At 48.1% G+C, this 1,034,292-nt stretch overlaps 40 protein-coding genes, 10 long non-coding RNA genes, 6 other non-coding genes and 1 pseudogene across 161 annotated transcripts; 28 read left to right on the forward strand and 29 right to left on the reverse strand.

Annotated features, from left to right (window-relative positions):
- Nucleotides 1-1,512: 1,512 nt before the first annotated feature.
- On the reverse strand, nt 1,513-5,146 carry TPPP3 (tubulin polymerization promoting protein family member 3). 2 transcript variants are annotated; one of them, XM_006072040.2, is made up of 4 exons: nt 4,991-5,146; nt 2,465-2,658; nt 2,199-2,352; nt 1,513-2,074 (listed from the first exon to the last, which is right to left on the reverse strand). In XM_006072040.2, the coding sequence occupies exons 2-4, from the start codon at nt 2,650-2,652 to the stop codon at nt 1,886-1,888; spliced, it is 531 nt and encodes a 176-aa protein (XP_006072102.1). In that variant the 5' UTR covers nt 2,653-2,658; nt 4,991-5,146; the 3' UTR covers nt 1,513-1,885. The 2 variants fall into 2 exon arrangements, with proteins under 2 accessions (XP_006072102.1, XP_006072101.1); XM_006072039.3 differs by having other exon boundaries at nt 4,981-5,138.
- An 856-nt stretch (nt 5,147-6,002) lies between these two features.
- Nucleotides 6,003-40,159, reverse strand: ZDHHC1 (zinc finger DHHC-type containing 1). 10 transcript variants are annotated; one of them, XM_044932051.2, is made up of 13 exons: nt 40,036-40,159; nt 19,447-19,584; nt 19,108-19,153; nt 17,454-17,696; nt 12,884-13,059; nt 11,115-11,216; nt 10,597-10,721; nt 10,346-10,504; nt 9,960-10,072; nt 7,120-7,202; nt 6,794-6,887; nt 6,574-6,652; nt 6,003-6,463 (listed from the first exon to the last, which is right to left on the reverse strand). In XM_044932051.2, the coding sequence occupies exons 3-13, from the start codon at nt 19,114-19,116 to the stop codon at nt 6,198-6,200; spliced, it is 1,449 nt and encodes a 482-aa protein (XP_044787986.2). In that variant the 5' UTR covers nt 19,117-19,153; nt 19,447-19,584; nt 40,036-40,159; the 3' UTR covers nt 6,003-6,197. The 10 variants fall into 10 exon arrangements, with proteins under 10 accessions (XP_044787986.2, XP_025124645.3, XP_006072104.3 ...); XM_025268860.3 differs by lacking the exon at nt 40,036-40,159 and adding an exon at nt 26,691-27,004 and having other exon boundaries at nt 19,559-19,584; XM_006072042.4 differs by lacking the exon at nt 40,036-40,159 and adding an exon at nt 26,691-27,004.
- On the forward strand, nt 6,346-16,003 carry LOC123330421. Of its 3 annotated transcripts, none has more exons than XR_006546343.2 (3): nt 6,346-6,483; nt 7,855-8,432; nt 15,217-16,003. It is a non-coding gene; the product is annotated as an uncharacterized LOC123330421 (long non-coding RNA). The 3 variants fall into 3 exon arrangements; XR_006546345.1 differs by having other exon boundaries at nt 7,855-7,987; XR_006546344.2 differs by lacking the exon at nt 6,346-6,483 and adding an exon at nt 6,659-6,729.
- Nucleotides 40,160-40,345: 186 nt separating the features above from the next.
- HSD11B2 (hydroxysteroid 11-beta dehydrogenase 2) lies at nt 40,346-51,887 on the forward strand. 2 transcript variants are annotated; one of them, XM_044932055.1, is made up of 7 exons: nt 40,346-40,735; nt 44,128-44,340; nt 44,457-44,642; nt 44,752-44,889; nt 45,093-45,176; nt 50,033-50,154; nt 51,690-51,887. In XM_044932055.1, the coding sequence occupies exons 1-7, from the start codon at nt 40,471-40,473 to the stop codon at nt 51,702-51,704; spliced, it is 1,023 nt and encodes a 340-aa protein (XP_044787990.1). In that variant the 5' UTR covers nt 40,346-40,470; the 3' UTR covers nt 51,705-51,887. The 2 variants fall into 2 exon arrangements, with proteins under 2 accessions (XP_044787990.1, XP_006072106.1); XM_006072044.3 differs by lacking the exons at nt 50,033-50,154; nt 51,690-51,887 and having other exon boundaries at nt 45,093-45,627.
- ATP6V0D1 (ATPase H+ transporting V0 subunit d1) lies at nt 46,519-85,725 on the reverse strand. Of its 2 annotated transcripts, XM_044932054.2 has the most exons (9): nt 85,480-85,725; nt 61,140-61,313; nt 60,537-60,708; nt 52,482-52,660; nt 51,016-51,095; nt 47,707-47,784; nt 47,406-47,582; nt 47,205-47,282; nt 46,519-47,108 (listed from the first exon to the last, which is right to left on the reverse strand). In XM_044932054.2, the coding sequence occupies exons 1-9, from the start codon at nt 85,607-85,609 to the stop codon at nt 46,947-46,949; spliced, it is 1,230 nt and encodes a 409-aa protein (XP_044787989.1). In that variant the 5' UTR covers nt 85,610-85,725; the 3' UTR covers nt 46,519-46,946. The 2 variants fall into 2 exon arrangements, with proteins under 2 accessions (XP_044787989.1, XP_006072099.1); XM_006072037.4 differs by lacking the exon at nt 61,140-61,313 and having other exon boundaries at nt 85,480-85,720.
- A 701-nt stretch (nt 85,726-86,426) lies between these two features.
- Nucleotides 86,427-88,374, reverse strand: LOC102406663 (agouti related neuropeptide). Its single transcript, XM_006072035.4, has 4 exons — nt 87,350-88,374; nt 87,103-87,235; nt 86,854-86,945; nt 86,427-86,664 (listed from the first exon to the last, which is right to left on the reverse strand). Exons 1-4 carry the CDS (start codon nt 87,392-87,394, stop codon nt 86,482-86,484), a joined length of 453 nt encoding a protein of 150 aa, XP_006072097.2. The 5' UTR covers nt 87,395-88,374; the 3' UTR covers nt 86,427-86,481.
- A 9,084-nt stretch (nt 88,375-97,458) lies between these two features.
- LOC112580252 lies at nt 97,459-120,401 on the reverse strand. Of its 2 annotated transcripts, none has more exons than XR_003104561.3 (5): nt 120,133-120,401; nt 105,423-105,505; nt 103,287-103,413; nt 98,124-98,210; nt 97,459-97,590 (listed from the first exon to the last, which is right to left on the reverse strand). It is a non-coding gene; the product is annotated as an uncharacterized LOC112580252 (long non-coding RNA). The 2 variants fall into 2 exon arrangements; XR_003104562.3 differs by lacking the exon at nt 120,133-120,401 and adding an exon at nt 114,524-114,702.
- Nucleotides 113,201-129,390, forward strand: RIPOR1 (RHO family interacting cell polarization regulator 1). 5 transcript variants are annotated; one of them, XM_025268870.3, is made up of 22 exons: nt 113,201-113,353; nt 120,977-121,103; nt 121,218-121,370; nt 121,537-121,615; nt 122,334-122,357; nt 122,449-122,502; nt 122,644-122,796; nt 122,909-122,972; nt 123,061-123,104; nt 123,183-123,308; nt 123,704-123,852; nt 123,926-124,055; nt 124,131-125,801; nt 125,885-126,006; nt 126,873-127,005; nt 127,268-127,403; nt 127,526-127,687; nt 127,944-128,099; nt 128,267-128,463; nt 128,552-128,635; nt 128,743-128,833; nt 128,973-129,390. In XM_025268870.3, exons 2-22 carry the CDS (start codon nt 121,000-121,002, stop codon nt 129,068-129,070), a joined length of 3,930 nt encoding a protein of 1,309 aa, XP_025124655.3. In that variant the 5' UTR covers nt 113,201-113,353; nt 120,977-120,999; the 3' UTR covers nt 129,071-129,390. The 5 variants fall into 5 exon arrangements, with proteins under 5 accessions (XP_025124655.3, XP_044787991.2, XP_025124654.3 ...); XM_025268869.3 differs by lacking the exon at nt 113,201-113,353 and adding an exon at nt 115,588-120,152 and having other exon boundaries at nt 125,888-126,006; XM_025268871.3 differs by lacking the exon at nt 113,201-113,353 and adding an exon at nt 115,588-120,152 and having other exon boundaries at nt 123,791-123,852.
- Nucleotides 129,391-131,852: 2,462 nt separating this feature from the next.
- Nucleotides 131,853-136,772, reverse strand: LOC112580253. The gene is made up of 2 exons (XR_003104563.3): nt 134,020-136,772; nt 131,853-131,983 (listed from the first exon to the last, which is right to left on the reverse strand). It is a non-coding gene; the product is annotated as an uncharacterized LOC112580253 (long non-coding RNA).
- Nucleotides 136,773-142,195: 5,423 nt separating this feature from the next.
- Nucleotides 142,196-187,878, forward strand: CTCF (CCCTC-binding factor). 10 transcript variants are annotated; one of them, XM_044930670.2, is made up of 14 exons: nt 142,196-142,356; nt 146,235-146,351; nt 147,799-147,911; nt 148,237-148,317; nt 167,221-168,010; nt 168,349-168,519; nt 171,482-171,615; nt 173,871-173,991; nt 174,577-174,726; nt 180,203-180,363; nt 180,718-180,900; nt 181,724-181,859; nt 184,947-185,108; nt 186,310-187,878. In XM_044930670.2, the coding sequence occupies exons 5-14, from the start codon at nt 167,230-167,232 to the stop codon at nt 186,570-186,572; spliced, it is 2,262 nt and encodes a 753-aa protein (XP_044786605.1). In that variant the 5' UTR covers nt 142,196-142,356; nt 146,235-146,351; nt 147,799-147,911; nt 148,237-148,317; nt 167,221-167,229; the 3' UTR covers nt 186,573-187,878.
- Nucleotides 187,879-191,710: 3,832 nt separating this feature from the next.
- On the forward strand, nt 191,711-206,067 carry CARMIL2 (capping protein regulator and myosin 1 linker 2). Of its 8 annotated transcripts, XM_025268877.3 has the most exons (39): nt 193,967-194,124; nt 194,391-194,485; nt 194,583-194,633; nt 194,893-194,955; nt 195,080-195,204; nt 195,335-195,426; nt 195,623-195,693; nt 195,811-195,884; nt 196,029-196,104; nt 196,183-196,271; nt 196,372-196,466; nt 196,547-196,633; nt 196,717-196,829; nt 196,943-197,020; nt 197,128-197,204; nt 197,293-197,397; nt 197,570-197,639; nt 197,775-197,856; nt 197,948-198,044; nt 198,126-198,183; nt 198,288-198,460; nt 198,638-198,800; nt 198,880-198,981; nt 200,134-200,262; nt 200,345-200,458; nt 200,643-200,803; nt 200,884-200,971; nt 201,214-201,363; nt 201,459-201,525; nt 202,004-202,239; nt 203,079-203,179; nt 203,263-203,626; nt 203,712-203,834; nt 204,682-204,718; nt 204,874-204,945; nt 205,050-205,271; nt 205,418-205,498; nt 205,753-205,830; nt 205,917-206,067. In XM_025268877.3, the coding sequence occupies exons 1-39, from the start codon at nt 194,085-194,087 to the stop codon at nt 206,015-206,017; spliced, it is 4,200 nt and encodes a 1,399-aa protein (XP_025124662.3). In that variant the 5' UTR covers nt 193,967-194,084; the 3' UTR covers nt 206,018-206,067. The 8 variants fall into 8 exon arrangements, with proteins under 8 accessions (XP_044787995.2, XP_044787993.2, XP_044787992.2 ...); XM_044932059.2 differs by lacking the exon at nt 194,391-194,485 and having other exon boundaries at nt 191,735-194,124; XM_025268874.3 differs by having other exon boundaries at nt 195,623-195,884.
- On the reverse strand, nt 194,400-198,028 carry LOC123330424. Of its 2 annotated transcripts, none has more exons than XR_006546347.1 (3): nt 197,468-198,028; nt 195,766-195,902; nt 194,400-194,934 (listed from the first exon to the last, which is right to left on the reverse strand). It is a non-coding gene; the product is annotated as an uncharacterized LOC123330424 (long non-coding RNA). The 2 variants fall into 2 exon arrangements; XR_006546349.1 differs by lacking the exon at nt 197,468-198,028 and adding an exon at nt 196,349-196,455.
- On the reverse strand, nt 206,026-212,359 carry ACD (ACD shelterin complex subunit and telomerase recruitment factor). 3 transcript variants are annotated; one of them, XM_025268880.3, is made up of 13 exons: nt 212,023-212,359; nt 211,721-211,889; nt 211,480-211,616; nt 211,242-211,335; nt 211,079-211,155; nt 207,791-207,835; nt 207,644-207,678; nt 207,409-207,464; nt 207,233-207,329; nt 207,067-207,153; nt 206,515-206,888; nt 206,292-206,401; nt 206,026-206,212 (listed from the first exon to the last, which is right to left on the reverse strand). In XM_025268880.3, exons 1-13 carry the CDS (start codon nt 212,154-212,156, stop codon nt 206,134-206,136), a joined length of 1,494 nt encoding a protein of 497 aa, XP_025124665.3. In that variant the 5' UTR covers nt 212,157-212,359; the 3' UTR covers nt 206,026-206,133. The 3 variants fall into 3 exon arrangements, with proteins under 3 accessions (XP_025124665.3, XP_025124664.3, XP_006072087.3); XM_025268879.3 differs by having other exon boundaries at nt 207,409-207,560; nt 212,023-212,357; XM_006072025.4 differs by having other exon boundaries at nt 206,292-206,383; nt 207,409-207,560; nt 212,023-212,355.
- A 7-nt stretch (nt 212,360-212,366) lies between these two features.
- On the forward strand, nt 212,367-214,576 carry PARD6A (par-6 family cell polarity regulator alpha). Of its 2 annotated transcripts, none has more exons than XM_006072018.4 (3): nt 212,367-212,858; nt 213,238-213,460; nt 213,702-214,576. In XM_006072018.4, the coding sequence occupies exons 1-3, from the start codon at nt 212,796-212,798 to the stop codon at nt 214,448-214,450; spliced, it is 1,035 nt and encodes a 344-aa protein (XP_006072080.2). In that variant the 5' UTR covers nt 212,367-212,795; the 3' UTR covers nt 214,451-214,576. The 2 variants fall into 2 exon arrangements, with proteins under 2 accessions (XP_006072080.2, XP_006072081.2); XM_006072019.4 differs by having other exon boundaries at nt 213,705-214,576.
- Nucleotides 214,577-214,762: 186 nt separating this feature from the next.
- Nucleotides 214,763-218,330, reverse strand: ENKD1 (enkurin domain containing 1). Of its 2 annotated transcripts, XM_044932061.2 has the most exons (8): nt 218,107-218,330; nt 217,844-217,943; nt 217,556-217,756; nt 216,846-217,018; nt 215,715-215,840; nt 215,464-215,627; nt 215,227-215,363; nt 214,763-215,136 (listed from the first exon to the last, which is right to left on the reverse strand). In XM_044932061.2, the coding sequence occupies exons 2-8, from the start codon at nt 217,926-217,928 to the stop codon at nt 214,976-214,978; spliced, it is 1,047 nt and encodes a 348-aa protein (XP_044787996.2). In that variant the 5' UTR covers nt 217,929-217,943; nt 218,107-218,330; the 3' UTR covers nt 214,763-214,975. The 2 variants fall into 2 exon arrangements, with proteins under 2 accessions (XP_044787996.2, XP_044787997.1); XM_044932062.2 differs by lacking the exon at nt 215,715-215,840 and having other exon boundaries at nt 217,844-218,330.
- Nucleotides 218,331-218,433: 103 nt separating this feature from the next.
- On the forward strand, nt 218,434-220,072 carry C18H16orf86 (chromosome 18 C16orf86 homolog). The gene is made up of 4 exons (XM_044932063.2): nt 218,434-218,538; nt 218,761-218,987; nt 219,314-219,561; nt 219,666-220,072. The coding sequence occupies exons 1-4, from the start codon at nt 218,434-218,436 to the stop codon at nt 220,070-220,072; spliced, it is 987 nt and encodes a 328-aa protein (XP_044787998.2).
- Nucleotides 220,073-223,011: 2,939 nt separating this feature from the next.
- Nucleotides 223,012-262,849, reverse strand: GFOD2 (glucose-fructose oxidoreductase domain containing 2). Of its 10 annotated transcripts, none has more exons than XM_044932073.2 (5): nt 262,593-262,715; nt 247,954-248,027; nt 239,972-240,058; nt 234,087-234,432; nt 223,012-224,570 (listed from the first exon to the last, which is right to left on the reverse strand). In XM_044932073.2, exons 4-5 carry the CDS (start codon nt 234,343-234,345, stop codon nt 223,672-223,674), a joined length of 1,158 nt encoding a protein of 385 aa, XP_044788008.1. In that variant the 5' UTR covers nt 234,346-234,432; nt 239,972-240,058; nt 247,954-248,027; nt 262,593-262,715; the 3' UTR covers nt 223,012-223,671. The 10 variants fall into 10 exon arrangements, with proteins under 10 accessions (XP_044788008.1, XP_044788007.1, XP_025124678.1 ...); XM_044932072.2 differs by having other exon boundaries at nt 247,949-248,027; XM_025268893.3 differs by lacking the exon at nt 247,954-248,027 and having other exon boundaries at nt 239,972-240,165; nt 262,593-262,726.
- Nucleotides 260,225-260,672, reverse strand: LOC102401461 (cytochrome c oxidase subunit 7C, mitochondrial). The gene has a single exon (XM_006072017.4). It carries the CDS (start codon nt 260,539-260,541, stop codon nt 260,350-260,352), a length of 192 nt encoding a protein of 63 aa, XP_006072079.2. The 5' UTR covers nt 260,542-260,672; the 3' UTR covers nt 260,225-260,349.
- A 2,292-nt stretch (nt 262,850-265,141) lies between the features above and the next one.
- RANBP10 (RAN binding protein 10) lies at nt 265,142-325,553 on the reverse strand. 2 transcript variants are annotated; one of them, XM_006072007.4, is made up of 14 exons: nt 325,273-325,553; nt 324,374-324,485; nt 305,055-305,107; nt 283,009-283,176; nt 277,816-277,838; nt 275,868-276,052; nt 273,358-273,470; nt 271,530-271,638; nt 271,280-271,428; nt 270,880-271,084; nt 269,989-270,146; nt 269,388-269,533; nt 269,028-269,139; nt 265,142-268,607 (listed from the first exon to the last, which is right to left on the reverse strand). In XM_006072007.4, the coding sequence occupies exons 1-14, from the start codon at nt 325,505-325,507 to the stop codon at nt 268,477-268,479; spliced, it is 1,899 nt and encodes a 632-aa protein (XP_006072069.1). In that variant the 5' UTR covers nt 325,508-325,553; the 3' UTR covers nt 265,142-268,476. The 2 variants fall into 2 exon arrangements, with proteins under 2 accessions (XP_006072069.1, XP_006072070.1); XM_006072008.4 differs by having other exon boundaries at nt 270,025-270,146; nt 325,273-325,552.
- TRNAG-CCC lies at nt 300,791-300,863 on the forward strand. Its single transcript has one exon. It is a non-coding gene; the product is annotated as a tRNA-Gly (tRNA).
- A 295-nt stretch (nt 325,554-325,848) lies between the features above and the next one.
- On the forward strand, nt 325,849-336,869 carry TSNAXIP1 (translin associated factor X interacting protein 1). 6 transcript variants are annotated; one of them, XM_025268898.3, is made up of 16 exons: nt 325,851-326,197; nt 327,631-327,733; nt 331,096-331,208; nt 331,341-331,464; nt 332,579-332,672; nt 333,234-333,430; nt 333,841-333,976; nt 334,407-334,576; nt 334,648-334,807; nt 334,886-335,016; nt 335,161-335,286; nt 335,443-335,595; nt 335,697-335,806; nt 335,979-336,144; nt 336,238-336,344; nt 336,554-336,869. In XM_025268898.3, exons 1-16 carry the CDS (start codon nt 326,151-326,153, stop codon nt 336,792-336,794), a joined length of 2,178 nt encoding a protein of 725 aa, XP_025124683.3. In that variant the 5' UTR covers nt 325,851-326,150; the 3' UTR covers nt 336,795-336,869. The 6 variants fall into 6 exon arrangements, with proteins under 6 accessions (XP_044788001.2, XP_025124683.3, XP_044787999.2 ...); XM_044932064.2 differs by having other exon boundaries at nt 331,344-331,464; XM_006072006.4 differs by having other exon boundaries at nt 325,853-326,197; nt 336,018-336,144.
- Nucleotides 336,870-336,957: 88 nt separating this feature from the next.
- On the reverse strand, nt 336,958-342,939 carry CENPT (centromere protein T). Of its 6 annotated transcripts, none has more exons than XM_044932069.1 (13): nt 342,741-342,938; nt 341,557-341,647; nt 341,329-341,416; nt 340,838-340,985; nt 340,580-340,713; nt 340,383-340,473; nt 340,071-340,219; nt 339,216-339,416; nt 338,587-338,907; nt 338,231-338,321; nt 337,455-337,631; nt 337,269-337,373; nt 336,958-337,190 (listed from the first exon to the last, which is right to left on the reverse strand). In XM_044932069.1, the coding sequence occupies exons 1-13, from the start codon at nt 342,851-342,853 to the stop codon at nt 337,067-337,069; spliced, it is 1,833 nt and encodes a 610-aa protein (XP_044788004.1). In that variant the 5' UTR covers nt 342,854-342,938; the 3' UTR covers nt 336,958-337,066. The 6 variants fall into 6 exon arrangements, with proteins under 6 accessions (XP_044788004.1, XP_006072060.3, XP_044788005.1 ...); XM_006071998.3 differs by having other exon boundaries at nt 340,838-340,934; nt 341,557-341,665; XM_044932070.1 differs by having other exon boundaries at nt 340,437-340,473; nt 341,557-341,665.
- Nucleotides 342,940-347,962: 5,023 nt separating this feature from the next.
- Nucleotides 347,963-349,943, forward strand: THAP11 (THAP domain containing 11). Of its 2 annotated transcripts, XM_044932079.2 has the most exons (2): nt 347,963-349,224; nt 349,697-349,943. In XM_044932079.2, exons 1-2 carry the CDS (start codon nt 348,329-348,331, stop codon nt 349,707-349,709), a joined length of 909 nt encoding a protein of 302 aa, XP_044788014.1. In that variant the 5' UTR covers nt 347,963-348,328; the 3' UTR covers nt 349,710-349,943. The 2 variants fall into 2 exon arrangements, with proteins under 2 accessions (XP_044788014.1, XP_006072059.1); XM_006071997.4 differs by having other exon boundaries at nt 347,970-349,943.
- Nucleotides 349,944-352,289: 2,346 nt separating this feature from the next.
- NUTF2 (nuclear transport factor 2) lies at nt 352,290-367,099 on the forward strand. The gene is made up of 5 exons (XM_006071996.4): nt 352,290-352,445; nt 362,854-362,981; nt 364,615-364,686; nt 364,771-364,869; nt 366,577-367,099. Exons 2-5 carry the CDS (start codon nt 362,883-362,885, stop codon nt 366,688-366,690), a joined length of 384 nt encoding a protein of 127 aa, XP_006072058.1. The 5' UTR covers nt 352,290-352,445; nt 362,854-362,882; the 3' UTR covers nt 366,691-367,099.
- A 1,979-nt stretch (nt 367,100-369,078) lies between these two features.
- On the forward strand, nt 369,079-380,214 carry EDC4 (enhancer of mRNA decapping 4). 2 transcript variants are annotated; one of them, XM_025268895.3, is made up of 29 exons: nt 369,079-369,366; nt 371,672-371,828; nt 372,215-372,326; nt 372,628-372,727; nt 372,997-373,186; nt 373,293-373,440; nt 373,530-373,634; nt 373,949-374,058; nt 374,136-374,219; nt 374,312-374,407; nt 374,504-374,606; nt 374,718-374,898; nt 374,993-375,065; nt 375,164-375,255; nt 375,319-375,518; nt 375,606-375,721; nt 375,809-375,959; nt 376,281-376,714; nt 376,808-376,912; nt 376,995-377,147; nt 377,232-377,268; nt 377,406-377,583; nt 377,690-377,845; nt 377,948-378,063; nt 378,142-378,307; nt 378,394-378,580; nt 378,672-378,891; nt 379,259-379,422; nt 379,661-380,214. In XM_025268895.3, exons 1-29 carry the CDS (start codon nt 369,282-369,284, stop codon nt 379,851-379,853), a joined length of 4,212 nt encoding a protein of 1,403 aa, XP_025124680.1. In that variant the 5' UTR covers nt 369,079-369,281; the 3' UTR covers nt 379,854-380,214. The 2 variants fall into 2 exon arrangements, with proteins under 2 accessions (XP_025124680.1, XP_006072056.1); XM_006071994.4 differs by having other exon boundaries at nt 375,331-375,518.
- A 47-nt stretch (nt 380,215-380,261) lies between these two features.
- On the forward strand, nt 380,262-382,904 carry NRN1L (neuritin 1 like). Its single transcript, XM_006071995.3, has 3 exons — nt 380,262-380,676; nt 381,371-381,503; nt 381,614-382,904. Exons 1-3 carry the CDS (start codon nt 380,409-380,411, stop codon nt 381,897-381,899), a joined length of 687 nt encoding a protein of 228 aa, XP_006072057.2. The 5' UTR covers nt 380,262-380,408; the 3' UTR covers nt 381,900-382,904.
- A 2,539-nt stretch (nt 382,905-385,443) lies between these two features.
- TRNAS-AGA lies at nt 385,444-385,525 on the forward strand. The gene has a single exon. It is a non-coding gene; the product is annotated as a tRNA-Ser (tRNA).
- An 814-nt stretch (nt 385,526-386,339) lies between these two features.
- Nucleotides 386,340-429,704, forward strand: PSKH1 (protein serine kinase H1). Of its 3 annotated transcripts, none has more exons than XM_006071993.4 (3): nt 386,340-386,493; nt 396,581-397,607; nt 409,354-411,603. In XM_006071993.4, the coding sequence occupies exons 2-3, from the start codon at nt 396,651-396,653 to the stop codon at nt 409,669-409,671; spliced, it is 1,275 nt and encodes a 424-aa protein (XP_006072055.2). In that variant the 5' UTR covers nt 386,340-386,493; nt 396,581-396,650; the 3' UTR covers nt 409,672-411,603. The 3 variants fall into 3 exon arrangements, with proteins under 3 accessions (XP_006072055.2, XP_044788012.2, XP_044788011.2); XM_044932077.2 differs by lacking the exons at nt 386,340-386,493; nt 409,354-411,603 and adding exons at nt 395,285-395,740; nt 428,938-429,704; XM_044932076.2 differs by lacking the exon at nt 386,340-386,493 and adding an exon at nt 395,324-395,740.
- Nucleotides 416,049-418,601, reverse strand: PSMB10 (proteasome 20S subunit beta 10). Of its 2 annotated transcripts, XM_025268907.3 has the most exons (8): nt 418,459-418,601; nt 418,138-418,225; nt 417,949-418,046; nt 417,697-417,837; nt 417,305-417,420; nt 417,136-417,194; nt 416,346-416,497; nt 416,049-416,221 (listed from the first exon to the last, which is right to left on the reverse strand). In XM_025268907.3, exons 1-8 carry the CDS (start codon nt 418,512-418,514, stop codon nt 416,110-416,112), a joined length of 822 nt encoding a protein of 273 aa, XP_025124692.1. In that variant the 5' UTR covers nt 418,515-418,601; the 3' UTR covers nt 416,049-416,109. The 2 variants fall into 2 exon arrangements, with proteins under 2 accessions (XP_025124692.1, XP_025124693.1); XM_025268908.3 differs by lacking the exon at nt 416,346-416,497.
- On the reverse strand, nt 420,049-423,237 carry LCAT (lecithin-cholesterol acyltransferase). 3 transcript variants are annotated; one of them, XM_025268906.3, is made up of 7 exons: nt 423,056-423,174; nt 422,845-422,933; nt 422,180-422,336; nt 421,986-422,101; nt 421,795-421,890; nt 421,485-421,709; nt 420,049-420,645 (listed from the first exon to the last, which is right to left on the reverse strand). In XM_025268906.3, exons 3-7 carry the CDS (start codon nt 422,272-422,274, stop codon nt 420,071-420,073), a joined length of 1,107 nt encoding a protein of 368 aa, XP_025124691.1. In that variant the 5' UTR covers nt 422,275-422,336; nt 422,845-422,933; nt 423,056-423,174; the 3' UTR covers nt 420,049-420,070. The 3 variants fall into 3 exon arrangements, with proteins under 3 accessions (XP_025124691.1, XP_006041058.1, XP_044788013.1); XM_006040996.4 differs by lacking the exon at nt 422,845-422,933 and having other exon boundaries at nt 423,056-423,237; XM_044932078.2 differs by lacking the exon at nt 423,056-423,174 and having other exon boundaries at nt 422,845-422,944.
- Nucleotides 423,431-445,282, reverse strand: SLC12A4 (solute carrier family 12 member 4). 3 transcript variants are annotated; one of them, XM_025268903.3, is made up of 24 exons: nt 445,084-445,282; nt 440,043-440,137; nt 438,504-438,635; nt 434,709-434,855; nt 434,571-434,625; nt 432,547-432,677; nt 431,102-431,343; nt 430,742-430,956; nt 430,018-430,182; nt 429,842-429,940; nt 429,498-429,555; nt 428,987-429,161; nt 428,508-428,626; nt 426,976-427,074; nt 426,698-426,817; nt 426,394-426,498; nt 425,973-426,141; nt 425,483-425,678; nt 425,200-425,369; nt 424,982-425,113; nt 424,792-424,899; nt 424,434-424,621; nt 424,163-424,296; nt 423,431-424,004 (listed from the first exon to the last, which is right to left on the reverse strand). In XM_025268903.3, the coding sequence occupies exons 1-24, from the start codon at nt 445,196-445,198 to the stop codon at nt 423,913-423,915; spliced, it is 3,261 nt and encodes a 1,086-aa protein (XP_025124688.2). In that variant the 5' UTR covers nt 445,199-445,282; the 3' UTR covers nt 423,431-423,912. The 3 variants fall into 3 exon arrangements, with proteins under 3 accessions (XP_025124688.2, XP_025124689.2, XP_044788010.1); XM_025268904.3 differs by lacking the exon at nt 445,084-445,282 and adding an exon at nt 443,402-443,438; XM_044932075.2 differs by lacking the exon at nt 426,698-426,817.
- Nucleotides 445,283-451,936: 6,654 nt separating this feature from the next.
- On the reverse strand, nt 451,937-456,791 carry DPEP3 (dipeptidase 3). Its single transcript, XM_025268911.2, has 10 exons — nt 455,824-456,791; nt 455,410-455,536; nt 454,799-454,928; nt 454,572-454,713; nt 454,258-454,324; nt 453,969-454,145; nt 453,593-453,677; nt 452,987-453,062; nt 452,376-452,511; nt 451,937-452,286 (listed from the first exon to the last, which is right to left on the reverse strand). The coding sequence occupies exons 1-10, from the start codon at nt 456,087-456,089 to the stop codon at nt 452,047-452,049; spliced, it is 1,446 nt and encodes a 481-aa protein (XP_025124696.2). The 5' UTR covers nt 456,090-456,791; the 3' UTR covers nt 451,937-452,046.
- A 2,337-nt stretch (nt 456,792-459,128) lies between these two features.
- Nucleotides 459,129-465,259, reverse strand: LOC102393834 (dipeptidase 2). Of its 2 annotated transcripts, none has more exons than XM_025268914.2 (13): nt 464,719-465,259; nt 464,473-464,557; nt 464,088-464,118; nt 463,524-463,823; nt 463,130-463,256; nt 462,687-462,816; nt 462,459-462,600; nt 462,097-462,166; nt 461,800-461,976; nt 461,106-461,190; nt 460,382-460,457; nt 459,581-459,716; nt 459,129-459,491 (listed from the first exon to the last, which is right to left on the reverse strand). In XM_025268914.2, the coding sequence occupies exons 4-13, from the start codon at nt 463,724-463,726 to the stop codon at nt 459,234-459,236; spliced, it is 1,404 nt and encodes a 467-aa protein (XP_025124699.2). In that variant the 5' UTR covers nt 463,727-463,823; nt 464,088-464,118; nt 464,473-464,557; nt 464,719-465,259; the 3' UTR covers nt 459,129-459,233. The 2 variants fall into 2 exon arrangements, with proteins under 2 accessions (XP_025124699.2, XP_025124698.2); XM_025268913.2 differs by having other exon boundaries at nt 464,088-464,263; nt 464,719-465,258.
- A 5,735-nt stretch (nt 465,260-470,994) lies between these two features.
- Nucleotides 470,995-476,169, reverse strand: DPEP2NB (DPEP2 neighbor). Its single transcript, XM_025268918.2, is given in 3 exon segments — nt 470,995-472,114; nt 473,457-473,496; nt 473,499-476,169. Coding segments are annotated over 3 exon segments (375 nt in total). The 5' UTR covers nt 473,529-476,169; the 3' UTR covers nt 470,995-471,809.
- A 153-nt stretch (nt 476,170-476,322) lies between these two features.
- On the reverse strand, nt 476,323-478,187 carry DDX28 (DEAD-box helicase 28). Its single transcript, XM_006040992.3, has one exon. The coding sequence runs from the start codon at nt 478,145-478,147 to the stop codon at nt 476,510-476,512; it is 1,638 nt and encodes a 545-aa protein (XP_006041054.2). The 5' UTR covers nt 478,148-478,187; the 3' UTR covers nt 476,323-476,509.
- Nucleotides 478,188-478,193: 6 nt separating this feature from the next.
- Nucleotides 478,194-510,443, forward strand: DUS2 (dihydrouridine synthase 2). Of its 7 annotated transcripts, XM_025268909.2 has the most exons (20): nt 478,227-478,296; nt 478,767-478,844; nt 480,220-480,296; nt 481,505-481,544; nt 482,303-482,430; nt 482,545-482,649; nt 488,507-488,552; nt 490,846-490,937; nt 492,149-492,192; nt 493,362-493,422; nt 497,414-497,461; nt 499,767-499,832; nt 500,015-500,085; nt 502,038-502,124; nt 503,445-503,613; nt 505,634-505,755; nt 506,950-507,099; nt 508,420-508,507; nt 509,609-509,682; nt 509,910-510,443. In XM_025268909.2, the coding sequence occupies exons 5-20, from the start codon at nt 482,305-482,307 to the stop codon at nt 510,145-510,147; spliced, it is 1,587 nt and encodes a 528-aa protein (XP_025124694.2). In that variant the 5' UTR covers nt 478,227-478,296; nt 478,767-478,844; nt 480,220-480,296; nt 481,505-481,544; nt 482,303-482,304; the 3' UTR covers nt 510,148-510,443. The 7 variants fall into 7 exon arrangements, with proteins under 7 accessions (XP_006041049.2, XP_006041048.2, XP_006041051.2 ...); XM_006040987.3 differs by lacking the exon at nt 478,767-478,844 and having other exon boundaries at nt 478,194-478,296; XM_006040988.3 differs by lacking the exon at nt 481,505-481,544 and having other exon boundaries at nt 478,228-478,296.
- Nucleotides 510,444-516,237: 5,794 nt separating this feature from the next.
- On the forward strand, nt 516,238-610,134 carry NFATC3 (nuclear factor of activated T cells 3). Of its 2 annotated transcripts, XM_006040982.4 has the most exons (11): nt 516,238-516,643; nt 547,404-548,538; nt 550,341-550,503; nt 567,996-568,195; nt 574,361-574,533; nt 577,119-577,259; nt 579,782-579,837; nt 580,932-581,058; nt 586,690-587,691; nt 597,364-597,467; nt 607,249-610,134. In XM_006040982.4, exons 1-10 carry the CDS (start codon nt 516,541-516,543, stop codon nt 597,462-597,464), a joined length of 3,201 nt encoding a protein of 1,066 aa, XP_006041044.1. In that variant the 5' UTR covers nt 516,238-516,540; the 3' UTR covers nt 597,465-597,467; nt 607,249-610,134. The 2 variants fall into 2 exon arrangements, with proteins under 2 accessions (XP_006041044.1, XP_006041043.1); XM_006040981.4 differs by lacking the exon at nt 597,364-597,467 and having other exon boundaries at nt 516,239-516,643.
- Nucleotides 590,952-591,023, reverse strand: TRNAC-GCA. The gene has a single exon. It is a non-coding gene; the product is annotated as a tRNA-Cys (tRNA).
- On the reverse strand, nt 595,105-595,212 carry LOC112580526. The gene has a single exon (XR_003104920.1). It is a non-coding gene; the product is annotated as a U6 spliceosomal RNA (small nuclear RNA).
- ESRP2 (epithelial splicing regulatory protein 2) lies at nt 606,854-617,958 on the reverse strand. Of its 5 annotated transcripts, XM_025268919.3 has the most exons (16): nt 616,448-617,958; nt 616,231-616,359; nt 614,636-614,749; nt 614,394-614,508; nt 613,955-614,053; nt 613,675-613,729; nt 613,493-613,603; nt 613,285-613,417; nt 613,164-613,206; nt 612,695-612,996; nt 612,365-612,577; nt 612,070-612,268; nt 611,733-611,919; nt 611,249-611,414; nt 611,068-611,173; nt 606,854-607,521 (listed from the first exon to the last, which is right to left on the reverse strand). In XM_025268919.3, the coding sequence occupies exons 1-15, from the start codon at nt 616,643-616,645 to the stop codon at nt 611,084-611,086; spliced, it is 2,154 nt and encodes a 717-aa protein (XP_025124704.1). In that variant the 5' UTR covers nt 616,646-617,958; the 3' UTR covers nt 606,854-607,521; nt 611,068-611,083. The 5 variants fall into 5 exon arrangements, with proteins under 5 accessions (XP_025124704.1, XP_025124705.1, XP_006041046.1 ...); XM_025268920.3 differs by lacking the exon at nt 606,854-607,521 and having other exon boundaries at nt 609,999-611,173; nt 613,493-613,600; XM_006040984.4 differs by lacking the exon at nt 606,854-607,521 and having other exon boundaries at nt 609,999-611,173; nt 611,733-611,835.
- Nucleotides 617,959-622,795: 4,837 nt separating this feature from the next.
- PLA2G15 (phospholipase A2 group XV) lies at nt 622,796-638,326 on the forward strand. Of its 2 annotated transcripts, none has more exons than XM_044932090.2 (6): nt 622,796-623,020; nt 629,093-629,249; nt 631,727-631,845; nt 632,094-632,192; nt 632,717-632,816; nt 634,714-635,046. In XM_044932090.2, the coding sequence occupies exons 1-6, from the start codon at nt 622,909-622,911 to the stop codon at nt 634,844-634,846; spliced, it is 720 nt and encodes a 239-aa protein (XP_044788025.2). In that variant the 5' UTR covers nt 622,796-622,908; the 3' UTR covers nt 634,847-635,046. The 2 variants fall into 2 exon arrangements, with proteins under 2 accessions (XP_044788025.2, XP_025124715.3); XM_025268930.3 differs by having other exon boundaries at nt 622,797-623,020; nt 632,592-632,816; nt 634,714-638,326.
- On the reverse strand, nt 627,250-627,719 carry LOC102408477 (annotated as a pseudogene).
- Nucleotides 638,327-640,209: 1,883 nt separating the features above from the next.
- On the forward strand, nt 640,210-671,902 carry SLC7A6 (solute carrier family 7 member 6). 11 transcript variants are annotated; one of them, XM_044932084.2, is made up of 13 exons: nt 640,213-640,614; nt 640,961-641,086; nt 641,236-641,361; nt 647,690-647,742; nt 648,527-649,083; nt 659,230-659,355; nt 661,358-661,502; nt 662,123-662,246; nt 662,431-662,534; nt 664,771-664,867; nt 666,767-666,916; nt 667,034-667,217; nt 667,656-671,902. In XM_044932084.2, the coding sequence occupies exons 5-13, from the start codon at nt 648,561-648,563 to the stop codon at nt 667,748-667,750; spliced, it is 1,548 nt and encodes a 515-aa protein (XP_044788019.1). In that variant the 5' UTR covers nt 640,213-640,614; nt 640,961-641,086; nt 641,236-641,361; nt 647,690-647,742; nt 648,527-648,560; the 3' UTR covers nt 667,751-671,902. The 11 variants fall into 11 exon arrangements, with proteins under 11 accessions (XP_006047724.1, XP_044788019.1, XP_006047725.1 ...); XM_044932083.2 differs by lacking the exon at nt 640,213-640,614 and adding an exon at nt 640,661-640,853; XM_044932085.2 differs by lacking the exons at nt 640,213-640,614; nt 647,690-647,742 and adding exons at nt 640,661-640,853; nt 642,906-642,977 and having other exon boundaries at nt 667,656-669,126.
- Nucleotides 670,982-679,213, reverse strand: SLC7A6OS (solute carrier family 7 member 6 opposite strand). Its single transcript, XM_006047664.4, has 5 exons — nt 678,984-679,213; nt 678,578-678,856; nt 673,156-673,359; nt 672,471-672,591; nt 670,982-671,743 (listed from the first exon to the last, which is right to left on the reverse strand). Exons 1-5 carry the CDS (start codon nt 679,176-679,178, stop codon nt 671,616-671,618), a joined length of 927 nt encoding a protein of 308 aa, XP_006047726.1. The 5' UTR covers nt 679,179-679,213; the 3' UTR covers nt 670,982-671,615.
- Nucleotides 679,198-720,343, forward strand: PRMT7 (protein arginine methyltransferase 7). Of its 4 annotated transcripts, XM_006047653.4 has the most exons (18): nt 679,198-679,355; nt 682,800-682,977; nt 685,752-685,788; nt 692,326-692,475; nt 699,730-699,838; nt 704,650-704,762; nt 706,840-707,081; nt 707,278-707,458; nt 710,997-711,124; nt 711,531-711,666; nt 712,669-712,752; nt 713,213-713,260; nt 713,946-714,035; nt 715,144-715,305; nt 716,488-716,562; nt 718,732-718,892; nt 719,796-719,892; nt 720,117-720,343. In XM_006047653.4, the coding sequence occupies exons 2-18, from the start codon at nt 682,883-682,885 to the stop codon at nt 720,294-720,296; spliced, it is 2,088 nt and encodes a 695-aa protein (XP_006047715.3). In that variant the 5' UTR covers nt 679,198-679,355; nt 682,800-682,882; the 3' UTR covers nt 720,297-720,343. The 4 variants fall into 4 exon arrangements, 3 of the variants coding, with proteins under 3 accessions (XP_006047715.3, XP_044788017.2, XP_025124708.3); XR_006546352.2 differs by lacking the exon at nt 720,117-720,343 and having other exon boundaries at nt 718,706-718,892; XM_044932082.2 differs by lacking the exons at nt 706,840-707,081; nt 707,278-707,458.
- Nucleotides 689,690-689,815, forward strand: LOC112580483. The gene has a single exon (XR_003104881.2). It is a non-coding gene; the product is annotated as a small nucleolar RNA SNORA19 (small nucleolar RNA).
- Nucleotides 720,344-723,796: 3,453 nt separating the features above from the next.
- Nucleotides 723,797-733,835, reverse strand: SMPD3 (sphingomyelin phosphodiesterase 3). The gene is made up of 7 exons (XM_025268924.3): nt 732,438-733,835; nt 727,648-727,723; nt 727,381-727,536; nt 726,782-726,871; nt 726,545-726,608; nt 724,637-724,799; nt 723,797-724,386 (listed from the first exon to the last, which is right to left on the reverse strand). Exons 1-7 carry the CDS (start codon nt 733,755-733,757, stop codon nt 724,285-724,287), a joined length of 1,971 nt encoding a protein of 656 aa, XP_025124709.3. The 5' UTR covers nt 733,758-733,835; the 3' UTR covers nt 723,797-724,284.
- A 129-nt stretch (nt 733,836-733,964) lies between these two features.
- Nucleotides 733,965-777,050, forward strand: LOC102404702. 2 transcript variants are annotated; one of them, XR_006546356.2, is made up of 9 exons: nt 733,965-740,195; nt 742,614-742,834; nt 747,930-748,079; nt 750,698-750,880; nt 755,923-756,138; nt 758,741-759,027; nt 760,755-761,027; nt 761,669-761,839; nt 776,555-777,050. It is a non-coding gene; the product is annotated as an uncharacterized LOC102404702 (long non-coding RNA). The 2 variants fall into 2 exon arrangements; XR_006546357.2 differs by having other exon boundaries at nt 758,784-759,027.
- A 248-nt stretch (nt 777,051-777,298) lies between these two features.
- On the forward strand, nt 777,299-801,657 carry LOC123330427. Of its 2 annotated transcripts, XR_006546355.2 has the most exons (4): nt 777,299-779,634; nt 793,123-793,206; nt 794,885-795,083; nt 801,238-801,657. It is a non-coding gene; the product is annotated as an uncharacterized LOC123330427 (long non-coding RNA). The 2 variants fall into 2 exon arrangements; XR_006546354.2 differs by lacking the exon at nt 793,123-793,206 and having other exon boundaries at nt 777,310-779,634.
- Nucleotides 801,658-823,573: 21,916 nt separating this feature from the next.
- On the forward strand, nt 823,574-825,155 carry LOC123330316. The gene is made up of 2 exons (XR_006546148.2): nt 823,574-824,763; nt 825,026-825,155. It is a non-coding gene; the product is annotated as an uncharacterized LOC123330316 (long non-coding RNA).
- Nucleotides 825,156-832,282: 7,127 nt separating this feature from the next.
- Nucleotides 832,283-833,357, reverse strand: LOC102402960 (HIG1 domain family member 1A, mitochondrial). Its single transcript, XM_006047646.4, has one exon. It carries the CDS (start codon nt 833,295-833,297, stop codon nt 833,016-833,018), a length of 282 nt encoding a protein of 93 aa, XP_006047708.1. The 5' UTR covers nt 833,298-833,357; the 3' UTR covers nt 832,283-833,015.
- A 41,217-nt stretch (nt 833,358-874,574) lies between these two features.
- On the forward strand, nt 874,575-904,102 carry ZFP90 (ZFP90 zinc finger protein). 6 transcript variants are annotated; one of them, XM_025268934.3, is made up of 7 exons: nt 874,577-875,182; nt 875,500-875,595; nt 882,189-882,340; nt 883,150-883,218; nt 897,657-897,783; nt 898,112-898,207; nt 902,040-904,102. In XM_025268934.3, exons 4-7 carry the CDS (start codon nt 883,186-883,188, stop codon nt 903,689-903,691), a joined length of 1,908 nt encoding a protein of 635 aa, XP_025124719.1. In that variant the 5' UTR covers nt 874,577-875,182; nt 875,500-875,595; nt 882,189-882,340; nt 883,150-883,185; the 3' UTR covers nt 903,692-904,102. The 6 variants fall into 6 exon arrangements, with proteins under 6 accessions (XP_044788031.1, XP_044788028.1, XP_025124719.1 ...); XM_044932093.2 differs by lacking the exon at nt 882,189-882,340 and having other exon boundaries at nt 874,576-875,182; XM_044932095.2 differs by lacking the exon at nt 874,577-875,182 and having other exon boundaries at nt 875,511-875,595; nt 882,208-882,340.
- On the forward strand, nt 897,740-1,014,919 carry CDH3 (cadherin 3). Of its 3 annotated transcripts, XM_025268932.3 has the most exons (19): nt 897,740-897,783; nt 898,112-898,207; nt 905,873-905,941; nt 920,018-920,117; nt 970,011-970,131; nt 995,672-995,754; nt 997,393-997,518; nt 997,750-997,905; nt 997,991-998,135; nt 999,174-999,349; nt 999,950-1,000,078; nt 1,000,971-1,001,156; nt 1,002,799-1,003,040; nt 1,003,435-1,003,580; nt 1,004,361-1,004,585; nt 1,007,773-1,007,979; nt 1,010,802-1,010,932; nt 1,011,298-1,011,444; nt 1,014,080-1,014,919. In XM_025268932.3, exons 2-19 carry the CDS (start codon nt 898,167-898,169, stop codon nt 1,014,287-1,014,289), a joined length of 2,640 nt encoding a protein of 879 aa, XP_025124717.1. In that variant the 5' UTR covers nt 897,740-897,783; nt 898,112-898,166; the 3' UTR covers nt 1,014,290-1,014,919. The 3 variants fall into 3 exon arrangements, with proteins under 3 accessions (XP_025124717.1, XP_044788027.1, XP_006047701.1); XM_044932092.2 differs by lacking the exons at nt 897,740-897,783; nt 898,112-898,207; nt 905,873-905,941; nt 920,018-920,117 and adding an exon at nt 968,934-969,179; XM_006047639.4 differs by lacking the exons at nt 897,740-897,783; nt 898,112-898,207; nt 905,873-905,941; nt 920,018-920,117 and adding an exon at nt 969,657-969,799.
- On the forward strand, nt 929,257-945,500 carry LOC123330430. Its single transcript, XR_006546361.2, has 3 exons — nt 929,257-932,394; nt 941,157-941,450; nt 944,025-945,500. It is a non-coding gene; the product is annotated as an uncharacterized LOC123330430 (long non-coding RNA).
- On the reverse strand, nt 930,957-931,913 carry LOC123330429. Its single transcript, XR_006546360.2, has 3 exons — nt 931,781-931,913; nt 931,213-931,373; nt 930,957-931,097 (listed from the first exon to the last, which is right to left on the reverse strand). It is a non-coding gene; the product is annotated as an uncharacterized LOC123330429 (long non-coding RNA).
- Nucleotides 969,186-970,961, reverse strand: LOC123330428. Of its 2 annotated transcripts, XR_006546358.2 has the most exons (3): nt 970,541-970,961; nt 969,619-969,903; nt 969,186-969,380 (listed from the first exon to the last, which is right to left on the reverse strand). It is a non-coding gene; the product is annotated as an uncharacterized LOC123330428 (long non-coding RNA). The 2 variants fall into 2 exon arrangements; XR_006546359.2 differs by lacking the exon at nt 970,541-970,961 and adding an exon at nt 970,355-970,534 and having other exon boundaries at nt 969,364-969,903.
- Nucleotides 1,014,920-1,021,718: 6,799 nt separating the features above from the next.
- On the forward strand, nt 1,021,719-1,021,825 carry LOC112580508. The gene has a single exon (XR_003104903.2). It is a non-coding gene; the product is annotated as a U6 spliceosomal RNA (small nuclear RNA).
- Nucleotides 1,021,826-1,034,292: the final 12,467 nt, after the last annotated feature.

Genomic DNA, 1,034,292 nt, shown 5'->3' on the forward strand with positions numbered 1-1,034,292 from the left:
GAACTTTACTCCTACAAGGTGAGTTTCAGGACTCAGCCACTTCTCTTTCTGGGCTCCCCTAAGCCACACTGCCAATCATAGGAGGGGCCAGCATGCTGCTCCCATATGTACTAGACGGTCATCTCACCTGCAGCTTAATAACCTGGACCAGGCCAATTTGCAGGATTTGGATTTCACTCCTGTTAGGCTCATTTAAGTAAACTTGCAATTTAAACCAATTCCCCAGGGCTGGAGGAAATATTCCTCTTACTACTTGCTGGTGGGAGAGGTAGAGCTCTTTGAAACTCTTCTCTGAGCAATACAAGGGCAGCTGAGTCAGGAGATCCCACAGCTGTCAGCCATTAGGCAAGGCTCTGCTGTGATCAGGTGATGGTCTCTGCTCTCTAATTTTCACTTAATCCCCAGAGTCTGTTTCAAGTTTCCCTACCCCTCTAAACCCCTGCTCCAAGTGACTCTGGGCTCAAGGGACTCCGGGGCCACCTGGGGCAGAAACATGCCCGAACAGCTCAAGGGATGAGGAAATAAATAGATGTGTTGCTTTGCTTTGTTATCTGAGTCAGGAAAGAAAATATTTGTGAATGTGTGCTTTTAATTACTAGAAATGGACAGTCCCTAAGTTCCATCCAGTCCACTTGTCAGCAGGAAGGAAGGAGAGTTTGCCCCAAAGCCTTAGACTAGGGAGTAACTCTGTCCTAACACTGAGAACCTAGAGGGGAGAAAAGGTTGATCTGGCAGCTCCCAGGATTTCTCAGGATCAGAGAAAGACACCCCTTCTCACCCAGCCTGGGGTGGTGAACAGATGGGAGGGGATCAGCAAGAAGAGGCCCATTCATTGTTGGACACCCTGCTTGCCCGTCAAAGGCTGATGTTGAGTGCCAAGTTCTATCACTGGGCCTCCAGCATCATTTTTGGAAATCAGTGTTCGGGCTTGCTGTGTTAGAGCCTGGCCAGGGAGACAGAGGCATGCTTCTGGCCTCTATACTGCAGAAGCTCCTTAACTCTTTGGGCCTGAGTTTCCTCCACTATAAAACTGGGTGTTGAACTGTCTACTGTCTAAGGTTCTTTCTAGTCTTGCATTTTCTGAACTTCTGAGATGCAGCCCAAAGTGACTTGCCTTGGTGGCTCCCTGAAATGGAGGCCTGTCAGCAAGCTTAGAGCTGAGGCCTGGCATTGGGCCCCAGCAGCGCTTAGCCCAGGCTGAGTTTGCTGTCTCATCCCTCCCCCTGCTGTGAAAGCAGAGAGGCCAAGACTGAGGCCCTAACTACAGGAAAGCAGCCATGCTGCCAGAACTCTGGGTCAGGGCTGAGGTAAAAGGCTTTTGATATCCCTCTGCAGCATCCCCAGGCAGCCTGGCTTGGTGCTAATGGAAGGGGCCTGGTGTATGTCTTTTTCTGGGCAGGGCTGCCAGTGGAAGAATCAGTATAGAGTGTGGCATGGAGGGGGTTGATGACACTGAGAGGTCATCAGGATATGAATGTCATTATCCTTGATGTCATATACCTGAACAGTCCATATTGGTACAAAAGGTATCTTTATTGAGGTCCAGGAAAGAATTAGGCACTTGGCCAGAGCAGCAGCTTAAATATGAGGCAAAAGCAGGCAGGGGGTTAGCCATGCCCAGGGCTAGGTTGGGGTGGTGAGGTTATAGGTACAGACTGTCCTCAGACAGAGAGGCTGAGGAGGAAAGAAAAGGGGGAAGGGGACGCAGAGCAGTCTGGGTCAGAGGCCTGGTGGGCTGGCCCTGAAGGGCTGGGCAGGAAGCTCTGGGTGGCAGATCCAGCAAGGAAGGGACCAGGCTCTCTTGCTCCACGTGCCCCTTAGGCCAGGCCCGAGCCTCTGGCAGGGGCAGTCGTGCTGGTGGGCGGGGAGGGGGCCTTCCTAGGCCTCACTTCTTCACCTTGGCATCATAGGTACCTGCATTCTTGTAGGCACTCACGTAGCCACTGTCATCCAGGATGTCCTGCCGCCCAGCAATACCTTTGCCCTTGCCACTCTCATCAAAGCGTTCCTTGTGGGAGCCCGTGTACTTGCTGGTGTCAGTCAGCCGTTCCACAGCACCCCCTGTTTTTGCTTTCTGTTTGAACAGAGATCCCCCCAGGGGTACCTGGTTAGAGACAGCCCTTCCAACACCAGCCAGGATTCCCGCCCCCGCCCCCCCCAACCCATCAGTGGTCATTCAAAACTATTAGGGCACTTACAGTAACGCCTACGTTGGCTGGTTCCTTGCCTGCCACCAGCTGGCAGATGGCATCAAAGGCCTCCTCCTTGCTCTTCCCCTTAAATCGCTTGGGAGCCAGCTCTTCTAGGGCCTTCTTGAACTCCTCATAGTTGATGACCCGGGCAGACTTCGCCCTGCCAGGTATGTGGACACCATGAGTTTGCCCCCTGCTCCACAATCTCCCTGGTTCCAGCCCCCCAGTTCCCCTTCTGGGGACATCAGAAGCAGGAAATGCCTGGGGCTCACTTGACTTTGGAGAAGACGATGTCGACATCGGTCCCTGTCACAGCCTTTCCGTCAGCCACCTTGCAGTCCTTGCACAGCTTGGCCCAGTTCTTGCCATTCATCTCGTGCCCACTGGCCTTGGGGTCACCATGGATGGCAAACTTGCGGAAGCTTTCCTCCAGCCCAGCCACATCTGTGCTCGCTGCCATGCCACCCTGTAGGGACCCACCTCAGTCACCTCCCAGCCAAGTTCTTCCCTCTTCCACCAAGGCTCAGTGTATCACTGCCTCTAGCTCAAAACCTGCAAGGTTGAAGTTTCAGGCACTCTGCCATACACTCTCAGAGCTGGAGATGGAGCTACCTGAGGAGAGGGGCCAGTATTCAGTGTCCGACTGGGCCCCAGAGCCATGAGGAAGAGCACTGAGAGGAAAGGTCCTGTCACTTAATGCCAGCCTTGGCTCAGAGTGGAGTTCAGAAGATGAAATCATGATCCTTGCACCAGGCTGGGAACAGAGTGGCACTGTCCAGAAAAACTGTGAGGGCAGCAGCTGGGGCTATGGCTTTGTCTGGCCCTGGCACAAGGCCTGCTTGGGTGGAAGTGATGGTGGCAGATCAGGCCCCCTCCCTGGGAGTTTCATGCTAAGCTGGGTCAGGCCCTGGCCAAGCTGCTGGTTGGGCAGGTATTTAGTGAGGACGGTGTCTCTGTCAGGGTCATGAGGACTCAGCCCAGGCTGAGAAGGGAGCCAGGGCACAGGCAGGGGTGCATGCCCCAGGCAGGGGTGCAGCTGGCCCAGCTGCAACCTTGTTACTATTTTCTGTTAAACAAAAACATGAGGGAAGGGGGAACTTGGGGCTGGCCCGGCCACAGTTTGTGAAGCCTGGAGACAGTTGCTAAGGGAGGGTGGTGCTGCTTGGAGAATGCTGCTAAGGGCAGGATGGTGTCAGGGCGGCTTAGGGAGAAGCTCCCAGTGCTGCTGGGCTGGGCTGGGCTGGAGAATGGGCTTACGGGTGGGGCACACCAGCACTCCCAGCACCTGGGGCACAACCATGGCTTCTTGGCCCCTTGCCAGCCACTGGGGCTGTAACCTCCGTTTGTGGAGTTTAAGAGCAGGAGATTGTGGGGGGGGCTAGCCTGAGTGGGGGTTGTAGAGTTATGAGCCCTGGCCCTGTTGCTTCACATCTACCCTCTGCACTGAAGCACACTTCCCCCATGTCTATACCTTCACACCTTCAGCCCTCCGTGGATGCCTCCTGGCCACACCCTGAGCACCACCACACTAGTCCACACTCCACAGCTGAGAGCACTCAGCCCTGGCCCTCCATGCCCTCAGCCTTATTCCCACTGACCACACCCTTACCTGGTACTCAGACTTCCCTGACCACACCAGCCCTGCACTGAAGTGTCCCCCACAGCCCTCACTGCAGTCCTCTGACCACACCCACAGCCCAGGGACTGGGGCCTGGACCACTCCCTCAGCATTCAGCCCCCACACATACACTAATAGCCTGTATCAAGGCCCCCCAATAATACCCTCAGCCGTGCACTGAAGGGTCTTCCCTACACTTGCCCACAGCCCCCACTGCATTCCCGGACCACACCCTCAGTTCTGCACTGAAACTCCCTCCATGTAACACAGCCTGGTACAGAAGCCTCCCTGACCACACCCTCAATGCAGCCCGCCTCTATCCATACCCTGGAAGCCCTGGAACTGGGTCCCCCATCCACACACCCACAGCCCTTACTGAGACCCCTAACCAGAGCCTCACAACTCACCCTCTCTCCACACACCTGCAGCCCCTGACCACACCCTCTATAACCCCCTTCACACATCCACAGACTTGCGTTTCCAGACTCCCAGGTACTATGCCATGACACCCCTGTGTTGAGACTCCCATCTCATCCACTGCAGCCTCCTGACCACACCCTCAATTGTGTCCTCAGCAACTATCTTCCACCTCTCCCTTTTATACTAGAGCCTCCAGTGACCACAGCCTGGATCCCTGCCTGTCTAGCTCCCTTCCACTACCACTAGCCTTCACTGAAAACCCTCTCCGGATCAGCACACACACCCATCCCTAAGTTGTGGCTTTGGGAACTGAGAGCACCCACAGCTCCTACATTGCAGCTACTCTGTGGGCCCAGGCTCCCTTTCAAACAGCACTCCTCTTCCCTATCCCTGCACTGCAATCTCCCACCAGGGACCTGGAGGAGACCAGCACTTTGTTCACTAAGGCTAGTCTGAGGGAGTTTGAGTGCCACGGGATGCTTGTCCCAGGGTAATGGCAGGCTGATCAGGTGGCACCAAGTCACAGACTCTAGTCCCAGGGGTCTGCAGGCTCCTCTGGGACAGCTGGAGTCATCAATCAGCAAGCAGGTGGGGGTGGGGTGGAACACTTGGGCCCAGGGCAGGGCCGCTCAGCTGGTGTCCTCAGCTCAGGACCATAGGGGGTTGGGACCGCTCCCACGCCGCTTCCACCCCACCCGCTTCTTATCGTGCTGCATACTGACTAGAGTGGCTCGCGCCGGGATTTCCTACCGTTTTCTACCTCGTGGCTGCTCCTACAGTGCGCGTTCGATGGACAGGACACAAGAATGAACCGATGGTAGCAGGAGACTTAGGCGGGTCCGCAGCTCTGCTCCCTGCCGGCTCTGGGGCGGGACTGCAGCCGGGGCGGTTTCGCCGTATTATCCCTTGTTTCTTGGTCTCCATAGAGACGGCGAGCCCCACCTTCGGGGCTGTCTCAGCTCGAGAGTGACCAAGGTCACACTGGCTCCACCTACCCGACCCCGCCTTCTCCCCGATCCGCGGGGGGCGGAGCTGCTGCAGCAGTCTCATCCCGCTGCTCCCCGGGCAGCTCTGTGGAGGGGGAAGCCAGACCTTTGTAGTTCTGGCGGTCCTCGGAAGACCCCCATCCTGGCCTCCGCCCGAGGTTCAAAGCTGGTCCCCACCTTCAGGGGAGATCCAGCTTCCCAGAGCAGCAACCAAAAAGGCCTTTGGTGGGGGACGGGGTTGGGGGGGGCGGGGAAGGGGAGACGAGCAGAGGAGTGAGGCGGTCCCTTCCCTTAGTGACATGGGGTCTAGAGCCGGCTCAAGACCACAGCTCTCCAATGAACGTGTAGCATCCCAGGTCACAACTACGCGTCACTGGGGGTGGGAGGGGACAGTGAACGAATCCGGAATGCTCCGCGATCTACACCGACTTCGGTCTTGCGGCCGGGGAAAAGCTCCTGGACCTCCTGGGTCCGTGTCCTCATTTATTCCCACCCCACCCGGGTATTAGCCTCGGCGTCTCTGGTTCCGCTGCTGCCTTCCTAACACAAATGCTGCTTTCCTCCTCTCTCCAAGTGCAAACCCTATCTTCAAGAAAAATAACCTCCACTAGGGAGCTTCTAGGGCCTTTCCCAACCAGGAGCCTGGTACTTGAGTTTCTCCATATGACAATCTGGATGGCCACCCAATGTGGGGGACCCACCTCACCCTGTGCTCCTAGGCCAACAGGCAATGATGCGGCTCCAGGAGGGCCCGTGACCCCTGTCGTTAAAAAAGTGTGCACCAAGTCCGCAAAAGCATAAAAAAGTTTATTGGAGCATCACAGCTGATTGGGCGGGTATTGCTGAGTAGTGGAGTGGGGAGTGGGGCCGATCCCGCCGGCCCTTAGGGGCCCCTAAAGTGCACTCGGTGCGGCAGGGATGGGGTTTTTGCATAGAGAGTCGGTCCCGCCGCTCCTCCGCCATCCCTGCTTCTTCGCCCAGCTAAGCCAGATCAGCCTCGGGGCCGCCCCGCGCGCGGGGCTCGCCGCTGCTCGGGCTCACGAAAACGGCGGGCGCACGCGCCTGCAGCGCCAGCCCGGGCTCTCGGGGCCTACCCACCGGGGCGGCCAGAGCGGCGCTGCCTAACCGCGTTTGAGCCACTGGGATCTCGTCCAAGGACTCGCCAGACGCCGAGTGATAGACTTCTGCAGGGCTGGCGTCCGCGGAGTCCGACAACGAGCTGGAGCGGCGGCCGGGGGTCCGGGGCCCTATGGGGTTGGAAGAGAACGTAAGACTAGGAGCTGCTACTCACTAAGGGCCCTACCTTTCCCTCCCTCGGAGCTCCCCGAGCAGATTCCGGTCAGGAAGGGGCGCTCACCCGGCAGCCTGGGCAACTGGGGCTCTCGGTTCAAGGTCCCAGAGGTCGGTACCTTATACATGCGCCGCTTCCTCTTTTTCTGCAGAGACAGGAGGAAGCCTGAATAACCCTTCCCCAGACCTCACCTCGCCAAAAGACGCGGAGGAATGGAGAGGGGTAGAGACTTCTTTCCCATCCCCTTCCACCTGGGCAGGAAGGAGCCCAGCACAGTCCCCCTTACCTGGGGTCGTATCCGGGGGGGCAGAGCGAGAGTCTCTGGGGAGGAGGGCGGTGGAGGCTCCACTTGGCCGCGGGTAGCAAGGAATCGGGAGGGACTGAAGGGGAAGTGCGAGGGTAAGTGCTGGATGCTGCTGTTCCTTCAAATACCACCCTGTTGGAGGTTCTAAAATAAGCCTCCCTTCCTAGCTGGAAGGAGGCATTGATCTGTCCAAGGCCACATTGGGCTGGACCAAGACCCATGCCTTGGCTGTGGCCTAACTCCTTTCTTCCACCTCATTGCCACGCCAATGGGAGATGTGAGGTGGCCCTTGCCCAAGTTGCACTCACTTGGCATTCACTGCGGCAGGCCTGGCCTGGCCAGGGGGCTCTGGGCGCACATGGCTGAAGGTCCGCATGTAGAGCTCCATCTCCTGGGGAAGGTGGAGGTGAGGGAGGCTGGGAGGCCAGGTATGGGTCCAGGGCCTCCTGGGTCCTTAGGCCCACTCTGTCTAGGACACACCCCCTTACTGTTCTCTCTGGGAGGTGTGGGCAAAGAGGTCTAGGGCTGTTCTCTAGGCTTCCCAGTTATGCTGGGAAAACCCCAATGCAGAATGAGGCTTAAAACACCTGTGTTTGTACCTTACCCCATCCCCATTGTTTTCCTCACTTCAAATTCCACCTCCTCTGGGAAGCCTCCAGCGTCATGGGTCCAATGTACCCGGTCTAGAGCTGTTCTGGCCAAGTTGGGGCGGGGCAAAGAGGGACTCAGAGAGGCCTCCTTTTGCTCCTGGCTCCTTCTAGCTCTTCAGTCTTTAAACCAACTTTTTTACCTGGTTGGGAGACCTGGCACTTCACACACTCGTGTGTGCACCTGCGGCTGCAAGGCTACATGCAGGGATCCATGGCTCCCTGAGAGCTGAGTCCTCAGAGTACCAGACACAATCTCAGCTCTTGGAGGGAATTGGGGGGATGAGTGGTCTCCCCAACTTCTGTTGGTAAAGGGAAGGCAGTAAGTGGTGGGAAAAACAGCACCGCGGTCCCACCTGGGACCAGGCTTATGGGTGAGTTCTCTGTCTTGTTTAGTTGCTGATCCTCGCAGTGACCGTTGGAGCAGCCGACCCAACGCCTGAAAGTGAGGCCGGGAGGTAGCAGGAGTGGCCTGGGCTTGCACCCTAGCACACAGCATGCGCCCCTGCCGCGCCCGAGAAGACTGCAGGTGAGGAAACAAAAGCCAGAAAAGCGGCCAGAGATGGGAACCTGGAGGAGGATGTGGGGCGGGGCCTCGTCCTGGCCCCGCCCCCATCGAGCTGGGGGCAGGGCACCGGACAGCTGTCGCTGGCTCGACAGTTGTTTCCATGGAGACCCAGGCGTCCTGACTAATGCAGAGAAGACACTATAACAGCAACGCCGTCTCTAAAACAAGCCTATGTTTGGGGGCAACGGCTCCAGAGTGGGGCCCCTCCCGCATTCCTGCTCAGGGTGGGGGTGGGGAGGCTGCCTGCAGGACAGCCCTAGCAGGTCTGGGGGACGAGCCCAGCCAGTCATGGGTTGGCTACACAGATGCGGAGAAGGAGGCCCCAGGCAAGCCCTGTGTGCAACATCTGCTCAGGCTGGCCCTTTGGAGAGGACCAAAGCCCAGTCACAAGGACTGGGACATCAAGGTAATCCTTTCCCCACACATTTCCTCTGCACCAGTGTGGACTTAGTACCCCTCCAGGGCCCAGGAGAGAGGAGGCAAAGCCTACCCTGGTGCTCCTGGGGTCCAGAAGCGGAGGACTGAGGGCAGCAGTTGTAGAGGATCGTCCCATAAGCCTGATGGTTCACAGTGGGACAGGAGCCAGGCCCTAGCCATCTGAGGAGGTTTGAAGGTGCCACCAGGGTGTCCCCATTCAAACTCCCCTCCTCACAGTTGTCCCTACAATCCTCCTTGAGACCTTCAAAACATGCCCATTCCTGAGTGGTATAATACATGGCACCTTTCCACCTCAGCTCTCCACCCTGCTCCCTCTGCAAAGGTCTCCCTCAGGTCATTTTCAGATGATATTAAGTGCCCTGGCTGCTGGCACATCTAGCCTCAAAGCCTAAGCAGGCAGTAACTGCAGAGCCAAGGCCCTGAGCCTTTGAGTTTGGGGATCCCAAGGCCAGCCCAAATGGGCACTGCTGTGAAGCTTGAAGTCTCCTGCCTACCTCTCTGAGCTTGTCTCTTCTGTGAAGTGGGGTGATGCCCACTCCCAGGATGGCTGCCACTGTGCTTACACGGATGGGTTCAGGGCCCAGCACTTGGGCAGGTACTCAGCAATGTGGCTGGGGTTGGGGGGAGGTTTCTCCACTAACAGCCATCACTCCCCCAGGCCTTCACAGACCTGGCAGCCTGGTCCACCCCATGGCAATGAGGAGAGGAGAGGTGGGATCCCAAATCCTTCCTCAGTCCACCCACTAGCCTGTGTTTGTGTCCAGTTGCCATGAGGACTTTGGATCCAGAACTCAGCCTTCCCAACAAGGCCTGCCTGGGCCCCCTGCCTTCCCAGTCCCTGGGGGCTCCAAGGACAGGCCCACCCCACCCCCAGCTGTTGACCTCAGGAAGCCAAGGGGCGTGGGAATGGGGATAGGCTGATTAGCAGCTGGGCTGGCCAGGCCCCGAGCCTGGGCTGGAGGATTCCTGCTTCAGAGTGTGGAGACCTTAACTCTTCCTAGACCCAGCTTTTTAAATCTTTCTTGGCCTCAATTTGTTCATCTGCAACATGGAGATAGTAGCATGACCTGCCTCATGGGCTGTTTCAAGATTTGAATGGGGTAATGGGTATAAAGGCTCAGGGTCACAGGTGGAGAGAACTGATGGCTCCATCCTGGTGACCCAGTCCTTGGTCCATCCCTCTCTCCTCCTTCAGCCCCACCCTGCCCACTTCCAGGCTCCCGCTTTCTGCGCCCTCCAGCGCATGCTCGGAGCCTTTCCCCTGGGGTCAGGGAAATGCAGGGCTCCCTCTGGCTATGCCCACACTTGAACAAGCAGGAACATGCTTAATACACACTTGCCCTCGCCCCTGCTGCCTCCAGCACCCACTATCCCAGCTGCTATTCCAGGCCTGCTTCCCTTTGCCCTGTCTTATCATTGACTACTTGCTGCGTAGCCCACCACCCCTCCCACACCCCTTCTCCCACTCCCTCAGCATTCTGGGACACTTCTATACCTGAATGGGCCGCATCTTCGGCGGACATGACTCGAGCTCCCTGTGGGCCCCCTTTGCCTCCTGTGGTGGACGATGCTGCACAATGTACTCATAGGTGGTGAGCTTGTGCCACACTGAGGGGGTGAAGATAGGGCTCAGTGTAATGGAAAAGGAAGGTGAACCTGGGGTTCAGAAGGTGAGGGAGGGTACCCAGCTGCAGGCTAAAACCCATTGTGTCCATATCCACTAAGCCACAGAGTGAGACGAGTCACCATTAGAGAGCCAGCACCAGGAAGGGGCATAGTTTCAGGGCTCCACAGCCCAAACTGGGTAACTTCCTCCAGCCTAGGGACCCCATCCCCTGCAAGGAAGGTGTGGGTGTGTATGTGGGCCGGGGTGGCACTTACTGAGATAAATGTGGAAGCAGAGCAGGTGGCCGAGCAGGGCTGTGGAGAGCAGGCCCAGAAGGATGAGTAGGGCAGCCAGAGCCAGGATGGCAGGAGCCTGCGTCTCCACAGGGGCAGCAGGCAGGAACACAAACCACACATCTGTGTGATTCTTCAGGACTGCAAGGCACGAGCAGACTGTGCTCAGCCAGAGCTGTGACAAGTGACCAGACAGGCTAGGGGGTGGGAGTGGGCCTGGAACCCAGACTGACCTTCAAAGTGGCGGTTGGTACGCAGCCGCATGGGGTTGACAAAGAACTCCACAAAGACATAAGTGGCCACCAGCACGAGGAGCAGGACGCCCAGTAAGGCAGATGCCACACTGTGTAGAAAGAGCCTGGGCCCAGCCATGGGCAGCTGTCAGCACCCAGGTGCTCCAGCTGGGCAAGGGCCCAGAGCTCAGAAGGGCCAGTGGTTGGGAGGGGGAGCTAGGCCTCTGACCCCACAGCCCTAACTCCTCAGGAAGCCGAAGGCTTAGGGCAAAGGTGGAGATAGGCTGCCACCCCCAATAGGCTCTCCACCTTTCCCTGGGCCAGGAGGAGAAAGATTCCAAACCTACCCTCAGCCCTGTCAGGTGGAAGCCATGGAGAGCCTCACCCTGAGGACCAGTGCACAGGTTCCCCAAGTACCTCCCATCCTCTCCTGGCCCCATATGAAAGTTCAAGGGCCCTGGTTCACACACTTCAACACGCATCCCCAGGTACCCCTGTGGCCCGGATCTGGCTCTCACCGGTAGTTCCTCTCGCCCACACAGTTGTTGAGCCACTTGCAGTGGTGGTCAAAGCCGCACACGCATTTGTTGCAGGCGCTGCAGTGCTTGGAACGAGCACTCCTGCGGTGGGAGGGGGCACAGAGCGATCGCGGGCTTACCCTACCCTTTGTTGAACCATCCTGGCCTGGGGGTTGCCGGTTCTGTGCCTGGAGCGGGTCACTCACCCGCGCCTAAGCGGAGAGCACAGCGCGTCTACAGGGAGCGCGCGCGCCCTCTGGTGACGGGCACGGTGGGGCGGGACACCTAGAGGAGACAGCGCTTCTGAAGAGGTGGGGAGGCGTGGGCGGGAAGGGGTGAGACCCAGAAGGCTGTGGGGACCCAGGGGTGAGAGGAGGAGACAGCGTTATATTGTCCCCCTCTGGAACTATGCATATGGGTGATGCTGGTGTGAAATGAAAATGGAGGTTCCTTTCCAAGCAAGGGCCCCCTTTGCCCAGTCAGGAGAGAATGCAGGTATTGGGCCAGGTAGCAGAAGAGAGCAAGGCTGCTGGACCCAGGGCTTGCATTGCTCTTCCTGACATCACCATTTTTTTGAGTCTCTGCTTCTCTGCCAGACTGTGGGAATTTTTCTGACATTCTTCCAGAAAACTCCAGTCTATCTGGGATAAGCCAAAGGAGCCAAAGGGAGCAGCGCAGGCAGACATCTGGGTGAGCAGCAAGCAGTTCACCACAGGGGATAAGATGAAGGGAGGCCAAGTTAGGGATGCAAGTGAATCTCCCTGCCCCAGGGAGGAACAAGGAAAGCCCAAAGGAGAGTGGAAGGATAAGTTTCAGTCCCCTTTCACAGAACAGAATGGAGCCCTGGAACAGGCAGCAACTGCCAAAGCATCCACTGAGGAACAGGACACTGACTGATGTCTAGTGAAGGAAAGGACTGTCTGATGCCAAAGTCCTCAGCATCTTAACGCCACTGACTCTTTCTCTGTCCTACGGACAGAGCCCCTTCAACAAACTTCCTGGGGTCTTAATATTAAAAGTTGGTGGGGGGTGGGGGGAGCTAGCCTTGAACCATACCCAATTCCAGATCCCCTTCTTAAGGCTGAGAGACTGGGATGCTCCAGGGAAGGGCCTAGGGAGGCAGTCTGGACCAGCCAAAGGGTTTGGGCTCTGTACATTCTAATCCCTCAATGTGACCTGGATTAAGTCACTTGGCTTCTCTAGGCCTCAGAGTTGTGCATAAACAAGGATAACAGTATATTGGCTCCAGCTTCAGGCAGGCTGGGTTATGAATCTGGCTCTGCTGCCCAAGAGCCATATGACCAACCTCAGCCTTTCGGAACACTGGATTCTTCCTCTTCTGTGAAGTGAGAAAGATGTTACCGACCCTGCGGGGTGGTTGTTCATAAGCACTTAGCACATGATAAGTACTTGGGTGTTAGCTTCTGTTAGTTCCCCTCCCTGCCCATACCTAGGGATGCTAGTGAGAGAAGGGGGTGGTTACTGGCAGAGTTAGTCATTAGCAATGTTTGTAGCAGTGCCAAATGTTTCCTACTTTAACTGATGGAAATGCTATTCCTCATCTTCTGCTTCCAGGCACCTTCTCCTCACCTTCTCCTTCACCCAGTTCTCTGTCACTCCACCAAGATTCTTGACTGTGTGAAATACAAGGGTTCTGAGGCTTCAGGACGACTGTAAAGCTTGGGCATGCCCCTGTCTGCCTTGAGCTCCCGCTGGCAGTTCCCCAGGCACACTCATTGGCCACACACACCCAATCCACATGCACTCACACATCCACGTCGCACAAGTTGCAGTGTAGGTCTTCAATGACGTGTGCATGTTGGCTGCGGTTGAAGATGGGCAGAGGCCCTGCATAGCTCTTGTCCCGCACATTGGCATCTGCTGGATCGATGGAAACAGCAGTCAGGTGCACCACGAGATGACCAGCAAAGACGGCACCCATGCACTGGCCCAACAGGTTAAAGACTCACTCCACACTGCTGGCTGAGAGCCCACCCCTGCTTCCTGTGGCCAAAGAACTGTTCTCTACCTGTATGCAATTCCCCAGTGCAGACCCTCTGCCTGTGCTACCTCCTATCTCCAGTCCCCCAAGAGCCTCCTTGTCAGACATCTCTAGCATACCCGTGCCCTAGATGGAAGAACAGAGGGGCTGTCTTGTAATGGAGCTCACAAACCAGCACTGCTGCTGTTGAGGAGACCAACTACAGGGCCCTGGCCTCACTGCCCCAGACGTGGTGCAGACCCTGGCTGGTCTTACCTCAGAATCTGACCTGGTTTCAGATTCTGAATGGTGAAATAAGACTAAAAGAGATCGTCCTCTAAGGTTGAAGGACCCAAAATACAAATTCTAAGCTCATTTATCTTGCTTCTGAGAAGGATGCAAACATCCCCTCCCAGAAGCCAGGCCAGCTGGAGAATCACTTGCAGATGGAGCCTCATAGACCCACTGCCTCCCTAAGTTCAGGTACTCAGAATCCTGGGGCTGAATGTCTGGGATGGCCTGACATGTTTAAGGGCTGGCCAGTGGGCACATGGCCAATTCCTGAAACACAGATCTTCCAGGATCTATCTGCTCAGCAACTGGACCAAAGGCTGGGCACAAGTATGCTGACAACTTACTGCAAAGTGAATGTATAATAAAACTTTACAAATAGATTCCACCCAGTCAGCCATCCACCCTCCATCTAGTTATTCATCCATCCATCTGTCCTTTTGCTAGCCAGTCAGATATCTCTCCATCATTTATCCTCCATCCATCAGCTGTCCAACCTTTTTTCTTCCTCCTCCCAGCAGCCAAATTTTCTTACACGTCTGCAGGAGCCAGGCTCCACCCTAACATGCTGTACCAGAGCTGACAGAGACAATCCTGTGGCCCACCACAACCTCTCTATCCCTACAACCCTGGCTCTGGATCAGGCCTTCACCTCTTGCTTGGGCTATTCCATAGTCTCTGGACTCTGCTCCTCCTGTCTGGGTCCCCTTGAGTGTACTCTTCACTTGGTCCTAAAGTGAGCTCTGAAAAGCTTAAACTTAAGGCCTTGACTGCTTAAACTCCTGCAGTGGCTTTCAATGGCTCTCAAGCTAAAGTTTACTCTTCAGGTTCAATGCTCATGGCCACTTTCATTCTGGTTCCTCTCAAACCTCTTGGTATTACCACCACTACTCCTCACCATTCCAACCTCTTTTCAGACACACTGAATGTGGGCAAACATTTAGTTTCCTGCCTGCTTCAACACTTCTCCCACCCCCCATCCCTTGGTTCATTCATTCAACTATTTACTGAGGTCTTTCTCTACCTCAGGCACTGAGGCATATGGCAGGAACAAACAGACTTGGTCCCTATCCCCAAGGAGCCCACAGTCTTGCAGGAAACACAGATGTTAATCGAAGAGTAGGTTGATTGTGATAAAGAAAGTTCATGGGACTATGTGAGTTTGTAACTGGGTGACCTCATCTAGTCGAAAGGGATATGGAAAGCTTCCCTGAGGAAGTATTATGTCAGCTGATACTTGGAGTGGCACAGGAACCAGCAGGAAATATAAAGAGGAAAGGGGGCCTGGCTGGGTGCTGGGAGCAAGCAGAGCCCCAAATAACGGGGTAGCTGATGTGTGGCTCCAGCTCAACTCGTTGGTGCCATGCCAGAAATAGAGCCTATGTCACCAAATTCTGGCTTTTCAAAACCAGAAATCTGGGTTTGTATTGGATATATGAGGCATCTCATTTTTTTAATTTTTAAAATTTTAAAATGCTGACAAGGAAATAAGTAATTTTTAAAATGTACCTGCTGAAGAAGCCCTTCAGATATGTCTATTTAGTGTGTTCATTATCACTCAATTAAAAAAAAATCAATAGGCCAAACTGGCCCATGGACTGCTAGTTCTTGACTTCTAACTTAGCTGGGTATTGGGGTGGAGAGAGGAGCTAAGGGCTTCCCCAGAGACCAGTGTTGTCACAACAGAGAACAACAGAGGAAATAAAATAAGAAGATGATGGGGAAATGGGCAGAGTCCAGAATGTGGAGAGCCTTGAGGATCTTAAACCTTATAGCAGGAAGAAGCCATTAGAGGGTATTAGTAACTTTATCATTTTTGTTTTTTGAAAGGGCACTCTGGCTACAGAGAGAGACAGAATGGCTGGAGTGAGAGCATGTGCAGGGAGACCTGTTTGGAGACGAAATGGTCATCTAGGTAAGAGAGGCAGCTGGCAGTGGGGAGAAAAGAGGGCAAATACAATACCTTTTAGGAGGCAAAATCAACAGGACCTGATGACTGACTGGATATAGATGATGAAGGGAGAGGGTGGAGCCAAGAATACTGAGCGAGGCCAGGAGGAAGGAAGGCAGGGAGCTGAGAGCAATAGGAGCGCATTCGGGCCCCCAGTGATGTTTGTCTACATGGCCCTCCTCCTGCACCCACATTCTGCTGAATGAGTCCCTGCCCTCTTACTTACCAAGTGATAATCTCCACACTACTAGGCTTTCCTCCAGTTGGAAGCTGAGCACCGAGAACTGGGGCCCTGTGTTCTCATCCTTGCAACCCCAGGGCCCAGGCCAGTTCTAGGCACAAGGTGAGTGCTTGGTACACACAATTACCCTACTTCATTCTTCAGGGGCCCTAAGGGAGCCTGCAGAAGGAAGGTAGCTTTGATGGAAAGACAGAACCATTCAGGCCAAGAAATGAGAGTGCAAACCAGGTGGTTCTGTGAGCCTCCAGCATTACCCAAAGCAGTAAATATGGAGAAGACAAAACCCTCAAACCATCCCACTTGCCTCCGAGTCAGGCTGCCTGGGCAGTCCTTCTGGCCTCACTGGATACCAGCGATGTGACCTCATGAAGTCATTTAATCTCTCTAAGCCCCAGTTTCTTTCTTTCTTTTTTTTTTTAATTAAAGTCAGGGGAACGCCTTCCTTATAGATTATTATGAGGATTGAATGAGATCATCCATGTACAGGGTTGGTACAGTGCCTGGCACATATAGGTGCTCAATAAATTCTAGTTACTCATGTTTACTATTATTTGCTCTAATTCTACTCACTCCAAACCATGTGGTTATTAATCAGGTACCTTGATGGCAGAAACCCAGTAGTCTTGAGTAAGTGGTGTACCCATTTCAGGTCATGGGAGGAATGTCCCATGAAGCATTCTACTTAACAGTACTGAATAAGCCCTGTGGGTTACCTTAGAGAAACTCGAGTTTTCAGAGTTGAGGACTAGGTCCTGGGTCCCAGTGAACCAGGAAGTCCCCTGTGACACTGCTGGCATCTGAGACCAACAACCTTCTCTAGAGTCTTTCTCCACTCACCTGCCCTTGTCACCTACCAGCCAAGGGCTCTATGGTTTCCCAAGAGAGCATGCTCACATTCATGGCTCATACATTCTGGTGCTCACACACACATCTGGTGTGCTCCCTGTCCCCTGCCTGGGAAGCAGGCAGGATTCTTCCTGTCAGACAGAGGAGGAGGCTGAGATGTGCAGTTGGCAGAAGCTGTTCAGCCTCGTGCAGCCCTGCAAGGGCTGAGTTGAAGGGTGCTAACTCTACTCCTGAGACTTTCAAATTTATCCCTGTTAACTCCTTTAGCTCACCCTAGGCTACCTTCTCCCAGAGGCCCAAGGAATCGTCTCCACGAAGCATACATACCAGGGCACATTCTCATAGGCACCCTCTGGACTGGGGCACATAGCCACCTGCTGCACCTTAATCCTCTGTTCCTGGGGGTTATGGCCAGGGCAGGGACAGTCACATCACCAAGATCAGGCAAGTGCGTATTTGTCACAGTTCCCAGGAGTTTCCAGGGCATCTTTATCCCTCCTTTTGTCAATTCAACTTTCCTTACCCTAAAAGAGTCTGATTTATAAAATCAATGAGCTCCTAAACAGTCCTGGGTATGGCATAATCATCTCTGTAAATAAAACCATATTTTAAATATACCAGGAATTTAATATGTAAAGGAAACTACCATGATTCCTTCCAAAAAGTGAAAAAGTATTTCATAAATGGAACATCTCTTTCATCCTTCATTGAGCTCTGGATACAATTAGCTTAAAGAGAGCTTTAAGGTTCTCATCTATAACTGCTCTTGTTGTACCTCAGTTGATGAGGTTCCCATCTGTGTGGGGCTTTCAATGCTCCAAGGTTCATTAGGTCTTTTCCCTCATCCAGTCAGGCAGAGGGGTCAGATGTGTGTTGGAGGCCAGCAGGTAGGCAGCTGGACCCTGAGGCAGAGATAGGGCCCATTTGCACTGTCTGAGGCTCTGGAACCCAGCTTCAGGCTTTGCCCATGTCCCTCCATCCACTGTCTACACTCTCCCACGTACCAGCCCCATACTTTCCCAAGGATACAGCATAGCCAGCAGGTACCCAGTGGTGAGGCAGGAGGGGAACTAGGACCCCAAAGCCAATCACAGCAAAGAAGAGGTACAGCAGCCAGGCCACAATCTGGAGTGGGTGCGGGGGCCAGCTCCACCCATTCCGGCGGGACCGCTGGCCCTGCAGCTCCGGGGAGGGTCCGCTGGCCTGTGCAGGTGCGGTCCACACATTCTTCTCAGGGGCTGTCTTGTTAGAGGGCTTGTTGCAGATGTTCATCTCCAGAGGGAGAAAGAGTAGAGACAGCATTAGCCTAGGAGGCCCAGGCTGGAGCCCAAAGCCCCATGCCTGCAGTCAGCTTTCAGCAGGAGGGGCAGGCTGGAATGTGAAGCTCTCTCCCAGTTACTCTGCAGGGGGATCCAGGACCCTAGCATGAGGAGCCTGATAGTGAGGGGAGGATGGCAGTAGAGTGCTGGCCTCAAAGCCCCAGAGCGAGCTCTGGCCCCAGCCTTAGCCAAGACAAGGTAGGAGGGTCCAGGGTTTATTTAGGACACAGTGTGACTGCCTGTTACTCAAAGTGCTCTGTTTCCACAGCCATCAAAATTAAACCCAATAAGACATGTTCTCATCTGGTAACAATATCAGGCTGGAGCCAGAGTGATGAGAACACATGCTGATTCTGTTAGGATTAGTCACCTCTGTCCTGAGGCCCAAATGCAAGTACGAGGGCCCTCAGAGAAGGCCCCCATACGCTCTGCTAAGGGAAATAGGGAGTGGAAGTACTCAGGAGAGGGATCTGGCTTCTGGTCCTAGCAAACATATACACACTCTTCAAGGACTGGGGGACACTGAACCATCTCCCCTGTGCCTCAGATAAGCTGCCCGGGCTTCTTGGCTGAAGAGAAAACAGCACACAAGGGAGAGGGGGAGGATTCCTCACTGGTTCTCTCCAGCAGGGGAAATGACCATGTATCTCTAAGTAAACCTGGGCCTAGTGCAGTGAGAACAAAAAGGTGAGCTGATGCCTTTTGACTCACTTGAGGGAGCTCAGGGAAAGACAAGCATTGTCCAGAGCCAAACCACCAGATGGCAGCACTCTTCCACCCCCATCCCACCATCCCTCAGCCCAAGAGCTGACCTGGTTGTCAAAGGATACGTGCAGAGCAGAGAGAGGGCCTAGTATTACAGGAAAAAGAACCCAACCCCCAGTATCTTCTGAACCTGAGATGAAACCAGAGCCTGGGCAGGTAGTGCCCCACTTGGGTGGACAGGCCAACTTGGAGGTCTTGGTGGGAAGATCAAAATCCCTGGCAGCTGGACTCTCCTTTCAGGAGCCCATGCCTTTGGCCAGGAAGTCTGACTAAGACAAAGGGTATGGCAGGACCCTTTCCCCCACCAGCACATCTGCCTATAACACCTTCCTCACTTCTCAACTCAACAAAATGTGACTTGATCTTCAGAGTCCACTGCGAGCACCACCTCATCCAGGAAGCTTTCCTTGATGCTCCAAGTGAGTCAGGGGGTCTTCGCACTCAGTTTTTATTGGGCAGGTCACTTTGCTCTTTGGTGCACTTTGCCATCTCTATGTCTGCCCCCATGTTATGCCAGCTTACCCTAAGGGCAGCAATGGTACTGTGATTCATCCACCTCTGTTCCCCCACATCCCTTCCCCCAAACATGCAGAACATACCTTGTACATAGTAGGCGCTCAGTAATGTTTGCTGACTTGAAAACATCTGAAATAAAAGGAAATATGGGCAAAGTAAATGATGTGAAATCCTGACCCACTCAAAGCCTCCTGCCCTGTTCTGCCCTGCCTTCAATCTGTATAGTCACCAGGCACCCATACCCCCACCCCATCTCCTCCCACCCCATGGCTATTACCCTAACTGCCAAACATTCATACTCAGCCATTCTGCCCTTCATACCACCCAAGGCCCAGGGCCTCCCACAAACCAAACCTGGAGATTCTGAGTAGCCTCATCCCAAACTAAATGGAGTGACCCTAGTTTTCTCCCAGGGACTCAACTGGAATCCTTTGGTCATTTGCTTTGTCTTCAGTAAAAACCAATGAAAGGTGGGAAAAGAACCCCAGCTTTGGAGGAAACAGATCTAGGTTCAACTTCTGGTTCTTTTCTTACTAGCTGAAGGGCTTGAGTTTCTTCATCTGAAAAACAGGGGTAGAGATGCCCACCTAGGGCTATACACAGATCAGTAACATACAGTGACACATAAATGCTCTCTAAATGGTAGACATTATGATTACCCTTAAATAGCCCTCTGGAGTATCCTCATCTCTCCAGAATGAGGAGGCTACTATATCTGGTATCCTAAGAGGTTTTATGAGGTTTATGCCCAAAGTAATGGGGTGGGTTGAAGTTGCTTTCTTAAGTCAGTAGTCCCAAGGAACACAATGTCATAACAGCTGAGCCACTGGGTTGTCATTCTAAACTTCTCAGCTTTGATGAAAGATAACAAAGGTGATCAAAAAGCTGGCATCACTTTATTTGGAAGGTCCCCAGAGGTAGCTAATCTTTGTCCTTGATTTTTGGAAACAAAGGTCATCGGGTCAAGCCCAGTGAATACAGTTGAGCTGGGCAGTTCTGCTCAGGAAGACAAATCTTTGTGGCTCCAACATAGGTTCTCTGGTGATCCAAGAGGGCAACTTCTTTGAAGGGAACCCATCCATTAGGGGCCCTAAATCCTGACTTTCTCCTTGCCATCCTCACTCCTGAATAGCCCTACACCTTGTGGTAGTTTATAAAGAAAGAAGCAGAGGCACATGGCTGGCTGACATGTCCCCACTGCTGGAGTGGGCTGGCAGTGGCCACAGGCACCCCCCAGTGCTGCTGTGTCCCTGATGCCTGAGGCAGGAGAAGTCACCATTTGAGGCCAGGAGCCTACCACCAACAGCCTTAGAGACTGCTCTGATTCCAAACCCCAGTACCCTTGGCCCAGAGAGGTACCCCTTGTATGAGACCGTGGATAGGGGAATGGTGCTATTGGGTCTAAGTCCCCTGTAGAAGTGGCAGCACTCTCGAGTAGACTGAGCTGCCCAGGTGGCATGCCACCTGCATTAAAAGTCTGAGCCAACCCACTCTTAACTGATGACATTTTCCCTTATGGAGTTGGTGGCCACAGATTATTTTGACCCCCCCAAAAAATTTATTAAAAGGGCTCTAAGGTAGGAGAGAATAGGAGATAGGGCTTTAAGCATGGATGGGACTAAGCACTGTCATCAGACCCAGGGACTTTTCTGGCTGTCCTTCCCCTCTCAGCACTTCCCTAGGAGATCAGACTAAAAGACCTGTCATCCTGCTCCCAGACATGGCCAGCTTGTGCACTCATGTCTTGGCCCAGCCCCCTTGTGCACTAAAGATGTAAACACATTCATATGTGCCTGCAGAAAGCAGTCCTCTGAGGACCAGGTTCCTGCCCTCAGAGGACTGCTTTCTGCAGGCCCAGCCAGACCCAGACAGATATCAGGGAAGTGGGTGAATGGGTATTTCGGCAGCCTAGTATGACAGGACACAGAGTGGATGGATTTGGGATCAGAGAGCAAGATTCAGAGGGAGAGAGAGAGAGAGAGAGATGAGCCCTGGGAAGGTTCAGGGTCAGATCCTAGGTTGAAACCAAGTCTCCCTAAAATCAAGTTCCCTTACTGAAATTGTGATTAATCTCTCTATGTAAAACTTTGTTCCCTTTTGAGTCTCCTGTATCTTCAGTCTTGTGCTAACTGAAAACTAAACAACCAGAATCATATGACTAAAATTACTGAAAACATGTACTAAAATGGCTACTATAGATGTCATCATCAACACAGAAACTCTGGTTTTCTCTCCCGTGCAAGATGAACTAACAGATCCCTGTGCCATGGACCACCTGGATAGAAAATCATAAACCAGAGACTAGAATACTCCAGAAACTACGATTAAGACATGTCACAAAAATGTCACAAGATGATGATTAATCCCAGCCTCTTTGTTCTTTCCCTTAAAAAACAAAACAAACAAAACCCTAACTCAAAGACCACGGTGGAGTGGACCTGAGGCATATCTCCCACTCCCTCTCTCAGCTCTCACTCCCTGCAATAAATGGTGTACTTTCCTTCACCACAGCCCGGTGTCAGCAGATTGGTTTTGCTGTGTGCTAGGAAAGCAGATCCAACTTCAGTTCCTTAAGAAGGTGATGACAGGAGGCCAGGTGAGTAACCTTAGGTACTACTGAAAGAGCCATGGTGAGTCACAGAAAATTTAAACAGGGGAATTGACATAAAGGCGATGGGTGTTTTAGAAAGCTTTCTATTCACAGTGGGAAGGAGGGCATGAGCAAGAAGAGAATGGACTTGGGGGAAGTGACACCACAGCAGACTGGCTCAGGGAGGGCAATCGCCCAGCAGCCCAGTGCTTTGGAAGGAGATGGGCGGGAGGTGGGGGTGAAGCCCACAAGTTCCCCCACTGCCTGCCTGATGACCCACTGCATCTTTGGTGGGCTGACAGGTATGTGGACCTTGATAAAGATTTTCAAGTACCTTCAGCTGCCATAGAACAAACTACAGAGTTAAGTTGGTGGAGACAGAAAGAAGGCAAGAACAAAGAGGCCCCATGGAGTGTTAACCACCATAGGTAGTTGCTGGCCTGGTAAACCCAGGGCTCACCTGGCTTCTGAGGTAGGCTGAAAGGGCTATGCAGGTCTCTCCCTGTCCCAACAAAGTGAAGGCCATTGCTGGGATGACAATAAGCTATGTTAACCTTCACTTGCTAAAAGCCTAAAATAGCATTTGAAAAATGTTAGGCTACTTTAACTCACATGCCTAATTTAAGTGAGGAAAAGCTTACCATTCAAGTTCTCATTATGAACTAGAGAACAGTTACCTGACAGGTTCACTTCCCTCTTGCCCACCTCTGCTCCCACCAAAAAAAAAAAATTTAGGAATGCTGTTCTGAGATTCATGAATAGTGCTGTCAAAAGAACCAGACTGAGCTGAAAAGTACTAGCCCTGGAGAGGCTGTAGGCATCCCTGCATTTCTGCAAGATGTCTGAGAATTTCAGCAAAGAATCTACTTCACTACTAAAGAGGGTTTGTTGGTGGAGGCCACAGAACTGGAAGGGTAGACTGCTGGGATCAGAAGAGAGGTGACAGGGCCAATGTGGAGGCTTGGAGGGCCTGGAGAACTGAGTTACCAACAGGAGTTGAGTTACAAACACGGTGGAGCAAGGGAAATGGGTTAGGGTTGGAGACAGAGCCTGCTTCTAGTCCCTGCATAATGCCCACAGATTGAGGAAACTGGCAGGTGAATTTCACAAAGCCGTCACTTTAGATCACTCCTTTATTTTTCAAAAAGGTTAGCTGGAAAGCAATTTGGTAATGTCTACCAAATTTGAGGGGGCTTCACAGGTGTCACTAGGGGTAAAGAACCCACCTGCTAATGTAGGAGACATAAGAGACTCGGGATCAATCCCTGGGTTGGGAAGATCCCCTGGAGGAGGGCATGGCAACCCACTCCAGTGTTCTTGCCTGGAGAATCCCCATGGACAGAGGAGCCCGGTGGGCTACAGTCCATGGGGTCGCAAAGAGTCAGACACGATTGAAGAGATTTAGCACGCGCACACACACACACACACACATGCACCAAACTTGAGAACACATATACCCTTGGGCCCAGACATTCCATTTCTAGGTATTTATCTTATACAGATGCTTATAAAGTACACAGAGATCCATTGCAGTCATGTTGGTAATAAGAAAGGACCAAAAAAACCAATATTAAAAAAATATATGGCACATCCACACAATGGAATGCTACATAACATCAAAAATGAGGGATGAAATGACTTTTGATACACAGGTAAGTAGAAGCTGAAACTCCAATATTTTGGCCACCTGATGTGAAAAGCTGACTCATTTGAAAAGACCCTGATGCTGGGAAAGATTGAAGGAGGGAGGAGAAGGGCGCAACAGAGGATGAGATGGTTGGATGGCATCACCGACTCAATGTACATGAGTTTGGGTAAACTCTGGGAGTTGGTGATGGACAGGGAGGCCTGGCTTGCTGTGGTCCATGGGGTCGCAAAGAGTCAGTTACAGCTGAGCGACTGAACTGAACTAAGTAGAAAAGCAAGATGTGGGACGGTTGTAGAGTGTGCTTACCAGTAAGTGAAAGCCAAGGTGGATGGATAGATATGTATATTCCTATATTCACAGATTCCCTCTGGAAAGAAATACAAAAAAGCAAACACATAGGTAGCCTGTGAGAAGGAAATCTAGTGGCTAGGGATGAGAGAGATCTGTTTTTACTACGTACTCCTTGGTGCTGTTTGGATTTCTTTTTTCACCATGTGCGTGTACTACTTTTGAAACAAAAAGTCAAATAAGTAATTGAAGGGTGTCATCTCTTACCCTCCTGGCCCCAATGGGCTTCCATGTGGACCAAATATGCACGTGTGATCTAGAGCGTAGTATCACACCAGACAAACAAGGAAATCCTGCCTAACAACCATGCAACAAAAGAGCACTCAGTTGTAGTTCAATACTTTCTCATTCTCAAAAGCAGTTCTGAGTTGTTCAGCTGAAGAGCTCCCTATGAGCTGTTGGGGATTTTGTCCAAGCTGGAATCAGACAACCAGGCGGCACAACAGAAGAGCAGCCAGGTGGAACCTTGCTCCAGTTCTCGGCTGAAGGTCAGCTAAGCTTCCCATGACTCCAGAACCCAAAGGGAAGGTGCACGCCACAGGAAGGTTTCACTCCCAACAACCTTTTCTTTTGCTAGAGGATTTATGGTTGCCTATGTGTGCTTTTCTGTGGATATTTCAAAACAAGTTTTCCATTTTGTTTTTTTCCCCCAGGATCTACTTTAAACCCATTTTCACTGAGATCTGACCAATGCCCAATTTAACCCCTCCAAAAGGAGGGGCTGAAAAGAAAATGCTGATTGGTTCACACTGTTTTACAGCAAAAAATGTCATTAAAAAAAAAAAAAAACTTTCAAGGGGCAAGTACTTTGCTTATTAGAATTCCCCACAGGTGCCAGAGAAGTCTCTGGCTTTAAAATTCTGGGAAGTGCTTATGTGTATAAGAGACACACATCACAGAAACTCCCAAAAAATAAATTGGAGCTTCAGGCCTTTCTCATAGACCTCTTCAGTCATTGGTCTCAGATGTGGCTGGGCTCCTCACATCAACAACATGCAGAAGTCTGATGCTAGGGCAAGAAAGGCTTGAAACCTTAGTCATTTCTGAGTTGACGTGGTCTGCAAACATTCCCTGTGCCATTTTCCTCCTGAAGCAATAACTGCAAACTGTTTGGGCTTCAAGTTAAACCAAGGAAAGAGGACAAGAAGAAGGGAGCAACATGGAGCTGAAATAAGGCCAATGAGCAGAGGCAAGGGTTGTTGGTTTTAACCAGGAAATCAAATCCCATGATTGTGGAAGCAAGCCTTAAGGAACACCCACCAAGAAACAGTCATTTAGAACAAAGTTGTGACAGAACAAAGTAAGAAAAACAAAACAAAACCTGACTAATTAAGTACCAATGTTGCTTTTATTGAATCTCATGGTGATTATCTGTTTATAAACCCGTCTCCCGCTGTGAATCACCAGTTTTCCAAAAACAGGGACCACCCCTTGCTGCTGCTGCTGCTGCTAAGTCACTTCAGTCGTGTCCGACTCTGTGCGACCCCATAGATGGCAGCCCACCAGGCTCCCCCGTCCCTGGAATTCTCCAGGCAAGAGCACTGGAGTGGGTTGCCATTTCCTTCTCTAATGCATGAAACTGAAAAGTGAAAGTGAAGTCGCTCAGTCGTGTCCGACTCTTCGCGACCCCAAGGACTGCAGCCTACCAGGCTCCTCCGCCCATGGGATTTTCCAGGCAAGAGTACTGGAGTGGGGTGCCATTGCCTTCTCCGGGGACCACCCCTTACTCATCTCTAAATCCAACTGTCCTTCAAGAAGGGAAGTTAAGCCACTTCTTACTATTTCTGCTGCCATCACTCTATTCCAAGCCCCAATCATTGCTCCCCTATAGTGTCTCAACAACAACAATAACCATTGCTAGCCATTTAGATGGAGAAGGCAATGGCACCCCACTCCAGTACTCTTGCCTGGAAAATCCATAGATGGAGGAGCCTGGTGGGCTGCAGTCCATGGGGTTGCGAAGAGTCAGACGGACACGACTGAGCGACTTCACTTTCACTTTTCACTTTCATGCATTGGAGAAGGAAATGGCAACCCACTCCAGTGTTCCTGCCTGGGGAATCCCAGGGATGACAGAGCCTGGTGGGCTGCCGTCTATGGGGTCGCACAGAGTCGGACACGACTGAAGCGACTTAGCAGCAGTAGCCATTTAGAAGGCACTTCTGTGCTATCGCTTTAAGTGTTTTGATGGAATCTGCTTATTATCCCTCACAACTCTCTGAAGTAGGTCTGATCATTTCAAACTGCCCTCATAGGCCTCTCTAGTCATCGGTCTGAGATGTGGCTAGCCTCTCACTTTCTCTCTCATAAACAACATGCAGAGCAATATGCCCTTTTCACAGATGAGGACACAGAGGCTCAGAGAGACTAAGTTCTAGGAGGCACAGCTATACTGGCAGAACTAGGATGGCCCTCAACTGACTTCCTGGTATGCCCTGTCACAACCACATTGCCCACAGCAGCCAGAGTGAGGTGAGATTTTCAAAAGTTAAAAACACATCAAAACTCCTCAGTGGTTTACTCCTCCTGCTAGGATAAAGTTGAAAGCTCCACCACATCCTTCAAAGTGCCCCTCACCCTTTCTGTTCCTCTGTACCTGCTGCCTCCAGATCTTTGCATTTCCTTTTGCCTCTTCCAGAAACACCCTTATCCTGATCACAATGCTGACTCTCAACCTTAGATCTTGGCTTAAAAGTCGCATGAGAGAGGGGATTCTCCCTGACCTCCCTTCATTTCAGCACTAGGCCATTTAACCTGACCTGAAATCACTTTAGTCGTGTATCTGGCGCCTGCTCCCCGCAACCCCCGCCCGACCCCTTCTTAACACTGCAGGTTCTGGAGAACTGCGGCGTCCTCTCTGGAGCCCTTGGTGGCCCCGCGCCTGGCAAAGAGCCTGGCACATAGCAGACGCTCAATGCAGATATGCGAACCTGATGAATGCTAGAAGGAAGCCGGGCGCCCTGCCCAGGACCTGCAGCCCAGGCCGCGCGCGGGCTCCAGGCGAAAAGCTCGGCCGGGCGGCGGCAGCTCTGCCCCCGTGGCTCAGCTTCGAGGTGAGAACTGCACAGGGGGCTCCTCACCTGCGCGTCGTCGGCCGAGCCAGATCGGCCCTGCCAAGGTCACTCAGCGGCTCAGCCCCAGCGCCCGGCCGTCCACCCACCCCAGAGCGGCCGCGCTTCAGACTCGCGCGGTAGAGACGGTCCCTGGGACCGGGCGGCGGTGCGCCCCGGATCCGAGCCCCATTCCGTGACGCGAGGCGGAGGTTAGGCCCGCAAGTCCTCCGGCTCCGAGTCGAGCGGGCTGGCTGTACCACCCGGCCAGGCAGACGCTGGCTGGGCCTCGTCCGGCGCTGGGCCCGTTCCCCTGGCAACGGCGTGGGCTACGGCGCCCCACAGCGGCCAAACCGAGCTGCGTCACGTCGCGCTGGCACCCAGGCTCGGGCGGGGCTCAAGCGGACCCCCTGGCTCCCCATTCTCCATTCCTTTTCAACATTCTTCCTCAAAACACACTTTTCTCTACCCCCAATCCACAGCTTGTCTTCTCGAAATCCTAACTTGTCCCATAAGCGTTACGCTCCATTTTCTCCTCTGAGCCCATCACTCAGGGAAACCCTCAGCCAGCCTGCACACTTTTAATAAGAGTATGTGCTGGGCACTGGACGTACCCTAGGGAATACCCACGAGATCCCTGCCCTTCAGGGAGATAACAGGCTAAGAGGAATATATATATCGAAAATCAAATAAATATGAAGGTGGTCCATAATATAATGTGTGAAGTGTAAGAGCTGAAAATATCTCCTTTCTGGGACTTCCCTGGGTCCAGTGGTTAGAACTTTGTGCGCTCATTGTCGAGGGCCTGGGTTCAATCCTTGGTCGGGTGCAGTCTCTGGTAGGGGAACTAAGGTCCCACAGACTTATGGTCCCACTTTTGGCACCATGTGGCCAAAAGAATAAGTTCTCTTTTCTTTTTTCCTTTAAGTCAAGCATAAATCCTACTGGGATTTCCGATATTCCAGGCTGGAGGGAAATTTGGTCTTGGTCTCTACTAGGTTCCTCCTTACACAGTTTATTCCAAGGATTCAGAATCTCCTGCAGCAGCAAACACTGTGAGAAGCACTCTCTGGTCATGTGTCCTCTCTGGTACTAAGGCCACAGTCATTGCCCCAACCCACAGGACTTTCAGATTTGGGCTTCATGGGATCATGCCTGCTGCCCTGGGGCTGCTGGGAGACAGGCACCTGCCTCCTCCATTCCAGGGGCTTCAGACTCTCTTCCCTCCCTGCTGAACTTGGTTTTCCTGAATGCACCCTCTCCCCTCCACTTGGGGACACTCAGAATGGACCCTCTCATGAACTCAGGCTTTCTCAAAAGACAGGAAGAGGCTCTGTCTTCCACCAGGTGCCCTATCCATATTTCTAGGCCATAGGAAAGTGAGCAGCTGGCTGGCTGCTTGCTCAACATGGGCAGGACAAAAAACACCCCAATCCCTAAAATTATCAGCCACAAGCATGCACTAAAGGCAAAATAGCAACTCCTGCTCGGTCATGTTATGATTCTGGGTCTTATGCAAGTGTCTTTATCTGTCTACCATATAAATGCTTGTTTCCAGGACTGGTAAACTATATGGACTAAATATCAATGCTACTTTGGCCTCAAAAGTACAAGACAACTCAACTCTAATCTGGAGTTGTAGAACTTAGGGCTGAAGAGAGATGGTGACCCAAAAATCAAGGTGGAGGATGAGCCATTATATGCCCACAGGGAAGGCAGGGACTGGAGAGTCAAGCCACCAAACCCTGGGTCCATCTGCCTCCCAGGCACTGCTCCTAGATGTTCTGTGCATGCATGCATGTTAATTCACTTCAGTCATGCCTGACTCTGTGACCCTATGGACCATAGCCCACCAGGCTACTCTGTCCATGGGATTCTCCAGGCAAGAATACTGGAGAGGGTTGCCATGCCCTTCTCCAGGGGAGCTTCCCAACCTAGGGATAGAACCCAGGTCTCTTATGTCTACCTGCGTTGGCAGGCAGGTTCTTTACCACTAGTGTCACCTGGGAAGTCCCCTCTAGCTGTCCCATGAGTATCTAAATGCAGCATATCCCTATATGCCCTTTTTGTCCTTGCCACAAACCTCCTTCTCCCTTTAGGCCCTCCAAAGGGCACCACTACCTACCCAGTCTCCTCCTAGTCCTTGCCCATCTAATCCAGACAGTCCCCACAAACAGGCAGTTCCTCCCTCCAAAATATGTCCTATGTCCATTCTTCTCACTCCCTCTGAAATATGTCCTGTGTCCATTCTTCCCACTCCACTCTAGCCCACAGAACTAGTTTCCCCTTTGCTGTCTCTGCAGCAGCCTTCTGTCTGTCTCCCTAACATCAGCCTGCCTGCTTCCAGTCCCTTCTCCTCTTAGCTGCCAGGCTTACCATTCTTTCTGATCATTTGTTAAAGTGGGTAGTAGCCTGAATAATATTGGAGAAGGAAATGGCAAATCACTCTAGTGTTCTTGCCTGGAGAATTCCAGGGACGGGGCAGCCTGGTGGGCTGCTGTCTATGGGGTCGCACAGAGTCGGACACGACTGAAGCGACTTAGCAGCAGTAGCAGCAGCAGCCTGAATAATGGACTCCCAAAGATGTACATATCCTAATTTCTGAAATCTATGAATACGCTGCCTCTCAAGGCAAAGTGTACTTTGCAGATATGAAAGGGTCTTGAGATGGAAGAGAGTATCCTGGATTACCCAGGTGAGCTCAATGTAATCACAAGGACCCTTACAAGAGAGAGGCATGGGATGGTCAGAGTGGGAGGAGACGTGATGATGAAAACAGAAGTCAGAGAGATTTGAAAACACTATACTTCTGGTTTTTAATACAGAGAAAGAAGCCATGAGCCAACAAATGCAGGTGTCCTCTAGGATCTAGAAAAGGCAAGGAAACATTCTCCCCTAGAACTTCCAGAAAGAACCAATTAGCTGACACCTTAACTTTAGCCCAGTGACACCCATTTCAAACTTTTTACCTCTAGAAGTGGAAGATAATACACCTGTGTTGTTTTAAGCCACTGAATTGGCTTCCCTGGTGGCTCATGGGTAAACAATCGCCTGCAATGCAGGAGATGTGGGTTCGATCCCTGGGTTGGGAAGATCCCTTGGCGAAGGAAATGGCAACCCACTCCAGCATTCTTGCCTGGAAAATCCCATGGACAGAGGAGCCTGGTTGCTACAGTCCATGGGGTTGCAAAGAGCTAGACACAGCTTAGCGACTGAACAACAACAAAGCCACTGAATTAGTGGCACTTTGTTGTATCAGCAATAGGAAACTAATACAGTGGGTTTCAAATAGGATTAAGTACATGTATATTTAACCACTGAAAGCTGTTTCATTTTTAAAAAATATTTATTTATTTGGTGGCACCAGGTCTTAGTTGTGTTATGCAGGATCTTCAATCTTCATTGCGGCACACGGGATCTTTAGTTGTAGCATGCAAACTTGGTTGCAGTTTCCCTGACCAAGGATCAAACTCACACCCCCTGCATTGGAAGCATGGAGTCGTAGCCACTGGATCACCAGGGAAGTCCCAAAGCTGTTTCATTTGAAACAAAAATGACTGCCCAGGTATCTGAGTGACTCCAGACCAAGCTCTCTGAAAAGACTTCCTCTGGCCAAATATGAGTTTTAATAGCACAGGCAGTTTGATGGTGTCCTGATTCTGCCATCGTGGTGTGGTCACCAGTCCAGAACCTGACACTGCCCAGGGCATCACCTACTGAGGAAGGCCGCACTTTGCTAACACCACCTCATCAGTCTTCTGTTTAAGTTACCTCCAGGGCATTCTTTGCCCTTAGGATCAACTGAAATGCCAAAGCTTGGCTTCCAAAGCCCAGCTCAGCTAGCTCCTGTCCACCCCCTCATCCCTGTCCCCTGATTGGTGCATCTCCTGGAACACAAGGCATTAGCTCCCACCCCCAGGCTCTTTCGCACAGTATTCCTTTTACTCAAAGTGTAGTTAGTCTCAGGTCCTCCTGCCCCGCTCTGGCCAGTTTCTTTGAAAACATGAGACACATTTTTCTGGGACAGAAGTCATCTCCTAGGGCAGGACGTGTTCTTGTCCAGAGTGGCTGTCCCTGACTAGCAAGGCAAGTCTGTCCATGGTGAACAGCCCAGGCTAGAGAGACAAAAAGACCTAATTGTGGTTTAAAGAACTTGTACACATGTGTATGAGAAGGTTGCAAGTTCACTTACCTGCTTCCTAGAATTGCCAGAAGAGACCCCGGGGCAGTTCACCCCAACCTGGGCTAGACCCACAGCCCATCCTTAATTAGAGTCAATGTATCCCCAGGCTTCCTGGGACTTGTTTCTTGTCCCAGGGCATATCAATGGTTACCTGTTTCAATACCAGCTTTGCCAGTCGCCAGCTGGGTAAATTCCCCAACTTCTCTAAATCCAGTTTGCTCCTATGTGAAGTAGCAGTAACAACAGCTCCTTACTGGATAGAGCCATGACAAGGCCTGAAAATGTGGTCCTGCATATGAAGCACACAGAATGTTCCACTGGAAATGGACACTGGTACATATAATCTAGACCCTACTTGTCTTTCTATCAGGAAATTATGCTCTCTGTTTCATTAACTAATGGAATTAAATTTTAATTATCAGATTCACTGGTGGGATGTGGTTAGCCATAGATCTTGTTCTCTGGGTCCGTTTTGTCTGAATCACAGTACCCTTTCCAATGGGCCTTGGATGAGTCAGCCCATTTACTTGGCTTGTCCCCATGGCCACAAGCACCTCTTGCTCTGGCAAACATAGAGGCCTTGTGACTGTCGCTCTTTCTACCTCCACTGGTGGCTCCCCTCCCCATCAGTCCATTCTCCTGATAGCTTGGGGCTGTCAAAAAAAAAAAGAAGAAAGAAAGAAAAGAAAAAGGGAAGAGGGCCTGCCCTGGTGATCTAGTGGTTAAGAAGACACGGGTTCGATACCTGGTCTGGAAAGATCCCACATCCCTGGAGCAACAAAGCCTGTGTACCACAACTATTGAGCCTGTGCTCTAGAGCCCATACTCTGCAAACAGAGAAGTCACGGCAACAAGACACCCACACACTGCAACTAGAGTAGCCCCTGCTTGCCGCAACCGGAGAAAGCCCACATGTAGCAGTGAAGACCCAGCACAGCCAAAAATAAATAAATGAAAGGAAGGAAGGAAGGAAGGAAGAAAGGAAGGCGAACTGATTATTTTACTTCTTGCTACCACTCTCAGTGACTCTCCCTGCTTCACAGGAAGCAGCATCTCCATATACCATGAAATTAGAATAAAAACCTCCTCATTCACCACAGCCTCCAAGACCTCCCTTACGCCCTGGCTTCCTCTGACCTCTGCAGCCTCCTGGCTCCTCTCTCCTCGAAGGACTAGATTCCCTCTTATATTAGGGGTCTTTGCATGAGATGTTCTTGCTACCTGGAACACCACCTCCTCCTAGAAAGCTTTCTCCAGCCCTCAGAATAGAAGAGGCCATGAGACTCTGCTTTCTAGTGCCTCCTGTCTGTCGCGGCTGCTTGACTGTGTAGTGATCTGATTAGGGGCTGTCCTCCAGCCACATGCAGAGCCCTCAGGGTGGGGAATAGTTATCTAGCTCACCATGGCATTCCCTGAGCATGGAGCCTGGAACACAAATGCACTCAATAGATGTTTGTTGTATGAATGAAGGCAGGAACAAACAAATGAAAGGATAGTGTTACTTAACAGGAATTCTTTTGTGAAGCCTTTTGTAAATAATACCTGTTGAATTATTTTTGGTGTAAAAATGGACTTTCCTATACTACCGTCCCTCCATCATAGTAAATCTGTTATTTCCACGTCCCTTGTAAAGATTTTTTTTTTCCTTCACTACATTGAATACATTTTCCTCCCATTAATTTTCCCTTCTTGAGTAGCTTCTGTGACCACTTTGTGCTTTAAGAAAGAGCGCTGTTTGGTGTATACAATATTCTCTCAGCTTCCTTGGTAAGAAGACTCTGGCAGCTTTCTCACTATTGACACTAACTGGTACAGCTTGGAACACGATGTCACCCCTCCAGAACTCTCGCAGACCTAGATAAAACTTATTCTGTGTCTCCAGTCAGGAACAAGGTGTTTGGAAGCAGCACCTTATGCAACAGAGCTGATGCAGGGCCATCCCTCGGAGGCAAATGACATGAAAATGATGGTGTGTGGAGAATGTGCCTACAGTGTCCTAGGAACTAATGATTTTAAAGCTTCTCTGGCAGTAATTCAGTTTTTATTTTATGTTTCTTAGAAAAATGAAGGCTTGTATTTACTATATGTGTTATCTAATATGCAGAAAGGCGGATAGGGAAAGGTATCCTGTGCTGATAAGGACTTCCATGGCAGCTCAGTCAAAGCTGCCCTCTTTGCAACTGGCCACCTGGCCCTGCACGTGCTCCCTGGGAGCAGTTTCGCTCGCTCTTCAGCATATCTTTTTGTTTCCTCATTTCTATGGGGGAATGGTGCATACGTACAAAGTCGTTGACTGTTCTTACTTTATTTCAGAAATGTGCAGGGCTGAGGCACCTGAATTTTTCCTCAAATACTTTAAAGCAAATTATGTGGCGGAACCTCTCATGCCTGCTCCCAGAGGAATTTCCTTTGAGTGCTCCCTCATATCTCAAAAGCTTATGTAACCTGACACAATTATCTAAAAAGCCTTGGAATCCAAAAGAACAGAGATCTGAGCTAGGAATGAAGGTCGGAGCTGGGAAAGACATGTTCTCTCCTGCCTAGGGAGTGGGTCATACTTCACTAGGACAATGCTCAATTCATCTTCCAAAGAAAAATCTTAACCCCTTGACCAGGGGTTGTACTTGCTTATTTTTCGGAACAAGGAATCTCTTGACACGGTGCTCAAGGGGCATTATAAAGCCTTAGACCTGGCTGGCGGTTAAAAATATTTCTATAACCATCTTGAGCAGCTAGTCTTCCCAAGATGAAAGCAAGAGTGGCTTGGACCCCTTCCAGAGGATAACTGACTCAAAGATCAACCCATCCTGAGAGTCAGGGTCTCCTGCCAGCAGTTAGTGCTGCAAAGCGGGTGGGGGTCTGGAATCCATATTTTCACCAAGTAGTAGTCCAGGTGATTCTGATTCAAGCCCAGCTCAGTTCCCAACTCAAGAGAGAAGGAGAGGAAGACAAAAACTGTAAGTGCAGACCTAAAATTGGGGCTCCATGAGGAGATGACCCCACTGTGTACCCAAGAGCCCTTGGGCCAAGAAGCTTCTCTTTCTCCTTTTTGTTTTCACTTTTATAAATCCCAGCCCTGCTTGCTATTTGCATGCCAGCGGTGAGGGACCTCCAAAGAGAATAGGCACCACTCATAGGTGGTTGGCTTTTCAAGGAATTTGCTGGAGAAAATTGTAGGCAAGGCAGTGAACAAAACCCTTCTCCATCTGGTTTCAGTTTATTAAAAAAAACAACACACATAGGCCTCCTACCAGCAATCAGAAAACAGCCACAGCTCCCCAAGTAGGGTATTAGCCACGAGGGGTGGGACTGAATTATGTATATGCAAATGAATTAAACCAGCCAGCCAACAGCAACTAATTTTTGTTTCTTTTGCAGTTGTTCTGCCAAGAAAAGGCCTGAATCAGGGTGATGGAAGCTGTAAGGAAGCAAGTTTTGGAATTAGTTTTTAACAACTTGCCTTAATTCTACCATTGGGAGACATGTTTCTAATCCAGAGGCAAATTTTATTTATTTATTATTCTTTTATTTTTTTGGAACAGAGAAGGGCTTATTGCAGGGCCAAGCAAGGAAAATAGGTGGCTCGTGCTCAAAAACCCTGAACTCCCAGAAGCAAGTTTTAAAAGGTTGATAGTCTTTTGCCTGGGTATTGCCCACTGAATAATGCCAACCTCCTTGGCTGACAGGGGACAGTGCTGCCTGATGGCTGGGGAGCAGAGCGTCTGGATGGCTGAGTAATCACTGAACTTCTTATATATAGAATTGTGGTAGCTGCTTCATTCGGATGATGTGAGGATAGTACATAAAATTAAGTATGAGGAAGTCGAACACAAGGACTGGCAAGCACATAGTAAATGTGGCAGAGGATTAGGAATAACTCAGAGCTGCCCTGCAGGACTCAAGATGACCAGTTTCATCTGGAGTCAGCCAAGCTAGCCCAGTAAATGTTCTCAGCTGGGACTTGCCTTTCCCCTGGGACTGGTCCAGAAAACCCTTGAGAGCAAATTCTCTTAGTGTTTCCCAAGCTCAAGGGCCCTAATCCCCAAATATCTGCCTTCAATCCTGGAAGCAAAGAAGTTCAGGGAGGGTGCTGGACACAGTTTGAAAATACAAGGAATACTTCTGGCTCCCGCATGTCCCCATTCCTTCTGCCCAGTAAGCGAAGGGCCTGGCTTCCAAGTGCACAGCTAGAGGAGATGGACGGGGCACTCATTCATGCCTGGTGAGTTGACAATCTCCCAGGCATTTGTACCACATGAGTGGTGTGCTGGGGACCACAGGCACCCAGCTGCCTCTGGGCTCAACCCTCACATGTCCACGAGCACTTCAGGTTCAGTTTGTCCAAAACAGACTGCTGTCCCTCGCAGGGATGCACCAACAAGACGCCCAGCCTCCCCTCGTGCCTTGTCCCCAAACCCATTTCCTAGCCAACCAGGACAGGGTCTTATTTGCTCAAGACCTTTCCCAGCTCTCCTTTGCCCTCAGAATGAAGTCAGAGGTGGTGAAATGTTGTTGTTTAGTAGCTAAGTCATGTTCAACTCTTTTGGGACCACATAGACTGTAGCCCACCAGGCTCCTCTCTCTGTCCACGGGATATCTCAGGCAAGAATACTGGAGTAGGTTGCCATTTCCTTCTCTAGGGGATCTTCCTGACCCATGGACTGACCTTGTATCTCCTGCATTGGCAGGTGGATTCTTTACCACTGAGCCACCAAGGAAGTGCATGGCAAACATAGCTCTGTGTTAACACAGTTCTCGGTCTTCGAGCTCCGTTATACCTGAGTTTGAATCTTGGGGCTGGTCCAAGATTCAAACTTAGGTGAACCTGAGTTTGAGACCTTGAACAATTTTCTTAGCCCCTGGAAGCCTCAGTTATATTTTATATTCCTTGAATATAAAATAGTAATGATGACACCCACTGCTGCTGCTGCTGCTAAGTCACTTCAGTCGTGTCCGACTCTGTGTGACCTCACAGACGGCAGCCCACCAGGCTCCCCCATCCCTGGGATTCTCCAGGCAAGAACACTGGAGTGGGTTGCCATTTCCTTCTCCAATGCACGAAAGTGAAAAGTGAAAGTGAAGTCGCTCAGTTGTGTCCGACTCTTAGCGACCCCATGGACTGCAGCCTACCAGGCTCCTCTGTCCATGGGATTTTTCAGGCAGGAGTACTGGAGTGGGGTGCCATTGCCTTCTCCAGATGACACCCACTACAAAGGGCTATTGTGAGGCCTCTGCACCGAACCCAAGGCTTGGAATAGAGCAAGAAGTTTGGAGGCCAGTGCATGGAATGAAGACTGAGGATGAGCTGGGAAGGGTGTGGCTGCCAGAACTAGAGAAGATGATGAGACCAGTTTTGGACATGCTGAGTGTAAGGGGCCTATGGGTGTCCAGGGGAGGCATCCAGGGGCAGCTGGACATGTGGGCCTGGAATTAAGAGTCTTGGCTGGAAAGGAGCGTGGGAGTCACCAACATGCGAGTAGGAAGATGAGCTCATGGTAGGGGAGGGACAGAGCATGAGCCCTCCACAGCCAGAGGTTCACCCACAGGGAAGAGAAGCTTATGAAGGAGGCCGGGAGGGAGAGCCGGACAGGTAGGAGGGAACCCAGTAGCAGTGGCTTTGCAGGTGCCGAAGGGAGAAAGGGCCCAGGGTACAGAGGAGTTAACTGAAAGCAAAGATGTGTCCTTGGTATTTGAGGACTAGACTGTCATTCACTGGTGACCTCTGGCGTGGCCAGGAGCCGAAGCTGACTCAGAGCTAGAGTGGGAGAGAGGAGAGTGAAGATGGTGACTGGAGACAGTTTTCGAGAAATGCAGCCGAGAAAGGGGGCGGGTGTTGTGGGGAGGAGAGCATGAGAACAATGCTTGGGGAAAGGGATACAGGATTGAGTGAGAGAAGTTCTTTATGGTGGTTCCCAGGGGGAGAGGGCAGAGCCAAACTGGGGTGCATGCTGCCAGAAAGGAGCCAGTGGTTAGTTGTTATAGCCACAGTGCCCAGCACAGGGCCAGGCACACAGTAGGAATGCAATACAGGTTTGCTGTCTTTGAGGACGGGGAGGGATGGGGTGTGGAACTTGGGCAAGGGGGTGGCCATTGGCAGGAAGAGGCTCCCCTCTGCCATGGGTGAGCAGAGAGCAGGGCCTCCTTGGGATTCTGCTGCCTCTGAACCTGACCACAGAGGAAGAAAGGGGTGATAGGCAGCGCTTGGCTCCAGAAACACAGTGTGGTAAGAGAACAGAAAGTGAGCTCTTAGAGACTACTACTTGGCAGGCCCCATCCTGGATTTCTGTTCCTCCCATCCTCACATCCGACAGTCACCTTCACTTTATCCCCTTCAGAGCCGTGCCCTCCCCCAAAGGCCAGAAGGTGGTGCCAGTGAGCTGTTGGCCTCAGCTGGAGCCGACTGGAGCCAGACTGCCAGCCCCCAACCCACCTCATGGCCCTCCAGAGCCTGGGGCATGCTGAAGGTTTGGCTCACCAAGTTTCTGATTAAGGAGTTGGGTGGGTGGTGAGGGCAGGGTGAGACTAAGGGAGACTGTGGGTTGAGGGCCTAGAGGTGAGGTGGTTCAGGGGCTCCGCTCCTTCTGGTTGCCCTTCATTCCTCTGCCCCTGCCAACCCTGCCTTATCTGCTGGGGCTCCTGCCCTCTGCTCCTCCTTCTCCTTGGAGGGCCCTGCCAGCCCAGACTCCTGGTTCTGGCAGAGGCTGGTTCTCTGCCCTTGGGCAGGCACAGCCTGGCACCAAGCCTCAGACAGGGCTGGGCCAGCCCCTCCCAGCCATGACTGCCTAAACCACCTTCTTTCTATTTCCAGAATGTCTCCACCTGATGAAAGGTAAGGAGTCAGCTGCTCAGGTGGCCACAGTGGGCTGGAGTATAGATCCTGGGAGGAAGGCCTGGCCTAGGAAGTGGGATGAATTTCTGGGAGAGAAGGGTGTTAAATACAAATGTGGCAGATCATCCACGAGACCCAAACCACACAAGACAAATATTTCTGTCTAAGGTGGCGCAGTGTCCCAGAAGCTGAACTGGAAACATGCCCCACCCATCCTAGCATCCTACACTCCACAACCAAAGACAATTCCCTAAATTCCCCTCTAAGACTCTAAGCAAGTCTGTCTCCCCAACCCACGCTTCCCAGTGGGTCAGAGCCCTTCATGGTTCCTTCCCAGGAGTGCAGGATCTTGTTTCTCAGACTCTGTCCTCACCGTGCTTTCCAACTTCCACTTCCCTACCCTTCTTTAAAAATTTTATGTATTTTGGCTTCGTTGGGTCTTTGTCGCTGTGCACAGGCTTTCTCTGTTATGGTGAGCAGGGGTTGGTCTTTGTTGCGGTGTGGAGGCTTCTCATTGCGGTGGCTTCTCTTGTTGTGGAGCACAGGCTCTAGAGCGCAGGCTCAGTAATTGCAGTACACATGCTTTGTCCCCCCAGTAGCACGTGGAATCTTTCCAGACCAGGGATCAAACCTGCATCCCCTACAGTAGCAGATGGATTCTCAACCAATGGACCACCAGGGAAGTCCTCCAACTCCCTGCCCTTTGACTCCTACTCTGGCAAGCTCTGGTACTACCTGTGTGGCCTTAACCTTGAAGGCTGCCTGAGACCACCCCTCCCCCCACCTCATCCTCTCCTCTACATCCCCTCCACAGTTCCAAGGGACTTAATGGTCTGAAGCTGCAGAAATCACACTCAGACTCTCAGTAGGGTGCTGGGAGGGTGTAGGTCCCACAACCCAGAGTCTACAGCTCATGTTGGGATGCCAGGTCAAGGTTGCTGTGTCCACCTGTGAGACTAGGCCACAGGTTCAGAACGATAGGAGTCAGCACATTTTGGAAAATGAATGTTTCCGTGAGTTTCCAAAAAATGATGCAGACCAAGGGAGTCACCAAAAACACACACATACACAAATGGACTTACATGCATATACAGGGTCATGGCATGGGGAGAGACATGTCATTTGTGTATGGACAAGCTATGGAGTCCATGGACAGAGTGTACACAAATATAGGAATACACAGGTACACAAGGTCATGTACCCAGGGTCAGACACACATACCCTCCCCAGCCCTGCCTCCCAGGGCCAGGGCTAACTTGTCATCCATACTTAAACAGTAGGAGGAGGAAGAAGTAGAAGCTCAGAAGTGGCTCTGGAAAGGACCTCTTAAGTGGGTCTGTCTCCCTGCTCCTCCTTGAGATGCCCCTGGCTCACCAGGGGGCCATGCCTGGGTGGCAGAGAAGGCTTCGAGGAGGCATTGCTTTGAAGCCCTGGCACAGAACCTGAGCATCTAAGATAGAGAATGGGCAACATAATTGGGAGGGGTCCATGAGCCCCCCAGGACCTAGTATGGACATAGATGAGGCACTGGGCAAGGGCTCAGAAGAAGCAGGGACCCCCTGTACCATGGGCTGACCTACTGGCCTCAGCACAGCACCTGGCAGTGAGGTGCTGGCACCACTTCCCTGTGCTGGCAGAGCCTGGTATGGATGCCAAGCACAGGGTGCCAGACATGGGGGTGGGCAGAGTGGGGGCCCAAAGGGCCACACACAAACACAGACCTTCATACACACAGGCAGGGAAATGCACCCACACTCACTTACTTTATACCCTGGGGGATCCTGGGAGCAGGGCAGGGATCACCCTGTCCGAGAGGCTGCCCTCACTGACTTCCCCGGGTGTCCCCATTGGCCTGGCTCTTGGGGTCCCTGGGGTTGGAGAGTGGGCTGGAGTTAATGGGAGGCCTAGATGCTTCCTCAGAACCCCCCTCCACACACCCGGGCCCACACACATACACTTGTGTGGCAGGAGGACGGGGGCAGGGGGGAGGGATTGTGTGGGGGGTAGATTGTGGGGAGGAGGTTGCTGCAAACCCAGGGCTGGAAAGTGGAAGGAAGTGGGGGGGATTGCGGGGCAGAGACTCCCAAGAATCTGGTCTGTTACCCTGCTCCACCCAGCCCCCAGCCCCAAATCGGTCGGTAGCCGCAGGTAGCTTAGGTATGAGCGTGTGTGCTAGGCACCTGCGGCCGCTCAAGGCGTGGTGCGTACGCCGGCGTTGGCCTAGGCTGCCGGGTGAGGGCGGGCTGGTTCCCCGAGGTGTTCTGGCAGGCACGCTGGCCGCGGAGGTGCGGTCAATGTGAGGATGGAGGTTGCGTGTGTCCTCTGGTGTCCCGATCAAGTGTGAGCTGTGCATGTGCGCTCACCTGGCAGTCGTGGCTCAGCGGACCAGCGCAGGAGTGAGCGCATGCGGGGCACTAGGGCTAGACCTACCGCACCTCTCCTGGGCACGGCCAGCGGCGAGTTGAGCAGTTGAGCAGCAACTTTGGGACTTGGTTCCGGCTTCTTCGAAAGCTGATCTGACCGCGGGGGCGGGGCAGAGGGCGGGAGGTAGAGGTGGGGGCACCTGCCCGGCAAGGGGTGCGGGCAGAGAAGTAAAGGAAAGCCCCGCCCCTTCCCCGCCTCCGTTCCGCCCTCGCCCCCGCCCCCGGGGCTCTTTAAAAGCTCGGCCCGAGGGCGAACAGAGAAAGCGAGTATTCCCTCCCGCCCCTGGCTGGTGTCCTGCTGCACCCCGCGTCCCAGCCCCGAGTCCCAATCCCTGCTCTTCAGCCCAGTCCCTGCCCCGCCCCGGCCCGGCCGCCATGGAAAGCTGGCCCTGGCCGTCGGGCGGCGCCTGGCTGCTCGTGGCTGCCCGTGCGCTACTGCAGCTGCTGCGCGCAGACCTGCGTCTGGGCCGCCCGCTGCTGGCGGCGCTGGCGCTGCTGGCCGCGCTCGACTGGCTGTGCCAGCGCCTGCTACCCCCGCTGGCCGCAGTTGCCGTGTTGGCCGCCACCGGCTGGATCGTGTTGTCCCGCCTGGCGCGCCCGCAGCGCCTGCCCGTGGCGACTCGCGCGGTGCTCATCACCGGTGAGTGCGCGGGGCGCGGAGCGCGGCGACTCCCGGTTCGAGGGCGGGACCGGACACCCAGAGGGCTCCCTGTGGGCATGCCACGGCAACGCGGGACCCCCAGCCGAGAAGTGGGGAAGCCCCTCTCCCTTGGGTTCAGGGAGCCAGCCAAGTAGGGAGCGCAGGGCACCTCCCCAAGTCCGGGTTGACTACCTACGGCTTGGGGAGTGTTGAAGGGAAAAGGAGGCAGGGAGTGGGCAGGTGCGCAGGGGAGACTGCGAAAGCAACCTCCTGGAGCTTGGGGTTTATGCTATGTCCCTCTCCAAGACAGCAGGCTTCCGACAGAGGACACTGCTCTGAGGGACTTCAGAGAATCCTCACCCCTTGAACTCTGCCTAACACCCCCACGTGGGAGGTCCTGTCTCTTCCCTGGGACCAGGAGGAATAGGCTTAAATGGAGAGTTGGGACCCGCTTCTCCCAATTGGCTCCTTGGAATTCAGAAAAGCTGGAGGTCATCATGAGGGACAGCTGGACATTCAGCCACCTCTCAGATCCCGCCACCCAGACCCAAACTGTGAAGGAGTTGTCCGGAGTTTGCACTCATTTGCACCACCATTCTTCCTGGTCCTCTGTGCCTGGGAAGGAGGTGAGGTCTTAGAGAGCTGGGCTCAGGTGCTTCTGGCCACCTTGTTGAGCTCTCTTTGTCTGGAACAAGGTATAAATCTATCACTAGAAGGAGGGGAGGAGGAGCTGAGACCTAGAAGTGGAGAGGGAGAGAAAAGTCAGTGGGCACTACTGTATAGGACACTACTGGCTCTAGTATTGGGGAGGGGGAGCCTGGTCTCTCCCCTAACCCCATGGCTTTGGACAGGTGCTCGGAGTTCTGCTCTCTTGCACTGGTGAGTGGCTTCTCAGAGACCTCAGTCCAGTAGGGGGCCCTGCATGATCAGACGAAGCTGGGGAAACTTCCCAGAGGAGGCCATCCTTGAGCTGGGCCTCAGAAGATAGGTGGAGATAGGTAAGAGTGTGGAAGGTGTTTTGGATCAGACAAAGGGTGTGGGACAGAGGCTTGAGGCAGGAATGAGCAGTCTGGCTGCTGAGATGTGGTGAGACAAGCATTTGTTTCCTTGGAAGGGGCCTCGAATGCCCAGCAAGAAGCCAGAATGTACTGAGGTGAAGGTAGCAGGAGGGTTTGAGCTTCAGTAAAGATGGTGGAGATAGAGGATGGCTCAGGCTGGGTGGGAGAGATGTGAGTTCAGGGTAGAGTGAGAAGGTTCAAGGGACCCCAGTTTTAGTGGTTTGAGGAAGGAGAGATGACAGACTTCCTAATATGAAAGCAAAGAGCTTCTGCCCCCAAGGACAGGGCAGCTCCCCTCCTGCCTTCTAATTAGTGAGTTCCGCCTCTTCAAGACCCAGGCCTTCTTCAGATGCTAGTGCCCCAGGCAGTCTTTCCTGGGATCTCACCTCAGGTCCTTGTGCCACTACTGTTACATCTCCTAGCCTTGAGCTTGAGAGTGAGGTAAGACTGAGTCTTCCTTCAGTTCTGGCTGCAAAGTCCCGCAATGGAGGAGGGGAAGCAGACTGCCCAACCCACCCCATCTAAACATCGAGAGTTGACCTCCAAGCTTCCCAATGCCCCTAAACTCTGGGGTTTCTTCACTCACTACTACTGACTGCAGTACAAGTAGGTGACCAGGCCCTGCCTCACTTGCTAGGAACACTGTGCCTTGAGCCTGCCAGAGCTGCCACACACCCCTCCCTGGGAATGCTCCTGAGAACCCCTAGCCGAGGCTACTTGGGGAGCTCAGCCCTGGGGTCAGGGTTTGGGTCAAGTGGCTGGGTGCTTTGTGTGCACATCTGTGCACTTCTGGGCAGTATGGGTCTCATGGGAGTGAGCCATTGTTGTTCACGCCTCTCTGCAGGTAGGTTGGAGGTATGCGTAGGTTTCTGAGTGTGTACAGGTAAGCAAGAGGGTATGAAAGATGTGGGTGATTTTGTTGGGACCTCAGAGCTGAGGTTCTGGGAGGCCTTAGTTTCCCTGTGAAGGGCTTGTCTGCTGTGGAAGGGAGCTTAGGCAAGTGGGGACACACACACGTTCTCACTCCCCTCCTCCAGCCAGACTTGCCCAGGAAGTACCCCTCAGCTGGGGCTGGCTAGTGGGCTCCCAGCTACACAAAGCCCAGCTTGCAGTCCCCCAGCTTTGTTTTCTCCCTCAACAGAGAGAACGGGGTGGGGGGGGGGGGGGCTGAACCACTTTGTAACCTCTGATCAGCAGGACCACCATGGGGGCAGGCTCTAAAGAGCTTCCTTCCTCCCTGGTCACCCCCTTCCCCACACCCCCTCTTGTTGACCACCCAAGGAGCTGGATTGGAATGGGAACAATCAAAGGAGCCGGGGTTTATTAGACCCCTACACTGGCTCTGCCTCATGGTTTATCTCTCTGCATACCAAAACCAGGAAATTAAGCCTCCAAGAGTGGTAACTGACCTCAGATCACATTTGATGGATGTGGGAAGGGATTCTAATGCAGGTCTGTTTTTGTCTTCATCCACTGTGACCCTGTCCTGGGGGCAAGTTATTTGAGGCTCAGAGAATGTCCCAGTGTTGCCATTCCCTGGAATTCCAAGGGTCAAGCATGAGGTGGGGATGGGCCTCCAGCCTGCCTGGAGCCTGGAACAATAGTAGAGGGTGCTGAACTGGAAAGGAAGGGGGAGCTCAGGTGGTACAGGGCCTAGATGATGGGAACAGAGCACGTTGGCTTTATCCTAAGGGCCCTGGGGAGCCTTGGAGAGGTTTTCAGAAGCAGAGGGTATTGTCATTTTGGGAAGGATCCCTCGGGCTACTTAGGCAGAGAATGGATTCAAGGGGGCAAGGTGGGACAGAACGAAAAAAGGGGGCTGCTTCAGTGTCCAGGTAAGAGGAAGAATGCTGGGCAAGGGCAGTGAGAAAGGAAGGGAGGCTAGGGAGTCATATCTGCATATGCGAGCTGAGGCCTGATCTCAAGCAGACAGAAGGACATCAGGGCTGAGGCTGGGTCTCAGCTGGGACTGGCTGACCTACCAACAGAGTCCTGACCTTACTGTGTGCCAGCTGAGTGACTTTGGGGGAAGCAACATAGCATTACTAGGTCTCAGTTTCCTCATCTGTAAAGTGGGGATCATAAGCTACGTTTGATAGGGTAGCTCTGAGGGGTCGGGGAGATGACAGCTGTGAAAGACTTAGTCCTCAGGAGCTCAGCTAGAGGGTCCAAGCCTCCCAGAGATGGGCCTAGGAAGGGAGGCCCATCACTGCTGATGCTGTGAAGTCGGGAGTCGGAAGCCTGGATCCCATCCCGGCCATGGTGACCCTGGGTTGTCTCAGGCTGAACTGGGCCATAGTGGAGTTCACTGGCTGGCCATCCTTCCCTGACCAGGCTGTGACTCTGGTTTTGGCAACGCGACGGCCAAGAAGCTTGACGCCATGGGCTTCACAGTGTTGGCCACCGTGTTGGATCTGAATAGCCCTGGGGCCCTAGAGCTGCGTGCCTGCTGTTCTTCTCGTCTGAAGCTGCTGCAGATGGACCTGACCAAGCCAGCAGACATTAGCCGTGTGCTGGAGTTCACCAAGGTCCACACCGCCAGCACAGGTCAGTAGGCTCAACTTCGCCAGGAAAGGGCGTAGCTGGGCAGATGTGAGGGGACCGGGATTGGAGGTGTGCTGCGGGACTGACCTGCAGCTTCCCTCCTGGCTCCATGCCCTCAGGTCTGTGGGGCCTGGTCAACAACGCGGGCCAGAACATCTTTGTGGCAGATGCAGAGCTGTGTCCAGTGGCCACTTTCCGCACCTGCATGGAGGTGAACTTCTTTGGTGCACTAGAGATGACCAAAGGCCTCTTGCCACTGCTGCGTCGTTCGAGTGGTCGAATTGTGACCGTGAGCAGCCCAGCAGGTGAGGGTCCTCCCGCACTGGAGCAGAAAAGATGCCTCTGCTGGGCGGGGAGAGATACTGGAGTCCCCGGCCCAGGCTGAGGCATCCCCCACTCCCAATCCATCCCCAGGAGACATGCCATTTCCATGCTTGGCTGCCTATGGGACCTCCAAAGCAGCCTTGGCATTGCTCATGGGCAATTTTAGCTGTGAACTTCTGCCCTGGGGTGTCAAGGTCAGCATCATCCAGCCTGCCTGCTTCAAGACAGGTGAGGCTCAGGGATTTGGGGGTGAGGCCTGTGGGGGGAGAGGAGGAAGGCAGGGTGGGTGTGGTCTTCTCTGGAGTGGGATTGGGTCTGAGGAATGGGCGTGACTTTGGCTGGGGGCAGGTCTCAGGTTGTGAGTTAGAGAACTGGGTCTGGCTTTAGCCTCCCTCACTGACCCCACTCTGGCCTTGGCACTCCTTCCGCAGAGTCAGTGAAGGACGTGCACCAGTGGGAAGAGCGCAAGCAGCAGCTGCTGGCCACCCTGCCTCAAGAGCTGCTGCAGGCCTATGGTGAGGACTACATCGAGCACTTGAATGGGCAGTTCCTGCACTCTCTGAGCCAGGCCCTGCCAGACCTCAGCCCGGTGGTAGATGCCATCACCGATGCGCTGCTGGCGGCCCAGCCACGCCGCCGCTATTACCCAGGTCATGGCCTGGGGCTCATATACTTCATCCACTACTACCTGCCCGAGGGTCTGCGGCAGCGTTTCCTGCAGTCCTTCTTCATCAGTCCCTATGTGCCGAGAGCACTACAGGCTGGCCAGCCTGGCCTTACCTCTGCCTGGGACATAGCCCAGGACCAAGGCCCTAGACTGGACCCTTCTCCCACTGCCCAGTGAGCAGGTCACACGTAGAGCAGCTCCAGCAGAGGAGGTTCCTTGTGCCCTTGCTCCTCCTCCAGGTATTCTGACCCCCAAGGTCTGCCCTAGAGCCTGGCCCAAAGGACCCCACCCCATGCACTGCCGATGCCACAGGCCAGGCCTGGTGAGGTGAAGGCTTTTCAGTGAACCTCTGGGCCTCTCCTGCTTCATGAGCCCAAACAGACCCTCCTGGGCACAAGGCTCCACCATGCAGCTTGCAGAACCCAGCTGGATGGGGAGTTTAGTTCAAGGCTTAACTAGAGCCTTAGCCAGGATCCTACAGGCAGTGCCTCTGCAAACTAAGGCGAGATTAGGTAGGTTGGGGACCCCCTCAGGATTATTTCTTGGCACCAGTGCCTCAGTGCTGTGATTTGAAGGGTGAACCCTGTTTCTTGACTGGCTCAAGGATTAGGGCCCTGACCACCCACCCCAAGCCCCCCAAGCCACAGGGAGGCTACATACTCACCTTACTGCCACTTTTTGAATAAAGACAAATTTTTATTTCTCCTAGAATGGGGGAGATGCTCTGTTTGCCTAGGTGACAGGCTGTGGCCGTGTGACAGACTGGAAACTGCCTGGGCAACCCCCGGGGCTCAGCATAGGGGCCAAGGCTCTGGGCACAGGACCTGGTTTACATCCAACCCCCTTCAGTGACCTTGGGCAGATCACGTATCCATAGGTTTCCTCAGCATGAAAGGGGGGTAATGACCCCAGCCCAGGGAGTTGTGGTGCTCAGTGAAGCAAACAGGGAGCCCTGGGGGCCCTCCAGAGTCAGAAGCCCACTCCATGAGCCTGTCGGAGCCTCCAGCAGAGAAAGGGGCCACCTGCCACCGACCTGCCCCGAGGAGCCTGGCTGCACAGGGACAAGGCCAGCCGAGGGCTGCCACCTGAGGAAGGGAGGTAGAAAGCTTAGGTGGGGGTGGGCTCAGCAGGCCTGAGGCAAGTTGGGGATCTGGGAGAGGCGCCAGGGCCCAAAGGAGACAGAAGACAGCTGGGCTTAGAGAAGTTTTTATTATCTTGGAAGGGCAGAGCTACTCCATTTCCCAAGAACACACATACTTTATCCTGGCCATGGCTCTGGGGGGCCCACTGAGGGAAGAGAAGTTTTACGCTCCCCCCAGGTTTTCTCGGGTTAGGGAGGGACACAAAAGTGACCACATGCTTCTCAGACACGTCAGCAGCTGTAAACACAGGGCTGAGGGGGCCTCCTTGCTCTGGAGGTGGGGGCTTGGTCCATTCTTGGTGTGGGAGCAGGTGCCCAGCCCCCCTGCAGGCCCAAGAGCAGTCTCGGAGAGGGTCAGGGAGGCAGGGCAGCCACGGGGACAGCGTGCTCCCCCAGGGCAAGTGGGTGAGCTGTGAGCTTTGTCACAGCACACGGACACACATGTACACATGCACTGGGGAGCCTTGGTCCAGGGTGCTAGAAGATAGGGATGTAGTTGTCGATCTTGGCCCGGTGGCGTTGGGCGATGCACTCGGCAATCCACACGATGTTGCGACACTCCTGTTCCTTGAGCTTCACAAAGGCGTAGAAAACACCAAAGTGGAACTGGTTCAGAAAGGCCAACTTGTTCAGTTTCACCTGCAGACACAGGAAGGAGTGGTGTGCAAGGGGCTGGGACCAGAGTCAGGCCTGGGCCGCCAACCCTTCCCTTCGACAAGCAGACCCAGCACTCACCTCGTGCTCGAAGAATCGGTCCTCCAGGGTCTTGTCTCCAGGGTTGCTGCCCGCACCTTCGAAAAGCAGCTTGTACTCCTGACGCAGGAGAGCGGGGGCGGGGCGTGGGGGGAAGGGAAGCATTAGCACGAGGGCGCTGTTGGGTGTGGGGTGGGGATGTGGGTGCCAACAGGCCTGCCCCCTGCCCCACAGGGCACTCACCGGGTAGTAGTCGGCCACGTTCTTGACCTGCTCATAGTCGTCGGCTCGAGCCAGCTGGGCCAGGCCCTCTGGGTAGAGCCGTCCACAGTGCGGGAAGAGCTTGGCACGGTCCTCCTTGGACAGCTCTGTGCCGAAGGAGTTAATGGTGATGATGAAGGCGCGGCGGTCTGCTTCAAACTGTGGGGCCAGTGCACAGATGCCGGAGAGAGAGAATGGGAGGGAGGCAGTAGTCAGTCAGTTATCAGGGCTTCCCCATGCCAGGGACAGGGCACCAGCAGGTGGGACGGGGGCAGGCACTCACCTCCAGGATAGGGCACATGGCATCGGCCGTGGTCCCGCCCAGCAGGGTGCAGAACTTGTAGAAGGACTCCAGGTAGGCCTGTGCAGGGCATAGGGCTCAATCAGCCTAGGCAGGGAGACTCGAGGCCGGCCTGCCAGGCTTCCCCCCGACAGTTCCTTTCTTCCCTCCCCAGCTCCTTTCATCATTAATCCAAATGTACCCCTGGACTTGGCAGGGCAGCCCCCATGTCAGAGCCCCCAAAACAGCCACAAATTTTCACTGGGCATCAGCCAAGCAGCAGTAGCCTGCTGCCTCCCCCACCCAGCAGCGACAGAGCAATTTCTGACCCACTGCCTGCCTCATGGTGTGGTGCCCCTCACACCCTCATCCCACAGAGGATCGGGCTCAGAGAGGGGCCCTGTCTTGCCCCTGCTTCTCTGCCTGCCTTTTCTCCAAATCTCCCCTCAGCCTCAGAAAATCACGTGTTGATAGGCTAGTGAAGAATGGTGACTCCTTAGAGTTCATGGAGAGGGCCTGGACTGGGTGCCCCAGCCTCTCTCAGCACCCCACCTTAAAGAGCACCTCCTCCTCTTCCCATGCCCTAGGCAGTCACACAGCAGGAACCAGATTGTCAACCCAGCTCCTGCTGAGGGATGGTTATTGACTGCGCGGACGTCAGCCCTGCAGTGCGATAGCTGGACACTCGGGCTGCCAGCGGGAACAAGCACTTGCTGCCCAGGCAAATTGGATCTGCCGGGCGTAAGGAGAAGGCAGGTCAGCCCAGGCCTCAGGTCCCTCCAAGGACTAACTCCTGAGACCAGCCAGACCCAGGCTTCCTTCCCTGAACCTCTTCGTGTCAAGGAAGGGGGGCAGAGTCTCATGACCTCTGGGGAGCTTCCTCTACTCAGATCCTCCAGGGTCCCAGCTGGTGGCACAGCCACAGGGACTCTGGCTCCACAGGCTTCTGAGCTGGGGGTGAGAGCTGGGGAGGCAGGGGAAGCTTTCTGTGTGGAGGTCTGCCCTCCAAGCTGCAGAGAACATTCCGCCCACTGTATGATGTGGGCATGGGTTCTACTGGCCTAAGAGAGGAGGTGAGAATGAGACCCAGGAGTCCATGAGCCCAGGCCAAACCTGGCCAGCAGCACTGGGCAAGCTGGGCTCAGGGGAAAACCCGAGGGGACCACTGAGTCACAGGAAACAAAACTCTAGAACCAGTCAGGGAGTAAGCAGCTTGGTAAGGGAGAGTGGACCCCAGCAGAGCAGAGGACTTGGGTGATAGAAATAGCTGCCAATCCTACCATGGATTAGTGGCACTGGTCTCCCCTGGGACCATCCCCAGCCATCTCCTTTCCTATGACCAGCCAACATGGGTGTGTCCAAGTCTTAGGCCTGTCCCAGAGGGGACTGCAGTTCCTCTCTGTGGGGGAATCCACCAGCCTTTGCTGAGCTGGGCTGACTCTGAAAAGACTAACCCCAGGGTGGTGGAGGCTGGTGGAATAGACCCAGACTTTCTTCTGGAGGCTGAGCAGCTGAAGAAAACTGGCAAGACCCCAAAGGCCCAAGTACCAAGGTCACCTTCCCACCCCAACCCTGTCCCCTGGCGTCTGCCAGCCCATGTCTGCTGCACCAGCTGCCTACAGTTCCCACCCGCTACTGGGGGTCTGCCTAATCTCCCATCTGTGGCTACTGGGCTGGGACATGGCCTGACAGGCGGGCCTGGCATGGCGCCCATAGCATTGGGTCGGTGTTTACAAGCTGGTGCCCAGGCAGCCCTCGCCAGTGACTCCAGCTAGAACCAGTCAGGCCCGGTGAGGGCATGGGTGAGGCTGAGGGGACAGCCTTACCCACCCCTCACCCTGCCTCAGGGCAGGGAACCCGGCAAGGAGCCAGGAGCACTGCAGGGGGGGGGAGGGGTTGTGAACACTAACACACAAGAGCCAGCTCTCATGCCTGCCTCACGCTCCCCATCTCCCCATTAGCAGAGGAGAGCACTTGCTTTGCAGACAGGCTGAGCCAGGTGCAACGCACAGTGCTGCCCAGGGTCTAGCAAGTGGCTGTGGCTTCAGGCAGCCTACCCCACTTTTCTGAGCCCTCAATCTCCTCTTACAACTGGCATACTGATGCCTACCTAGCTCCCAGAGCAGCCCCAAGTACTACAGAAGCCAACAGCCTTCCTGCCTCTCATCTCATCCCCTCTAGTCTGTCTGCCAAACTCTGATGATACTCTGCCCTGCTAAAAATCCTCGCTGGCTGACCCTGCCCTACAGGGTAAAAGTCAAACTTCTGGCCTGGCATTCAAGGCCCTGGGGCACCTGATCCTGTGCTTGACTTGATCCTTTCTTTCCAGGTCTATCTCCCACTGTCCAGCCGGAACCGGCACTTCCACAGCGAACTGCCTGCCACTTGGCTCGTGTTCCACACTGGCTTCTGCATGTACTGGTCCTGTGCCTTCACTACTACAACCTCCAGGTGGGCCCTTCACCCACCTGCACACTTGCCCTGCCCTCTGGCCCAGACCCCTGCAGCGAGACTAGAGGGCGTGGGCTCAGGCTGCCACTGTCTTGGCCACCTAGTTCCAAGTAGGGAAGGAGAAGAGCCTCATTGTAAAGATCTAAAAGACAGATGTTCTCAGGATTAGGTCAGCAGGGCTGTCAGCAAGTGTTCCTTATCTTCAGGCCCCCTTCAGGGCCTGCCCACTGCTGACCCATCAGAGGTCCTCACTATGGTCAGAGCTCAGTCTGCCCCAAACGGTCCTCACTGGTCCCTGGCCAGCACACTTCCCTGGCTCCCAAGCCTGCTCCTAACCTCTTTGAGCCGGGGCAGTGCTGACCCAGGAATCCCAAGCCCACTCTATTTTCAGGGGTCATCAGCTTGTGCACAGCCTGATGGGAAGCAGAAGGTGGGTAGTGTTGAAGATGGTGGCACGTGGCACCAGCCCTAGACCTGGGAAACAGAGGGACGCAGGGACCTGGCCACACCTGGCTGGGTCCCTCTCCCACCATGCTCAGGTGCTCCTTGCGGGCAACAGTACAGGTGGGGTGAGCCTGAGAGTTATGGCCTGGGTGGTGGCCAGTAAACCTCCTGGATGCAGGGGGAGTGGCAATCCAGGAGTGCTAGCCATTCCTGCCGATTTTATCTGGGCCCAAGGAATGGAAAACCTGTTCCATGCAGTTTTGCGCCAGTCACGGGAGCCAGAAAGTGAGCAGATAAGCCCCTGGGAAAGGAGCCCATGTAACTGCGTCCTGTCCCAGCACCCAATAATCACCAGCCCACCATGCCCACTGCCCCACCAACCTACTTCACCACCACCATCGGGCCCGGGGGCACTACCTTGTAGAGCGTGTTGCGGATGATCTCGATGTTCATCTCGTCGAGGTCCTGCTCTGAGATGCAGTCCTGGAAAAAAGCCGCTGGGGAGGAGAGACATGGTATGAGGGGTGGGCTAGCGGACTCTCAGCCTAGGCAAGAATCCTGCTGATGCTCAACTCCCCCTGCAGGGCACCGAGGACCCCTGCCACAAGGCCCATCTGGCTGGGAAGTTGGGGGTGGGGGGGCGCACCAACCTGGCCTAGACTATTGCCTTAGAAGTGACCGAAGCCATACTCCAGGCCATGTATACTGACCTGAGTTCTCCTGCCTTCTTGCTACTAAAATTTATTTATAAAGGAGGCGGCCGGCCATAACATGATCTAATCGCCTCTGGGCAGACCCAAGCTCAGATCATGCCAAAGACAGGCTTGCATAAGAGGCTGTGACATCCTCCCTTCTCCAGGGGCAGCTGTGGATACAGGGCCTGGCGCCCACTTCTCTGCATCTCCCAGGAGGGCCTGGGGCCCACATGTGGAAAATCCTTTTCCTCAGAACAAGGCCTGAGTATGACAGCTGGGTGAGCAGGGACCAGGGACCCAGGGAACCATTTTAGGGCTGGCATTAGAGGCCAAAGCAGAAGAGAGCCCTTTGATCTCCAGGGAGCTCATGGACTGACTGGTCTGTTTCTTCTTTAGAGATGGAGAAACTGAAGAAGCCAGCAACAGCCTAGAACTAGCTCAGAGTTATCATGAGAGGTAAGATATTGAGTAGATAAGGCCAAGCAGGTAAGGCCTATGCCTCTTAGTGCAGGACCAAGTGCAGCTTTGGGCCCAGCTGTACAATCCTGGCAGCTTCCAGGAGGTGGTGTCCTGGGGACTAGCATGCTGGCTATGAAGACACTAGTTGGCGATAGCCTTAGTGCCTCTCTCCAGCCCCACTCCAAGGCAGGCAGGAGCCAGTGCTGCCTGGGGGGGGGCCTGCAGGAAGCTCCCGGTTCCCCTTCCTTTCTTGGCTTCTGACATGAACTCTGCATCCTGCTGGACACTGCCTGACTTGGCCCCTGGGACCTGCTTGGTGGAGCAAGTGAAGTTGTTTGTGTCCCTCCTCTGCCTCATGGACAGCAAGTCACTACAGCCCAGCTTAGGGCCACGGTCTGTCAGAACTCCCAAGACTCTAAGGGACCCAGGCTCCCCGAGCTCAGCCTTCCTCTGCATTCTGAGGAATCAGCCAGATTCACGAAGTTAGATCGTCTGAGTCAGGCCCTGGGGGTAGTCAGCCTGGCCCAGTGAAAGCAGCGGAAGGGAGCAGAAGGCAGGACAAAGAGAAGAGAATGGGAGGCAAATCAGACTGGAAGAAAAAGGTAAGCAGCCATGGGTGGGCCTCACCTTCGGGCTCTGGGCTGCCCCCAGGGGTCCAAAAAACCCCACCCAGAGGCACTGACATTGATGCCACTGCTCGCCTCTCCCTCCTCCGCCAGGGCCGCTCACCCAGGGGCGTGTCCACCAGAATAGCATTGTAGAGCTCGGCGGGTGTCTGTGCGATGTTCACGGCCTCCATCTGCTCGAAACTGCCAAGCGGGTGGCACTTAGGCACAAGCTCGGCGATAGAGCGCTGGTGCAGCGTGCCCGTGATGAGCAGGATTACGTTGTCGATCATGTAGCTGTAACTGTGGGAGGCACACAACAGCACGGCGCCCTTGAAGTCTGGACACAATGCCGTGCCCCATCCCCCACTTGGTGCAGGCTGTCAACCCCTCAACTGCAAGCACCGCCTCAGGCTCCTCTCCCTGTCCAAGGGTGCTCCCTCCTTCAGCACCAGAAGCACAGGACAGACATGGCCCCCCCTGAGGGTTGTGAGGGGGGTACTTCATGCCCTGTGAGTGAGCAAGTGACGGGGAAGCAGGTCACTAACTCCCCCCAGGGCCTTAACCAGGGTTTTGGCAGGACGTGGGAAGCATGGGTGCACGGAGGTGGGACACAGAGGCCAGCTTGGGGGATGAAAGAACTGAGAGATGAAAGCATGTTCTAGGAAGAGGGAACAGTGTGTGCAAAGACCTGGAGGCATTTGCTGAGTGGCAGACGCATTCGAGGAACTGAACTCTGTCAGGGCTGGCAGAGGGAGGGGAACCAGGGCGGTGCTGCCAGCGCCTGGAGCCTGGAGGCGGGTCCCATCGGCCTGGCTGAGGGTCCTGACTTCATCTGGAGCGTGAGGGGTCATGAGCAGGATACAAGCAAGAGCAGCACAGTCACTCTGGCTGCTGTGGGGAGATGGGGGTGGGGCGGCGGGGGGAGATGGCCAGAGGAGGGGAAGGTTGAGGAGTTGGGTAGGAAGAGGTGTGTCTAGGGAAAATCAGACACAGTGGGAGGCCCCCTCTAGAGTAAGGCCGCAGGTCAGGCCGAGATGGACTGGTAGACAGCTGTCCTATGCAGCCCACTGCGAGAACAGGGCGCTGCTTCCTCCTTTAGGGCTTGAGGCCAGTGCGAGTCATCCACCCAGGATGGCCTGGAAGGGACCCAGAGACCTGGAAGGAGCTGGGGCTCAGGTCAGTGCCCTCCGGCCCAGAAGGCCGGCTCTGGACAGCACACGGGCAGCAGATGGGGCTGGAGAGCTGGGGCCTCCCGTTTCAGACTTGGCAAGGGGCTCTGCCTCTGCCCGTTAAGACAAGGCCACAAAGGGGCCGTGGCCCAGAGCTCTATGTAGTCACCTGCGTGAGGAATGGGGTGAAGAGGGACAGAGGGCCCCAGTCGGGCTGCAGGAGCCACAACACTCCTACGGCTTGTCACCAGTGATGAGCTCGGGGCATGAGGGGGGACTGCTCCAAGGCCAGAGAGAGGCTCCCACTGAAGGGTGGGAGCTGGCCTAGAGGCTGCTGCCCTGAACACTGAGCACAGACCCTACCTAGCTGTCAGGTGGGCCACCAGCTGTCCTGTGACAGTACCTTGGGCACCCAGTGTTGAGACTGTCCAAGGTAGGAAGTGCCCCCAACTCCAAGGGAAGAAAAGCAGGAAGGTGGTGGCCTAGGCCTCAGCTCAGGGCTGGCTACTGGGGGAGCTCCCACAGGGCCTGCCAGGAAGGCGGCAGGAGGAGAAAACCACAGTTCCTGTCCCGACCTGACCCCCACCCCCCTGCTTGCTACACACTCCCCCAGCTCCCACCCAGCCCAGCGCCCTGCTATGACCTCTGCTCTCCTGGGCTTTGGGCCAGGCAGCTGCCCTCTCTCCGCCCCAACCCGGCTGGGTCAGCTGCAGATGTGTGCTGAGAAGAGACAGGCCTGCCTCCTCAAACCGAGGGCGGCAGACAGAGGCTATTCGCGGCCACGAGGCCCAAACGGCCAGCCTTTTGTCCCTGACCTGACCCAGCTGGCAGCATGGAGGGACTTCGAAGAGAACCCGCTAGGGTTCTGTGCTGTGGTCTCCAGTCCAAGCCCACATCATCCCCTACCGTGCACAGCACAGCTATCCTGCCCCTGCTGCCTCGCATGCACCCCAAGACCCACAACATTCCACTTGTGACCCATCCCCCACTGATGTTCCCTAAGAGAGCCACAGAAACCCCATGCCAAACCTGAAGACGCTCTTTCATGCTCTCACCAGGTTTTGGACAGGCAGGCGGGGAACACCGTACCTCTTCGAGCTGTACTATCCAACCAATCCCTCACCACCAGCATCAGCAGCCCCACTGTCAGAGGATGTAAGGTGCAGAGACTGCAGGCCCCAGGTCCTGTCACCCCACGAAGCAGATGAGCACGATGTCCCTTGGCCAGTGTCTACATACCTCCACCCATGTCCAGGTCTGCATGCCCTGACTCTACACTCCCCATCTTACCGTGTCTTCTTAGAGGACTCTCCACAAGTCAGTTTCCTTTCTCTAAACCTCCCCACTCCTTGTACCACAGGGTATTCATGTATGTTAAGCATGAGACTGGCATCAGGGCCCTCCTGACCTGGCTTGGAGGTGAGCCTTGTGGGAAGGCTCCCACTGTCTGGCTTTGCGGCCGTCCCTCCAGTGATGTGGAACAGGCCAGCTATGATTCACCGACAGCAGATGTGGGGGCTGGTGATAGCCCACCTCCGGCTGCCCGCAGACTCCTGCTAGAAGTCCTGGCTGGGCACCAAGGGAAATGCTAAGCCAAGTAAAGCCCCCTACTTCCTTCCAAGGCCCCCCTTCTATCTAGGTTAGGCCAGCCTTGGACGACCCTGCTCCAGGACCAGCAGCTCCCTCCCCCAGGTCAATGACAAAGTTGCTATGGCAGCAGCCCCTGCTTCTCTCCCCTGAGAGCCAGGATCTCCTTTTCTGGGATGAAAGGAGGCAGGGCAAGGCAGAGATGCTGCTGGCCCAGCTGTCTGCTCTTCCCCCAAGGTGAAGGCTTTCAGCAGGCAGGGAAATCCTCCTCCTTGTCGTAGTCTGGCTTCAGCAGCTGCCTCCCTGCCCTCAGAAAGTCACTCCCCCAGCCCTCCCCTTACTTGGCCTTAATAGGAGTGAGTGAGGTTCCAGCTGGTCAGCGTCTCCCTCCAGAGAAAGACAGCTGGGGAGTGGACAGGCGTCTGCCCGCCAGGCCAAAGAGGCCTTCTTGGGGTAGGAGTGGGGCAGTCTGTATTCTTCTGCCCAGAGGCCTTCCTTCACCCTGTGCCTTCAAAGAGTCAGCTTGGGCTGACAGAAGTCTTGGGATGGAGTTCAGAAAGCCACTTCCTCCAAGAAGTCTTCGGAGCCCCCAGCCAAGCCCTGTCCCTCTGCTGTGCCCTCTGGCGCCACCTGCTGGAGCATGATGGCTTACTCCCACGGTCTCATCACCTTGGCCCTGGGGGCCAGGTCTGAGGCTGGTGAGGAGGCCACGACGACTATGCACCCCAGCCAGCTCAGCCAATTGGCCCATCTACAGCTCCGAACGGAGGCTGCTAGTAATCATACTTGTGCTCAATCACATCTGGGTCCTATCAAGCCCTGCCCCAGTGGAAAGTGAAGAGATATCAAGCTATGGCTTCAGGCTTGGAAAGAAGACAGGCCTTACCTGTCAGGCCTCAGTTTCCCCTCTGCAATCAGGATGACTGAAATACAGCCCCCAGCAGAGCTGGTGAGACCCTGACCCTCACCTTATTAAAATCCTGCCCTCTCCCGAGGTCCATTTGGGTCCTCCCACTCAACCTGAGCCTTCTGGGCATCACAGAGCACTTGCACCCTCTCCATCAGGCCCAGAAGAACAGTGTCATCACTAGCTGTTGCTCAGGGCAGGAGTGAGGCCTAGTCCAGCACCCCAGCCTACAGAGACTCTGCCGTCAACTCAGAGGTGGTAGCTGTGGACAGTGAAGGCTGGGGGGCCAGAAATGGGAAGCCTAAGGATACCTGATGCCTGCTGTGACCCAGCAGAGCCCAAGGCTTGAGCAATGTGACCTGGGGAGAGTGGCACGTGTGCTGACAGGCACACTGGGCATTTGAGGTCACAGTTCTGAGACAAAACTTCTTTCCAGCTGCCCACACCTGACTGGTGACACTGAAGCCCCTGGCACACCAGAATATGAGGCCTCTCCTCCCCAAGATGGTGCGGGTCACCTAGGCTCTGCCAGTGGGTGCCCTGGACTGTAGGCAGGTGCTACCCACTGGGGATGGTCCCCTCCAGGGAGGCTCAGTTATCTAAGATCAGAGAACTTTGAGGCCACCTGCAACTCCCCAGAGACCAAACTCACTCCTCCCACAAGCCCCTCTCCTAGCTCCCCTTCTGGGGCCTACTCTCCTCTGGGAAGCCATCATCAGATGGCCCAGATTAAGGTCCCCTCCAAAGCTAAGAAGCCCTATAGAGGCTCTGTCCCATGTCAGACATGCAAGTGAATGGCTGGGCCTGGAAGGAGCTGTTGGTGCAGTATCACATGTTTTCACCATGAAATTGAGCTGAATCATCTCAAAACCACACGACTGGTGATGGCATACTTCAGTGGGATGTCTCTCACTCGGGCCCTTTCCACTGAACATGAGGCAGCTGCCCCCACTCTGGCCACCCACTCTCTGAATGGCCTCTCGAACCCCATCTACCCCTGGAGTTCTCTCAATGAGAAAGCCTCCTGTGACCCCGGTTCCATCTGTGGAAACTGCCCACAAGCATCCCCAGAAGCTATCTGCACCACCATGGGCACCCATCCCATTGCACCCATATATCTCCCTCCCTCCTGGCACTGGCCCAGAGCTCACACTGGTCATGTGTGCTGGCTGAAGGCTGGATGGGGTCTACAAAAGCACTGGATACTGTCTCTCCTCATGGGAGGACAGAGGAAGCCTTGCCCAGCTTCTGCCTGAACATCCTAAGTGACAAGGAACTCACCTGCAGGAGCCTGCCCACCATCCTGGGGCAGCTCCAAAGGCAACTAAGAGACTCTGAAAGCTGGAGCGAAGATTAACCTGTGCAGGTCCCAACCTCCGCCCTAGCTGGGCTGGCTTTGTCTGTGGACAGGAGTGGCGTTGCTCCTGCAAGCCTCTACACCCATGATGGGGTATCTAGCTGATGCTCCCTTTTCTGGACATGTCTAGGGTATCTCTTTCCCAGAAGGTAACAGAGCCAGGGGATTCAGGCTCTAGAAGCTCGGGATGTGTATGGTTCCCTCAGCCTTCCCCCAATTCTTCTTTCAAATGCCCTTCGCCTCAGCCAAACAGCCATCTCCTCAAGGAAGCCAGTGGTGAGTCCCCAGGGTGGGGGAAGGTCCCCTGGACAGGGGAAGGCTTCTCTATCGAAGGCTTCACTCCTTTCTGCAACACTCCTTACTCCTGGGGTGACTCAGGGTGGAGGAGGTTAAGAAGGTGGAAAGGAAGAGGAAGAGGAGGTGGAGGAGCAGCCAGGGAGGCAGAAATTAGATCAAAGAGAGACCGCGAGAGGAGGAAGACTGCTGGAAGGAGGTAAGGTGTATGTGGCTCCTAATTAAGCCTGGAGACCTTGGCCACATGAAGGTCAGCGGTGATCTTAGCCAGGGCCTTGTGGTGTAATGATAGGATGGCTGGAAGCAGGCTGGAGGCTCAGGATGGAGGAGGTGAGAGAACAGAGAGTGAATGTAAAAAATTTAGGCTACACGAGATGGGCTTTTAATGGTGTGAGAGATCTGAGCTTGTTTTAGATACTGTTGGGAAGAATTTGGAAGTGAAGAGGTAGGCCGTCTACCCAGAGAGAAGGTTGGAGGCAGGAGATAGATGGTGTTTAAGATGGGGAGGTGGTCGCCCCACCTTGAGGGAAGCTTGGGGAGCTACAGGGTGCTGAGTGGGGAGAGCAAGCAGCCAGCTGGGCAGGGACAGGCCAGGCCAGCTGAACTGGTGAGCGTGCCTGTCTGGCAGCAGGGAAAATCCACCAACACTGGCTTCCCCAGCTCCGCTCCCGGCAGCGGAGGTGGGGGCGGGTGCCTGCAGGCTGGAGGCTGCTGGGCTTCCTCCAGGGCTGGGGAGCTGCCAGCCGGGCGGGACCATGAGCTGGGCAGCCAAGAGAGCTGCGGATGTTGGCAGAAGAGCACTCGAATGATGGATCAGGGAACCTCAGCTGGGGAGCGAGGACAACCAAGACAGAAGGGGTGGCGGGGAAGGAAGCAAGGTCCAGACCCTGCTGAGTCCGGAACCCATGTCCCACAAGGGACTGAGAGTGGGCTGGAGGGCCTGAAGGCCGTGGGTAGAGAGGGGGTGCCTGACTCAGCGGTTTCAGGGGTGGAGCAGTTCCAGGTGGTGACATGGTCTTGGGCAGCCATCGCGGGGGTGGCTGAAATGGAGACCAGAGGAGTGGGTCACTAAGATGACGAGGTCATGGAGCGAGCAGCCACAGGCTCAGAGGGGCTGACACGTGGCTGCTGAGTCCTTCCTGGGAGAGAGCAGGAGTGAGGGGATGGGACACTGTGAGCCACAATCACCTATGGATGGAAGGGGTGGGGAAGTGACGGTCCGCCCCAGGACAGCGCTTGGCCACTTTAAGCACGCTTGGTGCCTGCAGCCAACCTCCAGCAAAGAGCTGGCAGCCGTGAGGCCTCAGTCACGCTCAGAGTCGTCTCCAGTTTCATGGCCTGGCAGGCTGAGATCAAGTCTCTGAGGGCACCAAGACAGGCCAGGCGGCACAGGCAGGAGGCCAAGCCGGCAGCAAGATGGATGACATCTGCCCTCCGACCGCTGGCAGGAGGTCAGCCTCCTCTGGCCGGCCTAGCTGGCAAGGCCAGAACTTCACCAGGAAGCTGAGGGAGCCCTGTGCAAACAAGGCGAAGGCTGGGCTCTGGTAATAAACGCACTGCTTCCTGGTATGTCCTTCGGCCCTGGCCTTGGGGTGAATGCCACACAGGCCCAGGCTAGGGGTTGACTGACAGACAGACAGGCACTGCAGTATAAGCCCCAACGCAGCAGCATGAGATCCACCCCTTCTCTGGCCTCCTGCCCAGTAGGACCATGTTGGCTGTACACTGACAGAGGCAAGGGCAGTGTGATCACAGACCCAGCCGGGACAGCAGGGCGGCCCCCCGGAAGGAGGCCGGAGGCCAGGAGAGAGTCTGAGCCCTTCGGGTGTCCCAGGCTGTGACCCCTACCCCAGGACAGGGCCCTTTCGGCTATAGCCCCTACTTGAACAATCTCGAGTAAACGGCTGCTCCTGGCTGGGGGTGGGCAGCAGGCTTCCAGCCCTGTTCCTGCATGTGTAGGTGTGGCAGATGTGCAGATTCACGGGTCTGGGGGCACCACCATCAGGGAATGGTTAAAGCTAGACAGTACACAAAAGAGTACCTGAAAGGCTTCCCACAACACAAGCGTACACTCCAATGACGAGGAGTGCGCTTCTGGATGCCAGCCACCCACGCCTCTGTCCACCACCTGCACTGGGCAACCACCTGGCACGGGCCATCTCTTTGTCCACCAGGCCCTGGCTCCTGGGCCGTCCTGGCAGAGGGGCCTCTCTATCTCCCTGTTTCCACAGGCGTGCCTGGCAAGCAGAGGCTGCCTCATCCACGTGCCTCCCCAGCCTGGAGGACCCAGGGAACTTTCCTGTCAGCTTCTCCAGGAGTTTCATGGATGTAGGCCTGCACCCAAGGGTTAGAGCACAGGAAATCTTGGCAGCCAGGAGACATCAGGACAGGGGCCTGGGCCAGAACTCAGAAAGGCGGCCAGGTGCTCAGCACCCTCCCCACCCTGCCCCCTGCTCCCTGAGACCCAGGGCCATGGGCAGAGACAACAGAGGAGCCACAGCCCAGACAGGGTCACAGGGCCTTAACAGTCCCTCCTCAAAACCTGACTCTTCAGAGCTCTGCCCGTTCCCTGACCCCATCCTGGGGGGTGGGAGGTGGGACCTGTGAATGTTCAAGGTGAATGAGAAAAAGGCCTCCTGTCACCCCTCATCTCCATGACACCAGGGGTGCAGGGAAAGCAGCTTCACCCAGCACAACCACATGGGACACTTGTGCCACCTGACTCCCAGACAGCAGGAAGTGGCTGGTGACCCATTTTATAGGTGATGGCCTGGGCCCAGGGCTGTTGGACGACCAGACTGGCCACTCAACCTGGGAGGACCCTGCAGGCAGAGGAGGAAAGGCACTATAGAGGATGCTCACGTAATGAAGTCCAGGAAGCTGGCGAGCGGCTCATACGCATGGTTCCTCATGTGACGGAACTCCACCACCATCTTCTCCTTGAGCCGGTCATCAATGACGGACACTGTCAGCGGCGAAGCCTCATTGGCCAAGAAGTTGCCATAGTCCGTGCTCTGCAGGTGCAGCTTCAGGTCTGAAACCCAAGGGTGGAGGGTGAGAGCTGGCCATGCTGAGCCTCCCCAGGATCCTAAGTCCTCGTCCCCACCCCAACTCTGGGCCCCAGCCCCTCCCCTGCCGTTGTGTCCTGCTGCTACCCTGAGCTCCCATCCCCACCTCCGCCTCCCTGTTGGCTCAGAGCCTACTCCAGGGCAGTCAGGCCAAGGCCCTGAGATGCTCCAGACCCTTGGGCCCCGAGCCAGTACAATGGGGCCCAGAGTCCAAGCACAAGTGGAAGCATTGTTTCTCCAAACGACAAGAAGGCCTGGGAAACCCCAACCCAAGATGCCATTCACAACCTGCAGCCTTTGAGGCTCTCCTGCCTGGTGGGCTCCAGGGGACCTAATTTAGTGAAGAATGAGACACGGGCCCTACCCTCCAAAGTCCCAGAGAAGCAAGCCAACATACCCTGTGGCAGAAATGATGCATATGAAATTAAGGACATGTCCCATGCCGCAGGTAAAGTCGAGAGGGAACCAAGGCAGGGCAGAGGATGAGGGAGCGCTCCAGGCTGGGCCAGGTAAAACGCAGACAGGAAAATGCAAAGGAAACAGCTGCAGGATGGCATGAGCAAGGAGTGGCCTAGAGGGCAAATGAGGGGTGTGAGCAGGAGGCGAGCTGGGAAGACAGACTGGCCGTGCCCGAGAGCAGCTGGAGGCAGGTAGCCAAGCCCACAGGCTCTCCTGAGCTCTTCTGAACAGAGGTGAGGGAACAGGCACAGAGGTGAGAAGACAGAGCAGAAGGGCCCTGGGGAAGCAGACAGGTGAGTCCCGGGGGATTGTGGCAACAACTAGTCTCCCAGCTTCTGCTCGTGCCTCCCACACCTCAGTCTCTTCTCCATCCCACAGCCAGAGTGCTCTTACAACACCAGGCAGAACCCCCCACCGCATCTGCACACCCTGACCTCAGGGTCTCTCCCTGTCCCCCTGCTAGAAAGTGATGAGCTCTCCTCCAATGCCCCTCTCCAGAAGCCAGTCCTGCAGCCCTACCACTCTATTCCTTCACTTGGGCCACTTTTCTTTGTTATCACATCCCATCTGGCATGGGGCACACAAACCACGATCGCAGGGAGTCTGGGTCACTGCAGTATCCTAGAGGCAAGAACCAAGGCTATTCTGGTGCATTTTCCTGTTCAGTAAATTACTATGGAACAAACGGAAGACTGGGAAGAGCACTGGTGAAGACAGCAGGAGGGTTTGCTCCTGAACTCGCAGATGCAGGACACTGCGGTGGCCATGGCAGCACCAAGGACAGTGGCTATGTGGGCACGTGCAGGGGAGTGTGGATTAAGGCTCGGCAGCAGAGGCTGGCTTCTGCATGCCTTCTGTCCGCTGAGGAGGCTGCCCAGAGGGATGAGAGGAAGGGCCACAAGTGGGAACACTTCCACAAGTGCCCCAGCCATGGGTCCGGGGGCCTACAGGGCCGTGCTATCCTGGGACGCTGAGAGAGGAGGGGCAAGTGGGGCACATCATCACTCCACAGACTGAGGGGACCCCTCGGTGCCCCTCCTCCTGCACCTCATCAGGAGAAGAATGCTCCTGGCCCGCAGTCAGGTGTATCAGAGAAGAGATGGAAGAATGCCTCCGAGGGAGATGTGGAGGGGTGGGGGGAAGGAGGGAGCGGTGCTCGCCACTGTGGTGAACTCGACACCTGCGTCTCTCGGTGGCCCGAGTGGCACGCAGCACTCGTGTTCCTTTGCAGTTCCTGGGTGCGCAGTGAACTTTAACCTCGTGAGGCCGGCAGGGAGCCTTCCTCTGCTGCTTTTACCACTGCTCTACTATTCACACCTTTTTCCCATGCCACCCAGAAGAGGGACAGAAATGCAGACAAGTCAGGGCAGGGAGAAGCCACCAGTCCCTGCTCTGCCCCAAGGACCCCACACCCCTCCGTCCTCACCCCAGGCCATCTGCCTTGGCTCCACTCTTCCTGCTCCTCACTAGTCTGGCCAAGGCCCACCTATGCCTGAAAAAGGCACGGGTGAGAGGATGCTTCGCTCAGTAACACTCAACTTGTTGAGCATTAACCATCTGACTGCTACAGAAAAACTCTTAATGGAGGAGTTTCACTGTATTAGCAAAAGCCTGTATTTCTATCTCTAGTAATAGGTTTTATATGCTAGATTTCAATATGACTGGCTCTGGATAAGTGCAGAACTTTTTTTTTTAAAGAAACATGGTTTACTTGCACAAAACTGGTTGGTTTTAAGAGCCTGTTAATGCTCGCAAAGTGGTTTTGGTTGTTGTGAAACAAATTGTGAGTATGAACTGGTCCCTCTGAAATGAACTCTACTTATCAAGTCATATGTCACATGCCCTGCTTTTATATACTTTTATCTATCAGTAAATACTGTGATACTTGAAAAAACTAGCGGGCAGGGATTTCTGGCCCAAACACAGCAGGTGTTCCAATCCCCACTTGGGGAAGCCACAGCGTGGACAGCGGCTAGAAGCCCAGTCTGGCATATGGTGTTCTGGGTCAGACAGTCTGGCACGGCAGCTGGCGGCTCAAACCTGTCCATTTATCCATGTTTATCCATCCAGCCACCACAGCCAGCAAAGTCCTTCTCGGGCAGTGAGCCTCCTGCCTCTCCAGGTCCCAGCCAGGACTTGGAAGTCAGACCAGATGCACAGGGCACTGTTCTCTGGGACAGTGAGTTTGGGTGCTGGACCCCAGCCCAGTCTCCTGATTCCTACCCTCCACAGCACCCAGGGACTAGGCCTCCCACCCACACCCACCCTGCCCCTGGCATCCCTGCTGCTGGAAGGCTTCCCCACGTGCTGCGCTGCCCCTCCACAAGAGCCGCGCAAGGTCTCTAGTAGCCTGAAACCTCTCTGCTCCAGCCTCACCTCTGCGGGGCTGCTCTGCCTCGGCAGGCCCACTCCACAGCTCCCCCACCAAGCACCCTCTCCTCTCCAGCTCCCACCAACTCCATTTAATGACTGGCACTGATCAGGTGGGAGGCAGTACCCCAACCCACAGTGGGAAACAAGACCCTACCTGGAAACGGATGGGGCCCTGCTGAGTACTCAGCCCCAGGCCAGCAGCGACCGGTGTGCTGGATCTCCCAGCCATGCCCATTTATTTTGCTGTTTCGGAAAAAGGCAATCAAAGGGAACATGACAGGTGTCCAGAATCCCACAGTCAAGTATAGTGGGGCAGGGGACTGGGATCAGGCCTGCTGGGTTCTCTCCACCCTCAACTCCAGTCTCCATTCCTCCCCCAACCCTTACATTTTTTACCCTTCTACCATGGCCCTTGGCCCAGATGGGCCTTTCGGATATGGACCTAGCTGCTCAGGCAGACCTTCATTCCAGAAGAGCTGGGAGCCCCCAACCCTTACATTTTTGACCCTTCTGCAACCCACTCCAGTACTCTTGCCTGGAAAATTCCATGGACGGAGCAGCCTGGTAAGCTACAGTCCATGGAATCACAAAAAGTCACACACGACTGAGCAACTTCACTTCCCATTGGGAAGTGGCCCACGATGGGCCTTTCGGATATGGACCCAGTCACTCAGGCAGACTCTTGTTCCAGAAGAGCTGGCAGGTGACAGAGAGATGAGAGGAGCCAGGGCACGCCCCTGCAGAACCTCGGAGGCCACCTGGACACTCACTGCCCACCTGACAGAGGCCCTGCACTGGCAGGACTCAAGGACAACCCCTCTGTCATCACCTGTGGTGCTGGTCGTTCCCAGAGAAGACAGTACATGTAAGAGGGCCAAGCTGACGGATGGGTTCTCCTCTGCACGTCCCCCGCCCCTGGGGCTTCCCATGGTCGTTAAAGCAAACATCCTTGTGCCTTGGCTGCTGCGTTCTGCTGACACTGCATCTAGGGACTTGGCTGCTGGAAAGTAGACGGCCGGGTGGTTTCTGCTGGCTTTTGTCAGATGAGAGCAAACCCGGGAGATTCTACTGAGACTGCTGCCCAAGGCCTGAGGAATCTTCCTTACCAGGAAACTCATGTTTAAAAGCCCCCAGTGACGCTGTCAAAGGGCCACTCCAGACCACTTCCCCTGGCCAAGCCCCACTTTTCCCTGTGACCCAGGGTGAGGGGACAGCCCACCAGCCAAGGCGCCGACTTGGAGGCTGGCAGGCTAGCTGATCTTTCGGCTTGGACCACACAGGGCTCTTGAAACAGCTCTGACCCTGCTGGAGAAAGCTGGCACCCAGGCCTAGTGGCTGGCAGCCCCAAGCCCTTTACTTAGTCCTCAGGGCTGAGACAAGCCCATTAGAAACCATCCCCTTCAGCCCTCCAGCTTTCTGCTTTCTCTGAGGGATGTGGAGGAGGTGTGACCGGGGGTGGGATCAGAGCACAGGAGGAGAGGCCTGGAACTTGTTAAGAGCTCCATGGGAGACTCAGCCACCCAGCCCTGGCCTGGCCCCCGAGGGCAGACAAGGACGCCAGGGGCTCTGGGAAGGCCGGGGCTAACTCTGCTCTGTGCCCTGAGCTCCACAGCCCCTGAGAGGTGACAGGCCCTGAGAGCCCCAGACATGCCTGGGCTGAGGCTGGAGCAGTGTTCTGGTTAGCACAGACTCGGGGGACCACTCTGGTCTACCCACAAGCCCAGCTGTCTACCCCAAATCCTCCCATCCGTGGCCCAGAACCAGGAATGTCTGGCCAGCTTGGGATCTCTCACAGCAAAAGACTTCCTCAGAGGCTGAGTTCTCATGTCCAAGAAGATGCTGCTGCTGCTGCTGTCAGGAAGTTCTCTCTGAAGTCTGACTTGAAGCCCTCCTGAGAAGGCTGATCAGCTCGGTTTCCCAGTGCCTCCAGTCTCCCCTGAGGGTCTGGGACTTGCTCCTCAGGACCCCTCAAACCCACCCAAGACCCCCCAGACCTCCTCTGCTTCCCGGTGTTGCTGTCCCAATGTTCTGTGATTGTTCTTCCAACTCTGCCTCCTGGGGCCACCGAGGCCTCCTCACTGCCGCAGGGCTCTCTTGCTGGCCTCCTGTTCCACACCTTCGCTCCCTGTTCCCAAGCCCACTCTCCACACCATCACCCGAGGACAGTCTTCCAACTCCAACGTGTCGCTGTCACCTCTGCTAGCAGGCCCCGTGGCCCCCGAGTCTGACCTCCTCCCCTAGCTGGTGAGGCCCCACAGCTCCGGCCCAGCACTGCCTCCGCCTCCAGTGCTGTTCTCCAGTGAGGGTGACCCGTCTGTGAGCTCCGCTCCAAGGAAGTGCTCCCGGGAAGTGCATAGGGTACCCGAGGGAAGCCCTGAAGTCCGGGAAACAGGGCCGCTTCCTCAGGCCCAGAGGGAGAGGCTGGGCTGGGAGGGCACACCCCCAGCATGCTGAGTTGAGAGGCCTGCCCTCCCTCCTCCACAGGGCTCCTATCCTCCCTGAGGTTGCCTGTGTCAAAGACCACTGTCCTTACTCCAGCAGGATCAGCCAAGCGCTCAGAAGGCACCCGGGCGGGCTGTAGCCCAACACCCACCTGGTGTGGCGGTTCCTCCCAGGGCCCTGCAGAGTCCTGGAGGGCCCACAGCCGCCACCTGTCCCTCCACTTCCTGCCTATTCCAACCCAGGTCCTCCAGGCCAGGACCCCTCAGAGCAGAGCCCTGGCCCCAGCTAGCACCTCTGATTACCACTCTCACCCTGATTAGCAGAAGAGCATGGGGACCCCTAGCCTGTCCAATGCTCTCTTCTCTCTGAAGGACCAAGTATGGGCTTGGCAGCCAGCTCCAGCCAGGCCTTGAGAGGTGGCAGCTGGGCAGCCCTGCCTCCCACCCGCTTCCTGAAATCTTTCCTAGATCCTGCCAGCCCTGAAAGTCATTTTTTGGCCTCACCAGGGCTTCCAGGCGTGGGCAGTACATGGTGTCTCCAGTCCCTAATCTCTGCAGCTTCTCCCCACGGGCCTGAGAGAGGCAGGAAGGGAGGGTCTTGGCCCAGGCCAGTGGTTGGTCTCAGGCTGCCCCAGGGGCTCAGCAGGCACAGAGGCGGCCCTGGCACAGTCCGCAAGGCGGGGCAGCCCCCGACTCTCGACTCACCCATGGCCTCATGGCCCGTGAAGGGGCCCTGCTGGCCAGCTGGCCACGGCTGAGTATGAGAGGACAGTGTGTTCCCAGACTTCACTTCTGCTTTTCCAGAGGTCACTCAACGATGCTCTCCTGGGGAGCTCAGGGGTTTTCAGGAATTGAGGCCCGCTGAGTGAAACCAGATGTACAAATACACTCCCTAGAGCCCAGTGTGCCCATCCTGCCACTCCCTGCGAGAGCGGCGGAGCCCTGGAGCCTGTTCCACCACTTCCCTGGGCCCAGGTGAAGTGGCTATTTTGAAGGAACTGGCTCTGGGCTCTTCCTCCAGTGCTCGTTTGGCCCTATGAGCTCACTAATGCTGCAACTTCCAGGAGCTCAAAGCAGCAAAACTCAGACAGAGGGACAGATGTGGACAGATGGCCAGGTTGGTGGCTCAAAAGAACTATAACTCCCCCTCAGCAAATGGACTGTGTTTGGGTCTCCTCTCCAGGCTCTGGGTGTGGGGAGAGAGGGGGGAACCTCTCTTCGCATCAGCTCCAAAGCAGATGTATGCACTGGCTGGCTGGCTGTGCAGGGTCAGAGTACCACATCTGGAACTCCTAGTGTGGGAGCCACAGCACACAAACCATTAACCCTGGGTTTACCTGCAGCACAGACTAAGCATCCTCTCACCCCCAGGCTCTGCCAGGGCCCATCACAGGTTCCCTGCCAACCTCATGTAAGTGACCAGCCCTGCTTTCCAACTCTTCCTATCAAAGGCCAACTTTTCCCCTTCCTCCCTCAGATGTCAACTGGCATTCCCTATCCAGAGCCTTGGCATTGCTCCCATCCCAAACTGAGGTGCCCATGACCTCTTGCTGGCCCAGGAAAAGGTCCATAGACAACTACAGCCCCACTTCGCCAGGTCACTGGTCTCAGGACATAGTTCCTTAGGTACCTTAGTGGGACGATGGGGAGACACCCTAGGCTTTCGGGCCACAGTGACCTGAGTTTAAATCTTGCCCCACAGCTTGACCCTGAGCAGCTGGTAGAATCTCTGGACCCAGGCTCCTGGCTGTCACCTGGTGAAAGGTCCTGCAGTGCCAGCTTCCCAGGGTAGCCACAGAAATGGTGGCCCAGAAATGGTGTTGCCCAGAGAAAACCAAGCCCTGCACAGCAGTCTCTCTCCCTCTCTCCTGGTGAAGGTTCTCACCCAGGGCTCCCCAGCTGATGGGCCTGGCCCCAATCAGGTGGTCTGTGTTCTGACTCTGGGCCATTGCTCAAGCTGTCCCCCCTGGCATTCCACAGAGTACCCCTGCCCTTCCTTCCCACGACCCTGACCTTTCCTGGGGGCTCTGGTGTGTCCTCTCCCCAGGGGTCCTTGGGTAACGCGGGCATGCACGCACACAGGCCACACTCTGCTCTCTCCTGGGGAAGGACGAACAGAGTGGGCTCAAAAGCTGGGACTCCGGTGCCTAAGCCCATGTCCCACCTCATCTATGAGCAGGATCACACAGAGCTTTGGGCAGCCCAGCCCCAGGCACCTGGACAGAGGCTAGGACCCAGGTCTGCACCCCCAACAATATGGTGAGCTACTGCCCTGCTGCCCTCAGGAGCTGGTGCAGCCAAGGACAGCTCTTGCTCCATGGGAAGCCCCTGGGCCAGCATGCCAGCAGTCTTGGGAAGAACCTGGAGACTACTGCTGGCACGGTCACATGCAAGTTACTGGGTTTCAGCTGGCATGAGGCAAAGACCCTGCAGGAAAAGGACAGCGAGTTCTCCTTCCCAGGTCCCTAGACTAGCATTTTGTCTCACCCTTGGAGGCCTTTCAGTGAGGTGCGGCATTCCCAGAGGGGGGATGGGACTGAGCTGTAGCCAGGGCCCAGCTGACGCTGGGGTTGGTGACACCACCCACCTGCATATCAGATACGGGGATCTGATAAGCAGGAGTGTCACTCCCTGGTCTAGGAGGCAGCAGGATGTCTGACTCGGGTTCACCACCCTTCTCCCTGCTCCAAGACAGGTGGCAGGTGCTGGCAGAGCACATTTAATTACCCTCATGCTCTCAGGAACACCCTGTCCCTGTGGCTGGGAGAATGAAAGCATCACTCACAACCCATGAGGAAGTCAACCCATCCGATAGTCAGGAGGGTGCCAGGCGGGCGACGGTCCCACGTGCCAAAGGGAGGGGCAGAACTGGTTACGGCTGCACCCAGGGCAAGTTCCAAGAAGCTCTCCGCTGACTGAGTGGAGATCCACCTGGACAGCCCCTCACCAGGACATCCCCACCCAGGGCTCACCAGAACTGGCATGTCCCAGGAGACACAGGGCTTGGAGGGTGGCTTCCCCTGTTGCCCTCCCCTGAGACTTAGCCAGCCTGCCTCACCCTGGGAGGCAGGGGCCACACCTCTGCTGCTGCCTGTACTTTGACCCTGAGCAGGCTCTTTCTTTTCCAGGCTCACCACCTCAGTTACAGAGCCCGCAGGCTGGAGTGGACCTGGGGCTTCTTGGCAAGAACTTCTTTGCACTTTCTCAAAGATGTAAGTCTGCCTGGGTGTTGAATGAGAAGAGGGATAGAGGTCCGGTGTGGCCAGGTGCCAGGCAGCCCAGGAAAAGGCCAGCTGTGGCAGGGAGCTTCCCAAAAGCTGGCCTGTGTCCTATCAGGCTCCTGGGTCCACTGGTCCACACCACCTGAGCAATCCTCTCTGCCCTTAGTGCTTGGCTTCTGTTCTACATGCATTGTCCTCTAGAAGAAGGACCCATAGAAAAATTGGAGCTCACTTCAACTACAGAAAAGCAGTTTTAAGACCCCCAGGGGCTGCTGTTCCCAGTAAAATTTAAGCCAAGTCAGGCTGGATCCTGGAGGGGCATCTGGCCAGCTCCACAGTACTTAAGAGTCCAAGCTATGGAAATACTCACGGTGCTGAGACCTAGGGCCTGTGGATGGGCTCAGAGGATCAGGCCTCATCTGGGGCTGTGAGCCGGGCAGCTCTCAGCATGAAGTCTCATTCCCTGAAGCTCACAGAAACAAGACCAAGCAACCTGGGTCAGAAGCAGAGTTGACCCACTCCATACCCACATCCAGCTGAGTCAAGAGGCCTGGGCCAGGCAGGAAGTGGCAGGAAGTAGCATCCACGCTGGTCCTGTCCTGCATCACGGACTCCTCACACACCCTGCTCTAGGGGCTGACAGGACGCACGCAGGAGAAACAGTAAGACACCAGACTGAGCCTGATCAGTACTCAGGCCCTGGGAGAGAGGCAATTGCCCCCTCAGGGAATCTCATAGCAGAAGTTAGGTTCAATGATGTAAGTCAGTGGAAGAGTGCGGGTGACAGGGAGGCATGGAGCCTGGGCCAGGCCTGAGGGATAACACTCCAGGACTCTCACTTTCCCTAAGCTTTGCCACATGGCATCTGGCTTAGAGGTTAAAGTATTGAGGGTGGGGATAAATGAGTGAGCTACAAACCATGACCAGCAGTCTTGGGCCTTCTGTGTCAGGTCATGGGTCATAGCTCACCTGTATTCCTCAACTCCCAAACCTTAATTTCCACACTGGATACCATGTGGCAAGACACCTGGGGGGATGGAAAGCACCCCAGAATCAGGGTCTCTTTCACCTGACCACCCCTTCCCAAGTTGGAGGCTGGGCACCAAGAGGCACAGTACAGGTAGTCTTCAGTGAATAAGTGAAGTAAACTATCAAAAAATCTAGAGAGATGGGACTGGAGGAGCCAAGATAGATGTCAGGAGGCCATAAGCAAGGCCTTGAGCCTCACCTGGTCCCAGTTTCCCTGGGAAGCTACGAGGGTTGGATAAGGTTACTTGCAGGGGCCCAGTCAGCTCTGATATTCTACTCTGATCAAGCCTGGATCTCACTGACTCTCTGCAACTCCAGTCCCTGAGGGCCATGCAGGTGCTCAGGGTGAGCCCAGTGGCCTGGCTACCCCTGAAACAGCCCTTTCAGAGCTCTCAACAGGTGCAGGGAAGGCCTGGGGCTGTGGAGCAGTGGCAAACAGGAGAGGCCAAGCTGAAGCAGCAAAGATACCACAGACGACTCCTTGGAGGGGAAAGCCCCATCCATCAGCCAAACACAAAGCCTCAGCTGAAGTCAAAGCCTAAAAACCATTGCCTGAGTGGCCAAAGAGGGGGACAAGCTCTGGCCCAGGGCCAGGCCAGGGTTGGCCAGGAAAGTGGGGCCTGGTCCTCAGTGGGGGCTGTTCCTCCACACATCCCTTTACCTTCCTTAAGTCTGCCCCCCCACCAGGACCACCCGCACTTACATGGTGGTGGGGTTGGGGTGGTGGTGGGCAGTCGCACCCTAGGCCCTGGAGCTGCAGGGTGAGCTACACGGTGCTGGGTGCAGACAGGCAGAGCAGGCGCCAGGCCCAGCCCATGTGGCCCTTCAGGGCCTTGATTTTCCTCTCTCTAAAAGAGAAGGAAGGCCATTATTCCCATGCAGAGTAGTTTTTTTTTTTTTTTAAATCATCTAAGGAGTGGGTGTTGGCTGAGGCAGAAGCCAGGGAGGCCAATGGAAAGACTACTCCAAATTGGGGTACAAGGTGGAGAATTGTCAATTACTTGATAACCTGACTGTGTGTACCTATACACTATAGAGCCTGGGGTGCCTGATTTGGTCTCTCCCAGAGTCACCCTACACACATGTCCCTGTGTGTGCCACAGGCACCCCTACATGCCCCCCCCCCCAAAGTGCTGAAGAAAGCTGGGAGGAGAGGAGTCTGTCTTGAGGATGAATTTTCCATCTCCTGGAGGGACGAGAGTAGAAGAACCAGAGTGGAGGCCACCCAGGGAAGGATGGTGCTTCTGGGGGCCTGGGGAGCATGGCCTTGACTCCTGGCAAGCTTAAGCTCCTACCTGGTGCCCCCAAGACCCTTGATTCATAGCTGGCACACTGCACTGAAGCTGCTGCTCCAACTCTGAGGACTGCCAGTGTGACCCAGGTGGAGGTAAATGAAGACAACTTGGAGATCAAGCCTGCAGCAGTCTGCACTGGGCACTATGGTGGACAGCATCCCAGGAGAATTCCCTGGCCTTCCTCTTCCTTACCCAGGAAGCAGGGGCACAGGGAGGTGAGGGTGGGAAGAGATGGACTGACAGGAGACACTGAGCCACAAGCCCTATATAACCTGGGAAGGCTGACTGGGAACTTGGGTGAGGGAAGTAGGGCCCAGGGCAGAGTCCCAAGGGGACAGCGGCTTAAGGCAGATGCTGCACAGAGAAGCAGAGAAGATGCAACAGTGGGTCCAGCCACACCCTCTTCCCTGGCCCTCAGACAGCTGAATGGTCCTGGTGCACCCCCTTGTGGCCAAAGGGAGGATGGCACTGTCAACAGTCCAGAGCTCAGCTCTGGCTCCCTGTGATTGTAACAGCCTTGGACTCCAGGTACGTATTTCCCCTGGGGTTAAATGGGGGGAAAGGCTGCAGGCACCTGCAGAGCCAAATGGAACAAGAAAAGGACTGGGGTGGACATAAGTCAAGAAAGCCAGAATGGAGACAAAGGGAGCCTGAATCTGGTCATGAGGGACTGGTCTGTCTTGCATCAGTGAAATAAGTGACCTTCTGAGGTGTAAGAGTGAACAGGGTGCAGAGGAAGCCTGGGCATGTTCAGCCCTCTACACTCTTGTCCTCCAGTTCCCCAAGACCCTCCCAAGGCTCCATATCCCTTAATTCAGCTCTCTGCTCCCTGTCTCTGCTGCTGCTAAGTAGCTTCAGTCGTGTCCGACTCTTGTGCAACCCCATAGATGGCCGCCCACCAGGCTCCCCCATCCCTGGGATTCTCCAGGCAAGAACACTGGAGTGGGTTGCCATTTCCTTCTCCAAATCATGAAAGTGAAAGTGCAGTCGCTCAGTCGTGTCCGACTCTTAGCGACCCCATGGACTGCAGCCTACCAGGCTCCTCCGCCCATGGGATTTTCCAGGCAAGAGTACTGGAGTGGGGTGCCACTGCCTTTTCCAGCTCCTTGTCTTTAATGCCTAATAATATATCCTTTTTTCAAAGTGCTTAATAACACAAAAGCAGAACAATCTACAACATGGTGCACTCCTCTCCCATCCTAGCCCTCTGCCAAAACCCAAAAAGAGTGATCTCTCATCCAATCACGCAAATACCTACTGAGCATTCACACTGGTGGGCACTGTGCTGTCGAGAACTAACAACATGCAAGTGATTCGTTTCATTTTACAGATCAGCAAACCAGCTTCAAGGCATTAAATCACAATGGACAGCGTCACATGGTTGGCCAGAAAGGGAGCCACAGTCTCCTGCTGCCTGGCCTCACACACAACTTAAGAAAGGTCCTGGTGACCCAGAGAGGCCGGGATTTACAAGAGAGACCATTACATCATGTGCTTACACCTGTTCATTCTTGATGTCAACCCTCCTAACAAGCTGGAGCATGTTTGAAAGCTGAGCCCAAAGCACAAGAACAGCTACAAGTAGGAAAAGATGTCTAGTGTGCTGTAGTCGACACCGCTGACCACATGGGGCCAGGGACAAACCACTGGAGGCAGACCTGGGCCCTCAGAGACTGTGGCTTGGTCCCATTTCATTTAACATCTAATGGCCCTAATTAGAGAGAAGCTCTGCTATGTTCAGTGTAGGCTGCTATGAAAGCAAGAAAGCAAGACTAATACATTCCAGAAAGGGGTTATGCAAGATGTTTAAAATCTGGATCTTTCCTTCTCTGCCATCCAGAAACCCTGGTCACCCTGGAAGTCTCATCTTTAAGGGTCCTGAATGGCTGACATTTGCCTGTGCTGAAGTCACTTCAAAAGGCCCTGTGGTTCAGACACTGGCTCCACCTCAGAAACCAGGCCCAAGAAATCAGTGAGAAAACTGAGGGACAAGAGTGTTATCACCCACCAGAGCAAGTTCTGACATGAACTCCCAGGGCAGGGCTTCTGAAACAAGGGTTATCAGTTCCTGTGTGGACTGTCCTGACCATAAACAGCTTCCCAGATAAAATCAAGCTACAGTATACACCAGTGCAAGGTGTAATCAGTGAAGAGAAAACAACACATGTATGGGGGGTTGGGGGAAGGCAACAAAGGGAAAAGAGAAAAATGGACAGGTGAGAGGTGAGCTGAATATGGACGGGGCTCTGGGGCTCTGTTCTGAGTGACATGAGGGCCTGGGCCTCATGCATCCCTTGGACTCTGAGTCTTCTGGTGTAAAGATAAGGGAAGGGGGTTGATGGGGGCTCCCTAAGAGTCAGACCAGCCCTACAACGCTGTGAACAAAAATCTGGAAGAATGCCCTAGCGTCAACAGCAGGGGTCTCGGCTTGGATGGCTGAAGGGTTAAGTGCCTTCTCTTTGCTCACCTATATGTTCGAATTTCTCTTATTTTAGATATCTTCAGCAGATATTTTAAACGATAAAATGTTTGTTCAATACAACACATCTGAACGATTGAAGAGTACTTAAAATTAAAGACTGACATATTTCCCCTCCCAGTCCCTCCAACCCTTCCTCTGCAGAGGCTGCCACTCCACGTTGGTTGTCTATGCTTCCAAACACATTTTCATGTGCACATTACCTGGTGCTCTACTAAAATGGGACTATATTACACACACTTTGCAACTTCTCACTTAACAAGATATTTCTAAATCAATCTTCATGGAACACTACACTTTTGAGCACCTGAATAGTATTCCACTGTGAGCACAGACCATAGTTTATTTAACCATTCCCCTGTCCACAGCAATCCCTCTGGTTCGAACAGGTTGCAGTTAGTTACCTACAAGGCTGGTGTGGACACCTCTGTGCATGCCATCCTGTGCTCACCTATGGGATGCGACCCTGTAGGTGGGTGTGCAGGGTCACACAGTACCTGCACGTGCAGTATTTAAACAAGGCAGTAAAAGCTTGTTCCCCAAGGATCTATACCAAGTTACCCTTCCAACTCCACTTTTGGAATTAAAAAAAAAAAAATGATGTTTAGGACTTCCCCGGCAGTCCAATGGTTAAGAACCCATGTTGGTATGATCATCACTGGTATAATCTCTGGTCAGCAGGAGAAACTGAGATCCCACATGCCACGAGGCACAGCCAAAAATAAATAAGTAAAAATTATGTTTAGTTAAAAAGAAGATCAAAAAAGAAAAACAGAAGGGACTTCCGTGGCAGTCCAGTGGTTGAGACTCTCGGCTTCCACCTTGGGAGGCACGGGTTCGATCCCTGGTCAGGGAACTAGGATCTCACTAGTCACGTAGCGAGGCCAAAACTAATTAATTAACTTTTTTTTTTTTTAAGACACCTACATTAAAAAAAAAAAAAAAGTAAGAAAAGAAAGAAATCACCCTGCCCAGTCATGCAGGAAGGAGGCATGGCAGGGGTGTGAAGGGGAACCCCTGGCTGTGGCTCTCTGTGCTCTGCTCGCCAAATTAGGCTCCACGCCAAGTATACTCCTCAGGGCAAGCTTGTGTCCCCTTGGCCTGCTGTGAAGGCTGCTCCCCAGCCTCCTGGCAGGACTTGTGGGCAGGATGAGGCTTCTAAGGGAGTTTGCCCTGGTGGCAGGCCAACAGATGGCGCAGGCCGAGCTGCCGCCGGCCAGCATGCTGATGACTTCCAGACTGGAATCATCAGTGCTGCTTCCCTGGAGCTCCAGATCCACACAGCCACCTCCCTCAGACACGCAGACTGAGTGCTTCTGAGATGGAGCACCTCCACCACCACCTGTCCATGCCCCAGACCTTCTCCTCTCCTGGTGGGGCCCGTCTCAGAAGCAGTTCCAGCACCCACCCAGACATCTGAGGTCAAAATCCTGATCTCTAACCCCTCTCACCTCTATAACTAAAGCAAACTGGCCCAATCTTGTGGGTCTCATTCCCTATGCTGGTCTCTGACCCAGTTCTTCTTCTGCCCACGTGCCACTCCTGCCCCAGTTCAGCCCCATTCACTCACCTGGAGAGCTAGGATAGCATATCCTCTAGCCTGGCTCCTCCTAAACCAAACCTCCAGAGCCCCGTATCCCGTTTCTAATCGCATCACACCACCAACCCTCACCCCCTTCACAGTCCTTCCCTCCTCCATGTACTGAGGGATCAAGTCCAAGCTGGCTCATGGCAGCAAGACCTCCCTCCTGCCCACCCCTGGCCTCCGCCCCTGCTCTGGGGCCTCATCCTCTTGCAGCAGCACTGGGAGAGGAACAGTCTAGTCGCCACCACGGATCTGTGCCAGCTCATCAGTCTTTGGGCATGGGGGAAAGGGGTCTCTTCACACAGCAACGTCACTGGCCAGGGCAGCTGGGACAACACAGGCCATCAAACACTGAGGGGAAAATTTCAGGTGCGTGTGGGGGGCCCTCACAACTCAGGAGACTCGAAGTACCTGTGGCTTTGGTCCATGTGCTAACCCTCTCCATGTGTACACCCTTCCCCTGAGGGGCCCCCCTCCCAGAGCTGCTCTGTCGTGCTTGTGGTCATCGGGTTGCCAGAACTGTGTCCTCTCTCCCTCTGGATCACATCTGGCTCTGAGGAGTTCTGGGCTGAGCTAAGTTTGTCTTGCTGTCTAAGCCATGGTCACCCAATTTCATCAAACCAATATATTCTTCTCTGACAAACAAAATGGAACATACAAAATGTTTCCAGGCAAGAAAATAAACAGAAACTCTTGAGCAAGACATTTCCCACACACTGACCCTGACCTAAGTGAAGGATCTCCCTCCTGCTCTATTACAACTTTCATCCCTCCTAAGCCACGTATCTTCCCAAGGCACCCGAAGCCTTTGATGAATCAGCCCGAGGCAACTATCCACCCTCAGCCCTGCGTACCCCTGACACGTGCTCTATTCTCTTCCTGGTTCCCAATTTCTCCTGATCTTCTACGCGGTTTGATGTTTCTGAAACTACAAATGCCTTCTTCCCACCTCCCTAACCTGGCTACTTTTTTGTGTAGACAGTTTTACTGAGATATAGTTCATATGCCATACAATTTTCCCATTTAAAATGTACAATTCAATGGCTTTTAGTATATTCAGAGTTGCACAACCATCACAATTAATTTTACAACATTTTCATTGCCCCAAAAAGAAGCCCTGTAAGCTGTTACTCCTCACATGCTCCCACTGTCCCAAAGTATGCTTCATGCCTACTGGACATTCAGCACTATCTTTTTTAAAAGTCTCTACTGAATTTGTTATAATATTGCTTCTTTTGTTTATGTTCTGTTGTTTTGGGCCATGAGCCATGTGGGATCTTAAACTTCCTGACCAGGGATCAAACCCGCACCCCATGCATTGGAAGGTGAAGTCTTAACAACTGGACCGCCAGGCAAACCCTCAATTCTGTTTTGATCTCCGCCAGTCTGTCCATTAGGTGCATGGGCCCCCCAGGCAAGGCCTGTGTGATATGTTTTCATTGCCCACTCAGGGCCCAGCATGGCACCCGCCTCCCAGGAGTGACGAGAAGGAATGACCATAGTGGGAGCAGCTGGCTTCCCTGACTGCTCACTCGGCACCAGGCCCTGTACTTCATGCCGCTAACATCTCAGAGCGATTCTATTAATGCTCTCATTGTGCAGCTGAGGATAAACCACTTGCCCAGGATCACAAAGCCAGTAAGAGGCTGAGCTGAGATTCCTCAGTGAGCCGAGTTCATCTGTGAGCTCCGCTCTGTCCATCTACTGTCTCTGTCCATCCACTCTGTGCCTGGTCGTCAGTTTCCAGCCCCGCTCTTCTCTGTTCTCATCAAGGTCACCGACGACCTCTGAACAGCAAACCAAATAGAGAGCTGTCTGACTTTATTTCAATATCCAGGACACCTCTGTCAGTCACCACCCCTTCCTTTCTCTCCTACCCATCTCTCAGGGGATGCCTTTGGCCTTTCTGGCAGGACCATCTTTTGCCCCATTCTTGCTTAATGGAAGCTCTTCCTGGGGGAGGGTCTCACCATCTAGGGTGTCTACTCTTCTGACTCAATTCTCTCCTGGGGTCAGTGGCCACACTTCTACACTGATTCCCCAAGCTCACACCTGAGCAGCAAAAATAGCCTCCACCTCTTCACTCAAATGGCTCACAGATCCCTCAATCCCATCTTCTTGCTCTTTCTCCAAACTGTTCCTTCCGCATTCCTCTGTCATTTCACCTGCCACCTACATAGGTGCCTAAGCCAGGGTGGAGACATCAGCCTTGACTCTTCATTCTTCCTCAGCCTCCTTATCCAACCCTCATATCCTATTAATTCCTCTCCCTATAAATTCCCCCACAATGCTCCCTGCCAATGCCTGAGGGCATCTTCTCTGCCCCGGGTTACTTCTAAGACCCTGCAGACTGTTCTTCCCACCTCCAGTGTGGCCCCAATCCCTTGGAAACACACGTTTCAGACTGCAGGTACATTCTACAGTACAAAGCAAGTAGTCTTACCCTCCCACTTCCTGTGTTCAGGACAAAGCCCTTCCTGCAGTTTTTGCAGTTCTTCAAAGTTAATCTCTTGGGACTTCCCTGGTGGCCAGTGGCTAAGACTCCACGCTTCCACTGCAGGGGGTGTGGGTTCAGTCCCTTGTCAGGAAACTAAGATCCTGCATGCCACAAGGTACAGCCAAAAATTTTTAAAAAGCAGCAACAACAAAGATAAACTCTTTCCAGCCACATTCCTGGCCACATCACAATTAGTGCTGAATACCTAACTGTGCCACTAATAACTCATTAGTGCCACTCCTGGAGACACCATCTATGTTTGCATCTTCAGTTTGATGTGGCCAAGACCAGCCTGGAGTCTCACTTTCCTCTTCCTATAGAAGACTGCCTCTTGTGAAATAATGTTGAAATGCAGAAGAAAATGCTGTAATGAACAGAAGGCAAGTGAGTCACGACAGAGAGGGAAAAAGTGCTCTGGAAGACAACCAGCAAATCAAGCATGTGAGCTCTTCAACCATGATCCCTGAGCATCTAATTCACTGGCTGAGGAAAACCATCCTTGGGACCACCGAGCTCACATGGAAGCTGAGAATATCACAGAGCTCCCCCTCCTGAATGTTAATATATTTCTTTACAACAGGAAGGAGATGCGCTGAATGGTCCAAGTGTCAGGGAGAGCCCCCATTCCAAATTAGGAACTCACATCTGGTACCCATCAGCCGAGTTACAGCTGCATAATCCAGCAAGTCACATGCTTTTTCAGTATTTTCCAAGTTTCTGAGTAAGAGGAGAGCTAATTCATTGCAAAATCCTGGAAATAATGACCAACTCAGCAACAATGAGGAACCCCTGGACTCAGATTATGGTCCCTAAATATCTTTTTTCCTATAAAAAGAAACAGGTTGCCTAAGAGAAATGATGACTCTAGGTCTGGATCAAAAAATGTACAAGATAACATTAGAATATACTGTCATCTCAGCAGTAAAGATTACAGGGTTATGTCAAAAAACTTATACAATAGGCAGCATATTGTATCATCTCCCATTGGCCAAAGGACAATTTGAGCATCAATAAAGTTGAGAGACTGAAGCACAACAAATGTATTAAAAGCCTGTGTGTTATGATTCTAAACAAACAAAAAGAAGAGTAAACAAACCTCATTAGTCATCTTTGCAGGATGTTGGAAAACCAACTCATTATTTTGGAAGCTAGACCAACCTAGATAGCATATTCAAAAGCAGAGACATTACTTTGCCAACAAAGGTTCGTCTAGTCAAGGCTATGGTTTTTCCTGTGGTCATGTATTGATGTGAGAGTTGGACTGTGAAGAAGGCTGAGCGCCAAAGAATTGATGCCTTTGAACTGTGGTGTTGGAGAAGACTCTTGAGAGTCCCTTGGACTGCAAGGAGATCCATCCAGTCCATTCTGAAGGAGATCAGCCCTGGGATTTCTTTGGAGGGAATGATGCTGAAGCTGAAACTCCAGTACTTTGGCCACCTCATGCGAAGAGCTGACTCATTGGAAAAGACTCTGATGCTGGGAGGGATTGGGGGCAAGAGGAGAAGGGGACGACAGAGGATGAGATGGCTGGATGGCATCACTGACTCGATGGACGTGAGTCTGAGTGAACTCCGGGAGTTTGTGATGGACAGGGAGGCCTGGTGTGCTGCGATTCATGGGGTCGCAAAGAGTCAGACACGACTGAGCGACTGAACTGAACTAACTGAACTGAAATAAGGGAAATAATCAAGTATTTATCTTGCCTCTCCTATACAGATGGTATGTCAAGGTAATCAAGTACTAGATTCAAAGTACTACAGGGTTCAAAGTACTAGAACTTTCCAGCTTTAGAAGGAATTCTGCTAGCAATTCCAGAAGGAAAGATAAAATTAAAATATTACCATTTTGCAACCCCTAATGAAATCACGGTTCTAGGCAATAAACATCAATGATTCCTTTGGCATAAAAAGAGAAACAACTAAACAGAAACAGCTTTCAATAGAAACACAAACATTACCTATTAAATATTGCTTTTAACAAATAACCCGATTCTAATTAAGTTTCTTGATCTAACTACCAATTAACAAGGGGCACGTTAAACTATACAGCAGAGAGAAAACCAGCAAAACTGAGATGAAGGAAAATCTATAGGGAGGTGGGAGGCAGGTTCAGGATGGGGAACACACGTACACCCATGGCTGATTCATGTCAATGTATGGCAAAAACCACTACAATATTGTAAAGTAACTAGCCTCCAATTAAATTAATTTAAAAAAAGGAAAATCTGTAAATTAAATGACCCAGCTTCTTCAACAAATAAAAGGAAAAGTGAAAGAGAAAACCTATATACTAAAAGACTTGTGACAGCATCAATTGCTTGACTGATGGATCATAACCGGACTCCAAGTGAAACAAATTGTATTAAAAAATCATTTGAGACAATCAGACAAATTTAAACCCTAAGTGGATATTTGATGACACCCAAAACTAATGTTTCTTTTAAAGGAGGAATAATAGGGTTGTGGTTATGTTAACAAAAAAGTCATGATCTTTTTTTAGAAACACCAAAATATTTACAGCTGAAATGATACACTGTCTGGGATTGACTTCAAAATAACTGGAGTGGGGTGATAAATGCAGCTATTATCAACACAAGATTGATAAAGGTAACAAGAACTGAACAAGTTGTAATTAGGTGTCTATTACTTACAGAGTCATTATACTATTCCCTCCAATTTATATATGTTTAATGATTTCCATAATAAATGAAAGTGAATGATAAGCAGTTTTTAAAAGGAAAGGGGAGACTTTGGAGGGCACAACCAGAGCCTCACTCATACTTGTATTCCCAGCAGCCAGTCAAATTAATAGCAGTGCTTTTAGGCTGAAACCAAGGTCAAAGCTGAGGGTTCAAGATCAGAACTATGTTAATCCCTGGAACACCTACTTGGCTCTTTATTTGGCCCAGAAGCTTGCACAGAGTAAGCCTTCAGGAAGTGCGTTTTTGAATGAACAAATGAAGACTCGAACATCGAAATAGTGCTACACATATTCCTCACGATCTGAAATATGTTCACTTAGTCACATACAAACACCTCAAAATCAGCCAGCTTCTGCAGAAGGTGGTGCCCCAAGCCACCACTCTCTGCCCCCACGTCCAGGGCCGAGGGGCCGGGGCTTCCTCTCCTGGGCTCACCTCAATTAAAAAAAATTTTTTAATTTTATTCATTGGCTGCAACAGGTATTAGTTGCGGCATAAAGGCTTCCATAGTTGTGTTGCGGGGGCTTAATTGCTCCAAGGCACGTGGGATCTTAGTTCCCTGATCAGGGATTGAACCCATGTCCCCTGCAGGGCAAGGCAAATTCTTAACCACTGGACTACCAGGGAAGTCCCTCACCCCAATTTTTTTAAACCAAGGGTCTGAATTCCCAGATTTGTGCTCTCATCCTCCAAACCCCACCAGCCAGGACTCCTTTTGGTCCCACTGAAGGCCTAACTATTTCTCCCCAACCTGCTGGTCTCTCTGCCTGAAATGCTCCCGCCCGGCACACCCCATCTCACACCCACCCCAGCTCTTGCTCAACTGGCTCCTCATGGTTCACACTTCATCTGGAAAATCCTTTTCTCAGCAGGGCCTTAACCAGCCCTCCTTAAAGAGAGTTCACCTCTGATTCTCTATCACTTCTCCATTGTCCTTTTCACAAGCATCACCCTTAATATTCCTTTGCTTGACCGTAACAGTAATAGCAGTTAACACACTGACTGAGTACTTACCATGTGCCAAGTTCATGCCAAGTGTTTTACAGGGATTATCTTTTTTTTTTTTCCCTAAACAGTTCTCTTTATTTATTTGGCCGCACTGTGAGGCATGTGGGATCTTAGCTCCCCATCAGGGATCAAACCCATGCCCCCTGCATTGGAATGCAGAGTCTTAACCACTGGGCTGCCAGGGAAGTCCCTAAAAGAATTATTTTGTTTAGCCTTCACAATCGCTCCATCAGTAAATATATATATATATATTTTTTTTTTCTTTTTTTTTTTTTTTTGCTAAGTCGCTTCAGTTGTGTCCGACTCTGCGTGACCTCACAGACAGCAGCCACCAGGCTCCCCCGTCCCTGGGATTCTCCAGGCAAGAATACTGGAGTGGGTTGCCATTTCCTTCTCCAATGCATGAAAGTGAAAAGTCAAAGTGAAGTCGCTCACTCGTGTTCGACTCTTAGCGACCTCATGGACTGCAGCCTGCCGGGCTCCTCCGTCCATGGGACTTTCCAGGCAAGAGTACTGGAGTGGGGTGCCATTGCCTTAAATTTGTATTTATTATTATTAACCTTTTGCAAATGATGAAACTCAGGACAGAGCAGTTACAGGGCCACAGAGCCCTGAAATAGTAAGCCCACACTTGTAACCACTGTGCTACACCGATTGCTTAATGTCTTTTCCTGGCCCCTTACAGTCTCCACCCTCAGACTTTAAGGGAACAAGAGAACATTATTCAACAAAGTATCTCAAATCCTACCACAGTGCCTGGCATAAAACAGGTGCTCCCTAAGTATATGTGGAATGCATGAAAGCATTCAAAGCAATACTGTGTTAAAAGGAAAAAAAAAAGTAACACTATGTGATTTCTCTTTCTCTATCTCTGACCCACCTCCTCTTCCCCACAAGTCCCTAGGCACAGGACCCAGCTTCCAGAAGGTATTAAGCACATGCAGAAATACTTAGAGCTGGGAAGAGCTTTTGTGACCACCCAGCTCTGTCCCCTCAGTTCACCAAGAGGTAGGACTTTCCCCTATCTCTGAGAAGAGACAAGCAAGGTGGACAATGGAGGATACATGGACTTCAGAGGTCCTAAGAGACCAAGTTCTAGGAAAAGAGGTCAGTAGCAGATGCTCTGAGGAAGTGGAATGCAGGAAGGAGGGCGAGGGTGTGGTGGAGGATCAAGAAGTACTGGCCCTACCTCGCAGAACAAACACCCACTCACCACCCAATGCCCCGAGCCTTCTGGAAACTGTCCCATTTCTAAACATATTCTTTGGAAGCCTCATCTTCTCAAGATACACCTATAGATCTCACCAGGGACCACAGGCTTCCTTGGTTTCTCCTTCCCACCTTCCTCCCCACTCTTTCCCTTTTCCCTGGAGATAAGGAGGCAAAAGCATTCAGGAACAAAGGGCTGGAGGCCAGGCCTCTGATGTGACCTTCAGAAGGCCTTCTTGTAGAGGACAAGAAGAGTTTCTGGGCACTTCTTCCTGCCTCTGGTTATCTCCAGACCCTGAAATTCCTGAGCATATCCATCAGAGTCCCAAGAATCTCAAACTCTAAGTTAAGTGATTTCTAGGAAAGCAGCCCAGACACCACAAGAGCTGCAACTGGATGGAGGGGGCCAAAATTCTAGCCTAGCATGGCCACAAAGGGGTTCTCAGATGGTATGGTACAGGGTCTGGGCCTTAAAGAGTAAGAATCACTGGGCTTCACCAGGATAAGAAAGAAACAGAGGAAGTGGCATACGCAAATAATCCTGAAAGGAGCTAACATTTATCTATCTCAGTGCTTGGTGCTGAGCTAAGTGTTTTACACATAATAACTTGTTGTTATCTAAGGATTTGGTGAGACAGGCACTGTTAATGTGTCAGATGAAGGATCCAAGGCCTAAAGGTGTTGAATAACTTGGTTAAATTAGGTGATTCAGTAACTGGTGGGGCTGGGATTCAGTCAGATTTGAAAGTCCAAAGTCCACCACAAAATGTGCACCAAAAGTTGGGAGTGGCTTACATGAAGGAAAGGAACATATGTGAAAGAGTGAGGGAATCGCTGAATGTCACACTGAAGGACTGGATGGTGATCCACAAGGAGGACCATGTGTGAGCAGTGCTGTAGGAAGAATGGCCTAATGTGTTTATGGAGGATGATGAAAGATCTTTTGGGAACTCTGTGTCCCCAGAAACTCTACAGGGGTGGGACAGGAGGGCAGCAGCAGGAGTGAGGAAAGCCTAAAAAAGAAACAAATTTACCAAATGCCAGTTGGTAATCTAAGCTATCCACATTCAGATTTAAGCAAATAAAGATCTTCCTCCAGTCCCAGTCAGTCCACAAAATTCCCATTAAATACCACTGTGTGCCACCCTGCCCTGTGCAGCCTCCCTGTTTCTCCTCTGTTTGCCACAGTGAGGACAATGAGGCTGCTGGCAAGTTCCTACAACCCAGCACAACCACTCTCATCAGGGAGGTGAAAGACATTTTTTGCACATTTACGTTAAAACCATAATGCCCACAATCGTATTTGAACTTCACTAAGTTTTAAAATTTTAAAGGATTTATTTTCACATCACTGGCCTAGTTTGCAAGATCCATAATAACTGTTTGGTTGGTTGTTTTTTTTTTTGTTTGTTTGTTTTTTTTTTTATTGAGCTCACTTTTAACCTCAGTAAATTTATAATGAGAAAATTTTCTCCTGAACGTGAATCATCCGGCCATCTTCCCGCTCCAGCTACCAACCAGAAGGCTAGCAGTACTTCTGTTCAAGGCATATCACCTGGAGGTCAGGGATGGGAGCTCACAGCCCAGCCACTGTGCCCTTCAGTACCACCTAGGGGTCAGGGGTGGGAAGGGAGAGGAAAAAGAGAAGGCTGGACTCAGGGAAGTCGATGCTGTGCCTCAGGGAGTCAATCCCACTTCGGAGATGCGCATCCTGAGAAGAAAGGGAAACTCCACTTCTCACCACTCCTGTGCTAAGCAACCCTATCTGAACACGCATCCTCATGGAGGGGGTGGGAATTATTGTCAGATACACGTGTATGAACCTCCAGACTTTCAGGGCTCTCCCAAACACTGCCTTCAGGAGTGAAGTGCCTTCAGCATCCCCAGCCAGTGGATCGGCGACGGAAGGACAACTCTAGCTAAGCTGGCCCAGCAATTGTCCCGAAAGGCTCACTCCGCAGGAAAACACAATGATGCCAAAGGCCTTGGTGTACGTGTTGGGAGGGAAAGCAGGGGACTTTTCCGATTAGCTTCCCTAAGCGCTGCCAGGAGACAGCTCTCTCGCTACGTCAGGATAAAGAGACTTGTATGAGCACATCTCGCAGCAACTAACCACTCCCAAGAGGCCCTGTCTTCCAAACTACACGTCGGGCAAAACGGAGAAAGAAGCGGCCCCAGCAGAGGCGAACCACTACGGTTCTTAATTAAAGCTTCTTTTGCGTTTGGGCCTTCACGGAGCTGCAACTAGAGGTACATTCCCTTCCGGCGCACCCATCAGCTCCTGGATTCCCAGCAGGCCTTTCAGGCCCAGATCCGGCTCCCCGACCTCTCAGGCCCTTCGAGCACCCCCAGATCCCCCTCCCAGACCTCAGAACCTTCAGGCCTGGCTCGATCTCCTTGCCGGGCTTTCGAGGCCCAGCACCCCGGCCCCGCGGCTCACCCTCGAGCGTCTCGCACTGCACCAGGTTGAGGTAGTCCGCCTGGCTGAGCACCCCAGCCTTCAGGCCGCGCACCAGTCCCTCCAAGTAGCCATTGTCCACGTTGAAGTAAAGCTCCGGGAAGAACGACATGGCTGCGGCGGGGCGGCTGGACCGGAGGGCCCGGACCGGCCGGCACGCAGCACAACTCTTAAGATCAGCTGACTCGGCGCCCACAGCAGGCTGTCAAGAGCGTCAGGTGACGCGCAAGCGGCTCACGTGACCACGACGGGGCGGGGCTCCGTTTCCAGACGATTTCAGTGCAGAACGCTTGCGCAGGTGTAGGCTGCGGCCTGCCCTCTGGCGCCTGCGCGCTGAGGGGAGGCGGAGGCGGCCCTCCTGCTCCCTGGAGGGAGAGGCTTGGAATGTTCCAGGCCAGCCGCTTGGTGGCGCCCGTGATGCGGGGGATTCGATTGGGCCTTCACTCTAGATTTTCTGAGTCTGGTATACCCTGGTGCTGTGACAGCCCCAGAAGTAAAGATGGGAGTGGGCGGCCCCTCTTTTGCTTGGAAATGTTCCAGACTGTTGAGCCATCCTTCCTCTGAGAGGGACTGAGGTCCGGTGAGGGCCATGCTTCGCTAAGAGTCACGCGTCGAGTTAGCCGCAAGCAGGCCCTGGAGCCTGAGGCTTGTTAGCATGCTGGGAGGTACAACCCCTCTGCCGCCCTGTGACCCCCTTTCTCGCATTTATCATCAGAGATTCTCAAGAGCAGGAGCGCGGCCCTCCTCTGTTTCTCCCAGCGGTGCCTGGCGCTCTAAGAGCTCGCATGTAAGTGGCTCTTGATGGGATAACGCAGGCCCTGGAGTAAGGGGAGTGTGTGTGGTGTCGTGGCTTAGAGGAACCTTCGCCCCTGCCGAGATCTCCCCCACCTCCGACGGCGGTCACGTTCGAAATAACGCCACAACCCTGGGGTTGGTTCCATCCTTTTATTGGTGCTCCCCAGCCCCGACCCAGACATCAACCAGCTAGGTGCGGCTGCAGGGGTTCGTGGTGGTACCCAGCTTGCGGCAGTAGCAGAAGGCGTTGAAGAAACGGCAATAGCACGTGGCGCACGGGTCACAGCAGGGTACCTGGTGTCCCAGACAGGATTCATGCAGCCTTACGCAGCGACGTGGGGAGCGTGGCTTGCGTCCTTCCGGATCTAGCACCTGCAGGGTTTGGGGAACATGGGCCTCCAAAGGCAGGTTCAGGGACCTGCCCTGATCAAGTTAGGAGAGGAGTGGAGCATGGGGAAGGATGGTCTGCAGTGTTGCCCCAGGTGAGAGAGTCAAGTAGAGATAGAGATTGACGCCCCCCATTTAAATATTGTGGCCACACCCCTTGCCCTGAGCAGTTACCTCTGCTAAGGCCTTGGCCTCTGCCTCCTGCAGCAGCGACTCTTCGGCCTGTTCCTCCGTTATCCTCTTCAGCGAGGGTTGCAGGCTTAGGCCTGGGACAGGTAATGTGAGGGCAGAAACCCCCCATGCACAAGACACCGCCTCCCAGGCCTGGGATTGGGGAGGGGGAAAGAGGCTAATACAAGGCAGAACAATTTGTGACCAGAGAGTGTCCAGGCCCCACCCAGCCCCATCACTGCCCACACTGACCTTGGAACTCTAGGAATAAGGCTTCCTCAGGCCTTCCGATGCCCTCCAGGGGAGCAGGGCCCATTTGGGCCCCCTGCATGGGGGGCATTGCCAGCAGCAGGGCACAGCTCAGCAGTACTGCAGTCAGCATGGCCTGGCTCAGCGGGAAAACCCACCACTTAGTCCATCTTCATCCCTGGAGCACCCTCTAGGTGCCCTATCCCAGACCTCTAGAGAGTAGGAGTCTCAGCCCAACCTGAGGACTTACCTCTGCTTGCTGGATCCTTGCCCCAGGAGTTGCTGACCATTCCATGTCCCCTGCTTATATGGCAGGATCTAATGAAGGGCCCACACGTGACTGCTTCCTGCAGCCAGGGTATGAGGGGCCCTCCCCAGAAGGTGGGAGCATGATTCAGGCCTCTCTCACTGGAACCAAGGCTCTACAAGAGGGGTGCCCATCTCCAATTTGGAGTGAGGTCTCCGGGAGCCCATCAAAATTTGGGAACAAGATAGGGTGCCCAGGGCCCCCAAATTTCTGCAGGACAGGGACCTGGGGGATGGGTAGGCCGGAGTCATTAGCAGTAACAAGGCAGGCAGCCCTGAACGCTTAATTTAATTTGTGGCCCTGGAGATGGTCATTCAGACCCTACGCATGGCATGTTTCCTTTGTTTCCAGGAACTTGGGTCAAGGGCATTGAAAGGGGGGTGATGGGCCAGTGGCCAAAGCCAGGTGGGGTTGGGGTGCAGACCCAGACCCTGGGTTTTGGATAGGAGAAAGGAAGGGAAAAGAACACTTAGCCAAAAATAGGCCCTCTGCCTCCCTCTCTGGATCTATCCCTGCTCCCCTTCTTCCTCCAGGTTTCTCCAAGATCCCACCCCTGCTCCTACCCCCACAGCATTTTCTGCCTGCAGTTCCTGGAAACCAAGGTGACTGAACAGACTGTTCTCTCCCCAGGTGGGCGAGCAGCTTCAAAGTAAAAAGCTTTCAGACCGCCTGCTTCATTAGTGCTAATGGCTGCTCCTTTCCGCCCTGTGTTGTCAGACTTTTGCCCATGCCTGGTCGCGTCAGCACAAGGCGAGTGTGAGGCCTGCCATTTCATAGAGATGGTGGGACACACAGGACTTCCTGCCTCAGCCTCCCCTCACCACCACCTCCCCAAAGGGCACTTTATCACACGCTTGCCAGTTGGGGAAAGGGATGCAGGCTGAATCAGCTTCCAGGACTTGATGTACAATCTGAGCTGACCTAAGACAGCAGGAGGATGAAGAGGCTGTTGGGGCTCGCAGCCCGGGTTCACATGGGCTATTTTGATCAGGGCGAGGCCTAAGGAAGTCCTTCTAGAAAGTGGTTGAAAACCATAGGTTATCATCTGGAGCTCAGTGGCTGTCTTCACTTGGGTATGTGGACACAGGGTATTGGCCTCAGGGACTGCCCAGGTCCCTGGTTAGGTCCGATGGGGAAGACAATCAAGAAAAACAACCATCAAAACATAGTGGAGGGACTTCCCTGGTGGTCCAGTAGTTAAGACTCCATGCTCCCAGTGCAGGGGACTTGGGTTTGATCTCTGGTCAGGGAACTAAGATACCACATGCCACACAGCATGAAAATGAAAGTGAAGTGGCTCAGTTGTGTCTGACTCTTTGCTTCCCAGTGAGCTGTAGTCTACCAGGTTCCTCCGTCCAGGGGATTTTCCAGGCAAGAGTACTGGAGTGGGTTGCCATTTCCTTCTCCAGGGGGTCTTCCCAACCTAAGGATCAAACCCAGGTCTCCCGCATTCCAGGCAGACTCTTTACCGTCTGGACCAGCAGGGAAGCCATACCCACAGCAGGCCCCCCCCCCAAAAAAAACATACAAAAACAGAATGCCCGGAGAAATATAAACATTGGATATTTAAAGATATTAAAGAATAACTGTTAACTTTTTTACTTGTGATGATGGTACTGTACTCATGACTTTTTAAAGCATTGTTCTCTTTTAAAGAAAAATAATGTATTTAATTATAAAATGATATGAAATATGAGGTTTGCTTCAAAATAATCTGAGGTGGGGGAATAGCAGGAGGTGATATAGATGGAACAAAATTGTTAGTGGAGTTAGTAATTGTTGAAGGTGGGTGATGAGTACATGGGCTTAATTATCCTGATACTGCTACTTTTGTATATATTTGAAATTTTCCATAATAAACATTTGCTGATGGCCTTTCCCACCCCATCCTCCTCCTGCCTTCAGCTCAGTTTCACCCAGCTACCTTCCTACCACTGAATAGGCCCAAAGCATGATCTATGGGTTTCTTGTTACAGCTCTATATCTCTGTTTATATCTATGTGTATCTATGACTTGTGCATCAGTATTTAAAGTTAATATTCCATTGGCTTATCAAATTTTATACGTTTAACAAATAATCAGTCTTCGGCTTGATCTTTCAAATTTTGTTACAATTAAGTTCCTGCCTTTCTATCATTTTCTATTTTCATAGTGTTTGTTGATCCTTACATTTGTCTTTCTTCCCGATGAACAGTGTTGCCTACACCTAGTAGTCTACAAAGGCTCCTCGGGAGCCCTTTCCATCTGCTGAATACCAACACTGCATGAGTGATTTTTCAGGTCTGGAATTGGCCTGATATTCCCAAGACAAGGTTTTTGGCAAAAGGACCTTCAGAAATATGTGACATGTCCTGGATGGAGGATTTGGGAGACCTGGGAAGATACAGAGCCTGCTTCGTGAGGCTGGGGACGGACCCCAGGCATCAGGACCCTGGCTTCAAGGAGGAGGAAGGGGAGAGTGTGAATGCGCTGTGCCAGATATCAAGTGTGGGGACAAAGAGGGATGCTTGAACCCTGTGTGCCTCCTCTTTTTCTTCCAGCAATTTAGTCCTCAGCCCAGGGGTGCTGTTCCTGCATTATCCTGCAGGGAGCAGCAGAGCACCCACTGGCACTCCCAATCCAGCTTTATCCAGATCCCCAGATCCCCAGCTGGAACACTTCCCCCGCCCCCGCCCCCTCAGCCCCATGGCTCATCCGTAGGGCTTCCCTCCCACTCTGTTTCTGTCTCTCTCTCCCCCTCCCTCCCTGTTTCTGTCTCTCTGTTTATATATATGATCTGATCTGATACATATGTATATGTGTGTGTATATATATATATATATATATATATATGTAATTTTTTGATTGACGCATAGTTGACATAATGTGTTAGTTTCTGGAGTACAGCAAAGTGGGTCAGTTATACCTACATATCTTCTTTTTCATATTCTTTTCCATTATGGTTCATTACAGGATATTGGCTATAATTCCCTATGCTATACAATAGGACCTTGTTGTTTATCCATTCTGTATATAATAGTTTGTATCTACTAATCCCACACTCAAAATCTAACCCCTCCTGTCCCCAACTCAGCAACCACAAGTCTGTTCTCTATGTCTGGGAGTCTGTTCCTATTTTGCAAATGAGTTCATTTGTGTTATATTTTAGATTCCACATTTAAGTGATGTTTATATGGTATTGTTTTTTCTCTTTCTGACTTACTTCATTTAGTGTGATAATCTCTAGGTCTATCCATGTAGCTGCAAATGGCATTATTTTGTTCTTTTTTACAACTGAGTGATATTCCATTATGTATATATGCTACATCTTTATCTCATTTTTCAGTGGACATTTAGGTTGTTTCCATGTCTTAGTTATTAGGAATAGTACAGCTGTTGATGTAGGGGTGCATGTATCTTTTTGAATTATAGTTTTGTCTAGATATATGCCCAGGAATGGGATTGCTGGATCATATAGCAACTGTATTTTTAGTTTTTTGAGGAACTTCCATACTGTTACCCAACATGGTTGTATCAATTTACATTCCCACCAACAATGTAGGAAGATTCCCTTTTCTCCACCACCCTCTCCAGCATTTGCTATTTGTAGACTTTTTAATGATGACCATTCTGATCAATGTGAGATGGTACCTCACTATAATTTTGATTTGCATTTCTCTTATAATTATCAGTGTTGAGCATCTTTTCATGTGCGTATTGGCCATCTGTATGTCTTTGGAGAGATGTATATTTAGATATTCCAGGCTGGTGTCTCTTGAGCCCTCACCTGAGAGGTGTCCCACTGTGATCAGGCGCCCCTAGGTGGGAGAGTTGTGTTTGTTGCACAAAAACCAGTGCTTGCCATTCTCCCATTCATTTGCGAACTGTTTGAGCACATGCTTCATGACCAGCACTGTGCCAAGGTGTCTAGACTTCAAGGCTAGGTCAGACACTGTGATGACCTGAAGCTCCTCATTCTGGGGTCAACCAAACTTCATGGGATTGCCTATTGCCATGGAAGTGTAGGCTGAGGTCAAGCCAAGGAGAGCGGGGCATGGTGCAGGGCCAGCTTTGGATGGAACACCCCTTCCCCTGACTGTAAAAGGGCTCAGGCCCAGAGACACTCCTTCCCCCTCAGACCTTGCTCTAACTCTCTCTTCCTCTCCCCACACAGGCCTCCCCTTCCATGCAGATGGTGGGGCCTTAATTGGAGGCCTGCAGAACAGCTGAGCTGTGGCTGGAGCGCTCAGATGAAACTTCCGAAAAGTCCCAAGGAAGACAAATAGGACCAGCCAATCTGACTCATAGCATGTGACTTGCAATTTGGGCTCATGGGCCCCTCCAAGGTGGCAAAGGGCATTCTCAACTCCAGCTTCAGCCCCTTCTGAAGACATCTGCAAACTCCAGTGTCCAAATCTTCAGACACCCAGAGAGGTAACCAGTCCTTACTCCTCCCTGCCAGGTCCTACTTTTCTGGGTGAAATCTTCAGTCTCTGGAGATGTTGCAGGACCCTACCTTCTGCCTCAGGTTATCCCTGCCCTGAGTATGTCCAAAGCAGTACACCAGCCCCCACACTCCCAAGAAATCCACCAAAATGGTGGAGAGCTTGTTCCGTTCCGGGTGATAAGAGGACCCCTGAGTACAGCAAAGTTTCTGGGGAGTGAAACTGAGTCCCCAGCAACCCTCCGCAGTGGCATGGCACTATTGGACTAGGGAGGGGGCACTTGGGATGTCTCCTGAATTGTTTCTATTTAACCCCCATAGAATGAAGCAACCTGGCTCTGTGAGGATGTTTAGTGGCTCAGCTGCAGCCCTAGGAGCAAAGGTGATTGCGTAACAGGAACCACTGGACTGTCTGGAAATGATTCTCAACCTAGCAACTGGTCTTTCTGCTAAAGACCCAGGGATCCGCCTACCTGCTCACCTCTGCCACTCATGTTCTATGCAGGTAAGAACAGAGGCTACAGGAAGTCTGGACATAGGCAAAAAGATGCAGCCTAGGGTAATGGGCACAGAGGTATGACAGTACCTGGCTTGACAGGTTCAAAGTGAGCCCAAGATCAGCTCAAGAAAGCAGAGAGAGCTGCAGCTGCTCCCAGAGTTCTCTGGACTCACTCTTTTCTGCAGTTACCCCTCCTCATCCCCTCTGCCTCCAGCTACAAAGAAGGTCTAGGAGGTGTAGGTATGGGAGCTGGGAGGGGATTGAGTCCTGCTGGGGAGCAATCATCTGGGGGTGTTGGATGGAAAGGATAACCTTCCAGCTGAAACCAGACCCCCTGGGGCACATCTCACCCAGGCAGCAAGCCCTTGCCTGGTATGGGGGGAAGAGCTCATAGGGTGGCCCCCGCCAGCAGCCCCATTGGTCACCACTTCCCAATTTTGCCTCTGTAGGCCCTGCATTAATTGTCTCCACAAAGCCCTGGGTGGGGGTCCTCCTCCCAGCTCTGGCCAAACGCAGACATTGTGTCAGAACCTGTCATAGAGGCAAGTTTTCCTCCTGGCCTCATCCGTTTACCTGCTAAGGTTTGCCTAATGTCCCATCACAAGACTCCCATTCCATGTACTCTCAGTGGAACATGGAACTTCCCAGGTGGCACTAGTGGTAAAGAACCTGTCTGCCAATGCAGGAGACAGAGATTTGATCCCTGGGCTGGGAAGATCCCCTGGAGAAGGGCATGGCAACCCACCCCAGTATTCTTGCCTGGAGAATTCCATGGATAGAGGAACCTGGTGGGCTATAGTCCGTGAGGTCATAAAGAATGGGACACAACTGAAGCGACTTAGCATGCAGGGAGAACATGGAACTAAACATTATCATCCCCGTTTTACAGATTAGAAAGCTTTAAGTGACTTTGCTTTGATTACTCAGCTAAAGAAGGGCTAGCCTGATTTTCCTTCTTTCTCTCATGGCCCAGGGTATGTTTTAGAGTTAGAGAAGAGGCCTGGTTATTCTGTGTGTGTGCTCATGCCAGGGCAGGCTCAACCCTATGGTGTCTCTCCACACACACCTCCTGCTTGTGGGAACTTTCACTCACCTACAGAGCTGCCAGGAGTGCAAAGACGAAAGCAAGTCAGCCACTCCAGTGGGCTAGGTTGGCTGCCAGAGCTGTGCTGAGTGTCCTTTACTCTCAATCACATTTCTAAGTAACTCATGAATCAAAGGAGAAATCACAAAAGAAACTAGAAATGTTTCAAATTGAATGATAATGAAAAACAGTGTATCAAAACTTATGGGAATGGACTCCCCTGGCGATCCAGTGGCTAAGACTCCCTGCTCCCAAAGCAGGAGGCCTAGGTTCAATCCCTGGGCAGAGAACTAGATCCCACATGCTGCAACTAAAGATCAAAGATCCTGCATGGCACAACTAAGACCTGGCACAGCCAAATAAAAAATATTTAAAAAATTTTTAAAAACTTATGGGAAGCATCTAAAACAATGCGTATTTAAGTAGACTTACTAGAAAATAAGACTGGTTGAAAATTAATTACATAAGCTTTTTCAAGTGGGGGAAAGATATTTTCAATGAACAGTGTGGGAGCAAGTAACTGTTTTACCTGCACCTTTACCTGCCTTCACAAAAATTAATTTGAGATAGATCTTCAATATAATTGTGAAGGTAAAACCAAATAAAGATTCTAGAAAAAATAGAATACCTTCATAACCTGGGAGTAGGCAAAGATTTCTTAAATAGGACAAAGTACTAACCATCAAAAGCCAATAAATTTGACTTCATAAAAACTAAGAACTTCTGGTCATTAATTAAAGATAATTAAGAAAGTAAAGTGATAAGCCACAAACTGGGAAAAGATCATTACAATGAATGCATAGACTCAAAATATGACTCAAAGAATTCCATAGTCATTAAAGAAAAAGGACTTGAACAGACCCTTCACAATAGAGGATTTCCAAATGGCCGACAAGCATATGGAAAGGTGCTCAACATCACTAGAGAAATGTAATTCATAGAGAAATCTGAATTAAAACCACAGTGAGATACTGCTATGTACTGACTCAGTTCAATTCAGTTCAGTCGCTCAGTCATGTCTGACTCTTTGCGACCCCATGAATCACAGCATGGCAGGCCTCCCTGTCCATTACCAACTCCCAGAGTTTACTCAAACTCATGTCCATCGAGTCAGTGATGCCAGCCAGCCATCTCATCCTCTGTCGTTCCCTTCTCCTCCTACCTTCAATCTTGCCCAGCATCAGGGTCTTTTCTAGTGAGTCAGTTTTTCACATCAGGTGGCTAAAGTATTGAAGCTTCAGCATCAGTCCTTCCAATGAATATTCAGGACTAATTTCCTTTAGGATTGACTGGTTGGATCTCCTTGCAGTCCAAGGGACTCTCAAGAGTCTTCTGCAACACCACAGTTCAAAAGCATCAGTTCTTTGGTGCTCAGCTTTCTTCACAATCCAACTCTCACATCCATCCATGACTACTGGAAAAACCATAGCTTTGACTAGACGGACCTTTGTTGGCAAAGTAATATCTCTGCTTTTTAATATGCTATCTAGATTGGTCATAGCTTTTCTTCCAAGGAGCAAGTGTCTTTTAATTTCATGACTGCAGTCACCATCTGCAGTGATTTCGGAGCCCAAAAAAGTAGTCTCTCACTGTTTCCATTGTTTCCCCATCTATTTGCCATGAAATGATGGGACCAGATGCCATGATCTTAGTTTTTTGAATGTTGAGTTTTAAGCCAACCTTTTTACTCTCCTCTTTGACTTTCATCAAGAGGCTCTTTAGTTCTTTGCTTTCTGCTGTAAGCGTGGTGTCATCTGCGTATCTGAGGTTACTGATATTTCTCCTGGCAATATTGATTCCAGCTTGTGCTTCATCCAGCCTGGCATTTCTCATGATGTACTCTGCATATAAGTTAAATAAGCAGGGTGACAGTATACAGCCTTGATGTACTTGTTTCCCGATTTGGAACCAGTCTGTTCCATGTCCAGTTCCAAATTGGAACCATGTCCAGTTGCTTCTTGACCTGCATACAAATTTCTCAGGAGGCAGGTCAGGTGGTCTGGTATTCCCATCTCTTGAAGAATTTTCCAGTTTGTTGTGATCCACATAGTCAAAGGCTTTGGTGTAGTCAATAAAGCAGAAATAGATGTTTTTCTGGAACTCTCTTGGTTTCTCAAGATCCAACAGATGTTGGCAATTTGATCTCTGGTTCCTCTGCCTTTTCTAAATCCAGCTTGGACATCTGGAAGTTCACAGTTCACGTACTGTTGAAGCTTGGCTTGGTGAATTCTGAGCATTACTTTGCTAGCATGTGAGATAAGTGCAATTGTGCAGTAGTTTGAACATTCTTTGGCATTGCCTTTCTTTGGGATTGGAATGAAAACTGACCTTTTCCAGGCCTGTGGCCACTGCTGAGTTTCCCAAATTTGCTGGCATATTGAGTGCAGCACTTTCACAGCATCATCTTTTAGGATTTGAAATAGCTCAACTGAAATTCCATCACCTTCACTAGCTTTGTTTGTACTGATGCTTCCTAAGGCTCACTTGACTTCACGTTCCAGGATGTGGCTCTAGGTGAGTGATCACACCATCATGTTTATCTGGGTCATGAAGAACTTTTTTGTATAGTTCTTCTGTGTATTCTTGCCACCTCTTCTTAATATATTCTGCCTCTGTTTGGTCCATACCATTTCTGTCCTTACCTCCGTAAGGTTATTTTCACTTAATGCTGGGCAGAGAACATGAAAAAAGAAAACTGTGGTGTTTACTACAGCTGACCTTCCACCTAGCAAGTTTACTGTTTGATAAAAGCCCAAGAGATATGAGTGTAATGTTTACTAGAAGATATGTATATATTTTTTTAGAAGATATATATATACAGTGTTCTTAGCAACTTTATTCACAATAGATTAAAAACAAAGAACAATCCAAATATCCATCAACAGGAAAATGGATAAATAATGGTGTATTCATACATCTGAGGAGAAGGCAATGGCACCCCACTCCAGTACTCTTGTCTGGAAAATCCCATGGACGGAGGAGCCTGGTAGGCTGCAGACCATGGGGTTGCGAAGAGTCGGACACGACTGAGCGACTTCACTTTCACTTTTCCCTTTCATGCATTGGAGAAGGAAATGGCAACCCACTCCAGTGTTCTTGCCTGGAGAATCCCAGGGACCGGGGAGCCTGGTGGGCTGCCGTCTATGGGGTCGCACAGAGTCGGACACGACTGCAGTGACTTAGCAGCATACATCTGAAAACTACACAGCAATAAAAGTGAATGAACTGCTGTACACAACACAGAGGAATCTCACATACATAAGGTTGAATGAAAGGTGTCAGCCACAGAAGAGTGAATATGGTATGATTCTACTTACAGTCATTCAAAGCCATAAACTATAATAAATGGTGATACAGCTCCATAGTGGTTAACTTGGGGCATTATGGACTAAGCGAGGGAAACTAGGAAGACTTACGCAGAGCTGGAAATGTTTTCTGTCTGGGTGGTAGTCACACGGGTTTCCTTTTCACTGTGGGTTCTTCCCACAGTTTGGACTTTCACATGATTTTTACTCATACTTGAACCTCTCTCGTTGCACCTCTCCTCAAAGCAGCTTGTGGTGTTTGAAAAGTTCTTCATACCTTAGACCAGAAATGACCCCATGGAGGTGGTGGCAGTGGGTGCCAGGAGAAAAAGGGTACCTAGTGTGGGGGTCAGTGCTGAAAACTGTTTCCCCAGCTTGTTGTCCTTACGTGTGTTTGTCTCATGTCTTGTGACATTTGTTTTCTTCCCTGTCCCTGGGGAAATCTTTGCAGATTTTACAGTGTGGTTCTACTTCTAGTTTTGTCTGTAGCTTATTTCTCCTGGGGAAAAGATAATAATTTCCTAAAATCCATACAAATGTGAAGAAAAGCAGTATTTTTCTGGTTGTCACTGATTTTTTTTTTACAGTGTTAAAAAAAATGCTATCAATGAGATGACAGCAGTTGTAATGAACAGAAAGCTTGGTTCAAACTGTCTTCAGTTATAAACATAATGTATTGGCTTATGTAATTGAACACTCCAGAAATGGAGCTGGTTTCAGTTGAATGTTGACACAGTGCCATTTGATTATTTTTTTAAATGGGTCATTTTATTTATTTACTTGGCTTCACGAGGTCTTAGTTCTGGCATGCAGAATCTTTAATCTTCATTGCAGCATGTGGGATCTTTAGTTGCGGTATGTGAACTCTGCATTCTGAAAGGAAGAAGGTAGAGAGTAACCTCAGTACAGCTTTTGCACAGTTGTTTATCACAGGAATGCTAATGGGCCGTGGAATTTCCAGCTTCACAACCCCCGGCCTCCTCTGAGCCATACCCTCAGCTTCCTGCCTCCAGCCTTGAGGGGCTCAGCTCATGCCTGCACTTCAGTTTTCTTCTTCCTGGGAACTAAGGCCTCTCAGGACCTCAGCTGGGGCCTGCTCCCTGGGGCCTGCAAGGGGAACTGCTGGCTCTTGGGGCCTTCCCCTTGTCCAGAAGAGAAGGAAGAAGGCCTGAGGATTCCCTATTGGGTGAGAGTCAGCCTCCTCAGGCTATCACTAGTCTTCAGAAAGGTTAAGCCAACTAGGGCAGCTGCCTGGACACCTTGCTTGGGTGGGTGGGGTGGGGAGGGCAGCACTTTCTATCTTGTGAGCTACATCATCATCCAATTTCAGTATCATAAATGGCATAGCAACCTCATCTTATGAGCCCTCTGATGTGATGCAGTAATCATCAAACTAGTATTCTTACCAGCATGGTTTACCACGAATCTGATCTTGAGGAAGCAATCAGGTAAATCCAGAATACTGTATCCAGTGCCAAAACTGGCTTCGACTCCTACAAAAAGTAATCAGACAAAAAGGCCAAGTGTAGGGCAGAGAATACTCTTCTATATTAAGAGAGACTAAAGAGACCTCACCACCAAATATGTAAACCTTGCCTCCTGAACTGAAATAAAAATGCTACAAGGGACATTCTTGAGACCAGTGACTGAATGGCTGTTGATTTTCATGAATGTAATGGTGGTGCTCTGATGGTGCAGAGGGGCTCTCTTTGCCTCAACATTTTGGGGCCAAATAATTCTGTCTTCTGAGAATTTAGCAGCATTTCTGGTCCCTGCCCACTAGGTGTCAGGAGCACCAAACCCGTTCAGGTGCAACAAGCTGAAGAGTCAGAGATGTTTTAGGATTAGCAGAGGAATAAAATTTCCCAGGTGGTGCAGTGGTAAACAATCTGGCTGCCAGTGCAGAAGACTTGGGTTCGATCCCTGGGTTGGGAAGATTTTGGAGGAGGAAATGGCAACCTACTCCAGTGTTCTTGCCTGGGAAATTCCATGGACAGAGGAACCTGGGGAGCCTACATTTCATAGGGTCACAAAGATCAGACACAACTGAGCACACAGGAATGAAGGCTGCCTCTCGTCATGAGAAACACTTGAAAATGGTTAAATGGTGAATTTTAAGTTACATGAATTTTTTTCTTAGTTAAAAAAAATATAAATCAAAAAATGTCTCTGGTCCAGTGGTTAAGACTCTATACTCCGAGTGCAGGGGGCACAGGTTCAATCCCTGGTTGGGGGACTAAGATCCCGCATCCCACATGCCACATGGTATAGCCAACAGCCAAAAAAGTCTCCACTTGACTTTGTCAGCTATCCCCTGGGGGACAGAATCACCCCTGGCTGAAACCACTGGTGCAGAGTACACTGCTGCAGGGGGCGGGGGTGGGGCAGGAGGGAATGCAGGCCAAAGGACTGGGTAGGGAAGTACCTTATTTGTAACTTACTTTCAAATTGCAAATGCAGTAAAATGTTCACCATTGGCGACACTAGGTGACAGGTGTATGTGTTGTTCATTTGACTATTCTGTCAACGTTCTATAGACTGATTTTTAAAAAAAAAAAAAAAGAAAAAAAAAAAAGAAAAGAATTCAACTTGGAATTTTTTGTTTACAGCATCCCAAGGGAGCCCTGACAGGTGCCAGCTGCACAGCTTTCTTTCAGGTGCCGTTCTCATGAGTGCCTGCATTGGGTGAGCTGCTTCATCCTCCGAGGGAGGACTCTTTCCTTATCTTTCTCACTCCCTTGCTCCCTCCCTTCATCCTTCCTGCCCTATCTCACTCCCAGATTCCTTGAACATACTGACCTATCTGTGCTGCACACTCACCTATGGAAAGAATAGCATCCTGTGACCCATTACACACTCAGCCTGGTACTGAGGCTGGGCTCTGTCAGTTCCTTGGTAGTGAGTGTTCTCTCCTGTGGTTGCTTTAAAACACAGTCATGAAATTCTTTAGTATTGTTCCATTTAGAGATGGGGGGTCTATGACCCGTCTCCTCGAATATGGACTCCACAGCTACTTAACTGATAGAATATGGTGGAAATGACACTGTATTAGTTTCCAGATCTAGGCCTTAGAAAACTAGCATCTGCCCTTTTGTGTCTCCGCTGAGATGTTGCTGCTGGAACCCAGCTGCAGTGCTGTAAGGAAGCCCAGGCCACCCCATGGAGAGGCACACGTGGAGGGGAGCAGCATAGAGCGCGCGCGAGAAGGCCCTGTGAGGGAGTCCTCGTGGACGTGGATTCTCCTGCCCCAGCTGTGTGTGTGTTGGGAGGAGGGGGTGCAGGACGCAACGATGAACTGTACCCACTGAGTTCAGCTCATTTTGTAGATTCATGAGCAAACTACATGCTTGCGGCGTTTTAAAGTTACTAATGTCAGGAGTGGTTTGTTTGCAGTGATAGGTAATTGATGCATCCCCTACTGGGGTGGAGGGGGCAGAAGAGGCCAGCTTGCTATCCCCACAGCTGGGTCCTAGATCAGTGCTTGTTCCTTCAACAAGTACCTATTGAGTGGCCACCAAGTGCTGGACACTGTACCAGAGGATGAGGAGTTAGCAGTGAATGAGGTGGGCCTCATACCAGGCCACCTAACCCTGCCTGGTGGGCACAGCTCAGGCACGGAAATGAGACGACTGTAGCCTCAGCCTGAGAAAGGGGGAGGGAGAACTGTCTGGGGGGGGAGGGGCGCGAGGGGGCGGGGGCGGGGGGGGAGGGGCGCGAGGGGGCGGGGGCGGGGGGGGGCGGGTATGTTACTTCTAACCTGAGACCTGACTCTTGAAAAGGAGTCACCCATGCAGAGAAGCAGAGAAAGGGCAGATGGAGTACCACGTACTTGTTCTGGCTAAGGTCGCCAGATTTGGCAAATAAAAAAATAAATAAAAATTTAGCATCCAGTTAAATTTGAATTTCATATAAACAGCAAATCGTTTTTTAGTGTACATATACGTGTGTGTGTATGTGCGCGCGCCCCATGCAATATTGGGGACATTCTGAAAAATTGTTCATTATTTATTTGAAATTCAGGTTTAACTGGGAGTCCTGTATTTTATTTGGCAACCCTAGTTCTAGGGGAAAAGGAGAGGAGGAAAAAAACGCTCCTGATTTCAAGGGACAGTTCAGAAAGCCAGATGTAGCACACAGGCAAACAGCACCCAGAGGCAAGGGAGATAAAGGTGAGTAGGAGCAAAGTCATGAAAGGTCAGCCTGCTGAGGTCCCTTTTGAGTTTCGCCTTGAAGCAGTGGGGAGCGGTGGGAGGGTTTAGAGCAAGGGAGAGACACAGTGGTTGTGTATTTTAGAGCTTGGAGGCCGCTGTGTGAGGGGTGGGAGCATGTAGCAGGAAATCAAGAGAAAGGTGTCTCTTGCCCTGTGGTGCCCCTCCTCTGCGTTGTTGCCACGAAGCCTTGAGAACACTGGGGGACGAATCTCCCCGCTTTATATTTTTTTTTCTACAATGTGTTTTAAGCCATAAATTTCCCTTAACCACTGCCCCAGGATATCTCATAAGTTTTGATATGTTTAGGCTTTATATCACTCCATTCAGAATATTTTCTAATTTCCCTTAATATGTCTGTGACCTATGGATTCTTTATGTGTGTTGTATAATTTCCAAATATTTGAGATTTTTCCATGTATCTCATTGTCATTTATTTTCATTTCCTTCCACTGTGGGCAGAGGACATACTTGGCACATTCTTTGGATTTTATGAATATCGTTTGGTGGGTGAACATATGGTCTATCATGGTGAAGGTGGCACGTTTGCTGGAAAAGAAAGTGACTGCTGCAGCTGTTGAGTTTCATGCTTGTAAATGTCACTTCCAGTCAGGGTGCTTGACAGTGTTCTTCTGCTCTTCTGTGTGTTTCCTCATTATTTAGCCCAGAGCTATTCTGTCCTCTGATGGTGTGGGGTATAAAAAGCTTCAATGATTGTTACAGTTTAGCCTCGTCCCTGTTTTGGTCAGTTTTTTTCTTCAAATGTTTTGAAGCTCTGTTGCTGCACACACACACATGCATGTATGATTATTATGATTATATCCATAGGGAGTTCCCTGTGTAGCTTGGGTAACACTCATCCCCTTTAAAGTCCACCATGTCTGATAGCATTACCACCACCACAGCTTTCCTAGGCTCACTGCCAGCTTAGCATATCTTTATCCATTCTTTACTTTCACCTGATTTGTGTCTTTATATTTAAAGTGAGCCTTATTATAGACAGCATATATTAATAGTTGGGTCTTTTCTGTTCACTGGAGGATCTCTGCCCTTTAATTTGTATTTTAGTACATTTACATCTAATCATTACACACATTTTTGATATGGTTGACTTAGTTCCAGGATTTTACTACTTGCTTTCTGGTTTTCCTGTTTTTATGCCTCTGTTCCTGTTTGGATTGTGGAGGAAGAATATACCATTTTTGGCACTCTATTCCAATCATTTATCAGGTTCTGTGCTAATTTTGAGTGATTTAAAAAATTTTTTAGGTATTTATTTACTTTTAAACATTTATTTATTTGACCGTACCAGGTCTTAGTTGTGGCATGTGGGATCCAGTTCCCTGACCTGGGCTTGAAGCTGGGTCCCCTGTATTGACAGCATGGAGTCTTAGCCACTAGTCCACCAGGGAAGTCCCTTTGAGTGATTTTTAGAACTGGAATGAACTCTGCAGCAGGTCCAAGGCTACAGTATGAGCAGTCCTGCCACTTCCGTCAAACAATCAGGTAGATTCCATTGTAGAGGAAGATGCTGTAGGGAGCCTTGGGCAAGCCCCAGCCAACATTAGAAGAGTAATTGCTGACCTTGGAATTGACTGAGTTCATGACTGTGGGTGGTCATGTGACCATGTGGCTAGACCTGCCTGTCATGATCTGGGTGCTGGCAGACCCACAGAATCATTAGGTTGGTCAGGCCAGGCATCCAATCCATCATTATTCAATGTTGTATATCCCAGATCAAGCTTAGGCAGATCCAAATAGTATAACTGATCTCTTTAAACAGATGGCTCAAACACCAGTGTTGCCTAACACTGTTGCCCTGATGCCTCTTGCATCATCTCACACCCATACATTATGTGGTGTATCCAGAAAATGGCTAATAGAAGGGGAGAAGCCCCAAACTTGGTTCAAGGACACATTATCTTGGTATGAAGGAGACAAACTGAAAATGAACTGCTCTTCCATTACACCCCCAGCTGTGAGAGGAGGTCTCCCTAGTGGAGAAAATTTTGAGCAGTGCGCGTAGCCAGAGGTGAAAGCAAGAGCTGCTTCCTGGGCCTGAGAGCTGTTTTGTCACAGCCTGCTCGAAAGGGTCCCACAGTTGTTTAATGCTCTGCTGTCGCCATCTGGAAATTCATAATTGTTCTGAGCAAGGTTCTCTGCACTTTTATTTTGCACTGAATCCCACAAAACAGGTCCTGGGTAAAAGGTTCCAAGACAAGTGCAGAATAGAGGACCCATAGAAGATAAGACTGCCTTGATCTGTATGTGCCATGATACCTGTATGTGTGTGTGTGTGTGTGTCTGTATGCACAGCAGAATGCTACTTGTTAGGTCCTCAAAAATGATGACTATTGTTACCCTCTGTTGTTGACGATGACTATGAAGATGATGATAAGAGTTATTGGACTCCTCCAGCATTGTTCTTCAGACTTCATTTAAGCCTGATTAACTCACTGTCCATGAGCCATCCCTCTGTTTTGCTTCGCTGAAATGAAAACAGTGAAAAAATGCAAAGCATTTTTTATTCAAGCGGTGCCTTTGACCCTCAGGAACTTAACACAAACACATACCTAGGCTTTCAAACACCCACTAAGGTTTTTACACACTCTTCGTTTAACCCGCATCCAAACAGTTGTATCAACAGTTCCTAAAATCCCATCCCACCCCCCACCCCGCTGCCACAGAGTCTCAGAATTCACAGACAGGCACCCACATACTCCCAGGTCATCTGGGTGAGTGTGGGTGATGTCTGTACGATTCCACCAGTTCGGTCTGAAAATTCTTGCCAGGGACAGCTGATGAGCAACCCTATCATTTTCATTTGAAAATTTCTATCACAAATTAGAAATTATGCATGTGTATGATTTCTAGTGCCTAAGAAGGATGAGAAGGGTTGGCATCTTGAAAGGGCACTAGGTATATTTCTATAGTTTTCTAGATTTCCAGGGAGAGCTAGAGGTTGTAATTATGTGAAAACTTAGCAAGGAAACAGAGGTGATTCTGTGCCCTTGTGGAGTTTGGGGATCCGAAAACTCTGAAAACGCCTTAAGGTGAGCCACTGGGGATACAAGAGCCCTGGTTTAAGGAGGGCTACCTATGTCAAGGGGTAAACCAGCAATTCCACCACCGCTCATGATACAACATATCTGGGAGGTTAAAGTTTAAAAGCCAGGACCAAGAGAGGGTGGGCAGGAAGGATGGTGTCACCTGCTCCTTTCATATTTCCTACAAGAAAGAAAGCCCGGCGGAGACTCCTGGCTCAGTAAATGAGTCACTGGCTTTATAAGCCAAGAGAGACGGAAGACAGACTCCAGGAAACAAGCAAGGAAGAGGCTTGGAGAAAGTTTTCAGCTTCAGTGTGAAGCTGTCAAGTCTCTATGCTCTTGTGGGAACTGAAGAAAAACAACAGTGAGACAGTGAGAAAGACTAGAGAAACAGCAAGGGACCAGACAAGGCTCAAGTGAGAGCCTGTGCATTGGGGCAATTTAGAATGACTGATAAAACGAACTGGGCAAATTATCCAGGCAGCTTTAGAGAGGGAGAAAATCCCCCAGTGTTTCAAGGCCCCGCAACTAGTCCTAATCCAACAGAATTCACAGCCACTGAGCAAGTCATCGCACTTGTGCCAGGCGACAGGAGGAAGATTCAAAGTGTGAGCCACTGTGCCGAGCCTCAAAGGCTTCTTGACACCTAGGATAGGACTGTTAAGACACATTGAAGGTCAGGCTAAATTTCAGGCAGAGGCCTGGATCAGAGAGAGCAGGACTCCTTGGAAGAAATGAATGGAGAGCAGTTTGGGGAACAGAAGCACAAGAAAAGACTGGATGGATCCTTTCTCTTTTCTCATTTTGGATTATTGTTTGCTTAGCCAATTTAAGGAGGTACGTCTCCTAAGTGTCAAGCAGTATATTTGACACTTTATTTTCTGAGTGATTCAATTTGCCAGTGTTTACTGAGCTCCCTGAGGAAGTGAGCTGGGCCCAGCCACGGAGCGGGTAGAGGGCATAGCAAAAGCGAAGGCCCAGAGATGGGAACCCACAGAAAAGTCTCAGGGAAGAGTCAGGAGTCCCTTGGGGGCCAGAGTGGGATGAGAAAGCTGAGGCCTTAGGGAAGACCGAGCTGATCTTCAGACTCCAGCCTGGTGGGGAGCCGGATGAGTCCTGGAGAGATTCTGGCCCCAAGAAGCCGAGGCCAGGTGGGGGAGGTCCTCCTCAGCACATTCTCTTCCATGTGACTCTGGGGATATTAATAATTAACCCAGGGGCCCACACAGCTGCCACCACTGCCCTCAGGCCCTCCCTGTGTGACATCCAGGCCACACTCCTGCTGCACAGCTCTGTGGGAGAAAGGAGTCCTGTTAGACACTTTTATTAGATGTGCTGGCCTGGAGTCCCCCCTCACACCAGTCTGCCTCTTGGGATAGCCTCTGCCAGCTCTCTGGGCTTCCAAAGAGACTGGGCTGATGGCCGCCTTCCCCCCAGGCCAGAGACTTACCAACTCTCTGCTGGTCAGAGTCCTTTGGGCCCTCCAGAATCCTGACTCAATTCAGCAATGACATCTCGGGGAGCAGGGCAGTCCTGGGAGGGAAGGTAAGCATCTTGGTTCCCATCCCAGCCTGGCCACAGATTCACTGGCCTCAGGCCTGGCCTTGCTCTCTTTGCAGCTTGATGACTTTGGAGATCTAGGGCTTCTGAGTGTGGGAACTGGGCAGAGTCTGGTGACCTGATCTAGAACCAGCCTTGGTGTCAGATCCCTGGAGAGGAGCAGGTGACCCTTTGGGGAGAGGAAGCAGACAAGGGCTGTGGCAGGAGAAGCACAGGGCATTGTGAGAGCAAAGAAGAGGTTGCTGACCTGGCTTGGGATCCAGAGGAAGTAGTGTCTGAGCTGAGACCTGAAGGGTGGACAGGAGGCACCAGGTGAAGGAAAGAGAAAAAAGATGCTGGAACAGCTTATGCAAGGACACAGGGACATAGGAAAGCAGGATGTATTCGGGGAACAAAGAAGTTCAGTCTGGCTAGAGCTGGGACCTCATGGGGAGGAACTGGCCAGAGAGTAAGGACCAGCAGGGAAGTGAGAAGGCACAGGGCCTGATAACGCCGGAGCCATCCAGCGGCTCTGTGGGGAATGGACCAGGCTGGGTGAAACCAAGGAAAGGACTGCAGGTGGTGCCTTGGCCAAGGGGCAGGGAGGATGGGGCAGACCTAGTGGCTGAAGAGGTGTCAGAGGAAAGGCCCTCCCGCTCCAGACTAACCTGAGAACCTGGGAGGGAGAGCAGTTCTGAGGAGACGAGATGGGGTCGACTTTACACAGTGAGTTTGGGATGCCCAAGGGTCATCTTCAGTGGGGAAACAGCACAAGAGATGGGGAGCCAAGGCTCAAGGCATCACTGTGGAACAGAAACAAAGGCCTGGACATTGTCAGGATGGGCTGGGGAAAAGAATCAAGGATGAGGGGAGGGGGCCTGGCACACTGTGAAGCCCATTGTGGGGCATCAAGAGATGTAGCCAGAGCAGCAGCTAGAAACCCAAGAGGAGCAGTCAGAGCAGCCAGAGAAGTTTCAGAAGAGGGGGGCAGTCAAGTCAAAGGCAGAGGGGACTGAGAAGCTGAAGGTCAGGGACCTTTCTACAGAGCGGCTCAAGCAGTGAAGGGGGGTTTAATGGTGGTAGTGGGCTTCCCCAGTGACCGTGATATGTAATTAGGTCTGAGTGTGAGCAAGACCGCTGCACGGGGCTGAAGAACTTGTGCACTGCACACTCCAGTGCGCACACCTTTCCACAAAAATGTAACTTGGGATAAGTGGGCACCCCCTGGAGTTGGGCGGTATTTTGTGAAGCCTGTGTGTTACTGCAGTGTGGAGACTTCCCACACGGTGACGCCAAAGACCAACACCGTATGTCTTGGGCTTGGCTAGGGCAGGGCAGGGGTCGGTTTGATGAAGATGGTTGGCCTCCAGATCGTCATCCCACGTGTGGTGGGTATTGCCATGGGTATTGCCGGATGCCAAGTGGCTAGGACCTTGCCCACCTTGACGCCCTCCAAATCTCTGTCAGAACAGTTCTAGCAGTAGGAACTCAGAAATAAACTACGCCCACTGTAGCCTTTGCCAGGGGGGCTGGCCTGAATGGGTCCCAGGGGAACAACTCATCCCATGACTGGGAGAGGCATGGTCATCTCTCCCACTTGTCCCTTAGGAGAAGGGAGTCTCAGGAAGGAAGGAAGAGCGCCTTGCCCAGCCTGAGGGACACAGTCACTCCACCCCACCAAGGCCCTGCTCACAGATCCCCCTGGAGGCCAAAGCTGCCTCAGCAGGAACAGTGGCAGAGATGGCCCCACCTGGGAGAGAGAACCCAGGGAAGTCACCTAATGTGCCTGGAGTAGAAGCTTACCCCCACCTGGTGTAGTGGCAGGCCTGGAAATGCCCGAATACATGGCGTAAGGGGCCATGGTGTCTTTGAAAATGATGACATGTTTATTGCAAACCATTCTTTGAATAAGTAAATACAAAGAAGAAAATAAAGCCAGGTGAAATTATGCCCAGAGATGATGGCCACTGCTGGCATGAAAACTGGACCTCTCCACATCATTGAAAAATACCGTCGTCCACACATCACCCAGACCCAAAACTCTGGCATGATCTAGAATGGTGGCCTCTCTAGACCTCACATCCCATCAGCCCCCAGCCCTCCATTCTACCTCCTGAGCCTCTGCCCCAATTCTGGCTCAGGGATGAAACTCCTGATGGCTCTTGGGGGCAGTGGATGCAGGTTTGAGCCAAGGAGGCTGCTGCTACTGGAGAACGGAGTGGCTTTTCTGGTGCCTTACCCCAGCCCTCCATAACTACTGTGTTGAGCACTTTTCCCTATTCAGAGATACAAAACCCTCACTCCCTATTATGCCCAACTCTCAGACACACACAGTGGGCAGTAGCTGTGATTGGAGGTGGTCCAGGCTGGGATTGAAGCTGAATGGAGTTGGTGGTGGGAACAGGCATACCTACAGCCCAAGATTTACCCCCTTTCAAGCCCACAACTGCCCCACCACTCACTGAAGTGCCTTAGCAGAGCATGGTGCCCTGCTCCTGCTCTCATGTGACCTCTTGGTAAACGAGTTGACCATCATCACCTCTGAACTGTCTCTAGCCTTGATCCCTCTTTCCTCTATGCATGTGTCCAACTGCCTTCTGGCCATCTCCTCCTGGATGGCTAGTCCCCAGACCCCTCAGAGGCCACCTGCCCAAACTGACCATATCACCTTCCCATAACGTGCCCCTCCAGGCCTCTCCACATCATTGAAAAATACCATCATCCACCCATCACCCAGACCCAAAACTGGCATGATCTAGAATGCTGGCCTCTCTAGACCTCACATCCCATCAGCCCCCAGCCCTCCATTCTATCTCCTGAGCCTCTCTTAAATGTCTCTATCTCTACTGCCCCCATTCTGGTTCAGGCCACCATGACTTTAGCAGGGAAATGATAGCAGCCACCTTGCTGCCTCTACCTGTCCCCCCTAAGCACTGCCTGAGTGACCTTTGCAAACCAAAGGCACGACCACAGAATTCCCCAGCTTAAAGCCCAGGCTATCTATCACCCTCCATACTCTTTAGCTAGTGCCCAAAGCCCGTCACCAGGTGTCCACATCCCCCAGCACATACACAATTCTCCCACCACACTTTCTGCTTCCTGCCAGCAAAGGAGGCTGCTCCTCCCTACTGCACCTTGAACTCTGCTGTGCTCTCTCCCCAGACACTCCTCTGAAGACCTGCCCATTGCCTGCATGCCGAAGGAGTCTTTTGGGGGCTCCTTGTTGGGGCTTCAACTTGCCCTGCCCCTACAAAGCCCTTCCTAACCAGCACACACACTTTCTCCCACACAGACCGATGTGCACACAGACACAGTCACAGTCACTCACATTGGTGACATAAGAGGTGTAGAGACTCAGGGATGATCTGTCCTCATTGACAGCCCCTGAGCTCAGGGACTGGAGGGCCTGACCTCTGTCCCCTTACTTCTGGTACCCCCGGGGCCAAGCATACATGAAAGCTTCCTGAGTGAGTATCTGGTGAATGAATGAACATGTACTGAGGTGTGTGACCACAGGCATCTTGGGGGGCAGACTTTTTATTCTGTCCCCTCACAGCCATGGTGGGAGTTGGGCAGGGTGAGGGAAGCTTCCATTTTCTTGGGTTTTGGGACTCAAACTGCATTACTTTCAAAAGTGGAACTAGCTGTGCCATATGTGAGGAACTGGGATTCTCTATGGTTCTCACCACCCTCTGCGATCTATTAGAGGGATATTTTTTCTCAGAACAGAGCCCATTCCTCCAGGAATGAAGACGATGATTCGGGGCTCTGCCCTAGCTCCCAGCCAGCGCCAGGAGAGGACTATTCAGGGAATGAGCCCGACTCAGAGCCAAACAGATTAGGATTCAGTGAGCTGAGCTGAAGCTCAGACTCCACCCCTTCCTCTGACCACAGAAAGAGGCCTCTGTGAAATGGGTTTCAGCTGAGTCCTACCTCCCCTGGCTCACTGGTTACTGGGGAGAGGCCTCTAGCACCCCCTGATTCTCAGATGCTGTCCCTCCCTCAGGACCCCTGAACAGAGTGGCAGAGGGCCAGGTGAAGCCTCGGGGGTCCTGTTTGCTGGAGGTCGCCCCATCCATCCCTGGCCCTGGTGGGAAAAGGGCGGGGAACCAGGACTGGTCACAGACAAGGACAGTAGGTGGTGATAGGTCCTCAGAAGGGGTGAGTGGGAAGCCAGAGGACACAGGTTTCTAGGAGGAAGTGACGTTTGAGCTGTTTTTCAAGTGAATAAGGGAGAGGAGCATCCACGGAGAAGGGAAGCTGGAAGAGGAGGGCAAGGCCAGAGAGGAGGGAGCATGTCCAGGGAGCCTCAGGGAGGCTGATGTGGTGGAAACAGAGCAGGAAGGGCTGGCAGGACAGGTGGGAGATGAGGTCATCTAGGCCACATCTCTTATGTCTTGGAGGCCCCACCACAGTCTGGATTTACCCTGAGGACATTGCGGAACCAATATGACCTGACTTATGGTTTAAAAGATCATTCAAGGAAATTCCTAGGCAGTCCAGTGGTCAGGACTCCATGCTTCCACTTCAGGGGGCCTGAGTTTGATCCCTGGTTGGAGAACTAAGATTCCATAAGTAGCATGGCACAGCCAAAAAAAAATTACTCAAGTTGTTAGGTACATAGAAGGAGGCAGGAAGGCCAGAAAAGGCCACGTGCAGAAATGTGGCCAGACACCGGACAGAGACTGATGACTGTGAAGAGCAAGGGCGTCGTCTGTTAAAAGTGGGAATTTTCTGGAAGTGGAATTCCAGACCAAGAAAGAATTCCTTGGACAGTGCCCTAGTAAGCCCCTGTAATCACTGCTGCCTCATCAGTGTGTGCGTGCATGTGTGCTAAGTCACTTCAGTCATGTCTGACTCTTTGCGACCCCATGGACTGTAGCCCGCCAGGCTCCTCTGTCCATGGGATTCTCCAGGCAAGGATACTGGAGTGGGTTGCCATTTCCTCCTCCTGCAGATCTTCTCAACCCAGGGTTCGAAGTGTTGTCTTACGTCTCTTGAATTGGCAGGCTTAAAACTCAACATTCAAAAAACTAAGATCATGGCATCCGGTCCCATCTATTTACTTCAAGGCAAATAGATGGGGAAACAATGGAAACAGTGACAGACTTTATTTTCTTGGGCTCCAAAATCACTGCAGATGGTGATTACAGCCATGAAATTAAAAGATGCTTGCTCCTTGGAAGAAAAGCTGTGACAAACTTAGACAGCATATTAAAAAGCAGAAACATTACTTTGCTGACAAAGGTCCATCTAGTCAAAGCTATGGCTTTTCCAGTAGTTGTGTATGGATGTAAGAGTTGGATCATGAAGAAAGCTGAGTGCCAAAGAATTGATGCTTTTGAACTGTGATGTTGGAGAAGACTCTTGAGAGTCCCTTGGACAGCAAGGAGATCAATCCAGTTAATCCTAAAGGAAATCAGTCCTGAATATTCATTGGAAGGACAGATGCTGAAGCTGAAGCTGCAATACTTTGGTCACCTGATGTGAAGAACTGACTCACTGGAAAAGACCCTGATGCTGGGAAAGATTGAAGGAAGGAGGAGAAGGGCATAACAGAGGAGGAGATGGTTGGATGGCATCACTGACTCAATGGACATGAGTTTGAGCAAGCTCCAGGAGTTGGTGATGGACAGGGAGGCCTGGCGTGCTGTAGTCCATGGGGTCACAAAGAGTTGGACACAACTGAACTGAACTGACTGAGCACTACCTGGGAAGCCCCAAACAAGGGCACCAGGACAACTGTATGCCACTGCTGCCCCATGGGCCAACATGCTACCCAGACCTGAGTTCTCAGTGAGTGTCGAGTGAATTAATAAACAACAGAACAACCTCTGGTAGCAGGAGGATGGGTGCAGGGAAGGAGTGAATGTGAGACATGTTAAGGGCGTAGGGTCTACAGGACTAGGAGGCTGAATTGAGGTGGGGTGAGAGAGAGGGACGCCAGGGGTTCATGCATTTACTCATGCGTTCACTCTAATTCAACAATGGGAATTTTTTGAATTCGTGAGCCAGGGACACTGGTGATAAGGAGAGCTGTATCGCCTACAGAGCTTAGAGCCTCACAGTGAGCACACATGAGCACACGCGCTTCCTGGTGGTGACACAAAGGCATGAGTCCATAAGACGTGGGGACAGAAAGTACCAAGGAGAGGCTGTCTTCAGAGAAGGTGGTCAGAGTTTGCCTTGCTGTGAAGATGACTTTACACGTGGGCACGGACAGACTGGTGCCAGTTTTGAGAGCTCCAGAGAGGCCCAGCCTCACTCAGGTGGGAGCCTGGGTGTTTTGCAGTGGTGCTTTGCAGAAATGAGAATCAGGGAAGAAAAGTCCCTCTGGGAAGGTCATGAGATCTGGTGGGTCATCCAGGGGCTCAGAACAGGAGAGGGCTCTGCACAGAGGAAGGCTTGGGATGTTCAGCAGTGGATGGATGAAGTCCTGCCACTGGATGATATTATAGGGTGGGGGAAACAGAAAGAAGAACCCAGTCTCTGGAAGCCCCCAGGTCTACTGATACAGAAAAGAAAGGGTGCTGCAAAGGAAGGCAAAGAGGAGGAGCTGGAGACAGGGGAGAATGGGGTGACTTGTGTCTCTGGTAAGAGAGGATGAGGGAGAGGATGTCAGTGCCCCTGAGGGCCCATGCCGCCCTCACTCCGAACCTCTGGATAGTCAAGACCAACCCTCAGGAGGAAAGGAGGCAGATATTTAGAAATCTTTTAAAATCCCTCAAACCACTTCTGGATATGTCTGTGCAGCCTTTAAAGATGATGGACTACAGAGTGAAGCCTGATGGGTGGGAGAGCTTTCAGGGTTGGAGAACTTTCAGGGTTGGAGAAGACCAGTGTTATTTTACTGAGGGGAGGGGTTGGGGAGTGGAGCTGACCCTTTGAGTTCAGTGTGAGGTCAGCCATGAGCTCCACCTCAGCCCACTCCAGGGGAGAGCCAGCATTGTAGCCCCTTACTGAAAAGACTGGGTTCTGGCCCCCTTGGCCAGCAGGTACCCAGATCTTGCCAGGGTCCTCACCCATGCTCCCAGAGTAAGCCTGAGCTCCACAGATGCTGGTACCCAGGGAGTGGTAAACACGTGGCCTAGCTAAGAGCTCAGACTTACTGGCCAGATAGTGGCAGGAAGGGCAGCCTGCCCCCAGAGCAGGGAAACTGAGGCTGGCAGAGGGGCAGGGCTGAGAAGCAGTGTCCAGACCCAGAAGGTGTCTGTCTGATGAGCAGGCTTCAGGCCTTCCTATTCCGCTCCCTGAAACTGGCCCTGATCGTTTCCTCCAGCCAGCCCAACCCAGCAGTGGCCGCTCCAGGACCTGTTTCAGATATAGGGGCCTGAAAGTTCTCTGGAGCCCACGGGATCTGTGGAGATACCAGGCAAGCCAGGCTCCCCGGTGCACTAGATTTGGGGGAAGCGACTTAGCAGCAGCAGCAGCAGTAGGAAGGAATGTCTCCTTCCTGCCTTTGCTAATGGTTCTCCGAAAGCCGCCCAATTCCCGTGGATCCCGACCCCAAGCGCTGAGAACTCCCAGCGCCTGCGTGCCCTCCAGGATCCCTCTCGTCTCCACCCTGCCCGGTCAAGCCGGTGGACGCCGCGGGCCACCCCCCTGCCGGGTTAGCAGAGAGGGCGGAGCGAGTCGCGGGCGCCTCCAGGGGTGCTAGAGCCTCCGGCGCGCAGGGGGTGGGGCCCAGCCGGCCGGGGGAGGAGCGGGGCGTCTGGGCGGCAGGCGGCGGAGCAGAGGGAGGGGCGGGCACCGGCGGTGGCGACAGCGGCAGCTGCGGCGCGACCTGACCCGGCAGCGACGAGTGCACGGAGAGAGCGAGGTCCGCTCAGCCAGCGCAGCCATGTGAGTGTCCCCGCCGTTTCCGGGGCCCGGGGCGGCGGTTCTGGTGCCTCCCCCCCGTCTGGGGAGTCCCGGATCTGCAGCCCCCGCTGCGGCCCTGTCCCATGTCGCCCAATTCCCGGGACCCAGGCCCCACGGTGTCGTTCCTACCCTTCCCTCGGGCGCGGAACACGGCCACAAAGGCTGCCGCCTCGGGGCCTGCCGCACCCGGCTCTGCCGCCTCCCCTCCCACGGCCAGGCCCAGGCGGCCCGTGCCCTGGGGCTCTGGGGTGGGCCAGGCCTGAGGGTGGGTCCTAGGCGTCAGCCTGGGTGCTGGCACAGACGCTCACCGGGAGCCCCGCTGCCCTCGCCGCGGGAGAAACTGAGCTGGGACTGGGGAGAGGGCCCCGAGGGGCACAGGCCAGCCTACTAGATGAGCTAATCTCTCTGGCTCCACCGGCTGGACTAAGCCGCTTTGGGGCCCGACCCGAGGTAGCCAATCTGGCCTTGGACTGGACTCTTCGCCCAAATCTGGCGGAGGCTGGAGAGAATCGCCTGGCTCGGTGGGGGAACAGACCCTGTACCTGAAAACGAAAGGCTGGTGTGGGGACTCTGCAAGCAGCCAGGCCTAGGCACCCTGCAGAACCGGTTTGGGGAAGGGGCTGCTCACCCGGGCTAGGGTTCTGGGTAAGCCTGGCTTTAGCACCCTCTATTCTCCTCTCCCCGAGACTAGAGTCTGGCCTCAGAGATTGACCCATCTCAGCCAGTTCTGGGTAGCTTTCTAATACAAGTCCGGGTTGGTTGGCCAAGCACCTACTGTGTGCAGGCTAGTGTAACATAAAGATGGGCCATCTGCGGGGCTTGCCCTGGGCCTGTATTACCCAATTGTCGGCACAGCCTTCTGAGGACGGTTAACAGACAATCTGGCAGATGCAGAAACTGGCCCAGAGAGGTTAAGTAATATTCTGAAGGTCACACAGCTGGTTTGGAGAGAAGTGGGAATTAGACCCAGGTCTTAAGTATTGCCACTGTACTAACCACTTCCCTGGCATGGAGGGTAGAGATGGGGCTGGGGGAGAGATGAGAACTGGAGTGTGAGGTACAAAATAGTCCAGGGAGACAAGAGGTTCATTTCCTACTTCAGCCCGCCCTCCCTGTCCTGGGTCCTGTGGGGCAGCAGTTGCAGAGGGGTACCTGGAAATGGGTGGGGGTGAGGGGAGCACACAGGGCACCGGGCTGGGTCCTCCCTGGGTGGAAAAGCAGGCAAGGAGGACGTGGCTGAGTCACTGCGGGCCCCTCGCTGGCTGCAGCTCCGACTAGCGCCTCTGCTAGGCCCAGCCCGGGGGAGGCCACAGGCTTCCAGTGCGCCGCCGTCCGGGGAATGTGACCAGCTGACCAGGGAGGGGGCCGGCAGGAAGTGAGGCCACCCGGCCGCCTCCGCCCGGTTCCGGGGTGGGGGGTCCCAGGCCGCACCGCGGCCCCTCTCCCTCCCTACTCCCGCAGCTGCGGCATGACGTCAGCAGCCGGGTTTGGGGCAGTTGCCATGGAGACAGGGGCAGGCTCGGGAGGGACCCCATTCTTCCTCGTAGCCGCCCCTGGCCCGGGTTATTTTTAGCGTCTGTTTACCTCTGTCCTGGGCGGCCCTGCGGTAGGGCGGGGCGGGCTGGGGGACTCCCGGGAAAGTGGCTGGCCTGGCATTCCTCTGAGCTAGGCAGACAGGTGGCAAGACCTCCTGCCCCACATAAGTGCAGCAGTTTCAGCCTGAAGAGGGGATTGAAGGCTGTGGGATCTGGGGCCACGCAGGCGACCAGTGTTCCTTTCTTAGCTGCTCCAGCTGGCCATGCCACAGGTCCCAACACCCTTGAGACCTGGGTTCTTTCCCATCTCCAGAACAGACTTAAGGGCTGGCGAGTCGAGAGAGTCCCCTGACTTATCAGCCAGCCCCTCCTCCAGTTGAGGTAGACCCTCTCTCTTAGCTCAAGGGGTTCAGCTTTTCTTCCCGCCCCCGGAAGGGGAGATCTTGCGTAGTCACCCCCTGGAATTGTCAGTTAGATTAATATTCTGATGGTCATTTGGACCATCAGATCCCTGTGGCAGAAGCCCAGTCAGAGAAAGAAAATTAATGGGAAGGTCAGCCTCCTTTGAGTCCAGCCCACCCACTCAGTTCCAGACTCCCAGGGATCCCCTACCATGCCCTATCCTGGGGGAAGGGGGGTGGCGGGGGTGGGGGGGGGAGCAGGCAGCAAACTCCACTTGCTGATACAATCAAAAAGGAAGGAAGGGAAGAGGAAACTGACCATGAGGTAGGGGAGTTGGGGGGACAGAGACTGGAAATGTACCCCTGCAGCAGCTCAGAGCATCCCAGTTCCATCAGCCTCCAGCGCAGACTCAGCTCCTGCCCGCCTCCACTGCTTTGGTGCAGGGCACGGACACCGCAGTGAGCAGAGCAGGCAGGCCTCAGCCCCCAGAGCTCACAGTCTGGTTAGAAGACAGACCCTAAAGGAGAACTGACAAGAGAGTTATGTGACCTCAGGGATCAGAGAGAGGAAGCTATGAGGTGCCTACAAGGGGGAACCAATTGAGGGCAGGCTTCCTGAAGGAAGAAGTAGTAGAGTAAAAGAAAAAGAGAGCGAGCTGGTCAGGCTGAGAGTAGTGGGAAGGGGGTATAGGGTCAATGAGAGCTGCTGCTTGTAGGCCTGGAGAGAATTCACGGTAGCTGGAACAGAATGACCTTGGGGGAGCAGAGGACTGTGAGGGGAGGAGGAAGGTATGTGAGGGGAGGAACAGAGCCTGAAGGTCTTGTGGGTCATGTTAGAGAGTCTGGAGTTTATCCTTGGGGTAGGAGGATGCCCATGGATGTTTCACAAGAATTCAAATAGAGGGATGTGAAAGATATATAGAGTCCCGGCCCTGCTACTTAACAGCTGGGTCATCTTGGGCAGATTAATAATTGTAAATAACAGCAGTTAATATTTGCTGGGTGCTTACAATGAGGTATTGTATCCACCCCAACTTCCCTACCCCACATGCAATTCTCCCTTCCCCGAAAACTCCCAATAGAGGAAGTATCTCATTTCATCCTCCCAATAGCCCTGAGAGGTAGTTGTTGTTATTACTGTTGTTATCCTGATTTAACAGATGGATATCTGCAGCCCAGAAACATTAGGAAATGTCTTTCCTGAAGTCACACAGCCAGTTAGCCTCAGGTTTCTCATCTGTGAAGTGGGGCTAATAGGACTCACCCATAGGGTTGTTGCCAGAATTAAATGAGATGATGTTTATTAATTAAGTACAATGCCTGGCATAGAAAGCACTTGATAAAGGACAGTTTTTAGTATTGTCAGGTGACTGAAGTTTCAAGAGGGGTAATGCTGTTATTGAATGAAGAACAGATCATGGGACTTCCCTGGTGGTCCAGTGGCTAAGATGCCACGCTCCCGATGCAGGGGGCCCAGGTTCCATCCCTGGTCAGGGAACTAAGATCCCACATGTCGCAACTAAAGATCCTGAGTGCCGCAGCTAAGTCCCAGTGCAGCCAAATAAATAAAACTAAAAACAAACAAACAAACAGATCATTGTGGGTTAGCATGGAGACAGGGAATCCATTAGGAAGCTGTTGTAGGATTCTAGGTGAGAACCAGTGATGGCTTGAACTTGAGTTCTAGCTGAGGGGGTGGATGTGATGGGACAGATGCCAGAGATGGCAGGAGTAGGTGACTGAGTAGATGTGTTGGTGAGGCATCCAGGATGATTCTTAGTTTCTGTCTTAAACAACTGGATACATAGATGATGGGCCTGTCATGGAGAGAGAAGGGAGAGTCAGGTTTGAGGAGCAAAGTGGTGACTTTAGTTTGGGGACTTCAAATTCAGCACATCCCTAGTAACTCACTCCAGTTTGTTACTCAGCTTCCGGGAGGCATCAGGCAGGCAGCTGGATGAACAGGCCTGGTGCTCAGAACGGTTTGGGCAAGGAAGAGAGAAGGAAGCTGGGAACCTTTAGATGGCATTGAGCTGTGCGAGAGGGGCCCAGTCCATGAGTGGGGAGGAGGATGAGGACAATTTGGGGATGGGGAGAAACACAGATCCCCTGTGGGAAAGTAAGATGTGCAGCCAGAGGGAGAGGTAGAAAGCCAGGGACGTGTTCCTTGAAATCCAAAGAAGGAAAGGCTTGAGGAAGAGGAAGAGAACTGCCCAGTGAAAAGCTTTGCTCAGATCAAGCAGGATAAGGACTAAACATTGAACAGGCAATTCAGAGGCGGGGAAGTCACTGGAAACCTTGTCATCCAGACCAGTCAGGAATGCTGGGTACAGAAACTAGACAGAGTAGGAAGAGGAGTGGGTGGATGGGGAGAGGAGGTGGAGGTGGACACACCTCTTCAAGAAACTTGGCTCTGAAAGAGCCAAATAGGGTGAGGGGTGGGGTAGCTGGAAAGAGACTGGGAGTCCACAGAGGGGTCATTTCTTTTTATAGTTGATTTATTTACAGTTAGCTTTGTATTGAAATAGAATATTCACACAGAAAGGGTACATGCCCTAAGTGGACAGCTCACAGTACATTTTCACAAAGGAACACACCCATCTAGGATCAGGAAATAGAACCCAGATTAGGAGACAGAACATACTCAGTACCCTGTCAGCCCCCTTGGGCTCCCTTCCAGTCACTGCTCCCCAGGGCTAGTGTCACTGCTATTAATAGTCACTACTATTCTGACTTCTGCCACCATAGGTTAACTGTTTTTGAACGTCATATCAACTCATACATATATCCTCTCTTGTGGTCTTTCTTCTTTCACTCAACATTATGTCTGTAGGATTCATCCCTGTTGTTGCATGTAATTGTATATTGTTCATTCTTTTCATTGTATAACATTCTATTATATTTACTGGTGGGCATTTGGGTATTTCCAGGGTTGTTTTCACCTTTTATGTGGGAGTGACTGGAACTTGTTTGAGGTTTGTGGTGAAAGACTGAAACATCTTCCATGGGAAGGGAGAGGGATGGCTAGGGCCACACGTGAGGATTTCCCGCATGGGAAACAAGAGCCTGGCTGAGGTTGAGACTTGTTCTTTTCCAGCCCAGCTGCTGTGCCAAGACCTCTGGTGGCTCCCGCTAGCCTGTGTGCAGGTGCAGAGAAGGCAGGGGATTGGGTTGCCCAGGGTTGGTTTCTGCCAGGTAAGGGAGTAGCCCAGAGTGCCGGGGATATTGGTAGCAGGCAGGCAAGCTGGAGTGGTGGCTGCAGATCCAGGCTGGGGAGAAGGCTGTGCTGGGAACGTGGGATGGAGGTGGCAGGGAGAAAGGAAGCAGAGGCAGGTTATGAGCTTTGTGCAGGGCCATGTCTGTGCAATAAGTGCTGCCTCTCCAGCGACTAGAATAAGATTGTTACTTAGTAAACAGTTGAATAAATGAGCTGAGAGCTTCAGGAGGTCTCAGGTAGAAGGCAGGTGAGGTGGGGGTGATGGAGAGAGCCTGAAAGTTGTGGTCAGTGTGGTTCTGATTTAGGAAGGGGGGCACTCTAGAGCCAGGTGATGAGGCTGGGGTCTTCAAATGGAGGGTGGCTGCAGGGAGCAGAGAGAGGTGGGCAATCCACAGGAATCAATAGCTGCCAGAGGAGGGGGGCACAGCACTGTCTTCAAGGAGGGAGGGGGAAATAGCACTTCTCATACTAGGATCCTAGGACATCTTGCATCTGCATCTGTTTCCGGGGGTGGGGGTGTCTGACTGGAAATGCAGATGCCTGGGCCCACCTCAGTCTTTTGAGGAGAAAGTAAGCCCAGGACGGCTGAATGGAGCATCAGGGAGCAGGAGTGTTTACGGGGTGGGGGAGCACCTAGCCCCTCTGATGGAATGAGATGCCCAGTGGACCCTGGACATGGTGGCCTCTATCCAGGCAAGAATTGGATGGGGATGGTCAATGGAGAGATACTGGGGGCAAGAAAGGGCCAACACCAAGGGGATTCAGCCCATGCAAGCTGGGAGCCAGAGGATGGGGCCTCTGTCTTAGGAGGCAGTTTCTGCTAGAGAGAAGGCGCTGATCAGCAGTGGGACCTGATCCTCTCCTCATGGCCTGGGGGTGGAGGGAGTCCCCCAGACTAAGCACCGCTTCTGTGGGTGGAGGGATGGGGTTGGTGCACGGTGCTGTGGGACTCTCTGCACCCAGTTCCTTCTCTTCCTTCTGGGGGCAGCAGCACATAATATGGGGTTGATCCCTGCGCCCACTTCAAGGTCCGCCCTTCTCAGCCTCAGGGTCGCCTCATGTACGGTGCCTCTCTGCCATCCTTCCGCACAGTCCCTCCACTCAGCACCTGCAGCCCTTACTTCTGCTCTCTCAGAAGACCTCACACACCCAGAACCCCATCTCTCAGCCCTCTGAACTCAGCCCTTTCTCAGCACCCTCCAACAGGCGCTCTGTGAGCCCCCTGTGTTAACTACATTCAGTTCAGCCCCCCTCCCCTCGTTGTCTTCACTCGGTTTAGCCATGCTCGACTCCCTTTACCCGCGCTCCAGACCCAGCTGAGAAGATCCCCGCCAGTCCCCAGCCCGAGGGGAACCCCCAGTCACCCCTCCCAGAAGCCAGGGGGGCCGAGGGCCCGGTGCCCCCCTAATCGGGCCGGTCCCGCCCCATCCCGGCGGGCTGAGTCAGGCGGCAGGAACTGGGCGGGGGGCGGCGCCGGGAGGAGCTGAAGCCGGAGCCAGAGTCTCTGGGAGTGAGCACGGAGGCCAGCCGGGCCGGCACCGAGGGGCCCTGGGCCGGCGTGGACTCGGGAGGGCCAGCGCGGGGGTTAGGGGGCTGTCCCGGACCTACCATGAGCGCCAAGAAGAGAGGTAGGACCCCGTCTGGGGCTGCGGAGGCTCCGGGGCTGTCCCAGGGGCGTGCGGGCCGAGTTCTGGGCGCCCGGGGCGCGGGGTTCGTTGGATCTGTGTGGGGCTTTGCCGAGGATCTCTTCCCTCTAAGGTCCGGGCGAAGGCGGCTGTCTGTGACTCAGTTTCCCAGTAGGAGTCTCAGGGAAGAGGAGGGGGCGGGGCCCTTCTCGGCACTGCCCCCCACCCTGGGAATCCCCGGGCTCCGGGCGCCTCCGGGCGGGTGGCGGCTAGAGGGGAGCTGCTTCCGCGGGGCGGGCGGGTCTGGGGAGCCCAACCTGCGCAGGCCAGGCCTGCCAGACCGCTCCGCTGGGCTCCAAGCATGCACCCCGCCCCGCCCCGTGACCTCCCGCGGCCTCTCGGGGTGCGGGCGTGGGAGCTCCTGGTCCCACTTGGGGGAGGAGGTCAGGGGCAGGGCTGGGGAGCCCGCCCCACGCCCGGGTAAACAGACGCTTCCGCACATTCTTTGCGTGCCCCTCCCCTTTCCTGCCCCTTCCAAGCCCAGGGAGGGTCCCAGCGCGACCCCCCTTCCTGCCCCGCGAGGCAGGCGGAGCCTGCACCTCTGCAGGAAGTGGGGGCCGAGCTGAGGCCACGCTGAGTCCGAGACCGAGTCACCCGCGGCCGCCCTGTCATTAGGGCCCCGGCCGGTGCGTTTTGGACTGCCGGCGGCAAGCGGTGGTATCCAGCAGGACTGAGAAACAGGCTGGGCTGCAGGAAGGGGGCTTCAAGGGCCTGACTGGCGCTGGACACACACCCACCCCACCCCACCCCACCCCCGCCACCCCCAGGGAGCCCCGCGCGGACTCATTCCATGATGTCCCTGTCGGTGCGGCCGCAGCGCCGCCTGCTCAGCGCCCGGGTCAGTAGGAGCCAGTCCTTCGCAGGCGTCCTTGGAAGCCAGGAGCGGGGGCCCAGGTACGCACCAGAGTGGGGCTGACTGGGTCCAGAGAGGCTAACCGGGTTGGAGTGTGCTAGTGAGGGTGTGGGGGAGGACTTCTTGCCTCTTTCTGAGTGCAGTCTCTTCTTCAGGAGCTTCCCGGCCTTCAGTCCCCCGGGGCCTCCTAGGAAGCCCCCGGTGCTCTCCCGAGTGTCCAAGATGTTTTCAGTGGCACACCCGGCCCCCAAGGTCCCGCAGCCTGAGCGCCTAGACCTGGTGTACACTGCGCTCAAGCGAGGCCTGACGTAAGCAGTGCTTTCCCAACCCCTTGTCCCGGGATCCCTCCCTAAGGCCTCTACCCTTCCTGCTAATGGGAACCTTCCCCAGCTTCACTCCCTCTCCTCACTGCCCCTTCCTTGGGCAGATAGAGGCTGGAGAAGTAAGAGAACTCTGTGGTCACCGTTTACCCAGGGCCTATTTGGAAGTGCACCAGCAGGAGCAGGAGAAACTCCAAGGACAGATAAGGGAGTCCAAGAGGAATTCCCGCCTGGTGAGTGAAGAGTTGACATCCTGTATGTCCTGGTTTAATGCTCTTTGCTCTTGTGGTGTTGGGGGGCTGGGCAGGGCCAGTGCTGGCTAACATCAGGGCTGTTTTCTGGGGTGACTCAGTCCAGCTGTGACTAAAAAAGGGGTATCAGGCAAAACTGATAGGTTTCTTTCTTCCGCCTTCCCAGGCTGCGTGCACTTTCTGCCTGTGACCCAGTGCCTGCCCCCTGGGAACTTCCAGTGGGGTGGGTCAAACCCCGCTGACATGGACAGCGGGAGATTATGTTGAGATTAGGTTTTGGTGGTCCTCAGCGAGAGCTGTGGTTTTTTCTGGGGAACAGTTCAGGGCTTCGCAGAGAAAGAACCATTTCTGCTGGGTCTAACAGGAGTTCCCTGTTAGGGGGAACCAAGCATGAGGAGGCGCAGAGCTCTCGTCCTAGGGATGGTCGCAAAGGCAGTGGGCCAGGGGAGGGATCTCACAGAAGAGGCAGGGGGAAGAGTACTGGAGTGGTCCTGGGGACCAGATCTCTGACACCAGCAGAGACCAGGCATGTGAGAAGGTAGGCCAGTCCCCCCTTTGACTGGAATGGCTGCGGACTGTGGTGTGAGAGGAGGAACCCTGGGAGGGAAAGGCGCTGGATGGTCTGGCCAAGCTGGTGCCCCTGCTGGAGTTCTTCTCCTACCTCCTAATGTGCCCCCCTCCCCCCAACCTCTCCCTGCAGGGCTTCCTGTATGACCTGGACAAGGTGAGTGTATAGAGAATGGTGTTGGCAGAGGTTGACTCAGAGGTAGGTAAAGAGCCCTGGGCCTCAGGCTTCTAACACACCTTTCCCCCAGCAAGTCAAGTCCATTGAACGCTTCCTGCGACGGCTGGAGTTCCATGCCAGCAAGGTACTGGTGCGGCATACCTGTGTGTGCTTGCAGCCTGGGGTCGGGGGTCGGGTGTCAGGGAGAGTGGGTGATGGGAGGCCCTGAGGGAGCAACCCCAGCAGTGAGTCTCAGTCCCTGTCTGCCACCCACTCCTCTGCCCAGATTGATGAACTGTATGAGTCATACTGTGTGCAGCGGCGTCTCCGGGATGGCGCCTACAACATGGTCCGTGCCTACAGCACCGGCTCTCCGGGGAGCCGCGAGGCCCGGGACAGCCTGGCCGAGGCCACTCGAGGGCATCGCGAGTACACAGAGGTGAGGGGTGTGTGCCCCTGAGTCCGAGGCACAGGGTACAGTAGAGTTGGTGAGAGGGGACTGGCTTTTGACCTCTTCCTGTCGTTCTCCCCGCCCCTGTCTCTCTGTCCAGAGCATGTGTCTGCTGGAGAGCGAGCTGGAAGCACAGCTGGGCGAGTTCCACCTCCGGATGAAAGGTACCAAGCAGTGAAGTGTCAGCCGGGGCGGGGAAGTGTGTGCCTGAGACCTCTCGACCCAGCTCATCTCCTTCTCCCCCACTCCCAGGGCTGGCCGGCTTCGCCAGGCTGTGTGTTGGTGACCAGTATGAGGTAGAAAGGTGGGAAGGGAGGGGCTGGGGTGGCGGGGTCGCAACATGGAAGTCTGCTTTATCTTGCCTCTTCCCCTAGATCTACATGAAATATGGGCGTCAGCGCTGGAAACTACGGGGCCGCATAGAGAGTAGTGGAAAGCAGGTGTGGGACAGCGAGGAAACCGTCTTTCTGCCTCTTCTCACGGAATTCCTGTCCATCAAGGTGACGTCTCTGCCCCAGACCATAGGATACCAAGATGCTGTGACTCTGTGACCCGTGAACCCCTTTGGACCTTCATGACCTTGAGACCCTTAATGCCTGTGACCCCCACGTGGTTCCTTGTCCCTGTGAATGTGTGACCCCCTTGACCTTCATGACCCTGTGATTTCCCCATGATCTTCTGACCAGGTGAATATTTGACCCCTGAACTCCCATGAGGCTGTGACTTCATGACAATAGTGACTACAGATTTGGACTTCTGTGATCCCCATGCTCCCAGAATGCTTCAAGCCTGCATGGCCCCATGACCCTGTGACTGTGCAGGTTCAGACCTCTGATCCCCCACAATCTCATGATCCCTACACCCTGATGACCCTACCATGCATTCTTGGCTACAGGTGACAGAACTGAAGGGCCTAGCCAACCACGTGGTTGTAGGTAGCGTCTCCTGTGAGACCAAGGACCTGTTCGCTGCCTTGCCCCAGGTTGTAGCAGTGGACATTAATGACCTCGGCACCATCAAACTCAGCTTGGAAGTGACATGGAGGTTGGTAGGGCTGAGGGACTTGGAGACAGGGCTGGGGTTTGTGGCGTCTGCTAACAGATTCTTTCCTCTCCAGTCCCTTCGACAAGGATGACCAGCCCTCAGCTGCTTCTACTGTCAACAAGGCCTCTACAGTCACCAAGCGCTTCTCCACCTATAGCCAGAGCCCACCAGACACACCCTCACTTCGGGAACAGGCCTTTTATGTGAGTCACATCCCAGGCTAAGCACCACCTTCCCCAAGAAGAGGTGGTCCTGAAATGTCTTTTCCTCTCTCCCAGAATATGCTGAGGCGGCAGGAGGAGCTGGAGAATGGGACAGCATGGTCCCTGTCATCTGAATCTTCTGATGACTCATCCAGCCCACAGCTCTCAGGCACTGCCCGCCACTCCTCAGCCCCCAGGCCCCTGGTGCAGCAGCCTGAGCCTCTGCCCATCCAAGTTGCCTTCCGTAGGGCTGAGACCTCCACTTCTGGGCCCATGGATGAGGAGGGGGCTGTGGCCCCAGCCCTAGCCAATGGGCATGCCCCCTACAGCCGGACTCTGAGCCACATTAGTGAGGCCAGCGTGGACGCTGCCCTGGCTGAGGCTTCAGTGGAGGCTGCAGACCTAGAAAGTCTAGTCCGGGGACCTAGCCCACCTGCGTGCCCAGTTCCCACCCTTGGGGAGCACCCTGCTCATGTCCCTCCTGCCCTGGATGCTGGCCATTCTGCCACAAACCCCACTCTCAGTACAACAGGCCCTGCCCCATCTGCTCACCTAGGCTCGGCGAACAAGACCATAAATTCTAGCTCTCCTGAACTGCCCACCCAGACCACTACAGGCTCCACCTATTGTGCCATGAGCCCTACCCATAGTGCTCCAAGCCTCATTCACTGTACCACAGCTTCTACCCACAAGACCATGGTCTCTATCCTCACTACCACAGGTCCTACCCCCAGTACCACAGGGCCAGTCCAGACCACAAGTCCCACCCACAAACCAGTGCTTTCTACCCTCACTCCTGCAGCTCCTACCCCCAATGCTACAGACCCAGTCCAGACCACCACAAGCCTCAGCCACACTGTCACAAACTTGACGCACACTGTCACAAGCGCTACCAACAAGCCCATGGTCTCTACTCTCATGACCGCAGGCCCTACAGCCAGTGCCACAGGTCCAGTGCAGACTACCACTAGCCCCACCCACACCACCACAAGCCCCACCCACACCACCACAAGCCCCACCCACACTGTTGCAAGCCCCACCCATACTACTGCAAGCCCCACCTATACCACCACAGGCCCCACCCATACTACTGCAAGCCCCACCTATATCACCACAGGCCCTACCCACACTACTGCAAGCCCCACCCACACCACCACAGGCCCCACCCACACTACTGCAACCACTACCCCCAAAGCCAAGATGTCAACTAACACCACTACACCCAATGCTAAGGACCCAGTCCAGACCACCAGGAGTCCCACCCATTCTGTCACAAGCCCCACTCTTATAACTGTAAGCCCGTCCACTTTTCTAGACTTTGCCAAGCTCTCCAGCCCCTCTGCAGATACAGACCCACCCCACCTAGGCACTGACCCCCTGTCTGGTAGTTACCTAGCCTCCGCTCCTTGCACTCAGGCAGACCCCATATCCCCCAGCACCTCCCATCCAAGTCCTGCTTGTTCCAGTTGGGAGCCCCTCACAACCCCTTCCCCAGATCCCCCAGAAGCCATGCGTCAGAGCCCAAGTCTCCCTCCCTCACCCCTAGCCCCTGTGCCCCAGAATCCAGACCCTAAAGTGGCCAGGGCTACTCCGGCCCCAGTTCCAGGGGCAGCTGGAGGGGCTGGGGATAGGAGGCTGGAAGAGGCTCTGGGGGCCCTGATGGCTGCCCTGGATGACTATCGTGGCCAGTTTCCCGAGCTGCAGGGCCTAGAGCAGGAGGTGACCCGGCTGGAGAGTCTGCTCATGGTGAGGAGGGCCGGACTGGGCTGCAGTGTACAGGGAGGGCAGCCAGGCAGGGGCAGCAGCTCTGACGCCCTTCAAAACCCCAGCAGAGACAAGGCCTGACTCGGAGCCGGGCCTCCAGTCTAAGCATCACTGTGGAGCATGCCCTGGAGAGCTTCAGCTTTCTCAACGAGGATGAAGATGAAGACAATGACAGTCCTGGGGACAGGTGAGAAGGGCGAGGGGAGGGGGAAGAGGGGAGGTGAGTACCAGGTGAAGGAGAAAGGTGAGAAAGGGGAACAGGTGAGGTGAGGCCAGGTGGACCACGTAGAGACAGCAGCAAGACGAGAGGTGGGCGGGAGGAGCGGGGTTGCTGGTGGGTGCCTCTGTGTTCACCCCACCCATGTACTCGTGTGTCCTTGGTGCCCATGTTTTCAACCCCATCTGTATCCCCAGTGCTTCTGGCCACTTTCCTCCTCATCCCTGCAGTGTCTGCCTCCCCCATCGGTCCCTGTCAGCTCCTGAGTCTCCAGCTCCTCCTCTCTTCCTTGGCCTCACCTTGAACCCACGCTATGAAAGAGCCCTTTCTGTGCCTCCCTGTGTGTCCTGGGTCCCTTGGCATCAGCCTCCACTGTCTGGATCCTGATCTGCCCAGAGACCTGGGCCCCTTGGCTCTCTGTTGCGAAGTGGCCTTTGCCAACTCCCAGTTGAAGATCTTACGCGGCCCCTCCTCCCTCTGATGCTGCCCAGGTTACGACCCCATGCCCCACGCCCCTTGGGCCACAGCCTCTCGCAGTCCACTTTGCATAGACCATCCCGCCTGCAGCCCTACTCCTGCCCGTCCTGGCCCCAGCGGTGCTGGCAGTCGTAGCTGGAGGTGGCCCTGGGCAGATGGGCTCTGGGCAGACCCCTGCTACCACCTGTTGGTCCCAGCCCTTTCCTCCTTCTGGAAGTCTTCTGTGAACTTGCCCATTGTCTGTTGTTTGTGTGTCATCTGTTCTGTTCTGGGATGGCGGAGGGGAGCTTAATAAAAATTCACTGGTGACCAGATGATGATGTCTGCTCCTGGGGCGGTTGACCCCATCTTTCTCTCAGGCCCCCAAACAGCCTAGCACCTGGGGCTGAGGACAGCCTTGACTCGCCCAGTGCCCGACCCCTCAGCACAGAGTGTCCAGCTCTGGATGCTGCCTTGGTTCAGCACCTGTATCACTGCAGCCGCCTCCTGCTGGTGAGGCTAGTGGTGTTCCCCCCACCCTCCCCTGGTAGCCACTTCCCCCAGGGAGCCCTGCGCCTCATTCCTGGCCCTTCACCCCTCCTCTGAGTTCCACTCCCCAATGTCCCAGGGCCTGGCTTTTGCTAAATGGAACACCTCCCACACTCTGGCTCCCCCAAGCCTCTCCCGATGCATGCTGGGACTTGCAGTCCCCGGTCTCCATCCTCTCTAAGCTCTACCTTGAGGTCTGAGCTACTTGGCCACCCCTGTTCTCCAGAAACTGGGCACATTTGGGCCCCTGCGCTGCCAGGAGGCATGGGCCCTGGAGCGGCTACTGCGGGAGGCCCGAGTGCTCGAAGCAGTATGCGAGCTCAGCAGGCGATGGGAAATACCTGCCACCTCTGCCCAGGAAGGTAAAGGCTGTGTGGGCCCTGGTGTGTGTGTCCTGGAGCTCCCGCCTTGCCCTGCCCCACCTGCACACCTGTCTCACCACCGGCTTGCTCTGTTGCTGACAGTTTCCTGCATCTCCTCACAGTGGTGCAGTTCTCAGCCTCTCGGCCCGGCTTCCTGACCTTCTGGGACCAATGCACAGAGGGACTCAGCCCTTTCATCTGCCCTGTGGAGCGGGTGCTCCTCACCTTCTGCAATCAGTACAGCGCCCGTCTTTCCTTGCGCCAGCCAGGCTTAGCCGAGGCCGGTGAGTGGGCTGCTGGCCTTCCCCCTCTACCCTCCTTTCTCAGATCCCCAGTGATGGGACCTTAGGGAAAGCCAGGTCAGCCCACACAGACACGCTGAGTTGAGCACTGGGAAGAAATAGCAAAGGCACATGCCTCAGCACAAAAGGGCCCAGATTGGACAGGGACTTCCTGGACGTGCACCAGGGATGGGGCACCCTTCCCTCTAATGACCCAGGTCCCTCCACTCCCTGAGACCTGCAACCCTGCCTCCCACAGTGTGCGTCAAGTTCCTGGAGGATGCCCTGGGCCAGAAGCTGCCCCGGAGCCAGGCAGGCCCTGGAGAGCAGCTCACCGTCTTCCAGTTCTGGAGTTACGTCGAAGCCTTGGACTGCTCCTCTATGGAGGCCTATGTAACTGAGACAGCTGAGGAGGGTGAGGCAGTGGCCCTGGTCACAAAGTGGCCTGGCCCTGTGGGTGGGTCTGAAGGTGTAGATTCAGGACACGAGGGTACAAAAGACCCTACCCCTGGAGGCTCTTTGCCCTGCCACCTTGTTCCAACTGACAACCCCCTCCCCCACTGCCCAACTTCCTTCTTTCAGTGTTACTGGTGCGGAATCTGAACTCGGATGACCAGGCTATTGTGCTGAAGGCACTGAGGTTGGCACCTGAGGGGCGGCTCCAAAGGGATGGGCTCCGGGCCCTCAGCTCTTTGCTTGTCCATGGGAACAACAAGGTCATGGCTGCTGTCAGCACTCAGCTCCGGAGCCTGTCGCTGGGCCCCGCCTTCAGGGAAAGGGTGAGAGTTGGGCAGGCCTCCCTGGAGGGTGGAGGCTGGACTCCCAGGCTGAGTCCCAGGCTGAATTTACCCTCCCACCCCTACCCAGGCCCTGCTGTGCTTCCTGGACCAGCTGGAGGATGAGGATGTGCAGACCAGAGTGGCCGGCTGCCTGGCTCTGGGCTGCATCAAGGTGACCCCTGCCAACCTTCCCACTCTCTGTCTCCCCTCCCAGCTCCCCGAGCCCTGGGTCCTGAGCCTGCTCCCCTGGGCCCACCTCAGTGCTCTCTCCCCTGGTAGGCTCCAGAAGGCATTGAGCCCCTGGTGTACCTCTGCCAGACGGACACAGAAGCCGTGAGGGAAGCAGCTCGGCAGAGCCTGCAGCAGTGTGGTGAGGCTGGGGATCAGGAGGCATGGGTCTAGTTGAGTTCTAGGACATTTGGCTGCTGGGAGTAGGGGTGAGATGGGTTCGGGGCGGGAGGGAAGGGTGGAGCTAGGACCACTCCTGACCCCATCCTTATCCATTCCAGGAGAGGAGGGACAGTCTGCCCACCGAAGGCTGGAGGAGTCACTGGATGCCCTGCCCCGCATCTTTGGGCCCGGCAGCATGGCCAGCACGGCATTCTAAACTCCCCACCCAGCGGCCCCCAGTGCCCCTTCCCCGCACCTTCAGGGCTTACCAGGCACTGGCAGGGAGGGTGAGGGCTGGCTCCAGGCATCCCTCCCTCACAGATTCCTATCACTGAAAATCTAATATATTCTCCTGTTGCCCTTGGGGTTGGTGGAGTCAGTGCCACAGTCAAGTGCCTCCCAGCCTTGGCTCAGCACACTTGCCATAGATCGTGTCCTGGGCCTGGCCGTCCTGCCTTTGCCCTGCCCTTGGTTTTGTATTTTATTTACAGAGTTTTACAGAAAATAAAAAAAAAAAGCAGAAATGCCTTTCCTACATAGCCTGGACTGGTGCACTTCTAATCTCCTGCTCCAGCATCTTCTGGCTGTGGCCCTGACACTAGTGTGTCCACACTCCAACTGTGACAGTACCATGTGCTTTTGCCCTGGAAATCCACATGGAAGAAGCCCAGAGGCTGGAAATGGGCTTGGAAAAAAGGGCAGAGGAAGAGGGTGGTGGAGTGTTGCTGAGGAGGCCCGGCCTGCAGGTGGGTGTACCCTGGGCCTGGAAGCTATAGGACTAGTCTGGAGCTAAACTCGAGCTGGCCTAGAGAAGGCTCAAAGGGTGCCAGTCCTGGGAATGGCTCCCTAGCAGCAGCTGGCTTGGCTGGGAGGCAAAGAGGAAGCAGGCAGGAAGAGACGGTGTGGTGGTGGCTGGAGCTTCTGGCCACCAGGGGGCAGCAGAACCCCGTCAGGGAATGCCAGGCTTCTGGGTCTTGACTTCAGCAAAGGCAGCTTCCTACAGAAGGGGCTGTGCCCAAGGAGGTGGGTGGGTTGAGAGGAGGTTCTTGCAGAGGGGAGAGCTGGGGCCGGGAAGACAGGTGACGTGGGTGGCTGCCCTATGACTCTCTTAACAGTAAGTCCCTCCTGTCCCTGAGCCGCCTCCCCTCTGTAATAACAAACCTGACTAAACCTTGTGACCGTGCCACAGCTGGCCGACTCGTGCTGCCCCAGGGAGAGGGCTCACGTGAGTTTATTAACCCCAGAAAGTTAACGAGTTCAGTGGGAGGGACCTGAGGGTAGGGTGGGACTGCAGGATGGCAGGTCTGTTCTTAGGAGGACTGGAGAAAAGCCCACACTCAAGGCTGGAGGAACAGGTCTTGCACCTTCCCCCTGTCCCGCCAGAGCTTTCAGTGGCGACAGCGCAGGGGAGGGCCTTCCCCGGTCCCTGAGCCCACTCTGGTGTCCCCGTAGCACAGCAGCGTAACACCCTGGGGACAATCTGTATGCCTGCACTCAGGAAGAGCCAATGAGGTGCCAACAGCCCCCCTGCCCCCTCAGGGGTGACCCAGATCCCCAGAGAGCTCTGCCCCCCTGTGCTTCAGAGCTGTGTATGTAGCTGGGCCTTTAACCACCTGCTGGGGAAGCCAAGCTGAGCAGAAAAAAAAAACGGTAACAGGAAGGAGCACAGGAAACACCTGTGTGTGGATGCAGGTGGCTCATTCCAATTGGGGGGGCGGGCGCGGGGGTGGGGGCAGGCTGACCGCCCTCAGCACGTGGGCTGTGTGTTCCCTCTGTAACTGTGAAGGGCGGTACGGGAGAGATGGTCAGCTCAGTTTTGGGGGGATGATCGGCTGCCGTAGCAGGGGAAGGCAAACAACTGATAGAGACCGAGCCAGCACCCAAAGCTGGCCACAGCCTGGGCTTGCTGTAAGGGCCCCCGAAGCAGCGTTGCAGGCCCACAACCACCCCTAGAGTCCCTTAGGCCTGCGGCCCCACAAGAGCCCCACTGGGAGGACAGGACTGTCCACTGACATCCAAAGCATGGCCTGTGTGCTGGGGAAAGAGGAAGTGAACACAGGCCTAGCAGGTCCTGGGAAAGTGCTGCGGGGTGACTGGACCAGCAGTAGCTCATGGCTCAACCCACAGGAGAGGACAGGGCCTAGGCAAGAAATGGAGGGTGGAAAAACACCCCTGCCAGGGGTCAACAGGTCACTGGAAATTTGAGTGGCCCTACATCTCTGCTTTCCTATTCTGGGAAGGGATAGGGTACCTAACTCTGTCCTCTACAAGGAGAGCCCTGAATCCTGAGCCTCGTATTCAGCTCTAGGTGAGAGTGGATTGGAGGGTCACGGTGAGTAGGAGCTAGAATTAGGGCGCTGTGAGGTACAGCGGAAGCACTGTCAAGGCTGAGACAGAAAGAGCCTCAGGCCTTGACCCCATCAAGCCTACCCAGTTCAGAGCAGTGGATCAACCCCAGAACAGCCACCCAACCCCTCTCCATCAATTACTTAAAGTCAGGCTGTATGGCCTCCTATGCTCAGGCCCACGTCTATGAGGTGGCAGGGATGGGGGGGTGGCAGAGGAAGCCCTTGTCCTCCCTTCTGCACACCCTGCCCTCCCCCAGCACACGCAAACCCTCACAGGTGCTCCCATAGGTCTTCCCACAGGGCAAAGCTGCTCCCAGCACACCTCCTCCCCTGCTGTCACACAGGTTCGGAGAGGCTCTCACTCTGGCGACTCTGGACAGTTTTGAGCCTGCTGCCTCCGGTGATGGGAGGCTGATGACACCACCAGGAGTCAGATGCACCAGAGCAGGGAAAGCCTGTACCCAGCTGTCCTGTGGAGCCTGTGCCAGCTCTGTGAGGGGACAGAAGGAAGTGGGCCTCCAAGGTCTGTGACACCCTGAGAAACGCCCCATCGATCAAGTCATCAAGGCTGCAGCCATGCCCTGGCTACTATTTCTGGGGCTCTCCCCTGGAGAAACTTATAAGCCCACGCTGCAAAAAAAGGGACCAGGCTGAGGTAGTCCAGGATACAGTTTATTGGGTCGGTGGGCACTGGATCCCCCCACCCCGCCTCCTTTCCTTTTGCCCTCTTCCAACCTTACCTTTCCTCCAGTCTCCTACTCTCCTTCCTCATGTATTCAGAGCTGCAGAAAACCAAAAAAAGAAGAAAGAAAGAAAAAAACACGTTGGTAAAGGCAAAGAGGCAGATGGGTCGGCATGTAGAAAGAGAACTGCTTCTCTGTCTTGCCCACAGAGTGGGGGTGCCTTCCTTGTGGGCTTCTGCCTGGTGTGTGGGTACAATTTGCTGAACCCTGGGCATATGACATGTTCCCCCCACCCCTGGCATCCCAGGAGGACCCTATTTAGGCCATCTCTCGGCCATGGACAGAAGGCTGTTGGCCTGACTGCTGGACCTGGCTCTCCTGGGCCGACGTAATACAGAGGGTGAGCTTGGGAAGGACTCCCAGATCTATATGAACTGCTAAGGAAAAACATCTATCATTTGGAAAATAAGACTGTCATTGGCCTGCAGGGAGAGGCCTCTTGTTTCAGAAGGCTGCAATGAGGTGACGGTCACAGTTTGAGTTTGATATCAATGGTCAAGTCTCATTTTTCTCTGAAGACACCCAGAGCATATTGGATCTGCCAAGAGTATTGACTTGGAAAAGCTGAATAAGCAACTGAATTGCCATGCTAACACTGATGTTTCTAGCTGTTTCCTCTGAATCTCCCTAAAGCTTTCTCTTCCTCCTCAAGCATCCTCTTACAAACGTCACTCCACAGCATTCCATTCTAGGCCCCTTGCTCCTCTCTTTTGAAACACACTCCCTGAACCACCTTATCCATTTCTCTGGCTTCCATCTATATGCTAAGGCTGTATGCCTCATGGCTGTGATTCACATGGCTCTCTCCTCATCTCCTGACCCTCATATCCAACTGCTGAGTGGACGCCTTTTGAAGAGCATGCTCAAAATCAAACATCTCAAAACCTGCTTTTCCTCCCAGACTCTCGGGGTTACCAACTACCTAGGTACTCAAGCCACACAACTGGGCCTCACTCTTGATTCTTGCCCCTGTGCCCTCATCCCAACCATCAGAATCTTCGCAATTAAATGCCCTAAATATTGCTAAGTTCTGTTTCTCTTCATCCCCATTGGCACCACTCAGTTTCCAGACAGGTTGACCTCTCTCCTAAACACTAAAACTGCCCCCTCACAGGCTCCCTGTCTCTGGTCTTGCCCTTCTTCCAGCCAGTTTCCAAGGTGCAAAGTGATTTCTAAAAACAGACCTATCACTACAGTCTGTTTCTTAGGGAAAATTCCAGCCCCCTCAACCTGGCTCAAAAGGCTTTTAAGTGGGTTCCTCTCTCCAGCCCCACTTCTGCCACCTAACTTCTCAGTCTGCACGGGACCTCACTGAACCATCCTTGGGGCTTGCTTGCCCCTCTGTGGTACACTCCTCATCTTGCCTTGCTAATGCCTGGTTACCTGATAGGCTTCAACCTAAACATCACAAATTTCCTCAGGAAGCTTCCCTTCCACTGTGCTCCTATCATAGGAGCATGCGTTTCCCCTAGTACAGTTTTAGGGGAATCACACCCCATTGCAATCACTGTTTACACCTCCAATATATACACCTGTAAGTATTTGCTGACTAGTCAGCTAGGTAACGCATACCACCAAAGTCTGGGAAAGATGATTGTTGCCTTCCTTGTAGAGCTTGGTCCAAGTTTTTTGTTTTGTTTTTAAACAGCTTTATTGAGATTTAGTCCGCATACCATACAATTCATCCGTTTAAAATGTATAATTCAGTAGTGGCTTTTAGTGTATTTAGGGTTGTACAATCATCACCAAATCAATTTTAGAGATTTCATCAACCTCAAAAGAAACTCAACACTCCTTAAGTATCATCCCCAGGACCTCTGCATCGCTTTCCCTTTCCTGCCCCCCAGCCCTCAAGGCAACCACTAATTTACTGAAACCACAGATTCTATAGATTTTGCCTATTCTGGGTATTTCTTTTCTTTTCTTTTTTGGCTGAGTCACCTGGCATGTGGGATCTTAGTTCCCTAATTAGGGATTGAACCTGCATCCCCAGCAGTGGAAGTGGGAATCCCCAGCACTGGGAGGTCCCTGGATATTTCTTATAAATGAAATCAGGTTAGGTCTTTCCAACTTACTCAGTTCTAAGATTCACTTGAGAACTTCCCTGGAGATTCAAATTCAGAGACCAAGGAATCTTTATTTTAAACATGTGCTCCAGGCAATTCTTGTTTAATCAGGCTGCATCTGCCTTTACTGTTCCCAGCAACTAAGGCCAAATATATAGTAAGTGGTCAAGAAATAGCTTTTGATGCATATCTCTAAAACTTAACACAATATGAAAACATTGTGAATATGAAAGAACAGTATATGTTTAGTGCAGAAAAAGTCTGGATAAAAATACCCCTCAGAGTCCCCTATGAAACATAGCTCCTTAGAATGCACTTTTACCACTGGGTTCTCAAATAAGGAATGGAATGGAAGCCTGAGCAGGGGACAATACAGGCAGAGAGAACTGAGGTCAGATGAGTGGAGGAGGCAAATTGAATCCAGAGGCGGCAGTTAGAAAGGGGCTTGTGGAGTGGCTGAGGAGTTGGGATTTACTCCTAGGACACTGGGGACTCATGCATGGACTTGAAGCGGGGGAATTTTGTGATCCCATCTGTGGTTTGGAAAGGTCGCTTTGTGTTGAGGGAGGAGGCAGGGAGCAGTGAGGAGCCTGATGCTAAGCCAGGTAGAGATTGAGAGGAGGTTAGAGTGAAATGTTCAGAAGGTAGAATGGACGGGATTTGGAGACTGATGGGATGTGGGAGATGAGAGAATGAAGCTTAGGTTTCTGGCTGGTGTGGTGGATGGATGGGGGTATTTTTCACTGTAAAGGGGGAGCCCTAGCGAAGCAAATGAGGAGGAGAATGACAAGGCTCCTAAGGGTAGCCTGGGAGCCATCCAGGAGAAGTGTCCAGAAAGAAGCTAGACATGTAGATCTGGGCAAGAAGAGAAGTATGTAGGCTAGAGGGAGAAGTTGGAGAGTCATCCTTGCTTCCTTGTGAAGTCTCGTATGACCACAGTGATATCTGGTGACCAATCTGGTCCTCCCACACCTGCTACCCATACCCTTCTTTTACTTGTTTCTCCATCCTTGATTCTTACCTACTAATACTCATGAGGGTTTAGTGTCTCCAGATTAATACAAGACAAAACATGAGGCACCTGAGGGCTAGGGGCATCATCTCTCTCCAGTAGCACCTTGAACACAGACCTGGGCATAGAGCAGTTGATTCAGGACTTGCATGTGCGCATGCTCAGTTGCTTCATCATTTCTGACTCTTTGTGATCCCATGGACCGCCAGGCTCCTGAGTCTGATGGCCATGGTCTTCAATTAATTAATAGGGTTCCTGAGCCACCTGGGAAGCCCTATTCAAGGTTTACTTACAGATTAGTAAATCGTGATTCCAAATACCTCTTCTATTTACTAAGAGCCTGAAATTTTCACCATTAAAGCCCTCCCTTTGGGTTAAGGCACTGTCCAACTTGCATGGAGGGGACGAAACCTTTTTACCTCTAAACAAATCACATAAAATTCGGAGGGGAGAAAATGAGGGAGCTCCCTGATAGACCTCCCTTCCTTTTCCCCCTCCCAAGCAGTCCCTGAGCTAAAGCATCAAGTACAGAGGATCCCTATAAAAATGGAAATGTTACCTAACAGAGTGAAGAGCGCAGAGTGGCCAGTGAAAGAACAGGAAGACAGAGGGTGGGGCTGGAAGATCTGAGTACTCATTCTGGTTTTGTCAACAAGTTACTGGATGACTCTGAGCAAGTCACTTCACTTCTAGAGTTAAGGACAAAACTGGCTGGCTCTTCAAAAAGAACTGTGAACATCAATTAACAGGGCAGGCATGAAGGCGTTTTTTAAAATCAAAAGTGAACAGATTAAAAAAAAAGTGAACAGATTAGGTGGATTATTTAAGGGTGATCAATGCATATCTGAAAAATGCAGGTAAGAGCACAGAGAACAAAAGTAACCTACTGCTCAAATGTGAGATGTAGGCCCAGGCAAAATCCTTTAGACTGTAGAGAGCAGTAGTTTGAGCTGGGAAGTAAAAGAGAATTTTCATAGGGATCTGAAGAAAGCAGATATCAATAAGGAAACAAATTCCTGTGGTCTGGGTAGGAGATGATATAGAAGGGCAGGTCTTTAAAATTTAGGAGAAAGTGGTTGGCCTTGGTAGTTGAGATTGAAAGCTTTCCAAATATCTTGTAAGATTTAGTATCACTCACTACACCCTCATCCAAAAGAATGGGATGACTTACTGTCCCCCAACACTCTTGTACCCTTTTATGCCCTTGATTATGGCTCTTCACCTTACATGCCTTGCCTTGTTAATGCCTTCTGAGCTTTTGCGTGCCTGTGTGCTCAGTCATGTCTGACTCTTTGCGACCCCATGGACTGTAGCCTGCCAGACTCCTCTGTCCATGGGATTCTCCAGGCAAGAATACTGGAGTAGGTTACCATTTCCTCCTCCAGGGGATCTTCCCAACCCAGGGATCAAACCCACGTCTCCTGCATTGGAAAGGTGGATTCTTTACCACTGAGCCACCGGGGAAGCCCTTCAGATCCTATTAACACAAAGCTGAAATGAGATACCCCTGGGAAATGATTTGCTCCTTTATGAGTCCATTTCTTCCCATTATCACAGTTATGCATTAATGTGTTTTGGTTTTGTTTTCTAAACTTTATGAGCAGGAAACACATCTTGGGTCATCTTTGTATCCCCAGTGCCTAGAAAGGGAGCTGAAGACAGCTGCTGCTGTTAAGTCACTTCAGTCGTGTCCAACTCTGCGCGACCCCATAGACGGCAGCCCACCAGGCTCCCCCGTCCCTGGGATTCTCCAGGCAAGAACACTGGAGTGGGTTGCCATTTCCTTCTCCAACGCATGAAAGTGAAAAGTGACAGTGAAGTCGCTCAGTTGTGTCCGACTCTTAGCGACCCCATGGACTGCAGCCTACCAGGCTCCTTCGTCCATGGGATTTTCCAGGCAAGAGTACTGGAGTGGGGTGCCATTGCTTTCTCCAGCTGAAGACAGCAGTACTCAGTAAATCTTTGCTGCACTGGATTATGCCTCACACACGTCCTCAGTAGACACAGAGCAATAGAGTCCTCAGGTGTAGCTTTACGTCTTACCCCACAAAGTGGGGAAGAGTCTTGCCCATTGTTCCTCAGAAAATCAGCACATCTCTCCTCAATTCATTGAGACTCTTGTTTAATGAGTTCCCCAAAAACATATAAATGATCACGATTATTGCAAGCTTTACCTGGGGACAACAGTGGGAGCTAAGGAAGATTTGGAAATAGAATTGTTCTTCTGAGAATAATAGCACAAAATACACTTTCCTCAGAAAGAATGGCTTCCAGGCCAAGGAAAGCCTAGTCAGTAAGTAATTCAATTAATTAATCCTATTAATTAATTAAAGACCATGGCCATCAGAAGGCAGATTTGGGAGTGAGGGTAGGTTAATAAGCATAAAAATAAATTATAGTTTACATTTATTGTGTGATTATCAGTGCCTCGAACTATGCCTAATGTTTTATTTGGATTGTCTCATTCAGTCCTTACCACTTTGTGAAGAAGTGTTATAGAGAAGAAACCTGCAGTTGAGTTGTTACTAATTCACCCAAGATCACCCAGCTAATAAGAAACCAAGATAAGATTCAAATGCCGGACAATATGACTCCAGCATATTAAACATTTACATTATATAAATTAACTGCTTACTGAAGCTTCCTGGTAATATGGCTTCCCAGGAGGCTCTCCTACAGGGAGAGAACATACCTTTTGCCAGCATGTGAGCACCAGTCCACCTCTCAGTTAGTAAAATGTCACTTGGCTTATGCATCAAGCTCCTGTGAACCTGATGAGTCTCTAAGGAAGGAATCCACTCTGGAGGCTCAGGGCCAGGTCTTAGAACCTAGTGACTTCACTACTGCCACGAGGTAAGCTGACAGCCTTCTGGTGATAATGCCTTGAACTCCTGTGGACTACAAACCTGAGACAGTCCATGGGAAGAACACTTTTGAAATTACTGCTGCTGCTAAGTCGCTTCAGTCATGTCTGACTCTGTGCTACCCCATAGGCGGCAGCCCACCAGGCTCCCCCGTCCCTGGGATTCTTCAGGCAAAAACACTGGAGTGGGTTGCCATTTTCTTCTCTAATGCATCAAAGTGAAAAGTGAAAGTGAAGTCGCTCAGTCGTGTCCAACTCTTAGCGACCCCATGGACTGCAGCCCACCAGACTCCTCTGTCCATGGGATTTTCCAGGCAAGAGTACTGGAGTGGGGTGCCATTGCCTTCTCCATCTTAAATCACTGGGCGGTTTTAAATCACCACAGTTCTCTCTGGGTGACATAGTCTGGGATAGTACTACAGGCAACAAACTTGTCCTTATTTTTATCATCCCAACTGTTCCGCAGGCTCTCACCATATTCCTCTTCTCAGCCTGTTTCTGTCCGGCCTGAAACAGACTATCCTTTTGGACTAGCTTTCTGTCCCTTGATCTTTAGAGCCAACTTCATGCACAAAGTAGGACATATCACCATTTCCTGCAAGAAGAAAACATTTCCTTTTGTTCCTTCCTAGTGATTCTCAGCATTTTCTCAGCCATGTCAGAGCAGCACATGGGATCTTTGTCTTCAGAGAGCAGAGAGCAGGCTGTAAGGCCACTTGGACCTCATTCTGGTTTCTAATTGATTCCTCAGAGGTCGTATAGTTGTAATGATAGTTGATACAGTGTAAATATAGTAGTTGTCTGTTGAGTAGTTAGTCTGTTCAGGCTGCTATAACAAAATACCACCAACTGGGTGCTTATAAACAGCAGATGTTTACTGTTCACAGTTCTGGAGGCTGGAAAATCTGAGGTCAAAGCACCAACATGGTCACATTCTGGTGAAGGCCCTTTTCTTGGTTCACAGCTGGTGCCTTCTGGCTGTGTCCTCACGTGGTGGCAGGGGCTGGGATCTCTATGAAGCTTCTTTTATAAGGCAGTAGACCTATTTCTGCATTGGAGAAGGAAATGGCAACCCACTCCAGTATTCTTGCCTGGAGAATCCCAGGGACGGGGGAGCCTGGTAGGCTGCCGTCTATGGGGCGCACAGAGTCGGACACGACTGAAGCAACTTAGCAGCAGCAGCAGACCCATTTCTGAGGGACGTAAGCACCTCCCAAAGGTCCCACTTACTAATACCATCATATCTAACATTAGGATTTCCACATATGAGTTTTGGAGAGGACACAAAGATTTAGACCATAGCAGCTGTAAAGATAATTCTAAGTACAGCTGAGGTTTTTTTTGTCACTTAAATATATTGCTTTACATTTACCTACATTAAAGCTTTAGATGACATTCTTGAAGCTTAAAGATAAGATGTATGAGGTAAGGTCTTAGAGAAAGTGAATTAGATTATTACAAGCACTAGAAGAAAAAGAAGCTAAGAATTGAAGCGTAAATCAGCTTTGTTTCCAGTACAAAGTTCCTAAGTATACCAGGAGCTTTTTGGAGTGGCAGGCTGAAAAAAATACAAAATGCAAATATGCCAGAGATGTCTGGTAATTTTTCTCAAAAAGTTTGCCTTTTCTTTATGCCTGAGTCCTCAAGTATACATGAGATAACGGGAATAATTTGGTTTCTAGAAAAAGGGGTCACATGTAAATTTTCCAAATATTTCACCATTTCTAGAATAGTTAATCACATAAGGCAAGTACCTAAGACTAGGTATCAGAAAACTTGGGTCCTGGTCCTGAGAAATCAAATTATCCCTTTTCTTCACGTCTGTACCCAAGCAGTTAAATGTTGGAGGAAAATCACACACCGGGCCAATTGGTTTAACTTTAAACTCATGGTCAGGACTTCCCTGGCAAGTCCAGTGGTTAAGAGTTCCCACTTCCACTGCAGAGGGTGTGGGTTTGATCCCTCTTAGGGAACTGAGATCCTGAATGCTATGTGACCAAAATAATAATAATGAACTCATGACCGCAAACTTCAAATGGGTACCAATACCACTAAGGCAGTCCCACTAGGAAAACTGCAAGCTTGTTTTACCTCTCCCCTGCATTTGCATCCATCTTCACCCTTGTTACTCTAATTTCCACAGTGGAAGCATCCTGTTCCTATCCAGGGTCAAACCTCCCAGTTTCCTTATATTCTTTCATGAATTTCACCCTGATTTAAATCAAACAAGGGAATTTCCTGGCGGTCCAGTGGTTAAGACAGCGCTTTCACTCCTGGGGGTCTGGGTTCGATCCTGTAAGATCCTGCAAGCCCTGCAGTGTGGGCAAAAGAAAAAAAAAAGTCAAGCAAGACTTTGTTCTCCTGTGGCACTCCCAATGACAAATAAACATGCTATAATCCTTTCATCTTGTCATCCTCCCTTGACCCCATATCCTTCCACATTTATCCCTGAATTTCTTTGCTCCCTTTGTGGCTAAACTTCATGTTGCTTATGTGTGCTGTCTCTATTTCCTTACTTTCCCGATCATGCTTCAACCCATTCTGCAGCCTGCTCAGTCGCTTCAGCTGTGTAGGACTCTTTGCGACCCTATGGACTGTAGCCGGTTATGCTCCTCTGTCCATGGGATCCTCCAGGCAAGAACACTGGAGTGCGTTGCCATTTCCTTCTCAGGTCAACCCATTCTAGTCAGGTCCACATCTCTGATTAACCAACATAAATCAAGCCAAACTCACCAGTGATAATCACCAGTGACTTACAAGGTAGCCAATTCAATATAGCCATGTTTCTGGCCCAAGATGACCTCTCAGCAGCACTAAACACAGTTGACCATTCCTCTCCTACCTGAATCCTTCTCTGCCCTCGGATTCCAAATTTAACACTCAGTGGATTTCCTTCTGTCTTCCTGGCTGTTCGCTCTCAAGTCTCCTTCTCCATTATGCTATCTTAAATGCTGGGGTGCCTAGGATTTGGCCGTGGAACTTCTCTTCACTCTTTCCTTCAAGTCAGAGGTCATATAAACTGACAGGGCTTGTGTGTGGCTTAATCAGCTTATGCACTTTTAAAACATCTAATACAGTTGCCCACACCTGGAGATTTTACAGTAAGAAAAAAAAAACAAAAACCAGATTTCCTTTAAAAAGAAAAAACAAAATAGGTGTCAGTATTGGGCCATTTTCATAATGGAACAATCAGCTCAATGGAGCAGCAGCTGTTCACTTGACGCTGGGTCCGTTTGTTCCCCCTTGATCTAAGGTAACGGAATTAAAGATACAGTCCTGAACCAGATTCTCGTTAAGTATCAAAGGTTCTCCTCCTGAGCCACCAGAACATCTTCCCGTCAGTCTTCAGGAAACTTTATTGCTGGTTGGGTAGAAGAGTCTGCAGGTGCATCCTTGGGAGGGGGAGGGGCGACCGCACAGTGAGGGGCTTAAGGACTCCGCCTACAGAGAGCTTAACAGTTCTTAGGCAAAAACAAGAAACTTACATTTTCAAATACACAATTACACTGCGCCAAATAGAGAACATCCTTTTGGCAAAAGACCGGTATGATCGTTGGTGTAAAAGCAGTAAGTCTGGCCTTCCGCTGGCCTCTCCCGGCCGAAGTGGCCTGGGCACACCAGGAGAAAGCCCTCTTCTCTCACACCCAGTATTAGGAAGCCCTCTTGTAGGGCATAGAGATCCCCAGGACAGCCCTGCCTGTCTTGGCTCGCGGGGGAAGGATTGTTTCTGAGGACTTGGGAGTGAGATGGGACCCGCCCGGCCTTACCCGTGGCGGGCTGCCGTGCGGCTCTCGGAGGGTGGGTCCGGCCCGTCGAGGGCGGAGACTAGGGCGGAGCTCCGCCCAAGAACCGCCTCAGCCCCACGGCCTAGTCCCGCGCGCGCTTCCTCCAGACACCCTCCCCCCGCCCCACGTCCGCCCTTTCGGATTGAGGGCGGGAGACTGCAGCTAAGCAGGTCAACTGGGCCGGGATCCTGGGCCGCCCAGAAGGGACTGCCTCCGCCCAGGAAGCCCCACCCAGCGGGAGCCCGGACGTCGGGCTCCCTAAGAACCCACGCGCGACCAGTTGAGGGCGCGTGCGGCGTGACGCGACCCGCAGCGCGTCCCGTGACGCCATCGCGCCCGCTTTTGAAAGTTGGCGCCCGGGGCCGCCTCCCATGCTGCCCTGCGCCAACCCCTCCCCTCACCTTTCCTCCCCCGCCCTTCACTCGTAGCCCGGCCAGCCCCCCCACCCGTCCCTTCCCTTATCAGCACCCGCGGCCCCGGCAGCGCCGACGCAGGCGCACTGCACCGCGCCGCCGCCATTTTGTGTCCGAGCCTGTGGAGCGATTAAACCGTGCGCGGAGCTGCTTCTTTGGCGGCAGCGGCGGCGGCGGAAGCCGGTGCGGGTGCGCGGAGCTGGCTGGGGACGCCGGGTGGCCGGAGCGGTGGAGCGGCGGCGGAGCGAGCGCTGCGGGGGGTGTGGCGCGGAGGTAAGGGGGCCCCGGGTGGAGGAGGTTTCGCGGGCCGCCTCTAGGTGTCACGATGGGGCCGCTCCGGTCGGCGCTGGCTGCAGCCCGGCGCCAGCGCCGCCGCCGGGGGGTGTTTGTCTCCCTCTACCGTCCCTGCTGCGGCGCGGCCGCCGCCATTGCCCGTCCCCGCCGCGGCCGGGCCGGGCCCCCCTCCCCCCCCCAACCCGCCCGCTAGGCCTCCCTCCTGCGGCGCGCTAGGCCTCCGGCGGTGGCAGCTACAGAGGCCCGCGCGCTGGCGACTCCATTTTCCTTCCTTTGTCTCTGCCCTCGAGGCCGGCTCTTGGCCCGGCCGCGGCCCGCCCTCTGCCCTCCACCCCTCCCGCGGCGGGTGGCCTCAGCCGAGAGGCGATCTCTATGCCCCGTTTTCCGCGACCCCCTCGCTCAAGGGTCCAGACACAGCCACCGCGCGCGCAGTCGAGTCTCCGTGCGGTATGGGTGTCAGGTCCTTGCCGACGCCTCTCCGGCTGCCCATCCTCCAGCCTGCCCGGTCCCCGGAACCTACCCGGCGGCCTGGCGAGCGTCCCCCGCCGCCCGGCTGCTCCGCGGTCGCTCCCAGTCCGCGCGTCGCCGCCGCTGGTCTCCGTCTCCACCGAGTGGCGCAGGCGGCGCTGCTGCGGCTGCGAGTAGAGGGACCCCAGAGCTGCCGAGAGCTCCCTCTGCAAGGCTGGCTGAGCTGCTCGCGCCTCGACGCCGCCTGAGCGGGCGGGGGGACGCGCGCTCGCCGCCCCCGCCGGGCCCCACTGCGCCCCCAAACTAGCGCCGGGCTCCTTGCGTGATCCGACCGATGCGGTCCCGCACGCCGGGCGGAAAGGACACAATTCCCCAACAAGTAGTTTTTTTCTCGAGCTAGGGTCGGGTTCTCGTTGCATTGATAGCAGTCTGACTTCATGCACTAAGAGATCGCAAAGGGACCAAGACTTAATTTAATTCTGATCTCAGTGACGTGACAAATTCCTGAATTCCGGATTTTGGGTTGGCTAAATTGATTGAGGCAACTCTTTGAGTTTCTGTCTCGCTTTGAAACTTCCTGACGATGACTTACTATTGTACTTAGTACCTGATGCTTCAGGGCTAGGCGAAGGCAGTTCTGTCGCGGGATTGTGCAACCCGATCTAAAGCGCCAGTAGGGCAGAATGAATTTGTTCTTGACTCCACTGGTAATTTGCCCATATGCTGAAATATGAGGGTTGGTGTTGTAATTGAATCCTGGGTCACTAGTTGCAGTTGGTTTATAAATATCTACGCCTAATGTAACTACTCTAGTAGCTGACTTCCTGTAGCTTTGAGTTCAGCAGTAAGTAAACATTCGCATATGAAGCGTCTTCCTGCTTTCTTTGAGTTTAGATCAACTATAAAAGTTAAAATTCCAGGTTCCCCTTAGGCAGTAAAAGAAGTTAAACTGGGCATGTATGTTAAATTCACTCTGTCTTTAAGCCCTCTTGCATCATTAAAAAGCTTCCTGTTGAATTGCCAGGTTTCCCCCCTCCCCCAATATGCTAGCTAGTACCTTAATACAATATCATGCAGCAGTTGCTTTGGAGAGAGGAAAGAAAGTCTTCATTAACCGACGGGCAGGGAGTGAGGAAGGAGAGCAGGGAGGCTATGTTAAATTCATAAGAACATTAAAATAGCCTGGTGCTAAGTGAAATTGACCGATCTACTGTGTGTAATCTCTGTAGAATTTTGCGGCAACTGCCTCCATAGGGGAATCTTTTCAACATTACTTTTTTGAACCCTATAAAATGTTCCTTCTCCCTCTCCAAAATAAGATTGCACTAAGTAACTATATGCAGCAGTGTTGATGGAGGGTCAGTCTTGAGAATAGAACCACACTTAATTGCCTAATACATAGGTCCATTTGTGTAGTTTTTGGCATTCTAGTAATTTTCGGTTTTGCTTTCCTTTTGAAACTGTGGATGGCAGGTGGCATGTTTTACTTAAAATAAGCTCCACACGGGATAAATCCAGCAGGTCTGTGATTGAGTCAGCAGGAAAGCTTGTTTTCCCAGGTTAGCATTGTGCTCCATAGACCATATTTTGCTTCTTGATTTCAGTTGCGCTATATAGAGTCACCAGCTTCTTGGTTTTACACATCATTTATTTGTTCTAAAGGTATAGCTCTTGTCCACAGGGTTGCTATCCTTTGAGATTTCCTGTATGCCAGGATTCATACTTTGTTGTTTATTTGATTTTGTGCTGTTTTTTTTCCCCCCATGCCATGAGGCATGCAAGGATCTTAGTTATATCTTTTCACCCATGTCCCCTGCAGTGGGACTGAGGAGTCTTAACCGTTGGACTGCTGGAAGTCGCCTTTGTTTTTATTGGAAAACGAAGTCTACAGAGAGAATAAATTGAGGACCTAAGATTACCCAAAGAAACGTATTGCTAGTATAGGAAAGATTACAATAGGAATGTTTACCTGCATAGGAAAATACTGCTTATTTAAGAGTAGCTGTAAAAGTTATCCTTAATATGCGTTAAAGTCCTAAGAGCTTTAGGATTTTGCTTTAAAGAACATACAAAAATGAGGGCACCCACCAAGGACTTCTCTGAGTGGCTTGGGGAGTTCCTTACGAGTGGCAGAAGCCACCTGTGGCTAACTAGGGTTCTGAGGAATCCTGTGGCAGAGCTTTGCGGAGTGGTGCCTGCTGGCAGAATGTATCTCTGGAGACTGGTTTTTTGCTTGAGGGATGCTACTGGCATCAAATCCACTCCACATTATCTACTTTATAGGCTCTATGTCATTTTTTAAAACCAGATACCTAGCTGACCATCTGTCTAACTTTATTTATCTATCTTGGTTTCAGATGACTAGAAATGCTTTTGCAAAAAATTAGGTCCCCCTTCAAACAAGTAAGATTTATCATGATTTAATGCATTGAGAAAGAACATACAGGTTTGGAAAGAATAGTAATACATAACATTGAGGTACATGGTTCACAAATGTGTGAATTAGGCACACCGTATTTATTTTTTTAAACGTCCCCAAGCTTTCTCTAGTTGCTGTGTTCAGCTCTTCCCTGGCTGTACCTTTGCATTTTCTCAGTGTTTAGTATTTAAATGCAAAGATGTGGCTATTGAATATAGACTGCTAATATATACCCCAAGAATAATGGGTTTTTTCCTCAGTTGATCTTATTTTTAGTCACCCTTCCAATTTTTAGGGGCATAAAATTTCATTCCTTTTGAGGCACCTTAGTGACAATATATGAATCCAATATAAAAGTGTTTCTTGGATTAAATACACTAATTATCTACTTATGTTGTTATAAATTGCTTTTTTTTTTTTCAGCAGCGAAGACTTTTCTTTAGCTTCATCTGATAAAGTATCATATTAGTTTTATGAGATGAATTCCTCTTAATTGTACCTCATACTCCAGATTCTTTGGAAATGGTTAAATTTAGCTCTTTGATTTAAGAGTAATGTCCATCCCCACCCCTGCCATGGAGTTAAGTACCACTCTACCATTGCCTGAAGCTTGACAGTCCATTTATTTGTATTTTAGGGACAGAATTGTTAAGTAGCAATTTGACTTTAAAAAAGTATTTTGTTATTTGTCTAAGAAAAGGTATTTCATTGCTGTGCTTTTAGGACTGTTGAAGGTCAGTGAAAGCTCCCTCCATAGTTATCTTATTACACTGAAAAATATAGTCTTGAGGTTTAAACTAACAATCAGTAAAACCACTACCTAAATAGTAATAGTAATGTGACATTTTAGCAAGTATACTGTTTTTTCCCAATTTTATCTGTCTTCCTCTTGCTTTCATTTTGCTTTTCATACTATGTCTGCATTTGTGTGTATTTGGTGTCCATAAAATGATGTGTGCTTCTGTTTCAGAATGATTACAGACCTGGGTCCAAAGAACAAGATGCAGTAGCGGACAGATTGCTGACCAGAGGCTTGAGATCTGAGTTCTGTTTTCCCTGCTCAAACTGACTTTGCAGCCACGGAGAGGTAAATGCTATTTCCACTTCTTGGTCTTACAAATAGGAGTAATAAAACCTTTCTGGGGTTGGAGGATTTGCTGGATCATTCTTAAGTATAGGAGATACAGGACAGTGGATAATTGAGAGCATTTAAGCTTTATATACAAGCAATACTCCATTTGAAACTCTCTTTGCACTGCCATACACTAGCTGGCTGACACTGGGTAGATTACTTAACCTTTCTACTCCTACAGTTGTTATTTGTGAGAATAACACCAGTTAATGAGGTTATTATCAGAGTTATGTGAATGTGTATAAAGCATTAAGTACCATTCTGAGTATGTACGTAGGAAGACCCCAGGATGCTCAGAGGTTAAAGCGTCTGCCTCCAATGCGGGAGACCCGGGTTTGATCCCTGGGTCGGGAAGATCCCCTGGAGAAGGAAATGGTAACCCATTCCAGTATTCTTGCCTGGAAAATCCCATGGACGGAGAAGCCTGGTAGGCTATAGTCCATGGGGTCGCAAAGAGTCGGACACGACTGAGCGACTTCACTCACTCATTCTGTAGAAACCCTTGAACTATAGATTTTGACTCTTGGTAAATGACCTCAAAAGTCCATGGCTTGTGGCAATTTGTAATTTTGGTGAGGAACAGATGGAATCCTGTGCTTGGAGAAGCTGATATCCTAGGTAAAAATTGTTCACTAAATTTGGGTTAACCTAGCTAATGACCCATGTTTATATCATAGTGTTACAGTCCTTATAAATAATTTTGTTGGGAAACATTTGCAAGGGTCACTTATAATTTACTTTACAATTTCTGCTGTGAAATATAATGAACAGTACAGGATACTTGAAACAGGCTTCTCATAAATGTCAGTGTCTACTAGACTTGGGATCTCATTAACAATAAAGAAGGGTTCTGGGTGTGAAAAATCTCTCTTCTCAGGCTACTGGGAAGAAGATATTTTTAATCCCTAGGAAATGTGAAAATAGTTTAATTGCACTTGTGTAATGGTGAAAAAGAGTGTAGAGGTGAGAATTACAAATGCCGAGATTAGATAAGCTTATATGAATGAATCATCTAAGTGACTACTAAGTTTTTTCTTACAAGCTATGCCTGGAGCACACAGAGAGGAGGAAGGAAACAGGAGTGAAAGCTGTTCTTCTAATCAGTTTTCTGTATGGGCAGCTTGGTACCTAGTAGATGGGACGGACAAGCTCTATGTGCTAGTGTTCTATTGCTCCAGAAATAACTTGTGCCCTGCAGGTTCTTTAGTGTTGACTTTAGTGTAGTGCATACTAATGAGCTGCTTGAAAAGAGAAACAATACTGATTTGAAAAGCTATAGAGAAAAATAGCCTTAAGAGTTTGGGGAATGGGGTTATAAGAACATTTTGATCACTTTAAAGTATTATGGCTAGTTTAATTATTTAGATCCCTGGTTCTCAAACTGGGATATGAATACCCTTAGGGTACAAAGTGGTATGATTCCGGGGTACTTGAAGCCACAAGATAAACATGACTCATCTTCTTGGAGCTTCAGTTGTGCTCACTGAGGGGGCGGTGAGTTAAGTAATTTAACGGGTAAGTAATTATAAATACTTTTACATTAAAACAAATATATATTTTAAGAGAAGAATGTGAACTCTTTGACTATCTAAGATAACAAACAAAATGGGGCATGAGTGCCTGGAGCGGGAAACCCTGTTTGTAGTGAAAACATTTGAGAAGCAGTACTTTTGAGCTATGTAACAGCGTTACCATCCAGCTCCTTACTTTGTCCCCTGTAGCATCTACTGTAGAATATAGAAGTTAAACTGTATTAAATGGAGCTTGTTTGCTTGTATGCACATTCCTATATGTGCCCAGCATGCCCAACAGTTCTGTGCATTCTGGTTGACAATTCTAGATGGCTGGACCAGGTCATGAAGACCATTCCGATGATATAAGAATTACGATTTAAAAGAAAAGCAGCAATGAGCAAAATCAGGTCTGAAACCATAAATTTTATAAAACAATTTTGAAAATATATTAACTCCAACATAGTCATTTTTACTGATTTTTACTGATTTTTGGCCCTCCCCCAGGTTACTTAGAGTCATAATAAAAATGGCTAAATTCTAAGCTATGGACATTATGACTCCTAATTATTCAAAAGCATCTATTCTTAACTGTTTTGTGTGTTTTACAGTTTCTGAGTATTGTTACTGGTATTGTTCTTAATGTAAATGGCACTTAAAAATTACATTTTCTCTATTGATGATGCCTGTTCTTTGAATATAGGTTTTATATTTGAACTTGAATGGTTCTACATATACTGAAGTGTGACTTTCTCTGCAATGATATAAATTGGATCAACCCAGATATTTAGATGTGTCTAAGTATCTGTAGTGTTTATTTATTGAACACTTGTAATGTGCTTATTCCATTCTTTGAACACTTATACCTTTCTGCTTTGTGCCAGGCATGTATTAGGTACTGGGGATTTCAAGAAGAATAAGAAAAAGATCTTTTCCTGAGAAGCTTAAGTAGAATATAGGGCAAGAGATCTATAAATGTGTTGTTGGTGCTGTGATAAAAGTGTGTTTGGTGTGCAGGGAGGGATGGTCAGTTACAGAAGTTAATGAAAGATGTTAGGATAGGCTTTCTGCAGGAGAGACCTTGATCTAAGTGTATCAGGAAATACAAAAGAAGCATAAAATTAGATTTTAATCTTACTAGGGTACCAAGGCTTAACCAGCATGCAGCTTAATAGCTGTATGGCCTTGGGCAAGTTCATTAAGGGTGAATTCTTTGTCCCTTCCTTTCCCTATTTGTAAAATGACTTATCTACTTTACTGGAGGCTTTTGACAGTTAAATGAAGGGGGAAATATATACAGTTGACCCTTGAACAATGTGAGCTTGAACTGCTGGGTCCACTTATATGTGGATTTTTTTTCCCATAGTAAATAACTGCAACTACAAATAACTACAGTTGGCTGAATCCACTGATGGGGGAACGGTATATATGGAGGGGTAACTATAGATTATATTGAATTTTAAACTGTGTGGAGGGTCAGTACACTGAAACCCCCATTCATTGAGTCAGCTATATATTTGTAACTAACTATAATGTGCTACACAGAGGTAAAGCAGGGATCTTTAGACTTTAGCAGTAGTTGGTCATTGTATATATTTTACATTAAATTGACTACTGATGACTACCAGACAAGAGAAGACTCTTGAGAGTCCCTTGGACTGCAAGGAGATCAGTCCTGGGTGTTCACTGGACTGATGTTGAAGCTGAAACTCCAATACTTTGGCCACCTGATGCGAAGAGCTAACTCATTTGAAAAGACCCTGATGCTGGGAGGAGAAGGGGACGACAGAGCATGAGATGGTTGGATGGCATCACTGACTCGATGGACATGAGTTTGGGTAAACTCCGGGAGTTGGTGATGGACATGGAGGCCTGGCCTGCTGTGGTTCATGGGGTTGCAAAGGGTTGGACACGACTGAACGACTGAACTGAACTGAACCACTTACGTGGGACTTATCAAAAAATTAATTAGAAAATAAATAGAGCAGTAGACAAATGGATAAATAAACAGGATCAAATTCCATGTTGGGAGTGATATTTGACAACCACTGAAAAAAGCTGATTGGAAAGATTATTAACTAGCAAAGTGCTTATGAGAAGTTTGGGCTGTTTTTGAGTTTTGTTTTGTCTTAATATAGTACATGGTGAGGGGAAGAGTAGGCAGGGATGTAATGCAATGTGATAAGTATAGTTAACACTGCTGTATGTTACATATGAAACTTAAAGAGTATGAATGTTTGCTAAACTTTATCTGGGAAATCCATATATCATGAAATATTATATGTAAGTCAAATCTTATGCTTTATACCTTAAACTTACATAGTGCTATATAAGAAGGAAATGGCAACCCACTCCAGTGTTCTTGCCTGGGAAGTCCCATGAACAGAGAGGATCCTGGTGGGCTACAGTCCATAGGGTTGCTAAAGAGTCGGACACAACTTAGCAACTAAACAACAACAAACAGCAGATACATCAATTATATCTAAATAAAACTGGGAGGAAAAAATTACGGAAAATAAATTGTTACGGAGGAAAAGTAAAGAAAACCCAGACAGTAATAACTTGTAGACTATAGGTTATATTATATGTGTGTGTGTGTGTGTGTGTGTGTATAATATAACCTGGTACATAGCAAGAGCTCAATAAATAATTGTTTGGATGAATGAATGCCCAGGGTAAAAGACTAAATGGATAGGCATCGAAACACTGGTCAAAACAAACTGCAAAATAAACTGGTAGTGTGAGGGTGGTTAGGTTTGGTTTTCTGTAGTTTTATCACAGTTATTTTATAATGCAAATAGGTTTTTTCCCCCCCCTCAGAATTAACCAAAATTTGGGAGTAGCAGCATTCAATAATAGGGAAATTAATTAAATTATGATACACCTCCTCTGTATCTGCAGATTCAACTAGCTGCAATAAAGCATGACCGCTGTCTTGTGCCATTTTACATAAGAGACTTGAGCATCCACAGACCTGGGTATCTGGCCAGAGACGGGTGGGGGTGGTGTGCTGGAACCAATTCCCTGTGGATACCCAGGGACAGCTGTAATAGAATGTCATGCAACTGTTTTATTATGTATAGAAATTATTGAAATGGAGGGGGATTTGAGACACTACATAAAGCAAATTATCAAATAGTGTGCACAGTGCCACAACAATGCACAGTGTGATCTCATGTAAGAGTAAATATGTGTATAAATTGGGAGGACACTATGGATATAAACCAGCATGTTTATGTAAAACGTATAAGTTTATATATTCTTACTTATCAGAATTTTCTTTTATCTGTATTTCATAATCTTTAAAGGGAAAAAGGAATAGGAAGTAGCACTGAAGCTTTCTGATAAATATAATGAAGTAATAAAAAGTAGTTTTTGCCTAGTAAAGGTAGGCTCCAGAGCCTTGCTGTAACAGTTGCAGAAGTGCAGGCAGGAGTGGGGTGCAGGCAGGATTGGGGCGCTGGCAGCCATGTATCTGTCCAAGTTTTAGAGTGAATTGAGGTTGCAGTGGCAGTTCTTAAAATTTTCCTCTCAAATTGGATCTTAAATTTGTTTTGTATCATTCGAGTAATGTTTAGTTTCATTCTTTGATAGAGTAATAATGATGTACCAGCTTCCCCAAAAAGGAAGAAGGAGATAGAGTCCTGAAATGTCCTAGTTTAGTGAGGGCCTTTGAAGAAAAGAGTAGATAGGTATCTTGATGCTTTGTGTGCAGTGGAGAGGGAGAAGGGAGATTATGCCCTGACTTAGAGCAGCCTTTCCAGTTTAAAACTTTACCCTAATGGATGTGAGGGCAGAGCCAGTCTAGTAGACTGAATCTTATATATCACTTTTTTGCCTGATACAGGGATTCCTCTTTAAATTTCCTGGACTTCAGATGTAAAGCCACTCAGAATGGTGTACGTTTATTATTAATTATTAGCCATTTCCATCTAAAGAGGTTTCAGAGACTTCTGCCTGATTGCTCGGTTATAGAAAAGGGGACTGCAAAGATAGAGAACCGATTGTTGTACAGCTTCACTATATGTAGTTGTTAAAATTTTCTGACTTTTTTTTTTTTTTTAAGCTGAGACATGGTGATATTTGTTCCCTTCTTAGCTTTGAGAATGAATCTAATTGATAACCTAGAAGTCTAGCATTTAAAGCCAGGTGAGATTTTAAGTCACTATACAGTTCTTAGGGCTTCCCTGATTAGCTCAGTTGGTTAAGAATCTTCCTGCAATACAGGAGACCCCAGTTCAATTCCTGGGTCAGGAAGATTCGCTGAACAAAGGATAGGCTACCCACTCCAGTATTCTTGGGCTTCCCTTGTGGCTCAGCTGGGAAAGAATCCGCCAGCAATGTGGGAGACCTGGGTTCGATCCCTGGGTTGAAAAGATCCCCTGGAGAAGGGAAAGGCTGCCCACTCTGGTATTTTGGTCTGGAGAATTCCATGGACTGTATAGTCCATGGGGTTGCAAAGAGTTGGACACGGCTGAGAGACTTTCACTTTCATACAGTTTGCTCATAATACAGATAACAACCCTAAGAGGGAAAGTGATTTACCCAAGGTCATGAATGTAGGACAAGTACATCTGCCTTTTTTTTTATTCTTCAGACTGACTCTGAATAGTCTCTGGGTTTCATGGAATATCCTGCTGCATTTGGTTCTCTAACTAATGTACTTGATGTATGTACATTTGGTTTTTTAGATCTCTTTTAAGAGAAACACATCAGTGTATGTCACTAGAAAAATAAATTTTAAGAGACTACCTTACTGCTCTCTAGTGTTGTACACCTGTGCACTGGCATACCTTAAGTTTTCAGTGTATATTTGTCAGAATTTTTAAAAATATTTCCCCAAACCTTAAAGTTTGTTCAATGTGCACAGTGTATCACTAGGCTCTGGTGTTGCTAATATTAAAGTTTGGTATCTAATACCAGGGGTGTTAGGATTTTGAGCTCATTCATCTCTTTCTTTATAATCCAGGACTTTTTTAGAATCCTTCAGTTTATTTCTCTGTGATAAGAACAGACTGTCCTTGGAGACAGATATTTGTCTGTCTGTTTTGCTTTTTGGCTGCACTGTGCAGCATGCAGGATCCTCATTCCCTGAAAGTGAAAGCGTTAGTGGCTCAGTCGTGTCCCGACTCTGTGCGACCCCATGGACTGTATAGCCCACCAGGCTTCTCTGTCCATGGGATTCTCCAGGCAAGAATACTGGAGTGGGTTGCCATGCCTTTTCCAGGGGATCATCCCAATCCACGTATCAAACCTGGGCCTCCCACACTGCAGGCAGATTCTTTACCATCTGAGCCACCAGGGAAGCGCCCCGCCCTAGTTCCCTGACCAGGAATCAAACCTGCACCTTCTATAGTGGAGCTTGGAGTCCCAACCCCTGGACCACCAGGGAAGTTCAGCATCTCTATTTTAGTATAGCTCAGTTGGACCACTGAAAGTTCAGAATTATTTCAGCCCACTGCTTTTTAGATAAACTCTAGTATAACAAAACTCTGTCCCATATTGTAAAGTATGCAAGATACTATATACATTCACAGATTATGATACAGAGCTGTAGTAATAGAGGGCCCACTAATTGTTTTTAGCATTTCTGTTTTATTTGTATCTTACAGCTTTCTGCTTGTTTAATTTTTTGTTGTTGTTGTTATAGGTATATTTTGAAACTATAAAGTAATAGTGACTTTGTTTTCTGTTGCAAGTAAATTTTATCTTTTAGTACATTCTTTTTCTTTCTGGCTTCCTGGTAGACAAGGCCTTTGATCCTTCTCCTTCTATTTCTTGTTTTCCTCTGTTTGTTTCCGTATTTCTCAGGAGTACCCAAGTTAGCAGATTACTTCTTTTTATAACCTAATAGTAGTTCAAAGTAGCATTTTGTTTCTTTTATTGTTTAAACGTCTCTCTCTGTTCCTATAGGTATATATGTATATATCCTTTTTCTGTTTTTTAGATTTCTTTTATTCTGTTGGATAGCACTTTATTATTCATATTTTGTGTTATACTGTTTAGTCACTAAGGATATCTTGTTTTTTCATGTAACTTTCTTGATCTTTGTTCAAAAATGGCATATTGCCATTTATTAATATTACTATCACTATACCTTTGGTATAGACATTGCTGAGTTTAAGCTGTTGACTTCTTATTTAGTCTTGACCTTATATAGGAGACACCATTGACCAGATAAAAATGGTCTTAATTTCTACTGAGTAGCCTTCATGAGTGAGTTTTGGGTTAAGCAGTGGCCATATGGTCACTGAGACTCCCTACAAAACCATGAATTCACTCTGCTGTGTGTGTCCATTTCTCTCCTTCCCCGGCCCTTTTTTTCCTTTTGTCATATGTTGAGTTTGTCCATACCACCTAGAGTGATTGTTTTATATTGTTGCTACCCATGATAGAGGTGAAATTTTAGAACTTTCTTCTCGAGTCATGCAGCAAACGAAATTATTCTAAAGAAGGAACCAGAAATTCTAATAGTAGAACACTATGGGTATTTGAATAGTTTTGAGTTATGTCAGCCTGCATTTAGGGTGAATAACGATTGTATTGTAGGTCAGTCACTGACCTTTCAGTCAGTGAAAGCAGATATGCTATGTCAATCACCTGGGGACCTTTTGAAATAAGGTCTCTGTCTCCCCAGACTTACTGAAAGTCTCTGGGATCTGTGCATTTTAAATCTCATCAGGTGATTTTAATGCCAACCAAGTTTTTGGGAACCACTGCTCAGGTAGAACAGCCCCCAAATCCATAGGTGTACTTATTAGATGTTTTGTATATTTTATACTATGTGTATAATTTATTCCTTTTTATAACATAATTATTTGTTCAAAGTGGTAGACTTGCTGTATGTACATCCCCAGCCTTTCTTATATTTTCAGTGATGAAACACTGCAAGACCATGTTCAGTTCAGTCGCTCAGTCGTGTCTGACTCTTTGCGACCCCATGAATCGCAGCATGCCAGGCCTCCCTGTCCATCACCAACTCCCAGAGTTCACTCAGACTCACGTCCATTGAGTCAGTGATGCCATCCAGCCATCTCATTCTCTGTCGTCCCCTTCTCTTCCTGCCCCCAACCCCTCCCAGCATCAGAGTCTTTTCCAATGAGTCAACTCTTCGCATGAGGTGGCCAAAGTACTGGAGTTTCAGCCTTAGCATCATTCCTTCCAAAGAAATCCCAGGACCACTGTAAACAGTCTTAATTCTGAGCTGCTTTTAGGAATATGGGCCTGGAGCAGGGCAAGGAGAAACTTTGGGCCCCTGACATAGTCACCCTTGGGGGACTAGAGAAATGAGAGAACAGAGAAATGAGGCATTAGGTTGCTGTATGCCAACTAAGTATCATTCAGGCTATAGAAGGCAGAGAGGGATAGCTCATGCTTGGGAGGCTGCCTCCAGTGCATACTGTGGCACTAGGGTGCTGACAGCCAGAAAAGCTTTGTCTTCTGTTTCGTGTATAAATTTCCAATGAGTGAAATAAACAGACTACTCTTAATGAGGGGCTTAAATTTTCTCCATTTACTATTTTCCTTTGCTAGAATGTTCCTCTCTACTATAGTTTGTCTGGCAAGGTCCATCTCATCCTTTAAGATCTAGCTTTAGCAATTTCTCCTTAAAGCCCATGTTCACCAGCTTAAGCCATCCTTTTTGCCACGAGGTGGAAAGTATGTGTTAACCTCTGTTATAGCACACACTGTATAGCTGTTTGTTCTCTTTGTCTCCCTGTCAGATGAGGAGCTCTCTGAGGAGAGAGCTATGCCGTTAGGACTTTTCTAAAAATTTTTAGGTAATTAAAAGGGAAGTTCATTTCTGTGTACCCAGTATCAGTGCCTTTTGATAAAATAATTATTATTGGTTTAGCACTTATTGTTCTTTGTAGCAAAAGCACTCTTTCACCTCCTATAGTTGTTTTGCTGTTGCCGTTACAAATATTTTATTATGTATGTATTTCCTACATTTGAAGCTCCTTAGATTTTTTTTCAAGTAGGTATTAGAGTAATTGTTTTGACTGTATCTTTTAATATTAACAAATGGGGAGAAGGATTGTTAAAAACTGGGATGCTCTTAACCTTTATTACTTAAGAGATACAATTTTGTTTCCCTTTTAATTTCCTCTCTCTCGTCCCCTAAATGCCCCAGCTGTTCTTTTTAAAGTTAACGGTATATAACAGGGAAGAGAAAAGTGTACATGTGACTGAGTAGGTGAGTGCTACTTCAGATAAAGGCTGCTTCTGACCATCCTGAAATAAATGGTCACTGATATTTTTCTGCTTCTCAGATTGAGTCATCCCTTCCACCCAGCTCCTTCCCATTCTTTTCTGTAGTCTGCAGCTTTCCCGGTACTCAGTATTTATGGGCATGATACTTCACTTTATCTTCAGCTGTCAGATAAAATGATGATGTATATATTTCTAGGAATAGTAGAGTAAAATAGTTATTTTACGTTCCTATTTTGATTTTTTCAACTTTTGTTCCAAAGGGGTAGATTATTTTTGGCTAGTGTTATGCAATCCAATAAGTCAGCTTTTCCTTTCACTCTCAGGAGAGACTGGTTACTTATTTATAATTCATTTTTTCCCTTTGTCATAATGGCTCTTAGTATCCTCTGCAGTCAGAATGGCTACAGTCCAAGGGGTCGCAGAGTCAGACTTGACTGAGCAGGTACACCCACGCCCCACAGTGCAGATACTGGACTCGGTTTTTCATTCTCCTGGTATGAAAACATTCTTGTGATTTAGAGATCTAGAAAAGAGAAAGCCACAAAGTGTCTCTTTTCTTCTCTGTCTTCTAATGATGTCTGATGTTTTGTATTGAGCAGTCTGAAGGCAAGTTGTTAGGTGACCTCCATGTTAGATTGTTTCAAAATTGCTGTGGCTTGTGGAAGCTCAGTGGGGAGTTGGGGCTGCTGTTTCCTGCCAAGAGTGTAGACGGTCTTCTGATCTGCTCCAAGAAATAAATTGGGGTTTTTTAGCAGTCAGTTGTCCCTTGTAGAAAACAGTAGCGTATTAAACAAAAGTTTTGGTGATTTTATTTGTAAAGTGGACTTCTGGAAGTTATCCTTCTCTACTGTCTTATTCTCAGTGCACATGTCTTATTCTTAGTACATGTATATTTTATAATAACCAGTCTCCCCAAATGACTATGCAGTGGTGTGAGTATGAAAGATTATTTTGGTAGTTTCCCTTTGAGAAATAACCTGACACATTTGCTATGAAGCCACATTATCAGGTGATAAATTACTAAGCCTTAACATCTTCAAAAATTAGTGTATTCACAATTAGCCTTTATTTTTGTGGCAGTATTTTTAAAATCTAAACCTATATTTGTATTGTCAGGGCTTACTTTTTTCTTTTTGTGAAACGACATAAACATAGCAGTGAAGGATATAAATTCATATAGTTAAGCTTCCACTTAGCATACAAACAGTGTTTTGTTTTTTATGTTCTCTTCCTGCTTTTGTCACGTGCAGGAACCATTTATATACATGTTCCAGATGACAGTGACACTAGTATTGAATGTCTGCTGCTTACCTAACACTGTTTTGTGCTCATTGCTATAGAATATTCAGAAGTGAAAGGCATAGTTCCTGCCCTTGACGAGCTAATAATCTATTAGGGGAAAGACAGATACACAGAACAGTGTATTCAAATAAATAAAATAACAAAAGCAAAATAAATTAGAGTCAGTCTCCACTAGTCAAGGTTGAGAAATCTTTGAATAGGGGATGAGTTGGAGAAGGAAATGGCAACCCATCCAGTGTTCTTGCCTGGAGAATCCCAGGGACGGGGGAGCCTGTTGGGCTGCCGTCTATGGGGTCGCACAGAGTCGGACACGACTGAAGCGACTTAGCAGCAGCAGCAGCAGACCTGGAGGAGACAGGACAATAGGCACTTGTGTGTAAGATGCACCAAAGGTGAGGTTGGATGGTTTGAAAGGATGATAACAAATCTTACAGAGCTCTGGGAGTGAAGCCAAAGGAGTTGATTGAGTAACCCTCAGTCCTCATGAGTTTTTGTGCCTCATTTCAGGAAGATTTAGTCCGGCAGCAATATGCTAGACAGACTAGTAAGAGACCAGCCTGGGAGGCTGTTCTGTTCTTTTGACTCTCTCTTTCATTCCTGGATTTGATCAGTCAACAGATTTCTGTCGACTACCTTGATTCCAAAGGTAATTAGTAGTTTGTCAGAGAAGTAATTTTTGTGGGGAAAATTTATCTAAGGTTTGTGATTAGAATTCTAAGAAACTGAAAGGTCATGTATTCAGCTAACGTGTTCGTTTGCCTTCTGGGGTGACCTATAAAGATATAGAAGAGCACAGTAGCCAGGTTTTGCCCATGTTGTTTTATTTAATTTTTACAACAGCCAGTGAAGTGGGTGCCATTATTATCTTTGTTTTGTAGGAAGGAAAATAAGGCACAGAAGCGTAGCATGTTTGACTCCAGGTCACACTCCTAGTAGGTGAAAGAACCAGAAATGGGATTCAGGTCTCTGGCAGGAAAGCCTAGCTCTTAATGACTATTTCATTCTATTTCTCTCCCCGCCCCCCCCCTTTTTTAGTATGGAACAAGCATTTTCCTCATATGAGGATTATATTAAAACATGATTTTTAATATCTGTGTGATAACTGTTTTATGGATGTGTCATCATTTACCAAATTAAACTTTTCCCTATTGTTGTAATTTTAGGTTGTTTATAATTATTCACTCTGATTAACAATGTCCTTATAATCTCTGATTATTTCTGAGCATAAAATCTGAAGCTAAATTATTGGATCACAATTTGAATATTAAAAATTCTTGACTCATATCACCAGTTACCTTGCTGATTTTTTTTTTTTTTTGTAGTTTACTTAGAATATTATATTAGTTTCAGGTGTGCAGCATAGTGATTCGATATTTTTTTAGATTGCACACCATACAAAGTTAATATTTTTTGTTCTTTGTAACATTTATTTTATAACTGGTAGTTTGTACCTCTTAGTCTTGTTCACCTGTGTCACCCACCCCCAGCTCACCTCCTCTCTGGCAACCACTAGATTGTTCGCTGTATCTGTGAGTTACCTTGCTGTTCTCACTGGGTTGAGAGTTATCCTTTAAAATAGTCTTAAGGTTTAATAGAGGTACAGTGCTGTCACATTGTTTTAATTTGTATTCTTCTTAATGTTTAGACTTAGTTGTTTTTTTTGGTTTTTTTATTCATCTACCATTTGTATTTCTTTGAGTGATCTACTTGTGTCCTTTTCCCAGCCTTCTTTTTTGGTATTTGTCTTTTTCTTATAAAATTTATAACTGCTAATATAATAAGGATATTATTATTAATCTTTTGTCATATATGCTGTAGTTATGTTCTTTTTGGTCATTTTATTCAACATGTTTTTGTTTTTACAGTTTTGGGGGTGTTTTTTAAGCTTCAAGGTGGTCAAAATTTCAACAGTTTCCTCTATGCTCTCCTATTATTTAGGAATCTTAAACATAAAGCCTTCCTCATTCTGAGATCAGAAGACCATTTACCTATATCTTTTTCAACTTTGGTTTTCAGATTTGGCTTGTGGGATCCCAGATCCCCAGCCAGGGATCAAACCTGAGACCTTGGCAGTGAGAGCATGGAGTCCTAACCACTGGACCACCAGGGAATTCCCATTTCTTTTTTGTTTTTGTTAATGTCTCCTTATCTCTTAGAACAGAATATTTTCCAGGTGGATCAAAGGTGTAACTTACTGTAACTTAAATACTCTACTCATTTATAGTTTTTCTGGCACCTTTTATCAAAATAATCCTCTTTCCTTCCTGATTTAATTTTTTAAATATTTATTTGGCTCCACTAGGTCCTAGTTGTGGTACTCAGGATCTTTTTTGTGGTGAAACTCTTCAGTGTGGCACATGGAATCTAGTGCCACACAGTTTCCTGACCAGGGATGGAACCTGGACCCCTGCCTTGGGAGTTCTGATTCTTAACCTCTGGACCACCAGGGAAGTCCTCCCCAAGTAATTTTAAACTGACAGCTTTATATATGCTCCGAGTTGTTTCTGGATTCTCTAATCCGTTTATATTGGCTGGCTGTGATAGTGACAGTACTACACTGTATTACTTATTGTGTTAATACTATATTACTTACTATGTTAATATTTGGAAATAAAGGGTGGCCTTCATTTTTCAGCCAGATTTTGAAAATTATATGAACCAGAAATAATTAACATCTTGATGTTTGGCCTTTCTGATCATGGATATAGGATAGCAGTGTGCCTATTGAGTGACGTCTTTTATGCCTCCTAGAAGAGTTTTGTGATCTTCAAAAAGGTCTGCAAATTTTGAATTGAGGTTGTGTTAAGAATGTTGTAAGTTTATATTTCTATATGTTTTTCTGAATTTCCTATTTATTAAATAATAGGTATATATAATTTTGTTTATTTATAACTCATCTTGTTCCACAAAGAAATTGAAGAAATGTATAGAAAATATAAATAGTAAATGATATAAATTCAAAACCCCAGAAAATACAAATTAGAATAAAAAGTTATTACATAGTTTGAGAGGGAAAAGATTCATAAAGGTGTGGCCAGCTAAAATAATGGTAACATGATCCTGTTACATAGGTCTCAGAATGTAAGAAAAAAATTCCTTAGTTGAAACAAAGCTTTTCCAAGCAGGTAACTCGAAATTTCTTCCATGTATTCTTTAGTGTAAGTCAAGGGCATAATGTCAAAATAAAACTTGGTGAGAGCAGTTCTGTAAGGAATAAGACCAAGTGACCCAAGTATACCCAGCTTTCTGGTGGTCTGGCATAATTTTATAATTTTAACCCATAATTTAATGGGTTAAAGCCTAGAATAGAATGCTGAATTCCACAAAGAGGTCAAGTCAGACAAGGACAGAAAAGTCTCCTTTGGGTTTACCAGTTAAGGGCCATTACTGGCTTCAGAGCCAGTATTGAGTATTGGGGAACAGAAACCAAACTGGTGAACTGAGGCGTGGAAGAGATGTTAAGGAATAGAGACAGCTACTGTGGGGTTGATCAAGGAGGAATACAGAGACAGCAGATGCTAAGTTGTCAAGTGGGGTTAAGGGGAATTTTAAGAGAAAAAGATTTGAGCAATAGAGAGCTGATACAGCACTGACAGGCAAGAAGGGAAGAGCTGATCCAGCAGGTTCCCTTAGGATGCAGGTCAGGTTGGTGGTGCAGGAGCATAGGCAGACTTCTGGATACTTTGTGGAGAGTCTGGGCCTGTGTACCCTTCCACTCAACCAGTCAGCGTGTGTTTTTTTTCCCACAGTGAGAGAATAGTGGTGAGCAAGAGGTACTCAGATACCAGTTTTCCTCTCTTGCAGGTTCCTCACCCTCATATGCCAGTTTCACCCTGCCTCAGTCTAAGGGAACCCCATCTTGCCCCATCTTCTACCCATAAGTTGATCTGATCGAATGATTTTTTTTTTTTAATTAATACGCCCAAGCTTCAGTTTTAAGATGGTAGAGGGTACAGGGAAGGGTCTGTTCTACAGAATTCCATTTTTTGTGTGCTACTGCAACCCAGAGGACTAACCCATTTTGCCAAGCTCATTTGGTTGGTTAGGGATGATGAGGGTTTCGAGTCTGGGTTTCTTTCTTTTATTATTATTATTTTTTCTTTCTTTTATTTTAGCTGTGCCACACGGCTTGCAGGATCTTAGTTCCCCAACCAGGGATTGAACCTGGGCCATAGCAGTGAGAGCACTGAGTCCTAGCCCCTGGACTGCCAGGGAATTCCCCAGGTTTCTTTATTCCTTATCCAGTGCCACTGAGTTGAAGGTGATAGCCAGACACCCATAGAAGAGAGAGATCCTTTAGGCATTGAAACGGAGGAATTGCACATGTGGACTTAGAAGACCTCTGGGTTGAGACAACTGAAGTAAAAAATAAAAAGGTTCATGAGCTGAATGACTACAGAGAAAGGAACAGAGTCTTGATGTTGCTCAGAGCACCTGGGGGGAGAGCTCTCAGAAACAAGGGAGAGACCTAGGAAAACAGGAACCAAGAGAGAAGAGAGGCTGATGAAGGAGGAATCAGCTTCATGCTGTTAGATGCCAAAGAAAAATTGAGTTTGAGGATGAGGGGAAGACCTTCAGGTTGGCTGGTGTGGTTCCTGGTGAATGGTGCTTGTGTATCAAGCAAGACTAGAGAGGGTTGAGTTGGGAGTGGAGTCCTTTTTAGTAAGGTATTTAGTAAAGTATTTAAAACACCGCAAAGCCATATAGAAATGTATGTAAATTTTATGTATATAGTTTCATCTATATTTAAAAATACATCCCTAAGAGGAAAATAGCATCAAAGTACTAGGTGATTAGGTGTAGAAATTGTGAACAATTTTTTTTAAGTCCTATTTGTGCTTCATTTTTCAGACTTCTATGAATAAGCAATATACTTTGATAATCTAAAAGAGTTTTGTCCAGAGGTTAATGTAAACCTGTTCTTAATGACATTGGTCCACTAGAAGATTTGACAGAACCTAGAAAGCACACCTGACTCAAGTAAGCAGAGAGGCCAAGAATATGACAGACTCAACAGAAACTGAGTGGAAAGCGGGAGGCACAGCTGAGCCTGTGGAGGAGGGAAAGGATGGATCCAAACCACTAATGGGGTGAAACAGCTAGGATAGCACAGTCTCCAGGGAGTGGGGAGAGAGACCTCCGCCAGCCTGTTAGGTGAGTTACTGACTGGTAGACTCCTTCCCTTCCACCTGCACCCCCCACCCCCAGAGGAAGTAGAGGATCCACTCCTGGAAGGCATGCCCTGGGACTTCCAAGCTGTGAATGGGAGAGGCTGGTGGCTTGCTACTTTGTGTCTGATTTTTTCTCTGTAAAAATAGAACTTACTGCTATAAGACCCTGAATAGATAGTGATGTTCATGGACCTTATGCCATGTGTTTATTCATGATGAGAGGGTACTCTTGTCAGCTCAACTCCCAGGCAGCATAATTGGTTTCAATTTGATTCCTTTGCACCAATTCTCTTTCTGCCTGGTTTATAATTCCACAACCTCTTTTGGGTTGGACTTGGTTATTTACAAGCGATTTCTAGTATTTTAAGTTTTCAAATTCATGGCAGAGACAAGATGGATTTTTCATTGTTCTTCAGATTGTTGTGTGCTACAAAATCTCACCGAGCTCAGAGATTAAATGCTTTTCCTCCACCAGTTTCATTGTTGAGGATATCTGAATAGCCTGGGTTATGTAGTGATTCTCTGGCAGGGCCAGCATTAGCATTTACAGCGTGTGAAATTTTTTGTTTTTTCATACTTTTCCAAGAATGTTTCCATCATGGTGGGGCATTCTTCTCTCTGTTCCTAACTCCAGCATTGAAGTTATCATCATCTGTTGGGGTATTGATTTCAGACCATCATGGCCTAGGAAGGTTTTTTTTGGGGGGGGGATGGGAATGAGGAAAGTAATAGTATAAAGTAGTGCATCTCAGACTTTAATATATGACACCATTCGGGGATCTGTTAAATTGCAAGTTGTAATTCTGTGAGTCAAGGATAGAGCCTGAAATTCTGTTTTTAGAAGTTCCGAGGTTAAGCCAGTGTTCCTGGTCCTCAGTAGCACCTAGCCACTTGTGGCCATTGAGAATTTACCATGTGACTGGTTCAAATTGAGATTTACTATAAAATTTATACCAGATTTCAAAGGCTTATTATAAAAAAAGAAGGTACAGTATCTCAACTTTTTTTTATTGATTTCATCTTGAAATGATACTATTTTGGATATATTGGGTTAGATTACTAAAATTGATTTTGTCTGTTTCTTTTTACTTTGAAATATGGCTACTGGAAAAATTTGAATTATATGTATGTAGCTCACGTTTCTGTTGGATGGTTCTAGTATAGAACATTCTTATCCCAAGAATGATATGTCTGAACATAGTGATTATATAAAAGAAATTATAGCTAGGATCATGCCTAAAGTAGTTTTTCACTATCAGAAATATAAATAAAATCTTATAACAATGCTAGCACATTCATGCTCAGACATTTTTCATTTATAGGCAAATTATAAAGCACTTCACAAATGTCCCTTGACCCTCATGTTCTGTGGTAGCATTTTGTTATATTTGTCCTGTTAATGGAACAGATAGTAAGAGGTCTTTGCATCGAGCATTGTAGTATACTCTTGGTTGTTGAATACAAGGGGCTAAGGAAAGTAGGTAATGGCAGAACAAATCAGGGAAACCCAGCAACCCACAAGGTTTTCCATTAGGCTTGGTTTTGTTCTATGCAGATAGTGAGGTTTGCTGAATCAGTCCAAATATGTAGGGTTGCTTCAACCCTGGCTTTTTCCCTCAAAGAGTTTTAACAAACCCACTGGGGAAACAGATGATTTTGAGAAAGATTTAAGTGCATAATAGTGTGGTTGTTTTATCAGCAGATACATTCAAGGAAAAATAATGGCTTAAAGACCAACCAGTCATGAATCTGAATAGATTATCTGGGGTCAGTACATCTCTCCTCTTTGCAAATATACAGATACACTTTGTTGAAGAAATCAAGCACTGTTCTTTATGAATCAAGTAAGTCTCAATTTTCAGTGCTTAGAAAGCATATGTGATTTCCATTGACAACCAAATGGGTATAGTCTTAATATTTTGTCATTCAAGACCATCCAGTCTATGGCCAGAACCAACACATCTTTCTCCTCTTTCTGTTCTTTCCTCTATTGTATGCTTTTTAAGCATGTGTGTGCACACATGCACACATGCACCGTGTTGCCTTTAAAAGTCCTGACCATCTTGATCTCACACCTGGCCAAATCTACCTTCTTTTACCTTGAGCCATTGTACCTATTCTCTGTTTTGTTAGACAGTAACTCCTAAAACGCAGATCAAGTCTGCATAATCTTGGTCTTTGTACTACCTTGCAGGTGGTCCTGACTTAAGGAGCCTTCTCTGACTGCTATTATGGATAGTGTTTAGGTACCTGAATTGAAGAGATGGGTCTCTGATAGGCATGGCAGAAGCTTTGAGATGAGAGCAAGAATACAAAACACTTTAAATTTTAATTTTGAATTAACTTTTTATATACTTATTGGTTTTGTTAAGTCAGTTTATTGATAGGAATTGGACATTGCGCAGACTCATTTTACTCTTAGATACCTAGGTATTCTCAGCACTCAGAAGATGTAAGAGCCAGAAACTATAAATCAGAGAGAAACTGATTTTTCTATTTTCTATTATGTATTCAGTTAGCATTTATTGTGTTCTTAATAACCTAGGCACAGTGCTAAAGGGTAAAAACTACTTGTTATATACGTGGTCTCTGTCCTCAACAAACTTATGGTCTTACAGAGAAGAGAAATACGTGAATGTATTTCAGGTATGAGATGATGATATGAGACAGGAAGTGGAGGTGTGTGGTAGCTACAAGCAGGGCCATTGGACTCCGGATTCAAGTTCTGACTCTGGCTCAGAGAAAAAGAAGAGCATGGAGAAAAGGCATTCCGATGACTTGTTTTCTAAGGGAGAATTTAGCTAAAAACAGGTCGTCTGCCAGATGTAAGAAATGTGTAAGATGTAAACCAGTTTTGTTAATAACTTTAATATCAAATATCCAGACAGAGTTGAATCCCATTGTCTCATGGCATTTTTAAATAACATTTGTTGGTTTGAATCAATACAAACAAGATCCATAGATTGTGGTTGCTATATCTCTTAAGCTTCTTTTGTCTGTATCAGGGTTTCTCAACCTCTGCACTTACTGACATTTGGGGACCAATAATTCTTTGTTGTGAAAGACTCACCTGTGCAGAGGAGGATGCTTAGTAACGTCTCTGGCCTCTATCCACTAGATAGCACTAGATACTGGTAGCTTACCTGCACAAGTAGTGACAACCAGAAACACGTCCAAGTCAAGTTGGGTCGCTCAGTCATGTCCGACTCTTTGCTAACCCATGGACTGCAGGATGCCAGGCTTCCCTGTCCATCACCAACTCCCAGAGCTTGCTCAAACTCATGTCTATCTAGTTGGTGATGCCATCCAACCATCTCACCCTCATCTCGTCCCCTTCTCCTCCTGCCTTCAATCTTGCCCAGCATCAGGGTCTTTTCTAGTGAGTCAGTTTTTCACATCAGGTGGCCAAAGTATCGGAGCTTCAGCATCAGTCCTTCCAATGAATATTCAGGACTGATTTCCTTTAGGATTGACTGGTTGAATCTCCTTGCAGTCCAAAGGACTCTCAAGAGTCTTCTCCAACTCCACAGTTCAAAAGCATCAGTTCTTCGGTGCTCAGATTTCTTTATAGTCCAACTCTCACATCCATACATGACTATTGGAAAAACCATAGCCTTGACTAGACGGACCTTTGTTGGCAAAGTAATATCTCTGCTTTTTAATATGCTGTCTAGGTTGGTCAAAACTTTTCTTCCAAGGAGCAAGTGTCTTTTAATTTCATGACTACAGTCACCATCTGCAGTAATTTTGGAGCCCAAGATAAGAAAATCTGTCACTGTTTCCCCATCTATTTGCCATAAAGTGATGGGACCAGATGCCATGATCTTCGTTTTTTGAATGTTGAGTTTTAAGCCAGCTTTTTCACTCTCCTCTTTGACTTTCATCAAGAGGCTCTTCAGTTCCTCTTCACTTTCTGCCATAAAGGTGGTGGTATTTGCATATTGGAGGTTATTTGATATTTCTCCCAGCAGTCTTGATTCCAGCTTGTGCTTCATCCAGCCTGGCATTTCGCATGATATACTCTGCATATAAGTACTTGACGTACTCCTTTTGTAATTTGGAATCAGTCCGTTGTTCTATGTCCAGTTCTAACTGCTTCTTGACCTGATACAGATTTCTCAGGAGGCTGGTCAGGTGGTCTGGTCTCCCGTCTCTTTAAGAATTTTCCACAGTTTGTTGTTATCCACACAGTCAGAAACATGTCCAGGCCTTGCCAAATGTCTCCTGGCATAAGAACCACTGATCTGTAGGTTCTCCCTGTACCCTTCACATTTTTTTTTTCTTCCTGGTGATTTCTTTACAGAAGACAATGAGTAGTTATTCCTGCAGTTTCCTTTAGTTTGGGTTTCATGAATTTCATCCCTGGAGTGTAAATTAATATCCTCTGTCACCAATTTCCTGTTAATTGGTAGTTGGATCTAGAGGCTTGATTCAAGATTTTTTTGTTTTGTCTTAAAAGACTACTTCGTAGATAGTATTCCCTTCTTCTACCAAGAGGTGCATAATATCTGTTATGTCTTTTTGTAATATTAACAAACATTGGTGGTCCTTTTTTGTTTTAAAATGTATGTTTTCGTTTAGATAAATTTTATTTTAAATAACAATCTGTGTTCTCCTTTAATAAAGGAAGGGGAAATGGAAGGTGAGGCGGTTGAAGCCATTGTGGAAGAGTCTGAAACTTTCATTAAAGGAAAGGAGAGAAAGACTTACCAGAGACGCCGGGAAGGGGGCCAGGAAGAGGACGCTTGCCACCTTCCCCAGAACCAGACTGATGGTGGTGAGGTGGTCCAGGATGTCAATAGCAGTGTACAGATGGTGATGATGGAACAGCTGGATCCTACCCTTCTTCAGATGAAGACTGAAGTCATGGAGGGTGCAGTCGCTCCAGAAGCAGAGGCTGCCGTGGACGATACCCAGATTATAACCTTGCAGGTTGTAAATATGGAGGAACAGCCTATCAACATAGGAGAGCTTCAGCTTGTACAAGTACCTGTTCCTGTGACTGTACCTGTTGCTACCACTTCAGTAGAAGAACTTCAGGGGGCTTATGAGAATGAAGTGTCTAAAGAGGGCCTTGCAGAAAGTGAACCTGTGATATGTCACACCTTACCTTTGCCTGAAGGGTTTCAAGTGGTAAAAGTGGGGGCCAATGGAGAGGTGGAGACCTTAGAGCAAGGGGAACTTCCACCTCAGGAAGATCCTAGTTGGCAAAAAGACCCAGACTATCAGCCACCAGCCAAAAAAACAAAGAAAACCAAAAAGAGCAAACTGCGTTACACAGAGGAGGGCAAAGATGTGGATGTGTCTGTGTATGATTTTGAGGAAGAGCAGCAGGAGGGTCTGCTGTCAGAGGTTAATGCAGAGAAAGTGGTTGGTAACATGAAGCCTCCAAAGCCAACAAAAATTAAAAAGAAAGGTAAAATAAGTTTATCTATTATATTCTCAAAACCATTTTGGGATAAAGCACATAACAGTACATATGTAGATTATTTTATATTAAATGGATTTATTTTTTTAAAGATTGTGATGTGGGTATCAATTTTTTTAACCAGTCTAAAGTGTTTTCAGATTGAGTACTTTAAGTCCTGAAAAGAAAGAAATCTATTGGTAGCATGAGATAATTATGACTAAATATGACTTAATTGGGTTTAGTTATAAAAAGCTAACAAAATATATCTGTAGAAGTTTAAGCTTAGGATTAATCTTAAAAATTTTGAAACCCTGCAACAAGTAAGTGTTTTATTTTGCATATAGGTGTAAAGAAGACATTCCAGTGTGAGCTTTGCAGTTACACATGTCCACGGCGTTCAAATTTGGATCGGCATATGAAAAGTCACACTGATGAGAGACCACATAAGTGCCATCTCTGTGGCAGGGCATTCAGAACAGTCACCCTTCTGAGGAATCACCTTAACACACACACAGGTAGGTGCTGGATAAACATGTTGGGGACTACAGCTTAGCAAAGGCTTAAACTTGAGTTTTAAATATCTTCTAAGCTGATTCCAGTGGGAGTAAAAGTGGTAAGACTTCTTTGTTCTTTTCTTATGATACCCTTTTTGTAATCTTGATTTATTGTAAGCAAGTGGACTTATGGGCAAATATAAAGAAAATTTATGGGAAATAATCCAAATTATGTAAGGATGGTGATTCAGATAAAGATTTTCTATGGTAGTTAACCAACCTATGATATTTACAATCTATAATATTTCCTGAGGGACATCACCATTGTGTTGCTAAAGTTTTAACAACAGTGAGAAAAACTAACCCCCCAAAATCCCAGGCAACAGTTGCCAGGCACTATGAGGAAGAACATTAGAAATAGAAATGTGGTCCTCTGTAAAAACCATGGTTTCTGGTTGTTTTACCTCAAAGAAAAAGCTATATAGTTCATAAACCCAGAATGAAAAATTTAAGACACTGTCCCAGCATTTCAAACATTTGTTCATTCATGGTCCACACATACTTAATATTCTAATATTAGCTTCGTGTAGACCGTGGTCAGATTCTGGAGTCACTACAGGGGAGAACTGTGGGCTGAAGCTCTCCTGAGACTCTCTTCTGGGCTCTTACACACTTATGGTGTTGATAATTGGCTCCAAGTGCAAATAGAAACTTCTCTCACCTGATTCTTCATGCAGAATAGCTTTCTTCTATCCAGATTCTCCACCTCATTTTACATGACGACTCTTGTTTTCTCTGATGTGTTGGTTGTCTGATGAACATGATCAAGTAAGGGTTGGCCTATAAGCAGTATGCTGTGCAGTAGTGTATTTGTTAATGTGACGTAGTCACTTCTCACCAACTCCCTAGTTTCTACCCAGACTCTTGACGATGATAATATGTTTTATTTGGTAGTTTGAAAATCCTAGGGAAAAGGCAGAAGACTGGATAAAAGCAGCTGAACACATTATAGGACTGCCAAAATGGGAGTGCCTTGATGTGGGCACTGTGTCATGGTCAAGTCCTCAGCTTTGAAAATAAGAAATTTGGCTATTTACAAGTGATTTAGCAGGACCAATTCATACTAACCAAACCCTCAAGAGTCAGGAGCATAACAGAACATCAGTTTATGGTGAAGAATGCACCTTTTTATTTTGTAGATGCAATAGTATTGCATCCTAGGGGGCACCCTTGCCTATGTCCAGATGCTGTAGCAATTGAACAGTGTCCTGGTGAGCGTGGACCTTGAGCAGAGGGACATAGTCAGTCATGTGGTACAACCTGATGAAAATTCATGTCCCACAGCGGTGTCTGCTTGTTTCCTAATTGCCATGCTTAGGTCTATCGGAGGCAGGCCTCTTTCTCCCCCTTTGGTAATGCTAGGTAAACATTGGAAATTCTTTGTTTTCAGCTTACCGTGTCCTAATAGGAATTGATGTTGCTTTCCTTCTCTTGTTAATTGTTGTTTTACTTACCTATCTGTATCTCCAGACTGTACATTTTTCATACATAAGAACTCTATCCTTCACTCTTAATCCTCAGTGGAACTAAAGAAGCAAACTGAATAAATGAACATTCTTTGGAATTTTCTAATAATTGCTGTCATATCCAAACACATTGCCCTCTCCAGTATTCTCAATCTCTGGGAAAATCATTTCTGCAAATGGCTGGTCCCATTCATAACATTGTGAGTCTTCCTGATTCCATTCTCAAAGGTAGCCTGCCTTTGATTTTGGTGTTTGAGATGACCTTGCTGTTCACTTCTTACCCACGATTACAGATGGTGATGATAACAACCTATGAAAACAGTACTGTGTTCTGCTGTCAGCTTTATCTCTTTGTTGTGAATATTACTTGGTCATAATATTTCAAGTGCAGTGTTCAGAATATAAAGTGGCTAGAGAAGATCTTCTAAAGTCATGTTACATTATGAGGCTACTATGGGAAGACATATTAAAAACAATAAGATTATCTCAGTGAAAGGAAAAATAAAACAAGAAAAAAACCAAGAAATATAGAAGATATAAGTGAAAGTGAAGTCACTCAGTCGTGTCCGACTCTTTGCGACCCCGTGGACTGTAGCCTACCAGGCTGTTCTGTCTATGGGATTTTCCAGGCAAGAATACTGGAGTGGGTTGCCATTTCCTCCTCCAGGAGGTCTTCCCAACCCAGGGATTGAACCCAGGTCTCCCACATTGTAGGCAGATGCTTTACTGTCTGAGCCACGAGGGAAGTCCATAGAAGATATAGTATTAGTTCAAAAAATATTTAAATATTCTATGATTTAACATTCAAATCACAGAATATTAGATACGGATATTTGAAAACAGTCTATTTAAATCACATAACATAAAAGGCAATATACTTTTAAAGCCTTTGGTAAATCTCTAGAATACCATATGAAACCAAATTAAAATAGAAAACATGTTATTATATTTCTTTTCTTTTCTTTTTTTTTTTTTAAGAAAAAGTTGGTCAATATGGACAGCTCACTGGTTCTGTATATATAATTTCAATACAGTAAGTTTTGATGTGTAGAAGAATCTTGAGTCAAATGACTATTAATTCTGTGACCTCTACTTGATAGACATTGAGGTTTAAAAGATGTGTTCTGTATTTTTTTAGATGGGTTGAAACAGGTATTTCTATTAACCTTTAATCCATAGTGATCAGAATATTCACAAAATAGGGATAAAAATGATTTTGTATTCAAAGACAGCAGACTCAAAATGGTAATTAAGAAAAACTAAACGTTTGGCATGTGTTTTTAATATTTTGAGATTGGTGTTATAAAGTCAGCTGGGCTTACCTGTAGCTTTTGGAGCTATTCTCAGGCATGGTCGGTGAGATACCCAGGGTCCAGCCTCATGCTGCAGTTGTGCCACACATTGAGCTCTGAAATTAACCATGTCCTTGTCTTTCTGTTATGTCCTCCTTTGTCCAGGTACTCGTCCTCACAAGTGCCCAGACTGTGATATGGCCTTTGTGACTAGTGGAGAATTGGTGCGGCATCGTCGTTACAAACACACCCATGAGAAGCCATTTAAGTGTTCCATGTGCGATTACGCCAGTGTAGAAGTAAGTTCGGTGTAGAAGTTCAGCTCCTTGTTGGTTCCTTGTTTTAAGAAGATCCTGACTCCTGTGTGAGGGTAGTTTATATCCTCATAATACAAGATAGAGCATCTTACTAGATTACTACCACTCCTCCTCCCCACCACTAGAAAGAAAAATTTGTAATGAGTGTGAAAGGTTTACCCATTAAAAAAAGAGTACTAATCCACATGTTATTAATGTTACAGGCAAATTCTACCAAACTGCAAAGAAACAAGTCACTATACCAAGAGTATTTTAAAAATGGAAGATTTTCTCACCATAATTATTTGAGGTTACCTTGTTACCAAAACCGGATTCAGTTCAGTTCAGTCGCTCAGTCATGTCCGACTCTTTGCGACCCCATGAATCGCAGCACGCCAGGCCTGCCTGTCCATCACCAACTCCCCGGAGTTCACTCAGACTCACGGCCATCGAGTCGGTGATGCCATCCAGCCATCTCATCTTCTGTCGTCCCCTTCTCCTCCTGCCCCCAGTCCCTCCCAGCATCAGAGTCTTTTCCAATGAGTCAACTCTTCACATGAGGTGGCCAAAGTATTGGAGTTTCAGCTTTAGCATCATTCCTTCCAAAGAACACCCAGGACTGATCTTCTTTAGAATGGACTGGTTGGATTAGGATACTTCTAAAAAGAAAACTGTATCTTTTTCTCACAGAAAAGCCAAAATTTTAAATAAATTAACAGACCAAATTTAGTAATAAAGTATTACTAAAATGTGATTATTAAATAGAAGATATCTAAAATGCAAGAGTAATTTAACATTAGGAAATTATTGGTGTGTACTACATTGAGAGATTAAAGAAAAACCACATGATCATTTCTGTAATTGAAAAACTATAAAATTTGATAGTTGATACTGTTTAAAGTTCTAGCAAGTCAAGTGTAGAAGAAAATGTCTTTTTTATGAGAAGTATCTACTGGCAGCCTATAGTAAACCCAGTCTAAGTAACTTTGGAACAAGATACCCATCACAGTTAGAATTTCAACATTGTATTTGAAATCCTAGATAATAGCATAAAATAAGTAATGAATTATAAATGGAAAGACAAAACTGTCTTTTCTTACAGACATATTTTCTTACATAGAAAATCTAAGAGTTGGCTGAAAAACCTAGAACATTTGAGTTCAGTCTAGTGGTCAGATCCAAGGTGAATACACAGGAATTAATGACTTATTTTATGCAATACCAATACTAGAAAACAGGTTCAAATTCTAACAGCAGTAAAAATGACCTGGGGGTAAACTGAACAGCAAAAAGCACCTAATACATATAAGAAGAAAATGTCTCAGAATTTTCCAAAGGACGTTAATAAATACACATGTCAAGTTGATTCTGAATTTCAACTGGAAGTGTATATATGAATGACTAAAAAATTTTTGAAAAGGGAATGAAGGGCTTTTGCTATTGGCTATTGTAAAACTATATGATAAATGAAGACAGTGTGATATTGGAGCCAGAAAAAAGAGTTGGCTGAAAAAGAATAGATCCTATGGTGTACAGGAATTTAATATGTGATAAGTCCTAGAACTGAACTGAACTATAGTCCTAGAAAGAGAATTATTCAATAATATTGTTGGAACCATTCTTTAGCCTTAGACAGTGTGTGAAATTTTTACTGTGTAGAAGTACAGGGGGATTTTAGTGTAAAAATTGGAACACTTTTTAAAATTTTCAAGTCAAATGTTAGTGAGTATTTGAAACCCTCCTTAGAGTCACTCTTTTGTTGAAAAGATACCCAATTGAAGATGAAAAGCATAAGTCCATAGGGAGGAAGGTGAGAGGCCGCTGGTGCCTGGCCTGTCTGGGAAGTGCTGTTGAAAGAAAGAGAGACTGAGGAGAATTAAAATGCACTTATAAGCTTGGATTCAAGTTTGTTAGCAACTTGATCCATCAAGAAGCATGAATTATTTTAAAACTATTCTGGAGAATTTTAAACATATAAAGAAGTAGATAGAATAGTGTATCACAACCCCATGGACCTATCACCTAGCCTAAACAGTTAATAGTAACTCATCTTGACTCATGCCCTATCCATTTTACTCTCGTCCTTAGATTATGATAGGGATTTTAGTGGCAACAGTTAAAGAGGAAGAAATACTGTCCTTTAGACTTTTTCTGTTACGAATTTCAGTTTCCAAAACCAAAGCTTTTGGGCTTGACCCACGGTGTTCATGTCATAACCTATGTTAATACAGGTTTAAGAGGTTTTGTTGCTTTTTCAGGTCAGCAAATTAAAACGTCACATTCGCTCTCACACTGGGGAGCGTCCTTTCCAGTGCAGCTTGTGCAGTTATGCCAGCAGGGACACATACAAGCTGAAAAGGCACATGCGAACCCATTCAGGTAGGACTTCTCCCTTGCTTGCATTAATGAACCACTTTTTAGTAGATCCCATGGCACCCTGGGAACCACCACATACCCTTATTAGTTACCCAAATGGAAACGGGCATGAGAATAGTATATAATTGACACATGTTCTCTGGCATACCTTCAGAATTCATTGCTCTGAATATATACCGGAGAATGGAAATTTTTTACTGTTAGAAGTCTGGGTAGATTACCTAACCCAGCTTGTCAGTTTTTCAAAGTACAGTCTTTTTCTAAAAAGAAAAACTTGCAGGTCCTCCCGCTATCATCCCATCTGCTCTCCTTCAAAGTTAAGTACTGCTGTAGAAACTACTTTTACTAACATGAAGGACTCTGTGGCAGAGCTGGGCAGAGCAGAGGTGGTGGCCACAGTTTGGGACTTCTTACTCATCTCTCAAGATAGGCCTGAGCCAGGCAGTGGGCCTGAGCCTCATCCTTCCTGAGTTAAGAACTGTAGATCATCTGTGGCTTGGCATATCTGCCACCTGGTAACCCTCCAATTAAATGGTAGTTATTTAGTCATTTCATCTAATTTGTTCATTCTGTATTTTTTCTTTGAAGGGGAAAAACCTTATGAATGTTATATTTGTCATGCACGGTTTACCCAAAGTGGTACCATGAAGATGCACATTTTACAGAAGCACACAGAAAATGTGGCCAAATTTCACTGTCCCCACTGTGACACTGTCATAGCCCGAAAAAGTGATCTGGGTAAGTCAGTTAACTAGTGGCAAATGAAAAATAAATTTTGACAACTCTATGAAGATAATGATCACAGGTTACTTCCTTTTCTGACTTTGTGAGTTTTGTGTGTTGTGAATGGCCTGCTATTTAATAAAAGTCATTGCTTATGCTATTTTTTTCTGTCTCTTCTTTCTCTTACTGAAGCTACACTACAAAATTTTTTCCTGACTATAGCTCATCTATAAATAAATGGCAGCTATAATGAGAGAAAAGTGTATTTTTAGTTAGTAGCCTTCATTGGTAATGTTAAAAGTCCCCAAATAGAGAAGTAACATAGTATGGTTCGAACTCAGGCCAGTCCACTTCAGTTTTGGGGGTTTTCCCCCCCAGAATATTTGTACTTTGTTTAGGTAATTAGACTGTTGTATTGATTTGGTGATAGCTGTAATTCTGTACATAACTAAGCTACAGTTAATATAAAGGCAGAGTTTAGTGGTAGAAATTTTAGGATAAGGTCACCTGAATTTATCCCTTTGTGTTTCTTATTTAAAATAGTTAAAAATACTGCCCCAGTCTGTTCTCTGTCCAAAATGCATTGCTCCCTACAAAATAATAATGCATTTAGATAAATTGTACCTTTCAGGTTGTCTTTATACTTTTATTTTACTTTTTTACTTAATTGATCTTCACAGCAACCATATGAAGTCATCAAAGCATATTTATTCGAGCTTTGTAGGTGATAACCAGGTGTCTTGACCAAAGTGATACAACACAGCTTATGAGTGGCAAAGCTGGACTTGAGTCTTCTGGAATCCTCTAGAGCTGTTTCTCACACTGGGGCGTGTATAAGTACCCAGCTCATATCAGGAGCATACCAAACCATATCATAAACCTGGACTGTCTTCCTGCAGCATTGGTTTTACTCAAAAGGTTTTGAGTAAAGTTATACAATTGAACTAGTATCTTAAAACATTTTTACATTAATATGACTATATTGAACAAACTGCAGACCAACATAAAACATTTTTAAGATGAAACTGTGAGCTTGAAGTAGAGTCCATTGGATTCCACATAAGATCCAGTGGGTCATGTGTCATCCTACTCTGGTGTAGAAAGGATTTTAGAAAAATTTAAGAAGTACTGTTCTCAGATAAACGAAAGAGTTTTACTGTTCTTACCATATAGAAACTAAAACCTAAACCAGTAATATCTCATGGCACCGTGTGAACTGTTAGGCCACTGTTTGGATTATTCAATTTTTTTAATTTATTCACTATCCTGATGCAAATGAAAACCTTGAGTGTTTTATACTTGCATGATAACCTCTTCAGTTCAGTTCAGTTCAGTTGCTCATTCGTGTCTGACTCTTTGCGACCCCATGAATCGCAGCACGCCAGGCTTCCCTGTCCATCACCATCTCCTGGAGTTCACTCAAACTCACGTCCATCGAGTCGGTGATGCCATCCAGCTATCTCATCCTCTGTTGTCCCCTTCTCCTCCTGCCCCCAATCCCTCCCAGCATCAGAGCCTTTTCCAATGAGTCAGCTCTTTGTATGACGTGGCCAAAGTATTGGAGTTTCAGCTTTAGCATCGTTCCTTCCAAAGAACACCCAGGGCTGATCTCCTTTAGAATGGACTGGTTGGATCTCCTTGCAGTCCAAGGGACTCTCAAGAGTCTGCTTCAACACCACAGTTCAAAAGCATCAATTCTTCGGCACTCAGCTTTCTTCACATCCATGCATGACCACTGGAAAAACCATAGCCTTGACTAGACGGACCTTTATTGGCAAAGTAATGTCTCTGCTTTTGAATATGCTATCTAGGTTGGTCATAACTTTCCTTTCAAGGAGTAAGCGTCTTTTAATTTCATGGCTGCAGTCACCATCTGCAGTGATTTTGGAGCCCAGAAAAATAAAGTCTGACACTGTTTCCACTGTTTCCCTATCTACTTGCCATGAAGTGATGGGACCGAATGCCATGATCTTCGTTTTCTGAATGTTGAGCTTTAAGCCAACTTTTTCACTCTCTTCTTTCACTTTCATCAAGAGGCTTTTTAGTTCCTCTTCACTTTCTGCCATAAGGGTGGTGTCATCTGCATATCTGAGGTTATTGATATTTCTCCCAGCAATCTTGATTCCAGCTTGTGCTTCTTCCAGCCCAGCGTTTCTCATGATATACTCTGCATGTAAGTTAAATAAGCAGGGTGACAATATACAGCCTTAACGTACTCCTTTTCCTATTTGGAACCAGTCTGTTGTTCCATGTCCAGTTCTAACTGTTGCTTCCTGCCCTGCATACAGGTTTCTCAAGAGGCAGGTCAGGTGGTCTGGTATTCCCATTGCTTTCAGAATTTTCCACAGTTTATTGTGATCCACACAGTCAAAGGCTTTGGCATAGTCAATAAAGCAGAAATAGATGTTTTTCTGGAACTCTCGCTTTTTCCATGATCCAGCGGATGTTGGCAATTTGATCTCTGGTTCCTCTGCCTTTTCTAAAATCAGCTTGAACATCTGGAAGTTCACGGTTCACATATTGCTGAAGCCTGGCTTGGAGAATTTTGAGCATTACTTTACTAGCATGTGAGATGAGTGCAATTGTGCGATAGTTTGAGCATTCTTTGGCATTGCCTTTCTTTGGGATTGGAATGAAAACTGACCTTTTCCAGTCCTGTGGCCACTGCTGAGCTTTCCGAATTTGCTGGCACATTGAGTGCAGCACTTTGACAGCATCATCTTTCAGGATTTGAAATAGCTTAACTGGAATTCCATCACCTCCACTAGCTTTGTTCATAGTGATGGTTTCTAAGGCCCACTTGACTTCACATTCCAGGATGTCTGGCTCTAGGTGAGTGATATATCATCGTGATTATCTTGATCATGAAGATCTTTTTTGTACAGTTCTTCTGTGTATTCTTGCCACCTCTTCTTAATATCTTCTGCTTCTGTTAAGTCCATACCATTTCTGTCCTTTATTGAGCCCATCTTTGCATGAAATGTTCTTGGTATCTCTAATTTTTCTTGAAGAGATCTCTAGTCTTTCCCATTCTACTGTTTTCCACTATTTCTTTGCATTGATTGCTGAGGAAGGCTTTCTTATCTCTTCTTGCTATTCTTTGGAACTCTGCATTCAGATGCTTATCTTTCCTTTTCTCCTTTGCTTTTCGCTTCTCTTCTTTTCACAGCTATTTGTAAGGCCTCTCCAGACAGCCATTTTGCTTTTTTACATTTCTTTTCCATGGGGTGGTCTTGATCCCTGTCTCCTGTACTATGTCCCAAACCTCTGTCCATAATTCATCAGGCATTCTATCAGATCTAGTCCCTTAAATCTATTTCTCACTTCCACTTATAATCATAAGGGATTTGATTTAGGTCATACCTGAATGGACTAGTGGTTTTCCCTACTTTCTTCAGTGGCAATAAGGAGCTCATGATCTGAACCACAGTCAGCTCCCGGTCTTGTTTTTGCTGACTCTTTAGAGCTTCTCCATCTTTGGCTGCAAAGAATATAATCAGTCTGATTTCAGTGTTGACCATCTGGTGATGTCCATATGTAGAGTCTTCTCTTGTGTTGTTGGAAGAAGGTGTTTGCTATGACCAGTGTGTTCTCTTGGCAAAATTCTATTAGCCTTTGCCATGCTTCATTCTGTACTCCAAGGCCAAATTTGCCTGTTACTCCAGGTGTTGCTTGACTTCCTACTTTTGCATTCCAGTCCCCTATAATGAAAAGGACATCTTTTTTGGGTGTTAGTTCTAAAAGGTCTTGTAGGTCTTCATAGAACCATTCAACTTCAGCTTCTTCAGCGTTACTGGTTGGGGCATAGACTTGGATTACTGTGATATTGAATAGTTTGCCTTGGAAACAAACAGAAATCATTCTGTTCATTCTGTTACAAGCCGCCCACGCTTGTAATGATAGCCTCTTAGGCCTTACATAGTGAACTCTTTATGAGGTAGTTAAGGAGCTGTCAAATAATAGTTATCTGCCCAAACCATTCCCAGACAAGTTTGTGTTCCCTCTTTAAAGCAGGTCTGATTTCACATTAATGTGCAATAATTAAGATTCATCACCTTGGGACACAGGAAGGCATGGGCTTTGGAGGCAGACCTACCAGATCAAGATTCACCTCCAAATACTTACTGTTCTAATAAGGTTTTTTTTTGTTTTTTGTTTTAACTGATAATATAGGAATAATTCCAACTTTACAGAATTTTTATTGTAAATATTTAATAAAAACATAAGAAAGTCTTTGACATTGACTGTTAGGTCTCTCTATCTGAGGAGCAGAAGTTGAGTCTAAGAATTATTTGAAATGATATATTTATGTATAAAAAGTCTTCATATAGTGAACATGTATAGGGAGTAAAAAAATATGCCATCCCTTTCTCTTACCTATTTCCATTCCCCAGAATTGGCCCTCTTTAAGTTTGATGTGAGGCTTCCCTTGTGGCTCAGTGGTAAAGAATCCACCTGCCAATGCCTAGAGGAGGAAATGGCAACCCACTCCAGTATTCTTGCCTGGGAAATACCATGGACAGAAGTGCCTGGTGGCTGTAGTCCATGGGGTCGCAAAGAAGTCACTATTTAGCAACTAAACAACAACAAAAGTTGGAAGTGATAGCACCTTGATTGAGCCGTAAATTCTTGACCCTAAACGCAGCTGGCTCCTCAGTTTCCAACTGTTTGTCCTCATCAGCTGTGTCCCGTTCATTCCACAGATTCTTGAGCACCTGCTATGTGGGAAGTCCTATGACAGTAGGGTAAATCATTTTAAACCTCTAATCTTCCTTCCCTTTTCTCTTTGCCTCCTTGGTCTCAGTATGTAACCTCTTTTCTTACTTTAGATACACAGAAAATGCAGCATATTGAAACTTCAAATTTCCTCTTTCCAGATGTGTAACTTACCTGCATTCATCCTCTTTCCCCGTCGGCTTCTAGAGACCTTGTGTCACTCTTCGTGTCTGTGTCCTGTCCCTTTGCCCTGATCCCATTCTCCTGTGTCCTCGCAGCCTTTACATGATCAAGTATTGCCTCTTTACCTTCATTTTCAAGTTCTCCTTAATCTTTCCCCTCAACTCTAAATGTCCTTGCCCCCTTGCAGACACACAGCTCAGGCTTCAGCCCTGTTCCACTTACTCCTTGTCTCAGTAAGTGGCTCCACCATCTGCTCAGTTTTCCAAGCCAGGAACCTGGAGGTCATTCCTGATACCCACCTTTCTCTTCCTCACTCTGGTCAGTCACTAAGTCCTGTTGATTCAGCTTCTTAGGTCTCTCGTCAGTTCCCCTTCCCTCCATACCCACTGCCGTCTCCAAACCACCACCTTCCCTCACCTGTTGAGTTTTAACGTCTCAACTGGTCTCTCCATATCTGTTTTTACTCCTTTTTTTCCATTTTCCGTATAGCAGCCAGAGTAACTATATTCAGAAGCAGAAAGAAATGTGTTCTTAACTCTTTGAGATGTTTGTGTTTTCACAAGTTGGCCTGGGCTTTGTGTTTTGCTTTTAGGTGTCCACTTGCGAAAGCAGCATTCCTACATTGAGCAGGGCAAGAAATGCCGGTACTGCGATGCTGTGTTTCATGAACGCTATGCCCTCATCCAGCACCAGAAGTCACACAAGAACGAGAAGCGCTTTAAGTGTGATCAGTGTGATTACGCTTGTAGACAGGTAGGAACCTTCATAGTTAGAAAACGATTGATGCCTCATCAGTGTTGGGTTTTATCAGAGGGTTTTTATATATACCTTATATGAAATTAAGTCCAGGACTTGAGAGAAGGGAAGAATTTGGTACTGGGGCCTGATGCTTGGGAGTGATCTACAGAAGCAGCAGAAGTGAGTGTATCTGCTAGGATTTGGGGAAGCAGTTTTGTACCCCGATCAGCTTTACATTATCCTCTCAGCAAGCGGTTCTGGGCCTGGACCCTTGGAAGAGAAAGGTCTTTAGAGTTACGCGTGCAGGTGGTGGGGGATAGCAGCCCTAAGACAGGATCTGAGACTTTCCTTCACCTCGTTCTCTTGCAGGAGAGGCACATGATCATGCACAAGCGCACCCACACTGGGGAGAAGCCTTATGCCTGCAGCCACTGCGACAAGACCTTCCGTCAGAAACAGCTCCTTGACATGCACTTCAAACGCTATCATGACCCCAACTTTGTCCCTGCGGCCTTTGTCTGTTCTAAGTGTGGGAAAACATTTACACGTCGGGTAAGAGTCAGAACTTGACTTCCTCCCTTACAGTTCTTGATACCATCCATGTTCTTGATCTTCTGTTGCAAAGCAGGGCAGTTTTCTCCACTGAGATTATAGAGATAAACTATCATTTGGAAAGGGTCAGTCATTTCCACCCCACCACATCACACATGTCCATGTGTGAACCTTTCCACTGATGGGGAACTCAGTATTTTTAACAGGTCTGTCTTCACTTGCTGCTGCTGCCAAGTCGCTTCAGTCATGTCCGACTCTGTGCGACCCCATGGACTGCAGCCTACCAGGCTTCTCTGTCCATGGGATTCTCCAGGCAAGAACACTGGAGTGGGTTGCCATTTCCTTCTCCAATGCATGAAAGTGGAAAGTGAAAGTGAAGTCACTCAGTCGTGTCTGACTCTTAGCGATCCCATGGACTGCAGCCCACCAGGCTCCTCCATCCATGGGATTTTCCAGGCAACAGTACTGGAGTGGGGTGCCATTGCCTTCTCCCCTGCCTTCACTTAGGGTCATGTTAGTCAGGTCTGCACAGGACAGGGAGCTCGGTCTGATTCTCCCCTGCTCAGAGGACCTAACCCCATCTTCTGAGCAGCTCTCCTCTCCCACCCACCCTTTTCTCTCTCTCTCCACCCACCCCAGATGGAGACCATTTTCCCTGAAAAGGAAGAGTATGTTGAGGACACATTTAGCAGACACGAGAACATTGAGACTTAATATGGATAACCACCGCCCAGTTGTTTTTTTAATTAAACTAAAAGAGAACTTCCAATTTTAATCTTACCTTTTTTAGTAATGTGAACGAGAATTTTGTTCCTTTTGTTAGAATACTATGGCAAGACATGCGGATAATTGTGCTGGTCCAGATGGTGTAGAAGGGGAAAATGGAGGAGAAACGAAGAAGAGTAAACGTGGAAGAAAGAGAAAGATGCGTTCTAAAAAGGAGGACTCCTCTGACAGTGGTAAGTGACTTTTGTTTCTTGAGTTAGTTAAAAGGGGCAGGTTTTGGTGCAGAGTTTACAGTGTATTTATGTAAGGACGTGCTGGAATACAGAGATAGGCCACTCTCTCGTGCTTCCTTTAAACCTCTAATCTTCCTGATGTGTGTATATATTTACAACAGCAGTTAGCTTATTCCCAGAGCAAGTTTTTTTTTTTCCTTATGGTGTTCCATTGCTTGATAAGATATGTTATTATCAGTTAAAGCTGAAGCAAAATTAATATCTTTATACTCAGTTTACTCAGATTAGTGATATTCTAAGGCCAGCAGAGTTTCTTTTCTATGTTCATAGCTTTTACATTTAGGAAGCTGGTCTAGATTTGAGCAGTGAATCTAATGGACATGAAGAAGGTTGCTTAAGCATCCTGACCAACTTCTGGTTTGACTGCCTGTGTCAGCCTAGCCTTGAGATGTGTTGATCAAATCCATGAAGGTCAGCCTTTCTCTTCCTACCTTAATCTCCCCATTTATAATTTAAAACTTTGCCAATTTTCCTAACATTGATGTTCTTTGGGGTGTTAGTCATGAAATCCAGGCAGAAGGTATATGTGTTGAGGCGCTAAACTCATGCAGTGGGGTGGAGAGCAAGAGTGTTGGTAATGTAGGAGTCACATTTGATGAGACAAACTCATTCCAAAGTGTGAGGTTTTATAATGTGGATGCTTGGGTTACTGGCACCTAGTTGAGAAGGCCCATCCATGGCTTCAGTGTTTGAGACTTGTGGAAAAGGGTGCAGAGGAGTTCTGTTTTGGGGAAGGTGCGTACAGATGATGCCTGATGGATTTCTGAGAAGCTCTAAGTTTGTCTTCCATGTTGCTTTGTCAGAAATAGTGGGAAAGGAAAGGAAATTTCTGAAAACTGAATATATGTATCACTTTATTGGTTTTATTATAAAAGTTGTTCGTGAAAATACTAGGTCTTTTATATTTAAATATATAAGAAAGTCCCTTTTGGTTTTTTATCTTAATAAAGCCTTCACTTTTCTATTCAGAACTTTTTATGGGGGAATATTCATCTAAGCATAAGAGTAATTTAATTTTTGCTGCCTTCTCTAGTGGAAAATCTTGGGTTTTAAGTGAATGCCTCCTTTAAAATGTCACTTTGCTTAATTTTCTTTTTTCACTTTGTTTAATTTTTTGTTGTTGTTGTTTAATTTTTATAAAAGCACATCACACTCTACTGAGAATCATTGTGGAATCCCTTTGGTAAAGAAATTGAGTGGACTGTTGGAGGTGCCAAGTAATGTCAGTGGGCCTCAAGAACCAGCAGAGATGCCCAGATAAACTTGAGCTTCAGGACACCTGCAGTAGCTCTTGGCTGCCGAACCTTCTCCAGCCACAGACATGCCTTTTTTCTCATGGCACTGCCATGGTCACTTCTGTGGTTCATCTCCCAGCTAGACCAGCTCCACTCTCCTAATTGTACTTTTACCAGAATCAGCTGCACAGTTTAATGAGAGTTCCTAATAGGTTTCTATGGTTCCTCCTTTCGTCTTCTGCACTGGAGAAGACAGAAGGAGGAGTTGCACGGCTTTGTTTGGGGCCTGTTGTCTCTTTATCCCAGAATGTTTGGACTGGTGACGGCCAGAATCATATATGTTCCCTCCCAGAAGTTCTGCCTGTTGGTCATCGAGAGAAATTGACCACCAGAGTCTAATACTATTTTCAAGGCTTTTAACCAAAATCTCTCCAATCCAGTAAGCTTTTGACCCTATTAACTTTGTGTGCTTCTCCCCCTGCCCCCTGCTTAGTTCTGACTGAATTTGTTTAGCTTTCTAGGCGTTGGGCCAACTTAGGCAATAGGGGACTTGAATAAGTTCAGCAGGGAAGCATGTCGTTCTTGACACGCTGCCACGTACCAGTACGTTCCCCACATTTTCACTTAGGATTTCAGTCACTTGACAAGGCTTTTTGTCCTGATGATCAGGCATTTACCCACAGATTTCTAAATTTAAACATTTGGTGTGAGCAAAAGAGAATGTGCTTGTAACCTGTGCTTCTTGGAGGAAGGCAGGCAGGATATCTTTTGTGCCATGGCAGTGGGGGAGGGGTAGCAAGAGCTCTTCAGTTGCCTACAGGTGTGGGCAGCAGAACACCCCTAAACTGTGGTTAGTTGTGCCTTATAAATCACTTTAGTTTCTCCGTTTCTATAAAATGAGGGTAATACCTCTTACTTAATGAAGCCTATATGGAATAATGGAGAATTTTTATAAACTCTGATGTCTAGTGTAAAAAGCATCTGTGATGATGTGGTAGAATGTAAGTTGCAGAGCACAATTACAGGCGTTATCTCTTTGTGATCCTTGAGAGTGCTTTAGAGATTACACAAGGAAACTGAGGTTCAGTGTGGTTATCATCCCAGGTCACACACTTAGGAGATCTGAGACTCAAAACTGTATTATCAGGCTCTTCATCAGTGTTCTTTCTACAATAGTTCCCTCTCCTTTTACGTGGTAATTGCTTTAGGGAGAAGGTAAGGGAGTTAGGAGGACCTACTAGGTTTGGGGCAGCTGGGAATTAAATTCCAAAATTTGACCTCAACACTTTTCCTAGTAAATGGGGACTCACGGTGCTTCAAGAACTTTATACACACAAACACACACACATCTTCCACCACTCTTCAGGGGTCCATCTCAGGCTTTGTGTCCTGTTTTATCTGTGTATAGTAGGTAGAGGGAACATTTGTTTCATTTTCAGCTTAAAACACCACTTGGCGGGGACGTTTATATAACTGGCGTAAGCTGGAGTTGCCTTTAAGAATTTGAAGCTCAATATTTTGATATCTAAAGCCAAAAGAATATCCAGTCCACATAAAATATGAATAATGGTATCCAAGTTGATTTGCTTATTAACTTAGCATTAATATGAGCTTACTTTGTTTAGTGCTGAAAACAAAAATTCCAGTGAAATGGAATTTTTAAATGGGCTGTTAACGATGAAAATAAATATTTAACTAGACTTCACAGGATACATGATTATTTGTGTGTTGCTTTTCCTTCCACCACTCGTCTCCTTGCCCCACCACCTCTTCTTCCTGATTTCATGAGAAGAAAATGCTGAGCCAGACTTGGATGACAATGAGGATGAGGAGGAGCCTGCTGTGGAGATTGAACCCGAGCCAGAGCCCCAGCCAGTGACCCCAGCCCCACCACCTGCCAAGAAACGGAGAGGACGCCCCCCTGGCAGAACCAACCAGCCCAAACAGACCCAGCGTAAGTTGCTTGTCTCAGCTCAGTAGGCTGGCGTCCTCTCCCAACATGTGGGGAAGCCAGACGGGTCCTTTTTCTTTGGGTAGATGGGAGCTGAGCCATGAGAACAAGTTAAGGTCACGCTGGGAACAAATTCTCAGGAAGCGATTTTTTAGTTTTTTATTGGGGAACATCTGAGAAAGTCTCTAGAGGACTGTTAAGTTTCAGCAAGATAAAGTCCAGAGTTGAAGGGTGCTTTCTATGAGATGGGTACTGTCAGTGTGGGAGGGTTTTACAAAACAGAGTCTTACCTGGCAAAACTGACATGGTAATGAATGTAATGTATAAGAGCCCTTAAAGGATGGAGGAATAAAGGGATTTCCATGATGACAGTGTCCCTCCTAAGAAACCCAGACCCATGGATTCTGTTGCTGGCTTCCTGATTTATGAGAGGACATTGGGGAGCAGTCCTGTACTAGACATGGCCCTTGTAATTGCAGGCTCTTTGGAGTCTCAGGTCTCTGTTCTATTCATGAATCTCCTAAAAGCTGGCAGTTCTCTTTCTTTCTTCAACAAATGCAGCGTTTCATCTGTTTTTTTTTAGTATGTTCCTTGAGCCCCATGTTGAAATGTCTTGTTACAGTGGGGTGGTTGGGGAACTACTTGACCTACAAAGATTTGAGTGAACCAACTGGTGGTAGGACCCTCGGTGTTGGACAGCTTCAGACGCAAAGATATCAGGTTCTGGAACTTCTCTGGAGGTTCAGTGGCTAAGACTGCACTCCCAATGCAGGGGGCCCCAGGTTCGATCCCTGATAAGGGAACTAGATCCTGCAGGCCACAACTAAGCTCGTGTGCTGCAACTAAGACCTGGCACAGATAAGTTTGTTAAAATGTCAGGTTCTTTTGCTGTAGGTGGGTCATCTCTAAAACAGACCTGCCTACATCCTGCACTCTGAAGTATTCCTTGTCTTGTACTGTCTGCATTTTTTGCCTGTGTCACACTGACTATTGTGAAGCCCTAATTTATGAGATAAAGGAAAACTTAAGATTTTTAATACATGATTTGGGAGGCATATGAAGAGGAATGTCAGTGCTTTGTTTTTTGGTATTATCTAGAGTATTTGGGGTTTGTGTATGGCCACATTATAGGTTATTAAGCCTTTTTTATTGATGTTCTCTATATTGAAACTGAGGCTTTCCTGTGTTGCTCACTTTCATTTAGTGTCAAGTCTGAAAAGACCCTTGCAATTCTTGGGGGCTTTAATGGAGCATTTGTTTTCTTCGTGCTCTTCTTTGCCAGCAACAGCCATCATTCAGGTCGAAGACCAGAATACAGGTGCAATTGAGAACATTATAGTTGAAGTCAAAAAAGAGCCAGACGCAGAGCCTGCGGAGGGGGAGGAAGAGGAGGCCCAGCCAGCTGCCACAGATGCCCCCAACGGAGACCTCACGCCTGAGATGATCCTCAGCATGATGGACCGGTGATGGCGGGGCCTTGCTCCTTGCCAGGACTGCTCTGGGCTGTGTTTAAACGGCCTGCATCTTAATTTTCTCCCTTCTTTCTTCTTTTGGCTTTGGGAAAAGCATCATTTTACCAAACATACTGAGAACTAAAACTTCAAGGATGATGTTAGAAAATGTGATTTAACTAGAACTTGCTGTTTGATGTTAGCAAATCATGGAATGTTCTGAGTCCCTGAGGGTTTACTGTGAAGTGCTGAGGACAGTGTTCACGCCTCCCTGGTTTTCTTAGCTGGAAACAGAGACATTGAACCCTCTCTCTTGCAATGGTAAACCACTCCAGAAACCACCACCGGGTTTCCCAGAGTTCTTATGGTCTTCTTCCCAGGAGAGTTTTTAATTGTAAATGCAGACTTGGGAAGGACTTAGACTTTTAAACTGGTTTTTGCTTTTGCTTTTCCCTGACTCCCTTTGCTTGGAGTCAGCTGCACACCAGTAGTATGGCATGCTACGATTGGTTTCTGTCCTGAAGACTTTGCCTCTTTCTTGGCAAAGTTTCTGGTATGGTCAAGCTTGTAAATAACTTTTTTTACATTTTAATCTTTTCCATTAATTACGAGGTTGAAAAGAAGTACAGTGTAAGAAAACCCAGCATTTTAATTACTTGCAAATTAAGTTACTACAGACGGTAGTTTGTAAACGTTGACGAGGAATTGGATCACAATCATGTTGCAGAACGGCACCGAGACTGCTGCCCGCTCGTGATGGACACCCACATGGAACATCATGATTCCAACCCATGGAGCCAGCATTTGAACCTTGTACAATTAACTTTCGGTTATGATTTCCCATCTACATTTTCTTTGCTTTGTTCGTAGCTGAGTTTCATGTTTTATAAATCCTCTGTTGAAGCAGAAGGGTGATTATGAGTGGGTCACAGCAGCTCTTAAAAGCTGGGCCAGGAAATTTCACTAGGTCAGTAATTTAAACTTCGGATCTTCAAAAAAATAATAATGTGAAGCAAAACCAACTCAAAGTGATTCTTGCACATGAACTGTCACATGTTTAAAAATGTGTTTTTTAGAGAGCCTCAGTCTTGCTGATTTCAAACACTTTTTTCTTCTGTGTATTGCTTTTAAGAGAGCCATCAGTTAGCTATCAGACTCTAGGTTGATGCATTTTGTACTTAGCTGTACTGTGTGATATTTTTCATTATTTTAGGACGCCAACATGAGACCTGTAATAAACTATGTAATGGGGTTGAAAGCTGGGGAGGAGGATCTACTGCTGTACAGCTAATAAATCATAACGGATTAACAAGTGCTCCGAACACCCTCACTCGTGTGATTCCTGCCTAACCAAGGGCCCAGAGAGGTCTGTGTGCATAACCTCAGACAGCGCAGGCCTGTTTCAGAAGCAAGCTGTGCTTCCAGGATGACCACTTCTATCTAGCAGATGGGCGATGATCTTGGCAAGTGATGGAATATTGAGGGCATCCTGCTACAAGTTTTTAATGCCCCAAAAGTATATGAGTATAGATGTGAGTCTATATAGCTGCCAGCCCCCATGATCCACGTAAAGAGTGGATTCCCTGTGGTAGAGCAGGTGGACCATAGAGCTTAAAGAAAAAGGGGCCAATGGGAAGCTCTGGCCTCATGATCTCAGGTGGTAAAGTGGATAAGAATCTGCCTGCCAATTCAGGGGACATGAGTTCGATCCCTGGTCCAGGAAGATTCCACATGCCGCATGGCAGCTAAGCCTGGCACCACAGCTACTAAAGGCCATGCACCTAGAGCCTGTACTCCACAAAAAAGAAGCCATTGCAATGAGAAGCCTGTGAACCCCACTCAACCACAACTAGAGAATGCATTCATATAGCAACAAAGACCCAGCAGAACCCAAATGTAAAAAGATTAATAGTAACTTTAAAAAATTGGCTCACGGAGGACCGGGATCAATGCATCAAGCTTTGCTAAATGCAGGGGAACAGAAAGAAACTGGGCCCTAGAGAAGTTCTCTCGTCTGCCCTAGAGAAGTTTACTTGAAAGGGGGTACCAATGTGCCACTACCAGACTGTGGGGAGAGACACCTAGAGAACATAGCTCCCTGTTAGCACCTGGGGAGCAGGATGGGAAGGGAATGCATTAGGAAGTTTCTGTATTGGTGAATTACCATCTTGCTGTTGTCCATTTCTGGGCAGATTGCTCTGGCAGACCCATTTTAGGTGAAAGCTTTGGCCACACATTACAGGGTTTTTTGGTTACTGAAGTATAGTTGATTTATAATGTTGTATTACTTACTGCTGTCCAGCAGTGTGATTCAGTTATATATACATTCTTTTTTTTTAAATACTCCTTTCCATTTTGGTTTATCATAGACTATTGAATATAGTTCTCTGTGCCATACAGTAGGACCTTTTTTTTTTAATCCATTCTATATATAAAAGCTCAACATCTGCTAATCTCAGCCTCCCTCTCTGTCCTTCCCTCTTGGTAACCGCCAGTCTGTTCTCCATGTCTGTGATTCATAGATAACTTCATTTGTATCATATTTGAGATTCCACATATAAGTGATATCATATGGTATTTGTCTTTTTCTGATTTACTTCACTTAACATAATAATCTCTAGTTGCATCCATGTTGCTGCAAGTAGCACTTACCATTCTTTTTTGTGGCTGAGTAGTATTCCATTGTGTATATGTACCACGTCTTTATCTGTTGATGGACATCTAGGTGGCTTCCATGTCTTGGCAATTGTGAATAGTGCAGGTATGAACACAGAGTGTGTGTATGTGTTTAAATTATAATTTTGCCCAGATATGTGAGCAGGAGTGGGATTGCTGGATCAAATTTTTTTTATGATGGCCATTCAGACTGTTAAGAAGTGGTACCTCACTGTAGTTTTGATTTGCATTTCTCTAATAATTAGTGATGTTGAATATCATGTGCATATTGGCCATCTGTGTTTCTTTGGAGGAATGACTTAAGTCTTCTGCCCATTTTTGGGTTGGATTGTTTAATTTTTAATTGTTGAGTTGTATGAACTCTTCATATATTTAGGAGATTAAGCCCTTGTCAGTTGCATTATTTGCAAATATTTTTTCCATTCCATATGTTGTCTCTTAGATTTTATATGGTTTTCCTTTCCTATGCAAAAGCTTGTAAGTTTGATAAGGTCCCATTTATTTAGTTTTGTTTTTATTTCTATTGCTTTGGGACACTGACTTAAAACATTGGTACGATTTATGACAGAGAATGTTTTGTCTGTGTTTTCTAGGAGTTTTATGGTGTCTTGTTCTGTTCTAAGTCTTTAAGCCATTTGTGTTTATTTTTGCGCATGGTGAGAGGGTGTTTTCTAACTTCATTGATTTACATGCATCTGTGCAACTTCCCCAGCACCACTTGCTGTAGACACTTTTTCTCATGGCATATTCTTGCCTCCTTTGTCAAAGATTAATCGACTGTAGGTGTGGGCTTATTTCTGGGCTGTCTCCTCTGTTCCATTGATGCTTGTGTCTGTTTCTGTGCCAGTTTTGATTACTGTAGCTTACAGTCTGTATCAAGTCTAGGAGGGTTATGCCTCCTGCTTTGTTTTTCTTTAGGACTGCTTTGGCAATCCTGGGTCTTTATGGTTCATATGAATTTTAGGGTTCTGTGTCCTAGTTCTATGAAAAATGTCATGGGTAGTTTGATAGGGATTGCATTACAACTGTAGATTGCTTTGGGTGGTTTGGATATTTTGACACCATTACCTTTTCTAATCCAAGAGCAGGGGATATCTATTTCCTTGAATTATCTTCAATTTTCTTTATTAATGTTTTATATAGTTCTCATCATATTTAAGTCTTTCACTTCCTTGGTGAAGTTTATTCCTAAGTGTGTTGTTTTTGGGGGTTATGATTTTAAGAGGTATTGATTTTTGTACATATCCTTTCTGATGTTTCATTGTTGGTGTAAAGAAATTAACAGCCAATTTCTCTGTAATCTTGTATCCTGCTGCCTTGCTGAATTCATTTATCAGTTCTAGTAGCTTTTGTGTGGAGTCTTTAAGGTTTTCTATATATAGTATTATTTCATCTGCATATAATGATAATTCTACCTCTTCCTTCCAATTTGGATACCTTTTATTTTTCTTGTCTGGTTACTGTGGCTGGGACTTCCAATGCTCTGTTGAAGAGAAGAGGTGAAAGTGGGCATTGTTGTCTTATTCCAGGTTTTCATGGGAAGGCTTGTAGCTTTTCACCATTGAATATTATATTGGCTGTGGGTTTGTCATAAATAGCTTTTATTATCTTAAGGTAATTATAGGGTCCTTTTCTTTTTTTGGCCACACCCCATGGCATGAGGCACTTCCCTGACCAGGGACCAAAGCCGTTGTCCCCCTGCATTGGAAGCATGGAATCTTAACCACTGGACCACTAAGGAAGTCCAGGGGGTTTTAAGCAGAATTTGAACTTACCAGTTTTCAGTGAAAAGTAAGTACAGAAGACTAGATGTGTGAAGTCTTTGGCTGGTTGGTAGTGTTCATGCAGTGGGATCTCCCAGGAAAATTGGTATCATCTGGGACTATGAACCAGGCAGTCAACAACTTGGATTGACTGTTAGTGGCCTGAGGCTGTCAGGGCATTTGGTCTCTATCCCATGCATGGGCTAACCTCCACTGCCACCAGGGAGCAGAGTACCTGCTACCTGAGTTGTTTCAGTGGGCAGGCAGCTTTTTAAAAAAATTTAATTTTTTAAATTAGTATAATTGGTTTACAGTGTTGTGTTAGTTTCTGCTGTACAGTGAAGTGAATCAGCTATATGTATACATACATCCCCTCCCTCTTGGACCTCCTTCCCACCTCACCTCCATCCCACCCATTTAGGTCATCACAGAGCACCGAGCTGAGCTTCTTGTGTTTTATAGTAGCTTCCCACTAGCTAGCTATTTTTATAAAAAGTTTTTTTAATTATAGACAATTCCCTGGTGGTCCAGTAGTTGGGACTCCATGTTTCCACTACAAGGAGCCCAAGTTCAATCCCAGGTCGGAATATTAAGATATTGCAAGCCATGTGGCATGTCCCCCCCCCCCCCCAAATAAATTTAATACAATAGAAAATCTCTTAATAGAACAGCAAGCAGTTTATATGTATTTTCAACATAGCTTTTCCATTGTGTACATTCAAACTGTTTACAAGCAGATTGGTTTTGCTTGGGGAGGGGGCAAGAAAAATGACATTCTGATGTAGAGAAGGCTGGAAGGGGATTCCCTCCCTACCTCCCTAACCATCCTCACCATTGGCACATCCCCATAATACATCCTGTATGACTCCATTAAATGTAAAACCTTCTCCCAGTACTCCGTACCAGAGAACTTTCGACAGGAACCTTGTGGCACTTCCGGGAGCTGCAGCCTGGCCTGTCATCTGTACTGCTGGAACAGGTGGGGCTTATTCCTCATTATGAGCTCTAAGCATTTCTTGAGCGCCTACAGGGTGTCACGCTGTCTATAACACACAGACGGTCTTGAACAAATTGAAGGCTTCTCTCCTTGAGTCACTAACTTGTGGGAGCTGAGTCCCATGTGTTCTCTAGGCCTCTGATGGCAGTTAGGTTTGTTTTGTCACTGCCACCTTGACAGCAAGCAGTTAAGGAGATATGTGGCTAGCCCAGCGCCCCTGTCCTGATCTCCAGGCTGATCTGGTTTCCTTCTCCACAGCCCTCTGCTTGTTCCCATAGCAGTCACTAGACAAGGGCTGATGCTACCAGTGTGGCTGTTGGTCTTGAGAATCCTGCCACCTGGGAGCAGCTCGAAGCCTTTGGCATTTATTCCCTCTTGTTTTTCTCATTCGAATCATTCTGAACAGAAAAATCCCAGGGAGGGAGGTTTTCTGTCCTGTTCTGGAGTCTTAGGTTTGTCACAGTAAGACTTGGCAACTGTGAGTGTTCACTGAGTTCCAGATACTATTGTGAGCACTTCTCTTAATAAACATTTAATCTTTATACTCCGAGGTGAGTTTAAAGTTCCAGCTTAGAAAACAGGAACTGGAAGCCCAAAACAGAAAGAGGAGGTGATTTACTCAGTGTCAAACAGCTGTTAAGCAGAGTCAGGACTTGAATTCAGGCGACGTACCTTCAGAACTTTCATTCCTGACCACTTGGCCATACTGTGTGTGAGCTCATGCCCTAGAAGCAGTTGATGGCTTCTGTGGTCTTCCCAGAGTCTTAACTTGAACTCCCTCCTTTCAGATTGGGAGGCAGCAGAACAGGACTTCCTCTTGCCTCTGTTGGCAGGAACTTAGCTCCCTCTCCAACTGAGTCCATCCCTGTGGCCCCTGGGCTGCTACAGCTGGGCCTGTTGGCTTTAAGGGAGGTGGCTTCCTGCAAAGTTTTTTTACGATTCAATCTCTACTTTCCACTTTGTCCTAGTCTTTGGTGGTCCTCAGGGCAGGGGGAGATGCTGCTGATGGTCAGATGACTGAAAAATGCTCTCACTGTTTCCAGGCCTCAATGTGAGGAGGGATAGCAGGAGGTGGGATGAAACCAAGGGACTGCCCAGTGTCTCAGGTTATTTCACCCCGCCTGGCTGAGCTATGGGCAGGGCCGAGGCTTGTTTCTCTTCTCATAGAGTTTAATTAGATTGTAATGGAAGAAAAAGGTTAAATCCCCTCCTGTCAACTCTCCAGAATCTAGGTCCCTGGTCTTCTATAGGGCATCATGCATCCCATGACCTGATGGCCACCTAGTCCTGCAGACAGTAGCTTTCCTCTCTGCTAGTGGTTCCCCCTCCCCAAGCTCTCTCCAGCTCTGGGAGAAGGCAGACATGGGAGGACCCCTACATCCATTGCCTTTGCTCATGAGTCACTCCACCCCTCCCTGCAGTGGCACCTTCTGGCCCTGACCCAGCTTGAACCTGATGAAAGCTAAGGACCTCTGCCACAGAGAAGGGCATCTGGGCTCATCTGGTGTTTTTCCCACCCTTTCAACAGTTTGTGTCTCTCCGACGCGGTGAGGGACTCCAGGTTAGGAGCAACAGATAGGGTCCTCAGGGTTAGGAGAAATCCGATGCTCCGTTCTGAACAGATGCCCTATGTATCCTGCCTGCGGTCCACCTCCCTCGCTGGGCTTTGGAGGGGCCTGGCCGAGGCGGGCCGCAGATTCCCCGAGCGGGCAGCGCCCCCTGGTGCTCTCAGGAGGGACTGTAGCAGGGTGGAAGTTAGGGGGCTAGGAACCAAAAGAGGCACGCGACGTGCGACACCCTCCCGGGCACACCTCTCCCTTCCCTCCTCAGATCTACCCTTACAGAGTAGCGACGGCGCGGGCGGGCAGCTGGCATCTGCCCACCTCCTTCGTACCCGCCTGACATCTCCCGGCCCGCGGAGGCCGGGCGGGGAGGAGCCGGGCCGGGGGCAGGAAGCGGTGCGTACCTTCCGCTGCAGGAGGAGCAGGTGGCTGCTATGCTGCCGGGGCCCCAGGCTTCCTGTGCTCACCCGCCGCTGCTGCCATTTCTCGTGTGAGTTCCTTGGGCCAGCTCCGGCCGCAGGGCCGGCCGCATGGCCCAGACCCCCGACGGCATATCCTGCGAGCTGCGAGGTAAGCGCTGGTCCTTCTCTCCTACTTGGCTGGGAGGAAGCCGTGCGGCCCCGGTACCAACCGGTGGCCCACCCAGAGTCCTGGGGCACCCGGCAAGTGGTTCCCTCTGGTCATCAGGAGGGCTTGGCGGCCCAGATCCACTCCACTGCTTCCTAGCTGGCCCCCTAGATGAGCCCAGGCCCCCTAGCCCCATACAGACCACAGACCATGGGCACGAACTGACCTCCATGGCAGGAACCATCTCCCAGCAGGCTGCCCTTCCACAGGCGAGATCACCAAGTTCCTGTGGCCCAAGGAGGCAGAACTGCTGCTGAAAACCTGGCTGCCAGAGCGGGAGGGTGCCGAGCAAGGTCATGTCCTGGTATGGCTGGGGCAGAGCCTGCCTGGGAGGGCCACTGGGGCCCAAGCAGAAGGAGCCTCTTGCCCTGCCCAAGGTGTGAGACACTCTCTCCCCTCAGGCACTGCTCCGATGGAGAGCCTACCTGCTCCACACCTGCCTCCCTCTGAGGGTGAGTCCCAATGGCCTGGCCACAGCCCCCTTGCCCTCTAGCAGCTTTCCTGATGAGGGTTGCATCTGTGACGTTGTCCATCTTGTCCTTGTGGACTCTGCCCTCCCAACAGCACTGGGCTGCCAACATCAGGCAGGACTGGAGTCTAGACAGGTCTTGCTCTGAGATCCAGGCTGCACAAAGGACTGGGCTCCCAAGAGGGTGGGTCTTGCGCTTTGGGTCTTGCGCTTTGGTCCAAGCTCACCCAGGCACTCCATAGGTGGACTGCACATTCAGCTACCTGGAGGTCCAGGCCATGGTGCTGCAGGAGACACCCCCTCAGGTGAGACCCCTAGTACCCCACCGGGGCCTGCAGTCTGGTCTTGTCCTCCATTCCCCACCCCCGCCCCCACATGGAGCCCATCCCTCACCCTGGAACCCATCCCTCACCCCACCCCCACCCCCAGGTCACCTTTGAGCTGGAGTCCCTGCCTGAACTGGTCCTGGAGTTTACTGGTGTGGCTGCCCTGGAACAGCTGGCCCAGCACATCGCTGCTGCCATCAGGAAGGTCTTCCCTCGCTCAACCCTTGGGTGAGGCCCAGCAGCTGACAGGGCTGGCAGGGAAAGGAGGCAGCGAGGGGTGCCCTGGATGTTGCTGTGGGGGGCCTCACTCCCAGGGCCTAGAAGTTCCTTGCCCCCTTCTCCTTCATCCCCTCCTCAGGAAACTCTTCCGGAGGCCCACACCCCCCTCCATGCTGGCTCGGCTGGAGAAAAGCAGCTCCTCAGAAGCCACCTCACCCAGCAGCCCCTGTGGTAAGGGCCAAGGCGGAGGCCACTTAGGGCTTCCAGCTGACCCCCTCCTGCATGACCCCTGGATTTTAAGGGCTCAACAAACTGAACAGAACCACTCAGCCACTACCCAGCCTGGGGCTGATTATTCTCCATCTCTGACCTTTTGTCTCTCTCTTGCCCCAATTCCTGCCCCATCACACCCTTGGCGCCAACCCAGGGGGCTTCTCGGAGACATACGAGGCCCTGTGTGACTACAATGGCTTCCCTTTCCGAGAGGAGATTCAGTGGGTGAGAGTAGGGCCCTCTCTGGGGGCTCTGGAGACATCTAATTCCCCTGGTGCTTTGAGAAGTCCCCCCTACCTCTTGTGGTCCCAAGCAAGTTGGAGGTACTTTCTTCCCACCCAGGATGTGGACACCATCTACCATCGTCAGGGCTGCCGCCATTTCAGCCTAGGAGACTTCAGCCATCTGGGAAGTCGGTGAGTGACCTGCCAGGGCTGTAAGGAGGGGAGGACTGCATGAACCACATTCCTGGCTTTAGCTTCTCCATGGAGAGAGGGGATACTGGACTTAGATCTGGCTGAGGGGTCCTGAGCTCTGCTCCTGCCCCTTCTTCCCCCCAGGGACCTGGCCTTGAGTGTGGCTGCCCTGTCCTACAATCTCTGGTTCCGGTGCCTCTCCTGCGTGGACATGAAGCTGGTGAGAAGCACAGGGGAGAGCGGGGAGGGTGGGTCAGTGGGCAGCCCACTGAGCTCTCTCTCCCACTCTGGTTCTCAGAGCCTTGAGGTCTCAGAACAGATTCTGCACATGATGAATCAGTCATCCCACCTGGAGGAGCTGGTGCTGGAGACCTGTGGCCTGAGGGGGTAGGGGGGACAGGGCTTGGGTTGGAGAGACTAGTGGCCTGGGGACGAGCAGGGAATCCAGGCTCAAAGCTTCACACCTGGGGTGTGGTCTGGTCCCCAGAGACTTTGTCCGGCGACTGGCCCAGGCACTGGCGGGACACACCAGCTCGGGACTGCGGGAGCTCAGCCTGGCTGGGAACCTGCTGGATGACCGAGGTACACCTGAGCTTGGGGAAGCCCTGGGGGCTGGTGCTGGAGGTGATGAGACCCACACGGCTACTACCCCCATCCCGCAGGTGTGGCTGCCCTTAGCAGACACCTAGAGAAGCATCCTGGAGCCCTGAGGAGACTCAGCCTAGCGCAGACTGGGTTGACGCCGCGAGGTAGGCAGGCCCGAGGATGGTGTGGGGTGGTGGAGCTGGGAGGTGGGGTCTCCTGATGGTGAGCCCCCCTCCTCCATCACCAGGAATGAGGGCTCTAGGCCGGGCACTGGCTTCCAATTCAGCCTTTGACTCTGCCCTGACCCACTTGGACCTTTCCGGGAACCCCGGGGCACTGGGGGCTTCGGAGGACCGTGGGGTGAGTGGCTGTCTTTAGGGAGGTGATTGGGGACGCCGCCGCAGGCAGTGGGGTGTCGGGAAGCTCTTGGTGGAGTCATCCCTGACTCTTTCCCATCTCCATCCTCCCGCCAGGGCCTCTATAGTTTCCTGAGCCGTCCTAACGTTCTGACGTTCCTGAATCTCGCAGGCACCGACACCGCCCTGGACACTGTGAGTCGGGGGTGATCTGTAGGGCCGGGCAGGCCTGTGGCCCAAGGGCGACTGGAGGCTGGGTGCTCAGTCCTCCGGCCGGTGTAGCCCACAACCTCCTCTCGCAGCTCTTCGCGGCGCTGTCCCGCGGCGGCTGCTCCAGCCTGGCGCACCTAGACGCCTCGAGGAACGTCTTCTCCCGCACGTAAGGGGGCGGGGCGGGAGGGAGCAGGACTCTGCCGGACCCCGCCTCCCCGCGCCAGGACGCCCACTCTGCCCACTCCCCACCTCAGGAAGTCCAGGGCTGTGCCCGACGCTCTGCAACTCTTCCTCAGTCGCGCCGGGACGCTTCGGCACCTGGGCCTATCGGGCTGCAAACTGCCACCCGACGCACTCAGGTCAGTGTCCCATGCCCTTGCCTGTCGGCCAACACCCAGGCTTCGCCTCGGCACCTCACCCCGCTCTTACCGCACCCTTGATCTCCCGGGCATCGTTCCTTCTTGCTGTTCGCGCTCTGCTCTGGGGACCCTTCTTCCAGCTTCCGCTATCCCCTGTGACACCCTCTCCCAGGGCGCTTCTGGAAGGCCTGGCGCTCAACACGCACCTTAATGACCTACACCTGGACCTCAGCGCGTGTGAGGTGAGCAGCCTGCCCGGAGCCACGGGACTTGCCCTTTGGGGCTGGGGCTGCGAGGCGGGAGCGCTGGGCCGTTGGGCTCGTGATCCTCCCCACCTGTGGCCTGTTGGCCTGAGCACGATCCTCTTCCACCTTCAGCTGCGCTCGGCGGGTGCTCAGGTGATACAAGACTTGGTGTGTGATGCTGGCGCAGTGAGCTCCCTGGATCTGGCAGATAATGGTGAGGCCGTCCAGAAACCCATCCTCCCACCACCCACCAAATTCCCACCCCCCGCAGCCTCGCCTTGTGTGTGACCCGAGCCACCCCCCAGGCTTTGGCTCAGACATGGTGACTCTGGTGCTGGCCATCGGGAGGAGTCGGTCCCTGCGACACGTGGCGCTTGGAAGGAACTTCAACGTCCGGTGCAAGTGAGCCCCCATCCCCCTCCTGGGCCTCCCAACTGCACCCCACCACCCGGGTCTTCTGCCAACTGCTGCCCCCGCCCACAGGGAGACCCTGGACGACGTCCTGCACCGGATTGTTCAGCTCATGCAGGATGACGACTGTGTGAGTTCACGGGACCACGTGGGATCCTCAGGCAATGGACTCTGAGACCCGTCCTCCTTGCTGGCCCCTGACTCCAACTGCAAATGGCTTTCTCTTAACCCCAGCCCCTGCAGTCTCTGTCTGTGGCTGAGTCACGGCTGAAGCTGGGCGCCGGCGTCCTGCTCCGGGCCCTGGGCACCAATCCTAACCTGACAGCCCTGGATATCAGCGGCAACGCCATGGGGGACACGGGTGCCAAGATGCTGGCCAAGGCGCTTCGGGTTAACACGAGGCTCAGGTGGGCGGGGTCACAGGGGTGGGACCAACGGGGGAAGAGGGCGTGTATGGAGGGGTTTACTGGGGTAGGGCTGAATGAAGCAGAGCAGGTGGAGCTCAGGGGTGCTAATGAAAAGGCCAGAGGGGTTGGGAGCTCCTTGCAGAGCTCCGCCCCCAACTAAAGCCCAGCCCGGCCCAGGTCTGTGGTCTGGGACCGGAACCACACATCTGCTCTGGGCCTGCTGGACGTGGCACAGGCCCTGGAACAGAACCGCAGCCTGAAGGCCATGCCTCTGCCACTGAACGATGTGGCCCAGGCTCAGCGCAGCCGTCCTGAACTGACAGCACGGGCCGTGCATCAGGTGGGGGTTCCCTCTCTTCCCCTGACTTGCCCTGTGCCTTGGTCCTGCCCTACCACTTCTCAGGCTCTCTTGTGCCCAGATCCAAGCCTGTCTCTTGAGGAACAATCGCACAGACCACACCTCTACTGACTGCACCTCCTGCCCGAAGCCCCTGGGTCTGGGGTCAGACCCCTCCGAACAGGTCAGAGTTCCCCTACTCAGCCTTGAGCACCAACAGACTGTAGAGAATGGGGAGGGTTGTGGCTGCTGAGAGACACCATGAGTCTGAGGGTAGCCAGTGTGCCTGAATCCTACTGTCCCAGACAAGTCCTTCTCCTTGATCTGCAGTGGAACTGATAGCTCTTGAAATAGCTCCCCCAGATAACACTACTAGCTGCCTTTTGAAAGCATTTTTTTTTCAATTAAAAAAAAACTGGGCGTGGGGAGGCTACTGCACACAGCTGATTTGCGAGATATCATTTCTCTAACTAAGGAATGAACCCAGGCCCCTGCAGTGAAAGCATGGAGTCTTAACCATTAGACCACAGGAAATTCCCTTAAATCATTTAAATAGGCTCCCTAGTTAAAGACAGGAGGTATTTTAAATCCTCAATCAGTTCTCCCCATTCCCAACTGTAGCCCCACTTGTGAACTTCCCTGTCTGTTGTGGCCCAACCCAATGACCCTTCTTCTGGCTTCATCTCCCTCCACTACTTGGTGAGATGTTCCCCATCCACCTGTTCCCAAATCCCACTTCTCTCCCAAGCTCCAGAGCCCAGGCATCTTGACAACTTCAGAGCTTCACATTCTACAAGTGATCTCGCCATTTCTCACAAAACTCTTTTACTCTGGAGCCCAGTCTCACTGGTGCCCACACCCACCAAGTGCTGTGGACAGAGCTTCAGTCCAGGTCTCTCTTGGCCACATTGCAGCCTCCACAGACCTCCTTGGTTCTGCATCTTGACCCATTCTCCAACACCGCTCCTTACTCCCACCCAACTATCCTTTGCTTCCCCCTTGTCTCTCCTCCACAGCTCCTCACTCACATTTCTCTCCATCCCTCAATCTGTCCTCTAGGTCGATGATGAACAGGTTGAACTTCTAAAACACTGACATGACTAACCACTCTTTTCCTTCCTATTCTGGACGTTTAGGAAGTATATATAATGTCCCTGCAATGAACCAAAGGAGACACTGACCTCTCTTCTTGAACAGATAAGATTCCCAAGTGACTGTCCTGATGGTGTCAGCTTCAGGACCTCACCCACCCTGCAGAGACCTTGGGAAGGGGGCAGTCAGGATCTGGGGGACAGGGAGGGGACCAGGCTACAATTGAGTCCCTCTTGCCCCCCAGGAAGTGAATGAACTGTGTCAGTCGGTGCAGGAGCACGTGGAGTTGCTGGGCTGTGGGGCTGGACCCCAGGGTGAAGCTGCTGTGCACCAGGCTGAGGATGCCATCCAAAATGCCAACTTCTCTCTCAGCGTGAGCACTCCCTCCCACCACGAGGACGCCTCCCTCTTAGTTAGGGGTCAGCTTGCAACTCCTTTTCTTCCTTGGCCTCCAGATTCTCCCCATTCTCTATGAGGCTGGAAGTTCCCCAAGCCACCAATGGCAGCTGCGGCAGAAGCTGGAGGGCCTACTGGGACAGGTGGGAGAGGTGTGCCGCCGGGACATTCAGGTGAGATAGTGCCCTGGCCCCAGCTGCCCCCCTTCCCCATATGCAGCCTTGACCCCCGTCCAGAGGTGTGATTGTGGTATCCCGAGTCTGTGGTAACCCCCAGTGTTCTTTGGGGGTTAGGAGCCCCAAGCCAGTGAGGCTGGGCCCCGGCCACAAAACTCACTGTGCTCTGACCTTCGACCAGGACTTCACTCAGGCCACATTGGACACAACAAGGAGTCTCTGCCCACAGACATTGCAGGGTCCCAGGTGGAGGGAGCAGCTAGAAGGGGTCCTCGGGGGCTCAAGGGGTCTCCCAGAGCTGCTCCCAGAGCACCTGCTGCAAGATGCCTTCACTCGGCTCAGGTAGGCTGGATTGGGCTGGGCAGGACCGGGCTAGACTGGATAAAGACAGCACACTAACCCCTGTCCTCTGTTGCCATCAGGAACATGCGCCTGTCAGTCACAGGGACCTTGGCAGAGAGCATTGTGGCTCAGGCTGTGGCAGGTCTGAGTGCAGCCCGGGATCGGCTGGTGAGGAGGAACTGCGGGCTTACACACACACAGACACAGACACACCTGGTCACTGCCTTGCAGGGGTTCTGTAATGTCTTGAGCAGGGATTATGTGCTTACATACACACATGGCCACTGCCTTGCAGAGGTTCTGTAATGTCTTTTGGGGTCATGTAGCCCAGTATTTAGGGGTTCTCTTAGCACTGATAGGACTATGGCTGAGGCCCTGTCTCCCCATCTTTGGGGTGCCTGGTATTGCAGGTGGAGAGTCTGGCTCAACAGGCAACAGAGGCAATGCCCCCTGTCATATCGGCCCTAGATGGAGATGAGTCCAGCCCCCTTGGGCCTGGGGAATTGGAAGGTCTTTTCTTCCCTGAGGAGAAAGAAAAGGATGATGAAGAGGAGCAGAAGGTAGGTGGTCGCGGAACTCTGGGCCTAGAACTCTAGATCTTCCCATCTTGTTCTGGGGTATGGACCCCAGGCTGAATTTGTGCCCTCCTCACCAGGATGCAAGTCCTCCACAGAAATGGCCTGAATCCCTCTACTGTCTTCATCTGGACTCCTCCACTCACAGTAAGTCAGGGCCCCAGGGGAAGAGTTACTCAGGTTGGACTAAAGTTCCATTAGATAGACCTGGCCACCTGGACACAATATATTCATCTCTGCCCTGGGAACTCCCTGACCGTTGAGTGGGCCAGGCCAAGACCCCGTACAACTATAAAGTTGGGGTCCGTTAGCACAGGGTGGGACCTCAGACCAGGGCCGGGACACAGTCTTCTCTCGATTCGTTCCCTACTCTACCGCCCCCTCCCTTTCCAACCCGCGGGATGCGCATGCCTGGCGGCGTCGCGGGGCCGCGCGCCGCTCGGGGCCGCGCTCAGCACCACGGACAGCGGCAGCGGGGGAGGGGCGGGCAGGGGGGCGGGCGGCGTAGCCCAGCCCCTCCCCACGCCCTGGGCGGGTCCCCCGCCACCCTAGCGCCACCGCTGCTGCCGCCGCCGCCACCTCCCCGGGCTTGGCGCTCGGTGCTCTTCTGGTGCACTCCACTCAGGTGCTGCTGAGGAGCTAGAGCCGGAGCCCGAGCTGGCGGCTCCAGGGGAAGATGCAGAGCCGCAGGCGGGGCCATCCGCTCGTGGCTCGCCGAGCCCCGCCGCCCCAGGGCCCCCGGCCGGCCCGTTGCCTCGCATGGACCTGCCGCCCTCCGGGCAGCCCCTGCGCCATCCGACCCGGACCCGACCGCGGCCGCGGCGCCAGCACCACCACCGCCCGCCGCCGGGGGGCCCCCAGGTGAGCGCCCTACCCCCACTCCAGAGCTCGTGGAATTGGGGGTCTCAGGCGGCCCATTCGCTCTTAAGGGTGATGGCGGGCAGGGAGGTGGGTGGTGGGGTCACGCAGCTGAGTTCTGGCGTCTTCCTGGCCACCCTCTTCCTCAAGCCATGCTCATGCGGGGTCACGAGTGTGTGGATTTCGTTGGGGGAGCGCCTGGGGTAGGACTCTGCCTTGGGTTGGCTGCTGCATGGGTAGATGTGTGAGAGGGGGTGTCTGTCTTACCCTCCCTCCCCCAGGGTTACTGAAAGATGCTGCCCCCTCCTCCCATGGGGACAGTCCTGCGTCTACCGCACGTCCAGCGCGGGTGTATGTGTGGGCTGGGAACTGGCGCTGGTCGTGGGCACAGGGCCGGAGGTGGGGAGGAGCCCGCTTGAGGCCCCCCAGAGGGTCTGACGCAGCAGCAGGCGCCGCTGAGCCGGCAGCAGGCCGAGTGGGGTGGGGGTGGAGGGTACTGCAGGGACTGTTTGGAGCAGAGAGGGTGGCGAGTGGGAACGTGCGACCCAGGGGACACCTGGGTTCTAGTCTGCTGGTGATCAAGTGGTTTGGGGTGTTTAGGGTACTCAGTGGGACGAGAACGGGTGTGAGCTGTGTACATCCAGGGCCAAGTACAGGTGAGGGGGGTATGTGAAACCAGCATCTCTGCCCGGCCGCTGGACAGTGGGGGAGCTCGTAACAGCAGCTCCAAAGGGTCACTGCAGCTCCCAGGTCCTGGAGTTGCCCAGAGCCTGCCACTGGACAAGGAAGGTGGGAAGAAGTCACAACTGAACTCAGCCCTTTAACCCTGTGGTGTCTCTCAGGTGCCCCCAGCCCTGCCGCAGGAAGGGAATGGGCTCAGTGCCCGTGTGGATGAGGGCGTGGAGGAATTCTTCTCCAAAAGGCTGATCCACCAGGATCGCCTGTGAGTAAGGGGCAGTTGGAAGGGTTGGGGAGAGGGTGGGCTGCTCCATGGGCCTTCCCACTCACTGTTGACTGTTCCCACAGCTGGGCCCCCGAGGAGGACCCGGCAGCCGAGGGAGGTACCACCCCTGTGCCCCGTACACTTCGCAAGAAGCTGGGCACCCTCTTTGCCTTCAAGAAGCCTCGTTCAACACGTGGGTCACGACCTGATCTTGAGACCAGCCCTGGCGTGGCTCCCCGCTCTCGAAAAACCACACTCGGGGACTTGCTTCGACCACCGGCCCGTCCTGGCCGTGGTGAGGAGCCTGCTGCAGGGGCCGAGGGGGGCACCAGCAGCCCAGACCCAACCCGCAGGAGTCGGCCTCGATACACCCGTGAAAGCAAGGCCTACTCCCTGATACTGCTCCCTGCTGAGGAGGAGGAGACAGTGGGTGCCAGGCCTGACAAGGTGAGGCCTGGTGACCAGGAGCAAGGGCTCCGCTGGAACGGTGGGGGCAGCAGGCCCTCTCACCACTCGGTGTCTCTGTCCCCAGCGGCGGCCCCTGGAGCGGGGAGACACAGAGCTGGCCCCATCCTTTGAGCAGCGAGTACAAGTGATGCTGCAGAGGATCGGTGTGAGCAGAGGCAGTGGGAGTGCCGAAGGCAAGAGGAAGCAAGTGAGTTGGAAAGGGGTGCTGTGGGAAATGAGGCAGGTGACGCGGCTGGCTTTATGTGGGTGATTTATGTGACCAGGAGACTCCTGACAGGTCTGTCCGATTCACCCTTTCTTCCCTCTTGGTTTCTGCTCTGACCCAGGCCACCAGTATCTCCTCCTTGCAGCGGTGACAGTCCCATTCTCTGCAGATCTAACAGAAATCTGACTTTTGAAAGTCATCTTCATTTGAAACAGCAAATCCTCTAGGGGACTTGACTCCTAATACTGCCTCAGGGCCCAACGGGGCCTCAGCCCTGGTCACTGCCTTCATTTCACTGTTGTCAACCCCAGTTGCATCTCCGGACCTCCATACAGGCTCTGCTGTCTGGAACTCCTCTCTGCCCCACTTCCAGCCTCTCACCACCATCCAAGGGCTACACAAGGTCCCTCCCTCTTCCTCCATCTCTGTTTCCCTATGGACCTTCCTTGACTCTTCCATGCATCCTGCTAATGCCACTCTCTGATCACAGTTCCTAGTAAGAATCACCACCCTATGGACTAACCCTATAATAACTTTGCAGGAAAATCAAAACACATGTGAAGTGAGACTCAGCTTGAATTTAGAAACACTAAGTTATAGGAAGTGAATCACAGAACTGAGAAGTCACTGTGTGTGTTTGTGCCTGCATATGCTTCTGTGTTAACTGTCCGCCATCACAGACTGAGCTCCAAGACCAGGACTGGGTCTGCCATGTTCTTGCCCAACCCATGGTGGCTGTTAGTGGCAGATACAGAACAATAATAAATAAGAAAACAAGGCTAGCATGATGGTGGGACAGGACTAAGCTTGACTTCCCTGTTTCCCACAGAGCAAAGATGGAGAAATCAAGAAGGCTGGCTCAGATGGTAAGTGGAACCCTGGGCTGCTGCAGTACATTTTGGGGGAGGAAGAGACAGTCCACAAGGCATTTGCTCTCCTGGGGGTTAAGAGGAGTAGAAGCCATGTTTTTTCTTCCCCTCACTAAGGTCTGGTGCCTAAGCCCCCGACTCTGCCTTTGCAGGTGACATTATGGATAGTTCCACAGAAGCTCCTCCCATCTCGATCAAGTCCCGCACCCACTCAGTGTCTGCTGGTGAGTGAGAGCCACAGTGCTGGGGAGCATGTGGGGACAGACAAGCTGCAGGGGATCGGACCATTGCCTGACCCAGGCCTTGGCTGACACCCCTCTCCCCACAGACCCTTCATGCAGACCTGGGCCAGGGGGCCAAGGGCCTGAGTCTGCCACCTGGAAGACACTGGGGCAACAGTTGAATGCAGAGCTCAGGGGCCGTGGTTGGGGCCAACAGGATGGTCCAGGCCCCCCGTCCCCATGTCCCAGCCCAAGCCCCCGAAGATCCAGCCCCTCCCCAGACAGCCTGGGCCTCCCAGAGGATCCCTGCTTAGGCTCCAGGAACGAAGGTAAGCAAATACCCCAGCTTCCACTCAATACTGGGCTAGGGACTGGAGGAGTCCCCTCTGGGAACTCAGACCCTGAAGGTGGGAGGCAAGGGCTGAAGCAAGGGCGGCTGTTGGGCCCACACCCTGACCCCCCTGGCCTCCCCCAGATGGCCGGCTGAGGCCGCAGCCCCGTTTGGCAGGGCGACGAGCAGTGTCTGTGCATGAGGACCAGCTCCAGGCCCCTGCTGGTGAGGGGGAAACACCTCCCTGTGGGCTGGAATACAGAATACAGAAGGAGATGGGGGAGGAGTGGGCTCCCTTTGTGGCTCTGGTCCTTGAAGGGCCACCAGTGTCCTGAGGGGTTGAAAAATTGGAGGCAGAGGGCTAGGAGCTACCACTGCCGGGGATGGGAGGGTGAGGGGAAGGCGGAGGCTCCAAAGGCAAGTAAGTGTTGGGAGGGGGGCCCTTAACATCCCTCCCCAGGTCTGTCTGTATCCCACAGACCGGCCCCTGCGGCTACAGCGCTCCCCTGTCCTCAAGCGCAGGCCAAAGCTTGAGGCGCCACCATCTCCAAGCATAGGTAAGGGGGGCCAGGGCCAGCTGGGAGGGCGGCAGGGCTGCTTGGTTCAGTCCTAACCCTTCCTCTCTCCCTCTCTTTCTGTGCAGGATCTGGCCTTGAAGCCGAGCCTCTACCCACCCAGTCTACAGAGCCCTCCAGCCCACCCTCCCCAACCACAAACCAAAGAGGCGGCGGCCCCAACCCCTGACCTCTTCCTTTCTGCCGCATGAGATTATTTTATTAAAAAACTCAAAGGAAGCTAGTGTGGAGCTTTGTTTATCCGCCCCCAGGCCTGGACCTGTGCACATATCCTCCCATGAGCCCTCACATCTGGGTCAGTTCAGAGTCCGGCTGTGGCTCCATCAAAAAGTGCAAGGCCCAGGCCACAAGCTGGGGAGGGAGCCTGAGAAGAGAACCAAGGTTTTAGGTCGGGGGGACGGGGACAGGCAACTAAGACAGCAGGGGCAGCCCCAGGCACTCACCTGGCAGCCTGGACCTGGGCACACAGGGAGGGGCAAGGTGGCTTGTACTCATACTGGAAGGCAGAACCATCACGATGCCTCTCTGGGGGGTCCTGAAGGGGACATGGTGTCTGGAAAGGGGCCAAAAAGGCCTCTAACCTCATCCAAGGCTGCCCCAGCCCCCAGCCCAGCTCTACCCAAGGTCCACCCCCTTCTACCCTCCAGCTGTGGGGGCTGTGCTCACCCAGACACAGCTGGACTCCAGGGCTCCCTTGGTGGTTCTTGTCCTTGGAGAATGATGCAAGGTCTTGAGGGGTAACCCAAACTCTTTGAACTCCAGGCTAGGTTTCTGGGCCCTGCTTATATGGGCCTGGTGTATACTGGGGGCATGGCCAAGGCGTGACAGGCTTGGGGTACAGCTCAGGAGTGGGGCGTTGGGTATACTGCTGGGGTGTGGGGACCCGGGGGGCAGGGAGCTGTGGGCTGAGCAGATGGTTGACAGGGGCTGGGAGCTGCCCTTCTGTACTGGGTCTGGAGCAGCCAAGGGCAGAGGAGGCAGAAGGCTGACGCTGGCACTGTTCTCCTTTGACAGCAGGTGGCTGGGTATGGCAGGGGTTCCTGAGGAGGAGGGGGACTCACCATGGGCACAGTCCCCTCAGCTCAGATCAGCTGAAGGACCTGTGAGCAGAGGCTTGCAGGGACTGTGTTCACCCCCGCCCAGCTGGGTACCCTTTCAGAGCCCAGGCACCTAATTGATTGACAGCAGCAAGAACACAGGGCCTGAGCATCACCTTACCTGAGGAACTGGGCGAGGAAGGAGGGGAGGAGATCAGACTCAGTGACAGGTCCTGCAGAGCCAGGTGTGATGGGGATCGCTCAGGGCCTGGGGGTGGGGGGGGCTTATTAGCACTGGGGGCACTGGGCAGGCTTACCTCCCTCTTGACCTCTCCAGTCCTCCTTACCCTGTGCCCTCTGAGTTGGGCCCAGAGAGCTCAGGATTTGCTGGTCATTCTCAGAGATGTGCAGCCGTAGGCTGGGGACAGTGTACACAGCTTCTCCCTGTGGGATGAGAACGTTCAGTCTGGGTCCTTGCCCAACTTCCCACGCTGACATTTCCCAAGAGAAGCCCCAGACTGACCGTGGCTCTGCAGCGAGAGGCAGCCCAGGGTGTGATGGGGGCTGCCATGTCAGGACCTGCCAGTATCAGACAGCTCTCAGCCAGGCGCACTAGTGCCTTCTGATGCTCCTGGTCCACCTCTACCTCATTCAGAAGCTGGGACAGTGAAAGACCTAGGGCAGGGGATCAGAGGATGGGCTGAAGCTCAGAGGAGGAGGGGAGGCTTTACTAAGGAAGCAGTGGGGTTGCCGGTTACCTGTATTGGATGACGTGGACTCTGAAAGGTGCTCCCTAGAGAAACAGAGGGGACAAGTCTGAGGAACAATCCTGAAGCCTACCTACACAGATCTGTCACCCCCTGACTGAACCACACCTGACCCAAGAAAACCAACCCCATACTCACTCCAAGCAGTCACAGAGCTTTTTCCGCACATCTGGGTCCTCGTTGCTGGAAAAGAGGAGTGGTAGGCAATCACTGTTCTTTATGAATCACAGCCTGGTCATGGTGAAGGGGCATAACTCTGTGAAGCTAGAGCCATGCTTGAAGGGCCACCCAAGACAGACAGGTCACAGTGAAGACTTCTGACAAAACTTGGTCCACTGGAGGAGAAAATGGCAACCCACTCCAGTGTGCTTGCCTGGAGAACCCCATGGACAGTATGAAAGGCAAAAAGGTATGACACTGGAAGATGAGCCCTGCCTTCCCCCACAAGGTTGGAAGGTGTCCAATAGCTACTGGGGAAGACCAGAGAGCAATTACTAAAAGCTTCAGAAAGAATAAAGTGATTGGGTCAAAGTGGAAACGACGTTCAGCTGTACCTGGTGATGAAAGTAAAGCCAATGCTGTAAAGAATACTGCACAGGAACCTGGAATGTTATGTCCATGAATCAAGGTGAATTGGATGTGGCCAAGTAGGAGATGGCAAGAGTGACATCAAATCTTAGGTAGGAATCAGTGAACTAAAATGGATGGGAATGGGTGAATTTAATTCAGATGACCATTATATCTACTACTGTGGGCAAGAATCCCTTAGAAGAAATGCAGTAGCCCTCATAGTCAACAAGAGAATCTGAAATGCAGTACTTGAGTACAATCTCAAAAATGACAGCATGATCTTGGTTCATTTCCAAGGCAAACCATTCAACATCACAGTCAGTGATGCCGAAGAAGCTGAAGTTGACTGGTTCTATGAAGACTTTCTGGAAGTAACACCAAAAAAAGATGTTCTTTTCATCACAGGCGATTGGAATGCAAAAGCAGGAAATCAAGAAATAACCAGAATAACAGGCAAGTTTTGCCTTAGGGTACAAAATGAAGCAGAGCAAAGGCTAACAGAGTTTTGTCAAGAGAATACACTGGTCATAGCAAACATCCTTTTCCAACAACCCAAGAGACAACTCTACACATGAACATCACAAGATGGTCAATACTGAAATCAGATTGTGTTCTTTGCAGCCAAAGATGGGGAAGCTCCATAGAATCAGCAAAAACAAGACCTGGAGCTGACTGTGGTTCAGATCATGAGCTCCATATTGCAAAATTCAGGCTTAAATTGAAGAAAGTAGGGAAAACCACTAGGCCATTCAGGTATGACCTAAATCAAATTCCTTATGCTTATACAGGGGAGGTAAAAAAGTCAAGGGATTAGACTTAACAGAGTGCCTGAAGAACTATGGACAAAAGTTAGTAACACTGTATAGGAAGTGATGACCAAAACTAACCCAAAGGAAAAAAATGCAAGAAGGCAAAGTGGTTGTCTGGGAAGGCCTTACAGATAGCTGAGGAAAGAAGAGAAGCAAAAGGCAAGAGAGAAAGGGAAAGATATACCCAAATGAATGCGGAGTTCCAGAGAACACCAAGGAGAGGTAAAAAAAAAAAGCCTTCTTAAGTGAACAATGCAAAGAAACTGAGGAAAAGAACAGAACGGGAAAGACTAGAGATCTCTTTAAGAAAACTGGATATTTCAAGGAAACATTTCATCTAAGGATGGGCACGATAAAGGACAGGAACAGTAAGAACCTAACAGAAACAGAAGAGATTAAGAGGAGATGGCCAAGAACACACAGAAAAACTATACAAGAAAGGCCCTATTTCTCCAATAACCATGATGATGTGGTCATTCATCTAGAAGTGAACATCCTGGACTGTGAAGTCAAGTGGGCCTTAGGAAGCATTACTACAAACAAAACTAGTGCAGATGATAGAATTCTAGCTGAACTATTTAAAATCCTAAATGGCGATGCTGTTAAAGTGCTGCATTCAATGTGTCAGCAAATTTGGAAAACTCAGCAGTGACCACAGAACTGGAAAAGGTCAGTTTTCATTTCAACCCCAAAGAAGGACAATGCCTAAAAATGTTCAAATTACTGGACAATTGCACTCCATGCTAGCTCAAAAATCCTTCAAGTTAGGCTTCAGCAATAGGTGAACCAAGAACTTCCAGATGTACAAGTTGAGTTTCAAAGAGTCAAGAGGAACCGGATATCAAACTGCCAACACTGGATTATGGAGAAAGCAGAAGAGTTCCAGAAAAACATTTACTTCTGTTCATTGACTATGCTAAAGCCTTTGTGTGGATCACAACAAACTGGAAAATTCGTAAAAAGATGGGAATACCAGACCACCTTACCTATCTCCTAAGAAATCTGTATATAAGTCAAGAAGCAGGAGTTATAACTGGACATGAACAACTGGTTGGTTCGAAATTGGGAAAAGAGTACAACTGATATGCAGAGTACATCATGTGAAATGCCAGGCTGGATGAATCACAGCTGGAATCAAGTTTGTTGGGAGAAAAATCAATAACCTCAGATATACAGATACCACTCTAATGGCAGAAAGTGAAGAGGAACTAAAGAGCTTGTGAGGAGGGTGAAAGAGGAGGGTGAAAGAGGAGGGTGAAAAAGCTGGTTTGAAACTCACCATTCAAAAGATCATTAGCATCCAGTCCCATCACTTCCTGGCAAATAGAAGGGGAAAAGTGGAAGCAGTGACAGTGTTTATTTTCTTTGGCTCCAAAATCACCGCGGACAGTGACTGCAGCCATGAAATTAAAAGGCACTTGTTCCTTGAAAGGAAAGCTATGATCAATCTAGACAGTGCATTAAAAAGCAAAACCATTACTTGTTGACAAATGTCCATATATTCAAAGCTATGGTTTTTCCAGTAGTCATGTATGGATGTGAAAGCTGGACCATAAAGAAGGCTGAGTGCTGAAGAACTGATGCTTTGGAATTGTGGTGCTGGAGAAGACTCTCTTGGAATGCAAAGAGATCAAACGAGTCAACCCTAAAGGAAATAAACCCTAAATATCTACTGGAAGGACTGTTGCTGAAGCTGAAGCTCCAATACTTTGGCCACCTGATGCGAAGAACTGACTTACTGGAAAAGACCCTGATGCTGGGTAAGACTGAAGGCAGGAGAAGGGGGTAGCAGAGGATGAGATGATTAGATAGCATCACCAACTCAATGAACATGAATTTGAGCAAACTCCGAGAGATAGTGGAGGACAGAGGAGCCTGGTGTGCTGCTGTCCATGGGGTCACAGAGTCAGACACCACTTAGCAAGTGAACAAAAACAACAAGCGCTCCATGTTACTAAAGCCCCAAGCCCTCAAACCCATAAGGCCTATGCCAACGCCAGCCCGGCCTGGGTGAAGAGTACAGCTCAACAGTGGAGGCATCACTTACCAACCAGTCACCTGTTCCCGGGGTTGTTCCGTGGGCAGCAGAGCGAAACGGTCCACCTGGAGGTAGAACTCCGCGGGCTGGAGGGGTGAGTTCAGGGACCGGGTCTCAGGAGTTTTCAGGAAATCAGGCCCAGTAATCCACCCAAGCCAGCTTCACCACTCACCGTGTCTCCCTCGGCGACCTGGACGCGGACCTTGCAGTCCCGCAGCAGCAGTATCCGGCCTTCTGTCCCTCTGAAGCCGAACTCCTTCTCCTCCCTGCGGCGAGCGCGGTCCTCACTGCAGCGCTCGCCAGAACGCAGCCCTGCCCGCCTGGGACCCGCCCACCTCGGGCTCAGGGCTCAAGGCTCGTGCTGTCTCACCCGACTCCAAAGTTCCCAAGCTCCGTGGAGCCTCTCTCACCAGTCTGAGGCGTTCAGGGCCTCCCCCGTCACTAGGCATCGGATACTGTGGGTCCCGTCGGATACAAGCAGCATGGCCTCCGCGTCGGGCGGGTCAGGGGCACCGGACGGGCTCTGGGCCTTGGCCTCCTGCAGTACCTGAGGGCGGCGACCGGCGTCAAACCCACCGCCTTGGGGCCCCGCCCAGGTCTCCGGGCTCTGAGAAGGGTGTGTGTGTCGGGGGGGGGGGGCGCGGAACTCACCTTGAGCAGCTGCCCCGCCCGCGGGCTTGAGAGTGCGTCTGACCCTAGGACCAGCTCTCGAATCCAGGGTCGCAGGACCAGGCCCCCAAAACTTGCCATTCCCGCTGCTGGAGCCCGCATGCAGCCTCTAGCCCGCGTTTTTCCCGTGCGACGCGGCCCCGCCTCGCCGCTAGAGGGGAAACGCCGGACGTCTGGGCGGGACTAGAGGTCGAGGCCCCGCCCAGGAGCGTGTCCGCGCGTGCGCACGAGAGCGTCTTGGTCGGGAACTCGGTTCAATTGGATTCCGTCCTGTTTACGCTTACCCGAGCATCTCTCCAAGCAGCGGCGAGGCGTTGGGGCTGTTCTTCAAGTCTCCTGTGGCGCTGGGCAAGAAGGGGCCAAGAACTGGCTCTGATGGAGAGGGAGAGCTCTGGAACCTGAGGCTGGTTCCAAGCATGGTGCGAGCGAGTGGCTCGAAGCCACTTCAACGCCTGTGACCTCAAGGAGTTCAGCAAGTATTTGTTGTGACTCCACTTTCCTCATCTACAAAATGCGCAGTCTTGTTGCTGCTGCTGCTAAGTCACTTCAGTCGTGTCCGACTCTGTGCGACCCCATAGACGGCAGCCCACAAGGCTCCCCCGTCCCTGGGATTCTCCAGGCAAGAACACCGGAGTGGGTTGCCATTTCCTTCTCCAGTGCATGAAAGTGAAAAGTGAAAGTGAAGTCGCTCAGTCGTGTCCGACTTTTAGCGACCCCATGGACTGCAGCCTACCAGGCTCGTTAGGCCAGTGGAAACAAGAGTACACACTATTCAATAAACACCACTTCTCTCACTCTCCCCTCGGATTGGCCAAGCCCCTCCCCAGACTCCAGGGACGCTCGGACCGTAGCGTAATGACGTAAGAAGACGCAAAGACTCCTCCACCCCATCTCCGTTTCCTAGGAAACGTGGACTCCGCTTTCCTTTCTGCGTCGCTGCCCCCTTGACGTCACGGTTCGGATAGGAGGGCGGGGCGGCGCGGGCGACTGGAGGGGCTGTGCACCTGCGCCTCGGCGGGCCGTCTGGGGCATAGTCCCAGGCCTGCCCGGCCCCGCCATGGCCAGGCCACAGAGGACTCCGGCACGCAGTCCCGACAGCATCGTCGAGGTGAAGAGCAAAGTAAGGGCCCCTCCAGCCCTGGCTCCGGCCTCGGCCCTAGGCGCTTCCAATTCCCTCATTCTCCCCTTCCTGGCTCCTTGGTCCCCACCACCTTTTCCTCTTCTCCATCCTCCCCTTCCCTTTTCCGGCTTGTCTTCTCACTTTCCCCCATCCATCCTCCTTCCTCTACTGCCGGCCTCTGGAGTCCCTTTGTGGCCTGGGTACGTGTAGGGTGGGGGTAGACCTTGGACAGCGTCCCTTGTACTGGAGCTGAGGTCTGTGTGCAAGGCTACAGCTGTTGTGAACCCCTGTCTCCCACCTCTGCCACCTTCGGACCTATGGTGAGAAAGGGCACGGAGTCCATTCTAACCTCTCCTTTCCTCACACCCCCTGCCTCCAGTTTGATGCTGAGTTCCGACGCTTTGCTCTGCCTCGCGCTTCAGTGAGCGACTTCCAGGAGTTTTCTCGGTTGCTGCGTGCAGTTCACCAGATCCCGGGCCTGGACGTGCTGCTTGGCTATACTGATGCTCACGGCGACCTACTACCCCTCACCAACGATGACAGCCTGCACCGGGCCCTGTCCAGCGGGCCCCCACCACTGCGCCTGCTAGTGCAGAAGCGGGGTGAGGAGGATGGGGTACAATGGGCAGCCTCTGTGGGGTAGGGTGACCGGGCAGGTCTACCAGGGTTAGTCTATGCCCAAGATATCCAGGCTTCACCCTCTGCAGTCCCTGCCCTTGGCCTGACCTCCAAGTGTCAAGAAATAGCTACAGTGCCCCCTTCCTCAAGGAGGCCTGGGCCCGATGGAAAAGGGCCCAAATGGGAGAGCAGGGTTTCTGATCTCAGCGCTTCCCTCTCCTGCAGCAGAAGCTGATTCCAGTGGCCTGGCCTTTGCCTCCAACTCTCTGCAACGGCGCAAGAAAGGGCTCCTACTTCGGCCAGTGGCACCCCTGCGCACCCGGCCACCACTACTGATCAGCCTGCCACAAGATTTCCGCCAGGTTTCTTCAGTCATAGATGTGGACCTACTGCCTGAGACCCACCGACGGGTGCGGCTACATAAGCATGGTTCCGACCGCCCCCTGGGTTTCTACATCCGAGATGGCATGAGCGTGCGAGTAGCTCCCCAGGGCCTGGAACGGGTTCCAGGCATCTTCATCTCCCGCCTGGTACGAGGGGGCCTGGCTGAGAGTACAGGGCTGCTGGCAGTCAGTGATGAGATCCTCGAGGTCAATGGCATTGAGGTAGCTGGGAAGACCTTGGACCAAGTGACGGACATGATGGTCGCCAACAGCCACAACCTCATTGTCACTGTCAAGCCAGCCAATCAGCGCAATAATGTGGTGCGTGGGGCATCTGGGCGTCTGGCAGGGCCTCCTTCTGCTGGGCCTGCTGAGCCTGACAGCGATGATGACAGTAGCGATCTGGTCATTGAGAACCGCCAGCCTCCCTGTTCCAATGGGCTGTCTCAAGGGCCTCCGTGCTGGGACCTGCACACTAGCCGCCTACTTCCTGCTGCCCGCAGCTCTCTGCCCTCCCTGGATGATCGGGAGCAGGCCAGCTCTGGTTGGGGGAGTAGCATTCGAGGAGATGGTAGTGGCTTCAGCCTCTGACAGGGAAGGATGCAGCCCCTTGCCACTCCAGGCTTGGGACATTCCAAGGACTTTCCCAGTGGGAGGTTTCAGCGTGCTCATGGGCCCTCTCAGTCCGGGGAACATTAAAGGTTTTCTACAAATGCAGTTATGGTCATTCTGTTTCCCAGCCCTAGCCTTCTCCCTGATCCAACAATTTTGCCTTCTGCCTTGGACATGTGGCAGGAGTGAGTGTGATAAGGGCATCAGAGAAGCCTTCCTGTAGTCATGCTGTGGGAGGAACACCAGGTTTGGCATTTCTAGGGTAAGAAAAGTGCTTATGGAAACAAACCCCACTGTGTACAAAAGGTTTAATTTTGATAAAGGGTTACGAGGCTGGGATGGCCCTTCCACAGCCACCAGCGGCTGGGAAGAGGGCTCTGGGGACACTGCCCCCTCTCCACTGCTCCTGTCTTCGAACTCCACTCTATGATGGGGCCCAATCCTGCCCTTTGCAACCATGCTGCCACCTTCAGTAAGACCCAGTCACTGTCCCCATAAAAGGGCTCAGGAATCCATCTTCACAAAGACTTTGGGGCGGGAAAAGATCTTGATGGCCTCCTCTACCTGCACCAGCTTCCGGTCCAGCTCAGCACGGTGGCTCTGGGCCCTCAGTGAATCCGCCCCCGCAGGCAGCAGCACCAGCTCACGCAGCAGCTGGCTCTGGCCTACAGGGCCCCCAGGAACAGTAAATGCTGGGCAGGGGTGCACAGTACCTGGTGGGTTCCCCAGCCAGCTCCCCTTGCCCGCATACTCACTCTGGAGCAGACTGCTCAGTGTCTCCAGCCGCTGATTCTCAGGCATGCGAGTGTGGCCAGGGGGCATGGCCGGGTCCGGTTGGCTGTGCTGACGAGCCTCAGCCTCCCGCCGCCACAGGTCCCTGCGCTCCAACAAGCTGCGATGCACAGACCCAGGGTTGATGACCCCAGGCAGATGTGGGCTTCCACCCTCCATAAGTGCCCCTTCCCAGGAGTGGGGAGACCAGTAGGACCTACTACTGGGGCACGTGACCCTTCTGTGTGGCGTTGTAGTGCTCCTGGGCTTGCCGTTGCTGCTCCAGCACCTGTGCCAGGACTTGCAGTGAGCGAGAATGCCGCCGGGGGGCCCTCTTGGCAGTGCGAGCATTGTGGGTAATGAAGTCCACACCCGGGCCTGGGGCCTGCAGGACACGCCAGCATGATGAAACAGCACTGTGTGGTGCCCCCGAATCCCTGCCCCACTTCCCAGCCCCCACATATCCTCTCACCTTAGCACTGGGACCTGGTAGGGTTAGCTGGGGACTGGGGACACGGGGTGGTGGGAGCCCGGGGCCGCAACGGGAATGGGCCCGCAGAAACTGGGCTGGCTCAGTTCCAGAGGCAGGGCCTGGCTCCTGGAGGCCAAGGCAGAGTAGGGAGGGGGGTCAGTCAGGCTGAGGTCAGGGTCTCAAGCCATAAGACCATGCCTCTGTCCCTCTTGCCTTTCGGGATTTTTCTCTATCACCAGTCCTCTGGCCCTGGCCTCCTTCCCCTTGGATAAGTATTTCCGTCACATCAGCATTTAAACCTGTGTGTTTTTCACATCTCTCAGAAAACAAATATCCCTCCCTCTACCTCAGTCCTGGCTTCAGTCATTGTTCTCTTTTTCTCTCCTTCCTAGCCAAGCTTTCTGGCTCTGTCCCCACCAAGGCCACCAACAGCTGGTCTCCAAGCCCCCAAATCCAGGGTCACTTCCCTGGTCTCGCTGTCCTCAGCCTCATCCTCAATAACTCCTGGGTCTCACTTCTGAGATCCAGACCTGATTCTCCATCTGCCTCTTGGACACATTCCCACTCCCTGGAAGCCCCACAAAAGCTTCAGCTTCAACACACCCACATATGACCTTGTCTTTTTTCTCAGTCCTGCTTCTCCTTCTCAGACCCCTGGATAAAGAAGTGGCACCACTAGCTACCCCAGACAGAATCTTACCACCATACATACCCCTCCCCTTCCCATTGTCCTTAGAAATAAAGGTTTAACAAAACAGATTTATGTGGCCCTTTATGATGTGGGTCCAGCTGACTTCTTAGCCTAACCTCACGCTCTTCTTCCCTCATAGTGAACTGAACACAGCATCCCCACTGCCCACAGTCCCAGGGACCCTGGAACCACGAGGTTCCATCTCTATAAAATGTTCTCCTCTATTCTTCCCTTGCCTAATTCCGACTTGCCCCTCAGAATCGCCCAGCCATCATCACTTCGGAGAAAGGCCCCAGTCCCACTCTGCAGCAGAACCAGCTCTTCATCCCCTGTGACCTCAGCCCGCTGTGGGTTTCCTCCCTCCTCATAACTCAGGCCAGAGTATAATGTCCTGTTGGCCAACAAGATGGGCAACACTTGGGGCTCCCTGAGGCAGGTACCTGCAGCTGAGCCTTGACACGCGACTCCACTTTGTCATACTTGGGTGAGCGCCACAGGGCCTTTAGGGGCCTGGACTGGCCCTGCTCCCGGCTGTGCTCCTGCTCACGGAATCGCCTCTGGATCTCCCTGATCCGCCTCATGTTCTCCTTCTCATGATCTTTGGGGTCCTTCCCTGGAGAAAAGATGTTGCCCTACATACAGCCCATACAATCCAACTTACCCCAGTGGACACACAAGCCCACACCCTGCCTCCCTGACATACTCTAAAGTCCACCACATAACCTTGTTCCCTTCCTCGCACCATAATTATCTTCTGTTTCTGATGATTTTATACATATTTGATTATGAAGTATACTATTAATCACCTTGCATAGCCTATTTACCTCTTCACTTGTTTTACTGTCTCCCACCTTGATTCAATGATGCTCTTCTGGACCTTGTTCTCCTAGCGTCTATAGGGCGCGGAGCACAGTAGACACTCAACAAACAACCATGCATAAATCCATGAAGCTGAGCTACAGGGTTTTCCGGGGTATACCCCATTTAGTCCTCTCCTGCGAAGAAGTGCATTTCCCGCTCCTTCTACAGTTGGGGAAACAGACACTCTGAGAGGTAAAGCCTGAGCCCAGAGCAGGGAAGGGGAAGCAGCCGTCTTTTGACCTGTTTTGACTTCAGAGCCACCTCGCTGTCCGTTCTGACCATAACTTACTCTTGGGAGAGGCCCCTGGGCCTAGGGAGATACCCCCGAGCTGCAGCAGCACACCACCCACGCCGCGACGGCCACGCTCCAGGATTTCTAGGCCTCCCGGACGGATGCGGGGGGCGCGGGGAGGGGTGGCGTCTAGGTCCCGGTCCGTGTCCGGCGTCAGCAGGTCCAGCTTCAGCGCATTTCCCTCAAGGCGCCCTTGGGCTGAGAGGCCAGACGGGGCGGAGTGCGGAGTCAGTGGTGGAGCTGGGCCCGACCCTTGCCAGGCCGCTTTCACCCCCTTAAACTCACCCGAAGACGGCCTCCGGTAGTAGTCAGGACAGAGCGTAGGGTCTGGGGGGATGGGCCCCGAGATGCGGGACGGACCCTCACACATACTGCCGTCGTCGTCCTGCAAACGGTGCACCTGAGGCCTGCCGGGCTACGCGTCTCTGGCGCCAAACCCCGCTTCTCAGCCCAGTGCCTCCTTCCAGGGCCCGGGTCCTAACCTCAGCCGTGCCCTGTCTGCGTTCCCGGCCCCCACCCCGCGCTCGCTACCTCTGCTCTCAGCCCACCTCTCTGTACGGTTGGCAGGCTCCTCACTCGGGCAAGGGGCTCACCAGAGCGGTTTTGCCGCCCACTACAGCCACCCGACGGGTTTGCTGTTGCCAGGCAACAATGGTTTCCGTCCGTGAGGTCAGGGGCCAATGGCCTTGGCGCAAAGCCTTCTGGGGCTTGTAGTTCCAGCTGAGGGTGAGGGGCAGAACGACTGTCAGTTGCCCTTCCCAACCCGGTTCTCTCTTGGGTCCGCTCAGGGTCTACTAGTCTGGCCCCTCAGGATCCACCCTCCACCCTCGATGCCCCTCAAGCAACCGTCGAGGAAGTGCTGATTCGCCGCAGCTATGGACTCAGCAGGGGCTGAGAAGCGGCCAGGGGCCCAAGAAGGGATAGCCGTGGGGCAGTCACAGCTTACAGAGGTGGCTGGTGGCCATGCTCAGAATTCTGAGGTGACCATCGGGCTGTCTAACCTTCAAACACTTGGTCATAGCTCTTTAACAGACCAAACTGCAAGTACCCCCTAACTGCAACTACCCCCTAACTGCCAGGCCAGGTTCCACAGGCTGGGAGGGGCATGGGCTGGTGCCCTTCATCTGTATTTAGTGTCTAATGGCTGGTCCCTGTATCCTTTGCCTGGCCATGGTGACCACTTACCTATGTGTCACCTCTAGTGTCCAGTGATGAGAGACCAGTGCCTGGTGCCAGCCCATGAGGCCTGCCAAACCCAGGGTGAAGATAAATGTCCAATAAGATCCACCTCAGAGCAAAAGATCCAGGAGAGACTCAAGCTGGAGGAAGACAGGCACAAGCCAGAGGTGGAGGCACTGGAGGAGAGAGGTCCCAGGCCTATGGCCTCCACTGTGAGGCCCAGTCATGGTCCGAAGAGGAAGCCGGTCAAGTGAGGGGGCTTTCAGAGGGGAGAGGCTAGGGGCTGGGGAGGTGGTGTGTGGGTGGCTCATACCCCAGTTGGATTTCTAAATGGTGTCCATCCTTATCCCCTGCCACCACCATCATTCCTCACCTCTGCTGACCCTCCAGAGCCCTGATGTAGGGAACATGCAGAGCGGAAGTCTCAAGGCCTGGTAGGGGACTGAGCTCCCATGATCTCTGGGTCCCTGTCCAGTCCGGGGCCTCAGTGACCAGTAAAAGGACAAGGATCACGGCCTGGGGAGGTAGTCAGGCAGGATTGTTCCCTAGGACAGAGCACAGGAGCCAAGAATGCAGGCTGACTCCTCAGGCCTCCTTGTTCCCCAGCCTCACAGGCCCGAGCCACCAAGCCCTTCCTAGGGCAGAGAGGGAGCTGCCACAGGGGCTGTCGCTGCAGAGGGAGGAGCCAGAGAATAATCAGAGTGAGCCCTCACCAACTGCCAAACAGCACAAAAAAGCCAAGAAGCGCAAGAGTCTGGGAACCCCAGTGCTCCCAGTGGTGGCCAGCACGGTGTCGGCACCCTCAGTGACCTTGGGGCCTGAGCGTGAGTGGCATTTCCTGAGCCTTCCCTTTTGTCCCCAGTCAGCTGGACCCCTGACATGGCCCAGCTTGGCACTCCAGCCGCTGCCCTGCCCCGGGTTCTTGTAGGAAAGGCCCAGCGCCTGCGGCCCCTGTACCAGTACATCAACTATTGCAACCCTGAACTGAACCAGGCAGAAGGGGACAGGGAGGCTGAGGCTGAGGTGGAGCCTGAGTCGGAGCTGACCGTGGTCCCCGAGGAGGCGGGTGTGGAGCAACCACAGGCTTTGCTGCCAGTGGCAGGTGAGCTGGGCTCCGACCTCACTCTGCCCTGCCCCAGTATGTCTGTGCCCCCCACCCACATTCTGGTTCCCCTGGGGGAGGAAGCCAGTGAGGAGCCTGGGGGTCTGCCCAGCTTGGGAGTCAGCGGTTGCATCAAGGCTGAGATGGACAAGTCAACTCAGGTGGACATCAACAAGATGCTAAGTGTCTGCAATGCCCCGCTTGTGCCCCCACTCTCTCCTCAGTACAAGTGACTGTCCTGACCCCCACCCCATGACTCCCCTCCCTCCCAAGCCTGAGCCAGAGCAGCAGTCTAAGGCCTGAGGCCCTCAGATGGAGGAGGGGACTCAGCCCCTGCCCCTCCTTGGGATCCCGAGTTTGATAAAAATAAACATTCTTCCTTTTCTCAGACTGTGATTCCCCAAATAAGATGCCTGAAGAGGAAGCAGCTGAGAAGAAGGGTGAAGGATTCCCCAGTATAGTCACTGGATCGCCTGGGAATTTGCAAAAATATAGATTCCTGGGCACTACCTCAGTCCTAGGCTTCCCTGGTGGCTCAGCTGGTAAAGAATCTGCCTGCAATGCAGGAGACCCTGGTTCAATCCTTGGGTCGGGAAGATCCCCTGGTGTAGGGATAGGCTATCCAGTCCAGTATTCTTGGGTTTCCCTGGTGGCTCAGTTGGTACATAATCTACCTGCAATGCAGGAGACCTGGGTTTGATCCCTAGAGGACAGCATGGCAACCCATTCCAGTATTCTTGCCTGGAGAACCCCAGCCTGGCAGGCTGCAGTCCATGGGGTTGCAAAGAGTTGGACCCACCTGAGTGACTAACCACAGCACAGCACCCCAGACCTAACTGAATCAGAATCTGTAAGGGTGGGGCCTAGTCTAAGCATTTAAAGTCTCCTCAGATGAACCTGAAAGTCAGACAAGGTAACACCTGGGATGGAGAAGGGTGGTAAGGAAGAGCCTGGGGAAGAGAAAGGAAAGGGGCTGTCAGGTCATAGGAAGCGGGCATGTGGCCTTGCTCCCTGTCTCCCAGGGAATAGGCCACAGGTGGTGGGGTGACTGCCACTTTGCCTGGCGGAGTGAAGAGGCAGCTTTCTTCCTGAAGGAGAGGGCAGGGTGGCCTTCCAGGCAGAAAGTTTGCCAGGGATGAAGCCTCATTAGTGTGGAAGACATCAACCCCCTGGAGAAGGGTCTGCTGAAGCAGATGCATGGCCATCAGACCAGGCTGGGTGAGTCTGGGAGGGATAAGGAGGGATGCAGGCAACAAGGGATCCTGGTTTGCTATTCTGGAGAGATTGCCTGGGTAGCAGCATGAAGGGCAGAATAAGGAAGGGAAAGCCTAGGGATAGAGAGGTGAGGAGACTGCTGCCACTGTCTGCGTGAATGTGAGTCCTAGATTTGGTTGGTGGTTGGAAAACAAGCAAGAGGTATTCTGGAAGTTCTCTTCTGCTTGCTGTAACAGAGGAAAAGTGAGCTGCATTTTCACTGGCTCGGAAAAACTTTACTTTGACTCTGGGGGACATTCTGAGATTTGAGTAATAGACCCTGCTAGGTGATGCTAGCCTCCTCCAGGAGGCGGCGCTGTAGGACAAGTCTGGAACCAGTTGGGGACTCCTGTCACTTCTGGGAACCAGAACCCTGCTGGCTTCCTTGGTCACAGGCGTCTAGGCCACTTCAAGGTACATCTCCTCCCCGGGACCAAGCCAAGAGATACATGATGGTAGAGCTGTCTGAGGGATGGCCATGGACCTAGGCTCTTGGGGAGTACCAACAGAGGACCTGGGACCTCATAAAAGTAACTCTGCCCTAAGCCCATGTTCAGTCTGCACCAGGACTTCTCGGAATACACCACTGTAAACAAGAGGTTTTGCTGCAGCGTCCTATAAAACTTAAGTGCCACTGTGGGTCAACAGCATGGCCCTTTCTTAATAAGGGCATCTCAGTCAGATGCAATGGATGAATGTGCTTTCTTGGTCAACTCTCAAACTTAGAGGGGGATAGCAACATCCTATTAACACAGAGGATGACCTGGAGCTGAGCTGGGAGGAAGGGGGCAGCTTCTCCTTCACTTCTCCCAGCATCCTGCCTGGTGGGGTTCTCTCTACGGTCCTAGTTCAGGCCAGACTGAGATGCCTGTTGTAGAGAGGTGGTAACCTGGATGGGTCCCAAGCAGGGAGGGACAGTGCCTGGCACTAGAGTCTGAGGAGCCATAGGGAAAGGAGTAGTTCAGAGTTGGGCTCTGTGGTCAGAGGACCCCGACCAGTTCATGTAGCTCCGTCCCTCTCTGCTCTGGATAATGGGAATATTAATAGTAGTACCTCGTTGACTGGTTTGGATATTAAATGAAATAATACATGTGAAGTGTCTCTCCGGGGGGCCCAGCACACAGTAAGTACACCCCAACACTAGTAACTGTTATTTTATCTCACAAGGTCTGAAACCAGGACAATATGGGAAAACAGGCCTGGTGACTTCTCTAAGGGCAGGAGGAAGAGAGAGCATCCTCTCTGAGCCTTTCTCTTTCTGGCGAGGAGTCCAGGGCAGGGCAGAGGGAGGGAAGATTAGAGAAGGGGAAAGAGTTTGGTCCGGGTTTAATCCTGGCAGAGGAAACAAAGGAGGAGAGGTATTCTTTCCAGCCTGACTGACACGGTGAGGAGGCTCTTCCTGTGGCGAGAACAGGATCCTAAATACAGAGCTGGACACTGGCTGGCTAGGCCAGGCCATGCTTGGCTGGCCTAGCCAGAGGGTAGTGCCTTCATTAAGTTCATGCTGTCCAGCCTCCCTGGCCCCCACACCCCACCTCTCCTCTTCCAGGGCTCCCCTGGAGACAACCCCTTGGTTTCAAGAACAGAACCCCTTCTGACCTCCAGCCCAGGTAGACCTCAGACTCTCCCACTGTCTTTTAAATACCAGGCCAGATCGGCCCCCTGCAGTCATGAGTCCTGTGTAAAGACTTGAGCACTGAGGAAAGACTTCTTGCAGGGATTCAGCCGCAGGGAATAAGCCAGGAGGGGAGGGCAGGCAGTGGTAGGAAGCTGGATGGCCCGCTAGACAGTGACGGATCCAGTGGGGTTGGAGCTGCCACAGAGCCATGAGGAAAGAGAAAAATACAAACCATCTACAGCAACAACAAGCCTTTCATTATTAAACCCAACCTACCAAACAAACAACAACCACATGCCATAGTGTCAGACCTTCTGATTTATTACATTTCTCATATGTCCCAGAGCTCTCCACCTTGGCTCCTCTCTGCCAAAGCAGGGGCCTTCTCCCAGGGTCAACTTCAGCCCCTGAAAGCTCACCTGCTACAGAAACCCCCTCCCAGCCAGGGAAGGGGTAGTGCCTGGAGGCCGGAAGGGCCTGGTCATGTGGGGAGAGGGCAGGTGTGGATCCCCAAGGGATGAGCTGCCACCCTCACCGTTCCTGAGGTGCCCCAGCCCAAGAAGGGCATGGCAACAAGGCCCCACATCACTTCTCAGGCCTGGGGCATCACCCAGGCTGGCTCCTTACTGTGCCTGCTCATCCGGCTAAAACCACAAACAGGCTGTGAAACCCCCCAGTCAAGCTTCTGCCGGCCCTGCTCACAGACCCGGGGCACTTCTGCCTTGCACGGTGTACTGGCCTCTCAGCCCTGGCAACAGAATGCCACTCCCTCACCAGCCCGCAGAGTGGGCACTGGGGTGGGGGGTTCCACAGGGCCACCTTCGAATTCACTAGAATTCAACTCTGCCCAAGCGGACCTATCAAACGAAAGATACCGTCTGTGCTACCGCGAAGCCCTCCCATCACAGCTCCTGGTCCTGCTCTGTCCTCTGCACCACGGCAGGGAGCCCACGCACAGGCTCACAGGTTGTTCCGCTGGAGCGCCTCGCACAGGTTCTGGTTGGCATCGGGCTCCTCTGCCAGCACCTCTACCGCCTCCCACTCCCCAGATCGGCTCGACCGTTTGATGGCATCCACCACACTCTGCATGTAGAGCCCGTCCTCGAACGAGGCAGCCATGGAGACCGGGGTGTGGTCCCACGTGCGGCGGTCCCCCTGCCCCTGGAAGGACTGGCGCAGGGCCTGCACCATGTAGACCATGCCCTTCAGGTAGAGCAGTGGGACGTCCTGGGCGCCCTGCTCGGGCAGCCCCGCACCCACAGCCAGTGAGTCCCTCAGCAGCAGCTCCTCGTGCGGGGCAGAGTTTTTCTGCCCATAGAGGTCCGCACCCCGGGCAACCAGGCGTCCCGCAGAGCCCACCACCATGACCTCGTGCACAAAGGCGCCTGGCATGTTGAAGTTGAGAGTTACTGTGCTGCACACACCCCCGCCCATGAGCATCTGGAAGAAACAGAAGTCATCGCTGGTGACGTGCCGGATGCCACGGATGGCCGCATTCTGCCTCACAAAGGTCTTGAGCAGCCCGTGAACCTTCTCGGCTCTCTGGCCGGTCAGGTGGGTCAGCAGGTCCACAATGTAGGTGCCCATGGTGTGCAGGCCCCCGCCGCCCATGAGCTCATCACAGATCCAGCCATAGTTTGGGCTGAGCAGGCTGCCCGAGTAGACGCGGGCGTCACAGATCATCACTGCGCCCACGTAGTGCTCGGCGATCAGCTGCTTCATGCGCACAAAGGCCGGCAGGAAGCGCAACACGTTCCCCACAAGGCTCATCAGCTGAGGGTAGTAGCGTGAGGCTGTCACCATCCGGAAAGCATCCACTGAGGTTGCCGCCTTCTCACAAACCACATTCTTCCCAATACCTGAGAAGAAAACAACAGGAAATCTCAAAGATCCAGGGGGTTCACACTGGGAAAAGAAAACCCATTTCTGGAAGGCAGATGACTCAGGAAAGTCGGCTCTGAGGCTAGGTGGTGGCCTAGGACAAGAGGAAGGTGATTGGCCTGGAAGAAAATGGTACCCAGGGACTGTGCCTGGAAAAAGAGTTATGGGTTAGAGAAAGAGAAGTTCTTAAAGGGAAATGAGTAGAGGCAGAAGGTGCAAACCAGGAGTGGGAGGTACAGACAGGTGGTACCATGGTTAATATTATGTGTCAACCTGGTTAGGTTATGGTGCCCATCAAATACTAGCCTAGACATTGCTGAGAAGATCCCTTTAGATCTAATTAACATTTAAAGCAGTAGACTTTGAATAGAGCAGATTGCCCTCCATAATGTGGGTGGGCCTCAACTCATCAGATGAAGGCCTTGGGGGAAAAACAAAAACAAAAAAGACTGAAGTTCCCCATAGAGGAAGAAATTCTGCCTCCATATTGCCTTCAGAGTCAAGTCTGCAGCATCAACTCTTGCTAGAATTCACATTTGCTCTGTGGATTTTGGATCTACCAGCTCCTACAACCAGATGAGCCAATTCTTTAAAATAAATCTCTACCCTCTCTCTCAATATACATCCTGTTGGTTCTGTTTCTCTGGAAAACACTGCCTAATACAAGTGGGCTGGAGAGGTGGATATGCTTATCTTATGGTTCATGCATTTATTAGATCATCAGGTTGGGGTAAGAAAATAAAATCTATATTCTAGGGGATGGGCTTGGCATTCTCAGTTGTAATTGCAGAAAGGACTCTAAGAATCCCTGCAGACTGTCCTCAAAAAACACTGGTCCAACATATTAGTGTAGTCAAAAGCCAGAAGATGCTTGGCTATAGTCGGAGGGGAAAGGGAGAGAAAACATCCTGTCTCAAGCCTGTTCTGAGTGCACTGCAGCTGGAAGGCACCCAGGGAGCAAAACAAAGCTAGACAAAGCCCTGAAGAGAGAGAGCAAGAGGACTTGAGCAGCTCCCACACGAGGAAAAGGAAATGATGAACACTCTTCCACATCACAAGATGAGAAGCTCATAGGGTACGAACGGCCATAAGACACCAATTCCTGGAGCATTCCCGTCAACTTGGTGAGGTTTAAGTAGAAGAAAGTCTTATGCTCGTATCTTCAATAGAAAATTTTAAAAGCCCAAGAAGTGGTATGGACTAGACACACACAGAGTTTTGGGGTACAGCAAGCTGGGAAGGGTGAAGACATCCAGTTATTCCATTACTCATTGCACAGACACTGTCCTTGGGGTGTGACTCAAACCCAACCTCCTCAATTCCTCCAAGAAGTCATGGGCTTCTTGAGGGAACAAGCTCAAGGGTCTGGTACAAATGGCAGGATAAGGGAAGGGGTTATCCTTAAGGATGCAGATGTTCCAGGGAGATGTTCCCCTAAGCAGGAAAGGATATCCAGGCAGGGAACTGCATGTGCAAAGGCACTGAGGCAGGAAAGGCCCAGGAGCCAGGATTCCTAAAGCCCTGAGTGCATACCAGGAAACCGGCTGGAGGGATTACACGGGGTCTATAAGCAATGGAGGAAATGGGATAGAGAGCTGGTAGCATCTCTCACAAAGACATTGAAGGTCAGGAGTAGGAGTGGGGATGGAATCCTGTCCTTGAGTTTCTCCATCTCAGACAATGGCGATGCCACTCTAGTTTTTCAAGCCAAAATCACTGAAATCACTCTCACATCCCACTTTCAATCATCAATAAATCCTGTTGGCTTGGCTTTCAAACTACTTCCAGGATCTCACCAGTTCTCACTACCAGCACTGCCACCTGCCTCATCCAAGTTACCACTCTTTTTCACCTGGATTATTGCCATGGCAACGTAACTGGTTTCCCTCAGTTTTTTCTTAACACAGAAGCCAGGGGAACTCTGTTGAAATTTAAGATGGATCAGATCATATCTCTGTGCTGCATCAAACCCTCTGCTGGCTTCTCACCTCATTCAGAATGAGCCAGAGTCCTTACAGTTGCCTACACACAAGGTCATACATACATGCTTTGTACACCCCTCTAAAGTTTTCTTTTTGATCCCTTTGCCTCCTGTGGTCCCTCTCCTATTCATTCTGCTTGAGCCACTGAATATGAGAAGAGGGCTGCTTCTTACACAAAGACCTGGTGGCTGGGGAGAGGCGCTGATTGCTAAACAGAGACGATGGACAGGCAGGGCCAGGCCTAGCCACTGTGCTCAGGACACAGAGTCTTCGGCTGGAATCTCTCTTGCTGCTTACTCTCCTGGAACAATGTTCACATTCAGGCTTCTCCTCCAGTGCCATCCAGGCTCCACTCTCCCACTGCATAGGCACTTACTGGTTGGCAGAGCAGTTTCCAAGCCTGGACACTTGTATCTCGGGGCAGCCAGATCAAGATTATGCTTTCTCCAGGTATGTGTATCTCCAGTAACTCTGGGGTCATTCCCTTGGTCCCCTGAAAAGTTTTCTCAGTGTTTTCAGAGGGGGAATGGCTGGGACACAGATAATTTCTGGTGGCCCACTACAGGGTGTAGCTTCTGATGAATCTGGATTCCATTCACACAGGCTTGGGGGGAACTCAGCTGGTCACCTTGCAGTAGAAACAATAGGGACCCAGGACAGCTGACTGCCCAGAAAGGGCAGTCCACGCTTTGGACCCAGACACTGGGGTTCAAAGTCTGGTTCTCTCACTTGATTGCTGCATGACCTGGGACATTTCTGAACCTCTCTGGGTTCTGGTTTACCACGCTGTAGAAGGAGAGTCACATTTACCATGCAGGGTAGGAGAGAAGAGTAAGTCAAATGAGGCGGTATATGTAAATGGCCAGCCCAGCTCTGTCATTGGTACAGTTTATAACCATCACGATGGGAGACTCAGCAGATGTCATAAATACAGGAAAAAGGGGCCCACTCTGACCTAGATTTTATGACTCACACAGAAGCTACATTTTCTAGGCCAATAATACTGATGTTCAATATTTTGAAATTTTAATTTTTAAAAAGGTATTTAAACATCAACATGAACACAGACAAGATTTCTTATTCAATGTACTGTGTACCAGGCCTCTCAGAGAGCTAAGTCCAGCCCGGCCCTTCAGAAGCTCACATCCTGACAAAGCCCACAGTGGATAATCTTGTGCCTTTGGCCAGTCCTTCCAAGCTCCCCTCACTTCCTGCCCTCTCCCCGCCACCCTGACCCTTGAGAACCCCACATGGCCTTCGCCATCTACCCAGACGGAATTCTCGGGTGTGAACTCCCAGTGCTGTGGCAAGGAGGAGCACATGTAGATCAGGTGCCTGTGACGTAATTCAATCTCCTCACTTTACAAAGCTCTTGAAATCTCTCATTCTTCTCCAAATAATAACAAAAGCTTTACAACAGGTACTGGCAGGACCACCAGGAGAACGGCTAGCCAAGTGCCACACGCCCAAGGCAGGGAGCCATGTGCACAGAGCAGGGGGCCTGGGCAAGGGGACAGGCCCTTGTACTGGGGTCTGGAGCTGGAGGGGGGCCCTGCGGAGAGAGTCGCCCCTGACTGCTATCACTGTCTGCTCCTGGAGGGCCTCCAATCCTTCCCCATACTTGAGGGGTTTTAGGATTAGGGACAGGAGAATCACAATACTGGGGGAGAACCTGGTCACTTGGCTGCTGAACATGCGGCTGACGAGGGAAGTAATGAGAAATTAGGTTCTCAGATCCCCCATGTGAGAGCTGCCTCTCTGGCCAACCCAGAGGCTTCTTGCTTTGACTGTGCACAGCGGGAGGTGGGGGGTGGACGCTGGGGAGGAAAGGGGGCGGGCTGGGAGGAAAAGGACTCACAAGGCTGCTGCGAGTCCGGTGGTGATAAAACCAGAATCTAAAGGCATCTCTGGTTTCATGCCACGGGCAGTCAGGGAAGAGGAGAGGCCTTCCTGAGGCTGAACGACAGGGGTTTCTGAACTTGGGACCCAGCAGTGCAATCAGTGTGGGGGCTAAAGGCCATCTGGAGTGAAACAGGCCTCTGCCGGCCACAGGGTGTGTAGCTTGAGGAAGGTATTGAGGGTGCCTCCAGAGACATATTTACCCAAGTTTATCGAGCTTTCCTGTTAGAAAGTTGAAAGAAAGGTTAGAGAAGCTGAAAGTCACTTTCTGTCTCCACGGAATGGGGAAGCATGGATGCTGAGTGCCATTAGCTCAGATGAAATCTGGAGGTTGAACAAGCCTCTCCCGGCTCACACTCCCCAGACAACCCTGGAGTGAGGCACCCCCGAGAAGCTGTCCTAGACCACTTTTTGTTTCTCAGTAATGCATGACAGCTCTGGGACAACACCACCGCCCCTCTCTCTAGAGGTGTGGGACTAGATATGTGATTTCAAACAGCAGGGGGAGGAGCAGCCCCAGAAAAAGCACCACTTTCATGTTTTACAAAATCCATGGATTCTGCCTTTAAAAACAAACAAAACAAAAAAGGTTCTGCTACTTAGAAAAATATGTGAGAGCTGTACTATAAAGAAAGCTGAGCACAGAAGAATTGATACTTTTGAACTGTGGTGTTGGAGAAGACTCTTGAGAGTCCCTTGGACTGCAAGGAGATCCAACCAGTCCATCCTAAAGGAGATCAGTCCTGGGTGTTCATTGGAAGGACTGATGTTGAAGCTGAAACTCGAATACTTTGGCCACCTGATGCGAAGAGCTGACTGATTGGAAAAGACCTTGATGCTGGGAAAGGTTGAGGGCAGGAGGAGAAGGGGACAACAGAGGATGAGATGGTTGGATGGCATTACCAATTCAATGGACATGGGTTTGGGTGGACTCTGGGAGTTGGTGATGGACAGGGAGGCCTGGCATGCTGCGGTTCATGGGGTCGCAAAGAGTCGGACACGACTGAGTGACTGAACTGAACTGAACTTAAAAAAAAAGTTTGAAAGCCACCAGACAGAATCACTGCTGTCCACAGCCCACTCTCTCTTGGGTCACAGGCCCCTGTCAGCTCCCTGGGTCACACCAGCAGGCTGGGCTTGTACAGCCAGAAGTTGTGACACTATCATTCAACCAGAGTGCTGGGCCTGGTGCCAAGCTCTGGAATACATCAGGCATGATGGCTACCTTCAGACAACTTACACTTCAGTGGCAAAGAGTGCCATGAATCAAATTATCACGTGAATACATGCAGAACTGCCCTTGTGATCAAGGCAATGAAGATGATATAAATGTTAACATGAGAGTCCATAGCAGGGACATGATCTGGACTGGGGGCCAGAGAAGGTACCCCAAGGGCCTGGTGTTCTTGGGAGTAAATTATCTGGGTCAGGCTGCTTGAGGAATGGTCCCTTGTTATCTCAACAGCCCATGGGAAAAGGACTGGCACACTCAGTGTTTTTCTAATGAAGCCACAAGTGCTAAGAAGTAGGCACAGAAAATTACCTTCTAGCAATGGACTTAGGAAAACATTCAACTGTAGCAAAAATGCTTGGGCACTTTGTACATTAAAATTGTTTGGAACCACTTCTAAATTGAGAAAGGAAACATATAGAGTCCCTCCTTCTCCTCTAAGGAATTCATGGGAAAGCCATAAGGGTGAAATCTGAGGTGGAAGAAAGTGAAAAGTCAAATAAAGGTGGAAAGTAAGATGCCACAGGGGCTTCCCAGGTGGCACTAGTAGTAAAGAACCCGCTTGCCAATGCAGGAGACATAAGAGACACGGGTTTGATCCCTGGGTCAGAGAAGACCCCTTGGAGGAGGGCATGGCAACCCACTCCAGTATGCTTGCTTGGAGAATCCCATGGACAGAGGAGGCTCATGGGCTACCGTCCACTGGGGGGCAAAGAGTTGGATATGATTGAAGCCACTTAGCAAGCATGCATGCAAGAAGCTATAGAAAAGAGCTGTGGAGTGAAAAGTACATCTCTAGAGGATAAGTCCAAGGATTAGTTTTAGGAAAAAACTTATAAACTTATTAGAAAAAAAACTAATAAGAATGAGGGAAGAAACACTTATGGCCTCAGAAATGACATAAGAACACAGTGATCTCAGAAGCTGAGGAAAATGCGATTTTGCCTACAGCACTAAGTCTTAGTGAGATGCTGTGACCTTACACGTTTCTGGGCCTGGGCTTCTGTAACTGGAAATGAAGATGTTGGATGAGACCAGTGGCTCGCAATCCTTAGTGTGGATCAGAATCACCCAGAATGCTTGTTCAAAAATTGGTAGGCCTCACCCACTGAGATTCAGAAGGTCTGGGAAGGCGCCCAGAATTTGGATTCATAACAATTTCCCAGGTGATGCTGCTGCTGCTGGCCCAGCATCTCTGAGAAAGGCTGGACTAGATACTCTCTTCATTGTCCCTGCACGTCCAACATTTCTGACTTTATGCCTGTGAATTTCAAAAGAAGAAAATGCGGTACTCTGACATCAAAAGTTTTAGAAGAAGAAAAGTCTAAGTCATAGATTCGCTTTATAGCTACAAATGGGGACAGGTGCTTCATGCCTCACTTAACTGCTTCTCATCTCTCTGACTTAACCTTTCCCCATGCTGGGCAATGCAAGAAGAATCCTTCACACAATAGAGACTGGAGACAATTACGATTTAACTTCTCATGGGTTCAAAATCTAGAAGAGCTTATCTAAAATTAGAGTACTTCAACAGCTATCCTGTTAAGTAAACATGTCTTTTTTTCCCCTGGTTCTAAAATGATTGAGGATCTAAAGCTTATATCCTTTAAATTAATTAATTAACAGGCCATGCGGGGACCTTAGTTCCCCAGACCAGGGAGCGAACTCATGCCCCCTGCAGCAGAAGCATGGAGTCCTAACCACTGGACTGTCAGCGAAGTCCCTAAAGCTTATATCCTTAATGAAACATAAGAGACATAGCACCCATAACAGAAAGAGTAAAAAAGAAAAAAGACATGTAGGTGGGAAAAACAGAAAAATATCCTTTCATGCATATATAGAGGGACTCATACACGGGAACACACAGGTGGAACAGCGGTGGGGGTGTTCTGGAATGCTGACTCTGAGCCCTTTTAAATACACTGCATTTTTGTAACTATCAATGTGTCTATTCTGTTCTTCATCTAAACGATGTACAAGAACCAGATACTGCCAGAGCTTTACATTACAGGAAGAAAGAACGGGTCCTGCTTTTGAGGAATTAACTTAAACATAGTCCCCCAACCCACAGAAAAGTTTTTCACATTTGAGATGACTTAGAATGCTAAGTTTCATTTCTGAGCTACATTCAACTCATGAACATCTGAACATTTACCTAGTGAACATCCAGAGGAGACTCCTACTATTTATTTTTGATGTGAATTTAACTTAAACAAATCTGTTCTTCCACTTGGGACAACAGGAAAGCCAGGCTTTCCCCTGTAACGCGATGCCAGTGTCTTTCTTGGTCAGCATACGGAGGCAGTCATATCATGCTGGAAAGACTGAATGATACCTTCATTTCACAGGGGCCCCCAGAGGTTGAGAGGGACAGAAACAGGACCAGAAGCGGGGTCTGATGTCAAGGTCAGTTTGGTGTTCTGCCTACAGCAGTTTATGCACTCATATCCAGTCATTTGGGAAAACTAGAGCAGTTCTCATGGCCTCTTCCGTATGAGCGAAAGTTAAGTCAGAATTCTCACAAAGCAAGCAAGCAAGCACACAGGGAGTTAACCTCATGGTTGCAATAGGCTCGGTGACTCCTTTGGGGCCTAAGTGGGCAGTGCCTGATGGCACATCCAGTCGACATGGCTCTCTCAGCCCAACCAACTTGGCCCTGGGATCATGTACCTGCAAGAACAGACCAAGGACCCGCATTCATACCCTCCTCCCTGCTGACAACAGAGGTATGGAGACAGGGCTGATGGTTTTACTTCACTGAAGGCTGGGATACAAGACCCCAGAAGCTGTCCTTCCTGTTTGTATTAAACGGACCAAAGTCCAGTGTTTTCCTGTATGAGGAAAACACCCGGCAGGCTTGTGCCCAAAGAACTCTGGGTCTCTTCTTTCTCCTTACACAGCTAAGAAATGGCCTCTGTGGGAACCCTAAAGTTCAAGAAGCTGACTGAGAGCCTCTAGAACTCTGCCTCCGCACACACCCTCACCAACCTGCACTCATGCCACAGGAATGGTGAGAAGTCAAGAGACCATGGTAGCTTGATTCCCTTGAACCAGCCCTCTGTTAAAGTGCTGACTTAAGTCTACTTCTAAACTCAATCTGGGAGCATGATCTGCTCTAAACATCTAGGGCCAGTGAATAGCTCCAATGTCACAACACCCTCAGAGAGAGCCCTCTGGAAAAGACAAACCATCTATAATTTTTGGTCAAAACTTATATGCCCCAAATCAACAACCAGACAGACGCTTGTTGAGGTGACAGACACTCTCTTCAGACTACAGGAAAGAGAAGCAGTCTTGGATCCTGCACCATGGCAGTGGCCAGGAGGAGTGGCGGTCAGCCTCATGGCATAGCAGTTCCTGGACCCAGAGATCTCTGGGTCAGAGATGGGCACCTGGCTCCTGTCACCTTATATACAACAATTACTCTGTCAATTAATTATACGCTACCCAAATTGTTACTTAAGTCTTTTCTCATTTACCTGGCCAGTAAATGTTACCGTTACTTCTAGTCTCTCTGATTGGACTGTGAAATCTGAAAGCAGAGACAGCTCTATTTCAACACTGCTCTGAATGTCAAGAATGATACCGTGCCAGTGTCTAGCACACAGGAGTTTTGTTTTTTTTTTTAAAGAATTGCTGGATGAATATTGACTGGTTTGTTTCCCTATTAAATTAGATTCTGATTCATGTGAGACAAAGGAGAATTTTTCCTACTGTCGACAGGAAAGAGCAGCCCAACAGGAACTGCAAGAGAACAGTTCACCAAACCACACCCAGCTGGGGCAGGAGGGGGCTAGGCCCACTGCTTCCAGAGGGAGCAGGGATGCGAGCAGGCCAACCTGTGGGTCCTGCGGGGGAGACACAGCGCATTGGGACAACCTTCCTGCCTCTGGCGTACACAATTGCAAAGCATGACAGGAAGGGTGTGTGCTCAGTCTAGTCAAGGACTGACAAAATATGGGAAATGGCAGCCTTGATACACACCCTCTTCTCCTTTCTGTGGTGCTGTATGCCACGGAAATGAAGAACAAACGCATCAATCACAGCCAATTCCCCCGGGCCCAGGTCTTTAGATTCTGATTTCACAGAGGCGAACTTTACAATGCCTGAATGTATCATCTCTACCCCCTGTGACAGGCCAGCTCTGAAGGCATCTGCTTAATTTTTGCTTGGGGATTTACTTATGGGAGGTGGGGAAGGCTGTGTCTTTCCCAGACATTGGGGCATTTCCTCCCGCAGCCACAGGCCTCCCAAAGTGTCCTCCCTCAGCACTGCTTCAGGGACGAGAGCTGTCCCAGACCCAAGCCCAAGAGGGCCTACCCAGGCCCAGAGGAGAGCAGATGTTCAAGGACCCCCGAGAGGAAGACGCCATCTGCCCGTACCTAGAGCCTTCACAGATATCTGCCGGGTGAGTGGAGGGGGCATGTTGATGCACACCAGATCCACGTCTTGATGCAGCAAGACGTCGTCGGTCCGGCTGGTGTAGAAGGCGATGTTCATCTCCTCAGCGAGCTGCTTGGCCTCCTCCTCGGTTTTCCCCCACAGGGCCTGCACCGTGAACCCCTCTGCCCGCAGCAGTGGGACCAGAACACGGGCGGAGCTGCCGGTCCCAAACACACCCACGCCTGGAAGCATCTTCATGCCGCCTTCTCCGTTCACCAACTCATCTCCTCACCAGAGTCTCCGGCATGAGCACGACTGTCTTGCAGTCTCGGTCACACATGGCTCCTGGAACAGCAAGCAGGACACTGGCTATTAGGGGAGGGCGTGCTCAGCAGAGGCAATTTCCTGGGGTGATTTGGAAGCAACAAGTTCTCTGCCACACAGGACAAAAGACACACTGCTCCAGAGGGGAACGCTGCAGAAGCTTCTCACGTGGAGACTCAGGATATTAACAGTATCTATCTACTAGGAGGAGGAGAGATGAAATATGAGAACAGCTGTGTTCAAATTCCTGTCCTGCTATACTTAATTTTCTGTGTGACTCTGCTCAAATCATTAACCTTCGGGGCCTTAACTGTACAAGTTCATGGTTCTCTGATACTATATTACAGAAAGGAAAAGAAGAGTGTTTTATATTACAGTTAAAAGACAAAAGAGAACTACCTAGGTGCTATGAAAGTAGAAGTGTTAGTCTCCCAGTCGTGTCTGACTCTTTGCGACCCCATGGACTACAGCCTGCCAGGTTCCTCTGTCCATGGAATTCTCCATGCAAGAATACTGTAGTGGGTTGCCATGCCCTTCTCCAGGGTATCTTTCCAACCCAGGTCTCCCTCATTGCAGGCAGACTGTTTACCATTTGAGCTACCCAGGAAGCCCAGGTACTATACACGTTATGATTTAAAAGTTTATGGTAGCAAGCATAGGAAAATGTTCACTAGAAACCAAAATACCAACATAAAACTACCAAACGGGCAGCAGCAGCAGTGATAACAAAGATATTTACAAGGATATTTTTATATAAAAATGTCCATGCCAATGTTGACTATGATAGTGAAAAATTGGAAAATGAGATACATGTTCAATAACAGTAGTGGGTTAAATCAACAACACTATGGAGCCACTGAAAATCATGAGTAGAAGGCCCTCAGCGACCTGAAAGACTTCACCATGTATTCCTTGAAAAGGGGAAAACAATATGTGAAGCATGACATCAATAGTCTTTAAAACAAACCAAAAAAAGCACAAAAAATGTATATATGTATGAGAATATACAAGGATATCTACATCAATAACCATACTCCACAGAGCGGACGTAACTGAAGGACCTAATTTAATAATGATAACTTGATAGAACTGTGAATGATTTTTGTTTTCTGAACTTTGCCATATTTTCAACAATGAATGTGTCTTACTTTTTGTAGCATTTTCCCTTCTGATCATAAGGGTTGTAAAATGAAATAAAGAATGAAGTACTGCATTATGTGGACGCAATGCAGTACTTGGGTGCAATCTCAAAAATGACAGAGTGATCTCTGTTTGTTTTCAAGGCAAATCATTCAATATCACAGTAATCCAAGTAATCATGAATAGAAGGCCATGGACATCACCAGATGGTCAATACTGAAATCAGACTGATTATATTCTTTGCAGCAGAAGATGAAGAAGCTCTACACAGTCAGCAAAAACAAGACTGGGAGCTGACTATGGCTCAGATCATGAACTCCTTATTGACAAATTCAGACTTAAATTGAAGAAAGTAGAGAAACCCACTAGACCATTCGGGTATGACCTAAATCAAATCCCTTACGATTATACAGTGGAAGTGACAAATAGAGTCAAGGGATTAGACCTGATAGAGTGCCTGAAGAACTATGGACGGAGGTTAGTGACACTGTACAGGAGGCAGTGATCAAGATCATTCCCAAGAAAAAGAAACGCAAAAAAGCAAAATGGTTGTCTGAAGAGGCCTTACAAATAGCTGAGAAAAGAAGAGAAGCTAAAGGTAAAGGAGAAAAGGAAAGATATACCCATATGAATCCAGAGTTCCAAAGAATAGCAAGGAGAGATAAGAAAGGCTTCCTCAGTGATCTATGTAAAGAAATAGAGGGAAATTACAGAATGGGAAAGACTAGAGAGCTCTTCATTAGAGATACCAAGGGAACATTTCATGCAAACATGGGTACAATAAAGGACAGAAATGGTATGAACCTAACAGAAGCAGAAGATATTAAGAGGAGGTGGCAAGAATACACAGAAGAACTATACAAAAGAGATCTTACTGACCCAGATAATCACAATGGTATGATCACTCACCTAGAGCCAGACATCCAGGAATGCAAAGTTAAGTGGGCCTTAGGAAGCATCACTACAAACAAAGCTAGTGGAGGTGATGGAATTACAGTTGAGCTATTTCAAATCCTAAAAGATGATGCTGTGAAAGTGCTGCACTCAATATGCCAGCAAATTTGGACAAGTTGGCAGTGGCCACAGGACTGGAAAAGGTCAGTTTTAATTCCAATCCTAAAGAAAGGCAATGCCAAAGAATGTTCAAACTACTGCACAATTGCACTCATCTCACACACTAGCAAAGTAATGCTCAAAATTCTCTAAACCAGGCTTCAACAATACATGAATCGTGAACTTCCAGATGTTCAAGCTGGATTTAGAAAAGGCAGAGGAACCAGAGATCAAACCAACAACATCCGCTGGATCATCAAAAAAGCAAGAGAGTTCCAGAAAAACATCTACTTCTGGTTTATTGACTACGCCAAAGCCTTCAACTGTGTGGACCACAACAAACTGTGGAAAATTCTTCAAGAGATGGAAATACCAGATCACCTTACCTGCCTCCTGAGAAATCTGTATGCAGGTCAAGAAGCAACATTTAGAACTGGAGATGGAACATCGAACTAGTTCCAGATTGGGAAAGCAGTATGTCAAGGCTGTATGTGGTCACCCTGCTTATTTAACTTATATGCAGAGTACATCTTGCAAAATCCCAGGCTGGAATCCAAGCACAAGCTGGAATCAAGATTGGCGGGAGAAATATCAATAACCTCAGATATACAGATGACACCACCCTTATGGCAGAAAGCGAAGAAGAACTAAAGAGCCTCTTGATGAAAGTGAAAGATGAGAGTGAAAAAGCTGGCTTAAAACTCAACATTCAAAAAACGAAGATCATAGCATCCGGTCCCATCACTTCATGGGAAATAGATGGGGAAACAACGGAAACAGTGACAGACTTTCTTTTCTTGGGCTCCAAAATCACTGCAGATGGTGACTGCAGCCATGAAATTAAAAGATGCTTGCTCTTTGGAAGAAAAGCTATGACCAACCTAGACAGCATATTCAAAAGCAGAGACATTACTTTGACAACAAAGGTCTATCTAGTCAAGGCTATGGTTTTTTCAGTATTAATGTATGGATGTGAAAGTTGGACTATAAAGAAAGCTGAGCATCGAAGAATTGATATTTCTGAACTGTGGTGTTGGAGAAGACTCTTGAAAGTCCCTTGGACTGCAAGGAGATCAAACCAGTCAATCCCGAAGGAAATCAGTCTGAATATTCACTGGAAGGACTGATGCTGAAGCTGAATACTTTGGCCACCTGATGTGAAGAACTGACTCATTGGAAAAGATCCTGATGCTGGGGAAATTTTGAAGGCAGGAGGAGAAGGGGATGACAGAGGATGAGATGGTTGGATGGCATCACTGTCTCAATGGACATGAGTTTGAGCAAGCTCTGGGAGGTGATGATGGACAGGGAAGCTTGGTGTGCTACTGTCCATGGGGTCGCAAAGAGCTGGACACAACTGAGCGACTGAACTAAAGTCTGCTTGGAAATTACAGCGAGATTTTGATGTGTGCAGGGAATAGGTTTCCCTCTGAGGCAATCCGTCAAGTAAACCAGTGGTCCCACTCTAGCTGTGTGTGGGGTCACTGATGACCCCAGACCCACTGAATCGAACTGTGGGGATGAGGCTATGTCACATCACTTTCTTTTTTCTTTTGGTTCTTATCTTATCGTGATAAAATACTCATAAAATTTACTATGTTAGCCATTTTTAAGTGTACAGTTCAGTGGAATTAAGTACCTTCATACTGCTGTGTAACCATCACCATCACCCACTTCCAAAACTCTTTCACCTTGCAAAATCGAAACTCTGTCTTAACAGAGAGCGATTTCTCATTTCAACAGTGACTTCTCATTTCAACAGTTAATTAACAGTGACTTCTCATTTCAACCTTTCCCTGCAGCCCCTGGCAACCACCATGTTTCTATGAATCTGACTATTATGAGTAGGTACTTCATAAAGTGGAATCACAAAGCATTGGTCCTTTTGTGACTGGCTTACTTCACTGAGCATGTTCTCAAGGTTCATCTTATGTCATCTTATGTGTAGCTTATGTCAGAATTTCTTCCTTTTTTGGAGGTTGAAAATACTCCATTGTGTGCATATACCATATTTTGCTTATCTATTCACCTGTCCATGGACACCTGGGTAGCTACTGTGAATAATGCTGCTGTGAACATGGGTATGCAGGTATCTCTTCCAGACTCAGCTTTCAATTTTTTGGGGTATATACTCAGAGGTGGAATTGCTGGATCATATGGTAAATCTATTTTGGAACTGGCATACTGTTTCCCACAGATCCTGCACCATTTAATTTACTTTTTAGTATTATTTTTAAATTTTGCTTATTTATTTAGGCTGTGTTGCATGGCTTGCGGGATCTCCGTTTCTCAACCAGGGATTGAACTGGGGCCTGCGGCAATACAAGCACCAAGTCTTAACCACTGGACCACCAGGGAACTCCCAAACTCCTGTATCATTTTAAATAGTAATTTTATAAACACCTAACAGTCCCTTAGTCTACCTAATATCTTATTTTAAAAAATAAATCTGACTACTTTTTGATCTTTGATGCTGCAAATCACAATTTTTGAAAAGTTGTATCCAAATGCTGACTATCCAAGTGCTGTTCTACTTTTATCCATATAACATTGCTTCACTTGCTCCTCCTCACAGATCAGAGTCATGGCATTCCTTCTGTAAATCCATAGTAATTAACTACTTCACTCCCCAACTGTGAGTAGTAGAGATACATACAGCTCTTCCTTCCCCATCCATGATACCCTCCCACTTCCTGCTCATTTCTGGGTGCAGCTTTCAGGCTCCCCTGCCCCTTCAATAAGGTTCTTGAGATCCGGTCAGAGGCGCCCTCTTCTCTTCTTGCTCTACATGTTTTTTTACTACTCATGTCCCAGGCTTTAATTAGCATACCAATGACTTTCAAATCTGAAACACAACCCTAGCTTTCTCTCCAGAGCTGCACATACCCATGTATTCTAAGCTCCACAAAACCCACGTGACTAAATCTGAACAGAAGCAGTAAAGACAGTGAGAACACACAGCAAATGCATCTATGGGTCCAAATCCTGGCCTCCCCAGTTCTGAGCCGAATGAAACGTTTTTCTTGGAAAAGCAGGTCTAATGCTGTTTAGCTCAAGGGGTCTTTTGAAGATGAAATGAGATCTGGTTAAAAGTGCCTAACAAAGTGTCTGGTGTATAGTTTGCATTTAATAATTATCATAAACCTTCCCTTAAACATTTTCTTCCTCTATTTTCTATTTCATGGCATGTCACCATCACCAATTCGGTTCTTCAACCCATCTGCAACCTCTTTATTCTCTCACCTGTACAGGTAACTCATCATCAAGCCTTGATGATCCTCTCTCTTCATTATCTCTTAAATCCACCCCCACCCCCTCCTGACAGCCCTTCCACCACTGCCCTAGTCTAGTCCCCAGCACCACTCACCTGATGATGCAACAACCTTCTACTTGATCTCTCCTGCTTCCATCCTTTCCTTCCTTCATCCATTCCTCATTTTGCAAAGGGATTTTTCTAAAATGCAAATGGAATCACATCACTCCCTTCCTGCTTGAACACTTCAGTGACTTCCCAATGGACTCAGTATGAAGTTCAGATGCTTCAGTATGACTTACAAGGCCCTGCAAAATCCAGAAATCTCAAGACAGGTCTAGTTTTGTGTAGGGTCACTTTCAAGAGTTATCTCCAAATAAGACGAGTTTCAAAACACATACATAGAAAACCTAATAGGAAGAACGATCTGTGAAATTACTAGCTATAAACCAGGGAAAAGTTGTGGAGACAGTTACTCAAAATGAAAACAATCACTTCAGGTTAACAGATGATGAGTGTAATTTTTCTTTCTGGGAAAATTAAATAGTGGGGAACAGTTGTTTATTGAGCCGCTTTTAGACATGGTAAGTTTGTACATGAATGTTCACAGGAGAATTAATCATAACAGCCAAAAAGTAGAAACAACCCAAATGTCCATCAACTGCTGAATGGGTAAACAAAATCTGATAAAGTAGTACTATTCAGCCACAACAATTAATGAAGTACTGATACAAGCTACAACACAGATGAACCTTGAAAACATTATGCTGAGTCAAAGAAGCTAGTCACAGAAGACCATATATTATATGACTCCATTTATATACAATGTTCAGAATCGGCAAATCCATGGAGACAAAGTAAGTTAGGGGAAGGAAGGAATTGGGAGGTACAGAGGCCTAACTATTCTTTGACATGTGGTTATCTACTTGTTCCAGCCCCAACTGTTGAAGAAAGTATTTTTTTCCACCAGAATGACCTTGGTACCTTTACTGAAAATAAGTTGATCATAAATATATGGGTTTTTTTGTGGACTCTCAATTTTATTCTGATATGCAGATTATATCAGATATGCAGATGTCACTACCCTTATGGCAGAAAGCGAAGAACTAAAGAGCCTCTTGATGAAAGTGAAAGACGAGAGTGAAAATGTTGGCTTAAAACTCAACATTCAGAAAACTAAGATCAACGCAACCAGTCCTATCACTTTATGGCAAGTAGATGGAGAAACAATGGAAACGGTGACAGACTTTGCTTTTTGGGGTTCCAAAAATCACTGCAGATGGTGACTGCAGCCATGAAATTAAAAGATGTTTACTCCTTGGAAGAAAAGCTATGACCAACCTAGACAGCATATTAAAAAGCAGAGACATTACTTTACCAACAAAGGTCTGTCTAGTCAAAGCTATGGTTTTTCCCATAGTCATGTATGGATGTGAGAGTTGGACTACAAAGAAAGCTGAGGGTTGAAGAATTGATGCTTTTGAACTGTGGTGTTGGAGAAGACTCTTGAGAGTCCCCTGGACTACAAGGAGATCAAATCAACCAATCCTGAAGGAAATTAGTACTGAATATCCATTGGAAGAACTGATGTTGAAGCTAAAACTCCAATACTTTGCCCCCCCGATATGAAGAACTGACTCATTGGAAAGACTGTGATGCTGGGAAAGATTGAAGGCAGGAGGAGAAGGGGACAACAGAGGATGAGATGATTGGATGGCATCACTGACTCAATGGACATGAGTTTGAGCAAGCTCTGGGAGTTGGTGATGGATAGGCAAGTTCATCGGAGAAGGCAATGACACCCCACTCCAGTACTCTTGCCTGGAAAATCCCATGGACGGAGCCTGGTAGGCTGCAGTCCATGGGGTCGCTGAGGGTTGGACATGACTGAGCGACTTCACTTTGACTTTTCACTTTCATGCATTGGAGAAGGAAATGGCAACCCACTCCAGTGTTCTTGCCTGGAGAATCCCAGGGATGACGGAGCCTGGTGCGCTGCCGTCTATGGGGTCGCACAGAGTCAGACACAAATGAAGCAACTTAGCAGCAGCAGCAGCAGGCAAGTCCATGGGGTTGCAAAGAGTCAGACACCACTGAGTGGCTGAACTGAACTGAATTTTATTCCACTGGTCTATAGTCTGTCCTTACTCCAGTACCTTATCTTGATTACTTCAGTAAGTTCTAAAATCACTAAATGTGAATCTTCTGACTTTTTCTTTCGAAATATTATTTTGGCTATTCTGGAACCCTTGCACATTCCTATAAATTTTAATGACCAGTTTATCAATCTGGGATTTTGAAAGAGATTGCTTTGAATCTGCAGATCAATTTGGGAACTGTTTTCATCATAACAATCTTAAGACTTCTGATTCATGAACATGGTGTGTCTAATTTATTTAAACAATATTTTATAGTTTTCACAGTATAAGTTACACACTTTTTTATTAAATTTACTTGTTATTTTATTTAATGCTATAGTAAATAGAATTGCTTTAATTTCATTTTCAGATCCAGCTTTTCTTTTGCTTCTACTGTAGATAAAAGTGGACGGTGTAAAGTATTCATCTCTGTCAGGGCTTGGTTTGCCCGTACAGCCCACAGTACAGCATCCTGTACTGCTTGATCCTACCCCGAAGGCAACTGTGCCTTTGTGAACCATGGAAATAAGCAAGATTTGAGCTGTCTGTAACCCCAAACCCCTGTCAGCTTCCTGCCTCCTCGTGTCTCTAAGTTTTTGGGCTGTAGAGTTTTGTCTCATTCCCTGAACTCTACTATTTCTACTATTATGTCCGTGGTCTCCCAGCCACCTCTGTTTCATCTTTGCTGATAATTCTCTTGCCCTTACAGGCTTCCTTTCTAGTTAGAAAACAGGTCAGTCACATACTACCTTCTATTATTTTCATGTCCTGAATTCTCTTTAGCTATTTTTGTCACTTTCTGTATTTATAGGTTTTTGGGGGGTTACTTACAGGTCATGGATATTCTGGGACCTTGAAAGTGTAAACTTTGTAGTGCTATGTAAGTAAGATTCTGCTTAAGTTCTGTGGGTCATTCATTACAACAGCTCTAAGGGCCAGGGAGTAAGACAGAGCCACCAAAAGCAACGATGTCCATGTCCTCTCTAAATTCACACCCAGGGCACACTTCCTCCTCTCTCACATTCATTTTTTCATGTTCTAATTATATTTGGGTGTATATTTGCACTGGTAGCTTAAAACAACAGAATGGATTAGAAGAAATGTTAATAACCTCTGTTTTATTGACACTGACTCAAAGGGCAGCTTCATCAACACCAATAAATAAAAGGGCAAGAGCCGGCCTCTGAGGAAGCCAGATGGCATGAAGCTAGGCAGGCTTGACTAGGTGTTTTCCTGCTCCGGTAGACAGAGATGGTTTTCCACATTTATTTCAGTGATTACCCTTTCTTACTCCTAACATGGCCTTGTTGCTTGCCCCTAACATCCTTGTACATACCTTTCATGTGCCTCCAAAGATCTCCATAAACCCAGCCCTGCCGAGCTCACCTGCATTCCAGTCACCACAGCCTGGTCAGGAACGAAGCAGGGAAAGCACCTTGACAGCACCGACTATACACGCTCCAATGAGGCCACAGGTTATAGGGAAGGCAGCACAGAGGTCAGAGGCGTGCATCTGCGGCTAGCCTCGCCTGGGCTCAAATCCTGGCTCCACCTCCTACCAGCTGGGTGATGTCAGGTAAGTTTCTCAATCATTCTGTAAAAGGGGGTTAACTGTATCTACCTCACAGGGTACTTAAGGATTAAATGAGTCAGCCTTCATGAAGCATTTAAAATAGGGCCTAGCCATCATCAAAAAAAACCACAAACAATAAATGCTGGAGAGGATGTGGAGAAAAGGAACCCTCTTGCACTGTTGGTGGAGATGTAAATTGATACAGACACTATGGAGAACAGTGTGGAGATTCTTAAAAAAAACAAAAAAACAAAAAAACTAGAAATAAAACTACCATATGATTTAGCAACTCCACTACTGGGCATATACCCTGGGAAAACCACAATTCTAAAAGACACATGTCCCCTAATGTTTATTGCAGCACTATTTACAACAGCCAGGACATGGAAATAACCTAATGTCAATAGACAGGTGAATGGATAAGCTCAATGGAATATTACTCAGCCAGAAAAATTGCAAATTTGAGTCAGTTCTAGTCAGGTGGATGAACCTAGAGCCTGTTATACAGAGTGAAGTAAGTAAAAAAGAGAATGACAAATATCGTATATTAACGCATATATATGGAATCTAGAAAAATGGTACTGATGAACCCATTCACAGGGCAGCAACAGAGACACAGACATAGAGAATAGACTTGTAGACATAGCAGGGAGGAAGAAGAGGGCGGGATGAGATGGTAGCAGTGAAACACACACTGCCACGTGTAAAACAGAGAGCTAGTGGGGAGGCGCTAGGTAACACAGGGAGCTCAACCCGACCCTCTGTGACAACCTAGCGGGTAAGATGGGGTGGGGGGTGAGAGGGATGCCCAAGACGGAGGGGACACATGTATACCTATGGCTGAATCATGCTGTTGTACAGCAGAAACCAACACATTGTTAAGCAATTATCCTCCACTAAAAAGAAACAAATAACATCTTTATGAAAATAAATAAATAAAATAGGACCTGGCACATAGGAAGTCACTACATGGATTTTTTTTTAAGCTATATATGACTGACTTAGATATCTCCTCTTCAAAAGCATATAGAAATATGAAGATAATATTCTAAGCTAATATGTAGTGAGTGCAATAGGCCAGGCAGTGTTTAGTGTAAACTATATAGTGTTTAGTGTAATATATAGTATTATCCCTCCAAGTCCACGCCACTCTGTCTTACAGATGAGGAACACAGAATCTTGGGGAGGCAAGGTAACTTTTCCAGGGCTCCACAGCTGGCTTTGTGTAACAGACCTGCCACAACCCGCTGTGAGACCTGGAGCAGGTTACTGAGCTTCTCTCAATTCAGTTCAGTCGCTCAGTCGTGCCCGACTCTTTGTGACCCCATGAATCGCAGCATGCCAGGCCTCCCTGTCCATCACCAACTCCCAGAGTCCACCCAAACCCAAGTCCATCGAGTCAATGATGCCATCCAACCATCTCATCCTATCGTCTCCTTCTCCTCCTGCCCTCAATCTTTCCCAGCATCAGGGTCTTTTCCAATGAGTCAGCTCTTCGCTAAGCCTCCATAAAAATGTGTGTGGAACAGCTCTTGCATCCTTAGCAACAAGCGTGAACCAGGAAAGTTCGTTCTGCTCCCTGGCTTGGCGACCACTTGCCTCAGCTCCGTCACTCAAACCAATACTGCTCTGTTCACACATCACACCTTTACTGAGGGCCCTAACAGGAAGACTGTAATGAATAAAAGATGAAAAGACACAGTCTTCATTATTTCAGGAGCAACCGGTCAGAAAGGGAGTAGGAGCCAGAGCTGGTGGCACAAGTGCTAATCTAAGGAGTGTGGAGGTTGATGGGCGGGTATCCTCGATACTTTTGGTCTGTCCCGCCTTTGCCACCTGATCTCCCTCTGCTCTGCTCTGCCTCCTGTGGATGAGAAGGTCAGTCTCTAGGGACTACATCACGTGGGCTCCAGGCCCTCTGGCTTCCATCTGGGTTCAGCCAATCTCAAGAGGTGATCAGAGCACAGCCGAAAGGTTACAGTACCTGCCTCTCTCCCTACCAGGATGCGGCTCTGGCAGGGGCTGTGATCCTTGACCAAGGTCACATGCCTCAGGAGGATCCCTTTTCCCATAGTCACAGACTATTCTGGGTTCTGGTGCCCCTCCCTTCCCTCATTGCACTTGAGGTGGTACCAGTACCAGCTACAACTGGCCCCTGCCGGTCCTCCAGTGCGCCACCATCCCTTGCAGGTTTCCCTTACCCCGTCACCACTGTAAATAACCCCTCCCTTAAAGGCATTTCCATAACTCTCTGAACGTGCTGGCTGTTTCCTGCCTGGACCCTAACTAACAACAGTGAGTAATGAGAACCACTGAATTTTTTTTTAACTTGAGGTAAGTGGAATAGAGTTCAGGAGACAGACACCGAGAACCAGTTAAGATAAAAATAAGAGATAAGGAGGGTCTGATGGAGGGAATGAAATGGAGCAGAAAGCTATCAATAGGACTTGGGGTTATGAGGGGAGAGGAAAAAGCCAAAAATGGCATCAAATTATAGACCAACATCCCTCATGAACACAGGATCAAAATCCTTAATAAGCTATTAGCATCATCAATATATGATGACCAAGAGAATGTAAGCCTGGTTCAATATTCTAAAATCAATTAGTATACTTCAACATATCAAGCCATTAGATTAGTTATTAAACTGCATTAATTAGGAATGCAAATTAAAACTTATCACAACTACACACCTATTGGAATGGGTAAAATGCAGAAAATCTGATATCAAATACTGATGAGGATATAAAGTTCATGAAAATGAGAAATGGTATCACCTCATCCATCTTCTTTCATCTCCCTCTGCTCCACAATGCCTCAAAGTTTATTGACAGGATATGGGGCTACAGCAATGGTTACCTGCTAGTTTTCTCCACCCCTTGGGACGTCATTCAAATGGACCAGAGGTAAACACTCACGGAGAAAGAGGCAGTCTCCCTTCCCCATGCCTGCTCTTCTAGCGAGGTCTTTGGTGAGAGGAGAATTATAACAGAAGAACTGAGTAGTGTTGTTTTCTGTCATGTTATCCTTTATTCCGAAACAACTAGCAGTATATCCTTAAGCATGCTTTTGACTGACCGTAGTTTTTTTTCAAGGGTCATTACTTGTTCTGGGATTGTGTCTTCCTGATGCCATTAGAATTATCAAGCCATTGAGAAGCTTACATATGGTGGAGCCTGGGTGGTTCCATCCAAGCTATATGGAAACCTATCTATTATAGTTTTCCCTGTAACTACATATTTTTTAATTACAAATTGTGCTTTCTCTTTTTCAGTGCCAGGTTTCAGAAAGAGCCATTAGAGATTTCTAGATAGTTACTGCCTTGTAATAGTATATTTACACTGCAAGCCACACAAATGCAGCCAACTGATTTTCAGCCGAGGTATTATATCAATTCATGGGGAAAGAAAACTCTTTTTAATAAATGGTGTAACAACTGGATATCCATATGGGCTTCCCTGGTAGCTCAGCTGGTAAAGAATCCGCCTGCAATGCAGGAGACTCAGGTTCGATTCCTGGGTCAGGAAGATCCCCTGGTGAAGGGGTAGGCTACCCACTCCAGTATTCTTGAGTTTCCCTAATGGCTCAGACGGAAAAGAATCCGCCTGCAATGCAGGAAACCTGGGTTCGATCCCTGGGTTGGGAAGATCCCCTGGAGGAGGGCGTGGCAACCCAATCCAGTATTCTTGCCTGGAGAAGCCCCATGGATAGAGGAGCCTGGCGGGCTACAGCCCATGGGGTCACAAAGAGTTGGACATGACTGAACGACTAAACACAGCACATGGCAAACAAAAACCCTTGACCCTTCTTTTCTCACTGTGTACACAAAAATTAATCCAAAATGAATCAAAGATCTAAATGTAAAAGCCAGAACCACAGAGCTTCTGGGATTCTCAGGTGGTGCTAGTGGTAAAGAATCCACCTGTCAATGCAGAAGATGCCAGAGAAGAGAGTTCTATCCCTGGGTCAGGAAAAGCCCCTGGAGTAGGAAATGGCAACCCACTCTGGTATTCTTGGCTGGAAAATTACATGGAGAGAGGAGCCTGGCGGGCTACAGTTCATGGGGTGGCAAAAAGTCAGACACAACCGAGTACGCACCCACCATACACGAAGCTTCTAGAAAAACATGTCAGAGAATATTTTCAAGATCACAGGATACATAAAGATTTCTTGGACAGAACACACAAAGCCCTAACCCACTGATGTTAAAAGAATTTCTGCTCATTACAAAAACACATATATATGGAATCTAGAAAAATGGCACTGAATAATTTATTTGCAGGGCAGTAATGGAGAAAAAGACATAGAGAACAGACTTATGGACTTGGGGAGAGGGGAAGAGAGGGCGAGATGTATGGAGAGAGTAACATGGAAACTTACATTACCATATGTAAAATAGACAGCCAATGGGAATTTGCTGTTATGTCTCAGGAAACTCAAACAGGGACTCTGAATCAACCTAGAGGGGTGGAATAGGGAGGGAGATGAGAGGGAGGTTCAAAAGGGATGGGATAAATATACACCTATGGGTGATTCATATTGAGGTTTGACAGAAAACAACAAAATTCTGTAAAGCAATTATCCTTCAATTAAAAAATAAATAAATTTTAAAACATATATATATATAAACCCTCTTAAAAAATAAAGCAATTATCCTTCAATTAAAAAAAAAATAAATTTTAAAACATATATATATATATAAACCCTCTTAAAAAATAAAGTAAAAGATTTTTTTCCATTTTAGGCATATATATGAAACATTAAAATCATGAAAGTAGGAACTGCAAATTTGAGCTTACTATGCTCAAATTTTTATTAAAACTTCTAAATGATTTTCACTATCCCTCTATTTTTACTGTTGTGATCTTTTGGTAAAATATTATAAAAATATAAATTAATAAAGAGAGTACACTGGGTCCAGGATTAAAAAAACCACTGGGACTTGCCTGGTAGTCAGGTGGTTAGGACTCCATGGTTTCACTGCAGGGGGCCTGGGTTCGATCCCTGGTCAGGGAACTAAGATCCCACACTCCTGTGGCAGTCACAAAAAAAAGACGACGACGACGACGACGACACAGACACACACAAAAGAATAACCTGATTTTCTAAAATGTCAAAAGATTAGATCGAGTCACACCAAAGATACAAAAACAGCCAATACGCATGTGAAAAGGTGCTCCATATCACTAGTCATCAGGGACATGCAAACTAAAACCAAACCTTGCTAGAATGGAAAAGGTAAAAAAAGAGAGAGGGAGAGACTAACAATCCCAAAGTCTGGAGAGGATATGGAGCAACAGAACTCTCACACATTGTTGGTGGCAGTGTGAAATAGTACACTTTGGAAAACTGACATTTTCTTATAAAGATATATCAACTCAATGACACAACAACTCCATTCGTAGATATTTACCCACGAAAATGAAAACATATGTCCACAAAACCTTACACAAAATATTCTCAGCACCTTATTCATCTTAGCCCTAAATTGGAAATCAACCCAAATGCTTAGGAATAGGAGATTAGATAAATAAATTATGGTATGGTCATACAATGAAATACAGAAAAAAGCAGCAAAAATTAATGAACTACTAATGCATGCAACCACATGCATGAATCTTAAAAATATTACTTTGAGTGAAAGACGCTAGGCGCACACACCCAAAAAAACAGTCCTTACTGTAGGACCTCATTTACTTGAAGTACAGGCAAACTTACTGTTAGCAACAGGAGTCAGAAGTGATAGCGGGATGGCTGGTGGGTGGGGAGGTGGCGCAAGGAGGTGTGGGACTGACTAGAAAAGGGCACGAGGAAATGAATGAGGATGGAAATATTCTATATCTTGCGTTGCACTGTGGTTACATGGGGATATATTTGTCACAATTCATCAAGTTGAATACTTAGGATCTGTGTATTTAATTGCATGTAAATTTTACATCAATTTTTAATTACTGTAAGTTATGGCTGAGGGCATAGAACAACCTATTTGCACCATGTGGATTTACATCTATAATCAAATTAAATGGACATTGTGAATTAAGTCTCTTTCCTTTAAACACAAAACCTGAAGTTGTTTGCACGCCAGTGACTATTCACATAGCTTTACATTGTATTTACAACTATTTACATTGTATTAGATATTGTAAGTAATTTAGAGATGACAAAGTATACAAGAGGATAAGTATATGTCATATGCCATTTTATATGAGGGGCTTGAGCATCCGTTGAGCACTTTTTCTATGTTCTAGTGGCTCAGACAGTCAAGAATCTGCCTACATTGATGCAGGAGACCCGGGTTTGATCCCTGCCTGAGTCAGGAAGATCCCCTGAAGAAGAGAATGGCAACCTCCTCCAGTATTCTGGTCTGGAGAATCCCATGGACAGAAGAGCCTAATGGGCTACCGACCATGGGGTTGCAAAGAGTTGGACACGACTGAACAACTAACACTTTGAGCATCTGTGGATTTTGGGATCCCAAGGGGTTTTGGAACCAACCCCAGCCTCCTAGATACCAAGGGAGGACTGTATAAAGACAATGGCTGAAGCCAAGCAGAAGCCAATGATCTAGTGAGTGTGGGCACTTGCTGAGGATCAGAAGGTTGCCCTTTCCCATAGCCAACATCAAACTAGGCAAGCTGCTGAGCTGCCGGGGTTAGGCAAATCCTCAGCACTCACGAACAACTCGTACTCAGGAAGTGAGGGCTGAAAGAGGGGTTCTTCTCTGGTATTGCTGCAGGCAAGCCAAGGAAGGATGGCTGTAAGTGAGAAATAACATGCAACAGGTTGCGGCTGCAGCTGGACAGGTTGGGCAACAGGTTGGCTCATCACATGGGTAGGAAGCCTAAGCTCAGCTTCCACCCCCACCACACCCCAGAACCAGCCCATGGCTGGAATTCCCCAGCGGGGCACCCTCTGGGCACCCTCGACAGATTTGGCGGCGGGCCTCTGCCCTCTCAGACACATTCCCAGGTGCCAGCGTCAAGGGGCTTGTTTGGGAATTAGACTTTTCTGTGGATGAATTTCTTCAGTAATTGTATCTTAATATAAAATACTCTAAAATAAAGCACTGTGGCCAATGATGCGGCCAGGACCCTAATTATTAAGTGAGTTGGGGCCTCAATCTAACTTTATTTATTTGTTTGTCAGGCCACACAGCTCGCAGGATCTTACTTCCCCAACCACGGATTGAACTCATGCCCTCAGCACTGAAAGCAGAGAGTCCTAACCACTGGACCACCAAGGAAATTTCCAATCTAATTTTGAAGTAGATTGTGACATTGGCTGTTTCTTCCTACCTCTCTGGCCATTTCTCTGCTTGTTTCTCCTGATGAGGACTGTGGTAACCATGGCTCTTGCCTCAAGACTGATGAGTCTATTCATATTCACTCTCATAGCTTTAAATACTATCTGTTCTCTGATGACTTTCAAAGCTGTCAGCCAGGTCCTCTTCCTTGAGCTTCAGACTAGCATAAACAACCACCTATCTGATGTACATTTCGACTTGGTGTCCAGAACTAAACTCCTGATGTTTCTCCCCACCAAACTCACTTTTCCCCACAGAAACTGGTAACACAAATTTTCCAGCTGTTTAAATCAAAAGCTTGGAGTAATCTTTGATCCTTCTTTTTCTCATACGTCTCATCTGATCCGTAAAAACATGTCTTAGTGGCTGTCTCTCTTCAAAACACACCCTGAATCTGAGCACTTCCCACTACTTTGCTGCCACCGCCTAGATTCCAGTCACTGTCCTCTCTCCTGTGCTACCGTGAGAGCCCACCTGGTCTTCCTGGTCTCCCAGGGCAGATTCTACCCTGCCCCTTCTTGTACTGTACTCCCAGTTTACTCTCATCTAGCACTGAGGGCGATGCCATTAAAATGTAAGTCAGATCATGCCACTCCTCTGCCCAAAGGCTGCATAGGCTTTGCATCTCTTCCTGGGTCAGGAAGATCCGCTGGAGAAGGGATAGGCTACCCACTCCAGTATTCTTGGGCTTCTCTTGTGATTCTGCTGGTAAAGAATTTGCCTGCAATGCACGAGACCTGGGTTCGATCCCTGGGTTGGGAAGATCCCCTGGAGAAGGCAAAGGCTACCCACTCCAGTATTCTGGCCTGGAGAATTCCATGGAATGTATAGTCCATCGGGTCACAGAGTCGGACACGGCTGAGTGACTTTCACTTTCACTTTAGCATAAAAGCCAAGGTTCTTCCTCTGACCTACAAAAGGCCTGTCTGCCCCCTATCCTCTTTCTGACTTTACATCCTATTTCTCTTTCCCTTGCTCACTCAACTCCAGTTACCATGGTTCGCTGCTGTGTGTATCGCAAACATTCCAGGTACGTCTCTGTTTCAGGGTTTCTGTGCTGGTGGTTCCCTCTACTGTACTGATGAGATCAACTGGGTCTACATACTCCCTCACTTCCTTCAGGTCTCTACTCAAATGCTGTCTTATTAGAAACAGGTTTATCCTCCCATTGTTAGTCTCCTACCACGCCTCCTAGAATGCTCCTTGAGAAAAGGGAATTTTTTGTCTGTTTTGTGCACTGCTGTACCCCCAAGTTCCTTCCCCCAAGGCCTAATATGCAGTGGGTGCTCAATAAATATTTGCTGGAAAAAGGTGAAAAGATTCCAGACCTTGCTCCTGTATAGTTAATCAATAAACCAAGATATATATACTGAACTCATCAAAACTGTAAATAATTCTGTACAATCTTGGGGTATGTTCACAAATGTAATAAAGAGAGTACTTATGCTGATAATTAAATAGTTTGAGGCAGAATCTGGTATAATGGTTTAGGAAAGAAAGCATCATAGAATAGCTCTGCCTGCCAGCTGGGATTAGGAAAATGAGCCGAGGCTCTCAGTCTTAAACTACAACTTGACCTGTCAAGAGGGTGCCTGCAACCAGAACTGTCTCTCCAACTACCCCACCTCCTCACATAATGTGACTCATGCTTATCTGTTAGCTCCTTATCTGTTAGTCCCCTTGTAGTCAAGCTTCCTCCTCTAACAGAAGCATACTCTACGTCAAGCCTTGCAGGATCCCAGTGACCTAGCACGTAGGGGCTATGTTCAGTCAAATGCCAACAATCATGAAGGGAAAGGAAGTGACAGTGGACTCAAGTGATGGTGATTCCAACCTGACCATCTGATAAGGAATCACTCTAGCTGCACTGAAGCTTTCCTGCCCCCATGGCCAGTCTATCCCTATGTCCCACCAACTGGACATCCGAATATCCCTTGATTTCCATCCACTGCTCTGGTTCCATAAACCAGACGGTTTTCCTGAATTGGCCATTTCTTCCCCTAGCCTCTCTAGGATAAAGCCCAGATTCCCTGATGGGCTCTCCCCAGCGTGGGTTGGACCTTTCCCCATCTCTCCACCTTACCACTTTCCCCTTACACTGCACTCAGCTCAGTATGCTGGCAGCTACCATATCTAACTCCTTCAGTTTTGCTCTGAGGTTCTGGTCCAAACTATTTGCTCTGCCTGCAATAATTTTTTCTTCAATTTCTCAGGATAACTCCTTCTCAGATTTGTTATGTCTCCACTTAAACACCACTTCTTCAGAGAAGCTGTGCCTGAGCTCTGTCTTTCACAGTGCCCATCACACTCCACTGGGATCTGCCATGATGTCAAGAGGCTGCCTGTCTCACACAATGCTGTCACCAGGACTGAGCAGCACCCGACACTGAGTAGGTGCTGAGTGATGACTGAGGAATGAGTAAGTGTGAGAACACAGAAATCAAGAAGTCAGGTCAAAGCCTGTGTGGCAGCTGCACCAACTAGAAGGCAACAGCTTTTCCTGCTCAAGTCCTTCTTTTCCTTCCTATTTTAAATAAAATGTTTTAAAATCTTAAAGAGGATAAGATTGGTTTTTTTTTTGGCAATGCTGGGGGCTTGTGGAATCTTAGTTCCCCAACCAAGGATTGAACCTGGGTCTTGGAAGTGAAAGCAACAAATTCTAACCACTGGACTGCCAGGGAATTCCCTGAATATAAGCTTCTTTGAATGATGTTCCAGAACTGATATGATAACCATCACCCTAGGAGAGGGGTGCCATGATGTTAACATCCAGTTGCAAAGAGATCTAGATTTATAACATAAGAGCATAATTCATGAGCACACTAAAAGGAGACAAAATTAAAAGGTAAAGGTAAATGTTAAGTTTAATTCTCATTTTGCAAAACCCAGGAATCTGGTGGGGGAAATAAGTAGTCTTTCATGTGGTCATCAACATCAACCATGTACTAAGAACCAAGAGCCCACCTTCCAGGCCACCCCCACAACACCTGGAAACTGAGCCACTCTGATAGACAGACTGTTGTTGCATGGTCAGTAGAGCTGGACCCAAAGAGGAAAGACAACCACACCTCAGCACTGGAGCTCAGCCAGGAGCTGGGGGGAGTCTGCAGCCTGAGTTCTGAGCTGCGTTTTCACAGCCAAGGGACTACCTGCGGTACCGTTAGAGGTCCCCATGAACCAGCTTGTACTCCCAGTCTGAAAGGGTAACATGCTTTCTGCAGTTTTCAGATAAAAGAGAAAGTATGTCTTTATCTACATTTATGTTTCCACTGAAAAATAAAAGTCTAACTAAACAAACAGGTATTGAGTTTTACAAAGGAGTTATGATAAATGTCCCTGGATCTCAAAAAATCCAAAGATCCTGTGGAGAAGGTTTCATTTTCCTACAATTTGTTTGTCATACACGGACTCAGTGACACAGATGTCGCTGCCTTCTCACTGACTGCAAAAACGTGACAAAGGAAAGAAAGACTCCTCCTCCAATTCTGCAAGCCGACATGGAGGTAAACTGCTAAGCAACCACCAGATCTCGAGAGCGCACACCCACACCCAGCCAAAGATGCCGGCTCCCGGGCTCTGTGCTGCCGTCACAGTGTCCTAAGAGGGACATTAGCGAAAGGCCTAATGACCTGTCTAATGAGGCATAACTACCCAGTGGACAAAAAGGTCAGCTAAAATTGAGTCATGAAGGAGACGTAAATTTAACTAACACCCACAGAGGTATCTGGATCATGACCTACCTGGTCTGAAAGTTAGTTTCAGCTGATGGTTACAGTAAGAAAAAGTACTTTGCTACCAGTTATATTAAATATTGCTTCTGAAAGTCTGGCAATAACAAGATGACTATTTTTCTGAGACTGCTTTAACAGCAAGTTCTAGACTGACACTGACCTGAAAATTCCATCCTCATCCCTACTCTCACAGAGCAATGTTATCTAACCCTTCAATTTCACTCTGACCTCCAGGCAAACATACTCAATTGGCCCTGTACCAACCTATCAGCTTCTTCCAACCCAAATTTATCTTTCCTTTCCTTCTCCTGTGTGCCCTCACCCCCATTTAATGGCATGATACCCAGTCACCAGAGTTCTTTCCTCATTCATTCCCCAGTATCTGTGAGGGCAACAATGGGTCAGGCATTGTGCCATAAGGTGGGGCACAGGGCAGTGATCCAGACAGGCCAGGTCCCAGGAGCTTAGTTCCCATTTCTTGCTACACCCACAGCTAAATACCAAGGAGTGATTTGACAGAGGGAACACAATGACAAAGGCATGTGACAAAGACCCTGCCTTTGCTGAGGTAAAGTACACTTGGCCACGATGCCTGTGAAGTACCCAGCCCTAGAGAGAGGTGTATTTTACATGTAATCCTGAGAAGACAATGAGTTTTTAATTATACTCATAAAATATTTTTCAACATGAAAACCGAACTTACTAAAGTTTTGTGTTTTCTACCTTCTATATGGATACAAGTATCCTGTTGCTGTGAAAATGGCTATTTCTATGGCAGCAAGAGACACTTCAGAGTCACCTAATCTGCCTTCCTTCAGATTTCGGGTATAGGGTGTTCTTAGGGCACCCCAGAGCACAACAACCCTGACTGGTGTTCTCTAACTCTGTTATGTGGCTTCTGGTCACCAGGAAGGTTAAGTAGCTCTCCTGTGAATGGAAATGCCCGGTGTCCTTCACAAACATCAAAAACTGCTTACCAACTAGGCCACGATTATGCTCAGCTGTAGTTTAACAATGTTCTAGCTATTAATTGTGACATGTAAAATAATCTAATCTCAGGACAGTCTTTGCCACACCAACCCCCTTTTCCTGTTTTCCTTTTGGTTAATGTGTAATGAAGGAGGTTGGTTATAAAATACAGAATGTATCTGGGATATGCCCACCTGAAAATAGCCATTCATTTGAGTATTTTATAATTTTCTGATTATTGTTTAAATGATGCTCAGTGTCTTACTATGAGACTCTACGGTCTTTCAGGACCAAGACTGTGTAATTAAGGAGATCACAGGTCCCTGAAACTTAACACTTCAAGGTATTTTGCTAACATTCCTATAATACTTGAAGGCATTTAAATGTTCTTTGCACAACAATCTTAGCATATTAGGGATATTAAGCAGTGAAGGGGCTTCCCTGGTGGCTCAGTGGTAAAGAAATCTGCCTGCCAGTGCAGGAGACACAGATTCCATTCCTGGTCTGGGAAGACTCCACATGCAAGGAGCAACCACGCCCGGGCACCACAACTACTGAACCACATGCCGCAACTACTGAAGCCTGGGTGCCTAGAGCCTGCGCTGCGCAACTAGAGACGCCAGCGCAATGAGAAGCCCGTGCGCCACAACTAGGGAGCAGCCCTCACTCACCACAACTAGAGAAAGCCCAAGCAGCAACGAAGACCCAGCACAGCCATTAAAAAAAAGAAAAAGTAGCGAAGCAAGGAGAAACAAAGACAGCAATTTTGAAAGAATAACCACTATGACCAGGAGCAAGCCCTGGGCTGGGGCAACCAAAACAGCCATTTGAGCACAATAATTTAATTTTGAAAATAAGATCTGATGAGAAATACGACGTTCAACCCTTGCCCCCATTACTTCAAAAAACAACAACAATAACAACAACCAGGCTTTGTCCCCTTAGTCCCTGGCACAGGAATATGAGTGCAAAAGGCTGACAAGTAACAGGAAGTACAGCTGATCTCTCCACCATCCCCCATCTCCCTGACAATGAGAGGATGCCTGGATGACAAATGCATATCTCACACGCTCCCAGAGCCACCCCCAGAGAGGCCCCTCTGAGACGATAACCATTTCCTAGCAGGAACCACCACTGGGCTGCAGAAGCCATTAACCATGTGGAACATCCTCCAATATGCTGTGGGATGCAGAAACACAAAGCCATCCGTCAGCAAGCACCCAGAGACCCTAAGGGTCAAAACTATTCATCAACAAGCACCAAAGAAAGTCTTAGAAAGCAGTGTAAGAGCTCTATGGTCACCTTTCAAATACATACAAGTGAATTCATTATCCTAGGGAACAACACTGCTGTTTGGTTCATGACACCTGAGTGAGGAAACATCGGTGCTTCCTGGTCCCTGCCATCATTCTCCCTCCACTTAAAAAAAAATAAAATTTATTTGGCTGTGCCGGGCCTTAGGTGCAGCATGCAAAGTCTTAGATGTGGTATGTGGGATCTAGGGGCTTCCCAGGTGGCTCAGATGGTAAAGTGGGATCTAGTTCCCACACCAGTGATTTAACCTGGGCCCCTATATCGGGAGTGTAGAGTCTCAGCCATTGGACCACGTGGGGAGTCCCCCTCCACCACTTTTAATTCAGTCAGAGCAAGAAGAGGCTGAAGGCCCGCAGAGAGAAAACAAGTTCAGTATCATTCTTTACACAAGCAAGAAACTTTTAGGAAGTTGTTTTTTTTTTTTTTTTTAATATTCACTCACTACAGAAAATTCCTATGTGTTCTTCTTACACTCTTTTTTGCTAAGTTTTACATTCGTTCAATGTACTTGTAATCAAATTATATTCACAACTTTGTTCCTGATTTTTTTCACTTACTATTTTGACATAAGCATTTTTCACGTTATCACAGTTTTTAAGGATTACTAATTATCTGAACCAGCTCTTCCTTTCTCTAGTGTTAGACATTTCTGTCATTTTTAAATTGTTTTCTGTTATAAATTACAAAGATTAAGAAACTAGGGCCCAGTAATTATATGATGTGGGCTTTGCAGGTGGCTCAGTGGTAAAGAATCCGACTGCAATGCAGGAGACTCAGGTTCAATACCTGGGTCAGGAAGACCCCTGGAGAAGGAAATGGCAACCCATTCTAGTCTTCTTGCCTTGGAAAGCCTGAGGAGCCCGGTGGTCTACAGTCCATGGGGCCGCAAGAGTTGGACATGACTTAGCAACTAAAACAACAATTACATGATTTGCCTAGCATTAGCATTCTAAGCAAAAATATAATTCTGAAAGAAATAATAAAGACTTTGAGATTGTAAAGCGATACAGTAAATCTCAAAGCCAAGTAGGAAGTACTTCCCGTTATATTTTGGAATTATCTATTCTCATGAGAAAGTGAAAGTTGACAGTTGGGGAGGAGCACAGTTATCCCAGGCCAGGAAGGAAGACCGTACTCAGTACTTCGTTTCCACTCCTCAAAGCCTTCATTCCTAATCTTTCACGGTAGCAGACAGACAGGAACCCTTACAGATGCTTCTGGGAATGGCTCTGGGAGGTGGTGGGGAGCCGGAGCTATCGCCACGGCAATCCTGGATCCCAAAGAGATGCGGCATTTTGTCACTGGGAACCTTGGAAACTAACAGAACCTAGGACAAAGGCACTGCTCGCAGCTCCTCCTCTAGGAACGGGAACTAAAGAGCACATGTTAAGGGCAGGGTTTGACTGTATGTAAGTAATGCAGGAATACTCCTTCCTTCTTAATGTTTAATCCTACTTCCTAAGTGTTCATTCCCATCATCATGCAACTGAAATATTTACTCCCTTTGTCACTTCCTTTGTCTGGATTTAAAGAGATGGTACATTAACGAGCTATTCCTGACCTGATGGCTAATTCATGAGTGAATGTTAGTGTGCTAGAAAGTCTGTTCTCATGTGTTTCTCAGTACCTTTTTTCCATTTTGATTTTCACAAGCCCAACCTTATTTGAATTATCTTTCATTCCTCACTTTTAAAAACACCTGACATCTAAATTTCCAAGTAATTTGGACTCTTAGGCTTTCTTGAAGTTTACTTATACAAAGCTGCTTTTTTTGTATGTATGTCCTGGGACTCGTATACAGTGTACTGGGACTTCCCTGGTGATACAGTGCATGGGAGTCTGCCTGCCAATGCAGAGGACATGGGTTTGATCCCTGGTCCAGGAGGATTCCACATGCCTCAGGGCACCAGGGCCCGTGCGCCACTACTTCTAAGCCTATGTGCTCAAACTACAGAAGCCCACACAACTAGAGCCTGTGCTCTGCAACAAGAGAGGCCACAGCAATGAGAAGCCTGTGCACCGCAACGAAGAGCAGCCCTCGCTCACCCCAACTAGAGAAAGCCCATGGGTAGCAATGAAGACCCAGCACAACCAAAAATAAACTAACTAAAAAAAAGAGAAATACGAGAGGTCCTCCCCCCAAAAAAGAAAAATAATGTCCTACTACTATACAGCATATGAATTCTCAAAAACAGCAAAACCTCCAATTTTTTCCTAGACACTGTCTGATTTCAATAGTGGATTTATCCTAGATTGAAACTCCTATTATATATACACATGAGTGACTTACTAGGCATCAGAAGGACTCCTCTCCTGCTTCTAAGTGACTGGTCACTCATTCTTATGTTCTGTGAACACCAACTTTATATTACAACCTCCCATATCAGATCACACTGTGCCCCCATTTCATTTCTCCTCTTATTGTATAAACAGAGAATCAGTTCAGAGAAAGTAAATCCTGTTAGCATTAGTGGTTTATCTAGTAAGTTAGCCTGTTAAATACTGTTGATTACTTTATTACAGGCCAGATTTGATAACTGCCCTCAGCTGCCCCAGAAAATGGAATGGATGTTAAGCAATTATTTGTCAAAAGTTCACTGCCATAGTGATGAAGAAACACTTTGAGAGTCTGTATGCCCATTTTTCTTATCTGAAAATAAGTCTCCTTCTGATTATAGGGGCTAAAATAATGCATACACATCCATAGGGCACACTCACCACATTTAAGCCGTATCTTCTGCAAATGCTCATTCAAGGAAGTATTTGTACTGACATTCAAAGCACCCTCCCACACCCTCTCCAGCACTACAGATGGTAATTGCTCCCTTCCATCCTACTTGGATTTTGGCCTACTTGTCTGTCTTCTATGTGGGCCAATGCTAGCGTAATGAGGGTTTCTACACAGAATACAATGATTTTCACAAAGCTTTTCTGACAGGATTTGGTTAACAGTGCCAATGTTTCCCCCAGATCATATACCATTCTCTCTTGAGTTATTTATACAAGTATTTCCAGAGATAGAAGAAAAGTCAATAAAATGTACAGCCATAATATCCACAGTTATGGGCCGGCACTGATTTATGAGCAAGAGAAGAACAAAGCTTTCTTAAAAAACTAATTTAATCTATTAACATTATCATAGTTTCAATGCATCTTCTCTTATCACTCTGAGGGGGGAAAAAAACCTGCTGCCATTTCAAATATACAGTGGAAATTAGTTTTATCAAGTGCCAAACTGACTTTGATGATTAGAATCACAGGCCACCTTTTAAAAATCACACATTTCTTTTCCCCATATTACAAATCTTTATGTCTTTTGGGAGACTACTTTCTTCCCTTTTTATTTATTTATTTTTTAATGCTATAAGTTTATTTACAAACATCTAGGATGCTGAGTTCAAGGGACTGATCCTTTTAAGAGACTGCACCTCTTAATATGCTCCTCTTCCTATCTGTCTCATGGATTACTTTTTAAGCAGTTGGTGTCTGACGATAAAGAAAGGTGCAGCAAATCCAGACCCAAAGAACAAAGTCATCATAGCTAGTAATCTCCACTTGTTTTCCACTGAAAATAGTATATTCTTCCCTGGACCCTCCTCATAGTGGCTCCGACGAACCACTGAGGTTGTGAACCTCCGGATGCTCTGTCCCAACATAGCGCTGTTGGACGCTCTACAAAAGATCCAGAGACCGGAGGCGGAAGAAATGGCGGCTGCAAAACTACCGCTCCTTGCCTCATGACCTTGCTCCTCTAACTGCCTTCCCTTTTTAAAATTTAAATTTTTTTTTACTGAAGTACAGTTGATTTACAATGTTGTGCCAGTCTCTGCTGTACAGCAAAGTGACTCAGTTTCACACATATACACATTCTTTAAAATTCTTTTCCATTACAATTTATTCCATGAGTTTGGATATAGTTCCCTGTGCTATGCAGTGGGGCCTTGTAGTTGATCCATTCTAAATATAATAGTTTGCCTCTACCAACCCCAAATTCCCAGTCCATCCCTCCTTTTTCTCCTCCCCCATGCCAACCACAAGTCTGATCTCTATGAGAATCTGTTTCTATTTTGCAGATAGGTTCATTTGTGCCATATTTTAGATTCTGACTGCTAATTCTACTTCTAGTGGGTTCCAGTGTTACTACAGAAATCACATATTTGAATTTTCCCAGCAAGTAAAAATAACAGATCAGATCCAAAGTACTCATTCTACAGGAAAAGTAGGACAACCAGGTGGTATGGGAAAGCCTCTCACAACAGAAGCTTTAAACTGTAAAAACTGTGTGTGTGTGCATGGGGTGGGGGGCGGGGGGGTCCTCCCACCCAAAAAAGAAAAAGTGAAAGTATTAGTCTCACAGTTATATCTGACCCTATGCAACCCCATGGACTGTAGCCCACCAGACTCCACTGTCCATGGAGTTCTCCAGGCAAGAATACAGAAGTGGATAGGCATTCTCTTCTCCAGGGGGATCTTCACCACCCAGGGATTGAAGTTGTGTCTCCCACACTGCAGGCAGATTCTTTAAGGTCTGAGCCACCAGGGAAGCCCATTCATCCAACAGAACTGTCTGCTAAAAACCCTAGTCCAAAAGCAGTAACTTTTGCATATTTTCTGTAAAATGGATGGCCTTAAAACTCTTGTTCCCTGGTGTAGCTTTTCAGAAGGAAAGGAGTTTCCTTATCAAGAATGTATTTAGATTCTCTAACTTCCATCTTCTCCATATCACAGTAACACATGAAATGTCTTTCCTAATTTAAACAGTTGTTCCTTTCAACTGAAGGGTCACAGATTCAGGGCTCTTCCATCTCCAACCTTTGTGCCCCATAGCTTCAAAGGTCCTCTGAGCCCTGCGCCACCAGGCTCTGGATCAAAAGTCACCACTTCCTTCCTCCCGTGTCCTGCCCTCAGCAATGACACCGTGAGAACGCTGAAGACAAATAACGTTTATAACCTTCCTTGGTGTTTCTCCAAGGCAGCTTTAAACTTTTCTATTCCTGTCTGGTTCTTTAGATTCTGCAATAAACGCTTCACACAACCATTCACAAGTCCTGATCTCCAGGACCCCTCTTTCTCCCTCACCATTCATGTGATAATGCCTTGAGAATACTTCACCTCACCTTTTGTCTCCGCAAGTTCATCTGCTTCCTTCTTGAGCTTCAGAGGTAAGCCAGGCCGAGAGAGATGTGGCCAGCGGATACGCCGGGACTGGCTGAGCCACCCGCACCTTCTGGAGTGTCCCTTCTCCCACCTGCCACCTGAACTCTCTTTCCTTAAATAAAGACATGTCACCTCAGGTCCCTTCTCACTGTGAAAGACGATGGACCAGCTACGCCGCGGGCCCTTTGTCTGAGGTTCCCATACCTCACATCCTTAGCCACAAAGCAGCGGTCCTCACAGGTAAGGGGTGCTGGTCGGCAACGGACAGGGGAGCCTAGGTTTTCGCGTCCAGTAAAGGGATGGGTTATGGCCAACGTCCTTCCAGGAGCCAAAATTCTACAATTCTACGACCAAACTTGCAGGTCCTATCTCTGAGGTGAGAGGACCAACTCCGGGGCGACTCCCGAACTCCGAGCCCGCGCTGGCAGTTAGAACGGCCCCCTCCAGCCCCTGCGCAGCGTATCCCCGCCGAGGAGGCCCGGCCAGCGCCCGCTCGCCGCCGCGCCATGCCCTTCTACATCCTCACCCGCAGTCGCGGGCCGTCTCTCACCTGGCACGCTGGCATCCCCCGCCCTGCGCCGCCCTGGAAACCATGGGCCCGGACGGGTCTCGGCAGCCGCTGGTGCTGCGTGAGGGAGGCTTGCAGGGACGCTCGGGCCCCGGAATCTAGCGCGCCGCCACCGGGAACGCGCCGCCTGGTTTCTAAGGAACCGGGGTCTCTGGAAAAGCAGGGGCGGGACGGCGGGAAGTCTGCGCATGCTCCATGACTGGGGAGGACCAGCGCTGGGAGGGGCCGTGTCCAGGAGCTACGCATGCTCACTGGCTCCGGGCGGAGGTAAAGCTGTCTGGCTGGAAGCCCTGGTCATTCGTTTCCGGCGGTGGAGGCGACGGTTCCCCACCCTAGGCTCTTTTCCGGTCGGTCGCCTGGCTGGAAGAGCAAGGAGATTCTGAGTACTGGTGGTGGGCCTTGGTTGTCTCGGAATGAAGGAAAGTCGGCTGCTGGATGACTAATCTATCTTTGCAGAACAGCATGTCTCTCGAAGTCGCCGGACTTCCCGGCTTTCTGACTCCTAAAGACTCGCTTTTCGTGCGTATCTGGGCTCCTCTTCTGGGTGTTCTTTGGTTGTGCTTACATGTCAGTGTTTTTCAAGACTGCGGCCTCAGTGCCCCTTGATCTCTTTACTGGAACCGGTTTCCCCCCCCCCCAATAAATACGACTTTGTAATGAGACTACCCTTTGTTTCACCAGACTGTCCGCTAGAGCAGTGAAAATAACCTATAAACCTTAGTATAAAACAAGCTGTGCTGGAAATGTGTCTGGAGGGAAGTGAATTTACTGTGGCTTTACTTATGGAACCAGGACATTTGTGCTTAATCTAATACTCCACTTTTCCTTCTACACTAGCTTTTCCCTTTGCGCAGTCGTTCAGTGGTGTCTGACTCTTTGCAACCCCATGGACTCTAGCCCACCAGGCTCCTCTGTCCAAGGAATTCTTCAGGCAAGAGTATTGGAGCAGTTTGCCATTTCCTACTCTAGGGGAATCTTCCCGACCCAGGGATCCAAATTGCAGTCTCTCGCATCCCCTGCATTAGCAGGCGGGTTCTTTACCACTCTGCCACCTGGGAAACCCCCATACTACACTTGATCTTAGCCAAAAGGCCGGGAAGCGAGAAGCTTTTCCCTGAAAGTCCTGTAAAATGGCCTTGAGTGAAACATTCTGTAGTAATGCAAGTTTGGAAAATGCTGGATTAAGCTACACATCTTAAGACAGAATTTTTAGAGCTTTTAATTAGCAGGTGATGTTTACTCGGAGCATCCATGACAGTTTTTGCTGTTTACTAGGGCACAGAATCCTTTTCCAGTTCCAGGAAACATGTCTGTCTGAGATACGGGTTTATATGCTCTCCAGCAAACCTCCTCACGCCTGTGACTTAGCCACCACCGACCGGTTCCCTGTATTATCTTGCATGCAACTGCCTTGTCTCTTGCTAATCTCCCTCACATCGGGTCACTCATCCTGTGGTGCTACTACTACTAAGTCACTTCAGTCGTGTTCGACTCTGTGCGACCCCATAGATGGCAGCCCACCAGGCTCCCCCATCCCTGGGATTCTCCAGGCAAGAACACTGGAGTGGGTTGCCATTTCCTGTTGTGCTAACATCCGCTAAATATTTCTCAAACCTACCTTCTTGTTTTTGACCTTGGCCTTTTCTTTGCTTCTAATCTTACCTCCAAGTGAACAGAAGCATCTATTTTATCCCTCCTCTGCATAAAATCCTGGTGCCTTGTGGGCAGAGCAGGCAGCTTGAGGCAGGAGCAGGACTGTCACACCAGGGGGCATCCTCATGGAGGCAGGGCAGTCATATATGTTCTTTCTCTGATTGCCAAGCCCTGCTCTATGCATGCTATAATCCTCATTACCATGGGGTAGCAGAATTAACCATGTTAATGGGGAAACTGAAGCTGAGAAAGGTTAATTTCACAGGGTCACCCAAACTGATTTTTCAGCATGAGTTTTTCCCTTGGACTGAAAGGAAGCTAATTTTGATACCCCTCAGAGTTCTTTCTGTCCAGTGTCTGAAGTGAGCATATTTGGAATGTATTAACATCTTATTTGCGGACTTCCCTAGTGGTCTAATGGTTAAGAATCCTCCTTGCAATGCAGCGGACTCAGGTTCAATCACTAAGATCCCACATGCCATGGGGCAGTGAAGCCCATGTGCTTTGGAGCCCGTGCACCACAACTAGGCAGACGGTGTGCCACAGCAAAGATCTTGATTGCCGAAACTAAGACCTGGCGCAGCCAAATAAGTGAATAAATATCTTATTTTGAGGAGAGGAGGTCTTATGGCCCACCTTTTTGAATTTGCTACTTGTTGTTTCGGATGAAGGCCGTTTCGCAGGAGAGAATCAAAAGCTTGAGTACCTATGTTCTTTGGGGTCTTGCAAAAGTCTTGAGGGTCCTTGAGGAGACACCAAGGCCCTGGAGACTCCCAACAAATGAACTGGGAAGGGGCCAAGCTTTCCAGGACACCTGTGTTACATTAGGGATGGTTCAATCCCAGTAAGACTCACAACAGAGACCAGACACTCATGACTGCTCATGGATGTATATTTTAATAAAAATAATTCTGTCAAAATACAACAGGAGTTTTTTCATCTCTCAAGTACAATTTAATAGGATGTTTTGTGTTAGAATTCTCTCTAAACCCTCCCACACCCACAAGTTTCATGCTAATGCCAAGTATCAACTTGCGAGGACAAAGGCAGAACCAGTGTGCACAATGTGGAGGATGTCTGAGTCGGCTGTAGTTACTAATGGAGGAGAACCCTATGCAAAGAGGTGGCGCCTGAGGCAGCCAGAGTCCACAATCTGGCCACAGGTCTGGGTGCACGGGACTTGCGGTCAAGTAGGGCTCTGCTGCCCAGCTGCCACACGGTGTGCATACCTGAGTTGTGAGCAACCAAAGGAACTTTCAGCTCTGACAGATCTCTGCCTCATCTTTGTGCTTGCTTATGGGCTAGGAAGTTGCTGGAGGCTGGGAAGCCCCCTTCTCCATCTCTTGGTGTCCCTGTTCTGCCAGCCCACGTCCAGCTACAGACCCAGGTGGGTGAGGAACAGGGGTTCTGGCTATCATTGTGTATCCGCCAGTTTCTGCTCTGGAAAACAGCGACCATTTGGTGGAACAAGAGGAAAAGGTAAGAGGGAAAGGCTGCTCCCCCAGAGTTGAACGACCCAAAAGAGCCAGGTCTTCCTCCTGCCTCCTTGGCTGAAGTCCAGCTCTTCACCAGGACTCCTCCCAGGTGCCTTCCCCACTCTCGGCTCCTGGAAGTAGGCTGGTAGGACTGGGTGTGCAGCAGGGGCTCCGCTGGTTGGCAGGCAGGCCTGGACTATCAGCAAGACAGTGGGCTCAAGCAGCTTGATTTTGGTCCTCTCCACGGCTTGTGGGGCAAAGGCTAATGTCCCAAAGGTGAGCTGTCCAACTGGGACACAGTGCCCCTCTGGAGAGGAACAGAGTAAACAACTTGGACTCAGCTGAAACAGTGAGATAAGGCACAGAAAATGGGGAGGTGGCCGTGGGCACTGAGCGTGAGCCAGGCGGACACCCAACCCCGAGCAGCACACAGCTGTCCTGAGCCCTCCGGGGCCCTCTCAGCCGCTCCACAACCCAAGCCCAGGCACCCATCCCCACCCCTGACACACCCCTGAAGGTACCAGCTGCTCAGACATTGCTGGAGGCCTCACCAGCCTAATCCCTTGCCTGCCATTCAGCTTTAGGCCTAAACAGTGTCCAAGCCACAGGGATGAGCTTAGTCCCAGTTCTGCCCCCATATGTTGAGTCACTTAATCTCCTGGGCCTGTTTCCTTATCTATAAGAGGAGAGGATTGGTGGAGTAGATGGTCTCTGAACTTCATTCCAATTGCAAAAGCCTCTGGTTTTAATTCCCAGTCCTGAGTGCTTCCGACCATTTTAACAGCCTGATTTTTCCAACCCCTTGGTTTGGGAGCTGGGCATTCCCAGGTTTGCAGAGGATGAATTTCCTTCACAGACAGGACACCACCTTTCTGATGGTTTGTGGTCTCTGGGCTGCCAGCCAGGGCCCCAGTGGGGACCAAGAAAAAGCAGCAACCTTCAGGATTGTGTCCCAGGACAGAATTCTGAGGGAGCACAGAGCCAAAGGCCCTGACCCCATCACCAGCATTTAGTCCAACTCAATTATTTCTCTTGTTCAGCTGTAGGCCCAGCAAGTCCCAGTGGGCACCTCAGGCCATTCCAACCATTCCACTATGCACTGATGGAGAGCCCAGATCCAGGCAGGGACTAGAAGCTTGACTTCCAACCTTGCCCCTTAGCAGGGGCTGTCTGTGCATTCCCTCCCATTGTGAAGCAGATGGGGAAATCCTGGCCTTCCTCCTGCTCCTCTGGGAGGGCACCTCCCTTTCCTTCCCTTGGGCGGTCAGTCCTCTCCACAGATAGCCTGCTCAAGTCCTGGCCGCCATCTTAGCCCTTCCTCTCCTGATTCCCTGATGGCAGTACTAAGACGGTTTCTGACACTAGCTGTGAAGATCCGTTGGACATGGACAGTAGGACATCTGTCAAGCCCATGAGGTCCCTTCCTCTGGCCAGCAAACACTCATAACAGTCTTTACTAAGAATGACTGGGGCCAAACTGCACAAACTGAGCTGCCTGGCACAGCTACAGTGAGGCTTGGCCTGGGGGGGTCCAAGGTTCCATCCACTCTGGCGACTGGCAGTCCACAAATCTGCCTCCACAAGGTCCTGGCTTCTCAACAGGAAGTGTCGATTCCATCCAAGCTGTGCAGAGACGGTGAAGACCCAGGCAGGGAGAAGGCAGCCCCTGTGCCCAGGGGCCTCTGTCCTGGTAGGAGACTCCCTCCCTGCAGCTTGACACACAGCAGCTCTCATGTTGAAGGCAGGTAGTTTCCAGGCAATCAATTTAGAGGAAATGAAGTATTTGGCCATCTTAACAACAAGGAAAGGCGGGATGTTGAAAAGGGAAGAGAGAGAGTGAGTCAAGGCAGGCAGTGAGAGGCAGGGTAGGATGGGGGACAGCGTGCTGGCCGAGGACCCTCTCCTCCCTCGCTCTGCTGTTAGCCCTGGGCCAAGTCATCTCTTCTGTGGCCCCTTGGCCCTGCAGTTCTCTGCTCAGTTCAACTCTCAGAGGCCTAGGCATCCACACCTCTCGGATGCTGCAAACCAGCTTAGCCTATCCTGCCCACTATGAGGCTCCCAAAGCCTACTGGGCTTCCCTAGGCTGCAGCTGGGCCTGTGGTTCAACAAAGGGGAAGCCTGAAATAAAGAAATCCCTTGGCTGAGGTGACAGAGATGATTCTTTTTTGATGAGTTGGACTCAAATAAAAACATGGTGTCTGGACAGCCTCACCCAAGAGGTGCTGGACCACTAACACTACGATAAATACTGTGTCTTTTTTTAATATATATATTTATATATATAATCTCATTTTTTTTTTTACTTATGAAAATAATAAGCTATCACCAACGTGGATAGGCTTCAGCACTAAATTAGCAGAAACCAGCTCAGCACAAACTCTCCAGAGATAAATACTGGTGGCTCAGTCAGGAGGAGGGAAAAAAAAAAGATTAAAAAACCCCAACCTCTCCTCAAAACAACCCCCCTCTTTTCAAAATAGAAGGCGCTACATGAAGAGTAATCAGCCAATACTGTGTCATAGGCCGCTGCACGTGAAGGGGGGAGAGAGAGAGAGAGACTGAAGGTGGGAGAAAAAGAAAGGAAGGAAGAAAGGGAGAAAAGGAACAGAAGAGGCTAGGCAGGAGGAGTGGGCTCTGCCCGTGGCTTCTGGGTCCCTGCACCAGGTGCCGATGGAGGGCAGGGCTGCTCCAGCCCTGGGGCCGAGGGAGGGCCAGGCGGGGACAGCCAGTGTGGTCAGCTAGTGCAAGTAGTCGTCGACTCTGGCAAAAGAGCAAGATCCCAGGCCCGCTCGGGCCATGAGCCGTAGACATTCAGATGCCTGGCCCAGGGCGAGCATCAGCGGGGGCTGTTTTGGCAGGTTCTGAGACTCTGTGGAGAAGAGACAAGACCTGATCACTGCCCTGATCAGGGCTGAGCCCAGGTCCAAGTTCCTTTGGGAGCAGAAGGCTGGGGGGAGTGGACAGAATCTCTCGGAAGAAAGAGTTCATATGCCTCCATGTGTGTCCAAACCACCAGGCTATGGCCCTGTCAAGAGCCTGTGGACCTTAGCTTTCTTGGGAGCAATGAGCTGGCCTGGGCCCAGGTCATAGTCTAGGGCCCATTGTGATCTAGCTGGCCAACTCAATTGGGCAGAGGGAGGTCAGGGTTCTGTCATGGGAGCCCAAGAGTCCCGCGGGCCACCAGACAGCCTCTAGGCAGAGTTCGCTGCCCTGATTTGGACAAACAGGAAGGGGTGACTGGGCACCCCAGGCACTCCTGGGACAGCCTATTTTCGTTAGAACCACTTACCTAAAATGGCGCTGTTGAGGGCGGCACACACAGGCTCCCTCTGGATGGGGTCAAGCTGCTGGCCAACTGGGCAGCTCCAGGGGTCTGAGTAGGCAAGCAGGCTAAAGGCATCCTAAGGAACAGGGCAATTCTGAGAGGACTGTGGTACGCACCAACACCCCCCATGGCTCCAGGGGGATACGGGGCCCTGCATGGTGTCAGGGAGGCACAAAATACCCCGATGTCCCATTTCCCACTGAGGTCTTATCTAGAGCTCACTCTCTCCTATTGCTGCTGCCCCCAGTGCCCTCCCAGAGTCACCACACCCCCCTACTACCAAACAGGGGCCCATTCTGTACGAAGGCCTGGCTTGCTCCATACCTGCAGCATCTCCGTGTGGGCCAAATTCTTGCCGTACTCCCGCCCCAGCTGCTCACTCAGTGCCTGCAACTCGCGGCCAAACAGGATAATTCTTTCCGTGACCGCCTGATTGCCCCCGCAGAGCTGCCGCCGCGGATGCCCATCATCTGCACCCAGAGCCCAGCAGGGGGCACATTGGGAGGGCACAAAGAAACAAGGGAGGACTAGGGTGGGGACCCCAAAGAGAACATGGCAAGAAGGACCTAGGATGGGGATGCGGGTGGGAGTGCACTTCTGGTGGAGGCAAGCGAGGGCTAAGAGGTGCAGGGGGGCCACCCTGAGCTGAGCTGTTCAAAATCTACCCAGCATAGGGTCTAGGGGTCAGGCAGGACTTGGAAGCTTTCCCTCTCCCACCCTGTGCAAGATGCAAGGGGTTCATAAGGGTACCTGCTCTCACCAACCCCTTCCAGCCACTAATGCGGTAACCTAGCCTGGGCAGCAGGCCAAGGTCCTCCCATCGCAAACACCCATTTGTGATAGCTACAGAGGCAGTGGATCAGCCTGCCCAGCCCCACCCCTACCCCCACCGAGGGGAGAGGGCACCGGGACTGAGCACGGCCACCTGTGGAACAGTGGGCAGGCGAGGGCACGGCCTTACCCATGCTGGACTCATCCGTCTGCAGGTCCTCGTGCTTGTAGGCACCATTGACGATGCGTGTGGACATGCTCTCCAGCACACCGTTGGGGTAATGCTCCGCCTCCATCTCCATCTCACTGTCGCTGTGGAGAAGGGTGGAGATGGGAGCTGGCTAAGGGAATGTGGTTGGAGCAGCCTGGGTGGGCCTCCATTGAGGCTTCAGCCACAGGCTGCTGTGGATAAACTGAGGTCCCCAAAGGGCATGAAAGGATAGCTCCCAGGTTCCCAGGCTCCAACGCTTGGGCCCTACTATGACGCCAGCCATCCCCAGAGGCTTGTCACCTCGTTCCCACTCCAGTCCCGATGCTGTCTCTGTGACCCTCGTCCCCCCGGCCCTCTTCTGAGTTGGCACACCCTTTCTATGCACCTCTAGATCCCCAATGACCAGGGCAAGTGAGTCATGACAGGTATGTCTAGGAGCCAAACCCAGGTCAGCCTTGAAGCAAGCCGGGGTGCTGAGAGCCACCTACAGTCTGCAGTCTACAACCTCTACCGGCCCAAACTGTCTGGCTGAGAGCTGAGCCCAGAAAAAACTCCTTTGGTATAGACCCTGGGGCATTCTGGGAGGCCTGGTATCCTTGGAGGCAACCACATTCTCAGTGCCAGCGCCTCTGGAGAAAGATGGGGCCAACGGAAGCGGCAGCTGAATCACGAGCTAGACGGGAAGCTGGAGCCAAAGCCTGGCCTGGCAGGCCCACAACTACTATTCCAGGCACAGAGCTGGTAGGGAAGTTGGGGATACAGGGCAGGGGGCTGCTCACAGGACAGGCTGCAGTGGGCACAGAGCGGGAGGAAGAAGCTGAGCAGAACAGGTACCTGGTCTCCTGGTTACTGGTACTGCTGTGGGGCTGGGACTTGGTGGAATCTGTAGAGTTGGACTCTGAGTAATTCACTGAGGAGGGAGATGAGGAGGATGAGGAGGATGACGAGGACGAGGAGGAGCTGGGTGCAGGGTATTTACTGTGGTTCGGTTTGCTCTTGGTGGAGGCGACGCCGTTGCTGCAGCTGGGACTGTCTGCTCCTAAAAGCCGGGGGACGGTCAGAAGAGGAGGGCCAGCATGCTGCCCAGCGGGGGCCCGGGAGTAACTGCAGTGGTCCCGTTTCCCATCCCCCCCACATCCGGCAGCAAGCCCCGAGCCCATCCTGGGGAAGGGTGTCTGGATGGCCTTGCTTCTCCACACCAGTTCTTCCCAGAGCCCTCCGGAGAGCGGCTGACCTGTGTTGTGCGTGTGGGAACTAGTGGGGCCGTGTCGGGGGCTGAGGCTGGGGGAGCCAGGGTAGCTGTCCTGGGACTTGGGGCTTCGAGAGCTCAAGCTGCGGACCTCACTGTCAGTCCCGTTCACCATCTCCACAAACTGTCGGCACCTGCGGAAGAAGCAGAGTAGCCATGCTCTGGGCTTGGTCCGGGTTGCATATTCCCACTACCAGTGGGGAAACGGGGGGAGCTGGCAGGGCCCCAAACTTACTTGAGCATGAAGAGCAGGTTGGGATTATGCTCCAGCAGCCCTGGGTAGAAGCGCTGTGTGGTCTCAATGGCCTCCCCTACTCGGCCCTCCAGCACCAGCTTCTGAATCTCTGAGGAGAGAAAGAGCAAGGCAGTGAGAGAGCAGCCACAGACCCCCCACACGTCTCCGCACTGCCAGGCCCGGGCACAGGCCAGCCACCAGTCCAGTGGGTAGGCTCAAGCCCCCTGAGATGCTCACAGAAGAGACCGAAGAAAGAACCTGGCCACCAGGCCCACAACAGATCCTGGTTTCTGTCAAGTGTCAGGAGTCCTCAGAGAATCATGGGGAAAGGGAGGAGTGGGCGCCCCAGCCCAGAAAAGCAGGAGGGCGAGTTCGAAGGCCTGCGCCTATGGAGCACAGGTTGCCAGGGGCCTGGCAGGGGCAGAGGTCTTGGCTATGAGAGTGTAATCTGGGAGTGGGCACCTGGGCAGCTTTGTGGCCTGACAGGCTCCTCTTAAACCCAGACTCCTCTCCTCAGGCCTCATAGGGATGGCAATGGGAGTTCATGGTCTCTGGGCTAGTGCCCACGGCTCAGTGGTGTTCAGGGGCTGCAGCGGCCCCTGCTGAGAGAGGAGACCACCCTCCTCATGCTGGCAGCTCCGGCATTGACACCTCTCAGGCCCTTGGCTGGAGAAGGCAATGGCACCCCACTCCAGTACTCTTGCCTGGAAAATCCCATGGACAGAGGAGCCTGGTAGGCTGCAGTCCATGGAGTCGCTAAGAGTCGGACACGACTGAGCAACTTCACTTTGACTTTTCACTTTCATGCATTGGAGAAGGAAATGGCAACCCATTCTAGTGTTCTTGCCTGGAGAATCCCAGGGACGGGGGAGCCTGGTGGGCTGCCGTCTATGGGGTCGCACAGAGTCGGACACGACTGAAGCGACTTAGCAACAACAAGGCCCTTGGCATCGTGCTCCTGCCCTGGGGCCTGGTGCGTCTTGCTGGGAGGGCCTTCTGGGTCTGGGCCTCTCTCACTCACAGACCCCAAGTCTGGGATCCCTTCCCGTCTGCCAGGCTGGGCACAGATTCTCTGAGAGACACAGACACATCCACATGCACAGAGAGACACAGGCTCCAAGAGACCCAGGCAGGCACACACAGACACGTGTCCACACACCTACTCTCCCTCACTCTCCGCTCCTCGCCCGATCTCCTTTCTGGGCTGTTTCCTCTTTCCCCACACCTTCCTCCACAAAAGAGCCCCCCACACACAGCAGGCAGGCCTGTACGAACACCAGGAAAGCTTCCTTGGGCTCCTTCAAAGGCAAAGGGCAGGAGCAGAGGTGGGAAGCAGCGAGTTCTACCACAGCAGCCATGGAGCATCAGCCTTCCCCGTCTGAAAACTTCATCCTCTCTCTGGCCAGGGGCAGGCAAAATGACTCAGGTTGAGTAAATGGTGGACAAGGCAGGGCACTGGACTGGTAAGATGCAAATACACTCTTTCCAGAAGACCATGAATGGGGGGCTAAGTGGAATCCAGCATGCCGGGGGAAGGAAACAAGCATGGAGGCGGGGGTAGCCAGCCACACAGGGCCCAGCTTGCAGCCAGCCATCAAAGAGTGCATTAGGACGCCTGCATGGAGACATCCTATGCTGGGACAGTCCCTGGGGGCAGTGTTGCCTTGAAAGAGGGATAGAAGCAGGGCTCAGGGCTGGGTGGTGGGCTGGTCTTCTGGGGAGGATCTGAGCTGAACAGACTCCTGACAGGTTACCCAAGCCTGCCACGAGCCAAAGAGCAGGGACAGGTGAGGGAGGGAAGGTAGGGGCAGAGGAGAGTCAACCTTACTTTGTCTGTTCTTTATGGATGCTTGTTCTTCCTGAATCGGGGTTTCAGTCATTCGGGCAAAAGCCGTGGCCGTGGCACAATACCCATGATGCACCAGGTAAGACGAGACCATGCTAGAAAAAAGGAAATGCTCAAGGTTGACACTTAAGAACTACATTTCTCACTGACCCCCTGGCGGGACAGACTATCTCCCTAAACATATCTTAAAGATGCAATCTCCACAGAATGAGAATATAGGAGCTGAAACCAAATGAAAACTTCCCCCAGGGCTCATGCAGTCAGGCAGGGGGAGGGGCAGGTCACCAGGGTGGTCCTCGCCGCTTGAGGAGTGGCTGCAGTTCTCTGGGTTATGCTGCCCACAAGCGGGCAAGTGTGGTAACACGAGTACATAAGGAAAGTACAGACCGTCTCCTCACAGAAGCGGCCGCCTCCTGTGACCTGTGGCAAACCCAGAGACAGCTGCTGCGAGCCTCTCCGAGGGCTTCCTGGGAGGGCAGCCAGCCAAGCAGTCTGGCAGCAGCCCAGATGGGGATGAGGCATGCCACGTGCGTACCTTCTCCAGACACAGGAGCTCCTGTGCAGGCGCCCCACATGCCTGGCAGAAGCATTCCAGCTCAGGTGAGCCTGGCCCTCAGGAGTGCTGGCTCTAGAGGGTGATGGGGAGCTAACCCATGACCCAGGTTACTCCACAATAGACCACAAATCTAGGGTCTGTCCAGAAGCCACAGTTTCAGGCAGTAACATGGCCAACAGGAACACAGTCTTTGGGAGATGGCCCTGAGAAACCTGATGCCCAGAAATCATTTAATCCCGCCTGAAACTGGCACACATAAGCAGCAGCACACGTGGAGCCCTCGTGTCTGATGTGCATGAAAGTGAACACCTTGGTGTGTGCATATGTCAATGTCATTATTGTAACTGCCCAAGCCGAATGTCTGTAGGGCTGTCCTGTGGAAGGCTCAGAAGTTCAGTTGGGTGTTCCCTTATGTTTTAATGGGTAAATGAGACGATCCATATACAGTGCCTAGCACAAAGCAAGAAGTCAATATATACGACCTCTTATTATGAAATTATGTATTCATAACATTTTCTTACAAATAAGAATTATAATAATTATACTATTAAAAACACAAGGGCAAAAATTCTTGACAAAACAAGGTTCAGATGAGGCCATACACATATACACATATCAGAGGCCACTAAAATGTATAGTCCCCTTGATTCAGTAATTCTACTTCTTGAAAGGATACCCAGAAAATAATCTTAAATATGGAAAACTCCTAATGTATAAAAGGGTGACCTACTCAAGCGAGAGAGAGGAAATAACCTGAAGCTACCACCAAGGGAAGCCACCCAAGGGGCTTGTGGAAAATGTGTCTGTGAGATAATATAGCCATTAACAATGCCCCTAAAGTGAAATTATATGAAGTCACAGGATATGGGTTATATGAAATACTTAGCAAATACTACCTATGAACACACACAGGCACACAGATACATACACATAAACAAACACACCCATGTGCTGAGGCCAGGCCCTGTCAGCTGAGAGCATCAGCCCCTCCCCCACACAGCTGGGGCAGCTCACCCCTCCCCTTGCCTGTCCCAGCAAGCCTACTGTGGGGACTGGCACCATCTGGCCCTCCAAGGAGGGGCTGCTTCTAAGTTCTGGGGCTGGGGACAAGATGGAGTCGTGCTGCTATTCCTGAGAAGGCTCTGGCCACCTGCCACCTGCCTCAGTCCTCGCACAATATCCATCCCTCAAGAAAGGCTGCACGAAGAACCGAGTGTATACCCCATCCCCACCCCCTGGACTCTAGGACCCTGGCATCTACAGGCCAATGACCCGGGCTAGGAGGGGACCAGCCTTCCTCTGTTCATCCTTGAGAGCCAAAACAAACTAACACACCTCCTGGCAGAGTGGGTACAGCTCATTGCCCCACTCAGGCCTGCAGCTGGCAAGTGGAAGAGAGACCTGTATCTGACCTCCCTTGGGCGTCTCAGCAAGACTGGCCCCCAGGAGAGTCTGGGAATTAATCGGCCAAGAGTCAGCTAGGTGGGCCCTAGGGAGGTTTCTCTTCCCACCACCACTGCTGCAGAGCCGAGGGGTTTAGGTGGATCTGACCCTGAGCAGTGACCTGAGGCCAGAGTCACGGCATGACAGATACTCCCTATGATGGAAAAAAAGTCCACAAAGGAAGAGGCCACAGGGCATCCTAGTACATCCTCTGCAAGATGAGCTGGGGAAGAGAAACAGCCCTGCCAGTGATATTACATCCAGGGCCTTCTGATCCAGTGGAGGGGCACAGGCTCAACCAGGAGCAGCTCTGGAGAAGTGAACTAAGAGAGGGGCAGGAAAGCAGCAGGCAGAGTCATCCTGGGAGTGCTTTCCAGAAGGAGCACTACTCACTAGAGTTCCCAAGAGCAGCTTGCAGCAGTTCAGGGGTCTACAGGACAGTGAGGCCCTTGGGAGGGGGCAGGGAGGGAAAGGGCAGGGGCGGGGGACTCACTTCTGCAGCACCGCCTGCCACTCGCCAAGCCGGGCACTGATGGGGAAGCAGTGGACAGTGCCCTGGACCTTGGCACGCCACTCCCGCATGTAGTCCTCAATGTCAAACAGGAAGGGCTGCTGCCCAAAGTTGGCGTCCACAATCTCCCCGGGTGTCTGCAGGCCTACGGTGGGGTAGAGGTTGGCCTGAGGAGGAGAATGAAATGTCAGTTGGGCCCTGAGGGCAAGCGGGGGCAGCAGGGCCTCGCCTCATCTCACCCTCGCACAGAGCAGGGAGGCGTTGGCTCCTGCAGGCTGCTGCTTCGGCTCTGAGAGAACTGCAACATGGCCGGGGGGAGGCAGGGCTAAGCCAAGTGCTGCCCACCTCCCGAGCAGAGAAACTGCTCCCCAGAGTTAGAGGGGAAAAAGCAAAAGAAAAGCCAGGCTCAATGCGGAGTCTCCTTCCCCGCATTAGAGGCTGTAGTATCCCCAAAACCCAAGGCCCCCATTTGGGACTTGGCCAGGGCACACAGAGGCAGGCCGGACCCCACCACCCTGCAGGCATGCCTGTGAAAATCTGCTGCAGGGGTGGGTGATGACTCCTCTCAGAGCGATCAGGACCAAGGATCCCTTTACCACACAAAAAAAGGGGTTATGAGGGGGCAGGAAAGGATGCGGGGAGACAGGAAAGGAAGGGAAGAAGGGGAGAGTAGGGCCAAGGACATTAAGTGGTTTGGACCCCCTGACAATGGAAAAGGGTAAAGAAAGGCCCTTCCTGTCTGAGGCTCACTTAGAGGAGGATCTTCTGGCCAGAGGACGTCTGGGCATGTCCTCTGGGTGTCAGGCTCCCTGCTTCCCTGGACCAGGTTCTACCAGGTCACTCCCTCACATCTCCTATGGCTCCCATGCTACAGCCCACTGTCTCGCCAGCATCTTCCCCATTGTCCCCGGGCTCCCAGTCTTCTCTTCCACCTTCCATAATCAGGCCCCGTATCATTCCTATCACGTGCTGTTACCGCACTCTGGGCTCAGCCTTTTCAGCACTTGGCAGAGAGTGCCGTCACACCCATGTCTGAGCGTTTCGTGTCACATCTCCAACACTAGACCCTTCCCCACTCAGGGTCAGAATTCTCCTCCTGTGTTTGTGCACTTCACCTAGGACCACAGCCCACCCTTTGGGGACTCCAGGCAGGAGGGAAGGATTTTGATACACAGACAGAGGTGCTGTAAACTGAGCTTGAGGAGGGCCCTCAGATCATGAGGGCATTTCCTATTCCTAGAGCATCACAGGGGTGCCCAGGATCCCTAAGTAGCCCCCAGGGCCAGCAAACCCTTCCTCCTTCCAGAACCAGCCAGGGCACACAGCCAAGCCAGACTCCCACCATTCTGGGTGGAGGCCCTGCATGTGACGAGGCCCGGGATGACTCACAAGCAAGAAGGACTGGGGTGCAGGAGGTGGGATGAGCCCTGAACTAAGTCAGCAGGAAAACCTGACCTTTTCACCATAAAGCTCATTTCTCTGGCTCAGGGGTACCCTGCATGATAGCAGGCTCACTCCCCAAGGGTGCTGGCTTTCCTCAGGGATCTCAGATGGGGATGTACACGGATCCAGCTCCCTAACACTTCAGGAACAATTTTCTATACTCTGCCCACAAGTCCACTGGGTATAAGCCACACAGAACTGGTTCAGACCAGCCAAGCCATGGAGCTACCTCATCTCTGCCTACACTGTCCCCAACCTGCCGGCTGCCTCTGGAAATGCCACAAATCATGGTCACCTGCTAAGAGTCATGGAGGAAGACCAGGCCTTGCTGCTGGAGAGAGAAGGCTGGCAGGGCCCCTTACTGATACTTTCAAGCTGATGGCACAGCACATACCACTGGCTGAGGAGAGGGCAGGACCCCACTGTGCCTGCACTATGCCTGTCAGCCCCTAGGGGCCAGAGCGGAAGATCCCACAGCAGTACTTACCGGGAGGTCTGTGAAGGCTATACCTGTGGAGGGAAAAAACAGTCATCAGACCATGTGGTGGATTCCCACACCTCTGTGGGCCCCCAGAGCGCCTGTCACAATGGCTGGGAGAGGGGCTGGTCACCACATCTCCCCTATGGTGGATCCAGGGCCAGCATGAGCCAGGGCCTGATAGGTTTACACCCTGGCCAGAAGTGAAGTCTGATATTTGGTTATTTATCCACAGCATTTTTAACCTCTCGGGGAAAATCTGCCAGGAATAACCAACACCCAAATGATAGATCCTGAGGACTCTCCAGGCCTGATCACACTCTCTTGATCCAACACATATTTCTGGACAACTACTCTGCATGCCAGGCTCTTTTCCACCCATTACCTCATCTATCCTTAGACCAACTCTGGTGCTAACTAAGGGAGTGCTTAGTTAGGTGTTAACATCTGGGGCTTAGACCAACTAAGGGAGCAGGCTTTCTTATCCCCATTTTACAGATGTAGAAAGTAAGCCTCAGCAGTTAAATGATTTGCCAGCAGTCATAAAATCAGCAGAAACTAGTCTTTTGTGCCAACACTGACAGAGATGTGGCGACAGAGAGGGTGGCAGCTGCCCATCTTCAGCCCCTACTTGCCCAGGGTCCCCAGAGATTCTGAGCTGACAAGCCCAAGTTAACACTGGCCTGTGTACCCTCTGAGCCTTGCTGCCAAGAAAAGAGGCTGTGTTTCTAGGGACCCCAGTCCTGAACAGGAAGTGAGGGCAGAGGGGAGCAAGACCTAAAACGTATCAGCAGGCCGGAGCAGGAGAGGGGCCTCGGTATATAAACCAGAGCATTCATGTTTTGCAGGTTGAGAAATGACTCAAAGCCAAAGGAGACTCTCCCAAGGACTCATAGTCTTCCCATTTTTTAAGATAAATTCTTATTACATCCTCTAAGTTCCTAAGCTTCTGGCCTGAGAGATTTTCAAACCACTGACTACTTAGAGGTCCCCGTCTTCTCACTCAGCTCCACCCAGAAAAGAAATGGAAACCCAGCAGGACAAAAGAACAGGGGAGGGTCTGACGACAGGTCTCCCAGGAAACCTCGGGCCAGAATCCTGACAGCTAGCCAGCGCATCCCATGTGCTTCCTCTGTGCTGGGCACTTAGTTCACCTCTTCCAAGGAAGCATTTAATTATCAGAACAGGCCTGGAAGGTTGTATACTGTCTCTGACACCGGTTTACGTATGAAAAAACCAAGGCACAGAGAAATGTTTACATTCTTTACTGGGCTATTTTGCTCCTCAGTGAAGGAAGTTCATAAACCCATGACCTGCCTGCCTGTGGCCACTTCCGGCCCCATGTGCACAGTCAGCAGTCACAGAACCAGCAGGATGGACTCTGGAAGCCCCTCAATGTCCACCCACCAGGTCTACATGGGAGCTGCCCCCACGGACCTCAGTGTGGCCGGGCTACTGCTGCTATGCTCCCAGGCTCGTGGAGAGGCCCGCAGAACTCTGGAAGAAGGGGGAGTCCAGGCTCTATCAATTACCTGCTGTGTGATCTCTGACAAGCTACCCCACCTTTCTGAGCCTATCTGACAAAAGAGGGTAATGATACACCCAACACCCCAAGAAGAAAGGAGAAACGGATTCTCTGTGAAAGCTGCCTCATCAACTGTGAGGTCCAGGTACAAGCCGACTAGACTGGCACCACAGGGCAAGGCACCTGCCAAGCTCCTGCCCAGGGGATGACCTACCCAGCTCACCTAGCTCTATCTCACACTGGCACTTGGGAAGGCATCCATGAGGATGAGGAGAGAGGATACTCCACCCCCTATTGCACTGGACAAGGGCAACACTGCTTCCCACAGCCCTGCAGGTCTCCAGGAGTCTCCACAAAGCCACTGTGATAGCAAGATATGAGATGGCCCATGGGAAGATCTGAGAAGTCCAGGCAAAGATCCAGAATGCAAACAGGACATACAAACCCACTGATGAGAAGTACCCTGAGCCAAAGACACAAAGCTCAGGGATCACTGAGGCTGAGGATATAAAGAAGCTGTATAAAAATTACTCTGGGGACTTTCCTGGTGATCTGGTGGTTAAGAATCCATACTTCCACTGCAGGGGGTCTGATTCTGATCCCTAATCAGGGAACTAAAATCCCAAGGTTTGCAGAAAAAAAAAAAATTACTCTGGAAGCACAGGGACCACTTGTGAGTGAGACATCAGTCTCCATTCACTCAGAACATTCATTTGTCCTCCCATCAAGTATTTGCTGAGACCTCGCAGGAGCCAGGCCCTGCGTGAGGCACTAGAAAACCAGCTGTAAGCCTGGCCCTAAAAGTGCTGCCAACTCCAGCAAGAGAGATGGTGTCCAACTAGTAATGACACAGACAGCTCACCAGTGACACACAGGGCGAGTGCTCTGACAGAGGACGAGGGAGCAAATAAAAGGAGCAGGGCGGCTGGAGGCAAGAATTGCCACTCTGCTTCTCTAAAGGGAAAAAGGTTCTGAGGTGAGAGAGCAGTCACTGGCTCACTGATTCTGCGTGAGATTCTGAAGCACATTATACTGACATGCAGGCTTGTGAGAAGGAAACAAGGTCATTAGAAGAGTCACCAAGTGGTCTATCACTCAGAGCTCACTGACCTTCCTTTAAATTTTGTGATCTAGAAGATGCAGAGGATAGGTCAGATTCATTTTTTAGTAAGGTCTCAGCAGTATCCTTGTGGACAAGACAGAAACACGTGAGCTTCAGAATAACACAGTGAAGTGCTTCTTAAATGGCTGGTGTCTACCTGGACAAGCTGTAGGCTGAAGGGCTCAAATCTAGCCTTGTCCTCTTCCAATATTTTTATCAGTATCTTGATGAAAACACATAGAAACATGCTTACCCAAATTTAGGTTAACACACAGCTGAAGATTGTTAACATGTAGCCGTTAACATACAGCTGTGGTGTTGGAGAAGACTCTTCAGAGTCCCTTGGACTCCAAGGAGATCCAACCAGTCCATCCTAAAGGAAATTAGTCCTGAATTTTCATTGGGAGGACTGATGCTGAAGCTGAAACACCAATACTTGGGCCACCTGATGCAAAGAACTGACTCACTGGAAGAGACCCTGATGCTGGGAAAGATTGAAGGTGGGAGAAGAAGGGGATGACAGAGGATGAGATGGTTGGATGGCATCACTGACTCTATGGACATGAGTTTGAGTAAACTCCGGGAGTTGGGGATGGACAGGGAAGCCTGACGTGCTGCAGTTCATGGGGTCGCAAAGAGTAGGACACGACTGAGCAACAGAACTGAACTGAACAGCTGAAGAGGATACCAAACATTGGAGACAGGATGAGCAAGACCAAAGCAGATCTTGACAGACTAAGAAAATTGACAATATAGACCTAAAGGAAGTTTAATTATGAGAAATGTAAGGTCTAGCATGGGGTGTACATAAACATCTACTAGGGAGATAAGTTTTTAAAAACAGTGAGAGGGTCTGGCTGACACTGAGGTGGCCATGAGCTCTTTAGGGATCTAGACCGACAAAGGGTTGAGGGCCCAGAGGAGGGAGGTGCAGGTGCAGAGAGAACAACAAGCATGTCCCAAATCTCGTGTCCCACGGCAGGTGCCATGCTCTGAGCAAAGTAAGGACAAGCTGAAGAGAGGTAAGTAAGGAGGGCAGGTGTTCAGAGCAGGGAGGCAGGACTGGGCCTGGCTTGGAGGAGCAAGCGAAGCAGGACTTGGGCAAGGACTGAGAGCCCATAACAGCAGGCTCTGGATTCTGACAGCAGAAGAGTGAAGAGGCAGAAAATGGTTGGAGTCCAAGAATACAGCGGGAATGAGGCCTTGCCCTGGAGCAGCTAGCTCCTTGCAGCTGGATACCAGCACTTGCAGCTAGGTGGCCACGGGTCAGGGGAGGGTTTCCCGGACGTGCGGCTGGGTCAGCTCTGCAGCGTCTGTGCTATGCTCCTGGCCGCCCACACTGGGCTGTGGCATCTGAGTGCCCTGCTGAGGAATACTGGCTCCTGATCACCTGCCACAAGTAGACCTGATCTCCACACAGATCCCCTGATTTTGCCCGGGCTTGGAGAAGCCACAGAGGGGATGTGGGGAGTGGCAGCCACCTTCTGACTGCCCCTGAAGCTAGTGGAAGTGAGCCTCTGATGAGTTGGGTTCAAAGTCAAATGCCCAACTCCCTTTCGTGGCAAAGCCTCTGGTCAACCTGGCTGGGAGGGTTCTGCCAGATTAGAGACCTCTGCAAACTCAGGCAGGCCTGCCTAGCAGTTAGGTACCACCTCACAGCCACTCTGGCTTGTGGGTTCCACTCCCTCAACGGCCAAACAGTACCCACCCCTACCAGGGCAAGGTGTCAGAATAGCCAGAGTTCCCCTCTCTCTGAAGTTCTATCCTAAGTCTCTCTGTGTGTACAGGACTGCTCTGCAAGGGAACCTCCACCTGCCTGCTGCTGCTCCTGGATTTCTGACTGGCTGATGGCGCCACTAATCCAGCTACTTTCTCATGTTCCCTTCTTGCCAGTGTGCCCCACCTGTCACTAACCTATGCTGCACCACCCCAAGGCCTCTGCAGGCCTGTTCTCCACTGTCTGCACCCATCACCACAGCTGTGTCTCAGGTCATCTGCCTCCTCCTCAGCCCTTACTCCAGTCAGTTCGTCCTTCTCAGTTTAACCAAAGGGACCTTTCCAACGTAATTCTTTCAAAGCTGCTGTCTGTTAACCACAAAAAGGTCAGAAGAGACCTGGCCCCATCTGACTCCAGCTTGTCTGTTTACCTCGTGTACTAGAGCAGCCCTCACTGTTGCTCCATAGCAACCAGTGCCCTACAGAAGGGCCAGCCAAAGTCTGGGCCCAGGTGACTGGCATACAAATCACTTCCACTGTCCAGTATGTTCTAGAGCCCCTCAAACTTCTTATCAACCCTAAATCTTGCTCCAGTGAGTGTCACACAGGCCAGGAGCATGACCATGACATTACTCTCCCTGAGCACTGACCCAGGCTCAATAAATGCTGTTGAATGGATAGATTAGCAAAGGGAGAACCCCTACACACTCCCTTCCCCTTTCAAGGCTCCAATGCTTAGAAAGGGCTGCAGTTCCCCAGAGCTCAGCAGAGGATATACGGCACGGCTCTGGCTTCAAAACCTCTCGTCAACCAAAGTGGCTCCACAGGGCAGACCCTCCCAGGTCCCCTATGTACCCACCAAGGCTATGGCCATTCTTGGTGTAGAAGCAAGTGCCGTTGATGAGGTTGACACAGCAGCCAATCACGTCTCCTGTAGTGAATGTGGGACCATAGGGTTGGCCAGTCCCAGAGGAGCAGAAGGAATGCCCATCATCACCATGGTAACCATAGGAATGTTTATCCCAACCTGTGGAGGAAAAGAGAGCAAGAGCTGAAGTGAGGTACTTGAGAGAACAAGACAGTCAAAGAAGCCCACTCAGGCTGAGCTCTAGCCTCCACCACCTCACCAGCATGTCTGGCCTCTCAGAGCTGGCTGTGGGCAGGGTCTGGCTGTGTTAAATGAGCAGTGAGTTCAGCAAGTCACTGGTGAGGCAGCCCTCCCAAAGAGCGAGCCCAAGCTGGGGTTAACAGGAACCAAAAACATGCGAGCCCTGGAAGGGACTTACTTACCAGAGGGCCATGAAACAAGGAGATGACTGGGGGAAGCCTCATGAAGGAGAAGGGGCTTGAACTGAACCCTGAGGTATATCATGGGTTTTTTTAAATGCTTTTTTAAACTGAAGTATTATTTACATGTAATAAGATTCTTCCTTTTTAACTCACAGTTCAACAAGTTTTAACAAATATTACCACCACCACTATCAAGATATAGAACATTTCCATCAATCCAAAAAGTTTTCCCTCATGCCTCTTTGCAGCCGATTCCATTCCACTCACCCCTAAGCCTTTGGCAACACTGATCTGATTTGTTCCTATGGTTTTGCCTTTACCAGAACGTCATATAAATGGAATCACAGGGCTTTCCCTGGTGGGTCAGTGGTAAAGAATCTGCCTGCCAATGCAGGAGACATGGGTTCAAACCCTGGTCCAGGAAGATCCTACATGCCACGGAGCAACTAAGCCCAACATGCAAGACAACCATTGAGTCAGCACTCCACAGCCAGAGCGCTGCAACTACTGAAGCAGTGAGCCCTAGAGCCCATGCTCCGCAACGAGAAGCCACTGAAATGAGAAGCCCGCCTGCCACAACTAGAGAAAAGCCTGTACAGCAATGAAGACCCAGCACAGTCAAAAATTAAAAAAATAATTAAAAAAAATGGAATCACAGAATATGGAGTTTTCTCGTGTCTAGCTTCTTTCACTCAGCATAATGCCTTTGAAATTCATCCACATTGTTAGGTGTACCTGTATTTTGTTTCTTTTGATTGCTGAGTAGAACTCCATTGTATGGACATACCACAGTCTGTCCATTTACTAGTTGATGGCATACAGTTGTTTCTAATTTTTGGCTAATATGAATAAAGCCACTAGACATTTGTATACAGGTCTTTGTACAGACATATGCTTTCATTTCTCTTTATACTTAGATGGGGGACTGCTGGGTCATAAGATAAGTATATGTTTTACTTGATAACAAACTGTCAAACTGTTTTCCAAAGCGGCTATACTGTTATGCATCCCTACCAGCAATGTATGAGTTTCACAATTTCATCAGCACTTGGTACTGTCAACTGTTTTTCGTTTCTTCTTTTTCTCTTAAGACGTTTTAACATGTACGCAGTGGCTGTAATTTGTATTTCCCCAATGTCCAAGGACCTTAAGCATCTTTTCATATACTTCTTTACATTCAGTTTATTAGAAAATTATTGAACTATCTATTCAAATCTTTTTTTTTTTCATTTATATGGAACCATGTTAAGTCACTCAGTCATATGTGACTCTTTGCAACCTACCAGGCTCCTCTGTCCATGGGATTTTACAGGCAAGAGTAATGGAGTGGTTTGCCATTTCCTTCTCCAGCAAATCTTTTTTAAAAAACTGGTTTGTAAATCTTATTGAGTGGTAAGAGTTCTAGATCTATTTTGGATACAAAATGTGTTTTGCAAATATTTTCTTCCAGTCTGTGATTTGTCTTTTTTCATTTTCTTAACAGTATCTTTCCAAGGCCTGTTGGGATTTTTTAAATCATTTTTAAAATTTCAAATATAGTTGATTTCCTGCTGGGATTTTGACTGGGATTGTACTGAATCTACAGATCAACTTGGAAAGAATGGGCAGTATAATAATATTGATTATTCAAATCCATGAACATGGTATACTTCTCCATTTATTCAGGTCTTCTTCTTTAGTTTCTCTCAGCAGTGTTTTGTCAAATTTATCACTAAATACTTCACTTTTGATGTTATTATGTTATTTTAAAATTTTAATTTCTAATTGTTTCTTGGTATTATATCAAAATATAATTGATTTTCGGGGTGGGAGGATGGGGTCAAGGTTTCTTTCTGGAGTGATAAAATTGTCCTAAAATTAGAGTATGATACTGGCTGCACAACTGTGCAAACATGCTAAAAACCCACTGAACTGTACATTTTATTTCTTTTTTGGCTGCAGCATGCAGCATGCAGGATCTTCAGTGACCAGGGATCAAATACATGTCCCCTACACTCCATGTGTGGCGTCTTAACCACTGGACTGCCAGGGAAGTCTTGGACTGCCACTTTAAAAGACCAGACTTTGTGGGATGCAAATTTTATCTCCATAAAGCTATTAAACACGCAAATGTATTTGACTTTTTATTTATTCATCTGATATCCTGCATCCTTGTCAAACCCACCAATCAGTTCTGGTGGCTTTTGTAAAGACTGCAGTGTCCACTGAAAAAGGGTTCCTAAGCAAGAAGCCGCCCCACTTCCCACATACAAAGAACATATGTGTAGTTCAGAGAAAGCATCAGGAGCACCAGACTTGAGGCCACAGGCCGAGTTCTCAGCATGGAGTCTCCCAAGACAGGCTTCAGTGGCTGAAGCTACTAGAAACCCAAACTTCTGCTCCAGGGGCCTGGGATGCCAGGGACAGTGGTGGACTCTCTTAATGCTGTCTGACCAGCACAGCCTTCCCTAAAGCCAAGCCCACTGCTTACTACCTCCTGAGGCCAGTGGCTGTCGGGAGAAGGCTGTCCAACAAAACCACTGTCCATTCTAGCTCTTTGCAAAGAATCCTTGTAGCAGGGCTGGCTTGCTGTTTCTATTGTTCCTCTCAGAACTATGCCCACAGTTGCTGATTGATGCCCACTGAGTTCTCTCTTTTGCCAGTGCATCAAGGTTTGCCAATGCTTGCCCTCTGAAGATTACTATAACATTCTTTGGTCCACCCCTAGTATACCACCCACATTCTTGATCAGTCCTGGTTCCTGTTGAGCCTCTCTGGTCACCAGTTACTGTTTCTGGGGCTGTCCCTGTCTCACTCACCACTTCTAAGCCTCCCTCCAACCCTTGTCATCAGGAATCTGAGAGATGAGAGATGACACAGGTGTGTGCATACATGTGGTGTGTATTTGTGTGCAGTGACTAGTTCCAGTCCACTTCTTTCTCACACAAGGATGATCCTGTGTGACAGATCTTTTGTGCAGATTCTATAGTCTAGAAGATAGAAGACACACGCTGGAAGGTTTTCTTTTGTTTCTTTTTTTAGCCTTCTCCAACTGAAGCAGCAGGTACTCTTTAAAAACGAATACAAATGTGGCCATTTGATTTACTGAAGCTAGTGAAATCATCACCAGAACTGTTTCCAACTTAGTCAGTGACTCAAGGACATTTGTGAGCTATTTCTGTCTCAGTGTATGGGAGCTCAATAGCCATCGCCAAAACAACAGATGTTTATATTTTCAAAGACCTAAAATTAAAATTTGAGTATTTTGAATACTTTTCTTCAAAGATAAACTATGTAATTATTTTGACAAACCTACCATAGAATTTTTGGATTTTTAACTCAAGCTACTCAAGCTATAAATATGGATTTTAAGTTTTTAAAAACTAAAGAACTCAAATATCCAAAATATCTATTTAGAGTCAGTTCAGGATTCACCATTATCTCAGTTTGACTGAAAAATAGATATACTTTCCTGTTTTGCTTTTCTTTAATCCCCAAATGAATTTTTATCAGTTATACAGACTTGCCAGAGGAAGAAAATTTACAATCCCTGTGGCATACTGAATGTGAAGTCAAAGTTGCTCAGTCATGTCCGAATCTTTGAGACCCCATGGACTATACAGGCCAAGGAATTCTCCAGGCCAGAATACTAGAGTGGGTAGCCATTCCCTTCTCCAGGAGCATACTGAATAAGGCCTCCCAAAGATGTCTACGTCCTAATGTCCAGAACCTGTAAAATATGCTTCTTTGCATGGCAATAAAGATTTTGCAGAAGTGATTAAGTCAAGGCTCTTGAAATGGGGAGATGATCCTGGATTATCTGGGATGGGGAGAGTACAGTAATGCAGTTACAAGGACACATGTAAGAGAGAGGCAGGGGCATCAAGTCAGAAAAGGTGATGTGATAGTGGCAGCAGAGAGAGAACAGAAGACGCCATTACACTGCTGGCTTTGAAGACGGAGGTCGGGGGCCATCAGTCAAGGTATGTAAGTGGGCTCCAGAATCTAGAAAAGGCAAGGAAGTAGATGCTCCCCAACAGCCTCCAGAAAGACTACCACCCTGCTGACACCTGGGTTTCAGGACTTTTGTCCTCTAGAACTGTAAAAGGATTATTTTAATCTACTACTATTGTAACAGCAACAACAGGAAACTAATACAGTCCGCTATGGCTTGCCTGGAAAATCCCATGGACAGAGGAGCATGGTAGGCTCCTACAGTCCATGGGGTCGCAAAGAGTCAGACATGACTGAGCGCCTTCACTCACTCATTCACGGCTACAGAAGTTTCTGAGCGTTTGGAATTATCAGTGCAGAGAAGCAACACCTCAGCTACTTGTCTCCTGCTCTTCAAAGCGCTATGAAGTTAAAAGCTTTTCAAAGAAGATCACAGGGCTGTAATGTATCTTCAATAGAAGCTATCATTTCATAGCCAGTATTTTTTCCAAACACCATTAAGAGCTTGCGTGTGTGTGTGTCTGTGTGTGTGTAAGATGTGTATGAATGCATGTGAAAGGGTTTTTAACTTGGGTTAAAAACAGAATATGAGTATATGGCTCATTTAGTAACAGTAGCTGCAGCAGCAGCAGTTTGGTTTAAGACCACTGTGCTACTTTTCCATCTTCTGGAAAGAACAAGCATCATCTAACTGTTATCACTTAGTTAACAAAGGCCTGCTCCATGGAGCTGACAAATAAGGGTGGTGGGTGGTGTGAAAGGAGCAGAGAAGATATAACATCTAAGTAAATCAACGAGCAAACAAGAAAACACCTGGTAGAAAAAACATGCTCTGAAAAAAACTGAGCCAGATGATGAGCTGGAAGTGGGAGTGGGGATGAGGAATGACCCCGAGCAGAGGTCAGCTTGACCAGAGTATCAGAAGGAAGAACTTTCGAGGTAAGAGGAATGAGTTCAGCATGTCTGAGAAACAGAAAGGCAGCCAGGAGGGCTGGAGCTGAGTGAGACTGAGGAAAGACTGGGAGTGGAGTCAACAGGGTTTGCTGAATGTGGGCGCTGACAGCGTGAGGGGAAGTGAAGACGACTCCCAGGTTTCTGTCCTGGGCAAATGGGTGGATGATGGTGGTACCACTCACTAAGAGATGGGGAAGATGGACAGAAGGAAGAGATCTTCAGGACACGTTAAATTTGACATGTCTTATTTGACATCAAAGCAGCTGGGTGACAATACAAGGCAGGTGAGATGACTGTGGCTCGTCCCAGATGTGGTAAGGTTGCCATGGGGAACACTCACTAAACAAACAGTGGTGTGGACAGAAAACTTAAAGTGAAGTCACTGGAGGATTTTCCTGTGCGCTATCCTCATACAATGGCTTTCTGTTTTTCTTTCGGAGAAAAATTCAGGCTAGTCAAGGACTAGAAAGGGCAGAACAAACACAAGAGAAAGGTACCAGAGGCCCAAATAGATGAGGACATGTTAAAGGGCACAAAGTCACTCGAAATGGACTCAGTCACCCCCGCCCTCAATGGACCTTCCCCCCAGGGCTTGAGAAGCTGTGCAGCAGACAGAAGGGCTCCCCAGGAGGTGCCAGTGGTGAAGAACCTGCCTGCCAGTGCAGGAGACGTAAGAGACATGGGTTCAATCCCTGGATCAGGACTGCACGCACGCGCGCGCACACACACACACACACACACACACACACACCAGACAGAAGCTGGACTGCACACACAAAGACACACATACAGACACACACACACACACACCACAGAAGCTGGTACTACAAGGCCATTCTTGAGGTATCAGGCAGACAGAAGAAAAACTGTGAGGCCAAGGCCTAAATGCTGTTACACGTTCTGCAGTGACTCTGGTTTTTGCTGTCAGTCTGAGGCTAAGGTACTAAGGAGAGGGGATCTGGCCTCTGTTAGAAAGAGACACTGCTGTCCTGGATGCCAGGGTAGCTCATGTGGCCTGAAGGGCCTCTGCGGTCTGCTCTCGCACACAGCACTGTCCCTTCTCAGGTGGCAGACCCCGGGTCATCACTCACCTTCTCAGACCTTGGTTCCCTTCTCTACAAATCAGGGGGAGCAATTAGACATCATTGTCAAAGGGCCCTAGGTATCTACTTACAAGAACACTCCAAGAGTCCAAACCAATCATTAAGTATGGTAATCCCCATCTGAAGGCTGAGGAAACTGAGGCACTGAGAGGCTCCACAAAGGCCTATGGTCTTATAGATTACACTCTCAGAGGCTTGGATCTCCTATCTTCCTTTTTTCTGCGGGGGGGGGGGGGAGGGGGGCGCTGTATGATGCAGCATGTGGGACCTTTAGTTCTGCAACTGGGGATGGAACCCACACGCGCCCCCCTCAGTGGAAGCATGGAGTCTTAGCCACCCACTGAACTGCTAGGGAGGGCCTCTGGCCTCTTCTTTTCTGAGAGACTTTCAAGTAGGCTCCAAGCAGGTACCCACGAGAGTGAAGGTGAAGCCTCCTCCTTCCTGGGGTGGTCCCCGATCCAATCACAGGGAAGAGGAAGATGCTCTGAAGACCAGACTGGGCTCCATCAGCACAAACTGCAGGGAACCCCAGGCTTCTGGAGCCTAGGCTCAGCCACCTGACCAGCGCTACTCCCTGTAGGTGACTGGCTGGGTTCCGTCAACTTTTACGAAGGGACTGGGCACCACGCTGCTGGCACCCAGCCCCCAAGGCTGTGGGAACAAACAGCAGGATCAGGGAACAAGGAGTGCCAGGATATGTCTGCCAGCCCCCTTCACTGGGGGATAGCACTCCTGTTCTCAAGAGGTAGCTCCTCCCCTGTGTCAACCCTAGGGCTCCAGTTGCTAATCCTAGGGAGCCTCCTCCCTGACCCAAGCTGGACCAGTAAGAGATCTTTCTGGAATTTCTGTACAAGGGAGCTGGGAGGAGAGTAGGCCTCAAAGCCCTGTGCTGCCATTGTTCCAACCTCATGTAGAAAGCCAGTTTGACAGACTAAAGCTAATAAGCAGAAAGCAGACAAAAGACAGGGAGAGAGACTGAAAGACTAAATCCCAGATGGCATTTGAGTCCCCAAGACTTTGTGCCTCTCCTTGCCCTGCTTGAGGGCTGGCTGACCCAGCTGGTGAGAGATGGGATTCTCATCCTGGAAACAAAGTTCTCTGACTAAAGGAGCCACATCCAAGCATCTTTACGTTGCCTAACACGTGGCCCACAGTAGGTGCTCAAGAAATATCTGTTGAAATGGAAAGGGAAATGGGTCAAGGGCTGGCAGGACTCCTGAAGCACAAGTCCCTGTGTCAGACCATGCTGACCGACACACCACCCAGGGGCCATCCTGGGCTCTACCAAGAGTTTGGTTACTGCGACTTTTCTTTTTAAGAAAAGCTAAGTTATTAGAGCTATCTGCCTGCATCATGCCCCCATTTGTATAGATTAATGGTAAAGCCACTTCTGGACCCCCCAAAGAGGCTGCAGACCTGGCTCATCCCCTGGGAAAGTCCTTTAACTTTTCTGGGTTTCAGCTTCCTCACCTCTGAAGGAGGGCAGCTGATATAAGTGTCCCTGCCAGCTCTGGAAGAATCCATAGTTCTTAGTCCTCCTTCCCATTAGGAGGGTCTAGCAACCATGGTCTTTCCCCGACCTCTGCCTAGGTGAGTCTCCCCTGCAGCCCTATCAACCTCAGCTCCGGGACAGACCTCCTCCCACCCCCCATTCCTGCACCAGAGCCAAAGTCAGCCACTTTCTAAGTGTGGACCCTGGCAGTCACCCCTCCCTGGGTGGGCCTGGTGTGAAGCTGGGGTGATGAGACCAGGAATGAGGGTTATCACCCTCACCACAGGGCCGGAGCCAGCTGTCTCAGAGGATAGCAGGCTGTGAGGGCCAGAAGAGAATGAGGGGGCTCAACTGCCCTTCAGGGAAACAGCTCCAGGGGCTTGGGGACGACTGATGCTGGTGCTGCACAATAGGGACAGCACTGTGACAGTGAGTGCCACCCAACTAACCATTCTTCCCTCTCCAAAAAGAAAGAACTCTGTCCCTCCCACAGAGAATGGATGGGTCGCCGGGCTGGCACCCACACAGAAAAGCCTATCCCTGCCACGTCAGACACCTACCAGATGCCGGTGATGCAAGGAGAAGCCACGCCACATTCAGGCCAGAAGGCAGGAGGCCCCAAGTGTCCCATTCTGATGCTCTGGCACCACCCACTTCCCTCTCCATCATTACCGGAGGGGAATTCCCAATCACAGAGGTACGGGGGTGGCTGAGGACAAGGCTCATCATCTCGGCACTCCCAGATGCCATCCCTGGTTACAGTGACCTCGAGGTGGGCGACTCCCTCTAGGGGTGCCAGGAACTCCAGCGTGACTGCTCCAAGAGCCCCTCCGCCTGCCACTCCCATCTGCCAGGATATGTCAAGGGCTCAATCCCAGGGGAACTAGGAAGGGAGGGGACGCTTAATGCTGCATGGAGAGAGTTCCACATCATCACCACATTAGCACCAAAGCGGGGAGTGGGGCTGGTGCTGTGCCTGCCTACCAGGCTCTAGTCCTGGCCCACAAATGACCAACATACAGGCTCCATCCCAGACCTCATAAACCAGCCTGAGCAATAGCCCCTAGGGCACCAAATCAGCCCTCTCTCCCCAACAAACAGATCCTGATCATCACTGGACTTTGAGATCAGGAAGCCTTGGGTCTGAATCCCAATTCTGTCACTTCTTAGCCCTCTGAGTTCCCCTGGCTGAACCCTTTCAGGGTTGACAAAGGACATGGAAAACCAGCCTGCAGGAGGCACTCCCTGGCAAGTTTCCCTGCCCCCTCTCTCTTTACTACCAGCTCCCTGGTCAAGCCTGGGCACTTCACACTTCCTCTTCCTCCTGCCTTGAGGGAGTGAGCAGAAATGGAGCCAGCTTTCCTAACTCACAGCCCACCAAGGCAGCACCAGGCGGGCTCCACTCTTGCTGGTCCCCGGCTTCCTGGGTAGGTCACCTGGCCCTCAGAGCACTTGGCCATGCTACTTGTGGGGTTGGCTACAGAGGGAAGGCGCTGGGCTGGCTTGGCCAGGGTGCTTCCGAAACCTGGGGTTGCTGTGGGGGGAGCGCAAATGTCTTAGGAGATCCCCTGGCAGGGCTGCTTCTCAAGCATGGTCACTCACTCAGGGTCAGCCATCCCCAGAAATCCATCAGATAATTGTTCTTCCGATAACCTCAAATATCTTAAAAAATCTGATGGGGCCCGTAGCCTGGAGCAGGTCAACAACGGATAATGGGAAAGCGAAAGAGATTTTCTCATTCAGCAAACTCTGTGAGGGCAGCATCAGAGAAGCCTCATCACAGTGCTCACAAGACTGTTACCCCAAGCTCTAGGAACCTTAACATCAAGAACAGAACCAACACAAGCCTCAGGTGATGACTCTGAGAGCTCCAGACTAAAGGGGCTAGAGGGGCCCTGGAGGGTCTTGTCTTTATGGTGGCTCAACACGAAGACCAAGGCAAAGCAGGCAGGAGGAAAGGCTGTCTCTGCAGACAGCTGTGACTCTAGGAGTCTGTCCTCGTAGGGGCACCCAGGCCCTCCACTGAGGTAGATCCAGGTGTCAGCTGAAGCCCTGGGCGGGCTGAGTGACTATGCAGCCAGCACCTGCATGTGAACGGGCCTTCCATGGGTCGTATCTACCCTCAGAAACAGATACCCAATCATCAGGAGAGGCGCAGGGACAGCCAGGATGGGTGGGTCTGGACAGGACATGGCTCAAGTGGCATGGGGAACATTTGGCAGGGCTACCTGCCCACACCTCAGGCTCCCAGAGGACAAGCCAGGTCTCTCATCCATGCTGAATCAGGCTAAGGAAAGGGGTGACCGTCTCCCCCTAAGCTGAGGCGCAACCTCAGCTCCCTGGCCTTGGTATCTCTCCTCTGGGGTTGGGTTTGGCTTGCCCTTCTTGCCACTAAGCTCCTCCCAAACATCTGGGCAAAGTCACTGGACAGATGATCCCTGGTAAGGTAAGCGCCTGTGACGTCCTGCACCTGCTGCCAGATCCTGAGAAGTGGGCATGGGTAAAAGCCTTCCCCAAAGAAGGCCCAGTGTGACACTGTACTACTTCCAAGAGCCCTACATCCAGACTCCTTCAACCCAGTACTAAGGAGGCAGCAAGAGGTTGACCAGTAACTGGTCCCACTCAGCTCTTCCCTCATGCGGCCCCAGTCTCCAGCCACGATAGACGACACTTGATAATCTCTGTTTTCAGAGACTGACAAACTCAGGTTTCAGAACTGGCTCTTCTGCTGTTGATGAAACCTTTTGTCTCAAAGGACTTAACTTGCCCTGAAAAACACAGCCTTCAATCCAGAATTTTTACTTCTGTGCTACAGAGAGGTGGCAGCTAGTATCTGGAAGAAGAGCAGGGCACTGTAGACTAGAAATCCCCAGGCCCAGGAATAACTTGTTACTTAGTTGAGGGAAGAAAGGCCCATGCAAAAGGACCACGGGTTTAACTGGCCGTGGGGCCAAGGGCATCGCCGGCCCAGGCAAGGGCTGCAGGGAAACAGAGGGCTCTGACACAGAACAAGCTCCACAGGAGGGACTGAGGAAGGCCCTGCGGCACCAACACCATTAACTCCAGTGAACCACCAGGAGTTTAGACCACCCTCTGCCTGGACCGCCCAGTGGAAGCTGTTGCCAGAGCTCCAAGGTCCCTAGGTTTCTCTCCCTCCACTCCCGCCGGGGTCATTTCCCAAGGATACCTCAAAAACGGAACAGAATGAGAAAGGCAGCAAGGGGACGAGACACACCCAGCACAGAAACCCCAACCTATCTTCCCACAGCCCTGGTCCTGGGAGCTGCTCCAGTGGCTTCTGGGGGAGGGGGGGGCCCCGGCTGTCCTCCTTCCCCAGGCCGGGCTGCCTCGAGGCACCCAGAGGCATGAACACAGGGCCAGCACCCGCCAGCTTCTTCGCTTCACCAGCCTCAAGGGATACTCGCTGGGGAGGCTTGCATGGTGTCTACCATCAAGCCCAGGTTCTGGAGGCCTGTTCCCAGGGGTGTTGCTGGCATTAGGAGGGGTATCCCAGATGCCCAGGGGCACTCTGATGATTCAACCCACCCAGTGGGAAAGATGTATGACTTCCCCACGGAAGGGACTGAGCAGCCCCAGGGCAGACCCCTGGGAAACAATGCAGATCCTGGGGTAAAAGATGCTCCAAAGACAGGTGGTTATCAATGGTGAATCCGAAGGGGGCTCATGAGCTGTGGGGAACAAGGATCTCAGCCCACGTGGAGGGAGACAGAAGGAGCCCCCCATGTGGTGGGTACAGACAAACAGCATTTACAGCCTACTGAAAACCCACCTCTGTGCCACCTGCAAAAAGCCACCTGCTACTGCTACCTGCTCTGAGCAGACACCTTCCCCTGTGTATCTTCAGGAGCACAGAGAGGAAGGATGTCCAGCACTCTGTTATTTGTTGCTGTACCCTAGCACCTGCCCTCAGGAACCTGACATGGACCCTCACTGGTCTGTCCTGATCTCTGCTATCTGCTGCTGCTTTCCTGTGGCACATGCAGATATGAAATATCAACGGTGTGCAGAAGGTGTCCCACCCAGGAGAAGCAGGGACGCAAACACTCCCAGGGGTGTGCTCCTGATAGCCCACTCTGAGTAAGGAATGGGCGTAGTAAGGTCAGCTCCAGGGAGAGGAAAAGATGCTCACTGGAACCCGAGGATCGTGTGGAACGAGCAGACATTCCCTCCGCCACCCCCCTCCTCTCCCACTATGCCCTCTCCTTTCACCCCCACCAAGTCCTGGCTGCCAGGTGCCATCTGCTTCAGGAGATACGCCCCCATCCCCAACTCCCAGCTGTGGTTCTTCCAGTTGCTTCTTTTCCAACATTTCAAGGAAAGGATGCCCCAGTGGGCCTGGGCTCTCCTTTGAGGGGTTGTAATGATGAAGGTAATAGATGCTACCCCAAGAGAACATATGCCTCCTCCACAGAAACGGCAAGGAGGAAATGATTAGCTGTCCAGCTTGCTGCAGGCGAGGCTGCCTAGTAACACAGCCTAGTCTCCCCGGCCCTGTCTGAGGTACAAGACACAGAAGGAAGATCTGTCCTTGCCTCGCCCCCTTCAAAGCACCTGAGCCTGGGAGGAGCCCAAATCCCCTCTACCCACGCCCCTGACTTTCTTCCTGCTTCTCCAACCCAGGGATCCCAGCCCACATGCTCTGCTGCCAGCTCAACAACGGAAGGGTGGGGCCGCAGGTACACTCACCTGCCCACAGACCATCCTGACTGGCTTCAAAACCATTTAGCCAAGGGTTCTGACAGTCTTACTTTGCCAAACCTGTTCCTTGGTTCACACTTAAGAAGGCCAAAAACACCTTACCAAAGATAAACATCAAAACTTCGACATCTTCCATCAGAAACCTTTGACCTTGCAAGCTACAACATGCCCATATGTTCCTGGGGAAAGACTGAACACAAGGCCTCATTCGAGAGGCGCTCTCTGTTACCACCTGCTTCCAGGGCCAAATGAGACCCCAGGGTGGCTACCCTCTACCCCCGACAGCCTCAGAGGCAAACATGTCCTCCCTGAGCTAGTACAGGAAAACCTGTAAGAAAACACTGAAAACATCAACATCCCGACTTTGGTTGCTATCCATCTTCATTCTCCATAATTCAACTCCAGCTAATTCACTAAACATGTCTACTTAAATACAGAAAACACAACACTGGAGAGAAAATGTCGTTTAGAGTACACCTAACTCCACTCTGATGCACAAACACCCATTAAAGAATTTTAAATGTATAGGTACTTTCTTCCTCAGACAGGAAAAAAATCAATAACAATAAGCTAACACTTGTGAATCCCCTTTTCCTGTGTCAGGCACTATTCTAAGCACTTTAAGCACTCAATCGCCATAATCATCCCATATATGAGTTCAGTACTAGTATATCATGTCCCATTTACATATGAGGAAACTGAGACCCAGAGCAGTTAGGTGACTTGCTCCACGAAACACAGCTGCCAGGATACAAATACAGCATGACTCCGGAGTCATGTTCTCAGCCATTGAGCTACACGGATCCAGAAGCCAACCACCCAAGGGTTGGCTTCCTCACACGAGCAAAAGAGAGCCAGTAGCTGGTTCAACCATACTGAGCCCCGACACACAGGAAAGGGTAGACAGTCAACCCCCATGCACAATCAGTGCCATGACAGAGCAGTGCAGGGAGGCTGAGCTCCAGATAAAGGCTTCTAGCCCAAGACAGGCTGCAGGCCAGGGGGACTTGACTCAACATTGGTTCCAGAACCACACCTGGCTTACTGCGCCAGTGCATTGAGGCAAAGCCCAGGGAGATTCAGAAATGGCCTGCTCCCACAGCCCAAGGACATCTGTCTCACTCTGGGAAAGCTGCATAAAAAGACGTGACCCAGTCCCAAGGAGTTCACAATCCAGAAAGGATACTGGGCAAATGGGAAGGAATCACGTGGAACAAGGTGGTGTCACCAGAGACGCAATTAGGGCTGAGGGGATCGGGAAGACTGCACGAGAGCTCACAAGCAAGGAGGACACCTCCACGGCAAGAAGGACATCAGCCAAGGGGCAGAGAAGGAAATGTTTGCAGGGTGTTTGGGGTCCCACACAGACCTGCTGGTATGCAGCGTGTGTGGAGAGTAAAGGTGGCAGAAAAAGGTGAGCAGGGCCCACAACACCTGTGTCTGATGGAAAGAGGGGGGTCAGAGGTCCAAAGCAGGCAAGGGACAGAGTGTACAAGGGGAACAGAGAACAGAGACCCAAGGCAGAGAGATTAATCAGGAGGCCATGAAAACAGCCCAGTGGAGAAGCTATAGAGGCTGGAGGTGCAGTGGAGGAGGAATAGAGAGGAAGGCCAGATTAAAGAGATGCTTAAGAGTTGTAGAACCATGGGATGAGGGAAAAGGAGGAAAGATCCTACTTAGGGGCCAGGGTGGACAGTGACTGTCAACAGAGACTGGGAACACATGAGGATCTAGGTTTTGCAGGAAGATAAACCTCACTCTGGGGCAAGCAGGTTCACTGTCTACTAGACCTTAAGCAAAACACTGAGGATTCTGGAAGTGCAATCTGCTCAGAGTGGAGAAAGGAGTGAGTTGTACACTCTTGCCTGGAGGGCTCTTCAGCTGCCCCTTCATTAAACTTTCAGGACCTGGCAAAGCACCATCAACCATTCAGGGGCCACAGAGAGTCTGCCGGGTCCCTCAAGGAAGGAGAAAATTGCCTCCACCGTCTCCATACCCACGTCACCCAGCTATTATAAGTTCTAATCAAGAATAAGACCCAGATGGGAATGCCCTGGAAATCCAGTGGTTAGAACTCGTGGTTAGTGCTTTCACTGCAATGGCCTAGGTTTGATCCCTGGTCTGGGAAAAGAGATCCCACATGCTATGCAGTCCAGACAAAAGGAAAGAATCAAAGAGACTCCCATGGTGGTCTAATGGCTGAGACTCCATGCTCCCAATGCAGGGGGCCTGGTTCGATCCCTGGTCAGGGAACTGGATCCCACATGCCTCAACTAAGACTTCACAGGCTGGATCCCACATGCTGCAAGGAAGACCTGGGGCAGCCAGACCAATAAAAATAAATATAAAAGAATAAAAGAAAAGACAGTCTAGTGTGTGTGTGTGTGTGTGTGTGTGTGTGCACGCACGTGCGCGCGCGCACACACACACACACACAGAGGACTACTACTCAGCCATGAAAAAGAAGAAAATAATGCCATTTGCAGCAAGAGATCATCACACTAAGTGAAGTCAGAAAGACAAACATCATATGAAATGACCTAAGTGTGGAATCTAAAATATGATACAAATGAGTTTATTTACAAAATAGAAACAGATACACAGACATAAAGAACAAACTTTCAGTTACCAAAGGGGAAAGGAGGGATAAGGGAAGGGATAAATTAGGACTTTAGGACTAGGAAATACAAACTACTACATATAAAATAAACACGGTCCTACTGTATAGCACAAGGATTTATATTTAATATCTTATAATAAATCATAATAAGAAAGAATATGAAAAAAGAAAAAAAAGACAACCTAAATAGGGGAAAAAAATGGCAAATCATGTCACTGACAAGAAACTTATATTCTGAACATATAAAGAACTCTTACAACTCAATAATAAAAAGATTAATAACCCAACTTAAAAACAGTCAAGTCACATTGTGTGGCAAAAAAAAAAAAAAAAAAAAGGGCAGAAGATATTTAACAGACATTTCTCCAAGGAAGATAGATAAATGGTCACTAAGCACACGAAGAGAGGCTTGATATTACTAGTCAGGGAAATGAAATGAAAAGCACAATGAGACACCACTTCATACCCACTGGGGCTGCTGTTTGTAAATGGCTCAGTCGTGTCTGACTCTTTGCAACTCCATGGACTGTAGCCCACCAGGCTCCTCTGTCCATGTAATTTTCCAGGCAAGAATACTGGAGTGGGGTTGCCGTTTCCTACTCCAGGGGATCTTCTCGACTCAGGGATCAAACCCAAGTTTCTTGCGTCTCCTGCACTGGCAGACATTCTTTACCACTAGCACCACCTGGGAAGCCTCATACCCAATAGGGTGGCTATAATCAAAAAGTCCGGAGAAGGCAATGGCACCCCACTCCAGTACTCTTGCCTGGAAAATCCCATGGATGGAGGAGCCTGGTAGGCTATAGTCCATGGGGCCGCTAAGAGTCGGACACGACTGAGTGACTTCACTTTCACTTTTCACTTTCATACACTGAAGGAAATGGCAACCCACTCCAGTGTTCTTGCCTGGAGAATCCCAGGGACAGAGGAGCATGGTGGGCTTCCGTCTACTGGGTCGCACAGAGTCAGACACGACTGATGCGACTTAGCAGCAGCAGCAGCAATCAAAAAGTCAGATAATTACAAGTGTTGGCAAAGATATGGAGAAATCAACCCTTATATACAGGCTAATGGGAATGTAAATGGGGCAGCCACCATGGAAATCAGTGGTAGTTCCTCAAATGACTAAACAGTGTTACCATATGACCCAGCATTTCTACACCTACGTATAGTCAAGAGAAATAAAAACACATGTCTGTGCAACAGCTTGTATACAAGTGTTTATAAAAGCATCAATTAAAACAGCCAAAATACAGAAACAACCCAAATGACCATCAACAGATGCATGGATAAGCAAAATGTGATATGTCTATACAACAGAGTATTATTCTGCCAGAGGAAGGAATGAAGCTCTGATATATACTATAGTGTAGATGAACCTCAAAAACATTATGCTAACTGAAAAGAAGCCAGTCACAAAAGGCCACATATTATGTATAATGATTCCATTGGTATGAAATCTCCAGAACAGGAAAAGTTCATGGAGACAGAAAGTAGATCAGTGGTTTCCAGAGGCCAGAAGGAGGGAAAATCCAGGAATGACTATTAATGGGTATGGAGTTTTTATATGGGATGGTGAAAATAATCTGGAATTAGATAGCAGTGATGGTAGCACAACTTTGTAACTATACTAAAACCATCGAATTGTATACTTCAGAGGAGTGAATTTTACTGGATGTTAATTATATCTCAAATTAAAACTACATAGAAAAACAAGACTGATAACAGTAATTGTTCTTTTTTACTAATTAACAAAATGGATTAATTAATTAATCAAAAAGATCAATCACGACAATGTTTTTAGGTTCTGATAATAGTAATCACAGTCATTTTCCTATAAATTAAGAGAACCAGAAGGGCAAAGCAGAATACACTAAAAGCAATGCCACAGAAAACAAGCTGCTACTTGAACCAGCTAATAAGAGAGGAAGAGGACACAAAAAATGTCCTCCCCAAAGAGCAACTGGCACTGATAAATTATTCTAAACTTGCAAATAGAAAATAATCTACATATACAGCAACGAAAATAAGGAACCCCTCCCAAAGACCTAGTAGGATTCTTCTCAAATAAACCAGATACATTGAGTTACCTCAATATACACTCATAGACATTTATAAATTTAACTGTCCACTTCTAATGAAATGTTTCCAGTTCAATATTTTAGGACAAGGAAAGAAAGTTTTTTTTTTTTTATTAAACCATAATCTACCACCTCCTGAAGCTCCCTGACATGCCTGAGCTCTTAGAAATCCTACTGCCCAAGATCCCTGGTCTAACCTTGACCCCATCTAGAAGGCCTCCTCTAAATTAGGTACTCCTGAACTAGCAAATCTGATTGCATCTTGCCTTTGCTTAAAACACTCCTGCAACTCAGCCATAAAAAAAGAACAAAATAATGCCATTTGCAGCAACACAGATGAACCAAAAGACTGTCATACTGAGTGAAGTAAGTCAGACTCAGAAAGATAAATATCATGTTACCACTTATATATGGAATCTAAAAGAAAAAAAAAAAAAAGAGTATGGACTTCCCTGGTGGTCCAGTGGTTAAGACTCTGCATTCCCAATGCAGAGAACACAGGTTCAATCCCTGAGCGGGGAACTAAGATCCCACATTCCACAGGGATGCCAAAAAAGGGGTCGGGGGAATAAATAAAAAATAAAGGATACAAATGAATTCATTTACAAAACAGAAGTAAAGTCACAGATAGAAAACAAACTTATGGTTACCAGGTGATAAGGCGGGGAAGGGATAAATTGGGAGACTGGGACTAACATATATACACTACTATGTATATAATAGATAAATAATAAGAACCTGCTGTGGGAAGGGGGTTCAGGAGGGAGGGGACTCATGTATGCTTATGGCCGATTCATGCTGCTGCTGCTGCCAAGTTGCTTCAGTCGTGTCCGACTCTGTGCGACCCCAAAGACGGCAGCCCACCAGGCTCCCCCATCCCTGGGATTCTCTAGGCAAGAACACTGGAGTGGGTTGCCATTTCCTTCTCCAAGGCATGAAAGTGAAAAGTCAAAGTGAAGTTGCTCAGTCGTGTCCGACCCTCAGCGACCCCAAGGACTGCAGCCTACCAGGCTCCCCCGTCCATGGGATTTTCCAGGCAGGAGTACTGGAGTGGGGTGCCATTGCCTTCTCCACGATTCATGCTGGTGTACGGCAAAAACCACCACAATACTGTAAAGTAATTATCCTCTAATTAAAATAATTTAAAAAAAACCTGCGGTATAGCACAGGGAACTCTACTCGGTACTCTGTAATGGCCTATATGGGAAAAGAATCTCAAAAAAAAAAAAAAAGAGTGGCTGTATGTACAACTGATTCACTGTGCTATACACCTGAAACTAACACACCATTGTAAATCAAGTACACTGCAAAAAAAACAAAAAAAAACAAAAAAAAACAACAGTCCTGCAGCCCCCACTGCTTATATACATAAAAGTCTAGGCCCCTTGCCATAGTAATAAGACTCTTCCCTCAACTGGCTCATCCTGACTGTTCCCAGGAAACCATCCCATCACAGCAGTCAACTTAAGAGACCCACTCACAGGCCCCATAGGATCACTGCCCAAAACCATCTGGCAAACTCCTGCTGCTGCTGCTGCTGCTGCTAAGTCGCTTCAGTCGTGTCCGACTCTGTACGACCCCATAGATGGAAGCCCACCAGGCTCCCCTGTCCCTGGGAATCTCCAGGCAAGAACACTGGAGTGGGTTGCCATTTCCTTCTCCAATGCATGAAAATGAAAAGTGAAAGAGAAGTCGCTCAGTCGTGTCTGACTCTTAGCGACCCCATGGACTGCAGCCTACCAGGCTCCGCCGTCCATGGGATTTTCCAGGCAACCAGGGTGAGATAGCACTTCACACTGTTGCTCAACCATAATCATCCCTACCACCACCCTCCACTAAGTACACCTGAATTTATCAAGAGATACATCACCCCTCAACATCTCATCTGGAGTTAACACCAAAGTCTCAAATTCTAGACACAGCTAAGGCCACCACTATCGCTCCCTTCCCACCAACCATACATCTAAATGGTCCAAATAGCCTTCATCTCAACCAATGGCCTCTTAGAAATGAGATGAATCTGGCAGGAAGGTTTTAACTACTATCATCCTCCATCTCTCACTTCACCACCAAAATACATGCAAGTAATTTCAGGTATAACCATTTTTGAATGATGATTCTTCTGGTTTTGGAGAACATATGCTCATCACATACACATACACACACACACACACACACACACATATACAAAGTGACCCCAGAAAATGGAAAGCACCAAAAGGGATTCTGATCTTCCAAATACAGCACTGAGGTGAACAGTGGCAGGCCCCCATCATTCCTGAGAAGCGAGGGGGTGTCTCCCCTCTGTCCCTACATCTGTCCTGTGCTAGGTCTGCCCAGCCACTCAGCCAGTCCTATATCCAGGAAAGCCAGAGGCATCCATCATTCCTAGGGTGCATCCCTACCTAGATGCATCCTGATTCCTAGTTTCCAACTTACGGAACAATCAGGGAGATGATCAGATATGGCAGGAAGGAAAACCCTCAGGAGCTGGCAGGCAGAGTGAAAACGAAGACAGGTGCCATATGCATAGAACACCGAGGCTCCCTTCTCTTGCCAAAAGACAGATGCACCAGTGAGGCTGTAAATAAGGCGCTAGCCCTCCTGATGTGTTAGTGTGGGAACTAACACCTTATCCACTGTCCCCAAGCCCCTTCTCCCTACAGTCACCTCCCATGCCCAGGCAGAGTCTGACTTCACAACAACATTGCATTAACAATGTCAAAGCATATGACCCTCAGCTGACCTCTAAGCAGCCCAGAGGGGTCAAAAGCCCCATCTTATGAACAAGACAAAGAGACTAAGTCAGCTCCACACGGCTACATCTCAAGAGTTTCAGGTCAGTTCAGCGTCCCTTGAACCCCTTCTAACCTCATATGCTCCACTCCCTGGATCCTGAAGCCTTTGGCCATGTGAAAACGGTTCTTACTAAAGAAGGATGAACGTGTGGAACCCAGAACACCATGCTTTGCACATGGTAAAAGACCACATCCCGAGACCAGCTAAAAGACAGGCATGAGGACTTCTTGATGAAGGGGCTTTCAGTTATTTTAATTTTATTTATTTATTTTAAAACAGATAACATATTCACAAGAAAGAATATTTGAAAGCTTCAAAAGGGAAAAATTTTCTTCCCAGTCCTCTCCCCAGTCACCCTGATTCAAGGGACAGCCGATATTTTAAGTTTTTCTTTAACTTTCCAAAGATATTCTATGCATGTACAAACAGATATAGTGATGCACATTTTCCCCTTTTTTAAAAAAACATTTGGTAACATAATATACATTGTTCTATGCCTTATACTTTTTACTTAATAATACATCCCAGAGATTACTCCAAAGCACTACCTGAAGAGGCTCCTCATTCTTTTCATGGCTGCACAGTATTCCTTCACAGAGATTAACAAAAATTCATTTAACCAGTGTTCAGAATTGCTTAAAGTCCCACTCAATAACAGATTATAATAGTTATTTTTGTGTAATGAACCTATAAAAGCCTCTTTTCTCTGCAACCAAAGCCATGCAAAGGTTCAAGAGCACATTTAGTGCAAGACAAAGGTTAAGAATCAGTTTACCCTTGACGAGAAATTATCTTTCTAAGCTCCCTGTTCACAAAGAGGCAGAGCTATGACCACTGTAGATACATCTAGTCGGCCAAGGCTAGAATAACAAACATCACAGCTGCACGCTGCACAAAGAGGCCAAACATGCCACACACATTCTGATTAATAACTAAAGGCCAGTTTTGCTCAGATTGAAGCCAATTTTTTTTAAAAGTCAGATTCCTGATAATTGTAATCCATCCTGAGCAAGTCAAGATTTCTAGTGCTTGAAAGGAGTCAATTAGGAAAAAAAAGCCTGAGTGATATTAAACACAGATTGGAAAAAAACTGGAAGGTTAAGTGGTGTTCCCTCTTTGGAAAAAGCCAGCTGCCTTCTTTGTGTCAGAGGCACAAAAACCAGAGAGGGCCTGGGCAAAACATAGGGACTCTGCCTGCCTACCTGACAGAGTCAGGGTAGTGTACACCTTGTCACTTAGGCCACTCAGGCCGACAAATGAATTTGGGACCATCTTCTAGAACCCACTAGCTTCTGGTAGAGGCTTTTGTCCTCTCAACTGTGCCTAGCCCAGGCCTGGGCATGAGCTGCTGGGCAGAAAACAACTGAAAGGGCACCTGGGTGGTTGAGGAGGCCCACCAGCAGGCCCAGAGTGCTCCTTTATAAATCTGAGGTTGCTGACTGTAAGCTGAAGTCTCACGCACATCCTATTTATTAAGATATTGCCTCAACTGTCTTCCACGTGGGAGGTCCCTTAAGGCTTTGGCCATTAACATGGTAAAGTGAAAACAGGACCTAGGTTGATGGCAGCCTTCCTCTCCAAAATGCCAGAGTCCCAGACTGGTCAAGCAAAGGCCAATGGGAGTGAGAGCTACTGAGGCGTATCCCCACAGAGAGCAAGCTCAGGTCGCTTGGTTCTGACTGTAAACAGTTCAAATTCCATGAAGGACAATCACTTGCCAGTTCATTTTTGGAATAGAAGCCCATGCCATCCCGACCCAGTGGCTACCTTTTAGGATCCTCCACCCAATGGCTTGGCTTGGCGGGTAGGCAGCCAGCAAACAAAGTCCTCTCCAGCCTGCTGGCTGCCACCATGATTCTCATCACAGAATGGATCAAGACACCAGGACAAATGTTCTCTTAGCCAGTGACTCACCAGGAAGTCTGTTCATGTTGACGCCTTGAGCTGAGAGTCCTATTCCCATGTACCTTTGAAAAAGCACACACACAAACATTTTGGTTAACAAATGGTTACGCATCTCCCTTCTCAAATATTTCTTGGTAAAATAAAAACAGGAAAAGCAATGAAGGCAGAGACTCCTTTAACACACTAGTGGATCTTGGAGAACCTTTGTATTTTGATTTTCTAATGGAAATCTCTCAATGCCTTAAGCAGCTGGAAAAACAGGAGGTAGTGTCTACAACCAGGAATCACTGGCTTCAGTTTCAGAGGAAAGTTTCCTGGAATCACTGCTTCCCGTCCTTTGGCTTCTGGCTCCCAGCTAAGGCAGTGGAATCTATTCTCAAGAAGTACCTAAAGTAAGTAGTTCAATCCTACAGAGTGTTTGGCAGAATAATGCAAGATTAAGCCACAGGGACAAGCCACTCTTCAGCAAGAACCAAGACATGGAAAAAGCACAGCCAGCTGGATCCATATAGAGTCATAAAGACCCCTCATCACACAGGGTTTCTTCTCTTGAGGTCTCCAAATTAACTACCCTGCCCCATACATTCACCACTGGCCTCTTTAATCATCCAAAGCTGAAGGTGATAGTGTGTGAGGCCCCAGAGACCCACCCTCTATTCCTTCCACCCAGGAACCTAAACAACCAAGGCAGCCACAACCAGGTGGGACCCGTGCTGGGCAACTCTGTCAAAGATATCTCAGTTGCACTCGTGAGAGGGAAGGTCAGAGAAGGGAATGAACAGGTTTTTTTAGTCTATATAGTTGTAGTATACAAAGACACAGTAAGGTATTTCCCCAAGAACTCAGAAACTAGAGAAACAAGTCACCACCATCTAAGTGTAAAATACTAGAAACCCACATACAATGCCTACTGTTAACCACATATGAGTATCAACATGTGGCTGAGAAGATCACAACAGTGAAAACACCAACCAAGATGGCTAAGGTGTAACTTTTGGTTGCATAACAATGTAAGTGTACTTCATGCCACTGAATTGTTCACTGAAAAATAATTAAAATGGTAAAATTTATGTGATGCATATTTTACCACAATAAAAATGTTTTTCTTGTAAAGCAATCACATGGGGTTGCCTTATTTTGACCATTTCCAAGTAGCTGGAAATTACATTCCAACTGCTCCCTGTTGTAACTGTGCAAGGAACCACCTCGTTTCTCCATCTTGGATTCTTCTCTTCCTCTTCCGGCATGTTCCACGAAACATATGGACCAGTATCCTAACACTACCAGAGTCCCCACCACATGGTGCTCCAGAATCTGCGAGCCTTCCATCTGCAGTAAACGGAATGCCCTTCTCTGGCTGGCTGCAACAATGGGTATTGGAGGAGAAGAAAGGAAGGGTCTAACCTACCCATTTTCCCCTGAAACCAGCTTTCGCATCTTTGTGGGCAGAACCCATGAAAGACACCAATCAACACATGGCCCTAATAACTGGCCTGCAAGGGTTAGGGGAAAGGAGAGGGAAGGCAAGGGAGAAAAGGGGAAGGAACAACATTTCAAAGAAAGGCTTCTATGGTTCAAAGGATTTGAGACTCTCAAACTGCCTGCTACTTATTGCCAAAAGGGGACCTTCAGCAACCATCAAGAGCAGAAGCTGTGTAAGCCTGCTGGCAGGATTCCCATTAGGCTAAAACCTGCACATTTTCCCAGAAAAATAGCAGCCCAAATAATCAGCTTCCTGACTTTACATGGAAGAGGCTGCCAAGAGTTGGTCTCCATTCCCTTTATGCCATCTCTGACCAAACAGCAAATGACCCTGACTACCCTGCAGTCATCAATCAACATATGCAAGTGCAATAGAGCCAGGAGTTTGGAGTTTTCCTAACTTGGATGCCAGGCTACTAATCCTGCCCTGTTTTAGAGCCCAACACCACATGCGATCTCACCCCTCACATTCAGCTTTCCTGACACTAAGATGAAGGCTTATGTGTTTGAAGCACATGTGCTTCCTGGGTGACCCCTGACTGCTTAGGGCTACAAATAGGGGAGGTCAAGGGTCATCCAGAGAATGTATGCTTGGCCACTAGCAACAGAGATCTGGTTCCACAACTTCCCAAGAGAACAGGGAACTACTAAGGCACATGTACTCAAACACAAGTTACTTAGGTCTCTCAACAGGAGAAGCCCCTTCCACCTCTGGCAGCTACCCCTCAACACCTTCCTATAGACGCTACCCCACAGCTGGGGCAGTGTTTACCAGCGGATGGTCTGGGAGCCTCTGTACAAACCCCAGGGTCATCTTGAGAATCTGAGTAGGTAAGCTAAGGGTAGAGCACCCAGAAGAGACCAGTCTCCACACTTGAATGTCATGCCCCTGTGAGTGTCATTGATACAGGGAGCAGCCCCACAGGACCCTAACTTGAAATGTTCATATGAGGTCAAGCTAAGTCAGAGTTCAAAGGGAATGAGTCCCAACTCTTCAAACACTGTGTGACATTGTCTTTCCAAAAGTATGATGTCCTAAAATTTCAAAAACATGCAGCCTTCTAGCAAGTATTCATACAGTTGAAAACTGTTATCCAACCAGGTTAAGATAAGCAAAGAGGCGAAAAAAAACTATAAGGACACTAAAAAACACTGGATTGTACACTGTGAGTGAGTGGAGTGTATGGTATATTACTTCTCAAAAACACTCAAACTAGGCATAAAAGGAAACAGTCTCAACATAATAAAAGGTCTTACATGAGAAAACCACAGCTAATATTGTATTCAATGGTGAAAGTCTGAAGACTTTTCCTCTAATGGAACAGGAAAGGTGCCTGCTTTCGCCACTTTTATTCAACAGAATATCAGAAGTTCTAGCTAAAGCAATTAGACAAGAGAAAGAAATAAAAAGGCATCCAAATTGGAAAGGAATGGGTAAAACTATCTCTTCACAGATGACATGATTCTATACGTAGAAAGTTCTACATTCCACAAAAAACTGTTAGAACAAACAAATTCAGCAAAGTTTCAGGATACAAAAACAACACACAGAAAACAGCTGTGTTTCAACATACTAATACTGAACAATCAAAAAAGGAAAAGAGAAAATAATTCCATTTACAATAGCATCGAAAGAATAAAATACTTAGGAATTAACTTTGCCAAGAAGGCAAAAAGCTTATACACTAAAACCCCTAAAATGTTGCTGAAATTTAAAAATACACAAATAGTGAGCTCCTTGGCAGTCCAGGGACCAGTAGGACTTAGCACTTTTGCTGCAGGGGGGGCTGGGTTCAATCCCTATTTGGGGAACTAAGATCCCACAGGCACATGGCATGGCTGAAAAATACATTTTTTTAATTTAAGGAAATAAATAAACATAAAAAGACACAAATGGAAAAACATCTGCCCATACATGGACTGGAAGACAATATTGTTATGATGTCAATACCATCCAAAGCAATACATAGAATCAATGAGGGTGTTAAAAAAAAAAGTTAGAATCATATTTTTTTATTTCAAAACTTACAAGAAAGCTACAATAATCAAAACAGTGTTGGTACTGGCATAAAGATAGTATGGTGGATGACTACAACCCTAGAGTCCAGTTTGTCCACTGGAGGCCCTTCGAGTACTGCAATCTGGTAAAGGAAAGCAGGCCATCCTTAAAGGCCTGGATCTTGGGACATCTAAAGAGGAATGCCTGTTTTACATGGAATTACCAAGGAAAAAGGAGGTGAGAATTTGCTTCCTTCTTGGTAAAAACTCAGGCAACGCTAGGAACACTCACAGACACAGGCTGCCATGGTCTCCTGGGAGGCAAAAGGGGCTCTCGCTCCCCAAGCCAGTGACTAGAATAGACAGAGCTTAGCTCCCCGATGGTTCATATGTCCACCAGGGCTTTCTTTTCAAGCAGCAGGATACATCTGAGGAGCTTGCAGGAAAAGTTATTTACCTTATAAAATAACTGAAAGTAAGCTAAACCCATCTGAAGACTATCATGTGTCTATCACATTAGACACAGTAAGTATAGAGAGACAACCGACAAGCTACCTGGCAGGGAGGCCATCAGTCGGCATCCACCTTAATCCCTATCCTTTCCTGCAAAAAAACACGTGAGCCTGAAGAGTGACTCTGCGTCTCTGTCAGGCTCTAGAGAGGAGGGTGCCAAGTGGCCCTGCTTGAGCCAAGCTGGGTAGGGATCCACCGGAGAGCAGGACAGAGGAGGCGCGGTGGCAGCAGTGGCCCCTGCAGACCACCGCCAGGTCCGCCTTGGGGCGGCAGAGGTAAACTGGGGCCCTGCAAGATGACCAGCCTTGAGAATGGACTGGTGGCCTCCGGGGCCTGTGCTGCCCTCCACCCGCTCTGCTGACTCTCCCACAAAAGCAACAGCCCACTGGATCCACTGCAGTCATGCGGAGAGTCGCGAGAACACTCCAGGCGGCTTGCATTCTTCTCCTTTCTCTTTAGTTTTCCAGATTTTCTACAATTAATATAAATTACTTTGAGAGTCATAGAAAAAATCATCTTCAAGAGCCAGCTGATGGCTGCACACTGAGGAGGTTGCTGGCTCTCAGCCATCAGACTCTCTCTGGGCTGTCCCAGGGCAACATTTCAATACCAGGGAGACACAATGGGGGACTGGGCCTTCGTGTCAGCTTCTCGGTATTCTTACTTCCCTGAACCTTGACAGGAGAGCGGAAGCTGCATGCAAAGAGCACACCCGCAGAAACAGCCAAAAAGGGTCCAACTCCATGCTCAGCAGAGGAGCTGGGGCTCTGGCTCACACGGCCCCTGGTGCATCCTAAGCACCTCCCAGAGCACACCCTCGGGAGACCCCGCGGACACAGTGACACAGCCTCAGCACAGCTCTCACCGACTGGAGATTCTTCCATGACCCAGGCCAGCCTGGGGTAGACAGAGGACAGGACCTTAGAAAGCAGGCCTCTGGACTCTCACATCCTCCAGAGATGTACAACAAGGCCTGGAGGGAGGAGACCACCCTTTGCTGTAAGCCCCAACCCAGACAGGAAAGACAGCTTGGAGTACTCCACCCAAGGAACCTCTTTGGCAACAAGTCTGATATTCCCTTCCTGCCTCCTGAAGAGAAGCACACGAGGATTCTAAAGTGACAGGGACACTTGGCAGCTGGGCTCCAGAGACAACACCTCAGACTCTGAAGCCTGGCCTCAGACACTCCAGCCTAACTCAGGACTATGAGTCTTGGATTTCGCCTCACAGCTCAGGTTCCCTGTCAGAAAAAGACAGGTTGGACTAACAGTCTCCTAAGAGCTCTCCTAGCTCTCACCTAGAGACTTCAGCTCTGGGCCGAATAATGTTTGGGTACTGTTCCAAGTGTGCTGAACCCAGATGCAAGCCCAAAATGGTAGAGACCCTGGAGCAGTGATCAAAAGCCAACAAGAAAAGACACCAAAAGAAAAGGAAATTATAGATCAATACACCTTCTGAATGGAGATGCACAAAATTTCAACAAAACTATAACAAACCAAATTCAACAACATTAAAAGGATTAATACCACAACCAAAGGGGATTTATGCCAGGAAGTCACAGGCAATTTAACATAAGAAAATCAATGAATATAATAAACCACATTAACAGAACGAAGGGGAAAAAAAAAAACAACACATGATCATCTCAATTGACAGAAAAAGCATCTGAAAAATCCAACACCCTTTCATGATAAAAACACTCAGAAAACTAGGAACAAAAGGGAACTTCTTCAACATGATAAATGGCATTTAGGAAAAATTCACAGTCAACATACCCAATGGTGAAAGACTGAAAACTTTTACCCTAAGATGAGGAGCAACACAAGGAGTCGACATTTCCCCACTGCTATTCAACACTGTACTGGCAGTTCTATTCAGATTGATTAGACAAGAAAAGAAAAGAAAAGGTATAAAAATTGGAAAGAAATAAGTAAAACTATTTCTATTTGCAGAGGACATGATCCTACCTACAGAAAATTCTGTATAGAGAGAATCCCAAATGATATACAGGAAGCTTACTAGAGTTAATAAATACCCAAATTGCAGGATACAAAATCAACACACAAAAAGCAGCTGTGTTTCTATATACTAACACTGAACACTTAAAGGAGAAAATTAAGACAACAATTCTATTTACAATAGCATCTAAAATCAAAAAAACAAACAAAACCCTCAGGAATAAATTTAACCAAGGAGGTGAAAATGCTTGTACATGAAAAATTATAGAACATTGCTGAGAGAAATTAAAGAAGACAAAAATAAATGGAAAGACATCCTGTGTTCATGGACTGGAAGACTTCATATTGTAGATGGAAAGTGTTGTTAATACATTCTAAGTTGGTCTACAGATTCAGCACAATCCCTGCCAAAATTCCAACAGTCTTTTTTGTAGAAGTGGAAAAGAGAACCCTCAAAATCCATACAGACTTGCTAGGGACCCCAATTAGCTAAAACAATCTTAAAGAAAGAACAAAGTTAAAAGATTTGTTTCCTGATTTCAAAACTCACTGTAGAACTAGAGTAATCAAAATAGTGTGGCACTGGCATAGGCAGACATATAGACTAGTAGAAAAGAATTGAAAGTCCGTAAGTAAATTTATACAGCCAAATCACTTCCAACAAGGGTGCCAAGTCCATTCAATGGGGAAAGAATAGTCTCCTCAAAAATTGGTGCTGAGACAATTGGATCTCTACTTCATAGCTTGTATAAAAATTAACTCAAAACAGATCAATGATCTTAATATAAGAGCTAAAACAATAAAACACTTAAAAGATTCATGACTGTGGTTTAGGCAATGGATTCTTAGATATGACACCAAAAGAAAAAATAGATGAATTGGACTTCATCAAAATTAAAACTTTTATGCATCAAAGATCATTATCAAGAAAGTGAAGAGAGAATTCTCTGGCGGTCCAGTGCTTAGGGCTTCATGCTTCCAGTGCAGGGAGCACGGGTTTGATCCCTGCTTGGGGAACTAAGATCTCACAAGCTGTGCAGGAAGGTTAAAAAACAAAGAGTGAAAAGACAACTTGGAAAATGGGAGAAAATACTTCTAAATCATAGCTTTATGAGGATCTAATATTCAAAAATATACAGAATTCCTACAACTTAACAACAAAAAGACAAAAAACTCAATTATAAACTAGCCAAAGGACTTGAGTAGACATTTCTCCAAAGAAGATATACAAGCGGCCAATAAATACATGAAAAGATGCTCAACATTACTAATCCACTAGAACTGCAAACCAAAATGAGATACTAATTCACACATAGGATGGGGAAGGAAATAAAGAAGGATAAGAGGAAGGGAGAAAGGAAAAAGGAAGTTAAGTTATTGGTGAAAAAGTAAAGAAATTAGAAACTTCACACATTGCTGGTAGAGATATAAAACTGTATAGCCACTGTGGAAAACAATCTGGTAATTCCTCAAGAAGTTAAACAGAACAATCAAGCAAATTTTTTTTTTCCCTGTCTGCACAAAGTGCAAAGCCCCAACTGCTCAGCCACCAGGGAATTCTTAAGTATACACTCAATCAAGCAATTCTTAAGTATACACTCAAAAGAATTGAAAAGACAAACTCAAACAGATACTTGTATGCCAGTGTTCATTATACCATTACTCACAATAGTCAAAGATGTAAAAAGCTCAAGTGTCCATCAACAGATGAATGGATAAAGAAAATGTGGTAAATACAAACAGCCATAAAAAAGAGTAAGATTCTGACACAGGTCACAACATAAGATAAACCCTGCAAACATTATGCTAAATGAAATAAACCAGACATAAAAGGACAATGCCGTATGATTCTACTTATATGAAATATCTACAATAGGCAAATTCATAGAGACAGAAAGGAGATTAGAGGTTACCAGGGGCTGGGAGGAGCCAGGGGTGGATGGGGAGTTATTGCTTAATGGGTACAGAGTTTCTGTCTGGGGTGATGAAAAAGTTCTGGAAAACAGTAGTGATAGTTGCACAAGTTTAACACAATTAATACCACTGTATTTTACACTTAAAAATGGTTAAAATGGCATGTTTAATGTTGTATTTATTTTAGCACACACATGGGAGTCATCAAAAACACCCGTATGGCCCTGCAGGCCAGCATTAGCCTCATCTGGCTTTTCCGGATGAGACAAGTAGGGCTTGGCACAGAGCTCAGTGGAAAGCATCAGAGTATCCAGGCCTCTTGTCGGGGCCAGAAGAAAGAAGTCCCTCACCATAAGCACACAGCAGATAACAAGAGTGAAGAATACAGACCTAGCTCTTTTTTTTTACTTTTATCAACTTCCCCTTTGAGGGAAGGTAGATTTTATGGGCTGGCAAGCCCAGAGACACTTTTAACAAATGTTACATTAGATATATGAACCAATGACTATGGGACCTGAACTTTTTTTTCCCAGCCACACTGCACAGCTTGAGGGATCTTAGTTCCCCAATCAGGGATCCAACCTGGCCTGGCAGTGAAAATGCTGAGTCCTAACCACTGGACCACCAGGGAATTCCCTGAACATTTTTAATTTAAGCTCCATCAATTAACTGTCTCCAGGCCCACAGAGCTCTGGTAGGATGTGACAAGGAGAGAAGGGACAAGCTCCTCAGCCTCAGGGCTGAGATGGCTCTTGCGGGCTGCAGGAAGGTAGTTTGGCCGCCGAGCCTCCCAAGTCAAAGGGTCTGTCACCACTGCCCCATCCCCTGCCTCAGCCCTGCAAGGTGCTGCTGGAATCTCACCAGACAGTTTCATCCTGACATCTAACACCTCAGCCACAGATCGGAAGGCTGGCAATCTCGTTCATATCAGAATCTGCCCCAGATAAGAAATCAACACCTCTACATCAGAGAGGACCTCTGGGGTCATCACTGACTCAATGGACATGAGTCTGAGCAAACTCCAGGAGATGGTGAAGGACAGGGAAGCCTGGTGTGCTGCAGTCCACGGGGTCGCAAAGAGTCAGACACAACTTAGTGACAACAACAACTGGGGTCATGGTTACAAAATGGTCCACGGGAGACATTTCAGGAAAAACCCCAACTGACACTTGGTTCTGAGATGAGGGCGGATATTTGATGCTGGGGATTTTAGTTTGTAGTCTGATGGGCCTGCTTAAAGCCACAGTCCATCAGGACACTTGCACCTCAGGTACAAGCTGCTTCTCCAGCAGTCATCCCTCTACCCTGGCCCTCTGCCAGGAAGCCACCCAGTGACCCACTAAGCCCAACTCTGTGTAGCCCACTGACTCCCCCAAGAGGAGGGATATTACAGAGATGAATGGACCCAACCCAGCAACATAAGGAAGACCATATCTGAAGGCAAAGGAGTCATGAGACAGGACGTGCTTGCAGGGAGGAAGGCGGTTTTGAATGTGTGTCCGGAGACCCTCATGCATCCACCACCACCAGCACCATCAAAGCACCCAGAGAGCCCACGAGACAGGAACAGACAGAACAGCCCCCATGGATGGCTCTAGGCAGGTTATTCATAACCCTGGACTCTGCCTCCTTCCTTAAAGAATCTCTTGGGAGACTCAAGGACCAAGCCTTGAATTTACAGAGCTTATCATATTCCAGCGTATTACCAAATACGCTGCCCTTAACTATAATAGCACATTGGCACCCCACCTTAATGTGAGCAGGTTCTTCCCAGACCCCCACAACCCATAAGCTCCAGACACTAACCTCTCTGGCACTGTGTGTCAAAGCTGGAGCAGAGCTGAGTGTGGACACAGCAAATGCTCTTAGGTTCTCAGATAGTACCCTTAGCTCCCTAGTTACAGGTGTTCATCCAGAAACTGGCCTTGAGTTTGCTTCTTTGTAAGTCAGCACCTTTTCATCATTCTCAGCACAGGGTTTTATTCAAGTAGCCTGCCATTACCTGGAAACTAAGTCCTAATGATTTTGATTTAGGTCATACCTGAATGGTCTAGTGTTTTTCCCTACTTTCTTCAATTTAAGTCTGAATTTGGCAATAAGGGGTTCATGGTCTGAGCCACAGTCAGCTCCTGGTCTTGTTTTTGCTGACTGTATAGAGCTTCTCCATCTTTGGCTGCAAAGAATATAATTAATCTGATTTCGGTGTTGACCATCTGGTGATGTCCATGTGTAGTCTTCTCGTGTTGTTGGGAGAGGGTGTTTGTTATGACCAGAGCATTTTCTTGGCAAAACTCTATTAGTCTTTGCCCTGCTTCATTCTGTATTCCAAGGCCACCTTTGCCTGTTACTCCAGGTGTTTCTTGACTTCCTACTTTTGCATTTCAGTCCCCTATAATGAAAAGGACATCTTTTTTGGGTGGTAGTTCTAAAAGGTCTTGTAGGTCTTCACAGAACCGTTCAACTTCAGCTTCTTCAGCGTTACTGGTTGGGGCATAGACTTGGATTACTGTGATACTGAATGGTTTGCCTTGGAAACGAACAGAGATCATTCTGTCGTTTTTGAGATTGCATCCAAGTACTGCATTTCGAACTCTTTTGTTGACCATGATGGCCACTCCATTTCTTTTGAGGGATTCCTGCCCGCAGTAATAGATATAATGGTCATCTGAGTTAAATTCACCCATTCCAGTCCATTTCAGTTCGCTGATTGCTAGAATGTCGACATTCACTCTTGCCATCTCTTGTTTGACCACTTCCAATTTGCCTTGATTCATGGACCTGAATTTCAGGTTCCTATGCAATGTTGCTCTTTACAGCATCGGACCTTGCTTCTATCACCAGTCACATCCACAGCTGGGTATTCTTTTTGCTTTGGCTCCATCCCTTCATTCTTTCTGGAGTTATTTCTCCACTGATCTCCAGTAGCATACTGGGCACCTACTGACCTGGGGAGTTTCTCTTGCAGTATCCTATCATTTTGCCTTTTCATACTGTTCATGGGGTTCTCAAGGCAAGAATACTGAAGTGGTTTGCCATTCCCTTCTCCAGTGGACCATATTCTGTCAGATCTCTCCACCATGACCCACCCATTTTGGGTTGCCCCACGGGCATGGCTTAGTTTCACTGAGTTAGACAAGGCTGTGGTCCTAGTGTGATTAGATTGACTACTTTTCTGTGAGTATGGTTTCAGTGCGTCTGCCCTCTGATGCCCTCTTGCAACACCTACCGTCTTACTTGGGTTTCTCTTACCTTTGGCGTGGGGTATCTCTTCACAGCTGCGCCAGCAAAACGCAGCCAATGCTCCTTACCTTGGACAAGGGGTATCTCCTCACCGCCGCCCTTCCTGACCTTCAACATGGGATAGCTCCTCTAGGCCCTCTTGTGCCCACAGGACTGGAAAAGGTCAGTTTTCATTCCAATCCCAAAGAAAGGCAATGCCAAAGAATGCTCAAACTATCGCACAATTGCACTCATCTCACACGCTAGTAAAGTAATGCTCAAAATTCTCCAAGCCAGGCTTCAGCAATATGTGAACCGTGAACTTCCTGATGATCAAGCTGGTTTTAGAAAAGGCAGAGGAACCAGAGATCAAATTGCCAACATCCGCTGGATCATGGAAAAAGCAAGAGAGTTCCAGAAAAACATCTATTTCTGCTTTATTGACTATGCCAAAGCCTTTGACTGTGTGGATCACAATCAACTGTGGAAAATTCTGAAAGAGATGGGAATACCAGACCACCTGATCTGCCTCTTGAGAAATCTGTATGCAGGTCAGGAAGCAACAGTTAGAACTGGACATGGAACAACAGACTGGTTCCAAATAGGAAAAGGAGTACGTCAAGGCTGTATATTGTCACCCTGCTTATTTAACTTATATGCAAAGTACATCATGAGAAACGCTGGACTGGAAGAAGCACAAGCTGGAATCAAGATTGCCGGGAGAAATATTAATAACCTCAGATATGCAGATGACACCACCCTTATGGCAGAAAGTGAAGAGGAACTAAAAAGCCTCTCAATGAAAGTGAAAGTGGAGAGTGAAAAAGTTGGCTTAAAGCTCAACATTCAGAAAACGAAGATCATGGCATCCGGTCCCATCACTTCATGGCAAGTAGATAGGGAAACAGTGGAAACAGTGTCAGACTTTATTTTTCTGGGCTCCAAAATCACTACAGATGGTGACTGCAGCCATGAAATTAAAAGATGCTTACTCCTTGGAAGGAAAGTTATGACCAACCTAGATAGCATATTCAAAAGCAGAGACATTACTTTGCCAACAAAGGTCCGTCTAGTCAAGGCTATGGTTTTTCCTGTGGTCATGTATGGATGTGAGAGTTGGACTGTGAAGAAGGCTGAGCGCCGAAGAATTGATGCTTTTGAACTGTGGTGTTGGAGAAGACTCTTGAGAGTCCCTTGGACTGCAAGGAGATCCAACCAGTCCATTCTGAAGGAGATCAGCCCTGGGATTTCTTTGGAAGGAAAGATGCTGAAGCTGAAACTCCAGTACTTTGGCCACCTCATGCGAAGAGTTGACTCACTGGAAAAGATTCTGATGCTGGGAGGGATTGGGGGCAAGAGGCGAAGGGGATGACAGAGGATGAGATGGCTGGATGGCATCACTGACTCGATGGACATGAGTCTGAGTGAACTCCGGGAGTTGGTGATGGACAGGGAGGCCTGGCGTGCTGAGATTCATGGGGTTGCAAAGAGTCAGACATGACTGAGCGACTGATCTGAATGATTTTGAAAGCATTGAATTCCACGTAATAAACCCCCTACCTGCTTACAGTACCTGAAATCATTTTCTGTTCTATGCAATGTTCCCAAATGATACAACATATATAACAGCAATAACCTGCATTTGTTTAAACCTGCATCTCTCTGTCCCCTCTGCTATTTTTAAAATGTACACTGTGTCAGGTGTTGCAAGAGTATTCTTTTACAGTTAAAAAAAAATTATAGGTAAAATAAAAATACATTTTGGTTAAAAAAAGAAAAAAGGCAAGGCATATATAACTACCAATAAACTCCTGGCACAACAGTTGATATTAAAAAGAGAACCCTGTATAAAATAGCACATGCCAATTTCAGACACATGGCTTTGTAAACTGGGTTATAACCAATTCTACTTAGCAGACTGTCTCCTCTACTTCTTTCCTCTTGGTTCAGCTTGGCCTCAGCAACGTCCTCCAGAAGACAAGAGCTGAGCCCTCGGACCATCGGGGCACACTGCCTTTCTCCTCTCTCTACCTCTTCTCATCGAAATTGTCTCTGCCCCAAGGACCAGTAGGTTTCTGTATCATATGAAACTCTGACAAAAAGACAGTAGCTGCCTGGTGTGCTGGGCAATAAGAAAACTTCTGGGGCTCTGTCTGGACGAAAATGAGTGCTGCTATTGGTCCGCAATGTTTTCCATGGAAGCTGAGCAGACAGTGCAGGTAGTTGAGCCTTGACACTTGGGGTCCATAACCTAAAGTAAACTTCTCTGAATCCCAAGCCACCTCTAAGGTCCAAGAGGTAGGAGCGGCAGAGAGCATGTGAAGAACACAAAGACTTACCCCTCCCCTGCTTCCCTAAACAGTCCAGAGCATATTTTAACTAGCCCTTTCCTGACAGGGGGCTGGGCCCTGTTCCAGCAGCAAGCCCCCCACCCCACTGCTTCTTTTCTAGCAACCGAGTCACAACCTCACATTTCAATTACGACAAAACACCAAGGATCTTGGAGCTAGACGGATTTCTAGGGAGGCAGAGGAACATCCTTCCATTTAGACGTGGTGTTATCCACCCCTCTCCTAGTGGTCAGTCCCTTCTTTCTAACTGACCTCTGACTATAGAGACCCACTCTGGGGCCCCTGATTCCTTCTCAATGGTCCCAGAATAGGATGGCACATGGTGCCTGAAATGCAGAGCTGCTGAGCCCATCCTCCTATTTGCTCCACTCCAAGGAGCTCCTGCTGCCCTTCTAATGGGAAATCCCCCTTGCATGGCGACCTATCCAGGCAACAGACCAAACATGCCTAAGAACAAAAAATAATGGGGGTGTGGTGCAGGGGGTGGGGGAAGGCGTGAAGTGAATTTTAGAAATTTCTCTACAGGCTGATCCTTGACAAGGAAGTCCCCAGTTCTGAAGAAAGAAGCCACACTCCCCACTCTCAGCTCACTGGTGGAGCCTGGGTGGTGACATACAATGGGCAGAGAGGTCTCAGGGAAGCCCAGATGTGCTCAGGGCAGGAGTGGGTCTTACCAGAAAAGTGGAAGCCACGTGACTCCAGTCTTCTTGCTCTAGGCCAGATCACACCTGAGTACACCCACCCAACTAGACCTGGACTTTAATACCCAACACAAGTCAGTGATACAAGGCTCCAAGCTGCTCCAGAGCCTCAATATGCTGGGTCTCCAGAAACAGTGCCACGCGTTACTAGGGAGAGATGCAGTCAGTGTCTGCCCAGGAGGCCATCAGCACTGGGGGGCAGTCAGCACGAACAAGGAAGAACCACCGTCAGCAGCCGCCTTGGGCAAAGACAGCACCAACTTCTCAGGGCTGGCAGGACAAGGCCTTCCCCAGGTCCACAGAGGGGCACCAAGTTTCTCAACTGCACTGTACACAGCACAGAGACTGGAGTGGGGAATCCCAGGGTGAGGGGCCAGCCACAGGCTGCCTCTCACTGGAAGGCCTGTGCTCAAGTGGCTCACCAAACCAGAAACATGGCAGGTGAGGTCTTAATTAGGTGAGTGGATCTCTGAGTCTGGACGGAAAATTATGGACCGTGTTGCCTTTCAGATGGGACTTAACAAATCAGAGTACCAGAGAATACCAGCACACACAGAGGCCTTCTGCCTCTGAGAAGTCACTCTGGCTGCCAGTCTTCAACCTCCTGCCTCCGCATCCCACCAAACAGGAGAGAGGCCAGCCAAGAGAGAGAAAAGATAACTACTGGAGGGAAGCCACGGCTGGAATCGAGGACCTAAAAGCACCAGCCTGCACCGGACTGGGATCTCAGCCAGCGGGGCCTGGTGGAACCAGACCAGTGGAGTCTCTTCTCCCCTATCCACGCTCAAAAGTGCAGGCAGATCCAAAATCCTCATACATTGCTGTCCTCAGGATAAGGCCAAGCTCCTTAGCCAAAGCACACTGGCCAGGTATTTCTGACCTGGCCCCTGCCTCTCTCACGCTCCGTGTTCCCCATCTTTTGATGCACTGCTCCCTCTGTCTAGGGTCTCGCTTCTCGCTTTGTTCACCTGGAATGCTCCAATCTGCCCTTCCAGATTCAGCATCATCACCTCTTCTATGAAGTTTTCCCAAATTCTCAGGTACAGGAGGAAGTCCAACCTCTGGGCCACCCCTGGGGACGGCACACATCATGGATGGGCTTCTGCTACACCACCCTGTGAGGGCATGTGCACATGCATACCTGCCTCCTCTCCAGATGGGCCTCAGGCCTGTGTTCCTGGGGCCCAGGCCAGAGACCGGGACAAAACGATGCATGCTTTGCTGTGATATGGAGAATTAATGATGATCACACTGCTGACTGGCCAAAGAAAGTCAGCTACAAGTGCAAGGAAAGGCAGGCTGGCTGTGGCCAGAGGGCCACAGGGCCTGAGCACCAGCTGCAGAGGAGAGGAGACCCTCTACCCCCACCATTCCATCCGGTGCTCTAGCCCAGGCTTGCTGTTCTTGGGCAGAGCCACTCATCACATGTCAGGAGGCTGCCACCGCTGCTGCTGGGATGATGTTACAGTCTATTTTGAGGGTCACACTGGAGCATCTGTCAGCCTGGCCAGCCACACCCTCTATGTGTCATCACTAAGAGCTGGAGACACCCAAAGGTCCACAAACTCTGCCTGAGCACATCACTCCCCAGGGACCCTCGGTTTCAGGGCCTCCTTGGCTTCCTAACAAAACCAACCGAGATGCCCTTATCTCCTGGCACCAGGGGCAGGGCTCTGATGTCTCCTCTTGGGGTTCCCAGCTCTGGTGACTCGGCAAAATGCAGCTAAAACCCGTCAGTGTGAGCCCAGCTCTTAGCTCAAACATAACCCCTTCCTTCTCCAGCCCTCCCTTATATGTGAAGAGTGCCCAGACGTCAAGCCAGTTACCAACCAGGCTCATTTTTAAGTCCAACAGGTCTCACTTGCTGAGAAACTCCTACTCATCCCTCAAAACCATGCCCAGGCTCTGCCTCCTCACGCAGACAACCCTTCAGTCTACTCTTTGGTAGGTAGGCCAAAGGCTTTCTGAGGATAAGGCTGGCCTGTGCAGGCTTTCCTGTTGTTCTCCCTGTACCAAGCATGCACTTGGCACATAGCAGGTACAAATCAATATAACCCTTGAAATGAAATCTTTCTAACTAGACACGCTTGAAAGTCAAAGTCACCTCTGACTCTTTGTGACCCTGTGGACTGCAGCCCGCCAGGCCCCTCTCTCCATGGAACTCTCTAGGCAAGAATACTGGAGTGGATTGTCATTTCCTTCTCCGGGGCATCTTCCCAACCCCTGGAATTCCGACCCAGGGATCAGACCTGGGTCTCCCGCATTGCAGGCAGATTCTTTACTGTCTGAGCCATAATGCAATCAGACATGCTTAGTGTATTCTTCTACAAAAGACATCTTCAGAACAAAGGCCTTTCTGAAAAACAGTGACACTGATGACTCGGTTCATCAACGCCTTTTAAAAAGGAGGCCTGTCCCCAAATCTGCAGAAAAACAGGTCTACAGATTCAGCAGAATGGTAAGTCAACCAAGCCCAGTCCACCGCATGCCACACTTCTCTGGTCCCAATCAGCACTAAGCACCTTTTGGCTCTCTAAGAACACTAGGACCTCCTAAGACTCCGACTGGACATTCTCTCCACCCAGGGGAAGAATGCAACAGGGAAAGGTGGCAGCGGCGTGGACGCACGTGTCTGGGATCAGGTGAAGGCACTGACAAGTTAGGCTACTCCACTGCACGCCCTAAGCCCTGTGGCCAGGGTAGGTCGCCAAACATCCCCGGGGCTCAAGGCTCACCCATGAAACAGGTACATCATCATTCGCTCCAGCCACTTTCCAGAGATGCATGAAGATGGAACTAGATAATACAGGAAAGCTACACAACAGGTTAACACCTGGGTCGTGGACCAAACCCAGGTCAGAAACACACCTTCAACACTGACGGCAAACAGGAAACAAGCTGATGACTGTCTGCCCTGGAACAGCCCCTGGCCTCCTCAAAACCACAGCTGGCCCATCTGGCTATATCCTAGCCATGAGACGGCTTTCAGTAATTCCATTAAGAGGCCATAGGGGACATTTGTACACCTTTCCTCTGAAAGCGGTCAACTAAAGCAGGCCACCACAAGCATACGTGACTTGCGACCTTGCTATGACTGAGGTTTCCAGGTCAACCTCACAGCTATATTTACCACATGTAAAACTGCTGGGAAAGCTGGGAGAAGATGTTCAACTTTCTGCGGATTTGCAGGCAACACCAACAGTATGACAATCTGACAAGACATGGGGTCTTTTACAGCAAGATCCACTTATAACTGAAAGGTTAAAAGCCAGGTGAAGGAAATCGGTCTCTGCATTTAAACACTCCCCTTCTGAAAAACTATTCTCTCCTTTTACTAGCTCAGCTGTTATCCAAAATGATCCACTTTCCTGCCTACAAGGTTAGGACATGCCAATCTACTTCTTTGGCAATATAAGACTGAAGCACCAACGTTTCAGTCTACACTGCAACTATTTTTGCCGTGTTTGTTTCATCTTAAGAGGCCATTCTTATTCATGTGAGTTCAAGCACATTAAATGTATGTGCTTTTATCAGACAGCGGAAAGGGAAAATAGAAGGTTCAAAGTGAAAATCGTTCAGTCACGTCCAACTCTTTGCAACCCCATGGACTATACAGTCCATGGAATTCTTCAGGCCAGAATACTGGAGTGGGTAGCCTTTCCCTTCTCCAGGGGATCTTCCCAACCCAGGGATTGAACCCAGGTCTTCTGCATCGCAGGCAGCTTCTCTAACAGCTGAGCCACAAGGGAAGCCCAAGAATACTGGAGTGGGGAGCCTATCCTTTCTGCAGTGGACCTTCCCGACCCAGGAATTGAACCAGGGTCTCTAAAGGGCACCGATAGGGACTTCCCTGGTGGTCCAGTGACAAAGATTCCACGCTCCCAATGCAGGTGGACCTGCATTCAATCCCGGGTTGGGGGGCTAAGGTCCCACATGCCACAAGTAAGACCTGGCACAGCCAAATAAAGAAATATATTTAAAAATAAATAAATAAAGAGCTCCGATAATATAAACTTCCTATCTGTAAATTCACTACATGGGGATAAAAGTAAAAGATGTAATAGCTCGCCATGGTCAGAATTTCACAGAATTCTGGGATTAAAGGTAGCTCAGATGTTGGCCTAGCTCCCCAGAGGACAGACAAGCAGATGGAAGCCCTGTTACTACCCACAACCACAGAGCCCTCCCAGGCAGGGATGTTACAACTTCACCGAGGAAGCAGACAAAGCTCCAACTCCAGCAGTCCTGCCCCTAGCAAAGCCCCCTGGCCATGCATTTTGCATGTACCACAAGGGGGACTGTCCCTTGAGAAAGGAAGTACTCTGAATGCTCAAAAACACACATTCAGGGTAGGAACAAAGGTCACTGGTGGGGTTGGCAAACCACCCAAACCAGACCTAAGGTTTGATGAGGAAAATCTTTCCAAGCCAGCTAAAATCATTTTATTTCGTAACTTAAACACCTGCTTTGTGATAATCACCAGGGAAAAAAAGAGGCAAACTAGGAGAAGAATAGGAAGAGAAATGAAAAATTTCCCCTCTGATTTCCTATATCTGCTTAGATCACCCTAAACTAGGGAGCCTCCCCAGTGCTGACTTTAATGAGGACCTTCCTAAAGCTGGTCCAACTGGTGTTCAAGTCACTGGACTGAAAAACAAGTTTATGAGTAGCAAGGTCACCTGATTCTGACCATGTCCATGCTGTTTACCCTAAGATGACAGGCCAGTGGTTGCCACAGCTTTGATGAATGCTGCAAAGACTCTACTATCTCTTTGAAGCCCCCAGGGGCCTCTACATGACTAAATGCCATAAAAAGGAACCTTGAATACAGCAACAGCCTGAAAGGAGGGAAGTGACAAACATCACACAACGTGGAGGAACTTCATTCCGGACGCTCAACTGTTAATGTAAACTTGTTACTTGTTTCCCTGACTTGTGAGGGAAACAGTCATTACATCATCACCAAAGAGAAGCCCCTCTTCTACAAAATGCACCTACTTGCCATCAAAAGCTACTGCTTAGACCAGTTCATGACCACAGCCAGGTGACAGGCACCCACTACTCAACCCTTTGCAGCTCAGACCCATGCAGCTCAGCAGCTCATACAGGCACAAGTGTCAACCAGGAGACCTCAAACTCTGACCACAGGGAACAGCTCAGTGTTGGGGGCAAGGTGGTCAGGAGGGGCTTACCCATCTCTTCCTTTGCTGACAATCTTCACCTCAAAGTAATAAATGCCACAGGCAGCAGGTATGGGATGGGTGGCACGCACTGACGCCGCATCTTTGTGATTTTTGCCATGACCTAATAGAAGAGGACAAGGAAGAAATTTCAGCAGAGGGAGACACAAATGGAAGCTTCATTCCTCTCTGCTCCATGGCAACTTTACCCCTTCACGGCCAGAGGAAGCCCTTGCACAGTCCAAGAAATAATCAGACAACAACTAAGCAAATACATAAACCTCCCACCTTTGGTTCACCTCCTGCTAAGCACAGCAGCCCTGCCTGGGACTCTGTCCACCACAGAAACCACAGGAGGGTACCTGCAATGTGGGTGCCTACATGAGAGATTTCCTAGTGCTGCTGGCAGACTCCTCAGGACACAGGCAGCCCACTTGGAAGAATAGCGGAGGGAGAGGCAGCCCTGGAAGATGCCCCCACGATTTGGGGCAGAACCTCAGGCCCTGTCTGGGATGTCTGGCAGGTGAGCAAGCTCATGGACCTCTGGTGATGGAGGGGATGTGACCACCCTTTTCTTCAGACACTTTTGAAACTAAGCAGTGGTAAAGGGCTCAGCTAGAGTCCCTGGAGCTACCTCAGGACAAGCAGGAAGGCCCTGGGAAGAAGGTCCAACCCAGAACTGGTTCGGACACCTGTTGCGGTTCTCCTGACACCGGGTGTCTCAGGGCAGAACACACAAGGCAGTCAATCACTGGCCTGGTCAGCTCCACCACCCTAGACACCCTACAGGAGTTAAGGCCCAACCCGGAGCACCCGAGCTGGGGAAGGGACATGATGCAGCACCGGCTGGGCAGCACAGCTACCCCGTGGACAGTCTGGCCTTTTCCTCCCCTCGGCCAGAAGGCCGATACCTTTATAGTGGACGCGGAGGTTGCCCTGGGAGAGGCCGATGTAGTTGTACTTGTCCTTGGGGCTCCAGGAGCGCGGCAGCGGCGTCTCGTGCTGGTTGACCGCAGGATACAGGCGCTGCAAGCGCCGGCTCAGTTCCTGCTCCCCTGGGGACGGCAGCCCGCACCCAGTGGCCCCGCCGGAGGAGTCTCCAACCTGAGGGCTCCCAGCTCCCGGGTCCGCCGTCGCCGCCGCCATCTTGGAGGGAGCTGCTATTGTGTCACTGGGGGCGGGGAAGAGCAAGACCAGATCCGCCCCGCTCAGCCAATGACCAGAGAGCCAACCCGGGCCGCAGGGAAACCGAGTCCCAGTCCTGCAACTCGCTTTGGACCCCGCCACGCCTCGACACATTTCGGACTCCACTTCCCATAATGCAGAGTTCTCCAGGGGCGGACCAGCTCAGGCTGGTGAGGATCTCTGGGAGATGTAGTACAAACATGCTCAGCCATAAGCCTGGTCAGCTAAGACATTGAGACACCGAAAACTACAGTTCCCGCTGGCAACGCTGCTGCGGCCTCTCAGTTCACCTCCCTCCCCCGTGGCCTCTGTTTATGCCCCAGCCTCAGCTCTGGTCGCTAGGGTCATATCCGCTGTAATGACTGACTCTAAGGAGACCCTCAGCCCCTATTCCCCGTCCGAGTACACCTTTGCTGCTTGGCTTTCCTCCCGGCGCGCGGGAGCCGGATTCGGGGGCGTGACACAATCCTGATCCTGCCCCCGCCGATGGGCTGCTGGGATCTGGTCGCCATGGTGACGGACTGTACACTACCAGAGCTTCCCAGGCCACGGGTGCGGGCTGCCCGGCTGTCCGGCTGTCCGGCTGCCCGGCTGCCCTACGGTCATGGATTCCCCGAACTCGCAACCCCTCAACTTCCCCACCACGTCGAGGTAGGCTTGGAGGTCTGAGGCCGGAGAGGAGGCCTTGAGTACTTCCAGAAAGAGAAAGGGTACATGCTTCAGACCTCTGCACCTCCTGCCTCTGTCTATTGGTCTGGGGCTCCAGCCCCACTGGAACAGTGGTACAGAAACAATCTCAAATGATTTGTCAGCCCAGGAAGGTGGTTACATTCTAGTAAAAGGGGAAAGTGAAAGTGAAAGTCACTCAGTCATGTCCGACTCTTTGCGACCCCATGGATTTATAGTCCATGGAATTCTCCAGGCCAGAATACTGGAGTGGGTAGCCTTCCCTTTCTCCAGGGGATCTTTCCAACCCAGGGATCCAACCCAGGTCTTTCGCATTGCAGGCGGATTCTTTACCAGCTGAGCCACAGGGGAAGCCCAGTAAAAGGGGAGGCGCACTTTATCATTAGCAACAGCCAGCTTTTTCGTGTTGAGCGTGTATTAAGTGTCAAGTGCTCCATACACCATATTTAACCCTCACAGCAACTCTATGAGGTGGTAATATCACCATTTTACAAACAAAGAAATAGAAATCTGAAGACATCATGTGTTTTACACATGTTTATAAGTCATGGAGCTGGTATTTGATCTCAGCCATGTGAGTCTCTAGATTTGCACTCTTAGCCACAGGATAAACAGCCTCTTTACCCACTGGCTGAAGATAAAAAAGCATCTGTAAGCAGCCCAAGAACATCCCGTAGCCTCAAGGTAGCTCCTGCCTGTATTCACAGGTGCAGCATCTGGACACTGCAAATATGATAACAAGCTCCTATAGCCAGAAAAGCCACAGCCAAATAAATATTTTTTAAAAAAATTTAAAAACAAAACACTAGAACTCCTCAGAGGATTATGTGTTAGAAAAAAAGAAAGAATTGTCTCCATCTCCTTGTAAGGAAACTGGGCTGAGCGAAGTTAAATTACATGCCCAAGAGGGTTCCTGTTAGAAGATAGATGTCAGCCTCTGGGTCCTATTAACTAGTAAGTAGAAGCTCAAGACTCTCACCCTGACTCTTGACTCCAGACTCTGTACTTCTTGTCCTATAGCACCTGCCTTTGGTATCACACCCCTAGAATGTGCTGGTAATGTACATACAATGATCATTAGAGCCACAGATGAATGCTGAAGGAAGTGTAGGCCTGCATGGTTTTATGGGTTCCTGGTAAGGGGTGTTATACCACTGCAGGAGTACATGAGATTCCAGTGATGAGGAGAATGTTTCAGGGAATGTGGGAAAATACTTTGAGCCCAGAATCTGGAGCTTGTTGACAGCACCTCTGGGAATCTGGAGGCAGCACTGGGAAGACACAGAACCTGGCTTGGAGGAGAGAGGAGGCCATGTCTTGTGGTTCTGGGAAGGGTGGAAGTGCACTCCCCACTCAAGGCTCTGTCACCCACCCCTTCCTTCTCCTTCTCTGTGCAGAGCACACCTACGGCCTTTAGGAGTGTCCATAGATGATTCCCTCTTCACAGAAACCAAGAATACCCAGAAACGCAAGCTTTCTCAGAAACGGAAGACACTGCTGGTTAGTGGCAATGTCCTGTGGGATCTCCAAATTTTGATCCCCAGTCAGGGGTGTGTGGGTCAGAGGCCAGGCCCACCAGCCTCTGGGGTGGGAGCATGCACACTTGCCACACCTCACCTGAAAAGCCTTCCCAGATCAGCCCCTGCCCACAGATAATCTTCTCTTGCAACACAGCATTCTGGAGTGGACCTCATTTCTTCATCCAGCTGATCATGGGCCAGGCGTTGTGCGTGGTGCTGGAACGGTCCCGCCAGATCTGTCAGGGTCTTTTAGAACAATGACTGTATCTTTTTTGTCTTTACAGCCCTAGTGCCTGATGTAGCACTTGAGTGGCTGCTATAATGTGTGCCATAACTGCTGTGAGTAAGTGTGTGAAGGCAGTAGCAAAGGATGTTCATCCATTGTGTTGTTGGCTCTGCACTGGAAGTAGGGACTCTATCAGTCTCAGGACAGTCTCTCCCTCCATTCCTGTTCTTTGAAGTTTTTATATAGAAATGAATGCTGGGGAATTCCCTGGCAGTCCAGTGGTTAGGACTCTACACTTTCACTGCAGTAGGGAATGAGTGCCATTGCTGATTCTCCCCACAAATTTAAAAAAATGCTAAGTTAAGATTTAGGAGTTTTGTTGATATTATCATAAGATTGTTATTACTATTTCATCACCAAACAGCCATTGTCCAAAAATCACAGGTGAAAAAAACACATTTGAGCAAACTTGTTAAGTCCAGCTCACCGTGGAGAATTGTGGGCTGTGGTAGTTTTCTAACACACACTTAGGTGAGTGTGTCTTATGTAGAAGGTGGCAACATGATCTGTACCCTTTGTGAGGCTGGGGACTTCAAACATCAAAAACCTGATATCAGGGCGAGAAAGGGGTAGTGTGGACTCGAAGCGGAGACCAAGCGCAGCCTCATTACCGCATGATCCCGATTACTTGGGGCTGCCAGCTATTCAATGGAAGTGGGACCCGGCTCTCACTCCCTTTATTTTGCTCGTCGGCAGTGATACCGTACTCAACCACCAGGGGGCGTTGCACTCTCCTGCAGTCCCTCCGACCCCCGGGGCCGCCCTTCCCGTTTTCACCTGCAGGGGGAAGCAGAGAGCACAGCTCACGGGAACACCGCCTTCCAGCCACCGGCTTACGGCCGTTTGATAACCAGACCAAGAAAGCAGCGTACGCCGGGAAAACAAAATAGGGTAACTCCGTCTTCTCTTGACAGAAACGGCAGACAGAACACGAGATCTGGCCTCTTTTATTTTTTAAGTCTCCCAAAATAAGTTAAATTAAGCTTTATTTCTATGACTAAACTGGTTTTGTCTTCTCAGGGAATTTTCAAGGCTGGTCTCCCTTTGTTACTCTTATATTTTCTGTTCTTTTTTGTTGAAGTATGGTTACTTTACAATGTGTTAGTTTCAAGTGTACAGAAAAGTGATTCCATTATACATATATTCTTTTTCAGGTTCTTTTCCATTATAGGTTATTATTACAATTATATAGTACTTATTATCTTATAGGTTAGTAAGACAAGATATTGAGTATATTTCCCTGTGCTATACAATAGGTCCTGTTGTTTACCAATTTTATATATAGTAGTGTGTATATGTTAATCCCCAAATCCTAATTTATCTCCCCCATGCCCATTCGGCTATCCCCTTTGGTAACTAGGTTTGTTTTCTATGTGAGTCTATGTTTTGTAAATAAGTTAACTTGTATAATTATTTTAGATTCCACATGTAATTGATATTATATTTATCTTTCTCTGACTTGCTTCATTAATAGGATACTCTCTAGGTCCATCCACATTGCTGCAAATGGCATTATTTCATTCTTTTTTATGGCTGGGTAGTATTCCACGATGTATATATGTACCACATTTTCTTTGAGCTTTTAACTCTTTACAATTCTGTTTCATCATCGCTTCCCCCTCCCATGCTATGTTTTTATTTATTCAACAAATATTTGTTGATTTCCACTGTGTGTCAGGCATTGGTGATACAGTGGTAAGCAAGACTCTACTCTTGTTTCTGAGAGAAGATGGGGGTGTGATGATGGGAAAGAGTGGGTGTTGGGATTGAAAAGAGTATCAGGGAGAACCCCTGAGATCCTAAATATGAATAGCCAACCTGGAGCATTCTTGACCCTGGCAAAGCATGTGTGAACATATACACCCAATAAGTAGCATTTCTGTTTTTATTATATCATGCATCCAACTAAATCATGCTTCCCTAAATATTTATTCCACAATACTTGCTAAATGCTACTTAAGACTATGAAGAGTGTTAACACAACACTGTAAATCAACCATACTGGAATTAAGGGGCAAAAAAGACTATGAAGAGTATGAAGTGTGATGCCATCAATTCTGGAAGTACAGAGATAGGTCAACCCAAACTCCCAGAGGCTGGAGTCCTCCCTGAGACCTAGCAACAAGACTTACTATGTACTTTCCAAAATATTTAGGGAAAGGATGGATGATTGCAAGATTGAGATAAAATAGGTAGAATTAAGAATGCAAAGAAGAGCCCAAGGAGACAGGGGCAATTTCCACCCTAAGAGGGTCAGGAGCCAGCTACCATTAGTCTGGAAGGACTCCTAGAACCTGGATATGTGGGACATGGGAGGTAGGCCTGGCCTCCATCCCAGAAGAACCTGGAAGCTGGGCTCAGGGCCACAGAGCAGGCTTTAATATTGAATTCAATAATTCAATGTTTTTTTTAATTTCAAAGTAATTTATGCATTGTAGAAAATTTTGAAAAATACACAATTATAGATACAAAAGCACCCAATGGCCTATCATTACAGAATAACTGCTGATATTCTTTTGGGTTATTTCTTCCTTCTTTTCTGGTTTTTCATCTTACCTGGTTGTGCTTATTCCCTAATTTCAGGCTTTACTTAACCCTTGCTATAACCCATGTTAAGCCTCTTTGTAAATATTTCATGGCTGCACAATAGTCTTCCATTTTTAGATACGTAGGGAGTTTTCTGACTTTTTTCATAGTCATAAGTAAGGCTTTGGGGACCTTATGATAGAGCTGCCACCTCACCTCTGTGCCCTCTGCAGTGGCCAGCCCAGACCTCAGCCTCAGCTGGCCTCCTGTCCATGGGCATAGGCCTGTTCATAGCTCTTCAAAAGTGTTGCTGTTTCCCTGAGGTATTGGTGCTACCCAGGCAGTGGAAGTGTGGAGTCCTAAGCACTGGACCACCAGGGAATTCCCATAAGGACCACAGTCTTAATTGTGAACCGTATTAAGACATGTGTGGGGGAGGAAAGACCCAGGAGTAGAAGGAGAAGCCTGGAAAAGAACATCAGGAAGGGGAGCAATGTTGTCATGGTAACCCCACCTGTCCCTTCTTATAGTCTGGTTCCTTCTCCATCGGTGGCCACCTGTCCCCATGGCCCAGATACATCAGTGACCAGACCATTCTGCATAATCGAAAGCCCTGTTCAGATGACTACCGGAAGCGGGCAGGGTAAGCCAGGGTCAGCCTGATGGTGGATAGACTGGGCCCAGAAACAGTACAGGGATGTGTGCTGCCACAGACCTGTGGGGCATGAGGGTCCGGCAGGGTGTCCATGGCATCTCAGCTCACCACCCCCTGCAGTAGCTTGCAGCAGCCCCTGGGCACAACCAAGCCGAGGTACCTGGAGCAGCTTGAGAACTACCTGCGCAAGGAGCTCCTCCTGCTGGACCTAAGCACAGATTCTGCCCAGGAACTAAGGCTGCAGGTCAGAACCACAGAAACCCTGCGGGGAGGCAGGGGCAGGGCTGCCAAGAAACCTTACTCACCGGGACTGGGCACTTCAGATTTTCTGCAGAGACCAGCCTTCCCCAGCTCTTTTGGGTTCCCCATTCCTGGTAAGAGAAACAGGTTCTATGACAAAGCCAGTGAGCAAGCAAAGCCACCAGGGTGGAACCAAAACTCTCCTGAGGCTTGGGCTTCTTGACCTGAGTAGGTGGCCTGGATACAGTCTCCAGTCCCTTCTGTGATCCCCAGCACCCACCTTGGGTCATTCGATATTAGTGAATGGAGCCTGAAGCCTGACAGTTGGGCAAGCAGGGGTCATAAAATGTCCACCAGCCCAGTCACACCAGCCCCAAGCTTGAAGAACTTAGCCAAGACAGAAAGAAATCTGGATGTAACCTAGATTCTGATGCATATCAGGGAAGTAATCACCCAATTCCTGCTCAAATGGAAATGATGATGGGGAACCCCACAATTCTGACTTAATCACTGCCACAAGCATTTGCTGAGCACCATCTGTGTGCAAGCTCTGGATGGGGCCTAGATATGGCCTCATGAGCTAAAAGGAACCTTGCTAACAAGGAAGCAGAAGCTGAGAGGGTATCCAGCTTCACAGCAGTGGAGCTAGGACTCAAACTCAGGGTGGGTTCAGGAGTCTGTGCTCATTCCAGTAGACAATGTTGCTTCCAAAAGCTTCTGGTGTGTCCAGGTAGGACAGGAAAGCACATGTCTCATTGGAGTTTGGAATGTAAGGTTAAAGCCTAAAGTGCTGTAAACAGGGAGGGGTGTTGGTGAGAGGCCAGCTGAAGCTCAGTGAATGGAGGAGGCCGGCTGTCTGGAGAGCCAGAGAGGGGGCACAGGTAGAGAGGGGGAGGCCCTGACCCAGGTTGCCTGCCAGGTCTCCAGAGAGCAGTTTAGAGGGATGGACTCAGCTCCTGGACTGTGCGAGACCCTAGGGTGCCTGTGGCATTTATTTGAATGTGAATTGACTGGCAGCTTCACACTACAACCCTTCTAAGTTGAGCAAAGAAACACTTAGGTCCCACTGAGTGTGGCAGCTATAGGCCAGGAGATGACAGTTTCCCTTTTCTTGCCAGCCTTACAGAGAGATCTTTGAATTCTTCATAGAGGACTTCAAAACATACAAGCCATTGCTGTCCTCCATCAAGAATGCATATGAGGTGATGCTGGGTAAGACTGCAGCCTCTCTGCCTGGGCCCAGCCTGGAAGAGGCACAGAAGATCCTATTTTGATCTTCTGGGTTCTGCAGGGGTCTGGGGTACCTACAAACTGGGCTTTGGGGTCACCAAGCCTTCTTGCTTACACCCTTCTGTGATAGGGCACCCCAGGGCAACTGACTACCGCCCATTCTTGGTAGCATGGTGGGGCGGTATCTGTAGGAAACAGAGCATCTTTTCTATTGAGACTGAAGCCCAGAAGGGAGTGTGTAGTTCAGGGAAGTGAGGGGGCTTCCCTCCCCAGGCTCAGGAGGTACTGGGCATGGCACAGCTGCAGAACTAAAAACTGTACAGGGAAGGCGCAGAGGTGAGACCCCGGTCCTCATCTGGACTCTGCCCCTGGTTGAAAAGCAAGTGCAGGAAGTTCTTAAGCAGGGAGTATAGACTTCTTTGAATGGGAGTATAGGCCTGAGTTTGCAAGGGACATAGTTGCACACTGTGACCTCAGATCAGTGTCTGCTGGCTGTTTGTCTTCCATGGCCCCAAAGGGCCTCCCCTACCTGTCCCTGCTTAGCCCACCAGAGGGAAAAAATTCGGGCTCTGGAGCCCCTGAAGGCCAAGCTGATCACTGTGAATGAGAACTGCAACGAGAGGATCCTGGCCATGAGGGCTGAGGAGAGAGATGAAATCTCCATGCTGAAGAAAGAGAAGATGAATTTGCTAAAACTCATTGACAAGAAGAATGAGGAGAAGATCTCATTGCAGATTGAGGTGAAAAGGGAGTAATGTGGTGCCCAACTCCCTGAATTCCTGCCATCCCACCCCACAGGTGACCTTGAGGCCTTTGGCACTGGTGTGACCCCCTGGCTCTCTCTGTCCTTCTACCTGGAATAACATACAGAGCCACCACCTGATCCCAAACCCTGCTTCCACATGCTGCCCTCCTCCTTGGCCCAGCACTGCCTCAGTGTGGCCCTCAGTGCTAGCAGAGTCCTACTCCTTGGCTGCCAGACTTTCTCCACAGGAGGAAGCTTCGACACTTTGACAGGAACAACCAGTCTCCTCCCCTTCCTTCCTTTCCTGTTCCCAGGCCCTGGAAGGGCCGCCCAGCACCCACCCATCTGCTGTGGTGATGAGCTGTCCAGAGACAGCCCCTGACCACAGAGCCATCTCCCCAACAGGTGACCAAACTGAGGAAGAACCTGGCTGAGGAGTATCTGCACTACCTCAGTGAGAGAGATGCCCGCAAGATCCTCATTGCAGACCTGAATGAGCTACGCTACCAGCGGGAAGACATGTCACTAGCCCAGTCCCCAGGTAAGACTGAGGTGGGTTTCTGCCCTGCTGGAGAGGAGTCTGACTCTCACCACTCACTCCCATGTATTCATTGCTCCTGATATCTGCTCATTCCATGCTCACTCCCAGTGAGAGAAGTTCCTGCTGCCACCAGGGTCTGTGGATCTTCTGAGCTGGCCTGAGAATCACAGACTTGTTGTTTATGTAGGAAACAATTGCTGGCAGTTGAGACAACCTAGACTCCCCAAGGGCTGCACAGGCCTGGTACTCCACGTCCTGGGCTTCTCTATTTAAGCTCAAAGTCCTACAGTGGTAGCATGATGGAAAGACTCAGTGGTTCCCATCCTGGGAGAGAAGGAAGACCTGGGATGTGCCCTGAGGGACACTCAACCCTGTCCTGGGCTACAGGCCCCAGAGCCAGGGTGATACGAGCTGGCGGGCCTCCTGGCAGGCGTCTGGGGGGAGGACCCCATGAAGCTAACAGTGGCTCTGAAGATGGCCCGGCAAGACCTGACCCGCACACAGATGGAACTCAACACCATGAAGGCCAACTTTGGAGATGTGGTGCCCAGGAGGGACTTTGAAATGCAGGAGAAAACCCTCAAGGAACTGCAGGAGCAGGTGCTGGTGGGCAGACAGGGTAGGGCAGGGCCACACAGGTGGGTAGCAAGGACCAATCACCCTGCCCACAGCTGGAGAGCCTGAGAGACGACTACGAAGAGGTCCGCAAGGAGCACGAGATGCTGCTGCAGTTGCACATGAGCACACTGAAGGAGCGGGACCAGTTCTACTCCGAGCTGCAGGAGATCCAGCGCACCTCCACGCCACGGCCGGACTGGTCCAAGTGTGAAGGTAACGCTGGCCCTCGGGCCCTAGGGACTGCACAAGTGTGTGGTCTGGACTCCAGCTCCCTCTCCCCAACCCCTGCAGATATGGTGGCTGGAGGACGAGATCGCTGGCACATGCTGGCCGAGGGCAAGAACAGCGACCAGCTGGTGGATGTGCTTCTGGAGGAGATTGGCGAGGGGCTGCTCCGGGAGAAAGACTTCTTCCCTGGTCTGGTAGGGTAGTCCCTGGGCTCGGGGAATAGCCAGGCCTCACTGCTGAGAAAACTTGAGGTTCTGGGGGAACGATTTGGGGCTTTGCCCTGCTTGTTGGTGGGGCTACAGCTGGGCCCAGAGACGAGCTGACATGGTTCCTTTCAGGGCTATGGGGAATCCATCCCCCCTTTCCTTCGGTTTGATGGCATTGTGGAGAACAAGAAGCCAACCAAGAAGGAAGTGGTAAAACTCCTCAAGGATGCCTGGAAGGAACGTATCACTGAGGAGCAGGTCAGATCTCTCCAGCTGTTTTAGCCTGGCATGGCTGCCTGAATCCTCCAATGGTGGAGGGTGGATGTGGATGGGGCGGTGGGGGGGTGGTATTCCCTCGAAGTGCTAGGGAACTAGGAGGAGGGCCAACCAAGCAGTCTTCCCTCTACCCTGCAGAAAGAGAAGTTCCCAGATTTCTTCTTCAGTTTCCTGGAGCGCCACTTTGGGCCTGGTGATGCCATGGCCTGGGCTTACACCATTTTTGAATATATCAAGCTCTTCCATACCAATGAAGTCATGAGTCAGTTCTATGCAGTCTTGATGGGAAAGGTAAGCTTGGGCCTGGCTCTCTACCCTTTGTCCCCAGCATAGGCCAGCTCTGTCCCTACTCCTCTAGGAAACAGTGAGATAGTCAATGCTTCCTCCCATAGAGGAAAGAGAGTGTGTACATCAAGCAGAAGCAGACCATAGCACAGCTGCTGAAGGAGATGACAAACGTTGACAGCCAGAATGAGGGGCTACTAACCATGGAGCAGTTAAGGTGAGAGACCAGTTGGGTCACCCTAAATTCTAGCCCAACATGCCCTCTGGCCTGGTTCCCAGCTGTGCAGGGGGCAGGGGAGCCTGGTGGGAAAAGGCCAGAACCTCAAGGCATGCTGCCCTTTTGAGCACTAGTAGGACTGGCAGAGGGGTGCAGGAAGATGAGTAAGCAGGCCTCAGCCAGGCCTGTCGGCCCTCATGTCTCCCTACAGTACTGTCCTCAAGAGCACCTTCCCCTTGAAGAAGGATGAGAGAATTCAGGAGTTGATGGAGGCAGGGGGCTGGCATCCCAGCAGCAGCAATGCAGACTTGCTCGACTACCGCCTGTTGTTTATGGAGGTGGGTCGGGGCCCAGGAACTTGCCCAGCCCTGACCTAGCCTCTGCCTAGACTAGCCCGTGTATCTTCACCCTGCCTTGTGGCCCCTTCCCAGGATGAGGAGGGCCAGAGCGTGCCCTTTGTGCAAAAGCTGTGGGAACAGTACGTGGTGGAAAAGGATGAATACTTAAACGAGTTAAAGCAGGAGCTGGGCCTGGAACTGTGAGTGATCCTGGGGCCCACAGGCTCATCCAGTCATAGGCAAGTCCTGCAGGCTGGGCCACAAAGTAGCACCTCCAGCCCCTAGGTCTCCCTAAGCACCAAGCTTGCTGCTGGGCCTTACATAACACTCAAGCCCAGAAGAGGGCATCTTGGGGTCTGGGTAGAGAGCAGAGGGTCAAGGTCTGTCTCTCTCTTTCTTTGCGGAACAGGAACGAGGAGGTAACCCTACCCAAGGTACGTGAGGCCCTGATGAACATTGATCCCAGCCTGGACAAGCAGACCCTGAACCACTATTTGAGGCAGGCCTTCCAGCTCCCCATGACAGAAATGCCAGAGGAGGGTGAGGAAAGGGAAGAAGGCATTGTGACACAGCTCCAGACTGCACTAGAACAGCTTCAGATGAGTGACATTAGGCGTATGGGGCCTCGGGAGCAGGAACCTGCAAGCTAAGGCCACTGGGGCAGCCTAAGTGCTCCCGTGCCGCTAACCGCTGATTGTTGTTATAAAATTCTTTGTCTGAACCCATGCTATTCTCTAGGTTATGATGGGGAGTCAAGGAGAGGGGCTTGGTCCCTGCCTGGCTGTCCCAGGAAATGCATCAAAACACAGCATATTCTGTTTGTGACACTTTATTGATGCTGAGGGGTGGGGAGGAAACCTAGAAGTGTATGTGAGGCCAAGCAACCCCAGGTGGGAACAGGGCAGGTGTTGAGTCCTGGCCCCTACTGGGAGGGGAAGACAGAGTTGCCACTGAAGGCACAAGGGATGAGCAGCTGCCGGTACTCCAGGGGCAGGTGCCGCTCCACGAGCACATGCAGGGAGACTTGGTCAGTGACCAGGCCCTGCCTGCAGCAGAGGACAGAGAATGAGAGAATCAGTGCCAGCATTCCCACACCCAGCACCTCCCTGCTTCCATCCGCTTACCTTCGCAACAGCAGTTCCAGGTCCTCTGGCCTCACAGTCTTGCGCCCAGCATGAGCAGCAAATACCTCCAAGTCGTTACAAAGATGCTGGAAGTACTTGTCCAGGCTGCCAGGAAGGTTGGGGTAGGACAGACTGTTCACGATCTGAGGGGCTCCTCTCCCCAGCCTATAAATGTCAAGGACTCACCACTTCTCCACCATCTCTACAGCCTTCTTCTCCATGGGCATCTTAGCATAGAAGCTAAAGAGTTTTGCATAGTGGTTCAGTCCAGCCTTGTAGGGATCTTGACGGGGTCTGGAGCCAGGGATTCGGGGCCTGGGAGGAATCCTGGCCGACAGATGCTTTGGGAGTTCTGAAGGTAACCTGGAGACAAGAAGTGAACAGAGTTAAGCTAAATGCTCCCTTAAGAGGTCCCTAATCAAAGATAAATCTTGCTGGCTCCTGTCAAGATTGGGGTCCTTGTGCTCCTTGGCCAGTCTGGGCCTACAGTTCCAACCAATTCTGGTGGGCAATGGAAATGTGGGGCTATGTAGAAGCCTGGTCTTTCCCTGGGGCCCTGATGCTTCACAAACTGGACACAATGTCCCCGTCTCACCTCATCATACAAACCACTACTTCTCAGGCCCATAATCCTCAGGCTTTGGCACAGACACTCCCCCACACCTGCCTCACCCCTAGCTATTGCTGCCTGTCCCATTCTGCTAATCCTCCTCCAGGAAGCCTCCTCTGACTACTTATTAGCCCAGGTACTTCCCCCTGGCCAGGCTCTTCTAAGCCCCTGCAAGCAGCATGGGATGACAGATGTGCTCTCAGTGAGCCCTGCCCAGCCCACCTCAGGGTGCTCTACTGGGTATAACATCTGCATACCTTAGGAAGAGTAATAACCCTATGGTGCCCAATGCCAACTTCAGTGCCTGTCCCCTTCTAAGAGGCCCGTGTGGAACACGGTCATGGACTCTTACACTGCAGTGCTTGGTGGTGGAGCCGGCTCAGGAAACTGAAGTTGCCTGGTCCGAAGGAACTCTGGAGTGCTGGGGGGCAATTCTGGACTTGCTGCAGAGGAAGCACAGGGTTATAGGAGGCTCAGGCCTGACCATCTCACCCAACCTTGAAGGCCCGCAGCTCCCTTATCCTGTTCTTTTGATGGTTCCAACTAGCTCCGGTCAAGCAAGGTGCCCTTCACAGAGTTTCCCTGGCCCAAGACTACCTGCGCTCAGAAACACAAGCCAGGTTAAGTCCCTCCTCCGAGGCCAGGAACACAGCTGTTACTTACCCACCTACTCCCTGATCCCTGCACTGGGCCCTGTACCCAACCTACCAGAGGTGTCTTCATCCTCTGAAGATCCTTCTGGCTCCTTGGCCTCAATAGCCCCCAAGGATCCTGCTGCTGCTGCCACCTCTGTGTGTCCTTCAGGCTCTTCTGCCCTGGCAGATCCTTGTTCTTCTGCTGCCTTCTCCACTTCCCTCACACTCATGCTTTCTTCCATACTTTCCTCTGCTTCCTCACCTACTCCATTCTGTAGGGGCTCTATGCCATCTTCTCCAGAGACACTGCTGGTGTTTGGCAAGCCCAAAGCAATGGCTTCAGCCTCCTCCATCTTTCTTGCAAGAAGCTGGGCTGGTTTTCCAGGACCTGAGTCTAGGGGACAGAATACACACTAGAGAAGCAGTAGGCCAGGGCTGTAGCTCTGAGAAGGTAAAGATGGAGTAGTAAAACCCAGTCTAGCCCATCAAGGAAGGAAGAAGGCCAGAGGCGGCACCAGGGTACTGGTTTGGAGTGTCCTGGCCCAACACTGACTTTGCTATTGGATGAAGGGATCAAGAGCCCTCTAAAGGGACTTGGGGGAGGGGGAAGGGCACACCTATGGGCCTGAGGAGGAAAAACCACCAATGCCAATTCTTGCTCAAGCTAGGCTTGACTCCAGGTCGCATGCCCCACATACTCACAGTTGTTTTGAAGTCCAGGCCCACTGCTCCGTGTCCTGCGACTGGCAGCCCCCTCCACTTCTTTGGCCCCAGAGGGAGAGGGACAAGGCAGGGAGTGGTGTACACTGGGGGAATGGCCAGCCAAGGGCTGAGAGAAGGGCTGGGTGTCCTCCAACACTGTGTCCGTTGGCACAGTAGCAACAGGGGTTCTGTGGCTCTCACCTGGAAATCAAAGGCCAGGTGGCACTCAGAATTTTGCCCACCTGCTGCTACCCAGTCATCAGGGCCTAAGTAGTAGGTCTATGGGTCTGCCCAAGTGGCCCTCAGAAAGAGAAGACTACCTAGCACTCAGCTTAATCTCCCTTCCACAGCTCTCCTTGCTTACCTCCCTGCTCCTCAGCCTGGCATCCCCAGGCTCCAGAGCTTGCCCCACTCAAACTGCTCACCCATGCCTCCATTCTCCACTTCTTTCTCAGGTCCCTCTGCCAGAAACCCTTCTCTTGCCGTGATGAACTTCATTTTTCTAGAATCAGGCTCCCAGGTCAGCTCTGGCTGACCAACTCATCCTGAAACTTAGCCCTTTTCAATCTTTCAATAAGCTCCAGCCACCATATCACACCCCTTTCCTACCCTGAGTCCTGTAGCTCTTCAAGGATACAGGGTTCTGGAAGACACTGAGGGACTAAGACTGGATCCACAAGATAAGAGGCAACTTGTGGAAAGAAACCAGCAAGTCCTCATAGACCTACTGGCCAGGACTGCTCACCATTCCTGACACAAAGGAGAGAGAAGCAACCTTGGACCCAACAGCACCTCCCATCAATCATGGGGTGGAAGCTTTCCCCATCGACTAGAAGAGGAAAATCTCAACCTTACCTGGAGGAGCAACAGCCAGGGAAGTATCTTGCAGATCCTGCAAAAATGTACCCACATCTACCACTCGGCGAGTAGGCGGTCTACGAGCCAAACCAGGCCTCTTCACTGATTGTGGCTGGAGAGGCACAGCAAAGGTCAAGTTGAGAGAGCTGATGGGAGGGATAAGGCACAAAGGAAAGTCAGGTACCTGAGGCCTAACCCCCTTCCCCCACCCCAGAAATTCCCCCAGCTCCCCTGGTGGTCTCATCTCTTAGAAGAGCCACCATGCTGTGAGCATGGAGGAGTATGGTCAGATTCCCTCCTAGTCAGCACCTCCTTTCCCAAGCCTCTCTTCCACCAATTCCAAGAATAAATAGGCAACAGCACCTGGTGAGGGAAGAGGCATCAGCATTCTCACGAGGCTCTACAGAAGATGTAAAAAGAAACCATAAGTCACCAGGCCTCTCAGGCCTCCTCAGTCTCTCCAGAGGACAGAGGAGGGTGGCCACAGGTGTTGTCCAGGACCTCACCTTGGGAAAGATGTCCCCAGTCCATTCCTTGCTGAAACTCTGACAACCTCAGCCTCTGCTTCCTTCTGCCAGGAGCCAGCAGACCTGGAGCCAGGGTTGTGGGGGGCTCAAGTTCAGGAAGTTGCAGCTCCAGACTACAAGGACGGAGCTTATCTCAGACAGAGTAGGACACCCAATTCTGGCTCTTGGGGCCCCCCAAGAGACTCCCTGACCAATAATGCCCCCAACAGCCCAGTCCAAGGGGGGGATTTACTGTACCTGCCCCGACTGCTTTCCCGTCTGGAAGGCTGGACCACCTGTGGTGATGGCACCAGCTTCACCACAGCCTCTGGCATTACAATGGAAGATTCTGGAGCTATAGAAATAGCAAGGAGAGGACTTCCCAGGTGATGCAGGGGGTAAGAATCTGCCTGCCAATGCAGGGGACACAGGTTTGCTCTCTGGTTGGGAAGATTCCACATGCTGTGCAGCAACTAACCCTGAGTGGCACAACTACTGAAGCCCATGCACCCTAGAGCCTGTGCTCTGCAGTAAGAGAAGCCACTGCAATGAGAAACCCACGCACTGCAATGAAGAGTAGCCTGCACTTGCTGCAACTAGAGAAAGCCCACACACAGCAACAAAGACTCATTGCAACCAAAAATAAAGAAATAGCAAAGAGAGCATGAAGCTGACAGGGCAGGCTACCCTAAATGAGGGATACCATGGGGCTGGAGCCTGACTCTTACTGCAGGCCAGTGCTTGCTCACCAGTTAGTATGATGTTCTTCAACAGAGTCCGGGGTGTCTGTTCCTCCAGGTGTCCACTGGCTTGAACACGGGCCAATCTGTCAACAGACTTTGGGGAAAAGCACCAAGCAATCAGTCTGTTCTTTTGCCTTGAGAGTCCCTCCAGGTGGGCTCCAGAGCAGAGCTAGAACTCAAGGGTCCCCTGAAGGCAACCAGAGCCCTATAGTGGTCAGTGGGTAGGGCCCTTACCGTGGCTGTATGAGAACGACGCCTGGCAGTCATCTTTGTTTGACTCCTCTGCCTCCTAGAGGAAGGTGTTTCAAGCAGGTCTCTCTGGGCACTGTGTAAAGACCAGCAACTGTGAGAATCATGTAGGAAAGGGTAACAAGAGGAATTAGAGACGTATCTTCATCTGGGATCTTGGCTGAAGTCTTCTACCCTCAGGGACAGGGACCCAGAAACCACTTGCCCCTCCCATAGCTGTGTTCCCAGTCCTGTGTCAACAGGGTTGTGGATAAAAGGGAGCCAGAGAAGAATGGGAAGAGAAAGGAAATATGACAACCCAGCCAGAGAGAAGGGCTGAGGAAAACTTCACAGAGGTGACTTTGGCAGAATCAGGGGTTAACCACACTGATAAGCTGAACAACTGGAAAAGTATCTGTTCTAGACATTAAAACAAACCAAGGATATTTAAAAAATGTTTTAAACCTCTTAAGTACTCTTCAAGGTTGGACAGCAACCTCCACATGGGTCAATCTAGCCCTAGTTTTTCCAGTCCAATCTCCTCTCAGATTCCAGAACTACATAAATGTTCCTATGGCATAACTCCCACCTCGTCACTCATAGGTGTAAAACCTATAGTGAATGGCTTCTCATTGTCTATAAAGGAACTGCAGCGCCCCAGAATGTCAGCAGACACCATCTTCCACACCTGCACCATGAGCTCACCACCGCCCTCACCCACTGACACACCCACAACGTCCGGCCAAATTCCCTGCTCCCTAGCAAAGCATCGTTCCAGTTCCTGCCTCCCGACTGCTACTCAGGCTGTTCTCTCCAATTCCTTTCCCATCTTTCAGCTGGGAACGAACCGCCTGGGAGGCAGTTCAGGGCAGATGCCTGGACAACAATGGAAAACTGGCCTAGAGAACAGAGCAGAAGACCAGATTCTGAGCAAATATCCTTCGCTTCCAAAAGCGGCCCCCACAGTGACGCCTGCATAATTGAGTTCTGAGGTCCTGAGTGGCCTGGAGGCTCAGGGGTTGGGGCACAAACATATGACCCGAGCCCAGCGGGGAGAAAGGAGCCTGGTCTGAGTCCTGGGCTCTGCTCTTCTCCGGAACTCAAGTTTCCCTCTCCAAACTGAGTCAGCGCGGGACCCCATCTCCCAGGGCCGGTGGTTGCTCTTGTGCTGGGGCAGCGCCCTCACATACCCAGGCCGAGTACTCCGAGCTCGCCGCGGTGTGCGCGGGTCCGCTGTATCCAGCACCCGCCGTAGCAGTGTGCGTGTCGTGGGCTCGCTGTCAGGGCTGAGGTTGTCGGCCATCGCCTCATTGCCCACTTTCCAACGGCTTGAATATCCCTAGCAGTTTCCTTCCCGCCGCCACATTTAAGCCAACTATCGCGATGCTTCCAAATAGGTCAACTCTCGTAAGGCAGCCGCACAGCCCCATGGGAATTGCAGTTCTAGTGCTGCAGCGGCCTTCTCTCGGTGTGTACAATGGTGGTTGCAAACTGGTTTTGCAGGCATCCTTACCTTGTGTGTTGTGTTCAATTGCTCAGTCGTGTCCGACTCTTAGCGACCCTGTGGACTGTAGGCCGCTAGACTCCTCTGCCCGTAGAATTTTCCTGACAAAAATACTGGCTGCTGCTGCTGCTAAATCGCTTCAGTCGTGTCCGACTCTGTGCGACCCCATAGACAGTAGCCTACCAGGCTCCCCTGTCCTTGGGATTCTCCAGGCAAGAACACTGGAGTGGGTTGCCATTTCCTTCTCCAATGCATGAAAGTGAAAAGTGAAAGTGAAGTCCCTCAGTCGTGTCCGACTCTAGCAACCCCATGGACTGCAGCCCACCAGGCTCCTCCGTCCATGGGATTTTCCAGGCAAAAGTACGGTTGCAATTTCCTCCTCCAGTGTTCTTGCCTGGAGAATCCCAGGGACCGGGGAGCCTGGTGGGCTGCCGTCTATGGGGTCGCACAGAGTCGGACACGACTGAAGCGACTTAGCAGCAGCAGCAGCAGCCTACAGCGGATCTTCCCAACCCCGGGATCGAATCTTCGTCTCCTGTATTTCCTGCACTGCAGGCAGATTCCTTCCCACTAAGCCACTGGGGAAGAAGCCCCATCCTTAAACCTGGGCAAATATAGGCAATCATTCAAAACCTCGGCTTTCTTACCTGTAAGAGGAGGGTGATACCCACCTAATAAGGGTATGTGTGTATGTGTGTAATGACTCAAAGAGATAATGTTTAACTCAAGATCTGACATATAATAAGCCAGGCCACACAAAAAAAGAGCAGCTACTATTGTTAGAATGTCTCTCACTCTCATCTCCCTCTCTGAAGATGAGGAGAGACACATTTGGGCCACTAAAAAGTTACTGTATTCTATATGTGATCTGGTCAAATTTGCATTTGCCAACCAATGTGTCTGTATCTATCACAATAGATCAGTTTTCAGGCTAGGAGGCTAGTGAGCTGTTTGTGATCCAGCAGAGATGTTAAAATTTCCAAACACAAGCAATTTCGAGATGAATTCCGGCCCTCAAAAGTTCTGTTAATATTGGAGACTCCGTTACTATATTTTCACCAATTGATAGCCCCATTGCTCACCTTTCTTAAGGTTTAGTGGGAACTGAAGTAGAACTTGAGTTATGCATTTCCTGTGGAGTTTTCCTTCATGATCCTAAATTGAGTGTGAAGTATCAGATACTGGAAACAGGCATGGGCACATTTGTGTTTGTGTTTAAACATAGATTAAAGAAAATATAAGATTTTTGCATCTCAAAAATTAAAAAAAATATATTTTTGCGTCTCAAAATAAGAGAACTGCGGAGGAAAATCATATCAATATTCCCTGTGAAGGAAAGCTACTCGGCTCAAAATAGCCTGGAGTTAAAACTCCCCTCCAGGTCCTCCCCGCCATTCTAAACAAAATAAAGAACTTTTTCCCCCGAAGAAAAGAATGGGCATTAAGATTGATTACATTCAGCTCCCAGCCTATGCCAGTCTCCGGCAGGTCTCAGGAATTCCTTACCCCAGTTGTTGAAAGCTAACTAATAAAAAATAATCATGAGGAAAAACAGGACACCCCCCCCCGCCTCAAAATGATGTATCTCCACATATATATGTTTTCTATATATACCTACTCTCTTCTTGACTTAGCACAGCAGCCAACTAATGGGACTGCTGCCCCTTCTCGCCTCATTAAAGGTGATCTGTTCCTGTAAAGTGCCGGTTTTGTTTTTTTTTCTGAACCTCACCTTCTCTAACTCCCTTACCTTGCACCCTGTCATTTAGATCTGACCTCTATGATGGCTTCCCTTGTGGCTCAGCCAGTAAAGAATCCGCCTGCAATGCGGGAGATCTGGGTTCGATCCCTGGGCTGGGAAGATCCCCTGCAGAAGGGAAAGGCTACCCACTTCTGTATTCTGGCCTGGAGAATTCCATGGACTACAGTCCATGGGGTCACAAAGAGTTGGACACAACTGAGCAACTTTCACTTTCACTTTCTGTGTTACCTGACTTAATTCGCTAGCCCTTTGCAGGCACTTTTCTACCATCACTATCAACCTAAGTACATTTATTTATTATTTATAAAGCCTTGAACTGGATGATACACATGTTTTTCACATAAAAACCTTTAATATTTTTTCACATAAAAACCTTTTCAAAACAATTTGAGAACAAGCTTACTTTAGCATAGTATTGTTTCCATAGACTGTCCTGTGTTTTCATGACTGATTAAACTTTATACTTGTGTGTGTGTTAGTTGCTCAGTCGTGTTGGACTCTTTGTGACCCCATGGGACGTAGTCCACCAGGCTCCTCTGTCCATGGGATTTCCCAGGCAAGAATACTACAGTGGGTTGCTATTTCCTTTTCCAGAGGATCTTCCTGACCCAGGAATCAAACCCGGGTTTCCTGCATTGCAGGCAGACTCTCTACCATCTGAGCCACGCGGGGAAACCTTGTGGCTTTATATTACTTGTCAAAAAAGAAAAAGGGGGAATTCTCTGGCAATTCAACAGTTAGGACTCTGTGCTCTCATTGCTGAGGGCCTAGGTTTAATCCCTGTTTCAGGAACTGAAATCCCACAAACAATGTTGCACAGCCAAAAAACAAACAAACAAAAAACCCCAAAACTAACAGACAAAAAAACTAGGTTCATGGGACCAGACCACGTGAGGTCTTCACATGACCTCACAGGTTCTGCAAAGGAGTTTGAACAATATTCTAAATGCAACAGGCCACTGGAGGGATTTAAGCAGATGTATTACATAATCATATTTTCTCTGGCAATGATGTAAAGAACAGATTGCAGGGGAGGCAAGATTGGAAGTAGGGAGACATGTGACAAAAGTTCTTGCCTTTCTCCAGAGGTGACAAGATAAAAGGTGGCCAGGGCAGTGAGGGTAGAGAGAAAACCATGCATTGCATTCCAGGTATTTTTTTCAGTGTAGAATGCTATGTAGATTAGAAGTCATTTTATGTACTAGAAGGTAGAGTTCTATAAAACATAATCTTCAATGTTCTGTACACAAAGAAATGACATCAATTTGACCTCTCACCAATTTTTTTTGAGTAAGGTATATCTTGAGACTGGTAGGAGTAGAACCATATTGGTAACTGTATGACAATGAAAATATATAACAATACAATGATCTTTTGCTGAGTTTTATCTCTACCGCACACATTTTATAGACATTCAAACATATAACAAAGTGTGTATTCATGGTTTAATAGTATAAATGATTCACCCAAATGAATGCACATGTTTCAGCATGAGCTGCACATACTAGAGAATGCATTTCTGAATCTAAATTGGTTCAAGCTGTGGACCTCAACAGCATTGGCCAGGAGGGATGGTTCTGTGGAACCCACACAAATAACAAAGGATCACACTGGTTGTAAACAGAAATGTAAACAGATAATGTTTGGGTGTTGGGACCAGAAAAATAGTTCTTCCCCCTTCCCGCACTGTCCTGTATGCTTCTAGAACATTTTATGTATGAGTTTGTTTTACAATAAATAACAAACTTAAAAAAAAAAATAACAGTTAATTTGTAGTGCTATTGTTCTCTTCTGCAGTTAACTTGGAGCGCTATTGTTCTTTTTAAAAGGCCCGATCTATTTTTTTTATATCAAATAATTAGAAATAATGTATACTAGGCTTTGAATGAATACCTGTGGTTTGTAATCAGAAAAGCACAAAATGAGGAGGGAGCGTCTGGAGAAAGGGAGAAGAAGGGCAAGAAGTAGGAGGAACGGGGTACTCAGCAAAGGAGGAGGGCTAGCTTACAGGTAATTCTTCTGAACAAGAGCCTGCTTCCTTGGTTTTCCAGTCTCTCTTGCCCTTTAGAACACTTTCCCCAGAGAAGTCGAGGGAATCGGTAGGTAACTTGTTACAATACAAATCCTTTCCATCCTTTCGTTTCACACCCTTCCAACAGTTCGCAGTCGCTGTCATAATAAAACCACAAATCTTTTAAGGTGGCCTGGTTTGGTTATCTTTCGGAGCTTCTGCCATTCTGTCTCTTTAAGGGCGGAGCCTAGCTCCTGCTTGCCTCAGGGCGTTACAGGCTGGCGCCCAGGGAAAGAACCGGCTGCTCCTAGCTACCCAAGCTTTCGTGGATGTTTAAGTTTTTGTTTTTGTTTTTTACGTTACACAACTTTGGGGGTCGTAGTTCCGGGAACAGGGATGCGACACGTGCCCTATGCAGTGGAAGCTGAGTCTTAAACACTGGACCACCAGAGAAGTCCCTCATGGATTTTTTTCTTCTGGCCTCCGAATTCTTCCTCTCGTGTTCTTTTTTTTGGGAGTGTTTATTTCTGTGATTAGACATCCATTAGCGTGCATTCACATCTATTATCCAAGTCCGACCCTCAGTCCCTCTACAGTCGTGTCGGGTCGACTTGGTTCCTACATGATTTCCAACTCCGTGCACTGTGTTCCGCACACAGTAGGCACCCAGTGATTGACTATATGTGATCATTGGTCAGTAAGTGAGTCAACGCAAGCAGCGTCAAAGTCGGTGGGAGTCTCCAACGCAGACAAAGACGCTCCTGAGGCCCCGGTGGGAGGCTAAGGCCCTGCCTCCCCTCCCCCGCAGGAATGCCGCGAACAGAGCGGCTCGGGTTGTGAGACCGCTTCCGGCGTACAGCACAACCTAATCCGAATCCTGATCAGCTTGCAACGCGACCTTTCCCTTAGGCGGCGCTCCAGGCCGCAGCCGCCAAGTTTAGCGCAAGGCATTAAGGGATTTGTAGTTTCGCTGGGCACATGCCCAGGGCGCATGCGCACTGGAGAGGCGCGCTCCACCCAACCCCCTGCAGGATTCCAGGTCCTTGCGAAGGGCTCTCCAAGCGACAGAGCTCCAACCGAATACGCCTCTCTAGTCCGCCGAGGGTGAGCCGAGTAGGGGAAGAGTCCTCTCTACGTGGCTCGTCGCCGTGCACTGGAAAGCGGCCGGAATAAGCCCGCCCCCGCTCCGGAAGTGAGCGGCTTCTGGCGCAGTGCATTGTGGGGGGCGTAGTCCTCCTCCTCAGGCGGTCCTTCGCGGCGTCCCCGGGGCCCACTCCGGAGCGCAGGCGGGCGGCTGGACCGGCGGCGCGGCGCGGGCCGGCGGGAGGCGTATTCTGGGCACGGGGCGTTGAGTTAGGCCGGCCGTGCCGGGCGGCAGTAGTGGGAGGCCGCCCAAGGCCTCGCGCGGCGCCGCCCGTCGAGGGGCGGGCGGCGGCAGACAGACCCGACCGTCGAAAAGCGCAGGAGGCCGGTGGGCCGGGTCGGGCCGCGCGGCGCAGCCATGCCTGGATTTACGTGCTGCGTGCCGGGCTGCTACAACAACTCGCACCGGGACAAGGCGTTGCACTTCTACACGTTTCCCAAGGACGCTGAGCTGCGGCGCCTCTGGCTCAAGAATGTGTCCCGTGCCGGCGTCAGCGGGTGCTTCTCCACCTTCCAGCCCACCACGGGCCACCGTCTCTGCAGCGTTCACTTCCAGGGCGGCCGCAAAACCTACACTGTGCGGGTCCCCACCATCTTCCCACTGCGCGGCGTAAACGAGCGCAAAGTAGCACGCAGACCCGCGGGGGCCGCAGCCGCCCGCCGCAGGCAGCAGCAGCAGCAACAGCAGCAGCAGCAACAGCAGCAGCAGCCGTCGCCGTCCGCTTCCACTGCCCAGACCACTCAGCTGCAGCCTAACCTTGTATCTGCTTCTGCGGCTGTGCTCCTCACCCTTCAGGCCGCTGTAGACAGCAGCCAGGCTCCAGGAACCGTGCCGCCGGCGCCCACCACTCCCACGGGAGAAGACGTTAAGCCCATCGACCTGACGGTGCAAGTGGAGTTCGCGGCCGCAGAGGGCGCAGCCGCCGCCGCCGCTGCGTCGGAGCTAGAGGCTGCTACAGCAGGGCTGGAGGCCGCCGAGTGCCCCATGGGCCCACAGTTGGTGGTGGTGGGCGAAGAGGGCTTCCCTGATACTGGCTCCGACCACTCGTACTCGTTGTCGTCAGGCACCACGGAGGAGGAGCTCTTGCGCAAGCTGAACGAGCAGCGGGACATCCTGGCGCTGATGGAGGTGAAGATGAAGGAGATGAAGGGCAGCATCCGTCACCTGCGTCTCACCGAGGCCAAGCTCCGCGAAGAACTTCGCGAGAAGGATCGGCTGCTGGCCATGGCTGTCATCCGCAAGAAGCACGGAATGTAAACGAGTCCCTTTTTGGCCCTCCGGACTCCCAGATCCCTGCCAGCTTAGAGGGACCTGAGGCCACCGTTGTTGAACTCCCTCATACTCCTGGGGCACTGTTTGACAGTACTGAGGCTTAGGGCAGCTGGACTCTTTTGCTGGTGACCTAGTACCCTCTCATTTCCTCCTGAAGCAACGTCCTGAAGTCTGAGACTGCACTAGGGACACCAGCAGTTATGACTTTGTCTACCCATCCACACCTTCACTCCCTAACCCCAAGTTTATATTGCAGGTTCTGGTTAAGCAGAGGCTTCAGAACCACTGAACTTGAAACTTATCCCTTAGGGATGCAGGTGGGATGCTGGAGGACTATGGCTTTGGGAAGACAACACCTTGAGTTTGGCTGGCAATCAGAGACAATTCTTCTGTGTGTAGTGATAAGAGATCCAAGTAACATCAGTTCTACTTTTTTGTGCTTTTCCTTCCCAGGTGCAGCCTGTGATTCTGATGGGGACTGGCAGATCTGTGCCTCGGCTTCTTAGGACCTCCCTCCCAGGAGGCCATCTACAAGGGGATCTAGGTGACCTGTTGATGGAAATCCAGCCTGCCAGGGACTTAGGTCTATCCTGTTATGTTTGCTACTGGTTACAAATTCTATTTTCTGTACAATTAGTCAGACTAAAGTTTTCACTGTGTTTGTTTGGCAAAACGAATTAAACAGAAAATAAGGTTTTTATTTGGGTCTCGCCATTTTATTTTTATAAGGACTCAGCTCAGGATCCTTGAAACGTGGGCAGATGGACTTCCTGATAGGCCTCCCCCTTTTCCGCCTTGGTCTCCAAGACAGGCTGACCCTGGGAGTAGAGATGCTTCGGTGACCAGGTTTCTCCATAAAGGGGCTCTAACCCTCATAAGGTCTTCTCAGAGTTCCAACGCATCCTGAAGAGTTTGGAAATTGCACCAAATGGTCCTGGTTTGCCCATGGGTTAGCTCCCTGTGTGCTTTCAACTGGGGGAAGAATCAACTGAGAACTAAGCTAAATTGTGGCACTTCCCTGGGGGTTTTGAATTCCTTAAGAATTTTCAGCTGGAATTGAATTTTGCTCACTATTTTCCCCTTAGGCCTAGTACAGTGTCTGGCACACATGGGCATACAGTTACTTACATCAGTGAAGACCACAGCTGGAGCCAGCCATGGGTTCTTACAAGGAATATGGATACCTTTGACCTTGGTGCACTTTCATTGTGAAGGAGGTGGATCCTCAGAGGAATTTAAGGATGAGTTGGGATTTGTCATCTCTTGACTCATTTTCTTGGCTGTTAGCATCTTTATTTAGACTGGATGTTGTAGTGACAAGGTGACATTTTTATCTGTGGTTCCAAGTCATTTAGCCGAAAGCTGGCAACAAATGCCTTTAAAGCTAGCAGTGTTTAACATAGGTATTGGGGCACAAATGATACTTACTGGGCTCCATAAAACATGATTCTTTTCTCTGTTACTTATGGAAAAAGCCACTTACCCGGGGGCTTTCCCTGTAGTTTCGAACTAGAATGACTCTAAAATATCCCTCCAGTCTCTGCTGTCCTTTTGACCCCTTGGCATTGACTTGAGAAACAAGTGTCTGTTGGGGAGGAGAAGTGGGAGATAGGTTGTGCAGGTGCCTAGTTGGGGAAAGGACTGTATGTCTCCCTTCCTGGGGTTAGGTCTGGCTGGTCATAAGGTGGTGGAAGCACAGCAGTACCCTTCCAGGCCAGCAGGGACTGTAGCCCTTTATGGGCAGCTGTTGGGTCACTCACTCAGCTGTCCCCATCCACCTTCATTAGGAGTGAGGATTTTCCCAGGCTCCAGCCATGCTCCTTAGTGTATCATTTAGCTCCTGTTTGCTGAACGGATTTAAGACTTTAAACTTTGGGTCTCTTGAACCTCTCAGCAGCACTCCCAGGACAGAGTGAGAAGAGCCAAACTGGTCAGGATTCGCTAGTGTCTGGATATGATGAGCACACAATCTCTGGGGTGTTTTATCTTCTAGAAGGGAGGAGGACAGCTCAGAGCAAGGGAGGCCCTAGATACACCACAAGCAGGGCAATGCAGTCTCCCTGACTATAGAAGAATCTAGTCAGGCAAAATAATACAGATCTGGGATTTAATGAACAGAAGCCTGGTCTGGTCTTACTGGCCATCCCCAGGTGGAGGGGTGGGGGTGATGGTGAGGATCTGTAAAGGTATAAAATTTCTGGACGAACAGGAGTACTGAGCCATCTCTGACTAGGAGAAACCTTGTCTCTATAAACTTAACCTGTGGTCCCCCCGCTTAGCTGCAGAATCCCAGCAGGCCTGACCGAGACACACGTTACTTCAAATGTTTGTGTTACCCAGGAAACGACAACGAAAATGGGCGTTGAAAGAAAAGAGTAATGGGCGGGAGGGAGATTATGGACAATTTAATCACTTAAATCACGGGGAAGGTTTGGGCGCACCAGTTTATCTTTTTTCATTAATAAAACCACGATTCTTAGCGGCCCTGCCTGATGCAAAACCCAACAACAAAAAACTTGTGAGAATGCTTTGTACACCCTAACTGCAGAAATCGAAGAGTAAGCTTGTTTCCAGCCCAGGAAAGCCTCGCTTGCTTGAAACCAGCTTTGGGTCCACTTGCACCCGGCAGGGCGCAAGAATGTTGGGACAACAGAAGCTGTGGGTTCCGCCCCGGGTAGCCTTGGAGCTCCACTAGGAAGAGCCGCAGGGGCGGCCACAGTACCAAAGGGGAGGGGGGTTTGCGAGCGGAAACACCTCACGGGCCCAGGGAGGGGCGGCTAGGCCAGTTTGAGAACAGGCCGAGCTCCCACGGAGGCGGGGCCAACACCGAAAGGCCGCGAAAGCTGGGCGGGGCCGGACCAGCTGGGACTTGGCGACAACCGAGGCCTGACCCCAGCCTGGCGCCAAGCTCGGGTATTCCAGAGGCTTCCGCTAGACCACAATTCTCAGGGGCTCGCCCCGGCGGCCTCCCTCCCTAACTTAGCCTCACCTCCCGCGCTACGGGCCGTGTCTGGGCCTCGGCGCATAGGACGTCGGGAATGGTAGTTTTCTCCCAGCGCACCTATACCAGAAAAGAGCACGAGGAGGACTGCGTTTCCCAGAGTGCAGCGGGGTGGCAAGGGAAGGCAGGGGGGAAGGGACAGTCGGTCGCAGACCGCGCTGGGTTGCCGCCGCTGTTGCCGCCATCGTGCCATCCCCTCGGGTGAGTGTCGGGTCTAGCGCGCCGGGGCGGGGGCTGGGCCGCAGGAGCTGTGCTCCGGGTCGCCTGGAGCTTCTGCTGCAAGTCCCCGGGCGGCCCCTCCCCTACCCCCCCCCCGGCGGCCCCAAAGCCGCGCGGGGCCGGGGCCATGTGTCGCGCGCGGCTCCGCCTCCCGCCGGTCCTCTGAGGCGGCGGCCGGGGGAACACAGAGGAAGCCAGGAACCTATTTCGGGCGTACCGTGCAGGTGGCGGGCACACTGGACCGCTTCGAAGCCAGGCCTTTTTCTCTGGTCTGGACCACCCAGATGGGGCGCTCCGGGCCCCGCCCCGTCTGGCCTAGCCAGGCCTGCCCGAGTCCCGCAAACTGCAGGCAGGCTAGCAGGCGGACCCCATCCCCACGTCCTGCCGCCAGCCCGCCAAGGATTCGGGGATGGGTAGACGCCACCCAGCCCGTTCCGGAGTCAGCATTGGGTAAGGGCGCCTGCGTGCAGCAACCCTACCCTCCTCCGGTTCTGAACCACGGCTCGGTTAGGATGTAGGTGAGCGCTCACTTGCTTTTTTGCCGGCTGAGAGTGCACGAAACCTATCTCCCACTCCGGAACTCATGCGTAGGTTCTTCTGCGTGGAGGGCAGGGTCAAGGAATCTGGCGCGGGAGGGGGTTCCACGTGGGACTTAACCCCCAGCAGCCTTGGAGAATCTGGCCTGAGGAGACGAGGCGGCTCCGGACTCGTAGGCTCAGCCCCCGCCCTTCTTTTCTATCAGTGACCAGACCTCAGCCGTGGGTGGGTTGGCCGGCTGTGTTAGTGGAGGGAGGGAGGAAGGAAGCCAAGGAGGTGAAGCTGAATATGTGAGCCTCCAACACATTGTTAGATATCTTCAGCACAGCCTAATCTCCCATCTGCTGCTCCCAGAGTCGTCTGCCCTTCTTCATAGAGAAGGATGATTCCATGAGGGTGGTAACAACAAGGTGGGGTTTGATGGAGGGGAAGGCACAATCCAGGTCTGAGGTCGGTGAGCCTAATGCCAAACGAGGCTGGGCTGCAAGCGACATTGGGGGAGGGGCACTTATGGGCTGTGAGGCCCTTCTGAAGCCTGGGTGGCAGAACTAGGGCTGGAGACTGCAGAAAGTCAGGCTTCCTTCTCTTGCTGGCTCATTCATCGAACATTCAGAGCGACCTCTGAATAGGCAGAAAGCTGGTTGGGCCTTGGGAAATTGCCTTTAATGAAGGCACCGGGTCTCCATTGAGTTCTGGAGGAAGGGGAGTAGCTAGCCATAGAGCGGTCCTCAGGCTGGTTTTGGGAAGGCCCTTCCTGACTGAGTGATGATAAATTAAGGGACAAGTCCAGAGAAGACCATGGGATATGGGGAAAAGACAGTTTGTCAAGCCTTGAATTTTCTGACCCAATGCAGCTAACGAGCCACAGTTCTCCCAGGTACTAAAGAAGCAGCCAAGTCTTTGCACACCTGGCCTCAGCAGCAGGCAGGTCTCTTAGGAGAGTTGAGTTAAGCCCATGATGCAGCACCCTTGGAATTTTTTTTTTTTTTTTTTTCCTTTTCTTGATTATTTCCCCAGGTAGTATTTTTCTGGTCATTGAACTCAAGCCTTGGAATTTTTCCTGCAGTTGCATTTTAAGTCCCCGCTGTTAAGGTTAAGAAGGATAGGCAAGGACCTGTCTAGATCTCCTCACCAGGCCTGTTTTCTCCTTGTCTTTCTCTTTCTCCTAGTTCACATCCTAGCCTACGAGCGTGAACTAGTCAGGTTCATTCAACAGGCTCTGGAGAGGCCTGGTTTGCCTGTGGAGGTGGGCAACAAGGAGGGACTACCCCCAGGACACATGCAGGGTCAGTGTGATTGGATGTCTTCGTGCCATAAGCAGTTGTTTCAAGATCTTGAGATTGTCTGGGTTGCTTCTTTCTAGGCCACTGGTGTCAGGTGAGTTAGGCTTTATGGCTATGGATTAGTTCACAGATTCCAAAGCCCTAGGTGACTTGATCACAAGGGTTTTCTTTGAGGTCAAAATGCTGTTGTTCTTTCTCTTAGGTTACCTGGGAGGGGAAGGGATTCAGGTCCCTCCTTCTCATTCCACACCTTAAGTTCTGTATAACTTCTGTGTCTGGGGTCAATCATGTAGCCATTGCTACGCATCCTGACCCCCATAAGTCCTTGACCTTTCTGGAATTTGGCAAGCTGTCTGCATCTCAGAGCTCAGAGATAAGAGGAGAACACCGAGGTTGTCCACAATCAGTATGCACCCTCTCTAGTCTTGTACCGCTGACTTGGGTGGTGGGGCCTGGCCTGGGACAGTCAGGATATGGCTGCGTAATAAAGGGTCAGGCTGTGAGGAGACTGGGTTCTCAACCAGCTCAAAACTGTGTCCCTTGGTGACATGGAACTCACCTCTCTGAGTCACATTTCACTTTATTCTGTCTTTCCAACTGGTGGGTTGGGATGGAAAGAATGATTTATGTGAAAGAATGCTCAAATTTAGGATTGGAAGGCACCTTATATCAAAAAATTCTAGAATCCCTTTACTGAGGCATTAGTATCTTGCTTGAATTATTTTTTTCTCTTCTCTCACCAATGATGCATTTTACTCAGGCACCATTCTTGCGGCCCTTTTCTGTATGTCAGGCTCTGGGCAGAAGCTGGAGGTAGAATAATGAGTTCCTACCAAGTCCCAGTGCTGGGGAAAGGAGGTCACAGTAGTCAGGGAGACAGAATGTTGCTATTATGTATTGAGGTCTAAGTTGAAGAGACCCACAAGGGACTCTTGGCCCTTTGCAAAAGGTTGGGGTGAGGGGGGCTTCTGAGTGACAGAGTAGAGGCTGTTACCGAAGAGTAAAGGCTGTTAGTGAGCCCACTCTCCTTTCCAGTGCCTGAAGAAACCATGGAGCAAGGTATCCCTCAGGATGCTGGGCCCAGGAAAGTCTGGGATCCCTTGAGCAACTTGACCATCACCACTCCAAATTGCTGTTGCTATTGAGTCTAGATAGATCTTCTGTCACCAGCTCCTCGTCCCTCAGAGGTCTCTGCTGGGGTGTTCTCCCAGTACCTGAGAATCTAACCAGCATTTTGTGGTCCATGACCTCCTTCCCTGCCTGAACCTGGCTTGGTGGCTTCTACCTCTTTGACTGAGACCTTTCAGGTCACTTATTCAAGTGCCCAGTGCTCTTGGAATGATATCTATCAGGACATCTTGCCAGAGTGAAACAGGCGCCCTCCCCAGAAGTGAAAGGGAGTAGTACTTTTGGAGATTGGGGAGTGAATCCAAAAAGTTCTCCACAGGGTGGACATTGAATGTTAGGCAGGATTTCTGTGGACAGCTTGAGCTGAACCTCCTGATGGGCCTGTTTTTAAAGTTAGTATTTTTTTTTCTGATGGGCCATGAGAATGTTTGTATGTGGGAGGTTGGGTTTGCGTGGTATTGGAGAAGACTTGAGAGTCCTTTGGACTACTAGGAGATCAAACCAGTCAGTCCTAAAGGAAATCAACCCTAAATATTCATTGGAAGGACTTCTGCTGAAGCTGAAGCTCCAGTACTTTGGCCACCTGATGTGAAGAGCCAACTCATTGGAAAAGACCCTGATGCTGGGAAAGATTGAGGGCAGAAAGAGAAGGGAACGGCAGTGGATGAGATGGTTAAACAGCATCACAGACTCAAAGACATGAATTTGAGTACACTCCTGGAGATAGTGAAGGACAGGGGAGCCTGGTGTGCTGCGGTCCATGGGGTCGCAAAGAGTCAGACACCAGTTAGCAACTGAACAACAACGCCTTCCCCAATTTTGAGATTTTGTGATTTCTTGCTTTGACCACATATGGCAGGAGTTCCTGAAGATTCTTCCTGAGGGAGGTGCTAGCGTGCGGGTTATCCCTGCAGTGGCTCCAGGAGTGACCAGTGCTGCTGGTCAGCACCCACACCACCAGGTCTGTGTGGCACCGTCTCCATCCTCACTCTGTCAGCTGAAATGTGTCTTCCTGGGAGGAATCATTTGTTCAGGTCTGACTGTGACTCAGGAAGCTGGCCAGGGAAGAGGGACACAAGAGGACTGCGGTTGGTCCTTGTCACTACCCTGGGCCTTTATTTATTGCTGGTACCTGCTATATGCCAACTCCTTAACCACTCAGGCTGGAGAAGGGTCTACCCTGCAAAGGAGAACCTCCTCTCATGAGAGAGATGCGTCCAAGGAACCTGGGAGCTGAGGGTTGTTTGCCTCAGTAAACGGGGGATTCAGAAATGTTTGTTTCCTAAAGCCTCAGGTACTCCATCAGAGCCACTGGGTCTCTCCAGGGCAGAAATTGCAGCCCCCTGGAAGGACATCTGTATAGAGACATTGGTTCCACTTGCAGAAGTGGTTCAGGCCCAGGTCAATACATGGTCTCATTTGCAGGTTGTACACCTGCTGTGACAGGCTGAGCATGCACTTAAAGGGTTTCCCTTCTGACGGGCGTAGAGCTTGCCGATTTCAAAGGGGAAGAAAAGGCCTGAGCTCCATTCTTCGTTTTTCCATCTATGCTTCTTGCTACTTGACATGGGCTCTCAACTATTCCAGTCCAGGCCAATTTTATAGACATTTTCATGCCGGCTATGCCCCAGTGGCCTTGCGTGGTCTTGAATTCTTAACCTCTCAAGAGTCTTGGTTTCATCTACAAAGTTGCAGTAATCATACCAGCTTTACAGAACTGAGAGGCTGGAATGAGAGAAGACGTGTATGTAATAACTGTTTGGTTTACAGGGCTTTGACTGATGGTACACGAAATACCAAGTTCATGGATGGGAACTGTCTAGGCCAGGGCCCCAGAGATCCCTGAACCACCTCGGAAAGGGGGCTACTCAGGAACTGAGTATGGGCAGAGCAGAGGGACTAGAATGCAGGTCTCAGGATTCAGCTTCTGGGCCAACCAGGGCAACCTGACACCTCTGAAGCCCTCTCCAAATAGAAGAGGGGAAGGCCCTTAGCGTGCTGGGGGCACCTAGGCCTCAGGGGTCTGCCCCAGGAAAGGGTTCTGTCCTGGGCAGCAGACTTTGGCTGCTGTCTCTCCCAACTGCAGGCAAGTGAGTGGTGAATGAGGCTGTTGCCAGTCCTGGGTCAAGGCTGTTCCTTAGTGTGGTGTCCTACAGGAGGCTGAGATAACCCTCCTTCCCAGCTCTTGACCCAGTGTTCACCTCGTACCCGCCAGCTGAGTCCTGCTTTATATCCGCAGTTGATTACCCCTAACATCCTCATAATTACTGATGAAGACAGGGTCCGAGGGTCCTGCCATGAGGGAGAGGAGGAGCAGACTAGCGGCCAGGCCTTTGACGGCATGGTCCTGTGCCTCCTCTTCAGCCACAGTTGTCCCTCAGGTGATCAGAACCTTGGGAATTGGGGTGGGAGGGAGGGGCCAAGCACCACTAACACACACCTCAGACAGATGGCTGGGTGGAAGGCAAAGGATTGTTTCCTGACAAATTGGACAGAAGGTGTGGGTGGAGGTGAAGTGGGTCACCTGGCCACTTAAATTGAACAGGGTTTTCCCAGAACACACTTCTCCAGAGAAGAGGGCCTAGGTGAGGCACCTTGCAGACACAGACAGGGGTGCCCCAGTCAGGGAGAGGGACCACTAACATATATGTAAATGTGATAATCTCATGCAGTGACAAGTGCTAAGAAGATGAAGCAGGATGATGAAATGAGTACCTGGGAGGCCACTTTAGACTGAATGGTCAGGGAAGGTGTCTATGAGGAGGTGACCTTTGAGTGGACACACATGTGACAAGGAGCTAGACACATGAAGGAGGATCTGGATACATCTGGGAGGAAGGATGATCCAAGTAGAAGGATCAACAGTTGCAGAGCCCTCCAGTGAGAACAGGCTCAAGATGTTCCAGAAATAGGAAAATGCCCAGAGTGGCTGCAGAGGACGGGGAGGAGTGGGTGGCCAGAGATGAGGTTGGATAGCTGGGAGGCCAGGTCACCCTGGGCCTTGAAGGCAGGATAAATGGTTGAGATTTTGTCAGTGGAGAATGGGAAGGCTGCTGCACAGGATACACACCACTCTGGTTGCAGTCCACAATGTTCCCTCACTCTGTTTAGTCCACGCCTGTGCTCTGGGTTTAAGCCAAAGTTGTCAGTTCTACCTGTCGGAGTCCTTCCCAGCCTCTGCTTCAGGGCTCTTGAGGCCTAGCAGACAGTAGGTGTGAAGGTTGTGGTGCTGAGTTGGTGTGAGTTCAAGGATCACACTATAAGCTCACACATCTGGTGTTCCCTGTGGGCCTCAGTGATAGGCCATCCAACATGAACATCCTTCTGTTTGAAAGTGTGGAGTTAGTAATGAATGTCCTCTTCCTCTTTCTCGTCACTCTTCTGACCCCAGTCGTGCCCTAGATCCAGCTAGGCCCACATTTATCTCTACTTCGCTGAGATGGTGAAATGGGGTTGTGACTTTGAAGGTTTAGGAAAAGCGTGAGATCATCCCCCATGAAAACATCCATTGTTTAGTGTGGCAGTCTGCCTGGTGCCTTTGTTTGGAGGCAGAAGCCCTGGTTCAAGCCTGTCTTGCCCCTTTCATCAAAAGCCAAGGTTAGAGATCAGGGCTTCAGCCCTACGTGTCATTCGTTTTTATCTCCAGACCAGTTGTCACTGGAAGTCTTGGTCCTGGAGCCCACTAAGCCTGGTTCCATCCAGTTCCACCATTTATTAGGCTCGTGACCTTGAGCAAATTTAGCTGACCTTGCTGGGCCTTGTTTTGCTCATCTCTAATATGGGAGTTGACTCACAGGGTGTTAGAACAAAATGCATGTAAAGCCATGAGCACATTTCTACACTGAATACGCATTAGTGAAAATGAGACGTCAGCTGGACACTACTGTTTCAAGTTTCAAAATACTGGAAACTCTGACCCAGAATTTGAGGAGCAAAATGAAGGGTTTTTTTTTCTGTTACCCTGTGGGATCCCCTGGGCCAGAGCTTTTAACCTGATGTGTATGACAGCCTCAGGGAGTATGAACTACTTGAAGTCAGTGACAAGACTGGGGCATCTCTGCCTCTGTGTGGATTGATTGGGAGTGGGCCGCAGTGTATAAGACATTCTTAGAGAGTCTTTGCACCCACAGAGACTTAAGGGTCAGTGAAGGCTGATGCTCAGTGGGTGAGAGGTCACCGAGATCATTTCTGCTCCTCGAGGAGCCTGGCCTCAGTCAGCCTGAGTGAAGCAGGAGGCGGTGGTCAGCGGCCCTCTCGGAAGAGCTGTAGGAGAAGGTATCATGAAGGTCAGTCCCCAGTCTCATGCGAGGCTGCCCATCAGCCTTGCATTGTGTTTCTTTCCAGGCTATTCTTTCCACAGTAAATATATTAGAAGCAAGGCCGGGGCTGTCTGGCCATCCTGGGGAACCCCCAGTCCAGCCACCCCTCCCCTGTGTCCCATGGGGATGGGAGGTGGCCCCCGCACTCGGCTGCTTTTTCTAGGCTCAAGAATACCACCTCCCAACTACAGGGTGAAAGCTTTGTGGAAGATGTGGAGTCAGAAACTGGAAGTCCCATAGTTTACTGGATTCTGTGCTGGGAGATTGAGGGGGTGGGATGGGATGTGGCAAGAACCAAATGGGAACGCTCACAGCCCAGAGCCACAGTGGAGTGGGCCCTGGGTGTGCCGATCCAGGCTTGCACATGGTGTTGGAGGTCAACAGTTGAGTCTGCAAAGGAAGACCCAGATGGGAGGCATCTGAATGGTGACGTGAGGGGAGGGCGGGCATCCCAGCGGGCGGACTCACCTGTGCAAAAACCCCGGGAGCAAACTCTGAAGTTCCGGTGTGTTTTGCTGTGGTGCTGGATCGAGGCAGGAGAGAACGGCTAAGGAGTTAGGGACAGGTGTGAATAGCCACCTGTGGGCCTTCAGGTGTTGGACCTTGAACCCAAGGGTGAGGGGTTTGTAGGGGAGGGACATGGCCAGCCTTGTGGCTTAGAACTCGACGCAAAATTAGCAGAAAATAAGCAGTGGCCTTAACCAGAGAACTCAGGATCAGCACTGGTGCTGGGCAAGTTGGGGCCACAGGCTGAATCTTGGTTTTTCCACCTGTAAAGTGGGCTGACGGTGAAATCAACCGCATGATTACTACACAGAGGTAAACACATCAGGGTCAAGCAAGCCTTGAACAAGGTTACTGTGGGCTTCAGAGGCACCACTTGACATCTCTAAAGCAAAGTCTTCAATCCACATAGCTTTGAAGGTTCCTGCTCACCCTTTTTGAATAGTCCTGTCCCTCAGGAGAGCTCCCTTTGCCCTGCCCCCTCCACCCGGCCAAAGGGCTCTTCTGTCCCTTTATCCCTCCTACCTCTTTACTCCACCTCTGCTTCTGCCAAGTCGTTTTTGTGTTAGAAACTTATCACACCATTAAGAACAATGTTGAGAAAGGAAAAAACACCTCACTTCCTTCACCTCAGTGTCCCACCACATGGCGCCACTTTTCTTTGGATAGCTTCTAGTCTTATTTCCCCTCATCCTCCATCTCCCGCTTCCCGGTTTCCTGCCCTTATCTCTTCTTGTGTCCCCAGGCACGTGCTCATGTTGTTTCTCCTGACTGGCACACTCCTTCAAGACCTTCTCCGAGGGCTGCTGAGAACAGAGGGCAAGATGGCCCTAGTTCATTCCTCTGTGCCCTAGAAGTCTTAGGGGGGCTCAGCAGGGCACCTTGGGAGTGTGATGTGGTGGGGTTGGGCCGCGATGGGTGAGTCATCTGGTGGAAGGGGCAGAGATGCGCGATGCCGGGCTCTTGTGCCTCCAGTGACCTGAGTTTGCATGTGGTGCTGTCACAGTCTGACCCCTTGAAAATGTGACCAAGACAGAGCAGCTGAGAGCAGCTGCGTATCCTGTGTTTTTCCCACTTGTTCTGTTTCTTGGCAGAGAGCAAGCTGGGACACTCCTTGTCCCAGGCAGGCGCGGCTGGGCCCAAGCTTTCTCCTGTGCTTCTTTTAGACTTTCCTGGACATTTAGTCATCCCAGCACCGTGCTGCTATTTTTAGTGCCACCACCTCCTAGGGAACCTAAAATAAAGCTGGCTCAGCTTCCTGGCCCCTCATTGGCTGGAGCGTTGGTCACAGGCTGGGAGATTGGCTGAATTGGGCATAAGCTACTACCCACTTCTACTGTCCTTCCTCTGGTTCCTCTGGCCTAGGGTGAGGCCCTAGGGACCAGAGCAAACCAGCACTAACCAAGCTGAGTCAAGAGCTTTACTAGGTTCCCTTAGTGAGACCCCCACTGGCAACAGCAGGGTTCCACCCCCTTATAGAGAAGAGGGCTGAGGCCCTCAGGATGGCAGTGACTTGCATCAGATCCCACCACTGCCAGTGGTTGTCTGCTGCGGTCAAACCCACCTCCTTACAGCTTTGGTTCAGAGTCCTGTTATTAGGAGAGAGTGGGTGGGTTCCTGTGCAGTCAGAAACAGCTATAGAACAACAGAGGTCTGCTGTTGTGGGTCCTGCAGCGAGATGCGCTCCACTCTACCCAGGAGGAGCCTATCAAAGCCTGAGCGGCTCTTTCGTCCGGGGCTTGGAATTTTCATCTAGCAGCCTTGGATCCCTGATATCTGTAGCAGGGTGGGTTGGAGGGGGTACGGCTCCCCTCTTGCTCGGAGACCGGAGAGGGGCAGCCTTTCTGATGGAGCCAGTGCTGGGATGGGGTGTAGAGACATGACTCATTTTCCCCTCCCAACCTTCCTTTGCCCTCCCAGCATTTCTGTTGTCATCTGTGATCCTCTGAACTCATGGTCCCAGCTCTGCAGTTGGTATATGTAACCCCTCTTGGTGCTGAAATGATGTCATGTGGCCTCAAAGAAATAAACTTCCCCCTTAAGACAAAGTGAGGGAGGGTCACTTGCTGTCTTTGTTCCTCAAGTGGGACCTTGAGGAACCATTTCTCCCCAGTCTCACTGGGTCTTCTACCTGCCAGTAAGGCCCTGGGGTAATGTTAAGGGCCTGAGTGCTGCAGTCAAAGACACTTGACTCAGACATCAGTAGTTCCTGACCTGCAAAGTGGGAAGAATAGCAGTAACTGGCTGTGCAGGTTGTTGTGAGGATTAAATGAAAAGAAATGGGGAGAGTGCTTAGCTCCGCCTCAAAAGCTCATCCTCTGTAGTACTTGCTCTGACCTTCCTTCGTCCGGGCTCCCCCCTCAGGACCCATCCTTCTCTATGATCCTGACACCAGGAGGGTCTGAGTTGTCCATCTCTGGGCTCCCTGCACTTGTCTGTATTGAGGGATTGCTTATCAGTTCCCTGGGTCCTCTCCGTGTTCTCCAGGAGCACACACCTCAGCAGAGCACTGCCTGCTCAAGGAGGTCTGGGAGGGGTGGGGGTCAGTGAAGAGACTGACTGGCTACCTGCTGCTTCCATGGTACCAACGCTTCCCTTCCTGTCTTGCTGGACTTACAGGTCTCAACGAGGCCGGGTGACGCTCCAGAATGGGAGACAAGCCAATTTGGGAGCAGATTGGATCCAGCTTCATTCAACATTACTACCAGTTATTTGATAATGACAGAACTCAACTAGGCGCAATTTATGTAAGTCTTCTGCTTTAGCACCAAAACGGGATTCCAGGGGATCAATTCAGATGTGGGGCCCGTGCCTCCAATTCACAAGTTCTGGCACCCCTCACTGGATTGGCTGAGCCCTTTTATCTGAGCTACTCTCCACGGGGTAGGGGGCTTAAGGCCTAGCCCAGCTCCCCAGGGCACATGGACCTTTCTGTCATCTTCTGCATGAGTGAGATTCTTAGGTAATCTAGTGGATCTACATGAGTGGTACCATAGGCAGCACTTTCTGGGCTCGCCCTTCCATGGTCCTGGGAGTGCCTCTGGTCCAGACTAGGCAGCGGCAGACAGAGGCTAGGGCTTCTGGTGCCCCCTGGAGGCAGCAGCTGTAAGAATCATCAGTGCACCTCAGATGGCTTCTGGAGGCCCCAGGTCCAGTGTCCTTTGAAGAGCTAAAAGCCCCTGAATGCTCATGGGAGGCGGGTGTTTCTTGAGAAACCCTTCTATGTAGGCATTTTTTACTGCTGTGTTAATGATGTTCATATATACCAAAAGTTACTTGTATTTGACCCTGCCCAAGACAGAAATGTGATTGATCAAGCCATGCCTGGCAGGTCTGCCCAGGATAGAAGTGATAGGAGTCATCATGCACAGCCTTGCAGCCTTATGGGCTGTGGGCAAACTCCTCTGTCTCCCTCAAAAAGTCAGGGCCAGTTCAGACATTTTGAAGAAAAGAAAGGGATCTTAGCGGTGGAAGGCCACATCCGGCCCAGGTAATTGATTGTCATTATCACAGGTAGAGGGTTTTAAAAACTCAAACTGGCCTGACTGGGATCTTTGGCACTTCTGTCTTGTTGCCTTTGAAATCAATTAAAGCAAGTCTGACCCAGAGAAGAGTTAGCAACGTCTTTAAGGAGTACTTTATGTATGTCATTTTATGGAAGCTCATCACGTTTTCCCTTTAAACATCAGGAAACAGATTGGGGTGGGGGGAGGTGGATAAGAAACTAGTTTGCCTAATGTCAGAGCTGCTGAGTAGCAGAGACACTTTTGAGCTCTGGCCCAGGAGTCTCTGGTAGGAAAGATGGGGTGGGGAGGCAGTGAAGCTGTGGGTTACACGTTGATGGTTGGGAGGGTCCCAGGAGAGGCCTTGTCAGCCTCCACCCCTCCTTGACCCCATGGGAAGGGCCTCTGTGGAACTGACTCTGGGCTCTAGAGATGGTGTTGAACATAGATGTTTCCTAGTTCGTTCATTCTTTTTTTTCTTCCAAGTTATTTCTGATGGTTATTCTGGGACTGGTGCTGACTACCCAAACAACAGGATGGTTTTTGACTGAGTCTTGGCCACATATGGCCAGCCTGGAGCTCATCCATATCAAAGGCCATACAACTTTTTGGATAAAAAGTGGGAGATGAGCTTACTTATTAATAAGTTTGTGTTTTCTTACATAGTCTTTCAGAGCTTGGGCTCTGAGATGCTGGGGTGTAATTAAAGTTGTTAATCGTCTGAAGTTTGGAAATTACCCTCATTTCCCTTCTTTACAGACAGGGAAACAGACATGGACTCATGTTCCCCAAGCAGGACCCTTTTGGGGGTCTTTTCAGGGCCTCAGCGATATTCCTTGTGCTCTGAAGCTCTGACCCCAGATTTCCTGGTTTTCAGATTGATGCGTCATGCCTTACGTGGGAAGGACAGCAATTCCAGGGGAAAGCTGCCATTGTGGAGAAATTGTCTGTAAGTAAGGGCCAGGGCTGGGCTGCAGGCAGCTCCTTCCCCACCCTGCTGGCCACAGCCCACCACCTATTTTTTCTCTTGCAGAGCCTTCCATTCCAGAAAATCCAGCACAGCATCACGGCGCAGGACCATCAGCCCACACCAGACAGCTGCATCATCAGCATGGTTGTGGGCCAGCTCAAGGTAATGGTGCTGCTGCCTTGCAGCACCACTGTCCTGCTCCTCAGGGACACCCAGACTAGTAATGCCTGGAGCTTTGTAGCTCAGTACTCTAGCCATCAGCCACACGGGGTGATTTTTAAATTGCATGAAGTAAAATGAAATAAAATTAAAATGTAGTTCCTCAGTTGCATTAGTCATATTTCAGGTGCTCAGAGTTACTCATGGCTGCCTATTGGACAACACAAACATAAAACATTTCTGTTATTGCAACAAGTCCTACTGGAGAGCACTGGTATAAAGCCTTGGAAAAGGGACAGTGAGGTACAGGAACAGGATAGGGCTGTGATCCCAGCCACTGGGCCTTTGTACTGCCCCGAAGCTGTAGGGGAGCCTTCTGCAGGCAGCTGACCCTGAACTGGAGTCTATGCTGCTATTCCCCAAGCTGGCTGCTGGCTCTTCCACCTGCTGAACAAAGCAGATTCTGGGAACTCCTGCTTCTCTTTGGATTTCTAGTTCCACTTCTCAAGACCTGTTAACCTTCAAAGCTTTCCTGTGGTCCTTTGGTGCCTCTGCCCGTACACCCCACCCCCCTTCCAGGAACTCCTACTTGTTATACTCTAACCGACTGAAGATTTCCAAAAAGCCTCTCCTTCCCAAAGCAGGACAGATGAGCTGCCCCTTAACCAGGTTCCAGCCTCCTGGGCATGTGGCATCATGGTCCGCAGAATATGAGATCCACATGCCTTCTCCCTAGGTTAGGCAGGGCTTCCTGAGTCCAATACAAGGGTGGAGGGAAAGGGCGGCCCTCTAGGCCTCTCCACTGGACCTGGATGGACCTGCCTTTTGGCCTGGTTTTTCCTGTCAGTTTCTCCTGCCTGTCCAAGATACCCTGCCCAGAGAGTGTGCTCAGATAGGCCTTGGGAGTGAGGAGGTCTTTTCTGGGGTCTCAGGGCACACTTTCCCAGGCTGGGGTCATTAAGCAGTGCCTCTTTCCACCTGGCTTCAAGTTCTTTCTGGTGTTTCTGTCCAACCCCCAAAAGACTGATTTGCCTCCTTGCTGATGATAATTCCTGGAAAAAACAGTGATGTTGGAAACACAGCTGGTTAGTTAGGCTTCTACCTCGACTAGGCCTCATCTGGGTGTTCTGCAGTTTGGCTGGAGGTCTCTCACCCTTTTTTTGTTGGAAATATTATACGTTACGTGACAAGAAACAGATTACCTGATAGGGATGCATTCGTTTTTTTCTCTCTGCAGAGTTGTAATTGGTGTGAGCTTGGTTTTGAGCCTTTTCTCATGTACAAAGTCATTAGTAGTAGTATCTTCTCATGGGTGGACTAACTAACATAATCAGACACTAAGACTGTTTAGTTTTTAGACTACCATGAGTTACATGATAAGCACCACAGAACTCTTTCAGATTGGTCACTTTTGCCCAGAAACATGAACACAGAGGCGCTATGTTGTCTGCTATATTGCTGTAGCTAACTGGTGAGTTGTTCTGCAGTTTGAGTGTACATAGCAGTATGAGCTGCCACCTCAAGTCCCCTTTGTGCCAAGTTCAGTGTTACATACATTATGTTAGTTCACAATCAAGAGTACCCTGGGCTCTCCTAGGATTTGTGTCCAAGATAGAAAGGCCTGATTGCAAAGTCAGCATTCTCCTCCAACTGAACACCCTTCCTGTTCCTTGGCCAACTTAACTGAACCATTTTTTTCTCTCCTCACAGGCCGATGAAGACCCCATCATGGGGTTCCACCAGATGTTCCTATTAAAGAACATCAATGATGCTTGGGTTTGCACCAATGACATGTTCAGGCTTGCCCTGCACAACTTTGGCTGACCTCCTCCCAGCCAGGCACTCATGCTGTTTCCTCCTCCCTCCTCTTCCCAATACTATTCACACTCCTCCAGATGCTCCAAATATCATTCACAAATGAGCAGGGCCGCGGTGGGCGTGGGCGCAGTGCGCTGCTGCTACCGAGGTGTTGTGCATGATGTTTGGACGCTAGACTAGTTGCATCTGACAGGAGAAGTTTGTGTTGTACCAGCGCATGCCTTGGAAAGACTTAAGTAATGCAAAAGGTTGTCTTTTTTTTTTTTTTTTTTTTTTAATCTACTGACAAGTTGCTCTAGTAACCCAAAGAAGTGAAGGAGAAAGCAGCTGCCTCACCGCCCAGATATTGATTTGTTCAGATGTTTCAATGCCTCATGATACAATAAAACCACGAAAATTTTCTTAACAGTTTAAATTGTTTGAATTAGTTGAATAGTGGGCCGGGCATCCATAACTACCCTGCCTCATTGGCTCTCTCATGTCTCACCATCCCACATCTACGCCCACTCAGCAATACCTGTTGCAAGGAGAAAACACCGAAGCAGCACTCTGAGCTCAGGCAGCACTCTGCACTCACTTCTCTTAGAAGCCCTGTAGGGCATAGTGTTCCCTCCACCTGGCCTTGGAAAAGTGAGCTGCAGACAGGGAGAGCTCAGGTCTGAACGGAAGAGTCCCTTGAAGCCTCGGCAGTCAGTCCTGACATTTCCTGTGACCTCTACACTGGGTAGCATCAGGGCTCTAATGACAGGCGAGATGATGCAGAATCCCACCGAAGATTGAAAAGCCTTGGCAAAAATGGCCCATTAGGTTCAGGCCCTCTGGACTGAGGGCTCAGCAGGACCAAGTATGAGCAGGCATTTGAGGGCGAAGGGCCTGTTCTAGCCACAGAAGGGTCAATGTCACATCCAGCATGCCCCGTAAATCCCCGGCCAAGCAGAGGGCAGCTCTTACCCTGTACCATCTGCTTCGGATGTCACTACCACAACGGGAGTGCCTCAAACAGCCAGCCTCCAATGCCCAGAGCCAGGCCTGGTTGGGTTGGAGTATAGATTTAAAACTGAAAGAAAGCATTCTGAGTTTGAGGGAATTCAGGTTGTAGGATTTCTCATGCCTGAGACCTCTGCAAGGCATCTCTAGGCCTTCTCCTATTCCCTCCCTGACCACAAACACAAACTCACACTACTATCCTCAAATCCCAGGAAATCTCAGCTGTTGGGGCAGTTTCTCCTCCTCAGTTTTGGGGACAGACTGCCTAGTATCAATACAAATCCAGCCCTTTAGCCCTGAGACTGGTGGTGTAAAACTGATGGCAAGGTAGCAGCCACAGACCAGAACCAAACCCAGGATTTGGTCTGTTTACCTGTTTGGGGTTTTAGGATTGGTGAGGGCACCACAGCTTTGCCTGATATGCACAGCCCCCTTCCCTCCTGCACTGTGGATGGAAGCCAGGAACTTCCTCAGACCCCCACTGGTAGCCTAGCTATGCTGGGCACTGGGCTGGATGGTGTGCTGTTTGAAATAACAGCATACTCAGGAGGTTTCAGTGGGACTAGTTTCTTGGCTGCTCTGTATTTGGGGGATAGAGGTTGGGGAGAGGTAGAAACCTGCTGCCTCTTAAACCACCCTGTATAAAATTTGCAATACAGCTTTTCCATGTACCTGTGCCTGAAATGTCTGCAATAAAGAAGTGTTTGTAAACCATGGTTTCTTTCTTTTTGCCTGATGGTGCGAGGTCATGCAGAGGGATGCTGAGAGACATTAGGGAACAAGGTGATGTTTGTGGTGAGACCATGTCTGCCCTTGCAGTTCCTGGGTCCATGAATTAACAGGTCCCTTCAGACCTTCCCAGGTGGCTCAGTGGTAAAGAATCCGCCTGCCAATGCAGGTAGATGCAGGAGACAGGTTTGATCCCTGGGTCTAGAAGATCCCCTGGAGAAGGGAATGGCAACCCACTCCAGAATTCTTGCCTGGGAAATCCCATGGACAGAGGAGCCTGGCAGGCTATAGCCCATGGCGTCGCAGAGTCGGGCGCGACAGCAGGCTCGCCCGCTCAGGCCTTGGGTTACACTGACCCACTTCACAAAGTAGAAACCTAAATTTTTGCCAATTCAACTTGTTCTGGGGTATGTAAGAGATTTGGCTTAGGCAACAGAGTTGACCCGGTCTAGGCCCATCATGAGTCCATGCTTTGGGAGTGGACATGGACTAGGCGGGTTATTCTGAAGCAAGTAGGGTTTGGAGCGGTCCAGAAGGTGGACATTTGCTCTGCCTCAGCCCCAAGGAACTCTCCCCACCCTACTAGCGCAGGGGCGGGCTTCTGGAGGGGCGAAGCGTCCTCCTCACGAGCCCGGAACCTTTCTTCTCCGCCCGGCTCAGGTTCCGGGAGCTGAAGCTCGGGCGGGCCGGAAGTGGAGGCGGTTGGTGGGGTTGGCGGGGCTCAGGGACGCAGCGCGGGCGGCGGTTTGTGAGCTTCGGGTGGGTCGAGTATAGTGACCGGCGTCCCGCTGTTTGGCCCTGGCGGGGTTGTGCCCGGCTGGACGGTGCGCGGCGGCAGTGAAACGAACGCGGCGCGGACTCAGGCGCCGGCGACTGGGCCCATGGCCTCCTCTTGCGCGAGCATCGACATAGAGGACGCCACGCAGCACCTGCGGGATATCCTCAAGCTGGACCGGCCGGCGGGAGGTGAGCCGGGACAGTGGGGGTGGGCCCCCATGAGCGGGCAGAAGGGCGGCGCGGGCCTTGGCTGCCTTCATGGCCCTGGGGTCCCTCAGGACCAGCTCCGCATCCTTCCATCTGGTAAGGGCAGACGAGGGTCGGAGGGTCGGAGGGGTGTGCTTACCCAAGTGCGCAGACCCCATGATGCGATCCTTCCCCATCCCGGAGCCGTGCCGCTCTGCCCTGTCCTTCAGCATCTCGGCTGAAGGTGAGGGCTCTTCTCTGAATCCGCAAAGCCCACCAGATGTCCTGGCAGCAACGTCTCGAGTGTTCCTGGAACTGGCCCGGGTTCCCTACCCTTTTACCATAGTTCACAGGGCTAATCTGGGCTCTGTACACCGAGTTCTGGGTCTTGAACTAGGCGCTGTGCTGAGCACCAAAGCAACTCGCCTTTCCTTCTGGAATGCAGACTCTAGGCCTGCAATTTTAAGACTGATTTTCTGGAGGTAGATGATCAACCAGTTCCCGTGTGCTCTCTGGGATTAAGGCAAATCACAGATTGCACAGTGCTGATTGGATCAGGCTGCAAACATTTGCAAGCGGTAGTTAATCTCCATTCATTTCTAATTTACCTGGGTTTGCAGTGGTACTGCCAAAGCTCCTCCTGCCCTCAGTGAGCTCCTAGGCCACAGAGTTAATGAGGTGTAATATAATGTTCTTCTCATTGAGAGAGAGAAGTGTTTTGGTTCTATGAGGAGGATGGAGTGGGTGGGGTAGGGGCTGGTCAATGCCTGAGAACAGCTGAGAGAAGAGCAGTATTTAGGCCAGGTCTTGTAATAGGGAGAGAGACTGGGGTGTCAGGAAAGACCTTCTACAGAGAGGAAATAGCATGTGTGAATGTACCAAAGTTTCATGGCAGATTCAGAGACCCGTGGAAAGTTGTAGTGGTCGAGAGACTGGCTGGTGATGGTGGTATGGATGTGCAGCACCCAGAGCTGAGGACTGTGTTTCCTCAGACCCTGTTGTTAAACCTGCTGAAAAGCCCAAACTGGCCCCTTTTGGACACAGGCAGGGGTCCCCACTGCTGGGTTCAGCTAACCTCTAATCTCTGAGAAAATCCACCTGCTGCCTGAAACCCCTTTCCCCAGGCCTAGAGTGTGTGCTCCCGTTACTCTTGGGCTTGGCGTGGCCCTCTCATGCTTCTTAACTGCCACAAAGGTTTGATGGAGCCTGGCATGGGTAACATGTAGCTTGTTTGCCCTCATACTAGCCTCCCTGGAAGGGAGAGTGGTCACCTTACCTCTTAGCATCACTCACTCTGATGCAAGTGAGGTGGCTTGTAGTTTTTCCTCTTAGATTGAAACTTGATTCCCCTGTTTGCCAAGTAGTACTTGCTTGTCTCCTCTTACTGGAGGACAATGTGAGATCCCAGGCTGTTTTGTGACTAGAAACTTGCCAGATTCCTGAATATGAAGCACTAGTCTCCTTGCCACCTGGGAGTTTTGGAGTAGTGTTTGAGCCTATGAGACTGCTTGAAATACAGCTAATGGTAAAACCAATGGTAAACAACTGAAATGCTATCTGTCCTACTCATACACTCTACCCCATAATTTCTCTCCTCTTTGGCCAGCTCCTTCACGTCCATAGTGGTTTCTTCTGAGCCCATGTCTTTGTGAGGCAGTCTCCTTCCTTTCTTTCTTCCACATCTTAATCATGTCTTTCCATGCCTTAGGAGGTCATCCTCTCTTCCCCAGTGCCTCCACTACTTTGGTCCAGGTCCTGATATCTCTCACCTGGATTCTAAACTATCCTACATGTCACTTTAGAACAGTCAGTCCTCTGGCCATAGCAGATCATGTTACCTTCCCATTCAAAACTCTTCTGTGGCTCTCATTACCACAGGGAAAATCAAAACACCCCAACCTCATTCCTGAGACCTCTGCAGCCTTGTTTTCCCTCCATCCTTCCCATGTTTGTGTTCCAGCCACACTACTACTGTAAAGTCTGTCCTGACTATTTCTCTGCCCTTCTTCAAGTACACAGAGTCCTTCTGTACTGACCCAGGCCTAAATATTAACTGGTCACAGAGGGTTCTTGATGACTTACACCCCTCCCCCAGGTAGAAGAGCCTCATGCTCATCCTTGGTCCTAGCATACATTGGGTTCACCGTCAGTGCTTATAGAATGAATTGAACAAAGGGCCCTCCTCCCCACTGACGTGCCTTGTTGAGTGTTCCTAGAGCACCTCATGATTCTTGAATGGAACCCTGCAGAAGGAGAGGCCAGTGGGCAGGTGGAACAAACTCGTCAGAGTGGCCCTTTCTGCCCCTAGGCCCCAGTGCAGAGAACCAACGATCATCTAATGCCTACAATGGAGATCTCAATGGGCTCCTGGTCCCAGACCCCCTCTGCTCAGGTGACAGTGCTTCAACAAACAAGCCTGGTCTCCGAGCCATGCCACCTATTAACCTGCAGGAAAAGCAGGTCATGTGAGTGTCTGGGAGATGGTAGTGGTGGTGATGGGGTCTTTGAGGTATTTGCTAACTAAAGGCATAAGGTGGGGGAAGAGGGTCCGGCAGTCTCTGCTGCTTCCCCGCAAGACAGCCTGGGGTAGAATGCTTCACTTGGATGAGGGCCACAGACAAGGGCTTGGCCTCAATCTGAAATTTGGGCTCCTGGTTTAGCATGAAAGTAGAACCATTCCCAAGGAGGGAGGTGAGCAAGAGAAGCTATGGATTTCGGGACCAGTGAATCAGGCAGATCAGGGCATCTGGGGCTTGACACTTTCACCAGAGTGGCTGCATCTTCTCCCCTCAACCCTGCCCATTGAGACTTTGGGTGAACAAGAGTCATGCTTGTGCACCCTTCCCTTCAGCTGCCTCTTAGGAGACGACAGTTCCACTGGCATTGGAATTTTGGCCAAGGAGGTGGAGATTGTGGCCAGCAGTGACTCTAGCATCTCGAGCAAGGCACGGGGGAGCAACAAGGTGGGCACCAAGATGTTGTGGCATGTATAATGGCTGGGGCACAGTTAGGCTGTCCCTCCCTTATTCCATGCTGCCAGTTCCTATGGGGACTATCCTAACAGACAGATAGTGTACCCCAGTCTCAGGAAGCCAGTGTTGGCTGCCAAGTCTTTGTGGGAATCTGACCCTAAGAGTTGTGACTGGGTGGCTGGGCTTGCACATACGGCCTCTCCTGTCCCCAGGCATGCTGGGGGCTACTTCAGCTCCAGGAAAGGCGCCGCAGCCCTTGACTTCTGTGACCTTCCTCACTCTCGGTTCTCAGGTGAAAATTCAGCCTGTCGCCAAGTATGACTGGGAGCAGAAATACTACTATGGCAACTTGATTGCTGTGTCCAACTCTTTCTTGGCCTATGCTATTCGGGGTGAGTAGGAGCAGTACAGAGGAGGAACATGTTCTGCTTGAAGCCCCAGAGGGGAAGCTCTGCGGTCGTCGGGTCACTCAGCCCCCTCAGACTGTAGAGGTGTGATGGCAGGCTCGTCTGCAATGCCCCCAGCTCTGCCCAGCCCTCTGGAGCCCAGTGAGAAAACTGAGCCTCAGACCAGTAATGGCAGAGAGGCAGGCAAGGGCAGGGCCTCTCTGTTGCCACCTGGTCCTGAGTTTATTCACGGCCTACCACTCTCCTGATTCCAGCTGCCAACAACGGCTCAGCAATGGTGCGAGTGATCAGTGTCAGCACTTCAGAGCGGACCCTGCTCAAAGGCTTCACAGGCAGCGTGGCTGATCTGGCCTTTGCACACCTCAATTCCCCACAGCTGGCCTGCCTGGATGAGGCAGGCAACCTGTTTGTATGGCGCTTGGCCCTGATTAATGGCAAAATTCAGTATCCTTTCCCAGGGTGGGATGGGGGACTGGAGAAAAGTGGGTGGAGCTGGGTCTGCCAGACGCACCGCATCATCCCTCCGACTAGCCCTTAACACCCTGCTCAGAGAGGAGATCTTGGTCCACATCCGCCAGCCAGAGGGCACTCCGCTGAACCACTTCCGCAGGATCATCTGGTGCCCCTTCATCCCCGAAGAGAGTGAGGACTGCTGTGAGGAGGGCAGCCCAACGGTGGCCCTGTTGCATGAGGACCGGGTGAGGGGGCTGGGCCTGGGGGGACAGGAAGGGGCTGAGTAGCAGTGGGGTAGTCATGGGCTGAGCGCTCACCTCCCGGTACCTGCCAGGCTGAGGTGTGGGACCTGGACATGCTCCGTACCAACCACAGCACCTGGCCCGTGGATGTCAGCCAGATCAAGCAGGGCTTCATCGTGGTAAAAGGCCACAGCACAGTAAGCCTGCCCTCTCGCCCCACCCCACTGTGTCCCTCGTCTATTCTCTGGACCCACAGCTGCCCAGACAGCTTTTCAGCACTCTGCCCATGGGACCTCTGAGCACAGAGTGACCCCTCTCCTGTGGTGCTCACACCTGACCTGGCTATACCCCCCTGGATCTGGGCTTCTCCACAGGGGTCCATTCAGTCAGTCTTTCAAACACACATGCAGATCCACTGTGGGTCAGCCTAGCTCACTTCCATCCTCACCTGAGAAGGACTTGCTCCCACCTCTAGTTGGTGGCAAAGCAAGGCTTTTTGGGTTCTTCTCAGTGCTTGAGTGAAGGGGCCCTCTCACCTGATGGGACTGTCCTGGCTACTGCAAGTCATGATGGCTTCGTCAAGTTCTGGCAGATCTACATTGAGGGACAGGATGAGCCACGGTAAGGCAGAGCCTGAGGGACTGGGCTCCCCTAGGTAGGGGATCAGATCACCCACTCGGGCCCCTCATTTACCGCAGGTGTTTACATGAGTGGAAGCCTCATGATGGGCGGCCCCTCTCCTGCCTCCTGTTCTGTGACAACCACAAGAAACAGGATCCTGAGTGAGTGAGTGGGTAGGCTGGAGGGTGGTGGGCTGGACCTTGGGCTACTATAAAGGGCCCCGCCAGCCACTCAGTGCCTTGCTGCTTTGCAGGGTCCCTTTCTGGAGATTCCTCATTACTGGCGCTGACCAGAATCGGGAGCTGAAGATGTGGTGCACGGTGTCCTGGACCTGCCTGCAGACCATTCGGTAAGCAGGGGCTGTGGGGCTGGGCAGGGGCAGGCTTGGTGATATAGGTCCTTCCCATCCTAAGTCTCATTTATCCTGCCTCATCCCCCCATCCAGCTTCTCCCCAGATATCTTCAGCCCAGTGAGTGTGCCCCCCAGCCTCAAGGTTTGCCTGGACCTCTCAGCGGAATACCTGATCCTCAGTGATGTACAGCGGAAGGTGGGCTGCAGTGGGAGCAGAGTGGGTAGCATCAGGGGGATGAAGGTGTGTGTGGCTCATCTGGGGCCTCCCTAGCCCCTGAACTCAGCTGTGACCTTGCCACCTGTGCAGGTCCTCTACGTGATGGAACTGCTGCAGAACCAGGAGGAGGGCCGGGCCTGCTTCAGCTCCATCTCTGAGTTCCTTCTCACCCACCCTGTCCTGAGCTTCGGTATCCAGGTTGTGAGTCGCTGCCGGCTGCGGCACACAGAGGTGCTGCCTGCCGAGGAGGAGAATGACAGCCTTGGGGCCGGTGAGCTGCTCAGGGTCAGGGGTCTGTGTTGGGAGGTAGGGGAGTGCTAAGGTACAGAGTGTCAGGGGCTTAGTCATCCACGTTGTCCTTATAGATGGGACCCATGGAGCAGGTGCAATGGAGTCTGCAGCCGGTGTGCTTATCAAGCTCTTTTGTGTGCACACTAAGTAAGTGTATTGGGAAGGGGGGCTGCCTGTTCCCAGTCAGTGCCCCTCCCTACCGTCCTGCCTCTGACTGTCATTTTCTTTCTCTGCTCATCCTGCAGGGCATTACAGGACGTCCAGATCCGCTTTCAGCCGCAGCTGAACCCTGACGTTGTGGCCCCACTCCCCTCGCACTCTACCCATGAAGACTTTGGTGAGTTAGGGGTGAGAGGGAAGTGGGTTTTGACCAGGGTGTGAGATCTGACTCAAGTGGCAGCCTTCCCCACAGCATTTGGAGAGTCTCGGCCGGAGCTGGGCTCAGAGGGCCTGGGATCAGCCACTCATGGCTCCCAGCCTGACCTCCGACGTATCGTGGAGTTACCTGCACCAGCTGACTTCCTCAGTCTGAGCAGTGAGACCAAGCCCAAGCTGATGACACCTGACGCCTTCATGACGCCTAGCGCCTCCCTGCAGCAGGTGTGCTTGGGAGGAGTGGGCTTTGAGGAAGGTGGTACCTGGGGATGCTCTCCACAGCCACAGCCCTAATTCTCCGTGTTTCCCCAGATCGCTGCATCTCCCAGCAGCAGCAGCAGCAGCAGCAGTAGCAGCAGCAGCAGCTCCTCTCTCACAGCCGTGTCTGCCATGAGCAGTACTTCGGCCGTGGACCCCTCCTTGCCCAGGTGAAGTGAGGGGCAGAGAGAGGGGCAGGGGCTGGTGCCAGGTGGCACCAGGCTTTGTCTACTTATACTTCATCCTCCTGCCACCAGGCCACCTGAGGAGCTGACCTTGAGCCCCAAGCTACAGCTGGATGGCAGTCTGGCCATGAGCAGCAGCAGCCTGCAGGCAAGCCCACGTGGGCTCCTGCCCGGCCTGCTCCCAGGTCCGGCCGACAAACTGACTCCTAAAGGGTCTGGTCAGGTGCGTGTGTGGGTGTGTGAAGTGCAGGGTGGCAGGCGTGTGAGGGTGGGGAGGTTGGGGGCGATCTCCCAGTTTCCTGTGTGCTGGTCCTACTCTGCCTCAGATAGCTCATGTTTCCCCTGAGGGTATCTTAGCCCCCGGTGTCCCTGGTGAGCAGCCCCTCAGCCTCTCTTTCCCCCTCCTCTTCTGACTGTGACCATTTATGACTTGCGTCCCCATCCCCCGTGCCCCATCTCTTATCACTGCACACACCAGTGCATCATCTCCATACTTGTTTTAGCCCTACCTCCCACCATTTAAGTCTTATCTTGGCCCCCTCAGGTGCCTACTGCTGCCTCTGCACTCGCCCTGGAGCTGCAGGAAGTGGAACCCCTGGGGCTGCCTCAGGCTTCCCCCAGCCGCACCCGCTCCCCCGATGTTATCTCCTCAGCCTCCACTGCCTTGTCCCAGGACATCCCTGAGATTGCATCTGAGGCACTGTCCCGTGGCTTTGGCGCCTCTGCTCCTGAGGGCCTGGAGCCAGACAGCATGGCCTCAGCGGCCTCGGCGCTCCACCTGTTGTCTCCACGGCCCCGGCCAGGGCCCGAGCTCGGCCCCCAGCTTAGCCTGGATGGGGTCCCTGGGGATGGGGATCGGCATAGTACCCCTTCCCTCCTGGAGGCAGCCTTGACCCAGGAGGCCACGGCCCCTGACAGTCAGGTCTGGCCTACAGCTCCAGACATCACTCGTGAGACCTGCAGCAGCCTGGCAGAGAGGTGAGGAGCTTGGAGGGTAGGTGGGGGGAGTGTGCCAATGGTAGGGGCTTCAGGTAGAGTCATCCACCACTGACTTGGCTTGGCCCTCCCCAGCCCCCGGAATGGCCTCCAGGAAAAGCACAAGAGCCTGGCCTTCCATCGACCACCTTATCACCTGCTGCAGCAACACGACAGCCAGGACGCCAGTGCCGAGCAAAGGTAGGCATCACCCTGCACATTCCTCTCCCGGGAGGGCCAGCCAGTGGGCAAGTGCCTATCTCTCTCCTTCCTCTTCCCCCAGTGACCATGATGACGAGGTGGCCAGCCTCGCCTCTGCTGCAGGGAACTTTGGCACCAAAGTGCCCACTCCACGTCTTCCAGCCAAGGACTGGAAGACCAAAGGATCCCCTCGGGCCTCACCCAAGCTCAAGAGAAAGGGCAAAAAGGATGATGGGTAGGAGGGGTCCTGGGGCCAGGGAGGGGGTGGTCTTCAGGCTGCCTGCGTGACATGGCCTGAGGTGCTTCTCACCTATGGCAGGGATTCATCCTTGGGATCCCGGCTCACAGAGCACCAGGTGAGTGAGCAGAGAGAGTCCCTTTCTGCTTCTGGGACTCCTGCCTGTGGGAGTGGGGGAGGTGGCCAGACCTTCCCCTGGTCTGATGTGGGGGATGAGCAGGGCAGGCATCAGGTGACTTGTGGTATTACTGGCAGGTGGCAGAAACCCCTGAGGACTGGCCAGCACTGATCTGGCAGCAGCAGAGAGAGCTGGCACAGCTGCGGCACAGCCAAGAAGAGCTGCTGCAGCGCCTGTGCGCCCAGCTTGAAGGCCTGCAGAGCACCGTCACAGGCCACGTGGAGCGAGCCCTGGAGTCAAGGCACGAGCAGGAGCGTATCCTTGGGGGCAAGGGCACAGCTGGGACAGGGATGCACCCATGTTCTCCGCCCAGGACAGGATGTGGGACCTCCTCCGGGTCTGTTCCTTAGCAACAGCACAGAGCGGCGACTGGAGCGGGCCCTGGCCGAGGGGCAGCAGCGGGGTGGGCAGCTGCAGGAGCAGCTGACACAGCAGCTATCCCAGGCACTGTCTTCAGCGGTGGCAGGGCGGCTGGAGCGCAGCATACGAGACGAGATCAAGAAGACAGTTCCTCCATGTGAGTTTCACATGGAGATTTCTGGGCAGGCCAGATTCGAAGGGCCGTCTCCCTGTCAAGCCTCGTCTCATGGCTCGACCCCTCCCTCCTTCCCTGTCCCAGGTGTCTCCCGGAGTCTGGAGCCCGTGGCTGGCCAGCTCAGCAACTCGGTGGCCACCAAACTCACAGCTGTGGAGAGTAGCATGAAAGAGAACATCTCTAAGCTGCTCAAGTCCAAGGTGCTGTAGGGCCCAAAATGAGGGAAGTGGGTGGTGGGCATGAGCTCAAGACTCAACTCATCCCCTCCTCCACCCCAGAACTTGACAGATGCCATTGCCCGAGCAGCTGCAGACACATTACAGGGGCCAATGCAGGCTGCCTACCGGGAAGCCTTCCAGAGTGTGGTCCTGCCCGCCTTCGAGAAGAGCTGCCAGGCCATGTTCCAGCAGATCAATGATAGCTTCCGACTGGGCACACAGGAGTGTGAGTGGGGTCTTCTGCCTCAGGGAGGGAGAGGCCATCCTCTTTTCCCCATTGTCCCTCTCATGGCTCCCATGGTCACTTTTCAGACTTGCAGCAGTTGGAGAGCCACATGAAGAGCCGCAAGGCACGAGAGCAGGAGGCACGGGAGCCTGTGCTGGCCCAGCTGCGGGGCCTGGTCAGCACCCTGCAGGGGGCCACGGAGCAGATGGCGGCCACTGTGTCTGGCAGCGTTCGGGCTGAGGTGCAGCACCAGCTGCACGTGGCCGTGGGCAGGTGGGTGGCCTGGGCACAGAGCTAGGTGGTGGGTGTGGAAAGGGCCAGACCCAACCGCATATTGACCTCGTCTCCCTCACTTGCCTCGTAGCCTGCAGGAGGCGATTCTAGCACAGGTACAGCGCATCGTGAAGGGCGAGGTGAGTGTGGCTCTCAAGGAGCAGCAGGCCGCCGTCACCTCTAGCATCATGCAGGCCATGCGCTCAGCCGCCGGCACACCTGTCCCCGCTGCCCACCTCGACTGCCAAGCCCAGCAAGCCCATATCCTGCAGCTGCTGCAGCAGGGCCACCTCAATCAGGCCTTCCAGCAGGTAAGCCAGGCACTGGGCCCAGGTAGAGGCCAGTGTTTCCTGACAAGACCCACGCTCCCCATCAGACTTCGGGTGGTCTGGCAGCAGACTTTTCTTGGTTCTCTTTGCCTCCAGGCCATTTCCCTTGCTTTTCCCTCTGCCTGGACCCTGGATCCCTTTATTTCTACCTCAGTCCATCTTGCTTTGTCACTACCCTTCTCAGAAATCTTTCCTGATCCTCTAGAGTAACAGCAGCCCTTCAGTGCTCTCTGGGCCCCTGAGCAACTCCCTCAGGATGCCCTACTCTGCAGTCATCCTCTCCCAGGCCACCTAGCCAGACAAGCAGGCATTCCATCTTGACATCAGCTATAAACTCTTCTCTACTCAGGCCCTGACAGCTGCCGACCTGAACCTGGTGCTATACGTGTGTGAAACAGTGGACCCAGGCCAGGTTTTTGGGCAGCCACCTTGCCCCCTCTCCCAGCCTGTACTCCTTTCTCTCATCCAGCAACTGGCCTCTGATCTTGGCACTCGAACTGACCTCAAGCTCAGGTGAGTGGGAATAGTCGGGGACTAGAGCTGGGGTGAAGGTGGGTGAGTACTTCAAAGCAGAGACTCCCACTCCTACCTGACTCCCCTTCCTAGTGTTCTCCACCAGTCCCCTCTGCCCCCACCCATCTCAGGCTTTGAGACCTCCATTGTCAGCAGCCCCTCTGGGCCTCATAGCCACCAGGGGGCGTTCTCCTCTGCTGGAGGCCACCTGTAGTCAGTCTTTTTCCTCCATCCCCAGCTACCTGGAAGAGGCTGTAATGCACCTGGACCACAGTGACCCCATCACTCGGGACCACATGGGCTCCGTCATGGCTCAGGTGCGCCAGAAGCTCTTCCAGTTCCTGCAGGCGGAGCCACACAACTCACTTGGCAAAGCAGCCCGGCGTCTCAGCCTCATGCTGCACGGCCTTATGACCCCCAGCCTCCCTTAGCTAAGCCTGCTTTGTCCAGGATGAGGTGGCACTGAAGGCCAACAGACAGGCTTAGGCCAAAGTAGGGTCATACCTGCCCGTTACCTGCTCAGGCTCCCACCTTTGGAGAGTTTTACGGGGATAGCACTGGCTGTGGTCTGCAGGCTGGGGTAGCCAGCAGGTGTAGGCTGGGCCCAGGGTGGGTATTGTGCCTTCTTGGGTTCTGCCATGCCTGGAGCATAACCCCCGAGATTATGACACCACTTAAGTTGAATTTTCCATGTTCCTTTTTACCTTCGATTTGGGTCTTTTTGTTTTTGAAAAAACATTGAGAAATTCAAGTAAATGTTTTTGGAATAAAATGGAGTATGTGTGTGCTTTTCATGTGTCTTTGGTGTGATTTTGATAACTGCCCTCTCTTAACCTGCCCCCTCTCTTCTCCCTATGCGGAGCTCTGTCTAGGCAAACCCATCCCAGGGGGCCTGGACACCACCCTCATCTGCCCAGCTACTCTCCCAGATCTCTCCTCTCCATCTCCAAGGCAAGGGCCCCCCGGGGTCAGCTCAGCACCCCACTATGCTCCTGGTTCTCCTCTCTGGAGTCCCTCCCTCCTCTTTTGCCTATTGGAACTGGGGTGGGGCTTCTGGGTGGCTGAGCCCCGCCCCCCATCCAATCACAGTGCCTCCTCCCGGAGGCTGGGCCGAAGGGCTGCCCTCCAAGCTGCTAGCCCTGTTAGTAGGCTCCCAGCTGGGGATGATGCGCTGCTGCTGCTGCTGCTGCTGTCACCACCGGCAACCGCCCTGTGCGCTGGGGCTGCTGCTGCTGCTGCTGCTGCCGCCCCTCGGTGAGTGCCCAGACCCATACTGTCCACACGCCCTCCCCACAGGCTGGGTGTAGGCTGTGTGGGAGCTGAGGCACAGCCTTCCTGAGTGCCGAGAGCCAGGGTGGAGAGGTGAAAGGGCTCCAGGGAGGGAAGAATGTGACCCAGTGACTGAAAGATGTAAAGTGAGGGGTGTGAACTGAACCCTAGTTTCAGAGGGAAGAACCCCCAAATTCCACAGTCTGATAAGCAGAGGCTTAACCTCTTGTGGGACTCCCAGACCAACCCTGGGATCTCTGAGGTCCTCTCCTAGGCTCGGGCCTGGATCTCAACCCCCTCTATCCTGACCCATTGGGAAACACCTGTGTTCAGGGAGGTGTCTAGGCTACAGAGAAACTGGCTTTTGCCAGGGGCCCTGTCCCCATTACCCATGTCCATCCTCCTTCAATTGGACCGTTCTCACCTGACCTGGGGCCCAGAACTTGGAGAAAGCCAACCCCTGGGATGAGACTTCTCCCACGCCCACCTATCCTGTCTGGGTTCTCCTAGAAGGGGGTGGTGGCAGGTGGTCCCCAGGTGTGCCCCTTGGTTCCCTGGGGTGCCCCCTTCACGCTGAGTCACGTCCCCAGAAAGCTCCCTGGTAAACAAGCCTCTGAGAGTTGGGGGGTTGAGGGTGCACTGCCTCATCCTATCAATTAGTCTCCACCCCCACCCGCAGTCCCTGTATCTCCCCTGGCAGCAGCTGCAGCGGGCCCAGGCCGCTGTGACACCATATACCAGGGCTTTGCTGAGTGTCTCATCCGCTTGGGAGACGGCATGGGCCACGGAGGCGAACTGGAGACTGTCTGCAGGTATGGGCAGGTGCAAGGGCAACATCACCCTTGGGATCTGAGCCTTTTCCCTCCCATCCCAAAGCCCCCCCCTGCCCCACCTAATTCCCCTAACCCCATACCCTTAACAGGTCTTGGAATGACTTCCACACTTGTGCCTCGAGAGTCCTATTGGGCTGCCCGGAGGAGGCAGCCGCCGTGTGGGAGTCACTACAGCAAGAAGCTCGCCGGGCCCCACACCCAGATAACTTGCACACTCTCTGTGGCACCCCTGTGCGCCTTCAGGAGCGCGGGGTGGGCCCAGAGACCAACCAGGAAACCCTGCGGGCAACAGCGCCGGCGCCCACCCCGGCCCCCATGCCCCCGCTGCTGGCAGCTGCTCTGGCGCTGGCCTGCCTCCTGGGGCCCCTGGCCTAGCCAGTCCAGTTGGGTAGTGATGCCCCCGCCTCCAGCCCTGCTCTGGTGGCTGCTGTCAGCCTCCTCAGAGCACACTTGGCTTTCATAAAAGGTATTTATATTTGTACTAAGTTCCTTCCTTCCTTTCTGCTGAGGCCCGCTTGGCTGGGGTTGAGGCCTCCAGAAACTGATCCCCAAGATGACATGGGCGGGGCCAAAGGCTGCCACAGGGGACTCAGTCTTTCTCCTCACAAACACTCATTTCCCAGGGGCAAGGCAGAGCTTTCCACTGCCAGCAGGTTCCAAGAGTTCTGCCCCGGAATCTCTCTCTCCGTTCTCCCAGGCTGGCACTCCTACCTTCCTGCCCCTCCTGCACTGGCCTGTAGGGGCCTCGTGAGGTGGTAGAACGTCCCCATCCCCACCCCCAGCCAGTCCACCCCTCTCCCAACTTCCAGGCTCCTGACCATCTCACCTCATGCTCCCTCTGCTGAACTACCCCCTTAGCCTTCAAGACAAAGCTCAGATTAAGTACCCTTTCTTCTCCTTCTCTGGGGTCATGGTTCATCTGAGGGGAACCTGTTCCAGAAGATGGGGAACCCCTGTTGGAGTCGACACTCAAGTCTCTGAGGTGACCGGGAACGGCAGAAACTGGGTCACAATGAGGGTTCTTCTGGCCTCTGCTCTGCACAAGCTTGTTCTCTGAGAAGAGGTGTGCTGCATGAGGTCAGAGAAATCCCGGAGGACTTTCTGGACACACAGATGAATGTGCCATGTGTGAGGAGCCCCTGTTCTTCATGGTGGAGAAGAAGAGCAAGAATCAGCATGAGCACAATCCTGAGGGAAGAAGAAGGCCTCGGAGAGGGGGAGACCCTCTACCATCCCTCTCAGGACCCTCTACCAAGTTTACCCCACACGACTTGAGTGAACACTGCCATGGCCTCCTCATTGGCTTCTACTCTCTCTCACTCCCTCTACTTTATTCTCCATTGAAAAACTGATCCCGATATTAAACTCCTTTTCATTGTCTGCAAGGCCCTATGTAAGTCAGCTGTGTGTCTATGTAGGATTGTTTATTCAGTCTCCTGAGTAACTCGCAGTCTATAGTAGCACAGAGGAATGATCTACCTGCTCAGTCCTTGGGGTAAGGGGAGGTTTCAGAGAAGGAGCATGATAGAGAGTGATAGGTGGTAAAGATGCCAGAGTGACAAATGGTGGAGGAGAAGTGGCGCTGAGCTGGAGAGGGCTTTACAAGAGGGGCCCAAGGAATCAGCTGGGAGGGGAGGACGGGTGGGAGTCCAGAACTTGTCAGGCCAGGTTTGCACTAAAGCGCGTGCTGAGGGGTTGTTGGCCCTAGGACAGAATCAGGCCTGGTAGGACCCTTGCTTAGGCTCCAAGGTGACAGGAGCCTCCAGGGACCTCCACTCTACTTCATCCAGAGGAGCCCTACTTCAGCAAGGCTTCCCAAACACCCTCTCATTCCAGTTAGCTAAGATGCCTCAATTAACTCACTCTGCCCTGTCTTTGCTCCTGTATTTCCTTCACCTGTACTTTTATCCCCACTTCGCTCTCCCAACCATTCCTTACCCATCTTCTCACCTAAAGGAGAAAGTTCAAGTCAAAAACCACCTGCTGACCACCAGTATCTTCTGGAAGGACACGCCAGACTTTTATTCCTCTGGATCTTTATACATCTATTCTCTGTGCTCAGAATACCCTTCCTTATTTTCTCCTGGCAAACTCCTACTTGTTGTTCAGTATCCCCTCCTCCCTATCCCTGAATCCAGGCTGAATCAGAAGCCTCCTTCAGGTCCACACAGCTCCCGGGCTTTCTTCTGCCTCAGTACTGATAGCCCTGGCTCACTGGCTTGTTATTGCCTGGGTCTAGGTCAGAATTCCCCACCGTGGATTCCCCAGGGGTCCTCTTTGTGTCTCCAGCACCCAACATAGGGGTGGGTATAAAGAATGCACTTGTGGGACTGTGTGGAATGAAAAACAGAATCGCTAAAACCTGCATAGGAAATGTTACCGTCGGCAAGAGCTTGGCCTAAGAATGACTTCAGTATGGAGGGTATGTCTTCTTTGGGCTATTAACCTGAGCATACTATTGGGACGGATGGTGCTGGGGCTCCAAACCCCAAAAATCTTCCCAGAGCTACTCGAGGTGGGTGGCCAGGAGCAGCCTGCTTCCAGGAGCAGGGGCTCTGTAGTGCTGGCCAGCCGTCAAGGGGATTACCATCCTCCTGCTGTGACCTACTTTCCCCTGGTTTTTGCTCCCTAAGTCCCTGCTCTTCCCTGGAATTGAGTGACCTGGAGTGTATGCATGGGGTTGGGGGTGGGGACAGAATCTGCTCTCTGGCCAGGGGCTTAAGAGCTTTGTGTGTTTTATCCCAGAGCTAGAGGGAAGGGGTGGGCTGATGGCCAACTGGACTGGGTCCTAGACACAGCTGCCCAGGGCAGAGGATCATGGTAATGGTGCTTCTCACATGTGCAGCTCTGCAGACATGGAATAGCTATTGTTCAGGAGAAAATCTGGGGGCTAGATATCCTGAGCCCAGTTCCCCTTGCCTCAACATACCTCTTTATCTCAGGGCTCTGGAGTTCTTCACCAGAGCCCAGCACCTGCCCACAGCTTGCTCGATAAATATCTGTTGAATTAATTTACTGAATTTCTGTAAAACAGAGGTGTGGATTTCTAAACCCCATCAACCTTGGAATTCTATATTATTTTCTATCCTCACAATAACTGTGGGGGTCAGGATTTTTATCCCCATTATACAAATAAGACACATGAGGCTAGAGCTTCCCCTGCTAGTCCAGGGGTTGGGAATCTACCTGCCAATGCAGGGGACACAGGTTCAACCACTGGTCCAGGAGGATCCCACATATCACCGGGCCACAACTACTGAGCCCACATGCCTAAGAGCCTTTGCTCTGCAACAAGAGAAACCACTGCAGTAAGAAGCCTGTACACCACCACAAAGAATAGCCCCCATTTGCTGCAACTAGAGAAAGCCCAAGCACAGCAACAAAAACCCAGTTCAGACTAAATAAATAAATCTTTTAAAAAGGAAAACAAACAAACCAACATGGGGTTTAGGGAGAGGAAGATATCTTCCTTAAGTTCATGCAACTGTGGAAGTGTCAGAGCTGGGATATAATTCCGTTTGTTTGGCCCCTAAGTTCATTCCTTGAAGCATAACACTAGACATATGGAAATAATTTTTAATGTTTATTTGTTTATTTATTTTGGCCAAGCAGCTTGCAGGGAATCTTAGTTCCCCAACCAGGTATCAAACCTGTGCCCCCTGCAGTGAAAACACAGAGTCTTTACCACTGGACCACCAGGGAAGTCCCTAAAAGTTTTATTTTTTAATCTTTTATGAAGCCCTAGTACATAAAACAGACCATGATGTTTTATGGTGTTAATATATGTTCAGGTTTAAAGTATAAGATTAATTTACACAAAGACAATTCCATGTATGAAATAAGGGTTCAATAAAAATTTTAATAAACAGACAGAAATGAGGAAGATGTATGGAGATTACACTCCTTTTAATAGCTGAAAGTAGTCGTGGCCGAGTGGTTAAGGCGATGGACTAGAAATCCATTGGGGTTTCCCCGCGCAGGTTCAAATCCTGCCGACTACGGTATCTTTCCCTTATGATGATTCCTATTGGGGCATAGCCAGTTTAGGAAGAATGCTATTTATTGCCTTGGTTCTTTTCCAATCTTGCTCTTTATGGTTGCCCGGTGAAAAGTTCCACATTGCACCCCAACAGTAATGGTAAAAATATTATTTTAAAAGGGGGTTAAAACCCCTTTATTGAGACATCTATTAACATTTTCTGCTCTCTACCCCCAATTGAGTTGATTGTAAAGTAGATAATTCTAATCCTATAGAATCGTTAATGGTAACTTTTTTTTCTTTAATCTACTTGCTTTATAGGATATATCAATACTTAAATTCAGTCAAAATAACATTTAAAACGGACAAAAAAAAAAAAAAAAACAACTGTTACTCTGTAGTTGGCCCCAAACTAATTTCACCGATTCTCAAGTTAACTACTTCCAACTCCGCTGTGATGGGGGTCAAATTCAACACATCTGAGTGCCTGAATTATTTTAACGGCAGTTTAAAAAAATACAGATTATTTAATTACATGTAGACCGATCCTTTGCGGAGTTCCAGAGACACTTCCAGAAACCTCTTAAAATGCACTACGTCCCCAACCTCGCACTATAAAGCGCCCTCCACGTGAACCAGGATCTTGGAACTTTCCCCCTACTACCCATGGTGCCTGCCCAAACCTAGAGTCAAGATACCTGGAGATACAGAGACACTCCCTCCGGGAAATGAGAACGACCCTGTACTTAAGACGTTGATTGGCAGGACAGGCTTGGAGCGCAACCAACCGCGTAGCGGGCTCTCCCGAGCCCGCCTCCGCCCCGCCCCGTGGGCGGCTGGGATTTGTTTTGGCGTCAAGTGCGCGCTGTGATGACGCCACGACGCTGACGCCTGAGGATGGCGGCGGCGGTGGTGGCCGTGGCTATACCCGCGGCCCGGAGAGGGTCAGCCCAGTCTCTCAGACGCCGAAGAGCCCGCCGCCCGCGCGAGGTGAGGCGGCCCAGCTCAGGGCGACGGCCCCATGGGCGGGAGGGGCTGACGAGCTGCAGCTCCGGTCGCTTTCTGAAGCACTGGGCCCATCCCTGCCCAGCCCGGAGCCCTCGGCCCATGCCCGAGGTCCTCGGCCCATGCAAGCTGCGCCGGGGCCTACGGGACTGCGGAACAGGCCAGGCTATGGCTGCTTGGGGTCCCCAGTGTCTACGGCTTAACTGGCTTTGAACATGCTGCTGTGCTGAGTATCCCGTCTCAGGGCCAGGTGGACGTGGTCAGCTGATCTGCTTGCTGGCCAACCAGTCGGTGTTGATCAGGGTGAACTAACCTGGTTGTCTTCACTGCCTTCTCGTGTCTGGCACCTACTCCACACCTCCTCCTTTGCGACTGAACGCCAGCGCTGGGGGACAGCTGGTCGCTTCCTTGTTCAGGCTGGGGAAGAGCACACCCAAGTCGAGCCGGGTCGCTTGCTTTGCAAACCAGTTATCCCTCTGCTTTTATAAGGGGAAATCCTGCTCCCCACGTTCACTCCCTCTCCTTGAAGCTGTGAAGTGCTAATTCCCACTTGAAAATCTGAATAAGTCCTTTCATTGCCCAAAACGGGCTTCTTGGTATCTAGAGGATAAAGGCCAAGCCTAAAGCAAGATGTTCAGGTCTCTTCATAATCTGGTAGAGGCATAACCCCGAGGTCAACACCTGGGCCCTTCTGTCTCCTGTTTACCGTTTCGTGTTGGAAGTATGTGAATCTGCCCTTAACTTCATGTTTTAATACACTTTTGCTTTAAATATGCAATTTTCTCACTTTACAGTTCTCTTCTTTTCCCCCACCAGTATGGAGATTTTACATCTGTCCCTTAAAATCCACCTTAGATTTAATTTCCTTGGAAACGCCTCCCTTCACACATAACTGTTGACTCCTCTGTACTTCAGTTTATGTGACTACTTTTGGAATTTATTGTGTTGTGTCATCTGATGGTTGGCCTGGGGACTGTGTCTTCTGCCTGCATCTCAGTGTCTGGCTCTGCTGGCACAGAAGCTAACTTGGCTGTGATAGGTTGCTGATTTAAGAATGCATACAAATCCAGCTATGCCCCTGAGCACGTATCAGGGGCCACGACCTGTGATGAGCACAGCAAATGTGTATGTCCTGTTTGCACATGCACATTTATGCATGTGATAGATGGTGTAGCCTTGGCAGCCTTGATGGTCTGAAGTCTCCTGGGGTGGTTTTTCACAATACAAACTCAAGAGTTTCATTCTCTGAGATTTTTATTCAGGGTATCTGGAACCTGGTAGGAATCTGTATTTAAAAAAAAACCAAAAACTTCCCTGGAGAGTCCCATGGACTTCCCATGGACTTACCTCCATGTGGTAGTCCAGTGGCTAACTAAGACTTTGCTCACAATACAGGGGGCCCAGGTTTGATCCCTGGTCAGGGAACTAGATTCCCACATGTCACAACTAAGAGTTCGCATGTTTAAGCTGAGAGTTCAAATTCTGTAACTAAAGATCCTGCATGCTGCAACGAAGATTGAAGATCCTGTGTGCCTCAGCTAAGACTCTGTTGGCATAGCCAAAAAATATCTCAAAAAGCAAAAACCTCCTCTGATGACTTTACTGGTCTCTTTGTTTGAAGATCTTTGTCATCACACCAGGAAACGGTTGCATCTTTGTCCAGTGGGAAGGGCTAGCTGTGCCTTGTGGCACACACAACTGTTGCAGTCTCATTGTCTGTATCTTGGGGATGCAGGAAGATTTGGTGGTTAGAAGTATGGGCTTTGGCGTAAGAAAAAATTAGGTTCAGTTCTTGACTTTGATGATATCTTGAGGTTCTTTGAGTCCTAGTTTGCTCATCCCATAATAGGAGTAATCACACCTACTTTATGTGGTTGGAGAGAGGAGTGAGAGTGCATTTAAGATGCTTGCTCAGTCATGTCTGACTCTTTGTGACCCCATGGACTGTATAGCCTGCCAGACTCCTCTGTCCACAGTATTTCCCAGGCAAGAATACTGGAGAGTGGTTTGCCATTCCCTTCTCCAGGGGATCTTCCCAACCCAGGGATTGAACCCCGGTCTCCTGCACTGCAGGCGTATTCTTTACCATCTGAGCCACCAGGGAAGCCCTTATATAAGAGGCTTAGCATGCTTGGAACTCAGGAAATGAAAGCCACTGTTATTACTAATGGCTATTCTTCCCAGAGTTATCCCTTATCAAAAGGGGATCTCATCTTAGTAAGCCTGTTTGCTCTGCAGATGGAGACTTGTGTAGGAAGCTACCTTATGTTATACATTTCGTTGAGATAATTTCTAGTCATCCAGGAAAGCTTTGGCAAAACTGTGCCTCTACTGAGGGCAGTTGCAGTTGGCTGTTCCCCTAGAAGACATTTGGATTGCTGACTCATAGGAGGGCGGGCTTGCTAACTCAGTATGTTGTCCAGGTCTAATTGCAGTTCCTATTAAGTTGTATAAATGAGCTAAAGAAAGTGCAGCTTTCAGGAAACCTGTTTGCTTCTTACACTGAGCTAGAGCTGCGCCTCACTGGGAATGGAATACTCTGAAGATACTAGTGCCTGTGAAATTTGAACTAATACATACTAGGATTCCCTGTCACTCACAAGTTCATAGTTAAACGAGTGAGACTTCGGTTTAGGTTTTTATTTTACTTAATAAGTGTGAGCACTTTATGTGGGCAGCTTTGATCTTCAGTGCTTCCTAAGAGTGTGGTACGAATTGGCTGTAGTTGTGCCTAGGTATTGACCCTTAAGCTTTTAGACAGCTGAGAATAGCTCCATTGACCCGAAGCACACAGAGAAGTATTTGAGAAATACAGCACTGAAAGAAAGGAAACAATTCTGCTTGTTGAGAGCTGGAGAAAGATTTATTTATTTGAACTTTCTTTTCTTCCAAGAATCTTACTCAGTGAGTATTAAGCCAGTTTGTGTTGGCTTGATCATCACTGAGCTAATTCTTGGTACAGCCCTCTGTTGCCATGGCATCCCATGTGATGCTTAAGTAGAAAAATGTGCTGTTTTCATTTGCTGGAGGAAAATGGTCACAAAGGGCCCCCTTCTAGTTTGCTGGCCTGGAAGTGGCCTAGCAGGGTATCATAAGAGTAATAAATCAGGGGACTCTTGATGTGGAACCATCTGTGTTGTAAGTTCCTTGAGAGCAGAGGTTATAACTGCCTTCTTTTTGTCCGTCACAGCCCCTGGCAGAGTTCCTGGCCCTGAGCAGGAGCTCAGGAAATAATTGTGGGTTGAACTTTGGCATTTTGGAAGGAGACCCCCAGGTACATTGCCAGAGGCTGTATTTCTGATGATAGGATGGGCAGTTGGTGAGATGTCTCAGATGCAGTTGTGGGTCAGGATAAATGAAGACAGGACAAACTTTAAAATTTTCATCTTAGCCCTAAAGCAGAAGTCTCTGCTCACTAATTATTACCATGTAGAGCAGTGGTGCATAGCTGGAGTTTGACAAGCAATGGGATCCTGAGTTACTGTATTCCAGAAAGAAGTTGTAACTATTCTTATTATGAAACAGTGTTAAAAGTTAAAGCATTATGGACATGAATAATGAACCATGTCTTTAGATGCAAACATTAGTCATTTTTAAAAAGTAATTTGTTGTGTATTTGGTGTATATCCCTCCAGTTTTTTTCTTTTGCGTTGCCAGTCTATACATTTGTACAGTATGTTGTCTTTTCATTTTTCGTTTCCCTTATGGTTTCCTTTGCTGGGCAAAAGCTTTTACGTTTGATTAGGTCCAGTTTGCTTATTTTTGCTTTTATTTCTGTTGCCTTGGGAAACTGATCTAAGAAAACATCGATACAGTTTATATCAGAAAATGTTTTGCCTATGTTCTCTTCTAGGAATTTTATGGTGTTTTGTCTCATAGTTAAGTCTTTGAGCCATTCTGAGTTTATTTTTGTGTATGATGTGAGGGTCAGGGGTTTTTTATCTAATGTAATAGACTCTTGCCTGTTATCCTCGCTTGCCTTGTGATGGTTAGAAGTGCTGTGTTCAGTTCACTTCAGTCGCTCAGTCATGTCTGACTCTTTGAAACCCCAAGGACTGCAGCATGCCAGGCCTCCCCATCCATCACCAACTTCCAGAGCTTGCTCAGATTCATGTCCAGTGAGTCAATGATGCCATCCAACCATCTCATCCTCTGTCGTCACCTTCTCCACCGGCCTTCAGTCTTTCCCAGCAACAGGGTCTTTTCTAATGAGTCAGTTCTTCACATCGGGGGGCAAAGTATTGGAGTTTCAGCTTCAGCATCAGTTCTTCCAATGAATATTCAGGACTGATTTCCTTCAGAATGGACTGGTTTGATCTCTTTGCAATCCAGGGGACTCTCAAGAGTCTTCTCCAAAGCCATGGTTCAAAAGCATCAATTCTTTGGCGCTCAGCTTTCTTTATAGTCCAGCTCTCACATCCATACATGACTACTGGAAAAACCATACCTTTGACTAGATGGACCTTTGTTGGTAAAGTAATGTCTCTGCTTTTTAATATGCTGTCTAGGTTGGTCATAGCTTTTCTTCCAAGGAACAAGTGTCTTTCAATTTCATGGCTGCAGTTACCATCTGCAATGATTTTAGAGCTCAAGAAAATAAAGTCTGTCATGGTCTCCATTGTTTCCCCATCTATTTGCCAGGAAGTGATGGGACTGGATACCCTGATCTTAGTTTTTTGAATGTTGAGTAAGTGCTGTGTTCAGTTCAGTTCAGTCACTCAGTCGTGTCAGGCTCTTTTCGACCCCATGAATTGCAGCATGCTAGGCCTCCCTGTCCATCACCAACTCCCGGAGTTCACTCAAACTCACATCCATCGAGTTGGTGATGCCATCCATCCATCCCATCGTCTGTCGTCCCCTTCTCCTCCTGCCCCCAATCCCTCCCAGCATCAGAGTCTTTTCCAATGAGTCAACTCTTTGCATGAGGTGGCCAAAGTACTGGAGTTTCAGCTTTAGCATCAGTCCTTCCAAAGAACACCCAGGACCAATTTCCTTTAGAATGGACTGGTTGGATCTTCTTGAAGTCCAAGGGACTCTCAAGAGTCTTCTCCAACACCACAGTTCAAAAGCATCAATTCTTTGGCGCTCAGCTTTCTTCACAGTCCAACTCTCACATCCATACATGACCACTGGAAAAACCATAACCTAGACTAGATGGACCTTTGTTGGCAAAGTAATGTCTCTGCTTTTGAATATGCTATCTAGGTTTGTCATAACTTTCCTTCCAAGGAGTAAGAGTCTTTTAATTTCATGGCTGCAATCACCATCTGCAGTGATTTTGGAGCCCCAAAAAATAAAGTCTGACGCTGTTCCACTGTTTCCCTATCTATTTGCCATGAAGTGATGGGACCAGATGCCAGGATCTTTGTTTTCTGAAGGTTGAGCTTTAAGCAGTTCCTTATTTTGGGATTCCTGAGAGATAACTGCCTACTTCATTTTGATACCCTTTCAAAACACGAGAGCAGAACATAGAGATCTTTGCAGGCAAGAGGTTGTGAAGCTTTGTCATGGAGAACAATCTTACGTGTTACTGAAGAGGACAGGGTGCCTAGGGGCCCCGGCCTGGGAGACATCCACAGACTCCTGTGGCCAGGACAACTTTCAGGATCTATCCTTGTCCCCTGCTGCGAGGTCCCTGAGCTCCCCACAGATGGGTCTGGCAGCTTATGAACAAACTGCTTTGGAGTTCAGATAACAATCCATAAGACCCAAACAGACCCAAGAACATCAGCTTCCTCTGTTGTTGAGGACATTTATACAGATGCCCAGAAATGGTGGCTCTGGTCTAACCGCCAGTCTGGCCTCTTCCTGCCACTTGAAAATTTCTGAGGTTCTGGAATTGTTGCCCTGCAGCCAAAAGAAATCTGAGAACCAGACCACCTTTCGCTCAGTGTTAACAAACACTGAATGGCTGCCCTGACTTCACCACTTTGTTGGGAGCCAGAGAGTTCTAGAAATCTGAGAAGTGTCCTCTTCCCTCAAGAGGCTGACAAATCTGGTGATCTTGACTTGTTACATCTAGATCTAAACATAATCTAGAGCATAGCAGTGAGCAGCATGACCCAGGTCGTACCTGGAATGGAGGTTTCAGAAGACACGCCCCTCAGAAAAGATCCATGGTAAAGGTTCTTTGATTCACCAGCTGAGTGGTATGAGGAGGGATCACAGCCTTGACTTGGTGAGTCTGAGCTTGGCTGGGCCCCAGGCACTTCTGGAGTCTTTCTGGTTTGGCAAAAGGAGCTCTGGATGGAGAACCAGATTTTGGTTTGGTGTCGGCCGTCACTCTCTGAGTGGCTTCGGTAAATTTCTGCCTTTCTGGCCTGTCACATCTGTAAGTGAGGACAGTAGTGCTGAGTGCACACGCCTGCCGCTCACACTTACCTTCTGTGAGGAGTACTTTGACTCCAGAGCTTCCTTTATGGCTCAGCTGGTAAAGAATTCCCCTGCAATGCAGACCTGGGTTCAGTCCCTGGGTTTGGAAGATCCCCTGGAGAAGGGAAAGGCTACCCACTCCAGTATTCTGGGGTCACAAAGAGTCAGACACAGCTGAGCGACTTTCACTTTTCACTTTGAGAGTTGAAAGTGTGGAAACCGACTCTACAGACATTGGTGTCTTGAGATGGAATAGTGACTTGTGAGAGCTGGTATAGTGTGCCCTTCCTGGGAGGTCACTTCCTGAGACTTTCTTCATTCACCGCCACCCTGGTCACTCTGCTGGGAACACATACATGAGAGCTAAGGACAGGAAAACTCTGCCCTGCTTCCCAGCAGGAATTTTGCCAGCCTCTTCTCTTGTGTTTGCCTTTTCACCTAACCGCTGTGGAAAGAGAATTTAGCAGGTGTGATTGGAGTGTGGAGCAGCTGTGATGATCTGGAGATCATCAGCAATTCCCCTTCTCAGAATTGGCACCCTCTTTCCTTCACTCTCAGTCTGTAGTTGGGAAGGTTGAGTACCAGCATCAGCCTATCTTTGAAATGTTTCCAACTGGAACAAATGTGAGAAAAATGATGTCTCAGAAAGGAAGAAGGAAGGTCAGAGAGGGATAATCCTTGACTGTGTTGCTGCTGACTTGAGATCCCTGCTTACCCTAATTTAAAGTGAAAAGTCAGGCCTTTTCTTTTGTAAACCTTAGTTTTTCTCATCAGGACCAGACTAGGTATGCACATTTAAACCATAAGAGCCAGTGGAAATATCTGGAGACAGTTATTTATTTTGTGGCTGTAGGATTCTGCCTCCCCACTGGGAAGTGACATTTGAGGAGCTGTGCTGGGGTCAGCCGTGCAGTTTGTCTTCTTTCTGAAGGGTGGTAGGTGTTGCTTACCATGTGGTCTTAGGGATCTGGGCCTGTGTTTTGCCTCAGGAATCCTGGCCCAAGAGCTATTTTTTTTTTTCCTGAGCTGTAGCCCTTTACTGCATTCAGTCTTGTATTTTCTCTGAAGAAAGAGATGAGTCTGCAAAATTCCAAAGTCCACAGTTTTTGTTTTGTTTTGTTTGCCACAGCTTACAATTTCCCCCACCAGGGGTTGAACCTGAGCCCCCTGCAGTGGGAGTGCAGAGTCCCAACCATTGAACCACCAAGGAAGCCCCATAGTCCTAATCTTTGGCTTCTGTGAAAAAGAACTTGGTTTATAAATGCCTTTGTTTAAATGTGATTTCCTAAGCTCCTATATGGGATCTCCTGGGCATTGGAATGAGAAAAGCCTTGTGATGGTTGAGGACTCTTCATCTGTGAGGAAAGATAAGAAGTCTCATTCTGAGAGTCTTATTGACATACTGATTAAGACCTGAGCACTTAATCTCTGGTCTTTTTCGCTGATGGGCTGATTGGTAATCAAGGTCTTGAGTATGTTTCCGAGATAAGCTTGTTCCTGGGGAGACTTGGCTGTATCGATCAGTTAGCACCATCTTGGACTCAGATCCCCCCAGGGTCTCTGTGTGGGTGCTCTGTGGCCCTCATGGTGCCCCAGCAAAGCCTCCCTGGGTCTCTCTCTGCCGCCTTTCCTGTGATCTTTTGTGGGCTTTGAACGGGGCTGCAGGTGGGGGTTGGTGTTGCCCCTGGGCAGTCAGAGTCTCTGACCCTGACCAACTCTTTTCAACCATTAGATTCTACATCCAGTCACCCCACTTCAAAACATCCGGAAGTGAACCCTTCCCACTGCTTCCCAAACCTGTCCTTCCTGCTGCACGTCTCACCTTCTGCCCAGGATCCTGAGCGACAGACTGGAGTGGCGTCCTCGCCTCCCTTTGACCCCTGTGTCCAGCCTCCAATCCCTGTCAGTTCTCCTGCTGACTGCTCTCCGTTCCACCCCACCGTCTGGGCTGCCACCCTCTTCACTGGCCCTTTCAGTCCATCTTGACCCTTCCCCAGTTCAGCTTTATATTTCTTTGGAAACAGAAACACCTCTCCTTGTAAACCCTTTGGTAGCTTCCTGTCACCTCCCAGGAAGGTGCTGGCTCCTCACTGTGACTTGAGCTGCTCTCCACAACCTAGTTCCCGCTGGCCTTCTAACACTTCAGTCCCCAGTCCTGTCTTCGCATCTCCACACTGTCCCTGCCCAGGCACAGGGCGCCGCTCTGGACCTTTGGGCTTTGAGTGTGTTATTCTCTCTGCCGGCAACAACATGCCCACCTTTCCTCACCTGACTCAGTCTCACTTCAAATCCAGCGCGGGGGTCACCTCCTCCACGAAGCTTCCCCTAAACCCAGTGTCATTCTACATGTGTCCCCTGTTGTTTCTCAAGCCTAGAACTTAACGAAAGTTTTGTTGAAATTCCCAGTTTTGATGTTTTGCTCTTCATTTAGATTGTGAGTTTATTGACCAGGCTTTGCCAGGTATTTCCCAAGTATTAACATACTTTGGGGTATGTTAAAATATAACCTGCATTGGAAGTCTTATTCACTCTTGTATCCCTAGTAGATGTTCAGTAAATGCTTGATCTGAGTTGATCATTTTATTCCCAGTTCTGTATGTCCTCATGAACAGGACATTCTCAGCTTTTTTCTTTCACCCATGAGGCCCTCATGTAAACTTTGAGAAGGGAAACTTGGATAGAAGTACCCTCTGGAAAGTGGTACTTTAGCACTTCAGCTTCTCCCAGGGCCCCACTAGCCACATGGTGTTAATAGTTGGAACATCTTTGTCTAGGAAACAAACGGGGAAGGCTCCTGGATCCTCTTCCCACAGAAGCAGAGTGCACCGATCCACAGCTTCAGTCTCATCTGGATGAAGTTGTTAGTGTCCTTTCTGAGCTCAAGGTCTCCTCTGCCTCTTAAATGAAGCCCAGGCTAGTTTGGTGGCCCCCTGATGGCAGCGTGCTAAGGCTTGTGGTCCCTATTTCACTGGGATTGATTTTTATCCAGTGCTGGGACTTATGTGGCATTTTAGCCACACAAGGAACAAGGTGTTAACTACTTGGGTGAAGATGGTGCATTAGCAAAGTAGTGGGTGCAATCCAGGGAAGAGTGAAGGTAGGGCAGAGACCCAGGGCAGGGGGTGGTGGTTTGTTGTAGTAGGGTGGGGATCAATCCCTACAGGGGGCTTGGGGGGCCAGGAAAGTATCCATGAGGGAGGAAGCCTTGGGGAAAAGCAGCTTTCCTCACCCTAGTGGGTGATAAGTATTGGTGAACAGGCCTCCAACATGCCACACCCTTGTTTCAGAAAAGATGAGTCAGAGTAATAAGAGGAATGATTTTAACCTTTAAAAAACACAGGACTTCAACTGTGATAGGGACCCAGGGAGAGTAGGGGGGAGGGTGGAGGCAGTGACAGCTGAGCCTGGCGCGTGTTCCTGCTCCTCTTTGAAGTTGAAGAGCAGCTTGAAAAGCAGACCCAGGGAGAGGTCCATCAAGACCGTGGAACTCACACCCAGTCTTTCATCAAGGTCCTTCATGGCATCTGGTCTCTGAGCACTCAGGGGCCAAAGCCATCCTCCTTTCCAGGGAACCATATTAGGGTCATGTCATCAGGCTAGGTTTATCCACAGACGGAGGGGGAGGGAGTCAGGAGGATGGCTGGGGCCCTTTCAAAAATGTCCCTGCTTTGCTGAGTTGTCCTTTCTTCCATCTATGTAGGTGTAGATGGGGCACTGCCTGCAGAGCAGGTCCTGCCAGCCTCGCTAGAGAGGATGCCCCCGTGTCCGTGATGGGCTGTGGGACAAGCAAGGTCCTTCCTGAGCCGCCCAAGGATGTCCAGCTGGATCTGGTCAAGAAGGTGGAGCCCTTCAGTGGCACTAAGAGTGATGTGTACAAGCACTTCATCACAGAGGTGGACAGTGTTGGCCCTCTCAAAGGTGGGTTCCCAGCAGCCAGTCAGGGTGCAAACCCCAGCCCTGGTGCCCCCCGCACCGGCCACACAGAGCCTCCCTCGGAACCACCACGCAGGGCCAGGGTAGCTAAGTACAGGGCCAAGTTCGACCCTCGTGTGACGGCCAAATACGACATCAAAGCTCTGATCGGCCGAGGCAGCTTCAGCCGAGTGGTACGAGTGGAGCATCGGGCCACCCGGCAGCCCTATGCCATTAAGATGATCGAGACCAAGTACCGGGAGGGGCGGGAGGTGTGTGAGTCAGAGCTGCGTGTGCTGCGCCGGGTGCGCCACGCCAACATCATCCAGCTGGTGGAAGTGTTTGAGACTCAGGAGCGCGTGTATATGGTGATGGAGCTGGCCACTGGCGGAGAGCTCTTCGACCGCATCATTGCCAAGGGCTCTTTCACTGAGCGCGACGCCACTCGGGTGCTACAGATGGTATTGGATGGCGTCCGATACCTGCACGCACTGGGCATCACACACCGGGACCTCAAGCCGGAGAATCTGCTCTACTACCACCCTGGCACCGACTCCAAGATCATCATCACTGACTTCGGCCTGGCCAGTGCCCGCAAGAAGGGTGATGACTGCCTGATGAAGACCACCTGTGGCACGCCTGAGTACATTGCCCCCGAGGTCTTGGTCCGCAAGCCCTACACCAACTCTGTCGACATGTGGGCTCTGGGCGTCATCGCCTACATCCTGCTCAGTGGCACCATGCCCTTCGAGGATGACAACCGCACCCGGCTGTACCGGCAGATCCTCCGGGGCAAGTACAGTTACTCGGGGGAGGTGAGTCTTCCCCATCTTAGGGATGTTGGGGAGGGCCCTGGGTGGGTGGGGGTTCCTATCAGGCAGCCCTTGATCAGGGTGGACATGCTCTTGGGACCATGTTTGCGGGGCCAGGCAGATGACATAGAAATAATGAAGTGAGCCTAGTAGGGTATCTTAGTTTGGATTCCCCCCAAATTGAGCCCTGAGACAAGGACTTGGGAGCAGATAGTTTAATTGGGATGTGATTTCAGTAAGCACAAGTGAAGGCTGGGGAGTGTGAGGCAGAAAGGGAGAAACACCGTGATGGGTACAAGGAGGAGTGGACAGCTGCTGTGGCCCAGGGAACTCAGCTCCACTGGGCGCCCTGCGAATAATCATGCAGAATGTGCTCAGAATCATCCCACTGAGGGGTAGGAAAGAGGGTGGGTTTTCATCTGCTGACCGTTGTATGAGTCGAGCATTTCTTCACTGAGGCTTTAAATCCCTGGCACTTCCACGCTGTTCTGCATGTCAGCTAGTGGTGGAGAAAGTCCTCAGGCGAAGGAGGCAGAGAGATTCAGGCGCTGGCAGTGAGAAGCTGTCAGCTGAGAGCGCTGCCGCTGCAGGCAAGCCCGGAGGTGGGCCGAGAGACCGCGGAGCAGGGCGTCCCCCGCATCTGCTCCAGCGGCCTCGGGCGAGCCCATGACCGTGCCTTCTCTAATGGAATAGCTGCTTCTCATCTCAGCCCGGTTTTGCCACAGAACAGGGAGGACTCCACGCACCCAGACATTTCAATTTTTAAAAGAGAAGCCAGAAAATCTGATCTTAAAATGTTGAAGTATAATTTAAGCAGGACCTCGTACTTAAGCCAGCAGATGCTTACCTCCCGGCCTAAGTCGGCCGGGCGGCCTTCAGTCTTGTGTCTTTGGATCCACTGATAATCCTAATGCCTGACAAGATCTGTTAGGTTTCAGCACTGCTGGAAGCCGAAGGGAGTGCCGAAAGAGTAAGAACTAGTCGGTCCTCAGGCAGGGTGCCGACCGGGTAGGAGACAAGGCTCACCCCAGGAAACGTCGAGCATGGCAAGCTGGATAGAATTGTGCACTTGGGGAGGCTATGAAGAGAAGTATGTGGGGTGGCTTTATGTGGGAAATGAGGTAGGCTTTGCTGATGACAGGATTCTGCCAAGGCAGGGAGGGACCCTGTAGAGTGCTCCCCACGGTGTTCCTCCCAGGCCTGCACTGCTGTTCTTGCCTCCCAGACAGCCCAGAGAGAGCAGAAGGAGCTCTGGGACTAGCCCCTTTCTGCAGCCCAGCTTTCCTCCCTAGCCTCAACCGGTTGACCCAGAGCAGCATTTCCTACAGGAGTCGCCCTGAAGCCTCTTGAAGGCAAAGTGCCCTCAGCACTTGAGATCCTATGCCATCATCTTCCCTGACAGCCTCAGGCCATGGTCGTGGTCAGTCAGGGACTTCCCTGCTGTGGGCCTGGGGGCTGGCCTTCCCTGGAGGGGGGGTCCCCAGGTCATACTTCAGGGTGATGTGAGGAAGGGAGGGAAACTGTCTTCTTCAGCTCTGTGCTGACCACAGATGAAGGAGAAATGGTGACATTTTCTAGCTCTTACCTAAAGTTTTTTTCATGTTTTCTTTCTTGTTGCAAATGGATTCAATAGAACAAACACCCACTGGCTGGGAAGCCCCAGCTGTGATGGGGTGGTCACAGCAGACACCACCCTGGCCACCCTCTGGGCCGGGTTTCATCACAGGTCAGAAGACCCGAAATCCACCCCACAGCGGCATTGTTGTGCCAGGACCCTGCCTGGCTTGCCCTTGGAGCTCCGTGTGGTGTAGCAAAGCTACGGAGGGAAGGAGGTTTCCCAGGAGTTGCCAGCAAAGGAGAGACTTACCAAAAGTCTGTAGGTTTACCCAAGAGTTCCTGATTCTGGCAATTGTTGATCAGGCAGTTTATCTTATGGGAGCTTTCAGAGTCTTGCTAACTGGCTATTGATTACCTGAGGATGAGAGAATGACAAATGAATGGGGTGGGGATTGTGGGCACAGTCTGGGTCTCCAAGTCTCTGCTTCCTGCTCCACTGCAGTCATGTGGCTTGAGTTGGGCTCCCAGTGAGAGGGGGACACTACCCAGTCATTGGCCCCCACTACTCTTCATCTGAAGCTGAAAACAGCTCCCAGTTCCAGGGGCAAATCCCTGGGCAGCCCTGGTGGCCCCTCTCTGTTCCCAGGAGCTTGGCTGCCCCAGGGGCAGGTTCCACCACCATGTGCAGAGAGCTCTGGGCTGGGAGGAGTTTGTCCGGGATGTTCGCTAGGAAAGCAGGCCTTATCATTAGATCAGGCTCTAAGCTGGAGACCAGGCATCTTTCTGTCCTTGTCCCCATGGACAAGAATGTCCATGCCTACCCATCAGCACTGGGGAAGACACAAAGAGACAGAAAGGCCTGTTCCCCATCCCCAGGAAACTTGAGATTTCCCAGGAGAAAAGACGAGGAATAGGAAGTGAGCACAGGATGGACCCTTGTTGGCAGGCATGTTCCAGCACAGGCCTGCGGTCTGGAACATGGGCCATGGGGCTCCCGTCAGGTGGTGGAACTGGTCCCCCTTCTTAGCACTGGGCTCTGCCTCCATCCTCACTAGCCACCTATCTTCTACTATGTGAAGTAGTCACACTGTGTGATGGTCATTCACCCTTATGAAGGCATTCTGAATAAGAAGGTGTTTCTGAGTCAGAAAGGACAGTCTTACAGGGGGGTTTGCATCTAGCTGCTTGTGCAAGTAAAGCCCTGCCCACTTTGAGCCCAGCAAGTTTGGGAGGTGTGCGTTTCTCTTCTGACAGTAAGTCCCTTGGCACTTGGTGCCTTTCTCAGCGGCACCCTGCCCCCTTATAGTGGTTTCTCTTGTGTACCAGGCCCTCTCTGGTGTGCTCCTTTCTGTCCCTGAGCCCTCTGTCAGACTCAGTGGTTTCTGTGGACCTGAATAGAGGACATCCTTCAGCAGGTGGGCTTTGAGAAGGTGGAAGCTCAGAGAAGGGGATGTTGCTGAGTGTCCTCCAGAATAAACAGGAGATGATTGGGAGCAATAGAGCAGAGGTTGATGAGGCCGGGCTGGGCCTGTGTGTGTTGCTTGGAGCTCTGTAGTGCCAGGGATTCTTTGGAGATTCCAAGCATTAGGTGGGAGGGTGGCGTCTAGGTTCTCGATAGCAAGGAAATGCATTAGGAAGTGCTACGGGAGACTCGCAGAGGAAGACCCACTGGGGGCTGGTGGAATAATCCCCGTTTGGAATGAGGGATCCTGGTGTCCTGGGGATGTTTGGGGCAGATCGGGGGTTTCCGGAGAGTAGGCCCCACATGGTACACGTGAGCCGTAGTTAGGGAAGAGGAGTTGTGGGGCAGAACCCTCCCGCAGAGCTGCAGGAGGAGCATCATCTTATGAGGCAGATCTAGAAGGGACCTCCAACTGCCTTCATACCCGGAGAGTGTGTCCAGCCCTGCTTTGACAGCCCTGTCTGGGGCCCAGCGGTGGAAGGAGGCACACAAGTGGAGCCTCCTTCATACCTGCCCCACGATGCTGACACTGGATGCTCCAGCCCCCAGCCGTGGTCCCATACTCCCCTCCATCCAGGTCCGAGACGTTTGCTCCTTTCACTCCTCACACGAGGCTTTCGCTCAGGACTTTCCCTCTGTTCCCAGTGTCAACCTAAGAAGTTTGACCAGCTCTCAGTTATTCAGTTCAAAGATTGCTTCCATTAAAAATAGTGCCAACCCACGCCATCGTGTAGCTTACTGAGTACCAGGCACAGGGCTGAGGATGCTACACCCAGCATGTCTAATCTCTACAATAATCTTGCCAGTGGGTATAATCCCTTTGTTTTACAGATTAGTAAACTGAGGCTAGTGAGGAAGTAGCTTGTCCAGGGCCTCACAGAGGGTGGCAGGACTAGGATTTGAATCTCGGCCGGCCCTCTTAGCTTCAGAGTTCTTGACCTTCCCAGACCCATAGTCTGCTTTCCCCAGCATGCGTGCGTCAGCATGTTGCTGGAGTCTTCGTTTCCGCCCGGTCCCAGGCCATCATCTGTGGACGTCTCTGCCCTCCCCGGCCTGTAGGTTTCTGAGGACAGCATGTGTATCAGCACATATGTTCACAGTGATTTTTCCAGCTTCTCTCGAGGGCTGCACCAGTGGTTGTCAGTGATGCCCTGGGCAAGGACCCAAACGTGACTGTCAGGCAGACGAGGTCGCACCTGCTACCTGGAGTGTTCTCTTCTGGGGCTGGACCCCAGGAAGAAGTGGGGCACCTCTTGGAGATGCAGTTAGGGGGTTGTTGGCCAAACCTGCCTAGAAGCAAATGCAGGAATCTTGGGAGAACAGAGAGTTCTGGGAAGGAGAAGGCTGTGGCAGGTGATTTTGAGAGGAGAAATATGAATTTTTGTCCAGTGTCTGGAGGTACTGGAGTGGAGAGGGCCAAGCTGGGGTCATGCTGGAAGTGATAGGGAGACAGGTTGGCCAGATACGAGGAAGGCCTGTGTGAGTCTGAGAGCAGGTTGGAGACACAGTCACCTTGAAGGAGCTTCCTCTCACAGGAGCCCCAGGAGATCTGGCGCAGCTGCTGCTAAAGGAGTGACACAGAAGGTGAATCACCATCTGTAGACCATACTAGAGGGCTGTTATGGTCCCACCAACTTGGAGATGCTATGATTCACTTGACATGAAATGTGACATTGTGGGCCTAATGTCATTGCTTTTGTCAAGAGTTCTATTCCTAGAGGCAGGATGGATGAAGAGGTTCTTGTGGGACTGATGACAGAGTGAGGCCATCAGCAGCTTTGCTGTCTGCCACATTTAGCAGCTTTTAATTGTCACCCTCCTCTGCTTGGGCAGTCTGTGAGCTGTGGGCGGGCCCAGGTGACGGCACCAGGAACAGGTGGGCTTGGGCAGAGCTCCTCCCAGAGCCTTGCTTAGGAGAGTGAGTGCTGCCAGGCAGGGGCCTGAACCCCGGTGGGAGAGGAAGCCCACCTGCCACTCCCCGGGGCATTGTGTTGGTGAGGGGGTGGCTCTCCAGGGGGGCGTCTCTGGGCTGCAGGCTGACTATCCATCCATTTGGGCCAAGGGACACCTGCTCAGGGCCAGCGAGTTGCACCCTGTGGTTGTTCTGAGAGCCCTGCAGTAGTGTGACTGCCCGGAGCCAGAGTGGACGTTTACGAGACCATCCCAGCTCACTGCCGCATCTCGTAGCAACTAAGACATGTGCCATTCTCCCCTGGGATGTTGAAGATAAAATGAGGTGTGGAGTGTGTGGTGTGTCCTGCTCTCCAGGCAAAGGGGGCCAGAGCCTTGGGGCTGCTCGTGCAGCCTGCTTCACATGCTCCAACAGGGAGCTGGCAGGGGAGCAGGGTAGGGCCTTGCCTGGGAGCTGGGGGAGGGTGGCCAGGGGCCATGGGAGAGCTGGAGATTTGACGTTACAGGCAGCAGAGCAGAATGCAAGGAGGCAGGTGGTGGATTTCCAGGCTTGTGTTTGGATTCTACTAGACGCCTTTAATTGCCTCGTGTCCCCACTGTCCATGTGGGTAGGGGCTCATGTGCGCCGCTGGCCCACCACTGGCTCCGTGGAGCCCCGCCGTCTTCTCTGCTACTGTTGCCTTGGTTACACACTCACCTCCTGTGCTGGCAGAAGCAAATGCCCATCTCCCCACATTGTTGCACTAAGCCAGTTTAGCCAAAATACTTTACTCTGCCCACCTACGGCACCTTGTTACCCCAAGGTCCTTTCATCACTGCTGTTTCCCACCCCCTGCCAAGGTCTCTTCAACAAAGGGGTTTATCGTGGGTTGTGTTTGGAGCAGCTTCTGGTGCCGCATCCATCCCCTCCCTCTCCTGCTCTTCACATTGTCTGTCTCCGCCTGCAGAGCTCTGCTGTTTCACAGGCCCTGTTGTTTCTAGGCCCTTGAGTTTCTCTGGGAGCTGATGGGGCGGTTGCTCCCACATTCTGACCTCTTTAAATCTGCTGCGACCTCCCACACTCATCCCCCAGCCACCCCCACTGAGGTGGTTAATGATGACCTGATCCAACCACCCTGCGTGGCCGCACCTCTCCAAGCTCTTCTTCTTCAGAGGTTCCTGTCTCCCAGTGTGAGGGTGATGCCCAGACCTGAACTTCGCTCCAGGGGGGCCCTGAGTCACCTCATCTCTTCACTCTTCCTGCCTGCGCACGCAGACCAAGTGCCTGCCCTCCGCCAAATCATTTGCACCCAGGGTGGCAGAGACACAGGCCTCTGGGGATAGAGGCCACGGTATGGATGACATGCTGACAGCCACCAGGATTCAAACTGCCTCAGAAATTGTTAGAATGGTAGGAAGTTTTACAAAAAGCAAATGCCAGCGTGGGCCTTGGAAATCACTTCACTTCAGCAGAACTCATGAGTGGAGATAGAGGAGACCATTATGCAGCTGGCTCTGAAATCCAGAACCTTTTAGGGGCTGTTCTAGGACACTGGTAAAAGCAGACATCACTTGGTCACTGACACAGGTTGTCAACATCCTCGATTCCAAGGCCAGCACTCAGCACCCTTCCTCACTCTTGACTTGCGCCCTGTCACCCCCCTGTCCCTGTCCTCACACTGCGGACTCTGGGCAGGGACACGTGGGGGCGCAGGATTTCATCTCGTTACTCATCTCAAGTTTAGAACACAGCTTTGGTAACCTTTAAGTTGTCACGCCTTTTCTTATTTTATTTTTATCTTCGAGATTCTCTGCCTTTTTAAAAAACTCTGTTATCTTCCTTCTTTTTCTCCTGTCAGACTCCTTCCCTCAACATCTTTCTCTGCTGCTCAGGTCCCCCTACCCACATCCCACCCCAGCATGGTGGGTTCTCTCTGGTCTGGAAGTCCAGACACCAGGATGTGAGTGTCTTGCTCAGAGGAGGAGGTGCGGGCTCTATCGCCACACAGTGTCTAATCCTGCCGATTTTTTCAAAACATTTTTCCTCATGGTCCACATCAGACAGAGTGTGCTGTTCTTGTCATATTAACAGTTCTGCTCTCCTGAGAAAGCCTGAAGCTTCACTTCCCAGAATTCCCTTTGTGCCCTTTTGCCTGCTCTCATTCAGGCTCGCGTCACTCCAGGAAGGCGACCTCTGAGGCCGGCAGTGCTGGAGCTGAAAACACATCTTGAGACAAAGCTGAGGGAAGAACTGAGTCATGGCAGCAAAGCCCAGGCTTCTCTCCTCCCTTTTTCCCCCAGCAGCTCTTTGCTGGGCCTCCCTCCTCTGCCAGGGAACCTTCCCCAGAGTCGTCATGGGCTGGAAAAGAACCCGTGGAGGTCAGAACATCAACACAGCTTAAGTGTCAGAGGCTCTGCTTCTCTTCCTCACATGCAGCCAAGTGGGAAAAAAAGCTGGGGAGCCATCTTCTTAGAACCCAGGCTTCAAAAACACTTAGCATTCATTCAGTTCCTCCATTTTAAAAGTGAGGCTGTCATTTCTCCATGGTGAGCAGACAAGGTGGACCTAGAATGCAGGTCATGGGCATTCCAGCCTATCACTTAAGTCTGTCACCCAGATGTCATCCCAAAGAGACACTGGACCTCTTTCTCCCCTTGCTTGAGAGCGGTCAGACCCACTTACTGGAGGGAATCTTGGGTGAGCTCCGTGAGCTGGGCCTGGTGCTGGAAGAAAGCATCTTCCTCCTCCCTCTGCAGCCAAGAGAGCTGGTTCGTCCTTGTTCTCATGCTTTAGCCCTTGGACTTAGCTACTTGGTTGTAGTTCAGGTAACATCCTTGCTGGGCCCTTGTGATGGTAGAGCTGGAGCGAGTGAGTGAGGCTGGGGTGGGAGGAAGTGCAGCCTCTGAGCCGGAGTGGAAGCCCTTTCCAGTCTGGTGCCCCCTCCAAAGGGAAAGTCAGATTCTGCTGCTGTGCATCACCAGGAGGGAACGGTTCTGCAGAAGCAGGGCCATGAAGATGAGTGAAGTTGCTAAGGGAGTGCTCATGCATGAGGTCCTTTCTCCACCCTGTTGGTTTCTGTGCTGTTACAGTATCGGGAATTGCAGGGACTCTGGCAGTTAGAGTGTAAGGAGAAGGGTGGCTGGCTGGCTGGTCAGAAACAGGGTGGAGGTGATGCCCTTCTTCCTACAGCCTCTCCTCGTCGTCCTCTCGGGGCCAGGCCCCTCGCCTGCATAGCTCATGAGAGTGGACAGAAGCATGGGGGCTGTCACCCGGAGGACTGCAGCTGTCCTCTAGTCCCACAGTAGAGGGAGACTGGAGTGACTGGGGCCAAGGCAGGCTGACACTGTGATGTTCCTTTCCATGCCTCTGCCAGCCCAGAAACGGGTGGAAGCCTCTGGGAGACTGGCCAGTGGTACCTGGGGCCTATCCCTTCTGCCACCCACCTGAGGCCCGTATGTGTCCTTGATCTGGCCCCAAGTACACTGAGGCAAGAGTTCAATCCTTTATCTGCAGCCGGCAGTTAGAGCTGTGGAAACTGGAGGGCATGACAAGTTGCCCTTTTTCTGTTTCTTGTTTTGACTGCATCATGCGGCCATACAGGATCTTAGTTCCCTGACTAGGGATCAGACCCGCGCCCCTTTCTGCTGGACTGCCAAGGAAGTCCCATCTCATGTTCCTTTTCTTTTTCCTCACTTGGCTGCATGTGAGGAACAGAATGCTACCTGGCCGGTCAGTCAGATGCTGCCAGACATGCTCATGTGGCTTCAGAGGCCCGAGCATGTTCGGGAGGCAAGTGGGTTGGTCTGGAGGTGTTGATCACTTTCTTAAGAGGTGCTGAATTTGACTTGGCTAGAAGCGTGGCCAGGTGTGGATGTGGAAAGCCTTGCTTTTCCTTTGTGAGCCCTGTTGGAGGCTTCAGCGGGACTCCAAGGGGTCACTCTTCTGGAGGTCAGCATAAGCCCCTGCCCCACTGTCAGGGGGCTGACTTGGGAACCACCTTTCTGTATTGGGCCTGCAAAGTTCCTCAGTGTGTGAGGGTTAGGCTGGGTGCCACTGCACAATCTGGCTCTCAGGACAGGAAAGCTCAAGTCACATTGCCTTAAGGGACCCATCTGGCTCAGCTACTCACAGCTCTTCAAAGATTGGGGGCAGGGGCACTGCCAGCGAGGGTGTGCTGGCCCTCAGATTAATGAGCTCATCGGCATTCCTCACAGTGCCCTCCGAACACAGTAATTGGAGAGGCGAGCGCCTCCTGGGGAGAGGGGAGGGCGATCAATTGGGCTCTCTTTGGTGCTAACGGCAACAAGCAGTAGGAGGTGATGCCTGGTGTGAGCTGTGTCACTTTGGAGATGAAGATGCTTAAGACCCCAGTACGGTTCTGGGGAGAGGCACCTCTGAGACTGCCCTGGACTGGTCCGGAGCTGCAGGAGGCCTTGGTTTGCCGGGGTGTGGATCTGAAGTGGGGGTGCCTCCCATCCATCCATGTTCAGGCTCCTGACTTGTTTGTTCTGTCATTTGAGGAGGAGCTGCCTTTCTTCTGGCTTGACTGGACCGAGGGCCAGGGGCAGAGTCCATGCCCCATCCCTGTTTGGCCAGCCTGCGCTGCAGCCCTGTCTTGGAGCTGTCCCACCAGCAGGCCAGGCTGAGTGGCAGCGTGCTCCCCAGTGATTTTTCCTTTTCTTGGAGACCATAAAAGGGCAGCACAAGCCCAGGTATTCCCATGACCCAGCCATTCCAGCTCCGGGTTTGCTTTCCATCTGTGCCGCATTATGCCTTCATTTTTCTCCCTCTCAAATGAGTGACGGGGGTGCAGATGGTCTGGGGTTTAGTTTGGCTGGCCCCTCACAGTGGTTGCTTGTGTTCAGGTGGCAGCAGCAAGCCCCGGGCTTTCTGGCACTGTGAGCCTGGAGCTGCGTGGCAGCTGTCCAGTCCATCCAGTCCAGTCCCCCTGCATGTCGGCCTCAGTATCGGAGCCCCGAGCTACACAGGCCCACCTGTGGGGAAACTGGACCAGGCTGCCGGTGTGGGAGAGCTGTTGCTCCCTGTTCTCCCTCACTGCTCTTAGCACAGGACTTAGGATCCCTAACTGCCCGCCTCCTGGAGGCCAGTAGCTCCCCAGGAATCACTAGAAGCTGGCCCATTGGTGAGGAGGACCCTGGTAGGTAGCTGTTTAGAAACCTGGGCTTTCAGTCACTTTCTTCCAGTTTGGCTCAGTAGAAGTTGATATGAGATTTGCTTTCCAAAGGGCAAGTAATGATAACAACTCCACATTGTCCCATCCTATCTTCAGGACTCCAGATGGGTCTTTTCTCTGTCACTTACCCCTCCCCACCCACTGCCCCCCCTGCCCCCCATCAGTACATCAGCATCAGTGGGGAAGGGCTTGGGGAAGAGTTGGAGCTCAAAGAAGCCAGAAGCAGGGTGGTGATGGTGTGTAAGAGCGTCTGCTGGGTAGACATGCAGCCGCCCCAAGTGTGGGCTCTCAGACTTTCCTGAGTCCCTTGGTGTGTGTGCTCAGGGGTTCCTTAAGGTGAAGGGCATCATGGGGTAGACCAGGCAGACCACCCTCTCACCTTGCAGAAAGGAGGGTGATGGTCTCCCTGACCTCCCAACCAAGCCGTCTGGAACAGGCTCAGCAAAAGTCCGAGCCACCTACCCTTTGGAGAGTGTCAGACCCCGTGCCAGAGTGTTCCCAAGAGAGGCAGGGGCTCAGAGCAGTGCTGCATGCACCCTCCTTCAGCAGAGTAACCTGAGGGCCTGGGCCTCTGAGCCCCATGTCCTAGAAGCAGCTGCAGGAGAGAGTACCCATCAGGTGCCATGCGTGGGTTGTTTACTCACTGAGTCTCTATTTGCTGAGTGCCTCCTTTATACCCAGCAATAGGCACTGATGACTAGCTGAGCATGGTCTAATGAGCACAGTAAACCTGAAATTGTTGGAATAATTGTTTAGCACTGGGGGCTAAGAGGGAGTATGAGCAAATGTCTTGTAACCAGAGAAATGGGGATTCAGCCAGGTGAAGGGTTGTGCAGGCTGAGATCTGGAGACAGACGACTGCTTGGTGTGTGGCTGTGATGAGGCAGCTGTGGGTGCATGTAGCGGAGCAGGCTTTGTGCTGAGGAAAGAATACACTAAGATGAAGTTGGTACAGGACACTGCCAGGAGTGCTGTGTGACTTAGGGAAGTCATGCAGACATGAGAAGTACCCCTGAGAAGGGTCCCGGTCCCTGCTGGGCTCCCGTGATCCCCCTGCCCTCCCATCAGGTGAAGAAATCTAGTTGCCTTGAATTTTTTCCTCTTCTCTCCATGGCTGAGAGGCTGAGGCTGATGCAGAGAATGCAGTGGTCATTTTGGCCACTCTTTCAGTTGGAGAGAGGACAGGCCCTCTCTGTAAGGACTAGGAAGTGGCCTGGAATGGGGTGTCCAGGGATGGGGTGTCCAGGGATGGGAGCTTAAGTGCAGCTTAAGATGTGGTGGAAGATTTGGTCATTCTCATTAGATCCCCCTGAGTTGTAGTGTCCTAGGGTAGGATGGGTGGTCTTGACTGGGGCTGCCTCCTTGAACTAGGCTTTGAGTCCACGGCACCTTAGAAGTTTGTTCCTTGGGGAGGGGTGGGTCCTTCTCCTGTCACACTCCATGTCACCTGGAGAGTAGCCTCTGCTCAGCACTGGGTGGGAAGGGGAGTCTCAGAATAATCTACATGGGAGAAGCGGGGCGGTGCCTCTCTGGGGGGCGAGCGCAGCGCTGCTGGACAGGTCTTGAATGCTGTGTGGGTGACATCTTCGTCCTGGGGAGGGCAGTGATTAGTGTGCTCGCTCTAATGCTTGTCCTTGGCCTCTAGCCCTGGCCCAGTGTGTCCAATCTGGCCAAGGACTTCATTGACCGCCTGTTGACGGTGGACCCTGGCGCCCGTATGACTGCACTGCAGGCCCTGAGGCATCCGTGGGTGGTGAGCATGGCAGCCTCTTCGTCTATGAAGAATCTGCACCGCTCCATCTCCCAGAACCTCCTCAAACGCGCCTCCTCACGCTGCCAGAGCACTAAATCTGCCCAGTCCACACGGTCCAGCCGCTCAACACGCTCCAACAAGTCCCGCCGAGTGCGGGAGCGAGAGCTGCGGGAGCTCAACTTGCGCTACCAGCAGCAGTACAATGGCTGAGCTGCCAGCGGGATGCAGACGTGGCGGGCCCCAGCCGGGCCACACACTGCTGGGGCCAGCGACCTCTCTAGAGATAGACCTGCATGGTCCAGGGTAGGTAAATGGCCCCAGCCCCTTCTCTGTGCCTGCAGTGTCCCCATCTTCACCCTGGGCCTGAACCTGGTGCGACAGAGCGGAGGGAGTCCTAGGCCCTATAAGCCCCAAACCTGATTTGGCGCAGATGCTCCTCTTGGTGGACAAGTGCTCTGGTGTATATTGGGGAAAGGGCGGCACTTGGCCTTCAGTCTCACCTCTTTCTTGGCTCTCCCCGAGACCAAAGGGGCATGCACTGCCAGCTAGAGGGTGTCCTGTGGTCTCAGGACTCTTTGGGACAGTTACTTCTGGAACTCCCTTTCCTCTACCAAGCCTTCCTCCCTAACCTCCTGCCCACATGTTTCATGGCATCCTGACCCTCATGATTATCCTCTAGTGAGAGGCCCAGGTAGGCCCATAACTTGTGCCTTGGCTGGACTTTCAGCCCCTGGCTAAGTCTAAACAGTCTTCCACCTCCCAGCCCAAATCTGTCTTCCTTCCCGGTGTCCCCAGGGACCCCACCTGGCCCCAGAACTTGCCAGGATCTCTCGTGGGAAGGCCATGGAGTGGCCCTTGGCCCTCTGGACTGTGTGGCTGCGTTGGTAGTGGGCTTGCTCCAGGCTCCAGCCTCTGGCTGTGAGGGTTCCTGCCACCAGCCCACCATCCTCAGTGCCTTCTTTGCAGAGCCTCCTATCACCTCACTCTCTCCCTTGGATGCCCGTTCTTTCTATTCCCCAGGTGCCTCCTTCCCAACTGTGGGGGGTTAAAAGGAGCCCCACTGCTGCTACCTGGGGGATGGGGCACCTGGGTCAAAGCAAAGGACAGGGGCTTCTGAGGGAGAGCCCCATCCGGATTCCAGCACCAGCCCTGGTTCCAACCTTGGTGCTGCCGGTTGTTGCCTCTCTTCAGGCACTCTCTTCCCTCCTCTGCAGCTGCACGAAGGCGCCATCTAGTGTCGGGCACACGTGTGGACAGCCTAGGAATGCCCACTGTGCTCTCCTTTTATCCTCCAAGAGGAAGTGGGAAGGAAGGAGGGTCCTGGGGCTGCTCAACTGTCTCCCCTTCTGCTGAGCTTCTGTTGCAGCTCCCCCTGGAACTTAGCCATACTGTGTGACCTGCCTCTGAACCCTGAGTGTGGGGGCACTGCCCTCCTCACGGTGGCCTTGCTTGGTCCACCCTGTCCCTGCTTCTTTTCACAGCATTACCCTTCCATTCTGGGCCCCACTGAATCTCTGTCTGGAGGGAGCCCCGTGAGAGGTGGGTGAAATTGGATGACTGCTTTCCGACCATCCCCCGTCAGTCTTGTGCCTCCCCTCCACCACAGACGGGGGCTGGAGCCCAAGCCCTCTCCCTCCACAGCTGCTCTTTGCAGGTGGGGAGGAGCCAGGGCCCAGCTTTAGCTTTAGCTGGATTGTGGGTCCCCTGCCAGCAGGGAGGGTTTGGCTCTCAGTTCCTCATAGTGGGTTCCCTTGGGCCAGGCCTGCAACTTTTTGCATGTGCCACCTTCAGTGGGAACCACACCCAAAGAGACCACTCTGGGCCACGTCGCCTGTGCCTTGTACACCCGATCCTCTGTCTCCAGTGCTCCTTGCACACGGCAGCGGCAAGCCCAAGTCCCTTGTCCTCAGAATTCCCCCCCACGTCCCCAGGTGCCTCTGGGGATTTATTTCCTCTTGGCCAGGATGCACCTGGTCCTGAGAGGAGGACCGAGGAAGTTTGGAGACCTGGGCCTTGTGATGCCATGGACTGTGGATGGAGAATGTGCAGTTATTTATTTTGTGTACTCAGTCTGTAAAGGTATCCTCTGTACTCAATAAACAGGCTGCCTTCCCCAGGGAAAGCTGCCGCTTCATTCTGACAGCCCAGCCTCCTTGCTGCAGACCAAGGGGTTGCCCAGGAGGTGGGGGTGGGGAGCTCAGCCCAGACGCAGCTAGTCTAGCAGGTTCTTGACTCCTCAGCCTGTGTTGGGTCAGAGGACAGAGTTCACTTGGGGAGGGGGACCCCCAAAAGCCTCTCCTTTCTCCTGAACCAGGAAGACAGAATAGAGAGCAGGACTGGGGGTATTTATTGGACCCCTGCGGAGCCTGTGGCAGGCTCAGTTGTAGGCTGTGACCTGATTGACCCAGGTACTGAACCTGCTGACCTGAGTGTACATGGCAGGCGTGGGCACACTGCAGTCACTGGTGCCCCAGGAGACCGTATCAGTGAGCACCCATGTGTTCCCCTTCTGGCAGACAAGCAGGCCTCCAGAATCACCCTGGCGGAAGAGAGGGGAGAAGTCTGCATGGGGGGTGGGAGTACCACAGGAAAGTGCCGAGGACAGGACAGGGGGCCAGCACTCAGCTGGCGCAAGGAGGCCCCTGACAGATCGTGGAGCTGGTGATGCATGAGCCCCGGTACTGCTGGCACCGTCTCACAGTGAGCAGGGCAGAACCCGCTGCCGCAGGTGTGCCCGAGTCACACTGCCTGTGGGCCGGGCAGGGCTGGTTATGCCCCACATGGCTTGCCCCTACCCTTCCCTTCCACCCAGATTTTTGACCCAAGTTCCTACCCACACCACTGAGGCACCCAGCCATGTGAGGCCTTCAGACAGTGCCTCATTTGAGGAAGCCAGGAAAACTGGTGAGACGCACATTGTGTACTGGGCTGGGGAGGCGAGTGTCAGTAATGTGAGATCATTGTTCATAGTGGTGGGATTCCAGGAAGTGTGCCTGTGGAGCCAGGAAGGGGCCGTGTAGGATGGGCATGGGCACAGGCCCCCAGGGTGATGGGTGCCAGGGTTTAGACCAGGGCATCCTGTGAGTTCCTCACCCCCAGGGCCTACACACCTACACTGCCCACCCTTCCTTTCCCGTCTGCGGCCCAGGCACTCAGCACAAGATGGACAGACCTGCAAAGGCTCAGCACCAGATGCTCGGTCGTACTCACCCAGGATGACAAAGTGGCAGCCAGGGCTGCAGTGAGAGTGGGGTTGGGCAGCCAGAGGGAGGGCAGAGTGACACGAGAGGGGCCTCCAGAGCAAGGCGGTGGGGAGGTGGGGCAGGGGTGGGGCAGGGAGAGGGGAAGCACTCCCACAACATTGCATTGGGCAGCCGTGACCGCCCTGGACTGGCCAATGACAGACCCACCGCAGAAGCAGAAGCCTTTGCTGTCCTGGGGTCAGGGGTTAGCAGTGGGGGTGGGCCCAGGCTAAACCCAGGCATGAAACACCTGATATCCTGCCCCACCACCAGGGTCCTGTACCTACGGGGACACCTCCCAGGGCCAGGAGCCCAGCACTATCATCTTCCCATTGACAGTCCTCTGGCTGAAGTGCAGCGCTGGTTTAATGGCAAGAACGCCGCAGCCTGGCCATTGGACTGGAAAGGACCTGCTTCCCACATCCCAGCCCACTTCTCCTCTCCTCCTGGGTACCCCCAGGCTGTGTCTCCAAAGGGGTCCAGATCAAGAGGGCTCTTATCACTGCTCTTCCTCTCATGAGCACCTCTGGGCCTCTACAGCAATCTCAGCTGCCCCGTCCAACCAGCCCCGAAGTCCTGTCCATTCTTCCACATCTCTCTCCATCCTACTCACACCAGCTCTACTCCACCCCCCATCCCAGGCCATTCTTCCCTCTGACCCAGGTGTATGTTGTCCCCTTCCTTTCTAACCTCTCCACTAACTCCAGACCTCAGCAGTCTGGACCCCACATACAGCCAGATGGCTTTTAAACTATACATCCTTTTGCTTTGAAGCTTCCTAAACCCTCCCCTGCTCCTGGACCCGGCCTAAGCTCCCATCCCATTTGGGAGACTGGCCCCTGCCCACCTCTTGCTTTCTCCCAGCCCTGTCACACCCTTTTTCCTTTGCCCACTCTTATCTACCTGCTTGCCTTCTAGCCACCCCAGCCCCTTCTCAGCCCCTGAGCAGGAAGCCTGGGCTGATACTGTGTTGCCCTAAGGCTGTTCAGTCAGGGCTGGGCCAGGCCCACTCACCCCAGGAGGAGCTAAGGAGGATGAGGCTGAGGGTCAGTCTGAGCAGCAACATTACAGCAGACATGAGGCTGAGAACTGGGCCTGGCTTTATGGGTCTCCTTGTCCTTGCACCAAAGTCCCAGGAGTGAAGCCAAGCAGCTCCTTCCCATGCTGTGTCAGCAGGAGGGTTCTCCTGTGTCAGAGCCCTCCACCCAGGCCTTAGCAGATAGAGCCCAGGTGTGAGGCTCTCACCTTCTCCATCCCCCAAATCCTGTCCTCTGATTGGCTCCCCACCTCACCTCTCAAGTGTTGAGCACCAGGTACTAAGGACTTGTGCTTAGCCTTAATGCTGACCACTTGGCGGCTGGTATCAGGGAAGTCTCCCACGGTTATCAGGAGTGCCAGACCCAAAAAAGTCTGCTTAGCACTCAGGGGTGTTCCTGACTGGTAGAGTAGACCTGTACCAGCTCTACTGTGGAGAGCCAGGGCCAGTGGCCAGGACAGGGCAAATCCTAACACATCATCTCAGTGATTCCTTGTCAACTTGGAACAGAAGTCATGGTTTGGTCAGGGAGGTGATGACTCTCCTGCCACATGGTATGCGTGGGCCCAAAGCTTCATCTGTCTGGTTCCAGAGCCCACACTGTTCATGATGATGTCTGGGAAGGGTCTTGTGCACAGGAGGGCAAGGTATGAGCTCTTGGTGACTGACCGACCCTGGATGGAGACCAGGGGTAGAAGGGTGACAGCCATCAAATCTCACAGCGTCCAGCCCTTGGGGCTCCCATGAACAAGCCCTGGTATCTACAGCCCATTCACTGAAGAGCTCCAAGCTGAGCCTGAACTGAGGGAGAGAAGACACACCTGTGTGCAGAGTTGCAATGGGTAAGTTGGTTTGCCTCCTTTTAAGAGTGTGAGCACTGTGGCTGATTCAAGAACACATCAGTCAAAACAAGATGAAAAAAAAATAAGTTAATTGTTGACTGGAGAGAAGGATAGATAGGTAATAAAGCAAATATAACAAAATACTAATTGTAAAGTCTGTGGTGGGTATATAGGTGTTCAATGTGGAATTTTTTTTTTTTTAAACCCAAACACTCTGATGGTTTTCAGGGAGAAGTTTTTTTTATGTATATAATTTTACTTATTTATTTTTGTCTGTGCTGGAGCTTCGTTGCTATGCAGGCGTTTCTCTGGTTGTGGTGATCAAGGGCTACTCTTTGTTGCAATGCACAGGCTTCTCATTGCAGTGGCTTCTCTGGTGGCGCACAGGCTGTAGGATGCATGGACTTCAGTAGTTGCGGCACATGGGCTTGATTGTTGAGCTTTCCCAGCTCTAGAGCACAGGCTCAGTAGTTGTGGCCCATGCTCCTCAGTATGTGGGATCTTCCTGGACCAGGTAGCAAACCCCTGTCTCCCACATTGGCAGGCGGATTCTTTACCACTGAGCCACCAGGGAAGCCCCCAGTGTGCAATTTTTTCAGTTTTTATGTTTATAAAAATAAAACCCTTCATAATAAAACATAATAAAAACACTGAGAGAAAAAGCACAATCAGGGACCTAGGGATGTCCAGCCTGGAGTAGGCTATCCCCAGGGACTGGGCAGATTCTAGCAGTTCCAAAGCTCCAGGGGAATTATGCCATTCTCTCCCAGGGCAGGATGCTCCCACCAGCACCTAGCACCTGGGTGCTCAGCAAAAGTCTTCTGGATAAATGTGTCATGTCATCTCTTCCCACGTGAGCCCTGTGACCCCTGGCAGTCAGAAAACAGAGTCAGTCCCCCTAGTCATAGCCCAACAAGTGCAAACAGAAGCTCAGCGTCGTGTTAGTACCTCAGGTGTGCCTGGTCATCAGAGGGGTTTCACAGATAAAGGCGTTGTAGGAGTGTGCTTGTGAGAACTTGCCATTGGAATCAGGAAGCAGCTCCTCCATTGGCATTTTAGCCATAGTGGGGCAATGCGGGGTGTGTGTGGGGTGTGGTCTGACTGGGAGCTGTGGGCTTTGTCCTTGGTCACTGATGAGGCAAGTAAAGGCTCTAGGTGGGGGCAGTACATAGAGCCTTTTGGGTTGTACAATGGTCTCCCATGAACCAGAGGGCAAAAGCCAGGCATGGGAGTGATAGGGGGATCCTCCATGGTATGGAGAGGGGTCTTTCCACCTTGAGCCTGCAGTGGCTTGCCAGGGCTGGGGTTCTAGAGGGGTAGATGACTAAGGTGGTGAGTGAATGGTGCCCCTCAGGCCAGACTCTGCAGCCATGGGAAGGAATGGCCTTTGCAGGGACAACTTAGCCACAGAGCCCTGCTGGCTGCTTGTTCCCCTCCACCCAAGAAAGACACAGTCATCTGCTGAGGTAGGTGTTTGTGTTTTCTGGGTTTATTCCTCCTTGTTCCAAGCTCTAAGCCTCACCCTCCTTCACTCCACATCCATGGCCTGCACAGTTTCCTCCACCAGCTCCAGGGTCAGCGGTACCACTGTCTGGGACAGGACAGGTGTGGTGCCAGGGGCAAAGCGGTACTGGCTGGACCTGGGAAGAAGCAGGGATGACTCCTCAAAAGGGGCCCATCAAGTGTCCCGTCCGCTATAGCCCTGTCTTCTGCTACTACCCCATCCATCCTCCCCTGGGATTCCTCCACCCCCGGTGCTCCTACCTCTCTATAGGCTTTGTGGGAGAGCTCAGGGCTCGCAGCATCTTGGCACCAGCCGCGGTGATCACACATGCATCCACATTGCCCCCAGAGCCCAGGTCACCCAGGATCCCTGCAGTGATGGCTTCCACCAGCAGCTCCTGCGCTGCCTCCAGCTGCAATGATGTGTGTCAATGAGGCCTGATGAACCCTTCTAGATCACCCTTAGGCTGTAGCCTGGACACAGTTCATCTTGAAGCCAGGCCTCATTTGCTCACACCCAAACTTCCCTCTCTCTCGCCCTACACCCCCATCTCCACCCCAAGCTCCTCTACCCTGGTTTCAGTGTCCCCTGTACAGTGACACCATGTTCCCACTGCCCCCATCTTCACAAACTTCTGAGTCACACTTGTGGCTCTGCTTCCACTGGCCTGTTCACCCACCCCCAATTCCCCACTCACTGCCTTTTCTTTCTGGGCCTTAGCCGCTTATAAAGTGACATACATATGCCTTCTGCTTCCATCCATCCCAAACGAAATCCAGACCCCAGACCCCACACCCCACCTGCTGTTCCTCTCTCCTCAACTTCAAGTGGCACTGAGTTTTGACTTCTGAGGCAGTACAAGCTTTGGCACTGTTAGAATAGCACCTCGCCCTCATTCCACTGGCCCCTCAGTCTCCACTCAATCGTCACCTCCGAGAAGCCTTCCCCGACTAGGCCAGGGTTCCTCTGCGTTTCCCCAGCTCGCGGGTGCACTTCCCATCAATGCTCGCATAATGTGGTGGTCGGGGAGTGGGGGCAGGTGTCACTCACCGTCATGTTCGGCTGGAACCGGTCCTCTAGCACTGCTATGGCCGCATCCTGGCCGGATCCTGCAAGCAAGAGGGGCATCTGAGATCAACTGCGGCGGCCCAGTCGTGGGATAAACGTTGAGGTCAGGGTCGCATAGCAAGGTTCGTGGACAGCGGGCAGAAGCGCTCACCCAGGGCCGTGAAGGGCAGCCGGCTGTAGGAGCCATGGGGGTGCACGCTGTAGAGCTGCGGTCCTGTGAAGTCCACGCCGCCCACGATCAGTGACGCTCCCACGTAGCCCTGGTACCTTTTCGCCGAGTGGGTACGGTCAGCGGAACGCACCGGAGCCCAAGTCCCGCCCCTCCACGAAACCGCCCCTGCGTCCGAACCCCGCCCCTTCCCGCAGTCTGGCTCCCCGTAACTGACAGCGCTCCTCGCCGTTGCCCTCTTAGCTCCTCTTAGGCCCGCCTCTTCCGGGCTCTCGGGCTTCTCAGCCCCGCCCTTTCTCCGGTCCTGTGTCCTCTCAGCCCCGCCCTCCCCGCAGCTGCCCCTCCACGGGGTCAGCTTAGACCCGCCTCAGCACCGGAAGAGCGTCTGGCGCAGCATGCGGGTGACGGTGGCCACGCGGCACTCGCGGCCCGTGGACAGCGCGTGTAGCTCCATGTTGGACGCCGCCATCCGCGTGGTCATCTCGGCGTCCGCGGCTACTCCAGCCCCACAGCAGCTGAGGGCGAAAGGAGGGGTCCGTGTGGGCGTTGCTGGGATGTGCTGGCACCCCGGATGGGAACGAGGGGGCGGTTCTTGGAGGGGGAGAGTTAGGCGGGGGGATGCTCACTAGATTTTGGGGGCGATGAAGTGGATCTTTTCACAGATCTTGTCCGCGACGACCGAATCGTTAGTGGCCCGAGTATCCGCGCCCAAGATGACCCCATCCTGGGGATGGGAGGGAGGAGCCGTTGGCCTAGTCCCCACGTCCCATTTCCCGCCGCCCTTCTAGGCCGCGCCATCCCAGCTCCCTGCTTACTTGGAACACAAGGCCTGCAATGGTGGTCCCGGTCTTGCGTGCGTGAGGAACCCGGAGCCCCGGGAGGGTGCGTTGCAAGGCTGCGTTTCTGGAAACGGAGAGGAGAGGCCCAGGTTTCAGTTCTTCTGGGACCCTCATCACATCCCCTACCTCTGTCCCGGTTTCCCTCACCTCCTGCGGTAAACCTGGGAACCCAAGTCGTTCAACACACGTACCCTCCCCCACTCTCGCCCCCAGGAATTTTAAAGATCCTGTTGTCACTCCCGGAAGCCCTCGCTGAAGGGCATAGGCAGCTGGGGAACCAACCATTCCCGCCCTCACCTGTCACAGTTCTCGAAGGAGAAACCCCTTTGGGGCTCTAGCACTGTCTTCTGCATCTCCAGGTGGGCAGGGGGTCAGAGCAGTGGGATCAGCAGGAATAAAAGAAGGCGGAAGGCTTGTCCTCTGCACGGCTGCACTATTGTTTCCCCCTTTCGCTTTCACCTTTCCTCAAAGCATGCTGGTCCCTTTCCGCAGCTTCTCTTTCACTTTCACCTTCAGCTCTGTCTTTTGCAGCTTAGGAAGAGGGGAGATGTCCCTTGCCTGGCACTCCAAGCTGCTCCTGGGTCCTCTGTCTGAACAGAGGGACAAATCCCTCCTCTTTGGCCATTGTCCAGCCTGAGCCCCGAGCTCTGCCTACCCTGACCCCTACCTTTAACCTCAAGTCTCAGTGCCCTAAGGCTATCACATTGACCAAGTCTCTGTTCTTATTATTACCCATCTTCAACAGCATCAGTCATGGCTGCCTTTTGTCCTTCTCCCAACTCCTGCCTCTTGTTTGCTGTCTTTGCCTTCTTCCCAAAACTCAAACACTGAGGCTCAGTCCTCTCAGCCAAGGCGATGCTGATCTGTCTTCCATGTTTCAGATGCCATCCCCTCTCTCAGGAGGGGCACCATGATTGTCCCTCAGGTGGCCTGTAGGCATGCTGGGCTCTGCCCATGGCCAAGCCTTATTTCACCTCCCAAAGGACCCTTTATCTAGCCACTTCTTTCTCTGGATTACTACTTGTCTTGGCTAGCATCCTTTCCCTGCTGGGCACAGCATTGGCCTCCCTGGTTTCCCCACAATTCCTGCCCTTCACCCTCCACCCCAGACTACACTCCATGCTCTGTAGAGAGGGGACTCTTTTCTAGGTTGGAAATCTGGTCACACCCCCTGGTTAAACCCTGTATCAGTTGCACACAGCTCTTAGGCTCAAACGAGTCTTTACAGTCACCCTTCTCATTCATTCCATCTGATCTCTGCATTGGCAACACCTCCTCTGGGAAGCCTTTCCTGACCCACAAGACTCACCACCTTGTTGCTCTCTATACCTTTCTCTCAGATCACTTAGCTCCATTACCTAAAAATTAAATCTTCACTAGTGAAGTGACCTATTTAATGGCTGTCACTCTCCTAGATTCTAAACTCTTGTGCTTCTGTCATCCACCTAGCACTCAAAAGCCTCTGTCCAGAGGCGGGGTCTCGCCTGCCCATTTGGGAGCTAGGAGGGACATTTCAGATCTTCTACATCCTGTACCCTTGGCTCCATGTATGCCCATTCCACTGCTATGTGTGCAGCTGCCTCCAGTCCCCATGCCCAGAGCAGAGGTAGGCACAGGCAGGCTGCTTAAACAGCTCAACCAGCAGTTTGTGCAAGCTAAATCGCTCCAGTCGTGTCCGTCTTTGTGACTCTATGGACTGTAGCCTGCCAGGCTAGGTTGCCATGCCCTTCTTGTGGGAAGCTATACATCTCAAGGTGCCCAGTTCAGTCCCAGGCTCTAGCAAAGCTCTTTACTCCACAAAGCACCAGGCCTGTGGCTGCAGATGAATGCATCCTGGTGTGAGGACCCTAGTGCTTTTCCTTCAACCCACAACACACATGTCAGGGCTTTTAACAGCAAAGGAATGTCTTTATTCAGGGGGCATGGGATTTGGACTGGCAGTCGGGGGTACAGCAGTGCTATTTCGGTAGATACCCAGCAGGATGGCATTGATGTGCTCCAGTGTCTGATTGCTGAAGACCATATTGAGGTGCTGTGTCCCTGGCAGAGGCAGCAGGTGCACGGGCTGTTTCTGGCGGCCCTGCCAGCGGGCACAGAGCTCGGTGCTGCGTGTGGCCACAGTGTCATCACCATCCTCATATAGCACATCCACAGGGTCTGTGTAGGGGAAGCCGTGGTCATAGATGTAGGTGCTGGGAGTGGGCAGGCCTATGCCATAGAGACAGTACACTTCCACGCCAGGTGCTGGGAGGCCTGCCAGCAGGTCACGTGACTGGAGCCACATGTACCAGCCTTCCTCAAAGTGCAGGTCTGTAAAGAAGCGCTGCATGTCACGGCTTGTGTAGTTGATACTGGGGGTGGAAATGAACACATGGTCCTCAGGCCACGTCTGCCTGGCGGGAAACATCCAGGGTGACGTTGTCGTCATGCGCTGCTCCTCTTTCAGCTTGATGCTGGACATGATTGGGATGCCTTGGTTGTCACCTGAGGACAGAGAGCAAGGTGGGCAGGGCTACTCCAGGCCCACAACTTACCCCCCAGCCCAAGCTCTGCTGGACACTCAATCTTGTCCTTGCCCAATCCAAACACAGAATCCAAGTCTCAGACTAGAACTGGCCTAGCATTCAGGAGGTGCTCATGTGTACTTGTTAACTGAGAAGCCCCGATGGCACCTCTGACAGGCAGAGCTGGAGGGCTTCAACAGGAGGGCAGGGGAGCAGTGTTTCCTGAGGACGGGAGTATGAGTTGGGGGGATATAGTGCTGGCAGTTCTGTCTCAGGCAAGTGTCTGTCGACCCTTGTGGCCTGTGCTGCACAGGGCTCAGAGCTGTGTTCTGGGAAGGATGAGATGAGACCCATCTCTGTTTGACACCCATTGATGTGGTCTGAGGAGTGTTTCCTTCACTTCAGCTCCTAGGGGTAAGACCATGTCCAGCTGTGCTCAGCCTACAGCAGGTGCTCCACATGAGGTATCGGGGAAGGGCAGGAGGGGCTCCTGGGGTCTGGCCCTGGCTTTGGCAGATCTGCTGTGGCCTGGCTTAGGGAAGATCCGTGTGCAAAGCAGCTCCTGGGAGCTGAGTGGGTAGACCTGAGGCCACAAGGAACAGACCTCAGTCAGACTCAGCAATGAGTCAGATTGCTGGGATTCACTTCATCTTTGTTTACCTCCCCTTTGTCATCGCTGAGACAAACTGTCAGGAGTTTGTCTAACAGTCCGGGCTGGGCTCACTGCTCTCCAAGGACAATGAAAGGGGCTATTTCCCAGAGGTGGTAGACAACACCCCCCAGCTGGGCACTGTGAGAAGAAACAGGAGGCCCTCTCACCTGAGGCCAAGACTAACATAGGCTTGATGGAGCCACCCCAGGGAGCCCCGAGAGAGATGAAACCGTCGATGAAGCGGTCCTTCCAGGTCTGGGGTTGGCGCAGTAAGAAATAGAGCAGGTGCAGGCAGCCAAGGCTGTGCCCAATGAGGAAGACGGGCTTCCCATATGTGGCATGCATCTCCTCCACCAGTCCAGCAAGCTTCAGGTAGTACTCCTCCTGCTGGCCTGCAGTGGGGTGGATGGGTCAGCATGGCTGGAGGTGGGGGCCTCCGCCCTGCCCCCCAAGCCCCCTAAACATGGAGACACTCACTAGGCTCCAGCCGCCAGTCGTAGGGGGCGGCCCGCACTGTCTCATCCCGCACGTACCCATTGTTGACCAGGTTCTGTACCAGTGTGTGCATATAACCTGTCGGGGAGGCAGCGGCACCAGGGGCTGTGGCCATGGCCCCTGCAAGCCCAACACAGCCTAGAGCCCCACCCTCTCCCTCAGCACACACACACCTGCCAACTTGCTGCTGTCCAGGTATTCGACAGAGTAGGTCTTGCCAAAGCCAGGGACACGGATCTGTACACCGGGGGCATTGGACACCCGCCCAGAGCTGCGATTGTACACAACCCTGGGGACAGTGGGACATTCAGCGGACCCGCGGCCAAGAAGGAGGGCAAGGGACTAGGCCAGAGGGGACGGCACCCACCTGGTGTTGTCAATCCAGCAGTCTACCCCAAGGGGCAGGAACATGTTGAGATCTAGCCAGATGGTGAAAAAGTCCTCCGTCTTGCGGTAGCACATCCAGTTCACCACACTCGGTTTATCCAGCTTGGCTTCCAGCTGATTCCCCAGGCAGCCAGGCACTGCGGGCACCAGCCTTCACTCTGGATCCCTTCCATTCTCCCGTGGTGGACCCACCCTAGCCTCACCTCCCCGACACCACAGTGACTAGCCCCACCCCTTCCTCTCCTATACACACCGTCAACCCCCAGAGACTAAGGACAAGATCCTCTCTTTCTGTTCATATCCACTGCTCCATCTCCCCAAAGCCCAGACTCCCCCCAGGGAGGGAAGATCCAGGGGCCAAGGCCACTGACCACTGCCCCCACAGAGCAAACAGATAGCATGACTCTCCATCTCTGCCAAAGTCCAAGAGGAGAACAAATAGAGTGGGGAGTGGGGGCAGGACTTGACAGGCCTCTCCTGCTCTCCTGGGCTGGGCACCTCGTCCTTGCTGGGGTGGGGGCTGAGGAAGGAGCGGCTGGGGGGAGGGAGGGGGCTGGACCCAGGGTCTGGCTACAGCTACAGCTGACCACAGCTTGTAATGCCCTGACCAAGCCCTCCGGCACACCCACCCTCCACTCCACCCACCTGGGGGAGACACCCTGGAGACACAGGAACAGTGTGGTGCACGAAGGGGTGGATTTCTCCTCAGGACAAGCCTCTGGCCCCTCCAAACACTGAATTAAGAATCAGGGCTAATGCACGGGCAGAAGGGCGTTGGCAGGCTCTGCTACCAGGGGTGGGGGCCCTGGTTCCCCAAGGGCTGGCCGGGTGTATCAGGGGCCTGGTGGGGGCTTACCGAGGATGACGGGCCGTGTGTGGTTACTGAGCTCAGCCTTGGGCGTGGTGTGCGGGGGAAACAGCACATTGAAGAGCCAGAAAGGGGCGGCGGGGGGGAGCAGCAGCCCCAGCAGCAGCAGGACCCACTGCCGCGGGGAGCCGGGCAGCCCCATTCCAGCCCTAGTGCCTGGTGCCCGCTAAAGCGGTCCTGGGCTGGCCTTATCTGGAGTGGGGGTGGGAGGGGCCCCAGGGCCAGTGGGAGGGACAGCCTGGCCAATGGGGCTGGCCAGCGGTTGCCGGAAAGGGGCACAGCCTTAGGGAGCCGGCTCTGGGCCTGGATTCAGTCCCGCCTTCTTCCCCCGTGCCAGGGGAAACAGAGCCGGGGCAGCAGGAGGCCCAGAAGTACACAATGTTTTATTGAAAAAAGTCAGGCTTCAGCTGGCTGGTTCCATTCAACTTGGCTTGGTGGGGGTCCCCGCCCACAGGAGCTGAGTCAGATCTTCCTGCAGGCGGGCTGGGCCAGATCCCTCCCTCGTCACCCTTCCCCTCCTCTCTGATGGTGACATCCAAACAATAAATATGCAATAAATAGCGCTCCCAGGCCAGCTGCCTTCAATCCCCACGTCAGCCCTCACCAGTCTTTTCCAGTCAGGACAGGCATCCTGGCGTGCTGGACAGGCAAGTCCCCAAACCTCTCAGGGTCCCGAGGGACCTCGGATCCATCTCCATGGCCAGGTCTGGGCCCAGTCTCCAAGGAGACCTAGTAAAGCTGGGTCCAGGGTGAGGCCAGGCAAAGTGGGGCTGGCAGGTGGGTGCTGGAGGGGGTTGTGTGTTACCCTGGACACCTTCACTCTAGGCCACAAGTCTGTACTGGGCTCAGGAGTAGATGGTGATGACTTCACGGCCACCTCCACGTACCAACAGCACTCGTTCGAGGCCCTCAGTCAGCACCTCCAGGAACTCCATGTCTGTGGGGCATCAGTCAAGGAAGCAGTGCCCAGGGAAGCACCCAGGGAAGTCTAGCCCATCAAGCAGAGCTGGGGTACCCTGCAAACCCCCAGGGCATCCAGGGACAGGAGCTCCCAGCCTGACCTCATACATTGCCCACCTCCCCACCAAAGGATCCAGTTCTCATCACCCTCGCTGTTCTTGGGTGGGCCGGGCATGTTCAGAAGGACCAGGCGGGCGTCATGGGAGCGTGTGACAATGACTTCATTGAGCTTCACGGCCGTGTGCATGCGCCGCACATTAGACTGGTCCCTGCAGATAACGTGGCTGATCATGGATCCCACCCCTGGAACACCCCACCAGGCTCATCTGCCCCCATCCCACCTTCGCCCCCATCCCACCTCCACCCCCGGCCTGGATATGGCTGGGTCCATTTCTGCTGTACTCACGGCTTAATATGCACCAGCTCCCGGAAGTTGTCAGGCGTGTGGCTGGGGTCCCAGGGTTCCGTGGCCATGTACTTGTCCCTGGTCCATGTCATCTGGATCTTGTCAGTCCCAGCTGCAGACTCATCCTCCTCATCCGAGTACAGGCTCTCCAGCCGCAGGGCTGAGTGCCGGTCCTTGACTAGCTGGGCCTGAGGACAACAAGAGGAGGTCGCCTCAGTGCCATCGGGGGCCAAGCTGGCCCAGAGTGATCACTCAGCCTCAGGGAAATGAGGGGGGCTGCAGTGAGTCATTCTGATGCCCCCACTTGATGGCCTCTTCCCAGGCTGGACCCTGCCCTGAGCTGAGAAAGGTCACTGACCTCTCGCTCCCGCTCTGTCTTGGTCAGCCTCATCTGCCGCAGCATCTGGGAGCGCTGCTCCATCATCAGTGTCCGCTCGTAGGTATACGCAGAGATGTCGCTGTTATGCTGGGGAAAGGGTAAGCCATGAGGACCAAGCTACAGGGGTGGGGCGGGGCATCCACAGGGCTAAGGTGGGCAGGAGGCTCACCATCTCCACCACCTCCACCTCTGCCTCTAGACGCAGGTGGTATAGGAAGATGGCTAGATCCTTCTTCATCTGGATGCTGTTGTCGTCCATCTGGGCCACCGTGAAGATGCGCATCCGGCATTTCCTCCAAACCTGCGGCCAGGGAGGGTGGTGGTTCAGGCCCACGCCCTCCTCCACAGGCCCAGCCCCTCGTGCCATGGCCTGAGCGCCTGGCCCACCTTGTGCTGGCGCAGCAGGAAGGGCAGGAGCATGAGCATGCCGCCGTCGTGGACAATCCACCACACGTCGATGTGGCCCTCCAGGTAGCGCTCATGGTTGCTGGGGTAGAAGGCGATGTTCTTGGGCACAAGCAGGGCCAGATGGGCAGCCGTGGTGCAGCGCACAGTGTCTGGGGAGAAGGGGCATTATCGATTGTCAGCCCATGACCCTCTGGTCTCTGCCCTTGCTTAACCCCTGGCCCCTGCCCAATGTGGTTGAGCCCAGGCCCTGAGTCTCACACACCAATAAAGGTCTTCCAGGCGCGTGGGTCCTCGCTCTGTCGCCAGCCATAGGGCCAGCCCAGCACCACGGTGTTGTGCCTCATGCCACCCAGCCCGCAAGACTGGATGAGGTGGGCCAGCCCTTCCCGCACCTTGCTGGCCACCACCACCTGGCAGAAGCCCTTCACCTTCTCAATCTCCATCATGTTCTTGATTGTCTGTAGGGAACATACCCAGGTCAGAAGGCAAGGCCATCCATGTCCCCTTTGTTCCCTGCCCAGGCCCCAGGGTACAGAGCTGCTTGGTGGTGGGGGAGGAGATGGGGGCAAGGTGCCCACCCAGAGACCATGCTTGCTAGATGGAACCTTCATATCCACCTGGCTCCTGCTCTCAGCTCTCAGCTCTCACCTAGCTAGCCAGGACCGGTCCCCTCCCCTATGCACCAGCTACAGCCCGGACATCTCCAGTCTGGTTCAGGGTCCTCCCACCCCCAACTCCCGCCCTAGCAGTACCTGCTCAGCGGCCTGGGCCTCGCCGTAGCTCTCCAAGAAGCTGCCCTGGATGACAGAACCGACGATGGTCAGGCCCTTGCCAGCTTTAAGCTGGGAGGCGAAAGTGAGGAGCCGCGGGTACTTCACATGAAGGTCCTCATCTAGCTTCAGCAACACCAGTAGCTGAGGCCTGAGTGGCCGGATGGAGAGGCAGCCTGAGACCAGGGCCAGAGGTCTGCAGGGACCCAGCTCCCTCCTCTCTTGGCTCACAGGCCCCCTCAGATAGCAGTGATCCAAGGCCTGATAAGCAGGACGGTGCCCCTGGCAGCTCAGGACAGGGAACACGGACTAGGGAGGGAAGCCAGTACCTTGTGACTCTCCCCTCTCACAAGGTCGCCCCCCTGAGAACCTCGACCTCCCCCGCCAGGCCCAGGTGACTCACCGCCAGTTCTTGGTGTGAGGAGGTCCCTCCTCTAGCCGCAACAGGGCATAGCGGGCGGCGCTCAGGGACAGGCCTCGGATCCCATCACCCCATTCCTTCTCAGCCCTGCAGAAGCCCCCAAAGGCTGGTGAGTCCCCCCAAGACTTGTGTCCATGTGTATGTGGGATGGAAGGGACCAGGCCCAAGTCACAGCCCCCCAACCCCAGCGCCATGGTGGCTTAATGAAGGATGGCTCAGCTCCCCACACCCAACTACAGCCCAGCCCAGCAGCCCTGAGCACCCGAGCGGGTGCATGCGCACTCACCCTTGGTACTCAATGTACTTGTAGATCATGCCAGCGATGAGCATGGCAACCAGGGCATAGTACCAGGAGGAGACAAACATCAAGGCCAAGCAGAGGCTCATGCCCAGGAAGGACAGCGCCCTGGGCCAGAGATGGGAAAAGGGCCAGAGTCAGGGAAGGACCTCCCAGTCTCTCACCAATAGAAACTGTTGCCCAGAAAGTTCAAACCCCATCCAGGATGGTTTCCCACATAACTCTCATGTCGGACAACCTGGCTCAGGGGCCCAGCTGGCACATACCAGTGATAGTACTTAAACCGAGGCCGCCAGTTGGGGGTCCTCAGGAGCGTCTGCACAGCACAGGCCAGGTTCACAAACAGGTAGCACATCAGGAAGAACCTGCGGCACAGCGAGCGGCTGGGACTGAGCAGCCCCCTTGGCAGCTATGTGCCTGACGTCCCAGACCCTCCCCAGGTTGGGCCTAGGTGAGGAGCCGAGACTGTCACAGCCCTGCCCGGCACAGTCAGGCAGGTCGTCTCGGCCTCACTTCGCCCACGCCCAGGGCCAGATGTGGATGGGACACTGCGGTGGTGCCCGCAGAGCCTGGTCTCAGAGGATGTTCTGGGCAGAAGGCGAGGGGGCTGTGGGCAGGGGGAACAGCTGTGGAAGAGGATGGTGTAAAGGGGAGTTCAGTGCCTGATACAGCTAGGCAAAAGCCAAGCCTCTGGCCTGGGGGACCAGTTGGATGAGGGGCTGTCATGAGTGTGGGGAGAGGGGGTCAGAGGAAGACGAGGAGGGCCATTTTGAGTCACTGCATTAGAGACGCTTGAGGGACACTTCAGTGGGCGTGGGAGACCAGGATGGAAGAGGTGCGTGAGCCCCCCGGGAAAGACAGGAAAGGCAGAGGGCTGAGGGGAGTGGCTGCCCACTCCTACCCTCAGCTGGTGGGTGAGGAAGGACAGACAAGGAGGCAGCAGGGCTGACGAGAGAGGGCAGGCGGGGGCAGGGACTATCACGGCAGGGGCAGTGCTCGGGCCCGTTAGGGCTACAGGAGAAGCAGCCTCAGCATCAAGGCTGACACATCCTGACATGGGCACTAAGGGGCCACCACCCGAGACAACTGCGGCAAGGATACTTCCAGGTGTGGGTGGAGCCGGGCAGTGACGGGCGGAGGTGTGTTGGGGGAACAGGGGAGCACTGACTCCGGCAGGCCTGGCTGTGGCTGGGGGCGCAGCTTCAGGGGGACGGGAGTTCAGTCAGCCCTACCGGCTGAGTGGGGTGGTGAAGGGTGGCTCAGACATAATGAACAAGCAAGAGGGAGCACCAGCTGTGGAGCAAGGTGTGTGAGGAGGGGCACAGTGGCCCTGGCCCTGGTGGAGGTGAACAGAGCGAGGACATGAACTCTGCCTCCGAGACCCCTGGAAACTGCTGCGTGTTTGCCACCTCTGCAGGACACTGGCAGATTCAAATGCCCAGCTGACTCCAGAACTTTAAAAGCAAGCAACTTGAAAACAGGTGGATGGGACAGTGGTGGCTCATCAAGAGTGCTGAGATTGCTGCTTGCCCATCCCTGCTCTGGGGGTCTCCCACAGAGGCACAAGGGACCTACTGGTCTCTTTAAAACATCTGAGTAAGCACTGGAAGGCAGTGGTTCAGAAGGTTGAGCTCTGCCAGGCAAACATCCCCCAACAGCCTGACCCGTCTCCCAGCTGCGTCCTCAACCCTAGACGGGGTCACAGATGAGCTGCTGGGCAGGGGTCCCGGCTAGGGTGTGGCTGAGGGTGCAAGGAGACTTTCCCAGGGCCCTTGCCCTGCCCTGGCCCCCAGCTCACATGGATAGAATGGGGGCCACCATGTCCAGCGAGGCAATGAGGATGCCCAGCTCGGCGATGAGCGCCGTCAGGAGGAGGGCCCATGTCGGTTCGCCATTTGCCTTGCCATGGCCGAAAACCTGCACACACCGGGGGCAATGGGGTCAGAAGCGAAGAAGTTGGTCCCATTCCACACATCAGGACACAAGTCACAGCCTGGCCTCCACCATCTCCAAGTCCCTCAGGGGCTCAAGTCACAGCCAAACCTATCCTGACAGGTACTCTGCCCTCCAATTCCCCAGGCCTCTCCGCTGTGAGTGGAGACAGGCCTTGGGGCTTCTGGGCCCAGGCAGCTCTGCCAACAGCAGCTCTCCCTGGATGGCTGCCTGGCCCTGGCCCCTAGCAGGATAGCATGCACCCGGATTTACTGTCTACTTCTCTCCCTGGCCAGCATGAGGGGCTAAGAGCACCCAAACGGTGGGGGAGTGCAAGAGGCTCACCCGGAGGAAAGGGATGATGTTGTCCTTGGCAATGGCCTGCAACAGGCGTGGTGCCCCAGTGAGGCTCTGCAGGCCAGCACCGCAGGTGGAGAAGAAGGAGCCGATGACGATGACCCAGGGCGAAGGCCAGGCTAACGTGCCCACCACCAGGTTTCTGCTGACACCGTCGCCATACCTGCAAGGGCCGGGCTCAGACCATGCTCTATACAAGGAGCCCCTGAAACCCTGGCTGGGGCCACCCAGTGTGAGGGCTGGCAAGGGTCAAGAAGGACAGCTATGGGGGACAGAGCTCTGGCCCTCAGCAGAGGCCAGTCCAGCAGCCCCTATCCTTCCAGCCCAGACCCAATCTGATGTCACCATCCTCTTAGAAGCCAAAGTCCTGGTACGACTGACTGACCACTGACAACCAGCAGCCTGAGAACATGTGTGGGACCATGAGTATGAGGGGGTCTGGGGTCTGGGCAGCAAAAGCTTGAGCCCACAGCCACAGGGAGGGGCCCAGCTCACTCACTTGTCCCGGAGGACCACACCCTCGATGCAAGCGCCGAAGAGAACCACACTGCTGAAGTCTGCAGCCACGTCAAGGAAAGCTGGACCTCTGTTGCCACTGCTGCCCCCACTCACTCCCCACACAGGGCCCCAGGGTCCCCCTTGCCCAAGTTTCGGGACACCTGCAACTGAGGTTTCATGTCGGGTACAAATAAACCCCTTGAATGTGTGCATGTGTGTGAGGGTTGATGTATACGTGCATGCGTGTGTGGTGTGTCTGCATATGCCAGATGGTGACTTAAACACAAGGACGTGCCTCCTGCCCGCGCACCCCCCTGCCACAATGCCAGGCCTGGGAAAGGATACAGACAAGGGAAGTGGTAACAATGGCCAGAATGGTCCCCACTGGGATGGACTTCTGCGCGTCTCGGAGGTCCCCAGAGCGGTTGGAGCCAGCCATGATGCCTCCAAAAACAATGAGACTCCCTCAGGGGCTCCCTCGGGAGTCGGGGCAGGGAGTGTGGGTGGGCAAGAGGGCTCACCTGTTACTGAGGGGAAGAAGATGCCAACCAGCACAGTGAAGGATGTGGCGATGTCAGCCACCACGTACAGGGGCAGGCTCTCCTTCAAGCCAAGGGCGTCCGTGGAGGGCAGCCCGTGCTTCTCCACGACCTCACCCTTCTCCAGGTAGGCGCTCCATAGGTTTTCTGTGGGGGCGGCCGCATCACCACTGCAGCCCCAGGGAAGTCTGGGGCAGCCCAGCCAGGGGCTGCAGGTGTAAGAGGTTCTGGGGGCTCAAGGGGGTGACCTCAGTCCGATGGCTGTGGTTTCAGCCACAGGGCCACTCTGGCCACAGGGAAGGACTGGCTGGCTGGAAGTCTGGAAGGCAAAGGTAGCTGAACTGCCATTGTCCGCCACTGCCTGCCTCTGAGACAGAGGCCCTTTATGGCTCCTGTGAGAACTATCCCAGGCAGCGTCAGGGGCTGGTGGCTGGGGAGAGAGGGGCTGCCAGAATTTTCTGGGGGGCTGCTGCAGGCCTGGGACACTGGCCAAAACAGGCTCCATTCAACCGAAATTTAGCTGCCAGGAGCTGGGCTGAGAGGACACTGCTGGACTGGGAAGGCAGCCAGAACCACCCTCCATTCCTGAGCTGGCCACACAAGGACGGCTCTGTGCTACCCTGTCCCTCCACGCTCATTCCCTCCTTCTGCTCTGTTGCGGGGGTGGGGGGGAGGGGTGGGGAAGCAGGCGGAAGGGAGCACACACCCTGGAGTACACCGGCAGCTGCACCAGGGATGCCCGGGATCTCGGTCACATTGTTGAGCAGGAAGTAGGGGTCACAGGACTCAGCCGTGAGGTTGGGGCCATGGCAGAAGAGGCTCCAGAGCTGGGTGGCCACTGTCTCGTTGTCCACCACAGCCGTCTTGGCGCAGACATCAAACTGGTCCCGGGACAGTGTCCTGTTGCCCAGCATACATACTCTGTGGGGCGTGGGGCAGGTCAAAGTATCAGCAGCTGCTCAGCCCGAGACCCCAACTTGCTCCCATCTGGCAGCCTCTACAGAGAAGACCATCCATGTAGGGGGGATGTCAGTATAATGCCTGGAGATTCTCCCAGGTTACTTACGGAAAAACAGGAGGGTCAAAAATAGACTTGATGCCTCCAGCATAGATGGAGAGGATGGAGATGATCACACAGGCCAGGAAGAGTGAGGCAAATTTGTTCACATACTTGACACCAACGAATACCACTAGGGTCATGAAGGTCAGAAAAATGGTCCCATATACCCGCATATTGTTCAAGGTGGCACTTGATGTGTCATGAGTGCCTGTTGGGTAAAAAATGGCGGCTGGAGGGGCAATGTAGGTCTGAAACAAGAAGACAGATAAAGGAGGTTCAATTTTCCTGTGTGGAGTATGTGCTTAGTCACTCAGTCGTGTCCAACTCTTTGCAACCCATGGACTGTAGCCCGCCAGGCTCCTCTGTCCATGGGATTCTCCAGCCAAGAATACTGGAGTGGTTGCCATTTCATCCTCCAGGGGATCTTCCAGACTCAGGGATCAAACCCTCATCTCCTGCGTTGGCAGGCAGATTCTTTACCACTTAGTTATTTGGGAAGCAGTGAATTTTATGTGAAATATATCTTAATAAAGCAATTATTTACAAAAAAGAAAAAAAAAAAAGGATCCAGACACAGGAGCTGACCTGAATAGCTAAATAGAAGTGGAATAGTTTGAGGAGCAACAAAATAAATAATGATAGTACAGGATTATGAGCCAAAGAATAAAAATAAATATCCAGGAGTCCATACTGATATAAATACATGATTGAATAAATAAACAAATGGAAAAAGGACAAACTTCCTTACAGAAGAAATCCAGATAATAAATGTAGGAATGTGGGAAATAGAAAAACAAAAATAAAACCCCCAGAATATCCAGGAATAGGCTCTATACTACAGACAGAGGATCTGGAGGTGGAAGTAGGCAGGCAGTTCCTCTAAACGTCTATTGTCTAGCTGCCCGGGGCGGGCACTGGTTAACCTATGTTCCCCATTGCCCCTCCCACTCATTCCCCACCACCAGGGCAGTCCAGTGGGAGGCAGGAAGCTGAGTCAGAGCACACTTGGGGCCCAAAGACAGGGTACTGACTTCCCTGATTTCGGTAAGAGGATAAGATGGATCTGAGAGGCCTTGGCACAGAACCCTGGAGACAGAGCTTGACAGAGCCCACATGAGCCCAGGAGACAGGCTGTGCATCACCACCGAGATCCATCACAGCGTTATAGGCGGTAGTTCACAGACCACCTGCCACAGCTGAAATAGTGCCTGGGCAGCTGGAACATCCAGGGCCAAGGGGAAGACTGCTAGGCCCCTTCCATGCCTGATCCAAACTGGGAAAGGGCTGAAGAGGAGACTGGCTTGAACAAAGATCTTTCTCCCTCAGAGAGGCCTTCCTCATTGTAAGCCCTAGATCTGGGCCAGACGTGAGGGGAGCATGAAGAGCCTGGGCTTATAGGAAAGGGGCTGTTCCGACAAGAACAGAAACGGCCAGGACTTAGCCTGACTTACCAGCAGGATCTCAATGGCCCCTAGGATGTACATGGCTGCCGCAAATGTTGTTCCCAGGTAGAAGCACAGGCCCACGGCACCTCCAAATTCTGGCCCCAGCGAGCGGGAGATCATGAAATAGGAGCCCCCAGCTACAACAGAAAAAGCATACAACAGGTCAAGGCTGGTTTTTCTTCAAGAAGGCCTCTCCCATGACAACCCTTCACAACCATCCAGGGGCACAGGAACTGCTTTCCCTATTTACAAATGAGCAGAAGGTTTAGACAACCTTGCCTAAGATAGCATGGTTAATAAGTGGCCAGACTGGGGGTGGACCTGATTTCATTTGACTCGAACACACAGCATGGGCCAGTGAGATGACTACTCTACTGGGCAGCTCTAGGTCCTCAGCAAAGCCTCAGTGGAGTTAGGTCAGTCCCTACTGACTCCCCTGGCTAATTGTGTCCAATCTCAGCACACAGCACCCTTCCCAAGGGCTAACTAACTCTGTTAGTTGACCCTCCAGACCAGGGAAGGGACTGTATCTTATCTAGTTTTTTGCCCCTAGGGCCAGCCACAGGGTAACTGTCCATGGCTGACTCTCCTGCCTTGAATCTGTGCTTCCATCACAGTCTCACACCCCTGGCAAGACTGAGTCAACCCTGGGCCTCAGGGCCAGTGAGGGTGCAGGCGACAAGAGCCATCCCATGCTTCTGGTTGAAACTGCTCCTGATAAATCTTATCTGTGAAAAATCTGGGAACAAGGATCAAGAAGCTTTAAAAAGGCTACTCCTTTTCACGCTATAATCCCACCTCTAGGACCTTGTCCTATTCATTGGAAGGACTGATGTTGAAGCTGAAACTCCAATACTTTGGCCACCTGATGGGAAGAGCTGACTCATTTGAAAAGACCCTGATGCTGGGCAAGATTGAAGGCGGGAAGAGAAGGGGATGACAGAGGATGAGATGGTTGGATGGCATCACCAACTCAATGGACATGAGTTTGAGTAGACTCCAGGAGTTGGTGATGAACAGGGAGGCCTGGCATGCTGTAGTCCATGGGGTCGCAATCGGACACGACTGAGCAACTGAACTGAACTGAGGACCTTCTCCTAAGGAAACTGCCAGGGGCATGAACAAAGATCAGTGTGCAAGACTGTTCAAGACAATGTTTACAACAGTGAAAAAGTAGAGAATAGGAGAATAATCACATAAATTAGATAATATCAATCCACTTTAAAAAACCAAATAAACTGTTTTCAGCATTTGAGAAATACACACACACATACACACACAGAGTTTGGGGAAAACAATACATCTCAATACTTTATAACACCCTAAAACCATGGACCAAAAGGCTAACTAATCGTTATGAACTCAGGATGATGGGATTATGGGTACTCTTCAGTTTTTTTCTACATTTTTTTATACTTTAAATCCCTCTTCTGATAAACATATATTGCTTTTTCCCTATTACTTTTATACTAATACTAATAAAATTGTTATTTGAAAAAAATAAAAAAGGATTCAAACACAGGAGCCAACCTGAATAGCCAAATAGCCAAAGTGGAACAGTGCAAGCAAAAAATTAAATGATAATACTAAGGTTATGAACCAAAGAATAAAATAAGTATCCAGGAGTCCACAGGGAAGGTATAAATACATGGCTAAATAAATAAGTAAGCGGAGTCTCTGAAAACCAAGTCCAGTCTCATCATGGAAAACCCTACAATCCATAGTGTGGGCCAGGCTCATTGGCTTGGGTCACCAAGAATGCCCTATCACCTTCTTTATCAGCCCCAGCACCCACTTTAAAAAATTACTTTTATACTATAAACAAAACAAAACAAACCCCGAACAAATAAAACAACAGCGATCTCAAATTCTATCAAGCAGGGATGCTCCTAAGTGGTGACACTTTCCGGATTCAAGGACTAAGACCCCACCAGAAAACTGTCTGGGGGGCAGGGAATGAGTGTTTCCGGGCATGTCAAGGGGGATTCTGGGCCCATTCCCCACCTCAGGCCTGAATGGCACTCACCCACCTGGAACCACACCATTGGTGGCGATGGCGCTCATGGAGATGGCCGTCAGCAAGGTCTGTGGGAAGGACAGAGGTGAGCAGCTCAGCTGGGCGGGCTCTGTGGGGCAGCCGTGGCCCTGCCCCCGCCCAGAATACTCACACAGCAGCAGCAGATGAGCACAATGAGGAGGGCCTGCAGCACGCCGGCTGTGCCCACCATCCAGGTCAGCCGCAGGAAGAGGATAACCCCAAAGATGTTCTGCAGGCAGGGCAGGTACACCCCCATGAGGGTGCCCATGCTGGGTGCCTATGGAGCAGGAGGGGAGGGGGGAGACGGAGCATCAGAGGGGCCCCTCATTGCTTGGCAGTCCCCCACCTCCAGGGTATTCAGCCAGAGAACAGGCTGGAGAAGGAGACCTGGGGATACAGAGGGTGAGCTGACTGGATGTCCGGGTGAGCTGACTGGATGTCCGTGCTGACCTTCATACATTAACAAACACTTGGGGAGTGGGAAGGTACAAAACCTGATTCTTTTCCAAACCCTATGTGTGAGCTTTTGAGCCTCACCTCCCCTTCATGGTCCTACTTTCCCTTCCTCTCTTCTTTCACACTTCCAGAAAGTGAGGTCTATATCAGACCTCCACTTTCTCAGCCAGCAGGCCCTATTGTACCCAGGTCAGAGTCTAAAACGTTGTTCCTGACCCTCCCTCTCTCCCACGCCCCCATCCAGTCCAGGGGAAAGTAAGTCGTGCCCAGTGTACCTCTCAAGGTGCCCTGAGATCAGTCTGTCTTGCCTTGGTCTTAATCCCCTGAAGCTGGGGCACTACACCTGGATAGTGCCTTCTTATGCCTGTTAACCTCTCCATGCTCCAGCCCACTCTGCTGCCAGAGCAGGACTCTGAAAATCAAGACCAGTCGCATCATCCTTACTAAAACTCCTCTGCATTGTCTATACTGTAATCCAGCGTGGGCCAGGCTCCTTGGCCTGGGCTGCCAGGCATGCCCCCGGACAACATCAGACCCTCAGAGCCTCTGAACCAGGGCATGTGCTGGGCTCTGCCTGGGATGGTTATCCCTGCCTTACGGCCTGGCAAATTCCTCTTCAGTTAAACCTTCAGGAGACTTAACTGTTGCCTCTTCCAGGAAGTTCCCCCAGGTTGCCTTAGGTGGAGTTTGTACTTCCTCTTGCATTCCCTCAGTATCTGATCTACTCTTCTATCATAGTGGTCACAACAGGTCACGGTAACTGTTTACTTGAGTGACCATAGTGGAGTAAACTTGGCTTGTTCACTGTTCTGTCATCAGCAGGCCCTGCAGGTACTCAAAAGGTGCTCCTAAGCCCAGTGAGTGATGCCTTAGAAGGCCTCTGGGATAACCTATTGGGAAAGTCCTGCATATAGAGTGGAGACTCAGGCTGGAGGGCAGGTAAGGAAAGTCTGTCTCAATGGGCACATCCAGGCAGGATTTCTCAACTACCTAAGAACAGAGTAGGGGCTAAACAGGAGGCCAGGGCAAATGCTGAAGCACAGAGTTAGGGCTGGTACCTTCTTGAAGAACTGAGCCCTACATGAAAACAGCACAGAGTTGTGGGGTCCTAAGAGCTTCCACCAGAGCCTCCAGCAAAGCCTGCTGCTCTAGAGCCAGGGTGGGAGAAAGAACTCTGTGGCCACAGGAACTCTTCTCCAGGGCCCAGGCCAGGTGCAAGATCCATGCACAGCCTAAAGGACCCCAGAAGGGCCTGGGAGGGCCCCGAGTAAAAACAAATGGTCTCTCAAGCTGTCCTGCACAGAGCAGGTAATGGATACACCTCAATGTGGGTTCTGACTGAGCCCTTCTCAGAGGTCCTGGACCACCCACAGGATAGTGGCAGCTCCCAGCCTCCCCATTCAAGGCTGAGTCACTCTGGGAAAAGGGCAGTATGGGAAAGGGCAGGGCCGGAAATGCTTTCTGCATCTCTAAATAACCTCTGGCAGCCTCAGAAGGTCACCAGGCCACAGCCAGAGCGGCTGCCATGAAGAGGCTGCCTTGGGTCTTGGTGTGGTCTGGCTGAAGGCCCACCCTTCCGGCTTTAAGCTTTTTTTTCTGAGGCCCCTGCTCACACCCGCCTGGGTGAGGACCACAGCTCAGTGGCCCCAGCTCCCTAGCTTTCTGCTGATTTGCTGTGGACTTGACCAGGCTCCTCCTTTCTCCATGAAACAGCTACTAGTGCTGGGACACTCAGCCATCCTCTGCCTCTTTAAACCCAGGGCCAGGGGAGCTGGCAGGTAAGCTGAGGCTGGAACCCAGCATCCTCATGGGCTTTTCATAAGGCCAAGGGACCACAGCCCTTCACCAACCCAGAACACCTTGCTGAGATGTACTCTAGCCTTTCTTAGGGACCTTTTTACTCCCAGCCAGTGGCTTCCTGGACTTGGCCTGAAAGGACAGAGAGGAGACTCTTACCCAAGGATCTCACCCCTCACTGCAGGGCTAAACAGGGATAGCCAGAGATAAACAGAGTTCTCTGGTATCTGCAGTTCAGAAAATATCATCAAAATCACAACCAACAGGATAGGGTGAGGGTCAGGTCTGTGTGACCCCAAGATCTCAGCTGTCCTCTCTCAAGTGTGGGCTGAGTTGCCTCCGAGAAGAGTGACATGAGGGGTGTACAGCTGCCTGGTCGATCCTCTCTCCTCACCCACCTCAGTAATCTCAAGGGCAAAGGCAATCTCATGGGCAATCTCAAATACCTGCCCAAATCTCAACGGCAGGTCTGAGACTGGGGGATGCGGTTTATTCCAGCCAAGGGCTCCTCCTGCCTGTGCTGACCTCCAGCAAGAGGTCAGCTAGTGCCAGACCCAAGTTCCTTTTGGGTCACAGCTGTTTCCCAAACCTCAGGGAGTCAGGAGACGTGGAGAGAAGCTGCTTTGCCTCTAAACTGAATACGTAGCAGGAAAAAAACAACCCAGCCTTTGGTTAAACTGAGCCCCATCACATAGGTTAGGGACAGGGTAAAGTCATCCCTGGTGGCTCCAGTGGTAAAGAACCCACCTGCCAATGAAGGAGACGTGGGTTTGATCCCTGGGTTGGGAAGATCCCCTGGAGGAGGAAATGGCAACCCACTCCAGTATTCGTGCCTGGGAAATCCATGGATAGAGAAGCCTGTCAGGCTACAATGGGGTCGCAAAAGAGTTGGATACAACCAAGCGACTGAACAACAACAAAGTCATCCCAAAGAGAGGACGACTAGAGGGCCAGAGGCCTGCAGAGTGAACAGGAATAAGACCAGGAGAGAGATAGGGAAGCCCCAGGAGGCAATGTTTTACTCCTATCACCCTCAGTCTCAGCACTCCAAGGGGCTATTGGAGAGGTCTGCCAATGGGGCCAACAAAGAGGGGCAGAAGGGTTTAGTCATCTGCTCTAGGTCACATAGCCCCAAGGTTCCTAGTTCCAAAGGTAACACCCTTACCCATCCTGATGGGATGCCAGTGATCTGGCATTCTACACAGTCACATACCTCACAGGAAACCCACAAGTCTCCCAGTGTTATGTGTTGACCTTTAGCTCAGTCACCTTAGGCAAGTTATGTAACATCTTTGACACTCAAGTTTCCTCACCTGTAAAGCAGGGATGATAACAGAAACTGCCTCACAGATTTTTTGTGAAGATGACATGCAAGAACCCTGGCCCACTGCTTAGCATGATGCCTCACACACACGCACACACACAGGCCTAAGTAAAGGCAGTGGTCGCTCCCACCATTATTTCTGAGGGTCTCCCTGGTTCTCTGCCCTGAGGGGCTCCTCCTCAGCCCAGCCCTTGAAGCCTTCTTGAGCCCAAAGTACTCAGTGCCCATCCTCCATGCTCACCACATCTGGCACCTACTTCCCCGGGATGCTAATAGCTACGTGGGGAAACTGCCAACTCCACGGTGTTGACTCTGTCCTCCTAGGAGCAGCCTCTCTGACCAGCTCACCTTGGCTGCTCTCCGACGGGCACCCTCTCCATTCTCAGCCTCCTCATGCTCCTTGGCGCCCTGTGTGAGGTTGGTGTAGCTGACGAGCTTGCCCAGAAGAGATGACACCTTTGGGCGGATGTCCAGCTCTTCCTGTAAACAGAGCCACAGGGCATTCTGGCAATGGGCCCAACTGGCACCAGGCTACCTGTGTGTAGCCAGCAGCCTGGCCTCTGGTCCCTTGCCAAGCCCTGAGGCAGGCTTGGGCTCCTGCCTGGGGAAGCCCAAGCCAGCCAACTGGGCAGGTGTGGGTGCCCCACCCCAGCACTCACTTCTCTCTGCCCCACCTTGGCTCAATCACTACCAGCCCATTTGCAAAACTACCTGCCTCAGGGAAAGGGCAGGGCAGACAGGCGACCGGCACACTTCATCCTGCCTGTTCTGGCTGGCCACCTCCCAGCTATGAGTAGGCCTTTGGAACTCACATCTGTGCTCAATAGCCACCCTAGTCATCCCAGGGAAACAAAGAAATTAAATGAGGAGTCAAAAGAGAGATGCCTGGGACAAGTGAAGTCTCTCTTATCTGCCCAAACCCTGATCCTCCTGGATGGTCTTCCCCACACCCTGTGAATAACCCACCTCAATCCCCAAGGTGGGATCCTAGCCCCCTAGCCCGTCTTTGGGAGAGGCCAAGTCAAGAGGCCTCCCAGGGCTCAAGGTATGGCACAGCATCCAGCACAGCATCCTGAGCACTGTGTCTCCACCTGCCTGTTCCCACGTTTAGTTTTTCCCTATCAATCAGCTCCCTTCTGACCCTACACACAAGGAGAAACTGGCTTGGAGTAAGAAGTGAGGATGCAGGTCTTTGAAAGTCTATGGAGACTGAAGAGCCTACGAGACTTGCACAGAATGTGGGTAGGTGTGGGTCAGAACTTAGGGGCCTAAACCATGACTTCAATTCAGAGCCAACTTCTGATTTGAGTCTGAAAATGATAAAATTCAAGGCCAAAGTCACAAAATTTGTGACTGTGAATGCTTCCAAAGAGAGATCACAAAATTTGTGACCGTGAATGTCTCCAAAGAGAGATCCACTGAGGTTATAGATACGGAGAGAGAGGGCAGATTCAGTGAGAAGGACCCGGTCTTGGTGAACTTGATGGGGCTAGAGTTGGAGGAGTCAATCAGGAAGGACAAGGAAGAGTTCACAGGAGAGGGAAGAACTGTGGACTGTGAAAAGTCCCAGATGTGAAGGAGACAAAGGAAATCCTGAAGTCAGAAATCCTGAGAGGTGGTGACCTTGCTGAGGGGCTGCATGGAAGTCAAAGGTAAACACTCTTGGAGGTAGTAATGGGGTAGAGGCCTCTGGGAAAGCAGTTTCAGTTAAAAGGACCAAGAGAACCGCAGCTTGGCTGCCAAGGGAGCAAGACAGACAAGCAGAGACTGGAGGAGGAGCCCAGACATAAAGAGGCACAACACCCAGCCGGCTTGCTTAGCTAAGGCTTAGGTCCTGACAGGTCCCTGCGCGCCCACACCCATGGCCCAAAATGGCTCCTCAGCTACCTCAAACAGTGCCAGGTTCCTGTCATGGTAGTCACTTCCTCTGGAAGCCTCCATGGGACAAAGGAAAGGGCTGCTCTCTTTATGGTTGCCATGTCCTGTAGAGAGAGAGAAACAGAATCCTAGTCAGGGGCTGCCTACTGAGCCCCCAGCATGCACTTCTCCCCAGCAGGCCTGCTGTCATCTCTGTGGCGCACTTTAGGGACCAGTGTAACAATACTGGGCCTCAGTTTCCCCAACATACCCTGTCAGCCTCCTTGAAAGAGCCAGAATTAGCAGCCTGGCCAATGATCAAAACCCAGCACGAACACTCATCTAGCAGGGGGCACCCGAGCGAAGGGCCCAGACGCACTAGCTCAGCACTGTTAACACCAAGGGGCGGAGTCTGCTGCAGAAGGGCGTGGCTCAATCAAAGCCCGCCTTCAGACCACCCCTGAGACACACACTCCCGTTTTTCCCAGCCCTTCTGGAATACCCAGTGTGCCAGGTGCCAAGGGCTCAGTGTCCTCAGGGCTCCCCCAAGAGCTACCCTCCAGATAGAGAAAGCCACACATGGCGCCTTCTGCCGCCATGATCAGCCAGCCACCTACTAGCCACTCCATCATGCACCGCGCGGGGACGGCATTCTTGAGGGCCGCCTGAGGCATGCCGGGAGGAGCGGCAAGCAGGAGACTGTCCAGTGTACGAAGTGGGCGCCCAGAGCTGTCTAGGGTCGTCTGGGAAAGCCCTACGAAAGCCTGACCAGGTGGTGTGGGACTGGGCAAGGACTGTAGGCAGGACTCGCTTGTTTACCTCCCTGTCCCCAGATACCAGCCGCTTGCCCGAAACTAGGCGCGTGGCCAGTCCCCACGTCCACCTACCCCCCAGGCCGGTGAGGTAGGGCCTCAGCACCAAGGAAACCTCACAGAAAGGAGCCAGATGCACCTTCTTTTAATACGGCTGCCTCAACACTCAAAACTGGGCCGCTTTTTCTGGCCACCCAGCATTCACTCTTTCGTTTTCCAAACCGTCTCCATTGTGTGTCTCAGTGGGTGACATTCCCAGCTTTCCATGAAGCAGGCAGAAGACACCAAGAGTCCTTTTCTAGTTGCTAAGGGAGAAAAAAACCCTTGTTTGGAAACTGGTGGCAGTGGCTGAAGGCCTCACAGCTGACATCTTGGTTCCAAGAAGCCACGGTGGTGTTGGATGGCAATGGCTACAGCAGCAGTGTTGGCCTGGTGTCCTGTGATGGAGGTGGCCAACAGAAGTGTCTTCACTGATCCAGACTAATGGGGTATTCTGGCCATGCCTGGTTTTGTGAGAGCTACCTGGCAACCTTCTCTTGTTAAATAGCCCCCAATCCATTTCTCTTGTTTGCAGTGAAAAATACTGAATTACGCCTCCTCCATTTGATACATCCTCTTGCCATCAATATGAAACTTAACTTCTCTGAGCCAACAATTACTCAGCAGGTGCTCTGCTGTGGATTCTTTACTGCCCCAAGAGACTGACAGGTAAAGCATGTTGATGACAATTTCTGGGGCAAAATCAGCTGTTCCTTCCCACAGGATGTAAAAAAACTACATCACCTCCTCTAGGAACCTGGACTAGCTAAGTGAAGCAGCTCAGTACCAGAAGCTACATGTCTGTGTGTAGGTCAGTGCTAAGGGAAAAGTGGACAGAGATAGTGAGAGGTGAGGCCAGCCTACAGAATCACTTTAGAGCCTCGGGGTGGGGGGAGGTGGTCACAAAACTACTCAGACACCCTAAGACATTTGCTATGCCCTTGATGCTTGTTCAGGATGAGGATAAGGAGTCACAAGAAAAACCTGAAAACCCAGTACATGGATGGTCCTTCAGTGAGAAGTCCCTGAAAACTACTCTTAGATTTTTGTGACAAAAATATCTTCCCTGAATAAGTCAGAGGCTTTCTTCTGTCCAAAAAAGGCAACTATAAGAGCTCATCTTGTTTCCCTTTCTGCCTTGGCTGCCAGGAATCTCTAAGCTAAATTTATTTCTTAGATCCAGTCACCATCTGCCTCAGAGTCCTTGCCCCTTTCCTCTGCATGGTTTTGATCTTTCTTACAGTAAGAGTCCTTTGGGGAGGAATTTTTGTTGTCTATCTCTTCTGACCCTTCTGTGGAAGTAGGTTGAAAGTAAAGGATAAATCATTCTAAACTCCTGCACCGCAGCCTTTCCCCCACCACCACCACCATTGTCTAACCCTAACCTCACCTAAGGACTGTATTAGCATCTAGAAAACAGAGCTGAGCACATAGCAGTCCCCCCAAAATGCCTGTGGATGGTCCTACAAGACCCAGTCAATCCCTTGTCCCTTCAGCCATGATGCCAGGGCAGCTCAGAGCCCTTCCAAAGGTTACCTTTAGTTCTCATAGCAATACTCCAATAGGTATCATTTACCCTCTTTTAGTAACAAAGAATGTAAAGCTCAGATTCAGAGGCAAGGTGACTCAGTGAGAGGGCCAAACTTGGATCCCAGGATCCCCTAGATCCAGGTAAGAGCTGAGCTGTGGGTTCCCTACTCCTGCTTAGGACCCCCTTCCATCCCAGGAGGCATCCCAGGGTTGCAGTGCAGGCCACAACTAAAGAGTGTCTGGGGTTTGCAGTTTGACCATGATGTGTATATCCAAGGCTCCTGGTGTTCAGTGGCCAGAAGCCAAGCTTGGATTCCTGTGCCTCCCTTTGTGTGATCTAGGGCAACCTGCTTACCCTCTCTGTGCTGCCTTGCTTTCTTTTCCTATGAAGTAGAGCTAATAACATCCACTCTTCCAACTGCCCAAATGCCTCAGAAAAGGGACAGTCTGGTGCCAGATACCCAGCAGGGATTCCATGGAGTTCCCCAAAACTGCCTCAGTTAAGGACCGCTCCCATGGGATTGTGGGAATTGGGGGGAGGTAGGATCTAAGCAGTGCCTGGGTATCTGTACTGCCCTCAGCTATTCCAAAAATCCCGGAGCAGGTCTGGGCATGCCTGCCAGGCCAAAGCTACTCAGATGCCACCTGAGACCCCTGGTGAACCACAGCATGAAGGCTGGGCCTGGGGGCTGCCTCTGATATGTGTGTTCTGGCCAGCAGCTGTGAATGCGCCAGCTGCAAGCAGGGATCCAGGTGACACTCCTGGTATTCCTGTACAGGTATCTGCCAGGGGTACTCCTCTAGAACCTCTTTGCCCTCTGCCCACAGGCCATGGTGGGCTGGATGAACAAGTCCATCTATGCCCTTGGAACAGAGGTATGGGCCTTGAGAGATTCAGATACCAGGCCGACGGAGGGGAGGGGGAGTCCCATGAGATGCCCTCAGGGTCACTATTTTTGTGCCCCTGACCCTTTGCAGCCCCCAACTAGAAGGATCATAACCACTCACCAGGGTGCAGAATGTCCCCCATACTGCAGACACAGTCACGATCTGGCTGAAAGGGAGGAAGAGGAGGTGGGGGGGGATAGTGGGAGGAGCTGGCCCAGCCTGGAGGGACCTGGCAGGACTTAGCCAATGTGAGGGAACCAGTTCCCTATAGTCCCCTGTGAGAGGCCAAGGCGGAGCCTGAGGCTGGGCTTCGCTCTGCCTACCTGCTGGTCCAGGCTGATCTTAGGGATGCAGCCCAACCCAGCCTCTGGGGAGAGAGAGCCTCCAAGGGCTATCAGAGGAGCAGGGTGGCTGCTGGCTTCTGCTCTCTCCACTGGTACCAGGCTGGGGCAGGTGCCGGCAGGGGTTGAGGTGTGTACACCCTCACAAGCTGTCAAGCCTGTTTAAATTTCCATGATGTCCAGCAGCCCATGCCACTGCGCTGTGCCATCTCCACACACAGCAGTCAAGTGACACACATACAGCCATCACCCACATGAAGCGTGGATCACCTCAGTCAGGCCCCCATCAGAGACAGATCCAAGTCAGATCAAGATAACATCACCTGACACATGCCACCAACATGCATGTCCCCTGCAGATCTCCATCACGGTCAGTAACAGACCAAGCATTTGTCATCAGTCACATCACCATCCTCATCACCGTAGCCCACAAGAATGTGCTATCCTAACCCCACTCTGGCTCTGCGGTACCCCACAGCTGTACACTTGCAGAAGCACAACTACACATGCATGTGCTGCTGCACACACAGACACAGGTTCTTGGAGTGTTCACACAAGAGTGAGCCCTGCAAGAACAGGGCCCTGGGGGCCTCCTGGGGAAAGAGATGGTGAAAGTCAAGGGCAGGCACCTAGGAGGGGGAAGCCGGGTTTACCTTCAGGCCCAGTTTAACAGCTAAGAGGGCTCTGGAGTCTCCCACCCTCGATCTGAATCCCCTAGAGCAAGTTACAGAACTACTCCATGCCTCACTTCACCCATTCCTAATAGAGAGTAACACTACCTATCCCAGAGCGGGAAATTAGGAGGATTAAACGAGTTAATTCAGGTAAAGTGCCTAGACAAGCCTGGTCCCGTGTGAGTGCTCCACACGGGTGGAGTGTCCACTGTACCTACAGATGTAAGCTGGGATCCATGTAGCACTCAGGCAGTGGCCCACAGACCCCTTCAGGCTTCCCTCCGAGGGGACTGGAGTGCTGGGCGGCACACAGAAGGAAGGAGAAGGGGAGGGGAGCGGAGGAGAGAGGGTGGTTTTAGGGAAAGAGATGCTGAAGCACAAAAGTGTAGGCGAGACGAGAAGAGGTTAGGGGCGGTTGGCAGGAGGTGAGAGGGCTGGGTTCCCGCCTGGGTGTCGCTCCCAGGCGGGAAGAGCCAGAGATGGAGGTTCAGCGCTCTTCGCGCCCCAGGCGGCCCCGCTGGCCTGGCCACGTCTGCAGCCCCCGCCCGCGGCCCTCAAGGGAGGAGCTGGGGTGAGGAGGGAGGCCCGACCGCGACAGCAGGCGCCGGGGGCCCAGGAAAATTGTGTCTGCGCGCGAGGAGTTGGGGACTGTTTAGCGGCGAAGGAGTCTTAAGAAAAGTTGGGCCTTCATCGACGTGTGCGCGCACGGCCCGGCGTCTGTGCGCCAGCCGGTCTCGCATGGCCCGCTCCCCGCCCCGGCCCGGGACCCCACCGGGCGGCCCCTCACCGTCCGCGTCCTCCCGATCGGCGCGCTCCCCGTAGTCCACCCAACTCAGACCCTCGAGGTTGTCATAATCGCCGCGCCGCGGCCCGTCTACCGGTACCACGGTGAAGTGAGGCATCCCGCGCGCTCGGCCCTGCCGCGCCCGCCGCCCCGGCCGCCTGCCCGGCTGTCCCCGCCGCTCCGGGCCGGCGCGCCCCGCCCGCTCACATTCCTCCCCGCTGCGCTCACTTCCTCCGCCCGCCCCCCGGGCCGCCCCTCGGGGGCGGGGAGCAGGAGGGGCTCGGGGCCGGCTCCTCCCTGAGGGGGGCCCCGGAGGAGTGAAACCCCCGGGGCGGGAGTACTATTCCACGCCCTGGGGAGGCCCGATTCCTGTGTGACCTCGGGTGGTGAGCCGCCCTCTCTGAGCTTCAGATGCAGTGCTTGTAAAATGAGGAAATGCGCTTGGGGCTGATGAGGGCTCCTGAGGTGGGGCACGAGGTGAGCTTTGTGCCTAGTGAGCGCTCAGTGACATTTCTGTGATGCAGGGCCGGGGAAGAGTAGGCAGGAGCCCAGAGCTCATTCAAGAACCGCCCAGGGGCCTCCTCGGCACCCTATTCCCATTTTCATCGTCTCTGTCTTCCACCTCTCCTCCGCGTCCCTGGAAACCGAGGGAGCCCCAGGAAGATCCCATCCCTTCGCCCACTCGACAGTGTCTCTCTGTTGGAGACTGCTGGGGGGATCCGTGCCCTTTCACTAGAGGCTGCTTCCTTCTTGGAAGTAAGGACACCCATTGCCCCTCGTCCAGCCCCATGGGCCTCTTCAGACGCTGCACTGGATTCTTTAGCCAAGTTCTTTCATCTCAATTTTATCTTTTTCTGTCTCACCTCCTGGGGATTCCTTTTTGTTATTGTGCAGTCGCTAAGTCATGTCCGACTCTTTGCTACCCTAGGGACTGAAGCACACCAGGCTGCTCTGTCCTCCACTATCTCCCTTTGCTCAAATTCATGTCCATTGAGTTGGTGATGCTATCTACCCAAGCCATTTATTTCTTTACTCTTAATTTTCTTTCACTTTCTATGCCATTGCTTCAGATAAGTTTATTCAGGTGGCTTTACTTTAACATCTAGACCATTCTTTCAGCTATTTATCAGAAAACCCCAGGCCCACCTCCATTTTTTTCTCCCTTTTATGACTCAGAGGGTTTTAGAATATCAGAATTAGTGGTATCTTTCCAACCTACTATAGACTCTGCATTCTCTGACCTTTGTCTCTGGGATGGAATCAGGAATCAGTCTCTGGGCCCTGCAGGAGGACCTGGGAGCTGACCTCTATTCTGGCCCCTACCCCACTCTCATCCCAGCCAAGACCTGTTGCTTTGGTCTGTCTTTCATGCCACATTCAGTTGCTCACAGTAGCAGCCTTCCAATGAACTCCCTGCTCATGGTAGAGCCATCTCTTCTTTAAAAAAAAAAAAATTTACTTATTTATTTGACTGCACCAGGTCTTCATTGCGGCACGCCAGAACTTTAGTTGCGGGCATGTGAACTCTTAGTTACGGCATATGTGATCTAGTTCCTTGACCAGGGATCGAACCTGGACCCCCTGCATTGGGAGTATGGAGTCTTAGCTACGACCACCAGGGAAGTCCTAAGAGCCACCTCTTTTGAAAAGAAAGCCCAAACTCTTCTCTTGGTCCACACAGCCCTGCTCCATCCGGCCCCTCCAGTCTCTTCAGCTGTATCTCTCCTCATCCTCTGCCCCAGCCTCAGCCTTTCTGGCTTCTTTCACTTCCCCAAACTCAAGGGGTTTCTGTGCAGCACCTGTGCCTGACAGGATGCCTTTCTACCCGTCCCCCACCACCCCCGCCATTTACCAAACTCCTTTGTATGGAGGGGGTCTCAGCTTGGAATACTGCTTCTTCTCCAGAAAACGTCTCTGAAACACACCCCACCTTCCCACCACCCCACTTCATCCTCGTGTGAGGCACTTTCCTTTCATAGGACTCACTGCAGGGAGAAGTGTGTTGGTGGAGATCTTTAATGTTTCTTGTGTGTGGATCTCACACTGGTAGGACTGTTTCAGTCTCCTCACGTTGGTATCTTCAGTCTTGGCCCCAACACATTTTTTGACTAAAGAACAAATAGGTGCAGCCCCCACACCTGGCCTCTCTCCTCAGGGGTAGGGTCAGGTGCTATGTGGGGAAGATAGGCTACTATAGTCCAACTGAAACCTTAGACTCTGCAAGACTCTGTAGCTAGGATACAATTTCCCTCATACTATTGACTGGTCAAGTAGCCTGCACCATCAGGGTACTCATGGGCAAAAATAATAGGCAAAAAGAAACAGACATTTGACAAGCACAGACATTTCAAAAGAAAACATCTTAAAGAACAGTCTTTTGTACTCTGTGGGAGAAGGCGAGGGTGGGATGATTTGAGAGAATAGCATTGAAACATGTATATTATCATATGTGAAACAGATCTCCAGTCCAGCTTCGATGCATGAAACAGGGTGCTCAGGGCTGGTGCACTGGGATGATCCAGAGGGAGGGGACGGGGAGGGAGGTGGGAGGGGAGTTCAGGATGGGGGACACATGTACACCAGTGGCTGATTCATGTCAATGTATGGCAAAAACCACTACAATATTGTAAAGTAATTAGCCTCCAATTAAAATAAATAAATTAATTTTTAAAAAAGAAAAAGAAAACATTTATTGGGGAAAGGATCAGAATACATGGATCAAAAATTCAAAACTAGCCAAATAAACATATTACAAAAGATAAGGTAGAATATTAGCCATATGAAACAATAAAGTATAAAAAAGAACAAGCAGAGGGGACTTCCCTGGTGGTCCAGTGGTTAAAAATCTGCCTTGCAATGCAGGTAAAGTAGGTTTGACCCCTGGTCAGGGGTCAAACATAAGATCCCACATGCTGCAGGGCAATTGAGCCTGCATGCCACAACTACTGAAGCCCGTGCACTCTACAGACCATGCTTTGCAACAAGAGAAGCCGCTACATGGCAACAAGAGAAAAGCCCCTGAGAGTGGCAACCAAGACCCAGTGCAGCCAAATAATAAATAAATATCTTTTAAAAGAACAAGCAGAAATATAAGGTAGAGAAATATGGCTTCCTAACAAATTACCCCATAAGAGAGTGACTTACAGTGACAATCAACAAAAATATTTATTTGCTTACAAATCCGTAAACTGAGTAAGCTTGTCTCTACTCCACATGGCATCACTTGGGGCTGAAGGATTCATTTTGAAAATGATTCATGGGAATTCCCCCTGGGTCCAGTGGTTAGGACTCCGTGCTTCCACTGCCAGGGGCCCTGGTCAGGAAACTGAGATCCCACAAGCCAAGGGGCATGAACAAAAAAAAAGATGATTCTCTCACATGACCAGTACATTGTTATTGGCTGTAGGCTAAGAGCTCAGGGGGACTGTGGACCAGGAACACTGGGTCCTTCTCATGTGAACCTCTCCCTGGGCAGCTTGACTTCCTCATAGTACAGTGGCTACAGTCCATGAGTGAGTAAGCATCCTAAGAAGCAGGACAGTTCCCTGGGCCTAGGCCTGGATGGGCACAACATCACTTATGCCATATTTTACTGGTCAAGCAGGTACAAAGCCCAGATTCAAGGGGTGGGCAGACATAGAATCCATCTTTGGATGGGAAAAGCATCTAAGAAATACAGGACCATGTATAAAAATTACCACAATAGTATGTCAGACAACACAATAGGTGATCTAATAGCAGAAAATTTTCATTGAGAATGAATCCATAAATTAGAAAGACCAAGTTAAGGAATTCTCCTGAAAGAAGAAAAAGAAAACAAGAGAGATATGAGATAGAAAAAGAAGTTCTAGTATCTGCACAATAGGAATTTCAGAAAAAGAGTAAAATAAAAATGGAGGAAAAGTGCAACATGAATGAACCTCGACAACATTATGTTAACTGTAGGAAGCCAGATACAAAGGTCACGTATTATATGACTCCATTTGTAAGAAACATCCAGAACAGGGAAATACATAGACACAGAGAGCAGATTGGTGGCTGGGGGAATCACAGGATCAGGTGCAACTGCTTAATAGATAGAGGGTTTCCTTTTAGGATGGTCAAAATATTTTGGAACTAGATACAAGTGGTGGTTGTATGACATTGTGAATGTACTAAATGCCACTGAATTATTCACTTTATTTTAATTTTTTTTAACTTTATATTTTATTTATTTGGCTGTACCAGGTCTTAGACACAGCACTTGGGATCTTCGTTGCCATGCGCATGCTTTTAGTTGCAGCACTTGGGATCCAGTTTCCTGACCAGGGATCAAACCTGGCCTCCCTGGGAAGTCCCCTGTAATTTGTTCTTTTTCATTGCTGTGTTCTCTTCCATGGAGTTAATACCACACCATTGATTTCTCTACTGTTGGGTTATTTTCAGTTTGAAATTACTAAAAATAGTGCTTCTCTAAATATGTTTGTTCATGTCTTTCTGTGCACATGTGTGCAGGCCTTTCTGTTGAGTCTTTAGGGGAGAAAAATGGTTAAATCCTTGGGTATATGTGTCTGAATATTCATTAGAAGGACTGATGCTGAAGCTGAAACTCCAATACTTCAGCCACCTGATTCGAAGAGCTGACTCATTGGAAAAGACCCTGATGCTGGGAAAGATTGAAGGCGGGAGAAGGGGATGACAGAGAATGAGATGTTTGGACGGCATCACTGACTCAATGGACATGAGTTTGAGTAAGCTCCAGGAGTTGGTGATGGACAGGGAAGCCTGGTGTGCTACAATCCCTGGGGTTGCAAAGAGTCAGACATGACTGAGCAACTGAACTGAACTGATATGTGTCTTTAATTTTAGTAAATAATGTGAAACAGTTTTTCAAAACAGTTTTTTTTTTTTTTTAAATCAGTTTACACTGCCACCAGCTGGGTATGAGAAAACCTTATGCTGCACATCCTTAATAACACCCTATTGTTCATCTGTTGAATTTTAGTTATCTTTTTCTGTGAGTTTTACTTTGCATTTCTCTAGTGACTAGTATCGGAGAAGGCAATGGCACCCCACTCCAGCACTCTTGCCTGGAAAATCCCATGGATGAAGGAGCCTGGTGGGCTGCAGTCCATGGGGTCGTTAAGAGTCGGACATGACTGAGCGACTTCACTTTCACTTTTCACTTTCATGCATTGGAGAAGGAAATGGCAACCTACTCCAGTGTTCTTGCCTGGAGAATCCCAAGGACAGGGGAGCCTGGTGGGCTTCCGTCTCTAGGGTCGCACAGAGTCGGACACGACTGAAGTGACTTAGCAGCAGCAGCAGCAGCAGTAACTAGTACAGAGAAGGCAATGGCACCCCACTCCAGTACTCTTGCCTGGAAAATCCCATGGGCGGAGGAGCCGGGTAGGCTACAGTCCATGGGGTGGCTAAGAGTCGGACACGACTGAGCGACTTCCCTTTCACTTTTCACTTTCATGCATTGGAGAAGGAAATGGCAACCCACTCCAGTGTTCTTTCCTGGAGAATCCCAGGGACGGGGGAGCCCGGTGGGCTGCCATCTATGGGGTCGCACAGAGTCGGACACGACCGAAGCGACTTAGCAGCAGCAGCAGCAGCAGCAGTGACTAGTAAAGTTGTTTTAATTTTTTTTAACTTTATTTTTTATTTATTTGGCTGTACCAGGTCTTAGACACAGCACTTGGGATCTTCGTTGCCATGCACATGCTTTTAGTTGCAGCACGTGGGATCCAGTTTCCTGACCAGGGATCAAACCTGGCCTCCCTGCTTTCTCTCTTTTCATTTTCTTATTGGCCACTTGGATATCCTCCTTTGTTAAGTTCCTTTGCAAATGTCTTGCCCATTTTTGTACTGGCTTGTCTGCCTCTGGATATATACCTTTTGTCAGTTATACATGTTGAAAACTTCCCCCACTCTGTGACTTGCTTTTTCACTCTTTTTTAATGTTTATTTATTTATTTGGCTGCGCCAGGTCTTATTTGCTGCACAAAGGATCTTTGATGTTCATTGCAGCAGGCAGGATATTTAGTTGCGGCATGCAAAGTCTTAGTTGCAGCATGTGGGATCTAGTTCCCTAGTGATTGAACCCGGGTTCCCTGCACTGGGAGCCCAGAGTTTTACCCACTGGATCACCAGGGAAGTTCCTGAGATGATACTCCTAAGTGGAAGACTCACTCTCCTAGATATCAACTTGTTTTAATAAATAGAACAGAATTCAAAGAGAGACCGACAAGTGTATGGACACAATTTATAACATAGTTGGCACTGCAGACTCTCTGCTAATTTAAATTTCCCGTGGAAGGAACTTAGATCTGGCTCTGGCCCACCCTGTGGACTGGGAGAGGAAAGTGGCCAAAAGATGGAGGGTCTGTAGGAAGCTGAGCAGATGTAGAGCTGAACAGTTTCTTTTCTTTCTTTTAACAACTTGATTCCCACCCCAGCCCATTAAAAAAAAAATCAGTTTAACAAAAATCAGAGTACCTTATGTGAAAAATCTTCCCACGCTTTCTCTCTTGATATTTCCAAACACATTAGTTTATTCTATAAAAGGTATCATCCTTTAAAAAAATTTTTTTTAAAAACCTTTCAGAGAGAGATTGGGAATGTACCCTGTTACACTCCATGATGGGATCAACTTTGAACTTGATTCTTTACCGCTGTTTTGTGGGCTCAGGCTTTTAGCGTAAGAATAAGGTAAGGTTCTTCTGCCTTTCCAGAGAGAGAGACAAAGCTGGAAGCCAGTGGGAACCAAATATACTGGGCAGCTGGGGGTAGAACCTAAGACCCCTCACCAACCAAGAGCCCATCAGACCGAACCCCCTTTCCCCGTGAAGAAAGGACAGTCACACCTGGCTCTGTACTCGAAATGTTTATTCTCAGCATATATATGTTTGTGCCTGGATGACTAGAAGGGAAACTTCGTGAGACTTTGCCACAGTGACCTCTGGGGGACTAGCCAGGTCACTAGAGCCACAGGATGAGGACTGAGAAGGTGGCAGCAGCCACAAGGCCTAAAACGAGTTGTGGGGAGGCTTTTGGGGGCCTCTGGAGGGCCTGGTTGGTTAGCCACTTGTTTCTCACCCGGTGTGTGGCCCGAGGCTTACTCTGAGGCTGAGTCAGGAGGTGGGAATGGCACGACCCGCCCACCTGTCTGTTTGGAAATTCATCCTCCAAAGGACTCTGACCTTTGCTTTCCTCTCTCACCTGAAGATAAAAGTCAGCAGTCAGTGCCTTCCACAGTGCCCCCTCACCCGCTGAAGCCACTGAACCCTCTTTTGTCCAGCCCAGCATACCTGTTCCACCTGACTGAAGACCCGCAGCAGGTTTCCACGAAGGACGCCCTGAAGCTCTTCCTCCCTCCAGCCTCGCCTCAGCAACTCCTCTATGAGTACCGGGTATGTGGACACATCCTCCAGCCCCTCGGGGAACCTGCGTGGCCACCAGCTGGCTAACTGTGGCTCCTCAGCCCCAGTCCTGGCTGAGGGCCCACTGTGGCACCAGCTCCAACCACATATGGGAAGTTAAAGGCCGTGTTCCTCAGGCTACTGAATGCAACTTTGGAAGCTCCTGGAAGACTGGGCTTCGGCAGCACTTACCTGCTGGGCAGATGCTCAGCCCACAGCACATCTGCTGGGCTAGCAGTGGAGCAGGTGCTGGACAGGTCTTGAAAGGGGGTGGGGTTCTTAACAACTGTGATGCCCTGGAGTGGGAATGGGTCAAATGGACCACAGGAAGGACAAGGAGAATCCAGGAACCAGGTCCTGGGAGGGGAAAGATGCCAGGTGGGCTAAAAGACCAGAGTCTGTAATGGAGGATGAAGGATGGAAGGACCATGGATGGGAAACTGAGACTAAGGGACTCCCCACTGTACCCCAGCCAAGACAAACCCCAGGGAAACACTCACCGGCCAGACCCATCGTAACTCCCGCTAATCCCGATGAACTCAGATCCCATGACTGCCCTGATGTGGTCAAAGTGATCTAGAGGATGAGGGTAGTGGTGGGTAGCATGAGGCTGGAGTTAGATCCTGGGACCAGCCCTGATCTGAGGAAGCTCAGCGTGACCAGTTCCCCTGTCCAAGGAAATCCAAGACAGGACAGCTGACCCCATGGAGCTCCTAGCCTGCTGTGAGTTCTGGAGCGGCCTCAGGCTAGACACTGGACCCAGAGTGAACCTCAGGGCCCGAACCCCTTAGGACGTTTTCTTGCCTAAGAGCCACCATGCCTCTGGTTCCTTGAGAGCCTGGTCACAGGGTTCTGCCTGTCCTGTCTAGGGATATGGGAGCAAAAGAGAAACTCAGAAGCAGAGGCAGTTGCCTCCCCCAAAACCCGTTGCACTGGTTGGAGCCCCAGATCTGGGTTCAGGGCAGTGAAGAGCTGTGTCTGCTCCCCTAGACTGTTGGGAGGCCTGCCCAGGGCCCAGGGTGTGCTAGAAAGCTAGAGCTCTCCTGATGGCCCGAGCAGCCACAGGCCAAGCTACAACTGCACGAAGAATTGTAAGTGGGGCTCACCTGCCACGGTGGACACATTAGCAAACAGGTTACACTGCAGCACCCCCATGGACAGCGACACCATCACAATGCCACCATTCTTCTTCTACGTGGATGAACAAAGGAACACTCAGTTGCCCCTTCTGACCTGATGGCCTGCCACCTATGCCCTGGGGGTCCTGATAAGGCAAATGCTGAGTCCTCGCCTGAGGGCTTGGGTGAGGCTTTACCTCTCTTGGCCCCTGGGTGGGAACTGATTTGGCCTTGAGTTTCAGAGATGGGGGAGGGTTAACCAGCCTCAGGTCCAAGGGTGAGTGAGGACTGGACTGGTAGCTTTGCTCAGGGTCAAGGATCTTTGGATGAAGTCCTGGGTTTGAGAGCCAGGGTGGCCACTCACCAGAAGTTGCAGGATGTCATCAGGAATGTTAAGCATGTTGTCACACACAGCTTTGGCAGCCGAGTGGGAGAAGATCACAGGAGCCTTTGACACCTTCAGGGCTTGCTGTGCCAGGGCATGCGACCCATAGGACAAGTCCACCATCATGCCCAGGCGATTCATTTCCTCTATCACCTTCTGCAGGGACAAATGGAGGATTTTTGGGGGGGGGGGTGTTGTAAGGAGGGATGCACGTGTCTGCATACCTGTAGGGGGTGGCTGAGGTAGGGTATTGAAAAGGAGTTCTTACCTCACCAAAGCTTGTCAACCCACTAATGTTGGTGTAGAAGAGCTGAAACTTGGTGGAGCTCTCTGCCCTGAAAGACAGCCAGAGGAGGGCAATCTAGCAGGCCACACCTTGGCCAACAGAGCCTGGACATCCAGACTCTCTGTCCGCGTGTCCCACCTCAGAACAGGGTGAGGATTCAGACCAGCTGCTTTCTGGGAGTGTGAGGGACCTGCTGAGAGTCCAGCCTCCTTCTGTGGACCCCTCTATCCTCACCTCTCTGGCATTTTCCCCACCAAGCATCTACCATTCCACCCCAGGCCAGGCAGTCTGCTCACCAGGGCGTGTTGCAGGTAAAGGTGAGCGTCAGGTAGCGAACTCCCAGCAGATAGAAACTGCGTAGCACAGCCAGGCTGCTGTCAAGTGAGTGACCACCCTCCACGCCAATAAGGCAGGCCAGCTTTTGAGTGCTGTTCAGTCCTAGAAGAAGATGGATCAAGTGGTCAGAGGCCAGGGCCAGAACCACCAGAGTAGCCCCTGACTCCCCTCCCTTCCCCCAGCCCACCTTCAGCTGAAGTCACGAGCTCCAGTTCATTGTAGGAGTCACACATGCGGCGGATGAGGTCAATCTGCTCCAGTGTGAGGCGCACGGCATCCTGGTCCTGAGTCTGGCACGGGGCGTAGGCTGACCAGAACTGGTGGTTGGCCCAGGGGTCCAGAATGAGATTAGGCTGGTCTCAATGCTATAGGCCTGCTACTTACTCTTCCTCAGCCCTCAGGGTACTCACGTGGGTCAGTGGCCCGAGTGCAGCACTGCATGACCCTGTGGTACCCTGATGACTATTCAGCTTGTTGCCAGCAGCCCAGTTGAAATCATAACACATCATTGCTTGCTGTTTGTCCATGGGCTATGTGAATGCCCCAAGGGCAATCCACCATATCCTTTGTGGTTTCAGAGCCCCACCCTCACCAAGGATTTTCCGATCACTTTCTGTGTCTCCACAGAACCTGGGCACCCATACAGCTGGCCTGTCTTGACCTCCAACACCCCTATACTCACTCCCCAGCAGCCACATGATGGCACATAGTGTGTCCTATGTCCATCAGAGGCCTGTCTTCCAAGGTTTCTGTAGCCCCCAGATTCCCCAGAGGCCATTATGTGTGTCCCTCTGGTACCTGTGCACCCACGAAGCCATCCCTGAGCTTGTCTAGGTTGGTCTGGCCGAGTCTGAAATTGCGCAGGTTCACACCTTGTAGCTTGTTCTGGAAATGCCGTTTCAGGAGCAGCGGCAGGTGGTTGTGGCTGGGGTTGTCAGGACAAAGTAAGAAGAGTAGGGGACATGGCCTCCAGATTATGGGCCTACCCTGTCCCACCCCATGTCCCCACCTCACAAAGATGATAGTCCTGAAGAGCCGCTATTAGATAGGGATTTCTACCAGCAACAGCGTAATGAGGAGGAAGGCGCCCTATGGGGGTGGTGGAGGAGAGGGGTGTATCAGGGAGCCTTCTAACTCTTCACGCTCTGGACCTCCTCTCCTGCCCAGGAACGGGTTCAGCGCCCACCAGCCCGCACACCCCCACCTACGCACCCATCCACCAGCCGGAAGTGCCGCATCAGGGCCCGCGCGCGCTCCTGGAGACTCAGGCCTCTAGGGGTGCCTGGAGTTGTTGGGGTGCTGGAGGTGGCCGGCCTGGTCAGGGCGCTAGGGGTTCCCCACGTGGTCTGGGCGCTGGGACCGCCCGGGGTGGTCTGGGTGCTGGTTACCAGCCGCAGCAGCAGCCAGAGCAGGAGCAGCAGACGCAGCAGAGGCCGCTGAGTGAGCACGTGGGGACGCTCGAGGCCTAGGGACAGCATTGCTGCACAGGGCCGAGCAGCCGGGCAGAGGCGGGTCTCGAGAACTAAGAGGAGCGGGCGAGGGGCAGAGGGCGACAGTGGGGTCCCGACCGTCGATGCTGGTGACCCAGCGGCACGGCTTCGTGAGAAGCGGCTGGAGTCAGGACGCTAGGCAGATTAGCTCGGGGATCCGCAATGCCGCCGCTCAGCGTTGCCGGCAGGGGGCGGTAGGCCCTTCCCTCCCATCTAGGGTCGCGCCCCAATAGGCCAGGCCAGCCTTTGCCCCGAGCGCCCTCAAGCGGCGCACCGCGGGTTACCTCTGTCCCTGCTTCCTGCCCTGCACCCACCCCTCCCAAGCGCCAGGGGCCTACTGATTCGGGGAGGAGGCCAGGGGGTGACTAGGAGGGGCCCAGGAATCTTCCCAGTTTCACCTCTAGGCAGACAGGTCGCAAGCCCATGTAGGGTTTTAGCTGCAGGGATATGCCTGCACTCCAACTGGTTAAATATTCCATGAAATTCTGGGAAGAATTAAAATTTAAAAGAGTGAATTAGATCTGTATGTTTTGATTGGCAGAAGAAAAAGATCCCCTATATATTTTTAACAAAAATTAAATTTGTATAATATTTATGGGAGACCATTTTGTTTTAGTGCCTGCTCGTTCACTAAGTTGTGTCCGACTTTTCTGTCACCCCATGGACTGTAGGCTGCCAGGCCCCTCTGTGCGTGGGATTTCCCAGGCAAGAACACTGGAGTGGGTTGACATTTCCTTCTCCAGGGGATCTTCCCCAGGGATCAAACCCACATCTCTTGCATCTTCTGCATTGGCAGGTGGATTCTTTACCACATCTCTTATTAAAATTTACTTCTGGGGACTTCTTGGTGGTCCAGTGGTTAAGACTGTGTGCTCCTAATGCGGGGGACATGGGTTCGTTTTATAGGGTGTGCCTCCACCCAGAAAACAAAAATCCTCCCCCAAATTTACTTCTGTACCTATGTTGACATCAGTTCAGTTCAGTTCAGTTGCTCAGTCGTGTCCGACTCTTTGCGACCCCATGAATCGCAGCACGCCAGGCCTCCCTGTCCATCACCAACTCCCGGAGTTCACCCAGACCCACATCCATCGAGTCAGTGATGCCATCCAGCCATCTCATCCTCTGTCGTGCCCTTCTCCTCCTGCCCCCTATCCCTCCCAGCATCAGAGTCTTTTCCAGTGAGTCAACTCTTTGCATGAGGTGGCCAAAGTACTGGAGTCTCAGCTGTAGCATCATTCCTTCCAAAGAAATCCTAGGGCTGATCTCCTTCAGAATGGACTGGTTGGATCTCCTTGCAGTCCAAGGGACTCTCAGGAGTCTTCTCCAACACCACAGTTCAAAAGCGTCAATTCTTCGGCGCTCAGCCTTCTTCACAGTCCAACTCTCACATCCATACATGACCACAGAAAAAACCATAGCCTTGACTAGACGAACCTTTGTTGGCAAAGGAATGTCTCTGCTTTTTAATATGCTATCTAGGTTGATCATAACTTTCCTTCCAAGAAGTAAGCATCTTTTAATCTCATGGCTGCAGTCACCATCTGCAGTGATTTTGGAGCCCAAAAAAATAAAGTCTGACACTGTTTCCCCATCTATTTCCCATGAAGTGATGGGACTGGATGCCATGATCTTAGTTTTTTGAATGTTGAGCTTTAAGCCAACTTTTTCACTCTCCTCTTTGACTTTCATCAAGAGGCTCTTTAGTTCTTCTTTACTTTCTGCCATAAGGGTGGTGTCATCTGCATATCTGAGGTTATTGATATTTCTCCCGGCAATCTTGATTCCAGCTTGTGTTTCTTTACACATACACAAAAAAAGACTCTAGAGGAATATACATGCTAAACTTTAGTTAATAATAGCCATCTTGGGAAGAGGGGGCTTCCCTGGTGGCGCAGAGGTTAAAGCATCTGCTTGCAATGTGGGAGACCTGGGTTCGATCTCTGGGTTGGGAAGATCCCCTGGAGAAGGAAATGGCAACCCACTCCAGTATTCTTGCCTGGAGAATCCAATGGACGGAGGAGCTTGGTGGGCTGCGGTCCACGGGTCGCAGAGTCGGACACGACTGAGCGACTTCACTTTAACTTTCACTTATGTGTGTTAGTCGCTCAATCATGTCCGACTCTTTGTGACCCTATGGACTGTGGCCTGCCAGGCTTCTCTGTCCTTGGAGTTCTCCAGGCAAGAATACTGTGGTGGATTGCATTTCCTTCTCCAGAGGAACTTCCCAACCCAGGGATTGAACCCTGGTCTCCTGCATCAAAGGCAGATTCTTTACCGTTTGAGCTACAGGGTAGTCCTAACCGTTTTAGGAAGGGGGTTACCTACTCCCTGGTCAATTTATGTCTCATCTTTTTTTGTATTTTTTTCTTTAGCTTATTTGGCTGCACAGGGTCTGAGTTGCACAAAGGGGGACCTTCTAGTTGAGGCATGTGAACTCTTAGTTTCTGCATGTGGGATCTAGTTGCCTGACCAGGGATTGAACCCGGGCCCCCCACATTGGGAATGCAGAGTCTTAGCCACTGGACCACCAGGGAAGTCCCTAGCACATTATCATTTATGGACTGGGGGAAGATGTAGTGGCTAAGTAGACTGAATGTCTTAGAAAGCCCCTGAGGAGCAGGGGGAGGGGTGGGCCCACCTCCAGAGCTGTCCAGCCATTAGAGGTCTGTGGCCCATTAAGTAGCCTGACATTCTGGCTCTGTCCAAATAGGAACAAAGATCATTTGTGATCCAAGCAGGTTCTCTTCTTGGGAATCTGAGCCAGAATTCCCTAAAAGATCTCCAGGTGGTAGACGATGGGTCAGGATTGAGGTGAGCTACTCAGAGGGAATGAGTAAAGTCTGCCTTCCTGCAGCCAGAGCCTCCCACTCTCTTCTGGTGCTGAGCCAACCCCCCTGGGATTCCTCAGGCCTCTGCCAACAGGTCTGCCTTGAGTACCTGGTGTCTGAACTGCAGGGTCCCCCACCAAACCCCAGTGTTGGGGCCTGTACCACAGGCTCCACTACAGACAAGGACAGCTCATGCTGATTCCATTTTTGAAACATTTATTTTTGGGAAATGTTTGTGCTTGCATGAGAGGAAACTTTGTGGATGTCTGCATCTGCCAAAGTGACATCTGGCAGGATTAATGGATCACCAGAGCCAAAGAATGAGGACCAGGAAGGCAGCAATAACTATGAGGCCTGGGGCTGTGTTGGGGGAAGATTTTGAGAATGACCGCATAGTTGACAAAACAGGATTCCCATGCCTTGGAGTTCTGGTTAGTTTCTGGTCTTGAGCCAGATTCTCTCTCTGCTGCAGATGCGAGAGGACGGAGCGGCAGGAGCTCCCCAGCTGCTCATCTGGGAACTCATCTTCCAAGGGACTCTGTCCCTTGTTTTCCTCCCGAACCTGGAGGCGTCAGTCAGTGGGCAGCAGCTCCCACAGCACCCGCCCCAATACACATGCTCAGAGCTCCTCTGCAGCCCAGCCCAGCATACCTGCTCCACCCGACTGAAGACCCGCAGCAGGTTTCCTCGAAGGACACCCCAGAGCTCTTCCTCACTCCAGCCACGCCTCAGCAACTCTTCTATGAGTACTGGGTATGTGGACACGTCTTCCAGACCCTGTGGGAACCTGTGTGGCCACCAGCCAGCCAGCCAGCTATTGGGCCTCAGACCTGCCCCCTGGTCCTGAGTCAGAACCAGTTTCCTGTGTGTGCAGGGTCCACTGAACCCCAGCCCTGGTCAAATATGGGAAATGGAGACTTGGAGAGAGTAAATGATTCAAGCCTGCTCTTCATCCTTCAGAAGAAGGGCCCTAAAGCTCCTTTAATATTCATCAAAATTCTTTGAATTGAACTATTAAGATCTATGCCTTTCACTGAACGCAAACTTTTCCTTCTGTTTATAAAAAGAAGAAAAGCTTTTGAAGAACTAGGTTGACCCCCTTGCATGCACAGACCCAACTTCAGGCAGAGAAGATGGTTAGCCCACCCCAGACCCTGCTAAGAGTCTGCTCAGAGGCCATGGGTCTACTGACACTGGCTGGGTACACATGCTGGGCAGATGAGGTCTGTCTGGTTGGGTTAGCCAAATATGATGATCTAGAGTAGGGCCAATGGGTTGCAGATAGACAGGAGAGCCCAGCAAACAGACCCTGGGAGAGGGGAGATACCAGTGGGGCCAGCAGACCTGAGGCTGTGGTCAAGGCCATGAGGACCATAGTATGGTGAGCACCGTGGCTATGAAAGCCCCCCGTGACACATCCAGCCCAAGACAAGCCCACATGGATGCACTCACCGGCCAGCCCCATCATAATCTCCTCCAATTCCGATGAACTTGGATCCAATGATGGCCCTGATGTGGTCAAAGTGATCTGAAGGATGGAAAGTCAGCAGTGTGGGACTTCTAGGGTCAGGGGGAGGTGGTGAGGACTGAACTCTGTTGATTCCCCTTATTGCAGCCTTAGGCCAGACAGGCCAGTTCCTTCATGGCCTGGCACCCAGATCACCGAGTAGAGAGCCCTGAGGTTTGGTCTGAAGTGATCCCGGCTGGCTCCAGACTGGACTTCAGATTTGGAGTGGACCTCAGAGCCACCCATTTGGGCCAAGATTCACTCTGCCTCTCATTTCCCTTGAGAACCTGTGACGTAGCCTCTCCATGGGTGGTGAGAAAGGAACAAGGAAACAACTGACAGAGACCCCAGGGACCTATGGAGCTGCCCAATCCCTTGACCAGAAGCACAGGCAACATGCTTTGGAGCTCCTGCAGAGGTACAGATGGGCAGCACCTGGACTCTGTGTCTGACTGCTTCCCGGATACCCATCAGCATCCATTTCAATTCCGTGGCTCCAGTTCCACATGGCACCAAGAACTGTGTACTATTCATTATTGGGCTTGGGGGAGCAGTGCCTCTTGCCAACAGTGGGTCAAACCCCTGGGGCCCTTCTGAGGTCCTCCTCAAATTTGTGCCCTGCTTCAGGTCCAAATCAGAACTGTTCAGAGAGCCCAGGGTGAGGCTTACCTGCCACAGTAGACACGTTGGCTAGCGGGTTGCACTGTAACACCCCCACGGATAAGGACACCATCACAATGCCACCGTTGTTCTTCTGCAGGGTTGGACAATGGACATTTGACTTGGCCCCTGGCACAACCACCTGCCTCTTCACTCTCTCAGCCCTCTGAGGAAGGTGTTCAGTCCTGGCTTTGAGATCAGAGACGTCTCCTCTCTGGGTTTGTGTGAATGGGGGAGCCTCAGCTCTGGGTCTGGGTGGTGTCTTGGCACTTGGTTTGGGGGTTTGGAGGAGTATTTTTATTTATTCTTTTAGCTGCACCATGTCTTAGTTGTGGCACGTGGGAGCCTCCATCTTACTTGTCGCATGCGGGATCTCCTATTGGGGCAGGCAGGGTCTTTAGTTGCAACATGTGAGCTATCAGTTGCAGTGGGTGGGATCTATCGACCAGGGATGGAACCCGGATCCCCTACATTGGGAGCACGGAGTCTTAGCCACTGGACCACCAGGGAGGTTCTCAAGGAATGTTTACCACCTAGAACCCCCACGTAGAGTTCAAGAGTTCATGGGCTGTGGTTCGTGTGTTTTTGGGGTAGAAGATCTTTAACCTAGGGTTTGAGGAAATTGAGGGAGCAGAAGCTCAGGTTCAGGGGCTCCTGGTTTGAATGTCTTGCTTTAGGTTTGCAGGCAAGGGCAGTCTCTCACCAAAAGCTGTAGGATGTCATCAGGAACATTCCGGGTGCTCTCGCACACAGCCCGGGCAGCCGAGTGGGAGAAGATCACAGGTGCCTGCGACACTTCTAGGGCTCGCCGTGCCACGGCGTCTGAGACATGGGACAAGTCCACCATCATGCCCAGACGGTTCATTTCTGCCACCACCTTCTGCAGGGATGGGTTGGGGAGAGGGTGTCAGGGCTGCATTTGTCTTAGGTGCGTTTATCTGGAGGGACCAGGTGGGGCTGTGCATTCACATGAGGCAGGGTATGGAGCCAGGGTCCTCACCTCACCGAAGCTGGTCAGCCCTCTGACATCGCTGTAGAAGGGGTGGATGCCCTTAGCTGAGCTCTCTGCCCTGCAGGGTGGCCAGGAGGCAGTCTGACTGGTGGTCATGACTCAGCTACAAGAAGCTAGACAGAGGTTCCGTCAAGCCCTCTACACCTGCAACTCCCTGGAGCAAGAGGAGGGACCCAAGCAGGGCTGTGTGTGGCAGTACGAGGGCTCTTCTGGGGATCCAGTCTTGCTTTGTAGACCTCCCCACTCCAGGTTCGGGGCCAAGTCCCAGGGGTGAATCTTGATGTGGACCCCAGCATGATCTTGGGCAGATCCCTGCCTCACTGGGCCCATACCATCTGTACCAAGCTCACCAGGGTGTGTTGCAGGTGTGCGTGAGTGTCAGGTAGCGCACACCCAGCACATAGAAGGTACGCAAGACGGAGAGGCTGCTGTCCAGTGAGTGGCCACCCTCCACACCAATGAGGCAAGCCAACTTCTGGGTACCATTCAGAGCTGGGGGCAGGTTAGGGTTAGGGTTGTCATTGTCAGAGACATGGGTAGCTTAAGCCCCTGACACCCACCACCACCCATCCGTCTACCTTTAACTGAGGTCACAAGCTCTAGCTCAGAATAGGAGGCACACATGCGGTGGATGAGATCAATCTGCTCTAGGGTGAGGCGCACAGCATCCCGTTCCTGGGTCTGGCATGGGACGTAGGCTGACCAGAACTGAGGGAAGGCCAGGGGATGGTTTGGGTAGGGGTTCCTTTAGAACTTCTTGGGCTTCTCACCGCCTCCACAGCTGGTGCAGCACTGCCTGTGCCCAGTGTCACATGTGATGCATGGCTTGTTCTGTGGTACTTGGATGCCCATTATGTTGACTCACTGTGACCCCTGTTAGCCCCCAGCATCCTTGTCATGGCACTTTCTAGGTTGCTGTGGTAACTGAGTTCCGATGTGACTAACCCGTGGTCTCTGAGGCCCCCAAACTCCCCCACATTCCCCCAGAGCCATGGTGGCATCTTGTGTGTCCCCTTGGTACCTGGGCACCCACAAGACCGTCTTTAAGCCTATCCAAGCTGGTCTGGCCGTGGCTGAAATTGCGCAGATTAACATCCTGTAGGCTCTTGCGGTTAAACTGCCTCAGGACCAGGGGCATGTCGTTGTGGCTGGAGGGAGGTCAAGGCAAATGGGTGGGCTCCTTCGGGCTCAGGCCAGCCAGGAAACTCCCCCACCTCACACTGCCACATAGACTAGCTGAGGCCTGGGCTGAGGGGGTTCCCACCAGAGACGGTGACAGAAGAGGAGAAGGGCACCCAAAGATGATGGAGAGGACACCCAGGGGTGGTGTGAGGGAGCCGCCCCACTAGCTCTGCATGCTCTGGACTTCCTCCCCTGCCCAGGGCCGGGCTAGGCCCCCACCAGCCCCCACGCACCCATCCACAAGTGGGAAGTCCCGCATCAGGGCCCGTGCACGCTCCCCCAGACTCAGTGTGCTGGAGGTGTCCAGACTGGTCAGGGCAATAGGGGCAGCCGGTGCTGTTTGGGCGTGGGTTACCAGCCGCAACAGCAGCCACAGCAGGAGCAGCAGAGGCCGCTGGGTGAGCATGTGGGGATGCTCGAGGCCCCCACTCGGCATGCTGCACAGGGCCAGGCAGGTGGGCAGAGGCAGGTCTGAGAGCGGTGCGGGTGCTGGGGTTCTGCCAGTCGACACAGATCACGTAGTTGCGCAGCCTCTGGGAGAGGGGCATGGACAGAGGGGACACAGAGTCACAGGACCCTGTGACCCCTGTGCAGAGAGCCATAATCCGCAAAGCCCAGGTGCCATGGAGGCCCGAACTACCCTCCTGCCCTCTGCTAAGAGGCGGCTCTTGTGGGCTAACCTGGCCTCCACCTTGAGCCCATTCCCCTCCCATCTTGGGTTCCCTCCGCCCCCGCCCCTCTCCCGACCCCTGTATTCTGAGGGGGCCGCCCTAAATTGCTCTCCCCCGGCCTCTAACCTTGCTGTCCAAGAGAGAGTCCAGGGCGCTTCTGTCAGAGAGTGGCCGTCAGCCCCAGGCAGCCCTTCCCAGGAGCACAGCTTGTCCCCATCTGTCTGCAGCCTGCCCCGCCCACCCCAGGGCTGCGTGCCAGTGTCTCTGTGTCCCCATTGATCTGGGCTCCCAGTTTCCATGTGCTGGGCCATGAGGGGTGGGTGTGAGGGAAGAGATAGTTTTTAGAAATGGAGGGTTAAACTTGGGGGTTCTAGATTCAGAAACGGCCCCTCTGCCCCCGACCTTCTGTCTCCCCCTACTTGACTCCCCAGCGTGCATGACCATTCTCAGGGGACTTCAGCCAGCAACTGGGAATTGTCAGGGGCACCCCTCCCCCATTCCCCCCAGTCACCCTCTGGAAAGAGCGCCTTCAGGTGTTGCTGCACTTCTCCAGGGCCTCACTTGAGGAACTTTGGTGATGTGAACTGAACAACCATCTGGGAAAAGTTAAGGAACCTTTTACTCAACAGAGCAAGAACCCAGTTGGTAGGCTATTGAGTGGAAGGAGTTGAAGTCATTTCCATGGCAGGAGATTCCCCACCCCAGGAAGCTTCCTCCCAGAGTTGTGGGCTGACCTGCTGGCCAGGATCCTTCCTACCTCAGTGTGGAATGCCTGGCATCTGGGTTCTGCTGCTACAGTCGTTGTATCTCATGGCCCTTGTGGCTCTAGCTCTCCCAGAAACCTCAAGGTCTAAGTTCCTGTGCTTGCTCTGAGGCCCCACCCCATTCCTCATTTCTAGTTTCAGGCCCTCACCCTAGCTGACTCCTCTAGGAACAGCCCCCTCCCACCACCACCACACACATACACTGGGGATGTGCCTTCTCACAGAAGCTCAGCCACTGAGATGCTTTTGGAACCTTGCCCAAACTCCTTCATCTCCAGCCTCTCAAGTTTCTGCTCTGATCCTTGGCACCCCATGGAGCTGTTTGGCCTTTGGAACCTTTCCCAGGTGGCAGGAGTGACTATCTCAGGGGTAAGGACCTAAGTCTGAGTGCTGGAGACCCTAGAAATCTCTCTAAAAATGAAATGAGTAAAACTCTTCCAGCAGAACTAGAGGTCCTGGGCTACCTGGGAGGGGAAGAATCCCTGCTTGTGTATATTTCAAGGCTCATGTATATTGCATTTGACATTGCCCAGTGCCTACAGGCCAGAAGGAAGGGCACACTGGTAGTGCTGGAGGTAGTGTTGGAGGTGAGTCTGCTCCCTGCTCACTGCAGCTGGAGGGTTCTCTAGGCAGCCTGCCTGCAGAGCGTGTGTCCCCTAGGGCTCTGCTGCTGAGAACAGCAGGGTGTATCCCTGCCCTGGGCACCCAAACTCAGACCTGGCTCCTTTCCCTCCCCTTGCTGGTCAGCAGCCCCCACAGTCACTCTCACAGTGGGGAGAGGGAGGAGAAATTCTTGGGCTGGTTTCCAGGCAAAAAAAAAAATATGAGTTTGGGGGATAAACAGTTCATTCCACTCTTGATAGACCTCCAGGAAGTGCAGACAAACAGCAGCTGCTGACAGAGGAATGAAAAAAGAGAATTTAGCCTTTTTTTTTTCTTTCTTTTTTTAGCTATTCTGCAAGGACCAGATGTCTACACAGTCTGTTTTGACCTAGAGGAGGTAGGCACCATTACTGTAGAAGATTAGCCAGGCAACAAATTTTCTGTAACGTTCAGCTTCAGTCCTTAAACAGGCTGGCACTGGTGGCCATGGCCTTGAGGTGACCATATAAAGCTGATCATGGAAACACACACACATGTACATTCTTATATACTCAGGGGCATGGGAGTACTCACACCCAAGCGGCAAGCAGATTTTAGCCAAAAAGGTGACATGTCGTTCCCTTAATCTCACCCAAGGCATCTTCATGCCCCATCCCCACCAGGGGAAAAGGAGCACCCTAGCAAAGTCTTGTCCTGTAGGATCCCCCCAGACACAGGGACAGTTTGTGGGCAGAGGTTGTGACAAAAGTTTTCCAGGTGCTGCCGACAGTGGGTGGAAGTGAAAAGAGGATGGAGGCAGAAAAGCCCAGGGCCTGGCTCCAGAGCTGACCTGAATGTCATCCATGATACCCTCTACTCTCTGCCCACCCCTCCCCTTTCAGGGCATCTTTAAGTTCTGCTGATTCAACCTCCAAACATCTCCTGGGTATGTCTCCTTTCCATGCCCACCGTTCCTTTCCCGGTACAGGTCATTTTCATCTCTCACCTCCTTCTGGTCTCCCCATCTCCAGTTCATTTCCCACAGAGCAGGCATACCCTGTCTCTCTTTGAAAAATCTGGTGCCATCCTCCTCCCCAACGTTTTTTTGTGGCTTCTTGTTGCTCCTAAACCTTGGATTCCTTTATTTGGCTTTCAAGTCCTGGGGAGTCTGCCCTCACCTGCTTCTCCAGTTTCAACAAATAACACAAACCTCTAAGATCCCCTGGAGAAAGAAATGGCAATCCACTCCAGTATTCTTGCCTGGAAAATCCCATGGACAGAGGAGCCTGGTGGGCTACTGTCCACGGGGTCCCAAGAGTCAGACATGTCTTAGCGACTAAAGCACCACCACCACCACTTTGCCCCCTATTTTCTGGCCACACCAGCCATGCTGCCCCTCAGCCTCCAAATGGTGGCGCTGTTGAGGCAGGGCCAGGGGAGGAAATCTTGCCATCAGGAAGGGTTGAACATACCATGGAGAACTCTGCTAAATCCAAACCCTCTTTGGCAAATTACCCTCTCTAAAAACAGGGGCATGAGTGAACCTCTCAGACTGCTCAGGTTCAGGTTTTGCTGGGACCTCTCTCTCTTCCTCCCCACCCCACCCTGCCCCAGCAGTCAGAAGTGGTTGCCCCTGTTGGAGCTGGCAAGTAAACTCAGTAAGGCCTCGACCACCACATTCTGGCACCGGGCACCACACCTGAGCACAGCAAGCACGTGACCAGCGTTCAGTGAAGAGTGCGTTGACTGGGAGCACAGGAGGCTGCTGCCTTCCCTTCCTTCCCAGAACAAGGAGATGTGACGTCAGTGGCAGTGCATCAGGGAAGCCAGAGTTACTGTGCGCCCAGAGCTCTGCTGCCAGTTAGTAGCACATAGTGCATTCAGTCTTCACAATAGCCCACGAGGTAGGTTTTTACCAGCCTCGCTTTTTTTCTGATTGATTTGTTTTGTTTTGTTTTAAAATTGAATTATAGTTGATTTGGGCTTCCCTGGTGGCTCAGATGGTAAAGAAGCTGCCTGCAATACAAGAGACCCGGGTTTGATCCTTGGGTCAGGAAGATCCCCTGGAGAAGGGAATGGCTACCCACTCCAGTATTCTTGCCTGGAGAATTCCATGGACAGAGGAGCCTGGCAGTCTACAGTCCATGGGGTCACAGAGTCAGACACAACAGAGTAACTAACGCTTTCACTTTTTTGCTATGGTTGATTTACAAAGTTGTGTCATTTCAGGTTACTGCAAGGTGATTCAGCCACACATGCACACACAGATATGTGTGTGTGTGTATATATATATTTTTTCTTTTTCAGATTCTTTTCCTTTACGTGTTCGTGTGATGTTTAGTCACTAAGTTGTGTCTGACTCTTTTGTGACCCCATGGACTGTAACCTGCCAGGCTCCTCTGTCCATGGGATTTCCCAGGGAAGAATACTGGAGTGGGTTGCCATATCCTTCTCCAGGGGATCTTCCTGACTCGGGACTGGAACCTGCATCTCCTGCATTGGCAGGCAGATTCTTTACTCCTGAGCCGCCAGGGAAGCCTCTTTTCCCTTAGAGTTTATTACAAAATACTTAATATAGTTCCCTGTGCTATACAATAGGTCCTTGTTAGTTGTGTTTTATATACAGTAGTGTGTATATGTTAATCCCAAGCTCCTTATTTATTCCCATGCCTCCCATTTGGGGGCAGCTTGTAAGGACAATGGAACTAAGATTCTATGAAGGAGAAATATCCTTAGTTTTCTGTTGTCTGGGGCTCTGGAACCCCAAGCCAGACCTACTCAGACTTTGTCTCTTTTGGCTCATCCTCTGTGTGTGCTTCAGGCCCTGACAGACCAGAGCTCTGAAGAATGACAGCCAGCTGTTTGGTCAAGTTTGCCATGTCTGACTCTGCATACCTCCTGTTCACTGCTGCCGGGCTCACCAGGGTTGGCTCTGTCTTCGGTGAGGAGAGTTCATGGTTCATAAGGCAGGCACCTGGGAAAGCCAGCAGTGGTAGGCAAAGTAGCCCACTGGCCCTGGGGTGGAACCTGCCTTAAACCTGGCTGAGAAGGTGTGGGGAGACCAGCTGCTGGGTAGGCACACGATCGCAGTGGTGCCCTCCTGGCAAGTCAGATAGTTCTTTGGATGTCTCGATTTCCAGCTGCTACCACTCTTGAGGAGAATCCCCTTCATCCATCTCTTTGTCCTGATATCCTTTGCTGATTACCTGCCAGTGCGGCCTTTTGCTGAGGTGCGCAGTGAGAGGGCTGGACGAGTCTCCAGTGATCAATCACATGTGCCGGCATAACACACAGAAGAGTTGGCTGTGGGGGCGCCAGGTGCTGGGAGCCAGCCCTGAGCAAGCAAACGTTTGCTTGACAACGTATGTGATTGCTCATTTAGCCTCGAGTTCAGACTTGTAGTCTCTTTCCTGCTCATCTCTCAGGCCTCTAAGACCTGTCCTCCACTACACCATGCTGCACATAGCACGCCCTGCCCCAGACCCGCCCGCCCCGCTCCCTGCGTTTATATGGGAAGCTTGCCCTGCTCTGCCTGACTTCCAGGGCTTGCCCAAACTAGCTCACCCTGTGAAGCTGACCACCTGAGTCCTCACTGATTCCAAACCTGGTTGAACATAGGCTCCATCTGAGAAGTTTTTATTTCTTTTTACCTATTAGGGAAAATGTTCAAACATATGAAAAAGTAGAGAGAAGAGTATATTGAACCCCTTTGTACCCATTGCTTAGCTTCAACAGTTATCAACTAATGCCCTTATTTCATCTATACCTTACCATCCACTTTTGCAGAATATTTTAAAGCAAATCAGACATTTATTTCATCCATATTTAAGGTTGCATCTCTAAAAGATAGGTGTGTTAGTCGCTCAGTCATGTCTGATTCTTTGTGACTCCATGGACTCTAGCCCACTAGGCTCTTCTGTCCATGAGATTCTCCAGGCAAGAAAACTGGAGTGGTTGCCAGTTTCTTCTCCAAGGGAACTTCCTGAGGGGCTCTTTTTAAAAGTCGGATCCTGGCAAAGGATCTGAATAGACATTTTCCTGAAGAAGACATACAGATGGCCAAGAGGTATATGAAAATGTGCTGAGCATCACTAACCTTTGGGGAAATGCAAATCAAAACCACAATGACTTGTCACCTCACACCTGTTAGGATGGCTGTTATCAAAAAAAGAAAACCAGTGTTGGAGAGGACCTGAAGAGAAGGGAACCCTTGAACACTGTTGGTGGGAATTAAATTGGTGCAATCACTATGGAAAATATTTTGAAGGTTACTCAAAAAAATTAAAAATAAGACTATCAGATGATCTAGTGATTCCACTTCTGGGCATTTGTCCAAAGGTAACAAAAACACTAACTCAAGATATATGCACCCCCATGTTCACTGAAACATTATTTACAATAACCAAATATGGAAGCCACCTAAGTGTCCATCGTGGATGAGTGGATGAAGAAGAAGTGGAATGGGGGTTCAGGATGGGGAACACAACATGTACACCCATGGCTGATTCATGTGAATGTATGGCAAAAACCACCACAATATTGTAATTAGTCTCCAATTAAAAGGAATTTAAAAAGTAGCTCAAAAAAAAAAAAGATGTGGTATATACATCCAATGTGCTGATGAGGCAGGTGGGCCTGAGATACAGGCCCAAACCCTGTACTCTTTATTCCTTCCTAATATTCCCCTGCCCCAACTCCCCAGGACCAACTGTCCCCTTAACTGCTGAGAGAAGCATTCCACCAGTAACATCCAGCAATTCACTGCCATGGCACACAGCAGTCAGAGTGGTCTTTCTAGCACCTGCATCAGATCACTTCACTCCCCTGCTCAAATCCTTTCCGCAACTTCCCATCACACTTAAGAGCCACACTCTTCAGTATGGCTGATGAGGCCTACTATGATCTGGCTTGTTCCTACTTCTCCAACCACATCTTTCATTCTCTTTCCTCCCTGATCACACTGGCCCTTCTGCTGGTCCTAATACAGGCCAGCCTCACTCCTGCCTCAAGGTCTTTGTGCTTGCCATGTCCTCCTTCAGAAATTCTCTTCCCAGCTCCTCACAGGATTCTTTCACTCGCATCCCCACTGAAATGTCAGCTCTTCAAAGAAGCCTTCCCTGACTACCTAGTATAACATAGCAACCCCTCATCACTCTACCCCATTATCCTGTTCTACTTTTCTGTATAGCAATTATAATTACTTGAAATTATTGTTTGTGTCTTCTTTTAGGTTGTGGGTGCCATGAGAAGAGGGTGTTCGATCATCTCATTCACTGAAACATCTCAAGCAACCAGCACAGCGGCTGGTATGTAACGGGTGCATGTGTGCTTGCTAAGTTGCTCCAGTCATGTCCGACTCTTTGCAGCCCAATGGACTGTAGCTCACCAGGCTCCTCTGTCTCCAGGCAGGAATACCGGAGTGGGTTGCCATGCTCTCCTCCAGGGGATCTTCCAAAAAAAAGGGGTCGAAACTGCATTTCTTAGGTCTCCTGTATTGGCAGACAGGTTCTTTACCACTAGCACCACCTGGGTACTCTGTAAATATTTGTTGAATAAATGGATCGACAGATGGAATGACATCTTCCCAGTCCTTCCTCTTTTCTCCTTACACACACACACACTCTCACTCACCCAGGGAAGTACTTATCAGGCTCTATATTTCTTAAAGAACCTGCCTACCTCCCGCCCCAATTTACACAGGTGTCTTTGCAGGAGCCGCATAGGTAGAAACTACCCCCAAGGGTCTTTTTAGAGGCAGAAGTTCTCAAAGGACCAGGAACCCCATGTGGGAATATACTTAAAGGAAACAGGGAGATTTGGGACCTGGCCTTAAATAACTTGGATTTCAAGTCTGACACTGTTACAGAAAAACATTTTATTGAGCAGTAAGGGACCCCGTTGGGGCTAGAAAAGGCTGGGAATAAAGGAGCATGTGAGCCTCGGGGAGGGGTTGCTGCCACTTGACTCTCCATATGTTCTTGCTCCAGGGAGCAGGTCTTCCTGGGTCTCTTTATCCTGCCTCCTGATTCAAGGCAGGAGGCTTTTTGGGAAGTCGCACATTGCTTCTTTCAGTTTCGAAAAGCCCAGCTCCCCTTGGTGTGTGGTGGTGGCTCTGGCCAATGGCTCAGGCAGGAGCCTATGTGGTAGACAGGGCCCCTGCGAAGGCCACTCTGCACTTCTCTGCTCCTGGGTCCTCATTGGCTCACAGTGTGAAGATTGTTCTTTCTTCTGCTCACAAAGGGGCTCCCGAGAATTGAGCAGAGGAACATCAGGTTTTCCTCCAGGCCAGCTTCAGTCCTGGGATGTTCAGAGAAGACTCTCAACCCTGTTTCTGAGGTTCCTTGCTCATAGCCATTTAGTGTGGAAGGAGGCTCCTGGTTGAGGAAGGAAGGCTCAGACAGAATGGCGCAGGTTCTAATCTGTGGCAGTGGGGGGTCACTGCAGGAAGCAGCATTTGCTGCCCTTAGGCAGTTAAATCATTGCCCTCTCTTCAGAGTGTGGCTCAGCCAGCAGGCTTCTGTGGGGTCAGCCTCCTGCCACCATGCTGCAGTCACTGAATTTTGGGGCTGGAGCAACTGAGGTCTTTATCCTATTCCGCCAGAGCTCGCTGTCTCTTGAGATTGTGGCTGAGGACTGGCTTCTCTGCTTCCACCTCGGCTGGGGTGGCCACAGGAGCATCCCCGTAGGCTCAGTAGCCACCGACCAGGCAGCGTGTCTCCCCAGGCCAGCCTACCTGTGCTTTTCCACGCCCTCGGTAGAGGACACGGCAGTGACCAGGTGTAGGAGGGGAAGTGGGAGCCAGAGCTGCTGCAAAGAAAACAATTGATCAGTCACTTCTGCTGTTCACAGTCTCCTGCCGGAATTTCCCCCTCTCACCTCTCTCCCAGTTTCTGGCTGAAGCCCTTTAGTCTGCTTGACATCCAAAACACAGTTTCTGCCCATCACCCCATGAGTCCCTAGAGAAGGGACTGCTGCTGCTGCTGCTAAGTTGCTTCAGTCGTGTCCGACTCTGTGCAACCCCATAGACGGCAGCCCACCAGGCTCCCCTGTCCTTGGGATTCTCCAGGCAAGAACACTGGAGTGGGTTGCTATTTCCTTCTCCAATGCATGAAAGTGAAAAGTCAAAGTGAAGTCACTCAGCCATGTCCGACTCTTAGCGACCTCATGGACTGCAGCCTACCAGGCTCCTCCATCCATGGGATTTTCCAGGCAAGAGTACTGGAGTGGGGTGCCATTATTGGCTGCCAAAGCAATTCCTAGAGCCTGTGACTACAGCAGATGAGGAACTCTGTTTTCCATTTCCAGAGAAAACCTTAAAATAATTGCAATCAGGATCCCCTCCATCTCTCCCTTCCACACCAGAGAAAACATTCCTTAAGGTCTGTTTTTAATGGAAATGCATTTCAAGTTTTGGGAAAAGGAGTCTAATTTGGTAAGAACCCCTCCCACCTTGGCAACCCCTCTTGGGCCCCATTTATATTGCCTGTTTCATCCACGCTGAACTCTAGCCCTCTGATACTTTTATCTAGATTAGAAAATACTAAGGCAGAGTGACCAGGAGATTCAGAACCAGATTGTGGGTACCAAGTCTAGGCATCAGCCTCCTGGGACACCATCTCCTCAGCCCTCCAGTCTTATTAGCATTTCATCACTCCCCTGGGTTCTTCTGGTCTTTCCCTCAATACCACACCACTCTTTCCCCCAGTATGCACCAGCTCAGTCTGGAATGTGTCCGAGGGGACCCATGTAGATGTCCCCATAACTGCATGAAGGTGCCTGGGCTTGAAGGTGAAATTCAAGAGCAGCCCTCTTCCTCAAACTGCTCCATTTATCATTTGCCGACAAAAATGCATTTGCCTATTGCTAACAGGCCAATCAGGAAAGGATCTGAATGGAAGCATCTTGTAGACCAAAGAGTAAGGCTACATTTAAAGACCAGGACCTTCCTGCTCACTTGCCCAGGGATGACCTTTTGCTTATCCTCAGCAATGAGCACTGTGGGTCCCTGAAGGTGCCCCAGGGCACTCGTATTACTTACAGTTGGGAAAGTGCTGAGGTGTGTGTGGGTAAGCCCCAAAGGAACACGTGGTGGCCAGGTGAGGCTGTGTATACACAATGCCTCTTGTACAGATGTCCAGTCTCAGCCTACCTGCTGTGTTGCCCTTCCAGGGGACAGAGGACAAGTTAGAGTGAAGATTAGATAGAAGATTCGATTAGACATTCTCTCTTACACAGCCAAAGACTGCTATCTGGTAGAGGACTGGTAGGGAAGTTTCTCCAAAAGCAGCATGTTTGTGCAGTTACCCTGCCATGGAAACTGCGATAAGGGCTGTAAGGTCATCACTACCCAGTGAGGTCATATAAGGAACCTGTGACTTGAGGGGGAGGCTGCAGGCTCTCGGGGTTTTTTGGAGGAGAGCAGAGTGAAGGCAGAGAGGCACCTTGCCTGGCCCCTCACACCTGGGCCTCCCCACGCATGCCCTAGTCTAGTAGCGCCCCCCTGGGGAGCATGCCTGTGGGCTGGCACAGCCCCTGGTGCCATGGGAGGGCAAGAGAAACCCACATTCTGAGATTGGCCTGAGAGGCAAAATTGACCTAAGAGACTCTAGGCTGTATGGTACTAACCTAAAGAGAGACAGAGATTTGTGTGGACTGGGGAATTGGGGAAGGATGCTTGGCAGTGGGCCTGAAGGACAAGTGAGATATGGACCCATGGGGACGAGTCGGGAGTCATTCCAGTTTGAAAGAATAAAAGCAAAGACACACTCTTCTCAACCTTGTTCTGCCCCAAATATAAATTCATAGCCCTCTCACATTTTTAAAACTGCCAAGACTTAAAAGACCAAGAGGTTAAGGGGCCTACCCAAGGCTACACAGGCAGTGGAGTGGTTCTGCTCAATGGTAGGTTCATATCAGGGTCTGGATTTACAGCCGAAAGGAATGTGAGGACAAGCTCATCCCAATTTAAACTGACACCGAGAGATGTTAAAAGTGCAAAATGTGGGCCCTGATGACTTCACAAAGTGGGAGTGATGGACCCATTTTAATAGGAAATTCAAAACAAACTCATGACAAAATGACAACGTAAACATTACATTCCTCTCTCCCTTAAAAGCAAAAATCATTATAATCCCCCCTCTCGCCACCATGAAAGGATGAGATAACAGGCTAAGTAGCAACCCAGGTGAAAAACATGGTTAACACCGTGAAGAGGTGTTACTAAGACGGTCTGATCCGACTCAAAGAAGGAAAGAGACAGCTCTGCCCTTAGCCTGATCAGGTTCATAGGAAGGAGCCTTTGGGGCAGCCTTTGGTAATGTGGCAATGTAAGATAACCTTCTTCAGGGGCTCCCTGTGGCTGACCTTAAAAAAGCAAAGATGGGACATTTGTTTACTGGGGCTGTTGCAGAGGGGATGTGCTCAGGAGGTGGAGATGTCTTGGGCTATTATTTGAGCGGTTGGGCCACTCTGGTTGCAAATCACAAAAACCTTCCTTCTCTCTACTAAATTGCTTGAATTGGCGGATGCACAATAGGACAGATGAAGTCAGGCCTAATTAGAGCAGACTGCCTTTGGGAATGCTAGAAGGTAAATGTGAAGGGAAATGCTCTGTAGGTTTGTCATGGCAGGTGGGCCAGAGTGAGACCACCAATTGTTCAAGGCTTCAGAGATTACTTGTCTGAGAGCATCCCTCTGGTGCGGTGGGGGTACCAATACCTTATTATAACTCGGCTGGGCACCTGGGGAAGGCAGAATACATGGTTTATTAACTTAAGAGGGTGGGAGACTCATCTGGGGATTCCACAAAACAACAAAGACTTGTATGTGGATTTTTGCACCAATCCTCAGAAAACTTACATAGCTGTGGAGTAGGGCTCAGGGATCTGTACTTTTAACAAGCTTCCTGGGCAGTTGCACCAAAGTGGTCCACGGATAGTGACTAAATTATTGTCTATTTGGGGTTGCTTTTGAGAGTCCAAGTGGGCAATATTAAAAATTGCAGCAGGCATGGATATAAACAAGGAATATTCAAGGCAAACAGAAATGTATAGTTATTCTACATGTGAATCACATTTGAGAAAACTTAGCCTAGTGGTTAAAGAACACAACTCTTAGGACACAGATCAGATTCTGTCCTTATTTGTGTGATTTTGAACAAGTTCTTTTATCTTTCTGACTCTGTTTCCTTATATGGGAAAAACTGTACATTTAGCACAATATTCTCTTTTGGCAAAGGTTGCTCTGAGCCCATTTCTGTTCTCTGCAACTTAGTCCTTTTCAGTGTGTGAGCAGTTTTAAGTTGTTTTCTTAAGTATTATCTCTTTCAACTGTTCCTTACTTTAGGCAAATGCTGCTAGGTTCTATAACGCTTATAGAACGCTCCTAGAACCTAGGAGATAGTGATGGGATGCTATAAGCTTATTTTGCCAGTTTTATAAAAATGTTTAACCTCTCCTCTTCCTCTGCAACCAAGAGATGAGAAAGAACTCCGAGGCTGGAAATGCACACTAAGGAATACTTCTGTGTCAGTCTGCCTTTTATTCTTCTGCCACTACTTTCCAGAGAGATTTCACTAAGAGAGCCTAAGGCTTGCCACGGCCATTGTTCATAGAGAAAATTTCTCTATTGCTAGTCATATCCCCTTTTCCTTCTCCTGAGGGCTTAATGGATTTTTTTTTTTAAATTTGCCTGTGTAAGGTCTTAGCTGTGGCCACAGGGTGAGGCTGGGATTTAGCTGCCCTGTCCCACAGCGTGTGGGATCTTAGTTACCCCACCAGGGTTCAAACCCACATCTCCTGCATTAGGAGGCAGATTCTTAACCACTGGACCACCAGGGAAGTCCCCTTAATGGATGGTTTTGGGGGAAGGAAATAAAGTTGAAACAAAAACATCAACTGAAGGAACCTTTGTCCTAGGTGTAGTAGTTTGGAGTGTGAATTTTCTCAGAATCCAGTGGATTGTGCCCCAGGTGGAAACTACAGAAACATCACTTATTGTTAGAAATCACGACATGATACAAAGCCAAAATCAACTTTATTCTTCGTGTGAAAGACTACAGAGAGCCACGTTCAGTAGTCCACCCTCCAGTGTTGACCAGCAGCTGGGGCCTTTAGAAGGTGACTAAGCAGCCCAGCGCATCCTGCTGACAAGTGCGCTCACCCACCCAGCACACAGGGAAAGATCCCAGTTATGGCATCATATTTAAGCCTGCTGCAGTAAGGTTTCCTTGTGCAAAGGCTCACTTACTGAGGATCCTAGACCTGGAAGGCTTCTCCTCCTGCGAGCTGCCAGCTCAATCTTCTGAACCAGGCTCACATCCCAGGGATGGGTCACAAAGCTGATGACTGTTCCTGGCACCTCACTCCCTACACGGCCCACCCTCCCTGCTCTGTGGATGTAATCCTGCAGGGTGAGAGGGAAATCATAATTGATGACGAGTTCCACCTGGGTGCTGTCCAGGCCCCGAGAGGCGATGTCTGTGCAGAGAAGTATGTCTCGGGAACCCTTCTGGAAGGACTGGAAGATACCTGCCCTCATGGAGGCTGGCATTTGTCCCTGCAGTCTTAAGTGTTGGATTCTGTGGTCATCCAGAATATATCCCAGCCAGTTCACAGTGCTGGAGCTGTTACAGAACACGAGAACAGTTCCTGTGGAGCCAGTCCTGTGTGCTCTGTCATGCTGCTTGAGGATCTGCACTAACTCAGTCACCTTCTCTGCTCCTTTCAGCCTCATGAACGTCTGTTTGACATGAGGCATGATGCAGTGGAGCTTGGAACTGGTAATGGTGGTTAGAGAGTCTAAGCTGGCAACTTTACTCAGCAGCTGGCCTACGCCTTCGGGAAATGTGGCCCCCACCAGCACTAACTGAGCTTTGGGATTGAAAGGGTCTTTTAAGTCAGCGGGGCCTTCTGCTATGTGACTCTTCTCCAAGATGTAATCCACCAGTTCCAGGAAACTTTCATCCAACAATGTATCTACCTCATCCAACACCAAGAAAGAGAGCTGCGCCAGGCTGATCAGTTGACCTTTCAGGGCCTTCCACAGAGCCCCTGGAGTGGCCACCAGTACTTCTGCTGGAGGATGTTTGGACAGTTGCAGCCTGATCCTACTCATGCCATGGCCTCCCCCTAACTCCTGCACCCGGAGGCCTAAGGAGCTGCCCAAGGGCTGGGCCACGGCCCGCACCTGTTCAGCTAATTCTCGAGAAGGCACAAGGACCAGGCCTCGAGGAGCAGGGATACGACTGGTGTACAGGCTTGGCTGGCCCAAGAGCCGTTGAAGCAGAGGTAGCATGTAGCCGAGAGTCTTGCCACTGCCGGTTTCCGCGGCGCAGAGGATGTGGCGGCCGCGAAGTAATGGGGGAATGGTACTCGACTGCACGGTTGTGGGCCGAACGACTTCGGGAGCAGCTTCTTGGAGTGCGCTCAGCACACGGGGCTCCAGACCCAGATCGGCGAAGCTGCCCTTGGACGAGAGGTTCCGCAGCGCTGGGGCCTCATGCTGAGCACGCTCAATGGAGAAATAGTCCTGGCGAGCGCGCCGATGCTTCCAGCCTCGCGAAACGAGTGGCGCAACCTCCCAACGACCCAGCGTTTGGCGTGCGGGCTGGTTCAACTCCGGCCGCCGCGCCGAGATCAGCAGCGGGCCAGGTCGCACCAACACCGGCCGCAGGGGGCTCCGCTGCCCGCTCTGCCGCTGTTCATGCCGCCTCTGTAGAGCCCGCGGGATGCGCACCACGGGCAGGGGCTCGTCGGGACCGCGGCCTGTCAGGTCCCGTCGAGGCGCCAGAAGCAACCGAGTCGCGAGCGACAACAGCCGTAGTTGCCGTGCTAGAGCCATAGTCCCCTTGGTGCGGAAAAGGCGCACAACAGTGACGTCATGCGCGCGCCAAGGCCTCGCGGACGGTGGCCGGCGTGGCTCAGTAACACATGAGGAATTGGCGAACTGTGTGGAAGGAGGGAGGATCTGTAGAGTTCAGCAGCGGCGAGGTCTGTAGGTCCAAACTGGATGGTGACGTCCAGGCCCCGGCCAACCTTGGGGAAGGGTGCGCGATGAAGGCAGGACCGGGGTCCGGCGACAGGCGGCGATGGGGCCCTGGCATTAGGAATCAGGAGGGCTGAGGGCTTCTGGCGATCCGATGTCGGATCCCTACAATTCTTTGTCGCCCTCACAGCTCCTGTGATGGCATGTCCAGTTCTGATCGCCCCGTGTAAACTGTGAGGGTGCAGCGGTGTTTTCACAGATGTGCTCCCCTTGTAAGGTCTTCTAATATAAATATTTATTGAGAATCTGAGTGAATGGTCAGGCCTGGGGGCCGAGACCAGGAGTAGATCTAGGCTCAGCGTTCCCCCACCGCCCAAAGAGCTGAGGGCCCAGAGGGCGAGCCGATGGACTTCAGCATATCATCTCTTCACTCAAGAGAACTCATCTCTTCGGACCTTTTCCGCTTGCTTTTCAGCTGCGGTTCATTCTTCCTTCTCTTGTCACCCTTTCCAACTTCTCATCCTGAAGCTCGCCTAGCTCCACCGGCTTTCAGGTTAGATACCTAAATTACTTGAATAGTAGTGAGGAGGGTCCTGCTACAGGTATATGACGTCTCACAAAGCCATGGTCAGGCAGAATATTTTACCTAAATTCAGTTCAGGTTGCGAAAAAAACCTTACACTATTGGTACTTCCTGAACGGATCCAGAAAATGGGCATCAGATCATTTCTGTAATCTCTAGTGCCTGGGGTAGGAGATAAGGTAAATGTGGGTTAACTACTTGGAAGAGTCTTAACATCTGAAGAAAGAGGTTTTTGGGTTTTTTTGGCCACTGCTGCACAGCCTGTTGGTGCTGCCTGCTGTGCAAGTATGGAATCTTAACCACTGGACCACCAGGGAAGTCCCTGGAGAAAAGTTTTACTTTCATTAGATACTGTTATAAAGACAAATACTACTATATTTCAAATAGTATTTTGATACACGATAGGCTTTTCTGGAGAGTTACCTGTTAAACTAGAGGAGGAGAGAGTTTTGAGTAATGACAGGTAGACAGAGTCACTGGATAGAGTGGTGGCTCTTGAGTGGGAGTGATTTTTGCCCCCACCCTTCCCCCAGGACATTTGACAATGGCTGGGGACATCTTTATTTGTCACATCTGGGGAAATGCTACAGCTTCTAGTGGGTAAAGACCAGGATATTACTAAATATCGCACAATGCACAGGACAGCCCCCCCCCCCCCCAATAAAAAGAATGATCTGGCCCAAAATATCAACAGTGTGCTGTTCAGAACCTTGGATAGAGGATGGGGACTGAAGAGAGGCTGAGGTTGCCGCATGTACTCTCGCTTCAGGGAGCTACATTTGCCGGGTTCTCGGTGGCCCAGCCCCTTCCCCAGAATCTGTAGCGGGCATATTGACGTCATTGCTTGTCATGCCCTTGGGATCAAGAAACCTTGAGGGGCCCCTGAAAGCCATAAGCACAGAAAGGGGTGATTTAAGGAGGGCGGTGCAGGAGAAGAGAACTTCAGGAAGAATAAAATTGTCCTCGTGTGTTTGGGGACTGTGTCAGATGGAAAAGAGATGAAGTGTGCCACGGGATGAACCATTCCAGAAGGCAGACTGGGACTGATGATGGAGTCAGATTCTGAATTTGACATAAAGACTACTGTAGCAACCAGAAATGCCCAGATCTGTCTGGAGAGTGCTGGATTTTCTGTCACTGAAAATTTCATGTACAGGTCAATGACCACTGAGTGGTGATATGATAGAGGGGAGTCGATACAAAGAATATGCTATGATATTGTGATTCTACACTACTTTTATGATTCTTTCCCAGAACTCAGACCTCCTTGTTCCTTAGCTGAAGGGCTCCTTGGATGTCTGATTTGTCAGGTTTCATCCATTTACCTGTGCTACTCTTTTTTCAGATACAAAACAAAGAATTGTTTTGCACCGAGGCAGAACAGATACATTGAAAGAATTATCAGAAAAGAATAATACATAGGTATGTATTTGCATTTGACTTTCATCCAAATATTTGGGACAGGGTAACTGGTTAGTGGCTGCTTTCTCATGCTCGAGCCCTTACAATGAGATTACCTCAAAATGTCATAGGGATTAGAGCCTGTCTAAGCCTGTCTGTCTCTTCTCATAGCCCCTAGTTTCTTACTCTGATTTCTTTTTTTTTTTTTTTTGGCTACCCTGCATGGCATGCTGGATCTTAGTTCCCTGACTGGGAATCAAACCAGTGCCCTGTGCAGTTGGAAGCATGGAGTCTTAACCACTGGACCACCGGGGAAGTCCCTTTCTTATCATTTCTTTAGATATTCTGTAAATCCCCTCTTTCCCTCTTGCTCACAGCAGACATTGAGTAACCTCTAGTTGTTATTGAGATGGATATTTTACAAGATGTTTTACAAAGCACTTTATCAGTTCAGTTCAGTCGCTCAGTTGTGTCTGACTTTTTGCGACCCCATGGACTGCAGCACACCAGACTTCCCTGTCCATCACCAACTCCTGAAGCTTACTCAAACTCATGTCCGTTGAGTCGGTGATGCCATGCAACCATTTCATCCTCTTCTCCTCCTGCCTTCAATCTTTCCCAGCGTCAGGGTCTTTTCCAGTGAGTCAGTTCTTTGCATCAGGTGGCCAAAGTATTGGAGTTTCAGCTTCAGCATCAGTCCTTCCAATGAATATTCAGGACTGATTTCCTTTAGGATGGACTGGTTGAATCTCCTTGCAGTCCAAGGGACTCTTAAGAGTCTTCTAGAAATAAGAAAGGTTTACTTATTGTGGAAAAAATGCAAGCTCCTGCGAGTGGTAGCCTCATTAGGTAATGTTTTTCTCAGAGCTGCCATGGAAACTTATGTTGCCTAGTTACTCCCTAAATTTTAAAAGGAATTTTTCCTTGAGTCTCAGGTGATAGTGGTATATTCATTCATTTATTCAAGCAGTAAATATTTTCTGAGCACCATGTACGTGCCAGGTACTTTTCATGTGAACAAAACAGGCAAAATTCTTGCCCTACTGAGCTTCATATTCTGATTTAATTGACTTGAGGGCAGGCCTGGACATTGGTATTTTTTTTAACTTTTTATTTTATATTGGGGTATAGCCGTTTAACTATGTTATAATAGTTTCAGATGAACAATAAAGGGACTCAGCCATATATATACATGTATCCATTCTCCCCGAAACTCCCTTCCCATCCAGGCTGCCACATAACATCGAGCAGAGTTCCCTGTGCTGTACGGTAGGTCCTTGTTGGTTATCCTTTTTAAAGATTTCAGGGTTTTTTTTTGCTTGTTTTACTCCTGTTAACTTTACCTTCAAAGTATATTCAGAACATGACCACTTCTCACCACCTCCACAACTCTCTCCCCATCCTGAGCCACCATCATCTCTCATGTCAGTGACTGAAGAGTCTAATTGGTCTCTCTGGGTCTATCATGGCTTTTCATGCAGCAATGACTGTGATCATGGGGAAATGTGATCAGTCATGCCACTCCTCTCCTTGAAACCCTTGCTGGCTCATATCGTGAAGAGCTAACAAAGCCCACAGAGCATCCTACAAGGCCATTTGGGATCTCACCATTGTGTCCTATCTGCTTAGGACATCCATCCTGTATCTGACGTCCATTACTCTTCTTCTTTCTGTGCTCGACTATGTCTTTGTACTAGTCTTCTAACACATCAGACTTGCTCCTGCCCCAGGGCCTTTGCACTGACTGTTTCCTCTGCTGTGCACTCTTCATTCCCCACCAGCATGAAAGCTCTAGCAGAACAGGAATCTTTGTTTTCTTCTCTAATGTATCCACAAAGACTAGGACAGTGACTGGCACATACCACACACTTAATAAATATTTGTTGGATGTGTGAACGAGCTTGCATTGTTTTTATGATCAGAGAAAAGGAAAACAAAGTACTACCTGTTGGGAGGAAAAGGAAAGCCTGCTCTGGATAACAGAAGAGATTTTTCTCCATTTGAATTTCTGACTCTTCTTTCTTCAGGAATGATTGTGAACAACCTCTCTCTGTGCTACCACAACAAACTCATCTTAGCCCCTATGGTTCGGGTAGGGACTCTCCCAATGCGGCTTCTGGCCCTGGACTATGGAGCGGACATTGTGTACTGTGAGGTAAGGGGCTCCTAATCCTCCCAGACAGAGAGCTTTTCCACAAGTGCAGCCTCCTCACCTGTGGGTGCCTGTGTTCAGAAGCTAGAGGAGGCAGAATGGGCCCTCCCTTCACAGGTGTTCACTGAAAGCATCAGAAGACAAAAACACAGGAGTTTTGTGAGCCCTGCCAAGGATCAGGAACCTGGGCTGCATGGAGGCATTGTGGGACACCTGGGCCAGGTGGGTAGATGAGCATTGTGTCAGGTCACTGCTGTGGCTCCTGTAGGAGTTAATACACATTCATTATGTGAATGAGGAAGCTCAGTTTCAGAGTGAGAAGGAAAAGGACCAGATTCAGGCCAGAGAAACTGGATGGGGTTGGTTTGGGAAGCCATAGAATTTTCTGATATCAATAGCTAGTAGGCCAGTTACTGGCCTGCTGCTTTGAAGAATATTATTAATAGGACTTCAGACTCAGGTTTAGAAAACATCTTCTAGGAAAAACAGTTAAAGGAGTAGCTGATATTGGATAGGGACTGTGAGCAGTGGTTCTCAGTTGGGTAGATAAGCTTCCCCCGAAACCCTTAATCCTGCTATGCCTCTCTAGTGGGGGTGAGAGGTTAAAGAAACTACCCAAGTGCTTCTGACATTTCCATCTTGAAGAGCCATCTGTGGAGGGAGAACTGTGGCTATAAGAGGGCTACACAAGGAATCCTTGTGCTGATGGATCTATTCTGTGTCAATATCCCGGTTGCAATATTGTTACTACAGCTTTGCAAGACGTTACCATAGGGAGAAATTGGGCAGTGGGTACACAGGATCTCACATTCAGGTTCAATTGCCTGTGAACCTCCAATTATCTCAAAATAAAAAGTTTTATTAAAAAGAAAGGTGTAGAAAGAAGAGAGGGTCTGGGACTTCCATGGAGGTCCAGTGGCTAAGACTCTGTGCTCCCAATGCAGGGAACCCAGGTTCAATCCCTGGTCAGGGAACTAGATCCCACATGATGCATCTAAGAAGCCTGCATGCTGCAACTAAGACCCAGCGAATCCAAAATAAATAAGTAAAATAAATATTTTTTAAAAAGGAAAAGAAGAGAGGGCTTAAGAGTGAATTTGGGAAGAATAGGCCCTTTACCCAGACCTAGCTCCTGTGGAGCAGAGTCAGACAGGCAGGCATGCAGGCCAGCTGGCCCCTGCTTGTGGTGAGCAGATCGATCTCTGGGAACTGAGCCCTGAGTACTGGGAAAGGCACAGCATGGTGCCTGGTGCCCCCTGGTGGATCCCGAGTTGCTCTGCAGGTCAGCCTTGTGATGCTCTCTCTGTGTTCACATGAGGTGACCAACCCATCTGTAAGGTTAGTCAAATCACTTCATCCACCTCTCAGGACCTAGTGTGGGACTTTGGGTAGTCCATGTGTACAGGCTCCTCTGCAGCTGTAGGTGAAGAAAGGATGAACCAGCTCAGCAAAGGTTAAGGTTATTCCCCACCAAAGTCTGCCCTATTGACGGAGTTTTCTAGGAATTTATCAGATGTCACATACTTATTCCTTTCTATTATTATAAAAATATTATTGTAACATTGTAAAAATGTTATTACAATGGATAGATGGACCTAGAGATTGTCCTACTGAGTGAAGTAAGACAGAGAAAGACACATATCATGTGCTACCACTTGTATGTGAAATCTAAAAAAATGGTACAAATTAACCTATTTACAATACAGAAAGGGTCACAGATGTAGAAAAGAAACTTATGGTTACCAAGAGGGCAAAGAGAGGGGGATACATTGGGAGAGTGGGATTGACATATACACACTCAGTTCAGTTCAGTTGCTCAGTCGTGTCCGACTCTTTGCGACCCCATGAATCGCAGCACGCCAGGCCTCCCTGTCCATCACCAACTCCCAGAGTTCACCCAGACTCACGTCCATCGAGTCAGTGATGCCATCCAGCCATCTCATCCTCTGTCGTGCCCTTCTCCTCCTGCCCCCAATCCCTCCCAGCATCAGAGTCTTTTCCAGTGAGTCAACTCTTCGCATGAGGTGGCCAAAGTACTGGAGTTTCAGCTTTACTACTATATATAAAATAGGTTACCTATATAATAAGAACCTACTATATAGAATAGAAACTCTGCTCAATGCTCTGTAATGACCTATATGGGAAAGGAATCTAAAAAACTGGATATGTGTATATGTGTAACTGATTCACTGTGCTCTTCACCTGAAACTAACACAACATTATAAATCACCTACATGCCAATAAAAATGAAATAAATAAACAACAAACCAAAATAAAATGGGACTCTAGTGGCCCAGACGTGAGAGGACACCTGCCCTTTAATAAGCAAGATGAAGGGAGAAGACAGTGGCCTTTAGAGACCTTGATTACCAAAATGGGTACTTAAATTTTTTTTTATGGTAAAAAACACATAAGATTTACCATCTTAACTGTTTTTAAGTGTACAGTTCTGTAGTTGTGAAACAGATCTGCAGAACCTTTTCATCTTGCAAACTGAAACTCTATACCCATTAAACAAAAATTCCCCTTTCCCCCATTCCCCATAGCCCCTTCACCATTCTACTTTCTGTTTCTATGAATCTGAATATTTTAGATACCTCATGTAAGTGGAAATATGCAATATTTGTCTTTTTGTGACTGGCTTATTGTGGCTCAGCTGGTAAAGAATCTTCCTGCAATGTGGGAGACCTGGGTTCAATCCCTGGGTTGGGAAGATGCCCTGGAGAAGGGAAAGGCTACCTACTCCAGTATTCTGGTCTGGAGAATTCCATGGATCATATAGTCCATGAGGTCACAAAGAGTTGGACACGACTGAGCGACTTTCACTTGTTTTATTTAGCATAATATCCTCAAGGTTCATCTGTGTTGTACTGTGTGACAGGTTTTCCTTCCATTTTTAGGCTGAATAATATTCCATGGTATATGCACTGCATTTTGCTTATCTGTTCATTTATCTGTCGATGGACATTTGGGTCGCTTTTATTTCTTGGCTATTTTGAATAGTGCTGCTGTGAATGTAGGTGTGCAGATCCCTCTTCGAGATCCTGCTTTCAGTTCTTTGGGATGTATATACCCAGAAATAGGATTTGCTGGATCATGTGGTAGTTTTTTCATTTTTTGAGGCATCTCTGTACTGTTTTCTCTGTCTTTTGGACTATTTTACACTCCCACCAGCAGTGTATAGTTTTTGAAATCTTTCCTAACACTTATTATTTTCTCTTCTTTTTTAATATTACCCATGCTAATGGGTGTGAAGTGATAGCTTGTTGTGCCTTTGATTTGCATTTCTCTGATGATGAATGATATTGAGCATGTTTTTGTATGCTTCATGGCCATTGGTATATCATCTTTGAAGAAATTTCTATTCAAATCTTCTGCCCAGAATGGGTAATTTGTTAAAACTTACAAGGAAATTATTTATGGAAAAAATTGCAGGAATGGACAAAGAACATCCATATACCATTTACCCAGATTGACCTACTGTTAACATTTTGCTTGATTTGTTTTATAATTTGTTCTCTCTCTCTAATATATGTATTTTCTCCATAACTATTTGAAAGTTTCATATAGTGTGATGTATTACTTCTCAAATACTTCATGATATTTTCTAATAATAAAGTCATTCTTTTTTTAAGATTTTTTTTTTTTGGGTGCGGCCATTTTTAAAGTCTTTATTGAATCTGTTTTTTATGGTTTTGTTTGTTTGTTTGTTTCTGGCCGAGGCATGTGGGGTCTTAATTCCCCTGATTAAACCTGTACCCTGTTCATTGGAAGGCGAAGTCTTAACCATTGGATTGCCAGGGAAGTCTCTTTCTGTCTTTTTTTCTTTGCAATTGTTGCCATCCTAGTCGCCCTGAAATGGTATCTCACTGTAGGTTTTTTTGTTTGTCTGTTTTTAAAGATAGGTTCTATTTATTATTTTTTACCACACTAGGAATTGAACCCAGGCCCTCAGCATTGAGAACGCAGAGTCCTAACCTCTGGACTGCCAGGAAATTCTCCCCATTATGGACATTGTGGTTTTGATTTGCATTTCCTGTTAATGATATTGAGCATCTTTTGCTATGTTTATTTTCCATTTATATATCTTTTTTGCAGAAATATCTCTTCATATCTTATGCACATTTTAAAATTATTGTTTTTTTATTCTAGGAGTTTTAAGAGTTCTTTATATACTCTGAATATTAGACCTTTAACAGATACATGATTTGCAAATATTTTCTCCCATTCTGTGGATTGTCTTTTCAGTTTATTTTTCATTTATTTATTTTTTTAAGACTTTATTTTAATTTTTTAAAATTTTATACAAGTATAATTGATTTACTTTATTGATAGTATCTTTGATGCACAAAAAATTTTAATTTTAATGAAGTTCAATTTATCTAATACTTTCCTTTGTTGTTTGTGCTTTTGGTATCATCTCTAAGGGGCTTCCTTGGTGGCTCAGATGGTAAAGAATCTGCCTGAAATGCAGGAGAACAAGGTTTGATCCCTGTGTTGGAAAGATCCCTTAGAGAAGCAAATAGCTTGGAGAATTACATCAACAGAGGAGCCTGGCAGGGTGGAATGGAGGAGATGAAGGTAGCAGGCTGTAGTTCAGATATAGGAAAATAATATCTGACAAAAAAGGAAGAATAAGCCCATACATGATAAGGCACTTGAAAATTAAATGCTGTTCAAACATTTGGTAGCCATATGAATAAAATAATTTGCTTGCCGGAGAAGGAAATGGCAACCCACTCCAGTATTCTTGCCTGGAAAAGTCCATGGACAGAGGAGCCTGGCAGGCTGTAGTCCATGGGGTTACATGACTGAGCATGCATACATGAGGAGGGTGGAAGGAGATGGGCTGATAGAAATAAACTGGTAGAACTGAAAAAAAAAAAAAAATCCGCTTGCAGTACAGGAGACCATAACTGACTTACAAATGGCCTTACTTATCAGGTAAGTTAAAAAGGCAAAATTAGTTTTACCAAGAAGATAAAAGCCAATTCAAATTATATTCTTAACTGTGATGGAGATAGATTTGGGAACTAGAAAGCATTGTTTGTGGCAAAATTCGAGTTGTCTTTTCTATAAAAATAAATGTCATATATGATAAAAATTGAGGGAATGACATGGATATAAGAAAAATAGTTGTGATAATTGAGGTGGAAAAATAATATCCTATTTGACAAAGAATAGCTTTTTTTCTGCACAACTTTTATAGATGTAAAAGTCAGCTTGGTAGGAAGATGCACAGATGATAAACTCTATCACATGGAAAAACAATGTTTGTTTTCACCAATGAAGGAAATACAGTGAAAAAAAAAGAGAAAAACCTGTGAAGTTCTACACTATAACCAAAGAACTGACTAAAATGAATAAAATTGATAAACAATAGTGTTGAGGACATGTGGGTGAGCAGGCACACGTGTGGTTTTACTGGTGACAATTGAAATTAATTTCTCCACCTAACAATCAGCTGAGCATCTGCTGCATGTAAGGCATTGAAGCAGCTTCACCAGATGTTCAGTAAGAACTTGTAACATGCTGGGCGCTAGGGACACAAAGATGAATGAGACTGTGTCCAAGCCCCAGAGGCTCTTTGGGTATAATGGGGAGACAGAAGAGAAAATAAGACATTTCAAGGGCCATTTTGCCTTAGCTCCTGCTCTCAGGTCCTCAAAGCCCACCTTTGTGTGAATCCAGAACCTTTCTCAGAGTATTCATCATCTAATGGTAAAGGAATGACGGGTGCATCTGTAACTAGCATACAGAGAAGTGGTCCAGCCATGAAGGTGGACGTGGCAGAGGGTTTGAGGAATCCCGAGGGGGACAAGTTAACTGCTGCCAGGGCTGGGATCCCAGCAGTAGCAACCCCAGCTTACTCTCACTTTCACTCAGCTCACTTTCCCAGACTCATTCTCAGCCAAAGTTCGGCCTGGCTGCAGCCCTTTCCATAACATAGGTCACTCAGTGCTGCCCATTTATGCACTGGCCTTCTTGCCTACCCCTGCAACCAGGATCACTGGTCTTCCCTGCTGTACCCAGGACCTGTGTGTCTAGGACTGACATGTGCCCTTTGATTCCTCTGCAGGAGCTGATCGACCTCAAGATGCTTCAGTGCAAGAGAGTTGTCAATGGTGAGTGCAGCTCTGGTCCTAGGATTGTGTGTGTGCCCAGTCATGCCCAGGCTGTGCTAACATTGCCTTTGCCTGGGTGTCAGTGTCCTCTGGTGCTCCTTGCCTGGCTGTGTCATTTTGTGGCTCCCATGCTCTCTTGAGTAGGGCTTCCCTGGGGGCTCAGTTGGTTAAGAATCCTCTTGCAAATCAGGAGACCACCTGCAATGCAGGAAACCCAAGTTTGATCCCTGGGTCGAGAAGATCCCCTGGAGAAGGAAATGGCAACCCACACCAGTATTCTTGAGTGGGAAGTCCCATGGACAGCGGAGCTTGGTGGGCTGTGGTCCATGGGGTCACAAGAGTCGAACATGACTTAGTAACTAAACCACCGCCATCATGGTCTCTTGAGAATAGTCACTGCTCTCCAGAGACCATGACAAACTGCCAGTTGTGAAGCAGGCAGTGAATACCTTCTGCCTGAAGGCTTACTGGCATATGAATCACGAGGTTTTGTAGTACAGGTGACCCCCTTGGGGTCAGGGTGGCTTCAGCACTGATCCTGACCCTGCTGCTCTCTGACTGTACAAGAGCAAGTCTTGTACAAGTCTTGTACAACTCTCTGGCAAGTCACATGACCTCTGCCTCAGTGTCTTTAGCTGTAAAAGGAAAATCACTATCCCTGCTTTATTTAAATCATAGGATTGGAGTAAGGATCAAATAAGATAAGGGACATGTAAATACTTTGCAAATGGAAGTAGTTGTGCTAAATCATGGTTTTGCTTATACTTTATTGATAAGGCTGATTCTGCTTTAATGAGAATTGTGGTATTGTTTGAGGTTTTTGAAATGTATACACGCTTGTGAAATCTTAAAATAAGTCCACTTGAAGTTTTGTCGATTTCATGTTTAATTCTTTTAGATATATATTTTCTTTGTGTTATGAGAAATTCAATGTTGTAGATATCAGTTCAGTTCAGTCACTCAGTTGTGTCTGATTCTTTGTGACCCCATGGACTGCAGCATGCCAGGCTTCCCTGTCTATCACCAATTCCCAGAGCTTGCTCAAACTCATGTCTGTTGAGTCAGTGATGCCATCCAACCTTCTCATCTTCTGTCGTCCCCTTCTCCTGCCTTCAATCTTGCCATCAGAGTCTTTTCCAATGAGTCAGTTCTTTGCATCAGGTGGCCAAAGTATTGGAGCTTCAGCTTCAACATCGGTCATTTCAATGAATATTCAGAACTGATTTCCTTTAGGATTGGCTGGTTTGATCTCCTTGCAGTCCAAGGGACTCTCAAGAGTCTTCTCCAACACCACAGTTCAAAAGCATCAATTCTTCGGTGCTCAGCTTTCTTTATGGTCCAACTCTCACATCCATACATGACTACTGGAAAAACCATTGACTAGATGAACCTTTGTCAGCAAAGGTCTCTGCTTTTTAATATGCTGTCTGGGTTGGTCATAGCTTTTTAAATTATTACTCCTGAAATAAAAGGAGCAAGCGTCTTTTAATTTCATGGATGCAGTCACCATCTGCAGTAATTTTGGAGCCCAAGAAAAGAAAGTCTGTCACTGTTTCCATTGTTTCCCCATCTATTTGCTATGAGGTGATGGGACTGGATGCCATGATCTTCATTTTTTGAATATTGGGTTTTAAGCCAGCTTTTTCACTCTCCTCTTTCACTTTCATCAAGAGGCTCTTTAGTTCCTCTTCACTTATTTACATATAGTGGTGTCATCTGCATATCTGAGGTTATTGATATTTCTCCCAGCAATCTTGATTCCAGCTTGTGCTTCATCCTGCATTTTGCAGAATGTACTCTGCATATAAATTAAATAAGCAGGGTGACAATGTATAGCCTTGACATACTCTTTTCCCAATCCTAGAAAATGAAAATTCCACATAATCCCATGCTTGAAGAGTAATCACAAAGAGAAATGACATGTACTTTTTACACACACTTGGGATCATGATACACGTTTTTTTGTTTTTTGTTTTGGGTGAGAAAGAGGGCAAGGGGCCCGCGAATGGCTGCATGCCATCATCCGTCTCCCCGTCACCAGGGACGGAGGGAAGGACATGGGCACGGACGTGTGACAGCGGCAACAGGCTTGCCACCAGCCCCCCGACCATGCATGTTCTCCCCAGGAAAGGGGACGGCAGGGCCTCCCTGTGACGTCCCCGGTCTCTCGTCCGTGCCCTGCCTCTCCCCTGTTCCCTATCCCAGCCCATGGGCAAGGCCCACGGCAAGGAAATGATACATGTTTTGCCCCTTGCTTTTCTATTAATACGAAGACATTTGTGTTTTCTTGCAGAGGCGCTCAGCACAGTGGACTTTGTTGCTCCCGATGACCGAGTGGTCTTCCGCACCTGTGAAAGGGAGCAGAGCAAGGTCGTCTTCCAGATGGTAGGACATCCCAGGGCCAAGTGCACTTCCCATCTCATGCCCTGGGCCGGGGGAGTGTTACGTACCTGGGCTCCGTTACACAGTGGTCTTCAGTCTTCCTGAAGATCCTGCATTCAATGGTTTCAGAGATCTGCTCATGAGTGATTATACTCTTGGAGACCGTTTATGGAAGTCAAGCTATTAGCGGTCTATTACATGCTTCCAGTCTCAAATTTAATTTCCTTCATTGTATGGATTATCTGTTTATCATGACTTATATGTATTTTTATTCCCTAGCATCACTTGTTCAGATCATGGTCTTTGTTTTGTATTGTCTATATATATTTACCATTTAAAGAAATTAGGTTTCTTCAAGAGTAGTTTTTGGGGACTTCCCTAGTAGTCTAGTGGTTAAGACTCTGTGCTTTTACTACAGGGGGCATGGGTTTGGTCCTTGGTTGAGGGAGTAAGATCCCACATGCCATGCAGTACCACCAGGGGAAAAAAAAGAATGGTTAGGATTTGTGTTAGGGTCATAGTGATTCTGTTGTTCTCTCACTTTGGGTATTTCTCAGTATTTTTTCAGAAATACTTCCTGGATAACATTTAGGTTTGTTAAAAAAAAAAACTTGATAACAGGACTTCCCTGGTGGCCCAGTGGTTAAGAATCTGCCCGCCAATGCAGGGGACATGGGTTTGATCCCTGGTCCAGGAAGATTCCACATGCAGTGGTGCAACTAAGCCCGTGCATTGCGGCTAGCGAGCCTGCATGCCCTAGAGCCGGTGCTTTTCAACAAAAGAAGCCACCACAGGTCTGCTTGCTGTAGCTAGAGAAAGCCTGTGCACAGCAACAACAACAAAAGTTTTTTAAAAATTGATATCAATGAGTAACCATATGATAAAGTAGATACAGAAGAATGTTAATTGTGGAATCTAAGTGATGGGTATATGAATGTTCACTCTAAAATCTTTCCAACTTTTTTGTATGTTTCAAAGTATTGACACCATGGATGACATTTTCTTAGCTCTCCAGTGAGCCAGTCTAGTGGGCTAGCTATTTGAGAGAATGACAGCTGGTCTCCACTTGCTGGTGTGTGTGTGTGTGTATGTGTGTGTATGTGTGTCTTTGCCTGTATATGCCCGTGCATGTGTGCATCATGTGCCTGAGTGTGGTTGTCTGTGCATATGGACTGTGTCAGGTCCTTGGTTGATTTAGCCTCTTGTTTTCCCAGGGGACTTCAGATGCAGAGCGAGCCCTTGCTGTGGCCAGGCTTGTGTAAGTTCTTCCCTCTTGGGGGACTGCCTTTGCCTCTCCTGTGGCCCCTGAGGTCTTACTGTTCCCTGTGACCTTGGAAGTGACCACCCTTCTGCTTCCTAGTCCACTACCTTCTGTTTTCAGGTTCAGAGGGTCATATTTCCTTCTCTATTTGTGGTGAATAGGGGCTGCCCCAGGTATGATGTGAACCCACTGTGTCTGGACCCCAGAGAACCTTTGGGTGGGAGCCTGTTTGTTAGTGTTTATTTATGGGGTTTTCTTTCTGGAGACTACCATGACTATGAACCCTGAGCTTTTAAATCTCATGAAGTGTAAGTAAGACTTACTGCTTTCTAAATTGATGAAGGCAGCAGAGTAATGTGGTTCAGGAGATGGGCTTTTGTGTTAGCTCTGGGCTGGAATCCTGACTTTGCTATCTGCTGACCATGTGACCTTAGATCCATTACTTAACCTCACTGAGAATTTAGGTTTCCTCATCTATAAAATGAGACCAGTAGTCCCACCTCCCTCTGGCATTATAGGGAAGGGTACATGAGATGATGCATGTAAATATCTTTGCAATATGTGGCATGTAGTGAGTGCTTGGGAAGTTGTTAGGTCTTGTTATTAATTACAATGAACGTGAGAAGAAACTTGGGTAGTAGTTGCTGCTGGTCACAGACAAGTAACTGTGTATGTACCGGATGATGAGGAAAGGGTCCTTTCTATGTCTGAGGACTGTTCGGAGGAAGCTAACTATGTAGCCGAGCACACCAAGACAGCCCCCCACTTCCACCAGAACCAGTGCTCTGGGAAAGGGCTGTTGTCCCTGGGTCACTTTTGTGCATCAGCAAATGGCTTTCACCACCCAGTTAGGACTGGAATTCTGGGATGGAGTTCCATGTGGCTGTCACTCAATATTCGAGTCATCTGATACAACTCAAAGCTGGCAGAATCCTCTACAACTAGCCTTTCCTACATGTGTGAACACCTTATATTCTTCTTCCGGAGCTCTGCCCAGGAGGAGAGGCAGTTATATTTTAGAGACAGAATTTTTCATTTCCTGTTCCTGAGGGTTGGTGTGTTTCAGGAGCCAGTAAGAATTTCAGGAGCACAGACCCATACCTTTGACTTTATGTCCTACCCTCAAGTTGAATATTTATTACCTTTCCTCCTTCATGTTTTTCCAGAGAAAATGATGTGGCTGGTATTGACGTCAACATGGGCTGTCCTAAAGAGTATTCCACCAAGGTAAACTGCTTTCATTGTACTCTTCACAAAATGTAGGGTGCAGATTAAAGGGCAGTGACTGGAGGTGACAGCTAAGTACAGTGCCTGACTCTGGACTAGATCCTGTACTCATAAGAAGAAACTCAAGAGGATGTTATTAGATCAGCTGGCAAGATTGGAATATAGATGATGGTAGATGAGCTAAAAAGTACTGTATCAGTGAAAATATATGAAGTTGATAACTTCTGTGGTTATGTAAGAATATCTCTATTAGGGACTTCCCTGGCAGTCCAGTGGTTAAGATTCTGTGCTTCCAATGCAGGGGGCATGGGTTCGATTCCTGGTGGGGGAACAAAGATCCCACATGCTGCATGGCACAGCCAAAAAAAAAAATGAATAAAATAACAATAAGAATAATAAAATTAAAAAAAAAAAAAAAAAGAATATCTCTATTAGAAAATACACACAAATATTTAGGGGTCAAGGGCTATGAGATATATATAAAATTACCCTGAAATGGTCCAGGGAAAAATTTTTTTAAATTTTATTTACTTATTTTTGTCTGTGCTGGGTCTTTGTTGCTCCATACTGGCTTTCTCTAAGTGGGATGAGTGGGGACCACTCTAGCTGTGTAGCATGGGTTTCTCATTGCCATGGTTTCTCTTGTTGCAGAGCACAGGCTCTAGGGCCTGCTGACTCAGCAGTTGGGGAGCAATGAGGCACGTGCAATTGTGGTTTTGGAGGTGGTTTGGAGCAGATGAAAATGCCTTACTTGCCCCGAGGCATGTGCAATCTTCCTGGATTAGGGATCGAACTGGTGTCCCCAGCATCGGCAGGTGGATTCTTAACCACTGGATCACCAGAAAAGTCCAGGAAAAATTTTAGATGTGCGTACACATACACATATATACATAAATAAATATTCACACACACACAGAGCACTTGTGCCCAAGTAATAAATGGTGTAAATGTTAAAAGAAAAATGTGAACAGAGCTCTGTCTTTTTCATGATAAAAATAGAGGATGCAATATATGTATCCCAATTGTCATATCAGAAGAGACCAGACAGGACTGCAGTGGAAGCTCTGAGAAAGAAACAGAAGGGCAGCCCTTAAACACAGGCTCTTGTGGGGAAATGTGGTCCCTGAAGAGGAGGCCTGGGACCTGGCAGGCCAAGGGAATGGTACAAGCTGGGACCCGGAGGCCAACATGAAGTAGAAGCAGGGAACCTCGATTTGACCAGAGGGTTGAGAACTGGGAGGGGAAGAGGCAGCAGAGGAACATGTGATTGAAAATCTTGGTTGAGACCAGGTTAACTGAACTTTGACTTTTTAGATTATCTCTGACCTGTTTTGGAACAGAGAAGGCTTGTGATCAGAAACTTAGTCTCTTCCCCCAGGGGAAGCCAGCGTTGCTAGTTTCTTGTGTGTCTTTCCAAATATATTCTATAAATAGAAATGCTAATCTAGAAGCCATGTGTCTAGTGGATTCAAGTGTAAAGAGGCTAGAGGTCGGGACACAGATATCCGAGATGAGTATCTTGGGTCCACAGGGGAAACCAAGGATGGAGAGAAGAAAAGCCAAATTGGGGCTGAATTTGGCAGTGCTTGGCTGGCAAATGATCACACTAGGAGTGGGAGGTGGGGTGAGTTGTGGGGGCAGAGGGAGGGTAGACTGGCAGCCAAGAAGATGGTTGGTCTCAGTCACTGGGACTGCGGGAGGAAGAAGTGGCCTGGAGAGGATGTAAAGGGCAACTTGGAGCTAACTGGGTGCAAGGCACCAGAGCGACTCCTGCAGGGTCACCTCGGAAACCTGATCATAGGGTGCAAGGGTCTGCAGTCTAGATGTGGCAGATTGTCCCCATAGCCCTCTGCCCAGAGTCTGCTCTCAGAAGCTGGTTGGCCTGAGGACCTTTGCTTTAGGCCAGGAGGCTGAGACTGCCTGAGAGAAAGGCCCTTGGGATACTTGAAAACCCAAGGACCTTTGTAGGTGGCTGCTTCAAGGAATCATGGAAGTTTGCCCTTGTCTCTTCCTAAGTGGCTCAGTGGTAAAGAACCTGCCTGCCAACACAGGAGATGCAGGAGAAGCAGATTCAATCCCTGGGTCGGGAAGATCCCCTGGAGTAGGAAATGGCAACCCATTCCAGTATTCTTGCCTGGGAAATCCCATGGGCAGAGGAGCCTGGCAGAATACAGTCCATAGGGTGGCAGAGAATTGGACATGGCTGAGCATGCACGCAAGGAGTTGAAAACATTAGGCTCTGTTTTGCTACCTTCTAATTATTCCCTCATGCACCTGAGTTGTGTACGGAGCAGAGCTGAAATGGTTGGAATATTCCCTCTGACATAATGGAGTGAAAAAAGCAAGGAGCAGAATCGTATATGATGTGTCACCATATCTGTGTGGGAAATAGGGAATTAATATGTATATTTACACTTCTTTTTATATATTTGGAAAGATACACAAGAAACTGGTGACACTTGTTTCCCCTGGGGAAGGAAACTAAGTTTTTCTTTGGTTTTGCAGAAGAAATAAGGTTCCCTTGCAGGGGTGCCACTCCAGATAATTAACAAGGTCACAGCACTGGCACTGACCAGTCAGAACAGATACCTCCCAGTGTGCTGTACCCAGTCCCTGCCCGCTGACTATCTGCTCTCTTCTCGTGGTTCAGAAATGGAAGTCATATTAAAAAATAAATTGAATAGTTTTTTCTGCTTCTAAGCAGGGAGAGTTCTTACTCTTCATCCTTTTGAACCTTTAAGATTTTTAATATGTTGCCTATTCAAAAAAGCAAATTAAGAAGTTAAATAGAAAGGAAAGAAGGAAGGGAGGGAAGGAGAGAGGAAGGAAAGAAATGCCAGTTAGAAAAGCCATTGCTGGAGACGGAGCAGAGACACCAGAGTTTAGATTCTGCGATTCTATAAGGAAGGGCTGGATTGTGCGTGAGGTGAGGGACAGTGGAGCCAGGGTGAGTGGCCAGGGCTTCCTCGAGGCCTCTAAGGTTGTGTCTGAGGTAGTCCAGGGCTAGAAGCCCTGCTCTTCCTGTTCTCCTCTGAAATGCAGACTCAGTCTGCACTGGTTCAGCGTTCTCTCTGGTTCTAATGTGTATTTCTGAAACATGACATTAAACTGTAATAAGTAAATTTAAACCTCCTGAGCACATTCCGTGAGCATTTATTAGTTTGTAGTTTATATACTGACAGCATATATTTATTGGATTTGTCTTTCTTCCCTTCACCTCATTCTGAATGGGTTCAGATTTTTAACATTCCTCCCCTCTTCCGATTATTAAAGTAATTCATACCATTGTCCAGAACTTGGATAATATAGAAAAGGACAAAAAAAAAAAAAAACCCAGAAAACAAAAAGCAAAAACAGGAAAATCATCAGTAATCTCACCATCAAGAGATGACGACTGTTATTCATGTTGAGATTTAAGTGGCTCTGGGGATTGTTGGTTTCCATTAGTTGGGGATTTTGTTAGATTTTGACATTGGGCTGAGTGCTCAGGACTGGGGGCCGTTGTTGCTGGCAGGGGAGCAGGGCCTGGACATTATTGCAGATCGTGTGCCTCTGTGTGGCTTTGCTGGCAGTGGTGGCAAGTGATGGTAGGACAGGAAGAAGGTGGATTCGATCTCATTTCAAAGGAAGACCAATCCATTTATTTTTTTTAAGAGGCTTGGCAGCTGGTGGGGTTTAGTTTGTTAAGGCACTGAAACCCTTGGTAGGAAATGGGCAATGCTGAAAAATGATTTTTTTAGAACCCGTTTCCAGGTAGACCTGCGGGTCTTGCTAAGGGGATCAGAGTGACGGCTTTTAGAATTCGTCAAACTGATCCCTGGTGTTGTGGGCACGGATGCTGCTGCTTTCTTGCTTGCCCAGGAGAAGTGCTGATCACCAGTGGACCTTGGTTTCTGGGAGGCAGGTGCTGAGGTGCTGCCAGGTTGCCATCCCACAGGGAGGAGCTGCCCTCCTTCAGCTGTAAGAGCCCCCTGTATGTGCTTTTTCTTAGGGAGGAATGGGAGCTGCCCTGCTGTCAGATCCTGACAAAATCGAGAAGGTAAGTCTTGCCCTTAAGAGGTCTCTTCAGTGTGCCTGTGAGCTAGAGCTGTTGGGAGCACCTTCCCTCCCCTCCCCTGAGATTGAGAGAATCACTCACTCCACCAGGGTCTGGAAATTTTTTAAAAGACTTCCCAGTGATTTTGACATGCAGCCAGATTCAGGAACTCCTGAGCCATCCTGCAGCAGCCTTGGTGTTCCTGAAAAGGCCAGGGCTAGGGACATGTCAGCCGAGAGCCAAGGGCCCTGAGGACTCATTTAGAACCACCTCTATATGCCTCTCTTCCTTCTGAGAAGCTCATGAGAGCACAGGTCAGGCTACCTGTGGGTTGTGGACATGCTCAGTGGCCACATGTGTCAAGGCATAGGGTATTGGCCTCTCCCAATGGGTCCCCTGCACACTGACAGAGTCCACCGTCAGTACGAGAGCAAGCCAAGCTAGGGCCATACAAGGTAAGCTGAGTTAGTCCCCTCTGGTCCCCTTCCCCTGCGATTCTGGTGGCTAGGTTTCCAAGGCGTTAGGGTCAGACTGATGTTTGCCACCCAGTGTTGTGAGCTGCCAAGGCATGCGGGAGTAACATTTTCTGTCACACCACATGCACCTTTGACTTTCCTCTGTCGGTTCACTAGCTTTCTCCTTGCTGTTCCTATTAGCTACTTTGATTTCCTTTTCCTCCTCCATTCCCACTTCTGTCTCTGGGCCTTAAGCCCCCCTAATGCCTCTCACGTGCTAACAACATGGGCTACGGCACCACTGATAAGAGGTGCCATTGCCATGTCAGCAGCTCAACCTTGTATATTCCTCCAGCCCCACTGTCTCTGGGGTCTAGGAAATCCAGCATATTTGTGATTTAGGGGCCTTCTCATTTTTCCTGGGTATGGATAGGCACAGAAAATGACCTCAGACACCTTTCTGCAGGCTGGAGTGTATGTGGACAGTTGTGGGTATCCACCCTTAGGGGAGGGGCCTCAGTAGGGGGTGGTTTTCTTCACAACATGTACATACAGGCATTTCCATTATCCTCTGGCCTCCTGGCTTCTCCCACCTATGCTGTTAGCTCTGTCTTCACCACTGCCCTTCTTTGGGCACGTTGCATACAAGAGGCAGCAGAATTCGCAGCTCACCTCAGAAGCTCACTTCATTTCTGTCTTAACTATTTTTAAGTGGCACCTGGGCCAGCAGGCCCTGTCTTGCCTGTGATCTGTCCTAACAGCCTAGCCTCTTGGTCCAATGTCTCCTGGAGGGCCCTGCCTTAGCCTGCCCCTGAGAGAGGCCTCCTTCGCTGGTTCTTGTAACCCGGCTGTCTGCTGCCCCCTCCTGTCTAGAACCAGACTGGCAACGGCTGCCTGAATGTCCCCTGTGCTCTGCTGGACAGGGATCTAGTTTCTTGGAAGAGGGCTCTTGGGATCACCTTCCCTCTAGCTTTCCTGGCCCAAAATTTTTGATGAGGGAAGAAGATAAAGATAGCAAGGTCACAGACACGCAGTGTCATCTACCCTTTTCTTGGTCTCTGACTCCTGGTCTGTTGTTGTTACTTCCCTGACACTTTCCTATGTGACTTTCTTGATCTGTGTTTGGAGTCCTTTGCAATTAATGTGCAAAATAAACCCTTTTAAGTAGGATGACAATGTTGTCTTTTCCTTTCCCAGTTTCTCTGCTGTATATCTGACTCCCCAAAAGGGAGGACAGGGCCCAGGACCCGTTCAAGCTCTCCTGTTCCCACACTTGGCAGACCCTGGCACAGCACTCAGGGAACATGCCTTCAGACAGGAATGGAGCTGTGAGCCATGTGTTCTCAACCAGCGTTAGGCCTCAGAATCATTTTGAGGAGAGACCATGTTGGACAGAGTCTTTTGAAAACATATGTTCCTAAGCCCTGCTCCTGAACCCGGCCTTTCAGGAAAGATGAGGTGGAATCTATGGTGCTGCATTTCTTAGGCTCTCCAGCTGATTCTGATGCTTGTCCTGGCAAAGGATCACACTGTGTCCTGCACAGGCATGTATGTAGATCCATCCATACATTCATTCCCTCACTCATTCATTTACCAAATATATGTATCCTGCTGTGAGCCAGGTAAGGGACTGCTGGGGCCGGGGCTCTAGTGGAGAAAAAAGGTGAGCTCTTTTCTTCACGGAGCTTCCATGTAGATGGTGTGCAACAGATGCATTCACATGGACCCATACATGGACATAAATGCGTCTGTGCCAGTGGGCCACACGGGTCTGGAGTGAAATTCATCAGTACAAGCAGCTGTGGTGATTATTCTGGAAGAGGCAGATGTTCTTGTGTTCTCCCCTACCATAGATCCTCAGCACTCTTGTGAAAGGGACGCGCAGACCTGTGACCTGCAAGATTCGCATCCTGCCATCGGTAAGGATGGTGTGTTACACCTGAAGGTCCATTTTCTCTGCAGATGTTGGTCGGGGGGTGTGAATGATTCCTGAGGGGACGAGTCAGGTTTGGAGGAGTGGGGAGATCTGAGCCCACTTTGGGAGCTGGCAGCTGCTCCCTGTGTGGCTGCAGTAACCACCCTGTGTGGCCCCATCCCTCAGCTGGAAGACACCCTGAGCCTTGTGAAGCGGATAGAGGGGACCGGCATTGCCGCCATCGCGGTTCACGGGAGGTGAGTTGTCCCTTTGCTAGTGACCGACTTGCAGGGAGGTCCTCAGCCATTTTGATGCTTCTTCACCAGACCCCGGGCACCTACCAGCTTCTCTTCTATGTACCCAGCCTAGCTTTTTGCTTAGCTCTTTGACCCCCGCTGAATCTGGAGGGCGGTCCAACCCTTTCTGGGTTGCATTTTTCTTTGTTTCATTCATTGAGCATCTACTGTGTGGTAGAGACTGCACTGAGCTTTAGAGATACAGACACACCAAAGGGAAGGAGAAATGCCCCTACCCTCAGGATGTGCAAATGCTAGAGATCGAGTGATTTGCTCAAAACTGGGTCGTGCAGTCAGGAAGTGGTGGAACTAGAACTCTGCTTCTGAATCTCATTTTCTTTCCACTACATTCAGCTCTAGCTTTTCTCCCGAATGACCCCAGGCAGACCGCTGTTCTTTTATAGGCACCACCTCTTTTGTCTGCCCTCGTTGGACTACCAGCTGTCACAGGGACTGCTTTAAACAGTCCTTAGGTCTGTAGTGAATGTGTTCTCTGTTGACAGCTGAGGTGTTGCTGAAGGCTATCCTTGGTTTCCCAGTCGAACTTGCTCCCTGTGTCCAGGATGTACTTGTGTACCAAATCCCAGGTTGGCAAATGTCGGCTGGAGTGACCTCCCTTCTGAATGATGTTCCTTGTGAGTTCAAGGGTCTTATAGGAACAGCCCATTTCTTGCAGGTGTGTCTATTACAGCATTTTCAGAGAAGGGAACCCAGAACTTCAACATATAGAAACAGAGAAAAGCAGAGCTGTGTGTGTTGAAGCCAGCAGGGGGAGGTGAAAGGCCACACACCTGTACATACACACCCCTTCCAGAGGCAGCAGGCTCTGGGCTCAAATGCCTGGCTTCAAATCCCAGCTCTGCTGCTGGTTGGCTGTGTGTCCTTGGACAAGTTATTTAACCTCTCTGAGAACTACAGTCCTCATTTGGAAATTAAGATAGTTTCTGCTTTATAGGGTTGTTGCAAAGCTTTTATGAGATTGTGAATATACAGTCTTGGCATAGTGCCTGGCAGATAGTGTTCCCTGAATAAATAAAGCTATTCCTTTTTCCCAGTAGTTGGGAAGACTAGGAAGACAGAATTGGGCAAGTTTAAAGAGGGACTTTCTGGCTATCAAAGCTGTTAAGGATGGGTTAGAATTGGGCTGCTAGGGGTGTGGGAAGGTGGAGGTGGAGGCTGGATTGATGGGACTTTCTTGGGCCCCATGGGCCCTGACACTTTGGTTGAGGAGTATAGCAGAGGGACACCATAGACAGGGCCTGGACAAGGGCTGTTTGGTCGGCCATCTGGTTCGCCCGTGAGCACAGCTCAGGTTGGGGTTTACCTTAGCATCCCTAAGACTCACTCACTCATACACAGGAACTTCTTGCAGCTGATCTTAGATTCAGGGGCCTCAGGCTGTGGCCCCGCCTTCCCGTGACCCTTGGTGACAGCCCTGGTCTGTGGCCTGCCCGTGCCAGCTGCCTCTCCCCAGGATCAGCTGCCCAGCTTGACTTCAGCACAGGCAGCTGTGTGGGAGTGGCCCGTCTGAGTGGCGGCAGCTGTTCCCTGTCCCCTGGGAAGGGCAAGACCAGGACAGTAGGGGCAGCATTCTTAGGGCTGTGTCCCTCATCTCCGGCAGAGACAAGGAGAAGTTGGGGGTGGCCGTGTGACCACCCTCCTCGGCTCCCGATAGCCACGCCTCACCTGTGGGCCTCTGAGGGCTGGACGCAGTGTGTACCCGTGCTGCCCCTGCCTCCTGCAGCTGGGGTCAGGGAGAGCCCTGCCTTGTAGCCTGGAGCCCTGTCCCTGCTGGCCACGTAGCCTTCTTGAGTGCCAGCAGGGAGGACTGTTGGGCCTGGCTCATGTCACTGGGGCTCATTGTGACTCAGCCTTTGGCATTCAGCCCCCAGCCCCATCTCTTTATCTCCAAGGAAGCGAGAGGAGCGGCCCCAGCACCCTGTCAGCTGCGAAGCCATCAAAGCCATCGCTGAAACCCTCTCCATTCCCGTCATAGCCAAGTAAGCCTCCCTTCCTCCTTGTTTGTTCTTTTATGCCTCATTTTACTCAGAGGGACTTTAACTGACAAACAGAAAATGGAATGAGATAGCATCAGAAAAATGACCCTCCGGGAAAAGACAAGAATGTGGCAAAAATGAACTTGGGAACAAGGCTGAAAAGTGTCCGTCGTGTCCCTTGGCCTCTGGTGAGTGGCCGACATAAGTATGTGGTAGGTAGGGGCCCAGGGCATTCTGATGGAAGGGTCGAGGTGGGAGCGTTTAGGGAGAGAGCAAGAAAAGGGGCTGCCGAAAGGCCCCTGGGGAAGGTGGCGTCACACCAGGGCTAGGTGTGTGGGGTGTAGGGGGAGGCGATCCATGCCAGAGCACAGAGAGCCGCGACTCAGGGCCAGGAGGCAGGTCACAGGCCAAAGCCCAGGTCCTGGCAGGTGTCAGGGACTGATGACCAGCCTGCCGGCTCAGCAGTGGGACAGCAGTGTCCTGGTGTCACTAGGGAGCTGGCCTGTGTCAGCCAGTTGGGAGTCCAGCTCAGCCCTGTTGCTGCCCAATGGCAGGTTGGAAACAGAGATGTTCTAAAGCCCTGACAGAAGTCCTGCCTGCCTGGAGTCAGGGAGTGGGAAGCTAAGGCAGGGGTGGGGGGGGTGGTGGCAGCCAGGCCCACTTTGCCCAGGCCAAGGTGGGTTAGTGGTGGCTTGGAGAGAGGATGGGGCTGCTCAAGACCCTAGACGCTGTTGCTACCTGAGAGAGCTCCTCCACCCATCATCCCACACACAGTGCTGTCTCTGAGCTGAGGGTGCCACCTGGCTCCTGATGAAACAGGCAAAGAGCAGTTTCCAAGCGGCCATAGCATGGCCTGAAGGGAAGTTGCGACCATGCCAGGCCTCCTTCCTTCCTCTCACGACCGCCCTGCATCTGTTCCCTTTCTAGGGTTTAATCCAGCCATTAGTGGGCATGTAGGGCCCCAGCCTGGGGCTTTTACTGTCATCCCTGTATCCATGTACAGATACCTGTCCTTTGGACATGGGCTGGCTTTAGTCACTGTTGAGGATGGGGGGCTGGGGAGGGTAATGTTCCTGAGTACCTGTGAAGTGCCAGGCACGGTCTGGGCTGCCGTACTCTATCATCTCACTCACTGTTCCTGGCCCCACAGCAGGGTGTGTGTTGTGCTCTCCAGTCTCTGAAGCTGTCATAGCTGAAGGGCTTGGCCAAAGCCACATACTTAATAAGCAGCAGATCCAGGAGTTGCCTGTTTCTGACAATGCTGGTACGAGGCTGGGGCTACCCTTCACCAACCCCCTATCTCCGCCGGCTGTTGCTTTTCAGTGGAGGATCTCACGACCACATCCAAGGGTATCTGGATATAGAGGACTTCCGACGAGCCACAGCAGCCTCTTCAGTGATGGTGGCCCGGGCGGCCATGTGGAACCCGTCCATCTTCCTTAAGGAGGGTCCACGGCCCTTGGAAGAGGTCATGCAGAAGTACATCAGATATGTATGTCTACACACTTTTTCACAACAAACTTTTCTGTCTGTCTGCCCGCTTTCTGCAGAAAGTGCTTTGGGTGAGCCTCCGGCCCCCGGCAGCCCATGTGGTTCCTCTCTTTTTCTTGGTTGTGTCGCGAGGCATTGGGTTTTCCTGGCTGCAGTGTAAAGAGTGGGCTGCTGGTGGGGAGGGGGTCATGGCCCTACCGTCACCCTCTTCTAAAGCCTCCAACGTGTGGGGGTCATCGCATGGGCCTCTGGATCCCGGATGCTGTCGGGGCCCCTAACCCATGATACCTTTCTCTAAGTCCCTGTCACCCCTCTGCCCTCCGTGTGCACGGTGCCAGTGCCAGTGGGTAGGCACTTCAGCAGCCACAGCCAGGAGTAGCCATCATAGCGGCTGTTGCTGACAGATTCTGTCCATAAAGACGTGTCACCTGGCCATCAGGCATAATAACTTCTCAAGCTCTTCTCTTGTAATTTCCAGAAAGCAAAAAAAAACAAAATGTAATTCCCAGTTAGGCTACTTCCTCTGATTCAGGAAGTAGCCTAACTCTAACCCTTTCCTTGGGGAATAGCTTTTTCTTCTCACCAGGATGGTGATGATAGTGCCAGGGCATTTACTGTAAAGGAGTTTTTTGTTACCTACTGTGTCTCATTGGCATAGCCCTGGCACCCTGTGGGACTCTGTGACTAGCTGTGTGTGTGTGACTGTCGGCAGAGACAGTGAGTGGTCCACAGACTCCCTCCCTCCTCTTCAGTCCTGAAGCCCCCCACCCACCTGGGGGGTCAGGACACCCAGGAGGCCATGACCATGCCTGGGCAATTGTGGCTGCCATGACATGTGGGTGTCCTCAGTGCTGAGCAAGCTGGGGGTCGGGGAGGCCCTGAGGCCAGTGCCCAGAGCTGGCAGCCTCTGTTCTCAAGCCTCTTCTGCTCATTGCTGCAGCCTTCATCCCCTTGGTCCCAGATGTCCTATTGGCCAGGTTAGAGACCACCAGGTTCTCCGACGGCCTAGGTCAGCCAGAGGTGAGGGGCTGGGCTCAGCCTAGATGGGCTGGCTGGTGGCCTGTGGCTGGGATGGCACAGTCAATAGAGCCAAGCTCTCTCACTGGCTGAATGGTGATGGTATCCTTCCTGAACAGCCCATCCCTTGGCAGCACCTCACGAGGGTGCATTGGGCCAGAGAAAGGGAGTGGCTTTCCAGCACAGGCAGAGCTGCTTCTGGTCCAGCCAGGTGCCTCTGTCCCAAACAAGCTGAGTCAAGGCCTTGCCGCCGGCCGGGACTTACCCCTGGGTCTCTGCTTTGTCGTGACGCACTGAGGCAAGGCCTGAAGACACAGGCCTAGGTGGAGGGATTAGAAGAATGTAGGGGGTGAGTGGTGGAAGGGTGGGTTCTGGGGGGCTGGGGCACCCTTCGACCCTTGCTCTCCTGCCCTCCCCAGCCAGGCCAACTTCCAATGGGCATCCCCAGGCACTCGACTTGCCTCCTTGAGCCTGCATTTCCCCATCTGAGTAGTGATACCCATTTGTCGAGCTCGTAACACATGTGAACATGCTTGGTCAGTGATGCTGGGTTTTCCCACGTTGGGGGAAGTTGTAGACAGGCTGTTTAGGATGTGGGAGTGGCAGGTGCCCGCCAGGGTTATAAGGAGTAAAGGAATCTCACCCCTGTCCTAGGGCTGGTCCTGCCACACCAGCGCTTGGCTATTCCCTGCTCCCTGCCATGGAAGATACTTGGCAGCAGGTCCTCAGTGGTAGCTGATGTGGGAGCAGCTCCCTGCACATCTGGACCTTCGTCAGGCTGTCCGGTAGAGTGTTCTTCTGACCGGGGGCCTTGGCTGAAACCCTCAAGCCTTGTATCACTAACCAGAGGAGTAGATGGCCAAGGTGGAAGCGGCTCTTTTGTGGCGGCCTCAGCTCCAGGCCCCTCTCAGGCCTCCTTGGAGCCACTTTCCCTGCTGTCAGAGCAGCGTGGGCCTCAGAGCCCGCCTCGGCAGTAGGGGGGCTCACGGCAGTTCTTCTCACAGGCTGTGCAGTATGACAACCACTACACCAACACCAAGTACTGCTTGTGCCAGATGCTGCGAGAACAGCTGGAATCACCCCAGGGAAGGTTACTCCATGCTGCCCAGTCTTCCCAGGAAATTTGGTGAGAGGGACAACAGGCTGTCATCCCCAGACCTGATCCTGAGCCCTAAACTAACTACCAGGAGACCCTGGGGGTGGATTTGCAGAATCCAGATGTGGGGTACAGCTTTGCCTCACAGATGGGGGTACTTGCAAAGCTTTAGAACTTACCATCCCTGGACTGATCTCAGCAGCAAAATTTTGGAAACTAGGGCACCAGTGGGATGGAGGAAGGTGAGGGCTGGGCTTGGGAATCCCTGGGGAGGAAGGGGCTTTCCTGGTCACAGATCTATCACATGCCAGGCCACCAGGATCCAATGGTTAGGAGACTTGGGGTCTTAGAATGGAACCCCCTGTGCCCACGCCTTCACCCCATCTAGAGGCCACCCCTTGGTTCTCTAGATCTGCTGGAGCTCCAATTCAGGTGGTAGACTTTGGGGGCCATCACAACCTGGCCTCATGCCTGTCCCCACAGCTTCCTGTGCTTGTACGGGGCCTCCTGCCTGGATGCTGTCTCCCCTGCACATTTGCTGTCTTTACCCTCCTTCCCCCAGAGAAGGCTTTCTGGACCAGGCTTGCCCTCAGGCAGCCTCCAGTCTTTAAGATGCTCCCAGAGGGAAGAGCCTTGCCAGAACCTTCCTCCTCTCCCTGGGCTTATGGTGCTCAGTCTGTCCTTCTCCCATGTGGCTTAACCAGCTCGACCTCAGTACCTTGTGAGCTTGGGGATAACTCTCAAGAGTATCACTCTGTCGCTCTGGGTAGTACCTCTTTTTATGTTTGGCCTAACTGTTTGTGGTCAGGGCGGGAAGTGGGGAACCAGTCAGTGGTCAGGCTTCCGTGTCTTCCTCCCGTGGGCCCACATGAGAATGAGGCTGTGCATACCCCCAGTGCTTGGTCTGTGTAGCTTACCTCACCCATTGCCGGCTGGGGACACCTGCCTGTGTGTTCCTCCTAGGAAGAAAGGCTGCAATGACGTTTGGAACCTTTTCCACCCAGCCCAGCCCACTCTCCAGTGCTCATGCTTAGGGGGCATCTGCTCCATTCTCCATCTGCTAGTTCAGGCTGATCACAGGGAGTTGTAGGAAGCACCTTCCAATGGCTCAACCCTGGTGGTGTTCCAGTGCATTTCTCAGTGGCGGGCCCTGGGTTTCTGCAGCAGTTTCCTGAGCGCTGGCTGCACTAAGGGTCTTGCCCTACTCTTCTCATCCCTTCAAAGTGAGGCCTTTGGCCTTGGTGCCTTCTATGAGGAGACCACACGAGAGCTGGACGCCCGGCGGGCCAAACTTCTGGCCAGGAGCCCAGAGGAAGCAGAGGAACCAGCTGAAGATACTTCTGGTATCATTAAGATGGCCATCAAGTTTGACCGGTAGGTCTCCAGCTTGGGCCAGGGCCAGTCCTCAGGCCTGACTGGGCCAGCAAGCTGGCTGGTTAATGCCAAGCCATGGGACCACCGGCCTCCTTTATTTTGGACGCTTGTTTTCAGTTTTCAGCAACCCAAAGAAGGCACTTTGGAGAAGACAGTCCCTGAAAGTCCAGGCAGTGCTGTCAGGGTGTGCATGCTGTCCCAAGGGTGACTAAACTATACCTTTTTCCAGACCCATCCCCTCCCACAACTCAATCTGAAGAGACTTGTCCCCTTCTGTTACTGAAAATATGTGTTTTCTCCCTGAAAAAGTAGTGAAAGTATTAGTCGCTCAGTAATGTCTGACTCATTGTGACCCTATGGACTGTAGCCCGGCAAGCTCCTCTGTCCACGGAATTCTCCAGACAAGAATACTAGAGTAGGTTGCCATTTCCTTCTACAGGGGATCTTCCTGACCCAGGGATTGAACCCAGGTCTCCCGCATTGCAAGCAGATTCTTTACCATTTGAGTCACCAGGGAAGCTCCGGTTTTTATCTTGGTCCTCAGGAATTAGCTGCCCATAAGAAGCTCCAAAAGAGCGTCAGGCCCTGAGCCCTTATCTAGCTGAGCAGTCCACCCCTCACTGCCCCTTGTTAGGCCTGCGGTGCTGTCTCTAGGCAGAAGTAGCCTCAGGCCAATTATTGCCTCAGCCAGTGACTCAGCTTCAAATGGGGCCCTGGCCCTTATCCTCTGTGATCTAGGATCTGAACCTTTCTCTGGTCCCCAGACCCAGACAAGGAGTCAGTCTTGTCTGGCAGGGACTTGGGAGGCGGGATGTGGGCTCAACTGTTGGGCAGTCATACCCCGGGAGAGCTCTGGGTGGGAAGTTGGAATATGGTGCTTCCGTCCATGTCACTACCTGGCTCTGGAGCCAGGGTCCACTGTGCTCACTTGACACTCAGGGGACATAATCGGGGTGGAGCTAGAGCCTGAGACCATTGTATGACAACCTTGCTCCCCACTCCTACCCATTCCCTCCTGAGGTTGTCTTGAGAAGCAAATGGTACCTCCCTTCTTGGCTGTTTAAGGCTGTTTTCCAGGCTGGAGTGCACTTCCCACCCTGATTCCCCAAGCAGCTGAAGCCCATCTTCCCTTCAGGTAGAACGCAGGTCCTGAGCTGCAGGTGGGACAGAAGCGGGAGATTCAGGGACTTGGAGCAGGAGTCCTGAGGCAGCAGTCTGTGGCCTCAGTTCCTGCAGCTCCCAGGCACTGAGTCAGGCCCCTGCTGAGGAATGCAGTGCTGATGGTCGGTGGGCCCTGACCCCTTCCCCGCCTCTCTCCAGGCGAGCATATTCACCCCAGATCACCCCCAAGATGTGCCTGCTGGAGTGGTGCCGGAGGGAGAAGCTAGCACAGCCGGTGTATGAAACGGTGAGTTCCTGGCTGTATCCTGCCCTCGTCCAGCCCATGCACTCCCGCTGCCGCCGTGCCCCAAGCCCGCCCATAGCTCCACCTGGGCTTCAGGCCACTTGGCTGGAGCCTGGTGTTGCCTTCTGTGGGCTGGTTGCCACTAGGTCCTTCCCGGTGACGGTGGCCCTACTGTCTAGTTCTGGCCACTTTCATAAAACTGAACTAGAGACTTAAGTAAGTAGTGCTCAGGCCAGTCCCTTCTGGTGGCATTGCCTGGGCAGGGGTCTCGTCTCTGGAAAGGGCTGTCTGGCTTAGGAAGGATGATCCAACCTAAAAGTTAGACTGACGGGTTTTTGGACCAGGCCTCAGCCAATGGGGCACAGAATTGGGCCCCCCACATCTGGGCCCCTCAGTGGAAACTTTGAGATAGTCTTGCTTCACTTCCTTTGGTCCCCATGGCCGTGCCTGTTTAGGTTGCCCTGTTTCTTCTGTACTGGCCTGTGGACCTCCAAGCTTGTATCTTCTGGGCCTGGTGTCCCCCTCTGCCAGAGTGACTTTTCCAAACGAATCTGACTCTGTCTGCCTTGCTCACATCCTCATCAGCTCCCCAGCACCTTGGGATCCAGCCCTCCCACCTCAGCACAGAGCACACGCGCCCCACGTGTCTTTCCACTTCAGGTCGCGCCCACTCAGCTCCCCACCCACCACTCCACCTGGTCGCTCTGCCTGGTGTACTTTCTGTGCCCCTGTCCTTGTCCCCTTTCACCCCTTTGCCATCTGGTGAGCTCCTCCTCACCGAGGGGACCTGGCCCATCCAGATGTCAGCGGGAGAAAGCTCCACAGTCACGCGCAGCTGAGGGCTGTGATGGCCTTTCACTTAGGTCCATGACAGAACCCCTGACACACTGGGATGTCGTTGACTGTGTATCTGCCTTTCTTCCCTGGAAGATGCATACAGGCCCTTCTGGGGAGGAGCATGTGATAGAGGTAGCCTTCGTGTGACTTAGGTGAAGGTACTTCCTTTTCTCTGCCTTTGTTGTGACCCTGGCAGGTGGGCCTCCAGGGCTTGGCCGTCTGGCTTTCGTGCAGCTGTCCCTGTTTTCTTTGCTCTCTCTGTACCAGGTCCAGCGCCCCCTGGATCGCCTCTTCTGTTCTGTTGTCACTGTTGCTGAACAAAAGTACCAGTCTACCTTGTGGTGAGTTTTCTCATCAGTGGGCATGAGGCTTAGTGGCAGGGCCTGATCCTTGCATTGGCCTGGGAGGGCTAGGGGGGCCGGTGTACCTAGATAGTGGTATCCCTGGGTGATGACCCCTTCCCCAGTTTTGTCAGAATTTCTGCCAAGGGTGTATAGAGTCAAGCCTCTCAGCCTGTAACCAGTCTGCCTGTCTCCCTGATTTATTGCCCCTTACCTCGTCTACCCAGGGACAAGTCCAAGAAACTGGCGGAGCAGGCTGCAGCCATCGTTTGTCTGCGGAGCCAGGGCCTCCCAGAGGGTCGGCTGGGTGAGGAGATCCCCTCCTTGCACAAGCGCAAGCGGGAGGCCTTTGACCAAGACCCTGGGGACCCCAGAACTCAGGAGCCAGCCATGCCTGAGGAGCTGTGCAAGAAGCCTTTTGTAGCCTTGGCAAGTGGTCAAGAGAGCCCCCTGGAAGGCTGGTGACCACTGTCCTTCCCTGGTCAGCCCCTCCCTGGGCCTGGCCCTAGGATGGCTGTGGGTGCAGAGCACCAGGCAGATGCCATTGGACAATTTTCTGCCCCTGCTGGACAGGAATTGAGAGGTTCTGGCTTGGGTCAGCAGCCTGGAGCATAGGCCAAGGGGTGCCCAGAGTGTCCATCTCCCTCAGTGGGTCTGAGCAGCAGAGCGACCTCAGTATTTTCTTTGAAAACAGGAGCTCTCAGGTGGCACCTCCCCAACCTGACATTGGTACAGTGCAATAAAGACACCCACCACCCTTACCCCCGGCTGGCTGCTTCAGCCTGGCTCTTTACCCATGGATGGATGTCTTGGCATTAGTCTGCTTCCAGCCTCTGGACAGAGCTGGGGCTTCCTGAAGCATTTCTCCTACCCATCCTAGATGGAGGTGGGGGATGGGGTATCACCTTTAATGCTCACTGGACTCCTGGACTCAAGTTGAGCCAGGAAGGCCCAAGAGGCCCATTCTGCAGATGCTAAACCTGAGGCACTGGCCATCAATTGGCTTTCCTGATGAGAGATGAGATGGAATCTAGGGGAACTGTTAGGGTATCTGGTACCCTAGTAAGGGACCAGGTCAGGCGAGTGGCGGGGTAGGGGGTGCTCAGTGTGACCCACCCCACCTAGCTGGAGTTCAGACCTATGAGAGCGCTCTGGGCAGAGGACACGGGAGACTGCTGATGACAGCAATTTGGGCCCCTTGTGATTGCCCGCCCACGCCACTGCTCCCCCCCCCGCCTTCCGCCCCCACCATCCCATCCCATTGGGCCGGAAGGAAGTGGCAGATTCTCTTTAATTTCCTCCTGGCAGTGAGAAGCAAACAAATGGGCTACCACATTTGTGGGGCCTCCCCCACTTAACTGGGAGGGGCCTTCTGACCAAAGGTCTCTGCCCAGCACCGCCCCCGCTTCCTCCGCTGTAAACATGCAGCTTCTCCTCCTTTTAGAGCTCTGTGTGGAGGGGGGATTCCCCTCTGGGTCAAGGCCTTGTTCCTCTCATCTCCAGTCTGTACTCCTGGCCCTGAGGACCTGAGTCAAGGGTTGGGTGGGTGAGGCCCCTGCCTCAATCCCGGAGCGGTCCCTCCCTGCACCCACACTTGCTCTTCTGTTTGCAGATAAGGATACCACAAAACCAGGGCCTCCAGGAGCCCATCACTCTTTGACCTTGGGCGAGTCACTTCTAGTCCTTGCTGGGCCCAAGAGCCCTTCTCCGAGTGGGATCGGCTGTTCTACTGCCTGAGGCCAAAGGATAAATAGCCTCACCTGGCACTGTGCAGCTAATGGGGTCACTCTATGGTGAGGCTGCCCTTACTTCCCAGGCCAGAGCCTCCAGAGAAAGAGCCCCACCCAGGAGACAGACTGAGGCTTGGTTCTCAGCCATCCAACTTTAGGCATAATTTATTTCTGATTTTTCCTACAAAAAACTATTTTCAGTCAAAATGCCCCCTTTGCTTTTCTTCATACCCAAATGGAACAGCACAGACAGGTCCCAGGGGATCGACCCTCCAGGCATCCTGAGCTTGTCAGAGCTTATGGGAGGACCCTGGTAGGCCAGGTACCAAGTCCGGAGATCCACTTCCCTGGTGGGGTGGGGCTCTGTCCTCAGACCTCTTCTTCCATCAGTGTGGTTTTCCTGGGGCCGGGGCCGGGGTCCCTGCTCTAGAGTGGTCAGGTCTATTTCTGGACTATGGGCAAGGAAAGGCAGGGGTAGAGGTCAGCTGCTGAGATAGAGGTTAGAGTGTGGGGACTTTCAGGGGCCAGGAAAAGTATCGGGGAGAGGGTGAGTCACAGGGGAGCAAGTATGGGGGCTAGTGTGTGTTCGTTGACTGAGGATGTCCAGCAGAATTCTGCTTGAATATGTTGCCCCTCAAATAATCTCACTTTAGCACTCCTCAGTGATGCCTGCCCTGGTCTCAGAGAGACGTAAAACCTGGGACCAACTGGGAGGGCCCAATCAGATCTGAAAGCTGCACCCACTGTGCTCACCATGCTCACCTTAAACACAGGCCACTTAGATACCCAAACCGCTCTCTGATCTAGTGGCCACCACACTTATCTATCCATTCCAGCCACCTTGATTGAGGACATCCTCTTAACGCATCATATTTTGGGGACACTTTTTTTTTTTAAAGATTTTTTTCCATGTGGACCATTTTTAAAGTCTTTATTGAATTTGTTACAGCATTGTTTCTGTTTTTTTTTTTTTTTTTCTTATATATATATATATATTTTGGGTTTTTTTGGCGTGAGGCATGTGGGATCTTAGCTCCCTGATCAAGGATCTAACTTGAACCCCTGGCACTGGAAGGTGAAATCTTAACCATTGGACCACCAGGGAAGTCCCACACATGGATTTAATATGAGCATGGGAGGAAAAGGTGGGCAGGTCTTATGAAGGCTATAGCAAACAGACTGGACTGGATGCAGTGATGGGTGGGGGATCTCTTGCTCCTGCCGTTCTGCTCACTCTGTCCTTCCAGGTGTCACTCCTGCTCAGAAACTCCTCCAGCGCTCTCCACTGCCCTCTGGATTAAGTCCAAACTCCACAGCCTAGCGCTTGAGGACAAAGTGCTGACCCTGTCTTCTTAGCACCCTGTGCTGACTTCAGCAACTAACTTTTCTTGATTGTAGTTTGCTGGTCATATCCCCTCCGCCAGATTGGGAGCTGCTCAAGGGCAGTCCTTGTGCCCCTCTGGCCAGCCTGGGCGTGGGGGTGGGGAGCAGGCACAGAGGAAAAGTCAAACGAGCTTGTGGTGGAGGTGGGGAATGTGTGCCGTGGAGAGGAAGAACTTTTCTAAACCCTGACTTTTCTCCAAGGCTCCTGTTGTCCCTAATTCCTGTTGTCCCTGGAACAAGGTGGGCTGGACTGAGCTAAGCTGTACCATCCCTCAGAGGCCACAGGAGAGCCTTCAATGATGAGGGCTCAGGGCCAAGCATGTGGCAGCTGACAAAAGGGATGGCTTCCCTCATCTCAGACCCTGACTGGCATACACACAGGTGGGAGAAGGGACCCACACCATCCCTGTCCATGATCCTGGCCCAGTCTGGGGTTCTGTCTATTGCACTGGGTCCCTGAGTCTCCTGGTTTTGCACGGGGCTCTCAGGAGGCTGGAGATGGGTCAGATGGCTGCCTGCCGTCTAAAAGAGCTTTGGGAGCTGACCTGAATCCTGGCCCTGGGTAAGGAAAAGGGGTAGAGAGAATTTGTATATGGATGTATGTTGATTCCTCACAGCCTGCAGGGCTCCCAGCCATTGCCGCCTTTCTTCCAAAGGTGCTAATACTCTTCCTGCAGTTGGTGCTCACTTCTGCCCCAGCCCTCATCACACTCCAGATTAGGGTTCTCAGTCTCCTCCATAGCAGAAACCTTCCCCAAGACATGAGCCCTTTTAAGTGTTCTCCAAGTGCACAGTGGCTGGGAACACAGATGCATCGCTGAACATTTGATGAATGGGTGAATTTCTGCAACTGTCTATAGCTTCTGTGGTCCCTGCCCAGTGGTGGGGCTGGTGGGCCCACGATCTTCCTTCTGTCTTCTCCCTGGCCTGACTGGCTGAGCCCCTGGTTCAGATAAAGTCATATGTGGAGGGCAGAGGGGTTAGATAAAGGTTCATTTTCTCCATCCAGATAACCTGGGAGGTATTGGTGTATGTGTGTGTGTGTGTATGTGAGGGCAGTAGGGATGACACATCCTGAGATTGCATCATTTTATGATGAGGAAGAGGTGAGCTGGCTAAACTTCTGGGGCCTTTTAGTATACTAAGGGTCGTGTTACATGTAATACTAATTGGCAGACCAAACATCTGCCGGGGGCAGAAGGCTGAAGTTAGTGTGATGTCTGGACTCTAAATTCCATACTTAGGCCCTCAAGGTTGGAGATCCTCTGAAGGCAGGACTGCTTATTGGAAGGCTCTTTCACCCACTTAATGCTGTTTGCTCCCTCTCCTTGACTACTGTTGTCTTCTGCCTCGAATCTTCCCCTCCCCCACTCCAAGCCAGAGATTCATTCAGGATTCTGAAATGGAAATCTCCTGCTCTAAACCCTTTCGTGGCTCCCTCCTGCACTCAGGATAAAGTCCAGAGAGCTCACAGTGGCATGAACCACTCTCCCCATTCATCGGGCCTTATTTTTGGCTTTTATTCACTGCATGTACTCTCTGGTTTCCAAGTCTTTGGAAATCTGTTTTCTGCCTGGAACCATCATGCCCATCTCTCCAGTTCCTACTTAGCCCTGCAGCCAGGGTGATTATGAGTTTCCTCTGAGTTCTTGGCAGAGCCATAATCTCTTTGCACAGTGATTAGATTTGCTGGCCTCTCCCTGATGCCTGAAGGGAGATTAATTTATCTCTGCCTCCCCAGGTCCAGCACAGGTATGGGTACAGAGCATAGGGCAGGAAAAGTTTTCTGACCTAAGGGATGAACCAATCCAAGATAGACGTCTCACTGGTCTGGACATGCCCTGTCTTCCTGACCCTAGGCTTAGTTGGGCTCTCCCTAGGGTTCCCTGGTAGCTCATGTTGTCAGTCCACATATTGAGACATTTCTTCAGGGTGGTCCACCTTGCCCTCTTCAGTTCAGTCAGTCAGTCAGTCATGCCTGACTCTTTGCGACCCAGTGGACTGCAACACCCCAGGCTTCCCTGTCCATCACCAACTCCCGGAGTGTCCTCAAACTTATGTCCATCGAGTCGGTGATGCCATCCAACTATTTCATCCTCTTGTCGTCCCCTTCTGCCTTCAGTCTTTTCCAATGAGTCAGTTCTTCACATCAAGTGGCCAAAGTATTGGAGCTTCAGCTTCAGCAACAGTCCTACCAATGAATATTCAGAACTGATTTCCTTTAGGATTGACTGGTTTGATGTTCCAGTCCAAGGGATTCTCAAGTCTCTAGCCAGGGTTTTTTTTGTAGACAGTGTAGAATATGCCTGGGCTCTTGCATCTGCCTGAGACCCTGGTTCTTCTGGCAACACACTTCTAGGGATGCTATGCCCTTCAGGGCCTGGAACTAGGAGAGATGGTCACTGTCACCTCTCCCAGACTTTGGTTCACCCTGTGCCTTGGAGGAGTCCTAAGTAAACAAGCCAGGCTGAGCGTCCCTGGGCACAGCCTCTACCCCAGGCTCCAGGAGGCGTTAGGTTGTCTCGGGGGAAGACTGGCCCGCTGGGGAGGGGCCGAGAGTTTGAAAACTGTTGATACAGTGTCACTTCCTTCCCACTAACAGCCACTCAGTTTGGGTAGTACAGTTACTCCCGCTTTAATGGATGTGCATCGGGATGCAGAGGTCACAAGAGCCCTTACAGTGGCGTGAGTTCACGATGGGCTTTCCCGTTCTGTTAGCCTGACACAGCAGGGGACAGACCCTGCTTCTAGGACTTCGCCAAGGTCTCGAATGCGCCGACTGTCCTCGAGAGAGCAGTTGCTAGGCGGGCTGACGGGGGTAGACAAAGGCTCAGTCGGCGAAGCGCGGGCTCCGCCCCTCAGGAGTGGGTCTGCAGCTACGGGTAACTCAGGCTTGAGGATCGTCGCGCAACCCAGGTCTTCTCCCGCTCCGCTCTTGATTAGCTGGAAGGCCAACCCAGTCCCCGCCCTCTGGAGACTCCGCCATCAAGGTTGGGGTGAAGAGATGAGGGTGTGACTGATAGCCACATAACCCTCTCGAGCGCTGTTGCTTTCCCAAAACTCAGCCAGCAGAAGTAACTCTGCAGCCGCCAATCACCGCACCCTTAACCCCAAGGCTCTTAGCGCCCCTTCCCCAGCTAGGGCTCCACCCAAGAAGGAAGGGGATCTCTGGTTGGCTGGTAGTGGGCCCCTCAATCTAATTAGAGGGCTATGGACCCCACACCTGGTACCGGGTGTGGAGGTGATGGAGTAGAGGCCAAACTACAACTCCCAAGAGGTAGCAGGACTACCCGACTCTCCATGATCACATGGCTTCCTTCTCCGGGAGAGGGAGTCACGCGGTAGGCCGGTTGAGAGGGCGGGGCCGTCGGGCTAGCCCGCGGCGCCAGTGGCCTATGGGCTGCCGGGTCAGACGGGCGCGCGGTAGGGGGCGGGGCCTGGCGCGCGTTACGGCGCGGGAGCGCGCCGGTGGCGGCGGCTGTTGGGGGGCGGGGAATATCGTCTAAGGCGACCGTGGCAGCTTGGGCACCGACGACTGCCAGTGGGGGCGGCTCGTGGTGCGGCTCGGCGCGCGGCCAGTTTTCGAGTTCGGAACGGAAAGCTCGGCGTCGCGGTCCCCGCCCGGAAAGTTTGCTCCGGAGCCGCGAACTCCTGGCCGGAGCGGCCCGGCATGAAGCGGCGCTGAGGAGCCGCCGCCTCCGCCGCAGCCGCCTGAGGAGGAGCCGCAGCACCCCGGGCCACGCCGATGACTACTGCAAACTGTGGCGCCCACGACGAGCTCGACTTTAAACTCGTCTTCGGCGAGGACGGGGCGCCGGCGCCGCCGCCCCCGGGCTCGCGGCCTGCAGGTGGGTGCCGGGCGGGGCGGGAATGGGGAGCGTCAGCTCTTCTCGCTCGCACGAGCTCGCCCCCTCCCTGGTCCCTTGGTCGTCCCGAGTCTGGTAACGTCGTGTGTGTGTGGGTGTGTGTGTGTGGTGAGTAAAGAGCGGATTTAAACCGCTGAGGAGGCGTGTGAGTCGCAACGACTTGGCAGTGGCTGCGGGCTTGGCTGGAAGCAAACTAGTGGGGACCTGGACTCCGGGGGTTTGGAGGCCGAGGGTCGGGGCCGCTGCCCAGGTGGCGTCTGGTTGTCGCTGCTTTGCCAGCGTGGTGTGAAGGAAATGTCCCTGTGAAGTGTAAGCAGGCTTGGTTTTTCATCTATTCTAAGTGTTAAAAACAATCTCCATTTGAAAGATGCGCATTCTGGAAGTGGAGGAGCTCTCTAAAATTCGTGCTCATGTCTATTTAAATATACTTCGCTAGGAGAGTAATGCTGTAGTGTTAAATTTCCACTTGTGCAAGTTAATGGCTCACATTTAATTAGAAGTGTAACTGTAACGGCACTTTTCTGAAAAATAGGTTTCTTTTCTTTTTTTTTTTTTGCAGCAGAGTGTTTCGGAACATTTTTAAAAGTGGGGTGCCTTGTCCGTAATTCTCCTAGAAAGTTCTGGAAGTCAGTTTTTATTTTCAGAAAAAGCTCACCTCGGAAGATGTTTTGAAGGAGATCCTGTATTGAGTTTAAAGGAGATCGTGAAAGGCTGGGCACCATAATGCTTGGAGGTCAGACCAATCAGGAAATAGAAACAGGATGGCTGGGGACTTGGAACTCTCCTGTGACCTGGTTTGGAATACTGTGGTTCATTAAGTTCAGTTTCCCTATTACTTATGCAAGCGAACCTCAAAAGGGAAATGGATAAGACTAATCCCCCTTTATTCTTTCCGGGTGTTAGGTGAATTACTTAATGTTCATACTGATGTTCAACAAACTGTTCTGTAGGCTTGCACTGAAAAACATATCAGAACATATTATATAAAGAATCTCTGCGAAGTATTTGTATTGTGTTATCAGTTCTCTTAGGTTTTTTTTTATGTTAGATGTCTTTTTCAATTCCATTGACATCGTTTGAGCACCTGTTATGCTCAGGATGGTGTTTGGTAGTGTTATGATGGGCGCAGAAAGAACTGAGAGGCCCCTCAAGGAACTTGGGAAATGGGATGGAGGCACATAACCCAAATAACTGTGCTACTAGGCTGACCGAATGGTGCAGCTTATGATAGAGGTAGAAACGGGAAAAGTGGCTTTTATGGAGAGGGTTGCATTGAATTGTACTTAGATTATTGGGGTTTAACAAAAAAAATACCTCGTTTGAATGAGTATTTTCATTATAGAGAAGATAAACAGTTAATGATGTCAGCAAACTTTTATTGGACACAGACTTGATTGAGAACATGGCATACCAAACAGATGATCCATAAGGATGTTAATCAAACATGTAATAAAGGAGAATCATCATGTAGTTGGAATTGTATGTACATCTCAAACATTAACATTTACAAGCTATGAAAACAGCTTTTTAAAGAATGATTTTTGCCATAAGTCCTCTAAAAAACATTTAGACATGGGTCAAAATCAAAATGGGTCTAGAAGTTAAGATTTGAAACTTGATTATAACTGGTTTTCCCAAAGTTAAACTTGAGCAGTTTTATTTCTGACAAAACGTCCCTTTTAAAGTAGTCTAGTAGCTATTTTTTTAAGTCTTAAAAACTTAAGGTAAAATACACATGACACAAACCATTTTTAATTGAATGATTCAGTGGCATTTAGTGCAGTCACAGCATTGTGCAACCACATCTATCTAGTTTCAAAACATTTTCATCACCCTAAAAGGAATCCCCAAACCCATTAAGCAGTTGCTTTTCTTTCTCCCTTGCCCCCTCCCAGTCCCTGGCAGCCCAGTCTCTAATCTGGGATCTATCTCTATGGATTTACCTAGTCTGGATATTTTATATAAATGGAATCATACGTATATGACCTTTAGTGTCTGGCTTCTTTCACTTAGTGCAGTGTTTTGTGGTTCATCCGCGCTATGGAACATAGCAGTATTTTGTTCCTTTTTATGACTGGATTATATTCTATCGTATATTTACTCCTATTTCTTTATCTATTCATCCATTGATGGACATGAGTTTTTTTCTACTTTTTGGCAGTTGTAAATAGTGCTGCTATGAACACCTACTAGCTAGTTTTTAAATTCTTTTGAAAATGATGTGTTAAATGTTCAAAATTAAGGTTTCAAAGTTACTTGTCCTATTAATTTTCATTAAAAAATATTTATTTATTTATTAGGCTGTGCTGTGTGTTAGTTGAGGCATATGGGATTCTAGCTCTCTAACTCAGGATTGAACTCAGGCCCCTGCATGGGGAGTGCAGTCTTCGTCACTGGAGCACCAGGGAAGTTCAAAATTTCATTTTGAAGTTCAAAGTTTCATTTTATTAAACATAATTAAGAGTGTGTAGTTTGAAGGACTAAGTGGATTAACTAACATCCTTTTAGGATGATAATATGCAGTAAGGTGGGCCATGAGAGTAAAATTGCTTACTAGAATTCAGATCAGTATTGGGTCGTGTCAGTGAGTTTGCTTGTGTCTGAGTTCTCTTCCTTAGTGAAGTGGAACATTCCACAAGGGCAGGGATAACATTGGTATCTTGTTTATAGATGCGTAGCACAGTGCCTTTAACATAGTAGGCACCCAGTATTTGTTCAGTTAATGAAAAAGTACCACTTAAGTTTTGAGTCAGTTGTTTTTTCTTTTTTGTGTGTGGTAAGGGAAGTTTATGAGACTTGTCTTAGTTCTTTGACTTTTATTGGTCAATACCATAAGACGGCAGATCTTGGTCATTTTGGGTTCCAGGTTTTCCTTCTCTCTAAAGGCTTGAGAGTACTTGTGTCATATCTAAATTTCCATACAGAAGATTTTAAAAAATATTTGGAGGTGGAGAGGATAGTGGATGGAGACTGAGGACAAGGCAAGAAGCTGAATTTAGTGAATATCCTAAGCATGCTTGTAAAATACAAATTAGATGATTTGACACTGGATAAAGTCAATACATTGTGACTGACTTAAGTTTATTACTTACCAAGGTATTTTGAGATTTTTTTCCATTAAAGAAAATTTAAGATTCTAGAGTCTTTAGCTTTTTTTTTTTTTTTTAAATATGAGGACAGGGTTAACTTTGACATTTTTCCAGTTAAAAGTGAATCAAAATACTATGTTCACATATCCTTTACTTAATACCTAGTTTGAAAATGAAGATATACCTCACGAGTAAATAGAGAATTTTAAATTGGTGTTTAATGTATTTTGCTAATATTATTTGCCATCATGAAGGGTAGCTTCTGGTGCTCTATTTTAGTGTATTGATATATATTAGTTAGATGTTGTAATAATCTTTATGTTTCAGATTTAAAGTTTCATTCTTAGGATTTGTTCGCTAGTAAACTTGGACTTTCTAGTCCCGGAGGAGAGTCACTGGGAGGAGGGTGTGCTGTAGGTGTGTTGTATTTTATCTGTTGTTCGTTTTTAAAAGGAGAGAAGTAGATGGAATATGTATTTTTGTTAGAAATTTACTTTATGATAAGTGTAGTTTTGTCAGATACCACTTTAATATGCAGCTTTTTCACACATAAAGTTGAGGGGAAATTTTTTTTTAATAAAAATTAAAAAATGAATTTGAGGAACTTTTTCTAGATCATTGTCCTAATCTTTAATCTGTAGTGTTTGACTTTGTTTAGTGCTTGGACATCTGAGTCATGTATTCTTTATAATTTACTGTCTTTTAGATAATTTCATTTTCTCACTTTTTGTTTTTATTAAAATTTGTACTCTGTTTTTGTTTCTCTTGTTTTAAATGAGATAATGTATTTAAAGGTCTTAGCACAGTCCTTGGTCCAGTGATACTCAGTAAGTGGTGGTAATTTTTTTTCAAAATGGTAAGATTTTTTAAAAAACACCTGAAAATTGATGATTGATTATTTTTTTATTTCCTCCTATTTTCTAGACCTTTTTTCTATGGTAAACTAAAATATTGAGAGAGAGATGAGAGATCCAGTCTTTTAAACCTTACTAAATGAGTTGGAATATTTGTCTTAAATATTTTTATTTTTTCCTTTTAATTCTATTCCTGTTTTCAATGTTACCTCCTTTCTCATATCTTACTAAATATGTGCACTGAAGGTCACTTGCTTTTAATTACATTTTTCTACTTACTTGAATTAGGTTGTCACTAACTCAGTATGGTGTGAAGGATGGTTGCTTTACTAACCATACTAAGTATAATTGGATATTTAAATCAGTATGAAAAAGGGAAGTTGCGTGTATGGTTTCCTGTAGAAATTAATGGTGTGTTTATACAGCACATTAGATACTATAAAGGAAGATTTGATTACTGCTGAACCTTACTTTCATACCATCGGTCAGCTTTTCCCTTAGACTTGAATGCAGTGAGAATACGTATTTGGTGATTGAGTCAATGATAAACGCTTCACCATTTCACTTGGAAAAATAATATTCTGTTTCCTTGACATTTTTCCTGATAGACATAGACAATACTCCTGAGGGTATTAGCAGAATTTTGTGATGGAGATTAGTGAATAACTGTGTTTTAGTGAGTATGGGGGAAAATTAAGGAAAACATTTTAGTTGTTTTGTTAAAACTTTATCATTGTAAGAGCATTGCTATACCTGTGCTTTCTTAGATTTTCCCGTTTGCTAATTGTTTTTGTTGTTGTTTATAGTTGCTCAGTTCAGTTCAGTCGCTCAGTTGTGTCCAACTCTTTGTGACCCCATGGACCGCAGCACGCCAGGCTTCCCTGTCCGTCACCAACTCCCGGAGTTTACCCAAACTCACATCCATTGAGTCGGTGATGACATCCAACCATCTCATCCTCTGTTGTCCACTTCTCCTGCCTTCAATCTTTCCCAGCATCAGGATCTTTTCCAATGAGTCAGCTCTTCACATCAGGTGGCCAAAGTATTGGAGTTTCAGCTTCAAATCAGTCCTTCCAATGAACACTCAGGACTGGTCTCCTTTAGGATGGACTGGTTAGATCACCTTGCAGTCCAAGGGACTCTCAAAAGTCTTTAGTTGCTCAGTTGTGTCCAACTCTTTTACTACCCCATGGACTGTAACCTGTCAGGTTCCTCTGTCAGTGGGATTTTGCCAGTACAGAAAGGTTATTTTGGCATATATTCTAAACTATTACCGGAGGTAATACTATAGTAATTTTATTAGATAATATAAAAATTAAAATTTGGGTATTGTGTATATTGCCAAGATACTGCGGGGAGGGTCTAGTAAGGCCTAAAACTTAAGTATTTAAGGGCATTTGAAATATTAAGATAAGTTGTAGAATTAACTTATTATTATGACTTGCCTTTGGTATCAACCAATGAACTTTGCCTAAAATTATTGTATGTATTTTTACTGAATTATATCCCAGACTTTGCTTTTGAGTCTTGCTCTGCGTTTATTTTTTCAATGAAGTTTGATCATGAAGACATTTTTGGTAAGAAAATGTGAAGTTCATTGTTCTTCAGAAAAAATGATAAATACTAATATATAAAATGAAAACATTTTAAGATAAGATAATGAGTTGTGTTACTGATTGTGACGTTTAATGTATCTTTTACTTTCCTTCTTAGTATGTGATTCAGTATGGTGATGTTTTATATTAAATAAGAGGTGGGATTGAGGAAGCCAGAATACATTGAAGTCAATTGCATTACTCCTAAGAGATAGGAAACCTGAGTTAGTTGAGCCTCATTTGATAGAAAGCAGTGGTTTGACTGCTCACAGCAGTAACATAAATAAGGAAGGTGTTGTCTAAAGCTGTTCTAGTGGGTCAGGGGAGTAGACATAGCAGACTTGGCAGTAAGCCTGGCTTCTAAAACAAAATCCAAGTCATCAAATTTGCCCAGGCATGCCATTTGAGGTTCAAGTAACAGTGGAATTTAAGAGGAGTGAATTTGTTCAGGGAGGCTTAGGAGAGTCACAAGCAGTAGCAAGCTTTTTTAACAGCCATAATTTTAGCTCATACATAGCGTGAGTCTGCATATATTTCAGTGTTTCTGGTAATGTTTATAAATTATATAGCATGAGTCTCACCTGTTTGCATGAATTCAGTGGACTTGAGAAGACAGGAACGATTGGATCTGTAAGATTTAAGCAGAATATTCTATGAATTGTCTATGAATTGATAGCTGAACTTTAGTTGTTGGGACAGTTCTAATTAACATATTGATATTCCTGTGTGTAAGGGAAGTGCGTCTTTATGAAAACCTGAAAATCTCAGGTACACTGGAAAAGTCACTCGACGGTTTCATTTTCTTACAAAATGTATAGTTTCTATTTATCTTATGTTTTAGAAGTGGGTGAGATTTTTAATGTTTTAAAATCTATTTTCAGTGTCTTAAAATTTTTATATTTCTTAATTTTGTATTAAATTTTTATCATCTTTGCGGTTTAATTTGAAAATAGGTAGGATTATGTGAGCTTTGAAATTATAACTTTTTTAATGTTGATTTATGTCACATGTAAAAATATTTCTAAAAACATTTTTACATCATCGGCCAGAACACTTTTATTGGACAGTTTGTGAGTCATACTTAAATGTAAATATTTTTCAGTATTAGTTTAAAATAAAAATATTTTTAAATTAAAAAAATAGCATTCAGGAAAAATATGACATTCAGAAATTGTTGAAGCTAGATGATGGATATATGGGAATTCATTATAATATTCTGTATTTTTATGTATGTTTTAAAATTTCCATAATAGAAAGTTTTAAAATGACAAAACTCTTCAAGGCTCTCTATTAGGATAAGAAGAATATTCACTTAAAAAGTAGCATTGTGAAGTTGATAGAATTTGCTGTGGCATGTACTTTTTTTGAAAACTGGTTTAACAAAAGCTAGTTGTGGTATGTCTGATTTCCAAAACCCATTTCTCTCTTTGGGTAGAATTAGCAGTGGGATGTTGGTGGTGTACATAAATAGGAAGGAAACTGATCTTGTGATGTGCTTTTGAGTAGGTATTTTTTAGTTTTTCTAAGTAGTTTTTCTAAAATATTTTCTAAGTAACTACATGGGATCAGAAAAAGTCACTTAATGTTTAATGATTTAATGGCTTGAAATTTAAAAGTTTTTTAATGTTTGAAAAGAAGTTTTAATGTTTGACCATGTTGCTTATATCCATCAGTCTAATACTTATTAAGTATTGTTAATCTCTTAAAGTTTTAAATTATGAAATGAAACTAGATAACTTGATCTTAATTTTAAGACTAGATTTTAAATCTTAGTGGGTAGTCTTTCCCTTCTCCAGGGGATCTTCCCAACCCAGGGATTGAACCCAGGTCTCCTGCATTGCAGGCGGATTCTTTACCATCTGAGCCACAAGGGAAGCCCTGTACGTAATTAGTAGGGATTAATTCACAAAAATAATGCACATATAAATTCTTTTGATTGTGTACCTTTCAGAGCAAAGAAGATTTGAAATTTATATCTTATGTTTTGCCATTTATGAATCATATTGAATTCTAAAGGAATATTAAGTTTTAACCTTGTCCTTTATATGAAGAAAGTCTTTGGGGAAAATATAGAAAGTTGTATTTAAATGTTACTTTTTAGGGACTTCCCTGGTAATCCAGTGGTTAAGAATCCACCTGCCAATGCAGGGGACACAGGTTCGATCCCTGGTCCAAGAAGATTCCACATGCCACGGGGCAACTAAGCCTGTGCACCACAACTACTGAAGCCCACGCGTGCTCTGCACACCATAGTGAAGACCCAGCGTAACGTAAATAAATAAATGAAATTATTTTTTAAAAGTTACTTTTTAATTTTTTATTGTTGTATAAGCATTTTAAGGAAACTTGATATTTCCTCTGCCAGCAACATTTCCTTATAGTTTTCACTTCCTTTCAGTAAAGGTTCAGTGAAGAATGACGTTCAGAAATTGTTGAAGTTACATGATAAATATATGGGGACTAATTATACTGTATTCACTACTTTATGTTTGAAAATTTCTATAATAGAGAGTTTCAAAACCTTTAGGCCATGATGCAGAGTAATAAATTTTGTTTTGAGCCAGCAAACAGATACTTGTTTAAACAGAGAAAACTGAGACAGAAGTGTCAATAAAGTAGCATTTACCTTTATTCTGGCATTACTTTCATATTTTCTTTTTCGTTAATTTTAAAATATTGTTGGTCATGTCTCACTAATAGATAACTACCTTCAGTTTGAAAAACTGAGCTCTAAAAGATGGTTTCATATTTCTGATTATATTAAAACTGGTAGGTCATTGACAAGTTATTATTATTCAAGCCATATTTCCTATGTCTGTAGTTCTTTAATACAATACAAAAAAATATTTTTTATTGTGGTTGTCATGGTTGTCAAGGGGGGAGAGGAGGGAAGAAGGGTGGACTGGGGATTTGGGGTTGGTAGATGCAAACTATTATATTTAGAATGGATAAACTACAAGGCTGTACTATATAACTATATCCAGTCTCCTGGGAACAATCATAATGGAAAAGAATATTTAAAAAAGAATGTATATGTATGTAACACTGAGTCATTTTGGTGTAAGATTGGCACAGCATTGTAAATCAGCTCTACTGATTTACATTATTTTTTTGTTGAATTAGCATATTGCTGTCTTTTTATTTTATATACAGCATATTGCTGTATTTTTATTGCTGAATTTTGCCACTTCCTGAAAATGAGTTATATCTCCCCCTTTCTCTCCGCTCTTTGTTCTAACTCAAGTCTTGGTCAGCTTCTATTTGGATTTATGTAGTTTTCTCTTCATATTTTATTCCCTAATTCAATTTTAAAAGTCACAGCTAAAATTATCTTTGATTCCTGCCCCCTTCTGTCTATAACCTGCCTCTAAACTGGTTTTCCTCATTGTGCTTTACCTTTTTTATATCCCTTACTCTATACATTAATATAACATTCTCTTTATTAATATTAATTTTATAAATTAATATCATCTCGTTTCAGGCCCAGTATGAAATCTTTCTTTCTACCCATTTGTCCAAACTGCCTCTGCCAGCCACATATTGTTTCATAGTCTCTTTTGTGAGACAGTTTAGAAACATTATTTTGAGGTAGTATTGAACTAGGTCTGGGTTCTAAATTCATATCCATTGCTAGTTGAGTGACACTGCCAAAAAGGACAGAATAATTTCAGGCTCATTTTATTGTTTCATTTTATAAGAGAGGAAACGTAGGTTCAAGTGGGCTTGTCCAGGGTCATTTAACTAGTTAGTTACAAAACAGAGGCCCGGGATCTCTGGCTCCTAGTTTTTGTTTTTCTTTAGTAAATTGCTTAATTTCTACTTGAAAATCCTGAACTTTTTTTGCCTAGCCTGTAATTTTCATCATTTTTGTAGCTTCTGTTTTTTTGTATGTGGTGTTAAGTAAATACTTAACCCAACATTATTGAGTACTATTATATGCGAGTTATTTTTATATATATTATTTCTAAGTCTTATGATAACCTGAAGAGGTAGATACTATTTCCATTTTACCTGAGGAAGCATAAATGAAGGTAGATTTGACCTTCTAGAAAGTAGAAGGGTTGGGATTTGAACCCTGGTTTTCTGACTTGGGCTCTTTCTGGTATTTCCCTTGCCTCTCTACCCCAGAAAGAGTTCAAGTACAGAAATAGTTTTCCCTTTGGTAAAACCAAGACTCATGATGAGCACATGGAATCAAACGTACCTGAGGCAGAGTTACCTGTGTTCCTGTGACTAGACTTTCTGCTTTGGGCTCAGAGTGGCCACTTGAGGAATGCCTCTTACTCCTGCCTGCCCTAGACATTTTTAAATGGTAGCTGTAGTACAGCCAGACCAATAAAGGGTACCACGCAGCTAACCATGCTCAGCCAAAATTTGGCTCTTTTGGATTTCTTTCCTTCCTTATGGATCTGGAGGTTGAGAAGTCGTACTTTCTAGGTTTTAAGTAGTGAGGATTTCGTCTTTCTCTTTGGTAATTCTCTCCCAAGTTGTCCTAATTAGGGTCTGGCTTGTGGCCTTTGCAGGCCAATTATGCACCTCTTAAAATTTAAAGCACTTTTAGATTTGTCATGAAAATTATCCTAAACCTAAATTAGACAAAAGTTCAAAATTTTAAAAATGCTAAATTAGTAGTTAAGATAGTTTTTTTTTTTTTTTTTTTAATTTAAACATTTTGCTTTCAAATGTTTCAACAGATACATAAGTACTACTTATTTCTTTGGTTGAATTTAGAACTGAAGTGAAACTGCTCTACCTTCTATAGCCACTAGTGCTGACACACATTTTTGCCTTGATGTTTTGATCAGTGTGCCATCTGCTACTTAATCTTATCTCCCAAGATCAGTACTGCCTTTGGGCTTCTCTTTGTCTACTACCTATTTCTTTTTACATACACTCTTATGACTCTAACCGGAACTCTCCTTTCAGAGCAAAAGCAAGAAGGTTCTTTTGTTATGTTACCTGGTACATGTTGACTGATCATTGTTTTGAAACTTGCTTTGACTTTTTATCATCTGATCACTGTTTAAAGGAAATAGTAGTGCTTTTTATTTTCTAGTTTAAACATATGCAAAATAGGTATGTTTGGGGTTGACATTTGGTGAGGGAGGGGGAAGAGACACAAACACTGACCTCACATGCTTCTTTTTAAGCATGAGGACGGATTTTTCCAGAAGCCTAAAGCAAATATAACCTCTCATTTCATTGACCAAAATTGGGTTACATTCCCTTTCCTAAATTAGTAACTAGTAAAGACAAATGGAATTATTCTTAGCCAACCAGGCCCATCCCTTGGCCTGAGGAGGTGATTGGCTTTCCCTGAAGTACAAGGCTGCACAGGAGAAGAGTGGATACATGGCAGAAAACCTGTTAGGAGGAAACGGATGCTGGGGGCAGGAGATTTGAGATCCTCCAAAATAACCCTCTGTTTTTTCTATCCACAGTATGCTAGCAGTTGAGGATCTTTAAAATGTAGATGAGACTTTTCCTTTGCAATTACTTTTACTGGCACCTGAGTTTCTTGCTTTGTTAAAGTTCTTCTGGTAGACAGGGGAGCCTATATAAGTGCAGGGAAAGAGGATGAAGTATGGCTAGTAGGTTTCTAGTGGGCTTGGTATCTGGTGGATGGCATATATGAGGCACCAAATCATGTTCCTTGTATGGTACAAATGGAATCAGATGGTCTTGCAGACATACAGAAACATAAGGAAAGAACCTTCTAGTTAAACCAATCCCAGTTTAAAAAATTTTTTATTTATTTTTTAATTGAAGGATAATTGCTTTACAAAATTTTGTTGTTTTCTGTCAAACATCAGCATGAATCAGCTATAGATGTATGTCCCCTCCCTCTTGAGCCTCCCTTCCCATCCCACCTCTTTAGGTTGATACAGAGCCCCTGTTTGAGTTCCCTGAGACATACAGCAAATTCCCATTGGCTATCTATTTTACATATGATAAGTGTAAACTTTGATGTTATTCTCTCCATACATCTCCATACCTCTCCTCTTCTCATGTCTATAAGTCTGTTCTCTATGTCTGTTTCTCCATTGCTGCCTTGCAAATAAATTCATCAGAACCATCTTTCTAAACCAATCCCAATTTTTAAAAATAGACATAGTAAAGTATTTTTTACATGCTTTATGTATTTACCTGATCTATCTGTGTAGATATCTATCTAACTGTCTGTCTATCTTTTGGTCTTGCCTTGTGACTTGCAGGATCTTAGTTCCCTGACCAGGGATTGAACCTTGGCCCTTGGCAGTGAAAGTGCAGAGTCCTAACCACTGGAGCCCAAGGGAATTCTTCATAAATGCTTTTAAAAGTATTTTATTTCATCCTTTTTCTTTAAAGCTAGTCTAAAAATAACTAACACTTGTTAAAAGATAAAACAGAAGGATATGCATGGGGAAGAGAAAGTAGAAACCAGACAGGGATGTTGTATAAGATCTCAGAGTAACTGAGTGGGAAGGGACCTCTAGATCATTAGCTGAGTGAATATACTAAAATGTTCAGTCTTTTAATATAGCTTACTGTGTCAATATTATTACATATGAATATGATTCAGTTTATTGGAGTGGATGTGTACTAAATACAGCAGTAATACAGGTATAGAGAAGGCCCTCTGAGAGCATAAATGACAGTTTAACTTGGAGAGGTCACAGAAGTTAAAGTTGAGCTGAATCCAATAGGATTATTTGCCTAGATAGGGTAGGAAGTACATTTCAGGCCCACTTCCAAAAACACAAGTTAGTGTGGTCCTTTCTTGTTGGAAGATGAGGCTGTAGTATCCAGATGTGGCTGGAAAAGGAGAGCCTGTTGTGCTGTATTAAGGAGCTGGATTTTAGACTGAAGACAGGGAGCTGTCAAAGAATTCCAAGCTGGACAAGAATGTCAGATTTATGACTTAGATCTCTCTGCTACCCTGCAGATAATGGACTGAATAAGGCAGGAATGGAGGCAAAAGCAGTGTTGTGTCTGAGAAATGATAATGGGCAGAGGTGTAGAGATGGCAAGTTGGGAATGACGCTGAGATAGATTTAGGGGAAAGCAATCAAAAGGACCTGGTATCAGCTGAATAAAGAGAGGAAAGAGACTAGGATTATTTCTTTTTTTCTAATTTGGGTCAATTGTGATAGGAGAAGCAGATTTAGAAGTAGGAAGGGGGAAAGTGATTTATTTTAATAAAATATACCAGGCACTGTGAAAAGTCTGGGAGGCTTATATACTGTTTTATCAAAGAGTGGAAAAATATGGAGAAGAGACTAGACAAAGTAAAAAGGGGGTTTGGACTTTTGGTGGGTTTTACATTATGGGAAGGTGACTAGGAAATGTATTATAAATGTTGTTTTTGTAAGATTTGTTGTGCAGTTAAGAGTAGTTCTCTTCATGGTATGGGAGAGGGGAACACCTTTACAAAGGGAAATTTATGCCCAGCTTTTGGGCAGAAAGGGAGAGAGAGGATAGAGAGGTTTTCCTGTTTGCTATTTTTCAGTTGACTTCAGCTCAAATAATCCTTATGCCAAAGTAGCATATTTTGGGATAGCATATTCTGATCTCCTTCAATAATAAACTATTTATTTGAATTGTGCTATTTGATATGTTTTGACACATGTGTACCTATGAAAATTTCATCACATTAAAGATGGTGAACATATCCATCACCTCCGAAAATTTCCTTGTATGCTTTGTCATCATTCCCACACCTTCACCTTTCCCCTTTTCCCAGACAGCCACTGAAATCACTATAGAAAACATATAAATGGAATCATGAAGTATATAGTTTTGGTTTGTTGTTGTTGTTCTAGTTTCTTTCATTTGTCATTGTTATTTTGAGATTCATCCCTGTTAGTGAGCATATCAGTAGGTCATTCTTACTGGAGAATAGTTTCCATTCTGTGCATATCCCACAATTTGTTTATCTATTCACCTCTTGACAGACTTTTGGATTGTTGTGGCTTACAAATAAAACTTATGAACATTATGTATAAGTCTTCGTGTGGGCACTTATTTCCTTTACCCTTAAATCTGTGGTTGGTCATATCGTAGGTGTAAGTTTAACTTTTTGAGAAACTGATAAACTGTTTTCCAAACTGGATGTATCATTTCACAAACCTTACTAGCAGTGGAAATGTACATTTCCACATTTTCACCAATGTCTGAATTGTAGTTTTAGTTCTAACAGGTGCACAGTAGTATTTCCTTGTCTTTTTATATTTCCCTAATGACTAAATGCTGTTGAACATCTTTTTATGTGCTTTTTCGCCATCTGTATGTCTTTTTTGGTGAAGTGTCATTTAAATCGTTTGCATATTTAAAAAAGCTTTTTATTTCAAAATAATTGTAGATTCACAGAGTGTTGCAAAAAATAGAGGGAGTTTCTGAGTATCCTTTACTCAGTTTCTTCTAATGATAAACTCTTGCAAAACTATAGTATAATATCAAGACCAGGAAAATGACATTGCTGCAATCCACCAGACTTATTCACTTGTTCCCATTTTTACACTTGTTCCCATTTTTACGCACACTGTCTGTGTGTCTATGTGTGTAGAAAATGTTACATAAATTGAGTCATACAGTGTTTAACCTTTTGAGCCATTCTGATGTGTGTGTAATGACATCTTATTGTGGTTTTAATTGATAGTCCTCTAAAGGACTACACTATTAAGCATCTTTTTAAATCATCCATGTATAATTTTTTGGTCAAGTGTCTGTTCAAGTCTTTGCATCCTTTAAATTGTTTTTTATTGTTGAGTTTTGAGAAGTCTTTTTTTAAACACAAGTCTTTATCAGATGTATGCTTTACAAGAGTTTCTCCTAATCTATGGCTTGTCTTTTCATTAACTGTCCTTTGCAGAGGTTTTTAGTTTTGATGACATTTGTTCCTTTATGGATTATGCTTTTGATATTATAGCTGAGAAATTGTGCCTAACCTATATAACAAAAAAGAAGCAGACCTCATAGAGAAGAAACTAGTAGTTAACAGTGGAGAGAGGGAAAGGAAGAGGGGCACTAGAAGGGTAGAGCATTGAGAGGTAAAAAATATTAGATAGAAAATAAGCTACAATTATATATTGTACAACATGGGGAATATAGGCTTCCCTCGTGGCTCAGAGGTTAAAGCGTCTGCCTCCAATGTGGGAGACCTGGGTTTGATCCCTGGGTCGGGAAGATCCTCTGGAGAAGGAAATGGTAACCCACTCCAGTATTCTTGCCTGGAGAATCACATGGACAGAGAAGCCTGGTAGGCTACAGTCCACGGGGTCTCAAAGAGTCGGACACGACTGAGTGACATCACTTCACTTTTAAAAGAAATAAATTGCAAGGAAAAAAAGAAATCTTTGCCTAACTCGAGTTCACAAAGATTCTCTCCAAGGTTTTCTTTTGGAAGTTTTATAGTTGGGGTATCGTATTTAGTTCTGTGATCTATTTTGATCTATCTATTAATTTTTTGTGCATGTGGTGTGAGGTATGGACCGAAGCTCACTGTTTTTACATATGGATGTCCAGTTCTTCCAGCCCTATTTCTTGATAAAGCTATCCTTTTCCCCACTGCATTGCCTTTGAACTTTTTTGAAAACTCAATTGACCATATATGTATGAGCTTATTTTTGGACTCTGTTCTGTGTTAAGCTGTGTGTCTGTCCTTTACCATTATTATACTGTCATTTCTGTACCTTTATAATACTCTTGAAATCAGATAGTGTCATTTTTTCCAAATTTGTTCTTTTCCAGATTGTTTTGGCTATTCTAAACCTTCTACCTATCCGTATAAATTTTAGAATCTGCTTGCCATCTTCTACAAAAATGCCTAGTAAAATTTTAACTAGGATTGTGTTGAATCTATAGACCAGTTTCAGGAGAACAAATATCAGGATTGAGTCTTTAAATCCAGAAATGTATCTCTTCATATATTTTATTAAATATCTTTTTATTTTATTATATTGCTATTATTTAATTTCAACAATAGTTTGGAGTTTCTTGTGTTCAAGTCTTATACATTTTTTGTCTGATTTATCCTTATGTAGTTAATATTTTTTGATGTTATTGTAAGTGTTGTTATGAATATTCATATACAGAGTTTGTGTAAGACCTTTATTTTCATTTCTCTTGGGCATATACCTGAGAGTGGAATTGCTGGATCATAGATTAATTCTATGTTTAACCTTTTGAGGAATACCAAACTATTTTTAAAAGAGCTGCACCATTTTATATTCCTGTTAGCAGTGTATGAGAGTTCCAGTTTCTCTACATCCTTGCTAATACTTGTTATTTTTCCATTGTGTTTTCTCAATGTGCTTTTGATTTTCACTTCTTTAATTACTAATTATGTTGAGCATCTTTTCATGTGTTTACTGGCTATTTTTACATCTTCTTTGCTGAAATGTGTATTCAAGTCCTAAATATATTTCCATTTTTAAATAGGGTTGTTTGTTTACTTGTTGTTGAGTCTTAAGAATTCTTTATATATTCTGGATACTTTTTGAGATTATATCATGTGCTTGTAAAACAGTACATTCTTTTTGCATTGTATGCATTCCATCCTGGAATTCCCCAAACTCCTTGTTGATTTTTTAAAATTTGCATAGGTTAAAGTTTCATTCTTTGTGATGTACAGTTCTTTGGGTTTTGGCAAATGCATAGAGTTATTTATTCCTTACCTGAATACCATAAAAAACAGATGCGTTATTTTAAAAATTCACCCACTCCTTCTTTCCTTTGTGTCTGGTTTCATTCACTTTGCAAAAAGCATTTAAGATTCATTCATGTCATTGTATGAAGAAATATCTAGTTCCTTTTTATCACTGTAAAGTATTCCATTGTATGGATGTGTCACAGTTAATCTACTTACCTGTTGAAAGATGTTTCGGTTCTTCTTGATATTTGGCAGTTATGAATAAATCTTCTGTAAAGAGTCACATACAGGATTTTGTGTGACCGTAAGTTTTTAATTCACTTGGTCTTCTCTTAAAGTCATGTTTCGGTTTCATTAATTTTTCTCTATTCTCTGCTTTCATCTTCATCATTGCTTTTCAAACAGAATTTTAAGAAAGAGGAGTGGTTGATGTATCTGTTTCTTCAAGGAGATCAACACAGGTGCAGTGAATGGATGAGACTGGAAGCCAGATGATGCTAAAGAGTGAAGTGCTGACAGTGACAGTACATTATTCTTTTTAAAAACTTAGTTTCTGGAGCAAAGTCTTTCAGCTTTGGCATTACTGACATTTTGGACTAGATAATTCTTTGTTTTAAAGGGGGCTGAGGAAATTCCCTGGTGGTCCAGTGTTTGGTACTTATGCTTCCGTTGCAGGGGGCCCGGGTTTGATCCCTGGTTGGGGAACTAACATCCCATGAGTTGCATGGTGCAGCCAAAAAAATAAGTAGAGGTGCTGAGTTGTGTATTGTAAGTTCTTTAGTAGCATCTTTGGTCCCTGTATGCCAGTTGTAGCCCTCTAGTTGTGACAATCAAAAATGCTTCTAGACATTATCAAATGTTCCAGGAGGGCAGAATTGCTCATCATGAGAAGCTATAGTTTTAGAGGAAGGAGGAGAGAGAAGACCCTAAAGAAGAACTCATATCAAGGAAGCTTTTGTTTTTTTAAATTACTTATTTATTATTTATATTTAGCTGTGCTGGGTCTTCATTGCTGCTCCAGCTTTTCTCTAGTTGTGCAGAGTGGGGGCTACTCTCTAGTTGCATCGCACAGGTGTCTCATTATGGTGGCTTCTCTTGTTGTGGAGCGCGGGCTCTAGGGCACGCAGTTTTCAATAATTGCAGCGCATGCTCTCAGTAGTTGTGGTTTCTGGAGTTTAGAGCACAGGCTTAGTAGTTGTGTCTCAAGGGGTTAGTTGCTCCTCGGCATGTGGGATCCTCCTGGACCAGGGATCAAACCTGTGTCTGCTACATTAGCAGGAGGATTCTTTACCACTGGCCATCAGGGAAGCCCTTAGGGAAGCTTTTTAAAGAAAGTAAGAGATTGAGGGAAGTAGCGAGTAAGAAAAAGAGAGAAGGGGAAGGTTGAAGTTATAAAAGAGAAGATAGCTGATGGAACTTGGGTATGGAATTTAGATCAGAGGTGGGGAGAGTTGGTTTATATCTAAGACAAGGCACTTTTTATGAGGAAGGAAATGAAAAGATGATCGTAGAATTTGTATAGATATATATTTTTTTGAGGGTGATATGGAAGATCCTCGCTTTCTGCTACCTTTGTCAAGTAGGGTCAAGATCCCTTGCTAAATGAGGTGTCACTGTGGAGAAGATGACTGAAGAGATGAGAGGTTTGGGATATGGTAAATAAGGGAGGAAGCTGAGCAGGAAAAACTGATGAAGATAAGACAGCTAGTAAGTGGTAGATTTGACTTTAAGGCAGTGTTCTCCGTTGCAGTTTTCTCCTTTAAGTCCCCCATTTAGGCTTTTTTAAAATTAATTAGTTTTTGGCTCTGCTGGATCTTCATTGCTGCACTCCGGTTTTCTCTGGCTTAGGTGAGTGGGCTTCTCATTGCAATGGCTTCTTCTTGTTGCAGAGCACCAGCTCTAGGGCATGCAGGCTTCAGTAGTTGCAGCTGTAGAGCCGTGGGCTGAGTAGTTGTGGTAATGGGCCTAGTTACTCCATGGCATGTGACATCCTCTCGGACCAGGGATTAAACCCGTTGTCCCCTGTATTAGTAGGCAGACTCTTAACCACTGGACCACCAGGGAAGCCCTGTGGTCATTACTGTTCTATGTACTTCAGTTCAGTTCAGTCACTCAGTCATGTCCGACTCTCTGCAACCCCATGGACCGCGGTATGCCAGGCTTCCTTGTCCATCACCAGCTCCTGGTGCTTACTCAAACTCATGTCTATTGAGTTGGTGATGCCATCCAACCTTCTCATCCTCTGTTGTCCCCTTCTCCTCCCGCCTTCAATCTTTCCCAGCATCAGGGTCTTTTCCAGTGAGTCAGTTCTTCGCATCAGGTGGCCAAAGTATTGGAGTTTCAGCTTCAGCTTCGGTCCTTCCGATGAATATTCAGGACTGATTTCCTTTAGGATGGACTGGTTGGATCTCCTTAGTGTTCAAGGGACTCTCAGGAGTCTTCTCCAACACCATAGTTCAAAAGGATCAATTCTTCGGCGCTCAGCTTTCTTTATGGTCCAACTCTCACATCCATACGTGACTACTGGAAAAACCAAAGCTTTGACTAGACAGACCTTTGTTGGCAAAGTAACGTCTCTGCTTTTTAATATGCTGTCTAGATTGGTCGTAGCTTACTTTCCAAGGAGCAAGCGTCTTTTAATTTCATGGCTGCAGTCACCATCTACAGTGATTTTGGAGCCTGAAAAAATAAAGTCTGTCACTGTTTCCACTGTTTCCCCATCTATTTGCCATGAAGTGATGGGACCCAATGCCATGATCTTTGTTTTCTGATTGTTGAGTTTTAAGCCAGCTTTTTCACTCTCCTCTTTCACTTTCATCAAGAGGCTCTTTAGTTCTTCTCTTTCTGCCAAAAGTGTGGTGTTATCTGCATATCTGAGGTTATTGATATTTCTCCTGGCAATCTTGATTCCAGCTTGTGCTTCATCCAGTCAGCGTTTCTCATGATGTCCTCTGCATATAAGTTAAATAAGCAGGGTGACAATATACAGCCTTGACGTACTCCTTTCCTGATATGGAGCAGTCCATTGTTCCATGTCCAGTTCTAACTGTTGCTTCCTGACCTGCATACAGATTTCTCAAGAGGCAGGTCAGGTGGTCTGGTATTCCCATCTCTTGAAGAATTTTCCACAGTTTGTTGTGATCCACACAGTCAAAGGCTTTGGCATAGTCAATAAAGCAGGAGTAGATGTTTTTCTGGAACTCTCTGGCTTTTTCGATGATACCAGCGGATGTTGGCAGTTTGATCTCTGGTTCCTTTGCCTTTTCTAAATCCAGCTTGAACATCTGGAATTTCATGGTTCAAGTACTGTTCTGTGTACTTAAACTAATTCATTCCTAAGGTCTCCTCCAGGTGCCTGAATCTCTTCTCAACACTTTCAGACACATTAGTTGGTCTATCAATTTTATTTTCTTGAAAATTTCTCTCTTAGAGCCTTCTAAATTTCTCAAACCTGGACTGGTTGTGCAGCTTAGGCAGTTGTACGTCTGTCATTCTGAGATCTCTCTTCTCCATCGTCTTAAGGAGTTCCTTTCCCTTTTATTGCATCATCTGTTTCTTGGCTATATATCATATATTCTCCTTTTGCTTGGTTACTTCACAGTCATTTTGGTGGAGTATTTACTCCAGGACCATATGAGAGGTAATGGGAGGTAAATATTCAAGAGCTTACATATGGGTTGGCCAGAAAGTTTGTTTGGGTTTTTCTGTATGATGTTATGGAACTTTCTGGCCAACTCAATGTTTTAAAATGTCTATATTCTCTCCTCACACTTCATTATTCCTGGTTTTAGATATCTAGATTAAATATAATTTTTTCTCAAGTTTTTGAAGGTATAGCTCTCCATTTTTCTTCTAGCTTCCAGAACTGCTTTTGAGAAGTCTGATGACATTCTGATTTCTATGTTCTTTATGTATAACCTGTTTCTCGCCTTCCATTTTTAGAGTTTTTCCTCTTAGTTTTTTGTATTCCGAAATTTAGTGATGATGTGTATCAGTCAGGATCTGTTTTTCACCCATTGTGCTGGACTCTTCAGTGATCCTTTATTCCTCTTCATTTTTCTATTCTCTTCTTCTGGAACTTAAAAAAGTTTTAGCTGGAACTCCTGGACCAATTCTGATATTCTCTCCCATTTCCTGTTTGTCTTTTTGCTGAACTTTTTGGGTGAATTTCTTCAACTTGATCTTTCAGTTTTTCTTTGAGCCTTTCATTTGTTACTTTTAATTTCTAGGGGCTCTTTCTTTTATCTTTTTAAGTAACCATATGTTCTTGTTTTGGGGTTGCAATGTCTTCTTTTTTCTCCGAGGTTGTTGAGATGAGTTTTATTGTTGAGATTTCCATCTTACTGCATAGTCTTTTCCTTCCATATTTCTTTTCTTCTCTACTTGCCTCTGTCTTTAATGTTGAAGCTTTTCTTGGATCTTTGATGATCTTTGGCTATTTGCTTATTTTTTTTTAATGGGGCACCAAAATCTTAATGGCAGTTCCATGATCACAAGTGGCACTTGGTAACTGCAGGCCTCATTATAGGGTTTTTGCTAGGTCAGCTGTGTGCTCAGTGTGTTGCTTGCAGAGTATAAGTCCATTGTACTATGACAAGGGAAGAAAAAGTCCTGGGGGTTTCAATATACACGTTTTTAGAGAGACGTTTTAGTTCCTCACTCTGTTTTCGGTTACTGGCTCTCAGTTATCTTGTTTTACTTCTTCAGAAAATCTCTAGCCTTCTGCCTAGAGGGACAGTCGTCCAGTAGTGCAGAGTTAGAAGGTATGTGAAATTGGGGAGGTGATTAGTGACTCACTAAATAAGTAAACTTGGTGTCAATCTTGTTTTCAACTTTGCCTTCCTGTCTACTTCCAAAAGTACCTGGTAGTGTATTGCCTGAGTGTTTGGATTTCTTTATTGGAAATAAGTTTTCTTTTCCCTGTTGTTGGCTCAAGATTTAGCTTTTTCAGGTGCTAAATCAGTTACCATGTGTCCTACATTCCAGCTTCTAAAAGTTTTGTTGGCATGGTTTCATGTCCTGTTTTGTTGTTGTTTTTCTTGTGAGTTTACACCCTTAAAAAAACCCTTTTACTATCCTTTAACGGAGTTTCAGTAAGGAATGGGTGAATGTGTGTTTTCAGTTCTCTGTGTGCGAGTTCTTTCGATTTGATTTTGTTTTTTTATTGAGGTAAATTTATAAATTTATAACACAATTAAATATTTTGAAGATTACAGTTAAGTGGTGTTTGGTGTATTCACAGTGTTGTGCAACTATCAGTTCTGTAGTTTCAAAACTTTTTCATCACCTCTTGAAAACACCCCATACCATTAAGTAATCACTCCCCATTTCCTCTCCTCCCCAAACCTCAGTAACCTGTAATCTGCTTCTGCGTATTCTGAAACTATCATATAAAAGGCATCATACAATATGTGACCTTTTCAGTCTGGCTTTTTTTCCTTGGTGTGTTTCTCAGGTTCATCCAGGTTGCAGCATCTGTTAATATTTTGCCTCTTTTTATGGTTGAATAGTATTCCATTGTATGTATACACCATAATTTGCTGCCCTATTCATTCACTGATCCAGTTAGTTGTTCCATGTCCAGTTCTAACTGTTGCTTCTTGACCCACATACAGGTTTCTCAGGAGACCAGTAAGGTGACCTGGTATTCCCATCTCCTTAAGAATTTTCCACAGTTTGTTGTGATCCACACTGTCAAAGGCTTTACTATAGTCAATGAAGCAGAAGTAGATGTTTTTCTGGAATTCCCTTGCTTTCTCCATGATCCAATGAATGTTGGCAGCTTTTTTCATGACAGTGGGAAAGATTGAAGGCAAAAGGAGAAAGGGGTGGCAGAGGATGAGATGGTTAGCCTCATCTACTCAGTGGACATGAATTTGAGCAAACTCTGGGAGATAGTGGAGGACAGAGGAGCCTGGTGTGCTGCAGTCCATGGGGGTCGAGAAGAGTCAAACACAACTTAGCGACTGTTATGAGTAATGTTGCTATAAATATTTGTGTATAAGCTTCTTTCAAGACATATGTTTGTGTTCTCTAGGGTATATACCTAGAGATAGAATTGTTGGATCCTGTGGTAATTTTATGTTTACTTTTTTTGAAGCAATCTGAATGTCAGATTGTTTTCCATAGCCTCTGCACCATTTTACTTGGCCACCATTAATGTATAATGATTCCTATTTTTCCACATCCTCACCAATACAACACTTATTATTTTCTAGGGTTTTTTTGTTTGTCTTTTCTTTTAAAATTAAAACCATTCTAGTGGGTCTGAAGTGGTATTGTGGTTTTTATTTGCATTTCTTACTGACCAGTGATGTTGAACATCTTTTCACATGCTTGCTGACAATTTATGTATCTTATTTGGAGAAATGTCTGTTCAGGTCCTTTGCCCTTTTAAAAAATTGATTGTCTTTTGGTTGTTGAGTTGTAAAGAGTTCTTTATATTTTCTGGATACCAAACCCTTATTAGATATATGATTTGCAGATATTTTCTTCCATACTCTGGATTTTCTTCACTTTATTGATAGTATCTTTTGAAGAACAAAAGTTTTTAATTTTTATGAAATCCATTTCATCTAGTTTTTCTTTTGTTGTTCATGCTTTTAGTGTCAAATCTAAGAATCCATGCCAAATCTGAGGTCATGAAAGTATGCACCTGTGTTTTCTTCTAAGCGTTTAATGGGTTTAGCTGTTACAGTTAGGTCATTGATCCATTTTGAGTTAATTTTTGTGTGTGATGTGAGGTGGGGTTCAACTTCATTCTTTTGTATGTGGTTATTTAGTTGTCCCAGCACCATTTGTTGAAGGGGCTATTCTTTCGCCATTGAATTGTCTTAGCAGCCTTGTCAAAAATTAATTGGCCAGAACTTCTGGTGGTCCAGTGGTTAAGTAGCTTCCTTCCAATGCAGGGAACACAGGTTCAATCTCTGGCCTGGGAAGATTCGACAAGCTGTGGGACAACTAAGCCCTCATGCCACAACTATGGAGGCCCGCTCACCCTAGAGGCCATGTTCTACAACGGGAGAAGCCACTGCAGTGAGAAGCCTGCACACTGCAATTAGAGAGTAGCCCCTACTTGCCACAACTAGAGAAAGCTCACATGCAGCAATGAAGACCCAGTACAGCCAAAAATAAACAAATAAAAATTTAAAAATTCATTTGGTCAGATTCTCAACATTGCTAATTATTAGAGAAATGCAAATCAAAATTATAGTGAGATATCATTTCACACCAGTTAGAGTGGCCATCATCAAAAAGTCTACAGATAACAAATACTGAAAATGGTATGGGAAAAAGGGAAGCATACTATATACTGTTTGTGGGAATGTAGATTGGTGCAGCCGCTATGGAGAACAGTATGGAGATTCTTTAAAAAACTAAAAATTGAGTTACCATATGATCTAGCAATCCGACTACTGGACATATATCCAGAAAACACAGAAGCTAACATGCAAAAAGGTATATGCACCCCTATGTTCATAGTAGCTCTATTTACAATAGTCAAGACATGGAAGCAATGGAAATGTCCATCAATAGATGTGTGGATAAAGAAGATGCAGTATGTTTAACAATGGAATGTTACTCAGCTATAAAAAAGAATGAAATTAATGCCATTTGCAGCAACATGGATGGACCTAGAGATTATCATATAAAATGAACTAAGTCAGACTCAAAGTATAATATGATATCACTTATATGTGGAATCTAAAAAGAATTAGAGAAATCAACTTATTTCCAAAATAGACTCACGGACATGAAAACAAATTTATGGTTACCAAAGGGGAAGGAGTAGGGAGGGATATGTTAGGAGTTTGGGATTAACAGACAGACACTACTATATAAAAAAATAAACAAGGACCTACTATATAACACAGGGAACTGTATCCCATATACCACTCCCAGTTCTGTTTGTTCCATTAGTTTGTACATCTTTCCTTGTGCACTGTTTGTAGTAAGTTTTGAATTGTGAGGTGTGAGTTCTGCTTTGATTTTCATTTTCAATATTATTTTGGCTGATCTAGGCCTCTCAGTTTCATATAAATTTGAGGATTGGTTTTTCCATTTCTGCAGAAAAAGCCACTGAAATTTTGGTAGAGATTGCATTGACTCTGTAGGTTTCTTTGTAAAGTATTGCAGTGTTAACAACATTAAAGTCTTCCAGTTCATGAACAAGGAAGTCTCTTAGCATTTATTTAGGTTTTCCTTCATTTCTTTCAGCAATATTTTGTTGTTTTTAGTGTGCAAGTATCACCTCTTTAGTTAAATTTATTCCTAAATATTATATTTTGGAGGTTGTTATACATAGAATTCTCTTAATTTCCTTTTTGGATTGTTCTTTGCAACATATAGAAGCACAGCTGAATTGTAGGTGTTGATATTTTAACCGGCAACTTCCCTGAATTTGTTTATTAGCTTTAGTTGTGTTTTGTGGATTCTATGAGAGTTTCTATATATAGAATCATGTCATTGGCAAATAGAGATAGTTTTACTTCTTCCTTTCCAAATTGGATGCTTTCTATTTTCTTTTATTGTCTAATTGCTGACTAGGACTTCCAGTACAATGTTGAATAGCAGTGGTGAAAGCTGGTGCCTTTGTCTTGTTCCTAATTTAGGGGAGAAAGCCTCCAGTTTTTCACTGTTAAGTATGATACTACTACCTGTGGGTTTTTTGTAAACTCCGCTGTTCATTTTAAGGACTTTCTTTCTGTTCTTAGTTTGCTGAATATCCCTCCCCTCCCCTGCCATCATGATTGGGTATTGAAATCTTTCACATATATTTTCTCTGTCAATTCAGATGATCATGTGTTTTTTTTTGTTTGTTTTTTTTGTTTTTTTCATTCTGGTAATGAGGCAAGTGAATTTTGTATGTTGAACTATCCTTACGTTCTTGGGATAAATTCCACTTGATCCTTTTAATGTGGTGTGGGATTTGTTTAGTATTTTGTTGAGAATTTTTCTTTCTATATTTATAAGGGATATTGGCCTGTAGTTTTCTTGTGGTATTTTTGTCCTGCTTTGGCATCGGGGTAAAACTGGCCTCATAGAATGTTTAGGAAGTGATATCTACTCGTCTATATTTTGGAAGAGTTTGAAAAGGATTGCTGTTAACTCTCCTCTAAATGTTTGGTAGAATTTACCAATGAAACCATGTTGTCTTGGACTTCTTTTGTTGGGAAATTTTTTTGCTAGTGATTCAGTCTGTTTACTTGATATCAGCCTCTTGAGAATTTTTGTTTCTTCCAAATCACTTTTGGTAATTTGTGTGCTTGTAAGAATTTGCCTGTTTGTTGTCTATTGCCTAAGTTGCTGGTGTGCAGTTGTTCATAGTATTCTTGTTATCATAGTATTCTCACATATATTTCTACCAGTACCAGTTATAATAACATCCTAACAGAGTCCACTTAGGTGGTACTAAACTATTTTCTCAATTTTGAAAACATTGTTGCTTGAAGTTGTTCCATGCAAACTGTTCATGCATGCGTGTTCAGTCACTAAGTTGTATCCAACTCTTTGCGACCCCATGGACTGTATGTAGCCCACTAGGCTCCTGTGTCCATGGGACTTCGCAGGCAAGAATACTGGCATGGGTTGCCATTTGCTTCTCCAAGGGATCTTCCTGACGCAGGGAACATAACCTGTGTCTCCAGCATCTCTTTGCATTGGCAGGTAGATTCTTTACCACTGAGCCACCTGGGAAGCTTATACAGACTATTCATAGGAGGCTAATAATTCTTCAGTAAACTCTGCATTGAGTCTTCAAGTAAATAATAAATAAGTTGAATCAGTAACATTTGGTTACACATCAGGAGCCAAGGAAAACCTTGAAACTTTTTGCCTTGTTTTGTAATTGCTTCTTGTTGCTACCAGTGTTTTCAGTCTTTCAGTCATTCTTGCTGATGGTCTTTACCAGTTTATTTTCTCTGACATTTCTTCAGTCACAGCAATCAGACACAGTTTAAGTTTCACCATTAGTAAATGGCTTTTTTTGCCTACCTGACAAGTGAACCATTCAGAAACTTTCTTTGGTTACAGCCTCATTTTAACCTTTTCTTCTTGTGAAAAAATCTTGCCTGGTAGGCTGCAGTCCATGGGGTTGCACAGAGTCGGACACGACTGAAGCGACTTAGTAGTAGTAGTAGTAGTAGTAGTAGGGGTATTGTGATGAATGCTTACTGGTAATGCTGATGTATAAGGTATTCTTACAGCACAGCCATAATGTTGTTGCACAATAAACATAATGCTTTGCCCTCTAATTTGATAAGGAGATAGCCCACACTCCATTGTGCCTTAGAAGCATGACATTCAATTTGAAGTCCACTCTTGTCTTTCCTCTTTTTAGTGATATCTATGCACTGACAAGTTTTTTGTTTGTTTCTTTTTTACGTCCCGTCGCCTGCCTGAATTTTTTTTTTTTTTTTTTTTTAGTATTTATTTATTTGGCTGTGTTGGGTCTTAGTTGTGACATGCAGGATCTTTCGTTATGGGGTGCTGACTCTCTAGTTGTGGTGCACAGGCTCCAGAGAGCTCAGGCTCAGTAGTTGTGACATGTTCATGCTTAGTCGCTCTGCAGCAGGTGGGATCTCAGTTCCCTCACCAGGTATCAAACCTGTATCCCCTGCATTGCAAGGTGGTTTCTTAACCATTGGACCACCAGGAAGTCCTTGCACTGGTAAGTTTTTAAAAATGTTGTAGTGTTACCTCAGTATGCATTGCACTCAGAATGCTGTCCAGTGTGTCACTGCAATCTGTTAGTGCACCAAGTAACAGTGGGAAACATCTCTCACAGCTCCTCAGCTCTACCATTGTTCTGTGAGATTAACCATAGGCTGTACAGAAGTGAATGAGCATGGTTATATTCCAATAAAACTTTATTTGTGGATACCAGAATTTGAATTTCATATTATTTTGTGTCATTAAACAGTATTATTTTGATTTTCTTCTTACCATTTGAAAGCCATTCTTAGCTTGTAGCCCATGCAGAAACAGGTGGTAGGCCAGGTTTGGCCTGTGGGCTGTATTCTGCCAGTGCCTGCTTTACAGTTTAAATACATTGGTAGGCAGCCTGTGTTGCCTAGATTACTGCATGCTTGCCTGGGGCCCCCTGGTGGCTGAAGGGAGCAAATAAGTCTTGAGATGGTCAAATTTTTGAAGCACCATGAATCTGAGAATTCTAGAGTTGGAAATCTAGATGTAGGACTATTTATCATAGGGAGATTGTAGTGGCAACTCATTATTTCCAGAATGTGGGCTTTGGTGACGCTTAGGGAAAAAGATAAAACAGCACTCCCCGAAATTTTATATGCAAATCTCAACAGTGCTTTAAGACATCATTCTGATATAAAATATATCTCTTCATCTGCAATTTATTCGTGTGAAGGGTGTGAATTTCAGCATTATTCTACACAAAATGGCACTGGTACAATAATACATTTGAATGAACCCATATCTTCCAAGGGTAACTTTATTCTCTTTTCACCCACCCTTTTCTTCCCACTCAAAGGCTTCAAGTTTAATATATTGATAATTTTTGCTACTTTATTAAGTACATTTCTAAGTAAAACTGGGTTTTAACTATGAGAGTATGGTAGTAAAGAAGTCAGTGACTTTGTATAGTTAGGTGCTGCTATCTTGCTTTGAACTAATGTACCAGCAGTTTTTTGTATTTTTGTTTTTTAAATTTTAGTAAACTATACGTAGCATAAAATCTACCATCTTAGCCGTTTATAAGTATATAGTTTAGTAGCATTAAGTATAGTCCCATTTTTGTTCAACTACAGGGGTGAGTTTTTTTAATCTGCCATTTTAAACTCTTGATCCAAAAAAATGAAACCCTCCTGTTCTGGTCAATCCTAGGTTTACTGTAGTAACTAGGAATGAAATTATCCTCAAATATAGTAGAGATCGTGCCATTCCCTTTTTAAAATTTTGCTGGTTTATATTGTCCTTAGAATAATATTTAAACTCTTTACCATGATCCTTCTAGGTTTTGCCTCTTTCAGTTTTCCCCTTTCAGCTGTTAGCTAGCTCTAGCATAGTTGGGCCTTTCATTTCTTCAGAGAAGCCGAGCTCTTATCTGACTCACTGTTTGCTGGTGCTGTCCTGCGGTGTTGGAGCTGCCCTGGTGTTGAAGCTTGTGTACCCATGCCTCTCCACCACCACCACCTCCCTTTTCTTTGCTTGCTGGTTCTTGTGCTGTCTTCTCAGAAAGGCCATCCCAGTACTCGGTAAAATAGGTTCCTTCTTTAGACTGTTTCCCCCTACTTAGTAATACTTAAAATTTTTGTTTTTGTCAGTCTCCTAACCTATCCAAATTAACTTCCCCTCCTACTTAGTCCATTCTCCTTACTCTTTTTTATTTTTCCTTATAGCAAATATAGCCATCTGACATTTTACTAGAATGTAAGATCTAAGAGGATGGGGACTTTTTTTGTTTATTCATATGTTTTCAGTGTCTACAACGTGTCTGCTATATAGTACCTACTCGAAAAATATTTAACTGAATGATCACATTACTTTTGGCTTTAGGGCAAAATACACATATATGATTGAAAAGTGAATACGACAAAGTTACGACGGGCAAAATGGGAATATGGAAAGAAACTGTTGTTGAACTGAAGAAATAACCAATACTGGAGCTGTTCTACCTTTGGATATTGTGTTATTGCTGAATGATAAATATCACCTCCCCTTCAGCTGTTTTTGAGTTCAGTTTTCCATCCTTTGCAGCCTGAAAACATCATATTTCATACAGAATCATTTCAATCCTAAATAGCACTAAATTTTAAAAAAACTTTATTTATTGTCCACACCATGCAGCCAACCAGAGATCGAACCCATACTCCCTGCCTGTATTGGAAGTATGGAGTTTTAACCCTGGACCGCCAGGGAAGGCCCTAAATTACACTAAATTTAAAAATAACATCTTGATTGAAGAAACTGATTCTTCTGTCCCTCCAGTGTTGCAAACTGCCAACATTCATTGGATTATAGAGAAAGCAAGGGAATTCCAGAAAAACATCTGCTTCATTGACTACAAGAAAGCCTTTGACTGTGTGGATCACAACAAACTGTGGAATATTCTTGAAGCGATGAAAACACCAGACTACCTTACCAGTCTCCTGAGAAACCTGTATGTGGGTCCAGAAGCAGCAGTTAGAACCTTACATGGGACAGCTGACTGGTTTGACATTGGGAAAGGAATATGTCAAGGCTGTATATTATCACCCTGCTTATTTAACTTACATGCAAAATATATCATACGAAATGCCAGGCTGGATAAATCACAACCTGGAATCAGGAATGCTGGGAAAAGTGTCAAAAACCTCAGATATGCAGATTATACCACTCTAATGGCAGAAAGCAAAGAGGAACTAAAGAGCCTGTTGATGAAGGTGAAAGAGGAGAGTGAAAAAGTTGGCTTAAAACTCAGCAATAAAAAAACTGAGATCGTGGCATGCGGTCCCATCACTTCATGGTAAATAGAAGGGCAAAAGTGGAGGCAGTGACAGATTTTATTCTCGTGGGCTCCAAAATCACTGTGGACGGTGACTGCAGTCATGAAATTAAAAGACGCTTGCTCCTTGGAAGGAAAGCTTTGACAAACCTAGACATCGTATTAAAAAGCAAAGACATTGCTTTGCCAGCAAAGGTCCATATAGTCAAAGCTACTGGTTTTTCCAGTAGTCATGTATAGATGTGCGAGTTAGACCATAAGAAAGGCTGAGCACCAAAGAATTGATGCTTGCGAACTATAGTGCTTGAGAAGACTCTTGAGAGTCCCATGGTCTGCAAGGAGATTAAACCAGTCAATCCTAAAGGAAATCAACCTTGAATATTCATTGAAAGGGCTGATGGTGAAGCTGAAGCTCCAGTACTTTGGCCACCTGATACCCAGAGCTGACTCATTGGAAAAGAGCCTGATGCAGGGAAAGATTGTAGGCAAAAGGAGAAGAGGGTGGCAGAGTATGAGATGGTTAGATAGCATCACCTATTCAATAGACATGAATTTGAGTAAACTCCAGAAAATAGTGAAAGACAGGGAAGCCTGGTGTGTTGCAGTCCAGGGGGTCACAAGGAGTCAGACACGACTTGGTGACTAAACAACAACGTATCCTTTCCATTAATAAACTAGTGTGTATATTTACAATTAAAAACTTTTCAAAAACTCTGCTTTATCCTTTATTTACTTCATTTTAACCTGCTGACTCCAGATGAGGCTGAATTTATATGATCGTATCCTTATATAGTTTTGTGGATATTTTTTTAGAATTATGGATGTGATTATTTCTTTTATAAAAGCATTTATTGTTTTCAGATTCTCAATTTTAGAAAAATGTGGAAATAAAGAAAAAGAAAAAATTGCATAAAAAATGATAATTGCATGTATCCACAGATACATTAAAACACACAGACACGCCACTCTTTAGTGGAGCTAATGATGTACATTTTTTGTTCCACTCTCTTCTCTCAAGATTATTATTATTTACGTTCTCATCTAGTAATTTATACATCTAAAATTTCGAATTTCTTGTTTTGTTAATTATTTTTCTTTTTTGCTCCCCCCAACCCCCATAGATCTTGAGCCAGATGATTGTGCATCCATTTACATCTTTAATGTAGATCCACCTCCATCTACTTTAAACTCACCACTTTGCTTACCACATCATGGATTACCGTCTCACTCTTCTGTTTTGTCACCATCGTTTCAGCTCCAAGGTCACAAAAACTATGAAGGAACTTGTGAAATTCCTGAATCTAAATACAGCCCATTAAGTGGTCCCAAACCCTTTGAGTGCCCAAGTATTCAAATTACATCCATCTCTCCTAACTGTCATCAAGAAATTGATGCTCATGAAGATGACCTACACATAAATGACCCAGAAAGGGAATATTTGGAAAGGCCTTCTAGAGATCATCTCTATCTTCCTCTTGAGCCATCCTACCGGGAATCTTCCCTTAGTCCTAGTCCTGCCAGTAGCATCTCTTCTAGGAGCTGGTTCTCAGATGCGTCTTCTTGTGAATCTCTTTCACATATTTATGATGATGTGGATTCGGAGTTGAATGAAGCTGCTGCCCGATTTACTCTCGGATCCCCTCTGACTTCTCCTGGTGGCTCTCCAGGAGGCTGCCCTGGAGAAGAGTCCTGGCATCAACAGTATGGACTTGGACATTCCTTGTCACCTAGGCAATCTCCTTGCCACTCTCCTAGATCTAGTATCACTGATGAGAATTGGCTGAGCCCCAGGCCAGCCTCAGGACCCTCATCAAGGCCTACTTCCCCTTGTGGGAAACGGCGGCACTCTAGTGCTGAGGTTTGTTACCCTGGGTCCCTTTCACCGCATCATTCGCCTGTTCCTTCTCCTGGTCACTCCCCCAGGGGAAGTGTAACAGAAGATACCTGGCTCAATGCTTCCGTCCAGGGTGGATCAGGGCTTGGCCCTGCGATTTTTCCATTTCAGTACTGTGCAGAAACTGATATTCCTCTGAAAACAAGGAAGACTTCTGAAGATCAAGCTCTCATTCTACCAGGAAAATTAGAACTCTGTTCAGATGACCAAGGGAATCTTTCACCATCACGGGAAACTTCAATAGATGATGGCCTTGGATCTCAGTATCCTTTAAAGAAAGATTCATCTGGTGACCAATTTCTTTCAGTTCCTTCACCCTTTACCTGGAGCAAACCAAAGCCTGGTCACACCCCTATATTTCGGTGAGTTGATGGAAATGACGAATGGTCATTTTTCATGTTTATGTTTATTGGTGGCATGTAATTACTACATTATCTATGTAGAATAATTTGACCATCTTTCCTCCTCCTTTTTGTTCTTTAGTTTCTTCCAGACAACTTAAAAGACCACATTTATTTTCCTTGTAGTCTTAAAAGTGTCTTTAAATAGGTTAAAGTTATCATTTTAAAAGTGTATAATGAATTGTAAAGAATAACAAATTGCATTAGAAGCCCTAGAATGAATTTTCTTCTTTCAGAATGAATTTTCTTATCCACAAAAGCTTCTTATAAAAGATAATAGTATATTTGGCAAAACGAATACAATTTTGTAAAGTTTAAAAAAAAAAAAGATAATAGTATAAATTAAATTACTAATTATTCCCACTTAGGGATGTTATATATATATTTTTGAATTTTTATATTTTTAAGAACTCAATAATATACAAGTGAAATTTGCCTTTTTTATATTTGTGACAAGTGGTTTTTTCCATAATTTATTTTGTTTTTAGACTTCATATAAGTGTGTGATTTTTATTGTTGGTTTAGAGGAATTTTTAAATTTTATATATTCAAATTTGTCTTTTCCTTCACAGCTTTTAGATTTTATGTTATATTTGAAAGCCTATCCCACTCTAAAATAACTACAAATAAAGAGAAAATCTAACTTTCACGTTTCTAATTTTTATGTATAATTTTTATAATATATGTATGTAACATAAATGCTGTTTGTATTTGTACATATATATATTTTTTCGAATCTTGAATCCACCTAAGGACTGAAGACTGTTGTAATGACTGTTTTCTAAATGGCTTATCAGTTATCACAGTGCCATTTTTAGAATCAATCTAATCTGTAATTGATTAGGGAAGATAAGTTATCATGTGTTAAAGGTGGGTCTGTTTACTTTTTTAAAAAATGCTTTGTTATTGGTACAAATGTTTATTTCTGAATCTAGATATTTAGAAAATTATAATGTGGAATTATGCTATTGAAGACTACTTTGAACCCATCACTTTGCTTCTGAAAATTATCTTAATCTTTTTAGGGATTTGCTTAAACAAGTGCAGAAACTTGCTGAGAGTTGATGAAGTTGAGTTGTTGTTTCAGACTAATAAAAATTACTACCTTTGAGCTTCAGAGTAGCTGGTAATGCTAGGCCAAGGATATTAAGGGGAACAATGAAATAACTTAGAAATTTACTCCAGGCATGGTAGCATTCAAAGGTAGAAAAGACGTTTAAAGTCTCATTTCACCAATTATTAAGATATTTTTTTAAATAGAAGATATTACTTTTTAATACAAATCATTCTAGCTTTGGGTCCATTAATATACCTATAGACTTAGAAGATGTTTCTTTTCTAATTCCATATTTTCATTGTTAACATATCTAAATGAACCTGTCCCCTTTAAGCTATTTAAAAATTGTTTTGATTGTTTTTGTGGTTATACACATAGTTGAGAAATAGTTATAGTTTTATGGAATTTTTTAGTTTTAAATGAAATATTAGAATTTGTCCTTTTTTTAAAAAAATAGAAACCAAAAATAAATAAAATTGATTTTATTATCAGGTTAATTATTTCTAAAATGCCCTCTGTATCCAGGTTACAACTTACTAAGTGAAGTTTTGTGTTTTTTTTCTTTTTCTTTAAATTTTATTTTTTAAATACTTCACTTCAAAGATCATAGGAAGAAATGTTGGTGCCTTCAAAGAAATAATTTGAATCACTGTTTGGCTGGCAATAATAGCATGGTGAAATGGGTCTTTGTGTGTTTTGTTTATAGCACATCTTCATTACCTCCACTAGACTGGCCTTTACCAACTCATTTTGGACAATGTGAACTGAAAATAGAAGTGCAACCTAAAACTCATCACCGAGCCCATTATGAAACTGAAGGTAGCCGAGGAGCAGTAAAAGCATCTACTGGGGGACATCCTGTGGTGAAGGTATGAGATTTTAGGGGTCTGTTTTGCAGATACCATATATCTGTTGTTGGTAGGGTCCATTCAGTCAGGTACTGCTGAGCCTGAAGAGAGAAAATTTTCAAACCTGAAAAGCTTCCATTGAGGTTTTGTGTCCTTGTTGATACAGTTGCACTTCTGCATTATGGGTTTTTTTCTTTTTTTTTTTGGCTAGGCTAAAAGATATTCTTACTGGACTGACTCTTCAGCTAGTAAACCTCTAGGGAAAGATCATAATGGTCAAATAATTGTTTTTCTGACTAAAAGAAAAGACTGTTTATGTTTATAAGTACAATGCATGTTTGTTTAAGGTCCAAATAATACAGAAAAGTAAAAAGAATAAAGCAATGAATTATCTCAAGTCTAAATCCTTCAGAAATAAGCAGTCGTTGGCATTTGATTAACAATCCAGGTAATTCTGTTTGTATGTTTAGTGGAAGAGTAGATGGATGACTAGAAAAATGAATGGATTTTTTAGGACTATATATTGAACATCTTTGTAATTAAATTAATTTATTAGAAAATAAAACTAAAGTGAAATGATTAAAATTATATCTGAGTGTATAAAATACAATATGTAAGTTTTAAGAGTTGAATATTAACTTTAATTTTACTTGAATGAAACATTAAAAAAAATGAACCAAAACTATATGAACTGCTAAATTCTGGATATTGTTCTTCACTTTAAGAGATACTGAACAGTCTTTCTAAGGCTAAAGAAATTAAATAAATTATTGATAAATTGAATTTTTGTCTTAGATTTAAATGTTACAAATTGCTCCCTACTCTGAAAAATGAGGTAATTGTCTCTCTTAAACTTCTTCTCCCTGCATTGCCGTCTACCTCCTGAATTTTGCTGCTTATATTAATTAATCTTCTTTTCAAATCTGTAGTCATCTCTCTGCCTTATGTCCCACCACTCCTATTGTTTAGCTTAGTTCTATATGTAGTTGGATTCCAGGTTTAGTACTAATTCTTTTTTATTTCTTTTTAAAGTGCTTTTTTTTGTTTAAATGTTTAAGGAGGGCTTTGGATTCTTTATTCCCTGGATTCTTTCATGTATGAAATTATTTGTTGCTTTTATATACTCAAACATCAGAACGGCAATGTTGTAATATGTTGTCATTTATTTTTTTCTCTTAGTGCTTGTCTTACGGCATTGTGTATTGTAGTGGAGAAATTAATTGAACAAATACAGTTTATAGCTGATCATTTCCTATACTAGCATATTTTATGATTTATTTTCATTATCTAAACATGAAGAACAAACAAACCTTTACATTTTAGGTGGGTTTTTAAATGACTTGTAAGAAGAAATGTCAGTTCTAGAAAAAGAGATCAGATTTATGGTTACCAGAGGCAGGGGGTTGGAAGAGGGGGAATGGATGAGGGTAGTCAAAAGATATGAACTTCCAGTTAAAACATTAGTAGTGGGGATGTAATGTACAATATGGTGACTGTAGTTATGTTATGTTTGAGAGTTGCTAGGAGAGTAGATCCTAAAGTTCTCATCACGAGAAACACCCTCCCCCCATATAACTGTAAGAAGTCATGGATGTTAATGAAATTTATCATGGTAGTAAGTTTGCAATATATGTAAATCAAGCAATTATGCTGTGTACCTTAAAATTTCAGTACTGTATGCCAATTATAGCTCAATAAAACTGAAAGAAAAAGAAAGCTCAGGAAAACTCAACATAGGAATTTTACCATTTGTTATTAGAACTTTAGTTTACTCTTAAATGAGAGCTTCATTTAGAAGAAGGATTCTTTGGTTCATTCTTTTACCTTTTTTTTTTTTTTTTTTAAGCCATACCATGCAGCTTCCGGAGTCTTAGTTTGCTGATTAGGGATTGAACCAGGGCCCTGGCAGTGAAAACACTAAGTCTTAGCCACTAGACCACCAGGAAATTCCCCATTTCTTGTGTCTTTGACTTTTCTTCAGTTCAGTTCAGTTCAGTCACTCAGTTGTGTCCGACTCTTTGCGACCCCATGGACTGCAGCACTTCAGGCTTCCCTGTCCATCACCAACTCCCAGAGCTTGCTCAAACTCATGTCCATCAAGTTGGTGATGATATCCAACATCTCATCCTCTGTTGTCCCCTTCTCCTACCTTCAGTTTTTCCCAGCATCAAGGTCTTTTCCAGTAAATCAGTTCTTCTCATCAGGTGGCCAAAGTATTGGAGTTTCAGCTTCAGCATCAGTCCTTCCAATGAACAACCAGGACTGATCTCCTTTAGGATGGACTGGTTGGATCTCCTTGCAGTCCAAGGGACTCTCAAGAGTCTTCTCCAACACCACAGTTCAAAAGCATCAATTCTTCGGCGCTCAGCTTTCTTTATAGTCCAACTCTCATATCCATACATGACTACTGGAAAAACCATAGCTTTGACTAGACGGACCTTTGTTGGCAGAGTAATGCCTCTGCTTTTTAATATGCTGCCTAGGTTGGTCATAGCTTTCCTTCCAAGGAGCAAGCATCTTTTAATTTCATTGCTGCAGTCACCATCTGCAGTGATTTTAGAGCCCAAGAAAAGAAAGTCTGTCACTGTTTCCATTATTTCACCATCTATTTGCCATGAAGTGATGGGACTGGACACCGTGATCTTTGTTCTTTGAATGTTGAATTTTAAGCCAGCTTTTTCACTCTCCTCTTCTACCTTCATCAAAGGACCCTTTAGTTCCTCTTTACTTTGTGCCATAAGGGTGGTGTCATCTGAGTATCTGAGGTTATTGATATTTCTCCTGGCAGTCTTGATTCCAGCTTGTGCTTCATCCTGCCCCGCATTTTGCACAATGTACTCTGCATATAAGTTAAAAAGCAGGGTGACAGTATACAGCTTTGACGTACTCCTTTCCCAATTTGGAACCAGTCTGTTATTCCATGTCCAGGTCTAACTGTTGCTTCTGGACCTGCATACAGATTTCTCAGGTGGCAGGTAAGGTGGTCTGGTATTCCCATCTCGTGAAGAATTTTTCAGTTTGTTGTGATCCACACAGTCAAAGGCTTTGGCATGGTCAGTAAAGCAGAAGTAGATGTTTTTCTGGAACTCTCTTGCTTTTTCTATGATCCAGCAGATGTTGGCAATTTGATCTCTGGTTCCTCTGCCTTTTCTAAATCTAGCTTGAATATCTGGAAGTTCTCGGTTCACATACTGTTGAAGTCTGACTTGGAGAATTTTGAGCATTACTTTGCTAGCGTGTGAGATGAGTGCAATTGTGCAGTAGCTTGAACATTCTTTGGCATTGTCTGTCTTTGGGATTGGAATGAAAACTGAGCTTTTCCAGTCCTGTGGCCACTGCTGAGTTTTCCATATTTGCTGGCATACTGAATGCATCATTAACAGCATCATCTATTAGGATTTGAAATAGCTCAACTGGAATTTCATCACCTCCACTAGCTTTGTTCGTAGTGATGCTTCCTAAGGCCCACTTGACTTTGCATTCCAGGATGTCTGGCTCTAGGTGAATGATCACATTATGGTTATCCAGATCATTAAGATCTTTTTTGCATAGTTCTTATGTGTATTCTTACCACCTCTTCTTAATATCTTCTGCTTCTGTTAGGCCCATCACATTTCTGTCTTTTATTGTGCCCATCTTTGCAGGAAATATTCCCTTGGTATCTCTGATTTTTTCAAAGAGCTGTCTAGTCTTGCCCATTCTATTGTTTTCCTCTATTTTTTTTTTTTTTGCATTGTTCACTTAGGAAGGCTTTCTTATTTCTTCTTGCTCTTCTTTAGAACTCTGCATTCAGATGGGTATATCTTTCCTTTTCGCCTTTGCCTTTCACTTCTCAGCTATTTGAAAGTTCTCCTCAGACAGCCATTTTGCCTTTTTGCATTTCTTTTTCTTGGGGATGGTTTTGATCACCGCCTCCTATACAGTGTCATGAACCTCCATCCATAGTTCTTCAAGCACTCTGTCTATCAGATCTAATCCCTTGAGTCTATTTGTCACTTCCACTGTATAATCGTAAGGGATTTGATTTAGGTCATACCTGAATGGTCTGATGGTTTTCCCTACTTTCTTCAGTTTAAGTCTGAATTTTACAATAAGGAGTTCATGATGTGAGCCACCATCAGCTCCCGGTCTTGTATTTGATGTCTGTATAGAGCTTCTCCATCTTCTGCTGCAAAGAATATAATCACTCTGATTTCGGTATTGATGGTGATGTCCATGTGTAGAGTCATCTCTTGTGTTGTTGCAAGAGGATGTTTGCTATGACTAGTGCATTCTCTTGGCAAAACTCTGTTAGCCTTTGCCCTGCTTCATTTTGTACTCCAAGGCCAAACTTGCCTGTTACTCCAGGTATCTCTTGACTTCCTACTTTTGCCACCCGGTCCCCTATGATGAAAATGACATCTTTTCATGGTGTTAGTTCTAGAAGGTCTTATAGGTCATCATAGAACTTTGTAGGTCATCATAGAAAGTTAAGAAATTGACTTCTTTTACCAGGAGAAAAATTATTTACACGTGCTTAAATGAATTTCCTACCCCCAAATAAGGGAAGGGGCAATTCCCTGGCAGTCCATTGGCTAGGACTTAGTATTTCCATTGCCAGGGCCCCAGGTTCAATCCCTGACCAGGGAGCTAAGACTCCACAATCCATGTGACAGCAGCCAAGAAAAAAAAAAGATTCCCTAAGAATTTTATAGTTTAAATCATACAATATTTAGGTCTTTTCTCAATTTGAGTTAATTTTTGTATATGGTGTTAGGTATGGATTCATTTATATTCTTTTGCATGTAGGTACCTAGTTTTCTTAGCATTATTTGTTGAAAAAAGTTCTTTCCTCATTGAATGTTAAAAATCATTCCTAGTGATCCAGTGGTTAGGGCTCAGCTCTTTCACTGCTGGGGCCCAGGTTCAGTCCTTGTTTGGAGAAATAAGATCCTGCAAGCTGTGTGGCATGGCCAAAAACAAAACTGAAAAAAAATCATTTGACCATAAGTGCAAGAGTTCTATTTCTAGGCTGTCTATTCTACTCCATTGGTCTTGATGCCTTTATGCTAGTCCCACAGTGTTTTGATTACAGTAGCTTTATAGTAAGTTTTGAAATCTAAGAGTGGGTGTATTCACCTTTGTTCTTTGTTTTTGAAAATTGTTTTGGCTATTCAGAGTCCCTTGAGATTCCATATGACTTCTGGGATGGATTTTTCTATTTCTGTAAAAATAACTTGGGATTTTTATGCAGATTGCATTGAATCTGTCGATTGCTTTAGGTTCCAGTTCTTGAGCATAGGATTTTTTCTATTTATTCATGTCTTTAATTTTTTTCAGCAATGTTCTGTAGTTTTCATTGTGTTAATTCCTGGGTATTTTATTCTTTTTGGTGCTATTGTAAGTGGAATTGTTTTTGTAATTTCCTTTTCAGGTTGTTCATTGTGTATAGAAATGCAGCTGATTTTCATGTGTTGACTTTATGTGCTTCTGCTTTGTTGAATTCATTTATTATCTCCAGCAGTTTTTGGTTTTTTGGTAGAATTGTTAGTTTTCTGTAGAGAAGGGGCTTCCCTAGTGGCTCAGATAGTAAAGAATCCGCCTGCAGTGTGGGAGACCTGGGTTCAATCTCTGGGTTGGGAAGATCCCCTGGAGAAGGGAATGGCTTTCCACTCTAGTATTCTTGCCTGGGGAATCCCATGGACAGAGAAGCTTGGCAGGCTACAGCCTGTGGGGTTGCAAAGAATCGGACATGACTAAGTGACTAACACTTTCTGTAGATAAGATTAATCTGTGATGTGATAGAGGTTAATTATGGATGGAACCTTACCTCCTGTTCCTTTTTCTTAAAATGAGGATAATAATACACCTAGTTAAGAGTTAAGGGGAATGGTTAGGGTGTAGGGAAAAAAAAAAAAAAAAGAGTTAAGGGGGATCAAATGAAATGTTGCATGTAAAGAACATAATAAATGCTCAGTTAAAAAAAAAAAAAAAAAAAAATGCTCAGTAAGTATTTGTTGTTGTTTAGTCACTTATTTGTGTCTGAGTTTCTCCAACCCCATGGACTGCAGCAAGCCAGGCTGCAGTCTCAAATGGTTACATTATTGTGATTGCATTTGTATAGGTGACACTATTAGTAGAGATGGAGACTAGATTAGTGTTGCCAGGGAACAGGAATTGGTTGAAGATTGTGAATGTAAAGGGGTAGCACAAGAGCATTCCTTTGTGGTAATGAGGCGTTCTGGATCCTGACTGTTACAGTGGTTACTTGAATCTACATATGGGATAAAATTGCATAAAACTACACACATACTTTGTTATACAGTGATAAGTTTTATAAAGGAATAAATATTTTGAGTCTTACCCTGAATGTTACTGAAATTTAAGATGGAGATTATAGTATTTTTTTCCATAACTAGACTTTGTATTCATCATATACTAAGATTCGTTTCCAGGTAATGACTTTTTATATGATATTGTTATATGCACATTTACAGTTTGAAGCAGTTGATATTTTGGAAGTTTTGAACTTTTAGTATCTCTACATTGTATATCATGTTTCTAATATTAATATATTCAGATCCCCTCCCTCCAAGTAAGGTAGCAGAACTGATAATAGAACTCCCCTTTTTGAAGCTGCTCTAGTCTGTCCTGTAGTGACCTTCGGGCTTTAACCCTCCAGCTTTAGTTAAATTAAGCACACACAGACCTTTGCTATGGAAACATACAGAATCATAACAAACAGCTTACTTTCTTCTGCAGCCCAGAAGGTGATCTGAAGAGAAGTGTCCTGATACCAAAAGAAAGATTTTAGAGTAGTGTTAACAGTAACAATAATTTGTTTCCTATAACATGGGTAACAAATGGGATGGGATGGGATGGGATGGGATAATAGTCTAATTAATTTGATCTTCTTTTAAAATCCTTGAAATGCGAAGGAGAAGCCCTGTTTTTCCTGTGCTGTAGTATATATGCTTGGAGCAGATGTTGGCTGAACTATGTATTATGGAATATGTTCCCTTTGAAATTTTATATGCCTGATTACCTTCCTCCATCACTGGCTCATTTTACTATCAAATATAAAGGACAGGTGGCTTATGTCTTTGCCAAACTGGTATTAATATGAGTCATCTAATACAACTGGCATACTTTGGAATATATTGAATAGTACTTACTGGTATGTTATGTGATATTTGGGTAACTTTATAGATAGTAATAAAGTTTTTAATTTATATTTTCTATTTTAGATTTTACTACTTCATTTAAAGTAATCACTTTAGTGGCTGTAATTCTTATTTAAATAATTCTGTTGACTAACCTGGTGTCATTTTGTTCCACCAAATTGTACTCTCTCGTTCCAAAATTCATTCATTCAGCAATAATTAGATGCCTCTAACATGCTAGGTGCTATACTAGGCTCTGGAGATGACAAAATGGACGCTGTCCTCTTCACAGTACTGTGGGGCAAGTGGTAAAGTTGTTGGTACTTTCTCTTCCACTATATGAACACTTGGTTCCATAGAGTAATTTGTTCAATGTAGGATTGAACATGAAAAAGCAGTAAGTATAGCAGAAAGGATGGTTAACCATGAATTTGGGGGTAGTTCCTTAACCTTTCTTAGCTTCAGATTCTTCATCTATAAAGAAAATGGCATAAATTCCATGGGAGTTTTAGAATTAAATGAGCTAATTTAGTTAAAGTGTATCTCTACTCTCTATCTTTATTTTTTCACCTCTGGGTCAAAATGTGGAGGAATCTGTTTCTGCATTGTCACTTACCCCATCTGCCTCCATACAAACCAAAAGGGAAAAATGACTGAACTTTATTTGTGCGCATATGTACATGTACACCCTCATTTTTACTATTTCTTCTTTAGTTAGCGATTTATTTAGGCTTTTTTTTTTCCTACTGTAATCATATTGACATTTTATCATTTTATGGAATATTTTCCATTCATTTAAAGCTTTAAAATTTATTAACTTGTTTATACCAAGATGTAAAAAGATATCACAACTAATATTAATAGATTTCTTAAATACACAATATTTAAGTATTTACAGGAAACTGAAATTTCCAGTTCAATATACTGGATTAAACACATGTTTACCTTCATTAGACATTAAGCAGTTAAAGCTTAAGCTTGTTGGTTGGAGAAATCATTTTACATAAGAACCAGAAATCATTTTACACTAAAGAACCTTGGGAAGGCTCAAAGGGTTGAAGCACTGATATCTCTGAAAGTGGGGTGTGAGGTGAGGCTGAAAACAGAAGAATTGGTTGAAGATCTATAAAACAAGCAAACGTCACAGTTTTTCGTTTCTTATGTGGTATAACCAAGTGATAACCACTGGCTTACCTTGGGAGAATTTTGGAAATTTATTGTTTAGAGAGTGTGAAATAGAAGTTCTAGGTTCTAGAATAATTGAAGCAGGGTTTGGGGCTTTATACAGAAAATGGTATGGGGCTGAAAGAGGAGGCATAATAAAAGTCTGTGTCCTGAATAGAGAGACTTCTAACTCCTCTTGACTCCTAAAGGTTTATGTTCCCTAGACAGGAGACTGGAGGATTTGCTTTTAGGCAAACTGGTCAAGATAAAATACCTTTGTGCCTCTTGACTTGCAAATATTCTAGACCAGTGGTTCTCAACCCTATCAGACCCAACCCCACTCTCAAAATTTTAAACAAATATTTTATAATACTACTTTATTTACCTGGAATGGAAATGCAAAGATAATATAATCAGCCTACATAATATAATTTTAGAAATATCAATATAATGCTTTAATATTGAGGGAATACATTTAGAAAACTAAATTATAGCAAAAAGTTATGTTTCAAAATGAAAAGGCTTGGTAACAATTGTTTAGTCTCTCAGTTGTGTCCGACTCTGCAACCCCATGGACTGCAGCACGCCAGGCCTCCCTGTCCATCACCAGCACCTGGGGTCTACTCAAACTCATGTACATTGAGTTGGTGATGGCGTCCAACCATCTCATCCTCTGTCGTTCCCTTTTCCTCCCGCCTTCAATCTTTCCCAGCATCAGGGTCTTTTCCACGAGTCATTTCTTCGCATCAGGTGGCCTAAGTATTGAAGCTTCAGCATCAGTCCTTCCAGTGAATATTCAGGACTGATTTCCTTTAGGATTGACTGGTTTGATCTCCTTGCAGTCCAAGGGAATCTCAAGAGTCTTCTCCAACACCGTAGTTCAAAGGCATCAATTCTTCAGTGCTCAGCTTGCATCCCTGTGGACTATACAGTCCATGGACTTCTCCAGGCTAGAATACTGGAGTGGGTAGCCTTTCCCTTCTCCAGGGTATCTTCCCAAACCAGGAATCGAACCCTGGATTCCCACACTGCAGGCAGATTCTTTGCCAGCTGAGCCATAAGGGAAGTGGTAACAACTGTACAAAACACAATAAAGTAGCTAGATATTTGTACCTACAGCATCACTACAGTGTCGCAGGCACAAAGGCAGATGTGTTGATCAGCAGCCTGAATGCCACAAGTGAGTGGCATTACTGACAATGACATGATTTTCTGAAATGATCAACTCTTGCTTAAGTTTTCTTCAATTTACATGGCAGTTATATTCATGAGAAATTCTTATGTGTTAAAACTGTGATTTGGGTGATATTTATATATTCTAAGGAGTTGAGTTCCAAGTTCACAAACTTTTCTGTATAAATATATATACATGATGGGACATTCTGAAGTTCTGGGCAACACAGGCTAGTTCTGCTCTTTGAAGAACAATGATTATCTCATACATTGATAGGTATTTGAAGAACAGTGAGTATCTCATGAAGTGATAGGAATTTGGATTTCTGGCTCTTTTGCATTAAATACCGTTAATGCACGTCAGTCATCATGTTGCCATACTCATTCATTTGTATATTAACTGTGGCTATTTTTTGTGCAACAGTGACAGAGTAGTTAAGATAGAGAGTATACTGGCACTCTAATCATTTCACAGTGCTGCTCAGGAAGCTACAAATCAGTGATACAGTTAAAACTTGGTAGTGTTTCAGGAGCTGTGAGTACTGAAACTTTCACAGTGTATACTCATGTTGTCATGATGTCATCATTCTCATCATGTCAAAATAAGAAACAGAAAGCATTTCACTCCTTTTAAAGCACAGTAGAGTATATAATTTTGTTATTGCGCAATAGCGCTATGGCTAGGCTAAAAGAATGTATGTCTTACATAGCCTCACATTTCCATCTAGATATCTCAGCATTACCTTGAATACAACATGACTAACATTGAAGACATGGCCTTATCTTTCTCCAAATGTATTCTAAATAAGTGACTTCTTTATTTCTTTATTTGCTAGGGATACCATCATTCTCCTGCGTACTGAAGCTCAGAACTTCTAATTTCTTTGTTCCCTTCTCTTTATTGTTCTATATGTAGTCAGTTATAAAAATCCCTTCAGGGACTCATAAGAAAGATTTATTGCATTAATCCATCTTCATTCCTATTTTCTATTCATGTTCTCACTTCTACCCTTGTTTAAATTTTGAGTACACATGATTTTAATGCTTTAGCCTCTTAGCTGGTTTCCATGATTTTGTCTTTTCTTTCCTAAACAGAGCCTTAATTGCTTTTTATCATGTACTTCCCTATTTCCTATATTATTATGATTAATAGATTTCTGCCTTTAAAGGTCTTCACTAATTCCTTAAAATTTAATACATGCCACTTTGTTCTTTATTTTAGTGTCACCTATATAATACTGGCTGAAGCAGTGACACTGATAGAGATATTTTCATAACACATCCTCAGTAAAAAGAGGAAAAGATAGAGTGGTAAACAAGACAGAGTTTTTGCCTTTTTGAAACTTATTTGGTACTGAGGCAAACAGATATAAACAAATATATAAAATACTTTTAATAGTAATAAATACTATGAAAAATAATAAAACAGGATAAAGGGGTGAAATACGATGTTTCAGATAGGGTGGTTTTCTCTGAGGAGCTGACCTTTGAGTGCAAGCTGAGGTAATGTGACGATCAGAGGGAAGAATATTCCAAAGGGATAAAATATTATGTGTGAAGCTCCTGAGGGTCCGAATGAGCTTAAGTGGTTCATGCAATAAGGCCAGGATGATCAGAACAGACTGTGGAAGGGAGAGAGTAGGAGAAGGTAAGGCAGCAGATTTTCTAGGGCCCAGATCACAAAGGACTTGTAAATATTTGTAGGGCATTTGAATTTAGTTCTCAGTGTGGAAGGAAGCCACTACTAGAGAGTTCTGAGCAGGGAGGTAAAGTTATCCGGTTAATGTTACAAGTTTGTTCTGGCTCCTCGACAGAAAACAGGCTATCAAGGAGCAAGAGTAAGAACAGGGAGAGCAGTTATAAGGCTGTTGCAATGGTTCAGGCTTTATTTGCTTCTCTAAATGTTACAGGACTGAAAAGCATCCTGAGTAAATCCTTTTTTTCTGATAATAGGCAAAAAATTTCATGTCCTTTCCTGGGTAGAGGAGGATAATCAATAAATTATGATGTTGCTTGGTTACAGACTCCAGTGTAACGCCAGGGATGGGCAAGCCTGAGGGAGTAAAACACTCACCTGAAGGACAACATAATCAAATAAATTTGAAACTCTGACTAGATTCCATACTTAGACTCCGGATGCACACTAATAGCTAACATTTGTTGGCTACATGCCAAGCACTATACTAGGCACTCTATTGATACCATATGTCAGGATACTTTACAAAACCATAATATACCTATTTGTATAAAAGAGAATTTCTTTTAAGGTTATTAAGTAGCTCATAAAATCTCAGGTTTGAAAGCTATGTGGCCTGGAACAGTGTCCAGCCACCCTACTCAGTTTTGCTCTAGTGAAAACATCACTGACTCTGACTCAGCATCCACAGCTTGTAGAGACAGTGCTTGGGTCTGGGCACCAGAAACTACACTGCCTTGAAGAGCTCCTCCACTGTGCTTACTGAAAAATAAACTTTATGCAGTCTATATTATCATACTGTGCCCTTGGCAAATTTTCTTCCCAGGGGCACTTAGGTCCAAAAGTAGGAGTGAGGATTGCTGAGAGTATCTCTCTGAAGCTTATAAGACCTCCCCACCAGGTGCCATGTAAACCACCATCCCAAAGCAGAGGAATCTGACTAAAGCTGCAGTAGTAGAGCTGAGACAGCTTAAGAACTGTGAACTGACCAAATAAAAAAAATTTTTTAAATAGCATGCCTCTTTCTGGAGATAAATATTTTCTACTTCAATTCCTAGAGTTCTTTTATACAAAATATCTAGTATATGTTAAACAATGCATACACACACAAGAAAGTGTGAACCAGGGCTTCCCTAGTGGTTTAGTGGTAAAGAATCTGCCTGCCAATGCAGGAGACACGGGTTCAGAACCTGATCCAGGAAGATCCCACGTGCTGCAGAGCAGCTAAGCCTATGTGCCGCAGCTGTTGAGCCTGTGCTCTAGGGCCTGGGAGCTGCAACTACTGAGCTATGTGCCACAATTACTGAAGCCTGCACTCCCTAGAGCCTGTGCTCAGCGACGAGAAGCCACTGTAGTAAGAAGCCTGTGCACTGCATCTAGAGAAAAGCCAGTGAAGCAACAGAGACCCAGCAAAGCCAAAACTAAATAAATACATAATTATATAAAATTAAAAAAAAAACAACTGTGAACCACAGTGAAGAGAAAACAGTCAATAGAAACAGACCCAGAGGTGGCCCAAATCTGGCCCTACATCTGGGTTGGACTTATTAGAAAGAGACTTTGACATAACAGTGATAAAAATGCTAAATTAGCTAGTAGAAAAGGTGGGCTAAATATGTGAAGGGATGAAGGAATTCCAGTAGAGATGTGGAAAAAAATTTTTTAATTGAAAGGATAATAAGGACAAAGATACAAGAAAACTACAAGAACAATATCCCTAAAATATATAAGACAAAAATCCTCAACAAAAAAACTAGCAAACCGAATCCATCAACACATTAAAAGGATTATACAGGGAGTTCCCCCACCAGGGACTTCCCTGGTGGTGCAGTGGTTAAGAATCCTTGTAATGTAGGGGAATGTGTTCAATCCCTGGCCAGAGAACAGAGATCCCACATACTACAGAGCAAGTACACCTGCAAGCCACCACTAAGACCCAATGCAGCCAAATAAATAATTTTTTAAAAAGGATTATACAGCATGACTAAATGGGATTTACCTCAAGAATGCAGAAGGTGATTCAACAAATGAAAATCAGTTGTTATAATCATATTAATAGAAAGAAGGCATAAAAACCACATGATCATCTCAATTGACACAGAAAAGGCATTTGATAAAATTTAACAGCTTTCATTAAAAAAAACAAGAACACCCAAGCAAACTAGGAAAAGTGGGGAAGTCCTTAACATGATCAAGGTCATTTATGAAAAGCCCATAGCTGACATCATCCTGGTAAAAGACTGCCAGCTTTTCCCCTAAGATCAGGAACAAGACAAGGTTGCTTGCTTTTGTCACAGCTATTCAGCATTTGTGCCTGAAGTTCTAGCCAGAGCTATTAGGCAAGAAAAAGAAATAAAAGACATCAAAATTGGAGAGGAAGAGGTAAAATTATCTCTATTAACAGATGACATGCTCATCTACTTTAAAAATCCCAAATAATCCCCAAGAAAGCTGCTAGAGCTAATAAATTAGTTCAGGGAAGTTTCTGGGCAGGAGATCAACTCATACTTAAGCATCTGTGTTTCTGTGTATTTCTATGTGAAAGTTGCTCAGTCGTATCTGACTCTTTGCGACCCCATGGACTATTTTCAGTCCATGGAGTTCTTCAGGCCAGAATACTGGGGTGGGTAGCTAGTTCTCTTCTCCAGGGGATCGTCCCAACTCAGGGATCGAACCCAGGTCCCCACATTGCAGGCAGATTCTTTACTATCTAAGCCACCAGGGAACACGTATAGGTGATAAACAACCCAAAGAGGACATTAAGAAAGCAGTTTCACTTACAGTAGCATCTAAAAGAAATAGTTATGAATTAATTTAACCAAGGAGATATAAGACTTGTATGCTGAAAATTATAAAATATTGCTGAAAGAAAACTAAATGGAAATATATAAAGTAATTAAAATATATATATAAAGTAAAAATAGGGACTTCCCTGGCAATTGAGTGGTTAAGACTTTGTTTTCCAGTGCAGAGGGTGCAAGTTCAGTCCCTGGTTGAGGAGCTAAGATCCCATGTGTCTCCAGGCCAAAAAAAACAAAACATAAGATAGAAAGCAATATACAACAAATTCAATAAAGACTTTTAAAAATGGTCTACTTAAACAATATTGTTTAAAAAAATATAAAGTAAAAATAAAATCTAAGTACATTTGGAACAAAAATAGACATCCCATTTTCATGGGAAGGAGACTTAATTAAGATATCAGTGCTCTCCAAAGAAATCTACAGATTTAATGCAGTACTTAGCCAGATTCCAACAGTCCTTTTTGCAAAATGGAAAATCATATTCTCAAATTCATATGGAATTGCAAGGGGCCTCAAGTAGCTGAAACAATCCTGAAAAAGAAGAATAAAGTTGGAGGATTTCCTCTCCCTGACTTGTAACATACTACAAAACTACAGTATTTTAAGCAGTATGATGCTGGCATAAAGACCAATGAAGTAGAATAGAAAGCCCAGAAATAAGTTCTAATATATATGATGAATTAATTTTTGATGGGGTTCCAAGACCATTCAGTGGGAGAAATGAGTCTTTTCAACAGATGGTGCTGGGAAAATTAGATATTCACAAGCAAGACAATGTAGTTGAATCCTTGCCTTATATGATATACAAAAATTAACTCAAAGTGGATCAGAGACCTAATGTAAGACCTAAAACTATAAAATCTTTGAAGAAAACTTGAGGAAAATCTTCTCAACATTGGACTTGGTAGTGGTTTCTTAAGTATGTTAGCTAAAGCACAAGCAACAAAAGAAACAAATCAGACTCCATCAAAATTAAAAAGGGTCTTTCCAGGTGGTGCAGTTGGTTAAAAATCCACCTGCCAATGTAGGAGACACAAGAGACATGGGTTCAACCCCTGGATTGGGAAGATCCCCTGGAGTAGGAAATGGTAACCCTCTCTAGTAATTCTTGCCTGGGAAAATCAAGAACGGAGGAGCCTGGTGGGCTACAGTCCAGGTTTGCAGAGTTGGACATGACTGAGCATGCACAAAGGCAAAAGGCAAAATTTAAAAACTTTTGTGTGTCAAAGGACACAACCAAGAAAGTAAAAAAAAATAACCTGCGGAATGGGAGATAGTATTTGTAGATCACATATCTGCAAGGGATTAATATTCAGATTATGTGAATAACTCATACAACTTTGATGAACAACATCAAAACAAATATAAATGCCCACCCATATGTACTCCCAAAGAATGTTGAACTTTTTTGTTTAAGCAGGCACTTAACTTGGTTGGAGTCAACCTGTAAAACCTGTCTCCCTGTGCTTGGTGGTAGCTCATTATCTCATTTCAGTTATTTTAGCCTTAGGCTGCTTGAGTCTGTTCTGTTATGGATGGTTTACAGGTCAGCCAAAGAACTGGGTGGAGAGAGAGAGAGAGAGAGAGAGAGTGTGTGTGTGTGTGTGTGTGTGTGTGTGTGTGTGTGTGTATGCTGCTGCTGCTGCTGCTGGGTCGCTTCAGTCGTGTCCGACTCTGTGAGAGAGAGAGAGAGAGAGAGAGAGAGAGAGAGAGAGTGTGTGTGTGTGTGTGTGTGTGTGTGTATGCTGCTGCTGCTGCTGCTGGGTCGCTTCAGTCGTGTCCGACTCTGTGCGACCCCGTAGACGGCAGCCCACCAGGCTCCCCCGTCCCTGGGGTTCTCCAGGCAAGAACAGTGGAGTGGGTTGCCATTTCCTTCTCCAATGCATGAAAGTGAAAAGTGAAAGTGAAGTCGCTCAGTAGTGTCCGACTCTTAGCGACCCCATGGACTGCAGCCTACTAGGCTCCTCCGTCCATGGGATTCTCCAGGCAAGAGTCCTGGAGTGGGGTGCCATTGCCTCTCCAGTGTGTGTGTGTGTGTGTATATATATAAAACTTGGAGCACCCCTTCTCTGGCTCTCTTTTCTGGGATTTGCCTCTACTTTCCAGAGGTTATGACAGGCTCTGTCCTTGTTTCTTCAAGCCCTTCAGACTGTAGATTTCTTTGGTAGTTTCAGCCACACTGCTAAAGCATGGACTGTGGCTTTCCCTCAGATTAAAGCCTTAAAAACAGGAAACACACCTTCCCTTATTTTCTTCTTACATATGTCAGTTTCTAGTGTCTCTTTACTTTGATACTTTCCTTCCTTTCAAGGTCATTGTTTATATTTGTTCCAGTGTATAGTTGCTGTTGGCTCCCCTGGTGGCTCAGAAGGTAAAGAATCTGCCTGCAATGTGGGAGACCTGGGTTCGATCCCTGGGTTGGGAAGATCGCCTGGAGGAGGGCATGGCAATCCTCTCCAGTATTCTTACCTGGAGAATCCTCATGGACAGAGGTGCCTGGTGGGCTATAGTCCGTGGGGTCGCCAAGAGTCGGACACGACTGAGCGACTAAGCACAGTACAGCAAACGTAGTTGCTGTCTGCATGATGGCAGGTCCAGTGGGTGCTACTCAGCCATCAGACTGAACACAGGAGTCTCCCTAAGTGCTTGAGGCTCTGTTTCTTTTAACCGCCTCTTTTCTTGTGGTCACCATTTTTACCTCCAGTACCTCCTAGCCATCACCCTTCTTCATCCTGTGTTGCTGTTTTAACCCAGGCAATAGCCGAAGAGTACCAAAGAAAGTCAAGTAGCCTAGCTTTTTAAGTCAGTTGAAATTCTAAGTTGGAAACATGGAAAAGGACTTTTCAGGTCATTTCTACTAAAAGTCTCTGATTTTAATAGCCTGATAGGGGACCTTCCCACATACGCTGATCTGTAAGTCCAATCTGGATGGTTAATGTTGCCTAGGGCACAGAATCAACATTTCTTTTATATTCTACATAGCACTTTATCAAGGCTTTTCAGAATTTAGGTTGATCTAGCTTTTAATCTGGAGAAGGCAATGGCACCCCACTCCAGTACTCTTGCTTGGAAAATCCAATGGACAGAGGAGCCTGGTAGGCTGCAGTCCATGGGGTCGCTAAGAGTTGGACACAACTGAGCGACTTCCTTTCACTTTTCATTTTCATGCATTGGAGAAGGAAATGGCAACCCACTCCAGTGTTCTTGCCTGGAGAATCCCAGGGACGGGGGAGCCTGGTGGGCTGCCGTCTGTGGGGTCGCACAGAGTCGGACACGACTAAAGCGACTTAGTAGCAGCAGCTTTTAATCCCCCAAAACCCGCTTATCCCTTTGTAATATATTTCAGCATTTTATAACTCTTAAAATATTTCTGTAGTTTTGAGGGTTGTTCACCTATTACTTGTTTTGACTGTTGAGATAACATTTTATGTATCAATAGTATATGATACAAATACAAGACTTATTGTTGTAAACTTACTGTAAAATGCATGGATAATGAGTTGTTATTTTTCTGTGTTTGCTCTTCCAAATTAGCTCCTGGGCTACAGTGAAAAGCCAATAAATCTACAGATGTTTATTGGAACAGCAGATGACCGATATTTACGGCCTCATGCATTTTACCAGGTGCATCGAATCACTGGGAAGACAGTTGCTACTGCAAGCCAAGAGATAATAATTGCCAGCACAAAGGTTCTGGAAATTCCACTTCTTCCTGAAAATAATATGTCAGCCAGGTATCTTGAAACATCCTGAAATGGACTGTTTTTTCTTTTCCTGAAATAATTTTCAGAAGAAAATATAATTATTTTTATATTAATAGCACAAAAATAAAATAGTCACTATTCTGAATTAACTGAATAACATTTTATAAACAATTAGAGTATATTTGCTAAGGTTGGTATCATATTTCCATAAAGAAAATTCAATTCAGCAAAAGTTTATGACCATGTATTTACCAGGCAAGCATCATGCTAGTTGATAGATGACACAAATATGTGAACTTTTTTCAAGTAGCCCACAGTCTGATCAGTTCAGTTGCTCAGTTGTGTCCGACTCTTTGTGAACCACATGCACCATGAACCACAGCACGCCAGGCCTCCCTGTCCATCACCAACTGCTGGAGTCTACCCAAACCCATGTCCATTGAGTTGGTGATGACATCCAACCATCTCATCCTCTGTCGTCTCCCTCTCCTCCTGCCCTCAGTCTTTCCCAGCATCAAGAGTTTTTTCAAATGAGTCAGCTCTTCACATCAGATGGCCAAAGTATTGGAGTTTCAGCTTCAACATCAGTCCTTCCAGTGAACACCCAGGACTGATCTCCTTAAGGATGGACTGGTTGGATCTCCTTGCAGTCCAAGGGACTTTCAAGAGTCTTCTCCAACACCACAGTTCAAAAGCATCAATTCTTCGGCGCTCAGCTTTCTTTATAGTTCAACTCTCACATCCATACCCGACTAACAGAAAAACCATAGCCTTGACTAGATGGATCTTTGTTGGCAAAGTAATGCCTCTGCTTTTTAATATGCTGTCTAGGTTGGTCATAACTTTCCTTCCAAGGAGTAAATGTCTTTTAATTTCATAGGGTCGACAATAAATAATTGCAGTACAATTGTGATTGATAAGTTTCCTTAAAGAAAACTTTTGACTGCTTTCAGATGTCCCATTTTATCCATATCCAAATAAAATGAGATTTTGCCAAATTCTGAATGAGAATGCAATAGAGTTTTGTTCAAGTGGATTAGTTAGGAATGTATAGTACCTGTAATAGAAACCTGAAGTGCAGTGGCTTAAACAGCGAGAGGTTTAATTTTTCTTTCTGCAAAAGAAATATATAGATAGGCATTTTAGGGCTGGCATAGTGGCTCCATAAGTCACTGGGGCCCCAAGCTCCTTCTGTTTTTTCTTTGCTATTTTTAGGTTGTAGTTTTCATCCTCAAGATTACCTCATGATCCACAGTGGCAGCTAGAGCTTTTGCCATCATAACTGTAATCCTAGAAGGAATAGGAAGAAGGGGTAGGAGGAAGGGTGGGAGAGAATTTTCATCTGAGTCAGGCCTCTTTAAACAGCTTTTCCCAGAAACTTACCCAACACTTTTATTGCATTTCATTGATCATCCTTGTATATAGGGAAGACCTGGATATGTTTTGTTTTGTTTTGTTTTTAACCTGAGTACATTGCCACCCCTAAAAAAATAGGGGTCTGTTACTGAGAAAAACAGAAAAAGGATATTTAGTAGGCAACTATTACTTTGCCACAATCAGGTATGTGAAACTTACAGTGACTTTTTTAGAGAAATTGTTTCAAACTATAATATAGGTCTTTCTTAAGGTGGCGTTGATATCTGTCCCAGGCTATTGGAAGAATAGTCCTGTTAAAATCGGATTTCAGTCTCAGGCTCTCGTCTTTTAAATTTATATTTTTATTTAATTGAATATACCCCTGAAGACATGGTAATTTATGATATAACTGTACAATTATAAAATAAGAATTGCTTTTTACTTACTAGCAGAAAAGACAAATTAATATAGATTTAAATAAAACCTTATCTTTGCCTGCTTTGTTCAAGTCAGTAGTACTCGAGAACTCAATCCTATTAAGTCAATACATGGGCTAAAATGAGAGTTTTTTCATGGCTGGGGCACTGTTAGCTGATAATCTCTACTCTTATACTTTTTGTGTTCTGCAGTGTATAAAAAGAACTTTGTATTCTCAGGTGATCCTTATTCAGGTACATGAGCAAAACTCTTAAAGAAAAATGTTAACTCTGTTTCCAGGCATCCTATTTGACCCATTTTCAAAAAAGGTGAGGTGGCCAGCCTCTAATGAGAATGCAAGAAGGCTTACCTCCCTTCCTCCCTTTTACTCTTGGATCTTACTTTTTAAATTTTTTTTAGCTGCACCACAAGACTTATGGGATCTTAGTTCCCCAACCAGGGATCAAACCCCGGTCCTTGGCAGTGGAAGCACAGAGTTCTAACCACAGGATGACCAGGGAATTCCCTAGGATCTTTTTCATTTAGCATCAAAAACACATGAAAATACTGTTATTCAGATGCAGAGGGGAATTTGAAAATCAACTTTGAACTATCTTTTTCTAAGAATTCATAAAATTGCTTCTTAGGTGACAGTTTGCAGGCCATGTTTCCATTCATTCCTCTGGATATTTTAAGCAGTAGACTTTACCAGACAAGGCGAGACCTACAAAAACTTTATCATCATTATTTTTTACCTCGGCTTCCTGGAAGTTCATGATCAAGCTCAATTATAGTAATGATAGTAATTCACATGACATTAGATTTGGGATATATTTATTTCCTGTTTCTTCTATTTAAAAATTTTTTTCTATTTCTTCTTGACGTTATTCATGTTTATGTTGTAAAATGCCTCAAATCATTTTTTAAAATAATGTATAAATCAATAAATTAAAGAAAACAGAGTACATGAGTTTCTAAGACAAATTTTCAAGAATTTAAGAAAGCCTTACATACCAAATAATGTGAACTTATCAGAACTGTAGGATCCAAACATGAAATAGAGGTGGTAGTCAAGATTCATGTTCCCTTCCCCAACCGGAGGTGGCAGACACTGCCTGCCTGGAATAGACCAGAAAGAACAAATTCAGACTTAAATTGAAGAAAGTAGGGAAAACCACTAAGCCATTCAAGTATGACCTAAATTAGATCCCTTACAATTATACAGTGGAAGTGACAAATAGATTCAAGGGATTAGATCTGATAGAGAGTGCCTGAAGAACCATGGACAGAGGTTCGTGTCATTGTACAGGAGGCAGTGATCAAAACCATCCCCAAGAAAAAGAAATGCACAAAGGCAAAATGGTTGTCTGAGGAGGCCTTAAAATTTAGTTGAGAAAAGAAGAGAAGTGAAAGGCAAAGGCGAAAAGGAAAGGTATACCCTTCTGAATCCAGAGTTCCAAAGAATAGCAAGGAAAAATAAGAAAGCCCTCCTAAGTGAACAATGCAAAGAAATAGAGGAAAACAGTAGAATGGGAAAGGCTAGAGATCTCTTCAAGAAAATTAGCAATACCAAGGGAACATTTCATGCAAAGATGGGAACACTAAAGGACAGAAACAGTGTGGACCTAACAGAAGCAGAAGATACTAAGAAGAAATGGCAAGAATACGCAGAAGAACTATACACAAAAAGTCTTAATGACCCATGGTGTGATAACTTATCTAGAGCCAGACATCCTGCAATGCGAAGTCAAGTGGGCCTTAGGAAGCATCATTATGAACAAAGCTAGTGGAGTCAAAGCCTTTGACTGTGTGGATCACAACAAACTGTGAAACATTCTTAAAGAGATGGGAATACCAGACTACCTTAACCTGCCTCCTGGGAAACCTGTATGTAGGTCAAGAAGCAACAATTAGAACAGGGCATGGAACAGCAGACTGGTTCCAAATTGAGAAAGGAGTGTGTCAAGGCTGTATATTGTCACTTGGCTTGTTTAAGTTATATGCAGAGTATATCATACGAAATGCAGGGCTGGATGAAGCACAGGCTGGAATCAAGATTGTGGGGAGAAATATCAGTGACCTCAGATACGCAGATGACACACCACCCTTATGGCAGAAAGCGAAGAGAAACTGAGGAACCTCTTGATGAAAGTGAAAGAGGAGAGTGAAAAAGTTATCTTAAAACTCAACATTAAAAAATGAAGATCATGGCATCCAGTCCCATCACTTCATGGCAAATAGATGGGGAAATAATGGAAACAGTGACAGACTTTCTTTTCTTGGGCTCCAGTATCACTGCAGATGGTGACTGCAGCCATGAAGTTAAAAGACCCTTGCTCCTTGGAAGAAAAGCTGTGACAAACATAGACAGCATATTAAAAAGCAGAGACATGACATTACCAGCAAAGGTCCGTCTAGTCAAAGCTATGGTTTTTCCAGTAGTCATGTATGGATGTGAGAGTTGGACCATAAAGAAGGCTGAGTGCCAAAGAATTGATGCTTGTGAGCTGTGGTGTTGGAGAAGACTCGTGAGAGTCGCTTGGACAGCAAGGAGATCAAACCAGTCCATTCTAAAGGAGATCAATCCTGAATATTCATTAGAAGGGCTAATGCTGAAGTTCCAATACTTTGGCCACCTGATGCGAAAGAGCCAACTTACTAGAAAAGACCTTAATTCTGGGAAATATTGAAGGCAGAAGGAGAAGGGGATGACAGAGGATGAGATGATTGGATGGCATCCCTGACTCAGTGAACATGAGTTTGAGCAAGCTGTGGGAGATGGGGAAGGACAGGGAAGCCTAGCGTGCTGCAGTCCATGGTGTCACAGAGTTTGACATGACTGTGCAACAACTTCCACTGCAGGGTGTGCTAGTTTTATCCCTAGACAGGGATCTAGTATCCTGTATGATGCGGCCAAAAGAAAGAAAAAGCTCTACTGTTCTCTCAAAGCAGTAGCGTGGGGGAAGATTGGGAGATAGTCCCTTTATTCTGCCTGCTATCCCATAAATTTGGTCGTTTCAAACCTAATCTATCTTGTATGGGTAATATCCTTTAATTAAGACTGATATTCAACCCATAACCATAGAACCACTCTACAAGATGCTTTAAATATAGTATGCCAATATTCATTGCCTTACCCTACTCATAACTCCTCCTTGATTTAGAACTTGATGAATATGGATGTGGCAGTGTTATATTCTGATCTAGGATATAATTGTGTTGTAGGTAGAAATTAATAGTTACTATCATTCCTATAAATTTAGGTTTTGTTTGGTTGCTTTTTTCTTTTTTCGCATTGCTTAGCCAGAGTTTAAGATAGTCATTTCTGATACTCCACGTCATCTGCTAGAAACTTAACTGTCTGCTAAAATACCTTCCCTTGAAACTCAATAAAAATGGATAATCTCTGGTATTTCCCACCAAATACTCATTTGGCATATTAGCATGAATACTACCTTGATACAGTTTGATCAGCACTGTTTTGAGCTAAGGTACAGTTTTTCAATATTAGCTAAATACAGTTTATTTATAAATAAAAATGTTTATTTTAAAAAGTATTACTTTTTTAGAAATTTCCTTGCCTTTTTGAAGGTGAAAATATTATATTTTTCAGATTCTTCTTGAGCTTTTTTGGTTCGAGCCTGATGAGTTGTTTTTATTAATAAACATATATAAAAGTTTTAATATGTTATTGATGACTTATTTGTGGTCCTATAAATTAATCTTTTCTGGGCTAAGTTATATGTATAGAATTAGAGCCTTTCACTTTATATTTCACTTATCTAGTTCTGTAACAAACCACCTCAAAATTTAGTGGCTTAAAGTAGTAACTGTTTATTATTTTTCATGATTCTTTTCGTTGGCTGGACTCAGCTGGTCCATTCATGTGGTGGTAGCTGGAATCATTCGTGTACCTGATTTCAGCTGGAGTAGTGCAGAGTAGTTGAGGATTATCTGGGCCTTTCTCTCCAGCATACTAGTTGGACTTCTTCATTGTGTTTCAGGGCTCCAAAAGAACAAAAGTGGAAGCTCCAGAGCTTCTTCAGGGCTAGACTTGTAACTTACGCAGCATCACTTGGCCACATTGTTTGTCAAAGGAAATCATAAGGCCCACTATCAAGGAGAGGGGACATTGTTACTCTACCTCTTAATAGGAAAAGTGGCATGGGAATACAGGTATGGGGAGGAATTATTTACATCCCTCTTTACAGTCAGTTGGTACACTTAGTATTTGTCATCCAAAACATTTTTAATCCTATTTTTAATTTAAATAGCAGAAAATAGCAGTCATATCTTTCTTTTTAGACCTGATTTTAGGTTGTGATAGTTGTGCCTGGCCAGTTAACAATAACTGTTTAGCTGAGTTTTTTGGAACCACTAATTTCAGTTAGCCAATAACACTTGTATATTCTTTTCCGCTAGTATTGACTGTGCCGGTATTTTGAAACTCCGAAATTCAGATATAGAACTTCGAAAAGGAGAAACTGATATTGGCAGAAAGAATACTAGAGTTCGACTTGTGTTTCGTGTACACATCCCACAGCCCAATGGAAAAGTCCTTTCTCTGCAAACAGCTTCTATACCTGTTGAATGCTGTAAGTGAGCTTGTGATGCTGTTTTTTAAATTTTGTTTATAAAAGGTCATTTTCATTTTCTGTGTTATTTATTATGTTGAGATCAAAAGTAAACTGAAACCCAGGGTCTGGATAGCTGGTGTGATTTTCTTATATAGAAATAAACTACATGTGTAGTGAGAGTAAGTACTGATCTTGGAGTTAGGAAATGGCTTTGCATTATAATCAGACCCTAGGTAGCCTGTGTGACTATAGACATTATTCTCTTGACTACAGTTTTCTTACCTGTAAATGAGGAACGGGGCTTGATGACCCCTGAGGACAAAGTCATGAAGCTATTGAGTCTGACACTAAGTGTCACTATTACTTGGTCACCTTCGTTTTATTAAAATGTTGGAAGATGTCTGTCTTTATGAGCTGACACTTCACCTAACTATGGGCTCACAGGCTTTTGGCTTTTAATCGTATATTTATTTACACCAGCTTGAGAAAGTGAATATCATTTACCCAGATTTTCAAGGCCAAGAAATTGAAAAAGGCCCTAGAACCCGATATCTACTCAAGCTGTGGATTGAGAACTGTGGACCTCAGGCAGGTTAGCTGTTAGTACTGAAATACTGAGATTGTGGTTTAGATCCTTTAGGGCATAATTTTTGTATTAACTTTTAATAGATAATACAGGTATATGGTGCAGAATTTTAAATGAATAAAAGTATAGAGTTAGGCCCCTGCACTTGCCCTCTGTGGTGGCCCACACTATCTATGGAGTGTGCTTCTCTCTGAATCTGAATAAATCCACTTCTTACCAAAAAAAAAGTATAGAATTAATAGTAAATTTTCAAGTCAGCTAATTCCTCTTCTTAGAAACAGCTTTTGTTGCCATAATTTTTGTTACTCTGCCAGACAAGTGCCCATTTAAGCATATATTTCTCTAATTTTTAGCAACATAATTTAAATAATTTTAAGTTCATAGAGTAGCTTGAGTTTTTGAGATGAATTTATGCTAAAATTATTTTGTTTTCTCTTTTAGTTTATTAACTTAATGTGTGACTATTGAGAATATAGAAAGCACAGAATGGTATAAAGAGTAGCATTAAAATCTTTTGTAATGTCACTTCTCTGATATAGTCACTATTAACCATTTTTTGGATTTTTTGGGGGTCTAAGTATTTGAGTATTTGGTATTTTCACTTATAATGGGCATTTTTTCATATTGTTAAATATTCTTCAAAAATACTTTTAGCACATGCATAATATTTTATTATGGCTATACCATTTGCTGAACACAATTTGAGTGTTCAGCAAATGTACTTGTGATGGCTGGTTTCCACCATAAATAATTAGTCTTACTCCCTAGGCTGGTCAGTGCTTGTTTTTATGCTCCTTCTCTGTTGGGCCATTTAGAACATAAATAGGGACATAATGTTTTCATAAATGTTTTCTGAGATCTAGGTTGGTACTTGGTACTTTCCAAATTGTAGCTCATCCTAACCAGACCCATCCCCTATGACACATTCTCTTTGAATGGGACTAGGATCCCAGTTCATATACCTTTTGTGGCTTGGTGTGAAGTACTTGGAAGAGACGTAGTGAACTGGGACTGCATGCATCATAAAGGCAGTCAAATTGTTTAAATTTCTTAAAAATGTGTTTTGGCCAAACAAAACACAGCTGACCCTCTAAGCCACCAATTTTCCACCCAAGTAGTAGGACTAAAAGTAGACCTGTTTCCAAAACATGAAGAAGAAAGTATAGTCCACACTTTATTTTAATCCAGAGAGAAACATAGTTATTGAGGCCTTTGACAGGAATAAACCTTTAGAGAACCTAAGCAGTCAAAAGAAGTATAGCTTGAAACTCAAGCATTTTTTAAAAAAAGAAAAGAAAGGCTAGAAATAGGATCTCCAGAAAATCAACAATTGAAATCAGTTGATATCAGAAAATGATGGCACCAAGGAAAAGTTAATACTTTAAATAATAACTTACAAGCTTTAAGATAAATTGTGTTCATATATCCTAGGAAGGAAGAGTAGAGTGCACTAAGAAATATTTATGTTCATTTTAAAAAATTCTGTATTTAAATATGTACTTCATATATACTTTGTTTAGTTACTCAGAAGATCATCAAAAATGTAATCCTGATGTCTTGATGATCTGGCTATTTTCTTGATGAAAGATTTACTTGGTGTTTGTCCTTTAGAAACTTGTCTTCTTTTAATTGTATGTAATATAATTATGCATCTTTGGACTTAGTTTTCTTCTTATATTAAATTTGCCAATTTTAAAAGGCAGATTGTGGGGAAGAAATGTATTAAGCTAAAAAGAGAAAAGTGGATGAGGTAAATGTGTTGGAGTCCACATAAGTTGCGGGCGTTGATTAATTTCTCTTTATTAGTTTCTCTATAGTTGTAGTCTAATAATAATGTAGAATCACATGACTAATAAGTATTTTGTTTTCTAAATAGCATAGTTATTTAGTAGATATTGTTAATATTGTCCTGCATTTTATAAAAGCCCAGAATTTTCTTCTTTTATAGCTAGAATTGGTCATTTACATGTGAAAGACTGTAAACTAGTATTTATTTTTCTCCACTCTTAAAAAACAGCTCAGCGGTCTGCCCAAGAACTTCCTCATATTGAGAAGTACAGTATCAACAGTTGTTCTGTAAATGGAGGTCATGAAATGATTGTTACTGGATCTAATTTTCTTCCAGAATCCAAAATCATCTTTCTTGAAAAAGGACAAGGTAAATAATATAAGATTTGAGTTGACACAGACATAGAAAACAAACTTATGGTTACCAAAGGGGATAGGAGAGAGAAGGGATAAATTAGGAGTTTGGGATAAGAAGATACAAACTACTATATATAAAATAGATGAACTGGGCCACTCTCTTAAACCATACACAAAAATGAACTCAAAATAGATTGAAGACTTAAATGTAAAACCTGAAACAGTAAAACTGAAAGAAAACTTAGGTAGTAAGCCATGGCATAGGTCTTGACAGTGATTTTTTGAATCTGACACCAAAAGCAGCAATAGCAGAAATAAAACAGACTACATCAAACTTAAAAAGCCGCACAACAAAACAAACTATCCACAAGATGAGAAAGCAGCCTACTGAATGAGAGAAAATATTTCCAAAGCACATAAAGAGCTCATACAGCTCAATAGTAAAAAATCAGACAATCCCAATTAAGAAATAAACAGAAGATCCCAGTAGACATTTTTCCAAAGAAGAACATAGATAACCAACAAATACGAAGATTCTTTCTCTACATTGTTAATCATCAGTGAAATGCAATTCAAAACCATAGAGAGGGACTTCTTCCCTGGTAGTCCAGTGGCTAAGACTCCATTCTCTCAATGTAGGGGTCTCAGGTTCATTCCCTGGTCAGGGAACTAGATCCTACATGCCGCAGTGAAGACCCGGCAAAGCCCCCCCAAAAAAAGAAAAACACAAAACCATAGATACTACCTCACACCTCTTAGAATGGCTATTGTTTAAAAAAAAAAAAAAGCTGGAAGAAACAAGTGTTGGCAAGTCTGTGAACAAAAGGGAATTGTATACTGTTTGTGGGAATGTGAACTGATGCAGTCACTACAGAAAATATTTTGGAGATTCCTTAAAAAATTTAAAGTAGAACTACCATATGATCCAGCAGTTCCACTTCTGGGTATTTATCTGAAGAAAACAGACATACTCTCTCAAAAAACATACAGAGTCCCATGTTCATTGCACAGCGTTTACAGTAGCCAAGACTCAGTTATAAGGACCCTGGCATCTATGCTCCTAGTACATCCAGAATGCGTCTTTATTAATTATTGTAACCACCACATTTCATTATAGTGAACTGTTTATATTTGCCTTTCATCCACAGACAGAAGGTAGGGTATCCTGTCTCTTATTTCTGCAACCCAGAGTGCCTGGCAAGTTGAGACCCAGCAGATGATTGCTGAACTGAGCTGTAGTTCTGAGTAGGCATAGCATTTGTGCACAAGGGTAGCTCATACTTAGTTGTTGGAATAGAAAGTGGTGAAAAGGCATTTCACCGAGTCTTCACAGACCAGATGAAGTCATCCTAGCAGTGAAGGTACTTTTTGGTTTTGTCACTGGGTGAATGCCCATGACATAAAAAGAATGCTTTAGAATAGCTGCACATTAGACTGGAATGTGAGCACTAGTAGCAGATGGGGTGCTCCCCAGGTAAACAAGTCACTTGTGACGAAGAGACAGAAAATGTGCTGGCCAGATAATAAAGATCTGTGGTGACCCAAATCTGGAAAGCCTAGCAAATTATTCACAAGACCATCTGTTTCTAAGATCTTGACAAGCCAAGCAATCCTAGAAAATGAAGTCTAGTTGGGGGAAACTCACATAGCAAGGGCTGGGGGTTAAAAAAAAAAACAAAAAACAAACCCAGCTGCATGAGTACACAGTGTGGGAGCTTGAGCTTGGCAGTAGGAAATGTGGCAGACTGAGGGACACTTGCTGGCCACATGTGAAGTGTCAGACACTTTCTTTATAGTGTAGCTGCCTCAGATAACTTATATTCACAGAGACATAGCATCTACGTGTAAGACAACAAGAGCCTCAGTCAGTCTCTGTCATGTTGAATCATTTCTTACCTGGTCTATTCAGTCCTCAGCCTGATCCATTTGGAGGGAGATGGTCACACTGGAAGACTGTTCAAAGAAGAGTGACTAGGAGGGCTAAAATATCATTTAGGGAACAGATGTGGAACTAGAGGTGCTAGGCAGCAGAAAAGGAGACACAGGAAAACACAGATGCTTTTAAACATATGAAATACTGTCTCACAGAGACACTCAAGATTTTTAGGGGGTGGCTACAAGGAGTAGTGCTTAGGCCAGAGGTTGGGTACTTGAAGGAGACATGTTATCTATCATGAAGACAGAGCAGTTTTCTAGCAGCAGTTATTATCCAAAGATGAAATGGGTTACTTGGTTAGGGAATGAGTTTCTCATTACTTTAAGGCACACAAGCAGAAAGAAGTTGGCCGCCACTTTGTAGAGGTGTTCTCAGAAGATTTTCATACATCACTTAGTAGACTAAAGTCTACAGGCCGTGCAAATTCAGGTAGCCTAAGATTTTTCTTCACATTTTTTTTCCCATGGGTAGACATTTTCATAACAGAAGTCAGTGAGATTAAGATTCCTTTTGCCAATAAACTTGTAATACTAAATAAGTTAGATTTTGTTTGCATACTTTTTGACTTCTTTTTAACTGTAAATTGTTTCTTTCAATAGATGGACGACCTCAGTGGGAAGTAGAAGGGAAAATAATCAAGGAAAAATGTCAAGGGGTAAGAAGTTTATTTCTTTGGAAATATTTGAGATGTTTAATGTGAAAATTAGATAATGTTGCTTTGTGGTATAGATGAGTCTTTTTTAGAAGTTTGGACATGAGATAGACTGCTTTCCTGGTACTAAAATAAAGTTTAGGAAAGATAAACTGTTGGTGTCTTCCCCTTTTTTGTGGATAGGGAAGGAGAAATTAGAAATGAAAGATTATTAGAAGTTCTTACTGAAGTTATCATTGATTTACTTCTCTGAATTCAGTGAAGATCTTTAAACAATGGGCAAAAAAATAGGAGGACAAGCCCTCAGGGGTTTTGTATTTAACATACTCTTTCCAACTCCTCCACATTAAGCCTTCCAGGATTCAACACTGAAAGCTGTGATCCCTTCATCCTGGTTGGAATGGAGACAGAATTTTCTCTGGGGTAGGCAATATCACTTCCCACAGTGTTCTCTAAAGACCTAGAGAAGTTAGATTAAGGATTGTGGTTGACTTGGGACTAAAAATTTTCTCTATGCATATGTAAGATTATTCTTGATATAGATACAGATTTTGTGTTTTGCCATTTAGAACATTTTCAATGTAAAATTTAAGATAAAGGCGTTTGCTAGTGGTTAGGATTTGATGCTTTTCCTCCTGGAGCCCAGGTTCAATCCCTGGTGAGGGAACTGAGATCCCTCAGGCCTCGCAGTGAGGCCAGAAAAAAAAATGATAAGACATCTATAACACAATATGGGAGCTATTAAGCTTTGATTAAAAATTAGAACAAGCTTTCACTTAAGATGTATAGTAACATGTAATATTTATTAGAGCAAAATATCTGACTACATAGTAAATAATAAGACTTTTGATTTCTGCTGCAACTAGAAACCCAAGTAGGTGAGTGAAAAGCAGTTTCTCCTTTAATGGTTTACTTGAAAGAGCTTTTCTCTGTTAAGACTGAAGTATCCTTAGAGTAAATCCCCAGATGACTTATATGACCAGTTAATGTGCATAATGAGCCTGAGTAGTTAAGACTCATGAGATGTGTTGAGTTTAGCAGGTGCATTTCATTTTTAGTTCTGAGTGTAACACAATCTTGCTTTCCATGCTCCTTAGGCCCACATTGTCCTTGAAGTTCCTCCATATCATAACCCAGCAGTTACAGCTGCAGTGCAGGTGCACTTTTATCTTTGCAATGGCAAGAGGAAAAAAAGCCAGTCTCAACGTTTTACTTACACACCAGGTACGAGGAGTTATTGTGATGGTTTGCTATAGAGCTTGCTTTCATAATGAATAAGGTTATTCAGTGAATCCTGTATTAGTTAGTGTGTTTAAGATAGGGTGCTTATAATGAATAAAAATCCCAATATACGCCTTGTCTGTAAAGTTTGTATTTACTTCAAATGTTAGAGCCGATAACGATTATTTTTTGTTGTCATTTATTATAAGGAAATTAGAAGGTTGAATGTAGATTTGAAGTCCATTTTTCAGGAGTTACCAAAGGTCACCAGCACTGTTGGAAGGATAGATGTCTGAATACGTGTGAACTTTCCTTCTGCCCCTTGCACTGCAAAAAAGCAGTGTGCCTGTTTTGTAGTGTATTCATCTCAACCACTTCCAATCAAAATGGAAAATTTCTCCTTAAATTTTTCATTTGGCAAGCAGCAACTATAGCCTGTGTTGGCTTTGGGGGAATATAACATTGATGGCAGAATTCCTGATTTTATAGAGACACCCTAACAAAGAAGACTTCCACACCTCTTTCTGCAGCAGCTCAAGTGCTGTAATTTTCCAGGTCTGGATTGTGACACATAAATATTATATGCAGTAATTCATACTGATGTTTACATTCTTAGAGAACAAACATTTATAGAGGTCTTCTCTGTGCTAGATGCTATATTATTAGTCATCAGAACATATGATAAAAAAATTATAATGAAGCTTATTCTCCAAAACTTATTCTTGTAAAAAACTTTTAAAGGATTTATTGTAAATGAAAAGAACAAACACTGAGTTTGAGAGGGTTCTGGTTATTAGTCATTCATTTGTCACCATATTCTTTTTAAAGCCTGGCTGTATTTCATTTATAGCCTCTGAAGACTGCTTATATTCCAGAATCTGAAAATTACTATTACCTGATCATGTTAGTACAATACTTGGTAATAAAATATTTCAGATAATTTTCAGACCTTTGAAAACTAAGGATTTTGGTTAGCCATTTCATTTATTCATTAATTCAATAAGTATTTAAGGGTGCACACTAAGTGAGCAAAACCTCTCAGCTTCTCTCTCATGGAGCTTATAATCTAGTGGAACAAATAGAAGCTAATAAATCTCTAAGTAAATAATTTATAAATTTGTAGTTAGACATATAAGAACTGTTAAGGAAAGGGAAACAATGCTGTGGGTGAAAATAAGAGAGGGACTCTTGCTAGGCTAACTGGTTGTCAAGTGATTTTTGAGTTAATAACTGAAAAATAACTAATACTTTATAATTACATAACATTTACTATGTTTTAGTACTGTTCTCAGCCCTTTCTGTATTCATTTAATCCTCTTAAACCTGTGGGGTAGGTTGTTGCCGTATTTTACAAATGAGGACACTGAGTGGCTAAGTAATGTGCCCAAGGTCCCAAAGCATATATTCTAGAGCCAAACATCATATATAGTCAGGTTCCAGAGTCTGGGCTCCTGACTTAACCTAGACTACATCCATTTGTTCATTTATTTCGCAAACAGCATTTTGTGTGTGCCAGGTGCTATTTTAAGCAGTTTACACATACAAACTCATTTATTCTCCCATAACGCTATAAGGTAGATAGTGTTACCCTCCCCATTTGGCAAGTGAGTGAAGTGAGATCCCATAGCTAACAAAGGCAAACGTGAGATATGAATCTTTGCAGTATGGCTGAATAGTCTATACTGTTAATTACTATTAGATAAAGAGTGGGAGAACATTCCACATAAAGGCTGTAGCATATGCAAAGGCCTTACTGTTGGTTGGATCAGAGAGTATTAAAAGAGTTGTAAGAAGTGAACTTTAACAGGGAGGTGACATGATCAGATCTGTATTTCAAAAATGATTTTTTCCCATGGTTCTTTTGTCAGTTTATAAGATGTCAATGACCAGTTTAGTCTTTCCTCAAATTAACTAACTATAGAGTGTGAAATTTATATAGGAAAGACCAGGAAGAATAAAACGTGATTCAAACAGCTAGTGTATTTTGAGTATACAAAGGCAAGAGCATCAGTGATAATAAAGAATATCAGGTTTCTGAGAAGAGGGAAAGGATAGGATTTAAAATATCCCAATTGGCATGGACCTTAAATGGGAAAAGAAAAGGAGGGAAGGTAAAGAAGATGAACAAGATGGATGCACATTAAGAACGTTTACAGACTTAGTAGTGTTTAGGGAGTAGAGTTTAGGGAGTTTCCAAATGATAGCTTCAGTTTTGTTTCTATAAAGAATGACATGCGGCCTCCTTCTGTGAGCAGAGAGAGGAGAATGTGGGTGATTTGGCAGTTTAATGGTGTGGAGAAATATGAAAAAGTTATTGTAAAGAGAAGGGAGAGTAAGTTACCACCGAAACCTAATAGGATAATCAAAGGACACCTTTGATGTTGATATTGGTGAATTTATGGATACAAATTAGCTCTCCTGTGTAGATTTCTTAAGCAGCACTCAGATTCTTCAGGGCAGGTGGTGAAATATGAATAATAGGGCTCATCCAGGGTCCAAGAATGTTACTAAATTCTTTTGAGATGAGGAACTATAGAATCTAACCTGAATAAGAAGGAAGAGAGCTTTCTGGAGTTGGGGGGAAAAGGCAGTAGTGTCAGCATGTTAGAGGTGTTGCTTACTACCATCATAGTGGTGGTAGCAGGCAGACAGAAAGGAGCAAATATCATGCCTCTACATTAGCAGCTCTTGAATTGAGAGGACAATATAAAAGCAGAGTCCTAGAGGGCATTCCATATGAGAATGGAAATCAGTGGGGCCCTGGAGTGCAGAGAGAACACTGGATTGGACTGGAGCTGTCATCACTGGCCTTGTGGTTGACAGAATACAAATCAGGTGGCACACACTAGTGAAGGAAGAGTGGACACACAAGTGTTTGGACAGTCCTTATTCTGCTTGATTATTACCTTTTGTCTGTCACATTTGACTTTTTTCACCTTTTTTCTAAAATTAAATTTTGAATAAAGTTTTTACAAAGGCAAATATGTTACTGTGAACGTTTTTAAAGGACAAGTTGAAAAAATTTTTTAACGCATCCGTATTCTCTTTCACTCTATCATTCTCTTCTTTAGATCTTTTAATTCCATATATAACTATATCATCTTAAAAACAGAACTGAGACCATACTATCTTATATATATTCTAATTTTATAACCTGAACATTTTTATTTTTTCTTATCAGCAGATAATTTTACAGAATCTTAATAGCTTTTTAGTATTCTACTGTATGACCCTTTGTTATGGTAGAGTTACTATGTTTGTCATTAATTTGTATGAATGCTTTATAGTAGAGATTTTAGCCATTTTATGTGTAACAATAATTCCTTTTTAATTTTTACTTATAAAAACTTTATATATTTGTAAGTTGCTTATTTTTAATTAAAGGATTTGTTTATTTGCCTCCTTTTTGGCAACTTCCTCACAGTAAGGATCTGACCAGTGTCAATATCCAGTGGGGGAATAATCATTAACTACAAGTGGCTAATTTAAAAACAAATTGTTTTTAATTAGGGATTATATTTAGTATTATTTGTCCCACAATCCATTTGCTTTCTGACACAGCATATGTGTATGATTTACACATTAACCTTACCACAGACGGTAATAAGGCACACAGCCCTTCCCTGGGGTTCAGCTACTTGAACTTCTGCCCAGCTTGTATTCAATAGCTTCAGAACTTCCAATGTGGGGGACCCTACCTCCACCCCAGAGAAAGTATATCTCCCTCTGAAGTCCAGCAGAAGTTATTTGTACATGGGGATACCATCTGAGCTCTGGTTTTTGGAATCATGGGGATTTTTCAGACAGTGTTAGAGTCAAACTCTCATATATAATATTTCGCTTGTGGGAGGGTATAGTCTGTATTCTAAATAGTTGACTGGGTAAACTGACTTTTATATTTTGGTTGTTTTGATTGGGGGGAAAAGCATGCCTTACAATCAGAAGATCAAATCTCAGTTCTGCCACGGAGTGTATCTACTGCCTAACTTCTGTAAAAGAGGATATAATACTAAACAGTGATTTTCAAATTGTTTGGATTGTTTTATTCTTCAAATAAGGGCTTCCCAGGAGGCATAGTGGTAAAGAATCTGTCTGCCAATGTAGGAGACATGGGTTTGATGCCTTTGTTGGGAAGATACCCTGGAGGAGGAAGTGGCAACCCACTCCAGTATTCTTGCCAGGGAAATCCCATGGACAGAGAAGCCTGGCAGGCTACAGTCCATGGGGGTCACAAAGAGTCAGGTGTGACTGAGCACAGCACACATTCTTCAAATAAAATCCTATGCAAATAGCAATTTTATGAGAATAAAGCTGGCTTGGGTGCTCTTTTAGCACTGGAAAGGGAAGTCCAGAGCTTTTACTCTTTGGATCCTATTCTATATCCGTCACTTGAAGAAGAGTGCGAGACTTCTCATGGTTTGAAAACCACTAGACCAGTTGATTTTTTCTTTTTCTGGATTCCTCTGTTCTTCAACATTCTAAATTTGAGAAATAGATTGTATAATACAAAAGGTAGAATTAATCTGTTTCCAAAACTTGTCTCATTGTAGATATTGCAAGATATGTTTAACTGTATTTCCCTCCAAACAAGAATAAATTACCATAGACCAGTGTTGAGGACCTCATGTTGGAGTCTGAATTCCTTATAGACCAAAAGAATAATTCTTGATGTGGCAGAGTGAACATGCACTTGATTTAGTAAAGCAGAGTTCTCAGACTGGATACCCCGATATTGGTCAGGAATGTAGAAATAAGGATTAGATCACACACACAAAAAAGGTGGATGTTATGCTGTAGTTTTCAGTCCCTCTGTGTCCTTTTTAGTACATGATAACCACCCATTTATGTAACCAAGGATCCCAGCTGTTCCATTCAGGATTAAAGGATGAGAATAGGCTTTCTTGGATATTCTCCCTCCTTAGGTAGAAATATGACTCTGGGTATAGGATTCACTGTGGCTTCCTGAGACCAGAGTTGGAGGCAAAGTAAAAGATGAAAAAAATCCAGTAGTACAGGGACAGAGTTCTAGTTCTGCCAAAGTCGAAGAAAAGTAAGTACATCAAGACATTAAGGGGAGAAGAAAAAAGACATTAGAGAGGTCAGGAGCCAGTAGACACAATGAACCAAACTTGAAATACCTGAACAAGAATCAGAAGGCAGAGAAACCTGTGTTCAAGACCTTATGATATCACTTAGCTGCTGTGAGATCTTAGTGTCTTTAATCTCCTCTTCAGTATAGTCATCTGTGAGGCAGGGTAATAATAATCTCTACCTCATAAAGATCTTTAGGTTTTTAAAAAACTATTTATTTTTTAATAGATAATATATATACATGGTGAGAAACATTCAAAAGGCCCCAAAACTTTTTACAGTAAAAAGTAAGTCTTCTGTTCACCTATTTTCCCTTCCCAGTAGTAAACCCAACAGTTAACCAGTTTCTTGTACATCTTTCCAGAGATATTCATAATGTATAAGCAAAAACATATGGTTAAATTATCTGGCTTCCCTGAAGCCTTTTGAGTTTTTAACCCCTAAACTTGAATGTATGATATAGTTGTATAGCCTAGAATGAAGACTATTCATAATTATTTTATGTATTATATAATAACATTTGCTTTAATCTCTCCTTTTCAGTTTTGATGAAGCAAGAACACAGAGAAGAGATTGACTTGTCTTCAGTTCCATCGTTGCCTCATCCTGCCCAGACTCAGAGGACTTCTTCAGATACAGGACACCTACATGACAGCGTACTGTCTGCACAGAGAAGCTTGGTTTGTCCCATCCAGCAAACATACGCATCCATGGTAACTGCATCCCATCTGCCACAGCTGCAGTGTAGGGATGAAAGTGCTGGTAAAGAACAGCATATGATATCTTCTTCAGTCGTGCATCAGCCTTTTCAAGTCACACCAACACCTCCTATGGGGTCTTCCTATCAGCCTATGCAAACTAATGTTGTATTCAATGGACCAACGTGTCTTCCTATTAATGCTGCCTCTAGTCAAGAATTTGATGCAGTTTTGTTTCAGCAGGATGCAACTCTTCCTAATTTAATAAATCTTGGCTGTCAAACACCATCATCCATACCTTTTCATTCTTCAAATTCAGGCTCAACAGGACATCTCTTAGCCCACACACCTCATTCTGTGCAGACCCTGCCTCATCTGCAGACAATGGGATACCATTGTTCAAACACAGGACAAAGATCTCTTTCTTCTCCAGTGGCCGATCAGGTCACAGGTCAGCCTTCCTCTCAGTTACAACCCATTATGTATGGTCCTTCACATTCAGGGACTGCTACAACCGCTTCCCCAGCAGCCTCTCATCCCCTGGCCAATTCGCCACTTTCTGGGCCACCATCTCCTCAGCTGCAGCCTATGCCTTACCATTCTCCTAGCTCAGGAACTGCCTCATCACCGTCTCTAGCCACCAGAATGCATCCTGGACAGCACTCAGCTCAAGCACAAAGTACAGGCCAGGGAGGTATTTCTGCACCTTCATCTTTATTATGTCACAGTTTGTGTGATCCAGCTTCATTTCCACCTGATGAGGCAACTGTGAACATTAAACCTGAACCTGAAGAGCAAGAACCTAATTTTTCTACAATTGGTCTGCAGGACATCACTTTAGATGATGGTAAGTTCATCTTTATGTTCTTGAAGCAGTGACGATTCAGGACCTTCCTTCTCTTAAGAGTCTTGAGAAAGTTACCATCGATTGTTTATTGCATATGGTTGGGCTGTTACTAGAAATATGTTAATATATGATTCTGGAGAGATAGACATGAACATACATGCTTTAAAGTCTATTTTACTACTTATATCTGTTGTGAAGGCTAAGACCTTGAGTAATAACCTACCACCTATTTGTGATGAAACTGAAGATGTGAGCTTTATTGGGCAGTTTTTCTTCCAGAACATATAGTGAGGTCGCAGCGTTCAAAGAGAATGGAATTCAGAAATGTTAATTCAGTAAACATTGTAGAGTCCTATCCCTTTGCAAGACACAGAGTTAGATGCTAGAAATACTAGAAATGTATCAGGGTAGAGTTCCTGTCCTTGAGGAGATTCTTCACAAGTAAAGAACCTGCTTCTCTGTGGCCCTGCCAGCTTGCTGAGTCAGATAGTGATGATGGTACAAGTCCAGACTGGTTTGCTGCTGCTGGTACAACTGTTGGCACCATGATAAAAAGAAGCTATTTATATAAATGTAACAAGTTGGTGTGTAGACCTCTGATTTTATGATATCATAAATTGGACAGCAGATTCTGTGGTATTAATAGTTGAAAATTCCCCCAAGGTAGAATTTTCAGGTAATAATTTTAGAGTTTATTCTTGGCTTTGTTATTTATATGGTAGTGAAAAACTGTCTAAATAGGAATGCAGTGAAATCTAGCTGTAACATTTTTTCAGTATGAAATATGGAAATAGAATTTTAGTTCTCATTCTGTAATCTATTGAAAAGTTAACACTAGGTCAGTCCTCTCCTTTATACATCTGGAGAGGCTATTTACTCCTTGGTTGCAAAGCTGGTGTTAAATTCCAAATTCCAAGCAAAAGAGAAAAGGAAGATAAATAAAATGATAAAATGTGGGAGCCCCTACCCCTATCCCCAACTTGACACCACGGCTTTACTGTCATATTAAATGAGGATACAGTGTCATGAGGAAACAATGATACAGTAGGTCTTAGTCACTTACAACCAAGATATAAAAGAAGCACATTAGGAGATCAGCAAAAAGATGTAAAAGATTCTATAGGAAGGATTCAGAGAGGCTTCCTTGAGGAGATGACATTTAAGCCAGTCTTGGAAGATGAGTATGTTTTTCAGTAAATGAGGATCAATCACTTCTTAACCTTTTGGCTAAGATCAAGTGTAGTATCAGTAAATAAGAATCAAAGGGAAAATCAGACAACAGAAGCAGAAACATAAAGCTGTGTCTGGGAAAGCATGATTATCTGTGGCTGGAGGGCAGATGGCAAGTAGAGGATGGCTTTCAAAGCGCCAAGGGGATTGGCCAGGTCATTTGTGTGTAAACAAAAGGTATAATAAACTAAAGCAAAACCTACAATTTTCGTAGCATTGTTGTCTAATTAAACTCTTACTGAATCCTCTCAGTTCAGTTCAGTTGCTCAGGCATGTCCAGCTCTTTGCAACCCCATGGACTGCAGCATGCCAGGCTTCCCTGCCCATCACCAACCCCCGGAGCTTCCTCAAACTCATGTCCATTGAGTTGGTGATGCTCTGAATCCTCTAGATAGCTTCATTTAGGGAATTAGGCTTTTTGAAGGTCACATAGCTGGTAAGTTGTAGAGCTGAGACTGGAATCAGATCTTTTCAGTCTAGTCTTTTTTTTTTCTTTTGCAGCACTGCAGCTGCCCCCACCAGTAGCAGACCGTGATGGTTAGAACTAATTGAGTGCTTAATGGGATCCCTCATGCTTTTTTTCATTCCTCGAGAATAGTGGAACATTATCCAGAATGCATGTGTAGAATTTCTCTGCATGAATGTGTGTACACAACTGCATCTGATTCGTCACACTAGTATTGCTTTCAGGGTTCGTGTTTAAAATTTTAGTCCCTGAAACATAGGGTGAGACCTGGAGTATGATAACCTACCTCTTCAGTAATGGCACTGAAGATACAAGATTTATTAAGCAGGTCTCATGGGATATTCCAGCTCATTTTCTTTCTAAGTGAAGACTTTTTTTCTTCTAAAAACACACCAAAACTGGAATTTACTCTTTATAATTTACTACAGACAGTGATTTGGGGGCACAGCAAATTGGAACTTTTAGAAAGGTTTTATGAAGATTTTATTTCATCTTTTGAATATGTGAAAATGTATTGCATAGAATCTAGAAAAATGAGATCTATGAGGGCAAGTAAAACAGTTTCCGTTTTGTCCCATTCACAATTAAGCAAAGTTCCCAGATTGCAGCCCCACAGAGGACAAGGACTGGCTGCAGAATTCCCTCATTGCCACCCTTCAGGAGACTTGACAGGAGTTCAGTGGCGCTAGCCGTAATCAAAGAGGGGTTTCGGGGATTAAAATACACTCCTGCTCATCTTGGATTGTGTATCTTGGATGGGTTGTATATCTTGGATTATACATCTTAGATGTATAATTTTTGCATTTTGGTGCTTAACATGAACTCTAAAATGAATTTTTGATATTTGCCAACTGATTCATTGATTACGTTATTTAGATTTGCCTTTGAAGGTAAACTTCTAGATGCTTAGAAAATCCTACGGTTCTGCAGAGTTTTAATATAAATTCATTAAAAAACGACAGTTATGTATTTCATAGTCCTTGAACTCTGTAGCACTTGAATGTCCACTTTATGATAAGCTTTAAAAGTAAGTCATAAAAACCCACCCAGTATTCTTGCCTGGGAAATCCCATGGACAGAGGAGCCTGGTGGGCTACAATCCATGGAGTTGTAAACAGACATGACTGAGCGCCTGAGCATCCTATACAAGTATACATACATATGATAAAATTTAATTTATAAATTAGGTACAGTAGGAGATTAACAATAATTTTTAATAAAATAGAGTAAAAAAAAAGTTAGCCATGAAACATACCAAAAATGACTGAAAGTATACTACTTAAAGTGAACTTCGCAGTTAACTTGAGCTCAGATTTTACTTTAACTTTTCTATATTGTGCTAAGCATTAAGTACAAAGTAATTTTCCACTCTGCAACTAGAGGACATGAGTAATTTTTTTTAAAATTTTGTGTTACACTAGTTAAATAGTGAAGTAAATTAAGTTGCTCAGTCGTGTCTGACTTTTTGTGACCCCATGGACTGTGGCCTACCAGGCTCCTCCGTCCATGGGATTCTCCAGGTAAGATTACTGGAGTGGGTTGCCATTTCCTTCTGCAGGGAATCTTCCCAACCCAGGGATTGAACCTGGGTCTCCTGCATTGCAGGCAGGTACTTTAACCTCTGAGCCACCAGGGAAGGAAAAATATATTTATCATCTAATCTTAATAACTTTTGTTAATCCTGTTTCTGTTTTATATTTATTTACCCCTTTCTTTTTTTAATCAAAGATTAAAGCAAATAAAATATCCTTTTTATTTTTGAGATTTCTAATTAAAATAGAATTTGTCAAGACTCATTCAAACTTGTCTGTTACCTTTAGATATGCAGACATTAACACCTTAATTTTTTATTATAAATTCAGTGACATTTAATAGAGAAGATATTAGTGCACCTCAGCTTGGAAATTCAAGACTTACAGAATTGAAAATAATACAGCTCCCCTTCATTTTATAGGTAGAGGATCTGAGTTTTACAGAGCTTAGGGTATTCATCCAGGTTAACACTGATTTAATAGCAGAGTAAAACCCAAGTCAGAAAAATAAATAAAACCCAAATCAGAGCTCCTAGTTCAGGACTCTAGGAGTTTTTTCAGTATTTGCAGTCATGTTTCTCATCAGTCTGTAGTCTGAAACTGTGGATGTAGAGCATCCGCAGAGTAGCATCTGTTCAGCAGAATAGATGAGAGAAAATGCTATTTTCTCAGCAGAGCTTTGGTTTGTGAGAGGGACCAGGGCTTAAAATTTTAGATTCTCATTAGAGATGAAGTCTTAAAGCCTCTCTATTCCACCCTCCTTTTTCACACTGGAATTCATTATCTGGTGTCCCTAGTAATATTATATTCCTGTTAGTCTCTTCCTCTCCAGCTCTTTGGAACATCTCAGGGCCTTTTAAGTTCCAGCTGCCCTTGTTTTGTGTGGGCTCTGATGTGTCTGGAATCATACAGAGCAAATCTAATCATTCTTCTGTAATAATCCTTCATGTGTGTGAAATCTTTATCTCTTTCCTAAGTGTTAAAAACACTCGAGCAATCTCATCCTTCCCTCAGCCTTACTAACATGCTTGTTCCCTTGTTTGAACCCTGGGGTTTAGTTCTTTTCATAGTGCCGTATCCAGAAGGCAACACTCTAGCCAGCTCAGAAGTGGATTGGGCGTCACCTTCCTTGTTCAGAAAATTTTATCAGTTTGGTGTAGGTCAGGGGATTTTCTTAGTTCCATCTTGCTGTTAATTTAGTGAATCATAAGCACTAGTCATTAGTCATAACTGAATCATGTCCATTTTGTATCCCCACCCCATGCCCCACCTCCGTGGATTTTTACATGTATTGTTTTTGGAACCCAAGACTAAACTTTGCAGTTATCCTTGTTTGGTTTCATTGAGGTGATTTGGGTTCCTCACATCAGTCTTCCAGGCTCAGGTGAGTCTCAGAAACATTTTCAGAGTAATGTGGCTCCCTCCTCAGAGGGGTTTATTCCTTGGGATAATAGCAACAGCAGAATACCAGCTTTTACCAATTGATGTTCTCTTTCAAGCAGTCTCCTTAGAAGGCTTGTAATATATACTTATTCAGCCAGTTAGAATATTGTTCAAAACTCCTTTGCTACTTTTTTTTCCTTGCTACCTAGATGTATTAATACCATTGTCCCTGCTTAACAAGCATGTGTTACATCTGAGTTTTTACTCCAGTGTTAAAGTTTGTGTGCCTGGAACTGTAATTTTTCCTGAACATTTCTGTGCTTTATCGTGTGTATGTCCCAGATTTGGACCAAGTGATATACATTAAAACAGTACAAAAATGTAGAAATTGTCACAGCTGTGTTTTAAGCATTTTTAATTAAGATTATAATATTGTTAAACTAGTCTTAGACCTTTAAATGCAGGTTCTTCTAATTTGTGATTGAGCTGATACCAGTGAGAACTTTCAATTAGAATCCCTCAGTTCCCTCTTGTCCTCCTCTGTTCACAGACTAACAGAATCGCAGCTGCAGCTCTTCAGCAGAGAAGAGGGTACACGTTAAATATAGCCTGACCTGCTGTTGTGGTGAAAACTGACACTGCCACTTGCAGGCTCTGCAGTAACATGCTGATCTTGAATGTAGGGCAATTGCTAATTTGACTGTAAACAGGGACTCTAATGTGACCTCAGCTGTTGTGGTTCGGTATAGGTGACAAGCAGATGAACCTGCTTTCAAGTTCCTAGGGAAAGATAAGTGCAAGACTCAGGTGATTAACTTGGATGGGAGAATCAGGATGCTGGTATGGAGGAGCAGCACAGCTAATATTGTCAGTGTTCTAGTCCACCTGTTGTATGCTCATTTTACTGGTGTGTGTTGTATTTAAATAAATAAATGCATAGCCAATGATGAGGATGGGTCACAAATGAGGTGTTTAGTCACTTAGGGACTCAGAAGTGGAGGAAGGTAGATAATACTGAACGTTCTCTTTTAACTAGGATTCAACGATTCTCATGAATACTCTGCTGGGAGGTGTGTATGTGCCATCCAGCCTTAAACATATTTATGATGAATAATTCCAGAGGCAGAAAGTTCCCATAAATAATACCCATCGTGTAGCTACTCTATTTGAACAACTTGACACTAAAAATCCTCTGGGTGTTGCTTTGAGTTAATGACAGAGCTGTGAAAAACTCATTCAGTCATTTCGTACAGTGTTTTCCCATGAGAAAACCCAGTTTGTTTTTGAAATTTTAAGAATTCAGTAAAATATGTATAACATAAAGCTTAACCATTTTAAGTGTACAGTCCAGTGACATTAAGTACATTCACAGTAGGGTGTAGTCATCACTGCTGTCTATTTAGAGAACTTTTTCATCACCCTAAGCAACAGCTCTACAGGCATTAAGCAATAATTCCTCATTATCTCATCCTAGTCCAGCCTGTGGTCACCTGTGTTCAGCTTTTTATTTCTATAACTTTCCTTTCTCAAGATACCTCATGCAAGTAGAATACGACAGTTGTCCTCCTGTGTCTGGCTTATTTCACATAGTGTAATGGTTCCAAGTTTCAGCATGTTAAAAGCATATATCAGAATTTCATTCCTTTTTATGGTTGAATAATATTACATTGTATGTGTATGCCATATTTTTTTGGTCCATATATCTGTTGAAAGAAATTTGGTTTGTTTCCACCTTTTGCCTGTTGTGAATAATGATGCTATAAATATTGGAGTATAGGTATCTGAGTCTTTATTTTCAATTCCATTGGGTTTTCTAGGAGTAGAATTGTTGGATTATGTAGAATTCTTTGTTCAACTTTTTGAGGAACTGCCCAACTAGTATTTTCCTCACAGTGCCTGTAACATTTTACATTTATAGTGCACGAGGGCTCCAGTATCTCCACATTCTTGCCAACACTTATATATATAAAAAAAGTAGCCACCCTAAATGGGTGTGAAGTGGTATCATGGCAGTTTTAATTTGCATTTCCCTGGTGACTAATGATGTTGCATATCTTTTTCATGAGCTAATTGGTCATTTGTTTATCTTTTCTGGAGACCTGGCTAGTCAGATCTTTCACCTATTTTTTTTTGGTTGAGTTGTTTAGGTTTTTGTTGTTAAGTTATGGGAGTTCTTTATATATTTCAAATATTAAATCCTTACCATCACGTTGATGTATGGCAGAAGCCAATACAGTATTGTAAAGCAGTTATCCTTCAGTTAAAAATTAATTAAAAAAAATTCTTATCAGATAAATTATTTGCATATATTTTCTCCCATTCTATGGATTGTCTTTTTACTCTCTTGATATGATTCTTTGATGTTTTTAATTTTGATGAAGTACAATTTATCTTATTTTTTTTATTTTATTGCCTGTGCTTTTAGTGTCATACCTAAGAAATCATTGCCCAATCCATGATCATAAAGATTTGCCCTATGTTTTCTTCTAAGAGTTTTACAATTTTAGCTCTTATGTTTAGGCCTTTGATCTGTTTTGAGTTAATTTTGTATTAATTTTGTGCGAGGGGTGAGTCCAGCTTCCATTCTTTGGCCTGTGTATATCCAATAGAACCCTTGTTTGAAAGTGAAAATTAATTGACCATGTATTGTGAGGGTTTGTTTCTGGGCTATTTTTTTTATTGGGGGTGTAGTTGGTTTACAGTGTTGTGTTAGTTTCTGCTGTACAACACAGTGAATCAGTTATACATGTGTGTATATATATATATATATACACACACACACACACACTCTTAAAATTCTTTAGAAATACCGAATGCTTCACAAATTTGTGTGTCATACTTGCACAGGGGCCATGTTAATCTCCTCTATAATCATTCCAATTTTAGTATACATGCTGCTGAAGTGAGCACTGGTTCTGGGTTGTTTTATTCCTTTGGTCTGTATGTCTGTCCTGATGCCAGTGTAATACTGTTTTGATTACTGTAGCTTTATAGTAAGTTTTGAAATCAGGAAGTGTTGGTCTTCCATCTTTATTCTTTCTCAAGACTGTTCTTGGAGAAGGAAATGGCAACCCACTCCAGTATTCTTACCTGGAGAATCCCATGGATGGAGGAGCCTGATGGGCTACAGTCCACGGGGTCACAGAGAGTCGGATGCGACTGAGTGACTTCACTTTCACTTCATTTTCTGGCTCTTGAGGGTCCTTGGAGACTCCATATGAATTTCAGAATGGGATTTTCCTGTTTCTGCAAAAGCACTGTTGGATTTTGATCGCATTGAATCTATACCTTGCTCTAAGTAGTAGTATCATTTTCACAATATAAGTCTTCCAGCCCTTGAACATGGGATGTTTTCCCATTTATATTCTGTAGTTTTCTTTTCTTGTAGTGTCTGTCTGACCTTGATAATCAGGGTAATAGTGGCTTTAGAATGAGAGGAAGTGTTCCCTTCTCTTCAATCTTCTGGAAGAGTTTAAGGATTAGTATTAATTCTTTAAATGTCTGGCCAAAGTTTTTGTGATAGAGATAAATCAGTTGTTCTTTGGAGCTGGCAGCAGTGTTTCAAGGAACTAGAAGAATGTCTTGAGGGCTGCAAGTTTCCATAAGTACAATCTGGAAGTACCACTGTGTCAGCCAACTCACAAAAGCCCCCAGTGTATCTTGGCCTGGACTTCTCTTTCTTCTATTTATGTGCTGATTTACCTGAAATCCCATGTTCTGTACCAAAGAGTCTGTTTTGAAGGATTCAGTTGTGAAGATTGGGCAGCCTCATAAAGGAGACCTTTGAAGGTATTATAATGCTTAAGTCACCCCTGAAGCTAGGTGAGTGATCTCAAATTTAGTAATAAAAAAGCTTCAGGCAGAAAAATTTTGCCTAAGCATAAAGAGTTCCTGGCTTTTGTGTTTTGTTTTGACCCATTTAGTGAGACTGCATTTTGCAGTCATTAGAATGCAAGGAGATTGGCTGCTCCTTGGTTTTCCCTCTCTTATCTGCCTAACAGGGAGGGTATGGTATCAGTTAGTTCACCGAGATTATGTACAGTTTCTTCTCTTCCACAATAAAATAAGCATTCTTCTAGAATCTAATAGAAGGTTATGTCCTTTTATTTGAATTCATACAGCAAAGGCCAAAAATAATTTTTTATAGGCCAGAGGAGGAGGCTGCCTCATTGTATAGTGGACTCTTTAGCTGGGCATCTGAGTGTGTCATCCATTAGCACAAAACTGACAATAGTGACTCTCCTTGAGTACAGTGACTTTCAAACACTTTGACTACTTCTAACAATAAGTTTTATAGCATGGATCCGTTACATAACAAAAAACATACAACTAATGTGAAAGTCTCACAAGCCAATTCTTAACCTTTATTAAAGAAAATGTAGCCCATCTTCTATTTTGTTCTATTTTTTTAATACTGATTTCAGCTTACTCTATTGATTTCATAACAAGCTAATAGATGTGAACTTTAGTTTAAAAAACATTCCTTCATGACCTGCAAATTTACTTATGCATATAGTGTTCTGGGCCCCTACCCTTAGACATTTTGATTCTGTGCTCTAGAGCCCAGAAGTTTTTTTTTTATTAAGTGCCCAAATAACTCTGATGTGGCCACAGAGGGACTTCCCTGGTGGTCCAGTGGTTAAGACTTCATGCTTCCAGTTGTTCTACTGCAGTAACCACAGGTTCGATCCCTGGTCGGGGAACTAAGGTTCTGCATAACACATATCTCGGCCAAAAAAAAAGATACAGCCACAGACAAGTATGTGGAAACTAGTTTATTGAAAATTAAATCTATCCTTGACAATCACTGCAAACCATCACTGTAACTTTTAAAAATTACTTCCCTTTTAAATTTAGAAAATAAATCAGCATTACCTAAACTCTCTGGACTCCAGTATTTATATTATCCAGTAAAATGTGGGGAGCTATTGTATTCCATGACTGGCAGGTAAAGGAAAACTAAATTCGTCTTGATTATAGAAAAAAACAAGCTGGGCATGTAGTAGATTGTTACCCTCTGGTTTGTTCCATTCAGTAGTGATGTTGTCTTCTTTGACACAGACCAGTTTATGTCTGACTTGGAACACCAGCCATCAGGTTCAGCAGAGAAATGGCCTAACCACAGTGAGCTCTCATGTCCACCTCCTTTCTGGAGAATCTAGAGGGTGAGTGTTGATTGAAATGTATGATTATTTTTGTGCCCAAGTCTGATATTTGCATGCAGTGGCAGGATTTGCATGTGCTACAGAGGAGGGGGTATCCATGGGCATCTTCTGGTAGGGGCCCACTCGTCATCTTTGGAGCTAAACTTTAACACTCTGCTTTGTAAATTTAACCACACTCAGGCTCTCACATTTGTACTTAACAATTTTAGTGTGGGTTTGAATGAAAGGAAAATGAGTGTTTGATTGGATTTATTAAACCAAAGCAGAGGGAGGCCTATCTGTATGAATTCTATGGCTTGCGTGCTGAGTAGATGTAATTGCTGATCAGGCGTATAAGCCTACTCATTTCTGATCGAGTATCTTTTTAGGTTTTGACATAAGGCAGTATGGAATGGAAATAAAGCAGGAAATGTTAGCCATTTGCCAGAGGCAACTTGGATTATTTACCCTTGAACCTGCCCTTTAGGCCCATCTTTCCATTTCTGGTAGTTTCATCTGGGACTTTATTTGGGAGGAATCTGTGCTTTTGAGGGAGCCAAGCCTTTCTGCCTCAGCAAGCAACCATAACCCTCCCTTTCCCTCATACAGCTCCTTTCTTCAAAGACTCTCAAAGCCACCTGAGAAAGTCTGTGATAGAAATTATAGGGACTTCCCTCGTGGTCCAGTGGTTAAAACTCTGTGCTCCCAATAAAAGGGCGGACGGTTTGACCTCAGGTTGGGGAACTAAGATCCCATACAGCACACAGCATGGTCAAAAAATAAATATTTTAAAAATAGTAAAAAAAAAAAAGAAAGAAAGAAAGAAACCAACAACAAAAAAGAAATTAAAACTCTCAGGAGAGTTATAACCAGGATTTAAATGAATTTCCTAGTATTATAGTGGAGAAAAATCAGTTGAACAAAGTTTAGGTTGCCCTAGTCACATCACAGCTGAACCAAAATTAAAGCTTATTTCTCCCAGCGTTTACCCCATTGCCCTTCCCATGTATGAAGCCAACAAGTTGCTCACTTGTGATCTTAGTAAGAAGTGTTTCTGTGGAGTGAAGGGATGGCTAAGGAATGAACAGGAGGTAAGAACAGAAAAACAGCAGGCAGGGAAGATAACTCCTTTAAGATATTAAACAATGAAAAAAAAAATTAGAGATAGAGGGCCATGTAGGTCTAGGGTTTTTATTTGCTAGCTGGTTTTAGATGGAGACTTACCCATATTTAAGTAATGATGAGAAGAATCTTAGGAGAGGGTGGGTGGGTAGCTTGATTAAAGAGATGGAAAAGTGAAGAAATTTGATGGAACAAGGTCTTGAAGAGGCAAGCGTGTGGGATTCATAGCATAGGTGTGGAATAAGTTGTGTGGGTTTACAACTCTGGAGCTCAGGTTTGGGATCTGAAGACAGTAGATTTAGGAGTTGACAGTATACAGAAATGAACAAGATTACTCAGAGAAAATGTTCAAATTAAAAAAAAAAAGGAAAAGGACAGTCTTCTGATAAGCCTAAAATTCAGAATCTCACATCTTAACCCAAATTGAAAAGAAGTTTTTTGTCTTGGGGTCCCCCAACGTTTCATTTTTTTGCTGATAGAAAAACACACGTGCTGATACTTGAATGTACTTTCAAGTAACTGTGTACTATTTACTTAGCTGGAGACTCAGTGTTTGTCTTTGTAGAATGTTTTGAGTCACAACTTCTTTTAGAGGAAAGGTCTGTATAACAGTGTAGTATCACATATATAAAAGGTTTCTTAGGGCCTGTAATAGCAGGACTGACCTCCCCCTCAGTCAGTTGTGAAAACAAAAAGTGTCATAATTTCCCTTTACTAGTAGTGTTAAACCTAATGTTAAAAGTGAAGGATATCTCTGATCATTGTGCCTATAAATTGAATCTGCCCTAGAGCTGGAAATATCTAGAGTTCAGTGTAAGCTCAGTTACTAGAGAAGAATGAATTAGGACAGTAGCAGTCTACCATAGGTAGACTTCTAAATTTTCAGGAATGTTTTTCTATCTTTAGCTTGAAAAGGCAAATTAGTCTGATTTTGATAAATGCAAAATAATTACTAGTTGAGTTCAGTATTTTATGTATTTTATTTAGATAGTATTCTTATAATTTACCTAATAACCTGAAAGTAAATCTTAGGAAAACTCTGCTTTAGAGTAATAAACCATAAAGTAGTACTAGTTTCTCATCCATTTAAAATAATTTCTATTCCTTTACTTCCAAATGTCTCTGGTTTCTTCAAGGGAAATTTAGAAAATGATTGTACCTTCATTTTATAAAAAATAATATCTCCATAAAATTGTTCTGCCAGAGGATGAACTGTACCTTTAATCTTGGGGTGTAAGGAAAGGAAGAAAAGATTAACTTGCCAAACTTTTATGAATGTTCATTGATTGGAGCTTAAAATGAAATAGTATACATAAATGGAGACTAATTAGACCTAAAAATAGTTTACAAAAATGATCAAGATGCTCAAATGCTAGTTATGAAGACCCTTTAAACTGGTGTGTGTTTGACAATGTGTGTGTGCCTACTCCAGAGGCAGGGCTGTAGGTTACCCTGCCCCTCCACCTGGTGGTGAGATTTCATACCATACCATGCCCAGCTCTAACTCTGAATTCGTAAGCTTTGGAAATAGCTCTAAAGAAGAGGCCTGTGTTACTCAGACACCTCATTCTTGTGTGTAGATAGCATTTTAGCGGACTACAGTTTGAACATTTCCTGGATTTTAAAAAAAAGTTTTTTCTTACAGCAAATATTGCTGATGGCTCTGACTACTTCTGTTGTGGTGACACAGGCAATCCAGGTGTTGGGGTCATGGGAGTCAAGGACAGTGGATGCCACAAGTGGGCCAAATGCTGTGACCTACATAACCTCTTACCACGGGTGTTGATGGCTGTTGACTGTTGTTCTAGGCTTTTACTGCATTTTACTCTTTAGAGAGAGAAAGTGAGAATGTTGTATAGGAGGGGTATAAATAACTTTGTTTTTACCTTAAATTGGTGAAAAATATAAAGCCAACTCAAAGCCAATCCTATCCTCATGGAATAGGATTTAAATCAATAAATTCATGCATATATACATTCAAAAGGAAGTAAAAATGAAATTGTAAGCATTAATGTTTTTAAGAAGTACTGTATTTATCAAGATTGTTAATGATTTACCTATAAATTACATTATAGATTTGTTTATCAGTAATAATTTTGATTTGCTTAAGTTGACAAATTTTGGCCACATTAGAAGGCTATCTTAGGGAGCCAGAGCCTAGAGCTCCCAATCTAAGGGAAAAGTGAGGGGCAAGGGAGAGCAGTGGACTTGTATACCACACTGCTCTCAAGTTATTGCTGAAGAATGGTGACAAGACTGCTTTGTTGCAGTACTGACTCCCTGGCCTAAAATTCATATTCAGTAGCTATTATTTGAGCATAATTTTTGTTGTTGTTTTGCCAGCATACCATTAAAGATTCAATGGCATGTAATTTTATTCAGTACTCAGTATTTACCAAGCACTAAGGAGTCAGTGGAGACCAAAATAGACGAGTTCTTTGCCCCATTGGAAATTAAATCTACTAGCTAATTATTATGTATTAATATTATATATCAAAGTGTTTTTGTGTATAGTCAGCTTGAGTGCTTCTTTGTGAAGAATCTTGGATTTATCTTAGTCTTAAAATCTGGAACTGTCAAGAACCTTCCAGGTTGTTTTAGCAAAATGAAGTTAAGCACACTAGGCAAAAGGAGAGCAGAACTTTGGTGAAGGGAAGCAGAAATAACACAGCTTGGATCAGGCTTTTGCTATAAAGATTATCACCTGACTTTTTCAGGAAATCATGTGTTTATCATTAAAATGTACTTGGTGAGTGGGTGGATAGTGCTGGTTATAGACTCTTATTCTCAAGATGTAAGCACTGACTTCCTCATAAAGACACACGAAAACTGTATTACGTGTTTTTTTATGATGATAGAGCACCATTTTTAATCATCTTGTTTTAAAACTTGAACAGTGAGATAAGAGTTGAAAAAGCTGTGGTTTTATGGCAGCCTATAATATCTCTGAAATTATCATCTTTGGAAGGAATAAGCAACAGAAAAGATGACTGTGAGCTGAGTACTTGATTCTATATTTGGCTTTTTGCCACTGCTGTGAGACCTGTTTAAAATAGACACTGTCCAAGTCAAAATCAGATGCCATGTCTGAATTTTAATAACATTCTCTGATCCCTTTCCTACCACACCACCTAATGAACTTTCAGGGTACTAATTCCAAATAGCTTCCAAGTAATTGTATTGAATTCAGTTCAGTTCAGTCGCTCAGTCGTGTCCGACTCTTTGCGACCCCATGGACTGCAGCACGCCAGGCCTCCCTGTCCATCACCAGCTCCCGGAGTTTACTCAGACTCATGTACATCGAGTTGGTGATGCCATCCAGCCATCTTATCCTCTGTCGTCCCCTTTTCCTCCTGCCCCCAATCCCTCCCAGCATCAGAGTCTTTTCCAATGAGTCAACTCTTCGCACGAGGTGGCCACAGTATTGGAGTTTCAGCTTTAGCATCAGTCCTTCCAATGAACACCCTGGACTGATCTCCTTTAGAATGGACTGGTTGGATCTCTTTGCAGTCCAAGGGACTCTCAAGAGTCTTCTCCAACACCACAGTTCAAAAGCATCAATTCTTCGGCACTCAGCCTTCTTCACAGTCCAACTCTCACATCCATACATGACCACTGGAAAAACCACAGCCTTGACTAGATGGACCTTTGTTGGCAAAGTAATGTCTCTGCTTTTGAATATGCTATCTAGGTTGGTCATAACTTTCCTTCCAAGGAGTAAGAGTTTTTTAATTTCATGGCTGCAATCACCATCTGCAGTGATTTTGGAGCCCCCCAAAATAAAGTCTGACACTGTTTCCACTGTTTTCCATCTATTTGCCATGCAGTGATGGGACCAGATGCCATGGTCTTCGTTTTCTGAATGTTGAACTTTAAGCCAGCCTTTTCACTTTCCTCTTTCACTTTCATCAAGAGGCTTTTGAGTTCCTCTTCACTTTCTGCCATAAGGGTGGTGTCATCTGCATATCTGAGGTTATTGATATTTCTCCCAGCAATCTTGATTCCAGCTTGTGTTTCTTCCAGCTCCAGCATTTCTCATGATGTACTCTGCATATAAGTTAAATAAGCATGGTGACAATATACAGCCTTGACATACTCCTTTTCCTATTTGGAACCAGTCTGTTGTTCCATGTCCAGTTCTAACTGTTGCTTCCTGACCTGCATATAGGTTTCTCAAGAGGCAGGTCAGGTGGTCTGGTATTCCCATCTCTTTCAGAATTTTCCACAGTTTATTGTGATCCACACAGTCAAAGGCTTTGGCATAGACAATTAGGATCCATTTATTCAGTTATCAGAAATTGATGTTTCCTTGGTAGTAAGGTCCTTGTCCTTTGGGAGCTCATAAGCTATTTGAGAGACAGATAATACTGATACGTACTGATAGTCTAATGAGATGAATAACATTAGAGGCCATGCACAGAGATCACAGCCATCCTTGGGCTCTCTCTTGGCACAAAACTAACCCATAGACCCACGTGTAGAATCCACAATGAAAACACTGTTCCCTGTTGTTATGACAGAGGTGTCAAAGGCTGCCTTGTCTATTTATGTCCCTTTATTTACTATATATATGGACTATATACAGCCCATGGAATTCTCCAGGCCAGAATACTGGAGTGGGTAGCCGTTCCCTTCTCCAGGGGATCTTCCCAACCCAGGGATCGAACCCAGGTCTCTCCCATTGCAGGCGATTTCTTTAGCAGCTGAGCCACCAGGGAATCCCATATATATATATATATATATATATACACACACATATAATACATATATATACTATATAAGATTTTTAAAAAATCTTCATTATACTTAGAAGGAAACTGAAGAGAAAATGTTCTGACATACATCCCCATAACTTTTCATTTACATACTATTTCAGTGAGTTATTTCTAGCAGTCAAGAGTCAGTTTAGATTAATTCTATCGTTCTGTGCAGACCATCAAGAATGGTCAATAAGTCCTAGCCTGGAAAATTTATTTAAAAAGCACCATCTATTTGGCACAGGCCTTCATAAGTCTGTGTATCAATGACCTTCAGAAATTGATCTCAATTAATGATTATTGGAGCTAGCCAGCACTACTTAATCTTCACCCTTTTGTACTTAATTACTTTAGCTTATAGTTCTGTTTCTTTACTATTCTGCATTAAATACTAATCATAGTTCAGTTCAGTCGCTTAGTCATTTCTGACTCTTTGCAGCCCCATGGACTGCAGCACGCCAGGCCTCCCTGTCCATCACCAACTCCCGGAGCTTGTTCAAACCCATGTCCATCAAGTCGGTGATGCCACCCAACCACCTCATCCTCTGTCATCCACTTCTCTTGACTTCAGTCTTTCCCAGCATCAGGGTCTTTTCCAGTGAGTCAGTTCTTCCCATCAGGTGGGCAAAGTATTTGGAGTTTCAGCTTCAGCATCAGTCCTTCCAGTGAACATTCAAGACTGATTTCCTTTAGGATAGACTGGTTGGGTCTCCTTGCAGTCCAAGAGACTCTCAAGAGTCTTCTCCAACACCACAGTTCAAAAGCATCAATTCTTCGGCTCTCAGCTTTCTTTATGGTCCAACTCTCACGTCCATACGTGACCACTGGAAAAACCACAGCTTTGACTAGATGGACCTTTGTTGGCAAAGTAATATCTCTGATTTTTAATATGCTGTCTAGGTTGGTCATAGCTTTTCTTCCAAGGATCAAGCATTTTTCAAGTTCATGGCTGCAGTCACCATCTGCAGTGATACTGGAGCCCAAGAAAAGAAAGTCTGTCATTGTTTCTATTGTTTCTCCATCTGTTTGCCATGGAGTGACAGGACCAGATGCCGTGATCTTAGTTTTTTGAATATTAAGCCAGCTTTTTCACTCTTCTCTTTCACTTTCATCAAGAGGCTCTTTAGTTCCTCTTCACTTTCTGCCATACAGGTGGTATCATCTGTGTATCTGAGGTTATCGATATTTCTCCTTGCAGTCTTGATTCCAGCTTGTGCTTCATCCAGTCCAGCATTTTGCATGATGTACTCTGCATATAAGTTAAATAAGCAGGGTGACGATATACAGCCTTGATGTACTCCATTCCCAGTTTGGAACCAATCTGTTGTTCCATGTCCGGTTCTAACTTGCTTCTTGACCTACATACAGATTTCTCAGGAGGCAGGTAAGGTGGCCTGGTATTCCTATCTCATTAAGAATGTTCCACACAAAGACTGTGTGGATCTTTGACTGTGATCCACACAGTCAAAGACTTTGGCCTAGTCATAAAGCAGAAGTAGATGTTTTTCTGTAACTGTGTTGCTTTTTCAAAGATGCAGCAAATGCTGGCAATTTGATCGCTGGTTCCTCTGCCTTTTCTAAATCCAGCTTGAACATCTGGAAATTCACGGTTCACATACTGTTGAACTAATTACAGTCAGTGTGATTACTAATGCCAGTCAAGCCAAATTTTCATCCTTCACTTCTTTGCCTTTCTGAATGCTGCTACTTGAAAATTTGTCTGTTGAGAATCACAGACTTCTATGGTTAGAGACCTTATTAGTTTATAACACCATCATTGATTAGCTAAGGAAATGGGAATCTTGGATATGTGAAATAATTTGTCAAGGATACACATGGAATTAGTGGCAAAGCCTGCATTCAAACCAAACCTAATTTCCAGGCCATTCCTTTGCTTACATATTTTGCTTTCCCAGGTCTTATTTTCTCCTCGGGTCACAAGGCTACTCCCACTCATTTTTTTCTCAGCCTTTTGCTCTTCAGTGGGACTGTGAAACTGCTCCCATACTTGCAAGTCTCTAGTAAGAAGGTGCATAAATCTCCTCTTGATCGTTCACTGTAGTTTCTTACCCATAGGATTTTTCCTTTTGGTTGTTCTAATTTCCAAATTCAGTTCCAGAGCTGACCTCTACCACCTTCTCCTCTAAATTCCTCCTCAGCTTTTCTCCAGTAGTGACAGCACTATTCTTCCTAGACTTAGAGCCTTGGTGGTAGTAACGAATCAATACTTTCCTCTTCTTACAGTCACCACACTCACTCTTAGAATTGTTTTTGTCCAAATCCTTTGCATTTTGTTTGTCTAAATGATTTCCATCCTCTTCTACTCTTTGACTTTCAAGAAGCTGAACGGGTGTTTTGAAACTGATTCTACCATTTACTAAGCAAATTGTGTGACACAACCTCTATTATCTATCTGTAAAGAGGGATAATACTGATCCTAAATTGTTGTCAAGATGAGCTGAAACAAGATACAAATTTTCAGTTAAGTTTAACCCATAGATGCTCAATAAATATTTGTGGAGTGAATGTTACTTCCCTTTTCCTTATAGCCATAATGAGTATATGAGTTTGAAAAATTTTTTTCTTAACTACCTAAAGAATAGATTAGATATTAATACTTGAAGTTTTTTTTTAATGATCAGTAGTGTCTCCTTTGCTCTATGATCACTTCAGATGCTAATTATGGAAAGTTTTTTTTCTCTTGGTCTATTTTTATTTATAAAAGCTGTACTGAGATTCATTATTCATTCATTACTTTAGAATTCATCTTTGAAAATAATACAGTTCAGTGGTTTTTAGTATATTCATAAAGTTGTACAACCATCATCAGTATCTAATTTTAAAACATTTTCGTTACTCCAGAAAGAAACCCCATACCTCTTTGCAGTCATTCTCTGTTCCTTTGTCCCCATAATACCTGGCAACCACCTGTTTATTTTCTGTCAGTTCTGACCATTTTATATAAATAGAATCAGACAAGATAGGACCTTTTGTGTTTGGCTTCTTTCACTTAGTATAATGTTCCCAAAGTTCAATCCATGTTGCAACATGTGTTTAGAACCTCATTCTTTTCTAAGGCTGAATAATATTTCATTGTATGGAACAGACCACATTTTGTTTATCCACTCATCAATGGTAGACAACTGGGTTGTTTCCACTTTGGGGCTATTAAGAATAATGCTGGTATGAACATTTGAGTACAGGTTTTTATGTGGAAGTAGTTTTCAGATCCCTTGAGTATATGCTTAGGAGTGGTCTTAGTATAGAATTTTTAGTTGATGAAGCAAAAGAATTTTCATTTCAAAGCAAAGAATTCTAATGGTGAGAGAACTAAAGGTTCATATTTGGGATGTTTGCTTCTATATTGGTTCCTAAGATTAAAATTCTTTGCATTGGACCTCACAGAAGACTATAAATCAACAAAATCAAGAGCCTTTTCTGAAAGGATCAGCAATAATACAAATGCCCCTACATAATAAAGGATGTTTGTATTAGCATAGGGTAACAAAGTAATCCCCAAATCTCAACTCTCATCAAAGTATTTATTTATTCATTTTATATCCAAGGTGCACTGCAGGAATCAGGAAAGGAAAACTCTCCTAAAGGGATGCAGATTAAGGAAAAGTTAGGTTAAATGAATAAGAATCCTGTCTTCTGCTCTGCAGCCTGAGCCTTCACAGTGAGGGTAGGAACGTTTCCCTTTTCTCTGAGCCATTCCCCTTCCCAATAAAACTGACCTGAAAGATAGAGAAAGGGGGGCCTGGAAAAACTTTTGGAACGATGTTTCCATCCAGTTCAAGAGTAGGCTTCATTAGAAAGCCAGAGAAAGGGAAAAAACATCTTTGAAATAGAGCTCGGCTTCGAGCATCATATGGTCAGTCACACAGAGGTCACTAATTACTCTTCCCTTTCTTGTTTTTCAGTGAACGAGGTAATTGGGAGAGACATGTCCCAGATTTCCGTTTCCCAAGGGACAGGGGCGAGCAGGCAGGCTCCCCTCCCGGGTCCCAGTTCCCTGGATTTAGGAAGATCCGACGGGCTCTGACAGTGCTCACTGCAGCCTTGTGTCCACCATCATGTACTTCTCAGCATGTTTCTCTCCTTGGACCTTGGGTTTCCAACTCTGCAACCTTCAGGATGGAGCCAGAAGTTGGGATCACCGAATGTGGGGAAAGCAGCATTCCTCCAACTCAGGCCTTGGGAAGATTTTGTAAGAGAACAGGAGTAGTACAGGCTGTTTGATCTTTGGAGAAATGAGCTTTGCCTTTTATATTTAAATAGGATACTTTTATATGATGGGTGCTTTGAGTGTGAATGCAGCAGGCTCTCCATTTCAGAGGTGCTGCTTCTGCAGGTGACCTGGTTGCTTAGCTAGGATTGGTGATTTGTACTGCTTTAGGTCATTTAAAGGACTCTTTAGCTTTGATGATATTTTTAAAGTAGAAACTTTTGATAAAACTTTCCAGAGGTAAAAGAAAAAAAAAAAAAAAAATTTACCCCAAGCCCACACCTATGCCTCAGAAACTCAGCATGTGTCCTGGAAGCCTTTCATAGATTCATAGGAAGTAAAGCCAAATGTAGCTCATACTTCTTTATAAAAGTAAACTCTTAGGTAAAATGAGAAGAGACCATTCCAATCACTGAAGTGTTGGAATACAAAATGACATTCCAGAGCATAGCATTTTTGTAACTTTTTAGGTAATCTTCCTGCTGTCTCTCCATACCTTCTCCATGTTGAAATTCCTTTTTTTCCCTCAGGGCCTTGGGTAAATTAACTACATGTAAGGGAGCTTTGAAAGATGGGGTTTTTTTTAGCTTGATAATCTTGAATTCCTGCCATCCTACTAACAGGTAGGCTGTGGGGTATTTTTCCTTTTTATGTCCTCTGGTCCCAGACCTTTTCCAAGTGGAAGCATCAGCATTTGGCTGCCAGAGTCTCTTGATGGTTTGTTTAGGCAACTTTGCTGCTTCTAGCTCATCTCTAGAGGCCAGGCTGTGTCAGAAGCCAAGCACAAATGAGCTATGCTTCAGGACTGGGGCAGAGGACCTGCAGGATTCCAGATGGGAAGCTCTTAAGATCTGCACTGGCATGGGAGGCTTTTCCCTCATTGTTTACAGCCTGAAATGATCCTGGCCTATCCTGCCCCATCCACATGGCGTAAAAAACAACCTTTCCCTAGAAGGCTTTGAGGCAAATCCAAAAATGAGATACCATTGTAAACCTGACCCTCCACACCAAAGATGCCCTGGTGCTGCTGCTGGTAAGGCTGGTGCCCAAAGAGGGGCCAGCAAGAAACTCCAGCCTGCTGTCTACCAAAGGAGGTGCCCAACTTGGGTTCTCTTCAAACCCTGCCCTTACCTATCCCCTTAGTGGGATTAGTTTCCTGTTCCAAGGCTTGGGCCTATTTCAGGGCCCCTGAAGCTTGCAGTATGTTTTCAAATGAAATGTAGTACTTCTATTCAGGAAGTAAATTTTCTGAGTGCCTACATAGGAGAGACAGTGTGGTGGGCTGGTCACAGGCTCCATTGCTGTTACCCCAGGGGATTGTAGGTCCCAGATGCCAGGACTCTCTACTGAGGCCAAGTGAGGCCTGGGTGGAGGGAGCCAGCTCAGTGTCCACCATCTCTAGTCAGCCAGATAGGAACTGTTGACCTACAATGAGGTATGGTCTTTTTTTTCCCTTTAAGCCACAATGTTTTCAATTTCTCCCTAAAATTAGTTAGAAAAATGTCTACTTTCAGCAAATCACTCTAGTCCTTCTTGGAGCCCAGTGTTTTCACATTTTCTTTGAAAGTGAGTTTTGTGTCACAGAATGTAGATAGTGAGATTTGCTTTGGGGCCTGTGGTTGGAAGCCCAGAGCTTCCTCTGGAGGGTTTTGGGGGGCTGACCCTCTTGAGATGGCCAGACTTTCCTCCACCCTCACACCCCTGGGGTAGCCACCTCACATGGGGTCCTTACAAGAGCTTCCCTTGCAAGACCCTTTGGGGGTTGCTCTGTTGCCCTTAAGAATAAAAACCTCTATGATCCAGAGTTGCTATGCACCAAAATTTGATGCCTTTTAAATACCTTGATGCCTGTAGCACTAGAAATGCTTTCCTATTTAAAATAAAAGTTAAATTTTAAAATAGAGCTTTGTATACTACATAAGCAGTTTTGTATCAGCTTTGTAAAAGCTTTGGTGTAAGAGACAGTATTTTTTGGCTTTGTAGACAGAGACCTTACTTTTTGTGCAACATAGTGGTGTTAGAGCACACATCCACTGGACTATGCAATTGAACTCTAGTAACAGCACTGAGCAACTGGCACGTGTTAGCACCCTCCCTTGCCCGCTCCAGTCCTGCTAGACCGTGGGTTGAGGAATGGGATGAGCAGCCTTCTGCTTACTGGAGATGCACTAAGAAACTTGGCTGAAAACAGCTTTTAAAGGAACAGATGTCTTCGAGTTCGAGTGTGGTGCTGCTGCCCAGGGTGCATCCCACACCTGCCCAGGGCTAGCCCCTATCAACAGAGCTTTGCTGAGTCCGGCTGTAAAGCCCTGTTGTTGATACTCAGAACAGATGGTCATCTGTATGGCTCAGGTGGGTTCAAGTTGAAACCTTGTATTTTATAAAATGGATGATGTTCAGTTAAGGAACTGGTTCTTAGTTATGTTTACAGCACTTGAGATTGTGTTTTCTTGTACATTTTGTATTTTAAAACCTTTTATAGGAGTACAGTGCTCCTTACACAAATACAAAGGGAAGAAGCCAGCAATTCAGGCTCCTCAGTTACAGTGCTGAAATAATAAACGGTGACAGGTCAACAGTCTCCTTGAAATCTGCCTGAGTGTTCCTCTGCATGGGGCTGGTGTGGAGCCCCTCACTGTGTGCCAAAGGGAAGGGCACTTGGGCTTTTAAAATGTCCATTTGGTTAGGAACCTTTATTTTACAGAGGAGAGGGTAGAATTCCAAATTCCTTCTGAAGCTTCAGTTGGGCACCCTGCAGTGGGTGCAGAGGACATTCCAAGGTGTCTGTTGAGTTCAGGAAAACTGACCTGCCCAAGGTGTACATGAAAAGTAGGCAGAAGTCCCTTTACAAGTCAAGCCTGAGTTTTTCTGTGGGGGCCTCCTGCCCCCTAGTGTCCTCTGGGGATACTGCAGTACAGTCCATCAAAACTGTTTGTGATTTTTGCCATCTGCTATTCCTTGTGCCAAGCTCCAGGGGGGCCATCATCCTTACGTGGGACCACCCCTGACACAATGTGGTCATTGAGGTCCAAGTATCCTGGGGAGTGGGACCAGCACTCTCTGCTGCCCTGCGCCCCGTCAGAAGGGACGGGAAGATAGGACACTGGTATCTTGACTCAGAAAGAAGCTCCCTGGAGTCATACACTGAAAACACCAGGGCTTACATTTTTTTAAAAGAAACCAAGCCTGCTGTGGACATCAGCCCCCTGGAACCTGTAGGCACAGGCCATAGCCAGAACAGAACAAAGGCTCTCTGGGTGCTACTTAAGGAGCCCAGATCCGACCACTGGGAGCAGGGTAGCGCCATTCCACCCCCAGCCCTGCATGCAGGGTCCAGCCGTCATCTCTGAGGTGGACAGGCAGAGCAATAAGTTGGGGGATGGAGCTGGGGCTTGATCTCCTCTGGGGGCCTTCTGAGAATTTTGAAAAGCCAAAAAGAAGCCACCAGGTTGAGGCCGCTGGTTCTCTGGAGACAGGAGAGTCCCATTAGCTGAGGACATCAGTCAGCTCTTACCTCCTGGCTCCCTCACCTACAAACACACCCATTCTTTGGGGGCCTGTAGCACAGTGCGAGCTGGGTCACCAACAGGCATCAGGCTGGTGTAGTCATCAGGGGCTAGCTGTAGGAAGGACAGAGGTTTAGGCAGGGAGCCCCAGACTCAGCCAGCTTCCCCAGCACTCCAGCCACACCTCACCTGGTAGGCCTGGAAGATGCTGAGCAGATCCTTCATACCAGCTGTGTATGGGACACCCTGCATACGGACCAGGGCTCCTGGCTGGGACAACACGGAGGTGGGAGCAGAGGCCAGGGCTGCAGGGGGTGTGGTGAGGTAGCCCACAGTGGTGGGGGAAACGGGGGGGCTGGGGGGAAAAGGCAGGGGTTTAGTAGTGTAGTCCCAGTTATGGCCTAGACTGAGCCCTACCCGCCTCCTCCCTTGCCTCTGCCTTGTGCTTTGGTTCATTTCCTCCTCCCTGAAACCCCTGCCTCCACAGAGTCCTCCCTATTCCAGTATGTAGGTGGCATCAATCAGCCCCTAGTTGTCATTCCCTCACTGTCTCAGAATAAGGGAGCTCCAAGAGACCTTGAGTTACGTGGTTCAGGAAGGGGATCATGGATCATGAGACTCCTGCAAACCAAGACAAGAGGGCAAGACTGAAGTTCTTTTAGCAGCAGGGTACCTGGGGTAGTATGCTGTGTAGTTCATGTAGAGTTGAGTGGCTGGCCCTGGGTAGTAGGCGACTGGGGTGGGAGCAGCAGGCACCCTGGCAGCTGGGAGCAGTGCTGAAGAGGGATACAGAGCTGCTGTCTCAGTGGGAATGAGGGTCGGGGTGGCCTGGAAGGTGGCGTAGGCGGGTGGTGAGAGGCCTAGAGGCAGAAGCAGAGAGTGTATCTGCAGGGAGCCCAGCACTGCCCTGGGTGGGGCAGCCAGAGAAGAGTCCCCCCACGTAGAAAGTAAGGGTGGTAACAGCCTGGCTCCCACATGCCACTTCCTTCCCCAGCCCCTGGGACACTCACAAGGTAGCTTGCAGGGTGGAGGGGACATGCCACTGCGGCCCAAGGTGCCCCCCATCAGGACACGGCTCATCTCCTCTGTGGAGCAGGGGACCACCTCCACATAGCGTTCCTTCATTGCTTTCTTATGGCAGCGCTGAGCAGCAGCTAGGGCCCGCTCTGCTGATGTCATCTGGATGAAGGCATCACCTGACGGCCGGCCCTGTGCACACCACCTTGTGAGCTGCCTGTCATGTGCGAGGATCCCTTACTCCTAACCATGCTGCCCCCCCCTGGCCCTCCTGGGCAGCAGCTTTACCTGCTGGTTGAGCACCATGTGCACACCATGAGGCCGAATGTCAGCTGCTGCCTCCCCCAGAAAGCTAAGGATGTCTTCAATGGTGGCTGTGTAGGGCAGGCCTCGCAGGCGTACACAGTCTCTCCCGGTCCCGGCTGCCAGTGGGAAGGGGATGGGCAGCAGTGGAGCAGTCAGGGTGGGAAGGAGTGGGCTGGAGGCGTAGCGGTTCAGGACCTAGAAGGAAAGGAAGCAGCAGGCTGATTATGCCAAGGAGGACAAGGCCAAGGCAGGGAGAGAAGGGGCACCCTGGAGAGGTACATGGGTGTGGGGCATGGGGCCTGGGGGGCTCACCTGCTGCACCTCAGCTGCAGTGCTCCGGAAGAGTTCAATGTATCGCTTACCCAGCATGCCTTTATGCCTGCGTAACGCAGCCTGTGCCAGCTCCTCACAGGCGAAGAGGGCAAAGGCATCACCCGTGGGCCGGCCATCAGGGTGGCGCACAAAGAGCAGCCCATCAGCGCCCCCCGTCACTGGGCACTCTGGCCCCAGGAAGCCTAGCACGTCTGCTGGCCCAGCCGAGAAGGGCAGTCCCCGCAGCCGCAGGATCACTTGGTCTTCCCGTGACAGGAAACGCGCCACCTCTAGTGATGTGCCTTGGGGGGGGGAGGGGGGGCGTGGGAGTCACCTACTGACTTGATCTGTGCCCTTCCAAATACCCACCCACACCGGCACCCAGGGAAGTAGGAAGGCACGAGGCATGAGGAAACAGGACATATGTCAAGAGCCAGGGGGCAGTAGGCACTTTCGGGAGCACACTCACCCCCTGCGATCTTCACAAACTCCTCTCCTGTTGCTTTATACACCTGTGGGGACAGCCCATGGGTCTCATGCCTGCCCAGCCTCAGCTCTGCCCTGCTCCGCTCCCAACCCTAGAGCCCCACCTCGATATAGCGGACGCCCATGTGGTGCTTGTGTCTCTGCAGCGCTAGGTCCCGCTGTTCGCTGTCCACAAAACGGATGAGGGCCTCACCATTTCTGCGGCCCTGGGCGTTGAGGCACAGTGCTACACCACCCCTGCAGAGCCAGCACTGCGTTAGTCCCTCCTGGGTGGGCCTGCCCTCCTGTGCCCATCCACCCTGCTGTACCTACCTGGCAATATTGAGCCCTTTGAAGAATCGAGCCACGTCCTGGTCTGATGACTGCCAAGGCAGCCCACGAGCCCGAACCACAGTCTCGCTGTCCACCACGTCAGCCTTGCTGCTGTGGGGGCAAGGCACAATCAGAGCTGTCCAGCTGCTGTCACCCCCAACCCTGCCCCCTCCCTCACTCACCAAGGCCCTGTCTCATATTTCTGCTTCACCCCTTCAGGCTTCAAAAACAGTTGACCTGAGAGGAGATAGCATGTGGGTCAGCAGGGTCTGGTGGGGGAGGGGTGTCTCCCCACCAAGCTCTGCAAAAAGGACAGTTGAGGGGGATGAGGAGGCAACAAAGGAGCTTTCACCTGTGGCCTCTCAGAGAAGGTGACACATGGGGAGGGGAACTTGGAGGAAGAAAGAGGCAGGCATTCACCCAGCCGTGAGAACAGGTGAAAGGTGGTGAGGGGAACCTTACCGCTGGGACTTTCAAGCAGGTGGAGGATGATGGCTACCATTGTCTTCACTTCCCACACCCCAAAATCATCCTCTGTGGCATCTGTCTCCAGCCCCAACTCTATGAGCAGAGAATAACAATGAGGAAATCCCAGCACAAGAGGGCAACTGGCATGTCCCACTGAAGCTCACAGCCCCTACATAAACACACACAGAATCCCAGCAAACACATTTGTTTTGGCTTGGCTCATCTGTGCCATTACAGGTCCGCAGCCTAGATAAATGGAGATACATGCCCACATTCCAAATGTGCCCCAGCACAGACACACAGACTTGCAGTCAGGGGTTGAGCGGTTCATGTAAACTTGCATGTGTTCATCCAACCTGCCAGCATGCACATACTCAAGACATATTCAGCCTGCAGCCACCCTTCCACCCTCACTCTGCTGGGTCACAGATACCCTGTGCCATGGTGGCCACGGTGAGGTCCCTGGCAGAGCAGGCACTCGGGTGCTGCACGTGGAACTCTCTGCGGAGGTCGTAGAAGGAGAAGAAGGTGTCGGGGAGCACCAGGTTCTGGGGGCACATGGGAATGGGGATGAATGGGGGAACTGAGCTGCCCTGGCCTCCCACCGCCCCCCGCCCTGTGAGAGTGGGCATCCTGGGAACTGTGCCCCCTGTTGCACCCTCAGTGGTGGCATACCTTCCTGGAGGCCTCAGGGTGCAGGACCTGTCGCAATAGTTGCTGCCCATCAGTGCAGAGCATGTAGGGGCCCCCGCCCAGCAGAGCCACATCCCCGCTCACCAGCTGTGAGAACTGGGAATAGGGAGTGAAGAGAGAGACAGAGGGACTCACAGCCAGGTGGGCAGGGGGAGGGAGGGTGCAGGCTTGCAAAGCTGGTTCAGCCAGATGTTCAGCCCTTCCCTGCCTGGGAAGGAGGCTGCCACGCCTGCTGGGCTTGGCTCTGTGTCCCACCCGCTCCCTCCCCATCCACTGTCACCTTCTCCAGGCCAAATGGGAGTAGTCACAGATCACCCAAGCCCCCATCACACACACTCCAGGAGTCTGGAATGGGGCCAGAGCAAACACCTGGTGGAGTGGGACAAGTAGGTGGGGAGGGGCGGGACAAAGCAGGTTAAACCTGTCCCTGGCCAGGCACCACCCTCAGACAGGTGAGGGAGGCCCAGTCCTGTGGGAGGCCCAGCCTGCTCATGGTCAATGGCAGCCCCGCCCCTAGGTCTGACCAACCCGGGGGCCGAGAAACTCCAAGGACAGAGCTCCGCACCTGAACGCCAGGGGCAGCATGAGCTTTGACCCAGACCCGATCGACCGGCTGGCACTGAGGTGTTTGCTCATAGAGGGGGCGGGAAGCGGCCCAGCCCCTCCCCCATTCTCATCCCCGCCGGCGAACACGTATGAGCACAAACCACAGGCCCAAGAACCTTCCCTAGCCAGAGCTTTCCCATCTGAGGCTAGCAGAGCAAGGCGACCCAGCCCACGCATCCCAAGTGGGGGCTAGTTTGGGAGTCCCGTAACAGACTCATGTTCCACATCGTTGTGCCTGTTTCCTCATCAGGAACCACCAAAGTTGTCGGAAGATAAAAGAATTTGTGCTAGTAAAGCACTTTCACTCATTCCACCCAAGAGTCAGGCACAGGGTGAGCGCAGTAAAGAAGATAAGAAAAACAGCAAAGGGAACCGCCTTCCACTTCACCCAGGCCTTTGCACTCAGGAGCCAGGTAGCCCCCAGGCGGGGTCCGGACAGCGCCCATGCCTGGCTAGCCGACCGGGACAGGCCTGGACGAGCAGCTTACACCTGGCGGCGTCTACCTCGGGGACAGACACCGCCCTACGCCCCCGCTGCAGCGTCTCCCAGGCGGGTGGGTGGGCCGAGGACACAAGCGGCACGGACCGTGACCTGTGGCCAAGTCTGGGCCCCTCGGCCCTTTCAGCTTCCGGCTGCTGTTTTGGACGACCTGGCCAGGCAGGTTCCCAAAGGCGTCTCACCTACCTCCCCCCGCAGGCCTGGGACTCTGGGAGGGGTCTCGTAGCCTCCATCTCCACCCCTTCATTAGGAGTGGATCACTGCGAAGTCTGAAAAGACGCCCCCCTGGAACGGCCGACACATGCGGACACACGCACATTAGGGAGTCGCTGAAAGTTTCAAACAGGAACCCGTCCTACCACCCTGGCCACTTGGCTGTGGTGCGCCAGGCCTCCCCTCCTGACGCCTCTCCCGCCGAGAAATGTCCCTGCAGCCCGGCCGTGCCTCCTTTCACCCCAGCTCCGGCGCTCACCTGCTGCAGCACTTTGTCCAGCGGCTCGGCCCGCGCCAGGCTGTCGGAGCTCAGGCCGCTCGCCTCGCGGCACTGCGGGCTCAGCGCGGCCGCCTCGGCGCGAACCAGTGACTTATGCAATGTCCCCACCTGCGAACGGCGGGGAAAACCGATCAGCCACTGCGCTCCTGGGATCCCGAAGCTCTCTGGAGATCTCAGTGCCCACTTCCTATCCTACCTGGCGGCTCCGCGGCTCCACCACTTGCCAGACTAGGAGGATTAAGTCGGTCTCGTCGGAACCCAGGTCCGGCCCCAGCGCACCGGCCGTGGCCCCGAACAGTACGACCAGGGGTCCAGGCCCGGGACGGGGGTCGGCAGCGGAGTCTGCAGTGGGGTTCGGGCCTGGGGGCGGCGGCTGGGGTGGCGGCGGAGTCATGGCCGCAGAGGAGAGGGGCGCTCGGCCAGACACACGCGGATCGACGAAGCGCACGCACGCACCGACCGACGGCAGACGCGGCCCGGCTGGGGCGGGACACCGTGTGTTGGGGGCGGCACCTGCGGCCCGGCTGGCGCAGTGGGCGCTGCTGAGACCCGCCCGCGGCGCCCCGCGGGGCGGGGCGGCTACCGGCCCCCGCCCTCTCTGGGCGAGTTACCTGTCTGCCCCGCCGGCCACGTGATCGAGGGCCCGGGAAAGTTGGGGGAGGGCCGCTAGAATCCAGCCCTGGACGCTCACACTCGCTCTCCCGGCCTGGGCTCGCGCTCAAGACCCAGACTCCACTCCCGCAGCCGACCCTGCCTGACTTCTGGGGCGACCCCCCATCCCCTCCCACTCCCCTCTCCCACCAAGGCTCTACCAAGGAAAGTGCAAAACTGGGGGCCTTCTTCAGTCCGTAAGCGGCAGCCTAGAGGTTGTAGGGGGTCACGACGGCCGGTCTGGAGGGGTAAAGTCAAAGGGGAGGTAAGAGTTACCAGGTATCACCCCAAGGCTTGTGGGGTGATTGCCAGAGGTCGACAGGGGTGGGAGGAGAGTGGCAGGAAGCACAAGAGAGCATTAGAACCATTGGGGGGTTCAGGGCAGAGTTTGTGAACACAGGTGCGAAGTCTGGGCCTTAGCCGGGCTCTTGGAAGTGCCTGCGATGCTAGAGCGCGGTCGGACTTGCGCAGGCCTCGTTTCTCGGGAAGGAAGAAGCGCGTCTCCCACATCCCCCGCCCCAGCTCCCGAGAGCGGGCCTCTAGACGGCGCTGAGCCGGACTGCCCCAGCAAGGAGCCTCGCCCCCACCCGACGTTAGAGTTGCGGTATGCTTTCGCCCTTCCGCCTGGATAACAGGCCTGTTGCTGAGTTAGCCGATGAGGGCTAGCGGCGAAAGTGCAATGTGCTCAAGGGGGCCGCAGATCCTCCATCTCTTCTCTTCTTTGGACAGTCTCTCGTGGAGGGCTCCCAGCACCCTTTCGTCCCGTCGGGCTTGGTGAAGCTCCTTTACGGTGAGTTTCCAGGCCGCCCCGGACTTCCCCAAATTCTCCCGTTTATGTGACTGAGAAACTGAAGAAGAATCCGGTGAGAAGGGGCTCCAGCCCAGCGAAGAGTAGACACACCTGGTTGCGAAGCCGAGCTGGAATTGGGGCGCGAGCCGCATTTCACGCTTTCAGAGACCCTGGGCGCTGCGTTCTGACTTTCGGACGAGTGAGAGCGAAAAAGCCCGGCGTAGAGGAGGCGCCTCCGAGGCCTTACCCTCTAATACACACTGCACCGGCGTCCCCCCAGGCGGATGAAGAGACTGAGGCGCCCGGGACACGGCGGCTGGGAGGCAGACTGGCCTTCCAGCGGCTGCTGGCGACCCGCGCTTCATCTTTGAGTGCAGGCGAGTGTCCGCGCTTCGCTGCCCCAGGTTAGACAGCCACCCAACTGCCAGCCCGCTGACCCCACCCCTGGACTCACTGAGCCAGTTAGGTCCGGGGGGAGGAGGAAAAGCGCTCTTCGGGCACCACCCTCCTCTAGATAAGCCTGGAATGTCAAATATTTGTTCGGTGGGCGGGACGCAACAGGGAGGTAAAGCCCTCCCTCACCCGACTAGGAGAGCGCGTGCGCCAGGCTGAGTCCGGTCTTCCTCCCGGCCACGGCCTTGCAGCTAATTGTCAACTTTTCGCATGAGGTGGCCAAAGTACTGGAGTTTCAGCTTTAGCAGCATTCCTTCCAAAGAACATCCTGGACTGATCTCCTTGAGAATGGACTGGTTGGATCTCCTTGCAGTCCAAGGGACTCTCAAAAGTCTTCTCCAACACCACAGTTCAAAAGCATCAATTCTTCGGCGCTCAGCTTTCTTCACAGTCCAACTCTCACATCCATACATGACTACTGGAAAAACCATAGCCTTGACTAGACGGACCTTTTGGCAAAGTAATGTCTCTGCTTTTGAATGTGCTATCTAGGTTGGTCATAACTTTCCTTCCAAGGAGTAAGCGTCTTTTAATTTCATGGCTGCAATCACCATCTGCAGTGATTTTGGAGCCCCCAAAAATAAAGTCTGACACTGTTTCCACTGTTTCCCCATCTATTTCCCATGAAGTGATGGGACCAGATGCCATGATCTTCGTTTTCTGAATGTTGAGCTTTAAGCCAACTTTTTCACTCTCCTCTTTCACTTTCATCAAGAGGCTTTTGAGTTCCTCTTCACTTTCTGCCATAAGGGTGGTGTCATCTGCATATCTGAGGTTATTGCTATTTTTCCCGGCAATTTTGATTCCAGCTTGTGCTTCTTCCAGCTCCAGCGTTTCTCATGATGTACTCTGCATATAAGTTAAATAAGCAGGGTGACAATATACATCCTTGACGTACTCCTTTTCCTATTTGGAACCAGTCTGTTGTTCCATGTCCAGTTCTAACTGTTGCTTCCTGACCTGCATACAGATTTCTCAAGAGGCAGGTCAGGTGGTCTGATATTCCCATCGCGCTAGGTCCTTTTTTATTCATCATTCAGCGCAGGTAGGTCTCAACGTCAGGTTCCTGGGGAAGCCTCCCGCTCGAGGTAACCCCTTGGTACGTCTAGCCATCCTGAGCGCATTTCCATTGGAGACGCATTCATAAGTGTACAGATCCTTGCGGAGTAGTAAACCCAAGCATGGGACGGCTCCCCCAGATACCCGCGCACCTGTCCGCCCCCTATCCCCCAAATGATAATTCCTAGGACTCTTGAAAAACTAAAATTTGTTAAAACTACATTGGTCCCCCTGCTTTGCTGAGCTCCCTTGCTCATTTTCAGGTGGTCCTCCCAGATCACCCCATTAATACTAAACAACCCACATTCCTGTCCCCCAACTGGCTCTCACGTCTTCTGCCACCACTAAAACAACTCCTAACACGATAAATCATTTATTGTCTCCCTACCCCACCATCCATCCCCTATCCATCCCCCACTGTAACCCAGCCCCATGAGAATATCCTTGAGGAAAGGCTTATCCAAAATCTATCACTGGATCTGCTGGGCACATAGTAGTAACTCAAGAATGAATGAATGGTTGACTAAGCACTTTTCCCATATTCCATCAAAAGTAACCTTCCCTGTGGCCACAGGACCTTTGTACTAGAGTCTCATCTGTGCCCTTTCCTCTCCTTCCAACCCGCCCTTGCCCTAGTTAACCCCTGCTCTCCCTCCAGATTTTCCCCTCAAGGCACCTCCCTCTGTAGCAAGGGTACCCACTGCGGTTTGAGATTTCTGTAGTTCACTGATAAATGTCCCCCATCCTCACCCTGCTACTAGCTAGTGTTCACAAGTCACGAATGAATGAATCAGAGATAAGATACGCAAGAGACGTCAGCGAGGCTCCAACGGCACAGCCAGATTCCTTTTCCAAACAGTACTTTGGGTATTCAGGAAAAGCAACGTGGTCCGGTGAGCCTGCCCGCAAGCTAGCGGAATCCCGTCCTCACTGCAGCGCTTGGAAGCCTGCCACTAAAGCAGTGGGCGCTCCAGCTGCAGGTACGTGAAGGTCTGAGCAGATACAGGGTGGGGTTCATCACCTGAGGAGTGTGGCTTTTCTCCTGGAACTCCAAGACGAGGAATGGTGTAAAATCACTCTCCTCACTCCCAGGAAATATTCCGGTGTCGGAGGGTTTGAGGCTGAGCGCTTGCCTGGGGTCCATCGCGGCGATCCAGAGTCGCCAGCCCAGGTCCATCCCCACCCTCAGCGGCCAGCGGCCCCCAGAAAAGCTGCGACCCTTTCTTACCTATTCTAGCAAGCCTCCAGAATAGCTAGCGCACTGGGTTCCCTGGAGTTTCCATTTCCATGCATTTGCTCCGCGAATATCCGCTGACTACCCACCAGAGGGCGTATTGATTCCATCGACGGAACCTGGTGTTGCAGAGTAGGGAGGAGCTGCTGGCATTGGAGACTTCACCCTAGAATAGTCGAGGTGAAAGGAGAAGCCCTTAACATCGCCTCCCAGGTCACTTACCTCCCCTGAGAATTCTTAGTTCCCAGACCAGGGATCGAACCTGTGCCCCCCTGCAGTGGAAGCACAGAATCTTAACTACCGGACTGCCAGGGAAGTCTCAATGTGATCTGATTTAATGTTTAATGCCACAGGAATAAGGGCATAAACTGGGACATAAGTAAGGAGGCTGCTAGGGAGATACGGGTAATCTGGCTTTGGGAGAGTAGAGCTGGGAAAATTTGGTGACCTGACCACGTAGTTGTGCGTCTGAAAGTCAAGGAGGTATCTAGAGGTCTGCAGCCCAGGCTGCTAAGTCGCTTCAGTCGTGTCCGACTCTATGCGACCCCATAGACAGAAGCCCACCAGGCTCCCCCGTCCCTGGGATTCTCCAGGCAAGAACACTGGAGTGGGTTGCCATTTCCTTCTCCAATGCATCAAAGTAAAAAGTGAAAGTGAAGTCGCTTAGTCGTGTCCAACTCTTAGTGACTCCATGGACTACAGCCTACCAGGCTCCTCTGTCCATGGGATTTTCCAGGCAAGAGTACTGGAGTGGGGTGCCATTGCCTTCTCCGGCAGCCCAGGGGATCATGTTAAAAATGGGGGACCCTCACCCTCTGGCCCCTCTCCACAGTGCCTGCACTGGTTTATTACTGACTAGACCTTGGCACCCCCTCCTCCAGTGGTCATGGCTCTATCATCTTCAGGGCCTATGGGAGGGGGCCAGCAGGGAAACACTCTCAAGGACAGGGCCACCTTCTGAGGGGCCCATAGGCACCTGAGCCCACTGGGCTGACAAGGCATTTAGACTGTGATCAGAATCCAAGGCAGCCCAGGCTGTCCTGATCTCCACCTTGTCCCCACTTGACCCTTGGCTCTAGACATCTGCCTAGTATGGTCACCCATACTGGGTCTGCACCATATCAGTCCTCAGCAGCCACTCTGCTGGGGTCTGGGATGGAGGTGAGGAACGGTTTTGGAAGGGGGTCCCTGGGCCAGGGTCTGAGGTGGAAGATAGTTGGACCTTAAGAGAGGAGGGTATCCCAACCACAAATGTGTTTCACTAAAAGCACATGGGAGGGGCAGGCCAAGGTGGTGAGTAGATTCATTGAGGGTCACTCCAGGAGGTTAGAAACTATCAGCCACTGACTAAGAGAAAGAAAGGGAGGGAGAGAAGGAGGGAGGAAGGGGCAGGAAGAGGTCTCAGAATCAGCCAGGGATGACCAGGGTGTTGACTGGCTCTCAAGAAAGGGATGTGTGAAGGGTCAAGAGCTCCTCTCCAAACATGCTGGTTCTCTATTCCAAAGTAATGCCGGGTCCCAGAATATTACTGGCTGTCAAACCTTTGCCCACTCTATTTGCTACCTGTCCCTGCCACCCCCCACCCCCACCCCCACCATTCCATGCATAGAGAACCTGTGTCCTCTCTGGATGCCCGGTTTGCGTGGGGTGACAATGGTGGAGGAACATCAGGGGAACTCGCCTTTGGGCAGGCGCAGGGTTGAGGTTCAAGCCCACTCTTAACCCGGCGAACAAACTGGCCAGGGATGGGGGTGAGAGGGTGATTCCACACTCCAGAACCAGAAACAGGCGGGCTGAACTCTCACTGGGAAGCGAAACACGCTGACCTGGCCTTACCCCAGGCAGATGGCAGGTGGGTCCTTGGGTCAATGTTGCCTGAACTCAGGTGCTCTCGGGGAATGGTGCCAAGAATCGCTTTGGGAGTTGAACAAAGGTCTTGGTCAGTTTCCTCCGGCTCAAGAACAGCCCGAGGTTCACTTATCCTCTTCCTCAGGCTTGGCCCGGGTAGCTCAGCAGCAGCGAGCTACTGAGTATTGTACCCTGAATTCCCACTTGGCCCGGCGCATCCTAGATCAGGGGAGCGCCAGGAATCAGGGATAAGAACTGCTCATCGCAGACTTAAGATGCGGAGGGCTGGGCTGGGTACCCAGCAGAGGCGGGTTGGGTGAGAACCGCTGAGAGCGTGCGCGAAAGCAGGGCCGAGCCTTTATCGATCGATGCGCTCGGCGTGCAGCGCGGTTAATAGAGTTGGCCAGGGATGGGTAGGGGCGGGGCGGTGAGCTCCGACTGGGAAGGACTACCCTAGCGGCTAGTTCCTATTGGCTGGACGTTTGCAGGAGGCGGGCCCTGATTGGCCCGGCTGCTGTGAAGGCTGCTAGCGGCGGGGTTAAGAACGTCGCTGACTGCCGGGCCTAGGCACGAGACTCGAGAGCTGAGTCCGCCCCTCTGACCCGGAGCTGAGATCCCTGCCATGGGTTGCCTCTGCCTCTACCACTCCACCCTGCTCACGGGTGGCCTCCTGTTCCTCCTGATGCTCGCAGATCCGGCGTTCCCGGCTGGAAGTCGGCCACCGGTGGTGCTGGGTGAGGCGCGCGTCCAGTTGTGGGTCCGTTGGTTCGTGCGTCCGGCTGGATGGGGTGCAGGCGGGGCTGTCTGCATCTCCTCTAAGCACGAGGTGGGGGAGCGTATGACTCTCTTGTCACCTGGGTCGGTCCGTCCACTTCCCGCTATGGTGGGCGCGGGTGTGGTCAAACTCTTGTCACCTTTCTCTGTAGAACGTGGGGCTAAGTGGGAGGGTTATCGCGTGTTTATACATCGGTCCGCGGGGTCGTCTCATTTCCAAGCTTCGCCTCTGCTTATCCCCATTTTTTAGCTGGAAAGACCGAGGCTTTTTTACCCTACTCCTGAGGGTAGGCGGTAGAGTGCCCTCGAAGTTGGCCCCAGAGGCTTCAGCGTTGACTTGGGCTTGGCTAGTAGGCTGTCTCCCTCCACCCTTCCAGCCCGACACATTTAGAGGGGGCATTACTGAAAATAAGCTCTTTGGAGAAGGATTACTCTCCTAACCTGCTGCCAGGGCTTTCCCCTAACTTATCAAATATGTGGCCTTGAGCCTGAGGGAGGAGGCCCAAGGGAATCTGAGGATGGATACAGGTGGAGGGAAGGGTTGAGACCCTTGCTATGAACAGATGTTGTATGGCACCCTTACCCCTGTCAGACCTACTTGGACTGTGCTGTGTTGGGGCTAGGCAACCTCCCAGTCTTATCTCCTCCTCGCTTCTAGCCCAGGGAGCTGTACAGAAGCCAGCAGTATTTCCTTGTGGTGGGTATGGCAGGGATGAGATCTCTGTCTTGGGGGCTTTGGATGCCTCATTCAAGCCATCATTCCCATGAAGAGCTGGGGTTGGCAGGCATTGTGATCCCAGGGGTCCTTCACCAGGAACTCTGGGCCAGGACATGCTCCCTGGGGGATGGTGGGCCCAGGTTCACCATGGAGTTTGGGCATATTTGTCCTTGCCTTCTGTAAGTTTGCAGGATGATCCCCAGAGGTAAGGTCTGTGCTAGGCAAACACAGAGAATCCATCCATAACATCAAGGGTCAGGAAAGGTTTCCTGGAGTACGCAGCTGGAGCCGAGGCCAGGAGAGTTCCAGGCAGAGGGAACTATGTATCAGAGGGAGAAAGCTGAGCAGTGCAGGCTGTCTATAATGGAGTGGGGGTAATAGTGGATGGTCAGGGCTCGAGACTGGTTGGGTCACCTGGATATCACCCTGGGGGCCTGCCAGGAGCATTGTGTGGACCTATGGAGTACTGAGTATGAAGAATGTGGCGTTGGGAAGTATGTGGTCTCTGATTGGACAGATCCTAGGCCCTTTCTCCTGGATTGGTGCTAAATGGACTCATTTATTCATTCAGTTCTTAGTTATCCTCCATCACAGCAGAGGAGCCTCAGGGTGTACCTAGAGACACAGAGCAACTGGAATCCTAACCTGCCTAGCTTCTCAGAGAATGAGGCTATTGACATTAGTCCTGGGAAACCCCATGGTGGGCAGCAGACAAGTTGTTTCTGGGCACAAAGCAGGGAGCTGACCTTGGCCATCAGAGGATCAGCATCCAAGGGTGACCAGTCTTCGTGAGTGGGTCTCCAATTGGTAGTAGAGGAAGTAGAGGCCAGAGGAGGGATACAGAAGGTCCTGGGCAGTGGGATGGAACTGTAGCAAGCTATTTCCACGTCTTCCAGTGTTACTTGAGGTGAAAGGCATGGGGATGGCTCTTTCCCTAGTTCTAGGAAGAGACGCTTTTAGAGACCACATGCCCTGACCAAGGCAAAGTGTATCCAGGCAGAGCAGATCTGGTGACTTCCTCTTTCAGATATTTCCTCTGTGGTGGACACAGTGACCAAGGTTTCGCCACTGCACTGTCTAGTCCACAGGCGTGTCATCTAGGGGCTGTCATGCTCCCCACTTCTGTACCACAGCACAAAGGGAGATAAGAGCCAGTGCCATACCTCCCTCCCGTGGCTGCCCTGAGGACACTGTAGGTCAGTGCCCAAGGAGGGCGTGTCCTCTGCAGAGCTGGGTACACAGCTGGAGCCCAGTGAATGCTCACAAGAGCCAAACACTGGTTGTCCACTTAGTGATCATGGATCCTACATGGGGCTATGTTTGTGACATGTGGGAGCACTGAGGTCTGAAAGGTCACTGGCAGAAAAGGTAAAGGTCACTGGGAAAGAGAAGGGCCTTGAAGGTGGGTTGGTGAAGGAATGGAGATGGGTGGGTTTGAGTGTCACAAGAAGTTGACGGTATGCTGCCCACACGGAGAAGGCAATGGCAACCCACTCCAGTACTCTTGCCTGGCAAATCCCATGGATGGAGGAGCCTGGTAGGCTGCACTCCATGGGGTTGCTAAGAGTCGGACATGCCTGAGTGACTTCTCTTTCACTTTTCACTTTCATGCATTGGAGAAGGAAATGGCAACCCACTCCAGTGTTCTTGCCTGGAGAGTCCCAGGGACAGGGGTGCCTGGTGGGCTGCCGTCTCTGGGGCCGCACAGAGTCGGACACGACTGAAGCAACTTAGCAGCAGCAGCAGCATGCTGCCCACAAGCAAGTAGACACCTGCAGACTGGCTGGAACCAGCAAGTTGATGATCCCCCTTATCTCACCACCAACCCATCAGAAGAATGTCCATGAGCTGATCACGGTCTCTTTGAACCTTTACTATAAAACTTCTTATCACCCTCTTCAAGTTGGGACACACAGTTTTGAGGGCATGAGCCTACCATGGCCCCCTTTGCCTGGCAAAGCAGTAATGCAGGACTCTGTATAGACTGAACAGGTAGAGAAAAGTCATCAGTGGAGCCTGGCCACACCCATCCCCATGGGGCTGTAGCTGGAACCGTATGTAGCTTCTGGAGAGCCATTTCCAACCCAGGGTCCAGGTGTGCCAAGGTGCTGGGGTCCCCAGATGAGTTGCCCTCGGGAATCTGTAGCAGGATTTAGCAGCTGGGCTCTGACCTTTAGTAAGGTCTGAGGACCTTGGTAGTCTGGCCGGTGCCAGCTTCTCTCAACCTTTTTTGTTCATAGTCCCCTTCCACAAGCCTGTCCCAGAGTGCCTTCTTTGGATTTAGCTTTGACTGGTTAAGTGGCCATGTGCACTGTCCTGTTTCTTGATCCTTCTTTCAGAGTATAAGACCCTGCCTATGAAGCTGTAGCTGGCCTCTGTACCCTGACAGCGAATTAGATCTCGGAGACAGAAGTTTGGGTGAAGTAGAAAAGAATAGCTTTATTGCTTTGCCAGGCAAAGGGGGCCACAGTGGGCTCATGCCCTCAAAACTGTGTGTCCCAACTTGGAGAGGGTGATAAGTTTTATAGTTAAGATTCAAAGAGAGTGTAATCAGCTTGTGAACATTCTTCTAGATATTCTTCTGATGGGCTGGTGGTGAGATAAGGAGGATCATCAACCTTCTGGTTCCAGCCAGTCTGTGGGCATCTACATGCTTGTGGACAGCATCAGTTCAGTTCAGTTCCGTCGCTCAGCCGTGTCTGACTCTTTGCGACCCCATGGACTGCAGCACCCAGGCTTCCCTGTCCGTCACCAACTCCCGGAGCTTGCTCAAACTCATGTCCATGGAGTCTGTGATGACATCCAACCATCTCATCCTCTGTCATCCCCTTCTCCTCCTGCCTTCGATCTTGCCCAGCATCAGAGTCTTTTCCAAGAGTCAGTTCTTCCCATCAGGTGGCCAATGTATTGGAGTTTCAGCTTCAGCATCAGTCCTTCCAATGAATATTCAGGACTGATTTCCTTTAGGGTGGACTGGTTGGATTTCCGTGCAGTCCAAGGGAATCTCAAGAGTCTTCTCCAATACCACAGTTCAAAAGCATCAATTCTTCTGTGCTCAGCTTTCTTTATAGTCCAACTCTCACATCCATACATGACTATTGGAAAAACTATAGCTTTGACTAGACAAACCTTTTTTTTTTTTTAGAGAAGTCTTTGCCTTTCTTGGAGAAGGCAGCAGCAACCCACTCCAGTACTCTTGCCTGGAAAATCCCATGGACGGAGGCACCTGGTATGCTGCACTCCATGGGGTCGCTAGGAGTCGGACACGACTGAGCGACTTCACTTTCCCTTTTCACTTTCATGCATTGGAGAAGGAAATGGCAACCCACTCCAGTGTTCTTGCCTGGAAAGTCCCAGGGACGGGGGTGCCTGGTGAGCTGCCATCTCTGGGGCCCGCACAGAGTTGGACACAACTGAAACGACTTAGCAGCAGCAGCAGCAGGTGTTGCTATTATTGGCCAGCAGGTTACTTTACTTGAGAGGGATGAAGTGGGAGGAATGGGTAGCCCCGATACCAGGCTGGCCGTGCTTCACGGGCTTGTAGGTGATGGAAAACTCTCCTAAGTAGTGGCTGATCATCTCAGGCTTGATTTCCACCTGGTTGAAGGTCTTGCAGTTGTAGACGCCCACCATCTCAGGCAGGATGATTATGTGGCAGGTGTGTCTTCACCACCTGGAGGTTCTCCATGGGCGGTGCATCCTTCTTGGCCTTGAGTAGCCGCTTCAGCAGCAGTGCTGCTTCCTCCGCTTACCGCGGTTTAGCTCCCGCTGCTGGCACACACTGTATAGCTACATCAGCTGCTCATAGGCCATGTCCAGCAGCTGGTTGAGGTCCACGCCACCGCAGTAGGTGAACTTGCAGAACCTCCGCTTCCTCTTCTGTTCCACTTCCGTCATCTTGTCGGTTCTTCAGAAAGACTGGACGGACCTTTGTTGGCAAAGTAATGTCTCTGCTTTTGAATATGCTGTCTAGGTTGGTCCTAACTTTTCTTCCAAGGAGCAAGTGTCTTTTAATTTCATGGCTGCAGTCACCATCTGCAGTGATTCTGGAGCCCAAGAAAAGAAAGTCTGTCACTGTTTCCATTGTTTCCCTATCTATCTGCCATAAGGTGATGGGACCAGATGCCATGATCTTAGTTTTCTGAATGTTGAGAGTTAAGCCAGCTTTTTCACTCTCCTCTTTCACTTTCATCAAGAGGCTTTTGAATTCCTCTTCACTTTCTGCCATAAAGGTGGTGTCATCTGCGTATCTGAGGTTATTGATATTTCTCCCAGTAATCTTAATTCCAACTTGTGCTTCTAGTCTTTCCCATTCTATTATTTTCCTCTATTTCTTTGCATTGATCACTGAGGAAGGCTTTCTTATCTCTCCTTGCTATTCTTTGGAACTCTGCAGTCAGATGGGTCGGAGAAGGCAATGGCAACCCACTCCAGTACTCTTGCCTGGAAAATCCCATGGATGGAGGAGCCTGGTAGGCTGCAGTCCATGGGGTCGCGAAGAGTTGGGCACGACTGAGCGACTTCACTTTCACTTTTCACTTTCATGCGTTGGAGAAGGAAATGGCAACCTGCTCCGCTCCCGTATTCTTGCCTGGAGAATCCCAGGGACGGCGGAGCCTGGTGGGCTGCCGTCTATGGGGTTGCACAGAGTCGAACACAACTGAAGCAACTTAGCAGCAGCAGCAGCAGCAGTCGGATGGGTATATCTTTCCTTTTTTTTTTTTTTTTTTTACCTTTCAAGTCTTTTCCTTTCTCAGCCTTTTGTAAGGCCTCCTCAGACAACCATTTTGCCTTTTTGCATTTCTTTTTCTTGGAGGTGCTCTTGATCACTGCCTCCTATACAATGTCACTAACCTCTGTCCATAGTTCTTCAGGCACTCTAACAGATCTAATCCCTTGAATGTGCTTGTCACTTCTGCTGTGGGCAGCATACCATCCATACCATGTTAACTTCTACCTGGAGGGGGTTTTGAAATCTGAAAAATAGCTCAAAGCTATATTGTGTGTGCGCCTTGCCCCAAGGCTGCACGGTTGTCTTCTGACTAACTTTTCTCCCAGGTCTCCCATCCCCTCCCTTTGCTAATTAACTACTGCTTGAATCTGCCCCTTGGAACTCAGGGAAGTCATGAGGCGGAAAGAAGCCTATTTCCCATAACCAAAGAAATGGTGGACACAGAAAGGCTTTTGTGTCCAGGAGCCCCACAGGGCCCTGCTGAGTGTCACCTGCTCTGCAGCCTGGGACAGCTGTGGGGAGAAGGCCGCTGGGTATCCAGCCAGGGCCAGGGCCTCATTCATGCTCTGTGTCCTCCCGCAGTGCCCGGTGACATGGGCAACCAGCTGGAGGCAAAGCTGGACAAGCCGTCCGTCGTGCACTACGTCTGCTCCAAGAGGACGGATCACTACTTCACACTGTGGCTGAACCTGGAGCTGCTGCTGCCCGTCATCATTGACTGTTGGATCGACAATGTCCGGTGAGGGCTGGGGCACAGCAGGGTGCTGCTCCCTGACCTAGTCCAGAGAGGCCTCCAGAGCCTGTTTCTAGCTCATCTGTGCTTCAAGGGACCTCCAGGTCACTGACCTTTCTCCCTTCCCCAATCTGGTCTGCACTGCCTCTGTGCCCTCCCAGCCAGAACTTTCTCCCCTTCCCTTCTCCAGTGCTTCTTGCCCTGTTTGTGGTTTCTAGGCCCCAGTTGCTATTCACAGCCTTGCTTCACCCCCCCACCCCCACCCCTTCCCTTGCCTCTGCCTTGGTCACGCCTGCTTCTCCAGCTGCTTGTTTTTCCTGGGATTCCTTTCCACTTGCTCTTTCACTCTGGAATCTCTCTCTCCACCCTTTGCCTGATCAACTCTCTCCCATTCACTCTTTAAAACCCAAGCCTGGGACTTCCCTGGTGGTCCAGTAGTTAAGACTCTGCACTTCCAGCGCAGGGGGCTCAGGTTTGATCTGTGGTCAGAGAACTAGATTTCACATGCCACGTGGTGCAGCCAAACAAACAAATCTCCACCATCCCTCTCCCCGAGACTGATTCCTTTGTGAAGTCTCCCTGCCACCCCTCAGAGCTCTTAATCTCTCTTTCTGCCTCTTCTAACTTGCATTCCTGGCCTGCCAAACGTAGTTTTCTAGGCTGTTTCTCCCATTATAAGATAGTCATTGATGAGAATTACTCATTATTGAACATAGACACTATATATTTTACGTATTTTCTTCTTTCTTTCTTTTTTTCTGGTCGCATTGTGTGGCTTGCGTGATCTCATTTCCCCAATCATGGATTGAACCCAGACCCCAGCTGTAAAAGTGCTAAGTCCTAGCTGCTAGACCACCAGGGAACACCTCCTCCACTTTTTTTCATTGAGTCTTACAGCAACCCTATGAAATAGTGCTGTAACTTGTGTTACAGATGAGGAAATCTGGAAGCTCAAAATGGTTACAAAATTGTTTGGGGTTACTCAGCTAATAAATGGCAAACTGGAATTCAACCCAGAGTTGTGTATCTCTGAGCTCAGGGTTCCTGAGCATATTCTGAGCACACTGAGCTCCCTGAAGGCAGGGACTGTGTCTCTTTTATCTTTAAAGCTGTAGAACCTGAAACATAATTGGTGTTCAGTAAGTATTTGAACTGAGTGGAATCTTACAAATTAAAATGTTTTCCTCGGAGGCACACTGCCTGGTTCCAGCCAGTTCTCTGGGTGTCCTGCCTTTCCCTGTTGTTTATTTCACCAGCTTTCTTGACTCTTTCCTCCTCCTTGTGTGATCAGGGCTATTTCTAGGATGTTGATCTGCATTTCTATTTTTGTGGTGGAGACGTAATGGTCTCAGGTAATGCCAGCAGGAGGGGCAGACTCACCCTGAGAGGGGCTTGTCTACCTTTCTTGGGCCCCTGACCTGTTGGGACTTGCATCCAGACCAGATGTGCTTTGGCCTTCTAGAACTTTGTTGAGTGGCCATTGGGATCATCTCCAGATCACCCTAGAGAGAGTGGGTCCCAGGACTTTTATTTGGGCCAGTGTTGGGTACTTATCAGCTTTCTGTGGCTGATCCCTAAGGGTGGGTGGGACTCAGGACTTCTGGGGACTGCAGGTCTAACCTGTGTTTCTTCGGGCACCTTTGCCTTCTTATTATCAGGGGAGGCTAGAGCAGAGGTCCTGACCTGGCACAAGGCTCTCCTCCTGTCTCCTACCACCCTGGCCCCATCATTTCTCCAGGCCTTGCCCACCAGCTCACACAGCAGCCACTGGTGTTCAGGGTTTCTCTGTCAGGTTTCTTTGTATGTTGCATTCATCATCTGCTTTGCCCTGGGTCATGTTAGGGTGGATGGTGGGAACTGAATCCATGGAGAGGAAGTGGTGGGAGCCTGCAAAGTTAGGCTGCTTGAGTTTTGGGGTAAAGTGTGATGTTCATTGCAGAGCCAGGCCTGGCAGCCAGGTCTCTCTCCCCACAAGATCTAAAATGTGCATTCTCATGTGGGTGACATTGAGGAGAAGGGAATATTCCCCGATGGGTTCTGGAGCCAGTCTCTGGAGTGAGCCTTGATGGGGTCCTCATTTAGATGGGCTTACTCAGATCTGTGGGCTTCCCTGGTGGCTCAGTGGTAAAGAATCTGCCTGCCAATGCAGGAGACGCAGGTTCAATCCGTGGGTCAAGAAGATCCCCTGGAGAAGGAAATGGCAACCTACTCCAGTATTCTTGCCTGAAAAATTCCATGGACAGAGGAGCATGGCAGGCTACAGTCTATGGGGCTGCAAAAGAGTCAGACATGATTTAGCAACTAAACAACAACAACAACTTGGATCTATGCTTTACAAACTTGCTTTGTTACTTTTTGGTCTCTATACATCTGACCAGACTTGAGGATGGGAAGGGAATATGGCTCAGGCCCCAGGACAGTATTGGGACATGTCAACTTTGGTGTTGCCTCTGGGTCACTGGTTCAGTATCCCTTCCTGGCAGGCTGATCTACAATCAAACGTCCCACACCACCCAGTTTCCCGAAGGTGTGGATGTGCGTGTCCCTGGCTTTGGGGACACCTTCTCAATGGAGTTCCTGGACCCCAGCAAAAGCAGTGTGGGTATGTAGCCCTTCCTCATGCCCCCTAGGGAATGGAGATGGAGATTCTGAGGGATTCCTAGAGTGGGAGGAACCCTGCTGGTTTGAAGAGGTGGCTTGTGAACCATCTCTGATCCATGTGGGCACAGAGCTGTAGAGCGCTCTCCTGGGGATCTCCTGGCTGTAGATGTCACAATCTCCTTGGTAGGCGTGGTATGGCTGGCTGACAGTGGCTGTACTCTGTCTAAACCTAAGCATTTCTGCCTATAGGTTCCTATTTACATACCATGGTGGAAAGCCTTGTGAGCTGGGGCTACGAACGAGGCAAGGATGTCCGGGGGGCCCCCTATGACTGGCGCCGAGCTCCAAGTAAGTGGCTGCTCTGGTTTCCTCCCAGAGGCCATGGGAGGTGGGAAGGAGGAGATCACAGCCACCACAGGCTCTGGGCCTTCCCTTACGCCCGAGTCTCTGGCATCCAGCCCAGCCGTCACTGCTCCCATCCCTGGTCACCCTGTTCTGTCTTTCCCCGACCCTCGGCCCAAGATTTCCGGGCCTCTGAGCCCTGGAAATAGCAAATGAGGCAGAGGAAGAGGAAAGGAGCTCCTCTGTTTGCTCCCTTTGTGGAAATTGAGGGGAAACCAGACCCCCTCCCCTTGGAATTTTCACACTCTCCCCACCCGTGTAGTCCTGGGTCTGGCCTGAGACATGGTCGGTGGTTCAGGCCCAAGGACCCTTCCTGCCTAACCCCCGCCTGGCTTTGGCCTGCAGATGAAAACAGGCCCTACTTCCTGGCCCTCCGCAAGATGATCGAGGAGATGTACCAGCTGTACGGGGGCCCTGTGGTGCTGGTAGCCCACAGTATGGGCAACATGTACATGCTCTACTTTCTGCAGTATCAGCCACAGGACTGGAAGGACAAGTACATCCGTGCCTTCGTAGCACTGGGTCCGCCCTGGGGGGGCGTGCCCAAGACCCTGCGTGTCCTGGCCTCAGGTAAGATCCCACCTGGCCCAGCGTCAGGAGGGCTGGTGCTGGGGGTGACACAGTCTCTTTCCCTCTCTCGTGTCTTCCTGGGCCACCCTCATGTCTCTTCTCTTGGGTCCAGAGCCTTCCCTCTCCAGAGTGGTATTCTTTTCCAGATATCTCTTTCTAAAAGAGAATATAACACTACCTCTAAATTCACCTCTCTAGTCGATGACTTTTGTTATCTGTGTAAGTTGCTTGCAGCATGTATGTAGAGGGACATAACTGTTGGTCATATAGGGCACACATGTACACATACACAGACACACAGACACACACACACACACACACTGTGTGGGCCTGGCTGGTCTAACTTGGTTTGATCCAGAATTTTCTGGAGGAGGGACTTCCCTGATGGTCCAGTGGTTAAGACTGTGCTTCCACTGCAGGGGGTGCAGGTTCAATCCCTGTCAGGAAACTAAGATGTCACTGCCAAACAATAAAAAATTAAAAAAAAAAGTTCTCTGCAGGAGACTTCTCCCTCTCTTTGACCCCCCTCCTCATTTCTTCATCCCCACCTTCACCCCAGAGAAGAAAGGCTGGGCTTCGGCTTCCTGTTTATGAGTTACACCTCCCTCTGCAGCCGCAGGCAGCCTCTGTGGGCAACACAAAGAGGAAGCAGGTGCAGATTTATCCGGGCCCGCTTGCTTGGCAGTTGGGAAAACCACCTCCTTCCCTGTTCCTTTCCAATCCACCTGCCTTTTCACAACTGTTAGAACCTGGCAGCTGGAGCCAGAGGGCTTTCCTCCCTCTGCTAGGACTGGACGTGAGCCCCGTGGCCCCTGACTGTGGGAGCCGTGAGCCAGGGGCTGGGCCAAGCATCTGATGAGCGTTCTTCCTCAAGTGACCAGCACTGCCTGACCTGCCTGTTGGTCACGTGATCACTGTGATCAGGCTTCTGTCCGTAGTGACCCTGAATTAGTTGGACAGTGGATCCATTTATAGTAAGGACTCATCACACTGTCTACTCTGTCCAGCCTGGACCTGAAAGGACAGATGTGGGCATCCTCTGAGTTTGAGACAAGTTGCTATAGGGGAATTCAGAGCTGGCCCTTTCAGAGCTTCCCCATGAGCCCCCTTAGAGCTTTGCTTCAGACTCTGGGAAACTGCTGTCAGGCAGGCCTTGGCAGTCTGGGAGTGGGGGTGGGGCAGGAAGGGTGGCAGTCATGGACCCATAGCTAGGGATTCCCTTTCCTGAGGGGTCCTGGAACCAGGCCCTGTCAGGCAGAACTGAAGGTCTGCCGTCAGAGAGGGGGTGATGGGTGGCCCTGGATTCTGAGTAGGACACGGGGTCCATGTTTCCTGCTTCTCCTCTGGAGATCTCACTGGCTGGTGATGTGTTTGTGTTGTTGTCATTTCTCTGTCTGCGGCCTCCCCTCCTGCCCTGTCTCCTGCAGGCCCGGGTGCCCACATGCCAGGTAGATGGATGGATGAGACCAGGGCTGGCTTGGCTGTAGGTCTGAGCATAGGAAGGGAAAAAGGTTTATAAAGCTCCATGTGATAAAAGATTCAGAAGAATGGGTCTCTGGGCTGCCAGCCTGCTGATTCACCTTCGACAGGGTCAGTGCATACTGGCCAGGTGATAAGTACTCTGAGGAAGGTATTGTTTTTAACCACAAATCACCCCATGGGTGTGTGCTCTTGAACCCTTAGTGACAAAATGCAGAAGGAAAGGAACGAGTCTTGGTCATGTGCTTCCCAGGTGGAGCAAAAATACAGGGAAATAGGGGAGTTGTCAATGATGTTCACAGTGTAGCAATGGTGGAGTGCTGGCTGGGCACTGGCTGGGGGCTGGCAGGGGGCCTGGCGGTTAGCACTCTGCCCAGCTAGTTGGCATTCCTTAGCAAAGACTGACCTAACCCCACAGGAGACAACAACCGGATCCCGGTCATCAGGTCCCTGAAGATCCGGGCACAGCAGCGGTCTGCCGTCTCCACCACTTGGCTGCTGCCCTACAGCTATACCTGGTCACCGCAGAAAGTCTTCGTGCGCACACCTAAGGCCAACTACACGCTGCAGGACTACCGCCAGTTCTTCCAGGACATCGGCTTCAAAGATGGCTGGTCCATGCGGCAGGACACGGAGGGGCTGGTTGAGGCCACAGTGCCTCCTGGCGTGCGACTGCACTGCCTCTACGGCACGGGGGTCCCCACGCCAGAGTCCTTTGACTACGAGAGCTTCCCAGACCATGACCCAAAAATCCACTATGGCACCGGTGATGGCACTGTGAACTTGCAGAGTGCCCTGCACTGCCATACCTGGCGCGGCCTCCAGAAGCAAGAAGTGTCATTGCAGGCACTGCCAGGCAATGAGCACATCGCTATGCTGGCCAACACCACTACCCTGGCCTACCTGAAACGTGTGCTTCTTGGGCCCTGATGGCCGTGGTGGGCAGGGCCATGGGGTGACCCAGCCGCCGCTGCTGATTCTGGCTTCTTCTCCCATGGCCCACAAGTTTAGTGGTTTGTGACTGATCATCTAAACTCCTAGATCTTGGGTTGTGAAATGGGGAAATGGTGTTTTTTTATCCTTCCTCTCTGGAATCGAGGAAGACATAGTCTGGACTTACTTGAGGGACCCTTGATGGCAAGAGTGCTACTGCTGGTGGAATTGTGACCTCAGGATAGCTCCATAGGGGGACTGACTGGCACCTGGCCCCACTCGCCAGTGCTGGGACCGTGTGTTCTTCCTACCCCCGTGGCCTTTTCACACTCGCCCACCAGGCCCTGACTCCTCAGCCTTTTGATGAGGGATCTTACTGGCCTGTGGTCCCTAGGATGGGCTCCATGTCCCTAGGGTGCACCTTCTCACACACTGGCCACACGTTGGCCTGCTACTGGCCATGAGTGGCTGGAGCTGCTGGATTGCCTGTGGCCTAACTGCTCGCTCACTCCAACTGTGGCTTTCTGGGAGCTGCCCAGTTCCCCCTGCAGGCAGGGGTGGGTTGTTGTCTTCTCCATGTGTTCCCAGTGTTCCTTGAGTGTTCCCAGGGCCTGGGGCATTAACTCCTACCTCTCTTACCTCTAAGAACAGCCTAGCTCAGGGCTGGGGACGGGGTCCCAGGAGCCCTGATCTCCATGGTTGGGCTGTGCACACAGTATTGATGCTATCTCCCTTCACCCTGGGGCTGTGGGTCAAGGATGAGAGCGGGCCTGGTGCCTTGCCCTTTAGGTACTCATGAAGAAACAGAACTCAAGGAAGCAGCCAAGGCCAATCAGAGCCGCCCAGAGCTGCCCTCTTGCTAACCTGCCACATAGCTAGCTGCCCTGCCCTAGGGTCTCTGTAGCACCCACATAGGCTGGCACAGGACTGAGAGGAGGTGGGACTCTTGCCCACTCTGCCCAGCACCTATCTCCAGCAGGTAGCTCAGTGCTGTTTAGTCAGCAGGGACAAGCCCAGAAACTTGAGTGGGCCCCTGAGAAAGCCAGGTGCCTTGAGGGACCCCTGGGGGTTTTCTTCCTGCTCCAGAGGCGCTGCATGACTCTCCCTGTGACAGGAGGGATGGAGGATCAGGATCTGCCTTGGTGGTCTCCAAGTGGGCGACGGCCAAGACTTGGGTCTGGCCTCTAGGGTGGGGCCCTAAAGCCACAGTCAGGCTGGACTGTGCTTCGCTCCTACAAGGTTTCTGTGAAGTGGGATTTTCTCTGTCACATTCATACCTAGCATCAGTTTTTCCCTTTGTTCCTGAGTGGGGGGCCCTGTATGGGAGTCTGAGCAGGCTGTACCTCGATTCTGGCAATAAAAGTATTCTGGATGCTGTAAAATGCCCTGGCCTAGCCTCTGCTCTGAGCATGAGAGGAGGGAGGTAGTGGAAGGTGAGGGGGCTAGAGAGGCAGGTAATCAGGGGGTTAGACCCTGACCTTTTGTGGAGCCTTGATGCGGTCTCACAGCACCAAACTGTGGCTCCTGTGCTCCTCTTTGGGCTTTATCCTCCTGCCCTCTCTCCGGGCATCTAGTTCCCATCCTGGGACTGAGAACCAGGACGTGAAACATTCCTGTTGGAGAGAATCTCCTGTCCTCTCCCTGCACCTATCTGGTCAACAGACCCCAAATGCCACCTGAGAGCTGGCAGCCAAGGGCAATTCTGCCAGTCACTCTGGCTGGACTCCCCTTCCCAGCCTTTACCCACCCTCAACTTACAGGTCTCAGCATCCTTGGAATTTTTTAGGATGCCACCCTCCTACTTAGCTTCATAAGGTCATCTGCCCACCATCTGTCCATCTTTGGGGACAGGGTAAGACTGAGGAAGGGGGAGAGACCAAGATGGGCAGAGACAGGGACTGAGAGACTGGGGAGCAAACGGAGATGGATAAGGACAGAGGAACAGAGTGTCTGAGACAGGAAAACATGCATAGGGATGGGATTCAGGCCTGAATTCTGTTGTGCAGAGCTGAGGGCCAGTGTGAGTGGTGGGAACCCCAATTCCTGCCTTCTTCAGTAGGAGCCTGGCTAGCCTAGGTTTTAGGCATCAATACATCCTGGGCCAGTAGAGGGCGATCTGAACCCTCTCACTACACCAGTTACTGGCCCAACCTGGAAAAATGTGTTGCTCTGAGGGTTAAGATGTCTAGAAGTACATTGGATGTATTTCTAGAAATAGAAATACAGCTGGATGTCTAGAAATCCAGCTGCATCTCTGGCCTTACCCTCAGGTCCTGCCCAGCCTGTTAGCTATGCCCTGACATCTTATCTGATACTCACTGCCTTATAGCCATCTTCACCCCTGGCCTATTTCAACCCCACTTCTACCCTCGGTTTCACAGCTGCAGAGAAAGGATATGGAGTCAGAGCACACTTCAGGACTGGCAGACGGGTTCAAATATGAGCTTTACCAGCTCTAGCTAAGTAGTCTGACTCCCTGAGCCTCAGTTCATTTGAAGAATGGGTATGAATAAATGTCCCTTCCACGGTAGTCCTGAGGAACACTGATGGTGTTACAGAACATCTGATGCAGCACTTGGTTCATAATAGCTTTCAGGTGGCAGGATGCTGGCAGGGTGTGAGACAGTGAAGCCCGAGGTTTTGGGACTTTGCAGGTCATGTATGTTGCTGATACAAGGACAAGTGGACTGGCTGCCATTGAGTGACACAAGTATCCAGAGCCCTTCCTCTCCAGGCCAGGGAGGCAGGAGGGACTGATCCGGGGGGCAAAGGGTCAGACTCTAATGATTCCAAATATATACAAGCAGACATACCTCAGACATACTGCAAGTTCATTTCCAGACAACTGCAATAGTGAGTATCGCAGTAAAATGAGTCACATGAATTTTTTTTTCTGGTGCATCTAAAAGCTGTTTACACTATAGCCTATTAAGTGTGCAGTAGCATTATGTCTAAAAAAATGTACATACCTTACGTTAAAAATACTTGATTGCCAAAGAATGCTAACCATCATTTGACAAAATCGGGTTGCCAAAAACTTTCTAATTGTAAAAGATGCAATATCTGCAAATCACAATAAAGCGAAGAGCAATAAGACATGTTATGCCTGTACTCTCATTCACATTTAGGGAAAATAATCCAAGCAGCGAGCGCAAGGAGGGCAGCACCAGTGAAAGCTTTTCAAGGATCATCATTTCAGGTCTATAGGGAGGAGATGGAAGGGCTTTTAGGCATTTAGATATGAAATCATTCCAATCTCTATTTTAGGAGCACAGCTTACTCTGTGGGGAATGGATTAGAGACAGATAGGAATTGGAAGGCTCTTCTGGCTGGGAGAAGAAAATCATGAGATGGAGGGCCTAGGGGCCAGGAAGGGTCATCTTCTGCAGGGTCACTGCCTGGTGGGGAGGTTTTTTGTGTAGTCAGTCTGAAAGGAGAGGATGTGCAGTTGTGAACATGTGTCTGGGGGAAATGCCTCTATGGCCTAGAAGAGAATCATGGCTTGAGGTGTGGAAGTTACGGGCTAAGCTCAGCTTTCCGTGAGAACAGGAGGCCCTAAACACAGCCCCGGAGCTACCAGAGGAAAAGGATCCCTAGAAGAAGACAGAGGAGGAGGAACCAGAGAGAGGAAGAAAGGAAGATGCAGTTCCAAAACGAGTCAGGCAGGATGAAGACTGAAAACGATCCTCACGCCTGGGCCCCAGGGAGGCCTGGGGTTTACTCTGGAAGCCCGGCGGTGTCTATGTGTCTGTGGGGACTATAAAAAATGCGCGGTAGTCGGAAGTTGCGTCCTGGGTCTGTGTCTCCCCAGGGTCTCTAGTAGCAGTGTTGGCGGCGAACAAAGTATGGAGGCTCTTCAGAGTTCCTCGTGTGAGCTGTATGGGGTACCCCCCCCCCCCCACAACCGGGAGTGTGGCCCAGGCCAAGAACTACAGAGGAAACGCGTGTGGGGTCATTTAGAGTTCCCCCGCGGATGCGTCCTCTCAGTGGCCCAGAGAGTCCCTTGAGTCGGGGAGCGGACATCCAGTCGGCGAGCATGGCTGGGCCCGGGTCACGGGAGCCGGGACCGCACCGACGGGCGCCGAAGCGCAGCCCGCTGAATCTCTGAAGCAGCTGCGGCCTCCTGCTGGCCGGAAGCGCCGCCGCCCGCGAGGCCCGCGCTGAGCCGCGCGCTCTGTCCCGACGCGGCGCGCGCTATCGCGATCCGGCTGCGGGTGACGTGGCGGGGGCGGGGCCTGAGCGGTCGCGGCGGGGGCGGTGGCAGTACGACCGAGCATCCTGGAGGCGCCGGGCCACCGCGAGGTAACGGGCCGCGGGCGGGCGCGCCGGGGGAGCGGGGCTGGAAGAGCGCGGCAGGGGGCTAGGGGGCCGGGCGAGGGGAGCGGGGCCCGGGGAGCCAGGCCCGGGCCGCGCCGGCGCCGCGTGCGGGATGCAGTCCCGGGAACCCCGCGCGGGCCACGCAGGCCGCGGGCACGTGAGAGACGCTGCGCGTGAGCTCGCTCCCTCCTGAGGGGAAAGCCGTGCGTGTGAGCGGGACCTTGAGCGTGAGGGGAATTGCAGAAGTGTAAGGACTGAGTGTGTGAGGAAGACGCGGCGTGTGTGTGTTTGTTGGAAAGAGAGAGAGTTGGTCTGAGGGTGACTCTGAGTGTGCGAGACGCAGTGTGAAGGTGACGCTGTGTGTGAGAGAGACCCTGGGCGTGAGCATGACTCCCATGAGTGTGCGAGAGACGGAGAGAGGAGATGGTGAGAGGCCGTGAGTGTGAGAGAGACCGCGGTCAGAGTGGCCCCGAGTGTGGCCCTGGGAACACGAGAGAGAGCGCATGTGGGTTTCATGCTGAGAAAGAACCTGTGCTGCGTGGGAGAGACTCAAACTGAGCATGGCTCACGGGGCAAGACTCAGCATGTGAGCGCCTGAGCCGAGCTCTCTCTGTGGGGGGGGGGGGGGGAGTTCGGCGGAGGAGGGGGGGGGGCGCACAGGCTCCTGCTGGGCTTGGAGTCTAGCCTGTTGGAGGGAGGACGGTGTGCTCCTCTTAGTGTCTTCACATTCCGTCATCTTGTTTGATCATCTCATGTTAAAAGGAAGGCGGTATTTGTGAAGCATTCAAAGAATTCTTCACTAAGCACTGAGCAAACTGGGCACCACTGTTATAGGCAGTGATAAGCAGGAATCAATATTTAATTTAACATTTGTTTTCGAATACATCTGTGTGCAATGGTCTGTGCTTGTAAAAAGAATTCAATCTCTGCCTTTGATGGGGGCAAAAAAAAAAAAAATACTGCCAACAAATCTAGCGCCCGGTGGCAGAAAGTTCAGCCAACTGGTGCTTATCTCTGAGGACTGATGCCTGATTTTGAAGATCTGGGAGGAGCAGACTTTTGAAAGCCTGTGAGTGCTTCCTGAAATCATTTTCAACTCTCTTCTTTTCTTGCTTGGAGGCCCTTGAGTAAACGACCCAGGCTGCTTGCAATGCTGAGGTCCTGCTGTGTGCTGGTGGCTCTTGCTTGCTAACTTTGGTCTCAGATTATCATTTAAAGTTCTTTATGTTTGATTTTTCTTTCGTGACAAATATGTGGGAAACCGCAAGTCTGATGTTCTTCTATCTGCCTCCTTTCCTGTCTATGAAGGTATTTTTATTACCACCTAAAAGTAAATACCAGTTATATGGCTGATTTCCCTGGCATTTCTTGGTACAGGAAATTTCCTGACCTATGTCCTCTGCTTCCTGTTGTAGTCTCCAGGATGTGTGGATACTTTTCTATAAAAGTGACTGAAGTGGTGCTCATGGGACCTGGGGCAGAGGAGCTGCAGTTGTCTAGACATGCATGGTTTGAAGTGACCAGGCTAGTTCTCAAGACAGGTATTCAGTTACACCCCACTGTGGGTGTGATGGGACTTCCAGTGCTACCCCTGCTGGGCATGTCAAAATTAGATTTTACAAAAGGAAATAGGGTCTTGCTGCTTACTAGGTTCATGTTTGGATAAATTGTCTCTCACTTTTTGTTGCAGAGATTAATTCGACAAGACAGACACTTGGAATTAGTCTGACTGGGGAGACTTCATTTTCTTCTTTGTACCTGACCATTTATGATGAAGTGGCTTGTGAAAGTGTGATGGTTGCTTATTTCCTCACAGGTGAATAAAATTGCTCTGCTCTTCCTTAACTTTCTTGGATCTTTGTGAGTTGTAAAGAGTTTTAGTTACTTGAGTACAATGTGGATACAATAATAATGAAGAGAATGGCTCACACGTAATTAATAATTATGTAACACTAAATTTTATTAGATAAATTATATATTTATTATATCTCTTTCTAAAGAGTAATTGTGGTGGTTTATAATTAATGATACTTGCAATGAGCAAGTAAAAATAGGAAACCAAAGCCATGGAAAAGACTAGATATCAAGTATTGTTGAAAAGTGAAGATATCTGTTCATTGTGATTGGGAAATGAGTTAGATCTTGAGTTTCCTGGTATCCTAGGTGAAAACTCAAATGTAAACAGTCACATAATTTTCACTATTTATGAAATAATAAAGTACAATAGTAAATAAACATAAATAATAAATATATACACATATAATTTAAGTTTAAGCATTAAAAATAGCAATGCATTTTCATCGTGAAGTTTTGTAAAACTCAAAGAATTAAAAAAAGGTCCTCTGTGTTGTCACCGCATTTAAGATTTTATCTTTTTCGACGGCAATTTTTTTGGCATAGTCATCAATTATAAAAGTTTTCAAATCTAGCTTGTAAAATATTCTTCATAATTGAACTGTGAAAGATCCACTTTTTCCCCCCAGAAAATTGCATATGTTATTTTCATGGTTAAATTTTCATGAAATTTTAGTGGTCTGGTGAATTCTTTATTATTTGCCTCAGGAACTTGGAAAATAGGAAAAAAGCTATCAGAAAGCTGTGTCTGTGTCCTTACAAGTGGGGTTTAACACTAGTTTCTCAAGACAAGAACGGGTGCGTGGAATTGTTTAATGGAATTTGTCTTTAACAATGATTTTAGAAACTTTTAGAGAAAGGGAGACTAAGACATACACACTCAGGGACACAAGGAAATGTGTGGAGAAAGATGTCAGCCAGAATGCTGAGGAAAAAGGTGGAAGAACAGTGTTAGAAACAAAGATTTGTGTTAGAGACAAAGGGTATATGAGCCAAGACGTTTGTCTGATGAGCTCTGGAAGCCCTGGACTCCTTCGGTTTCTGGAAACTGCAAATGATTCATTGTGACTGGACCATGGGAGGGACTAGTCTGCAGCAGGGGGTCTAGTGATAAGGCCCTGCTAAGAAGTTTGAAATTGATCCTAAACCTCTCAAGCAGCAACTGAGGAAGGGTTTCTAACTATGGTCTGATACCAACCAGCTCAGTAGATAATAAGGTTATTCTGTGGTGCAACTGAGGAGCCAAAGCAGTCTTTTCCTTTTGTAAGTCTGTTTCCTACTCCTGAGCTACATCCGTCTCCTTCATGGAGGTAAGCCCTATTGTTGAAGGCTCTTTTTTTTTTCCCCTCAGAATTCACATAATTTTAGCCAAGAACTATGTTGGGGCCTTCCATTTTCAGGTGTTCTAGATCCTTGCTGATTTTATGTTAACTTGTTCTATTGATGACAGAGAGGTGTCTTGACATTTCCAACTATAATTATGGATTTATCTGTTTTTCCTTTCAGATCTATCAGTTTTTGCTTCGTGTATTTTGAAGCTATCCTGTTGGAGGAGATAGTTTCAGAATTTTCTTCTTGGTGAATTGACCTCTTTATCATTATATAATGTCTCTGTTTATCTTCTTACTCTGAAGTCTTTTGTCTGATGTTACTATAGTTAACTCCCCGTTTGTTCTGATTATTGTTATATGGTTTTTCACCATCTTTTTATCTGTAATTTATTTATGTCTTTATATTTCTAGTGGGCATCCTATAAATTGCATATTGGATTTTGCATTTTTATCTAATCCAACAGTGTCTGTCTTATAATTGATGTGTCTAGATCATTTACATTTTGTGTTGTTATTGATGTGGTTGGATTAAAATGTGCCGCTTTGCTAGTTGTTTTCTGTTTTCTATTTCATATGTTCTTTGCTTCTGTTTTCTACCTACTTTTGGACTGAGTATTTCTTTGATCTGTTTTAGCTGTACTGTTGGCTTACTGTTTATACTTATTTTAATTTTTTAGTGGGTGCCCTAGTTTCTCAATGTACATCTTTAATTAATTACAGTCTATCTTAAATAGTATTTTTCCATAGTACATATGTATAAATATTTATTAAGTTGTACAGTTAGAATTTGTCCACTTTGTAGTTTATATGTAATATCTCAACATATACCTTATATAGTATTACATCATTTTCACATATAAGAACCTTACAATAGTTTAACTCCAAGTTCTTTTTTTCTATCTCTGTGCTGTTTTCATACATTTTACTTTTACATATGCATTAACACTGTATTACTACTGTTTTTGCTTTAGGTAGTTAGATAAATTCTAAAGCAATTAAAATAAGCAAAAATTATATTTTTAATATTTATCTCAGACTATTTGATATTGTCATAGAATTCTCTCTGTTTTTTTTTTTTTTTTTGGTTGTGCCTGGAGGCATGTGGGATTTTAGTTCTCTGACCAAGGATCAAACCCGTGTCCCTTGCAGTGGAAGTGCAGACCCCTAATCACTGGACTGTCAGGGAATTAATTCCCTGTCTTACAACTCTTAGGTGCTCTTTTTTTATTTCCCCACTTCTGATTCTTAAGGTTTTCATTTCTCTGCTGAAATTCCACCTCTGTTCCTACATGTTGGCTAATGTTTCCATTAAAGCTTTTCATGTGTTAATCATAGTTATTTTCAATTCCCTATCTCATAGTTGCAATATCTGGATCATCTCTAAGTCTTGTCCTGTTGATTGATTTGCCTTTTGATAGTGGGTTGTTTTTCTTGCCTTTTTTAGGTGGCTTGTGATTTGTTACTGATTGCCAGATAAAATATGTGGGAAAGTAGAGACTGAGGTATATACTGGCAGAGGGTACAGGTCTTCTTTTGCTAGCCTGTTAATGTGGGGGTTTGAGTCAGAAATGAGTTGGGTTTGGGTTTTGTTGTTGCTGTGGTTACCTTAGGTGCACTAGCGGCTTCAAATTCCTCTGCTGTTCCTTACCGTGTGTGTGTGTGTGTGTGTGTGTGTGTGTGTGTGTGTTTAGTCACCTCTGACTCCTTGGGACCCCATGGACTATAAGCCACCAGGCTCCTCTGTCCATGGAATTTTCCAGGCAAGAACACTGGAGCAGGTTGCCATTTCCTACTCCAGGGGATCTTCCCGACCCAGGGATCAAACCTGCGTCTCTTGTGCGTCCTGCATTGGCAGGCGGATTCTTTACCACTGAGCCACCTGGGAAGTGCCCCCGGCCCTGAGAGTGGATTTTTCTCAGTGTTTATGCTCCACCCTCAGCTTTAGGTCTTCTTTGTGCACCTGTGCCTCAGTGCACACTCTCCCGCAGCCTTGTTGCTGGATGCTTGCTCACCTGGTGGTGGGGAGTAGAGGGGTTCTCTGTTGTCTTGGATCAGCCTCAGCCTTAGGCAGGCCCTGTTGCCGTGAGCCTGGGGAGTGGATCTATCTGGGTGAGCCTGCCACCTCCTATGGTCTGGACCAGAATTTCTGGCCCCTCCCCCAGCCAAAGAGGGTGGTTTTATTTTTCTTTCACTCGGTCTCAGCTGCCTTGGGAGTGACAGAGTTTGCCCATTTCCCAGGGGTTTAAGATTGTATTCTTTAGAGAAGGGAGCAGGTGGACCTTTGTATTTTTCCCAGAGCAGTCACTGCTTTCCTCCTCCAGGCCAGCCCGCCTGAGAGGCTTTCTCTGACGCTGTATTTCCCGTGAGCACCCACTGAGGTCTCACTGGAGAAAACCCTTGGAGTGTCTATGGCTTTTAATTGACTTTTATTAGTAATAAATTTCTAAACTTGACCTTTAGTAATTTATTAAAAATTGTACCTAAATTCTTCTTTCCTGCCTGTATAGTGGTTCCATCGTTCTCCTTCTGCCACAGGTAAGCCAGAGCTTGCATCTCTCTGGGGATACTCGTTTTTCCTTAAATTTCAGTCTCGTTGGTTGGCCTGTAACCTCATCTCGCTAATGACTTCAAGAAAAGTTATAGTTCTGTAGATTATCTGTTTTTTCTTGACATTGGAGTGGGAGTGATGCTTTTCTCAGCTTGCTATATCTTAAGTGAAAGTTAAAAGTCAAGGCAATTACATTTCCCATTGTTTTAAAATTTTCCAGTGAAATGAGCTTACCTCTCTTTCTCCCCCCACCCCGTGATAAAATATTTATTTGGTCTTTGTCCACTGTTCTGTCACACAGCTCCTGAAATTTCCTTATAAGAGCCATAGAGGCATCTTTTATTATAATATTAGTTTTGTTCCCAGTTCCTCAAATAGCTCCAGATCAATAAAGGTTAAATGGATATCTTTTGTTATTTATATAACAAGCCTCTTTCAACATTCATGAGTCTATGTCAATGAAGTGACTTTTGGAAGCATCTAGATCCTCTGAGGATGGGGGTTGCTTGCCCCAGGAACCAACCCTGTGATTAGAGGGTTGGAAGTTTTAGTTAAGGTCTGACCTCCTGGGAAGGGAGAGGGTCTGGAGGTTGAATCAATCACCAGTGGTCAGTGATTTGATTAGTGTTGCCTTTGTAATGAAGCATCCAAAAGGGCAAGTTTTGGAGATCTTCCCATGCCTCTTTCTCCATACCTTGCCACCTGCATCTCTTCCATCTGGCTGTTCCTGACTTACAGCCTTTACAATAAACTGGTAACCTAGTAAGTAAACTTCCTGAGTTCTGTGGGTTGCTCTAGCAAATTAATTGAACCTGAGGAGGGAGTAGTAAAACCTCTGATTCATAGCTAATTGGTCAGAAGCAAAGGAACAACTGGACTTGCAATTTGGCCTCTTAAGTTGGGTGGGAAAGGGCTGTTTAGTAGGATTGAGCACTTAACCTGGGGAATCTGTTGCTGCCTTCAGGTAGATGGTGTAAGAGTTGATTAAACTGTAGCAGACACCAGATCTGCTTGGTGTTGCAGAACTGTTTGGTGGAAAACATACACGCCTGGTATCAGAAGTCCAAGCCCCAGCCCTCTCCCTGCCAGCTAGGGTGATAAATAGGGGAAGGCCAGGTTCTCTGCTTGCCTCCATGTTGGGGTGAGTGAAAAAGTGCCACCTAAGTATCTTTGCACTTTTTTTTTTTTTTTTTTTAAGGAATGTAAGGGAGGGGAGAAAAAGACCTTTTCCCTTCACCCACTTTAGGTTCCTTGGGTGGGGTGTTGTAAATTAGACTGGTAAAAGACAGACTGACGAGAAAAACAATCAAGTTTATTAATATGCATAGAGTATACACATGAAAGCACTCACTGATGAATGAAGACCCTTCACCTGATTCATGTGAGTCGGTAGGCTCCTCTGGTGTTTCCTAGTTTTGTTTTCATACATATCTGAGCTCACCTGACAGATACGTGAAAACAAATATTTTCCCACATGCTTGCAGAGAGTCACCTTCATGGCTTGGTGCCAGGAATGAAAGGCAAAGTGGTGCTGCCTTAAAGCCAGGCCTCATAATAAGCAGAAGTAGGCTGGCTCAACCTCTGGGAGTGGGGGAAGGGTTATTAAAGGCCCCAGAGAAGCTTTTTCACTCGGCCTGAGGTCTAGACTCTCGAGTGGGGCTGGGGCAGGTAAGGCAGGAGTTTTGAATGGGGCCTGTGGAGATTGGAGTTTTCTACTCACTCTTGAGTGGCTGTGGTTCACTTGCTCCAAGCTCCGTGAGGCAGGACTCCAGCATACCCATTTTTATGACTAGATGAAAAGCTTCTGGGAAGATGATGTACTGTTCCCATTCTTATTCCTGGAAGTTATCTCTGTGACCTTAAAGGACTGACTCCTCCTGGGTGGAATCAAGTGGCCTATCAGATTCTTTCCTCCTGAAGATGAGGAAGATGAACTAGGGGTTGGGGATCTGAATTCCCAATTCCTAGGGCGTAGGAATTGAGGGAGCGAGAAGGTTCTGCTGAGTGGAAGATCAGGAAGGTGCTTGCCTTCCTCTGAGAGATTCTGGGTTTTTCATCCGTAGGTTGGTATGGGATCCAACTTCCTTGAGGTTCTGGACTGGCCCAATCGTTATCCAAAAGTAGCAGTGAGTGTGTGTGTGTATGTGTGTGTGTGTATGTACATGTGCACACCATCTCCCTACAGGTTGCCTTCCAATGCCAGATCTGTGGATAAGAGGAGCCTTACAGTTTTTGTTTGGCTGTCAAAGTTCTGGGTCCTGTTAAGGGGAAATCTCTTTGCACCCCCAGGTGGTAGTGAGGGGTGTGCTGAGGAGGAAAGCAAATAAGCCAATAGCAGACGAGTCTCACGTTAGGGTGCCCCCTGGATGCTCTTTCTCCTTCTGTTCTTATTATGTTATCCCTCTCTTTAGGGCACTTTTGAAAAAGAAAGGTTGATCGGGCAAGCAGCAGTGTGGGAAGTAAGGTGAGTGTTGTGGACATAGCAACACATGGGTGTATGTTTTCATGGAGTTTCTCTCCTTGGTCCAGTCTCTGCAATAGTGTTATGCCCTATCTTTAGGATCTTCCTAGCCCTTCCCATCACATGTTCATGTTCTTTACTGGCCTGAGAGTAGCTATAGAGCTCTCCACATGTAGCTAGAGACTGCAGAAGTGCCTGTTTATGTTTGGGCAGAGGTAAGTGGGCATGGAAAGTGAGAGGCCTGGCAGGCTGGCTAGTACTGGGACTTTGGTCTTCTCTGCAGGGCAAGTTTGCAGGTTTTAAGTTGGCAAGAACAGAGCAAAACAGAGAATTGCCTGACAGTCCAGTGGTATGGACTCTAGGCTCTCAGTGCTGAGGGCCCAACTTCAGTCCCTGGTCAGAGAACCAAGATTCCACAAGCTGGGCAGTACAGAAAAAAAAAAAAAGGGGGGGGGGGGCAAAAAACAGAGCAAAACCTACATCTCAGGGAGAATTTATGCTATGGATAAACCTAATGTTAGCCTACCCTGGGCATTCTGTTGGAAGTCACCAGCATATGGTGCCTGAGCCCTTTTGGTGTCTTTCTTGGAGTAGTGGAGGTTAGCCTGCCTCCATTTCTCTGTATCCTGTGGTGGGAACTGAGACAGGCTCATTGTATTTAGGTCTGTATATGAGTCACACGGTCCCTACATAAGAGGTGGGTAGGGAAATCCGCCTGCTTTGCAGTTCTAAACTAGAGCATTATCAGCAGTTACCCTAGACTGACAATACTTATATTCTTTGCCAGGCTGTAGTAAACACAGGTGAAAGAACCACTTGCCATGGAAGCCAGGGAGCTGGAGAGTCCCACACCCACATACCATCTCATTCCTGAGGCCAGCCAGCCTAGGGAGGAAGAAGGTGACCGCATGCTGCCTCAGCAGGCCACAGAAACTATGCAGCTGAAGAAGGAGATCTCTCTGCTGAATGGCGTCAGCTTGGTAGTAGGCAACATGATCGGCTCAGGAATCTTCGTCTCACCCAAGGGCGTGCTGGTCTACACTGCCTCCTATGGGTTGTCACTGGTCATCTGGGCTGTTGGTGGGCTTTTCTCCGTTGTGGGTGCCCTTTGCTATGCAGAACTGGGGACCACCATCACCAAATCTGGAGCCAGCTACGCTTATATTCTTGAGGCCTTTGGGGGCTTCATTGCTTTTATCCGCCTCTGGGCCTCACTGCTAATTGTTGAGCCCACCGGTCAGGCCATCATCGCTATCACCTTTGCCAACTACATCATCCAGCCTTCCTTTCCCACCTGTGAGCCCCCGTACCTGGCCTGCCGTCTCCTCGCTGCAGCCTGCATGTGTAAGTCTGAGGGCTTGATGGGGGAGTGTGTATGCGGGGTGATTTTTATAATTCTAATGGTAATTTATATTTGAACAGCCTATTTTGCTTTTTTGTGTATGTATTGGGAACAGAGGCATCTTAACTTTTTTGAAGAAGCAGTTTTACCGAAGTCATTTGTTCCTGAGATCAGTGAGGGTAAATGATAGGGATGGGGGATGTTTGAACCTGTCTGTGGCTTTTGGTGCCTTCCTTTCCTTCCACTTTTGGCTGTCCCTGAGTTCTGTTCCTTAGTCTACGTGACAGGTTGGTGAATGTCTTATATTTATCTTGTCAGATGTTTAGATTGGTGTCAATATGGCTAGTTGTAACTTGACCCAGGAAAAATCCCTCAGTGCTGAGGCCTTTATTCTGCTACCCCCCAAAAAAAGTTATTTTGCTTCCCCTCTTTTAATCTTAAAACAGTTTAAAGTCATCAGTGAGGAAATGGTCTTCTTTAGACTATGGGGGTCCCAAGACTTTGTATCCTGTAGGTGCATGGTGAAACCCCTCCTTCCTGCAACTTCTACTCTCTGCAGGCTGATCTAAGCAGCAGGCACCACACCAAAATGGCTTTTTCCCATTGGTGTTTCAGATTTCTTTTATGCAGACTGTGTAAACAAGCTCCTTCTACAGCCAGTAAGGAAGGTGGCTTCTTCCCTGTATTTGGATTTCTGAGGACAGAACCTGAGAGATCCCAGTGGATCTCTCTTTATCTTCCTTTTTCTAATGAGGTAGTAAGGAGGAATTTTGTGTGAAATCACTGGACGGGAGAGAAGATTATTGTGAACTTAGTCCAGTAAAGCTAGTGTTTTAGCTGAGAAGTGACCCAGAAATCCCTGTGTCTCTTAGCACGGTGCTGCCAGAGGCACTTAATTATACTGTTTTTTTCCATATCTTTGCTTGCAAAACTTTGGCAATATGTGCGGCTTATCCAGTGTTAAAAATAGACAGTACCTTGGAGTTAGCAGTAAAGGATTGTACAATATGCTGTGCTTCCTGACTTTAAGGAATTTATTAAAGACAGATATTAAAGGAAACTTTTCTACAGATACCCGTGGGAGGAGAGAAGGTGGTTACTCAGCTATGTATCTGATAGGGTTTCACCAGGGGTCTCTAGCCTGACTGAGATCTCTAAAAAAGGCAGTAATTTTCTGATTATAAAACATGTTTGTTAAGGAGAAAATTAAATTAGCCTCAAATCACCTGTAATCTACCCCAAGACAGGAGTACTTTTAATAGTTCAGTCACATTTCTTTCTGTTATAGAATTGGAACCATATTTTGTATATAACTTTATATTCTACTTTTTAAATTTAGTATATCATGAATTTCCCTCCCTTTTGTGAAATGTTCAAAAGAAACATTTTTAAGTAACATAAATATATTCCTTTTATTAAAAGATAATGCATAGACTCTACAGACAATTAGAAAAATGCAAAAAGAAAAAAGAAAATTAAAATCACCCATGATTTTACCTCTGAGAGAACTATTACTATAAATATTGTGTGAAATACCTCCCAGTATTTTTTTTTTTCTGTTTATTCATCATTTTAAAAAAGTACCCTTGAGATCAGAGCTTCCCTGGTGGCTGCGGTGCAGCAGACATAGATTCAGTCCCTGGGTCAGAAAGGAAATGGCGACCTACTCCAGTAATCTTGCCTGGAGAATCCCATGGACAGAGGAACCTGGCAGGCTATGGCCCATGGGGTGACAAACAGTTGGACACAGCAACCCTTATGATCATACTCCTTGTGATTTGTATACTGTATTTAATAATTTTTAATATTAAATCCCTTTCATCAAATATTGCTAGAAAACGTGGTTTGGGACACAGAAGTAGTTTCCATGCAGTGTAATGGTTAAAATCATAGACTCCTTAGGAGTTCCCTGGTGGTGGCCTAGTGGTTAGGATTCTGAAACCGTGGCCTGGGTTCAGTCCCTGGCTGGGGAGCTGAGATCCTGCAAGCTGCTCTGCCTGGCCAAGAAAAGACGGCAGTGGTGGTGGTGGACGGGAGGCTTCCCCGGTGGTCCAGTGAGGCGCCTCACTTCCACTGCAGGGAGCATGGTTTGCTCCCTGATCAGGAAACTAGGATCTAAGACCCTGCATGCCATGGGGAGGGGGGTGGGTTGGGGGAATTATGGGTTGGGGGCTGGGGAATCATAGGCTCCCATGCTAGACTGGGTTTGATTCCAGCTTTACCATTGAGCAGCTATTGACCTTGGAGGGGATATGACTATTGCCTTAGTGTTCTTGTTTGTAAAATGAGAATATTGACTGTACTGTTGACTGGAAAAAAAATACACAACCTAAATGTTGAGAGTTAGGTTTTATTTGGCAGACAAAACTGAGGACTTAAGCCTGGGGCACAGCATCTTAAGATAGCTTCTGAAGAGGTAAGGGAGGAGCCAGGATATATAGGAATTTTTGCAGCAAATCCAGTAGTTGGAACATTAAAAGATTACTGTTTGTTTTGTTTTTTTTTGCTTCGAGGCATGTGGGATCTTAGTTCTCTGACCAGGATTGAACCCATGCCCACTGCAGTGGAAGCTCAGAGTCTTATCCACTCGATCACCAGAGAAGTCCCAAAAGATTACTGTTAGTTAAAGAAAACCAGATATCCCAGGTTAAAGAATTTAGTGCTTTTCTATTTATGAGAAAAGTCAGGGGTCATTGACATCCTTCCTTTGATATATACCTCTGCTGAAACATCCTGAGTCTCCTCAGGGTACTGTGTCAGGGAGTGGCTGCCTGCTAGTTGGTGGGCATCCTGTTTCATCCTGAGTTCCCCTGGGGCTCCCTGAGGGGCAGCTGTAATGGTTTGATGGCTGCAGCATCCGTTGTTCGGCTGATAGGGCAGGCAATTTTTTTTTTTTTTTTCAGTTTGTTGATAGTATCTATCTGAAAAGATTGTTGTGAGGAATAAATGAATCAGTACACGTATAATACTTCTCTCTGCCTGGCATGTAGTGAGTGCCTTATAATATTATTATTAAAAATAATGCTGCTATGGGAAATCTTTGTGTAGAAATCATTTTCAGAGTTTTTTCATATTCTAATAGGGTAGAATTATATAAGAGAAAACCCTGTGTCTAAAGAATTAAGCTGTTTTAAGTTTCTTTGTGTTGCTTTTTAGAAGGTTTTATGAATCTAGACTCTTTCTGAGTACCTGTAAGTGTCTGTGCATTGGTCTGGTGATGGCCTTAGGATGAATTCCAAGAATAACTAAATCATAGAGCTCAGTCATGTCTGACTCTTTGCAGCCCCATGGACTGTAGACTGCCAGGTTTCTCTGTCCATGGGATTCTTCAGGCAAGAGGACTGGAGTGGGTTGCCATTTCCTTCTCCAGGGGATCTTCCCAACCCTGGAGTAGAACCCACATCTCCTGCATTGGCAAGCGGATTCTTTACATAGTGCCACCTGGGAAGCCCTATGTCAAAGGGCACTTCTCTACATCATTTTTCATATAAAGAAGATTTTTATTAAATCTTGTTTTCCTTTATCATTTTTCCCATTGTTTTTTGTGCTTAGGAAGCCTGTCTCCACACTAGGAGCTAATTTTTTGATTGGAGGAGAGTCTTCACCTGTTCGGAGAAGGCAATGGCACCCCACTCAGTACTTTTGCCTGGAAAATCCCATGGATAGAGGAGCCTGGTAGCCTGTAGTCCATGGGGTCGCTAAAAGTCGGACACGACTGAGCGACTTCACTTTCACTTTTCACTTTCATGCATTGGAGAAGGAAATGGCAACCCACCCACTCCAGTGTTCTTGCCTGGAGAATCCCAGGGACGGGGGAGCTTGGTGGGCTGCCGTCTATGGGGTCGCACAGAGTCGGACACGACTGAAGCGACTTAGCAGCAGCAGCTTCACCTGTTAGAAAATGTGGTTATATCATATAACTTCTTTTATTCAAATGTACCTTTACTCAGATTACTCAGTATTTGAATTCCTGAAAACTCGCTTTCTAGAAACTAAGGCTTTTCCATAAAGCAGGCCTGAGGGCAGGAACTTGTCAAAGTTGCAGCCAAGTTGTTAAAACCTTGACCCATCCTAACAGACTAGATTTTAGGGCTCAGTTTACTTTTCTCTTTGGAAATTAGGGTGTAGAATCAGGTTGAGGTATCATCCAGCTAAGATGGGGTGTGTTGGAGGGAGCCTCCTTGGGCAGGGGTGGCACTGAAAGCAGCCTGGTCTCGAGATATACATGGGAAGAAAGCGATTATGTTATAATTAGGGCAAAAGACAAGGATCTGCACTGAATCCACTGTGAGGCTCGGGTAGGAGAATTAAGTCAGTCTTGAAACTGAGACATGACAGGGATCCAGGTTGTTTATTGGAAGACTGCCTAAAGAAGTTATATCCATGCCAGGGTAGACTGTTAAGGTTCCATCCTAGAAGAAGGGGTCCAGGCAGTTTCCATGTAGCTAACTCTAGGTGGAAGCTGCAAGCCTATGGCTCACAGACCAGACTTGGTCCACACATGTATTGGGCCTATACAGTGTTCTAAAAATTTTGAGTTACTTGCCAACATTTAAAAATCAGGACTTGCCCTTTCTCTTGAAAAATCTAGAGTTCTGGCAAACTTGGACCTATATTCCATCCTTACACCAGCAGTTGCATTTGAATAGTGGTTACTCCTCTAAATGAAGCATATAGTCTCTTGTTCACCCCAGTCCTCCACTCCCTCTCATTTTATATCCAGACATACTTGTCTTTGCTCATTTATATTACCTTCTTGGGTCCTGAAGGCACTGCTTTTTAGATCGTGTCTTACGACAACCCCCCACCCCAGTCCCAGGTTACACTGCAGGAAGATAGATCCAAGCAGCATTTTTTTTTTTTTAATTTCAGATTGTCTTAGCTACTCATTATATCAGAACAGTGGTTGTCAATTGGAGGTGAGTTTGCTCCCCAGGAGACATTTGGTCTGGAGACAGTTTTCATTGTCACAACTTCTGGGAAGGGATGCTGCTGGCATCTAATGGGTAGAGGTCAAGGATGCTGCTGCTGAACATCTTATAACGCACAGGACAGCCCCGCACAGCAGACTTCTCTGGCCCAAAATGTCAATTGTGCTGAAATTTAGAAACTGTCATTCTCGTCATATATATTCTGGGATCTTGGGCTCTTCTGTGGTTAGTGGGACCTCAGGCTGCTCACTGAACTCAATATGCTTGGGGCTCTAATTCACTTCTGGGACTGCGGAGGCAAATGGCACTTCTTGAGGTTTCATAGTTCCTTTCTCTGGCCAGGTGACCAGCAGCATTCTTGGTAACCCAGCTGCTCAGCATTATGTAGGAGTACTTGATTTGTTTAGGGAAGTGTGTGTTTCTGGCTTAGGTTTTGGTGCATTTATCTTTGTGGGATCCTGTTATGTAAACTCAAATACATCATTGAAGAGTATTTGCCATGAACTGACATGGAAGTCAGTTCAGTACTGACACCATGGCATCAGCAGAGGTCTGCTCACAGCTGAGACTCCATTGTCCGCAAGGGTTTATTTGGTAAGGCTGACAAGGAAGGAGGAGGAGGAGGGGAAAGAAGAAGAAAAGGGAGATAGTCAAGGGTGAGACTGCAGTGAGGAAGCACTGTGTGATGTCTGAATGGCTTCCTATTGCCTTTTGCTGTCTTGGACTCATGCCTGGGCAGGGTTCTTTTTTTTTTTTAATTCTGGGCAAGGTTCTACTCTGAGCAGGAAGGCTGCTCTCTCCTATTTTGGTCAGTTGTTGTTACACATAGACAGCTTTCATATTCTGACAGTAACAGGCCTGAGGAGGACTGGTCTTGACAGCAGTTGCTCAAAGGTCCTGGACTCTAACTCTATATACAGTTTGAATGTTTTGATAATAAGACTCAATGTGTATATTTGTGTAATTAAAAAAAAGGAGGCTTTATTTTTTTTTAGACGGCAGGTACATATCCATACACATGCCCAGAGGCAGCTTCTGATTCTGGGAGCTCCATTTGGAAGGGTTTACTTCTCCTGGACTCTTGTAAAACATTTCTCTCTTAAGATGTTTGTTTCTGCTTCTTTTTCTTTTCCCACTTTGTCATTGTTGTTCAGGACTGTACTCCTCTATCCTTGAACGACCCTTTGTCATACCCAGCTTGTTTGTGGAAGGAATTGGGAGGCTCCCTCTCCTTCCAGTGCTTCTCCTATAGGAGAAGGAAGCTGTGATAATCAGCATAACTAGAACTACAGCCTCAGATGCCAGGCCATCTCCTTATCAGCAAGAGGTGCAGTTTTGTCTGAGGGCACATGGATTAATCAGGATTAGTTTGGGTTTCAAACAACTGAAAGCCAAAAGGAACATGGCTCAGGGCATATTGAAATTTATTTCTCTCACATCTTAAAAGTAGGCAGTGAGGGGCTGGTAGAATGACTTCATAATTCTTCAAGGAGTCAGTTCCTTCTTTCTGTTTTATGGCTCTGCCATTTTCAACATGTGACTTTTGGCTGGTGGTCAAGGATGGACGCTCAAGCTCTAGTCATGTCTGCGTGTGGCCAATGGGAAGCACAAAAAACCTCTCACCCATCAAAGATACTCCTCTAAGGTGTAATTTATGTGAAACTTTGCTTATATCCCTGGGTTAACCACTTAGTTACTTGGCCACACCTGCCTGCAAAAGGGGCTGGGAAATGTCATCTTTATTTTGGGCAACCGGACTCCAGTTAAAATTTCTATTACTAAAGGAAGATGGAAGAACAGATATTAGAAGATACATAGCCATCTTTGCCACATAGCCTTTGGGGATTTTTTCTGCTTAGGGATTGGGTCTGGGGCTTCCCTGGTGGCTCAGGTGGTAAAGAATCTGCCTGCAATGCTGGAGACCTGGGTTAGATCCCTTGGTTGGGAAGATCCCCTGCAGAAGGGAATAGCAACCCACTCCAGTATTTTTGCCTGGAGAATTCCATGGACAGAGAAGCCTGGTGAGCTATAGTCCATGGGATCACAAAAAGTCGGACACGACTGAATGACCAACACACACACACACACACACACACACACACACACACAGGGGTTGGGTCTGTATCTGCTGAGTATTTCCCAGCAACAGGCCCCTAGAGAGCCTGAAAAGACCCTCACATGGGTCCCGCAGCCATTGGTGCAGGTTTTCAGCAAAGAAATGAGATCAGGGAAGAGCAAGGACTTGGGTGTTTTTATTGTGGTAGTTGAATTGTGGCCTCCAGGCTCAGCCTGGTTGTCTGGTGCTTGAGCTCTGATAGGATCCTTGGTGTTGGATGGGAACAGGAGTTCTGGGAGGCAGGAGGGGTGGGGGTCAGATGGTAAAATTTTGTTTCCTAATTAGAATCAGGAAAGCATCTGAGGTAGTTGGCTTTTGCTTGGTATGCTATTCTTGGAGCTCTGTGTTCTCTGGCAGGGCTGAGAGTCCGGTGAAGCAAGTGAGGCTCCTGGGGCCAGTACTTGCAGGTTTGCCAAGCTATCCCGTGACAGTGAGTGCCTCCTTCACTTTCATGTCGTAGGCTCCTTACTCACCTTACTCTACACTTGGCCCTGCTGCCTGGCTACATGTTGTTTTAAATGAAGTACTTTTATTGAGAAAGAAGTGTATGTGCATGGTAAATAGGTCAAAGTTTAAAAGGGTGTACAGTGAAAAAAATCTGCCTCTCAGCTTTAGTCTTCCTCCCTGAGGCAATGACCAGGCTCTTCTGTATCCTTCCAGCTGGCCTTTGAGTAGGGGCTCTGCAGGGGCTGCCATGAGGCGGTGCTTTTACTTGTTGAATTCCCACTGTGTGCACAGAGGACCAAGCCGTGGGGGTAGTTTGTAGCAGGATGGAGGGAAGGAAAAGGAGCAGAAGCTAGAGGAGAGTGTGCCTGTCAGCTGGCCAAGGAATGTGTGAGCTTCTGTCCCCATCCTGTAGTCGCATCTTCATCTTCGTGGTGGAAACCAGAGCACAGTAAGCGCAGTCAGGACGTTGTAAGACAGCCTTTTTCTCCATGGGTGTGGCCATCTTTCTGTCTCTGTCTCTTTTTTGTCTCTTTCTCTTTGTCTCTGCCTCCTCGTCATTGTTTCTTCTCCACCTCTGTTTTGTGTATATTTCTGCGTCTTTTCATCAGTCTTTTTTTCTCACAAGCTGCACAGCTCCTCACAGACTGCTGTCACTTCTGCTTCTTTTTGTAGTCCCACTTCCTTCCTCTGCTTTTTGTGGCTTTTCTTCCTCTATTACAAGGGCTTGTATGTGATTTTTACTTGCTCCTGACCCAGCTGCTGTTCGTTAGGTTCAGTCTCTTGGCATCCAAACTCATATTTTTGGCAGAGATGATCAAAATAGGCTCAGCTTGGGTCCACAGTTGGGCTCTACCAGCCATGATAGGGTAGGAGGAGCAGTTCCCAAGAAGGGGCCTGGCAGGTACTTCAAAATATGCTGACTCTATTGCACAGGAGTCTGGATTACTGGTGGCTGTGAACTAGGTGATCCTCACTAGTTGATCCAGGCTTAGCTCCCCACAATGAACTTGGATTAGCAGGGCAGGTCCTTGGAAAGACCTGCCTGACAGTGTGCATTCTTTTGGTCTTCTCCCCTCCCTTTTGGCCATTATTTGACCCCCTGCTGCCACACATCTTTATGACTGACTAGTAAGCACCTGTGTCATTTGCCAGAGTACTACGTGAAAGCTCTTTAAATGCCCTGTGGAGGCTATTCAGCCACTCATATTTATAACCACACATTGGCTGATGGCTCTCCTCTCCATTTGCGTGGAGGAATGTCCAACTTTCTGAAAGTTCCCTTGCTCCAGGGGATTGGCAGTTAAATGAAAGTCACCATCTTGATTCCAACCATGGTTCATCAGTTCCTATATTTGCTTGGCAATAAGCTTAAGAAAACCGTATGCTTTTGTTTCCCACTAAGAATTTGTGGTATCCTTGGAAGTACCACCCAAATGCCTGAGGAAGAGAGAGGGACCTTGCTGTGACAGGTGTCCCTATGACCATAGCACGCAGTTCTAAGCTGTGCTGTGAAGTGAGGACATGGTAGGTTGAGGGAGAGAGAGCTGAGGCAGGAGCGGGCTGATGTATTTGGGCAAGGTTTTGCAGGGAGTGGGGACTGAGTTAGACCTTGAAAGTGGGACTTGCTGTTGGTTAAGGCAGAAGGAGGAGGGGAGGATATTTCTCTTATGTATATATACAGCATCAGTACAGAGAGGGTCTGCTGAAGGAGAGTGCACAGCGAGGGTAGAAGTAGGCAGATATGGCCAGGAGGATGGGCCCCCAAATTTTGTAATAACATTTGAGGTTCCCATAAAAGTCATTTTTGGAGGCTAGGGGCATTACTTAGAGGTGTCACTGTGGAGCCCCTTGGATATTGTTCTCATGTTCTCTCCATGGATTAGAGCAGTTCCTGTATAGCAGGAGTAAGGTGGTGGGAGCCCTAACACAGGACCAGATATCACTGAGGTACGTGAGGAGCTGGAACATAAAGCCAGCAGTGCTGATGCGAGTCCACGTCTCCACGGGCCTATCTGAGAATTAGGGTGTTTGGATAGGAATGGTGGTGGGGGAGATCAGTGGGGGCGCCATGTAAGCTTGGGAATGGTAGCTGGCCTCTCTCAACCTCAAGTTTCCTCATCCAGAAAATGGGAATAGGAATGTCTGTTGTGGTTGTGAGAATTAATTGAGAGGATGTATGTGAAATTGTCAGGCACATGACAGACTTTTTAAAAATAAAAACATTGCCTGTCTAATTCCTCGGTGACCTGCCACCTGCATTTAAATTGACCTCATTTGTTGTTGTTGGACTTCTCTTGTCCCCAGTCTCTAATGCCCCAGGGGGTTTGAAACTTTGGGAGTCTCAGTGGGGAAGAGTGGGTAAAGTTCACCATTCCTGGGCCTAGGGGGAATTTCCAAAAACGGTTCTGGCTGTCAGAATGTATGAATATGCGGTAGTACATGCCTTTGTATCTTGTCCACAGTGGTGGGATGTTCTCCTCTCAGCTGGGGCAGATAGAAGATGTACCCCGTTTGCCTGTTCTCCTGGTTCTGACCAGTCCTTTGGCCTCTTTGCCTTAGGCAGACAGGATACAAATGATGTGCTTTGTAAAGAGAGATTGGGCGTTGGTGCCCTCATCTCACGCCTGTCACTGACGTTGTGGTTTTCTTCCTAGGTCTGCTGACATTTGTGAACTGTGCCTACGTCAAGTGGGGCACACGTGTGCAGGACATGTTCACTTATGCCAAGGTCCTGGCACTCATTGCCATCATTGTCATGGGCCTTGTTAAACTGTGCCAGGGTAAGGAGAATCCCAGGTGGGAAGGAGGGTGGGTGACTCTGGGAGTTCCCCTGGGTTCCTTGAGAAAAACATGCAACGTGGGGACTCCATTAGGTTTACTGCTCAGCTCTTTCTGTGTACCTGCTAGACTGTGTCAGTGAGAACGAGAAATCTGTTCTCGGGTTTCTTGGGCCTCCATCCCTTTGTGGAGGTGGGGAGTATTGTAAGATGTGAGCCAAGGGCCTAGGAGCTTTTGAAACTTGGGTTGTAATTGGGTCATAAAAGTGATCAAGATAAAGTGAGCCCTGGTTCCTGTTTTTGGTGTGTGACCGCAGGCAGTGGGGAGGAGGGCTCAGCCCTTCTTAAGAGGGGTGAGAGGTGTATGTGGCGGGGAGATGGGGTCTGGAAATGAGTGGTTATTTTGCAGCCTTTACTTTTCATCTGGACTTGCTCTTATTTAGCATTCCCTCCGAGAGTCAGCTCTCAGCAAAAATATTAAAACATTGCAAAGATGGCACTGACTTTTGTGCATGTTGACTTTAGAGAGCTTTTCATTCCTAGACCACAGCAGGTTGGTAATGAGGGTTACAGGCTTCTTAAGATCCCCTGACCCCTTAGAGAAGCCTTGAGGTGTCCTTGGCCAAGGATGTCTCGATCATCCCAGTTCTCTAGGGCATCTTTCTCTAAACTTGGCTGTGTTTACAGTCACCTGAAGAGCTGAGGCTCCCATCTCAACCCATCCAACTCTGGTTGGTTTGGAATTGAAAAAGGTGTGTTTTGGGGAATTCTCTGGTGGTCCAGTGGTTAGGACTCTGTGCTTTCACAGCTGAGGGCCCAGGTTCAATCTCTGGTTAGAGAACTAAGATGCTGCGTGGTGCAACTAAAAAATCAAACAAAGAAAAAGCTATGTTTTTAAAAAGTGCCCTGGTTGAATCTTAGGCAGCTGACCTAGAACCTTTGTGCAAGTTAGTATAGCCAGCCATCTGGATGTTCCTAGAGTCTCTGAAATATCTTGAGGCCAAATTGGGTAGTTGAGTAATTCTCCCCCCAAGATCTGTGCCCTGGGAATAACTGCCGTGCATGATGACTGGTATGCTGGGGGCTCGCGGGACTCTGTTTTCCTTCCTCTTTGTTGCATACCCAGCCCTTTTGGCCACATTGAGGGATGGGTTTAGGCCTTCTGAGGAGATCACAGCAGGCTTCCTTAGAAGTCTAGGTCTTGTTGAAAGATAAGACTAGAGTGTCTAGAAAGTCTGTCTCTTGGACAGTGGGGTGCTGTTCCCTTGGCTTGCAAGTGTGCAGTCTCTGAAGGCCTCAAGGAGGCTGACTTGTCTAGGGAGGCTCTCCAAAGGTGGAGGTGGCCCATACCTAACCCCAGACCCCATGATAAATAAGATCTCAGTTCCTACAAAGCCTACCATTTCCTGTGGAATAACCACTGCGAATAGAGCAACAGAGTTCTTTCCGTGAGACTGAGAAACCCATTGAACCAAAATAGGCAGTGGTCTGGGCCAAGAGAAGTAGTTCCACAGGAAGATCTAATTGTTAATGAAAAAATGATTCCTTTACGTGAAAGAGGGTTCTTTCTAAAAATAGGAGGAAGAGCTGTGGCTGACCGCATGGTCTCTTGCAGGAAATGGCAATTCCTTAGGGCTTTCAAAAAGGGATTATCACTTCAGAAGGCAGCCAGAAATGCCTTTTTTTTTTTTTTCTTCTCAGATTGTCAGGTTCTGCTGAAGGAAAATGAAAGATTCAGAAGGAGTGGGTGGGATGGTGAAGTACAGGGAGCTGGAGGTGGTGGTTCTTTTGGTACTAAATTGTTTTTCTTTTTTTCTTTTCCCTGCCTGCTTGCTTTTCCTTCTTTTCTTGATGCTCCTCTCTCCTTTTTTCCCCATCTACCCTTCCTCTTTCTCACTGCCCTGCACCCCCTTCTTTTTCTCTTTACACCTTCCATCTCTCCTGTCCTCCTCCTCCTCCTCCCTCTTTCTCCTCTCTGCACCCCCACCTACCTTTGCCCCCACAGGACACTCTGAGCACTTTCAGGATGCCTTTAAGGGTTCCTCCTGGGATGTGGGAGACCTCTCTCTTGCCCTCTACTCTGCCCTCTTCTCTTACTCAGGTTGGGACACCCTTAATTTTGTAACAGAAGAAATCAAAAACCCAGAAAGGTAAAGGCGAGATCCCATTCTCCTCAACTTGGCTGGAACTCCTGCTGATAGTGGGTACACTTGCCCCCTCCCACCCCTCCTCCTTCGTCTCTCATCACTTCTCCCTACTCCCCCCTTTTCCAGCTCAGAGGAATGAGGGGCTAGGATGGGAGTAGGGAGGGAAACCCCTGGCTCCTCAGCCTCACGTTAATGTTGGAGGATCCCCAAGGTCCTTCCTGGAGGAGAAGTCCTTCGGTGGGCCACAGCCAGCCCAGCTGGGGCTTAGATGTTAAGACCTTGGACTGGTGCTGATGCTGAAGCCTGCGGAGCCAGAAGCTTACTCTGAGCAGCCAGGTCCCCAGCCTGTCCTCCAGTCCCTAAAGGACATTGCTATTCCTTCAGAGAGACCCAGTGGTCCCACTGGGACAAGGATCAAATACTCATCCTGAGTCATCTTCCCAGAGAAGGGGCTTTCTTCCTCTCTTAGTAGAAAGAGCCCAGGGCATGGGACACATCCTGCCCTTAAGCCATGTGGGAAGGAGGAGTCAGCCTCAAAGATCCAGAGGCCAGGGAATTCCGGGTAGCTCTGACCCTCAAGGAGAGGTTGGTTCCAGGTAGTTCTGTCTCATTTGTTCTGACAGAAATTTGCCCCTGGCCATTGGGATTTCTATGCCAATTGTGACGCTCATCTACATCCTAACCAACGTGGCCTATTACACAGTGCTGAGCATTTCTGATGTCCTTGGCAGTGATGCTGTAGCTGTGGTGAGTCTCTTGGGATCCCATTTGCTCGTCATCTTCTGATACTGAATGGCTGAATCTTCTGTTTCTGCAGCCACTCCACGTGGTGGGTCTGGGCCTAAGGGTGAGCTTTGCAGCAGTGATGGCATTTCAGGAAGCTGTGGACACTCTGTCCTGTGCTGAGTGCCCTTCTGTGCTCTGTCCCCAGACATTTGCTGACCAGACGTTTGGCATGTTTAGCTGGACCATTCCCATTGCTGTCGCCCTGTCCTGTTTTGGGGGCCTCAATGCGTCTATCTTCGCTTCATCAAGGTACTGTGTCTCTGCTTCACCGATAACACACCACAGTATCTAATTCTCTGAGGGTCTAGGTGACTCCATCAGAGCCCCTTTCCTTTCTCTGTCTCTTGGACTTGCAGAGTGTATATGTGATCGTGTAGTGGTTAGTACTCTGTGTTGTGTATGCGGGTGTGCACACGGTGTGCTTGCCTTTGTGCAAACATTTGTATGCTGGGAGCTCACATTTTCACCCGAGGTGAGGACAGATTGGTAAGAGGTCAAGGGAGGAAGGCATTAGCTTGGACAGTAGCCATCCTGTTGGGGATCAGACCAGACTCTATGTTCCTGTGGATTATGCTGCAGGCCTAGCACAGGATTCATTCTTGTGATGAATTATTATTGAGCACTTGCTGTGTACCTGTACTGGTACAGGACGACTCTGCCCCTCACGTCAGAGAAAACACTGAGGCCAACAGGTGGGCTCCAGCTCTCTTCCCCACACCTGTTAGAGACTTACCTGTTAGAGCACTGTTGTTTCAGAGAGAGGACTGATTTTGCCTTTCCAGGCTGATTCTGCTACCTGATCCCAGGATTCCCAGGTTCTGGCTCTGCCAGTTGCCCCCAAATACTTAGGTAGTAAGTCCATCCTGAGCTATCTTGTGGCATTGACAGGATGAAGGTAGGGGACTCAGAGTAAGAATGTGGACCTGCACATAAGGTGGACTGCAGCCATGTCAAGATAATGCACAGCTGTTTCCGCCTGTGTTACCTTCTTCACTTTCTCCTTATTACCTGTTCTGCTGTCTTTGGCTCTGTACTCGCTACCTTTGGCTCATTTACACGTCCTCTCCAGCATTATACCTGCTCTACTGCTTCTCTACTTCAGTACAGATACTAGCCTTGTGAACCTCTGACACCCTTCCAGATGATACCAGCAACTCCTGTGGCTCCACCTGGATGGCCCATAAATATCTCAAACTTAACATGCACTCTGCCTGTTCTTGTCTCCAGTTATGATCCATCAGCCCTCCTTACTTTGCATCTTTTTTTTCTTTTCAGTGGAGGGACCGTGTCACACAGCTTGTGGGATCTTAGTTCCCTACCCAGAGATTGAACCTGGGCCCTCAGCAGGGAAAGCTCAAAGTCCTAACCACTGGACCACAGGGAATTCCCAGCCTCTTGGCCTCTTCATTTTTCCTTGATGTCCACCCTCATTTCCCAGCCTCAAATATATGTGCAGGCACAGAAGACCACCAGATTTGTCCTCCGCCAGGGTGTCCACCCTCATTCAGGCCCCCTCTCTTATGGGACTGTTGTCCCAGATGAACTTCTTGTCTGGCCTTCCCCCCATACCCTGGCCTCTCCCTGCTTTAGTTGGCCTCAGTGATGCTACCAGAGTCTCTGTGTCAAGTCCAGTCAAGCCCGTACTTTAGAACCACTGCTGGCTCTTGGTGTTAGTTAAGTGTCCACAGCACGGCCTCATAAGCAAGTTCTTCCCAGCACACTTCTCACATACCTTATCCTGGAACTACGGGCATTCTAGTATCAACATTCAAAGAGGCTATGCCCTTTCATTGCCTCTAAACCTTTTTTGCCTTTGCCTATATTGTGTCCCCACCCAACACTCATCTTCTGGAAAACCCCAGCTCATCTCCCCAGCATAGATGTGGTCATCTCTTGAGGAGTTTTTTGTTCCCCAGCCCACCCCGAGCCAGGTGCTATGTGCACCATGATGCTGCTGACTACCTGGATGCTTTCACACCTCAGCTGCTCTGTTTCCAGTCAGTGGAGCTCTTCAGATGCAGAAAGGAAACTTGAGTTGTCTCTTTGAGTCCCAGACTCTCCCTGACCTTTTATGTATCTAGAGCTCAGGGAAGATGAACAGAGGTCAGACAATCAGAAGTCTGGCTGCCCTTCTTTAAAAAGCCATTATGTTAAGTAGGAAGTCTGTGGGGTGCCAGAGTAGGGTACCCCAGGGGAGTGGATTGGGGTGCCAGTGGGTGATGGCAGGGTGAGGTATCAGTTGGGTGATGGTGAGTTGCATCGCAGCGGCGTGGGGGTGTCAGTGGGTAAGAGTGGGTCATGGCTTATGGTGGGGATATCCATGGATAAAGGAGGTGAAGGTTGGCTTGGTTGTGCATAGAGAACATGGGAGGATCCTGAGAGACTGGCCCTGCAGGCTTCTGGGCCTGCCTGAGCCTAATTTAAGTGGGGAGTGTGGCTGCATGGCTGAGTATAAGGATTCTCCTGACATTTCTTGTCCTTCCAGGTTGTTTTTTGTGGGCTCCCGTGAGGGCCACCTCCCGGACCTCCTGTCCATGATCCACATTGAGCGTTTCACACCTATCCCTGCTTTACTGTTTAACGTAAGCTGTGCTGGGGAGTGTGGGCATTGGACATACCTGTGTGGTACTTCTGCTGAGTCTATGAGAGGACTGGTTGGGGCGAGGTATACTAGCTTCTTGGGGTACTTCCTGAGCCTCTCAGTGTTTCTTTTTCCCACAATTTTTAAAAACGTAAAAGTAAAACATAGAAAAGGCAAATGCTACAAAAGAATATAAAAGTGAATCAGTCAGATTTATCTGTCTCTTCTGTCAGTGGCTTCTTTTTTCTCCTCCTTCTCCTTCTAGCTCCTCGTTTTTATTTTTTAAATCATACTTATAAATCCAGGCCATTGTACACCCGCTACCCTAGAAGCCTCTGTTCATATTGTAGGCATCATAGATTTCTATATAGTAGATAGCATTACAGTGTTTTCTTTCAACAAAATTAGTAAATGATGAAGTATTCTGACAGATGGAAGGAGTCCTGAAGAACTGTCATTTTCTAATTTGCACTGAGGTGTTATTAGATGTAAAGGATAGCAAGGACCCTGAGGAAAGCCTTACTCCAAGATTTGAAATATAGTTCATTGTTTTTATCATTTAGTTTCTTTTTTTTTTTATGGTTTTATTACTTTTTTTTTGTATTCATCTGGAGTTTATATCTGGTGAATGGAATGAGGAAGAGATTTACTTAATTTTTTTTCTCACATGGCTAGCCAGTTATACCAATATCACTTATTGAATAGTCCATTTTTCTACATTTTTCAAACAAATTAAAAAAAATTTTTTTTAGGATTTTTTTTGCTGTGCCTTGTAGCGTATGGGATCTTAGTTCCCAGACCAGGAATCAAACCTGTACCCCCTGCAGTGGAAGTGCAGCATCTTAACCACTGGGCTGCCAGGGAAGTCCCCACAGTTTTCAGATTTTTATCATATGATAATTTTTTAGCATGCTTCTTATGTGCCATGTACAGCGATTTGCCCCTTAAATGTATAATCATCTCAATTCATCCTTCCATCAGCACCAAGCTTCCTTATTTAGCTTTATACTGAATATTTGAGAACTAAAGTGGGGCTGAGGGTACTTGTTCAGTTCCCCCCTCTCCCTGAAATTTTCATGGCAGTTCTCACCTGTTTGTTTATTTGTCTTGATAAACTGTGGTATCATTTTATCAAAATAAAAAATACCCTCAATATATTGATTGGAATAAAACTAAATGTATAAATTTAGGACAGTCTGACATCATAGCTTTTAAATTAATCACCTTGCACCCTACTTTTCTCCTCTCAGTATTGGGTCTCCTTCTCTCTCTAGAATGGGCTCTTTTTGTTTTCAATCCTTTGTTGATAATCTGAAAAGATGGGTAGAGGGAACTCCATATCCTTGAAGTTAAAGCAAATCCTTCTCCTCAGACTCTATACTCCCTTACTTCTGTCTTCCAGAACTCTTTTGTTCCAGAGGGCAAATCCTGTTATACTTCTTCCCAGGGGTATGGGTCTGTTTTGCTAATCTGCATTTTTAAGGCTCCAGGATAGTGAGATGGTTCTGGAGACACTTCCTCCTCTTTCAGCCAGGTAGTTGGGACCCATGTATGACAGTCTCAGAGGGCACTGGGTGACACATTGAGGCTCGTGCATCACGGTGAGGAGGGCCTCACTGTCTGCCATCAGAAGGGGAAAGGAGTCTAGCTTGTTACTGAAGTGCTTGCGAAAAGAAGGGAGGCATTGAATGCAGGAAGAGCCTCCAACAGAGACAGGAGGGAAGGCCAGTCTGGAGAATGGACCTATCTGATGCCAAGGGGGGTCACTGAAAAGAGCCAGAGGTCATTGGTGAAGCTGAGTCAGCTCTCAGCCGATCTGGTGCTGACTGTTGAGTGACGGAGTCTCCAGGTGGCGGTGGTAACAGTGCCCACTCCTTTTCCCCCTACTCTCCCCCTCCAGTGCACCATGACACTCATCTACCTCACTGTGGAGGATGTTTTCCTGCTCATCAACTACTTCAGCTTCAGCTACTGGTTCTTTGTGGGCCTTTCTGTTGCTGGACAGCTCTACCTTCGCTGGAAGGAGCCTGATCGGCCACGACCTCTCAAGGTCAGTGACTCTGGGCAGACCAGGAGGGGTGGGCCATCTCTGCAAGGTCTTCCCCCTCTCCCATTCCCCCATTCCCTCATCACGCTTTACCTAACATCTCACCTCTCTTCATTTCAGCTGAGCCTGTTTTTTCCCATCGTGTTCTGCATATGCTCCTTGTTTCTGGTGATTGTGCCCCTCTTCAGTGACACCATCAATTCCCTCATTGGCATTGGAATCACCCTCTCTGGGGTTCCCATCTACTTCCTGGGTGTTTATCTGCCAGAGTCTCGGAGGCCACTCTTCATTCGGAATGTCCTTGGTGAGCTCTTTGCCTGTTACACACTGGCTTTGTGTGTGTGTGTGTGTGTGTGTGTGTGTGTGTGTACAAAGGTGTGTGCACAGGTGGGTGTGATGGCTAATGGCTTCCCCTTACTAGTGATATGCTGGAGACCTGGCTGCCCCTTTTGATCTTGACATGATCACTTTAATTCTAACTTTAGAGTCCTATTTTGCAGTTAAACACCCCCTCCCTGAAAGTGCAGTCCACGTAGCAAGACAAGGAGTCATGCATCAGACCCTCTGGTTGGGTATGGAGTAGAGAACAGTGAGGTTTGCTGGGGGTGAGACTGGCACAGGTTGCCCAGGGGACAGGTGGGAGGAACCACGTACTTTAATCAGCCTTGTGTTGTTTAGATTGGGGCTGTCATTCTGTCACTGAATATCAGTTTGCTAAATTCTCTTCTCTATTTTCATTTAGCTGCTATCACCAAAGTCACCCAGAAGCTTTGCTTTTGCGTCCTGACTGAGCTAGATGTAGCTGAAGAGAGACAGGCTGAGAGGAAAACTGAGTAGAGGCCAGAGGTGATATCCCCCAAGGCCTGGAAGACTGCTACCTGTGGCCACAGCCACCGAAGTCCAGATTACAAGACTGTGTGGACCCAAGCCTTTTGTGCTAAAGGAGGGCTGTTGGCCCACATTATGTAAGGGGGATTAGGGCTGATGGCCTGCTCAGGTGTTCACTCTCATCGGTAAGCTATGGGAGGAATCTCAGGGTCTGGGGCCAGCCTGAAGGTGGGGACTTCAGAGGGTGGTGGTGGGAGAGGACTTGGGCAGTAGGGGAATGGTGGTTCAGTTTTGTTCTGGTGAGTAGGTGCAGCCTTTCCAAACACTTACTTGGTGAGTTGCACTGGGGGAAGAGGGAGTGCTAGGTTAACAGCTGGGGCTGTTGGTTTCTGAATTTGACATTTGAACCAGGAGTTTCTCTTAAGGGGATGCTCTGTGGAAAGTTTTCCTCTGACCAGGTCCAAGCACCTGACTTTAGAGGTCTGAAATATTACCATTTCTTCCTCTGGCTCAGAATCCTTCCTTGGGGAGAGGGTTGTCTTCCATTATTTATTGATATTATTTAATCCAGAACACCAGTTCCAGCAAAGCATTGGTCTTCATTAATTTACAGGATGTAATAGGCTGATTGTATTTAAAAATGGAAAGTACCCCAAAGTGAGTCCCTCTGACCTTAGAGGTATCTCTGTGGTGGTTGGTGAGACTCTGACCACAGATTTTTTTGCTTAGTTTTAGCACAGTCTTCTGGAAAGATTTTTTTTTTTTACTCCTGTACCGGTTACACTTTAGTATATAGATAGGTCACACGTTAACAATCACCTGGTTCAAGTCCAGCAAGGACAGATGAACAAATGCGAGAGTCAGAAGCCTGGTAAAACTGCTACTTTGAAGGCTAATCCTTTATTTTACTTGAGACCTTAGTTCTTTGCTCTAGTTGGCAAATCCCTGGTTTCTGGTATGAAGTCTAAGAAGGCAGAAACTGTCCTAGGATTCAGGTGAATCACTTGAATTCTTTCAGCTGACAGTGGCTTAGAGACCATTTCCGGGACCCAAGCTGACAAGTAAGTTGTTCCTCTCTGTAAGGGCTGCTCTGAGGGGCTGCTGTGCAGACCCATGCAAGCCCATTGTGGTGCTAGAAGTGGTCATTTTCCTGGAAACCTCACATTAGGCTGCATCGTCCTCCTTGTCCCCAACACCAGGCTTTGTTTACACTCTGAGCCACCTTGGTGTGGGTCATCTGGACACTGCAGTCCTCTTCTGCCTGCCTCCCCTTGCCTGAGGTTTGGGGGGGCTGCAGTCTCAGGAAGAGCTTGGTACTTGTGGGAACTTGTTTTCTCCCTGTGGACATCAGTGACGACTCTGGAATAAAGCTGCTTCCACCTCCACCTGGCTCTTCAGCAGACTCACGATCAGAAGCAACTAATTCTGGTGCTCAGGCTGCGCTTTAGCTCCTAGGTGTGGCCAGAGTGGTACATCTGACCTAACGGATGTTCCTTCATGGGCCACCAGGCTGCTCTGGATTGGACAGCCGTCCAGTGTTGCTTCCAGAAACTCATCCCGGACCCAGAAGAACCTGCTGGCTTGGTATGCCCCCATGGGGTTCTTGTCCTTAGGTTTTGAAATCAATGATAAAGACAGGAACTATGAGGCAGTCTACCTTTCTGAGCATTCTTCTCCACCATACTGGCCCTAGCTGCAGACAAGGGAGTGACATTGGTCATACTTGTTCAATTAAGGCGATTTAGGGGAGCATGCTCACAGCTGCCTTTGGTTCAGGGTATGCCTCTGTGAGAACACAGGAGTACATTCCTCCTGTCATGGGTTGTGGATTTGCCTGACAACAGGGAGTCTTTTGCAAAGGCTGACTTGCCCAGACTATGTAAACATGACTCCTGTCTGACCCAAGCTGGCACCTATCCCAGGGATCCTCTGGAGCTAATCCTTCGAGTATGCTTGTCTTGAAGGATCCCCCACGCATGCTTTAATTTTCTTCACTGAAGTAAATGACCAGCTTATCTCAGGAACTTGTCATCTCCCAGTGGCTGCCAGGCAAGCAAGGACCTCACGCTCTGGGTTCCCTCATACTTGCTTAGTGAGCCAGGTCACCCCCTCTCATTACTGGATGGTGACCGTGTTCTTCCCCTCTGTGTTGGATACAGACTTCTCCCAGGAACCCTTCTGAGGGAGGGAAGCCAGAGACTCCCTACAGCACTACAGCTTTGTTGTATAATTTCTTCGAGGTCTTTGTTGTTGATCTCCTTCAGTCCTTCTCATGGTGTGCTGATCCTTCTGCAGTGGGTACAGTTGGTGAAGCTGTCAGCCCTTTAATATTGGCAAACTTTAATGAGTACATTAAGAGCAGTGAGCACGTTATAATAGCAGAGTGGTTTTCAATCCTTTGCTTCTATGCCTGCAGAAGACTGAGATGACTGGTATTAAACCTGGAAGTTGTTGCCTGTTGTTTGCAGCACTGAACTGCACCTTAGTGGATACTTAGGATAGGAAACCAAGTCTGTCTATTGGTTTTATAACTGCAAGAGTAGGACAGAAGTGAATCACTTTAGGAGGTTTAACAACTTCATGTAGTTAAGAATATAGGCAAAGATGTACATAAAATAGAAAGTGAAATGGGTGGAGGTAGGATAGAAAAGTAGAAATGCTTATGAAATCTTAGAATGGGCAGGAAGACATTTCCTTGTTTATCTTCCCTTGTGAGAGTAAGTCTGTGCCCCAGAGCAAGAGGGCACACCTTGAATCGAAGGTTCTGTGTATTGTTTCCCTAGACCTGTGCAACATGGTAGCTACTAGCTATAAAGAGCTAAAGTATTCAAAAAGAGCTAAAGTATTCAGTTCCTCCATTGCAATAATCACATTTCACATGCTCAACAGCTGTATGTGGCTAATGGCTTCTACTGCACAGTGCAGATAGAGAACATATTCGTCATTACAGAATAAATGCCATCTTAGTCAAAGTTAAGGCATTTGTGGTTTGGAAAGGAGTAGGGACAGAGTTTGCTTACAAGAGATACCAGTTTTGGTAACAATATTGGTCCTGTTGACGGCAGTTTGTTTTTGGTGACTGCTGTGACTAGTTAAAACATTTCTCAGTGGAAAGCCAAGTTTAGGATGTGCTTTGCTTTTCCTCACTTGCTTTAAGTCCTCAGTGTTTGAAACTTCTCACTTCCTTTTGGCAGGTGTTAGGGGAAGCAGGGAATATGGTGGGAAAACATGTAAGACAAATTTTACTTGCTCCCAATGTTCAAAGTTTTTATTAAATACATTTATACATACCTTGTTCCTTGGCACCACTGCCAGAGGAAACAAGCAATCTTTACAAGTGTTATCAGAGTCAGGAAGCAGGGAGGTAGGGATAGCTGTTTAAAACCTCATGTCGCAGGCAGATTCTACTTCCTTTCCTAATGGTCGTTACTGTCCAGTCTGTGCCACTGTAAGGGACTCACTGCAGCCTTTCTAGAGTCCCTCTATCAAAAGAAACTGGCTTTTACTAGAGGCAGGTAACCTGGAAAAGCCCAGGCTTAGTGCTGATAAAATAAGAGACTCTCTTCCACTTAACTGGTTTCAGCGTAGGAGGAGAATGGGAATGTTGGGAAAATGCCTGGGCCAGGAAGCTTCGCTTTTATAGCATTTCCCGCCTGTGGACTGCAGGGTTGATTTTGATCAAGATAAACGGGCCCTACAGATAGTAGAAAGGACATTCCCTTAGTGCATGTTTTCCCTGTGGTGGAATGGTGCTGGTGGATATGCTTTTTCTTTCCCTGTATTAGGCTAGGAGGATGCTAACTACTGTGGCGGACCCTACGGTCACAGATCCCCCAGGGGCTTGTGGTAGAACCTCGTGGTTATCACAGCATCATCAGTCTGAATCGAGGTCATGGGGGCTGTCATAGTCAAACTCCTTCTGCACATCCAAAGGGTATTTGCTCCACATTGGTGGTCTGCTGTTGTCTCTTTCTTCTTCGCTGCTGCTGTAATTGTCAGAGCCTAGAATAAGATAATAAGAATGGGCTCTAATTGTATGGTTTTCTAAATGACCACAAAAGTCCCTTCCCTTCTCAAAAAGTTTGTTTTGTATTATAAAATACTTGCTAGAATATAGAACAATTAAAAAAGAAGCAATAAAATTCTTACCATGTAAACCAAGCGCTTTAACATTGGAGTGTTTCATCATTTCTCCCCTAAGTATGGGACTTTTTTTTTATTATAACAGCTGTCATATTGCACATCTAATTTTGTTCCTTGCCACTTCTCCAGTAGAATATTCGTAGTTGAATTGTTCCTCTGTTACCAAACACTAAGAAATTCAAGGAATGGTGGTGCCAGAGCATCCTTCCTTTCTCTTCCCCGAGGTACCTAGTCTGTGTTGTTACACTTGTAAATGCAACAATTTACAAGTACCTGAGAAAACCCTTGGACTACTCCTACTGATGAACCTCTCCAGTACTTTATTCAGAGTAGAAGGGAAAAGGATTGTTGGTAGGCAATGACAGAACTAAGGATTTGAACCTAGGCCTGACTGACATTATACCTCCGGCAGCCCCCATGGAAACACCGGTCCCTCCATCTCCTACAGCTCCAACAGCTTATGGTTGAGCTAGTGGAGCTCAAATGGCAGAAAAGGAAAACCAGCTAAGATATACCTGTCAATCTTGCTCACACCTCAGTCCCACATCACATCAATCCCTCCCCAACCAGGGCTGCTATTACCTACCTCTGGAATCTTCATCTTCATCACTGTTCTCCTCCTCTGGGTACTCATTGCGCCAGTTATTCTCACTGTTTTCATCATCTTCATCATCATAAATGTCCTCTGGTTGTTGGTCATCATTCACCTGCACATCTCAACACAAACGTGAGTGTTAAGTCAAAACCTCTAAAGGTATGCGCTGAGGGAAGCTATTAGCAGACCAACTTGGAGAGACGTCATTTAAGGGTGATGTGTGAAAAAGAGAAAACGGAGCACTCTGCTAGTGGCTGTAGTAACCTCTGCTGCTGCTGCTGCTAAGTCGCTTCAGTTGTGTCCGACTCTGTGCGACCCCTTAGACGGCAGCCCATCAGGCTGCCCCGTCCCTGGGATTCTCCAGGCAAGAACACTGGAGTGGGTCGCCATTTCCTTCTCCAATGCATGAAAGTGAAAAGTGAAAGTGAAGTTTCTCAGTCGTGTCCAACTCCCAGCGACCCCATGGACTGCAGCCCACCAGGCTCTTCCATCCATGGGATTTTCCAGGCAAGAGTACTGGAGTGGGGTGCCATTGCCTTCTCCGATAGTAACCTCAGGCATTTATAATAAATTTTTCCTTTTAAGAAAGGGTAAGAACAATGATCAGGAATAGAACCTAGGGAGGCAAAGCATGTGATTGGATAATAAGCTTAGGCTGCTTCGTGGGGCCCCTTACCAACTCCCACTCGTGGCTGTAGGGCTGCACAGAGAGGATGTTCTCAATCCATCCTGGAGTCGCCCTTTCCAAACAGTAAATGTCATACACAAAGTCGTCCTTTTGTTCCTTCTGATGCCCAGAACTTGGTCCATATTGAGATACATTCAACCCCTCACGGATCAACTCTACACAGTTGCAGAGGATCACATCTGGGTCAGATTTCTGTAAAGAGAACAGGAGATGATACATGCATAACCTAAAACATGGATGTCTCAAGAGGAGGAACCTAAGAGCTTGGTGAAGGAGGCGTTCCTGCAGTTCTACATGGAATTCAAGATTCTTATCCCCATGGCCAACTAGTCTTTTTTCATTTATCTATGAAATAAATAAAGTCTATAAAATTAACATGTAGTAGTACTTTTAAGGGAGAAGCTTACAAGATAGTTGGCTAGTCTTCTGTGGGTTGACACAAGAGAGCCCAAAGGAACACTAGAGGAAGGGGAGAGCCAGCACAAGTGGTTCATCTCACCCCAGGCTCTGCTTCTGCAGGCCGCCTCTGAGTTCCTTTGGTATGATGTTCTCCCTTTGGAGATCCACAGGCCCACTGCAGCGCCCCTGTGGTTGACAATCAAATGGGTCTGTATTTTGTGTGGCCACCTCTAGGGGCCTAAGGGCGTTTCTTGGTACCTGGTGACTAGTACCAGCCATCACCCACCACTAGCTTGCTCACACTGACATCCTGCTTTTGCTCACAAACTAGGAGGGGACTCGATAATCCTTTTTCTGATAGTTTGAGAGATGTACTGCCCCAGAACAGAACTTGCCCAGGTAAGATGTGCTCCAGTGGCAAGAGGCTGTGTTATCCAGGGTCAGATCAGATCAGTCACTCAGTCGTGTCCGACTCTGCAACCCCATAAGTCGCAGCACGCCAGGCCTCCCTGTCCAACACCAACTCCCGGAGTTCAACGAGACTCATGTCCATCGAGTCAGTGATGCCATCCAGCCATCTCATCCTCTGTCGTCCCCTTCTCCTCTTGCCCCCAATCCCTCCCAGCATCAGAGTCTTTTCCAATGAGTCAACTCTTCACATGAGGTGGCCAAAGTACTGGAGTTTCAGCTTTAGCAGCATTCCTTCCGAAGAAATCCCAGGGCTGATCTCCTTCAGAATGGACTGGTTAGATCTCCTTTCAGTCCCAGGGACTCTCAAGAGTCTTCTCCAACAGCACAGTTCAAAAGCATCAATTCTTCAGTGCTCAGCCTTCTTCACAGTCCAACTCTTACATCCATACATGACCACAGGAAAAACCATAGCCTTGACTAGATGAACCTTTGTTGGCAAAGTACTGTCTCTGCTTTTGAATATGCTATCTAGGTTGGTCATAACTTTCCTTCCAAGGAGTAAGCGTCTTTTAATTTCATGGCTGCAGTTACCATCTGCAGTGATTTTGGAGCCCCCAGAAATAAAGTCTGACACTGTTTGCACTGTTTCCCCATCTATTTCCCATGAAGTGGTGGGACGGGATGCCATGATCTTCGTTTTCTGAATGTTGAGCTTTAAGCCAACTTTTTCACTCTCCACTTTCACTTTCATCAAGAGGCTTTTTAGTTCCTCTTCACTTTCTGCATTAAGGGTGGTGTCATCTGCATATCTGAGGTTATTGATATTTCTCTGGGCAATCTTGATTCCAGCTTGTGTTTCTTCCAGTCCAGCGTTTCTCATGATGTACTCTGCATATCAGTTAAATAAACAGGGTGACAATATACAGCCTTGACAAACTCCTTTTCCTATTTGGAATTAGTCTGTTGGTCCATGTCCAGTTCTAACTGTTGCTTCCTGACCTGCATACAAATTTCTCAAGAGGTAGATCAGGTGGTCTGGTATTCCCATCTCTTTCAGAATTTCCCACAGTTTATTGTGATCCACATAGTCAAAGGCTTTGGCATAGTCAATAAAGCAGAAATAGATGTTTTTCTGGAACTCTCTTGCTTTTTCCATGATCCAGCGGATGTTGGCAATTTGATCTCTGGTTCCTCTGCCTTTGTAGCATGGGTTAATTTGGAAACGAGAGGGACATGCTGCAAGTCACTCTTGACGGGTTCATCACTGAGAGTTGTACAGCTCAAACCAAACACCATATGGGGGGAAGAGGGTGTGCCCCATGGTCAAGGCAGATAGACGGAGAGCAATGTTCTCATCATTTACAAGTTGTACAGCTCAAACCAAACACCATATGGGGGGAAGAGGGTGTGCCCCATGGTCAAGGCAGATAAAGGGAGAGCAATGTTCTCATCTTTTACAAGCTAAACAGAATTCTTGTTCTAAAGTTAAGAAGAACTAGACATGTCAGGTTTTGTGAAGACTCTTGACCAACCTCAAAGCTGTTTACAAGAAAAGTTCTGACTGTAACTCACAAGTCCACAGACCTCAGTTCAACAACTTATGCAGCCATTAAATAGTAAAAAACAATTTACAGAAGTTAGCAAAACAAAAGTGCTAGACAAAAAAATAAACCAGCTTTGTTCCAATTATCTTTGGGATGGGGGTAAAATGAATGCATTTTCTCCTACTTTATTTTTTGGGGCTACACCTGACCAGGGATTGAACCCACACCCCCTGCAGTAGAAGCAAGGAGTCTTAACACTGCACTGCTAAGGAATTTACCCACTCCTCCCTTTATTTTGCTCTCTTTTCTTCATAAAAGAAAAAAAAATTTAAATCTAGTCTATGTGTTTCTTTACCTATATTTGCAATTATGCTACATTCTGTTGTTAAAGTATTTTCCCATCTTGCCAGTCTTCATGGTTACCAATTTAATGGTCTAACCAGTTGTATATACATCAGTTTCTATACATAATTGTTAGCCTCCATACACAGCGCTATGATGAACGTGTCATTTCTTGCATTTGAAAAATGGAGATAAGAATACCTACTTTATATGGTTTTTGTGAGGATAAAATGAGTTAAAGTAAAAAAAAAGGAACCTAGCATAGTACTGGACACATTACTTAGTATACGAACAGTAGCTTTTGTTAATACCACAGCTATTTGCTTCTGTGGAATTATTTCCCTAGGATAAATCCTGGGGGTGAGATTGCTATCACCAATTTTAAATTTTCTTTAGATTTTTGGATGGCTTTAAAGTGCAAACAATAAAAATAGTTTGAAAAATAGGCTCCAATGTATTTTTAGGATGCCTGACATTACTGTAAAGCCCAAAGGCTTGCATCAATTTTAAGCACTACGATCATGTACAATTTTAATCAGAACCTCGCAAACAGTGCTATCAGCAACCCTTTTCCTAGTCATCTAGTAAGCATAAAACCTCGTGTGCTTTCTGTTTAAATTTATGTTTTTTAATAATCTGCAAACATTTTTGATGTGTTTACAGTTTGTACTGCATTGTCGGGAAAACCTATGTTTAGATCCTTCCTAGCTTATCTACTAATTTTTCTTAGATTATTTAATGGGCTATTTAACTGACTTGATTCCACTGAACATGGGTTCACTTTTAAAATGTGTAACTTATGACACAGTCTGGAATTAGTTTTGGTAAAACAGATGGCTATCATGTCCAGGTATACTAGTAATACAATTAAATATTTTTTGCTTGATATATTTTGAATTTAAATTTCATTTTGGGGGGCTTCCCTGGTGCCTCAATGGTAAAGAACCTGCCTGCCAATGCAGGAGACATGGGTTCAATCCCTGTTCCATGAAGATCACACATGCCTTGGAGTAACTAAGCCTGTGAGCTACAACTACTGAGCTCATGCTCTAGAGCCTGGGAGCTGCAACTTCTGAGTCCACGTGTTGCAACTACTGAAGCTCGTGCTACAGCCTGTGCTCTGCAACAAGACAAGCCACCACAATGAGAAGATCGTGCACTGCAACTAGGGGGTAGCCCCCCACTCACCGCAACTAGAGAAAAGCCCAGGCAGCAACAAAGACCCAACATAGCCAAAAACTGTTTTGTTTTTCATTTTTTAAACTTCAGAAACCATTAAAAAGAATGATATTTGAAAAATGTTTATCAAGAGAAGGCATACCTTAGATTGAGAATTTTCTATTTCTCTGGTCTTATGCATGTAGTTGACTTTGTTTTTTGGAAGTGAGGTACTAATTTAGAAAATGTAATTAGTAGAAAGTGACACTGAATTAAATGTGAGGACGACTTGCGTTCTAATCCTAAATCTGCCTCAAACTTGGTATGCTACCCAGGCCTGGTCCTTTAATCTCTCTTTGATGAGTTTTCCCATCGGCTTTATTTTTACATTGGTCAAAATCTCCAGCGATTCCCCATCTCAGGGTGAAAGGCAAGGTGTCCTTTCAAGTACTGACTTGAAAGGATCTAGCAGATACCCTCTTCCAAAATTCCTTACTATCTTCTCCCAACTCACTGGGCTCCAGGCACACTGACCTTGCAAACATCAGACAAATTTGGCTTCTGGGTCTCTGCACTTACAGCTCCTCAGTATGGAATCCCTTTCCCCAAGACATCTGTAGTGCCCAGCCATTCACCTCCTTCAAGTCTTCACTCAAAAGTCATCTCAGTGAAAATGACACTGAAATGGGACCACGCTTTTCCTCTTTTCTTTGCCCCTTTTATGGCCCATATCACCATGTGATCCGATCAGATCAGATCAGTCGCTCAGTCGTGTCCGACTCCTTGTGACCCCATGAATCGCAGCCCACCAGGCCACCCTGTCCATCACCAACTCCCGGAGTTCACTGAGAGTCATGTCCATCGAGTCAGTGATGCCATCCAGCCATCTCATCCTCTGTCGTCCCCTTCTCTCGCCCCCAATCCCTCCCAGCATCAGAGTCTTTTCCAATGAGTCAACTCTTCGCATGAGGTGGCACAAGTACTGGAGTTTCAGCTTTAGCATCATTTCTTCCAAAGAAATCCCAGGGCTGATCTCCTTGCAGTCCAAGGGACTCTTAAGAGTCTTCTCCAACACCACAGTTCAAAAGCATCCATTCTTCAGCGCTCAGCCTTCTTCACAGTCTCATGAACTATGGAATGAGGTTCGTGACATTGTACAGGAGACAGGGATCAAGACCATCCCCAAGGAAAAGAAATGCAAAAAATCAAAATGGCTGTCTGGGGAGGCCTTACAAATAGCTGAGAAAAGAAGAGAAGCGAAAAGCAAAGGAGAAAAGGAAAGATATAAACACCATGTGATACTGAATTTATATGTTTGATGTTTCTCTTCTCCACCTGAATGCTGGGTCCTCATTGCTGTACCCACAGAACCTAAGAATCATACCTGGCACAGAGTGGGCGCTGAGTAAATGTTGAGTGGATAACCTAACCTGAAAATTGTGGCTATCAAGCTGGGTGGATCATCCATCACTGAAGTGAGGCCACGTGTACCCTCTTTAACTGTGTTCTGACTTTGCGCAGAGAAGCCCAGAGGTCGACTCTGGGGCTGTACTCACTTTGCAGGAGATCGCGGCGGCGGCGACCTCTGCATCTTCTTCGTGGACCAGGTCTAATAGCTGAAAGCTTGCGTCGTCGGCGGCTTTTGGGGTTCCTGACGCATCCTCGGACTCCAAGCTGTCCGAGGGAATTCCCGAGGATCGGCGGCTAGAGACTAGTCTGTAGCGGCCTTCCTGTCGGATCTCCCGAGCAGAGGCGCGGAGATGATGGCGGATACGTTGCTGGCTGCCCTGGGACGGGCGCAGGGCGGCCCGCAGGAGCGGCTGGACTGGCTCCTCCTAGGGTTGGGGAGAAGCAGAGGTGTGGGGCGGCATAAACAGGGGTTGGTGAAAGGGTCACGGATAAGGATGCACCCCAGCTGTACCCTAAGATCCCTTTCACAGCGGCTCCTTCCAGGCCCAATACCTGTGAGCGCACGGTGGCCACCAACTGGAAGACATTATTTTCTGCTGCTCTCTCCAGACCCTCTGGAGACGTCTTTGGAGTTTCCAATTCAACTGCACTGGAGCGGAGGCGTTTACAAGCGAGGACCAAAGCCTCGGCGGGCTCTGTGCCGAGCTTCCGCTTCACCCGGAGCACAGCTGTACTTCCAGCCTCCATAGCTGCTGCCGTGGAGCACTGTGGGAATGTGTTGGGTGTGACGGAAGAGCTTTTCAGTTCCGCTTCCGGGCCCCGCCCCCGGCACACTCAGAGCGTCTAGGGAGGTCCCGCCCTCCCACGCCTGTCGCGGCAAGATGGCGGAGACGGAAAAAGTGAATGGAACTGTTCCCGCCTCGGGTGAGACGCTGGACGGGTTGGGAAGGTGGGGTCGCGGTTGAAGGCTCGAATGCAGCCAGAAACGTACTCAGCCCACGGCCTCGGTCGTACTTGAACACTGAGGTACACACCTCTTCGGGACTCCGAAGGAACTTCTAGAGTCTGCATGGGGAGGCTCAGAGCTCCCGAACGGCGGTAGTGCGGGTTTCTAGGGGGTCCCCGCCTCTGCCATTCAGTCAGGTAATTGCTTCTAGCTTGGCTTGTGACTGAGCACCTTCGCGGGGAGTACCTGGCGCCTCCTCTCAGCGACAGAGACCCGCACGTCAGTCTTTCGGAGCTTCAGCTGTCGCACCCTGACTGGTCCATGGTCCCCTGGTTCATAGGTCTTTCCCAGTCACAGTGTTCTCAGTAGTTGGAAACCAGTCTGTTTACCAAACATTGGTCAGAGAGTCCCTGTAAAAGCGTACACCCACCGTTTGTTGTTCAGTCGCTCAGTCGTGTCCGACTCTTTGCGACATCCGCCGTAGATACTCCTTTGCTTAAAACCGTTGAGTGGCTCTCAGTGCATCTAGAACAAAATCAAAACACCTTTCCAAAGTCAGCATGGCACAACGGTTTGCAGAAGCCCACATGCCTAATCTCCCATCATTTCTTCTGCTCAGAGTGCTTCAGTCACTCAGATTTTTGTAACTCTGCACCTAATTCTTGACATTTTACGTCCTGTTCTTGGAAAAGTTGGGGTAAGGATTCCTGAAATATGAGCACTACACTATCATAGCTTTTAACCCCGCTTATCTTTCAGGCCTCAATTTAGATGCTGTTTTCCTCAGAGAGCCTTTCCATAACTTTGTTATTCTCTTTCATAGCACCCTATGCATTTCCTTTCTTGCCCTCAGGTAGTCTGTAATTATTTTATTTACTCTTATTAGGATCTATAAATTCTTGGAGGGCAAGAACCTCCTTTCTCTTTATGGTAGTCCTCCAGTCTTAATACAGTACCTGGCATACAGAAGGTGCCTAGTAAATTTTGAGTGACTGAACCAGAGGTCTACTCTGAAATCTGACTAGTAAAGCAATTAGGGCTTGGCAGTTGATTTCCATCCTCTCCTTGTAAATAACCATGTGATCACACAGCTCTTGGAGAATGAGGAGGAGATTAGAGTATCCTGAATCTAGATTGTGGACTCCTTCTGGGAGAGAGGACAAGTCATAGTAATACATGAGGGGATTCATGTGTGGAAGATATAGTGTTCACCCAGAGAGGTTACAGGACATAGTTTCTGTCCTCAAGCATTTGTTTAGATTTATATGAAACCAGTGACTTCTCTACAGTTCTGAAAAGACACTGTGGTCCTAGTTACAGCCTCTGCAACATCATAGATGAAAAGAGAATTCCATAAATTACAATACTTTACTTCCCCTTAACCTTTAAGTGACTTCACGATTGATTACACATGGACCAGAGGATAAGGGTTTTAGGAGTCTCCACAGTATGGACCCCATCAACGTGTTTGACTTCTTGTTCAATGGAACTTCAGGTTAATTTATTAGTTCACTGTGCATGATTTTTTAAGCCTCTCTAATCTGGTGAAGTACTTTCTCCCTCCCTTCCCCCATCTAAATCCTACCCATCTTTTAAACTTCTTTCTACTACAGCATTTGTTGGAAGTGTTTTCTAAAGCATATTACAGATTATGGTAGTTCTAGATACTCTCCCTTTTAATGACATTAGCTTATGAGATATGCAGAGCTGATTCTAGCAGTGCTTTTCAAGCTGTAGGTTGAAACCCTTTGGTGAGTTATTAAAACAATTTAGTGGATTATGACCTGCATGACAAATAAAAATTAAATAGAGTGGACTATATCAGAGGGTCTTGCCTACATGAAGACTAAGTAATTGTTTTGTGAAACTTTATATTGCGTGTGTGTGTTGTGTCTCAAGGTAAAATATATTTCTTACTGGGGTTGTCAGAAAGCTTGATAACCACTAAATTAGAGACTAGATATACTGAAGTAAGAGTTTTGCTGAAGGACTAATTGACTACTTTGAACCAGGCTAGTGACTGAGTCTTTTCAGAAAAGATTGTTCCCCATCCTCTAGTATAAGAATTCAGTGTTTACTTAGTTTAGATGATTTCAGAAGAAAGTCAGTAACTCTGGCCAGTAAAATGCCTTACAAATGTTTAGGGTCTTGCGGAGTGGGCATTCTTTTTAAAGTTTACAGATGATGGATCAGTGCTTATCAAGAAATGAAGGAAATGGTGGAACACTTACTGTTTTTTGAATAATAAGAGGGAGGGCACTGTGAGAGGCCATGTTTGCTGAGAAGAACCTTCAGATTTTGAGCTGTGGGATTTCTCTCTCAGAAATAGATCTTTGGCAGGAAACAGGCCATATAAGACATTGATCTGGTGACGTTTCATTTATTCGAAGCCTTTTTTTAGACGAAGAAAGTTAAAATTGCTTTTAAAATTCAGTACTGAGTAGATAAGTAATTGACATAACAGTAATATAATAACATAATAATATAACATAATAGTGAGGCACTAAGAAAAACAGTATAATTAGAAAAAGAACAATTACTATTACTTTTGAAGTCTCCTGTGAAGGCCTTTGATTTTGAAGGCCTTTGTGGATTCCATCCTTTTCCCTTCATTCCTATAGGTAACCACTATCATCATTCCCTGTTATGCTTTCGGTGTGATCCCTGAAGACTATATTCTCTGTTGCATAATTATGAATTTCATATGAATACAATCATGTATACTCTGTGGTTTGCTTATTCTTTGGCTTGGTGTTATATTTTTGGGATTGTTCATGTTGAATATTAGCTATGATTTATTTGCTCAGGTGAGGTTTACTTAGGTGAATTGAATTACTATTTCTTTGCATATTTCCTTAAACTAAATTTTACTATTCTAAGACAGTATTGCTGACACTCCTTTACCACTTCACTTTCACTTTTCACTTTCATGCATTGGAGAAGGAAATGGCAACCCACTCCAGTGTTTTTGCCTGGAGAATCCCAGGGACCGGGGAGCCTGGTGGGCTGCCATCTATGGGATCGCACAGAATTGGACACGACTGAAGCGACTTAGCAGCAGCAGCAGCAGCAGTCTCTGTGTTCTCCCTTTTCCTTCTAGGCCTTTCTTCTGCATTATTTCTCTTCTCACCTGCCTTCACCTGAGGCTGTACTCAGGTGCAACTCTGAGGCTCATTTGACCCCATTGAAACCATGGAGGCCTGCTGAAGTTTCCAGATAGCTTTCTGAATTTTTGTCTTAATGATTTTTGATGTGTGCTGAATATAAAACTAAGTAACTCTTGATGGGAAGATCGAAATTCTGATGAACTAATATTTTCAGTGTCTCTGACATTTTCATCCATTTCATGAGTTCTTTTTTTTACCCCTTGTCTTAAAAAAATTCATTTCCCTCTGTATTTTGGGGCGTTATGATTTGAATAGATTTCTGACGATCAGACTTGTCTACAAGAAGTCAACTGGCAAGGCTGCTTTTCTCTGCTAAAGCTGAGAAGCTGATTGACATCATGAAAGTCTTCTGTGGGCGGGCCAATCCGACCACAGGATCTGTGGAGTGGCTGGAGGAGGATGAGCATTATGACTACCACCAGGAGATTGCAAGGTAATGGGGGTTTTTTTGTTTTTCCCCACAGTTCACTGTAGCTGGGTAGGGCCATTGATCTCAAAGCCAATTCCTTGGAATCCAGTCTGAGTGGGGAATAGATTGTCACCAAGTGCTTCTGACCAGGGCAGTGTTGCTCACCAGCAGGTCTGCTCAGCTAGGTAGGTTTGTGTGGGAGTTCCACAAAGTCATACCTGTGTGGAGAGTCAGACATTGTGTAGCAGCCATATCAGAGCCCCAGAGGATTTGTCTAGTGGACCAAAGAGGACCCAGGGTTCAGTAGTAATAACAGCAATAGACGAACTTACGAAATTTAATTATTGAGTCACTGAAATGATGACACATTTATCATATGGTTAAATTCTCTTTAATGGAAAACGTGGGGGAAAGTGAATTATTTTTTTTCCTTTGGAGGGATGTTTAAAAGTATGTCAGTGAGTTACTGTTATTAAGCGATCATTAAGTGTATACAACACTGTGTGAAGGCTGTGAATACCAAAATGAAGAAGATAAGGTTCTGGTTCTCAAAGAACATGCAGATTCGTGGAAGAGACAGATATATAAAAAATTATGACACCATGAGATGAAGATCAGTGGAAATGGGCACAAAAGTGCATGGAAGCATCAAGAACCAGCTCTGCTGGGAGAGTGATAATTTGAATGATTTCCCAAATCTAAAGAGAGAGTGATTGCTTTCCAGGCAGCAGGGATTATGTGCAGACTTGCAGATGAGCTAGTTTGGGGAATGACTAGCAGGTCAGTGTGACTGGAGTGTGGTGAAAAAGTAGCGCTGTGGTGAGGGCGGCTGCTGAAAAGGTAGGTGGGGTCATGTTGTAGTTGATGGGAGCAAAATGCTGGAAGAGGAGCACAGTTCTCTTAAGTTCTAGCTTTGCCACTTAAGTCTGTGACATTGGCCAAGCTTCTAAACTTCTCTGAGCCTCGAAGTAGTAATATGTGCCCCATGTACAGTATAACAGTACATGCCTCAGTATAATAACATGTATCCCATAGTATGATACCCTTTTCTTACCATCGTTTGATGATTGAATGAAGTACAATGTTTGGTACAAAATAAGAGCTCAAACACATTACTTTCCAAGTATTTTGAATGTTATTTTCTGAGTGATTGAAATGTTAAATAGGGAAGAAAATAGATGAGGTTGCATTTTGGAACATTCCCTGAGAGCAGTGTGGAAAGAGCAAACAACTTGTGGGCATTTGGGTAGATACCGCAGCCCCATGGCTGAGACAGCAGAGGTGGAGAGAGGAGGAGAAAGCTTTGAGGGAGCCTAAGTTTGGTAACTCTTGGGTGCAATGATGGAAAGAGAGAGAAAATTCAAGAAGCACCAAGATTTCTGATTTGAGTAAGTGGATGGAAAACAGTTCCATCCCAAGGAGAACACAGGAGGAATGAACGTTGTTGGGAGATGAAGATCAGTATCTGGGTTTGGCCATCCAGATGGAAATGCCAGTAGACAGATAAATTATGGATCTGGACAGTTTGCAGTTATTAGTGAGAGTTGAAGCTGGAAGAGATTGCAGGCTTTCAGAGATTGTGTGGGATAAGAAAGGTAGAGGGCTGAAGAAAGAATCCTGGAATATCTGGTGAGGCAAGACAACAAGCAGGGGATGGCCAGAGAGTAGAAAGGAAGAGAACATTTCAGAAAGGGGAGTGTCTAGCAGGGTCAGAGAAATCTTAGCTGTTAAGTGATGGGAATGAGCTGGTGGTGCTTAGGGAGAGTGATGTCAGTGGAGTGGGAGGAGTGGGTGGGTGATGAGGCAGGGAAGATTGGGTGTGAAAATGTCCCTTTTGAGGTGAAGGAAAGTAGAAAGGACCAGATTTCAACTAAACACTCATAGGTAGGTTCACATGTTAAAAACCTTGGTATGTCATTTAAAAAAAGAAGCAGCAGAACTGTTTGCTTTTGGTGCAGTGCTCCTCAAAATGTGGAGTATGAAGTGCCTGTGTCACAGTTGCCTGGAGCACCAGTTCAAGTGCAGATTTCCAAACTCCAGCTCCATCTTCTGGATCAGAAGTTCTTTGCATGTATTGTGGGAAGCCACATGTTAAAAAAAAAAAAAGCTCTCCATTAATTCTGATGTTGATCGGAAGCTGGAGGCCCTCTTTTTCTTGAGAGTGCCTTAATTCTCACCTGGAACTCTCAGAAAGCATCTTTGGGTTGAATCTGCTGAGTTCTGGGGATTATCCTAACCCTGCCAGAGATTTTTCAGATTTGTGTATTACTATGGTAGAACATACAGATAAGCAGCCCTCTTCTCTGTAGTTTGATGAGCTCTTCCTAGTTGTCCCTGATGACATAAGGGAAAGTGCCTTCATATACACAGCAGGCATATAGATTCTCTTTCCCTGATTGTTCTCCTTGGTGTTCCTTCCGTCTGTGGTTATCCCTGTATACAAATATATGTAAGACTATGTGAAGTGTTAGACACATCTGAGTTGTTCCTGAGGAAAAAAATTATATGATATATAACATGATCAGTATGCTGGGACTGTGGAATTACTGTGACAGGGCTAACTATCACAGGAGTTTCAATCCAAGATTCTTTACTAAAAATAAACATGTTTCACTAAGATTTTTTTTTGCTGCAGTATGAGAGAATGACAGCTTATAGCTCTGTTAAAATAGTTTAAAATGGACCAGGATGTTTGTTCTGTCTGATGTAGGAATGCATTTATGTATGTGAATATTCTCATACGTTGATGTTTATCATTATTAGCAGAGGTTTCTAACTTGTCTTTTTATTTTTTTTAGGTCATCCTATGCTGATATGTTGCATGACAAAGATAGGGTAAGTGTAAAAGGAAACTTATTTATTTATTTGTCTTTTTGAAACTGTTATCTTAAAGTGGTGTTTGAAACCTTCCACTATGTGGTTAAAAACTGCCCCCAGAGGCACGCTGTTAGGATGACACAGAGAGGCAGCAATAGGGTGCACTGCTTGGGAAAGAAGGAGTCTGGGTCCTTCTTGCTCCTCTGTTACTGACTTGAGCATGACCTTGGAGAAAACATGAGACCTCTGCAGATCTCACTTATTAGAATTTATAATGAGTGGGCCATACTAGCTGATTTCCATGATCTCTAGATACAAAATACAGTTTTACCTGGAATAGTTACTTTGTAATTTTAAAATAGAATCTCTAGAGGTCACTGCAGACTGTATTTTGTAAAGTATATTTGGCTTTCACTGCAGAATTACATTTCAGCTTTTCTCCTTCATTTTTGTTTCATCTGAGTTCTCTTTGTTTGAATTATGTTATAATTCTGGTCTTATCATGGTTAGCAACCCAGGATTTCCTGGTCTCCCAGAGTGCTTAACTAGTCAGCCTCATCCAGATCGTTCGGAAATTGGGAGGCTTGAAGGAGAGGGATGCAGAGCCAGGCTTAAAAACTGAGCAGTGCTTGGCAGAAGGATCAAGGCACATGGTAGGGCTGGTCATGAGGCTGTGTTGATGGCAGTGTCTCTTTCACCCAGCCCGGATTAACTGCCTGCTTCTTGGCAACACTGTGACAGAAGGGCCTCCTTAAGCACCATTAGTGTTCAGACTACACCACAGGGGCTAAGTGCCTCCCTCATTTTTGTCAAATATCCAAGTGCCTTTGCTGATGTGCTGAGGAATTACAGAATGGGGAACAAACATTGTTGGCTTTTGACTAATCCTCTGTAGTTTAATGTTCTTGACTTCTTGTTGGACTCATGGGCCTGTGAGCCTCTCTGATTTTTAGTGTCGTCTCTAGAGAGAGTCCTTTTTGACTCAGCTTCCAGAGGATTTGGACAAATGGTGGTATCATGCATCCGGTCAGCCAAGCCAGAAAGATGATGTCTTTCCCTTATCTAAGCCTGTAGTTGATTGACCACCAAATTCTATTGTTCTTTCAACCCCACTGCCTGCTCAGCAGTCATTGACTGGTGTTGGCCCCTCTTTTCCTTCCTCTGTGCTGCTGCTGCTAAGTCGCTTCAGTCGTGTCCAACTCTGTGCGACCCCATAGACGGCAGCCCATGAGGCTCCCCCGTCCCTGGGATTCTCTAGGCAAGAACACTGGAGTGGGTTGCCATTTCCTTCTCCAATGCATGAAAGTAAAAAGTGAAAGTAAAGTCGCTCAGTCGTGCCCGACTCTTAGCGACCCCATGGACTGCAGCCTACCAGGCTCCTCCATCCATGGTATTTTCCAGGCAAGGGTACTGGAGTGGGGTGCCATTGCCTTCTCCGCCTTCCTCTGTACAGCAGCCCTAAAACCCTTCAGTGTCCTCTTGCTGCCTTTGAGGTAAACTTCAAATTCCTTGATGGAACATTCCCGAGTCTTCATTATTTAACTCTTAACTTCTATTCTCCTCTTCCCAGTTCTACACATGAGGAAATGGAGTCAGAAGTTGCTGGTTAGTGACAGTCAAGAAAAACATGTTTCTCTGTACTTTTGTATGGTTCCTTACATTTTGTTGTTGTTTTAAAACACTTCTATTATCCCATAAAATCAATCCTGGTACTCAATCTTCTGGTTGCCACCCCCCCCCCCCCCCCCACAAGGCAACCACTGATAGATTTTTCTGTCTGTATAGTTTTTGCCTTTTTTGGAAATTTCATCTTAATGAAGTCATATAATTTGTAGTCTATGTGTCTTTTTTCCTTCATTCATCATTTGAGGGTCATTCATGTTGAGTGTGTTAGTATCCATTCCTTTGTATTGCTGAGTAATACTCCATTATATGGATAAACTGTATTTTATCCATTTACCAGTTGATAGACATTTGGATTGTTTCCAGTTTTTGGCTGTTCTGAATAGTCCTGCTTTGAACATTCACATGTAAGTCTTTGTGTGGACATGTTTTCATTTCTTTCATATAAATATATCAGAGTAGAATTGCTGGGTCTATATGTTGAATGTACATTATTTAACTTTGTAGTTTTAATATATTTGGAAGGCAAATAAGCACATGAAATTATTTTTTCTAATGACTAATAGTGTCAAACATCATTTTATGTGCTTATTTGCCATCCAAATATCATCTTTAGTGTAGTCTAGGATTATGAACTCACATAGGACTCTTTATGGATACTGCTAGTTGTCTTTTAAGAAGCTCCAGGCAATGGCACCCCACTCCAGTACCCTTGCCTGGAAAATCCCGTGGATGGAGGAGCCTAGTAGGCTGCAGTCCATGGGGTCGCTAGGAGTCGGACATGCCTGAGCGACTTCACTTTCACTTTTCACTTTCATGCATTGGAGAAGGAAATGGCAACCTGCCGAGGTCCAGCCCCGGCTGATCCAGGGTATTCGAAGGGGAGATGGTGTCGGCGACCTATTCAAATGTTAATTAGAGATATAAAGAGTAATAGAATGAGGATAGCTCAGTGGGAAAATTCAGTGGAGAAAAGAGGCTGAGTAGCTTGGTTTACGCGGAAAATCAATATAACCTGTGACACCAGGTTAGCTCTGACCAGGGAGGCCGCAGGCGCCCTCTTGAATAGCGGAAGGTGCCCCACCTTAGACACCTTCTCGAGTGGGTCTTAGAAGCCCAGGCAAATAAATGGTCACAGAGGACCTCCGTGCTCCAGATGGAGACTTCAGCCAGAATGTGAAAAGAAAGAATGACATGGGGAGACCAAGCTCTGGTGAGCAAGGCCCGTAGCTTTATTTTCAACAGGGGCTTTTATACCCTAAGTTACACATAGAGGATAATAGGGGATGCAAAGTCAGCAGTCTTTGATCCTTATCAAAAACCAGGGTTTCTTTCCTGTAAATTTATCGTATACAAATGGTTTAGGTGATTTACATCATCTGGCCAGAAGGCCTATTAACATTTTATGACTCTTGACAAGGACTTATCAACCATAAGACTTATTTTCTCTAAGAGTAATTATTTTAAGGTTTGGCGCCATCTTCCGAAGATAAAATTGCATTCCTATAGGGTGGATGTGTAATGGGTTTACAAAGGAAAGAATTTATTACCTTAAGGGTCTAAAGTTACTAACACCAAGGCCACTACTTATTTTTTCTACATACCAACTATATTAATTAATACACATTCAAGGATACAATTCAGGGGATGTGGAAACTTGGCAACAAGCATTGGCTCATCAATGAAATCTTTTACTAGTTTTATTCTGACAGTTTCTAACTCTCTGAGAGGCTCTAAGCTATTTGAATATCTTAAGCTTCCCGTGCCTCTCGAGGCTGGGAGACTGTAAACAATCGTATGCATAGCTGTAGGAGTCCGGGTAAACTTGTCAGGCGAGTTAGAGAGCCATCTGAAGGGTTTGGATTTAAACACTCCTAATTGCCCAGGAACTTTATTAATTAGAGCTGTAAGTTAGCTCTTTGACAGAGAGAGTGAGATGGTGATGGGGGACAGCCCCCAGTAAAGTCAGAGGTGAGAGCACAAAGCAATAAAGTAGGCAGACTCTGGTTTTTTGGGGGTAGATGCTCGAGAATATCCGGGGGGGGACTCCCGAGGCTCGATCCCGCCTTTGCGTATGCCAAGCCTCCTTCCTCATGACCTTTGTCACGAGTGGAATGTCTCTGGCCGGCTCCTGGCAGCAACCCACTCCAGTGTTCTTGCCTGGAGAATCCCAGGGATGGGGGAACCTGGTGGGCTGCCGTCAATGGGGTCGCACAGAGTTGGACACGACTGAAGCGACTTAGCAGCAGCAGCAGCAGTAGTAACTTCAAAGTTGGATGTTTAAAAAGTGATCGCTGTGCACATTTCATTGTCTTTTTTGTTTATGTCAGAGAAAAGATATTTCTGATGTGCTAAATAAACGTGGAGGTAAATTAGCAGCATGACTAATTTAGTCATTGCTGTCAGTCACCTTCAGACAACAGTCAATAACTTCCAAGTTACATTTTGTATTTTTTTGCATTGTGTGATGGTTTTGTATGTTAGGAAAATTGAAAAAGTATTGCAGGTATTTTAGTATTTGTTGTATAGAAAATACAACTTTTTTAAATTAAAAAATAATTAAAATGATAGCTCATTTAATGTATGTTATTTATTTGGCACGTATCCCAACCCTGTTTCCTGTTGAGGATGCTGCTGATGAGGGTTCTCAGGTGATCGGCTCGCAGACTGAACTGAAGCTCCCGAACCAGCTCCTAGACCTGCTCTCTTTCCATTACCGCACAGCCACAGCTACACAGAGAAATCTGCACCCTCCTGCTTTTTGTGGAAATAGTGTATTTGATGTTCATTTTCCTAGTTCAACAATTCTATCAGTTGCCATCCTGATTTATTTTAACTTTTTTTCTTTCTTTGCCATAAAAAGCACGTAACATAAAATGCCATACTGATTTTATCCAAGACAAAAATGCAATTACTTTAGGAGTCAAATATTTCTATGAGGCTTATTGTGAAAAATAACAGTCCCCTGGTGTATCATTTCCCCCAGACAAAACATTTTTATGCTTACACTCAGAGGCAACCTCCTTTCTTCTCTTTGAGCTGTTTGTTTTATGTTTACTTCCAGACCTAAATAACTATTATCTATTGACTTCCCACTGTAAGAGCTAAGAATCTGATATTCTTTCAGCTCCTCCTTCCCACTCGTTCTCCTTTCCTCCCAGCACAGTTATAGTTTTTGCAAAATTAATATTCAGTGTTTCAGTAGGCAAGTCACTTAAATTGTTTATGCCTCTGTTTTCTCATCTGTAAAATAGGGATAGCAATAATACCCCCTTTTGTGATGAGGTAAGCGCTTATATAAACGTGTGTTAGTTAAAATCATGTTGACTTTATTAGGCATGTATAAACACTGTTCACAGTTGAGCTATGTGATAATTTTGATTGCTGTTCCTTTCTTGCATTATTCTTTGTTAATAATTAACTTATTTTTGCTTTATGTTTTATGTAGTCATCCTTTTATGTCCATACTTTCTCCCAGTAGTCTAAAATTTCTTTCCAAAGGAAGGTCAAAACAGTCAGCTGTTCTGTCAGTTTCATCTTAGAGATTGTTCCTGGGTCATTTTCCCTGGCCTCAGTCTGGACTAGGTGCATTCTAGACCTGCGATTCTTGTTGTCTGCAGATCTCCTTTGCTCCTCTTTTTGTATTGAGTCCTCCATTTCCTGGGTCTCCTTGTGTTCCTCTTTGGTTCCCTCCCTCTTTAGTGAAGCTCATCCTTTATCACATTACTCTGAGAGGGTTCATGGGGAGTAAGGTTTTTGAGGCTTGGCTTACCTGAAAACGTCTTTATTCTGTCCTCACACTAAGGGCTGGATTCTAGTTTGGAAATCACTTCATAATTTTGACATTATCACTCCATTTGCTTTTAGAGTTCAGTGTTGCTATTTTGAAATATAGTACTATTCTTTTTTTTTTTTTTTTTGGCTGCACCACACAGCCTGTGAGATCCTAGGGCCAGGTACTTAATTAGCCAAAGTGTTACAGAGGAAAAAAAAATATATATATATATCTGATTAAATTACTAAGGACCTGAACTAAAAACAAAGAAACAATTTCCTGAGAAGAAAATATTTTTTAGCCCAGGAAGCTGTATGAATTAAGAGTCTAGTGAGGAAACCAAAAGCCACATTATATGTTTCAGTGGGCTCCCCTGGTGGCTTAGTGGTAAAGAATCCCCCTGCCAATGCAGGAGACATGAGTTCAATCCCTGGGTCTTGAAGATACCCTGGAGGAGGAAATGGCAACCCACTCCAGTGTTCTTACCTAGAAAATTCCATGAACAGACGAGTCTGGTGGGCTACAGTCCATGGGGTTGCAAAGAGTCAGACACCACTGGGCACACAAGCATATGCATCTGTTTCAAGAGAAGGAATTGGTTACAGAGGTATGGGAGGACTGGGAAGCACCAGGGTAACCTTGTGGTAGTAATTGCAGAAAGCAGTTCCTTTACCTGGGGACACAAAGGGAGAAGACTGGAGTTCCCAGAACCTAGACGTGTGGAGGAGAGGTCCTGTGGAGCTGATGCTCAGATCTCTGAAGGGAATTGCTGCTTGAGTGCTGCTCCTAGCTCTGAAGGGCCTGAAGAGAGTGCACATGTGGGAAGGAACAAGCTTTCTCCATTCTCTAGTTCGCATGTTGTCCAGTCGTCTAAAAGCTGGAAAGAGGAGAGTGTGGTTTGCAGAGCGTGAGCCTCAGCATCTCTAAGCAGATTATGGAAGAGTGGGTGTGGAGGAGAGACGCAATTACTTTATAAATTTAAGAGGCTGACCCAGTGCTCCCGGAGCCTCGGGAGGCCTGTTCAACTCAACCAGTGCAAGCCACAGAGGCCACAGGGTCGGGACTTCACTCTGCTGCTGCTATCCGTGACTCTAAAACTTCACAAAGCACTTATAATAACTGGTATGAAGTAACAGTTGTTTCTCCCTTTCTCTTAGAATATGAAATACTACCAGGGCATCCGGGCTGCTGTGAGCCGGGTGAAGGACAGAGGACAGAAGGCCTTGGTTCTTGACATTGGCACTGGCACAGGACTCTTGTCAATGATGGCGGTCACGGCTGGTGCCGACTTCTGCTATGCCATTGAGGTGAGCCACGCTCTTCATGTGTATGTTCTCTGTCCTGTGTGGAAAGTCTCTTGTGTGCCTTGCACTCTCCCGGTCCGTTTCTTCACAGACATACATGGAGTGTTCGCTCCATGCCAAGCACAGTGCCAGGTTCTGAGGACACAGAGATGAATCAGACACCATTCTTTCCTCCAGGAGCTCATTTTCTTCTCTGAAAACAGTGATTCTCAGCCTTGACTGAACATCAGAATCACTGAGGAGCTTTTAAAAAATTCTAATGCCTAATCAGTCATTGTCCTGCACGCCCCCGCCCCCGATTTTAATTAATAGTTCTGGAATGTGGCCTGAGCATTGGGATTTTTTAAAGTGCATCAAGGTTGAGATCTACTACCTTAAATGTCCTGACAGAGCTAGCTATCTTACTGCATTTACCCATAGTTTGGCAATCTGCCATTTCACTCCTTTAATAAAATATTAAACAAAATTATTTTTCTGGTAATGCAAATAATAAGCTTCCCAGGTGGCAGTAGTGGTAAAGAACCCGCCTGCCAATGCAGGAGATGCAAGAGACACAGGTTGGATTCCTTGATCAGAGATACCCTAGAGCTGGAGGAGGGTATGGCAACCCACTCCAGTATTCTTGCCTGGAGAATCCCATGGACAAAGGAGCTTGGTGGGCTATAGTCCATAGGGTTTCAAGGAGTCAGACGAGTCTGAAACAGCTTAGCACACATGCATCCATGCGTGCAATGTGAATAATACATACCACTATAGGAAATTTGGTAAATATGAAGAAGTGTATTGACTCAATAGATAACTAACCATTGTTAAAATTTTGGTGTATTTTGCCCTACAAAAGTTGTTTCATATGGCGATTAAGTTGCAGATGACAAAGTCCCAAAATAACAGTGGCTTAAACAGAAGTTTTTTGCTTTCTCCCATAAAGTATAGAGGTCAGCACTCTAGGGTGTTCTGCCTAGACTCCTTCCAGCACCTGCCCCCTACCCCCATGTCTACAGGGTGGCCCTCAAGCACATAGTCTAGAAGGGTGACAGTTTAGGCTGAGGGAATACCATGGTGTGTTTGGAACAGTGTTGTCCAGAGTTGTGGCAAATGGTGTCATGGTAGAAAAACCCAGAAAGGTAGATTGTAGCCAGACTCTGGAAGACCTGAGTGTCACATTAAAGACTTTAATATTGTGAGTTAGGTGTTAATGGGCTTCAAGTTTCTGTGATAGTCCAATGGTAGTGGTAAGGTTGTGTGTGTGTGCATGTACCCACATGCAATTCTGTACACTTGTCTTAGCATTTCATTAAAATGATTAAGGGTCATTCTTTGCCTTTGGGGGTGTCATCAAGGCTCTTCCAATGGTAGTGGTAAGGTTGTGTGTGTGTGCATGTACCCACATGCAATTCTGTACACTTGTCTTAGCATTTCATTAAAATGATTAAGGGTCATTCTTTGCCTTTGGGGGTGTCATCAAGGCTCTGAGCTGATACAGAGAAATCAGTATTTGAGGATAGTTGCCTTGATAGCCTCAAGTAGATTTTATCTTCATAAATGAAGAAGCCAAGACACAGAGGTTAAAGTCTTAAGTCCCACATTTAATAAGTAGGAGGGCTAGACCTGGATCTTGGTCTTTTGGTTCCTAATTTGGTGCTCACTCCACACTGGTAGCTTTGATAGGACGGTGTATGTGTGTGTGAGAGAGAGTGCTAGTGTGGGTGTCTAGGGTGGAGGCAGGGATGCCATTGATGATAAGAGGAGTCCCTCTTTCCAGTAACTTATTTTGTGGGAAAGACCCTGCATTTCATTTTGGACATGTTATGTATGAGACAGCTGTTGGGGCAGGAGCCAGTACCTTTGTGGACTGCTAATGAAAAATATAGGATGAGAACATACTTTTTGATAGTATTGGTAGAACTGTTTTCTTAGATTTTTCCATATTTCCATCTCACTTACCTGGATTTCTAATCTCTTGCTATCCTGGCTTGTGACTGTCAGACCTCTTCCATTTGACTCTTCAGATCTTTATGGTGGCCTCCCAGTTTTTGCTCTGATGACTACCTGGTTGATTCTTTGGTCTTCCTGTCTTTGGACTGCCCTGTGGTTTGCAGCTCCGCCTGAACTGCATGGCAACAGGAAAGACAGGTCCAGAAGAATGAGTGAGAGAGAACCTGATGGTCCCTAGAGACGGGAGTCTGAACCTTTTGAGGGTGGCGTGTACAGTGGATTTGGGACTCACTTGCTAAAGATATGACAGGTTAAAGCTGGCAGTGTAGGGGGCTGTCCAGGGCGAGAGAGTAGACTGAAAAAAGCAAAGGCAGGATGTGTTCAGGGGGCTGAGGGAACAAGAGTGGCCATGAAGTCAAGTCCAGTCAGAAGTGAAGAGACCCTAGAAGGCAGGTGCAGATGGCGTGGAAGTCATGAGAAAGAGGGAGTGATCAGCAAGTGTGGATGTTACTAGAGCAGCACTGTCTATTAGAACTTTGTGATGGTGAAAATCTGTGACTGTGCTGTCCCGTATCATGGTCCCTAGCCACATGTGGCTGCTAAGTACTTGAAATGTGACTAGGAGGACAGCTCCTCCTAGGCCTAAGGAGCTGAAATTTTAAAATATTACTCCATTTTAATCCATTTACATCTAAATAGCTACATGTGGCTACTGTATTAGTGCAAGTATGGAAATTAAGCAGAATGGGGGCTGAGAAAGCTATGGGTTGGCAGCTAAGAGGTTATTGGTGACCCCCTTTAGGCAATATTTTCAGGAGAGTAGGGTTGAGGATTGGATGGAATATAAGAAATTACCTGCATTGTCTGCAGGCTACTCTTTTAGTACATTTGAAAAGGAAGGAATCTTGGGGAAGGTGTGTTGGTTACAGTGACTTCTGTGGCACAATGCCTTGAAAACCAAGCATGATCCTGGCTTCCTCATTTTCTTTCTCCTTTTTAAGGGCAAAAAGAACATTCCCAGGAATCTCTAGCAAACCTCTCCTTGGATATATCATTGGCCAAAATAAAGTTAAATGCTGTTTAATTTATTTCATTTACCTGGCAAGAAAGATTCACTTGCTCTTAGACCAGACAGTACATCCCTTGAAAGAAGATTAGTTCTGCAAACTGATTTGAGGGCTAGGGGAGAACACAGGATGATGATGTTGAGAAATCAGCTTCAGGGTTCATTCGATACTGTTTGAGGTGAGTTCTTGAGTTCTTGGTGGCTGAGGAAGAGGCTGTGAAGGACAGACTCTGCAGGGTCAGCAGAGGAGATAAATGAAGGGGCAGGAGGGCTGAGAGGATGGTAAGAGCACGTGATACTTTTGGGGTGGAGGCAGACTGATTGGTGAGAATTGAGGGTCTGAGGCCCTCCAACGACATCAAAACCATCAAACTAGAGCCTTGAAATAATTTGAAACAGATTGTGAATGTTTTTTTCCCCCTACCCGAGCACATATTTTTTGTAGAAGTATATAGCATTTTCCTCTTAATTGTAATAGAAATATGCTTTTGTGCAGAAAATATAGGTGGATGCAGAAAAGGTCTTAGAAAAAAATGGAAATCTTGTCATTATGACTGGTCACTTTATCATTTTCTAGAATCAAAATCATTTCTAAAATTGAAAAAGGCAAAATAGTTGTCCGAGGAGGCCTTAAAATAGCTGAGAAGAGAAGAGACATGAAAGGCAAAGGAGAAAAGGAAAGATATACCCATCTGAATACAGAGTTCCAAAGAATAGCAAGGAGAGATAAGAAAACCTTCCTAAGTGAACAATGCAAAGAAATAGAGGAAAACAATAGAATGGGAAAGACTAGAGATCTCTTCAAGAAAATTAGAGATACCAAGGGAACATTTCATGCAAAGATGGGCTCGATAAAGGACAGAAATGGTATGGACCTAACAGAAGCAGAAGATATTAAGAGGAGGTGGCAAGAATACATAGAAGAACTATGCAAAAAAGATCTTCATGACCCAGATGACTACAATGGCGTGATCATCCACCTAGAGCCAGACAGAAGGCAATGGCACCCCACTCCAGTACTCTTGCCTGGAAAATCCCATGGATGGAGGAGCCTGGTAGGCTGCAGTCCATGGGGTCGCGAAGAGTCGGATATGACTGAGCGACTTCACTTTCACTTTTTACTTTCACGCATTGGAAGAAGGAAATGGCAACCCACTCCAGTGTTCTTGCCTGGAGAATCCCAGGGACGGGGGAGCCTGGTGGGCTGCCGTCTATGGGGTTGCACAGAGTCGGACACGACTGAAGTGACGCAGCAGCAGCAGCAGCAGCAGGAAGCATCACTATGAGCAAAGCTAGTGGAGGTGATGGAATTCCAGTTGCGTTATTTCAAATCCTAAAAGATGGTGCTGTGAAAGTACTGCACTCCATATGCCAGAAAATTTGGAAAACTCAGCAGTGGCCACAGGACTGGAAAAGGTCAGTTTTCATTCCAATCCCAAAGAATGGCAATGCCAAAGAATGTTCAAACTACCACACAATTGCACTCATCTCACACTCTAGCAAAGTAATGCTCAAAATTTTCCAAGCCAGGTTTCAACAGTATGTGAACCGAGAACTTCCAGATGTTCAAGCTGGATTTAGAAAAGCCAGAGGAACCAGAGATCAAATTGCCAGCATTCACGACATCTTTGAAAAAGCAGAGAGTTATAGAAAAACATCTAATTCTGCTTTGTGACTACACCAAGCTTTTGACTATGTGGATCACAACAAACTGTGGAACATTCTTCAGGAGATGGGAATACCAGACCACCTTACCTTCCACCTGAGAAATCTGTATGCAACAACAGTTAGAACTGGACATGGAACAACAGACTGGTTCCAAATAGGAAAAGGAGTACGTCAAGGCTGTATATTGTCACCCTGCTTATTTAACGTATATGCAGAGAACATCATGTGAAATGCGGGGCTGGATGAAGCACAGGCTGGAATCAAGATTGCTTGGAGAAATATCAATAACCTCAGATATGCAGATGACACCACTCTTATGGCAGAAAGTGAAGAAGAACTAAAGCACCTCTTGATGAAAGTGAAAGAGGAGAGTGAAAAAGTTGCCTTAAAACTCAACATTCAGAAACCTAAGATCATGGCATCTGGTCCCATCACTTCATGGCAAATAGATGGGGAAACAGTGGCTGACTGTTTTGGGGGGCTCCAGAATCACTGCAGATGGTGAGTGCAGCCATGAAATTAAAAGACACTTACTCCTTGAAAGAAAATTTATGACCAACCTAGACAGCATATTAAAAAGCAGAGACATTGCTGACAAAGGTCTGCCTAGTCAAAGCTATGGTTTTTCCAGTAGTCATGTATGGATGTAAGAGTTGGACTGTAAAGAAAGCTGAGTGCCGAAGAATTGATGCTTTTGAACTGTGGTGTTGGAGAAGACTCTTGAGATTCCCTTGGACTGCAAGGAGATCCAACCAGTCAATTTCCTGTATATTCAGGAAATGAGTCCTGAATATTCATTGGAAGGACTGATGCTGAAGCTGAAACTCCAATACTTTGATCATCTGATGCAAAGAATTGACTCACTGGAAAATACTCTGATGCTGGGAAAGATTGAAGGCAGGAGGAGAAGGGAATGACAGAGGATAAGATGGTTGGATGGCATCACCAACTTGATGGGCATGAGTTAGAGCAAGCTCTGGGAGTTAGTGATGGATAGGGAAGCCTGGCATGCTGCTGTTCATGGGGTTGCAAAGAGTCGGACACAGTTGACCAGCTGAACTGAAATTTCCTCTATGTGCGTATGGCTGCATGTGCATCTGTATGTTTCATGCAGTGATGTAGTCAGAGCTATGCAATCTAAATTGGGCAGGTGGGAAACTAAGAGATAGAGGAGCTTATGTTTAGGGACACATGAAGGGTTCAGGAAGGACTTCCATCAGAAGGGGATTTGTGCTGCCCTGAAAAGCTGGGTTTGCTTTGGCAGGTGGTGGTAGGGCAGAGAAGGCTCAGGCTTGCCTCCTGCCTATACAGTCAGGAGATGAGTGTGGCTGTAGCATTGGTAGTGCATACGTGTATTGGGGGTGGTGGTGGGAGGGGAGGAAGGCTGGGTAAAAGTAAGGTGGTCCGTAGTATGGAGGGCCTCAGATACCATAAGAGAATAGAGGCTGTGTTCCACTAGCAGTGGGGATTTGAGACAGTTTTGAGCAGGAGGGTGAGGTGCTCACACTTCATATCTAATATAGTCTCACCTTCCTCTAGAGAGCACATCACTTCACATCCCAGGTCCCCAGTCATGGTTTTGTGAGGCACATCCCCTTTGCATCTCCCTCTAGCATAGCACTGATACTGCCATCCTTACTAGGTGGTGTAGTCTCCTTGGAAGTCCTCTGCAGCCCTCCTTTGCCTGGCATGTAATGGGAACACCTAGCTGCAAGTTAAACCTAGTAGAATCTCATCCTTTTGTGTTCATTTCCATGACACACATTTAGAGATGCATTTAAATTACATAGGTGAAATCTTGTGTATTTAGATCAAAACAGCCCAACAAAATATTTTGCCTGTATCAAATGGTAACAAAGGTACATTTTGTGTATTCAGGAAGAAATTCCATAATTGAGGCCTCTTTTACTTCAAATCAGAGGACCAGAATCAAGGTATATCTTGCTAACCAGGTGTTCAGTTCAATTCAGTTGCTCAGCCTTCTGGAAGCTGGGTCAAAAAGGACCCTCTCTGGAGATGACACTAAAAATCAGAGAGGCTCACAGGCCCCTGAGTCCAGCAAGAAGTCAAGAACGTTAAACTACAGTTCAGTTCAGTTCAGTCACTCAGTCTTGTCCAACTCTTTGTGACCCCATGAACCGCAGCGCGCCAGGCCTCCCTGTCCATCACCAACTCCTGGAGTCCACCCAAACCCATGTCCATTGAGTTGGTGATGCCATCCAGCCATCTCATCCTCTGCCGTCCCCTTCTCCTCCTGCCCTCAATCTTTCCTAGCATCAGGGTCTTTTCCGATGAATCAGCTGTTCACATCAGGTGGCCAAAGTATAGGAGTTTCAGCTTCAGCATCAGTCCTTCCAATGAACACCCAGGACTGATCTCCTTCAGAATGGACTGGTTGGATCTCCTTGCAGTCCAAGGGACTCTCAAGAGTCTTCTCCAACACCACAGTTCAAAAGCATCAATTCTTCGGCGCTCAGCTTTCTTTATAGTCCAACTCTCACATCCATACATGACTATTGCAAAAACCGGGTGTTAGGATGTTATTTAACTTACTGCTTATTTTTATTTGGGTTTTCACTAATTTTTAGGTTTTCAAGCCTATGGCTGACGCTGCTGTGAAGATTGTGGAGAAAAACGGCTTCAGTGATAAGATTAAGGTTATCAATAAGCATTCCACTGAGGTGACTATAGGACCAGGTGAGAGCAACATATCTTGTGACAAAAGCTTTACTTGCTCTTGTGGGAGAGAGAAAAAGGTTTATTCCAGCTTCTGGGAGAGATATACCCAGGTAATTGCACAGAATTGGGACCTCTCCATGTGCTGGTCTAAAGATAAGCACTTCTCTATTAGTTTATTTCTCCACTAATTAAAATAAATGAGGAATGAGTAAACCAGAGCTAATCAAGTATATGAGTGTTGATGTAAATAAATGAAACCTTTTGCTTAAGCAAGTTGAAATACTTGTCTGGCTCAATTTATCTGGTTTTGAGTTTTATTAGACAGAAGCAAAACAGTAAAAGGTTGACAGTGAGAGGTTCGCTTAGTTCCAGTATCCGGTCTCAGTATCCAGCATAAGAGGTTTGCCTGTGTAACTTGGTCTTCAGATTTTCAGAATACTTTTTATAGTTTGGGAATTTGAATCGGACTTTTGACATTTCACATGCTACTGATACAGGGAGAGTACAGTGAAAAAGATTTACAAGAGAAACTTCTAGCATGAGGTTATGGATATTAAACATGCAGTATTTTAAAAAAAGCATCTACCTAAATTTAGCATTTTTCTCACATTTGAAAAGCTTTTTTTTTATGGAAGATCTGGAACATGCACAAAAGAAGGGATTGATACTCCCTTTATTTATTTTTAAAATGTACCATACATACAAAAGAGTGCACAGATCATCCCATTTTTAATCAACATTACTGAGGTATGATTTATTTATTTATTTATTTGGCCACACCGCATGGCTTGTGGGATCTTAGTTCCCTGACCAGGGATTGAACCCGGGCCCTCAGCGGTGAAAGTACAGAGTCTTAACCACTGGCTGCTAGGGAATTTCCTATTGAGGTGTAATTTATATAACGTGGATGTACCCATTTGAAGTGTATAGTTTCAGTTTTAACAAATGTAAACACAGTTGTCACCACTTCTACCATCAAGATACTAGAATGTCTCCATCGTGCCCAAAGAGATTCCTCGTGACCCTTTACAGGCATTCCATCCATATCTGTGGCCCTAGGCACTCACTCATCTGCTTTCTCCATTATAGATTAGATCTGCCTTTTCTAGAATTTTGAGTACAATTATAGTGTGTACTTTTCTGTGTCTGCTTTCTTTTTTGTAGTACAGGGTTTTTGAGTTTTGTCCAGTGTTTTATGTATCAAGTGTTCATTTCTTTCTGTTAGTGAGCATCACTCATGTGGATACATTCCATACTCTGTTCATTGCTTTACCTACTGATGGACATGGGTAGTTTCCTGGATGGGTCTTTTGGTTCACCGATCCCTTTTTCTACAGTGTCTGATCTGCTGTCAAGCACATCTAGTGAACTTTTCATTTCTGATACTGTATTTTTCATCTTTAAAATTCCCTTTGTGGTTTTTTCTTTTTTTTAATAACTTCTGTTGTTCTTATGTGTTCGTGTGTTCCTTTAAATAGTTAGCAGATTTATATTAGCTGTTTTAACATCCCTCTATTCCACTGCCTCTCTTTGTCTTTTCTGGGTTTCTTGTTTTGACTCATTTTTACCCTGGTTCTGGGTCCTGTTTTCCTTCTTTGCCTGTCTGGTAATTTTTATTCACATGTTGTGTATATTGGGAGATTTACATTGCTAAGTGCTGAGTTTTGTTGTCTTCCCTTAAAAGCTTTGTCTGGCATGCAGTTGGGTTTCTTGCAGATATAAGCCTTTCAAGGCTTATTTTTAAGCTTTGTTGGCACAGGCTTAGAATAGCTTTAAGATAGGGTTTCTTACTTGCAGCACTGTTGACATTGTGGGTTTAGTAATTCTTTGCTGGGAAAGTTGTCCTGTGCATTGTGGAATGTTTACTCCTGGCCTCTTAACTGGTGGAAGCTCATAGCATCTCCTTCCTCAGCACCATTTGTGCCTATCAGAAATGTCTCCAGGTATTGCCGAATGTGCCAAGTGTGGGGTGTGTGCATGCAAAATCTCACCCTGTTGAGAACCCCTGCTCTAGGGCTGCTTCAGCTATACTAGTACAGCGTGACCTTTCTGGAGTGTCTGCTGAGAGCCTGGGTCATGGCTGATCAGAACTAGAATGTTGCTCAGTCCTCTGAGCTCTGACAATTGTTCAGGTTATAGCTACATGGTCATCCTTTGTCCAGCCTTCTAGAGGCTTACCCTATGTGTGTGTGTTTGGATATATTCAGCAAGAGACATGAGGGGAGCCTTGTGCAGATTTCCGAAGCCCTTTTCCCATGTAGCTTCCTCTCTGACTCTCACTCCCCTGAACTCGTCTCTTCTGTCTCATTCAGCAAGGCACTTTGTTTGGCTTCTCACTATGTGGACAAAGGTCTGGAAAGTGCCTGCCGGCTAGGAGCCAGGGCAAGGGTTCACTTTGTTTCCTGCTGTTCAGTGTCCAAAAACACTTGTTTTATATATTTTGCCGTGTTTTCTAGTTGATTATGATGGTAGATAAGTCTGAACCCAGTTACTCCATTTTGACCCAAGGTGGCGAACGTGTGCCATGTCACTTATTCTGTGCCCTGTCCTGTGCCACCTCCAGGCTGTGTGTTCACACACACAGCTTTCTTAATATCTTTCTATGTAGTGATTTTAACCTCAATAATGAAATAATTACGTAATTACATATTTAATGTTTCTATCGCCACACAGCTGAAGCATCCTGAGCTCATGGGCTGTGTGATCTTACTAATTATTCCATTCCATGATTTGGCACAGGGCCTGGCACATGGAAGAATTCAGTCATATTTGTTTAGTGAGTAGACTATCAACTTTGCTTGGTCCTTAACTCGTGGTAAATGGGAAACACTGCAGCTTCGATACTGCTGCAGTTCAGGCCTTCTGAAAACTCTCTCTTCCCAGGCCTCAGGGACATCTCCCAGTCTTTGTTCTCCTTTGCAGCTTCCTTCCTACTCCCAAATGCTTATTTCCAAGCTTCTGTTCTGAGCTCTTTTAAAAAACGGCATCTGGGTTTGTTACCTGTTCCCCCAAGATGGATTATGCACCAAGATGTGTAGTGGCCGACTTGGGACGGCATTTATTCATCCATCGAGTCATTTGGTGAAAATGTCTGAGGCCCCTGGGGTAACCGCCCCCACTCAGGCTCCCCCTGCATGTCTCTTCCCTTCTACAGTAGCATTCACAGGCTCTCAAGAAGTATTTCTTGAAATCCATTGGATCATAAAGCTTTATCTTTGAAGCAGATTTGGACAGTAAATCATTTTAAGTTACATAATTGGCTTAAGAAGTATTCACAAGGTAGAATTGGCAGGGCTTGGTGATTGATTGGGATGTAGGGTGACAAAGAGGGAGGGTTCAAGCATTTAGCTGATGTTTGTTGACTGTTTTGGGGTGCTGCTAGGCACTGTTCCAGGCCCTGGGGTGCAGAGGTCACCAGGCCAGTCAGGGTACCATCCTGGAGCTGGCCAGTGATGCCCATGTTTCAGGACTCTGTGATTGGTGGTGCCATTCATTGAGCAGAAACATTGGACAGAGAAGCACGTGTGTGCGTGGGTTGGTCAGCTTAGTTTGGGACAATGTATTTCACTTGTAGTCTCCCTTGATATCAGAGAGGATGGGCAGTGACTTGGAGGGTGGTCTGTGTACCAGGAGATAGAAGTTTCTTCTCAGCCTGTTTTCATGTCGTGCTGCCTTTGAGCACACATGTACTTCACAGGAACTGGACAGGCTGACCTCTGTTATCTAATTACCACCACCATGTGAAGCAGATCTCGTGACCAACCCCTCTTTTACAGATGAGGTGACTGATGGTCAGGACTGAAGGTTCAAGGTTAGAAAGTGGGATCCAGGCCCAGGACTCTATGACTCAAGGCTCATGCTGTCTCTGCTACACTTGCCTTTGAACTCTTAATGCTGTTCTTTTCTTGCATCACCCGTCCTTGTCCTCTGTGTAGGGAAGATGAGTGGGCTTTGTCAAATTATAATTCATGAGCCATTAGGAGTATTTACAGTTAATTCTCCATGATGAATACCCCTTCCAAAGTCAGTTTTGTTTCGGCTCATTAAAAATTGTAATTGTAGAAGTAATATTACATTGTATTATGGAGGTTTAAAAAGTAGAAAAGCAGAAAGACCTTCCATAATCCTGCTATCCAAGAAAAGTGCTATTTAGGGGATTGTTTGGCAGCAAGAAACTAACTTGATTCAGGGGGATTTAATATTAATGAACTGGGGCCTCTGAGTTCTGGATCTCAGTTGTATCTTTAGGTATCAGTGGAATCAACCTCTCTCTTACTTTGATTTTCTCTCCTTCTCTGCAGCCTAGAAATATTTGAAGTACCAGCATTCAGTCTCTGCTTTTCAAATCATTTTTGCTAATTTAATAGTTAATAATTTAATTGTATCTCTTCAATTTGCTAATAAAAATGAAAACATTTTCATATAGTTGATTGATTTGCTTTCTATTTTGAATTGTCTGTATTTTTGCCTGGTGTTCTTTTGGAATGTTTGTAGTTTTTTTTGTTTGTCTGTTTTAAATCAGTTTTACAAGCCCCTTGCAATATTAAATAGAAAAATTGAAAGAGTAGTACAGTGAACACCCATGTTCTCTTAAGCAAGACTTAATCAGTTGCTGGCATTTTGACATACACATGCATACCAAGGTGGATTTTATTTTTTTTCTGAACTGTTGGGAAATCAGTTGCAGACATGATGACTCTTCTAAACACTTTAGCATATGTGTGTGCTTTTAGTTATAATGACCTATTAACCTTTTTTTTTTACATATTTGTTGTAAATATTTGCTCTAATCTGTTGCTTGCTTCTGACTCTTCCCTTGTGTTTCTCAGATGGTGACATGCCATGCCGTGCCAACATCCTGATCACGGAGCTATTTGACACGGAACTGATTGGGGAGGGAGCCCTGCCCTCCTATGAGCATGCACACAGGCATCTCGTGCAGGTAGGGGACTGCAGCTGCCCTCGGGCAAATTGGTGTGATCTCACATGGCTCTTATCACTGCACAGTACTCTGCACAGCCCCAGCCCCAGCACCTCTCTGTATCCCCTCGGGCACCCTTTGATTCCTACGAGATTTTGGTTCTCCTCAGTCATGACTTCCTCTTGAATGCTGAGTCTTAGTAGGTTAGAGTCAAAAGACTAGAAACTATCTTCAGATTCAGTTCAACAAGCATTCTTACACTGTGTATAAGGTCTTCTAGCATCCAGGGAGAAGTGTAAGATGTCCTTCTTGCTTCTAAGATCCACACCAGTCAGCAGTGGTGAGGACTTGATGGGCCGAATGGAGAGGTAGGCAGAAGCACTGCTGATGTTTGGTTTAAGGCCAGTGGAAAAAGTCAAGGATCAGGAGGGAGATGAGGGCCTGCACGGAGAGGGTGGAATCTGGGAAGGCGCTGAGGAAAAGGAGAGATGTCCCAGGCCGAGGACCTGTTTAGTGGGCAGTGAGAGCACCAGTCTGTGGTGCTTGTGAGCTCACAGTGGAGAATGGGTAGAGGGTAGGCCTTGAATGCCAGGCTGTTGATAACCTTGAGTGGTGATAGCCTTTGACAGTTGTTTTGAGAAGGGAAAGATATACTGAACATGTTAGTTCAGAGACATTGGCCTTGTTTTTTTATGAACATAAACGGGGAGGTAGAGACTGAGGCAGAGGCCAGCTGGGAAGGCATGTGTGTCTACTGCTTCTGCCAACACCTGCCATATGGGCAGCATTCTCATGAGTCTGTAACTGTCCTAACCTGGAACTCTCTTTGGGGGCGCTTAGTGCCCCTGAAGAGAGGAAGGAGGCTCCTCCCAATGCAATTGGTGCCTGAGTCCACATTGCTCACATGGTCAGCATGTGAGGTAATTGTCCTGCAGATTCCCATACTGTGTGAGATGTCTCGTCATTTCCAAAATACAGAATTCTGTGTTTGAAATTATTTTTTCTCTACATTAAAGCCATCAATTAGATGAATCCTTGAAATAGAGAACAAGGATATTTAGAGTTATGTTAATGTTGTCCAGTTTGTCTTTCTCTGATTCATCTCATAATTAAAAGGTGCGCTAGCAGCTATTCTCAGCTTCCTCTCCCAGTTGGCCCATAGCAGCCGGGTGTTTGCTGTCCACTCTAATCATTGTCCCTAGCTGCCCAGCCTGAACTTGAAGGAGCTATGGCAACATGGTCTCCAGTACCTTGTCCCTCTTCCTGCCACATTGGAGGTCATGAAACTGGGGCACTGGGGCATCTGACAGGCCATGTGGTGTTGCAGTAGCCCAGGAATTGGTCTCAGAAGACACCTTTATTGGTGCCTTCATTTTGCTGGGCCCTTTTTAGGGTACCAAGAATATGAAGGTGAGCTCCTGGCAAGGCAGATAGGTGGGCAGGTGGTCACAGTACGGTTTGAGGTCCGCTCTGATGGAGGTTGGTGGGGTGAGGTCTTGCCCACCCTGCTGGGGGAGGGTGGGGAGACCCCTAGTGCTTGGCGTGTAGAGGGTGTCAGATGAACGTATTGGAGGGTTGGAGGAAAACTGGATGAGAGGCTGCAGCCACAGCCAAGTCGGCAGTGCCCAGCCAGGAGGTCAGGTCGGTTGAGGATGGACACTTGTCTACTGGGCTGTGCCATAAGAAGGTTCTAGTGTCTGGGTGAGAGCTGCACTGAAGGGAAGCTCTGAGCCTAGTGCTAGGATTTCTGTTTAACAGGAAGACTTAGACTCTTTCTTCAAAGTCTGTGTGGGAGTTAATCAGCATGATGACAATTAAGGTTTATTTTTGAAATATTCAAGAGTGTCAGGTAACTAGGAACTTAGCTGACATAAATGATCTTAGACATAATGTGTGTTCTTTCTGCAGTGTAGTTTCTTCCTTTCCCAAGGGCTTTGGGCTGAAAACAGTTCACTGTCCTAATATATAAGGCGTTAGATGTTACTAAACTTGCCTCATATTAGGGAATAAATCTCTTTTGCTCAATGGGAATTACTGTGGGTCAGTGTAACTGGTTATTTTTTTGTTCTTTTGTTATACTTTTTGAATATAAACTTAGGCAAATTGTGAAGCAGTGCCTCACAGAGCAACCATCTATGCACAGCTGGTAGAGTCCAGGAGGATGTGGTCGTGGAATAAGCTGTTTCCCATCCGTGTTCAGACCAGCCGTGGAGAGCGGGTCATCATCCCCCCCTTGGAACTGGAGAGGTGCCCTGGTGCGCCCTCTGTCTGTGACATTCAGCTAAACCAGGTGTCGCCCGCTGACTTCACCATCCTCAGTGACGTGCTGCCTATGTTCAGGTACCACGGAGCCACCTAGGGTCATGACGCTTGGAGACACTTGGTGGAATTGGGTCTTTGGCAGTCGTTTTTGTATTCATTTTGACATCAGGCGTCCATTGCAAACAAGTCTCATTGTAGGTGAGGTCACCATAAAAGCTTAAAAATGGACTGTGTGAGCTTAAAATCTGCCTCAGTTCCCGAATGTTCTTTACAGTGTGGACTTCAGCAAGCAAGTCAGTAGCTCAGCAGCCTGCCATAGCAGGCAGTTTGAACCGCTAGTGTCTGGCCGAGCTCAGGTGGTTCTCTCCTGGTGGGACATTGAAATGGACCCTGAGGGGAAGATCAAGTGCACCATGGCCCCCTCCTGGGCACACTCAGACCCAGAGGAGCTCCAGGTAAGAGGCAGGAGCTAAACACATTTTCATGAAATCAGCAAGTTGTCATCCACTTTTGGTCCTGGGAAAGGAGCATGTTGGGTCTTAGATTCACAAGCATTTAGAGACAGAAGGGACTGAGTTCATGGCCAGCACCAGTGGTCACAGTGAACCACTGGGCAGCTTTTGTGTGCTGGCTCTCCTGTGTCTTGGCACAGCCACTGTTAGACCTGGCCCCTAGAGTACTCCCAGGGGACCTCAGATTAGCTTGGAGTAGAGAACTACTCTGGGAGATAGTGAAGGACAGAGGAGCCTGGCGTGCTGCAGTCCTCGGGGTTGCAAAGACTCAGACCCGACTTAGCAGCTGAACAGCAGAGAACAACAGCCTGTCTGCAGCCTCATTTTCTGTGACCTTAAAATCTACCTTCAGTTCAATGGAAAGTGGGGAGGATGTGACATACAGAAAAGGAAATACATATTTAATTCCATATTTTATTCCTCTTTAATGTGTGGAAAGCTGTTCAGCCTCACTCATAAGAACCATGCAGATTTAAAATGCAATGAAATACCATTTTTCACCTGTTCGTGAATAAAGTTCAGAGTCTGCAGACTATTGGTAGAGCCATGGGGCAGAGCAGGAAAGTGATGGTCAGAGCGTCACAGAGTGCAGTGAGGCCCACAGTATGGCAGGATGGAAAGTGACGCCACTTCTAAATATTTAGGCTCTGGTTGGATCTGCATATGTGTAGCATGGCATGTGTACCAGGATGCTCAGTACAGCCCTACTCTAATGGAAGAGACTGGAACAGCCTAGAGGCCACCAGCAGGGACTAGCTAAGTCAGTTTTCCTGCATGCTCAGAGGGTAAGGTGGCTCTCTCTGCACTGGTGTGGGAATGTCTCAAGGATAGATCAAGTGAAACAACGAGAGGTGCAGAATAGTGTGTGTGGTGCGATCTTGGGGGAAAATGTATGTGTTTCTGAGTGTATATGTGTGGTGTGTTATATGAGGGTATCTTTGGAGGAATTCACAGAAATTGGTAAAAAAGGTTGCTTCTGGGAAGGGGGCTGAGGTTAGGGATGGAAAGGAGGCTTACTTTTCACTCCATGAGCCTTTTATATCTTTTGAATTTTCTCTCATGTGCGTGTTATCCACCCCTCTATACACACTGGAGCTTCCCAGGTGGCACTAGTGGTAAATTATCCACTTGCCAGTGCAGAAGACACAACAGACTTGAGTTTGATCCCTGGTCAGGAAGATCCCTTGGAGTAGGAAGTGGCAACCCATGTCAGTATTCTTGCCTAGAAAATACCATGGACAGAGAAGTCTGGTGGGCTGCAGTCCCTGGGGCTGCAAAGAGTCGGAGACGACTGAGCAACTGAGCATTATACACAAGGGGAAGAAAGTGGGAAAGATGCTTTAGGGCCAAGGAATCAAATCTTCCCTCTAGCTGGGAGGCCTTGGGCACCATCCTGTATGTATTCTGATTTCAGTTACCACTTGCTGGGCACTGGCTTTATTTTGATTGCTCAGCTGATGGTTCTGGGTGTACACATGGTGACTTGATGGAAGGCCTTAGCATCTCCCCAAGTTCCTGAGTTCCTGCTTAGGCCACAGGGTCATGACTGCTGCGGGATTTCAGTCAGTCCTCCTGGGTCCTTGAGCTGTCCCAGCTCGACTCTTCACAGCCTCAGTCCACTGCAGGCTGAGTCTCTGTGTGTGTGTGGTACAGGTTGGGGGTGGGGGAGAATTCTCCCACAGAATTCAGGTCGACACTGGGATGCTTTCTTCTCCAGGAGTGTGGTAGTTGCAATATGAGCATAAGAATTTCATTAAAATGTTAATGATTCTCATTTGCATATCTTCAGAGTGTTCCTGTTTGTAGTTTCTCCTTGAATCTTCATATAAGACCCCCTGGGTAACCACAGAGAGCCTGGCCCAGTGCAGGGAGCAGGACCTCGTGTCTAGGCAGCAGTGGTGGGTGCTTGTCTCCAAGTCTCCTGGCTACGGGGCTTGTGTCCTCCCTCTGCCAGTGGTGACTTTTGGACTGTTTAGAGTTTGAAGAGCTGCTAATGAATCTCCCTCAGGACTTCACTGAGCTGCCCTTGATCAGCCTCAGACAGTGGCTTCTGTCACAGCTCTTTAGCATTCGGACCTGGGAGTCTGGTGTGTGGGAAGGACATGGTGACAGGGAAGTATCGCGGGAGCCTGGGAGGGGTCAGGGAGGGCATAGTAAAGGATGAATAACAAGTTTGAGAATCTTTTTCCCCGCTCCTTGTTACTGTTTATTATCCCCAGAGTGTATCTGGTTAGATTTGATTCCTAGCTTTTACCTTTAGGGGTTTCCCTTGCGGCTCAGCTCATAAAGAATCTACCTGCAATGCAGGAGACCTGGGTTCCATCCCTGAGTTGGGAAGATCCCCTGGAGAAAGGAAAGGCTACCCACTCCGGTTTTCTGGCCTGGAGAATTCCATGGACTGTATGGGGTTGCAAAGAGTCAGATATGACCGAAGAGTCAGACACAACTGAGCGACTTTCACCTTCAAATAGACATCTTAGAGAGATAGGAATGGCATTCACTGGACTTTAAGTTAAATTCAAGACCGGGTAGGATAAACTGGGGGAAAAAGAACGCAGCAAGAGAGTTGCAAGTTAAGTTTCATTTGAAGCCAAATGAGGATTATAGCCTCTAAGATAGCTCTGAGGAGCTGCTCTGAAGGAGGAGAAGGAGTGTGTGTGTGTGTGTGTGTGTGTGTGTGTGTGTGAAGATCAGTATGTGATTTTAATGAAAGGGAGATACTTGCAGTTAAGTACACATTCTGGCAGAAGGTTGTTGTTAGTCATCAGGTATCTCTGTTAATGAATTTAGTGCTTTTCTGGATATGAGAATATACAAGAAATTGGGTTCATAAGGTTTTCTGAAAATAACTGTCTGAAGCCCTGTTCTGTGAGTTTTTCCCAGACCACTGGCTCTCTCATTCCTGATTTCTACCCCAAACTCCTTTCAGGGTATGTTGAAAGTAGGGACTGCAGTGGCTAGTTACTTTGTTCTTGTAGAACCAGTGGTGAACAAACAGTATTTGGTTGCTAAATGCCCTCCTGAGAAGTGGTGCTAGCTATTTTTCCGATTTTTTATTTTGAAAATTTTGAATCCATAAAGTAAGTGAAAACGAACATCAGTATGCCCTCTACTTAAATTTACCAGTTGTTAATGTTTACCATATTTGAATTCTCCCTCCCTCCTTCGAACTCCACCCCTTCCCCCTCTGCCCCAACACACATACAGGGCAGGGGCTGGAGTCCCCTCATCTGAGCCCACCCTAAAGACCACTGCTATCAGCTACATTCTGTCTTCCTAAAGCCAGCAGTGTTCCATGAATTTTTTGGGCCTTTAGCATTTCTAATTTGAAAATTTTCTTTATCTCTTTGGCCATAGTAGCAATGTGTAGTTCACACAGTGGTCTCCCAGCAAATTGGTTTTTGGCTTGGGTTTCGGCCCCTGGATTTGATGCATTGCCCTTGTTGCAGCTTGGTGACAGCTGATTCTCTTCCTGTTTCAGTGGCGGGACCACTGGATGCAGTGTGTGTACTTCCTGCCACAGGAGGAGCCCGTTGTCCAGGGCTCAGCCCTCTGCCTGGTAGCCCACCACGACGACTACTGTGTGTGGTACAGCCTTCAGAAGACCAGGTGTGCCTCTGGCCTTGTGGGGTGGGACACTAGGCTTGTGACATTGTGTGTTCATGTAAATTCCCTCCACAGACCCTGTAGAGATTTTGAATGGGCACATTTGTATCTGAACCAAATAAGGGCAAAAGTTTGTGGCTGGGTGCCTGTTTGTGTCTACTGAGAAGAGGCTACCCCGGTGGTAGGACCCCCATTTGGGGCAGATATATATATGAGAAGTCTTGAATTGGAGGGCCTCCAACCTCTAAGGCCCACTCGAGAGCCAGTGCCTAGACTCATGTCCCCTAGAGGACCATGGATGTGTCCCCTGTCCACCTCGATTTCCCTGGTGCAGGTCCCTGTGCTGTGCCTTCATGCTCGCCATTGCCTAGCAGGTCATCAGCCTGTATCTGTTCATTTTCTGATCCAGTCCTGAAAAGAATGGGAGAGTCCACCCAGTGCGCCCCGTGTGTGACTGCCAGGCTCACCTGCTCTGGAACCGGCCTCGGTTTGGAGAGATCAATGATCAGAACAGAACTGATCAATACATCCAGGCCCTGAGGACGGTGAGTGTCCAGCCCTTTGGGTGGTCACAGGCCAGAAGGGGTTTGTCCTGTGGACCCCAACCCACTGCTCACTTATGATCAGTTGGTTTTGTCTTCTGTGCTCTCCTGTCTGTCCACGAGTAGCTTCAACCAGCTCCTACTGGGTGGGCGTTCGAGCCAAGGCTGGGAGCTTGTTTCTGGATCAGTAGGGGCTTGTTCTCTGCTCTTCTATAGGAGCCTCTCCCTGGCCCTTGCTATTGTCCCTCTGGACACTTTGCCTTTATGGTCACCAGCAATTCCTTTGGCGATCCTTGTGGGTTCAGCCACCCCATTATTCCTCTCATTTGCTGTTTTCTTTCTAAAATGTTCTAGATTGTAAATCTGGTCATATAGCTCTTCTGAAAAACCTTTGCTCCCTGCTGCCTATAGAAGGGGTCTCAGCCTGGGGACCACAAGGTTTGGATGGGGGTCTCTGGACCCCTTGGAGTTGTATGCAGAAATATGTGTGCTTGTATGCACATGCCTGCATTTTGTCGGGGCGGGGGGAGGATCGCAGACATTCTGAGTTTCTCTCAGAGGGATCTGTGACCCACAAAGGCATCCCTGATGTGAGGAGTCATTCGACATGCCCGTGGCTGTCCGTGCTGTGACTTCACAGGGAAGAGGCCTGTGGTCGTGACTGGGGGGTGGCCTCTGATAAACAGGGCAGGCCTTCAGTGGGGCATTCTAGGATGGCTTGAGGAGAGTCTCCTGACAGTGGGGTCTGAGTGGGGAGAGGTGAGGCAGAGGGTGTGTTGGAGGGTGAGGCTGGTTGCCACCGGGGCCTGGGAGGCAGGTTTGACCGTTGTTGGGGCACAGGAAAATGCAGCCAGGCCATGTGGGCGATGGAGTGAGGAGGAGATGGGATTGAATGATCACAGAGTGGGCTAGGGGGTCAGATGGAAAACGTGCCTGTCAGTTTGTCAACAAGAATTTTCTCAACGTTGTAAGAAAATCTGTGCTGAGGTTGCTCTTTTCCTGCAGGTGCTGAAGCCGGACAGTGTCTGCCTGTGCGTCAGTGATGGCAGTCTGCTGTCCATGCTGGCCTATCACCTTGGGGTGGAGCAGGTACTGGCCGTGTGCCTTCTGCCAGCTTCCTGATGATGCTCTTTAGTCACAGTTTTGTGACTAAAACTCTTTGCAAGTGCAGCTGCCACATACGTTGTGGGTGTGATTGGGTTGGTGTCTGAGGGGTTGTTGCCTCAGGTGCAGGCAGGAGTCAGACTATAGCTGTTGCCATGTAGCTGCAGCTCCTGAGTCTGAATCCGGGGTCAGCACAGAATGTTGTACTATCCGGGGGGATCGTGAGCACAGACGTAGTTGGTTAGGTATTGTCCTTTGCTTTGGAGTTGCTTTTCATGTGGGATTGTGGTTTCCCAACCAGCAATGACACCCATACCCCCTGCATTGAAAGTGTGGAGTCTTAACCCTTGGACCACCAGTAAAGTCCCTGGAGTTGCATTTTAATCTGTTTATTTACTTTTTCTGTTAATTGCATCTCTTACAACTAATATGATATTCCCTTTAGGTATTTACAATAGAGAATTCAGCAGCTTCTCATAGACTGATGAAAAAAGTAAGTGATACTTGTCATTATTGAAATAATGTTGGGGACCTGTGGGGCTTGCCTTCCTGAGTCTGGGATCGATTGCTTTGAATCAGTGTCAGTGCTGAGGGAACTGGGGGGATTAGCAGCTGCCAGTGACTCTCTTGTGAATCCTGAGTCGAGAGCTGGCCTGGAGGTCTTCTGGAGCTGTCATTGAATAGCAGTGAGCAAAGTTTAGACTCTACTTTGTGTTTTGTGGCTGAAGAAGTGTAGGCTTTTCTCCTCACTTCACTTAAAACTAAAAAACCAAAACTCCTTGCGGTGATAGAACTAAAGTTTTGTTTCTGGGGCACCAGCACCCGGGGAGTCACTGCTCACAAGCTGTCCTGACTGCTTGGTTCTGTGATGGTGTTTCACATCCTGGCCAGTGACTGGTTTTGATTTCCTTTCTGAAGGATAACCCACCCCACCAGGACTACAAGCCTACTTCTGAGCCTTGCCAGTGTGCCTGCAAGAGAAATTTCTATTGTTCTTAAGACATTTTGTTCACGATGTCACCTGCAGTCTGTAGGAGGCCCTTGGAGGGGAGAAGTTCAGCAGAGTAGCTGAAAGTGGTGCTCCAGAACTGTTTGGCCAGAGAACTGCACACAGATAAAGCAACTCTGAGATGTGTTCTTTTTCTCAACAAAACCAACACTTTTGTTTTCTCTCTAAGATCTTCAAGGCCAACCACTTGGAAGACAAAATTAATATAATAGAGAAACGGCCTGAATTATTAACACCTGCAGACTTGGAGGGTAAAAAGGTGAGTAGAGAGCACTGTGCATTTGCTCTGGATAGCACAGTTCTGAGATGGCCTGACTGCCCCCTTCTCTGGGCCTCACCGTGGGTCCCCCACTGTTGAGGGTGTGATGAGGTTCGCAGAGATGCTTGATGAATGAATACTTGCATTGCGCTCCAATCGCTGCTCCTTCAGCGAGAGCAGAACAGCTCTGCTGGGATGGACAGAGACACACAGTGTCCCCTCCCTTTTTCTGTCACAGCACACTGCTCCTGAGCCCAGGCTGTGGTGAGAACCCCAAGTCCCAACCACTAGGCCACCAGGGAACTCCTGAGAATCTTTCTAAAGCACATTCCTTCTCATATTAAGCCCTGATTAAAGCTTTTAGTGATCCCCTCTTGCCTCCAAGGTATAGTTCAGTCTCCTTTTCCTGTCATCAGCTGCCTTTGGGTGACCTGGCTCCTCTCCACTGCTGTGGCCTATTCCTTTACTGTCCTACCCTACCTGCTCGTCTGGCGAGCTCCCAGAAGGGCCTTGCTCTCATTGTCATTCACACTCCTGCTTTGGCCTCTGCCCACACCTCTGCCTGGACTCCCCACTCTTTTGCTTTTCTGTCTCCTGTTCATGCATTTATTCATCTGATCAACAAACCTTCACTGACATCTGCTCTGGGCCAGGCACTGTGCTGGGAATACTGTGTCTGCCAGTGTCCCGACTTCCCTGGTCTCTGAGCCTGGTGAGGGAGACAGACTAGCACTGACAATGAATTGTCAGGATAAAGCTTTGAGTAGGATTTCCAGGATGCCATCCTGGAATTTCTTCCTGAAGCTCTTACTTCTAGGGTCCCTCTGTGAGCCCCTTCCTTGCTTCTGTCAGAGCCTACCGCACTCTCTGAGGGCGGCGCCTAGCCTCGTCTGCTCCCTTTTTCCACTCTGAGCTTCTGAGGGCAGGGCTCGTGTCTGTTTCTCATCTTTATATCCTCAAGGGTAGGTGCAGGCCTTGACGTGCGTGTGGACTGACTGACCGACCAAGTGGGTGAGTGAGTGAAAGAATGAATGTGCCTGTGAAACTTGTCCTTTATTACTCAGCTGAATCCTTCTGATACCTGGGCCTGCTTCTCTCTGATTGGCAGGTTTCTCTCCTGCTGGGTGAGCCGTTCTTCACCACCAGCCTGCTTCCATGGCACAACTTGTACTTCTGGTATGTGCGGACTGCTGTGGACCAACACCTGGGGCCTGGCGCTGTGGTGATGCCCCAGGCCGCCTCGCTGCACGTGGTGGTCGTGGAGTTCAGGGTAGGCCACCCGGAGGTTTTCTTGGCAGCGGGTGGGGAGTTGTTTTCTTGTGTGGACCTTGAATGCAGGTGGAGCACCTAGGGTCTTAATGGGTTTGAACCTCTTTTTCTATATCAGCACACCTCAGGGCTGAAGAGAAGAGGCTCGCCTTTGTAAAAATGAAGTAATTTAGCACATGAAATGGAAATGGTTGTGTGTTGTCATTTTACAATTACGGCTTATCAGAATAATTTTAAAATATAAATTAAGAGTTTCAGAAGACAAGCTGTGCAGCTTGCTCTGCTCTCATTAACAGCTGAGGCTCCAGTTGTTAAAAGCATTTTGAGATGGGCGAGTCAGCTTCCTTATGCAAGAAAAATTGAAAGCTTCATTTTCATTTTCTCATCAAAGCAGAACCATAGTCAAAAAGTCATTTTGGGAAAGGTATTTTTTATTAAAAGGATTTTGAAATGCTTTTAACCTGAAATACAGAGTGAACTTCATTTGATGTCTCTTTGATAAGGATGGCTTTATGCCTTGGTAGCTTAGTGGTTCTATCACTTAATTTTATGGCCATTTCTTCTGCGTTACTTATTTACTTGACCAGATTTCCACAGGAATACTGGTTTTCATGGCCAATGAGGGACTGTGGAGAACGATGCTGTTCCCAGGTATGTGTCCAAGAGACACAGGATACTGAGTGACTGGGTTGAGTAACCTCTGGTCTCCTCCTAGGATCCTGTCGTCCTCACACTCTCTTTATGGGCATAGAGACTCAAGAAGTGGTTGACAGAGTTCTTCCCAATGAATCAGTGTTCAGGATGGACAGGGAGGGGTTAGAGAGCCTGTCTGAGTAGCTCTGGTCAGCTGTCCCTCAGTGGAGAGGGCTTGGGATCATGAGAGGCTTTGCAGGTCTGAGGAACCATCCTGGGTCTTTGGTGTCTTTGGGTCCCTTCAGCTGTGGGAGTCTCTTCCAGGCCTGTGGGAACAGCAAGATGTGCCTCAGGTGTGGAGTTGGGGCAGCCCCAGCCTCTTACCCTTCCTACTCTTGTCACCACACGTGGTGTGCCTGAGTGGGTGTCGACATCTATGTGCTGTCCCACAGAACCATGGCCGTGCCTGCCCACCCACCCCCATTGATGGGTGGGGGTGTTGGCGTGCTCTGGCGGGCGGGTGTCAGTGAAGGCTGTACCTTCCTTTCAGGACCTGTGGCGGATCCGGAGCCCCTGTGGTGACTGTGAAGGCTTTGATGTGCACATCATGGATGACATGATTAAGGTATGCAGGGCCGCAGCTCCCGCCACTGTTCCATCCACACTCCCATCGGGCCACAGGCTTCTGAAGGGGATGTCTGGCTTCCATGGAGGGACCTGGGTTGGGCAATGTGGGCAGTACGCAGAGAGCTCCTCTGTTGGGGGCAGCAGGGACAGGCATATCTGTTCTTCTTGGTTCACCGTGAGCATGAACCTGAGAGCCACTGCATCTCCAAGTCTGGCTGGTGTTAGGCCATTCTCAGCCTGGGGCTGTAATCCCGGAATCAAAATTTTGGGCTGGGGCCCGTCTGTCACCAGACCACTGGAACCATTCCTGCCGGTGTCAGCAGCTAGTTCTTGTTTGGGATGGCCTCTCTAGAAGGTGATTTTGGCAACCTTCTGAGCCAGCTGTTTTCATTCTGGGGACTCCATTTTAGGGGAAGGTGCTTGAGGATGGAGGTGGGTGGGATGTAGAAGGAGGGTTCCTGCAGGGTTATCTGTACATTAGTAGGGGATCCAGCCAGCCACCAGGGTCTGTGGCTCCCAGAAACGAGGGCAGTCATGAAAGTGCCAGCAATACTTGGCCAGGATAGATGTGAAGAGTCACGAGCCCTGTGAGAAGGGCAGGACACCATCACGTTTTTATGTATTAAGAAAATTCACACATGTAATAACTGTAAATGGAAAGTGACCTGTACAAAGTATATACAACATTAAAATTTTTTTTTAATTATAAAAAAAATTACACATGTAGTGAAAAAGGGGTGGAGTGCAGACACCAAAATGTTAGTTCTCTGATAGGAAGTGCTTAGTTTTTTCCTCCCTTTTGCTTCTTTCTGTTTACATGTTCTACAGTGATTGTGGATTCCTTGTGTAAACATTTTTTAAGTAAAAAAAATTGGGGGAACATTTGCAGTTTTTCATCTTACCTGCCTGTCCACAGCAGACCACTGACTGTTCCATGCTCCTGGGAACACCACACACTCTAGCTCCCTCTGGCCACTTCTCAGGCTCCTTCCTGGATTCCTCCCCTCTTCTTATCCCCTGAGGTGTCCTGTGTTCTAGGGCTCCCCGAGGTCCCTGCCCAGACCCCTGTGGCTGTCTCCATTCTCTCTATTTGCTGGCCATTGCCTGCCTCTCTCCTGAGCTCTGACCAAATAGCTGAGAGCAGTGACTCCATTGAGATGTCTTCAGGCGCTCCTGTCCGTTGCCTCCAGAATCCACCTACTCCTCCCCCGCCCCTAGTCTGGCCCTCCCAGTGCTGCTGTCCTAGACCTGCTGTCACTTCATACCTGCCAGCTGGGCTCAGAGCCCCGGCAACCTCCCAGACAAGCCTTTGCCTTCTCATTCAGTTGGTTGTTGGGTTCCATAACAATCAGGTCCTCTGTGAACAAGTTTTCTTTCCCTGCTGTTACTCATCTGGGCCACTTGCATCTTGTGTCTGACCGTATACCCCGCTCCTTCTCCCGTCAGCCTTTCTCCACAGGGAGCTTCAGTGAATCTGTAGATCTGAAGTCTGGCCCTGTCTGTCCTCTGTGGGAAAACCCTGAGCCCCCACCTTCACCCCTGCAGCCAGCCCCTGCCACTCTGTTGGCTCCGCTTTGCTCTCTGACCATTCCCTGCTGGGCTGTGTGCACTCGCCTCTTTGCTAACAGCTCCTGGGTAACCTTCAAGAGGCAGCCTACAGGTCACCCCTCCGGGCAGCTTTCCTGCTCAACCCTGTTCTTAGCCTGTCAGTGTACCCTAGACAGTGCAGTTGCTCCCCAATTGTCTCCTTCTAGACTGGGAGCCTTGTAGGGTGGTGATCTGGCAGCTGTAGTGATCAGTAAGGGTCACTGAATGGGCAAGTGTCCAAGTGATGGGTGATTTCACCAGTGTAGGCAGTTGGTCAAGGTAGCTTGTGAGATGGGCAGGGGCTTTTGAGTTTTAAAAAGCAGAAAATAAAGCTTAGAGTGCCTTGCTGAGGAGATTGCTTGTGAGTGGTACCAGAAGCCAGCTGGTCTGGCCAGGCGCCTGTGGTCTTTTATGGGGGCTTACTTACCCCACATGACCATGGCAAATACCCTGAGGGACAGGGCCATGGCGATTAGGGACCACTGGCGTAGATAAACTCTGGAGATGGGGACAGGACCCCCTTGTTTCCTGGCCACCTGGCTCTATCTCTGCAGAGCCCCGCCTTCTCTTCCCTTCTCAGCGTGCCCTGGACTTCAGGGAGAGCAAGGAGGCCGAGCCCCACCCACTGTGGGAGTACCCGTGCCGCAGCCTCTCCGAGCCCCAGCAGATCCTGACCTTTGATTTTCGGCAGCCAGTCCCCCTGCAGCCTATCCATGCTGAGGGCACCATCGAACTGAGAAGGTGAGCGGAGGCTCCAGGGCCAGGGAGTGAGGAAGGAAGTGGCAGGGCTTGCTTTCTAATAGTTATTGTCTGAATGGCTATAAGCACTTACTTTGGTCACTTTCATGTGGGTAGGATGGCTGTCCTTATCTCAGGCTTGTGCTTTTTCAAGTGACCCTGAAATGTGTGGGGGTCCCCATAGCTTCTGGGTGGGGGAAAAAGCCAGAGTGGGCTTGCTCATCCTCCCACATCTGAGGCTCCCTTTGAGCTCAGCAGTATGTTACACACAGCTGCAGAGAAACGTGAATTTGGTTGCTATGGTTACCCATTGGACCATATTCTTCCCTGAACCCTCCTGGGAATTGAAGCAGCTTAGGAATTGGCAGGGGCTATCGTCGTGCTACATGGTCAGGCCCATCCAGCTCCAGCTTCCTTCACGGGGAGGGGCGGCTGCTTCCTGGAGGAAGCTCCCTCTTATAACTGGGTGGAAGCCATGAGCCCAGAGCCCCCTGGGGCTCCTCTGACAAGGAGGAGCCAAGGCAGCTGCCTGTCTGTGCCTGCTGCCCAGACTTATCTGGGAGCAATCTAGACTTCGATGCCTGGACTCCTCTCTCAACCTTCTGGGCCAACCTTTCCATGATCTCAGGCAGAGGAGGCCAGGCTGGCAGCCAGCTGGCCCTGCCCCAGGGTTACTCTGAATACTTGGCCAGACTGTGGGGAGTGAGTGGGCACTTTGGTTGCTTAGTAAGGCCACATTTACTGAGTGGCCTTCATTCAGGTGGAGTCTTAGGAGCCTCCTGACAGGGCAGGATGGAAGTAGGGAGGATGAGAGGTTTCTGAAAAGCAGAGGACAGCCATGGCCATGCCAGTCTTTCGTGCAGCTGTTTGTTTCTGGTCTCTTTCCACCCCCCGGCCCGTCTCTAGGCGCGGGAGGAGCCACGGAGCTGTCCTGTGGATGGAATACTACCTGACCGCGGACAGCACAGTCAGCACCGGCCTCCTGAAGCCTGCAGAGGACGAGGTAGTGCTGTGTACAGGCCCCGAGGAGGCGGACCCTGAGAGCGGGAGCCATCGCGCCACTCGCGTGTGCTCTGGGCGTTCCGGGTAGTGACTCCTCAGTGGTCCCGGGTCATCTAGCTCCGAACAGCAGCTTCTCACTGAGAGCTGCCTGGGCTGGAGGCTCGCCAGGAGAGGGCTGGCTGGGACATCAGAAGCCTCACTGCCTTCTTGCTGCTTTCTCTGCAGGGGGACTGTTGCTGGAACCCCCACTGTAAGCAGGCCGTGTACTTCTTCAACACCACACTTGACCCCAGAGTGCTGCCGGGCAACTCGCAGACCGTCACCTACACTGTGGAGTTCCACCCCGACACTGGAGACATCACCATGGATTTCACGCTCTCAGATGCGCTGGACAGTGGGTGCTGACCCTCACTTGTTGAGAAATAAAGTGGAGGAGGGCTCTGGGCTCTGAATGGTGGCTTTCCATGGAGAAAAGTGAAGGCACGTTGCCTTTCAGGACCCATCTTGACCTCGGGGATTGGAGGAGACCACTTCCCGTTTTGTGTTTTTGTACTGCTGGCTCCTTGCTCCAGATATGGCAGGAAGTGGGGATTACTTTGGAACTGAGAAGGCACCAAGGAGCCCACCTGCAGTGGCTTTTAAAGTGCTCAGAGAGCTTCCCGGCCACAGTGTCCCTCCTGCTCTCCCTGGGAGGGAGCCAGGGCTGACTGGGCTGGGTGGGTCTGCTACTCTCCTGGAGCTGGGCCAGCCTGGCTTTGAGCTCTGGGGACCTTTGCGTCCACCTGCCCATTCCAGCTCAGAGAGGCTCCTATGGGCAGAGTTACTGATGTGGCTGGGCTCTGGGTCTTGAAGACCCTGGTAGGGCCAGACTGAGGACCAAGTTCAGACTCTTTTTGTTTGCTAGGTAATGGCCCCAATCCACATTTGTAAGGGTTTGGCCTCCGTGTGCAGCAGCATCAGGTGACCAAGACCAGCACCTGGACACCAGGCTGCTCTTCTGAAGTCAGGGAGGAGGCTGTCCCAGAGCAGTTCAGATGCAGATCCAGGATACCAGCCGGCAGGAGGAGGGAGCCTGAAGGTACAGCCCTTTCCCACGTGCCCCCTTCTCGCAAAAGGACCTCATCCCCCAGCAGTCTGGGCAGATGGGTACTAGTGCAGGCACCCCAGCCTCACCTTGCCAGAGAAGGGCAGGGAGTCCCAAGGAGGCCCAGCCTGGTTTCTTCCCACACACAAGGTCCGTTCTGCTGTTTACTCTAGTTCCAGGGGGAGTGAGTAAGAGAACCCAAGTGGCCTGGTTTTTGAGTGGTTCAGGGCAGACTCAGGCTGTGCTCATCCCATGGGGAAGGGCAGGAAAGGTAGGCCCTCCATGGCGGTCTCCCCATAGCCCTGCCTGGCCACCTCGCCTGCTGGAGTCAAAGCAGGGTCCAGACCAGCTTTTCACTCAAATAAGTGCAGAACACCAGCCTTGAGCCTCACAGTTTTATTTTTTTTTCCTCATCCATCCTTCTTTTCAGCACCAGTAAAGGAAAAAAAAAAAAAACACTTCTCTTTTCAAAATACTTTATCAGGTGTAAAGATTGTTTTTCTTCAAGGGAAGAATTGTTTGGATAATATATTTGATAACATTTTTACCAAAACCTTAGGTGTGCTTACCATAGAAAACCCCTAATGTCCCATGAGGATACAATACAGAAAAAAATACAGAAATTAAAAAAGTGTTTTTTTTTTTTCTTTTTTAAAACAGTATTTCTAAATTTCAGCAGGTTAATACAATAGTTAAAAAGCATCAAGATTAATACCCATACTTAAAACTGAAGGTGGTTTGGACAGATGAAGTGACCATTTTTCTCTGAAGCTGACCTCTGGCCTCCTGGCTTCTGTGGAGGAGGCTGGGCCGGGGCAGGTGCAGGGCCTTGGGGATTTAGGTGACACCTGTGTCTGTCCTTCCAGGCCTAGATGCCACAGAAACATCTGAGGTGTTCCTTTTTTAAAAATCGAAATGGAAAAGTCTGGCTTGTACACAGCCCCAGGGGTGCACAGGTTTGATGAAACTCGTGGCTGAGCAATGGCAGCCTCAGCACTGGAGGCCCCAGAGGGCGGCGCGAGGGGAGTGGGGAGGCAGGCAGGCCCTTCTCTGGAGACCAGGCAGGCTGGGCAGAGGCGACTTTGTTAGGACGGGAGAATGACGGAGGCACAGGGAGGTATGACTTGCCTAAGGCCGCCCCATGAGTAGGGAGAGAAGCATGTGCCCCGTGCCCTGGCTCCCTTCCAGCAGCCCCTCTGAGGGCTGGAATCTGTGCTAGAGTCATTCCACTTCAGGAGCCAGGCCCTGCCTCCACAGCTCTCCTGGGCACACAGCTGGCCCACAGCCTGGAGCCTTGGCTCTGGCCCAGACGTCTGGGTATCACATCTGCCCTGTTGAGCTCCACCTGCGAGCAGATTTCTGGCCGCTCCTAGGATTGGAGGCCTCTGACCCAGGGAAGCCTAGCCAGGGCCCCAGGAGCCACGGCCCTGGAGGAGCGGTGCAGTGGAGAGCCAGGGAGGACTGTACCCTGGATGGTGAGCTGCCCTCTTGGCTTGATGTGGGAGGTTGGGCTGGGGGCCTGGCCAGGGGAGTGCACCAGGCAGTGAGGCCCTCTGCCCAGCTGCTGCCCTGGCCAGGGGGCTTCAGACCAGCCCGCACCGCCTTGCGTGCAGCTCTTGGGAGTGTCCCCCTTCAGTGCAGGGCCTGGCCTCTGACCTTGCCCCTCTTGGTCCCTCTTGCAGCTCAGTGGGTGACAAGGCACAGCGTCAGCATACTAGCACCAGGAGGCTCCTGGTAGCAGAGTCCTGGTACGTCCCCAGCCTCGTTGGGCAAAACTGGCTTCAAGCCAGGTGGCACGTTGGTTGGGGCGCTGTGAGGAGGGGAGATCAGTGAGGGGTTGTTAGTAACCCCCTGAATTGGAGGGGCCTTGCACCTGGAAATAGACAAAACCCTCCCTGTGTGACTGGGGGCAGGGGGCGTTCTCAGGTGTGTTTAAAAAGGCAGGTGGGCAGAGGCAGTGCTGCCATGGGATGAGGAGCTATGGGCTTCCCCTGCAGGCTCTGCCACACTGCACAGGTACCCGGGGCTGGCCCTGGTTGCATGGTGGCAGACTGGATGCCTGTGCACCTGAACACCAACCAGTACTGCTTCCTGTGTGGGACGAGCAGTGGCCATCAGCCTTGCCCCCTCAGGCTGCACACTGGTGAGGTGACAGGCTGCTCTGCGCCTTGATCCCCAAGTCCCTTCATCCAGGGCTGGGGTCACTGTGGAGGATGGGCCTAGGAGGACAGAGCCACAGCCCCCCCACTCCCAGATGTAGGGGGACAGTTCCTGAGCTCATCCAGCACGCGGATAGGGACAGTCACCAAGGGATGATTGGTCCTGAACCAGAAGAGTGTCCGGACGGGAGACAGGATCAGGCAGAAAGAGAATGTGTTGGTTCTGACAGAACAGAAGCTACAAATCTTACCGTTTTCAAAACAATCAGTCCCCCTCCCCCCTTAAACCGTGAGTGGCCCTTCTTCCTGTAAAAAAAAAAAGGATGCTCTCTCTTTAGAATCCTGTCTATGGCTCCATGGCCCACGTTGGAGTCTCCAACGGAGGCCCCGGGCTCTGCTGTGCCAGGGGAAGGGAGCCCCTTTCAGGAAGAACAGCGTTCTCCCTTGTGGCTTGCAGACCCTTTAAAATGAAGGGTTATTTTTGTTCTTTTTCTGTTTTTCTTTTTAAAATGTAATCGCCCTTGAATGCAAGACCCTGGGAAAGAGCCCGGGCTCGCTGGTAACTGGACACAGCCTTTGTGGTCCCTGCTCATGAGCTGTCCAGGCTGGAGGCGGCGAGCTGGCGGTCCCGTGTCCAGGAATGCTTCTTTGGCTGGTTCTGATTGTGTTTGGAGTTTGGCCTTGGGTGAGGCCCGAGTGAGGGGTCTGTGGCTACGGTGTGGCATGTGGCATGCGGGCAGCGTGCATGCGAGGGTGCAGGCATGCGAGACAACATGGCAGCAGACAGAAATAATGAACCCTGGACGAAGCTTGAGAAGAGATACAAAGAGTACAGAAACCCGGATCTCATACTAACCCACGGGTTATAAACTAGCTTGTGCTGTAGATTTGTAGAAAATCAACGATTCGAAAGAATGGCACTGGTTGGGCAGCCAGGACTCCCCAGGCCGGCCTGACTCCTGTCCATGGCGAGTGCCCAGAGGTGCCGGGCAGCGCTGGTTCCAGCTCACCCAGGACTGGCCGCGGCTCTCCCAGGCCCCTGCCCTCCTCCGCCAGCACCAGTGGTGCTCGCTGGAAGGGACACGGCCAGGGAGGGACTGCGACTCAAAGGGCTGGCGGAGGCCCCGCTGCTCATGGTGACTGGGCTGGTCTATGCCTCATCGTCCCCTGCAGACACCATCAGTCGCATGGCCACTGGGAGGTGGTCCGTCAGGCCTGACAGCTGGGTGATAAAACTGAATTCTTCCACCTCCTGCGGGAGTGGGGAGGGGAGAAGGAAGAAATATCCCTGTTAGACCCAGAGGGCATCCTATAAAGCAGGGGCCTGGTTGGACCTTCCTAAAGGCAGAGAGTGGGAGTATCCTGGGGGGCCCCAAAGGCCTCCTGGAGTGGCATGTCCCTTTCAGAGGAGAGCTCGGTGCTGCAAAGGGGTGTAGAGCAAGAATGTCCTGCTACGGGCACAGCCTGGCTGCCCAGCCCAGCCCAGCCCAGCCCAGACTCACGGCCTTCCAGTCTGGGCACAGCCCCTCCTCCCCGTGCAGCATGTAGTCGATGCGCCTGCCGTTGCCTTTCAGCAGCTCTTTGCGTCCCTTCTGGCCTGCCCCGGGGCTCTTGCTGGTGGGGAAGGCGAGGTACTCCCGGCGACCTTCCTCACTCTCCAAGACCCTGCTCACACAGAAGGCACAGGAAGGCAAGGTGAGCACAGCCCCAGCCCCAGGTCCTAAGGGTGGAGCCACATTCCATCCCCCAAGTCAGACCAAACCCCTACATTTAAGATCTGTCTTCTCCGTGGGCCCAGAAAGGGACTGGGGTGGATAGAGACTGGGTCTGAGCCTCTGAGTTCCTGACTGACTGAGCCACTGGCAGGGAGTGTCCCATGCCCACCTGGGGTCAGCAGCACTCACATTCCCTTTCTGAACTAGAATGTTGGCACCACCCAAAACCTGTAACCAAGCTGGGGACAGAACTGCCCACCCCCTCTCCAGGGTAGTGTTGTGCTCTGAGCTAATAGGATCCTGTTTGGGGGGAACTTGTTCTTTGCAGTGAACCCCAGAGGCCCTTCTCTTCTGGAAGTCCCCAGGCCCCCCATGATTCCCATTTAAGGTCAGCAGGGGAGCCAGGAAAGCACCCAGACCCCATCCCAGGACCGGACTCCTGTGTCAGTCTGTTCCCAAGACCCCAGGACACTTTGAGGACCAGGTGTGTTAGGAACAAGGTGGGATGCGGCTGTCACCCCATGTTTCAGAGGAACGAAACTGATACAGTTGCTGGTCAGAATTCTACAGGGAGGGCAGGGCGCTCAGGTGGAACATTATGCCCTGAGTCCAGGTCTCTTCTGACTCCTTGTCTACCTTCTGCTTCCTGCCAAGTTTCCTCCAGAGTCCGAGCACCATTGGGAATGAGCCTTCAAGGGACACCCCATCTCAGAGGGCAGTGTTGGGGCGAGAGGCACAGCCACCAAGAGACACGCAAAGGCCCACCCGCCCAACTAACGCCTGGACACATGAACAGGGCACCTGCACAGGCATGGCAGCAAACACGAGTTTCTGCAAGGTCTTTATCAGCCTTGAGATATATACACTGATGACACACACAACATCTTTCCATCTCAGAAATGTAATCCATTCCTGCCCTGTGCCTTTGATAATTAATTCTAGCATCAGTGATCTAAGAGTTACTGATAAGTCATTTTTAAATCGTCATCTCATAAAAAGATAATTTTCTCGGCCTGGGATGATGTTTCAAATTTAGTCTATAATCTAATTAATTGGCTCAAATTAGCTTCAGGGAACCATCGCTGGGACTCTGGGCTGTCTCGGGCTGTGAATTATAAATTGGCTCTGCTGCTGGCCTCTCAAATGTGTCCTTTTCAGAAGTCTCAGATTCAAGAATACAGTTTGGCTGGGGTGGATCTGTCTCTACATTGACTGGCTTGTGTTAGCTCTGTGTTTTTACCTGTCTGGTGGCTTCTGGTCCCCTGCCACAGATGCCATCCCCAGGGCCCTTTGACAGGGATCTCTGCGGCGCCTGGCCTCGCCCTGGGAGGTTATGGTCCTTTTTCCTGTGCCTGAGGCAGGCTGGGGCTCAGGGCAGGCCAAGCTCTGGTAGAATGAGCCCAGACTTGGGGTGCTGGTGTAAGAAAAACCACCTCGAGACCCCAGGCCTCCTCGGGATCCTCTTCTTGGTAAGGACACCCCTGGGGCATGAGGTCCACCACAGCCTCTGCCCACCCCAAACTTGGATCCCTGACGCTTTTAAGAGGCGTCTCGTCCCAGGGAACTGTGGGCTCTCATCGGCCCACACAGCCCACCTCTCCACACCTAGTCTGGGTTCGTGCTCATCCCAGACCTGGGAGCCGCCTGGGTCTGCCTACCTGCCTGACCATAGCACTGTGGGTGCCAGCCACTTACTTTTGCAGATTGTCGGGGGTGCACACTTCCTCATCATAGAGACGGTCCTGGTTCAGCAGAGTTCCTGGGGACAAGGCGGTGAGAGAGGTTACTGTGGGCAGTAACCAGGGCTTCTGCTAGCTCGGCAGCTCAGTGCCCCCCTCCCCCCAGTGGTGCGGTCTCTTCAGGAAGTCCATGGGGTGTCAGGCCTCAGCAGTGCCCCTCCCGCCCCTGTGCCTGTCCCCAGCCCCAGCTCACCAATTGCCCACGGCTTCTCCTCCCCAGGCCCCAGGCGGCAGGGGTCCTTGTAGCGTGTAAACAGGGAGTGCTGCTGCTCCAGCTTGTCATCTGTGCAGGGAGGGAAGGAGTGCTGTGGGGCTCAGGGTGTCTGGCATGCCCTGGAGGGCTACCTGCCTCTGGTTCTGGTTTGAGCAGAGTCATCAGATCCTGTCCCTCAGGTAACTGCTTCTGGGTAGGGTCTGTGTTCCCGGACAGATGGAGCTGTGGTTCATCTGTCACTGGCTTTCTGTGTCCTTGAGAATGGCCCCTGTAACAGCCATCACAACTGTGGCTGGTACAAAGTAAGAGCTGAATACAGACCTGGTGAGTATCATGACCTCACCCCATTAGTCTGGATTTCAGAGGCTCCCTGCCTTCACTGCCAGAGGTTTATCTGCAGGGCATCTCCTGACCTCCAGCAAGGTGGCCTCTAAGCTTTCTAGGCAGAGCAGGGGTTCTTCTAGGATTTCTTGAGGGCAGAGAAATCATAGTCTCTCTGTGTCCCACTTTTGTGCTCCTGAGGAGCAGAGCCCATGCCTCCTGCATGGTTTACCCTAATGGGGAGGAGCCCGCCTCACCGGAGGAGCAATTGTCAAAGTTAAAATCTCCGCAGATGATGTCAAATGCCACCAGCTCCTCGGGGTTGGCTGCGCTGGACGAGGAGGTAGATTTTCGGAAATCAGCCAGCCAGTCCTGAAGCATGTTAAGCTGCTCACACCGGATGTCACTGTCCTCTGTGGGGCAGAAGCACAGGGAGGTGATGAGGCTGCTGCCAGGACCCCTGCCAGGCGAATCCTAGCCCTCTGAGGATCCCACCTGCTGAAGCTCGGGCCCCTGGACCCTACCTGACAGGGCGTGCAGGTGTGTGCAGGAGATGTACCCGACGATTCTTTGGTCCTGAGGTGTGCTTCCCACCTGCACCTGTGGGGAGGAGGAAGTGTTGGTGATGAGACCTAGAGTTACCATTGCTCTGAGCACAAAGGGACGCTGGCGATGCCCGACCCCAGCCAGGTCTAACCCTCAGAAACCCAGCTCTGTCGACTTCTGGCTAGCCTGGGGCCTGAGAAGAACAGCACATTGCCTGCTTCTAGGAGCGTGTGCTCCAGTGTGGGAGGCAGACGCATGAAGAAATACCCACTTTATGGCAGGGTTAATGCCACCGACAGTTCCTGCAGCGCTTTGTGGGAGAGAGATGCAGAAACCACCACTGACCTCCTCCCGAAACCCCTGCCATCTCCTGATGACCAGAGTGTTCACACGAATGTCCCTCGCTGCTTTGTCCACTCGCGTGGCTCCTTCCTCCTCCCCTCGGTCACACCCTGGACCTGATCATGACGTGGAGCCTGTTCCTCTGAAGTCTAAGTCAGGCTTCCTCTAGGATGTGGCCCAGCCACGTAGCTCAATACCCTTGTCCCCGTGAGAGGCCTTGGACCTTGCTTTCTGTCTTCTCATCCCAGTCTTTGACTCTCTGGCTTCATGAGCAATTATTTTACCTGCTTCTTGGCCGTGGTTCCCATTAGTCCCCAGATCTGGGATGACAGCTGTGGCTGTGTCTCCATGCACCTGTCATGGCTGACCCCAGGCCCCCTGTGACTGCCACCCCACGCCCAGCCCTTCCTCCACAGGGGCCTCTTCATTCTACTTGCCCAACCCATCCTTGCCTCTTGTTCTCCTCCACTGGAGACAGAGTCCCTGGCAGGTGGGGTGGGGCTGAGAGCTCCTCACTGACTCCCTGCCCAACCACAGGTGACCCTGGCAGACCATCTCCACAGGTTGGCATAATGAAAACAAGCACCTCAATTGTTCAGTACAGACAACTCGGCCCCCAGTGGTGAGTGTGGTGCAAGCCTGAGCCCTAGTCAGGCTGTGGTTGGGAGGTGAGGGTTGACAACCCAGCCTCGGGTTCTCAGGCCCTCTGCTGGAGGCTCCATCTTTGGGCACCCTGACCAGAGGCTTCTGACTGGATCCTCACCCTGGACCTCTCTGGGCTTTCTTCCCTCTGAGCCTCAGCTGTCTTCCCCAAATTTTGCTAATCTATTCTGGCCTGGGTTTTCGGTGACGACGAGACCCTGAACCCTGGGAAGTCTCCAGGGAGCGTGACCATGGAGGCCAATTCTTAGCTGAGGTGTGGCAGCAGCAGGGCGGGTGCCCTGGCTTCTACTGAGCAGAGTTCTGCCTGTCCTCTAGCTGAGGTGGCCGAGACTCGGCACAGGCCCTCTGCTCTGAGAGCCTCGGGAGGCGTCCATCCTTGTATTGCTGAAGTCAGATTGGCATTGCCCTCCATGAGGACTTTCTCTTTATTAAACACTTTGAGCTTTCCACAGCTCTTCATCTCATTTCCCAGCCTGGCAAGGTGTACATCTTTCATTTTCCAGTGCCCAGGTGGATGGATGTCTGATTACTTGATAATGGGCCCAGATTTGGGACTGTTGATAAGTTCATATGTTCACCATTCACGTCTTGCCCATAGTCCGAACCCACAGCTCAGCCCAGTGGTATCCCTGCCTCTAGAATCCCTTGGAAATCACACACCATTGGTGCTCCCTGTTGCAAAAACAACACAGTTTAAAACCACAGTGCCCCCAAAGGCCACACGATGGTGCTTTCTGCATCCTCCGGCCAAGAGCCTGTTTTCTCTTCTCAATAGTAATACTTATGCCCAGCTGCTTCATGGATGCAGCCTTACTGGAGCCTTGCAACTATGAGGATTACACTAAAGTTAACACCATCGGTGGCTGGGGTCATGAGGCTCTGGTGACTGAGGCAGGTTGAAATCTGATCCTCACACCCAGCTCCTCCCGCTGCCTTACGCTAGTCTCTGAGCTGGTGACTGAGCCAAGCTTTTCAGCCACCAGCCATGTGATGTTTCTAGTGCAGGAGCCCCGCACTCAGCACTTGGAGTCACCTCCCTGTGCCGAGCCCTGGGCGGGGACAGAGACAAGTGCAGGGAGGCCCTGCTTCTGAGGAGATCCCTCCTGGAGGGGAGGCACCCAGAAGAAGGTACAGCAGCCCCTCCACCCGCTTCCTCCAGTCAGTCCAAGATCTGCTTTATTATGTGCTGGGACTTATTGATTCCAGGGCTTGAGTACTGGGGAGCTGCAGAGGCTCGTGTTTCACTTGCAAAAACAATCACTCTGAGAGGCTGTGCCTTTAGTCCTGGTGGGCAAAGACCGTCAACAGGGCAGGGCCCAGAACCAGGCTCTTGCTCAGGAGGCAGAAGCTGGTCCAGTCCCTCCCTCCCTCCTCAGGCATCTCTTGGACCCTCTCTGAGGATGAGGAGCTCAAGGAGTGGATGGGGAGGTGGGGCTGGGTGGGGGACCCCAGGTGAAGGGAGCAGCCAGGCCCTGCCGGGGCTGGCTCCTGAAACCTCACTTATTTCACTCCTCCACGTGGAGAGAGGCACGCTGTCACCCACAGAGATGAGCTGGCTCTGGTGTGCCAGGCACCTCCGCTCCACTCTTGAGTTCTGCCTTACAGGAGAGGTGGGGCGCAAGGCCCTGGGGCCAGGGCTGAGGAACCGGCAAAGGAAAATTGGCTTGTGCTGGACGCCACCAAGGAAACTTCCACTGACATAGGGTGACATACGGAGGCCCCTAAGAATGCAGCTGGAGCAGAGCTCGGGGAGGGTGGCAGGTGGAGGCTGGCTTCTCCCTGAGGCGTGGTAAGAGGGTAACAGGAGTCAGACCCGACACCAGAAGGATGGTAGAAGAGGGAGGACAGTCCCAAATCTCAGAGGAATGGTGGCCTGAACCATGACATTGCAGCTGGACATACAGGGTGGACCCAGAGGTGAAATTGGGAGCCTGGGTGGATTCACTGGGCTCAGGGTTAGAGAGTCCTCAGCAAGTCTGGAAATGGAAGCTGCAGAGGCACCCCAGGGTAGGTTCCTGGGGCTGACTGCCCATGGTAACGACTCAGCAGTGAAGAGTGCTGGCTAAGTGGGGTTGTCTGCTCTGGGAGCTGCCAACCCCCCAGCTCAGGCTGGGAGCTGGGCAGAATGTAGCAGGCCTGGTGCTGCCAGATTTGCCAGGGTGGGGAGAGGAGCTGCAAACTGGGCTCTATGTGAAATAGCTTGATTTTTAAATGTTGGCCAACATGAAAAATTTTTTAATGGCAGGAACCAAATTAAACGTATCTGCAGACTAGTTTTAGATCCAGGAGGTAGAGGCACAAGTGTTTAAAAGATGAGCAGGTGAGAAGAGGCCCGGAAGGAACAGCCGGAGAGCTAGGGGCTGGGAGGAAATTCCGTGGCAGAGGGGCTGGCCCTGGTGTGCATGATAGTTGGGGTGCTGGCCTGAGGGGAGAGAGGAGGAAGAGGTGGTGTGTGGGCTGGGAGCAGGGTTAAGGGGGACCCTGGCCTTTGAGCCATCTGTAGTAGGGCAGGTGCAAGGGAAAGGGTACATTCCCCCAACCCCCGAACTGACAGCATGGTGCCTCCTTCCCCAGAAAGTCACTCCGGCTGCTGAGACAAAAATACATCTGTGGAATGAAACAGTGACGAACCACATGCCAGAATGGGGAGGTTGGTCTCCTGTAAGAGGAGTGTCTTCAATTTCAGCATCTCAGGCTATGAATGGAGAGCTGGGGACCCCAGCTCTGCACCTGCTGAGCCACACAAGAGGCCTGAGCACAGGAGTTGGGGGTGTCTGGGTGCTGGGCTGGGGCCCTGGCAGGCTCCGTGCAGATGATCCGCCTGGGCCCACACTCCTGGCAGAACCTTGGCTGACAGGCAGCAGCTTCCTGGACAGGTCAGAGCTGAGGCCTGGGGATGAGCACCCCCGACACTGGGCCTCCTCAGTAGCCTCACCAGCCAGCTCCATCATGGACCCCTGCTAGCGGAACTGAGAAGCCTCAAGGGGAGTGTGGAGAGAATCCACACCCAAAGCAGTTGCTGCCTCTAGGGGCAGAAACGCCTGTTCTGTAACAGCTGGCCAGACGGGGCTTTAGAAAACTCTGGAGGCACCAAGAGCAGCTTTTTGATAGGGAGCAGAAAGTCGACATGCTGAGCATGTCAGGCTCAGGAGAAGATAATGTGTAATGACCAAATTACCATGGTCTAAAAACTCCTGCAATTGCATCCAAATTAGCAGAAATAATTATGATTCACTTTAATTAGTGACTCCGGAAGTGAAGCCTGGAGCTGGTGGGCAGAGTGCCTGGCGTGGCAGCTGCGTGACAGCCAGGAGGGAGAGGACATCCCGGCAGGGAGGGCTGGTGGCCTGAGGGAGCGGCTTTGGTAACAGCCAGGCCTGAGAACTCTGCCTGCAAGCTGCACCCGCTTGTCTGCAATGATTCAGAGCAGGGGCTCCCTGCCACCTCCTCTCAGCACCGTCTGCCACCTTCACCACCGGCACCCTGAGAAGCTCCCAGGCCTTGCCCCTCCCACATGGCTCCCACCACGTGAGTAGGCTCTACGTTGCCCCCGCTTTACAGACAGGAAAATGGTGATGCAGAGATCACCCAATCTGGAGACTTGGCTCCTGTCATTATTTCCCTTGTCTCTGAGCCAGGGCCCCCTCAATTCAGCTCCATGAAAGGCCTTGTCTGCCCCTTGCCCTCCCAGAGAGTGACCAGCTGCAGCCTGCCTCCCCACTACCCTCCAAACTCAGAGGCCTGCTGGTGGAGGCCCCCCTACCTTGAGATACAGCGCTCCCTTTGAGGCCAGGCTATCGGAGAACCGCCCGTTGGGGTAACAGTGATAGGCCACATCCATGATAGGGTAGCGGCTGGCGAAGAAGAGGCCGCTGTTGAGACACTTGAAGCTGCAGCAGCCATGGCAGCCGTACACCCCGACGTCGTACAGGATGTACTCGAAGTAGCTGTGCAGCTGGTCTTTCAACTTGGCGGCTGCCCGCTTGTCAAATACCTCCTGCAGGCACAGGAAGTCCAGGTTGGCAGGGAAGAAGGCTGAGACCTCATGGTCAAAGGCCTCATCTGGGTGGCGCCTCCTGCGCGTGGCGGCCTTCTTCACCACCGAGGCCTTGTATGGGAGCTTGCTGTTGGCGCCTGGCTCCCCGCTGCCACCATCAGCCCCGGCCCGGCCCTTCACCAGGGACTCCCTGGAGGCCGAGGGGCTGCCCAGGCTCCCCGAGTCCCCATCTCGCTGACTGTGGTTGGGTGTCTGGCCCCGTGGGCCCCCACCAGCCCCGTTCCTGGCCTGGCCCCCATTGGGGGGATCGCCAGCTTCAGGGGGCCGACCCCCCTCGTCACCACTGATGCGCACGATGCAGGCATCCTCAAGGTTGCCTCCGTCAGCTGGGTCCCCGGAGGCCAGGCCGTTGGCAGCCTCATCACTAGGATGATGCCCGCCGTCGCCCTTGTACTCCACAGAGGCCGTCCTCTTGATGCTCCCAGGGACGGCCCGTGGCACACCATCACTGCCCTGTGGTGACACCAGGCTGCTGAAGCTGGCAGCGCTGATGGAGGTGTTGGTGGGCGAGTCGATGTAGATTTTGATCTGGGGTCTACTGGCCCCATTGCGGATTCTCTGCCCGATCTCTTTGGCACGGGCTTGGGTGTTGAACACATTGTTGAGCCTGGCCAGTGAGTCCGGGAGGAGGCAGAGGTTGGCGGTGGCGAAGCAGAAGCTTTTTCCAGGACCTGTACCCTTCCATTCGTTGAGCAGGGCTGCCCCACCGGTGGGGCCCTTGTCCTCCAGCCGGGAGTAGACGTAGGGCCGGCGGGCAGACTGCAGTGGGGACCAGAGGAGGAAGCCAAGGAATGCAAAGGGCAGCGAGGCGACCAGGAGGGCCAGGTAGACGGGCGTGAAGAGCACGGTGCAGAGCAGCTGGAGGTAGCAGGGGTCGTCTGCCCGCTGGCGCTTCTCGTAGGTGGTGGGTATGAAGGAGGCCAGGAGCCGGTCTGCCAGCCAGTAGCACGGGAAGATGAGGGCCCAGGACACGGCGTGCAGGGCGGACAGACAGCTGTTGGGAAAGGGGGTCGTGTACAAAACCATCGCAGCTCATTGGGCACTGTGGCCAGCCCTACTACATGGTGTCCCTGGCAGCGAGAGCACTTTCCTGGGTGGGGCAGGTGAGTAGGGGAGCAGCTGGAGGAGGGTCACCTCCTGGTGAGACACGGCTCTGGGTGGTCAGTGGTGTGTGTTGGCCAGCCAGTCATGGTTCCTTCAGTGGGCCATTCTGGGCCACCAAGGTCTGCTGGAGAACCTGCAAGACAGAAAGTGTGGTTGCTGTTTAGTCACTAAATCATGTCTGATTCTTTGCAACCCGATGGACTATAGCCCACCAAGCTCCTCTGTCCATGGGATTTCCTAAACAAGAATACTGGAGTGGGTTGCCATTCTCTTCTCCAGGGGATCTCCCTGACCCAGGGATCAAACCCGTGTCTCCTCCATTGGCAGGTGGATTCTTTACCACTGAGCCACCAGGAAAGCCCAACACAGAAAGTGAGGGGCTTTTATTCATCTTTAGTGGGGTAGATCAGATGCTGAGCCATTGCCCCACTCACCCTGTTCCTGCCTCCTCTGACCCCAGCAGGACTGCTCTGAGGACCAGGTTGGAGCCAGCAGGCTCACATGGGGGTGTTTGGGGCCAGAAGGCAGCCTGGCATTCTTTGTCTTTGTAAACACAGGCAAAGTGTTTGTTGGTTCTCTTGGAGGAAACTGACTAATGATGTGACTGCCTCTAGTTCATGTTTTTTTTTTTTTTTTGGCTGTGCCTTGTGGCTTGCAGGATCTTAGTTCCCCAAGTAGGGATCAAACCTGGATCTCAGGTATTGGAAGTTCAGAGTTCTAACCACTGGACTGCCAGGTAATTCCCTAGGTGACCATTTTGACCTTGTGACCTAATTGCTTAGAAATTGGCCCAGGATTTGAGCACAGGCTGTGGGTGTGCAGAACGCTGGCCTGGAGCAGCCCATCGCGAGCCAGGGGGTGTGTTTAGAACAGACAAGGGGTGAGCCTGAGTCAGGAGCTGTGGACACAGCCACCTGTCACCAGGTGCCCACTGGGTCAGGACGGTGAGGGAACAAACTACAGAGAAAAGGGGCTAGAGGGTCCTGGGGCAGAGGGCAGTGTGGCTGGCAGGACCCCTGAGAGGAGGGCCCCCCATAACCAGGCTTTCACTGTGCCCCAGCCTGCAGCATCAGACCATCTCTGCCTTCCCATTCCTGCAGGAACCCCTGCCTGATGGGGACCCAAGCACACAGCATGGCTCTTCCCAAGCTCCAGAATGCTCAGAGTCACCCAGTTACAGGGGACCCTGATGGTCCTGTGACTTCCCCCTTAAGTCCTTGAGATAAGCTCCAGGGTCCAACTGAGGCCCAGAACTGCCAGAGTAAGTCCACCCCAGCCCATATGGGAGCTGCCATGGGTTTTAGAGCTGGCTCAGGGCCCCGCCTGGGAGAAGCCACAGGTGCATTCATTGTGCTAAACGTAGAATCAATAAAGACAAGATTCTGGAGTGTTTACCCAGCCTCCAGGGACCCAGGGTTATCATTCTGTGGTGCAGCTGGTACAAACATAACCCAGAGTTTTCATGGCCAGATCAGCCGGGGAACTCATTTCCTGTTCATCATCTCACCAGCCCAGCCAGTCTGCTGCCATGGCCCCTTGGGGGTCTGTGTCCCCGATGCCATCCATCCTGGCCCCATGCCCTCTCTTCCTCCTGCCTTCCTGGCCCACCTCAGCTGGAAGTTGGATGTCATCTGGACTCTGCCCTCTCTCTCAGTTCCCACATCCCATCAGTTCCGCTACCCACCCAAGCCCCTTGGAGCCCCCTGCTGCTCCAGGACTGCATCACATGCCACCCACATATTCCGCCTCTTCCTCATCAGGCCATCCTCCACAGGATGGCTGGAGGGACTCTGATCTGATCAGGTTGCAGACGCCTCAGCCCCACAGAAGCCTCGCTCAGCCCCTGTTGGGCATTGCATCTCCCCAGCCAGGCCCTCCCCTGTCTGTGGCCCCAGCCCTCTTTGTGTTCACCTCCCAGCCTCCAGATGTGATTTCCTGCCCATGCCCTGCTGTTTCCTCTGCCCGTCATCTAGTTCATCTCCTGTCTTCTAAGACTCGGCTTAAAGATCACCTCCTCGGGTCCTTCTGTGCCCCCGGCTAGGTGGCTCCGTTAGCTCCACTGGGGGCTCCTGTGCCCCCTGTGCATGGCCTGCTTTCTGCAGTTCTAGATCATGACTGCATGTGAGATGAGGTTGCCACCTTGCGGAACTGGGGGCTCCTTGAGAGACGGAGCTGCCCTGAGGGTGCCAGGGCCCCTGGAGCTGCGCCAACAGGAGCTCAGGAAACGAGTGAGTAAATGCAGATCAACCTGCCTCACGGTCTAAGGAGGGGGAAGTTTCCGTCACCCAGTTGCTGTCCTGCAGCCACCGTCTGACATGAGGGTGAGGCGCTCTCCCCAGAACAGAGCTTCCTGTTGAAAGATAAACTTAAGCTGGTGGTAGTGTCTGGTTCTATAGGATGCGTTTCACCAAGATCTTTACTTCCTTTAGAGAAAATCGCTTTGAAGCAAACACTGGAAGGTTACGTTTCAAAGCAGGTTTGTCTACCCAAACCACAGCCATCTGACTAGGAGCCTCTCAGGTGTAAGCAACGGGGCTCCCTGTGGTGAGGCCAGAGAGCCGGCCTCAGTGTCCCGCGCCCACCCACCCCCCACCACCCCTGCCACCCCCCACCCCCCGCCAGCTGCTGTGGGGCCTGGAGCCTCGGACTCAGCCAGTGGCTTTCACCAGCTGCCCCACATCCAGCCCAAATCCTGGCCTCTGTAGGCCAGACCCCGGGTTGGGGATGTCCTCACCGTGATGGCCTCAGCTATTTCAGTGGGCCTGTGAACTTGGGCCAGACTGGTGGGCTTAGGGCCCCAAGACCAACTTTGTAACGACAGTGGTTGAAACTGGAGGGTTTGCTGCAAGCCTGCTGACCCTCTGTGCTGTGGTCTCCTCTAACCACCCCCAGCAGAGCAGTGTTACCTCTGTGACTCAGGCTTGGAGAGGCTGGTGGCCCAGGCAGGCCACATCTGCCATCTTGACACACTCACTTGTTCTTTATTTAAATCCTAGCAGTTTCATGTGAGTTTAACCTGGAATTGGGTTGACAGCCCACTCACGTGCCCATGTAGCCTGATGGGTTTGCCCCCACCACCTCTGGCACACAGCGTGTACACAGACTGGCACACTTCATTGTGTGGAGTCTGCCAACTTCAGACTGGCTGGAGCGAGAGCTACAGGAGAGGACATGGCCCAGAGGAAGAGCCTGCAGGTCCTGTTCCTATGGCTGGGGAGGGTGCAGGGATTGTCCAGAGATACCCCAGCTGCCAGCAGCACCTGTGGTTGGTACCAAGGTGCTGAGGGTAAGGGTCCAGGCCAGACACCTGGGGACCCCAGGACATTGGCCCAGTGTCACAGAGCAGGCCTCCTCCCCTGCCTCCCTCCCCTCTTTCTGTAGCCTGAGGTCATCAGCCCAGCCCAACCAACACCATCTTCCCCTGAGCACCGCCCCATCCAGCACCACCAGTCTCAGACCACAAGCCCCAGACCCACAGTCTGCACAGTAGTCAGTGGAGCTTTGGAAACAATCTGATTATGTTCTCCCAGTGGTGGTCTCATTGTCTCAGGGACAAAGTCCAGTCTCCCAGTCTCTGTCTAGGGGTCCTCTATGCCCCTGCCCTCCCTGGCCAGGTACATGCAGCCTCGCTTCATAAAAGGCTTCCTGAGAGAAATGGTTTAACCTTCTGTTCTGTGTGGCTCATCCCCAACACTGGCTGGGATAGGGCTATTGGGTGGGGGGTGGGTATCCCCCTGCAGCTTCCTTGGGTCCTCCTCACTCCTGCTGTGGCCACAGGAACACTTCTGGGCAAGTTCCCTCCCTAGCCTCGCTTGAGTGGTAGGTGTGACCTTTCTGCCTCCCCTGGATTGGTCATAGGAATGTTTTTGTCCCCATTCAGGCATCGATGGGCTGGCAGCCCAGAGAACTACGGTGCTTCTCCAAGATGGGGTAGATCCAAGCACCCCGGCCCTTCACAGCTCCCCTGGGTCCTGTTTCCAGAATGCCCCCCACCTCCCCCTCCCACAGTGTCCTGGGCAGAGGGAACCTCAGGTGCTGCCCCCCTGCCCTGTGGCCGCTCACAGTCCCTGCCTCCAGGCATGGGAGCTGCTGACGCAGTTGACACAGAAGGGATTGCCACCAATGGAGCCAGTTTCTAAAGCTTTGTGGTTAATTATTTTGTCTCAGTGAAATGAAAGGAGGGTAAACAAACAACAACACATTAATTAGTCTGATCTACACTTTCCCCACCAAAGAGAAGAGCGAAGTTAAACACTGGAGGCTGGCAGCTTCTCAGGGAGCCCGAGAGTCCTCAGCAGGCTGGAGGGCAGGATGGCGGGGCACGGGTGTCCAGTCTGTGCCCCCGGCCAGAGTTCTTTCTCCCAGGGAGAACACCCATCCCTCCTCCCTGCCCAGATCTCTGCTTCTGTGTCCTGGGGTTGGCACCTCTGCCAAGCAAAGTCCACTGTGGCCATTTCTGATGGAGCTGATGGATCCCTCAAAGGCCCTGTGTGCTGAGCTGTGGCCAGCCAAGCACACGGCAGGGTTGCTTTTTTGAGGTTTCTGTTTTAAAGCCAACAGTCACTCCCAGGATTATCCCTATTGTGAATCCTGGTGTGTGGCTTCCAGGGTAGCTTGGGATGACCTCTTCCCTAAAACTAGTGTTTCCAGAACTCACCTGGCGTACCAGACACCCTCAGGTCCTCGTAGTCACTTCTGAGCTCTAGGCTCAGGAAGGGGTCTACACAGCTCCCAAGGGAGGGCTCCCAGGACTCAAAACACTCTGTTTTAGAAGCAGAGAACCCCTGACTCGCTTCCTCACCCCTGGCTGCATTGCTCAACGTTCAGCACGGGCTCAAGGGTCAGGCTGACCTGATTGAAATCCTGGCACTGGAATCAGGCTCTGTCTCATCGTGGGAGTACGATACCTGCCTCCCAGGACCATCCTGAGGATTAGAGGGGTCACGTGGCTCACAGGGCTGACCCTGCTTCCTTTCTACCTTCCCCTGCTCTTTGCAGGACCTCCCTGACCACCCTTCCCCTGACGCTGGCCCCTGTGCACCCTGTTTGCTCTCCTTGACCTGTAAACTCAGTGGAGTTTGCAGACAAGACAAGCTGGTTCTGTGTGCTGTTCTGTGGGAAGCCTGAACTCACCTGTTGAACTTGTAGGCCCCACACTGACCTGCAGTGCCTTCGGATCCTCAGAGGTGTCCTTCACTAACTTGTTCCTCCCACCGTGGTGAGGACTAGACTGGGTCTGATTGTGACAAGGAGACTGGGCTGTGGAGCCAGGATGGACAAAGGAGCAGAGAACTCCACAGTTTGCAGGTGAGAGAGGAAGAGGTGACTGGGCAGGACCTGGGAGGTCACGGGCCCAGCCACTCCCAGGCAGGCAACGCCTGGGCCATGGACTGCCAGCAGCTGCTCCTGCAGGTGACTGATGATCTGCGGTGATGTGTCACCATGGAGACCCCTGGTTGCTAACCTGTGACCTACAGCCACCACAGCATGAGGAATGGGGCCTCAGACTGCTCAGAGGCCTGAGCTCCATCAAAGTCACTGTGCTCAGGGCTCCAGGGCTGACTGATCTGCCATCCCCCTGGGGAGGGCATCCTCAGGAATAGGGCCTGGTCCTATTTGGGTGAAGATGCAGGGAATAGGAGGGTAGAGAGACAGGTCCCTGACAGCCCTTGTAGGCGAGCCGCAATGGACAGCTCTGGCACCGGCACCGAGATGCTAGCCCACTTCCAGCTTCCTGGGAAGTGGACCTAGCATGTGTGCTGGCCCCCACGTTGAGCTGCACAGAGGCCCACGGGGTCCAGGAGTGCTGACTTTGAATTACATTTCTCCTGAGGTGCGAAAGTGAGTAAGCCAGATCAGTTCTGCTGGTGAAGGCAAGCCCTGCTCCCTCTGAGGAAGCCCACGCCATCTTCTGGGATCTCTAAGCCTTGCTCTGGGAACTTCTGGGGATTCAATGAGGGTCAGGTGTTGCCCATGTAGGGCTAGTCTGGACCCAGGCCCTCCCTCACTTCCATCTGGTCCTCATGCCTGCTGAGCGCTCTTCCTGGCAGCAGGGCTGAGAGTACTGGAGCAGTGGGATCTCCTCTTATCCTCATCATGTCCACAGGCTCATGTCTAGCAGGAGCTGGGCCAAGCCCCAGGTTTCCTCAAGGAAGGTGGAGAAGACTGCTCCAATACAATTATCAAAATGTGCTCGCCTAGCTGGCAGCGCTGAGATCGGGGCGGCCCATTTCTGCCTGGATGCCTGCTGGGAGGGGTTGGCATGGCAACATGAGCTCTGAGCTGCTGAAACTTGGAGTCAGCTCGTGGCTGGGAGGACACAAAGAACGACGGAAGAGGATGCCTTCCCGAGTGAAGCAGGTCAGACAAATCTGGGCTAATCCCTGCAAACCAAGTCCCAGAAGCAGAACTGGGGACTGGGGTCCAGTGTCCACACATGTGCTTAGCAACGCCTTCTGCTGACACAGCGGTGCCAGGTAGACGCCTGTTCACCCCTCCAGAGCCAGAGTCCCTGCCTCCCCTTCCTGTAGCCTTCCCCAGCCTCCCTGCCCCTCCTACACTCTCCCTCCCTTGCACACCCGCATCTGCCCATCTCATCAGGCACGTGCCAGTTTGCACATCAGCCCCCACCAGCCTGGGAGCGCCTACTGGAGTCTCAAGCACCAGCACAGGCCCAAATCTTAGCCGGCTTCAGCTCTCTGGCTGTGACAGACCCACTTTTGTCTGCCCCACAGCCATCTGGGTGGGGGGCAGTGAGCCCTACCAGGCCACTCAGCACCACAACCTCTCGACCCCCAACTACATGGTCACATAACCCTAGCTCTTTCTGGACCCCTCAGGCAAGAGGCCTGCATTTTCTCTGAGACGGAAGCACTAAGAACCTGAAGCTTCCAGAGCCTTCCTGGAGAGTGAATCCAATTTGGAGGAAAACAGACCTTAGGGCTGCAGAATGAGGCTGAGTCCTGGTGACACCTTTGAGCTTCAGTTTCCTTGTGCCTGAGGCCAACACAGCCCCCAGAATTTCTAATTAATGGGTTGGCAAAATACCCTTTTCCTTGCTCTAGACAGTTTGAGTTGGGTTTCTGCCACTAAAAGGATCTGGTCTAATATCAACCTTTTACTTCATCTTTCTAAAACTTAATTCTCATCATTTCCTTTCCTGTGCAAACCTCCTGTGGTGCCCCCTGGCCTGCCTGCTGGGCAAAGGGGGAGTCTCTCTTCTGAGTTCCCCGAAGGCCTGGCAAGACCTAGCGCCTGTGGTTTGTGCCCCATGAGCATCCCTCAAGAGACAGCCATGCACTAACTCTGTTGTCAGCCGTGCCAGGTTCAAGTCCTGCTGCCGATCCTGGATAGGGTGCTTGCCTGACTCTGAGCTGCAGTTTCCTCATCCGTTAAGCACACATAGTAACATCTCAGGGTAGTTGGAGATGACAGATGGGCAGCGCTTAGCACAGTGCCGCACACATCTCTAGTACAGTACTAGTCAGCGCTCCGTTTCTGTGGTTCCTCAGTTCTCCATATCCATGGATGTGGAACCTGCAGTCACAGAGAGCTGACCTTAAGGGACTTGAGCATCTGTGGACTTTGGTATCTGTGGGAGGTTCTGGAACCAATCCCCTGTGGATAGTGAGGGAAGACTGTAATATTTTATTACTGTGGTGGTGATGGTCTCAGTCATGTCTGACTCTTTGCAACCCCAGGGACTGTAGCCTGCCAGGCTCCTCTGTCCATGGGATTTCCCAGGCAAGAATACTGGAGTGGGTTACCATTTCCTTCTCCAGGGAATCTTCCTGACCCAGGATCAAACCCGAGTCTCCTGCATTGCAGGCAGATTCTTTACCGACTGAGCCACCAGGGAAGCCCATTTTATTACTACTACTACTGTTAATTTCCTTGTTGCAATGGCCCTGAAGATACAGCTGGAACCTTCAAAGTTTCCTCCTTGTGTGGTCGGTTGCTTGACAGAAAATATGCCCTGCTTGCTCTCCCACGTGAGGGGCAGGGATGGTGCAGGGGCCTCCATCTCCGGGCAGGACTGTCTGTTGTGGGCTGCTCGTGCAAGCGCAAGTCACAGGCCTCTGCAGAAGCCAGATGCAGGTAGAGGGGTGATAAAATTTTCAAAAAGAAACTTTCCAAGGGAGCTATTAATGCGTCATGTGGTTTCTGAGAATAGAACAGGCTGCAAGCAGCTCTGTGGCACTCCTTCAATCAGTCAGCCTCGGCATTTCCATGTCAGAGCTCAGAAAGCCCAGATAAAGCCAATTTCTGCATGACTGGAAAGCAAATCTTAAGCAGGTGGGAGGTAGATGCACCAGGGCGCCCCATACTACCTAGTGTTTAAAATTGTTGTACATCTGGGTTCAGGACCTTGTGCTGCGAGGTCATAGGTCAGTTGCCCTTGGGGTATGGGCTCCATCATGGGAGGGGGCTGAGTTTGAAGATCTGGCCACCCAGCCCTCTAGGGCCTGCCATTCCAGAATCATCTATTGGTAACTGAAAAGGGGGCCATTAAGGAGAAGGCTGGATGATGGCTGATATCTAAATCCACACCTGAGCCATCCTGAGTGGCATCTTCTCTTCTTCCCATTTACCCTTATCTAAGGCTCAAGCATCTGTCTGCAGCCAGATCTGTCTGCCTAGAGTCTGCTGAGGGCTGGAGCTCATATGTGCCCACCAGTCCTGTGCCCTCATGGTGGCTGAGCCCGGGGTAGGGGTGTTCTTGGGGGATGAGGGCTTCCTGCACGATGAATATCAGGTCTGAGATTGCCCCATTCACAGGGTCTGCTCCACTTGGCTTTGACTGGACAGGACTGGAGCAGGCAGTTGTGACTACTGGAGAGACCATGTACGAACAGCCAAGCATCTGGATGGGGCTGGACCTCTTACTTCAAGAGCTCTGAGCCTCCTGTGTGCTGAGGTCTGCGCCTGAGCCTCACCTGGCAAGTGGCCGGAAGCTGGGGATCCTGGAACTCCCCAGCAGGTCACGTCACCTGCATCAGGTGAGCCCTGGGGTATCTGCTGCGTAACTGACTGAGTACCAGCCCCCAACCAGCTCCCTGCTGCCCAGTACCACCTCCACACTCAGGAGAGGCCCTCCTCAGGGACCAACACTAGGAGGAACCTCGCTTCTCTCAGGCTCTGTTTTTGAGGCTTCTGTCCCAGCAAAGTCCCTGCTTCCCTGACACGAGAGCTGATGTTAATGGTTCCTGAGCCGAACAAGGCTGGGAACACACTTCACTTAAGAACAAGTGACAGCATACTTTCTGTGGGAGTAGAGCTTTAAATACAAGTCCACACAAATGGCAGGATTTATGCAGACTCAGTGTTCAGCTGCATTTCAAGTACAGCGCTTCCTCCTGGAATGGATTGGCCCACTGAGCAGCATGCAGACATTTCAAGGCACCAGAGAACACAGATGAAGACAATACACCTCCCTGACACGGCAGGGACTTGCTAAAATTCTTCTGAAGGAAATCACTTCACACTCAACCTCAGGTTTTCTATGCAAAGAACATTTAACAAACTGAGTCGTAGAGAGGAGAATTCATGCAAAGATTAAAAAGCAAATCAGTGCGGATGAGTAAATAAAATCAGGCATCAGTGTCTCACCAGCCTTCCGGTATAGCCCTGGGCAGCTGGGCCCGAGGGCTGAGTTTCTGGGCTCACTTACCACTGAGGGCTGAGGCCCTGATCCTGGGCCTCTTCAGAGACCTTGGACCCTTGGTCACTGCCCCTCTCAGGTCCTCCCTCTGCTCAGGATATTACAGGAGGCTTTGGCTCTGATAGAACCAACCAGAAGACCTCCTGAAGGAGGATGGCCCAGCTCTGGCTGAACTATGAACTACTTGCTTAGGGAGGCCTCTGACCTGCCTGCAGGGTTGTCCTGGGCCTGCTCCAGAAGATATAATGGAGGGGATTTGGGGCTGCTGTCTGCTACCCCAGGGAGTGGGACTTAGAGGTTCATTTGAATAAGACTGTAAATTAGTGTTTGTCCACAGCAAAGACCAACAGGGAAGCTGTCTTGGGGGGGTCTATAGCCCCCCATTCCCCTCTATTTGCTGCCACCAAACCTGCTGCCAAGGGTCTTCTGAGCCTCTGGGTTCCAGTGAATCCCTGCCTCTCTGGTAGTGGTGCCCTGTCTACACCTGCTGCTGAATCATACACTTCGGAAAAGGGAGAAAAGAACTCTTGGCTGGAGACCACATGTCCCCAGATGGCTGGTGTAGACGTGCTAGTGTAGACAGTGACTGACTTAAAAAGATAAGCACTCTGTGAAGATCCGGGTAGGCTTTTCTTCGCTTTAGCCTGTATCCTGCCTGCAAGCCTAGGACAGGACTTTTGCCTTACTTCTTCTGGGCCTACTTTGTGGGCATCAGGCAAGACTGCATCTCCTGGGCCCCTTGCAGTTGGGTGGGATCGAGTGACTAGGTCTGCCGCACAAGCTGTCAGTGAAGGCTATGGGTATCTCAGAGGGGCCAGGGTACTGCACAGCAGGTGTGCCAGCTTGGTCCCAGGGGCCACACTGGGCCTGCAGGGGATGGGAAGAGGGAGCTTGGAGATGAAGCCAGCAGCTTGGTGGGGTCAGAGCCCAGGGACCAGGCATGGTCAGACACTGTTAGGTCTTGCTGGCTGATGGTACCTGCCAGGGCTGGAGGGGCAGGAGCAGGGGCAGGGCAGTGACTGTCAAGGCGGGAGGCTGGGGGTGCTTGGCCTCCATCCCTGCGAGTCAGAGGCAGCACCCTTACTGCTTGGGGTATTTCACTCTGCCCCAGAATTCCTGGGGGCAGAGCCTTGCTTTCTAGGTATGTATATTTGAGTGTGGGGGTGTCCTTCTAGATGGAGACAGGAAAGTGGTGGGTGGTGGGTGGAGCAAGCACTGAGCAAGGGAGGGAGGTGAGGTGGAGAGAACTGCAAGTAGGCACGAGGAGGACAGGGACACTCAGGAGTCCAGCTTGCCAGCCTGTGCCCTTGGCGGCCACAGTGACCCAGGTTACAGGCCAGGAGGAGACAGCAGGGGAGGGGCAGCCATGGAAATTGGCCCTGAGAGGGGGCTCCAACTCATTCACTTGCAGTTTACCCTCGTTGGGTTTGTTTCACTTAAGTGCTTAGAATGTCTGGTTAACATCCCATCCTGGGTCTCAGAATAGTGAGAGCACACGGTGCGTGCTGGCCGTGCTCTGGGAGGATTGAGTGACCCTCTGGCTGTGACCCTCTGGTAGGCTGGGAGTCTGGGCAGCCCCCAACTTGAGGCTACCTGCACTCTCCCCCCACTGCTAGACAGAAGGTGGACAGGGTGTCTTATTGGCCTTTCTGGTAGAGATTTGGAAAGAAAATTTGTGGAACAGAGGTCAGCACCACTGAGAAAACAGTCTATGCAGTTTCAATCAGATTTGCTCTAAGATACAGGCCCAACAGGACACCTCAGCTGCTTCTCCTCATCTGTCCCTCAGCCCTTCCCCCTGGTCCTGGACCTCTGTTCTTCTCGTTCCCTCCCTGCCCTTGGGACTGCTCTTTCTCTGAGCCCTTTGTTGTTCCCTCCTCCCTGGCCCACTACCCTGGAAGTGCTGTACCTTCCCCTGCCTCTTCTTCTCTTGGTTGATCTTTTGTGGGTTACCTATTCCCAGGTGTCTCTCCTGATCTCTGATCCCATGAATTTAAGTAGTTGACCAGCTCTCCATCTTCCCTTAAAAGTTTATCATTTGTCTTCCTCCACTTCTCCAACACCAGCTCTGTCTCCTGAGTACTCCTAGGTCCCTGGACCTCTTCCAAACCCACCCCCTCCTCTCACCGGTCCATGGTTCTGCCTCCCTAATCCCTGGCATCCATTCCCATTGGCCACACCCAATTCAGGCCTCATCTTGTCCCACCTAGACCCTGTGACAGCCATCACCTGGTCTTGGAGCTGGCCTCCCTTCTTGGTCCTTGTGGCAGCTGGTGGCACCTTTCTAAACTACACATCGGACCACATTGCCCGCTAAACTTTTAGTGGTCCTTGCTGACCCCAGGGAGCTGCACCTGGCAGGAAAGAGCAGGCAGGCCCAGCAGCCTGATTGCTCAGTGACCCTGCCTACTTCTGAAGTCCCAGGGCATCCCCACCACCACCCAACCTGCACAATTTCCCCCCAAGCCCTTCCCGTGCTCCATGCCTCTGCTGAGGCCGTTTCCTTGCAGCTATTATCTGTGCAAAAGCCTCAGCAGAGGCGCTCAGGGTTTGGAAGTCACGATGATGATCTTATAACCAACCACTGCCAGTCCCCTCCTCTGTGGCCCCAGGGGTAACTAGAGACCTTTGACCAGGCTGAAACGAGCTATTTCTCTCCTGACAGCTGGCAGTGTCCATGCATTTATTGCCCCTGAGCCGGCTGCACACCAGAAGGATAACCAGCCTCCCACATGCTCAGATCTACCACACTAGACACAGAACCTAGAGAGGGGAGGCTTGAGCAACATTGGCAAATCTCATCCCTCACACAAAGGAAGGGAGGGCTTATTGTGTGTGGCCCAGTGAGGTGTTTGCAGGGCCAGGGACCCTGCCCACATGGTGACACCACCCGCTTGGGAGCTCATCCACCCACTTCAACCTCCAGTCCTGGGGAATTCGAGCTCCTTTTTCCCCTTGTAGGCACTCAGTATTTTATCAGTATGTTGGGCACAGAGTAGGCAGATACTTAGAACCCCTGATGACTGACTGACAGGCGACAGCCCTGCCCCCTGCAGGCCTGGGTGGCTTCAGCAATCCAGTTCATCCAGGGTGGCCCATCAGGACCTCAAATTCATCCTCTCCCTCCCTCCCCTCCATGCTGTCTCTCTGTGCAGGGGGTGGGGTGGGGGTGGGGGGCTATGAGCCCGTCCATGGCAGAGACATGAGGGAGACTAGAAATGAGCCTCAGAGAGGCAGAACAAACAGATGCACCTCATGGGGAATCTGAGCAGATGCTGCACAGAACGCACCTCCCAGAATGAGCTCTTGACACTGAATGGTGCATCTACATGGTACAACCACCCCAACCAGATACCACTGGTTCCATTTACAGATAAGAAAACTGAAACTCTGAAAACTAAACAACAGTCCCTGAGCGGTGTAGCCTGGTCACCGGATCTCAATTCTCCTTTCCTCTCTGCATTTCCACCAAGATTAAATACAAATGATATGCAAACACATGCAAAATATGCAAGTGAGCGCTGTCCAGCACCAAGCCCACCTACCTCTGGGACAAGTTCACCACACTATCTGCCTGTTCTTACGCCTCCCTTTTCCAGTTCCTGAAGGTTACATTTGTCACCTACCCCCACTGATCCCTTAGTGAAGACCCCAATAATCTTCCATGTGAACTGCCAGCCTCATCCAGCTCCCTTTTTGTTTTTCCATCTAGTCATCATCACCTTGAACCCCCATATCTCCCTTCCCCCAGCTTGGTGACCTCCCCAGAAACCAGGAAAGCATCTAATTTGCGTATTTGGGAGGGAGCAGGTTCTTAAAATGATCTTGCTGTCCTGGCTACTGGACTGAGGTTCCGAACTTTCCAGGGGTCTCTGTGTTTCTGGTTTCCACTTTTATTCTAATGGTTTGAATTATTTCTCTGAGATGACTCAAGACTAGAATTACAAGGTAAAGTTCAAAACTTCTGATACACATTGCCACACTGCTTTTCTCGAAGGTCATTTGAGAGTGCCTGTTTCACAGTATCCTTGCCAGCTCCAGGTTTTAGCGCTAAAAAAAACTTTTTTTATAGTTCAGTGGGAAATGATATCTGATTGTATTTTCCAGGATATTTAAATTGTATTCCTTCATTTTTGCAAAATACTGCCTCAATCTTTTTCCGCCTTATTGAAGGAGTTTGCATTTTCAGTCTCCATAGATTTGCCTGCGTCAGACATACCCCTTCTGCAGGCACTGAACCACGAGGGTGGGTTCAGAATGGGAGCAAACTGTTTGCCCCAGACTGCTTACACTAGAGCTGTGTTTTCAAACTTTTTATCCAAGAAGCAGAACCTTATCTCAATCTCAGACAGCACCTCTTTATATAAAATGTGGATAAGTAATCTATGAAGGGAGGCCTGAAGGGTCCTCTCCCATCCCCCTCTCCCTTCCAGAAGCCCCTCATACCTGAGGAGGCGCCGCTGGGAGCTTCTCGTCTTTCTGGCAGAAGAGGGAGCACTCACTTCGGAGTCAAGGACCTGAAAAGAAATGAGCGGTTCACAGAAGTGCCCGGAACTCAACAGTCAGCGAGCAGCCCAGTACAGGTGAGCCAGGCACAAAGACCTAGGGGCCGCACCTGTGCAGGAGGCACCGCCACACCCTCCACGTCGCCAAGGAGAGGGTGTGGGCCCCACGGTCCCCACGAAGTTCAGCCAGAAGGGGTGGGGGCGGAGGTTTGTGGGATAGACAGGCTGGGGATACGCGGGTTGACAGGTGGGGAAGACTCTGTGGGTGGGAGGCATGAGGCTTCCATGTGAACAGCTGGACCCAGACCAGGCCAGAGCTGTGCAGGGTGAGGGGCGGGGAGAGGCGAATTCAGAGCGTCAGCAGTGGGGCCAGGGTTTGATCTGATAACTGAAGCTAGAACAATCAGAGCTCTTCCCAGGAGCTTTGTATAATCTCAGCCTCCCGAGATACCTGAGGGCGGGGGGAGGAGGGGTGGAGAGCTGAACCCAGACCCGGAAAAAGAGGGACCGTGGCTACTGGGACAGGGGTGGGTGGGAGGAGGAAGCCGTTTGGCAGCAGATAAGGAGTGGAGGAGACAGACCGGCAGAGGGAAGGCTCGGCGCGGACACTTCGTGAACCCAGTGGGGTCTTCGGAGGGGGGTACGTTTGGGAGGGCACTCGTGTGCGCGGAGACCTTTGGACACGAAGCCACCGGCTCCCCGCATTCCCTGCTGACCCAGTTGGAGGATCGGGCGGGCTCAGACACTCACTCCACAGGAGGGTCTCTTGGGCCCGGGCTCGCTCTCTGGCTCCGCCCCTCCGTTCTAGCCCCGCCCCGGCCTCAGGTGCCGGACCCGCCCCGACTTCTGGTCCCTGCCCCTGGGTCTCGGACACTGCCCGGACTGACTCTGGCCCCGCCTCCTGAAACCTGGCCCTAGGCAAGAGCTCTCTGGCCGCGCCCCCTGGCCTCAGGCAAAGTCCTAGCTCTTTAGTCCCTCCTTCCAACCCCAAGTCCCGCCCCCGACTTTCCAGCTGAATCCCTGGCTTTTTGATTCTGCCCAGCCCGCACCCCGCGCGGAGCTCGTTGGTCTTCCACTTTCTCAAGGCAGTCCTGCTGCCCGTCGGCGCAGAGCCCTCTTAACCACCCTCCCATCGCAGGCGAGGCAGAAGTCACTCACTCCCCAGAATCCCTGTGGACCAGCCTCTGTCCTTTAGTTACACTTATTTTGCAAATCACCCAAATTGTTTCAGAGGAACCTGAAATTTGTGTTCCAAGCCCTCTGCCCTCAAGCCTGAGTGGAGCTGGAAGGTGTGTCTTCTCACTTGGGAAATAGTTGGCGACCTCCTGATTAGGGTTACACTCGAAAAGCTCCAGTGAGACAAGAATTCTAGCCCGCTGAAAGGTCTTGGACAAGTCATTTAACTTCTGAGCCTCAGATGCCCCCTCCCCTGTAACACTGGGGGTCACTACAGAGTCTTGGATGGTCATGGCCAGGACCAAGTGAGCACAGGGACTGATGTTACCAGATCAGAGTGGGAAGAAGGAAGCGGAGGAACCCTAGGTCCTCACTGTGCAGGAGGGGGCCCTTGTTTCCATGGGGACACCCTGGCTTATTTCCTGGCTTATTTTCCTGAGTTTCCTGATGAGCTTATTTCCTTCCCAGTCTTCCCTCTCCACCTGTGGTGTAGGGAGTCCACCCTGCCGAGAGGTTAGAGGATGGCCTACTGTCTTGGCCTCCAGGGGGTGCCTTGTCCCCTGTGCCTTGGACACCAGCCTCCTCACCCTCAGTAAGCTGACAGCCCACCCTCACCTCTCTCTTTCACCCTCTCATCGGGCTGACCTGCCCCTAGACCACAGGCTGGCATGCATCTGGAAGTGGACATAAAAGAGGCATTCCTCTCTGGAGCCATCCCAACCTGTGCGGCAATCCCAACCTGTGCCTTCTCCACGAGCAGTGAGGAGCTCCCACCTCATCTCTCAATGAGAGATTTGTTAAGGAGGGTCTTTGTCCTTAGATGTTCCCCATACTATCCCCCATAGGCTGTATAGCATCTCTCCCCTACCAGACTCTTCTGAAAAATCTCCTGTGTGTTTGTTTTTCAAAATAAAATTAATCGACAGGAACTATTTAGGGAGGGTTTCCTGAGGGGAAGTGGAAGGAATCTCTGCAACCTTGAGATTACAGAACCTTTTCTTTTCTCAAAAGAAAAACATGTCAGAGCACTGGTATTCTGAGCCAGACCTTGTTCTGAAATATGCTCCCCTCTGTCCTATAACAAACTACAGCCTTTCTCCCTCTTTGAAAATAAGATCACATCAAGTCAGGGATTAGAAATGGGAAAAATTCAATCAGAACCTCCCTCTGCCAGTTATACATCTCAGTACACTCCTAGGCGAGCAGAATCAGCTCCCATTACAACCCAGCTCAGCATCATCATTCAGAACGCACCGGTAGGAAATGGTGAAACAGAAGGGCCTTTCATCCTGAGTGAGCGAGGCCTGCAGCACTGCTCTCCTAGGTCCGGAAGCTGGCGGTGTCTGGGGCCAGTGGAGTCAGGGCCTGTTGCTTAAATAGGCAGTGGGAGGGTCTGGGGGGGGGGGGCGGGCATGGAAAGTGGGCCATTTACCCAGCACAGCCAGGCAGTGTCTGCCGAGCCAGCAGTGGTCCTAAGCATGCGCCTGCCTGCTTGTCCACCATGAGCCTCACGCCCACAGGCCCCTAGACCACAGACCAGCACCTGGGATGACCCCTGATGGACGTGCTGCTCCAAGTGAGACCACGTGCCCAGACACACGGAGCTTGGTCCGGGTTCCTGGATACCTCTTCCTGTCCTGAGACACAGCCTGCCTGGGCAGCAGAACCAACTGTGGAGTTGGATAGACCTGCTCCCAAGACCAGTAAGTAGTGGGTATCAAGCAGGGTATCTCACAAAGTCTTGGTTTCTACTTTCTTAAAATGAGGATAACACTGACTTCATAGGTTCAGAAATAATGTTTGCAAAGGTTCTAGCACCTAAGAGGCTGATTTATTTATCCACATGGTGATGCTGGAGTCAGGTTACTGTCAACAAGGTTCAAGCCCAGAGAGGTTTGGTAACTTACACAAAGTCACACAGCCCTTTAGCTGAGTGTCAGAGTCAGACTTCGTGCAGACCTGAGACTAAGTTGGGCTGGCAGAAACCCCTTGAGGTGAAGGTAGGGAGCATCTGCTGGCCTTGGAAAAATGTCTTGACTGAACTCTGGTGAAAGAGTTACCCCTAGAAACCCAATAGAGAAATAAGGGAAGAGGCATGGCTGGACAGGCAAGCTGAGATGGCCAGTCTGTGCATTTGGTTGGGACCTTAGAGGGGATGCAGAAATATCCTACAGTAACTACTAGGTGTGGCTAGTGAGAGGAGTTTGTTTCTTCTTTCCACCTGTACAGAGCAAATCTCATTTCAGAGCATAACTAATACATGGGTAGAATTGCACATTTTCCCCTTAGGTTCAGCTTCATCTCTCAAGATGTTAGTCCTTTTGTCATTTTAATTTCAAAAGAACCTCTTTCTTCATTTCAGCTTGCCAGATAATTTATCATTCAAAAATATAACTGGCAAATGTTTATTTCTTTCCTTGAGAGTCAAACTTGAAAGGCACAGTGTGTGTACTTTAGTTCTAGGCTGAACTGTTTTTTCATCTCTGGAAACTTTTCTTGTATTATTTCTTTCCAGATGTTTCCCTCATCATATACCCTACCCCATTCATCACTCTGTCTCCTATTTTGGGGGCTTCCCATTTCCCATTTTTCAAATCAGTTATTTACGCCTCTCTTTGTTTTCTGTGTCTCCATTTCTGGCTGGATATTTTCTTTTATCCTCAACATCACTATTTCCTTTGTTCTCTTGTTTCAGTTATGCAAACTGCTACCTCCAGATGTTTTCAGTTCTTTTATAGTCATGGAATTACAGCCATTTGTTGTTGTTGTCATTCTGATCTGTTCCCGTTAATAGTTTTTTGGTCATGTATTTCTTTCAAAGTAGTTACTACTAAGTTTGCCTTACTTGCTCTGGAGGCTTTGCAGATTCCATCATCTAAAAAACAAGTTAACTGATGTTTCTTGAGAGTCCACTGTGTGGAGATACGGCTGCTCAGCACCTAGCTTGTGGTAACTGCTTCCCTTCCAAGTTTAACTCAGAACTGTGCAGTTAGAGCTGCTTTGAGGGAGATTCTGATTAACTAAGATTTATTGCATCTTGTTTTTGAAAAGATGTTCTATGTGCAATGTACTAAGATTTTTTTTTTTTTTTTTTAAGGAGTGAGAAAATTAGGGCTAAGGGAAAATAAAGGTGGAAAAAACATGAAGCAGAGATGGGAGGATGGAGTGAATGAGGGGATCTTGATTCTGACCTCAGATGGGCACAGAGGGGATTCATTTTATGACTAAAACCTGTCCTTTTGATGTTTGTTGGTGTTGACCCTTCAAGTTCTTTCTTGAACGGCTACAGCACAGAACAGCTCCCTGGTGCAGCTCAGTCTGCAAGACCCCAGGGTGGGAAATACTTTTTTGTTTTGTTCCCAATAGGAATGGAGTTGAAAAGAAACAGAGGTGAGATATATTCATGACGTGTGAGCGGCTGCATGTAAACACTGGAAGATACCTCTTACTTGTCTTTCAAAAGTCAGTATTGATTGAGCAGCTAATTAGCTGTGTATTTCCTGTGCTCTAAATTGGATTGTTTCCCTGTTTTGGGGTGGCAGGTGTCTTCTGGGTGGGGGTTCTCTGTTCCCATAGCGCGCCAGGGTGGCCTTATTTCACACCTCTCAGGAAACAGCCTTCCGAGTGACAGATTGATTGCTGTATGGGTGGTTACCAAAAAAGATCTTGTTTTATTAGCTGTTTGTCTTGCAAAGTGAAATCAGTTTTTTTTTTTTTTTTTTAACTTTATCAAAATGTCATCGTCCTGGGATTTGAAAACTTGCCCTCTGGTTTCAAGGGAAGATTGGCAGATCCCACAGGTAAAGAGCTGTAATGTCAGGGTCTCACTTGAGCCCTTGAGTAATGAGCTTGGCTGTGGCCGCCAGCCTGGGCTCTCTTGTGGTGAGGGGAGGGCACCCAGGGCCAGCTGGGCACCAAAGGATGTTGCCAGACCTCATCCTGGTGCCTGAAATGATGTCCCCCCACTTTTATTTTAATTCATCAAAGGAACATAAACATCAAGAGATTCATGCACATGAATCCTCATGTGTGGGTAATTTTGCTTTTCTATTTGAGGAAGAGATAGAAAACATTCCACTTACTTTTTTTTTTTAACAGTAAAAACATGAAAAGATCCTGATGCTGGGAAAGATTGGGGGCAGGAGGAGAAGGGGATAACAGAGGATGAGATGGTTGGATGGCATCTCTGACTCAATGGACATGAGTTTGGGTAAACTCTGGGAGTTGGTGATGGGCAGGGAGGCCTGGCGTGTTGCATTTCATGGGCTCGCAAAGAGTCGGACACAACTGGGCGACTGAACTGAACTGAACTGAAAATCAAGGAAATATATTAAACAATTTAAAAAGTATTTGCTTTCCTATTGGTGGCACTTAAAGAAGAGAGAAAGAGAGGAGATTGAAAGCAGTGGAGAGAAGGCAGGGGCCAGAGTCCTGCCTCCAGGGACCACCGCCCCCCCACCGCCCCCCTCCTTGCCCCACCCTGCCCTCCCTGCTCCCAGCCCCACAGGCCCGGCCCCTGCAGTCTTGTGGGCAGAGACTTGTTCCTTGGCCTCTTCCTCTCCCTCACCTTGTCCTGTTCAGAGGCAGTCCCTCCCAGCTCTGTGGTTCGTTTTCAGTCCCTGTTTCCCCTTTCTCTGGCTGTCATCTCCACTTAGGCCTCCTCATTTCTTGCCAGTATGGTGGAACAGTCCCCAAGCCTATGTGTGGCACCTTCTTGCTCCAAGTCCAAGCCCGTGATCCCCACCACAAGCAGTCTGAGTTCCTCCTGCCCTTGGCCAGTGCCTCAAATCTCCCTCCACACTCAGAAAATCCACCTCCCTTGCCTGATTTGGGGGCCCTGCCCTCCACAGCCTCGCTTCTGCCATGATTCATTCAGATGGCCTCAACCTGTGGCTTTCCTCTTTCCTGGAACATGCCATGCTCTTTCACACCTCTGTGCCTTTGCACATGCTGTTCCCTGTATCTGGAACACCCTCCCCAACTGGTCTACCTGGCACCCAGCCTCTAAGGTTCAGCAGTGCAGCTCTCAAGCCCCTCCCTTCAGTCGCACCCCCACTGGGCTTTGTGCTGGCAGCCCAGAGCCCCCAAAGCAGCAAGCACTGAGCCCAGTCCCTGAGAGGCACCCAGGGATGTCTGCATGCAAACCTGAGCACCTTCCAAGCTTAACACACTTTCAACCTTGGTTGAAATAATAAAATGGTTTCTGGCCAGGTTCAGTTCCAGAAGTTCCAGAAGGTTCAGTTCCCTCTGTACATTCCAGGTGGCACAGCAGGAGCTGTGAGAAAACTCCCCACTGTTTGAATTAGTGCATTGATTAGGCTGCCTTAAAGGTGAAAGGACCCATGTGAACTCCCGTGTGTAGTGGCAGTGCCTACTGCCTGCAACTGGCTGAGACCACACCATCACCATCACCCATGTTTAGGGGCACCCACCGTGTGCCAGAAACTGTTTTGAGGATATTCCATGCAGAACCACTTGTTTAATTCTCTGAACAGCCTGGGAAGGTTGGGTATTATTGTTCCCATACTTGGAGAGGGAAACAGAGGCTTGAGGAGGGTAAGTGACTTGTCCAAGTCAAAGTGGCAGAGCCCAGACTCTGTGGGGAGGACTTATCTATGGCCCCCTCCTGGATCAGATTTTGACCCCCCACCCAGGACTCCCTAATGCCACAGAGGCATGTGCAGTCCAGGGACAAATACCCCAGGGGTCCGGGAAGCCTTGTAGCCTCCACCCTCCCTTCTCTGATGCCCTCATCCTCTGTCCCTGGGGAACTTAGCACCAGAGTGTGGATGGGGCTGTTGCCTTGGACAGACAGCTGGTGAGGCTCGGAAGGATAGAACCAGCAGGAGCCAGATAGAGCTCTAGTCGTGGGGCCAGGGAGGGGTTGAGGGGACATGCTGGCCAAGCTCAGTTTATCTTACCTGCTCCTTCAGCCTGGCCCCCCACCATCTGTTCTCACCCAGAAACCAAAGTGATCTTTCTGCATGCAAACCTGAGCACCTTCCAGGCTTAACACACTTTCATTGCCCCCAGAATAAAATCCCTGCCCTGAGCCCACCGTCCTCTCCCAAATTCTCTGCTAGTCTCCTCCTCTGCTTGTGGAGGAGGACTTTCCTCTGTGGTCCCTGTCTCTCTCAGGGCAGGCCTTTCCTCACTCTGTCCCCTCGTGCTGAAGTCCCCCCGCCTTGTTTGGTTGATAGCTCCTCAGCTGAAAAGTGTCCTCCTCAGGGAAGCCCTCCTGATTTCCCCCAGCGTTCAGTATTAGGACCTCCTGCGGAAGCTCCCAGCCCTGCCTCCCAGGTGAGCTTGGAAGGGGCTGGGACCTAGCCACCTGCATACTGACAAGGGCAAGGGGACTGACACATGGGGGCAGCAACGAACCCCAAGTGTGACCCTCCAGAGGGAGATGCCAAATCTGGTTGCAGAATGTTGGGGTCTTATGGTGGGAGGGGGATTGTCGAAGAGGCAGGCAGTGCCTGGAATGTGCAGGGCTGTGGCCACGTGGACCCCAAGCTGAAGCCACAGCTGTGAACACCATTCTCGAGGAAGGCAGGGGGAGGAAAGAAAGAGGTCAAGGACAGACTTGGAGACTTATCCCATTTTTGGCTTGGTGAGGAAAGAGGAGCCAAAAAGAGCACTTGGGAAAAAGCGGAAGAATGCAGAAGAAAAAAAAAAAAGGAAGCTAAGATATAGCACTCTTTTTATTTAGTTCTCAGATAGTCTTAATTTTTTTTGTTTCCCTTAGAATAGCTGAAACAGGAGGGCCCTACGTGGCAGTCCCTGGGATGAAAAAAACGTGTGTCAAAGCTGCTGCCGAGTCCTTCTCTATTTTTACCTTCCTCACACTACCTCTTTGAGCCTGGAGGAGGCATCCTGGCCTGAGGTGGCCCGAGCTGGCGTCTCTGAGGCAGATTCAGCCAGCCCTCAGCTCGTTCTCCAGAAACCACCACCAAAAAGCCAGGTATTCACTTTTCTTGACCAGAAATAAATGCACTAGACATATGTCCACAGGCAGTCTTGAGGGATGTGAACACGGAATCACCCCATAAATTTACTTTTGTTTCCTTTCCTTGGTTCAGAGTTGGGGTTTTTTGTTCGTACTAGTTAAACATTAAAATTGGACAGTAATTAATGTCCTTAAAATAGAATGTCCGTATTCCCAAGTTTAGAAAGAAAAACCACCTAGAAGAGAAAAATGTGGACGCATGTGAAATGCCATTCCATCAACCACGGCGGCTTTCATCAGCCTTGACTGGGAGCCCTGCCCAGTGGGGTTTGCGGGATAGCAGCCCATGTCTGTGGTCTCTTTTCACCCTGTACTCCTCCCACCCCCCCCGCCCCCAGGCTCCAGATCAAGGAACCCTGACATATATGGCCTGGAGCCCTGAGGGTGCGCCAACCTCTAATTACATTTCTTTTTTTAAATTTTGATAAACAGTTCCTCTGTTGATGCAAATGTTTTTAAACACCGAGCCTGTAGCTTCTGGCTCAGAACAGACAGAACAGATCCTCCAGGCCTCCTCGGGCCTTGAAGCTTCTCCCCATTTGCCTGGGCTCTCGGCCTCTCATTGGACCACTGAAGGAAGAAAACTGTCCTTCTGGCTTCCCTGGTGGCTCAGATAGTAAAGAATCTGCCTCCAGTGTGGGAGACCTGGGTTTGATCCCTGGGTCAGGAAAATCCCCTGGAGGAGAGAATGGCTACCCACTCTAGTATTCTTGCTTGGAGAATTCCATGGACAGAGGAGCCTAGCGGGCTATATAGTCCATGGGATCAGAAAGAGTTGGACATGACTGAGTAACTAACGCTTTCATTTACCTGGATGGGGGTTTGCTGGGTGGGGGGAGTCACTTCAGGATTCAAAATCAGGCCTGGCTGGGCTGCAGGGTAAGGCTCACGTCCCCCACGTGGGGACTTCTGGCCTCTCTATCTAGCTGGGCTCCTACTCTGGGTTCAGGGTGGAGGTGGGGAGGGTGAGGTGGAAGGGGCCAGCTTCCGCTGCCCGGTGGCCTGATGCTGCACTACACATATGTCACCACCTTGCTTCCTGAATGGGTATTGGTCCCTGGTCCCACAGGTTTGTATGTAAACAGGATGACAGGGGAGTCCCTCCGACCCCAATTCTCCCCACCATGGCTGCTACCTGGGATGGAGGGGAGGGGGAGTGGAGGGGACCCCTTCTAGTCCCACAGAGTCAGAAGAGCTAAATACCATCCATTCCATCTTGGGGACACTGACATACCAGGACCCTCCAGGCCCAGACTTCCCCCAGATGTAGCTGACTGCACTGTCGGGGGAGGATGGTGGTCCCCGTGGCTCCTGGATGACTCAGAGCCCAGTCGGCTGCTTCTTGCCCAGACTGCCCAGTTCCCTGTCCTTATTGATCAGAGGACTTGACCAGCAGCTAGGTATCGACATCACTTCTGAAATGACCGCGTCCAGAGAGGAGCGCCTTGTTACAAACGCAGCAGGTCGGTGAGGCCTGTGATACTGCAAAGCCATCGGCTTTGTGGGTCTGAGGCTGAGTTCCTGACATTGCCACACCTCCCCATCTGACATCGTAGCAGGTCAACTGCTATTGTTAACCATTTTACAGATGAGGAAACTGAGGCCCAGAGAGGTAAAGCACGCTGCCTGAGATCGCAAGGGAGGAGTTGGGATTTGAACCCAGGTCCATCTGATTCTGAAACCAGAGAGCTTCTCAATCTATCCTGTCACAGAGCATCCTGGTCTCACCTCCTGCCTTTGGCAAGTGGTCTCTGGAAGGGGGCACCCTCAGATGTCAGCATCATGGCTGATGTGGTCCTGGGTGAGGGTCAAGGGCTCTATGGAGGTACTAAAAGCCATGGTGCTTCTTATCAAGTCTTGCCCAGGTCTCCTTGGGTGTCCTTCTTAGTTGGGGACCTGTTAGCGTGACCCATCTGGACTGCAATTTAAGAAGCAATCGTGATCAGCTTGGTGACCATCAGGCCTTTCTGCTACATGCCAGGAAATGGACCTAACCCTGTTATAGGGTAAATCAGATATAATCAGCTGCTAATTCAATGGAGTGACTCTATCAACATTTATCAAGATACAGAAGCTGGTCTAGTGAGTTACACAACAGTGATGGTTGGATTAGACTCATAAGAAGAACCAACCAGTACTTTCTGAGAGCTTTAAAAAAAATTAAATGGAAGAGAAACTTTCTCAGTGCCATACGTTATAGGTATACACAGTCATGTGTCCCGAATGTAGATGGGGGTGACTTTCAGACTGGCTACGTGCACACCTGCAGCCTCATCCTGCTATGGTCTCATCTTTCCAGTCCTGACAGAGGTACCTAGACCCCTGGAACACTGCCCTGTTCAAAACCAAAGCTGGGAGATCAGCCAGTAAATGGGGCTGGCCCTTCCCTTTCTGTGCCTGAGGATCATAAAATTCTCAGCCATGGAGTTTGTGGACATAGAAAATGTCTGACCAGCTCTGAGTGGGAAAGAATTTCTCTGCTAACTGGTGGTTTGGGAGTCACATAGGCCAGATCATAATCATATTAGTGAGGACTGATTGGATCTGTTACTTCCAGATTAGGTTGAAATTTTGGTCCCCACTTTGTTCCCGACTGCCAGCCCAGCTGACCACCAGGGAGTGATCCAAGACCCTTCTCTGCAAGCTCACAGAGGTGGTGGCCACTAAGAGCCAACAATGTTCCGCAGACTCCTACCCCAGCCTCCCTTTGCTGCAGAAGCCTGCCTTCTAGACCCCTCTGCAAGGAAGAACACTCCCCACCCACACCGGGGCCGGCTAGTGACTTTCCTCTGATCCATCAAGCTCCTCTTTAGGACTGTGCTTCCCCAGCTGCTCTCACAGGTGGTAAGGTCTAACTCCTATAATAAATATCTCATGCCATCGTGTTTGTATGGTTCTGCCTTCCTGACTGAGCCCTGAGCGTATCAGCACCCTCAGTGTCTCTCCCCCATAAAATGGGGGTGGTGTGAGATATACCAGGCCTTAGAGGAGGACTGCATCCAGGTGCTAAGGGCTGTGAGCCTGGGATTGATCCTGGCGGGTACATTTGTCACCATCTGAGTACAAGCTGAGGATTTCCTGGGTGGTGCTAGTGATAAAGAACCTACCTGCCAGTGCAGGCGATGCTGGAGATGCAAGGTTTGATCCCTGGGTTGGGAAGATCTCCTGGAGAAGGAAATGGCAACCCACTCCAGTATTCTTTTCTGGAGAATCCGCCCGGAGGGCTACAGTCCGTAGGGTTGCGAAGAGTCAGATACAGCTAAGCACGAGGAGTAAGAGGACAAGCTTTAGGCCAGAATCATCTCAGTTGGGCTTTAGTGTTCTGGCTCCGGTGGTGGGAGCCCCGCAGAGCAGGGCTCACATGAGCTCGGCAGACATGGTCATGCTGGTGGTGGAAGGTGTGGGTGGCCTTCCCAAGGTCTGACTGGTTGCCCAGCCCAGTGGGCACTGTAACTGAGTGTTAAAGGCAATGGCTGGGTAGAGCCTTTCCTTTCAGATGCTGGTATCTCAGTCCAGGACTCACCCCCAAGTTGGCACATCATTCCCCTGGAAGCCAGTCTGTGCTGAATTAGGAGGCTTCCAGGAAGATGCTGAGAAGGGAAGAATGGCTCACTGGGACTGAGACCAGCTCTGCTGACTTGCTGGTAAGGAGGCTTTGTTCCTGGAATGATGAGGAGCTAGTCTTGCCTCTTTGAAGCTGGAGATGAGATTTGTAACCACCGCCTCTGTCCCAGGGGCTATCCACACAGCACACCTGCCCACTATATTCAGGTCCCTGCTCAAACATCATCTCCTTGACATAGCCTCTACCACCCTATATAAAATAACACTCTTTCCATCACTCTCTATGCCCTTACCTGGCTCCACTTTCCTTTCCCGAATATCACCGTTTCACACAGTATGCAGTTCTGTATTGTCTTTCCTCCTCCAATAGGAGGTAAAGCCCATCAAGGCAGGGACTGCGTCTGTCTTGTTCCCCATGATCACCCAGAACAGCACCAGCTTAGAGCAGTTGTTGTTTAGTCACTCAGTCGTGTCCAACTCTGTGACACCGTGGACTGTAGCCCGTCAGGCTCTGTCCGTGGGATTTTCCAGGCAAGAATACTGGAGTGGGGTGCCATTTCCTTCTCTGGGAGATCTTCCCAACCCAGGGATCCAACCCATGACTTCTGCATTGGCAGGAGGATTCTTTACCACTGAGTCATCAGGCTCATAGAAGACACCAGTGCAAATTCGCTGCAGGTCAGAACTGCCTTCTGTGTAAAGAAAAGTGTCCTGATCTCCCCTCCATTTGTCTTTCTCCTCCTAACCCAGAGGAAGGCTACTTCTTGGAGTCAGGAAGGCTGCTTTGATCGGTTAGGTACCAAACAGGAGTTCTCAACATCCAGGGTTTTTGAGTTTTTTAAATCTTTTTTTTTTTCCTAATCACTACTCTTGATCATGGAATCTGTAACCATTTTGGAAGTGGATTTGGTATGATTAAATTCTTTCCTAGCTTAATTCTTTATGGAAAACAAAAGTTTTAAATGAAGTGGATTAGAGTGGATTTGCTGATGTTTGATCGTCTGCAGGATCATTCACCCCGGCTTCCCTCAGCCCCAAGGCTGGGCCAGCACCCTGAAGGATACGTCACTGGATCCTCCTAAGTGGAGGAGAGAAGATCCCCATTTTTACAGAATGCCTGTGACTGAATGGGCTGAGGCCCTTGAGGAACTCTCAGAACACCTAGGGGCTTCACTCTGCAGGGAGTGCCAGTCCTGGGATGAGGGGCAGCAGGCCATCCCTGGCCTGGTTACCGTGTTTCCTCCTGGAGTACCCACGACCACAGCTCAGCAGATGCAGGGGTGAGTGTGCAAGGCTGGGGCGCGAGGAGACTCTGGGTCAGGGGGGAACCTCTAGTAGTGGGACTGCTGGACGAGTCTAGGTCCCTCAGAAGCAGGAGGTGAGCACCTGTGTCTCTGGCCCACCTGTCATGAGGTTCCTGGCCACAGAGGCTGTGCACAGCCCAGCCCAGTACAGAATCAGGGGGATCACGACAGCCTGAAACAGTTTCCAAGAATAGAGCATAGACAAGAAAGCTCTCTGCCCGAATTGGAATTGAAAAGGCACTGGTACTTGGCGGGGCCTCTCCAGTGACTTGGAACACTCTGCAGGAGACCTTGTTCTTGGCAACACCAGATGTGGGGCAACCAATGTGACCTTGGTCACATGTGTGCGGACTTGTGAGGGCCTGTGGGCCTGGCTGGGAAAGACCCTGGCTCTTACCCAGACACTTGGTAACTCTTAGAAAATGGGATTTCCCTCTTCTGATGATTTGATTTTTAACTTATTTCTGGAATTTGTAGCTTTTAGTGGACACCTACATCTGAGGCACTATGGGTAGAGACAGCGAGGTTACTTCCCCCCAAGGCAGGTGTTTTGATAAAGGTTTGGGGTCACATCCTTAGGACTCATGGCTGCCCTGTGTCTCCTGTCCCCATGGCAGGACCACGTGGTTCCCAAGACTGCCTCCCTCATGAAAGGAGACGCGCAAAGTCATTCTGTCTGGGATGCCTTATGTTCCTCTTTCATCAGGAGGAGCCAAGCTACACTCAGAAGAAAATAGTGACTTGGAGGAAAACATGTAGCCTGAAAGGCCTTTTCCTCTTTCGGAAATGTAAGTAAACATGGCCAGGGCCCTGGAGAGATGCCATCTCAGCCACAGGATGGTACTCCACAGGGGCTACCCTTTCATAGTAATACCCCTGGTTCATACCCCCTCCTCACTGTGTGCAATTTGGGGGCTCAAGTGCCCCTCACCTCTGAGAGTGGAGATCCAGTCATCCCTCAGCCCTCAATCCAAGACTTAACAATAGCCAACACAGGTGGAGCCCATGCTTTATGCTGGACATGGGGCCAAGGGGTTCACCTCACTCTGTACTTAACCCTGGTCCCATCCCAGAAGCCCTCAGTGGTCATGGCTTTAGCCCTTGCTCAGCAGTGGGACTGGGGTTTCAAGCCCCATGGGTCTAATGCTGGAGCCTGTGCTCTTAGCCTGTCTGCCATTCTTCCCATGAGGCCTGTCTGATGATTCATGTCTTATTCTACACCCAGAGACAATGAGGCGTAAACCAGAATAAAAGGGGGCTATTACGATACCACTATCTGCTGTTTATCTAAATTAGGTAATAAATCACAGAGCCACTTGGAACACTATACATGTCAGCCTCCTGAGCATTTAGTTATCACTTAGTGCCATTTGATGGTGCCTATGGTATAATTAACACTTTCATCTAGAAAATATATTTCCGTGAAATGGAAAAGTGAAAGAGAAGATACATTTAACCTGCCCCTCCTCTTCCTTGAAGACTGGGCACAATCCCCTGTCGGTGGTCGACTGGGGTGGCTTAGGCTAGTGAGTGGGCACGCCAGCATTCTCAGCCCTCTCCAGCCCATATGGTGTCCTGGGAAGGGGGACGGCTGTCTCTGAGGTAGCAGCAGGCCCAGCTGAGCCCACAGAGCTTGGTGCCCATTCATCAGCCTCAGCAGGATCGGACATCTGCCGCTGGCATTTCCAGATGTTTGCCTTTATCACACGTTGATGTGGCTCAGTGTTTTCATTAAGGGCCTCATCAAAAGCTCTAGCTGGTTGGGAACGCGTATTGTTCATTTTATTTGAGTTCCTTATCATGTTCAAAATGTTCCAGGCGCCATTAGGAGACACAAAAGCCTCAGAAAACACAGTTTCAGGGGGCGGGAGCGTGGAGGAGACATGGCCACCGACATTTACAAACATTTTGCTGAACAGAATCAGCTGTTAGGCATGAAAGTCGCTCAAAGCAGCACAGCAGAGCACGGGGTAGTTGGCGGGGGGGAGGGTGGTGGTAGAGACAGGATTTAACGTTCGCCTGCGGGAAATCTTCTAAAATCAGATGGGTGCTCCAGTGTTCCAGGCTGTTTGTTCATTAACAGGGTCTTCCAATTACTTCCCAATGAGGATGGGGTATGGGGGCCAGATAGGAGGCAGAGGCTTGGTCAGGAAAAGAGGAAAGGGGACACACATTTTGGCTTGAGATTAACCTTTGAGGTAGAGGGCCAGGCATATTATAATTAATGCTTAATCATAAATGGAGCTTGGCCGGACGCATTGATTCACACACAGGTTACTAAAGGCATTTAGGGAAAATAGAATGTAGGCAATGAGAACTGTCCTCATCAATTTGTAAAATTCACATCTGAGACAGCATGCTGGAAGTACAGAGAATGCTCCTTATAGGTATAAATTAAAGCCATCTTCCTCAGAAAAGGATAATTTAAATGATCAATAACCTCTTGAAAGAATACCTGGAGGGTATATGCCTTTTAAAAATTGACTTTGTTCATTCTCCGCCTCTTATCAAAAAAGGGTTTTAGAGGCTTATAACAAAAGATATGACAGTGAAGTTATTAAAATAGAAATGGGAAATTAAAACCCAGTCAGAAAAGAGAATACAAAATTTCTAACTATAGTGACTAACCTTCTGTGATCAACCTCTAAATTTAATCCTGAACTCCCTGGAATCCAAGGTGAAGAGGGAAAGCAATCAATTACATAGGTTCAGCTACGTTTAGGACAAAGCATGTCAACTCATGAGTATTGATTATTTGTGAATTTATAAAAGTAAGAGAGGCAGAGGAAACGTCTGTAAAAATGGGGGGAAAGATTTTTTTAAAATATCTGGGAAAGGAAGGATGGATTTTGAAATTTTGGGGTGAGGAGCAAAGCTTAGGCAACAATGACTGATGCACTCACTAAGATCTGGGTGGGTGAACCTGGGGTGGCTCCGATGCAGTCAGTTTATTGTTGAATAAATCATTTCAGTGGTGAGCGAGCCAAGGTCATGACCAGGACCCAGGCATTTGGTGTGCCTGGCCTGTCCTTGGGAAGAGGCCGTGTCCTATTTCTCTGTACCAGTGCCTGGTACATCGTGCACATAAAGAACTCAACCATGGCTCTGTTTCTCCTGGGCTGAGAACTCCAGGAGGGCAAGGACGCAGTCCCAACACGCCGGGACGCCTAGTCCTAATAGTGACTCCTAGTAGCCACTCAGCTGGATGGAGTTGGATGCTAATAGCTCACAAACTAAAAATGGGAAACGTACCATAAAATGCCAACCACCGTTCATGGGAGCAACTTAGTGGGAGCATTTTCCCAACTCTCAGTGGCCACAGTCAAATCTGCCAGCTTTCGTGGTGGAGAACTCCTGGATGGACCTGCCGGGGTGGTGGGGGGCGGGCGCGTAGTTATAAAGAGTTGGATGAGTGGGTGCAGTTGTGATGTTGGACTTCTTTTTCAAGAGCTCTGTTGTGGCCCTTCTGACAGAATGCTGACTGCAGGGCTCTGCAGGCTGTGTCGGTTCTCCTGTGGCCCTGCCAGCGGGGAGGTGGGGGAGGGACCCTCAGTGACAGCGCTGACCTGTCTCTAGCTGTCTTCCCAGCAGGCTTGAGGGTGAGATTCGAGCAGGTGCCACATTCCACCAGCAAGTTTGCAGCCGCCTTTTATCCTCAGTCACCCAGCAGATTCCTGAGCTGCTCTGAAGAGCCTTTCTGTTTCACCCTTTTCTTTGAGGAGTCCCTCGAGGGCTCATTTTGGCCCTGCAGAGAATGATTTTGCCACAGGGTGGAGCCCTGGGCTCAGAGGGGCAGGGTCTCATGGAGGCCCCTGAGGTCTGGAATGCTGGGGCCGCCACACAGGAGGCTGTGACGTGGACGTCAAGCCCCCAGGAAGGGGGATGCCTCTGCCAGCAGGACGTGGCCTGTGGCCAGGGTAGGCTGTGTGGGTCCCTGGGGTCCCATACTGGGTGTGTGTTGTGGGGGCATTTGCGTCTGAAGTGAGGTGCTGGGAGACGGCAGGAGCACTGGTCTGGGCAGGACAGCAGGGGGCATCTCTGAAGTGGGGATTGGCATAGTTGCTCAGTAACACTGGATCAAGGGGTCTGGAGGGTAAAGGCCTCTCGAAGTCCTGTTGCAGTGTCTGGCTTGGAGCCCAGGCTCCAGTAGCTGTGGTTTACTGTGCTGGTGACCCTCCCCTGGAGGCTGAAGGACCCTCCAGTTCCATCCCTGCAAGTCCTCACTCCCTCGATGGAAGAGACACTGAGGTTATCAGCCACTCAGGGAAGCGTTGTGGCCTGGCTAACCCTGTGCGAGAAGTAGGGCTCTCTGACTGCCCTGCCTGTCCCCTGAGGGCTGCGAACTGAGTGCTGTGAAGGCCCCCAGAGAAGGCTCACAGCACAGAGCCATACACACAAATGCCCCACAAGGGCTGGCGTTAGTGTTAGAAACTAGGGTTGCTCCACAGGCTAGGAAATACAGGGCTCCGGGCACAGATTTTAGCGTCAGGGTTCCAGTGAGAATCATTTTGTCTGTTTCTCTACCACCATGGATGGAAATACTGGAGTTAGGTCCTAGATATTTTGTTTGTTAGTTGCAAAGTTGCCCAGACATGGAAAAGGACGTATAAGCCAGAGGAAGGGCCAGCAAGTCAGTCAGGTGAAATAAACAGTGATGGCGATACTGGTTGCATGTGTGGGCCCTGAGTCTGCAGTGGACGGAGAGGGTTTAGGCGGAGTGAGGACTCCTCTAACGGCTGGACCACAGCATCTGAAATGTGCCGTCAGGAGGCGCTCAGACTCCGCAGCAGATGCTGGGGTTCTGCCCAAGTGAGGATTCTGCCGGCCAGCTTGGCGGCCACTGCGAGAGAGTGGGGGCTGCTCAGCATGAAGGTGTGAAGAGAGACCAGAATGAGAAAGCGGCAGGAGGAGACCATGTGGCTGAACTGGCCTAAGATCTGAATGCCCCTGAGGTCATGGGGCAGGGTGGGGTAGGGGTGGCGCAGGCAGTGTCCAGACAGTGCCAGCGTGTGTGCCATCCCTCGGGTGGCTGTACCTGTGGGGAGGGTAAACCCAGTCCCCCTGCTCCCGGAGGCCTGTCTTCCTGCCAGGACCACCTCAATCCAGTGATCAGAGGCCAGTACACACTCCTTGGGCACTTGGTACTGGGGCATTGCTGTGGGGTTGGAGTGGGGAGCTCCAGTTACAGGGGTCATGCTGCCTGGCCAGGTAGGGGCCAAGAGCTGGGGTCTGAGGGCAATTTCCTGACACCCTTCACCATCCTCTGCCAATGTGGCCAGTAAAGTTCAGGATGGAGGCCTGTGGGGCCCAGTCAAGCCCCTGTCTTGACTCCTGGCTTAGTCACCTCTGCCTCCCCTGCAGTCACAGATGGAGGTGTGGGGAGCGAAGGATGAGAGAGGAAGGGGCAGGGTTTGGACTGAGGCTGAGCTGATGGCCAGCTGGGCCACCCACAAGAATCAAGGTGGGGTAGGTGGAAGTGACAATGGCTAAAGATCAAAGATGAGGAGGAGGCAGCAGCAGAGGAAGGCACAGCCAACATGCAGAGCATCCTTCTAAAACCAGCTGGGTGACTAAAGTGAGCCCCAAGCTTTATCTTGACTTCTGACTCTGTGAAATGAAGCTCCCTCCCTGCTCTGTCCTGGTAGTACCCACGGGAAGGGGCTCTGATACCCCAGAGACCCCAGGGCAGGTGGATGGCCATCAGGAAGTGCAGAGGGTAGGAGTTGGGGGGTAGAAGTGGAAGTGATGTGCAGACCCAAGGAATTCAGGAGTCGCATCACCAGGTTTGGAGACAGGGTGGCTGGGAGGCCAGTGTGCCTTGAGTAGGAATGAGGGTGTGGAGGAAGTGTGCTTTGTGACATGATGAATTCAAGAAGGTGACTGGCAGCTGCAAAAATGGCCCTGGACCAAGGAAGCCACAGAGGCAGGAGGCTGGTGAGGGTTGGTTGCAGCAGAAAGTTTATGAAGAGCCAAGGGGCTTCCCTGCTGGCTCAGATGGTAAAGAATCTGCCTCCAGTGCAGGAGACCCTAGATTGGGAAGACCCCCTGGAGAAGGGAATGGTAACCCACTCCAGTATTTGTGCCTGGAGAATTCCATGGACAGAGGAGCCTGGTGGGTTACAGTCCATGGGGTCGCAAAGGGTCAGACACGACTGAGCGAATTAAGGGGCATTTGCTGAGCAAAGAAACAAGCCAAAGGTAGTGCTGAGGGGAGGGCGGTCATCTAGAAGCAGTGATGCATCGGGATGCATCTAGAGGAGGTGACAGGAGGGAGGAGATGAAGCAGGAGATGGCTGGGAAAGTGCATCCCGTGGAGGCTGGGGTGACGGGCAGAGCTGCGCAGGAGAGGAATGGCAGAGGGATGGGGATGGCATGCAGATTACGAGGAATGAGGGGATGGTGAGGACATAGAGGAACATTTTACTGACAGTCAGGGTTCCCCACATAGCACCTCATAGAACCATGAGTCCCCACTAGCCCAATGCCCCAGTGCCATGATACTTGCCATTTCTGGCTGCCAGACACAGCCCTTGGGCATGGGCGGGGAGGAAGTCCACAGCCTGGGTGACAGCCCTCAAGTCCCACAAGTGATCAGACCACCTAACACCAAACATATAAACAGTCAGGATCAGGACATTCAGCAGATTTCCAGCCACTTGTACCTCCCCAAACATAGCTGTGAATCCAGAAGTAATCAGTCATAATGGCTGCCACTGCCCCCGATAAGAGGGGAGGACCCTGAAACCCTCACTCAGAGCCAGCTTGCTTTTTTTCCAATTCAGGCTATTTTATTTTATTATTTTTTAAACTTTTGTATTGGGATATAGCAGATTAAAAATGCTGTGATAGTTTCAGGTGAACAGCAAAGGGACTCAGTCATACATACACATGCATCCATTCTCCCCCAAACCCCTCTCCCATCCAGGCTGCCACGTAACATTGAGCAGAGTTCCATGTGCCATACAGTAGGTCCATGTTGGTTATCCTTTTTAACAGAGTGATTATCCTTTTAATAGCAGAGTGTACATGTCCATTCCAAACTCCCTAACTATCCTTTCCCTCATCCTTCACCCCCCCACCTCCGCCAAGAGCTGACTTGCTTTTATATAACACATAGTTCTGATCAACATTTTAACCTGGTTTCAACTTTTTAAAAAAATCAAAATCAAGAGGAAAAAGCACAAGGTAAATGACAGTGCAAATCTCTAACGTGTGAGATCATGATGGGGAGGGCTTGGCCTGGCCAAGCTCTCGGTTCCCACTGAAGACTGACAGTGTATGACTGCCACATTTTCATAAAGAGGATCTAGAGTTACGAAGACATTGTGGAATAATACTCCATCTCCATTGCTTAAGAAGGCAGGGCAACTCAAAAAGATACATGTATTATCACCCCAGTGTTCATTGCAGCACTATTTATGATAGCCAGGACATGGAAGGAACAAAGATGTCCATCGATGGGGGAATGGATAAAGAAGAAGTGGTACATATACACAATGGAATATTACCCAGCCATAAAAAAGAATGAAAAATGCCATTTGCAGAGATGTGGATGGACAATAGAGATTATCGTACCGAGTGAGGTAAGTCAAACAGAGAAAGACAAATATCATATATTACTTAGATGTGGAATCTAAATCCAAAAAAAAGGTACAAGTGAACCTATTTACAGAACAGATACAGAGTCACAGATGTAGAAAATAAACCTATGGTTACTATGGAGGAAGGGAGGGATAAATTGGAAGATTAGGACTGACATATACACAGTACTGTATATAAAATAGATAACTAATAAGAACCTACTGTATAGCACAGGGAACTCTACTCAATTCTCTGTAATGACCTATATGGGAAAAGAATCTAAGAAAGAGTGGATATAATTGATTCACTTTGCTATACAGCAGAAACTAACACAGCCTTGCAAATCATCTATACCCCAATAAAAATTAATTTTTTAAAAAAGAAGGCAGGGCAGTGTATGGTACATGTTAGGAAGTGTTTTTAAAAGTTTAGGTTCTTGAGCAGGGAATGAAACCCCATTTACTGAGCGCTTACTGTGTACGGTGGTTTAGTCACTAATTCGTGTCCAACTCTTGTGATCCCATGGACGATAGCCCGCCAGGCTCCTCTGTTCATGGGATTTTCCAAGCAAGAATACTGGAGTGGGTTGCCATTTCATGCCACAGAGGATCTTCCCAATCCAGGGATCGAACCTGGGTCTCCAGGCAGATTCTTTACTGACTTGAGTCACCAGGGAAATCTTACTGTATATTCACCCACCTAAATACCTTTACCTCCTAACAATCCTGCAAGTAATTATTATCTTTACCACTTTATAGAAAAGAAAACAGAGCTGAAGTGATTTGTCCCAGACACACAGCTAATGCTTTTTCCACGTCACCCTTGGCTTCCTGCGGTTTCCTGGCAGGGGTGTGTGTGGAAAGCCTGCTCTCTGACAACAAGTGGGTGCCCTGGGCTGGAGCCCAGGTGATGCCCTCTGGGGCAGTGCTGATGCTGGCACTGCCCCATCAGCTCAATGTGGGGCCCGATGTTCCTGCCTCAGCCTCCACAGCCTTGGAAAGTCTGAGGGGTGGCGGCGGGGGGGACCAGCCCCACTCCTGCCCCTGAATTCGGGACAAAGCCTCCTACCCCCTCTCCACGGGCAGACCATGAGCAGCAAGGTGTTTGCAGCTGAAAGACAAATCGCAGCTACGAGAGCCCCATCATAAGGGGTGGTTTTGTGAACCCCATCCTCCAGGGAAGATCACTCCTGAAGGACTCTAATGCTGACAGGCTCTGTTTTTCATTCCCTAATCATTCAGAAAAATACATCCATCTCCGTAATCATTGAGGTTTTTCCTGTGTAAAGGTCAAACTATAAAAAGATAAGTGGACTCAGAGAAATCCAGGCTAGTCACGAAAACGTGGCGGTGTATTAAAATGGATCCCCAAAGGGATTTAATCCTCCTTCAGAAACAGCTCATAATAATAATCCCCCCCTTTACTCTCCCCGATGTGTGTTAAGTTTCTGTTTTTAAGTTCAAGGACATGCAAGTGACTGAATGGGTGGAGCCTGGGCCATGCAGACCGGGGTCCTGGCTGAGAATCTCTGACCAGCCACTCCACACCAGAAGCCTGGAGTGAGTACCCTCACCCCTTGAACCTCATTTCCCTCACCTGCAGAATGGGGAAGAGCCCTGGTCTCGGTGCTGTCCTTAGTGGCCTGGGTGCTGCCTGGCAAGGTGCAGGCCTGTGGGCCTTTGAGAACCTTCCCACTAGCCCGTCCACACTCTCCACCTGAGAGGCAGACAAATGTGTCCTGGCTTGGCTTGCTGGCAGTATGGAGGGTGCTTCTGGACCACGACCTGGCCCGGAGACAGATCCCCTGCTCTGGCCTTCTTCCCCACCTCTGGCCCCCCAGACGTTCCCAGACTCTGATGGGCTCTGCCAAATGGACTTGGGTGACCTGTGAAGGCCTTGCAGCTAGAAGATAAACAAGTATCTGCGAGATCCCCATCACAAGGACATTTTAAAGGGCACTTGGTAATTTAACTGCTTTTGTGAAGCTGAGCAAGTGTTGGGGGAATGATAGAGTATCTTGAAAATTCAGCCTGGACAGGAAAATCCTGGCTTTCCTCTTTATTAAAAACTTGGAGAAGATCTTTAAGGGTGTTTTTTGAGAAGATAAGGAACAGCTGTGTCCCCTCTTTATTAAGTCAAGGCCCCATCTCTGGTCAATTTTGTGCAGCCCTGCTCATGAAATAGGCCCAGCCTGGTCTCTCCTGCACTAGCACCCCGACTGATGGCATCTAGGAGATGGCAGTCAGGTTTCCTGGTGGCAGACCCTCCAAGACGTGGGAGGCTCCCACATATGGGACCTGACTTTTGTTTCTTGATTTGTGTCCAAGTAACCCGGGTGGTGCGGTGGTAGAGAATCCGCCTGCCAATGCAGGAGACGCAGGAGATGTGGGTTCAATTCCTGGGTTGGGAAAAAGATTCCCCTGGAGGAGGGCATGGCAACCCACTCCAGTATGCTTGCCTATCCAGTATCCCATGGATAGAGGAGACTGGCGGGCTACAGTCCATGGGGTTGCAAAGAGCTGGACATGACAGAGCACACACAGAGAAACAGAAGAAACGGCATGGGCCAAAATCTTCAGGGGAGAGTGCTGGCTCTCGGCTCCAGCCAGCTGGGGTGTGGCAGGAGACGAGGCCACAGCCAGATCCCACAGCCATCAGCTGGAGAGAGTGGCATGTTTCCTTTGTGCTCTACAAAGGTCACATGGGCTGCGGGAGGGGAAGGGCTCAGAGGAAGCAGGACCCGGTCGCCTTAGTCACCCGGGGACATGGTGGCAGGGGAAGCAGAGATGATGAATCTGGAGAGCTGGTGGGGTGGTGTGACATGGAGGGCAAGGGACAGATGGGCCTGGGAGGAGGCCTGGCCACTTGCACAGATGTGAGGGCTCAGCATGGGATGAGCGCGAAGGGAGAGGTGGTATGGATGTGGATGTTTATGGTGAGTCTATGCAGGTTGAGGTGCCTGAGGGTTATCCTGGTGACTGAGGTGCTGTGGAACACAGACGTGCACAGTAAGGGAGAGAGTCAAGAGAGAGGTGGAAAAGTGGATGAGGCCAGCTCACAGGTGGCCAGTAACTGAAGCCAAAGAGTGGACGAGATCTCCCAGGGAAGGCATAGGGTGAGGCCTAAAGAGGGCCAGGACAAGCTCCAGGAATGACGGAAAAGTGGATGAGGCCAGCTCACAGGTGGCCAGTAACTGAAGCCAAAGAGTGGACGAGATCTCCCAGGGAAGGCATAGGGTGAGGCCTAAAGAGGGCCAGGACAAGCTCCAGGAATGACGGACATTCAGGCTTAAGGAAACAGACTCCATGGAGAAACCTAAGGAGTGGAAAGAAGGGTGACTGGGAGAGTGTGGTGTCCAGGGAACCCCGAGATGAGAGTCTGCAGGGGTCAGGGCCGTGGAAAGGGTTGCCTTAGAGACTGGGCTCCTGGTTGGGTTAACCTGTGGGTGATTGAGGTGGATTTGGCTCAGCCAGCAATGCTAAGGTTCATGCTGTGGTTTCAGCTAGCTCTGCAGATGGTCTGTTTTCCTGGAGAGAAGATTCAAGGTGGGCTCCTTGGGAGTTTCCAGGAGATCTGTCAATGGAAACTTTATCCCACATCTTAAATTATCTCCCTGACAGGATCTTTTTAATTTAGATTAAAATGTAACCAGGGCTACTGTGTTTATATTATTTTAACCTGACTTAAAAAATGTTTATAGTAAATGCTTATATTAAACATTAACATGAGGTTCTATTTTACTGTCCTTTAGGCTCTTCAATGAAGAGCCTAATTTTAAAAGATCTGCAAATTACATGTGTAATTTGTAGGCTCTCAGAGAGAATCTACCTCTTCAGCTTTATTTCAGGTCACCAGGGACCTGTCTTAGGCCATTAGGTATTTAATGTGACACACTCTGCTTTGCAAAGCAAAAGAGAAAGGGCTGTTTTTGGCTCGGATACAGCAGCTTTGCCCCCAGATGTGTCCAACAGCCCGATTTAGTATTAAAGCTCTGAAATGATTGATTATCCATTAGGGCAGCTATTTAAAGAGTTCATTGAATCGGCTTCAAACCAACAACAGCTGCGCGGCAAGGGCAGCTAGGCGAGGCTGGGTAGAACCAAGTGGAACCTGAATGGAGCTGTGGATTCTGCCTTCCGCGGGGCTCCGAGAGCAGACCTCCATCAAGACAAGTTCCAGGTTGCTGTCGCCTTCTTGCCTGGTGATCAGGCAGGTGCCAGCCGCTGCCTGCCGGACCCCAATCAGGGAGGACTCCTCGCTGGGAAGGAAAACTGTCACGGGCACGGCTCAGAGCTGAACTCTTCCCTTGCTCTGCCTTGCTCCTCCCCGCCCTCATCTCTCCCTTGTGTCCTGCCAGGCCCTTCTCATCTACCCCTCCCTGGGGCCTCGGACCCTCAGCTGTCCTAGGCCTACACTCCCGCCCCCGTCTTGCCTCCCCAAATCATTGCAGCCGCCCCAGCAGGGTTTGCCCGTAATCCCTCCTGACTCTCTCAGGCAGCACGGCACCAGCAAACTGCAAAGCCTCAGGCCATTGTTGTCTTCTCCCAACCCTGGAAGGTTTCCTCTCACCGGCACCACCCAACTCACCCTGCCTCCTCCTCGTATGCTTAGCAAATAGTTTACCTTGGCAAGTTCACCAGGAAGCAATAATACTGCTAAAGGCGGGCGCTTGATGGACCTTTACTTTTTGAAGCTGCGTATGTGTAGGTAGGTGTACCTTCGGTGGGTGTTAAGCAGTTTCCAGGCTGAAGTTAATGGCTGCCCACGTAACCCTAGCAGCCCCAGGGGCTCCAGCACTGTCTGCTTGGTGTGTCAGAGCACAGGCAATGCTATATTCCCGGGACGCCTTGGCTGGTCCCAGGGTCCGCTCTGTCCAAGCCCAGGCGAGAGGCCTGTGTCCTTGGAGGATGTGTCAGTCCCCACCAAGAGCTTTGTGGTGGGAGAGCTCCCTACGGAGTGCCGGGGCACTCAGTCACGAAGGCTGTGCCCAGGAGCTCTGTGCAGTGGCTGCTGTGGGGTCTGCCTAGCCCAAGTCTTTAGGGTTGGCACCACCATCCCCTCGATGGAGCTGTGACTGTCTCACAGCCACGTCCCTTCCTGGAATTGCCCTCGGGGGAGGTGACCTACATCTCTCAAGGTTAAGCCCCTTCCCAGAGGTTGGCCTGTGGCCATGACCAGCTGAGGGGGAGGAGGCTCCAAGCCCAGGCCCTTAGGCCACTGTTTGGGACAATTCTGAGGGGCCATCTCAGCTCCTGAGTTCCCTGGAGAACTGTTGAGATCTCAGGTACAACGGCAGTCAGGCTTAGTTTCTCCCTCTGCTCAGTCCTGCCTTTTTTTCTTCCTTGCACTCACTGTCAAGTTTGCACACAACTCGGGGAACCCAGTCTAAGAGAGCTGTCATGGCTGAGCTCAGGGAGAGGCAGGGCTGACCCAGCATGCACCCCCCACCCCAAACTCTCAATCCAGAGCCACCTGCCTGGCCATGCTGTGTCAGGGCTGCTGAAGTATCTCAGGTGTTCTGTTCTTACACTCAAGCCTTCCTAAGAGGTTACTTGGGAGATACATGGTTTTGGACAGTCGGAAAAAATTGTGCTGCTTTGGGCCCTTGGTCTGGGTTTAAAAAAAAAAAAAATTTATTTAGGCTGTGCTGGTTCTTTGTTGCTGTGCTAAGCTTTTCTCTAGTTGCAGGGAGCAAGGGCTACTCTCTAATTGCTGGTGTGCAGGCTTCTCATTGCAGTGGCTTCTCTTGTTGAGGAGCACGGGCTCCAGGGTGCCGGGCTTCTGTAGTTGGAGCTCATGGGCTCAGTAGTTGGGGTTCCTAGGCTCTAGAGCACAGGCTCTATAGCTGTGGCTCATGGCCTTAGTTGCTCTGAGGCATGTGAGATCTTCCCACACCAGGGATCAAACCCGAGATTCTTTACCACTGAGCCACCAGGGAAGACCTAGTCTGTCTTTGATTTGTAGCTATGCCACCAACACCAACAACTGGGCACATGATCGGGCTTTCTCTGCTTTGGCTGCAGGAAGCTTGGAGCCCATTCCGTGTGTTGCAAGACACCCTGGTACCTTCTGAGTTCCCTTAACACACCTTCCTCAGTATTGTTATTTGGGTTGCTTTGCCGTATCATGCAACTCTCTCAGAGTTGCCTTCATGTCTGTTTGGAACGAGGTCGGTATCAACGAGTAAGCACATACATACAGCATTAAGGCTGTGTTGTCAGACAGACCTGGCTGTTGGTTATCAGGTAGGACATTTGCCAAGTCACAACTTCTCTGAACCATAGTTTCTTCAGCCAGAGAGTGGGCCTGATGCCTGCATCACTAGATTATTTTGAAGATACATACAGTAAACACATGGCTAATACATATCAAGTGCTCAATAAATGGAAGACGTTAATAACACTTTTTAAATGAAATTGTGTTGCTCTCGCAAACCTGTCCTTCCAGGTAGTCTGATCTCCTTCATTACTCCCTGTCACATGCTGGCTGTTAACCAAGATGCATTTCTGGGCCCTTGAGTTTATACTTTCTTGTGGAAGAAGGATGCCCACCCAGGCATCCACAGCTCCCAGCAGACTGTGTGGACCAGTAGCAGGGCCAGTGGAGATGTTCACAGATTGTTTATCCAGGCAGGTGGATACACAATTAAAACACTCACGATATAAATGAGCACATACTTGACTGGAGAAAAACTAGAACCTCTTCATGTAAACTGAACCTTCAGAAAATGAAAAAAAAAAAACGTTGTAGATGAGAGATTGGTGATGAGTAATTTAACCAAGACGATGTAAATCTAGGTTTTTGAATACTTTAAATATAACAGCTTGATATAAAAAGAATTGCACTAAATTTTTTAAAGCTGAGATCTTCCCTCGGGTGAGAGACTCACTTTCCTGCAGAGACACGTTCCCCAAAAGGCAAGTGGAAAAGGTGAAGAATAACATCCCCACCGCATTCCCCTCCCCCAGCCAGCTTAGGAGGGTTTCTAAGCATTTTGTAGTCTGCCCTCACTCCCCGCGTGCCACTCATTCACCTTGCAAACCAGTTTGGAACCTGTATTGGAACAGAAAAGCCCATTTCAAGAGGGTGGTGGCTTAGGAAAAGCTTTTATCTGTCCCTAAGGTCAACAGGTCCCTGACTCTTCCCCTCGTAAAAGCCACACGGACCTGACCCTTGCTCTGGAGCTCATCCACAACTGGGTGTGAAACTAGAGATGCTAGTTTTTCTTGGGGGTGAGGTCTATGGAGCAGGAACCGCCCTCAGGCAGGTCTAGGACAGGCCTCCTGGGTGCATCCTCTTAGGGAGGACACGGGGATGGTGTGAGGGCAGGATGCTGAGGATGGGGCTCAAGGGCAGGATGGAGAGCGGGTGGGCACGGAGGAAGCCCCAGTTGGTCTTTTTGTAGGAGTGGGCCTCAGGAAGAGGGAGAAGATCAAAGAAGTAGAGGGAGGCTGGGGCCCAACAAGTACCTGGCTGGGCATTTACTCCTGGAAGGGTGAGGGGTAGCAGGCCACACCCCTGAGGCTGGCTTGAGAGGGGCCAGGTGAATCTGGGAGGAACTGCTGCTGAGCTGCTATGGCCACTAGTGAGAGGGGGAGAGGCTGAGGGTTGACGACCCTTCAGCTCAGGCTTCAAGAGCCTTCCTTTCTGGGATCAGTCAGTGCAGAGGGACACTTGATGCATGGGGAACCAGGGATGTCCTCCTCTATCACACAGGCAGCCCCTTGTCTGTCCCCCTCAGTGCACAGCCTGAGGAAGCAGGTGGGGCAGGGCTCCATTTTCAGTCTCTTTTAGCATCTATTAACTTTTTGTCTTAAAAACCTGTTACCTACACATTTCCTTGCACCTCCAGAATTTTGATGAGTGAGAAAACCCACATACTTCACCTCCATCTCAATAAGTTTCTTCTCTTCCCATGGCAGATAGCGGGTCGGAGATGACCAGGGACCCTCCCCCGTGCTCCACATAGCAGATGCCTCAGAGTCCAGTTTCCAAGCACTGGCTGGTGCATTTACCCCGAGTAACGATGATGGTGATGGTGGTGGTGGTGATGAAGCACACAGCCTTATTCCTCAAACAAGGATAATGACAACAATGATAAAGGCAGCAGCAGAGCGTCAAAGAGAGAACAGACTTTGGAGTCAGACTGCCTGGGTCCAAAGGCCAGCTCCACCTCTCACTGGCCGTGGGAAACTGGAGGTTGCTTGACTTCTTTGTGCCAGGCTCCCTCATCTATAAAATGGGGCTCAGTGCCTAATTATGGGATGTGTTTAGATGGGTGCCTGACACGTGCTAGCGTTCTTACCAGCTATGGCTCTTCTTATTTTATTGATATCATTGCTGTAGGCACAAGGCCTTTTCATGTACTATATCATTTGACTCTCACAATCCTATAAGGGAGAAGATATTATTATTGTTATCATCACTCCTTATAAGTGAGGAAACTGAGGCTCAGAGAGGTTGATGGACTTGCCCAAAGATACTCAGCCTGGTACGGAGCTGGTCTCACCCTTGCAAAGCTGTACAGCCTGGTTACTGGGATGATAAGTGGCGCTTCATCATGATCCCCGCCCAGCCGGATAGGAGGTTCTACTGCTTCTACTTAATGCATGGAGATAATGGCCAGGTGAGTTAAGCAGCACCCACGCAGGCCTGCCTCCCCTGGCTAAGCTGCTTTTGAGCCAGCTGATCAGGACCGCTCTTCAGAATCACAATTTAACTGCTCTGCTGCGTCCATTGTTCCGTGCATGGAGGCAGCTGCCCCCCTGGCCATCCCACTTGGCACTGCGGCAGTGATTAATAAGGACATTCTGCATTCACGGGAGGCCTCTCAGCCAAGGCCTCCGAGTACTTTGCAAGCATTAATTAAGCTTCATGGCTGCGGCTCAGGTACACGGGGGCCCTGGATTCACTCTCCATGTCTTTAGCTGATGCAAGAAGACACCAAGTCTCTCCCCTAGCAAGCCCTGGCCTTCAGCCTGGCCAGGCCCCAGTGGGCATTCCTCATCCCTGGGGTTTGACCAGAATCATTTGCAGAGAAAAGACTTCCGCTTGTTCTTCCAGACTTCAGAATAATAGCCAGTACTTAGAAGCCATTTCCCATTTGAGTTAGGTCCAGGCCAAGAGCTCCCTGGCTGGGCGCTACCTGGTGCCCACCCCCTGGCCCATCTCAGTTAACGGGGAGCCAATGTAGCCCACAGCTGGCTCCTTCCAGTGTGTTGAAACCCACTGTGCTGTACATGGGGCCTTCGGGTCAGGCCTGGCCCTGCACCACCTCTGCAGTGTCCCCACCCTTCACTCCTGGTTCTACCCTCAGATGTCTGCCGCTTGCCTACTGTGGCTCTGACATCTGGAGCTAGTGCGGAGGTGGGAAGAGACCACATAACTCAGGGTAGAAAGCTTGGGCTTCTACCCAAGGATGTGGGGGAACCACAAAAGGGATGGGCAGGGTCAGATTTATGCTTTGAGATGACGGTTCAGGGAGACATGTGTGGGAGGTGAGGGAGGGGGAGGCCAGAGGTCGTGGGGCCAAGAGGAGGCCGGGGTGATGAGCCAGGGGAGCAGGGATGAGACTCTAGTGGGCCGTGTCAGTGGAGGGAAGGAGCTTGAGAGGCGTTTAGAGAGGAGATTTTTAACTTTTTAGTTTATAATGGAGTATAGCCAATTAACAGTGACAGTTTCAGGTGGACAGCAGAAAGATTCAGCCATACATATACATGTATCCATTGTCCTCCAGACTCCCTTCCCATCCAGGCTACCACATAACATTGAACAGAGTTCCCTGTGCTTTACAGTAGGTCCCTGTTGGTTATCCATTTTAAATATAGCAGTGTGTACATGTTGATAGAGAGGAGATTGACAGGACTTCGTAACTACCTGGAGGCAGCATGAGAAAGGAGGAGGATCCCTAGACGCCCCTCTGGGCTATCAGATCCATTCCACTGGGCAGTTATGCCCTCCGTGTCCAGCACTGGGCTCAGGGAACTTGTGACCAACTTGGCATTGTTAGTGCAGATGGGCTCCCCCAACTTCCCCAGTGAAGTCATGTCAGAGGGAGCAACCAGACCCAAACCCCTTGCTGTCCCCTCCCATCTCCCAGGCACCATCCTTTCTGGCTTGGCCAGGGATTGAGGCCCAGTACTGAGCACTCATCCTCCACTCCTGGGCTGTGGACATGCCAGGCCACCCCTGAATTGACTCACGTGAGTCTGGGGGTGGGCATTTGTCCCCCACTTGGCTGATGAAACCAAGGCTCAGGGGTTAAGTGACCTGCCTACCTGGGCTGAGTGGTGGCCCCTGAAAGGTGTTCATGCCCTCATCCCTGAAACCTGTGACTGCGTTACTTTACCTGGTAGAGGGAACTCTGCAGATGTGATTAAGTCAAGGATTTTCACCTGGAGAGATTACCCTGTGTTATCCAGGGGGCCCGATGTAATTACAACGGTCCTTGTAAGAGGAAGTGGTAACGCCAAAGGTGGCAGAAGGAGACAGGCAGATAAAAGCAGAAGTGATGTATTTTAAAGATGGAGGAGGGCACCATCAGCCAAGGAATATAGGCAGTCCCTAGAAGTTAGAAAAAGCAAGGAAATGGATTCTTCCCTGGAGCTTCCAGAAGGAGCGGCAAACAGCTGACACTGATTTGAGCCCAGAGCTTATTTCAGGCTTCTGACCTCTGCAACTGTGAGATAATAAATTCCTCAGCATCGTCCAAGTACATCAGAAGTTCCCAGTAGGAGGTATCGTTTAATCTGGGCAAGAGAAGAGGTTTGTTTGGATTCTGCTCAGGCCAACACAAAATCACAATCAGCCTCTTTCCTTGCCCAGAACGGGGGAAGCCATGGGTGCCAGGCCTGGCCCTGGGCAAGACAGAGGGATGAGCCCCCTGGAAACGGGCCGGAAGAGTGTGGGCGACAGAAGATAGGAAGGTACTCGGAGGAGGAAAACGAGAATTTCACCATTGTCACAGAAGTATGAGCCCCAGTGGCTTGAAGTGCCGGGCAAGGTGAGAAGCGGTGGGGAGGAGTTCCGGTTGCTACTGGTGGTCTCTGCCATAGGTGGATGATGCCAAGGATCTGCAGAGAAAGGGGTGGAGGCAACGTCCCCTGAGGCACAGATCTGAGATGAAGGCAGATTCCTTCCCCTCAGTTTAACCTCCAGGGAGAGAAGAGTGAATCTCTGCCTCCTGTGGACTAATCTGCCACAGAGAGGGAGGCAGAGGTGGGAGTGCCTGGGTGGAGCCACACTAGTTCTTCATCAAAGTGAGGGGGTTACAGTTAGGATTTCTGAGGCCCCTTTCCAGCTTAAAGTGTCAAATTCTCTTTGACAAGGAAGTTTCTTTTACCATTGTACATATACGTGGACCTGCCCTGGTCTATAGGGCTTTGGTTATGATTAATCACATTCACACTGTCCTGGGGTGAGGGGCAGTTTGTGGTTGTTTGCAAAGTTAAGAGTTCATTGATCACAGCCTCTGAGGCTGGAACTGGTATTGTCCCATCTTGCAGTTGAGGAAACCAAGGCTCAGAGAGGTGATGTGTTTGGGTCAAGTTAGTTGTCAGAGCCAGGATTTTTTAAAAAAAAAATTTATTCAGGCATTGGTTGCAGCATGCAGGATCTTTAGCTGTGGCATGTGAGATCTAGTTCCCTGAGCAGGGATTGAGCCTGGGCCCCCTGCACTGGGAGTGTGGAGTCTTAGCCACTGGACCCCCATGGAAGTCCTCAGAACCAGAATCTTGACTGAGCTTTTCTGGCCTCCTTATGACACAGCAGGGAGCTTGAAGAACATCCTGTTCAGGCCTGCTCTGTGACCACACCTGGCAGGGCTCCAAACTTGTCCTGGGATACCTCTGCTTCAGGCCTGGACGGGGGGCCTTGGCCCACCCCACTGTTTACCTGCTATCAGATATTTCTGAGCTTGGCCCTGTTCCAGGCCTTGGGGAGCCCTAAGCATGAAGGAACAGGCTGACAGATGCAGCAAGTCATGGAAGCTGGCATGGGCGGCCCTGGAGCCCAGCAGGGCCTGAGTGGGGGCTGCTGTTCAGCGGCGTTGGAAAGACGGACCATTCAGAGGTCTCAGTAGAGAGTGGGGCAGCCCACACTGGGGTGGACGTGGCCAAAAGCGTGAGGGTAAGAGGTCGAGGTGACCAGGGACTGGGAAGCACTCCTGCTCAAAGGGAGGCAAGCCCTCCCTGCACAAAGTCAGACGATCTGGTTCCACCTTCTCCAGATGTTGCTTTCCTTACTAGCCCTTCCCTTTGCTCCATCAGAGGAAACCCCTACAGAGCCCTGGCTTCACCCTTCAGGGATTCAGGTGTGGGTTTGAGGTGGTGGGGAGATGCTGGGCCAGCACACACAGAAGCACAGCAGGTTGGTGCCCAGGGCCAGGGGGTGATCACCGCCCTCCCGTCCTGCCACGGGGACAGCTGTCTCCTCTGACCCCTTTCTTTGGCCGGGAGCGCTGCGATGTCCTTATACCACTAGAGCGGCTCTGTGTGTACATGACATAATATCACTGTCCTGCAGATGCTGTCTGGGGGCTTTGAATCTTGCACCTTCCCGCAGGGCATCAGCCCTGCTCTACTGCCCACTTTGCTCGCCCTTCCAGGTGGTGTCATGGGGGCTGCAGGGGAGTAGGCCTCTCTGGAGACCCTTGTGACTCCTGGACACTACATGGAGAGCATTGGTGGTGGGTGCCAGGGGTGTGTGGCATCATGGAAGTCAGGTTGGACCCAAGTGTGCCATGACTGGTAAAGTAACTTCACTTCTGAACCCCAGTTCTCTCATCTATAAGATGGTTGAGAGGAAGAAATGAGAAAATTCTTATAGAATGTTTTAGCACTGTTCCAGGCACCCAAAAGCTCAATAGATGCTATGTAGTTCCCCTGCAAAACTGTGGCCCTGGTGACTCTTGTAAACCAGAAGAGATCCTTAAAAAAAACAGTCCCCAATAAAGGGTACAGAAATCTCACAAGACAGGGTGGAAGAGGGGCCTGGGCCTCAGCCGATAGAATGCTGTCCATCATGGCATACCACCCCCACATCATCCGACAATAATAGGCTTAGAAGGGCCAGAATCAGAAACTCTGGCTTTACACTCTTGGTTGTAGATTCTCAGCACACAGAACAAAAAGATAATCCTCATGGATGTCACTAGAAGTGGCCTGCAGTCAAGGCTGGAACTAATGAGGGGGACCTCCTCTATTGAAAAGAAGTAGGATGCTTTGTGTATGGATGTGAGAATTGGACCATAAAGAAGGCTGAGCACCAAAGAATTGATGCTTTCAGACTGTGGTGCTGGAGAAGACTCTTCAAAGTCCCGTGGGCTGCAAGAAGATCAAACCAGCCAATCCTAAAGGAAATCAATCCTGAATATTCATTGGAAGGACTGATGCTGAAGCTGAAGCTTCAGTACTTTGGCCACCTGATGCTAAGAGCTGAGTCATTGGAAAAGACCCTGATGCTGGGAAAGATTGAGGGCAGGAGGAGAAGCGGGTGACAGAGGATGAGATGGTTGGATGGTATCACCAACTCAATGGGCATGAGTTTGAGCAAACTCTGGGATATAGTGAAAGATGGAACCCTGGAATGCTGCAGCCAGTGGGGTCACAGAGTCGTACACTACTTAGCAACTGAACAGCAACAACCCTGATGCTTGGGGCAGATGTAGTATAGGCAGGAGCCCTGCAGGCCAAGAGGGTCTCTTCCAGCCACAAGGTTCAAAGAGTCTATGTGAAGAGTCAGTGGCTGGGTTTCCCCCAGTGGGGAGGGACAGGGACCAGCTTCCTCATCTCCCCAAGAGAACCTTTGGATCTGGGGGACATGGCAGGAATGAGAGGAAACTCAGCTGGATGCCAGGGGGACAGAGGGAGGCCCCTAAGGAGCCAGAGATCTGGCCACTGGAGCAGATCTAGGATGGGAAGAAGGCATAACAAAAGTCTGGGTGGACAGAGGCAGGAAGCTGGAGGCCCTGTGGGAAGCAGCAGATCCTAAGCTCTTTGGATTGTTGGAGCTGTGAGAAGACTTCCTCTATGCTGGGAGGCTGGTGGATACTAAACAAGATGTTTGGACCAGGCCCACCCCTGGCTAGTGCCCAGTGGCAGGGATTTGGAGAACAGGCAGCCCTGCTGAGTGAGGGCAATGCACACGACCCAGAGGGGATGCACCGAGGGGTGCCAGCCCCTCTCTTGTCTTACACTGCAAAGAAGGCAACTGCACGTGTGTCCCTGAGGTTGATGATGTACCACCAGCACAGAGCTTGGCATTTGGGGGTGCCCAGAGGAGTGCTAAGGGGGTGGGTTTGACCAAAAAAGGAATGGGGACCCCTGGTACTGACCATGGACTGGATTTTTCTAAGGAAAATCTTTAGAGTTCAGAGAGTAGAACAAAGTTAAAAATAAAAGAGGGTCTATTTTAGGCTCTCTTATCTATTGCACTAATCATCCTGCCCCGTTTTTGCAAAGTGCAGAGCATAGTTCTAAACAGGATTTTTCTATGATCAGCCATTCAGGCAACATGTGTGCTGAGTGTCCAACGTTTCATGCAGAACCAGGTTCCAGGGGGGCCAGGCATAGGTACACCCACAAGGAAATGAATGTTGACTCGATAACCTCATTTGGTCTACGACAACCCTGTCAGCATGGGGACAGGGCACTGGGAGAAGAGGAAACAGCAAGCAGGTTGGCCAAGGTCAAACTGATAAGCAGTTCATGATCAGACCAGGAAGTCCTCTGGCTTTCCCCATGGCCACCTCAAGCTGACTGCCAGCTGGCCCAGCAGCTCACCATGACTCTTACAGAAGTGACTCACTGATGGCATTTCCAGTGGCAGCTGCTGAGTGTCCGAGGGAGAGACAGCCTTCAGAAAACATGCAACAATGAAAAGCTCCTAACAACTGATATAAAATCAATCCAATGAGGAAATAGCACCCCACATAGAAATATCCCCGAGAGGCTGAGAGACAGATCTACACTCCTCGAGACTCTTCCTGGCACGGCCCTTGCTTCCCAGTTGTGGCTGTGCCTGCGTTTACATCCACCAGCCAGACTTGGGCCTCAGCCCTGTGCTGCTCACCGCCTTATTAATAAGAACAACAATACATTTGAAAATTTCCCTCTGCCAGGTGCTTTAAACCTGCTCATTCAATCCTCCCATCAATCTGCTTAGGTCCATGATTTTTACCATTTCACAGATACTGACAGTCGCTCAGCTCCCAAGTTTCAGAGATTTAAACTCTGTCTGATTCCAACAAGATGGCCTTTCTACTTCTCTCTGGTTGTCAGACTTGAAGGTGGCAGGGAAGAGCTGGGAAGAACTGGGAACGTGTTTAGTGAAAGAGGCCCCTAAGATATCCTGAGGCCCTGGGCAGCACTGTCCGATAGAGCTGTGATGATGCAAGTGTTCTGTGTCTGGGCTATCCACATCGGCTGCCACTAGCCACGCATGGCTATAGGGAACATGAAATGTGACTGAAAAACTGCATTAAAAAAAAATGTATTTATTTTTGGTTGCCCTGGGTCTTTGTTGCTGCACATGGGCTTTCTGCTATGAACAGAGGCTACTACTGTGTTGCGGCGCGTGGGATTCTCATTGCAGTGGCCTCTCTTGTTGTGGAGCACGGGCTCTGGGGGGCACAGGTTTCAATAGTTGTGGCTCGTGAGATCTAGAGCGTGGGTTCAGTAGTTGTGGCGTATGGGCTTAGTTGCTCTGTGGCCTGTGGAATCCTCCCAGACCAGAGATCAAACCTGTATCCCTTACATTGGCATGTGGATTCTTACCCACTGTACCACCAGGGAAGTCCCCTGAGTTTTTAACTTATGCTAAATAGCCATATGTGGCTAGTGGCTACTGTGCTGGACTAATACTCACCGAGGGCTGGGGGCAGAAACCAGCAGGATGGCACTAGATCAGGATCTGTGCAACTCGTGCATTTGGGTCATAGGAACAGGACAGGGAATTGAAAATGGCTGGGGCCCAAGCTGGCATGCCGTGAGCTCGGGCCTCAGTGGGTGAGGCCTCTGCAGTCACCTCTAGGTGTGGGAGCTGAGACCTTAAATCACAGAAAGGAGGGAGGGAGGAGTGGGCAGGGAGAGGCGAGAGGAGGGGCTTGGAGAGTGGAGGCAGGTATCAGAGGAGTTCATCCGAGGACCCAGTCCCTTGTTCTCTGAGCTAACGCCCCATGAATGTGAAGGAAAGAAGTCTTCTCAGTGTCAGCTAGTGGTTCTGCCCCGAGGGGAAGCAGCTTCCTGTCCCTCTGCCAGGTGCCCTAGACTTCTTGTGAGCTGTGTGCACCTCCGTCCACATCCTTTTCCTTTGTTTGCTTTGGAGCATCCAAGCAGCCTGTGCCTCATCCTGGGAGCTGGAAAATAAACATCACCGTGGAGACAAACTCACTTGGCTCCACTTACAGTGGCTGACGGCCTGCGATTTTCTAATTCAAAGGCCCTTTGCTTCTGTGAACATTGCCCTAGAAGCTTTGCCCAAGCATTGCCCATGGAAAAAAATATTGGAAGCTGAGGGCAATAAACTGCCCTCAGAAAGACTTGGGAAGATCCCTGACAAGGCATCAGAGGCAACACTCAATAGGACAGCCTTACGGGCTGCCTCGGCCACTCGGCTTTTGGTTTTGCAAACTGAATATGCCCCTCCACCAGCTTCTGCTGCACCCTGCAGATGTGGGGGTGGTAGTGCAGTGCCAAAAGGACCTGAGCAACTTGCTGCAGAGGGGCGTCCTTGCCGTGGGCTTTCAAGGGCTGGGATGGATTTACCCTTTGTCCTCATGCTGCCTTGAGCCTCGATGTCTGGACCAAAAGGGCAGGAGGTTGATTGCAGCACTAGTCACGGGGAGTAAAGGGCCTTCCCAGGGTGTGATGCTAGACTTGGGACATCCAACTCCTTTCCTGTTCTGATTATGGAAGGAGAAGAAGCAGTGTTTGGGACGTTTACAAGACCTCCCTGAGGTTCCCACACCCTGGAACTTTCCATCTGTGCTTGAGCTTGGACTAGGGGCTGGAGAGGGTCAGATGAGGACACAGGTGGCCACGCTGCTATGTACAAATAACCCAGAGCAGGTCGTGATCAGTCAAGCTGTTGATTCTGGGAACTACAGTGAGGTCAGAAATCCCAGTGGACAGTCAGAGCAGGCTAGCCTGCCCCAGCCAGGGGAGCCTCAATGATGTGCCCAAACTTGGCTGCCCCATGAGAGGTGATCCCTCTGTTATGGCTGCACAACAGGTGCCGAAGATGAGGCAGACATGGGTGAGGGTCTAGGCTCCTGCAGGGTTATGGATCTGGAGTTGGTCCTGGTCCACCAGGTGCCCCGAGGCTAGGATATAAGGAAGCTAAGAGCTGTGTTACTGGAAATCTGGGCTCCTATGTAGGAAAGCCAAGGCTGTCTGCTTTACTGCTGGACGTAGTAGGTTCAGCCCAATCTGCCTGCCAGACCCTGCACTTCTGGGGTGAAGCTCAGTGTAATAGGGGCTCAGATGGTAAAGACTCTGCCTGCAATGTGAGAGACCCAGGTTCAATATCTGGGTTGGGAAGATCCTCTGGAGAAGGAAATGGCAACCCACGCCAGTATTCTTACCTCGAGAATCCCATGGACACAGGAGACTGATGGGTTCCTTGGGGTCACAAAGAGTCGAACTAACATTTGCACTTTCACTTACAGAGCCAGGTACCAACCAGTCAGAACCACATGCAGGCAGGTTCATGCTCTGTCCTGGAGCATGGTTGTTCTAAAAACTCCACCAGCCTCTGTGTCTGGGGACCAGGGAACTCTGACTGCCCTGGCAACCTTGGTGCCTGACTGGATTTCCTGGGAAGGCTCTGAGTGGGTTGGGGGATGCTGGGCCTCGGAGCTACAACACTGATTCCAGGAGAACCGTCATTTCTGCTCTCAGTGGGAGCTCGGTGCTCATGTGATGGCCCCTTCCTTCCTGGCCTGCAGTGAAGCCTGATCAACTACAGCCTGGTTGGGGATGAGCAGAGCTGTGTAGCTCAAGGCTGACACAGGCCTGTCCCAGTTCTCCTTGTCAACATGAGTCTCTACCAGCCCCTTGGGCTATGCCCTTCCCAGTTCTTTTTCCAAATGAAGAACTTGAGGACTAAGGGAGGAAGCTCTTCCTGGACCAAACAGTGGGGCCCATCTGAAGTTGTTGTTTAGTCTCTAAGTTGTGTCTGACTCTTTTGCGACCCCATGGATTGTAGCCTGCCAGGCTCCTCTGTCCATGGAATTCTCCAGGCAAGAATACTGGAGTAGGTAGCCATTTCCTTCTCCAGAGGATCTTCCCAACCCAGGGATCAAACCCAGGTCTCCTGCTTGGGAGGCAGATTCTTTACTACAGAGCCCCCCATCTGAAGAGAGTGGAGTAATTTCTGGGTCTGCAGTGAGGAAAGGAATTTAAAGTGGGGCCAGGCTTCCAGGGTGATTGTGAGAGGAGACAATACTAGCTCTCCTGCCCTTCCTGCCAGCTCCTCTACCCACATAATGCTACCTCCCACTTTCCCCTTCCCCTCTCTCCCTTTCTTTTTCTTTCTGGGAATGCACAGGAACATTTCCCAGAGAGAACACGTGAAGCTCAGCAAAGCCCACTACAGTGTCCCTCTGCAAATATTTGGAGCAGCTGCTTTCTTTTGCCTCCCCAGTCACGCTTTTTATCGACTGCAATGCCAGGGCCACAGCTTGTGATTCTGTGGCGAGAATCAATTTCATAGATGTCAATAAACTAAGAGGAGGATTAATCCGGACTCTGAACATGACAGCTATTTTGGGTCAAGTCTACATTTCACTCCTGAATGGACTCTGGCTTACCCCTCCTTTCCCTGGTTCAGCTCCTTAGGTTTCATTCTGAGTCCACACACTGAGTTGGCCATGTGCCTGTGTGGAAGCCCTGGGCTAATTTCCAACCTTGGGGGCCTTTCCCCCTGTCACCCCTACTGTTCAGCATGAAAACCAAACATTATGGAAGATAATTTGGAAATACGTCATGTGGAATTGTGCCTGTCTCAGAGCAACAAATTCTGTTAGGTTTCCCCCTTCGATCTGCACCCATGTGTGTGGTGGCTGGACCTGGGAATTCTCTTTATGGTCTATTTATTCAGTTAATGTTAGATGCAACTCTGTGTGGCCTTTGAGTCTTCAAGAGCATCATTTCCACTGGCTGCAGAATGTCGTGTCGAGTGGGTAGACGTGCATTATTTAATCACTTGTCTTCTGTGCACATTATTGCTGGAAGCCAGGTCACCTGACCTGATTTTGGCTCATAATACACATTTGCCAGTCCCAGTGCAAGGAGGTGCAAAAGTGGGGCCAGATTTCAGATGCATTTATTCATGAAATATTTATTAATTGTCAGTTAAAGACCAGGAAACATGCCACAGGGGAGAGAACAAGGTTTAGGGGAGTAAGAAATGTGGCCCTAGACACCCAGTGGCTTGAGAGTCTGGTTGGGGCATGGAGACAGCACACCAGGTCTCACATGATGGATGGATGGATGGGGGAGGGGGATGGATATTAGGGCTTCTGCTCCCTAGGGAAGTTATATTATAGCTGGTTCTGAGAAACTGGGTTCTCAAATAATTGGGACTTATCTTTTAAACACTGATGCATCCTCACTGAGTTTTTTTTTGTTTTTTTTTTTTTAAGCAACTAGTTTTTTGGGTTTTTTTTTTAAGGTTTATTTTTGACTGTGCTGGGTCTTCACTGCTGCTCATGGGCTTTCTCTAGTTGGAGTGAGCAGGAGTGACTCTAATGGCAATGTGTGGGCTTCTCACCGCGGTGGCTTCTCTTGTCGTGGAGCATGGGCTCTAGGCATGCAGGCTTCAGTAGTTGCAGTGCACAGGCTCAAGAGCTGTGGCTCATGGGCTTTAGAGCACAGGCTCAGAGGTTGCGGTACATGGTCTTAGTTGTCCTGTGGCATGTGAGATCTCGCTGGATCAAGGGTCAAACCCGTGCCTCCTGCACTGGCAGGCAGATTCTTCACCACTGAGCCACCAGGGAAGCACTACCAATTTGTTACTGATGAGAAAAGTAATAAAGTTCGAAACTATCTTATTGGGTTGGCTAAAAAGTTCATTCGGGTTTTCCATACCATCTTCTGGAAAAACCTGAACAAACTTTTTGGCCAACCCAATACCTAAAAAACAAACAGGCAGACATTCTAGGAGCTTTTCCTGTCATCACTTCCATTTCAATCATGTGCCTACTGATGGTTCTAGAGTAGGAAGGGAAAGGATGTGGAGGTCGAGCTGTACTTGGAGAAACTGGGGTAACTGGGACTCCCCTCCATCGTGTGCATGGGCTAGGGCAGGGAGGCTGCAAGCCACTAATATGAGAATAGTAACTGCTTTTCACGGAGCTCCTGCTTCAAGACAGACACTGTATAATGCACTTTATATGAGCAAATATGACTCTATAACAGTATTTTATGGTAGAGATGATTCTTTTTATGATTAAGAAGAGTTTGTGAATTAGAAAGGGCTTCTCAGGTGGCACTAGTGGTAAAGAATCCACCTGCCAGTGCAAGAGACAAGGGTTTGACCTCTGGATCTGGAAGATCCCCTGAAGAAGGAAATGGCAACCCCCTCCAGGATTCTTGCCTGGGAAATCCCATGGACAGAGGAGCCTGGCAGGCTACAGTCCATGGGGCCCCAAAGAGTCAGACATGAAATGATTCCCTAGAGATGACTTCTCTTCTCCAAACCAGGTAGCTGCATAGTATTTCATGTAACCCCCTTTCTAAAGAGGGATCCCATGCATCTTTGCCTTTCAGAATAAAACGGTAACTGGATAGCAATCTAGACCTAGGAATGCAAGAGAAATTATATGGAATAATTTTAGAAAGCTCTCTTAAAGTCATTTACTTTCCAATGAGAGTATGTACTTAGAGCTGAAATTGATAAGCATGTATGGTTAGAATTAGTACTTAAGTTTATTTTGGTCATTTTCAAAAGAGTCTGTACCTTTAAATTACCATACCACATAAGTGGGCTCACAACCTGATCTCATCTCACTCGCTTTGCCAGTAGATTAAAGACTAGGCTATTTACAGACTTCCTACTCTGTCTTGAAAAGTCAGGAGGCCAGACCAGAAACCACTGCCCAGCAAATCTTGGTGCTAGATCAAGGTCTATGCACTGAACTGGCTGCTAGATGTGTGTGGTGAGCAGAAGGGGATTTGATGGACCCCGGGTGAGCATTCCAAGGGGTAGGGGAGCCTGGACCTAGTTTTTACAATTTGACCGTTGTTTTTCTTGATTACTGCAACAATATATTCATAGTCCTATAAATCAGAACCATAGGTTTTGTTTTCAAATGGGCCTTGCTCATGATGATGATTTATTCTGAGTCTGTCATGAAACCTACATCTGATTGGATGATGAAATGCTCTCATGACCACCCCTTGGGACATCCCTGCTTCACACTCAATCAATCCTGCCCCGCATTGTCATATGTTCAGAGGGGCTTCAGTGGCAGTTTCCTCTGAAGTTATGTCCACCACACCTGACCCCCACATATAGTGTGACATCCAGTCTGTAGGTTGATGTACTTGGAACTTTGATGAATTTGGAGCTAGAGATGAATTTAGGAGTCCTTGGCATATGGAGGGGAGCTACACATCTCTACAAGAATAGGTGAGGGCACTTCCCTAGCTGTCCCGTGGCTAAGGCCCTGAGTCCCCAGGACAGGGGGCCCGGGTTCAATCCCTGGTCAGGGAACTAGATCTCACATGCCACAATGGAAGGTCAAAGACCTGGCACTGCCAAATAAATAATTTAAAGATAAAAAGAGTAGGTGAGGTCACCAGGGGTGTGGGCAGAGGGGGAAAGACTGGGATCTGTCTTGGGGCAGCCATGCCTGAGCTGTCAGTAGAGGGCGGAAGGGTTGAGGCACAGAAGAGACGGTTGGGGAAACACAGTGCCTCAGGGCAAAGAAGCAGAGGGTTTCAAGAAGGGAGTGAGCAGGAGGGCCCAGCCCAGAGGCCAGGGCTCTGTGGAGCCTGCTGGGACTCCCTTTGCTGCTTTTGTTTTTTAAATTTTACCCAAATCTTGGAAATTATCAATCCTATGCTGTGGGGAGGAGTCTTACAGTTTGTTTTTTTCCAATTGTTTTTACATAGTCATTAGAATATGATATGATCACTAAAGAACATTTGGAAGAGAAAGTGGAAAGTTAAAATTTTAAATACTTAATTTCCACCCTTTTTGAACACACTACATGTTAACATTTTGGTACATTTTCTTTCAGCGACTTTTGCAGGTTTTCAGTGGTTTTTAAAATTGCAATTATAATTATACCATATATATATATTTATACATAATTTAACATTTATACCACAAGCATCAATCTAGGGTTGGTCTTTTAAAACATGGCCAACATCATTCATACTGCTACAAAGGTCAGCACCCACCTTTCAATTCAATCATCTTCATTAAATTCCTCCTTTCTGTTATATTTTAGTTACTTGATGTCAGGTACTGAGAGTAGTATGTAAATTTATGCCCACAACTGTCTTCATCGTGTATTTCTGATGGTAACAGGTTTTTGCCTCAAGTATTTTGATGCTAAAATACTAAGTGTACAAATGTTCAGAACATTTATGCTTTCACAATTGCTCCTATGAATATAAAATTACCCTTTTTATTCTGCTTGACGCTGCTTTTTGCTTCAAATTGTGCTTTGTCTGACAGAGCCTCTCACGCTTTTTCTTTTGTTTGCATTTACCTGGTATAGCTTTGCCTACTCTGGAATCATTTTATTTTAGGTGAGTCTCTTGTATTTGTTTAATCCGGGAGCCTTTGTCTTCTAACAAGGGAGTAGGAAAGACTTTTCATTTATTGTCCAGTCATTGCGGGTGGCCTTCTGTCATCTTGGTTTGTGTTTTCTGCATTTCATTTCTTTTCTGACTTTTGTGAGCCATAGCTGATGCTTTCTTTTGCCTTCCACAGTGATCTGGAAGGGAGACATCTTGTTTCTCACTCCACTGGTCTGCATCCTTCGGCCTCCAACAAAGTGTTAATTTGTCTCTGTGTTTGGTTTGTAAGCAGCTCTGCTTATCTCAGCCTGGCCCTTAGCATCTCTGGGAGGTGACACCCTCTGCAGAATGGCTGAAAGGCCCTCTGTTGATTTCTTTGTTTGCTCACTCTGGGAAGGGAGTTCTCGTGTAGCTGGGCAGGAGCTTCTCTCCAGAGAAGGTGCCCCATGTTTCCAGCGAGATGGAGGGACCATCCAGGCTCTAGCCAGCGGGGGGTGGGGGGGTGATGATGGTGATGGGAGAGGGCAGGAAGTGTCATTATTGCTGCCTGTGGAAGCCTGGGGAAGAAGTGCCTATTGGCCTTTGGTTGAGAAAAGTGGCCTGAGCAGACCCGGCCCAGCTGGCAAGGGTGAGCTCTCTACAGAGAGAGTGTCCCAGGGCTGAGGGACCAGAGTGAGGGTGGGTGGGGAATGGCAGACCAGAGCTGGTGGGGTCTGGTGTAGACAGGTAGTTCAGGGCCTGTCAGTCTCCAGCATGAAAATTCTCAGGCACATAAATTTTTTTTATATTCTTTTCCTAAAATTGAAGTATAGTTGATTTACAGTGTTGTGGGCACATAAATTATTATGCTTGTTTTGGGAATTCCCTGGCACTCAGTGGTTAAGACTCATGCTTCCACTGCAGGGGACACAGGTTCAGTCTCTGGGGAACTAAGATTCCACATGCCAAAAAATATTGTGCGTGTGTGTGTGTAGGGCCAGGGTAGGTGTGCTTTTTAAGACTTGTAAATGGAATTTCAGTGAGGGCTTTCTCAGGGCCTCAATTTGTCTTCTCTCTTAATCAGGTATTGCTCCCAGGTATTCTATGGGGTAATTAACAGCTTTAAATGACTTATTTGAATTTAAACACTCTGGTATTTTTTAAATTTATGCAAGAAAGTTGCTCCTCTGTATCCCTTACCACAGAGATGCCAGTTCCAGAGATGACAGTACCACAGCCACAGATGGGGGAGGGCTGGGGTCTGGGAAAGGCAGGTGGGGCTGCTTGGGGAGGACAGTCTGCCAAGGCCAAGAAGGTCTCCAGAGGGAGACAGGCTGGACTTCACTGTTGTCCGTTTTTTGCTTTTCCCAGCTATGTAGAGAAGTAAACGGATTTCTTTGGAAGGAATGATGCTAAAGCTGAAACTCCAGTACTTTGGCCACCTCATGCGAAGAGTTGACTCATTGGAAAAAGACTCTGATGCTGGGAGGGATTGGGGGCAAGAGGAGAAGGGGACAACAGAGGATGAGATGGCTGGATGGCATCACTGACTCGATGGACGTGAGTCTGAGTGAACTCCGGAAGTTGGTGATGGACAGGGAGACCTGGCGTGCTGTGATTCATGGGGTCACAAAGAGTAGGACACGACTGAGCGACTGATATGATCTGATCTGATCTGAAACGTGTGTGTGTGAACAATGTGATGATTTGATACATGTATATGTTGTGAAATGATTATCACAAGGCTTCATCTTCTGTAGGACCTGAGAGGCGAGGGTGGGGCTATCCTACCACCAGGGATCCTCTGCCTGACAGGACCCAGGCTTTCCTCAGAGTGGCCACAGGTCAGAAGACCAGCTGGTAAAAAGGGGGGTGCCTGCACTGGTCAGAGCTTTGACAGGGCCAGCCTGGCTCCTGGGGAGGGTGGTGAGCCAGTAACTACTCAGGAGAGCTAGACCGTTTCCATCAGACACGAGAGGCTGACACCTTACAAACACCATGTTTCTTCGGGACCAGCACCTCAGCTGATCCTCTGGGAATGCTTGGAACATTTAAGCCAGAATCAAGAGGTAGCATCATCAGGGTCTAGTACAAGCAGGTGCCAAGGAGGGACAAAGCCACGCCTGGCCACTGGAGTCAAGGTCATCAGTCTAATCTCCCTGCTGCTCCAGACCCACATGATCACAATGGCTACTGTCCAGCTCTTGGAGCATCAGATGAAGAAACTGAGGTCCAGAGATGTAGACGACATATCCAAGGTCACTCAACAGGCTGATTCCAATTCTTTACAGTATTTCAAAATATTTTGACGCATTCGCTGTTCTTCTTCATATGAATTGGTGTAAACCCTCTGACTCAGGTGTTAATGTCCAGACCCAACAAGCGTGTGTGTGTGTGTTTGTGTATGATTCCCGCTGTCAGTGATAGTCGTTCCTCTTCTGTGTTTCCAGTGCTGTCTGCTCATCCCTCCATCATACCATTTATCTAGCTGCACGGGAATTATCTGTGTTTGTCCTCCTGACAGGAGTGAGTACCTAAAGTACTTGGTGCTGTTTTTTATATACAGTAGGCACACATGAATTTTGTTAAATGAATGTTGATGAATTCACTGTCTACTCACTATAAACAGGTAACCACTTCTTGGCTCTATTAAATATGCAATCTTTCTATGATCAATTAATTGAAAATTATGTTCTTCTGAAGGTTAATAACTGAAAAATTCTGCTAAGCTGACTGAGCCTGTGAGGAGCATAGCTGCTAGGGCCACACTGCTTCATGGTGCCCCTTGTGGCAGCATGCTCTAATTGCAGGCAAAGGGTCTCAAGAATAGGTCTTTCAAAGGAGACATGTAAAGAAAAAACATTTTTGCTGAATGTATGCAACAGGTTTCTGAAATACACCAGCCTATGCCTCTTTTGCCCTCACTCTGCTACCCTAGAGTCCATAGTTGGAATCCCAGCTGCTTCGATTTGGTTAGCAATATTTCTAAGATACCGGTTTGGCTCAGCAGCTGGGCTACAGGTGAGGCGGCACTTATAAGTAAACAACACAAAGTAGCCATGTTCATTTTCACATTTCCTACTTTGTACTCCATGTTCTGCTTTAGATTCAGTTAACCCCCTAAGGACAGGGACTGTGTGTCATTCGCTTCCATCTCTCCAATGCTTAGTGCAGGGCTTAACACAGAGTAGCTGCAGGTGCTGTGCTGGGAATGTCTAAGAATTGGCATGTCAGAGCCTGGGGGTCAGAATGATCAGGTAAAAGAGACCTGGCTGGGAAGCTGCTCTGAAGAAACTACAGCTCTACTTCCTGAAACCCAGCCATTCCAAACATCCCTGCCTTTATTATTATTCTGACTTCTCAATTTGATGTTATTCTTCAGAAGTCACCATTCCACTCTGTCACACTCAGTGTGTGTGGACACACATTAATCATTACTGGGGTCAATGACCAGATGAGCCCTTAACATTCCATTACCACGTGTTTGTCATTTCTCATTAGAGTTATGTTTGTAATCGCTAGGGACTTCTCCCTGGACAACTTGTCAAAATCTGCATGGCCTTGCCAAACCGTGGATTTATCCTTCCAGAAGCGTGGAGGGCATCTGGAACTCGCATGACTTTCCAGAGGAAACGCAGTGCAGCACCATGATCTCTTTCATCTTCTATCATCTTACACATCAAAACTCCCCCTCCACTCATCAAGGGACTCTTGCATAGCTGTGAGCATTACCTCCCTACTGCCTCTCACCCTTCACAGAACCGCAGATGCCTCTTGCAAGAAGTGCCGCATCCATGTCCCTCTCCCTTCCTGCCTTTGTTTTCCATTGTTATTAGAAGCGTAGCCATGGAGAGAAATCTGGTGGTCAGAAGCGACTGCAGCCATTAGAAAAGATAGATTTTCCTTTTCATCTTACTAAGGAGAATGGGGTCTGGTGTCTAGTCCCTGCGGTTTGCAGAGAATAAGCTGAACAATTTCAAGATGGCAAGTCCCCCCCAAAAATCCCTTTTTGTGAAACAAGCTCTTTGCATGGGAGTGGTTACTGATTGACAGATGCTGCATCCAGAATGGGCTGTGGGATTTACAGTGACCCCAGTGCAGGCTCTCACAGCAGCCACTCTGGGAGACAGCCCTTCAGGGCTGTCACTGGAGAATCATGAACCAAAGGATAATACCACCTGCCTCCTGGAGCACAGAGAAAAGGTCTCAGCCCAGGGGGCAAACCTTCTGCCTCCTCCTTCACAGAAAAAGCCCTCCTTAGCTTTATGCCTGGACTTGGGCACTCTGCTTAGAATGTGTGCTTCCTGGCAGCTCGTGCTGCCTGTCACTTGACACAGGCAGCGATCCTTGGAGCAGACCTCCCACCCTTCTCCTGCCTAGGGCTTTCATGAAGACTGAATGAGAGAAAAGTCCTTGCATGTTCTCTAAAAAGCAAAGAGCACTGGTAGGAATGCTGGATGAAGTGCTGTCTGGCCACACCCTCCACAAGCTCTGGCTTTGGGTACGCTTGATGAACACATTCCATACTGCAACAAAATGCCCCATTTCAGTGAGATACCCCAAATTGGTAGTTTCAGATTTTACAACCCTTTCTTTGTCTATGAACTTCTTTTTGGCCAACACTTGTTAGCCATAGATCTTCTAAACCCTTATTTCCAAACATCCATTTCCTACTGAAACTCTCTTCTCCATTTCAGGGCCTCCAGAATACACCACCAGCATCCCCAGCCCTGTTTCTTTGGTCACAGCTTTTCCCTGCCTGCCCTCCCCACCCTGCTTACCCTTCAGAGCTTCTCCATGTTGTCCCCACCCTTGAAGACCAAGCAGAAGACCTCGCCTCAAGCTGATCCACAAAGCACCCTGCCCTCCTTCAAAAGAACTTATTGTGTTTCTGCTGACCTTGAGCCAGGGAGGCAGTAATCACACTGGTTAAGAGGAGGCTCTGCAGTCAGGTTGCCCACTTCTTACTGCTTGTGTGACCTTGGGCAAGTTACTGGAAGTTCCTGGGCATTGCTTTCCTCAGCTATAAAATACGGATAATAACAGGAGCTCTTTTCTGCATTTAAAGGGCTGAGCACAATGCCTGATGCACTGTAACCACTCAGTAAAGGAGAGTTAGCATTATCCTAAGAATTTTCTTTATATGTTGCCATGTAAGGTTGTAACAGCCCAGGAAAAGTAGATTTCATTGCCCCAGATGATGAAAATGAAGCTCAGAAAGGTTAAAGCACTTGCCCAAGGTCACATATTTGGTCATGGAGCTGAGATGCAGAGTCAGGTATGTCTGGTTGAGATCCACAGCTTTTGCACTGCCATAGCCAACCCACCTAATAGGCCTCCTGTGGCTAGGTCAGCCCTTATTCCTCAGTTTACCCTTCATGTGGGCCTTCCTTCTATCCCCAGCCAGACCCTGGGTTCCTCCAGAGCAATGTTTCTCAAATCTCCTTACCCCAGTTATGTATCATTCAGTATCTGTTGAGTGGACAAAAAAGTGAATGGATGGGGAAAATACATTTCAAGACCAGACTCTATCCCCGAAGAACCTAGCCCTGGTACTTAAGTCCATGGAAGTCAGGGGCCTCTCAACAGAACCAGGGGTGAGCCCTCCTCCAGGCTCTTCTCCACATCAGCCCACTCACCACCACTCACCACACTGATCCAGGATTTCTGACTGTGTCTCTCTCCTTCTAAAACACCTCCAGAAATTCCTGCACTTCCCGTGGGACTAGTCTATAGGAAGGAGTTTGGTTCCAACACAGTCTGTTAACATAAGTCTTCACTGAGCTTAACATGTATTTCTTTGATCTGGAAGGCAAACGTTTGGAAAAGAGATGGTCAAGGATAGCAATGATGTACTCCCTCAGAGCTGTGAAGTAAAGGGACCACGGCCACATTCTCCTGGGGCTATGGTTTCTGGATTTACATCCCTTTATTTTTAAAGTAAAACTGCATGTAAAGTGCTCTAAATACTAATATCAGACTGTTAGAACTTTAAATATGGCAGAATGATGTCCATTTTGCTGCTTGCCTCACCATCCCAGACACAGAACCTCATGTGAGTTAATGGACAGATGAGAACATGAAAGATGGGGAGGTGTGCCCCACATTATTGAGACCCAATGTTTTGGTGTAGACATAATCAAATGAAACTGTCCTTTAAGCCTCCTGGGGACCAAGCAAAGATAAGGAGTGAAGCAGTAGCATTATCGAGAAGACCATGCAGGTTCTGATTAGAAACTTTTCTGTTATAGAACACCTGAAATCCCAGCTAGTCATAGCTGTCATTTTTTGAGTGCTTAAAACTCCGTGTCTTGATCAAGGCCAATGGGTGGCAGAGCAGCTTTGACCTCATGTATGTCTGACTCCTGTCCAGCATCTTTTTCCTAAAGCACAAGGCTCTCATTTCCCCTGAGGAATCTTGGAGTCCAAGAGACTTAGAGCTTTTCGGTCATCTGTTATACGTACCCTCTAATCATCCTCTTCCTCAACTCGTTAGCCAAGGTCAAGCCCTGTGCATAATTCAGTTAGCTGATTTGTCTATTCATCGTATGCTTATGTAAATGGCTTGAAATATTTCCCCAGTATTCTTTTTTAAATATTTATTTGAATGGAGAATAATTACTTTACAATATTGTGATGGTTTTTGCCGTACATCATCATGAATTGGCCATAGGCATACATGTGTCCCCTCTCTCCTTAAGCCCCCTCCCACCTTGCTTGCCACCCCATCCCTTCAGGTTGTCACAGAGCACTGACCTTGGGTGCCTTGTGTCAGCATCAAACTCCCACTGGCTATCTGTTTTACATATGGTAATGTGTATATTTCAATGCTATTTTCTCAAATCATCCCACCCTCTCCTTCTCCCAATGAGTTCAAAGGTCTGTTCTTTATGTCTGAGTCTCCTTTGCTGCCCCCTCGTAGGAACACTGGTACCATGTTTCTAGATTCCATATATATTCATTAAAAATATACAGTATTTGTCTTTCTCTTTCTCCCCTAGTATTCTTATTGGCAAGAAAATGGGGCCTACATCAAGGTAATTCATGAGCTCATACTTGCAAATGTTTTCAATCATGTTTTAACTAGTAGTAAATCTTTTGCTTGATTTATCTGAAAATTGCTTGTTTCTCTTTCTCCTGCCTCTGTCTTGTAAGATTCTATGAACCCCTTCTGATGATAACAGCAGCTAAGTAAAAAGAAACAAATGAAATTAATTTTAATATCGTTTATTTAACTGAATGTATCCAAAATGTTACTATATTTTATCCAAAACATTATTGAGCTATTTTATATTTTTCACACTAGCTTTTCAAAATCTGATGTATATTTTATACTTAAAGCACTAGTCTCAATTCAGACTGGTCATAGCTCAAGTGCTCAGTCCACATATGGCTATTATACTGGACAACACAGATATAAATAGGCATTCTCCTTTTCCTATTTCATCTATTTGTTTCTATTTCAACTTTAAATTTTGGTTTTGCATTAGGATTGGATCATAAAAGGCTACCTTAATGGAAATGTGTCCTTTGGATAATGTAATAAAACATAGCAGCTGTTTAGGACAGGAGAAAGACCATACCTTAAAAGAAAGTGAAAGTTGCTCAGTCGTGTCCCGACTCTGTGACCCCATGGACTATACAGTCCATGGAATTCTCCAGGCCAGAATACTGGAGTGCGTAGCCTTTCCCTTCTCCAGGGGATCTTCCCAACCCAGGGAACATACCTCAGGAGTTATAAAATCTAGGTTTCAGTTCTCACAACTAACTGGGGCTGTGGCCAGTGGCAACACTCAACTTCCCTCAGCCTCTTTCCTCATGTTGAAAGAGAGGTGATGGGGACTTCCCTGGCAGTCCAGTGGTTAAGACTTCATGCTCCCAATGCAGGGCGTGCAGGTTCAATCCTTGGTCGGAGAACCAAGATTCCACATGCCATGCGTGTGTGGCCAAAAAAAAAAAAAAAGATGATGGTTTGTGATTACTGTTTCTTTCCATTTCTAAAAATCTCTTTCTGCTTACTGCACACACCCTTTCCAGGGTTTCTGCAGCCGTTTCCTCTTTCCAGGCACAATTTTTGTGTGACAGGGCTTATCCCAAGCTGGAGTAATGTGATCCCTATGCCCAGCTCTGTGCCTGGCATGCTGCAGGCACAAGAAATGCTTGTTGAGTGAAGGAAAATCCAGTTCTCTGAGGGACCCCTGGGCCTCTTGGTTTTTGCTAGAGTAACTATAGCAGCCTTAGCAATTAATTATACTCTTATTTCCTTTCTCATATTAGCCTAAAACCCTGACAATCTAAGCTTTCTGAAGGGTAATAGCCAGGATTAGAAACCATTTCCTGATCCTGTTAGCCAAGGAGATGGTGCTCAGCTATAGGCATGGCTGCCTGGAGACCCCCGCAAACGGTCTCCCTCTTATTACATGCTGTTCTGATGCTGAGGAGAGTTAATTAATGACTCTAAATAAGAAAACAATCAAATCTGTCTGCAGTCATATGAGTCAGAGCGGACCCAGATGGGAGCCAGTCCTTGGCCTCCAAGTGCCCTGGGGGAAAGCAATAGCAGCTTTTGCTCCAGACGTCAGAGCCCTGCAAAATCCCAACCTAGAAGGGGAAGGAGTTGCTCAAAATGTCTTGGAGAACCACCATAACATGAAACAGTTTCTTAAAAGGCCAGCCCCCTGCCTGGGTGTTGTGCATACTGAGCTCTAGGGAGAGGAGAAAAAGCACAAGCCTGTTTCTCTCTCCTCTCTTTAGACACCCAAACCTGCAGCAACTGCACGGGCAGTTCTCAGGCACAGGCCTCCTGTGTGTGTGTTGCAAGACCAGGGCAATTGGCATTGCCACCTGGAGGATATGTGGCTTGAAGCCTGTCAAGCCCCAAACCTGCCCACCTTCAGGACTCCTGTAGCCACATATGGAAGTGGAACATTGGTTGTGATGACATGAGGGCAGAAATGCAATGTTTTCCTGAGATTAGGTGAGGCTCAAAACAGTGAAAAAATTTATTTTTGTGTTAGAAAGTTTGATGTGAAAAATCTGAGAGTGGGAATGGGTGGAAGAAGCCTCTTAATATCCAAGTGTTCTCAGCACTGGAACAGGATGCTAGCCGATAAAGATAAGCCCTACTTCTTTAGCTCTATATGAACTCTGTTGAATAATAACAGCATCCTCATGGTTCTCTCTCTCTTCTTGCATGCTTGGCTTCCTGTGAAACAGTTCCATGCTGGAAAGAAAATCCTGCACCACTGGCCATGAGGGCCATATACCTTTCTCCTTCTTTGGTAATCAAGTTCAGGTTAGGAGCCCTTTGTCAGGATAAAATGTAATATGTATGTGACAATACGCTTGCACAGTTTGAAAGGACTCTGTGATTTATGTCTGAATCTTAGTTGGGCCCCAATTTAATTCCTGTAAAATTTGGTTAGAATATCTTAGAGGACACGACAATACTTCAATATTTCTTTTACAATAGCAGTAGGGAAAAAATTAGTGGTAAAGAGGAATCTCTGGAGTTTTAAGATTTCCAGATTGGAATATAAATGTTGCTCCTTCTGATCTGTATAACCATGGGCAAACCCCTTTCCTCTCGAAGCTTCATTTGCTTATCTTGAAAGTGGGAATAACACCACCACCCACCTCATAGGACTCTGAGAATTAAATACATTCTTACATGTGAAGAGCCTGACTCAGAAATGTTTCCTCTTATTATTAGCCTGCAATTCTTTAAATAGGGACTGCTGGTGGGTTCATTCAAAGTGATGCAGTAGATCATCTACAGCTATGTTCTGTGACCAGCTGTGGGGAAATCCTTACAGAGGCCTTGGTTCTCAGAGTTTGCTCCTACTCCATGCCCTAAAACTCTGCTTTTTCTCTAGGTGGGCTGAGGCCAGTGCTCCAGAACCTTGGACAGCTCCACTCCTTACGGACTGCTGAGCGCCTTGAGGGAGCATGAAGGACTTGGGGGATTTTCCCAGAAGGGCTGCATTAGTGTGGGGATTTAGGGATCCCAAGGGCCTCAGTCTCACTCCCAGAAAGTGTACCAGTGACTGCATGTTCAGATTCTTCAACACAACCAGCCCTCCTGGCAAATTCTGAGGAGCCTCTCCTCCTCAGAAACCCTATCCATAAGAGTTACCAAATCATCAGGGCCTTTCCTTCTCTCCTAGGAACTCCAAGGATTTTTTTTTTTCCCTTTTTTGAGCCCAAGAAGAACAAAAATACCACCCACATCTTCCTGTATCCGCTGATATTTACTTTGTTTGGCTTCAGTACAAGGATTAAACCTTCTTGATTAACCTTGAGTGAAAGTAATAATGTATGAGTGTGAAGAAAGGCTTTATAAGACAGAGACTCATGTATGAATTTAAAAAAAAAAAACATAATGTCATTGCCTGTATGTGATGTTAAGTGACAATCTCTAATCAGGATAAGCAGGTAGTTTAATTTATGAGATAATTTATCTTTTCACTCTCCAGTGCAGAACACAACACACATACACAGTCACCTTCTGAACAGGCAAGGAAGAGATTAAGTCCTATTTTTACTTTATGATACTGAGTCATGTAGTTCAATGCAAATCACACGGATGCCAAAGTAAGAACAATACCAGGTATTTAAATATCTCTTTTACTTTAAGGAGCACTGAAGAGTTTGTGGCTGCCTGAAATCACATTAGAGCAACTCCAGGAGGGGAGATGTGTGTCAGCAGGTGGGCATTTAAGACTGAGCATATCCCATCCACCCCCCTATTCCCATCATTAGGCCTGGAGGAGCCAGTGTTTACTAGTTCTTTGCATTTAAAAATAGCACCCTGATACCTGGGTCTGATACTTTCTAGGCCATATTGTTGATGAGAAAAAGAAAGTATATGTTTGAAAAATATGCTTTTGATTAATAATGAGGAAGAGGGGAGGATAGAGGTAGAATAGGAATAAAAAAAAGAAAAGAATTGAAGAAAGAGAGGAAAAGACAGGAAATATGCTTAAACCTCCCTGAGCTTGATGAATGCTTTTCATGCATTTTTCTCTTAAACAGATTTAATGTCCACCCTCAGTTGGATGAAACCTTGAACAAAGGTCTTTAGGCTCTCTTTAAATATTTCTATACGGGGGAGGATAGTGGCTGTTCCATTGCTTGAAGGAACTGCAGACAAGAACTTCAACTCAGGACTCCAAAAGCAGACAAGTAGCCCCCAAATGGTTTTTACCTAACAATGCCCACACCCACCTGAGCTTTCACAATGTGAGGGAGTGTTCGTTGCCAAATTTCAGCTTGGTTACACTTCTGCCCAGCAGAGGTCGCTGTGGACACTTGTGGAGACGCCGGGTAGGGCGGCTCTGTCTGATAACTGTTCTTCCTGTGGTTCCATTGGCCACTGTCTACCCCTCATACGAGAAAGGAGTCTCTGGTGACAGCACCTTTGCTGTCAAAGTGCTGTATAACTGAGGTCACTTGGTGGGAGTGGGCAGGTTTGGGAAGGCTATCCTCATCCTGTAAGATATCTACCCACAGTGATATCTCTGTCATGGTCGTGCCTTCACCATAAGTGTTTGGTATTACTGAGAGCCCACCTGTCAACTGACCAGCAACTCCGGTCTCATGGCCCTTGCAGATAGAGGCCAAAGTGACGAAGATTGTCTTGCCACACAATCTTGCCCCCGCCCCATAAAGGATTCTGCTGATGAGCTCCCCAAGCTCCACTTGTCAGCCCAGGATGGTGGGGAGCAGAGTTCTGGTCCTCAGGGCAGCCCATTACAGCAGGATAAGGTTTCTGAGGGATGGGAAGGGGAGGGTGCTGGTGAGGCTATCAGGGTCAGACTCAAAGCACCAGAAGGGCTGACAAGAGCTCCACATACTTGTGAGGCCCCACTTTCTGGGCCATACCACATGCACATGCTCTGAAGCTACCTCCACCTTGAGGGCATGCACTGGGACCCTAGGACATTACGGAGGCCTGAGAGTTGACGGGATGACTACCCTGCCCCAACCCCCACCATCCAAGGCCAGCAGTTGATTCTTTTCACATACAACCAGCTAGATGCACAAGCTCACCATGACACACACACGAACACTGGAGCACACATTGGCACCTCACCCAGGCATACACATTCACACTCACACTTGGATCCACACCATCACCCTTGCAAACACACTGTGACACATACACACACATTTGAATCCTGGAACCAAATTTGACCCAACACCGGCTGATGGAGTGGGGTTAGGGGGTCCAGTCAGGATGCCCCTACCGACCCTGGCCCACTCATGCATCCTGAACCCCGGAGCCTCCTCGCGAGGCGGAGCCCCTTAATTGTCCACGTCCTCGTGGTCACAGGTCTTGAACGCTCCACAGAAGGGACCCTGGCTACCGTCGCACACACGGCATCCTGGGTGCCGGACCAGCGAGAGTGGTGGTGTGCGGGGAAGAAGGGTGCGGGGTATAGTGCCTTGCCCGGAGCAGCCGCCTCCTCCCTCGGGATTTTCCATCCCGGCTCGCGCGGGCCCTCGGCAAGGAGCGAGCGCGCTTTGTCTCCCGCCTGCTTTCTCGCACGTTTCCGCAGAAGCTCCCCGCGCCGCGCCCGAAGCCACCCCCACCCCTTTCCTGGCCGCGCCCCCCGCCCAGCCAGTGGCGCAGGCCCGCCAGTGCGGCGACCGCGGCTTTGTCCTCTCGCGCGTGGATTCGGGGGCCGAGCGCGAAAGCCCCGCGCCCCGAGTGGCCGCCGCATGCCTGGGACACAGGTCTCGGCAGTCGGATCTGAGGCGCGCCCCTCGCCGAGCGGAACAGCCCAAGGGTCTGTGGGGACGGGGCGGGTGCGGGGGGCGGGGAAGCGTCTGCCTGGAGCTCTAAGGCGCTTGAGAGAAGACCAGCCCCGTCCCGCCCAGCACGTGCCCATCCAGGTTTGGCTACCCGCTGCGGTTCAGGAGCCCGAAGGCGGGGCGGGGCGGGGAGGGTCGTCTCAACTTAGGGCCCCTGGCCTGAATCCAGTTAGAGAGCGACAAGGCGATAAAGCCCGGGAGGGGAGAGATCGGGAGGGGGTTCCTCAATCCCTCTTACTTTTCCCCACCACACACCCCACCCCCAGGCCACTCCGACCTTAGACACGGGGCCCAGATCGCAGAGGACCCGGAGAATCCGCCAGTGCTTTCCTGTCCCAGCGACTCCTAACAGGGTGGGGAGGGGTCTCTCAGCTTTTTCACATCGCATTCCCCCCTACACCCCCATCCCCCCGCAATAATCTAGGTGGGTCCAACTGGGAGGGGGAAGAGTCCTCTGTCTCCATGTTCATCCTGTTCCCGCCCCCCTCCCCTTTCACAAAAACCCTAGGATTCAGGGGAGGGGTGGGTTCGAGGAAGGGTCTTTCTGACGTCCCCAAACAGCCCTTCCTCAGGAGGGTCTGAGCAGAGGAGGTTGAGCACCGCAGTTTCATCCATCACATCCAGACCCTCTTTGTAACGCCAAGCAGCCGAGGTGTTGTGGGGAAGGGTCCTCCTGCCTCCGAATCTTTCGTCCCGGAACACTCCCTCTCATCCTCAATAATCCAAGCAGCCTCGACTTCAGGCACAGGCTGAGACAGGCTCCCGTCTCTCAACGCCCTCTCAGGAGAGACGGTGGGGCAGGTCCCCAGTCCTCTCCTCGCCCCTCACGCTCAAGAACCTCCTTCACCATAAGACAAAAACTAACCAAAGCTGCTCCGGTCCCAGGCACGGGGCCACAGGGAGACTCACGAGGAGCCGGTCAGCAGCTCTCCGGGACAGATGGTCTTGGGGGCGACGAGGACTGGTCCCATCAACTCCCAGGTCCCCTCACGCCTCGGTTCATTCCTTCCCCAATAAAACAAAAGCGAATTCAGCAGCACCGACCTCAGAGAGGCGGGAGGGCTATCGCCGCCCGGCAGCGCACCCAGCTCCTCTGGGCTCCTCACGGCTTCAGCTTCCAGGCGATGGCTCTCGCGGCGGCAGCTGCGGCGACGGCTGCGACCGCGGCTCTCCGGTCCAGAGCCTCCCTCGGACTCAGCACCTGGAGCTGCGAACAGCTCCGCGCCTCATTCCGCTGTCCCCGCCTCCTCCGTGCCGCCGTAGCCAATGGTGGCCTGGGCTCCGCCCAGGAGGCCGCCCATTGGGGGCGCCATCCCCACTCCCTTCGGCCCCGCCCGCGGGGTTCCTCTGTCTCTTGTACAAGACAGCATCCCCGAGAGACCACCGGAGTTTTCGCATAGCCTTCTGGAACTTGTAGTCCTTTAGGGACGCAGAGTGGGCTCATGCATCGGACAGGTAACGAGAGATAGACTGCATTTCCCAGGGTGCATTGACGAAACCGAGGCGCTGAGGAGGGCGGGAGGACTGTTTCTATAGCAAAGGCGGCCAGTTGGGAATGGCTGATGGAGAAATGGGGCAGGCTATGGGACCCTCGACGGATTGTGCCTGACTTCGGGCAGCCTCTTGGGAGGCCGTTTGCATTGTTTTTTCGCCTTGGTCCCCACACCAGGACTGTGGGCCTCAGTTTTCTTATATGGGAAAAAGGGCGTGGAGTCGTCTCTCCGCCCACACTCCACGGTGTGAGGGGAAACAGAGAGCGAGCCTCCGTGCTTTGCCCAGCAATGGTGAGAGAGGACGGAGACTTTCGGCTTGAGAGTGGAAGGGGCGCATTCTGAACTCCATCCCTTTGTTTTTGGCCCTGTCTTGTCGTAGAGAGGCGCTTTACTTTGGGTCATTTTCCTTGTGCCATCAAGGCCTTCCCACCCGGCTTCTGGCCTCCTTCACGCCCTTCCTCCCCGTACCGCAACGTCTTTCACAGCGTAGAGAGGGCGCTTCTCCTGCTTTTTTAAAAAATCGTTCACCAGGCTTCCCATTGCCTCTGGAATTAAACCACATTCCTCAGTATCAATCTAAAGGCCCCTCGAGATCTAGACTCCACTTTCTTGCCACACTCTGAACTTCTCTGGAAGCTGGGACGCCTTAAGCACCCGTTCTCTCCCGTGGGTCCCTCCACCTTGCACTCAGCTAACTCACGCTCTTCAAGCCCCAGCCTAGACGCTGCCTCCTTAGTGAAGCCTTCCCAGATGCCCGGCTACTTATGAGATACCTCACCTTGTGTTTGAGCTGCACTCTCTACTTCCCTCATTCTACTTGTTCGAATATCTGTCTTCCACAGATAAGATCCACAGAGCAGGAACTGTGCCTTTTATTCACACATAGAGTCCAGTGCCTATAGTGTCTGGCACATAGTAGATACTTGTAGAGTTGAAACTGAATGTAGTGTAATTGAATTTGCCTTCCACCTCCATGATTTTAATCTCTTAAGGTTAGACATTTCCCATTGCTGAAAGTGTTCAACTAGAGAGATGCCACCCCTTTGAAGAAAAGTTTATATTATTCACAAAATGGATTGAAATTTTGCCTGAGTGCTTAGAGGGCCTTTGACGTTTTCAGTCCTGTGACGCAGGGAGTGATAGATTTATGCTTATTATTCCTTAGAAGTCCTGTGAATTCTCCCCTAAATGTCATCAGTTCTTCGTGTTCCTCTATTTCTAGCTGTTGGCCCTTCTTCTTTCTGTGCCTAAACATTCTGCCTCCCACTCCCTTTCTGGGAAAGAGCTCCTGCTCCTGTCAGTAATGAAGTAAAAACAGTCTGAGATCCCTGCCCTTCTTTCAGCCCTCTTCTCAGCATCATAGAGCCCTGGTGTGCTATCCCACCTTGCTAGGTAGCATCTTTTCTGATTTTTTTCCCCATTCGGAACCCTGGTATTGGCCAGATGGTCCAATTAATCCCACACGTGCTTCACACGTGTCCATTTTGGATATATTTTAGTTAAAGCATTCTTGGAAAAATGCTTTAATAAACAGGAATAGTTAATTTTTGGCCAGAGAAGTAACAAGGAGGTTTATCTGAATCTGATTCTGATTCAAACCAAAAGGACAGAGCCTGAGAAAGCAACCCTGAAGTCCTTGTGTTGATGACATGCAGGGAGGGAAGGCTAGAATGGGAGAAGGAGTCAAATAGATTGCAGTTAGAGAAGAACTAACAGGATTTCTATGGGGCATGACAGAGAGGCTTTGATCTTGGTTAAACCACGAGGAAAGGCCTTTGGAGCTAAATGGACAGTTGAGTGATTACTTATTACTGAGGATGAGGAAAGTGTAGGAGGCAGGGGGAAATGGGATTTGTGCTGACACATAGTGCCTAGTTCTGTGGATGCAGTGAGAGCAGAGGTTGTTGGAAAAGTGGGAAGGGGGGAGGACTACACCACAGGGTGGGCATCAGCCCAGCAGCAGCACAGTATCAGCAGGAGGCTGCCCAAGAAGACCTCCTGGAGCAACAGTTGAAACTTGAGAGGTCAGCTTAGCCTTTCAGGAGTAGTGCTAGATTTCAGGAAATTGTTATCTGCAGGGTAAAAGTCAGGGTTCCACAATTCTCCCAAAAAGCAGGGACTAAAATAGCATCCACTCACCCAAGCTGAGTCGGGAAATCCAGATTCTAATTCTGACTTTGCCTCTGACTAGGTGTATATGACCCTAGGCTGGACCTGTTTCTTCAGTTGTAAAATGCTGTTTATTGGTGGTAGGGAGCAGCTAATAAGGTGGAGGTGGGGAATTCAAACCCATTTACTAGCTGTGTGACCTTGTAAAACCACTTTCTCAGATCTACAGTTTGCTTATTTGACAGTGTTGAAAGGGAGAAATGAAATGCCTTATGTAAAACACTTCGTAAATATTAAGCACTGAATGAATGTTTGTCTCTTTCCACAATCTTCATCTTGAATTAATCAGAAGTTGGTTTGACTATGAATAAATAGACAGGAGGTAATGTTCTGGGTAATCTGAGTTCAAATCCCCATTCCCTCTCTTATGATTATATGATTTTGCTCAGACATGCGCTCCACATATTTGTTTTGTTTTTTGTTTGCTGCACTGTGTATTATTTGCAGCATGCAGGATCTTTAGTTGTGGTCTGCAAACTCTTAGTTGCAGCATGTGGGTTCCAGTTCCCTGACCAGCGATCAAACCCAGGCCCCCTGCATTGGGAGCATAGAGTCCTAGCCACTGGGCCACCAGGGAAGTCCCCTGTTTTGTCTTTTTTAAGGGTGGAGGGGTGGTTTCAGAGCAGAGAATTGTAGGAAAAATTCTAGATGGTTATAAACTGGAGTTGCAAAGGATTCCAGGGGAACCCTGAGCTAGCCTCTTACCTTGTTAGAGACAAAAGGTCTTGGTGAAGTTCCATATGTCTTCTAATTCAATAATGAGGGGATTAACTTGGCTGCTGAATCTCAGACATGGAGCTGGAGTAATTAATCGGGGTGGGCTCCCGAAGAGCCTAGTATATCAGAAATATAACTTTATTTTAACGATAATGAAGATTTTTAAGAAGATGTACATTTTGAAAAGGTCTAGGGCCTGTGTGGGGGCTTCCCTATTGGCTCAGACAGTAAAGAATCTGCCTGCAATGCAGGAATCCTGGGTTCAATCCCCTGGATTGGGAAGATTCCCTGGAGAAGAGAATGGCTACCCACTCCAGTATTCTTGCCTGAAGAATTCCATGGACAGAGGAGCCTGGTAGGCTACAGTCCATGGGGTCGCAAAGAGTCTGACAGGACTAAGTGACTAATACTTGCACTTTCAGGGCCTGTGTGGAGAATGACCAGGAGAGAATGAGGCTTAGATGTAGGTTGGAAGCTGCTGCGGTTATCAAGCACAGAGTCCATGAAGATGAAAAAAGGGGTGTATCTGAGCTGTATTAAGGAGGTAAATATTCAAGGAATTCCCTGGCTGTCCAGTGGTTAGGACTCACTGCTTTCACTGCCAGGGACCTGGGTTCGATCCCTGCTCGGGGACCTAAGATTCCACAAGTTGCATAATATGGCCAAAAAAAAAAAAAAAAGAAATAGTAAGAGGACTTTGTGTGTGATAAGCTGAGGGTGAGGAGGAGAGTGGTGAGTCAAGGATGATGTTCAGGTATCTGCATTGGATAACTAGGTGTGTGGATGGTGGTGCTTTCCTGTGAGGTATGGAATAGTAAAAGAGCAGGCTTAGGCAGGAAGAGGAGGAGATAAGTCTGAGGTGTGTGGGACATCAGGTGAGATGTCCATTGGGTAATGTGGAGCTTATCTTGGGAGAATGCCTTAATATATGGGAGTAATGAATTCAGGCCAAAGAAGAAGTGATCATGGATACTATTACTCTGAACCTAATTCCAACCAAAAAGAGCCTGAGAGCCTGTCATCCTTGAGAGATGTGATCTGGAGAAAGTACCTTAAGTTATCAGGCTCTTAACATATACATCATAACTGAAGCTATGGAAATGAATGTAACTCTTCTGTTGCTGCTGCTGCTGCTAAGTCACTTCAGTCATGTCCGACTCTGTGCGACCCCATAGAGGGCAGCCCACCAGGCTCCACCATCCCTGGGATTTTCCAGGCAAGAACATTGGAATGGGTTGCCCTTTCCTTCTCCAATGCATGAAAGTGAAAAGTGAAAGTGAAGTCGCTTAGTCCTGTCCGACTCCTAGCGACCTCATTGACTGCAGCCTACCTGGCTCATCCGTCCATGGGATTTGCCAGGCAAGAGTACTGGAGTGGGTTGCCATTGCCTTCTCCGAAATCTTCTGTAGAGAGGGTGAAAGAGAAAACAAAAATCTCTTGAGATATGCCAACATTTAAGGCACAAGTAGAGGAAGAAGAGCCCAGAAGGAAAGGTTAGAACAGACAAATAGGAGGAAAACCAAAGAATAGTGTGCACAGAAGCCACATGGAGGATTTGAGTTGACATGCTGTAGAACAGTCTAGTAAGCCAAAGTCTGAACAAATGAACACCAAATTTAGCAACAAAGAGGTCACTGGCAATCCTAGAGAGAGCAGGTTCAATGGAGCAGCAGGGTGGAAGTCTGAGTGTGTGGGAGGTAGATGTAGATAACTCTTGTTAGCAGTTTTGAAGGGGAGGAGAGAGAAAACCAGAAAGGAAATAGCATTGGGAGACAGTTTTAAATTGGGAGAGATTAGGACCTTTAAAAATGTTCGTAGGGAAAAGCCTGTATATGAATAGTTGAGGATATAGGAAAGAGAAGGATTAAAGAATGAAGTGAGGTCAGCAAGAGGATGGAGGTGGGGCAGTGAGGTTCAGAGTGAGCCTCAGGCAGAAGGAGGAGTTGGAGATGCAGGTAGATCAAAAGTTGGTTGGTAGGTAGTCGGGAGGTGGGTTCAGGAAATGGAGGGAATTCACGCCTGACGGCTATTACTTCTCTTGGGATGGGAGGCAAGAATACCTGCTCAGTGTGAGGAAGTGAGATGGGGTGGGAAGCTTGAAGAAAGAAGGAAATATTCAAGATGGCTGCTGTGGAGAAGAGGAGTGAAAGCTAAGAGCAGCCCACAGAGACTGCGGGCTAGTGGTGAGGGACTGATGAGGCCGGAGGCCATGGATTTGTGGGAGCACTAATCTGTGAGGCATGGGCTTTCTTCATCATCCCATCAGCCCTGAGATAGGGAGAAAGCTACTGGTGAGCCTGATCCAGGGCTGGGCTTTCAGGACAAGGGAGACAATTCTTCCAGGAAGCTGGAGATGCTGACAAGAGAGGTAGAAGAGGTAGTACACCAAGAAAAAGGAAGGAGGGGAAGCCAGAATGGGGTGGAAGATGGGAGGGGTGGGGTTCTCAGTGGGGAAGAGCAGAGAGGTCAGACATGCTGGTCGGAGGTAGAGGAGCTATGGGCAGAGGCAGGGGCGGGGTGGCTGGAGTGGACAGAGGAGGTCATGGGTTTGAGAAGCACATTTGTTGGATGGGTCATTAGGAAGTCTTCCAGGAATATGACTGCTCTGAAGGAGAGAAGAAGTCTTGTAGCCCCGTGCCAAACTGTATGTTGTGTGAGAAGTTAACAGATGAGGGCAAGGAGAAGGGATAGGGTGCAGAGCCCTCTGACATGATTATCACAGTAATCAAGATGTTGAAGAGCTAAGAAGGAGCCCTTTTACCCAGAGCATCAGGGGTAAGTAGGAAGAGAAGGAATAAACTCTCTCATATGTTTTCACAGAAGTATCATCTCAATATCATCTACACATGATCAGTTTTATATATACCTAAAAGGCAGAATATCTAGAAATAAATTTAACCAAACCAAACAACAATTCCAGATTTCATGATGAAATCATATCAACCAAGTTCAATGCTAGTGATTCCTGCATTTATATTTTGGTATAGTTTGTAGTTTTAAGTACATGCATATCAACTAGGAAATGTGTTTAAGAATTTTGCAAATTTCATTTCTTAGCAACGATTTGTTTTTTCAGTTTAAAACATAAATTAGAGAACTTGTGTTGATTTTTTTTTCAAATGTAGAGTTTAGAGCTTAATTCATGCCTTTGAAATGCCATGAATTTGAAATGTAGCCGTTTTCCTTTCTGCATCCTTGAAAAGGATTTTATTAGTCTTTCAGATCATCTTGCCAGCACATACAGACTTTCCACAAGGGTCTCCTGTCAGTAATGATGGGTTGTGAGTGATGCTGTAGAAGTTGTGCATGAGATATTTAAGAGGAGTCAAATAAGCAGCCAACTTTAGGATTTCCCAAGTAGCAGCTTAGTTTACAATTAAGGGACTTGGTATAGAATATGAAATGTGCATCTAAATGTTAATTTTAAAAATTACCTCCATAATTTCTGAAGAAAAAAAGGACAAAATCAGTTAATTAATTTGAATAATCTCTCTCTTTTTTTCTTCTTAAAGAAAAAAACAGTGTTATTTAAAAATACTTTTGTGTGTGGGGAATTCCCTGGCAGTCTCAGGTTAGGAATCAGCTCTTTCACTGTTCGAGGGCCTGGGTTCAAACCTTGATCGAGGAACTAAGATCCTGTGCTGTGAGGCCAAAAAAAAAAAAGACTTTTGTATGGTTGATATATCTTTATAATCTTGAAACAGACATGCTATTCCAGCCCTCTGAAGCAGGGGGACTCAGAAAATATTTTGTGAATCAACTCAGGAATGTTATGATAATCTGTCCATTGTTTAAAATTCTCCCTTTCATCTTAAACTTTCATAAAATATTCTTATAAAAGGATAAAAAAGAAGTGATTCCTTTTTAAACATAAGTCACATCTCTATATAAATGCCTCTAGTGGCCTCTTTGTCTCTGAGTGCAAGCCCTACAAGTCTTGATGATGGCTTAAGGGCCTCATCTATGCTGACTCCTATAGCTTCTCGCCTCATCCCCTAGGTTTCCTCTGCTTCAGCTCTTTGACTTCCATGCTGTTCCTTGATTGCATCAAGCACAGTCTGGCCTCAGGGCCTTTGCACTTGCTGTTCCCACTGCTTGAAAGATCTTCCCTAAATATGCTCATGGACATCACATATAGAATGGCAGCCTTTCCTCTCCTGGAGCTCTCTATCCCTCTTTCCTGCTTTTCTTTCTTTCTTTCTTTTTTTTTTATCTGATAGCACTTACTACCTACCACCTGACATATATTCATTTACTTATTTGTTTATTATCTGTCTCTTCCCCACTCTCACTCCATTAACCCACCAGAATTAACTCTCCTTTAGGGTAGAGACTGTGTCTTATTTTGTTTACTGCTCTACTCACAGCATGTAGCATAGTACCTGATACATAACAGGTACTCAGAAAAACATGGTGAATGAATAACACATCATCCCTAGTATATGACCCTAACATCTATTTTTATTTTTCCCTGGTAGCACAGTTGGTAAAGAATCTGCCTGCAATGCAGGAGACCTGGGTTTGATCCCTGGGTTGGGAAGATTCCCTGGAGAAGGAAATGGCAAACTATTCCAGTGTCCTTGTCTGGAAAATCCCATGGACAGAGGAGTCTGATGGGCTGCAGTCCATAGGGTCACAAAGAGTCGGGCACGACTAAGCTACTAACACTTTCACTTTCACACAGTCCACATGTAGGACACATGTATATAATCTTTCATATTCTGGAAATCATAAATTAGATATAATTTTGAGTTCTGCTTGTTTTTTTCCAACATATAATGAGCATTTTCCCTTGCTAAGATTGAATTATTTTGTTCAGTTGTTCATTCACTCATTCAACAAATACCAAATGAGGCATTTCTATGATCCAGACAGTACTGGGGCTACAGCAGTAAATAGGATGCAGGACTTGCCCTTGAGGAGTAGGGATTCTTTATAAACACCATCTACAATGATTGCCTAATATGACATCTAACACCATACTATACTTAATCTCTCTCTTCTGTTTAAGACTGCTTGTTTGTTATTAATAATGATGTAATGAGTACCTCTAAGTATAGAGTAACTCCCCTTTACAAATTATTCTTTAAGGTAGATTCCCAAGTGAACAATTATTGGGGTCAAGGATTAAATATGTTTTTGATTTTTTGATACCACCTGCCTCATTGATTTCAAAAAGGATTGGTACCCATTTTACCCAGTTGCCAGCATGAGTGTTCCAGTTTTATCACAACCTCTCCAGTACTGAACGTTACTTTTCAGTTTGGGCTAATGTAACACATAAAATGACCTTTGCTTTTATTTTTGCATGTAATTGATGTCTAGGAAGAGCGCACACTTCTGTTTTTCTTTGTCATTGTTTAGTTCTGTGGGTCCCTAGGAGGCTCTTGGAGGGTCACTCTCCTACCTTGTAGATTATGCCCAATGTTTAGAGCACATTGTTGACTTATAGCCTCTTAGAGTGGGAAGGGACTGTAGTTATCATCTAGTTCAATTAAAATTTCTGATAGATGGCTTTCTGTACCAGAGTTTGTATTCTCCTGGCAGTGGGGTATACACAGGAAGGTATTCTTTGTACATGAAGGTATACACACATAAGGTATTCTCCACCTAACAAAGAAGCCTGTCTTGTTTTCGCCCTGTTCTACAGGTGTTGATGTGGCATGTGGTCCCTGTAGCTCCCGTGTGGCCCCATTTCTGCCCTCTGAAGCAGCAGAGCCCACGCACCAGTTGTTACAGAACCTCCCTACCTTGGCTGCCCGTCTCTGCAAAAATGTGGTCAGACCGGAATGGTCAACCCCAGGTAAGTCTGGCAGGCCCAGAGACCAAGACCTTGTCGCACTCACAAGTCTGCAGTGGCCATGTCAGCAGCCTCTTTAGCTGGTTCACATGAAGCTCAAGGTCTGCTGAGATTCTAAGACTGTCTTTACGTGACCTGAAGGCAAACCCAGTTCCTGTTATTCCATACTTCTGCAGCTAATCTGTTTAAACCTGACCAAAAACAAGACTTTGCTTTTCTCCTTGTTTTATTTCAATGTGTAAAGAAGCTGCCCTGGTCAGTTTCTGCTGTCTAAAATGGGGATAATAAGAATCTCTCTGACAACTTCAAGTGTTGGTGGGATGATGGAATGAGATGCGAGGCTGGATATTTGTCATTCATTTTGGTTGCTTGGCAGCTAAGCCTCCCTCCTGTGCTTGAGGAATTCCATGCCTCATGAGGTAGAGCCATTTTCCTTTTCAACTAAGACCTAGACACTGGTCTCAGGCTCAGGCTTCTCCAGTCAGACAAGCCCTACCTGCAACCTGTGCCACCCCTCACCAGTTTTGAGTTAGAAGCCAGTGACAGCAAAGGAGCAGGGTCTGCTTCATAACCCTTGTAGGGACTTGATGGGTGCAATCTCAGTTTCCAGTGAGAGCAGTGTTATGAGCACCATCCAGCATAAGGGTGTCTGTGGTGCAAGTGGCAGGGCCTGTATGCTGGGCTCTAGTCATGGTGGTATCTCCTTAGACCATTGCTGAGTTGGGGTTTGGGGCATTGAGTCTCAAGTCTCCTGGAGATTTTGTGAGCTATGCATGGGATAGCTTCCCTGGTAGCTCAGCTGGTAAAGAATCTGCCTGCAATGAAGGAGACCCTGCTTCGAGTCCTGGGTCAGGAAGATTCCCTGGAGAAGGGATAGGCTACCCATTCCAGTATTCTTGGACTTCCCTGGTAGCTCAGATGGTAAAGAATCTGCCTGCGATACAGGAGACCTGGGTTCAATCCCTGGGTTGGGAAGATCCTCTGGAGAGCATGGCAACCCACTCTAGTATTCTTGCCTGGAGAATCCCCATGGAGAGAGGAGCCTGGTGGGCTATAGTCCATGGGGTCACAAAGAGTTGGATATGACTGAGCGACTAAGCACAGGACACAGCACATACACGGGATATGAAAAGTGCATTGAAAAATGCCAAGCTCCACACACATATAAGATACTATTGTTTGGGATTTTGATACTTAAGTAGTGTGCACTCAGAGCCAGTAGGCCTGAGCTCTGTACCTGCTGAGAGTTCAGACAGGTCTAGGCATGCCTGGCAAGCTGGTGAGAGGGTGTGATGGCAGGAACTTGTGGGTTAGAACTGGCTCAACAGTTAAAAACTGACCACTGACCCCAAGGCCGTCGGAATGGAGGTGGCAGTTGTCAGAGGGCCTGCTGGGCACACACAGGCGGACCAGCTACTTGCCCTCTCCTACCCTTGGACCATTACCAACAGCCAGGGCCGGAGGCGGGGCTAAGCAGGTCACCTGTGGCTGTGCAGCTGCCCCTGGGCATCCTCACTGGGGCAGAAGAGGAGACCTGTCTGAGTATGGCCCCCACCACAGGAAACACAGGAGGGATTATGAGTAGGTTGGGATTCTACCCTGCGCTGCCTCAGGCTGCCCTTCGTCCGACTGAGCTGTGGCTTGGGGCTCTCCAGCCCTGCCTGGCTGTGCCTCCAGAGTCCTGCCTCACAGGCTGCCATCTGAATCCATCAGCCCTGGATGACCCAGAGTGGGGCTGAGGCTGGCACTGCTGCCGTGCCATGAATGGGCCCTTGGGAGTTTTGTGACATTGAGTACAGCCTCTCTGGGGACTTTCTATTCTGAACCCCAGATCATGCCCAAATCAGCCCGGAACGTGTATCGGGGGTGGTACTTCTGCCTTAGGGCACTCCCTGAGTGCTGAACACTGGTACTGGTCTGATCCTGGCCTTTGCCTAGTACCCTGGTGCACCTCCAGGGAGGACAAAGATCACGGTGTGTCCAAATCAGCCAGAGGTCATGGGCTGGGCCTGGACCATAGCATATGAGAAATGCGTTCACATTGTTCAGAGTGATCCTCACAGATGACTGTAGGTTCTATCTCTGCTCTAGCTAGTGATCTTTGTGATGTTAATACTGCAATTGTAGATTTTAATCCTCTTGCCAAATATGATTGTATATAATATTATTTTGATATCAAATAAGATAAAATCCACTATGAAGCCAGCATAGAATGTAAGTTCTCAAACATCATTTGATCTAAGTAGAGTTTTTCAGTGTCTAAGTTACTTTGTATCAGGCAGTACCCTGGAACTTTATGTGCTTCTCTTATTAAATCTTTACCACAATTCCACGAACTAAGCACCACTGCAATTCCCGTTTTACAGACAGGGAGACTGAGACCCATCGAGGTTATGGGAGTAGCTGAGAGTCACACAGTCAGTAAGTGGCAGAGCTGAGCTGGTCATTCATCAGCAGAGCCTGGGAATTGCCTTTTCTTCAGCGCATTCCACTGTGGGGCAGCTCTGGCTGTTGAAATATTTTCACTTACCTGGAGCTAAAATCTCCCTACGTCAGTCTTATTCCTGTTTCAGCTTATCCCTGTAGCCCGCTGTGGCAGCTCCTGGTCTCCCAGGGTTCTGGCTCAGTTCTCGATTCCATTCATGGCTGGGGCGCTTCATCCTCTTCCTCTAGGAATAAAGGAACCACTTGGTATCAGCTAAGTCCTTGTGACAATCACTGCAGCAAGATCAAGGCAGGGCAGCTCTCCAGTTCTTTAATTACTGTGACTCCAAAGGTACTGGGATCCAGTCTGTCCCACTCCTGAAAGGATTGTATCAAGAAATACCCAGCCACTGGAGGCAGTAGGGACTTGGTAGAAAATTCTCCTTCACTGAGAAAAATGACAGGAAACCAATCAAAACAATAGAAATAGCATTAATACTAAGCTAAGGAGTTTCCTGTTTCAGTCTCCCTGATCGGAATACAGGTTTCCCGAGTCCAGGGATTTTTGCTAGTTTTGTTTACTGCTGCATACCCAGTGCCTAGAACACAGAGAATATGCAAATATTTGTTGAATGAATTGCAAATCTAGTTGCACAACCGGTGTCACCTCCTCAGGTTACTACATTGTTTTGGAGAATAATGTGATCTCCCCAGCCCATGGCTTTGAATTATCTCACCAGTAGGTTTTCTGCTTTTGTTGTGATTTTGGCTCATAACCATATGCAAAATACACTGGGTAAATAATCCTGCCTCAAAAACATTTTCCTTTGATTTGGTAAACCTAAGTATAAACTGGAATTTGGTTCAGCTTGGTCAAGAGCAAGGAGGGGTTTCTGGATTTCTAGTCTCCTATCCTATGGAAAAATATTCTGTTGCTTTTGGTTTTGAATTTTAAGCTTGAATTTAGAATGTAAATCTACTGGGAAACAGCTAAGTAAGAGGAATGCTAATCTTTATATTTTTGTCTCTTTCTCTGTACACAAAAGGTACATTTCATTGTTGAAATTGAGAAAATACAGGTAAGCAAAATGATGAAATTAGAGATAAAAATTCCCACCACTCAGAGATGGTTATGGCTATTATTTTTCTGTTTATATCAAATATGAAATTAGCTGACATCTGACATGGTGATTGATTCAGTGAAGGAGTTGCATTTTTATGATGAGAAGATAAACATGGGAGATATGATTTCCAGCCCAGGTTGACCTGTGTTAAGAGGACCCCACAGATCTGAGTCCATCAGGGCACAGAGAACAAAAGTAAATGGATGGATTCACATCCAGTTTACATCCCAGAATCTGACCTTGGAGAGTGACCCTGGAAGTGTTGGAGGCTAGATGAAAGAAAGTGAGGAAAACAACTTTGACCTGGCCGAGCATCCCAGATTTGACATATAGCAAATTTCATGATGTCTTCCTAGAAATGGGAGTATCTTTTCCAGAGAACTGAAGGTGAGATAATCTTGAAAGAGTTGACCCAAGGATGACTCTCAGCAAGACAGGCTGTGCAAGCAAGGCTCTGGGGACAGTGAACACAGTGACCATGAAGCCTCGCTGTGTAATTGGCTTGTTTTCTCTGGACCAGTTCTTTTCCACCCTGATTTTCTAGGGAGGGCCCATGTCACTTCTGGTTTGTGACTCACTGCAGGAAAATGTGACGATCTGTGTGACCTGGGCCTCAGGTCCTGTCCTTGGTCGACTTAGCACCTTCAAGCCTCTCTGTATGGGATTCCTAGGAATCCTGGGGCATGGGCCAGATGATTCACATTTTTCTTTAAAGTTAATGCAAATTTTGCTTTCTTCTCCATGAGATTTGTCTGAATATTAGAATAGTATTTTGAAAAATCTTTAAGTGAAGTCAACGTTCCAGGGTGCTAGGCACACAGGCACTTTGTGTAACTGTGACTTGAATGAATACATGCTGTTTGCTCCCGTCTCTGGGATGCTCTTACTCAGATTGTGGTAAGTCTGAGAAGGCATGATGGGACCACTGGGCTGGGAGGTAAAGAGTTTAATATTCACTGGGCACCACGTACATGCCAGGGAAGGTACCAGGTGTTTTTCATACACAGCCTCAGTTTAGTCCTCATAATCCTACCAGGGTCCCTATTTTATGGGCAAGTAATTGGAGAATTGGAGAAATTAGGTAACTTTCTCAAGGTCTAGAATGGGGTAGAACCAAGTATGATATACCATGTGGCCCACTGAGGCCAATCCACCCATCAATTTCCTGAAGACTGCATGGGGAATGCCGTCCGCTGCGGTGTCCTAGGGGCATGAAAGAAACTCCCCATGTTCCATCTTCCTGTACTGGAGGCTGAAAGAACCAGGTCACAGAATTTGATGGTGGGCAGGGAAAGGCAGCACCTCTGGGGGTCTGGAGCACATCTTCTCATTCCACATTCCACACCCTGGGATGCTCTCTCTGAAAAGGGCACTCTTTCTATGTTATTTCAGGACAACAACCATTCAAGGATGGTGGTTGGCATTTGTAGTTCATTTAATCCTTTGAACTTTGTTCCTCGTCTGTTATGGCTCAAGTTCAAGTTTCGCTGTCTCCACTCGGCCATGAGTTGAGTGTCCCCAGCTGAGGGGCTCCCCAAGGCTTTGTGGAACTCTCCAAAAGCACAAATTACAAGGTGCTAGATGACTTACAGATGTTCTGGGGTGGTGGTAAACATGATTATTCAGTGAGGGTGTTGCAGTCCCTGAGGTAGATGTGGCCATTTCACCTTCCAGCAAGAGCCCACAATGTCTTTCTCCTCCTCTTTAAGTTTACCCCACTGCATCCTCAGCTCTCACTTACAAAACCCCCTCCCTAGGGCACAAGCCAGGCAGCGGGTGTGTGTTGGGGAAAGCCTGGAGTTCTGGATTCCTTAAGGCAATTATAAGTGGTTGCAAAAAGTAAATATGCTGTGAACCCACTATATACTGGCTTAGAGAAGGACCTGGAAGGCTTGATTCTGGGTGTTCACCAGCACTGGTGTCTCTGGGAGGGAGTCCACACATCTTTCAGTTCTTTTTCCTGTCTGCACTTTTACCTTTTATGACATGAACATGCATTGTTTTTCTAATAAGAGAAAAGAGGACTATAAACAACTCCTGTTGGATATTTAGGTAATTCTGATTTTTTATGAGTATAAACAATGCAGAGCAGGAGTAGTTGCCAGAAAATGAGTTAAAAATTGTAAAGCGCAAAAAAGTAGAACACATCTCTAAATTCTGAAAAACTGACAAATTGCTTAAAGATGTTTAAGAGGGTGATAAAACTGCTGCAGTGGTCAGCAGCAAGTCCCTATTCAAAAAGCAAGGACTGGACACAATAGTCTTCAACCCAGGCATTCTGTCAATAATGGTTCATCAGGTTGACCAAAATACCACATTTTAGAAACTTGTAAACTTCTCTTTTTAACACCTTAAGTACCAGTCACTGGTGCAGGGGTGGGAAGTAAAGACAGAAATCTCCTCTGATTGTTACCTCTGAGTTTGTGGAGTGGACCTGAGGCCCAGAAACGTAGGCAGGGAAAATTGTGTGCCCATAGCAGTCTCTTGACTGGTGAGTGACCCAGAAGCAGGGTGGGGTACAGCCGGCTACTTCAATGTTGAAAACGTCAACTCCAGTCATTCAGATGGCTTTTCTATATAATGGCTTTTAAGATACAACAATACACTGTTGTCTCTTACGAAAAAGAAAACTGGAGAAGTCTATTTTGTTCCCCAACCCCAGCTGTCCCCAGAGCTGCTGTCACCTAACCAGCACTCTCGGTGGCCTTAAGCCCCATGTCCAGCTGTACCCTCTCTGCCTACCCCCTCCTGGAATAATCCAGCTTTCCAGTGTCTCTGTGGGGCTTCAGGTCTGTCCAGCTCTACTGGGACAAAAGAAAATTAGCACCACTACAGAGATGTGGTTTCCACCTCAGCCGGCTCTTTGTCAGTCCTTTTATTTACACTTGGCCAGACACTAATTTCATTCCCCATGGTGGCTGCTTCCTGCTTGTCCAGCTCTCCTCAGATGGACCACCCCACTGCTGTCTCTGTCTCCAGTGACTGTAATGTCTGCTGCTCTGGGAGCATGGAGTGTATCAGGTTCTCAGCTCCTAGCTTTCTGGCTGCCAACAGGATTCATGTGTCATTTCCAAGGGCAACTTCCTCCTAGGCTCCCCCTCCTACCCTCTCTTGCCGCTTCCAGGACCCAGGTCAATAAATTACCCTTTCTTTCTTTCTCTGATTCCCTAATCCTTCCCTTTCCTTTCCTTCTCTCTACAAGCATAATTCTGTCCCATTCTAGAAAACCTTAGCTTTACTATCTCATCTGGGCACCTCCCACACTGTCTTTTGAACAAAGGTCTTGAAAGTAACCCATGTTTTGAGCCTCCATTTCCCTCTTTGATTCCTCACCAAGTCGGGACTCTACCCCCATCATTCTAACAAGACTGCCCTTGCTGAGGCCACTAGCGGCACTTTGTCAAGTTATTAATGACATCTTTTCATGTGAACTGATTTACCTCTGTGATATGTGATCAGTTTCTGTAATGCCTCCTTAAACTCTTGTGATTTCATTGGCTTTTTAAAAATATATTTATTTATTTGGCTGTGCCAGTTCATGGTTGAGGTATGTAGGATCTTCGATCTTTGTCATGATACGTGATATCTTTAGTTGCAGCATGCGGGATCTAGTTCCCTGACCAGGGATCAAACCCCAGCCCCCTGCGTTAGGAGTTGGAGTCTTAGCCACTGGGCCACTGGGGAAGTCCCTCATTGGCTTTTCTTGTCTCCTAATGTTTCCCAGTTGTTTGCTCTGACATCCTTTCATCAACCTTAACTACTGGTGTGCCTCCAATTTTGTCCTTGGCCCTGCTGCTCAGCCTTCCTGCCTCAGCTTCTTTCCATGAGCTTTTTAGTGAGAAGGGGTTTGGCTGTGGCTGGTGGCTGCCCAGCAGAGTACAGTGGAACCAGAAACTATTGGATCTCTTTGATTTCTAAAACAGCCCATTAACTTTAACCCAGAAGATTAAATTTCTAATGATGGAAATTTGGGCATTGGACCCTTGGTGACTTTGTTGCAGACCAGTCTTGTGTATGATTCTCACATTCACCATTAGGAAGCCATCCCCTACCTGCTCCAGGACCCAGTGAAACAGAGCATGGCTCATGAAGGCTCTGTGCCCATAGGGCTGGCAGCTCCATGTTACATCTCAGAATCTTCCATATTGACACAGGTAACTCTAATTCATTTGCCTGTGTGTCACAACTAAAACCCAACACAGCCAAATAAAAATAAATGTGTGTGTGGTTTGTTTTTTTTTAAACTATATGATGGAAAAGTATGGAAACTCTTTCTAGAGACTAAGTCAACTACAGCTGTGATTGGCTTCTCCAGTTTGTGGCTCCTTGTCTAATCTAGTGAAATGTAAAGTCAACGTGATAATCATCAGTGAAAGTCAGGCCATTTTGACTAACCGAACTATACTCCAGTGCAAACAATAATAAGGCATGGTAAGAAACAGCATAAAAGCTGGTTCTGAAATATTTCTGAACAAATTTGCTTTTAAAATTGTAAGACTGTTTTCTCAACAAATATTATTTAGAAGAGTTAATTTCATATTCCGTTCAGTATGAGTAGAAAGCCCTGAAATTGGATCTGGATCAGAATGGAAAATTTGAAGAGTTCTGGGATTTCTTGAGCCTGAGCAGCCAAATACTTGGTAGGAGAAGTCCTTTTCATATGTGTGTTAATATTCTTGCTGTCTTAAAAATAAATATTTGTCCTCAAAAAGACATTTCTAAAAATAAATTCAGTTTCAATTTTGTTCTCCCTTTTTAAAAAAAGTGGTTTGAGCTAACATAATTTTTTGCTATTCCTATCCACTAAAATGATCAAAAACACTGTATTTCCAAAATTCAGCTGGTGGTAGAGTTTGCTAGGAAAAAATAATAGATTTTAAAGAAAGCAACAGGGAACACCCAAAATTGCGTTTATTCGGAGCATAACTATACATTTTTACAGCCATTCATTAACTGCTTCATGCAGAGCCTGGAGGTCCACTCTGAACCTACGGCAAACTGAGAGCTACAGAGCAGCTGCTTCCATGCCTGGAGACGAGTGAGAGGTGGTTAGAAAGAGAGCAAGGAGGAAAGTTACACTTGTGAGGTGTCTGTTTTATGACACTTGTTTAACACACATCCTTACTTAATTCTCATGACTGGGCCCCTTGGCAGACAGGGAAACCAAGGCACAGAGCAGGACAGTCACTCAGCAAGGCCACAGAGCAGAGAAGCCATGGGAGCCGTCCAGCTCAAACACTCTGTCCCTCTGAAGACCAGCAGTGAGCCCTGTGGCCTGCGGGAGGAAGCCGAGCGCTCTCTGGGGCACACGCACCTCTGGTCTGCTTCTCCTTTCTCTGTTCTCCTTTTGGTTGTCCTTTGTCAGGGTCACATGGAGAGAAGTGGCCACTTTCAGAGGACTGGCCCCAAAGTGCTCTGTGCCAGCAAAAGGCTGTCCAAGAGCCACAGAGGTTTAGAGAAGTTCAGTTTCTCTGATGGGGGAAGATCAACAGCCCAGAGAGCCTTTACTGGGGAATCAGGCCGGTTAGACTGAGCTGCGCTCAGCAGGTGAGGCTCCCTGTGCAGCCTGACACAGGGCAGGGAGTGTCATAAAGACCAGGAAACTGAAGCCAGGAAAGAAGTGATCTGCCCAGGATCCTGCAGCAAATCGTGGCAGAACTAGGCTCAGCGCTGGGCTTCTCACTGCCTTGGTTTGGGTCAGCACATGCCACATGGCTGCTCGTAGGTGGATGCTGGCATCTCAGCGTCATTCTCATTTCTTAGAAGCCTTGGAGCCACATTCTTCTTGGGAGTTGATTATACGTTTCCAAATTAACTCCCTGATGCTTGTTTGAGATCCTGGCATCTTGAACTGTAATATGTGTTTCCTGCCTCATCCCAGCTCTACTCTAGATTTTGGATGATAAACAGATGGGAGCAGTTAATATGAAATTCCTTAGGGCAGGATTTACTAACTGTATCTGTGTGGCCTGAAGGAGCTAAGAGAACTCTGACGTTCTAGACCTGTGGTGTCATGCCCTAGGGATTATCTAGCCAGGTCTGCAAGGTGAGCATGTAACCCTCTCCAGAGCACCCAGCAGAGCACCCCAGGGTGGAGCTCTCTTGGCCACTGTGGCTCTTCCTCTTCTGGCCTTTCCAGTCTCTGGTGTGCTTTGCCCAGCAGTGTCTCTGAGATGCTGCAGACAAGAACATAGGGAGTCCAGATGACAAAGGTGCCCAGTTTGAGAGCTGTCTCCAGCCAATTGCTGAGTTCCCTCAGTCTCTCTGATTCCTGGCCTCAAGCCCAGCTTAGCCGCTCTTAGCATCTCAGCTTGGCTCCTGGGATCTCCAGGAAGCTTCCACCCTCAGTCATGAGGGCCCCCTCAAGCATATCTCTCAAATCTTGAATGAATCTGCCTCGAGCTCCTGTTCCCATCTAATTCCTGAGGAGCTGCTAGTTTCTTACCCTGAACCCCCGTACTTTGTCATACCCCTCATTCCTTCTAGACTATCCTCCATCAAGTGGGATCAGGGAATGCCTGTAAGGCACGACCAGCCAACTCGATACTTTGGCAGGTGGGTGTGGGGTGAGGCCAGATTGGATCAGATAGGAGACAAAATAGCCAGAGGAGGGAGAGAGCAGCTGGACACAGGGATACTCAGGAGTCAGGCCAAGGAAGTCCAGCTTTGGTATGAGTCCACAGAGTGAGTGAAGACTGAACACGAGTCTCACAGCTGAGAAGGCCAAAGCCTGAGGAAGGTGGCTTGGAGGGAAGTGGCGAGTGAAAAGCAGAGACAGGAAGCCAGCTGCAGCAACAGAGAGTCTCAGGCTCATGTGCATCTCAGCTTCTTAAATGAAGGGCTTCAGAGAGCTTCCAGGTTAGTGAACGCGTTAAGGTGCTGGTGGTGGCTTCCCCAGTGGCTCAGCTGGTAAAGAATCTGCCTGCAATTCAGGAGACACAGGAGATGTGGGTTCGATCCCTGGGTTGGGAAGATCTCCTGCAGGAGGAAATGGCAACCCACTCCAGTATTCTTGCCTGGAAAATCCCATGAACAGAGGAACCTGGTGGGCTCCAGTCCATGGGTCGCAAAGTGTTAGACACAACTGAGCGACTAACACTTTCTTCTTTCTTTTCTTAAGGTGCTGGGCAGGTGATGTGCCCACAGAGGACATGGAAGCTCTGTGCCCCTTCCCCATACTTTGCTCCTTGGATCTCTTCTGTTTGACAGTTCCCAACTTGGAACCTTTATAATAAACCAATAATAGTAAGTATAGTGCTTCCCTGAGTTCTGTGAGCAAACTATGGAACATGAAGAGGGGGGTCATGGAAACTCCCAATTTGTAGCCGAGTCGGAAGTGTGGGTAACCTGGAAGACCCACTACTTCTGATGGTTGTCTGAAGAGGGGCAATCTTGTGGGGCTGAGCCTTTTATCTTTAGGGTCTGTTCTAATTCTAGGTCAGAATTGCTGAATGTAAGGGAAAACCCCACACATTTGGTATCAGAAGTATTGTGAGTGGAGGAAACAGTTTTTCCTTTGGTCATGAAAGAAGTAGTCCCAAATGTCCACTCTGTGGTCAACATTTTGAATCAGGCTTTCCTTCAGTGAGGCTGATGCTGTCGAGGATAATCCACAAGGGGTGACGGAGGGTCATAGTTGTTGGCAGGGCTGACAGCAGGATGGGGAATTGCATTCTCAGCCTTGTTCATACTTCAGTTTATATAAATCTATGGTAACCATTGGGCTTCCCTGGTGGCTCAGTGGTAAAGAATTCACCTGCCAATGCAGGAAACACAGGTTTGATTCCTGGGTCAGGAAGATCCCCTGGAGAAGGAAATGGCAGCCCACTCCAGTGTTCTTGCCTGGGAAAAGCCATGGACAGGCGTGCTGCCATCCATGGGGTCACGAAAGAGTTGAAAACGACTTACCGACAAAACAACAGTGGGAACCGTTGCCACTGTAGTCCCTTGTAGTGCTTGAATGCAATAGAAATTAACTTCCTCATGTGGAGTCGAGTATGTGGCCCTCAGAAAGCCAAGCCCTGATGTCATGAAGAATTGCTGGCCTAGGTACTAGAAGGGAGAGAGTTAAGAATTTGGCTTTACAAGGTCACCAACCTCTGGGTGAGTCAGCCAGAATGACAGTCTGTCCAGAGGACCATAGAGATCTCAACGAGGTCAGGATGGTAAAGATTGGAATTTGGGTTCTGTCAATTGCTGGAGGAGTACTTTGCACACAGCGTTGTCTTCCTGGCTCCAGAATTATTTCACAACTCGTTGTAGGTTTTGTAATAACCATCTTGTCCAACAGGCCTGACCTGAAGGGTAAGCTCCTTCGGGAATCAGATAGGGCTCAGCATCTCTCAGCTCTGCCTTATCCAGTTCTGCAGCAGTGTTAGGAGTATTCCCCAAGTACGTTGCTACACATCCCACAAACAAGGCAGGAATGACAGCCATCTGTATGCTCCACTCGGTTGGGTGGACTCTCCAGGATCCTCATGTCATCACCACTGGTCCCAGTGAAAAACCAGCCCTTTTTCTGCTCCCCATGGAGGCTGCTCCATCCTTGTCTTCCTCTTCCCCAGGGGGAGAGGCTGGACACAGAAGGCACTGCCCTGCCTTTGAGAAACTTGAAACAACTGGGGGAGATATAGCCAAATAGGTAAAGAATAGCTGGATGGCAGAGGAGACATAGTTCTGTAGATAAACCCCACACCCACGCCTGCACCCAACCAGGAGAGCAGAGTGACTGGTCTCCACCAAGGGGCCAAAGGCTGCCACGTTCCCTCCTCCTCCTTCTTTTGAATAGCCTTATTGAAGTATAATTGATGTGTAGTAAACTCACATGTTTGAAGAATACAATTTGATTAGTTTGACCTAGGTCTCCCCTGTGAAGCCATCACCACCGTCAGGACATTGAGCGTATTCGTCACTCATTTCCTTGTGCCCCTTCGAAGCCCCACCTTCCTGCCCCTTCTGCCCACTCAGCCACCCATCAATCTGCTGTCAGTCACTATAGGTTGGTTTTCTTTTTCTAGAATTGGATGTGTGTGGAATCATACAGTATGTGTATTTTTTTTATCTGCCTTCTTTTACTCAACATTATTATTTATGTTGTTGCATATATGATTACTTTGTTCCTTTTTGTTGCTGAGTAGTATTCCACCATATGAATATACCACAAGTGGTTTATCCATTAATATGTTGATGGACATTTGAGTTGTTTCTAGCTTGGAGCTACTAGAAATACAGCTTCAATGAATGTTCATATATCAATACAAGAATTTGTGTGAGTATATGTTTTTATGATTCTTGGGCATGAAATGGCTGGCTCATGTGTCTAACTTTAAAAAAAACCTGCCAAACTTCTCCCCAGAATAGTTGAATCATTTTACATTTCCACTTACAGTTTCTCCCTATCCCTGTCAACATTCAGAATTGATTGGTCTTTTAAATTTTAGCCATTCCAGGGGATGTGTCATGGTATCTTATTAACTTACCATTAGTTATTTCCCAAATAACTAGTGATGTTGAACATTTTTCATGTGTTTATTTGCCATCCATATATTTTCTTTGGTGAAGTGTCCCTTCAAATTCTTTGCCCATTTTTAAATCTGGGTTGTTCACATTAATATAATAGGTAAAATAATTATAACATATTTTATATGTTACATATTATACATTAAAATTAAAATATATCTTAGGTTTAGAAAATATTTTTAGATTATATATTATATTTAAATATTTACAAACTGTATATCCACCAAAAGGTTTGTATTTCAAATATCTATTCAAATATATTATATTCTTTCTGGGAACTTATTGACAGTTTCTGTGGTAAAATGGAATCAGGTAACAACTATATTGAAACATCAAGGAGACTAAAGTTTATACTTGCTTATCCAACCAGTCCATTCTGAAGGAGATCAGCCCTGGGATTTCTTTGGAAGGAATGATGCTAAAGCTGAAACTCCAGTACTTTGGCCACCTCATGCGAAGAGTTGACTCATTGGAAAAGACTCTGATTCTGGGAGGGATTGGGGGCAAGAGGAGAAGGGGACAACAGAGGATGAGATGGCTGGATGGCATCACTGACTTGATGGACATGAGTCTGAGTGAACTGCAGGATTTGGTGATGGACAGGGAGGCCTGGAGTGTTGCTATTCATGGGGTCGCAAAGAGTCGGACACGACTGAGCGACTGAACTGAACTGAACTGAACATTTATATAATTTATATTATATATATATATATTCACCAAAATTTGCCTTTTGGTGGATACATGGTTTGCAAATATTTTATCCTAGTCCGTGCTTACCTTTTAATTTTTGTAGCAATGTATTTTGAAGCACAAAAGTTTTAAATCTTGATGAAGACTTTCAGAGCTTGTGCTTTTTGAGTATCATATAGGAAATCTTTGCCAAATCCAAGGCCATAAAAGATTTCTCCTGTATTTTTTTCTAGTCATTTTATAATGTTAGTTCTTACATTGAAGTCAATGATCCATTGAAATGCTTGTATACAGTGTGAGGTAAGGGTCTAGGTTCAGCCATTTTCCTCCAAGATTCCTGGTGCTCTGGGTGAGTTAGTATTCTGTCCTCTCCCCACCCCCACACTTCCACATTTCCACCTCTTCCCGAAGCCACTGTCCTGTCTCTGATGTCTCCTAAGCTGTTCAGCCTCTGATCTCCTGCTCACACTCAAGCACTTGGTGGGGACACTGTCCCCCTTCCCCCTGCTCTGGATGTCCTGGAGCATGCCCATCTGGCATTGGTCACGGAGGCAAAGACCAGGACAGCATCCGTTTGAGGCCATTCCAGCCTTGATGGACAGTAGTGTTGGTGACAATGTGCCTTCCCAGATATTTATCTCTTACAGTGACAGCCAGAGGGTCCGGAACTCCCTGCTGGGAGAGAGAAGCAAATTTTAGAATTCTTAAAAACAAGTGGAATCTCAACTAGCCTGACATCCTAGTTGACACTTACAGACACCCATGTGCTTGGAAGGTAGGCAAGCCTTCCTGAGTGGGAGCAAGTATTGTTATCTTCATATCAGATGTGAGCAAATTGAGGTTTCATAAGATTCAGTGACCTGCTCAAGATTACCCAACTAGCTCATCACAATGCAACTTAACTCCTGGGTCCAGAAAAGAAACACACTCAGACTTCTACTCCCAGGCCAGCAATTCCCACCCTTTAAATGCTGCAAGTTGTGTGTGGAATTTTCCTGCCAGCAAGACAAACTATAGCCCCACATTTGTTGATGGTTTCAAAGAAAAGCAACTGCGATGAATGAAGGGGTTGAAAGGGTGTATTTAAGGTCTTGGGGGCAAATCAAAGGAAAGTTTGGGAGAGGCTGGTTTACCCTTTTCTGAGTGGATCTAGGCTTTATTTTTTTCTTCTACTGTTTTTGGGTCTGGAAAGGGAGTGCTTCTGCAGGGTTCAGGGGTCAGCTCCCTGCGCCGAGTCTGTGGAGAAAGAAGCGGGAGGGGTCGGGGGGCGCTGCCTGCTGTATCTTCCTCAGTGCTTCCTCAGCCCTGTCCCCATCAAGACCCAAGCTTCTCAGCCTGGTGTCCCCAGCTTGGCCCATTTCCAACCTCACCTTCCTTTCCCCGACCCTTGCATCAGCCCTCTGTCCACCTATCTAAGCTGGTCACCTCAAGGTCACACCCCATACCTGGTCTACACCCTTCTTCCAGTCCCTCATTTTTGCACATAGGAATGACCCTGTGCTCAGTCGCCTGAGAATCAGCTTGGGTCCCAGATTCTCTCAGCTGCACGGGCCTGTTCTGGCCCTGGCTCCCTCAGTCCTGGCTCCCCTCACATGTGCTAAGCCTGTCTCTGAGGCTCAGTCTTGTGGAATCTCTTCCCCTATGGCCTGCAACTGGTAATTGGGCCTAATCTCATTTTCCTCTGCATAGCTTTCCCCTGTGTCTTATCTCCCCACCTAGACTGTAAGCTCCTCCTGGGCAGGAACGGGACTGATCCTTCCTCATTCCACTGTATCTCCTCAGCCCCTGGCCTCATCAGTGCAGCACCAAATTGGCAGTGATTGCTTTGGTTTGATTTGCCCGGGTCTGAGTCTTACAAGGAAGGTGAGAGGTTTGCCAGCTGTAGTTAATAGTTTTCCTGTGAATTCTGGAGAGGAAACATGCTGTGGTGTCATAGAGATGCAAACTGTTCTCAGGGCTGGAGGCTGGGGCTTAATAGGAGCTGGAGCTCATTCCTGAAGTTGAGGTGCTATATAAGAGGGGTCCTGAGCTCAGAAGCAGCCCTTCCACCACCAGGAGCATCCCTGCCTACAGAAACTTCTCCACTGCTGCCCCACAGGGAGGGCAGGAATGCTTTCGGTGCCCAGCTCCAGGAGAAAGTGCCCTGTCCTTCAAGCTGCACTTCTTGGGAAAGGATCTGCTTGTGAGCAGCCTCTACCAGTCCGCTTGAACTGGATTTAAAGGTTTCAGAAAACATGCACACCATGCACTGCAGAGGGTACTTTGGGGGCTGAAGGACAAACCATGCACGGTCCCGGCTCTTAGTAAACTCGCCGCCCAGTAGGGCAGGTGACATGTAAACACATAACTTGGGCATGATGCAAGTCCCTGACAGTCGATAAAGGCAGGAGCTATTTCCTGGAGAGGAGACATTTAGGATGAGACTTCAGAAGACTAGGGCTTGGAGAAGGAAATTGCAGGAGGAGGAATCTGCGTGAGCAGAGGCAAGGAGTTAGGATCATGCAGGGCATACTCAGAGGACAGGACTAAGTTGCCTGAGTGTAGGCTGAAATGGTTAGATGGGAGCTTGGGACCAGTCGGTATATATTCCTGGAAAACCAAGAGGCAGAAGGTAGAATGGTGTCTGTCAGGGACTTGGGGGAGGGAGAAGGGAGTTGTTTAATGGTACAGACTTTCAGCTTTGTAACATGAAGTGTTTTGGAGATGGATGGGTGATGGTTGCACAACAATGTGGCTGTTCTTAACACCACTGAACTGGGCATATAAAAATGGTCAGATGGTATATTTTATGTCGTAGGTATTTTACCATACCTCTGCCCCCAGCTAAAATCCTTGAATGCCAGCTTAATGTTTCAGGGGTATGACCTCTGAATTAGACAAACAGGCGCAGGTTGGGTAACCTTGGCTTCATAGTTGGGTAACCTTGGGCAAGTTAGTTCACTTCTCAAAGCCTCAGTTTCCTCATTAGTAGAACTGAGATGATGTCACAACCAACATGCGAAGTAGCTGTGAGGAGTAAATGAGGATATGGCTGTGGCGTGCACAGTGTGTGCCTACAGTCAGTCAGGAGGCACTCAACAGATGATCACTGTTAATGCCATGCTGAGTCTCTACCCTTAGGGAGCCCGACCCTGCTGGAGGGTCACTGGAAGGGGCAGGATGTGAAGCCCATGCCGTAGACAAGTAGACAAGTAATGCTGGGGGCTGTGTCAGGAGGCAGTGGGGATGCTCGGGATGGAGGATGAGTTTCCAAGGTTGTGTGGAGCCAGAAATGAAGCCAGCTTCACACACACACACACACACACACACACACTCACACACACAGTGATCTTGAATCCACTATCCTATTTTGTGCTTCTTATTTTTCTCATTTTTTTGTGTTTATTTTTCTTTTGAATTTATTATTTTATTAGTCTTTTTTTCTCTATTAATTGAAAGTTATACACTGTATTTCTTTTTCTTTTTCCTTTTAGATTTCTTAGACATTACCACATGCCTACCTATCAAGATCTAAGGTTAATCAATTTAACTTCCTCTTTGCAAAATCTTGAAACATTTTAACCCTGTCTACCCCCTCCTGACTGTTACATTATTGTAATGTGCTTTAATTCTCTCTGGTTTTACTGTGACCTCAAAGGACCTTATAATTCCTGTTATATTATACAGCAAATGTTTGTTTGGCTTTACCCACATATTTACTACTTTTTTTTTTGGCTCTTCATACCTTTAGCATCTCAGATTTTCCATCTGGGATAATTTTTTTTTCTGCCTACTGTACATCCATTTACAATTTTTATTAGGGGTATGGTTGATTTACAGAGTTGTGTTGGTTTCAGGTATACAGCAAAGTGACTCAGTTTATATGTGTGTATATATATATATACACACACTCTTTTTTAGATTCTTTTTTCATATAGGCCATTACAGAGTATTTTGTGTATGTCTGTGTTCATTTACTTTAATAACACTACATTTACCATGTTATCACCATGGAATGTAATTTCAGGTTAGATGAGAATTTCACCAGTACAACAAAGCATTCTGTGATATACCAAAGTTTGTATAATGTCTGACCAAACCAGCTTGCTCATCAATGACTTCCATTATAGGCATTTTATTTAGTTGATGATACTTTTGGAGAAAATAAACATACTGCACACATTTAAAAAGTGTTTTTCATTTACCTTTGCATTAGCTCTTAAAATGCATGTTTCAAAATAATTTAAAATTATTCTAATATAACAGCAGCAAAATATAATTCTGCAATTACAAAAAAGCTAAAAGGGATCCACAAGTTAAGTTACTCTCATGTTTATAACTATGATTCTAAAATAAATACTACTTCAAAGTGGCTCTGTTACCAGCTTTTTAGTTTTCGTTTAAAAACACACACAGACTTGCAGGGAGGTTCATAATGTTGTATTCCATGCACTGTTCTGAAAGGGTTCCTCAAGAGCCAACCAGCCCTTAAAACAGTACTCAGTCCACAAGGCCGTCAGAAAGTTAAATTAACTGGGGTAAATAGGATTCCTACATTCCATCAAAAGCATATGATATTCTGCAGCAACTGGGAGCATTTTCAGGATTGGCATGTTGTCTTCTTTAGAACTAATTTCAACAGAAGAGTTTAAGAAGGTGGACAGGTACCACTATCAAGTATATTTAAAAGTGACATGTTTCTTTTGTGCTGATCTGACTCTCCTGAATTACCTAGCTAGTGAACTAGTCACCAGTAACTTGGTCACCAGGCAATCAAGCCTGCAAGAAAGGAAGCTAGTATTCAAATTACCATGTTCTTGTCTGACCCAAACAATTTATTTTCAGCATAAACATATAACCTCAATATGAGATGTCTAACTAAAGCAAGCACCACCAACAAGACCAAGACAGAATCTCCTCTTCTAAGGTTTAGGTTTTCCCCAGAATTCTTGATACAGGGAATAGCCCATACCAAGAGTCATTGCTCCCACAACAAAGCCTTGGGCTGCCACACGCATGTGGATCAGGTGAACAGACATTTTAGTATTTCCCCTGCTCTTCAATATATATAATCCATATGCAACAATTGCTGCAAAACCTGCCATTCCAATGGGGACAAATGGTGCCTCTCTAGCTTTTCGGATAAGTTTAGATCCCTGATCTTCATCATATGAAGAAAGAGAAATATCTGTGTCGCTTGACATAGTGATTGAAGAATCTTCAGACAACTTCAAGACGTTTCAGGTTCCTACCGGATTCTGACCCATTACAGAGTATTGAGTAGAGTTCTCTGTACTCTACAGTGGTTCTTATTAGTTATCTATTTTATGTATGCTATGCTAAGTCACTTCAGTCGTGTCCGACTCTGTGCGACCCCATAGACGGCAGCCCACCTGGCTCCCCCGTCCCTGGGATTCTCCAGGCAAGAACACTGGAGTGGGTTGCCATTTCCTTCTCCAATGCATGAAAGTGAAAAGTGAAAGTGAAGTCGCTCAGTCATGTCTGACTCTTAGCGACCCATGGATTGCAGCCTAACAGGCTCCTCCGTCCATGGGATTTTCCAAGCAAGAGTACTGGAGTGGGGTGCCATTGCCTTCTCCAATTTTATGTATAGTAGTGTGTATATGTCAATCTTAATCTTCCAGTTTACCCCTCGCCTCCTCCTACCTGGTCACCACAAGTTTGTTTTCTACATCTGTAATCTTATTTCTATTTCATAGATAAGTTCATTTGTAGCCTTTTTTTTTTTTTTTAGCCTAATATACATTCTTTACAATATCCTTTAATGAGAATTCCTTGGTTATACATTCTCTCAGGTTTTGTTCATCTGAAAAATGTTTGTTTTGTGCTCTTTCATAGAGTGAATGAGTTATTTTCACCAAATAAAGAATTCTGGCCTGTCAGGTCTCTCCCACTCCCAGCTTCTGTTGTTGCCATTGATAAATCAGCTGTAATCTAAGCACACTGACTTTTTCTTTGATTCTCCCTCTCTAGCCCGTATTTTCTGCAGTTTACTGTATGTGTTTAAGGGTGTATTTCTTTCTTTTCCTCTTCTGTTTTCAATCCTGCTTGGAATTTCTTGGGATACTTAACCTCTGTGAATGGCATCTCTTACAAGTTCTGGAAAATTCTTACCCAGTATGTCTTCAAGTATTGCCTCTCTTCTCTTCTTTCTCCTCTCTTACCAGAACTCCTACTAATGATACACCACTCCTTTTCTGTGTCTTTTAAGCTTTTATTCCATATTTTCTATCTTTTGGTCCCTCTGTGCTGTTTTCTGTTGTTTATTTCTAATCCACCTCCCAGTTCACAAGTTGTCCCTTTTGCTAAATCTAATCTTATGCATTTTATTTAAAAAAATTTGTATTGAAATATAGTTGATTAATAATGCTGTGTTAATCTCAGGTGTAGAGCAAAGTGATTCAGTTATACATATGTATTTTTTTTTCAATGCATTTTAAAATTTCAGTTATGTGATTTTGTATTTCTGGAAGTTCCCTTTACTTCTTTCTCAAATTGGTTTGGTTACATTTTATAGTTTTCTACTTCCTGCAGATATTTTCAAGCTTGTCTTTCATTTCATTACGCATAGTATGCATGATTGGCTTATAATCTGTCTGCTATCTGAAGTTGTTGTACATCCATGTCTGTGGTCTCTGCTGGTTTTTGTTCGTTGTTTCCTTGTGTACTTGGTTACTTTTGACTTGTGTACTGCTCAAAGTTACTTGAAATTTTACTGATAGTTATTTGCTGAAGCCTGAGGTGGAGCTGCCTTCCTCCAGAGAGTATTTATCCTCTGCCAGACAGCAGTCCAGGAGTGCTTTGAACTGAATTCATGACTTGAGCCATTTTGAACCACTCAATGATGTGAATTTGGGCAGCTACTCTGTAAGGAGTCTAGCTTGTGGTTACAGGTGCTCAGGGACATACCCTCCCCTCTTCTTTTGCCTTCCCCTGGAGGTAAGGCCTTCTAGGGTGCCAGCTTAATCTAAGAGGGTCTCCTGGTAGGTCCCTGACTTGTGACAGGCCCCAAGTTTTAGCATTTGTCCCCATTGTCCCTCAAAGCCATTCAGACTGATATTTACATATACCTGTAGCTGCCAACACCCACAGAGCCAAAATGACTTTGGTGCTCCTTACTTTTCACAATTCTTGCCTCTCTTTTGATTTGACCTTATTCCTTTCTCTCTTGCCAGTTTTTTGATACTTTTTAAAAAGGGTTTTTCATGTCTCATCTAGTATTTGGGGTTGTTTTCAGCACTTGTTTTCTCTGAAACAGAAGTTGGAGGAGCTTCTCATTCTGTTTGATTTTTAAAGATTGAAGTATAGTTGACTTACAATATTAGTCTCAGGTGTACAACCTAGTGATTCAGTATTTTTATATATTATGCTCCATTTAAAGTTATTACAAAATAATGTTTGTATTTCCCTGTGCTATACAATATATTCATGCTGTGTGATTTTGAGTAGGTCAGTTTTCCTTTCTGGGCATCAGTCTTATTTACTTCAAAGGGTGGCTGGGAGAATTAAATGAGAAAAGGAAGGTAAAGACAGAACTCTACACGTAGTGCTTGTTCCTGGCATAGTAAACAGCTGTTCCCTTTCCTCTTATGTCCTGGTGGGGCTGGATCCCTGGGACAAAGCGGGAGCCCAGTCATTAAGTCTGAGGCCTAAGGTTCTGGGGGGCTAATGCCCAGAGTTGTGTATCCTTTTTCAACCCCTGAGGTACCAGCTAAAGTTTGACCCACACATGAAGGTCTGTAGCACAGCCAAGCTGGCCTGGGTGCCAGTGATAGAGGAGGTCCCTGACTACCAGCTTCAGTGCTGGGGAGTATGAAGGGCCCCTGGTGAAGTCTGGGCCCACGGCCTCAGCAGCATCCCCAGAAATGATACCTATTAGGCCTCCAAGGGTGTTTGACTGCACACCCTTTGTTCACACTTGGCTTGTGAACCTAGCCTCTGGCGGGGGAAAAAAAAATCCCCTGGGACTAAAAGATCACTGGGAAGTATTCATTCCCAGAGGAACCAGTTTCTGGAGTCAGGAGGTCAGAGTGCTTCTCTCTGGCCTGAGGAGCTGGAACAAAGGAGTCCCCTGGAGGCTGTGCAGGCTCTCCCCGGAGTCAATTCTGACCCCTCCACCCGCTGCTATTACAGTTCTCCCACCCACACCCACCCCACCACCAGTGTTAGCCTGGGTCACCACAGCACTCCCTGACTGCAGAGGGTTTTAACATGTTTCCAAGGTCATAGATACTGCTTTTTATGAATAACATAAAATTCCCAAAGAGAATTCCTGAAACTCAGGGTCAGATGACACTGCAGTATCCTGTCCTCTCAGCCCCATTTGCTGTTAGTTGGGGACCCTCCTGTCCTTCCCTGAGCTTAACCTCAGTCATTTTGGTCCCCATGGCCCTTGTACCAGTTCCCAGATATCCACTCTGACAGTGTGCACTGCAGGATCCCAGCCCAGAGAGATCCTTCTTGATCTCAGAGTCAGGTGGGGTGGGAGCAGGTTGGAGACAATTGCATTGGCTATAGAGCAGCCCAGGTCTGTAAGAATGAAAAGTCACACCGTCCTCACTCATTATAGAATACTTTATAGAAGGAAGTCACTGGCTTATCAAGTGCAGCCCTTTTTTCCATTTTTACCTGTTCGCATGCATAAAATAGACAGCTTTTAAAACAAGCTCATCTAGCTAAAAAAAGGTACAAGCCCTTACAAAATGGAAAATGAGATTCAAATGGGGATAAAATGCATCATTAAGGAGCCCTGGTCCCTGGGCTGCGGCAGTTTAGGGCCTTTGGGAAGGCAATATCCTTCTCGAACCTTCCCGGAAGGTTCAGCTCTATCCTAATTATCCAGTGGGGAATCGGTGTGTCTTCGGAGGAAAACATTACTAAGGGCTTTTAGCATGAGCTGTCTCCAAGACATTCCCTACAGAAGCAGAGGGAGGAGAATCAGGCCAGCACCAGATTCAGGCACCCTTTCTTGTATTGAGAGGCAAACATCACTGCATTTTTTTTTTAAAATCTGGGAATTTCTCTGGAATTCTTTGAACTCCTATGGCAAAGTTTATAGTTCTTTCAAGATTCTTCTTATCTCACATCATAAGATGTTTTTTGGAGAGGTACTTGTGTTGTTTCCTTGGCCTGGGCTGCCCTCTCACCCTTCACCTACCTGGCAAACCTCTGTTTATTACTCAGAGACTGTTCAAGCAGCACCTCCCCACAAGCTGGCCCTGACCATTGACACTCCCAATCGAAAGATGCAGCTCATCTAATTCTTCCGGAGAGTGAGCTCTGAATGAGAATATATAAAACAAGTGCTACTCCCAACCTTCCTTCCTGGTACACCTGTTTTGGAACATTCTTTGATCAGTTCACAGAGCACTTGGGATTGTGTTGGCTTCTTGGTCCCCCCACTGGGCTGTAGGCCCCTTGTGAACAGGGTCAAGTGCTGCCCTACCCCTCACTCCTACTCTCCACATCCCCAGGTCCAGGCTCGCTGGACCAGACTCTATAGGCTTTATGGGTCATTGAGCTTCGGAATGCAGGCTGCGACCTCCATGAAGCAGGGTGTTCATCTGTCTTCCCTGAGGCATCTAGTATGGAGCTCCACGTTAGTGGGCACGCTCAAAGTACTTGTGAAAGAAAGGGAGTGAGTTGCAGGCCCTTTGAAATGGAAGATGCTAAGATGCTGAAAGTCTTGGCAACTTTCCAAAGCAAAGTATGTGGACTTAAGAATGAGTTTATAGGACCTCACCTGGTGATACCAGCTTGAGAAACTTGCAAGCAATGCAACATTAGAAGGTACATCTCTGAGGGAGGTGTCACAGAATACCTTCAAGGACAGACTGAACTTTAATGAGCCCTTTGGGGGGAAACCAGTTACTACACCAGTTAGGATGGGACCCAAGAACAACCAGCTCACAGGTGGTTCTCCTGAGGGGTAAAGAATGGGAGCAGTTCCCCACAGGGATACTCGAGTTCTGAGAAAAGTGCAATGTTTATGACCATCTGCCTGTGGTGTCAGGAGTTAGTCTGACCAGGGTTGGAACAGCAACATTCTGCCTCCAGCCCAGGCTTGTTACCCTGGGCAGTGCCTCTGGCTCATGAATGTCCTTCCTCCCTAATATGCTGCTCAGGTGCAGGAATTTTAGCCCCAAGCACACGTGTGTCTCTAGCTACTAGCTTAGAAGCTTGTGGGGCATCATTTCTGGGTATTTAGTCTCCCAGATTTGAACCCTGAAGACTGAGTTCCCCCAGGCCTTCTGCGCTCAGCCTCTGCACTGTTCCCTGATTGATGAGGCTGAGTGGGAGCGCTCATCTGCCTGCATGGCCCAGCTCCCAACATAAAGATGAGCTAGCTTAGCTAAGGCTGACGCTAAACAGGAAGGTCAAGGCTGCAGGGCTGTGTGGCAAAAGGGTCGCCCTGGCACAGTGTTCAGCCAGAGACTCACTCAGCACCCCTGCACCATGGAGGATGAGGTCAGGACTGGGTGACAGTCACCCATAGCACGGGGCCCTCCTGTGGGTCCCTTTGTGATGTTTCTCTCTCACTGTGTCCGGGAATTGCTATAGAGCCTGCCACCCACTCTGCTCCTCTGAGCTGCTCACCGCAGATGGGATTTCTTGTGTTTCCCACCCGACCTGGGGCACAAACAGACTTTGGAAGCTCTCGATGAATCCTAGGACCAAGAGGCAGAGCCGGTCCTTCTTCTCTGTGAAGGCTGCTTGTGCTCCCTTGGAAAGGGAGGAAGGGGTGCACCCCATCCATCCCCACCTGCCTGAGGTGCTGGCTGAACCCTGAGCAGTGCAGTCCTCCCCTTCCCAGGGAGACACCCTGCCTCTCCTTGAAGCTGTTCCTTCTGCCCTGCTCCCCCATTTCTTAGCTCCTTAGTTCTGAACCCCCACGCTGACTCACCTCACCTTCTTGGGCAGGTGGAATCTCCTGAGTAAAGCCTGATGGTTGTCCATGTGCCTCGCGCTGGTAAGATAAGGATGGACATGTCAGTGTCCCTAGCCTCAAGGAGCCCCCAGTCTGGCTGGGACAGACAAATGCTGGTGACAGATTGTGTACGTGGTCTGTGGGGTGCAGAGGAGGGAGCTGTTCATTGTGACCCGCTTCCCCAGAGAGGGCACAGCTGAGCAGGGCTTGACACAGGAGGAGTTCTCTGTGTGGATGAGGCAGCAGATGACCCAGCCGCTGGAGGGGACAGTGTGCACAAAGCCACAGGGGCCTGGCACCTTCAGGGAGCCACAGCTGATTGGTTGCCATGCAGTAGAGAAACACGGGAAGAGGCTGGAGAGAACAGCCAGGATGCAGGAAACTAGGCCTTAGAGACCAAGCTGAGTGGGGACTCTGTCCTGAAGGCTGCAGTGAAGGTCCAAGGAGACTCACCTGTTTATTCCTTTTTAAAAATAGTGTTATTAAGGTATAATTGACATATGTAAACTGAACATACTTAATGTGTACAATCTGGTGAGCTTTAGTGTATATGTGTATATAACAGATATATGTGTGCACATGTGAAACCATCCCCACCACCAGTGAACACATCCATCTCCTCCGGAAGTTTCCTTGTGTCCCTTTGTCATCCCTCCATCCCATCCCCACTGTTTCCAGGCAACCACCCATCTCTGCTCTCTGTCACTACAGCTTAGATTATATGTTTCTGAATTTTGTAGAAATGAACTCATCTAGTATGTACTACTTTTGCTTGTTCTCATCACTCAGCATATTTGTTTTGCAATTCATCCATGTTGTGTATATTAATAATTAATTCCTTTTCATTGCTTAGTGGTATTTCATTGCATGGATTATACCACAGTTTGTTTATTTCTTCACCTTCTGATGGACATTTGGGTTGTTTCTAGTTTGAAGCTGATGAATATCTGCATGTGAATGTTTGGGTAAGCAGCTAGGAATGGAATGACTGGGTCATATGATAGGTATATGTTTAACTTTTAAAGAAATTACCAGACTATTTTCCAAATGGTTGTTTGATTTCACATTCCCATGAACAATGTATGACTTTTTCACATACCCTTTCTTGACTGGCTATGAAATGTAGGGTGGACCCTCAGAACAGAATCTCCACTGCATCTGTCTAGCTGGTGACTACAGCTGAATCCCTGAGACATGCACTCCTCAGGCCCAAGACAGGGAGGGAGGGGTCTCCTGGAAATCCTTCCAGAAGATGGTGTCAGACTTGGCATCATCTTAAGAGGCTTGTTTGTCAATGATACTACCCAGAGGCTGGAGGAATTGAACAGGACCTGAGGGTAATGAACTAAGGCATCTCTAGCTCAGCACTTGAGAAAATTCCTCCGGGCCCAAAGAGCCACAGTCCAACAGTTACAGCCCAGTTTCCACAGAAGTTCATTTTTGTGTTAATAAGTGATTTCAGCTGGTGTCAGGGCCCCAGTCAGTTGTGGGAGAGGTCTGGCCCCTGGCTCAGGGCCCTATTCCAAGGAGGCAGCCTCCAGGCCAGACTTCCCTAGGAAGAGCCATAGAACCGAAGGCTCTAGAACCCTGGGGACCACTCAGGTCAAGGCTGCTGATCTTGGCCCATTCCCCTCAGGCAGGAGCTGTGAAGCAGCGTCCAGGACTAGAAGGCAAGGCTGACGTCCATGTCCCTCTGGTCACTGCGGGGGCCTGGCCTTTCTGAACCTTGATATTTGTATGGTGTGAGTGAGCCCCACCAGACTTTGGAGTGTGCTCTTTGTTTATCCATTTGTTCATTCATCAACATTAATCAGTGCCTCTTTGGAACCAGATATGACTCAGGCAGGTTGGGGTCAGGTTGTGAAACCCTCCAGTCCCTGCTAAGGGATGTGGATGGTATTTATGGGAGGGGCACAAGTGGTGATTAGACCAGGCTTGTGTTTTAGAAAGGGACCCTGGCAGCCAAAGCAGAGGGTGGATTTGAGCGTGGACACACCATGGGCAGGAAGGTCATTAGGAAGAGGCGACGGGGGATCTGAGTGGGTAGTGGTGGTGAGAGGACAAGGGAGGGACTTTCTTGTAGAGAGAGGAGAGTCCTCCCTCCCCATGGCCACCAGCCCTTTCTTGTCTTGGCTTCAGTGACACTTCTCTTTCCCGGCTTCCATCAAAACCCAGAATACATAAAAAATAAATACAAGGATGGTTGGAGGGCTAGAGGGATGGCCATTTGGCTCAGGAGCGAGTCAAGGCACACATCTTCTGCCCACCCATCCATCACCTCCTGCCTGGGCAGCCATCTTTCACTGAGGCAAAGGTGGGGACTGCAGGTGTCTCCCTGGCCCAGCAGAATGTTAGTGATTCCTATCTGATAACTTGCAAATAAATGGACTCCTGGAGGCTGTCAGTCACCTGTGAAACAGAGCCCTGCTGTCCTTTCTTGCCAGGATTCCTCAGGCAGTCAAGGACCATAACTTTGAACTTCTGGGAAGGAAAGGCTTCAGTTTCCCATGGAGTCCCCATCCTTGGGGGCAGGAGGGGAAGGGAGGAGAAGCCAGAGCCTGGTGGGAGGTTGATGACTCAGCTTGATGACGCTGAGGAGCTGCGTCTCAGCTGTAGTCCCTGAGCCTTGCTGCCATGTGACCTTTTTCTGGTTACTCACAGTGAGTCCAGCACCGTCCTGGCAGGTTTCTGTGATTTAGACTGACCTGCAGAGTTCAGTCCCCAGGTGACCTCAGAATGGCACTCACCATAACCAGAGTTCATCTTCAAAATGTGTGCATGGGAGGAGTTAGGTGGGAGAGCTGAGGGGGGGCCATGGGCAGGAGCGGTGCGTGTGTCTGGTGTAGAGGATAGAGCACGGAGGTCATGCGGAGAAGCTGAGAATCCTGAGTTCCAATCCCTTGCCCCACCCTCACTGGGTGACCAGGGGAGACAATCCCTTCCCCTCTCTGAGACAATCCAGACCCCAGTCACAGGCTCTGCAAGTTGGTATTTGTGTCTGCGTTCCCTCGGCCTAAATCTGGACCCTGTGAGGGTCAAGACACTGAGCACAGACCCTCTGAATTGGGTTTGGGAAAAGGGGTCAAAGATGTTTACTCCTGCTTCTCCTGCTCAGGAGGCAACTCGTGGACTAGCTGATGCTGAAGGTTGACAGTGAGTGAACCTTAGTTTATCAGAGCTGGGAGGGCACTTAGAGGTGGCCACTCAACCCTCCATTTGATGTTAGGTGAAATGGAGGCCTGGAGAGGTTGGAAGAGGAGTCCAGGCACTGGCAGATATGGGCCACGCTTGTTCACTTGGGCCCTGAGGGCTCCCCAGGGTCCTCCGTGTTTGGCATTGTGAGGTACAGGATACCAGTGGTCACTGACTCAGAACTGGCCTGTTCCCTGCCCTGCGGCACCACCATCAGGGCCTTCCTGCCCTTGCCCATTGAACCACTGAGACTTTTCTCAGGGCCTGCCCAGTCAGGCCTGCTGGCGGATAGGGCCTCCCTGTCCACCAGACTATTGCCATGATAGCAGCAGGTGTGGGGAAAGTGGTCCAGGCATGGACAGCACAGGTGAGGAGCCCCCGGGCAGGATGGAGCTGGAGAGGCCCAGTGCTGGCTAAGCAGGTAGTGCTTGGCACACAGAGCAGGAGCCCGGAGGTGTTATTATTCTCAGTCCAGGGTGACCCTCCCCTGGTTCGATGGGAAAGACCAGAGCCGGCCACTGGATGGTGGTGCCATCCTGAGAAACCCCAGGAAGGAGGCCCATGATGAGGTGTTTGGCCCCAGGCCAGATGGTACAAGCTGGGCATCCCAGGACCCAGGGCATGAATTCTTGCTGATGACTGGGGAACTTGGAGGAAGGGGCACTCTGTAAATCTCCATAGCACTGCCAGCGGGGCCCACTTGGGGTGGCTGCCCTCCCACCTTGGGTAAGTGAGAAGAAATGTGGAAGGACTGGGCAGGGCATGCACCAGGGAGGGGGGCTGTGATCTCTGTGCTGTGTTTGTGCAGCAAACACTTCCCCAGGCCTCCTGGTGCTACCTGGGAGCTGCAGATGTGGGGTACACAGTCCAGAGGGACATGGCTCTGCCCTAAGGCACAAGTCACCCCCACAAAGTCTCCTCCGGCTTTTCTCTGTGTCCTTCAGGGCTTGCCTGCTCAGGGGCAGAAGAGATGGGCTGCTTGCTGAGTGAGTGATGGAAGGGGAGGAGCAAGTGGCCAGACAGATGGGCCCTCAGCCCCCAGGCCTTACACTAGTTAGCATGGGAGGGAGGGCGACTGGGGCTCCAGCAGGTCTGGATGGGGGGATGGTGGGAAGAAATGAACAGGCTGGGAAAGCCCTTGACCTTGGCCTTCCTGCTGGTCACCAAGCTCCTCTAGAGTCAAACATCGAGTCCTTCAGATGTGGCAGACCCTCCTCCACCCTTTCCCACACGCCCTTTTCACCCCCAGCAGCACCTCGACTCCTGCTCCTTGACATCCCTTCCTCCCTCTTCCAAACTTCCTCTGCTCCCTCCCAGGCCCGCTCTGTCCTCCAGGTCTTGCAGGACGCTTTCCCTGCTGCCCCAGCCCTTGTGGACATCCTGCCTTATCTACTCCTGTCCCACTACCAGTCTCAGGCAGGCTGCGGAGCCAGTGAGGGAGGCTGCCAGAGAAAGGAGTGGGAGGTGAGCAAGACCCAGACCAGCAGATCTACAGCTGGGTGGGGCCAGAGTGGAGGTTGGAGGCCACCAGGACTCTAGGGAACTAGGCCCGAAGGGGAGATCATCTCTCTGGAGTCTGCCAGGATGGGTAGTGTAGATGAACAGTGGAGGCCTGGTCAGAGAGCTGGGCTGGTAGGGCCAGGCAGGTGCTTCACTCAGAGTACCAGCTGCGGCTGTGGTCAGTGGAAAAGACAGGAAAATGGGGGCGGCCAGGAGGCCTGGGTCTGGATATCTCTGGTGAGGTGAGGCTGAAGCCCTACCACCTGCAGCCTCTCCCTTGGGACTTCAGGCAGCAGAAACTGGGTGTGGGGCAGGGTGACAGGATCTGCTTGGGAGCCACTGAGAGCTCATTTGGGTACAGAAGTAGATACCCCTATTTGTGGGGCTCTACCCATAAAATGGGGCAGCGCCTCTGTCCTTACGGGTGTGGAGTGGAGCTCATGGGAAGCAAGTGTGGCCTTTGAACGAGCCTTTGCCGTGGGCAGCTCTGCCCCACCCTTCACCCTTACGCTTGGTACCACAAGTGCATTTGTGCCCCGAGTGGGGCCGCCGTGGTAGCTGAAGGTGTTCTCAGCACCAGCTGTCACAGCTTGAGCCAAGTTACCACCCCGCCAGCCAGCCAAGCCTAGGTGAGGAGCTGAGCGTGGTGAGGCAGCAGGTGTCCCACTCATTTTGAGCAAAATGGGGCTGTTGGCACAGGTCCAGTCCTGCCTTTTGTCCCCACCTGGGCCTCACGGTGACCGGGGTGCTGCTTGCGCTTCCCCTGCAATATCTGCACCTGGAGGCTGGTCAGCCACACACCACAGGCCGCAGGATTGACTGGCAATAAAACATGTCGATTCGTCATCATTAGTCATGGGGGGAAGAAGATTAAAGTCATGAGGAGATACCATCACACACCTACTAGAATGGTCAAAAGAAAAAAGCTGGCAATACCAAGTACTGGTTAGGATACGAAGCAGCTGGAACTCTGAGCCATAGAGAAGCAAAGAGAACTCGAGAGAAGCAAAATGGCACAACCAATTTGGAAAACACTTTGGTATCTTCTTATAAAGCTAAGCATGTCCTTACCATATGATCCAGAAACCCTAATTCCTAGATATTTAGCCAAGGGAAATTAAGTTAGAAACCTAACACAGAAACCTGTATACCGCCATTTATCGTGGCCTTAGACCTAATTGCCCCAGACTGGGCAACAATCCAAATGTCCTTCAGCTGGCAAATGGATAAACAAACTGTGGTATGTCCACATAGCAGGATGCTACTCAGCAATGAAAAGAAAGCAACTACACATATGAGTGGCACTAGAGATCAATGTCAGATGTATTATGCTGAGTGGAAGAAGCCAGACTCAAAGACTTCATACTGTTGATTTCATCTGCATTTTGGAAGAAGCGAAATTATAGGAACAGAAAACAGATTAGTGGTTTCTGGGGCTTTGGGGTGGGGTGGGCTGGGACTCTTGACTACAGAGTGGCACAAGGGAACCTTTTGGGGTGATGGAAATATTTTATACATTGAATATGATGGTGATCATGTGACTATGTATTTATCAAAACTCATAGAACTGTTTACTACAAAGGGTAGATTCCACTCTATGTAAAACATACTTCATTAAAACTAACTTTAAACACACACACATGTTAATCACAGCCACTGTTTCTGAGCACCCACTAGGCACTGTGCCAGAGGTTCTGTGTGTTTTCTCATCCATCCATTCACATGATCGCTCACTCAGCAAGCAGTTACCAAGCATCTCTACAAGGTCCAGTCAAACCTCCCTAACACCTTCAAGCCACACGGCTCCCCGAGTTGTGTAGAGAAGCCAATGGGAAGAGGTGACCGGAGCCCAACCCTGGGGGCCAGTGGTTGAGCTTGCAGGTTCTCTGTGGTTGCATTTCCATGGGGAGAGAAAATCCTGGCTTAGTGAGCCTCTCAAGGGAGTCTGCAACCTAGAAAGAGAGACCAAGGTCATGAAACAAAGAATGATACCCTTGCTCCATCTCTGTGGTGCTGGCCCCCGCACAGGAGGCAGGCCGTGGCCCTCATGGGTCCAAGCCCAGAGCCTGCGCTGGTATGAATAGTGGAGGCTCTGGGCCCACTGCCATGTTCAGCCTTCTTGCTGGGTGGCTGCTCCACTGCTTGGGAGCATATCTGTGTCTGCCCAGCTTAGATGGGAGTGGCCCTAGCTTCTCTCGTGAGAATCCAAATGTGGGAAGCCCCTGAAGAAAGCCAGAGTGGAGTACACAATGCACAGGAACACTGTGTAGGAGGAGAAATGAGCAAACCAGAGCTGCCCAGACCAACACGCCTCCATCTCAGAGACACAATATGGAGTGGAGGGAAAATGATAAGATGGACAGTATCTGACACCGTTTAAGTATGTTGTAATGGAGAAGGCAATGGCGCCCCACTCCAGTACTCTTGCCTGGAAAATCCCATGGATGGAGGAGCCTGGTAGGCTGCAGTCCATGGGGTCGCTAAGAGTTGGATATGACTGAGCGACTTCACTTTCACTTTTCACTTTCATGCACTGGAGAAGGAAATGGCAACCCACTCCAGTGTTCTTGCCTGGAGAATCCCAGGGATGGGGGAGCTTGATGGGCTGCCATCTATGGGGTCACACAGAGTTGGACACAACTGAAGTGACTTAGCAGCAGTAAGTATGTTGTAAAGACACAGAATAGTACCATGTGTTGTTATGGTTATAAACTTAGGTCATGAAAATATGAAAACATGAACAAGAAAGATACAAGTGGATTAGCTCTGAGGAAGACAATAGCAAAAACAGATGAAAACAGCAAATATAGCAAGAGGCTAACAAACACATTTAATAGATCAGAGATATGTGACTTAAATAAGGGAGCTGTGTTGCAAATTGTTTTCTCTACCTTTGGCTTAAGTAGTTCATAAGTAAACAAGCCAGAGTGAACTTTGAAAACATTACACTAAGTGAAAAAAGCAAGACACAAAAAGACAGTTATTGTATATGGTTTCACAAGGTAACAGAGGTACAAATTCAGCGTCAAAGAGTAAAATAGTGGTTACAGTGGAGCTGGGAGGAAGGAGGACAGGGAGCCACTGTCTAATGGGTGTAGAGTTTCTGTTTGGAAAGATGAAAACGTTCCAGAGATGGATGGTGGTGAAGGACAGTTTGAACGTACTTCATGCCACTGAGCTGGATGCTTAAGAATGGTTAAATTGGTACATTTTAGGTTATGCATATTTTCCCCTAATAAAAATAAATAAATACAAGCCAGAAGAGGCAAATCTATAGAGACACAAAGTAGATTAGTGGTTACCTGGGGCTGGGGAGGATACTGGGAAAATAGGGGTCATGGCCAAGGGGTGAGAGTTTCCTTTTGTGGTCATGAGAATGTGGTCATGAAATTGTCCTAAAATTGATTGTGGTCACGGATGCACAACTCTGCAAATATACTAGAAAACATTGAATTGAACGCTTTCAGTGGGCACAGTATGTGATGCTTGACTTATATCTCAATAAAGCTGTTTTTTTTTTTTTTTTACTGCACCACACAGCTTGTGGGATCTAGTTCCCAGACCAGGGATCAAACCTGGGCCCTGGCGGTGAAAGTGCAGAATCCTAATCACTGGACCACCAGGGAATTCCCAAAGTGGTTGTTTTTTAAAAAGCCAAAAGGAAGGAAATCCTTTCTGTGTCGGCTACTCTAGTAGAAGCTGCGATCTGTCTGATCTAGACCCAGCTCTGACATTGAGTGTCACAAAGTCATCAGGAGCCCAGAGCCTTGTCTACCCTGCCACCCTGAGACACGGGGAGGAAGCCCTGCCAGCTCAGCTCCCAGGGCTGGAGCTCTTGCCACATCCATGGGGCTGGGGGGTGGAGGCAGTCATAGCCTCTGCAGATTGAGGTTAATGAGAATCTGCTCCAGGCTCCAGGGGCTTTGAGCCTTAATTAATACTTGCAAAGCCCTCGGTGATTGTGAAATCAGAGGTTCTGTAAATGTGCACAGCAGTGGCCTTATTAGTGCCAGCGTATTATGCCAGAGAAAGAAGTCAGCCTTCTTAGCACTGCCTTATTTTGCTGGAGACACTGGTCCCAGGGTGTCAAGGCCAGGCCGAAGCTGTCTCTCCTGGCCCCTTGTCTGGCTCTCCAGGCCACACCTAGGGTTTGAGTGGTCTGGATTGGTCCAGGGCTCCAGGGTGGCCACCCTGAACACTGTGGCCAGGCTTCTGATGGGGGTCTTCAGAGAACAATCAGGCAGACCACCCCCAGCAGTCTTGGTGAGGGTCCCTCAAGGCCTACAGAAGGTGGCATCTGGCGTCTCATTTTCTGTAAATCTCGGGGCCCTGGTGAGGATCCTGGCTGTCTTCCTGGATGGCCTTGCTTTTTGTGTTCAGCATGCCTCCTAGGATTGAATATAGCCAGGGCTCTGGGGCCCTGAATGGGAGACTGGCTCTGCCTTCAACCTAGGGCAGCCTGTGAGCGAGGAACCGTTCCACATTGCCTTAGCTCAGGCCTTCCGCGTCTGTGACTCCTTCCTGGCCCCTCAAGCACCCTCCCCTAGCGGGCTCTGAGTTCTCCCAAAGCCACATGGCACAGTCTGTCTCCTCCTGTGTTCTGTGCTCTGGTCAGACTACCTGACCCTTTGGGCCGCCCAGCCAAGAGCACCTCACACCAGCCTCCAGGGCCCCTGTCTGTGCTGGGCATCTTCATGCTGAGCAGAACGTCCTCACCTCTCAGAGCCTTGCTGCCCTCAGACACTGGGACCACAAACCCATCTGCCATTACTGGGATGATTCTCTGACCAGGGAGGTTGGAGGTAGAGGGAGGTATGGGTCAGGATCTGTGGCCCTGGGTGCCTTCAAAGGCCTGGGGATGTGGCACCCTGGAGGCCCATGGTCTTGAGGATTTGCTGCCTAGGGTACCCGTGACCCTAGTTGTCTTTGACCCAGGGCCGCCATATACCTAGTGGCTGCTGACTCGTGATCCTGGGCCAGCTTCTAGTATGTTGGCCTCTCTAACCACCCGCTTGGATGGGTACCTGCGGCATGCACTGCTGTTCGGACATGGCACACGACCTTCCCTCCACGTGGGTTCCTGTTTCTGAGGACCTGTTTCCCAGCTCTCCATGACCCCCTAGGGATGTTGCATTCTAATGGAGGTGGTTTGTAGCTCCTGCCAGGTAACTCTGAGGATCAGGAACATCCTCCTTCACGTCAGCCACCCCTCCCTTCCTCTCTCCCTCGTGGCTCCTTGTCATCCTCTATCATAGCCAGTCTATTACTTACCTCTTTCCTTATCCTGGGCCTGTCAAACCAGATAGGGCTAAGGCATCAGAGACCCCTCTCCAAGCTGACATAGATCTCTTCCCCAGCCCTTTCCGGGAAGCAGGGTTGTGTTGTGGTTAGACCTACAGGCACTGGAGGCAGCTTCCTGGTTCAAACGTCTGTACTTTTTATCTGCTGGGTGACCCGGGCCAGTTGCTTAACCTCTCTGTGCATCATCTGTATAATGAGGCAATCATAATACTACAGCACAAGGTTGTCGTGAGGGTTAAATGAGCTCATGTGTGGGGGGTGCTGGGTTTGGCATACAGTAAATACCCAAGGAAGGTTAGCCGTCAAGGGTGCTGAACCAGCTGCTTCTGAATCTCCTTGAACGTCCAACGTCCATGTCTAAGAATGTGTCCTGAGAGAGTGGCCAGGCATCTTGTCCAAACCCAGGTGATGCCGTCCACGAACTACCCCCAGATCTGTCCCTGGCCTCCCTCCCCAGCAGAGGAAATGCTGCGCACAATAGATGCCAAAACCCCCACACTCGAAGTGTGTCTGTGCAACATGGCCCCTAGGTGCCCCCTGCCCCCATCTCTGCCCCACCCAGCTGCCTCCCAGGGCCCGAGGTAGGATGGGGGTGCTGTTTAATGAGAGGGTGAAGGTCTCTGCCTAATCCCAGGGGCAGCTTGGAGAGGTCAGATTTCTTCTATTTATAGTTAAACTTCTTTACCATTATGGACCATCTCTAATTAAGGAGCTCTTTTATTATGTTTTCTTTATGTTCTCTTCATGTGGATGAGTGGGAAAATAAATGAAAGGGAAAATCATGGTGTTGTGGTTAGGAAAAACTACTGGAGAGAACAGGCTTCGAGGTCACTGCCTCGTTGGCGTGGCTGAGGTGTCCTAGGGCGTCAGAACAAGACACGGCCTTTCTCAGGCGTGGTTATGGAGTGTTCGTGGGGCAGGGCGCCCACAGCTATGGGCCTGAACCATTGCTTTGCCATTGCCTCCCTCCCTGCCCTTAGGTAGCTCCTACCTCTCCAGGCCTCACTGTGGTTGTGTTAGTTGCTCAGTCGTGTCCGACTGTTTGCGACCCATGGCCTGGTTTCCCACCAGGCTCCTCTGTCCATGGAATTCTCCAGGCGAGAATACTGGATTGAGTTGCCATTCCCCTCTCCAGGGCCAGGCCTCACTACCTTATCTTTAAAATGGGATCACAGGCCAGTTCAGCTTCCTCGTAGGCTGGGCTGCACAGTGCCCCTAGAAACACCAAAGGATCAGGAGAGGCTGAGGCCCGGTTCTGCCTGCCCTGGACCCCGGACCTCTGACCCCAGGCCTTTTGGAGTCCAGGGAACCACTGCCCCTCCTCCTTCTTTGTAGTTACCACTCCCGCTGGAGGGCGAGGAACCCAGAGTAGAGACAAGAGGGTTACCGTCTGGACTGGAAACTCTCTCCATGGAGAGGAAGGGGTTAAGGTGGTCATAGTGGTCACTGAGTTGCAGTCCCAGAGCTCCCTAGGCACAAGTCCATTTGAGGAGGGTGGCCTGACACCCTTGCTGTGGAGCAGGGCTGGACTTATTTTAAACTGGGTGGAACAAAGGACTCGGTGTCTCTGTGGTCTGTGGCCTGTGCACGTGCCGAGACTGTGGTGGGAGGGACGCCAGTGGGCCAAGCTCTCAGCCCTCCTCTGACCCCCTGAGGGTCATGCTTGCAGGGGTGGTGCCCTTCCTCCACCCCGAAGGTCTACTTGACTCCCCTCAGGCCAAGTAGACAGGGAAGGTCCATCCAGAGGTCCTGGCCTGAGGCACTTGAGCAAGTCAAGGCAGATGCTTAGGGGTGGGCTCAGTAGCCATGGTAATGACGAGAGGCTGAGGCTGGATCAAGGTCGCTCAGGCTGAAGGAGTAGGAACATCTTGTGAGATGGAAAAGCTCAGGAGAGGATACATGCAGGGGGTGAGGGGGACAGGAGGGCCTTTGGAGGAATGGGGGCAGGACGTACACTGTTAGACTTGAGCCAGACCACCTGGGTTCAAGCCCCAGCCTGGTCAATTACCAGATGTTGTGTGACCTTGGGCAAGTTAGAGAATCTCTCTGTTCTTCCATTTACTCATCTGTAAAATGTGGGTCATAATAGTAACTTACACCAAGGACCACTGAGAAGGTTAAAGAATTAAGCGGGAAACACTCAGAACCCTACCTGACACTTTGCAGACCCCTGTGGCTCAGACTGGTCCCAGCCCTGCTCTGTCCCTCAGTGAGTAGACAAGGACAGTTGGTCTCCTGTGACCCCCTTTCCTCTGTGAGTGGCAGGAAAGGAAGGATCCCCGCCTCAGGGCTAGCAATGAGGCCAGTCCTGGCTGCTTCACTACCCAAATGTATGGCCTCCAACAAATCACTGGGCTTCTCTGAGCCAGTCCCCTCACTGGCCGTGTTGGAGTGATGATCCCCGCCTCCAGGGTCATTTAAGGACTGGGTGGGAGGCAAAGGGAAAGACCCAGCCTGGGGCTGACATGCTACAATGCTCAGCTCCTCCCCCAAGGCCTCAGTGACTCATTAGTGTAGCAAGGACTCTAGGACCAAGATAGCAAGTGCTGCCAGTTTCAGTTCCTTGATTTCTCACCAGTCCACCCCCTCCCTGGCAATCCCACCTCCTTTGGCCTTGTTCAGGCCCCTTAGACGTCAGTTCTGACCCTTCACACTCAGAATGAACTTTATAACATATGAATCAAAGCTTGGGACTCCCTGCTTACCACTGTCTCTGGCTCCCCACTGTCCTCAGGGGAAGGTTCAGATGACTTGACCTGATCTGTTAGGCCGGTGTGACCTGTCCCTGCCTGCTCCCCACCACCATTCCCACAACTGCCTTCAGCATGCGCCACATAGCAGCTACATGGAGTGACTTGCTCCCTGGACACTGCCTGGCACTTTTCTGTCTCCAACTTTCCTGTATGGAGTTTATCAAACGAGCCGGACTTGGCCTCTGCAAACCCTGCCTTCTCCCTAGTCTCACCTCCACCTGTCAGGAAACCTCTCAAGCACGCTCCAGATCTTTTCCAGCCACCCTCATGTAATCAAGTATCTGTCCTACTTTGACCTCGTCTTGGCTCACCACAGAAGCCTGCAGTGGGACAAGGAGGTTGTGGGGGGCCTGTCTTGTCTTTCTTGCTCCAGGTTATCCTCCACTTGCCAGATGCTGTGTAGTCCATCTCTTTGGGGATGGACTAGGGAGGGGGGTGTGAGGTGGAGAGAGAAGCAAGAAGGACTTTCTTTTAAATTTTTATTTATTTATTTATTTTTGGCTGTGCCAAGTCTTTGTTGCTGCACGCAGGCTTTCTGTTGCTGAAACCAGGGGCTTCTGTTGTTGCGGAGAATGGACTCTAGGCAGGCTGGCTTCAGCATTTGCGGCAGAGGGCTTAGTTGCTCCATGGTATGGGGGATCTTCCAGTACCAGGGATTGAACTGGTGTCCTCTGCATTGGCAGGGAGATTCTCAACCACTGACCACCAGGGAAGTCCCAAGAAGGTCTTTCTTGATGCTGCAGCTGGGATCCAACATCCTGACCTTCTCTGTGACTGATGTGTAACTTCTGGATCTTTCTCAGCTGGGTGCTTGCATGGGTTCCTCAGAGCTCCTCCTCATGCCCTCCCCACTAGGAACCTCCAGATGCAGCTCTCAGAATGGGGTTCACCTCCTCCAGTGGCCATTTGTGATCTACGCCAGCCTCTTTATGTCACTGCCCCTCACCTGGAAGGAAGCTCTATTGGGCAAGATCCCTTTATGATGAGCCCAGGCCAGCTCCCTTCTGTTGAGGATTTGGGAGTGTGGAGCGCACACTTTGTAGGCATCTGTCAGCCACTGTGAGAGGTTTGGATGTTAGCATTCTAAGAATGTGGGGAATCCCCCAGAGGGTTTGAGGCAGGGCAGTGAAATGATAGATGTCTACTGTACCAGTCTAGGCAAAGACAGTGGCCTTTCTCCTGGATGGAGCTATGGAGGACAGGAGAGCTGGCCAGCTTGAAGGTGGAGCTGATAGAATTGCCACTGGTTTGCACATGAGGGGCAACAAAAGGAGAAGAGTCCAGTGTTTTGGGTGAGTAACTGGGTGAATGGAGGTGTGAGTCATTGAAAAGAATAAGTCCAGAGTGGAGCAGGTTGAAGGGGCAGACATCAAGGGCTCAAGTCTTGATCCTGCAACATTTGAGATGCCTGTCAGGTACCTAGTGGAACTATCAAGAGACCGATACAAATGCAAGGCCTCCACCAGCCCACATGGTGCCTTTGTGCAGAGGAGGGAAGGCCGTCCTTTCCTTCAGGCAAAGATGGCCTCCTGCCAGGGCACATGGCTGGGTGAGCAGAGCACAGCTGGACCTCAGCCCCGTGGGTCCCCTTGGCCGCCCACCCACCCTTGTGCAGTAAACAGATTCCAGAGCTCTGTGCGGCAGCTCACATCTGGAGGCAGCTCACAGGCCTGGAGCTCAGGGGAGCATGTGGGGCTGTGCAGGAGCCACAGCTGATGGGATGCTTATTTGGATGCTGGTGGGAAAACAACTCCCCAGGCAACATGGGGAAGAAGGACCAGGGGTGTGCCTATGTGGATGAGAGCCTTCCTCTCCAGGTCAGAGCTCTCCTTCTCGTCCTGCAGGTGAGGCCCCGCTGCTGCCCTGCCAGGCTGAGTAGCTGTGGGCCCCTCGCTCCTGTCTTCTCTGGGCTCATCCTGGGGAATGCCACACGGGTCGGGGTGGGGAGGCCTCGTTCTCTGTCCTCTTGCTTTCCATCCTTGACGCAGGGGCATTGACCTCTGTCACCATGCTGATGTCCGTAGTGTCTCCCAAGGGGTCTGTAAACAGGTTAAGCACCAAGCTGTGGGGAGGGACATTCAGAGTGCCCCTGTGCACCCAGCGGGAGAGGAACAAGCCACAGAGACCATAATGGCAGGAGAAGCAAACAGCCAGGCATTTGGTAGAGGGGTGGTTGGCATCAGACTGCCTAGATTCCAACACAGGGCCAGTTCTTATCAGCTGGGTGACCTCAGCAAGTCCATCACCAGCTTTGAGCCTCAGTTTACCCTGTAAAATGAGGATGGTAATAGTATCTACCTCATAAGGCTGTGGTGAGGAATGAATGAGTTCTTTCACATAAAGCACTTAGCACAGTACTTCAAATTGTAAATACCCACTCCATCAATATTAGCTTACATGGTATATTCTAGAAAAGCCCTTCCCAGGGGAATCCCAAGGCGCCCCTACTAGTTGCTGACCTGACCAAAGCAGGGAGGACAGGAAGTGGCAAGCAGACCTGCTGAGCTGGTAAATCTGGGAGCTCCTTCCTGCCTCCCCAGATGGGGCACCCGAGGGCTAGCACCCCCAGAGCCCCCAGAGCTGGGTGGAGGTCAAGCTTGAGTCATAGCCGCTGAGCAGGGACTCTCCCCTTTGCAAACACTTCCAAAGAAGGCAGTTTTACAACTCCTCAGGACCCATCCAGAATTGTACAGCCCACATCTGTATTTTCCTGCGGTTGCACATGAACCCTGAGAGGCCTAATCTTACACGTGAGTCCTTTTCTGTCTTCAGAGCAAAAGGAAAGTGAACTTGGCATAGGAATCTTTGTGAAGCCTCCCCCAGATCTTCTCTTCAACCTCTGTGGGGACCTAAGCCCCTATAACATCTGATCAGTGCCTTAGACTCTTCTTCCAGAAAAAAACAGTCTCCCAAATACATGTGCTCACAGGCCAAACTTTGCAAGTTTCCTCCTCCTTTAGGAAAGGTCCCTGATTTGACTTGGTGATTAGGCTGGTGGGCTCTGCAGTTGAATTTTCTGGGTTCCAAGGCTGCTGCTTTTATTAACTGACTTACCCCACTCCAGTACTCTTGCCTGGAAAATCCCATGGATGGAGGAGCCTGGTAGGCTGCAGTCCATGGGGTCGCTGAGGGTCGGACACGACTGAGTGACTTCACTTTCACTTTTCACTTTCATGCATTGGAGAAGGAAATGGCAACCCACTCCAGTGTTCTTGCCTGGAGAATCCCAGGGACAGGGGAGCCTGGTGGGCTGCCATCTATGGGGTCACACAGAGTTGGACACGACTGAAGCGACTTAGCAGCAGCAGCAGCATGAGACCTTTAACATGTCACATGCTATCTCTGAACCTTAGTTTTCTTATCTTTAAAATGGAAGCAGCATTATGGACATGGGGAGAGGGGAGGAGAGGGTGAGATGTATGGAAAGAGTAACATGGAAACTTACATTACCATATGTAAAATAGATAGCCAATGGGAATTTGCTGTATGGCTCAGAAAACTCAAACAGGGACTCTATCAACCTAGAGGGGTGGGATGGGGAGGAAGATAGGAGGGAGGTTCAAAAGGGAGGGCATATATGTAAACCTATGGCTGATTCATGTTGAGGTTTGACAGAAAACAACAAAATTCTGTAAAGCAATAATCCTTCAGTAAAAAAATAAATTAATTAAAAAAAAAAGAAAAAATGGAAGTGGCAGTGGTGGTCCCTTCATAAGGTTTTGAGAGGGTTAAATGTAGCGTGACTAACTCGTCCCATTTGGGACTTCTCGTTATTATTAACTGTTTATTTTTATCTATTTGTTTGACTGTGCCGGGTCCTAATTGCAGCACACAGACTCTTTGATCTTCATTGCAGCACGCGGGATTTTTAGTTGCAGCATGCAAACTCTTAGTTGTGGCATGTGGGATCTGGTTCCCTGACCTGGGATCTGACCCAGACCTCCTGCATCATTGGAAGCGCAGTGTTAGCCACTGGACCACCAGGGAAGTTCCTGGGACTTTTCCATTTTTACACTGGAAGTCCCACTTTCAGGGGACTTCCAATAGTAGACAGTAGTGGACAAACCAGGACAGTTGGACACCTTAGAAAATGACATAATGCCCAGAAAGCAGTTATTCCAGTGCAGGCAGTTCACCCAAGTCCCCTCATTCTCAGCAGATACTGCTGGGCTTTTTCCTAATTAATCCATCCGATAGAAATGTTGCCCTGGGGATCAGGAGTCCAGGACTCAGTTCACCACTCTGTCCCCAACCTGCTTTAATGGGCTCCTGGGCAAACCTCCAGCCTCCCTGGGCCTCAGTTTGCTCACCCATCAAACAAGAGAGATGAACTTGAGAGTCACTGGGGATTCTTCCCACTAAAGCCTGTGAGATTTATTCAGGGATGCTCTCCCAGTGTCTGGTAAGGCAGCCTTGAACGTGGATGGCATAGGTATGCACTTGCCTGCTCGACATGTCAGTGAGAAGAGCCCACGTGTATTCTAGGAACACAGTCTGCCCAGGGAGAAGCCTGGATTGGAAATTTCCTTGGCACCTGTTCTCAGCCACGCCTCCTCCTTAGGGCTGAGAAAATGGGGAGAACACGGAGACCCTCTTCAGTCCTGAGAGTTAGGTAGCCCAGCATTTCAGACCCAGCATCTAGAACAGAACTTGAAACATGGACGGTGACCAACACACATTTATTTGCAAGGTGAATGGATACATTTGTCTGGTGAATGAACCAGAATAGCCAAGGAGGGGGAAGCAGTGCCCTCCGGGGGTGACCAACATGGACTCCCACTGAACACACCATGGATCCCAACCCCAAGAGTGCCCCTCTTAGGTGACCCAGCTACTCCCAGACTCAGGGGATCTAGGGGGTCTCAGTGAAGGGGTCAATCCAGGAAAGAGCTGCCAGAGAGGTTACTAACAAAGTCCCTGCTGCATCCCTTATGTTACATGCTGCCATGTGGCTCTTATTCATTTTATTCCTCTTTCTGTTTCTTGGAAAATGGGAGCTGGATTTGCAAGGCCACAGGATCCCTTCTCGCCACTGCCCCAGCACCTGACCTGGGCTGTCTCCTGACCTCTGACATTGAACACACATCCACTCTGGAACTGGGCATAGAGATTAAGGCAGTTTTCAAAAATTTAGAGCAACAGATTATTTTCCTGAAGAAATAAATGTATTCATTTTACTAAGAAGAGCTCTCAAGGAAGCTGAACATTATGTCCAAGGTACCAACTTTCTCATAAGGAAAGTTGGAGAGGCGCTCTGCCCTTCAAGCCTTAGCATCTAAGGTGAAAACATGCAGGTTTGGATCGATTTCTCACAAACCATGTGTTTATAAAAGGAAAATGTCCAGCACACCCAGCATCTATACGAGAGCACCTAGGGGCTCCTCCTGGCTGCAGAGAGACAGACCTCAGGTGACACAGAGGGTGCCCTGAGGGGACCCCTCCCACAGCCGGTGATGAAGTGCCCCTGATTCTGTGCCAGCTTTGTTGTGGCCTGCATCCACCAGACTGTACACCCACAAGGCATAGGCTTGCTGTGTCTTGTCCACTTGCTCTGAGCTCTGCACTACCCATATCTGGACCTGGGCTAAGTGGACGTTCCACAGATGCTTCCAGAATTTTATTGAATTGCCCCTGTAGCCTGGGTAGTGAAATATTTACATGCCAGGCACACACAGATCTGTTGGTAAAAGCTCTCCCTCCTCCTGGCCATCTCAGAAGCGAGGCCTGTGGAGAAGGGCATGTGTCACTCTGGGCCCTGGGCCCCCTGCCATCCAGCTCCATTGATCCCAGGGCTGACAGTCCATCAACTCACCCAGAGCCCACAGCCAGCCACACCAAGCCAGCAGGAAGTTGGCTTCCCTGTTTCTTCCTCCCTTTGATCCCTTCCTCCCACTCATCCTGGTATAGAGCACCTGGTTGGTCAGCCAGTGTTCCAGGCACCAGAGACACAAGAGAGGCAAGGACCCTACTTGGGAAATCTCATTACTGAGGTGCACAGAGAAGGAGGTTCGCCTTTGCTTCTCAAAGAGATAAGGTGATTTATCCAGAGAAAGGGACATTTGCCACTGTGGCCTCTGGCATCCATTCTCCCTTCCCTTGTTACCCTGTTCCACATTTTATTGGGATGCCCATCCTTCCCCCTGCAGCCTGTGAACTTCCCACCTGCCCCCAGCCTCATGGTGGGCCTTGATTGAGTGAAATGAGTCCGCACATCTGTCCACCTGGCCCCAGTGATTGGCTAAGGGGTGGACCTCATACCCAAGCTGCGTCAACCAGACCAGGGGAACTTTTGAAGGGCCCCTGAGACATGTTATCTTAATCATCTGGAGAAAGATCTACTGACTCTTCTGAGTGGTCAGAGCACAGACATGGGGGCATGGGTTTGGACCAAATTTGTCCCATTTGTGGTTTTGAGTGTGGCCAGGCTGGGGATGAGGTCCAGAGGCAGGCAGGCCTGATAGGACCAGGGTGATGGAGACACTGCCCTGCTCAGCTGGAACATCGGCTACCTCTGGACTCTGAGGCTGCATGAACCACCCCACTCTGTTGTGTTAGTTTGGGCTGGGTTATCTGTCACCTCCAGCTGAGAGCATGCTAGCTGATCTCACTAAACAGGAAGTTCCAATGAGGTAGCAAGGTCAAAACTGGGGCTGCCTGGGTTTAGGATGTTGGTGACCCATTCAGGGACCTGTAGCCTTGCACCCCCAGCTCAGGAGAGGTGGGAAAGTGCCCTCAATCAGACAGAGGAACCAAGGGGCAGCAGGTCTGGTGAGGGGAGGGCTGGTGCTGAGGTCCCTCACCTCCAGCCTGGCTGGGGCTCCCTCCCTTTAACTCTACCTGACTGGTAAATGCAGAGTGCAGTCCACTTAAAGAAATCAGAGCAGCTGCCACTTCAAAGCAGGAAAGATGTGTGTAGGTGGGTGGGGAGGAGGCGGGTAATTATGCAGGGAAAATAGTTTTCTTGATATTCTTCTGGAAATGTGCGTGGAGCAGAGAGAGCAGCAGAAGAGACGACAGGAAAGGGGAAATGTATTAATAGAGGCTGTGCATTGTGCCTCTCCAAAGGACCATGGCGTAGAGTATGCTTATCCCTGCTTATCTGATCATAGCATCCTTTTCCAGGTGGCATCTGAGACTCCATGGATACTCCTGGTGTGGGACTTCATCCATGGGTTGACTAAAGGATTTCTTGGGAATGACTGAGTCCTCCTTTTGTGCGTGTTTGTACAATGTAGTGACTCTTCCTCATGACCAGTGGGGCTGGGCGCCATTTGCTTTGTACGTTGGGACTTTTCTTGCTCTGACAAAGGAAAAGTGAAAGTTGCTCAGTCATGTCTAACTCTGCTACCCCATGGACTATACAGTCCATGGAATTCTCCAGGCCAGAATACTGGAGTGGGTAGCTGTTCCCTTCTCCAGGGGATCTTCCCAACCCAGGAAAAGGGATCTGAAACCTAGCAGGGGAGGGGGCTGCAGTGTGCCTGGGAGAGGGACCTGCAGCCATCTCCTTGCCCCTTTAGGGATCTGCCCACTGATTCCATGTACCCAGAATGCCTCAGGTGGCAGAGGAATGCCCCTGAACTTTGAGAAGCAGCTCTGAGTCTGTGAATGTTGGATACGGATAATTACCTAGCTGTGAGTAAGCTGAACGTTTCTTAGGGCTATTTTTACATAATTATAAATATTTGAGGATATTAAACTCCCAGGTTACACAGTGAGGGTATTATCTGAACAGTGGTTGGCTGCAGAGCTGGAAACGCAAACATCTTTTCATTCTTTCCTCCTGGAGCACTTAGATTATTTAATGGGTTTCAAAAGGAAAAAAATAAAAATTCAGTTGAGGGAAGGGGAAAAAAAAAACAAAACTGGAAGCAAAGTCAGCTGCTTATATTTCTAAATAGCTCTAAATCAAAAAAGAAAGGACTGTGACCACTTCACTTAATTGCGGTGGGTTTGTGATGCACTTTCTTTATGGGTTAGAAAAGCAATTACCATCAAACAACCTACTTGTGCCTCCACTGTGAGAAAATGTTCCCTCTAATGGGGCCAGCACACCAAGCCTGGGGCCCTTTAAAGCGCTAAAGGCTTCCGGGAGCTTTCTCACGTGTGCAGCTCCTGGGTGTGTGCTGAGAGCCCAAGGCTCCCTCCTTCCAAAGGACTCCGTTGTGGTGCTGGGGGTTCTTGACAGGAGAGGGGTCCTGCGAAGAAGCAGCAGCAGTGAAGGGAGGTCGGGGCACAGGCGAGGGCTCTGCTGTCGTGGCCTCTATCTGGAGGCCCTGGGGTGCTTTGAGGCCTGCCCAGTCTCCCCCCGCCCCACCCCTATCCAGCGAAGTCTCGTATCTTCTCACCTGCTCCCCTCTGCTGTCCTCCCACCACAGGAACCATCCCCGTAGAAACGTGCTCGCCGCTCTGTCCATCTCCTACTTTATTAACCTGCCCCCTCCCACCACAGCTTCCCCACAGCCCCTGGGGGTTGTTGCTCATTCTCCAGCTCCCCCTCCCCAAACACCCCTGAAGACCATGGCTCCTGGGCCCTTAAACAAAGCCCCCAACCTACCTCTGGGGCTCTTTCATGCTGTCCCCCGACTTCCCAGTCCTTGCTCTGGGCCCTGACTCACCCTTTCCCACTTCAAAGACCCGTCTTCACTCTGGGTAACTTTTATGAGGTGTGAACGCCCCATCCCACCATCCAGGTCACAAGCTTCCTTGATGCCCCTCCGTTTGCTTCAACCTCAGGCTGCCGTGTCCAGACTGGACCCCGTATGGTCTTGGCCACACCCCGCACCCTGTGTCTCTCTCAGGAGGTCTCTGGTCAGCAGCCCTGAGGATTTTGTGTCCCCTCGTTTCCAGCTGGGACCCTGTGTCTATCCCACTACCTCCCTCTGGGGCCCCTGAAGCCCATCATCTGCCTCCCTGGCTCCAGGTGCTGCCGTCTAAGACCCCTGCTTGGGCAGGGAGCCGCTGCCTGGTGACCCTACTAGCCAGGCTGGCAGGAGCCCCACCCCAGTTCCCTCCCACTCCCCCCACCCCACTCCACCCCTGCTTCTGTCCCTAGTTTCTCCCATCACAGTGAGACACCCATGAAGACATGTTAATGTACAAATTCTTTTGAGTAAAATAACCAGGGCTGCCTTTTGCTTGAGTTGTGGGCAACCTGCAGGGTAATCCTCCAAGACCCTTGGGCATTCCTGCTTGCTTCTGCGGGGTGTAGTGGGGGTGGTGGGTAGTGATATCATCCAAAGTGGGGGCCGATCTGGGAGGCTGTGCTCCCCAGAGGATGAGTCCAGCCATCCACGCTGGACCCCTCTCCAGCTCCCTGTCCTTGGGTCAGGGAGCGGGAAGAGGGTGGAGACGAGGAGGACCAACCCACAGGTCTTAGCTCCGTCTGGAGTTCTGTGCCCCAGTGCCAGTGGGGCCCAGGCGCCCTCTGGAGGCGGTGCGAGCCCTGAATGTGCAGCACACACCCAGGAGGGCACTGGCTTAAAGAGCCTGCCCATCAATTAGAAAAAGTACCCCCATAAATATGGTCAAAGGACAGGAACAGAGACATTTGAAATGAAATGCAAACGCCCAATAAAACATTAAGGTGATGTTTACATACCAGGATCTGTTGCAAGCCCTTATATGCATCAACTCCTTTAAATCTCAAAAGCGTTACTAGGGAGTACTCCCATCCCACAGATGAGTAAACTGAAGCACAGGAGGCTAAGTGACTTGCTTAAGGTTATAAAGTAAGTGGCAGGGCCAGTATCTAACCATGCAGCCTGGCACCAGAGTCCAGGACCTTTCTCACGGCACCAGACTGTTTCTCAGCATATGAGAAACATAAACTCTGGGTAAAAAGTGAAGTGTAAATTAAAACTATTTGGTAAATTAATTTATTCTACAAGTATTTATTGGATGCCTATTGTGAGCCAGGCCCTATTTCAGATGCAGGGGAATAGATGCCAAAACATACAAAACTTCAAGCTTACACTCCAGTGCAAAGAGACAGACAGTGAACATGAAATCGTATTCTATGGCACGTGGGGTAGGGCATGGGGGAAATAGCAGGGTAGGGAGGAGTGGGTCTGTTTAAATCAGGCATCAACTGAACCTCTTTGAGAAGGTGACACTTGAGGTGAGACCTAAAGAAAGGGAAGGAGGGAGCCTGGTGGATGTCAGTGGGAGGAGCATTGGTCAAGTCCCTGAGGTCAGTGCTGAAGGCGCTGTCTGCTGGATAGGAGGTGGTGGGCTCCTGTCCCGCCTCCCTGGTCTATCACCAGTGCCCAGGCTGTGGGAGGTGTTCAGGGAGGATTGCCTGCTAACCATTTAGTGAGGAAAATGCCCTGGGCATTTGCTCACTTCTCTGCAACCAGTCCCACATGACAGCTGACCCCATGTGTCTCAGCAGAGGAGGGTGTGATGTGGGGAAGTAGAAGCGAAGCCCCCATGAATATTTGGGTGGAGATAACTAACCCAGATTCTGCCCTTCTCAGCTGGGATGGCAGCAAAAGTCAGCCCTATGAAATGCGATGAAAGAGGTTTGATGACCAGGGGACCATCCAACCCAAACCCCAGACTCTAAGGGAGCGGCCTGTACAGGGAGCACCTCTCGATGGGCCCTGCGGGGTCGTGGGTGCCCAGGCCTCCGTGGTCTTTCTGCCTCTCCAGATCTAGGCGGCACCTGGGATTCACAAGTGAACTTCCCTTCAGTGAGGTCCCTGACTGTCGCCCTGGAGTAGAAGGGCCAGGACATGACTGTTGTCTGCATGGCCTACTTTCCTCCAGAGACAGAAGCCCAGAGGAGGGTCAGGGGTGGCCCTGGAGGAGGCGAACCCAGTTCTTGCCCAGTGCCTGCCACTGTCCTTCTTGCTGCGGCCGAAAGGCCGTTCCTTTCCCCGCTGGTTTCGCCTCATCACATCCCTTTGAGATTTGATGACTCACTCTCTATAAATTGCCTGTGTTTCATATGGTGAACTGCCCTGTTGTTTAGTGCTGAAAACTTCTGTTGATTCTTGTGTTCCCTTGGGCTCTTTAGAGTCCTGCTTAGGCCACCTTACCAAGGGGTTTTCAAGACGAGCACAAACTGGGCCAGAGCCCGGAACAGAGGGCAGCCAGGGGGAAGGGCCGCTCCTGGGGCCAGTGGGCTTCTCCTTGTCTCTCTCAGTCTCTGAGCCTGCTTTGCTGTCTTCTCTCTCCTGACTAGCAGATCCTTGGTTTCTCCTTCACTCTGAGTTTCCTTTCCCGTCTCCTAGCTTCCGTTTCCAGATAGTGCCTGCTTTCTCACATCTGAACATACTGCCGACCCCAATTCCTGACCTCTCCCTTTCCTCCTCTCCGTGTCTGCACCAGCCGCTCACCACCTCAGGGTTGGACTTCTGCCATCATGTTCCCAAGCTTGCTCACCTGCTGTTTGCCGCAGCGTGCTGTGTGTCTCTGGATGGGTTGTTTTGGGTCACAGTCCTCTCCTGGTCCAGTCAGCGGGGCCAAGAAGGGAGGACATGAACGGACCAGCACAAGGCTGTCTCTCCTGCCAGGCTCTGGGTGCTCTTTAGAGTCCTGCAGCAGGCACCACTAAAGACTGTCTGCTAGCGTCCCAGATGCATTCACTGTTTTAATCTGTTTACTAATGCTTGAGTTTCATTTGTTGACCTTTGTTATTATTGCCTAGATGTCTCTTAAGGATCCTTAAAAATTCCTCAGCCACCCAGCCTTGGTTCACTGTGGAGGCTCATAACCAGATGCCTGGCAGAGGGAGGGTCGTTCATAGTAAAACAAACAGTAAGTCATTTCCTCCTCCCTCTTTAGTCTCACCTTTCATCAAAGAAGGGAGGAGGAACTATATTTAATAAACATCCATTACATTAGACCAACGGTCTCCAAACATTGCAATTCTTCCAGAAACGGTATCTCTCTTGCCCTCACAGAAGAGCGTGTGGTCAAGAAGAAATTGAATAAAGTCCTTTAATCAGCCGCAGTAGTATTTGAATCATTTAATTTAGGATCTGACAACCACACATTATTTTTTAGGCCAATTTTAGTCAACCAGGAGAGCTGGCCCAGTCTGACCCATGCTTCATAAATCACCTGCTTGCATAATTGCAGAAAGTTTGGGGAAGAGATTTTTCTGGAGGTTTTCAAACATAATCAAAAACAATCTCCCAGGCTGTATGCCTAGCAGGAGTCCTTGGCTGTGCTCCCTTTGCATGGCCCTGTAGCTATAGAGCCAGCCCTCGGGCTGGAGGGAGCCAGAGACACGAGGCAGGGAGCTGTCACCCCTGCAGCCTGTGCTTTTTATTCCTGGCTACAGGTTCGCATGGCCAGGAAAACAAGTCAAATCAAATTAGATGCCAGACACACGCTGCTTACTGCAGCTCACCCTCTACTGCCTCAGACTCTTCAACACCTGCTGAAACCCCCTCACCAGAAAAAATGAAAGAGGAGCTTCTGATTGAAAATAGCACCTGCCAAATACCCCCAGTGTGGCCTCTACCACAGTCACATTAAATCGCTTATGAAGTCCCAGGAAAGAGTGAAATGCAAGACACCGCCCCCCACCCACCCCTTCACCCCCCTGTCCCCGCACCCTCCCCCGTACCCCCTGCCCCTGCTCAGAACCAGTCTGATGTCAGCTGCGTCTGAGCCTCTGGCAGACATCCCCTCTGACCTACCAGGCAGGTGAGATTGGGCTGAGAAAAACCCATGGGACTTCATTCTGTCCCTCCTGCAAGCTACAGCCACATGCTGGACAAAGGGCTAGGTGTTAGACCAGTCTTCCCATTTTTCTCCATCTAGTCCAAGGAAACAAAGTAGCAGAAAAGAGGCTAGGGGACCAAGGCAGGGCTAGAGGCCTTCTTGGGACCACATAGCATTCTTAGAGACACAGTGCTGATGAGTAAGTGGCATTAAGAAAGGAGGAATCTGGTGTGGGTCAGTGCAGGTAGGGAATTGTAAGTTTTTTGTGAAAGCCAGTTTTTTAGTTTCTTAGTTGGGGGTTTATTGATGTGAGAATAGAACCATCAATAGCCAAAGTTACAAGGGGACGTGTCCCTGCAGGGATCCAGGGAGATCCTGGGCTGGAACCAAATGTGGGAGCCCTCCAGGCCTCCCAGGAACTGTCAGTCACAGGCAGCATCTCCTGGTGTGGACCTGGGGCTGCTCACCCATCTCCTAGCTCTGGGTCCTACTCCCCCTAAAACCTGAACTCACACAAGCGTGACTCTGGGCTCACTAATTCTAACCATCCCATTTGATCCAGTAATGTGAGAGCGGCTATCAACTAAGGAGACCTCCTTCTGGCTCCTTCGTGGGGTAGTCTCCAGGGGACAGAGTGGTTCATGCACTCTTGTGAAAGACCTGAGCAGCCAGGGCCACTGTCCTATAGGTGTTTGTCAGGAAGCCCCACCCAGAACATCCTCAGAGGGCATCTCAACAACAGCTGTGCATACTTAAGATGGAAGTGGGGGGCGGGGGGGGACTTCCCTGGTGCTCCAGTGGCTAAGAATCTGCCTGGCAATGCAGGGGATGAGGGTTCGATCCTTGGTCAGGAAACTAAGATCCCACATGCCTCGAGGCAACTAAGCCCACATGTCACAATGAAGTTCCCGTGTGCCACAATTAAGACCCGACCCAGCCAAATAAATATGTATGTGCATATATATATATATAATGAGGGTGGGGATGGAGCTTGGGGGAGGCTGCCCCTCACCCCCTGTTGCACCACCATTGCCTGCACCCTCACCCCAATAGAGGCCTGGCTTTTCCGATTAGACTTTGCCTCTGCCACTCACTGCTGTGTACCCTTTAGCCCCGTTCTGAATTTCTGACCCTCAAAAACAGAACAGGGCTAACATGAGCCCTTCCCTTCCAGGGTTGTTGTGAAAATTGAAATAAGAGTTCTAGGGCATAAACTATTTCAGATATAATAAAGATAATAGATGTTTTTAACCTCAGGGCAACCAGAGACCATAGAAAATATAGATAAGTAAAGACTGGAAATACGACCTTGTTCTAGAAAGATGAAGATGTTTTGAATTGACACAAGAATGACGTACATTTCATTAAGGAAAAAGAGGAATTTATGTGTAGCCCTACAGACATGACTCATAAAACAGAACTAACTATAAAACAATTTATCTTTGTCTCCCTTTGTCCTTTAAACGTACTTATGAAGCTACCTTTTCTCCAGCCCCTGGGTGAAATCTAAGCTAAATCGCCTCCTGACCCCTTCTTCACCCCTCGGCTGATGTCTTTTTGTTCCTCCCGGAGGCTTTCTGATCAGGCCGTGAGACAGCCCCATGCTGGCTCTCTCCTGTCAGCGCCACCTCTCATCCTCTGCAAATGTTCGTTCATCCTCTGCCCTCCTGATCTCTGGGCGGGCAGGCAGATCCCGACATGACTACTCTCCTAGCTGCACCGCGAAGCCATCTGGCCAGCCTGTCTCCTTCCATCAGGATTTTTCTGGCATGAGTCGCCCCAGTTCATTGTGTCCCTGAGGCTCCAAAGGACATGTCTTGAGCTTTCTGCAGTGGTCTCCCAGAAGCCCCTTTCCCCAAGCTTGAGGTGGGGAGCGAGCATCCTTCACTATCCCCCTGGGAAGAGGAGATTCATGGCCCCAGCTCTCCAGATGTGCCCACAGCAACCAGCACACTGCAAATGCCCAGGAAATGGCAGCCATCCTGGGCTCCTGGTCCTGCCCCCCACCAGGGCCCAGGCAGGGGCTCTGTGGCCACTGGGCCTTGACCACCCCTGTCCTGAGCAGTTCTAAGCCCTCAGTCCCAAGGGCAACCCCAGCTCCCTAAGTGACAGCTACTGAGAAGGGAAACTGGAATTCCACTTCAAGCCAAAGTTGCCTTCCTGATCTTTGCCAACTGTCTCCAGGGAAAAGAATACTCCCCACCCTTACGTGATGCGGGTAGGTGGGCAGGTAAGAAGAAAGGTGTCCAGCAGCCACAGAAACATGGTGGATATGGCCGAGTCCCAAGCAGGCACCAAACTCCCCCACACTGGCTGCCTTGTTGGGTACCTTGTACCATTAAAGATTTTCTCAGGAAACCCAATGAGAGAACAGTTGTGAGGCCCCTTGCTCAGGGTGACCAAAGGGGTTTTATAAGATGTCAAGCTTAGAGGCAGAATGAAAACCAGACCCCAGGAAATAGAAGAGGAGAAAGCTGGGGTGAGGAAGGCAATAGCTATGGGAGGGAGAGGGGACTGAAGTCAGAGTTGCCTTGGGGACAAACTGAAGGTCTGAGGGTCAGCCTAGAAGCCCTGGGGCAGGGATGTGGGTCCTGTTTTCAGAGTGGCCCCAGAGGAGACAGATGGTCTGGAAGGCAGTGCCCTAAGAATGTCCCCACCAGCAAGCCTATCTCAGATGATTAAATGGCAGCAGATAAATTTAACTAAATGTGAGTAATGGGAACACAAAGGGGAAGTGAAGAGAAATAGAATATTTTAGCAACATAAGGAAATGAGAAGAAAATGACTTTGCAATGAAATGTCAAACTTCTGTGCCTGGAAGAGATGTAATATGGTCACTGCAGGCTCAGGGGAGCGGGGGAGTCTGTGGTTATTTCAAGCAAATTTTAATTCACTTCAGTTTAATAACATATGGCACATTCTTTGGGGACAGTGTCAGGAGACAGAATTGGGAGTCAGAGGGTTCCAGCTCTGGTAACTGGGGTGTTTCTTGTGGTTTTACAAGCAGATGCTATACCTAAATTCATTCAGCCAGCCATCCATTCATACAGGGAATAATCTTAAAAGCTGAGGTTTAGGAAAACGAAAGACATAATCCTGCCTGCCCCTACCCCCAAGAGATCCTGGTCAGCTGGGGAGAGACAGACAGGTGAACAGTTACAATGTAGGGACCCATTCTGGACCTAACGCTTGGTACTCAACAGCAGTTTGTAGAATGGATGTATGATTGAAAGATTGGTTTTGAAAAGGCACCAAAAAGGAAGGAATATCAAGGTGGGTCTTGAGCGATGGGTTCTCCAGCGAGGCATGTAAGTCAAGGGCAGTCCAGGTATAAGGGATTGCATGTGACAAGGTAGAATGGATCACAGGTAGCAAAGGGATGCTGGTTATAATCCTGGGACTGGGGGAGACTGCCCAGGGAGAGGGAGCAGGGTGAGAAGAGGAAAAGGACAAGGACAGGATCCATGGACCCTGATGAGGAACAGCATCCTCAGGAAGGCAGACTCCAAAGACCTCCCAGTCCCTTCACATCTCTACTCTAGCCCATGTGTCTGTTCATCCTTGGAGCTTCAACTCAGACATCGCATCCACCAAGAAGCTTTTCTTTCTGGTTCAAGCTGGGGAGAGTCCCCCTTCCCCATGCCTGCTCCCAGTGTACCCTGCACCACCAACCTTGTCACTGCCCATCCCCAGTCACATTTTTTTTTTAATTCATGCATATACTTTTAAAGAAGTATTTATTTATTTGGCTGCTCTGGGTCTTAGTTGCAGCATGTGGGATCTTTAGCTGTGGGATGCCAACTCTTAGTTGCAGCATGTGATATGAACCCCGGTCCCCTGCCTTGGGAGCTCAGAGTCTTAGCCACTGGACCACCAGGGAAATCCTCCTCCAGTCCCCGACCGCCACCAAGTCCCATACTGGATTAGTTTGTCTGAAGCCTTGTCTATTTCCCAACTGAGGCTGCCATACCCAGCTCTGGTAATGCCCACACCACACTGGTCCCTTCCTGGATCCTGGCCAGGCTCTTGTGTCTATGGGACCCCATCCTAAGGATGGACAAAGTCCATCTGGAAAAGTGGCTCCAGAAGCTGAAGTTCTAATTAAGGGTTGTTGGGGTGAGAGGTGGGGTCTGGCTGAAGGAAGAGTGTTTTATTTCACATCATATTGGACTTTGCACTTTCTAGGGGAATTCTGGAAGTGCCCTAGGTAAGAGCCCTTAAGACCCCAGGACTCTGGCTGGAAGGGGTGAGTGGTTAGGACTATTGGGCATGGGCAACAAAGTCAGAGAAACATGGCTCCAGGGGAGAGAAGCTGGAATGGTTGAACTGGTGGGATGGGTACCAGGCCCACTGAAGCCAAGGCTCAGAACGGCCTAGCAGAGCAGGGCCTGTAGGAGGGCCTCCTCCCTGGACAGCCGCCCGCGGAACAGGCCGCCCAAGGGAAAAATGACAGAGCTGTAGGTATCCTGGATGTCCACTAGAGGGAAACAGAGAATAAGCCAGCAGTTGGGTTGCCGTGGTAACCGCAGAGCCCACTGCTGCCTTATCCCTACTCTGGCAGGGAGGTGCAGAGAACGCCCAAGCTCCCGCATCTGTGGCCATCAGCTCCAGGCAAAGGCAGGGACAAAGGACTCAGGTGACTTTCACTTTCCTGTTTTCTCACCTCCACTCAGGGCATTATTTTCCTGGTTGAGCCAGGCATAGCAGTTGTGGAAGAAATATAAAATAGGGTTTTGGATCAGCCAAACTAGAGCCTTCCTTTTAAAGATGAAATAGAAACCCAGAGAGGGAAAGACACATGCAGGAGACCACACAACAGCGGTCCTGTAAATGGAGCTGAAGAGAAAGACCAATATGGCAATGTGTCATTTTTTATTATCCGTTTTTTAGTTTAGAAGGTTTTAAACCCCACGTTTAAATACACTTGTGTGTATGCATATATATGATGCTACAATGTAACTGAAGAATCTCCTTTAGCTGATCATATGCATCTTTTCCTTCCTATACCATTTTCTTCCTCTCCAGTTAGTGTCTTTCCTCGTCTGGGCTTCTGTTGCTTTTATAAAATGAAGAAGCTGGCCTGGCTGATCTCAAAATCCATCGCCCTCTATGATTAAGCAAAGCCTTCATTTCATGGACTCAGCCCAGTTAACTGGGTACAGGGCTAGTGAGTGGCTTTAATCTGTTTTGCATATTTCAAGTTCAGAGGTGGTTCCTGTAATGTAGTATCTAGGACTCTAGTGGCAAGAGATGAAGAAGTCATTTTAAACTGGCATAGAACAGAGGAAATTATTGGTGCATGTGATCGAACTATGGACCAGCTGGGCAACAGCTGCACACACAAATCCAGCTAGTGCAGGACTCATTCAGACAATCTTTCGCTCCTATGTTCTCTCTCTCATCCCCCTTTCCCGTTCCCTTCTCCCACCCCTCATCAGCCATCCCTTCATAGAGGAGGGATAAGAAATTCATTCAAGAAAGGGGGGTGCTATTGAGACAGAAGGGAAGGGATGTTGAGCAGAAGGGGAAAAAAGATGTCCATTACAACATATTAAATGGGTTAACCTAGTAATGAATGAAAACTTAGCCCCTGAATCTACTGGCAATAAGAAAAAAATTCGGTGGTACAGTTTAAAGTGTGGTGGCCTGCATGCACAGTGACCATCAGGTGAGTCTCAGTGCCAGCCAGACTCTGTTCTGATGACTAGTGGGTGGTGAACCACAGAGGGGCATGAGAGGTCTGGGGGGAAACTGTGCTAAGCCTATAGGGTCAGAGGCAGGCAGAAGACCCCATTGGAGGGCCCTCGGAACAGGATCACTAGGGATTCAACTGTAAAGTGGGAGAGTATATGCACAGGGTTTCCTGGTGGCTCAGACAGTAAAGAATCTGCCTGCAATGCAGGAGACCCAGGTTTGATCCCTGGGTTGGGAAGATCCACTGGAGAAGAGAACAGCTACCCACACAGTATTCTTGCCTGGAGAATTCCATGGACAGAGGAGCCTGGTGGACTACAGTTCATGGGGTTGCAAAGAGTCGGACATGACTGAGCAACTAACATTTCACTTTTCAAGAGCATGCCTGAGATAGGATGAATCCTGGATCTGACCCTTGGTAGCTAAGTGACCTTGACACGTCTCTTAAATTCTCTGAACCTGTAAAATTGGGATGCGAATATCCATTTCATAGGTTGTTAAATTCAGTTGCTGTACTGAATGTGAGGCACCTAGCCAGGCAGAAACTTCCAATAACTGCATTATTGGCTATGCGGATATCTTTACAGCAGTAGATGCACAGTGGCAGGCAGGTGGCCCTTGAGCCCCACGCTCCGCTGAAGGATGCTCTGGAAGCCGCAAACTGACTGAAGCAGGTGCTTGGTCTTATCTGCAGTAGAGGACTGGGGTGCTGAGACTTGCTTCCCCAAATCCGACTCAAAGCTCAGCCAAAGATCTTGCAGTGGATGGCTGAAGATACACAGCCCCCACTCAGGGCCGCCGTCTGGTCTTTCTGGCTCAAATGTGCACATGGAAGATAGTCAGGAGACCTGAGTTCCCTGGTATTCCAGGAATTGCTGGTTTTTTGACTTAACAGGGTTGTTTTGGGCCAGCTACTTTTGCCGGGACCCGTATCCTCTCACGAATTTTCATGGAAATCGGAGAGTGGGACATTTTAATGAATGTTCTAAAATGACTGGAACTTGAATATGCTTGTGTTATAGAGGAGGCCCCAGCCAAAAACCTAGACCCTTAGCAGACCTAGTGAAGAGTTAACGGTCAAATCTATATGGGCAGTAAAAGAGCAGGTGCCGTAGAAAGCACATTACCTCTGCCCTGGCTGAGACAGAGTCCCGCTGAATCTAGCATCTTCTGCTCCACAACACCCTTCCCACCAGGTTTCAGGGTGTGAAGAGGCTTTGGGGTACCACTAGCATGCTTAGACCCCCGCCCCCCGATCTCCCTAGCCCAACCCCTAGCAGGGAACCTGGACTGGACCTGCAGGAAAGTTGTTTCAGCGGGAGAACTCCAAGTCTGCAGCAGATGCTGAGGTAGTTGTCATGGAGACAGGAGGATGCAGAGAAGAAAATGACTCTTGATTGGCTGGGAGGCTTGTAACTGCAAGCTGGCATGATGGTCTACCCGCAGGTACGAACCTGTTCGAGGAAACTGGCCACTCAGATGTCTGTGCTTTGTTGCCAGTCTATAACTGTCCCCTGACCTCCAGCAGCAGAGCCGGATGGGGTACGGCCTCACTTTCCCTGCGAGGTGCCCCTACCCTCCTGTCCAGAGTGCAGACCTCCAGCAGAAGGAAGGGGACTGTGCCTGGGACCCATGGGCCACTGTCTAGAGCTACTCAAGGCTGCTCTTGGACTCCCCGCAGACCATCCCCCCATTCTTCAGTGGGTTTGGCTTCCTCCCCAGGGCCCAGAGCCCTGTGAGATATCCGGATCAGCAGTCAGCTGACAGGCACCAGTTACCACCCAGACCTTGGGTGAACTGCTTTGGGAGAACAGTTAGGGGTACCTCGGTTTGGGGTGGGATTTCAGAACATGAGGAGGAATCAGAGATTCCTCCCGGGTGTGTGCGTCTGTCTGTGAATATGTCTATGCAGAAATCCAAGCCAGCCACCAGAGCAATGTGAATCAAGGGGCTTTGCCCTCCAAAATCTCCAGGTGGTCCCTTCTCAGGTTTTACAAATAATCCTTGAAATGGACATTTGAAGACTTTTAAATCTTACGTTAAAAAATGAATAAATCTTTGCACCATTTTGCTATCCTACTGCCATTGAGCGCCGAAGGCTGAGCACACCCAGCTCCAGCCCAGCTCAAGTCTCCCTCCTGCCTCTCAGAGATCCTTTCTGATCCCTAGAGCTTGTGATGAGTGACATCTCATTCTTTCAAAGATCACCTGTCTTTTCTATCACTACTTTTAAGATCTTTGGGGTTTTTTTGGTTTCACTAAGATGTGTCTCAGTGTAAGTGTCTTTTTATTTATCTGGCTCGGGATGTTGGTATTCCAGAATCTGTAAGTTTGTAGCTTTCATCAGTTCTGAAAATTCTCAGCCTTTATCTTTTCAAATATTACTCAGACTCATTATTTTCTTCTTTTATTCTTTTGGAACCCAGTTAAATACAATATGCATTCTCAGTCACTTGTCATATCCAACTCTTTGTCTGCCTTTGGACTGTAGCCTCCCAGGCTACTCTCTCCATGGGATTCTCTAAGGCAAGAATACTGGAGTGGATTGCCATGCCCTCCTCCAGGGGATCTTCCTGACCCAGAGATCGAACCTGGTTCTCCTGCATTGTTGGCAGATTCTTTACTGCTGAGCCACTGGTGAAACTCAGATCAGATATATTATAGCTCTCTGCTTTTTTCATCTTTTCCTTCTCTTTGTCCTTTTGTGAATAATTTCCTGAGGTCTAGATTCTGCTCACTGGTTTTCTCTCCAGCTATGCCTAATCTGCTGTTAACTCTGTGTGTGAAGTTTTAAATGTAACCTACATGAAAGTGAAGTGAAAGTCACTCAGTCGAGTCCGACTCTTTGCGACCCCATGGACTATACAGTCCATGGAATTCTCCAGGCCAGAATACTGGAGTGGGTAGCCTTTCCCTTCTCCAGGGGATAGAACCCAGGTCTCTTGCATTGCAGGCAGATTCTTTACCAGCTGAGCCACAAGGGAAGCCCAAGAATATTGGAGTGGGTAGCCTTTCCCTTCTCCAGAGGATCTTTTCGACCCAGGAATCGAACCAGGGTCTCCTGCATTGCAGATTTTTTACCAATTGAGCTATCAGGGAAGCCCGTAACCTACTATAGTTTTTCATTTATAAGAATTCTACTTGGATCTTATTCAGTTCTGTTTTATAAGATTATAAGAATCTTGATCTCTACTCACACACTCAACCCATACTTGAATTTATTAAAATAATTTTTGAAACATATTAGACATATTATTGTTAATTCTGTGTTTGAAAACTCCCTCTATTTGACATTGTTATAAATCTGACTATACAGTTTTTTCCTACTGTCATTCTTTGTTCCTTGTTTCCTATATGTGTTTTGTGATTCAAGACTGTGAGCTTCTATTTCTTGGGAACGTAGTTTCCTCCAGGCAGGATTTGTGCTTACTTCTGCCAGATGCTCCATTAACCTGGGACCAACAGAAACTAAGTTTTTAGCTTGCGAGGGTTTTTTTTTGGCTGTGATTGGTCTTCGTTGCTGCACACGGGCTTTCAGTAGTCAGGGCAAGGAGAGGCTACCTTTTGTTGCAGTGCTCGGGCTTCTCATTGCATTGGCTTCTCTTGTTGCAGAGCACAGGCTCTAGGCTCCTAGGCTTCAGTAGTTGTGGCTCACGGGCTATGGCGCACAGGCTTAGTCGCTCTGTTGCATGTCGGAGATCTTCCCAGACCAGGAATCGAACCTGTGTCCCCTACATTGGCAGGCAGATTCTTAACCACCTACACCACCAGGGAAGCCCCTAACTTGCAGTTTTTTAGACCACCCAGGGACTGTGAATTCAGGTTGCAAATCCACATAGGGACCCTCTTGTTGTTACAAATTCTCAGGGGAGATATTTTCCGCCTCTTCCACTCATTGCCAAGATTTGAAACAGGCAATTTACCTTTAGTCTCCACCAGGAGGGTGTTCACCTTTGGGGTCCCAGTTTGAATTGGGGTGTGTTTGTGTGTCTTCTGTTAGATACCCATCCTTGGATGGGGTTTGAGTTTCATCACCTGGCCTCAGTACTTACAGGACCATGAGACAAAGTTCAGGTTTGCCTCATTTGGCAAATGACTTCCAGGTGAAAACTAGTTTTCCGTGTTCTGTCTACTACTCTGAGTTAGTTTTGCTTCATTTTGGCTCTGTGTGTTCCTTACCCATTTTGTAATCCCCCAGTGCCTTTTAAAAGATTTTTAAAATATTTCATCAATAAAATGGACGTGTGTTTTTGAGTTCTTTAGAGGAAACCTGCTAATACTAGACTTGCGAGCTCTGACTCTGCTTCGGCCTCTTCTAACTCCTCAGCTTCTTCTCATAATCAATTAATTCCAAAGCCTCTTAACTGTTGTGAGCTGCACCCGTGCCCCACCGCCCCGGGGAATGAAGTCCAGTCATTTTCCACTGCATCCACTTAATACACAAGTAATGAAAATTCAGCCTGCTCTCCTTACACTCCATCATCCTCTTCTCTAATTCCCCTTTCCCTTTCTTTGGGGAGGCCTTGAGGTAGTTTATAAACCCTCCCCTTCTGGGGGGCTCTCAGTGTTTTCTTTCTCACAGTCTTCTGGCTGAGGGTGTAGAACCTCAGATTCCCCACTAGGTGGAAGGCTTGCTCTTCTGAAGAATTCTTCGTTTACTCTCACGTGGGTGTGTGCTCTATCTCTTAAATCGCGTCTCTTTGCAACTCCATGGACTGTATGTAGCCTGCCAGGCTCCTCTGTCCAAGGGATTTCCCAGCCATTACTGGAGCGGGTTATTTTTTACTCTTACAAGCGATCTTCCCAACCCAGAAATCAAAACTGTTTCTCCTGCGTGTCCTACATTGTCAGGCGGATTCTTTACCCCTGAGCCATTATGGAAAGCCATCATGTATAACATACAGCAGTGTTAATGATATAGCTCACGCTGTACATTACATCTCTAGTACTTACTTATAACTGGACATTTATATCTCTTGACTGCTTTTATCCAATTTCCTCTCCCCGCTACCCTCTGCTTCTGGTAAGTACAAATATGATCTTTTTTTCTATGACTTTGTGTGTTTGTTTATTTAGTTTTAAAGTATAATTGACCTGCAACACTGTTAGTTCTGTTACACAACATAGTGATTTTTTTTCTATACACATCAAATGATCACCTAGTTACAGTACATCACCACAAAGATATTACTTTGTCACTGACTATATTTGCCACACTGTAATTTTATACCGGTGGCTCATTTCAGGACTGGAAGTTTGTACCTCTTAATCTTCCTCATCTATTTCTCCACCTGTTTGTTCTCTGTATCTGTAACTGTTTCTGTTTCATTTGTTTTTCAGATTCCACATACAAGTGAAATCAAACAGTATTTGTCTTTCTGTGACATATTTCACCTTGCATAGTGCCCTCTAGGTCCATCCATGTTGTCAAAAATGGTAAGATTTCATTCTTTTTTATGGCTAATATTCTATTGTGTATATACCACATCTTCTTTATCCATTCGTGTGTTGATGGGCACTTGGGTTGCCCATCATGGGTTGATGGGCACTTGGCTATTGTAAATAATGCTGCTGTGACATAGGGGTACATATATCTTTTGTAATTAAGTGTTTTTGTTTTCCTTGGATAAATACCCAGGAGTGAAATTATTGGGTCATGGCAGTTCTATTTTTAATATTTTGAAAAATCTCTAACAGTTTTTTTCATAGTGGCTGTCGCACTTTACATTCCCACCAACAGTGCATGAGGGTTCCCTTTTCTCAGTATCCTAACATTTTTTATTTGTTGTCTTTTTTATAATAATTATTCTGACAGGTGTGAGGTGATATCTTACTGTGGTTTTGTTTTCACTTCCTTGAAAATGAGTGATGTTGAGCATCTTTTCATATGTCTGTATGTCTTCTTTGGAAAAATGTCTGTCCAGATCTTCTGCCCATTTTTAAAATTTTGTTGTTTGGTTTTTATGTTGAGTTGTACGAGTTCTCTGCATATTTTGGATATTAACCCCTTATTGGATATATCATTTACAAGTATCTTCTATTCAGTAGATTTTTTTTTCCTGTTCCGTTAGTAGGTGTCCTGTTTCATTAGTAGGTGGTCTTTTTATTTTATTGATATTTCCTTTGCTGGGGAAAAGCTTTTTGTTTGATGTAGCGCCATTAGCTTATTTTTGCTTTTGTTTCCCTTGCCTGGATAGACATATCAAAAAATATATTACTAAGACCTCTGTCAAATAGAGTACTGCCTATGTTTTCTTCTGGAAGTTTTATGATTTCAGGTTTTACATTTGAGCCTTTAATCCATTTGAATTTATTTTTGGGCACAGTGTGAGAGAGTATCAGTTTGATTCTTTTGCATGTAGCTGTCCAGTTTTCCCAACACTGTTTATCAAAGAGACTATCTTTTTTCCCCCATTGTATATTCCTGTCTTCTTTGTCATAGATTAATTGCCCATATAAGTGTAGCTTCATTTCTGGGCTCTCTATTCTGTTCCATTGATGTATGTGTCTGCTTTTGTGCCAATACCGTTTAGATCACTGCAGCTTCATCATATAGCTTGACATCAGGAAGTGTGATACCTCTGACTTTGTTCTTCTTTTCTCAAAATTGTTTTGGCTATTCGGGGTTTTTAATGTTTCCATACACATTTTAGAATATTTTTTTTTAGTTCTGTGAAAAATGCCATGTGTCCCTCTCTTTTTTAATTATTTTATTTTAATTAATTTTTGGCTGTGCTGAGTCTTCGTTGTTGTGCAAGAGCTTTGTCTAGTTGCCGCAATGGGGGCTACTCTATAGTTGAAGTGTTCAGGTTTCTTATTACGGTGGCTTCTCTTGTTGCAGCGCATGGGCTCTAGAGTACACAGTAGTTGTGGCACATGGGCTTAGTTGCTCCATGGCATGTGGAATTTCCCCAGACCAGGGATCAACCAGGTCCAGGAAGGACCTGGGATTGGCAGGTAGATTCTTAATGACTGGACCAACAGAGAAGTCCCTTGTCTCTCTTTTCAATGCAGAAGAATTTAATCTTAGCTCTGAGTCCTGGTTACCAATTCTGGAACAACAGGAAATATTTCTCTTATCCTCTCATAGCAGTAAGTGACTTCACTGCTGCTAATCCAGTGGTTCCCATCACACTTAAAGTAAAATCCACACTCCTTATAGCCTCTAAAACTTTGCTTCATCAAACCCCAGCCTAACTGTCTTACCTCTGTGTCACTCTCCCTCCCCTTCACTCTGCTACAGCTCCATTAGGTATCAGTTTCGAAAACCCATCAAGTTTGTTTCCACCGTGGGACTTCGGCACCCTCAGTTCCTTCAGCCTGAAATTCTTTTCTCCCTCACGTTCCTGCAGTTGCCTCCTTAAGTCTCAGTCTACTGAGTCCCTGCCTCAGAGCGGCCTCCTTAGACCACTCATTCATATTTCTGAATGATGCTTGCTTTGTTCCAGAGCATTATATTCCTGCAGCAGTGGTGGAAAGCATTATTTTTTTTAATATCCATCCTCTTGATAAAGCATGTAAGGAACATTTACTTGCAATTATTTTCTACCACATGAATGTGTGATTCTCTAATGTCAAAAAGTCAAGTCTAAGTCTAGGAAGTTTTTAGACTATTTGTGGTATATAAAACATAATTGATGGTTTAGTCACTAAGATGTGTCCAACTCTTGCAAACCCATGGACTACAGCCTGCCAGGCTCCTCTGTTCATGGGGTTCTCCGGGCAAGAATACTGGGGTGGGTTGCCATTTCCTTCTTCAGGGGGATCTTCCCGACAAAACATAATTATGTAAATCTAATTCTTTGTGTTGAAATTTTCCATAATTTATATATTTCCCCAAGTACAAAATGGGGATACTAAGCAATGGCATTCGAAACTATTGATACTAAGGAATCAAGAAATGAAGTGAAAGTCGCTCAGTCATGTCCAACTCTTTATGACCCCATGGACTATACAGTCCATGGAATTCTCTAGGCCAGAGTATTGGAATGGGTAGCCTTTCCCTTCTCCAGTGGATCTTCCTAACCCAGGGATTGAATCCAGGTTTCCCGCATTGCAGGCGGATTCTTTACCAGCTGAACCACACAAGGAAAGACCAAGAATACTGGAGTGGGTAGCCTATCCCTTCCCCAGCGGATCTTCCTGACCCAGGAATCAAACTGGGGTCTCCTGCATTGCAGGCAGATTCTTTACCAACTGAACTATCATAAGTAATCAAATAACATTGTAATCTGATCACATGGACCACAGCCTTGTCTAACTCAATGAAACTATGAGCCATGCATGTAGGGCCACCCAAGACAGACGGGTCATGGTGGAGAGTTCTGACAAAACGTGGTCCACTGGAGAAGGGAATGGCAAACCACTTCAGTATTCTTGCCTTGAGAACCCCATGAACAGTATGAAAAGGCAAAAAGATAGGACACTGAAAGATGAACTCCCCAGGTTGGTAGGTACCCAATATGCTACTGGAGATCAGTAGAGAAACAACTCCAGAAAGAATGAAGAGACAGAGCCAAAACAAAACAACACCCAGTTATGGATCTGACTGGTGATGGAAATAAAGTCCGAAGTTGTAAAGAGCAATATTGCATAGGAACCTGGAATGTCAGGTCCATCAATCAAGGCAAATTGGAAGTGGTCAAACAGGAGATGGCAAGAGTGAACGTCGACATTTTAAGAATCAGCGAACTAAAATGGACTGCAATGGGTGAATTCAGCTCAGAAGACCATTATATCTACTACTGTGGACAAGAATCCCTTAGAAGAAATGGAGTAGCCATCATAGTCCACAAAAGAGTCTGAAATGCACTACTTGGATGCAATCTCAAAAATGATAGAATTATCTCTGTTCATTTCCAAGGCAAACCATTCAATATCACAGTAATCCAAGTCTATGCCCCAACCAGTAACGCTGAAGAAGTTGAACAGTTCTATGAAGACCTACAAGACTTTCTAGAACTAACACCCAGAAAAGATGTCCTTTTAATTATAGGGGCTGCTGCTGCTGCTGCTAAGTCACTTCAGTCCTGTCCGACTCTGTGTGATCCCAGAGACAGTACCCCACCAGGATCCCCCGTCCCTGGGATTCTCCAGGCAAGAACACTGGAGTGGGTTGCCATTTCCTTCTCCAATGCATGAAAGTGAAAAGTCAAAGTGAAGTCACTCAGTCGTGTCCGACTCTTAGCAACCCCATGGACTGCAGCCTACCAGGCTCCTCCGTCCATGGGATTTGCCAGGCAAGAGTGCTGGAGTGGGTTGCCATTGCCTTCTCCATCATTATAGGGGACTGGAACACAAAAGTAGGAAGTCAAGAAATACCTGGAGTAACCAGGCAAATTTGGCCTTGGAGTATAGAATGAAGCAGGGCAAAGGCTAATAGAGTTTTGCCAAGAGAATGCACTGGTCAGAGCAAACACCCTCTTTCAACAACACAAGAGAAGACTCTACACATGGATATCATCAGATGGTCAATACTGAAATCAGATTGATTATATTCTTTGCAGCCAAAGACGGAGAAGTTCTATACAGTCAGCAAAAACAAGACCAGGAGTTGACTGTGGCACAGACCATGAACTCCTTATTGCCAAATTCAGACCTAAATTGAAGTAGGAAAAACCACAAGACCATTCAGGTATGACCTAAATTAAATCCCTTATGATTATACAGTGGAAGTGACAAATAGATTCAAGGGATTAGATCTGATAGACAAAGTACCTGAAGAACTATGAACAGAGGTTCATGACATTGTACAGCAGTCAGGGATCAAGACCATCCCCAAGGAAAATAAATGCAAAAAGGCAAAATGGTTGTCTGTGGAAGCCTTACAAATAGCTGTGAATAGAAGAGAAGTGAAAGGCAAAGGAGAAAAGGAAAGATATACCCATGTGAATGCAGAGTTCCAAAGAATAGCAAGGAGAGATAAGAAAGCCTTCCTCAGCGATCAGTGCAAAGAAATAGAGGAAAACAATAGAATGGGAAAGTCTAGAGATCTCTTCAAGAAAATTAGAGATACCAAAGGAACATTTCAGGCAAAGACAGGCACAATAAAGGACAGAAATGGTATGGACCTAACAGAAGCAGAAGATATTAAGAAGAGGTGGCAAAAATACACAGAAGAACTATATAAAAAAGATCTTCATGACCCAGATAACCACAAAGGTATGATCACTCACCTAGAGCCAGACATCTTGGAATGCGAAGTCAAATGGGCCTTAGGAAGCATCACTATGAACAAAACTAGTGGAGGTGATGGAATTCCAGTTGAGCTATTTCAAATCCTAAAAGGTGATGCTGTGAAAGTGCTGCACTCAATATGCCAGCAAATTTGGAAAACTCAGCAGTGGCCACAGGACTAGAAAAGGTCCGTTTTCATTTCAATCCCAAAGAAAGGCAATGCCAAAGAATGCTCAGACTACCACACGATTGCATGCATCTTATGTGCTAGTAAAGTAATGCTCAAAATTCTCCAAGCCAGGCTTCAACAGTACATGAACCATGAACTTCTAGATGTTCAACCTGGATTTTAAAAAGGCAGAGGAACCAGAGATCAAATTGCCAATATACGCTGGATCATTGAAAAAGCAAGAGAGTTCCAGAAAAACATCTGCTTCTGCTTTATTGACTATGCCAAAGCCTTTGACTGTGTGGACCACAACAAATGCTGGAAAATTCTTCACGAGATGGGAATACCAGACCACCTGACCTGCCTCCTGAGAAATCTGTATGCAGGTCAGGAAGCAACAGTTAGAACTGGACATGGAACAACAGACTGGTTCCAAATAGGAAAAGGAGTACATCAAGGCTGTACATTGTCACCCTGCTTATTTAACTTATATGAAGAGTACATCATGAGAAATGCTGGCTAGATGAAGCACAGGCTGGAATCAAGATTGCTGGGAGAAATATCAATAACTTCAGATATGCAGATGACACCACCCTTATGGCAGAAAGGGAAAAAGAACTAAAGAGTCTCTTGATGAAAGTGAAAGTGGAGAGTGAAAAAGTTGGCTTAAACTCCACATTCAGAAAACGAAGATCATGGCATCTGGTCCCATCACTTCATGGCAAACAGATAGGGAAACAGTGGAAATAGTGACCGACTTTATTTTTTGGGGCTCCAAAATCACTGCAGATGGTGACTGCAGCCATGAAATTAAAAGATGCTTGTTCCTTGGAAGAAAAACTATGACAAACTTAGCGTATTAAAAAAGCAGAGACATCACTTTGCCAACAAAGGTCCATATAGTTGAAACTGGTTTTTCCAGTAGTCATGTACAGATGTGAGAGTTGAACCATAAAGAAGGCTGAGCACCAAAGAATTGATGCTTTCAAACTGTGGTGCTGGGGAAGACTCTTGAGAGTCCCTTGGACTAAAAGGAGATCCAACCAGTCCATCCTAAAGGAAATCAGTCCTGAATATTCATTGGAAGGACTGATGCTGAAGCTGAAACGCCAATAGTTTGGCCACCTGATGTGAAGAACTCACTCATTTGAAAAGACCCTGATGCTCGGAAAGATTGAAGGCAGGAGGAGAAGGGGACCACAAAGGATGAGATGGCTGGATGGCATCACCAACTCAATGGACATGAATCTGAGTAGGCTGCAGTTGTTGATGGACAGGGAAGCTTGGCGTGCTGCAGTCCATGGGGTCTTAAAGAGATGGAGACGACTGTGCTGCAGAACATGGGGTCCTAAAGAGATGGAGACGACTGAGCGGCTGAACTGATTGAATATTGTAATTCCCTGGTGGCTCAGTCAAGTAAAGGATCCACCTTCAACTTAGGAGACCCCGGTTGGATCCCTGGGTCTGGAAGATCCCCTGGAGAAGGAAATGACCATCCACTCCAGTATTCTTGCCTGGAAAATCCCATGGACAGAGGCGCCTGTGGGCTGCAGTCTATGGGCTGGCAACAGGGATCAACAGGACTTAGTGACCTAACCACAGGAAACACAGTACAGTTTGTTTTTTAATACTGTTCAGGAGGCTACCAGGGGATTCATCTGAAGGCTTTCTGTTTTTTCTTTAGTACCAACTATTTCATCAAGTATTTTAGTCGTAGTATATGTGGTCTGGGGAGTCCGTGTCCAAGCCTTCAGCACTGACCCACGAATGAAGACGGCATAGAAGAGACAATGTTGCCCCGTGCCCTTCACTGTCTCATTCCTATGGCTGAAGTCAGTAAGTGAAATTGTCTTGTTTATATATTTACGTTTTACTGCCTAGTCCACAGGAGTGCACGCTCGCTTTCCAAAAGCAGGATCTTTCCTGCCCGATTTATCGCAGTATCCTGCCACGAGCAACACGCCCCTGGCACAGAGAAGACGCTCGGTGATTGTTACTCGCACGCAGGAGTACTCAAGCTCCACTCTCTGCCCCGTTGGGCCCTCACAGCAGTCCCCACCTGGGCGCCTCTGAAAACGCGTGTCCTCCCCGGCAGCCTCGGTGGGACCCAGGCGCGGGCGCCTCTGGGAAGTGTAGTCGCGTGCCCGCCACGGCCGGGGGTGGAGGGAGCTGGGCTCCGCGTGCGCAGGCGCACTTCCCGCTCTAACGGGCCGCTGGTGCCATTGTCCAGACGCGGTGCGGCTAGGGCCGCTTTGGGCCGCCCCGAGCGCTTCAGAATTGCCGAGAACTAGGCCTGCAGCGGGAGCGGGAGGAGCCGGCCGGAGCACCGTATGGGCCCGAGGCCGCGAAGTCCGGAGCCCCAGCAGGCGGTGATTTCGAGTGCGCCGGTTGGGACGGCCCCTCCCACGGGCTTGGCGTGCGTGCGCGCGACCGCGCCCACGGTCCCGCGGGTGGTACTGGGCGTGGCCGGAGGAGAGTGTCAGGCCGGCGGCGAGCCTTTCATTTTGGGGAAGGCAGGCCCACGCGGGGCCCGCGCGCTTCCCCACCTCTCTACTCTGGAGAAGTGGCTCGGGGGCGGAGGCGGGCGGGCCGCGGTGGGGTCGGCGGTCACAGCCGGCTGAGTGGGCTCTCTTCTCTCTCCCCAGACCCTGTCCCTGGGAGCCCTGCCCGGCGACCCAGGGATGGCCCCGAGGCCTCCGACGGCCAGGCACCAGGTGAGCAGCCCGTCGCTACCCCGGGGTGTATTTGGAGCGGTCATTGTTCTCCACTGGAGCGAATCCCCTTCCCGGCTCTTTCGCCCCCTCGGAGCCTCCTAGCCTTGCGAAACCAGAGTGTTCAGAGCTGGGCGGAGCGGGCTTCTCCGAAGGGGGCCTGCATTGTGGGAAGGAGGGGACCAGGGAGGGGTGGTCTTGTGGGAGGAGTTGAGAGTGGACGTGTTGGGGAGTGCCAATGTTGAGACTCCCGAGTGCCAAGCCAATTCCTTGAACTCTTTCGATTAGGAATCTGGAGGGTGGGGTGACAGGATAGAAAACTGTAGAGGGGAAAGTGACTGTGAGTAAAGGAGAGAGGAGCCCCAGCTTCTGACCCAGGTGCCACAGAAGCCTGGTCTGGAGTTGTTTAGGAAGAGGCTGGAGATGGTCTCTTCCCAGGCAAGGAGGGAAACAACAAAGGAAGATTGTCCCATAGCTTTTCGTGTTCTTTTCTGCTTTAACAGGTATAGTAATGCACGTCCCAAGATGTCCAGCCTTCGACTTAATTAATATGATACTGATTTGTGAACCTATTTATTCTTGTGAGAGAGGAGGCACTTTCTAGAAGCATCCCAACTCTGAGCTTACCCATTGAATTACATAGAGTCTATCCGTGAAAATACAACAAGGTTCAGTTGGTGTTTTAATCCACACTCTCCTACAGTTAAGGGGGAAAAAAATCACAAATTCTAGTTGCTAGGGCAGGAGACAGTCGAAGCAGATAAAAATTACTGATGTTCTTTAAAAGCAGTTTACAGTAAATTAAACACAGTATATCATGCCTTTATATTATTTTACTTCTTGTTACATGTTTTCATTTTAATGAGTGAGCCTTCAGGAGTAAGACAAGTAACAAAACTAGAACAAACAGTTACTTGGTTTTAGGAGAGCCAGAGGAAATCACTGTCATCAGCACCTTTCCATATAAAGTGTTTCCTCAGCTTGTGAGAATTCAGATGACTTAACATACTTAACACATCATGGAGGTGATTATCATTTCCACGTTGGGGGTAGGATTACGTTTTGATGGTGAAAATGGATCTGTGTTCTGAGCAGTGAACTTAGGGACCTCTTTAAACTTCACTTTTAAGCCTGTGTTCCCTAAAGCACTCTGGTTCAGCTGTATTCTCATAGAATTGCCTGACGGTGTTCACTTGGGTTACCTACCTCAGGCTGCAGTTGATGACTAGACGGAGGACAGGACATGACAGAACACTGGCCCTACAAATGGGGCTTTTTAGGCAGAAATTTCCCATTGTCAGTGGTTCTCTTTCTGTGAGCATGGCCCTTCAGTCGTGTCCGACTCTCTGCGACCCCATGAATTGCAGCACACCAGGCCCCCCTGTCCATCACCAACTCCCAGAGTTCACTCAAACTCACGTCCATCGAGTCGGTGATGCCATCCAGCCATCTCATCCTCTGTCGTCTCCTTCTCCTCCTGCCCCCAATCCCTCCCAGCATCAGAGTCTTTTCCAATGAGTCAACTCTTTGCATGAGGTGGTCAAAGTACTGGAGTTTCAGCTTTAGCATCATTCCTTCCAAAGAAATCCCAGGGCTGATCTCCTTCAGAATGGACTGGTTGGATCTCCTTGCAGTCCAAGGGACTCGCAAGAGTCTTCTCCAACACCACAGTTCAAAAGCATCATTTCTTTGGTGCTCAGCTTTCTTCACAATCCAACTCTCACATCCATACATGACCACAGGAAAAACCATAGCCTTGACTAGACGGACCTTTGTTGGCAAAGTGATGTCTCTGCTTTTCAATATGCTATCTAGGTTGGTCATAACCATCCTTCCAAGGAGTAAGCGTTTTTTTATTTCATGGCTGCAATCACCATCTGCAGTGATTTTGGAGCCCCCCCAAAATAAAGTCTGACACTGTTTCCACTGTTTTCCCATCTATTTGCCATGAAGTGATGGGACCAGATGCCATGATCTTTGTTTTCTGAATGTTGAGCTTTAAGCCAACTTTTTCACTCTCTACTTTCACTTTCATCAAGAAGCTTTTTAGTTCCTCTTCACTTTCTGCCATAAGGGTGGTGTCATCTGCATGTCTCAGGTTATTGATATTTATCCCGGCAATCTTGATTCCAGCTCGTGTTTCTTCCAGTCCAGCGTTTCTCATGATGTACTCTGCATAGAAGTTAAATAAGCAGGGTGACAATATACAGCCTTGACGTACTCCTTTTCCTATTTGGAACCAGTCTGTTGTTGCATGTTCAGTTCTAAGTGTTGCTTCCTGACCTGCATATAGGTTTCTCAAGAGGTAGGTCAGGTGGTTTGGTATTCCCATCTCTTTCAGAATTTTCCACAGTTTATTGTGATCCACACAGTAAAAGGCTTTGGCATAGTCAATAAAGCAGAAATAGATGTTTTTCTGGAACTCTCTTGCTTTTTCGATGATCCAGCGGGTGTTGGCAATTTGATCTCTGATTACTCTGCCTTTTCTAACACCAGCTTGAACATCTTGAAGTTCATAGTTCACGTATTGCTGAAGCCTGCCTTGGAGAATTTTGAGCATTTAGCGTGTGAGATGAGTGCAATTGTGCGGTAGTTTGAGCATTCTTTGGCATTGCCTTTCTTTGGGATTGGAATGAAAACCGACCTTTTCCAGTCCTGTGGCCACTGCTGAGTTTTCCAAATTTGCTGGCATATTGAGTGCAGCACTTTCACAGCATCATCTTCCCAGGATTTGAAATAGCTCAACTTGAATTCCATCACCTCCACTAGCTTTGTTCGTAGTGATGCTTTCTAAGGCCCACTTGACTTCACATTCCAGGATGTCTGGCTCTAGGTGAGTGATCACACCATCGTGATTATCTTGGTCGTGAAGATCTTTTTTGTACAGTTCTTCTGTGTATTCTTGCCACCTCTTCTTAATATCTTCTGCTTCTGTTAGGAGTACAAAAGTTGAATAGTGAGTCATGTGACTACTTATCCGGGAAGTTAATTTAGTAGGGAAAGACAGCCTCATGTAGAAGTATAGCACTAGAAAGGTGGTGTCAAGTGTTGCTGCAGAGATCCAGAGCCTGCTTTAAGTTCAGAAGGGAGAGGAAAGTGTGCCTGTGGGAAAGATTCAATGAAGATTGCATCTTTGAATAGGAGCAGGCTCGAAGCAAGTAAAAATGAAGGGAATGGGAGTAGAGCTGACTGACTGTGGTCAGGGGTTGGGGAGCTTCCCAGGTGGCTCAGTAGTAAAAAAAAAAAAATCCACCTGCCAATACAGGACATGTGGTTTTTATTCCTGCATTGGGAAGATCCCCTGCAGAAGGAAATGGCAACCCACTCCAGTGTGTTCTTGCCTGTAGAATCCTGTGGACAGATGAGCCTGGCAGGCTACCGTTCATGAGGTCTCAAAGAGTCTGACACAACTGAGCATCTGGGAACACAGGTTGGGAGGCAAGAAGATGAGGGGCCTACACCTGAAACCATTGTCCTGTCTGACAGTGGGTGTGGGAAGATGAGAATACAAGGGATTTTGGGCTTTTTTCTTTTTGGCCTTGGTAATCCATTCATTCATTCAGCAGATAGTCACTGAACCCCTATCTGAACCCCTATGTTGTGTTAAGACACTTTTCTGAAGAAGTGAAAGTTGCTCAGTTGTGTTCAACTCTTTGCAACCCCATGGACTATACAGACCATGGAATTCTCCAGGCCAGAATACTAGAGTGTAGCCTTTCCCTTCTGTTGGAGATCTTCCCAACCCAGGGATCAAACCCAGGTCTCCTGCATTGTAGATGGATTCTTGACTAGCTGAGCCATGAGGGAAGCCCAAGACACTTTTCTAGATGGTTGGGATACGTTAGTGAACAAAATTTGTAATGGTCTCTGCTTTTTGTTTACTAATGTTTCCCAATTGCCTAGAAAAGTGTCCTAACATATCATAGGGGTTCATTAACTATATGCTCAATGACTGTATGAATGAAGGAATGGAAGGAAGTATGGGAGTTAACATTCATGTCTGGAGAAACAGTGGGATGTGTGTCTGGTGTGTTCAAGGAGCTGCGAGGAGACTGTTGTAGCTTGAGCCCAAGTTTTTGAGCTGGGAACTGTACAATTAAAGATTGCTGTGAATGATGTGCAGGAGCAAGAGTTTGAAAGTTGGGGCTCCTGCGGGTAAGACCTTCTCCCAGGTCTTGGCTAACAAACAATTGAAGTCACCCTATGGTGGGAGGGCGGTGGGAGCAGAGATGGGTCAGGTGAGATACCCCCAAATCTTGGGGATCTATGTATAGATTGTTAGTAACTATAGCTATGTAAACCCTATGCATTCTTTTTTTTTTTCATTATATATGTACTGTGTTTTTAGTTAGGATTTTGAAAAGCTGTTTACCATTCTTAAAGTTGAAGCCACTGGAAAAGTAGGAAATGAGGAAGGTTTTATAAGCAAAAGCTGCTTGTGGTGACCAGGTTTCTCGGTGTTGTATCTTGAAGGGGAGGCACTGCAAAGGGACCAGGCCCTGGTGTCTGTTGACTTTAGATCCCAAGAGAGCTCTGGCTTGGTCATCAGGATGAACAGACCCAGCAAAAGCTGTCTCAAGTCACTGCAACTCAGACACAATGTTCCAGGGAAACCAAGCCACTTGCTGAACCAGATCAGGATATTTGTGGTCAGGGATGTTCAGGCTCCCTCTGTGTGGAGGCCCCCTTTCTTAACCTCTTCCCGAGCTGACTGTGCTGGTCTCTAAGCTTCAATTCAGACCCTACTTCCCCTGGGTAAGATCAAGTGCCTCTCCTGTGCACTGTGCATACTTGTCATAGTGCTCTCTTAGGTCATGGAGTGATGTGCTTACCCATCTGTCTCTGTATGGGGCTTCCTGCTTTTGTGCAGCAGGGCCACCTGACTTCTTTCATCCTTTGCTCCAAAGTACACATGCTTTAAGTGGGTGTCTCGTGAACAAACATTAATAATCACTTAACCCTAAGAAGTCATTTTATACTTTCTGCATTTTCTTCTCCTCACATAATAAAAATGTAATTTTTCCATTTGTGGTGATGCTCATTTTTTGATAAAGTAACTGCATGAAACAGTGTGACTTTCACTGAACAGTTTTTTTTTTTTTCCACTGAACAGTTTTAAGAAATTTGTTTTTAAGACAGTGTTAGTATGTCAAAACCTATTCCTCTAAGACACATTTCAAAAATAAAATTTTTTTCCTGACTTTTCTGTGACTTCCATTACCTTTATTAAAATACATTTTATCAAAGTATGTGAGCATATATTTAATACAGACTTTTTAGTAAAAAATTCTTTTAGCACTTCATTATTCTCATGAATTTCCTTCTTTTCTCCCTATATATGTTTTTCCCTTAAACACTTCCCTTAAACATTAAGTATAATTTTTGAGAGAATCTTTCATTTTTTAAATCATTTTTAAGGCTGTTTTATATTGCTTAAAATATATGCCAAAATTAACCATTTCTCATAGAACATTTAAATTGCTTCTAATGCTTCTACTATTAATACTGGGATAAAATTCCATTGGTTACAATAGGTGATTAAAACAATTTTTTTTTTAATTACATCTGTGTTCTTAAGTAAAGCAACCCTCAGAGCAAGAGGTGGCTCTTTGGCAGGTTTTGGTGGCATGCTCACAGTTAATTTGTAGAAACATTTTGATTGCTTTTCAGTTCTGTCTTTTGAAATAATTTACCTATAAAACATTTAGATCCAGGCTTTTTATAGCAAGGATGACTTTCTCTATTTCTTCCAATTACTGCCTCTCCTTTTTTCTGTCAACATTGGTGGCCTAGGATTTTAAAATTACCCACTTCACTAAGATCTTTCACATTTCTTAACACATTGTTGGGTATTTTATTGGTTTATCCCCTTATTTTTTTTAATATAACTATTTCTGTGTATTTAAAATTTTGAGTTACATTCCAGTCCAGTACTCCAGGTGGTTTTCCTAGCTTCTCTCCTTTCAATTTTATTAGATAATTTTTTCCAGCAGTGAGAAACCAGGCTCTCAACATCCTCAATACATTTACTTATCTGCTCAGTGTTACTGGTATCTCAGCCATGCTAACAATTTCTTCCACCTGCCCTCAGCACTCTTGATGCAGGTGGGTACATTGCCATACCACCTTTCTCATCTTCCAAGGCAGGGCTGTTCTGACTCTTCAACTCTGAGAAGGGAAGGCAGAAGAGAAATGTACAAAATGCAAGGGAGAAAGGAGAATCTGAGATAGAGGAGTAGAAGGCTAAGTCAGTTGAATTTTAAATATTAAATCCATCCTTTGATTTCTCTAATAAACATCATTTAGTCAAGGTATATTTTCCATTGATACGGCTGGAATTTTTTTTTTTGATTTTAGGATTTTGTATCTAAATTTCATAAGATAAGCGATCTATAACTTGAGTTTACTGAAATGTCTTAAAGTTTTTGGTGTTGAGGTTGTACTGGCCTCATAAAATGAACAGGAAAGGTCCCACCTTCCTTTCTCTTGTAAAGTTTATAAAGGTTTGGTATTCTTTCTTTTTTAAACATTTAGATAACTACAGTGAGTGAAGACATCTGTTTCTGAGTTTTCCTTCTAGGTAGATTTTTAAATATGAGTCAGGGATTATTTGCAGTTTTGATAAGATACAATCTACCTCTGGGATGACCTTGTGCTTTTATTGTTAGCATGTTGTGTTCTCCAAGAGTCTGTTCTACTGGCAGTTCATGAATTCTGTTCATTTTTTTCCCCCAATACTGTTTTTCAGCTTAGATTTTTCAAGTTCCTGCCCTGTGTCAGTATTCCGAAAATTTCAAGAGACTGGCTGTGTTTGAATTTTCACTCCAGCCTTGATTGCCTAAATTCTTCCATTCCCTGGTTTCTGATCTCCCTTAACCCTCACCTGTCACCCCCGCAAGCTATAGCCCTCTGCTTGAGACAAACTCAATATTCAATTTCCTTCCTGTAGCCAAAATTGGTGAGTGCCCCCAGGAAAAACAACTATATTTTCCCATATCCTTTCTGTCATTTACTTCTCTCCTGAATTTTAACATTCTAGCCTTCTCTGTTTTTACACCAATAAGTTGCATTTAACTAGATGCTTTTTGTGAGTGCTTTTGTTGTTGTTCTGGTCCGCTGCAAACTACTATATCTTACCCCATGGTAGAATCTCTTTGTGTTTTTAAAGCTCCATCTACTGTATATGTTTATAAATATTCTGCTTTTCAAAAAAAAAAATTTTATCACATATGAAACCCGTTAATTATCTGGAAAAGTAAAGTTGGGTGCTGTAAATCTCTTCACAGCAGGATGACATTTGGCCGAACTGTTAAACACTGGTAGTGCAGAAACTGTGTTCCATACTCATTTCCACTATACCTAGTAGTCGCATTCAAGGTGACCCGCATTGCCCCTTTGATCCATCATTTCAGAACAGGCCACTCAAAATTAGTCTGCCTCAGGATTATTCAAAAAAATTCTTCTGGCAGGCTCCTGTTCTATACATATCACCAAAACCAAGGTATCTTTCTTTGTCCACCGGACATCAGAAAATCTTGCTGGTGGGTCTTCTTGCTAAAAATCTTCCTTAGTTTGTATATGCCTGAGCAATAGACATTTGTATCCCCTTATTTAAAATTTTATTTATTTTTATTTCTTCTTTCACTAGATTTGTCAGAGATTTTTCTGTTTGGCCAGTATTTCAGAGGAGCCAGCTTTTAGATTTGGCTATTAATGCCATCATTTTGCCATTTACCCCTGCTTTTTATAATTCAAGATCAGAATTTGCTAATTTTTATATTTTTTAACCCTCAAAATAACTCCTCATTTTCCTTTGGTAAGAATTACCCAGACCCTACTCATTTACTCAGCAGACATTTTTGGAATGCCTGCTCTATGCCAGGTGGTATTCTTAGCCAGAGTTGCCCTTCAGAACCAGTCAGGAGAAGGTGCCTGCTTCCTGTGGGCTGGCAGTAAGGAGTCAGTGAGAAAATGTAGTGAGAGGATGTGTGGGCTGTGGTGAATGCTCAATAAATGTTAATTGTTGCTTTTTTATGATGTATCACATGAGGGGCTTTTAAATGTTGCCTGGTAGGGCCCCTCACGCTTGGTCAATTTTTCTAATTTGCCTATGTGATTCTGGAAAATTCCAACATACATAGTTTTGAAAATACTGAAGTGAAAAGAAGTCTGAGAAATTGTTGAGGGAGAAGAACATGAAAATATAGCTACAGTTCTGAAATGGAGATAGAGACCAAATACCAGAGGTGGCAGGGGGAGGATGCAGGATCTGGAAAAGCTTCAGAAAGAAAGAGACTGAAGAACTAGTTCTAGAAGGATGACTCAGAATTTTTCGTCTAGAGCTGAGGGAAGAAAATAAACAATGGTCAGAACAGGATGTGCAAAGGCAAGGAAACGTGAAAGAGTAATAATATAGTTAGGGCAAAGAGTCCACTTGTGGAAAGCATGGGATGTATGGCAGGATGCAAAATTAGAAAGATGATTCAGTCACCTAGAGAGAATGACCTGAGGTGGAGATCTAGAACAATTTAGAACAGTGTTATCCAAAACAAACATAATACAAGCTACATGGATAATTTAAAATTTTCTAGTAGCCACAATGTTAAAAAAAACGGGTGAAGTTAATTTTAGTAATTTATACTATTTAAGCTAATATAGCCAAAATCTTACCATTTCTACGTAAATCAACGTTTTAAAATTGTTAATGACATGTTTTACTTTTTTTTTTGTACTAAGTCTTTGAAATCCATTGTTTCACACTTAACTGCATGTCCTAATTTGGGCTAGCCACATTACAAGTATTCAGTATTCACATGTGGCTAGTGGATACTGTATTAGACAGCATAGATCTAGCACGTTAGGGCATTGTGTGGCCAATTGTATATAATATACCTAATTAAATACTACATTTTCTATTAAATATAATAAAGATTACATATAGTATAAATATAATATTTTAAAATATATAACAAATAATTAAGATTATTTTTACTCATTAGCTGCCAGACTCTGGTTTTCAGCTTTGCAAAGTTTTAAAACTACAAAGTTTCCGGAGTATTAGTTTTAGGGGAGTTCTCCCACAGGGTTGGTATAGGGTATAGTTGAAGGAACCTGTCGCTTTACAGTTGTAAATGTCCTTTCTGGATATACTCTTTCACCCTTTTGCTGGTAGAACTCTTATTTCTTCAGTTCAGGGAGTCTGTGTCATAGATGAGAAAATTGGATCTCCAGGAGATGTGTGTGATTTGTCTAAGGAAACTACACATTTATTAGTTGTGGAGCCTTTTAGGGGCCCATGACATTGGGCCTTCTCAACTTAGCATGTGCTGTTTCCAGTTCTTTGCTTTGGGCTCCATCTTTTGGCCAAGGTCCTCTTTATGTCAGCATGAGGGAGGGGAATATTTAATACTCCTTGTTAATTTTTAAAACTTATTGATTATGAGTTCCAGTTATATCTGGAAGAAGGATAAGCAGTGTTTGTAAGGCATCACTGGATCATTACAGTCTGAGGTGTGACTTGCATTAGAATGCCCTAAAGGTGATCTAATTCATAGTGGCTGACTCACACCAAGGCTCTTTTTGCCTATTTAATCTTGCAAACTCTTGACTGTCCTTATGTCCGGAAATGGTTCTGGCCTCTGAAGATTTGAAGGTTCCTAAGACAAGGAACTTGACCCCCTAGAAGACCACTGAACAATTAGGTAACAGTCACTGTGATTTATGTAGTCTTAGGAGCTGTGCTGAAGAGAAACCCAGGGAGGGAGCTGTGGTGGGTGTGGACTTAACCCAGAGCTGTAGGTAGGAATAGAGCCTCAAGGGGAGAACTTGATTGAGTCTTGGTGAGAGTGTTAGGCAGGCAGAGAAGGGAAGACCAGCCTTTTGAAGCAGAACTTGCAGAAGAGAAAGAGATCGTTTTGTGTCAAGGAGGTGTAAATGTTCTCCACACTGAACCATGGTGTGCAAGGGAAAGAGAAGCCAAAGCTGAGGCTGTGGGATTAGGTGAGGACTTAGGAAGGGCTCAGGAGCTCACAACAAGGAGTCTAATTTTTAATCTCAAGGAAAGTTTATTAAATATTTATTAGCTATAGAGAAAATAGGTAATATTCCTACACTCCTGGAATTTATATTCTGCTGTGGGATGCAGCCTGTAAACAAATGAAAATGTCACATATCAGGTATAAGGACTATGAAAAGGGAAAAGAACAGAATGACAGTTGAGGGTTGTGGGGGGTGCTATTTTATATGATGTGGTCAGGGAAGTTTGCTTTGGTGAAGTGACATTTGAACAAAAAGCTGAAGAAAGTGAGTGGGGAGCCGTGTGCATATCTTCAGGAAGAGACTTCCAAGTCAAGGAACAGGCAAAGCAAAGACCTGAAGGTGGAAGCATGTGCATTGTGTTCCAGTTGTTGTTAGGAGGGTGGGGTGAGTGAAGGTAAGAGAGCAGTAGGTTGGAGATGAGGTTTAGGATGAAGGCAGGGAGTTGGGGCGTGGGGGCGGATTGTGAAGGACTGTGTAGCTACTGTAGAGACTTTGACTTTTACTTGGGGTCAATTGGGATGTCATCAGAGGCTTTTAAGCAAAGGAATGACCTGCTCTGAAAGGTTTTAAGAAGATGAGTCTAGTTGTTATATGGAAAACAGACTTGAGATGGGTGGGGCATGAGTGGAAAAGGCGGGAGTGACCCAGGTAAGAGATGATGGTGGCATGCGCTGAGTGAGGGCAGTAAGTATTGGGAAAAGTGGGAAGAAATGAAGGGTTTGTATGCATGATCAAATGTGTGTTTTAGAGAAGTGACTCTGATAGTACATAGGAAAGAATTGGTGAAACCATGAGTAGTAGAACAGGTTAGCTGTCCAACCAGGGCAAGAAGTGATGAGTGGCATGGACTAGACATATGTTTACTGGTCAGCACGTACTTTACCATTCATTCAGCCTATTTGGGGAAGCAGAATAAAGTCAAGAGTCCATGCATTAAACATAGGGAACCAGTTAAGCAAAGGAATACAGGTTGGTTGGCAACTCTGTTCCTAAACCACAGGGGCTATATGTTTAGAGGACAGAGTAGGAATGGAAAGGTGTTACTTCTCACAACTTAACTTAAAATGTCTGCTTTGGTCCAAACCTTTTCCCTGCTGGTCATCTGCATCCCAAGACCAGCCTCCCTTCTCTCATTTGTCAATCCCAGGACTGGATTCCCATTCTTTCTTCTCCCTGCCTAATGGTACTTACCCCTCAAGGCCCAGTACATAAGCTTCCTTAAAGTTTCTCTCCTGTGCCCAGAACATTGGTAGCACCTCACTTTACTGTGTATTATTACTGTGTACCTCACAATACACAGTAATAAATCACACATTTTAAAATAAACTGAAACCTATTCAAGGACTGCAGTGTTTTTCATTTGCATTTTTCTTCTACCACAGTGCATATGGTAAAGCCAGGTACCTAATACATATCTAGTGTCTTTCTTTTCTTTTTTAATCTAGCATCATCTTGCCTGGCACAGTCAGATTCCTGACCTCTGTCAGAAAAATCTACCACATTTTCAGCCCTTCACTGTTCTTGTGGAGACACAGCCACAGTGTTGAGCAGAGATATGATAGGGAGGAACCATTGTTGTTTATGAATGTGATCATGCACCTCAGTCACTAGGAGATGGGGGCCACTCCCTTTTCTCTAAAATTCAGATCTCAGCCATCTCCTTAAGGCTCAGCTCAGTCTGGAAACAGATATTTAGTGTTGGGTCAGATACTTACTGGACACTGGTATTTTAGAGTTAAAAAAAGAAAAAATATGGCCCCTGCTCTCATAATGCTCACCATCTAACTAGGAAGTTCAGTTGCTCAGTCATGTGCGACTCTGCGACCCCATGGACTGCAGCACGAAAGGCTTCTCTGTGCATCACCAACTCCCGGAGCCTACTCAGACTCATGTCTATCGCGTCGGTGATGCCACCCAACCATCTCATCCTCTGTCTTCCCCTTCTCCTCCTGCCTTCAGTCTTTCCCAGCAACAGGGTCTTTTCCAATGAGTTGGTTCTTTGCATCAGGTGGCCAAAGTATTGGAGTTTCAGCTTCAGCATCAGTCCTTTCAATGAGTATTCAGAACTGATTTCCTTTAGGATGGACTGGTTGGATCTCCTTGCAGTCCAAGGGACTCTCAAGAGGCTTCTCCAACACCACAGTTGAAAAGCATCAGTTCTTCAGTGCTCAGCTTTCTTTATAGTCCAACTCTTACATCCCTACAGGACTACTGGAAAGCCATAGCTTTGACTAGACAGACATTTGTTGGTAAAGTAATGTCTCTGCTTTTTAATATGCTGTCTAGGTTGATCATAGCTTCTCTTCCAAGGAGCAAGCGTCTTTTAATTTCATGGCTGCAGTCACCATCTGCAGTGATTTTGGAGCCCAGAAAAATAAAGTTTGTCACTGTTTCCATTGTTTCCCCATCTATTTGCCATGAAGTGATGGGACCGGATGCCATGATCTTAGTTTTCTGAATGTTGAGTTTTAAGCCAGCTTTTTCACTCTCCTCTTTCACTTTCATCAAGAGGCTCTTTAGTTCTTCTTCGCTTTCTGCCATAAGGGTGGTAACAAGGATTAAATAGATTACTAGGTCTGTTTAAATAGTTGTGGATTTGCAGATCGGCTTAAAGCACATCATATGGGGATTGACCCTCTGTTGGGAGATAGAAGACCTCTGTGAAGATGTGCTAATCTACCTCCAAAGTGTGAAATGTAATTAGCAAGGGACAGATGGACAGGAGGGTGGGGAGAGGATGATGTCTTCCAGGAACCTAAGAACTCTTTAGGTTCAGTTATAGCTCAGCACACAGGGAGGGCATGAAATCAGGCAGAAACCATGTAACTTTCCCTTACAGCTCCAGCAATCTCATGGCTTTGCTTTCCTGCTGATCGTCTTTACATACTTCATTATGTACTTCTTGAGGTAGAAATCAGTTTCACCAAGACCAAAGGACGTATTTCATATTGAGCATGATGACAGGTATCTTAACAAGGCTTGGTGAGGCAAGACAGAAATCAACACATGAACAGCAGAACTTGACTATTCAGAGGCATGGGAGTCCTTAGCCAGCCTGGTTTCAGTCGGGGGTAAGGAAGGAGTGACTGGAGGGGAGTATAGCTTGCAAAATACCTCTAATCTGGCATTTCTAATTCTAGCTAGCCAGCCTACAGAAATTCTAGCATATTTGCCCAAAGGGTGTATTGCAGTGATGCTTGTAATAGCAAAATATTGGAATTAATACAAATATCCAAAAGGAATTGGTCCATTTATTCATTCACCAAGTATTTTTTTCAGCATCTACTATGTGCTGGGTATCACTTTAGGCACTTGAGGGGCATATAACTGAATAAGATAGTAAAGTCCCTATTCTCACAGAATGTGCAGTCAGGGAGACACAAAAGCTAATAAGAAATTCCAGATAATTACTAGAAGTACAAGCATCCTTTTAAATCTGCATCTGTTTCGTTCCTGAGTTAAAGTTCAGGTGGCAGGAATTTGGACAGTGAGAGATACTTGTGTGTGCTAGGAGGAAAATTAAGCATGGTAATATGATGCATAGTAAATGAGAAGGAGGTGGTGAGACACCTTTTCTCAGGTGGCAATTCTGGATGTGAGACCTAAAGGACTAGTGACTGGTTGTCAGCCATGTGGCAATCCAGCGCTCAGGGTGGGAAGAAGCTTAATGTGTTCAGGGGTCAGCAAGGTCAGCAGGCCCAGAGCCCAGTGAGGGATGGGGTGAGCTTGAATCTTATTCTTAGCACAGTAGAGTACTGTGAGTTTTAGGTGATGGGTGTGTGATGGTACTCCAAATGCACTCTGGAGTGCTGTGAAGCAATTGAAAGTAATGAGGTGAAAGTATACAAAGCACTAAGGGAAGACTTCCAAGATGCATAGCTAAATCTAAAAAGCAGGATGTAGAACAATATAAATGATAGTTCATAAAACAAGACTGTGTGGGGGAGGGGAGGGGGTGAAGGAAACATGGAAAGGGACGGCTTAGTATATACACCAAACTGTTAATAGTAGTTACTTGTAGGGAGTTTAGTGGGATTGGCAATGGGGATGAAGGGGTGCAGTCACTTTTTATTCCCTGCTGTATTTGGGTTTTGTAGCAAAGACAGTGCATGGGCAGTGAGGAATTGGTGATAATATAGACAGACTTGGCTTTGAAGGGAACAAGAAGAAAGCTAAGTAGGCATACAGGATTGTGGAATATATTGCCCCTCGTGACTTTCCTGTGTGCCATATTAGATTCTCTATAAAATTGTGTAACAACTAGTATATTTAACCCACTTTGCCCCCTCAGGATATCAAACATGTGATCACCTTTTTTGATAGACCCTATAGTAGGTTCCCAGTATTGCCATGGGAACATTTGTGGGATTGATCCCTACTTGAGCAAGAATGTGTTCCTACAGGAGTCACTGACATTTAAGGATGTAGCTGTGAACTTCACCCAGGAAGAATGGCACCACGTGGATGCTGCTCAGAGGCGCTTGTACAGGGATGTGATGCTGGAGAACTATAGCCACTTGGTTTCTCTTGGTAAGGACCACGTCTTCTTGTCTATGTATTGGCAGGTCTTCCCTTTCTCAGAAGATCAGGTTGTGGGGCTCATAGTTTGTGTGACTGTGAGCAGGGTGTTCAGGGTTAGAGTTTGTTCATCTTGTTGAGACCCAGCTTTATGGGTTTCTGAGCCTGCTTTTTAGGTAAATAGGAACCAGAAATAGGCCATTTGATTGCATGACTCCTCAAATTGCACCTTTTTTTTTCCCTTCAGAGTTGCTGAGGATAAGTCCTAGTTCTGACTTTTAGAGGGTTCTTTTGTCAACTTGAATAAACAACCAAATCTTATGTGTTTACCTATGAGCAGGATATCAAGTTTCCAAGCCAGAGGTGATCTTCAAATTGGAGCAAGGAGAAGAACCATGGATAGCAGAGGGAGAAATCCAAAGACCTGTCTGTCCAGGTAAATGAGGGAGAATCCAAGAATCAGTGCAGAATGTGGCACAGCTGAGGGAGAGGGACGCACCTTCACTTTGCTGCCTTGGGAGCTCCTCCATCTGTAGAAGAGCTGCACCGTCTCCTGGATGACACCTTTGTGTGTCTCCCTTCTCCAGTAGGGCGTGTTGCTGTTGATAGGTCTCGGAGGAAAAGGTACCCCTTTTTCCTTTTTGAAAGTAGCCCTTTGTCTTAGTCAGAATGCCATCTCTCCCTGTCTTGTAACCCTACTTCTGGATCATTTTCTCCTCTAGTATCCTCAGTCTCCCTGCATTGTTTGGCGATCTCTCTTCTTACTCATTCAGACATTAATTGAACTCCCATGTCTCCTCTTTGTTTCATCTTGCTGCTTTCACTGTCAATGCCCCAGACTTGTAGGAATACCCATAATCTTGATTCTCCCTCCCTCCAGACTTCTTTCCCTGACTGCACTCCTGTTCCACCTGTCTGGGGACCAATGCTATCTTCCTCTTGTCCTGCACTCCTGCCCATCTGATTCATTTCTACTCTCCAAAGCTCCTAGAGTATCCTTCTCTCCTGACTTCCCCACTTGTTCAGTGCTTCTTGGCTTTAGGTCTTTGGCTTTTCTTGCTTTTCCCTCCTAGTGAATCTGTCTTTAGGATTAGGAGCCTGCCTTCTGGTTTCCTCTCCGTTCTTTCTATACTGTCCTTAGTTGCTCAGTCATGTCTGACTCTTTCCTAACCCATGGACTATAGCCCTCCAGGCTCCTCTGTTCATGGGGATTCTCCAGGCAAGAATACTGGAATGCCATGGAATACTGGGTTTCCATGCCCTCCTCCAGGGCATCCTCCCAACCCAGGGATCTAACCCAGGTATCCCACATTGCATGGCAGATTCTTTACTGTCTGAGCCACCAGGGAAGTCCAAGAATACTGGAGTGTGTAAACTTATCCTTTCTCCAGGGGAACTCTCCAGACCCAAGAATCAAACCAGTGTCTCCTGCATTGCAGGTGGATTCTTTATCAGCTGAGCTACCTGGGAAGCCCATTCTATATTACTTCTCTATAAAAGGGTGCCTGCCTTCTGATAGTCACAAGTCTTTATTCTGTGCTATAGACTCAGAATTGTCCTTACTTATACCCTGGTTACTTTTTTTTTTCCTCTTCCCTTCCCACAGGACCCCTCCAATGCAAGTCCCACAGAGTTCTTATTAAAGATGTAAAGTCTAAGTTAATCATCTTGCATCCCCAGTCAGCACATTTTGCTACCTTACCTATTACCCATATCTCCTCTTGCCCATCAGGAATTATCAGATTGCCAGTCCCTCAGGCCAGAAACCACAGTCAGTCTAGTCTTTTTCTTTCAATCCAAGTTATTTTCCTCCTTTGAGAAATATCTTAGATTTTCCTGCGTTTTAAATTGGACTGGTGACATCTTAAACCACACCTCAGATTTAGATTACTATAATTCCCAGTTGAAATTGCTCACTCTATCTTTTTGTAATCCATATTGGGTTTTTAAAATCATAGTTTAATTGAAGTATAATTGACATACCATAAAATTCTCCCTTTAAAAGTGTACATTTCAGTGGTTGTTTTGGGATAAATACAGAGTTGTGCAGCCATCACCACTATCTAATTAAGCAGAACATGTTCAATATCTCCAAAAAGAAATCTTATACCCATCAGCAGTCACTTTCTACTCCTCATTCCCCCCAGCTCCTGGCAACCATTAAGCTACTTTTTGTCTCTATGGATTTGCCTATTCTGGACATTTTCTATAAATGGAATCATAATATGTAGCCCTTTGTGATTGGCTTCTTTCACTTAGCTTAAGGTTCATTCATGTTGTAGCATGTATCAGAACTTCATTCCTTTGTATTGCTGAGTAATATTGCATTGTATGGATATATCACATTTTGTTTATTCATCACGTCATGGACCATGTTGGATTTTAATGCTTTATCTCATAAACTACCATTCTCTGAAAGAACCTTTTACCTCATTATAGGAAGCAGAAACTCCCTTGATTTAAAGGTCCCCATCATACCTTCCAGTAATATCTTTCTATTCCTGCCAAAGAGAGCTCCACTAGGCTGAATTTCTTTTTGAAGTTACAGACCTGAGTACATTTCACCCCTACATACTTTCCGATGTTCTCTGTAAGAAGCATACAATTTCCCTCATTAGATAATAGTTTTTCTCTGTCCAAAGCCATCTATAAAGTCAAGGTCTCTTTCATTCATGAAACCTAATATAAGCTAATATACTTGTTTCTTTCTTCCCTGGTCACAAATACCATTTATATAATCTCTACCACACAAAATCAAATTTACTACATGCCATCTATTGTTTTTTTTTTTTAAGTCATCAAAAGATTGTCTTGTTTTTATTCTTAGATTTTTAAGCTCCTGGAGTGTCTATTTATTATGTTTCTAAATATCTTCCTTCTGTGTTGCAGAGCATATAGAAGGCAGTCAGAAAATTATTGATTGTTATGGAATCTTGCTGGGGAAAGAACTTTCTCATTCATTAATTTCACCAAACATTTCTTGAATGTCCCACTAAGAAATATTCTAAAAGGAATGCAAAGTATTCTCTGTCTTCAGGAATTTAGAATTGAGTCTTGTTCCAGGGTAAGGAATTTTGGAATTCAGGGTTCTTTAGTTACGGTTTTTTTTTTTCCCCTTTTAATGTTTATATGAAAATTTTCAAACATTTGAGAAGTTGAAAAGATTATACAGTGAACACTGTATACTACCACCATGATGCTATAATTGTTAACCTGTTGTTATATAGTAACCTATTATATTTGCTTTATCACATATCTCTTTATCCATCTGTTAATCTGTCTTTCTTTTGATGCATTTCCTAGTGAGTTGCAGACATGAGTACATTTCACCCCTGTATACTTCAGCATGTATATAGTTGACTGGAGTTCAGTATTTGTTCATAGTTCTTTTTTTTTTTAATTAAAAAAAACATTACAGTGAAATTTACACCTCTTATAAGCACCATTTATTTGACTTTGACAAATGCATTCTCCTGTCTAACCCAAACTTCTGTTGATATGGAACATCTCCAGCATTCCAGAAACCTCCCTCCCCTTAGTTTTTAAAAGATTACCATTCTTAGAACCTAGACAGTAATTAATTTCTGCTGTTAGTATTCAGAGGTTAAACAAAGGTTTAAAGGTCAATTTTTTAGGCAGATTAAAATAAATTGTTTTTGGTTAAGAGAGGTGATTAATGTAAAATCAGAACTCAAATAGACTAAAACCACAGCTCTAGTTGTAAGGGCAAGGATGATTTGCCTCTTGAAATACTACTTTTTTATCTGCTTGGGAAGTATAGCCCTCTATCTCCAGTTATGTCAAAGAATCATTTCAGTTAGTTAACTGGCTACATATTTTCTCAGCAAGGTTTGAAGATCTGAAGCTTCAGAAATGACTTGAAAGAAATTATGAAATGAATGTATTAGGAAGATAGATTCCATGGCAGTTTGTAAAATGGACAAAGAGGCATGAATAGCAGATAGGACTCTGCATGAAAGACTATGATCCTATTCTGTTTGTATCTGTGCCTAACTCTCTCATGCTGACTGGTTCCCTTACTCCCTATGTGGGCTTTCTCATTCTGGACTTATCCTTCATGATAGCTCTGCAATGATAGCTCTGTCATCTCTCTCCACTCCTCCTTTCTCCATTCAGGGTCTTCTTTTGAAGTTATTGGACTAATTTCAAAACAAAGTGATATATAATTGCTGTCTTTTCATTCCTACTGTAGCAGTTTGTTTTAACAGAGGGGAATAGGGGATATTTGCACTTTGGGTTTCTTTCAGACTGGAAGACCAGGCCTGAAGCCAAATCTTCACATCTGCAGCAGAGTATATCTAAAGTATCCCTTAGCACAGATGAGCTCTCACATACCACGGGAGAAGATGCTTGGGACCTTAGTGGCCAGTTAGAAAGGCATAAGGAAAACTGGAAGAGACATCTGGGGCCAGATTCATCCACCCAGAAGAAAATAATCACACCAGAGGAAACTTGTGAGCAAAATACATTTGGTGAAAACTGTAGATTGAACACAGACCTGATTACACAACTGAACATTCCTCCAGGGTCTAGTGAATGTGATACACTTGGGAGCAATTTGGGACATAATTCAGACTTACTTAATCAGAATAATATCCTTGCAAAAAAGAAACCTTATAAATGCAATAAATGTAGAAAAGCATTTATTCACAGATCATCTCTGACTAAACATGAGAAAACTCATAAAGGAGATGGAGCTTTCCCCAACAGTACAGATCAGGGAATTTATCCTGGAAAGAAGCACCATGAATGTACTGACTGTGGGAAAACCTTCCTCTGGAAGACACAACTTACTGAGCATCAGAGAATTCACACTGGAGAGAAACCCTTTGAATGTAATGTGTGTGGGAAGGCCTTCAGGCATAGCTCCTCCCTAGGTCAGCATGAGAACGCTCATACCGGAGAGAAACCCTATCAGTGTAGTCTTTGTGGGAAAGCCTTCCAGCGCAGCTCCTCTCTCGTTCAGCACCAGAGAATTCACACAGGAGAAAAACCTTATCGATGTAATTTGTGTGGGAGGTCGTTTAGGCATGGCACATCCCTCACTCAGCATGAGGTTACACATAGTGGAGAGAAACCCTTCCAATGTAAGGAATGTGGGAAAGCTTTCAGTCGATGTTCTTCTCTTGTCCAACATGAGAGGACACATACAGGAGAGAAACCTTTCGAATGTAGCATATGTGGGAGAGCTTTTGGTCAGAGCCCATCCCTTTACAAACACATGAGGATTCATAAGAGAGGCAAACCTTACCAAAGCAATAACTACAGCATAGATTTCAAGCACAGCTCATCTCTTACTCAGGATGAAAGCAATGTCCCTGAAGTGAAGTCCTATCATTGCAATGCCTGTGGGGAAGATTTCAGTCACATTGCAGACTTCTCTGACCATCAGAGGATCCACACTGGAGACAAGAACCCCTATGATTGTGAACAGGCCTTCAGTCAACAACCTATTTCTCATCCTGGTGAGAAACCCTATCAATGTAATGTATGTGGAAAAGCTTTCAAAAGGAGTACGAGTTTCATAGAGCATCACAGAATTCATACTGGGGAAAAACCCTATGAATGTAATGAATGTGGAGAAGCTTTCAGTCGGCGCTCATCACTGACTCAACATGAGAGAACCCACACTGGAGAGAAACCCTATGAATGTATCGACTGTGGGAAAGCCTTCAGTCAGAGTTCATCCCTCATTCAGCATGAGAGAACTCATACTGGAGAAAAACCCTATGAATGTAATGAATGTGGGCGAGCTTTCCGAAAGAAAACCAATCTGCATGATCATCAGAGGATCCATACCGGAGAAAAACCCTATGCTTGTAAGGAATGTGGGAAAAACTTCAGTCGAAGCTCAGCTCTTACTAAACATATGAGAATTCATACACGAAATAAACTCTAGGACCCTTGACATTAAGAAATACGAAGAAAGCTTTAGTTAAAATATTATTCAGTATCAGAAGATTTTTACTGGAGAGGAAGCTTGAGGATATAATGAATTGTGTTTGTGTGCACGCACACATGTGTGCAGGTGTGTATGCTTGTGTGCATTGTGTGTTGAGAGATCTCTGTACTAGCAGTGTTGTTTTTTTTTTTAAATAAAAGCCACATTCTCAGATCTGATTACATACATGTGAAAACAACTACAGATGTCTTATATAATCTGTTAGAAATGACATGCCTATATATTGGACTTTGTAAAGCTTTTGAATATATGTATGCAGGGAATCACCAACTTTCAACAATTTAATTTGTAACTCTCAGTGTTTACAGCCTTTTTTAATAAATAAAACTCCCACAGTGATGACCAAAACTCATTTTTAAATTGCTTGACAAATGAATTCAACTGCAGCTCTTACATTAAATTTACCATGGAAACCAGTTTCACCTCCAGGAATTCACCGTTCAAAGAATTAAATCAGCTGGTCCAGCCTCTTCCTTGTACAGATGAAACTGAAAGCCAAAGATCTGAAGTGGTTTGCAAGCCTGATACAGTTTATAACAGTAAGGCTGGGTGGAAAATGCAGGTCTTCTGGATCTTTGGCCCCATGGTCTTGCCACTGAAAAGATATTTTGGAATTCAGGGCTTTAAAATAAGTTTTAAAATAAATCCAATGCACAAATATTTAAGAAGCACTCAGGAGTTGAATATAAGAGGCAGCAAGACATATGCAAATTTGTCATATTTATTTAAAGCAGCTTGTTGGAAGCTTACAACCAAAGTTGTAAATAGTAGAACTACTAATGACTTCTTTCCTTTTCCCAAGTATCATATTTCAGGAACTATGGTCAGTTTCATAGAATTTATTAAGTCTTCTGCTGTGCTTTTCATGATCCTCCCATGGGACAGCACTGCACCAAGCTTCCTATATTGATTTGATCAATGGGAAAACAATACAGAACCATAGAGAAAAAAAAAATCCCCCAATTTAATTTTACTCTAAAGTATGAATCCATTTATCTCTTGCCATAAAATTTGCCTATAAATCAGTTAAGGGAATCAGCATATAGCGGGTCATTTTGTGTGCCAAGGAAATTTTCATCATAAAAAATTAACATTTTTGGCTCTATGGTGCTTTTCCATCAGTAAAGCATGAGGTAAACGTCAGGAGCCCACTCTAGTCATTAATATCCCTTAAAATCTCCCATGGGCTGTGCTAAAGGAATTTCCAGAATCTTTGTTCATTCACTGGCACCAGTAGTGCAGATAAACTTGGGAGCAGCTGTGGAAATTGACACTTTTCATGAAAGAGCCTCTGCCCCTGCCCCCAGGATAAGCAGATTTTTCCATCCTAATGATGAATCATGGGGAGGAGTGGTAAAGGTTGGTGTTGATAGTAATCCTTTCTTACTGGTTTCTCTGCATGCCAGGTAGCAGGAGCTATCCTTTTTGTCTCATCCTGGATAACGTGATGCAGCTCCGAAACATCCTTCATAATCCTCTGCAGGAAAAATGTGTGTGGGGTCAGAAATGTGGAATGTCTAGCCCAGTGCATTTATCACACGTGAATCACGATGGGTTATTCTGTAGCAGATCTGTCCTCCCAAGACTTTTGTACTGTTCAAAAATACCTTTTCTGTGATGTTCACCACTTAGTCCTTTGTGCACACACAATGCCAAGACCATGCCTATGTTGTCAGTAATTCTACTCAGAACCTCCTCCACTGATTGGCTTCTTATCTGGGAAGCCTATCAGAAACTCTTTTTGCTTTTGTTTGGGGATCCCCATAGTGGACTGTTTGCAAGAATGGCATGAATTGTAACCAGTTGAGTGCAACATAACTGTTACGGAAGTTTATAAAGACTTGGTTCCAGGATACCTAAAGGAGACCACTGGTTTGTGTGTGGAGTCTGGCCTAGATCCAACCAGTCCCTGAATCTCAGCACATCGTCATTGGCAGGGGGAGCCCAGGATGCATGCATGAATGGAGGATTGCCTAGTCCCAGCAACCACACACCATGCATTTACGAACACCGAGCTTTCTAGGCAATATGAATTACATACTTGGAACATCATTGTATTATTTCAATAAATAGCCTTCTTAGTTGAATGGGAGTCAGTTTGTCTTTTTCCATTTTCAGAACTTGGCTAAGATTAAAGAGTGATGCATCAAAGGAAGAGGGATTAACTGCTAAACTCATCACATCCAGGTGAGTTAATAATAGCATTTACTGAATGCTTACTTCTTGAAAGACACTGCTAGGTACTTTACAGCCATCATTTCATTTAATCCTAACAGCTCCCCTAATAGGTTTTGTGGTATCTTGTCTTTGCTCAGCTTTTGCCTCCCTCTTCCTCTTGTAACAATCCCTACTGTACTGACCACAAGAACACAAGTCAGGACATCCAGGAGCTCAAAGATAATTTCAGGGACTGTTGAGGCAATTAGAGTCTTTGAACAGAATTTTTTCAAAACAGACTTTAGCAAGGATACTTTGATTTGAGGTTGCTAGGCTGGTAAGGTGAAGGCCTAAAGTTGCTTGGAACCTGATTCCTTACCAGAGAGAGCAGGTCTGCTGTTGTGGAGGATGAGGTGACATGATGGTATTCTCATTTCTCATTCCCAAAGTCCCTGGACTGGATTCAATTTCCAAAGCTTTTCCTGGGATTCAGTGGGTTTCCCATGACCAGTGGAATGATTCCCCTTGTGTTATATTTCTGTTTCTTGCATTGAAGAAACAGTGTATGTATTATATCTTTGTTTTCTAATGGGGAGAAAAACCCAGAGAGAGATCAGACTTGGAACCCAGAACTGCCTGGCTGCAAAAGTACAGCTCTTAACCTCTAATCTTCATCGTGTCTTCAGAGCCATGTTATGTTCAAGGAGCTGCATATAACAGGCTTTTGAGGGTGAATGGAAGAAGGGATATGGTGATAGTTTAAATCAGAGACCCAAGTGGAAACAAAATGAAGGACCTTGGAAGGTTTTTCTTGACTATTTCAGTAAATTAAGTCCCCCCAATTCACCCACAACCTTCACCTCTTAATATATCAGTTATTTGTATTTGCCTGTACTGTAGATAAAATCTTGTATCATACTTAAATAAAAAACCTTATAAATGTTTTCATGTTGCTACATAGTGTCATGATCCCCTTAAGAAATCCACTACTATTGCAATAATATTTGGGTAGTTTGGGGCATTGGTTTTATAATAATGACATTGAGTACTTATACCTTTTGAAGCACCCTTGCCTTTTTATTTCCATGGAATTTTTTTTCTTAAAATACCCATAGTGAGATAAATATCTAGAATGGGGTTACTGTGTCAGCATATATAGGTAAGTATAACCAGATGGTGTGAGGCTCATATAAGAGTGAACTAGATATAATAGTGCAGGAATAATAGTCCCAAAATTACAAAAGAGAAACAGGAGAAAACCAATCTTCCACTCCTGCTGCCTGGGTATGTGTGGGGAAAGGCCCCAGGGCAGGCATTATGTCCTACAAAGCCTCTTGCATTTCTCTGTGCAAGGGTGGATAAGAAAACAATTATTCTGTTATTAGGTATACTGATGCTAGTGCTCAGGTCTTTATAGCTACAGTGGGCTTTGATAGATACTGAACTAGTTAATTCCTTTTTTAAAAATGCAGATGTCACATCAGGGAAGGTTTTAATGACTGCTGGCTAAATTGGCCTTCTTTTAAATTCTAATAGATTATGTTGATGTCCTTCACTTTACCATGATTTGTACTTTTGATTGATTGGTTTTTCTCCCAACCCTGAAGTAGATGGTGAGTTCCAGGAAGGCAGAGTCCACATCATTTGGCTAACTTTTTTTGTTCCCTTGCTATCACAATGCCAGGGACACAATAGGTACTTAATGTAGTCTTGTTAACAGTACAGTGGAGATGTGTTGATAGTCAAAGAAGATTGGCTTTTCAAAATGAAAAGATGTTCTATCTTGAAATCAGAATACTGCAAAAGAAAGCAGTGAGAGATTATTTCATATTCATTAGGCTGGCAAAATGTTTGAAGTCTGGCAGGGGGAAAATGAGAACTTGTATTTTGTTGGCAGTATAAGGGAAGTTCCGTATCTTCCCTTGCTCTTGATATAGGACTTAAAGTGCTCTGTCTTTGGACCTCTTTTCTTTTTCTACAGTCCCACTCACTGGGGCTTTTATCCAGACTGAAGGCTTTAAATACTCACTTGAAAATTTTATCTCCATTCCAAGATTCCATACTCATAACCAACTGCCTACTTGACTTCTCCACTTGGATTTCTAACAGACATTCCAAATTTAATATGTCCAAAGATGAACTAACTCACGATTTCCCCATCCCAATCTCATCTTTTATCAAGTTCCTCCCTCAAACCTCCCATCTGAGAAAAGGTAACCCCAGTTGCTCAAGCCCTAAACTGGGTAACCATTTTTGATTCCTTTCTTTCACATCCCGCATCCAAGGTTCATTAAGTTCTGTTTGCTAACTTGCAGGATCTATGAGGATGGCCATATCTTGTTGCTTTTCACTCTTTCTGGAATCCTCTTCCCCTAGATATCACTTGGTTTGGTTCCTCACCTCCAGCAGGTATTTATTCAGTGAACCCTTTCTTGACTATTGTACCGAAATAGCAATTTGTGAGAATTCCTGGCAGTCCAATGGTTAGGCCTCTCTGTTTTTATTGCTGAAGGTACAGGTTGAATCCCTGCTGAGGGGAACTCAGATATCACAAGCTGTGTGGTGTGGCCAAAAAATAATAATAGTAGAAAACCAGTGCCCCTTCATGGCATACTCCCATCTCCCTTCCCAGCTTCATTTTCTCTACAATACCTAGCACCACCTGACCTAGTAAATATTTTACTTCCTTTTTATATGCCCTTCTATTTTTGGGGGGGTATCAGATCAGATCAGATCAGATCAATCGCTCAGTCGTGTCCGACTCTTTGCGACCCCATGAATCGCAGCACGCCAGGCCTCCCTGTCCATCACCAACTCCCGGAGTTCACTCAGACTCATGTCCATCAAGTCAGTGATGCCATCCAGCCATCTCATCCTCTGTCATCCCCTTCTCCTCTTGCCCCCAATCCCTCCCAGCATCAGAGTCTTTTCCAATGAGTCGACTCTTTGCATGAGGTGGCCAAAGTACTGGAGTTTCAGCTTTAGCATCATTCCTTCCAAAGAAATCCCAGGGCTAATCTCCTTCAGAATGGACTGGTTGGATCTCCTTGCAGTCCAAGGGACTCTCAAGAGTCTTCTCCAACACCACAGTTCAAAAGCATCAATTCTTCGGCACTCAGCCTTCTTCACAGTCCAACTCTCACATCCATACATGACCACAGGAAAAACCATAGCCTTGACTAGATGGACCTTTGTCGGCAAAGTAATGTCTCTGCTTTTGAATATGCTGTCTAGGTTGGTCATAACTTTCCTTCCAAGGAGTCAGCATCTTTTAATTTCATGGCTGCAGTCACCATCTGCAGTGATTTTGGAGCCCAGAAAAATAAAGTCTGACACTGTTTCCACTGTTTCCCCATCTATTTGCCATGAAGTGATGGGACCGGATGCCATGATCTTCGTTTTCTGAATGTTGAGCTTTAAGCCAACTTTTTCACTTTCCACTTTCACCTTCATCAAGAGGCTTTTGAGTTCCTCTTCTCTTTCTGCCATAAGGGTGGTGTCATCTGCATATCTGAGGTTATTGATATTTCTCCCGGCAATCTTGATTCCAGCTTGTGTTTCTTCCAGTCCAGCGTTTTTCATGATCTACTTGTAAATTTTATTGAAACATAACATTCTTAAAGTACAAAAATAGGTGAACAGCTTGATGGTTGAGAACAGCAACTTACATATCTTGCTCAGTGCCCTTTCCACAGTATAGGAGATAATGCAAATGTTTAATGAATGGTTGGACTGCATGTACATGTACTAACAAGGCTAACATCAAAAACAATTGAAAATAAAGTTACAGAGGGATTATATACAATGTGATAAAGCTTATTAAAGGTCCGTATCACCTTTTTAAAAATCAATTTGCGAAGTAAAGGTAGGAAAGTATTAAAATATCAGCTTTAGAGTGGTGGTTTCCTCTGGAGTTAGAGGGGAAAGGGATGGGAAGGGATAAAGACAGACAAACTTTTATAGTTTTGTTTTTTTAATAAAACTCAAAATATTTGTTAAAAGAAGGTGATGCATATTTGTTGTATATGTGTCTCTGAATTTTAAACTCTTTTACAGTTAGTTTGCCTCCCTGCTCTTAATCTGGTCCCTCCTCACACACAACCAAGCTGGGGAATCAAGCTTGGTTCCCCCTTCGTACCATGAACCTTTGCTGACCTATTCAGCATGCCTGAAGGATTTAGGAAAAGGAATAATGGGCAGTTATGTTTCCAAGGATGGGAAGTTGATCCAGGCCCAAGAAAGGGATGTCTCGGTACTGTCAAAATCAAGTACAGCAGTTCCCACTCTCTAGAAATGCCATTTGAGGGAATAATTTAAAAGAAAGGGAGGACAGGGGAGCAGAGGGCTTCCTATAGATAAGCAGCATAAATGATTATTGGCAGGTGTTTGTGGAAGGAAAGAGCTAATTTTTACTAGCAAATTTTAGTGAAAGCCTTATAATTTTGGAAAAACTTTTTTGGTAAACATTTTAATGGATAAAGGAGCCAAGAAATTTGGACCTGATAACATAGATGGAAGCCAACATAGATGGTATTTTATTCTTGTACGACCAGATAATTTTTAGCTGTAATGATTAATGGGGTTTTTGTTTTACTAAAACAAAAGTGCATTAAGGAACTAGCAGTTACGAGTTCTCAAATTTTAATATTCATTTTCAAAAGTTATGAGTTGTCACAGGGTTTAGGCATGGATTTTTCTGTTAGCTTAGAATTGCTGCTAAAGTCTGAAAGATGAAAAATGTCATGTTCCCCTACCTTCTAAAGGGCACCACAAGAACTGGGCACATGCTCCCCACAGGATTCATTAGGAAGTGGGAGATTCACAGCCTCTCACTCCTAGGGCCCCACTGACATGTAACCACGGAAGAGAGTCGTATCCAGAGGAGATGGTACCTCTGGTCATAGGGTGAGGCCTCTATCCCTCCCCATGCATGGTGCTAGGTATATCAGGCACCAAAAGATATTAGGGGCATCTGAAATCGCTGGAGCTTATGTCTTTATCTTCAGCAAAACCACAGGCCCACTACGCGGCTACTACCCCCAGTTCTTAGGTGAGCTCGCCATGCACTCATGTCGTGTGTATTTGGTGGTAAGGCGGTGGGGAGTAATCTAACACCGATAGGTGCCTGCAACAGTCTGGAGATTTCTGAAGGGAGGGGTGTGCTGCTGGAGTAAACTCTACCCACTGAGTGTGAAGCCCTCTGAGGGTCCGCCTTTGTGTTGTTCGTAGGTGGAGTTCGAAACTGAGTGTCAGGGGATCAGACGAGCCGGCTCTCTCCTACTACTTTGCCGTCAGCGTTTAGAAGACCAGGATTTCAGTGGATCTTGGGTTAGGGTGACTATATAGTGCGTGTTCACTCGTTATTGATCCACTAAACCAGGACCATTGAGCTCATTTTCAAGGGGGAGCTAACTAGATGGGAAGCTGGGATTGTGCTGGCACACCGGGACATGTGTTTATCCTGTGCATGAGCTCACCCAAGGAAAGAAGTTAGACGGTGGGCAGGAGCCATTGGACTGTGTCCCAGGGGCTACCCCACCAAACTCGCGTGTGACCCACCTGGAGAGGGGTTGGAGGTGAGGACTGAAGTAGACCACTCCTCTATGAATGAATACAGTGGGCTGGGATGAAGCTGAACGCAGCCCCCAAACCAGCACGCATCTCCCTGTGAGGAAGACAGTGCAGGGGGCACGGGTTCCATTGGTGTTGGTTGGGGAACTATGATCGCGCATGCTGCGAGGCCAGAAAAAAGAAAGGGAGCCCATTTCCACCCCGGAACATTGTACCAGCTCTGGGTTGGGAGTGTAGTCCACGAAATTCGGCCACACGCATACGGACGGAGCGGCCAGGGACTCATCCCGCGGCTGGAGACTACATTTCCCGAAAGCCTTGGCGGTGGAGCACTTCTGCTTCCGGTTTGACGTATTCCGTCGCCGACGGGGGCGCTCTTTGCGAGAGGAACGTGGGTCTGACCCCTGCCTGACACATTCAGTTTCGAGCTGCGCGGGGACGTTTGCACTCCGTCTGGTGTTCATTCCCTTTTGAGAAAGTGCGGAGAGGGCAAGAGCTTGGGCGCGCGCATGATATTTGCCCAGAGCCAGGCTACCCTCCTGTGGCCTCCAGCAACCACCCGTGTCCCATGGCTAGCCTAGAACACCCCAGGCCGGGACCTTGTCCTGTTTTCCCGCGCTCTGCCCATGGGCCGGAAACTGCCATCTCTGTCACCTGATCTGGATAAGTTGGGAGACGTTGAATCATACTGAAGGAAAGTTACACCGCTCAAAATAGCCCGGAGTTAAAACTCCCCTCTGGATCCTCCCCACCATTCTATGCAAAACAAAGAACTCTCACCAGAAGAAAAAAAATGGACGTTAAGGTTGATTATGCCCAGCTCCCAGCCAGGCCCAGCCTCTGGCCGATCTCCAGAATTCCTTGCCCCAGCAGATTAAGAGATAACTAATCTGAACAACCTTGGAGAAGAGCTGGCCCCCTTAAGACAGTAGATTTCCACATATATGTCTATATATACTTACACTTTTCTTGGGTTAGTGCAGCAGCTCACTAATACTGTTGCCCCTTCTTGCCTCATTAAAGGTGATCTGTTCCTGTAAAGTGCCGGTCTAGTTCTTTTCCCAAACCTTGCCTTCTCTAACTCCCTTACCCTATGACAGGAGGTAGTCTAGGTAAGTGGAGAAATTTAAGGTATTATCTCCACTTTCTGGAAAAAGTGTGGCTTTTCCTGAGGAACTGTGAATTTCTACTTTGAAACAGAGCCATAAAACCAGAAACACCATCTCCTCTTCTCTCTCCCAGTCAGCTCCCTTCCTGGGGACAGGAAGGGTCCTGTGCAGGTAGGCTGGAGGGAGAATAACGTAGCGTTGAGTGAAGGGTTACACTAGTGGGAATGGTAGTCTACTTAATTAGGGCCGACTCTTCCATGGAAAATAACTTCAACTGAATAAAACGTTGAAAAAGAAAAGCATTCCAAAGAGCTAAGAGGAGAGTGAAGAATTAAGGATCAAACTCTAGGAGAAGCAAGAGACTAAATCATAATCCCAATGCTCAAAGCTACTTTTACCTGAAGACATTTGCTGGTGGAAGGAGACACCTGTGAAACCCAGCTGTAAGGTTGGTGGACTTGCAGTATAAGAGATACAAGTGTAAATATGTTGAAAGCTGGGACTCTGAATAATCGCCCCACATTTGAACTGGGACCCCAAATGGAGACACCCTCATGAAAATGTTAAACTGGACATAAGCCGTGGCATAGACATGTCTCCCAAATTCAGCTTGTCTTGGAGGTGTAGAGATCCTCAGCCTTCAAACCCTATAACTGATCTAGTGGTGCGCTCAGTTGCCTGATAAAAGCAAATGAAAATGATCCTTTAGAGAAAGATATTATCGTCTCAGACATTAAAGTATTCACACACACCCTTCTTTTTCAAATAACGTCCAGTACATTCTCAAAGATAATCAGACACTCGAGGAAATAAATCGTGAAAGAGAACATGCAGAAATAATAGACAACAAATACAGACACAAACACATCAGGTATTGGGATTAACAGGGTATAAAATAGCACTTCTTGATTTTTTTCTTAGTATTTTTAAAGAGATAAAAGACCCTGTTGAAAACATCTATGAAGGCAAACCTTAAAAAATTGACATAGCAGGTTTGAGAAAATAACCAAATGGAAATTTTTTTTAAAAAAGCTAATTAAAAAAAAAATTCAAACAGCCATACGTTTGACAGCAAATTGAATATAAAAGAAGAATTAATGAACTGAAATATAGGTGAGAATAAATTGTTCAGAAGCTAGTGCATAGAGAAGTACAGAAGACAAATACCTTAAGCTGTTGGGTAGAAAGATTAATATAGATTTAATCAGATTCCCAGAAGGAAAATACAGAAAAAGGTATATGAAAGACATACCAAGGTACAGATTCAGGAAACCCAGTGAAATTCAAAGAGGATAACTAAAAGTAAGTCCACAACAGATACATCATGCTGAAAAAGTAGTAATATAAAACGTAAATAAGCAATTAGAGGAAAAAAAAAAAACTAACTTCTGACTTCCCAATAGCATCTGTGGAAGCCCTATGTATGAATGGGGAATGAAGTCTTCATTGTGTTTAAAGAATCTGTCAACCTAGAACTCTGTATATAGCAAAATCTTTCAGAAATGGAGACAAATATATTTTATACAACTAAAAACAGTGAAGACTTGCTCTCTGAGTGACCTGTAGCAAACTCATAAATGAAGCTGCTGCAGGAGAAGGCAATGGCACCCAACTCCAGTACTCTTGCCTGGAAAATCCCATTGCCTTCTCCGTAAATGAGGCTACCTGTTAGGATTTATGTGAGGATTAAGCTAATATCTGTACAGCGCTTTGCCCTGTGCCGGCTCTTAGTTGGCGTTCTTTAAAATGTTTGGTCCCCCGGTGAACAAGTCGGGATTGCGGGGGCGCGGCCCTTGTGGGGAACTATCCCAAAGCGGGTCCCAATGAGAGCTAGTCCTGCAGGGTCCTGTCCGTCTCCCTTCCCGGACGCCGCAAGCATGCTTGTGGCCACCAGAGGGCGGTGTCGCATCGCAGAGGGTGCCCTGGAGGCTGCAGAACTTGCACCAGGCGAGCTTGTTGCAGGGATGCCTGGATGCGTCTTAACATTGCTGACGCTGATCTGCCCTATTGCCAGGTACTCCAGATCGCCTCCCCTCAGGTGCATCCCTTGCGGATAGAGGCCCTGAGAGCTGCTGCTGCTGCTAAGTCACTTCAGTTGTGTCTGACTCTGTGCGACCCCATAGACGGCAGCCCACCAGGCTCCCCCGTCCCTGGGGTTCTCCAGGCAAGAACACTGGAGTGGGTTGCCATTTCCTTCTCCAATGCAGGAAAGTGAAAAGTGAAAGTGAAGTCCCTCAGCGACCCCATGGACTGCAGCCTTCCAGGCTCCTCCGTCCATGGGATTTTCCAGGCAAGAGTACTGGAGTGGGGTGCCATTGCCTTCTCCGGGCCCTGAGAGCTAGTTTCTGGTTATTTAGATCCGTGCAAACCCTTAGTTGTGGCATGTGAAATCTAGTTCCCTGACCAGGGATGGAACCTTGGCCCCCTGCATTAAGGGAAAAGAGCGTTAACCACTGGACAGTCAGGAAGTCCAACGGACGTTTATTTCTAAATATTCAACTAATGTTTTCATGGCACACACAGGTTCTATCAAAATTCAGCAAAAAAATATTTAAAATATCAAGACATAGAGCATCACCCAGACTTCTAGCAGTCCTGCCAACTGCTTGAAGGAAGTGGTCCAGGAAAAGAGGGACGAGAATCTAAAACTTGATCTTGGAGCAGAAGACTGACTATAACCTCATTCTCTAACTGGGAGTGCGCATTTGAGTGGAGTCACATGGAGCTGACCAGTTGTATTCTAGGCAGAACTAAGGTCTCCTTTGTATTTTGTGTGTGAGGTTTCTGAGGGGTAGGGATGAGTTTGGTGAAGAAGAGAATAAATACCACGACCAGTCTAAGGAAGCACGAAATGTTGACAGTCTTTTGAGTCTCAGTTTCGCAGACTTCTGCATCAAAATGTCGGAAAATGGTTTTTAAAAAACGCAGGATTCTAGGTCCTATTCCATGGCTCCAGAATTTCAGTCTTTTGGGGCCGGGGGCTTGGAACCTGCATTTTGGCAAACATCTATCTCTATTGCATGCCAAGTTTGCAGATCAGACTCAACTACTGTAGTGGCGGTGGGACTCATGGGACAGGGAGAACCCAGAGCTTCTCACACGACTAGTCCAGCATCTGTCAACCACTCTTCTAACCACTAGCCCCAACGCAAGTTGCATCCGCTCGAACTCCACACACCATCACTCCCCATCCCCAGCGCATCCCAGCTCCCCACGCCCCTTCCCCAGCTATACAGCTGGTGGATTTGACACTAGGAGCTATCCTCTGCGCCGCGGCCCCACGTGCACGCCCTCGCGTGCTTTGCCCCGGAAGTGCTCGCGCAAGGCTGGAAGTGCGCAGAAGTAGGGGCGCCCCAGAGGGACCCCTGGGGTAGGGAGGCCCCCCTCTTTGTGGAGTAGGAAATGAGTGGCTTTGAGTCGGAAGGCGGAGAAATGGAAGGGGGCGAACAGGACGGAGCAGGAGAAACAGGGAAAGAGTGGCCAAGCGCGGGCGGAGGACGGAGAAAGGGGCGGCGCGGGCCAGAACCTCGAGGTATATGCGGGAAGGGGCTCTTCCCTGGGTGGGGAGGGAGCCCTGCGCGTGATGCTTGCGAGAGTCGTGGAGACCTGGAACCCAGGAAGTAGCGGGAACATCAGAGAGGGGACTTAGCGGAGGGTAGGACTGTGAGGTTCTTTCGAGGGGACGTTTTAAGTGGTGGAGGGAGAGGCAGCTGGTAGCGGTAGTTGGGAGGGTGACTGGAAGGAAGAGACTGTCTGGAGCGTGATCCAGCTTCTTTTGTGGGTGGAGTGAGAGACCGGAGAAGAGTTGGGTGGAGTCGGGTCCTGAGGAGCTAAGTACTTAAGAATTGGGGGTAATAGGGAACGATTTGGAAGATGAGGGTGTTAAAGGAATAACGTTTCAAGAGTAAACTTTGGGAACAGTGAACAGGTTGCAAAGACTGTTTCGGGACTGGTGAGGGTGGGTGGAGGAAGGCAGTTTAAAGAGTTTTCTTGGAAGATAGGAGAAAGGGTTAAACAGCTTGGTGAGATGTCCGAGAGAAAGTGTGTGTGTGGGGGGTGGGGGGGTGGGGAGCGTAGTTTGGAGGAGGGATGGGAAAGAGAGACGTCGATAGAGGTGTCCCAGAAAGTGGGCAGGGCTAGAAATAGAAAGTGTTTGTAGCTCAAATTCAAGCGAGAGGAGGAGGGGCTCAGGGGAGAGGGTGGAAAAAGATGGGGGCTGGTGGAAGGGAAATCCAGTATAGAGGGAGACCTCAAGCAGAGCTATAAAAGAAGGGGCTTTGGTGCTCAGGGCAGTAAGAGGAGGAAGGGTAGGTAGGTGGGGTCGCAGAGTAGCAGAAGATGGAGAAAACTGGAGTAACTCAGATCGACTGAAGCCATTTTTTCTACCCCTTGTCTGCTGCTGCTAAGTCCCGTCAGTCGTGTTCGACTCTGCGACCCCATACACGGCAGCCCACCAGGCTCCCCCGTCCCTGAGGTTCTCCAGGCAAGAGTACTGGAGTGGGTTGCCATTGCCTTCTGCAAATACCAGTAATTGATTCCCTTCATCATGGGAATCTTAAGATGTGGTGGCCAAAACGTTCATTTGGTTTTTTCTGCAAGATTGATCTAGTAGTGCTTAGTTGTCGTTAGCTTCATTGGAAACAATTTTGTTAGATTGTATTGCGATAGCTGTCATATTAGCATGCGTTAAAAAAAAAAAAACTTAACCAAAATTGGTGAATTTTTGTGTAGCCATTTTAATACTGAAGATGGAAGAAAAAAAACAACATTTCCCACATATTATGCTTTATTATTTCAAGAAAGGAAAAAATGCAACTGAAACACAAAAGAAGATTTGTACAGTGTATGGAGAAGGTGCTGTGACTGATCGAACGTGTCAAAAGTGGTTTGCAAAGTTTCGTGCTGGAGATTTCTCACTGGACCATGCCCCGCGGTTGGGTAGACCAGTTGAAGTTGACAGCAGTCAAATCGAGACATTAATTGAGAACAATCAACGTTATACCACAAGGGAGATAGCCGACATACTCAAAGTGTCTAAATCAAGTGTTGAAAACCATCTGCACCAGCTTGGTTATGTTAATCGCTTTGGTGTTTGGGTCCCACGTACCTTAAGTGAAAAAAACCTTCTTGACCGTATTTCCACGTGTGATTCTCTACTTAAACGTAATGAAAACGTTCCATTTTTAAAACAAATTGTGACCGGCGATGAAAAGTGGATACTGTACAATAATGTGGAACAGAAGGAAACGTGGGGTGAGCAAAATGAACTACCACCAACTACACCAAAGGCCAGTCTTCATCCAAAGAAGGTGATGTTGTGTATATGGTGGGATTGGAAGGGAGTCCTCTATTATGAGCTCCTTCCAGAAAACCAAACGATTAATTCCAACAAGTACTGCTCCCAGTTAGACCAATTGAAAGCAGCACTCGATGAAAAGCGTCCAGAATTAGTCAACAGAGAGCGCATAATCTTCCATCAGGATAATGCAAGGCCACATGTTTCTTTGATGACCAGGCAAAAACTGTTACAGCTTGGCTGGGAAGTTCTGATTCATCCGCCGTATTCACCAGACATTGCACCTTCGGATTTCCATTTATTTCGTTCTTTACAAAATTCTCTTAATGGAAAAAGTTTCAGTTCCCTGGAAGACTGTAAAAGGCACCTGGACCAGTTCTTTACTCAGAAAGACAAAAAATTCTGGGAAGATGGGATTATGAAGTTGCCTGAAAAATGGCAGAAGGTAGTAGAACAAAATGGTGAATACGTTCAATAAAGTTCTTGATGAACATGGAAAATGTGTCCTTTATTTTTACTTTAAAACTGAAGGAACTTTTTTGGCTAACTGAATATTACCCACTTTATAGATAGGTAAACTAAGCTCAGAGGAGTGAAGTAATTTGGCCAAGGTCATGTGACTAATTATGGTGGAGTCAGTTGTATATGACACTCTCAGAATAAAGCCCAAGTTCTTTAGACAAAGAACTACCATAACTTCTCTGATATGAGTCCTGCCTGCCTTCCTAATCACCTCCAACACAAGTTTATTCCTACCTCAGGGCCTTTACACCTGCTATTTTTCCTCCAAAACATCTCTTCACTGGGCTAACTCCTTATTACCCTTCAGGTCTCAGTTCAAACACAAGAATTCCCTAATAACACAATGACTTTTTGTCTCTTTGGCCGATTTTAGTTTACGTATTATATTTTTTGTTTGTATACTGTCTAATGTCTGTTCCTACTACTCCCCCACCCCCTTATGAGGACAGGGGCTTTGCCTGCTTTGTTCACTGCTGTATGGCTAGTACTGGCACATAGTAGGTTCTCCATAAGTATTTGCTGGATGAATGAATGAATGACTTTACAAGAAGGTAAAACAGTTAAAAACAATGTAACTTCTCTGGATATCTTGAAATAACAATTCTTGCATAGTGAGCTTATGAAGATTAAAAGAAATAAAAGAAATCACGAGGCCTAGAGCCACAAGATATATTTTTAAAGAAATGAGTTTCAGTTCTCCCACCACCCACACACTGGACCTCAGGGCATTTGCAGATCTCTGCACTCTGAAAGCCCTTTGTCTCCAGAGAAGGAAGAACCCTAGCAAGAGGGGTGAGCAATGCACCAGCACCACTATATGGGTAATAGCTAGGGCTTTTCTTCCCAGGCTTGTTCTGCTGGTCCCCACACCCCTTCCTGCAGGCAAAAATCTCTATTTAACCAGGAACTGGAACTCTGGAAACCCTGCAGGACAACCATGAATTGAATAATGTGTGTCAGGCAGAGAAAGGGGTGCTTAATGAGGGAGGCTGGGTTCTTGTGATCTAAGAAATCAAGGAAACTGTTTTTTTCATCTCTCTTCCCTTTGTGGGAGCGGTACAGAGTAGGGTGGGGGCTTGAATAAAGAGAATTGAATTAATCCTCTCAGTTCCTAGCCCACTCTTAGTTGGTTTGTGCAAGGCTTTTCTCTGGTTTTATTAATTCACTCTTTCATTCATTTCTTGTCATCCCTCCCCTCCAATCCCATTACCCTCCTCCCCCATTCCATTTATAATAAATACCTTTGAATTTGTACGTAGCTTTGTCAAGTGTGTAGTATTGTCTTATGTGACTGTGAATTTAATTTTTTAATTAAAAGGATCTACTGTAGGTCACATTGTGTTTCTTACTGTGGTAGCCAGCCTCCAAGATGGCCCCCAGTGAGATCTCCCAGTATTCATATCTTTGAGCAGTCCCTGAAGAGAGCTGAATATTTGCTGAATTGCACTGAATACAGTGCAGTTGTATTGCAATTGTATGCAGTTATATGCAAGTGCATACCCTACTCAACAAATAGGCTATTGGCAAAGATATCAGTGTGCAGATTCCAAGGCTCGGGGATAGATGACATCGCAGTATCCTCTTTGCTGCCCTTGATTACCCCTCTAGGGGAAGCCGGCTGCCATGCTGTGAGGACGCTCAAGCAGCTCTTTGGAGTGGTCTAAGAAGAACTGAGGCCTCCTGCCAACAGTTCCAACTTGCCAGCCATGTAAGTGAACCATCTTGAGTGATTTCTCCCACCCCAGTCAAACCTTCAGATGATTACAGCCCCATTGACATCTTAACTGCAACTTCATGACAGATCCCAAGTAAGAAACACTCAGTCAAGCCATTCCCAAACTCTTGACCCACAGGAGTCAAGGGAGATAATATGTTTACTCATTTTCATATGTCACAACATATTCTTTTTTCCTCCACCATTTAAAAATGTAAATCATTCTCAGCTCGAGTGAAGTTGTACAAAAACAGGTGACGTGTCACATTTGGCCCACAGGCCTTTGTTTGTTGAGCCCCGGTCTATTTCATTGTTTTAAATTGCTGCATAATTGTTCTATAAGATGCCTTTCTCTTATTTTGCATATCTGCTCCCAGTGAGGGGCATTTCTCTCCTTCCCTGGTGGCTCAGACAGTAAAGAATCTGCAGTGCAGGAGTCCCAGATTTGATCCCTGGGTTGGGAAAATCATCTGGAGAAAGGAGTGGCAACCCATTCCAGTATTCTTGCCTGGAGAATTCCATGGACAGAGAAGCCTGATGGGCCACAGCCCATGGGGTCGCAAAGAGTTGGACACAACTGAGTGACTAACACTACACTATTTAGCTTCCACAGACAGCAACTGCAGTAAACATCCTTGGCTGGTGGGAAGGTCCCTGGGATATTTTTCCAGAAATGGAATTGCTGGGTTTCACGGTCTTAGTCTGCTTCTGCAGTGGTGTATAAAGCCCCATTTCCCTATACCCTAGCGACACTTGGTTTTATCCAACTTCGTAGTGTTTGCTACTCTGTGACTTGGTTTCTCTTTGTTTGGATGGCATTTTCCTGATAACTAATGACTTGGAACATCTCTTTGTCTAGTAGCACACATTTAGATTTCCTCTCTAAATTGCCTAGTCATGTTTTCACCCATTTTCTGTAAGATATTTCTGATTTTTCCTTATTGGGAAGACGTCCGCATCCCAGGCCTCAGTTTCCCCATGTGCACCACAGTTACCTACAGGGGTCTCCTGAAATGCCATCCTTGTTTCTGCTACAGCCATGTTTCAAATAATTGGAATGTGACTTGGAGTTGAGTTTTTACATATATTATGTTATGTAGGAAACTTAGGGGACTTCCCTGGTGGTCCAGTGGTTAAGGCTGTGCAGGGGCCTAGGCTCGACCCGTGGTCAGGGAACTATATCCATAATGCTGCAACTAAGAACCTACATGCTGCAAGTAAGACCTGGTGCAGGAAAAAAAAAGCTAGAGAGAGAAACTAAGGACTTATTTGTGAATTATAGCTGAGACTTCTGGGTTCAGAGAAGTTGATGACCAGCCCAGAGCCACCCAGAGAATCATAGGGTTAAGCAGATGCCTGAATTGAGTTCCATTAGGAAGAGTTGGGGCTGCAGATCAAAATATGGCAGCAAATAGCACTTCTCTTGGGTCAAGTTAGAAATGATGTTTCTAAACGGTAAGAGGAGACAAGGCCTTGGAGAGCGTGGAGCCTTCTTTTCCAAGTTGATAGAAGTGAAACTAGTTGTGAACTTTTCTTAGAAGCAGTTTGACAGTTACGGGCCGAAAGCCTAAAACGCCTGCACACCCTTTGACTCAGCCAATTCCCTAGGAATTTACCCTGAAGCAGTAATTGGTCAAAGACAAGGAAGAACATGTTTGGTCATGGAAAAACAAAGATCATACTAAGGATCCCACTTCAGGAAATGGAATAGTACATATGCATATGCTATCTTAAGAAAGATGTTCTAGGTAATTCCCTGGTGGTCTAGTGGTTAGGACTCTCCTTTCACTGCTAAAGGCCTGGGTTCAATCCCTGGTCAGAAAACTAAGTTCCCCAAAAGCCATGCATGGTGAGGCCAAAAAAAAGGAAAAAGAAAGATGTTCTATAGGAAAATTTCTAATGCTATGGAAAGATGTTAATTCAGTTAAGGTGAGGGGTGAGATTCATTATAAAATAGTGAATACAGAATGATTTCATTTTTGTAGGGAAAAAAATGTATGAAGGAAATCACTGGGGAAATTGAATGATGCATTAAGTGCTTGCTAGGGCCATACACTTGTTTTTAGTGGTTTTTATAGCCTCATTTAATTGTCACACAACTCTTTGAATCGGTACTGTTATCATGCCCATATTATAGGTGAAGAAACTGAGGTCAGAGATATGAAATGAGCTGCCAGAGGTCACACCGATGGTGAGTGAAGAAGCCAGGATTTGAATCCAGGTGCTGGGTTTTTTCTACACTTAGTATTTTAATATTTTTAAAAGCCCTTCTTGTAGTAGTTAGTGCCTTTGAAAGTGTGAAGCAGGGCAGGGGTGGGGGAAAGTTATGGGGGTATGTGTTATGTGGAGAAAAATAAGGAATGGGATGGAGCTTGGCTCATCGCAAACCCTATTCTTGCCCCAAACCCTCTTTCTTCATTCTCAAAAATATCAAGGAACTCAAATGTTGCATATCTGCTGTGTGACCTGGACTTGTTCCTCACACTTTTGGAGCCCTTTTCCAGATGTGTCACATGGACTGGATTTCTGGAGAAGCCTCCCTGTAGTCTTCCCACTGCCCCCCTCCCCAGCACCCTGAGTAAGAAGTAGGGAGGGACAGCCTTGCTTAGTGGTTCTGGGAAGGAAAGGAGAGAAAAGGACTGGGAGGAGCCCAGGGGCAGAGAGGAACAGGAAGGGTGATACAGAGGCATAGGAGGGAGGGACAGGTCTAGGGAGGTGTCCCCTCCCTAGATCTCTTCTTCCCTGGGGCTTTGAGGAGTGACATACTTCGGTTTCTGAATGTAATTCTGGGAAAGTCTGCTGCAGCAAGCACTGGACAGGGATTTCAAAGACCTGGTTCTGCTCACACCTCACCACTGGTTACCTATGTCCTTGTCTGTGCTTTCTCTGAGCCTTGGCTTTCTTGAAAGCCTGACTGTTTTCAGGGCTAATCCATATTGTAACATGTGTATATAAAACTTTAGTCCTTTTTATGGTTGAACAATATTTCACTGGATATACCACATTTTGTTTATCCATTCATCAGTTGATGGACATTTGTGTTTTTCTTCTACTTTGTTTTTTTGGCCACGTAGCATATGGGATCTTAGTTCCCTGACCAGGGATCGAACCCGCATCCCCTGCAATTGGAAGTGTGGAGTCTTAAGCACTCGACTGCCAGGGAAGTCCCTTACATTTTCATTTATTTTCGGTATATACTTAGGAGTAGAATTGTTGAGTTAAACAGCAATTATGTTTAACATTTTAAGGCAACACCTGTTATTATATAGTCCAAGAGCTAGGAAGGGTTTTTATATTCTTAAATAGTAGGGAGAAATCAAAAGAAGAAGAATATTTTATAACATGTGAAAATTATACAGAAGTCAAATTTCAGTGTCCACAAAGAACATTCATGGGACAGCTGCTTTCGTTCCTTTATGTATTGTCTGTGGTGCCTTTGCGCTGCAAGGGCAGGGGTGAGTGCTGTGACGCCCTGCAAAGCACAAGTGTTGAATTAGCCCAAAGACCTGGTCTACCCCTAAAACGTTTGTCTACCCCTGAACTTTGTGTGGGATTATTAATTATTGTTTGGTGGAGGCAGCTTGGTACGTACTGCCTTGATGGGAACAGGACTCAGGTTGCCAAGTCCTGGCCTAGGAATGTAAAGGGATGAGAGCTCATATCTAGACCCATTTTCTGGATTGAGAAACTTGAGTCCTGCAGGAGGGCTCAGGCTCATGCAAGCTGAGGGGGAAGTGAGGACCTTGATTTTTTCTACTCCTTGGCAGCCTCCTCCCCTCCAGCTAAGAAGACCCAGTTGTGAATAATTCATGGCTGGTGTTTGCAGAGCACTCCATCTTGCCAGAGCACTTTGATCATCATTAATTAGTCAGAACCTGGCTCTGGCTGTCACCTAATAAAACAAAAACATAAGTGGCTTTGATATCTCCATTGCTAAAACCAGAAACTTCCATCTCTGTTGTGAGGCTTGGTATCTGCAGATTCCTTTTCTCTGCCCTTTACCCCATCACCTCTCAAAGACCTACTGTTTTGGCCTGAAAGTCAGGTTTCCTGAAGGAAGGAGGGCAGTCCCAGGATTGGCGCCCAGTCCTTGTGGCAGGGTGTCTTCTGAGAAGTCATATCCCCTTTCTGCCCCTCTGTCTTTGTTGGGAAAATGAGAGTAGTGATGCCCATCTCTGGGGTTGTTTCTATTTGTAGAAGTGTTTTGAAAGGAATCCTCCTACACTGCTGGTGGGAAGATAAAATGGAACAGCCACTGAGGGACACTCCCAGTCCCTCAAATGACTAGATGTAGAGTTACCATGTGACCCAGCAACTCCATTCTCATGTATATACCCCAGACGAAGGAAAATGTGTCCTTACAAAATCTGTACACAAACATTCCTAGCAGCATTATTCAAAACAGCCAAAATATATGGTGCACCATGGAATTATGCCCATTATCTTAAAATAACCTGTAATGGCATAGAACCTGCAAAAATATTGACTTGCTATGTTGTACATCTAAAACTAACACAATATTGTAAATCATATATACTTCATTTAAAAGAAAAAGGAAAAAGACAAAGATTGAGACTGTATTCCAGTTGAAAGGAGGCTAAAGTGATAGGACTGCTACTTGCAATACAGGATCCTGGTTTAGATCCTGGACTGGGAAAAAAATTACACACACAGACACACACACAGTTCAAATATGGACCATAAATTAGATGATAATATTGCTACAATGCTAAATGTCCTGAGTTTGCTCTTTGTACTGTGGTTATGAATGGACATGTCTTTGTTTTTAGGAAATGCATGTTGAAGCATTCAGGGGTTAAAGACCATGATGTCTCCAATTTAATGTCAGAGTGTTCAGAAAAATGCATACACACATATAAATAATTATGTGAAGAGAGAAAATATGTGGTAAACAACTGATTGATATAGAGTGTTTTATACTAATCTTTCAACACTTCTGTAAGTTTGAAGTCACAGTTGTCCCTTGGTATTCACAGGGGATTGGTCCCAGTATCACCCCCTGCCTTTCCCACCACTGTAGATACCGAAATCCACAGATGTTCAAGTCCCTTGTAGAAAATGGCACAGTATTTGCATATAACACCATTCTCACATCCTCCTATATGCTAAGTCATTTCTAGGTTACCTATCATACCTAATGCAATGTAAATGCCATATAAGTAGTTGCTGGGCATGTGGCAAATTCAAGTTTTGCTTTTGGAACTTTCTGGACTTTTTTCCCCCAAATATTCTCAATCTGTGGTTGGTTGAATCCTTCATTAGGGAACCCATGGATATGGAGGGATGACTATATATCAAAATTACAAATTACAGAAAAAAAAAATGGGAAGGGGAAGACAGCCACATCTAACAAGTACTCATTTTTCAAATAGCCTTTGAAAAAGTAATAAAGTAGTGGTACCGTTTCCAGAAAGTGAAAGAAAATAGAGGGAAATATACCAAGTGTCAGCCGTGCCCAGGTGGTGCCTTGCCCTGTGGGGACATGCAAGACTTCAGGCCCTAGGTAGCTTGGATTGGAATCCAGGCTCTGCTGTTCATCAGAGCTGATGGCCCTGGTGAGTGATTTACATTCTCTGTGCTCCCGTCCGCCCCTCCCCTGTGCAATGGGGCCAAGACATCCAGCTCCTAGAGTTACCACGAGAGTCATGGGCATACACAGCATTTGTGACAGTGTGGGCACACACACTGAGGCTCTTGTAAATATCAGCCGCTGATACCCGGTTGGTGGGATTAGGAGTGAAAAAGTCTGTGTATTTTGCTTTTGTTCTGTTTTGTTTTTATTGACATTAACATTATATTACTTCAAGCTATACAACATAATGATTTGCTGTTTGTATATATACAATATATATATATATTGTTATATTGGGCTTCCCTTGTGGCTCAGCTGGTAAAGAATCTGTCTGCAATGGGGGAGACCTGGGTTGGGAAGATCCCCTGGAGAAGGGAAAGGCTACCCACTCCATTGTTCTGGCCTGGAGAATTCCATGTACTGTATAGTCCATGGGGTCTCAAAGAATCAGACACGACTGAGTGCCTTTCACTTTCATATATTGTTAAATGATCACTACAGCATGTCTAGTTGATATTCATCACCACATGTGGTGGTGGTGGTTTAGTCGCTACACATAGTTACACATTTTTTTCTTGTGATGAGAAGTTTTAAGATCTATTCTTAACCAACATTCAGATATGCACTATAGTATAATGAGCTATAGTCCCCATGTTGTATATTACATCCCATGAGTTATTTATCACTGGAAGTTTGCTCCTTTTGACCCCTTTCACCCGTTTTATCCACCCCCCACCTCTGGCAATCATCCATCTGTTCTCTGTATCTGTGAGTTTGGGTTTTTTGTTTTGATTTTAGATTTCACATCTAAGTGAGCACACATGTTCTGTGTTGGACTTACTTCACCTAGCATAATGCTCTTGGTCTGTGCATTTTTAAAACTCTGTCAAGTCAACACACAGTAATTTTGTAATCAGAGCAAAAACAAAACATCAAATAAAAATGTCATTCAAGTTATTTTTTAGGGGATGAGGGGAGACTCCTTTCCGATGGCTCAGCGTTTCCCTCTTGACCTCCATCTATCTCTCTTGCCCCCATCCTCCTCCTCAGCCCCCTCCCTTCTGCCCACCAGATCGCATTCCTTCCTTCTTTCCCCAAAGAACTATAATGAAAATCTTACTCTGTAACTGACATTTCATGGTTCTCAATATGAAATCATGCCCCCACATGGCTTGGTTTCCATCTCCTTCTCAGCCTTGGGAAGCCAAGGCAGGAGTCAGCAGAGCCCAGGATGAACCCTGTGTTTTAAGGATGAGGTGAGCTCTAGTTGTTGACTGTTCACTCTGTGAGCGTCAGGTACACTGGCCTGTGCTCAGCCCCTTCCCTGTGTTCTCTTGATTGACCTTCACAACAACCCTATGAGGAAACCGAAGGTCAGGGAGGTGGAGTAAGTCACCCAAAGGCCTCTCAGATGGTTGCTGGAGCTGGCATTTGAATCCACTCTGATCTGGCCTTAAAACTGGGAGGCGACACTCCTACTTCCTCAACTGACAAGTATATTCTGAACTCCCCGCCCCAGGCATCAATGCTCTCGTGCTAGTTTTATATCAAAACTAGCCACATTCAGCCCTCCCATCTCCATACCCTTTATAATATGACTTAGCTACTCTTCCATATAAAAGGTAGGGTCTAGTTCCCCAGGCCTTGAATAGGGACCAGCATTACTTTAGCCAATAGAGTGCTGGAGAAGTGATGGTGGATCACATTCAGGCCCCAAGAAGCCTTGCATGCATGACAGCAAGCCCAGGCTAGACTGCTGGATCATCATGGCCCAGTCACCCCTGCTGCCCAGACAGAAGCCAGCCAACTCCAGACATGAATGAGACCATCCTAGCCCTGCCAGCCACCTGCTGACCTGCCAGCTGACTGACTACAGATACATGAATGAGCCCAGGTGAGATGAGCAAGCCTGCTCAGAGCAGCAGAACCACCCATCTGGCCCACAGACTCATGAGCAATTGTTTTTCAAGCCGCTGAGTTTCATGATGGCTTACTATACAGTAACAGTTAACTAATACAGCCCTTTAAAGAGGAAATGAAGTGGGAGGCTGTTGAGGTAACTCCAGTATCCTAGAGGAAAGAATCCTGACTTAGCAAATATCTATTTAATATTTACTGTGTGCTAAGCATTTTTCAAATTATTTATTTACTTATTTTTGGCAACGCTTGGTCTTCATTGCTGCGCCCGGACTTCCTGTAGTTACGGTGAGTGGGGGCTACTCTTTGTTGCAGAGTGCAGGCTCAGTAGTTGTGGTGCATGGGCTTAATTGCACTGCGGCACGTGGGATCGACTCGGACCAGGGATCAAACCCATGTCCTCTGTATTGGCAGGCAGATTCTTCACCACTGGACTACGAGGGAAGTCCCTGTGTCTGGATGCTTTCACTCAACATTATGTCCATGAGATTCATCCATGTTGACTGTCATTCCAGCCCATTCATTCCCATTACTGTTTAGTGTTCTACTGGGTGAGCCTGTCAGTTGATTTGTCTGTTCTACTGTTGATGTCCTTGAAGAGTATGCAGTCTTGGTGGTGGTGCAATCAATGAAAGCAATAATGGACAGCAGACGCTTTTTCAGTGTTATTATCTGAGTCACCAGGCCCTGCCCACCTGGAGGGTGAAACATTGCCTTGATACGTGCAGGACTCAGAATAGGGAGGGTTTGGATGAGAGATGAGAACATGACCAGGTAGACAGGTCCTTTCCCAAGTTTTCAGAGTGCCTTGGGATTGATTACCTTTATCCTACTGTTATCTTACAGAAAATAGCTGTTCGTTGTCTCCCTCCCCAGTAGGTGGTGGAGCTGAGTAAATCTTGTTCATTGCTAAGTCATGGACTGCAGCACACCAGGCTCCTCTACAATAAGTATCTCCTGGAGTTTGCTCAAATTTGTGTCTGTTGAGTTGGTGATGCTATCTAACCATCTCTTTTTTTGCCTTCAATCTTTCCCAGCATCAGGGTCTTTTCCAGTGAGTTGGCTCTTTATCTCAGGTGGCCAAAGTATTGGAGCTTCTGCCTCAGCATCAGTCCTTTCAATGAATATTCAGGGTTGATTTCCTTTAGGACTGATTGGATCTCCTTAGAGTCCAAGGGACTCTCAAGAGTCTTCTCCAGCATCACAATTCAAAAGCATCAATTCTTTGGTGCTCAGCTTTCTTTATTATACAACTCTCATATCTGAAAATGACTACTGTAAAAACCATACTTTGACTATACAGACTTTTGCTGGCCAAGTGATGTCTCTGCTTTTTAATATGCTATCTAGGTTTGTCATAGCTTTCCTCCTGAGGAGTAAGTGTCTTTTAATTTCATGGCTGTAGTTACCGTCTGCAGTGATTGGAGCCCAAGAAAAGAAAATCTATCAGTGCTTCAACTTTTTTCCCTTGTATATGCTGTGAAGTGATGGGACCAGATGCCATGATCTTAGTTTCTTGAATATTGAGTTCACTCTCCTCTTTCACCCTCATCAAGAGGCTCTTTAGTTCCTCTTCATTTTCTGCCATCAGAGTAGTATCGTCTGCATATCTGAGGTTGTTGATATTCCTCCTGGTAATCTTGACTCCAGCCTGTGATTCATCCAGCCTGGTATTTCACATTCTGCATAGAAGGTAAATAAGCAGGGTGACAATATACAGCTTTGTCATACTCTTTTCCCAACTTGGAAAAGAACCAGTCAGTTCTTCCATGTCTGGTTCTTACTGTCACTTCTTGACCTGCATAGAGGTTTCTCAGGAGACAGGTAAGGCGGTCTGGTACTCCCAGCTCTTGAGGAATCTTCCACAGTTTGTCCTGATTCACACAGTCGAAGGCTTGAGCATAGTCAATGAAGCAGAAGTAGATGTTTTTCTGAAACTCCCTTGCTTTCTCCATGATCCAACAAATGTAGGCAATTTGAGGCTTATGTCTAAGCCTCAAATCCCCATCCCTGTGCTAAGCTTGAGGCTGGCACACAATGGGCCCTGGGGAAATGCTTGCTGAACTGGATGAGATTTAGGTCAGTTCAGGAGAGACCCTCAGTGCCAGGCTAAAGAGTTTAGACTCAACACTCAAAGGCAATGGGAGCCATTGAAGGTGTCTGAGCATGAGGAGGTTCTAATCTATAGATTGTTTTAGAAAAATTACCTGAGCAGCATCAGTGAGGGAGAGGATGTTTTAGAGAGAGGGAAACTTCACATGGGGCAGGGTTGGGGGAGATGGTTATAGAGAGGACCATTAAGAAGCTTTTGTAGAAAGTAGTAATGACCTGAATTAGGGTTGTGGAGCAGGGAACAGAAAAGAGAAAAACAACTTGGGCCACATTTCTCTTTTCAAAAGATGAACTCTGATCTCATTTTTATAAAACCATGTATTATTTGTGTGTCCTATAATATATGCAAAGGGTCTTATAAATCACTAGGCTTGACACTAGCCAACTGAAGAGGCTTCTGGGGAAATGGCATTGTGTGTGTGTATTTTCATGAATTATTTTTCATCCTTACAAAAAGCCCTATGAGGTAGGATGTTATTAGTGCCACTTTACGGATGGAGAAACTGAAGCTCAGAGAGAGTCTGAATCACTTGCTCAAGGTCACACAACCAGTACTTTTCCCACTCCAGTAGACCTTCCCCAGTGACACACTGAAGGAATAATCAAGGCACCTCCATCATTAATTGAATGGGGGATGGGAGGAGGGGACCAAGAGGAAGGGGTTAAAAATGACTAGGATGCTTTGAGACTGATCAAGTGAAAAATAATCAAGTCAGGAGAGACTGCTGGGTTACTGTGGGAAGATTTGGGCCAAAGAAATGAATATCTAACGATGGAATCTGATGCATCAGATCAGAGCTTAGAGGGAAGTCTGTTAAGTACACTCCTTGCTCGCTGGCCCTGCCACTGAGCACCTGAAGCCCCTTAGCAACTGGACATTTTACAGAGAAAAATATTTTAGCCCCACAGTGTTCTTCTGAGTGCTTGGGTCCTTCTGCATCAGCAGCTTGTACTTTCTGTGGCTCCATGTGGCCTGATTGACCAGTTTTAAAAGGCCTGCTGATGAATTTGAGATCTCAGGCTTCCATCTTCTTTGGTCAGCAAAGACGAAAAGGCCTTGGCATGAACACGAGGCTATTATTCACTGAGAAGACATTATAAACCTCAAGAACGCAAGCCCATCAGGCAGGAAAGGCCACCCAGCTTACTAGGCACGCTGTGTCCTCATGGGTCCGTCCAGCGTGATTCATTACTAAATCTGCAGCAGGCAGGAGGCAAAAGAGGATTTCATGTAAACTGTTTGGGAGAAGCACTTTGAATGCAACTTAAAGTTATTAGAGCTCCAGAGCTTGAAATGCTTGTTAAATTTCAAGTTGAGGTTATTCCTCCCTTATCCTTCACCAGGACCATCCCTGGGGAGGAAGAAAAAAAGGTAGAAAAGTTGTGTGGTGATTTGGTGTATTAGTCAGGGTTCTCTAGAGAAACAGAACCAATAGGGTGGATATAGGCATATAGAATGAGACTTACTGTGAGGGTTTGGCTCATATAATTACGGAGACTGAGAAGTCAGCTCAGGAAAGCTGGAGATGTAGTACCAATCCAAACTCAGAGGCCTGGCGGCGGAGGAGGGGTAGCGGTAGAAGTCTTAGTCCAAGGCCAAAGGCCAAGAACCAGGAGTGCAGGTGTTCCTGGGCAGGAGAAGATGGATGTCCCAGCTCAAGCAGAAAGCAAATTCACTTTTTTCCTGCCTTTTTGTTCTATTTAGGCCTTCAGTGGATTTGATAATGTCCAGTATTGATGAAGCAGTCTTTTTCACTCATTCTGGTATAAATACTAATCTATTCCTGAAACACTTAGATGTAATGTTTTGCCAGCTATCTGGGCATCCCTTAGCCCAGGCATGTTGACACAAAATTAACCTACACTGAGGGGTAGGTTTGGAAATCTGTGACACTGAAGATGCAATATGTTCAGGCCCTAATGTATGTTTTCAGTTAAATATATCTTGGGGTGGGGGGAGCCAGTTTGTGGGCATAGGATCTAAAGAATTCACAAAAGGAAATTAAAATTGTATGTAACTATATTACAGGCTCACCATGTTGCACAGCAGCAGAGGGCAGTACTCCCAATGAATTCTATTCACAGAGGTGCACATTGTAGTGGTCTGTAAGAGGATACTCAACTTCTCCCAAAGGAAGAGAGTACTCAAGTCATGTCCGGCTCTTTGAGATCCCATGGGCTGTAGCCCACCGGGCTCCTCTGGTCTGTGGGATTATCCAGGCAAGAATACTGGAGTGGGTTGCCATTTCCTCCTCCAGGGAATCTTCCCGACCCAGGGATCAAACCAGCTGTCTCCTGTGTTGGCTGGCAGATTCTTTACCAGTAAGCCACCTGGGAAGAAGTGCTGATTGAAACAATAAGGTGATGTTTTTCATTTACTGAATTGGCAAAGCTCAAAGTATTGCTAAGATCCTGTGTTGCTGGGAGTGAAATTTGGTAACGCCTCTGTAGAGGGTGAAGTGAATACTATGGATTGGCTCTCTCCACCTGGGTCATTCACCCTCTTCTAGTTGTTGATGTAGGAAAGCTAAGTCCTACACTTCCCAGACTTCCCTGCCTATAGGGTTCCACCTGCAATGAATGAGAATTCCTGTTGCTCCTTGTCAGCAGTTAGTGTTACAGCATTCTGGATTTTGGCCATTTTAATAGGTGTGTATTTCATTGTTTTAACTTGCGTTTCCCTCATGACATGATGTGGAGTGTCTTTTCATATGCTTACTTTCTGTCTTCTTGGATCTTTTGTGCTTTTCTTAATTGGGTTATTTGTTTTCTTGTTGTTGAAATTTAAGTGTGTTTTCGTTAACAGTCCTTTATCAGATACATCTTTTGCAAACACAGTCTGTGACTTGTCTTTTCATTTTCTTAAAGGTGTCTTTTACAGAGCAGAAGTTTTTAATTTTAATGAAGTCTCCAGCTAATTAGTTCTTTCTTTCAGAGATTGTGCTTTTGGTGTTGTATCTAAAAAGTCATTGCCAAACCCAAGGTCATCTAGATTTTCTCATATGTTATCTTCTACTAGTTTTTATAGTTTTGTGTTTTATCTTACGGTCTGTGATCTATTTTGAGTTAATTTTTGTGAGCAGTGTAAGTCTGTATCTATATGCTTTTTTTTTTTCCATGTGACTGTTCAGTTGTTCTGGCATTATTTGTTGAAAAGACTATTACTCTCCATTGTATTTTTTTTCTCTTCTGTCAAAGATTGGTTGACTGTATTTCTGTGGGTGTATTTCTGGGCTCTCTGTTCTGTTCTATTGATCTATTTGTCTGTGCTTTTGCTAGTACCACACTGTCTTGATTACTGCAGGTTAATAATAAATCTTTAAGTAGGGTAGTGTCAGTCCTCTAACTTTGTTCTTCTCCTTCAGTATTGTGTTGGCCGTCCTGGGTCTTTTGCCTCTCCATATAAACTCTAGAGAGGTTTGTTAGTGTTCACAAAATAAGTTGCTGGGATTTTGATAAGGGTTGCATTGAATTTAGTGATCAAGTTGGGAAGAACTGACACTTTGACAGTATTGAATCTTTCTATCCATGGACATGTAACTTCTCTCCATTTATTAACTTTGATTTCCTTCATCAGAATTGTGTAGTTTTCCTCATTTAGACCTTGTACTATTTTGTTAGACTCATACCTAAGTATTTCATTTTGAGGGATACTAATGTAAGTGGTATTGTGATTTTAATTTCAAATTCTACTTGTTTATTGCTAATATATTAGAAAGTGATTTTCTTTTTAAAAAATAATAACCATGTGCCCTGCAGCCTTGCTATAATCACTTATTATTTCCAGAATTTTTTGCTTGATTCTTTCTAATTCTCTACATAGATGATAGTGTCATCTGTAAACAAAGACAGTTTTATTTCTTTCTTCTCAGTATGCATCCTTTTTATTTCCTTTTTTTGACCTTAGTCCATTATTTAGGACTTCTAGTATGATGTTGAAAAGCAGTGGTAAGAGGGGACATTTACCTTGTCCCTGATCTTAGTGGGAAAACCTCAAGTTTCTTACCATGAAGCATGATGTTAACTTCAGGAGGTTTGTAGATAATTATTTATTCAGTTGAAAAAGTTCCCCACTATTCCTAGTTTACAGAGAACTTTTATCATGAATTTGTGTTGAACTTTGTCAAATGCTTTTTCAGCATCTATTGATATTATCATATGATTTTTCGTCTTTAACCAGTTGATGTGATGAATTACATTGATTTTCAAATGTTGAACCAGCCTTGTATACCTGAGATAAATCCCAATTGGTCATGATGTATAATTTTTATACATTATTTGATTCAATTTGCTATTGTTCTGTTGAGGATTTTTGCATCTGTGTTCATAAGAGATATTGTTCTGTACTTTTCTTTAATGTCTTTGTTTGGTTTTGGTATTAGATTAATACTGTTTTCATAGAATGAGTTAGGAAGTATTCGCTTTGCTTTGATCTTCTGAGGGAGATTGTAGTGAACTGGTATAATTTTTTCCTTAAACGTTTGGTAGAATTCAGTAGTGAATCCATCTGGGTCTGATGCTTTTTGTTTTGAAAGGTTATTCATCATTTACTCAATTTTTTGAACTGATACAAGTCTATTTAGATTGTCTGCTTCTTCTTGTGTGAGTTTTGACAGATTGTATCTTTCAGAAAATTGGTCCATTTCATTTGGGTTATCATATTTGTGGACATTGAGTTGTTCATAGTATACCTTGATTATTTTTAATGTCCTGGGGATCTATAGTGATATTCCCTCTTTCATTTCTAATATTAGAAATTTTTATCTCTCTTTTTTTCCCTTAGTCTAGCTAAAGGTTTACTGATTTTGTTGATCTTTTCGAAGTATCAGCTTTTAGTTTTGTTGATTTTCTTTATTGGTTTGCAGTTTTTAATTTCATTGATTTCTGCCCTAATTACCATTTCTTTTCTCATCCTGATTTTGAGTTTTATTTTCTCTTAGGGAGTTCCCTGGTGGTCCAGTGGTTAAGACACCACACTTCCATTGCAGGGGACATGTTCAATCCCAGGTTGGGAAAGTAAGATCCCACATGTAGCATGGCATGGCCGAAAGAAAAGGAAATAATTTCCTCTTATTTTTCTGGTTTCCTATGGTGAAAGCTTAGATGATTGAAGTGAAATCTTCTTTTCTAATGGATGATTCAGTGCTCCAAGTTCCTAATACATGATTCAGTGCTACAAGTTCCCTTTAAACATGAATTTTGCTGCATCCCACACCTTTTGATAAATTGTATTTTCATTTAGTTCAAAATGTTTTAAAATTTATCTTGAGTTTTGACCTGTGTGTTATTTAGAAGTGTACTGTTTTTTCTTCAAGTACTTGGGGATTTTCCAGCTATCTCTCTGTTATTGATTTTGTGTTTAGTTCCATGAAGTCTGAAAGCAGACATTGTATGATTTCTGTCCTTTTAATTTTAGTAAGATATATTTTATAGCCTGGAATGTGGTTTGTCTTGGTGAATGTTTCATATGGGCTTGAGAAGAATATATATTCTGCTGTTGGAGGGTGAAGTAGTCTATATTGATGGTGATTGATGGTGTTGTTGAGTTTATGTCCTTACTGATTTTCTGCCTGCTGGATCTCTCTATTTCTGATAGAGGATTGTTGAAGTTTCCAGCTGTAATAGTGGATTCATCTATTTCTCCTTACAGTTCTATAAGTTTTTGCCTCACATATTTTGATGCTCTGTGGTTAGGCATCTACATGGTAAGGACTGTTATGTCTTCTTGGAGAATTGACCCTTTTGTCATTATTCAATGCCCCTCTTTATCCCTGATAACTATCCTTGCTCTGAAGTCCAAAATCAGTATAGCTGCCACTGCTTTCTTTTGATTAGTGTCAGTATGGTATATCTTTCTCCATCCATTTACTTTTAATCTATATGTGTCTTTACATTTAAAGTGGGTTTCTTATAGACAACATATAGTTAGATGTATTGGCAACAAATTCTCTAGATTTTTGTCTGAGAAAATCTGTATTTCTCCTTTCCTTTTGAAGGATAATTTCACAAGGTATAGAATTCTGAGTTGGTGGAATTTCTCTCTCAACAGTTTAGCAATTTCACTCCGCTTTTTTCTTGTTTAAATGGTTTCTAATTGAGCCTCTATAGGTAATTTCCCCCCTTCTTTCTTCTTTCAGGATTTTTCTTTTTTTGACTTCCCATAGTTTGAAAATGATATGCCTAGTGAAGTGTGGGAGTAGGGCAACATTTATCCTATTTGATATTATGTGAGCTTACTGGTTCTGTGGTTTGGTGTCTTGACATTAATTTGAGGGAATTCTCCATCATTATTGTTTCAAATATTTTCTGTTCATTTTTCTCATCTCTTTCTGATATTCCCATTACGCATATGTGACACCTTTTGTAACTGTCCCACAGTTCTTCATTATTACATTCTGTTTTCTCATTGTTTGATTTTTCAGTTTTGGAGGTTACTACTGAAATATCTTCAGGCTCAGGGATTCTTTCCTCAACTGTGTCCAGCCTACTAATACGCCCACCAAAGGCATTCTTCATTTTTGTTGCAGTGTTTTTGATCTCTTGCATTTCTGTTTTGTTCTTTCTTAGAATTTCCAGCTCTCTGTTTATGTTGCCCATCTTTCTCACATGCTGTCTACTTTATCCATTGGAGCCCTTAGCATAATTGTTGTAAATTCCTGGTCTGATAATTGCAACATCCCTATCATGTCTGAGTCTGAATCAGGCTCTGATGCTTGCTTTGTCTCATTAAATTGTATTTTTGCCTTTTTAAGGAATCTCCATACCATCTTCCATAGTGGCTGTATCAATTTACATTCCCACCAACAGTGCAAGAGTGTTCCCTTTTCCCACACCCTCTCCAGCATTTATTGTTTGTAGACTTTTTGATGATGTCCATTCTGACCTGTGTGAGGTGATATCTCATTTTAGTTTTGATTTGCATTTCTCTAATAATGAGCGATATTGAGCATCTTTTCATGTGTTTGTTAGCCATCTGTATGTCTGCTTTGGAGAAATGTCTGTTTAGGTCTTTTTGCCACTTTTCAATTGGGTTGTTTGTTTCTCTGGCTTTGAGTTGTATGAGTTGCTTGTATATTTTGGAAATTAATCCTTTGTCAGTTGTTTCCATTGCTATTATTTTCTCCCATTCTGAGGGTTGTCTTTTCACCTTGCTTATAGTTTCCTTTGCTGTACAAAAGCTTTTAAGTTTAACCAGGTCCCACTTGTTTACTTTTGTTTTTATTTCCATTACTCTAGGTGGAAAAAAGAGGTGGGTAAAAGAGGATCTTGCTTTGATTTATGTCATTGAGTGTTCTGCCTATGTTTTCCTCTAAGAGTTTTAAAGTTTCTGGTCTTCCATTTAGGTCTTGAGTTCATTTTGAGTTTATCTTCGTGTATGGTGTTAGGAAGGGTTCTAATTTCATTCTTGTACATGTAGCTGTCCAGTTTTCCCAGCACCATTTATTGAAGAGGTGTCTTTGCCCCATTGTATATTCTTGCCCTCCTTTGTCAAAAATAAGGTACCCATAGGTGCATGGGTTTATTTCTGGGCTTTCTATCTTGTTCCATTGGTGTATATTTCTGTTTTTGTGCCAGTGCCAAACTGTCTTGATGACTGTAGCTTTGTAGTATAATCTGAAGTCAGGAAGGTTGATTCCTCCAGCTCCATTCTTCTTTCTTAAGACTGCTTTGGCTGTTTGGGAATCTTTTGTGTTTCCTTATGAATTGTGAAATTTTTTGTTCTAGTTCTGTGAAAAATGCCATTGGTAGTTTGATAGGGATTGCATTGAATCTGTAGATTGCGTTTGGTAGTATAGTCATTTTCATAATATTGATTCTTCCTAGTCAAGAACATGGAATATCTCTCCATCTGTTTTTGTCACTTTTGATTTCTTTCATTAGAGTCTTATAATTTTCTGTGTACAGTTCTTTTGTCTCCTTAGGTTAGTTTATTCTTGGATATTTAATTCTTTTTGTTGCAGTGGTGAATGGGATTGATTCCTTGATTTCTCTTTCCGATTTTTCATTGTTAGTATGTAGAAATGCAAGTGATTTCTGTGGATTTTGTATCCTGCAACTTTGCTAAATTCACTGATTAGCTCTAGTAATTTTCTGATATTATCTTTAGGGGTTTCTATGTACAGTATCATGTCATCTGCAAACAGTGATAGCTTTACTTCTTTTCCAATCTGGACTCCTTTTTTTTTTTTTTTTCTTCTCTGATTTCTGTAGCTAGGACTTCCAGAACTATGTTGAATAACAGTGGTGAAAGTGGACACTCTTGTCTTGTTCCTGATCTTAGGGGGAATGCTTTCAGTTTTTCACCATTGAGTATAATGTTTGCTGTAGGCTTATCATATATGGCTTTTACTATGTTGAGGTAGATTCCTTCTGTGCCCTTTTTTGAAGAGTTTTAATCATAAATGGGTGCTGAATTTTGTCAAAGTCTTTTTCTGCATCTATTGAGATTATCAAATGATTTTATCTTTCAGTTTGTTAAAATGGTGCATCACACTGATTGATTTGCGTATATTGAAGACTCCTTTCATTCCTGGAATAAACCCAACTTGATCATGGTGTATGAGCTTTTTGATGTGTTGCTGAATTCTGTTTGCTGAAATTCTGTTGAGGATTTTTGCACCTATGTTCATCAGTGATATTGGCCTGTAGTTTTCTTTTTGTGTGTTGTCTTTTTCTGGTTTTGGTATCAGGGTTATGGTGGCCTTGTAGAATGAGTTTGGAAGTGTTCCTTCCTCTGCAGTTTTTTGAAAGAATTTTAGAAGGATAGGCATTAGCTCTTCTCTAAATGTTTGATAGAATTCTCCTGTGAAGCCATCTGGTCCTGGGCTTTTGTTTTTTGGGGGAGATTTTTGATCACAGCTTCAATTTCAGTGCTTGTAATTGGGTTGTTGATAATTTCTGTTTCTTCCTGGTTCAGTCTTGGAAGATTGAACTTTTCTAAGAATCTGCCCATTTCTTCCAGGTTGTCCATTTTATTGCCATATAGCTATTCATAATAGTCTTTTATAATCCTTTGTATTTCTGCATTGTCTGTTGTAACCTCTCCTTTTTCATTTCTAATTTTGTTGATTTGATTCTTCTCTTTTTCTCTTGATGAGTCTGGCTAAAGGCTTGTCAATTTTGTTTATCTTCTCTAAGAACCAGCTTTTAGTTTTACTAATCTTTACTATGGATTCTTTCATTTCTTTTTGTTCAGATCTTTATGATTTCTTTCCTTCTACTAATTTTGAGGTTTTTTTTCTTCTTCTTTTTCCAGTTGTTTCAGGTGTAAAGTTAGGTTGTCTATTTGATGTTTTTCTTGCTTCTTGTAGGATTGTATTGCTATAAATTCCTTCTTAGAACTGCTTTTGCTGCATCCCATAGGTTTTGAGTTGTCATGTTTTCATTGTCATTTGTTTCTAGAAATTTTTTTATTTCCCTTTTGATTTATCCAGTAACCTGTTGGTTATTTAGAAATGTGTTGTTTAATCTCCATGTGTTTCTTACAGTTTTTTTCTTGTAATTGATATGTAGTCTCATAGAATTGTGGTTAGAGAAGATGCTTGATACAATTTCAGTTTTCTTAAATTTACTGAGTTTTGATTTTTGACCTGAGATGTGGTCTATTCTGGAGAATGTTCCATGTGCACTTGAGAAGAAGGTGTATTCTTCTGCATTTGGATGCAATGTCCTGAAGATATCGATAAGATCCATCTCATCTAATGTATCATTTAAGACTTATATTTCCTTATTAATTTTCTGTTTTGATGATCTGTCCATTAGTGTGAGTGGGGTATTAAAGTCTCCTACTATTATTGTGTTACTGTCAATTTCTCCTTTTATGTCTGTTAGTGTTTGTCTTATGTATTGAGGTTGGGTGCATAGATATTTACAATTGTTACGTCTTCCTCTTGGATTGATCCCTTGATCATTATGTAGTGTCCTTCTTTATCTCTTGTAGTCTTCTTTATTTTAAGGTCTATTTTGTCTGATATGAGGATTGCTACTCCAGCTTTCTTTTGCTTCCCATTTGCATGGAAAGTCTATATGTGTCTTGAGGTCTGAAGTAGGTTTCTTGTAGACAGCGTATATATGGGTCTTGTTTTTGTATCCATTCAGCCAATCTGTGTCTTTTGGTTGGAGCATTTAATCCATTTACATTTAAAGTAATTATTAAAGTAATTATTAATATATATGTTCCTATTGTCATTTTCTTAATTATTTGGGGTTGATTTTGTAGATCTTTTTTCTTCTTTTGTATTTCTTGACTATGTAAGTCCCTTTAACATTTGTTTTAAAGCTGGTTAGGTGGTACTGAATTCTCTTAACTTTGCTTGTCTGAAAAGCTTTTTATTTCTCCATCAATTTTGAATGAGATCCTTCCCAGGCACAGTATTCTTGGTTATAGATTTTTCCCTTGCAGTACTTGAAATATATCTTGCCATTCCCTTCTGGCCTGCAGAGTTTCTGCTGAAAGATCAGCTGTTAAGCATATGGGGTTTCCCTTGTATGTTACTTGTTGCTTCTCCCTTGCTGCTTTTAATATTCTTCCTTTGTGTTTGTTTAGTCTTTGTTAGTTTGCTTAGTATGTGTTTTGGCATGTTTCTCCTTGGGTTTATCCTTTATGGGACTCTTTGTACCTCTTGAAGTTGATGGACTATTTCCTTGTCCATGTTGGGGAAATTTTCAACTATAATCTCTTCAAAAATTTCCTCATACCCTTTCTTTTTCTCTTCTTCTGGGACCCATATAGTTCGAATGTTGGTGTGTTTGATATTGTCTCAGAGGTCTCTGAGACTATCCTCAGTTCTTTTCATTCTTTTTACTTTATTCTGCTCTTCAGAATTTATTTCCACCATTTTATCTTCCAGCTCACTGATTTGTTCTTCTGCTTCAGATATTCTGCTATTGATTCCTTCTAGAGTATTTTTAATTTCAATAATTGTGTTGTTTGTCTCTGTATGTTTATTTATTTATTTTAATCATAATACTTTCTAAAAATAAAATAACCTTCAACTCCCCTTCCCTTCAAATTCAGAGAGTTCTTTCCTTTGTTCTTATTTCCCTTCTCTCTTCCCTGCAGATCAGCTCAGGGCATTGGCAGGGTTGTGGTTGGACTGACCTCTTTTGATAAAATTTCTGTCTCCCGAAGTTTCTGTGAAATGAGAGGAAGAGGCCTCAGCAAATCCTCCAGCACTGGTTTGTGAGAAGAGAGTGTGTTAGTCAGGCTTCCTCCAGCAGCAGGGCTGACTCCTGCCTGCTGAAAAGTGAGGGTTTATTGGGGAGGGTTGGGGAGGTGTGGGACAGCCAGAAATTGCTCCCCAGGCTGGGACAGCCCACAGGTGGCATTAGCCTGAAGCTCCACCACAGGGGCAGCAGTGCCCTGAACATAAGCACAGCTGCCCTGCCTTCTTCTCTGGTGCCTTCCTCAGGGATCCCGTGAGGCTGCTCCTCCTCTTCTCAGTCATGTCGGTTCTGAGAGGCTCTCAACCCACTGCCTGAGCTGCCGTGTTGTCTTATGACCCCACCGTAACCACTCAGGCCAGGACTGACTGAACCGGGAGTGAAGAACAGATCCAGGGGGACACCAACTCTCGGACTGCGTTGAGCCCATCTCATTCCCTGTCCTGGGAATGTAGGACCTGGTGATGAAGTCAATCAGACAGCAACATAACATGCGTGAAAGGAAAGGCTATGGAGTGTGGGAGCTCCGGAGGCTGTGGCAGGTGAGGTGAGGGAAGGGAGCGGCAGCATGAGGCAGCATGGGATCCCGGGTGCACAACTTTGGTTTTTGACCTCTGGTTCTGGTACCTTGTAGCCAGCCTTATCATCTTCTCTCACTGGACTCCCTGGAGTAAACTGTTCTTTCTTTGCGCCGACTCTGATTTCATCAAACTGTACCATCTTCTTCCCCTCCTTACAGCAGACTTCTGCAGACACTGGGTCACTTCCCTTTCCTTGAGGGTTTTTTAACTTCTGGATCACTGTCCTTTTCTCCAACACCAACAGTCATAACTTTTTAGTCATTCCAATATTAACAAAGAGGATGACTCTCAAATATATCCTGCCAAGTGAAAGAAACCAGTCATAGAGGACCACATATTATAAGATTCCATTGGTGTCAAATGTCCAGAGGCAAATTCATAGATACTGTAGGTAGAGTAGTGGTTGCCTAGGGCTGGGAAATGTGGAGAGATAGGAGTTGATGGCAAAAAGGTATGGGTTTCTTTAGAAAGTAATAAGAAATGTTTTTAAGATTGATTTTAGTGACGGATTCTCACAACTTTGAGTATGCTAAAAACCATTGAATTTTACACTTTCAATGGGCAAAGTGTATGAGAGGTTTATCTCAGGAAAGCTGTTTTTAAAAACTGCTCAGTTCCCTGATCTCTTTTCCCCTAATACTCTGTCCTCTACACCTCACCTCAGTCACTCACTCCCATGAACATGGCCTTGACCTTATCATTCCAATAATTTCAGCCCCTCCATAATCTCAGTTTCCAGCATCCTGCTCACTAATTGCCACTCAAAACTCTATCTATATCCTCTGACTCTTTTGAGACCTGAAGTGCATTTATCCCACCACTTTTCCCTTGTCTGTTACCCTTATCATTTCCTCACTTCCCTCTTTGTGTGGCTTTAATTCCATGTTCCAGTATTATTGTCATACTTGCGTGTACATCCTCAACTTCTCTACCCCTCTGCTATACTCACGTGGGAAAAAAATTTATTACATCTAACTCTTGGATTGCACCTGTACCCATGCACCTGAACAAGGCTGAGGAAAACTTAAAGCCGTGTTGTCTCATTTCAAATGCCTGACCATTAACTTCTGATGGACCCCCGGGGTTGCTTGGCATTCTTCCTGTATTTCTGAGACAAATCAGCCTCCCACTCTTCTAGATTATTGCACACCTCTTTCCTTTCTCTTCTAATTTACAACTCTTTCTCCGCCCACTGTGTTCACTCTCAATGGATGACTTCATTAGGAGAGAACTTCCACAAGCTCCCACACTTGCACGCACCTACCTTCTGGCATCCGTGCCTCATCTTCATTCCTGTAATGATGGCTAGTCTGTCTGTGCTCCTTTTTGAAAGCCAACCCCTTTCTTAGCACTCAATCGCAGCCTCTCTTTCCCACCCAGCCCATTGTACTCATAATCTTTCCCCCGACTTGCTCTTGCCTCATCAATTTGTTCCACCCACTGGATTTTCCCAGAAACCTTCAGTCTTGCTATAATGTGTCAATGTTAAAAAAAAAATTAAAAACCTATTTTGGGGATGGGCGGATAGATGGACATATATGTGATAAAGCAAGTCTAGGAAAATGTGGGCAGAAGAATCAAAGTGGTGGCTCTACTTGTTCAGTGTAAAATTCTTTCAACCCTTTGGTGTTTGAAATTTTTCATTAATAAAATATTGGGGGGAAAATTCTATCTTGACCTAAATCTCCCTTTTGCTGTTACGTCATTTCTCTGCTCCCTTTCCCAGTGGAAGTCCTGAAAAACTGGTCTGAACATCTGTCTCCATTTGTCCCATCCTTTCTTTTACCAACTCCCATCAAGTTTTTGCCTCAGTGGACAACCAGAATGTCTCTCATAAAGCTCGCCAGTGATTTCCACTGTAGGAAACTGAACAGTCATTTATCAGTCCCTAGCCTTGCTCAATCTGTCAGCTGCAGAATTTGACTCCTCCTTGCTCCTTACAAAAATTTCTTTCCTTAATTCCAGAATGACATTCTCTCCTGCATTTCCTCTTACCTTTTTAGTCAACTTTGTTGATCTCTCCTCGTCAACCCAGCCTGTTAACGTTGAAGTGCATCAGGACTCAGTTGTGTTTTTTTTAGGACTCCGTTTTTAAACCATTTTCTCTGTCTATACTCTCTCTCTCTCTCTCTCTCTCTCTCGGTTTTCTCCTACAGTTTTGTGGATTTAATTACTATAGGATTATTCCCAAATATATGCTCTCCCTAAACCCTTCTCCTCTACTCCAGACTCATGTATCCAACAGCCTACTTAACATCTCCACCCAGATGTCTATGAGGTATCTCAGACTTAATGTGCCCACAAACCAATTCCTCATTGTAGTAACTGGTATAAGAATTGTCCTGGTGAATCACCCCACCCTTGTGTCCATGCCTGTTTGCAATGTGAGCATTAATTTCTTCACACACATCCCTACCCTGTCCCCAAACCTGGGCTGGCCTTGTATTTTGCTTTTATCAGTAGAAAGTGATGGAGTAGAAATTTCAGAACCTAGGACATAAGAAGCTTTTACTTTCTCATTCTGGAATCCTGCAGCCACCGTGGAAAAGAATCCAGACTCACCTCACTAAAAATGAGAGCCCATGTGGAAAGCTGAGTGAGGCAGCCCATCCAGCAGCTGGCTCTGGATCCAGCCATGTGGGGGAGGCCGTCTTGGACCATCTAGCCCCAGATGGGCTATCAGATAACCACTTGACTCAACCCAGGCTAGATCAGCTGAAGAACAGCCAGACTGCCAACCCAGTAGTCAAGAGAAATCATAAATCATTGTTAACCTAATACATTTGGGCGATTTATTTTTGTTCCAATAGGTAACTGAAACACCAGTCTTCCCAATATACCTTCTTCTCACAGCCTTCATCTCTCTAGATATTACCTCTATTCTTCCAGTTGCTTAGGCCAAAAAATGTGGAGTTCCTTGACTCCTCCCTTTTTCTCACACTCACATCTGCTCTTTCAGCAAATTATGTATTATCATCTCCAAAATATATCCTGACTCCTATCCTTACCAACTCCATTGCTATCACAGTGGGCCGAACTGCATCATCTCTTTCCTGGATTACTGCTGGGGCCTCCATGTTGGTCTCTCTGCTGCCCTCCTGGCTCCACTGTGTTCTCCAGTCGGCAGTGAGCGATCCTTTTAGAGTTTAAGTCATATCCCATCATTCTTCTGCTCAGAAGCCTCCAGGGACTTCACATTTTGGTCAGAGTAAAAGTTAAAATCCTTACTAAGGCTTCAAGACCCCACATGATTTGGCCCTCTTCTCTTGCCCGTATCTGTAATCGCACTCTGCATCTCTACCCCTGGTTCACCCGTTTTCAGCCACTGTGGTCTCTTTGCTGTCCCTTAAACACACCAAGTGCCTTCCTATCTCCAGGCCTTTGCACTTGCTCCCCTCTGTGTAAAATGGTCTCCCCCAGAGACTTAATGGACTCACTTCTTATGTCTGCTCAGATGTTCCTTTATTGCCCACTCCTCCATCTCCACCCAACCCTGAGCTCCATCAGTTTCTAACGCTCTCACCCTCCTCCACAGCATTTAACACGACCTAACATACTACATTTTTGTTTGTTTTGTATCTACTTTCTCCCATTAGAACATAAACTCCATGAGGACAGGGACATCATCTGGTTATTCATTCCAGAGTCTCCTGTGCCTATTACCTATCACATAGAAGGTGTTTGATAACAGTTTTGCTGAATGAATGAAAGCAGAAGTGTATTGTCTTACTTTTCTATTGCTGTTGTAACAAATGACTACAAACCTGGTGACTTAGAACAAATGTATTATCTTACAGTTCAGAAGATCTGAAGTCCCAAAACGTGTCACTGGGCTAAAATCAAAGTGTTGACAGGGCTGCCTTTTTACCAGGGAAGCTGTCCGGGAGAACGTATCCCCTTACTTTGTCCAGCATCTGGAGGCTGCCCACATTCTCTGAGGATGACATCCTTCCATCCTCAAAGCAAGCGATGATTGAGCCTTCCTCACGGGGCATCACAGGGCTTCTATCGTCATATCTCCTTCTCCATCTCTGGCCCTCCCTCTTTCATGAATACAGACTTTTTGATGACATTGGGCTGACTCAGATAATCCAAAATAATCTTCAGTTCAGTTCAGTCACTCAGTCGTGTCCGACTTTACGACTCCATGGACTACAGCACACCAGACCTCCCTGTCCATCACCAACTCCTGGAGTTTACCCAAACTCATGTCCATTGAGTCAGTGATCCCATCCAACCATCTCATCCTCTATAGTCCCCTTCTTCTCCTGCCTTCAATCTTTCCCAGCATCAGGGTCTTTTCCAGTGAGTCAGTTCTTCACATCAGGTGGCCAAAGTATTGGAGTTTCAGCTTCAGTATCAGTCCTTCCCATGAATATTCAGGACTGATTTCCTTTAGGATAGACTAGTTGGTTCTCCTTTCAGTCCAAGGAACTCTCAAGAGTCTTCACCAATACCACAGTTCAAAAGCCTCAATTCTTTGGTGCTCAGCTTTCTTTATAGTCCAACTCTCACATCCATATATAACTACTGGAAAAACCATAGCTTTGACTAGATGGACATTTGTTGGCAAAGTAATGTCTCTTCTTTTTAATATGCTGTCTAGGTTGGTCATAACTTTTCTTCCAAAGAGCAAGCATCTTTTAATTTCATGGCTGCAGTCACCATCTGAAGTGATTTTGGAGCCCAAAAAAATAAAGTCTGTCACTGTTTCCATTGTTTCCCCATCTGTTTGCCATGAAGTGATGGGACCAGATGCCATGATCTTAGTTTTCTGAATGTTGAGTTTTAAGCCGACTTTTTCCCTCTCCTCTTTCAGTTTCATCAAGAGGCTTTTTAGTTCTTCTTCGCTTTCTGCCATAAGGGTGGTGTCATCTGCATATCCGAAGTTATTGATATTTCTCCCAGCATTCTTGATTCCAGCTTGTGCTTCATCCAGCCCAGTGTTTCTCATGATGTACTCTGCGTATAAGGTAAATAAGCAGGGTGACAATATACATCTTTGATGTACTCCTTTCCCTATTTGGAACCAGTCTGTTGTTCCATGTCCAGTTCTGTTGTTTCCTGACCTGTGTACAGATTTCTCAGGAGGCAGGTCAGGTGGTCTGGTATTCCCAAATCTTGAAGAATTTACCAGAGTTTGTTGTGATCCACACAGTCAAAGGCTTTGAGATAGTCAATAAAGCAGAAGTAGATGTTTTTCTGGAATTCTCTTCCTTTGTCGAAGATCCAACGGATGTTGGCAATTTGAGCTCTGGTTCCTCTGCCTTTTCTAAACCCAGCTTGAACATCTGGAAGGCTGGCTTGGAGAATTTTGAACATTACCTTGCTAGAGTGTGAGATGAGTGCAATAGTGTAGTAGTTTGAGCATTCTTTGGCATTGCCTTTCTTTGGGATTGGAATGAAAATTGACCTTTTCCAGTCCTGTGGCTACTACTGAGTGAAGGATAATCTTACCTTCTCTTAAATTAATATCCTTAATTTAATCACATCTGCAAAATCCTTTGTGCCTTGAAAAGTAACAGGTTCCAGGGATTAGGCTGTTAACACCTTTCATTCTGGCTCAGTTATTCAGTTGTTGTCTGACTCTTTTCAGTCCCATGGACTGTAGCCTGCCAGGCTCCTCTGTCCATGGGATCTTCCAGGCAAGAAAACTGGAGTGGGTTGCCATTTCTTTATCCATGTTCTTGAGCATTTTAAGTTGTAAGAGGTTGAATTGGACAAGGACAAAGATTGCATTAAAAAAAGTAATGCCATGTAAAAAATGAAGCATGAAAATTGAGAACATATGTCCACCTAAAAACTTCTCTGTATATTCATAGCAGCATTATTCACAATAGCCAATAAGTGTCCATCAAATGATGAATGTATAAACAAAATATGGTATATCCACACAATGGAATATTACTTGAAAATAAAAAGTAATTAGGTACTGGCACATGCTACAACATGGATGAACCTTGAAAACATTGTTCAAAGTGAAAGAAGCCAGTCACTAAAGACCACATACTGTATAATTCCATTTAGGTGAAATACTCAGAATAGGCAAATCTGTAGAGACAGAAGCAGATTGGCAGTTGCTCAGTAATGGGGACTTTGGGAGAAAATGAGGAATAACTACTAAAGCGTTTAAAACTTCTTTTTGGGGTGATGAAACTATTCTAAAATTGATCATGGTGATGATTGTTCAAGTCTGTAACTATACAAAAAATATTTGATTGTGCACTTTATTGATCTATTTTGAAACCTTTTATTGGCCATGCCATACGACTTGCAGGATCCTAGTTCCTGGACCAGGGATCAAACCCAGGCCCCAGCAATGAAAGCTTCATTTCCCAACCACTGGACTGCCATGGAAGCCCCTGAATTGTACACTTTAAATTGGGGAATTGTATGATAGATACATTACATTTCAAAGCTGTTATTTTGTAAAAAGCTTTTATGAAAACATGCACACTAATTTCCCTAAGGGAGATGTTACTGCAGAACACCTCATGTGAGCAAGTGTCATGGCCTGACACTGAGACCAGTTAGACCACAGATGATTCCAGCCTATCACGTGTGGCACTGCTCAGTCATGCGCTGGTCACAGGGCACTGTTGGTGCTTAATACTGATCATGGGAGTTTGGGCTGACAGAGCGAATTAATTACCCACAGTGTGTCCAGCAGTGGTTAAAGGCATGGGTTCTGCAGTGAGACAAACCTGATTTTGAACCTCAGCTCTGTCTGATTTTGAACCTAACCTCTACAGGTTAGCTTCTCTCAGTCTCAGCTTCCTCATCTATAAATTAGAGATGATACTTTTTTTAGAAAAAAAATTTTTTTTCTATTTTGGCTACACTGTGGGACATGGGGGATCTTAGTTCACCAACCAGGGATCGAACCCATGCCCCTTGCATTGGGACCATGGTGTCTTAACCAATGTACTGCCAGGGAAGTCCCTAAATGCAATACTTTTGTAAAACAATTACCTAGAACCAGGTAAAGTATCAGCCAATGGTAGCTGGAATTATTGTTAATAATGTATTAACATGAGAGCCCTAAGCACTGTGTCTGGCATATAGAAAGTGCTCAGAACACAGAATGATTCAATTATACTTTTCACAGGAAAAAAAAGTTCATGAGATAGAATAAACTTTAGAGACAAGGACAGAGAATTTGAATTTCATTGCTTAAGGACAAAAGTAGGTGACTTTGGGAGACTGCTACTTGCCTCCCACCTGACTTTCACCTGGTTCCTCTGCAGCAAATACTCACACAGCTGAAAGCACTGGCTTTGCCCTGGAGCCTCTTGGCCACCCCCACCACGTTACTAATGAGCAAATCCAAGCTTCCAGAAGCTCCTGGGAGAACATTCAACTAAGAAACTGGAGTTTTTGATGAGGACCCAGACAGGAAATGCCATTGCCCCTCCAAAGCATAATCTAAGACATGGAACTAGAAAAGGAATTCAGGGCAGAAAATAATCACAAATGGTTATTCCAGGAATGCAGGGGCATTTCAACAGCACCCCCCCCCCAAAAAAAGTAAACTGTTTATGTAATATACTACACGGTATGGTTAAAGGAGAAAAATGTGATCATCTCAATACCTGCATGAAAAAGTAGGTGATAAAATTCTTATTTATGATGTCATTCTTACTACTTGATATTGTAATGGTAGCAGCTGATTTTCAACAAGGGTCCCAGCAGAGAAAGAATAATCTTTTCCACAAATGGTACTGGGACAACAGGATATCTAAAAGAATGAAGCTGGACTCTTATCTCACACCATCCTCAAAAGCAAAATCAAACTGAATTGAAAGCCTAAATGTAAGAGCTAAAGCTATAAAACTCTTAGAAGACATAGGTGTAAATCTTCATAATCTTGGATTAGGCAACAATTTTTTAGATGCAACACCAAAAGCATGAGCAACCAAAGAAACAATAGATAAACTGGATTTCATCAAAATAAAAACTTTTGTTCTTTAAAGGACACTATTGTGAAAATGAATAGACATCCCACAGAGAAAGTATTTGAACACCAAATAATTCAACTATTTGAATTAGGGTCTAGTATCCATAATATGTAGAGAACTCTTACAACTCAACAATAAAAAGACAAGCACCCATTTTAAAAATGGACAAAGGATTTGAATAGATCTGTCTCTAAGACATTCAAGTGGCCAACAAACACATGAAAAAAGGCTTACCATCACTAGTCATTCAGTTCAGTTCAGTTCAGTTAGTCACTCAGTTGTGTCCAACTCTTTGAGACCCCATGAACCACAGCACGCCAGGCCTCCCTGTCCATCACCAACTCCTGGAGTTCACCCAAACTCATGTCCATCGAGTCGGTGATGCCATCCAGCCATCTCATCCTCTGTCGTCCCCTTATCCTCTTGCCCCCAATCCCTCCCAGCATCAGAGTCTTTTCCAATGAGTCAACTCTTCACATGAGGTGGCCAAAGTACTGCAGTTTCAGCTTTAGCATCATTCCTTCCAAAGAAATCCCAGGGCTCATCTCCTTCAGAATGGACTGGTTGGATCTCCTTGCAGTCCAAGGGACTCTCAAGAGTCTTCTCCAACACCACAGTTCAAAAGCATCATTTCTTTGGTGCTCAGCTTTCTTCACAGTCCAACTCTCACATCCATACATGACCACAGGAAAAACCATAGCCTTGACTAGACGGACCTTTGTTGGTAAAGTAATGTCTCTGCTTTTGAATATGCTATCTAGGTTGGTCATAACTTTCCTTCCAAGGAGTCAGCGTCTTTTAATTTCATGGCTGCAGTCACCATCTGCAGTGATTTTGGAGCCCAGAAAAATAAAGTCTGACACTGTTTCCACTGTTTCCCCATCTATTTCCCATGAAGTGGTGGGACCGGATGCCATGATCTTCGTTTTCTGAATGTTGAGCTTTAAGCCAACTTTTTCACTCTCCTCTTTCACCTTCATCAAGAAGCTTTTTAGTTCCTCTGCACTTTCTGCCATAAGGGTGGTGTCATCTGCATATCTGAGGTTATTGGTATTTCTCCCGGCAATGTTGATTCCAACTTGTGCTTCTTCCAGCCCAGCGTTTCTCATGATGTACTCTGCATAGAAGTTAAATAAGCAGGGTGACAATATACAGCCTTGACGTACTCCTTTCCCTATTTGGAACCAGTCTGTTGTTCCATGTCTAGTTCTAACTGTTGCTTCCTGACCTGCATGTAGGTTTCTCTAGAGGCAGGTCAGGTGGTCTGGTATTCCCATCTCTTTCAGAATTTTTCACAGTTTATTGTGATCCACACAGTCAAAGGCTTTGGCGTAGTCAATAAAGCAGAAATAGATGTTTTTCTGGAACTCTCTTGCTTTTTCGATGATCTAGCGGATGTTGGCAATTTGATCTCTGGTTCCTCTGCCTTTACTATCACCAGCTTGAACATCTGGAAGTTCATGCTTCATGTATTGGTGAAGCCTGGCTTGGAGAATTTTGAGCATTACTTTACTAGCGTGTGAGATGAGTGCAATTGTGCGGTAGTTTGAGCATTCTTTGGCATTGCCTTTCTTTGGGATTGGAATGAAAACTGACCTTTTCCAGTCCTGTGGCCACTGCTGAGTTTTCCAAATTTCCTGGCCTGTTGAGTGCAGCACTTTCACAGCATCATCTTCCCAGGATTTGAAATAGCTCAACTTGAATTCCATCACCTGCACTAGCTTTGTTCGTAGTGATGCTTTTTAAGGCCCACTTGACTTCACATTCCAGGATGTCTGGCTCTAGGTGAGTGATCACACCATCATGATTATCTTGGTCGTGAAGATCTTTTTTGTCATTCAGTTCAGTTCAGTTCAGTCGCTCAGTCGTGTCCGACTCTGTGTGACCCCATGAATCGCAGCACGCCAGGCCTCCCTGTCCATCACCAACTCCCGGAGTTCACTCAGACTCATGTCCATCGAGTCAGTGATGCCATCCAGCCATCTCATCCTCTGTCGTCCCCTTCTCCTCCTGCCCCCAATCCCTCCCAGCATCAGAGTCTTTTCCAATGAGTCAACTCTTCGCATGAGGTGGCCAAAGTACTGGAACTTCAGCTTTAGCATCATTCCTTCCAAAGAAATCCCAGGGTTGATCTCCTTCAGAATGGACTGGCTGGATCTCCTTGCAGTCCAAGGGACTCTCCAGAGTCTTCTCCAACACCACAGTTCAAAAGCATCAATTTTTCAGCGCTCAGCCATATTCACAGTCCAACTCTCACATCATTAGGGAACCACAAATCAAAATCACAATGAGATACCACTTCACATCCACTGCTGCTAAGTCACTTCAGTTGTGTCCGAGTCTATGCGACCCCATAGACGGAAGTCCACCAGGCTCTCCGTCCCTGGGATTCTCCAGGCAAGAACACTGGAGTGGGTTGCCATTTCCTTCTCCAATGCATGAAAGTGAAAAGTGAAAGGGAATTCGCTCAGTTGTGTCTGACTCTTAGCAACCCCATGGACTACAGCTTACCAGGCTCCTCCGTCCATGGGCTTTTCCAGGCAAGAGTACTGGAGTGGGGTGCCATTGCCTCCTCCGTCACATCCACTAGGATGGCTGTTTTTTAAAGTGGCTAATTTTTTTTTTAACATGGAAAATAACAAGTGTTGGCAAAGATATGGAGAAAATGGAAACTTCATTCATTCCGGTAGAAATGTAAAATAGTCCAGCCATTGTGGACAAAGGTTTTGCAGTTCATCACAAAGTTAAACATAGAATTACCATATGACCCAGGAATTCCATTCTGAGGTATATATATCTAAGAGAACTGAAAATGTGCTTGTGTAAAAACTTGTGTATCAATGTTCTTAGCAGCGTTATTCATGGTAGCATAAAAATAGAAACAACAGAGATGTCCATCAACTGGTGAATGGTTGAATAAAATGTAGTTAATCAACACAGTGGAATATTATTCAGCCAAAAAAAGGAATGACATCCTGATACATGCTACAGTGTGAATGACCTTTGAAACCATTATGCCCAAAGAAGCCAGACATGAAAGGTTACATATTGTATAATTCTATTTCTATGAAATGTCCAAAACAGTTAAATGCTTAGATGCTTGCCAGAGGCAGAGGAGGGAGGTATGGGGACTGACTGTAAATGAGTTAGGGATTTCTTTTTGGGTTAATAAAAATATTCTGGAATTATATAATAGTGATGGTTGCACAACATAGAAACTCTTGAATTCTGCACTTAAAAATGGTGAATATTATGGTATATGAATTATATATCAGTAAAAAATAAAAAAACAAAAAAACTCTTCGACTAGTTAAAGAATTGAAGTTGAATAATGTTGTTCCAGCACTGCTTCTTCTTGGCACACAACCTAGAGATACATACTCCCTGCACGCCAGGAATACATATAAAGATGGTTGCTTTAATGGATTAAAAATGGCCACAAATTCTCTGCAGTCCCTCCTATCAAAAGGTGGGGTCTCTTTTCCCATCTTTTGAATTTGAGCTGATCTTGTGACTCACTTTAACCAACAGAATGCAACAGAAGTGATTATTGCCAGGTTCTGAGCTAGATCTCAGGGACCTTCTGCCCTTACTTTCTTGGAACATTTCTACCATCACATGACAAAGTCTGGCTGGAAGGAGAGGGCCAGACATCCCACCTGAGGCTCCGACATGAGAGTGAGGCCATTGTGGGCCAGCCTGCCAAGCTGCCAGCTGACCACAGCCACTAAGTGAGTCCAGGTAAGATCAGAAGAACCATCTTGTCCACCCACGGAACCATGAGAAATAGCAAACTGTTGCTGCTTTAGGAGACTACATTTTAGGAATGGTTGGATACCCAGCAGTGCCTAACTGATCCAACGTTGAGACCTCATTTGCATGATCAGAAACTAGGAAGCAATGCAGATACAGGTTGGATGGTGTAGTGGGTAAGAGTCAACTTCGACCTCAGACTTAGGCATCAGATCTCACCCTGCCACTTAGCAGCTATGTGACAAGAAATTTATTTGACTTATCCCTCTGTCTTCCTAGGTCTCAAAAGAATTCAAGGGGTTAATATACTTGGAATAGTTTCTGATAGAGAGGAATGTTATTAAGTGTTGGCCTGTGGTATGCTTACCAGCAACATAAGGGTTATTTACATGCTGAAGGCAACAGCGGAGTAAATTTCATGTGTATCAACTTGGATATACCTTGGCCACCTGATGCGAAGAGCCAACTCACTAGAAAAGACCCTGTTCTGGGAAGGATTGAGAGCAGGAGGAGAAGGGGATGACAGAGGATGAGATGGTTGAATGGCATCACTGATTCAAGGGACATGAGTTTGAGCAAGCTCTGGGAGACGGTGAAGGACAGGGAAGCCTGGTGTGCTGCAGTCCATGGGGTCACAAAGAGTCAGGCATGGCTGAGTGACTGAACAATAACAACTTGGATAATACTCAAAAAGATATGATCATCTGGAAAAAGCAAGTTATAGGACTATGACATTTATATAAAAGTTTTTTTTTTAATTTTATTTAATTTAACTTTACAATATTGTATTGGTTTTGCCATATATCAAAATGAATCTGCCACAGGTATACATGTGTTCCCCATCCTGAACCCTCCTCCCTCCTCCCTCCCCATACCATCCCTCTGGGTCGTCCCAGTGCACCAGCCCCAAGCATCCAGTATCGTGCATCGAACCTGGACTGGTGACTCGTTTCATATATGATATTATACATATTCAATGCCATTCTCCCAAATCATCCCACCCTCTCCCTCTCCCACAGAGTCTAAAAGACTGTTCTATACATCAGTGTCTCTTTTGCTGTCTCGTATACAGGGTTATTGTTACCATCTTTCTAAATTCCATATATATGTGTTAGTATACTGTATTGGTGTTTTTCTTTCTGGCTTACTTCACTCTGTATAATAGGCTCCAGTTTTGCAGAGGAAGGCACCTCAGAGTCTTGGCCTCTTTGAAGGCAGAGATGGGAATGCCTAAGTAGGAATCAAGAAGGATCTTGGTTTTAACCACAATGTTCTTCTTACTTATTATGCTAAAAAGATACTAGTTGTATCATTTTTTTTAAAGTTATACATAGGAAAAACACTAGAAGCAAAGAAGTTAAAATGGCCACATGGGTTAATTTGGTTTGGTAACTTTTCCTCTTCCTCTTTACTATCTGACTCCCTGCCCCAATTCCTATATTAATTTAATCACAGTGGTTCTGAATGCTTCCTTTCCTGCAGCATCTGCTAAGGGATGTGGCCTTCCTGGGCCAGTCCTGACACCTGCCTTGTCACAAGCAGGCTTAGCTGGGTGTGGATAGCACCTGGCACTGCTATCCAGGGCCCCCCAGCTGGGGCCCACCCAGGCCCGCAGATGGCTGTCTTCTTGCCAAAGCTTCAGATCTCAGGCTTTGATCCCTAACATGCTTGAAGAACAACTCTGTTTCACTCCTCTGAATTTAAGGGGGTTCCCCTTCCTCCAACTCCCCCAGCAAGGGGCCCTAGCACCCTCTTGCAAGCAGCTGAGAATAAGCCATGGAGAGAGGTGTTTGGACAGGAGGCGTCTGGGGAAGGGGGGAGCACAAGAGGCATATGCCAGAGGCCGTTTCCTTCTGCGGCAGATGCTGAATGGAGGACTTATCAGGGTCTTTAAATTTTTAAAGACTTACTTGTCTTGCTGTCACTATTTTATTGAGGAGAGCAGACAAATCGGCTTTGGTGTTCTCAGCTATTGTGTATGAGGGTGTGAAAGCAAAAACACAGGTTAGTGGGGGACCAGGTGGAAATGGGGAAGCAGGAGAAATCGTTTGCATCTCAAACAGAATTGTTCCTGGATCTTTCTGTTTGGATACTTCTGTCTTCTCAGGCTGGGTTTTATATCCAGAGGGAGAAATGATGTTGCTCTGATAGATTTTGACTGATAGGTTCTGGATTAGACCCTCTAGAAAATTTAGAGTTCAGATTCTACAATAGACCCTCTTGAAAATTGGAGTTCAGATTCTGAAGTAGACCCTCTGGAAAATCAGAGTTCAGATAAGACTGGTTTTTAAATCACAAATAATACATATTCTTTATAGAATACTTGCAGCATTCCCTCATAGTTCAGTTGGTAAAGAATCTGCCTCCAATGCAGGAGACCCTGGTTCAATTCCTGGGTCGGGAAGATCCACTAGGGAAGGGATAAGCTACCCACTCCAGTACTCTTGGACTTCCCTTGTGGCTCAGCTGGTAAAGAATCCGCCTGCAATGTGGGCGGATATCCCTGGGTTGGGAAGATCCCCTGGAGAAGGGAAAGGCTACCCACGCCAGTATTCTGGCCTGAAGAATTCCATGGACTGTATAGTCCACGGGGTCACAAAGAATTGGACGTGAGTAAGCAGCTTTCACTATAGAATGCTTACAGAAAAAATATATATAGATAAATAAGCTAAAAAGAGACACACCGCCTCCGATGTCCTAGCACTGTACTAGGCACCAGGTGTACCAGGAGGAGCAACTGGCAATGCCGCGAGGACACAGCCTTTGTCTGTTATGCTTTAAGCCTGGCCCTGGCCTTGCTGGACAATTCTATGTCTTGAGCTGAGTGGTGATTACGTTGGTATATTCATATGTAAAAATTCATCAAGCTCTACATTTAAGATTTGTGCACTCACCTAAGTCCAGGTTATATCTTAATTAAAAAAGGAAGTGTTCTAAGAGGTGTTTCCTAGAGGTTAGGTCTGGCAGTAGGTGATTTTAAATCACACAGAGAAACAATTATTTTCCTTTCAATTCTCTTTCAGTCCTTTGAGGAGAAAGTTTCCCTTTGATGTTAATACGTCTTGAATGTCTAACACTTCATGATTTCCCTTTTCAAACAGAGCTGGTCCCAGGATCAGTCCTCAGCAAGCAATAATAACCACTTAGTTTACTGACATTGTGCTTTATTTTCATTGTACTGATTTTCAAATCAGTTACCTTTTGTTCATGGCAAGAGATATTTGTTTCCCATTTGATGTACTGTAGTAATTGCTTCTTAAAGTAAGTGTTCAAGGTAAATTTGTTTAAATTAAAAGTGAGTTTATTTTAAGAAAAATTTTAAGTATAGAGTACCCATGGTATAAGGATGGGACCAAAACAGAGGGTTCTTCAATGACTGAAGTTTGGAGAAAATGGCTCTAGTAAATTCCATTAGAAACAACAACAGGGACTCCCTGGTGGTCCAGTGGTTGAGGCTTCACCTACCAGTGTGGGGAGTGTAGGTTCAACCCTGGTGGAGGAGCTAAGATCCCACATGCCTCACATCCAAAAAAAAAACAAACTTAAAACAGAAGCAGTATTGTAACAAATTCTATAAAGACTTTAAAAATGGTCCACATAAAAAAAATCTTAAAACAACAACCACCCTCACTTGACTCCATGCACACCTGCAGCTATACCCCACTTCCTTACTCCTGTTAAAAGAAAATTTGAAAAGAATTGTCAAGACTGTACATGCTTTCTCACCTCTTCTGTTTAATCCAGTCTGGTTTCTGGGTTGATTCTCCAGTGAAACTCTTCTCCTAATGACCTCAAACAGCTAAATTTAATGGACACATCTCTGACCACATCCTTCATAGCCTCTCAGCAGCATTTGACCCAGCCTACCACTTGTTTTCTCAATCTTACTTCTGTTGATTTCAATCTTCTGGTTTTCCTTTGATTAGTCTTAGTCCCTCCTCCTCCACTCAGCCCTCGAATGTCAGAGTGTCTCGGGGCTCATCCAATACCTTTAAGCATCATGTTTGGAGATACCCACATTTGTATCTCTGACCCAGCCTAACCTCTTAGCACCAGATACAAATAGCCCATGACCAAGTCGATGTCTGCACTCAGCTAGCTCATGGCCCCTCCAACTTCATGGTCCAGATGGAACTCTTGATTCCTCTAGCACCCGATTCTTCTCCAATAATTCCACTATTATCTATCCAAGCCCCAAACCTAAGAGAAGGCCTTGATTCCTCCTTTCTTCGGCCTCAGAATCAGTCTATCACCAAGTCTTGTGACTTTTACCCCACACTCTGTTGAGAATCGGACCATTTTCCTTCGTCTCCTCGGCAGTAGTCCTTGCCAGGTCCGACATCTCTCATCCGGACATAGCACCAGCCCCCTCTCTTGTCTCTTACTTCCATTCCCCCGTCCCAGTTCTCATTTTCATAGAGCAGCCAGGAGGATTGTTATAAAATATGAATCAGGCCATATCCCTCCTCTGCTTAAGATTCTTCAGTAGCTTTCTTTTTATTCTGGAGTAAAAGTCAGACTACTCGTGGCTCTAGAACCCTATATGATCCGTGACTCTCACCTGTTTCCAACCTCATCTCCCTTTCTCCGAAGACTCACTCTGCTTCAGCCACACTGACTTCTGTGTTCCTGGTTTCTAGCAGTTGCCTACCTTTCCACATGCTGTTCCCTCCACCTGGAGTACTTTCTCTCAGCTTTTCTATGACTGACTCCTTCTCAGTCTTGGTCTTAGCTTCACTGCTGCTTCCTCAGAGTGTCTACCTTGACCATTCTATCAAAAATGAGCTTCCCTAGTGACTATCTTATTGCTTTTTTTCTTTCTTAGCACTTTCAATAGTCTGTAATTATCTTGTTTGTTCTCTACATTTTTATTAGAGTCAATGAAAATAAAAGATTTTGTCTATTTAATTCACCATTGCATCCTCAGTGCTCAGAATAGCATCTGACACATAGTAAATATTTCTTGAATGTAACGAATGGAAAGGTAGGTGGAGACTAGACCAAACAAGCCCTTGACAGAGCAGCGTGGAGAGGCATTTTGGGATTTTAATCATAGATGCAAAGTGATCAGGCTTGGCAGTTGTAAATGATCAGTCTGACAGTAGTGGTGAAAAGAGATGGGAGGGTAGCCAAGGAAAGCTACTGCAGTGGTCCAGGTGAGAGAGAGGACAGGGTTGAATGGAATAAGATGTATCGAGTGCTTAGCATTTAACCATAAGGAACGGGAGTGGTCAGGTTACTATTATCAATATAGCAGATAAGTGAGGACTGCTTGAATTTAATGACAGGGAAGTTGAGTCCAATGATAGAGGGACTTGTGTATCCCCTGGAATCTTTGAATCTCTAATCACTTTTTACAGTGATAAGTAATAGAACTTCTTATCCTTATTGAGTTAATTTGACCTCTATCAGTGAATGGTAACTCATTCTGTGTTCATATTTGCATTCTTCCGCCTGTGTCCCTTCTCACCACCATCAGCTGGGAAGAAAGAATTTCATGGAGAGAGCTTCTGACACCTTTCATTTACTGTGTGGCCTGGAAAGTCACCTCATCTCTCTGAACTCAGTTTCATTTTCCATAAAATGAGGACTCTGATATCTGCTTTGTCCATCATGAAGATCAGTGAATAGCTGTACAGAAAATATTTTTTAAATGCAAAAAAAATATCATTCAGTACCTGCTGTGTGACAGGCACTGTTGATGGTGCTGGGAATATGGCAGTGGCGTAGGGGGAAAAGCGACAATTCAACCCTGTGGGGCTGACGCTGTTGCAGAAGTCCATTCAGACTCTGGACATTCCGGATTTTAATTTTTTTTTTTTTCATATTTATTTGCTGCATTGGGTCTTAGTTGTAGCATGCAGGGTCTTTTGTTGCAGTGCTCAGGCTCAGTAGTCGCCAGTAGTCACAGCGCTGAGGCTCCGTAGTTGTGGTGCTTGGGCTTAGTTGCTCTGTGGCATGTGGGATCTTAGTTCCCCAACCAGGGATTAAACCCACTTCCCCTGCATTGCGTGGCAGATTCTTAACCACTGAACCACCAGGGAAGTCCCTGAACATTTTGAATTTTGACTGTATTTTTCTAATTGGCAGATCACTTTGGGCCCCTGCTGAAAAATACAGATTCTTGGCCTGACCACAGTCAGTCAGAATGGGGAAGGTAGAATGAAGGGAGAGGTAACTATCTCCCTGAAGTGATTCAGAAAAAACTGAAAATAAGAGATTAAGTGAATTAAACCACCTCCCTGTTTCTCTTCCCAAATACTGATTAACTACTCAGCAGTCCTGCATACACATCTGTTTGTATACTGAATTTTCCAAAACATTTCTAATAAGAAGTGCCTTCAGATGGCTCCGGGAAGAGCAAGTGCAAACATCAGGACCAGCCATGTGACCTTGAAGGAGAAGGCAGTGGAAGTAGCAGAAAGCGCTGTCCTTGGCGGTGTTTTTGTCTGCCACAGAGCTTGCTGTACGACTGATCTGGATCTTAGTGTCCTCATCAACAAATAAGGTCAGGGTTTCCTGAGTACCAGTTCATGAAGGGGTGCTGGGTTAGTGTAATCAGAATCTCCTAGGGAGCTTGTTAATAAGTCTCCAGATTCCTGGGCCTCATGGGCTGATGAATCCAATTCAGTAAAGCTAGAATGGCATCTATCACCTCCTCTGTTTTTTTTTTAAATTTGTTTATTTATTTATTTTTGGCTGTGCTGTGTCTTCATTGCTACGTAAGTTTTTCTCTAGTTGCAGTAATTGGGGGCTGCTCTAGTTGGGGTGTGTGGGCCTCTCATTGCGGAGGCTTCTCTTGTTGCAGAGCATGGGCTTCAGTAGTTGCGGCTATGGGCTCTAGAGCACAGGCTCAGAAGTTGTGGTGCACAGGCTTAGTTGGTCCATGGCATGTGGGATCTTCCCAGATCAGGGATCGAACCTGTGTCTCCTGCATTGGCAAGGAGCCACCAGGGAAGCCCACCTCTTCCTGGGCAATTAGTTTTTGATACACAACCAGATTTGGTATCTCACTAGGGTAGGTCAAACTCTCTGTGCCTCAGTTTTCTCATCTGTAAGATACAATTATTCCTCAGACAGTTAAATTAAATAAGTTAATTTACATCATGCATTTGGAGCAGTGTCTGTGCTCCAAGCAGTGTAAGTACTGGGTAACTTTTAACTATTCTGTCTGTCAAGATCCAATCAGGAAGACAAACCACTGTGCATATTTAAAGCAGAGGGAACTTAATGCAGAGGTGACGGAGAGGCTGAGAAGCCAAACAGGAGGCAGTGAAACAACCTAGAGATTAGGCAGCAAGAAGTCTTTGACCCCTTAGCAGGGGGAAGAGAGGGAAATGGTGGTGTTTCTGGAGCTCAGAGTCTGGCCGAACCTGGACCCACAGCAGGAACTGTAGCTGTAGCTTAGACACAGCCATGTTAAGACAGCTGAAGGAGCAGGAATACCCTGGCTTTTTCCCTTTGTCCCACCCTCCAGTCCCCCTCTAGTGCCTCCTATTGGCTGAACCAATATCTCTCACGTGAGCCTGGGAAACCCCATCTGCAGAGGTCACCCCTGCCTTTCAAGGGAAGGATGAAGCATGACTCTGAGAACAGATTGTCATTTTGTTGTTAATATTTTCTCTAAGGTCTTTTGGGGCCTTCTAATACTCCAATACTTTGGCCACCTGATGTAAAGAACTGACTCCTTGGAAAAGACCGTGATGCTGGGAAAGATTGAAGGCGGGAGGAGAAGGGGACGACAAAGAATGAGATGGTTGGATGGTATCACCGACTCAATGGATTTGAGTTTGAGTAAACTCCGGGAGTTGGTGCTGGACAGGGAGGCCTGGCGTGCTGCAGTTCATGGGGTCGAAAAGAGTTGGACATGACTGAGCGACTGAACTGAACTGAATTGAACTGAATTGAAAGGCTCTAGACCTTAGCCAACCACAGGGATTCAGGGCTTCATGAGTGCTTATTGATTAATCAATTCCATGCCTTCAGTGTACACGCATACATAAATGTTTGGCCTCTGATTTCTGGAAACTGACAGTTCAGGTCTTGACTCACGTTCACCAGTGCCAAAGGCAGCAGAACTCTGCCAGAGATTCAGGGAAAGGGAAAGTATGTGGATCAGGTTTCTGGCTGGGTATCAGCTGCCTCAGCACCTTTAAGGATTCAGAAGTGATAAATGGGGAAGCTGGCCAGAGGTATCACTAGGGAGAACAGAGGGTCCCAGAAAGCTCTGGAAGAGACACAAAGAAGTAAAACTGTGGAATTATTTGTACGGGGCACTGGGCAGGGGAGGGAGGAGCAGGAAATAGGACCTCACCCGATTTTAAGGATACTTCCTAGAAAAGACTGCAGAACACCCGCTTGTCTTTGGGACATATCCCTGTAAGTGTGCTATGTGGGAGTGGAGCTCTGGGAATTTTGCTACCAAAAATGGGCAGAAAAGCTCCTTCTAAATATTTCTTGGAGGACTCAGAATTTAACCTTGGACCGGAGGCAAATATGTTTATTTTAAGAGGTTCTTAAGAGAAAAGATCGGATATCATGGGATTCTTCCTAATATACTAAAGACCTGCTCCTCAGATTCATTCTTTCAGCAAACATTGATGGATAGCAGGTTGGCAACTGATTCAGGGAATGAGTTTTAGAGTGAGACAGAACTGGATTGCACCGTGGCTTTGCCTCTGTCCTTCCCAGCTGTGTGGCCCTGGGCAAGGGATTTCACCTCAGTTCCCCCCCCCCCCCGCCCACCGTGAAAAGGGAATATGTAATATGAAATAGTGTGTAGAGTTGGAAGGATGAGAATGAGATAATGCATGAAAATACTTAACATCTGAATCCAGAGCGTGCTCAGGAAATGGTAGTAGTTCATTTTATTATGACTTGTATTATTTGTATGACACTTTGCAAAACACTCCACCCTCTGTTAGCTCATTGGATTTCACATCAGCTCTGTGAGGCAGGTCAGGGAACCCACATTGATTTTGCATCTACTCTGCATCCAGCACCCTGCCAGATGCCTAGCAGTTATTATCTTGTTGATTTCACTCAGTCAATACATATTTTAGTATCTGTTTTACGCCAGCCTGTTCTATGTCCAGGAGGTACAGCAATGAACAAACACAAAAATCCCTGCCTCGGGAGGATACACTAAGTGAGGGGAGAGTGGCAATCAATACAGTATAATGAATACTTAACGTTTACTGTCTTCCAACTTGCTTTACAAATATTAACTCATAACCTGTGAGGAAGGTATTATTTTGCTTACCCCATTTTACAGATGAGGGTACTGAGGCACAAGGGAGTTGAGAGTCACTTGGCCAAGGTCTCACAACTCAGAAGAGCTGAATTAATGATTCAAAGCCAGACAGCATCACTCCAGAGTCCTTGCTCTTAAGCACTACTATTACCTCTTAAAAAAATTTTATATGTACTAATAGATTATCACACCCTATAGATTAGGGTGTGGTAAGTGCTATGAAAAACATGATAAAGCAGGGTAAAAAGGGAGGAGGATAATGGGAGAGGGCTCTCTATGCAGGGAGGTCAGGGAAGGCTTCTCAGAGGGGCCACATCTGAGCAGAGACCTGAAGGGGTGAGGGAGAGAGGCAGGTGGACATCTGGGGAAGGGTGATCCAGGCAGAGAGAAGCACCATGCAAAGGCCCACGCTTGGTGTGTTCAGAGAACCACAGGGAGGCCAGCACTGGAAAAGCAGAGTGAACAAGTGGTAGAACATGAGTCAGAACCTGAAATACATCTCATGCTGAGCCGCTGGAAGGATGCAGTTGCTGATATGGAAAGATTGTGGGAGGGGCAGGTTTGCAGGGGAAGGTCAGTTCAGTTTGGGATAATTCTCACCATCACCCACCAAGTAGGAATTACTCATTCCAGAGGACTTTGAGAGATTAAATAGCTCACCCCAGATCACCCAGACAGTCGTTTTCAGAGGCAAGATTCAGATGTATGTCTTCTAACCCTAACTTAAATGCCACAGGCTGTTGGCTGGTAGTGTGCTGTGGGGAAATATACAGAAGTGATATTCTGAGTGTCCTGATCCCTGACCTCAGGAGCTTTCAAGGAGGGGGAAAGAGATAGTGGACAGTGAGGCAGAAGGAGAGTGTCTGAGTAAAGGAAAGGAATAATGCCAGAGATCCCACAAGGCAGTAAGTAGCATGTATTTAAATGTAAAATGCATACAAGAAACACAGGGAAAGTGTACTTCTTTATGAAAGAGCAAAATGAGTGAGAATCTCAGCCCTGTCTGGGTGGAGGGCATCAGGGACAGAGCAAATATCTGTGTCGAAGAAGGCTGTGCTCTGGCCAAGATGGGAAGCTCCTGAGGTTCAGGGTTCCACTTGGGCAAGTCTTTCTCCACAAATTGATGCTTTTTCATTGTGACAAAGGTATATCCTTGGCCAGATGTCTCCCCTGGACCTGTGTCTCCCACCACAAGCCTCCTCAACATGCCACCACTGGGCACCTCTAAACATGCCCCAATCTGAAGTCCTGATCTTCCCCCAATCCTGAACTTGCTCTGCCTACAATGAGATTCCGAGAAGCCAACCCTGAAGGACTTATTAAATACGGAAGGGCTCCCAGGAGGAACTGGTGAAGGAGAGGAGGAACAGGATAAAGAGGGCAAGAAGCCAAGTAAGGGTGTGATTTCAGACCAAGCCCCTGGAGAGTAGCTTCATCCTGATCCAGCAGGGGAAAGAACGCTGGATGTAAGTTACCCCTGGGAGTTTAGGGGTGGGGGCACTCAGCTTCCACACTCCAGGACCAGTTGGTTATTGGCTAAGGGCTGGGAAAGTAAACTCCTGGGCACTTCCTTGCAAGGGAAAGGGGATCCCAGTAACTAAAGGGCAAGCCTCTAGCTCTTCACATGTGCAGGCTCCTGGGAGCATCAGCACACAGAAGCCAAAGAGGGGGCATTCAGAAGCCATCAAAGGGATCCCAGGGGACCTGGGAGCACCGTGACAGTGTCCACTACACATGCCTTACCCATCTCAGGAAATGGCACTGGCATCATGCTGGTTGCTTAGGCCCCAGACCTGGGAGTCATCCTTGACCTGCTCTGTCTCACATCCCCATCCAATCCTTTAGCCAATCTCATTGGCAATACCTTCAAGATACATGCAGAGTCTGATCACTTTTTTTAAGTAACTTTTGAAAATTGTGGTAAACTACACATAACATACAGTTCATTGGCATTAAGTACATTCACGTTTTTGGGTACCCATCACTATCATCCAACCACAGAACTCTTTCCATCTTGCAAAGCTGAAACTCTGTACCTGTTAAGCATTTTGTTTGTCCATTCATCTGTTGATGGACTCTTGGGTTGCTTCTGCCTCTTGACTGTTGTAAATAATGCTGCTATGAACGTGGGTGTACAAATATCTGTTACAGTCCCTGCACTCAGTTCTTTTGGGGTTATACCTAAAAGTGGAAGGGCTTCCCTAATGACTGACTGATAAAGAATCCACCTGCAATGCAGGAGACCCTGGTTCAATCCTGGTTGGGAAGATCTCCTGGAGCAGGGCATGGCAACCTACTCCAGTATTCTTGCCTGCAGAATTCCATGGACAGAGAAGAGTTGGACATGACTGAAGCGACTAAGCAGTAGCAGCTAGACATGGAATTGCTTGATCATACAGCAATTGTATTTTTTAAATATCTATTTATTTGCCTGTGCCGGGTCTTAGTTGTGACATGTAACATGGGATCTAGCTCCCTGACTGGGGATCAAACCCAGGCGCCCTGAATTGGAAGTGCAGCGTCTTAGCCACTGGACCACCAGGGAAGTCCCAGTAATTCAATTTTTAATTTTTTTAGTAACCGCTTTACTGTTTTTCAGGCAGTTCCACCATTTTACATCCCTACACCAGTGCACAAGTGTTTCGGTCTCTTCACTTCTTCACCAGTACTTTTTATTTTCTGTTTTTTTCTTTTTCTTTTTTTTTTAAAGACAGTAAACAACAAAATTCTGTAAAGCAATTATCCTTCAATTAAAAATTAATTAATTTTTAAAAATCTGATCATTTTTTACCCTTTCCACAAGGAGCACCCTGAACCAGGCCATTTCAGTTTTTGCCTGACTGACTGCAGTGGAATCCCATCTGACCTCACTGCTTCTGCCCTCATGTCCTATAGTCTTTTCAACACCTCTCTTCTGCTCACACCCTCCTGGGCCTTCCTCCTTTCCTTCTCAGAGAAAAGCTAAAATTTTTACAATAGCCTAGGAGGCTCTACAAGATTTGCTCCTCACCCTCCCGAATCTGACTCATTTCCTACTAGCTCACTCCACTCCAGCCACACTGTTTTTTTTTTTTTTTTACCCTGTCCGAAGTAATCTCCTGCCTCAGGTCCTTTCACCTTATTTTCTCTGCTTGGAAATACTACTAAGCAATATCTGGGCACTTGCTCTGTGCCAAGTGCTGAATTTAGCGTTTTTAAAATATTAATTAATTCTCATCTGTATGTATGTATTCCCTCGTTCAATCCTTGTGCTTCAGCTATCCTGGTGTAATTTGCTCCCCGCTGCCTTAAGGTTTGTATTCCTCAAGGAGGACTCTGGGCTTTTTCCACATTGCTTATCAGCCCCTCCTTCATTTTCTGCCTTTCTCTTGCTTTCTTGCCCTCAGGCTTCTGCGTGGGTTTGGTCCATGGGAGGCAATGCCAGAAGATGAAAGGTGAAAGGAGAGAGACGTTGGGTTGTTTCCCCCCACCACACACACATCCTCCCTGCTCTGCTCTGAGCAAGTGTCCTGTCCCTCCCAGACTGCAGCTCCAGTTGAGAGGGGTGGTCCTCCACACTCCAGCTCCCCCAGCCCCAACCCCTGACTCCCAGTGACAGCATTTCCTCCCTTTGCCATCCAGACCTCCAAGTTGTAGCTGCCTTTCTGCTGCTGCTATCTCCGGACCTTCAACACCCCTGAACTCTGCCCATTCCTCCAGTCCCTTCACTAAGACTTCAATCAACATGTGGCTGGATTCTCTCTCCCGATAGATCCTGACCTAAAACCACCTTCCGGATCACATTATTCATAGTTTTCAACTCTGCCTTCTGTCCCGTGAATTGGCACTTCCCATTCTGGACTGGAAGAAACACAAGCTGGAATCAAGATTGCCGGGAGAAATATCAATAACCTCAGATATGCAGATGACACCACCCTTATGGCAGAAAGTGAGGAGGAACTCAAAAGCCTCTTGATGAAAGTGGAGAGTGAAAAAGTTGGCTTAAAACTCAACATTCAGAAAATGAAGATCATGGCATCCAGTCCCATGACTTCATGGGAAATAGATGGGGAAACAGTGGAAACAGTGTCAGACTTTATTTTTCTGGGCTCCAAAATCACTGCAGATGGTGACTGCAGCCATGAAATTAAAAGACGCTTGCTCCTTGGAAGGAAAGTTGTGACCAACCTAGACAGCATATTCAAAAGCAGAGACATTACTTTGCCAACAAAGGTCTGTCTAGTCAAGGCTATGGTTTTTCCTGTGGTCATGTATGGATGTGAGCGTTGGACTGTGAAGAAGGCTGAGCACCGAAGAATGGATGATTTTGAACTGTGGTGTTGGAGAAGACTCCTGAGAGTCCCTTGGACTGCAAGGAGATCCAACCAGTCCATTCTGAAGGAGATGAGCCCTGGGATTTCTTTGGAAGGAATGATGCTAAAGCTGAAACTGCAGTACTTTGGCCACCTCATGCGAAGAGTTGACTCATTGGAAAAGACTCTGATGCTGGGAGGGATTGGGGGCAAGAGGATAAGGGGACGACAGAGGATGAGATGGCTGGATGGCATCACCGACGCGATGAACATGAGTCTCAGTGAACTCCGGGAGTTGGTGATGGACAGGGAGGCCTGGTGGGCTGCGATTCATGGTGTCGCAGAGTCAGACACGACTGAGCAACTGAACTGAACTGATTCTGTTCTTTACTGCATAGCACATATTGACTAACATGCTATATATTTATTTTCCTTATAAGTATATTATTTTCCTCTCTATATATTTATACTTATTTTCCTATATAAGTATATAAATATGTATATATATATTTACTTATTTTCCTCACAATCTGGAATGGAAGCTCCAAGGTTGCGGGTGTGTTTGTTTCATTCAGTGTTGTATCTCCAGTGCTTGGCACACAGCAGGCTGTCAGCAAGTATCTCCTAATTGAATGAACGAACGGACGGCTAGGGGAGCTACAGGGAAGCCAGCAGTGTGGTCCATGGTGCAGGCAGAAGAGCTGACTCTCAGCTTCTCCGCTCCCCACCTCTCCCCTCCCCCCCTCCCCGGAATGCTGAGTGCTCTGGAAGGAGACGGAAATGAGCCGCGCTCAACAGCCCTCCAGTCGGGTGTTTACTTAATTAGGGCCTGTATCCCGACGCTCGTTGGTGTTTAACTGTCCGCCTAATGGCTTCATCTGGTTCCGGGCGGGCGCAGGGGAACCTGCTAGGCGAGGGTAGGCGGGGCCCCCCGGGTACAGTCTCGGGCCGGCGCCGCCTGGAAAAGCCTCTGCTCGGGTATCTAACCTCCCCTCGGGCACGGAAAGCGACCCCTACGGGAGAGAGAGGCGCGAGGCAAGGGGGGCTGGTGCTCAGCAAATGGATTTGGGTTTTAACCGCGCGTGGCCCTCCCCAGCCACCAGCTGCCGGGACCACAGGCCGGATAACCGAGCGCTCCCCTGATACCAGATGCAATTGCTCGCTTTACCATCAGTCGTGAACTTGAAGGATTACAGCGTTTCTTATTCTCTTAGTTTGGGGATCCTGAGGGTACTACAGAGATAAACGGCTCGTGAGGCAAAGGAAGGGGACCAGTGAGCTGGATCCTAAAGCTATAATACCAGGCAACGTTTGGGCACTTGCTCTATGCCAAGTGCTGAGTTTAGCATTTTAAACGTGTTAATTAACTTAATCCTCTTCTATTTGCATTAATTCATTCAATCCTAGTATTTTAGAGACCAGTTAGCACAATAGCCCCACTAGAGGCATGCAAAACTGAGGCTCAGAGGTGTTATTTCACTAGCCTGAGGCCACCACGCTAATAAGTGGTGGAATCCCGGCTTAAGCGCAGGCGGTGCGCCCCCAGAGCCAAAGATCGTTTTGAAAGAGAACTCCCACCGTCACAGCGCAAACCGACCTCTTCTTCGCTGCAGGCCTGGTGGTAAAGACAGGCAGGCTTCCAGGTTAGCCTTTGAGGGCCAAACAAACAAACAAACAAAACACTATACTTAGAGACTGCAGTCTCTTCCTCAAACTTCTGAATGTGAGATGGGGAGAAGAGAGAAAAGGGATGAGGAGTCAGCCTGAAATTCTCAAGACAGCTAAGGAAAGTGGGAAGGGCTCCGGGAACAAGAGGCTGGGACTGGCCGGGAAAGCTCAGCTCGGTGCGGAGACGGCGTGCACTGTGGAGCGACTGAGTCAGGACCGTTTCAGGGCCCATGGCCCATTTGCGTGTGGCCAGGGGGAGGGCCCTTTGGGTATGCAGTAGAGAGACGAATCCCGCCCAGCTCCGCCGTCTGCTCCCTGGAAGGATGCAGAAGAGCTGTTTTGAAGGGAGGTTCACGGAAAGGCTGCTCCGCGCAGCCAGCACTTTTCACTTAGATTATACTCAGTACTGCAGACCAATAAAAACAGTCGCGATTAAAAAAAAAAAAAAAGCCTTTATTTGCGTTTTCACAAGTTGAGAAATTGTTAATTATGTATCTGACGTGGGGGTGGGGTGGGGGTGGGGAGGTTGCCTGAGATGCTGGGGTTAACAACCACCTCTCTGCCTCGCACCTTTTGGTGCCACCACGGCTTCGAACTCTGGAATCTTCTCTCCCAGCCTCCATTTGTTCGGCTGTGCCAGGGAAGTAATGAGTCTTCCGTGAGTTGTAGCAGATTTTGTAACGCGGTCCCTGGTGACCTCACTGCCAGTTTTAAACCCTGGAGACCTGGGAGCAGGCTGACGTGGGAGGTTGGAAAGAGGCAGGAGGTACCACCCCCCGCGCGCCCCCGCTGTCGCCGGGTGTGGGGCGGACACACCCGGCCTCCATCAAAGCTTAGGGTAACAGAGCGCCTCAAGGAAGCATGAACGCGGCGCCTCTGTTTCCAGCCGGGTTCAGATGCATCTCCACTTCTTTTTTCCACTCTAGCCGCAAGGCATAGAGACCTTTTTCTTCCCCTGCTGCGAAGGCTGAGGAGAGGGTGGGTTGGGGTTTTTTTTCCCTCTCGAACTCAGAAGCTGCAAGACAGGGCCTGGGTCCCTGCCGGGAGGAATTCCAGAAAAGCCAAGAGAACGCAGGAGGGAACGGGAGAAGACTGGGGGGGGGGGGGGGGGGAGGAGGGGGGGGGTTGGGTGCATCCACCGCGCCAACCACGGCCCCACCTGCGAGAGGGCGGGATTTTTCGGCGCTGGACCAATCAGCACCTACCTGCGCTCACCTGGCCCCCTCCCTCCGGCTCCCGCGGGCCGCGGTTCTCGACGGCTCACGCTGAGCTTAGCGGAGCACTAGTCCGCTGTTGCGGCAGCTTTTCACCCCTCTTTCTCCAGCCATGGGGCTCCGTGGTGGGCCTCTCGCGTCCCTCCTCCTGCGCTTCTTTCTCCTACTCCAGGTACTCCATTGCCTTGGCCTGACCCCGGCCGGAACGCTCCTCAGAGGGCTGGCGGGCGGGGTCCGCACGAGGCAGTGGCGTCGGGGAGAGCGCGGGGCTGGGCTCTGTGGGGCCAGGGTTGTCCGGGACAGCCTGTGAGGACTCCCCGGGATGGGTTTGCAGGGCCGGGCACGCCTATGACCCAGCCTCCCTCTTTCCCTCCTTCCCTCAGGCACAGGTTTACTGGCTGCCGCGCGCGGCCTCGGAACCGTGCCGGGCAGGCTTCGGGGAAGCTGAAGTGACCTTGGAGGCGCGAGGCGCGGAGCTGGAGCCGGGCCAGGCGCTGGGAAAAGGTAAGGACCCCCCACCCCCGGGCCCGCCTGTGGAACTGCGGAGCGGGGGCCGCACGTGGGGTGTCCAGGCTGCCGCGGGGAACTCCTGGCGCCGCCTCAGGTGTGGGGGAGGCGCAGACAGCATCCCGGGGACTTGAAGAGGGGTGGGCGGCCGAAGGGAAAGGCCGGAGAGCGTAGAGCCCTCTGACGTCCAGCCCCTCCTTGTCCCTCTGCGGCGGCTTACCTTGCCCCCCTCCTTCAGGGTGCTGGGCGGCTGGGCTACTCTCCCCGCCCGGCATGGGAAGCTCTCCCCTGCTGGCCCCAGTGGAGGAATGCGCCGTCCACATTCCTCCCCAGCCCCCTCGCAGGTGTGGGGATGAGCCGTGCCCCGGGCAGCCCCCTTCGCCCCTCTAGGGCCCCCTTTGTGTACCGTGCTTTGTGTCTCCGACAGACAGACCCGGTCTGTTTCTCTTCTTCGCGCTCCCTCCCCTCGCCCCCCTTCTCTCCCGGCAGCTGGAATGCACTCTTAACCCTGCCCTTCCCGGAGGGCCTGCGCCCCTGCAGCCTGCCTGGAAACTGGGCCTGGCACACCTGAACTGGGGCCATTACACCCTGGGGACACCCCCGACCCCCAGTGTCTCGGGACTGGAATGTTAGGGTACTTGAGGGAGTGGAGATCCAGAAGCCGGAAAGTCTCCATCTGTAGGCCGATGGGGAATCAAAGCTCATTTTTTATCTCACAATTACTTGCCCCCCACCACCACCTCAAGTTTAAAAACTTGAGGTGGAGGGGGGGGGGTACTCTGATGAGCAGAACCACTGTATTATGAGACTCAGGCAGCTGAGGGGCAGATGGTGGCCTCTTTCCCTCCATCCAAGACAGTGGGGGCTCCTCCAACCGCTCAAACCCAACTTCTTAAACAAGTGTATCCCAGGATCCTTGGGTGGGGTCCAGAGGATCCTTAACCTGTAAAGTTGTTTAAGAGTTTCTGTGTGGATTTTTCTGGGTAGGGGATCTACAGTTAAAATTTTCAAAGCAATTTAAAAACCTGTGCCACCTAGCATTTTACTGATTCCCACATCAGCCTACCCTTCACCTCAGGTACGGATTCCCAGAGCTTGAATGTGGGGATTGCTGGGGGATAGAAAGGCTCTCCTTTGTCTCTTGAAAAGAGGATTGGGTGCCTACAGTCGGTGGAAGCCTTTTTTCCTTCTCCCCGCCACCCCCACCAAATAACTCTGCAGATTGACAAAACAATTAACACCCAGGCTAGGCCAAGCTCCTTAAACTCTTGGCTGCAGGGAGCTGAGGAGAAGCATTAAGAGGCCATGCCTCATAAACTTTAAATTCTTGCACATGGGTTTATTACTGACTGGCTAACAAACTGCAGCTCAGCCAACCTGTAAAAATGTTAACTTGGGCAGGGCCCCAAATCCAATTCCGGCTCCCTGAGGAAGCTTTATTGCTAACCAGACTTCTGCCAAATCTGTACCCCCTCCCCCTCATTGTCAAGTTCTCCAGCTATACTCTGGGAGAGCAGGCTATGGCTTTGACTGTAGTCTGCACCTTATCTTTCTTACTGAAGGAAGAAATATCAGATTAACTGTCACTTCACTAAGCTTGAGATTGTTGTGGGGAAGTGGTGATCAGGTTTTCGATTTCACGGTCCGGTTGCCAAGTGCTTGCTTCTCAGTGACGTCAGTCATGTTAAACCTTTTGAGAAAATTCTGCTTTCTTGGATGTCTGGTTTATAGTTGTAAAAATGGTGGGTTCAGGCCAGCAGCACACCTGGGTTATAAAACAAAAGGTGGGTTAACGTGCTTGGCTAACCTTGAGCAGAGCTCCCTGTGCTGAGTTCTTAGAGGAGTCTTCCCATGAAATGGGATGCTGCCTTCTTTTTAAGTAAAAGCAAGTTTCTGCGCCCAATTTGTCCAATAAATTGGAACTCTGCAGCAAAAAAGTGGTATTTCTCCTTTTAGTCCTCAACAGCTGATACCTTTTCTACCTCCCTTCCTCCATACCAGCTCTCTATCCTCAATACGAGGGAGCCCCAGCCTGGCTCCAGCCATGTTAAAAGGGTTGACCTGAGGGTACATACAAACTCTCAAGTTTGGCCAAGCAGACAACAGTTTCCCTATAGCCAAGGAACAATTGCCCCTGTTGTCTGCCCTCGGGTTATGAACTTCACAGGTGTCTATGAAGTTGAGCTCAAAGACATTATCTGATATAATTAATACCTTGTTTGTATGTGCACTTTCCTCTTCAAAGCATTTGCACAACTCTGAGCTTGCTTTATCCTCCTGACATTCTCTTGAAGCTGGTGAGGTACATTTAAACAACTTGAGCTTTTAATCCCAGAGCTGGGACTTCAGAAACTGTATCTCAATCCTACTGGAGGTTTTAGAGGTGGAGAAACATAGGAACAGCTTAATGGATTCAATTCCCTAGGCTAAACTCGTGAGCTTCCTTGAGGGTCACAGATATGACTTTCACTTCTAGGTCTATGCCCAGGACCTGGTATTTATAGGTCCCAGGAGGTATTTGCAAAAGTTATGACAATCTTGTGAAGTTCTGCCCATTTTACAGATGAAACTTCAGTGGTTGTGACTTTGCCAAAGTCATCTCTGCAGTGACTCAATAGGTCTTGAATGGAGGTTTCTGACTCCCAAGTTTCCTGGAATGTTTGTTTTTTTTTAAACCACCGGAAAGTGGGAGGTGGATGAAATGAAGAAGTGCAATGTTGGGGCACCAAATCCCACCAACAGTAGCCTTCTACCTCAAGAGGACTTAATCATTTATTCCTTTTCATCATAGTTTTCCAGAGACACACCTGCAGAGGAAACCAGCTTGAATGCAGTCTCTTAAGTGTCCTAGTGATGGGGGCTTGGGTCAGATAAAGCCAGGCTTACAGAGACCAAGAGTGAGAGGTTAATCTGGAAGGAGGTAGAACAGGAATATTCCCCTGCCCCAACCCCACATTCTGGAGTCTGCCTTCCTTCAAGTGTGGTCTAAAAGCAAAGACAAAGGTGATGTGGGAAGAAGGAGGTTGTGTGGTATTGGTGTAGTGATTAAAAGTGAGTGACTTCAAGTGGTCTATACATTCTTCATGGTGAATGGTTGAGAGAAGCAGCTTAATTACAGTAAAAGAAATCCAGTACTTCATTATGGCCCCTGCACAAGTTCAACTCACCCTTAGTCAGCATTGGGTAAGATTAAAGCTAACACTCATTAGCTCTGGTAGAAAACTTCAAAGTTCAGTAATAAATCTGACTGAGCAGGAGTTAACGTCAAGATGGTTTTGCTTATTTCAACTTGTATAAAAATCGCCTTTTGTTTTGGAGCTGCCATTATGGGCTAGGCTGTCTATTTACATGTTATTTTTTCAGTAAACATGTATTTAACAGCTGCGTGTATCAGGCACTACTCTTGAACTATGGCTAAAAAAATGAACAAAACTAAGACTCGGCCATGGAGAAGCTAACTGTCTAAGATTAGTTATTTTTTATGCTTATAAGTGCCTTACTATAAAGGTGGTGATATCTCCCCCTCAGCTGTAAAATGAGGGTAAGAAACTTGGCAAGAGGTCTCCAGGGAAGTCAGCAGTAAGGCCAGGGTTTACACCCAATGGGATTCCATGGTGTCCAATAAATCTGCCTCTGTGGAATGAATAGTTGGGAACTGGGGCTTCTAGCCCACCTGGCTTGCCTTCCTAGCTCAGCAGCCAAGTAGGGTTGGTTGCCAAAGCCTGACGTTCATCACCGTTAGCTGGTGCCTGGGGAGCAGGTCTCAAACCTCTAGTCTCCCCTCCCACCTCTTCACACACTCTGTTCCTAGGTTACCCGTGCAGAGTGCCCTCACCTCCCTGCTGTGTGAGGAAGGCATGGCCTACCACAAGCTTGAATTTCTAGGAAACGATAGCTCTGCAGAGCGTTTGGAGGATGATGGTGGAGGAGGAGAGAGAGAAGGTCCTCTTTCCCCAAAGCAGTGGCGTCCTCCCCAAAGCAATGGAGTCCTCTGTCCTGAGGCTGAACCATCTCCATTCAAAGAACCACTGTAACTGAACATCACACTTAAAACACCCATGTCCCTATAGCACACACATTAAGAGACAGCATTATCAGCACCTCAGATGCCACTTCCCTCCCCATCTCTAGCCTTCCCAAGAAAACCACTATCAGGACTTCAAATACCATGGATTGATTCGCCTATATTTGAACTGAATATCCTCTTGGATCTGGCTTCTTTCATTGCACATTCGGGATTCTTGCATAGTTCTGGATGTGGTTGTGGTAGACTGTCATTCCTCCATAGTATTCGTCATGGGACCATCCACACTCCTGCTGTTGATGGGCATCTGAGAAGTTTCCATTTTTTTGGCTATTACAGCTAGTGCTGCGCGAACCCCACTGTTCAAGTGAAACTGTAGAGGCGGGTTGGTTAGGTACATACCTGGGAGCTTAATTGCTGGGTTGACTGAGGATTACCTGGGATCTCAGCACAGTGGCCGAGTACTGAGATGTCAGCTTTTCTGTGTCTTGAAGTTGCTGAGCCTCTTCTGGATTTTATCTACCATCCCCTTCTCCCAACAGTCTCCTTCCCAGACTCATCCCCTCTGGGTTCCTGCTTCCCACCTGGCCCTGTGCTAAGAGACAGCAGTTCTTTATTAAATACCTGATGACGTCCTTTGTTTTGAGGGAGAAATCCTTTCCTTTATTTGTCCTTAAGCTCATGCTTGTCACACTCCTCCAAAGTAGAAGGGAAATCTGGAAAGGGCCCTGAATTTCTCAGGTGAGAACGTTTTCCTGGGTGGAGATGTCTGTCCTGACTAGCGTGTGGGTGGGTGGCAGCCTTCTCATGTGGCCAAGGTGGTCGAGTCCAGCTCCTCCCTCGTCACAGAGGCAGTGAGGTGTCTGAGACTCAAGGCCAAGCTGACTGGTTGTTATGCCGCCAGCAAACGCCTGAGTACCTGCTGGGTGCTCGGATTTCACAGGCAAGCAAGGCCCGTAGCTTCTTCACCTCAGTGAGCTCCCTAACTACAGGAGGAAACAGATCAGTCACCAGGCAATTTTAATAGTGAATCCTTCATTCAGCAAATACCTATTGAGCACCTACCAAGTGTGAAGCTCTGGGTGCCGGCTATACCTTAGTGGCTTTGCAGGCCCTTCCACCTACTAATGGGGGGAGATGGACAAAATAATTTTATATATATATATCAAGGGAGAAAATCAAGGGAGAAAAATATAAAGTCACATATGAAAGGCTGCTGATGTACTCCTGGAGGTGGAGGGCACCTGGAGGAAGTGATATCCAAGGCAGAGGCTGGGGAAGGGGTTGGGACATGACGGGTGGCAGGGAGTGTTCCTGCCAAGGGAACAGCATATGGGGTCCAGGAACTTAAACACTTTTAGTCTGGCTGGACCATGGAGCGTAAGGTGTGGAGAACAAAAGCGAAGTAGGAGAGTCCAGTCCAGCTCAGAATTTCCATCCCCCGTAAGAGAGGCAGCATGGTGTTTGGGAAAGGCAGGCGGTGTGGCTAGAGTTCCAGGTGTGCCCTCATGGAGCCCAGTGTCTCGTAAGTCTCCTCTGGATCCAGGACCCTGGGCCCACCTCCACCATCCCTTCTCGACTCCTGACTTTTCCCAGACCTAAAGACGTGGTCAGCCTCAGCTGAATCTTCCCCCTCGTTTCATTGAGTTAGCTGGCATTACCAGGCAGCAGGGCTGGCACGGAAGGGCTTTCAAACAAAACAAATCAGAAAAAAAAACAACCTAAATACCATTTACTGGAGCGCTTACTGAGTTCCAGAAACTACACTCCGTACTTTATGTAATAAGCCCCTTTAATCCTCCTAAAAGCCCCATGAGGGGAGCGGAATTGGCCCCATTTCACTGGATAGGAAATCTAGGCCTGTGACTTTGTAACTCCTCCAAGGTCACCCAGCCAGTAGATTGTGGAGTCAGAACTTGAAGCAGGTTGGACTCCTACATGTGAGGTACTTGGGAGTCAGGGTTGTGAGTCCTCTGGCTTTAGCTACGCTGGGGAAGATTGGAAATAGTTAACATCTGACCCGAGACCTCTGAATTCCTGTTCCCTCCACAGGCAGGCCTCTGTTAATCACCAGGATCTGGAGTGATAGGGGAGGGGCTGTGGAGGGGACAGTTCCATCCAGGCCCCCAGCCTCCCTTGTAGGATGTGGGGGAATAGGGAGCGCCCAGATACCAGGCGCCACAGTGGACAGTGCTCACTGTCAGTTCTGGTGGTTCATCTCCTCCCTCTCCTCACCCCATATTCACCTGCTCCCAGCATCAAGGACCTCCCCCAGCCCTGCTCTGAGTGGAGGAGCTTGATATCCAGCACCCACCCTGCTCTCCCAGCCAAATTTGGGCACCCATGAGGTTGCGGGTCTCCTAGAACATCAGTAGCCTGCAAATTCCTCAGACTGACCAAAATCCCTCCAGGCTGCGGCTGCCAGGGTCCTGATGAACTTCAGGGTCCTGGGGTCCTGCTGTTTGCTCAGTGAACCAAAACACCTCCTCCTGGGGAGGAGAGCCCAGTGAACACTTTCCTTCCTCCCTTTACCCTGTCTTTGAGCTCACAGCTGTGGCTCTGTCACTGCCATCCGAGGAGAGGTCTCGGAGCCAGGGCCACACAGCTAAGAAGCGGGAGGGCTGGGGGCTGCTTCCTGCTCCCAGAGCGTCTGTGGGCCACACAGAACCCTAGGAGGAGGAGAGAGCGGCCCTCCCTCCAGACTCTGAGTGTCCCAGGGGCTAGATTGGGAATGCGGCCAGGGAGGCCTGAGCCCAGGCTTTCCTCTTCCTCCTCAGTCTCAGTGACCGCACTCTTCCTTGCTTGAGAACACATGGGATCAGCTTGAAACTGCATCTCCCTTAGCAAGAAGCCTCAAACCTGTGCTGGAGACTAGAGACAGGTTGATCTTGCCCAGCAGGGAGGTCAGACCTCAGGGTCTCACGTTAACTTTAAGAAGTCTCTGCTTTCCCTGGAATTAATGGTATGCCTGTGGGTTTTTCTGAGAAGATTCCTCCCCCAAGTTTGGAAACTAGTATTTTCCCCACTGGAACTGTCTTCCACCCTCCCCAGTTCAGGTCTGTTCAGAAGTTGTTTGGGCTGTTGTCAAAGGACACACCTGATGGTGTCCGTCTGGGCGCAGGCGAGGGAGACCAGGCTTCTGGGCCTCAGGCAGGTGCTCTGGTCCCAGCTCCTCGGCCTTGTGGCCCTAACTCTCTTGTGTGGGAAGCGTCTCCATGGCTAACCCTGGACGTGGTTGGTCAGATAGAGGGCAAGGCCAGAAGCCTCAGCTGCCATCCTGGGTGTCTTGCTTAAGGCTGCCTGCCTCCTCCCAACGAGCCCCATCTTGTTGTAGTTTCAGGCAGAGAGAAGACAGCTACATGTGGGCTCCCTGCACACAAGCCAGAACAAGATGCCAGGCCCACACCCTGCCCTCACCCGAGTCAGCTTCAGCCAGGGCTTCCCACCAGGGCTTCAAGACCTACTATTTTCTGGTCTTTTATGGTCTTTTTCCGCTTCCAGAATGCTCCTGCGTTCCCCAACTGGAACCCAGCTGGTTTTGAGTCAGTAGTTTGCAAGCTTGGCTGACTGTTGGAATTGCCTAGGGAGCGTTCTATTTCTGTCACACCCCCTTTCATATATAGTATTTTATATAGTTTGTGTAGAGTTGGGCTCACTGTCTGGGATTTCACATTAATATTTGTTCACTGTAAAGACAGTGTTTTTCAATAATATAATAACATGGACTATGTGACAGGTACAGCTTCTCAGCATTTTACATGTATTACCTTGTTTAATCACCATATCATGCCTTGAAGTAGATACTATTACCACCCCATTTTACAGATGAGGCCTCTGAGGCCAGAGAGGTAAATAACGTGCCCAGGATTGTGAAAATAGTAGATAGCAGAACTTGGATTCAAATCTAAGCTGCCTGAACTTTAACCATTGAGCTCCCCTGCATCTCAACAGAAGCAAATAAAAAATAAACACGTGAAAGTGCTTCTCTTCCTCAGTTCTGCTCCTGCAGGATAAGCACAGTTAATAGTTGAACATGAATCCTTGTAGACCTTTTTCTTGACAACGAAATTAGGTGTGCACACAGGAATTTTTAGAACAAGGATTGGACCTGTATCACACTTAAAATCATTGTACAACTTGCTTTTTCTTTTCTTTTTAACTTACTGACTCACGCACATCTTTCCAGACTGGTAAATACACTTCTATCTTGCTTTTGACAGCTCCTTAGTCTTTCTACCTGCCAGATATACCATGATTTATTTAGCTAACCCCCTATTTTTATCTTCTGCAGACATGGAAGTAGGGGGGAGTTACCGTAAAAATTGTGAGGTGTTTGGATTTTTAGAAATCTAACTCTCAGGAATCACCTTATTAGGAAAGACTGCTGCAGAAAGACGATTGGATAAATTGTTCCTCTTGACCCCATTCAGATAAATTAAACTTTTATGTTTGAATAATACCTTCAAGACAGACTTTGCAGTAAGCCTAGTAAGGTTACTATAACATTTAAAAATCATGAGTTTTCACACTAACCATTGTTTTAAGATTTAATTATCTGAATGTTTCAAAAGCATTTGAAATAAAAAATTCTAAAAATTTAAATTGCAGAACTCAGATGTGAACTATCAAATGTATTAGCACTTGTATTATTTTCCTTGGATGTTAAAAGCTTGAGAGTGTGATATTTATCAAAGTGAAATGCACTTTTCCTCAAGTTTCTCTTTAGTTTTCAAAATCTAGTTAGCAAGCATTTCGATGAATAAAACTTGATTTCCATTCTTAAAGAAAATACTTATTTCTGATCTTATTTTCTAAGAGGTGCTTATGGATTTTTTTCCTTAAACCCAAATATCACTGTAATAAACAGTCTTGTACAGGGTGATTGCACTGATGTTAAAGATTTACCCTTGAAAACCTCAAATAATTCATAACTCCCATGATTCAAGACATGTCCTCTTATGAACATATGTGACGTGTATGTGTGTGGAATAAGGGAATTTAGTTCAGTTCAGTTGCTCAGTCATGTCCGACTCTTTGCGACCCCATGAACTGTAGCACACCAGGCCTCCCTGGCAATCACCAACTCCCAGAGCCCACCCAAACTCATGTCCACTGAGTCAGTTATGCCATCCAACTATCTCATCCTCTGTCGTCCCCTTCTCCTTCTGCCCTCAATCTTTCCCAGCATCAGGGTCTTTTCCAATGAGTCAACTCTTCGCATGAGGTAGCCAAAGTACTAGAGTTTCAGCTTCAGCTTCAGCATCAGTCCTTCCAAAGAACACCCAGGACTGATCTCCTTTAGGATGGACTGGTTGGATGTCCTTGTAGTCCAAGGGACTCTCAAGAGTCTTCTCCAACACCACAGTTCAAAGTCATCCATTCTTCGGCATTCAGCTTTCTTTATAGTCCAACTCTCACATCCATACGTGACTACTGGGAAAACCAAAGCCTTGACTAGATGGACCTTTGTTGGCAAAGTAATGTCTCTGCTTTTGAATATGCTATCTAGGTTGGTCATAACTTTCCTTCCAAGGAGTAAGCGTCTTTTAATTTCATGGCTGCAATCACCATCTGCAGTGATTTTGGAGCCCCAAAAATAAAGTCTGACACTGTTTCCACTGTTTCCCCATCTATTTCCCATGAAGTGATGGGACCAGATGCCATGATCTTCGTTTTCTGAATGTTGAGCTTTAAGCCAACTTTTTCACTCTCCTCTTTCACTTTCATCAAGAGGCTTTTGAGTTCCTCCTCACTTTCTGCCATAAGGGTGGTGTCATCTGCATATCTGAGGTTATTGATATTTCTCCCAGCAATCTTGATTCCAGCTTGTGTTTCCTGCAGTCCAGCGTTTCTCTTGATGTACTCTGCACATAAGTTAAATAAGCAGGGTGACAATATACAGCCTTGACACACTCCTTTTCGTATTTGGAACCAGTCTGTTGTTCCATGTCCAGTTCTAACTGTTGCTTCCTGACCTGCATACAGGTTTCTCAAGAAGCAGATCAGGCAGTCTGGTATTCCCATCTCTTTCAGAATTTTCCACAGTGTATTGTGATCCACACAGTCAAAGACTTTGGCATAGTCAGTAAAGCAGAAATAGATGTTTTTCTGGAACTCTCTTGCTTTTTCCATGATCCAGCAGATGTTGGCAATTTGATCTCTGGTTCCTCTGTCTTTTCTAAAACAATTAGATGCTTATAATTCACTCGTCTCTTGTTTTGAAATTATGTCACTTTTTACATTTTTCTTAATTTGGGAGATTTTAATTTCTTCAAACTTTGCATGCAAAGTGAGACTTTAGTATTTCCAGCAACATTTCAAATTTTGACAACTGAAGTCTGCAAAAAATATAACTGTGTGGAGTTCCAGAGCCACCGTGCCTGTGTTCAGGCTGTCTGCTTACTAGCTGTAGAAACTTGGGTAAATTTGCTTAACCTCTATGCTTTAGTTTCCTCATCTGTAAAATAGAGGTAATAATGAGGATCTCATAAGGCTGAGTTAGTGTATAAAAAAGCATGAAATAAATAAATGTTAGGTGTTAGCAGTGGTAATAATAGCCATGTTGCTACAGCTAGACGAGTTGTTATACATGTATCTTTAGACTGCATTCCTAAAGGCAAAATTGCTGGGTTAAGGGACTTTCGTAGTTCATTCAACAATTACTGAATGCCTACTTTGTGTCAGGCACTGTGCTAGGTGTTGAGATTTAGTAATAAGCAGATTCTAACAGTCTTTACCTTTGGGTATTATGCAGACTAGTTAAGAGAGATAGGCAATAGAAGTAAACGTGTAATTACAAGTTGTAATGAAACCTGTGGAAGAGAGTTACATAGGCTTCCCAGGTGGCTCTAGTGGTAAAGAATCTGCCTCCCAATGCAGAAGAGGCAAGAGACACAGGTTCCATCTCTGGATCTGGAAGATCCCCTGGAGTAAGAAACCCACCCCAGAATTCTTGCTGGAAAATTCCATAGAGAGGAGTCTGGTGGGCTACAGTCCTTGGAGCTGCAAAGAGTTGGACAAGACTGAGCACAGCAGAGTTTTTAACAAGGGAAACTGACCTACTTTGGGAGGGTTGAGGGAAAGTTTTCCTAAGAAAGTAATTTTTGAATTTGGATCTGGAAGATGTTGGGAGGTAACTGGGTAGCATTGGAATGGGAATGTAGGAGAAACTGAAGGAGCGGGTGTGCAGATGCCCTGTGGTAAGGGGTTACGATGCACTTAAGAGGGCCACTGTGGCTACACAGTGCAGATAGGGACTGGGCACACTAGAGATTTTGGTTTTTATCCTGAGAAGAGTGGCACATCACTGATAAGTTTCAAAACAGGAAGTGATATTATCCTCTCAAATGTATCATCTATAGAATTTTTAAAAGATCCTCCTTTATTAAAATGGAGAATACTGTATTCATTTAGGCTAAAAATGATATAGTAAATACTAAGCTGGGGGAAGGAGAGATGGAGAGACATGAGTCTTGGCGATTGACTGGCAAGGAAAGTCTGAGGGAGAAATGGTCAAAGAAAAGGATGCTAGATAACTGTAGGCTATGCGCTATGCTAAATAGTAACTCCTTTAACTGAAATAGGTATTACTGGCATCGTTCCCATCTTATAGATAATGGAAACATATTGCTCAAAGTCTTGTCACTGAAACCAACATTTGAATTCGGGTACTCTAGACACAGACCTTGGGCTGCTGCTGAGACCCAGATTTTGGGTTTGTGTAGCTGACTACACGCTGTGCCCTTCCCTGGGAGACTGGAAAAGGACCAGATTTAGGCCAAGAGCAAAGAAGACCATGAATTTGCTTTTTGACATAATGATTTTGAGATTATGGATTATGCCTTTTAAGCATCAGGGGGGAGATATTGAAAAGACAGGTATATATGTTGGTCAGAAGAAGGATCTGGACATTTGAAATTTTAATACATACTCTGAAGCGCCTTCAAAAATCCATACCAATTTACCTTACAAGAAATAAAGGTGAGAATCAGGAACTTTAAAAAACCAACGAACTGTCTTCCCTGGATCCACCTCCAGAAACTGATCAGTGGAAGTGATGGGTGGGCTGGAAGCAGGGAATCTGAATGTTTTTTTTTAAAGTTCTCCAGGTGATTTTATCAGTTGTGTTTGGGAACCATTGTTGTGTGATATCATGAAGACCTTTGTGAAGAGCTAGGTGTATCTCTTTTAGAGAGAATATAAAAGAAAGGGACAGATTTGTGAGATGTGAATGGAAGTGTGGCTCCCCCCGCCCCCAACCTCCTTTGGCCCCTTGGCTTGCAAGGATCTTAGTTCCCTGACCAGGGACTGAACCTGGGCCACCAGCAGTGAAAGTGCCAAGTCCTAACCACTGGGCTGCCACGGAATTTCTAAAAGCATGGCATTTTGAATTTAACTTCCAAAGCTTGTCTTAATGGCAGTTGATCCATTTTTTTTTTCCCTTAATTTTCTGCTTACCTCAGTATTTCAAATGACCTTTACCTTCTTGGTTTTTTTGTTTTGCTTTTTAAATCACTGTCACTAGTTTTGAATACTTAATTGTGCTTTGAAAAGCACAATGCATTTTATTTGGCTCTAACCAGAGCCTGGATATGTATGTGTGTTCCCATTTTAGAGACTAAAAATAATTTGTTGAGTGCTTACTATTAACAGCTTAAATATGAAGTCACCTTCCCAGGCTGCAGGGCCAATGTGCAGCACTTTTGCCCACCAGACCTTTGGTTGATATCCTAGAGGTCCCAGGTCAATCTCCAGATCTCTGCTCTCATTCTTCGGGTGAGGATCACTGACAGCACACTAACACTGAGCTTTGAGTCAACTGTCTCTGGAACTCCCAGAGTGCTGTGGAGTACAACTCAGCTTGAGTTTCTCTCTGTAGAGTACAAGGGAGGACCCAGCTCCCATGGGTGAGAAGAACCTGAGTAACATTATTTAGGTCTTTCCAAAGAGCTTTGTGCAGAGAGGCAAAACTTCTCATAGAAAGAATTGCTTCCTCCTCAATAACATGGAATTGCCATATAACTTTACTAGGCAGAGGTGGGCAAAATCACATCTCTTTCTGATTGCAAAACATATTTACTGTGAAAAAACTGGAAGAGGAGCAGAATGGAGGTCTACCACCCATTAAGGACTTTAGTCATTTCAGATGAACATTTTCAATAGATCTTCCACATCCGTTTTCCTAACCAAGTCTTCCTTGAGGATATTTGAGGGAGAGGAGTCCCATTGCTTTATCACTCCACAGCTGGCCCTCCTGACTTGCTTTCTCAACAATCCAGCTTCATTTTCTACTTCTGTGAATCAGAGAAGGGCTTCGTAAAGCCATTCCTTGCACCAACAGGCATTTGAGAATGCCTTTCATCAAATGTTTCAGCTCTAGCTCTGTGCTTGACTCTTTAGCATTTCCCACGGTGGTGATCCTGTGGTGATGGGTCATCATGAACACATCCAAGGCAGCGGGTCCTCTTGTGCTGCTCTCAGCATTTGGGAATCAAAGTTTGGCTCCTCTGAGAATGCCAAACAGCTATGGCAGGACACTTGGGATGCTTCATCTTCCAGCATACCCCGGGACAGCCCCTTGGGCTCCCAGCATGCCTCACAGGCTCCCCTTGTCCTACCCCTGCCACCCAGCATGCCTCTTGGCCTCTGCCTATTGGCCTCCTCAGATCAGATTCTGCTCACCCTCCTCCATCTTGCACTTCTTTGGCTTGGAAAGTCGTTAGTTATGCAGAGAACTAGTCTGCTTTCCTAGCAGCCACGACTCAGCTCCACCCCCACCATTTTTTTTTTACAAGTATAAAAATATTAATATTTTATGTTATAATTGTCGGGCTCAGGCTATAAGCTATAAATGGCTGTTTTTATGACGTGTTTTTTTCCCCTGAGCAGACCATTGTTTTTCATTGATATTTTTTACAACATTGAAGGCTGTAGATGAGACGTTTGAGCTACTGTAGCACACGTACTTAAGTATTCTGTTGAATGTTAAGTTGTTGAGACTTTTTAAGCACTAAGCAATAGTCAATGAACATCGGTGCAGGTATGGTTTTGTCACATCTTGGTTGATTTCCTGGCACAATTCCTTGATCAAAGGATTTCGTTAAGGCTTAATTGCCAAAAAGTTTCTGCCAATTTACATTCTTCTAACACTCGAACAATATTTAGCAGCATCCATTCCCCAAGTATTTCACAACATGTGTCCTTTTACTTTGTATTTCTTAGTAAGTGAACTATTTTCTATGTATGATTTTACTCAGGAAAATGCCAGAATCTTCTCCTGAAGGCAATTCCATACACTTTCCTTCTCACCTTTTTATCCTACTCCCTTAACAAAAGATAGTGATAGCTACAAGGATAAATTTGTTTGCTTTATAAACTAGAGGTGTCCCTAAAGCAAACTAGAATGGACAGTATCTCCCCCATTCCCCAACAAGTTGCCTTTTGGCTGTAACACTTTTAAACTGGCATTAGTCTTTCCTTCTCATCAAGATGTCCAAATATCAGTAGGGAAACTGTCCAAGATTGATCATTTGAAGGACATTTACCCCAGAATGATGGATGGTTTTATTTTGCCATAACATCCAGTAAGGTTGGACATTGGGACTACATAAAACCTCTGTGTCATGGCTGAGAAGACAAGCTTCTGACTTTCAAGGGTGTGCCCTTGAGAGTTTGGAGGTGTGGCTGTCTGGGGAGGCCTTACAAATAGCTGTGAAAAGAAGAGAAGTGAAAAGCAAAGGAGAAAAGGAAAGATATAAGCATCTGAATGCAGAGTTCCAAAGAATAGCAAGAGAAGATAAGAAAGCCTTCTTCAGTGATCAATGCAAAGAAATAGAGGAAAACAACAGAATGGGAAAGACCAGAGATCTCTTCAAGAAAATTAGAGATACCAAGGGAACATTTCATGCAGAGATGGGCTCGATAAAGGACAGAAATGGTATGGACCTAACAGAAGCAGAAGATATTAAGAAGAGATGGCAAGAATACACAGAAGAACTTACAAAAAAGATCTTCATGACCCAGATAATCACGATGGTGTGATCGCTGACCTAGAGCCAGACATCCTGGAATGTGAAGTCAAGTGGGCCTTAGAAAGCATCACTACGAACAAAGCTAGAGGAGGTGATGGAATTCCAGTTGAGCTATTCCAAATCCTGAAAGATGATGCTGTGCAAGTGCTGCATTCAATATGCCAGCAAATTTGGAAAACTCAGCAGTGGCCACAGGACTGGAAAAGGTCAGTTTTCATTCCAATCCCAAAGAAAGGCAATGCCAAAGAATGCTCAAACTACCGCACAATTGCACTCATCTCACATGCTAGTAAAGTAATGCTCCAAATTCTCCAAGCCAGGCTTCAGCAATATGTGAACCGTAAACTTCCTGATGTTCAAGCTGGTTTTAGAAAAGGCAGAGGAATCAGAGATAAATTGCCAACATCCGCTGGATCATGGAAAAAGCAAGAGAGTTCCAGAAAAACATCTATTTCTGCTTTATTGACTATGCCAAAGCCTTTGACTGTGTGGATCACAATAAACTGTGGAAAATTCTGAAAGAGATGGGAATACCAGACCACCTGATCTGCCTCTTGAGAAATCTGTATGCAGGTCAGGAAGCAACAGTTAGAACTGGACATGGAAAAACAGACTGGTTCCAAATAGGAAAAGGAGTACGTCAAGGCTGTATATTGTCACCCTGCTTATTTAACTTCTATGCAGAGTACATCATGAGAAACGTTGGACTGGAAGAAACACAAGCTGGAATCAAGATTGCCAGGAGAAATATCAATAACCTCAGATATGCAGATGACACCACCCTTATGGCAGAAAGTGAAGAGGAACTCAAAAGCCTCTTGATGAAAGTGAAAATGGAGAGTGAAAAATTTGGCTTAAAGCTCAACATTCAGAAAACGAAGATCATGGCATCTGGTCCCATCACTTCATGGGAAATAGATGGGGAAACAGTGGAAACAGTGGCAGACTTTATTTTTGGGGCTCCAAAATCACTGCAGATGGTGATTGCAGCCATGAAATTAAAAGACGCTTACTCCTTGGAAGGAAAGTTATGACCAACCTAGATAGCATATTCAAAAGCAGAGACATTACTTTGTCCACAAAGGTCCATCTAGTCAAGGCTATGGTTTTTCCTGTGGTCATGTATGGATGTGAGAGTTGGACTGTGAAGAAGGCTGAGCGCTGAAGAATTGATGCTTTTGAACTGTGGTGTTGGAGAAGACTCTTGAGAGTCCCTTGGACTGCAAGGAGATCCAACCAGTCCATTCTGAAGGAGATGAGCCCTGGGATTTCTTTGAAAGGAATGATGCTAAAGCTGAAACTCCAGTACTTTGGCCACCTCATGCGAAGAGTTGACTCATTGGAAAAGACTCTGATGCTGGGAGGGATTGGGGGCAGGAGGAGAAGGGGATGACAGAGGATGAGATGGCTGGATGGCATCACTGACTTGATGGACTTGAGTCTGAGTGAACTCCGGGAGCTGGTGATGGACAGAGAGGCCTGGCGTGCTGCGATTCACGGGGTCGCAAAGAGTCAGACACGACTGAGCGACTGAACTGAAATGACTCAATTCCAACCTAAAAGCAGGCCTGGAATGTGTTCTCAGTTTAGTATCCATTAATTCTTAGAAGTCTATTTAAAAAGCAAAAGCTTTCTTCTTTCAATGGCTCTAGTATCCCAGGGACTCAACCCTTCTTGACCAGGTTTTACAGTGCTGCCAGCTCAGGATCTGAGGCCGTGCTTGGCAGTATGGTCTTTAGAGAGGAGCTTTGAGCACAGGCCAGGGACTCCTGGTTCCACTGAATGTTTCTATCTAGCAGATATACTAGAGCTCTAATCTAAAAAAAAAAAAAAAGATTTTTTTTCTCTAAAAGCAGCCTCAGGTTACTAACTCCCTTCCTCAACAGTATTCTAGGAATTGCATGTGTTGTGTTTTTTTTTTTTTTAATATTTATTTATTTGGCTGCACCGGGTCTTCATTGCTGCATGTGTACTCTTAGTTGGGGCATTTGGGATCTAGTTCCCTAACCAACGATCAAACCCAGGCCCCCTGCATTTGGCGCCTGGAGTCTTAACCACTGACCACCATGGAGGTCCCTGGCACTGTGTATTTAGACTCAGTGCTGAAACCTATCAATTTATATTGGTACAGATGCCTACCTCTTCATCAGGTTCACAGACTTTATGATTCAGAATCTCTGCGGGAGAAACAGAGTTTAAAGCAGTCAAATGACTTTAAGGTCCTATGTGGGTGTGGAAGTAAGAGCTATGTTTAGATCTCTTGTTTCTTGGCCTTACAATCTAAACTGTTGCCCCGTGTGCTCATCAGTCACCAACTTGCCCCAGAAACAGTTTGCCACAAGCCCATTCACGCCTCCATGACTAGGCCAAGATTCGTGGCTTGTGGAGATAGACTTCAGTCAGGAACGGGAATCAGCTTCCTTCACTAGCTGTTAGAAGGAAGGGGAGAAGGGGGATGAGTGATGATGAGACCTGGTTTCAGATCAATTTCATTTTGAAACCAGTGATACAAGCCAGCAGTGCCAGGAAGCATCTGGGAGGAAGTTGTAATGATCTGCCCCAGGGCTTATCGTTTACCAGCCTCTGTGTGACTCACGGCTTGCGGAGAAAACTGCTCATGTTTCTACAGGTGCCTCAGCAAGTTTCCCTGGGCGGGTCAGCTTGACTGTGAGATCGCCATCTTCCACCTCTCCCAGTAAACCCTGGAGTACCCCCTACAGAACAGTCCTCTCCAAGTGCAGACTGAGCCAGCACCCTGTGACGCTCTTTGGTCCTGTGTGTTCCTTTCTCCTCTCAATGTTTCCGCCTTCGGGTAAAGCTACATGGCTGTAGCTAACCCCGTGCCTGCTTTGAGAGATGGTTTCTCTATGGTGCAGAGAGAGGCCTAGACGTGGAGTCAGAAACCCTGGTTAGTTGTGAGCGAGCTAAAGGTCCCTTTTATTGAGGGCTGACTCTGGTCCAGACATATTGCTCATTGCTGTGTGAACATTATGCCAGTTATTTCTCCCAATAATCTTATGAGCTAGGTATTATTCCCATTTTCCAGATGAGAAAACAGCTTCTGTGTGTTCACACAATATGGATGTGAACCAAGTCTTTTGGCCTCTAAACCCCATATTATTTATTTATTTATTGGCTGCACTGGGTCTTCAGTGCTGCACTGACTTTCTCTAGTTGCGGTGCGCAGGCTTCTCATTGCGGTGGCTTCTCTTGTTGTGGAGCATAGCCTCTAGGTGTGTGGGCGTGGGCTTCAGTAGTTGTGGCACATGGGCCTAGTTGGCCTGAGGCATGTGGGATCTTCCTGGACCAGGGATTGAACCTGTGTACCCTGCATTGGCAGGTGGATTCTTAACCACTGGGCCACCAGGGAAGTCCCCAAATCCTATATTCTTTGTTACTCATCTGCCTCTGCCTCTCAGATTTGAAATCTGGTCCTGCCACTTCCTGGTTGCAGGGCTTCATCTACTTCGCTCTCCTCTCTGAAACTGTTTCCTGAGACACTTCAACCCCAGGGCAGTCTCTCGTTTCCTGAGTTGTCAGAATAGGATGGTAACAGCTACCTTGCGGGTTATTTTTTGAGGACTTGGATAGGAAAACACTTAGCTGGGTGTCTCGGGCAGAGTGGGTCTTTGAAACTTGTTCCTGCCTGCCTGACTCCTGCCCCTTGATTGTATTCTGCATCCTGCTGAACGTGGGTGAGAGCTGATGGGACCAGGCCTGCTGGTGCCGCTGAAATGTGCAGTCTGAGTGGGAGGCACGAACACCTGGAGAACATGACTATTGACGTCTCCTTGATTGTTGGGACTGTCCCCTCTTAAGAACAGATGGACAGCCCATATAAAATGCTGTAAATGTTTGGAACCATAAAACCATGCGAATGTGCCAGCAAACAGGGTAGTGAAGTGTGCTGTACATTCCTGGGGGGCTGATTTTGTAGGCAGCAGGAAGAGGGTTTCTGGGTTTCTGGCAGCTTTTAGAGTTTGGGGAATTAAGGCATTTGAGTAATAGGAGTGACAGTCCATTACCTCCCTGCTGGGTAGGAGAAGATTGGAGAGTTCATTGAGAGTCTCTTACTAAGTGAAAAAGCTGACAGGCTTATCTGGCTAGCCCCTCTGCTAGCTGAAGACCTTCCCTTAGAAAGTGAAAGTGTTAGTCGATCAGTTGTGTCCAACTCTTTGTGACCTCATGGACTGTAGCCCGCCAGGCTCCTCCATCCATGGGATTTTCCAGGCAATAGTACTGGAGTGGGTTGCCATTTCCTTCTCCAGGGGATCTTCCCGACCCAGGGATCGAACCCAGGTCTCCCACATTGTAGACAGACACTTTACTGTCTGAGCCACCAGGGAAGTCCTTGTATAGGTGGTATCATAACACGGAGTTACTCTCTGGTTGATGGACATCTAGGTTGTCTAGACTTAAGCTATTACAATCAATGCATTATTGATTAGTTTGGTAGATAGAATAGCTGTGGAAAGGTGATTTTGGACAGAAGGCAGTAACCTGTAAAAACTTAAAGGTACTTGGAGATACATATTTGTGTTCCCCAATGCATCTCTAGTATTTAGAAGAATATTGGGCACTTAGGAAACACTCAACTTGTTCTTGAATGAATGTTGTGTTGAATAACCTGATTTTAGAATATGACCACCCTGGGTTCCAGTTATCCACCACCCCACCCACTGGTGAATTGTACCAATCAATTTTTTAAATTAATTTTTAATTGGAGGGTAATTGCTTTACAATATTGTGTTGGTTTATGTGACTCATTGGAAAAGACTCTGATGCTGGGAGGGCTTGGGGGCAGGAGGAGAAGGGGACGACAGAGGATGAGATGGCTGGATGGCATCACTGACTCGATGGATGTGAGTCTGAGTGAACTCCGGGAGTTGGTGATGGACAGGGAGGCCTGGCGTGCTGCGATTCATGGGGTCGCAAAGAGTCGGACATGACTAAGCAACTGATCTGATCTGATCTGATGCCATACATCAGCATGAATCAGCCACAGGTATACGTATGTCCCCTCCCTCTTAAACCTTCTTCCCACCCCTCTAATTCCACTCACTAGTTGTACAATGTTGGCACACCATCTCACCTCTGAACTCCCATTTTCTCTGGTGGTATAAGAGTCCGTATAAAGTTCTGAGCTTTACACATTTGTGTTCTGTGGTTTTATCTTACTTGATATTCAAGATGACACTGTGAAGTCAGTCTAATTTTCATCTTCCAAATGAGAAAACCTGAATTCCTAATAAGTTAATTCAAATTCTGTATCAACGCACTGATGGTTCCAACTTCTGGAGTTTTGAGGAACCTTTGCATGTGTCCTTAACACTTCTTTAAGCCACGCTGAATCACCTAGTGACTTGAAGTATTCCCTTTAAGCTTTTCTTCTTTTTACATCAAGGAGAAACTGTGTTTGGTGCTGCCATTCTTGAGTACATCCTTTAATAGCATACTTCTCTCCTTTCAAACCAAGGGAAGGTAGGCTTTAGGCTCAAAGCTTTAGCAAACAATTGATTCTGGGGGTCCAGAGAAGTCAAGTGTCTTTCCCAGGCTCACCCAGCAAGTTAAGGTCACTGCCTACACAAGAATAGGTCTTCATCTCCATTAGTAATATTAACAGCAGACCCAGCCATAATGCCGGAGAACGCAATGGCAACCCACTCCAGTGCTCTTGCCTGGAAAATCCCGAGGATGGAGGAGCCTGGTGGCCTGCGGTCCATGGGGTCGCTAAGAGTGGGACATGACTGAGTGACTTCAGTTTCACTTTTCACTTTCATGCATTGGAGAAGGAAATGGCAACCCACTCCACTGTTCTTGCCTGGAGAATCCCAGGGACTGCGGAGCCTGGTTGGCTGCCATCTGTGGGGTCGCACAGAGTCAGACACGACTGAAGTGACTTAGCAGCAGCAGCAGCAGCAGCCATAATGCATTTTCCTATTTTTCAGCTCTTTACATTTAGAACTCACAACTCTAAGAGATTTACTTTTATTATCCCCAAATCTAGTACTTTTCTCCAAATATCACATTGCCCCATTGGGCTTCTAAAAATCAATCTTTGCTATTTCAATAGATGGAGAAGGACAACAGGTAATGGGGGATGGGGAGGAGATGAGAAAAAATACTCTCAGGTGTATCAGAAAGATAATATAACCATAGTGGTTAAAAAAAAATAACTCCATCTGGACAGGTCTAGGTACCACTTGTAGCTCTTCCATTTCCTAGCCATGTAACTTTAGTGAACTCACTTAACCTCTCATTTTCCCTATTTAGAAAATGGGTGCTAAAATCTACTTCATAGGGTGCTTGGTGAAGATTAAGTGAGAAAGTATAAACATTTTAGCTGTAAATAATAGTAATTCATGACGGGAGGGACTCCTGACTCTCGATGGATGCCTGTCGTATTCTAGGCGGCTAGGGCTGCCGTAACAAAGGAACAAGAACTGAGGAACTTAAACACAGAGATTTATTTTCTCACAACTCAAGAGGCTTGAAGTCCTGCATCAGCACGGGCCAGCAGGGGTGGTTTGTGTTGAGGAATCTCTCCTTAGCTGGTAGATGGCGGCCTTCTCCATGTGTCTGTGCATAGTTTTCTCTCTGTAACTGTCTTGTTTGCAAATTTCCTCCTCTTCTTAAAGAACACTCATCATGCTGGATTAGGGCCCACCTTCATGACCTCATTTTAATCTAATCATCTCTTCAAAGGCCCTTTCTCCAAATATGGTCACATTCTGCAGTACTGGGGGTTAGGACTTCAACATATGAATTTGAGGGGGTGGGGACACAATCATGCTAAGAGAAAACTTGGACCTAGAGAAAAATAAGAAAATAAGTTGCTGGTAACTCCAGCCATTGGAAAGCTTCATTTCCTTCCCGTGTTTGTTTTTTTTTTACCCCTGTGCAGAGTTACATATACTATATGTGCAGTTTTACATTCTGCATACTATATCTTCATAGCATAAGAACTTCTCTAGATAATTTTAAAACTCTCACTATAGGGATTTTCCTAGTGGTCCAGTGGCTAAGACTTCGCACTCCCAATGTGGGGGGCCCTGGATTTGATCCATGGTCAGGGAACTAGATCCTGCATGCCACAACTAAGAGTTTGCATGCTGCAGCTGAGGATCCTGCACGCCACAAGGAAGATCCCACATGCCACAACTTAGACTCAGCACAGTCAAATAAATACATTTGGCAGGGATCCCATGGGGATCTCCCTGTGCTTGGGGCTCTTTGGAGCTAACTCAGGCCTAGATCTCTCTTTCCCCTCCTCTCACTAGCCGAGCATGTTGTCACAGCCCAGGACTTCTCAGTGGGGATGTCGTCAAGGAGGCAGAGCTGGTTTCTAAGTAATCTCTTTCTCATGGGCACATCCCAGCTTTCCCATGAAGGAGCCTGCCTTGTATATGAGCTCTGGGGCTCTGGGGTGCTGAAGTCAGATCTGTATGCTTTAAAGACCATTTTCCTCCCCCTTCCATTTACAACTCCTCTCCCTGAAAGATGGCCAATGTCTTTAAGTTCTTTCACCCAGTTTTACCTGCTTTTGAACTTCATGTTGATGGAATAATATATATGTCCTTCTGTATCTGACTCTCTCACTTAACCATGTTTGTGAGATTCTTTCATGTTGTCATATGTCCTTCTAATTGATTTATTTCATTATGTGAATATTCCACCACATTTCTCTTCATTCTACCTTGATGGACGTTGAAGCTGTTTCCAGTTTTTAGCTATGATAAATAATGCTGCTCTCAATATTATTATACTTGTCTTTGAGTGAGTGGATCTTTGTTGTGTCTATACCTCAAAGTACAATTACTGGGTCTTGGGGAGCATGTATATTTAGTTTCAGTAAATTCTCCCCAGCAGTTTTCCAAAGTGACTATCCCATCTTGCATTCCTACTTCAGATTGCTTCTTTTCTTTTTTATTGAGGTAAAAATATGCATAACATAAAATTGACCATTTTAACTCTTTTAACGTAAGCAATTCAGTGACATTAAGTACATTTAAATTGTTGTGCAACTATCACTTCACCATAGTCCATCTCCAGAACTTTGTCATCATCCCAAACAGAAACTCCATACCCATTAAACAATAACTGCCCATTCCCCCCACCAGCCCCATGTAACTTCTGTCCTACTTATTGTTAATTTGAGGATTCTAGGTACCTCATATAAGTGCAGTCACTTTTGTGCCTGGCAGGTAGTACAGTGGTAAAGAATCCGACTGCCAATCCAGGAGCTGTAGGAGGCTCAGGTTCGATCCCTGGGTTGGGAAGTTCCCTTGCAGTAGGATATGGCAACCTACTCCAGTATTCTCCCCTGGAGAATCCCATGGACAGAGGAGCCTGGCAGGCTACAGTCCATGAGGTCGCTGAGTCAGACACGACTGAGCATGCACGCACATGCATGACATTTTACTTAGCATAATGTTTTCAAGATTCATACAAGTTATAGCGTGTGTCAGAACTTCATTCCTTATAAAAAATGTATATTTATACATGTATGTATGTATATTCATTGTATGTTTAGACCACATTGTGTTTCTTTATTAGATCTTCATGGACACTTGTGTTGTTTCCATCTTTTGGCTATTGTGAATAGAAAATGAAAGAAAGTGAGGTTGCTCAGTCGTGTCCGACTCTTTGCGACCCTGTGGACTGTGGTCCACCAGGCTCCTCCATCCATGGGATTCTCCAGGCAAGAATACTGGAGTGGGTTGCCATTTCCTTCTCCAGGGGATTTTCCCGACCCAGGGATCGAACCTAGGTCTCCTGCATTGCAGGCAGACGCTTTACCCTCTGAGCCACCAGGGAAGTGAATAGGGATACTATGAAAATACATATATAAGTGTCTGTTTGAGTTCCTACTTTCAGCTCTTTAGGGTGTAAACCAAGAAGTAGAATTGCTGGATCATACGGTAATTTTATGTTTACTTTTTGAGCCACCAAACTTTTTCACAGTGGCTGCAGCATTTCATATTTCCAATGCAGAAGACTTCATCTGTCTTTATATCTTATTTACCTTTTTTTTGCCTCCCTAGTAGGTTTGAAGTGGTATCTCACTGTAATTTTGATTACTGGAGTGAGTAGCCTTTCCCTTCTCCAGGAGATCTTCCCATCCCAGGGATCAAACCCAGGTCTCCCACATTGCGGTGGATTCTTTACCAGCTGAGGCACAAGGGAAGCCTCAAAATACTGGAGTGGGTAGCTTATCCTTTCTGCAGCAGATCTTCCCAACCCAGGAATTGAACCAGGGTCTCCTGCATTGCAGGCAGATTCTTTACCAACTGAATTATGAGGGAAGCTCTTGTATTTCCCAAATGATAGAGGTATTGAGCATCTTTTCATGTGCTTACTGGCCAGTTGTATACCTTATTTGAAAAAATGTCTTTTCACCTCCTTTGTCTTTTTCTTTTTAGACTGGGTTATATATTTTTTGTTGTTCTTGAGATTAGGAATTCATTATATAGCAGAATATTATTTGGAATTCTATTTTTTATGTTATATTCTTATATATTGCTTTGAATACTTCATGATGTTCACATTACTTGTGTAGTTTACAGTCTCTCATCTATTATTCTTTCTTTAGGGAAGGGTTTTTAAAACAATTATCATCATCATCTGAAACTAAGGGACAATTTTTCAAACTAGAACACTTGGGAGACCTCACCCTGACCTTTCCATGCTCAGTTCTCTCCCTGTGGGCCTTGTAGTGCTGCCACCTAGGAAACCGACATAGTCCAACATAAGGGGACCCCTGAGTCAGGGCATGGTGCTGACAGGCCCAGAGGTGCCCCCGGCAGGTTTCCTAATTACATGCTTGTCCACAGGGAAGGGTGGATAAGAATACTGGTTGTGAATACTCTCTAGTATATGCCTTGGGGTCAGGCTTCTGAACCTCAATTGTCTCTTCTTTGAAAAGGGGCTAATGCCTACCTTGGTAGCATAGTTGTAAAGATGAAATGGACCCAGTCTCCAGCTTAGTGAATGGTAGTTATTAACTTAGACTGCTTATTTAAAGGGTGGCCAAGCAGGGAGAATTCAGAAAGATCATGACAAGTTGAAACAGCCAAAGGTTATCAGAATGATCTGTGTGGGTGACTGCATAGCAGGGTGCGTATGGCATGTAGGGAGACATGTAGCCTTCAGAAACGCGTCAACTCTTCTGCCTCCAGCTGTGACCCTGGGTCAGCTCTGGGTCTCGTGAGACTCCATGGGTCTCATGTTGCTGAATACCTGTGGTCTTGGTTCTTTGTCCCACACACCTTGAAGTGGTCCTCCTTCTCAAGACCAAACTTGGGAGCCCATCTGAAACTCATATTTGGTCACACAGCTGGTCAGATGAAGTAAGTCAAGTCTTCCGCAGTGGTCTAGAACAGCCCTTGATCCAGTCAGGGGGCTGTTGTCAGGTCTTGGTTCCCATGGGGTAGCTTCCAGAAGCCCCCTCCTTCCTAATATTCTTTTCCTCCCTTCCCCACAGTGGTCTTCACAGACTGCCCTGGGCAAGAGTCGGCCCTGCTGACTGACGATGACTTCATTGTTCTGAATGATGAAACAGTCCAGGTAAAACACCGTGTGCACCTGCAGGACAGAAGAAAAATGTTCTCCATGCACACCCAGCTTGCTGCTGGCCAGGAGTCCGAGGCTGCCGTGGCTGTCGGGAGCCACATTACCCCTGCAGAGCACACAGGGTTAGCCGTCAGTGGCCCATAGCTCTGAGCGTGGGCAACCATCTAAGCAGGGCAGTGCTTGTTGCTGCCCAGTAGGGGATGCCAGAGTCAGACCTGTGGGGCTGAGAGCTGCCTTGCGAGTAATGGTCCAGTGCTCTTCCTCCCTGGAATTCCCTGTCTCATCTCCCTTTTTGTCTTTCCCACATCCTGAGGGTAAACCACAAGTGAAGGTGATCCCAACACGGGACTGTCAATCCCAAGACCCTCTGGGAAGATAGGCTTCCCTGGTGGCTCAGCGGGTAAAGCATGTGCCTGCAATGCAGCAGACCTGGGTTCGATCCCTGGGTTGGGAAGATCCCCTGGAGAAGGAAATGGCAACCCACTCCAGTATTCTTACCTGGAGAATCCCATGGACAGAGGAACCATGGGGTCCCAAAGAGTTGGACACAACTGAATGACTTCACTTTCACTTTCTGGGAAGATGGACCTGAAGCTCTGGGCCACATTTCTTTGTTTCTTTTAATTCTTTGAACAGCTAATATATCCACATGGTTCCAAAATTTTAAATATTGAAGTTATAGAACACATAACCTCCCCTTGTGTCTCCTCATCTGCCTAATGCCTTCTCCACCCCTCTAACAGAATACACAGAAATAAACTGTTACCAGTTTCTTTCCTTCTAGAATTGATTTATGTATTTGTTCTATATTTATATTAAATATATTAATATATATTATATATGTAGATATAAAACAGACTTTTCCCTCTTTTTTATGAAAAAAATAACATTTACATGGCTTCACTTTCTTTTTGCACTAAAATACATCAGTATGTGTATGTATAACTACGTCTCTTTGCTGTACAGCAGTAATTAAGGCAACATTGTAATTCAACTGTACTTCAATAAAAAAAAAACTAAAAAAATAAATTGGTAGAACCGAACATTGTAAATCAATTATAATCCAATATAATTAAATTTTTTAAATATTTTATAAAATAAATAAGTGAGCAAAAAAAAAAAAAATCAGTACAAGGCCTCTCACCTTCTCACCAGTAACCACCATTATTGGTTTCTCTAGTATCCCCCAAACTGTGTAAAGGCAGATATGAATATATGCCTTACTTCCCTACCCTTTTACACAAAAGATGGAACAATGCCTAGCACATATTAAGCCCTATATAAATGTTTGTTAAATAGAGCACTAAACTGTTAATATATTAATCTGTTCTGTACTGTGTTGTTTTTCATTTAAGTGTATATCAAAGATCTTTCCATATCAGCACAGAGAGACCTTCCTCATCCTCGTTTTTCGAGCTGTATACAGTTTTCACTAGATGGATATATTACAGTGTATTTAATTGGGCCTTCTCTGTAAGTGAACACTTGGATTATTTCCAAGTTTTCTTCTGCAAAAAACCCATCTAGGCCTCTGGCCTCTCTCCTCATCCTGAGCTCCTATAGGTGAGAGGATGATAGGTGTGTTGCAGGTGTGTTTGCACACCTGGGTTAAGGCATCTTCTCTCCCTGCAGGAAAGGAAAGCACTGAAGATCTCCCCACCCGCACCTGTCTTACGAAGGCGCAAGAGAGAATGGGTGGTCCCGCCAATATCTGTGCCTGAGAATGGCAAGGGTCCGTTCCCCCAGAGGCTGAATCAGGTATGGCTGTGCCTTCCCCCCGGGAGGCTTGGTGGCTGCAGGGACCCTCATTCAAAGGCCTGAGTGTGAGGTTTCTTGCTGCTAAGCCCTGGGGCCCCCAGAAGGAAAGCCTCTGTGATGGGAGCAATTTCTGATCAGGCAATGCCTCTCCACCCCTCTCCATAGAGGGTTCTTTGCTACAATTGTGAGATCGTTATCATTTTGTCAGCTGCCATTTTCTTTTGCTTCCAGCTCAAATCTAATAAGGACAGAGGCACCAAGATTTTCTACAGCATCACGGGGCCTGGGGCAGACAACCCACCAGAGGGTATCTTCGCTATAGAGAAGGAAACAGGCTGGTTGTTGCTGAATAAGCCACTGGACCGGGAGAAGATTGCCAAGTATGAGGCAAGTAACCTTTAGCATCCAGCAGGGCCCCAGAACTTGTTGGGGAAGGGAGTGCCAGACTGACCACAGACCTGTGCCCCCACAGCTCTTTGGCCATGCTGTATCAGAGAACGGTGCCTCTGTGGAAGATCCCATGAACATCTCCATCATTGTAACAGACCAGAATGACCACAAGCCCAAGTTCACCCAGGATGTCTTCAGAGGGAGCGTCTTGGAAGGGGTGCTACCTGGTAAGGAGACTGGGGAGGTGAGGAGCTATAGAGGTCTCCTGGGCCCAGATCTGGCCTTGGATCAACTGGAACCGTCTGGAGGTCAGCCAGACTCTTGAAGTCTGGAAGAGCCCTTCACATGCGATTTCCTAGGCTGTACATCGGATCACCTGGGATCCTCTTAAAAATCCATATTTCCCCACTCCATCCCAAAATCCCTGAATAAGAATGATCCTAGAGTAGGGACTTCCCTGATGGTCCAGCAGTTAAAACTCTGTGCTTTCAATATAGGAGGCGTGGGTTCAATCCCTGGTTGGGGAACTAAAATCCTGCATGCCATGTGTGCAGCTAAAAAAAAAGAAAAGAGAGAAAATTAATTGGGGCAAAAGACTAGAGAAATAGCTACACATTAATGACCTCACAGACAGGTGCTACTGGGGAGGACTCCTCCTCCTTTGAGTTGTAGAAAATTACAGAGAAATGTGAATTGGTGAGGCTGCAGTAGACATTTTTAAAAGAAAAACTACCTTCAGCAAGATGGAGCCTCTTCCCCCTGTATTCCAGAAGCCTAGACGTGGTCAGGCCAGGTTGAAATGGTGCTTTAAAGTGTGGGAGACCTAGGCTCCGTCTGTCTCATTGCTTTGCTGTTTTGGCTTCGTTCCCAAGATCACCTCATGAATACTGCTGGAGCTCCAGCCATTACTTCTGGAAGGAGGGAACGGGTGGGAAGAGTAAGCCCCTTAATTCAGAAAAATGCTTTCCCTGAAGGTATTTATCCCATTTGTCACAATTCAGTCTCATGGCCACAGCTACCTGTGGTGGGAAATGGCCTTGGTTCCTGGTGGGCCTGTACCCAACCTAGAGTGATTATGAGGATTATGTTTCTAAGGAAGTAGGGAGAATGGGAAGTGGGCAGCAATTAACAGTCTCTGATGAGAGGGGAAGGTGGGTCCAAACTGACATGCAGGGTGGAACCTCTCAGGGTTCCAGAAGTGGGTGAGGCTGAAGTTGGCACTGGGAGGGCAGGGTGCTCACTCATCAGCCCTTCTTCCCCCCCAGGCACTTCCGTGATGCAGGTGACAGCCACGGACGAAGACGATGCCATTAACACCTACAACGGTGTGGTTGCTTACTCCATCCACAGTCAAGAGCCAAAGGACCCGCATGACCTCATGTTCACAGTCCACCGGAGCACGGGCACCATCAGCGTCATCTCCAGTGGCCTGGACCGGGAAGTGAGTGGCCCTTCAGAAAGGGGCTGCCTGCCCAGGCCAGGCCCTGACACTCAGAGCAGAAGCCCCTGCCCCAGAGCCCAAGTCGGCCAGGAAGGGCTGCGGCCAGGTCCTGTATCGATGTCCCACAGCACCCTTGGACTGGTGGCGCTCTGCCAAGCCATCTCATTAAGGCTGAGGAGGCAGCTGTGAAACACATTTGATATTTTCCGTAGGTTTTCTCATTTCCTCTTGGAATGGCTCACTTAGCATGCACATTGCCCAGATTTGTCCCACGTGTACCACAAAGCAGTTAGCTCCATAGGTACTAGAGTTTCCCTAATTCATACCTTTGCCAAACTCCTGCTCAGAGCTCCCCTTCTGGATCTGCCATGAGTTAGGAGGCAGTGCCCAGGCTTCACCCCACGACTGACTGGCCCAGGAGAACCGTTTGGATCCACAGTTCCCCTCTCCCTCCACCCTTGGCTCCTGGTCTTCCCTGCAGTGGGTGAGCAAGGGATCAGGTGAACACTGGAAAGGAGAAACATTCCCCTCCCTCCACGTACACTCAAGGCTGTGCCCTGCTCTCAGCAGCTTCCACTCCCGCTCTCCTTTTCTCCCCAGAGAGTCCCTGAGTACACACTGACCATCCATGCCACAGACATGGATGGGGACGGCTCCAGCACCACGGCTATGGCCATAGTGGAGATCCTCGATGCCAACGACAATGCTCCCATGTTTGATCCCCAGAAGGTAACACCCTTTCCTCCATTCATTCTTTCCTTGTCAGATGATGAGGAGCTAAGTTTCTCCTTTCTGATGAAACTTCCAAAATCAGCCTGCATTGCTTCAAGTCCCAGCCCCAGCACTTGTAAGCTGTATGACCTGAGGGGAATCACCTAACCTCTCTGTGCCCTATTTCCTAGTCTGTGAAATGGAGACAGTGTTAATACCTGCTGCATTGTTCTGAGTTTTAAATGAAATAATCTATGTAGAGTTCTTAGCATAATCCCAGGTACCTAAGTGCTCAATATGAAAATATTTGTTGATATGGAAATTCCTAACTTGACTCACACCTACACCTGCCCACCTACCCCCGGTGAATGCTTGTCACTTCACGTGACAGAGGACTCAGTGCCAGTCAAGATGACACCCACCCGCTTCCATCATTAGGTAATTTGGGCTGCTAAATACTGTTCAGGCCTGTTGAAAATTTGTTCTGAATAGCTGATTTCCCCATCACGGCCATCTGTTCTAAATTTCCAAAAAAGTCCCTGGTCAGTGCCCCAGAGCAATCAGACGCCTAGCCCTTCTTGCCACCTTCCTTGTGCCTTTCTGATCTCAGCTAGATACAGGTGACTACTCTCCCTGGGGGCTTGGGCACCCGGATGGCTGAGATTCTGGGAGCATCAGGCCGTGGGATGTAGGGAAAGCAGGCCCAGGGTCACTGTGGTGTGTCTGTCCTAGCAAGCTGTGAAGTTGACTCCTGGGGCATTCTGCATCTGTGCATGTCCCAGAAAGGGTGAGCAGCATGGGGCTCCCCTGGAGTTGGGTGGAGGACTCATAGCCGGTGAAGAGAGGAGAGCCACCTCTCGGAGGAGTCAGCTTCTCCGCTCTGACAGTGTTGTATTTTCCATGTTGACAGTATGAGGCCCGTGTGCCTGAGAACACAGTGAGCCAAGAGGTACAGAGGCTGACAGTGACTGATCTGGACGCCCCTAACTCACCTGCATGGCGTGCCACCTACCGCATCGTGGGAGGTGACAACGGGGACCATTTTACCATCACTACTGACCCCGAGAGCAACCAGGGTATCCTGACCACCCAGAAGGTGAGTCGGTTTGGGCTTTGTACAAGGGCCACACCTGGGGCAGGGAGGTCTCCAGTCTCCAGGACTAGGGGTACCACTTTCCTGGGACGCATACCTGGAACCACTCACAGGGAGTGCACCAGGCCCATGGCTTGCAACACTCTCCCATCCCTCTTATGTGGGGGAATTCCTTTGTTTAAATCTTCCCCAGAGACCCAGTTCATAAAACAGAGTCACTGATCCAATTGAGGCCAGTCAGTGGGGCCCATCTTCCCAGTGTGTCTAGTGGCTGCTCCTAATTGGTCTTACACAGAAGGTCTGTTTTATTGGAATCCTTGCTAATTTTGCCTTCAATCCATAGTTCACATCTTGGTGTTTGGATAGTAAAATGTTTTACTTTAAAAGTTTTAAATTACTTTAACTGTTTTGAATTACATCTAGGCATACCCTTGCCTCTTGAAAAATCTTGAGTAAAATTGATGCTTCAAGAAAATCAGACTAATCTTTCCTGATGTCTTTTACCTCTTGGTTTATTATAAAGAATGGCCCAGTTTGAGAAAGAAAATGAAAGTGAAGTCGCTCAGTCATGTCCGACTCTTTGCGACCCTATGGACTGTAGTCTATCAGGCTCCTCCGTCCATGGAATTTTCCAGGCAAGAGTACTGGAGTGGGTTGCCATTTCCTTCTCCAGGGGATTTTCCCGACCCAGGGATCGAACCCGGGTCTCCGGCATTGTAGGCAGACACTTTACCATCTGAGCCACAATACTTTAAAAGCTGTCCCCTCCTTGTAACCAAAGTTTTGTAATGCCCCTTTCACATTGTAAAATGAATTTTGTTTATAACTTCTCTATAATAACTTACGTAATTTCTAGAAAAATGAAATGCCCTAATTAAAATAAAGGAGAATTTTCAGGAAAAGTTACTGATAATAAACTGCTTCCCTGTGTATACCTTTGGGCACAACTACACTAGAAAACATGATGAAGTGGTCAGTTTCTTGCATCTGTTTGTGGAATCAGCCAAGTGTAGTAGATACTGTATGTCGCTGAAGTGAGTCATACCACAAGTGGTATTGATTTTTTCCAGAACCTCAAATAAACAACTTGAGGAAAGGCCTGAACAAATTATGAGCTCCCCTCAGAAGTTGCATTCCTAGGAAATTTAGTATAAATTAAAACCACACCAAAAACTTGATTTGTATGGAAAACACATTCTAGACTGTAAATATAAACAGAGCTTCACGCCCAGGAATACATGAATGTCCAGGGGGATATTGGCAAGTCCCATGGGACATGAGATAGTTCTTTGTGTCCCTGCCCCCACCAGTGGCATTCCCTGTCATTAGGACACCTAGAAATGCCCCCTCCAAGTTCCGACAACCACCACTATGGAGCGTCATCACCCCATTGAGAACCAGTTCTAGGCTTCGGGCTTACTAGTCTAGTTGCCTTTGGGGTGATGGTCTGAGAAGGCCCCACTGGGTATCCACTCCAGAAATGCAGGAGGAAACCAGGAGGCTCTATGGGGCAGGGCAGGGGCAGCATTGTTGCTGGTGGGAGCCCTAGCCCCTCGTGATGGGCCCTCTCTTCCAGACATCACAGCATGGCATGGGGCCTCCTCACAAAATGACGACTCTGATCCTCCTTCCTGTTCTCTCCCAGGACTTGGATTTTGAGGCCAAAACCCAGCACACCCTGTACGTCGAAGTGATCAATGAGGTTCCCTTTGTGGTGAAACTCCCGACCTCCACAGCCACCGTAGTGGTCCTTGTGGAGGATGTGAATGAGCCACCCGTGTTTGTCCCACCCTCCAAAGTCATCGAAATCCAAGAGGGCATCTCCACTGGGGAGCCTATTTGTACCTACACTGCACGGGACCCAGACAAGGGGAGTCAGAAGATCAGGTACGCAGGGGTTCGGCTCGAGTTCAGCCAAAGACACGGGTACGTTGGATGGGTTGTTTATTGTATGCATCAGTATTTGTTCTAATTGCCATAAGGACTGTTAAATATTTTGACTACCACCCCTGCACAGGGTCTTCCCTTCCTACCCTCCATACAGAGGAGGTTAAGTCCAGGGGACAGGTGTTCCCCAGTCCCTCTCACATGTCCCTGCTGGCCCCCTCCCACCTTCTGCTCAGGAGCCCAATTGGGGGTGAGATGCATTTTCCATGTGATCCTGTCTATGAGCCCCAAGTCCCATGAAACCCTCTGCTAGTTGACATGAGGAGACTTTGAATGATGACACTAGAACTCTTAAGTATCCTGGGTGTGATTCTTTGCAACTTTTCTGCTCCAGTTACCACATCCTGAGAGACCCAGCAGGGTGGCTAGCGATGGACCCAGACAGTGGACAAGTCACTGCCGCAGGGGTCTTGGACCGTGAGGATGAGCAGTTTGTGAGAAACAACATCTACGAAGTCATGGTCTTGGCCACAGATGATGGTGAGAGCTCCCTCCAGCCCCTCTGTGTGGGCCCCTTTGGAGCTCAGGACACAGCAGATCCCCTCTGCAGGCTGAGTGTGATGTGGGGAAGGGAGTGTCAGCAATCCTATCTGGGAGGTCAAAGTGGTCTCTCGGAGGAGACTTAGAGTGGTCAGTCCTAGAGTTGGCCGGTTCCAGTTTCCTTAAGACCCAGGAGTTAGGAGGTATCCTAAAGACACCTTTCAGCCTGTTTGTGCTTTACTGAGCCTTGAATTGGCCTGTTGGTTTCCCCTTGTGATTGATTGAAAGGGGCTGCCTTACAAGTGTTACGATTGATGAGTGACATCTTGCCACGACATGGTTGGGGATATTGATGTAATGACAGCTCTATTTGGCACATACTGAACCAAGACCTGGAGGCAGGCGAGAGGTTATTGCAGGGCTGGGAAGTGAAACTTCCCTGAAGCTGGTCAGCAAACACATCAGCCCTGAGGTGGCCAACCTTTTTCTCTTGGTGATAGATTGGTAGTGGCTGTCTGGATGAAGTCTCTGTGCTGTGATCAGTTAGTAATGTCTGCTGTGGACACAAAATGAGAATGATGGCATGTTTGCCACGCATTTGCCATCACTGATTTGATTTATAATGAAGCAAGGGCAGGGAAACTCTTGAAAGGTTACAGTTGGACAGTATACAGGACCCTTCTGAGGTTTATTGGATAAGTCCTAGGGGAGCTTAATATGGATTCATCAACCCAGCCAAAGACAGATGCTGAAAAGGGATCATATGTGTGATTTGAACAGGGAGCCCTCCCACCACTGGCACAGGGACCCTCCTGCTAACACTGATGGACATCAATGACCACGGTCCGGTCCCCGAGCCCCGTCAGATCACCATCTGCAACCAAAGCCCTGTGCCCCAGGTGCTAAACATCACAGACAAGGACTTGTCCCCCCACACTGCCCCTTTCCAGGCCCAACTCACACACGACTCGGACGTCTATTGGACAGCAGAAGTCAACGAGAAAGGTAACTGAGTGGTGGTGGCAAATGGGTCCTCTCTCCCCTACCAAGATCCAGCATCTACCTTCCTGCTCCATCTTGTGGGTCGCCGAGTTACCGGTCTCCTCAAGAATGTCAGTCAGGGGAATTCCCTGGCAGTCCAGTGGTTGGGACACCTGGCTTCCACTGCAGGGAGCACAGGTTTGATGCCTGGTCAAGGAACAAGATCCTGCAAGCCGCACAGCCAATAACAAACAAAGACGATGTCAGTCAAATGCTGCTTATTAACTTAGTCTAAACCTTTGGGAATCCACAGGAATCCTTAAAGACCATTCTAGCCCAACCACTTTCCTATACAGTTGGAAGCACTGAGGCCCAGAGAGAGATGGGACATGCCTCTCTCACTATGACATAATGAGAGAGTCGGGAACCCAGCACAGTAATAACAACTAACATGCCTGAGCATGCTTGCTATGTGCTATGTGCACTTCAGACACTTCACACAGATTCAGCTACTGAATCCTCACAACAACCCTGTAAAGCAGGTACTGTTAATCATACATATACATGTATGTGCACCCCTTTGACAGATAGGGAAACCAAGGCTTACGGAAGCTTAAATATCCTGTCAGGGGCATTATGGATAGAAAATAATGGCCCCATGATTGGGATGCAGGCAGTCTGCTCTACCAGGATCCTCTGCTGCCTACCATTTATCCACCCCTGGCAATTTGCAAGATGCTTTTTATACTTATTTTAAATTTCTACCATCCTCTGTGATCAGTATTTTTATCCCTATTTACAGACGAGAATCAGGCTCAGAAAGGTTAAATGGCATGTCCAAAGGCACAGTGTGGGTAAGCAGTGGAAAAGAAGTAGAAGACAAGGTCCCTGGCCCTCATCCCCCTGCTCCCAACCACCTCCCTGTCCTTTCTCTTTCCCACCCCATAACGCTCCTCAGCCTTCAGTGGTTTTTCAGTTGTCACAGGACTGAAGAGGGGACTTACTGGCATCAAATGGGCAAGGACTCAGGTGCGTAAGAACAGTGCATCCATGCCCAAGTGCCAGTAAGGCCCCTGGAGAAGCTCACCCTGGTTTAAAATGCCTCCCTCTTCCTCTTGGTGCTAGGGTCCCCCAAGAGGGGAATGGGCAACCAGTACATTCAGGTTCTTCCCTGAAGTAACCAAATGCCTGGTGTCTACTGTTGCTACTGAGCCTGTCCAGAAAGGACTGAGGAGACCTGCCTCAGACACACACATTGTCCCATTTTTATGATTCCTCTGATTTGGGGGTATATACCCAGTACCTTTCCTCAAGGAAGCCCAAGTTGGTCTCCTATTACCTCCCTGTGGCCTGGAAGCCGTTTTCCCCTCCCTGACTGGTTTACAGAGCATAGCCTCTGAAGTCAGAACACCTTGGTTCAAGATCCAGCCCCTCCATTTACCAGCTTGTGGGCAAGTTACTGAACCTTACTGTTGAGCAGTTTTCCCCACCTGGAGGATGGTGCCAGTAATTGTACCTCTGTACAGTCACTGTGAAGACTGAGTACACGATAGGCACCTACCTCTTCTGGTGCATCAGTGCTCAGTCGATGCCAGTGGCCGTCTTCACCAACAGGCACAATCTGGCTCTGCCAAGAGTGAGCGTTACCTCAAAGTCCAGTGGTACCAACGCCTGACACTACCATTGGTTCTTGGTTTTGACTTAGTCGTTTTATCTGTCTGTGTTCTATTGTGAGAGGAGTTAATCCCAACTCTACACCCGTGTGAACTGGGCTCGTTACTTGACCTCCCTAAGCTTCAGTGTCTGTATTTGTAAAATGAGGGGTAACAGAACCTTTCTCTGAAAGTTGAGGTGAAGATCAGAGTCGGGCTTGGCACGTAATAAGTGTCAGTTGAGTCCCCACTGCCACCACCAGCACCATCATCAGCTGAGAAGTCAGCTCTCCAGCCTGGGAAGAGGAAGGCAGGAGAGATGTTCTGGTGAAATGCCCCACATTGGCCTCTCCACTCGGTGGACCAGACATCCAGCGTGCAGAACTCTCTCTGTCTGCCACTGCTGAGTGGGAACAGGGTGAATTCTCCCTCTGGCCTTTCAGCTAAGAGGGGCCCAGTGAGTGTGCAGAGCCTGTGAACTGAAAGTGGCTTGAGGTCAGTGCTGAAATAGGCCAGCAAGCCTGAGGGCAGGTGGGCTGGAAACTCGAGGTTGTTTTTGAATGTCCCAGTGATGCGTGGGGTGGGGAGGGGGGGCACTGTTAGCATTTAGTGGTGAGGACTTGAGTGCTCAGGAAAGTTCCTCGTGATGAAGAATAGTTCCACCCAAGCTAATAGCACCCCCCTTGAGAAACTTGGGTCTAAACCAAAGGCCTTTCTGCAGAGAGGCCTCTGACCTTATATTTCTCACCCACAAACATAGCCCTCATCCCCACTCCACGATGGCCAAGCAGCCTCCCCAGAGTGGCTCCCATCGTGCAGGCTGCTCCAAAGCTTGGCTTCGGCTCTGTGGCTGCCTGCTGCCTGCCCCAGGCCTTCAAAGGCCAGTTAGCACGGTGCCCAGCACAGCCTCACTGCCGGCACCTGTGAGCTTGTGTGCAGTCACTAATGCTCTGATCTGCTCCTGGCATCACTTACATCACCAGCTCATATGCATTTGGATTTCTTAATAACTGATGCTCACTCAGAAATATCCAAGTTTCAGATATATTGAAATTCTATCATAGAGTTGAGGTATAAACATTATATATACAATTGAAAGAGCAAAATGCTGCCATAACAAACGGTAGTAAACTTTCAGGTAGAAAAACAGGTGGCCAGTTAATATAAATATTAAAAGATTGTGCTAGCTGTCTCTTAGGAAGAACTTTGTTTCTTTGCTTGTTTGTTTTGAAGCAAAGAACAATCTGGCAGCTAGTGATGCTCAGAAATTATTGGCCCTGCATGCCATGAATTTTTTAAAATGTCACATTTAGAAATACTGTGATTATTGATTTTTTAAAATAGAATGGTGACTTTATTCTTCTATCCAAATAATCCTTCCCTCAGTGGAGGATTTTGCTTGGACCAAGTATCCGTTTGTAACACTCAGCATAAGTTTGCTTTGACGACATTGCTCCCTGTGGCCCAGATGCAGTCTGCCTCCTCAAACCTCCATCGTGGTGTGCTTGGCTCCCACCATTCGTGGCCTCCCGAGGTGAATAATTATCTGTCTGCTCCAGGAGACGCAGTAGCCTTGTCCCTGAAGAAGTTCCTAAAGCAAGGCGAATACGATGTGCACCTTTCCCTGTTTGACCACGGCAACAAGGAGCAGCTGACAGTGATCAGAGCCACCGTGTGTGACTGCCACGGCAACATGGTGACCTGCCGGGACCCCTGGACGTGGGGTTTCCTCCTCCCCATCCTGGGTGCTGCCCTGGCTCTGCTGCGTGAGTGCTGGCACCCTCTCCCTCTGAGGTTGGGGTAATTAGAAACTTGAGTCCACCCCAAACGTAGAGACTCGAGCCACCGACATTGCCCATCTGTTCCTTGTCCTCTTAATTCTGGAAGTGTCATTTAGTCCATAGATGTTTATGGGGCCTCTGGGAGGTGCCAGGCTTTGGGGATACAGTGGGGAGCAGACTTGGCCCTGCTGTTACATCGTCTGGTGGCTGCAGCGGTGGTTCTGAAGGTGTAGTCTCCAGACCAAGAGCATCAGCACCACCAGGAATTGCTTAGGCCAACTCCCTGGCCCACACCTGACCTACCAAGTCAGAAGCTTAGGGGTAAGACCTGGTAATCTGTGTTTTTACAAGCCTTTCAGTGGATTCTAATGCATATTTCAGCTTGAGAGACACTGGTCTAGTGAGCAGAAGTGTTTAGTTAGAAACTAATTTCTTTGCTGTCATGGTAGAACCTATCACATTTAATTTTTTCACTCTCTGAATTGTCCTTACACAAAAAACACCCATTCAATCACGCATGAATGCAATAAGCACAAGCTTTAATCATCGTACTTGCAGTGAGCACTGTGTTAGGTGCTGAGAGTGAAACATTTATGAGACAGGGTGCTCAGGGCTGGTGTACTGGGATGACCCTGAGGAATGGGATGGGGAGGGAGGTAGAAGGGGGGTTCAGGATGGGGAACACATGTACACCCATGGCTGATTCATATGAATGTATGGCAAAAACTACCACAATATTGTAAAGTAATTAGCCTCCAATTAATTAAAAAAAAAACAAACAGACCAGCCCCTGCCTTCATGGAGCTTACTTTCCAGTGCAGAGAGCAGATAGCAAATAAGCCAGCAGAGAAATGGGTGTTGCTATGGATTAAAAAAGAAAGTGAGAGGAGGAGATCTGGCATTTTAGGTAGGATCGGCAAGAACAGGCTTACTGAGAAGGGGGCATTTGAGTAAAGACCTGAATGAGTTGAGGAAGCAGATCATGCAGATATCCAGGGAACAGCCAGTACAAAGGTCCTGAGGTGGCTGGCTCTGTGCTTTGTGTAGAAACAGCAATGACTGTTGTGGAAAAAGCAAGAGTGAGAAGAGAGGTGATGGCTGTGGCGGAGCATTGCGTTGGGCATTGTGGGTTACTGCAAGGACTCTGGGTGAAATGGGAAGTCATCAGGTTTGGAGCAGAGGAGCTAGGTGATCTGACTTGAATTTTGTAGGATTCCTCCTGAACAGACTGTAGAGGGCCGCTACTACCATAATTTGGGGGTGAGGGGGGAGTTGTGGCTCAGATCCAGGATGGCATTAGAGGTGGTGAGAGCTGGTCATATTTCAAGGTAGAATCAATTAAGATTCAGATGAGAAAAAGAGCCATCTATGACTTCAAGGCCTGAATAAGTAGAAACACGGAGTTTCCATTAACCAGTTTGGGAAGGACCATGGGAAAAGTCCAAATGGAGGTAACAGAAGGCAGCTGAACACAGGCTTTGGGTGCAGATAGGCAGTCCAGGTTGCCTCCTGCCTTTCCCTAAGCCAATGGGGAGGAAAGGGGAGGGAAAGGCCATAGTCTGACCCACACAGGGTGTGCATCCTGAGAACCCAGGGACTCCCAAAGATGGCTCCATCAGTTTTGTCTGGCTAGAGAGGACAATGGTTTCCTCAGCAGGCGAAAAAGGGGGATAAAGCTGAGCAGTGGCTGTATCCTCCCCCATTAAACAGCCACAGAGAGGGCCAGAACTGCCCTCCTCATGTGGAATTAACTGGGGGTAGTCACAACAGTTAGGGGCAGCAGCTGGGCACTAATAAGCCAGTCCCCATTGTGTCCAAATAGACCTCCAGCCTTTTAGATCATATCACTGAAACACAGTCTCTATCTTAAAATTCCAAAATAGTGTTTGCACCTAAATTCAGATTACTGTACCACATCAAAGTTGCATTGTCTTGTTTTAAACTTAAAGTCTCTGGCTATTATGGGACACCTCGTGACTGAAAAAGTCATATTGAAAAGTAACATCTGGAAATTCTCTGGCAGTCCAGTGGTCAGGACTGGGTGCATTTACTGCCGTGGGCCCAGGTTCAATCCCTGGTCAAGGAACTAAGATCCAGGAAGCCAGGGGCCCCCAAACTCCAGGATCAAATGCCTGATGATCTGATGAGGTGCAGCTGATCATAATAATAGAAATAAAGTGCACAATAAATGTAATGCACTTGAAGCATCCTGAAACCATCCCCCACCTCCATCTGTGGAAGATTTGTCTTCCACAAAGAAGAAAGTAGCGGTAAAACTGGTGCCAAAAAGGTTGGGGACTGCCGCCATAAGCCATAGGGTACAGCCAAAAACAAACAAACATCTACTGGGAGATCCCCATCCCACAAAGGAGGATTTCCATAAGGACCAGTACATCAATATGGGAAGACTAACAGTAAAATGATAGAGAATTACAGGTGGGGGAATGAAGTCAGAATACCAGTAGGAGGAAGTGGTTTTAGGCTGAGAGCAGGAAGGTGAGAGCCATGTGTATGCATGGAGAGTGTTCCAGGTGAGAAAAGAGCCAGGATGAAGGTTCCGAAGTGGGAGACTGCTGGGTATATTCGAGGAGCCCTGAGGAGGCTAATGTTTCTAGACCTGGGCAGAGAGGGAGTGTTGGAGACAGGTCGGGGCCAGTCCTGTAGCCTTGATGAGGAGGTGAGGGTTTTCCTAGGTGCACAGGGGCCACTGAAGTGTGTAAAGCTCTGGCTACTGAGTAGAGGGATCAAAAATTACATGGGACTTCAAGTGCTTGGGGGTGAATATTCACACTCCCCAACTCTTGCAGTCCTTCTGCTGGTGCTCCTGTTCTTGGTGAGAAAGAAACGGAAGATCAAGGAGCCCCTTCTCCTCCCAGAAGATGACACCCGTGACAACGTCTTCTACTACGGCGAAGAGGGGGGTGGCGAGGAGGACCAGGTAGGGCATGGGGGGCCCTCCTGGGGTCGGGAGGCGGTGCCCCCATGGCCACTGGCAGGGATAGTTGGGTCAACCAACTAACCATGTTAGCTGTGTCGCCCAGATCCTGGCCTGAAGCATCAGTCTTCTGAGAGGGTGCCTCATCCACTGCTCCAGTCTCTGGCCCCAGCCAGCCCAACCTTGAGCCTGTGCTTAATCTGAGAGGAGGGGGTGTGGAATCTAGGGCTTTCAGAGATCTCTGACATTGTCTTCTAAGACCTACTCTTGAACCAAAACATCCAAGTGGCACAGAAGTGGGATGAGATGTAAATGAGGGGAGTGGGAGGGTTCTTCTCCGTCTCATGTCCTCCTTCACTTTCCTGAAGGACTATGACATCACCCAGCTCCACCGGGGTCTGGAGGCCCGGCCTGAGGTGGTTCTCCGCAACGATGTGGCACCATCCTTCATCCCCACACCCATGTACCGTCCTCGGCCAGCCAACCCAGATGAAATCGGCAACTTCATCATTGAGGTGAGGCATGGGGTCCCAGCCTAGGGCAGTCCTTCGTTCAAGCACCAGCAGCTTGAGAGAAAGAGCACAGGCTTGGAGTCTTGGCTGTGGGTTCAAATCCTGGGTCTGTCACCAACAAGCTAGCTGTGTGACCTCTGGCATATATAGCAACTTCTGGGCCTCCTGTTTCCTCCTCCATTAAACCCAAAGTTTCGAAGTGGTTAAAGAATAGGTCAGGAATTCTTTCTTTTAATTTGTTGATGTTTATCATCTTCCCTGGTGACTCACATGGTAAAGAATCTGCCTGCATTGCTAGAGACCTGAGTTCGATTCTTGGAGTGGGAAGATCCTCTGGTGGAGGAAATGGCAACCCACTCCAGTATTCTTGCCTGGAGGGTTCCATGAACAGAGGAACCTAGCGGGCTACAGTCCATGGAGTCACAAAGAGTCAGACATGACTGAATGACTAACACTTTCACTTTCATTTATCATTGAACAAAAGTAAGAGAGGACTGGGTCTGGCACAGATGAACAATTTGATCAATAAAAACCAATGAGGAAGAGCAGGCTCTGTTGCAGTCTAGATGAATTCGGAGTCAAGGCTCTTGACTTTTCCAGGTTATCTCTGGTTTGACAGAATTTTTGATTAGGAATTATTTCTTTATTCAACACATATAGTGGTTGTTAGGAGAAAACTCGGGAGCCGAACTCCCTGGGTTTGAATTTGTAAAGATCTCAGGTGATTCCAGTGTGGAGCAAAGTTGGGGGCCTCTGGGATAGGTTGGTTTAAGGACTGGATGAGTAAGGACCGAGCAGCGCTGGCTCAGGGAATCTCCTGGGGAACTTCAAACACTGAAGCCTCTGACCACCCCCCAACCCCACCCACCCCATCCCCTGGACTGTGATTTAATTGATCTGCATATGGGCTAGACTTCAGAATATTTTTTTTAAAGATTCCCAGGTAATTCCCCTTGGCTGTTTTACATGTGGTAATGTAAGTTTCCATGTTACTCTCTCCGGAAACTCAAACAGGGGCTCTGTATCAACCTAGAGGGGTGGGATGGGATGGGGAGGGAGAGGGGAGGGAGGGGATATATGTATACCTATGGCTGATTCATGTTGAGCTTTGACAGAAAACAACAAATTCTGTAAAGCAATTATCCTTCAATTAAAAAATAAATTAATTAAAAAAAAGATTCCCAGGTAATTTAAGTTTGGGAACCACTGGCCTGGCACCTATCCTGTATTAATTAGGTAATGACAGCTCTTGCTGCTAAGTGTCCCCCATAGTCTCAATTCTGGGCACATACTTGATTTATCTAAGGAATTTTTTAAAATATCAGTGCCTTGGACCCAGATTTTTTTTTTTTTTTTTTTAGGCTCTGATTTTTATTTTTTTGGCCATGCTCCACAGCATGCAGGATCTTAGTTCCCCAACCAGGGATGGAACCTGTGCACCCTGAAGTGGAATCGCAGAGTCCTAGCCACTGGATCACCAGGGAATTCATAAGCTCTGATGTTTCTTTAGTTCCCCAAGAAATAAAAGATACAGGAGATATATATATATATATATATAAAAGAAATAAAATATACATAGGAGATAATGATGTGAGGCTAGCATAGGCTGGTACCATGAAAGTAGTCAGTAAAAGGAGGTTTTTAATAAGAGGGAGGGAAGGAGGAGGGAGCAGAAGAGGAAGGAGGGAAGGACAGATGGATCTGGGAGGTTGGAGAAAGCAGCAGTAGGCACAGGGCTCAGTGGGTGGTCAGGATACCTCACTTTGGCCTGAACTCTGCTTACCTTTCTTGCTTTCTCGAACTAATGAGACTCCATTCTTTAGCCTTAAGCACATTTGAGAATCCTGTACAGAAACAAAGGCGTCTGGGGAATGTTGCTCAGGGCATCTTTGCCTTGGAGCCAAAGGCCAGGAGATCTTCTCTCTGGTTGAGTGAAGACAGTTTTCAGAATATTTGTGTTGGATAGTTTGCAAATAACTGTCTCGTTTAATGCCTCACCATGTCAGCTCTGCAAAGGAGGAATTCTGTTATGGTCCCCTGTAACTCTAATATGCACTTTTATATTTATACACATTCATTTCTTCCTCTGAAACTATATGAAGTCTCCCCATTTTTGAGATGGGGGGCTTCCAAGGTGGCACTGCAGGAGACATAAAGAGACGTGAGTTCGATCCCTGAGTCGGGAAGATCCCCTGGAGGAGGGCATATGGCACTCCACTCCAGTATTCTTGCCTGGAGAATCCCATAGACAGAGGAGCCTGGCAGCCTATAGTCCATGGGGTTGCAAAGAGTCAGACACAACTGAAACGACTTAGCATGCATTTTTGAGATGAGGGAAACAAAGGCATGGAGACTTTAAGAGGCTTGCCCAGGTCTACATACTCGTGTGTGAAGTCTGACTTCAGAGTCCCCACCCTGATCCTCTGGCCTGTGGTGCTGAGCACTCGCTCTCAGCTGGGCCCTGTGCTAAGGATTTATGTGCATTTCGTGTTCAACCTTCAAAACCTTAAGGGAGGGGAGACAGGGCTTCACAGATGAGGAAACGCAGGCTCAGCCAGATGAGTTCACTTTCCTGAGCTCTCTCAGCTGCCCAGTGTCTGGTCCCGCAGTGCCTAACACCCTGCTCTCCATCCCCCAGAACCTGAAGGCGGCCAACACAGACCCCACGGCCCCGCCCTACGACTCCCTGTTGGTGTTCGACTATGAGGGCAGTGGCTCCGATGCCGCCTCTCTGAGCTCGCTCACCTCCTCAACCTCTGACCAGGACCAAGACTACAACTATCTGAATGAGTGGGGCAGCCGCTTCAAGAAGCTGGCGGACATGTATGGCGGGGGCCAGGACGACTAGGACTCCCTAAACGCCGGGCTGCAGCAGCGTCTCCAAGGGGTCACTATCCCCACGTTGGCCAAGGACTTTGCTGCTTGTTGAGAATTGGCCTTAGCAACTTGGAGGGAAGAGGCCTCGAAGCTGACCTCAAAGGGGCAGGTCTCTATGCCTTTCAGAACGGAGGAACGTGGGCAGTTTGATTTCAACAGTGAGCACCTCTTAGCCTAGGCCAGGGCTGCCCAATTTCTGGGAGTCTCCTCGCTACCATAAAATGCTCAGCGCTGGGTCCTGGGTCTTGACTGACTCTGACTCTCCCATGATGGCTTTCACTCTGGAATGGACCCTTCTCCTTAGTACGAGGCCTCTTAAAACAATCTGCGTTGTTTTTTTTTAATGCTGTTTTCAAAAAGTGAGAGGCAGGTCCTCAACCACCCCCTGGAGCGCTCCAGAAGCCCAGGCGTGCCCTCACGTATTTCTCTGTGGTCTCTTGGCCCCCAGGCCTCCTGTTTGATTGGATAACTGCATTTTTATACTGAGCGCGTCTAGGTGTTCCTTTATTTTTTATTTTCCCTATCGAGTGCTGTAGATGAAGAGTGATGACAATCCTGTAAATGTACTAGAACTTTTTTATTAAAGGAACTTTTTCCCAGAGGTGGCAGGGGAGTGAAGTTTTGGGTTTTTTTTTTAATAGTTTTTTTGACATATAATTCACATATCATATTCACTCATGTAAAGTGTACAATTCAGTGGTTTTCTAGAACTTGCAGAGTTGTGTGGAGTTGTGCTTTTATCCCTGTGGGCTTCACCCCAGCTTCCTCCTGATAGTGGAAGCTCAGGATTTGTTTACAGACCTGGGAGGAGGCAGACGTCAGCTCGCCGACCTACGGATGAGAGCTGCTGTCCCTGTGGGAGAACTAGTAACTTCCTTACTCCTGACCCAGCCGCACCACAACCGCAGTGCTGGGAGGTTTCCTCTTTTCTGGACCAGCAGTATGGGGAGATTTCCTCTTTTCTGGACCAGCAGTATGCGGAGATTTCCTCTTTTCTGGACCAGCAGTATGGGGAGATTTCCTCTTGGTGCTGTGGGCTCTATGTCGAAAGGCAGGATGTTTGCAGGGTGGCAGGGGTGGGGGAGGGTGGGGTCCAGCTCTGCTACTTCCTAGCAAGTTGCTTAACCTCTACCTGCCTCAGGTTTTTCATTTGTAAAATTGGGAGTTTCCATGGAGATGAAGTGAGTTCATATCCAGCACATAGCAGGTGCTATGCGTGTTCATTGATAACAGCCACCGTTTAGTCAATACTTTTTAGATCCAGACAGCACTTAACTTCTAATTATTTCCTTTCAACAAATCCTCACAATCACCCGCTGAGGGACTCTTCCTCATTTTAAGAATGGCCTCATTTTATTTTTTTGTTAAATGACACCTGTTTGTCACCAGAATCAAGCCAGAAAATTAGAGAACTCACCCAGGATGTCAATGAAATTGGAACATTTCTGGCAACAACAGGGCACAGATGGCAGGAATAAGGATGAAGAGGCAGCAGGAATTCCACGTGTGCCCTTGTTAAAGCAAAGTTTTAAATTTATCTTTACAATGAACTAGAAGAAAAGAATCTGAAGTGCAGCCGCGAAGATCACTGAAGTGGAAATAGATGTCTCCTTCCTGCGAGAGAATGACTGATTCTGTAAAGAAATGGTACTCCAGGGGGCCGTCCCTCGACCAGCAGCCTCAACACCACTGCCGAACCAGCAACTGCAAACAAGTGGGACCCTGCAGTCTCATCTGACAAGACTTCCAGGTGATCCTGATGCCCACGAAATTTAAGATTGAGACTCTGAAGAGTCTTAAAGATTGAAGGCAGGAGGAGAAGGGGATGACAGAGGGTGAGATGGTTGGATGGCATCACTGATTCGAGGGACATGAGTTTGAGCAAGGTCCAGGAGTTGGTGAAGGACAGGGGAGCCTGGCGTGCTGCAGTCCATGGGGTCACAGAGTCAGACACGACTGAGTGACTGAATTGACCCTGAAGGGTGAAGCTGTGGGTGTCCTGAAGCCTCAGACTCTGGATGGGGAAGTTTAAAGGGAACAAAGTCTGATAAGAAAGTGTCTCACCCATCCTAGGTCCACAGTGCCTCAGCCCACGCTCCTGGCTGCCTCCTGTCTCTCCCTGGAGCTGCAGCCTCTGGCTCCCTCAACCTCAGCGTCCCCCTACCAGGGCCCTGCAGCTCTTGCTGATAAGGTTGTGTGGGAAGGATTAAGTGTCTCAACTAGCAAACACCTGCTGCCCATTATCTTAAACTCCTCTCTGAGAAGCCTGAATAAAGCCTGAAACCCTGTATCTTTGCTGAGTCTAATAATAAAACCAAGCAGCCACTGTCCAGGCTGGCCTTCCTCCTCTGAGATTTTTTGGATGGGGAGTGAAAGAGCAAAATCAACCTTTCCTAGCCAAGCCTGCTCTCTGCAGTAGATCTGGATTCCCTTGGCAATGGAACTGCCCTGCAGCCTCTGAGTGATCTGGAAAGAAGGATCCTGGGCTCTGTGATGGGGATGGATGTTATGTCACCCTCTCACTTGGGACCTGTGTCTCTTCTGCAAAATGGACTCTGGTCTTTAGGACCTGTAATAAGTCAGAATATTTGCATCTAGTGACTCACCAGGGCCAACCACTCAGTGAATGCTAGCTGTAGATAACCAGTGTGGCCAGCCATACCAGTGGGGACTACTTGAATGTTGCCCTTTGCACACACTGAACGTTAATCCTTCACATTTTGATGTGCAACAGTAGAGCATGCATCCTTCCATCCTTGACTCCCCCCACCCTCCAATCCACTACACAATCCAATCCACTACATGCATATTTTGCATTGTATCTTTTCTAACTGGATGTGCAATGATACATTGCCTTATTGTCTCCAACCCATCTAACTCATCATGGATGAGTTAGCATGGGGTTTTTTGTTTTTTTGTTTAGCCATGCCATGCAGCATGTGAGATCTTAGTTCCCCAGCCAGGGGTTGAACCTGGGCCTCCTGCAGTGGAAGCACAGAGTCGTAACCACTGGATACCACTAGGGAAGTCTCATGTTAGCATGGATTTATGGACAGAGAGGTCTGGCGTGCTGCAGTCCATGGGGTTGCGAAGAGTCAGACACAACTGTGCGACTGAACTGAACTGACTGAGTCTCACTGCCACACATGGCACTAGTGATTCTAGTTTTTTGCCCATAACAGTGTTAAAATAAATTCCCTGGAACATCCGTCTCTGCAGACGCCTCAACGCCAGTCCTCCAACACCTGCAGAGAAGTGAGGGGGGCCCATGGTCCTTGATCCATGGCAGGATCAAGGCTGCCTGATTCTGAGTGAAGGTCCAAGCTGATGGGTTGGTGCTGAAAGGACCCTTCAGGCTCATTCTGTTAAATGATTTCCCCTCCAGACTTAAAGCCAAAGTTGCAAAACCCTAGTCTAACCAAAAAAAAAAGATAAAACCATGGGAAGAAGGGATCAGTTTGCTTGGAGACTGGCCTTTGGCCTTGTCCTCCCAATGTTTCTCCTTAAGAACCCAAATGCAGAGCATTTTGAAAATCTGCCCCTGTCATTTTTCATATGGGAAAAGATAGAGGTTCCAAAACCAGGCACTCCCCAAGATCCCTCCAGTGGAGCTCAGACGGACAGAGCCCAAGACTCACTTCTCACCGTGCCTTTTCCCTGGTACCTGACCTGACCATTTTTTTTTCCCTCCCAGAAAGGCTGCTGATAGGACCTGTATCACCAGGCAGGCTTTGCCCCAGGCCTGGAGGGGCCCGAAGGGATGGCTGTCATCCCTGGAAGGTTGGCAAGTAGCTGAGGCCTCGAATTCCTGGCTTCCTATGGTCCTAGACATGGACCTTCCTAACCACAAGCCAACACAGGGATGCAGCAAGAAGACCCAGGTAGGGAAATGCTGAGGGCTGGCCAGTAAGGAAGGGGCCCTGAGGTCAGCCAGGCAACAGTCCTGTCATTGAAAGGGTGGGGCAGTCACCCTGGGAAGCTTCTTGGGCAGCCCACACCCTGCATGTTCAGTTCCAGATTCACCCCATGCCTTGTGGCTAAAGGCAGAGCCTACCTCTCACCTCCCACTAAAGTACTCCCATCAGGGGGGCATGATTCAAGGCACAGGTTCAAATCCCAGCACCTCTAGGAGTGACCCCTTAGGTTAATCACTTAACCTTTCTGTGCCTCACTTTTTATCGACTGGACGATGTAGGAGTGAGTTAATATCTGGAAAGTGCTTAGAAGGGTTTCTGGCACTGGAGTAGGTGTTATTCTCATCACTACAGTGGTGGTAGTTGAGTTACTGGCAGGGCCAGTTACCTCCACACTCAAACCTTGCATGGAAACCACCCTTCCTGACCTCGGAAGACTTCAGCCATAGCTGTTACTTCCCTGGAGGCACTTCCCCTATGAAGCCAGCAGAGGGCACTCAAACCACAGCATGGCCAGCGCCACTCAACCTGGTCTCTGAGAGGGAACTGGGGGTGGAACAGTCACACTGGCTGCCATGTGGCAGGAACTGCCTTGGACACTGTGATGGTGATAGTGATGATGAGAGTGGTGGTGGTGGTCATGTTTATCGGGCGATGACTGGCCAGGCCCTTCACATGCGTGTAGTCAGTTATGTACATTCTGACACCAGCAACCATGTGTGGGGTTTTCTTTTTTGAAAAATTGAGCATCAGAGAGATTAACAAATATACAGAGCCAGAAAGTGGTCTCCTTGATTCCCTAGTATTACAGGCGCTTTCTTTAACTAATAAGAAAAAAATTTTCAACTTCGTTGGGAATATGAGCACAGGCAGGCAGTGGAGGAGACCCTGCAGATATGGAATAGCCTCTCCTCCTGCTCCCACCATGACAGAGCTGGCCATACCTGATCCTGAGACTCTAAAGTCCTGACACAGAAATTTCCAACTGCTTCTGGGGCATGTGGGACATCACCCCAGGGCTTTTTTATTCATTAATTTAACAACTATTTATTGAATGTGTGTTCTGTGCCAGGCTGTGCAACCTGTTCTAGGTTGCAGGGAATACAGAAATGCAGAAAACGAAAGAGTCCAGTCCTAATATATGGGGGCAGGGAGTGGCACTGGGGGAAAAAATGTGTGTAGGGTCCACATTTGAAAAGACCCTGAGGCTGGGAAAGATTGAAGGTGGGAGGAGAAGGGGATGACAGAGGATGAGATAGTTGGATGGCATCACCGACTCAATGGACATGAGTTTGAGTAAACACCAGGAGTTAGTGATGGACAGTGAGGCCTGGCGTGCTGCAGTCCGTGGGGTCACAAAGAGTCGGACACGACTGAACAATTGAACTGAACTGAACTGAGGATCCACATACCATATAAGTTGAGGTCATAAACTGTTAAATAAAAGATCCTCTCTTCCTACATGGACAAGCATGTCTTCATAGCTATCTGGAAGACCAGGTTTTAACCTGGATTCCCAGACACCTAGGGTACTAGGTGGGCAGAGTTAGCCCCCAGCCCAGGAGTGGCAGTCAGCTTGCCACTCCTCACCCCAGGCTCCATCCTATACCATGAGGGTCCTTGTGCACACGTGTGTGTGTGTGTGTATTCCCCAGCCCACCTGTCCAAGCTCAGTCCACTGATCTAGAGTAGCCTTCCATTGACCTTGGGCCTGGGAGTACACCCGGGCTGTGCTGGCTTCCCTCAGGACAGATGTGGGGAGGGCCTGGGACCATTTGTGCTGGTCAGGGTGGGAGACACAGGTTCTAGGAGTCACAGCTCCATAGCTCCTTAGGAAGGGCAGGAGGCCCAGAGCAGGGCCTTCCTGCCCAGTCTAAGGGCCATCCTGCTGACATTCAGTGGGAGACAGACTGTAAACAAGATGAATCAGTAAAATAGAACAGTGAAAGGTGAGGCTATAGAGGAAAGTAAAGCTGGGATCAGTTCAGTTCAGTTGCTCAGTCGTGTCCAACTCTTTGCAACGCCATGGACTGCAGCATGCCAGGCTTCCCTGTCCATCACCAACTCCCTATGATGGGTGTAGGAAATAAGGGGCTGGAATGAGTGTTTGATTCTAGTAGTCAGAAAAGGCCTTGCTGAGAAGGGGTCATCTGAGCAAAGAATGAAGAATACTGGGGAACAAGTATGCAGCTATGTCTAGGAAAAGTTGTGAATGCGAAGGCCCTGAGGCCGGAGTGCTAGGGGAACTTCAGCTGAGTCCCTCAGGGAGGCTGCTGGAGCAGGGGGAGGAGCAAGAACACAGTGAGAGATGAGATTGGAAGGATACGAAGTGGGGCCCAAGTGCCCAGTCCTGAGCCGCCACCTCCACACCCAGCCTGCAAACTGAGATGAAGGCAAGGCCTGATCCCAGCAGCCCTGGAAAAGCCGACTCAGCAGCCTCACCTCCATCCCAGAGTCGGCGAAACCTGATTCCTCCTCTGCTCCATTCTCAGCCACCAAGAAGGCCGCCTGGACCTGTCCAGGCCTGCAGGCAGCTGCAGAGTTGGCAGGCTGGAGCGGCAAGATTCTTCTCTGTCGGGGGCCCCTGAACTGAGGGAAAGGAGCTGTCACAAAGAAGCCCCGGGTCTGGGGGCACGAAGCCCTGGTGAAGAATAGAGCCCCTAGAGGTCACAGAGGCGAGGGTGTGGCTCACCAGCCTCCTTTGCCCCCAGACGACACCTCTCTCCAAGGGCTACCAGCAGGCCGGTGTGAGGCGACATGTGAAAAGCACTCAGTGCTCAGCCCGACAGGCAGCTGGGGCTCAGTAGCTGGTAACTGCCACCACCACTGTTGTTGCTGCTTGTTGTTAGACCTTCTGCAAGTCCTGGTGGAGTCCAGCCCTCAGCTGCCTCAGCATTCCTGTGCCCACTGCCCAGCACGCGGCAGGGGTGTGACAGGCCTGGAGAGGAATCTGAGAGGGGATGGGTGGGTCAGGAATGCCCGGGCTCACTTCCATCCATTCCCGTCCCACTGCCTTCCAGTAAACCAGGGCCAGCCCACAGGGCAGTGGAGGGCAGGCCTGTTGTCACCCTGGAGCCTGACAACCCAGGGCTTCCGGTGAGGCAATACTAAGTAATTTCGGGAATTACTACTTTTAGAGCGGCTGTGAGTTATGTACGTGTACTATGTGTAAGACGATACCCTGACTGACATTTCACTGCAAAGCAAAACCAGAGTTTAAAATGACCCAGCAGGCTCTGCAGGATCTGACCCCATAGCCCCGGGACCTCTCCTCCCACTGCTGTCCCCTCACCACTGCTCTGGCTAGTCAGCCTCCAGTTCTTCTCAGGATCGTGCAGGCTGGTTCCCACCTTGGGGCTTTTGCACTTGCTGTGCCCTCTGCCTGGCATGCCCCTCACCCCAGGTATCATGGCTCCTCACCTCCTTCAGGCATCACCCAAATGTCCACCGGTCAGAAATTCTGTCCCACTTCAGAAGTACAACCCTGTGCTCACTTCGGCAGCACATATACTAAAATTGGAACGATACAGAGAAGATTAGCATGGCCCCTGCGCAAGGATGACACGCAAATTCGTGAAGCGTTCCATATTTTTTTTTTGAGACCCTCACTGCCTACTGAATAAAGTAAATAAAAGAGGAAAAAAAAAAAAAAAAGAAGTACAACCCTGCCCCCACCCACCGCATCTTATTTTTCCATAGTATTTATTACTTCTCACTGTACTGAACTATGGGGCTTCCCTGGTGGCTCAGATGGTAAGGAATCTGCCTGCAATGCAGGAGACCTGGGTTCAATCCCTGGGTTGGGAAAATTCCCTGGAAAAGAGAATGGCTACCCACTCCAGTATTCTTGACCGGAGAATCCCCTGGACAGAGAAAATATATTTTATCCATCTGTCCTCTGCCCTCCCAAACCCCCATTTAATATAAGCTCCATGAGAACAGGGATTTTTATTTCTTTTTTTCACGCTACATCTCCAGTCCATGGAATAGTTCCTGGAACATTGTAGGTATTCAATAAATGTTTGTCAAATAAAGGAATAAAGGTGCTTTACAGCCCTCAAGGAAGGTTTTATAAACTACCTCCCCGACCATGTGGCAGGCAGGATCTTAGTTCCCTGACCAGGGATGGAACCCATGCCCCCTGCACTGGAAGTGTGGAATCATGACCACTGGACCACCCAAGAAGTCCTCTATAATTTCCCTTTTGGAAGTGAGGAAGCTGAGGCCCAGGGAGGCAAGGTAAGTCACCCATGGTCATGCCCAGATGGTGAGCAGCAGAGCTGAGAGAATCCAGGGATGCCACTTGTAACATTGCCTTTTTTTTTTTTTAATCTCATTTAACCCTGCAGCAGTCTTGGGGTGCTTATGTTCATACCATCCTGCAGACTGAGGCTAGAGAGAGGTGGAAATGAAAGATGGTGCTAGTTCTGTCTGTTCTGACCAACTCCCAGAGTATAGGCTTTGGGCCTGTGTGGGATGTGAGAGGGTGTTGGGTGATGCGTGAGCAAGGTATTAAAGTCTAATGTGATCCTGAATCATACACAGAGAAAGTCATTCCATTTTCAGTTTTCTTTCAATCTTTTTTCTGCTTGGGTCAAGGAAAGAGTCCTCTTTTTTGTGCTTAGCAAGTCTTCAGTGACTTTAATCTTTATGGTTCTCTCTCTTAACTAGAGAAGCAAGGCCTAGAAATTAATGACACTGTTCCATCATCATTGTATTTATTTTCACCTTAGTTATGGCAAAGGATGCTGGTTTTTCATTTACAATACTGTTAGTTTTTCATTTAAAATAAGTTTTTCTAAGTTTTAAATAGTGAGTCCATTTAAAGAAACAGTATTAAGTAAGGATTAGCGAAGGTGGAACTCGGGTATGCCGTAAACATGTATGCAAGCGTACACATGCGCAGGAAGGTGGTACTTCAAAGAATGAAGTTCCAAAATGGAAATCCATGCTCTGCTTTTTATCTTATATGTTCTTTCAAAGAGTATCACTTTCTTTGTTGAGGAGGGCATGGGGGGGGAATTTACAATCCAGAATATAAAAGAAGAATTAAGTGCTAATCTGAGCATTAATAGTTGCCTACGTTCAGGGAAGAGTGGGAGGGAACTTTAGGGGCTGGAGAAATCTGAGAAGACTTCCTGAAGGAAGAGGCTCTTTAAATTGTCCTTAAAGGATACATGGGAGTTGGATAAAGAGGCTAAAAGAAAGGAGAGTGCCATGCTTTCCTTTGCCATTGACTTGTACAGATGAGAAAACTGAGGCATAGAGAGAAACGTCTAGGAGAGCCCAGTCTGGCTCAGGTCTCAGGATCTTGTTCTGGGAGAACCCAATGAAGTAGAAAATAAACTAAGTCAAGCTGGGAGGGATGGGGATGACAAGAGAAGCTCTGGGTTTGAGAGTTGATAAAGAGCCACAGTGAACTTTGGGTAAGGGAGAAGCTGCCAAGACTAGTAGATAGCTCAACAGAGTGCATAAGAGTGTGAGCTCTGAAGCCCCAGAGCCTGGGTTCAAGTCATTCTCTGCCATTTGTGACAAGTTATCAGTTTCTCTACCTGTAAGATGGGGATGATGGGGGTACCTACCTCACAGAGTTGCTGCAACAATCAAATAAGTTAATTCATGTAACACACTTAAAGCAGCATTTAGCACAAGGAAATACTTGGTAAGTATTAACCTTATAGTTAATGTTAATACTATTGTTGTTGTTGTTATTAACTATAAAGTGAGCTAGAAAAAAGAGATTATAGTCAGGGAGGCTGATCCAAAGGCTGCCTGCTACCTCTGTGCCTCAGTTTCCCCATCTGAATCAGCTGCTCACTGGGGTTCTCCTCACTAGCTCCTTGGTTCGAGAGCCCATGAAGTGCTGGAAAGAACCACTGCCAGAACTTGGTACCTGCCTTGTCATTCAACAAATATTTGTTGGACCCCTACTGAGTGCCAGGCCCTGGGAATACATGGAAAAACAAGACAGCCCCACCCTGTGCATCCCTTATACAGCTCCAGACTGAGGGAGGAGACCAGGAAGAACCAGGCAATTACAGGGTAGGTGATCTTAGTCTGACGTGATGTGGAGTCAGGGAGGCTTCCTGGAAGAGGTGACATCCGACCTGCAGTTTGCTGTGGGCTGGAGACGGAGATCAGGAGGAGCAGCGTGTGCTCAGGAGGGGAGAGGCATGACCAAATTGATACTCTAGAATGATCCCTCATGGATGTGTTCTAAATAGACACATGTTTACATGCAAAATTCAGGTGGACAAGGCCATTCACTGCCGTTGCATTGTCTGTAAGAGCAAAAGATTGGTCGTGGCCCTTAGTCCATCAGTGAGTGGCTGCATAAATAAACTGTGTCATGCTCGCTGCATGGAGACCAGGCAACAGGAAGAACCAGGCAATTACAGGGTTGGTGATCTTAGTCTGACCTGATGTGGAGTCAGGGAAGGTTTCTACAACTGAAAACAAAAAAGAAAAAAGAAAGCTCTTTATGCAAAAATGTGGAAAGATCCATAAGATATCTTGTCACGTGAAAAAACAAGTTGGAGAACAATGTGGAATGTGTGCTACCTTTTGTATAAAAAATGAGGAAAATGAGACTACATGAATTTTTTACATAAATTTGCAGAGAGAAACTGTAGTACAACCCTGTGCAATAGAATTTTTTCCTGATGATGAAAATGTTCTGTATTTCAGCTGACTAACACAGCAGCCACTAGCCACAGATGACACTTGAATTGTAGCTAATGTGACCAAGGAACATAATTTTTAACTTAATTATTAAATTTAAATCTAATAGCCACATGTGGCTAGTAGCCACCGTATTAGACTGCACAGCTCTAGAAAAATATAAAGAATCTTCTAACAGTAGTTAGTTAACTGCTGGGAGAGCGCTGGGAATTAATTAGTTGGACAGCTGACAGGAGTGGGAGGGACAGTTGTACTTCATACCTTTTTTGTGTTGTGTGATTTTTTTTTGTTTGGTTGGTTTGGTTTGATTTTGTTGGCCACACAGTGAAGCACGTGGGATCTTAGTTCCCCAACCAGGGATTGAACCCGTGCCCCCTTCTTTGGGAGTGCAGAGTCTTAACCACTGGACCACCAGGGAAGTCCTCCTGTTACTTTTAAACTAGGTGAATGCCCTACCTATCTCAAAAGTTAGATTTAAAAAAATGAAAGTGAGGAATGAGGCAGCGAGGCAGAGCCCTCAGGCTATCTGTGTGGAGAATGAACTGGAAAGGGAGAACGAGAAAAAGGGGAGACCCGATGTATCAGTCAGGATGCTGGCAAGAAACAGAGACAAACTCAAAAGATCAAGTGTGCAGAGTTGGTGCAGGTACTGTTCACAGTGTGGTGGGCAGGGTTGCAAGGTTTCTTAAGCTCAGCACTGTTGACTTGTGGGAGGGATAGTTCTTTGTCGAGGGGTGAGGTGGGGGCTGTTCTGTGCATTGTAAGATGTTCAGCCGAATCCCTGGCCTCCCCCCATTAGATATCAGTGGCGCCCCTCCCCAGCTGTGACAACCAAAAACCTCTCTCAGGATTGCCAGATGTTCCCAGGGAGGGGCACAGTCATCCCTGGTTGAGAATCACTGGGCTCCATCACCAGTGTGGGATAGCTGGACACCCCTGGGACTAGCAGATGGGAAGCCATCACCACCCTTAGGTCTGATGGGACATGGGACAAGGGGAGGAAATGACTTTTCATGCCCCAGTGAGAGCTGGAGCCACAGTAGAGGGTCCACATGACAGGAGCTGTGGCCGTAGGTTGTAGAATGCAGCCACTGCCAAACCTCAGCTGGCAGGGACAGGAGAGGGGAGTCTGAACCACTCTCCTCCCAGCCCCATCTCTTATGGGTTCCTTGCTGGAAGCCAGAAGGCAAGGATCTGGGGCTGGTGCTGCCCATACAGACAGGTCGGGCTTCTGGAGCACAAAGCAGGGGTAGAAACAAGGAGAGTGCATTTGTGGGCAAAGAGGAACCAGCGAGCATACAAGGCACTATTGTTGTCTGACTGGGGGTAAAAGTGGCTGGGACAAAGGTCGAGGGGTGGGGTGGACAGAAGTGGGTAGAGGGAATTCCCTGGCGGTCCAGCAGTTCAGACTCTACACTTTCCCTGTTAAGGGTGTGGGATTTGATCCATGGTTGGGAAACTAAGATCCTGCAACCTGCATGGCACAGCCAAAGAAAAAAGAAATGGGTAGATTCAGGGATCTTTGGAAGGATTCCATGGCTGATCAGATGTAGGCAGTAAACAAGAGGAAGGCATTAAGGACACGATATTCAGGTTTCTGCCCTGGGCAGCTGGGTTGATAATGGTGCCATTTTCTGAAATGAAGACAAGCAGAGGAGCAGGTCAGAGAAGGGCAATGGTGAGTTTTGCTCTGAACTTGCTTGTATTTTTGAGCATTTTGAGGTGCCTATTGGATGTGGAAGTGGAAATGTTCAGGTGCAGTAGGGTTCTACAGGTGTGGAGTTCTGGAGAGGGTTCTGGGCTGGCTACAGGCCAGGGGACCCTGGAAGGTAGGGGGCCTTGGTGCCAGCTTCTCAGCATCTGTTCTGCTTCCTTCTAGAGATGGGAGAGGGAAGTCACCACCAGCTGGAGAGGAAGGAAGAGGAAGAGTGAAGGAGAAATGGTGACCCCTTATCATGAAGGGAACCCACATCCTGTACTTCATATCCCTCTTCTCCCCATGAGAGAGGTTTCAAACAAGAACAGTTGAATCACTATGGATGACGTGAGGCCAATGAGAACTCCAAAAGAAAATGGTAGTCAGTAAAGCTATCAGCAGCAACAACCCCTCATCTTAAGAAATTTCTTGTGAGTTTTTGAGAATTCCCTGGTGGTCCCTTGGTTCAGACCCAGCACTTTCACTGAACCCTGTTATATGAACAGGTCAATAACATTCATTGTGCCTATGAGGAGGCTGTTTTTACCCCCATTTGACAAGAAAATCAGAGCTAAGAAAGGTATGAAACTTGGCTGGGCCTCCAGTTCAAGGTTCATCCTCAGTCCACCTCCAGGCCCAGCACATTAGCCTCCCTTCCAGGGCATCTTCCTCCTCCCTCTGCCCCTGGCCCTGCCACTCCCTCTGGGCCAGATTCTCCCTTTCCTCCTCCTCCTCTTCCTCCTGAGATCTCCCCACTCTGTAGTCCCTCCTCTCCCTTTATGTCTGTATGGAAACAAAAGTCAAGATTGGTTTTGGTGGACTGCACTTTACCATCCTTGAGAATTATTTTAAATGTTGATCTCGTGTATTGTTTCCGTTAAGGAAAAAACAATAAAAGCAAGTCATTTCACTTTAATATGTCTCTCTATTTCCCCCTAGTAATTCCGTTGACCTTCATCCTAATCAACAAGCATATTGGGTTACTATTGCTCCCGCCGCCTGGGGTCAGGAGCAGGTTTATTTTTCCAGCAATATTAGACAGCTCAGCTCAAGAGTCACCAGGGAATAACTTCAGGGGTTTGGATTGTAAGTGTTTGAGAGAGCTGCTGATACACGTGCCGCCGCCCTCCCCCAACCCCAGTCTCTCTGTGCCCACCCGTTTTGTTGCTTACACAATTGCAGTGGCTCTTGAGCAATGCTACCTCCCAGGACTCCTCCCCTATCTGTGCCAGGGTCGCCTTCCCAGAACACAGATCTCATCATGTCCCTTCTCTGATTAAAGACTTCTGTTCCGTTCCCATGACCTACTAGATGAAGTCCAAGTAGCATGTCATGTGACGCCCTCCAAACCCTGGCCACAGTTGACCTTACAGCCTTAATCCTGCCCACCCCTCAGCTCTCCCCCGGTCCAGGTCCCACAAGCCACGCAATATCTTTTTAGGATGCTGGCTTTCCCATTGCCTCACCTTTGCTTGGGCCTTTTTCCCCCATCAGGGGTGTCTTACTTCTCCTCGATTCTGCACTCCCTCCGCCCCCCAAATCTGATCAATTCATGCAAGCATTTCCTCTGCAAACCCTTTCACAATCCTGGAGTCTCAGAATTAGTTGCTTTCTTGACACTGTGTTCATTCCTCTAGTAGATTTCATCCGAGTCCAGCGCTTGTACTAGGCTTCATGTTTTACTCTCCAGTTAGAGAGTAAGCTTACTGAGGGTCTCTGCCTGATCATCTCCAACCCGCACTCACCCCTGGCACTGAATGCAGTACCTGGGACCAGGCTGGTGCTGAGAAATTGCTGACTTAAAATCCAAGAACTTCTCTGAATCCCATCTTTCCGATTCCTGGCTGGTCCCTCCTCTCTCAAAGCCACTTTGCCTCTCCTTTAGCCTACAAGTGACTTGATTATTGCCCTGATGACATTTCTTCCAGGAAGTCTTCCAGGTTTGGCATCTACCTTAATGTACTCATCACCCTGAATTGTAAAAGCTTCCATCTCCCCCACCAGTCTGAGGATGCCTTGAGGGAAGGGGTTATGAATCTAGCCAAGGGCAGGTACCTAGGCGTAGTTCATAATTATACAGCACTTTCCTCACCAAGTGTTCGCTTTTGTTTGTTTTTTTTATCTGGCTGTGGTGGGTCTCGGTTGGGACACACGGGCTTTCTCTAACTGCGGTACAAAGGCTTATCATTGCAGTGTCCAGGCTTCTGTAGTTATGGCATGCGGGCTCTAGAGCACTAACTCAGTAGTTGTAGTACACGGGCTTAGTTGCTCTGCAGCTTGTGGGATCTTCCTGGACCAGGGATCGAACCCATGTCCCCTGCATTGGAAGGCAGATTCTTTACCACTGGACCACCAGGGATGTCCAGCCAAGTGTGTTTTAAATACTTTATGTATATAACCTCATTTATGTGTCAAAACAGACATGAGCTAAGTAGCATTAGCCCCAATTTTAGGGAAGGGCAAACTTAAACTAGAGAGATTCTAAACTTGCCCAGAGTCACACAGCTGGGAAGCAGAAGAACAAAGGTTTTAACCCAGGCCATCTGACTCTCATGCTAACTTTTCCCCATGGCACATTATTAATTGTATAATTTAGAGACCAGAAGTGGGGTATGGTACTAAGGAGCCGGGCACACCCTGGGCTCCTGCTCGTCTTTCCTCAGGAGACAGTCCCACACCAGTCCCGGAGAGTTGCCCAAATGCAAGGGCAAGATCTGTGCTAATAAAGCATTCTCGGTGAGTTGCATTTTAATAAAGACTCATTGTTCTCCTCTGTCCAAGGAGCCGCCCCATTTCCTGCTGCCCCACAGGGAGGTCCTGGGAATGGTTAATAGGGCTTTGCTGTTGAATAACCTCTGGTGTAGCTTCAGTAACAAAAGCCCTTACAGCACCAGGCCAGCCGCCAGACCTCTCTCCTTGCTGGTGGGCACAATATATGGCTCAAAATCCTGAAATATGCACATCATTTTTGACCCAGTAATTCCACTTGGAGAAACTTACCCTAAAGACCTCTCTATACAATTCATCAAAGTCATGTATATAAAGGAGTTCCCCATAACACTGTTTACGAGAATAAACACTGCGAGGAGCCGGTGTGGGGGAGGGGGCGGGAAACCTAGGTTCATCAAAAAGGGAATTAGTTTAATAAAATATAGGCATCTTAAATAGTGGAAAATTATGCAGCCATTAAAATGCTATTAGAAATCTATGTTTATTGATGTGGTAGGTTGTCCATGAACTGCTGTTGAGTAAAAACACAGTTACTATATAGCATAGGTAGAGTAAGGTTGTTTATTTCTGAGGGAAATACAGAAAAATGGTAACAGTATTTGTCTTTAGGGAGGGGAATGGAGTGGCGGGGGCTCAGAGAGGAAGAATTCCTTTTTAATTTTTAATGCATCTCATATGCTCAGAATTAGATGAATCATAATCCTGGATTCATGATACATTTGTATCATTGGTCTGTGCCTGCCCAGTTTTCAATTTGATTAATTGATTATGTTTTTAAAATTTTTTAATTTATTTATGGCTGTGCTGAATCTTCATTGGTTATTGATATTTCTCCTGGCAATCTTGATTCCAGCTTGTGCTTCTTCCAGCCCAGCGTTTCTCATAATGTACTCTGCATATAAGTTAAATAAGTAGGGTGACAATATACAGCCTTGACGTACTCCTTTTCCTGTTTGGAACCAGTCTGTTGTTCCATGTCCAGTTCTAACTGTTGCTTCCTGACCTGCATATAGATTTCTCAAGAGGCAGGTCAGGTGCTCTGGTAAATACAAATTAAAACCACAATAAGATATCACTACACGGCTAAAACTTAAGGGTGCCCATGCTGGTGTGGAGCAGCTAGAACTCTGATGCATGGCTGATGGCATAACAGCATGGCATAGTCACTTTGGGAAAAACAGTTGGGCAATTTCTTGGAAAGTTAAACATATGGTAACCATCTGATTCGGCGATTCTATTCATAGATATTTACCCAAGAAAAATGAAATCATATGTCCACATAAAGACATCCGAATATTCCCAGCAGTTTTATTCATAATAACCATAACTGGAAATAGCCCAAATGCCCATTAACTGGTAAATGGATAAACAATTTGTGGTAACTGTACAGTGGAATACTGCTAAGCAAAAATGTATATATATACCACATAGATGAATCTCAAAAGTAATTCTGGAAAAGGCAAAACTATCAGAAAAGACAGAAAAGAGCTCAGTGGCTGGAGGGACTAGGGGTGGACGGAGAGATTGTCCACAAAGGGCACAAGGGAAATTTTTGGCATGATAGAAGCTGTCCTATATCTTGAGTTGGGGGGGTTGATACATACTGTATATGTTTATCAAAATTTATGAAATTTCACACCAGAAGGAGTGAATTTTACTATATGTAGAACATACTTCAGTGTTTTAAAGATAGATGCCCTTCTACAGGCTGGATCACAGCCTTGTTGTGGTGAATGGGGCTTGTGTAACTCAAAAGCTATGAGCCACACCTTGCAGGGCCACCCAAGACAGATGGGTCATGGTGAAGAGTTCTGACAAAAAATGTGGTCCACTGGAGGAGGGGATGGCGAACCACTCCAGTTTTCTTGCCACGAGAAGAACCCCAGGAACAGTATGAAAAGGCAAAAGGGTATGACACCAGAAGTTGAGCCACCCAGGTTAGAAGGTGTCTAAAACCAACCTAGATAGCATATTCAAAAACAGAGACACTACTTTGCCAACAAAGGTTCGTCTAGTCAAGGCTATGGTTTTTCCTGTGGTCATGTATGGATGTGAGAGTTGGACTGTGAAGAAGGCTGAGCGCCGAAGAATTGATGCTTTTGAACTGTGGTGTTGGAGAAGACTCTTGAGAGTCCCTTGGACTGCAAGGAGATCCAACCAGTCCATTCTGAAGGAGAGGAACCCTGGGATTTCTTTGGAAGGAATGATGCTAAAGCTGAAACTCCAGTACTTTGGCCACCTCATGCGAAGAGTTGACTCATTGGAAAAGACTCTGATGCTGGGAGGGATTGGGGGCAGGAGGAGAAGGGGACGACAGAGGATGAGATGGCTGGATGGCATCACTGACTCGATGGACATGAGTCTCAGTGAACTTCGGGAGTTGGTGAGGGACAGGGAGGCCTGGCGTGCTGCAATTCATGGGGTCGCAAAGAGTCGGACATGACTGAGCGACTGATCTGATCTGATCTGAATATGCTACTGAGGTAGAGCACAGGACAATTACTGACAGCTCCAGAAAGAATGAAGTGGCTGGGCCAAAGCAGAACTGGCACTCAGTTGTGGATGTGTCTGGTGGTGAAAGTGAAGTCTGACGCTGTCAAGAGCAATATTGCATAGGAACCTGGGATGTTAGGTCCATGAATCAAGTAAATTGGATGTGGTCAAGCAGTAGATGACAAGAGTGAACACTGACATCTTAGAAATCAGTGAACTAAAAACAGGGGTAAAAGGTTTATGCAAAGAAAAAGAAAGAAGGCTTGAGATCTGTGGATTCTGAGCAGTGAGGAAAGGAAGTTTCCCATGCTTTCCCTGGAATCAACAGTCTGTAGAACCTCCTTAAAATCTGAGGCCTGATGCCTGAAGCTCTGTCTCTGACTTGCTGGTGATCTTGGGCAGGTAACTTCCCCTCCTGAAAACTCAGTTGTCTTTTTTTCCCAGAGAGGGAGAGGAATGCTCTTATAAGCTCCAAAAAATGCACAAATGTCTTCTGAGGTCTGATTCTCTGAAGGCTACCCACAAAGTGTGATAGATGTTCTTTTCAAGTAACAAAAATGTTTTTTAAAAGTTCTTCATGGAGCATTTAGAAGCATTTAGTGCTTTGTAGGTATCAATTCACTTAACCCTCACACCATTCCTAAGAGGAAAAAGTCATTTTTACCTCCATTGTATGTATTAAGAAGGAAACCTAGGCACCTAGAGATTACATATTAATAACTTAACAAGATCAGCACAGGTCAGTATCCCTGGACTTGAACCCAGCCCTCTCCTGCCAGGGCCCAAGCTCTTAACCATCACACAAAATCAAATGATGTTTCTTAGATTTATAACATCATCAGGGTCCAATTCAGAAAAGATTATGCTTTTATCCAGTTCAGTTTTTCAGCTGTAGGTCTCCAGAAGTTAGTGAGACTTCAAATCTATTCACTGGGTCAGGATTGTATTTATTAAAAAATGAAAAAGGGTAAAATAGAGTAAAACAGAATAAAATAGAATATATCAGAGTATATTGCACACAGGAAAGTAAGTGTTATCTTGTGAAAATTTCAATTTCAGTGTGTGTATGTCCCAGCACAATATAAATGGGGGCCCTGATTGGAAAAGTCTGAGTCACACTGGCTAATCTGATCTGTTTTACAGAGGTTGAGACTGAGGCTCAGGAGGGGAAGCTAACCGCCTAAGGTCACACAGCCAGCCTAGATTCCGATGGTCTTTGCTCCCATGCTACTAGCCATTCAATCACTCATTCATTTATTCATTCATTCAGTAGTTATTTACCTTGGCCTGCTTTGATCAGGCTCCACAGTGAACACCAGGAATATTGTGACAAGCAAGCCAGACCAGGCCCTGTCCTCCAGGACAGACCTCCTGTCCTCGGTCTCCTAAAAGGAATTCAAAGCAGCTGATGTGGCACATAATAGCCACACTTTATATATATATATATATATATATATATATATATATATATTGCTTATTCTGTGCAATATTGCTTATTCAGACACTGGTCTGAACAGGTACTAGCTCACTTGATTCCTAGACAACCCTACATGTGACGTTCTACCGTCAGCACCAGCAAACCTGTTTAATAGGTGGGGAAACTGAGGCATGGGGTCAATAACTTGCACATAACTATTAAATGGCAGAGCTCAGATCTGAGCCCAAACAGCCTGTCTCCAGAGTCTGTGTTCTTAAGCACTACCCAATTCTGCTTTTTGGGGGGTTCTGTAGTGTAAACCACAGCCCAGCAACAAGTCTCACCAGGGACAGAGTGGGGGAAGGAGAGGCTTACAAGGGGGGAGACCTTACTGCAAACACAGTCTCAGCATCTATCTTTGTGCTCTTGGCTTTTTAAATTTTATTTTTAAACTTTTAAAAAATTTTCGGTCACATCATGACTAAGTTCTGTCTATTAAGAGGAATGTCTGCAGGGAACCCAGCCTCCAACCCAAGCCCCAGCAGGCACAGGCCAAAACTTGGAATTAAGAAGAAGGGAAGTGGTTTTGGGGGCTCCAAGCTGGACTGGAGCTCCCTGGCTGGCTCTAGAAAGGTGGAGCTCTGCAGAGGGGCAGGGTTCCTGCCCCAGGGAGCAGGCACCAGGCAGACCATGCCCCCCACCTTTTTGAGTTCCTTGGTCAGAGAAGACCACCCTCCCCCAGGTGAGCAGCCTCCTCCTAATGCTGAAGGATCAGGCTATAGCTTAAATGTTAGTTTCTATGTGCCTAGTATCTGTTCACTCTTCTCTAGGTGACAGCACCATCATTTTTCTTTAGGGGACCACACCTCCCCTGCTCTTAGTCCATGTGGTCCTAGAAGGCTGATTCCTCTTGCATCATGCCAGGGCTGGACACATGACCTGGTCTTAGCCAATCAGAACCACCTAGCTATCTCTCTGGCCACAGGCTTGGTTCATGTCTTCACATAAGCCAAGTCAGGGCATAAAAGTGAAACCTGAGACTT

This window comes from Bubalus bubalis, chromosome 18 (assembly GCF_019923935.1).
Source record: "Bubalus bubalis isolate 160015118507 breed Murrah chromosome 18, NDDB_SH_1, whole genome shotgun sequence".
NCBI classification, from domain to species: Eukaryota; Metazoa; Chordata; class Mammalia; order Artiodactyla; family Bovidae; genus Bubalus; species Bubalus bubalis.

Coding starts and splice junctions, on each gene's coding strand:
- CARMIL2 (XM_044932057.2), top strand. CDS start 193,597: ATGCTCCGTTCTGAACAGATGCCCTATGTATCCTGCCTGCGGTCCACC. Junction 194,956..195,079: donor TGCAGGAGACACCCCCTCAG/GTGAGACCCCTA, acceptor CCCCACCCCCAG/GTCACCTTTGAGCTGGAGTC. Junction 204,719..204,873: donor CAAGAAGGCTGGCTCAGATG/GTAAGTGGAACC, acceptor CTGCCTTTGCAG/GTGACATTATGGATAGTTCC.
- LOC102406663 (XM_006072035.4), bottom strand. CDS start 87,394: ATGGAATGGTCAGCAACTCCTGGGGCAAGGATCCAGCAAGCAGAG. Junction 86,946..87,102: donor CTTATTCCTAGAGTTCCAAG/GTCAGTGTGGGC, acceptor TACCTGTCCCAG/GCCTAAGCCTGCAACCCTCG. Junction 86,665..86,853: donor AGGCCAAGGCCTTAGCAGAG/GTAACTGCTCAG, acceptor CAAACCCTGCAG/GTGCTAGATCCGGAAGGACG.
- LOC102402960 (XM_006047646.4), bottom strand. CDS start 833,297: ATGTCAAGCGACACAGATATTTCTCTTTCTTCATATGATGAAGATCAG.
- HSD11B2 (XM_006072044.3), top strand. CDS start 40,471: ATGGAAAGCTGGCCCTGGCCGTCGGGCGGCGCCTGGCTGCTCGTGGCT. Junction 40,736..44,127: donor TCGCGCGGTGCTCATCACCG/GTGAGTGCGCGG, acceptor TTCCCTGACCAG/GCTGTGACTCTGGTTTTGGC. Junction 44,341..44,456: donor GGTCCACACCGCCAGCACAG/GTCAGTAGGCTC, acceptor CCATGCCCTCAG/GTCTGTGGGGCCTGGTCAAC.
- CDH3 (XM_044932092.2), top strand. CDS start 968,949: ATGCTGGGGTTAACAACCACCTCTCTGCCTCGCACCTTTTGGTGCCAC. Junction 1,000,079..1,000,970: donor CCATGTTTGATCCCCAGAAG/GTAACACCCTTT, acceptor CCATGTTGACAG/TATGAGGCCCGTGTGCCTGA. Junction 1,001,157..1,002,798: donor GTATCCTGACCACCCAGAAG/GTGAGTCGGTTT, acceptor GTTCTCTCCCAG/GACTTGGATTTTGAGGCCAA.
- TSNAXIP1 (XM_025268898.3), top strand. CDS start 326,151: ATGGATTCCCCGAACTCGCAACCCCTCAACTTCCCCACCACGTCGAG. Junction 335,017..335,160: donor AAGACTTCTTCCCTGGTCTG/GTAGGGTAGTCC, acceptor GGTTCCTTTCAG/GGCTATGGGGAATCCATCCC. Junction 335,287..335,442: donor AACGTATCACTGAGGAGCAG/GTCAGATCTCTC, acceptor TCTACCCTGCAG/AAAGAGAAGTTCCCAGATTT.
- PRMT7 (XM_006047653.4), top strand. CDS start 682,883: ATGAAAGTCTTCTGTGGGCGGGCCAATCCGACCACAGGATCTGTGGAG. Junction 682,978..685,751: donor TACCACCAGGAGATTGCAAG/GTAATGGGGGTT, acceptor TATTTTTTTTAG/GTCATCCTATGCTGATATGT. Junction 716,563..718,731: donor TCATGGATGACATGATTAAG/GTATGCAGGGCC, acceptor TTCCCTTCTCAG/CGTGCCCTGGACTTCAGGGA.
- ENKD1 (XM_044932061.2), bottom strand. CDS start 217,928: ATGTGTGAGGGTCCGTCCCGCATCTCGGGGCCCATCCCCCCAGACCCT. Junction 217,019..217,555: donor CCCAGGGGCCTCTCCCAAGA/GTAAGTTATGGT, acceptor TCTTTTCTCCAG/GGAAGGACCCCAAAGATCAT. Junction 215,364..215,463: donor AAGGGTCACGTGCCCCAGTA/GTAGGTCCTACT, acceptor TGTGCATCGCAG/CTTGTTGGAGCGCAGGGACC.
- LOC102393834 (XM_025268914.2), bottom strand. CDS start 463,726: ATGCCGAGTGGGGGCCTCGAGCATCCCCACATGCTCACCCAGCGGCCT. Junction 461,191..461,799: donor ATGACATCCTACAGCTTTTG/GTGAGAGACTGC, acceptor CCAACCCTGCAG/AAGAACAACGGTGGCATTGT. Junction 459,492..459,580: donor TCTTCAGTCGGGTGGAGCAG/GTATGCTGGGCT, acceptor TGACGCCTCCAG/GTTCGGGAGGAAAACAAGGG.
- RIPOR1 (XM_025268868.3), top strand. Junction 128,100..128,266: donor AACTGAGACAGCTGAGGAGG/GTGAGGCAGTGG, acceptor TCCTTCTTTCAG/TGTTACTGGTGCGGAATCTG. Junction 128,636..128,742: donor TGGCTCTGGGCTGCATCAAG/GTGACCCCTGCC, acceptor CTCCCCTGGTAG/GCTCCAGAAGGCATTGAGCC.
- C18H16orf86 (XM_044932063.2), top strand. CDS start 218,434: ATGGACTCAGCAGGGGCTGAGAAGCGGCCAGGGGCCCAAGAAGGGATA. Junction 218,988..219,313: donor CCGAAGAGGAAGCCGGTCAA/GTGAGGGGGCTT, acceptor CCAAGAATGCAG/GCTGACTCCTCAGGCCTCCT. Junction 219,562..219,665: donor AGTGACCTTGGGGCCTGAGC/GTGAGTGGCATT, acceptor GGGTTCTTGTAG/GAAAGGCCCAGCGCCTGCGG.
- PLA2G15 (XM_025268930.3), top strand. CDS start 622,909: ATGGGTTGCCTCTGCCTCTACCACTCCACCCTGCTCACGGGTGGCCTC. Junction 623,021..629,092: donor TCGGCCACCGGTGGTGCTGG/GTGAGGCGCGCG, acceptor GTCCTCCCGCAG/TGCCCGGTGACATGGGCAAC. Junction 631,846..632,093: donor CCCCAGCAAAAGCAGTGTGG/GTATGTAGCCCT, acceptor TTCTGCCTATAG/GTTCCTATTTACATACCATG.
- ATP6V0D1 (XM_044932054.2), bottom strand. CDS start 85,609: ATGTCGTTCTTCCCGGAGCTTTACTTCAACGTGGACAATGGCTACTTG. Junction 61,314..85,479: donor GCAGTGCGAGACGCTCGAGG/GTGAGCCGCGGG, acceptor TTTGCCCTCTAG/GCCACTCCTTGCTCATGCCA. Junction 52,661..60,536: donor AGCTTCCTGGACTTCATTAC/GTGAGCATCCTC, acceptor TGCCTCCCACAG/TTACAGCTACATGATCGACA.
- EDC4 (XM_025268895.3), top strand. CDS start 369,282: ATGGCCTCCTCTTGCGCGAGCATCGACATAGAGGACGCCACGCAGCAC. Junction 373,187..373,292: donor CTGATTAATGGCAAAATTCA/GTATCCTTTCCC, acceptor CACCCTGCTCAG/AGAGGAGATCTTGGTCCACA. Junction 374,607..374,717: donor TCAGTGATGTACAGCGGAAG/GTGGGCTGCAGT, acceptor CCACCTGTGCAG/GTCCTCTACGTGATGGAACT.
- DUS2 (XM_006040987.3), top strand. CDS start 482,305: ATGATTGTGAACAACCTCTCTCTGTGCTACCACAACAAACTCATCTTA. Junction 488,553..490,845: donor GTGCAAGAGAGTTGTCAATG/GTGAGTGCAGCT, acceptor GTTTTCTTGCAG/AGGCGCTCAGCACAGTGGAC. Junction 492,193..493,361: donor CTTGCTGTGGCCAGGCTTGT/GTAAGTTCTTCC, acceptor ATGTTTTTCCAG/AGAAAATGATGTGGCTGGTA.
- LOC102401461 (XM_006072017.4), bottom strand. CDS start 260,541: ATGTTGGGACAGAGCATCCGGAGGTTCACAACCTCAGTGGTTCGTCGG.
- LCAT (XM_006040996.4), bottom strand. CDS start 423,209: ATGGGGCTGCCCGGCTCCCCGCGGCAGTGGGTCCTGCTGCTGCTGGGG. Junction 421,710..421,794: donor CGACTGGCGGCTGGAGCCTA/GTGAGTGTCTCC, acceptor ACCCCACTGCAG/GCCAGCAGGAGGAGTACTAC. Junction 420,646..421,484: donor TATGTTAGTCTTGGCCTCAG/GTGAGAGGGCCT, acceptor CTCTGTCCTCAG/GTGACAACCAAGGCATCCCA.
- DDX28 (XM_006040992.3), bottom strand. CDS start 478,147: ATGGCTCTAGCACGGCAACTACGGCTGTTGTCGCTCGCGACTCGGTTG.
- ACD (XM_025268879.3), bottom strand. CDS start 212,156: ATGCTTGGAACCAGCCTCAGGTTCCAGAGCTCTCCCTCTCCATCAGAG. Junction 211,890..212,022: donor CTGCTTGGAGAGATGCTCGG/GTAAGCGTAAAC, acceptor TTTCCCCTCTAG/CGGCGAGGCGGGGCCGCGTC. Junction 206,213..206,291: donor GCCCAGGTCCAGGCTGCCAG/GTGAGTGCCTGG, acceptor TTCTCTTCTCAG/GCTCCCTCCCCAGCTTGTGG.
- ESRP2 (XM_025268919.3), bottom strand. CDS start 616,645: ATGACTCCGCCGCCACCCCAGCCGCCGCCCCCAGGCCCGAACCCCACT. Junction 613,730..613,954: donor CCTGCTTGAAAGTCCCAGCG/GTAAGGTTCCCC, acceptor ATCTCCTCTCAG/GTCAACTGTTTTTGAAGCCT. Junction 612,269..612,364: donor ACATGGTGCTCAACCAGCAG/GTAAAGCTGCTG, acceptor TGGTGTGCACAG/GGCCGGCCGTCAGGTGATGC.
- ZDHHC1 (XM_044932051.2), bottom strand. Junction 10,722..11,114: donor GTGGGCGAGAGGAACTACCG/GTGAGAGCCAGA, acceptor GGCTGGGCCCAG/GCTCTTTCTACACAGTGTGG. Junction 10,505..10,596: donor TACCAACCGCCACTTTGAAG/GTCAGTCTGGGT, acceptor CGTGCCTTGCAG/TCCTGAAGAATCACACAGAT.
- PARD6A (XM_006072018.4), top strand. CDS start 212,796: ATGGCCAGGCCACAGAGGACTCCGGCACGCAGTCCCGACAGCATCGTC. Junction 212,859..213,237: donor TCGTCGAGGTGAAGAGCAAA/GTAAGGGCCCCT, acceptor CCCTGCCTCCAG/TTTGATGCTGAGTTCCGACG. Junction 213,461..213,701: donor CCTGCTAGTGCAGAAGCGGG/GTGAGGAGGATG, acceptor CCTCTCCTGCAG/CAGAAGCTGATTCCAGTGGC.
- SMPD3 (XM_025268924.3), bottom strand. CDS start 733,757: ATGGTTTTGTACACGACCCCCTTTCCCAACAGCTGTCTGTCCGCCCTG. Junction 726,609..726,781: donor GGAGAAGCCGTGGGCAATTG/GTGAGCTGGGGC, acceptor CCTTGTCCCCAG/GAACTCTGCTGAACCAGGAC. Junction 724,800..726,544: donor ACCCCCGACAATCTGCAAAA/GTAAGTGGCTGG, acceptor CTGTGTGAGCAG/GGTCTTGGAGAGTGAGGAAG.
- CENPT (XM_044932068.1), bottom strand. CDS start 342,853: ATGGCCGACAACCTCAGCCCTGACAGCGAGCCCACGACACGCACACTG. Junction 338,908..339,215: donor GCCTGGACTTCAAAACAACT/GTGAGTATGTGG, acceptor TCTGTCCCCTAG/ACTCAGGTCCTGGAAAACCA. Junction 337,374..337,454: donor GTAGAGATGGTGGAGAAGTG/GTGAGTCCTTGA, acceptor CCTTCCTGGCAG/CCTGGACAAGTACTTCCAGC.
- THAP11 (XM_044932079.2), top strand. CDS start 348,329: ATGCCTGGATTTACGTGCTGCGTGCCGGGCTGCTACAACAACTCGCAC.
- DPEP3 (XM_025268911.2), bottom strand. CDS start 456,089: ATGCTGTCCCTAGGCCTCGAGCGTCCCCACGTGCTCACTCAGCGGCCT. Junction 454,929..455,409: donor ATGGCTTCGTGGGTGCACAG/GTACCAGAGGGA, acceptor GCCAACCACCAG/TTCTGGTCAGCCTACGCCCC. Junction 452,287..452,375: donor TCTTCAGTCAGGTGGAACAG/GTATGCTGGGCT, acceptor TTTTATCTTCAG/GTGAGAGAGGAAAGCAAAGG.
- RANBP10 (XM_006072007.4), bottom strand. CDS start 325,507: ATGGCGGCGGCGACGGCGGACCCGGGAGCTGGGAGCCCTCAGGTTGGA. Junction 277,839..283,008: donor CAAGAATGGCCATAGCCTTG/GTGGGTACATAG, acceptor TTCCCTCCACAG/GTATAGCCTTCACAGACCTC. Junction 271,639..273,357: donor ATCCATAAAGAACAGACAAA/GTAAGGTTGACT, acceptor TTCTCTCCTCAG/AGATTCAGAAGCTGGTGCTG.
- CTCF (XM_044930670.2), top strand. CDS start 167,230: ATGGAAGGTGAGGCGGTTGAAGCCATTGTGGAAGAGTCTGAAACTTTC. Junction 173,992..174,576: donor GCACATGCGAACCCATTCAG/GTAGGACTTCTC, acceptor TTTTCTTTGAAG/GGGAAAAACCTTATGAATGT. Junction 174,727..180,202: donor AGCCCGAAAAAGTGATCTGG/GTAAGTCAGTTA, acceptor TTTTGCTTTTAG/GTGTCCACTTGCGAAAGCAG.
- SLC12A4 (XM_025268903.3), bottom strand. CDS start 445,198: ATGCCTCACTTCACCGTGGTACCGGTAGACGGGCCGCGGCGCGGCGAT. Junction 429,941..430,017: donor CTTCTTCCCCTCAGTAACAG/GTGAGCCCTCTT, acceptor TTGTTTTTGGAG/GCATCATGGCTGGCTCCAAC. Junction 429,556..429,841: donor TGTTACCACTTCCCTTGTCT/GTATCCTTTCCC, acceptor ACGTGGCTGCAG/ACTTCAGCAGTGTGGTTCTC.
- NFATC3 (XM_006040981.4), top strand. CDS start 516,541: ATGACTACTGCAAACTGTGGCGCCCACGACGAGCTCGACTTTAAACTC. Junction 548,539..550,340: donor GGTCACACCCCTATATTTCG/GTGAGTTGATGG, acceptor TTTTGTTTATAG/CACATCTTCATTACCTCCAC. Junction 574,534..577,118: donor TTCTATACCTGTTGAATGCT/GTAAGTGAGCTT, acceptor CTTAAAAAACAG/CTCAGCGGTCTGCCCAAGAA.
- TPPP3 (XM_006072040.2), bottom strand. CDS start 2,652: ATGGCAGCGAGCACAGATGTGGCTGGGCTGGAGGAAAGCTTCCGCAAG. Junction 2,353..2,464: donor ATCGTCTTCTCCAAAGTCAA/GTGAGCCCCAGG, acceptor CATACCTGGCAG/GGCGAAGTCTGCCCGGGTCA. Junction 2,075..2,198: donor CAGCCAACGTAGGCGTTACT/GTAAGTGCCCTA, acceptor CTGTTCAAACAG/AAAGCAAAAACAGGGGGTGC.
- PSMB10 (XM_025268907.3), bottom strand. CDS start 418,514: ATGCAGAAGACAGTGCTAGAGCCCCAAAGGGGTTTCTCCTTCGAGAAC. Junction 416,498..417,135: donor GGTTCCAGCCGAACATGACG/GTGAGTGACACC, acceptor ACATCATTGCAG/CTGGAGGCAGCGCAGGAGCT. Junction 416,222..416,345: donor CCCACAAAGCCTATAGAGAG/GTAGGAGCACCG, acceptor GCTTCTTCCCAG/GTCCAGCCAGTACCGCTTTG.
- SLC7A6 (XM_044932084.2), top strand. CDS start 648,561: ATGGAAGCCAGGGAGCTGGAGAGTCCCACACCCACATACCATCTCATT. Junction 649,084..659,229: donor CCTCGCTGCAGCCTGCATGT/GTAAGTCTGAGG, acceptor TTTTCTTCCTAG/GTCTGCTGACATTTGTGAAC. Junction 662,535..664,770: donor TCTATCTTCGCTTCATCAAG/GTACTGTGTCTC, acceptor TTGTCCTTCCAG/GTTGTTTTTTGTGGGCTCCC.
- SLC7A6OS (XM_006047664.4), bottom strand. CDS start 679,178: ATGGAGGCTGGAAGTACAGCTGTGCTCCGGGTGAAGCGGAAGCTCGGC. Junction 673,360..678,577: donor CCGCCGCGATCTCCTGCAAA/GTGAGTACAGCC, acceptor TTCTCTTTACAG/AAATCTGACCCAGATGTGAT. Junction 671,744..672,470: donor TGAAGATGAAGATTCCAGAG/GTAGGTAATAGC, acceptor ATCTTATTCTAG/GCTCTGACAATTACAGCAGC.
- NRN1L (XM_006071995.3), top strand. CDS start 380,409: ATGCTCCTGGTTCTCCTCTCTGGAGTCCCTCCCTCCTCTTTTGCCTAT. Junction 380,677..381,370: donor GCTGCTGCTGCCGCCCCTCG/GTGAGTGCCCAG, acceptor CCCCACCCGCAG/TCCCTGTATCTCCCCTGGCA. Junction 381,504..381,613: donor GAACTGGAGACTGTCTGCAG/GTATGGGCAGGT, acceptor TACCCTTAACAG/GTCTTGGAATGACTTCCACA.
- NUTF2 (XM_006071996.4), top strand. CDS start 362,883: ATGGGAGACAAGCCAATTTGGGAGCAGATTGGATCCAGCTTCATTCAA. Junction 362,982..364,614: donor CTCAACTAGGCGCAATTTAT/GTAAGTCTTCTG, acceptor CCTGGTTTTCAG/ATTGATGCGTCATGCCTTAC. Junction 364,687..364,770: donor CCATTGTGGAGAAATTGTCT/GTAAGTAAGGGC, acceptor TTTCTCTTGCAG/AGCCTTCCATTCCAGAAAAT.
- PSKH1 (XM_044932076.2), top strand. Junction 397,608..409,353: donor AGTACAGTTACTCGGGGGAG/GTGAGTCTTCCC, acceptor CTTGGCCTCTAG/CCCTGGCCCAGTGTGTCCAA.
- GFOD2 (XM_006072013.4), bottom strand. CDS start 234,345: ATGAAGATGCTTCCAGGCGTGGGTGTGTTTGGGACCGGCAGCTCCGCC. Junction 224,571..234,086: donor GATATCTGTGAAGGCTCTAG/GTACGGGCAGAT, acceptor TTTTCTTCTCAG/GTATTGGGAAGAATGTGGTT.
- ZFP90 (XM_006047640.4), top strand. CDS start 882,835: ATGGGCCCGAGGCCGCGAAGTCCGGAGCCCCAGCAGGCG. Junction 882,874..883,149: donor GTCCGGAGCCCCAGCAGGCG/GTGATTTCGAGT, acceptor CTCTCTCCCCAG/ACCCTGTCCCTGGGAGCCCT. Junction 883,219..897,656: donor CTCCGACGGCCAGGCACCAG/GTGAGCAGCCCG, acceptor GTGTTCCTACAG/GAGTCACTGACATTTAAGGA.